Source organism: Malaclemys terrapin, chromosome 7, assembly GCF_027887155.1.
Source record: "Malaclemys terrapin pileata isolate rMalTer1 chromosome 7, rMalTer1.hap1, whole genome shotgun sequence".
Lineage (NCBI taxonomy): Eukaryota > Metazoa > Chordata > Testudines > Emydidae > Malaclemys > Malaclemys terrapin.
This window is the reverse complement of record NC_071511.1, coordinates 82222264-83313218: the sequence shown is the minus strand read 5'-3', so window position 1 is coordinate 83313218 and position 1090955 is coordinate 82222264. Positions and strand designations below refer to the sequence as shown.

Here is a 1090955-nt window from a genome sequence, read left to right as displayed (position 1 = left end):
TTTGGCTTCTGTTAAGATGGACGAGAAGACGCAATAGGCCATTTCATCATATTACTGATGGTATAATTAAATTGATAAAATTATAGGGAATTAATTTAGCATTGGGAATCCAACCTCTACAGCCATAGGTTAAAAACATAAATGAGGAGCAAGACAGTTGCTATCAGGAATTTAAACATTTCATTTTTAAATGTTGAAAGTGTAGTTTTTGCTCCGCTTTTTCCAGCTAAAATGCATTTGAAATACCCTTTTAACCCTTTTTGGAACTTCTTTTGAATTTTAATATAAGTACTCAGAGATGACAGTGCTTAATGGAAAGTATTCAGATTTGACTTTCCTGGTCTGGTTAAGTTCCAACATACTTATGTCTTATTGATACATATGTGACTTTCATCTGTGAAACAAATATTTATTTTTTTTTTTAGATTTTTAAAATGCAGTGAAAACAAAGCTAAAATAAAATAAAATACTTGAATGAAAGTTTGTTGCTTCATGTACATATTCATGTATGGATGCACATATCGTGCATATTTCTTTAATCAGAAGGTAACTTCATTAAGTAAAAGACTAGTTAGAATATTGAGACCATCCTGGCTGTGACTGTTGTATTGAAACAATTCAGCACAACACAGGGAAAATGTAAATAAGGCTATAACCATCTCCTGGTGGTGTATGATTGCAGCCATGACATTATACATGCACATGCCTATAGCTCAGGTGTGACCTCTAACTTTCTTCACATACTACTGTTCGCAGGCATACTCCCACCATATGAGAGTTAAAAAACCAACAGCAATGAAAATGTTTTGGTCATAAGTAGGGCCCTATCAAATTCACAGTCCATTTTTGTAAATTTCACGATCATAGCTTTTTAAAATCTTGAATTGCAAGGTTTCAGATATTTAAAAGTTAATTTTCATGGTGTTGTAACAAGCCACAACTATGTATTTAGAAACAACAAAATATAAACACGTAAAATCCTTAAGACTCAGCATTTCTCAGAGTGGGGGTCCTGACCCAACACGGGGTAACAAGGCTGTGTTGTGTGTGTGTGTGTGTGTGTGGGGGGGGGTATTGCCATCCTTACTTTGCTGCCTTCAGAGCTATGCACTCAGTGGCAGCTGCTGTCTGGGTGCCCACTTTTGAAGGCAGCACCACTGTCACCAGCAGCACAGAAGTAAGGGTGGCAATACTGTGCTATGCCAGATATAGCGTAGGGTAAAAGTACTCTAAAGACCAGATTTCACAAGGGAGACCAGATTTTTCATAGTCCAGGATGTGTTTTTCATGGCTGTGAATCTGGTAGGGCTTTAGTCATAAGACTAAGGAATTTTATTAGAGATGGGAGAAAGAAAACCAACCCACATTTATTAATCAGTACTAGTAGAACACTTCTTCCTAAACTCTCCTCAGTTTTATGAAGGATGATAATCCATGACACACATTTCTGCAGTGTTGTGCATTTAGTTTTAATTAACCTAGGGTAAAACAACAAGATTGGCGTTTTTAATGAAATCCAATAGAAACCAAATATGAAGGTAGTAAATATTTTGCTTGCAGATTTAAGTGCACATCATATTGTGCAGTTTAGACACCGTGAAATCCGCTTTGGTTCAGTTAAATAACATAGATTTTCAATGTGGGACATCGTGATGGACAAGCTTGTAGTGAGCACCACATGATGGGCAACGCTGGCTTTCTCCTGCATGCAACCAGAACCAAATGACAGCAGAGTTGTCCTCCTCACCTGGTGTGAGAAAGGAAAAGCAAAATTAAATGTTCATGCCTCTTTTGATTTGTCATATTCAAGTCTTCTGTCATGTGCATTCTACAGTGTCCTGTGGACAAGAATTCTTAACCTAGTGGGCATCTTAACAGAAAGTTTCAGTGAAGGGTTCAGTAATTGAATCAACATAGAAAATGAGCAACCCTGTCTCATCATTCCTTTCTGATGGCAATTTCTATCACTGTTGGTCTATATTTTAATGTGCAATGTGTTGGATTTTTTGAGGGGTGAAACAAGTGATGAACTTGAAGGCTTACTTGTGGCTGAATAAGTGCATACTGATCATTCTCACGGGGGGGAAAAACTAGCTTTTGGGAAAACTTGCATATACCTTAAAATGCTTAATCTTGCACTGGGCAGGTACCAGCGAACTCAAATAATGCAGGTGTACCCCATTATACTTTTGTTATCTTACTGAAAAATATATGCTTTTAAGGAATCAGTAAAAGTAACATGACCACCATGATTTCTATAATCTTTTGAGATTATAACCCCTATTCAAAGTGGGACCATTTTCATAACTGGAAATACAATAGGGTACTTTGATTTTCATTCAGTCATGCCTCAGACACTAGTTATACTAATTTCCACTTTGTAAGCTGATCATTACAATACACCCTTGCTGATTCGTGTCTGGTACTGGTAGATGTCTTCAGCACCACTGTAGTGATGAAGTTCCAAGCCTAGCAAGCAACTTTCCTTAACTATGGAAATTCCTTTGCTAGCGTCATATTGCAACTGCTGCCCCCACATTATTTGCAGTGAGTGCGACTCTTCACTTACTGGTTTTCCAACCTCAAATCAGTTTAATGCCTGAAATACACTAGTTGTTAATGCCAGTGCTTTGACTCTCCTAATGGATAACTAGCCCCAAATAAGTGCTCTGTTATGACTAAAAATGACATTGCAGGTTGTCATATCTCAAATTGTAAGTTAACATGCTCCAGACTGCTAACTCAACATGATTTCTCCCAGGCAATGATACATAAATTCTACAGTCCAAATTATGCCTTAACTTACACACAACCCCTATTGTTTTTAGATGGTGTGCTCAGTGGTATTTGTACAACCCTCTTTCCTTCAAGGTGGTTGCAAAGGTGTTAACCAATCCTGAAATCAGAACTGCTTTGATACACATGAAGGAATAAGCCAGCTCACTCCCTCTTAGCTATATTCACTCTACCATGTTAGCAAAAGCATTAAAAAATGAAAATGTATTTTTGTCACTAAAATAGGTAGATATGACTGAATACCCATAGAGAAAAGAGGATCAATTTTGAGAGTGAACCTTTTAGAAGTATTAATGTAGATGTATTAAAACAAAAACCTACTATAAAACAGTTCATGTTTTATAACTTTAGATAGTATGTGACCTAAAAGAACATACACAAAGTTTTTTTGATACATACAGATACAGCCTACTAGCCTCTTCTTGTTGATGGACGGAACAATATGAGGATCCTCTCTAGTTCCTGCATATCCCTTGGGTTTGAGTATGCTATATGGATCCTTGAGAAAAGAACAAAACTTGAATCTCAATTACTAGACCAAGAACATTAACCAGTAGTATCAAAGATTGTGTCACATTATTATATACATGCTATATTTTATATATAAGGTAATTAAATTGCTGCTGTTCTATCATCTGAACACAGATTATCTTTAGAATACCAGCATACAGGTACATAAAACTAATAGAAGGGATGATGAGGAATGTCAAACCTTACTGTGTTAGATACTGATTTGTCAAGTGGTAAAGAGTTAATATGTTGAAGTTATTGTACAGGGTGTCAGTTCACATGCAAGAATCAGTTTAGAGTATCAACTATTAGTGGCAGCTTTTGTGCCACTAAAAATACATGCTGAACTCATGACAGCATACTAGCTGCTTAAAGCACTGTGGTGTTAAATGCTATTTATAGTGCCTTTTTATGAAGGCACATTAGTTTCTCCCTAGTCAGGGTTGAACACAGTACTCCAATACATGATTATTTTGATTCCCCCTCCTATCAGCCAATAAAGGCCAAGCTGCCTGAACTTTCATGAGCAATATTATGCTAAAATAGAAATATTCTGAGAAACCTGAGAAATGAAAAAGTATTTGAGAGAGTTTTTCCAAAAGAGATTTTCTCCTTCCTCTTTTTGTAAACAGTTTGGTAACTTTTACTTCTGTGAGGGTGTTTTGGCTCATCACACATTAAAACCAGCTTACTCTAGAAACTCGGTGTGTCTTGTTCTGTTGGTCTGTCTTCAAATAGATCGAGGGGTGGGCTCATTATTTAGGGGCCCAATCCTGCACTGTGCTCTGCACAGGTGCAGTTCTTAAAAGCAGTTTGTGATTCTTTACAAGCCTTAATATGTCCACTAGCCAGATGCCAACTTCCTAAAGCACTCTAAGGATCACTGAAAAATTAAGTCAGTTAGGCCTTGGGGGAGAGAAGGAGATCTCTACAGAAATAGTATGTTTGTGTGGGGAGGGAGTTAGCAGGGAGAAGAAATATACGAAGAGGCAGTGTGGTCTAGGGAATTGCATGGAGGGGTAGGAGCAAGGAACTTCTAAGTTCTATTTGCTGCTCCGCCACACATGGTAGCTTTATAAATTCTTATTTTCTATAAAACAACCTTCATCCTCGGTTCTGTAAGTGCTTTAAAACATTGATGATGCCTCAAACATCCCTGTGAGAGGCAAATATTACTGACCAGAAAACAGGCATAGTGAGAGTTAAGGGAATTGTCCAAGGCCACATAAAGAGTCAGTGCTGAATCTAGGTTTGAAACACAGGTGTAACACCTAGTCTCATACCTAATCCAATGTAGCACATCACAGCCAGATAGTTCACTTAGGTCCCAATCCTGCAACTGGAGCTGCACATGTGGATCATTGACCAACATAAAGCCCTCCATGTGGATGTGTGATGGCCTATGTGGATCCAGCTGCAGAATCAGAGCTTTAGACTCTCCAGATCTGCTTCCTAATTAGAAAATGGTACTTTGCAGTTATATTGAACTTTTCATACAAGAATCGCAAATGTATATTTAATTATGCTTCACAGCCTCCTGTAAGGAGGTAAGAATGCAAAGTTAAGATTTAAGGGACCTTATTTCTGCATTTCCCAAATTTTTTCATACTTACAGGGTGAGTCTTGCCTTATAGACTTTGGTTTGTTTTTAATTAAAATATTCTATTCAGCATTTTCCTCCTTCAAGTTACTGACATATTTACAACCTTAACTCTAATGTAATGCTTTCCATTTTGTCTGAATATGAATTATTCAATATTAAATTTACCTGTCCTTTTTTCATAGCCTCTAGAGTTTTCCGTTCAAGTCCAGTTGCCTGTTCCTCATCACTGGGAACACCTAAATAGGAATAGATTACTTCTGTATTTTATTCCTATTTATTTATCCAAAATTCAGATTCAGCTAATGACTGAAGCAAACCATTAAACCCATGTCCTGGACAGCATCATAAATAAATGTCCATTCAATTTTTATTTGCAAAGCATTTTTGATTGAAATAAGACATTACATAGGAATTACCATAAGGATCAGAGAGAGGTCCATCTAATCCTGTCTCCAATAGTGATCAGTACTAGATGCTTTTGGAGAAAGGTATGAGAACCCTGCCAGAGTTGAATTTGAGATAATCTGGCCCCCACATTAGATGTTAGATTACAGCCACTCCATCTGACTGTACTTTGGACTGTGGTTCTTTTCACATTGCCTGGGGCCTCTTCTGGTATAACAAAGGGATAGTTCAAAGCTATCAAATTAGGGCAGTACAGGCTACAGCCCTTGCCATATAGAATCCCCTCACAATGACTGCTTCCACAGATGAGACCATGCACCAGTTAAGACACTTTCATTTTTTGTCACCTGTTCTAATGAAAAAGTAAGTTTCAGCCTTGGCTAATAGTGTCCAAAAGTTAACATTTAAGGTAGCATCAGTCCCGTCCCTAGTGGACAACTGCACACCTAATAGAAACCACCACCACAGCTGGCACCTTTTGTTAGCAGTCACAGAGGCCAATCATAGAATTACAGAAATGTAGGGCTGCAAGTGACTTCAAGATTCATCTCCCCAGGCAGAGGCAGGATTAAGTATACCTACTGACAGATGCTTGTCTAACGTCTTTCTTAAAAACCTCCCTGTTCTAGTGCTTAACAAGCCTTATAGTTAGAAAGTTTTTCCGAATATCTAACCTAAATCTTGCTTGCTGCAAATTAAGCTGTTGTGGACATGGAGAACAACTGATCATTGTCGTCTTCAAATACATCAAGGGCTGTTATAAAGAGTTATTTCCTTCTTTAGCCTTCTCTTTAGATTAAACATGCACCATTCTTTCAACTATACTTCATAGGTCGTGTTTTGTAAACCTCTAATAATTTTTGTTGCTTTCCTCTGGACACTCCAATTTGTCCACATCTTTTGTAAAGTGTGGCACCCAAAACTGTACAGAGTAATCCAGCTGAGGTCTCTCACCAGTGCTGAGTACAGTAGAACAATTACCAACTGTGTTTTACGTATAACACACCTGTCAATGCAGCCCAGAATGACATTTGCCCTTTTCACAAAAGTATTGTATTGTTAACTCGTGTTCAATTTGTAATCCATTATAACCCCCCAGATCCTTTTCTGCAGTACTGCTGCTGATCCAATTATTCCCCATTTTGTATTTGTGCATTTGATTTTTTTCTTCCTAAGATCAGTATGCTGCACTTGCCTGTATTGAATTTCATCATATTAATTTCAGACCAGTTTTCCAATTTATCAAGATCATTTTGAAATCTAATACTGTTTTCCAAAGTGCTTGCAATCCTTCTCAGCTTGGTGTCATCCACAAATTTATACATATTTGCTCCACACCATCAGCTAATGAACTATCCTCCTACACTGAAGTATTGTTCTTTTACAAAAATTGAAAACAACACAGTTACAAATTAACCACTAAAACACTCACCTTCTCCCTCTGCCATTTGTAAAACTTCAAACCTTTAAATTCCTCCCAATATCCCCCTGTGAAAATCCCATGTGAATAGATTTTTGCCCCAACTACACCAGTGTGAAATCCCAAATGAAGACATGTCCCTAGAGAGCACGTCTGTTGATTTTTGTTTTGATTTGTTTGCTTTATAGTTTTAGCCCATTTTCCAGCTTAAATCATCTGTGTGACAATTTATAAATCAGTAACTGGATTTGAACCCGTATCCTTTCATGGCAGCACAATGAGCTCTCACTCGGCCACTGAGGCACTCCAGACACAAGGAATAGAGCTTAATGCCACTTGTGTGTATGAAGGGCTTTCGGGCCCCCTTGGCTTGGCTGAATGGCAATAAACATAAAGCCACATTCCTAAAGCACTGGATGAAAAGACTTATTTTAGTCCCAACATAGATTCAGCGCCCCAACTAACTGGCTAGAACTGTGGTGGAGGAATTTCTCTCTTTTGCCAGGATTGTTCATCCTCTACACACCCCTAAGGGGCTGGCACCTTATCCCTTGCCCCCAGCTTCTCATCGCTTGATCACCCACACTCACTCCCCATTCCGCCTGGCCCACTACCAGCCCTCACACGCCCCTATATTGCCCACCCTACCAGCCCTTACATGCCCTATGTACTTATTCTGCCTGCCCCTACGCACCCCTACCAGCCCTCACACGCCCCATGCACCTATCCCCCGCCCCCTACACACCCCTACCAGCCCTCACACACCCCATGCACCTATCCCCCGCCCCCTACACACCCCTACCAGCCCTCACACGCCCCATGCACCTACCCTCCGCCCCCTAAACACCCTCTACCAGCCCTCACACACCCCATGCACCTACCCTCCGCCCCCTACACACCCCTACCAGCCCTCACACGCCCCATGCACCTATCCCCCGCCCCCTACACACCCCTACCAGCCCTCACACACCCCATGCACCTATCCCCCGCCCCCTACACACCCCTACCAGCCCTCACACGCCCCATGCACCTATCCCCCGCCCCCTACACACCCCTACCAGCCCTCACACACCCCATGCACCTATCCCCCGCCCCCTACACACCCCTACCAGCCCTCACACGCCCCATGCACCTATCCCCCGCCCCCTACACACCCCTACCAGCCCTCACACACCCCATGCACCTATCCCCCACCCCCTACACACCCCTACCAGCCCTCACACGCCCCCTACACCCCCCCTACCAGCCCTCACACGCCCCATGCACCTAAGCCCCCGCCTCCTCTCAGCCCTATGCACCTGTCCTGCCTGCCCCGTACGCCCCCCGGGCTGTACGCACCCCTGGCGCTCATGGCTCTGGCGGGGGCTGCGGCCCGCCCGCTGCCGGGCAGGGCGCGCTGGAGGACGCGGAGCAGCAGCCTGGAAGCCATGGTGCCTTCCCCGGTGCAAGGTCAGAGTCCGGCGGCGGTCGAGGGGTCACCGCGCTGACATTCCCGGGCAGCCCGCGGGCGGGGCTGGAGGCGCTCAGCCCAGACAGCCAACCCGGGCAGGGCGAGGGAGGGCTTTCCTTGCCCGGCGGCGGGTCTCGGCGTGGGGGCGGTAGGAGGCGCGCGGGGTGTGGAGTTCTGAGGTGTCAGGGAGCCATCGAGAGCTGGCTGCCGTGGAGGGAGGTGAGTAGCACACGGTGCTTTGCTGTTTGTCGGGCGAATGACAACTGGGGAAAGTTACTGCGGTTTAGAACCACGCTGTTTGCTGCAGGAAGAGCAATTTCTATGTGTTTTCCCTCTGGCAAAACTCACCTTTAAATAATAAATTGCTGGCTGGACTCGGCAACTCAGTTTTTGCTTCCCTAAGTAACTACTCCCAACTTTCTCCTAGGGTAGTTTATTCTGAGGGATGGGATATTCCTCCGTTAGAATGAACTGATTTCCCCCCACACACACACACAGGTTAACTTTAGCTACCCCTAAATTCCCCCCCCCCCCCCGAACTTCCATGGAAGCTAGGAGCCTAAAGACCTTTGAAGATCTGGGCCATAGTATCCTAACTGAAATCAATTTCTCCTTCCCAATTCTTCTGTCTCTTTGGACTTATGAAAAAAACAAAACACAATTGCAATATAAGCATATGGGTTACATGTGTGGGGTGTGGGTTAAACATTTTCTGGACAAGGCTCCAGTGATTGATAGTGTTTTGGGTTCGATGTGCGTAGCTAAACTGGGTGGATTAATTGTAGTGCATGATCTTCTCCACCCTGGCTGCAACCTTTCTCTGGTTGCAAAACATGATCTAAACCTGACACTGTTGGGACTTGATTGCTTGAACATGCTCTGTAACAGCAAGATAGGTAATTCTGATGGGTAGCTGATTCTAACACTACAGTGTTGGCATCCAAAACACATGCCCCAGTGCTTCCTTCTGATTCTGGTGGAAATGAGCTGCTGGTTTGTTATTTCTTGGATCTCTTTGTTGGTGATGAAGGTTTTCCAACCAATGCATAGAATCTTTTGTAGGCACTTATTTTTGAAGGTGTCTGGTTTTCTCTCTAAATGTTTTGGTAGATCTCCAGCTCTCATAGTCTCAGTGCTAACATACAGCTATCTCTGAGCTGAAAATCCTCAGTTTTGTTCTGATGCTGGATATCATTGATTTCCATATGTTAAGTTCAGTAAATGTTGTGGATACCTTTCCTGTCCTTGATGTCTCTTCCTTTGTGAGGTCGCCATTGGTTAATATGGTAACTTTGGTAACTTGGGCAAAAAATATTTTATCTTATTTGCTGTAATGTATTTAAGAAGCTCCATTTGACAATGATGTCCTTATGGATTCAGAGCTGAGTTTTTAACAGAACATTACAACTACCAAAATAAAAGCTTTTGGGATTACAGTTAATTTCAAAGAGAAGATGCCAACAGAAGCAGAACTCTCAATAGTGTTTATTACCAATAACATGTATAGCTGTAAAGAAAAAAATTAAAAGACATAGTCATTGAGAATTGTGAAAATTTTTAGCAGTTCTTCAACTTTGGTCTACCATTGATGCAGCTCCTCTACAGGGTAGCAATGGTGGAAGCTGTAGTGGGGGGAGCAGGGGAATGCTGAGTTGTTTTTGCTATGTTTAGTGGGAAAGAAAATGGCACCATATTTATGAGAAGCTATCAGAGAGAGATAAGAAACCGTGAACATGGACTAAGTGGGAGAGGTCAGAGGAGAAAAGTATCAGTATAAAGGTATTGGAAGTTTAGAGGAGCAGATGATGTCATCAGTGGGAAAGTGGACAACAAGGGAAAAGCCCTGGGGAGTACCAAAAGAGGGGAGGAAATAATGAATATAATGCCAAGGGATCAGATAGCAAGGCAGATGATGACTCAGGAAAGGACAGAGACCGAGAAGCCCAAGTGGTGTCAAGGTGAGCTGGCCAAAAAAATGCCAAATTTTGCACAATTTATTCCAGTTTTTCAGTAGAAAATTGAATCCTTCTCCCCCAAAATATCTAGTATTTGAAAAATTTGTAGTAACTCTTTCAGATTTTTTGAAACAGGAAAGCCAACATTTTTCAAGAAAACTTTTTTGATTTTCTGGTATTTCATCCACAAACTTGGAGAATTTTAAAGTTTCAAATTTCCATTTGGATTTTAAAGCCAATTTTTGTAGAAAAAAATGTTTCTAAAAAACATTTTGCCCAGCTCTAGTCTCAAAAAGTATGTAGCTGATATCAACAGTAGATGAAAGATTGAGAATGATGGAAAATATACCCTTACACTTTGAAAGGAAGCGGTCATGGTGACATAGGGCTTGTCTACAAGGTTGGTTTAATTGGAACTTTTCAAATTAATCCACTTTGAAAATGCTTTCATATACACAGCCTAACTCATTGTAGTGTACTAACTGTGCATTTATCATAAACTCTGGAGTCCAGTTTCAAGTGCAAACCTTTGTTTCAAAGCGACTGTTGTTTGTGTGCACACGATGTTGCTGCGAACTACTTTGGCAGTCTTCCACTGGCTATCCTACACTGCTTTGCGGGTAACCGTTACTGACTTCTTCTTCTCTATCCCTCGGATAGAGACAAGCACCTACAAGATCTCTATCAAGCATTCTTAAAACTACAATACCCACCTGCTGAAGTGAAAAAACAGATTGACAGAGCCAGACGAGTACCCAGAAGTCACCTCTTACAAGACAGGCCCAACAAAGAAAATAACAGAACACCACTAGCTGTCACCTTCAGCCCCCAACTAAAACCTCTCCAGCGCATCATCAGAGATCTACAACCTATCCTGAAAGATGATCCTTTACTCTCACAGATCTTGGGAGACAGACCTGTCCTCGCTTACAGACAACCCCCCAACCTAAAGCAAATACTCACCAGCAACCACACATCACTGAACAAAACCACTAACCCAGGAACCTATCCTTGTAACAAACCCCGATGCCAACTCTGTCCACATATCTATTCAAGTGACATCATCATAGGACCTAATCACATCAGCCATACCATCAGGGGCTCGTTCACCTGCACATCTACCAATGTGATCTATGCCATCATGTGCCAGCAATGCCCCTCTGCCATGTACATTGGCCAAACCGGACAGTCTCTACGCAAAAGAATTAATGGACACAAATCTGACATCAGGAATCAAAATACTCAAAAACCAGTGGGAGAACACTTTAACCTGTCTGGTCATTCAGTGACAGACCTGCGGGTGGCTATATTACAACAGAAAAACTTCAAAAACAGACTCCAAAGAGAGACTGCAGAGCTAGAATTGATATGCAAACTAGACACAATTAACTCCGGTTTGAATAAGGACTGGGAATGGCTGAGCCATTACAAACGTTGACTATCTCCCCTTGTAAGTACTCTCACACTTCTTATCACACTGTCTGTACTCGGCTAGCTTGATTATCACTTCAAAAGTTTTTTTTTTTTTTCTCTTAATTAATTGGCCTCTCAGAGTTAGTAAGACAACTCCCACCTGTTTATGCTCTCTGTATGTGTGTATATATATCTCCTCATTATATGTTCCATTCTATATGCATCCGAAGAAGTGGGCTGTAGTCCACGAAAGCTTATGCTCTAATAAATTTGTTAGTCTCTAAGGTGCCACAAGTACTCCTGTTCTTCTTTTTGCGTTACTGACTTGTCAGTTCACCTGTGCCTTCCGCTCCTGCTCTGGAGCCAAATTATCCCCGGTTATCCTCTCCCCCATTTATAAGATGGTGAATAGTCAGATTTTGTCTATTTGCTCCTGGATTCCTGTTTAATCACAATACCTGCAATACTTCAGAAGCCTTATAATGTGCTTTGAGCAGCTGCTTGAAGCCTCACCGAGACTCTGGGTCTCATTGCCTTCTGGGGAGAATTGTTGGGGCAGGAAGCCTTTGTGGCCAGCCACTACAGTAAAGACCTTTTTGTAGTTATTGATAGGCCGATGTCTGCTAGGGGCCATGACTGAGATGCCAAATGGTGCTGGATAAAAAGAAAATTGCTCAGAAGCACCTATATTAAAATGAGGGACAGCAGGAAAACATCTAGCAGGGGACATGTAACCTGTCAATTTTTTGAGGAGCTGGACAGGATTTTATCAAACTACAGGACCACCTACCCCAGGCAGCGTGTGAAAGCTGCTGGCTGCAATCTCACTCCACACACCCCTCCTCCTCAAGGATGACCAGCAAGATTCATGAGCACAAGGAGGCCAGTGAAGAGATCTCCCTGGAAACCCTGATCTGTTGGGACTCAGGACCCTGCTGCTAGCCAGGCTGAAGACTGATTCCTGCCCTGCAACAACCAACTTTGATTCCCAGCAAGCAACCCAAACCAGGACGGAGGAGGCTGATCCTATGGAGGGAACCTTGACATGTACATTTTAATTTTTTTAATGATTTTACTATTTAAGTTTTATTAATTAATTAATATTATTATTATGCTATACTGTCATGCTAGCTTCTGTTCCGGGTGCCCCATGGCTGCAGCCATTGCAGGTGAACGCCAGCTCAAAGCCTTTCTAAGCCCAATGTCCCTCCCTCCCTCCTTCCATTGGCCCATGCTGTCCCTTCTCCCACCTCTCCTCCTCCCCCCACTGGTACCCCTTTCCAAAGTGATGGCTGCTCCAGCTGGACAACTGGTTTCGTCTCATGCTAAAGCCCCAACTACCAACTATTCTCAGACCCATGCTGAGAAAGGCATGTGCACATGTATCTATTTCCTCCCCCCTTTCCTCAGCTGTTGTGCCTGGTGGATGAGTCCCTCTCCCCCAAAACCATACACAACCAAAAATAAAATATGTTCACCACCGCAAGATGGCGGTCAGCAAGATGACACAACTGCAGTCTCTACCCCACCCGCTCCCAGAAGAGTTTCGAATAAGGAAAACATTAGTTTTGTGTGAAATGTAAAGTTTATTCAGAAAGTGGTTACAGGAAAATAAGTTTGGTTGGTGTTCTCATTTTACATGAGTAGACATGGACATTGCATGCCTGCAAAGCCACAAAAAGTACAGCTCTTCTGTAAATGCTCTGTAACATGCGTGCTTACAGACTGGTATCAGTGAACGCTTCAAGTAATCATTGCAGGACCCTATCTATTTTTCTCTGCACTTTCAACATGTCTGTGGGGGAGATAAAGCAAAATTTAAGGCTAAGAAATTGCTTGTTTTTTATTAGGAGATTATGAGGAATAGTCGCACAGCCTTTCTCTCCAGTATAGTTCATGACTCCTTTCCACTTCTGGTGGTGGGGGAGGGCGAGGGGGTTGGGAAGAGGATCAACCATCTTGGTGAATCATTTCACAGTGTATCTTGCTGGTATGCCCTTTTTGAATATGGCCAGTCACAGACAGCTAGTCACACATCTCAATGTATCATCATCCAGAGTCAGGACAGCCTACAGGAGATGTAGAGATTACGATTAAGCTCACCCCCAGATTCACCTGATAACCCCTCCTATACCATATAAGCACCTCCAAGGCAAAGCGAAGCCAGACTGGGAACATAATTCCCAATGCCATCCCCAGATCATGAAGATAATTCCCACCCCAGCTTCCAAGTCGCAATGGCAAACCCCACAGCATGTACAGCACAGACAAAAATCCCAGTGCACACATCACTTACTGTCTCTGAGATTCCCCCAAATCTGGGAGGAATCTCAGAATGGAAAAGCCAGAAAGGCATGAAAAAAGAATGCTTATCACAGCCTTCCTAGAATATAAACAAATAACTGCTTGCCTTTTTTTTTTTTTTTTTTTTTAAATAACCCCATAGCTATGGCACTGCACTGGCCAGATAATGAGGAGTAAGGCTGAGCAGCTGACAAATGTCAGAGGGAGAAAATGGGAAAACTTGTGATTAAATGTTTGCAGACATCGTTAGAGTCAAAAAAAGAAAAAAAAAGTGGAGAGGTGGAAGCAATAACTGAAGACAGGGAGGGAAACTGATCAGGAGCTTTCCAGGCAGATCATTGCAGTGGCAAAGGATAGCATGGCAGGTGCTAGAGAAAACATTGCCATGGCCAAAGACAGTATGGAGAAAGACAAGGAGACGCAGAGGCAATGCAAAGCCAAAAGGCCCTGTTGCAGTGCATGTTACCAGCAATGCAGTACTGGGGAGTCGCATCTTACGTGGGGGTTAGGTTCTGAAGTCAGTGCGTAAAGTGAAAATCACGTATAGTCAAACACTCATTGAGTGGAATGGCGGGCGGAATTGCCCACACTACAGGTACAGTATTTAAATTGTTATTTTTCTCTTTTATTTTGCCTAGTGCGTATAGTTAAAATCACGTAAGTTAAATGCGCCTATGATGCAACTCCACTGTACTGCAGACCAGCATCCAGCCATGTTATGCAGCCCCTGGACAGCACAGACTACTGTAAACAAACATCCCCTTCCGCCCTACTCTTGCACCACTGCTCCCAGAGGATATTCCCCTCCCAGCCCAGGACACCAAGAACTATGGCACCTGGGACCCCAACAGTCTTTTAATCCCTCTATCATTCTAAAATTTAAATTCTGACTTCCATGTCAGAAGTCCCACAAAACAGAAGAGTAAGAGCCAAGATGTATACTTGCCTGTGACTTTAAGCCCAACACCCCACTTGCATTGTGCCCTGCACGTCATTGTTATACTTTACTGTTTTTTTTTCACTGTTGGTTTTATGAAAGTGTTCTTTGTAATTAGACAAGTTTTTTTTTTTTTTTTTTTTTTTTTTTTTTTTTTTTTTTAGTTTATCATTTCAGTGGAAGAACATAAGAACGGCCATACTGGGTCAGACCAAAGGTCCATCTAGCCCAGTATCCTGTCTTCCGACTGTGACCAATGCTAGGTGCTCCAGAGGGAATGAACAGAACAGGGAATCAAGTGATCCATCCCGTCACCCATTCCCAGCTTCTGGGAAACAGAGGCTAGGGACACCATTCCTGCCCATCCTGTCTTGTAGCCATTGATGGACCTATCCTCCATGAACTTATCTAGTTCCTTTTTGAACCCTGTTCTAGTCTTGGCCTTCACAACATCCTCTGGCAAGGCATTCACAGGTTGACTATGCATTGTGTGAAAAAATACATCCTTTTGTTTGTTTTAAACCTGCTGCCTATTAATTTCATTTGGTGACCCCTTAGTTCTTGTGTTATGAGAAGGAGTAAATAACACTTCTTTATTTACTTTCTTTGCAGCAGTCTTGATTTTATAGATCTCTATCATATCCCCCCTTAGTTGTTGTGATTAATCTCTGAGCAAAAGTATTGCCAAGCTTAAAATGAACAAAGGTATTGTCAGTGTTAGGCCTCTAACTTCCACTTTGCAAAGGTAAAAAGGGCATGCTTTGCAGAGGTGAAGAGGGCAAGCTTTGCAGAAGTAAGCTAAGAATTGTGGTCAAAACGCACTGCAACCAGATAACACGTTCTAACTTCTATAAAAGGAGATAAATTGTGCCCCCGGGCACAGCTTGTCTCACAATTAAAATAACTGGCTACAAGAAAATAAGTAAGTATACGGTCAAAGCAACACAAGGAGATAAGTAAGCATAAATTATACAGCCAAGGCAACAACGCTAACCACAATAAAGATTTGGCTGACCCTAATTGGTCGGTCTGTTTTAAGACCTGGTGGACAGATCAGATAAAAAGTACAAAGGCACGGGTGTGTGTGTGTTTTGGTCATAAGGGAAACCTGACCCACACCCCCTGAACCGAAGGGCCGTCCACTTCACGACTGTCTGTACCTGGCCAGTGCGGAAAACAGCCGACTGAAGGGTAACGCATTCTCAGGGGTATGCAGGGTAAGATTATGGTGTAAAGAAGTCTGGTTGCTCGGGCAGAATTGATCTCAAGTTTTATCGATACTATAGTGTTAAGAATAGTAGTAAATAGCTAATGAATAATAACTTTACATGTACTTGTGCTTGTCTTCAGTATAACTTGCCATTTATATTAATCCTTATTCAGTGCTGGTCTTTGTTCTTGCTTTTCTTATTTTGTCTGTCTTGCTTTTATAGTCGAAAGTCATTAAAAACCTTTTTTGAGGAATAATCAATAGTTTTAATTTTTCTTATACGGGCACTACTCAATCTCATTACATCTGTGTTGGGCGGTGGGAAGTAGTGATCACCCAGGGCGCACTTGGGTCCTGACGCTTGCCTCCCTCTTCCTTTATCTCCGCAATTGTCTTTTTTCCAAGCTGAAAAGTCCCAATTTTAATAGCTCCTCATATAGAAGCCATTCCACAACCCCTAATAATTTTTGTTGCCCTTTTCTGAACCTTTTCGAATTCCAATATTTTTTTTGAGATGGGTGACCAGATCTGCATGCAGTATTCAAGATGTGGGCGTACCATGGATTTATATAGAGGCAATATGATATTTTCTGTCTTATTACCTTTCTTAATGATTCCCAACATTCTGTTCGCTTTTTTGACTGCTGCTTCACATTGAGTGGATGTTTTCAGAGAACTATCCATGACTCTAAGATCTCTTTATTGAGTGGTAACAGCTAATTTAGACCCCATCATTTTATATATATAGTTGGGATAAGATTTTCCAATATGCATTACTTTTGTATTTCATTTGTTTGTTACGTAATAGGTTGTTTAATAATAATTTTTAAAAATTCATTTATAAGGAGTCAGTTATTTTTACACCTAAAATAATAATTTGCATTAATTCATAAGGTTTTACAAACGTGTTGGCAAAGACACAAGGTACAATAGGAATTGCCCCAACATTGTACTTCCACCCACCATAAACAACACTGAACTACACAAAATACTTCCACCTTACCCCATACCTATATGGGTTAACAGCTGGATGTCCAACTGCACAATTTCAGGCCTGAAACTCAAAATAAGACTAGGCACCACTGACAGTATTCCCTCAGCTGTTTGCATTTTGTATTGGATGGTGATTGCTCAAACCGCTGAGCAAATTTTTGCACTTCAGCTCACGCCCAAGGCTTTCCTCCTTACTCTTACAAATATTGTGGAAAATACAACATGCTGCTATAATCTTTGGCATTTTTTTTCTGCTGTGTCCATCCTATTCCATAGAGTGCCATCTACCTTTCAAATAGCCAAATGCACTGCCCACTCATCCTGCTAACTAAGGTTGTAGTTAAACTGGTCCTTCCTTCTGTTCAAGAGGCCTGTGAATAGCTTCATTAGTCAGGGAAACGGAGTGGTAAGCTGGGTCCCCCAGGAGTAATGACCACAGTGTTTCCAGGAATAAACAGTCCTTTCTCCATTAATTTAAATAGAGCTGAGTTCTGAAAGATCCTAGCATTGTGGAATCTTCCAGACCATGCAGAATTATGTCCATAAACCTGCCATGGTGGTCAACAAGCCTTTGGAGCACCATGGAGAAATAAGTCTGCTTGTTTATGAATTCTAAGCCCTAATGGTGGGGGGAGGGGAAAATAGTATGCATGGATCCCATCAATTGCTTCAATAAAGTTTGGAAATCCCCTGTGTGCAAAGCCATCAATAACCTCCTGAGCATCACCAAACTTTGTAACTTTAAAATTATGACGGGTGTGGAGAAAGTGAATAAGGAAGTGTTATTTACCCCTTCACATAAGAACCAGAAGTCACCCAGGTTTAAAACAAAAGGAAGTACATCTTCACACAATGCACAGTTAACTTGTGGAACTCATTGCCAGGGTATGTTGTGAAGGCCAAAACTATAACAGGGTTCAAAAATGAACTAGGTAAGTTCATGGAGGATAGGTACATCAATGGCTATACATCAAGATGGTTAGGGTTGTAACCCCATGCGCTGCGTGTCCCTAGCCTGTGGATGATGGGATGGATCACTCGATGATTGCCTCTTCTGTTCATTTCCTCTTAAGCAACTGGCATTTGCCACTCTCAGAAGACAGGATACTTGGCTAGATGAACCATTGGTCTGACCCAGTATGGTCATTCTTATGTTCTAACCCAGTGCAACAGTACCTTTTCTATGGCATCTCACACCTGCATGACAATGGTCCCAAAGCTGATTTCACCACACCAAATTGGTTCACTACAGATCAACTGCATTCAGGAGTGTCCAGCTTCTGGATGGCAGTTGTAATCAGCTTGTTCATGAGTATGGGGCATCGCATGTCAGTATACTGCTTCTACAGCTCCCAGGTTAGTTCAGCACAGATTTCCAAAAGAGTTCCCTTCTCTATCCTGAAATTCTCTCACTGCAGGTAGTCATCCCAGGTCTGCAGAACGATCTTTTCCCACCAATCCACGCTGGTTTTCCAAGCCCAGAAATGGCACTGCATGCTCCGAAGATGCTTCCGGAACTGGTCCTCTACTATCAATTGCTTGCGATCTTCTTCTTCCTCATCCACATCCCAATTCCACTGCCAGAGCTGCTGCCACCATATCATCTGCTCGGTGGTGCAGATGGTGAAGTCCAAAGTCAAACTAATCTGGCTTTACATGCTGAAATACAGGCCAGGCAGCCTCTATATATTTGCAGCTGACAGCACAGTGTCATGGAGCACTTGGCTCCATGCTGGCCAACAGCAATTCAAAAATGGCCCTAGCCCAACCATAAAGGAGGTATAGGATGAAGACAGCTGAATCATGGAATTTAAAAAAGTGATTTTTCAGCCTGGCATCCCATAATGCACACACAACAGCAAAGGCCAATGGGATATCCTCTAAGAATGCTATGCCCTCAGTCTACAGCACACCACTGCTTTGTGTACACGACATGCACTTACAGAGGACACACCAGCCCTTGTGCACACTATTACTGAGGCTTCTGTACGGTGTGTTATCTGATGTACAGCAAAAAGTTGGGCTTTGGGTAGACAAGCACTTAGCGAGGGCTGTTTCAGTGGAATGGAGCAGATCAAGGTAGGGGTTAGAGTAGAGGAAGTCAAGGCATTGTGCAAGAAAAACTGCGAGGATCTTAAAAATAAAAAAAGAAGAGGTTGATAGCGATGTCAGGCTGAGTTAGGTCACATTAACAGCCCAAAGGTTAAAGTAATTGACATGCATTTAGAAGAAGCTGGAGACCAGAAACTCAGTTTTAATTTGCCTGGATATACACATTAAGGACCCAATCCAAATTGTTATAGGGCTCAACTAAATTCCTGAGTTAAATCTAAGAGTTTAAATTGTTGCTAAAAGTTACAGTTCTGGTCCCAAATGTATAGATAAATACTCTGTTTTTCATTTGCATGTTGTGAAAGGATAATGAAGGTCCTTAAAATGGATTTGGAAAATAGTTCTTCAGAGAGTGGGTTTTAAATCTTAAAATGGTAGAGGACAGTAAATGACAATTAGCAATATCTTTTGGATTTCTAGACAGAGTCAGTGTAGAATCCTGATCACTCGGCAAACGAAGAACTGAGGGTCAATATTTTTTTCCTGGAAATTTATCCTGTAACTCTAGCTAAAATATGTGAACTTAATTCCATTGATAAAAATGTTTAATAATGTAGTCACATGCTATAGAAAAATACAGTGTGCAAAATGGAGGGAGAGGGCATGATTTGTTTTGGGACTCTGCTTCTGCCAAAATATTGCTGGAACAGACGGGGCCGGTGCTATCATTTAGGCCAACTAGGCAGTTGCCTAGGGCGCCAAGATTTGGGGGTGCCAAAAAGCAGCACCCCGAATTTTTTTTTAAACAGTGGCCGCTGCGCTGAGAGTCTGAGCTGTCCCCGGCCGCCCAGGGGTTCCCCAGGTCAGCGTGCCGCCAGCAGCCCAGGGGAACCCCTGGGTCAGAGCTGCCACATGGATCCCCGAGCCTGGGTGTGGGGAGCTGCTGCACAGCTCCCTGGGGGGGGGGCGCCTCAGGGCAGGGGAGGAAACTGCTGCTGGGGGGGCTCAGGGTGGAGGGAGGGTGGGGAGCTGCCGCAGGGCTGGGGGGTGCAAGGTGGAAGTTTCGCCTAGGGCACGAAACTTCCTTGCACCGGCCCTGGGAACAGAGCCATTAGGGAGCAGAAGCAGCTCTTGCTACTGAGTCAGAGATAAAAACAGATATGACAGCTCTAACTTAAATCCCCCCCCCCCATTTATAATTAGTTCTCACCCCCACCTGTAAAGCACTTTCATAACTGTATGATTGATGTGTTAAATCTGAGTGCTATCTTATGCTTTTATTGCTACACTTTCAGATTGTTATTTAAGTAATCTAGTTTGCAATAAATGGTGGTTATAGAATTTCAGGATGCCATAATTAAGCTCTGATAGGATAGGATGGTTCAAGGAAGAACATTCCCTCTCCCCCCCCCCCCCCATGTTTATTTACCCATATAATATATACATGCACTTGGCATCAATTTTCAGACTATATTTCATATGATGGATGAATCAAGGTGTTCAAATTCCCCATCTGAGATCACAAGAGCACTTAGCATAAACCAATGACACTTATTCAGCATCCTAATTTTTAAACTGCTGCTTATGCTTTTCCCACCCTCCAGAAAGTGCAAGCCTTAGTTCAAGAATGACACAAAGACTGTTCATTTCAAATAAGAGTACACAAGACTGTTCTAGTAATACACTGTAATTTGCTAGTGTAGATAATCGTTATTAAGGTAGAGTGAAATGCTAATCGTGAAATGAAAGGCTCTGAATTCAGATAGCAATCCTGAGCCAGGCACAGTCAATTCAGGCTTGTCAGTTTAAATGCTCTGACTTTACAGTACTTTTAAGGAACAATGTGCCTCTATATTTGATTTTCTTACCAGGTCTCAGGATAGCAAGTCTCACACAAGCACTTGGACAAAGTACCAAGAGGTTACATGCTTTTAGACATCATCCAATATGTTAACACATGTAGACAGAAGTAAAAAAGACCTTTAAAGGAAGAGTAAAACACTAGATCTTACCATTCTGTAACTTACAAAACAACAACCACCCACCACGATAAATGTGGGGTGAATTATTGCTAACTTCTAATTGGCTAGATTGCAAAGTAACTGCTCTAAAGGTATGTAACTGTGTGTAGACTAGCAAAGAGCTGGTCTTGGGTACTGTGCTGAATGTAGTGACCAAAACAGATGTCTGCTAATGTATGTGTGTTAATTTATTGCTGCCCACCTTCAACTAAAGGTTTTCATAGCTTGCCATATGTGAAATAAGGTACAGGGAGGATGGTTCTTCACTGTTTAAGAGGTTAAAGATTTCATGGAAATTGAACAGCCAACTGGCAATCACCACTCCTGCTTTCTTTTTCAGGGGGCCACTCAATGGGTAAGGGGGGGAAAAACAAAAAAACCTCTTAGGCACTACCGTGCCTGTCCTACACAGAGAAGCTCTAGCACCCGCACGAGGCTATCTTTTCACATTCACTAAAATAAACTGTAAGGGAGAAAAAGAGCCACAATAAATATGTTTCATAGCCTGCACCTGTAAATATTTCATATGACACCTGTTGACAAATTTATAACTTTTATAAGACGCATTAAAGCTTTGTACACAAATTCTTAACAGGAATAAAGTCAAATGACAATTTTAATAGACTTTAGAACAGAGTGTACGAGTATAAAACACTGGTTTGTATTTCAAAAGTTGCAGGAAGAGAGCCAGTCATTTTAAACAGTCTTCTACAAAATGTATGTCAGTAAATTACATAAAAGACGCTATATACAATATAAAAGAGCAGAAAACAATCCTCACTGTAAAAATAATTTAAAATATCTCCCATAGCACAAACTAATACATTGTGACATGCAAGTGAAAACTAAACATACTGCATTCTTTAATGTAGCCAAATTAAATCTGTCTTAAAATTTGGACCATGAGACAACATGTGAACATTTTTTAGATGAACACAGAAGGCCATTCTTAATACATTTGAAAGTCTCTGAATTACTTAACAGATTTTATGTTTAAAGAACAGCTACTATATATATATTCCAAAATGTAATAAATATTCAAGCAAAGTATGAATAATCTATGTCTGTAGAGTTCTTTTGGGTCAGTGTTGCATGGAAGTGGTTTATAGAAAACAAATGCTTCACTTACTACTATACTGTGCAATTTTACAAAACATTTAATTCTAAAAGCATGGAAACAAATCTGTAGTTGAAAAAAAATGGTGACATCCAGTTTTAAGGCAACCTAGCATTTGAAGATACGCTGTAGGAGCCAATTTCAGTAGCTGCTTTGCTTTCTAGTACAAAAACACCGAACTAGTAGGTAATAAGGTATCATTCTCCAAACAAGAGACAGAACCTCAAAGAGGCACACTTTCTGGTTGAGTTATGGTTACACTGCATTTTACCAATTACTTTAGAAGTGTAAGCAGCTAATTGCCAGATTTGTGTGTAATAGAAAGGGGAGAAACTAGTTTAAATGATAAGCACTCAAATATTTGGAAAAGATCTTCCCCTATTTACATTCTCCTGGAAGTAAGATTTACAAATTCATAATAGCTTGCATTTTAACATCTTGGCAGTTTATCAGAAAGGATTTATGCAAGCAGTACTACACGGATAGACCTTTTATACATTAACTTGAAAAACGTCTGTAGTTAGAGGATCCAATTTGTTTCTTTAATAGAAACGAATATTTTCATAACATTTCTTACTGTCTTGTTATAGTTTTGAGCCAATATAGAAAATGCTTCATGTCCACAGGATATATCAGTCATCCTTCAAAAACGCTAATTAAGCATAATCCTCTTTAGAGCACTTTATATAAGTTTCAGAAAGGCAAAAACATTTTCAAGTGCTCTCGGTCTGGTTTTATTTTTATCTACTGGCACTGTCTCAAATATACAAAGTAACAAAGCAAAAAGTAGCTGCCACAGAAAGTCTTGGAAAATGCCAGTGTTTAATGACAGATTGTAAAAGAACGAAAGATTTAGCAGAAGCATAAAGAACCTATAAATAAACCAAACTGTTATAAACCATGAGGTGTAAAAATACCATTCTTTGGTCTAGATTAGCTGTTCCCTTTATATTAGTTTAACATTCCAATGGCTTTTTCAAAACTGTTTAAAAATAATATGTTGAAATTCATTAAGCAAAAATACTGTTTATATCTATATATACACCCATACACACAGATGCCTGATCACACAAATGAACTTAATAAAAGTGAACATAGTGACAATTGCTTAAAGATACTCTTAGTACCTTTTTAAAATAAAAAAAATTAGTGTTGAATGCAGTTACAAAATTTTATTGAAAAAAGTTAAAAAAACTGCATGAAAATCTGTTTGTTGTTTATAAACATTACATCCATATGGTTTCCTTGCTCTAAGTTCAGAAGTAAACATTTATTCCAACATGCCAAAGCTCCTAATGCTGGTGGGAAAGTTCCTGTAACCAGTCAATGATTACTTTACAATTTGTTTGATGGACGATCAATTCCTGCAGCTTCATTTATATAAGCTGGTTCACTAACTGCATCTTGAACAACTCCATCTTCCCCAAATCCAGTCTCCTCTTCTCTCTCTGGAGCATCCTCCTCCTCCATGCCATTATAGAATTCTTCAATCTCACTTTCATCTTCAACATCTAAGCTTGGACTATGACAAGAACCACTATCACTACTACTTCCACAAGAACTAGAAGATAGGACATCGTCTTCAGAGTCTGAGTATACCTCAGCCCCATGGAAAATGTAGCGATTTGGTGGTAAAAATAAGTATTGAGTACCTGGAAATACATTTAATCAATGAAGAGTAATCTGCTTAATTGTTAAGTAAAAATAAACTATGCCGCAGTGCAAGCTTTCTAACCACAAAACCATTTCCAAATGTGCAGTATTATGCAGAAATCTAACAAGAATAAGTTATAAGACCATTATAGTCCAGTATCCTGCATCTAGCAGTGACAAATACCAGATACTTCAGAGGAAAGCAAGGCATTCCTTTCCTCTGTCTTCCCATAACATATACTTGTTAAATACAAATTATGCATTACTGTAGAAGAAAGGGATAACGCTTTCCTAATTCCCACTTGTGATCAATTTCAGCCCTAAAGCACGAGGCTGAGTTACTCAGAACAGTATTAGTTTTCAAGGCTTTCAATATTAATATTCATGATCACCCAGTTTTTTTTAAAAAGAATCTCACACACTTGCAGTAACAAATTCTACAGATAATGAAAAAAACTCTCTCTCTCTCTCTCATGTTGCCTTCTAAACTTACTACCCTTTCATTTCAATGCCTCTGTTCTTGTAGTCTATTCCTTTTAGGGCACCAATGCATTTTATTCACTTTTACTGAAGCAGGACCATATGCATTCTTTACAAATTATTCTTGACTATCCCCTAGATCTCTTCTCTCCATTCAGAGAAGATAGGCATATTTAGGAAATTTCTTAAAATGATGTGTACTTTTTTCTGTTTCAGACATCTTGTTGTTTGCCAGCTTTCTATCTAATCTGTTTTAATCCAACTGAAGTTTCATATTCCTGTAGAGAGTGTTAATCTCATCAGTTCTCTTGTTTTGGTATACTGACCACCCACTTCCATACTGACTCACTGGAGTACCTTTTCTCCATTCTGAGAAGCAAGGATTAGATTCTGAACACTTTAAAATAAGGAGTGTTGGTTTTAATGAGGTAAATCATGTATGCATACTATACTGCATAGTTTAAAAACAAAAGAAAAAAGTTCACTAACACACGAATGGCGGTGTGTTTATAGCCCAGCTTTTTTCATTACTTTTTTACACAAGCAGTTATCTCCCAGATCTATAGATGTTTTCCTAGACTCTTATGCATTATAGTAAATGTTACAATAGCACAAAATCTGGGCTGGGTCCCCATTATACTGGGTGATGTACAAAGAGATAAAGACACAGTCTTTGCTGTGGAGAATTGACAACCTAAAAGCTTGTCAATGCCAATTCATTTTGTGACAGTGAAATGGTAACTTATATATTTCATGTCACCAGAACGTTCAACGGGCTATGCAACAGAATTACCATAGAGGTTTGCAGGAACTCCAAAGTTTCTTCAAACTATTACGACTGAAACTTAGTAGGATGAAGTGCTGGTATTAATATTTCACAGCATCACTATTACTGTGTGTAATTACAGTGACAGTTTGAGAAAATTAAATGTCACTTACAAGATTTGCTTCCCGCTCAATATCATGCTTTTGTCACCCAAAATATTGCAATATAGCCATTATGCTGAAATGTAAATAAAACTTCGAGTGTGAAAGGATTAACAAATTAATGCTTCACCAAAAGTAACTTTGGCAGAGTAATTAAAAAACTTTGGTTTTTGATAATCTCCAACTCCCTGAATCTTACTTTTTCCCCATAACACACTTTAATAACTAGTTTATTTCATGCAGGAAAGAGGAGAAAGGATTCTTCAGTTTTTCTTCAGATTCTTTCCATGTCTCTAGTCAAATTGTGCGTTTTTCATTGTCACTGCACAGACTTATTCCTGCTTGCTTCTCTAAAATAGACTTCACTTTATATATTGCTGAAGTGTCTCCTGAAACAATGTTCTCTACCGCCTCAAACAAATTAACATTTTATTGCTTTAAAATTCAAGATTTCATATCCTACATATGAAAATCAAGATGGTTATAGAATGTGAGTTTACACTTACCATCAAGCCGCTTGCTAATTTGTTCTTTTGCAAATCTGTTTGCCAAACATTTTCTCAATGTTTCAACTGATGAAGTTATTTCATTTTTCTCTTTATTTTCCTCCTTGTTAGATCTATTATCCTTCATATGTTCTGAGTTCATTAGCTGGCCAGTAATACTTTCAGAGTTTTCTGAGCATGCTTGTACTTCTTGCAATTTATCCTCCATGCAATTCCCTTTAGATTCTGAGGAAGGATCAGCATTTTCTGCCTGACCTTCAGTTGGATGCTCTGAAAGTACCACTAAAGGATCTGGTGGTGTCATTCTGTTCGGTGAACTAGAGTCTTCAGAAACTTTTAAAGGGGTAGGTGGTAACTCAGCTGAATGCATTTCAAATTCCTTGTGCATTCGTGAGGGCTTTTCTGTTATTTCTGAAAGTTTTACAGAGTTATAGCAAAGTTTTGTATATTCACCACCTAGCCTTTGACATAATTCATTAATAATGACATCACAGTCTCCAAGAAGCTCCACATCAAAGTGTAGATGAGGCAAAGGTTCCCTATTAATTAAGATCTGAGGCACTTCATGGGGGATGGAACCTACACACAGAAAAGATCAGTCACCACAAAACTTTAAAATACTTATTTTTCTAGTAAAGGTTAAATTATGTAACAGCAGTTAGAATGCACTAACATTACTGATAAAACAAAAGTTTGTTAGTTGGAGTTCTCCAAGTTCTCTACATATACCCACTTATGAGAGTCTAAAACAGAAGTTTGAGAAGTAAACAACTAACGTAAAGTCTAGTTAATTAAAAAAAATAGTAATTTCAGATGCTATACCTGCCATTAGTCTACCAACAATTTTGTGGCTTTATAGTCATTGTGATATTGAACTCTATATGATTTTATGAAAATATGCTAATGAGTGACTATAATGTAAGTGGAATGTGCTTCATGCAAAAGGTCTCTTGTAAGGTATCATTACAAAGCTTATCTCTAAGGTGCCACAAGTACTCCTGTTCTTCATCCTATTTGTATGTATGTATCATTCTTGTATCAATGTTCGAAATATGAAATATAACTCTGAGGTCCTATTGTAATTATGCAAAGTGTGGGCCATTAATGGTGGTTTGGAATTTTGATGGCTCCCATTAATCAGGACAATTGACTGTAGATGGCTGTTTACTTGTAAGTCTTCCTGTATACCTGTGTGTTGGCAAGTGGGTAATGAAGTCTTATAGTGACGTGATCATGTCATCTGAACTGGAATCCATCTTTAACCTGGTGCTTTTCCATTTAGAAGGAGGGGTGGGAACCCAGAGTGGGACAAAGGATTCCCGCCTTGTGCAAAAGATATATAAGGGGGTGGAACAGAACGAAGGGGGCTGCAGTCATGAGAAATCCCCTAGCTACCACCTGAGCTGGAACAAGGACTGTACCGGGGAAAGGATTGTGCCCAGACTAGGAAAGCATCCAGTCTGTGATAGAAGCTTATTGAAACATCTGAGGGTGAGATTTTATCTGTATTCAGTTTTCTTACTGTATTAGGCTTAGACTTGCGTGTTTTGTTTGATTTTGCTTGGCAATTCACTTTGTTCTGTCTGTTATTACTTGGAACCACTTAAATCCTATTTTATAAAATAGTCTTTTACTTATTAATTAACCCGGAGTATGTATGGAGGGTAAGGGGGGGAGGGCGCAAACAGCTGTGAATTTCTCTTTATCAGTGTTATAGAGGGTGAACAATTTAGGAGTTTATCCTGTATAAGCTTTATACAGGGTAAAACGGATTTATTTGGGGTTTGGACCCCATTGGAAGCTGGGTACCTGAGTGTTGGAGACAGGAACACTTCTTAAGCTATTTTCAGTTAAGCCTGCAGCTTTCAGGGGACGTGGTTCAAACCTGGGTCTGTGTTTGTAGCAGGCAAGCAGGTCTGGCTCAAACCAGGCAAGGCACTGAAGTCCCAAGCTGCCAGGGAAAACAGGCTTAGAGGTAGTTTCAGCACATCAGGTGGCAGTTCCCAAGGGGGTTTCTGTGATCCAATCAGTCAGTCATTTCCTTTTATTTTTTTAAACAAGTGATCCTCTACTCTGTTACTATGTAAAAAACCTATGCAAACAGAAGAAACTGATTACAGTGAAGTAAGTTACTATCAAATGATCAAAGTAAACAAATAGAAAAGAGACTTCTCTAATCTCTTGGAAAAGTTACAGTAATTTTATGAATTACTTGAAACAATGCAAAAATGTTCAGATAGTGTGACTTTCAGTTAATGATATCCCTTTAACTACAGCAAAATAAATGTTCTGAGACTGCAAACCACATTGCATGCAAAGGATTGCTTAACCTGCCTGCCTTTTCATATTTGGAACAAAAAACCTGCTGACCCATCTTTGGTTCTTCAGATGGGTGACTAAAGACATCCAACTTTATCCAACGTGGAAGTAAGGAGAGAAAGGATTTGTGAAGCAAAGCTTTTTTCTACAGTCATAATTTCATGCTCCCCATTCAGCCTAAATGACAAACTTACCTTTGGAGGAAAGAAAGCCCACAGATAAAACAAACAGACACTATAATAATGAACAACTGAGCAGCAACTGTTCTGAACTAACATTTTTTAACTTGATAAGGCGTTCGTACAAATTTGTGAAGAGATACTAATGAACAGACGCTATTGGTAAACCTAGTGTATACCAGGCAAATAAACCATTGCTGACAATGATTTTCAGTACTTTCTGAAACAGTGAGGGGCTAGTTTTGTCCAGTCTACACCAGCACATAAAACAGTTTTCCACACCAGTTCTGGGGACTCAAGGCTACTAAAAAACTTCTAAACAACCACCATACACATTACCTAGTTTTGCACAGTGCTTAAAAACAAAGGCTTGAAAATAAAGATTACATTTAAAGAGGACCTTGAAAAATATACTTTGTCTTTTTTTTTCCCAAGCCAGCACTCCCTATTAAACCTTTGAGAGATTAAAATATATGATCCAAGTGCAAGGGAAGAGGAAACATTTGTGAGAAGCAAAGATGGAGAACTAAAACATACAATGAAGTCAGACAAACCAACCATTAAGTATTTTTGTGAAGAAATTTAATATTTTAGATTATTTTTGTTGCTTTGATACATTCCTTGTCACTTGTTTAAAAAAATAAATACATTTAGATTTGTTTTGTCCCTCTTATCAGATTTGTGTAGGCAACTTTCCCTAATTATATGCTTGAATTAGAGAAAAGAAGATAGTCAGCCCAGCTTCAACATTGAACCAAAGCCAAGGAAGATCTCAAACATTTGTTGGGATTGTGTGGAACAGAAGCTAGATGATGTGCATTACCTTACATTTTTAAATTTATCTTCACCAGAAACTTTTGCATCAGAATGCTTCCTCTGTTATTCCCCAAAATTATTAGCAATAGCCACTTACTTGGAATCAATGCTACTGGTCTTACTTTCAGTGAAGACCCAATAACAATAAGGAGATCAACTTCATCTTTGTCATACTTCATGGCCCTATGGAACTGCTCAGGTAAGTTTTCTCCAAAGAACACTATCTCTGGCTTCATGATGGCAAGTGGTTCATCAGGTGGACACCTGGGACATCTTGGAACAACCTGCATTATAAAATATTTGATTAATGATCATGGATCCAACTTTTTAAAGAGAAAATCTCAAGTTTGAACAATTCATCATTTATTGTCAAAATGTATACTGTGAAAGGTATTAAAAGTAGCTTCAGTAATTTATGCAGTCTCCTCAGTCTGTTTTTCTGCTCTATGCAGACCTCTTGTGCATCCCAAACTCTGCTGCTCTGCAGACACAGTAGCGTGTGAGTGACCAGGTATTAGGCTCACTTTGTGCTTTCAGGTAATTTTAAATCAAAGGAAGTACCCAAGAAAATATAACCCACAATCTTTATTTGGCAACTTCTTTACTGAAGTACAGAACTTAATTTCACACTTCTCTAACATGGGTTTAGTCGACTACTACCCAGCACTGGCTAAATATATTACCATCAAGCAGAATTTATACTAATATTGTTCTGACTAAACAAGAGTTATTAACTGCCAATTCCTGGAAGATGTCCCAGTATAAGACAGCCTTCCCAATCAAAGTGTATACTGTAATAGTTTTACATTTATAGAACCTTTCATCCTGAAGATTTCACAAATTACATGCATATAGTACCACTGAACTCTAGCAGATAGCCAATTAGCCACATGCTGCATAATAGGACAGGAAAGATAAATTTTGCATTTTGACACCAGGGTAGACTCCCATCATAAATTTTCCACTCCTGCACAGGACAGAAAAATGCTGTTCACTGGAAACTAATTCTTTGAGAGTGTTGTCTCTATATCTATCTACACTTGTGTAATGCCCACTCCCCTGCAGCCACTGAGCTTTGGGAGCCTTCTGGAAAGCAGTGCCTGTTAAGGATGCACAAGTATCCTCTCTCACAGCTCTGAACGGAGTTTATAGAAGGCTGATGCAGCCCTAACTGCCTCAGTTCTTTCTGCTAAACTACAGAGTGCTAAGACTTGAATTTAGGAAAAGAGCGGAAGGAAGGTCAGGAGTGTGAATATACAGAGGCAACACTCTCAAAAAATTACTTACTGCTGAATAATCTTTCTTTGAGGTGGCTGCTGCAGGTTCCCATTTGTAGTCTTGCACGCAGTACAACTCCTAGGAAGGAGGGCTGAGGTGTTCTCATTAAAACAAAGACTGCAGAACTGCCCTCCCATAGCAAGCATTAGATCTCAATGGATCAAGAGACTAGTGCTGCATAAAGGTGTGAAGAGATCTCCAGGCAGCATCTGCAGACTTTTAAGCCAAAAACTTTCTGAGAGCCAATCTGAAAGCTATATGGAAAAAAGACATCTTTTAAGTAGAGAACCATGAACTAGTACTGTGGGTGAAAGGCAGAAATAATGGAAGCCAGTGTCAGTATGTGGAACTTGAATTTTCTGATTAAGCTGGTTGGTTTCTGGAGGTCCACAATAGGACAAAAGCCATCTCTGAAAAACCAAAAATAAATAGATTTTTTCCCCTTTTGTATTGAGGCACTTTCTCCGCAATTCCAGTCTTTACACAAGGAATCCACTCCTGCTCTGTACAGATTCTCACAAGAGGGATCCCAGAGAAGCGAGATGGCATGAGGGCTGGAAGATGGCATGGAGTGAAGTTGGATCACACATCCAAACTAAGTGATCTCTAGTATCCCAAGACAAAGGGAAATTAACCAAGTGCTCCCCAAAGGGGACAGAGGAGGAGGAGGAAGTTGAAACTTGCTCTGGGCTCTCACAGAAAACTTCAGATCTGATGTACTGCTGACAAAGACGACGACAGAGCATTTAGCTGTTCTCTGCCTCTTCTGTTGATGCCAATAACAACTCTCTGGAACTGCGGTTGGAAACTTAAGGATGTGTAAAGTAAAGTATTCAGTATAAGAAGGAAAATGACATGGAGGCATTCCCTCTTTTGATCTACATTAAGGAGTCCCAGAGACCAAGTAATAGTATCCTTCATTTTCTCGAGATCTCATTTATCTTAAGGCTAAAAAACTCATTCACATGGGCCTGAATCTTAGACAAAAGGCTCAATGACTTGTGACAAAAATATTCTCTCAGTGAAACAGCTGATGCCACTATTCAGTCCAAAGTGTCTGAAGCATTATAAGTAGCCATGCTTCAGTGTTATACATCTTCCAGTTACGAACTTCTCTGCTAATTCTCAGGAAGATGATTATTAAGGGGGAGCATCTGTTTCAAAAGCTGACATTTGATACTGAGAAGTTAAAGCTAGAATAGATAGCTGGTCACTCAAATTCTCAGGGTACCTCAGAGTAACCTTCTCCATACACCCATCCCCCAAAATTATTCCTGCTGGCATCCTTGCTGTTGGGAAGGAAGGTCCAACCTGACTTGGAGCTTTTCACTGGCCCTTGACATTACCAATGAACCAGGGATAAGATGAGTAAAGAAAAATTCCTTTAAGAATGTACAAAAGTTGGTGCATCTTTTTCTGGACTTTTTCTAATTCTAGAACCTCTGCCACATGTCCTAGTAACTCTTGAAACGGCCTGAAGTAATTAGAAGTAAAACAGAAATGATGTCCTCAGGAGAAGTTGAAGAGAAAATGATATCTTCTTGCTCAAGAGTTCATTCCAGGTCTATAGACCCTTCTTCCTCTTATCCAGATAAGGTGGTCATGGATACTGGCCAGCAAAGAACACAATGCCACTGGTGATGTTAAAGGTGGACAACACCACTCTATCTGTTTTAGGAGAGGCAGAGAAGCAGGGGCAGAAGAATGAAGTAAAGCAGCAGAATTAAGAGATCTTTTACAATCCTATCATAGGTTAAAAGGAGGTCTCTGCTGATAAGAAGCTGTCTGGAATTTTCCTTTCCTTTCCAAACATCCCCCTTTGATTTAAAATGAAATCTGGCTGGAGAAGGTACAAGGCTAAAAAAAGGCAAAATTTCTGTGAAGAATTAAAAGACCCAGGAAACTGCAACTTCCAAGTTTGTATCTAGCAGGAAGCTGGAACGAGGGGAAACAGTCTTCTATAAGGACTTAGTACTGAAAGCTATTTATCTGAAGGAATGGGGAGGGAAATCCTTGTTAGAGGCAAAGGGGCTGCTGAAGTAGAGAACCACCTGGGGTTTCTGAGCTAGGTGAGAGCCATTAACTGGCCCCTAAAACAAACACTTTGGGGAGGCAGTGGAGAATTAAGATACAGAAGCAGACAGGATTGGGGACTGAAGATATTGTTCCTCCCTGGGAAGAAGCCTGCTATTGGAGCAGTTTGAAGAATGGGAGGGGGGTAAAACCAAATTTTGAGCATTTTCTTTTCCTCTGATTGACCTATTCCTTGCTCTCGGAAGCCATGTTCAGCAGTAGACACATTAAACTTCAATAGAAAACAACCCCCCCTCCCCCTCCAACTGTCTGGGATTATTTAAAAAGTCAGGTCCTGCCACAGGAAGATAGTCCTAATTGGTTCCAAATAGTCTTATTGCACTGCTGCAACTAGAAGGAACTGCAAGTGCATGGAGGTGAGCCAGAAAGAGAAGCCCTTTTGATCTTACTGCTAGGCACTGCACTTTTAAACATGCGTAAAATTCCCAAGCAAAGAAAATGCCTGTCTTCCCTAAAGTTTTCTACGACACTATCTACCAGAACTACTGCTAGAATACAAGGAGATGTTGCAGGGAGGAGAAGTGGTGGCAATAGCTAAAATAATAATAATAATCCTGACTGGATAGAATAGGGAGAGCCCAAAGAGAAGTCTCTGTTTTTCTGGTACAAAGGCAGAAGACAAGGCTCTGTGTATCAGTGCAGTGATCCAACTGTGTCAGCAGAGGGAGAGCTGGCAACTAACAAACAAACAGCCATGAGAAGCCTCAGTGATGTCAGATTCGAAGCTGAAAACCCAGATTCAGAGCTGAGGGAGCAACAGGTACCCAGGCAGGAGAAATGGTGCTTATATATAACATTCCTAATAGCAATACAAATAAGATTTTATTCATGGGCATTATTGCACACTTCAAATGTTACAAATAACCCTCAGTGCTGCAGTCACCTCAAAAAGGTCTGTCACATCTCAACAATAGTTCTATTTTTCAATTTAAACTTTACAGTAAACCTATTTTTCAAATAACCTTCTTCCTCTTATACCATTATATTTGAGAATGAGTTTGAATGTTTATGGCCCTTTGTCTGAGTTTCTCATTTAAAAGAGCAACTGTGGATATGCGAAGCATTTGTGGCAGAACCATCTGAGAAGTGGCCTTTAATTAGACAGGCAGAGACCCACCTCCTAGACTAGGACTCCACTTGTGTAAACAAGTTCTTTTCCCCTCCCAGATCCTCCTGGCCAGCTAAGCACCTTCTTAGAAACTCCTCTGCTCCTTGAAGGGGAGGGGATAAAGAGTGGGGCTGGTGGTAAGGTCTGTCCAATATAGTATTGCTCTACATTAGGAAGAGTAGTAGGAACTACTTTGCCTAAATCTGGAGCATGTCACACAAAACAGAGGGCTAGAGAGATGACAATAGCTTCAAACAAGCCTTTGAAAATGTGTCAAAGGGCCAATTTGATTCCCCATCTTTTTGATGAAGGACTCAAGAACAGCTTAATAATTTTATCAACTTTCCTTACATATGTCATGTGCTGTTTATCAAATTTTACCCAGACTAAATGTCCCAAGGAAGTTTTGTTCAAAGGAACAGGACACCAGCTCAGCAAGCAGGTGCTTGGAGCAGCCAACGGAGAGGGGTGGTATGCCCGGCTCTTTGGCGGCAATTTGGCAGCGGGTCCCTCTCGGAGGGAAGGACCTGTCGCTGAAGAAGGATGCAGCGGCAGCAGAGCTACTGCCGAAGTGCCGCCAATCGTGGCTTTTTTTTGGGGGGGGGGGGGGCCAGTTGGGGCAGCAAAAACGCTGGAGCCAGCCCTGTAAAGGAACACTAAGGTTAAAAATATTTGAAGAGTTCCTTACCTGAATTACTATAATCTTACATTAATAAAACCAAGACAGTGTTAAATCCACTTTATTTTTTAAAAGTATGTATTACGTTCAACTAATTATGCAGTGAAACTAGATTAGTGAAATTAATTAGAAATTTATCTGGTTCCCATATAATAGTATTTGGATTGCAAGTACGGCAGGAAAATCTTGAAAAATAAATGTAAGCGTTTTGAATTTAATGAAACATTTCAGGTGCACATTTAATACATATATTTAAAAAGCAGAAGCTGACAATTGTCCTTGAAATAATTGGGGATGTTTCTGTAATAACTTCTTGAAAGACTATGACCAGTTAAGTATTTTTTTTTTTTACCTGATTAAAAATGTCTCCTCGAACAGCTTCACAGTCAACTTTGTATTTACAGATGAGGCAGGAAGCTGTTGCAAAGGAACCTGAAAAAAAATATGGGTGAAGGTGGTGTGTGTTAAACTATGCAATAGTGACAATTTGACAAGAATATTATATGGTCTCAAATGACGACTTGCATGTGGAACAATGCTAAAAAGTCCTAACAAAGTTCACTAATGTCACACACACGAAAGTCAGTTAACTGAACTGAAAGACGAAAACACTTATTTGGTAATATACTTTGACACAAACCCCCAATTTGAGGCATTTGGGCTATGCCTCTCTTCCTATAAAGACCAAGAGCATTTCAGGCTTGGTCACGTTATGCTCCTTCCACTCATGTCAGGTGAGTATTTCCAAAGTGTTAGGGGAAAAAAATAATTTTTTTAGTAGATTAGTATATAACTTAATACACCTCTACCCCGATATAACACAAATTCGGATATAACGCGGTAACACAGTGCTCCGGGGGGGCGGGGCTGCACACTCCAGCGGATCAAAGCAAGTTCGATATAACGCGGTAAGATTTTTTGGCTCCCGAGAACAGCGTTATATCGAGGTAGAGGTGTACTACTACTTTAAGCAGAGCTAACTATATACAGGAAACCTGAAGATGCCTTCATATAGATAGCTGGAGAATTTCTTGTAGTTCAGACTAAGGTATGTGCACAAGGATTAGTTACTGAAAAGTAATCGGGAAACTAGTTTTCCATTTTGAATCTCTTTTTTCTAGACTGAAATACTTGGGATGCAGCAAGCAGTCAGTAAGGAGAATAAAGTGTTCATTTTCCCCGCAAAGTAGTAGTTATAAATAGGGCCCTACCAAATTCATGGCCTTGAAAAAACACGTCACGGACCGTGAAATCTGTATAGTATAGAGTAAAAGTATACTTTTCACGGGGGAAAACCAACATTTCTCAAAGTGGGGATCCCAACCCAAAAGGAGGCTGTGGGGGGAGGGGGGTTTGCAAAGTTATTGTAGGAGAGCTGTGGTATTGCCACCCTTACTTGTGGTCCAGATCCTCAGTTGGTGTAAACTGACGTGGTTCCATTGTCTTTGCTGGAGCTACATCAATTTACACCAGTTGAAGATACAAGACAATGTTCAACTTCATTGAAAAATTCTACTAGACTTTATGCATTTAGCACATGCCATGCTTTTTCTTATAGCTGTTGACACTTTGGGAAGAATAACTCTTCCTTTTACAACTCACAAAACAATTTTGATTGAGTCTTACTGCATTCAAAAGATTTGAGACTCTTCTGTCATCCTAATTGTGGCCTAAAAGCTTGTCTTTATGAAGAGAAAATACAGGGGATTGGATTCCATAGGTTCAAAATGTATGGGTTGCGAGAGCTTATAATACAGAAGGGCAGATATACCTAACTGCTGATTTGGGTAGGCCTGGTGGTCTAGGAACCTAGGTAATCTACCAGACTTTTGTGAACCTATGTTTACAACACTGGGTTGCAAGATGTTTTAGGACCAACTCTAGACCTTCTTGTAAGAAGTAAAATGCTTAATTTTGTGATGATGTTTTTACCTTGACACTAGTATGAAACCTTTCTCCAAACTCTTCCATAGGTCAAAGGGGTGGAAAGCTTGAATGAGTGTAGGAGAGCTTATTATTTTGAACAAGTATCCCATCTTGTTTTGAATTTAGCCAGGCTGTCAGGCTCCAGTAGTGGTTTCTGGGACAGAAGATCCTTTTTCTTGGAAGATGAAGTGGCCGTATGCCACCTATATTATGTCCAACTACCACAGTCTTCTTGGCCAGTTGGAGGTGGACAATAATTATGACTGCTGCCTCCATTTTCTGAATCACTCTTCACATAGTGCAAGGAGGATGCAGTGGGAGGGGAAAAGGCATATAGTGATCTTTAGTCTGCTTCCCTGTACTAGTTCCCTTCCCTTTTTGTTGACTGGGTGCAGTAAGATCCACTTCAATGTGACCTAGTTCCCTGGATATCAGCTGAAATATTTCCTTTGAAGGAAAGATGGTCATGTGTTCTCTTTTCTTATATAGAGTTTTGGTCTTAGCCTTCTTGGGAGCAAGAAGGGAGGAAAGCTAAATGTTTAACTCCAGCACTCCTCCTCACATGATAAAAAGCAGGAGTGCAAGTGCAATGTAATATCGCCAGGAGAACCAAAATCTTGCTCTTAGATAGAGTAAGAATAGAAAGGATGCCAGACTCCTTGCCAAGTGACTCAGTTAAGAAGCTGAAACATTTCCCTTTAGAGTTTAGCCTATCGGGGGGGATTTTTGGACATACTCCTGAAGTTTTTTTATTAGCAAGCACGGGTCATTCAGTTTATTGAATCCTGACAGCTAAAGAGCTGCCCTAGTGGAGGTGCTTATAGTAGTACTGGTGCAGGGGAAAAAGCACAGATCCCAAGAAGCCATCCAGATTTTCAACCCCTTCCTCCAGCAGAGTAAGGGTCTGGGAAATGGGAACTACTGTGGCACACCTCATAGTTCTTGAGCATCTTGATGAAGGCAAAGCACCTTTTTGCAACTATTTTCCTTGATCCACCATAAGAAAGGAGGGTGGAACAAGTACAGGCAAAAGTTTGTCAGGGGATCTGAAAGGAACCATGCCCTTGAAATTTCTGCCACTTAGGGAAGAGAAGAGTAGGGGAAGTTCTTGCTACCCACTCCTCCAAACTTTAGCTTTAGAAGTTCAGACTACAATATATAGTACTGAACTGTTATTTTGTTTTCACTAGCAAAGTCTATCTGGCTGGAGGACAGAAGCCTTATGGAGGAGTCTGAACTGCCAATTCTATTAGAAGAGAGGCATAGGCCTACTGTCTCAGACTAGGAGAAAGACCAGGATCTGGAAACTGTTTGTAATTTATGTATGACCTCAAGAAAGAGTAAAGGGGTTCACAGCCTTTATTTAAAAAAAAAAGAAAAAAAACCTGAAAATATACTGAACTAAACAAATGAATCTGGACAGTGTTTAAAAAAAGGTGAGGTTGAAGTTGTCTGACTCTGTGCAAGATTACTGACAGAATAAGAAACAGTACCAGGGAGTACAGAAGATAATTAATACCAGCAGACTGAAAAGCAAATCCAGAGGAACATGATTTTCCCATCTGACATCTAAAGTGGATTCAGATTCTTCCACCAATACCTACACACATCGTGGTAGAAGCCCCTACGAGCAAAAATTCTGCTGAGAAGATAGAGATTAAGGTTATGGTGTCAGAAGACTGCTTTAATTTCTCTTCTGCTGAGGGAAGTGACGAAAGGAATTCAAACATTAACTTAACTTCCATTGGCAGAGATCCTGACAGCAATTTACAGCTGCTCCCTCCTTAGATCAAGCAGAAATCCAAAGGGAAGGCAGGCAGCAGATATAGCAGCTGACCTTCCTAAAAGCGAATCTCCAATGAGAAACCGAGGGTCAGGTTGGTGCAGAGAGATGCAATTTAAACCTCCATGTGGCAGCTTGGGTGAATCTAACCTGTGAAGTTAGAATCCGTACACAGCTTCTCCCCACCTACCCCCCATTTTGGTGGGTGTGAGAGTACAGCGAATAGGTAGAAAAGAAACAAGTTTCCTCTTTACCAAAATCCAAACTGGATTAGTTTATTCACTTCTACAACCTATGGCACATGTATAAATGATAGTTTACCAGTAGGTTTTAGTCAAATATTTAGTGCAAAATATTTTCAAATAGAAAGCAGTAAAAAGAAAAGAGTAGGAGATTAAATAGTAAATAGTAATTTAAAGATTTAATCTGTTTAAACAATGAAAAGTTGCTGTATTTTTTCCTTAATATTGATGTGCACTTTCATCAAAAACAGTTCAGCATCTGAAAGATTCAAATCTGGGTTTAGCTGGTAAGTGAAAGATCCCTACAGTTTCCCTACTATTTTTTGTCCCAAAAAGTTTTCATTCATTTTTTGGGTTTAGCAGGCGAAAGTGGCAGTTAAAATTTACTAACAGATAAAAAAAAAGAAAGCTATATGCATTTTTCTTAGCCAATAGTCCAGGGTTTAATAAAAAAAAAAAAAGGGGGGGGGACGACGGGTTAGATTGTATACATCTTATGAAACAGAATATAAAATGATACTGGCTACAGCTTGAAATCATAGATCTTATGTGTAAGCTTTCATTTTTCTTCCAGACATTTTGCTCTGTTTTTCAGAATTATGCCTTCTAGTAACTATCAATTTTTTTTTATTCAAGATTTTAAGATGCAGAACCATCCAAGCTAGAAAAGACCATATGACACTCTTACCATTTAGGGAAGCCACACAGGACACACTATCAGTTTTATGGTTCACCATTTTGTTGTTGTTGATAATCTCTTATGATGGCCTTGTGTATTTTTATTTTGTATTTTTATACGGATTTAGCCACTATATTGTTCAAGCGAGGCTTGCAATACAACAGACAAGTTAATCATATCATTCAGCTGTTTTCTCACAACTTTAACTTTGCCCTGTAGTGTCACAATGAAGAAAACCCCCACCCCCCAAAAAACTTAGCATCTTTAAAAATCAGTTTAATCTAATATGGGACCACAAACATTAAAATGCCTTTAACATAATCATATGGGCATTACAGCATGGAGTCATTACAGGGCAGTGCTAAGTGTGGGTGCGTCAACTAAGCATTTCAATACTTTAACATAGTTGGATTTCTTTTAAGTTTAACCTTTACGCTGAATTTCGTGAGTTTAAACACATGTGGTTTTGGGATAATTGAAATATCTAATGTATTACTTCAATTAGGAAAGGAAAACATTCTGAGAGATTACTTGTATTATATCTTCTATGAGTATACATTTCTAGAAAAGTTTCACTGACCATGACACTGAATTATCCTTTGGATTCCTGCAACCTGTTCCAGTGTGTCTATGTTCTGAGTATAGTTGCGAAGTAGTTTTCCTTCTTTGTCCATCAAAGCTATGAACTTATGACAGAGAGATGGTTGGAACTGTCCAGGATATATTTCCTGCAGAATTGAGAATTACATTAGGATGAGTAAATAAATGTTAGAGCAACATTTTCAGTTCCTGATCCAGCATCATATAGAAAGATATACAATAAACCATTTCAAGCACAGAGATTCCTCTTATTTGGAGAGCAAAATATCAGGGCCAGTTAGTTGAGCAGTTATTGTAATTATTCCCTTCCCATGATCCCATTTCTTTCAAATCCAACCCTTATTTCAATTGCTGCATTTTGACCATTGTTCACCACTCCAAGGTTTCTGCTAAAAATCTGGAATACTATTTCTGATACAGACCAAAAGGAGATGGGGGTGGATTTTTTTTTTTTTTTTGGAAAAATTATGAACAAGGGAAAACATGGCTTTTGAAATGTAACATAACTTTAACGATAGCATTTGTGGTAGTAAGTGTTATCAGATTGTTTAAGGATCAGAACTCTGACCAAAAGTTTGATAAGGAAACTGGAGTTGAATCTTAGGCTTGGGACAAACAGTAGTTCTGACACATCAGTAATGTGAATGAGAAATCAGTGAAAGCAACAGCTATCTGCTGGATATTGAGTGGGTTTGTGGAGCCTCCTTGTATAAAAATACAGAATATCAGCATCCTGCTCTCAACTTGTATTCATTCTTTAGTTTTGCCATATGCCGCTAAGTCATTGTAACACTGGAAAGCAGGAAGCTGCCTTAGTTGCAACAACTTCTCAAGATCTTTCAAATGCTTAATTTATTTAAGTTACTTCAAATTCTAGTCAACCACTATCACTGCTGAATTGGAATGGAGGCTGTAATCTTGAAATAGTAAATACAGTGTAAAATTCTTCAAGACCAAGCATTTACAGGTGAAGAAACCAAGAAAGCTATTTTCTATTTATATCATTCCTATGAAAATAGCTATTTATAATGCATGTAACTATAAAGTTTGACTCTTAGAATATTGTCAAAGAAAGATGGGTTAAGCTCTGTCTCCTAAAATCTCTTATCTTGAAGGACAGGATAGATCATAGCTCAGTGGTTTGAGCATTGACCTGCTAAACCTAGGGTTGTGAGTTCAATTCTTGAGGGGGCCATTTGGGGCAAAAATGTGTCTGGGGATTGGTCCTGCTTTGAGTAGGGGGTTCGACTAGATGACCTCCTGAGGTCCCTTCCAACCCTGATATTCTAGTCTATATTCTATGAAAGATCTTTGCAAACATCTAGAAAATAATAAGGTAATAAGTAACAGTCAGTGTGGACTTGTCAAGAACAAATCATGGCAAACCAACCTGATAGCTTTCTTTGGCAGTGTAACAAGCCTTGTGGATAGGGAGAAGCGGTAGCTCTTGACTGTAGTAAAGTTTTTGATACTGTCTCGCATGACCTTCTCATAAACTAGGAAAATGCAACCTAGATGGAGCTACTATAAGATGGGTGTGTAACTGGTTGGAAAACCATTCCCAGAGAGTAGTTATCAATGGTTCACACAGTCATGCTGGAAGGGCATAACAAGTGGGGTCCTGCAGGGATCAGTTCTGGGTCCGGTTCTGTTCAATATCTTTACCAACAACTTTGCCATTATCTAAGAGAGTACACTTAAAATTTGAGAATGATACCAAGCTGGGAAGGATTGCAAGTGCCTTGCAGGATAGAATTATAATTCAAAATTACCTGGACAAACTAGATAAATGGTCTGAAGTAAATAGGATGAAATTCAATAAGGACAAATGCAAAGTATTCCACTTAAGAAGGAACAATCAGTTGCACATATATAATAAGGGAAATTACAGCCTAGGAAGAAGTACTGCGGAAAGGGATCTGGGGGTCACAGTGGACCACAAGCTAAATATGAGTCAACAGTGTGACACTGTTGCAAAAACAAAACAAAAAACACACACACACATAATTCTGAGATGGTTACAACACCTCCTGCTAATAAGAGACATGAGAAGTAATTCTGCGCTGATTAGGCCTCAATTGGAGTACTGTGTGCAGTTCTGGGCGCCACATTTCAGAAAGATGTGAACAAATTGGAGAGAGTCCAGAGAAGAGCAACAAAAATGATTCAAGGTCTAGAAAACATGATCTATAAGAGAAGAGTGAAAAAAATTGGGTTTGTTTAGTCTGGGAAAGAGAAGACAGAGGGGACATAACAGTTTAAGTACATAAAAGGTTGTTACAAGGAAGAAGGAGAAGAATTGTTCTTCTTAACCTCTGAGGATAGGACAAGAAGAAATGGGCTTAAATTGCAGCAAGGGAGATTTAGGTTGGACATTAGGAAAAACTTCTCAATTGTCAGGGTGATTAAGCACTGGAATGAATTGCCTAGGTGGGTTGTGGAATCTCCATCACTGGAGATTTTTAAGAGCAGGTTAGACAAACACCTGCCAGGGATGGTCTAGATAATACTTAGTCCTGCCATGAGAGCAGGGGACTGAACTAGACTTCTCAAGGTCCCTTCCAGTCCTATGATTTTATGCTTTTTAGAATTTCTCTTCCATTCCTAGTGTCTAAAGTCTCATTCTATGATTTTGTACTGTAGTACTGAAAACTATACAAGCAATCTACATATAATATGCCCAGTTTTCACTGATAGTTGATTTTGTCACAATAATTGTTTCTTACATAAGTTTTAGAAGACAAAGAAAAATAATTAAACAGACCCTGCCAAGTAGTTTGTATTCTACATTTAAACTTTATTGTCTATTTTCATTCTCCAAGCTGAATGAAATCTGAATAAAAACAGCAGCACCAATTAAATATATTTTTTAAGTGTCCAGTTTTAATAGGCTAACGTGCTATTAGTAATACAGTTATGTAAATGTTTAAAGTTACTTTAATCAAACCATGTCCACTGGAACATCCCCATATACACTTAAGAGAAAAGGTAGTCTTTTCCCTCAAAAAACAGGGAAGATATATTTAATGGTAAACACAGACCATAATTTCAGATTTTTACTAAAAGAAATTAGTTTAAACAGAAAACCTCAAGTTCTGTACATACACATCAGTAAACTGTTCGTTTAACTTCTCCTTGTGCCAGTTCTACTTTTGACTGCTGTATAACCTTCCATACCACCAGAGGCAAATTAGTAAGCAGGGAAAGTGATTCATAAAGTTGATACCATCAGAAAGGACATCCGTATCTAAATTGCAGCAATGGGCACTGATGACCTTAAATTACATCACAGATTACAATCAGGCTATGATAGCTGCTATTAAACATTTATCTAGTGCAGTTAATTTACATTGCTCTTTACAAGCTTAGACGAGATCTATCCCCTGCCCCCAAATATTTATAATCCAAATAAAATAAGATACAGAAACAGTTTAGGGGAAAAGAGCATGTTGAGATTATTAATGAGAAGAAAAAAGAGGAATAAATGTTTGAAATGATTTTAAAGGAGCAGTACAAGAGAAAGAAACAGAAGCAGCATGGTATATAAAGGCACAAAGCCAATAGGCAGAAGGCAGATAAAGTAGAAAAGGAAGAAAACTAGGGGTGATGTATTAGAATGAATATAGGAAAAAGTAGGGTGAGAAGAGCACAGTAAGACCAGAAATGTATGTTGGTGCAAGACTATACAAGGCCCTAATGATAGGAATAAAGAATTTGATACAATATAGAAAGCCCATGGATAGAGGGGGGAGGGTGACACAGGCAACAGTGTGGCAGAAGTAAGGAGTGATTATTTTGGGTAGCAAAGTATGGAGCTGACGAGGTAAAGAGGCAATGAAGAAAAAAGGGAAAAAATTACAATAATTGTTCTGAGAGATGCACAGACAAGGGTTTTAGCAGTGGGGCATGGGTGAGTTTTGTAGATACTGAAGGAATCAGTAAGCTCCTGGGTATCTAAAGGACATGATTGGATTAGTATTTGTATGGGAGACTTCCAGGAAAACCAAGATGCTGCAGGATGTGATGTTTTTTCTCAAACCTCTGAGTTAGTACTAAACAGTGCTTTAATGAGTGGGATGCATCATGTTAATGCTGGTGCTAGGTTTCAAAGGTCCTTACCACTCCCCTAGAGATCCGAGGGTATTTCATTTTGTTTTTGATGGAGTAGTTAACGTTCTGAAGAAATTCCAAACTGGATATAATTGCATTTTGCTTCTGCATCTGACTTTTCATATGATCTCAATTAGATATCCTCCCTTTTCTAAAACCATTTAGCTTCACTGGCATTGTTCTAAAAAGCTACTGCATCCCATCCAATGGGAGACAGAAGTGATCCCTATATACAGTTTGTATTGTTTAATTCTTTAAGACATCTTTATGCTTGCAGAAGTAGTTACATAAACCCAAACTAACAAGTCTGTCAGTATATGAAGACTTCCTCCCCTACTGGATTTTATGTCCCCTGGTTAAGTCTGAATGTATGCTATGAACTTGTTAAGTTGCCAGGTGTAATAAGCATGTCAAATAGGTCTCTGAATACATGTTAATTACACTCATGTGCTGCCAAGAGTCCCTCATGTTCCTCGTTTCTCTTCAGAGGACAACGCCTACTAAGAGTTTTTGTGCCATTACTTGATAATGAAACACCATGCCACCTAGATAAATCACATTCTTGGCAAACATATTTTCCAATACCTTCCCTGAAATAAGAGCCCAAATTAGAAAGGCTGGGCTAGCATCCCTATTACAAAAACAAAGTATTATAAAATTAGCAACATTTTACCTTATTTTTTAAATTATAAATATTCCTATTGAAGCCAAGATATGGCTTTACCTAGGATGAGATACATAATACTGAGAATAGTGAAATTTGTTAACTCTGTAATACTGGCCTCTTACTTTATCTTAATGAGGGATGGCCTTACTCAGTTTCACTTCATTACTGGTGACTAAGGCCATTCCTCATTAAGATAAATTCAGTAGCTTTAGGATTTGTCCTCGTTCATGAAGAAAAAGCAAAGGCAGAATGATCTTGTGTGTCTGATAGAGGCATATCTTTACTGTCCAAAAGAATAAAAGCAGTTGGAACACAGTACCTTTGCAAATTTAAAAAATGGTCTTGGATCCTTTCTGAAGTATTCTATATCAAACATCGCTTGAGGATCTGGAAGGTCTGGAAAATCTACTGCAAGGCGTGCATAGATGCCATCTCTTGATCGAAAGTCAGGTATTCCACAAGAAACAGACACCTGAAATACAGGTTTACAATTTGTAGCCTGAAATCAACTGTATATTTGGATATGATGGCTTGCTAGCATATGCTATATTTGAGAACTAAACTTGTGTGTGCTACCAACTTTTAATATCAAAGAATGAGAACAAAGGCAATTTGAATAACCCACGTCTACTTTATAGACTCCTTTTCGACAGAGCAATGTACACACACACACACACACACACACACACTGCATTAAAACTTTTGTAAATACAGAGTACCCGGAGACCTAAAACAAGAACACTGAATTTGGTTTCCTAAAATGAAATTCATTGATTTCCCATACTAGTTGTAAACAAGAAGATTCATCCTTTTTAAATGTATTACTATAGTAGCAGATCAGCTTATTAACATTACTTTATTTACATTAGGCAAACAAATGTTAGGTTTTTTTTAAAAAAATTGAGCACCAAATTAAGATATTATGTATGCTATTACTTTAATAAGTATAATCATGATTTCTGTAGCCAAAAATTTTCAATTTGAGGGCTTAATAGCAATTACAGTCTGAATGAAACAAGGCAGTACCAGGGCTGCTTCCTTCTCTTATGGGCACACTGGTTTGTCTCAAATTGCTCATCTCTACTTCTTATCGCACTCCATTTTAGGGGTGAAGAGGTAACAATCACATCTGTTCTCTCGAGACAGTCATGTTACAAAACAAAGCAAGCAATATTCCTTGACTTCTGCGCCATGACATGGTTGGTATGCAGAAAGACACAAACGTAAGAACTTTTGACTGTAGCAATATGAACTGTGTTTGATTACTTCTTAAAGTGCAACCAAATGACCAGATACAATGTTCTCTCAAAGAAAACTCAATCCAACTCCCATCTAAGTTAACAGTAGTTTTTCATCCAATGGAAGTTATAGCAGGCCCAAAGTAACGCAACAGAAAAATCTCAGTATCTGTTTCAGCAACACAAAGATGGGGATAGAAAATTAGTACTGTGGAACAGGTAACTAGGGATTAAAAAAAAAAAATTACATCTGTTGCCTTTAGATGCTAGACAAGTTAGAAAAAAAAAAGATATAAAGTTGTCTAAGCTAAGGCATAACAATATCAAGCAAATTTTATTTCTCTAGTATACAAGATCTGTAAAATTAAATTTAGCTGATCAATTCTAAGTTTAGGCCCTGATCCTGTGATTTAGTGTCCAGGTGGACTGCTGCACCCATTCAGAGCACCACTGACTTCAGTGTGGCTCTATATGAATGCAGCCTGCAGTAAATTGTTGGATCGGAACCTAAGTAGTTATCCATTTATTTTCACACTAACGTATTTTAGACATACATACCCCAGCCCCAGTCAAGACAATTATTTTTTTGCACTCTTGTAAAAGTTTCACAGCATCCTCAATAGTATTAATATCTTTTCGTTTTTTCCTTTTTGGTGGTTCTGAAAGAATGTTTATAACAATCTGCCACAGAGTCATATCATCCAGTTCAGGAGGAGGGATTGTTTCTGGTAGCAAATCCTTCAGAATTGTCCGTGGATCTGTGCCTATCATTAGATGTTGTTGAACAAAAGTGTAGGGACCTATTATAGAAAAATAAAGCATATAAAATATGACAACATTCTGAATCAAGGAAATTTCTATAGACATTTTAGCTGACTGTTACTACTTCTCTATCTTACTAACCCAATTAAGAGCCTTTTCATCAACAGTCCTTATCTATATAATACAAACTATTAGACTCAGATGTAGTGGTGCTGTTTGTTCACTAAAGATAGATACATTTTTAGTGAGTTATCTAGAAAATCCTACCAGACAGATTTGCCAGGGCAGGGTTTCTGTTGACATAAGATCCCATCTCTTATTATGCTTGAAGACTGTACAAAAATCACATAGTAGAACCCTAATTCCCAAAGTATTTAAGAACTCTCATTCTGTGTAATGCTGCCAACATTTTTTCAGGAAAGATGTACTAAAATCTTGATTTGGAAGTGCTGGTAGAGAGTATTTGGCAATAAATCTAAATTTGGTGAAGTGCATATTTTTAAATAGTGGTGAGATGTTTGAAAGATGCCATATAATATATTTTAGCTGCTTTATAGTAAGAAGGCTAAGGAATTTCTTCTGTTCACCTTTAACCATCCAGACTTGATACAATATACTGCCCACAACTGCAACCTCCAGAAAAGTACAATACAGTAGTGTCAAAATAGCCTAGTGGACTTTTGCAACAGGAAGAGGATAATCAATATTAAAGGTCAGACATTAAAAAACAGTTAAAAGTAAAGAATCTTGGAAATGATACATTATATAAACTTCTACCTATACGTGGTCTTGGAGTCCAGTCACTAGAGCTTGCACGTGAGGCTCTGTCATCTTCATCACTATCACAGGAATGGAAACCATTGGCTATGATTTCATCACTAAAAAGGATGTCATCTGCAAGATAGTACAACAACAACGTATTATTCTTAAGTCACAAGACTCCATTTTAAGTAGAAACATCATTATAAAAGGTTAAAATGTTACTATAGCTTTAGCAATGACCTGCAAAAGGATTTTTTTTTTTTAATCCAGCCTTTTACAGAGAAGTTGAGAAAGGTTTTGCTAGTTGGGGGGTGGGGGGTGGGGGGGAGAAGGTGGTGCAGGGACTAAGTTCCCACTTGCCTTTTTTTAAAAAGCTTTGAAAGATCGAGTTTGGTCTTCCCTAGTTTTACTGGATATTTCAGAGGATTTATTTTGTTAAATTTCAGCTCTCCATGGGGTGGTGATGGGTGGCAAATCTAATGCAGTTTCCTTTTTATAAAATGTTAATCACTGGTTAATTGGTGTTAATTCTCAACCCTCAAAAACAAAACAACCCACCACACACCAAAAAACAAAGATGTGGAGTTTTAGAACACTCAGACTAAAAATCCCTTCCTCTTTCAACTCCCATTTCAACTGCTCAACTTTTGTTTTCTTGAATCCGAAGAGGTCAACATTGCATTAGCTCACCATTAGTTCCTCATCTTGACTAGGATTTAAAAGTATGTCAGAATGCTTTAGCAACCATGTAAGAACAGTTCAGGGAAGACCAGGCATGCTGACTTTAATAGTGCTAACTGGGTTGAGTTAAAACCTAAGGGGATGACTAGGCTTTCCAAATACGTTAGAACCTCAGATCTCCAACAAAACCAGGGGAGACCACATTTAACATGTCTGATTATTAAGTTGAAGAACAAGGGAAGATAAGTGGAATTCACTCCTCGCTACTCATTCCTTAAAAAAAGGAAAACCCAAAACTTTTCAGTTTCTTTATCCTATTTTGGATAAGGCCATATTCTTCCAAGCTAGGTAAATCCTCATTTTCTTATGTTAAAAAAAAAAAAAAAAAAAAAAATCAAGCAGAAAACACAACAGGTACCCTTTATACAGAAAAAAAGTAGTAAAAACCCTAACCCCGTCCCCCTTTGCAGATATTTAAAGCTCTATTGTGAGCTAAGAACAAGGAGTGGGAGAAGAGACAAAAATTTCAAATTTTAACGTGTTAAAGTTTTAAAAAGTATGAGTGCTATTTTGGTAATCTCTCCACTCACAATGTCTTTTCTTATGTGTTTGGACAGTTTTCACTCTCACCTCAAATCTTTATGCATAAATCAGAGTACAAATCCCATAAAGAAACAGAAGAATTGATAGTTGGTATACATTAGCGTACACAAGATGTAGGATTTGGTACATGCTCCTTAATGTCCACCAAGGGGCTGATTAATTTAAATAAGATGTTTCACATGAATAAAGTTAAGGAAGTGTTTGAAGGATCAGGGTCTACATTGTAGACTGTTTGGACCCTCTGAAGATCCTCAACATACTTCTCCTCATAGGCAGTTTAAACAACTGTTTAACTATGCCACCCCTTGCATAGTCAGGGGATTACTCAAGCAGTGCAGTTTCCAGAAAGGTAAGTATGCCTATTGAATCATGGATTCTCATCCATAGCTCTCAGCACTGGGGCTAATTACAGAAGGAGCTGGCATGACACATGCTTAATGAAAAATATCTCCTATGAAATTTATTTTCAAGAAATAAGAGTTATTGAAAGTAAACCAAATACAAAAAGGAAAGAAAATAAAAAGTGACAAGAAAACTGAATTTTTAAAACTTTCACTTTTAATAACTAAAGATGGTGTTACTAAGAAATTTGTTTACAACAAGACTTGAATCAATCTCCTTTTAGAAGTTCAGGAAATAAAACTGATGAAATTATGATGTGAAATTAAGAGGGTAAACTGAAATTGGTAAATTGGGAATAATGGATGCATACTATACACAATACATGCAAAATTGTCTAGCAATAAGTATCATAGAAATTAATATAGCATTACTGTAGCAATGTAGAGAATTACTAGTAAATTTGATATATATCATTTAACAGGTCCACAAGCAATGTAGTAATTTGTATGTCTATTGAGCTTTGTTTATTGTACAGAACATAAAAATTATAGAAGTTGAAAAAAGATACTTTCACAATCCCCACACATGGTAAGTGTCCCTTTCACACAGGAGTACAAACCAGAGGCCAAATACACCACTTTTCTACACCTGCAAGCCTAAGAGCAAGGATGGAGCAGAAAACGTTTGTGTAATAATACACATGCTCAGCACACACTTAATCATATAAAAAGCATGTGCAAAATGTCCATGCAAGTACAAGAGCAGCAGCATCCGGGGATCAGTGTGTAACAATGAGCACACTCAAAGGACATTTGGCAAGCAGATATGTGCAAAGAGGTGAAACTGGGCAAGAGCCCATTGAGCATGATTGCAAAAAGATGTAGAACGGTTAGTCAACAAGAGCTTAGCACCACCGTCCTTAATAAGGTACCGCTGTTTGGTAGCAATTACACAACTGAATAAGCGATACAAGAGGATAGGATGCTAAGCGCGGCTGGTTCCTCTCTGTACCTCCAAACACGGAGCGAGTGCATGACACTTCAGCTTTCCGCCACCCAACACCTGTGTGTAGCAGGTGATTCAGTGGCTGATTGGGGAATTCATTTGCTTCTCACCAAGCCCAGACTGTGTTACACTTGGAGGCTAGGAGAGGATGGAGATTAATTGCGCCTCTCCAGGCCGGAGAAGAGAGCGAATTGTGCTCCCCAGTCCGGAGTGGGCGTGGCAGGTGGGTCTGGCAGGCTGCTCGTCCCCCCAGGTGTGTGTTCGGGGGGGCGGCTATCGGTGACTAGTGTCACACAAGAGGGAGAGGATCCTAGCATTGCCACCCCCCGAGCTGTCAGTTCTGGGATAGGCCTCCCTGTGCTGCGATCGGCCTCCGGCCGTGCGCAGTGGTTGGGGCCGGGGATATCACTGCCCCAGGCGGCGGAAGGGGGCCAGAAAGGGGCCGATCCTCACCAGGATGCGGGGCAGCCGCCTCGACCGACCCGTGTGAACACTGCGACCGTCTGTAGCCAATGGCCGTCTCCACGGCCGTCTCCACCGCGTCTCCACTGGGCGCCGTCTCCGCCCCCTCCCCCTGTTGCTGCTGCTGCGGAGGCGGCTCCTCGCGGGGCAGGCCCCGCAGCCCGGCCCCGTCCTCCCCGTCGCTCCAGCCCGCCGCTACCTCCCCCTGCAGCCTCACCGCCGCCGCCCTAGTCGCGGAGCCCGTGGTGGGCGCCGTCCCAACCCCTCGTTCTGGGCCTAGGCCCTTCCCCGAGCCCCGCCCGCCGCCGTCTTCCGAGTCCAGGCGCTGGCGCTTAGGAAGGGGCTCGGCACCCTCGGCCGCAGCGCAGCGGCCGCTACGCGGTTGGAGGAGCAGAGTCGCCTCGTCCGCCATCTTGGAGCAGCAACCGCCGCCTCCCCCAGTACGGCGCAACAGCGCCTCGGTTACACAGCCCCTTTTCCTGACCCCCCTCCCTCCAGGGAGAGATTTAAACCCTGCACGTGACCTCGCCACCGCCCACGCGGACACCCTCCCCGCGGAGGCCGCAGCAACAACAAACCGGGTCACGTGAGGGGAAGGGATGCGGGAGGGGGGGGAAATGCCGTCGTCACGTGACCCTGTACTCGGGCCTAGCGCACCTAGTCGCTGTCCTCCCAGGTTCTCCCCTTCACGTGACCTATCTCCCAGCCAGCCACACGCTTCGCCCGTTGCCCGTGCAAGGTGTTATGTAAGGGGAGCGCACGCAGGCGGGGGTGAGGTGGGGTTATTGGAGGGGTGAGCCGCGGAGGCGCTGTGGTTTCGTGAAGGCTGCGGGGCTTGGGGAAGGAGGGAGTGCAGTAAGGGCATGGATGGGGCAATAGCTGGATGTATGGGTAGAAGTTACATGGAAAGAGGAAAGGGTCACACATATGGTAGGTAAGAGGGGCTGGGTTGTGTGACTTGGAAGGACAAGGAGCAATCCAAAGAGCTCAGCTCAGGTGAGGGCTGTACCAGTTTAACTAATGGTGCGTGTTAAAACTAATTTAGTTAAATCAATGGAAGTTTATATTTTAGATGCTTAGTTATAATAATAATAATGGAGATATCCCATCTCCTAGAACTGGAAGGGACCTTGAAAGGTCATCAAGTCCAGCCCCCTGCCTTCACTAGCAGGACCAAGTACTGATTTTGCCCCAGATTCCCAAGTGGCCCCCTCAAGGATTGAACTCACAACCCTGGGTTTAGCAGGCCAATGCTCAAACCACTGAGCTATCCCTCCCCCCCGAGTATTTCTATTTAACAGAGTATTTCTGTTTAACTTATTCTGTGTTTTGGAGGATTTAAACTAAACCCCAAATAAGCTACTATTAAATAGAAAGTAGTATGTATGTATGTGCAAACTTGTACAGGTTTAACTAAATCAGTTTAAAAGCACACCTTTAATTAAACCGGTAGCAGTTTGTGTAGACAAGCCTAAAATCACTGGGTTTCCTGTTTTTTTTAATCTCATCGAAGTAGGAGAAAAAGGAAATCACTCATGTCTGAGCAGCCAGGTTGGAGATGGGAAGAGAGAAGTGGAGATATTAAACGTTATTGCTAACCACAAGTATTCAAAAATCCTTAGTGGCTTAAAAATGAGACTTTAAAAAAGCCCAAATGTATTCATTTTTAATTTGCCTTGTGGCTTTTGAGCCTCATGTTTTCAAGCTTTTTAAAATGATTTTTAAATACATCAGAAGCAGGAAGCCTGCTAAACAACCAGTGGGGCCCCTGGACGATTGAGATACAAAAGGAGCACTTAAAGACAATAAAGTCATTGCAGAGAAACTAAATGAATTCTTTGCTTCAGTCTTCACGGCTTAGGATGTTAGGGAGATTCCCAAACCTGAGCCGGCTTTTGTAGGTGACAAATCTGAGGAATTGTCATAGACTGAAGTGTCACAAGAGGAGGTTTTGGAATTAATTGATAAACTTAACAGTAACAAGTCACCGGGACCAGATGGCATTCACCCAAGAATTCTGAAAGAACTCAAATGTGAAATTGCGGAACTACTAACTATGGTTTGTAACCTGTCCTTTAAATCGTATTTTGTACCCAATGACTGGAAGATAGTTAATGTAACGCCAATATTTAAAAGGGGCTCTAGAGGTGACCCTGGCAATTACAGACCGGTAAGTCTAACGTCAGTACCCAGCAAATTAGTTGAAACAATCGTAAAGAATAAAATTGTCCGACACATAGAAGAACATAAATTGTTGGGCAAAAGTCAACATGGTTTCTGTAAATGGAAATCGTGTCTTATTAATCTATTAGAGTTCTTTGAAGGGGTCAACAAACAGGTGGACAAGGGGGATCCAGTGGACATAGTGTACTTAGATTTCCAGAAAGCCTTTGACAAGGTCCCTCACAAGGCTCTTACATAAATTAAGTTGTCATGGGATAAGAGGGAAGATCCTTTCATGGATTGAGAACTGGTTAAAAGACAGGGAACAAAGGGTAGGAATAAATGGTAAATTATCAGAATGGAGAGGGGTAACAAGTGGTGTCTCCAAAGGGTCAGTCCTAGGACCAATCCTATTCAACTTAATCATAAATGATCTGGAGAAAGGGGCTAAAAGGTGAGGTGGCAAAGTTTGCAGACAATACTGAACTGCTCAAGTTAATTAAGACCAAAGCAGACTGTGAAGAACTTCAAAAAGATCTCTCAAAACTAAGTGATTGGACAACAAAATGGCAAATGAAATTTAATGTGGATAAATGTAAAGTACATACAATATGATGGGGGCTAATTTAGCTACAACTTATCAGGGAAAAAGATCTTGGAGTCATCGTAGATAGTTCTCTGAAGACGTCCACGCAGTGTGTAGCGACAGTCAAAAAAGCAAACAGGATGTTAGGAATCATTAAAAAGGGGATAGAGAATAAGACAGAGAATATCTTATTGCCCTTATATAAAACCATGGTATGCCAACATCTTGAATACTGCGTACAGATGTGGTCTCCTCATCTCAAAAAAGATATACTGGCACTAGAAAAGGTTCAGAGAAGGGCAACTAAAATGATTAGGGGTTTGGAACGGGTCCCGTATGAGGAGAGATTAAAGAGGCTAGGACTTTTCATCTTGGAAAAGAGGAGACTAAGGGGGGATATAATAAATGTATATAAAATCATGAGTTATGTGGAGAAAGTGAATAAGAAAGTTATTTACTTGTTCCCATAATAGAAGAACTAGGGGCCACCAAATGAAATTAATGGGCAGCAGGTTTAAAACAAATAAAAGGAAGTTCTTCTTCACACAGCGCACAGTCAACTTGTGGAACTCTTTGCCTGAGGAGGTTGTGAAGGTTAGGATATAACAGGGTTTAAAAGAGAACGAGATAAATTCATGGAGGTTAAGTCCATTAGTGGCTATTAGCCAGGATGGGTAAGGAATGGTGTCCCCAGACTCTGTTTGTCAGAGGGTGGAGATGGATGGCAGGAGAGAGATCACTTGATCATTACCTGTTAGGTTCATTCCCTCTGGGCCACCTGGCATTGACCACTGTCGGTAGACAGGATACTGGGCTGGATGGACCTTTGGTCTGACCCAGTTCGGCCATTCTTATGTTCTTAAGCTTTTCTCTGCATCTGAAGAAGTGAGGTTTTTTACCCACGAAAGCTTATGCCCAAATAAATCTGTTAGTCTTTAAGGTGCCACTGGACTCCTTGTTCTTTAGGGGTAGAAATTCACTTACATATTTTTTTATATGAAAGCTAAGATTCTCACAATATACCTGCAGGAGATGACCAAGTATTATGAGACTTGTTATCAGATCATGAGCTGGCAACACTATTAAATGTTACACTGCTCATAAGGCATTGGAATGGCCATATCCAAATAGTAACAAACATTGCTATTAGTCTACTTTGGGCATGTCTACATTACGTGACAGAGCTTAGCTGTAATGCCCATAATGTAGACACTTCCTATGTCGATGGAAAGAGGTTTTCCATTGATGTAGGTAATCCACCTTCCCGAGCAGCAATAGCTAGGTTGATAGAATAATTCTTCTGTTGGTCATACCACCACCACGGGGGTTAGGTCAGCTTTACTAATGTGCTATGGGGTGTGAGCACCATACGTAGGTCGATTTAATTTTAAGTGTAGACATGGCTTTAGTCTTCATGCTTTTCCCTTTAACTTTTCTTTTCTGATACTCATTCACAAACATATCTAGTGACCTTATATGATGTTACCAAATGCCTCTTTTCCCTTCACTATATATAATTCTAGATGTAGCCAATAAATGATAACTAGCCTAATCTATTCTATTCCTTGTCTATTTGCTGAAGAGTTTGTTTGTTCACTGATAGGAGGATGTTATTTGAGGTTGAAGAAACAGAGACTGCATTCTTTCTTAGTGTGTCAGCTATTTGCTTTTTCTGGTTTTATACTATCTTAAAGTTTTATGAATTTTTTTATATGCACGTATTGTGTGCTGTGTTTTCATAGTTCATATAAACTAATTTTATTTCGGTTTAGTCAGTTTGTCCAATATATCAGATAATGAGGCCATTTTACTTTAGAAAGGAGTGTGTCTCAATTGGGCCTGCATACTAGATTCTACACTGCAATTGTGTGGATTTAAAAAAAAAACTTTTGTAGAACACCTTGGTTCTTTGTCCTATGTGTAGTGTAGAATCGTCCACTGCAATGGGGAAATATTTCCTGACACTTACCAATGTTTGTGGAGACGTACACTCAATTATTTTAATAAGGGTTCGATAGAGTTTGCTAATGAACATGGACAAATGTTTCCGATTTCTTTCAGTATCTACTTTTAGCATAAGAACCTAAGCTTCGTGTTTAGTGTTTGATATATTTATAACTTCTCCCATAAAATAGGCCAGTTAGTGCCTCATCCAAAGCCCATGAAGTCAATGGGAGTTTTTCCACTAACTCAAGTGTGATTAGGATCAAGCCTAGTGCCTAATATAATCCTTTTAGTAGTTTAGATTTTATGCCCTTCTCTGTATAAAGGGTCCTAAATACACACCTTGAACTGAGTGTGTAGTGTCACATCTGGAGACCACTGCCTGTCATGCTGATTGAAATTTTCTTATGTCCCCCGGTGGTCTTTCTATATCTGTCTCTTGTTCTATACGTAGATTATATGGTCTTTGGGGGAGGAACAGTACTTTTGTTCTGTGTTTGTTACTCCTGGGGGAATTCTGCATGTGACATAATTAATGAGCTGCACATTTTTAATTTTTGTGCAGAAAAAAGCTGCTGCTGAAAAGTTATTCAGTTCCGCCTTTTGCCCACCAGAGGGCACTATGGTGTTAGAACACAGCAGCACCTCCCAGCAGAAAATACCTTCTGCAGTTCCACCTTTTGCCCACCAGAGAGCACTGTGGTGATAGAACACAGCAGCTGCTCCCAGCCAGCTAGGGAAGAGAAAGAGCCTGCCTTCTTCACAGTGCCTGTCGGGCCAGGTCAGGAGACAGGGGTTATGGGGCTGCTGGGGCGGGGGTCAGACAGGGGCTCATAAGGGCTAGTGGGGGAGGACAGACTGGGGCAGGGGCTGAGTGGGACTGGAGGTGCAAGGCCACAGTGGGAAGGGAGGTGCAGGGCCACATAGGGACAGGGGGTGGCTGAGTGGGGGTATAGAGACACATAAGAGGAGGGGCGCAGGGCCACATGAGTATGGCTGGAGTGGGTGTCTGAGTGGAGGTGGAGAGACACATGTGCCTGACTGAATGGGAGAGGCTAGGGATCAGCCAGGGTCTGCCTCGGGGAAGCTCCCTAACAATCCCTCTCCGCCCCCACTCAAAACCTGTTCCACACTTCCCCCCCCCATACCCAACAACCCTCCAAGTTCATACCCAGGCTCCTTCCCAGCAATTATTTCCCTCTCCCTCAGCTGCTCCGTTACTCCTGACCTCCCCCCAGCCTTTGCACTGGTTTTGGAGGGTGCAGGAAATATGGTTCTGTATTGTAGTTTAAATGAATTATTACTCAGAGTTCTGTATTAATATAATTAATGTTTGTCAAAAAACATTTTCTGAATCTTTTTTGTTGTCTGTATTGTTACAGACATACTTGCTAACAGGTATTTTGAAATAAATGATCAAAATAATTTAAACTGGTTGATTATATTGTCTTATGTTGACAAAATATGCAGAATTTTAAAATATTGTATACAGAATTTTAAATATTTTGATGCAGAATTCCCCCAGGGGCAGTTTGTACAATGCCTAACACAGTGGGGACTTGGTCCTTGACTAGGGGTCCTAAACGCTGTGATAATACAAATAATAAATGCTGACAGCAACATAGACAACAGATTTACTTCAATTTTACTCCCATATCACCTAGGGGCATGAATGTTATTAAATAGCTGTACTGTCCTAACTAAACCCACTTCCTTTATCGTACTTATTGGATTCTGTGCAAAATACTGCTATCTGAATTCAAAGCAGTCTATGGGGAACAACAGGAAATGACATTTTTACATCTACTTCTTGTTTGCTTTTTACTAGTTTTACAAGCCCACTTTTTCTAACAAGGGCAAGTTAGCAACCAGAATGTCTATGTTCATGATCCTAAGTTGTTCATACTACATTATCCACCTGTTGGGTCCCATTAAGATTCTGATGCTAATAATTGTAGGCCAGAAACTAAGACACTGGACTGGGGTTCAAGATACCTGGATTCTATTCCCAGCTTTGCCACTAACCTGCTCTGTGACCTTGGGCAAACTATTTCACCTCTCTGTTAGTCTCCCTGGCCACCCTTTGTCTGCCTTGTCTATTTAGATTGAGTTCCTCAGGGCAGGAACTGTTTCTTACTATGTTGGTATGGTGCCTAGCATAATGCAGCCCAATCTTGGAGGTGGTACTACTAATTGACATATTCTGATTGAGAGAGAGGGAAGCTGATATAAGAAGAAAATGAGAGAAAAGTTACTTAGAATATTAGTGGATCTTTGTTTCTGCGTGAGGAGATGCTTAGTGGTCTAAAATATTAGATCTTCAAATATCTGATGTCTCAGACCTGCATCAATAGGATATATAAACTGAGTTCCCTGCAGTTTTCTCTGTGAATTTTTCAGACCAGAACTTAACAATGGAGACGTCGTGCATTGAAGAGCTCATAATTTATTTTGTAAGAGTAGGGATTTGCTCTGATGATATGTGCCACTTTACCCTGGTTCCTGCCATTATGGAAAAATACGTGAACTACTTGGTTGCTACCTTACATTGGTTATAGAAGCTGGTGTTTTGAGTTTTCATGATCTGATGTCTTTTTTCTTTTTTTTCTTTTTTTTTTTGATAGCTGTACATAGGAGGATCACTCCTGGTACTAAGTTGTGAACTACCATTGTATGGTCAGTAGCAAAATAATTTTTCCATCTTGCTTAGCACCAATTCAGGACAGCACTGTAGCATGTGCTTTTGATACAGGAAAGCACTTATGGTTACACTTATGGTTAGCTTCACTACAGTGGGATTTTAAGCATGTGTTTAAGTTAAACCTGTGCTTAAGTGCCCTTCCTGAATAGAAACACTTCTCTGAATCAGAGCCTTAGTTTGAAGGCTTTTTGGACCAGGACCTTTTTTTTTCAAGATGTGCATACAGACCCTAGCATACTCGAGACCCGATCCCTTACTGGAATCTCTATGTTCTTCTGCAATGCAAATATTTATAAATTAAATTATAACATACTTTACACTGTATATTTGTGTGGACATTATGTACACGATATTGTGTCTGTTAACTTCGTTCTTGTCTCTACAGGTGAAAGCCTCTTCAGTTCTTAGACATAAGGGTAAGCATGCATAGATTTAAATTGCATTGTGCATGTGTATTTTTGTTTATATATTTCCATAGACAGGTGCCCTGTGTTCAGAATATCTGAAATTCAGATAATCAGAATTTTGGAAAAACAAAATTTTGAGTTTGGAGCACACTTATAAAATTTGGACAACTGGAGTTTAGATAATCACAGTTGAAATAGAACAGCGGCTGTGAGAATATTGTAATTTAAAACACAATCAGTGCTATCTTTAATTGTTGCACAGTGCTTGGGCACAAGAGAGATACCACTGCGAAGGGCACCTAGAAAAAAATCTCTACTGCTGTTGATTTGTTACTTTAAAATGTTGTATTATATATATTCTGAAATTAAAGTATTTAACATTTTCAAGAGGAAAATACAAATAAGAATCTATGTAAAAACAAAACCTGTACAGAGGAGTCAGCAAATGGTGACCAAATCAATGGCTTGACGTCATCTTCCAGTTTGTTTAGCTGTTTTTGAAATGAGCTGAAGACTGATACGATGCAAATAGTGTTTGCTTTTGAAAAATTAACTCTGAATTCTTAAAAACGCAGCATTGCATTTTTTCAGCAGCCTGGCTCCCTCCATTCTGGTATTGGCCCACAGTAGTCTTCATGTAAACAGCTAAATCTGGGGGGTGAAGGTTGATATAATAATCTTTGTGATTGTAAACAGAAATAGTTTGTTTAAAATATGTACACACGCATGGACATATATTCCTGCCTAATATCATAAGCTATTAACAGAATATCTCTGTCAATTTAAACATTAAATTTTATTAAATAAGACAATTGCAACTCCTGGGTTGGGCACCTAGAATCTGTCCTTTTGTTTTCAGGTGTTGTTAAAGAGCAGTTTAAAAAAAATAAACTTTTAGCCAAAATTTCTCCTGTTCCTTCTTAGTCTGAAAAGTGACCTTTTTGTGTGTAACTTAGGTAAAATTCCAGTGGTTATTTGAGTTGTCTTAGAAAGAAAAAGGGTTTCTCATGCTCTAAAGATTTTTTTTCCCTGTCATTTTTCAGAAAACTGAGAAATGGGTCCTTTCCAAAATTTTACATTCCCTTGACTAAGGACTTGTTACATGTACTGAAATAAATAAATCTATTTTAATTCATACCTTTTTATTTTGCTGCATGCTTGTGTGTGGACACTCTTATTTTGGATTAAGAGAGTACTGTTTTGTTTTAGAGTCATATTTCAATTAAGTTGAAATAATAAGGGGTGAAATAGCTATACAGGGCTTGCCTCGTATATTTAAAAAGAATTAAAATTAGAGCAGTTATTTTGGTGCATATTTGCGTGTAAGACAAGACGTTAGTGTTCAAGTGGAACAAGTGTCTGACATATTCAAGGACACTTAGGTTCTAAGGCTACATTTAAAAAAAATGGGTGCAAAAAATTAGGTTCCTAAATCCAAATTTAGGTCACAGTCCGTATGTGTAAAGTTAAGTATTTGTGTGTGAGTAGTCCTGCAGAAGTCATTGGTTCTGATTCAGGAAAGAATGTACTGAAATCCATCCCTATTCAGTACATCACTAACTTGAAGCATGTGCTTAAATACTATCCTGAATAGATATCCTTTCCTGAATCAGGGCTATATTTTGTAAACACAACACTTCTGTCTGAAATCAATGGAAGTGATCAAACTTCATACAGTTACTGGAAGTTCTCTGCCATAGGAGGACAACCAAAACACAGAGAAAATATGTAAACAAATGCAATACAAAATTAAAACTAGCAAGTACAGTGCATGAAATTAAAAATTCTTTCATATCACACTTCTTGTGCCTTGTTTTGTTTTTGTGTTTTGTTTGTTTGTTTTTTTGGGGGTTATTTTTGTTTTAAATATATCCATAGTTAAGGATTCCAGTCCTCCTCCTCCTCCTCTGATCCTTCTTTAAGAAAAATAGCCACTGAAGTTCAGTATTTCCTGAGCTCAGTGCACCAGTCTTATTTGGTAAATTAATGGAAATAAACTATTTGGAAACTACAAAGTACAGAATTACACATACTAGATTTTCTTGTTTGTGCATGAAGGGCCAAATCATGGCAAAACTTCCATTGCATTCACTGGAACCAGGATTGGACCCTGTTGATTCACATATAAGTAATACTGTGTAAACAGTATTGGAGATAATATTCTGTTTGTAATTGGCTAGTACAGAATTACAAATATGAGACTTCGTCATCTGTGCTAACTATGTACACTTACTTAGAAGTGTAAACAGTGTAAATCATGTAAACAGATTTGTAGGTAACCTTTTGTAACTGATTCATTTAGATCCTGCCATTTCCTGGTCTGTGTTATTTCACTTTCAATACATCTTAACAATATTTTTCTCTTTCATATCCTTTGTATTTATTATCCCTGGGACAGATTCTGCCATCTTTACTTATGTTGAGTAGTACCTTACTCCAGGAATAGACCTACTGAAATCTGGGACTACTTATCTTGAGTAAGAGTGGCAGAATTTTCCACCTATATCAAGGGTGGGCAAACTTTTTCTCCCGAGGGTCACATCGGGAATAGAAATTGTATGGCAGGCCATGAATGCTCACAAAATTGGGATTGGGATGTGGGCTCTGGGGTGGAGCTGGGGATGAGGAGTTTGGGGTGTAGGAGGGTGCTCTGGGCTGGGACTGAGGGGTTCAGAGGGTGGGAGGGGGATCAAGGCTGGGGCAGGAGCATGGGAATCAGTGCAGGTTCCAGCTGGGGGTGCGGGCTCTGGCGTGGGGCTGGAGATGCGAGGTTTGGGGTGTAGGAGGGTTCTCCGGGCTGGGATCGTGGGGTTTGGAGAGTGGGAGGGGGATTAGGGCTGGGGCAGGGGGTTGGGGCATGGGGAAAGGTTCAGGGGGTACAGGCTCCGAGCGGCGCTTACCTCAAGTGGCTCCTGGAAGCGGTGTCATGTCCCCCACTCCGCCTTCTTCGCAGAGGCCAGGCCAGGAAGCTCTGAATGGTGCTCTGTCCGCAGGCACTGCCCCTGCAGCTCCCATTGGAGCATGTAGGAGCTGGAGCAAGGTTATGATGCAGCTTCCGGGAACTGCGTGGTGCAGCCCCCAACCCAGCACTCTGGCTGGAGCATTGGAGTGGGGCCAAGCCATGTGGTCCGGCCCCGACCCAGCGCCCCGGCCAGAGCGCCGGATTGGGGCCAGAGGGCCGGAGCGGGAGCGAGGTGCGGCTTGCGGGCTGGCTTAAAACGGCTCACGGGCTGTAGTTCTCCCCTGGCCTATATGTATGTGTGTTAATATGTTATGCTGAACTATCCTAAAGGGGTAGACTATACCTATCTCTAATGTACCATACAGGGGAGAGGGTGAGGGTAAGGATTCTCCCGCCACCCCCATACACTTCTAAGGTAGAAGTGAGTCAGGCAGGAGTAAGTAGAGCCATAGCTGTCTCCTGACCCCAATATGTTGGGCAGCAGAACTGACTGGTCACGGGATGGCATATTGATCAAGTCTCCCATTATGTCAGGGAGATTGCTGTTTACAACCCAAAACTCCCAACTTCAAAATGTTATCCCCAGCATAAAGCTATTGTGTACTTTTGGCCAAGCCAAACTTGAGTGGCGCTGTGACCTGTGCACCTAGTTGCAACTCACTCAGATTTGAAGGGGATGGGTGTAGGGGCTTATGGGCCAGTGGGATGATCACACGACAAGGGGAGGGAGTGCCTGAGATGGGAGGAGGGTCAGGTGTAGGGGCCAAATCTATAGCCCCCCACCTTACATGGCTCTCTGCAGCCCTTAATCAGCCTCTCTTTAGGCTTTATTATCAAATTGAGTACTACCACAACTCTCCTTTAAATTAATTTGAAAATGTTATTGGTTGGTATGATGATGGGAAGTATGCTACAGGTTAACAAAGAGATGCTGTAAATTACTCTTCACAGTAGAAACTTGAGAGAGAGTGTGAGAGAGGGTGCCTTTTTTGAGGCAAGATTGTTCCCGGGAGCTACTGCACCTATGCATTGCCCCTCACAGATTGCAGTTTAGTCCTAAACAATTACTAATGTGTGCAGTATTCCATATTTAAAAATTTCATAAAGATTTTCACCAAGAGAGCCTTTTCTTTATTATTATTGTTTGGTTCTCTACATCAGCGGTTCTCAACCAGGGGTCTAAGGCCCCTGGTGGGCCGTGAGCAGGTTTCAGGGGGTCCGCCAAGCAGGGCCAGCATTAGACTCACTGGGGTCAGGACAGAAAGCCAAAGCTCCACCTCCCCGAGCCCTGCCACCCAGGCCTGAAGCTGAAGCCTGAGCAGCTTAGCTATGCAGGGCCCACTGTGGCATGGGGCCCTGGGCAATTGCCCTGCTTACTACCCCTTAATGCCGGCCCTGGTTTTTATATTCAGAAAAACAGTTGTTGTGGCCCAGGTGGGGAGTTATAGCATGTTGGGGAGCCTCAGAAATAAAAAGGTTGAGAATCCCTGATCTACATCCTTCAGTTGGGAACTGGAAAGCAATTTTTCAGAACTTTGTTGATTTCTTCCAACTATTTAAAAAAAACAAAAAAACCCAACAGAGCAGATAGAGTTTTCAGACTTCTCCTGAGGAGCTATATTTGTGATTTTAACACACTAAAATGTTTTCAGTACTGATTCATTAAATTAATGTTGTCTTGTAATTGAATTAATATTTCCTTCTCTCTATACTAAATCTACAATTCCCTATCCTAATAAACTTTATGAATATACAATAAAAAACTAAGGAAACTCTAACAATAAAACCACCTTTAGTCAGTTATGGTTGTGGAAGAACATCTGTTAATTTATAGTATGACAGTTTTACTTCTGTAGTTATAAAATACCATTTGCAAGGGTAGAAATCATAGTTAAGGTTTCATAAACAACACTAAATCTGCCTCTGGATCCTTTGCCATCCTCTACCTAAACATTTATATTTACATTTCTAGCATGGGCTGCTAAGCCTACTAAGTAACCATATGCAAAAACAAAGTACATAAAATAGTGACTACATTAATTTATTTCACAGAAATTGTGTGTTTTAAAAGCTATCAGCAATATTTAATGCCATTAAACATCTTGGGCTACAAAAAGGGATAAATGAAACAAAAACAAAAAAAAAAAAAGAAAAATGAGCTGCTTAGTTCATCCAATCCTGCAAAGACTCATGCAAATATAGAGAGTCCAGTGGAGGGCAACGAAAATGATTAGGGGGCTGGAGCACATGATTTATGAGGCGAGGCTGAGGGAACTGGGCTTATTTAGTCTGCAGAAAATAAGACTGAGGGGTGATTTGATAGCAGCCTTCAGCTACCTGAAGGGGGGTTCCAAAGAGAATGGAGCTAGGCTGTTCTCAGTGGTGGCAGATGACAGAACAAGGAGCAATAGTCTCAAGTTGCAGTGGGGGAGGTCTAGGTTGGATATTAGGAAAAACTATTTCACTGGGAGGGTGATGAAGCAGTGGAATAGGTTACCTAGGGAGGTGGTGGAATCTCTGTCTTTAGAGGTTTTTAAGGCCCAGCTTGGATGATTTAGTTGGGGTTGGTCCTGCTTTGAGCAAGGGGTTGGACTAGATGACCTCCTGAGGGCTCTTCCAACCCTAATATTCTATGATTCTATGACATGCTTAATTTTACATATGAAATCAATGGGCCTTATTACATGTATAAAGTTGAGCACACATCTATGATGAGTCTTTGTCAGATGGAGGCCTTAATCATTAAGCATATTTTAAACCTGAATAATTTAATAACACTTGACAGTAAAATGGGTTAAAAGAAAAGTATATGCATGTAATTCCCAAGAAACACAACTTGCAAGGGATTCTCAATTAGAGGTTTAAAGATCTCCACCAAGAATCTCTTTATTACTCTTGAGAAATCTGAAAGTCCCAACAGTCACCATAATCAAAGAGTGAGTACTTTATATTGTCTTCAAATAGTCTTAACATTATGGAATACGGAATTGACACAAAAAAGCCTAAAACAGTAAATGTGATGGTAATTAATTAATTTTCCTAGCCTGGGAGCTCCTAGAAAGATCAAGATGAAATCCTGGCTCTACAGAAGTCAGTGGCAAAACTCTTAATGACTTCAGTGGGTCTCAGATTTCATTCTGAGAAAGTTAGCAATCCTGTGATCGTAATTTAAAGTAATTCCCTTGCTCTTCCATACTTGATGCATGTTTTTCCCTTCCTAAAATTGAGGCAAAAATTACAATTTATAGCAGAAGAAAAATTTGTTTTAGTAGATTTAGGGCCCAGTCCAGCAAGACACTTAAGCATGTACATAGTCTCACTGAAATCAGTAGGACGACTACTGCTTAAAATTAAGCCTATGCATAAGTCATAGCATGATCCAGGCCTAAAATGATAGTGAGATTTTATTTGATATCCTGAATGCTTTTCAGTCTGAAGAGTCTTAAATTACCTTGAAAACTACAAATCCCAGAGAGCATTGCAGACACCAGGCTTGTGCAATGTTACAGTCCTCCTGTAAAGAACCAATGACAAACAGAATTCAGGAATCTCGGATGACATCTCAGTGTATTAAAAAGCGCTGTAGGGAGCCCTAAACCAGACTGCAAAAAGCAGTTTTCCCTGGGCTACATTTAGACAATCCTATAAGCTTTCTATTGACAGTTTATACTTTCCTCTTGGTGCGCATCAGCTGTTGGGGAAAAAAGCTGTTTGGCTAGTCCAAATGGATGCAATTTTGAACTGCAATCTGGATGATATGGAAGATTATTACATCTTGCTAGGATGTGATGAACTATCCACGGTAAAAGAGTAATTCTGTTTTCTTTGCCATGTTAATGTTAGCTTGTTTTGGCTTTGTATGCTTTTAAGGGGAGTTTGAAGTTAATGTTTATCTGTGAATGTATGATTATTTGAAACGCGACATGTAACTGCTCTCTTACCTACATAATATCTTTGAATTTCTCTTCCTCTATTAATCTCAGTAATTGATTTCTTTGACACAATGAAGCTTTTAGAATATAGTTCATAGTAAAGATACTCTGTAATACAAAGCTGTATTGTAACATCTTGAATAGCTTATTTTTAATGTAAATAATTTTGTTTATTAAGTTAGTTCCATGTGTGATGTCAGAATGCACTTTGAAACACTTGTAAAATATTATTTGTAGGCTGTTATACAATATATTGATGTACTTAAAAGGTGGCAGCAGATAAGTATTGTCAGTGCAACTAATATAAGAAATGTAAAAATGTTCTCCACTTTGTCAATAATTAGTAATGATATTCAGTTTCTAAGATAATAATATACACCTCTACCCCAATATAATGCTGTCCTCGGGAGCCAAAAAATCTTACCACGTTATAGGTGAAACTGCGTTATATCAAACTTGCTTTGATCCACCGGAGCGCGTAGCTCCCCTTCCCCCCCGGGAGTGCTGCTTTACCGCGTTATATCCGAATTCATGTTATATCGGGTCGCATTATATCGGGGTAGAGGTGTATCACTTTTGGAAAAATATAGCCATTGCTTGGGAGAAAAAAATGTGTTTCAAACAAACCCCACCCTAGCCCCTCCTTTCCTACCCCAAAATACCGATGTTCAAATGCTAGTTTTCTAGAGTCACTTTGGTAGCCGTTACATGTCATCTCATATCTTCGGATAAAATCTATCTCAAAAGCTGTTGGATGACTGTAACTAAAACAAGAGTTCCTCTACTTACTAAAATTGTCCTAAATTACATTTTCTAATTATGCAAATTCAGGAACATGCTAAAATTTTAAAACTAGCTTCTGTGTCAATTGAAGTAGTACTGGGTGTTAGGCTTTTTGCTTTCTAACATTTCTGCTATAATTGTTAATATTATATATGAGTTAAATGCTTTGTTCTGCAAATGTAATTTAATACTCTACCAATATTTTATCACTAATATAGACAAAAGTCTTTGATGTGCGCCCAAATACATATGTAAATATAGTTAGAAAAATATAGAATTCTTAATCTATTATTGATAACAAGTTTAAGCATTTTCGGAGAGGAGTTTTAAGACATCCCAGCAGGTGGCAGTACTAATTTTTTTATTTTAGCTTTATTTCAGCTTTTATTAACAGATGAAAAAGGTTAATTCAATAATTCTGTTTTATAGTCTTGGGAAGAGATGCATACTTCAAGCACATACTGTAAGCCTTTTTTAAAGTTACTTTGAAGTGAAAAATAATGTGTTGTAATAACTGCTTACTGGTTCTGAAAAGTAATCTGTTACACATTATTTATTCAGAGACGCAACCAATACTCTTTGTTTACTGTTGCCCTGTGAGTAGGAATTGTATATGTGAGATTGTGACTCTTTTAAGTACCACTATTACATGCCTATAGAAAAAACATATTTTGTTGTATTTTTAAAACGGCAATATTTTCAACATTTAAAATATTTGTATAATAAAATGGTCATCTAATGAAAACATATTGAAAATATGGTTTAAATATTTATAGCAACATAGGCTCCCGTGCTTTCTCTTCCATGCATGTTCAGTGGCAAGCCTACTCCTGCAGATCCCAGCTTGGGCCTTGATCCTGAAAGATGCTGAGTCCTCTGATTCCAATTTTGCAAAGCACTTGAGCATGAGTAGTTCCATTCATTTCAGTGGAATTGCTCATGTAGTTAAAGTTGATTATGTACTTTGCTGGATCAGGGCCAGCGTATTCAGCCCCTTGCAGCATCAATCCTCAAGGGAGTGGAGGAACTGAAAGGGGCAGAGGCATGACAGGGCAGTGCAGCAAATGCTTCCATAAAGAAGCCCCTTGCATCTCCTGAATCTGCAGGTTTGAGAGAGAGAGGGATGGTCAAATCTATAGCCTCCTACATCAGGAAGTGTTGTTTCAGTTTAGGGGAGTCCCAGACTCCTTACTTGGTAAAATCTATTACTCTCTCTATATATCTTAATATTTTTCCTTAGCTTATTTTTATTATCTTATTTATATATTAATAATTCATGTTATATTTAGGTCTGAAAAGAAATGAGATTACATTTTCAAAAAGTAATGTTACTGTAAACCTTGTCATTTAAAATCCCTGCATATAAATAGTTTTTAGAGATGTATTGGTAACTAGTCTCTCTGCTGAGTACCTAGTTCCAACAATCTGTATGTAAGTGTGAACCTTTACTTACAGTTTTCTTAAAACCAAAGCGTACATCTATGGAAAAATGCATGTTCATGAAGAAAAGGGTAAAGACGGGAGTACAGAGAACAAAATTAAATTAGTGACACAGCTGTCAGATGGTTCTTGTTATATATTTTGATTATACAGGGTCTTGTAAAATCAAGGGAGCAAAACACCACCCCTCCCCGAGTCTTCCCCCGTCCAAAAGCCCAATCCCAAAAACCTTTGTGTGTGTGTGTATGTATTTATGTATTTTAAATGTTGATATTCTATTTAGGTTGAACAAATTCTTGCAGAGTTTAAGGTTAAAGCCCTTGAGTGTCACCCTGACAAACATCCTGGAAACCCTAAAGCTGGTATGTAGTCTTTCCTATTTAAAAACAATCTATTGCCTTAAATTATAATTAAGGCATTGAATGCAGCCTAAAAGCCATCAGTAAATATTGATTCCCATTTTAATATTCTATAATTTTTACATATATGGAATGTTCTCTCTTAAATATCAAGCCTTAATATTTTGCTGTAACGCTTACACAATCATGGATATTAGAACAGGAAGACACTTGTTTGATTATCTAGTCCAGGAGTTGTCAAAAAAATGTTATAGGATGATGCACATTTAAAACCAGAGATTGTCTTGTGGACCACATACCCTCCCATGCATGATTGCATGGACTATCTCCTCTCCCACTGGGAATCAAATGACATATTTGGGTTAACTACAATAATTGCTCATATGAAAAGTAACATTAGGAAAATATTTAATGTATTTTAGCTTCTTTTAATGTAAGTTAGCAGCTGGAAATAAGGAGGACCCAGCACCATGTGACAGGCCAGCTCTCCACAGACCAACAACAAACATTAGAAATTGTGGAAATGCTGTCAGTCACGCAAATAATCGTAACCTTGCCCCCATAACAGTGCCTTGAGGAAAAACCGGATACTCTGAGACAGGTTTATCTATCCATAACCAACAGGGTCACTGTCATCAATGACCACAAACATTTTGAATGCCTGCTCTGGCCTTCTTTATGTCTATACAAAATGCACAGAAAAAAAATAAGATAAACAGTATATTGAAGGCGATCATTCCCTACTCTTCATTAAGTTTCCACGTATTGCCAAATGTGTTGTTGGACACCAAATTAGTGCATCTATGTATACAAACATCATAGGCCCAGATCATGGAAATTATAGTACATGGAAAACTCCCAAAACAAAGATTAATTTGATGACAGAGTGCAACATTTAATATTGGACATGTTTGTATTAAACCAGTTATAACAAGACAGTGCTCTGAGATGCACATTTCTGATACTCCACCCAAAAACTTTGAAGCTGATTCTGCCTCCTGCTACGCATATTGGGACTATTCTTAGAGTGAGGAACTACATGATGACTGGGATTTTCAAAGTGATTTAAGGAAATTAGACATCCAAATCTTTTTGAAATTCCAACTCCTTTAGGCCCCTTTGAAAATCCCAGCCCATATGACTACAGGGAGCAGAAGCAGGACCTCTTCTCCCAGTTTAAAATATTCTCAGCTATAGATTGCTGAGTTCTTAAAGCCCTTTGAAAGCATTATTGCAGAATAACTAAATAAAATGTTCCATTTTGGTTAATGCACAAAAATGCCTATTCAGATTTTCTCTCAGTTTAATTGGAGGCACACTGACAAACATAGTGGTAGCAACCACACAGTTTGGGATTCTTGCTTGCACCCTTCTCCCAGAATAGTAGAGGCACTACACTCAAGAGGATGAAAGAGTACTCACTGTCTACTGACACCTTCAGATGTCTTGAGAGTGGTATTAAGTTGCACTGAGCTCTTCTTGGCTTTCTGAAATGTGAGTTGAGGCCTAGTAGATTGATGGGAGAATAAAAAATAAAATGGGGTGTGATTCTTCATTCTGAGAGAGCCTGAGAGGGATCCCTCCAAAATTTGTTGAAGAGTCCACCTTTTACAAAATGATCTTAAATCCTACTTTCCAAAATATATTTAAACATACTTGAAAGAGCAACTGGATAAGAGGACCAAATTCTTCCGTAAATAAACGGAGGCTACCCCATTGACTTCAGTGAGGAGGCAGAGGCATAAGTGAGACCCAAATCTGGTCCATTGCTTGGAATTTTTAGTGTTAAATTGAAGTAAAAATAAATCATTTAAAAAAAAAAAGGGGAGCCTAAGACCCAAATAGTGGAGCAGTCTTGTGTATTAAGAGCAAACAGTTTATGCTTCATTTACTTGAACAGTCTACTAAATGTCTTACATTTTCACAGTACAGTAAACATTGACTCATTGATTCATTTCAGTACCAGCATATTAAAAAATAACTATCAAACTAGACTGCTTTTTATACCCCCAAAACTGGTCACACTGGAAAAAAGAAACAGAAATAAGAAAAAAAATCCTGTGTGTTGTTTGATTTATGCTTATCAGCTTTGGTTAGTGCTTGAGTTCAGCATATTTCAAAAGAAGTCTCTACTATAAACCGGAATAAATAAATAATAATAATAAGCCACTCTAATAAGGATGACTCATAGATAAAATGTAAATCTTTGTAACCTTTACACAAATAGTAACACACAGCTGCATCCTTAACAACTATTTTATAAAGAATTTTTGCTCCTTCAAGAGAAATAAGAGATCTTATTCACACAATCTGGAATGTAAGTTAATATCTTATTACATACACAAAAGATGTGAGGTTAAGCAATGCCGTTAGCTAACCTGTACTATGCTATGTTAAGACTTTTCTGCTTGCTGCTCACATAATGTCATTATGCTTCTTTCTTACTGTCCCTTGGTGCTGTGTTCTGCTCTAACTTCCTTGCTGCTTCGGATCATGCTATGTTCCTTGTGAAATGCTGTCATGCTATTGCAATGTTGGTGTTTAAACAGGGCGACATATCATGTGTTTTGCTTTGAATACCACATAATGTTGATAGCCCTCAAGTTTATAAAGCTTCTAAACCAAGAGACAAAAAGGCTCCACATTTGCATTGAATTGTTCATCTGAAAGAGGGCATCAATTGTCCACTAAAGGTGTTAGCTGTTGAGTCAGCTAAGCCTTCCTCAAAGCAGTGAGCAGAACTGCCACAGCTCTTCATCACTCTTTTTTTTTCCTCTTTTTCTGCCCCAGCCTGTGTTGCTGTTATATAGCTATTTATTGGTCATTCCTGTTCCACAAGGAAATTAATTTATTTAAAAATAAGTATTTGATGTAACATCCTTTGGTTTGTGTTTTAGTGGAGAATTTTCAGAAGCTGCAGCAGGCTAAAGAGATTCTTACTAACGAAGAAAGTCGAGCTTGTTATGATTACTGGCGACGAAGCAAAATTACCATTCCATTCCAGCAGTGGGAGGCTCTGAGCAACTCCATAAAAACGGTTGGTTTTTGTTTACCTAAATTTCCTGGGTATACATTAGCATTAGGAGATTAGGTAGGTCTATGGGAAAGGAAATTCTCCCATGGGCAAAACTGGATGGGTCAGAGATTAAGGAATGTTCATTATAACAGCGTTCTATTGTTTTTTAATCAGTTTCCCAGTGTTGATCTGATGGAGGAAAGGACACTAATTAGAAACAGTGCTGCTATGTGACCAAAAGTACTCCCCCAAAATTGCTTCATAGCAATATGTAACAATAGTGTAGAAAAATACCCCAGAATTCATTAAAAAAACAAATGCCACAAAGTGGAAGGCAGTCAGATGATATAGACATTTCTGAACACATATGTGATGAAACTCTCATAGCTGTTTTTTGTTCTCAGGGACAATATACCGGTAGGTTTTATCTTGTATTTCTGTCAGTCCCATAGCAACTTTCTCAACATTTCAAAACACTTCAGTCATTTAAAAATAATGTATTTGGGGTTGGAAGTGGCTATATGATCTTGGTTAACCAAAGAAATGTACTATGATAAAAGACTCGTCGTATATTTTAAGTTAGTTTTCAGAATGATTACTGGGGGTGAAATCCTGGCCTCATTAAAGTCAATGGCATACTGTCATTGACTTCATTGGGGCCAGGATTTCACCCTAGGAAAATAAATCTTCAGTAATTTCTTTAATGAGAATATTGAATAGATTTTTGGAGTAACCAGCATACCAACAAAAAATGTAATACCGTAGTATCTGAAGTTGTTATGGTTTTTTTCCTGTTGGCTGCGAGGATTTAATATGACAAACTGGAAATACCTGACATGCATCCGAAGAAGTGGGCTGTAGTCCACGAAAGCTTATGCTCTAATAAATTTGTTAGTCTCTAAGGTGCCACAAGTACTCCTGTTCTTCTTTTTGCGGATACAGACTAACACGGCTGCTACTCTGAAACCTGGAAATACCTGCATATCTCTAGTATAACCAGTTGTTTTTCCTAACAATTGATAGATTCTAACCTAATAAATAATAATGACAAATGATATTTAAATTAATATCTTTCTAGTTCATAAACAAATGATCCTTTCTGGTCATTTCTTTACTTTTCAGAACAGATTTTTGTTTATTTTCTAGTCTATATCAACTGCTGTTGATTTATATTTTTTATTGATGCTTGTGAAAATGAGTGAGTCATTGCTGTGTATTAATTCTGTTGATGTCACCACTGCCCTGAACACTGAGTACTACAATTCATTTTGAGAAGAAATACTCTATGACGATAAATAATCTGGAAGGTGCTATTATGTCTGAGCAAACCAAACTATTCAGAAGTTTTGATATTTTGTCTTTGATGTGACTGCCAGATATCAGAGGTATTAATTTGTTCTGTTCAGGCACCTTATATGTTTTTTCCACAAACTTTATTTCAGGCTAATGATCTGGACAAATTGGAGAAATGGTCTGAGTTAAACAGGATGAAGTTTAACAAAGACAAATGCAAAGTGCTCCACTTAGGAAGAAAAAATCAGTTTCACACATACAGAATGGGAAGAGACTGTTTAGGAAGGAGTACAGCAGAAAGGGATCTAGGGGTTATAGTGGACCACAAGCTAAATATGAGTCAACAGTGTGATGCTGTTGCAAAAAAAGGAAACATGATTCTGGGATGTATTAACAGGTGTGTTGTGAGCAAGACACGAGAAGTCATTCTTCCGCTCTACTCTGCTCTGGTTAGGCCTCAACTGGAGTATTGTGTCCAGTTCTGGGCACCGCATTTCAAGAAAGATGTGGAGAAATTGGAAAGCGTCCAAAGAAGAGCAACAAGAATAATTAAAGGTCTTGAGAACATGACCTATGAAGGAAGGCTGAAAGAATTGGATTTGTTTAGTTTGGAAAAGAGAAGACTGAGAGGGGACATGATAGCAGTTTTCAGGTATCTAAAAGGGTGTCATAAGGAGGAGGTAGAAAACTTCTTCACCTTAGCCTCTAAGGATAGAACAAGAAGCAATGGGCTTAAACTGCAGCAAGGGAGGTCTAGGTTGGACATTAGGAAAAAGTTCCTAACTGTCAGGGTGGTTAAATTGCCTAGGGAGGTTGTGGAATCTCCATCTGTGGAGATATTTAAGAGTAGGTTAGATAAATGTCTATCAGGGACTGTCTAGACAGTATTTGGTCCTGCCATGTGGGCAGGGGACTGGACTCGATGACCTCTCGAGGTCCCTTCCAGTCCTAGAATCTATGAATCTATGTAGCTATACCTGTCGCTAAACATATAGAATGTATTGTGCGGATATACTTCTTGCAGGATGAAGAACTCACGGTATTAAAAAATAATCTCCCAAACCTGAATGCCAATGAATTTTAAATATAGCTGTGTGTATTTCTAAATTAGATATTTTGGGCCTGATACTCCATTGCCTTGCACATTGTGCAGTCATTCAGACCTATGCACGGTGGATGTAAAACTAGTGTAAATAATTGGAGAGTTCCGACTTGGTAATGTTTTACACTGGTGTTAGTGACTAAATGAGATAATGGAAAATCAGGCCCATTAAGTTTTAACATGAGCAACAATTAACATGAAACACTTTGATTCTTTGGGCAATGTTGCAAATTTTTAAGACTGTATTTATTTATTTTGCATTATTTACTTCCTTGTCATAACTTGACCTATATATAGGATATAATGATAGCACTAAAATGGATGTGTGGATTGAAGGTGTTTTGTCTGTTGGATGACCAGCTAACTTTACAGCAACAAAGTTAAGTTACTGTAGGATATAGACATAAATATTGACTATTCTTTTAATTTCTTGGATCCAGATCATACCCTGGAGTTTTCTGCTACCATCTCTTCAAATGGGAGGAAGTTTGAGGGGGGGCAAATGGAAGAGAAAGTGTGAAGCCTCCCCAAAACTCATGAATCTTTGGGAGCTTCAGGGAAGGGTAACCCCAGATCAACAGAGACAAATATGTCTCCTATATCTGTGTTTGTACAGGGAAACCAGCTAGCTCAGCCACCCTGTGATTAGCAGCTGCCAAGGAAATCTTATTTATGATTATATAAATTATGATTATTGTATCAGATAATTCTTTGGCCAATACTTGCAATACAACTGTGGAGTTATTTTTGTGTTATGCAAAATAAAATACCATTAATGCCATTCACATTGTAGCTCTGTAGTCTTGGCACAAATGAAAAAACTTATATGGAACTGGGAACATGCTGATAGTCCCAAAGCTTGTTAGATATAAATGGCAAGTTAATAGTTAAAAAATGTCATCTGATGAACTGATTAAAGCTGAATGCAAATAATGTCATTAAAAATTCCAGTCTCAGTAAAATTGAAGGGTGAGCACAATTGTTTCCTGTTTGCTCATTTTGTTCTCAGAATATGATGATAGCTACATGTTCAATAATAGTAGAAAGTGGCACTGATGACTAATACGGTTATTGAGAAGCTTTAATTTCCTGAAGGCAAACACTGTTACCTTCCACTTTCATATCCAAAAATGAGGAGAAACCAAGGTTGCTGGGGATGCAGTGAGTGAAGATGTTATAAAGCTAATGCAATGACATAGCAAATGATAAAATGACTCACAATAAAGGCTTCCGTCTTTCAGTTTCAGATGCTGCGATATGCATCAGTTAGTTCTGTGTTGGGTATTATTATTGCTTCTCAGCATCGATACTATCTGTGTCATCAGAGCCACTAAGAGTCTCACCTGCAACAGGAGTGGCATAAATTTGGCCCATTTTCTCTTCTTCCTTGTTTGTTACCACTTCTGTGTTGACATGGACCAGACTAGCTGCTCTGTTTTTCCCCCCTCAGTTCATGGGGGTGTGTCTCTGGGCTACTGCAGTGGTGATGTTGTTAATGACTACAGAAGGAGTAAGTCAACAGAGAATCAGGACTGCAATCTGTAAGACTGATGTAAATGGAGCTATGTTGATTTTCATTCCCGAGGAACTGGCGAGTGATCTGTAGCAGTCCAGGTGGCAGATTTATAGCACTACTGCAATAGGGGTTCAACTGCAAAGTGTTTGAGCAGTGCCAGCCGGAGCAGGAATAGCATTGTTTTTACCAAAAATTACAGTACATAACCAATGGCATTTTATTACCACAAGTAGATGAATAATGGGTAGATTTAGTTGGGCCATAAGCCTCTTTCTGTGTCAGAGTTGTTAAATAATGAATCAGTAGTTGGAGAAGGCCAGTTTCTTACAGTTGGAGCCTAGAGCTCCTTGGATCTAATAATTTCTTCTCTATAGCTTTTTTCTAATAGTATATTTATTTTGGGTAGTACTACCTCTAATTGCTGCCAGGGCTTACCAGACCTCCAGTCCTGCTTGATCCACAATAGGACTATCGGTGCTCTTCAAAGAATGGTTTGCTTACTTATTTGCCAGAACTGCTTCATCAGAGAGTTGCTGTAGAACCCTCAGTCCTAGAGGTAGTTGAAGGAACTTTGTGGAAGGGAATGGGTAGGGTTAGGAAGCTTGGACTCTCTATGCTTTATCTCTTCTATGGACACATTTGGCCAGTTTCTGCACTGTCTTGCACTTTATGTCATTATTTACACCTCTGCAAAACAGATGTAAAGACTACCTAATGAGAATGGTATCATTTTATACTTAACTGCACAAGTGAAAATAATGACAGCAAAAGCAGCAGAGAATCATCCTAGAGAGGTCTTCAGTTTGCTAAATTGACACATTAGCATTATTAAATTCAATTTAGTGGCCCTCTTTAATTTCTTTTTCCATTGTATTTGAATAATCAACGTCATCAAAAGCTTCTGTTTCAACTTTACATGCAGTGCTGATCACAGTGAGCTGAGTTTTGAAGTCAAAACAGGAGTACATGAGGGGTGTGTCATGTCTGCAATCCTTTTCAACATTACCATTGACTGTGGTGTACAGAAGACATGCCAAGAGGCATTAAAGGGACACTCTTCTCATCCCTTGAAGATCTGGACTTCGCAGATGATGTCGTTCTCCTATCACATAACCAACACCATCTACAAGAAAAAACAACTCGACTCAACGCATTCAACCAGCAAATTGGACTGAAAATCAACCGCAATAAAACAGATATCATGACCTTTAGTATTGCCTCACCATCACCAGTATGGATAGAGGATTATGTTCTCAACAATGTAGAAACATTTACATACTGGGCAGCACCATCAGCCAGGATGGTGGAACAAGCCAGGACATCCGGAACAAAATCAATAAAGCCAGGAACACCTTCAGGAGCTTAAATACAATCTGGAAATCCTCAAAATACAGCACCTAAACCAAACTCAAGATTTATCAGAGTTACGTACTTTCAACACTACTTTATAGTGCAGAATGCTTGGGAATGAGAAAGTATGACACGTCCAAACTGTCTTCATTCCATACAACCTGACTCAGAAAAATCCTCCATATCTTTTGACTATCTCAAACCAAGATCTATTGACACAGTGCAGCCAAGAGGATCTGAGCACCATCATTGCCAGGAGGCATTAGAGATGGATGGGTCATGTGCTTCGGATGAAAACTGATTCCATCGCCAGAGTAGCAATAAGATGGACACCTGAAGGCAAGCAAAAACAAGGCCACCCGAAAACAACATGGCAAAGAGCTGTGAAAGCCGAGCTGAAAAACCTGGGGCACAGCTGGGAACCATTGAAAGACTTGCCAGAAACAGACAGGAGTGGAGGAGCTTCGTCACTGCCCTAAACGTAATAGGAACATGATAATGATGAAATGTCAGAAGATGTCTTACAGTTATCAAGTGCAAAGTATTAAAAAATGTGCAACATTCAGGGCGTGATATAGCATCTATCCCTTGAAAGGATTGTAAAGAATACATTATTTGGAAGATACAGATAAGTTGAGATGCAGAAATATTAAAACATTTCAGCAGTAGACTCTCTATTACTGCAAGATCTAAAATAAGCAGTACAAATTATGATAAGGAGGTAAATGTCATGTTTTTAAGGGCACCCATTCTAAGTTATCCTCCAGTCTTGTGCTGCATTTACTTAATGTAACAAATTCATTGGTCCTTGAAAGGTTTCTTTCCACAAATTATATAGTGGTCCTATCAACCTCCTCAACATCTTCTTGGTTTTAAGTGAAAGACATTAAAATAGTTGACATATGCCAACTGTTACCAGCCTTTTTAGGTCAAACAAGGAGAAATATTTAATGGCAACAGAGTAACATGATGAGGTAGAATCAAAAACAAAGTAAGCTAGTAGTGTATTCCCATCTTTACAAATGGACCAAAATTCTAAATCCAGCATATGGAGAGCTTTATTAAATAGACTGTTTGTTTCAACTTGACTCTGATATTGGATCAGTCCAAGTGGGTATCACTCACAGATCAGAAGAAATGTTGTTCTCTTCCTGCCTGTTTACTTGCCTTTCTGCTCCTCTACATACCATAGAATCAGAGATACATTTTAAATCCTTTGGGGCGCCTCTTTGGCCTGAAATCTTATATATTATACAGCTGCCAAGTGACCACTGTTTTCATTTCTGACCCTTATGATACCATCAACAGTCCATAGTTTTAGAAAAGGAGAGAGAATTATTTTCCATTGGTACTTAGATTGGTACTATTTTAACAACAACAACAGTGATATATGAACATAAAAACATTTCAGGTGCATTGCTACCTCAAATTTTATTTATTTGAACATTTAGTTTGGATGTGTGAGATGACACTTAAAAAAATCACTGCAGGCCTCCCTGTGAATCTGTATCCTCTTGTCTGAAAACCACATCAGCAGCATCATCCAGAGGTGATTTCTGACACTTCTTGTGCTTTGTATTTTTGATAGTGATCTAGACATGGCAGTTTTCTAATGAATACTTTTTGGAAATCTTTTTCTCAGAGAAATAAAGGAGAGAGTTCCTCTGAATACACAATGTTAAAATCTCATTATAAAAATAAATTAAACCACCACTCTCCTTCTCTACACGATAATTTCCCTAATAGTTATGTCAAAGCAGGGGAATATTGCTTCAAGTATGGAATAGATAACAGCAATAGATTAACTCTTAAAGAACAAAATTCCTGGTCAGCTAACTACAACTCCTAAGAGCTTTTAAGCTCTCAAAGCTCCATATTGCCACACAGATTGTCAGGAGTTGTAATTCAGCTCCATCCTAGGAAGACCAGTTGGCTCAGGAAACAACACAAGTTACATTATTCATCCATCAGAGATTTGGTGGAGTGTCTGAAAGGGCCAGAAGAAAACCAGGATTTAGATCCACCAAGAGGAGGAAATTTTATCATTGACTTCAGTGGGTCTAGGATTTCATCTGCGTTTTCTCTTTTTTTAACGAAGCAGAAGAGCAAAATATCACCATTTTCCTTGAAAGGTCTTATGTAGACCCCCCGCCTCTGCCCTTACCTCTGGAAAGAAAACTGTATCCATGAAAGACTGTCTTTAAGTTTTCCTTGTAAGTTGAGGAAAACCTACACTTTTTGAAAATTATGTATGTTTGAATGTATATATGTATATAAAGCTATTGATATGCTTGGTGCTTTGCAGACAGACATTCTCAGGATTTTTCCACTAATTTTGCTGGTGGGATATTTTTTTTTTGCATACATCTACTAGGTCCCAGTCGTGCAATATCATGATCACCCTCAATTTAATTAACATGAATGTGAATTGAAAATATATAGTACCATGCACGATTGGGTCCTACTAGAGGTGAGCAAACAAATTGTCCTGCAAACAAATGTTGTGAAAAAATGTCCGAGACCATTTTCCTATAAAGCACCATACATAAGTATATAAGGATTGGAGGATAAGTCCCTCCAAGCTTGATTCAATTCCAGTTAAAGTCAGTAGGAGTATTTCCATTGACTACAGTGGGAGTTAGATGGAAGTAACACTTCCAGAAATGCCTAAGTCCCATTTTCAAAAGTGACTAAGCTCTGAAATGCCTATGTTACTTTTGAAAATGGGACTAAGATTCTAAATCTCATAGGTGCTCTTGAAAATTTTACTGAGCAGATGGTGGCCAAAATATATTAATACCTTAGAATTATTTGCTGCATCTCCACTTGTCCTCCTTTATCCCTATCCAAATTTAACTATAGAATCTAGATGACCATCACTGTAACAATGCTGGTTCTGGCAGGACCCAACTGAGACAATTCAGGACAAATTGCTTAAAGCAGGGCAGTTACAGCCTAAGGCTGGGGTTTTTTAACCTCTAAGGCAACCCCACCACATGAGTCTGAATCCCAGGGCCCTGAGCCCTGCCACCTGGGACTGAAGCTGAAGCCTGAGCAACGTAGCTTCGCGGGGGGCCCTGTGGCATGGGGCCCCAAGCAATTGTCCTGCTTGCTACCCCCTAACACTGGCCCTGGCTTTTATATGCAGAAAACCAGTTATTGTGGCACAGGTGGGCCGTGGAGTTTTTATAGCATGTTGTGGGGGCCTCCGAAAGAAAAAGGTTGAGAATCCGTGTTCTAGAGCATACTTCTGTTAGTTAAAAAGAATAAATCTGTGTAACTGCACACTGAATCCTTTAAAGTAGAAAATTAGCCTATGTTATGTTTAAACTCTAATATACAACTTAGATTTGTCCATTTGTTGTTTTTAATTTTTTTTAGTCAATGCACTGGGCTGTCAGAAGTAAAAAAGAGCCAATGCTGGAAGCACCTGAGCTAAATCATAGCAACGACATAACTAATGACACTTGGGCCCAACAGACTGAAAACAATAAAGAAGGATTGTCTGATAAGAGAAGGGAGCAAGACGCTGCTGAGACTTCTGATGAGAAACCACAATCAGCAAAGAGTCCAGACTCTCCAAGTAAGTGGAACCAGTGATGTGACAGATTTCAGTGTCCAGGCATTTTACCTGATACTGAAGTTTTTACTCATGGGAAAACTCCCATCCAATTAAGTGGGAGTTTTGCTTTAGTATGATGTTCAGGACTGGGCCTTATAGGATAAACTGAATAAGAAATGGGTGACTACATAATTTTTTCAGTAATTCCCATTCCCTTACTTTCCTGTACATTTGCATATGTCTTATTACTTGGTGTGCACCTGTAAGAATATTAGACAGAGAACGTGATTTTCAGAACTGAGAGTACAATTAATGTGATCGCTCATGCAGTTGGCCACTTGTATGCATAGAGCATAACTAAGATGACTTCACATTCAAGTAACTGCATATATACAATTTTGAAAATCAGGGCCTGAGAGGTGCAAATTGTAATACTAAGGATTCCAATTGCTGCAAGCTCTTAATTTAACCAGCTATCTCAGTTAGGGCCCAGTTTTATACCACTTATGTCCTGGATTTTGATGTAATTTATTACAGAACTGTGTAACAACTTTTTCATCCAAAAGAGGCAAATATCGGTATTCTTCTGTCTATAAAATATTACAAATCCCAGACCAAGTTCAAGTTATGTCTCTCTCAAGGTGGCCCATTATTTCAGCCTCCACTGCCCACTTGTTAAATTTTCAAACAAGCACCTTTTGTGCTTTCTCTCATGCTGCCCCTCTGGCTTGGAAGGAGCTTCCGGCAAATATCTGCCAAGCTGCTTCACAGTCCTCCTTCAAAACCCTCCTTTAAACTCTCTTTTTCTGTCATGGCTACAAAAAAAAAAACTTGACCGCAGTTAGACTGCTGGTGTTCTGAGATCACTGCCTATCATGCTGATCAGTATTGTCTTATTGTTTCCTTGTTCTTCCCTGTCTGTATCTATCTGTTGTCTCTCGTCAGATACTTAGATTGTAAACTCTTTGGAGCAAGGACATCTTGTGTGTTTTGTACAGAGCAGTGGGGTCCTGGCCCATGACTAAGGCTCCTCAGTGCTACGTGCAATATAAATTAATAATCTAGTTTTGTGGTATTTTCTGCTCTAAACATTTAGGGGCTAACTATTTCTCATTTACAATAAGGCCCTTTTACACTGCTCTCGCAATGTACATGAGTGTTAAAGTGGGTATAAATGACATTTACACCTAATACAAGGACCTTTTACACTTCTGAAGAAGTATACAGGGGGGTCTTAGTGTAAAGAAAAAACTCAGTCTGTAAACTTTTAAAAAAAACCTAAAGGCATAAATTGGAGCTAGGCAACTCTGAACTTATTCTGAGTCCCATTAATTCCTCCACTGCAAAAATTAATACATCTTTTAGTTATTAAAATACTGACTGTGCTTGGTTCTGTATAAAAACACAGAAGATGACCTATTCCTTGTCTCAAAGAGTTTGTTTATTTTGTTAGAGGGGCTCTTCCATGCTAGATCAATACAGACTCTTCTCTTTTTGTTTGATCTTGCAGTGGTTTCATAATTCTGGGTTTAGGCCATCACAGAACAGCAAGTGATTATAATGTAACGAAGTACTGCCTGATCAAATAGGAAGTGAGTGGAGCTGTGAGGGATTAAACCCTTGTTTAAAACCAGACATCTTTGGAATGTAGCAAATATGATAAGAAAATTTTATACACATGAAGTATAACTGGAGTTACATTTTAACATTAGACAAATAATGCTCTTTAAAAGTTTAGCAGACTATAATATTTGCCATTTTAAGGCATATTAAGACTGCATTGCCATTTTGCTGTTGGACTTTAATAAGCTAATATATTACTGTGCAAAGATGTTTTGATTTCCAAATTTTGTTTTTTTTTTTATTTTTTTGAAATAATTTCAGTTTTGTCTTTTTCTGATGTACTAGGTTAGTGATTCTCAAACTTTTGTACTAGTGACCCCTTTCAAATAGCAAGCCTGTGAGTGCAACCTCCCCCCTTATAAATTAAAAACTTTTTTATATATTTAACACCATTATAAATGCTGGATGCAAAGCGGGGTTGGGGTGGAGGCTGACAACTTGCGACCCCCCCATGTAATAACCTTGCAACCCCCTGAGGGGTCCCAACCCCCCAGTTTGAGAACCCCTGTATTAGGTAGTCTCTGACAAAAGCTCTGATTAGATGGATTTAAATAAGTTGCATGGCTTTCTTTCATCGAGGAGTATTATGCTATAATAAATTTCTATGAGGCTTTCTTTTCACATCAGTTATGTTTTAGAACTTACTTGGATTGTTAAACATATCTGAAAGACTTCCTCTGTAACATGCTTGTGGAGTGTCGAAGGGCTCATGTTTTTTGTTTTCCATATATATTGATACACACAAGTTATTTTCATATAGCTGAGAACATAAGAATGGCTATACTGGCTCAGACCATTGGTCCATCTAGCACAGTATTCTGTCTTCTTACAGTGGCCAGTGCTAGATGCTTCAGAGGGAATGAACAGAACAGACTCATTGCCCATATTTGCTCAGTTTGTTTGTAGTTATTGTTCAGATGACACCTTTGTTCTCTCTCTCTCTCCCCTTCCCCTCCCCCCGATCAAGGACTGAAACTTCATGCTAAACTACATTTGACTTATATTTTAGTCACAGTAATCAAGACATACTTTAGCCTAAGTGGGTGAGGTAATATCTTTTATTGGACCAACTTCTGTTGGTGAGAGAGTCCAATTAAAAGATATTATCTTACCCACATTTTCCCTCTAATATTCTGGGACTGACACGGCTACAACTACACTATAACTACTTTAGCCTCGTCAGTTTTAAATGTTTCTTTTAATAATTAATTTCCTCTCCCCTTTTTTTCTTTTTTCATAGGATTTTTAGATGCAAATTGCTCGCACTTGCGTTTCCGCTGGTCAGGTGATGCCCCTTCAGAGCTTCTGAGGAAGTTCAGAAACTATGAAATATAAAGTATGAACCCAAGATACATAAGAGCATGGAATCATCTGCTCGACAGTGCAGTATTTTTTGTCCATGGTTAAAACTTGTTTGTATCTTGTGCCTGTTCACCATTATTTGAATGTTCAATTATGTGACTTTGTAATACTGATCTGTTATCACACTTTGTATAAGTATTTTAGGTGGAAGAATTTTTGAGCGGGTGAGGCACTATCTTTATTCAGTATTAGCATAAGTAACAATTATGTGCATAAGGTGGTCCAGTGTTTTATATCGGTTTCCTGTGTTCTTCTTTAGTATACAATCAGAAGGCTTTTCTGTCCATATTAAACTGTAGAATGTATTGTGTATATATACTTCTTGCAGGATGAAGAACTCATGGTATTAAAAAATAATCTCCCAAACCTGAATGCCAATGAATTTTAAATATAGCTGTGTGTATTTCTAAATTAGATATTTTGGGCCTGATACTCCATTGCCTTGCACATTGTGCAGTCATTCAGACCTATGCACGGTGGATGTAAAACTAATGTAAATAATTGGAGAGTTCCGACTTGGTAATGTTTTGCACTGGTGTTAGTGACTAAATGAGGTAGTGGAAAATCAGGCCTATTAAGTTTTAACATGAGCAACAATTAACATGAAACACTTTGATTTTTTGGGCAATGTTGCAAATTTTTAGGACTGTATTTATTTATTTTGCATTATTTACTTCCTTGTCATAACCTGACTTATATATAGGATATAATGATAGCACTAAAATGGATGTGTGGATTGAAGGTGTTTTGTCTGTTGGATGACCAGCTAACTTTACAGCAACAAAGTTAAGTTACTGCAGGATATAGACATAAATATTGACTATTCTTTTAATTTCTTGGATCCAGATCATACCCTGGAGTTTTCTGCTACCATCTCTTCAAATGGGGGGAAGTTTGAGGGGGGCCAAATGGAAGAGAAAGTGTGAAGCCTCCCCAAAACTCATGAATCTTTGGGAGCTTCAGGGAAGGGTAACCCCAGATCAGCAGAGACAAAGATGTCTCCTATATCTGTGCTTGTACAGGGAAACCAGCTAGCTCAGCCACCCTGTGCTTAGCAGCTGCCAAGGAAATCTTATCTAAATATTATGATTATTGTATCAGATAATTCTTTGGCCAATACTTGTGTGACGGGTTGGATCACAGAAACCCCCTTGGGAGCTGCCACCCGATGTGCAAAGACTACCCCTGCTTCTGTTTTCCCTGCCAGCTCAGGACTCCAGCACCCTGTCTTGCTGAGCCAGACACTCCCGTCTGGCTCCAGACACAGACCCAGGGTCTGAATCACTTGTCCCAAAGCTGCAAGTTTACCTGAAAACAGCTCGCAGTAGCGTGCTTGTCTTTAGCACTCAGATGCCCAACTCCCAATGGGATCTAAACCCAGATAAATCCGTTTTGCCCTGCATAAAGCTTATGCAGGGCAAATTCATAAATTGTTCGCCCTCTATAACACTGATAGAGAGATATGCACAGTTGTTTGCTCCCCCAGGTATTAATACATACTCTGAGTAAATTACTAAATAAAAAGTGATTTTATTAAATACAGACAGTAGGATTTAAGTGGTTCAAAGTAGTAACAGACAGAACAAAGTAAGTCACCAAGCAAAATAAAATAAAATGCGCAAATCTATGCCTAATCAAACTAAATACAGATAATCTCACCCTCAGAGAGGCTTCAGTAAGTTTTTCTCAGACTGGACATCTTCCAGGCCTGGGCACAATCCTTTCCCCTGGTACAGCTCTTGTTGCAGCTCAGGTGGTAGCTAGGGGATTCTTCATGATGGCTCCTCCCTCTCTGTTCTCTTCCCCCCTTTATATATCTTTTGCATAAGGCGGGAACTCTTTGTCTCTCTGGGTTTCCACCCCCCCTCACTGGAAAAGCACCAGGTTAAAGATGGATTCCAGTTCAGGTGACATGATCACATGTCACTGCAAGACTTCATTACTCACTTGCCAGCACACACATATACAGGAAGACTCACAGGTAAATACAGCCATCTGCAGACAATGGGAGTCATCAAGATTCCAAACCATCATTAATGGTCCACACTTTACACAATTACAATAGGCCCTCAGAGTTACATTTTATGTTTCTAGTTTTAGATACAAGAGTGGTACATTTATACAAATCAGATGATCACACTCAGTAGATTATAAGCTTTGTAATGATACCTTACAAGAGACCTTTTGCATGAGGCATATCCCAGTTACTAACATTCACTTATTACCGTATTTTCTCTAAAACTATCTCAGTTACATTATATTGACTTATTATCGAGTTTTTATAAAACCATATAGACTGCACAACGTCACAACTTGCAATACAACTGTGGAGTTATTTTTGTGTTATGCAAAATAAAATACCATTAATGCCATTCACATTGTAGCTCTGTAGTCTTGGCACAAATGAAAAAACTTATATGGAACTGGGAACATGCTGATAGTCCCAAAGCTTGTTAGATATAAATGGCAAGTTAATAGTTAAAAAATGTCATCTGATGAACTGATTAAAGCTGAATGCAAATAATGTCATTAAAAATTCCAGTCTCAGTAAAATTGAAGGGTGAGCACAATTGTTTCCTGTTTGCTCATTTTGTTCTCAGAATATGATGATAGCTACATGTTCAATAATAGTAGAAAGTGGCACTGATGACTAATACGGTTATTGAGAAGCTTTAATTTCCTGAAGGCAAACACTGTTACCTTCCACTTTCATATCCAAAAATGAGGAGAAACCAAGATTGCTGGGGATGCAGTGAGTGAAGATGTTATAAAGCTGATGCGATGACATAGCAAATGATAAAATGACTCACAATAAAGGCTTCTGTCTTTCAGTTTCAGATGCTGCGATATGCATCAGTTAGTTCTGTGTTGGGTATTATTATTGCTTCTCAGCATCGATACTATCTGTGTCATCAGAGCCACTAAGAGTCTCATCTGCAGCAGGAATGGCATAAATTTGGCCCATTTCCTCTTCTTCCTTGTTTGTTACCTCTTCTGTGTTGACATGGACCAGACTAGCTGCTCTGTTTTTCCCCTCTCAGTTCATGGGGGTGTGTCTCTGGGCTACTGCAGTGGTGACCAACGGGCTGAGTCCTCCTCCCTCCACTGCTTCCAGACATTCCTGGGCCTTATACCCTGTGTAGCCATTTACCACCACATCAACATGTTAATGACTACAGAAGGAGTAAGTCAACAGAGAATCAGGACTGCAGTCTGCAAGACTGATGTACTTTGGCATCACTCCACTGATGTAAATTTAGTTATGTTGATTTTCATTCCCGACGAACTGGCAAGTTGTCTGTAGCAGTCCAGGTGGCAGATTTATAGCACTACTGCAATAGGGGTTCAACTGCAAAGTGAGCAGTGCCAGCCGGAGCAGGAATAGCATTGTTTTCACCAAAAATTACAGTACATAACCAATGGCATTTTATTTCCACAAGTAGATGAATAATGGGTAGATTTAGTTGGGCTATAAGCCTCTTTCTGTGTCAGAATTGTTAAATAATGAATCAGTAGTTGGAGAAGGCCAGTTTCTTACAGTTGGAGCCTAGAGGGGCTACAGCTCCTTGGATCTAATAATTTCTTCTCTATAGCTTTTTTCTAATAGTATATTTATTTTGGGTAGTACTACCTCTAATTGCTGCCAGGGCTTACCAGACCTCCAGTCCTGCTTGATCTACAATAGGACTATCGGTGCTCTTCAAAGAATGGTTTGCTTACTTATTTGCCAAAACTGCTTCATCAGAGAGTTGCTGTAGAACCCTCAGTCCTAGAGCTGGTTGAAGGAACTTTGTGGAGGGGAATGGGTAGGGTGAGGAAGCTTGGACTCTCTATGCTTATATCTCTTCTATGGACACATTTGGCCAGATTCTCCACTGTCTTGCACTTTGTGTCATTATTTACCCCTCTGCAAAACAGATGTAAAGACTACCAAATGAGAATGGTATCATTTTATACTTAAACTGCACAAGTGAAAATAATGACAGCAAAAGCAGCAGAGAATCATCCTAGAGAGGTCTTCAGTTTGCTAAATTGACACATTAGCATTATTAAATTCAATGTAGTGGCCCTCTTTAATTGCTTTTTTCTTTGCATTTGAATAATCAAAAGTAAAATGAGATTCTTCTTATACTATAGACCTGTGGTGGGGAGCATTTAAATTTGGCCACAAAAGTACCTGGGTACTCACTTCTCTTTCACTTGTCTGTTGAAGGCTTGAAAGGAAAAAAAAAATCAGTTACAGGGAGAAAATCTTCACTGAGTACCAATATTTGCTGGAATAAACAGGAGAATGTATTAAGACTTCAGCAGTTTTTGTGATGCACTCTGGCTTTCAACATCATCTTCTGTCCGAGTGAGCTATTTTTCCCCTCACATCCTCCGTAAGCACCACCAGTGGAAGTGACATGTCAGTGATAATATTTATTTTAAAACTCTTATCAACTTGATGCTTTCTTTTCAGGTTTATTAAAGCAATGAAACATACCTTTCTGAAATACAGACTGTAAGGTGGTCAGTAGAAAATTGCTTTATATATATATATATATATATATATATATATATATATATATATATATATATATATATATATATATATATACACACATACACACACACACACACACACATAGTGGAAAATGAGGATTTATAGCACAGTTTGTCCATAATCCAAATTTGTTTTATTAATTTTGTATGATTATAGTACTACACAAATTACAGTTTTCTTATATGTTCCAGCTGAAATTTTGTGGTTACATAACTCAAAATGACTGAAGTTAGAAACTCTAGCCTTGACTTAATTTATAGTTCTGACACAGGAAGCAAAATCAATCCACATATTTGTTTTAAAAATGTTCATTGAAATATTTTCTATTGGGTTTCTTGCAATACTCACTGTGATTTAGATCTCAGTCCTAGAAAGATTTATGTATCTGCTTAAATTCTTGTAGCATCAGGGCCTTATGCCAGGTCTACACCTAAGAATTAGATCTACCTAGCTACATGGCTCAGGGCTATGAAAAATGTTGTGTCCACCATGATGTAATTATGTTGACTTGACCCTCAGTGTAGATGCGGCCAGGTTGATGGAAGAACTCTTCTGTCAACATAGCTACCACCTCTTGGAGAGGTGGGTAACTTACCTCAATGGAAAAACCTCTTCCCTAGGAACTTCTAGGAACTGTCTATGCTATAGTGGCACACTTGCAGCATTGTTGCTGTCTGCTGTAGCCACTGTAGTGTAGATATAGCCTTAGAATGTTAGGTTGACACAAATAGAAATTGCACAAATAACACCTCAGTAAAGGACATCCAGATGAAGGCCTTATTTAAAGGTCCTGAGTTAAAAGAATGTCTTGGCTGAGGTAAATCTTCCAAATTAAGCTTTGCTTGGCTAAGGCCTCCAGATTTAAAAAGGCATTAATTAAGACTTCCTGGTTTAAGTATGTCTTATTTAACAGTTTCTGCCTTACTGCCACTTAAGCAGTTCAGGATCTGTCACTTATGTATATGTTACTAATATAAAGTAATTTAGAAGCATTAAAACAGTCCTAAAGAGATTTAGCAGCCCTGAGATGCTCCTGAAGAGTTTTATCAGCAGTGAGGCACCTTAAAGTGCGTTAGCAGCTAATCGTCTGATTTCTTTCTTTCTCTGTCACGCACACACGTCATTATTTTAAGGGTGAGATAAATGCACACAAAAAAATCAATAAACTGATATGTTAGGATTTCTAAAAGAACAATGAATCATGTTGTTCTTACATTTTATTCTTGTTTTCTTTCTTAATGTACACCTTAATGAATAGTTTGTTAAAATCATTTTGTAAGAGACATAGACTGTGCAATAGAACTGAGATCACATTGCTTTTAAAACTCTAACTTTTCAGTTTGCTAAATTTAGTATGCTTGAGTTCTCAGTGCTGCACTGTTGTTAAAGTATACCATGCATTTAAAAAAAAAATCAAAGCTACTGTTACTTGTACTTCACTCTATAGTGAAAGAGACACTATAGTCAGGACTTGTTTACAGTACAAAATTGGTCAACTTAATTTAGGTTGACCTACATCCACCGCAGTAATTCAATCAGCTGTTGGTGTCCCCACAACCCTGCTGGTGGTGGTGTGTCTTCACCAGGAACACTTGTACCAACTTAAATGGGGCATTGTGGGGAACTGACAGCCACATAGGGCTAACAGCGGGAGCCCCCACCCATCCTGGGTGATAGCCCAAGCTGAGTCCAGGGCAGGCTCAATTTCACAGCATCTAGCCTAGCAGCCATGAAATTGACTTTCTTGTCAGTGTCATGGCTCTAGCTATGAGCCCCCTGCTGCTCTGAGACAGAGGCAGCCCTGAAACTGATAAGAATGACAGCCAACAGCCAATGTAAGTAATGCAGTATCTACATGAACACTGCATCACTTTAATGTAGGGTGACTAGATATCCTGATTTTATAGGGACAGTCTTATTCTTATATAGGCTCCTATTACACCCCACCCTGTGTCCCGATTTTTCACACCTGCATAAGCGCTACACTTCTTGTAGAGGTGGAGTTATGTCGGTGTAGCAGGCCACTTAGGTGGAAGCAGCATTGTAGTGTGGGTACGTCTTCACTACCCGCCGTATCGGTGGGTAGCAATTGATTTATCCGGGATCGAGATATTGCATCTCATTAAGACACGATATATCGATCCCCGAACACACTCACCGTTGATTCCGGAACTCCACCAGAGCGAGTGGCGGTAGCGCAGTCGACATGGGAGCCGTGGCCATCGATCCTGCGCTGTGTGGACCCCAGGTAATTCGATCCAAGATACTTCGACTAAGTTGCATATCTTGGATCGATCCCCCTCTCCCCCCCCAGTGTAGACCAGCCCTGATATAATTAGTATAGACCAAGCCTCTGTTTGGGCTGCAGAATTCAAATAAAGGATGTTTTGAACCATTTGTCTGTCTCGGAATCTCAAATTTATTTCTTCCTTTGATGACTTTAAACAACCTGAAAAATCTCATTGTTTGTTACACAAATATCAACAGGTTAGTAAGCTCATAGCATGATGTGTGCTCCAGAGCATGGAGACACTGGTATTGTTGGAACTCCCCCTGTCATCTTTTGTTCCCTCCAAGATGAAATTTTGGCCAAACTCAAGGGCGTTTGCAAAGCATTTGGATTTCAGCATAACTGCATTTTGAAAAGCTTGGAAAATGCAGTATCCCCACCGGTTTTCTGTCCAGCTCTAGTGCTCTATCACCCCCATCTAACATATCAAAACATAGGTGCAAACTTTCCCCGGCGCCAGTGAGTGCTGGCACCTCCCCGCCCCTGCCCCGACTCCACCCTTTCCCTGCCCCCCCATTTCAACCCTTTCCCCAAAGTCTCCAAACCAACTCCGCCCCCTCCCTGCCCCTATCAGACCCCTTCCCCAAATCCCCGCCCCAGCCCCGCCTCTTCCCTGAGTGCGCTGCTTTCTCTCTCCTCCCCCATCCCTCCCAGCCCGTGCGAAACAGCTGTTTCGCGGCACAAGCACTAGGAGCTGGGGGGGAAAGCAGGTACGTGATGCACTCAAGGAGGAGGCGGAGGTGGAAGGCAGAGGTGGAGTGGAGGTGAGCTGGGCGGGGTCGGGGAGCTGCCGGTGGGTGCTGAGCACCCACCAATTTTTCCCCATGGGTGCTCCAGCCCCAGAGCACCCATGGAGTCGGCACCTATGTATCCAAGCATTTATATCAGGGGAGGGCAAACTACGGCCCACGGGCCGGATTCAACCTGTCAGGGCTTTCAATGCAGCCCGCAGGATTGCCCGCCCCATGGTGCAGCGGGTCTAAGGCAGGCTTCCTGCCTACCCTGGCCCTGCAACGCACCTGGAAGAGGCGAACACCATGTCCCTGCAGTTCCTGGGGCGGGTGGGGGGGGGCAGAGAGCTCTGTGCGCTGCCTCCTCCTTGAGTGCATCACGTACCTGCTTTCCCCCCCAGCTCCTAGTACCACTGCACCCGCAGCTCCCATTGGCTGGGAACAGGAAACAACGGCCAATGAGAGCTTCGGGGGTGGTACCCGCAGGTAAGGGCAGCATGTGGCAGAGCTGCCTGCCCCCCACCCCCAGGAGCCACTGCCGGATGTAGTAGCCTCTTCTGGGAGTGGCGCACAGCACAGCTAGCCCCACTGTGCACCGCTGCCACCCCAGAGCCACTCGAGGTAAGCGGTGCCGTGCCGGAGCTTGCACCCTGAACACCTCCTGCACCTCAACCCCCTGCCCTGAGCCCCCTCCTGCACCCCAACCCTCTACCACACTCCCCAATCCCCTGCCCTGAGCCCCCTGCTGCACCCCAACTCCCTAACACACTCCACACACCCCTCCTGCACCCCAATCCCCTGCCCCGAGCCCCCAACCTCCTGCCTTGAGCCTCCTGCCATACCTTGCACCCTTCCTGCACCCCAACCCCCTGCCCGAGCCCTATATTCATGGCCCTGCATGCAATTTCCCCACCCCAACCCTCGGCCTCGGGCTAAAAAGTTTGCCCACACCTGATTTAGATCCATGGTCATCAAGGTAGCCAAGTGCATCTGGCTTGATGGTACCCTTCCTCTCCAACTGGGACATATTTCAGCTTCCTTCGTCTACTTAATTTTAATATTTGTAAACCCCTTAATTCAGGGCAGGAGGCGGGTGGAGGAGTTGGGGCAGTGCTAACATCTGAGGAACGATCCGCCACTTATCTGTTGATACAAAATCCTATTCAGCTACGGGAAAGGGTTTTAAATGAAAAGAAAATTTTGATCCCTTCAGTTTCGCAGCGAGCAGGGTTCGAACCTGCGCGGGGAGACCCCATTGGATTTCAAGTCCAACGCCTTAACCACTCGGCCATCGCTGCTACTGAAAGCACAATGCGCCGGTACGATACTTTACCAACAACAGCTTTGCCTGCGATTTCCTCCTTCCGTTTGTCGTGTGGGCACAGACGAATGAGAAACGCGCCTCGCCGCCTTCCCATAGCCAAAGAGGAGCGGGCAGGCCCCATAGCCGGTCCCGCCCAGAGTTGGAGACAGAGCGGCCTAGCAGTTTTTCTTCTTCTCGTGCTCTGCTGTTGGCCTGGTCCGAGTAGAGAGCTGGGTGCAGCTGCTCCGCGGCAGGCTGTGGGAGCAGGGGCCATGGCTAAACGGGGGGACGCTGACGAGGAAGAGCCGAGCACAGAAGAACCGCAAAGACGAAAGCCGCCGCGCGCCTCGTGCTGCAGCAGAGGCAGCGGGACAGGTGCGGGGGGGCCCCGGAGCTGTTACCAGAGAGTCTGACACAGACACAAACACCTGCCCGGCTGCCCCCAACAGCCTCCCAACGCACCACTATCCCAGAAGAACCCCCCACCCCCACCCCCACAACAACTACATGCACAGCCACGAGCACTACTACACCGCTCACCGCCCTCAATGCAATTACAGCCCCCACCACAGCCCCTTTCCCCTCAGCACAGCTACACCCCACCACCCTCTCCCCAGCAGTTACAGTACAGCCCCAGCACTACACCTATCACAGCCCCTTTCCCTCAACACTAACCCCACACACTGCTACACCCTTATAGCCCCTTTATCTCAGCACAGCTACACCCCACAGCACTACACCTACCACAGCCTCTGTCCCCCAACATAACTACACCCCCACAGCCTCTCTCCCACAGCATAGCTACACCCCCACAGCTTCTAGCACAGCAACACCCTATCATAGCTCCCTCTCCCACCAACACAACTACACCCATCATAGCCTCCTGTCCCCTAGGAATACTTAACCTTCATACAACTACATCCCCACACAGTCTTGACACCCCCCCCCCCAGTCAGCTCCCTCACACTACTCCTGTCCAACTAAAAAATCGCTGCTCCCCAGAGCCACCATTCCCACAACTCCCCTTCCCCCCTCCATTCAGTCACAACAGCCTCCGCAACTATAGGCCCCCACACAAGACCAGGGCAGCACACCCTCCTCACAGATACATTTGCTCCCTAAACAGAACCACAACAGTTCCCTACCCAGACCTTTGTCCTTCCCTGACACCTTTCTTGCACCACAGCAACATACTGCTGCACTTCTCTACCATACACATCCCCATCTTTACCAGGTACATCCCCTTACTACTACACTTCCCTGGTGTCATGACAACTACAACATTCACAGCATGCCCTACCCTTTCCTCACCACCCCCGCTCCCCAACCTAAAGATACTGACCTTCTTTGGAAATTGCTTTGAGTTGTACAGATGAAAGACCCTATATAAGAAGTAGCTAGGTATTATTATTATTTTATTTTATTTTAATTGCAGCATTCCTATGACTACATCACAGTTACAGAACTGCACTCCTTGCTGCAACTAACATTGTGCGTCACAAAACCCCTGCCATAACTATAGTACAACATCACAAATAACAATTTGCACCCATCCACCACAATTGTTGCTTACCTACCCACGCACAATCACACAATATCTTACATAGGTGACAGCCAAAATGAAGTTTATTTCTCATTTTCTTTTTGACCAAGTAGTAATTGTAAACCAGGATGTGTCTAATGGGTTTTGTGAAGATAATTTTTTTGTTTTGTTTTTATTTTCATTAAAATGTTCAATTGGCACAAGAGTCATTCCCAGTACTGTCTGTCAATAGCCATCCAGGCAACAAAGTAAGGACTCTTGTGATTTAAATACTGTACTTATTTCACTACATGTAAAACAGGATTTGCATTTTATGCTATGGTATTCTGTGTTTATAGGTCTACGTGTTTTAACTGTTGAAAATATAAATGGCACAGATAACTCTGTTTCCTTGCAGAGTAACCCAAGTAAATGGTGTTTGAATATTAGAGTTTTAGCCAATTTAAGACTAATAAGCACTTAGAACTAAGTGTCTAGATTATCGAGGTTAAGACATGGCAAGAAATAGATCCAAATATATAAGCTATATGTCTGTTTGGAGATGTACTCATTTTTTGCAATGGCTCTGCCTTAATTATTTTCTGATTCTTAATTTTTTTTGGCAATAAAATAATCTCAGCTATTACATGACTGCTAAATGTGAATTAACACATTTTTGACATTTTTAGATCCATGTATGTTGATTTAATCCCTTTTATAATACAGTTGATATGATAAATTTACTTGGCCTTGTATACACCTTGCAATGGGTAATACATTCTTTTTTGCTTTCACCTTGTCTGGCATGTTTATATATACTATGAGATATATACTATGAGATGGTGGAATTTAATCTTATCTTCCTTCCCAGTTGTTCCTATATTTTTTCCTGCTTCTTCCACTCCAGCTAAAGTAGTGCTGATTAATTAGTTATCTTTTTTTCCTCATTCCTAAGAACTATCTGTCAAGAAGTCTTTTGAATGATCTCATACTCTCCTGAGCAACAAAAATATTAGTGGATTAATAAAGCTGGTAAAGTAGCCTAATAAACAGTCTTTAAGAAGGTTCTTTGGGAACCTTGAATGGAGGGAAAAATGAACTAAAAAGGAAGAGAGACATTAAAATGCACATATCCTTTTAATATAATTTAAACTATTAAAATTAAAATTCATTTTAGTGTATTTCATTTCTGAAATATTGGAGTTATTATTCTGATGTCCCTCAGTCATTAGTGTGAGTAAGTTGGAGTATGTTTTTGAATCTTTGCTATGCCCTTGGAGTCCAATCCTGCATTATTGAAGTAAATGTGAGTTTTGTCACTGATGTAAGTGGGAGCAGGATTGGGACCTAAATGGGTTACTAAGGGCTTGTCTACACTTACTGCAGGATCAAGGTGCGGCAATTGATACATCGGCAATCGATTTAGTGAGTCTAGTAAAGATCCGCTAAATCGAGCTCAGATCTCTCTCCCATCGACTCCTGTACTCCACTTGAACGAGAAGTGCAAGGGGAGTCGACGGGAGAGCGTCTCCAGTCAACATAGCGTATTGTGGACCCCGTGGTAAGTAGATCTAAGTATGTCGACTTCAGCTACGTTATTCACGTAGCTGAAGTTGCATAACTTAGATCGATCTCCCCCTTAGGGTAGACAAGGCCTTACTATTTGAAAAACAGCTATGGACTCTTAATTGCATGGGGCATCACATGGTAGATAAAACTTCAGTTATCTCCTTAGAGCAGTGGTATGAGGGATTGGGAATTATGTGGAGATTTTGCTGAATATGTTGGGTTATTTCCCCCCAGATGTATTAGCATTTTATGGGGTTGGATCTCATTTTTCCTTCTGCCCATGTTTCTTCTCTCTCTACAGTATGTCCCTTTGACTTATTTTTTTGTCTTCATTGGTATTCACAACTCCTCCCAATTTAGTATTTTTTGAAGACTTCATTACTGTGCTGTTTACTCTCAGTTGTGGATAATTAGTGAAGATATTTCGTGAGAATGGACCTAATAGAGGTCTTTGGCAGTACCCTACTAGGAATTTCACCCAGCTTAATACTTTATCATAGTCTTTGTTTAGTTCTTCAGCCAGTTTTTCCTTCCACATGCACATTCTCATATTCAAGGTGCTTTAGATTACCTTTACTAAAATCCATATATATTATAGTTTCTGCTTTCTGGGTATCTTTGTAAGTCTGTCATAATAATGTGTCTGTCAGGATTCTTTATAAATCCACATTGTTCATTGCTCATTGTTTTACATATATTAGAAAAAGGGAAAAACCTATTATTATATCAAATTCTTACGTGAGGGTTTGTATCTACTACATGCTCAACCTGGCAAAGAAGGAGCAGAAAGCCTGCATGAGGAACAAGTAAGAGAACCAGCCCCATTCTGAAAAAAACTGTCTGGAGTTACCAAGGCCATCCAGATGGAGCTTGTTAAGGAAGAGGGATACACACAGTTAGACCACATCAGCTAATGAGGAAATAAATAACTTCTCAGCTATGAACAGGAAAAGGACTTGGTTTCTACAGCTAGGATCCAAGAAGAACTGTTTACTCTTTGAAGTAAGGAACCAACTTTGTTTAATTTCTCCAAGAACATGGAGCTAAGCTGTTTGTTTCCTCGTGTAAGGGATCTGCTTTTAAGTTTATTTTCTCTGAAGAGAAGAAACTATTGTTTAAAACTCATAGGCATAAAAGACTTTCTATTAGATACTTCAAAACAAAGGGCTGATTTTATTATTCAAAGCTAGAAGAACCTGTGTTGTGTGGCTAGAAATTAAAGCTCTGGCCCATGTAATAATATTCTAAAACCAGAAGGCAGTGGAGGGTCTGCTCATGAAACAAAGTCTCTTGACACTTGAGATTACTTAATGACTTCTAGGTTTGTGCAACAAAGAGTTAGCCAAATTATGTGGGCATCTGATGATCTTGAATGTTATTTGTAAGAATTCATTTCAGCTGAAAAACATAATTAATAAGATTAAAAAAACTTTGTGTTTTGCCAATTATAGAAGATTATGTGTGAAGAAAACTTCTTTCTCATCCACATGAAGTATCTAAAGTTTGCTTTCCCTTTCATCAGTATGGACTATACTGTTCTCTTGATGCCTGCTCTTGTTCCCATTGAACAAAAAGTCAGAACTCCCATTTACTTCACTGGGATTCAGACTGTGTCTTCAGAGTAATTAAATGTTTCATGTATCCATACCTTTTAAAAACCTACTAAATTATTTCATTTAATAGTTTAAATCAAATGGTCCTATTTTTTGGATGTGAAAACAAATATTTTTGTGTATTTTTACTATGATTAAAGAAGCACTCAAATACCACGAAGCTGGACATGGTGGAGAAATCTAGATAGAATTTTCTTACAATATTTTATGACAGGAAAGATCATATTTTAATATAGGTTTGCCTTGGTGTACACAGTGCTTTTTAGAATGCTTGTCTAAGACATGGTCATTTCCCTAGTAATGAGATGTACAGTAGATTACCCCAAGTTTAATATCTAAGTTGTCTAAAGATATTAAAAGTGATTAACCATTCTGTAGATTGCTAAATTTTATTTTTCTAATGCTAGAGCTTTTTTTTAAAAAAAAGCTGTATAAGGTACAAATGCAAGAAATTATCAGAAACCACTACATTTTTTTACTATTTTTACCTGGCTTTCATTACAAGTGAAAATTATTCTGATTGTATAATTCTACAGTAGAACCTCAGAGTTACGAACACCAGCATTATGAACTGACTAGTCAACCACACATCTCATTTGGAACTGGAAGTATGCAATCAGGCAGCAGCAGAGACCAAAAAATAATAATAATAAAAAAAGGCACGTACAGTACTGTGTTAAACGTAAACTACTAAAAAAATAAAGGGAAAGTTTAAAAAACAAGATTTGACAAGGTAAGGAAACTGTTTCTGTGCTTGTTTCATTTAAATTAAGATGGTTAAAAGCAGCATTTTTCTTCTGCATGGTAAAGTTTCAAAGCTGTATTAAGTCAATGTTCAGTTGTCAACTTTTAAAAGAACCACCATAACATCTTGTTCAGAGTTATGAACATTTTAGAGTTATGAACAGCCTCCATTCCCAAGGTGTTCGTAACTCTGAGGTTCTGCTGTAGTTCCTAATAGACAAATACCCAGATCACCAAAGCACTGCACGCTATTTGGTCTCTGCTCTAGGGAGAGCCCACATTAGCACGTACAGTACTGTGTTAAAGTCCACATTAGACTAGCAGGGTTCGTGCAATTCAAGAATGAAGTTAATTGCCATCATTACTACATTATAAAACCATGTTTTGGGTCTTATATTTTATATTTGATTGCTGTGCCAAGACACATGTTTCAAATCTTTTGAAAATTTATATTACAAAAAAGTCACATTCAGGAACCATTGGAAGTATAGACAACCTCAGACAACATCCAGGACAAGATAGTTACAATATGGTCTCAATCAGAAATTATTTTCATTTACGTGGAAGGAAGGGGAGGATTGAGAGGAGATGTCACAGACCTGACTGAGCCCCATGGTGGATAGTCACCAGCTTGTGTTAATCAGGCTCAACTTTTTGATCCCATGTGGTTCGAGCCAGCTGGGTCTGGGCAGAATTCAGACATTGTCTAGCTCTGGGCCCCTAAGGCACATTCCTGTGGTGCAGACTCTCAGTCTGAAACATGTCCTTGGAACATAGGACCCTGCAGTCCAACTTTCCTAGACCCCAAGAAAAGTGCAGAAACTTCCCAATACTCTCCAGTTGTTTTGCACATTTCCTTGCAGTTTAACCCCTCAGGAACCATGTGATAGTTAAAACAAGGAACATAGGCTTTTCAAACAAACTTATTATGCACACACATGTTACAGATCTATGCAAAACAATAAATGCATGAATGATCCCCACCTCAGAATCCTCTCCTCTGCTGGGTTTTGGTCAGTATCCTTGGGGGGAAGACAAAGCCCCATTTGCCCTCACTCCTCCAGCAGTATCTTCTATTTCTGGTGATGGCTGGCACACTTGCTGAGCATATCACTTTTAAAAGCAGGTTCTGACACCTTTTTTGTTTCTCTTCTTCTGGTAGGGATTTTCCATGCTCCAATCTCCCTGCTGGTTGCTGGGCAGAGAGTCATTACAAATCAATGGTTCTTGCAAGAGCAACTCCATTGTCTCACCAGTGTTGATGTCCCCATGATGGCCGTGTTTTAGCTTCCCAGAGATAGGCTGTTTCTGCTACAAAAGGGAAGTTCTAATCTTCATTGAAGGTTACAATCATAAATGCTGGTCATAAAACAAAAAGAAATTCATAGGTTGACACAAACGTTCCCCAAACTGTCACAAAAGCCAACTTGATTGAGGGGAAAAATAAATTAAGCAATGGGGGCTGCCTGTTCCTTCTACCTCTTCTGGCATTAACTGCCTGCAAAAACTCTGCCTGAAGTGGTTACAGCGGCCTACTACTTCTATTTGTATTCAACAAAACTAGTTTATTTTCAACCAGAACAGGGCTGCACATACACACTTATTACCATAAACCTTTGGAACAGGGAGACAAGTAACATGCGGTATTGTGATAGGATGTTTCCAGGTAAATCAATTGACTAGACTACAAAAATGAAGCAAACCCCCAGGAACAACATGTATAATATGCACTAATCATGATTGGTCATTCTTTCCTCTTTTGTGGTAGTACTAAAACCCAAGGAGTGCAAAAGTATTATATTTCATTCTGCATATCAGATAAATTAATATCCAAGAACCTAAACTTGAATCTAGAACTATGAATGGTAATTCAGGACTCAGCAGACATGATAGTAGGGCTGCCCAAGAATATCTAAATTATATGGTTTAAATATTAAATAATATTGAATATATTTTTGAGATTAAATATTTAAGTTGGTGCTGGTCTTGCCCACGAGTAGCTGGAAACTAGAAGAGACTCAGTGTTACATACTTTTGACAATGTATAAAGATTCACCTTTAGATTTGAATCTAGGGAACTTTCATTCTTTAGCAGGATTCCTTACAAACTATAGCAGAGAAAAGTAACATCCAGATTAACATTTTATACTCTGGTATGCTTTTAAATGTGCTGAAACAGATGTTTCAGAAGAAGAAACAAAACTTTATAAAAAAAAAACACCCCTATTTTCCAGTTAACAAATAAGTTGCTTTTATGTCAATAGCATTTTTATACCACATCATGTTACAGTTTGCAGTATTGGATGACGGTAACCCCAATGCATGACATCAAATCCCACATGTAATGAGAAATTGCCATCTGGCCTAAGATATGTGAGAAACTCGGTCAAATTACAAAGGATGAATATAAACAAATAACACAAGTATGTAGGGACAAAATTAGAAAAGCCAAGGCACAAAACAAGATCAAACGAGCTAGGGACATAAAAAGAAATGAGAAAACATTCTACAAATACATTAGAAGCAAGAGGAAGACCAAGGAAGACAAAGTAGGCTTGTTACTCAATGAGTAGGGAAAGACAATAACAGAAAATGTGGAAATAGCGGAGGTACTTAATGATTTCTTTGTTTCGGATTTCACCAAGAGGGTTGTGGTGATTGGACATCTAACAAGTGAATGCCAGGGAAAATGAGCTAGGATCAGAGTTTAAAATAGAGAAAGAACAAGTCAAGAATTACTTAGTCACCAGGGACTGATGAAATGCATCCTACAATACTCAAGGAGCTGACTGAGGAGATATCTGAGCTGTTAGCAATTATTTTTGAAAAATCATGGAAGACGGGAGAAATTCCAGAAGACTGGAAAAGGGCAAATATTGTGCCCATCTATAAAAAGGGAAATAAGGACAACCCGGGGAATTACAGACCAGTCAACTTAACTTCTGTACCCGGAAAGATAATGGAGCAAATAATTAAGCAATCAATTGGCAAACACCTAGAAGATAATAAGGTGATAAATAACAGTCAGCATGGATTTATCAAGAACAAATCATGTCAAACCAACCTGATAGCTTTCTTTGATGGGGTAACAAGCCTTGTGGATGGGGGGAAACGGTAGATGTGGTATATCTTGACTTTAGTAAGGCTTTTGATACTGTTTTGCATGACTTTCTCATAAACAAACTAGGGAAATACAACCTAGATGGAGCTGCTATAAGGTGGGTGCATAACTGGTTGGAAAATCGTTCCCGGAGAGTAGTGGTTCACAGTCATGCTGGAAGGGCATAATGAGTGGGGTCCCGCAGGGACTGGTTCTGAGTCCGGTTCTGTTCAATATCTTCATCAGTGATTTAGATAATGGCATAGAGAGTACAATTATAAAGTTTGCAGACGATAAGAAGTTGGGAGGGGTTGCAAGCGCTTTGGAGGATAGGATTAAAATTCAAAATGATCTGGACAAACTGGAGAAATGGTCTGAAATAAATAGGATGAAATTCAATAAGGATAAATGCAAAGTACTCCACTTAGGAAGGAACAATCAGTTGCACACATACAAAATGGGAAATGACTGCCTAGGAAGGAGTCCTGCGGAAAGGGATCTGAGGGTCATAGTGGATCACAAGCTAAATGAGAGTCAACAGTGTAACACTGTTGCAAAAAAAAAGCAAACGTCATTCTGGGATGTATTAGCAGGAGTATTGTAAGCAAGACATGAGAAGTAATTCTTCCACTCTACTCCGCGCTGATTAGGCCTCAACTGGAGTATTGTGTCCAGTTCTGGGCGCCACATTTTCAGGAAAGATGTGGACAAATTGGAGAACGTCCGGAGAAGAACAACAAAAATGATTAAAGGTCTAGAAAACATGACCTATCAGGGAAGATTGAAAAAATTGGGTTTGTTTCGTCTGGAGAAGAGAAGACTGAGAAGGGACGTGATAACAGTTTTCAAGTACATAAAAGGTTGTTACAAGGAGGAGGGAGAAAAATTGTTCTTCTTAACCTCTGAGGATAGGACAAGAAGCAATGGGTTTAAATTGCAGCGAGGGCGGTTTAGGTTGGACATTAGGAAAAACTTCCTAATTGTCAGAGTGGTTAAGCACTGGAATAAATTGCCTAGGGTGATTATGGAATCTCCATCATCAGGGCTTTTTAAGAGCAGGTTGGACAAACAGCTGTCAGAGATAGTGCTAGATAATACTTAGTCCTGCCTTGAGTGCAGGGGATTTGAGTAGATGACCTCTCGAGGTCCCATCCAGTTCCATGATTCTAAAACAGAATGATGATTCTATGATTCTAACTCAGAAACACCAACCAACCTTTTGAATCTTTTTTGGAAATGGGACCCAGGGAGTTCATAACACAGATTCCAAAGAAGTACATTACTATTTTTTTGTAAAAACAAACATTTACAAAATGTAAAATCAATACAATAGAAAGATTTCTGTAACAGTATTTTTAATTACAATGGAACCAATGCCTTTAAAACAAAACTTTCCATCCAGGTTTGCAGCCCAAATATTGCTACCCAATTATTGTTCCACTGGAAACATGGAAGTGAAATGGATTATAAACAAAGGTGAAACTGATTTAACTGACTGGTCAAGCTGTGAGAAATGCAACAAATAAACATTACATAAGGAAGAGCATATTGGAGTTTTAAAACTTGCTCGGGTTTATTAAGCCAAACTGGCATTATTAGCAAAAGTAATAAAACTTGTTTATAATATGCAGTTCTAATAGGTGACAGTGTCCCTCTATATTTTACCCCCTTGTCTACAAAAGCCATTGTTGGAAAGAGCAAAGAGCAGAGTAAGCAGCATTAACAACCCCAAGCATTCAAAAATCATGAGTCAGACATACACAAATTGTTTTAAAAATGAGATCAAACCCCCAACCCCAACATTTTGGGTTCCTTTTAATTCTATTCTGGTTTTTGAACCTTTATGGAGCACTTGGTTTATGTTTTCAAGATTATTCACACAACACAGAGAGCTAGAAATTTTCTGTTTTTTTTTTTTTTTTAAATGAAAGCTGAGATTATCATGAATTCACATGAATCCAGGAGCTGGGGCTTCAAGACACACACCAAATATTGTTAAGTCTTATGACAAAAATCATGGGAATTGGCGACACTGTCACAAACTGTCTCATTTCACCAGTAATAAACAAGTTGTAGTATGTGTAGTAGGGTTGCCTGCATTGCCAGGGAGCAGAAAGCCCTGGCTTAAAGAGAGGTCAGGCAGGCACATGCTGGGAGCCAGCTGATCTATCTAAGCAGCAGCTAATGATTGGCTCTGATTCCCTGCTGGAAGATGCAAATGAACACCCAGGCATATAAGGGGGAAAGGAGGAACTCACTCACTCACTCATATATATATCAGAGCAGGTAGGTCTTGTGATCCTACTGAGGCAGTGGGAGGGCTGTGACCCTTGAACTTAGCTACTGGGGGATAGAGGACACTATAGTATCAGTCCAATTTAGGACTATAACTTTTTTGATACTTTTCCATCCCCCCCCCCCCCCCCCCCGATTTGTGTGGGACAGCAATAAAAGAACCAGTGTAGAAAGGTAAATCAGAGTTGGGCATGGCTGACTGTTTTTTCCCCAAGCTGGTAAACAGGCCTACCAGACCACATTATGTTTTTAAAATCAGCCTAGGATATGTAGCTCTAACAAATTCAATTATCTGTACAATAATTTGTACAATGCTTGAGTGCCCTCTAGTGTGTCTTCATAAAATTGTAGATAAAACATGGCATGGAAGGAAGTATTACATTGCAAAAAGTACAGTACTAAGCCCTTATTTCATATACTGATCTTTGTAGATATGGAGCCAGCATTCTGGGATAGTAAGAGGAGTAGGACGGAGTAATATTATCTACAGAATACTATTGAATTCTAGTATGTAGCTGTGCTGCTACTACATTGCTAAAAAAAATACCTGCTACCTAACTGTGACATAAAATTCAATTAAAATCTTCTAATAAAAGTCTCAGCTAAAAACTGTGCAGTAATGTCAAATTCTGCAGTTGAGTAGTTGCCTTGCTAGCAGCTAAAGAACTCTTCAGTGACCTCTAAAATCATTTAAAGCCTCTAATACTAGCCTTAATTAAAACTCTGCTGGCGCACACACAGTTTAAAACCTATCCGAGTGTATTTCTGATGACTATCAGAGAGTGAGTTTTACAGATGAGGGCCCTTGAATGAATATATCTTCCATCTGCCCTAGAATTTAACTTTAAGATTTTACAGCACAAGTAATCTATCTGATCTTTGGTGTCGAGATGATGCATGGGGAAGGGAGGTTGCAAAAAAATCTGGTCCAAGGCAGTTTGGGAATTTTAGAGGCTAACTAGCTGTTTGAATTTCACCAGTGTTATATATTCACTTCAGTATGACTACAGTATTTGTTGGTCAGTTTATTAACAGCACTTAATGCATTTAACACAGCACCATGAAAATAATCAGTCTGTAATTTTAACATCCTTTTTCCTGTTTTTACATTACAACGGCTTGGTTTTGGTTGTCTCTTTAACTGGGAATAAAGATGACAGCTGGCAGCCTTCAGGCAGGATCATGAGAAGCTTCAAAAGTTTCAGTAGCTGAAGGCAAGAGCTGCAAATGCTTTTTTAATATACTTGTTTTAGAAATGTAACTAAAACTATCTGCTGCACAGAACTTTTCTTCAGGGTAGTACAAATGAGGAAGAGAAGTTTGGGGTAGTTCAATGGATTATAACTAGAATCAACAGGATGAAAATGAGCAAAGGACAGTTTAGGCTGAATATGGGGAATAATTTTCCAATGGGTAAGTCTACCTGAATTTGGAATAGTCTCCCAAGGAAAATGCTAAAGTTCTATTCCTTGATTTATTTATAACCAGACAGAACTGGGCACTGGAATAAATATTGGAGAGAGAAATCCTGCATTAGCAGGAGAGTTGAATAAAATAATGGCTAGCTAATAGATTTTTTTTCCCCATTTCCATTTATTATTTCATAACTTATGCAAGTAAGGAGAAAATGTAATTTCCCATGTCCTTGCTCTAATGCCTCTGTGAGATGATTAATTATAGCCAACCATTATGAAAGATACACAAACATAATAATTAGAATGAAAATGTATGCTCCAGCACTGATGATACAATTCTCAGGGCCTAAGATTGTGCAGGCAATATTTCCTTAGATTTCAGTAAGAATTTTGCCTGATTGAGAAACACAGAATTGGGCCCTAATGTGATAACACTTTCAATTGTCTTGTATCTCTTCTTTGGATTTGAAGCTAAAGATTAATTTGCTACGCCTATCCCACCCAACTCACAGGTACACACTATGCCCTTTATTGCAGTTCAGAGGTCGCTAACAGTTTTAATAATGAAATAGTTGCAGCCTTATTCCTCCCTGAATGCTTGATTTTAATAAAGACACCATTATTAACAGCAGCTATCAATACATCGAACCTTTATAATATTTGCAATACACAATTTAATTTAGATTTTGTCTGCTAAGTTAACAAGCATTTACAGTGATGCTGGCAGAACAAATAATGCTGCACTGATATGGAACTTAGAGTATTCAGTACTAAATTCCGCATCTCCCTTGAAGAGTGTAAGGGCTGAATGAGGAATTAATGAACCTCACACACATTGCAATGGACTACTCCTGTATCATGCTAGGCCTTGATTTACAGTTTATTGGTGGAAAGATAATGTATAAAATCATTGAATGCTTTAAATGTTTCTGTAAAAACATTCCACCTGCCATTTCTGTGGATCATGTAGTGGTTTGTTTGTTTTTTTGTTTTGCTTTGGCCAACACTTTTAAATGGGAGTGCTTAAAATAGGGCACCTAAATTCAGACTTTAGGGACTGAAATAAAAGTGGCTTGATTTCAGCAGTGCTGTACAATTACTGAGTAACTTGCCCATAGGGGAAGCTTCTTCATAATCTCCATCTGTTAATTCGTGCCTTGCTGAGCAAGCCTGAAAATTAGGCCATGCTTATTGAAGTGTGTAAAAATGGAGTTAGTTGTCAGCAATATGCATCCATATTTGAAAACGTTGGCTTCAATGTATTCTAAGTACAGTATAGGGCGTTACCACACAGAGATATCTGAGATACCACAAATAACTATTGGCAAATGCTGACTTTACCTAACAGACCTTTCATCAATCATGGCACTTGAGATTTGAGGAGGTGTAACTATTCCCTGACCCTTCTAACCTTGATAGGATGGCAGGCAGATCGCTATTGAAGGCCTGAAAATGTGCATCCTTCTCAATAGAAAAGAGTTTTCATCTGTCACATTCTGGGGAAGACTAAAAATATGTTTTATTTTGTCTAGGGGTGATGGGGATTATTTATGGCTAAGGGTGGTGGGTTAGAAGTGCCTTGCTTTGGGGTACAATGTTTTTGTTTGCTACATTGTATACTTTTTTTTCCCTTTCAAGGGTTTATCTTTCAATAATCTTTATTTTTAGGTGTTTTTTTATGAAGGCATTTAGGGGCCACGAGTTATGATTGCCTAATTAAATGAAAGCCTATTATTCTTCCTTTATAATCTTCTTGGCATATGTGTAATGTGCCTCAGGTGGCACATGACTAGGATTCATCACTGAACTTGGTCCGCTGGTTGGATCGTTAGCTTCCCTGGCTTGGGCAAGTACTGAGGGGGAGTGCGATGTGAACGCTTGTCAACTGTGAAAGTTACTAATTTAGCATGAAAAACTCCATGAGAATACTACATGATTAAGTGGTCAACAGAGTGGTTAACACCTAAATATTTTGTATTTCATCATACTGTACTTTGGAATGGTCCAAAATTTCTTTTTTTAAAAAATGCTCTTTTTATTCTTAAAAAAAATCAGATTCATTTCCCCACTCCCCCGCAATGTTTACCAGTAGGCATGTTCACCAGTAGGCATGTTCTGACACTTCCCGTAATTTAACTTTTTGTGTTACTCTCTGTTTTGTGGCTCTTATATAGTCCTTTGCTAAACAGGATACCATGCTGCCCTAATTTCCTTTGCCCTTGCTAAAAAGCACTCATACTAAAATTCCAGATCAAGGGTTTCCAAAGGTGAGGAATGTTTTTATTTGTTCAGCTTTATTTACTGGACTCTGCATTTAGAACACCAAATCCTGTTACTAAAAATGTGCCTGTCATGGTATTTGTACTGGATAAAACCCCAGAGAATGTTTTTGGATCAATTTAATCAACCAAAGCACTTAAAACATGACATGAATTGATCTAATTGTGCAGTGGTACTAGAAATGTTAAAGTGGAATCCCAATATATTAGATCAAAAAGCCATTTAATGGATATTTATAGATGTTTTATAGGGGCAAAGGAAGAGAGATAAAAAGTTCACTTATAGATATTTAGATTGATTTTGGGGAGGGGGTTGGGGGGGATAACACTTCTAAATATTTGAGTGTCTTTATTACTCAGTCTCATGCCTCTGCTCTGGCATCTTCCTCCCTCTGCCTCTCTCCCCAAGCTACATATCTAATTTAAACCTGTTCATCCTTGACATAGTATATCATGGAATGTAAGCTTTTTGTGATGTTCTTTCTTTAAGGTGGATAGCTGCAATTTTTGTGAATATTTTATGTTTATCCTGGGCATCGACCAAAACCATACAGTGCCAAGAAGTGTAGAATAAGGTGACTCAGGGATTTCAGTGACATATGGAGCCTTTCACCAGTTTAAATTATTGCATTCGGAGGGTTGCAGGGCAGCTTCTGTGAAATGAGTTGGTGCCTCAGTTCAGTTTCTAGTAAACAGGGGTTCACCATTTAAAAAGGAAGACCTCTTCATCATGAATGCCAACTGAACTTTTGCAAGAAGTCTCTAGAAAAGACAAAAACTGAAAGAGCATATAGTCTAAACTATTCTTTACCTCGAGAGCTGGTCCCTGGTGTTCAAAGATTTGGTTTCTTGGTAGGGTAGTGTGTATAAAGCTTCTGATGCTTCTGACTGACTGCCATATGTATTCTTCGACTGCACTGGAGGCTGACGCCATCTGTGCATGCAATCTGGCACTGTTCACAAACACTAAATTAACATAGTTAAGTCTTACGGCAAAATTTTAAAACAAGGAGGCCTGATTTCTGTGGACAAAAATGTATGTACCAGTTGTTTGGGCTGCTAAATTACTGTTTAGGTGCTGAAATATCCATTTGTGCATGCAGTCATGGGACCTGCATACACAAACAGAGGGATGCATTGTATATTGTATTATGCTTTGCTATTTGAAAATATGACCCATAAATTAAAAAAAAATTCAGAAACAAGATGTTTCTCCCTGTGTTCCACCACACGTACTTAGTAAAGGGCCTTTCTTTAAAACTCGTATGTATTTCTATTTGGCAAACTTAATTTCAAAGAGCACATTCTTTGAGGGGGAAAAATACAGACTTTAGTTCTTTCAGTTTCTTGGAACCAACGAATTAAAGGGTATCACTGAATTAATATAGGCACCAATCCAGCAAAACACTTAACACATGCTTAATTTTAAGCAAGTGAATAGAACCACTAAATTTTAGTTATGTTTAAGTGCTTTGCTGGATTAAGGCCTTACCTCCTAAATAGTGGTATTTATTCAATTTTACCAGTTTGTTCCAACTTCTCAAAAAGTGGCCTCTAAATTTCCACTTGTAAACACACTTACTGAATTTTTATGTCTACATGGGAATTTAAAAGCACAAACTAGGGAACTGATTATGCAAATACCTGTGGTATATGCTAGTAGATGGCATGCAAAATCTAAAACTTGAGTGTGTGAATTAGAGGCCAAATGAAAATGTATCTGTAAGTGCCAGAGAACTAGCTCATGCTAGGGACATCATTTAGGCCTAGGTTCCACTGTATATCTGTTGCATTGGAAATATAGATTAAGGCATAATACTTATCATATAGAAGAAAATAAAATATATGCCCAAGAGGCATATACCTTGAATTTCTGATTTTGTTATTGTCCCCATCCTGTAAAAGGATCTTTGTGGGCCAACTCTTCTATGTACGTGGAGTCCCTTTGGTTTTCTTTGTTTGGGGTGGGGTGGGGTGTCAGAGCCTTTTGTGTCCTTAAAATTTCATCCATAAAATTGCATTGATCGTGTTCTTTTTTTCTTAGAAAAAGACACAGAAAACCAGAATTTTCAGAAAATCTGGCAGCCACACATAATACAATATTGCAAACATTTGCATTTGAGATTTCTTCAGCATCACACTTCTCCATTCTGATAGACTTTTGCTAGAGTTTGTGGAATAATGCAGAACCTATTAATTACTTAACAGTTTAATAACTTGCATTTAATAAAATGCATGCTTTTATTGGCTATTTTCCCAACTACTATCAATACAGGAACATAGGAATTGTTACACTGGATCAGACCAGTGGTCCATCTAGTCCCATATCCTGTCTCTGCCAGTAGCACCAGGTGCTTCAGAGGAAGGTATAAGAGACCTTGTAATGGACAATCATAGAATAACTTCTCTTAAGTTTTCTTCCTAACCCCTGTAAATTAGTGGTTGGCTTGTACCTGAAACATGAGTCTATATCCCTTTTAAAAAGTCTGACTATTGTAATGGTGTATATTCTAATTGTTCCTGATAAATGTATTACCTTGTTTTGACCCCTGTTAATCCTCAGACAACAGCAGCCATGAGCCAAGCAGCAGGGGACACAATGCAGATGATTGCATGCGGCAGCTGCGGTATGTACATGGTCCTAGCGGCGCTGCTTGAACAGAGGTATGTGTGCATGAAGTGCCGCCTAATAGAGCTGCTGGAAGAAAAGATCCGAGGGTTGGAGATGCAGGTAGATACCCTGGTAGAGTTTAGAAGGGAGTTCGAGCAGCTGATGGAGCAAAGGCAAGGAGTGGCTGAAGGGGAATGCTCAGGGGTACAGGTGGAAGCAGGGGCAAGACCTATGAGAGGGGAATGTCAGGGGGAGAACAAGGGCAGTGGAAGCATGTGACCGTGAGAAGCAGGCCAAGGAAAAGGAGGGCCAGTGAAGGAGAAATAGAGCTCAGGAACAGGTTTGGGTGTTGGATAACGAGGAAGGGGTGCAGCAGGTGGTAAATGAAGGGGGGAGGGGGAGGAAAAAGAGAAGAGCGGCTAGTCCCATAGAAAGAGGGGAGGAGTTGATGGAGCCAGCACCAAATCTGGGCCCCAGGAGGATACGGGATGGCATAAGGGGGATTATAAGGGAAAATAGGAATGGACAGGGGTTGCAACTAGAGGGAACAGGGGATAGATTAGTAGATCGCACTGTCACCAGGCAAAGGCAGGTTTTCGTGATTGGGGACTCCTTACTGAGGAGGTTAGACAGGCCTGTGACCAGGGCGGACCCAGAGAATAGAAGGGTGTGCTATCTACCGGGCACTAAGATACGGGATGTGGACCTGCGGCTGAAAAGGATCCTCAAAGGAGCAGGTAAGAACCCCTTGATCATCCTTCACGTAGGAACGAATGACACAGCTAGGTTCTCGCTGGAGAGAATCAAGTGAGATTATGCCAGGCTGGGGAAGACGCTTAAGGAAATCGAGGAAATCGATCATCTTCATTGGGATTCTGCCTGTTCCTAGAGAAGGGCAGCAAAGGGGTGACAGGATTGTGATGATAAATAGTTGGCTAAGGGAGTGGTGCTATAAAGAGGGCTTTGGGATGTATGGCCACTGGGAGACTTTCGGGGACAGAAAACTGTTCTCACGGGACGGACTTCACCTAAGTAGGGAAGGAAATAGACTTCTGGGAGGGAGGCTGGCTCATCTCATCAAAAGAGCTTTAAACTAGGAATTTGAGGGAGACGGTTGGGCCATGTCCAGTTAATCTCCACACCAGATTATAACATTGAGAGGGAGGACAATGAGATAAGAACGGATATAGCCAGGGGGAAGCGATTGGACATAAGGAGGAGGGGGGGGATGGATACTAGACTAATAGGTCATACCAGCAGTACGGTGTCCATACTAAATGGGATAACGAATGTGAGAGAGGCCAAACAGCATAAATTAAGATGTTTATACACCAATGCAAGAAGCCTAGGTAACAAAATGGAGGAATTGGAGCTCCTGGTCCGAGAAATGAAACCGGATATCGTAGAAATAACTGAAACGTGGTGGAACGGTAGTCATGACTGGAGTACAGGTATGGAAGGGTATGTGCTGTTTAGGAAAGACCGGATCAAAGGTAAAGGTGGGGGAGTAGCATTGTATGTCAATAATGAGGTAAACTGTAAAGAAATAATAAGTGATGGAATGGATAAGACAGAGTCTGTCTGGGCAATACTCACATTGGGTAAAAGAACTACTAGAGCCTCCCCTGGGATAGTGCTTGGGGTGTACTATAGACCGCCGGGATCTAGCCTGGATATGGACAGAGAACTCTTTAATGTTTTTAGGGAAGTAAATACTAATAGGAATTGTGTAATCATGGGAGACTTTAACTTCCCGGATATAGATTGGGGAACAAATGCTAGTAACAATAATAGGGCTTAGATTTTCCTAGACATGATAGCTGATGAATTCCTTCATCAAGTAGTTGCTGAACCGACGAGGGGGGATGCCATTTTAGATTTGGTTTTGGTGAGTAGTGAGGACCTCGTTGAGGAAATGGTTGTAGGGGACAACCTTGGCTCGAGTGATCATGAGCTAATTCGGTTTAAACTAAATGGAAAGATTAACAGAATTAAATCGGAGACTAAGGTTTACGATTTCAAAAGGGCTAACTTTAATAAATTAAGGGGACTAGTTAGGGAAGTGGATTGGACTAACATATTTAGGGATCTAAAGGTGGAAGGCGCCTGGGATTATTTCAAGTTGAAGTTGCGGGAGCTGTCGGAGGCCTGTATCCCGAGAAAGGGAAAACGGTTCGTAGGCAGGAGATTTAGACCGAGCTGGATGAGCAAGCATCTCAGAGGGGTCATTAAGAAAAAACAGAAGGCGTACAAGGAAGTGGAAGGTGGGAGGGATCAGCAAAGAAACCTACCTTATTGAGGTCAGAGCATGTAGAGATGGAGTGAGAAAAGCCAAAAGCTGTGCAGAGTTGGACCTTGCAAGGGGAATTAAAACCAATAGTAAGAGCTTTTATAGCCATATAAATAGGAAGAAAACAAAGAAAGAAGAAGTGGGACCGCTTAAGACTGTAGATGGAGTGGAGATTAAGGATAATCTAGGCATGGCACAATATCTAAATGAATATTTTGCATCGGTATTTAATGAGGCTAATGAAGGGCTGAGGAATAGTGGAAGCGAGACGGATGGGAATAAAGGAGTGGGGGCTGACATTACTGTACCCGAGGTAGAAACCAAACTCGAACAGCTTAACGGGACTAAATCGGGCAGACCGGATGATCTTCATCCAAGAATATTAAAGGAACTGGTGCGAGAAATTGCAAGCCCGTTAGCGATAATTTTTCATGACTCTATAAACTCAGGGGTGGTACCGTTTGACTGGAGAATAGCTAATGTGGTTCCTGTTTTCAAGAAGGGGAAAAAAAGTGACCCGGGTAACTACAGGCCTGTTAGTTTAACATCTGTAATAGGCAAGGTCTTGGAAAAAAATTTGAAGGAGAAAGTAGTTAAGGACCTTGAGATCAATGCCATTTGGGACAAATTACAACACGGTTTTACGAAAGGTAGATCGTGCCAAACCAACCTGATCTCCTTCTTTGAGAAAGTAATAGATTATTTAGATAAAGGAAATGCGGTGGATCTAATATACCTTGATTTCAGTAAAGCGTTTGATACGGTACCACATGAAGAATTATTGGTTAAATTGGAAAAGATGGGGATCGATATGAAAATCCAGAGGTGGATAAACAACTGGTTAAAGGGGAGACTGCAGCGGGTCATACTGAAAGGTGAACTGTCAGGTTGGGGGGAGGTTACCAGTGGAGTTCCTCAATGTTCGGTTTTGGGTCCAATTTTATTTAATCTATTCATTACTGACCTCGGAACCAAATGTGGGAGTGGGCTGATAAAGTTTGTGGATGACAGAAAGTTGGGAGGTATTGCCAATTCGGAGAAGGATTGGGATATCCTGCAGGGAGATTTGGATGACCTTGTAAACTGGAGTAATAGTAATAGGATGAAATTTAATAGTGAGAAGTGTAAGGTTATGCATTTAGAGATGACTAACAAGAATTTTAGTTATAAGCTGGGGACGCATCAGTTGGAAGTAACGGAAGAGGAGAAGGACCTCGGAGTCCTGGTTGATCGCAGGATGACTATGAGTCGGCAATGTGACGTGGCTGTGAAAAAAGCTAATGCGGTCTTGGGATGCATTAGGCGAGGTATTTCTATTAGGGATAAGGAGGTGCTGGTTCGTTATACAAGGCACTGGTGAGATCTCATTTGGAGTACTGTGTGCAGTTCTGGTCTCCAATGTTTAAAAAGGATGAAATCGAACTGGAACGGGTACAAAGAGGGGCCACTAGGATGATCCGAGGAATGGAAAATCTGTTGTATGAAAGGAGACTCGAGCAGCTCGGTTTGTTTACCTTAACCAAAAGAAGGCTGAGGGGGGGATACGATTGCTCTCTTTAAATATATCAGAGGGATAAATACCAGGGAAGGAGAGGAATTATTTCAGCTCAGTACTAATGTGGACATGAGAACAAATGGATATAAACTGGCCGTCGAGAAGTTTAGGCTTGAAATTAGACGAAGGTTTCTAACTATCAGAGGGATGAAGTTTTGGAATAGCCTTCCGAGGGAAACAGTGGGGGCGAAAGACCTCTCTGGCTTTAAGATTAAGCTTGATAGGTTTATGGAGGGGATGGTTTGATGGGATAAAGTGATTTTAGTCAATAGGTCAATAACGTGCCATCACTGGTAATTAGTAACAATGGTCAATGATGGGATATTAAAAGTTACTACAGAGAACTTTTTCCAGAGGATCTGGCTAGAGAATCTTGCCCGCATGCTCGGGGTTCAGCTGATCGCCATATTTGGGGTCGGGAAGGAATTTTCCTCCAGGGTAGATTGGCAGAGGCCCTGGATGTTTTTCACCTTCCTCCGCAGCATGGGGCAGGGGTCGCTTGCTGGAGGATTCTCAGCGATTTGAAGTCCTTAAATCATGATTTGGGGACTTCAACAGCTGAGTCAAGGGAGAGAATTATTCCAGAAGTGGGTGGGTCAGCTTTTGTGGCCCGCATCATGCGGGAAGTCAGACTAGATGATCATAATGGTCCCTTCTGACCTTATAGTTTATGAGTCTATGAGGTCCTGCAAGTAGATTATGCATTGTATAAAATGTTTCATTTGATAAGCTTTAAATTTGTTAACCTTCAGTAAAAATAAAACTCAGTGAATACGGGGAAAGAAAATAAATCAAATAACATAAAATATGCTGTGGCTCAGGCAAAGGTATATAAATTTCCATTCTTATAATTATTCTTTTCCCATCCATTTTCACTGTAAAGTGCATATTTCCCCCAACTTCTTTACTGCAGAAGACCCCAGAAAAGAAGAAAGTCATTTTAAAAAAGTCTCTTTTTAAAAACAAACAAACAACCCCCCCCCAACAACATTCCAGTAGTAACTTGCTCCCATTGGAGTGGATCTTTTTGGGTGGACATACAATTCCCTGGTGTGCAGGATGCGCTGGGAGGTAGAGGGAGGAGTGGGGATGGGGCGCAGTCAGGGGAGGGGGCAGAATCATGTCCAGGACTGCTGACCCCACTGATCAACTCCTCCCCCTTCCTCCCAGTGCCTCCTGCACACCAGGAACAGCTGTTCTGTGGCGTGCAGGAGGTTCTGGAAGGGAGTGGGAGGAGTGGGAATGGGGCGCACTGATGGGAGGGTGTGTAAAGAGGTGGGGAAGAGGAGGGGCAGGGGCAGAGTGGGGGTGGGAAGAGGTGGAGTGGGGTCTTGGGGAAGGTGTGGAGTGGGGGCAGGGCCTAGGGCTGAGCGGGGAGCTTGGGGGCCCATGAAACATTTTAAATAAAAATGGAGATCTTTGGGTTGCTAAAGTTTGAGAACTGCTGCACTAGAGTATGTCAAATAAGATTTGTTAGAATTTTGGGGTCAATACCACATTTCTGAGTAAGGTAAATCTTACCTCATAAAACAGTAGCATGGAAAAATGGAGACAAGTTATTACAATCACAGTAGTTTGGGTTTGTGAGAATAGTTAATACTGGGAGCGGGGAGTTCTTCAAAATGCCTAAAATTGTGTTGCCTGATCAATAGAGCTGGTTGGGAATTCTTGCTAGAAATGATTTTATGGTGAAAAATGCAGTTTCAGCAAAATTGAAATTCCCACTGGGGGAAAATTTCAGTTCTGCTGAGATAATTCAATATTCTGTCAAGAAAATCAAAACAAGATATTGTGTTTGGAGTTGATTCAGCCCAATTAGAAACACTTTTTTTGGTTTGTTGAACTAAGTGAAAATGTTTTTGTTTTGAGTTAGATTAACACTAAACTGTATGCTTTAGTGAACATGGTACTGGATTGGGACTCAGGAGACCTGAATTTTATTTCCAGCTCCACCAGTGGCTCCCTATGTGACATTGAGTAAGTCATTCTCTGTGCCTCCATTTCCCCACCTATAAAATGGGGACAAGGCTACTGGCATCCTTTATAAAGTACTTAGTGCTTTTCATCAGTAGATCTCAATGTAGGAGCTAGGTGGCATTATTTATTTCTTTACTTGCCTATGATGATGTGGTATCTCATAGAAGCTGCAGTTTGGGTGTCTCATGCTCCCATTCTTCCTATGGGCTAGGCTTCTTTGCTGGACCCATCTTCCATGGAGCGCCATGGTTGCCCCTCTGACTTAGCTATGTGGTGCATCGTGAGAGATGTAGTCAAGCTAGAGAGCCTGCCCAGCCCACAGAGATGAATGGGAGCAAGAGGAACCTGACCTACATCTCCTACGAGGTACCATTGGCAGATACAGTTTAATGTTGAATTGATGCAAAATAAAATGTTTTGATTGGGTTCAACAAACTGAAAGGTTTTGATTCAGGAATGTCTACAATTTTTAAACATTTCCAAAATCTTTTATTTTGGAACTTTTTGTTCTCAGATGTTGATATTTCAATGTTCAGTCCTGATTCGGGATGAAAACAAATTCAGAAATATCAGAATTTCCTCAAGGATGGAAATTCTGAATTTTCTCTCAGCTCTGTTGCTCAACACTGAAGATATTGGATTTCATGAATGAACAGCATGAAAAGATTCATTTTAGCAGAATTTTTCTGTTAATGGATGTAATTTTGATTGTCCTTAAACTAAAGCTACAGTAGGTCTCTATGGGCCAAATTTCACTTAGTCTAGAACCAAGCTTTTGCACCTGCAAAACTCGTCTAGACACGAATGCAAAGTTTGTGTGTATGCAAATCAGGCAACTGGGCATTTACTGCTGCCAGTGTGCTGATTTTTATTTCTGCTACTATTAGGGTGACTAGATGTCCCGATTTTTTAGGGACAGTCCTGATTTTTGGGTCTTTTTCTTATATAGGCTCCTATTACCCCCCCCCCCCACCCCGTCCTGTCTGGTTACCCTAGCTATTATATGTAGATTTTGTGTTTGTTAAATCGATGCAGACAATTAGAGGCCATAGCTAATAAAACAGGGTGATCTACCCCTTTAAAGGCCAGAACCCTAAGGCTAGCCAGCCTTGGTCAGTTATCAGACCCAGCTGGGAAGGCAGAAGTAGTTATAAAAGCCAATAAGTGGCATGATTGAGGGCGGGAGGCGGGGAACTGCCCGGAGAAGCTGTAGGAAGGGATAGTTTTCTGGAATAGTCTCTAAGACATCCTCTATCCCTGCATGTAGAAAGACCTGAAAAGTAGTGGCTGGGTAGAAAACCCCCTCTGGAAGTTTTGGTTTGTTTTTGCGAATGTGTGGTCATTTGGACAGTAAATGGAGACCTGAACCAAGGGCTAACAACTAATTTGGTGTGGCTGATAATTCCTCAGGCTGCTGAGGAACCCATCATCCTGTGTATGGAGGAGAGGAGAATGCAGGCTCCAGTATAACGGGAGAGTTTGGTCAGTTTTTGTCTTAAAAGGGGAAATTGAGACATGATGCAGCACCACCTTCCTAGGCCATGAAGGGGCAATGGACAGCTATGCCTGTGCTATGAGCTAGGGGTGTGATTCTTAGTTTGCGTACACATACTTGCACTAGCTCGATGAGTACAAATAGTATAATTGTGATAGTTTGGGCAGCAGCAGCATGGCTTAGCCATTTGAGTACAAACATGCCTGAATCCCATGGATATGCTGCCTGTGTTGTTATGGCTACACTATTATTTATACTTGTGCTAGCTTTCAAAAGATGGCATAAGCATACGTATGTAAGCTGGGAATCGCACCCATAGCTCATAATCTAGGCCTAGCATCAGTTATGCTAAATGTTTGCATTTACAAGGCTACATTGCTGATGTTTGACTTCTCCCTTTGGGTTATATATATCAGATTTGGAGGAATATGGTAGTGCGGGAATGGATCTTTCTTTGAATACTTTGTTCCTCTTGGAGGCAGGGATATCTCCATGAATTTTTACATTTCTGCTCTGACAGATCATGGGTCATTTCCATCTATAGATTCCACTTCCTCTTAAAGGAAAATGTTCTAGATGAAAATTCTAAAGGGTGCAATGTCTTGGACCTGAAGAATCCAGCCTCAATTCCAAAGAGGGAAAGACGTCCACTCTTGAAGTTTGTGTCTTCTCTTTTCTTGGAGCCATGTGTAGTTGACTTTCTATAAGACAAGCTCATTTTTTGGGAAAAAAGCGGCTGAGAAATTGCAACTCTTTCTGTTATGTTTATAAGCGTAACCCTTCTGCCCATCTAAGTTGGCAGCAACAAGGGCCGGGTTCTGTATCTAGGGGTTCCGTTTCAATAACGCAATGCAAAACCGGCTCGAGCCCCCACCCAGTGACCTGGGACAATTACATACCACCCCCCTGGGCACCTCTAAGAGGCAATACTTCCCCTCTCGCAAGCACGGAGTCTGAGTGTCGCAGAAAATGTTTAATAACATGAGGTAAACGACATCAGCATTAAATTGGAAAAACACCACAAACAGGATTCATAACACAAACCATGAGCAAAAGACCCACCCCAGCAAATTGGGCTGTGTCCTTTCCCTTTGGTTCTTGAATCCAGCAACCCCAAAATCACCCAGAGTCCCCAAAGTCCAACACCCCCAAAGTCTCTTGGGTCCAGCAACCACCCAAAGTCCCAAAAGTCCAACAACCCCCAAAGTCTCTGCCCTGGTCAGTGCAGCCCCAGAGTAAAAGGGGGGCACGCAGGATGTTAAGGGGCACCTTACGTGATCTGAGGCCGGCCGGCCGTCTCTCTGGGGTTCCATCGCAGCCTTCACCACGAGCCAGTACACTTCCTGCCGTCCCACGAACTGCTCTGCTCTACGAGCTGCTCCGCTCACCAACCTGTGAGCCGCTCCAGCTGTCTCCGCAAATGACTCCGCTCACCAACCTGTGAGCTGTTCCAGCCGTTCCCGCAAACAGCTCTGCTCACTGTTCCTTGGGCCGCTCCAACCGTCCCCGCAAGGCTCCGCGCTGCTCTCTGCTCCTCCAGCCATCCCTGCAAACTGCTCTGCCAGCCGCTTAGCAATATAGCTTCAGGCTCCCCCACTAGTTAACACAGCACTCAGTGATCACAGCTCTTAATAACTTTAGCTCTTTTGTGATTTCAGCTCATAGTAGGGGAGCCCCAGTGCTGGTGCACCATTGGCCCAAAGTGAATTCAGCTCAGCAGCCTGTAATTAGGCTCCTAATGGCATCAAAGCTAGCTCTGACATTCAACAGTGGAGAAAGGAGGTGGTGCAATTGGTGTTTCAAGCCCTCAAAGAGGGCCCATAGCATCAGGTACAAATACCTATCCCCATCCTCTCTCAATTCACTAGGTTGTGGAACCCATGTCCCTTGTCTAGCGAGTGCTACTTAGGTGATGGTCATAAAACAGTTTCATTGTCCTTGATTCACATAATCAGGGTAACACCACTTTATTCCTCCTGCCCCAATAACAGAGAAACTGGGGATCCCACCCCATCCAAAGTAACCACTATCAGTTGCTGTTGTTTCATGCCAGGCGGGTGAGTGTGCCTATGCAAACAAGATCAGCCCCTGGAGTTGTTTTCCACACTCACCATAATTCAACATCCAGCTTTTCTAAATAGTCCTGAACCACCACTTTTTCCACGGAGGGCTGGTCACTGCCTCCCTATAGTGTGCTGCCCAGTGCAGTAGACTGGGAGCTGACCTTGTTTGTGAAAACAGAGGCAAAAGAAGCATTGGGTACATTAGCTTTTTCCACATCCGCTGTGACTAGTTTGCCTCCCCCATTCAGTAAGAGGCCCACACTTTCCCTGACCACCTTCTTGTTGCTAACATATCTGTAGAAACCTTCTTGTTACTCTTAACATCCCTTGCTAGCTGCAACTCCAAGTGTGATTTGGCCTTCCTGATTTCACTCCTGCATGCCTGAGCAATATTTTTATATTCCTCCCTGGTCATTTGTTCAATCTTCCACTTCTTGTAAGCTTCTTTTTTGTGTTTAAGATCAGCAAGGATTTCACTGTTAAGCCAAGCTGGTCGCCTGCCATATTTACTATTCTTTCTACACATAGGGATGGTTTGTTCCTGCAACCTCAATAAGGATTCTTTAAAATACAGCCAGCTCTCCTGGACTCCTTTCCCCCTCATGTTATTCTTCCAGAGGACCCTGTCCATCAGTTCCCTGAGGGAGTCAATTTGCTTTTCTGAAGTCCAGGGTCTGTATTCTGCTGCTCTCCTTTCTTCCTTGTGTCAGGATCCTGAACTTGACCAGGTCACTGCCTCCCAGGTTCCCATCCACTTTTGCTTCCCCTGCTGCTGCTCACAAACAGGGAAGAATTAGGTCAAGAAGAGCTCTTCCCCTAGTTGGTTCCTCCAGCCAGGGCTGGCTCCAGGCACCAGCTTCTCAAGCAGGTGCTTGGGGCGGCCGGTCGGGAGAGGGGCGGCAGGTCCAGGTATTCGGCGGACGGTCCCTCACTCCAGCTCGGAGTGAAGGACCTCCCGCCGAATTGCCGCCGCAGATTGCGATCGCGGCCGTGGCTTTTTTTTTTTTTTTTTTTTGGTTTTGGCTGCTTGGGGCGGCCAAAACCCTGGAGCCGGCCCTGCCTCCAGCCCTTGCACCAGGAAATTGTCCCCTACACTTTCCGAAAACTTCCTGGATTGTCTGTGCACCGCTGTATTGCTCTCCCAGCAGATATCAGGGTGATTGAAGTCCCCCATGAGAACCAGGGCCTGTGATCTAGTAACTTCTGTTAGTAGCCTGAAGAAAGCCTCGTCCTGGTCTGGTGATCTATAGCAGACTCCCACCACGACATCACCCTTGTTGCTCACACTTCTAAACTTAATCCAGAGACTATCAGTTTTTTCTGCAGTTTCATACCTGAGCTCTGAGCAGTCATACTGCTCTCTTACATACAATACAACTCCCCAACCTTTTCTGCCCTGCCTGTCCTTCCTGAACAGTTTATATCCATCCATGACAGTACTCCAGTCATGTGAGTTATACCACCACGTCTCTATTATTCCAATCACATCATAATTCCTTGACTGTGAAAGGACATCCAGTTCTCCCTGCTTGTTTCCCAGGCTTCTTGCATTTGTGTATAGGCACTTAAGATAACTCGCTGATCGTCCTGCTTTCTCAGTATGAGGCAGGAGTCCTCCCCTGTTGCGCTCTCTTGCTCATGCTTCCTCCTGGTATCCCACTTCCATACTTACTTCAGGGCTTTGGTCTCCTTCTCCCCGTGAACCTAGTTTAAAGCCCTCCTCATTAGGTTAGCCAGCCTCTTTAGGAAGATGCTCTTCCCTCTCTCATTAGGTGGAGCCTGTGTCTGTCTAGCAATCCTTCTTCTTGGAACACCATCCTTGGAACACTTGTAGAGTATACAAGAATCAGTTTTGGAACCAGTATGTGTTACACTGCACATAGAGACTTTAAAAGAGTCTGAAGATAGTGGTACTTCTGCATGCAACTCTTTGGCAGGACAGTATCCATGGTTTCTAAGGGTCCCATCTTGCTAGTAGCTTGTGTGCAGAACTGTCCCTAAAGTCAATGAGAGTTTATCCCAAAAGCTGATGGAAGGAAATGCCAGTATGGCCAGCCCCAAGTTTTCAAAAATTATGAGTTAAGTCCCATCTCCCCATATCATGCTACTGGGTTGAAACTCATGAGATTGAGTGTGTGTGTGTGTGTTTGTACACACACACACACATATGTACACACACACGTACACACACATATTTAGTTCTTTCTGTCTTCTCGTTTGAGTTTTTTGGTCTTATATTTTCAAGCTTTTCTTCACAACTGTGAGCGCTGGAAGAAACTTACAATTTTTAAATTGCAAGTTGAGATTCTCACATAATTCCAGGAGCAAGGGCTATCAGAAAAATACCAACTATTGCAAGTCACAATATATTTGCAAGGATTGGAAATGCTGAAATGGCCTTTCTTTTGGATAGCACCGAATTGGATTGACCAGTAAATAATGTAGCGAAAACACTCAAATCCATCCAGAGATATGTACAAGAGAGGTTTGGAGCATGAGTCATGAGTTTAAATTTAGAGAAGTCTAAAGTCATGAGATAGGGGGTTAAAAATAGTGAAGGATTGGCCCAGGTGACAGGAAGGCTGTCATGAAAATTTGGAAGGTTGTCATGGTGAAAAAGTACAATAGTTCACATTAGTCCATAGAGTTTTTAAAAGGTTTTAGGACGTTGATTGTACAGCATGTTTTAGTGGTAACTTAGCAACACAAAAATCAGAAATTTGTCAGTTCTCTATCTTGTAATTACCTGTGAAACTTTGGATGTTCATATCATCTGTCAACCAGGCACTTTAGGGGAAGATCTTCTTATTAAATACTCCATGGTTTGAATTACTAAGATTTTTTTTTTTCACTCTCTGGATTAGACAATTCAGACAACAGGAAAAAAAAAGCATACAAAAAGGCTGGAGTTCTCCCTCCTGTGGCCTCTTCCCCCCCCCCCCCCAATGCTGTGTACACATTACATTTGCGGGGGGCATCTTGTAAGCTGTAATAATTTTTTCCAAAAATAGCTTTGAAACAACTTTAAAGAGTTGTAGTTTTTATTTCTTTAGTTTTATAGAAAGGAGTACTTAGGCAGGGGCTGCAGAGCAGTATTTCAAGTGTGTGGGGGCATACGTTTGCCATACATCCCTGCCTAACATTCCTCTTCTCCTCTCGGGCACTCTTCCCTTCCTCAGCAGCATGACCACCCCCTCTCCCCGCTTGTAAATTCCTACACCAGCCCACCCCCTCCAATTTTGAATGAGTAATGTTGCAGCTTGGTATGCAGGGTCATAGTGCCACTTAGGTTTGGCCCTGCCATAAAGAAATCAGGCCACGGCTCCCCTGGCTCAGTGGCCTGTCGGTTCGGGGATGTTGCACGTGCCAACCTTTAAGATTTAATGTGCAGTAAAACAGACTGCATTTTCTTTGCTTCTTACTTTATAAACTGTCTTTGGAGACATTAGTAAAACCGAGCATCAAAAGTAAGACACTTAAACAATTAACAAATTAACAGAATCTAGTATGAAATTACAGAGCAAGGAACTAATATAGTACTATGCTAACAAAATGTTTCAAGGCCCAGACATTTTCTGCATGGAGAAGTGTCATTTGTGCCATTTCCTCTAAGTTCAAGAGCTAGAAGAGAGTAAAAAACAAACATTTATCTCTCAGCCCTGAGCCTCACCAATTCTAAGAGGAATGACGTATGAATAAAATCATAATCGAATGAATCATCAGCTTTGCTTTCTCTCAGTAAATTAGTTCATCCACAACAATATGTTTAGTTCCTATAAATACTACTTGAAGTTTTTTTGGGAGAAATTACTGCAGATGTTCCTTCAATATGCAAAGTCATTTTTTGACTGCTCAAATCTTTTCCTCATGAGGTGCATCAAAAAAACTAAGGCCCTGATCCTGCGATGAATTCTGGGAAGATATATCCCTGGTGGTCACATAGGTCCACCCTTGCTGAGTTCATTGCAGAACCAGTACCTAAGATTACATATGTAGATGGTTCAATTTCTGATCACAAAAAGTCCCCAACTCCTTCAAACTCTCCATCATGGAATAAAATTACAAGTGTTATATCATGAGAACAAATTCCCATTGGTTGATTGTCTCCTGAGGGAATGAGGGAATAACTCTAGCCTTATATCACTACGAGTTGATTTGTGTATATAAGACTCATTAAGGGATAAATGTTGAGCATATTAGCAAAATATAAGGCCTGCTCCATTGAAATCGGTGGGAATTTAACTACCGGTAATTAGTATTCTGCTGAATTTCAGATTCTCTTCAGTTAGGCTCGGTGTCCTACAATTACAACTATCATTCAGTGGAGTAAAGGGGAAATGTTTTGGATTGCATTAGAAAGATACCTCTCTCTTGCTGTGTGAGTGCTCATCTGTGACTGGACCAGAACTCAGTAAAAAGGTTTTATCTGTGTGCTTACACTGAACAAACCATTCCTCCATGGCCAGAGTGTCTCCAGGTCTGGCCCAGAACAGGGCCGGTTCCAGGCACCAGCGGAGGAAGCACGTACCTGGGGCGGCACATGCTAAGGGGTGGCATTCCGTCCATTCTTGGGGTGGTTTTTTTTTTTGGCTTTGGCAGTTCAGGTGGCAGTCTGAGCGACCTTTTTTATTTTTTTTCCTCTTTCTTTTTTGCTTTGGGCAGCAAAAATGGTAGAGCCAGCCCTGGCCCAGAATTAAACATTCTTCTTGAACGACAACAGTTCTGATCTAATTTGAAGGTGGAGATTCCCCAAGTCCCAGCTCTAATGTGCCACTAACCCAGGGGGCTGCAGTATGGGCTTAACAAGGCAACTTCAGAGTTGTCTTAATCAGAAGTGCATTTTAAGTGGATCAGACTGTGCCTTACCTATAATAATAGAAAAGCTTTTAAATAATCACACTGCATCCAAATGTACTTACCATTAAAGCACATGAAGTGGGAAGGCTAATATTGAAAAAATAGGATCTTTGACTCCTGGAGTGACTACATGCTGCTGTTTCATATTCTGAAGGGGACAAATAGATAAATGGGAAGGAAAGAAAGAGGAAGGAATCCAGTAAGAAAGAATAGGACCAAGAAGGTGAAGAAGTTGGAGGAGGGAAGAAAAAGGTGGATTACAAGAGAAAGGCACAGAATCAGAGGGGCAAAACAGGGAAAACAGAAATAATTAATAAACTGAAATTTGTTTGCATAAACAAAATTTAAATGATAAAAGTTTAATTTGCTTTATTAATTCTTAACAGCCCTTCTGTGTACATCTCCCACTTTGCAGTTTGTCATCGTATGTAGGTATTATTGGAGTTGTCTGGCATGTGGACAATATATGTTACAGGGCCTGATCTGGATGAAATTTTAGTCTGTACATTGCTGCAATATCTAACATGATTTCAATTACAATATCTGGCATGGGTCACCTATCTATCACTTTTGCTCTTTTTCTTTGATCTCTCGTGCTATGTAGTTCCTGCAGCTATAATTTGTGTATTTATATGCAGATCAGCAGTTTGAAAATAGAAGAGGGAAAACTGATTCTAAGGATCTTCCTTAAAGTCGCAATCCAAAACCCACTAACATCAATGGGAGTCTTTTCATTGACTTCAGTGGGCTTTGAATTAGACTGAAAGCTTAGTGACTGTGTTTTCAGGTCTTACAGGAACTAGTCTGGGCTTTTTCAAAGAGGTATTTTCAGTAACAAGTTGTCAGTGAAGTCAGTAACTCTCAGTTCAGAAGGTGGTACCAGATGGATACCACCCTCCCCTTTCCTATATTTTTCCATTGTTCTCCCCTCCTATTTCCTTTTCTAATCTTTGTGATTGACAGCAACCAAAGAAGCTAGTCCTTGTCAGTGGATCTGGAGTCAGAACTCTGCAAGAAGACTTCTATAGAGAGCAGTTTCTTGGAACCCTTAGTCGTCGTCTTAGAGTTGGCTTCTTGATTTGAAAGGTAAGACTGAAGTAGAGTGAAAGGAATTTTGTTTATATTGAAAGTACATTGAATTGTGAATTGAATTACAGGTACTTAATTGAATAGTCTCCCCTCAAATGTCAGCGGAAAAATAAGGTGCATTTTTTTCAAGCTTCCTAAAAAGTATATTTCTTACCTGTAAACCTGCATTTTCATGCTGGTTCCATAGATATAAGAAATCACATGATCTTGTCACTGGAAGCCACTAGCCAAGGTTGTGCAGTGCAGTCACATATTTTCCAGCTATAAAAAGCATATCACAATATTGTACAAGGAAGATAAGATAGTGCATGAATGCTGTTCCCTTTAGTAAGGCTGCACTTATCTCCTGACACTTCGCTGGAAGTTACTTCCTGTGCAGGGGAGGCTTATGTAAATGTAAATTTGTGAGGTTAGGATTTAAAACATTGAATCATTGCACAAAGTAGCTTTTATAAGATAATTTATACATTAGATATTTAAATATAGAAGGCACTGTTTCCAAAATAGTAATAAGAGCAGACAAGCAGATCTATATACTTCAGAAAACACCCTTATTTGTACACATTAAGAAAGTTCTCCAGAATGGATTCTAGTTCAAGTGTGAGTGTATGCACTGGAATATTCTTATTCTATTTTCGGTACTTTTAAAAAGACGGAGCGCCAAATTCGCCCTTGATGTAAGCCACAAACTCTTACAACAACAAAGAATTGTGCCTGTAGACTCCTATTTAGGGAAGGAAAAATCTCTGAAGGGATTAGATTTGGGCACTTTGGATATTCTTAATTTATTTAGATTTTTAGAGGAAGAAGTGTGAAATAGCAGATTGAATGCTCCTTTTGTCACCCAATTAATTAGTGAGGGCCCAATCCAACTCCTATGGAAAGCAACAATGATCAGCAATCATTTATTTAAATGTGTGTGGCAGGATTTGGAAATAAAGATTTATGTTCACTGCAAACAGGAGCTAGATAAAAACATACAATACTCTTTCTGTAAGGTAATACTCCTTTATTTCTTAGACTCCAGGACACCCCCCCCCCCCCAAAAAAAAAAAAAAAAAAAAAAACCAAAGACACAAAGCAGGGAGTTCCCTAAGGCAGTTAGGCACAACTCAACCCACCCTTGCTTTAGGCTGGGTCTTTGCAGACTGACTGCTGAAGACCCAGATCACATACTTCCCTGCAGAACCCACTAGCCTGCAAGCAGGACCAGAAAACCACTTACAATGTAAAGTGATAGCTTGTTGTTGTGATACCATTTTGAATATATATCAGTGATCATGTTAATTCAAAAAAGAGAAGAAACAAGAAGTGCTACTGTATCTAAAGAAAACACGTGGCTCAAAACAGGGAGGCTTTTTGAAGCCATTGCCTGGGTTTAAAGAGGAGCTGAAGGGCCATGCTGTACTAGGAGCCCCTAGGAAAAATTCTGCCTGACCCAGCCAGAACTTGTCTTGGAGGATCCTGAAATCACATGCTGTACTAAGAGCTATGCCACCCTTTCCAGGGTTGAGCATGCACCCTCCCCACTTCACCCAATTAGTTGTGCTGATTGGTTGTTGTGGATTATGGCTTTGCCTTTACCCTGCCCCTCCCCTTCTCATTTTAGGTAGCTATCACCCCTGGGGGCACTTGCCAGGGGAAGTGCCCGTGTCTTTTGAGAACCGTGCCCAATTTCTGTGAAGGGTGCAAGTGGGTGAGGTGTATTGAAACCACTTTCTCTTCTTCCTTCTGTACAGCTCAGTCAAAAATTTTAAATTAACAAGTGATCACCTAGAACTCTTCTTTGGTTTTGGTTTAGTGTGTGTGCAGTAGGAATGTTGAATAGTTAAATTACTTGGAACTCTGGTAAATATAGTGGTCAGAGTGTAAACCTTTAAAGATTAGATCAGGAGTAGGCAACCTATGGCACACATGCCAAAAGCGGCACGCGAGCTGATTCTCAGTGGCACTCATACTGCCCGGGTCCTGGCCACCGGTCGGGGGCGGGGGGGGGGGGGGGGGCTCTGCATTTTAATTTAATTTTAAATGAAGCTTCTTAAACATTTTAAAAACCTTATTTACTCTACATACAGCAATAGTTTAGTTATATATTATAGACTTAGAGAAAGAGACCTTCTAAAAATGTTAAAATGTATTACTGGCACGCAAAACCTTAAATTAGAGTGAATAAATGAAGACTCGGTACACCATGTCTGAAAGGTTGCCGACCCCTGGATTAGATCAATCTGAAGCTAGATCATCCAAAACTGGTACTTGACAAAGAAGTAGCCTACTGTAGCCCATGAATGTGAAACACAAGGAAATCTATTGTGAAGAGTAGCAGCTGTACAAGGAGAATGAAAAACATGATTTTTAATTCTTTACAATGGACTAAAATGAAGATATGTTTACTAAACTGGGAATAACATCACAGTGTGAAAACTAGCAACCATAATATAAAGATGTATGGTGATAATTTCATAAAAAGAATGTTTAAAGACTCCTTCCTCTGAGTTTCAAGTTAATGTTACATCCTATGTTACTATAGCAAACACATGTGACTTTTGTTGAGGTGAAGAATAAGCTATGTTTAGTATAAGGTCAACTTGAACTTCCTTTAAACATTCTCTCTGGTCCTTGTTAAAGATAGGAACACTTAAAAAAAAAAAAGTGGGGTGGGGGGGCCATGGTGGATGTAAACAGGGCTGGCTCCAGGCACCAGCCCACCAAGCTTGTGCTTGGGGTGGCACCTGGAGGGGGGCGGCGCGGTGCGGTGCTCCGGCTCTGGCCGCCGGGGAGAGCGGAGCCCCGGCTGGGGCTCGCCGCCCTCCCCCCGGCGCTCTGGCCGCCCTCTCCCCCCCCGTGCCCTCCCCTGCTGCGCTGGGGGGGAGAGGAGAGGAGAGACACACGGCCGGAGGCTTTTTTGCCTGGGGCGGCAAAAAAGCCAGAGCCGGCCCTGGATGCAAACATCCTCTGCCTATTGTTATCAGCACAGTACAACCAGCCATCCAAAAACCACCTAGCACCCAAGAAAGTGTGGAGCATTTGATCAGTACCCAAACCTAATACATGTAGTGAAAAATAACAGGCCAGTTCATTTCAGTGGGAGTCTTCGAAAGTGAAAGACTTCATGAGTACAAAAGGGGCCAATGCATACTGCTTCTTGAATGTGTATCATCGCCATGTCACCCCATACTTCTTTCTTCGAGGCAAATCTTACTTACATAGCTCAAATATTGCTACTGAAAAGTAGAGCTGGGTGAACTTTTTTTTAGACAAATAGCTTATTTGCCAAAAAATACAGTTTTGGACTGACAAACAATTTGCAAAAAGTTTTGGCTTAAAAAAAGAAAAAACAATGTTAAAATTGAACCATTTTGTTTTGATGTTTAATTTCAAAATGTTCAAAGTTTAGCTAGACTTATTTAAAAAAAAAAATCAAAGGATTTGAAAAAAATCCAGGAATAAAACCATCAACTTTTTTTGTTTTAGATTAAGCAATTTTTTGTTTGACTCAAAATAATTGTTTTGTTTGAGAGGAAAAACTGAAATTTTGGTTTTGGATTGACACAAAATAAATTTGGGGGGATTTTTTTTTTGGCTTGGTCACTGACTTGAAAAAATAGTTATTTGCTCAGCTCTGGTTAAAAAGTTCCTAACCATAATTTGTGTGCCTGGGGAAAACATTATGAACACAACTATTAAAGCATCTCTTAGATACATGGTTTGATGCTGTTCTCATTTACATTGGTATATATCCAGCATAACTATTGACTTCAATGCAGTTATACTTGTGTAATATTGGTGTAACTGTGGCAGAACCAAGACCATAGATTCTTATGGTTATACTTCAATGGAAGGCTTGCATGACTAAGGATTCCAGCATCAGGATCATGATGTGCTCTTTGGGCTCATTGGGAATGCTCTGGGTTGCTGCTCAGAAACTGATTGACAAGCTCAAAGCCAAAAACTCTGTAACTGGGCAGATTGTAGGATTATCATCATGTAGGAATAAATACAACACAGACTGGATTTCACAACTCACTGTTAACTCCTGTATCTAGACATGCAATGTATTGACACAAAGTGTACTGAGGGAGAAGTGACATTAACTTACTTTATTAGAAATGATGTAATAGAGTAACTTTGAAAAAGGTATAGGAGTATGCGAAAGTTAAACCCGAAGTTGAATATATTACTTGGATGCATGCAGAAGAATGTATATTGAAATGAAAGGTGGGGCTTCATTCTCCTTGAACTGCTTATTACTGTCAGAAGTCAGCAATACTTGGCTAAAGGTCAGAAACGAGAATACATTAATGCCTACAACATGAAAACTTAAAAATAGGTAATATATTTTTGTGGCTTGCAGACTCACCCTTCACCATAATTCCCAACTGAGGGAGCTGCTACTAGGCTACAAGACTGTAACTCAATGACATTTGATAGCTCAATAAACCAAAGAATAGGATGATTTAAAATTGAGTTCTTGTGAACATTTCTCTTTGATCAACTCAATTAAATTTGGGACATTGGAGGCAGAGTAAGGATGGTCCCATAGAAATATATAACAAATAGAAGAAAGGGGAAGCTGATAGTCATTAATATTAAATCAGAAATTAGGAATTATAGAAAATTGATAAGGGAAGCAAATGGACACAAGGAGAAATCTATGGCCAACAGTGGTAAGGACAATAAGGAGTTTTTAAATATATTAGGAACAAGAAGAATCCTGACAATGATATTGATCCACTACTAGATGGAAATGATAGAATTATCAATAATGCAGAAAAGGCAGAAGTGTTCAATAAATATTTGTTTTCTATTTGGGGGAAAAATAATTATATAGTCTCATCACGTGGTGGTAGTAACACTCTTTCCATTCTGTTAGTGTCTCTGAAGGCTGTTAAACATCAGCTACTAAAGTTAGAAATTTTTAAATTAGCAGGTTCAGGCAATTTACATCCAAGAGTTCTAAAAGAGCTGGCCGAGGAACTTGCTGGACTATTAATGTTGTTCCCCCCCAGTAAGTTTTTGGAGTAGTGGGGAAGTTCCAGAAGACTGGAAGAAAACTAATATGCCAATTTTTAAAAATGGTAAACAGGATGACCCAGGTAATTATAGGCTTGGTATCTATCCTGGGCAAGATAATGGAGAGGCTGTTATGGGACTCAATTTAATGAAGAATTAGAAGATAATATAACTAATGCAAATCAATGTGGGCTTATGGAAAACTGATCCTGTCTGACTTATAATTTTTTGAGTTCATAAGTTTGGTTGATGAATGTAATAGTACTGACATAGTAAATTTAGACTCTTTTTTCCTATGGTGTTGGACTTAGTACCATACAACATATTCATTAAATACTAGAATGACATAAAATTAACATGGCACACATTAAATGGATTAAAAATATGCTTACTGATAGGTGTAGAGATGCATAGCTCCCGAATCGCCAGTCCACAGGCGCGGCAAACTGCTCCCATGGCTACGAGGCAGGAGTGACCTTCAATCCAGCGTTTGTGTTTGGGAAACTTATTTGGCTGATTTGATTGTACCCTCGCAGCTGGTGTTCACGCGCTCAAGAGATGGGTTCGTTATCTTATGTGCATGTATACTGCCTGGCTCTTCTATGCGCAAGAATGTAACCACTAAGAAGAGTTGTAAACAAAGTAAGGAGAGAAATAAAAACCCCAGGAAAAGTTTTCCTGGGAGGCTTTTTGCAAGAGGCTTGTAAAGCTCTCTAGTTACCAACAAACCTGGCGTTCTGTTTCCTTTCCTGCGTCGTCACCACAGCTGGTGACCCCGACGTGATACCCCTCTACTCACCGGCTGGATACGCCGAGCGCGCCCGCGGCTGTTTGCCGCCCCTTATTCGTGAGTATGGGGGGGAGACTTTCCAGTGCCCAGAAGGAGCACGCAAGAGAGTTACAAAAGATTATAAGGCAGCGATCATGTGTCGTTGTCTCGGTCGCTCATATTGAGGACCTTCTAAGGGAAATAGATCGCCAGTGCCCCTGGTATCCGGACTGCGGGTCATTACAGCTTTTTGATTGGATACGGATTGGGATCACCTTGTATAGTGAACCCCGTGCCCCAGTTCAGCACCTGCTGCTCTGGCAGCGTTGTAAGGAGGCGCTGGAGGGGTTCGGCCCCGACGGCCTTAAGCCGGTTTCCCCTTTGCCCCCAGGTGATGGGCCACCCCCCTCCTGCCCGCAGCTGACCCCCCCTGCGCCGCCGCCCATGGCGGCGCCCCCATGCCTACCGGTCGGGCGGGGGGGCACTGTCGCCGCGGCGGTGCAGCCAGCGCGTGAGGCCGGTCTCTTGACCGACAAGGAATCCAAGTGTGGGTTCGAGGCGATCCCCGTCTCTAGGCGGGATAATGGAAACGGGGGCCAAGTAGTGGACTGGGAGGCTCTCCCCTACTCGGTTCTGCACGAGCTCCGGGGGATCTTGAAAGGTGTGTCAAACGGTTATCACTTGCTCCCCCAAGATTGGAAAGACATGTGTCGCATGGTGCTGTCTCCCACGCAATATGTTGTGTGGGACAGCGAGTACCAGCGAGAGGCGCTTGCGGCAGCAGCACAAGGTGGGGGGGCTTATCTTGCTGAGCAGTTATATGGCACAGGGCAGTTTTCGGGCATCCCCGAGCAGGCGGTGGGCACGCCCCAGGTAGCTTTTCCCATCATTGGCCAGTGTGTCCGTCGAGCGCTTCACAGGGTCCCTGCTGTGAGCGAGTCCTCTAAGTCCTTCGACCCTGGTGGAGTTGCTGCAGGCGTGTACTGATGTAGGCACTCAAACCCATCAGATGGCCCTGCTGACAGCTGCCCTGCACAAGAGGCAGAAGCCTCAGGGGAACTGCCATGTTCAACTGTGGAGTCATCTCCCGAAACGGCTGTTTCAGGGAGATGCCTGGGCGCAACTCATACTTGTGCCCTACTCCCTTCCGGCAGGGGGAAGAAACGTTCCCCGAACCGGAGGCTTCGGGTCCACCGACCAGCGCACTATTCACCCACAAGTGGCAGCAGTTGTTAAAGACATTGGAGCACCCCAACCCAAACGCATTTACTGCCTCAACGATCAGCCGTTCGAGGGTGTTATCGACTCTGGGGCAGACATTACCGTCATTGCCGCTGCGCAGTGGCCCGCCCATTGGCCCACAGAGCAGGCTCCGGCAGTTTGGGGTGTGGGCGGGGCACAGGACTCACAACGAAGTGCCCGATGGTTGGAGGTTAGGGCGCCCCAAGGCATCCGCCGCGCCCGTATCCGGCCTATCATTCTCCCCGTCCACCTCAACCTGTGGGGCCGTGATTTATTGACACAGTTCACTGCCACCATCCATATCAATGATTAGGCATACGGCCCTCCCCCTCCGTTGGCTCACTGACGAACCCGTATGGGTTGCGCAGTGGCCGCTTCCTTTAGAAAAGCTGGAGGCCCTCCAGCACTTGGTTAATGACCAGCTGAAGGCAGGACGTTTGGAGGAGTCCACTAGCCCCTTTAATACCCCCGTGTTTGTGATTAAAAAGAAATCTGGCAAGTGGCGCCTCCTGCAGGACCTTCGCGCCATTAACAAAATTATACAGCCTATGGGTCCCCTGCAGTGTGGTACCCCTAATCCCAACCTTATTCCCTGTGATTACCGGTTATTTGTAATAGATTTAAAGGATTGTTTTTTTAAGTCTCTTCTAGGTTCCTATGTGTCGCCCTCCTGTGATGACAATTTGTTGGCCCTTTTTCTTACCCTGCAACAGCTCCTTTCCTCCCGCTCTAGACATTGTTAGCTTGCCTTAATGCTAATTCACTCCTTATTTTGTGTGTATTGGGGAGTTTTCTGTTGGCCCCTAGCTGCCAAGGCGAACCCCAGATGGAGCAGCGGCTGCAGTTTAACACCTGGGTCCACCTGGCAGAAGTATTAAATCAATCTGATTTCTGCCTGGCCGTTGCCCCGGAAATGCAAGGTCTGTTAAGTACCTGCCTTGTTCCTGTCTGTAAACCACCCAGCAACATCTGGGGTGTGAGACAGTGAAAGAAATGTGCTGTTTTAAGCTTGCTGATAATAGTTTTGTATGCAATAGCAAATTGATATGCTGAAATGCTATGCTTAAGTCATCCGCCAAGACGTTTTTCTTCCTTGGTAGGATTATATTTAGTTATAGCCACCCTTAGAGTGAATGAAGACCCTTTTATAGTATGGGGTCCTAGTTTTGATGTTTGACGTTTTACTTTGCTGCTTTGTTTAATGTATACCCAATCTAGTGGCATTGTGTATGCTACCCTGCGAGAGTGTTTTGTTTAAACACCGCATTTATAAAATAAAACAGGGGGAGATGTAGAGATGCATAGCTCCCGAATCGCCAGTCCACAGGCGCGGCAAACTGCTCCCATGGCTACGAGGCAGGAGTGACCTTCAATCCAGCGTTTGTGTTTGGGAAACTTATTTGGCTGATTTGATTGTACCCTCGCAGCTGGTGTTCACGCGCTCAAGAGATGGGTTCGTTATCTTATGTGCATGTATACTGCCTGGCTCTTCTATGCGCAAGAATGTAACCACTAAGAAGAGTTGTAAACAAAGTAAGGAGAGAAATAAAAACCCCAGGAAAAGTTTTCCTGGGAGGCTTTTTGCAAGAGGCTTGTAAAGCTCTCTAGTTACCAACAAACCTGGCGTTCTGTTTCCTTTCCTGCGTCGTCACCACAGATAGGTCTAAAATATAATTGTAAACAGGGAATTTTTACTGAGTAGATGTGTTTCCAGTGGAGTCCTTCAGGGATTAGTTTTGTGCCCTAGACTATTTAACATTTTTATCAGTGACTTGGAAGAAAACATAACATCATCACTGATAAAGTTTGTAGATAACCCCAAAATTGAGGGAGTGGTAAATAATGAAGAGGACAGGTCACTGATACAGAGTGAGCTGAATAGCTTGGTAAATTGGGTGCAAGGAATGAATATGACTTCAATATGGGTAAATGTCCACCTCTAGGAACAAAGAATGTAGGCCATATTTGCAGAATGGGGGACCCTATCTTGGGAAGTGGGCAGTCTGAAAAAGATTTGGGGATCGTGGCAAATAATCAGATGAAAATAAGCTCCCAAAAATTTATGCTGTGGCCAAAAGAGCTAATCTGTTCCTGCATACATAAATAGGAAAATTTTGAGTAGGAATAGAGAGGTTATTTTACTTCATAATTTTGCATTGGTGCAACCACTGCCAGAATACTGTCTGGTTCTGGTGCCAATAATTCCAGAAGGATGTTGATAAATTGGAGTTTTCAGAGAAGAGTCACAAGAATGATTAAAGGATTAGAAAACATACTTTAAGTGATTAAGCCAAATAGTCTCAAGGAGCTCAACAAGGAGAAAGCTAAGGGGTGACTTGATTAGTCTAAGTGCGTATATGGGGAACAAATATTTAATAATGGGCTTTTCAGTGTATCAGAGAAAGGTCTAACACCATCCAGTGGCTGGAAGGTGAAGATAGAGAAATGCAGACTGGAAATAAGGCATAATTTTTTGACAGTGAGGGCAATTTACTAAGATGGATTCTTCATCCCTGACCATTTTAAAATCATGATTGGATTTTTTTTCTAAAAGATATGCTTGAAGAATTATTTTGGGGGGGAAGATCTATAGCATGTGTTATACAGGAAGAAAGCCTAGACTATCAAAATTGTCTCTTCAGGACTTGGAATCTACGAATAGTTAAGGCAGTTGAATCCAATTTTCTGGGGCAGCATTCTATTCCTGTCTCTGTCCCAGAGTTCCTGTATGATGCATCTAAACCCCATTTTTCATAGCTGGCCACTAATTATGTAATCCTCATTTTCTGGGTACCCACATAAGACACCTAGGACTACATTTGCTGAGGTGCTCAGTACTCACTACTGCAACTGAAGTCAACTGGAGCTGTTCTTTGAACATGTAAAATGCTAGTAAGCAAAAATTTCATTAACGGACTTCAATGGAGCCAGGATTTCATCCTTTATGTAGATACCTTATTTTCCCTCTAACCCTTAGTTTTGTTAGTTTTTTGGTATTTGATTTGTATCTTGTAATGGTGTAATGTACATTAACTGTGGGTGCATCACTACAAGCTTGTTGTTAGGGTTGGTGGAACCTATAAAATATGATCATTCCATTAACAGTGTGATTATATACTCTTAGATTTTGGCATAAGACAATATTTTTATTGACTGATATCTGCATTGAGACCTTCCTCAAGCCTCTAACATACATTTTGTTGTGCTCTCTTTGAGATAGCCCATCTGACTAGCAAGTGTTACCTTCTAATGACAAGGAGTAACCAAATGTAATGGTTTTAGGATGTAATACTTTTTATGTACCTAACTGAATAATTGGCTAGATGGAATATGGAGTTTTTCACCTTCCCCTGAAATATCTAATATTGGCCATTGGTTTAGGCAAGATAGCAGATTGAACGGACAATGTTAAATGGACCAGATCCTTATGTGGTGTAAACAGGTATAGCTCCACTGAAGTTATTTTTATGGCTTCTCTAAAATATGACTTGTTTGCTGTGCTGATTGTGTAGCAGAAGGACTAACAAATATTGTTCCCAGAGCTGTGCTGACATCAGTTGATGCTATGTATAAAAATCTTAAAATAAATAAGATGTTTTATTTTACTAATTAGCTCTTAAATATGCCTCTGCCAGGCTTCATCTTTTTGAGGGATCAGATGTTTCATGTGCTTTTTCCCAGTCTCTTGTTTCTCTTTCTTTAGAGGAAATCTCCTCTATTTACAGGAATGAAATGTAGCAAGTATAATGCTTTTAGCAAGCAACCTCTGGTGTCTGATTGATGGAACTGTGATGTCTGCTACTAAATCTCATTCATTTTCTGAGCTGAGAATGGCTAGCCAGGTGTTAGAAGATGAACATCAGTTCAGGGTACAAATTCTAGGAAATAAAGATCCTTTCAGGAGAAAAAGCTTCAGGTTTAAAAAGGAAAGCACATGATAGTCATTAAGAATGCATCCCGGCCAGATTACTTTGCTGTTGGTGAAACTGGTATAAGGTTGAAGCTCAGTAGTGTTTCCTTGGAGCATCTTTTCCTTTATAGAAGTAGGCATAAGGCATATATTTTATGAACGAATACATCCCATGCCATATGACTGAGAAAGGGAAAAATAGTTGAGCCTACAAATGTGTTAATATCTTTATGAATTCCTTTGCTGTCCAGTTTGAAAGTCTGAGTCATGGCATTGAGACAGAGGTTGTCATATAACCAGACTGTATAGAAAAAGAAAGAATAGTGATTCAGGAAATTAAGAGACTATACACCAGAAGTCATGGCAAAAATATATTCCATAACTTCTAGTTGTCCAAAATAAATTACAAGGACACTGTTCTGTTTTTAATTATATCTGACATATTTCTACATTAGTATATAGCTTTAAGGATGCCCAACCCCCACCAGCAGCCACTGTGCCCTGTCAGTCATCCTGAAATACACTAGAGCGCTTGTCAGGCCATCAGCTTGCAGATGCACCATGAGCCATAATAGTTGTACTGAAATTCTAAGCAATTTTTCTGGTGTTTAGACAGTTGCTTTAGTGCCTGACTGTGGACTGTTTGTTTTGAGATAGGTGAGTTATGTTGTTATCTTGTAAGTACAATTAGTGATTTTAGCAGTAAACAAAATTCTAATGATTATATATTAGAAAGGTTAGCTGTATTTTTGGAGCCACTTTCTGTCATTACATTATTTTATTTAAATTACAGAGTACCGATTGTACATAGAGCTTGTCTAACAATTATAATTTTTATAGTTGAATTTTACTTCAGGCTGCAGAAAACTCTTGCTTTTCTTTATTTCCAACCCCACGCCCCATTCTTTTATTCACTGAAACGCAGAACGTTGTCAATTTAGACATAGTTCATAATAAGAACACATAACAAAAATTAGCACTTAGCTTAAAGTATACCGTTGTGTATGAGTGCAGGTTATTGGTTTTTGTTTCATTGAGACTGAAATACTCTGTCTCCATGACACCTGAAAGTCATGTCTAACGTTTTAAAATGTTGTAATACACTGGTGAAATTGACTTCTGTATAGATTAATATATCTACGTAGCTTTGCATCAGAGTATCTTATAAACAAGAGCCCTACTGTATCCAAAGGGCATACTATACTAGAATAGATATTTTGTTTTTATTAAACAATGGGCTGTGATCTCAGTGTTCTCAAGAAATGCACACCTGGGAAAGTTGTTTGCTTAGCCAAGAGGCAATATAGTTCCAGTTACAAGCACAGGCGGTTCTCCTGAAATTACAAATATCAGAAGTGCCTTAAGTATTTTCCCTGATTGCCTTGATATGTTTCTAATCCACAAGAATACGAATAATTAACATAAAAATGATAGTGAAAACATAGAATGTTATGAATACTTCTGTGGGACACAGCTGAGGATTCAAAATAGCTTCTAAGCAATACTGTGAAAACTGTACTAACTAGGGTTGCCAACCGTCCAGGATTGCCCTGGATTCTCCAGGAATTAAAAAATAATCTTTTATTAAAGATTATCATGTGATGAAACCTCCAGGAATACGTCTAACCTAAACTGGCAACCCTAGTGCTAACTTGTTAAGATTTTGCAATTATTGAAGCTACTTTTAGAGGAATTCCTTTTTGTAAGAAAGAGGCATGCTACAAAAGACTACTTTCCAGAAACCTCTAAGTGTTCAGTTGTTTTACTGTAGCTTAGAATATATGATTGAGATTTTCAGAGCAGTGCTGGGGATTTTGCCACACATTTTCCACTAATTTTAACAATATAAAGTCCTGACCTAGAGCTTGCTGAAGTCAGTGGGAGGACTACCATTGCCTTAATAGGGATTTGATCTGGCTCTAAACAGTCAGTAAGTATGTCTGTTTATTAGACAAACTGGTAGTAGCAAGGGGTTGCAACAACAAATAGAGATGGTTCTCAGCTTCAAAACTTGAGTCTGGTTTATAACATGCCCTAAGAAGACTGTTCAGAACCAAGGTTTTGGATCAAGCTAATCTTAAAGAAGATGAGAACAAGTGGTGGCATAATAAAATTAAGATGTTTACAACAGTCTCCAACGTGTCAAGGAATATGCAAAATATGAAGACAAGTCATCTTTCACTTTGAGTATTTGTTATAGGAGGGTAAATGCGATGGGGCTACAGCATGCTGTCAAACAGGCAAGGAGTGAATGCTTTTTGTTTCTGTATTTTTAAGTTAAGCAGTGTTGCCACATTTTGACTGAGTTAAGGTGACTCCACTAGGAACAACTTAAATCGTGAGTATGTCTAAAGAGAAAATAAACCAAAAAAATCTTCCAGTGATTTCTTCAAACTGAATGAGGTGCTTCCCCTTGCAACTGATGTGCAGACTTGCCAAGAATGAATTCAGAACAAAATTAACACTGTCCATTTGCAACAGCTCTGGTGGTCTTCAATTTGGACTTGCAATTTTGGGAAACAAACCTTGGAAATAAATTCAAAGCTGCAAAGCAAAAACCAAGAGCATTGTGCATAATAAAAAGGGGACTGGGTCATTAATTTAAAATGAAAATGCAGTTTGAAATTTTGGCTAGACACTTCAGAAAGCCAGGTCACTGATCTTATGCACTTGGATATATATATTTTTTTTAATACATGAAGAGCAAACAGATATTTGCAGTCAGTGGGACCTCTTATTATAGATTTAACAACAGCAGAACAAGAAAGAACAAAAGTGAGGTTGGTGAGAGTGTACATATAGTAGGTGTCTCCTCTGAAAGTCTAAACTGAACTCTGAAAACAAGATGGTTTCTGATGGCTGTACAGAGAGAGTGCTTTGAAATATAAAGGTTCACTACCAAATCAAAAGGCATCTTGATTTCATAGCTACATAACCTCAGGATATCAGTTCCTCCCAGACTATGGAAGTCTATTTGGGGACATGCCACCAGAACAGGAATCATGCTATTTCAAGCATTCATGACTTAAGTTCAGCACCATTGTACTAAACCATCTTGTTCCCTTGCTACCTCCACTGGACAGCAGATGGAGAGAGTCTACTTTGTCACAGTGAAGACTAGAAAATGCCTAGAATATGAGAATAGGGAAAAAGTTTAGAGATAACTTCTCTCCTGCTGAATTGTTCTTGGTTTAAAAGAAGAAAAAAGTTTGTTTTTTAAATATATTCTAAAAGTTAAATTCACTGACAGTAAATAACTATGCAAAAAAAAAAAAAAAAAAAGGATCATCTAAATGACCCTGTTTTTCAGCATATGCAGTATAGCCAATTTCAAGTTTATGGAGATGGAAAAAACAGATGAAAAGGGGATAAGAACTTTACAGAAAGTATGAAGATGGATGAAACAAATTGTTCTTTGTGCAGCTTTTGTAGTCTTTGATAGTTGTCATTCGTTCTCAAATTTTCAAATAGCAGATATGAACTGTAATCAGGTGCAGACTCACCCCTGCGGCGCCTCCTGCTGGTAGTCTTGGGAATTAGCTCATCCAGTGTGCCCTCTGCAGGCCAGGTGTCCCACCTGTCGTTGGCCCCCCGTGTCCCTCCTGGACTCCGGTGCCCTTGGCTTGAGTGCTGCCCCCCTGGCAGTACTCCACTCTCTCTCTGGGTCTCCCACCTAGGGGAACCCCCACTCCCTATCCCAGTGTCACCTCAGTTGTGGCTACTGCCCATCATCATCTAGCCCCTGCAGCCCGGGCATACTGCAATCTATCAGCCAATCATCACCAGCAACAAGGGGTTTGGACTGGCTGCCTTTACCCACCCTCAGGTTGCCCCTCTGCAACCCCAATACCTATATGGGCCTAAGACCAGGCCCTGCAGCCTGGGGAGTTGCTGGCCTAGGGCTTCCCAGCCCCCAAGGCCTTTCCCCAGCCCTGCCTCACTCTAGGTCCCCAAGTGAGGTCCCTGCACCAGGTCAGTCTGTCTGTCTGTCAGAGGGAGACTCCTCAGCTTCTGGCTGCCCTGGCCTTCTTATAAGGCTGAGTTCCTCAGTTTGGGGCGTGGCCCCATCTGCAGCCACTTCCCCAATCAGCCGGGGTTTTGCTCCTTTCAGGGCCGGCTCTGGCTTTTTGGTCGCCCCAAGCAAAAAAACAAACAAACAAAAACATGGGGCGGCAAGAACGGGAAAGCAAAAAACAAACAAACAAAAAAAACAGTGATCTGTGCGCTGGAGTGTGGGTGCAGGGGGACCGGCTAGCAGGGGGGGAGGGAGAGGGAGCGGGCGGGAGAGAGAGAAGGGGGGCGGCCAGGGCTACAGCCGGGCGCTGCCACGTGGTCCCTCCTGCTGCGCCGCCTGTCGGGAGGGCTCCGCTCCGGTCGGCGGGGAGGGAAGGATGAGGACTGCCCTGCCGGGCTTGCTGCAGGGCACTCCCGTCCTTTGCACCGCCGCCCCCTACAGGGCCGCCGGAGCGGAACACACACACAAAAAAAGTGACAACAAAGAGTCTGGTGGCACCTTAAAGACTAACAGATTTATTTGGGCATAAGCTTTCGTGAGTAAAAACCTCACTTCTTCGGATGCATAGAGTGAAAGCCGTATGGAGTGGAAACTTCTTTGTTGTTTCTGTAGATACAGACTAACACGGCTACCCCCTGATACTTGACAAAAAAAGTGGCCGTGCTGCCCTAGGATTGGGCGGAATGCCGCCTCGTTCAATCTGCTGCCCCAAGCACCAGCTTGCTCGGCTGGTGCCTGGAGCTGGCCCTGGCTCCTTTACACAGCCCCAGCCCTCTGCAGGGCTTTTCCAACCCCTTCCGGGCTGGAGCGGGTGTTCACCCCGCTACAGAACCAAAAATGTGGGGCACCAATGTAACTTTAATGGAACAACAAGAGTTCCACTAGAACAGAAGAATTTCCTGATTCTACTACCAATTATTTTAACGAAGGGCCTCCAGCAATGGTTGTTGCCTATTGTTCTGTACTGAACTAATCCATCTTTTCAATGGCGTAAATTTTGACAGTGATAAGGATGCAAATAAAGAAATAGATTTAATAGTTTTTAACACAGCCACTAGCTAAAGTGGTGTCCTCAGGACAATGTTAATGTGAAATCCTGGCTTTTGCCATTCTTATGGCTGTCATGCCAAAGCCAGTTTTGTTTCTAAATTAAAGTCCAGGGCTGAAATCCTGGCCCCATTTGACTCAATGGCAAAACTTTCATTGACATTAAAGTCAATCTAGATATAGATTCACATGAGCGTTTGCTGAATTAATAAAGATTAAAGATGAGTGTTTTATTCTGTCCTACTGGAGAGCAATACCTCTCTCTGCATGTGTCTGGTTTTGATTTTTTTTCCCTATAAGATTGCCAGAAGATTTTAGGTAGCACAATCTTTTATGCTTCGATTGTATGCTGTATGGGGCAGGGACACATTTTTTTGTTCCGTGTTTGTACAGCGCCTAGCACTCTGGGGTCATGGTCCAGGACTAGTAGTCACAATTGCTATGTGAATATAAATAATATGGGAGGGGGGGGAGGGAGACAGCTGATGTTTTGATGCTCATGATCATGTCAACAGATGTCTTGACAGGCATTAACTCCCACAAGAAGTAGCCTTCTCCATTTTATAGTGAGGACTAATGTCCTCCCCAATTTCTCTTCGAGGCAACTTTAACCTATATAACATGGGCTTTGGCACAGTTGTGACCTCCTGTTTTAGGCTACTCAGGGAGGGCACTTAAACATGTATTTGGTTTTAAGCATGTGCCTAAGTCACACTAAAATCAATGGGATTTAAACATGTGCTTAAAATTAAGCATGTGCTCAAATGCTTTCCTGAACTGGGGCCTGACAGCAGACCCTAAGTGTGGTAGTAATCCTATACGTTGCATACTGTGTTGTATCTTTACTTATAATGGTGTTGCAGCATTCAAATCAAATAACCTAATTTTCTTGTTTAAGAGCTTCCTCAGGATTTTTTTGGCAATACCAGAATACTTAAATTTATGTAAAAATCTAAAATTTTTGCTATAAGTGCTAGACAAAAAGGTAGGAAGTTTTCTTTAGTCAGGAATAGTATTGTAAAGACTTCTACTCCTCATGGTTGTCATCTACTCCTATACAATTGAATATACTAGAACCCACGATAAGCTGCAAATGTGATAGACTAGTAATCAAGCAGTAAACTTGCTCCTTATGTAATCTTTACTGAGAATGGTGCAAGCATAAATTGCCTCTAACCTTAACTCTTCAATCATCATCATCATCAACCGGACTTAAGCTAATATTTTCTTCATTACACAGGGCGGGAAATATGAGCAACATGTTATTCAAGTTGCCTATAATAAATTTTTTCACTAGAAACCCTGAGCCTACTGTCTCACATTAAATCAATGCTAGGTTCACCACAAGGAGATGCATTGTCACCCTAGACTGCATAATCACAGTATTTTACTATTGTAATATACAGCAGTTGTAATAAGTCCTGTTTATAAAAGACAGTCATCTGTTATTTCTGTATTAGAAGCCTGTATTGGTTAAATATACTTTGCAGAGGTGTGTTTAATGTGTCTTCTAGGTCAGTGGTTCCCAAACTTTAACAACTCGCGAACCCCTTTCACTAAATTGTGAAATCTCGTGAACCCCCACCTAAAAATGAATATTTCCAGCGATTTGTTTAAATTTCCTCAGTGTAATAGATGTGCTTACTTTGCTCTGCATAGCTCTTGGAAATCCGGAACCACTGGAGAAAGATAAAGTCTCAGGTCTGGTTCGGCATCAAGTCTATTTCTGTATTTAGTTTTCAGATGTGCATACAAGGAAAACGCTTTCTCGCATAATATGTTGTTGAAAATGGTAACAAAACTGTAACTCCTTTTCAGTTTGTAATCACAGGAGATCTCAATCAATTTCCTCTTTTTCAATATCTGTGTTGAGAAAGTGGTATCATCAGAAGGGTTGCGAATCCAGTCGTCATCGCCTGACACAGCTGGAAAGTATTCCCTAAAAGTTGTGCGAAGTCCTTTTAGGTGTGCAATTACAGTATATTAGTTTTAGTGCACTGATCCAACTGAAGCTTATGTTCTTCATGAGTTCCTGGACGATTACTGAAACACTCAGTTTGATTATTTTCCAAACAACTTTCCCAGCACTGCAACTTCTTTATCATGGTTTCAACTCGCTCTTGCACATTGAAAACTGTTATATTGAGACTTTGAAGAGATAAATGTAGGTCATTAATTCTTGAGAAAATATCTGCTAAATAAGCTAGGCTCTGGAGCCAGACATTATTTTCCATACAGCTGACAAGCTGGAAAGGGTGGCTGTTGGAAAATAAAACAAAACTAGGATTTCTGTTCTAAGCTCAAACAAACGCACAAGGATTTTGCCCCATGAGAGCCATCTAACTTTGGTATGGGTCAACAGATAGTTGTGTATACTACCCATTTCTTCACAAAGTACGTGAAATATTCTGGAATTTGGTGGCCCCTGCTCAATCTGCCCTTCATGCCGCCCAACTTCCCTGTCTGCCAAGGACAGGGGTCTGAGCTGCCACCTGCGTGCCTGGGGTCCCAGCTGCAGCCCTGCCAACCATGGGGCTTATGCTGCCGGCTCTGCACTCCACTGAGCTCAGGCTGCTGGTCCCCGCTGACCGCCAGGGCTTGAGCTGCCGGCCCCAACTGCCCAGCCCCGCGCTTCATGGGGCTTGGCGTGCCGACCCTATGCTGACCACTGGGGCTCAGGCTGCCACCCCCGCCCCCACTGATGGGCAGGGCTAGCCCCAACTGCCCGACCCCATTCTCCATGGGGCTTGGGCTACCAGCCCTGTGCTGATGGGGGCAGGGCTTGGGCTGCCGGCCCCAACTGCCCAGCCCCATTCGCCATGGGGCTCAGGCTACCAGCCGCGCGCTGACTACTAGGGCTTGGGCTGCGGGCCCCAACTGGCACGGGCTCTGTCTGCCCTGCAACTGCATCCCACCTGCTGCTTCCCATGTCTGGGGTCCTCTGGACACCATTAGGGAAATTTTGCTGGCAAACCCCCTGTAATGTTGTGCAAACCCCAGTTTGGGAACCACTGTTCTACGTGCTAAATAGTTAACATTCTATCTACAATTTGTTAGGAATATTATGTTGACACAATACCATAGTAGCCTAAGCCCTGATCCTCATTCCACTTATCCAAGTACCTCGGTCCATACCAGTCTGAGTCTTGCTGTCCCAATTATTGTTATTTACTGTTGTATCTTTGTTTTGTTTACAGGTGACATGTCAGCAGCAGTGCCAAATGTTACATTGAAAATTGATCCTCAGGATCTTCAGATCCAGACATTTACAGTGGAGAAGCTGTTGGAACCATTGATAATTCAGGTATTTTTAGCACTGCAAAAATATTATGGACATTCATTAGAGGAGAGAAACCAGGGAAGAATTTACTTTACTCCTACCTAATGATGGGAAAACTGTATCTGAGTCTTCTGTACCTCTGTATACGCAATACTGGCTCAGGAATAGTCCACTTCACTTAGCTTCCTCTATTCTCACAAAATGCAGCACATTTTATTGTACCTAATATAATCTGTTCCACTGAAACCCTTATTCAGTGTTATCCAATGAATATGTAAATATAGAAGGGAGAGAGAGATTACAAGTGGAGCTCCAGTATATAAAATGTCACATGGAAGGAAGGAATTGAGTCTGTTGCAGTTGATGGACAGAGGGGAAAGGAAGATCTTGAGATCTGTAGATAAGTCTAGTTATCTGAACCTAAAAGACTTCACATTCTGTGCCATGTTCTGTTTTAGATGAACCTGTTTGACAGTCCCTAATATCCCTGCCATTTAATTATTGTATATTGTACAATCATTATTTTAAATTGACAGGGATTTTTGTTGACAGAAACCTAGACCCAATGTTTTAACAAAACTCCAGCAACTCTATAAATTGAGCCTGTTAAGTATAAGCAGAGTCACATTATAAAATCTAGGGTTATTCCAAAAGTGTTCACCACTTAAAGAGAAAATCTTGATCACACAGAGCTGAGTTTACACATAAACAAGACATTTTTTTCTATTTTACATCTATGCAATGGAAAATGCCTTGTTGAAAAAAACCTAGATAGAATTGCAATAGAATGATTATGCATGTGACTGTTTTTTTTTAAAAAAGGCACTTGTACTATACCACCCTTTCTTTATTAGGCTAGGAATAGGAAATACGTCCTCTTCTCTGAATCCTAACCTATTCTTGGAATTTTTTTTTTTTTTTGATGCACAGATGTAGCAGCATTTGCTTTTTGTAACAGGGTTGCTTGCCCCTTTGAGGGCTAGGGCCAGCCAACCCTGGTTATTAAGGGGACACACCTGAGCGGGGATCAGCTGATTACCTTATGAAGAGCAGCTGTAAGCTGCAGAGGGGGGTGGGATTCCTAGGGAGACTAGAATGGAGTACAGAGGTTGCTGGGAGTGAGTAGGCTCCGGAAGAGGAAACTTGGGACTTGAGGAATGAGACTACAGACAGGAAAGGTCTCAGAGTGACCTGATAATGAAGTAAATGGATGGATTTGACATTTTAAATGTTTGTTAATTTAATAAACCAGAACCTGAGAAGGGGTGTGAAAGAACAACAGGGTTGAGAGTTATTGAAGAAAGGCCTGGAAGGGGAAAACTGAGGCGGGGTCTGCTTGCAGGGCTGTCCTTAGGCCATGAGGGTGTGTGCGAGAGGCGGCCACCTAATGACACTTCTAGTCAGTTACATGTAGCACAGCCATGTCAGCACATCACTTTCTTTCAAAATTTGTCACCACTGAAGAGCAAACTTCTTGTCACAGTGCTACACTGTTCATTTGTTGTTCTGCTCCTGCTGAACATAATCCTTCCTTAGGGTCTGATCTGTAGCCTGTTGAATTCAATGAAAGACCTTCCCCTTCCCCATTGATTTCAACAGGCAGAGACAACCCATGCCTGCCAATAGTGAGGGCAGCAGCTTAAGATGTTACTGACCATGCTCAGTACAAGCCAAGCAGCGAATCAGGGTGTGTGTGTGTGTGAGAGAGACACGTGACCTGGTGTGCCCCCTCCATGTGTGGCCTCTGTCAACAGGCTTTGGATCAGGCCCTCGTACTCTAGTCAAATAGATTATTTTCAGGGATTGGCACTACCATGTTGCATGACGGACACTTGACAAAGTTACCTTACTTAGTAATGGACATGGGGGGGAGGAGGGGGAAGAGGGTTATGTCATTCAACGTTTCTTGAAAAATTACCACGTACCTCAAAATTTTTACCATGGACACATTGGTGACCCCTGATTATTTTACATTGGTACTTAATGTTTGTATTGCAGCCCTTTGAGGTGTCACTTGTCTTAAAAGGCAGTTGAGGTTGCTCATCCCTTTGGAGGATCCAAATCTTTGTCCCTGGAAGTAAAAATGCCCTAATGTTGATTGAAATAGAAACAACCTGTTGAATTTATTGGTGCAGAGCCTATGTTGTGACTCCAGTTGTGGTGGAAGTGTGTCTGAATAAAGGTAAAGGTTCGGAGGGAGGTAGAAGGTGGATCCAGATTAGAACAGAAACATTTTTTTTTCTAGATGACTCTACAATAGTTTCCTTTGGCAGCTCCCTTAAAAGTAGTAACTCTGGTCAATGCAGAGTATGACCACAAGGTGACAAGGCTAATTCAAAATAAACTAACTTATTCTTGGTCACCAATAATGAATAAATAAAATAAACATTCTAAGGCTTTGATTCTGTCTGAAGTTAGTATCTTCCATTACAGATTCCAGATCTACATTAATCTTAAAAGAAAGTTATGAAAAATCATCATTATTTCGCTATAGCTAATAGTAGTTGTTAATCTCTCTGCATTTATTCCTTAGTATAGCTTCCATTGTTTTGTTATATTCCTTAAAGTGTTGAGTGCAGAATGTTCCAGGTTACTTATTGCCTTTACATCTAATCTGTGCGCTAATTGATAGTGACTTACGTCACTGTCTGACTTCCAGATTCATTTGTTCATAAATCTTTAGCCTGTTCTTTTAATAGTTTCCTTATTCTTCACTTTAAGCTTTGATTTCTCTTTAATCTAAAACTTTTCCCCAGTACATAGGTAAATCAGGAGGTAATTGTGCATGGATGCCAAGCCTGATACATTTTAGTCATCCAATTCCATTTACGCTGTGTGATAACTTTCACAGTTGCATCTATCTGCAATAAATTCCTCCAAAGGATTAGACAATCGTTTCCCCAGCAATTACATTTTTTTTATTGTAACTATATGCATATGCATTTAATCGCTTTAAAAAGTCCTCACTGGGCAAAAGAGGTGATATATGGTGGGAGGGGGGGCATGCAGGGTCATGCTCCCCCCAGATTTGCTGGTTGGCTTGTACTGAGCATGTTCAGTAATATTGATGAAGCTGGCTGTCCTCACTTTGCCCCCCCCCCATCTCTGCTTGGCAATGTAAGGGGGGGAGAAACTTGGTTTTATGCAGAGTTGCATTTTTTTTAACTTCTATTTATTGTATAATCTGTAAAAGGTGGGCCACACTGCTAGATGCAGTCTGTGAAAGTGGTCCAATCTAGATCATATCTGCACCTTTGTGTCTTTATAGGTAAAAGCTCAGTTGATGAGTGTTGCATTTTTTGCCTACTTCACAAGCACTATAAAGTTTGACTGTATTGTCAGATTGAATAGGCTGATAGCCTACAAAAATATTTTGTATAGGCTTTTTAGGTTCTAAAGGTTGCTGAATCATAAAGCTGGGATGCACTCTCAGTGACATGCTATTTGTGAACTCCCCAAGTAGGCTTCATAATAAATAACTTTGTTGAATAATATATGTAGCACAAAGACAACACTGATTTCAGGTAGTTTCTGACCTTATTATTTTGCTTATAGGCATGTGAGTGTACTGTGGGTGTACAATCCACTTAAAAACCCTGAACTCTGGGGTTTGGAGAAGATGTTTGCCAAATTCTTCTATTCCTCCTCCCCCCTTTTTTTTTTCCAGCAGCTTTCCTTTAAAGAGATCCCATCAACATGTAAACTGTCTTCATCTGAAAGTGTTGTACCTATTATTGTTTCAAGATTTGTTGTATTTAAGATTACTGTGACTGCAGGAGTTTAATGGAAAATTCTCCTTTCAGTTTGTTCATTGTGTTCATTTGACAACTGTGACAAAGTTCCTCCTCTATCTTGGTGGGTCCTGCGCTTATTGGCGGATTTTCTTGCCTCAGAGATTCACCATGCAGGTTGGGGAACAGCCCAGAGACCTTCCCCTCTGAGAGAACCCACAATCCAGGTCAATTGGGAGGTTTGGGGGGAACCTGGGCCCACCCTCTACTTCCAGCCCAGGGCCCTGTGGACTGCAGCTGTCTATAGTGCCTCCTGTAACAGCTGCATGACAGCTACAACTCCCTGGGCTACTTCCCCATGGCCTCCTCCAAACACCTTCCTTATTCTCACCACAGGACCTTCCTCCTGGTGTCTGATAATGCTTGTGCTCCTCAGTTCTCCAGCAGCACACCCTCTCACTCAGCTCCTTGCACCTCTTGCTTCCAGCTCCTCACACTCACACCACAAACTGAAGTGAGTTCCTTCTTAAAACCCAGGTGCTCTGATTAGCCTGCCTTGATTCTAGAAGCTTCTTCTTAATTGGCTCCAGTTGTCCTAATTAGCCTGCCTGCCTTAACTGGTTCTAGCAGCTTCCTGATTACTCTAGTACAGCCCCTGCTCTGGTCACTCAGGAAACAGAAAACTACTCATCCAGTGACCAGTATGTTTGCCCTTGTCATAACTATAAAGGGAAGGGTAATAGCTGTCCTGTGTACAGTACTATAAATCCCTCCTGGCCAGAGACTCCAAAATCCTTTTCCCTGTAAAGGGTTAAGAAGCTCAGGTAACCTGGCTGGCATCTGACCTAAAGGACCAATAAGGGGACAAGATACTTTCAAATCTTGGGGGGGGAAGGCTTTTGTTTGTGTTCTTTGTTTGGGAGTGTGTTCGTTCTCCGGGAATGAGAGGGACCAGACATCAATCCAGGTTCTCCACATCTTTCTAAACAAGCCTCTCCTATTTCAAACTTGTAAGTAAATAGCCAGGCAAGGCGTGTTAGTTTTCCTTTGTTTTCTCAACTTGTAAATGTACCTTTTACTAGAGTGTTTCTCTTTGTTTGCTGTACTTTGAACCTGAGACTAGAGGGGAGTCCTCTGAGCTCTTTAAGTTTGATTACCCTGTAAGGTTGATTTTCATACTGATTTTACAGAGATGATTTTTACCTTTTTTTTTAATTAAAAACCTTTTTTTTAAGAACCTGATTGATTTTTTCCTTGTTTTAGATCCAAAGGGGTTTTGGATCTTAATTCACCAGGAGTTGGTGGGAGGAAGGAGGGGAATGGTTAATTTCCCCTTGTTTTAAATCCAAGGGGTTGGATTTGTTTTCACCAGGGATTTGGTGAAGGTTTTTCAAGGTTTCCCAGGGAGGGAATCCATTGAAAATGGTGGCAGCCGAACCAGAGCTAAGCTGGTAATTAAGCTTAGAAGTTTTTATGCAGGCCCCTACATTTGTACCCTAAAGCTAACAACCCCCCTCCAGGTACCACTTCCCATCCCATAAGATTCCCCACCTACAAGGCAGGCGATAATACTGAGGCCTTCTTACAAAATTTTCAAAGGGCCTGCCTTGGATACAGCATCGCTATAGACCAGTACATGGTATAGCTGAGGCCGCAGCTCAGTGGACCCTTAGCAGAGGTGGCGGCTAAAATGCCTAAGAAACACATGAACAGTTATGAACTTTTTAAAAACAAGGCCAGACTCACAATGGGGCTAACACCCGAGCATGCCCGTCGGCGGTTCAGAGCCCTAAAGTGAAAACCGGATGTGTCATTTACCCGTCATGCCTACCACATTGACAAAAATTGTGATGCCTGGGTATCAGGAGCAAATGTTAAATCTCTGGAAGATCTGCTTTCCCTAGTAAAAATGGAGCAGTTTTTAGAGGGTGTTCCTGAGGAAATAGAAAGGTACATCCTACATAGGAAGCCCAAAACTGTAACTGAGGCGGGGGAGATTGGAGCCCAATGGGTGGAGGTGGCAGAAAACAAAAAAACTAGTAGCAGTTGGAGCGAATATCAGAAGGGGCAAGCCGAAACAAAACCTTACCACCGGGGACAACCCAAGGCCCCACCCACATCTCAAGGGAAACCCCAGACGCCTTCTCACCCCACCACACCAGTCTCCACCAACCAACATCGCCCCGGTGATACCTTAGCAGGGCGATGTTTTAAATGTAATGAACTGGGACATATAAAGGCTCACTGCCCCAAGAACCCTAACCGATTACAGTTCATTACACCCCAATCACACCAAACATCCCCAAACCCAGATGCCTCTCTCATACCCTCGGAGCGAAGGGAAACCTTGAGAGTGGGCGGAAACAAGGTTACCGCCTGGAGGGACACTGGGGCTCAAGTGTCAACTATCCACCAATCCCTAGTGGACCCCAAACTCATCAACCCAGAGGCTACAGTGACAATTCAACCCTTCGTGTCACAATCTGTAACCTTGCCTACAGCCACGTTGCATGTCCAGTACAAGGGCTGGTCAGGAATGTGGACTTTTGCAGTCTATGACAATTATCCCATTCCCATGCTGCTGGGGGAAAATTTGGCCAACCATGTAAAGGTAGCCAAGAGGGTGGGAATAGTCACCCGCAGCCAGGCTAAGCAAGCTTTCACCCCCATCCCTGTTCCTGAGCCGTCCACCAGGGCCCCGTCTGTGTTACCGGAGACCCAGACAAAGGTGGTGGAACTGGATCCTCTGCCAACGACTGCAACAGCCGTAGTGGATCCAATCCCAGAGACCCAGCCAAAGCCAGTCCCAAAACCGGAACTGGCAACGCAACCAGCACCAGAACCATTGCCAGCCCTGAGTCCAGCCCTTGCAAACCCGTCTACAACTCCAACGCCAGAGGGCACCAGCGAGCCTGAACTGGCAGAAGCAGCAGATAACCCTACCCAAGAGGCTCAGCCAGAGCCTGAGTTACCACATAGTGCACCAGCGGACAGCGGTTCACAGTCAATGGAAACAGCCCCAGCACCTGCATCGCTTCCAGAGGGACCAAGCCCCAGTCCACAGTCCAAGGAGGAACTGATGTCTCCAGCATCAAGGGAACAGTTCCAGGCCGAGCAGGAAGCAGATGACAGCCTTCAGAAAGCTTGGGCGGCGGCGCGGAGCACCCCACCGCCTCTCAGCTCTTCTAACCGATCCCGGTTTGTTGTAGAACAAGGACTTTTATACAAGGAGACTCTTTCTGGTGGGCACCAGGAAGACTGGCATCCTCAAAAACAGTTGGTAGTTCCCACTAAGTATCGGGTAAAGCTCTTGAGCTTAGCCCATGATCATCCCAGTGGCCATTCTGGGGTGAACAGAACCAAGGACCGGTTGGGGAAGTCCTTCCACTGGGAGGGAATGGGCAAGGACGTTGCTAATTATGTCCGGTCTTGTGAGGTGTGCCAACGAGTGGGAAAGCCCCAAGACCAGGTTAAAGCCCCTCTCCAGCCACTACCCATAATTGAGGTCCCATTTCAGCGCGTAGCTGTGGATATTCTGGGTCCTTTCCCAAAGAAGACACCCAGAGGAAAGCAGTACGTACTGACTTTCATGGATTTTGCTACCCGATGGCCGGAAGCAGTACCCTTAAGCAACACCAGGGCTAAAAGTGTGTGCCAGGCATTAACAGACATTTTTGCCAGGGTAGGTTGGCCCTCCGACATCCTTACAAATTCGGGAACTAACTTCCTGGCAGGAACCATGGAAAACCTGTGGGAAGCTCATGGGGTGAATCACTTGGTTGCCACCCCTTACCACCATGAAACCAATGGCCTGGTGGAGAGGTTTAATGGAACTTTGGGGGCCATAATACGTAAATTTGTAAATGAACACTCCAATGATTGGGACCTCGTGTTGCAGCAGTTGCTTTTTGCCTACAGGGCTGTACCACATCCCAGTTTAGGGTTTTCACCAATTGAGCTTGTGTATGGCCGTGAGGTTAAGGGGCCATTACAGTTGGTGAAGCAGCAATGGGAGGGGTTTACGCCTTCTCCAGAAACAAACATTCTAGACTTTGTAAGCAACCTACAAAACACCCTCCGACATTCTTTGGCCCTTGCTAAAGAAAACCTAAAGGATGCTCAGGAAGAGCAAAAGGCCTGGTATGATAAACATTCCAGAGAACGGTCCTTCAAAGTAGGAGACCAAGTCATGGTCTTAAAGGCAATCCAGGCCCATAAAATGGAAGCGTCGTGGGAAGGACCATTCACGGTCCAGGAGCGCCTAGGAGCTGTTAACTATCTCATAGCCTCCCCCACCTCCAACATAAAGCCTAAGGTATACCATGTTAATTCTCTTAAGCCCTTTTATTCCAGAGAATTAAACGTTTGCCAGTTTACTGCCCAGGAAACAGATGACGCGGAGTGGCCTGAAGGTGTCTACTACGAAGGAAAAAAGGATGGTGGCGTGGAAGAGGTGAACCTCTCCATGACCCTTGGACGTCTGCAGCGACAGCAGATCAAGGAGCTGTGCACAAGCTTTGCACCAATTTTCTCAGCCACTCCAGGATGGACCGAACGGGCATACCACTCCATTGACACAGGTAATGCTCACCCTATTAGAACCCCACCCTACCGGGAGTCACCTCATGCCAAAGCTGCTATACAAAGGAAGATCCAGAACATGCTACAAATGGGTATAATCCGCCCCTCTAAGAGTGCATGGGCATCTCCAGTGGTTCTAGTTCCCAAACCAGATGGGGAAATACGCTTTTGCGTGAACTACCGTAAGCTAAATGCTGTAACTCGTCCTGACAACTATCCAATGCCACGCACAGATGAGCTATTGGAGAAATTGGGACATGCCCAATTCATCTCTACTTTGGACTTAACCAAGGGGTACTGGCAAGTACCACTAAATGAACCCGCTAAGGAAAGGTCAGCCTTCGTCACCCAGGCAGGGATGTATGAATTCAATGTACTCCCTTTCGGGTTGCGAAATGCACCCGCCACCTTCCAAAAACTTGTAGATGGTCTCCTAGCAGGATTGGGAAAATCTGCAGTTGCCTACCTCGACGATGTGGCCATTTTTTCTGATTCATGGGCAGAGCACATGGAGCACCTGGAAAAAGTTTTCGAGCGCATCCAGCAGGCAGGGCTAACTGTTAAGGCTAAAAAGTGTCAAATAGGCCAAAACAGAGTGACTTACCTGGGGCACCAGGTGGGTCAAGGAACTATAAATCCCATACAGGCCAAAGTGGATGCTATCCAAAAGTGGCCGGTTCCAAAGTCTAAGAAACAGGTCCAATCCTTCTTAGGCTTGGCTGGATATTATAGGCAATTTGTACCCCACTACAGCCAAATCGCCGCCCCGCTGACAGACCTAACCAGAAAAAAACAGCCAAATGCAGTTCAGTGGACTGATGAGTGTCAAAAGGCCTTTAACCAGCTTAAGGCAACACTCATGTCTGACCCTGTGCTAAGGGCCCCAAACTTTGACAAACCGTTCCAAGTAACCACAGATGCGTCCGAGCGAGGCGTGGGAGCAGTTTTAATGCAGGAAGGACCGGATCAAGAATTCCATCCTGTCGTATTTCTCAGTAAGAAACTGTCTGAGAGGGAAAGCCATTGGTCAATCAGCGAAAAGAAATGCTATGCCATTGTGTACGCGCTGGAAAAGCTACGCCCATATGTTTGGGGACGGCGTTTCCAACTACAAACAGACCATGCTGCGCTACAGTGGCTTCATACCGCCAAGGGAAATAACAAAAAACTTCTTCGGTGGAGTTTAGCTCTCCAAAATTTTGATTTTGAAATACAACACATTTCGGGAGCTTCTAACAAAGTGGCTGATGCACTCTCCCGGGAAAGTTTCCCAGAGTTAACTGGTTAACAATTGTTTTTGAAATGAAACATATTGTTAGTTTTTATATAATCAGTAGTATGTCTAAAGGTACATGTGTCTTATTAACTCTGTTTTCTCCTAGAACTCCAGGAAGAAATCACAGCCAGTGTGGAACCGAACATCCAACACTATCTGTGATTTGGGGGGCGTGTCATAACTATAAAGGGAAGGGTAATAGCTGTCCTGTGTACAGTACTATAAATCCCTCCTGGCCAGAGACTCCAAAATCCTTTTCCCTGTAAAGGGTTAAGAAGCTCAGGTAACCTGGCTGGCATCTGACCTAAAGGACCAATAAGGGGACAAGATACTTTCAAATCTTGGGGGGGGAAGGCTTTTGTTTGTGTTCTTTGTTTGGGAGTGTGTTCGTTCTCCGGGAATGAGAGGGACCAGACATCAATCCAGGTTCTCCACATCTTTCTAAACAAGCCTCTCCTATTTCAAACTTGTAAGTAAATAGCCAGGCAAGGCGTGTTAGTTTTCCTTTGTTTTCTCAACTTGTAAATGTACCTTTTACTAGAGTGTTTCTCTTTGTTTGCTGTACTTTGAACCTGAGACTAGAGGGGAGTCCTCTGAGCTCTTTAAGTTTGATTACCCTGTAAGGTTGATTTCCATACTGATTTTACAGAGATGATTTTTACCTTTTTCTTTAATTAAAAACCTTCTTTTTAAGAACCTGATTGATTTTTTCCTTGTTTTAGATCCAAAGGGGTTTTGGATCTTAATTCACCAGGAGTTGGTGGGAGGAAGGAGGGGAATGGTTAATTTCCCCTTGTTTTAAATCCAAGGGGTTGGATTTGTTTTCACCAGGGATTTGGTGAAGGTTTTTCAAGGTTTCCCAGGGAGGGAATCCATTGAAAATGGTGGCAGCCGAACCAGAGCTAAGCTGGTAATTAAGCTTAGAAGTTTTTATGCAGGCCCCTACATTTGTACCCTAAAGTTCAAAGTAGGGATCTCAGTCCTGACAGCCCTCTACCAGACTCCTGTACCCCACTGGTCTGGGTCTGTCACACAACATTAGGGGCTTGTCTATACTTACCGCGCTGGTTCGGCGGCAGGCAATCGAACTTCTGGGTTCGATTTATCGCGTCTAGTCTGGACGCGATAAATCGAACTCAGAAGTGCTCCCCGTCGACTCCGGTAATCCTGCTCGCCGCGAGGAGTACGCGGAGTCGACGGGGGAGCCTGCCTGCCGCGTCTGGACGGCGGTAAGTTCGAACTAAGGTATGTCGACTTCAGCTACGTTATTCACGTAGCTGAAGTTGCGTACCTTAGTTCGATTTGGGGGTTTAGTGTAGACCAAGCCTAAGTGTATAGCCAGTTTCATTGTTTTGTTGAAGCTCAGTTGAGTTTTCTGTCTTGTGCATTTATGTGAAGGCATCTCTCCTGCTGGACCTGGGAAAGAGCATGCCCATGGCATCCCCCAGGAGAGTGCTCACCAGACAGAGAACAGCAGTCTCACTATAACTAAGGAGGTAGCAGATTGGGGATATGCATGGAGGGAAAAAGAATAGGTGGGTAGGGGACAGGGAAGGGTCAATTATATTTGGTGTTGTGGTTCTCAGGCCTGCTTATTCTTTTACTGAAAAGACACTTGGACCATTCTCCTCTGGTATATCAACTCTGAAGTGTAGTAGGCTTGGGCCAAGGTTCGGCCCTCAGCGGGGCTGTGGTGTGACCCACCGCCTCGCTCTGGTCTGGCAGTAGTCCGGGGCAACAGGCACACAGTTAGGGGCTCAGGCCCATAAGCAGGGGCTGAGTCCAGCGGTCCGAAACCCAGGCCCTTAAGCAAGGGCTGAGGCAAAGTCTATAGCAGCCCAGGCCCTAAGTCAGGGCGGGTAGCAAGCAAACAGTTAATCAGGTACCCAGGCCTTTAAGCAGGGTCTGGGTCAGTTTGTGGCCACCCAGGCCCTAGGTCAGGACGGGGCAGCAAGCAAACAGTTAATCAGGTACCCAGGCCTTTAAGCAGGGTCTGGGTCAATTTGTGGCAGCCCCCAGCCTCTCTAGGCCAGGGAAAAAGGGGGGAGTCTGCCACCCAAAGAGTGGGTGGCAGGGGGGGGACGCAGGCCCTCCCACTCCACTGCGTCCCAGCCCGGGGCCCTAGCAGCGACGGAAACTCGCTGCTGTCAGTGGGGATCCTGGCCGCAACACACTGACATCGGCTCCAGCAGTGCAGCAGCCAGACTGGGGTCGGCTGCCCCCGGGCTACTTTCACACTCCCCCTTGTATGGTACCTGGGCCGTCTTGCTGTCGTCGGTGCTCTCCACCAGCATTAGCTCCTCTGGGTAGGTGGTGAAGGGCAGGCTAGGCTCGTCCTCAGGGTAACTGGCACGGAGCCGGCTTGGCCAGTCCTCCTCGGGGTAGCTGGCATGGGGCAGGCTTGGCCAGTCCTCCTCGGGGTACCTGGCAAGAGGTAGGCTCGACCGGCCCGGTGATTCAGCATTCCGGTCACGGCCTGCGGCTGTTTCCCAAGCAGGAGTTCAGCCATGGACGTCTGCTCTCTCCCCCGGCCTGGGCTCCACCGAGCTCTGCAGGCGAGCTTTTATACTTCCGGGTCAGGGCCGTGACCTCGGAGGGGCGGGCGCCAGACCTGGTGGCTCCGCCCACTTTGGGATTAGGGGAGGTTTGGCTCTCAGTGGGGCTTTGGGGTGTCCCACGGCCTTGCTACACAAAGACATGAAACCAGCACCACAGTTATCAGCTCCCTTTGGCACACATGCTCCGCGCAGTTTGCACACCAGACACCTGCTTGGGATAAAAATAAAGCATACTTGCTATTTCATCTTTGATATATTATTTTTATTAAAGGGAAACACACGTTACACAGAAAATAAACACAAAGATGCAACATCAGGCTTTACGTTTTCATATTTCTAGTAAGAGTCATTTATTGTCTTTCCCAGCATACCCCCTAGCTATAGGAGGCATTCAGCATTCACAGACAGCCTGCCACTTTGAGACTGTCCTCCAAGTTCTGGATAAAGCCTGCTTTTAAAAGACTTATTTTTTTCTCTTTGTCCATGGTGACTCGTGGTTAGTCAAAGAGGAAAATTTCCCCCAATTTGGAAGCTGGGATCTTCTTTTCAATTTCAAATTATCTCGGTGTCTTTCCATTAATGTCTCTTCCCTGGGTTGGACAATGGGGATAGTTACTTGAAGCCAGTTTGATGTGAACAACTGGCTTGGTAGGTGCCCCTTCCTGCTTGACTGCTCACCACCTTGCTGTGAGGTGTAGCTGAAGTTGCAGCACAGTTTGAGCACAGTTTTCTAAATACACAAATTGTAAAATGACAATCTGTATACATATGTCATAATGGCCAAGTTCAGAGCATTACAAGCTTTCACAAAAGACCTCACTTGATATATTTTATAGTACAATAACATTGTATGCAGTCAGTCAGTTTAACTGCTTTTTTGGGGGGGTTAAACCTTCTTTTATCCCCTTGGGGTGTCTGGCCTCTGATTGTCACAACAAATTTGTAGCTTAGGTTTCCTCCTTTTGGATAGAAGGGCCAATGGAAGTCTATTAGTAATAGGGGAGTTGTCTTTAGTTCTGTGTAGAATAAGTGCACTCTAAGGGCAGGTCTACACTTAAAACACTGCGTTGGCACTGATGCCGCTATAGTGCTTTAATGGAGACACTCTATGCTGACAGGAGAGCTCTCCACAAGAAGCAGTAGATATTTCAGTGAGAGAAGCTCTCCTGCTGACATAATGCTGTCTAGACCAGTGCTTAGGTCAGTATAACTACATCGCTCGGGGTGTGGATTTTTCATACCCCTGAACGACGTGGTTATACTGAAGTAATTCTGTAGTGCAGACCTGTCCTAAGAGTGGCAAAAAACTATTAACCACAATTTATATGGGCAGTACTTCTTTTTCTCCAGACATCTGAATTACAGAAAGGACTGTTAGTGTTTGAAAGTATAGGCAAGCTGTATGGCCCTTGCTGCTAGGCAGCTCAAAACAAATGCTTTCTTCTTTCGAACAGTGAGAGGCTTCCCAGTTCCAACTGGCCCACTCGGCAGGTGCAGTTTGATATGTTGATTTGGCTTCTGAGGCCCATATTAACCTGTTCAGAGCCTGTGTTGGGTACACACAGACCCTTAAATCAAGAAAGCCCAGCCTCTGGCCTAACTCAAAATCTTTTAGATGAAATCTGGAAATGAAAAGCAAAGACAATTTGCTTGACATTTGCAGCTTGGAGGTATCTCAGGAATGAAGCTTGAATCCGTAGTATAATTCTTTTTCTCCCGATATACTAAATACCTTTTGAAAATCAAGGTTTTCACTGAGTGTTGGAAAACATGCTTGGTGTGCATTGCCACTGGGGTGCAGGAGGATGTGACAGTGTTTAATTAACTGGGAGTTGTGATTGAGCATGGACTGGATAAATGGGATCATACTTTATCTGATAGCATGTGCTATTATGCTAGAATTTTGTCTGGGTACTGTACCCTTCCACTGGCAGCTGTATTAATGATGTAGCAAAAGGAACAAACCTAGTATGATGCCACTGCACAGTTCAGTTATCCCTATGCAAATTGCATCCCTCATTCACATCTTTCAAGATTATTTTTATATTTCTTAAGTGAGCCAAGAACTTTTTATCAAATTGTGATGGGTATTTTAAATCAGAGTCTGCCTCAATGAAATAATATTGAGCCCATTTCTATGGAAATGAATGCATTATGTTTTATCTTCTGATGTTCCTGGCAGAGATCCTGAAGATGCAGGGTCCTGCAGGTATAAACTTTCATCTACTGGAATGAGTATCGTATTTTTATTGTTTGTTTTTTATTTCTGTTTGACTTTTTTTTAATTGTACAAAACACATTAAACAACTATCACATGAGTGTAAAGGTACATTACACACATCTGAATGCAGTGAAAATTAAAATAAACAAAATGTACTAGAATGGCAAGTAACCATATTTCTTTAAATCCATCCTGCTTTTCATTTAGGTGAAATGGTATTTTCTCTCAGGACTTAAATCATGCAGGCTTGCATGCTAGTCTTTAACATTAAGTTTGCCGCCTTCCACATTGGAAATATCAGCCTATAAACTGTGAAACTGGCTCTTAACAAAATATGGTCCTTGTGGCTGTATATTGAATCCCCTGAAAATAACATTCTAGGATTTCTAAAGTAAATTATTTAGACTGTTGCTTTCAATGCATATTCCAGCAGCTGGCTGGTTTATGTGAAGTAAATAATTTGATTTCTTTGTATTGAAGTTTGAACTGAGGCTGTGCTCACCAGTCAAAAGAAAACTCTTTTTAATAATCTAGACGTGAGGTATTTGCATGACATGTCTCCACATGACTCTCCAAAACAGTTGAGATCAGGTGGCAGCTTGTCTTTGTTCTCTGTCCCAAAATTCCATATGAATGAGGCAGGGGCCAAGACTTCCTCGTTTCAAGGACTGGTTATGGAAATGCTTTCCTGAGGATCTGTTGAAGTCCCTCTATTAGGCACTGATCCAGCAGGGCACGAAACCATGTGAACTTCTGAATAAAAGCCTGTATACCACCAGATGAGAGTCTTGATCAGGATGTGCAGTTGAAGGGAGACAGACATAGGAATGAATTTATGTGGAAGGCTGGAATTTTGTTAGCTTAACTCTGGGGAGGAGGTGCCTCTGCCCTACCTCCCACAACTCTCTCATGCTAGGCATTTAAGTGGGTCAGTAAAGTGGGTTATAGGACTCCTATCATATAATCCATAACTGTGAGTAGACCCTCCCTGGCCTACCTCTAGGATTCAGTTTGTTCATCTGAATAGTTTCATTCTCCTCCCTGAATGGGGAACAAAGCATACCACGGGTCTGCAAAGATGTCCGGACTCCCTTTCTCCCATAGGCATAAGGGCCACTAGTGAAATACCAGGTGTCTCTTTACCTCTGGGCATGGCCTTTATCCACACTGAACACTGACCTCAAGCTATGACAAGCTAAACAATACCACCGGTTACTAATGGTATTTTAAAGTCTTATTCCTCATAACGGAGCTGTGCCTCATAGATGCTGCCAGGAAGATGACAAAACACAGTAGATCTCTGCTAGTTTGATCCTAATGGGAAAAATTCCTTCCTGACCCCAAATAAGCAATCAGTCAGACACGCAACATCCTGAAAACACAGCTCCTATACTGCAAAGGGAGGGAGAAAGAGGGAGGGGGAGGCATCCACAATGGAAGTTCCATGGGTGCTGGAACAATTTGTATTGTGGAGGTGTGGAGAGCAATTGAACCAAACTGTAAACCCTGTATATGATGGAAACCACTTTAAGTCAGGGGTGCAGCAGCACCTTCAGCACGCGTAGTTCCAGCATTTATGAATGGAACAAGAGGCTCCAAAGACCTGGAAAATTGTTTAAATTACTGAAGTGGGAGGAGCTAAGGGCCAATCAGCTTCCATCTACCCTTGCCTGCCCAATCGGAGGCAGAGAACCTATGGAGAAGGAGAGGCCAGTACCTGCTTCCTGGACATCCCCACCCTGCATCTCCCCACCTTGCACCTGCCTTCCACACAGCTGTCCAATCAAGTTTCTTGTCCAATGAGGTGGATGGGTGGTGTTATCTTTATTACGCACCCTTTGACATCCTGTCTCATATCAAACAACAAGCACTATAGCTGTCTGAATTAGCTGAACTTGAATTTTAAACTATACTAAAGATCTGCTGGCACAGCATAACGAACTAGAAGAATAATAAAAAATTCAAAATATCATTAGTGAAAATATCTTTTGATGTTTGTTAAATCGACAATACTTCCCTTTTAAAAAAAAAAATCTCTTTCGAATGCACTATTAGCGTGACAGCCATTGCAATGCATCAGAAAATACTTTATTAGAAAAATTTATGATGGAGTGTGGAGGTTGTGTTCAATAAATGTGGAATGTAGAGTGGGAAGCTACATAAAAATAGCTTGCTTATGCTCGTTAAAATGCATGATTTAAAAACAGTTTAGCTGATTATGCTCTAACTTAGATTCCAAACAAACATTATGCACATCTTAAATGATTTGCAAAAACATTGAATTCTTTTGGGCTAAATCCTGTCCCCTGTGATACTGCCCTACATTAGGGGAAGAATTTGGAGAGATGGGTCTGCACCCATTGCACACTGTGGATGCTCTTTCTGTCCCTGCTTGAGAGATGGTAGGGGGAGTAGCCAAAAGCGATTGTGGGAGCAATGGAAGTGAAACTGAGAGTTATGCTTCCTGCTGTTACTGAGGATTTTGTAAATACACTTTTAATTTTTATGTCATTATGATATTTTATAGGAAATAACATAATAATTTTAGACCAATGGTAATAAGATGGGTCAGAGGGGCAACAATGATATTCTACCAGCTTTGTTTTGAACCCTATGAAATGAAGGTAATATATGTGGGACAATTTCAAAAGTCAGACACTGAGATTAAAAAAAAATTGTCCAGTCTGACAATATCTTGTTGGGTGTGGCTCTTTGTTTTTGAAGTATCTGCTCACTCCTAGTGGTTTCCATCATATACAAACAAAACATTATTTTGTTGTTAATTTTAAATAACTAAAAGCAATATTAGTCTATTGGCTGCAGAATTTAAGACACTCATTTATTTTTTTTAAATTTTAGGTTACCACATTAGTGAATTGTCCACAAACCCCTTCTAATAAGAAAAAAGGATGTTCCAAAAGAGCCCGTGTCCTCTTAGCTTCTGTGGAAAAAGCCACTTGGAATCTATTGGACAAAGGGGAGAAAATTGCAAAGGAAGCCATTGTATTTAAGGAGGAACTTAATGCAGCACTTAATGATGTTCGTAAAGAAAGTAAGTACAGTACCTACTGTGAATTAACCAGGTGCTTTGAGGAATTCAGTTATACATATAATTTTTGTTAGTGTGTCTATCTCTAAAATGCAAATTGCCTTTCCCATTTACTGAGGTTTGTTCTTTAAAATACAAAGTATATCATTGTGGTGAAATAATGTCCTTGGTTCTTTGGTTTTGTCTCTCTGAGATTAGTTTAGCACTCACCAGGCTGAAGATTATCCAGTAGATGTTATTTGTAGATACTGCACAATTGAAGATGTCAGTTTAAAAAAAAAGGGGGGGGGAAGAGTTTTACAAATTCTGTACTTAAAAACATGTTATACAGTTTAATAGCGATTCTGTAGTCTTAATGTGATGCCATTAGTCTTTAATACACTTAGGCCTGGGCTAACTAGCGGGATGTTGGAGGGGGGTGGGTTTCGAACTAAGATACACAACTTCAGCTATGCTATTCGCGTAGCTGAAGTCGAAGTATTTTAATATGACTTACCTGGCCGTCCTCACGGCGGCGAGTCGACTGCCACGCCTCCCCCGTCGATGCCGCTTACTCCTCCTGCCGAGGTGGAGTACAGGCGTTGATTAGCGGATCGATTTATCTCGGCCAGACAAGATGCGATAAATCGATCCCCGATACATCGAACACTACTGGCGGGTAGTATAGACGTACCCTTAGACGCATAGAATTTAAAGTCAGAAGGGACCATTGTGATCCTCTAGTTTGACCTCCTGCACGTTGCAGGCCTCACCCACTCCTGAAATAGACTTCTAACTTCTGGCTGAGTTACTGAAGTCCTCAAATAATGATTTAAAGTTACAGAGAATTCATCATTTACACTAATTTAAACCTGCAAGTGACCTGTGCCCCATGCTGCAGAGGAAGGCAAAACTACCCCAGGGTCTCTGCCATATTTGGGGTTGGCAGTCAGTTAGACCCTGAGCATGTGGGAAAGACCTACCAGGCAGATACCACAGAAAATTCTTTTCCAGGTAACTTGGAGCCCTCCCCGTCTAGTGTCCCGTCTCTGGCCACTGGGGATTTTTGCTACTGGCAGTCGCCGATGGGCCACATGCCATTGTAGGCAATCTCATCCATAATTTAGCAAGCTGAGTCTTTAAGCCAGTTAAACTCTTTTTTTCCCCCTCCCCCTCCCCCTGCCACTGCTCCGCTTAGAAAGCTGTTCCAGAATTTCACTTCTCTGATGGTTAGAAACCTTCACCTAGTTTCAAGCCTAAATTACATTTTATTTTCTCAAATACAGTAATGTTGTCCTTTTTTTCCCTTTTTCTTTTTGACCTCAGTCAATTTGGGACCCTTGGGGGTATTCCAGATGTGAGCAGAAGTTGGTGATAGCCAGGTATTTCTTTGATGCAGTTTTGTTTATTTACAAAGGATGTACAAAGTCCTGTGTGTCTGAATGAAAAGGAATCAAATAGCAGGAAACAGATTCTTTTGCTTGCAGTATCAAGGGCATATTTTTCAGCCTACACCGCTGACTCAAAAACCTCTCCACAGGTTTCTTCCAGGGTTAACACCACGGTTCAGCTGTCTGTCTGTCTGTTTCTGGCCTATTCTACACCTAGAATATTAGGTCGGTATTCACGCCCCTGAGCAATGTTAAATCAACATAACCTGGATGTAGACAGTGCTAGGTTGATGGGAGAATTCTCTGTTGGTGTAAGTAGTGTCTTCATTGAAGTGCTACAGAGGCACAGTTGCGCTGCGGTAGTGGTTTTATGTGTAGACATACCCTCAGGCCTGGTCTATACTACAGGGTTAGGTCAAATTTAGCCATGTTAGGTCGATTTAAAAATGACTGTGTCCACACAACCAATCCTGTTCCGTCGACCTAATGGACTCTTAAAATCAACTTCTGTACTCCTCCCCGGTGAGGGGAGTAGCGCTAAAATCGACCTTGCTGGGTCGAATTTGGGGTAGTGAGGACGCAAATTGACAGTATTGGCCTCCGGGAGCTATCCCAGAGTGCTCCATTGTGACCGCTCTGGACAGCACTTTGAACTCCGATGCATTAGCCAGGTACATAGGAAAAGCCCTGGGAACTTTTGAATTTCATTTCCTGCTTGGTCAGCATGGCAGCAGCACTGGTGACCATGCAGTCCCCCCAGAATCGCAAACGAACTCCAGCATGGACCAAAAGGGAGACACTGGATCTGATTACTGTATGGGGAGAAGCATATGTGCAGGCCAAACTCTGATCAAAAAGAAGAAATGCAAATATATTTGCCAAAAGCTCACAGGGCATGTTGGACAGAGGCTACACCAGGGACACACAGCAGTGCTGTGTGACAGTTAAGAAGCTCAGGCAAGCCTACCAAAAGACAAAGGAGGCAAAAGGTCACTCCGGTTCAGAGACCTATACATGCCGCTTCTATGACCAGCTGGATGGCATTCTAGGTGGGGACCCTACCACTATCCCACCACTGTCTGTGGACACCTGCAAGGGGGGAGTCTCACACAACAGGGAGGAGGATTTTGCGGATGAGGAAGAGGAGGAGAAGGAGAATGCGCAGCAAGCAAGTGGTGAATCCGTTCTCCCCGGCAGCCAGGAAATTTTCTTCACCGTGGAGCCAATACCCTTCCAAGGCGGGATCCCCAATCCTGAAGCCAGAGAAGGCACCTCTGGTGAGTGCACATTTGTAACTACAGTACAGGGTTTAAAAGCAATAGTGTTTAATATTTGATTTGCCCTGAAGAACTGGGATGCATTCGCAGCCAGTACAGCTACTGGAAAGGTCTGTTCACATGTCTGGGGGATGGAGTGGGAATCCTCCAGGGACATCTCCATGAAGCTCTCCTGGAGGTACTCTGAAAGCCTTTGCAGAAGGTTTCTGGAGAGGGCTGCCTTATTTCATCCTCAACGGTAGGACACTTTATCAAGCAAGCCAAGAAGTAGCAAGTATTCTGGAATCATTGCAGCACAAAGCATGGCAGCAAATGGTCCTGGGTTTTGGTCGCATTCAAGCAACATTCGGTCTATATCTTTCTGTGTTAGTCTCAGTAGAGTGATATCGTTCATGATCACCTGGTTGAAATAAGGGAAGTTTTGTAAGGGAACAGTAAAAGGACCCTGTTCATGCTGGGCTGTTTGTGCTTGGTAAAAGGGATCATCCCAGAGGATAGCCACGTGGCGGGCGGAGGGGTGAAGGGATCATCCCAGAGAATAACCACGGGGTGGGGGTAGGTGTGTGCTGCACATCCACCCGAAAACTGCAGCCCCTCCTTTTAAATGTGAAACCCAACCCATTGTTTGCTCTGGGAAAGGAGGGTGCTCCTCATTCTCACATGTTATGAAGGCGTTGGAAGCCAAACCCTTGTACCCTTTGGCTTACCATGGCTGCCTGGAAACCAAATTCTGTTGCCCAGCCATGTGTCATATATCACCATACCAGCAGGGGCTCAATATAAAAGGCAAAATGCGATCTTCTACCTAAAGCACATGTGCTGTCTGCTGTGAATTGCTTGATTCACTGTGAAAGAGTCTCCCTTTTGTTCTCAGAAATGTATCATCTTAAATTTTACTCTCCCTTTTTATCTCCCCCCAGGTGCAAATGTTTCCCCATACATTCCCCATATCATCTCCATCCCTGAGGTTATCGCAGATTAGAAGGCGAAAAAAATGCACCTGCGATGACATGTTTTCCGAACTCATGCATTCACACCCCCCCCGCACTGATAGGGCACAGCTTAATGCATGGAGGCATTCAGTGGCAGAGGCCAGGAAAGAATTAAGTGAGTGCGAAGAGTGGAGGCAGGACACGATGCTGAGGCTAATCGGGGAGCAAATGGACATTATGAACCATCTGTTGGAGCTGCAGGAAAGCCAACAAGAGCACAGACCCCCGCTGAATCCACTGTATAACTGCATGCCCTCCTCCCCAAGTTCCATATCTGCTTCACCCAGATGCCCAAGAACGCGAGTGGGGAGGCTCTGGGCACCCAGCCACTCCACTCCGAGGATGGCCCACGTAACAGAAGGCTGTCATTCAAACAGTTTGATTTTTAGTGTGGCTACATAAAAAAGGTGGCCTTGTCCTTCCCTTCTCCCCCGCCCCACCCGGGTTACCTTGTCCATTATCTCATTTTTTTAATTAATAAAGAAAGAATGCATGGTTTCAAAACAATAGTTATTTTATTTTGAAGGGGGGAGGGTGGTTGGCTTACAGAGAATTAAAATCAACAAAGGGGGCGGGTTTGCATCAAGGAGAAACACACACAACAGTCGCACCGAAGCCTGGCCAATCATGAAACTAGCTTTCAAAGCCTCTCTGATGCGCAGCCCGCCTTGCTGTGCTCTTCTAATTGCCCTGGTGTCTGGCTGTTCAAAATCGGACGCCAGGCGATTTTCCTCAACCTCCCACCCCGCCATAAACGTCTCCCCCTTACTCTCACAAATATTATGGAGCACACAGCAAGCAGCAATAACAATGGGAATATTGGTTTCGCTAGGTCTAACCGAGTCAGTAAACTGTGCCAGCGAGCATTTAAACATCCAAAGGCTGCTCCTTGTTATGGGTTGAGTTAAAACTTTACTGATAGGTGCGAACTCACTCTTCAGTTATTCAGTACAGATATTCTGAGAATGCTAAGTACATATGCACCTTGTTAGTCCATGCCAAAACCTGGGCAGCTGCATCTACACTGCTATTTGTAGTCATGCTAGCATGGGTGAAGCTAGAGTAGGTATGTCTACTTGTGCTGCAATCACACCTCAAACTGCAGTGTGGACATACCCGGAGTGTGCTAAGCTTCAAGCTTTGGGATACTTTACCCTCTGGAATAACAGACTTCTATCCCCAAAATTGACCTTTTCTGAGGAGCCATTGATAAACTGAATAGCATGCAGTTACAGCAAACTGGGCTCCAATTCAGAGAAGCTCGTAAACACCCTAGTGAAATCCTGACTTGTTGAAATTAAGGTGAGTTTTGCCATTGATTTCAACAAAGCCGGAGTTTCATCCAATGAGTTCAGTGGGACTTAAGCACATGCGTATAGTTCAGCATACACTTAAGTGTTTTGTCTTTGAATAGGGATGCTTTCCTGAATCAGGGCCTAAGTCTTTTAGATGAAAACTTAAAAATCATTCTTATCTGCTCTTTGTGGACATGAAAGATTAGGAATAGGGGTTTTGCCTTGTTATAGTTGGCCAATACTTTCCAAGCCTCCACTGCTATACAGAGTAGGAGTCACTGGTTACTTGCCTCCTTCTACTCAAGGAATGGCTGCATTTCAGAACTTGTGCGGAATGTTTATGGTTTCTGAACTTTTGGCATGAAAAGATGAATGTCAGATTTTATTAACTGTCACACATACTCAGCTGCGGCCTTTTAAAAAAATCACTCATTATGGAGCACTCTTAAAATTTTAGCCCATCAATTCCAGTCATGTAACACAAGATAAGAAAACATAGTTTTATTTTGACTTTTATACATAGATAATATAGAAATAGTCAGACTTTGAAATTATTTATTGACTCTGAGCCAAGACCAGAGATGACTACAAAAATAAATACATAAAGTAGATTACCTACAGCTCATATATTTTAAAAGAAAGTTAATTCAGTGTTATCTCCTATTATTATACAATGATAAATTAAGTGTTCACAGGCAATTTTCCTCCAAGGATTTGTTGAACTGTTCAAGTTAATATTAAGGAGCTGAACTACAGTACAATACATGCTAGTTTGTTAACACTGCAAACATTTTTAGTTCTTTGCGGCTGTATATTGGGTTTAACTTGTGGTATGCCACCTAGATCATAACTTCATTGCCTATTACTCATGTCACATTCTGCTGCTGTTAGAGGTCTTATGTTATTTACTTTAGTGTCTTTGGAAGATGTACATCATAAATCCTGATAAGCTATGTATGTAGGTGGGCACACATCATGTATGTCACAGCATACAGTTTTTAATTTTCTCTGGGCATCATTTTTTATGGTGACAGCCAAGTAATTTATTTATACGCCTTTTCATAAATTATAACGTGTCTGCAGGTAGCTTCAGTTTTTATGTGGTGATCATACTGGAATTTTAAAATTATCTGGATAACTTGGATTTGGACTGAGCTAAGTTATCTGTCCCTTAGTTGCAGACCAACAGCAAGAAGGTACAAATGCAGTCTCTCATCTGCTTGCATTTCAGCTGATGTCACTCAATAAGGTTCTTCAAGTGCTGAGGAATTTGTGAATTGTGACACATGAATCTGATCCTGGTTTCTTTTGACTGGTGAAGACCAGCATAGAGGTGCTGGACTCACTTTTGGAGTTCACTTTTGGAATCCTGTATATTATTATTCAAGAAAAAAACTTGTATACATTGAATTACTCCTCTTTTTTCTTTAACAAACATTTTAGATTGTAAGTATCAAACTACAGTTTGCATTTAAACTTGGTTTGAGCTGATATTTAATTATTTTTAAAATAGAACAACAATGTAGTTTATCACTAGGATAATGACTCTTGTGGATATGTGATAATTTTTTTCCAAACAGAGCTGTTCAGGCTTAGCTAAAATGTTTGGTATTTCTTGCTATTACTTACAGGCTATATATGGTCTCAAAGACAACAGCTGTTGCCTACATTATTTCCATCTATTGCCGTGTTGATAGCGCATGCGTTTAGCTGCTATCATGTCACAAGTGGGTTCTTAGATAAGCTTTGTCATAAATAACATAATCGCTTAGAAATAACTATTGCATAGTTCTGTTACTGTTTGAAAATAAATGAGAAAATCTGGATCTGACATTTTGAATTTTCCTATACAGTGTGTTCTTATCAAAGAAAATACACGAGGAAACAATTTCACTGTACTCAAAAAAGGTATTTCAAAGCAATTACTCATTGCTGTAGGAAAAACTGGAGATGGTATCATAAAGAAATTTGCTCAAAGGAATGGGACAGTGGCTTATGATTTATACTATACTCTTATTCCCCCGTGAATCCCCCAAAATAAGACAGAGCTCAGGCCCCCTGCTCCTGCAATGAGATCTGCACTTGTGGACCCTGAACTCATATGGAGCCCCACTCAGGTCAGAATTCACAGGGCACAATTGTAGCTTGAAGTCACCCCTGTTCTTACCTCCTTTCCTACAGCCAAGGCCTGTTCCAAAGTCAACAGGAGTCAATGGAAAAAAAGATGCCAATGATTCTAGTGGACATTGGATCAGGCACCTCCATGCAGGTAGGTAAGTAATGAAGAACTTGGCCCAGGAAGTGTCAATGGGGTGTAAGTGACAGTTCTGATTACACATTAGGCAACCAGCAGTTTGCAGAATGGAGGTGGAGATTCCTAGTGTGAAGGATTTAAATAATTGCCATGCAACAGAACAAACAGGTGTCTGAACAGGGCTGGAAAGCCTTGAGTGGCAGCAGACATCTGGTGTATACATCCTTTAACCTCTACATGTAGCTGCTGTGGAAAACTCCATGGTATCAAATGCCAGTATTATGCAGAGGAGCCCCATCTTTTTCCCTTTGCACCATTTTCTAACTGGCTGAAACTGAAACGTGGGCAAGTTGAACATATTTGTGGGAAGCAAAAACACTTTGAAGATCTAGTAACTAGTATCTCATCCTCCATTAAAGGCCTCAGATTGTCACACTGCAGTGCAGCATAGGTGTATTGCTAGTCACCTTGCTGCTACTGGACACAAAGAATGAGAAAAGCGAACATGCTTTCCTCCATCCATAATTAGCCAGAAGATTGTATCAGATATGGAACTGCCCACAGTGATATCTTTGTAACTTCCAGGTTGGACTACCACGCTATGCCTATATATGTAAAAATATAAAATAAAATAGCTTCAGTTAGTACAGATTGCACCAATCCACCTACCTGAAAGACCAGCTGTAAAGAGCCCATCAACCTGGTGCTTTGCTCATTACACTGGGAATACCAGGACAAATTCAAGGCCTTGGTGCTAATCTTCAAAGCCTTCCATGTAACTGGTCCCACATACCTCAGCGGGCAACTCTCTCATTGAGACGATGAGGTCCTTTGACAACTATGTTCCTCAGGAACGATAAAGTTGTCAACATCAAGTATGAAATTTATGAGTGGGTGACAAGACTTCCTTGGCAACCGGACCAAATGTTTGGAACTCCTTGTGGGTGGAGAGATGCATAACTACAAATTCACTGCCTTCAACTTCACTTCCCCACAGCTGCAACTAAAAATAGGATGTGACCCAAAACAAAAACAAAAAAAAGAGAGAGAGAAAGCAAAAAGGGTGTGTTATGGGGCGACTGGCCCTTAAGTGAGAGTTTATGCCATTACACCTGAACTTACTTACCTGATTGATTAAAAGGAGGGCACCAGAGCTTCATCAGGGACAGAAGGCCTTCTAGAAAGCTGGGGAGCTCCTAAAAGAAGCAGTCTAGTAAACCTTCAAGGAGCCAGCCTGAAAGTTAGGGAGACTGCAATCCAGGAAAAGGGTCCTGAGTATCCTTATGGCTCTAATGGAAAGATGGATGAGGCTTACATTTTGGTTCTGGTCAATTTAAGATACCAGAGGGAAGAGGGACTGTGTTTGCCTGAAGAGAGACTGTGTCTGTCCCACTGAGAGGATGGGAAAAGACAGTTTTATAATTACAATGTGCTAATAAACTAGTCCTGAGAAGGGGTTTATTATGTGACTCTAGCCCTGCTTGTATGTTAAAATGCCTGGGGAGAAAGGAAACAGAGGACAGGTGCTGCTGAGCTAACAAGGACCAGTAGGGGATGCTGCAGAGCAGACCTATACATCTACAGGAAGAGAGAGGAGAGAAGTAGTAGGAACAGATAGAGGAGATAGAGAAGGAAGTAGGTTAAAACAACTAAGAAAACCCCCTCTAGTCTTGACTGCCTTGTCTGAAGCAGGAAGGAGTATTAGATCACTACCCTAATGTGATTTTTGGTTATCTCTTGGGAAGCACTCAGACATTGTTGTGCACTGTATAGGAACCCAGACAGACAGAGTGCTGCTTGCCATTGGCTAACAGCCAGCAAGCAGATCTGTCAGTTATCTGTGAACTGCAAAATGTGGTAGACTCATGGTTTCTTTGTTTCCTGGGGTCTTTCCATGTTGCTTTTTTGACATCCTTACTCTAGGGTAGGGATTAGTAAGGGTGCTACTACTGCCTGTGGCTGGACTGTATTTTTACTACTAGTTGTTCTGTTACTGACCCACCTACTGTAAGTTCACACATACATTTACACACAGCTTGGTATTGTCATCCTTGTCTCTGTGCTGGCAATCATTCTCATTGTTGGTGACAATTGGAAACAGTGAGAAATAACAGCTGCTCCATCTTTATGGCATATTATAGTGAAGCAGGAGGGAGGTGATATTGTGTGGTGCTGTTGGCTGCTTGTTGCATTTTAGGACAGTTTTTAACACCCTGTATGTGGGATAGCTTGTGTGTGTGTGGTGGTCTTCCTACTACTTGTATTACTTGCTCATATCTCCTTTTCTTGCCTCACATACCTTCTTTTTCTGGTTCCTCTTCCATTCTATACCCATTCCTCTTGGCCCTCTCAATCTAGGTACAGTAACTCTCCCTTTGAACTATTCCTGAAAGCCTCTAGCATGCTGTAAAAAGCAACAGAGGGTCCTGTGGCACCTTTGAGACTAACAGAAGTATTGGGAGCATAAGCTTTCGTGGGTAAGAACCTCACTTCTTCAGATGCAAGAGCATAAGCTTTCGTGGGTAAGAACCTCACTTCTAGCATGCTGGTTACACCACTTAAGCTATTGTAACCTATTTTAGGTGCTTTTGAACCTGCCTGCACTCATGCATTCACTGTCATGTCAGTGGTTTGATTCAATATGAATAAAAGTCCATGTGGCTTGTGATGCTGGCAGACCAGGTGCCAGTTCTTGCCCAGGCTGTAAGCATCAGGTAAACACTGACAAATTCATAGCTGGAAACCAAACCAGCTCACTTGTATGTTAGTATTGTTCATGATAGGTATTAAACTTGCAGGGATGTGTTAAAATGTTTAGTCTCTATAAAATGCTTGTCAGTTGCTACATGCATTAATCTTATTTGTAACATCTGTATCCCATGCTATAAGGTAATATGTAAGGTTTACTTTATAACTGTAAAAATGCCTGTTCTGAACCTGTCAGCCCAGGTCAAAAGAGTGCTTCCCTCATCCATCAAGAAAGGCTATCAAAATTAAGTGGGCCATCATGAAACAATATGATACAAAGATTGGGTTGATTGTCCTCTTACACCCATAAAGGTGCTACATGCGAGACAGCGCATCCCATCAGCTTGAATTCTGGAAGAAGGAAATAAAGATAGCTGACATGAAAATAAATCTCTTTGCAGTTTGGACACTCACAGGGAGGGAGCTAGGAAACAAAAGCTTAGATTACCAGGGTCAACCTGGGTTAGCCCTAAAAGTTCTTCAGTACTGACAGATTACTACAACTCTGTCACCTTTTTGGAATCATACACTGTAACTCATTTGTGTGTATATGTTGCCAGCTTTAACCAGTAAATAACTCTCATTTCTGCCCCCCTCCTCAGTTAGTAAATCCTTAGTTAGTTTTACAATAGGATTGGCTTATAAGTGTTGTCTTTGGTGTGAGATCTAAAGTACAAATTGACCTTGGGTAAATGACTGGTCTCTTGAGACTGGGAGCAATCTGAATATTTTGTTATCTTTGTAAGTGACTGTTTATCGCTTAGTTCAGCTTGCCTGGGTTACTAGGTAGACTGGAGATCCCAAGGCAACTGACTCCATAGTAAGACTGTTGTTGTGATCCAGGAGTTCATATTTGTTACTGGTTTGGTGAAATCTAATTATGGAACATACAGCTGGTTTGGGATGTCAGCCTTGATTTTCTGAGGTTGGCACTGAGTCGTGAACCATTCCAGACATTGTGACATGGTGGTATTGTCAGGGTCACAGTCTAGCTTCACCATCAAGTTGGATTCCTGTTGAGAAAATACTAGCATCATTCACTTTTCCAAGCTTGGCTGGAATCACTGCAATCATATTCTGTGTATTATAAGGGGTTGTCTAGCTCTGACTCACACTTGAGTAGAGATTAAAAAACCAAAACTCCTGGACATGAATAAGGAATGAATTACAAACCTCGTTTTATACCATATTTCATCAAAGCACTGTGGTTGCTAAAATTCTGTGCAGTGATTAACTGTTGTATTTAAATTGGAAGCAGAGGTATTTAACTAAATTCATGTAATTTGGCACATTTTACAAACAGCATTAAGTTAAAAAGACAAAAGGCATTTCAAATCATTGGTCTTCCAGTTTCAATTCTGTTACCCATAGGAAAATCTCTTGAATTTTCCAACAAAATAATGGTTTAGGTTCCTATTCAGCCCACAGAGTACCTGGTCTTATGTGCATAACCTCAAGACTGGACAAGTCGTTTGCATGTCAGGCTGAGCTATTCTGAGTGAGGGGGGAAACAAACCCACCCTTTGTGTGAGAGGGATTTGGGGAGCAGTTTGTGGCTGTCAAGCCTAGGAAATTTTAGCAAAATATTGCAACGATTTCCCTTCTCCCTACGTCAGCTCATTCAAACACTCTGACACCTCCCTAACTCATTCCCTGACCCACTCAACCACCACTTACCCCCACTCAGTCATTAATCCACCGACTCACCATTCATCCTTGACTAATCATACATCCTCTTCCACCAAACACAATTATTTCCCCCTTTCCAACCAATTATTTTTTCTCTCTTTCCCACTTGCCTCCCTACATCAATTTTTCTCTCTCCCCCTTATCTTTTCCCTAAATTCTCTGTTGTGCTCCACTAAACCTATTAGCTCTCAATAACAGCTCTTCAAAGCTGCAGCAGTTGCTTGGTGTGGGAGTGCGAGTCACTGGAAAACCAGACCCAGTGTAGTGACTTGCTTCTCCTTTATATCAGTGTAATATTTAACAGAACATTTATACATTACTTAAATATAATGGGCTAGATTCACAGCTACTCTTTGGCTGCTTTGATAATGTAAAGCAGCTGTAAACCTAGTTTAACCCACCAGTTAAGCTGAGTTTATGGCTGCTTTGCTTTGCTGGAATGGCACAAAGCATGTCGGTGAATCTGTTCCAGTGCCATCCTCACAAGTAAATGCATAACAAGTCATTATATTGCATACTATTCCCCCCCCCGACATAAACACTTAAAACATTTTTTAAAAAAGCCCCTAAATGTATGTTCATTTCTATTAGTAGTTTGCACCGTCACTTGGGGATGAATCCTTGAAGACCCAGGTGGGTAGCTGTTTAAAATTCAAGCCTTATATTTTAATTGGACCATAAATCTATATTGTTAAACTTTACTGTTGTATTAAAATGCTGCATGTGCCAGTTTCCTGTATTTGTGCAAATGTGTAAAACTATGACTGTTGTAATGGCATGAATTAACATAGTGTACACATTGTGAATACATAAAGATGTAATGTTAACTTGTATTTTTACCTCCTGAAAGAGAGAATGTCAAACTTAATATATTCAACATCAGTAATTGGCAAGGTGAATGGGCAGCAGTTAAATAGAATGAAAATAAAATGGAGACAGTGTGTCAGTTTATTCATTTAAACTACTCATTCTCAGAATTTCAAAAGGTTTTTTTTCTATCTGAAGTCACAAGACAAATGAAATGAGAAGGGTTTAGTTTACAGTGCACTGGGATTTTAATGCATAGTATTTCCTTATGAATTCATCTTGAGTTTCTAGAGTTATTGTACTAAAACATCATAAAAAAAACTAATTAGGATTTAACTATCATCCATATTTTTCAGCAATCAATGTATCTATAAATGTGTATGTGAACAGGTTTTCTACCACTTCCTTTTTTCTGATCAGTGGTCTAGATCTGATACTTGGAAACAATTATCAGTCCAGAAAGCATTACTACTGGTCTGGAGAAGTGTTTCTTACAGATTATGAGAAGCACTAATTTTCTGACTTGATCTGAACAGCTGGGATACAGTATTTCACCAACTGGTAGAAGTACAGATTTACAGTAGAACCTCAGTTACGAACACCTTGGGAAAGGAGGTTGTTTGTAACTCTGAACAAAACATGGTTGTTCTTTCAAAAGTTTACACTGAACATGGACTTATTACAGCTTTGAAACTTTACTAATGCAGAAGAAAAATGCTGCTTTCCCTTTATATTTTTTTTAGTAGTTTAGGTTTAACACAGTACTGTACTGTATTTGCTTTTTTTTCCTGCTGCTGCCTGATTGCATACTTCTGGTTCCAAATGAGATGTGTGGTTAACTGGTTAGTTCGTAACTCTGAGGTTCTACTGTAATTCTTTATACCATCTGAAAATACGGTACCCCTGGGTTTTTTGCTCTAGTAGTTCTTGCGGTTGCAGATACCAAAACCACATCAGAAATTAGTGTGATTTTTTTTATTTGAATATGTATGTTAAATATGTAACTGGAGAACAAAGAGAACACGTTTTAAAATGAGACAAATTTTAGTTCAGTACATAGGGCTGAATTTCATGCTGAACTGAACTTCACCCTAGAATTAAAATTTCACTAAACTGAACTAACTATAAGTAGGGCCCTATCAAATTCACAGCCATGAAAAACGCATCACAGACTGTGAAATCGAGTCTCCCCTCATGAAATCTGGTCTTGTGTGCTTTTACCCTACACTATACTGATTTCATAGGGGAGGCCAGTGTTTCTCAAATTGGGGGTCCTGACCCAAAAGGGAATTACAGGGGGTTGCAAGGTTATTTTAGGGGGCTCGTGGTATTGCCACCCTTACTTCTGTGCTGCCTTCAGATCTGGGTGGCTGGAGAGCGGTGGCTGTTGGCGGAGCGCCCAGCTCTGAAGGAAGTGCCCCACCAGCAGCAGTACAGAAATAAGGGTGGCAATGCAATCCTTTCTTCTACACTGCTGCTGGCGGTGGCTCTGCCTTCAGAGCTGGGCTGTAAAGGCAGCCCTAGGGTGACCAGATGTCCTGATTTTATAGAGACAGTCCCGATTTTTGGGTCTTTTTCTTATATAGGCTCCTATTACCCCCAACCCCTGTCCCAATTTTTCACACTTGCTGTCTGGTAACCCTAGGCAGCCCGCCACCTGCAGCAGTGCAGAAGTAAGGGTAGCAGTACTGCTACCCCTCCTACCTTCTGACCCCCTCCAACTCCAGGACCCCTATAATCACAACACCATGAAATTTCAGATTTAAATAGCTGAAATCATGAAATGTATGATTTTTTAAATCGTAAGACTGTGAAATTGATCAAAATGGACCATGAATTTGGTAGGGCCCTAACTATAAGCAAGCTTCACTTTCTGTTTATAATATACAACTTTAATGAACACTTGTTCTCTGCTAGGGTGTCCCAATATTTGCTTGTTTGTCCCGCGTCCCAACCGATGTTAGGTCAGGACACTGGACAAACAAGCAAATGCTCCGGAGCCCAGAAGTGTTTGCGCCCCCCCTGCCTTGACTCCATCTCCTCCTTCCCCCATTGGCTCCCTCCCCGAATCCCCGCCTCTTCCGCAGGCTCACCATTCCTCCTCCCTCCACAAGCGCTGGAGGGAGGCCCCGGAGACGCAGAGGGGGGAGTGCAGGGCCAGGATGAGAGTCCGGCCTGGCCCCAAGCAGGCAGGACTCTGTCGGGCGGTAGGGAGAGTAGGGGGGCGGCCCGTGGGGCCAGGTGGCGGCTGTTCTGCAGCTCCCGCTGCCACGGGGGGAGGAAGCAGCCGATGGCCAAGCTCAGCGGCTGCGGCTCTGGCGCCCGGGCCCGAACCCCCTGAGCCTGGGCCTGTTGCAGGGACCCAGCAGCACGCACGCTGCGCCCAGCCCCTGGCCAGTCGCGTCTGGGCTGCCTAGCTGGTGCAATCCCGCGGCGCCCCAGGGTGGAGGCATCGGCAGCCCAGCCCCATTTGTTCCCCTGCGGGACCCGGGGGCTGGGGCCTGCTGCCCCCACTCCAGGGCTGCCGCGGGATAGCACCAGCTGGGCAGCCAGCCCAGACGCGACTGGCCAGGGGCTGGGCGCAGCGTGCGCGCTGGGTCGCCACAGCAGGCCCAGGCTCAGGGGGTTCGGGCCTGGGCGCCAGAGCCACAGCCGCAGCCGCTGAGTTTGGCCATCGGCTGCTTCCTCCCCCCGCGGCAGTGGGAGCTGCAGCAGCGGCTGCTCCCGAGTCCCGCTGCCCAGGGGGGAGAACAGCCGCCCCCCTACTCTCCCTACCGCCCGACTGAATCCTGCCTGCTCGGGGCCAGGCTGGACTCTCACTCATGGCACCCCGCTCCCCCTGCGTCTCCGGGGCCTCCCTCCAGCGCTTGTGGAGGAGGGTTTTTTTTTTCTCTGCCACCTTTTTTTTTTTTTGCCCTGCATCCCCCCCCCGCGTCCCGATATTTGACCTGGGTGATCTGGTCACCCTATTCTCTACAGAACTGGTCCCTAAGTGAAGAATTTTTTTGCCTATTTTTAAATGATAAAGGGTTTAATTTTAATGATAGTAGCTAAAGAAGAGATGGCAAATTCTGTGTAATGTCAAATGTATTATCTTCAAGGTATTTCTAATTAGAAAAGATATTTTGAAGCTAAGATAAATATTGAATAATATATTGAAATATGAATTATCTTAAAATATCAGCTTATAAAGTACAGAAATAAAGGGAGAGAAATGATTCCTAGTGACTTTTTTCTCTGTACATATACTCCAAGGATTCTTGTATTCTTATGGTTAAATTAATATTATTAGCACTCTTGGCATATTATAGATCAAGATCATAGATATTTAAAGTAACAGCTTGTTTACACTTAAGACTAGCCAGTATTTCTAAAGGCATCTTTAAAATAAACAGTCATTTGACACATCAAGAATTTCCTTCAAGTATTTGTACTCTCTTAATAGGCTACACTTACCTTTAATGGTATCATTTGATTTTTAGCTAGCAAAACTATTAATTTTAGGATTTCAGATCTGGCTTTAGCTTCTGCTGATGCAGAGCATTTTAGTGGGCAGAATGTTATAACCCTTTGACCTTGTACAGCAAAGATTTTCCAGTTCAGCTACAGAGTGTGAGATTAGATGTTTCTATGTTGGCATTTTTCTTAAATTCTCCCAGAGCTGCACCACTACTAAAAACTTGTGATAGCAAAGGTGGACGCACTAGTGTAAACTGATTGCTGGCATTTTTGCCACTATTCCATCAAATCTGCTCAGAATGGGTAAGGATGACAGTGATAAAGCTATAAGGGACTTATTTTTTAGTGCTTTTATTGTTGCTCCCACTCGTGGAGCTACACTAATGCAGTGCAAATTGGGAGAAATTTAAGAAAAATGCCATTGTAGATGAAATCATTGTGTCTGACTGAGTCTGAAAGGCTGGAGAGCACAGGAACTATGCTTTCCTATGTTCTTGCAGTGCTAGCCTTCCTCAAGGGAACAGGGTGTGAGGGCAAGGCCATGGATCCATCCAGTAGATATGGTTAGAAATGGAGGGAGACATATGCTTTACCCTGAAAAAAGGTGGCAAACTCTCTCTGCAATAGGCAATTTCCCTTGAGGAAATTCATGCTGAGACTCCCATAGCAACCTGGCTACTGCCTCATCATCCTATCACAGGATTGTGTATTAAATGCACAAGGTAGCTCATAATGACGTAATACTGAGCAGAGGAAGCACTAAACTTCCATTGATTGATGCAATAACACACACCAGTCCAATATTTTCCTGTATCCTGGGATTTTATTCCTTGCACCTGCACTGCTCAGTTTGTGTGCATAGTAGTTCACAAGTGTGTTGTCTTAGTAGTATAATAAAACCCCAATACTTTTTCTTGAAAGGTTTCAGATACATCCAAAAGCTTCAGCAAAACAAGGTTTTACATGAGCAGGGTGTCCTAGGATCCTGCCCCAGAATAAGCCCCATGTGCACAGAAGCAACTCACAGGACAGTGTTCCCTTGTGACTGGATGTGGACCTGCTGGATCTTTCCCTTGGTCATTTCCTTCTGTTGGTCATCTCCATCTAGGTCTTCGCCAGGCCACATAAAAGTTCAGCCCCCTTCCAGGGTACACAACCTCTCAAAATAAACACCACCTTCAGCAGTAGTTTCAAGTTAGCATAAAAAAAATTCCCTTCCTGGGCTCAACTCACAGTTCTTATAGAATCACCAGAAGGTCCTTGAGAGGTCATTTGGTCCAGCCCCCTGCACTGATGCAGGACTACGTATATCTAGACCATCCCTAAGAGGTGCCTGTCCAACCTATTCTTAAAAAGCTCCAATGAGGGGGATTCCACAACCTTACTTGGAAGAGTATTCCAGAGCCTTATTATCTTTATAGGTAGATATTAGGAAAAACTCTAACCTAAATCTCTCTTGCTATATATTAAGCCCATTACTTCTCATCCTATCTTCAGTGGACATGGAGAACTATTGATCACATCCTCTTTATAACAGTCCTTAACATTTTTGAAGACTGTTATTAGATACTTCCTCAGTCTTCTTTTCTCAATACTAAACATGCCCAGGTTTTTAACCTTTTTTCATAGGTCAGGTTTTCTAAACCTTTTATCACTTTTGTTGCTCTTCTTTGGACACTCTCTCTCCAATTTGTTCATGTCTTTCCTAAATCATGGTGCCAAAAACTGGACTCAAAACCCCAGGTGAGGACTCACTAGTGTTGAGTAGAGTAGAAAAATTACTTCTCGTGTCTTACTTACAACACTCCAGTTAATACATCCCATAATAATGTTTGGGTTTTTTTTTTGGCAACAGTATTATATTGCTGACCCTCATTTAGTTTGGAGCAGTTTTGGGAGCAGGGATTGAGTGGTGTCTGCTGCCAGAAGTAACCACAGCCAGCCTCCTCGCTGCGAAGGAGCCATTTCCTCCTCCCATGGTGGCACTACTGAAGTCCTCTCCAGATGGATTTCTTCCTCAACCTTGGAGAACTCTATATGCATATTTTCAGTTAATTCCTCACGTGCATGGATGCTCCTCACCCTAGCCACCACTTCCTGTAGCGCTCACCTGCTTCCTGAGAGATTCTACCAGAAGGCACCTTTCCCACTGGATGTAACAGGGAAATGAAGGCCACAGTCTCTGCAAATCCACAGCAGGGCCTGGGTAAAGGCATCCATGGTTGGGTTCCCTGTCTGGATGTAGGCCCAGGAGGAGGAGCAAAAAGCAGTGTTGTCGCTGGCTATGTGGGCTTTTCAAACCATGCTGATTTTTATACTTTCTCCCTCCTAAAGCCTCCCTCTCAAACTCTCGTGTTCGCTAGCTCCCCTTGGTTGCTTAGTGCCTGTCTATTAAGCCCTTCTCTCTTGGGTCAGCCCTACCCCCTTGTTAACACACAGGGGAAGGGTGATGAAAAGGGCAGGAGGCTAGAGCCTTGCTAGTGTCCATTCAGCTGCCAGCTAGGAGGCCTCTGGCCCCCATTTCCACACAGTCCCCAAACACACAATCCCCAACAAACCACACTGTAAATTTTAAGTAAGACAAAAGAAAACCCACACAGAAACAAGCTTGCCCGCTCACCCCAGGAATTAATGCTCGCTCCTTCTTCCCTCTGACTTTCCTGTGTACTATCCTCCTGTTCATCCTCCACCTCCTCCTGATTTGGTGGTCTATAACCTACTATATCATCTTTGTGTCCCCCCCACACCTCCTACTTTCACCCAAAGGCTGTCATCTGGTTTGCCTTTTTTTTTTTCTGGACCTCAGAACAAGTGTATATATTCTTGATGTACAATGCAACATCAACTCCCTTTCCCCCCTTCCCATTCTTCCTGAACTAAAATAAGCTATCCCTACTATATCAGTATTCCAGCCAGGAGACTTATCTCACCAAGTCTCAGTGATGCCATTAAGTAATAATTTAGGTTATGTACTAATACTTCCAGTTCCTGCTTTTATACCTCATGCTCCTTGGATTTGGGTATAGACATCTAAAATGTTGAGCAGATTCTCCTCACTCTTAATATGTCATTGATTCTCCTGGCTTTTCCCTCCTGGAAGTCCAGGTTCCACTAAAACACAATAGTTTTCTACCCCTCCTTGGCTTCTCTTCAGTTCCCTGTTCTCTTTGTGGAACACCAGCCCCAGGTCTGCCTCCCTTGACGTTGGCTCCTTGTTCCAGGGACCTGCCATGGGAACTAGCTCTTCTCTTCAGTTTAACTGCTCTTCTCCACCACCAGCCCCAAATTGCTGGGCTTCCTCCCTTTTTAAGCACTGGTGTGGTAGGGCAGGGCTAATTAAACCAGGAGCAGGCTGACCTATTACACCAGGATTGGTATACAGTGGATGCTGATGTTATGGAGGGGGTTATGACTGGCATTAGGTTAGAGATGATAGTTTTGGTTATCTAGATGATGTATGATAGAGTTTGTAGTTTGCACACATTTGATTTGATTGATGCACTTGTCAATTTAAAATAACAGTTGTTTAAGAAGAAAACTAAAAAAACAAAAATTCCATCATTTGCAAACATAAAAGAGATTTCCTACATGTGTTCGATAGTGGGATTTTAAGTCAAGATCTTCAAATTCTCTGCACAGATCTTTCCCACTTAAACTAAAGGTGTCTCATCTTCTGTGGACTAGCTCCTAGAGGAGAATGTGACCCACACTTTACCCATGGATTATGCAATAACTTTGCATAAAGAGCAGAAAATTTTTGGCCTTCCATATTCCTGGGTTCTGTTCCTGCTGTTGGAGGGGCGTGTGGTCTAATGGCAAAAGCAGTGATTACGATACATAGATCTGGCACATTCTGTCTGAGAGGCCGTGTGACCTGAGTGTATGAAAATTCAGCCTGTAATAATTAAAACATGGGTTCTATTTCTAGACCTGTTAGAATCTTTCCATTAATTTATAGGCGATATGATACTTTTCTCCCCCCCATGATCAGGGTATGAGCCATTGATCAGCAGTAAGGATTTCAAAATGCATAAATATGGACAGCAGTGAGTAGAAGAGAGAAACTTAGAACTCATGGCCTTCTGGCTTCCAGTGCTCTTTCCCTTAGATTACAATGGTGTTCTGTGAGGGAGCCCTTTCTCTCATATGTATATAAAATATCTCCATGGAACATCTCTTCCACAGCACTGCAAAGCCAGGTAAGTGTCAATGATCTGGGTTAGCTGAGAAAACTGTTTATGATCCTCTTTGTAAGATATTAATAACATGCCAGTTCAACTGACAACATTTTCAATATGCCAAATAATTGATACAGTTAAATTATGTTGCCTAACATTTGTAGCTTTGGAATGTACCCTAAGAGAATTTGTGGATTTATTTTACAGGTGAAGCTTTAAGTGCATCAGCAAGGGAATTTACCAATGATCCCTGTTATCTGCCTAAAAGGAAAGCTGTTGTTCAAGCAGCACGCTTCCTTCTGGCTGCTGTCACTAGACTTCTGATTCTGGCAGACATGATTGATGTGGTATACCTATTGCAACATTTAACAGTGGTAAGTAGAATCTGCACTAATTCAGTATGACTGGTCAGAGAAGTAACTGCAAATGGCACCTTCTGATGCAACATACTTTTTTCATATGTATGTATCAGGTCACATATGTTTAATTTCTTCACAAAAAAGTTTGTAATCACTTTTTACTCCTCCTACTGTGCAGAGCTAATACAATCACTGGTGTGGGAGAGTGAGCTGCTTCTCCTCTTAATCATACATCACCAACAGAATTTGCAACCCAGTTACAATGGAAAAGTCTCCTATTGGTGAAAGTACATGAGACCAAATGCAATGCAGATACTAGGTGAAGTTGGCAGTTAGAAAAAAAATCCTGTAAACTGAACAAATTTGATATGGAGCCACTGAGAGGAAATAAATATAGGCCCCCTACAGTGACATTTTAAGTTGCATTATTTTATATTCCCTAGTTGATTATGTGAAACGTTATAAGTTACTATAAAACTGCCATTGTTTCCAGTTTATTGGTGACTGCTAAATTTGAGAAAATTCTTCTTCCAGAATATCTTGAGATTATTTCCCTGAATTTATTTGTTGAAATGTATTCAATTAATACATTTCTGATGTTCTTTTTGAACTATAGGTTGGTGGCATACATTTGAAATCAGAGCTGTGTTGATAATTATGATGGTCAGATAAGTTACATATTTTTGTTTCCTATCTGGATGAGTCCAGGTGCAATTTCAACATGCATTTTTCAGGTAGCAAGGAATGAGGTTGGGCAAAGGTGCCCACTTATACACACACATGCCCTATCCTGGGGTTGTTTGGCTGTGTCACAAGTTAGAGATGCCTCAGGGCTGCTCCAATGATCACCCAGCTTCAGCAGCTCCCAAGGGACCATTCCAGCAGCCAGATATTACCAGAGTGCACTTGTGCTCTGGCCATACCTCTTCTACTGCAGCTGTGCACTTTGCCAAGGCCAGAAGGGATTGGTAGTACAGAGCTGGCTTTATAGCATTCATGCTTCCTCTACAGTGGAGAATCCCCAGCTGGCTGGATAAGCCACCTTTTCCCTTTCCTTTAACTGTTGGTACCAGGCCTTGCTCTCAGTTCTTGTGACTAGTCACGCATGTGATTTTGAAATTCCTTGATATTTGTGGCAGTAAAACTGAGCATCTTGTTTGCTGAGTTAGCATGTGCCACTCAAGTTCACTGGCAATCAATTAACTCGGGTTTTTAAAAAAACACTCCAATTTAGACCACCCTTCAAGGCTGAACAGTGGAAAAAGTGCTTAATAACTTTCCTTTTTAAACAAGTGAATAAGGTACTTCATTTATACTCATCATAGCATCAGATGATGAGTTTTGGAGGGGGGCCTCTTGTATCATCATTTTTTGCCCCCTCCATCAAGGACAGAGAGCCTTATTCTATTTTCTTACGTTTAACGTCTGCTTAAAGATGCTTAGTAATGTGCTATTATTGCCTCATTAGGCAAATTGTTCCACACTTTTGTTGATCTTAATGTCAAGATGCTGTGCTATTAGTTAAGCTAGATTCATTCTTTCAATTAATTCCATTACCACCTGTTTTAATACTGGTATCCTGTGTAAAGAGCTTTTCTCTCAGTTTTTGCTTTGTGACTTCCAATACTTAAACAGTTACCAGTATCAAGTTGCTTAAATATATTTTGTAGGCTAATTACATATAGTTCTTTCAGATTCTTTTCCTGGAGCTTCTTCCCCCTCTCCCGCCCCCGGCTCAGTGCGTGTTTTTGGTAGCTCATGTTTAGGGCTCTGTGTCTGTCACAGAGATTGCGGAAGTCATGGATTCAATGACTTTCCATGACCTCTGTGACTTCTGCAGTGGGGTGTGTGACTGACCTCCAGGCTGCCCATACAGCATCACACCTTACTCCACAGGTAGACCCATTGACTTCAGTGGGACTACTTGTGGAGTAAGGTACTACTCAGTGGGAGCAAGAGAATCAGAATCTGGCCTCAAATGAGACCAGGAAGGAATGTCTCCAGGGTATAGTATTTCACTGTGAAAGGCATCATGGAGATTTTAATGTTTCCTTTGAAGCATCCAGCATTGGCAGTTGTTGGAGATATGCTAGCTGGACCATTGGCTTGATCTGGTGTAGAAATGTCTATAGAATATCAGGGTTGGAAGGGAGGTCATCTAGTCCAACCCCCTGCTCAAAGCAGGAGCAATCCCTAGACAGATTTTTGCTCCAGATCCCTAAATGGCTCCCTCAAGGATTGAACTCACAACCCTGGGTTTAGCAAGCCAATGCTCAAACCATTGAGTTATCCCTCCTGCAAAAATTATACAACAAGGCACTGCTGGGAAATGAACTCAAGATCTCCTCAAAAAGAAGAACAGGAGTACTTGTGGCACCTTAGAGTGCATGCTCACACTTCTTATCAAACTGTCTGTACTGGACTATCTTGATTATCACTTCAAAAGTTTTTTTTCTCTTAATTAATTGGCCTCTCAGAGTTGGTAAGACAACTCCCACCTGTTTATGCTCTCTGTATGTGTGTATATATATCTCCTCAATATATGTTCCATTCTATATGCATCCGAAGAAGTGGGCTGTAGTCCACGAAAGCTTATGCTCTAATAAATTTGTTAGTCTCTAAGGTGCCACAAGTACTCCTGTTCTTCTTTTTGCGGATACGGACTAACACGGCTGCTACTCTGAAACCTGTCAAGATCTCCTGTTTACTAGACAGGTGCTTTAGCCAGCTAAGCCATGGTGCCTGCCATGAGCCTACAGCATATACTATATGTGTGTGAATTTTGCCAGTTTAGAGTGTTGAAAGTGGTCTTAATAATACTATTTATTAAATTTTTTCTTGTCTTGACACTTTTCATCAATAGTCTTTGTACCCAGGTGCCATCCCAGGTGCACCCTTGTAGCCTAAGGTGGCACTGTTTCAGTTTCCCTTTGAGGTTCCAAAAATAACTTATACACACCCATTTCCATTACTTGCACCTGAAGAAGTGAGGTTCTTACCCACGAAAGCTTATGCTCCCAATACTTCTGTTAGTCTTAAAGGTGTCACAGGACCCTCTGTTGCTTTATACACACCCTGAGTCTTTACTTGGGGTCTTATGTATTTAATACCATCTGGCTCCCCAAAGATCCCCTTTTGGCCTCCCCCCACAAATATTAGGGTTTCTCAGCACTTCTTCTAGGACCTGTGCTTCAAATCCTTGTCTCCTTGGCCTGTAAAGTCTCCTCTCAGGTTTAAGGGTTTCAAAGCCCTCTTGCTGATTTCTTCCTACTACACAGCTCCTCCTTGACTGGGCTTGGAGTCTCATTTTGAGTCACCTACCCAGTCCCTAATCAGTCTCTTGATCTTCCCCAGGTGGATCTAATAATCCCAAGCACCTGTCTGCACTATCTTGGGGAGAGGGGAGCCTTACCTCACCCACTCAGCAAAGCTCCTGGGGCCTTTAAAGAATTTAGTACGGGATGGCACTGTACATTCCCTCTCCCACACACCGATTGCTCCCCGGGACCATCTTCCTCTCTTCCAATTATTGCCTTTGTCTGCCTCCCTGGACATGTGGAATGGGATAAATGGCCTCTCTCATGAACCCTGAAGGTTTTAAAGGGACAGTACCCTGTTAGTCCCCTACACTTTTATATAAGCACCGTTCCTAAACATTTTTAGTGCTCTTAAGACAAGTAATAACTAAAATATGGTGGTACTCTTGGGTATAGATTTTTTTTAACAACTCTGAGTCACTATATAATTTTCACTGGGGAGAAAGAACTAGCAATTATGAAATTGACATAAAATGACAAAGAATTGTTTGGAAAAACTGAATCTGTACAAAAAAGTAAATTGTCTTCTTTCCCCCTTATTTAAATGTAGTTTTCATATAAGCTGCCAAATTGATAGAGGAATTCAGTTTTCAACATTATTAACACAGAGAACAAATTAAATTGCAGTACAAATTTCCCCACAGTGCCTAACTAATATTCCTTGGCTTTGTCCTGGAGGGAGATAGTATATTCTCTGGCTGCTGAGTCAGCCAACAAGGGTACCAGTTATAATGGCATCTTTTATGTTGACACTTATTCATTAGGAAATGGGCGGAGACTACCAAGTAGTTTTAACACATGCCACTGATTAGCCATCAAGTGACAACAGCTTTTGGTCATCACCAAGTATTTAATTATTATATGTTAGAAAATTCAAATTTTATTCAATGTGGACCTGGTCCGGCAAAACACATTTAGTTTCCACAAGGTTTCTGCAGCATGGAAAGCGAACTTTGTATCATCTTAAATATTCCAAGTGCATATCTCTTAGAAATACAATACTTTTTAAATGTGCCTTGAGAAGTATTTCTTTGAACCTGTTCTAAAACAGATAGCTCTAACACACTGTCCTATTTCTTCATGAGGATCTGAGCTGTATAACTGTCATTAATCATTTGAGAGGAGATGAAAAAGTTCTTTGCCTTTCATTTCCATGGATCTGAGCTTTTTAATTTTTGTAGAATAAAATCAAGGAGTTTGATCGTTGAACCAAAATTGATTTTAAAGGTTCTATCATTCAGTACAGAATGAACAAAATGAAAATGCTGACCAAGGAAAAGATTTGTTGTATGTATAAAAATGAAAGAAAATAGGCCAGCACCATGAAAGGATCAGTTCCCAGTTACATATTTATTGTATTGTCTGAATTATGTTGCATGGAATCCATATATTTTTATGGATTATTTATAAAATGCATACATTGAAGAAATGTTGAAAGTTAATTGTATTGCCTCAGTAGAACTTAGGTTTGTTACCGCACTGTTTGATGGAACATTTCAAAGCCAGTTTCTCTCTGGTAAAATGGGATGCTGCAAGCAGTGTTTCTCCACTCATCGTACTACAGAAAAGGAATATGGATTGTTAAACTTCAATTTTATTAGAAAATTATGGCACACAAAAGAGAAAAGAAACAATAGCAATATGATTAGTTGCCAGAGAAATCCTCTCAGAGTCTCACGTGTCATTCTGAGCTTATCTGGAATAAGCAATACATATGTATTGCATAACAAGTTATTGTGTTTTCAGTATAGTATTATGAGTAAATAGGTGACAGAAGAATAACCGATTTTAGTAAGATCAGCGTAATTGGTACTGCATATGTAACATGAAAAGGAAGAATTTCATTTCTTTTCTCTGGTTACATAGAAACTCCATCCAAGAAAGCTCTAAACACTACAACATCAGCACAAACTCTGTGACTGATTGTACTCTGATGGCATGATACTACTTTCAGCTGATTGTGGAGGCAGCAGCCTTATGACACCATGGAGCAATGTAAACAATATGGATACACATGCAAAAGAAATGGAGCATTCTCTAAGCTGGAGAGACTGTTTATATTAGTTTCACAGAAACTCCATCCATTAAAGTTACTCAGTATGATATTGAATGACTATAAAATTGGATATTGAAACAAAAGAAAGATTACCTCATTGGCTGATCAGTGATGAGGGCAGGACTGTATTATTTACTAACTTTGGAGAACCGCTTTTCTAAAGTAAACCTTTTATGGGTGTCTCACACAGAACAAATGAAGCATGAATAAGCTTTACCGGTGAAGCAATTGGTGATATTTTTTCACTTTGGTTTCTTCATTTATTTCATTGATCAACAATAGTAAGGGAATCCATGTTTACCAAAATGTCTCCTTTCTGACCTACCACCTAAACATTATTTCCCTTATTTCAGCATTCAAAGTCTCCTACCCTTCTATATAACTTCATCATTGTTGTGAATGATATGGTCAGACTAAAGTCTGTCCCATTCATCTAGTCCTTTGACTCAACAGTCCATTTTCAGCCTCATTCACTTTAGAAGTGATGCTCAATATTGTTTAATTAAGTGAATTAATAGACTGGTGGAATTACTTTGAATTTATTGATCAGAGGAGAAAAGCAAGAAGATAAGAAAATGTTTATTCAAAGAGCCCACCAGCATGTCTTTCCTCTAATATATTTCAGATCCTGCTGATCCAGCATACTTTCTTTCTTCTCCTTGTCCTGTTTGTTTGTAGATTTACTGTTTACATTTACATATTTTTCACACACTTCTCAGTAGACTCAGTAATATCTATAAAGCACTGACTTAGATTTATTTAAAACTATCCGGGAAAGAGGAAGAAAAGTGGTAGGAAATGAGAAGCTACATGTGAAGCCAGGCTTCTTTGGGAAGATCGTTATCTGCTCCTCTTCCTCCCTACCTCCTTAAGTGTTAAAAGTGTTCTGAGCAGTGTAAAAATGATTTGAGTAACCTCAGTTGACTTGTGCTTCATTCTTTTTGGTATTATTTTTTTTTATTTGTGCCACTGCTGGTCGGAGTAGAATGTGATAGTATGCTGCAATAGGCACCTCGTCATCCCATTCTATTCTGGTGTATTGGCCGAGTGATGTGTGCTTATAGTTTTGATGCCCTGATATGATGCAATGTAACATCAAAAATTAAATGTGAATGTAGGTAAGCATAATCTTGATCCAAATGACATCACATACTATTGTAGACTTTCCACTGAGTTCCACAAGTTTTGGGTCAAGCCCATAATGAGGGATGGTTCTCAAAAAATTGTGGGTCATTTTAGAGAGATGCACAGGAGTATCTGAGAGAGGCTTTAGTCCCTTGGTTGTCTTACTGTAGTTGATCTGGACTTACAGATCTTTATTTACAGATAAGGCAACAGAAGAAATTCTTCCTACTACTTCTGAAGCTTGTGCATGCCACAGAGGGGACAAATATGGGTTATTTGTATTTCTAGCATCAATATTTATAGGTCTATGTATTTTTCCACTCTACAATTTGTGGCAGAATTATTGCAACATAAATGACACAGGTAATGCACGTCCTAAACAACTACTTAGAAATAGGGCTTTGTGAAATGACCACCTTTTATTCCAGCAGAAGAATGGATACAGTACTACTCCTTCAGTGTCACCTAGAGACTATGAGAGATGCCCCAAGTCCCTAGCAAGGTAACTTTACAAACCATGGGGAGTCCCTAGGAAGTGTGAAATGATTTAATGATTATTTTATTCTAATAAACTGTTGCTAGGGAACAGGTTTCCCTTAGTACCACATTAGGGATTATGAAGTATCTCTGTCCCACCCCATAGGAGTCACTAAAGAAGGAGCATCTCACTACTTCTGTTATGGCACGGGGGTATATAACAATGTGATAGGTCCCTTTTAAGGACTAAGGGGCATGGAGCTAGACAACCCTGTTCAATTATCAGACCCAGCTGGGAAGGGCTCAGTTGGAGGGGGCTGGCCCTGAAGGAGAGAAAGGGCTGCAGAGTGAAAGACCTCTGGGCCCCTGTAGCCTGTGTTGTTCAGAGGAATAGCTTTCTTTTGAGTTACTTTGCTACTTTTCTTGTTTGACTTAATAAATGTGTCCTGAGGGAAGGGACTGAAAGAGACTTGGGTGTGGTGTTAGTCCTTTCTGAACTGCAAGAGATAGACTCATGACCCTGTACATGGTGAAGAATGTGGGTGTAGAACTGAGGGAAAAATGAGGCAGCAGAAGAGAAAACAGAGCTATTCCCCAACAAACATAGGTGCAGGGGTGCAGAGACCTCTCAGTGTGCACCAGCATGAGTCACATCAGCCAGCGTCTCCAACTGAGCTCTGTTGGGTCTTTATAGGGATTATTGACCCCCTTCTAGCTGTATGAGATAACAGAACAGAGCCAGTTGGCCCTATCCCTCTAGTCCTTAAAGGGGCAGTCCACTTTGTTATAGGGTGGACAGGAGAATGGTACCCATTTAGAAGACTGTTTGAGAGCTTTGCCTTCACCTTCTCCCCTGGTTCTTGTCATGCAGACAGAAAGCAGAAGACCAGAAGTCCGAAGTGCAGGCAATTCAATGTTTATTGGGGTTAGTTCCAAGCAAACTTATCCATAGCTCTACATGCTCACACAGTCTATTTCCCAGTGTTCCAGTCCCAGCTCTGACATACAGAGCCTTTACCCTGTGCCCCCTTCCCCATTCCCCCTCCTTAGCAGGCCCAAATATACCTTTAGTACACGCCCCTAGTTGCACTCCTTACAACTTATGGTCATGTTCTGTTTCGGGTCTTTGTCCCACCTTTTTTGTATCACATGGGAGAGGCAAGGAGTGAGGTTGTACTCCAGTCAGGGGCAGGCATTTCTCTGGTCTTTTAGTGTTTTACCTTCTCTCCCCGCCCCAATCCTCTCTTGCCACTCCCAACTGGTTGCTTGACCTTGCCTTGAGATAAGGAGTTGAGGCAGTCTTCAAATCTGTGCTTATATATTACATTCCCACCATGCCCAGTAACACTTTTGCTGTATCCCTTATTTTTTCCCATTGTACTAAAAGCCCCCTCTGGTTGTGGGAAATGCAACACACAGTCTCTTTGTTCATTGTTTTTTACATATATTAGTATAAGGTGTGAGTATTAAAACGTCAAATCCCAAATTCAATCTCAGGCTGGCAAACAAGCCTATATACTAACAAAGACCTTTATGAGAAGTGGAGGAGGCAGCATAATAGGCTGCACTCAAGAAGACCCTGCTCAGAGGGTGCACCCCATTCACTCCTTATGGGGAAGGAGAAGGGGAGGCCTGTGCCAAGGAGCCCAGTGGAAGGGAGGGCACCAGTTTCGTGAGTGTGTGTGTGTATGAGAGAGAGAGAAAATGAACCACATCCATCTCAGGTTCACAAGCATGTGTGAAGTTCTATGCAAGCTGTTTACACAGCCCAGATATGAAAAAGGGGGTGAAGGAACTGGTCTTATTCTAAATAGGAAAGAAGAGATTTTAGAAGTGAATTAACAGAACTTTAAATTAAAGATTTATAAAACTGATGGAAGTATATTTGTCATAATAGTAAAGGATTCAAAAATGAGAATTTCTGAACTAAAAAAGATAATGGGGAGCTTAGGCAGAACTATTTGATGCAAAGGGTAATAGGTATATGGAATAATATCTATTATAATAATTCTAATATATTAGAAGTGAAGAGTATAATTGAGTTGGAGAAACTAGTATTATTTCTAAAGATGGAGGGGATAGACAGGTACTTGAGAAACCTGAAGATGGGATTAAGGTAAATAAAAATGGGCAGGTATTTTCATCAAATTATTATTTATTTTTATTGTTGAAGTGCCTACCAGCCCCAGTCAGGTATTGGGACTCCATTGTGTCAGACTGCACGAACACATCACAAAATCTGTTCCTAAATGCCTTGTTGTGAAATGGTCATTACTGTGTTTCTACAACCTTTTAATTCACCACTACAGCAACACTCAAATTGAAGTAAATCTAAAGCATCATATTCAAGGGGTAAATGACAATAACGTGAAAGTCATTCTCTGTGGAATATCTTCTGAATTCTAATCTTAGGTGGCAAATTTTAGTTTGGTAAAATGGCCTTGGAAATTCATTTTGTTCTAGTAGATTATTAGTTGCTAGTATAACAATAAAGTCAGTATTATTTCATCTGCTCAACAGTTATTTGCAACTCAGGCATGCACAGATCATTCTGATCCAGACAAATTTCATTTAATAACTCACCTTTGCTTTGGGAAGCAGAAATGAATAAATGCTCGCAAAACATATTGCATACACTTTATCATAGAAATGCATGTCTTCAGTCCATTGAGAGCAAGATCATCTGATGTTTCCTGGATTGAGGGTACTGTGTGATCTATTCTCCATAAAATTCTATAGAGGCAGGCCCAAGCCCATTCCATTACAGCAAAATATCATGAGAGCAACAGTTTTTTCATAAGTGTGTATTCAGTAATTGGAATTTGAGAGTGCTTTTTAATGGTTCTCCCAAACCTGTCCCATAGTGATTTAAAATAGTACATTTAGTATAATTTAGTCTTTTAAAGCAGCAGTGCATATTAAAACATTAAGGCACTTTTTAATGAACTGCCTTCTTTTTTCGAAGTCGAGATTAAATTTGCTTCTCATCCTCAATTCAACTCATATTCAGCCATATATTTTAAAAAAGTATTTAACAAGCACATAAAATAGATCAGTGCTGAATTTTCTGCCTTGCACAATGAAGGGTGATAATATTGATATTCGGAACAGCAAAGGCTCTCAGACTTTTTCCTTCCTTAGACAAACTGGGAAAGAACCATTATTCCATATTCTGCAGTGGCAGACTCTTTGTTCTACTTCTGTTGTAGAGTTGGCCCTGAAGCTGAATGAGGAATGTAAAATTACAACAGATTAAGGGCCTCTTATAGCCCAATTGAACGTGTCACTGTTATGACTCAGCTTGATTTTCAGACATATGCCAGAAAAACTCTGTGACTAGTCAAATATCATTCACAAATTGAAATAGAAATGCTTGCTGTCATCTGGGGAAGTCTGCACTTCCACTTCTGCCTGTATGGACATCAGCATACTGTTACCAATTATAAGACATTGCAATACATGTTTAATGATGCCTTCTTCTATCTACGCAGTCCAATTTGTGTTGAAGATGTTGAAACTATGAATTTGACACTGCATTGATATATAGTCCTGGCAAACTTAATGCTGCAGATTACTTTTCCAGGCATCTTCCTTTTAATAGGCAGCAGGTTTAAAACAAACAAAAGGAAGTATTTCTTCACACAACGCACAGTCAGCCTGTGGAACTCTTTGCCAGAGGATGTTGTGAAGACCAAGACTATAACAAGGTTCAAAAAAGAGCTAGATAAATTCATGGATGATAGGTCCATCAATGACTGTTAGTCAGGATGGGCAGGGATGGTGTCCCTAGCCAGGGGTGGCAGATTTGTAGAAATTTTGGTGGTGCCCAGAACTCGCCCCCCCCCAACTCCGGTCCCCACCTGCCTAAGGCTCTGGGAGGGAGTTTGGGTGGGGGGAGGAAGTCTGGGGTGCAGGTATTGGGCTGGGGCAGAGGATTGAGGTGCAAGAGGGGTGCAGGCGCTGGGAAGGGAGTTTGGGTGCAGAAGGGGTGAGAGGTTGGGCTCTGGGAGGGAGTTTGGATGGGGGAGGGGGTCTGGGGTGCAGGCTCTGGGATAGAGTTTGGGTGCTGGGTGCAGGTTCTGGGCTGGGGCAGGGGGTGGGAGTGCAGGAGGGGGTGAGGGGTGCAGGCTCCGGGAGGGAGTTTGGATGCAGGCTCTGGGAGGGAGTGCAGAGGGCTGGGATGCAGGCTCTGGGAGGGAGTTTGTGGGCAGGAGAGGATGTGTGGGAAGGGAGTGGGGGTGCAGGCTCTGGGATGGAGTTTGGGTGCAGGCTCTGGGAGGGAGTTTGGGGGTGACAGGGGTGTGGAGGGAGGGGGTGCAGGGGTGAGGGCTGTGGGGTGGGGCTGGGGATGGGTTTGGGGTGTGGCTGGGGATGAGAGGTTGGGGTGTGTGAGGGGGCTCAGGGCTAGGGCAGAGGGTTGGGCTGTGGGGTGAGGGCTGTGTGGTGGGGCTGGGGATGAGGGGTTCATGATGCAGGAGGGGGCTCAGGGCTAGGACAGAGGGTTAGGGTGTGGGGGGGATGAGGGCTGGGCTGGGGGTGAGGGGTTTGAGGTGTGGGAGAGGCTCAGGGCTAGGGCAGAGGGTTGGGGTGCAGGGGGGTGAGTGATCTGGCTGGGGGTGCGGGCTCTGGGGTGGGGCAGGGCTGGGGATGAGTTTGTGGTGCAGGCAGGCTGCCCCAGGGCTGGGGCCAGAGAGGAGGACTCCCCCCAGCCCTCTCCCCGCTGGTAGCAGTGAGCTCTGGGGGAGGGGTCCCCTTCTCCCTCCCAGCCGTACACTCACCCCGCACCACTGTCACTGCAAGTGCTCCGAGGGCTCCTCTCAGGTCCAGGAAGCCCCCTCGCCTCCCCTGTGGTGGGTGCCAGGGGAGGGAGTTGCCATCAAATGTGCGCCTCCTCCCCTGCTGCTGCCCCTCACTGTAGCCGTACTGGGGGTGAGGGATGGGGCAGGAGCGGTGACTGCAGGCAGCGGAGGCCCCTGTGCTGGTGGAGGGTCCCGCTAGAAAAGGGAAGGGTCCGAGGCGGAAGGGCAGAGTAAGGGCAGCCTGCCCTGCCACTAGTAGTTGGGGGGCACTAGGACCCTGTGGCAACAGTTGATGACCGGAGCCAGCAGAGTGGAGTCAGCATAGAGCTGCAGGGGAGAGGCAGAGACGGTCCGGTGAGGTGCGCGGGAGCAGCAAATGGGGACCGGGGGACTCTTGGGGGAGGTGTGTGGGGGTGGCAGGCAGAGGCGGGGGAGAGACCCAGCCCCAAATATTGGTGGAGCTGGGCCCCCGGGCCCTGAATATTGCTGGAGCCCAGGCACCATGGGCCCATACAACTCACCGCCTCTGTCCCTAGCCTCTGTTTGCCAGAAGCTGGGAATGGGCAACAGGGGAGGGATCACTTGATGATTACCTCTTCTGTTCATTCCCTCTGGAGCCCCTGGCATAAGCCACTGTCGGAAGACATGACACTGGGCTAGATGAACCTTTGGTCTGACCCAATATGGCCGTTCTAATGTTCATACAGTCTGCATGTGCTACCTGTACAACAACTGAAGGTGCTGAAGCAAATGTGCATTTCATTCTCTCCTGGGACACTAGGATTTGTAAAGACAAATCAGCTGCTTCAGTAAAAATTGTGATTCCCAGCCAAAGCTATCATAATAGTCTGGAATACTGCATCAAATCATGTCTGTTCTAGCTGCAGCATTGGAAAACACTGTGCCCCCTTTGTTTAAACTATCTGATCTATCTTTGTTAGCAGTTGTCTTGGATTTTGGTGACTTCCTCTGTGGTTGTCAGCTGGTGATTTGCTGCTGATTATTCTGATTTATCATACTGTGATTGCCATCTTTGCCAAAGGAGTCCTGCTAAATCTGGACAAAGAATTGTGTATGATATTCCTAAAACTCCATTCTTCAAAAATATGGACTGAACCAGAATACCTCAAGTTCACATTAGAGATGGGCATTAACCAAAACCTGAGATTTGAACAACCTTGAACTTCACCAGACTGTTTTATGAGGATTCTGGAAAAGTTGCTATTGATGGTAGCTGGAACACAGCATTACATAAAAGAATTAAACTGTTTCTTAAGAAACTACAGGGAAACTCCCCATTGTATGACTGATATTCTGCTAATGCCAGTATTATGAATTAATTTTCTTGCAACAGCCAAACCAAGCTCCCATGACAATCAACGAAACAAAGACTTTAACAGAAAATGCAGAGGCAAGCTGAAATGTATAGAGACTTTTGACCATCATTATTAAAGGCTGGGGGTAAAGAATTTGAACACAGAATAAACTCTCCATGCCCTAACTTGAAGTCAAGTTTTCAGATAAATGGAACCATAATCACAGTCCAAGGGGTGACCATAAGATCACTGAGAATATCTTCCATTTTCAGTTAATCTCCACACTATGCTAGATCTCCAACATCCTGCATATGAAGAGACAATATGGACAACACTGTCCTAATTAGCTTACCACCTAGACCATCATCTGTTCCAGAATCACATTTGATGTTCCAAGTGCTTAATGTTACCCAAAATGGGATTGTGAAAATTGTTCCATTTATTTTAAGGCCCTTGTTACAAGTTCATCTTGTTTCCTACTTGGGAGATATTCAGTGATCATTTGTCATTATCTTGACAATGGGTGCTTGGTTCCTAGACGATGTGATATCCACTTTTTGTGTGTTATTACCAAAACAGCTGTTTCCTCTTACTCTGGCTCAAGTTTTATGATTGTGGATTTTGTTTTTTATTACCCCAGGAGTGTAGTACTGTTCATGGACCCAATCAAAAGGGAAGCCTGTGTATTTTGAAAAGTGCTATAAAGTTATTTATGGTAACCTGATAGGCAGTAAAACCTGATAGGCAGTAAGGCCCTCATTGTCACGATACCCTCCCAATCCAGCTTGCTTCATAAGAAGTGTCATCAAAACAGACAATGGTTCAGGAGTGTTACAGGTGCCACATGAACCCAGGGAAGTTTCTTCGTCTGCTCAGGGAAAAATAGAGAATGCTCAGCTGGATCCTATCAAACCTAACTCCTTTAAGACAGCTGCACCTTGTATGTAATCAAGAGGCTTAAAAAGAAATAGCAAGTTTCCTTTCAAAGAAAAAAGAGACAGGGAAGTCGTTAGGTAAAGGAAACTATGAAGGTACTTCTCCTGGACTTCTAGGGACTGGGTTGTGTCTATCTTGGTGAAGTAATGAGGAAAATCTAAAAACTGTTTTATTTCTGTTTACCGCTGATGATTTCAATAATTAACAGAAAGTTGGGAGAGAGGGGGCTAAACTCTTCTTCCCCTCCCCCATCTCAGAACAATACATGTGAAAGTTTCTTGGAGGAAGAAAGACTTGAACCGGACTATGATAGCTTGAGAGATGTAGGTAGATTGTATGTGCCGTGTAGATTTAAAAATGGTTATAACCTTTGTCACAGTCACATCACTGAATCCTTCTGAGAACAGGACAAACTTGTATTCATTTGCTTATAGTTTGCTTATTTGTATATTTTTATTTTAAGGGAAAACACTGTTTTTTCTTCCACTCTCTTCTTGAGAAAGATGTCTCTTCCACTTTCGTGGAATATCGCTGCCAACGTTATAGCCTCTTGGGGCTATTTCTTGGATATTTAGCCTCCTGAGGAGAGCTAGCCTTACAGTTTTATACGCATGTTTTTTCCCACTAGAAGTGAGTCACTGATCCCTGCAGTCTCATTACCAGACGCAGGAGGCTCCTAATATTATGATCTGGAGTGAGAGGTTTTTGGCTTGATGCATTATTAATCTGTGGGGCCCCTGCAGGGTGTAAGATATAGTGCATGGGCTTGCAGAGATATTGATATGATAGGAGACCTCCTCAGTTAGGGTGGCTAGATGTCCTGGTTTTATAGGGACAGTCCCAATATTCAGGGCTTTGTATTATATAGGCACCTATTGTCCCACCTTCCCTGTGCAAGAAACAGTTGTTGCATGAAATGATCTGTTGCTTTGCTTGTATTTTTGTGGTCTAGTGCCTTGACACCATTTTAGATAACTGTTTCTTTGCTCCATGCAAAGACTACACTTTATGATCATTTCATTAGTGTATTCTAGACTCTTGAAAGACCCCTTCCCATACTATTCAGCTTTGCGACTGTCAATGGAAGCTTTCAGGTAACATCCACATGTGGACCACTATGTTGTGGTTTGGTGTTCAGGTACCTGTTGAACTGGTGCAGCTGCAATACTCATGGCTTCTTACCTGCACATAGGAAAAGTCATTGTAGATCAGTGATGGGCAAACTATGGCCCGTGGGCCAGATCTGGCCCATCAGGGCTTTGGATCTGGCCCGCGGGATTGCCCCCTGTGGCGCTGCGGGCCCCGCACCGCTCTCAGCAGCGGCCGGCCCAACGTCCCTGTGGCTCCCAGGCCCTTGCCTCCAGGCACCGCACCCCGCAGCTCCCAGTGGCCGGGAACGGGGAACCACGGCCAATGGGAAGTACCTGGAGGCGCAGCAAGGGCAGTGCACGCGGAGCCCTCTGCCCCCCCCACCTCAGCGCTTCCTGGAGCGGTGCGGGGCCGGGGATAGGGCAGGCATGCAAGGAGCCTGCCCTGGCCCCAGTGCGTGCAGCTGCCACCGCGGAGCCCGAACCCCTCCTGCCCCCTGCCCCCCAATTCCCTGCCCTAAGCCCCCTGCCTGCACTACGCACCCCTCCTGCACCCCAACTCCCTGCCCTGAGCCCCCTGCTGCACCCTGCAACCCTGTGCACCCCAACCCCCTGAGCCCCCTCCCGCAGTCTGCACTCCTCCTGCACCCCTGCCCTGATCCCCCTCCTGCACTCCGCACCCCTTCTGCACCTCAGCCCCCTGCCCTCAGCCCCCTCGTACACTCCACACCCTAATCCCTTGCCCTAAGCCCTTTCCTTCACACCACACCCCCTCCCACATCCCACACTCCCTCCTGCACCCCAACCCCCTGCCCCGGCCCTGCATACAATTTCCCCACCCAGATGTGGCCCTCGGCCCAAAAAGTTTACCCACCCTGTTGTAGATGGTCTCGTTTGGTCTGACCTGAACTAAAGTTCTGCTCTAATGCTTATAGTGTAAATTAATGAATGCAAAGTGTTGCAAGTTCGAGGAATTCTAGGCCAGAGGTGAGGCACCAAATTGCAGTTTTTACAATGGATGTGAGATAGAAAAATGTCAAGGGAACAGGGTATGTCTCACTCCCTGTCTTCTCTCAATCATATACAGATACCCTGAGGTACCTGTCATGAGTGTTGCCACAGGGATCATCCAGTAGAGGGAACTTCTTCTTAAACACTATTTAACAAAACAAAACAAAAACAAAAAACAACAACCTGCAGGTGGCAGTTTCTTACTTTGAGCTATTTAAATGCAGTGCTTCATTCTCCAGTGCTGCAGATTGTGTAGATGTTACAAGCACTGTATTCACTTACATACAAGAAATGGAAAAAATAAAACTTGTAGCATGCAATGAATCTGTAAGGCTGGTTGTTGCAGAATACTGAGCCACTTTGGGTTTATTAAAGGGGTGTACATTTGATCACGATACTGCTACTCCTTTGATGCAAACTAGTAACTATTTTAGGCTCTCCTATCGTGTTCATCACCATAATAACAGAATGTTTCAGTATATTTACAGATGGTGAACTGCAGAAGAAAGAGGTGAAGTGACTTGCAGAAGATTACAAGAAGGTTGTGGCAGAGCCAGGAATCTAACACGCATCTTGTGGTCTATAGTCCACTGCCTTAATGGCAAGACTGCCTCAAATCTTGTGTAATCCTAGAGCATATCTCAGCTCCAGGATTGTGAGGGGAATATTTTCCCCTATGTACAACATTAAACAACTGGTGCAGTGGGCTATGAAAGGTTTTCACTTTCCTCTGAGGTATCAGCCATTGTTGGGACAGGATATGGGTCTTGATAGGCCACTTATCTACAATGTATGATCCTAGATGGACCAATGAGCTTCCCTGATCTTGTAGGCTATGTAATCATTTGCTTCTCAGAACCCACTCCTACTGTGATACAAAACATCTAAATACTTCCTGTGTAGGCTTGGTCAAGTCATTTCACCTCTCTGTCCCTCAGTTCTCCCACCTGAAGAAATGGGAATGACACTTTGTGCTTAGCATTTTTCATTTATTGATTTATTTGTGTAATTTCAGAATTTTAAATAATGAATAAAAGAAAATATATACTAGAATGTGTCCCCTCCCTCTTCTACACCCTTAGCCTAATGTTTGTCTAAAACTGTAAGCTGTTCATACACAGACCATGTCTTCCTTTGTTTGTACAGCGGCTAGCACACAGGGTTCTGCTCCTAATTAGGGTCTGTGGCTGCTGCTTTACTATACATATTAATAAATTGTACAGTAAAATTATTTTAAAGTTGGAAGTAATATAGTGTACACCAAATTGAGCAAGGAGACTCATTGTTTGTGTAAAGTCCTATCTCCCCTCCCCCCCATGTTCTTTTCTTAGTCATGCCAGATATGTCTCGCTAGTATTTTGTAAGCTCTGGAGTCACAGTCTGTGTCTTTAGTCTCTATGTGACATGTCATACATGTCTACTGTGATATACAACTGTTAATCATCTGCATAGGAAAGAAGTGGTTAATATACTTACACAGTAAATCAATAACTATGTTCAATCCCGAGCTCCTACAGTTTTCCTATAGTATGACACCCTATGCAAGTTGTTTAGACTTCAGTCCTGCAAACTGCTCCATGTGAGTGGACTCAATCAGCACCATCTTACAAGATAATAAGAGGTGTTTTTTCATCCTTATCACACCGCTACATGTTAGAGATGAGTATTCTCCAAGAGTCTTCTGGGAGAGTGTTGAGGAAGAAACTGCTTATATTTGGTAGGTTGGGGGAATTCATGATCTATGAGGAAACATATATGTGCTCTTTTTATTTAAAAAGGAGAAAAAAATTACAACCCTGGATCTGAACAACATCCAGATTTTGGGGTAGTTTAGGTGAGGATCAGGACTTCAGGGCTAGTGACAATCTCTAATTGTGTCTTCAGAAATTCCAAACTATAAACTTAAAATCCAGGACTCTACATATTTCCCTATATCCAAGTACTCAAATCATAGACTTTTCAAGAGTTGTGGCAATGTATTCTTGCATATCTGAGAATATAACAGAGCCTGTAATGTTAGTATGTTTTTTAAACAAAACACTAACTAATGGAGCTATATAGACAATATTTATGTGAATGATGACATTGTTTCTTGTACCATCACAGTTTCAAAGAACATATGAGTCTCTACGAAACGTGTCTAGTAAATCTGAACTACAGAAAACCTACCAGAAGCTTGGGAAAGATCTGGAAAATCTAGATTATTTGGCCTACAGACGTCAACAGGTAAGAATATGGAAACTTAGTGGTAGGGCACAGAATCTCTGGGTAGAGAAAGATGCTTTTATCTATGGGTAACAGATCATGTGTGCCATCATTCAGGGAGACAAATTGATATGTTCTCTGTTTTATATTAAATATGAGTAACCTTGTATTAGGTGGCTTTGGGTTTCAGCATAAGTCTGTTCCACTTCCAGAATTGACACAGAGAAGGGGGTAGGATTTAGCAGGGACATCAAGCATCCAAAGGGTGTAAGGTGCAACTATAACACAATAAGTAGTGCATATAGATTAATGGGTCATAAGGGTAGTTTGGCAAAGTCACTGTGACTACTCATGAAAATAAGGTTCTGACAGGGAAGCTACAGAAAACTCCAGGCTTCCATGGAACACCTCAGAGCCTTCTGCAGTTATTACAGCACAAAATCTTCTTATATACCACCTGACATGAAAAAGAAACAAACTAGTTTGCTAAGACAGAACAGTAATTTGGTGGAAAACATGAGTGCTGTATACTGGATAATAAAGTTTATGTTTGATAATAAAGTGATTTAAGTTCTGACCTGCACCCCTATAAGTTAATGGTATCAAATCTTCATGTACATGACTGCTCCACATAAACAGTTAATGTATTTTAAATTCAAAATCTCAAATTAATTAAAAAAAATAATTTTCAAGATTAGATCCCATATGACTTAAATTGGACTACTCACATGCTTTATATCAATCATGTGCAAGTGATTGCAGGATCAAGGTCAAAGACAATTGTTAAACTGTATATAGAGCTATTTTCTATAACCTTTCCATGACTGATTTAGAAACTTTAGTTTTCATAATAGCTTCTGTAGTTTTGTTCATATTTTTGCAACCTTTTAAAATCTTTCTGAGCTTTTTATATTTGGTAATATATTGAAGGAGTGGGATAATGGTTTTATTTTAGTTCTGATCTTTTAATGTTACCACTAGGTGTCAGCGTTGTCAAATTTACTTCCTGACTTGTTTCAGGGAAAATCAGTTACAGTATGCGTTTAAATAAGAAAATTGATTAGATTGTTTAAAATTTAGGAAAAGGTTCAGAGGCTGATTGTATCTGAAAACATGAATAACTTGTTCTTGTGTTGGGCAAGGCAAGGAGCAAGTTGCCTGGGTGTGTTTCACTATGATGATAGATGGTGTTTCCTGGTTTGACAAAACAGAAATGTTCACAAAATTGTATTGATTTTGACAATTTTCCATGAAAGAAATTTCAAAACAAACTGTGTGTGTTGGGAAAAATTTGACTTTGGAATTTTGAAATTTTGTTTCAAATTTAAGTTTTTTTCATGTTTATATTTTTGACATTTTATGACATGGTAGTAGTAATACTGTCAAACTGTTCCATTTCAAAACAAACAGAACACACTTGATCTAGAAAAGATGTTCATTCAGTACCTGCCGCCTTTAATGACTTTAAAAATAAAAATAAATAGAAATATTTCAACTACTACTGACATGTCATAATGACATAAAATAGTAGTAGTGCATAAAATGCACAACTGACATGTCATGAAATAATGTAAAAATATAAAAACTGAGAACACACAATCCACAACACATTTTTTCCAAAACAAAATTTTGATATTTTTTCTAATTGAGAATGAAAAACTTTAAAATGTCAGAATCTCACATGAGATGGAAATCCTGAGTTTTGACCAGCTGTAGTGAGATGGTATACAGATTTTGTGCCCTTTTGATATAAGGCCACTCAATAGCTAGAAGGTGCGGTTTTTAGTAATGAATAGCATCTGTTTCCACTTCTAATGGGTTTGCTATCTGATCTCATAATTTATGTTGAGCATAATAAAGGTCTCATCTGTAAGGGCTCAGGGAGCATATCTGAGTGAGATGAGTGTCTATAGAATTGGCACCTTTAGAGTAGAACTGCACTTTAATTGCAATTATCTCTTTACTCTGAATTCTCACTCTTTGCCTTGCAAAGTTCCATTTAATGTCACATAATAAATCCCTCATTCCCTAGCAGACTCTTTAGTTACACACGTCATTTCTCCTTGGGTTGGCATTTGGTTTCTCTGCTTCTCTTCTATTCACAGACCCTGGTTTACTCTTGCATTTCCTGGAATCTCGCCACAATCTCTGGTCTCATTAGTCTGTATTTCCAAAACATTTTGAGACTGTCTTGCCACCCTTGCCCATCAGTCTGGGCCACAAGCATCTCCTCAATATCCTTTCCTGCTATCTTTCATCTCTACATTTAATTTCCTTCTCCAAAACTACGTCTCTTATTAAAGATATTAGTCATAAAATGTGTTCCTCATTTCAATCGGAGAAGACCATTGCATAAAGGGTGAGGGTGTACATTGCACCCCTTTACCGAGCACGTCAAAGATTTTGTCCATATTTGTACATTTGAGTTCTGTTTTTTGCTTATGCTACTGCTGAACCAGTTTCTATCAGCCAATATAACATAATTCTTGGTAGGATTTACAGGAGAACCTGCAGAGTGAAAGCTGTCTAATCTCCTACCCACAGAATACACTTTGATTGCTTTTTGCCTGGAAAATAGAATAGTCTATTTGGGAAGAGGCTGCCATTAGAAATCAGACCAAACCCCACAAGTTCAGACCTGATCAGAATCTGAACTTCTTCACATTTAAGTGATATTTGAATCTAGTTTTCCAGTTCAGGCCCACTTCTAATAGCTAACAGTTTATATAACACTCTTAGTGCTGTAAAACAACACCCAGTCCTGTTGGTAAGATACTGATTCACTGATTCTATTGCGGGAATGAACCAGAAGTTCTCTACAATATGGAAATTAATCTTCATGAGGTACAATAACACAGAAGTACTTTTACAGTGAGAGTGATGAATCTTTCTTTTAAATTTGCTTTTTTTGGTCTGCTTCTGTCCTTATTTCTTAGGAGTGAGAAAACCAGAGAAGACCTGTAATTGCAATATAGAAATGGAAACAATGATTTTGAAGTTTTTAGGACAGATACTAAAAAACAGCTTGTTTTAAGAGGACATTTTAATGTCATTTTTTTTTAAACTGCCATTGACCAAACTACTTATGGTGCGATCACAAGGGTAGATAAAGATCAGGGTGCTAAGGTCTCTTAAGTGACATTTTCTTCAGAATCAATCAGAATGTCTTCCACTTCAGGGTAGCTCTCTCTAAAGAGTTGATTATCTCTGTCAGCAGTGGATCTGGGAATTCCTCTTTGGCTTTCAATAACTCAGACAGACAAAACTTTTGGCATGTGCCAGCTCAGCCTTTCCTCAGTGCTTTCAGAATCTCCAATTTTGCAGACAGGGCTGAGCTTTGTCAAAGGAGCTGGTATGTGTGTCACTTTCTTCTCTGACACAATACTGGCCAGACAATCTAACTTCTTTGATCATTTCAGTGAGGGAGGTTGCTTTCTGCAGCAGGAGGCATTTGGGTTTGAGACTGCGGGAAGGCAGTTCAGGTTCATTAGCTGCCTTCCTACAGTATAGCCTGAAGAGAAGGAAGGGTCTCCCAAATGCTGTGTTAAGTGTGGAATAAGTGTGAATGTCTCAGGAAATTTTGTAAGCATTCACCCTCTCTTTTATCGGACCCTGTTCCTACCAATGGTTCACTGGCCAATAATAGTGCAAGATCATCTTGTCACATGCAAATACAAATGGATATTATGTATTAAATTCAGTGGTACCTAGTATTTGTCAGATTGAAATATTATTGCAGCAGTTGATGTTCTTAATGTTAGTAATGCCTTTAGCATGCCTGTAGCACTGTTGGCTCAAATTTAAAGGAAGTTCTGTTTCTGCTCTTAAGTCTCCGGTAATAGTGTAACATAACAGCTGACAACAGAACTTTAAAACGTAAAAAAAAAAAAAAAAAAAAATCACACCATTCCGATATAGCTGTTAAGTTACTTGTTTGATTTTTCATTGTATGCCCTCAGGCTAATATGCCAGGAAAGAGCTTTTAAGATATATATAGAAAGAGAGTTAATTTATGATGAATTATTTAAATATGCAATTTTTATTCTTCATATCATGTACTGTCCATTCATATATAAAGAAAGGTTTAAAAAAGGTTTCAGATAAAACTTGAAGCATTAATTATTACAGGAGATAATTTATAGCACACAGTAAATTACTTTGTGGGAAATAATACTTCCAGAAGATGGAGCAACACTGTCAATTTGTTCTTCATTTTTGTCTTGGTTCCAGAGAAGTGCATGATGTGCAGCACTATATATGTTTTTATGTGCAAACAGGCCAATTTACTTCTTAAAATGCTTAATTTTAGACTGAAGGTACGCTGTAAAACTCAAACAATAGGAACAGTTTACCTTAGTCTTGAGATCCAGTATTTCTATTTGTTTAAAGAGAATAAACATACATTTTTCACTCTGCTTTTTCAGATGCATTCAGGTGAGGGGCAGACATCAAAGATTCTGCACCTAGAACTGGGGCCAAATTTTCAAAAGAACTCAGCCCCCAACTGCTTTATATATGGCTTTGGTGATAGTATTATTGTGATATGCCCATTTCTGGGGTCAACACTCTAAAGAGGATATTGAAAAATTGGAGTGGATTCAAAGCAGAAGTACAAAAATAATTTGCCACCAGGAAAACAGGCATTACGATAAGACTTAAGGAGCTCAATCTCTTCAGCTTCTTGATAGAAGGTTAAGACTTAAAAATATCTACAAGGGGAAGGGGAACCTGATACTAGGGGACTCTTTAATCTAGCAGACAAAGGCATAACAAGATCAAATGGCTAGGAGTTGGAAGTTAAAAAAGTTCAAACTGGAAATCAAGACCATTTTAACAGTGGGGGTAACTAACCATTGGAACATCTTAGTAAGGGACTTTAAATCAAGACTGGATGTCTTTCTAAAAGTTATGTACTAATACAAACACAAGTTAATTGGCTAGATGCTGGAGTCACTGGGTGAAATTCTGTGGCCTGTGCTATCCAAGAGCCTGAAATGGAGTCCAGCCACTGCATAATTGTGGGGACCCTAAACACACTCTTGGGGAGCAGACCTTTTTGGAATTTGCTGACCAGCTGTCTAGTTCCTGGGGGTGCAATATCAAATCTTCAGACACCCCTGTATTTAAACATACCCTCTCCCTGATCTCTACTGACAGGTGTGAAGCTTCTGGTTTACAGTTCAACTCCCTCCAGGGGCATGCAGTAGTTGTAAAGTATATAACATGCCCTCAGACACTTTGCGCAAATCTAACACACTACTGCTCTTTTACTTAATCATAGAAAATATAAAACAGCAAACCCTATATGTGTTCACCCTCCCTTGTGGGAGTTTAGGCATCTGAGTTTAGGCAGACAGGCAGGGTGTCCCTTATCTCACACAGGCAGTTACATGCAGGATGGCTTCTGTCATTGAGTCTCCCAGCTTCTGTGACCTTTTTCTCTCCAGTCTAACGCTTTGTGTTCCTGTCTGATCCCCCTGTTCCTGTGTGTTTCTTTATTAACCTTCTGATCACCTGGCTGTTTTTGTTCTGTCCCTGGGCAATTTACACTGCTCTTACCTTCTCCCCTCCTTCTAGAAGGCTAAGATGAAACTGTGTTTCCAAAGATGTAGCTGCTTTTTAGCATACTATTGTGATCAAAGGACCATCATTAATCTGAGGTACCTTCTCTTTGTCCTGTTCCAGGACATGACACCAACCTGCTGACCCATGATGGATACACAGACAAGCATTGCTGATACAGTAACTCCATTATATCAACCAATATTCATAAACTGTACAGATAGATTCCCAGATTGTCACACCTAGTACCTGACTCCCTTTTACTCATTTGAAATCCCCAGTCTTTGTTTGTCTAATATTTCTGGCATAAAGAACCTAGCTTATGTAAAGAAAACAGCCTGAGTTGTAAAAAATTTTGTATTTCCATGGATCTGGTTTCTCATGATCCCTTCTTGGCATAGTATCAGCTCTCCACAGTTCATATACAATGTTCCATGTGCAGTAAGTATTTTAAAAAAGTCCAAGTTTGAAAGTCAATGGCAGTCAGGCACTTTACTGCCCTTTATGCCTTTGTAAAATCTCCTCCTCTAAGCAAGTGATCATTTTGTACCTGAGAAATTAGGCAAAATTCTGCCCTCTCTTTGAGCCCCCAGCATGACTAAAAAAGGAGGTATAAGAAATGAAGACCACTTTTGTACCTAAGGAACGAGTGGTTAGTACAAGCTTTCAAGAAAGGATAGGAGTGAGTCATTGTTAGAAGAAATCATGGCAAAAAAATATGATTTTTTGGCCTCAGTTTTTGGGGAAAAAAAAACAACAGAGAAGAAATGTGAAATGGGCTTATTTTCTGGGGTTGGGGGAGAAGCTGTAGTACTGAAATTGGGGTTGAGAGAGGCACACACGGTTACACACACAGCTGCTATTTGATAAAAGGAAAAGGACCTGAGGCGGAGTGGCGGGATACGGCAATGAGCTGAGAGAAAGGATTTTGGTGTAGTTTTGCAAAAACTCAGTTGGGATTTGTTTCTGAACCAGTGACTTACAGGGGTTTTAATAAATGGTTCCAGTTTAGGTCCATTTCTAAACAGCTACGTTTAAAATCTCTGGAAGATAGAGATGGATAATACATTTAAAGAAAGTATCTAGGAAAGCTAAATGAAACTAACCTTGATTAAAACAGTAGAAAGGAAATGAGATCCTCAGTTAAGCATTAAATTACAACAACTGATGAACAAGTAATATTAAAATGGCATGATTTACAAAAGTGGAAAACCTCTTCAAGTATCATAGGACAGACTGATGAATGCTACTTTTTCTGATATTGTACTGTGTATATATCTTATTTCAGTTTTTAAAACATAATGTTTACCTGTATTGCAATAATGCCTAAAAAGGCCAGAAAAAAATTTGTTTTGTGAAATTTTGAGGTTTCAAAATTTGAGATGTTTTGAGATATATTTTTAAAAAAGCCAATAGCTTGGTGTTTAGGCGCTCACCTGCGATGTGAGAGACAAGTTTAATTCCCTACTCTGATTTGAAGTAGACACTTGATGCTGGTTCTCCCAGATTCCAAGTGAGCTACTCTGGGGTGAGGTCTCACCCTCAAAATTCCATGCTGAACCTGAGGAGAAAACTTCCTAACTCAAGTTTGTGAAAACCAATATGTTTCTGTGAAATGTTCCAGTTTTGACAAAACAGCATTTTTTAATAGGAAAAAAGCATAAAGTCATTTTTTTCCAACTAGTGCTACACACTATGCCTGGGACTGTACAAATGTGTAGTAAAACAGTCATCCTTGCACAGAGAATTTATAATCTTGGTTAATGACAAAGCACAGCAAATGGGTGAAACAAACAGGTGAGGAGAAGGGATGAGCATGTTTTTGCATAGACAAGCAGTGTATGCCATATAGTTCATTTTCTGCCTAGATGTTATCAAAAGGCAGCGTTTCTTAAGCAGACGTGATTTTTAAGGAAAGATTTGAAAGAGGATAAATAATATTGATTTATGGATTTTTTTTGGGGTGGGGGGAAGGAAGGAGTTTGTTCCACACACAAGTGGCAGAAAGCACACCAGTGTTTTAATGCTCAGTAAGAGCTGGCATCATAGGAGAACTGAGGTTGATAACAGGATAACATGAAATAGAGATACTAGCTATGTTCTGGTTTTTCCTTCCAATATCTAAAACACAATCGGCAATTACACTGAACTACTAAAATCCAATATGCCACCCACACCATCATAACTAATTCCCATCCCATATCTCCATTATATTGCAGTTAATAAACCCCCCTCATCCTGTTTCCTTTCCCTGTGCTTGCAAATAAAGACTAGTGGGGATGTATTGTGTGTGGACAGAAGTGGGGCTTGGGCTCAAATCTGAGTTGGAACTCAGGCTTAATGTGCAGTGTAGACATGCCATCCTAGACCTCCCTGCCTGGAGAACTTTCTTTGTTCTCTTGTGCATGGAGCTCTCACTACAACTTCTCTGAGCATCCTGCCTAACTCTCCCCTTTACTGTTCTTTCTGAGATGAATCAGGCAATTCACCATATATGTAGCCCATAGGGCTAGCTTGCCTTTATTGTGTTCAGCGGTAATGCAAGGAACCTACAGGTCAGTATCCTGTAAGACATTAGCTTAAGTAAATTAGCATAAGTATAGTTAAGTATCGTAGGCCTGTGACCTTTGGCACATGGAAGTGATAAGCGTAAACTGGCTTAAGCAAGAAGTGATGGGTGTGATAGTGAGTTAAAATAGCACCAATATGTTAGCCTATAGAATAAGTACACCTCAATATTATGTGGGTGAGGAAGTTAGAGTTGGGCATAGAAGGCTGAGCATTAGCATGAATATTCATAATTGTGCTCAGGTCCTATAATAAGGCAAACCACTGTGAAGAGGGAGCGTTTGGCTTTTCTGTTATTAGTTTTCCACCATTTTGATCCTTCAGCTCTATTGTTGGGCAGTGAGAAACCTGGACCATCAGACTCATTTGGCGTGCTAGAGACAGAGCTGGTCCTTTGTCTCTTACCACCAGGTCCTCAGGGAGGCATGTGAGTATGCAAATCTAAGAGATTTTGCAAAGAATACCACAGATATCACCAAGACTGTATTATTCCTATCTCTTTATGTGGCCTGGAGCATTTCTGGCTTTATTCCTTATTTTAATAAAGATCTTTAGGGCTTTATTTTGCCCTCAGTATGAGTGTCCTTGCCATAGGTCCCGAGGGTCCCTGTAAGATATTGACCTTATTGGGTTTAATTCTGTGCAGTTTGATTCTGGGACATGAACCTTCTGATTAATTGGCAATTAATACAAATATTTTTAACCTTGAAAAGGGATCAGGTGAGAGATAGGGCTCATTCTGGAATCGGGCTGGCTTAGCCCCAGGCTCTCCAGCTCCTGGGGCAAACCACCCTGTTATGCCTGGCTTTAGACCGAAGCTCTCTAAAGTAGGAACTGCATCTTTCTAGGACTTCTGTGAAATGCCCAGCCCTTTTCCGGGTTCTATTAATTATATAAAAGTTTAACAAGACACTCTGGAGACAAAACAGTACATTCAAAAATGACATATATGGCTTACTTCTAATAATACAAAAATGTTATAAAAATGAGAGATTTAAATATATTACCCAAATTGAATGAAATTGAAAAATAAACTAGACTGGTTGGTTTCACTTTTGTTAACAGCCACATTTGCTTTTTTTGGTTTGGGCTCACAGCATCGCATATGGCTGTTTAAATTCATCCTATTTCCATTGAATTTATTGTAAAAATTTCCATTTATATTGGCTTTTTAACCCATTGCCACTTTTGTTTTTAAACCTAAATTTTGGTCTTAAATGGAGTTGACAGTAGTTGTTTAAAGAAAGAAGCATTAAAAAGAAAAGAAGTTTCATTCAAGCAGGCAAAATGTCAATTGGAATCTAAAAGATAGCCTTGCAGTTACTTGCTTTCTTCATTAGAAGAGGGAACACTCTGAGCTAAGAAAGAGCCAGGTGCTAAAGGCATTATACTCAGAAAAAGAGTAGCTAATGCAGAGAATATGTTACCAAGGAGAACAGCTGGTATAACTAGCTTAAAAAAAAAAAGAGGAGTTGAATGTTGTACTCTGTATTATTTCTATCTATTGTGTAGGTCTATACAGGAGTGGACTGAGATGCCCTTCTTGGCTTCTTTTCCCATCTCTATCAAACGGGTACACAGGCACTGTTGCAAAATGATGGATGCTCAGCTGTTTGTAGCCAGAGCTAGAAGCTGCTCTTCTGACTTGAAACAACTCCTTTGGCTTCAGCTTCTTATCTCTCTCACTTTGATTGGAAACAATTAAGTGAAGCTGAAAATGTCTGTTTCCAAGCAGAGATTAACACCTGCCCATGGTAGGGAACAAAATTTAAAAACAAATAAGAAACCAACTTTATAGTAAAAGCTGACAGCAATCACTCCATTCATTTCTGCCCCTCACACCCACAAAAGTATAATATCTTTATAGTAAGAGATTCATAGGCAGGGCCGGCGCAACCTATTAGGCGACCTAGGCGGTCGCCTAGGGTGCTAATATTTGGGAGGCAGTGACCGTGGCGGCCGGATCTTTTGCCGCCTCTGTCGGGGGCGGCATTTCGGGGGCGGGATCTTCCGCCGCCTCTGTCGGGAACGGCATTTCGGGGGCGGGACCTTCCGCCGCCTCTGTTGGGAACGGCATTTTGGGGGCGGGACCTTCTGCTGCCTATGTCGGGGGTGGCATTTTGGGGGCGGGATCTTCCGCCGCCTCTGTCGGGAACGGCATTTCGGGGATGGGACTTTCTGCCACCTCTGTCGGGGACGGCATTTCGGGGGCGGGACCTTCTGCCGCCTCTGTCGGGGACGGCATTTCGGGGGCGGGACCTTCTGCCACCTCTGTTGGGGATGGCATTTCGAGGGCGGGACCTTCCGCTGCCTAGGGCGGCAAAAAAGCTGGCGGTGCTCCTGTTCATAGGTCAGTGGCAATTTGTGTGCACTTACCCCACTACTCTTGAAGAAGCAGCTCCTCTATTCCTTCATCTATGGAAGAAGTGTAGTTCAAGGTGATATAACATCTGGCCTGCAATTGCCCTGCTTGATGGCAGTGGAAAGTGGCCACTTGTAGTAAAAGAAACATACAGAGAATGGAGGTTGTTCGTAACTCTGGAATGTTCATCACTGTGAACAAAATGTTATGGTTTTTCTTTAAAAAATTTACAATTTAACCTGGACTTAATACAGTTTTGGAATTTTACTATGCAGAAGAAAAATGCTGCTTTTACCCATCTTAATTTAAATGAAACAAACACATAGATGGTGTCCTTACCTTGTGAAATCTTTTTTTTTAAACTTTCCCTTTATATTTTTAGTAGTTTGTTTAACACAGTACTGTATTTGCACTTTTTTCGTCTCTGCCGCTGCCTGATTGCGTACTTGCAGTTCCAAATGAGATATGTGGTTGACCAGTCAGTTTGTAACTCTGGTGTTTATAACTCAGATTCTACAGTACATATTTTTGTTTGGCAGCCTTTCCACCAAAGAAACCCATGTTCCTGAAGGGAAAAATGTACTATAATAGCTACTTCTCTCAAGGCCATCTAGATGCACTATAATAGCTATAAAAAGCAACAGAGGGTCCTGTGGCACCTTTAAGACTATCAGAAATATTGGAGCATAAGCTTTCGTGGGTGAATGCCCACTTCATCAGACGTCTGAGGAAGTGGGCATTTTCCCACGAAAGCTTATGCTCCAATATTTCTGTTAGTCTTAAAGGTGCCACAGGACCCTCTGTTGCTTTTTATAGATTCAGACTAACACGGCTACCCCTCTGATACTATAATAGCTATTTCTTCCAAGGCCACCTAGACCCTTAACTTTAAGTTCTTTGCCTCTTGCAGTTGAGAAACAAATACTGTACTGAACTATAATGGGAAAAATTGCTGAACAAACAAATTAAAAATGAACAAGAAATTAGTAAGTGTAGTTCAGTTACGAATACGTTTTTCTAGTTACCTTCAGTGCTATCTTCTTGACCCCCTAGTATTTGCTGATATAGAAACTGGACTTTGGCCACCTCATTCTCAAATAACCCATCAGCTCCCCACCTAGGATACCTTGCACTGTTCCATAAATTTTGGTGGGGGCCATGTTGCATAGGACTTATTCCAGTAGGGTGCACAACTTTTCCTCCTGTTAACTGTGCTGCACCATTTGTGATGGGTCTTGTGTCCCTCAGGTCTGATCAATTTCCTGATTAAAGCTGAAGGATGCCTGGAACTATACTATGGGTGCAGTTGTCCAAAGGCATTATCACTACATTTTGATGCCTGACTATTTTTATAGTATTTAGCAAAAATAGTCTTGGGTTTAACACCCCTACCCTTCCCCCCCAACCCTAAACAATAAAAAGATGCAAATAGGCAAAGATTTTTAAGAAAACAAAATGCTTAGACCAGAATTTTCAAACTTGAGTATCTAAAAGCTCCTAAATCCATATGATGATATAACAGGGTACACTCACCTCTCATGAATGCCCCCTTGGCCAAATGTGTGTGCCTGCACACACACACACAAACTCTCTCTCTGATTGTCCTTGCTCTGTAAAAGAGCAGGGCCCCCTCCCCAGAGACAAGGTCTTCGCCCTCTTGGGCTTCTCAGCTACAGCTCTCCATCTGGGCCACTATAGTTCAATTCTCCCTCTGGGGTGCCTCAGTGTCCAGGCCACTTCCCATAATGGTTGATGGGGAGTGAGAGGGACCCGGGCCCACCCTCTACTCCAGGTCCCAGCTCAGTGACCCTGTAGGTAGCAGCCATCTGCTGTGTCCCCTTAACTATGTTTCACAGTTTCTCTAACTCCCTGGGCCCTTTCCCCACAGCCCTGCACCATCTTCACCCTTACCTCAGGGCCTTGTCCTAATGGAGTCCCAGCAACCAGGTCAGGGCTCCTTCTCACTCTCCCCAGCTTCTTGCAGCGCTGCTCTGTCCGGGTTCTGTGGCTCTGTCAGCCAGCCACACACCATCCACGCTCATACAGCTCCAGCACAGAACTGAACTGCAGCTCTTCTTATACTAGGCTGCTGGGCCCTGATTGGCTATATCTCACAGAGCCACTCTAGGTAAATTGGTGGACCCTCTCCACTGCCTTTTTTGGGGTGGGGTGTGGCAAGGCCATGAAGCCTCCAACAGGGGGCCTCAGAGGGTTTGATATACCCCATCACAGATGGATTTAGACAGAGAAATGTCATGATTTTTAAAGGTGCTGAGCATCTGTAGCTCGCAGCCTATAGTTGGAATTCTAAATAGAAATAACCTTGTAGAATAACAGGTGCTCTTGCTCTTACTTCTGCTGACTGGATTAGAGTGAGGTGAAGGAATTTCTGTGGCTGGGAGAAAGGACTATATTTAAGGAGACTTCAAACTCTGACTGCTGTTGTATTTTTATGTGAGGACCTCCATTCCTGTTCATTTTTCTTATGCACATGGCTCCATGCCTCTGCTCCTCAGCTAACCTCTGAATGGAGCTGTCAGGTAGAGAGAATGCAGTAAGACTGTGCCGCAGCTTGGGGACTTTTACTTTGCTTATGAAATCTCATGAATCCTATCTAGTGGGAATTAATACACTTTTTTTTAAAACCACCCTGTACAGAATCGAGATGATCGGTCAGACATGGTATTTTAATCGTTAAACTATGTATTTACTCTACGGATTAGAATTATTTTGAACAGCCTGTAGTTTTCTGAGTAAATACGTATTTATTAGAGAGGGGTCAGTCTGATCTCCAGGGTATGTGATACATTCTTTAAGGGTATTTAAGTATGCTTCAGGAAAAGGTGAAGAATAAGAGGATTGAAAATTGGGAAGTTAAACCTAAAATGTAAGTATCTTTGATCAGATGATCCTTTCAGATTTGAAAAATATCTTCTGTTCTTACAGCCTTCTGTAAAAGATGTTTTTAATTTTGTATTTTTATTGATTTTGCAAAAGCAAAACACATTCTATTAAAAGTAATGATACACAAGGGTACATACAAATAAAATAAGAAACACAAAGGACTAAAATTAGGAATAAAACATAATTATAATAAACAGTCCTAGACAGTATGAAAATAAGTGTCCTGTAAGTTGAGGGTAATGAACCAATGCATGGGTCTAGATCACGAACAATTAAAGTAAGAGTTACCATAGAATTTGGTGTGCTGAATATATTTGAGATTCCTGAGATGTAGAATTGGGTACAAATCCCCTTTTTTCTTCAATATGAATAAATAAGGAGAATAGAAACATTTCCTGATATACCTCTAAGGTAGTAACATAGGCATCAACTTCCTGAGTTCCTCCCTGAGTTGCTTGACCCCCGCTCCACTTCAGGCCCTGCCCCAACTCCACACCTTCCCCCACACCCCCAGCCCTGGAGCACCCATGGAGTCGGCCCCCTCTGGGCAATAACTCTGTTGCTTCCAACTTGATTAAATTATCATCTGCTGACACATGGCACACTCATGAGAACGTTCCCCGAAGAAGAAGTGGGAAGAGGGGATGGGTGGGAAGTTAGGGATTGAAATCGAATGGCATAACTGTCCCTGATGACCTGAGAGACCCATCGTTTTGTATAGATTGCCACCCAAACCTCCTGGAAATAAGGTAAGGATCTATACCTATTTACTGTACCTTGTAGACTAGTCCAAGATCCTCAACTATCACACCAAATCTGATGTCTCTATGTCAGACCCGACTATGTAGTTACAGAAAAGAGCAGGGAACTGACTTGTTTTTCTTATATCTAGATTTCTGAATTGCTCAGAAGGTCTCTGGTGATGAGGATGAAGAAGAGGAGAATTGATTGATCTGTATCTAGAGAATGAAGATTGAGGACAAAATGTGTTGTCTCCCTGATTGTAGGAGTACATAAACCCCCTGATCTGACCATGGATCCCTAACCTTTCGGTGAATGTAGAGACTCATTAGTCTTAGTACTAAAAAGATTTTGATTGTCAAAGAATCATAGAATATCACGGTTGGAAGGGACCTCAGGAGGTCATCTAGTCCAGCCCCTGCTCAAAGCAGGACCAATCCCCAACTAAATCACCCCAGCCAGGGCTTTGTCAAGCCTGACCTTAGAAACCTCTAAGGAAGGAGATTTCACCACCTTCCTAGGTAACCCATTCCAGTTCTTCAGCACCCTCCTAGCGAACAAGTTTTTCCTAATATCCAACCTAAACCTCCCCCACTGCAACTTGAGACTATTACCCCTTGTTCTGTCATCTGGTACCACTGAGAACAGTCTAGATCCATCTTCTTTGGAACCCCCTTTTAGGTAGTTGAAAGCAGCTATCAAATCCCCCTTCATTCTTCTCTTCTGCAGACTAAACAATCCCAGTTCCCTCAGCCTCTCCTCATAAGTCATGTTCTCCAGCCCCCTAATCATTTTTGTTGCCCTCCGCTGGACTCTTTCCAATTTTTCCACATCCTTCTTGTAGTGTGGGGCCCAAAACTGGACACAATACTCCAGATGAGGCCTCACCGATGTCGAACAGAGGGGAATGATCATGTCCCTCGATCTGCTGGCAATGCCCCTACTTATACAGCCTAAAATGCCATTAGCCTTCTTGGCAACAAGGGCACACTGTCAGCTCATATCCAGCTTCTTGTCCTCTGTAACCCCTAGGTCCTTTTCTGCAGAACTGCTGCTTAGCCATTCGGTCCCTAGTCTGTAGCAGTGCTTGGGATTCTTACGTCCTAAGTGCAGGACTCTGCACTTATCCTTGTTGAAGCTCATCAGATTTCTTTTGGCCCAATCCTCTAATTTGTCTAGTCCCTCTGTATCCTATCCCTACCCTCCAGCGTATCCACCACTCCTCCCAGTTTAGTGTCAAATAAGCCTTCAGTGGTTGTCCACTTTTCTCTCTCTAAATCTGATGCTGATAGCAATGATGAGTTCATACCTGTAGCCATTGAATGAAAATCTGAATCAGCAGCATCTATTGCAGTTTGAAGTGAGGTTTTAGCAGTTGGTTGGCCTTGACGCCTTCTTCACAGATTTATTTAGACTTATCTCTAAACTCTGAGGGTAACTTGTTCTTAAAAATTGGATGGTCTAGCCCATTGCCGGTAATTATATGTCGATAGCATGTCCTGATAATTCACTATCCTGACCTGTAAAGGGACTGATGAATAGATGTGCTTCTCAAAAAGATAAAATAATTTGCGTTCTTCCTCTTTGGGAGTTGATTTCCCTGAGTGTTTAGATATATTTTTATATACACCTCTACCTCGATATAACGCGACCCAATATAACATGAATTCGGATATGACGTGGTAAAGCAGCGCTCCCGGGGCCGGCGGGGGAGAGTGGGGCTGCACACTCCGGCGGATCAAAGCAAGTTCGATATAACGCGGTTTCACCCATAACGCAGTAACATTTTTTGGCTCCCGAGGACAGCATTATATCGGGGTAGAGGCGTATTATATTATTAAAGCGCTGCAGCGGCGCAGCTGCACCAATGCAACTTTTTAAGTGTAGATCTGCCTTCTGAGTTAGATTCCCAGACTTGAAGCTTGTCTCTTTCAACAACAGAAGTTGGTCCAATAAAAGATATTACTTCACCCACCTTCTCTCTCTAGATTTCGCACTGGCAGCAGTAAGAACCAACAAAGGTGGAGCTGGATAAATATAAAAATACTCAAAACCTTTGGAGGGTACTTGATATTTATGATCAGCACATTTTGAAGTAGGTAAAATGGAGGCAAGAGTAGTCCTTTTTAGTTGGATTCCATATCCCTTCATTAATAGGAAGTGCAACTCTGCTTTAGGATGTCAAGTATCAGGGGGTAGCCATGTTAGTTTGTATCTACAATAACAACAAGGAGTCTGGTGGCACCTTAAAGACTAACAGATTTATTTGGGCATAAGCTTTCGTGAGTAAAAACCTCACTTCTTCGGATGCATTTTTCACTCTATGCATCCGAAGAAGTGAGGTTTTTACTCACGAAAGCTTATGCCCAAATAAATCTGTTAGTCTTTAAGGTGCCACCAGACTCCTTGTTGTTTCTGCTTTAGGATGTTGGTTGCAGAATATCAAACAGCTTATACGCTTTTTTTCCTGGCCTATCTCCAATTGATTTTTTCAGTGTTTTTTTTTTTTTTTTGCCATGTGCTTCAATAATTCTGAAAGGTTTTTAAATCATAAGCTGATATCACTGTAACATGTGAACTGGTTTTGTCAGGCAAGGAAGAACAAAGTGGAGGATCAGAAGGATTCTCCTGATGAACAGGTTTTACTCGATCACTTGAGATTTATTTTTCCTCTCACTCTTGAACTTGATGAGGAGAGTGATAAGATTGAGAATTTGTAATAGGTGATTTGCAAATAGATGCTCTATGTTGTGGGAGAACTTGTCCTTGATTTCGTGGGTATTGTGACCATGAGGAACAATGTGACCATGGTTGCAGACTATATGGGAAGGGGACATTTGAGGTACTTTCCCATATCCCTCCCTCGTCATGTTTTCTTTCAAATATATGATTTCCTTTCTGGTAAAGGACTTGTCAGATTCTGAAGAAGAATCTGAGTCTTTGGATGAGAAAACCTCCCATACAGGAGCCATAATAGCAGATTGAAGGATTTGAGTGGGACTTGCATCCTTAATTTTCTGACATGCTGATTCAGAGAAATGTTCATCTCAGGAACCCTTCCTTCTTTCTGTGGAGGAGATCTAGATGTCACCAAAATTGGAGAAACTTGCTGAATTGGTCAGTCTGGTTCTGGAGTGACCCTGAGGACTGGTGAGGATGCAAAAAAATCTCTTGGTACTGAAAATTATTATGAAGAGAGATCTGTGCTGAGAATGATGCAGGTGTCTCCTTGTGCATTTGAAGATTCCTCAGAGGCTGAGAATGCCAGGGCAGAGCATGGTTTATTAATGCTGACTGTGCCTACAAAGTGGTGCTGGGGTAGACAATCCTGAGTACTCTGTTGCTGAAGTGAGAGAGATGCCCCTTTGAGCTCTTAGGTCCTTGAGCTCTTCTTGGTGAAGAAAATGATCTCTATACCCTCTTCTTGCTGTGGTGTTGCACTGAGAATTACAGTACCATTTTTTCCTCCATTGGCAGCAGTGGCTCCGTTGAAGCACTCCCCCTCATGCCCAGCACTGGAGACAGGGCTCAGTGCCATGGAACTGCATTGGAGTCAGGGTCTCTGTCCTCAGAGACTATATATATATAGTATATCTTGGCTTAATTGCACTTGATCTTGGTGTCCTGTCTCTGGTGACAGGAGTGCTTGAAGGATGAATCAGGAATGAAGAAGTCTCTGTCCCAGGTCTGTAGTTAAGAGGCCAACATATCCCTCCTGGATTTATTTTTCCCTGAGTAAAAGCTTCAGTCTGGTCTCTCATCTTTTTGTATGTACTTCTTCAAAGACTTGCAAATAGGACTTAGATGATTATGCTCTTCAGTCCAACAGTAAAGGCATCTGTTATGGATGTCAATGAGAGGAATACCTCCCACCCCCAAAAAGGAAGGGCATGACTTGAAACTAGGTAGGAGATCTAGGCAGGTCTACACTTAAAACACTGCATTGGCACAGCTGCACCAGTGCAGCTGCGCCACTGTAGCACTTAAGTGAAGATGCTCCTACACTGACAGGAGAGCTTCTCCTGTCGGCGTAGTTAATCCACCTCCCCAAGAGGCAGTAGCTGTTGTTTGGTGAGAGAAGCTCTCCCATCAACATATCGCTGTCTACACAGGGGGTTAGGTCAGTATAACTACGTCGCTCAGGGATGTGGATTTTTCACACCCCTGAGTGACATAGTCTACACTAAAGACCTATATTGGTTTAACTAAGGCTCTGCCATAAGCCCTGCTCTGTGCATTCACGTGATCTCTCTTAAACCTGTCCTACTGCTAATGGGCTAAATGAAACAGTAACAGCTACACTAATGACTAACTATAAACAAATTGATTGCTATGCTAATTACAAAGTAACAAATTACAGATGGGCACTGCGTTGTTCTGACTTGCTGCTTAAGGCAGCTCTAAGGAACTGAGTGGCGGTTGGGGTCACCAGGCCCTTTATACCTAAGGGGATGGGGATGGGAGTGGAGAAGGGCATGCAAGATGCATGTGCTACTCCCTACTGTACACTACTAGTAATAGTGTTTTGAATTCCTGTGCTGGGGCACATGGATGCCATAAGTGGGATCCACATGTGCAGAAATGCAAAATTAAAATACTGAACATAGTATTGTATCCACCCTTGAGAGGATACATACAACTGCATCCTAGATATACGTCAAGCAATAAGTTCTAAAGTACTCTGTTTCCCTCTAGGACATCATCATCACCCATAATCCCAGCTGAACATATGAAGCTTTTGGTGGTGGGGTTTGGAAATTTATACTAAGCCTGAGTTTGTTGTGCTAAGGCCCTTTCATGCCAATCTGGACTGTTGATACCGCTTTGCACTTCCATAGGGGATACCCCCTGTGTAAAGGGGTTCCACAGTCAGCACAGAATGGCTAGAATGTCTCTGTGCTGGCGTTCTTTATCACTCTCATATAGTGAGTGTGGAGGAGGGAGGAAGAGGGCATGGCTGGATTGTGCTGTGCTGAGTATGTCCATGACCTCTGGGGACCATAGGTAACCTAGGCATAAATCAGAGCAATGATGGGGCTGCTCAAATATGCCAGGGACCAGATAGGCTCCCTAGCTACTCCAAGGTTACAGGGAGAGTGTAGGTGCTTAGTCACCTTTATCCCCTTCTCCCACTCCTGTACCAAGTTTGTCTAGTATTGCTGGTAATACTGCGATTTCTACACCCCCATACCTCTTTGCTTGAGAAACTCAAGAACTAGGATTCTGGCTGCCTTCTCTGCATGTGCAAGAGCAGCCAAAACATGCCCTAAACCTTTAATCCTCGTGGCTGTGAGTATAACTTTCCTAAAGGGACCTGATGTGGTATTGTCTGTCCTTGTGTGTACAAAAGCAGCCTGAAACAATAGCTCTGAAAAGGGAAAACAGCCATATTTGTCTCTATAAAGCGCTTATTTTGAAGCTTAACAGCGATACTATAAATGACAACCTTGTTATTTATTTCACTGCCCATCATTTTGGTAGAAACATTTGATTGTTCTGGGATTGTGGGTGGAGTATGGGGTTGTGAATGGTGCCTGAGTATCACTTATTCTGTGCTCATGCTATTGTATAAGAGAAAAATGAACAAATAAAACTGCCTTTTGTTTCTTCAAGCTTTTAATTGGAATTATTAAAATAGATGCCTCTGTAGTTTTTGGACCATGGAAATGTCATGGATTCTTTAAAATAGGAGGCTAAGAAAGGAGACTCTTCCCCCTCTGTTGGCCATAGAATGAATCGTCTGCTGCCCTCTACTCAAGGGTAAAATCTGACTTCAAATAGTCAGGATCTTGAGAACTGCTTTGCAGAGCTGTACTCACCATCACCAGTACAGATAGAGGATCATGTTCTCACCAATGTAGAAACATTCACATACTTGGGCAGCACCATCAGCCAGGACGGTGGAACAAGCTAGGATATCCGGAACAGAATCAGTAAAGCCAGGAACACCTTCAGGAGCTTAAATATAGTCTGGAAATTGTCAAAATACAGCACCAAAACCAAACTCAAGATTTATCAGAGCTGTGTACTTTCAACACTATTTTATAGTGCAAAATGCTGGGGAATAAGAAAGTATGACATGCCCAAACTATCTTCATTCCATACAACCTGCCTCAGAAAAACCATTGAAAGACTTGCCAGAAACATACAGGAGTGGAGGAGGCATAATGGGAACATGATGATGGTGATGGTGATGACTGACTAGAACAAGTCCCTTGAGATTGTAATGTTGATGAGGGCAGTTATTTCCTAGCTGCTAAATTGGTATTCAGGTAGAAGAGAAATCAAATAAAATGAAAAAAATGGCTGCAGCCCAAATGTAATATTTTTCCTAGCAGTGAGCTCCATTCTGGACGTTGGCCATGGAGAGCAATGGAAGAAGGGATCCAGTACAATATAACCAATTTACTCTATTTCAGTTGCTTTACCACCTGTCTATTGTTCTGTTTGCCATTTTATAATATCATTTGGCCAACAGTTACTTGAAGAAGATAACGTTTCTCCAAGTTTAGAGTTAATGGCTGCAATTTAGCTTTGAATGTTCACTTCATAATGCTAAGTGATTTTAAAAAATAATATACTTTTTAGTTTCTTTAAAAGCATGGTTTTATCTTTTTCTAACTTTAGTTGCCATAGAACATAGTTGCATCTACACTCAGGAAAAAAGCAAACTGTTTTTAAAAGGAAACTAGATACTACTTTCCCCTCTATGGTATAATTGGAAGAAAATGGCACCATGTACATGAGCAGAGTAAATGCATGTTGGCAAAAACAAATGACAGTGTATTTTTTGTATGTTTTTAATTGTGAAGATGAGTGTAATTAAGTCAATTCTCTTTTAAATGCAGTTTTAAAATACTGTACACAAGCCCACAGATTAGGAGGCACAAAGGAACATGATGAGTGGATAACTAGGCTATGAAATTCAAGACAGATCAAGAGTCCAGAAGTGAAACTAACAAATTGGACACAATCTGTTTAGGGGTAGATGGAATGTTGTCCGACAGCTTTTTTTTATGCAATAGAAATAAAATGTAGCTTCACAGATGATTATTTTAGAATTTGAGATGGATTTTTAAAGTAGCAAGAATATCTAGATGAATGCACGGGTGCAGAAATCTGTGGCGGTAAATTCCAATGCAGGATTGGAGATGTAGTTTTATCTTTAAGCAATAGTCCCCATTTTTGGGTACCTACCTGTAAGATACTTCAGATTGCAATTAGGTACATTGCAATGTCATAAACTATAGGCAACATCACATAATGGCTTCAAGACTAATTATTCCATGATCAATTCATGCAGTGAAAGTCATTTGCTCCAGAATATGCTGTTTTCCTTTGGTTTCAGCATTTTAACAATGTGCTATTCAGATATCAGAAGTAGATGACTCCACATCTAGCTTCCTCTCCTGTCTGCTTCTTTCTGAGGAAAGGGCTCTGGAGCATTTGCTCCCATTTGTTTGGGAGGATTTTCTGGGACTGTGTTACTGCATGTTTAAGGCAGTCAGTGTTGCACTGACTCATCCATCATCTAGGCTAAGAAGCAGCAAGATTGTTAAGACCATTTTTTTTGTCAATATGACCCATGTAGAGGGTTTGTAAACAAAAGTAAACTTGGCCAGCTGTAGAGCAAGGGGCTGGTCTATTTCTGATGCCTCCACTGATGGCTGTCTGGAGGGAAGGGTCTTTCCTGTCTCTGTGCTGAGTTGGATTTGCAGTTTGGGTTGGATTTGATGAACTCTAATGTGATTGGGAAAGGTGGATTTGGATTTCTACTTGAACCATTTGTCCAGCCCTATTTAATAGCAATGAATTAATGAGCTGTAATATTGGAAATGAATTTTTTTTAAAAAACAACCCACCCCCACTCTGCTGAATTTGTTGGACGCTCCATCATGCTCCTAACTTTTCTTACAGGGCACTGACTAGTTTAAATTTAAAATGTAAATCTGTCCTCTGCTCTAAATACATAGGATAAGAAGGGTTTGTTTTTTAAAAGTTGTTTTCTTTTTCTGCCACAGAGCCAGATCAATTTTAAAGATGTCTATGCTCAGATTGGTAGCAGCAGATTTACTTGAAGATTTAAATTCAGACGGCAGGATTTCAGGAAACACTGTTTCAAGGGGCTGCGGCAGCAAGAGAAAGTGGGACTGGGTGGGGATGAACACACTCAGACACCATAACGGTGGGGATGGTCTAAGAACCTAAATAGAATAGACAACAGAAATTGTCTGTACTCCTAGCTGAGAGCAGCATCTTAACTTTAGAAGGACCTGGTGAGCCAAATAGCTTTTTGTCATGAAGTAGTAGCCACAGAGTAAACAAATCTGCCAAGAGTAAACAAATCTGCCATCTCAAATTGGTTTTTATATTCAAATAAAAAAAATTAACCTGTTAAAAAAGCTAATAAAATAGGGTAAGTTTCAGGGCTAATGTTTTTATATACTAGCTGAAGGTCCATGAAATACCTTGTTTAGTTAGAGCTAAATCCATCAATGAAATAATATTTTCTGTCATTAAAGGTTAGTCTCCCTCCCCCTCCCCCATCAATAGGGTTTACTGCATTTTTGTGGCTTCTGGCATGCATATCTGTGAAGTGAAAAGTATAGTGCACATTTACTTTTTCACTTGTGTCAGCCTACTCTAGGCTGGGCCTTGTTACCATGGCTGGTTTATAATATGACATGGCCCAGGTGACATATCAAACCTACAAAGCAAGTTTGATGTTCCCTTCACTTCACTGGCATGCAAGCCACAAAACGTTGCAACGTTTTTCAAATTTTGGACAAATCATTCAGATGAATACTGTGAACAAATAATTAAAGGAAAACTGTACCCATTTTTTTCAGCCCCAAAATACAAAACATGACACCAAAGGGATATAAATATTATGTAGAAAAACCATGTTGAGAGCATTAAGACTGATGGTTAAGAACTCAGGAAAAGAAATGCCAGAATTGAGATTATCTATATTGCGGGTATGTCTTCTAATCCATTTGGCTCATCAGAATTTATCTGTGTGTTTTCTGTCTTAAATTGTAAGCTCCTCGGGGCACAAACTGTTTGTACAGAATCTAACGCACTGTACTTCAGTAATTTTTTTATATAATTTACTACAATAAAAGAAAATTACTTAGGCTGCAAGTCAGGCACTCAAATACTGAGGAATCTAGATCTATGGCTGTCAGTGTTCACTTAATTCTGCTCTTTTGTGAATCTAGTGTATTCACTGAATGAGGCAGAGGTTCTGTGTTTTGTGTGTTGGTTTTTTTTCTTGTCTACCTTAGGGTCTGTTCCTACACTACTGAGATTAATGGGAGTTTGTCAATTACTTCAGTGGGGGCAGAATCACGTCCTTAGGTCATAAGCCCTTCAGCACAGGGAACAGGTCTTACACTTTCTTGTAAAGTGCTGTGTGACTTTATTGTACTACATGTGGATGAAACCTCCATTACCTAAATGGCTTAGTGGAAAGTTATAACATTTTGCAAACTGATTGGAATTGTGATTTTAGTGAGACACTTCTTAATTCAAGTAATCTGTATTCTGGATAAGCAAGACTTGCCTGTGTGTGACTCTTAGGCCTGGTCTACACTAGGCGTTTATGTCGAAGTTAGCGCCGTTACATCGAATTAACCCTGCACCCGTCCACACCGCGAAGGTATTTAGTTCGACATAGAGGTCTCTTTAATTCGACTTCTGTACTCCTCCCCGACGAGGGGAGTAGCGCTAAATTCGACATGGCCATGTCGAATTAGGCTAGGTGTGGATGGAAATCGACGCTAATAGCTCCGGGAGCTATCCCACAGTGCACCACTCTGTTGACGCTCTGGACAGCAGTACGAGCTCGGATGCTCTGAACTGCCACACAGGAAAAGCCCCGGGAAAATTTGAATTTGAATTCCTTTTCCTGTCTGGCCAGTTTGAATCTCATTTCCTGTCTGGACATCGTGGCGAGCTCAGCAGCACTGGCAACGATGCAGAGCTCTCCAGCAGTGATGGCCGTGCAATCTCAGAATAGAAAGAGGGCCCCAGCATGGACTGATCGGGAAGTCTTGGATCTCATCGCTGTGTGGGGCGATGAGTCCGTGCTTTCCGAGCTGCGATCCAAAAGACGGAATGCAAAGATCTACGAGAAGATCTCTAAAGACATGGCAGAGAGAGGATACAGCCGGGATGTAACGCAGTGCCGCGTGAAAATCAAGGAGCTGAGACAAGGCTACCAGAAGACCAAAGAGGCAAACGGACGCTCCGGATCCCATCCCCAGACATCCCGTTTCTACGAGGCACTGCATTCCATCCTCGGTGTGGCCGCCACCACTACCCCACCAGTGACCGTGGACTCTGAGGATGGGATAGTGTCCACGGCTGGATCCTCGGACATGTTAGCGGACGGGGAAGATGAGGAAGGAGATGAGGAGGACGAGGCAGTCGACAGCGCTCACAACGCTGATTTCCCCGACAGCCAGGATCTCTTCATCACCCTTACAGAGATCCCCTACCAACCCTCCCCAGCCGTTACCCCGGACACAGAATCTGGGGAAGGATCAGCCAGTAAGTGTTGTAAAAATCTAAACATTTATTTGTAACAGAACAGGAATATTAACAATTTAAAAAATGGGTTTCTCATGATTAGTTTGATTAGCTTAACGGTTCAGTCATGGGCAGTGCAACTATTGAAAAAAAATCTAGCAATGTCCGGTTTTGCATGATTGTCCTGCCCAAGCCGCTCTACTGGTTAGTCACTGCTACAGCAGCTACAGTAAAATGCGGTCTATATGTCCGGGGATGGAGCAGAAATCCTCCTGTGACATCTCGAGGAAGCTCTCCTGGAGGTAATTGGAAATCCGCTGCATTAGGTTCTTGGGGAGAGCGGCCTTATTGGGTCCTCCGTAGTAGGACACGTTGCCACGCCACGAGACTATCAAGTACTCTGGAATCATTGCTCTGCACAGCATGGCGGCATACGGCCCTGGTCTTTGGAGGCTTTCCCGGAGCATTCTCTCTTTCTCGCTGTCAGAGATCCTCATGAGGGTGATGTCGCTCATGATGACCTGCTTTGAATGAGGTAGGGGAATGTTAGTGTTGGGACTGCTTTGCCGTTCCTTTACAGAACTGTAACCGCTGGTTTGCAGCCACGCGGTGGAGGCGGGAGAGGGGCAGCCGAAAGGGATCGTTCCCGGGGACAGCCGCGAGGGTGTGGGACAGGAGCAGACTTCCTGCTTGCCGAATTGCTGGCAGCAGGGACCGACATTGATTTCAATGTGAAATGAGGCCATTGCTAATATTAAAGTTTTAAGCTGCCACAAGTCTACGGCTTACCATGTCTGCCTGCAACAGAAATTCCGTTCTCCTGAGAGGCTTCTCAAATGTGCTGTAGAAGACCCCAGGCACTGAATGCGAAGGCCGAGAATTCGACCTTGTGCTGAGTGCGCATGTGATAGGTGCTGTGCATGGTCTTGTTCACAGAGAAAGACTATGTTCTTTGTTCACAACTACATTTATCTTTCTGAGGAATTCACTCCCTTTTTCCCATTCCCACAGCCCCATCTGCGACTGTCTCACAACCTAGCCTGTCATCACACTCCCAGAGGCTAGCGCGGATTAGGCATAAGAAGAAGAGGACACGGGAGGACATGTTCTCGGAGCTTATAGCCTGCTCCAGAGCCCAGGCAGCACAGCAGACCCAGTGGCGGGAGAACTTGACCCGAATGCACCAAGCCAACATGGATCGGGAGGAGAGGTGGCGTCAGGAAGACCAGCAGGCGACTCAAACCCTGCTTGGACTAATGAGGGAGCAAACGGACACGCTCCGGCGCCTTGTGGATGTTCTGCAGGAACGGAGGCAGGAGGACAGAGCCCCGCTGCAGTCCATCTCTAACCGCCCTCCCCCGCCACCAAGTCCCATACTCCCCTCACCCAAAGTGCACAGAAGGAGAGGCGGCAGAGTCCCTGCTAACTCTCACTCCACCCCTGCAGAGAGCTCGAGCAGCAGAAGGCTCTCATTCCCCAAAATTTGACAAGTTCTTTCCTTCCCGCCTGACACAAGCCCCCGTCCAAGTTTCACTTTCCCAGTTCCATGTTTGGTTGATAATAAAAAATACGTTTCTGTTAACTACTGTTTCCATCATGTTCTTTTGGAGGAGGGGGGGATAGGGGGTTGGTAATTCGACAGGACAGTCACCTTTGGCAGGGTATATAGTCGGGGGCAGGCACAGCAGCAGGGCACATACATAGTGCAGTGATGCAGTGACTAGTTACCTTGGTTAGTCTGGGAGGTTGTTTTCATGTTATGTGGTGGGGGGTGGGTTGCTCTGTGACTTTGTGGCAGGGGAGGGCAGTTACAGATCTTAAGCGGCGGTCCTTAGGCAGGATCACAGAGCCACACAGCAGGGGATCTGTAACCGTCCTCCCCCTGCCACAAAGTCACATAGACCCCCCCATACACACAGTCCCTATCAGGAGGGGTGACAGGCTCCGTTGAAACAACCATCCCACCGCAGCGGAGCCTGTCAATCCTTGAGTTTAGAAGCTGCATTCGCGCCACTACAGTACACCCGCTCCGCACCACAGTCTGCGTCCCAGTTTTAAAAAATTCCCGCGAATACAGTATTAAAGAAAACGGTGTGCTTTAACAAAGTAGAACTATTTTTATTTTGAAACGTGTGTTGGAAGTGGGGTGAAGGGGGTATGTAACTGGATAGGATAGTCAACATTAACTGGGTAAAGAAACGGGGGCAGGTTTAGCTTCTCAATACACAAACTTTAAAGTCACAGGTTACCCTGCTCACTCAGGAACTTTGCTTTCAAAGCCTTCCGGATGCACAGCGCTTCCCGCTGGTCTCTTCTAATCGCCCGGCTGTCTGGCTGTGAGTAATCAGCAACCAGGCTATTTTCCTCAACCTCCCACCCCGCCATAAAGGTCTCCCCCTTGCTCTCACAGAGATTGTGGAGCACACAGCAAGCTGCAATAACAATGGGGATATTGGTTTCGCTGAGATCACAGCGAGTCAGTAAGCTTCTCCATCTCCCCTTGAGACGTCCAAAAGCACACTCCACCACCATTCTGCACTTGCTCAGCCGGTAGTTGAAGAGTTCTTTTTCAGTGTCCAGGGCACCAGTATAGGGCTTCATGAGCCAGGGCATTAGCGGGTAGGCTGGGTCCCCGAGGATGACTATAGGCATCTCCACATCCCCAAGAGTTATTTTGTGGTCCGGGAAGTAAATACCTTGCTGCAGCCGTCTAAACAGACCAGAGTTCCTGAAAACACGAGCGTCATGAACCTTGCCCGGCCATCCCACGTAGATGTTGGTAAAACGTCCCCTGTGGTCCACCAGTGCTTGCAGCACCATGGAAAAGTAGCCCTTTCTGTTAATGTACTGGCTGGCCTGGTGTTCCGGTGCCAGGATAGGGATGTGAGTTCCATCTATGGCCCCACCGCAGTTTGGGAATCCCATCGCTGCGAAGCCATCTATGATCGCCTCCACGTTTCCCAGGGTCACTACCTTTGGCAGCAGTACATCAACGATTGCCTTGGCTACTTGCATCACAACAACCCCCACGGTAGATTTGCCCACCCCAAACTGGTTCGCGACTGACCGGTAGCTGTCTGGCGTTGCAAGCTTCCACAGGGCTATGGCCACTCGCTTCTGGACAGTCAGGGCTGCTCGCATCCGGGTGTCATTGCGCTTCAGGGCAGGGGACAGCAACTCACAAAGTTCCAGGAAAGTTCCCTTCCGCATGCGAAAGTTTCGCAGCCACTGGGATTCATCCCAGACCTGCAGCACTATGCGGTCCCACCACTCAGTGCTTGTTTCCCGTGCCCAGAATCGCCGTTCCACGGCATCAACATGACCCATTGCCACCGTGATGTTCTCGGCGCTGGGTCCCCTGCTTTCTGAGAGGTCTGTGCTACTCTCAGACTTCAGGCCATCACCGCGTTGACGTAGCCTCCTCGCCTGACTTTTCTGCATCTGCCTCAGGGAAAGGTGTATGATAAGTTGCGAGGCGTTGAGAGCGGCCACAACTGCAGTGATGGTTGCAGCAGGCTCCATGCTCGCAGTGCTGTGGCGTCCGCGCTGTCACTGACTAGAAAAGTGCGCGAACTGATTTCCCGCCGGCGCTTTCAGGGAGGGAGGGCGGGAGTGATGGACGGATGACGACAGTTACCCAAAAGCACCCTGGACACATTTTTTTTACCCAGAAGGCATTTGCGGCTCCACCCAGAATTCCAATGGGCAGCGGGGACTCCGGGAACTGTGGGATAGCTGACCACAGTGCACCACTTCCAATGTCGACGCTTTCCCCGTTAGTGTGGACTCACAAAGTCGAATTACTGTCCTTAGTGTGGACACACACGTTCGACTTTGCAATATCGATTCCAAAAATTCGATTTAAGTAAAATCGAACTACTCTCGTAGTGTAGACAAGGCCTTAGTAACAGAGTGCTGCAGGTGGAGAACACAAAATTTTAAGAAAACAATCAAGGATAATAGATGTGACACTGATTCTCCAGCTGTTCACTTTTGGGTCAGTTTGTAAGAGACTGTCTTGTGTACCATTTTCCCTGCACCATTTTCTTTTTCATTGGATGTTCCTGTAAATCCACCTCAAGAGATCTGTAGCCCGCTGGTGGTCCATGGGAATATAGTTATGAGAATTGCTATGATAAGGAGAACTCATTTCACCTTCTTTTTGATTTTGCTGACTGAATAGCTGGATGCTCTGTGCCAGATGCTGATCTTATTTATGCTGGTGTAAATCTGGAATAGTTTCAGTTTCAGTGTTATGATTTTACACCAGTGTAAGTAAAGGGATACCTTCTGGACATCTATTGAATCATAAAGGAGCTGTTTCAGTGAATGAAGTGTTTAAAAACTAAATTGCTTACATCTTACTTTCAGTGCAGGTTTTGTTCACAACCAGCACAGAATTATATGAAGTGTTATTAAGATGGCAGGATTATTACTGTTGAATAATTTACAGTGGGGCTATAGGAAACTTTTGAATTGTCTTCCCTTGGTTGTATTAGTAGACTTCCAACACAGTTATCTTCTGTTGTAAGAACAGTCAGGTTTCCTTTGGTTTGCTTTAATATCTTTAGTTGTAACTGCACTTTACCTCCTGAACAGTATTCTGCTCTGGAGAAATAGAAAACAGTCTATCTTTGAGGAAAGTCTAAAAGAATAACTCAGCCAAGAAGGTTCCAAAACAATTCCTCCTCCCTCAGCATTCCCAGTAACAATAAAAATTCTTTAAAACTCTCAACCACCCTGGAAAGAAAAACAATAAAAATGAAATATCAAGCCATCTTTTTTTATTTATGCTGTTTTCTCTTTGCAGAAATAATCTATATCTCCTGAATCCCTCAGTAGTAATTTTCATTAATTGCAGTTAGTCCTATTGCTGAGGAATAATTTATTAGCTACAGGCTTCTCTTGGTCTATATTTAACCAATAGACTGCTATGGGCACCTGGCAGCTTCTGACTTTGCAGATCAGTGGGAACTTATGGAGCGTGCTCTTGTCTTTTGATGTAAATGACAATGTTTTTGAATCCAGACTAAAATGATTATTCTCTATGTTCAGGAGTGCTTGAGAATGATCTTGGCTCTCACAGATAAATCAGCTGAAGGACATGAGTCTAAGGCATTGTATCTGTGCTGTTTGCCATTTTTTCCCCTGTTGACAAAGGCTCAAAACAAAAGAATATATTGAACTACATATTTATAAATGTCTTTCCATTCTAAATTAGAACAAATTCTTGTAGTGTATGGGGATGGGGAAAAATAAAAGTACATCTGTTGAACTAGCATGGACCGTTGGGGGAAAGCAGGGTATTGAAGAAGAGATTCAGTGAGTGAGGAGAGGGTTGAGAGTCATGAAGAAAATAGTAAACAAAGAGCAAGAAACGCCACAGAGAAGACAGAAGAAGCAGGATTGGATTATCTCCTACAGAGCCTGGATTAGGCATTTCATTCACACTCACTCCTTTCTCATAATACAGGAATGGCTGAGCCATTACAAACATTGAATCTATCTCCCCTTGTAAGTATTCTCACACTTCTTATCAAACTGTCTGTACTGGGCTATCTTGATTATCACTTCAAAAAAATTTTTTTTCTCTTACTTAATTGGCCTCTCAGAGTTGGTAAGACAACTCCCACCTGTTTATGCTCTTTGTATGTGTGTATATATATCTCCTCAATATTTATTCCACTCTATATGCATCCGAAGAAGTGGGCTGTAGTCCACGAAAGCTTATGCTCTAATAAATTTGTTAATCTCTAAGGTGCCACAAGTACTCCTGTTCTTTCTCATAATACTGCTCCTTCTGCCCCTGCCAAAAAGGGATGGTTAGAATGCATCCCATCCACATTATGGTGCTTCAGTCTTATAGGAGTAGGTGGCCCTGATCATTAGGGCTCAGGCTGGAGTCTGGGCTCCGGGACCTTGCAAGGTGGGAGGGTCTCAGGATTTTTCAGTTCTCTGGCAATTCTAAAAACATTGGAAAAAAATCATTTTGGGTTGAACCAAAATCAGAAGTTTTCTGATGAATTGAAAAAAAAATTAAAGTTGGGTTGAAACAAAAAATGCTTTGTTTCAACCTGATCCCAGTTTTTCCATTTTGATTTTGGGCATTTTTGACAAAAGTGAAAGTGGACTAGATTAACAAAATGCTAGGGGTGGAGAGGAAGATAGCAAGGATGATGGCTTCCCTTATAATCTTTAGTCCAATGGTTAAGGTCCTCTCCTGGGATGTGGAAGACCCAGATTAGACTTGAAATTCCTGAAACCCCATAATCGGAGAGAGATGACTGAAGTTGGGAGGGTAGACAATCTCTTTTTTCCTTCCCTTTCTGTTTCTTTTTATAATGACGTACATATTTTGCAAATGCCATTTCCCATTTTTATTACAACAATGAAAGCTTACACTAATGTTCACTGTATCTTTGAGTATTTTCTCTTCCTTGCTAAACTGTAGCATTCCATGATGGCATAATATATTTTCTGAGTTTTCTTTTTAGGGAATATACAGCTTCTAGTTGTGAATTGAGTACTGTCTGACTGTCTTCTGGAACTAGCGGAACAAGGTCAAAACCCTTTGTGTTTTGTAGCCATCAATAAGGTTAATCATAAACAAGAGTTTTTGCAGCTCCAACTAAGTCTTGGGAAGCTGTTGATGTCTCTTACAAGGAAAGGAGAGGTCACTGGGGAGCATTTAAAAGAGTATAGTGTGTGGAGTCGGTTCATCTTTTATGACACTGATTCTACCTGATAAAGAAACAAAGTATTCCAGCAATGGAAATTTTATATGATATATTTAACAACCAAAGGGCATTATGTTTTAAATAGTCAGCATGTGTTGGAGAAAATGTTTATTGACCATGTTAAGATATATCTAATCTATCCCAGGGCAATCTTAAAAATTCAATGAAATTGAAAATAATAGGGTGTACTACTTGATAACGGAAGTCGCTCTGATTGTAGCAATCTATTCTGTGTCCAGAAACAGAATCTGTTCATTCCAGTTCAGATAAGTATTATTTTTGTTAAAGAAGGAAAGGTACATAAATTAAAGCAACAAAGTATGTTGAAGTACTGTGATTTAAATTAACAGAAACACTACTTTGTGTTACAAGTAAGATAAGTTTGTTTTGACAAGTATGAAGTGTTTATCACAACACTGTTTCAATATCTTTCAGATTTCTCTCTTTAGTTTGCTTTGTCTATCATATATGAGATTTCAGCTTTCAGAGACAAACCAGTTGCAATCGTTAATGGGATTCTGCTCTAACTGACTTCCTCTCTGGGCTTTTCTCCCACTCCAGAATAGATATAGTTCAGGATTTGTCAAATTCTGAATGTTGGGAATAGATAATAAATTAATCAGGAGCTATTGCCAACAAATAATAGTGCAAAGCTCATCTCCATAAACTTAGGCCTACTGAATTTGTGCCAGACATCTTTGGATATGTCTACACAGCATTTTGGAGTGACCTTTCCAGGCTGGGGTTGACAGACTTGGTCTAGCAGGACTCAGACTAGTGTTCTCAAATAGACAGTGTTTTGAAGTTGAAGCTCAGGCTGGACCTTGGGCTCTGAAGCCTGCCCTGCTCCATAAACTTCAGATCCCAAGCTCCAGCCCAAGCCACAAATTCGAAGTGCTGTCTATACAGCTATTGGAGAGTGCTAGTGTGAGCCCTGCTATCCTGAGTCTATTGACCCAGGTGGGAAGCTTGCTTCAGAAATCTGTGTAGACATATCATTTGATGCTGGATTCCTGCCAGCCGACAGGGTCCCTGTAGTCAGTGGCTTTCTGTCTTCCTTTTAGAACTAATACATCTCTACCTCAATATAACGCTGTCCTCGGGAGCCAAAAAATCTTACTGCATTATAGGTGAAACCGCGTTATATTGAACTTGGTTTGATCCTCCGGAGTGCGCAGCCCCGCCCCCCGTAACGCTGATTTACCGCATTATATCCGAATTCGTGTTATATCGGGTCACATTATATCGGGGTAGAGGTGTAATTTGTTTAGATAAGATCCTCTGGGCAGGCACCATGACTGATTTTGTGCCTTACACAATGCCAAAAGCACCTAAAATAATCTAATTTTTCTACTTCTGTAACACTTAGCACACTGGTCTGAGTCACCTTCTGCAGGACCTATGAGTTTGAGTGTTACCAGGCTTTTGCCTAGTTTTACAACAGGCTACGTAAAAAGCACTAGCGAAGTCAGTACAAACTAAAATTTCATACGGACAATAACTTGTTTATACTGTTCTATATACTAAACACTGAAATGTAAGTAAGATATTTTTATTCCAATTGATTTATTTTATAACTATATGGTAAAATGGGAAAGTAAGCAATTTTTCAGTAATAGCATGCTGAGACACTTTTGTATTTTTGTGTCTGATTGTGTAAGCAAGTAGTTTTTAAGTGAGGTGAAACTTGGGGTACACAAGACAAATCAGTCTTCTGAAAGGGGTACAGTAGTCCAGAAAGATTGGGAGCCACTGTACTAAGTGATATTCCCTTAAGTTTTCACTTGCAGTCCTGCATATCTTACTATGATTCTCATTTGAGATGGGCCTTTATTTCCTGTAGCTATTCCAAATTTCCACTGGTAGAGGTACATATTTAGGCATACTTGTGGCACCTTAGAGACTAACTAATTTATTAGAGCATAAGCTTTCGTGGACTACAGCCCACTTCTTCGGATGCATATAGAATGGAACATATAATGAGGAGATATATATACACACATACAGAGAGCATAAACAGGTGGGAGTTGTCTTACCAACTCTGAGAGGCCAATTAATTAAGAGAAAAAAAAAAACAAAAAAAACAAAAAAAAAACTTTTGAAGTGATAATCAAGCTAGCCGAGTACAGACAGTGTGATAAGAAGTGTGAGAGTACTTACAAGGGGAGATAGTCAACGTTTGTAATGGCTCAGCCATTCCCAGTCCTTATTCAAACCGGAGTTGATTGTGTCTAGTTTGCATATCAATTCTAGCTCTGCAGTCTCTCTTTGGAGTCTGTTTTTGAAGTTTTTCTGTTGTAATATAGCCACCCGCAGGTCTGTCACTGAATGACCAGACAGGTTAAAGTGTTCTCCCACTGGTTTTTGAGTATTTTGATTCCTGATGTCAGATTTGTGTCCATTAATTCTTTTGCGTAGAGACTGTCCGGTTTGGCCAATGTACATGGCAGAGGGGCATTGCTGGCACATGATGGCATAGATCACATTGGTAGATGTGCAGGTGAACGAGCCCCTGATGGTATGGCTGATGTGATTAGGTCCTATGATGATGTCACTTGAATAGATATGTGGACAGAGTTGGCATCGGGGTTTGTTACAAGGATAGGTTCCTGGGTTAGTGGTTTTGTTCAGTGATGTGTGGTTGCTGGTAAGTATTTGCTTTAGGTTGGGGGGTTGTCTGTAAGCGAGGACAGGTCTGTCTCCCAAGATCTGTGAGAGTAAAGGATCATCTTTCAGGATAGGTTGTAGATCTCTGATGATGCGCTGGAGAGGTTTTAGTTGGGGGCTGAAGGTGACAGCTAGTGGTGTTCTGTTATTTTCTTTGTTGGGCCTGTCTTGTAGGAGGTGACTTCTGGGTACTCGTCTGGCTCTGTCAATCTGTTTTTTCACTTCAGCAGGTGGGTATTGTAGTTTTAAGAATGCTTGATAGAGATCTTAGTCCACGAAAGCTTATGCTCTAATAAATTAGTTAGTCTCTAAGGTGCCACAAGTACTCCTGTTCTTCTTTTTGCGGATACAGACTAACACGGCTGTTACTCTGAAACTTGTCATATTTAGGCATGTTCACTAGATCATTGTTAGGTACTGTTGGCCCAAGTACAGAAATACAATTGACACATAAAAATAACTGTAGCCTCAGGAGTTAATACACAACTATAAATCAGATATTTGGCAATAACTACCCATCACAATAAGAACAGCTGGAGTAGCTGTAGGTGTGTGTTTTTAAGTATTTTTCCATCCTTCTCTGATAAATTCAGGTGGCAGTAGAGGAGCTAAAATACAAAATACTCATGAGTTGTGGTATCTTGGTTGTGAACAGTTAGTTAGGCAGAGGTACTGGTAAACAGATGAGCAAAGTTAATTGAGACCTATAACATTAAACAATGGGCTACAAGGGAAGTTGAGAGGGAGCAGGGTATCAGTACTGAGACAAAGGACTCCATCACTTATAAAAGACAATTTAAAAAAATCCTTTGGTGAGCTTGGCAGGGTTTATAAAGATCAACTCTGGCAGGTCAACTGATAGGTTCAAAATGATTCACTATTACTAGAATGCACGTACTGTCACCATCTGTGATGAAAATGGAAAACGAAAGGTGACGTTACACACAGAACACTGCCTGTTACTTCTGATTTTTATTTTCTATTTTATTATGACTTTTGCCCTTATCACTCACCTTCAAAATATTGCAGCAAAATCAGATCTATTCATGAGCACCGTTTCCCAGCTTTTAGAGACCAAACACAGAAAAACTGTTGCCTGTGACAGAATTTCACTTGTCAGTCTGTAGTTGCTAAAGTTTCAGGGTCACAACAGTAATGTGTCAAAGCAAATATGTCTTTTGTCTTTGAAGTGCGGAGAGTATCCAGGAATTGCATATTATGCAGGAAAATTGCAAAAACAAAAGAAGTCACTAAGCTGCAAGTCTTTCTACCTTTATCCTGGCTCCCAGCTATTACATATTGCTTTTTCATGTCTCCTACCACAATGTGTCCTCCTCCAAAAAATGCTGTAGAATCTAAATTGCATAATTAATAGTTTCAAAGTGTTGTATTCAAATTCGGATTAGAATTTCTCCAAATCTGAGTATTCAGACATTCAAGATAGGAGGAAGCTGAATTATGACAAAGCACTAATGGAGTATTTGGGGATGGGTGGAAGGGTCAGCAACTGTAGTACTCACCACGTGGTAGAGGAAGCCATAGGGCCAAATTCTGTTCCTATCTTTGGCCACTTCATGATGCTCTAGTGGTGTAAAAGGGCCATAAATGGAGTGGAAACAGCCACCAGAAATTATCCCCAGCACAAGAGGCTCTGTGATGCCCCCCTGCACAACCCCTGGTATAGGACTATAAGGGATATGGTGGAGGTATAAAGGGAATGGCCAGAGTGCTCCTGCTATGAGTTGTGGGAGTAGACTATTAGAGGATATGGGTGAGCTGCTGTAACTTTCATTGGAGGACTATGCTGGCTTTTGGAGTGTAAGAGAATCTGGGGTGCACGCGTGCTTTAAAACTACCTTTGCACCCTTCTCTTCTGCACTACCCATTCTGTGCTGTGCTTCCTGTGCACTCAGCAGTGATAATAGCTATCGTTGAAGAGAATGTTTAATGAATTTCCCCCAGTACCATGCACCAATACTAGCTGTTGGGCAACAAAGCATGGTAGGCCCCTGCACATGCCCTTTATTCAACCAGGTGTGCCCTTTGAGGGGTTTGCAGTGTTATTGGGAACCCTAGCAGACCCTGAATGTTTGCCCTATGGAGTGAAAACTGGTGTATTAAGGATGCCTGCTGCATGGATGTGCTTGTGGGGAGAAGGAACTCTCTGTGTGCTCACTTCCTCTTTTGCCTCATGCAAAAAGGTGAGCACCATAGTGGAATGGAGCATACAAGTTGTTCTCCTTTCAAACTAGAAAACTAATACAAACTTTCATGAAGTCAAAACAAACAAATACTTAACAGATTGGAAATCAAGGGATTTAAGTTTTCCCATCAGCAATGTTCTGAGCTACCAGCCTTCCAGTGGGAAAGCTCATCACACTGAGATTAAATTAAAAATATCAATTCATGGAGATTTCATATTTTAGTCTCTTGTTTTCAGCTGAATTTAACAGAGGGATGTAATGTGAAAAAAATTACTGAAGTATTTGCAATGCTGATTTTTCATTCAAAATAAATAAGCTTAAAGGGCAGAATGGGGGAAAACTGAACATTTATTTCAAAATGTAAACTATCTAAATTGAATTACTAATAAACTCATTAGTGTGTGCCTGTTACAAGAGAATTGATAACTTAGTTCTTTAGCCATACCTGTTTGTTTAGTCTCACTGGATCATTTTATAAGAACTTTGCAAAGGAAAACTGTTCCTATTTTCAATAATACTCTTGAAAAGATATTCATGAGATAAAAAGAACAGGAGTACTTGTGGCACCTTAGAGACTACCAAATTTATTAGAGATAGATAATCTATCTCCCCTTGTAAGTATTCTCACACTTCTTATCAAACTGTCTGTACTGGGCTATCTTGATTATCACTTCAAAAGATTATAGATACCACATAATACATATAGCTGAGAGTTCTGCACACTACCGAGCAAGGAGGACCAAAATACATATTACTGGCAGATGGTGGTAAAACAGGGAGTGGAATGCAGTGTGTAGGAATGAGGTTGCAGGAATAGGTTAGTACAGAATGCAGACAGGTTGTTTTTGTTTTTTCCACACTGTTTAGCTTACGAGAGAGACAGTAACAGGGAATAAAGCAGTATTAGCACCTCCTGCAGGACGATTCATTTTGAGAAGGTATTGTGAGATAACACATGGTGGAAAACAGCTGCTATGTTGGAAGCTTAGAGGACTACAGACTAGCCAAAGGTAGTAATAATAAGAATGAATAAAAGAGCAGCGTTGCCAGGTTCTTGAAGAGAGTTACTGTACACACTTGTCCAGTGTATCTTCTCTCTACTGGAGCACTGAACCCTTACCTCCTAAACTATTTATTTCATTTAGATTTATGACACATCTCTGTATGTTCCCATCCTGTGCTCTAGGCTCCCTCCAATAATTACACAAAAGGAAAAGCATGGCACATCCACCATAAAATATCCACCAAACCCCTTTAATCCTCATCCCATTCCCTCCCCGAAAGGCTGGAAAAGAGCATGGGCTTGCAGTATGCTCTCGTTGCTAGCAAATCTGAGCTCTGGCAGAACATCGGGGAGTGAGTCCCAACGTCAAACATCGCTCATGGAAAAAGCCCTGCCTGCAGCACACTCTAATATAAATGAGGGCTCCAGCTTGAACCCCCCTACTGCTCTTGACTGTGTCAGAAGAATATAAGAAGAGGTGACCTGTCAGGTAGTCAGGTCCCAAACCATTTAGCGCTCCTGAATTCTACCTGTAGATGCCCTGGTAGCGGAATCCTTATAGTTCTAATGGGTGATAGCAGAGGAGCCCACTTGTATGTGGAGCTTCTCCCTTAACTTTATTCTCTGCTCTTCATCAGTTGCTGTTGGCTTAGCTTCTCAGGTAGCTCTTCTTTCCCAACACCAGCTCTGCTAATCACAGCAACTGCTTCTCACTCTCCCCTTTGTCTTCTTCCAAGATAGCCATCTTGGCATGACTGTCTTCTCATTTGGCTTCAGCCTTTCTCTGTTGGGCCAGCTCATGTCCACTCCCCTGGACCCCTCCTTCCCAGACTCTTACAGACACACATGGTGCCATTTTGCCCATCATGCCCTGCATATAGCTTCTGTCTGATCACACATGATCCTGGTTCTGACAAGCCTTGTGATTCCCAGTGTTCTCTGGTTGTGTCACTTCCTTCCCATTATCAGTAGAGGTTATCATATTGAGTCCTTCACTGGCTAGGTGCTGCTCTTCATAAGAAGACCCATAGCCCAGTCCTTTCCCTTCAGGTCATGCTGGAGAGGGCAACCCAATAATTGGATAGCGAGTTCACTACAGCATCACTGTCCTGCATATTTAGCAAGCACCAGCAGATTCACTGAGTGATCCAATGAGTGTCCTTGTGCTGACCATCTTTATGGGTTTTGGCTCATGTGTGCATGTGTGTAACCTTTCCCAAGAACTGCTGTTCAAGGTTTTGGTGCGTGGCATATGTAAGGAGAGCAATATCTAAATATGGCCAAGGTAATTTGCCTTCTATACCATTTGTGCTACTGATGAGAGTTTTGGCTGAAGGCTTAAGCAATGAGGTTTAGAATGGTACTGATGCATGGAATCAAAATCATCCCTGATTTACACCATCATTCAGTATGACCCATGATCTACAGCTCACCGCTTGTATGAATAACTGAAACAGCTCCTTGAGGTAAGAACTGTAATGATATAGCAAAACCACATTGCTTCATAACACTTAGCATGCAGCATTTGATATACACCAGTGACATGCCTGGGCATTTGCAAATGCTGGTATTTAACAACATTGCACTTGCTTTTCTCAGCTTCCTTTACACTAAGATGGGTTTCAGAGTGGTAGCCGTGTTAGTCTGTATCAGCAAAAACAACGAGGAGTCCTTGTGGCACCTTAGAGACTAACAAATCTATTTGGACATACCTTTTATGGGCTAGAACCCACTTCATCAGATGCATGGAGTGGAAAATACAGGAGCAGGTATAAATACATGAAAAGATGTGAATTGCCTTACCAACTGTGAGGTCAGTCTAACGAGACAAATCAATTAACAGCCGGATACCAAGGGAGGAAAAATAACTTTTGAAGTGGTAATGAGAATGGCCCACTTCAGACAGTTGACAAGAAGGTGTGAGTAACAGTAGGGGGAAATTAGTATTGGGGAAATTAGGTTTAGGTTTTGTAATGACCCAACCACTCCCAGTCTTTATTCAGGCCTAATCTGATGGTGCAAACTGGACCATTTATTTATGGCCAAATAAATTTGTTAGCCTCTAAGGTGCCACAAGGACTCCTCGTTGTTTTTACACTAAGATGTTGGTTTATAACCAAGTAATTATCTGGGTAAAGCTATGTCTCTGACAGCATAACAATTTCCTGAATTCAGTACTTGACAATCTTTTAAACATCTTTTCACTAACTGGGGCAATTTGTTTCAGCAATTTATAGTTTATTACATTAGCAAATGAACGGATCTTTTTCTTGGAGTTCTGACAACACCTCCAACTCCTCTTGTCCAACAGAAGTGAATACAGAACCTGTGGGATTTGCCTTCTTCAACTCTACCTCAACCAACATCATTTTAATCATAGTCCATCGTATTTCATGTGCACCATTCATTACTTTCTATTTGTTCTTTGTTGGTGTTTGGATTCATTCAGCCACAATTGCAGTAGCAGTGGCAGCATATTCCTTTCATAATGCCTCATTTTCAGGGTCATGGCATTTTTCTTCTGCACTGGGTGGCACAGAACTGTTACTTCTGTTTGGAGCAGAAGTACTGTCTTTTCCAGAATATGAATGCTGCACATCATGATAAAGATTGGAGTATGATACACTTAAAATTATCTTGGTCTTTTCTAAATGGCAGACATGGTGTAGAGAATGTGAGCTTTCCTTGCCCATACATTCTGGCTGACTTCACAACTTATTTCATTCTGTTTTTGTTCATGTGGAATGTGAATGTTTAGTAGCACATGTGTGTTTAAAAAAAACACAAATTGCTCTGTGTACTGTACCAGGGCATGCTGAGTTGGACCTGATATACATACAACCCTGAAATATAGACACCTTCTGTGTTGGAGAAAGGCAGACAACCGGAACATTACACCCTGCCCAAAAGTGTGGGACGGGACATTTGCCTCTGTTGTTGCCAAAGTCAAGCCTTAATTTGAAATATGGTGGGGGATCTCTATTGTCCATGCAGAACAAGACCAGATTTTCAGATCTTAGCTGAAAGATTCCCATGCAATAAACTACATTGAATGATTTCAGATTTGTTGAAAGGATTTCGTGTGAAATTGCAAAAGCCACTAGGGACCACATGAGATCACCTCATGTCTTTGGACCTGGCCAGGAGATGGCAAAGTTTCTGGATCTCCTGCACTGCTCCAAAAAGCACCTTATCACTGACCCAACAAGCTGCCCTCCTGGTTTCGACTTGCCACGCAGACTTTGGACCCGCTGAACCAGGGCCGGCTCCAGGCACCAGGCACCCAAGCACATGCGTTACCTAGGGAGGTGGTGGAGTCTCCTTCCTTGGAGGTTTTTAAGGCCCGGCTTGACAAAGCCCTGGCTGGGATGATTTGGAATTGGTCCTGCTTTGAGCAGGGGGTTGGACTAGATGACCTCTTGAGGTCCCTTCCAACCCTGATATTCTATGATTCTATGATTCTATGCTTGGGGCGGCACCTGGTAAGGGGCGGCGGGGGGAGTGCGGCGCGGCATTCCGCGGAGGGAGCGTTCCGGCGGCGCGGCGTGGTGCTGGGGGGGCGGGCTCCGGTTGCGCGGGGCTCGGCGAGGGGGCGGCGCGGCGCTGGAGGGGGGTTCCGGCGGCGCTCAGCGGAGGGCGGGGGCGGGCTCCGGCGGCGCGGCGCTCGCAGGGGGGGGGCAGCGCGGGGCTCGGGACTTGGGGGCGGGGGGTTCCGGCGCGCGGCGCTCGGTGGGGGTGCGGCACGGGCGCGGCGCTGGAGGGGGGTTCCGGTGGTGCTCGGTGCAGGGGGGTCGGGCTCCGGCGCTCGCGGGGGGGGGCGGCGCGGCGCTCGGCGGGGGGACTTGGGGGCGGCGCTTTTTTTTGCTGCTTGGGGCAGCAAAAAAGCTAGAGCCAGCCCTGCGCTGAACCCCATCTGAAAAAGCCATGGACGATGCGGCTACTTGCTGCACAAGTAGAAAATCAAAGATTTCTTTTTGTGTGACTGTGGTGGGAGCATCTGAACATTATAATACAGTGCCCCACATATGAATTCAAAGGTGAAATGTACGATAGCCACAACATCACAGAGGAGGCCTTGAAATGGCTTATGGACCTACAATTGCATCTAAAGAATATTGCTCTGCAAGAGAAAGGGAGACAGAGGTTGAAAAATTGTCAGCATTGCAGGGATTTACACTTGTGGTTCTAGGAAGGACAGGTATTTCAAAGTTGCTGCTCTAAACCATTCTCTCCATTCAGATTTTATGTAAAACTGACTACTTATAATTATTAAAGAACCCATGGCCCTCTTTGCACTTAATGAGTTGTTAATGAGTTTGATATCCTTGCCAGAATCAAATTTGGGTTCTGCCTTAAACTGTCACATAGAACTGTATCCTGTTGCAAAGTGCTGCATTCCAATGAAATGTTCTTGTGTGCATTGTTATTTATAAAGTACTCTTCAATTCTTCTGAATGAATGTTACTATTTAAATTTGAATCATTTCATGATGACTGAATGGGCATGTGCCTTTTGATCAGTATGGGTGAATTAATTGGTAAGGAAGGACGCTCGTGCTTGTGTGTTTTTAGACTATGCTAACTACCAAAGGAAGAAAGTAGCAAAACAGGATTAATTTTTTTTTCACAAATCCAGTTAAGTATCAAAACATTAACATAAAACTTTTACTGTAGCCGTCCACTTAAAAGATAAGTTCTACAACAAATGTATGTTTTTTCAGTTTTACAAGAATTTGGAGAACTCCACTGATTTTTTTTTTCTTGATGAAACTAACTTTATTAGTATCTTCAGATGTTCATCTACTTGTAACAAATAGCTTAATCTTCATATTTACTTTACCAGCTATTAAAATGGCAATATGCCTTGGCCCTGGGAATAGATGACTGAAAAGTTTGAGAAGTAGTCTGAATGTTCATATATGGAATCCTGAAATCTATTCACTTGATGTTTTGCTTATGTGCATTTTCTGTATTTGTTAATTATGTCATTGTGACAGAACTACTCAGGGGGGAAAACAATAACAGAAAATGTGGAAATGGCAGAGGTGCTTAATGACTTATTTGTTTCGGTTTTCACCAAGAGGTTGGTGGTGATTGGATATCTAACATAGTGAATGCCAGTGAAAATGAGGTAGGATCAGAGGCTAAAATAGGGAAACAACCTGTTAAAATTACTTGGACAAATTAGATGTTTTCAAGTTACCAGGGCCTGATGAAATGCATCCTAGAATACCCAAGGAGCTGATTGATGAGATATCTGAGCCGTTAGCGATTATCTTTGAAAAGCCATGAAAAATGGCACTCTATTTGCCCATCTATAAAAAGGGACATAAGGACAATCTGGGGAATTACAGACCAGTCAGCTTAATTTCTGTACCCAGAAATATAATGAAGCAAATAATTAAGCAGTCAATAATTGATAAGAAGAAGATAATAAGGTGATAAGTAACAGTCAGCATGGATTTGTCAAGAACAAATCATGTCAAATCAACCTGATTGCTTTCCTTGAATGGGCAACAAGCCTTGTGGATAGGGAGGAACTGGTAGACATGGCATATCTTGTCTTTTCTAAAGCTTTTGATACAGTCTCGCATGACCTTCTCATAAACAAACTAGGGAAATGCAACCTAGATGGAGTTACTATAAGGTGGGTACAAAACTGGTTGGAAAACTATTCCCAGAGAGTAGTTATCAGTGGGCCATAGTCATGCTGGAAGGGCATAACAAATGGGGTCCTGCAAAGATTAGGTTTGGTCCAGTTCAGATCAATATCTTCATCGATGATTTAGATAACGGCATAGAGAGTACACTGATAAAGTTTGCGGACAATATGGAGCTGGGAGGGTTGCAACTGCATAGGATAGGATTAAAATTCAAAATGATCTGGACAAACTGGAGAAATGGTCTGAAGTAAACAGGAGGAAATTCAATAAGCATAAATGCAGAATACTCCATTTAGGAAGGAACAATCAGTTGCACAAAAAATGGGAAATGACTGCCTAGGAAAGAATACTGTGGAAAGAGATCTGGGGGTCATAGTGGACCACAAGCTAAATATGAGTCAACAGTATAACAATGTTGCAAAAAAAGTGAACGTCATTCTGGGATGTATTAGAAGGAGTGTTGTAAGCAAGACATGAGAAGTAATTCTTCCGCTCTACTCCGCGCTGATTAGTCCTCAACTGAAGTATTGTGTCCAGTTCTGGGTACCACATTTTCAGGAAAGATGTGGACAAATTTGAGAACATCTAGAGAAGAGCAACTGTCATAACTATAAAGGGAAGGGTAATAGCTGTCCTGTGTACAGTACTATAAATCCCTCCTGGCCAGAGACTCCAAAATCCTTTTCCCTGTAAAGGGTTAAGAAGCTCAGGTAACCTGGCTGGCATCTGACCTAAAGGACCAATAAGGGGACAAGATACTTTCAAATCTTGGGGGGGGAAGGCTTTTGTTTGTGTTCTTTGTTTGGGAGTGTGTTCGTTCTCGGGGACTGAGAGGGACCAGACATCAATCCAGGTTCTCCACATCTTTCTAAACAAGCCTCTCCTATTTCAAACTTGTAAGTAAATAGCCAGGCAAGGCGTGTTAGTTTTCCTTTGTTTTTCTCAACTTGTAAATGTACCTTTTACTAGAGTGTTTATCTTTGTTTGCTGTACTTTGAACCTGAGACTAGAGGGGAGTCCTCTGAGCTCTTTAAGTTTGATTACCCTGTAAGGTTGATTTCCATACTGATTTTACAGAGATGATTTTTACCTTTTTCTTTAATTAAAAACCTTCTTTTTAAGAACCTGATTGATTTTTTCCTTGTTTTAGATCCAAAGGGGTTTTGGATCTTGATTCACCAGGAGTTGGTGGGAGGAAGGAGGGGAATGGTTAATTTCCCCTTGTTTTAAATCCAAGGGGTTGGATTTGTTTTCACCAGGGATTTGGTGAAGGTTTTTCAAGGTTTCCCAGGGAGGGAATCCATTGAAAATGGTGGCAGCCGAACCAGAGCTAAGCTGGTAATTAAGCTTAGAAGTTTTTATGCAGGCCCCTACATTTGTACCCTAAAGTTCAAAGTGGGGATCTCAGTCCTGACATGGTGAATAGCGGTGGGATTATTTTAAACCCAAAAGCCAGTGAGATTTTTTTTTTCTCCTTCTAGCTGCTTGGAAAGCCGAGCTGGAAGTAGATAGATGCATATCTTATCTCTCCTTGCCTGAAGGCAGAGGTGTTAAGTTTTTTTAACAGGTCCTTTGTTAAGAGAAGTGTTCAAATGAGCAAACAAAGCTAAAGGGAATTTACAAGCTGAATTGTTTTTTTTTCTTTTTACATCCTCCGAGTAGCTACTTAGAAAGTTTCTGTTAACTCAGCAGCAGCCAGAGCTGAGAGCTTCCCAGTTTCAGTCAACTGAAAAGGGGGTGACCCAGCACAAGAAAACAGGAAAATGACTATCAAAGAAGTAGCTAAAAAAATAGAACTGGCCAAACTAGAAGCAGAAGAAAATGAAAGAAAACATCAAAGACTGCTTCAATTAACAAAACTCGAGACAGAGCAGAGAGCAAGAGAAGAAAAAGCCAAAAAGGAGGCCCATGAAAGAGAGATGGAGCTGGAAAAAGCCAAAGAGAGGGCCCACAAGAGAGAAATGGAGCTGAAAGAAAAAGAGATGGAGGAGAGAGAAAAAGAAAGGAAACATGAACTGGAACTAGCAAAGGCTAAGCAAGTTTTCACCCCCATCCCTGTTCCTGAGCCGTCCACCAGGGCCCCGTCTGTGTTACCGGAGACCCAGACAAAGGTGGTGGAACTGGATCCTCTGCCAACGACTGCAACAGCCGTAGTGGATCCAATCCCAGAGACCCAGCCAAAGCCAGTCCCAGAACCGGAACTGGCAACGCAACCAGCACCAGAACCATTGCCAGTCCTGAGTCCAGCCCTTGCAAACCCGTCTACAACTCCAACGCCAGAGGGCACCAGCGAGCCTGAACTGGCAGAAGCAGCAGATAACCCTACCCAAGAGGCTCAGCCAGAGCCTGAGATACCACATAGTGCACCAGCGGACAGCGGTTCACAGTCAATGGAAACAGCCCCAGCACCTGCATCGCTTCCAGAGGGACCAAGCCCCAGTCCACAGTCCAAGGAGGAACTGATGTCTCCAGCATCAAGGGAACAGTTCCAGGCCGAGCAGGAAGCAGATGACAGCCTTCAGAAAGCTTGGGCGGCGGCGCGGAGCACCCCACCGCCTCTCAGCTCTTCTAACCGATCCCAGTTTGTTGTAGAACAAGGACTTTTATACAAGGAGACTCTTTCTGGTGGGCACCAGGAAGACTGGCATCCTCAAAGGCAGTTGGTAGTTCCCACTAAGTATCGGGTAAAGCTCTTGAGCTTAGCCCATGATCATCCCAGTGGCCATTCTGGGGTGAACAGAACCAAAGACCGGTTGGGGAAGTCCTTCCACTGGGAGGGAATGGGCAAGGACGTTGCTAATTATGTCCGGTCTTGTGAGGTGTGCCAACGAGTGGGAAAACCCCAAGACCAGGTTAAAGCCCCTCTCCAGCCACTACCCATAATTGAGGTCCCATTTCAGCGCGTAGCTGTGGATATTCTGGGTCCTTTCCCAAAGAAGACACCCAGAGGAAAGCAGTACGTACTGACTTTCATGGATTTTGCTACCCGATGGCCGGAAGCAGTACCCTTAAGCAACACCAGGGCTAAAGGTGTGTGCCAGGCATTAACAGACATTTTTGCCAGGGTAGGTTGGCCCTCCGACATCCTTACAGATTCGGGAACTAACTTCCTGGCAGGAACCATGGAAAACCTGTGGGAAGCTCATGGGGTGAATCACTTGGTTGCCACCCCTTACCACCATGAAACCAATGGCCTGGTGGAGAGGTTTAATGGAACTTTGGGGGCCATGATACGTAAATTTGTAAATGAACACTCCAATGATTGGGACCTAGTGTTGCAGCAGTTGCTTTTTGCCTACAGGGCTGTACCACATCCCAGTTTAGGGTTTTCACCATTTGAACTTGTGTATGGCCGTGAGGTTAAGGGGCCATTACAGTTGGTGAAGCAACAATGGGAGGGGTTTACGCCTTCTCCAGGAACAAACATTCTAGACTTTGTAAGCAACCTACAAAACACCCTCCGACATTCTTTGGCCCTTGCTAAAGAAAACCTAAAGGATGCTCAGGAAGAGCAAAAGGCCTGGTATGATAAACATTCCAGAGAACGGTCCTTCAAAGTAGGAGACCAAGTCATGGTCTTAAAGGCAATCCAGGCCCATAAAATGGAAGCGTCGTGGGAAGGACCATTCACGGTCCAGGAGCGCCTAGGAGCTGTTAACTATCTCATAGCCTCCCCCGCCTCCAACATAAAGCCTAAAGTATACCATGTTAATTCTCTTAAGCCCTTTTATTCCAGAGAATTAAACGTTTGCCAGTTTACAGCCCAGGAAACAGATGACGCGGAGTGGCCTGAAGGTGTCTACTACGAAGGAAAAAAGGATGGTGGCGTGGAAGAGGTGAACCTCTCCATGACCCTTGGACGTCTGCAGCGACAGCAGATCAAGGAGCTGTGCACAAGCTTTGCACCAATTTTCTCAGCCACTCCAGGATGGACCGAACGGGCATACCACTCCATTGACACAGGTAATGCTCACCCTATTAGAACCCCACCCTACCGGGAGTCACCTCATGCCAAAACTGCTATACAAAGGGAGATCCAGGACATGCTACAGATGGGTATAATCCGCCCCTCTAAGAGTGCATGGGCATCTCCAGTGGTTCTAGTTCCCAAACCAGATGGGGAAATACGCTTTTGCGTGGACTACCGTAAGCTAAATGCTGTAACTCGTCCTGACAACTATCCAATGCCACGCACAGATGAGCTATTGGAGAAATTGGGACATGCCCAATTCATCTCTACTTTAGACTTAACCAAGGGGTACTGGCAAGTACCACTAGATGAACCCGCTAAGGAAAGGTCAGCCTTCGTCACCCAGGCAGGGGTGTATGAATTCAATGTACTCCCTTTCGGGTTGCGAAATGCACCCGCCACCTTCCAAAGACTTGTAGATGGTCTCCTAGCGGGATTGGGAGAATCTGCAGTTGCCTACCTCGATGATGTGGCCATTTTTTCTGATTCATGGGCAGAGCACATGGAGCACCTGGAAAAAGTTTTCGAGCGCATCCAGCAGGCAGGACTAACTGTTAAGGCTAAAAAGTGTCAAATAGGCCAAAACAGAGTGACTTACCTGGGGCACCAGGTGGGTCAAGGAACTATAAATCCCATACAGGCCAAAGTGGATGCTATCCAAAAGTGGCCGGTTCCAAAGTCTAAGAAACAGGTCCAATCCTTCTTAGGCTTGGCTGGATATTATAGGCGATTTGTACCCCACTACAGCCAAATCGCCGCCCCGCTGACAGACCTAACCAGAAAGAAACAGCCAAATGCAGTTCAGTGGACTAATGAGTGTCAAAAGGCCTTTAACCAGCTTAAGGCAACACTCATGTCTGACCCTGTGCTAAGGGCCCCAGACTTTGACAAACCGTTCCAAGTAACCACAGATGCGTCCGAGCGAGGCGTGGGAGCAGTTTTAATGCAGGAAGGACCGGATCAAGAATTCCATCCTGTCGTATTTCTCAGTAAGAAACTGTCTGAGAGGGAAAGCCATTGGTCAATCAGCGAAAAGGAATGCTATGCCATTGTGTATGCGCTGGAAAAGCTACGCCCATATGTTTGGGGACGGCGTTTCCAACTACAAACAGACCATGCTGCGCTACAGTGGCTTCATACCGCCAAGGGAAATAACAAAAAACTTCTTCGGTGGAGTTTAGCTCTCCAAGATTTTGATTTTGAAATACAACACATTTCGGGAGCTTCTAACAAAGTGGCTGATGCACTCTCCCGGGAAAGTTTCCCAGAGTTAACTGGTTAACAATTGTTTTTGGAATGAAACATATTGTTAGTTTTTATATAATCAGTAGTATGTCTAAAGGTACATGTGTCTTATTAACTCTGTTTTCTCCTAGAACTCCAGGAAGAAATCACAGCCAGTGTGGAACCGAACATCCAACACTATCTGTGATTTGGGGGGCGTGTCATAACTATAAAGGGAAGGGTAATAGCTGTCCTGTGTACAGTACTATAAATCCCTCCTGGCCAGAGACTCCAAAATCCTTTTCCCTGTAAAGGGTTAAGAAGCTCAGGTAACCTGGCTGGCATCTGACCTAAAGGACCAATAAGGGGACAAGATACTTTCAAATCTTGGGGGGGGGAAGGCTTTTGTTTGTGTTCTTTGTTTGGGAGTGTGTTCGTTCTCGGGGACTGAGAGGGACCAGACATCAATCCAGGTTCTCCACATCTTTCTAAACAAGCCTCTCCTATTTCAAACTTGTAAGTAAATAGCCAGGCAAGGCGTGTTAGTTTTCCTTTGTTTTTCTCAACTTGTAAATGTACCTTTTACTAGAGTGTTTATCTTTGTTTGCTGTACTTTGAACCTGAGACTAGAGGGGAGTCCTCTGAGCTCTTTAAGTTTGATTACCCTGTAAGGTTGATTTCCATACTGATTTTACAGAGATGATTTTTACCTTTTTCTTTAATTAAAAACCTTCTTTTTAAGAACCTGATTGATTTTTTCCTTGTTTTAGATCCAAAGGGGTTTTGGATCTTGATTCACCAGGAGTTGGTGGGAGGAAGGAGGGGAATGGTTAATTTCCCCTTGTTTTAAATCCAAGGGGTTGGATTTGTTTTCACCAGGGATTTGGTGAAGGTTTTTCAAGGTTTCCCAGGGAGGGAATCCATTGAAAATGGTGGCAGCCGAACCAGAGCTAAGCTGGTAATTAAGCTTAGAAGTTTTTATGCAGGCCCCTACATTTGTACCCTAAAGTTCAAAGTGGGGATCTCAGTCCTGACAGCAACAAAAATGATTAAAGGTCTAGAAAACATGACCTAGGAGGGAAGATTGAAAAAAATTGGGTTTGTTTAGTCTGAGAGGGGACATAACAGAAAAGAGAAGACTGAGAGGGGACATAACAGTTTTCAAGTACATAAAAGGTTGATACAAGGAGGAGAGAGAAGAATTGTTCTTAACCTCTGAGGATAGGACAAGAAGCAATGGGCTTAAATTGCAGCAAGGGAGGTTTAGGTTGGACTTTAGGAAAAACTTCCTAACTGTCAGGGTGGTTAAGCACTGGAATAAATTGCCTAGGGAGGTTGAGGAATCTCCATCATTGGAGATTTTTAAGAGCAGTGTAGTTGGGTGATCACCCCGCTCCTGCCCGGAGGGGTTAAAAGCAGTCCTGGGGAGGGCAGTGGCTGGGGAAAGGCTGATTGGGGAAGCAGCCTCAGCTGTGGCCATGCCCTAATCAGGACCCAGCTGGCCCTTATAAAGGCCAGGGAAGCCAGGAGCAAAGTGAGTCTCTCTCTAGCTTGCTGAGGGAGAAGGACCTGGCTGCTGAACAGAGTACCTAAAGTGGAGCAGGGCTGGGGGAAGGCTAGAGGAGCTGGGGCAGCTCCATCCTGGAAACCCCCCAGGCTGCAGGCCTTGTTAAAGGCTGGATAGGGTACTGGGGTTGCAGAGGGGCAGCCCGAGGGTAGGGAGAGGCAGCAGGTTCAAACACCCCTTGCCGGTGATGAGTAGCATTTACACTGCAGTCTGCCCCAGTGAATGGGGGCTAGATTGAGACTGGCAGTGGCCATAGTCTGAGATGAGGTGGCGTTAGAGGGTGGGGGTTCCCTGGGGAGGGGAGACCCAGATCTGTGGGGGTACTGCCAGTGGGCAGCACCTCGGCCTGAAAGGAACACCAGGGTCCAGGAGGGACTCAGGCCCAGCAGGACAGTGGCCTGCAGATGGTGCTCCAGAGGCTGGAAACGCTAATTCCTTAGATGACCAGCAGGAGGCGCCACAGCGGTGAGCCCTGCCCCATGACAAGCAGGTTAGACAAACACCTGTCAGGAATGGTCTAGATAATCTTAGTCCTGCCATGAGCACAGGGGACTGGATTAGATGATCTCTTGAGGTCCCTTCCAGTCCTATGATTCTATGATTTATAGATTCTAAGGCCATAAGGGACCATTGTGATAATCTAGTCTGACCTTCTTTAACACCGGCTATAGGACTTACCTGAACTATTTCCTGTTAGAACTAGAGCATATCTCTTATAAAATATACCATATTGGTTTAAAAATTGCCAGTGGTGGAGAGTCCACCACAACCCTTTGTAAATTGTACCAGTGGTTAATTACCCTCACAGTTAAAATTCTGCACCTTATTTCTAGTCTGAATTTGTCTAGCTTTCAGCTTTCAGCCAGTGGATCTTCTTCACTAGACTGAAGAGCCCTTTATCAAAGTTTTGTTCTTCATGTAGATTGTCTTTTTTTCAAGCTAGATAGATTGAGCTCCTGGCTCCTTTCACTCATGGAGGCATGTTTTCCTATTCTTTATTCATTCTCATGGCTCTTCTCTGAACCCTCTCCAATTTATCAACATCCTTTTTAATTGTGGACACCTACAATGAACACCTTATTCCAGTGTCTGGGAAGGTGGGGGCTTTAGCTCCATTGCTTTGTTGAAAGTGGGGTGAGAAGATGAGATGTTTGAGAATCACTAGCTTATTGAAAAACTCATCAACTTCTGTTCTGTAGCGAAATGACCAAAGCATTGAAATGTCACATATATTTCTTTCTTAATAAACATGTCAGTCTCTCCTGTCATGTGTTATGGATACTCATGAAATAATGCACGGATGAATCTCTCTTGTAACCAATGAAGGAATCATTTAATAAACAATTAAGAAAAATGGTAAACTAAATTTTGCTCATGTCATTTTAATCAGAAAGTCTAGTGGTGTCTTGACAGGACAGTACAGACTAGATGAACTAAGATCATTTAATCTTGCATTTAGAAATATCAGGCATACAAATCAACATATGTTAACTTCCAAAAATAGAAATGCAGGATATATTTTTGGATGTGCATTTGTTGGGGGTGAAAGTTGGGAAACTGAGTCACAAGTCCACCCAATTTAGGCTTAATTGATATTTGCCTGTATAATACGATTTCAGACAGAATTATTGTCACTTACTGTGTCCAGACATATGTTTATAGCAGACGGATAATAACAGACAGGAAATTGGCAAATGGGTCCAAGTTATCAACTTCTATGATAGTTGTGGCCATCTCTGATCCCTTGGTGTGGTCCTGCAGTCCTGTCCTTCAGCTTCTGGTCCAGTGTTTCTCCAGTTCACTTATGTCTTTTATACATTTCTACATTATAGATTACTTAACCTTTATCCACTTGGCTTGTAACACATCAGTTTTTTGGGTTTTAGGTAACCCAAACATTATGCATACACAAGCTTCACTTACCCAATTTATGTATTTTTTCCTGTTGATTTTGCAGTTTCAGTGTCTTGTTTTTGTGTCAGTTTGCCCTAGGCTTTCCCAGTGAAAGGGGGGTTTGTTGTTAGAGGTTTGTGTGTGTTCTACCTCAAACCTTCCAGCATGATGTAACTTTTGTTCGGTCAGTAATAACATAATTTTAAGCAGATCAGCAACTCTGTATAGAAGAAGAATTGGCAAAACCACATTTATTGCAGCAAGGCTTTGGCCTAAGTGTTACCTCTTTTGTACTCATTCATTATACATAATTACAAATTACACATTATTAAAATATAACAAAGCTTTTAATTTTACCATTTCACTGTCCTTCATTTTATATTTCAATGTTATAAGTCATTATATGTGTGTTATCCTATGCCTCATGATGATTCTTTAATGTCAGTATTTCTTTAAACATGGGTTTTTCATTCACAGTCTAGCTTTGTCTGTAAATAATTACAAAGAAATGTCATTAGAAGTTTTCCTGCAAATACATTTTGAAGAAGTGTCTCAATTTTAGGGCCTTCATATTTAGTTGCTTTTGCTGGTATCCCAACACATTAAAGTAGACTTTGGTTTTATTTCTGCAGCAGGAATGTTTGCGTTTCTGAAACAAAATATTCCATATTTCACTTCCACAATTTTTTTGAGATTTTGGCTTTTCGTCCTGATTTGGGATGATTTTTCCCCCTAAACAGCAAAACTTTTGCAGAAGTGAAATTCACTTTTCTGGCCAGCTCCAATCCCATGCCACTTTTTTGGGGGGGGAAAAGAGGGGATAATGCTGGTCTCCCTGGTAATATACAGTCTATTATTATGAGAGAATGAAACATCCAAGGCTATAAGACAGCTGTTGAAAATGCGTGCTACTTAATTTCCTTTTGCAAAGTGCTTTGCTGTCTGTGGATGAAAAACATTATATAAGAGGTAAGCATTTGCCTGCAGATTCACTGCAGTACTAGTAGACAGAAAAGTTCTATGAGAGATACCGTAAGTATGAAAAATACTATATAAAACCAAAATGGATGGTCTTCTTAATAGGTCTAAATAATAAGATGGGTGAACTAGAGTGCCTTGTATTAAATGAGGATATTGATATAATAGGCATCACAGAGACTTGGTGGAATGAGGATAATCAATGGGACACAGTAATATCAGGGTACAAAATATATTGAAAGGCCAGAACAGGTCGTGCTGGTGGGGTTCAAAAAAGCAAACAATGTTGGGAATCATTAAGAAAAGGGTAGATAAGACAGAAAATATCATATTGCCTCTATATAAATCAATGGTACTCCCACATGTTGAATACTGCGTGCAGATGTGGTCACCCTGTCTCAAAAAAGATATATTGGAATTGGAAAAAGTTCAGTAAAAGGCAACAAAAATGAGTAGGGGTATAGAACGGCTGCCATATGAGGAGAGATTAATAAGACTGGGAGTTTTCAGCTTGGATAAGAGACGACTAAGGGGGGATATGATAAAGGTCTATAAAATCATTACTGGTGTGGAGAAAGTAAATAAGGAAGTGTTTCTTCTCATAACGCAAGAACTAGGGGTCACCAAATGCAATTAATAGGCAGTAGGTTTAAAACAAACAAAAGGAAGTGTTTTTTCACACAATGCAGTCAACTTGTGGAACTCCTTGCCAGAGGATGTTGTGAAGGCCAAGGCTATAACAGGGTTCAAAAAAGAACTAGATAAATTCATGGAGGGTAGGTCCATCAATGGCTATTAGCCAGGATGGGCAGGGATGGTGTTCCTAGCCTCTGTTTGCCAGAATCTCGGAAGACAGGATACTGGACTAGATGGACCTTTGGTCTGACCCAGTATGGCTGTTCTTAGGTGTTCCCTAATCATAATGCAATTTGATATAATCACGACAGGATTCCAGTAAATTTATGGAAAATATTACAAACGCCCCAGCCTTGTGGCCTCTGTCATTCCACCTCCTGCTCTTAGATGAGGAGGCAGAGGTTTTATATCTGAGCGGAGTCCATGGGGTAGACCAGGAAGGCTCTACCTCTGTGGTGGAGTCAAGCTAGAATATGCCGGAATGCCGTTCGGGTACTACTGCAGAAGCCATGTTCAGGCCACTGCCTGCCTCACAGTTGTGCCCTCCGCTGCTGCTCCTCTTGCTGTTTCCGCCGCCTGTCAGCAACTGGTGCACATGGGATGTGCTTGTACACTGCAGTTGCTTGGTGCCTGCCCTGGAGTTTGCGCTGCCTGCAGTCTCCTGGCTGCTTCATGCCTATTTTAGTTATAGCAGCAGCGCATGTGGGGCAGCTCACATACTTGCAGTGGGGAGAGGCTGCATCCAGGAGTCCTGAGGAGATTCAGCAACAGAGTCCTAGGTGCTGGTACTTGAAGTCTGTGGCTGGGAAACTTGGGTGTGGACCTGGCTCCAGCCGTGAAGACAGAGATGAAGGAGCGGCATTCTTGCTGGGCTGCTCTGGGCCCTGGAGCCACTGCTGACATGTGGGGATCCTCCCCAGCATCAGCTACAGCTCCCAGCAGGGAGACCAGAGACATCCCCCTAGGCAGGGACCCTAGACATGATATCTGAAGTGTGCATCCAAGTGGCGGCAGGCCATTTCCAGCACAAGCTGTTTGTGTTGGCGACTGAGCCCCCATCTGAAGCCCCTTGAGTCTCCCCAGCCCCCACGCTGAGCCCCCAGCCCTCTCATTCACCAATTGAGTCCCCATCCCCCCCTAGCTCCCATTGCAGGACAGAGAGGTGGCTGGGGCACAAACATGGAGGCATTTTCTATTTACAGCCCTCAAGGGAGGAGGGGTGTCTCTGAGCAGGGGCTGAAATTGAAGGTTTGCTGCCGGGAGCAAACATAAGAACGGCCATACTGGGTCAGACCAAAGGTCCATCCAGCCCAGTATCCTGTCGGCCAACAGTGGCCAATGCCAAGTGCCCCAGAGGGAGTGAACCTAACAGGTAATGATCAAGTGATCTCTCTCCTGCCATCCATCTCCACCCTCTGACAAACAGAGTCTAGGGACACCATTCCTTACCCATCCTGGCTAATAGACACTAATGGACTTAACCTCCATGAATTTATCTAGTTCTCTTTTTAAACCCTGTTATAGTCCTAACCTTCACACCTCCTCAGGCAAGGAGTTTCACAGGTTGACTGTGTGCGGTCTGAAGAAGAACTTCTTTTTATTTGTTTTAAACCTGCTGCCCATTAGTTTCATTTGATGGCTCCTACTTCTTATATTATGGGAAACAAGTAAATAACTTTTCTTTATTCACTTTCTCCACACCACTCATGATTTTATATATCTCTATCATATCCCCCCTTAGTCTCCTCTTTTCCAAGCTGAAAAGTCCTAGCCTCTTTAATCTCTCCTCATATGGGACCCGTTCCAAACCCCTAATCATTTTAGTTGCCCTTCTCTGAACCTTTTCTAATGCCAGTATATCTTTTTTGAGATAAGGAGACCACATCTGTACGCAGTATTCAAGATGTGGGCATATCATGGATTTATATAAGGGCAATAAGATGTGCTCCATCTTATTCTCTATCCCTTTTTGAATGATTCCTAAGATCTCTTTCCTGATTAGTTGTAGCTAAATTAGCCCCCATCATATTGTATGTATAGTTGGGGTTATTTTTTCCAATGTGCATTACTTTACATTTATCCACATTAAATTTCATTTGCTGTTTGGTTGCCCAATCACTTAGTTTTGTGAGATCTTTTTGAAGTTCTTCACAGTCTGCTTTGGTCTTAACTATCTTGAGCAGTTCAGTATCGTCTGCAAATTTTGCCACCTCACTGTTTACCCCTTTCTCCAGATCATTTATGAATAAGTTGAATCAGATTGGTCCTGGGACTGACCCTTGGGGGAACACCACTGGTTACCCCTCTCCATTCTGAAAATTTACCATTTATTCCTACCCTTTGTTCCCTGTCTTTTAACCAGTTCTTAATCCATGAAAGGATCTTCCCTCTTATCCCATGACAACTTAATTAACGTAAGAGCCTTTGGTCAAAGGCTTTCTGGAAATCTAAGTACACTATGTCCACTGGATCCCCCTTGTCCACCTGTTTGTTGACCCCTTCAAAGAACTCTATTAGATTAGTAAGACATGATTTCCATTTACAGAAACGATGTTGACTTTTGCCCAACAATTTATGTTCTTCTATGTGTCTGACTATTTTATTCTTTATTATAAATTTGTTAGTCTCTAAGGTGCCACAAGTACTCCTGTTCTTTTTGCGGATACAGACTAACACGGCTGCTACTCTGAAACCATTCTTTACTATTGTTTCAACTAATTTGCCAGGTACTGATGTTAGACTTACCGGTCTGTAATTGCCGGGATCACATCTAGAGCCCCTTTTAAATATTGGCGTTACGTTAGCTATCTTCCAGTCATTGGGTACAGAAGCTGATTTAAAGGACAGGTTACAAACCATAGTTAATAGTTCCACAATTTCACATTTGAGTTCTTTCAGAACTCTTGGGTGAATGCCTTCTGGTCGCAGTGACTTCTTACTGTTAAGTTTATCAATTAATTCTAAAACCTCCTCTAATGACACTTCAGTGTGTGACAATTCCTCAGATTTGTCACCTACAAAGGATGGCTCAGGTTTGGGAATCTCCCTAACATCCTCAGCCGTGAAGACTGAAGCAAAGAATTCATTTAGTTTCTCTGCAATGACTTTATCATCTTTAAGTGCTCCTTTTTTATCTCAAACATCCTGGGGCCCCACTGGTTGTTTAGCAAGCTTCCTGCTTCTGATGTACTTAAAAAACATTTTGTTATTATCTTTTGAATTTTTGGCTAGCTGTTCTTCACAACAAGAGAAACTTCCCTGGGATTCTGGGTCCCACTGGGTTAACTCCCCAGGGAGATGTGACCTGGACCAGCCTGAGCTAGTTGTTATCTGCCCGCCTGCCAGCGCCCTGGCCCTTAACCCCCATTATCACACCCTATGCTAGACAGTGCTAGCCTGAGCCCTAGGCAGCCCCAATTCATTACTCTCTACTCTCCCCATTTCCTCTCTACCCACCTGGCCTCATCCCTCGCCTTCTGCCCCCTTTAGTCAGTGGCATTCTGGCACCTTCAGATTTAGGATTACATCACTGGTCTACCTCAGTGTTTGGTTTGTGATTAAAGCCCTGTAATCCTGAATAGAACCAATTAATGCCCAGTATGTGAGAGCAGAGGGTATTGCCCCTTCCTGAGGTGTAATTAATAAAGTTGTGGTCTCCTGTTTAAACCCATCCCATTTGTCTGCCATTCACTTGCTTTCCCTGGCCAATAGGACTTACTTAATGCCAATTTAGATCAGTCATTATCAGAGGGGTAGCCGTGTTAGTCTGAATCTGTAAAAAGTAACAGAGGGTCCTGTGGCACCTTTAAAACTAACAGAAGTATTGGGAGCATAAGCTTTCATGGGTAAGAACGAAAGAAGTGAGGTTCTTACCCACGAAAGCTTATGCTCCCAATACTTAAATTGGCATTGTTATCAGAATGATAGGCCATAGGTAGCTGGGAAAGTCTGCAGTCGGTCTCTGGGAGGCGTGCTTGGAGGTGACAGTTACTCTCTGGGAGGGGAGTAGTTAGGAGGGTAGCAAGCCCCAGAGGCGGTCATGCCAGAGGGTAGGAGAAGGCTCAGGAAAAGGCAGTAAGGTCTAAAAGGGGACTGACTTTGACTGCTGGCTAGAAGGTTCCTGAGCCAAAATCCAAAGTAGAAGGTGGGCCTGGGTTTCCCTGCTAGCCACTGAGGGAGAATGGCACTATGAGACAGTGAATGGGAAGACTGCCAGGATTGTTGAAGGAGACTTTGGTATCCTGGAAGGTGAAAACATGTACAGTGAACTGGCTGGAGGGCTGAGTCATGAAGAGGTGGCAGCAGCAGCAGCTTGTGGAGTGAGAGAGGGGCTGCAGAGAGAGAGAGAGCGAGCCAGAGAGAGACAGAGGACAGCATGCAACTGTGGGAAGGGAGGGATGTTGACATTGTGAGTTATTCCCCAGAATGACCAGGAGGAGGTGATATTCTAGCAGTGAGTGGAACACCCTGTAGCATAGGGTTATAATCAGAGAATGCTGGGAATAACTGGGTGTTAGACAGGGACTACCTGTGATTGAATGATTTATCAGAGGGACAGAGATGCTATGAGCTGCTGTGTGCTGAATGAGTATTTTATGCAGTTGTGCTTGGTTTAATTAAAAACCATGAGAGCTCCAAAAAAAAAATGTAAAATTATAAATTGAAATGTTTCTAAGGTTAAAGCATCCACACATAAGAAATTCAGAAAGAGATGGACTTGAGTATAGAAAGTGGAGCCGCAGAACCACAAGATCACAATATATGAGTGGGTAACTGTTAAGGAAAGGAAACCATTCCACTGAAAGCACCTTTAAGTGTAGCCTCCTTGTCATTTTGGAGGCTTGAGATACACAGCTCCCAGTAATTCAGGCCTGCCTACCTACCTTGCACTTGAGATGCAGCCCAGCACTGACAAGTGGGACAGAAAATTGTTATAGGGCCAAAAGGCATGATTGACATGCCAGAGCAACCAACTGCAGGCAAGAGTGCTGAAACAATTTGTATAGTGGGGGTGCTGGGAGCCATTGAATCAAACTGTAAACCCTGTAGATGATGGAAACCACTTCAAGCAGACCAACTGCAGACTTTCCCAGCTACCCCCTTCTGCTTCCAATTTCCTGACAGCATTCCTGTCCTTCCTCCTCAGCTGGGCTTTCTCACTCAGTCAGGGATTACCTGGCTACCTGATTCCCTTCAGCTGTGCCTTGTTGGGTTAATTAGCCCCCCTCAGTCTGCATTAACTCTTTCCAGGCAAGCATGAGGTGAACACCTCATCACACCCTACAGAGTTAAACATGAGTTAAAAAGTCCTAGTTCCAGCACCTGTGACTGCAGGTCCTGATAGCCTGGTTGAGACTACCCAGACATATGCCCTGAACATGGACAGATGGTATCCAGGAGAAGAGAGTTAGCTGCCAGATGTAGGCTTCTAAAAGCAGAAGGAGATGCAGTTTCTACGTTGCTCTCTTCTGAGTAGAAGAGAAGACTCCTGTTTTCCCCTCTTACCCCAAGGAGCCCAGCTGACCAGAAGCACCGAACTCCACAGAGGGTGTTCCCATTAGCCAGCTTTCCCTGAAACAATTTGGCTAGTGAAAGCATCAGCCAAGGCAGTCCCTCCTCTTAAGCAATCTCTTGTCACGGGTTAGATCCAAAGGATGAGGTGGAGCTCCCGGTTTCCATATCCAGAGGGATAAGGCCATGTGCTGCTATGCCTATTGTGTTCTTTGCTCTGGAAGCTAAGGGAAGTCAGGGGTGGATGGGGGTTAACCCATAGAAGAGTGGACTCTCCAATTATGTACCAGCAATGAGTGTTCTGGAAGAAGTAAGCAAAGGAAACCACTTTCTGAGGTTAGCAGTATTGCAGTAAGGAGAACAGATGTTCTGGACTGCTAGTAATCACTGGCCACTTGTAATCTTAGGAGTCCAGTTTGATCAAAGCAGGCAGTGAATAAACCCAGAGTTTCAGAAGCCCAGGTCTTTGCATTTTAAAAATAATCCTGATGGGGATCATTTCAGAAGAATTAGGTTGCTTATTTGGCTGTGAATTACCATGATAGAAAATGGAGGCATTTAAGTGACAGTAAGGATTGCTGCATCTTTAAATATCTCAGTTTTCCCTTGTTTTAGGCATCTCTTTAATCCTGATGTGTATATGTGCCATAAATAATGTCAAGTAGCGGCTCAAAAGCCAGAGGCAGATCATTTTTCTTATGCTGCATGATCCAAATGTTATTGCTGTCTTTCAGGGTCAGATAAATTTTGTACACTGGTATGTTTCAGAGTCATCTACTCCCGAGTGATGGTGATTATGTAGGTTGTGTGGATTTAATGCTTTAGCTGTTTACCTTTGATTTGCTGTAATATTTATTTACGCTGTGGTTAGAAATACGTATGCAGCTGGGAGGGTATACTACTGGTATAAAGGCAAAGGAAGAGAATGCAATAATTACTGTAGTCTCAGATTGTAAGTATACAAATGGGTTCTGTATTTTACATATTGGTGTCACCTGATGTACAATATATGCTTTACTGGCTATCGGGAATTTAGAAACAAAGTACGAATGCTATAAAACATTATTGAACATTATACAATCCACCTTTTATCCCTTTACTTTCAATGTTCTGTGGGTCACATTTTTCTCATTATTGATTGATTTTGTTTCCTCTATGTAAAGAGATGAAGAGGGTGCACAGTTGATGTACAGTAATCATGGTGTTACTGCTTGTATTTCTTGCCTGACACATTACAGGTAAGCACTGTAGTTTGCTATATATCCCTGCTGCAGCTATACTAGCAAAATCTGCAAAATTCCTGTTTCAATATGTAAATAGAACAGTCTACATGTAACATCTCTAACTTTCTAAGTGATCATCTGTTTATAGACAGAAATAACATGTGCCAGCAGTGAACTACTTGCCATCTGTCTCTAGCCAAGGGTACTGGCAAAAAATGTATTTTCCCCAGTTTGATTGACCAGAACATTTTATAGCAGCATTTTTTGCAAGACAAGGGCCTGAACCAAAATTCTTAATTCAAAATCCCTGGAACGTCACAGATATATCTGACTCCAGATCAAAAGTTTGGGGCCGAGACCCATATCACCATTTTAAATTATGTACATGAAGTATATTAGGTGACAGTATTTTCACTTTGCATTCCTCCATCGCTTTTTTGTTTCACTTTTTACAGTAATGAATATTTCATTTAACTATCACTTTACTTATGCTTACAATTTATTCTGAATTCCCTGCTACTTATATTAATAATAGAAAGCTAGGCACAGTCTGAGGGCCTGATGCAACTGCCATTGAAGTCCGTGGAAAGACTGTTTAGAACAGAAGTGGACTACACTTCATCTTATGAGAGACTTGAGAAACTGAACTATCCTGTCGTGGTATTTATAGGATTGAAGTTGAGGAGCTGGCGGTGGGGCAGGGAGGAGAATCATGGAGTTGAGAGGAGAATGGCTAGTGAAGAATACTGGTTTCTCCAGATTCTGGCATGTCTGGTCCCTTTCCTAGACTTTCTATGGAACTGAAATGTGCAGCTTTTGCAAGTTGTCCTGCAAAGAAAATCAGGAATATAAAAAGCTAGTTGAGAAGCAGTTAATGTATTCTTGAAAAGGTTAGAGTGAATAAATATCAATTCCAAGAACTGTCTCCTGTACAGTCACCATTGTTGTCAGCAGCAGATTTCAAAAGTTTTAAAGTAATAATGTCCAGAAAGGTAGTGAACTCCAGTTCCAATCAATTTGAATAATTTAAGAGAGAAATGACAGATGGTATTGACATAGTCACAAAACTTAAACCATAGGAAATGAAAGCATTGAGGGTGGGTTTAGGAAAATAAAATTATTATGAAGAGCACCAACAAAAACAGTCTTCAGTTGTGGTGCATTACTAGAGTGATTGGAAGAAGCTATGTATGAAGAATCTTTAAGAAATTGCAAAATAGAATTTTTTTAACCATTAATTTGACTTCCACATCTCTGTGCGATCACTCACAATTGGTGGTTTGCTCTGCTTTCTTAGAATTGACAGGCCCACAAGGCCAATCAAGACTAGATCATTTGTAGCCTCTCTCTAGCTCTGCCTGTCCTCTGTTATATCGTCATTCTTATTCTTGTCTGACTCTGACAAAACTAGAATGTCAGTGACTTTCTTCTTATCCTAGATTTGCCTCACAAAAAATCTGTGAAAGCATGCTGGATATAAAGGGTAGGAAATGTAAGATCTGCAAAAGCCCTCTATTGCTTGGTCACTAAAGAGGAAGGAGAGAACTTCTAGGTTTAGTGGATCTACCTGGACAAGTGATGAAACTTCCTTTAGAAGGCAAGGGGCTATTGGTTAGAACAAGTGAAAGAACAAGGCTGGGATTGGGATGCTGATAGAGTAAGAGTGAACACCACTAGACAGAAGTGTGTTTGCTGAAAAGCTTAGAGCAGGGGTCGGCAACCTTTCAGAAGTGGTGTGCCGAGTCTTCATTTATTCACTCTAATTTAAGGTTTCGCATGCCAGTAATACATTTTAAAGTTTTTAGAAGGTCTCTTTCTGTAAGTCTATAATATATAACTAAACTATTGTTGTATGTAAAGTAAATAAGGTTTCTAAAATGTTTAAGAAGCTTCATTTAAAATTAACTTAAAATGCAGAGACCGGTGGCCAGGACCCGGGCAGTGTGAGTGCCATTGAAAATCAGCTCACGTGTTGCCTTCGGCACCCATGCCGTAGGTTGCCTACCCCTGGCTTAGAGCATGTGAAACTTACTGTAGCTATACTGACAGCAAGAACCAAATTTCCTTCAGAGCAAGTGCCTTGTTAGTAGTTATAGTTCTCTCACCCACAAAGCTGGAAAATGAGGGATTTGTTTTCTCTGTTTTGCTGCTCCAGTTCCAGTTAACAAAATGCATGTTGGACTAGTTTGGCTGCAAAGAAGAATTCTATGTTTAATTGCAATGGGGACAACACCTGCCAGGCTGCAGAACTGGGCTGACATCAGAATCCAAACATCTTCTGGTCAGTGCAAGTAGAGGCATTCCTCTAATGATTTGAACTTGATGTGATGCAGTATGAATGCCATGGATAATTCAGACCAACGGAGAGAAACAGAATAAAAAACAGTTTAAACACCTTCCGTCCCTTCCACCCCTCACCTCTTGAGGACTCCTGACCAACTTAACAGCACAATACATATGCTAACAAACTTAAACAGAGCCTTTGTTTAAGTTTGTTAGCATATGTATTGTTCTGTTAAAGCCATGTAAAGAATGAATGCCCTCGCTAGGCTGGTTCTGCTCCTTTAAGGAGCAGAGCGCAGCCCCAAGTTTTTCTGGTACCCCATTAGGGTTACCATATCTCATAAATAAAAAAAGAGGACCCTCCACGGGCCCTGGCCCCGCCCATTTCCCCACCCCTAGCCCTGCCCAACTCTGCCCCTTCCCCACCCTAACTCTGCCCCCTCCCACTCCCAGCCCGGGGGAAAGGGCTGCCCCAGTGCTACCGGCTTCAGGGTTTGCCGGGCAGCCCCTGCGCCCCCAGCCGGCGCTTCCCCAGCGCAGCTGGAGCCTGGGAGGGGAAGTGCCCAGCCGGGGGGCGCAGGGTCCGGAGGCATGGGGGCTGCCCGAAGCCGGTAGCGCTCGGGCAGCCCGGCTCTTAAACAGAGCCAAAGAGTCGGGGAGGAGCAGAGCCGCCATTTTCCCGGACATGTTCGGCTTTTTGGCAATTCCCCCCGGATGGGGGTTGGACTGCCGAAAAGCCGGACATGTCCGGGAAAAAGAGGACGTATGGTAACCCTAACCCCATACCCCCATAAAATCTCTTGCTGATACTGTGTACTGGAGGGTACCGCCCTACTTGCACTCCTGCCTTCTTCCCCCAAACAGGAAACAGTAGTTGTGAGGATGGATTTCATATAATGACCAAAGGTCCCTTCATTCCTAAATTAAATGTGAGGGTTGTGGGGTAGGGTTATTTATTTATTTTAACTTCAGGGAATTGGATTTGCCAAGCAGTCCTGATTTCTGGAAAATCCAGCTACCCATTACCGGGGCCGTACTGTTCATGCAACAATTGAAAAGTAAAAAGAAAGCTTGTTTGAGCCCCAGAGACAAATAAAATAAAGGATACTCCAGTAAATAAAAATGGGGTTGAATTGTCTGCACAAATAACAAAACATTTTTTTTAATAAAACACAAAGTCCCTGTTCACACAGCAACTTCTAATCATATTAGGAACCAATTTTTACTGGCATGTTTGGCTCTAAACATAGTTTGTGTCTATAAGGCACATGGCAGCTGGAAATATTTTGCCCCTGCCGGAGGGCCTAGGCTGGCACAGTTATCTTGTAATCAGTGCTCTACAACTTTTGCAGTGTAGACAGGCTCCTCCAGTGAGGGTTGGGTAAGTCGTTCTCTTTTCAAGGTCTCTGTGCAGTTCAGTGTCTCAGTTTGCATTGCTCCATGTGCTGCTGCTGATATAGCTTTGTGTGCATGTCCTCTGGGCACCTTATCTTTTGCTGAGGCACCATGGGAGAAAGGTCCAGTTTTTTCCAAACTGCACTGATAAAAAGAGTGGATTGTACTAGCAGAAAAGCTGCTTTGTGGACATACCTGAACCATCAGTGCTGTCTTTTGCAGTATTGTCTTTTGCAGACAGGCTCCTCCAGTGAGGAGGTACGGTACTTTTAAGGCCCCTTTGGTACTAGAGAATTTTACAAAAATTATCTGCTAGTGCTAACTGCTGATGTTCACCCTAGGGTAGATGAAAGGCTCCAGAAGCTTACATTCCTTTTGCTACACTGTTAGATAAATCTGCTGAAAGGTGTTTAAATGACGTAGTGGGGAAAAATGGACCTGGCCACAGAAATCTTGTATGTGCTAGATGTTGTGTCCTGATTAGGAGCTTCTGGAATGAATCATGTAGATGCTATATAGAGCTTTAAAGTCAGATTCCACAGTCCACTTGTTTAACCCTGCAACTCACAGGACACAGCACCCTGCTTTTCTGTAGCTAAACAGTACTCTCTCTAGTCAAAACCCAAACCTGGAATGGATTAATGTGACCTGGCTGCTGTACTTGTACTCTAAAAGACTAGCATGGATCACAGAATGGATTCCCCCAAACACTACACTAGGGCTTCCACTGTTGCTGCCAATATGGGTTCAGTTGAGCTAGTGGTAGCATTAATGGGAAGGATTTTTTGTAAAGTTTCCTAGTATAGACTAGCTTATATTTTATAGCACTCTAACTTGCTTGTAAGCTTGTCTATGTTAGGAAACGTGTAAAGCTTGTCTACACGTACATTTTATAGCGCTCTAACTTGCTGGCTCAGGGGTGTGAAAAATCACCCCCCGAGCGCAACAAGTCTGAGCGCTTTAAAGCGCTAGTGTAGACAGGCTCTGAGTGATGGGAGCCGCGCTCCCAGAGTTCGGAGCTAATCCCCTCGTGGAGGCGGATAACCAGGAGTGCTGGGGGAGCATTCCCACAGCAGCGCTTTGAAGTTTCCAGTGTAGACATACCCAAGGCAGGCTTACCCTTCAATGTGAGATTGCTTAATTATGATCCCTAGTCCTACCTAAATTCTTTTTTAAAAAAGTAACATATGCCATAAGCTAGGAATAAAATAAACCCAGTTAAAGTTTAAAAAAAACAACAGATGCTCTGAATTATAAACTTTTTACCAAGTTTATAAACTTATAATTTGTATACATTCTAAAGCTATAAAGTCTGAACTATAGTTTTGTGGTGTGAATTTCCAAACCTTAAAACACAACACAACTTTGTTTAACTACATGGCAACTATTTTGCTGGAAAATGCTTTTAAATGTCATAACAAAAATAAAACTTTTTCAGCTTTCAAAATCTCCATTTTCTACAATTGCTCTTAAATTCCTTTTTCAAAAATGACCTTGTCTCTGGTCCTGCAAACATTAACTTCAATGTGACAACTCACATGGGTGAAGTTAAGCATGTATGTTTTTGCAGATTTGGATCTTTTACTTCTTTCACATAAATTGTACAGAGCCTGTCATTTTCCCCCCTCAAAAGATGAAGACATTAAAGGAGAATATAAAACTATTGCATAACTACTTTACTGGCAAAGGGAGCCAAATACTTGGATAGAATATGTATTGTTTCAAGTGAACTGGAGAGGGGAATGAAAAATATAGAAAGATCTTTCTTACATATAGAAAAACTTCCCCTTCAGCCTTGTACATTCATTCTTTTTATACTTTGCAAAACCAGCAGATCTAATGCTTTAAAATTCAATAGCTTGGTAGAATCAGTGATCAGTTAGACATATTGTTATCTCATGTGGAAGCAGCTTTAATCTTATTTAACAGTTGTTTTGCAGTTGTCCAAGAAGATGAATACTTTTCCAATATGTCTAACACACAGTTTTGCTGAGTATGGGAGAGTTGTTTCCATACCAAAGTCTGCAAAAACTTGTTTGATTGGAAAGAAATCTCTTCTCCTGGCCTGAGTTTTGGGCCTTCTGAAAGGAAGGAAAAACTATGAAGCTTACCCTTCATTGGGGAATGCTTTGAGACTGATGCATGAAAACTGTTATATAAGAGCTTATTATATTATATAATAAGCATTTGTTTTCTATTTATTTCTCATAGAATGGCAATCTTATGAAAACTTAGATTTTTGGCTACTACTAAAATTCTGTGTCTGCTCCTCAATCCAGAGGTGAAGAGTTAGTTCTTGCATTTCCATAAGTAAAATTCTTTCTAGTCTTTGTAGTAGGAATTCTGTAATCTCTTTCAATGTAAATCTGATCCTCCTAGTTGTTCAGCTGGAAGAACTTGCGAATCTACACCTGTGCGCTGCAATGGGCTGGGGGGAGGGGAAACCTCCAGAAACCCAGTGAGCCATATAGTAGCAATATGTTGCTAGTTTTCTACCATTGCCAAGCAGAATAGCATTGTTTATTTTTACTACTGGCAGTTTTAAACTTAAAATCTATCTGACACTCTGCATCTGTACCTTACTCTCTATGATGCTCATCATTTTTCTCAATCTGACCTGAGCAGTTAGTATAACCTGGCATTCATTGTTGTCAATGAAATATTTATGCTAATTTTTTCAAAAATTGTTCTGAATGAGTAGGATGGTATCTGGACAGCAAGCCCAATGGCCTGCATTTGGAGACCTAGAAAATATGGTTTTACCTTGAATTTTGCCAGCTGGGATCTAACCATGAATCTAGCTGATTGCTTATTTGTTTGCTGCTGTTGTATCCATCTAAGTGACTAGATACCTACTTAACATCAACTTTACTTTGAAATGTCATATTTACATTGTCTTATTCAAGTCCTGCAACTGATGGAAAACTGACCTGATTTATGCATTCATGACCATGATTATTGCAACTCATCATGGAAAAAGTTCCTACTGGTACAATACAGATTATATCACCCCTGTGGCTGTGTAGTTGCACTGTTTCCTTTGTTCAGTTAGACATATTGTTATCTTGTGTGGAAACAGCTTTAATCTTATTTTAACAGTTGTTTTTGCTGTTGTCCAAGAAGATGAATACTTTTCCAATATGTCTAACCCACAGTTTTGCTGAGTATGGGAGAGTTGTTTCCATACCAAAGTTGGCAAAAGCTTGTCATCTTTGTTGAATTCAGAGTATAATCCAAGATCCCTGTCCTGACAGCAGGGCTGGCTCCAGGCACCAGAGCAGGAAGCAGGTGCTTGGGGCGGCCAATGGAAAAGGGCGGCACGTCCAGGTCTTTGGCGGCGGGTCCCTCAGTCCCTCTCAGAGGGAAGGACCGGCTGCTGAAGAATGGTAGCCGCCGATCGTGGCTCCCTCCCCCCCCTTCACTGCTTGGGGCGGCAAAAAAGCTGGAGCCGGCCCTGCCTGATAGTCAAAGCCGTACATGCGATTGGCCATAACTACCTGGGAGATCACTTTTCCATGTGACCATGAAGTCCACTGACAGCTGTTGCATTTTCCTTGGGATCAGTGAAACTGTTGATCAGTGTAGTAAAGCTTGTGAGTGTAAGAGACTCGGAACATTCACAGGAGTTGGACCTAGACTATGTAACTTCCACAATGGATAAAAATGACCAGAGAACTAGCAACTTTCAGAACTAAATGTAGAACTAATTTCTTTGACTTAACATTTGCCTAATAATTACTACACACATGACAAGCTCATTCACACAAGTCAAGAAATATATACCAATCAAGGTATTTCTCCTATTGGCTAGAAAGGAAAAGAAATAGACTCTTGTATATTTACTTGAAAGCTATTTAGAAAGTTATTAAATTATAGTACATTTAATAGATATTATCTTACAAAAGTCATGGAGTTTTCATGATTCATCAGAGAGACTTTGTATTTACTATTAAATCTTCTCTAAGAGGGGAGAGACTTTGCAATGTTTGTGAATTAACAGGGTTCTATGCTATGGAGGAATTGATTATGACATAGCTGACAGTTTTTCCATGGTGTGGAGAAAAGTTTAATTTTCTAATTTAAAACATAAGATAATATTTTCATAGCATGCTCATTCTGCGTAATCCTGTTATAAGGTGAGGAAATGAGTGCTGCTACTGCATTAGTAACAGAAAAATGAATCATGTAGGCATCCCATCATCTGCTATGGAGAATCATTTACAGTAAGGGTTTTATATAGTTTCCACAAGCAAGGAGATGAAATCAGGAATCTTAGGCTAAACAGGTTTTTCAGCAAAATTTAAATCTAGCAAATTATGGGAATGATGTTACAGATTATTTTAAGGCCTGGCCTATGCTTAAATTTTGGTGGCATAGCTATGTTGGTTATGTCACAGTTACAGGGCGAGCTGCATTTTAGGCCACTTTTAGTCTTCCTTGTGTGCACCCCTAAGATGACAAGCCTGGCTTCCTGCACCTCTCTGTGGGTGGAATCCTGCCGTCCAGCCACTCTAAGATGGGATCTCTAGGTTGCAGCCCCCCCACCCTCTTGCCAACTGTGTTACCCTGACAGGCCCAACTGAGATTGGCATCTGTAAGCTTCTTCTTCCAGTAGCCTGTGACAGCAATGGATTAAAGTGACTCAAAAACAGCTTTTTCAAAACAAAGTGTCACAGTTCTGGGGTTAGCTGCACCTCTGACCTCTTCTTGGCCTCTTTAAAGGCACCCCTTCTTAGGCCTGTACTCATTGTCTCTCCATGGGTGGGAATCTGTAGTCCTTTCCCTCTGGACTGGGGATTTAGACTGCAATTCTTCTTTTAATTCACTGTGCCTATCCCAGCAGGTCTGACATTAGTTCAGCACTTGCAGTTGTGCTATCTCTCAGGGGCTATGACCATTTTTACCAGTGACCAGCCAGCTTTCACAAAGCACAGTACATTTAATTAGAATAAAACATTACAGAGAAAGCATATAGTAAACAATAAATAGGCTACACATATGCTAAGCTTTAGAGGTCTCTTATCTTCCATGTGGCGACCCTGGTAAGTTTCCAAGTCCCTCAGACTCTGCTAGCAGACTTCTGCCCTCTTGATTAAAGTCTTATGTCAGTTCAAGGACTGAGTCAGGGTCCCTCTGAGTCAGTTAAGGCTGATTCTTTATACTATTGTTGCTAAATTGTTTGCTGAGCCTCTTGAACCCAGTCAGAACTAGGATATGTAACTTCCCAGAGGGCGTGCTACTTACCCAGAGCTGTTTAGCTGCCTAGGGATTTGCAGTAATTTCCTCCCCAAGGATTTTAGTTCTGTCGGGAAGCTTTGTAACTCTTTCCCATGGAGCCAGAATACAATCCCTAGCTCACAGATACATTTAACATTTTTACAGTTGATACAATAATCACAAAGATATTGCATGTGTCTGTAATGTGGCACATCTCAATATAGTAGTTTTGTTTGAACTATTCATGGTTCAAAGGTTTCACATCTGTTGCACAAAGCATTATTTATTCCTTCACCTAAAGATATATATAGTGTGTGGAGCAAACAGTAAAGATAATAAAAGCTTATACACATTTCCCCTTACATAAACTTTAATTTTTCCTTGCCAGCTTTAGGATGTTCCATTCAGCCTAATTACCTCCATCTCTGAGTTGAGAGAAGCAGACTGCAATGCTGCAGCATGCAGTGTGTGCACATCTCTGTTAGAGATTCATTTCCAGCCACTTCTGATAGCTGGCCCAACCCCCCACCTCCATTTCCATTCCTGCAGAGGCTAGATTCTTTTGATTCTAGGTTCAGCCTGGGAACAAGAAACTCTGCCAGCCTAATGAGTGCCAGCCAAGCCATGGGTATTTCCCACTTAATACCTCCCCACTTAACTCCCCAAGGACCCTTGGCTTTCTCTGCCATTGTTTTGTTTCTGTTCAATTCCCCTTTACAGCCTCCTTTGATTTAACTCTATATATCAGGCAGGATAATATCACACAGGTAAACTGAGTTGCATGTCATATTTATTGAACTAATATAAATATTTATCTCATTCTCCACAGGATAGGAGTGTGAAGAAAATCACTACCTTAACTGACATAGCTATGCCAGCAAAAGCCATGCTGTAGATGCAGTTATCCTGGCAAAAAAGTCCTTTTGCCAGTATAGCTTATTTTGTTTGGCGAACTAATATAAACTATATTGGCAAAAGAACTCCTTTGCCGATATAAGGCTTGGTCTACAATTAAATGTTTTACCAGCAATAGCTATGTAGCTTAGGTGTGTGATTAAAAACAAAAACAAAAAACCAATATAGTTATGCCCTGTAAAAGCCCTAGTGTAGATATACCATTATAAGTGTGCTTATTCTGGTGTAGATTCTTCCAGTTGGAGGGAACCTTCACAAGCTGTACTGGGACAAGTATGTTTATATTGATGGCCAGGAGCTGAAAGTCCATGCTGTTACACAGGTGCAATTTGTAAACTCACGGAAAAGCCAAAAATGGCCGAGAACTTAAAAATTGGATGGTAACACACTATGATTTAACCTGGTGATATTCTAAACAAAAAATGCTCTCAACCATGCTTGTAGATGTTTCTATTGCTTCACATGGACTTAACAAGACATTTTAGGCTTCAGAGTGATATTTGGGGATATATTATGATCTTTCTGTGTGAGTGGTCATGTTGATTTGTGAATGGGTTGTGTTGTGCTGTGCTGGGAGAGTTGTATGGATTTGTGTGGGTGGCAAATGAGAGGTATGCAGTGAGGAGCTATGTATATTTTGGGTTATTGTGTATGCTGATCGCATTGATTTGTGTCTGGGAGGGGATTGTACTGGGAGATTTGTGTTGATTTGTGCAGGTAGAAGTTGGGTACATGGGTGTGGCAGTTTAGTCCAAGTAATCCACCATCTGAGCAGTCTTCCATGTACAGCCAATGAAATTGCATGCAAACTACCCTGTTTCCCCGAAAATAAGACATCCTCCGAAAATAAGGCCTACTTACAGTTTTGCCTCTCGTTGTAATATAAGGCATCCCCCCGATAATAAGACCTCCCCGATAATAAGGCATCCACCGATAATAAGGCATTTTTCATTTCTGAAAAATAAGACATCCCCTGAAAATAAGACCTAGCGCATCTTTGGGAGCAAAAATTAATATAAGACACTGTCTTATTTTCGGGGAAACAGGGTAGCTGTAGGGAAAGGGCCTGATCCTGTTCTATCTTGACCTTACATTGTCATTTACTCTAGTGTAGAATGAATATAAAACACTACCATGATTTAATGGCATGTTATACCCACTCTACACAGGTATAAACTATGTAAGGTCAAGGTAGTGGAGAATCAAACACTTTCTTAATGACTCGACTTTGAATGTCCAGTTAAGCTAATTTAAGGAATGACTTTTTAGGTGATAAGATCAGCATGAAGATGTAATTCCTTCTTTGCCATTCAGTGTACTGGCATCAAGGAAGAGTCATATTGGAACATGTTTTGATGCTACCATAATATAAACATTTATTATTACTAATTTAATATTCTCCATTATCTGTAGATTTACTTATTTAATTATGGATCAGTTTTACTCTCAGTTATGAAAGTTATTAGTTGTGAATTATGCAATTCATATTGAAATATTTACTAATGCAAGATTACTATAGCTTTTATTATTGCCTCTTTCCCCTATGAAATGCTTTATATACATAATATATGCACTCTTAGTTCTCAGATTTAAACCTTGGGGGAACAAGAAGATGCCTATAAATGTCATCCTCTGTTGCATACCTGATGCTCACTACTTCATGCAATGCCTATTAGATTTGATTCTTGTACAATTCTTTGATTTACTGCATCTAATCAAACTTTCTTGTTTCTTCCCTAATTCTTTTCAGTTTCTCCTTGGTGTAATCTTGAAAGACCTGCTATTTCAAATGATTTACTTTGAAAGACTTTAACTTCATCCTATGAATCATAGGCTGTGATTATAGGCTTAGACCTTTATTCCCCTCCGAAGACCTATTTTCTTATAGTGGATAACCCTTATCTAACGAAACCTGTCTTTCAGGGTTATCTGGCTTTTTCCAAGACTGTCTGTCTTCTCTTCCTGATTAGAGTCCGTACCGTCTTGATTCACAAGAAAAAGCCACCAATTAAAGCATAATTTCCCAAAACTTTAATGCCAATTCACTGCCATGCCTAAAATCCAGTTTATATATTAAAAAGTTGTAGCTTCTCTTTTTCAGAAACAGTGAATAAGGAAGGATGTACATTAAATCATGGAACTTTATATGCTTGGGCATCTAGATCAAAATATTACAGAATGATTTGATTTATATTATGATAGTTTTTCAGTTGATTGGTTCTTTTCTGCCTATTATATTCCTTTTAAAGAATGAAAGAGCCTCCCAGATATGCAATAATAATAAAAGCCACTCACAACAAACTTTTATCAGGTACACTGTCATTCTTTTTGTGGGAATAAAACTCTACTAACAGTACAGCACACACACTTATTTTCTGGCATGAGCTTGTATATGTAGATTTAGTAGTACATTGTAGGATCTTTTAAGAAAAATAATGATCCTGTAAAAATAACAAGATAGTAGAAACAAGTGTTTTCTTAGCACAAAAGTAATATCACTTAAAAAAATAAAAGTACTCTTTTTATAAAAGGAAAATACCTCTCCATTCTTCCTATGCCCACTCAACCTTAATTTCTAAATCAGGACTCAAGCAAGTATGGGTCAGACTGGCAAAAAGTTCTAAGGGTAACAGGCTGACATAGGTTCATTTTTCCTGTGCAACAGGCAAATGCACAGGACACACAGATCAGACAATTGATAGGGGGCCGCCAACTGGCACTATTTTGACATTCCCTATTTTTAAACCACCACCATCATTCTCATATGTGCTTCTTGGGTGTCCAACCCTGCTACAACTATTCATGTTAGTTAGTCCCATTGATTTAATTAGGGCTATCATGTTAGTAAGGATTTTTGGGATGGGGAATGTTGTTTGTGCAATGTCAGCTGCTTCTAATTAAAACAGGGTAAAGTGTACCCAGATACCATGGTGACCAGCACTCAATAATAAACTATAATAATTAAAAGTCAGGCTTGCAAATGCTTACTCAGGTAAGTAGTTTCACTGACTTTAATGGTACTACTTACAAGGGTTTGCAGATCAGGCCCTAAGGCACTGTCTATCAATGGACTGTCTTTTCAGGGTAGCATAGTGGACCTTACAAGTCTAAGCTAATGACACTATTTCCATGTTCTTGTTACATATGTTGCTGTGGGGAACACCCCTTTTTCTTACTTTGCATTCAGCCAGGCCCACCACAGCATCCTCAATGTACTGAGCAAGAATTGCATGCAAGATAGGAATGGTGAAAAGTTTTACATTTTCTGGAGAGCCTAGGCCACATTTGATTTTTCCAGACGTGCTTGAGAGTGGGTAGATATGCTTGCATTTGGCTAATATTTATGTTGGGATCTAAGAATTAGTCCGAGCATCTGACTACATTATGTATTCTTAGGTACGTAGTCCCTTTGTTATTTTGATCTTGCCTACTATAGCTGTGGGACACTTGTGGAAATTACAATGTCTCTGCTGTTGCAGGACAGAGTATCCACTGTGCTGCATTTTCTCTCTTTAAAGATATGACAGCAATAATATTTGTAAAAGTGGTGTATTTAGTTCACTTATTGCCACATACTGTACGTGTTGGCTATTGGATTTAATGTAATGTATATCACTATGCTGCAAAAATGTTTGAAATAAATACATTCGGTTCCTTGAGTTTCTCATACAAACCTTTGATTTGTTAAATTAGATGTTTTAGCTTTTTGGTTCTATTGCTCTTAAGTTCATCTTCTTCTTTTTTTTCCATGATGAATTCTGGAAAAACGTTTTCTCTTAACAGCTACCCACTGAAAAAGACTTCAGCTTTAACCTGTGTTTTAAGGCAGCTTGCAATTACTGAAGCTTTTCCATATGGGGCACTCATGGTTTTTATCTGGAATGGCATGAACAAAGGAGTCTCTGGTCAAGTGGCTTTGTGTCTAGGGTTGCCAACTTTCTAATTTCACAAAACTGAACACCCTTGCTCTGCCCCCTTCCCTGCCCCTTCTCTGAGGCTCCACCACTGCTCACTCCATCCCCACTTCCTCTGTCACTTGCTTTTCCCCACACTCACTCAATTGCTCCTTTTCATGGGGTTAGGGCACGGGGTTGGGGTGCGGGTGTGTGTGAGGGTGTTGGCTGGGGGTGCGGGCTCTGGGGATGGGGCCAGGGATGAGGAGTTTGGGGAGCAGGAGGGGGCTTCAGGCTGGGAGGTGGGGCTGAGGGGTTCAGAGTGTGGGAAGGGGCTCTAGGCTGAGGCAGGGGGCTGGGGTGTGGGAGGAGTTTTGGGTTGCAGGCTCTGGCTGGCGCTCACCTTGGTAAGCTCCCCACAAGTGGTGACATGTCCCTCGGCTCCTAGGTGGAGGCGCGGCCAGGCGGCTCTGCGCGCTGCCTCCACCTGCAGGTGCCGACCAGGAGGGAGTTTGGGTGCAGGAGGGGGCTCAGGGCTGGGGGTTGGAGTGCGGGAGGGGATTTCAGGTGTGGGCTCTGGGAGGGAGTTTGTGTGTGGGAGGGGGCTTGGGGTTGGGATTCAGGAGGGGGTGCAGGCTACAGGAGGGAGTTTGTGTGTGGGAGGGGGCTCAGGGCTGGGGCAGAGGGTTGGGGTGTGGGAGGAATTTTGAGGTGCAGGCTCTGGGTGGCGCTCACCTCGGGTAGCTCCCCACCAGTGGTGACATGTCCCTCGGCTCCTAGGTGGAGGCGTGGCCGGGCGGCTCTGCGCGCTGCCTCCACGTGCAGGTGCCGTGCCTGCAGCTCCCATTGGCTGCGGTTCCCGGCCAATGGGAGCTGCAGAGCCAGCACTTGGGGTGGGGCCAGGACAGTAGACAGAGCTCCCTGCAAGCTGAGGAGCATGTTGCCACTTGCGGGAGCCGCCTGGAGCCAGGTAGGGAGCCTGCCAGCCCCACGCCAACCGGACTTTTAACAGCCCAGTCAGCAGCGCTGATGGGAGCCACCAAGGGTCCCTGTTTGAGTAGGCATTCCGGTCAAAACTGGACACCCGGTAAACCTATCTGCGTCCCATTTTATTTATTATAATTCTGGTAATGTCCAGCAGAGTCTGGTATGAATATTAAGCAGGTAATAAACATCCTATAAGCAAAATTTTTTTAAACTGTGAGGATATTTTTCAAGTTTCAGAGGATATAATACTGTGAATTGGCATCACAATTGTTATTTCAGGAAACCTCCATGGAAGGGGACACAAAACTCCATAGCATGGAAAGCATTAATTCTTTTCACTTGTGCAGTACGTTTTTTTCAATGAAACCCTAATTCCCCAAAGTCCTGTGCTGATCACTGAAAAGAGCAGGTGGTCTTGGGGACAAATTAAGAACACTTTTGAGTCACCATAAACCTTGAAATAAATGGGAAACGTACAATTACTTTTCTAAGCCCACTACTTTTTCATTAGCTGGCATTGTAAAGATTTTTAAAGGAATCATGGGGGAAATCAAAATGTGAAGAAATGTTGCATTTTGAAGGCAAATTATAAGCAGGTGCGCTGGGCAGCAGGAGTTGGGCATAAGGTACTCAGCAGGTGTACAGAGCAGCAGGAAGGTTGTGCAAGTCAATATTTGTCTTCATTCTGCAAAATTCAGTAGTAAAACTGAAGGAAATTTATTATCCTTTTATAATAGGGATCTAGTTAATACTGAATTACAATGCATCAGGGGAGATGTGTATAAGAGTAAATCAGATTTGTCAAGTTGAACGTTTACAGAAATTTAAATGATATACATTCATATATATTAGAAATCACAGAATAATTTAGCAAAATAGGTAGGAATTTTTTTTCTCCTAAATTTGTAGAATTCTACAGGTTGTTACTGGTCTGTTCATGCAGCCATTACTCACATAAATAATCAACTGGGACCGTGTTTTAGCAGCCTTAGTATTACAAAAAGGCCCACTTCATCCTAGTTTTCCTTCAGTTGTAAAGTTACTTTAGCATTCTCTGAAATGCTTCCATGTGCAGGGCCAATTAGGCAGGACTGCAGGGTCTCCATGTGTGGATGAGACAATGGTGCTTGGAGGAGGGATTTAGGTTTATTAGGAACTGAGGAATCTTGAAGAAAGGCAGCACCTATACAGGAAGGGTGGGCTCCACCTAAACCAAAATGAAACCAGATTGCTGGCATGTAAAATTGAAAACATCATAGAGGAGTTTTTTAGATAAGGGCTGGGGGAAAGCCAATAGGTGTGGGGGAGCACAGGGTTCAGACAGAGATGTCCTTTAAGAAAGGATTTATTAAAGGGATACTCCATATCCTAGTAAAGAGGAGAGGATAAGCTGATAAAGTACAGGTGGGAACTGAAGAGCAACAGTCAAACAAAAAAGAGTCCTATACAATTTACATCACTTTATAAGTGTTTGTATACAAATGCTAGAAGTCTAAATATAAATGTTAAGATGAGGAACTTGAGTGAGTGGAATTAAATGAGGAGATTGATATAACAGGAAGATCACAGGAACTTGGTGGAATCATGATAATCCAGTGGACCATTGTCATTCCTATATATTTTGTACTCTGGTATCACTGAGTTGGTTGTGCTGATGGGGGAGTGGCACTATATGTGAAAGAAAGCAAATATAGTAAAAATCTTGAATCAAACTATACCATAGAACCTCTTGAATAACAAAAGTATAGCAGTAGGAATATACTACTGACCAGGATGATGATGGTGATTATGAAATGCTCAAGGAGATAGGAGAGGCTACAAAAACAGAAAACCAAAAAATGGATATTTCAACTCTCCCCATATTGACTGGGTTTGTGTCACCTCAGGATGGGATGCAGAGAAAATATCTAGACACCATTAATGACTGCTTTGTGCAGTAGCTAGTCCTGGAATCCACCAGGGGAGAGGCAATTCTTGGTTTAGTCCTAAGTGGCACACAGGATCTTGTCCAAGAGATAAATATAGCTGAATTGCTCAGTAATAGAAACCATAATGTAATTAAATATAACATCCTTGTAAGGGGCAACATGCCAAAGAAACCCACCACAGTAGCTTTAAACTTCAGAAAGGGGAACTATATAAAAATGCTAGTTAAATGAAGATTAAAAAGAACAGTCTCAAGAGTGAAATGCCTGCAAGCTGCATGGGAACTTTTTTAAAAACACCATAGTAGAGGCTCAAGCTAAATATATACCCCAAATAAATAATAAAAAAATAAAGCAAGAGGACCAAAAAATGCCACCATGACTGAACAACAGAGTAAAAGGGGTGATTAGAGACAAAAAGGCATCCTTCAAAAATAGAAAGAAGTATAACTCTGATAAGTCAAATGTAAAAGTTTAATTAGGCAGGCCAAAAAAGAATTTGAAGAGCAACTAGCAAAAGATACAGAAACTAACATCAGAAAATGTTTTTAAGTACATCAGAAGTAAGACGCCTGCCAACCAATCAGTGGGGACACTGGATGATCCAAATGCTAAAGGAACATTCAAGGAAGAAAAACCATTGGAGAGAAGCAAAGAATTCATTTAGCATTAGTTTTCAATGCAGAGGATATGAGGGAGATTCCCACACCTGAGCCATTCTTTTTAGGTGACAAATCTGAGGAACTGTCCCAGACTGAGAAGTCAATAGAGGAGGTTTTGGAACAAATTGATAAATTAAACAGTAATAAGTGACCAGAACCAGATGATATTCAGCCAAGAGTTCTGAAGGAACTCCAATATCAAATTGGAGAACTGCTACCTGTGGTATGTAATCTATTACTTAAATCGGCTTCTGAATCATACGATTGGAGGATAGCTAATGTAGTGCTGATTTAAAAAAAAAAAAAGCTCTAGAGGTTGGTACGCCTGACTTCAGTACCAGGCAAATTGATAGAAATTATAGTAAAGAACAGAATTATTGGAAACACAGATGAGCACAATATGTTGGGGAAGAGTCAGACAGAGAGACAGCAATCTATTAGATTTCTTTGAGGATGTCAACAAGGACAAGGGTGACAGTGGATATAGTGTCCTTAGACTTTCAGAAAGCCTTTGACAAGGTTCCTTATCAAAAGCTCTTAAGCAAAGTAAGCAGTCATGGGATAAGAGAAGGTTCTCACATGAATCAGTAACTGGTTAAAAGATAGGAAACAGGATAGGAATAAATGGTCAGTTTTCACAATGGAGAGAGGTAAATAGCAGGGTCTCCCAGTGCTTTGTACCAGGACCAGTGCTGTTCAACATATTCATAAATGATCTGGAAAAAAGGGGTAAACAGTGAGATGGCAAAGTTAACATGATACAAAATTACTCACTATAATGAAGTCCAAAGCTGACTGTGAAGATATACAGAGGGATCTCATAAAATTGGGTGACTGGGCAACAAAATCATAGGACTGGAAGGGACCTCAAGAGATCATCTAGTCCAGTCTCCTGCGCTCATGGCAGTCTAAGTATTATCTAGACCATTCCTGACAGGTGTTTGTCTAATCTGCTCTTAAAAATCTCTAATGATGGAGATTCTACCACCTCCCTAGGCAATTTATTCCAGTGCTTAACCACCCTGACAGGAAGTATTTCCTAATGTCCAACCTAAACCTCCCTTGATGAAATTTAAGCCCATTACTTCTTGTCCTATCTTCAGAGGTTAAGAAGAACAATTTTTCTCCCTCCTCCTTGTAACAATCTTTATGTACTTGAAAACTCTATCATGTCTCCTCTCAGTCTTCTCTTTTCCAGACTAAACAAACCCATTTTGTTTTCAATCTTCCCTCCTAGGTCATGTTTTCTATTTTAGTTGCTCTTCTCTGGACTTTCTCCAATTTGTCCACATCTTTCCTGAACTGCGGCAGCCAGAACTGGACACAATACTCCAGTTGAGGCCTAGTCAGAGTGGAGTAGAGTGGAAGAATTACTTCTCATTTTTTGCTTACTACATTCCTGCTAATACATCCCGGAATGATGTTGCTTTTTTTTTTTGCAACAGTGTTATACTGTTGACTCATATCTAGCTTGTGGTCCACTGTCCCCCAGATCTTTCCTAGGCAGTCATTTCCCATTTTGTATGTGTGCAACTGATTGTTCTGTCCTAAATGGAGTATTTTGCATTTGTCCTTATTGAATTTCATCCCATTTACTTCAGACCATTTCTCCAGTTTGTCCAGATCATTTTGAATTTTAATCCTATCCTAGAAAGCACTTGCAAATGGCAGAGGAAATTCAATGTGGAGAAGTGCAAAGCAGCGCATATTAGAAAACATAATCCCAACAATACATACAAAATGATGGAGTCTAAATTAGCTGTTACCACTCAAGAAAGAGTCGTGGATAATTTTCCAAAAATATCTGCTCGATGTTGTACAGCAGGAGTCAAAAGAGCTAACAATGGTAGGAACCATTAGGAAAGGGATAGGTAATATGACAGAATTTCATAATGCAACTACATAAATCCATGGTACACCCACACTTTGCATACTGTGTACGGTTTTGGTCATGCCATCTCAGAAAAGCTGTATTAGAACCGCAAAAAACACAGAAGAGCACCCAAAATGATGGGGGTATGGAACAGCTTCTGTGTGAGGAAAGATTAAAAAGACTGGGACTGCTGAGCTTAGAAAAAAGATGACTGAGTGCGTGAGTGGGGGGGATATGGTAGAGGTTTTTAAAATCATGAATGGTGTGGAGAAAGTGAACAAAGAAGTGCTATTTCTCCTTCACATGACACAAGAACCAGGGGTCACTACATGAAATTAATGGGCAGCAGGTTTAAAACAAGCATAAGGAATTACTACTGCTGTTGTGAAGGTCAAAAGTATAACTAGGTTAAAAAAAGAATTAGATAATATCACGGAGAATAGATCCATCGATGGCTATTAGCCAAGATGGTTAGAGAGACAACCCCGTGTTCTGGGTGTCCCTAAGCCTCTGACTGTCAGAAGCTGAGACTGGACGACAGGAGATGGATCACTCAATAATTCCACCGTTCTTTTAATTTCCTCTGAAGCATCTGGCACCGGCCAATGTCAGAAGACAGGATACTGGGCTAGAAGGACCATTTGTCTGAATCAGTGTGTCCATTCTTATGTTCTTACTTTGGGGTTCTGCAGGTATGTCATCTCAAAGATTTATGTATCAGATGTTCTTTGAGTACAAGTTTTCCCCATCACCACCAACGTGCCTCCAAACTCCTACTGATCTCAGTGAAACTTGGTTCTTTTCTCTTTTACACATTACCAATGATGAAAAGTGATCTGCCACACTGTGGCAGAATTTTTATCTGTGCATGGGATTCATATTTGATACCAAGTAGAACTAATGTAAATGAATGATAAAATCTGTCTTTAAAAACAAACTGGTTTCAATTTGACACCTTCAATTAAAACTATTATCTTGCATAAAATAGTGGAATTTAGAATGGGACAAAGTGCAGAAAACCTTTGGAAGGGGTGCCAACGTGTAAATAAAATTTGGAATTATGCAGGGAGTCAACATTTTGTGCATATGCCTCTCAAGTTGTGCAGGGAAACCATTGTTTATGAAAAGCAGTGAGTACAACCCTGAAGGGATTTTGGGAGACTCATTTGGCATTTCACAAGAAACTGTCATCTCTTCCTCAGAGGGTACATATAGGTCCGGGGGTGGTTGGGTTGTGGATCAAAGTAACTCTGGAAGGTATAAGTGAGGGGCAGTGACTCCAGACACTTGACACTAAAGCCGATCTCTGAGAGGATGGCCTATTAGAAGGATAGAGGAGAGAACAAAGATGTCTTCTAGAAATGTAATTTTTTAAAAATTCGAGCGTATCCTGACTGCTGACTTCCAAAGGAGATCAACAGTGAATAGCTGGGTGCACACCTTCTTTGTTGGTAATTTCAGGTTTGGGCTGAGTATGGAGGTTGTGGTAGACAGGCTGTCTGCATATGATGAATGTTCTACAAACTATCCTAAGCTTTTCCCTTTCATCGCTTTACTCTTTGGAACAGATATGAACCCAGAGCACATCGGAGGCATTACTATTTGTATTGTTCGTGTGCTGACAGTTAAAAGGCAAATAACTTTTTGTTGGCGGTCTTTGTTTTTGGTATCTTCGGGACTAAAGATCAGAAATTCTAGGCAGTGTTAGGGGAATGTGCCAGGGTAGAAACTGCATTTTTTGGTACTCAGATGGTAATGAGAGTATTTGTTTTTATCTTAGTGAAAGTTCAGGAATCTTAAATTTACACCACTAATAGTGAGATTCTGTACAGTTCTGAAGAGAATATTGCTTTTGGTGTATTTGCACTAAACCACATTTTTAAAGCTCAACATTCTGTGAATGTCCCTTATCTACCAGGGCAGTAATATTATCAAAGAACTCTGTCAGATTAACCATGACCTCTCCTGCCTGAATCCATGCTAGCTGTACTTAAACACTTTTCCAGGTGTGGCCTCTAGATATCCTATAATAGATTCTTCCCCACAACTGATGTTAAATCAGTGAGTCTTCAGTATCCTTCTTTGTTTCTTGATAATTTCCTAAACATGGCTGTGCTTGCTGCTTTCCAGTCTTCAGTGCAGTCTCCTTAATCTTACTGGTGACAAAAGGCTAGTAAGTGAATACGGGTAAATAGTGGTATGGGTTAAGAAAAAACCCTATTCTAAACTTGTTGTATACAGAAGGGCATGGGGTTCCTCATGAATAATACCAGAGCTGTTTAGTTCTTTTAGAAACCTGTAGGAGAAAAAGCATAGGTAAGTGCGATAAGTTTATCCAGTAGGAGATATGTGTTATATATTTCCACTAATCTGTTTCTTGCTTTGTTTTAGTTATTTTTTATTGTTGTATCAATGGAGTTTTGTAAATAAACTATCTAGTACATGTGCAGCAATCTCACTGTCAATGGACAGTGCCACAGTGTTCTTGATGCTATTTCATAATTCAAGTTTATGATGCTCCTCTATTACAAATACATTGCCTTTACCTGCCTGAGGCATAGACCCAAATTCTGTGTTTTTGATGGTCTGTCGATTAATATTATGAGGTCTAATAGCAGGAAGAGTTTATCAAGTACAAGTAAGTGAAGCATTAGTGAAGGAACCCCTTTAACACAACAAAAAACACAGACTACAGTATATTTTGATGGAAATAAGGCAACAGAATTAAAGAAAAATTTCCCATATTAGAACTTAATTTGCCTTTTCATTAAAATGTAATTTAATCTAATTCTTGGTTATGTAACATTTTATAAACATCAGATTCTTCATAATAATTTGAAAGATTCCTTTTAACAAGATGGAGCTCCATTAATCTGGTCTCTTTATAACTTTATAGTACCTCTTTGAAAGCTTGTATTGGAATGATGGAGAGCTTGTACTTATTTTTAATGTAATTTTGTATGAGTTTCTTCTGATTCCTGTTAATATGCATGCCACTGCTTGTATTCAATTCCATCTTCCAGATGCAATGCTGTAATGCTTCATAAGCAGCACTTACTTGTTGAATTTTAATTAGATTGTAGAGTAAATCCATGAGATATTGCTATAGAGGTTTTTTCTTCATTCCAAAGCTTGTATATTTGCAGCAAATAAGAGTTCTAGTGTCACTTCTACTTTGGCAAAAATAAATAAGTATGCTCTTGCTACTGGTGTTCCATTTTTTATTAAGTTAATTCAGGTTGCAAAATGCACAGCTCAAAAAACAGGCTGGATATTTGCAAAGATATTGGAGATACAATAATACATAAAAATACAAGACAACTTTGGTTTTACAGTCATGTAGAGAAAATGTACTGAACTTGGGCCAAAAATATCAGCAGCTCCCATTGACTTCCAGTGGAGCTGTGCTTACTAAGCACCTCCAATGATCAGTCCACTTTTATTTAGGTATCTAAATAGGTACCTAACATTAGTCACCTAAATACATATGTTTTGAAGCTTTTGGGCCTTACTGTATATGCATCTGGGAAACCTTCGTGTAGCATAAACCTCTATATAACTCAGAATCAATTCTCTTTATTTAAAAGTCACGATGAACAATTCTATATAGAGCCTGTGTTGAACATTCATAAATTTCTTTATACATTTTTTTTTTGCAAAATACTTCAAATGCCAGGGTTAGAACTATTCAGAGGAGGCAAGAAAAAAAAATCTAGATTAGTCAGTTGTGCTTCTAATAATCATATTTAAGGGTTACTACACAATCAGCTCTGAGTGTTTAATGCTGACTTCAGTGAGATTTATATGCTGGACTTAGAACCAGTTATTAACCCTTGTATCCTATCTGGAGAGCCAGGCGGCAACCTTGCAAAGCCTGGCAGTGCAGCTGCTTCATCACAAACACACTGTATTTCAGAGACGTTAACATTCAGTAACTGGATTTCTTGTTGTGTGTACTGCTGCTGTTAATTATAGCACTTACTGCTCTTGAAGAGCATCTGTTATATAAATCTGTTAAATATCTAGACCTATTAATGTCTTAGGGAACGTCTACACTGCAGCTGGGAGTGAGCCTTCCAGCCCTTGTAGACAGACTAGGGTTACTATATTTCCACAAACAAAAAAGAGGACACTGGGGGGGGGGGAGCCCCACCCTAGCCCCGCCCCACCCCATCCACTCCCTCCCACTTCCCACCCCCTGACTGCTCCCCTCAGAACCCCAACCCCCCCTGCTTCTTGTCCCCTGACTGCCCCCTGCTGAGAACCCCCTACCCTAACTGCCCCCCCCAGGACCCTACCTGTCCCCTGACTGCCCTGACCCTTATCCACTCGCATGGGTGGCAGGGTTGTAGAAATTTTGGTGGTGCCCAGAACCCCCCACCCCACCTGCCTAAGGCTCTGGGAGGGGGGTTGGAGGTCTGGGGTGCAGGTCCTGGGCTGGGGATTAGGGTGCAGGAGGGGTGCAGGTTCTGGGATAGAGTTTGGGTGCTGGGTGCAGGCTCTGGGCTGGGGCAGGGGGTGGGTGTGCAGGAGGGGGTGAGGGGTGCAGGCTCTGGGATGGAGTTTGGGGGTGAGAGGCGGTGCAAAGGGAGGGGGTGCAGGCTTTGGGAGGAAGTTTGAGGGCAGGAGGGGGTGTGTGGGAAGGGGGAGGGGGATTGGGAGGGAGTTTGGGGATAGGAGGGGATGCAGGGGTGAGGGCTGTGGGTCTGGGGATGAGGGGTTCATGATGCAGGAGGAGGCTCAGGGATGGAGCAGAGGATTAGGGTGTGTGGGGATGAGGGCTGGGGGGTTTGGGGTGTTGGAGAGGCTCAGGGCTAGGGTGGAAGGGCAGGGTAAGGGCAGCCTGTCTTCCCATTAGTGGATGGGGGCACTAGGACCCGGGGGCAGCAGACAGCAGTTGCTGCTGGCTCTGGCAGTACACGCAGACAAGGGAGAGGCAGACAGGGAGGGGGGACCCACGGAGGGGGGATGCGCAGAGGGGGGATGGCAGGTGGAGGCTGGGGACCCATCCAACACTCCCCCGCTCCCTGACTGCCCCCCTGACTCCTCTTACCATTCTGGCTCCACGTGGACGTGGGTCGGTTTGTGTGTTACACAGGACTACAGAGAGAGGGAGGGGGGAGCAGGGGAGGGCTCTGGCTGCTGGAGGCCAATGGGAGTGGGTCAGTCGGCCTAGCCGCCCAATCAGCAGCCACACTCTGCATGGAAGGGAGGGAGGGAGAAAACCCCCCCCGACATTTTAACCTTGTTACCAATTCCCCCCGGACGGCTATTTAGAGACGCAAAAGCCGGACATGTCCGGGGAAATACGGACGGATGGTAACCCTAAGACAGACTCAAGCTTGTGTGCTAAAAATAGCAGCGTGGACAGTATGGCTCAAGCTCTTAAGTTCACCCAACCACCTAGGCTTGAGAAAAAGAAACTAAAAAGGAAAAGGAATGCTCTTTATTTCTATAAATTTGAGTTTCAGCTTCTCTGTCCTACCTAGCCATCTGTCCTATTGCTCTGTGTTCAGTCACCTAAGGTAGCTTGGCTCTCTGGCATGCTCCTCTCTGGGAGATGAGGATGAGAGGTCTGTTCTCCACTCCAGGCTGGGGCCTTCTGAACAGTCTCCCCTTTTATTTTATTTTTAGGGCTCCTCCAAGGTTGGCATGCCTTGCAGATGTGGTGGGGCAGGACTTCCAGGGCCCAAAGCTGCTCTTTTTAATCCCTTTTTGGGCTATGGGGTTTGCAGAGTCTGTCATAGAGATCTTGCAGAAAAACCAGGGTGCTGCAAGAGATGATGATGATTCAGTAGGTAGATTTCTTACCTTTATGAGTAGGAATTGTTCCAGGATGGTGTTGAGCAGCTTAGTGGTCAGAACAGTACTCAACTTTATAATTCTGGGTTATCCTGTTAAACATCATCTTTAGTTCTTCTGCTCTCACTCCCCCAGAAAGGTAACTGAGTTCCATCCTCCATGGCCACTATGCACATGACTGAGCTTGGGAGTTCTGGCAGGTTGGACGGAGTCTTATCAGCGCCCCTATATTAAACTGACTAAATTTATATGAAAGGGATGACAATATCTGTGGCAGGCACAATGCCTTCAAGAACACTGGGGACACATGGCTCTGCACTACCTTATAATTGGATGCAGCATGCACTTCCCTTTCCCTCCATAGTATGGGGCCACAGCTGGTATGCTTCCATGCCCCTTCTTGCCAAGTTTGGGGAGTGTAAAGTTGCTAGTGGTACCAGACTTATGCAGTCCTTGTGTCCTATCTCTTCTGAGAAACATAGTTATAAAAATACACATTAGATTTAACTTTGACCTCAGCCATTGAAAACTGTACCCTGTATTTGAGAGAGAGAGAGAGACATACACCCACACCAGAAAGCATATTTTTGTCAACTGATAACCTTCGGGGAGTAGAAACGGCTCCTCATGAAGTACTGAATTTGTTTACTTAGCGGTATTTCCCCTAAGTACAGCACAGATGTCAGAATTTAGAGTACTCATACAATTATTATGGCTGCATTTGTGAAGTAACCTAAAGCAAGCAATCAAGGTGAATTAATAAACACTTTCTTCCTAATATTAAATATATATTTAAGAATAAAAATGACACTGAATTCAACAATGAATACATAAATATACTAAACTTCAGATATACCTTTCCCAAGGTGAACAAAGAAAAATAATTTTTTTTCTCCATGTCCACGCAGGCAGTTATAATCATATTCAGAATGAACTCTTGTTTATTAGAATTCTCCTAAGCAATACAGACCTAAAAGAATGCCCAGTATGTTGTCACAACATGAATCCTGCTCTAGTGAATGCTTGCAAATTGTCATATCTGATGTTCTGTAATGTTTCAGTGATAAATTGTTTTGATTGTTGTTTGAGCTCCTACAAACTGTAGTAACTTCCTCTTCTTAGCTGGAAATCTTTGATAAGTAACTTTAAATTATTGGTAGACAGAGTCTGAGCTCATGGACTAGGAACTCCTGAATTCTAGTCCAGCTCTCATGGCCTTTGGTAAGTCATTTAATATCTCTGTGTCTATTTTTTCCTGTTTGTTAAATGGGAATAAAAATATTACTTGCCTACTTCATGTGGGTATTGTGAAGATGTTGTGAGTTAGTGTAAAGTGCTTTATTGCCTAAAGCAGGCCTGGATTAGGGTATAGGCACTATAGGCCTCTGCCTTGTGCCCCAGCTCTTGGAGTCATGTGATTGTCAGACTAGCTGTTATTTAAAAAAAAAAATCTAGCTCTCATGGATGCAATAGAAAAGCTTGAAAATATAACTCAAGCATTACAGGTGTAATGATGTCTTAAAGAATAACTTTGGAGTTGTGAACTGCCTCATGCATCTCAGTGAGGTGTTGCTGACTCGAAGGGTATATCTACACTGCAGAGTGCACATGCATGTGCACACATGCTTGCCAAACGCACCTTTGAGCATCCATGCTGCAGAGCCGCACACCCCTCAGACCTGTGTACCTATGGGTGCTGTAGTTACATGTGTTTGGCACTAAGATTTCTGGGGACATATCCCAGAGTTCTTAGCATCTTGCTAACTTGAGCCACACTAGGAATTGGTTAATGATATATTGTGGGAGAACTTGTCTGTTGTTCCTGGGCCCTTGTGCAGAAGTGTCTTAGCCAGACAATACATTTAGTTGAAGCGCATCTCACTCTGCAAGCTGCACATTCCTGTCTGATCCAGCTGCTGCCAGTCTGTGAATTCAGTATGGTTGGATGAGCTGTTCTTGCTTGTGACTGAATTGTTTATTGCAGCAGGATACTGAGAGAAGGTCTGTGAGATGGTGGATGACATTTCAGCAGCAGTTTCTGATCGGAAGGTGGCAATGGGGACTTAGATGGAACTTAATTGATGGCAGTCTGGAGACCACTCTTGCATGCTATGTTCCCTGTGGATTTGCCATATGTAGCCTGGTGCTTCTGTTGCAAGACAACTTGGACAGATAGTGGAATCACATTGTCATGCAGACTTAGGGTGACCAGTAGTGGCTCCAGAACTTCCGTGTGAGGAAGCAAACCTTTATGGAACTGTGTCAGGAGCTTGCCCTAACCCTTCAGCTCCAGGACACTCAAATGAGGGAGGCCACGCCAGTACAGAAATGGCGTACTAATGCCGTCTGGAAGTTGTCTATCCCAGGCTGCTATAGGTTGGTGGCTAAATGGTTTATTGTTGGCAAGTCAACTGTCAATGCTGTGGAGGTTGTGAGGCAAATAATACTGTGATTTACTTACAGGGTGGACATAAGAGCTGGCTTTGAGAGAATGGGATTCCCAGAGTGTGCTGGGACCGTTGTACTCATGTGCATTCTTGTAGTTTTCTGTCTGAAGGAGCACACAAATATGCCAACCGGAATGGATGGATATAAACTGGTCAGGAAGGACAGGCAGGGCAGAAAAGGTGGGGGAGTTGCATTGTATGTAAGAGAGCAATATGACTGCTCAGAACTCCAGTATGAAACTGCAGAAAAACCTGAGAGTCTCTGGATTAAGTTTAGAAGTGTGAGCAACAAGGGCGATGTCGTGGTGGGAGTTTGCTATAGACCACCAGACCAGGGGGATGAGGTGGATGAGGCTTTGTTCTAGCAACTAACAGAAGTTACTAGATCACAGGCCCTGGTTCTCATGGGAGATTTCAATCACCCTGATATCTGCTGGGAGAGCAATACAGCGGTGCACAGACAATCCAGGAAGTTTTTGGAAAGTGCAGAGGACAATTCCTGGTGCAAGTGCTGGAGGAACCAACTAGGGGCAGAGCTCTTCTTGACCTGCTGCTCACAAACAGGGAAGAATTAGTAGGGAAGCAAAAGTGGATGGGAACCTGGGAGGCAGTGACCATGAGATTGTAGAGTTCAGGATCCTGACACAAGGAAGAAAGGAGAGCAGCAGAATACGGACCCTGGGCTTCAGAAAAGCAGACTTTGACTCCCTCAGGGAACTGATGGGCAGGATCCCCTGGGAGAATAACATGAGGGGGAAAGGAATCCAGGAGAGCTGGCTGTATTTTAAATAATCCTTATTGAGGTTGCAGGAACAAACCATCCCGATTGTGTAGAAAGAAATATGGCAGGCAACCAGCTTGGCTTAACAGTGAAATCCTTGCTGATCTTAAACACAAAAAAGAAGCTTACAAGAAGTGGAAGACTGGACAAATGACCAGGGAGGAGTATAAAAATATTGCTCAGGCATGCAGGAGTGAAATCAGGAAGGCCAAATCACACTTGGAGTTGCAGCTAGTAAGAGATGTTAAGAGCAACAAGAAAAAGGTCTAAGGAAAGTGTGGGCCCCTTACTGAATGAGGGAGGCAACTATCTGGAAAAAGCTAATGTACTCAATGCTTTTTTGCCTCTGTCTTCACGAACAAGGTCAGCTCCCTGACAACTGCACTGGGCAGCACAGCATGGGGAGGAGGTGACCAGCCCTCTGTGGAGAAAGAAGTGTTTCGGGACTATTTAGAAAAGCTGGAGAAGCACAAGTCCATGGGACCGGATGCGCTGCAACCTAGGGTGCTAAAGGAGTTGGCGGATGTGATTGCAGAACCATTGGCCATTATCTTTGAAAACTCATGGTGATTGGGGGAGGTCCCGGATGACTGGAAAAAGGCTAATGTAGTACCCATCTTTAAAAAAGGGAAGAAGAAGGATCCGGGGAACTACAGACCAGTCAGCCTCACCTCAGTCCCTGGAAAAATCATGGAGGTGGTCCTCAAGGAATCAATTCTGAAGCACTTCGAGGAGAGGAAAGTGATCAGGAACAGTCAGCATGGATTCACCAAGGCAGGGCCAGCTCTACTGTTTTTGCTGCCCCAAGCAGCGCACCGGCGGACGGCGGGGGCAGTCTGTGTGCCGTTAGGGCAGCACGCGTGTTTCCGCGGTGGCAGCAATTTGGCGGCAGCTTCTGTCTTCACCCGGAAGACAGAAGCCACCGAATTCCCGCCATGGGTAGCTGAATATAGAAGCTGCCACCGAATTGCCGTTGTCGTGGAAACGCGCATGCCGCCCTAACAGCACACGGACTGCCCCCGCCGTCTGCGGCGGCAATTCGGTGCTCCGCTTGGAGCGGCAAAAACACACAGACTGCCGCCTCTTGCAGATTGCTGCCCCAAGCACCTGTTGGAATGCTGGTGCCTGGAGCCGGCCCTGCACCAAGGGCAAGTCATGCCTGACTAATCTAATTGCCTTCTATGAGGAGATAACTGGCTCTGTGGATGAGGGGAAAGCAGTGGATGTGTTATTCCTTGACTTTAGCAAAGCTTTTGATACAGTCTCCCACAGTATTCTTGCCAGCAAGTTAAAGAAGTATGGGCTGGATGAATGGACTATAAGTTGGATACAAAGCTGGCTAGATCGTTGGGCTCAACGGGTAGTGATCAATGGCTCCATGTCTAGTTGGCAGCTGGTATCAAGCGGAATGCCCCAAGGGTCGGTCCTGGGGCCAGTTTTGTTCAATATCTTCATTAATGATCTGGAGGATGGCGTGGATTGCACCCTCAGCAAGTTTGCAGATGACACTAAACTGTGAGGAGTGGTAGATCCGCTGGAGGGTAGGGATAGGATACAAAGGGACCTAGACAAATTAGAGGATTGGGCCAAAAAAAACCTGATGAGGTTCAACAAGGACAAGAGCAGAGTCCTGCACTTAGGACGGAAGAATCCCATGCACTGCTACAGACTAGGGACCGAATGGCTATGTGACAGGGTGCTAACCAGGAAACAGCTTAGCCAACCTCTGTCACTCCAGCTCCAATTAAGGGAGGTGAATTGGAGCTGGGTAGATCACTTGGCCCTGATTGGGGAATCTGGAACGGCTGCTGCCTCATCAGGCTGCGGCTGGATAAAAAGCCCCAGGCAAAAGAAGCCAGGGGGAGGAGCTGGGAAGAGGGGAAGCTGCACTAAGGGAAAGCAGAGAGGAGTAGTTTGTCCCCTCTCTCCTGCTGGTAGACAAGCAGAAAGGGATTGTGTGTATTGTGGTGAAAAGGTGGTGGGAACACTACTTGTAAAATAAAGCACCAGGTGAGCACTGTAACAAAGGACTCTGAGTGACTTTCTCAGCCCAGCGGGGGCAGGAGCCAGGTGGGCCCAGCAGGGACACCGCTACAGGCTAGGCAGCAGTTCTGCAGAAAAGGACCTAGGGGTTACAGTGGACAAGAAGCTGGATATGAGTCAACAGTGTGCCCTTGTTGCCAAGAGGGCTAATGGCATTTTGGGCTGTATAAGAAGGGGCATTGCCAGCAGATCGAGGGACATGATCATTCCCCTCTATTCAACATTGGTGAGGCCTCATCTGGAGTACTGTGTCCAGGTTTGGGCCCCGCACTACAAGAAGCATGTGGAAAAATTGAAAAGAGTCCAGCAGAGGGCAACAAAAATGATTAGGGGGCTGGAGAACATGACTTATGAGGAGAGGCTGAGGGAACTGGGATTGTTTAGTCTGCAGAAGAGAAGAATGAAGGGCAATTTGATAGCTGCTTTCAACTACCTAAAAGGGGGTTCCAAAGAGGATGGATCTAGATTGTTCTCAGTGGTACCAGATGACAGAACAAGGGGTAATGGTCTCAAGTTGCAGTGGGGGAGGTTTAGGTTGGATATTAGGAAAAACTTTTTCACTAGGAGGGTGGTGAAGCACTGGAATGGGTTACCTAGGGAGGTGGTGGAATCTCCTTCCTTAGAGGTTTTTAAGGTCAGGCTTGACAAAGCCCTAGCTGGGGTGATTTAGTTGGGGATTGGTCCTGCTTTGAGCAGGAGGTTGGACTAGATGACCTCCTGAGGTCCCTTGTCCTGGAGACTCTGGTTGACCACAAAGGCAGATTCATGAACACCAACATAGGATGTATCAACAAGGTGCATGATGACAGGGTGCTGAGGCGATCTGGCCAGTTTGGATGAGCAGGGAACTTATTCCCTCCAAATAACATGGTTATCAACAGGATATCTCTGCCCACTGTTACTTTAAGGGACCATGATATTCTCTTCTGCAATGGGTCATATTGTACTCTGACCACAGAGCACCTGGCAGAAGGTTTAATTAAACATTTTAGCAGTTGCAGGATGCTGGTGGAGTATGCATTTGACAGGCTGAAGACCTGTAAGGATAAAGTATAGAGTGGGCTGAAGACAGGGCTGCCAAAAAAACCAACAACCCAACCCCCCCCTAGAAAGTGCACCTGTCATCGCTGGGTCTGGGTCTGAAACCAGGAGAGCAAGGAAAATAAAGAATGCCTTGTGTGGTGGACAAGGAAATGTAAAGCTTTGATGGGGGATTGTATTACTCTGTACTGTTGGCTTTTTGTTGACATTTTGTTTATTTGCTGATGGTTTCATCTGAATATAAAAGTTTGATTCTTTACTGAAAACTCTGGATATAACTTCCTGACTCTTTTTTCCCCAAGCATTCACATGCCAAAGTATTGTACAATCAAACCAATTTATTAACAAGTATTAAAATAACAAAGTATTTTCCTAGCTGCCTGTCTACAAATAACTGTTTATAAAGGTGAACAGTGAAATATAGTGCAAACTGATAATCAGGTGCCAAGAGGGGTTTTCCAGTCACTGGGTGTTAGATCCATCAAAAAAATTTAGGCCATTGTGGTGTGCACCTACATTTTATGTATTTAATATCTAAACTCACTGTTATACCTTTCACAACTTATTAATACATTCACAGTTTTTATATTGTGACTGGATATCTGTCTGTCTTGGTCTTTCAGGTTGAATGCCCTCTAGAATACTCACTACAGGTGACCAAATGATTCCAGGGCTAGATGCCTCATTAGAAAGGCAGTGTAATTCATAAGTGTCATCATCTCATAGACTTTAAGGCCAGAAGGGACTATTATGATCATCCAGTCTGACCTCTTGCACAGTGCAGGCCACAGAACCTCTCCTATCCACTCCTGTAATAGACCCATAACTCTGGCTGAGCTACTGAAGTCCTCAAATCATGATTTAAAGACTTCAAGTTACAGAGAATCCACTATTTACTCTAGTTTAAACCTGCATGTGGCCTATGCCCTATGCTGCAAAGGAAGGTGAAAACCCTCAGGGGTCTCTGCCAGTCCTCTGCCAGCAGAAAATTCATTCCTGATCCCAAATATGCAGAGCACAGAATCATCACTCTGAGAGCCAGAACCATGCTGGCTAGGACCCTGCCAGTATGTGGAAAACCTGAAATGGAAGCTGGACCAGGGCAAGGCATTTGAGGTGACGTGCAAATGGGATGCCAGCAATCACTTTCTCCCTGGAGAAGCTTCACCTGATTTGCCGACTGGAGGTTCCTCCACAGGGCCCGGTTCAATTGCGTTCCGCTGAACAGAGCTGTCCACCACGGAAATCGGGACAAGTGATGCAGGAAGTGCGGCTATGCCAATGAGACACTACCCCGTGTCCTGTGTAGCTGCAAGCCCCATTCCAGAGCCTGGCACCTGCGACACAACAGCATCCAAAAGCATTAGCCAGGTCGAGCCATGCTATGGCACATCGCTTCAATGCCCTGAGCATTTGGCAAGACCTAACAGCCAGACACCGGGAAAGAATTCTCTAGTAACTCAGAACCCTCCCCACCTAGTATCCCATCACCAACTCTTGGGGATATTTGCTACTAAGAGTTGCAGATTGGTTACATGCTGTTGTAGCCAGTCTCATCATACCACCCATCCATAAACTTATCAAGCTCAGTCTTGAAGCCAGTTAGGCTTTTTTGCTCCTGCTACACCCCTTGGAAGGCATTTCCAGAACTTCACTCCTCTGATGCTTAGAAACCTTTGTCTAATTCCAAGCCTAAACTTGTTGATGGCCAGTTTGTATCCATTTGTTCTTGTGTCCACATTGGTGCTTAACTTAAATAACTCCTCCCCCTCTGGTGTTTGTCCCTCTGATGTATTTATAGAGAGCAATCATATCTCCCCTTGGCCTTTGTTAGCTTAGGCTAAACAAGCCAAGTTCCTTGAGTCTCCACTTGTAAGGTAGATTTTCCATTTCTTTGATCATTCTGGTAGCCCTTCTCTGCATCTGTTCCAGTTTGAATTAATCTTTCTTTAAACATGAGAGACCAGAATTGCACACAGTATTCCAGATGTGGTCTTACCAGTGCCTTGTATAATGGTACTACCCTATCTCTGCTGGAAATACCTCACCTGATGCATCCTAAGATTGCATTAGCCTTTTTCACAGTCACATCACATTAGTAGCTCATAGTAACTCTGTGACCAATATACCCAGAACTTTCTACTCTGTCACTTTCAACTGATAAGCCCCCAGTTTATAGCAAAAATTCTTGTTGTTTGTCTCTAAGTGCATGACCTTGCAGTTTGCACTATTAAATTTCATTCTATTTTATTACTCCAGTTTTCAAGGTCATCCAGATCTTCTTGTATGATATTCTGGTCTTCCTCCATATTGACAATACCTCCCAACTTTGTGTCATCCACAAATTTTATTAGCGCACACACTCTTTTTGTGGCAAGTTCATTAATAAAAATTTTAAATATGATTGCTCCCAAGACTGATCTCCGCGGAACTCCACTACTAACCTCCATCCAGTGACTGTTCACCTTTCAGTATGACCCTTGTAGTCTCCCCTTTAACCAGTTCCTTATCCGCCTTTTAATTCTCATATTAATCCCCATCTTCTCCAATTTGACTAATAATTTCCCATGTAGAACTGTAGCAAATGCCTTTCTGGAATCCCAGATAGATTAGATCTACTGCATTTCCTTTGTCTAACAAATCCGTTATCTTCTCAAAGAAAAGATCAGGTTGGTCTTCTTTTTGTAAAACAATGTTTTATTTTATCCCAGTTGCTGTTTACCTCTATGTCCTTAACTACTTTCTCTTTCAAAATTTGTTCCAAGACCTTGCATACAATTCAGGACAAACTAACTGTAGTTTCTCAGATCACTTTTTCTCCTTTCTTAAAAATAGATACTATATTAGCAATTCTCCAGTCATAGAGTATGATCATTTAAAATCCTTGTATTGGGCTTGCAATTTTATGTGCCAGTTCCTTTAATATTCTTGGATGGAGATCATCTGGGTACCCTGATTTGATCCCATTAACCCATTTGAGTTTGATTTCCATATTGGATGTGGTAATTTCTGCTTCTGTATCCTCACTTCCACTAGCCACCCTGTCACTACCCCTAAGCTCCTCATTACCCTTATTTAAAAATGAAACAAAGTATTTGTTTGGTCTTGGGCCATGTCTAGATAATTTTTAATCTCCACGCCAGCCTTAGTGCATAGTGGTCCCACTTCTTCTTTCCTTGTTTTCTTTTTATTTATATGGCCAGAGAACCTTTATACCTCAGCTTTTAACTTCCTTTGCAAGGTCCAACTCTGCTTGACTTTTGGCAGTTCTCACTTTTCCCGTACACTGTCTGATCTCCAAGGTTCGCTTTCCTTGCTGATCCATCCCATCTTCCATTCCTTGTAGTCTTTCTGCTTTCTCTTAATCACGTGATTCAGATGCTTATTCATCCTGCTTGGTCCGCAATCCTTCCCTACGAATTTCCTCGCTTGCTTGAGATATTCAGACTGCTTTGACTTAAAGTAATTCCAAGTTTCCTCCGCATTCAGATCCCAGAGTTTTTTAGTCCAGTCCAGTCCACTTCCCTAATTCCCTTAATTTTTTTAAGTTTTGCCCTTTTGAAATCAGGGACCTAGTTGGTGACCTATTTTTGTTTGGTTTCCCTTCTATTTAATTTAAACTGAATTAGCTCATGATGACTCGAATTAAGGTTGTCCTCTATAACCAGTTTTTCTATAAGGGCCTCACTACTCACCAATACCAAATTTAAAATGGCATCTTACCTTGTTGGTTCAGTGACTATTTGGTGAAGAAATCTGTCAGCACATCCAGGAAAATCTGGCATCTACATTATTAGCACTTGTACTCCAATCTATATCTGTAAAGTTAGTATCTCATAATCACGCAATTCCCAGTAGTATTTATTTCATTAAAACATTAGAGGTCTCTATGCATATCCAAAGAGGATCACGGGGGTCTGTAGTATATTACAAACACTAACCCAATGCAGCCTCTGGCAGCTTTCTTCCCCAAAGTGATTTAGATCCAGACAGACTGTTTTATCCACTCCATCACTTCTAATTTCTTTCCTTCTCATTAATGTACAATGCTACTTCATTACCTTTACCTTTATTTCTGTCTTTCCTGAACTGCACATACCCTTCAATTCCTTTTTTTCAGTCATGACTACTAGCCCTTTATGGTAAATCATAATATAAATTTTCAGCACTCCAAGTTCTTAAAGTTCCTGAATATATGTATTGAATATTTTTCCTTTATTCAGTGGAATTTTTATATTATTCTCTTAGCTTATAAAGCTATCTGAATTGATAAATGTGTTTGTTGAATAATTTACTCCATGAACTTCATGATTTTTTCCAAATAAAATATTTGAATATTTTTTCCTATTTACTGACTTCTATTTAATATATATTGGGAAGATAACATTATCAAAAAGGAGAAGATATTTTAAGTACACTGCAATAATTCTGAGGCATAATAAACTTTTTCAGCTTTCTTTAGTGAGTCTCTTGGGAGGCCAGACAGTATGACCAAAGTGAGTGTTTCTCTGAGGACTCTACATTCCCAGCACACATTAGGTCAGATACTTGACTATTTGTCATTATTTGTATGTTTCAATTAAGTTACTGACATGCTGGTCAATATATAGGAACAATCCTCTGTATATATTTTAGGGGTTATGTTTTGACAAGAGCCACACAGATGATCATTGTTTCACTCTTCCTAAAAGCTGCAAGAATTACTACCTTCTTTCCTTTCAAGTGGAAGGATAGCTCATACATGGTAAATTCTTTTTTACAGCCTAAGCAGAATAAAAATACCGTAATCTTTGTCTCTCTTTCAAGTGAGAAATCTTGGAGACCACCAAGCATTTTTTCTTTATAATTCTCTTTTGGCAGTTAAACCAGAGTATGAAATCCCGGCTTCATTGAAGTCAATGGCAAAACTCCCATTGGCTTCAATGGGGCCAGATTTTCACCCAGAGTCTCTTAATGTTGTTTCTGCAACACTTTTTGGTCAAATATTTCGGAATTGCATTAATTACAACGTGCCTGACAGATTCTGCTCAGCAGCAGCTAGTGTTTCGGGGCTGTACGGAGATGCAGTCAGGAGCTTTATTCTTTCTAACTGTGTAAATCATGAAAATAGTGTTTCTGGAGTAATACTATCCACCCTTCAGTTTTGCTTGGCTGGTTGTTTTGGTTTCAAGATTTTTTCACTGGTTTTTGATTAGTAAGGATAGTGAATAGAGCAGAATGCAAATATTGGTGAAAGCGTTAAAACACTGCAACCAAAGCCCTTCTCTTCATTTAAAAAAGCAACTGACCGGCTTTGACTTGAACAGATGACAGTGTGATGTTGATCACCTGGATCTGTCTGAGTCAGCATAGCACAGAGTGACTTGCATCAACAATAAATACTGTATGAAAAGGAGGGCTGAAGTACAAAACGGTTGTTTTCATCAAGGCTAGATTTGTTAGTTTCGGTTGCCTCAGAATGTGCTTTCATATATACAAACTTCTTGTCATGTTTTTGTATGTCCTGAAAGTGGAGCAGATAGAGTTGAAAATTTATGATGAAACATGAGCAGTGACTGTCCATGCCTATTAAAAAAAAAAATTATGTGCTGGCCCTGCCTTTGACAGACTATGAAGGCAGCCTTCAGACTAATGGATATTGGCTGTGATATGAGACCTTGAGGTTGGAAGATTAGTACAAAGCAACTGAAAAGTACCTGAAGGTGGGAGTTTGTTTTAGCTGTACATTTTCCGTTTGGACACAAGACAAGTTTGATATTTAGCACAGTTTTGATTCATAATACATACAAGAAAAATAAATTAAATGAAAAGCATTTAATTCTTAGCTAGGTATTTGTGTAGGTGGGTTTACTTCTTCACTGAGCAGAATTTTGGATAAATCCTCAATCTAAAAATATATCCACAGCTTCCAATAAACAGACACTGTGAAGGATAACACATTAGCTAATAAATATAAAGCTCTGCCCACAAATAAACCAACACAAACACTGTATTACTCCTCTGTACATACCTTCTTTTGGAAAATCAATTACTTTTATATTCTCACTAGTACTTGTTGAAACTTTTAGAAGACAATATATTGTTTGAATGTTTTCACTTCACTACCCTTATTTCTTCCTCATATCACAGCAGTCATGTGAAGTTCTGAGATAGACAGAAGGCTCAAGACAACTCTGTGGTGGATATGAGACTCAGGAAGCATAACATCCTTTCAGGATGATGTACCTTTTAAAGTGTCACATGCTGTGACTGAAGAATACTCACAACTTTCCTATTGGACTTAAGCTAGATACAGTTAAATTGCTTAAAGTAGAGAGCCTAGTGCTAGAGCATCCCCAAGTGTTAGAATGTGAGTGGGAGGAGCTGACCCAGTGGATTTCTCTTGGGCGGGGGAAGGAAAACAAAAGAGAGAGTTGTAGTTCAGCAGAATCTTCCTTCCATTTAGAAAGTTCCATGCTGAAGTTCCCTGGTAATCTTCCTTCCACCTGGTCTGGGCACCAGGAAAGGGAGGATCCTGAGACCAGTCTCTCTTCAAGATATTGTTCCTGGTGGACTCTGCTGATATTCGATGTAGTGTTTGAAGGGTCTGCAGTATCAGCATAGAATTTCCTAGTGCATCAACCCTTTAGCCTATGGATTTTTCTGCAAAGGGGCAATCAAGATTTAGAGTATTTGCACTGACTGACTAAATTTTAAGCCATTTGTCATGAATATGATTTAAATGCCCAGTGCAGAGAGAGATTTCCAAGCAATTATTGGCTTGCCCTATTTAAAAAGAACCAAAGACCTACTAAACCAATAACAGCTGTATGTAAATGGTAATTGTCACATGCTTGCAAGAAGAGAATAACAAGGCTATGAAAACATGGGCCTTAGGAGAAATTGAAGTATTCTTTTAATAATTTGCCTGCCTCCCCCGCAAGGAGAATCAAGCAACCAGATAAAGAATTCTTAAATGAGGAAATTAAAGAGGAGGTAGACAAGATGGAGGGAAAGGCAATGCCTCATTTTAATTAGGGAAAACTATTCTTAGATGGGATTCCTGTTGAGTTCTATAAAACTTTTTTATTAATTAATGTTTATGTTGATGAATAAATTTAAATCCCTGCATATGATTAGTTGTTGCCAGGAAGTGGTTCTCTACCACTTTCACTCAGGGTAGCATTAATTACAGAGTTCTTGCAATTTATAAGGGTCCTATAGATAGTACAGAGTCTGACAGAATATGGATATGAATTGTCTCTCTAAAACTCTAGTTGAAGATACATAACTATAAAACTAATACTCAACGACCTGTCAGGGTTCATGAGTGACTGTACACTAGTCTAATGGACTAATGTGGAATATTATCAATTTAATTTTCTCATTTTATAGTGTATAGTACAAATCCTCACCAACATTTTCCTCTTATATTCAACCAGGCAAAAGGTATAGCACCTTTTGATTACTTCAGCTCTATGAGCTAAGTGAGATCAGGCTAGGTCTGTATGTAGATAGAACTGGAGACCATCAAGAAAGATGTAGCATTTGACATGCTTCTCCCTGGATCTGTATTGAACGGATGTCCCAGCAACATGTTAGGGGGCACTATGCTGCTAAAAATGCATCTTTGGATGAGATGTAGGACTGAGGTCCCAGCTACTTGTGGTTATGAATGACCCTGTAGGACTTTTTCAGGGTGAGTAACTGTGGTGACCCCATACATTTTAAATTGCCATTATATTATGACAAAATATCCCCTGTAGTTTTATTTGCATAAGTCAGTTGCCACTTGCTGGCCTAAACTGCTTTATAGTATTAGTATGCTGTGTTAAACAGAAGCTGCATTGGATACATCTCTGTGATGGTTGGAGGGCTTCTTGTGTATAGTTGGTAAAATACTTGAGGTTCTGTCTGGCTGAAAGATGCTTTGCAAATGTAAGATTTTAATATTTTATTGTTTATTATAACTTGTTTAATACAATTATTAGCTGAGTTGCTTTTAGTACATATCTGCCTTTGAGTTCTTTCTTGTGTATTAGAGTCACCATTCACTATGACAACACTCAGTTCATTCAGTATATCATCATAGTCATCGAGAGGGAACTACTTTCATAGTTCCCTGCCATGTATATATATGAAATTATGCTTTATGTTGGTCTAAGCGGGGTGATAAAACTTAAGATTCGGAGTTTTGTGAGTATAGTGGATGAGCATCTCTCTGAAGTCAGTTTAAAGATTGTTAACAAGTGAGCTGCAGAGGCCAGTACTGCTGAACTCTACTGGGTTACACAGAAGAAATTCTGAGACCAAAAATGGTATTAAAACCTACATTAGACTTTCATAGTACTTTAGAAGCCTGCTTACCCCTTGGCAGTGAGAAGTTGAGAATCTGTGTTATGTTATACTGAACTTTTTTCTTTTTAGAGTCCTACATTCAATATGTAACCCACCATCTAGCTGTTAAACAAATTCTGCATTATTATTTTATTTATTTTCTTTCTAACATTTAATTAGTTACTTATGAAAGGTGCTGGCTGGAAATTCCTAGAGCTTAAATCTGTTTAGCTACAGGATAGGAGCAGCATAAAAAGTGGCAGTGTCATTATACCTGTACTTTTATGTAAATCACCATACTGCCATCAGATGGCAACTTCTTTTTTCAGTACCAAACCAGGCCTGTTACAAATGAACGACACAGATGAAAGATTTTCTACATCATTATTAATCACATTAGCTATCCAGACACTTTGGCCTGGTCCCACTAAGTCCCCACTTCGGACTAAGGTACGCAAATTCAGCTACGTTAATAACGTAGCTGAATTCGAAGTACCTTAGTCCGAACTTACCGTGGGTCCAGACACGGCATGGAGGCTCCCCCGTCAATGCCGCGTACTCCTCTCGCCGAGCTGGAGTACCGGCGTCGACGGTGAGCACTTCCGGGATCGATTTATCGCGTCTTAACCAGACGCGATAAATCGATCCCAGAACATCGATTGCCTGCCGCCGGACCCTCCGGTAAGTGAAGACGTACCCTTTGAGTCTATATTTGATCTGAAATCTTCATTCATTTAGGTTAATGGAGCCAGAGTGTGGTCCATCCTGCATGCTCACTCGGTGGAATAAGGAATCTATGCTACCTCTCCTGTGCTGGTGGGTGAGGAGTTGGTCAGATGGAGTCAGAGGGTAAAATTTACAAATTATCTAACTGAGTTACGTTCAATGGGACTTTGGTACTTCTAAGAATTTCACTTGATGTGTTGGCTATGCCTCTCCCAGAGCAGTGGGGAAACAAGGAGCCAGATTATGACTGAGTCATAATTTGCTTCCCAGCTGCTCCTGGGCCAGCACAACAATGCACTGTCCCATACATAGGCCTTGTGGCAAAGCTATAATTTAGTCCTTTATTAGTATAACTAAAGTGTGGATGTATTCATTTTCAAAGATAACCTATGTTTTGAAAAAAATGTCCCCTGATTCTACTTATGCCTTTAAAATGAGGTGGTCAGGTGAGGGATAATTTATCCCTAGCACCAAAAGTTCAAATTCCACTCCATCCTATAAAGATTCTTTATATTTTAGTCACCAACAATTATTTTTCACGAGGCACCTCATTGGCACCTTATTTTTCACGAGGCACCTCACGAGGCACAGAAACGCTACATAGACGAGGCACTACTCTCCTCAAACATGTCCACCCTGTCTCCATTTCTGTCCGATTAAAGCTCCAGAGAAAGAATTTTAGTAGAAACAATTTGGCAAATGTTGATTATTCGGTCTGAATATTGTGATCTGGTCATACAGCTCATGAATTAAAGAGGCAAAATTTGTTTTTATACATTTTATTCTGAGTTAGTTCTCCAGATCTAGTTTTTAACGTCACCTCCACAGAAGTACCTCTGGATGCTAGATTTCTTTGCTTGAGATTTAAAACTGCTCAGTAGGGCATTATTAATTGATACACTGGAATGACGTGATTTAGTAGCAATAGCATATTTATCTGATCTTTAAAATAATTAGAGCAAATGACGAACAGCAGCAATCTTTAAACCACAGCACAGTATTTAGAGAACTGCAGATGCTGTACACACAAACAAGCTGCTCTTCATAGTAGGTTCACTAATCAATACCCCCAAAACAAATTCCCAATTTCATCCACTAGTGGGTAAGGTGGGGAAAAGTTTTAAGTAGTTTTATTAGCTTGAAATATTAGAGAGTTAGTTGTAGTTACTAGACTGTGTGATATATAGAGCCATGCAAATCTGCAGATATCCACTTTATATCCACGGACTATTTTTGCGGATCAGATGCAGATACAAATGTATCTGCGCAGGGCTCTAGCTATATACTGTGTTGTGAGCCTAGGGCTGTTTCTGACATTCTAGCAACTAGTATCCGGTAAGGTGCCGAGCATTTTCTCTAAGATATTGAATAGAGCTGTGTGAATAATGGGATTTTTGCTTTGCTGTCAATTCTGAAAAATCCAAAAAAAATATTTAGTTTTGGATAGAACAAAACGTCTTGGTTTGATTTTACGTTTTTAAACTATTAAAAATTTTTTAAAATAAGGTTAATTTTGAAATGAAAAGTTGTTTTGAACTTGAAAATTGGAATGTCTGGTTTCCAAAACATTAAAATTAAACATTTTTAATTTTGGAGGGGATTTTTAAGTGTGCCAAAACAATTTGGCAAAACTGACACACATTCCCAAAACATTTTGATATCACCCAATCCGCATTTTTACCAAAAAAGGTTTTCACTAAAAATTTTCACCCAGCTCTATTGCTGAGTGCCCTCCGCTCCCATTGATTTCAGTGAGAATTTAGGATCCTGAGCACCTCGCTAGACTGAGCACTAGAAAGACAAGGCGCACAGGAGATATTGTACTCTGGAGAGTGGTGCTTTGCAGTTTTTGAATCTGAAAGCTCTAGTATCAGATTAAAAGCTAAATTTTAAATAGGTTCTAAAGTAAGTTAAATAAGAATTAACTAGTTTCCCACTAAGTGAAAGATAAAGCTTACTAAAACTGGAAACAAATGGCATTAGAATTGTATTTAAAGAAATGTTCCTGCGTCTCTTGGTTGATATGTAAATTAGTGTTGCAGTGGAATTTTCAAAAGAGAGAAATATGAAAAAAGGTGGGTAGGTGGTGCTGGGGGGAAACCTACAGAATGCTATTGTTGGCATTTTCCTTATTCAGTTACTTTTAATGATAATTTAATTACCAAATGCTGTACATCCTTATAGATGCGTCTGATGAAGTGGGCATTCACCCACGAAAGCTTATGCTCCAATACTTCTGTTAGTTTTAAAGGTGCCACAGGACTGTATCAGAGTTGTACATGAAGTTGTAACTAAATATTTTATGGCTGTATATAATGTAAATAAAGGTTGAACAATGTTGTTATCTTTCAAGATACATGGATCTCAACTTTTTTTTTTTTTTTTTTTTACTAATGCTGACTCTCCAGGATTCTGACTCTCCAGGATATGCACTAAAAATGTCAGGAGATATCTTAAATGAAAACAATTTACCATCCTATAATTTCGCTAAAGTGGCTTTCTTTTGCTGTGATTTGTGAGGCTGTAGTTCAATATTTTTTAATTGTGTTATCAAGCAGCCATGTTTGCTTGGTTGTTTATAGAAGCTGTAAAATTAATAATGAGGAAAATGGATTGGATATCTCAGCGAGGCTTTCTGTACTGAGAGCAGGGGAAGGAGCAAACACTCAGGAAAAATCTTTCATCCTAAGAATTCAATTTCTTTAATCCTTGTTAGCTGGATGATGTAGAAATTAATATTTTTATATTATAATCCATGTATGAGAATTTCTACACATTCATACAGAAGAGTGGGCATATTTTAAGTTATACCAATTGGAAAGATTCCATCAGTTCTTTCCCTCATTTAAAATGTGGAATTCTAAAACAGCTGGTTTTATAGAGGACCCTGTGTAAATGGTGGTTTACATCTATTTGTTCATGCAACAGGATTAACCTATAAATAGATTTTGACACGCAGCTATCTGGATACAGTCTGTCATTAGCAGTACTGATTATTAGGCATTTTTAAGACACACATCACCATAGTCCTGGGTGTATACTGCATATGGCACATGAAATACTTGCTTAAAAATGGAACAAATCCAGGAGGTAGTCATCCGGAATATTGAGAGTCTCTTTGGAGAAGGGCTGCAAAAAAAGAGGATTGTTCAACATGCCCTATAAATGGTAAGATTTGTGTTCAGTTTCTCATATAGATTCCATCTTGCGGACTAAAAGTGGAAGCATCTTCTCCAGTTTCCCCTGGATTGGTTGCCTTTGTGATAGGATCCAACTATCTCGATAAGAACGAATAGTCCAGGACCTTCATTTAGACACTGAATTGAACTGGCCGCATATTTAGAGAGCAGAGCGCTGATGTGGGCTGTTCTTGTCTTTCTTGTATAGAAAACAGAACATTGAATTCTGAACTAGTTGTATTTTGCAGGTCAACTCAAGTTACTGCTTTTTCAATAGTCCTTGTGTTAGTTGGCAATAGTAAGGATCATCACGAATAACTGTGCATCCAGTATGAAAGAAAATAGCCTCCCGCTTAATTGACAATGCAGAATAAAAGCATATCTTGTCACTGTTTTCTGTCTGGGATTTCAGGAGCAGAGAGAGTGTTAAACTCTCTGAGAGTACACCCTCATTATAATCAATGGACAAATGCTTAATTAAGTTTGAGGTTGCAGCTCCTGCTTGTTTCTCAGAATTAGTCCTTCTACCAAACAAAATTACACCTTCATTTTACTCAGAATGAGTATAAGGCCAACAACTTCTATTCAAGTCACTACTTTTCATCAGATACTGGAACATCCGGGGATGTACATTATCTGCAATAGATAAGGAGATCTTGAGCTGTGGTTCATTCACACTTACGGCAATGCTGTGTAAATGGTCTCTCTCTATAGGCCTCGTTTAAATTTTGAACAAGAAAGTTCACAAACCTACTGTAGTAAACGGTCATGATAGGGTTAACTAAATAGCTCAGGGTACTATGGAATGGAGCCAGGCTCCATCCCTCTGTTACTTCCTGTTTAGTAAGTGGAAGTTTCCCCCCTTCCCCACTCTCTTGAGATGCAGTTCAAATAAACAGCAAGTTCCCGGCCTGCAGCCCTGTAGACTTATTTTTGTTGCATGAAAGCTACATGCTGTGAGGTACTCTACTGGTGTGGGCTCTCAAGGAAGAACAACATTGATGGCTTCATTTATTCCTCTCAGAGAGATATCTTGAAGCATCTTTGCCCATTCCACCAGTTTCCACAAGAGGATTTAGCAGTACCTCATGATCCGTGGTATTAAAGGTAACCAATAGTCTAACAGCATTAGTATGACTGATTATTTGTATCACAGTAGTGTCTAGGAGCCCTAGTCATGGAGCAGGACCCAATTGTGCTTGATGTTCTATAGAAACATAAGAAAAAGACGACAGTCCCTGCTGCAAAGAGCTTGCAGTGTAGTCTGACCTCTGTCCATACCAATGAGAAAAACTATCTTTCAATACAACAGACACCATCTCCTTGGTGTATACAAGCCTGAATGTAAGGAATCTTGTGTACTGGAGAAAGTCAGGTTAGTCCATCACTGCTTTCTTGATTCATTCTCTCTCTCTCTCTCTCTCTCTCTCTCTCAGGAAGCGATCGTCTGTTTATCAAGATTGTTATTGAATGGCTTTCCTTCAGTAAGAGTTAGACCAGGGGTTGGCAACTTACAGCATGCATGCCAATTTTTACTGGCACGCCGCTGCCAGCCAGTGTCCTGGCCACCGGCCCCGCTCAGCCCCCTGCCTGCCTGGGTGAACGGAATCCTAGGCCGGCAGCGGGCTGAGCGGGGCCGATGGCCAGGACCCCAGCTGGCAGGAGCCAGTGGCCAGAACTCCAGACCATCAGCTGGCTGAGCCGCTCAGCCCGCTGCCGGTCTGGGGTTCTGTCTGCCGGCCCCGCTCATCCTGCTGTCGGCCTGGATGGACGGAACCCCGGGCCGGCAGCTGGGACCCTGTCTGGCAGGGGCCGGCAGACAGAACCCCAGACTGGCAGCATGGGTGGCAGATGGAACCCCTGACTGGCAGCACAGTGAGCCACTCAGCCCACTGCCGGTCTGGGGTTCCGTCCACTGGCCCCTGCCAGCCCGGGTCCCTGCTGCTGGCCCCGTTCAGCCCGCTGCCAGTCTGGGGTTCTGTTGGGGGCCCCTGTAAATGTAAAATTTATTTTGGCACACGAAACCTTAAATTACTGAAGACTTGGCATGCCACTTCTCAAAGATTGCTGACCCCTGGGTTAGACCACTGTGTCTTTAGAATTTTTGGAAGTTTCTTTTTCTCACTTTTGGCAATAAAAATCTGCAGCAGCAGTGGACTCAGGCACTACTTAATGACTTTCACCACTCAGTCTGAATCTTTTTTGTATGAGTTTAACAAAATTTCAAAACTTTTGCATTTCAGACACTATTCTGTGCTCAGATAATTCATGAGTGACTCTGTTTTAAAACATAGAACTTGGCATCCCATTGATCCTTAGTGAGGACAAATTGCTTTGTCTAGGTCGCACAAAGTTTATAAAGGATAAAGAAGCTGGTGATAGTGATCAACCACAAGATGCCACATGTCTGTCAGGGGTATGAATAATTGCACAGAATGAGGGATATCTGCATGATATTGAAAATCATTAAAATAAATCTTTTGATGTGCATACCGTGGCAAAATGAGGACAGACACCTATATGGAATTAAGCGGCAGGCCCCAACTTTCATTAAACTTTTAACCCAAGTAAGGAGCACTACCTGCCCATCACGCACTCTCCAATACTTGGCATTTAATTGATTCCAGTGTAAGGGTTACAGGGCTCCTTACCATATAACCCATAACTTAGGGTAGGCTCTCCTCAGCCTGCACACCAGAACTCAGTTATCTCGGAGTCCTATCACCCTTCTAACACAAGGGGGACAGAGGCTATAGCAGGATGGGGACCTCAGCCTGCAAGGTCCAGAAGGTCTGACATCGGCCCACAAAGGACACAAGATCTCACCCTATCATATGAGCCCAAGGCCCATCACCAAAATCCCAGGTCTTTTACCTCTGGGAACAGCTCATTTTATTCTCTTAGCCACACTGGAAACCAACTGCAGGTTGCAACAAGTAAACACTACTCCACTATCTCAGTTAGGTACCATGCACATTCCTACTTAACCCACTGTGGCTTGCAGATGCTGCGAGGAAGGCAAAAAACTCCCTCCAGGGCCCATGGGAGAAAAAATTCCTTCCTGACCCCCTAAACAGGCAGTCACCTAGACCTACTGCATCTGTCAGACCAGGAGAAACTGGGGAATGCTGGCCAATTGGTGCCAGAGACTCGGGGAGGAGCTACCTATTGTCCCATGGTGAGTGTCTCCTCCCTTGCCACTGGGACTGTTCCCCTTTCACTGCCAGCCCCATCAGTTTCCCTCACCCACTGAAGGAATGGCTTCACTTCCATTCCATGGCCACCAGTGCAGCAGATGGGCTGAAAAATCCCATGTGACTCCCCACCCCCTTCTTCAAGGGTAATGATTGGTTGGTTGGATCCACTAATGCCCCTGCTGCTCTTCTGGCTTAAACCCCCAAAGACATGTGTGCTGGGGTGTGCCTCTTGGAGCTGTTCTCCCTAGCAAGTAAGTCCAGTCTTCTTCCTCCATCCACTGCCAGTGGCATTACTGCACTTTTTATGAAGGCCTTCTTTTCCTAGGGGAGGAGGAAAAATATAAGGGGACAGGATTTGCTTTTTAGATTATTTGATGCTGAATGTTTCCTTAAATTTACCAGGGGCTAGTATAATTGCCATGTGCTATTCTCCTCACTTACAAATAGCTTTTAAAATGGCTTTTTTATTGTATGACACTAAATTAGTGTCATTAGGTTAATGTCTTACACATCTCAAGATCTCACACAATGTCAAAATTATTTGCTATTTTATCTTGCAGAAATGAATACCTCCTGCTTCCTTCTGCCCTCTTCTTTTCCTTCTTTTTCTAGCTAGTTAATTCCCTCCACGCATGTCCTTAGTGAAAGGATTTTAAATAACAAAATAAAAGCAAAAAGAGGTTGTGGAACTAACATGATATTTAGGGTCATTGCATTGTTCACTTTGCTGTTATATCACTTTCCCCTACTAACTCTCAGCAAGTTTGCAGATGACACTAAACTAGGAGGCGTGATAGATACACTAGAGGGTAGGGATCGGATACAGAGGGACCTAGACAAATTAGAGGATTGGGCCAAAAAAAACCTGATGAGGTTCAACAAGGACAAGTGCAGAGTCCTGCACTTAGGACGGAAGAATCCCATGCACTGCTACAGACTAGGGACCGAATGGCTAGGTAGCAGTTCTGCAGAAAAGGACCTAGGGGTCACAGTGGACGAGAAGCTGGATATGAGTCAACAGTGTGCTCTTGTTGCGAAGAAGGCTAACGGCATTTTGGGCTGTATAAGTAGGGGCATTGCCAGCAGATCGAGGAACGTGATCATTCCCCTTTATTCGACATTGGTGAGGCCTCATCTGGAATACTGTGTCCAGTTTTGGGCCCCACACTACAAGAAGGATGTGGAAAAATTGGAAAGAGTCCAGCGGAGGGCAACAAAAATGATTAGGGATCTGGAGCACATGACTTATGAGGAGAGGCTGAGGGAACTGGGATTGTTTAGTCTCCAGAAGAGAAGAATGAGGGGGGATTTGATAGCAGCCTTCAACTACCTGAAGGGGGGGTTCCAAAGAGGATGGAGCTCGGCTGTTCTCAGTGGTGGCAGATGACAGAACAAGGAGCAATGGTCTCAAGTTGCAGTGGGGGAGGTCCAGGTTGGATATCAGGAAAAACTATTTCACTAGGAGGGTGGTGAAACACTGGAATGCGTTACCTAGGGAGGTGGTGGAGTCTCCTTCCTTGGAGGTTTTTAAGGCCCGGCTTGACAAAGCCCTGGCTGGGATGATTTAGCTGGGAATTGGTCCTGCTTTGAGCAGGGGGTTGGACTAGATGACCTCTTGAGGTCCCTTCCAACTCTGATATTCTATGATTCTACTATTGGTATCCTTATCTAGATTTCAGAGTAGCAGCCGTGTTAGTCTGTATCCGCACAAAGAAGAACAGGAGTACTTGTGGCACCTTAGAGACTAACAAATTTGTTAGTCTCTAAGGTGCCACAAGTACTCCTGTTCTTCTTATCTAGATTGTAAACTCTGTGGAGCAGGGACTCTCTCTCTGATGTTTGTACAGCACCTCTCACAATGCAGATCTGTTCTTAGTTGGCCCTTAGGCACAACAGTAATAAATAATATTTCAGGAAAAGAATGAAGTACTGTTGTTGCTATTCTTAAGACAAAATTAATATTGCATCCGGATAGTTTACACATGACTATTGAAAGAAAATCAAGTTTTGAACAATTTGAATACTATCCCTTGCAAATTGCAGGCATATCCCATGTTTGTTTGACAAGAAATAGATATTTACGTTAGAAATTGCAAGTGTTTTTTTTTCTGATCAGGAACATTTTTTTTCACACTGTTTAAAATTCTGCTGGGTCAACAAAACACAAAAGATTTGTTCCTCTTTCAAAAAACCGTTTATGCCTTTTAGCTTTGAAGATGAGGTCTCTGAAGGATTACAATTTTGAAAAATGTGGTTCATTTTGCTAATGTGATGTTCAAATATTAAACTAAGAAGTAAATTGATTACATAGTCATTCAGTGTGATTTGTCATTTTTAATAGTGAGGTATTATTCCATGACAAAAACTTTTACGTTATATCAGATGTATGACAGGAGCAATCCAGAAGACATGAAAGGTTATTTTCATACCAGATAAATTTTACCAATGCGAAAAATCTTCTCTTCTCCATCTTTGGCAAATGTTATTCAAAAGCCTGCAAATTATAAAGTATGCTGATGGCAGGGCGGCTTAGTCTGAACAAAGAATACAATTTATAGTATTTTTCTGACTTCTACTCTCAGCAAGCAGGCAAACTACATTACTCACTCAGAAGTGTAAATAAAACCCTCATACTTAGATATCTTTGAGTTGGTGAATATGCTTCAGAAGGAAATTGAAGGACTTGCGTAGGTGCTGGAAGTGGTGAAGCTGGGGATGCTGCCGCAACCGCTGTCTTGAAGTGCTTTCCATTATATAGAGGGTTTACAGTTTGATACATTTAAATGACTTAGACAATATATAACCCACCAATGAGAGAAATGCCTAAATAGATATATTTGTTTAAAAACAAGGTTAAATCCTGGAATGTAAAAGAAGGCTGTTTTTAATGTTATGCTGATCAAAATATTTGGCATATAGGGCCTGATCCAGAGACCTGCCTCTATGGAAGTCTTTCCCTTAACTTCAGTGGCCTTTGGATCAAGCCCTTATTTAGTATGTTCGTGATTACTAACTGAAATTATGACCATGTGCTTTCATTGATGTGTTCAAGCCTGCAGGCTTGTGTGGAAAATTGAAGTGAAAAATAAATGGAGAGGAAAGTGGTAATGCTACACTTTACTGAGCACCTGTAAAGAGAAGCTTCTGCATAATAAGAGTAATTGTGGATTTTTATATACACAGCCACATACATGGAGTTGACATTTATTTGATAAATTGCAGGGTCATGTGATAAACACATGTCATGCTCCTTTTGACTGATTCATGTGTCCTCTTTTTACTAATCCCTCTCCCTAGGACTAAATCTAAAATACAGCTTGACTCATGGTTACTAATGCATATGGATTTACAGATGGAAGAATATGAAAAATAGTCTCATGAACATTTTAAACACTCTAAAACATTCCTAAAATACCTGTCTTGTAATCTGATACACAGGACACAATCCCACAATGTATTGAGCCAAGGAGTTTTAAATGACTTGTCCAGCGTCTCTTGGGATCTTTGTGTGAGATGCAGAAATAGAATCTAATTATATGAGATGGCATTCAGCTGCCTTAACCATCAAACCTTCCTTTCTCTTCCTGTGATTGACTGCCTCACTCACTGTACACCTTCCAACTTCTGCAACAAAGTACAGACTCATTCACTACAGAACATTAATTCATTCCCTGAGTGCTGTCTATCCTGTGCAGTGAAAAAGGAAAGAGTCCTGTGGAAAAAGTGGCCTGGTCATGGGAGGGAGAGCATGAAAAACACATGAGAGAGATTCCCTGCTCTCCATTCTGGTGCCTGATGTCATAGTTTTCCCTAATACTAGAAAAAGCAGTTGCAGGAAAAGTCCTATTAAGTTTCTGCAGCCCTAGAATGGTCAACCTATAGGAGCTATGTGGGTGCAGTGCTGATGGAATTTTCAGAGAATACTACTACTACTACTAGCCTCTAACAGGTCTTTACTGGGCATATATAAATTGTAGAGGCTTGATAACTTGGGTAAATTAGGGTGAATTTTCACGAGGATGGCAAAAGGCACATTCCTGACACCCTGGGTCCTCTGCTAAATGTTAAGCCTCTGTCAAAAGTGTGGAAGTGCTAGAACTTCACAAAGAAATAGCTGTAAGAAATATGTAACATATTTCTCCCTTGTCTTGTTCTTGGAAATGGCTGAACTATTTTTGCTGAAATTTTAAAAATAAATAAATTAGCCTGAAGCAGATACTTAGGAGGGCAAAATTTCAGCCTGAACAGTTAGGTTGTCTAAGTTTTATAAAAAGCAACATCAAAGGCTTGCATCTGAAGAAGTGAGGTTCTTACCCACGAAAGCTTATGCTCCCAATACTTCTGTTAGTCTTAAAGGTGCCACAGGACCCTCTGTTGCTTTTTACAGATTCAGACTAACACGGCTACCCCTCTGATACTTAAGTTTTATAAGCAACTGAAAACAATAATAGTAGAAAATGTTAGGCAACCTAACAACCTGTTAGTATACAATATTATGGTCACACAGTGGCAAGGCTATAGTTAAGGTTGTGTCAGAATTTTCTGTTTTACAGAGAAGGCTTGAGCAAAAAAAGCCACTAAAATGGCAAGTAACTAGAACTCCGGTAGCATTCTGGATGTTTCCTGAGGCAGTGAGCAAATTGTAGGTACCAAGAAGATAATCCAGAGGTGTTTGATTCTTGCTAAGACTGTGTCTAGCCCAAAGCTAATAATATCTTAATGGACTGAGACTGGGAGGAGTAAGGGTAAAACCTTCATGGATTCAGTTGTGTCCCGGTGGCTTTACAAACTATTAGACTGGCTTCCATGACTGAGTTAATAAAGAATCACATTTGTGTAATGGATAGCATTTTTACTGAGCACAGCTATCCTTGAGAGGTTGCCTGCAGTATCCCCTGGAGTAAGATTTAGGATTATATTAAATCCAATGAATCATAGCAGCTACTGCAATATGAGGCAGTGATTATGACAGTCTCACTTCTTGGTGTTACAGAATGATATGGACAATTCACATAAATGCCATTTGATAATGGAATAAAGTTAAATTCTAGAGGTGGTTGGGAATTTTCCATTGGAATTATTTTCTGACATAATGTGTGGTTTCTGCAAAAATTACATGTTCTGTGGGAAATCTCAATTTCCCCCCAACATTTTTGATTTTCAATCAGAAAAATTTAAATGAAATATTTTGTTTTAAATTCGTTTGACCTGAAGTGGAATTTTTCATTTAATTGAAATGACCTAAAAAGTTGCGTTTCTAATCCGTTAAACCCAAAAACACTAAACGGCTTTCCCCTAGTGCATTGACCTGTGAGAGTAATAATTTGGGCCCCCATTGTCTCTGATGAGCCAGGTTCCCTGGAGGACTACATCTCCCACAATGCAATGTGGACCCAGCTGCAAATGCAGTTTAATGTTTAACAAAACAAAATGAAACATTCTGGTATGTCAAAATGTTTCATTTTGATCAAAAATGTTGAAACTAAAGGTTCTGATTTTTCTGAATAGAAATGGTTTTAGAATGTCAGTTCTGCAACAAAATTGGAAAATTTCAACTTTTTGTCCAATTTCAGGCCAAAAACAAATATTGAAATGTTAGCATTTCCTATGGGATGGAAATTCCAAATTTTGTTCACCTCTGCTAAGTTCCATTGACTGAGGTTTATACAAGAAAGTCATACAGAACAATTGAATGGACATCTAGCTTTAGAACCCTAGCCTTTATTTATTAGAAGCTATCTCACTCATGTAAAATTAATGAAATTCCTTCACTTCTTTTGTGTATTGGTGCACAGATGTAGCCCATTCTTAATTATTGTGCAATATTATAGATTTTGCAGTCTATTGGCTCAGACTTTTATGCTGCTCATATTACCTATGTATTCTTTAGATCCAGAATCCTGTCAAACTTTAAGCAATATCAGATCTGGGTGTAAAAATGTGTGCCTTTTACCTATCTCTTGTACTAATGGGTGGGGAAGAGTTTTGAGAGAAATCCAAAGTTCCAAACCTCTGCCTTCCTGTTGCCTTAAATAGCTGCTTTCTGTATGCATCTCTGTGTTATGCAAGTCATCTCATCAGAGTGCTTTGTTTTTCAGACGTTATTAGAGCATATCCATGGTAATGCATAATAAATCAGAATTAATTAACTTTAAAAAATTCATTTGTTTATTAAAACAATATTGCTATTTATGCTTTTTGGATTTCACTTAAAATGATAAAAATTAAAGAGGCTGATGCATTTTAAGTGGCAATCTCAATATGAATAAATGTGCTTATCTAATAGGTTATTTGCAAGGATAATTTCTAATTTTTGTAGGAATGTGTAGTCTGAAAACCAAGAAATCAAGTCCTTTATTTGCAGTTTTTCTTGACAAATACTAATGCTGTAAATTATACAGCTGTTCTTCCCCTGTATGGATTTTGTAGTACTCAGAGCGATTTATAGGTCCAGAGTGCAGCTGCTGAAAGTCATTTATTCTCAGTTCTGTATTAAATCTATCATATACAAATGCATTAACATTCAGTACAGAGCTCAAGGGCTTAAGACCTTTTTTTCCTCTGAGTTGCTGTCCTGAAAATGTTTGCAAGGTATGCAGAAAACATTTAAAAAAAGATTAATCTGATATATTAAAAAAGGGAGCCATTCTTAGTGTTTCTCCTTGGTGAATATTTGAAATCAGCTCCTTTTGCAATATGGGCTGAACAGCCAAGACAAAAATCTCCTGTCAACATTAACAAATTGGGAATGCTAGTAAGCTTGTTTTGATGAATTACAATTTCAGTTTAGTTTGCTTGTGTGCCACCTTTAATGTATGTCATCTGTGTACATATGTTCACATTTCATAAATTTAATATCTCTGCAATTTTTTTAGGATCATGTGTCTATCCTTGAAATAGAGTGCAGCTTTGATTCAGTTTATTTAACCATGCTGAAGTTTTTTAATATAAAAACGGGACCAATGCTTATATGAAATATTTGGGAAGTATAAAAAAAGTGTATGTCAAGTTACATACATTGTTGTTATAATAGTAATTATGACTTGACAAGAAAACCAGAGACAAGGGGCACAGCTATTTCTCAAATCAGGGTCGTCCCTCGGGCGGTGCGGGACCTGGGACAAATCAGCCTTCCTGCTAGTCTCCTTGCTGTCTGCCTGGTGCACCTGCCCACCTGGCCATCACTCACCTCCACCTTCTCCCTCCCCTCCCCCCCCGCCCGCCTGCCCGCCACTCTCCTCCTCGCCATCCGCCCACCTGCCTGCCTCCACCCACCTCTCGAATGCCCGCCTGCCCCTCACCTCCCCGTTCGCCTCTTCACCCTGCTCGCCCGCCCACCTCCTCACCTGAATATCGGGACAAATGGCGTCCCGATTGTACATCGGTTGGGACATGGGGCAAAGAGCTAAATATTGGGACAGTCCCGATTTTATCAAAGCCCGGGGCCTTCACAAAGCACGGGGCCCAGGGCGGTCACCCCAATTCGCCCTACCCAAGGGACGTCTCTGTCTCAAATGTGTAATTACTAACAGAATAGCTCTTGAAATAGCTGCCTGATAGATACGTATCTGTTTATCCTTGATGATTTTACATTGTTGAGGCCAACCTATTTAGAAAACTTGAATGGATCTGTGTCCAGGACCAGGAGAAACTGATAGCTGGGTGAGTCTGACCTGATTTATTACAGAAAGAAGGCGCCGAGCTCTTGTGGTAGATGGGTTACAACATGAAGTGTATTCAATGGAAAGAAAGATAAGATGCAATTGTGCTAAAACAAAAGGCCTATCAGCGTGACATCTGACAACTTGGAAATTAATGGAAACCACTGAGGATCTCTCATATCACCGTGTACCAGTATTAATAACTATGTATTTCAGGTGTTTCTAATGGTCTATAACCAGTAGATCTGGGTATGAAACAGTTTTCCCTTTAAGTGGGAATTTTTGAGCTCTCTAAAAATTTTCCTATCTTAGGGTAGGTCTACACTTACCTCCGGGTCCAGCGGTAAGCAATCAATCTTCTGGGATTGATTTATCGTGTCTTGTCTAGACACAATAAATCGATCCCGGATCGATCCCGGAAGTGCTCGCCGTCGACGCCGGTACTCCAGCTCGGCGAGAAGAGTACGCAGCATCGACGGGGGAGCCTGCCTGCCGTGTCTGGACCCGTGGTAAGTTCGAACTAAGGTACTTTGAATTCAGCTACGTTATTAACGTAGCTGAATTTGCGTACCTTAGTTCGAAGTGGGGGGTTAGTGTGGACCAGGGCTTGAACTTGGGTGTGGACCAGGCCTTGGGACAAAAAGGTGAATCTCAAATTTTTGTGAATTGAAAATCTGGGGGGGAAAATATTCAGATGAGGTGAGTTGAAATGTTTTTGTTTTGATGTTGACTTTTTAAAATATTTTGTAGGCTTTTTATTTGTAAATTAATTAAAATTTCTAAACAAGGTCACTTTGACCTGAAAAACGGAATGTTTTTGTTTAGCCAATGTGTAAACTGGACATTTTGACAATTTAAAAACTTTTTTCACTTTTTTCCAAAACAGAAATTTGTCGAAACCAATGCTTTCTCATAAACTATTTTGGTTTTGATGAATCAGCGTTTTCTGATAAGTTTTGTTGAAAAATTCCCAAACAGCTATAATCACTGTTATCTAAGTGCCCACTTATGTCATATTTACTGATAGTATTTTATACTTTCCATACCTATGACATACCTAAAAACGAAAGGCACTGTTTAAAATCAAATTCTTAATATTATAGTTTTGTGTTTTTATAAGACTTTGATATACAGAATTTTCCCAATCCTACATTCCTTTCAGACCTCAAATTCCCATTTGAATCAACAGAAGTTGGTCCTACTTTATCATATCTTCCTGTCTCCTTTCTTGGCCCTGCCACAGAGTTGGAGTATAAACTTAGGTATGCTACTTAAACTATCTGTGCCCCAGTTTCTCCATTTGTATAATCTCAGAAGTTCTATGAAGCTTTGAGATCTTTATCATAGAAATATAGGGCTGGAAGGGACCTCAAAGTCATCAAATCCAGCCCTCTGTGCTGTAGCAGGACCAGGTAAACTTAGAGCAGCCCTGACAAGTGTTTGTCCAACCTGTGTTTAAAAACTTCCAGTGATGGGGATTCCACAACCTCCCTTGGAACCCTATTCCAGATCTTAATTACCCTTATAGTTAGAATGCTTTTCCTAATATCTAACTTTAAAACTCTCCTGCTGCAGATTAAGCCCATTACTACTTGTCTTACCTTCAGTGGACATGAAGAACAATCGATCACAGTCCTGTTTATAATAGCCCTTAATATATGTGAAAGCTATTATCGGGTCCCCCCTCCAGACTAAACATGCCCAGTTTTTGTAACTTTCCTCTTAGGTTGGGTTTTCTAAAGCTTGTATCATTTTTGTTGCTCTCCTCTGGACTCTGTCCAATATGTCCACATCTTTCCTAAAGTGTGGTGCCCAGAAGTGTACACATTACCTCCGATCTCTACATACAACGCTCCTGTTAATACAACCCATAATGATATTGGCCTTTTTTGCAGCTGCATCACTTTGTTGACTCATTCAGTTTGTGATCCGCTATAACCTCAGATCCTTTCCAGCAGTACTACCATCCAGTTATTCCCCATTTTGTAGTTTTGCATTTCATTTGTTTTCCTTCATAAGTGAAGTACTCTTCACTTGCATGCATCCGATGAAGTGGGTATTCACCCACGAAAGCTCATGCTCCAATACGTCTGTTAGTCTATAAGGTGCCACAGGACTCTTTGCAACTTTTACTCTTCACTTGTCTTTATTGAATTTCATCTTGTCGAATTAAGACCAATTCTCTAGTTTGTCAAGGTCATTTGGAATTCTAATGCTGTTATCCAAAGTGCTAGTAATTCCTCCCCTTTTGGTGTCATCTGCAAATTTAGTAAGCATACTCTCCACTCCATTATCCAAGTCATTAATGAAAATATGAATAGTATCAGACCCAGGACTTACCCCAGCAGGACCCCAATAAATATGGCCTCCCTGTTTGACAGCTATCCGTTGAGTATGGTCTTTCAATCAGTTGTGCACCAATCTTATAGTAATTCCATCTGGACCATGTTTCCCTAGTTTGCTCATGAGAATGTCATGTGGGACAGCGTGAAAAGCCTCACTAAACTCAATAGATATCACATCTACTGCTCTCCCCATCCACTAGGCCAGTAACTCTGTCAAGGAAGGAAATTAGGTTGGTTTGCCATGATTTGTTTTTGACAAATCCATGCTGGCTATTCCTTATAACCCTGTTACCCTCCAGGTGCTTATAAATTGTTTAATCATTTGTTTCAGTATCTTTCCAGTTAGGCTGACTGATCTATAATTTCCTGGCTCCTCTTTGTTCCCCTTTTTAAAGATAGGTACTCTGTTTGCCCATCTCCAGTCATGTGGGACTTCACCAATTTAAATACATCTAGTTTATTTAAATATTCCTTTGCCTGTTCTTTCCCTAATTTGGCTTTCATTCCTTCCCCCTTTTTGTTAATATTAATTGAGTTGAGTATCTGTTCTCCATTAACCTTTTTAGTGAAGACTGAAGCAAAATAGATTTTAAACATGACAGCTTTCTATGATGCTAGGCAAGTATAGAGTGCTATTATTGTTAAATTTGTTCTCAGAGATACTTTGTTGTCCTGCATGGCCCTTACCTTTCCCTTTTTCCATCCACTTCCCCCCCCCCCACATTCGTTTGTTTTAATGTTTTGCTCAGTTGGCTGATTCTCTTGCATAGGTACCATACCATGCTATACCAGCTGTGCAAATAACTAATTTTTTTGGTTCATTAGAAATTTTGAAAAATATGAAGTGTTTTGGGTTGATTCAAAGAGGAAATTTTTGAAGACTTTTGGTGAATCAAAAAGTCAGAAAAATTAATTTGGGGATGAACAAAATGAGTAAATATTAAAATATTAAAAATATAGTGGAAGGAAAAATTGAAACAAAGTTGTTTTGAATTAAGAAAAGTCAAAACAAAACATTTCATTTTGGAGGGATTTTTTTTAAACCTTTTTTTTTTTAAACAAAAAAAATTGGTGAAATTGACATAAATTTGCAAAATGTTTTGGTCCATCTGAATGTGCATTTCTTACCAAAATAAGTTTTGGGTCGAAAAATGTCACTTGCTCTAATATACAGTTAATCTCCAGATTTCTTGATATAGAACAGAAAAACTATTTTTTACATGCCTGTATTTGTGTTCTAAACTGTCATTGTTCCTGCTCTAGCTGCATTGTTCTTCTGTTTTATATTTATTTGGAAATAGCAGTAGATTTCAGAAGCCTCAGACTTTGTCTTTGTATTTTTCAAGGTCCAGGGTGTTAGATCACTACTTTGTGAGGCTGCCAGTGGCAACTATTATTTTACCCAATATAGGAAACTCTCCTCACTCATCACTTTCACCAGTTCTAACTGGACTTCGAAAATGCTTTTTAAGAGTTGTGGTAGTGACTCAGTAAAACGTTAGAAAAAATAATATCGGTACAGCTATTTCTACAGGACAGCTCTTGTTGAGGGATATGGGCTATTGCTCTGAGAATATCAAGCACTGAAAATAAGGCCCTGTACAGGCAAAGACTTCTATATTCGGAATATAGGAATAGGCCATTGACTACAATGGTACTACTCATAGGGTAGAATCCTGGCCATATTACAGTCAATAGAAGCTTCACCATTGATTTCAATGGGGCAAGATTTCACCCATATTTTCTATGGTGTAAATTCTATAGGTTTCTATAGGTGTAAGTCTTTATTGGATCCAGGCCCTTATTCATGATAACACTGAATTTGGAAAATCATGATAACTTTAGATATGCAATTTATAGGACATTTGTCATCAAAATGCAACAAAAAGAAACTGACAACAGAAGGCTACCAATAAATCTGATCTTTCTGAAATTGTGCATACACATACATTTTTGTATAAGCTAGCAAACAGGCTGTTTGAATTTTAGAGTTCCAATCACTTTTTAATCATTTTAATTTGTCTTAAATTTATGTTTCTATTATACCGCATTCCTGGAGCAGTATGGGAACTTCACAGGAGCCAAAATAATTGAAAATATTTTGATGATTAAGATAAATCAGTTTTGAAAATGAAGTGATTGCTGGGACTCAGTGAGAAAAGATATGGTGAATCTTTAATAGTAAATTGGAGATAAAATCTTTTGGCTCAGGAGCCTGATTTACAACACTTTAAACTTTGGGATTGTTTAGATCCGTGGTCTGGTTTTGGCTCAATATAATTTTGGAGGTCACTTGCAATGTTTGGATCCAAATATAGGTACACAAGCCCAAAGTTCCGAGGAACCTGCATGTTATTTTTATTTTGGTCCATTTCTATGAAAAATAGAATCACAACAGAAGGTTAATGCAATAATTTAGAAATATAAACAAATCTATCCATGAGGTTAAAGTCCACAGGAAATGTATTGATAGTGTTTGGCCACTGAAGAGACTGGGTCCTTGAAGTTGCTGTAGATGCACCAAAAATAGAGCTTTCCCCCTCTCCTCTGCAAAGTCCACAAGCTCCTGTCCAGTAGAACTGTTGCATGTACTTGACAGTTTGATAAATCCAGCTCAGAAACAAAGGCAGACATTTCTTGTTGTGTTTTTTTTTTTTACTCATTTCATGGATGAAATTAATTGGATTTGAACCAGGTTTCCTGTGTCTGTGGCGCCAGGTCTGTGCCTAGAGGGGACAAATGTAATGGCTACTGTCTCTGGATTTAGATCAATATAATTTACAGAAGTTCTAGAAGTGTCAGGGGAAGCTTGGCTTCTGATCTGTGGAAAAATTCTCTTGATCTCTTTGAGATCCTTCATAGCCAACAAACATCCATTCCTTACAATCTTTCTATATCTTAACCCTTGAGATTTTCCAGTTCCCCCTCCTGTTCTTTCTATTCCCCATCTCCTCACAGAGATTATCCACTTTGTCATCTTTTTTTCCCCCTCCTTTAAAAAATGAATTATGTGATAGAGTTCTTAAACTTTTGTATCTTAAAATGTGCTGTTGAACATCCATTTAAGTGAATCCATCCACACTGGATTAACACATTAGCTGGTTGCTTCTGCTGAAGTGATACCAGTGAAACAGTTAAAAAAGTTAACATTTAAACTGCCATCATTGGAGTTTCTTCCAAATTCTTCCCTCAGGGGTATCGGGGTGAAGTTTTCCCTCCTTCTGCTATGGAGGCCAAACCTCCTACTTCCACCAAAGAGGCTATAAAGTGCTATATTAACAGGCCATCTTCATGAAGTCCTCAGGTCTGATCTGTACTGTCTCATGGTCCCCTGCTATTCTTCTGTGACTGACTCTGCTCTTTAAAGAGGGGCTCTTTTGGCTGAAGTGGGGCTACAGGGAAGTCTCAAGGAGCTAAAAGGAGAAGGAGGGAACAGTGTGCACCAAGACCCTGTACCCGGTAAACCCCTTCTCAGCCAGCCCCTCCCACTCTCAGATCTCCAGTTCAATAGGGAAGAGAAGTATTTACCATTGTTGTTTGGTGTGCCTAGGAATACTGTGGGGAAAAAGAACTAGGTAGCACAGACCCCTACTCTTATTTTCGCATAAATGACGTATTATTTGTACTATGCTTGCAGTTTGACGAAATAAAGGCAGCCTGCGCGCTGCTGCTGGTGGTAGCAGTTTTCGGACTGTTGCCCCAAAACTTATTGCAATAAACTGGCCTCAGGCTTGAGTCTGTGAACTAAAATCAATGCATGGGTGACTTTTTCCACGACAATACCTTCCACAAGATGCTATGTGGGGGGACAGTGCCAAAAAGGCCTGTAAAGGACCTTCTTCATGGATCTCAGAAGGATGATTAGATCATAGAGAAATAATAAATTGTTGTAAAAACATTAAAATAATTCTCGGTGTTAAAAGCTTCCTCTTCTGGCACCTGTACTGCTGGTGTTTCTGTAAGTGTTGCCATTTATCATTCATTTTTTCAAGGACCAATCATATACTTCCAAGTTCTACTGTGATTGATGCAGCTTTGTTTTCCATACCTCTGTGAGGTGTACACACAAGTGTTCCCATTTTTGTCAATCTGTTGCCATGATTGGTTGTTCATATTTAGCCTTGCACTGGATTCTAAACAGTCTTGATCACCACACGATTATGTCAAGTTCAGACCTCTTTACTTTCAAAGGTGGACATTAACGTGACAGTTCTGACATATTAATGATTAATATGCCAGTGATTTCCGACAATGAAGACTGGATTCTCTTTTTTTACTGAAACAAATGCTATATTTGGCTTAAAAGATAACGTGGTGTTTAAATTACACAGGTCAACTTGTATGCAGTGTTGTAGCTGTTGGTCGCAGGATATTAGAGAGACAAGGTGGGTGAGTAACATCTTTTATTGTCCCAACTTCTGTTGGAGAGAGACATGGACCAAATAGAGACACTGGATTTATGGCTTATTACAACAATCTATAACCCACTGTTCCAGCTTTCCCCCCCCTCCTATAAATGGAGAGGCATTCATGGGTCACTTTACCTTGAATGGTCTCTTGAAATATGTGTTAACTACTTTTGCTAAATAATCTGTTCCACCTTGTATTTAGCTGTGAAACTCTGAGTACATTTCCCAGACCTGAAGAAGAATTGTGTGTGACCTTGACAGCTTCTCTCTCTCATCAATGGAATTTGGTGCAATAAAATATATTACCTCCTAGTCTCTCTAGTATGTAAACTTAACACTAAAAGGTCCAAATGCAGAGATGACTACAGATTCTGAGCAACTGGTTACTGCAGCCCGTCAGTGTCCCAGAAATGCAAACCGAGTTAAGAATTAAACACTGAAATGTTGACAAAAGTAGATAGGGTTAACAATATAATGTCATAAAATGCCCTGCCTTTTAGAAAACTTAGAAATGTATTACTGCAACAATGGGGAAATTTGGGCCTTAGGTTCAGCATGGATTGTGCCAAGATGTTAAAAAGGAAGCCCTGGGCAGTGCATTAGTTAGGGAAGGGTATAAAAGGATTGGAGGCTCTAGGACCCTGGATAAGGATGTAGATCATCCTGGTATCAGGAGCTGCATGTGGGTGCACGTTAATAATGAATTATTGATGAGTCTTAAAAGCAGATAGTCAGTTAGTTGCAATCAGACTATAAAAGGAGTTGGAGCCTTGTTTAATCTATCTTTTTAAGGCTCCTAACACTTGTATCCGAGTATCAGTATTTTTATTATTCCTTCCTCTTGTTCTTGCCATTTTTCTCTCACACCATCTTAAAAGAGAAAATTATATTCTTATGAATATCTAGCTTTTATATAGCATGTTTTATCAGTAGATTTGAAAGCACTTTCATCCACATTTTCCAGATGGGAAAATAAGTTACAGAGAGGTGAAGTGACTTGTCCAAGGTCACCAACAAGTAATAGCAGAACTGAGACTAGAGCCCAAGTCTTTTGAGTCCAAATCCAGTCTCCAGGGCTGCCCGGGGGGGGGGGGGGGGGAGGCGGGGCATGTGGGGCAATTTGCCCCGGGCCCCACAGGGGCCCCCATGAGACTATAGTATTGCAACTTTTTTTTATGGAAGGGGCCCCCAAAATTGCTTTGCCCCAGGCCCCCTGAATCCTCTGGGCAGCCCTGCCAGTCTCTCTCTACTAGATCTCACTGCCTCCCCCTTTATTCTGCTTTTCTTCCTTTTGATGAATTCATCTAGTTTTCCTAGTCTCCCTCCCTCCATCCCATGTTGCTTCAGAGCTCTTTCCTTTGCTCCTGATCTTCAACCAGTGACAATTTCTTCTGCAGCTGCTCAAGGTCACAGTGGGTTTTTGAGTTTAAGGACCTTTTTTCTGCTGGGTGAAGCAGGGGATTTATAATTCCCTTGGATACACCTGCTCCTTCTCTAACTGTGTTGGTATATGACACTATGTCTACAGTAGGAAAAAAGATTGTATTTTTAACAGGGCTGGCTCCAGGCACCAGCTTGCCAAGCAGGTGCTTGGGGCGGCCACTCCGGAGAGGGGCGGCACGTCCAGCTATTCGGCGGCAATTCGGCGGACGATCCCTCACTCCCGCTCGGAGCAAAGGACATTCCGCCAAATTGCCGCCGCAGATCACGATCTGGTTTTTAACATATGTTTGGTAACATGTTAACTAGTGTGTGTTCAAATTCTAGTGTACAAAATGCAAGTTGTAGTACTAACATGTATAAGCTGGTTAACATGAACCCTCATTTCACCCTGGCTAATTAGTGTTAAAACCACACTTGCCTTTTAACACATTTTAATTAACATAAATTAGCTGACTAAACACATTTAAAATACTTTCCCCCCTTCCCCTAGTGAAGACAAGCCTTGAAAGGGTGAGAATTTTGCTGCAAGCTGGCTCAGTTTGAGCAGCAGTGATGTTACGCTGCTTTGATGCATTTGCTATGGATAAAAATCCAGATGTGGCATCCTAATTTCCTTTTATATCCCCATCTGATAATTGACTTAATTAAACTTCCAGAATATTTAATATTCTGCATTTTTCTATCTTAGTGGGAGATAAATTAAATGAAAAGAAACACTTGGAGGTTTGCCAAAGTAGTCTCTAAGATGCTTGCTTACTAACTTTCAACTATATTTTTAAACTGCTTTAAAATCTGAAAAGATACAGCAAGACTTCTGTGAGCTAACTATTTCACTCCTACTTAGTTAGATGTGGGGAAAGCAGGAGTGCCCTCCTTGTTGTTTTAAATTTTAAAATTCTAGCTTCCTGCCATATGGCACCATTGGAGAAGACAGCTAGTCTCTATGATAAAAGCGTTGGCTTCACGACACAGGAAATGCCCTTCTACTTTCATACAGTGACAATGAAGTCCAGAAGCTCTCTTCTCCTGTCAAGAGAGGAAAATAATGAAGTGAGAAAATCCTTTTTGGTCGCCTAAATATTTTTGCTCTTCATTTTGTAAAGGCTTCAAACAGTATTTTTTAACTGTTTTTAAACCAAGGAATCTCTCTCACTTCCTCTACCCAACCCCCTGTTGCCCTGTGCACACTAGGAGCAGGAATGGTGTTTTGCCAAGCAGGGCTCACCCAAAAACTACTATGTAAAGTTTCCTAATGCAATTCTGCTTAGCATGAGTTTAACACTGTTTCACTGACCAGTGTGGATAGGAAGGCTTTTAAAAAAACAGCAACATAGAAACAGTATTACAGACAGAAACAGTATTCAGAAAATAGGGATAGGGATGGATTTTTTAAAGATGTTTTAGGTACCTAAAGAGGCAGATAAGTGCTTATTGGGATTATTAAAAGTGTATCAGCAGGTGAAATCAATGGGATTTAGGTGTCTAACCTGTGTCTGAAAGTCCTACTTAAAATCTGCCTCTTTAGGTGCCTTACTACCTTTGAAGATTTGGTCCTACCTGTAGTGTCTGAATATAGTTGGGTTATTGGTCCTGTTATTGCAAACAGATCTGCTACAATTTTGTTTGACTTCATTGGGATTCTTCATAGGAGTAAGGATTTACTTAAGTGGATTTGTTTTCAGTATCGCAGTTAGTGAAAGCAAACAATGTTATAGCCATATCTTTGTTCGAACATTGTTTCTCACACTTTTAAAACTGTTTGTGTGGATGTGGCTTCTATATATTGGATGGGTTTAAATGTGTGGTTGGTACTTGTGTATAATATCTGCACCTTATTCTAGAAGTCAATGAAGAGCTTGGGAGAGAGGAGAGATTCTTCATAGTAGGTAGGTTAAGTCTTAAGTATGCAAAATCATTAGGAAAAACATTGTTTTCCAAAAGTAGAGCAGCAAAAATTCCATGAAACCTGAAAAAGTTTAGGAGTGGGATGCTGACAAGGAACAGGCAGGTTTTGTAATTTTTTTTTATTTTAATTGAGAGGCTCTGTCTTCCAGACCCTATAGGTCATGTTGTAATCTAGTCTTTCCTAGTTCAGAGAGATGTGAGTATTTGGTGATTCTTTAAAGATAGTTGCAGGTGACTTTGGAATAAGCTATTCAAAATGTTGACTTTTAAAACAGTATCCAAATTAATTTGCAAATATTACTACTTTATTTATATGATGATTTTACAAGTTACACATCTCTTTACATGTCACTAAAATCCAACCCATCAGTTTGGTCCAGTTTCCTAACTTGTTGTTCTGTTCATATTAGCGTTCCATGAAGGTACGTCCCTAGGTTGTACTAAGACGTGAAATGAAAGTATCTTGATTTTGACAAGTTTCCTGTCTGCTTATGCCAAATGTTTACTTCCATAAATGTAAGGTGTCATGGGTTACTTAACATAAGTGAACAGGATTATGGTATAGGCCAGTTTAGGCTATATCATTGTTACCATATTTGTGCTTAATATCGTTGGTGCTTAATGAGTGTGTGTGTGTGTGTATGTGTGTGTGTGTGTGTGTGTGTGTGTGTGTGTGTGTGTGTGCACGTGTTAGCCAGCATATATTAGTCAAGAAGAGAAAACTATTAATATAATTTTAATCTGTGGGTTAAAAAAATACCAGTGTAAAGCAAAATTAATTTTTAAATTGCAAATTCTGGATTTATCTCTCCATTCACTTTTTCCCTCTATAATAATCATGTTGAGAGTTCTACATCTGGAGACTCCCCTCACATTTTAGAGGGTGGGGTCAGCTTGATCCAGTGGATAAAATATTTGACTGGGAGAGACAAGACCTGAGTTCTAATCCCAGTTATGCCTCTGATCTGCTTGGACAAGTCGGTTCTGTCTCCATGCCCCTGTTTCCCTTCCCACCTATGTCTGTCTTATCTGCTTACACTGTAAGGGCCAGATTTTTAAAGGTATTTTGGCATCTAAGGATGGAGATAGCCACCTAATGGGACTTTCAGAAGAGCCAATCTCCATCTTTAGATGCCTAAATACCTTTAAAAATCTACCTTGGAGTAAGGACTGTCTCTCATTTTGTTTTTGTATAGTGTACTGGTCTCAGTTGGAATACCTAGGTGCTACTGTAACAAAAATAATAATGAAAGGTAAAATATTTAGGCATTAATACTAAAATCTGAGTCCTGTATAATAAGCTAGATGGAAGCAAGAGTGAAGAGGATTATATCCAGTGTTACCGAGTGACTAGAGGGAGGTTCTGAGTTGTGTCCTCCAAAACTCATTGCAGAGACTAATTTTATTTAATATTACATAAATGGTCTTAAAGATTATTAAAGTTTTAGAGTGATAAAAATTCATTGATAATATTAAGATAGGAAGCAAGTGAATACTTCCTGAGGAAGCAGCATATTATGATAATTAGGGAAGTGGGCAAGTGACAAAGGGTATTCTATGTCTCAAGCATGCATATAGACTTAATGAAAGAGAATATATATTTAATAGAGTACAACTGCAGGAAAAAAATAAGAAAGGGACATAAAGGAAAAAGTCAGTGATGATGGAGTCACAATGAATGCATTATGTAAAAAAGCAAATGATGTTCTAAGATATATAACTAAGGCAACTGCATTTAACTCAGAGACAATGACTGAATTAGAAAATACTTCATTTGAAATGTTATGGAGACTTTGAATTTGCTTCATAAAGGAAATTAAAATCTTAGACTCTAACTTTGTTTTGGGGGTGATATGTGGAAAAGGCTGAAGAAGCTGTATATAGCTAAGTTCAAAAAGAGGAGAACATTCAGAAGTAACATACAAATATATTTATGTGGCAACCACACAGCAATCTGTGAATGAACTTTGTTTACCTTAGTAAAATTTATGGGCAAGGACTAAACATAAGGAGACTTAGGGTATGAATCCACAAAAGTACTTTGGTGTCTCTGTCCCATTTTGGGGGCACCTAAGTCCTGTGTTTAGGTATCACCATGATCCATAAAACTCTCGCTCGTCTGCGTCCTAACCTATAGGTGCCTAAACTTCTGGGCATGTAGGTGCCCAGGGACATATCTCTTTCCTGAGCATGCCTCATGATGGGTGTCTGGATGCCTAAGCCTCAGAGAAATTCACGTTTGGCAGCCTAAGTTGTGTGTGTGTATAGGGTTAATTCCAGTAGGTGCCCCTGAGCATGCCTACTGAATTGAATCACTCAGGCAAGTTCACACAAAATCATCAGAGGGAGGAGGACCTCTCTTATAACCTTTATGCTCAGTCAGGATGTGGGAGACGCCCATTTCAGGTCCCCCTCTCTTCCAGGGGAGAAGGGATTTGAATGGGGATCTGCCACCTCTCAGGTGAGTGCCGTGGCCACTAGGCTATGGAATAGTCTGACATGGGGCTCCCTCAATCTCTTTTATTGAACTTTTTCCACTTTAATTAAACAATGGGATACTTAAAAATTAATTGGACCAGAGAAAGAGTTAGAATGATTCAATAGTCTAGTGTTTAGGGCACTCACCTGAGAGGTAGCAGATCCCTCTTCAGATCCTTCAGGGGGACATGAATTGGGATCTCCCACATTCTGGGTGAGTACCTTATCCAATAGTTTAAGGAAGGTCCCCCAGTTGGTTTGTTTCAGGTCTTGCATGCAACTTAGGCGGCTGCGCACTGATTTCCCCCAGTTTGTGGATCTCTAGCAGAGCAAGGTGCTTTCATGTAGCCCAGACTTAGGTATCTATATCTGAGAGAGGAATAGAGTTTACAACACACCCATTCTGGTCAGCATCTCCTATTGGCTAGCTTAGGCTTCCAGTCCTCGTGTGCTGGCTTTGTGGACTGCATTCTTATGTACCTGTCTCTCCTCTTTCATTGTATTGGGAGCCTATGCACCTAACTCAGGCTTTGTGGATCAGTGTTAGTCCTGAGATGCCACAACACTGAGCATTGCAATGCCCAGGTCCCTGCATGTATCCCAGCTGTGGAGAGTGGATGTTGAGAAGAGATTTTTAATTCAGAGAATAATTGGGATATGGAACGGGTTGATAGAGGCTAGAACTGACGATCAAGGAATTTAATTGTGGAATGGATGAATATCTAGAAACTTGGAGCATTTCTAAATAAACTTGCATATAGGTGGCTGTGATAACACAGCTCACTATAAAAGCATAAAAATATCTGTGCTATTCCTAGAGCTTCATGTTCTTGGATGTTTAGTTCCAGAAGGTGAAGCTTCCTCAGAGAGCTGGTGTACTGCCCCTGAGTCAAATATAAGTTGCCTGCTTACTGGGTTTGACATGAAGAGTAGAGGGGCCATATGTATTTATATAATATGCCAAGTGTAGACAAGTCCTTAGTAACTTTATTGGATACCTACAGAGTCAGAGCCTTTGCTTTCCAATCCTTTTCATAATGCTTGTTTTCTTTATTTATATATATAAAAATAAAATAATATTCTTGGCTGCATAGTCACCAGATACCTTGCTAAGACACAACAAGGTGCAGATGAATGCTAGGGTGGGATTATGTTGTATGAAAGAACCCACCTCTGTAATGTGGGATTTAATTTATACAATGGCTTACTGATGATTAAAAAGACATATTACACAATAGTTCAATTTATCCTAAGCAAATGATCAGTGAGGGAAGCAGTGATCTGCTCTGTTTAAGGCTCCCTCTCTGTTGCTTTGCCCCTGAGTCTTCCAAAATATCCTGAGGAAGCAAGATCTGGTTTGGTGATCCCCCAGGCCTCCACAAAAATATAGGCTGGAACAAGGGCCCTGTTTATTCAATACTGAAAGTGCCATTTTCCAGCCATCATCTGATGAGTAATGAAGTGGCTACTGTATTTTTTTTTTTTTTAAGATAATACATTTAGATGCAATGCCAATGGAAGGGCTCTGTCATGAGGCAGGGCTTCTCCTCAGCTTGCCAAGGACTCTCTGCTGCCCCCACAGTCTTTTTTAGGCAGTTTTATTGTCCAAACTTAAACAGTTCCTCAGCTCTCCTTTTACATCTCAGACTTTTGCTGCCTCCCCTCCCAGGGGAGTCTGAGGGTCCTGCTTTTTTGTGTTCTGTAGCTTTGTCTCTCACTCGGTCACTCTTTGACCCCTTATAGCTCCAGGTGCAGCCCCGTCCCCTAAATTAGCCCAACTGGGAGCACTTGTTCTGGCACAGGGACACTGGACCTCCTTCAGTTTATGGGGCCAGCCACCCTGTGACAGGTCCTTATTGACGTCAATTGAATTTCAGGCTGTCAGCAACTTCCTTCTCATTTTCCCACTCATTCTTGTGTCTTTCAGTTCACTCTTCTGCCCACAGTTTGAAGGAACCGAGGCTGGAAGCAGGGGCTTCAACTATTCTAAAAATCCTGTTTTTTTTTCCTGTTCCTCTTCCTTTCCCTCAGTTTAATTTCTGCTTTCATCTAAATTTCATCTTATTTTAAAAATAAGTAATAAAGTGCTGCAAAAGAAAGTTATAGTAAATCAATCTTTGTTGAAATTTAATTCACTGTTTCCTTTAGCAAATATAGTACAGAATGGACTAATTTGGTTTTACATTACTTGTCAATTTTAGTGTGCTTTAAAAACTCTTCTTTTCCTGGCAGGATTTGAAATCTAGCAATCAACGAGATGAAATTGCAGCAGCACGTGCTTCTCTGAAGGAAAATTCGTCTCTTCTACATTCAATTTGTTCAGCTTGTTTGGAACATTCAGATGTTGCATCTCTCATAGCCAGCAAGGACTCAATTTGCAATGAAATACAGAGCGCTCTCAATGTCATTTCTAATGCTTCTCAAGGAATTAGTAATCAAAGGGTTCATCCTACGTCTCATTCAGCTATGCTAGGAAGTGCACTTGATGAGCTTGAGGTAGGTATATATGTAAACATGTACCAACACACCGTACACTGGAGAATGAATTAATTTATTTTAAATGAAGGTAGTGCTGGCTAAAGTGACATTGAAAGCATTAGAAACTGAAGTTCTGTTTATTCAGTGTGGACAATATTAATGCAAGCTTTCCCATAAGGTGCATCAACCCTGACCTTGGTGGGACCACTTCCTGCAGATGAGGTGGTGGTTAGGTCTCCAAGCCTGTTTAGTTTTTGGATTCTCAGACACTGCCAGAAAGGGTGCTAATTAGTTCTTGTTGAGTTGCTGATGGAAGGGGTGAACACACATAGGACAGAAACTGGAATAAGCCCATTTTATAAATGCCACTAACCAGTTATCAGGTGAATACAATTTTGGTTATCACTGGCCTAAGCTGGATTTTAACCAGTGTATTGGAATAAAAGATTCTGTCCTAATGCCGTCACATATGATTCACATAATTGAAGTTTAGGATTTGAACAGGGCTGGTGCAACTACTAGGTGGCCGCCTAGGGCGCCAAGTGGTTGGGGGCACCAAAAAGAGCTCCTCAGGGGAGGCGGTGGAGTGGAGGTGAGCTGGGGCAGGGGGACATGGGGAAGGCTGCCCGCAGCAAGTAACGGGGGGGGGGGGGGACATGCAGGGGAACCGCTTCCCGGCCCAGCTCACCTCCACTCCGCCTTCTCCCCTGAGCACGGCACCCCCGCTCTAATTCTTCTCCCCTCCCAGGCTTGCCGCGCCAAACAGCTGATTGGCGCGGCAAGCCTGGGAGGCGGGAGAAGTGGTGCGGCGCCGGTGTGCTCAGGGGAGAAGGCAGAGCAGAGGTGAGCTGGGGTGGGGAGCTGCCGCAGGGCGGAGGGGGGCAGGGAGCTGCGGCGGGAGGGTGCCGCAGGGTGGAGGGGGGGAGCTGCCGCAGGGGGGGCACCGCAGAGCTGGGAGCTGCCGCAGTGGGGGTTCCCTGGCTCTTCTCCATGGCCCCCACCTCTGCTCCGCCCCAACCCCGCCTCTTCCCACCCCCACTCCACCCCAGTCCCGCCCACGCTCCCCTGAAGACTGCAGCCAGGCCCGACCCTGTACTCACCACATGATAAGTGGAGCGACCCAGCCCCAGCCTGTTCCACTCCCCTGGCTCCCAGGCTGGGGCCCCAGGCCTCCACGGGGGGGAGGGAGGGGAGGCGGCTGGCTATTTCCTGCAGGAAGTGGAGTTACCCAGCCCCAGCCTGCTCCGCTCCCTTGACTCCCAGGCTTTTGGGGGGGGGGAACTGCCCCCCCCCCGCACTCGCCGGCGGCGCGGCTGGGAGCCAGGGGAGCGGAGCAGGCTGGGTCTGGGTCACTCCACTTCCTGCAGGAAGTGGCCAGCCCCTTCTCCCCCATCCTCCACGGAGACCTGGGGCCAGCCCCCCCCTCCCATAGAGGCCCGCAGGGGGGGGCTGCATAGGGCACCAAAATAGCTAGGGATGGTCCTGGCTCCCCAGACCGGAGGGGGGGCGCAAGGTGGAAGTTTCGCCTAGGGCGCAAAATATCCTTGCACCAGCCCTGGATTTGAATTATGCTCTTTTTCTGTCAACGTCATTTAATGAACAGTGACAAAGTAGTTAAATTAATATCTTTTATTGGACCAACTTCTGTTGGTGAAAGAGACATGCTTTTGAGCCACACAGAGCTCTTCTTCAGATCATCCTGGGACCAACACAGCTACAATGACTCTGCAAACTGTTTAATGAACAGACATAATGTGATTCATATGGTTAGACAAAAATTGTGTTTCTGTTTTCAGCAGTTAAGAATATATTTGAGGAAAGTCCCATCTTTCTCTTCTCCCAAACAAGTCTTAATCATCTGAGTAAGGTTTCCCCTTTGCATGTCTGGCTCTGACCTGATCTGTTTGATGTTAGGAGACCAGAGTTCTAGTTCTGGCTCTGCCATTGGTCTGCTGATTGATGTTGGACAAGTCCCTTCTCCTCTTTGTGCCTCAGTATACCTAAATTGGGCATGATGATACTGACCTCCTTTGTAAAGCACTTTGAGATCTACTGATGAAAATGCTATATAAGAGCAAGGTATAATAGTAATAATGTTGTTAGAATTCCTTCTGGTGCTTGAATTTACCCTCTGCACACACTTTCCCTCTAGTAAAGAGTCACTAGCTCTGCGTTATGAGCCTGATCCTGAAAGGTGCTCTCACTTCCCATAATGTTAACAGGGGTGCTCCAACTTGCACAGTTTGGCTCTAATTCTGCAGCCAGAATGACAATGTTCTGTGTTGTTTTGTTATCAGGAGATAGGGATAACTTCTGAATGGGTGACAGACCCTTCCTGTCTAACACTGAAGTATCCCAGCACCACTGTACGTCTGAATTCAGCTGGTCTGGTGAGCTGCATTTGAGAGATGCTGCATAACATAAGATAATGGCTTTAATTGTAGAGGCAACAGAATGATCTGACTAATAATGTCAGTAGGTGCCATTGAACCATGCAGTATGTCTTGGAAATAATTGCTCCCCCTTTAGCATTTCTGTACTGGGGAAATTTTAAAAAATAGTCCCACCATTATTACTAAATCCTTGTGTATCAAGAATTCCACAATAAACTCCATAGAACTCCAATGACATTCATAATTAAACATAGACTAATAATGTTTAATTCTTAATAATTACTAGGGTTGTCAAGTGATTAAAAAATTGATAAAAGTGATAAAAATTATTAATGAATTAATTGTGCTGTTAAACAACAATAGAATACCATTTATTTTAAATATTTTTGGATATTTACTACATTTTCAAGTATATTAATTTCAGTTACAACACAGAATACATAGTGTACAGTGCTCACTTTATATTTATTTTTTTACAAATTTGCAGTGCAGTGTAAAAAAACAAAAACATGTATTTTTCAATTCACCTCATACAAGTACTGTAGTGCAATCTTTTTATCATGAAAATTGATCTTACAAATGTAGAATTATGTACAAAACCCCCTGCATTTAAAAATAAAACAATATAAAACTTTAGTGCTTACAAGTCCACTCAGTCCTACATCTTGATCAGCCAATCACTCAGATAAACAAGGTTGGTTACAATTTGCAGGAGATAATGCTGCCTGCTTCTTGTTTACAATGTCACCTGAAAATGAGAACAGGCATTTGCATGGCACTGTTGTGGCTGACATTGCAAGATATTTACGTGCCAGATGCGCTAAAGATTCATATGTCCCTTCATGCTTCAACCACCATTCCAGAGGACATGCGTCCATGCTGATGACGGGTTCTGCTCGATAATGATCCAAAGCAGTGTGGACTGACATTTGTTCATTTTCATTATCTGAGTCAGATGCCACCAGCAGATGGTTGATTTTCTTTTTTGATGATTCGGGTTCTGTAGTTTCTGCATCAGAGTGTTGCTCTTTTAAGACTTCTGAAAGCATGCACCACACCTCGTCCCTCTCAGATTTTGGATGGCACTTCAGATTCTTAAACCCTGAGTCGAGTGCTGTAGCTATTTTTAGAAATCTCACATTGGTACCTTCTTTGCGTTTTGTTAAATCTGCTGTGAAAGTGTTCTTAAAACGAACATGTGCTGGGTCATCATCCAAGACTGCTATAACATGAAATATATACAGAATGCAGGTAAAACAGAGTAGGAGACATACAATTATCCTTCCAAGGAATACAGTCACAAATTTAATTGACAAATTATTTTTTTAACGAGGATCAGTATGGAAGCATGTCCTCTGGAATGGTGACCGAAACATGAAGGGGCATACAGATGTTTAGCATATCTGGCATTTAAATACCTTGCAACACCAGCTACAAGAGTGCCATGTAAATGCTTATTCTCACTTTCAGGTGACATTGTAAGTAAGAAGCAGGGAGCAGTATCTCCCATCAATGTAAACAAACTTGTTTGTCTTAGCAATTTGCAGAATAAGAAGTAGGACTGAGTGGACTTGTAGGCTCTAAAGTTTTACATTGATTTGTTTTTGAGTGCAGTTATATAACCAAAAAAAATCTGCATTTGTAAGTTTCACTATAAAGAGATTGCACTTCAGTAATGGTATGAGATGAATTGAAAAATACTTTTTCTTTTGTTTATCATTTTTACATTGCATATATTTGTAATCAAAAATAATATAAAGTGAGCACTGTGAACTTTGTACTCTGTGTTGTAATTGAAATCAATATTGAAAATATAGAAGAACATCCAAAAATATTGAATAAATTTCAATTGGTATTCTATTGTTGTAAATGCGATTAATAGTGATTAATTTTTCTGAGTTAATTGCATGAGATAACTGTGATTAATTGACAGCCCTAATAATTACATGTTGAAAACTGTATTAAAAGAACATGCAGGGCCAGATTCTTCAATGCCTTCTCAGGGCCTTTGCATCACCAGAGTGTAGGGGAGCTCACAGCTGTTGCAGAGCCACTATGTCTGTTTCCTGAGCCAACCTCGTCACCCACCACCTGGTCTCAGCATATAGGGTGTGTCCAGAGTGCAATGCAACTGGGATGGAGTCTCTTAGAAACCACACACAGGTGGCAAAAATTAGAGAAGCCCAAAGGCTGCTTGAATGTACACCAGGGCTCAGGATTGGACAAATTTGCTCAGAACCTCAGGGTGCTGTAGCCAGCTTTCACATTGCTCCAATCTTTCTTTTGCATGGAGCAGAAGCTCAACGAATCAGAGAATTTGGGCCTAACCATCCAATTTAAATACTCATTTTCTTTTTAAACTTGTTTTGCTCACTGCATTAATTCAGTAGCAGAAAAAGACTTTCAGGCAAGACACATTAGCAAATCTGTACTGTAGCTGCTCAATCTGTCTACTTTTGGAGGTTCTGGTTTGTTTATGTTGACTCTTCTACCTGCCACTACCTCTGAATTGATCAAGGTAAAAACAGTCCATTATGTATCCTTTGTCTTACACCTGCCTGGGAAATATTGCCTGTTCTTTTGAGCTTCTCTACACTGTTGAAGAAAGCATACATATCTGATTAAATTATTGGAAGAATTAAAACCACAACCAGAATCCTTTTGCATGAGTCACTTCTTTTGTTTAGTATCAGGGGGTAGATGTGTTAGTCTGTATCCACAAAAACAACAAGGAGTCCGGTGGCACCTTAAAGACTAACCGATTTATTTGGACATAAGCTTTCATGGGTAAAAAACCTCACTTCTTCAGATGCATCCCAATATTTAAATTCTTGATTTATAAGTGAATGTTGTAGCCATTCATTCAAGTATGATACGGATCATCAGATCATTTAGATATCATTACATAACCGGAACTTAAGAGGTCTGCTATGAGAAGGAATCCCTTCTGTTTCCCCCATACTTCGAAGTTGCTTCTCTATGAGCATTTGGCTCTATTGGTTTACTCTGAGTATGTTGTCAGGCCATTCTGCAGCTTAGCCTCTGTCAGTGCACTGGAGAAAGTAGCAATGCCAGCAGTAGCAATGTTTTCTCTGTGTCAAGCCATCCCACGTCTGAAGCCCATTTAGGAGTCAGGATGTTGTAGGAGGAGAGATACACCTCTACCCCGATATAACGCTGTCCTCGGGAGCCAAAAAATCTTACCACGTTTTAGGGGAAACTGCGTTATATCAAACTTGCTTTGATCCACCGGAGTACGCATCCCCATCCCCCTGGAGCACTGCTTTACCGCATTATATCTGAATTCGTATTATATCGGGTCATGTTATATTGGGGTAGAGGTGTATTGCAGTTGGCAGGCAAACACCTGGAACCAGTATCTGCAAACCACTCCATGGGGTGGTACCTCTCTGAAACTGTTTAGTTTCAGTGATTGACTTTAATCACCTCCCAGCGTATTTAATTCCTGTGGGAGCTGTGGTAACCCCTCCTGCATGGAGTAGAACACAATCACACACAGCATAATACAATATGGTCCCCAAATACATTGCGTGCGATTGTATTATCTGTCACTGTGGGCACCCAACATTCCCCTAAAGACAGTAGGAAATGTGGGTGCTTATTACTCCTGAAAATCAGGTCATTTTTATTTAAGTGCCTTGGTTTAGGCACTGAAGTTTGAAAAATATTTACAACATTATTTATTATAATTAAGAAAATGATCAAATAGCATAGAAGCAGTATTGTCAGAAGTGCCATGTCATAAACTCTATGTTGCAAAGAATTAACTAGACCTCCCTTGACTATATCACACTACCTTTTTTCATAAATACAAAAATACTTCTCCAGTTTAAACACCTTTGCCTTCTTGAGGCCTATGTGGAATTATATATTTGCATGCACAAACAATATAAGGAAACTGCAGCACTCAACGAGATTAGTTTCTATTTTTGACTTTTTGTCATCTTTTGGCTATGGTGGTGCTCACTGTTATCCATGCTTAGAAGAGCCATAATGCACTTAGCTGAATAAACGCTTTGAATACTTAGGATACTTGACAACTACTTTGTCTTGACCACATTTCTGGATTCTGTATTTAAAGGTTAATTTTATACAATACCTCCTTACAGCTCTTTTGGTAAGCAGTAGCTTTTATCAAAAGTTAGTTTAGACTTATTAACTTTCAGGGAAATATGTTTTTGTAAATTTAGAGATAGATATATTAAGTAGACCAATATGCCATAGTCTCTCTGAACTGTTATTTCAGTGTTACTGGACCCGGCTGTACTGCTTTAAAATTACTATATCAAGTTATAGTGATAATATAGTATTTACCTCTCAATAGCGCAAAAGAGCAAAAGTACAGAAACAAAAGAAGAGGACACAAAAAAAGATTTAGCAGAAATTCCTCACCAGCAAGTGCTTTCTCCTGCGTCCTCCTCCAAATGTATCATAATCTAGTGAACTGGCATATGCTAGTTTTGCAGATAGATCATCATCATCAATTCATTGTGGCTGTATTTATGAGCGAGCACCTATATGTTGGTGGGGATCACAGCAGTTTCATTTCACAGAGAGAAAGTAACAGACTGAAAACTCAGACCAGAACTAGTAAATTATTACTCATTACTCTTATTGACAAGAATAACTCCATCTGACTGGCAAATTGTTAATAGGATTGTGAAGTTTTCTCATCAAAAATAGTACTAGCTAATGTGGCGAAGTCTCCCATGGCTTCTGAAAAGTAATCATCCCCTGTCCCACGTACCCACATATTATATACACTTCTTTACCCATGTACATTAACATGCAGCTTTTGCTAGTTGTAATATTTACTATTTTCCATTTGACGTGTGGCATAATCAAACCCTCAGGTTTGACACAGCTCAAGATGCTTGGCAAGAAGTAGAAAGGTTTGAGTTTCCACTTGCTTAAAGTTCTTTAGTGTTTTCATGGCAAGTAAGGTAGCTATTTGTTCAGAGGGCTTAATGATTTATTACAAAATTTGGAACAGTTCTACTGTTCAACATTTAGTTGGAGAGTTCTTGATTTAGTTCTGTTGAAAAATTTTCTAGACAATATCGGAGGCCGTGACTGAAGTCTCTGGGTGAAATTCTGGCCCAATGAAGTTAATGGGAGTTTTTCCATTGATTTTAGTGGAGTCACAATTTCAGCGCCATGTGCCCATTCCATTGTAAAGGTGTCGTGGGAAAGAGCAGGTGCAGTATTGAGGAGACTGGGGCATCCACTGAGAATAGTCCAGGAGACTTGACACTATTGTGTAAAAGAAAAATAAAGTGCCAGTGAAATTATTCACATTAGAGAAACTCTAAAATATCAAAATGGCAGATTAAGTTCACCCTCCAAAATACAAAATACAGTACATAATACAAACAGAGCTTCACCCATCAAATAACTAGCTTAATAGTTTGCAGGCCAGACGTCTTCCTATTTGCTTTCTGTATCCACATGGGAAGAGGGGAAAAGCTTTGTTATTTAAAGGCACCCATTGTCCCAGCCATGCAGTAAGAAAGACAATACACCAGGGATATGGTTTAATTAGATTTATTAGCTTTATTAACTCACCTGGATAATATTAGGTAATAAGTTGTACAGTGCAGGTCTAGTCGTTCCTTAATTGTTTCCACCTATTTGGGAAGGCTGCCTTCAGCCCTCCCCTTCCAGTTCCAGCTAGTTGTTGGGTTCCTACTGCCCTCCTCTTGTTTGAGGGATAAGGGGAGATGGGGTGGAGGAACTTATCTCCCTGCAATATCAGACATAGGGAGCCACAATCATGCTTCCTTAGGGGATGCCTTCCCCTAAGTCTACTTGCAATTCTGGTTTATCAGGGAACCAAATCCTCTGTGGTTTGAGTACCTGCCCTGGACACCTGCTAAAAGAAGGTCCCAACAATTAGCTTGGCTGACTTGAAGGAGCCACTAAACCTTTTCTTCCCACTGTCCACACAAAGCCCCCTGCATTCAAGGTTTCTTACTCTCCCCCTTAATGTAGATCACTTCACCAATAGTTTGCAGGCCAGAGGTCTTCCTATTTGCTAGCTATACCTCCATGGGAAGGGAGAAAAGCTTTATTTAAAGGCACCAGACCTTTTTCTCACTCTCACAGTAGATCACTGTGTTCCAGGGCTAGTCAGTCTTATCGACTTCTCTAATACTTAGCTCAATTAGAAAACAAGAGAGGAGTGTTGGATTCCACAAATCTACCAATCCCTAGTAGAGGGGAGGTATGGGCTTCTCCTATTCTCACTTCCTAAGGGGGGCTAAAGCAGTGTTTCCCAACCTGGAAGGAAGGCTCCCAGACTAATGAAGGTAGGGTTCTTTGAATTATTCAAAAGGTAGTGCAAATGTTGCACTAGCAAAATGGCTATTTGTATTTCACAATTGAATGGTTCAGTATATATTAGTTGGAAATCAACAATTTGTTATAAGTGAATTACCTCTATATAATAAATCAGTAAATATTTAAACATTATTTACTAATTGTGTATGCAATTTGCAAAACCCCTATTAGTATGCTAGTTATCAAAGTATAAGCTTTTTCCTTTCTCTCTCATGCTGTGGTGGGCATTGCCTACATAAGCAATCAGAGTAATTATAACCTAGGTAAGGCAGTGATTAAACATCTGTGATGCAGAAAAACATAGATCTCACTTCTGAAAACTGTCTAGGTGCTGCTTTTTAAATTTTTCATTCACACGGTCTGTAGGGGTAACTGCTGAAAGGTTAGTTTTCCCAGCATTTTAGGGTCCCTCATGACACTTCTTACCATATAAATTCAATTAGTTATAGTACATTTCCTCAATTTCCTCAAAAGTAGAATGATACTTAACTGTTGTCACTGCGTTAAATATAGCTGATTTTTGATGAATCATAGAATCGTAGGACTGGAAGGGGCCTTGAGAGGTCTTCTAGTCCATTTCTCTGCACTCAAAGCAGGACTAAGTATTATCTAGACCATCCCTGACAGGTGTATGTCTAACCAGCTCTTAAAAATCTCCAATAATGGAGGTTCCACAACCTCCCTAGACAATTTATTCCATTGCTTAACCACCCTGACAGGAAGTTTTTCCTGATGTCCAACCTTAACTGCCCTTGCTCAGTTTAAGCCCTCAGAGATTAAGGATAACAATTGTTCTCCCTTGTCCTTGTAACAACCTTTTATGTACTTGAAAACTGTTATCATGTCCCCCGTCAGTCTTCTCTTCTCCAGACTCGGTCTTCCCTCATAGGCCATGTTTTCTAGACCTTGAATAATTTTTGTTGTTCTCCTCTGGACTTTCTCCAATTTGTCCACAACTTTCCTGAAATGTGGCATCCAGAACTGGACATAGTACTCCAGTTGAGGCCTAATCAGTGTGGAAGAATTACTTCTCATGTCTTGCATACGACACTCCTACTAATACATCCCAGAATGATGTTTGCTTTTTTTTGCCACAGTGTTGCATTGTTGAGTCATATTTAGCTTGTTTTCATCCACTGTGATCTCCAGATCCCTTTCCACAGTACTCCTTCCTAGGCAGTCATTTTCCATTTTGTATGTGTGCTCTTGTTCATGATATAATTTCTTTCTAAAGCTGCAGGAATTTCCCTTCATAGAATAATGCTGACGACATTAATATTTTATGCATATTCCAAACTGTAAACCCCCACTTCTACATTGGAGTTGGGAGAGCTTGGCACAGGAGCAAACAGCAAATTGTTAAGAGTCGTGGGAGAAAATGCAGAGAGTAGCTCAGAAGTACTGGACATCCCCATGGAGGTCAAGCCCCTACATGTTCCCCAAGATGCATGTTCTTGAGAATTTTTTTTTTCTGTAGGGCTCTGTGCTTTTTCATAGTTGAGATGTTTCTGACAAAAGCTGGGATTTAAAGAGGTTATTTTCAAGATCAGAATCTTCATGGGTTTTAGCATTCCACTTAGCTGTCTTGGTCTACTGCCAATGTGGTGTGCTGTGTTCCCACTTTGGATTGCAGCAAAGATGCTGACTGGCAATTCGGATTGTCTGTTAGAGTGGTCTGGGGCGTTTGTGAGGTTAGGGGAGGTTTTTTCCTCTTTAAGAAGTTTCTGTAGTTTATAAAAGTTATAAAACTCTTGTGTTCATGTGGGTATGACTGAGTGAGTAAATGGATACAAATGTAGTATGATTGATTCTCATCTTTGTTCTCCTCCCCCACCTTTGTCTGGTTATGTTTCAGCATTTTGCTGATCTAGTTCCTTTTCACTTTCATTGGGAATTAAATGAGTTCCAGAAGCGTGGAGTGCTGATACCTGGTAATTAGTTGAGATTGCCATGACAATTAGCCTGGATAAGTAGAAACTAATTGTCTTGATTTGACCCTGAAAAACCAGGTGAGGCTTGGTGAGGAAAGCACTGTCTGGTCCAATCAGGACAGGGGAAAGGACATATAAAAACAGCTTTCCTGAGTTTGTTAAATCAGGTGGTTATGAAAGAGTGGGAGGCTTATGTGCTAGTAAGGCTGAAATCTGTGAATTAGAACTGTTAACTTATCAACTCAAACCAAGATGGTCAGACTGGGAAGCTGAGAACAGTGTACTAGAATTGCTATGCAGTCAATTTAAATGCTGAAAGCTACAGATATACTGGATGTGGATGCTAGATGAATTAAACCTCATGTGCCTAGACTGAACCAGGCAAGATGCTGAAACCCTTCGTGTGAAACCTGATTTTTTTTAAAGGCTTTGGGAATATCCTTTCCTAGATCATGGAAGGATGAATACATTTTTTTTTAAATTTAACCCTCAAGAAATAAAGCACCTGTGACTTTTTGTTTTAGTAAAGCTAGGCTCATAGACTCATAGACTTTAAGGTCAGAAGGGACCATTATGATCATCTGGTCTGACCCCCTGCATGCTGCAGGCCACAAGACCCTTCCCTGGACTCTGCCGTTGAAGTCCCCAATCCTGTGTTTTAGTGACTTCAATCGGCAGAGACCCTCCTGCTAGTGATCCCTGCCGCATGCTGCGGAGGAAGGCGAAAAACCTCCAGAGGCTCAGCCAATCTACCCTGGAGGAAAATTCCTTCCCGACCCCAAATATGGCGATCAATAAGACCCCGAGCATGTAGGCAAGAGTCTCTAGCCTGACCCTTGTTGGCCATTATACTATTTACGTACCATTGCTTGGTTTTCCTTGGCTACTATGTTTTACCATTAAACCATTCCCTCCATAAACTTATCTAACTTAATCTTAAAACCAGACAGGTCCGTCGCCCCCACCGTTTCCCTCGGAAGGCCGTTCCAATATTTCACCCCTCTGACGGTCAGAAACCTTCGTCTAATTTCAAGCCTGAACTTCCCCACGGCCAGTTTATATCCATTCGTTCTCATGTCCACATTAGTACTAAGCTGGAATAATTCCTCTCCCTCCCTTGTATTTATCCCTCTGATATATTTAAAGATAGCAATCATATCCCCCCTCAGCCTTCGCTTTGTCAGACTAAACAACCCAAGCTCTTCTAGTCTCCTTTCATATGACAGGTTTTCCATTCCTCTGATCATCCTAGTCGCCCTTCTCTGCACCTGTTCCAGTTTGAGTTCATCTTTTTTAAACATGGGAGACCAGAACTGCACACAGTACTCCAAATGAGGTCTCACCAGCGCCTTGTACAACGGAAGCAGCACCTCCTTATCCCTACTTAGGCCTACTGCTCAAGAGGTGCCTGTGATAGACTGCTAAGGCAGTAACAACATATGGAAGAGTGTAGGAAGAGAGGTCTAGGAATGAGAGACAAGGGGAAAAATCAAAGATGTATTTTAGTAAGGTATAGTTTTATCAAATTTATCATGACTAATTTTTTCCTAACATTTCATAACATGTTCATTCTTACTATTGCCTTTTTAAACATGCTTAGAATTTTTACTAAAATGAAAAATGAGATTTTTGTTTTTCTTCCTCTTTCTTAAGTCATTAAAATTTCTGGAGGCATTTAACCTATTCTTTCCAAAGGAATTTCCTTCAGTATAGGACAAACATAGAAGTTTGAAGTCCAAATGGTGGATTTTGACATTTCTGAGATTCTGGAAAGAGTATTTTAAGAAGAAGAGTATGCAACCTTATCTATAGGAGGTGATATCATTTGCCCACTGTAACTACAATCAGCAAATGAGACTCTATCATAACTGTTACAATGTATGTTTGTCTCTTGGCTGTTGCTTACTGAGCTCATGATCTCTTTAAAATCCAGTGTTGTGAGGTACTGATTTTTCATCCTTACAGCACTTTGCAAATGATTGAGTATTGCAGACATATGGAATTAGGATAAGTTTAAGCTGTCTGAGATCAGTTAATATTTTGAAGTTTGTGTGAATTTAACATCTGCAGGATCAACATTTTCAATATGTATCTCTTTAGTTTTGTTTTCTCTTTTAATTAGGAAATAATTAAGGGCTGCAGTAAGGATTATAACTTGAGAAGAAAATTAGCTCGTTAGAAATATTTTTGGCCATTGGATACACAACACTGGTCTTCCCTCATCATTAGAATATTGCGTCTTATGCTTTACCACATATTTGTACAGACATTCCTGTCCATATTATTATGTATATTTAAACAGAAGGACATTGGTTTTAAAAATCAACTAAAGTTACATAGTTCGCACTTTCCAAGTTAACTGATGGTTGCCTCTATTGGATGCATATAAAACCTACTGAAATGATCCCATCCATCATTGTATCCTGTCACCTACTGAAACAAATTGTTAAATCTAGCTTCAGATGTTATAACTTTCTAGGCTCTAGTCTCAGAAACTATACAATAGCAGTAACCACTTTTTGACAGTTTTGAATATGTGGTCTTCACTTCAACTGTTGCAAATATTGATAGTCTAATAGTGATAGTCTTTCCAAACATTAAAATCAACGGTCAGAATTTCCGTGTGTGTGTGTGTGTGTGTGTGTGTGTGTGTGTGTGTGTGTGTGTTTGGGGGATAATGGTTCTCTGAAATTTTTTGAAGCTTCTGTGATGATATCATGGGAGGGAGAGGTGAGGAAAAGAGCTCCTCTGTTGCTCAAATATACAAGAGTGCAAGTTAGCTTTGATCTGCCTCTGTATACACACCCTACCTCTGGTTCTGATCTGTGCAACCTAGCACCCTTAAAATGAACAGGACACCAATGAAGATGTGAGGACTTGGGGTGATGTGCTCTCATTTCCAGGTGGAAAGCAGAACATAAACTACATACCAAGGCTCTGAAAAGTGCAGCCCCTAGGACTGTTTTAAACAAGTTATTTTATGTATTGAGGTTATGGAGGGGTCATGCTCAGTAAATTTCATATCTGCTAATGAATAATAAGGGATAAAGCTGAATTGACACAAGTCCATGAGCGTTCTCGAGCAACTTGAGAGTACTAGAGCATGATATTTGAGCTTGAGGTTTATTGCTTAAAGCATATTTGGAATATTACACTATTTCTATGCTGTGGGAAATGTGAGTTGAATGCTCACTTTAGTGCAGTGAGAAGAGGAAGACCTAGACTGGTCAGAATTCCAGTGTAGATCAAAAATACATTTGTTTTTAAGGTGATCTGCAAAACAGTTTTTAAAAATATTATACTGGTAGTCTTTTAAAAGTTGCATAAAGAGGGCCTAGTGGTTTTTTTTCTTGCTCTCCCCATCCCTTATAAATATTTGGAAAATTAAGTCTAGCTTTCCCTGGTTTTGCTAGAGGATCTCCTAGCTTTCTAAAAGTAGCTCAGCATTCCTATGTTTTCAATGAATATGAGAATCGGTAACAGACTTCCTTTCTCTAAATCATTCATTAGTTATTAAAGTTAGGTGTTTTTAATCTTGTGATGCCATCACATCACTATTTCTCCACTCTTAGAATTCTCCAGTCAAGACGACATGAATTTCTAATGTAAAACATAAGCAGAAAAAATGACAATCTTCCATGACTTTGTTAAATATCAAAAAGAAGCCCAATTACACGGCTCTGCAGCCAAAATGACTGGGTTTGGACAGTACTTGCTTTTTAGGCAAAACAATGAATGATGCAATCTGAAGCTGGTATTGTGTCATACATGATATGAATTGCATCATGTTATTCCTAGAAGTCATGGATGATGCAATCATAACGAAGCTTACATCACTCTGCTGAACAAATTGTCCTAGATCATCTCTAGAAATCATACAGTCTTGTGCTCTTATTTGTCAGTGTTTGATTTTGCACAGGGACACATTTCTGTTTAGCCAAAGTGAGCAGAGATGCCTCGTACTTGTGTGAACAGTGCAGATAACTTCTGCTATGTTTGTGGTGAAGTGACTTTTGCATCACAAAAGTGCAGTATAACCACTATGGTTAAGAAAGCCTATCATCTTTATTTTGGCTGCAAAATTGGAGATCAGGACAAGAGGTGGGCCCCACACATATGCTGCAACACTTGTGCAACAAATCTTCGCCAGTGGTTGAACAGGAAAAGGAAATCTATGCCTTTTGCAGTGCCAATGATTTGGAGAGAGCCAACAGATCATACCAGCAATTGTTACTTCTGCAGGGTGCCTCCAGTTGGGAAAGGTGTGTCAAAGAAGAAAAAGTGGACTGTGCATTATCCAAACCTTCCATGAGCTATACGCCCAGTACCCCACGGAGAAGGAGTGCCGGTTCCTGATGCACCAGAATCATTCTCACTTGAGTCAGACGAGGAAGAGGATGAAACTTCTGGTCCTGAATCATCAATGTCACAGGACCCACATTTTCTCCCATCCCCCTCCTCTAAACCACACCTCATAACACAAGGTGAACTGAATGACCTGGTCAGGGATTTGGAACTACCCAAGAGTAAGGCAGAGCTGTTGGGCTCCAGATTACAGCAGTGGAATCTCCTGGCAGGTGATGTTAGGGTTTCCGTGACTGTCAAAAGGATCTTGTCCCATTCTTCTTCATGGAAAGTGATCTTGTAGCCTGCAACAACATCGATGGTGTGATGGCAGCCCTCAACATCGTTCACGATCCAGATGAGTGGAGACTGTTCATTGATTCATCGAAGACGAGTCTTAAAGCTGTTTTACTGCATAATGGCAATGTTTTGCATCAATTCCAGTTGGTCATGCAGTCCATAGGAAGGAAACCTATGACAACATGAAACAACTTTTGAGGTGCATAAACTATGACCAACATCAGTGGCTGCTTTGTGGGGATTTGAAGGTTGTTGCTCTCTTGCTTGGTCTGCAGACTGGATACACAAAGTACTGCTGTTTTCTCTGCGAATGGGATAGTCGTGCAAGAGATTCCCACTACATCAAGAAAGATTGGCCACTCCGACAGTCATTGGAGCCTGGGAGGAAAAGTGTTCAGCATCCACCACTTGTTGAATCAAGGAAGATTTTGTTACCATTCTTACACATCAAGCTGGGTCTGATGAAGAACTTTGTCAAGGCCATTGACAAAACACAAGCAGCTTTCAAGTACCTCCGTGGAAAATTTCCAAGGTTAAGTGAAGCTAAGATAAAGGAAGGTGTCTTTGTTGGTCCTAAGATTCGTGAACTTCTTCGAGATGATGCATTTGACCATGCTCTGCATGGCAACGAAAAGACGGCATGGAAAGCCTTCCGGTTAGTGGCAATAAATTTTCTCAGAAACAACAAGGCAGACAACTACAGGTTGTTGGTGGAAAACCTCCTCAAGGCATACAAAAGCCTTGGTTGCAACATGTCACTAAAGATACACTTTTTGCACACTCATCTAGATTTTTTTTCCACCGAACTGCGGAGCAGTGAGCGACGAGCACGGCGAGCGATTTCACCAGGACATTGCAACAATGGAGAAACGCTATCAGGGCAAATGGAGCCCATCAATGCTTGCAGACTATTGCTGGACAGTGACAAGAGATGCTCCATTTAATGAATACAGGAGACAAGCCAAGAAGCGCCGAGTAGACACTGAATAGGACTAAACTATGTACAGAATAGTTTTTTGCCTTTTGTGTCATAATAAATTTTATTTATATAACCCTTTTGCTGATTTTTAAAGTGTTACATAAACAGGACAGGTGAAATATTATCATGTAAAGCAACCATAAACACATGAAAAGACCTAGGTTTACAATTTATGATTAAAACTCTACTATCTACACAATATACATAGACATAAAATGTAAAAACTTAAATATCTTAGAAACAGTAGCCAATCAGTTGTTTTAATTGTCATATTTGAATTCAGCACATCAAAATACATAATAAATAGCACATTTTATCTCTGAAGCAGACGACTTCTCAAAAATTGTAGACCAGTGTTCTCTTTCCCTTTTTATAGGTCACCTTTAAAAGTCTGTAAAAAGTGGACTGACTCATGTTGGATAAGTACAGGTAATGACTTCCCCTTTCAAACACCAAATTTGATTAAGAAGCTCAAGCTCTTAGTAGGGGTCTGGACTTAATTTCCTTGATTTGGGCTGGAGACCAATTTTACTTACCTTGGCTTCAGCCTCTACTCTTCTCTAGGTTTTTTTTTTATAGTAGTTCTTTTGTTTTAAACATGTACTCAATTTAGCCTTTGCTGGTAAGAGGCTACCAGCATCCCAAAAAGACTAATGTTGAACAAAAATTAGGACTAATAATAGAGGCTAATATTTTGCAGTTTGCCCATTCAGCCTCTTGAAGTGGCAATGCTGCATTTTTGCCCCCACAGAATCACAGAAATGTAGGGCTGGAAATGACCTTAAGAGGTCCTCAAGTTGACCCTTAGCACTGAGACAGAACAAGTGTACTAGACTATCCCTGACAGGTATTTGTCTAACCTGTTTTTAAAAATATCAAATGAAGGGGATTCTGCAATCAACCTTGGAAGCCAGTTCCAGTGCTTAACTATTTTTATAGTTAAAAGTTTTTCCTAATATCAAACCTAAATCTACCTTGCTCGTTACTTCTTGTCTTACCTTCATTGGACATGAAGAACAATTGATCACAGTCCTCTTAATAACAGCCCTTGACGTATTTGAAGATTTATCGGGATTCCCTTCCCAAGTCATCTTTTTTCCTGGCTAAATGTGCATAGGTTTTTTTAACCTTTCCTCATAAACCAGGTTTTTCTAAACCTGATAATTTTTGGTGCTCTCCTCTGGACTCTCTCTCCAATTTGTCCACATCTTTCCTAAAGTGTGGTGTCCAGAATTGGACACAATACTCCAGCTGATGCCTCACCAGTGCTGAGTGGAGCAGGAGGACTACCTCCTGTGTCTTGCATTCAGTGTTCCTATTTATATGCCTCAGAGTGATATTAGCCTTTTTTGCAACTGCATCGTATTTTTTGACTCATTCAATTTCTGATCCACTAAAACCCCAAGATCCTTTTCAGAAATACTACTGCCTAGCTGTTTATTATCCATTTTATAGTTGTCCATTTGATTTTTTTTCCTTCCTAAGCATAGTAGTTTGCACTTGTCTTTATTGAATTTCATCTTGGTGATTTCAGATCAAATATCCAATTTGTCAAGGTCATTTTTAATTCTAATGCTGTCTTCCAAAATGCTAGCAAACCCTCCCTGTTTGTTATTATCTGCACATTTTATAAGCATACTCTCCACTCTATTTTCCAAGTCATTAATGAAAATATTGAATAGTATTGAACCCCAGATTAACCCCTTCACGACCCCCGTAGGCACTCTTCTTCCCTATCCCCCCTTTGATAGCAAACCATTGGTAACTACTCTTTGAATATGGTCTTTCAGCAAGTTGTGCATCCATCTTGTCTAGACCACGTTTTCCTAATTTGCTTATGTCAAAAGCATTACTAAAATCCAGATATATTACATCAGTAGACTAGTAACCTGTGTTCTAAAATCAGCAGAATCCATTCACATAATCCAAGATGGCATCTTTCAACTGTGGGCAAGCACTGCTGGCTTCTTTTTTGTATTCAGAGGAGACCCAGATCTCTGAGAGTGCAGTCGTGGGAGGTTTTGAACATCCCCAGGCTTTAAAATGAAAAACAATCCACTAATATAAAATCTTGTGTCCAGGAAAAAAAATATTGTGGAAGGATACTAAGTATTAAATAATAGTATTAAAATTACTTATAGTGCCATAAACGTACACAAGCAATTTCTAGCTTTTGAGAGTTTACAATCTAAAGTAGACAAGGCAAACACATCATGTGAAGGAACAGTTCAGGAAAAGGGAGGGTAAGGAAATGGAAGACTAATGGCCCTACAAAAAGGAGTTTCAGGGAAGGAATTGAAGGGAAAGAGGAGTTAGGTAGACAAAGGGTGAAATTCTGCTCCATTTAAGTCAATGGCAAAACTTCCAGAGGAAGGATGATCTAGTGGTTAGGGCTTGGCATGAGACTTAGGAGGCTGGATTCAGTACCCTGCCTGGCTACAGACTTCCAATGTGGCCTTGGGCAAGACACTTAGTCTCTCTCTGCCACAGCTTCCCATTTGTAAAATGGGATTTTTAGCACTTCCTTACCTCACAGAGGTTTGTATGAATGCGTTAAGTATTGTGTGTGATGTGCTCAGACATCACAGGGATTGGGGTCATATAAGTACCTAGAATAGGGTGAAATGCTATTTGAGGGGAGGAAACTAGCAGTAACGTAGGAGTGGGAGCGACTTTATGATCCAAAAGGTGAGGATGAAGATCTTGAATTTTGATGTCAGTGAAAATATTGAGGGACAAGGTAGGTATAAAAACAACAAGGAGTCTTGTTTTTGTAGATACAGACTAACACGGCTATCCCCCTGATTCTTGACACCATGCAAAGTAGGTATAGTGGATGTGAATGTGGAAAGGGAAAATGCCTTGAGCATCATTATTTTGGATATATTTGAATGGCAAAGTAGTGGTAAGAGGGAAGATTGGAAAATAGAATGTTACAGTTAGCCAGGCAAGAGATGACCAAATTTCTAATTTTTTTCTAGAGTTTAATCATATTGGATCCACTTACAATGAATGAAGAAAAAATAAGGCCATCACTAGAGAAACGTTTGGAAGGGATTATCAGTGGGGCAGCACTGTTAGCTGACTCTTCCTGCACGCGTGACTTTCATCGAGAACAAATAATCGCAGAGTGCAACGCCATCCGCCAAGCTCTCCAAGATCTTCTGTCTGAATACATGAATAATGTAAGTGACCAGTTCTTTCCTGTTGTTTTTGTGTGTGCTTCAAAGCACATTTTCTACATTGCCATGCATTATGTATAATCAGTCTGGTAATCACCGGTGCCTTTTGACCTTTTACTGTAGTTTTAATAATGCAGGCTACTTATGTATTTATTAGAGTGCCAAAAGTAGTAGTTCTCATGCATGTATGTGGTACACAAGGCTGGGTAAAATTTTGTGGATGAATAGTTTATTCACCAAAAAATGCGGTTTCAGGTAGACTGAAACTACTTGCAAAATTGGGTTAATTCAGTGAATAGTTGGCCTGCACTCCCTCCCCCTTCCCAAATTGACGTTTTCTAAACACAATGTTTGATTTTCCATTTTGAAATGACATTTTGTTTAGAATTTTACCCCCTGTACATTTAAAACAAAGGAGAGAGAGAGAGTAAAAAACACCCGACAATGAAACAAAATGAATAAAACAAAACAAAATCCTGTTTCGTGTTGACCTGAAACAATTTTTCTCCCTTGAGATTTCTTGGTTTAGCCACTGAAACGAAAAATCAGTATTGCTCAGCTCCATTGGTACGCTCAGGGAAAGCCAATTATTCATCTTCAAAATGAGCAAGATTTATCCTGTCCCAGGCAAACTGTGAAATATCTTATATCAGAAACTGAGGGATATGTAGATTACTTTATCTGTGATGTACGTGTCACAGAGATACTATTTTTCTTTGAATGCTGGGGATTTTCTTTATAATTTTACTTCCTGGTGGTCTCTTAGAATTTGAGGACTGGGATTCTAGGATTTTCTACTTATTTCTACAATATGCAGCAAATTTTATGAAGTTTTGCTTTGTGTTAAAATCTGAGTAATCCATTTCCATGTATTCTTAACATAAACATTCAGGCACTCATAACTGATCAGTAGAAGAACAACAAGCTGTACATGTTGAGATCCTCTAAATGCAAAATTTTAGGGCACGGAATGTTGAGTAAATCCAGAAATCTGATTGCCCAGCATGCTTTATAATGTGTCTGTGGCAAATCTTTGAAAAAGTGATAGTTTTTATAACTTTTTTTTAAAAACTGATTTTTAGATCTGAGTAACTAGTTTGATACATAGCTAAGTGCACTACCAGACACAAAAAATAAAGGTGGTAGGACAGATACCATTAATATGGGGACAGTGCACTAACATCATGGGTTTCTTCTGGAAACATCATAATCATTTTCAGTAGACACACTGATATTATCTAAAGCTACTTTGAGATGATGCATCTGACACAGTCCATTGAGGGGATGATTGTTTCTCCTTATGGAGCTGAAATTGTTTTCTTTTTTGTAGGTACTGCTAGTCGACATATCTAAGGCCATTCTGGTGTGTGTGTGTGTGTGTGTGTGTGTGTGTGTGTGTGTGTGTGTGTGTGTGTGTGTGTGTGTGTGTGTGTGTGTGTGTGTGTCTTAACCTCAGGATAATAAAGTAGAGAACTTTAAGAAAATCTTTGTATTCCCAGGTGTGTATTAGTCTCACAGAGATTATACTTGCTGATCTCTTCCTCTAGTCATTTATTATAATTGGAGAAAATCTACAGCAATATTAAATTAATGTCTGTGAATTCAACTTGATATTTCAGGCTTGAAGTCTATAAAGATACTTTTAGTTCTGATTCTTTTCACCGTCAGCATTAATTTGTCTGAATCTACAACGAACTGTTAGCCTCTCTGGCAATACTTTCTGAACGTGAGTAAGAAATACAATATTTCTTACTTCAGCTCAATTTGAACTATAATCATTGTAAAATGCACAAAAGATTTAAAGTAATCTTAAAACATTTGTGACCCCTCTTAAAAATAGCTTAGAGTTAATTTGTGATTTATTGTAGATAATTCTTCAGTGAGTTGTTTAAATATAAAAAGATAAGAAAAATTCTGTCAGTGTTTTATCTTTTCAACGTTATTGCAGAAATTATGTTGAGGCCTGTTGTTGTTACTGGACGTGATGATAGAAGCAGCCTCTTATTCAAATTATTAAGGTCCCTTTTGTCTGTTCTCACATAGTAAACTGCAAGGAAAGGGACCCAGTGTGGCAAGGAGCTCTGGGGGAATAGACTTGTGTGCCTGTGCAGAGCCCCACTGATTTGATACTTTGATTTCAGTAGGGCTTTATGGCAGAAGGATCTGCCATTGCAGATATCATTGCTGGATAGGGGCTTATTTCTGTAAAATTTGCTGCAGAATTGTATTATAAAAATGACATCTTGTTTAGCACTGTAAATCCTACAGAAGTAATGCCTATATTTTTCCACAAGAAGGGAAGAATTTTGTACAGTTTAATCTTTAAAAAAACTTAAAAAAAAAAGAGGCAATTCTGCTGCAGGTGGGCAAATTAATTAACTGATTAGAATGAAAGACACACATCTTTCAATCTATTGTACTTACCTTTATTTCCCAATATTCAAGTTGAAATCCCTTTACTTTCTTGCAAGATGTCTTTTTAGTTTGATTGCAGAATTTGGAAAGCTGCCTTCATTCTTCGTGTTCTGATGCCATTATATTCCATTTCTTAGAACTAATCCATACTCTGCATCTATCTTTGACGCTATTTCACCTTAATGGGTCTATTTCTATAAAATGCCCAATTTTTATATATTGTGTTAAAAGTTTCTATTCTTCTTTGAGTGATGTCCCTGTGGGTGCTCCACTTTAGGTATTGAGTGCACCTGCGCTTATAATTGGAGGTTTGTGGTAGCAGTGCCTGGTTGGGTCACACATGCACAGCCCCCGTCTTGCACTGCCTCAGGCAGCTAACTGGCGCTGTGTGACCAACCCTCCCTCAGTTCCTTCTCTATCTCCTTTGGCTATGAGTCAGAGCATTCAGCAGCACCTCAGAGCTTAGTTAGCATAGTATACCTTTGTTAATTCTAGTTTTGTTATATAGTTAACTCCTTTCATGTACTTGTCCCTGTTTATTAAAAATACCTAAAACAAACAAAAAAACCCCACCTTGTTTCCTGACTAGAAATAGGTTTTCGTTGAACCGTTACTCCTGGTTTTCCTCTTGGGGTAGGATGAAACTCTGCCCTCAGGGGCATGCCTCATTCTCTGGGCTTTAAACATTGCCTCACCTGTAGGTTATCGATCCCAGTATTGGGTAGGCACGCTCAGTGTGTCTGCTGCTTAGGTGAACCACATGTGCCTCAAAAGTGCCCTCATCGTCACAGACTGACAGCCCAGACCAGGAAAGCCAGAGACTTGCAGCTTAAACTGCTGATCATGGAGAAGTCTCTCTGGCCGGTGGTCTGAACCAGAAGCATGGACATCCCCGCGACACAGTTCACTGACTGCAGCGTCTGTCAGGGGCTCTTCTTTGTCTGTGACTCATGCGACAGACCACCAAGCTAAAAAGGTGGCTAAGAAGCATACACTGCCGGTGTTCCCCAAACCAAGAGACCTTATTGGTACCGACAGCACTGACAAGCTTCACAGCCAAGATAGCGGGACCTTCCGGTATCATGGGTAGCGTGAAAGCTAAAGACTCCAAGAGAGCTAGCCCCAATGCACGCACCAAGGGGAAACAGAAACCCCATGCCTTGGCACTGGCGGAGCCATCCCAACACTCTGCACCAGGCACATCAAAACAACTGCAGCCTATGTTGCCACCTCCTGTCAGCATAGCGCAATTGACAGATGCACCCATACAGACAACAGCTCCACAGCAGCTGGTACCCACCATTACCATGTCAACGGCACCAAGGCTGTCGGTACCACAATTCTTCCTTCCCAGAGACCTCATGATGTCCTCGACACCTGACTCTCCCATTCTCAGCACCGAGATCACCACAGCACCATCGGTACCGAGCCGCCCCACCACTCCACCACCATCTGCTCCCCCTTTTTCGAGTGAGGATGAGGGAGAGACATACCCTCGCACCACTCTTCCACCACCCATGAAACGATCAAACTGGCCCTGCCACATAAGGGGTACTATACAGGGGCCAAAGAACAGCAGTGGTATGGGCACCCATGGATGGCACTTATGCCCTTCCCTCCACAGTGGCAAGATTGGGCCCATGGGTGGCATATCCTGCACACCATCTCAAACCTCTTAGCCCACGCAGGGAGGGTACACAGCAGTCACCTGTGCCGTCGGTACCGGGACCATCTGAGCCCCCTGAAGAGATGATGGGAGAACAAAGAAATCTCTGACCAGGATGTTGAACCAACAATTCATTTTTCTTCATCGTCCCTGGACAACACCATCATGCACCCTCCTCACAACATGGGGGTGACTTTAGATATTTCCAGGATTTCTATAGGAGCGTTGCAGATTCCCTTGACATCTCACTGGAGGAAGTGTAGGAGACACAATATAAGCTCGTTGACATCTGGCAAACATCAGCATAATCTAAAATCTCTTTACCCATGAATGATGCAATCATGGAACCTGTGAAACACATCTGGCCAGACCCCTGCAACAATTGTTCCAACCTGCAAGAGGTCTGAAATATTATGTCCTTGCAAAGGTAACAGAGTTTCTTTTTTTACATCCCACACCAAACTCCCTGGTAGCGGATGCTGTCAATGAAAAAGGCAGACAATCATATCTTAAAAATACACTGTATGACAAAGACTGGAAGAGGCTCAACCTCTATAGCCGAAAAGCTTATTCCTCAGTGATGCTTCACCTTAGAATTGCTAATTATGAGGCGTTATTAGCTAAATACAACCACACAAATTATGGCAAATTATCAGATTTTATTGAATTTCTCCCTGAGGAGAAAAAAAGAGTAATTCGGTGCACTCATTTCCGAGGGCCAACTGAGCTCCAGGACGGCACTGCAAGCTGCCTTATATTCTACAGATACAGCAGCACGATCTACAGCCACCGTAATGAGAAGGGCATCCTGGCTGCATCTCTTTGACTTCCCCAAAGAAGTGCAAGCAACAGTGGAGGACCTACCATTTGAAGGGCCCAAACTCTTATCAGCCAAAATGGATGAGTCTCTGCACACCCTCAAAAACTCAAGGGTGACTCTGAAGTCCCTAGGTATCTATACTCCTAGGACAAAGAGAAGACAATGAAGGTATTACAACCCACATAGATTCCGGTCCACACCATATGCACAGAGACACAGACAATACGAGCCACAAATTCGGAAACAACAGCCCACAAGGAGACGACAACCTTCAAACCAATCTACCACATCTCATCAACCATCCACAAAGCAGCAAGTTTGAGATGTTGGTCGAGGGCCTGAGACCTCTACATCTCCCAGCACTGAGAACTCCTACTATCTCCCAGCCATTCGGAGGCTGTTTAACCCTCTACTACTCAGTCTGGCAATCGATCACTACAGAGAAGATGGGTGCTGGAGATAATCAAAGTTGGATACTCCATCCCTTTTACTTCCAACTCCCCTACTCATTCTCCCTTCCCGTCCCTCTTCAGGGACCCCTCCCATGAAGATCTACTGCATCAGGAGGTAACCCATCTTATCCATCTAGGAGCAGTAGAACCGGTACCAACAAAATACAGAGGGACAGGTTTCTACTCAAACTACTTCCTCACAGAGAAAAAAACAGGAGGATGGAGGCCCATTCTCGATCTCCGATGTCTCAACAAATTTGTCAAAACCAACACTTCAAGATGGTGACAATGGCCACCATTATCCCAGCATTAGGAAAGGGGGGACTGGCTCTTGGCTCTTGACTTCCAGGATGCAAACTTCCACATAATGATTCACCCATCACATCAGAGGTTTCTCTGATTCGCTCTCGGACCCGATCACTTCCAATACAAGGTCTGGCCCTTTGGTCTCTCTATTGCTCCGCGAGTCTTCTCAAAGGTACTCACAGTAGTCACTGTGAATCTTCACAAGAGAGGAATCATGATATTTCCATACCTTGGTGACTGCCTACTGAAAGCAGTGAATCGACTAGCGGCACTAGAGGCTACCCAACAAACAACAGATCTCTTTATGCAGTTAGGTCTTCAAATAAACACACAAAAATCGACCCACACAACAGTACAGGAACTGGAATTCATCGGGGCTTATCTCAATACACCCGAGGCAACAGCACCTTTACCAAGGCAACGCTCTCTAACTCTAATACATCTGATTGCCACATCACTGAACAGTCCCCAGGACTTTCCTACAATTACTGGGCCACATGGCAGCATCGACCTTTGTCATCCAACATGCAAGGTTACATATGCAAACCCTACAAGCTTGGCTCCACACAACTTATTCCCCATGAAGGCACAGTATAAACAAATGTCTCACAATGCCAAGCAAAGTAAAAGACTTGTTATCCTGGTGGACGCAACCACACAACGTACGCCTAGGAGTGCCTTTCACCCAAACCCCTCCTATATTGACTATTATAGGTCCCCCATAGGTTGGAGAGCACATCTGAACTCACACTCTGCTCAGGGCCGTTGATCCCCAGCAAAAGACCGTCTTCGCATAAATCTACTAGAACTAAGAGCTGTTCGCAATGTATGCACCAATTTCCTACCCATGATCAGAAACAAGACCATACAAATTCTCATGGACAATTTAGCATGCATGTTCTACATAAGCAGACTAGGGGGTGCACACTCAAACTCCCTGTGTGCAGAGGCTATGAGACTTTGGCACTGGTGCATCAACATCCACATTGTAGCAGCATATCTGCCTGGATGTCAAAACACTACGGCAGATGCACTCAGCAGGAACTTTTTCTCAGGACCACGAGAAGGAACTCAACGTCAGGGTTCTCCACAACATATTCAGATAATGGGGGATTCCCCACAGTAGACCTCTTTGCAACAGAGCATAACACCAAATGCCCACTGTTTTGCTCTAGGGCTCATTTCCTGAATGGCACAAATGCTTCACAAGATCAAAGAGGACAAGGCCACAGTAATAATGATAGCCCCCACATGGCCTTGTCAAACATGGTTCCCCTAGATTCCCAGAATGTCAGCGTGCAGATCTCTCCTACCTCGTCTCCTGTCCCAGGACTCAGGACAAACCCTGCACCTGAACTTGGAGACACTCTGCCTCAAAGCATAGTTGCTCCATGGCTCCAGGGACCTGAAATTACATGCTCCAAAGAAGTCCAGAGCATTTTATTAAATAGTCGCAGACCAACTACCCGCCACACATATTTAGACAAATTGAGACATTTTGATTCCTGGTGTCACAGGAAGCAGACCACATCGGTATTTGCACCCTTACATTTGATTCTGGATTACTTGCTTAAATTTAAGAGATCATACCTCTCTATTAGCTCAGTCAGGGTACATATCTCAGCCATAGCAGCTTTCCACCATAAGATAGATGGTGCATCATTTTTTGCACACCCTACCATCAGATGTTTTCTGAAAGGCCTGAACAACATTTACCTCAAAATCTGCACTCCCACTCCAACTTGGGACCTCAACTTAGTTCTCCAGGGCATCACCAGATATTTGTTCGAACCATTAGCCACTTGCTCATTTCTCCAACTGTCAATGAAGGTGGCCTTTCTAGTCTCCATTACATCCACAAGACGAGTGGGGGAACTAGGGGCTCTCATCGCTGATCCACCCTACACAGTATTTTCAAAAGATAAAATCACTTTCTGATCACATTTCAAGTTTTTACCGAAGGTTGCCTCCTCATTCCACCTCAACCAACCTATCTACATACCAGCATTCTATCCTTAGCCACATAAGGATAGAGATGAATTATTCATTTCAATCACAGAACAATCAAAAGGAGACACTATATTCAAACAGAGGCTCTCCAAATGGAATTCAGAATGCATCAAACTGTGTTACCAGCAACAGAACCTGCAACTCCCTATGGGGATTTGTACACATTCCAGCAGAGCAATGTCGACTTTGATAGCTTTTCTGAACAGTATTCCCATTACGGACATATGTAGAACTATCTCTTCCCATACGTTTATGCAGCACTCTGCATTAGAGCAGCATGCAACATCTGATGCATTATTCGGACTTACCATATTATCCTCTGCCATGACTCCGAAGCCCCTCCCTTCCATTGGAGGGCACTGTTCTGAAGTCACCTAAAGTGGAGCACCCACAGGGAGAAGAAGAAGAGAGGGTTACTCACCTTGTGCAGTAACTGAGGTTCTTCGAGAAGTTTGTCCCTGTGGGTGCTCCATTACCCTCCCTCCTCCCCTCTACTTAGGAGTTTCTCACTATGCTCTGCAGTAGAGAAGGAATGGGGGCAGGGGCAACTGGTCGCACAGCGCCCTGGGACTGCGCATATGTACCCAACCAGGCACTGCTACCATAAATCTCCGATTACAAGGACAGGGGCGCTCTCCACCTAAAGTGGAGAACCCACAGGGGGATACATCTCGAAGAACCTCAGTTACTGCACAAGGTGAGTAGTAACCCTCTCTTCTTGGCTGTGCACATAATTTCTTTTATTTTGATTTGAACATCAATTTCAGTTGATTTGTGTGTGAGCTTAAAGTGTCACCAGTTTCAGAACTGCTAAAATGAAAGCACATTTTGGTTCTTGTTAACCCTATGTCATGTATCATAGTCGTTGCTATTTGAAAGTCAAAATATGCCAACAGGTACCAAAAGTTACCACAATTATTTCTTCTTGTTAAGTACATGGGAAAACTATACTAATCTAAATTGGGGCAATGGCTGGAATAGGCTGCATTTTTCATGGAGACCATGATATATTAGTTTACTGCACTAACTTTTTCAATGTATAGATGAGACATGAGCTGGAGGAGACTACAGTGAAGCAAATATTTGTATATTTACAATGCTCTATAAAGGATAAATCCGGACTAAATCCGGCAACTGGATAATACCTTGTTATGTTTATGTAGCTCATTTCAGCTGCAAATTGAAACGAGACAAATTGAGGCTAGAAATAAGATGCAGGTTGTTGTTGTTGTTGTTGTTTTAATAGAATGAGGGTAACTAATTATTTGAACAGCTTACTTTGGGATGTGGTGGATCCTTCATCACTTGAAATCTTTAAATTAAGGTTATTCGAATGATACTCTTTAGCTCATCCAGACATTACGAGCCTGCTGCAGTAACCACTTGGTGAAAATCTATGGCCTGTGTTATGCAGGAGGTCAGACTAGATGATCATAATGGTCCCTTCTGGTGCATCTATTAACAAAACTGGGATTATTTTTTCTACCACAGAAATGAAGACAATGTTTCTCAGGTGAAACAATGAGGTTTTTTTAAGAGTATATGAGTCTAGGTCAGAAAGTGAAGAGTAATTTATCCAATTAAAAGTGCAAAGGGAATTATAGGGGATCAAGAAGTAACTGCTCACATTTGACTGTTGCTAGGATGGCAAGTAACACTTCTGCTCTTCTGAAAAATGACATGGATTCTTTAATTGCCATAAGTAGCTATTCCTTGGGTTTTACATCTGATCTGAAAAACAGCACCCCCAGAAAGGAGGTGGGAAATAGGTTTGAAAGACTTAGGTGTTAGTTATCTTTTGTTATCTTTTAACATTTTTGGTTAATTGAAAGGAGTGAATTTAAAAGGTGTCTTTTTTTTATAGCCTCTTAAAGTGCACTTGCTGTATGTATGGAATTAATATTGATTATATTGATCTTGCAGGGAGCACTGTGCTCTAACTGAGAACAATTTATGGCCCTTTGTGAGTTTTGGATTAAACAAATTTCTCAGAGATCTGATTATCAGTTATCAAGGAGCTCATTTCACAAATCTACCTCAGCAAAGAGTATAAAATTTAGGAGAGAGTGATAATTTTTCACAAGCTTCTGAGCAGCTGTAGAGGAGACATGACACTGAATTGAACTGTAAAAATTCAGTAGACCTTTGTTAACATAGGATAATTTGAGGACTATATTGTGATTACCCTACTGGATATAGTGGCTGACTGACTTCGTAAGGAGTACCACTGAACAGGTAATGCTTGTTACATATGAAGTCAGTGGAGAAAAATGAATCCCAGTCTAGCCCTAAATATTCTAAGTAACTAAAAGGTGAGAGATGGTGGTTGTGGTGGTGTTCCAATAGCAGTATATTCTTATTTCTTCCTATCTCTAAATTTCTGACTTGAGTCCTAAGCGTGAATTCTTGGGTCCATTGAAGTCAGTTGTAAAAATCCCATTGGCTTCAGTGTGGCTAGGTGTTCACCCCAAGCCAGGAGAGATATCTCCTCAACAGCTGCTGGCTTCTATAGGCATGAATCTCTGATTCATTTGACCTTTGTCCTCTTAAACTGTACATTTTATCACATTTAAAGTTGTAATGATTTAAGAGTTCATATTTCTTTGTGAGATGTGCTCCTTGTAATATTTTACTGTAAACATATAGCAGTGCTACCCTTCTTCTGTGTGCTGCTGGCGGCGATTCTGTCCAGCTCTGAAGGCAGTGCCGCCACTAGCAACAGTGTAGAAGTAAGGGTAGCAATAGTGCAGCGCCCCCAACCCCACAATAACCTTGCAACCCCCCTACAACTCCTTTATGGGTCAGGACCCCTACAATTACAACACCCTGAGATTTCAGATTTAAATAGCTGGAATCGTGAAATTTACGATTTTTAAAAGCCTATGACCGTGAAATTGAACAAAATGGACCATGAATTTGGTAGGGCCTACACATATGTGATCCTGGTTTAAACAAACACAAATTAGAGGGGAATCTTAAAGTGTTGCAGAGTCAGCATTTCTAAAATTGTATAACTAACAGTGAAATAAGTTTTAGTTAGCCTAAGGGACAGAATTCATGTCAAAAAATCTCATGCTTTATCACTTCCAGTAAATATACAAACATGAATATTACAGACAATCAGAAGAGTTTGTAACACTCAAAACTATTGCTAGACTTTTTTTAAAGAAGAGGAATGTTCAATACAGTGTTTCAAACTGATATTCGAGTGCTGAAAAGGGGTTTTACCCTATACAAATAATAAAGACACTGTTTCTGCCCTGAGGAGATTATATTCTGCAACAAACAAAATAGCCAGACATATAATAAATTGCAAAGTAGGGCAAAAGGATAAGCTTCAAGTATAGCAATCTTTCAGTAATTGTAGCTGGATTAGTAATGTACAAACATACTTTCTGAATTTAACACTTATGGATATTGTTAAAGTACATATTTACACTGTACAAACCATTAAATAACAAAAAAGTCAATTTTGTGAGTGTGGGAGGGGTAATTAATGGCAGGCTTGTACAATGTCAGAGGAACTGTACAAACTTAGAAATAATGAGCAATTTGAAGCTACTAATAGAAAACCTTACAGAATTCCACTGGCTCAGTGATTTAGAAATAAAATCTTGATGAACGAGTATGCTGGGAGCAATGTGGAAGTAAGACATTTGATGATGATGAAGTTAAGGCCCTGACCCTGCAAATACTTACATATGTGTTTAACTTAATTTATGGGGGTAGTCCCATTGACCTCAATGGGAGTGCACACCCAAGTAAAACTTAGCATATGTGTAAATATTTTCAAGATCAAGACCCAAGGTTGTACCAGTGTAAAAAGCATAACAGGATAAGGGATGGCAACCCTGGCACTCTTAATGTTCCAATTCCGTAATACACAGCACTACTCTTCCAAATATAAAGCATTAGAGGACTACATAATTAATTAAATGAAAAAAGGCTTCAGTGTGTTAGAAGACAAGCAGAGGAAGTACTTGTATTCTGCTGAAAAAGTTTGCAGAAAGTTCTTCCGGAGATTGCGGAAAGCCTTCAAAAATATTGATAACATAAAGGACAAGTAAAGAGTATTGACAATGGTGAAAATGTCTGGAGATGATTTAGAAATGGATTCCAAATTAGTATCTTTATTTTGTTCTTAGCTCTAGTGCTCAAATGGAAAAGTGAGCAATTAATATATTCATAAAAGGCTTTTCTTGGAGGAAAAGGTTCAGGTCAAGATTTTAAAAAATGGGAGTCTAAAATCTGACTCCTAAATCCACATTTAGGCACCTAAATAATTGCCTAGATTTTCAAAGATGGTCAGTGCCCAACAGCTCCTATTTAAGAGCTTTGGCCCAGATCTGCAAAGGAACTTAGATCCACAAAACCCCTGCTCAACAACTACTGCCTAATTCAATAGGCACCTAAAATCCCTTGGTGCCTAACTTTTTGCTGTAAAATGTTCTTAAGGCATGTCTGTCTCCAGGAATGTGCATTGCTGTTTCAGGCAGGTGTCCAGGCCTCTCAGTGCAGCCACGCCAACTTTCTAATGTGTTGGGGGTGCTTGACCCCTTGGCTCTGCCCCAGGCCTTGCTAGGGTTGCCGGGAGTCCAGTTTTTGACCTGAATCTCCACTTGAAAAGGGACCCTCATGGCTTTGGTCCTGGGCCGCCCCACAACATTTTGGCACCTGAGGCGGGGAGCTCAAATGACGCCCCCATGCCCCCTCACTTGGGCCAAAACTTTGAAAGGCCTCAATTCTGCCTTCTTCCTGTTCTACTCCTCTCATGGTACTGCTCTGCTACCTACCCCAATAAATGAGAACTAGCAACTTAAAATGCCTTGTTCAAAAATTTTAAGTAACACTTAACTTTCAAACGCCTGAACAGCAAATGTAACTTTTCTTGTCTGCATAGTAAACACTGGCATTTTTATCTCTTTGAATAATCAAAGTGGTGCTTTCCATGCCTTCTTGGTTGCAAAGATTTGAACTGCTTCCTGCAAGTCCACAGTCTGGGCCAGCTCCTGCTCTATTGAGGTAGTTGCAAGGCCGACCAGTCGCTCCTGTGTCATTGTGGATCATAGATGTGTTTTTATTAACTTCAGCTTGGAGAAGCTGCATTCTCCACTGGCAACTGTTACAGGAAGTGTTAGAAGTATGCACAGAGCAACAAAAGCATTTGGAAAGAGTGTGGTCATCTTACTCGTGCACATATATTCCAGAACAGCCTTTGGAGTTGATCCTGCTGAAATGTATCTTGAAAGGGCTTTCAGTTCATCACCTAAATCTCTCGCATCAATATCGCGCATGTCATCATGTGTCAACACTGTCTCTAGTGCCCTGCATTGCTGGTGTAGGTCATCTTCAGGTATAGTGAGGAGTTTTGGAATATCATACAACATCCCAAATCTACTGCTGTGTTCCTTGAGCTGCATGAAATGTTCTTCAACTGACTGTATTGCATAATCTAGCACTTTTCAGAATGTTTTGAAATCCCTCATCTGACTGGTAAGACTATAGGTATGACTTTGCTTTGTCCAGTTGTTCCATTGATCCAGCTATATCAAGGTCAACAGCTTGGAGTCTCTTGCTTACAACATTTATTTCAAAGTGTATGTCATGCCACAACACTAAGCCACACAGAAATTTGAAGTTATGTATGTTTCTGGTGATTCCATTTCTCTCTGCCACTGTTCTCCCACGAACAGTTGCTGTCATAGCACTGTCCTCCATAATGGCAACTATGGCATCATCTATCTTCCCAATTTGGTGTTTGATAGGCTTTATCTCTTCCACTCAACTTTCCCATCATGTGGCACTCAGTGGTTTCAGTGTCAGAGAAGATGTTCCCAGATGTTGCTTTAAAATTTGCCATCAATGAGTTGTTGCAGAGAAAAATACATAGATGCTTTGAATTACCTTAAAAAATTCAGCAGCCTCACTAGAAGATGATACTGCATCACTGACCACCAAGTTCAATGAATGAGAACTGCATGGGACAAAAAAAAGCTCGAGGGTTTAACTCTAGGATCCGTGTCTGCACTCCTCTGTTCTTTCCTCTCATGTTAGCACCATTATTGTAGCCCTGACCTCTCATGTCAGTTATTGCAATTCCCATATCTTCCAGCTTTTTAAGAGCACGTTTGTCATACCAGCTCCTGTAGTATCATCAATGTCAATAAATTCTAGAAAATGCTCTCTGACTGTCACCATTGCAGGGACATTTTCACTAGGTTCTGTTGTTGTTACAAAACGCACCTTAAAGTTGTTTGTTCCGTATGGCTGATGTCTGGTGTACAGTCCAGAATAACAGAGTAATATCTTGCTGACTTCAGATCTGCCACAATCTTCTGTTTGACTTTTGTTGCCAGTAAGTGTATGATCTCATTTTGAATTGTTTTTCCAAGGTAGTGGTATATGTACATTTCTTGGGTGGTGACTCTTCTTAGATGCTCCTGGAGTACAGCATCAAACTCAGCCATCAGCTCCACAATTTTAAGGAAGTTTCCATTGTTTGGCACATACAGCTGATCTGAAGTGCCACGCAGTGCTAGGTTTTGGGTAGCAAGTATTCTTACAATGGCAATGAGCCTTTTCAGAACATTTTGCCAGTCAAGAGACTCTGATGCAATCTTCTCTTGATGCTGGTCATCTGTGGTGGCCTTTAACCATCGCCTCATCTCAAGCTCTTTCCACCTATGAATGTTCTCTGGTGATTTGCAGCCTTCTCATGGCATGGCAGATGTCTAGCCAGATTTTTCCAGTCCTTTGTTCCCGTAGAACCCAATGTGGCTGGAACATTAGACTGGAAGAGTTTGCAACAAAAACAGTATGCACCATTCTGGGTTTTGAGTACATAAGCCATGGCCTCTCCACTTTGTCACCATTGGGGATTTCACGCCAGTAATGTGTTGGATAGAAACTTTGGGGAACATGAAGTTTTTCACTTGCTGTGGCCCATGAAGTACAAGGAAGTCCCTCAGGCTACTGCTCAAGTGGGTCCACAGTCCTGGATCATCTAGACTTAAGGAACTAAACTCAGCAGCAGCTGTTTCTTGTGCCTCTACCACACTCTTCTCCGATCTACACTTTTCTTCAGGAAGGTGCCCTGTTACATCCATTTGAGATGGAGATATGGATGCTGCAGTAGCTGCTAGGTCACCTGCACTCCAACTAACTGGAAGATCAGGCACCTCCTCACCACTCACATCCTGAATGGGGCCGGAAGGCTCAGCGTGAACATTTGTGTCTATGTATCTCAGGAGAGCTCCTTCCTGCTTAGATAGAAAAGCTTCCTTTGCTTGCTTGCTTTTTCTGAATGCTGCCCCAGAGGGGCGTATTCTTCTTTCACTCATGACTGCTGTTCTGTGCCAGCTATAGTGGCTCTCAACACTCAGTTGAAGGGGACAAATAAGCAGGCTGGTAGCAGGGCCTGAGTGAGGGAAGATATCAGCATCTTAAGGGCCTAACTGGCTCCTACTGCCTCAGTTGACTGCCTGTTCTCCTCAAGTGGGTTCAGGAAAGCAGTAGGAAACAGGAAGCCCCCTGAGAAGCTGGTGTTAATCAGACCAGGCTCCTGGGGGTGCTAGAGAGGTACATAAGAGGCTCCTACTCTCTCTCTCTCTGCAGCTCCTGCTGCTTTCTGTTATTCCCTCTCACCTTTTCTCCTGCCTGCCTGTTATGTCTCTTGTGCCCTCCTTCCTCCAGTACAGCACTCCACCATCTCTCTGCATCTAGAGCAGAGAGAGTACATATGCACCAGCAGCAGACACAATTTTCTACACTCTGGGTCCTAGTGGCACCCCCCACACACATTCTGGCACCTGAGGCGGCTGCCTCAGTTCACCTCATGGTAAGACCAGCCCTGCTCTGGTCAGCACTGCTGACTGGGCCATTAAAAGTCTGGTCAGTGGCGCAGCAGAGTAAGGCAGGCTCCCTGCAACTCCCGGAAGTGCCATTATGTCCCTGCGGCTCCTAGGTGCAGGGGTGGCCAGGGAGGCTCAGTGCACTACCGCGCCTCGAGCACCAGCTCTGCAGCTCCCATTGGCCAGGAACCATAGCCAATGGGAGCTGCGGGGGCGGCATCTGCGGGCAAGGGCAGTGTGCGAAGTGTCCTGATTGTCCTTGTGCCTAGGGGGCCACAGAGACATGCCGGCCACTTCCAGGAGCTGCCTGAGGTAAGCACCGCCTGCACCCCTGCCCCAGTCCTGAGCCCTCTCCTGCAACCAAATTCCCTCCCAGAGCCCACACCCCCTCCCACACTCTGGATCACCTTGGCCCCAGCCTGGTGAAAATGAGCGAGGGTGGGGGAGAGTGAGTGATGGAGGGAGGGGGGATGGAGTGAGCAAGGGCGGGACTTCAGAGAAGGGGAGTGGCAAGAGTGTTTGATTTTCTGCAATCAGAAAGTTGGCAATCTTACTCCTCGCCCCCACCCCACCCCTTCTCCCAAACCCCTACCTTTCCCCTCCCCCACTACACTCCTTCCCCCAAGTCCCCACCCTTCCCCACCTCTTCCTGCCCCATTCCACCCCTCCCCTGAGCGCGCTCCACCCTTGCTACTCCCTTCCCCCCAGCACCTCCTGCACACCTATGAACAGCTGATCGCAGGTGGGAGGAGCTGGGAGGGAGCGTGGGAGCTGGCTGCCAGTGGGTGCTCAGCACCCACCATATTTTCCCCATGAGTGCTGCAGCCCTACAGTACCCACGGAGTTGGTGCCTATGCCCCAGTCAAGCCAGGTGAAAATAGGTGTTGTCCTGCTTATTTATCTAATCTGTGGGGCCCAGTTGGGTAGGTGTGTTCTGACTATGCCTAACTCCATACAAAATGGCTGGGGATTGGAGCTGGGGACAGAGGAAGACTCCTTTATAACGTATAGCCCAGTGATTAGGGTATTTACCTAGGGTCTGGAGTACTTGTGGCACCTTAGAGACTAACAAATTTATTAGAGCATAAGCTTTCGTGGACTACAGCCCACTTCTTCGGATGCATACCTTTTCACTTCAGCAGGTGGGTATTGTAGTTTTAAGAATGCTTGATCGAGATCTTGTAGGTGCTTGTCTCTATCTGAGGAATTGGAGCAAATGCGGTTATATCTTAGAGCTTGGCTGTAGACAATGGATCGTGTAGTATGTCCTGGATGGAAGCTGGAGGCATGTAGGTAAGTGTAGCGGTCAGTAGGTTTCCGGTATAGGGTGGTATTTATGTGACCATCGCTTATTAGCACAGTAGTGTCCAGGAAATGGACCGCTTGTGTGGATTGATCTAGGCTGAGGTTGATGGTGGGATGGAAATTATTGAAATCATGGTGAAATTCCTCAAGGGCTTCTTTTCCATGAGTCCAGATGATGAAGATGTCATCAGTGTAGCGCAAGTAGAGTAGGGGCGTTAGGGGATGAGAGCTAAGGAAGCGTTGTTCTAAGTCAGCCATAAAAATGTTGGCATATTGTGGGGCCATGCGGGTACCCATAGCAGTGCCGCTGACTTGAAGGTATATATTGTCCCCAAATGTGAAATAGTTGTGGGTGAGGACAAGGGTCTGGGAGCTCCCAGGTCAATTTACCCCCTCTGCCTGATGATAAGGATTTGAATAGGAGTTTTCCACTTCTCAGGTGATTGCCCTAACGATTGGACTAGAAAGTCATTTTCACTCTCTGGTCTAAATAAATATTAATTATTTATAGAAATTGCAACAGCTTCAACATCAGAATGTGCTGTAGTCTCGTGGTTAGGTTACTCACCCTAACCCTGTTCAAATCCCTTCTCCTTATCAGGCAGATTGGGCAATTAAACTGATGTCTCTCATATACCGAGTGAGTTCCCTAGCAGCAGACTACAAGGTATGAGAGGAAGTTTCCTCCTCCTCCTCCTTCATTGCAACACCTAAGTCCCTTTCTGGATCCAGGTGTTTATGCCCTGATTTTCAGAAGTTCTGAGTCCTCAGCAACTTCCCTAGGCATTATTAACAGCTACTTGGTGGTCAGTACTTCTGGAAATTATGCCATAAATCCATTTAAGAGACTAACTTAATGCTCCTGTTTTTGCAAATTGTCGCCTATAGCTTCTGTGCTTAATTACTACCAATTCCTAGTTAGGGAGTTCAGAAAAGACTAATTCTGGTTTGATTGCTTATTAGTTTTTATTGAGAATGTTTTCATTTTATCTAGTTTGCTTTTGAAGGTTGTTTATTTGCCTTGAGGGAATGAAAGAGTTAAAACAGCTTAATTGACTCAGGAATAAAGATGATGCTGTTTAAATTTAGAAATTGAGCCAGCAACTATCATGGAAATATAGTAAAAAGAAATATTAATTTGTGCCTATGTTCTGCTTGGCTGGTGAAGTCCAGAGAGGAAATATTGGCTCCATTTTTGGAGGACTTTTGGGGTAAAGTAAGGGGCAGGCTTCTCTTAAGGAAATGTAAGTCACTCATTGTGGCACTCTGTCCCACTCTTGTCATGGCTAGGCCAGAGATAGAGGTTGATAGGTCTTCTGCAGTGGGGTCTGTTAGCCATAGCTGTAGCAGGCTCACCACGAAATGGGGACTGAGGGTATGTCTACACAGCTGTTAAACACCCACCACTGCCCTGTGTCAGCTGATTTGGACTTCTGGGGCTTGGGCTGTGGGTCTGTTAAAATTATGGTGTAGACATTTTGGGTCAGGCTGGAGCCTGGACTTTGGGACCCTGGACTCTTGGACCCTCCCGGCCCTGCAACCTGACCCGGGTTCCCCTGATCCAGGCCAGCTCTGGGTGTTTAATTACTGTGTAGACATATCCTGAGTGCCATATGGCATGAGTGTGGTTACAATTGTTAAGCCTAGTTTAAGACTCAATCACTTGATTTTTGTTAATGTCAAACTATCAACCTGTCTCTAATCTCTTTTGTAATGGAAAGTTACTGACACCACTGTATCAAGAAGCCTAAGATTTGCTTGATCTCTGTCAGTCTTCTTTTAGCCCCAGTTATGGTACAAAGACAGCACTTGTGCTTTTGGTCAATAGTGATAATCTAGTGGTGAATGACGATCAAGCATTGGTGTTGGTTTTAGTGGAGCATTGTGCGCTAAACTGTCTTCATTATGAAGGTGACATCCAGGTTCAATCTCTCTTCATTAAACTGGGATGGTGCATTTGAGTAATTCTCCCACAGCCTACCTGACACAAGTGTTTTGGCTAAGACTTTATCTAGACATGAAGGAAATAATGTTGTGTACAGTAGATTGGAATAAACCACTAGAGGTATAATATTTGCTGCCTTATTCGGGGAGTACACCTCCCTTTGTAGCACTGCCAAGTTATGGGTCTTGTTAGCTTCTCAACTCCTTATGCCAGTTGGATGATTGGGCATCTGTTCTTGGTCAGAATATTGTGTGGCTGTCCCTTTGTAATTTTTATTGACTTTTGGAGCATCTTGAAAGGCCTCTCTTTCTTCACAGGTTTTTTCTTGATGTTGAATGCCTGGGTAATTTTGATGGGGAGGTGTTGGGTTGCGGGGTAGAATGATGGGGCCACTGAGCTGATGTGAAATATCTATATATTTTAAATGATTTGAATGTACACCTTCTAAATTTGGAAAGGATTTTTTCCAAAAACCTAAATTAATCTGAGGTTTAAGTTGCCAATACCAGGACAACCCTTAGGATCATGGGAACATGCAGCTGACCTAAAGCCACCCCAATGTTGCTAATGCTTGAGGTGGTGATGTATCGCAATGTTGGGGGATGCTGTGAATTTCTCAAACTATAGGCAACACAATAAGTTTTGAGTGAGTTGCCTACAGTTCCCCCTTAGCCATTAGAGGCTGGTGTACTGTTTGTGCCATAGGTCTCAGCAGTAGCAGAGTATTCCTGTGCACTCTGAGCAGGGCCGGCTCCAGCTTTTTTGCTGCCTCAAGCGGCGAAGAAAAAAAAAGATAAAGTGCCACGATCAGTGGCACTTCCGCGGCAGCTCTGCTATGCCACTTCATTCTTTGGCAGCAATTCGGTGGCAGGTCCTTCCCTCCGAGAGAGACCGAGGGACCTGCCGCCGAAGACCCAGAGGTACTGCCCCGAGCACCTGCTTCCTGCGCTGGTGCCTGGAGCCGGCCCTGACTCTGTGCAGGGCAGAGCCCTGGAGCAGGCAAGAATAGCAGGGCCAGCCCGTCCTGAGCTTGCTGGTAGTAGCCTCATCCCTCCACCACCATCCAGCAAGGGGGAGTGTGTTTAACAGCCCACACAAATGATCTCTCCTGCTCTTTAGAAGCTGGACTCCGCTTCAGGATTTTAGAAGAGGAGAGTGTGGCTGTTGGATCTGTCTAAGGGTGGAGTAGGGTGTGGGGAGCAGGGGAAGGGGAGTCAAGGAGCAGGTATGCCGTGGAGGGATCTGCAGTGGTATGGAGGGCCAGGGTATGAGGGAATTAGAGGGCAAGTGTGCAGGGAGTTGGGGCCTGCGTATTTGTGTGCAAATCATGTATGTATGTAGGGTTCTGTTTTCAACTTGGGATTGTTGGATACACACTGGGGCTGGGGAGGTAGAGTTCAAAAACAAAACAGACACCATTTTTTAAAAAAGAAAAGTCATGATTTTTTAGGCTGATCATGCTTTTGTTGTGTTCTGACTCATGAATTGGAACACTCTCTCCTGACCTGTGCAGAACACTCCTCAGCCTTAGCTCAGGAAGTGGCCCTCTATTTCTGCACAGAGGCTACTTTTCAAATTTATACCCATACTTCCAGTGATTGATAAGATTTTGTGAGGTATTTTATTGCCACTGTTCCCATTAGAGCTGAGAAACATATAGACACTTCAGGCTTCATATTATCTGTGCTTTATGAGTTCTTACTGAAGGAAGTTTTACCACTTCCCTGGGTAGAGAGGAGAGACCATTTTGGTTTGTAATCATAGTGGTGTAATGAATCTAATATTTGAGCCTATCTACTATATACATTTGCATCTTTTGGTGGTATTATCCTTTATTAATTCATACATTATACTTGCTATAGGAATGGGTTGGCTTTACCTTTAAGGTAGCTTGAATGTGAAAAAGATTGGAACTCTATAAACTCAAAATAAGGAAAACAAATGAATCTCTTATGACACATGCAGTATTGAATGAATCAAATATTAAGCAAACTTAATTAAGAATTGTACTAGATATGAAAGAGATCTGTTGCTTTTTCATATCTAGTACAATTCTTCACAATAATGTTTACATCCTGCATCTCTCTAAAGAGTCCTTTACTCTTCTTCTGTTTTATGGTTTACAGCCATATTCTAGAGCACTTTTCCTAGGAGAAACAGTAACGTTAAAATGTGATCAGGCAGATTGGTTGGATTCATTAGAATCAAGACTGGCAAGCTCTGGATATTATAGTTTCACTTCACAACTGTCCATATTCTGATGTCAGGGCTTTCCCCCCCTATTAATTAAAATAGGAAGTATCTGTTTATGTTCTCTTTCCCCGCCACCACATTGGGAGGATTTTAAGACTCAGATGTTATGGAGCAATGCGGTCCAGTATATATTGACTTGGACTGACACCTGCTAGAATATATGTTCAGCAATTTTCTGAATCATTTTATTATTCCCCATGTGTACAGCACTAGAAGCAGACAGGTTGCTTTTTCCTGCCGTACTGGCTTAAAAGCACACTGAGCAAACACATCAACCCATTCATAGGCTCACACAGAATTTGGGCTATTCAGGAGACTGAATGTTCACCATTTCTTATGCTGCATTGGTTTTGTGGGGGAGGGAGGGGGATTGGTGGTGGTAGGGGAAACAAATGTTCTTATGTGTAAACACTGGTCTTTAATCTCCTCAAATATATTTGGGATTTATTTTTCCTCAGTGGACAAGATTTCCTAGGTATTTAACAAACACCTTTTTTTTTCCCACTGCCTGCCAGCTAGTGGTAGGCTTTTTTTTTTTCTCCTCTAGGCAAAGCTGCACTGGTGACATGCATAAAATGTTACCCTTGCAGGAGCTCACTGTCACCACCAACTGACATCTGAGATATCGCAGATGCTCCATAGTTCAAGTTTTACTCTTGTCTCAGATACAAGTGTGTTTTATTGCTGGCATCTGTTGGTAAATGCCACCTACCTGCCTCAACAAGTGGGGAGAACTTGATGGGGCCAGTGGCGAACGGTGACAGTCCCAGCAGCAAGGGAGGGAGACACTCACTAGGGCAGTGGTTCTCAACGAGGGGTACACATACCCCTGGGGGTATGCAGAGGTCTTTCAGAAGGTACATCAACTCATCTAGATATTTGACAACAGGCTACATAAAAAGCACTAGCGAAGTCAGTACAAACTAAAATTTCATACGGACAATGACTTGTTTATACTGCTCTATATGCTATACACTGAAATGTAAGTACAATATTTATATTCCAGTCGATTTATTTTATAATTGTATGGTAAAAATGAGAAAGTAAGCAATTTCTCAGTAATGGTGTGCTGTGACACTTGTATTTTTATGTCTGATTTTGTAAGCAAGTCGTTTTTAAGTGAAGTGAAACTTGGGGATACACAAAACAAATCAGACTCCTGGAAGGGGTACAGTAGTTTGGAAGGGTTGAAAGCCACTGCGCTAAGGGAAACCAGAGCTCTTCTTCCTCCCCCCCACCCCCAGAGTCTCTGGCACCCATTGACTGGCTGGAGAAGAGGGGTACGGATTTCCCAACTCCCAGGATTTAACCCAGTGCAGGGGCCATGTGGAGCCTATTTTGGCTCACTTCGAGCAGACCCATGCTAACCCTCCAAACTAGGAATAGGAATCTGGCCTGACAGATGCTGTGGATCTAGCCAGTTGCCTATTTGGGGGTTGGGAAGGAATCTTTTCTCCCATGGGCCAATTGGCAGATGACCAGAGAACTTTTCACCTTCCTTGCAGCACCTTCAAGCCACAGTGGGTTAAGTAGGAATGTGTTTAGCACTTAACTGAGGTACTTGTTTGAGGAGTTTTTGTCTCAACTTGCAGCCAGTTTCCAGTGGGTTAAGAGAATAAAACTAACTGTTCCCAGAAGTAAAAGGTCTGGGATTTTTGTGATGGGTCTTGGGCTCGTGCGATAGGCTGAGACCCTGTGGCTTTCGCGGGCTGAGGTTCAGACCTAGTGGCATCCCCTACCCTTCTACTATCTCTGAGGAGAGCCTACCCTGAGTTACAGGTTATATGGTAAGGAGCCCTGCAACTTCCCCACTGGAACCAAATAAATGTCTGGTGTAGGAGAGTATGGGTGGTGGGCATGTAGCACACCTCCCTTGAGTTAGAGTTTAATAAAAGTTGCAGCCTGCCATTTAATCCCATACATATGTGTGTTCTCATTTCACTGCTGTCTGCATTAACTGCTGTCTGTAATATGCTGCACCCCATGTATCCCTTGCCCATTTTTTCCTCAATCCTGAAACTATCTACTTAGGAGCTCAGACCTGTTGTTTTTTCTCCAAAATTCTGTTTGATTATGACTTCTAGTGAAATTATCTGTGTAACTGCATGACTTCCAGTCTCTGCATAACTGGTAATTCAGCTGATCAATTAGAGAATCTGAGTGCATTGACAGAGATCTGCACTTTTGTGAATGTCTTTGTGTTGCTGTGTTTAGCATGCTATCAGTGTGCGTTTATTCTAGGGTAAAAAGAAACCTGTTTCAGTCACTTACGGTACAATCAAAGATCACTGCAGCTGTATGAAGTTATATATTATGGTGTCCAACTATTTGACTGCTACATTTAGCTATTACATGGTATGTATCTCATTGTCAAGTGCGAATGCCAGTGATTGCTACAGTATGAAATGGCTAAAAGGTCACAACCTTACTAAATTATAACCAAAGAAAGCCAAGATCCAAAAGTCTCATTAGAGGAGACTCTGCAAACAAAGATTGCAGTTGTGGTTTGTATTCCCGTGCTCTAGAAACAGACATGTTATAGTGTAGAAAAGTCAAATTATCTCTTTTGATTTGTGTTCCCTCAACACTCTCTCTCCTCCAAACAGAAGTGGCGTTCCTAAACTCATTCAAGGGTCAGGTAAATGGAGGTGTAAGTTATGACTGTAAGTGTCTGATGGATGGTGAGAATTAGCTCACATTTTTATTTACTTTTTTTGCTTTGTTGGCATGGTATCATGGGTAAGTGTCTCCCAAAAACTAGCATCACTAGATAGCATTTTGTACTGGCATTTCTACAGAAGTTGTTTGGTTTTACAATGGTGTCAGATATTGGTGCAGTGCTGTTTGGTTTGACTTTAAATAATCTTACAATGTCTTAAATAGTCTTACATTTTGTATACAAAATTAGTGAAACTGAGAATTATTATTGCATTGTCATTTTTATCAGACATTTAGCTTTAGTGTGTATTTTTGTTATGAAATGTTCAGGAAAAGAATTTATTTAGTATGTTAAGACAGAAGTTGAACCCTGAAATTCATTAGTAAATTTAGAGTTGAAAAGTAAGCTGCAGCTAAATTTACTTGGTTTATTTAGCTTTATAGACTTGCAATAAACTGGGAGCTATGCACATGAGCTGGAGAAAGATAATTAAAGATTTTCTCTCCTTAAGCCCTGTTCTTCATTTATTAGTTCTGAGCCAATTCACTTCAGCATTAATCGGATGCTTACTTGAGGATCGCATTGAAATAGTGTAGGGTGATGGGTAGCTCATGGATCTAGAGGAGCTGATTCAGTACAATAGTCAATAATTTGTATTTGGTATACATAAGTGCTTGAAATGTATTAGGCAGCTAAAGACTATTTTTTCCAGTAAACTTTCAGTGCTTCAAGGTAGAATAAATTCTTGATTATGGTAATAACCAAGTGTCACAAAGAAATATTAGAAGTGTTCCTTGACTAAACATCTAGCTTGCTTTTTAATCCGCAAGGATTTTTTTCCACTGTTCATACAAAATTACTGTCAATAAGAGAGATTTAAAAAAAAATCAGGAATGTAATGTAAATAGTGCATTCATTTTAATTGAATTTTTCTTGTTTCTTTTTTTAAGGACTTCAAAGATTGTAGCCACTTGTCTAATATTCATTTGCCATTTCTAATAACTGTTTGTAAGCTTAACACTGGAGCTTGTATCCCTTTTGCCTCCCCCTCCTTTGTCTCCATACCATAGTCATACCTTCTACTTGTGGCTGTCCATCTATTGTCTCTCTCTCTCTCTCTCTCTCTCTCTAAATTTCCCCTTCTGTTTCAGGTTAGATAAGGTATTTACAGTTTAATACTTTTTTCACATTTATATATAAACGTAAAAAGAACACTTATCCCAGGCTTCGGGGACTATTGACTGAAAATTACAAATAAAAGCAAACTAAGACCTAAACAACCGTAGAAAATCAACAACTTTTCCCCACACAAAAGAGTGAAATGCACAAAACCAAAATATCCCCACATCTGCTCCTGAAAAACCCTAATCCCCAAATAAATATCCATAGCCTGTCTTCACCCTCCTCTCCCACTGCCACCACCTACTTTCCCCAAATACATGCTCAAATAGGTGAGCATTGTAACATCCCCGAAGGTCAACAAAACTGGATGGTTTTCGATCATGGGTGAGTATGAATTCCACAGCCTAGGGGACCTCATCAAGAATGCCCTACCAGCAGTTGCTCTCTCTTATGTGATGATAAACACATCACTTAGCAAGCTACTAGAATCCACTACTCAAAGCCATTTAGGGCACTATTCAGCGTAGCAGGTCAGAAACAATATTTGAAAACTAACAAGTAGCCAATGTAGATTCTGGAGCACTGGTCTCAGACTCGTACAGAATCACCATTTTACAAGTAGATGCTGCCTTCTGTACCATGTTGAGTGTCTGAATTGTCCTTAAGGTAAAACTGTCAGTTTCAGGGGTAACTGCATCTGTGTTCTCCTTCCAGGGTCCTTTGACACTTAAGATTTCAGACTCCCAGCCAAGTTCCCTGTGTGTCTCTCCCTCCTGACCAGGGTTTTTAATGTTACAGAGTCCCCTGTTATTAGGGTTGCCACCTTTCTAATAGCACAGAACTGAACATTCTAGCCCCTCCCCTTCCTGAGGCCCTGCCCCCGCTCACTACATCCCACCCTCCCTTGGTGGCTCACTCTCCCCTGCTCTCACTCACTTTCACTGGGCTGGGGCAGGAGGTTGGGGTGCGGGAGGGGGTGCGGGCTCTAACTGGGGGTGCGGGCTCTGGGGTAGGGCCAGAAATGAGGGGCTCAGGGTACAGGAGGGGGCTCTTGGCTCAGGCAGGGAGTTGGGGTGTGGGAAGGGGTGAGGGCTCCGGTTGGGGGTTCAGGCTGGGGGGTGGAGGCAGATCCTCTGAGGTCAGTTTACTATGCCAATTTATACCGGAGGATCTACCCCCTCATCTTTATCAATGGGGTGGGTCTGGGAATGAAGGGTTTGGGGTGTAGGAGGGGGATCCAGGCTGGGGGTTGGGGCTGAGGGATTGGGAATGTGGGAAGGGGCTGCGGGTTGAGGCAGGGGGTTGGGTGTGGGAGGAGTACGGGCTCTGGGTTGGGGGTGAGGGCTCTGGGGTGGGGCCAAGGGATTGGCAATGTGGGAAGGGGCTGCGGGTTGAGGCAGGGGGTTGGGGGTGGGAGGAGTACGGGCTCTGGGTTGGGGGTGAGGGCTCTGGGGTGGGGCCGATGATGAAGGGTTTGGGGTGCAGGAGGGGGCTCCAGCTGGGGTGTGTGGCCGAGGGATTTGGAGTGTGGGAGGGGGCTGCGGGTTGAGGCAGGGGGGGTTGGTATGAAGGTGCGGGCTCTGGGCTGGGGCAGGGGATTGAGATGCAGGGGGGTGAGGGCTCCAGCTTTGGGTGCAGACTCTGGGGTGGGGCCGAGGATGAGGGTTTTGAGGTGCGGGGGGGGAGCTCGGGGAAGGGGGTTGGGGCGTGGGCTTACCTTGGGTGGTTCCCAGTCAGCAGCTAGTCCCTACCTGTCCTGACTCTGTACTGCGTCCCGGAAACGGCCAGCAGGTCTGGCTCCTAGGCGGGCTGTGGTTCCTGGCTAATGGGAGTGAGGAGCCAGTGCTTGGGGCGTGGGCAGCGTGCAGAGCCCCATGGCCCCGCCACCTAGGAGCTGGACCTGCTGGCTGCTTCCGGGGCACAGCGCGGTGCCAGGACAGGTAGGGACTAGCCTCCCTTAGCCCTGCAGCACTGCCAACCTGACTTTTAATGGCCAGGTCGGCAGTGCTGACCGGAGCTAGTCTGCCTAGAGGACAGCCTCTGTGCATTGTTTTTTCTCCCAGGACAATAACAGTGTTTTTACAGTGACTACACAGCTCTTCCAAAGCAAAGTATATTATTCTTAGGAAAAAAACCTTACAGAGAAAACATAAAAACGGGTTTAAATTCACACTAAATGTTCCTCAAGGGTTGGGGGTTCCCCTAGGACCCAAGGTCCTGCTCATTTGTTGAACCAAAAGGAAGATCCTGAATCAGTTCAAGTTCTTCTTCTTATACCAAAAGCTTCTTCTGCCCCCCACTCCCGCCCGCCCGGTACTTCACTGGAGCTGTTAGAGTCTCAAGAACTAAATCACCATCCACTGTGTTTAGTTCATAAATGAGCTGAGGTAACCTTTCCACTGGACTGGCATAGATCTTTGGCCTATAATGACACATACGGTATTGTCCCCAGAGATACCGCATGCAGTTGCAATATCTGTCATAATATTCTAATATCTGTCATATTGCAATAGTCTGATCTTGCAGTGATAAAGGTACAGAGAACAGTAGAAAGGTGTGCATCCAAGAAACATGGTTTTAGTCTCCTTACCACACCCAGGTAGAAGAAAACACCGTCGTAGTCCCTTCTGTCTAATAGCAGTTGGGAATTTCTCATGACTGCAGATGGGCAAATAACAGGGTTTTTTTTTGTTTTGCTGACTATTTTGAAAAATGTAAAAAAAAAAAAAATGTTCTTTGGAATGAACCAAAAACAGAATTTTTCAAAATTCTGGTGAATTGTGAAGTGTCTTTTTTAAAACAAAAATTTTGGGTCAAATAAGAGTCTTGTTTTTATTTTGATAATTTTTAAATGTTTTGTTTTCAATACAATTAAAGACAATGTTGAAAGTCATTTTTGAACCAAAAATTGAACTTTTTTCTTTCAAATATATTGAAACAAAGCATTTTGATTTTTTTCAGATTTTTTTTAGGTTTTATTTTTCAACTAAATCAATTTTAAATTCAATACAGCTCAATAAATGTTTTGGTGTGCCAAATCTGCATTTTTCACTGAAAAAAGTTTTGAGTGAAATTTTTTTGCCCTGCTCGAATTATGACAGAAAAATACCTTTTGGGGGGTAGAAATAATCTGTAGCCTCTGGCTATATCTCCCAACTTCCCAACTATTTAGTCTTCTCTGAATTGATCCTCAGGCAGCTCACTTATATCCATTCCCCAATCATTGCCATACACTTAAAAATACGCAGCTGCCTCCTCTGGAGATGAAGAAAACTGAATGCAGTCACTATATTGAAAACTCTTCAATATAGATCTCACCATGCAACCCCTACCCACATTACAACGAAGAGGATGATGGGGTCGAAATATTAAGGAACCCTCATGAATGAGCCATTGAAACAGAAAAGCTGTTGCCCAAAACTGCCCTCTGGATTTCTCTGAGAGAAGTTTGAAACCACTGCAAGGCCATACTATTAATGTTTGTGTTGCAGGTGAGTGAACAGCCCTTTGTGGCAGATGGTATGGGACGCAGCTAATAGGTCTAGTAACATTAGCATGGAAACTTGGAGGCAGATCCTCTGAAGTCAATGTACTATGCCAGTTTACACCATCGGAGGATCTACCCCCTCATCTTTATCAGTGGTCAAGAAGAGATCTACAACCATGCTGCTCTTTGCTACCCTGAAGCTTTTGCATTGCAAGCTGATAGACCAATGGTTGGAAGTGATGTGGTGGAACTCCTACATTTTTCGGTACCATCTTCAAGGAGAAGAACAGTTAGCTTATTTAAAAAGAAAAGCAGATACACGAAAGTTGATCTTTGAGTACTAATTTGATCTCAACAGCTTTACAATAATACTTAACAGCCACCAAAACAGTTTCAGCAACCCATTCAAATACATTGAAGCTGTACTAACTTGTATTTGAAGTCTGTATTAATAGTTATTATAAATGGCCTCTCATAATGTCATTTTCTGACTATACCAGTTAATGCTGTAAGATGATGTCTTATGCTAACAATTATTTGTTCCATTTTACAAATGGTTGGTAAGGTGATCTCTGTGGATTCTGTCAGTCTGTATGTATGTCTAGATTTAACAAACCAGTGTCATGGAGCTAATTCTTTATCTTGCAAGTACTCACGTTTGGTTACCCATCAGGAATCCTTTTTATTTCAAACAGATTTGCTGTCATAAGTTGAGAAGACTGAATATGATTGTTCTTGACATATGCTGTCCAATAATTTTAGCTGATAAAGGCCAGTTGGAAACTCTGCTAATATCTCCCACATTCAACAATAAACAAACATCAGAATTCTATGTGAAATAGATTTTATGGTCATATCTGATGAATTTTCCACTATCAAATAGCTATAAGTCATTGTGTGTGTGTTTATACACACAATAGTTTCAGGCTGGATAGTTTTGATGCTTGCGGAATTTTTTTTTTTTAAATGATGAATTTGCTAGCTACTTGTCTGAGCTGTTTTTTAAGGCTGTGAGGTTGACTCTGAATGCTTTTTATTGGCAGCTTCTCTTTTAAAATGTAACTTCATATGGTTCATTAAAATATTTCTATTAACTTACAGAAATAACTTACAAATGAAACACATGATTAAATTAGTTGTGTATTTTAAATATGTTCTGATTAGTGAAACGTGGATAGTAAATTTTCTATTCATTTAGCTAATGAATAATACACATTCCCAAGAATATGCCCTATGCCAAATTATATTATTACAAATAAATAGGTAAAATCTTCTGTTTTTAGAATCTTTTGTTTGGTATTCATTTTGTGGTTACTTGGGATTTTCTTTGGAAGCTTCCCCTCACTCAAGCATATAACTATATATTTTCTCCAGTCCACAAAATTCTAAAGTTGGGCCTGAACTAAAAACTTGGAGTTCCTATGCCCCAGCTGCTGGGGAAACCGTTCCTGATGTGAATTTCAAAGCTCATGGTCACTTCTAAGAGCCTTGAAGGACGGAGTGTCTGGATCCATTTCTGGATCGTATGCATTGCTGTCATATGTCTCTTTAAAAGAAAACAAACAAAAAATAGCTTAATGAACAAAAACAGAGGAATGTCTCTAGCTGTAAACAACATTTGCTGGTACTTCTCTTTTCTTTCAGCCCTTGCTCCTGTGGTATAATTTCATGTAGTTGTTCTCTGCCTGAAGTGTCAGTCTTCTTCTTTTTAACTGCTGTTGACCATTTAGTTCAATCGTATAAAATATTATTTTAATGATGTAGAATTACCAGAGGCAGAAACTATTTTTATAGCTGATACTGATTTAACAAAACACATATCAAGAAGATGAGGCTATTCATTCTCAACAATTACTTCCTGTGGTTGTTTCTAAGCCTGTGGTGCCAACTGGCACATTTTCTTGCTATGTGTGTGTGAAACAGGGAGTGGGAGAAAACAATGTTTTAACTAAGACAGCTGGAGAGCTTAATGGACTACATTAATTTAAGTAAATCTTTCTAACTATGGATTTCCTGAAACAATCCTTGATATTGTAGATTATTCTAATCCTTTTAGCATTATTGTTTCATTACCAGTAATAAAAAATTAATGCAAATTTATACAAAGATGGAATGAAAGGAGAACCCAACTACCTAACTAGAGGCTGTACCCACTAATACATAATTATCTTTTCTGTTAATTAGCAACTATCTAATTTTTAAAACATGGATATTCTGTAAGAATAATTAGCAATTGAATAATGAGGGATATCTGGAAAGGAACATTTTTTCCATTTTTAGTTCAAAGAAAAGATAAAATTGTGGATTTATAGTACTCAGAGACTTGCATTTTTAACACTGCTGAATAGGAAATCTTCAGGTTAACATCCTATTATAGTAAACAAGAGATATTATATACCTAACAGAACATAGTTAGTTTTCACTGACATACTTTATTTCTATAAATGTAATTGTTAATGTTGACTTACATGTTTTATGTATGATTAATTAATATATTTAATCATAAGTGGAGTGTAGAGTTACATCTAAAGTTAAGGTTGCCTCGCACTTTCCATTATAATTCCGTTTCCAGTTTCTTAGAACTTTGTTAAACTGTAAACATTTGAGATGAAACTTCCCTGACTCAGTCTTTGCTTCAGAAAGAGGTGTGTGTGGGGGGGGGGGGGGGGAAGGGTGTGCATGCATGCATGTGTATACACATGATTGCACCATTTTTGCCCTTTTAAAATATATATAAGCCAACTTTTTTAAAGTGCAAAAATGGTGCAGTCATTTCCAAGAATGAGGTTAATGAAAAAATAGATGTTTTTGCCAGCATTAAAACATTTTGATAACCTTTCATTTTAATAGCTTTATCATAGAATCAATCATAGGAGTTGAAGGGAGCTCAAGAGGTCATCTAGTCCAGTCTCCTGCACTCATGGCAGGACTAAATATTATCTAGACCATTCCTGACAGGTGTTTGTGTAACCTGCTCTTAAAAATCTCCAATGATGGAGATTCCACATCCTCCCTAGGCAATTTATTCCAGTGGTTAACCACCCTGACAGGAAGTTTTTCCTAATGTCCAACCTAAACCTCCCTTCCTGCAATTTCAGCTCATTGTTTCTCGTCCTATCCTCAGAGGCTAAGAAGAACAATTTTTCTCCCTCCTCCTTGTAACAACCTTTTATGTACTTGAAAACTCTTATCATGTCCCCTTTCAGTCTTCTCTTTTCCAGACTCAAACCCATTTTTTTCAATCTTCCCTGATAGGTCATGTTTTCTAGACCTTTAAGCATTTTTGTTGCTCTTCTCTAGACTTTTTCCAGTTTGTCCTCATCTTTCCTGAAATGTGGCACCCAGAACTGGACAGAATACTCCAGTTGAGGCCAGTTGAGGAGCAGAGCGGAAGAATTACTTCTCGTGTGTTGCTTACAACACTCCTTCTAATACATCCCAGAATGACATTCACTTTTTTTGCAACATTGTTATACTGTTGACTCATATTTAGCTTGTGGTCCACTATGACCCCCAGATCTCTTTCCACAGTACTCCTTCCTAGGCTGTCATTTCCCATTTTGTATGTGTGCAACTGATTGTTCTTTCCTAAATGGAGTATTATGCATTTATGCTTATTGAATTTCCTCCTATTTACTTCAGACCATTTCTCCAGTTTGTCCAGATCATTTTGAATTTTAATCCTATCCTATGCAGATGCAATCCTCCCAGCTCGATATTGTCTGCAACCTTTATCAGTGTACTCTCTATGCCGTTATCTAAATCATCGATGAAGATATTGATCTGAACTGGACCAAACCTAATCACTTTAGAAAATTGTCAAGTGCACATGCTTTTGTAGAACTTGCTGTGTGCTTGCTGAGTCTGGACCTGACCCAAAGTCCATTGACATTCTCATTGGCTTCAATGGACTTTGGATCAGGTCCAATTTTTTAAGGATTCCAGCTGCACTGCATGTGCTTCCAGGAGTTGCTGAGCCTCCTGCATTGTATCATATGTCTATGATATGCACAGAGTTACTGAATGGTTTCTTTGATCCTAACTATCGGGATAAATTTAAAGCTTCAAGTGCCAGCCTTTTATACTACTTTATAGTAGTATAAAAGTTTTGTGATTTTCTCTTTTTTTATTCTTGTGCTTTGTACCTGGTACACTTTTAGAGATTTGGGAGCATCACTGGGGTGTATGTATGTTTTTGAGGGGGGAGATTTGGGACCCTCTAAAGGCAGGGATACTCTTAGTACTTGTATAGGTCATTGCAAACGTTTATAAACCAGCCTCACTACCCATTCACTGCACTGAAACATCTCTCATTTCTAGATGTATTATTTTTTGCTAAATGACTTTCAGTTCTAGAAGTGATATTTTAATGTGGTCTTTGTTACCCAGACAATACAGGAGGTACTCTTGGGTATTGCATCACTTGTACATCTCAGCATGAGAACATAAAAAAAAGAAAAGCAGAAGGCCGCTAAAAGGATTCTTGTGTTTAACACAAGAAGTATACTTGACTGAAAGTCCTTATCAAAGAAATATTCTTGCAGGATAAGTCTCATATTTTTGGAAAACCATATTTCCTATCTTTCGGTTGCCCTTCCTTTACTCTTTTGTGTTAAAATGTATGGTGCCTCATACATTAAATCTAGCTAGCACAAATAGGTTTTTATCTTGAAGAATAAAATGTATTGTGCTCTGGTCAACTATTTATTTTCTGGTGGACATTCTGGAATAAACATTACATAGCTAATATTGATTTTCACCTGATTTAATACCACCTCTTTGGCACAGTAATAGTAAAGCCGAAATTGGAACAGTAAACCTTTTATTATATTATTTTTAAAAGTTGTTATGGGGCAAGGTTAGTGTGGAGAAAGGAAAGCATGAGTATTTGCCTGAATGCTTCAGGAAACTCTTGATAAATGTTTGAATTCGCATAAGAACAGTCTGACTCGGAATGGCCAATGGTTCATCTAGCCCAGTATTCTGTCTTCCGACAGTGGCCGGTGCCAGATGCTTCAGAGGGAATAAACAGAATAGAATTATCAAGTGATCCATCCTTTGTTGTCCAGTCCCAGCATCTGGCAGTCAGAGGTGTACGGATGCACAGAGCATGGCATTGTGTCCCTGACCATCTTGGCTAATCGCCAATGATGGACCTATCATCCACGAACTTATCTAATTCTTTTTAAAATTTAGTTATACTTTTTTTCACAAACAGACAAAGAGTGTTGCATATGTTTGACTTTTTTAAATCCTGTGGGGAAATTAGAACCAGGATAGAAACTATGGCCAAAATCCTTGTCTGTGGAGCATACGGTACCTCTCAGGGATGGAGTGGTACCAAAAGTGGCTTATATCCTGTCTTGCACTCTTCTGACTCTGAGTCTCTTGGTCTAAATTAGATTATGCTGAACTTAAACTAACTCCCAATGGCCACAAAAGACTGTTATGGTGGTTATGGATCATCTGGTTTGAGAGAGTCCTCCTGCTGCCGCAGAGAAAGTGGTGGTGTAGGAAAGCAACATAGAAAACAACTTGAATGAAGGAGAGGAACTGGGCCTATATAAATATGTACGTCTTTTTCTTAAAAAAAAAAAAAAAATCCAGCAACTCATTTAATTCTATTTAATATTAATTAACTCAATAGAATAAATCCTCCCAGAAAATGCAAAAAAGTGTGCAGTACATTTCTTAATTTTGCACTGTATGAACTGTGAGGCATAAACTAATAGTGAGAGAATTCAAAGAAACACCACCTTCTAAATAATTTAAGAGTTAAAACCATTACAGTGAAGATGAGTGGAGATGTTGGCAAGTATACCCTTTGCAAAAGGAATCCTGTTATGACATAGTACAGTGCATTGTGTGACACCATCTAAGGGTGGCTGGCTGGTGAGATGAATAGAAGAGATGTACTCCTACAGGTGCCAGAGGGGGATGTAAACTAGTCAAGTACTAAAAGTTAAGAGTATGTGGTGGATTCTAGACCACCCTGTCTCCCTCCTCCAGCACAAGATAATGACAATAAGTAGGGAGATTTCTTTTGGCATCCTCTTGCAATATTGAAAGTGGTATTTTGTCTATTCCTATCTATAATTTTATTTTACTATTGTGTTCTCAGCCTGCTGCTAACATTAGATGTTCACACAATAGATATGAATCAAATTTACCCCCTTCTTGAGTGTTGCCTTTATGGTTATTTTAAATAATCACAGTTCCAAGTGAGTGGGAAAAACTTGGAAAGTGTAAGATACTCTGTACTTCTGGAGGCAATTAATTAAAAAACAAAACCCAGAATAGATTAAGTCTTTGCCTCAAAACATGATTACTAAGATTTTCCCAAACCACTAGCTACATGCCCTATCACAATTCTGTCTGTGTGCTGGAAGCATTTTGAGTTTGGTAATATGTATATTTAAACTTCTTGTATTTCTGTTCTACCTTTGTAATGTAAAAACTATAAATTGGAGTATTGAAGAGAAAAGGAGAATGAAAACCTAGCAAAGTTCCATTACAAAATTTGAAATCTTAACCAGGCAATGACTAGATAACCTAATTAAACTTAAGAAATATGTGGTGAGTAGTTTGCAGCCATTGTTTGTAGAGGTACATTTATATTTTTGATTTAGTTGAATAAATTGTAGTATTCCTGACCTGTGATGTCATGCTCAAATATTGTCATGTCTGTAGGTCAAATAAAATGTAGGATTGTCAAATGCCATGTAATGATTGCTTACTACAGCATTAAATGTATGAATCAGTTCACTGGTTAGTCCAATCTGTTATCTGTAGCCTGCATCAATATTACCTTGGTCTTTGAACTTGTTAGTAGTCAGAAGGGATGATATGTATTTGTCATATGTATATATAAATAAACAGAGGGCCAAATTCTGCACTAATTTACATCCCTTACACTCCCATTGACCAGAATGGAATTTATGTGGTATAGCTCAGCATAGATTTCAACCCTTTGCTAGTAGGTAATGCATCACTTGAAAAGCATGTATAAATGTAAGGTATTTTGCAGCAGTATGCAGATTGTCACTTGGTTCTCTGTTTGTTGAAAATTCTTATGAATTTTTCATTGAACAAAATTATAGTGCAAATTTAGAAAGCCACTTTCCTAAACAACATAGCTTGATGATTTTAAATGTATTTTTCAAAGTATATGGGTAGTTAACATTGTACAGTAATAGCATACAAAACTGCAAAATTACGTTTTATAAGAGCCACCTGTAAGTAACTAAAAAACACCTAGCACCAGAATCTTTTTTTTTTCTCCATCTGAGATCTTGCATGCCATTTTGCAGCCAAAGTGAAGTTTTGTGGCAAAGTCATGAACTATTTCATAGTTTGTTTTTAGTGGAAAAAATGCAAATATCCTAACTACTAACTTTCTTGGGCTGTGCAGTGAGTGGCCCAATTTGTGTATTGGGCGACACTAAGGCAGCTGCCACAGAAAAGTAATAATTTACCAATTTACCATGTAGTGGTATGTGATTCTGGAGGATTTAGACTTTAAGGTCAGAAGGGACCAATATGGTCATCTAGTCTGACCTCCTGCACAACGCAGGCCGCAGAATTTCACCCACCCAATCCCGCAACAAACCCCTAATCTATGTCTGAGCCATTGAAGTCCTCAAATAATAGTTTAAAGATTTCAAGGGGCAGAGAATCCTCCAGCAAGTGACCCGTGCCCCACGCTGCAGAAGAAGGCGAAAAAACCCCAGGGCCTCTGCCAATCTGCCCTGGAGGAAAATTCCTTCCTGACCCCAAATATGGCAATCAGTTAAACCCTGAGCATGTGGCAAGACTCACCAGTCAGACACCCAGGAAAGAATTCTTTGTAGTAACTCAGATCCCACCCCACCTAACATCCCATCACAGGCCATTGGGCATATTTACCACTAATAGTCAAAGATCAATTCATTGACAAAATTAGGCTATCCCATCATACCATCACCTCCATAAACTTATCGAGCTTAGTCTAGAAGCCAGATATGTCTTTTGCCTCCACTGCTCCCCTTGGAAGGCTGCTCCAGAACTTCACTCCTCTGATGGTTAGAAACCTTCATCTAATTTCAAGTCTAAAGTTCCTGATGGCCAGTTTATATCCATTTGTTCTTGTGTCCACATTGGTACCGAGCTTAAATAATTCCTTTCCCTCCCTGGTATTTATCCCTCTGATATATTTATAGAGTGCAGTCATATCTTCCCTCAGCCTTCTTTTGGTTAGGCTAAACAAGCCGAGCTCTTTGAGTCTCCTTTCATAAGACAGGTTTTCCATTCCTCGGATCATCCTAGTATCCCTTCTCTGTACCTGTTCCAGTTTCAATTCATCCTTCTTAAACATGGGATACCAGAACTGCACACAGTATTCCAAATGAGGTCTCACCAGTACCTTGTATAATGGTACTAACACCACCTTATCCCTACTGGAAATACCTCACCTAATGCATCCCAAGATTGCATTAGCTTTTTTCACAGCCATATCACATTGGCAGCTCAGAGTCAACCAATACTCCAAGGTCCTTCTCCTCCTCTGTTACTTCTAACTCATGAGTCCCCAGTTTATAACAAAAAATCTTGTTATTAATCCCTAAATGCATTACCTTGCACTTTTCACTATTAAATTTCATCCTATTACTATTACTCCAATTTACAAGGTCATCCAGATCTTCCTGTATTATATCCCTGTCCTTGTCTGTATTGGCAATACCTCCCAGCTTTGTGTCATCGGCAAACTTTATTAGCACACTCCCACTTTTTGTGCCAAGGTCAGTAATAAAAATATTAAATAAGATTGGTCCCAAAACCGATCCCTGAAGAACTCCACTAGTAACCTCCTTCCAGCCTGACAGTTCACCTTTCAATATGACCCATTGTAGTCTCCCCTTTAATCAGTTCCTTATCCACCTTTCAATTTTTTTATTGATCTCCATGTTTTCCAATTTAATTAATAATTCCCCATGTGGAACTGTATCAAATGCCTTACTGAAATCATGGTAAACTAGATCCACTGCGTTTCCTTTATCTAACAAATCTGTTACCTTCTCAAGGAAGGCGATCTGGTTGGTTTGGCACGATCTACCTTTTGTAGAACCATGTTGCATTTTGTCCCAATTTCCATTGACCTCAATGTCCTTAACTACTTTCTCCTTCATATTTTTTTCCAAGACCTTGCATATTACAGATATCAAACTAACAGGCCTGTAGTTACCTGGATCACATTTTTTTCCTTTCTTAAAAATAGGAACTATGTTAACAATTCTCCAGTCATATGGTACAACCCCTGAGTTTACAGATTCATTAAAAATTCTTGCTATTGGGCTTGCAATTTCATGTGCCAGTTCCTTTAATATTCTTGGATGAAGATTATCTGGGCCCCCTGATTTAGCCCTGTCAAGGCTGTATCCCCACTTTGAACTTTAGGGTACAAATGTAGGGGCCTGCATGAAAACTTCTAAGCTTAACTACCAGCTTAACTCTGGTCCGCTGCCACCATCCCAAGGCTAATTCCCTTCCCTGGGTAGCCTTGAGAGACCTTCACCAATTCCCTGGTGAATACAGATCCAAACCCCTTTGGATCTTAAAACAAGGAGAAATTAACCATTCCCCCTTCTCCCACCAACTCCTGGTGAATACAGATCCAACCCCCTTGGATCTAAAACAAGGAGAAATTAACCATCCCCCCTCCTTCCTTTCACCAACTCCTGGTGAATAAAGATCCAACCCCCTTGGATCTTAAAACAAGGAAAAAATCAATCAGGTTCTTAAAAAGAAGGCTTTTAATTAAAGAAAAAGGTAAAAATCATGTCTGTAAAATCAGAATGGAAAATAACTTTACAGGGTAATCAAACTTAAAGAGCTCAGAGGACTCCCCTCTAGTCTTAGATTCAAAGTACAGCAAACAAAGATAAACACTCTAGTAAAAGGTACATTTACAAGTTGAGAAAACAAAGGCAAACTAACACGCCTTCCCTGGCTATTTACTTACAAGTTTGAAATAGGAGAGACTTGTTTAGAAAGATGTGGAGAACCTGGATTGATGTCTGGTCCCTCTCAGTCCCAAGAGCGAACGAACTCCCAAACAAAGAGCACAAACAAAAGCCTTCCCCCACCCCCAGATTTGAAAGTATCTTGTCCCCTTATTGGTCCTTTAGGTCAGATGCCAGCCAGGTTACCTGAGCTTCTTAACCCTTTACAGGGGAAAAGGATTTTTGGCGTCTCTGGCCAGGAGGGATTTTATAGTACTGTACAAAGGACAGCTGTTACACCCTTCCCTTTATAGTTACGACAAGCCCCATTAAGCTGTTCAAGTTTGGCTTTTACCTCGGATGTGGTAATATCTACCTCCATATTCTCATTCCCATTTGTCATCCTGCCATTATCCCTAAGCTCCTCATTAGCCTCATTAAAGACTGAGGCAAAGTATTTGTTTAGATATTGAACCATGCCTATATTATCCTTAACCTACAATCTATCCTCAGTGTTTAGCGGTCCCACTTCTTCTTTCTTTGTAGCATCTCAGACCCTATTGCACAATAACTGTTAAATGCTGGCTGTCTCACTATAATAACCCATTGTTTACAGTGGAAATAGACGTGACTGGAGGAGAACTAAATTGCTAGAAGAGAACATGATACATGATCTGAATCACTGCTTAAAGCTAATTACACATATATATGTAACCTGTTCCTGGTGCCATCACCCAGAATCTCCAAAAAATAATCTTCTGTGGTCTAGATTCCAAACCTATTTTGTTCCAAATTAGAGCCTGTATTGTGATTCCAGTGGGAATAATTATTTCCAATCCCCCGTCCCATGAAATACAGTATGTAAAAACAAAAACAAAAAACAGAATTGTGACCAAGAATCATCATTATGTTTAAATTTATATATTGTATAGTACACTGTAAACCAAAACATTAAAGATTTATGGAATAAAATAAAATTAGTAGTACTCTGTCATTGCTTAACTCTGTGAAACAAATAGACAAAGAGAGCAATCTATGTCTGGCTCTTTAGCTCATAATTCACTGTTTGTATTTGCCTCCTATAAGGCAGTCTGACTCCCACAGAGCTTCAGTCATTGATCACAAAATCAGCTGGCATAGTGTGATAAATGATTCTTGATAACCCATCTGTCTAAAATCGAGTCATGTTACTTATACAGACTATTACAGATATAATACTCACTGCCCCTTATCGTTAACTGCACATTTTACATCATTTGCAACAGATAATATCTTTTGTCTGTGCATTAGTTAAATTGGAGGAAACATTTGTAGTTCTCCAACAGCATATCATCAGATTATTGGCAAGCTAATCCACTCTGAATAAGTAATCATGTGAGTAAAGCAATATTTAATATTCAAGTTTACCCTTGGTTTTATTCCTTTGGATTAGAAAGGGATAGCTTTGAATTTGTGTGATGGTTTTATAGTTTTCTTATTCATGTATGCAAAAGGAAATAAGTTAGAAAGATCTATAGTTTTTGTTTGTATTACTGTGAAATCTTTAACTTAATAAATTTGCAACATTGTTAGTTCATTGCTGCCTCCTTGTTCCAGGTTCATAGGCATCTGCTGCTGGCCCTTTCGATTAGCAGATTACTTCCCCTCTATGCTGGACTAGTGCATTGTTGGGGTGGAGCCAAGAGCACTATCTTCACAGCCAACTTCCCACCCACACACCACCACTGGGATCTTTCTTCCTTGTATGACCACTGGCCAGAGTACCTAGGCCACAAACTAACCCTATGGCTGAGCACACGTCTACACTAACTGCCTGAATCAGCGGGTAGAAATCGATCTCTCGGGGATCGAATTATCGCGTCTCGTTGGGACGCGACATTCGATCCCCGAATCGACCCTTGTACTCCACCAGGGGAGGTAGGAGTAAGCGCCGTCGACGGGGGAGCCACGGAGGCCGATTTGCCGTCGTCCTCACAGCGGGGTAAGTTGGCTCCGATATGTCGAATTTGTGTATCTTAAATCGACCCCCCCTGTAGTGAGGACGTAGCCTTATTTTCCTACTTTAGAATGTTTAATTTTCAATGTGTATGAACACTTGAAATAGGACACGGACATTCTTTACTTGATGATGGTTTTATAAATGCTTGATTCGGAAAGGAGCGGAGTGCACCTGTGGTATGCTGAATGCCCTCTGTTCCCTTTGAGGTCCATGAAAATTGAAGGTGCTTAGCATCTCACAGAACTGGGTAGAAATTATGCAGTTCTTTAGATAGTATCTAATAGAAATGTAACATCACTTCATCCTGAGTAAAATCTCACACCCTAGGCTGTGTGTGCTTTGTTAGCCATTTGAATTTGGCTTAACATTTGCAACACAAAAGGTCAGTTTTTAAAACTCTCATTATTTAGCTGTTACCAAGCTATGGACTTGGAGATGGGTTTTTAAAATTTTGGAACCATGGATTCCCTCCTATAGCAAAAATGCTGCCATCACGTCAGACTTCTTTATTGTGAGAAATTTTTCACAAAAGATCATGGAGTGTCACTTTAACTTGGTTCATTGGGATGCAGAGTGATCATCCATAGACCTACAAAATTACATCTTCATTAACGATAGTCTGCATTTTGTGACAATCAAACTGTGTCTCTCCAAATTATACATAGTCGTCTGGATTGGGGGCTAGAATACATGTGCTCACGATACTTTGGCTGCCTTTTCTGTCTCTGAAAAAAAAATCTATTGATGTCAAAAGTGTACACTTATATGGCATTAATTTTAAGATCAATACAATTTCAATGCATGAAGTTGGGATATTATACATACAACACATTGCAGATACCTTCATTAGGCCAGTGTTCCAATTATATTGTTCATGTCCTTATCACCACAGTTATTTTTATAACAATGCAGAATTAAAAGATTTCAGGGCTTCATTTGGCAATCACAATGCCATCACTTGGATTATGGTGTTACATAATAGTGTAGACCCATGTATTTTGTTGAAATAAGTTACCTACAGATAACATTCTGCACTTTATAAAATGTTGCATATCTCAATGATTTTGTCAAATATCTGTGGAAGGCCCCATTCAGGAAAAAAGGCAGAGATTCACACAACCTGCTATTTGAATTTAATGCAGCAATGTGAGCAAATATAAAAACATAATCTTCTAGTTTTGTAGCAATCCAGAAGTCTATATTCCTTCTGTGCATACCTGCCCACGTGAAACAGCTATTCTTAACAATGATCCAACTATCATTCAGTAGAACATTTTTGGCCTACAGAATGTATAACTTGGTTAGAAAGGTTTATCTGAATGTGTCATTCTTTTAAAATCTGAGTAGGAATATTACATTTTATAATCTCAGGTTCTTAAATTTGAGAAATATGACAATTTTGCTTGTACAAAGCTATAACTTTACTATAATGGCCAATAATTGAATTTGTATAGTACTATATCTGCTACTATTAGGAGATGCATTTCCCAACCTGCTCTGAAACCAAGTTCACACAATGTGAAGAAACGAACAATATCATAAAGTTCAGTATGACCTGACTGCTACTAGGATTTCTTCATGAGGCAGGCTCACCTCCTCCCCCGCCCCCCCCCCCAGTTCTTTTTTCTCTAGAGAGAATGCAACTTCAACTTACTTTATATTTGATTGGAGTAACTAGGGACCTCACCCTTTTAAAGCAGGACGAAACATCTACTAAACGAGTAGGGTGTTTGAGGCAAACTCTGCCAGCCTGTTCCACCATGCCATTTTAAAAACATGTTATACAAAATAAGCAGATACATATGTATGAATGATCGCTTAAGGCAGTTTGTGTAACTACTTAGAATTATGTCTTCTCCATGCACTAAATAAATATGTCATTCAACAATCTTGTATGTAATCGTTTATGATTACCAAAACAGCACCAAGTAGGCAGTGTATTTTGGCTGTTGGCTGGGATTGCTAGTGATTGGGGATCATACGTTATGGACTTGGGTGCTGCTGCTTTAGGAGTGTCACATCAACAGTGTGGTGTGACTGAGATGCAACCGCTTCACAAGCTACTAGATAAGAAGTCCTGCCCTAGACCACATTTGTAATGTATTAGCACAATGAAACTTCCAGAAGGTTGTATACGATACTGCTCTTTAGATGTCAAAAGGGCAGAATATCAGGCAGATGACACATACTTCAAGCTTTTACAGCACAAGTATGGCCAAGTTAGAGACATGTATAAAGCCAGAAGGTCGAAGTATGTTCCTGCACAGCTTATATCAATAGAAGATGGTCATAGGTGAGTTTTGATGACTTCCCATACCATTGATCGGATCATCCCATATTGTTCTGTTCTCTGGTTTATAAATGCTGTACATAATAGTTCATGTAAGCAGAAAAATCTCTTTATATTGGTTGGTTGACATTTGAGATAATGTTTGTAAGAAAACCCATGATGTGTATATTCATTATGGGACTGATTTCCAGCAAAAAGTAAACCATTACAAATCTGTGGCAGCCCCCTCAAAAATATTTTCTGCATCCTTATTCAAGAATCAGATATTTTTCTCCTGAATCAGGTTGCAGTTTCTTTTCCTCTATTCTGGTTAAGTAAGTTTAGTAAAGTTATAATGTTTATATAATTAGTTACAGTTAAAGAGAAATTGCATTATACATCACTAATATTTTTGATAAACTAGTGAAGCTAAAAAAATACTATTAATCAGAATTTTATTTTTGGAGACTACAATAAAATATTCTATGGAATAAAGATGATGTATTTCACAGCTTTAAACATGATTTTTTTTCAGAGATAAAATTAAAATTGCTTATGCTGCTAAGGAAATAAAAGTGATTGATGGACTGTTTACACTTGACCAGCTGCTAATGGATTCTCATTCAATACATGTTTGCTTTTGCTAAAACGACAGATAAGGCAAGCTAGAAAATAACCTGAAGCTGGTAAAAGTACTGGAAGGAAAAATTTAACTTACTGTGACATGTCTGATTTATCAACCGTTCTGTAAACTGTGAATTTTGTTTTTCTGGGAAAGATTCAAAATAATCTTCTCAGAATGAATCGTCAAAAAACAAGTTCTGAGACCATTATCAGAACATAAAAATGTACCAGTCTGTCTCTTGACATTGGTCAATTGGTTCCTTCTGCATCAGATGAATACTTCATTATTTAATTAGTTCAGGTATTTGGAAGTTAAGGTAGTGGCCATTGTACTGTATCTTTCATATTACTGCATAAAATACAGTCCCCCCGTCCCCTCCAGTGTTGCTGCCTGATCCTGCCATCTTTACTAGGGTCAAATTCCCATTGACTTGAACACTAAAGGTGAAATCCTGGCCCCATTTAAGTCAGTGACAAAACTCCCATTGACTTCAGTGTGGTCAGGTTTTCACTTTAAGTTTATTTAAGAAAATGCAGGCTCTGATCCTTAGATACAGTACAGTACATAGCATCTTGTAAACTTTTGTCATTCTTGTATTATTAATTTCATTGTCATAATGGACAACTATATATTTATTGATTTAGACATTTGTATGGTAAGATCTGTCCTAAGCTATTGTGTTGGGATTATTTTGTCAGCACCCTTGTAATTTACATTGAACAGGATTTTGTTCCCCTCTTGCACACTGATGACACTGAAGAGTAATATATTATTGTAGATGACGGAGTTCCTCATCCAGGGCGAGTCCGTCGTTCCTCTGGCGGAGGGGCAGGCGTACCAACACCTCGGCACGCCGACAGGCTTCCGCGTCCGGCAGACCCCCGAGGACACCATCGGGGGGATCCTGCAGGACGTCGCCAAAATCGACACATCCCTGCTGGCGCCGTGGCAGAAGATCAACGCCCTCAACACCTTCCTGATCCCCCGCATCGCCTTCGTCCTGAGGGGATCCGCCGTGGCAAAGGTGCCACTCAACAAGGCGGACAACGCCATCCGGAAGCTGGTCAAAAACTGGATGTCCCTGCCCCGGAGAGCCAGCAACGAACTCGTATACATCAAGCACAGGCACGGTGGTGCCGGCGTCCCCCGTATGGGAGACCTCTGTGACATTGCGGTCCTCACACACGCCTTCCGCCTCCTGACTTGCCCGGACGCCACGGTGAAGAACATTGCAACGACCGCCCTGCACGCCGCCACCGAGAAACGAATCGGCAGACCTCCCTCCGACCGAGACGTGGCCACCTTCTTGAGCGGCTCCCTGGACGGCGACTTCGCCCGGGACAGGGGAGACTTCGCCTCGCTGTGGACCCGCGCCCGCAATGCCACGCGCCGGCTGGGAAAGCGCCTGGGCTGCCGCTGGGAATGGAACGAGGAACGGCAGGAGCTGAGAGTCCTGATACCGCGGATCGGAACGGAGGACAACATCATCGTCACCCCCGGAGCCAGAGGCGTGCTGGAGAGATCCCTGAAGGCCGCCGTCCACGCGCTCTACGTGGACGCCCTGAAGAAAAAGCCGGACCAGGGTAAAGTCTTCGAAGTAACCAGCAAGTGGGACTCCAGCAACCACTTCCTCCCCACAGGCAGCTTCACCCGGTTCGCCGACTGGCGGTTCATTCACCGCGCCCGGCTGAATTGCGTCCCGCTCAACGGTGCCATCCGCCACGGGAACCGGGACAAACGCTGCAGGAAGTGCGGGTACGTCAACGAAACCCTGCCCCACGTCCTATGCTGCTGCAAGCCCCACGCCAGAGCCTGGCAGCTACGCCACAACGCCGTCCAGGACCGTCTAGTGAAGGCCATCAACCCGCGTCTGGGAGAGATCACCGTCAACCGCGCCGTCCCCGGCACCGACAGCCCACTGCGCCCGGACATCGTCGTCACGGACGAGGTGGGGAAAAAGATCATCCTGGTCGACGTAGCGATTCCGTTCGAGAACAGGACCCTGGCCTTCCGCGAAGCCCGAGCCCGCAAGCTCGAAAAATACGCCCCCCTGGCTGACACCCTGCGGACTAAGGGCTACGAGGTGCACGTCGACGCTCTGCTCGTTGGGGCCCTGGGTGCCTGGGACCCGTGTAACGAACGCGTGCTGAGGACCTGTGGGGTGGGCCGTCATTACGCGCGGCTCATGAGACGCCTAATGGTCTCGGACACTATCCGTTGGTCCCGGGACATTTACATCGAGCACATCACCGGCCACCGCCAATACCGAGAGTGAGCCGGGGAGACCTCGTGCACCCACACCCCCCCCCCGCTGGACCCTATCCCCTGAGCCCTAAACCCACCAAACCTAACTGAATCCCGCCACGTGAGGGTCACCCCATCCCCATTACCCAGCCCGCTTACATATACCCATGACTGTCTCTACCTCCCGTATGGGTGATAGACCCTCACCGTTTATCGACTGTCTCCTGATCCCACCCACCGGTTACCCACCCCTCATTGGGGACATTGCAGTGTGTATATACTATGTGTGCTGCCCAGCCCCAAAACACCAACATACCCCCATACTCTGTATGTTACCCCCAATGACCAATAACTAATGCTTCAAATTTTCTGTATCGTTTATTTCTTTTAAATATTCTCATAAGCTGTTTCTCTGACAGATACACTTCAAGATTTTATAATGTGTAAAATATAATTTTGATTCTTGTTTCACTGCTTCTCCTATATAGAAAGTGTAGCAAAGTTGTATTCTTGATATTACCCATCTTCAAACTAGCTTCATATAGCTCAGCTATTACTTTCACCCTGTATTGGAACTCACCATGCAGGACAGAAAATTCTCCCACAAGACAAAAGCAACTTAAACCCATGTTCCAGCACCATGTAGAAGGAGAAACAGGAATTCTGGTCTGGTCTTTCCTGTTAAAGCCAGTTGGAAAATAAAAAATGATTCACAAAAACTTTCACAAAGCCATCCCAATTCTCTCCCCAATTTTTTCATCAGATGTTTGTTCTAACAAAAATTTTGTGAACAGGTCTATTCTCTGTTTTATCACTATCAAATCTCCTCTTATTCTTCTTACTTCAGACTCTATGTAACTATTAATAGTATATGTAATCTCTCCTTGCATGGAAATCTTACTACCCAGAGGCAACATAATCTATCCTCCTCCTCCTCAACAATTCTCCCTTGACTCCCACCCCAAAAGAAGTGAACAAAGATTTGTAGGATTCTCCAGTCCACAAATCTACTTCATCATCCTTAAATCAGGCATATTATACACCAAAGCTATTGTTTTTATAAGAACTTCGGGAGGAAACTAGTGCATGTTTCTTTTTGGTGCTTTTAGGTGAAGAATGTACCTTTTGGCTCATTCAGGTTTAAGAGTATTGCCATGAAGTAAAAGACTTTTTTGTCACATCAACAGCATTGTGCCAGTTTTGAGATGACCAAAACTCAATGCAAGATGAGGAGGTACCATTAATTCAGATAGCGGCACTATAATATATTTTGTATTATTACACTAGCTATCTGATGTAGTGGAACATCTTATTCACTTCTGTTCAACACTGCAGATGAGCCAGACATCTCATTAAGCTGTCCGCAATGACATCTAGAGCTTTTTCCTGAAGATTACAACTAATTTGGAACCCATCAGCATGTACGAGTAGCTTAAATTGTTCCTTCCAGTTTTCATTACTTTCCACTTGTCTGTGTTCAGTTTAATCTGCCATCATAGTGCCCAATTATCTAGTTGTGTTAGGTACTTTGGAGTTCTTCACAATCCTTCCTCATCTTGGCAAATTTAAATAATTCTGTGATCTGCAAATTTTGCTACCCTCCTATTCATCGCCCTCTGCCCAGTTGTTACTTTGAATAACGCAGGTAGTACTGATCCCTAGGGCATTCCATTATTAACCTGTTTCCACAGCTTCAGAATATTTCTGTTAACTTTATTTTAGTCCTGTTCTTTGTTTCCTAGCTGTTAACAAGTTTTTAATCCATGATAAAATAGAAAATTCTGCCTCTTAGTTAACAAGTTTCCTTAATAGCCTCATGTGAGGTACTTTATCAAAAAAAATTTGAAAGGTTAAATTATGTTAACTGGTTTACCATTATCCACTGTCTTGTCATTAACTTTTCAAAATAACTGGTAGGAGAAATAGGCTAAATTTTATCAGGAGTGTACACACATTCTCTGTTAACAAAAAGAAAATGTCCACAAGAATTCCTGCAACTTAAACTTGAACTTCAATGATTGAAAAAGAGTTGAAAATAAAAATATTAGTTACAGATCAAGTGATTTTATGTTAGAATGTGCCAGGACTTGGGCTGATATCCTTTAGCTGACACACCTACATTGCCAACCCTTCTATTAGCAGTCTCAGAAAAGGAACAACCTTTAATTTGTTCGGACTAAAGAGGGACATAATTCAGCCTATACTGGGCCAATACCTGTCATGTTCTTGTACCAGATATGGATTGGTAGCAGAGCTTGCTTATACACACCACATGTGGTCATTATAAGAGTCTTTAATGCTCTGCCAGGTGTGGCTGAGGTTATATTGAGGCTGTGGCTATTCAAAATGGAAGACAGGTGACTGGGCATTCTGCATCTCCTTCCCACTTTCTCTGTGTCTCCTCCTGACTGCATTAGTTCCTATCCTGCTAGGAGAATTGTAACAGGAGGAAGGGGCTCAGAAAGAGGAGAAAGATAATACTTACAACAGAGAGTTCCAAGAACTGCCCTTAGCAACCAGGATAATTATTGGAGGCTAATAACATCTGAAAACAATTAGGCAAAATTGACTCATAAAAGTATGGATACTTGTATTCTTAGTTAGAACATAGGATTGAGAGAAGGACAATATTGTATCAGAATCAAAACAGCACAGGCAAAAGCCTATGCTGTGCTAACTTGAAGAAGTACCACTGGAATGAATGCTCTCTCCCTGAAGCCTTGCTGATTTTTTTAGTATAGCTGAGTGACACAAGGGAAAATGTATTTTATGCCAAAAGAGTGACACTTGGCAAGAGGTGTGCACACACAAAATATAATGTGGTTTTTCTGACTGGCTGCTGAATAGTCCTTTTACGAGTTCTCTTTCCCAGTTCTTCCAGTGTTTGTCTCCTCCAGATGGCACAGAAATGCTGTTTTATTCAGTAATGTTTCAGTAATTTCAATTAAACTTTTAGACAGAGGGGAAAAAAACTAAACCTCAAGCCAATTTGAAATAGCATAAATCTATAAGGATTCTATTGAAAATATAATCCTCAAATCTAAACCTAGTTAAGAACACTGAGGAACATAACATTTCTCAGCTCTTCCACTCCCTCATGGGCTTCACTCTATAAATCAACATCAGCTTTATAAAGTACTTATTATTAATACTGGACCAGAGAGAGCGAAGCTCCTGTCCAATGATTAGGGTACTCATCTGGGAGGTGTGTGTGTGTGTGGGGGTCCTGGGTTCAAATTCCTGCTCCACATCAGAGTGGGGGTTTAAACCAGGGTCTCCCACATCGTGGGTGAGTGCTCTACCTACTGGCTTATAGGATAGAAGAGACTATCACCACTACCTCTTCCTTGAATCCCTTGTGGATGTAGCCCAAAAATCAGTGTTTTTGATGTTGTTGAAATGGTTCACCTAAACATTTCCAAATCTTATTTTCTTTTTTTTTGTTTTGCTTCAGCTGAAACATTTCACTGAAGTCAACACAAATTAGCAAAATATTTTGATGGAGCTGAATCTGCATTTTTAGTGGAAAAAAGCATCTGAAAATTTTTACCAGCTCTAGTCCTGACCTAGTTGCCCTCTAGGTACTCCCACAATATGCATGTTAAAAACACTGCATTGATTATGCTCGTTTTCTGTTTCCAAGGTTACTTTCACAACCAGGAGATAGAGAAACTTTATTTTTAATGCAAGCTTAGATTCTATAAAATCTGAATGTGCCACATGGGCCACAGAAATGCAGGAGAGCTGGGTATTTGACAGCTCATGGTTAGTGGCATTATGTTCCCTCACTACCTGCAGGGTGCTGGACCAATTTTTATAGTGTGATGCTGAGAGCCATTGAACCAAATTATAGACCCTGTATATAATGAAAACCACTTCATGCCAGGGACTGCGGCTAGTTGCAGCATCTATGACTGCCTGATATATTTACTTTTACAGAAGCCATGCTATATTCTTATTTATATTACAAAAATCTAGATGCTTTATAGTTCTATAGTGAATGACTTTTCACTTGTGTTTGTCCTGGAGTCTTCGCTCATTCACCTATAATTCCCAGAACCACTCTTAGCATCTTGGATAGGTATAATATCAGTCACCTTTCAGTCATCAGTAATAACAGCTATTTTTAATGGTAAGTTACATTATTTGGTTAGTAGCTCAGCTACTTTGGCCTTTCAGAAATCTCTGCAGTCAATTATTAGGACTGTTTAATTCCTGCATGTAGTATCAGTTGTTCTATCACTTTTTAAAAAACCTTTATCTCTGACAGTGTGTCACCTTCATTACTAAAATATGCATAAGACTATCTAGACTAGGCAGTACTAGAGACAATGGAATAAACATGTTTTAAAATCTGAAATAAAATTCAGTTATACTCAAAAGAAATGTATATAAAATTTCTATATTTAAATACCAGGAGAAGCCTTTTCTTATGCTTAGATGTTGTTTGCTATTAAGTCTTTTCCCACCCTAGACTTAAAGATCTTTAATCCTTCCTGTGCCCTATTTCAATTGGTCTCTTTCCTTACAGGTCTTCCTGATATATAACCTTAAATGTCTTCTCTTTTAGCTTCAAACCATGACTTAGAATATAACTTGTCCTTGCAGTTTGAACTGCTTCCATACTGGATGCTAATATGTCCCTCAGGTAGTTGTATACTATGATTAAATTACTTCTGTCATCTTTTCTTATTCATCAGAGCATTTAAGCCCATGAAGCTTTTGCTTGGAAGATGAATACTGTATTCACATAATTATGCTCATTGCACTTCTCTGGACTCTTTCCAATACTTGGATATTATTTAACAGCTAGGCTACCAGTACTAGTAGTATAGTACTGAAATATATATTTATAAATGATATATAATTCTTGGTTATTTTTATATTCAATTAATGCACATTGAAAGCCATTGCATATATTGCACCCTATAATATTCTGCACAGTTTTCTATAATCTTTTAGGCTTTAATGAGCACACATTAATGCAACAAGAATTGGATATTAATTCGGGATGGGTTTACTATGAATTTGGTGTACATAGTTAGACAAATTGTTAACAACATCCTTTCCATTTCTCACTTGTAGTCAGCAAGGAATTGAAAGCTCATTTATTTAATTTCTTCAGGTATGTTTTCCACATCCCTTCCTGTTTCTCCAAGGGGCATTAGGAGTCTTTTACTAAAGTTTGAATTTGCATACTAAGAGAGAATTCCGATTGTAAATCTGTCTGCACTGTAAGGCTCATAAATTTGACTATTGTTTATATTCTAACACAGAGAAACTGTACATGAATATTGACTTTATAGTTTTATGAATAAAACAGATTTGTATTAACATGAGAATGACCATACTGGGTCAGACCAAAGGTCCATCAAGCCCAGTATCCTGTCTTCTGACAGTGGCTAATGCCAGGTGCTCCAAAGGGAATGAACAGGTAATCATCAAGTGATCCATCCCCTGTCACCCATTTTCAGTGTCTGGCAAACAGAGGCTAGGGACACCATCCCTACTCATCCTGGCTAATAGCCATTGATGAACCTATCCTTATCTAGTTCTTATTCTGTTTCAATACAGTTTTTTATGATCCATGGCTAATCTCTCTAAAAGTTACTTATACCTAAATTTGTAAAACTATCTTTGGAAAAATAATCCAGATACTAACGAATATGGAAACCATTTCAGAATTTTTCTATTAACCTTGTATTAAAATAAGTCTTCAATAAGTGCTGAGGAAAATTATGAAGGAGACTGGGAAGAAAAGAGTGAACACTAATACCAGTGGCCAATGTTTGAGGATATTTTTGGGGAATGGATATCACATTTGACAGTCTGTGGGATGTGAAATGTTTTATGTCTAGGTTGCCAGTTTGAATCCAATCCATGGCATGATCCTGGAGTGGGATGCACAGTTAGACCCTTATGCTTGTATAGCAGCCCACTGACTTTAACAGGACTCCACATGAATGTAAGCATTCAGACATAAATATCTCGTTGCACAATTAGTGCCCAAATTGGTAGTGACTTGAAGTCATGACCACTGGTTTGCATTTTAATGACCCAGGTATAATATGCCAATAGATTAAGTTCAGCTTCTAAAAGGAGAACTGTCCACACCACCAAAACACCAGGATATTTGACATTAGTTCAGTTAGTATTTTTACTAGCAGTTTCAGCAGGGCCTCCAAAGAAATAATGTGCTAAGTTGAACTGCTTTCCCTCTTACATGTGACCCTTCAAGGCCGAGGTTAAGGCACATCCTTAGACAAATATGGAGAAACTTGTATCGTCACTGCCCATGTTTTTCCCTGCTCTTTGGATAAACAGAGGAACTCAGTCTCCAGGGCTGTCAATCTGGCACCCTATCACAAATACTAATTCTGGTATTTGCCAAAGTTCAGGTGGGCACAGGGGTCCTATTGCACACCCTAACTGGGCCTCAGCTCAGATTTACAGTTCAGCTTGTTAGTCCTCTGAGTCACTTTGGGGCACAGCTAAAACAGCTGGTGAAGCCACTCAGGCACCATTCACTCATTCTTCTGCCCACTACACGCGCATACGCATGCACATATGTACATGGAGGGACAGAGCAAGTGAAAGCTGTTCTGAGATACAGAGCGATCAAGCAATTGTTTATGGCTAGAGGAGGGGCAGATGACTTGCTGGGAACATGATGGAAGGGAGTGAATCTTGAGTTTTGCATTTCTAAGTATGTGCCCGTGGGGAGAGGCTGCACCAGTCACCGCAGCCCACCATGAAATGTGTTAGGACAGTACATCTCGACTTTGCAGAGTGCAGCAGTCTAGTAATAGAAGCCAACCCCATAAGCCATCATACTTTTCTGTGATGAGCAGAGGGTTGACATAGAGAGAGTGACACACAGGCACTCTCACAGCCTAAGTCAGGGTCACTGCCTAGGCTTACTTCCCACAGGACCCCTCTAGAGGACTATAGAGACCCCCCCGGCATAAGACGGTTTACAGCCTCCAGCTTCTTGGAAGACTTTCTAAATGCCACAGTGAAGAGGGCAACTGATTACATAACCTTCCTCATGGGCAGAAGTACAACTGTGGAGAACTGGGAAATATTTGTATTTTTAGAACTACCCTATGCCCTGAGTGTATCTGATATTATCCTACCTGACTGCATAGTTAGTTCAAAACAAGTTGTTAAAGAAACTAGGTAGTACAGGTAAAACAATTGGGCTATGTAAGGTACGTCCCCTCAAATGTAATAGCAAGGTTTATAGCTGCGAAGAGGCACTCCTCAGCTGTCACCTTGGTGACAGGGCTGTTCTCCAAGGCAGAGAATCTGGAGATCAAAGAGCCCTGGTCTATTAAAGGATCTGCTCTACAGGGAGGATGGGGGAAAGTGGTCAGTGTACTGGGAGGCTGACTGAGAACTGGGGGTCTGCAGCAAGCAAACTGTAACTTGGTGCCAGGGAGAATGGTGAGGCACCAGGGCTATGTCAGGTCTACCATGAGGCTTGAGGTGAATGCTCTGTCTGTGTAAGACAATATGTGTGTAGGTTACTATAAATGTACTTCTCTAAGTACTGTATGTCATTTGGCAAAATAAATCCAACTTTATTTTGGAGAAGCTACTTCTGTGTCACTGCTCATTATTATGGTTCATGCACTTCCAGAGGAAAACTCTTGCAGGTTCCAAGCCTGTTGGGATCCCACCCTAAAGAAAAATGGAGGCACAGGCCTGCCACTTGAAAAAGGGTGCACTAAGGGGACTGGAGAAGGGTTTCAGGAGGGGCAGAGCTGAGATACACACAACTAGAGATAATGCAGGAATTCTGAAATTGCCACTTTCCATCAGTGCTAGGCATACTAGAAGGTGCACACATACTCCTACAAACTTCTAGTGCTGCCTGCAGAAACAGGAAGTGCCCACACTCAGTGAGCATGATGAATATGTGTGACCATCTATTGACATATTTCTGGATTTTTCTACAGCTGCAGTGTGTTGCATCTTTGTTTGTGCTGTCTAAAAGGGGAGTCAAAGTCCAGTTTTAGCTTTGGTGGGGTAAGGAAATCCACTTAATATGCATGCCACACTGAGTCAGCCAGGAATATTCACATTCATTCCTTTCGCTGGGTCTACTCATATCCATCCAAGCAATACTGGCACTTCTGTCTTGTGCATTCTTTAGGTCTGAAAGGATGCTTTCTATTGCCCATTGGTAACCAGATGCACCATGTCTGGCTTCCTGATCAGAGCTTGGGGCCCAGACCAGTTGAGGAACAGTTTGGCGCAAGTGTGCACAGCAGAAGCTGGATAAAATGTCTGACTATAATAGATGCATTTTTGAAACTCCCAGAGATTGAGCACTCAGCTAAAGTTAGTGTGTGAAACCTGGTTGGAGTTTTCAGAACTTCTGCAGAGCCCTCTTCACCTTTGAAAAAATTCTCTGATTTCCAAAGTCAGAACTGAGCAACTGCATTGCCTGCTACATATCCTTATGCTGTCCTTTCTTTGATATTTCCCCAGCACATTCACAAAAAGCAACACCACAAATAAAAACACCTTCCATGATTAGATATATACTAGGGCTGTCAATTAATCGCAGTTAACTCACGCAATAAACTCAAAAAAATTAATCGTGATAAAAAAAATTAATCGCTATTAATCGCAGTTTTAATCACACTATTAAAGAATAGACTACCAATTGAAATGTATTAAATATTTTGGATGTTTTTCTACAATTTCATGTAGAATATTTTCAGTGTATTGTATTTTGTGTTGTAACTCAAATCAAAAAGTGTACAAAAACAAAACAATGTAAAACTTCAGAGCCTACAAGTCCATTTTTCAGCCAATCGCTAAGACAAATAAGTTTGTTTACATTTACAGGAGATAATGCTGCCCTCTTCTTGGAATCATAGAAGATTAGGGAGGTCATCTAGTCCAATGCCCTGCTCAAAGCAGGACCAACCCCAACTAAATCATACCAGCCAGGGCTTTGTCAAGCTGGGCCTTAAAAACCTCTAAGGATGGAGATTCCACTACCTCTCTAGGTAACCTATTCCAGTGCGTCACCACCCTCCTAATGAAATAGTTTTTCCTAATATCCAACCTAGACCTCCCCCTCTGCAACTTGAGACCATTGCTCCTTGTTCTGTCATCTGCCACCACTGAGAACAGCCTAGTTCCATCCTCTTTGGAACCCCCCTTCAGGTAGTTGAAGGCTGCTATCAAATCCCCCCTCACTCTTCTCTTCTGCAGATTAAATAAGCCCAGTTCCCTCAGTCTCTCCTCATAAGTAATGTGCCCAGCCCCCTAATCATTTTCATTGCTCTCCGCTGGACTCTCTCCAATTTGTCCATATCCTTTCTGTAGTGTGGGGCCCAAAACTGGACGCAAATCTCCAGATGTGGCCTCACCAGTGCCGAATAGAGGGGAATAATCACTTCTCTTGATCTGCTGGCAATGCTTCTATTTTTGTAGCTGGCGTTTCAAGGTATTTACATGCCAGATATGCTAAACATTTGTTTGTCCCTTTGTGCTTTGGTCACCATTCCAGAGGACATGCTTCCATGCGGATGACGCGTTAATTAAATTTGTGACTGAACTCCTTGGGGGAGAATTGTATGTCCCCTTCTCTGTTTAACCTACATTCTGCATATATTTCACGTTATAGCAGTCTCAGATGATGACCCAGCACATGTGGTTCATTTTAAGAATACTTTCACAGCAGATTTGACGAAATGCAAAGAAGGTACCAATATGAGATTTCTAGAGATAGCTTCAGCACTCAACCCAAGATTAAATCTCAAGTGCCTTCCAAAATCTGATCAGGATGGGGTGTAGAGCATGCTTTCAGAAGTCGTAAAAGAGCAAAACTGCGATGCAAAACTACAGAACCCGAACCACTAAAAAAAGAAAATCAGCTGCCTGCTGGTGGCATCTGACTCAGATAATGAAAATGAACATGCGTCGGTCCACACTGCTTTGGATTGTTATCGAGTAGAACCCGTCATCAGCATGGACGCATGTGCCTTGGAATGGTGGTTGAAGCAGGAAGGGACATATGAAACTTTAGCGCATCTGTCACGTAAATATCTTGCAACGCCGGCTATGACAGTGGCATGAGAACACCTGTTCTCACTTTCAGGTGACGCTGTAAACAAGAAGCGGGCAGCATTATCTCCTGCAAATGTAAACAAACTTGTTCGTCTGAGTGACTGGCTAAATAAGAAGCAGGACTGAGGGGACTTGCAGGCTCTAAAACTTTACATTGTTTTATTTTTGAATGCAGTTTATTTTGTACATAATTCTACATTTGTGAGATCAACTTTTATGATAAAGAGATTGCACTACAGTACTTGCATTAGGTGAATTGCAAAATACTATTTCTTTTGGTTTTTTACAGTGAAAATACTTGTAATCAAAACTAAATATAAAGTGAGCACTGTACACTTTGTATTCTGTTTTGTAATTGAAATCAATATATTTGAAAATGTAGAAAACACCCCAAATATTTAAATAAATGGTATTCTATTATTGTTTAATCGCACGCTGAATCATGATTCATTTTTTTAATCGCTTGACAGCCCTAATATATACACATAGGGCAGTGTCAGAAAAATTGATGTGCAAGTTGCTCCCATTCCAGTTATTCTTAGCAGACCGAACTTTTAGAAGCTTCTTTTGAATAAAAAGTACTATTAGAACCTGAATTAAACACTGTTAAATCAAAAATGTAAAGCCTCACTGGGTTTCACTCACTATATGCTCCATTACTTTTTAAACATACATGTTTTCAAGGATTTAAAGGACGTGCAAAGTATTGAACTCAACATCTACCCCAACATATGAAGACACCTATCCCACACCTTGCAAAATATCAAACTTTCTTGCGTTCCACTCCAAACATCATAAAAGGTTTCCAGTCAATAATGATCTATAACACCTTTGTTAAACTAGATGTTGCATATTGATAAATGTATTGGGCCAGATCCTCGGCTGATGTAAATTGTCCTAGCACTATTTGCTGCAAAGGGGGCCAAGACAATTAGCACCAGCTGAGAATCACCCCGTAGTATTAAAGGCTTTGTGAATAGAAGGTGTGTGTTGCTGTTCGTAGTAGCAGAAAACCAGAAAACTTTGCTTTTTGGTGGTTTTAAAATAATAGAAATGTAAGGCTGGAAGGGACCTTGACTAGTCATCTAGTCCATTCCCTCATTCTGAGGCAGGATTAAGTATATCTAGACTATCCCTGACAGGTGTTTGTCTCACCTGTTCTTAAAAACCTCCAGTGACAGGGATTCCACAACCTCCCTACGTAGCCTCTTCTAGTGCTTAGCTATCCTTTATAGTTAGAAAGTTTATACTAATCTAAATATCCCTGGCTGCAAACAAACCCAATCACTTCTTGTCCTCTTCTCGGTGGACATGGAGAACAATCAATCACCAATCTCTTTATAACAGTCTTTCACAGATTTGCAGACTTCATCATGTGCCCCTCTCAGCCTTCTCTTCTCTGGACTAAATGAGCACAGTTCTTTCAACCTTTTCTCATACATCATGTTTTCTAAACCTCTTATCATTTGTGGTGCTCTTCTCTGGACTTTCTCCAATTTGTTCACTTCCTGAAAGTGGGGTGCCCCAAAACTGGACCCCTATAAATCAGCTGAGGATGCCCCAGTGCTAAGTAGAGCAGGACAATTATCTCCTTGGTCTTAGGTATTATATGCCCTTTAATACATTCCAGAATTAACTTGCCCTTTTTACAACAGCATCATCTTGTTGACTCACATTCAATTTGTGATCCACTATCACCCCCCACATACTTTTCTGCAGTACTGCCTGCATCCTTGCTTGCAAAAAAAAAAAAAAAAAAGGGCACAAAAATTAATAATTTTACTGTGGTGTTGTGGTTTTCTTTTTTATTTTTTTTTAGATATTTCAAAGAAATTGTCATCTGAGTCAGACAAACTATAGTGTGCTCACTTGGGAACAAAACTTTTCTGCTTTGGAAATGGACAGTTGACAATCAATTTATATATTTTTCTGGCTGTGTTAACCCAGTATGAATGTCTCTTCTCCAGCATTCTTAGTTGACAGTGAGACCTGGGAGAAGGAGGCAAGTTTTGAAAGTAAAACGAGGAGAAATAGAAGCCATCTTGATAAAACTAAAGTAATAGACCAGAAAAAAAATCCCTGCATCTTATTTGCACATTTTAAAATGTTTTTTGTTGTGTCTGAAAATAACAGCTGTATTTTTGCTTTTCCTGGAAAGAGGAACAGTTTTTAGGGACGCTGTGAGTAAGGTTTGTTCTAACTGTGGGAATTTAAAGATGGGGGGCTTAAATATTTAAAGGTATCAATGTGTTGTTGCACTAACTGTTGCAATGCCTAACTCAGGAGCAGAAGTCTCCTTTTCAAAAAAGATTTAGGCACTCAGGGATTTAGGGTCCTAAGTGACTAAATTCCTTTTGAAAATGAGACATCTGTTTCAAAAGGCACTTAAAACGCTGCATTGGTGCAGCTGCACTGTGGTACCGCTTTCATTAAGATGCTTTAAGATGACAGGAGAGAGCTTCTCCTATCGGCTTAGTTAATCCACCTCTGCAAGACCGACATAGCACTGTCTACACCGGCACAACGGACAGTATAACTATGTTGCTCAGGGCAGTGATTATTCACACCCATGAGCGACGTTGTTATACTAAAGTAATTCTGTAGTGTAAATCAGGGATAAGTCAGTTAAGCATTGCAACGGTGAGTGCAGCAATGCATAAATACCTTTAAAAATCTGAGCCTGGTGCTATAAAAATAAAACTATCAATAACAAAATGCAAAAGGGCAAAAAGGGAGTTATATTATCATAATTACTAAGGAAATAACTCAGTTCATTATCTTTATTGAAAGGACAAGATGGCAACAAAATCTATTCATTGTGAAAGATTCAGTTAATAGCTTTTCATGCCTCATTTATGACATACTTTGGTATAAAACTACTGAAATGATTGAAGTATACAGTTCTGGAGTGATACTTAATTTGTTATAAATGAATATTCTTTCTAATTGAAGAGTTTTTCCTTCACAAAGGAGCACAGTATTAGTATATCCAAAGTCTTAAACTATTTGACTTTGAAATATATTTCCTTGGTGCAATCATTTTGTGATTAGACTGTAGATTGAGTAGTTGTTGAATATTATAAACCATAAAGATTTTATTTCTTATGGAATAAAAAGTCTCAAACTGTTTTTAGGTTGATACTGTAGAGCTGAAGCTTGGAAAAATCACTTGCATAGGATAACTAAACATCCTGAATTCCTTTGCTGTTTATTGCTGTAATAAGCAACAGAGGGTCCTGTGGCACCTTTGAGACTAACAGAAGTACTGGGAGCATAAGCTTTCGTGGGTAAGAACCTCACTTCTTCAGATGCAAGAAGTGAGGTTCTTACCCACGAAAGCTTATGCTCCCAGTACTTCTGTTAGTCTCAAAGGTGCCACAGGACCCTCTGTTGCTTTTTACAGATTCAGACTAACACGGCTACCCCTCTGATATATTGCTGTAATGTAAGTCATACTGAGGTTATTTGACATTAATAAGGATGTAATGTGTATTCACCGAAATTCCATGGTAATTTAACATTAATTTTCACTTGTAAATTACCCTTACATATGTAATATCTAAATTGGTGACACTTGAAAGTGTCCATTATTATGAATGTATTAGGTCTTCAATGTAATAGGACTAGTTATAATTAACTAGTTGCAGGCTCATTTACTGGCACACAGCCTGTGCTCCATTGTAGCTAACCATCTAAAGAGACAGATTTTAGAAGTGACTTATTTATCTACAAAATTGATGTTGATAAAGTAGAATATAAGCCCCATTGCATATGGGATCTTAACAGTTGTACTCACTGCATTTCAACTTATATAAAAATTCTCAGTAACATTCTAGTAGCAAAACATTAAAATACAGTAATTCCTTTGGCATTCATTAAAATAACATTAATCATGAACTCTGCTGGTGTTAATGTTGATTTATTCTAAAACTTTAAAATCAATAAGCGTCCATAATTAACCAGAGCAGGAAAAAAGACTTTGACCTAGTTACTTTATATTAACACTGTCAGTTCAGTTTAGTGTTGTTAAAATGTCTCAAAATGTTTCTAAGAATCTTCCTTAAATATGGATCAAACAGTCAAGCCTGGAGAGAGAGAGAGAGAGAGAGAGAGGAGGTTCTTGCACGTACTGGCATTGACTAGTATTAAAAATTCCTTTAAAAATGTATGTTACAAATGTATGGCAGCACTTGATGACAAATGGGATTATTTTCATGTTAATTGGTGCAGTGGGATTGACAAAACTGATAAGTAAGTGCTTTGGTTTTGTGTAGCACTCAAATTTATAAACATCTCAGAAGGGAATTCTAATAGTGAGTGGTAAATCTGTAGCAGTTCAGAGTTTGGATTCAGTTTGGATAAAATCTAAAATTTTGGACTGTAATCCGAACCTTATTCAAATTTTCTGAATTTATCAGTCTACCATCCCCCCAAATGTGGTCGCTAGGTGTCAAATATAACAAGTAAAAGTACCTTAAATATTGTTCTGCTATAAAATCTGTTCATTTATTTTAAATAAAACACTTTTTCTGAACTAGAATTAGGGACGGAGCCAGCACTACTTAACAAACAAATGTATAGTAAGTGCACTTGCTGGAGATGTACTTTGTTCCTGAAAAATACACAGAGTTTATTGAAAATATATTTGAAAGGTTCAGCTTGTGTTGGGATAAGCATGCATGTGTTTCGAAAGAGAGAAGTCCTTGTAGAGAGGTTCAGGAATATCCTGACCTAGGTACACTTAAAAAATACTTTGCACTTGGGCAATTTGCTGTATGCCAAAGAGAGAACATTTACAAGTCTTTTCAAGACTCCAGAGGCCATTCATATCTGACAAAGATGATTTAGCAAGGAAGTGAACTATATCAATGGCAGAGAAATCCTTCATACCAAAATAATAACAAGGAGCTCCAGAGAACCCCTGAGAGCCACTTTATTACATCACTACCTCTAGATCCTTCTGCATATTTATTATCAGTGGCAGAGAAACCTAGAGTCTGGATAGTAGTGTTCTTAGCTGCAAACTCCTTTGGACTGTTTTTTACATTGATAAGATGTGTACAGTTAGTATGCTGGAATAAATCACATATATATTGTTCTGTTTATTTAAATATGGTGTATTAAATTAATTTAATTAATACAAATGAACAGCTGAACGGGTAGTAGTTCTTTTGGGGTCAGCCACAGCAAGTTGTAGGATGACTGCAATTGTAATGAACATTCAACTCACTAAAACTTCAGAAATCCAGGACCCCACTCCAGTATTTAAAGGGGCACTAAATTCTACAGTGCTATGGCTTGAGCTGAAGAGCTGTTAATCTATAAAATCTATTTTCTCTCTTTGGCATTCATTATCAACACAGTCATGAGCCTGTGCAACAAGTGCCAATGCATGAGAGATGCCTCCCTCAAGTTTTTAATTCTTGAGATAACTAAATTTACTTAGGTTACTTTGCCAATGAACTGGCATCCCCTGGGTATTTCTTATGTGCCTTGGAAAAGTTGTAAAAGTGGTTCTGATTATTGACATGTCCAGAGGCAGCATTTCCTGTCTCTGGTGAACAGAAAACCTAGTGGGAATTATTGCAATGAGACCTGGCACAGAACTGCGAAACATGCCAAATAACGCTTTCCTCCCTCCCAACCTACTATACAAGGAAGTATGGGGAGACTGTTGGTAAGTACGTAATAATACATTTAGGCATCTAAGGTGCTGTACAGTCCATTTTATATGAAGTGTTACAGTTGTTGTACACTGCTGAAACGTGTGGTTAAATGTACTGAAATACATATTGTACACATACATAAAGTAGGAAGTTTTAAGAACTGGGAAAGCTGTCCAGTCTCACACTTGTGTCTTCAAAGTGTATCATAATGTGACCATCCTGTTTTTTTATTAGACTTACTAGTCCCCTTCTCAAACAGCCTAGATATTTTTTGGACTCCTTTATACTGAGCCAGTCACTTTCCTTGTTAATGTATTCAATGTATTTATCACCCTTTGAATGCAGTAGTAGTTCCTGAATTCCTACTGCTTCCTGGATTACTATACTGTGGCCCCTAGGCTTTGAATGTCTTACTGGTTTTAGAAAATGTACATTGACTTTTGTAACAAGGTAGCAGGTTTTAGGAATACTGGGGCTGCTCTTCTGAGTTACATAATACCAGATGCTAGAACCCTGCACAGAGGTGCAAAATTATTTTTGTTGATTTACTTTGTCAGATCACCTGAGAGTCCAGTTAGCTTTTGCCCAGGAAGAATAAAGGGTTTCAGCCTCTCTCAGGCAGACAAGACCAGGGGTCAAGACAAGAGAGGTCCTGCAGGAAACGAATGTCAGAACAGTTAAGCTCAACAGAATTCTTACGGCTGGTCCACACTAACCCCCCACTTCGAACTAAGATACGCAAATTCAGCTACGTTATTCACGTAGCTGAAGTTGAACTATCTTAGTTCGAACTTACCGTGGGTCCACACACGGCAGGCAGGCTCCCCCGTCAACTCCGCGTACTCCTCTCGCCTAGCAGGAGTACCGGCGTCGACGGCGAGCACTTCCAGGATTGATCCCAGAAGATTGATTGCTTACCGCCAGACCCGGAGGTAAGTATAGACATACCCTTAGACTGAGGTTTGTTTTGTTGTTGGTGTACCTAACAATTAAAGTAAATACCAAGAAGAGAGTAAGGTTGTATGAGATTGCATGTGTATTAGGAAAAGGGTAGAAATGTCACCATTTTCTAATGTTATAAATCCCTTTCAGTAGGGATTTTTAGGTTCCTTCAGTGTTTTTTTTTTTAAAGTTTAAATCTTTTAGCAGGTTTTTGTGTCTTTTCCCTTCATACGTGGGTTTACTTTAATAATTTTATCTTGTTACTTGCGTTTTTAAGAACTGGCATAATCTTTTTTGCCCTCACGTGACACATATTTCAAATGACCAATATCCTCTTTCACGTATGATGAATACAGTTGTTTCTGCTTCTCTAAAAGGGAACTAAACATGATAACGGTATAATTCCTTTTAATTGGTATGTGGCAGAGTTATATAAATATAAATTATATTCAGCATAATTATTGATGTAATTACACCTATATAAAGGCCTGACACAAAGCATATTGAAGTGAAGGGAAAGACGCCCATTGTCTCCAGTGGGCTTTGGATCAGGTCTAAGTATTTTGGTTTTGTTGAATTTTTACCATCATGTTGTTTTTAGCAGAGCTTCTCAGGCCATTGAAGAGTTGTTGATACCTTCTGGAAGGTTACCAGGAATCTCTTGATCATCTAGCACCAGCATGCTCAGCGAGAAGTTATAGGGCACACTGACCTCGGGATTGCTAGCTGGGTCAACAATGGTAACATCCATTGTTGTCGCTCCTGGTGCTGAAACACCAGCTGTTAGGCTACTAGCTACTAGCCTTGTACTGTTGGAGTGGGTTGCCAAGTGTTGTAGAAATTACTGCTGCTATTGGATCTGGTTTTGCACCAGCCCTTTAAATAATTTATCTACTTATACCCCTGTCCTAACATCACATTAAAATTAGGAGGATTATCTGTAGAACTGCAGAAATAGTGGATCATGATTCCATTCCTGACGGCAGAAGATAAAAGGGCCCAAAATATTTTCTGATCTTAGCTTGTTCCATTCATATGATTTCCCCATTCTTGGCATAAGAAAATCAGCTGTCCCAGTCCTTATCGCTAAGAGATCATCTGGTCTAAAAGCTTATCAAAGTGCATTAACTAACTGTTAATATGCATCAACAAGGTCCACACAGACAATTAGAGTTCAGTAGACTAGTTCTGGGTAGATTCACACCCCAATTTGCTATGAACTAAATTTTCACATATACAGACCCTACGTGTGTGATAGGCTCTTCCATGTTTTCTTTTCCTATTGTCTCGTACTCTGAGAGTCAGAAGCACATCACATCTCTAAACATACAGCAATTTCAAAAGAGTGTCAGCAAGTCTGAGCCCCACATTTGTTCCATAAAAGTTCAAGGGGAAATGGGCCAAGGGTGGTCACAATGGTCATGGAAGGTAGCAGTAAGAGTAAGAGGGATTTAGTAACTGAACATCCATTCCCCCCAAAAGATCAGTTCTTAGTTTACCCCAACCAGTTAAACCATCCATATTCATCAGAACAAAGCTGGATGTGAAACCTAAAGTCACAACGCTGAAGTAATGGGAAGTAATTTGTTCCCACACAAATATAATTTTAATATTTCAGGCCTGCAGCTAAGTGTTTTGTGCCCTTTTATAATTAGTTGAATATATATTTTCAAACTCTGCATAGTAAAATTCCAAAATAGAGACTGATGATCAGAAATCCAGGAACTCACCAGGTCAATGCTGTAAAGAAATTAGAAACTGAAAAAATATGAAGGTTAAGATGAGTCTTAAACATGACAAATAAAATGTTTTGAATACCAAATAATTTATGCAAAATGTTACAAAATCTGAGGTGCTAAATAAATTACTGATACAATGTACTCTATTTTGACATTTTGTTTCCACTTAAAAGATAGTGAATGTATAGTCCGTTGTATACAATATTCTAAAGGTATTTTTCCTATAATAGTTGCTTTATACTTTTGTACAAACAATTGAACTGCATTAAATTTAAATCTTATTTTGTGATGCCACACTAAAATATGTTGGGAGAAACATCCAAAAATAGATTTGTGGTTATATAATTTCTCTTTATTTCTTAAAAAGTTGCTACTACTGTACAAAACTCTTTTTTGTTTTAACCCTTGGAAGGCTCTTGCGTTCCTTTTCTATTTTTCACCAAGTCAGCATGGCATATGATTTTTCTAATCTATGTAATCTTTCATGATTACCACATGAGTGTATTGTAAGAAATGCTGTCTCAGGACAGTGATTATAGAAGCCTTGAAACTTTAAACCAGAAGAATGAGATGTAAGAATTCTTCAATCCATAGATTAAATGGTAGACATATTATGGGCTCATAGAATTATTATAGATTTGATATTTTTTTGTATTTCAAGTTTTTTTTTCTTAACTTGATCTATCAGAACATTGAAGGGCTATTTATCTTTACCTTTTGTTCCAAATTATTTTATCTTTTTAACAAAGTGGATGTTTTCTGCTTTTGAGTTTTTTGTAACCGTAACCATTAGAAAATGCTAAGAGTAGTATAGCTCTGCACAGAAAGGACAAATAATGGAGGGCCTGCTCCCACTGAGGTCAATGGTAATTGACTTCAATGGCAGTAGGTTTTGGCCCTAATAAACTGCTTGTCAACTTCTGACAGTTTTTTCAAAATCTTATGTGGGAGGCAAAAGGAAAAGTTCTGATTTGTGTGTGTGTGTGATCCTCAAGACAGTTTTGAAAATGAATCCTAATATGTAGAATGAAATCTTAAAATAAAAATCAGATGCATCTGAGGTGGTGGATGGTTACTTTCAGTGCAAATCTTGTAAAGAGACAGCTGACTGTTATGTTATGGCTACCCACCCATTTTATCCTGCAGTATAATGAAACTTAACAAAACTGTATCCTTGTCAGTTAACCGCTGCATCTTGTAAGTGTATGAAACCTCATTGCTGTGGTTACTGCCTTTGTCTCCAGTGTTGATTTATCCATGGTTCATTTTTTCTTTAATACAGTACTATACAAAGGAATAAAATAATGAGTCATTCAGAAATGTGTTGTTAAAATATCCCTCTTTATCGTTACATTTCGCTGCTTTAGAATTAACTTTCACAGGCTGTTAATTCAAGGCAACAGTTAAATCTGAGAAGAACTGTTAAAAATTCTGTGATTTTTTTTTCATTTATAAGAAAAACTTGTCTATGTAACTGAAGAACTTCTTACAAGTTTGAACAATTAAACTCTTCTTTTAGTTAATGTATTATTTCTGGTACAAGTAGATAAAATTCTACATGGTAAGCATGGTAAAAATTGTGCATGTTCTGCACAGCACAGAATTTTAGAGTAAAGTTTTCTGGGCACAAAAGCAGTAACAAAACTGTCCTTACAAAACTGAGTAACTGAATAACACAAGAAATAATTTTTGTTAATTTAAAACTTTAGAAACTGAAATTTGTAAAGTGAGATGTAATTCAGTTCTGGTACTGTACATAACAGCTGTTCTCAGTAATTGAAACTTTACAATATGAAAAATACATTAGATCTGTACAGTTTTTACAGGTAGGTAGGATGAGTTTTGAAAAAAGATTTGCTTCAAGGGTCATTCTCTGCTTTATGTCAAAAATACTGCACAACTTAGCTAATTACAAATTGTAGACTTGAAACAATTCATGTCTTCAGTGTAACTCTTAGTTCTCCTTTAATTGAACAGGGGTTTCAGAAACCATTTCAGAATATCTTCCTCTTTTGTCCTTCAAGTTACATAGGTTGGTTGCAGTCCTCTGTTACAAATGAATTCAGTTAAGCTAGCTGCTGACTGTGTTCACTGATTCTTGCGGCTTTTGTTATTGTGCTGAGATCCAGATCAGTCTCTAGGTGTGTTTCCATTGTTTCTTCCTGTGCATTAGATTCATAGGGCTTATGAGCAAGGAGTTCATGATGTACACCACAGTAACTTATTGTGGGTTGGTCATAGGCGAGAAATGTTGACACATTCATAGATAAAGGTATCTGGGGAAAAATGGATATGAAAAATAGTCAGTTAGCAAAAGACATAATTAACTTTTATGATGTGAATTTGATGGTGCTAAAAGTGAATATCTAAAAACATTGGCTAGAGTGAAGAATAGTGCTTCCTGTGAGAACTTCCCCTCACACCTTTGCCAATGTTCTTCAAACTTTGCTGGCATCATCTTTGATGCCTAATGCCTGGCCTCAGGATTTGTTTGTAAAAGTTTGTGTATGGCAGAGGAGCCACAGAAGTGTCTTAAAAATGCAAACCAAAGCAAATAACCTTTCATAATATATTTAGCAAATGCAAAATGTAAACCACAAAAATGTATAGGGGACGGGGAAGATACTTTACTGAATTGGTAAGACATGGAATAGTTTAAGTGGGATTTACCTAGCTGTCCAACTGCAAATAAGTGACGAGTGGACATTTCCAGACTTGTATCAGATTTTGTGTCAACTTTACAATGTGGATAAATATCTATTACAGGTTACCACTTTATTACTATTTGTGACTTAAGGATAGATTTGAATCCAGCAGGTTTCCATAGGTGAAAGGCCTATTTGAAGAAATAGCTATATTTCCTTATTTGGAGCCTCCCCCCCCCATTTCTTTTCATATAAATTAGGATGTCATTTAAATTTTTCTTTTTGATTATTTTCATGAGGATTTCAAAGAATGTCATATATAGTTATCACAAATATATTTCAGAACCAGAGATGAAGAGAATATAAGAATATAGACCTTAATTATAAACATTTCTACTAGCAATTCTCTCTCTCTAATAATATAAATCTGAAGGATGAAAAATACAAAAAATAGTTATAGAAAAATGGTTCATCTGAGTAATGCCTGTATAGTATTTTTTAAAAGATTTAGTCAGCTATCAACTTGCATTTTATGTACGCCACAGAGAACAGCTTGTAGATTTGTCACTTTTATTGTTCTGTTTCTGCTCTAAAATAAACCTGTTTTGAAGCTTGACTGGAACTTTATAGAACTAAGTATAAAGACAATTCCAACACAGAGACTTTTATTTAATGATGGTTGCTATTGACTGAGTGTGATATTTTTAATTTTTTTTAATTCTGAAAGCATTCCAAATATTAAATGGTTGAAATAATAAAAAGCATGAATATTTCCCCCTTGCAGTAGCAACTTGATATACTGGGGATGCTGTATTTTAGCATAATTTCAACAAGAGAACAGGGTTCAGAACACATTAATGTGTCAGAGCAGTAAAATTTACCACTTAAAAATGATTTTTTTACCAAATTCAAAGAATCAAAATAAAAAGTCTCTTTTTCAGCATAGTTTTAAATTGTATGCAACTCATCTATTATGGCCTGTGGTACATGCTTTGTGTCTATCACTCAAAAGTAATCCTGCTGGCATTAAACCTTTTGTAAGTGGGACCAGGAGTAAAAACTTGATGCTGACTGCAGAATGCAAGCCCCAGTTCAGTAAAGTATTTAAGAACATACTTACGTCTCGTTGATTTTAGGGCTTAATTCAGCTCCTAGTCTTTTTATTAAATTCCACTTTGGGAATGGTCCTTAAATGATTCCTCAACATTTATATGACATTAGGAAAACATGTAAAATTAGACTAATTTATCAATTTACAATATTTATTCTCCAGTCAGATGTAATTCTTAATATTGAAGAGAGTGATTTCCCCCCCTTTTTATACTCTGTCACTATCCTGTGCTTGTACTCCTTATGTAGTCAAAACTTAATTCAAGCAATTCTGCATATGCTCTGTTCCCTAAAGGACAGGTAACAAAGTACAAAACATAAATATGGAATTGAATCCTAATAGAAATGTCTTCATGGTCTCTTAGATTTTAATGAAAAACATATCCTTCCTGTGTTACTCTTTTTGGTTTTCATTACTAGTGCATTGCTGTGATGCTAATTATCCTATATACCTGTGGATGCTTTCACTATCATATATATTTCTAATCTTTTTTTTTAACATTATTAAGCTCTTGGCTTAATTGATCCCCTTCCCATGCTTTAAGGAATGATCAGACTTCTCTGGTTCAGTTAGGTGGAACCCAGCTAAGGGAATTACCTCTATTGCATCTTTGCTTCCTCTTATCATAAGACTAGCTACCTTAACTGGAGGTTCAGAACCACCAATTCTGAGGTGGGCCTTCTCTATAGTATCCCTATATCTGCCACACTAAATAATCTTATCTCTCTCTCTGCTACACTATTTCAGCAACTCTGGCTTTAAGCATCTGTGCTTGGACCCTGGGAGCCACAAACTGCTTCTATTACGTGTGTACATGTACCATTTAGCCATAAGGCAAATAGCAGTACTTTTTTGCATTGTGCAGGGGCTAGCCCTCCCTACCTGATTAATTTGCTATTGGTGTTCTAGTCTAGGTCCAAACTTAATGTGGGCTTTGTACTCTGTGGTTATGTGCTAAGTTTTAGCTTTTAGTTCTTTGAACAATGGTCCCTATGTGTATATCACTGTGGGGGTGCACATGCACCTAAGACCAGAAAAATTTTATTTGCAGTTTTTGTGCTGCCTCATGCTCTGAACTGAGGGCATAAGGGAAGGCACAGACCACCTCTCTAAGTTCTTTCTACCACACGCGGTCTGAGACAGAGCCCCTTAGTGTCCACAGCTTCACTAGGATTCCTTAGTGGCCTTCCTGAGTACTATCATCTCTGCTGGAAGAGTGGGTGAGCCAAGTGCCCTTATGGTGGACCCTCCCTTCCCGGCCTTTCATAAGGATAAGGTTTCTTTGATGTTATACCCAAAGTTCATTCAGAAGGTTCCCTCCCAATTCCACATAGCTCATGTCAAGCACCTGCCTGTTTTCTAGCCTAACCTCACACTACCATTCTCTGCGTGTCTGTTGAATCTTAGCTTTCTACCTGCAAAGGACATGACCCTTCAGTCTCCAAGACTTTGTTTCCATCACTGAATGGATGAAGAGGAAGCAATCTCCTCACAAAGACTTTCTAAATGGATTTCAGATTGTGAACTCCTTTGCTATAAACTCATGCAGGCTCTTCACCTCAAAGTGTGAGGGTCCACTCAGCCAGACTTCTCTTCAGGGTGTTCCCCTCCTGGAGATCTATGGAGCAGCACTGTGTGCTCTGTGCATACCTTTACTAGACTTTACACTGGGATACAGGCCTCTTCTGTGGACATGGACTTCTACAGCAGTCCTGCAGTCTGTGGTGTAGCATTGTTCCTCGCACACTCCACCTGGATGAATACTGTTTGGGAGTCACCTGCAGTGGATCATTACTCAAAAAAAAATGAAAGGTTACTTCCCTTCAGTAAATGGAATTCTTTGAGATGTGTGGTTCCATAACCCACCTCCTTTTGCTTTGCTTCAGATCTTTTCTTAAGGTGATTTGTGCAAGAGAAGGAACTAGAGAGGCAGTTGGTCTGTGCCTCTCCTTATGCTCTCAATTTGGTGCCAAGGAGGCACAGGACACCAGCACGGGCCAACAGGTGCTGCTAGTAAAAAAATATCCAGTCTTAAGTGCATGGAGTGCATGTGCACCCCCGCAGTGGAATGCAATTAGGGAATCACACATCTTGAAGAACTCCAGTTACTGTAAGATAAGTAACCTTTCTTCTTTTGTTTATTAAATTTAATCCGATGGACTTTTTCTACTCCACTAACAATTTATTAAGCTGTCTACCTGAACTGCTGAATTGCAACTCAGTCCTAACTCCCCTGTCTTTTTTCTGTGTCTTGCAGTTTCAAGGGTGCCTCAGCTAAAGAATAGGTACTCACTAATTAAATTTATGTCTATGTCTAACCAGTTCAAAGAATGGGGACTTTACACCCACATGAAAAGCAATCTTTAAAAAAAATTGTATGTGTATAAGCTTTACAATGACAACATTCCTTTTAAGGTTCATTTTATTTGTGAAGCTTGGGGCACCCAAAGGACAACCAAGTGAAGTTACCATGTAAGAACTAGAATAAATCTGTAATGAATCCACAATGTCAACTCCCACATATTGTAATCTTGACAGTCAAGTAATCCTTGATGTGAAGAGATCACCCTTTTGGAAAAGTGAGATGTAATTCAATCAAACACTAAATCTGTCAGGAGAGGGTCAACATTTTGTTGAATTATGTTGCATTGTAGGAAATTACATTGTCCTGGACCCATTTAATTAGACTACATTTTAAGTAACTTAATTCATCTGGGAATCATCCAGCAATAACTTGTATAGTGCAAGTCATGATTCCTTCCTCCATCATTTCCACCAAGTAGAGGATTGTTGTTGCTCCACTCCCCCAACAGCTGGTCTCCAGCCCGTTGTTGAGATCCCACTGCCGTCCCTCATATAAGGGCTGGGGAAAGGGAGTTGTATGTTTGTGACTCCTAATGACTGGAACAGTAATCCCATCCCCAGCTTCTCTAGGGGATACGTTCCCTTATACTAAAAGTGGAAATAAACTTATCAGGGAACCGAACGCTCTATGGAATGAATACCTGCATTGGATACCAGTCATAAGGAGGCACCACCAAATACCTTGGCTGCCTCCTCCCAGCCTAGTTCCCAGATAATTAACAATTCCCTCAACATCAGCCAAAAATATATCTGCTTCCTGGTCAAAGAGGTGTACCCCAACATCCCTCAATAACTCAGGTACTAAATATAGTTTTGGTGGGGGTAATTACTGATCCTCCCATTCCCAATGATTTCACTCATCTGGCCTTATCAACCTGTGGTGGCCTGCTGGCTCCCACCATTCCCTTTGAAGCAGCATTTCAGCCTAGTTTACAGCCATATCTGGGAAAAGATCCTGGATCTACCTTAAATCTTTTAGTTCCCTAATGATTAAGTCATCCCCCTTACAGAATTCACCGTGTCATCAAGGCTCAGCTGTGAACATCCAGGGAAACTGACTGCCCGTCTCTAGGCTCAATATTCACAAATCCAAACATCAGCTCTCATTTTCTGTTCCCTGTAGTATTCCCTTCCATTCATGTCAGTACAGAGCTATCTCATCACTGATGCCCAGCAGTGAGTTTCCAAGAGGAATTGACCACCTGCTTGTGGGCCAAATGCACAATATTATGCCTGCACATCCAGTCACCATATCTTTTGTACCTGTTTGCTTGATCCCAAAGAAAGAGATAAACAGGAAGAGTTTAACACATAACCCACTGAATTATCCTCCCCAACAGGGGTCACCATACCCTTCTATTTGGATGCTATCACTGATAGACAAAAATCTGTTGGGCTCCTATTTCAGACAAAGTTGTGGATGTAACCAATCCAGTTCTGAATAAATGGCATTCTATTTCACCAGAGGAATCTCAACAATACATGATCTTTGACAGTGCCATGAACTGAAATATCCTTTTCTGAGGTAAATCCCTTCCCCATGAAGAAAGAGTGGCCTGGCACCAGTAGCCTTGACACTAGCCCAGTCTGTACTGCTTGACTGGGTATCTCAGACTTCCCACATTTGCTTCCCTTCACTTCTTTTTTTTTGACAGTCTGAGAGTCAGGAGGTCAAATCTCTGCCTCACATAGCAAATTTCAACACCCTATCTGAATCCTTCCTTCCTTAAACTCTATATTAGCCCCTCCAATAGCCATGACATCACAGATTATAGTGTCAGATTCTGAAAGGGTTTATCCTCAACTGGAGTTCAGTAAATTCTTCCACACCCCAAATATATACCTGAATGACCAAGGTATCTAGATGCTTTGCACTAAGACAAAATTGGTCAAGAACCAAGGTTCTATAGTTCTAGAGGTACCTGAATGGGCTCCTCTCTGGAGAAATTCATGTTTTATCCACTAGAAGTGGAAAATATCACAGCAGATTTGTTTACTGCTACATGATTTAATACATTTATTTTGCATATTTTAAACAATAGATTGTTGATTTACCTCACAGTTTGTGAAGGTTCATCTAGAATAATCTGGTCAATAAGTACATATTAACTAAAATATTCTCTAAGGCCCTGATCCTGCTCCATGTGGATGGAGCCCCTCTGTATCAGCAGAGATGCACCCCTCCACCCCACAGATCCAGTTGCAGGATTAGGGTCTAGAATTTAGCACAAGGACTTTTATGTTTTGATTTATTTTCTACAGTTCTTTTTATAACTATAAATGTGATTAATATATCCCACTCTGAAGGAAGAAATTTACTGAAATTCAGATTGTCCCAATATCTATCATAATTCTGCAGAATATTTAATTACTGTGTTTGACCTTTTAAATGAATTGCATTTTATCTTAGAAAAATCTTATTTTTTCTCTTGATGACACATTAAGATTAGAAAACATTTTCATTTTATAAATTCTCAAGCACGTGTTTAAACTTAATCAAAAATTTAATTATTTCCATGTGTTATATGACAGCAGTGAGTTATTTCTTCTGTCATGTAAAATATCAGGTAGGCACTACGTGAATGATCTTAGAAGTGGACCATAATTGTTCAACCATTCCTAATAATACTTTTCAGTATTAAGTGGCATAATGATTAGATTTAGAAAAAAAGTTGTAACTATTTAATGGTTAATAGGAAGCTGAACATCCCGCATACTGATTTTTTGGAACAAACATATTGAGATTAGCTAACATATTGGGATTGGGATTAGCAATCAACATTAACAGAAAAACAAGAATGTAAATCATATATGCCTTGTTTGTTTTGTATTTATGAAAGATTAATCAATTAAAAAGATGGTGTTCTTTGATTTATGGTTTAAGATTAGGCATACACACGGGGAAAGTTACAGAAAGCAGTTGATATTGATAGCGATATTGAATGGTAAAGTTGGTTGTATATTATAGTCCATCACCGAAAAATGTTGTATATGCTATCAATGAGGAAGTGTAGGTGAAAGGTGTCTAACACCTTGATCGTCATATATGGTGTTCAAGCAGGTGTTTTAAGGTTTTCCTGCGGTACCACATGACACTTTAGTGCAATGTTCATATATGTTGGAAATACATCCATAAGGCTGTTTGCTTCTTTTCTGCATGTGTATGAAATGTGTATAGCATAAACACACCCAAATATTTAGGATACCGTTCCTTCTAGAAGAGGAATATATTCAGGAGAAAATGTGATCACACTCTACCAGCTTGAAGGCTAACAGTAAAGCCCATTACAAAGTTATATTTTTGTAGGTGTATCTTTTTATTTTCTCAATGATTAATTTGAAATACTTAAGGATGAAGACACCATCGTATATAGTATGTGGTTGGTTATTCATATCCGTTTACTCATAAAAATGCATGAATCACCTCTACTTTCAAACAGCCATCTCCACCTTTTTCTTTTTGATGGCTCATTGTATAAAGCTTTTTGTGTTTTTCTTAACATAATAGAACTGAATTTACCTTGAGAGGCACTGGGAAATTTTGAAGCAAATGCAATGAGCAAAGAAGAGACCCTTGAGTAGCATTTCATAGCCTCTCCATCAAAATTTAGTGTTTGCTCTCAAATTAAAATATTGAGCATTCTCTTTCACAATTCAAAATCGATTTCCTACAATAAATTCATAGCATCTGGTTTGCAATATCTAAAGGCAACTCCCAACTTTTCATGTGCTGTGTATTTATACCTGCCTACTGTATTTTCCACTCCATGCATCTGATGAAGTGGGTTTTAGCCCACGAAAGCTTATGCCCAAATAAATTTGTTAATCTCTAAGGTGCCACAAGGACTCCTCATTGTTTTTGCTGATACAGACTAACACGGCTACCACTCTGAAACCTGAAATTTTCAAGTGTCAGTTTCACTTGAACAGTAAACCACCTATTTCTTCTTTTAATCATAAATACTCTAAGGATGGATTATGCCCCATTTTATGTGCCACTGCAGGGCAAAGGAGGGACAAATGACTCCCCAACACCTCCTTATGTAGCTTGGTTAAGGACAGCTACAATCACATTCCTCAGAGCAATGCAATAGGGAGTAGGCAAAGTAATGGTTCCTGCCACAGTCTGCTGACCAGCTGTGTGTTCATGGGAGAAGTAAGTTACACCTCTTTAATAAGTGTAATTTCTCTCCCATCTCAAACAGGGAGCCTCAGAGGTACTGTGCTTACGTTTAAAATACTGTGACCAAAATGCTAATGCCCATCAACATTCATTGTCTTCCTCACCAAGTGCTTCACTTGGCAAATTGAGCACTTAGGTCAAGATGACTAGAGCTGTTAATGGGTCCTAGAAGTGGTGAAAATAGCATGGAATTATCAGGCCGTTTACAATCCTTACCCAAAGCTCTAAATATCAAATCCTGACCACATCCTCCAGAGGTTGGGGACAGTCCCTCAGCACAGCAGAAGAGCTGTAGTTCTGCTGCAAACAGGTAAGGTGCTAGTGGCCTCTTCAGGTTGTGAGGAATATCCATGTGCCATGGATTATAGCTCCACAGGGGCTTCAGGTGCAGCATTAAGTAGGGTCAGGGCTGGAGGATCTGCTACTTTGTGAAGGGCAGCAGGGGCATAAGGGCTGAGGAAGCCAAATCTCTTTGGTGAAGCTGTGGATTGGCTTACTGACAGTCCATGGTTTAAGGGAGAGGATCCCACCTCACTGTCTGCCCCTACAGAATCTCTGATTGATTTACTCAGGGCTTGTCTACATAAACAAATAGCCACCAAGAATAATTATTCCACACTAGCTCGTGATGTGGACACTCTTATTCTGCACTAAGGATATGTCTACAGCAAAAGCTGTACATGGGCTTGAGCTTGAATCCAGCTAGCACAGGTAATAATAGCAGTGAAAACAACATAGTACAGGCTTCAGAGCGGGCTAGCAAGCTGAGTAGGTACCCAGGGTCCATGCTGGACTTGTACTATCTGCGCTGAAGCCACGGCCGGCTCTGGCTTTTTTGCCAGAAAAAAGCCTCTCTCCGCCCCCTGGCGGGGAGCGCGGCAGGGGAGGGTGGCGAGCCCGGCCGCGGCCCCGCTCTCCCCGACTGACCGGAGCACTGGGAGGAGGGTGGAGAGCCCGGCCGGGGCCCCGCTCTCTCCGACCGGCCGGAGCACCGGGAGGAGGAGACCCAATGGAGCTAATCAATTTATACCATCTGACCCAGAATCTCCCATGGTTTCAGGTAAATGTCAGGGTACTTGAATGGAGAAGACAAGTTGAAAAATAAGCGCTAGGGGACCACCTATCTTAACATTAACAGGGCCTGCAGGAATTTGTTGAAAATCCCTGTAAGGTTAAACAGGGATGATGCAGAAAAAAGCAGACATCTCAGCCCCACAGCCTCCAGCTGCGGCATGTTCCCTCCTAACCTGCACGGCCCACTCAACAAGGAACATTCATGGAAAGGCTTCTTTGGGGCCAGGAGGAGGGAGAACCATGTGGCTGTGCTGACACTCCCTTGTTCTCTGCCCTTTGGGCCTATTTAGTCAGATTTCTGTTGCCTTTTTCTCACAGAAGCAGAAGGCAGCATATGGCCCTCAATCCTTTATGCCTAGCCACACTCCTACCTCCATTTGGAACCCAGACAAAATATTATACAATCTGGCTTCCAATGCAAGATGCACTATTACCCATATTTCAGTTGGAATTGTTAATGCAGAGAAATTTAACACCACATCTGTCAAGACAGATGAGAACTGTGCAGGATAATGCAGTTATGTAATTAAAATCTGTGCCTATATGTTGGAAATAATACTTGAGGCTTGGTGTACATTTTTGAACAGTTTTGTTGCAGTTTGGCAAGTGGTACCCTAAACCTGAATAAAGCTGTCTTTCTCACCCACAGCTGTGAATCTGAATATCTGGCCTGGTACATATTCTGTACTGTTGTTTTATGAATTTGTCTGATGTATTTAATCAGTTTTTATTCAATTTTATTTTATTGGTACTAGCAACATTAGAATGAAAGTGAATATAAAAGGGGGAGAAGAAACATTTTAATTTTCTTTGCCATGTAATAAGAGGGCATGCTGTTTACAATAATGGTCTCACCATCATTTCCTTATTTATGTCTTCTGAGTGGGGCCCTGGTGGCTTTTATCCCCCTCTTGGAGGTCTTTGTGGGTGGATAGCTGGTCTGATAGTACTGCTCCCCCCTTCCCTGTCTAATGAAAATCTCAGGGTAAGGAGATTTCCAGATCTTTCCATCTCACACCACAACTCATTTGTACCAGGTCAGGAAAGAGCTAACTTTGCTTCGTTTGGTAACCTTGGGCTTTTGCAGTTTGCAGTCCTGGCGCACAGATGTCAGCTCACACTGCATGGTAATTAGACACAAGAAATATCTGTCATGCTAGCTTTACATATTTTCTTTCCTATTATTGTTGCTTGTTCTGATTCTGATAGGTCTCTAAATGTTCTGTTCTCTAAACAACCGGTTCCTTCTACATTATTCATTCAGATAATAAGAAATACTGCAGCCTTTGTGATGATATATTTCATCCCTTGACAGCAATTCTGGAGTAAAATCCACTGGATTGTTTCATTATTAGTGAAGTGTGAACTTCAAACTCTTTGGCGTTTAGATTCAGATCAAGTAAGCATCCAAAAGGCAGAGGCTTATCTTAAACTTACAGTTCTGAAGCCTTAACATTGCAATTACAATTCAGGGGAGCTCCTGTCCTGCAGGCTGCATTTCATTGAATAACACTGAGTTCCTGTAAAACAGAACAAAAATACTCTCTTTTCCTGTGAGGAATTTTAAGACTCAGCACTGATTTGAGCTAGAGAATCAGTACGTTTTGTATTTCCGAGATTAAGATGCAAAACAGACATTCTTTTGAAAATTCAAAACTACTTTGTTCAGTCCTGATCAGAAATATTGTCCAAAGAGGTGTCGTTGCAATATTTCTGCACTCAGAGTTTCGATTTCAATAGAGCCTGAAAATACAAAGTTGCCTAAAAATTAAAAACAAAATTACTCATCTGTTCCCTTAATACACCTTAGACCACTCATGAGGAATTATGACCAGAAATCTTTTCTGCTGCTCCTGGCCTAGTCCAGACTATGGGAGCCCATATGCATCTGCAACATGACTAGTTTTCACTGCTATTCACATGGCTTCACAGCTGTTCACCTCACTATATATTTGCTTAGTTAGTGCTAAAACATAAATTACCCTGTTCTTTCAGCCTACCTACAGAGGAGAGGGAAAAGTATGAGTGACTTAAAGGAGGGCAGAAGAGGAACAGAAGTCTCTTCAAAGAAGAGAGGGAAAGAACATACAAGTGACACACACAGGCCCCATAAAGGGCATGGGACAGAACTATGTTGGTGTCTCTCTCTTGTGAGTGAATATATATTGTTGAGCTGGCTGAATACAAAGTGTATGAGAATAGACTAGGGTGAGTGAGTGTGTGTATGCGTGCATATGTGTACATGTATTCGGGGAATGAGTATGTTGAAGAAATTATGGGAGGAGTGGAAAGTAAGAATATGGGCTTTGGGAGAAAATGTAATATGCGGAAACAAAGATGACAGGGAAAAAGGTGGAGAGAAGACATTGGAAGTCATAGAGGAAAAGGTATGTCAAGATATACAATGAAAAAAGAGAGGAAGTGGAGTGAAGGATGGAAAAGGGAAAGAGAAGAGATCAAAAGCAACAGAACCACAACAGTAAAATGATGAAAATGCAACTAAAATGCTAAATGAAGGTTTCAAACCATCAGAAGAGTGATGTTCTGGAACTGCCTTCCAAAGGAGCAGTGGGGGCAAAAAAACCCAAATGGCTTCAAGACTGAGCTTGATAAGTTTATGGAGGGGGTGGTATGATAAGATTGCCTACAATGGCATGTAACTGATCTGTGACTGCTAGTAGCAGCAGATATTGGCAGTAGCAAATATCTCCAATGGCTAGTGATGGGACACTAGATAGGAAGAGCTTTGGATTACTACAGAGAATTTTTTCCATTGTCTGGATGGTGGGTCTTGCCCACGTGCTCAGGGTCTAACTGATAGCCATATTTGTGGTCGGGAAGGAATTTTCCCCTTGGTCACGTTGTCAGTGACCCTGGTTTTTTTTCACTTTCCTATGCAGTGTGGGGCACGGGTCACTTGCAGGTTTAAACTGATTTGAGGACTTCAGTATCTCATCCAGAGGTTATGGCTCTACCTCATGGATGGGTGGGTGGAAGAGGTTCTGTGGCCCGCAATGTGCAGGAGGTCAGACTAGTTTATAATGATGGTCTCTTCTGGCCTTAAAGACTACGAGTCTGTGTGACTATTATATAAACAAAAATGCCCAATCTTCCTTGCATTGAAATCAATAGGAGTTTTGCTATTGACTTCAGTGGGAGAAGGATCAATCCATGAATTGAAATTAGGTACATTTTTCATGACACTTGTGAAGAATGCTGATTGTCCCAAACGAACACCATTGAAATCTTTATGCTATGCCACCAGTTATTTAGTTTATGCCATATATTTAACATATTTTAAAAAGGTGCTAGAGAGGTTTTTTTTTTAAATAATTTTATTTTTTCATCTCCTGTCTGTAAAACCAGTCTGCTTTGGTTATCATGACTAAATTGGAACAGGCTTTGGAGAAATGAATACCTACATACCAAACTGATGGGTGTATTAAACAGGTAAAGATTAGATTAGAAAAGAACTATAATGGATCCATTTCAGAAACCTCTACAAATTACCTACATTAATTTTTTTCCATAACATCCTGATTTCAGTCAGTGACCTACCATGTGAAAGACAAATTTTGACTTCCAATAGGAAACCTCTCAAATCCTATCGTTCATCGCTCATTTTTTATCTCCAAGAAACTTCACTCGCCTTTCTCCCTTTCATCCTTCACCACCAAAAGCCTTGCCCCTCACAGCTAAGCAACGATCTCGCCAACTACAGTCACCCTCATGTGGTTTCTGAATTCTTTGCTTCCTCCCCAATCCCCCTGCTCAATCCCATGTCTCCCACCACCTCTCACATTCCCAGATCTTTAGAGCACTGCAAATCCACAAATATCCATTTTATAGCCACAGATATCTGCATCTGCAGATCGTGGATGGATGCAGATCCAAATTTTATATCTAAAGCCCTGAAAATCCACGAATATCACTAGATAGCCACATCTGCGGATGCGGATATCCGTGGACCATTTGTGTGGATCATGGGTGGATACAGATCCAAATTGTATATCTAAAGCTCTGCATTATATCCACAGATATCTGCATCTGTGGATATAGATATTGGCGAATCATTTCTGCAGGTCTTTTTTATTCTTACCACAGACTGACCACTCTTACCTATTTCTGTCACTTGTTACCTGCTTTCTCAGCCCTCCCATTCCCCACTCACCTCTCTGTCTGACTCACTCATTCACTCAGCACCTCATATGCCCTGGTCTCCACTCACGTGGACTGTGGTTTTACACCTCTATCTATCCACGTCATGATCTTTGTCTCCCCCTCTCACTGTCATCGTCCCCCTCCACACTCTCTCCATCTGCCTCTTAGGGGCCTGCTGGAAACTGTCTGCCTGCTCACATCTTGCCACACATTGACCTCTCTCTCTACTCTTTTCCTCCCCACGATCCACTATCACTGGGTCATAAACTCCTGCCCTGTCCTCTCTATACTGTAGTTACTTCTCACCCCTAACTGTGAACTGTCTTTCCCCAGTCCCTTCTGTGACAGTGTACCCCATAAGGCTTTATGGGGGGGGTGCTTATAAATGTATGTATGACATAACTGGAATATGTTTTGTGCTGCCTGTGCCATGTAATACATCGCTGTAAAGGTTATGGTCTACTATATCTGTTCATCCTATCTGTACATATATATCATTTTCTACTTGAGGTTAAGAATATGGGCTGTATACTTGCTTGGTTTCTAAGTAAGCTTTGTGAGGCATTTGATCAGTTTCTTTAGGAAGGAATTTGCAAGGTTAAGTACCTGATCAGGAAGCACTTGGGGAACAATGAATCTTTGAATGCTCCAATCCACATAAGAAGTCTTCCTGGAGGCATACAAGATACCATGTGGACAATGGCTTCGGCCTGTAAAGACTGAGTCATGCAGGGACATGTGACTTGCCCAGGTGACTCCAGAACTCCATCTTGGAGCTGGACTTTGCATAGGATGGGGGTCTCCACCCACAAGAGAGAGTCTATTTAAACCTGTGGGAGACCCCTCCATTTTGTCTTCAGCTGGCTAAAGAAGGAGCCTCTCCACCCCCCCAGGATACTTGAAGGAAACTGGAACAAAGGACAGTAACTACAGGGGGTGTGATTGATAGCTGGACCCAGGCTAAAAGGAGATTAGCCTGTGAAAGGGAGCATTCTGGAAACGGTGAGGATTTTATCTGTATTTAGTTTGATTAGACATAGATTTGTGCATTTTATTTTATTTTGCTTGGTGACTTACTTTGTTCTTTCTGTTACTACTTGGAACCACTTCAATCCTACTTTCTGTATTTAATAAAATCACTTCTTACTTAGTAACTTACTCAGAGTGTGTATTAATACCTGGGGGAGCAAACAACTGTGCATATCTGTCTATCAGTGTTATAGAGGGCGAACAATTTATGAGTTTGCCCTGCATAAGCTTTATACAGGGTAAAACGGATTTATTTGGGTTTAGACCCCATTAGGAGTTGGGCATCTCAGTGCTAAAGACAAGCACCACTTCTGTGAGCTGTTTTCAGGTAAACTTGCAGCTTTGGGGCAAGTTATTCAGACCCTGGGTCTGTGTTGGAGCAGACGGGAGTGTCTGGCTCAGCAAGACAGGGTGCTGGAGTCCTGAGCTGGCAGGGAAAACAGAAGCCAGGGTAGTCTTGGTGCATCGGGTGGCAGCTCCAAGGGGGTTTCTGTGATCCAACCCGTCACACCTTCCCACTGCACTCTGCCATTCTGGCCAGGCCTTCTTGCTTACAACTGTCCCCCAGACGGCCCTCTGCTCCCCTAAATCCACCTTGCTGTGAAGTACCTCCTCAAACTGCTCCAGTGCTCAGTCCCCCCACTTCACATCTGTAAACAATTGTCCCATCAGCCCCCCCACCCACTTACATCTATCACCCATCATTGCCTCTTGCTGTGAACTGGCCTCTTCAGATGCCCCGCATGCTCTTTCACCCACCCCATTACTGGCATCTGTCACCCCCAGCTTCCACCTTTACTGCCCTCTGTCAAGCTTAGACCCCACCCTACCCTTACTGGGATTTGTGCCACTCTGCTATTCCCTCTTCACTGTCTTCCATAGGTCCATTCTGAGGGGGAATTAGTGTGTGTGTACACACAATGCCGCAGGCGGTAGTTTCAGCAGGAAAGGAAGTAGATGATGTTGGTGAGGTGGTCAGTGTGAGAAGGCTTTGTGAGGGATGGTTTTTAAGGAAGGATTTAGAGGAAGAAAATAGCACATGAGGAGGAGGCTGTTCTAAGTGTCAGAGAAGAGGACACAAAGCCAAATGAGAAGGATATTAATGGATAAGGTAGGAGTGGGAGTAGGCAGGAGTGCAACCAGTATAAGAGCTCATGTGTTTTGAGTGTATGTGATATATACCAGCTTCTTGGCCTTCCTGCTATTGACTGCTGTTCAAGTATTTGCATATACTATGTTAAATTATACACAAAAAAAGTCCTAAGATTCAGCATCTTTCTCTAGTCCAACTACAGTAAAAAGGGCAGTTTTTTTTTTTAAACTACAGACTCTTGGAGCTGTCATAAGGCATACAATATTGGGACTGATTTTCAGTTTTCTAAAGTACTTATCTTAATGAATAAAGCGTGTAATAAAACTTGACTCTAGTTCTGACATTCTACAATACAATATTTTAAATTGAAATGATATATTTCTATAACATGTTTATTAAAATTATCTTCAATGAACATTCTCTCTGCCTTCCACAGTTTTCCTTGCCATACCTCAATGAGCTTGTTTCAAATTCAAACAGTATAATTCTAATGAAAGGGAGAAACTAACCAGCTGATATTTTTTTCATTGCTATAAGATAAAGAGAAAACATGTAATAAGAGTCTAGTCCAGCAGAAAATGAGACTCCCATGCTGCTGGGCTATAAATATTTACTGAATTCCTGGATTCACCAGCTAGTGGCTACTTTTGTATCTTGAGGGAGAGAGTTCCTTTTAACAAATACTCCAGTAAAGATCCAAAAGCATTACCTCTTCTTTTTTTATTGCAGTTAATTTGGCCACTGTAGTATGCTGCTTGGTATGAATATGAAATAACCCTTCTTTTGCAGAACTTTGGATCCAGAATAGATGAACCTATTGGGGGACTTGATCCTGCATCTGTGTGGGTGCTGGACTTTGCACATGTGGAACTCTTTATAGGATTAGGGCCTTAATTACAGTTGTAAAGTTCTGCATACAGGTCTGTCGCATCATACGCGCATTTAACATGCGCGATTTCAGGTTTACGCGGTTGGCAAAAATTGAAAAATAAAATAAGAGAAAAATAACAATTTTAATACTGTATCTGTAGTGCGGGTGATTCCGCCCGCCATTGAACTCAATGTAATTTTGACTATATGCGGTTTTTCGCTTTACGCGCTAACCGCAGAACGGAACCCCCATGTTAGATGAGACTCGCCTGTACGTGTAATATTAAGACCAGCCAGTGACAGAAGTGAAAATAAAACTCAGACCCTCCTAGCTCCTATACCTGTGTTGAACCAAAGTTACTTTTGAACATCTCAATTTGTGGCTGTGCAGTTTTATACACTGTAAAGGGGTCAAACTTTCAGAGGATAGGTGGCTCAGCATAAAATCAGGTCCTTGTAATGTGTTAATAATTGAGGTACCCAAAAATCACTGGTCAACTTTGAAAATCTTGGCCTGCGGCTTTTGGAGATCGACCACTCTCTCCTGTTATTTTTTAACTATATCTCTATATTTCCAACCTTTTAAAGTCAAAATTCCAAAAGGTGGAAAAAGTCAAATTACACTAAATCAATTGGAGAACAATTTTGCGTGAGTGCCAGAAAACATTTTCACAAATTTCACCTAGCTTTAGTTGTACCTTTAAAAAGAAAAGAAAGGCTGTCGTTTATTTTCTGTTTTACAGTGAAATATTTCCAACCGGTTCAAGCAGTAACTAATACCTTTTCAAGAAATGACAAGGTAGGTGTGGTAATATATTTTATTGGGCCAACTTCTTTTGGTGATAGAGACAAGCTTTCGAGCTGTATAGAGATCTTCCTGAGCTGGAAAGCTTGTCTCTCTTGCCAACAGAAGTTGGTCCAATAAAGATATTACTTTGCCCATCTTATCTCTCTCATATCCTGCAGCTGATGTGGCTACAACACTGAATTTTCAAGGATTATACGTAGCTTCTATCCAATAACAAGAATGATCCTTTAATATATTTTAATTATAGTGCTTGCTGTGAAGAAGAATTTGTATTGTTTTCCATGCAGAGGGCAAACTTTTCCAATTTGGTCTATGGGATTTTGTGTGCGTGAACTAAATTTTCACACAGCTTGGCTTGATTACAGGGTAATAAATTCCATAGGAGTAAAGAGTTTTGAACAGTCTTTTGCGAACGTGAGCCTGTATGCTATTTGTTCCCATCATTTTTCTCTTTTATTGGATATACCTATTTATTGCATCCAATACCAAAGTCTCTCTCTCCCACTGCTCCAAAGACTTTAACCTTGCTCTAATTTTTCTCCCATGCAGTAAACCAAGGTTTTAGAATAGTGTCACTGGGTTGCACATCCTCTGCTAGGTTTCAGTAATTTTTCAACTCCATATTAGTCTTTGGTTACTGTGCTCTTCCTTCTTAGAATAGGAACAGCATTTGCAGGTACAGTAGCAGATAAGGAAGTAGAAATCACGCACTTATTCATACTGAGTATATCTGGTCCAACTCTCTACAGTCATGTAAGGCCCACGGGCACTGTAACTGGGGTGGTCCCACTGCACAAGGGAAAGAGAGAGGGCAAATATAGCAGAGGAGAGGTCCTTGTGCTAAAACGTGTTCCAGCAGCCTCCATTTGTGTTCGTGCAAAATGAGATTTTTGGGGATAATGACCAGTGACTTTGCAATCATAGGGCAAATCTTCAGGCTGCAGGAGAATTCTTGTATCCCCACAGAATTCCCCTATGCAGAGCTGGTTTGTTTGGGATATGAGTAGGGACAAGAATTTGTCCCTACGGCAACAAAAATGGCGATATGAGAAGCAGATGAATTTTAAGCTCATACTGAGGGAGCTTAATTTTCTATGTCATGCTTTGCGTGCTCTTTCAGTGCCTGATTCTATCTTCATGCTTATAGTGATTCTGTATAAATTCAGCTTTAGGTCTTGCTTGATTAGTTTATACAGTAGTAACACACAATATTTTCTCTGCCAGGTCACTGCTTAACATAATTTTTTTGTCTCTTTGTTATGCAGAGAATGTAGTCACCACTGTGTAAGCCTGAAATATAGCTTTTGTATCAACACATGTGGCAGTGTACTCTGATTCTGAGCAATGTATGGTGGGAGATGTTGTCTTTAGAAAGAAGTGTTTGCAATTATGTTCAAAATTAAAGGTCAACATTTTTGTAATTCAGTGTCCAAAGTAAGGCATCTAAATCTGTATTCAGCCTCCTACATAAGTGCCCTGAATTTTCATGGGTGCTGGGTACCTGCAACCACCTTTGACTTCAGTGAGACTTGTGGGTGAATACCTAGTACTTTGGAAAATGAGGCCATTTTTCATTGAGGAACCTAAATATAGGTTTATTTCCCTAATTTTAGGACAATAGGAATTGCCATACTGGTTGAAACCAATAGTCTAGTATACTCAGTCTTTGACAGTGGTCAGTACCAAATGAAAGAAACCCTGAAGTGGGCAATTATGAAATATACAGTTCATAGAGGAAGCTTCTTCTGAACCCCCTCAGCTAGAGATTGGCTTATGCTTTTCAAACATTTAGGTTTATTTTTAGGCATCCAAGACTGAAAATATTGGTTAATGACAGTTTATCCCAGTATTCATTAGACAGAATTTTTTAAAAAGATAGCTTATTTCCCACATTGTGAAAACGAAGTGTAAACATTTTAATTACATCATTTTCAGTATAATGGAACCTTAATTTGACAGTCTGTCTATGGTGAATGTGACTTTCCATTTTCTTTTTTTAAAAAGGAAAATTAGTTTTCTTTGTGATTCAGTTCAGTGAGAAGTTTATTTTCATAATCACTAAGAAATAATGTTAGCTCTACATTATAGTTCAGGAAATTAAGAATAGCTGTCTGCACTAAAACACACCCCAAATTTGAGTCCAGTTATGATTTTTTTAGAGTCCATATTCAGTCTTTTTATATCTGAAAAGGTAGCTAATCTGTATGCTGATGACCTTGAATTATGCTTTCAACTATGTAAATTTTTTGCTATCTCAGTGACTCCCTAACGTACCTCAGAGAGTTCTACAGGTGCAGCTGGATGTATTGTGCTAAAGTCTGAGAGGTGCTGAGCACCTGAAATTTGAATTTAAGAGAAGAGGAGTTGCAGATTCTTGTTACTGCTCAGGATTTGGTGCATAGCTGCCAGACTTTCAGTCTTGCATGTTTTCTCCCTTCTCAAAATATGGAGAGAGGTGGGATTTCCCTAAGATCTTCTATTCCTCCCATACAGAATGTGGCATTCTTGGGACAGGAACATATTTTGTCTTTATTTGCCTTGATTGGATGCTTGCCTTTAATTGCTGTCCAGTTTGAAAATGAGTTAATTTTTGTTTTATTTACTATTAATTTCAACGAATGTATAGAATACTAATCAGTTCTAAAAATATGAGTCAGCCCTGGAGAACTGAGTATTTTCTATGCCTTTTTGAGAAGAAGGAGAACCTAAGTTTAAGCTCTTCTATAGATTTTATAAGAATTGTTGTGACCATCCTTCCAAAATTGCAATGTTTCGGAACAATGGAGGAACACATGCAAAATGTCTAAGATATTGTCATGTCAAACACACAGTTATACACTAAATAAAGCAATAGTGCTTGCAGCATGCATGTCTAAACACTGAGCTTCTCTTTATTTTTCACTTTGTCAAAGTTCAACTTTGAATTTTTAAGATACCAGCAGCTTTGCTGCATTTTTAACATTAAAACTGCTAACTAATCACATGAAGTACCAAAACCCCAAAAGAAATAATATCAGTTATATGTCTGCTTATTTACTATATGTACCTAAAAGGAAAAAGCCAGGCACGAATAGAATAAAATCATTTAAAAAGAGTATTCAAGAGCTGACAGCACTTTCTCAAACAGGTTATCAGCTGTGGGGTGGCAATCCAAAGGCAAATCACAGTTGTTTTTAGGAAGTGTGAAACTTTTATTAAAAAAGACCCCAACCCTCTAAGCTCACACTAAAAAAAAAAAGTTCCTAACCCTTCTGGTTGTGAAGATAACCGTCTGAATGAAAATAGCCTCAATCATTAGGTTTACTAAATATATGCTATAGCACTAGGGAATTTATAAGTCATTAAGGGTGAGATTGACTCTTAATGTCACAACTTAAACTCTATTTTGAGGGCTTAATAGGGACTTAAGTGGTGTATAGACCTTGGGCTATCTCTGCATAATCAATCCAAGTGTGTAAATTATACTTTAGTATAGTCTTAAAATGTAAAATTGTCAAATGTATATGCATTGGGCCAAATTCTGATATCATTTACTACTTCTGGGGGAATTCTGCCCCACTGCGCAATGCAGAATTTTGCAGAAATTAACGTTGTGCCTGCAGAATTTCCTTTCCCCCGCCCCATGAAGTGGGCTGCAGTGCTTCTGGCCACCACTAGGGGCTGCTGGACCCAGCAGAAACCAGCTCGCACATAGAAGACACTGATGAGGGAGGGGGAGGGAGCTAGAGCATTCCTGTCAGCTGCCGTTCCCAGCCCACCCTGGGGGAAGGAGAAGGCAGTGTGCAGGAAACTCTGTACAAGCCTGGGACCAAGCATCCAGGGGCGGCTCCAGGCACCAGCGCACCAAGCGCATGCCTGGGGCGGCAAGCTGGGGGGGGTGGTCTGCCGGTCGCTGTGAGGGAGGCAGTCAGGCTGCCTTCAGCGGCATGCCTGCAGGAGGTCCGCCGGTCCTGCGGCTTTAGCGGCAATTCGGCGATGGGTATGCTGAAGGCGTGGGACCAGTGGACCTCCTGCAGGTGTGCCGCTGAATCCGCATTACCAGTGGACTTCCCGCAGGTGTGCCGCCGAAGGCTGCCTGACTGCTGTGCTTGGGGCGGCAAAATACATAGAGCCGCCCATGCAAGCGTCAGGTTGTTTCTCCCTCTGGATCCCAGGATTCTCGGGGTGGGAGGGTGTCTGGGCTGAAGGGGGCCACGGCTGGGCTCTGGGGAGGAGGGGGCATGGATATCTGGGCAAGGGGCCCCCGCAGCTGTGCTTTGGATGGTGGTGGGTGCGGTATCTGGGTGGGGGGGCTGTGGCTGGGCTCTGAGGGGGTGTTGCTGTATTGGCTGGAGGGGGCTTATGGCTGGGCCCTGGGGGAGGGGCTGTTGGTGTCTGGCCCCTGGCTGGGCTGGTGGGGGGGGGGCAGAGAAACAGGAACTGGTTTGTCATAGGAGTTTCTTAAAACTTTACTCCTGGGGGAATTTTTGTGCCTGTATTGTTACAGACATACTTGTTGACAGGTATTTTGAAATAAATTACCACAGTAATTGAAATTGGGTGATTATGTAATTTTATTTTGACAAATACAATTTGCAGAACTTTAAAATACTGTGTGCAGAATTTTTAATTTTTTTGGCGCAGAATGCCCACAGGAGTAATTTACGTTGGAATAACTCAACTGGCTCAATTACATTAGTGCAGGGATCGGCAACCTTTGGCATGCGGCTTGCCATGGTAAGCCCCCTGGTGGGCTGGGCCGGTTTGTTTACCTGCCACGTCTGCAGCCCCTATTGGCCTGCAGTGGTTTGTTTACCTGCTCGCGTCTGCCAGGACATCCCTCGTCCTGCTTCACTTCCTGCAGCTCCCATTGGCCTGGAGCGGCAAACCGCGGCCAGTGTGAGCTGCGATCGGCCGGACCTGCGGACGCGGCAAGTAAACAAACCGGCCCGGCCCGCTATGGGGCTTACTCTGGTGAGCCGCACGCCAAACGTTGCCGATCTCTGCGCTAGTGTAACTGAGTGGAGGCCTCTGCCCTTGAATTTATATATCTTTATTTTGCCACAATAGACTTAGGCTCCACACTTGCACAACTTGCACACATGCAGCTTTACTCATGTAAGAGATTCCTTTGAAGCCAGTGGGTTTAGCCATGCGATAAAGTTATGCACATGTATAAGTATTTGCAGTATTCGAATATTGAGCATTTTACAAATGATTGTTTTACAGATAGTAGAATTTTTGTTCTTTTTTAGCTGAAATGGCAGGATTCTTAGAAACAGGGTGATAAGAGGAAATAGTGAAGGTTTGGAGATCATGGCTGAATAAAGAGGGTGTTTCAGGGCCAAGAGGTGAGAAAAAGTTACAAACCCCTTGTGGCAGAATATTGATTTTAAAATATTTCTGTACAAGGAACTATTCTGGTGAGTGGCTGAATATAGTATATTTTCTCTCCCTATCAACTGTTTTTCTCTGAAAACATTAAATAATGGATTCACATACACAGCTTATTGTATCTGTTGTCATCCTCTTCATAAGTACAGGTTGTGGCTAGACTGGCACAGATGTGCCAAGAAAAGGAGAATGCCTTTCTTCTTGGAGCATAAAGACTGGGAGAGTCTAGTGGTGATCTGATTTTTGTAAGTCATCTTTACTGTGGGGGAGGCATTGTTGCAGGGTGTTTTTGAGTGGTTTGGTGGTGGGAGAAGGCATTCATGTAGCATGGTGATGAGCATAGTGTAAATACCTAGATAGAGAAATGAAGGAAATAAACTGGTATGTTTATTTTTATTAAATGAAGATGGAAGTTGCTGGCTAGAGCAGAGTATCCAGGCCTAATACATATGCTCACATTCATCTTTTGAAGACTGGAATATTTGGTCTCTTTACATCTAGTTAATGTAGACTGAATGGAGGAGAATGCACAGGGCTTCTGAGCAGCGCATACATACAATGGTGTTGTTATGCTATCACATGTCACAAGTCTGCTCAATCTACACCAGAATTTGCACATGTTGTAAAACTGAAGAATGATAAATCTGGTTTGGAAATAAACATTGTGGGTTTTAAGGCGTTTTTCATACCATCACATAAGTAAAGATATTTTTTTAAAAATATGACAGATTTAAATTGTAAGCTGTTTGGGGTCAGGACCATCTTTTTCTTCTGTGTTTGTACAGTGCCTAGCACAATGGGCCCCTGTTCATGATCGGGGCTCCTAAGTGCTGCTGCAATACAAATAATAACGGTGGTAATAGCAATATTTACAGTAGTTTTAGTTTGGCCCAATGAGATCTTTTTTTGGCATAGCTCTTCCTCCACCACTGCAATTTTGGGACTCTTGAAACTAAGGCTCATTTTAAATTAAAAATAAAAGGGCCACCCACCACCTCTAGCATCCTTTGTTCAGTTGTAGATTGTGCTGGGGTCTGAATATAATTACTGTTACTTATCATTTTTGCAAGGGACAATTCTTTAAATGCAAGTCCCTATCCTCTGGGAGGTCTTGTGCACATTCTGATTAATTTCAGGTTATTGTCTATCTTTTTCTTCAATTATTTTAATGTAAAAAACAAAATAGTCAGCAATGTTAATATCAAAAGTGCTATAAAGAGCCATCTCATAGCTTTCCCTTGGACATAGATAGATATGAGATGTCATCTGAGAAATAAAATAGGAGCATAAAAATTCAATAACATTAACTCAACTAAAAGCTTCAGAACTGCCAACCCTAAGCATTCAGAAATCATGAATCAGGCTCTTGAAAATCAGGAGACTGGCTTAAAAATAGGAGACTTTTAAAATATCACAATTGGGTTGTTTTTTTCCCCCTTCACTTTCTGGTTTCTGAGCTTTTAGGTTACACTCATCAGATTTTCAAGCTTTTCTTTGCAACTGTGAGGGCTAGAAACTTACTCTTGTTAAAATGAAAGCTGAGATTCTTATGGTTCCAAGAGCTGGAGTTTTAAGGAAAAACACCAAATATCATGAGACCCGTGATTAAAATCATGAGAGTTGGCAACACAGATATAAGTATCTCCTCTTGCTTCCCCCCCTCTTCAGTTTATCCCTTTTTCTTTCTGTCTCCCAACTATTCTCTTTTTTATTTTGTTTTGTTGTCTTTCCTCTTCCTTTCTTTAAGAAGTCTCTCTCATTCTTATTATTTGTCTTATTTTTCCCTGTTTTCTGGTCAGTCGGACTTTTTCCTCTCCCATAGTTGTCTGTTGCCGTTATTTTAGTCTCTCTGTCCCTTTAGCTCTCCCTTATATTCCATTATCTCTCTTCTGCCCGCTTCTCTGCAAGTGACCGCCTGAGGTGCCCCCATGGGCCTATCACTGAAGTTTAACTCTCCCCTTCTTCTTGGGATGCTTCTTGTTGTTGAGCTGGTGGAGTAAGCTGTGTTTTCCCTTCTTTTATTCCCCATGTTCCCTCCTTTCACCTTTCCTCTGTGTAGTCACTGTTCAATGGTTAGAGGCATCTGGATCCTCCCATTGGTTCATCCCCCAACCCCCTTTCTGTCCATGAACTGTGCTGGTGTTTAGGGTAAGTAAGGTGTGGGTCCCCTCTTCCTTTACCATCTTTGTGCTGGCTGCCTGTAGCTGACTCATCTCCTCCACTGTCTTTTCTCTTTGTGGCTATACTAAATGATTTGCAAAGAAACCATATAAAAATCTAGCTCCCCAGTCCTAAATTGGTCTGTATTCATCTCCCTGTAGATACCAAAACAAAAGGGATTGACCAAAGTTTGTTTTCTAGGTCCCAAAGATTAGCTTCAGGCATCAATATCTGAGACCATGGGAAAGTCCCCTCCCCCTTTTTCTTTCTTTCTTTCTTTCTTTCTTTCTTTCTTTCTTTCTTTCTTTCTTTCTTTCTTTCTTTCTTTCTTTCTTTCTTTCTTGTTTGTGGTGGTGGTGGGGTGGGAATTCCTGAAAACTTCAGCCACAGCAACCTGTTTTATATTTTGAGAATTAACTTTTAGCATTGATATTTTAAAATGCCAACAGTTGGGTAGATTGTGGCTGTTGGCTTCGTATGTCCCAAAGATGGCTCTGTTAACTGTTTGACACAACCTTGATTATATTGATGGAATGGGGGTGGGAGGAGGGGACCATAACATTCATTTAATTAATATAGAGTTTGTATAAATGGAAGTTTTTTGGGAATCTGGGGCCTTCGGATTTTTAGCTCTGGAGGAGAATGGCTGTGGATGTGTGAGAAAATGTATTACACAGTGCTTTCTTAACTCCTGCAAGTTTAAGGATTTCAGTATATAAAGTAGTCAGTATAGCAAACTATGAGATGAAGTCAAGCTTTAAAGATCTTATTTGATCTTCATATAACTAAGAGTTTGAATTAAAATGTGAGCTCAGAGAAATTGAGGCTACACTGTAGTTGTCTCCCTTATTTTTTAACTATGTGCTGCTTCCTAGGTGTCCAATCAAGAACAGGCTTCTCAGCCATATCTTAGCTGACATAACAGAACTGAATGGTGACCGAGTAGTAGTATAACATCAGGAAAAAGTAATATTTGACTGAAATTTCAGATACCAGATGCTTATAATGTGTATAATAAACCAGCCACTAGGGGGAGTGGGCAGACAGTTAAATAAGTAAATGTGTAGCTGTCTTGTTTTGATTGGTTCCTTATTGGCAACTTCAGGAAGTGGGGGGCCTGTAGAACCGTTGCAGACATACATGTATGTTACCTGAATAAAGACTGTTAATACTGAAAGAAGCTGCTGCTTGTGTGGTTTTACGATACAACATAGGGTCATGAGGCAGAGCTTGAACATACAAGAATGAAAATGAGGGGAAAAATAGGTCTGGGAAGTCCTCTGTAAGTAAGACCTAGAAATGCCAGGGAGATGGCTGCAACCTCTGGGACTATTGCACTGTTTAATCTGTAACACCAAACTTGGGAAGAATACTCAAAATATTATCTTATTTTTTCATTGTGAATGATACTACTGATGAATGTAAGAAGAAAGCTATCATAGTCAGCAGAGTGGAGGCCAACACTTAGTTTAATGAGAAACCTGTTAATCCATAAAAAGCTTGAATATAAAACTTTTGATGAGCTAGTAAATCTGTTTAAAATAAACACTTCAGCTCAACACCTGGTGAAATAGTAGAAGTAATTTAAGTTTAACTCTTGGTTGAGGAAAGCAGGGGAGACAGTAGAGGAATTTGTGGCAGAACTGAGGATGCTCTCTCAAGACTGTAATTATGGTGTGTATTTATTAATACAAGCCACAGGAGGCTAGGGAGATGGAAACAGCAAACAGGAAACACAAGGTACAGTGCACAAAATTGCAAGGCGATCTGGGAAACTGATCCAATCAGCTAGCAGAGTGTGTTGTTATTGGGAAGACAAACATCCCCTGGTGGGCTGCAGATTTAAAAATGAGAACTGTCACATTTGCAGCTTGACAAGGCGTATTCAAAGAGTGTGTTGAAACAAAACCAGGAAAGCAGACACACAAAACCATGATGAAAAGTAGCTTCATAGCCATGGTACTTTTCATAAACTGGAAGAGAGAATTAGTGAAAAGGAAAATGAGGAAGTAGCTTATATTATCTATGTATAACTGAAATAAATGTTCTTAAAGTAGATCCCATTCATATTGGGCTGTCTGTAACTGAAAAAAGTATGATTTTAGCTTGACACTGAGTGTAACTATTATGAGCCAAGAAGTGAATGAGAGTTAGTAGAAAGAGAGTGAACCACCTCTATTGCAGAAGTGTAATTATAAACATTATAAATATACTGGAGAAGCAGTAGAGATACTGGGCGCAACCAATATGAAGGTTTGCTCCCATAGACAAGTAAGACATCTAGGATTCCTAGTGGTCTCAGGCACTGACTCTAACTTACTCAGTAGAGGGTGATTGGCTGATCTTTCACTGGACTGGAAAGGAAAGGTGCCTCACTTGAAATCACAAGATCTAGTTCTGGAAACTCTTCTAAATGCACATAAGGAAGAATTTGAAGGTGAACCAGGCACTTTAAAAAGCATTAAAATCTGTGTAAACCCAAATCTCACACCTTGTTATTTCAAACCCAGATCTATACCCTTTGCCCTAAAACAAAAAGTTGAAATTGAGTTAAAAAGACAACAGGTAACTGATATTGTTGAACTTCTAAAGTGTTCTGAATGAACTGCACCAATGTTGAAGCCGGATGGCTCCGTATGCGTATGTGGTGACTATAAGTTGACTGTGAATAAGGTCTCATAATTAAAGCAGTACCCAATTCCAAAAATTGAGATCTGTTTGCAGTTGTATCAGGTGGTCCATTGTTCACAAAGTTAGACATGAGCTATGCCTTCCAATAGATTGTCCGGAAGAAGATTCCAATCAGTAAACACTCGCAAAGGACTGCTTTGATATAATAGGTTACTTTCTGTTATGTCCTCAGCTCCTGCTATTTTCCAAAGAACCATGGAGGGATTGATTCAAGGAATTCCCCATGTGGCAGTTTATCTGGGTGATATACTAATCACAGGTAGCACAGACACAGAACATTTACAGAATTTAGCAGAAGTGTTAAACAGGCTAAGGGAATCAATTCTGTGCCTAAAAAGGGATAAGTGTTCCTTCCTGGCACATGAAGTGATAGACTTGGGATATAAAGTGGATGCCTAGGGACTACAACCAGTGAGAAATAAAGTAAAGCAATTAGGGATGCCCTGGCTGAGTTATTACAGTACGTTTTTGCCAAACTTATCAACACTTCTAATGTCTGTGAGCATGTTATTTAAAAGGGGGTTAAATGGAATTGGAAATCAGCTCAGGAACAAGTGTTCCACACTTCTAAACTATTGCTGCATTCCTCAGAAGGCCTAGTCCATTATCAAGCTCATAAAGAACTGATGTTGACTTATGATGCATCTCCTTATGGAATTGGAGTTGTTTTGGCTCGCCAGATGGAAGATAGTCAGAGGAACCAATTGATTTGAATCCCTGACTCAACTTTGCTGAACATAATTATTCACAGCTAGATCAAGAAAGATTAGCTGTTATGTTTGGGTACAGAAGTTTCACAAATATATAGGTTTATAATTTGCACAAATCAGAAACCTCTGATTGCATTGTTTAAAGAGATGAAAGCTGTGCCACAGATAGCATCACCCAAGATCCAGAAATGGGCAGTGACATTGAATATAGAATTGTATATGAATATACCGTTGTATACAACGCTGGTAAGAAGCTGGGAAATGCAGATGCTTTAAGTTGGTTGCCTTTACCAGAGACACATGAGAGAGTCCATTAATAACCAGGGCCGGCTCTAACTTTTTTGCTGCCCCAAGCAGCAAAAAAAAGCGCCGCCGAGCGCCGCGTCGCACCCCCCCCAGCGCCGCACTGCCGGAGCCCGCCCCCCCCCCCCGCTGAGCGCCGCCGGAACACCCCCCCTCGAGCGCCGCCCCCCGCGCCGCCCCCCCGCCGAGCGCCACTGGAACCCTCCCCCCGAGTGCCAAGCCCCGCGCCGCCCCCCCGCCGAGCACCGCGCCGCCGGAGCGCCCCCCCCCCCCTGCGGAATGCCGCGCCCTGCTCCCCCCCCGTCGCCCCTTACCAGGTGCCGCCCCAAGCATGTGCTTGGTTGCCTGGTGCCTGGAGCCGGCCCTGTTAATAACAATATCTGAATACATTTCCAGTGACAGCGATACAGGTAAAATCATGGACTGGTAACGATCCAATATTCTCAAAAGGTAGAGAACTTGTGCTAAGGATATAGCCCCAGACCAAAGTGCATCAGAAGCTCACACATTATTATAAGTGACACAGTGAAGTTAGTGTGCATGGCGGGGGTGTATCATGGGGAGTATGGGTCATCATTCCAAAGCAGGGATGTGAAGTAATAATGGATGAACTACAATCAGACACACTCAGGTACTACTAAAATGAAAGGGTTAGCCTGGAATTACGTGTAGTGGCCAAAGATGGATACTGATATCAAGAGGAAGGTACAATCCTGTTCTGTTTGTCAAGAGAGTCAACAAGTGCCCTCTGTGGCTCCACTCTATGCTTGGGAGTGGCCAAATAAGCCTCGGAAGACAGTACATCTTGATTATGCTGGAACATTTCTGGAAAATATGTTCTTAATAGTAGTGGATGCACAATCCAAATGGGTAGACATCTAGCCCATGAATACATCCATTAGTGAGGCTAACATTGAAAAACTAAGGACCAGTTTTTGTAGCTGTTGTTTACCTGAAATGCTTGTATCAGATAATGGAAGGTGTTTTGCTAGGGTGTAATTCCAAAGATTTATGAAGCCAAATGGCATTCAACATGTTACATTGGCACCTTGTTATCCACCATCAAATGAGTTACCTGCATGAAAGAGGGTATTAAAGAATACGTGGAGATACTATAGATACAAAAGTGTCTTGGTACCTGTTTAATTGTCAGGTAACACCATAGTCAATCAGAGGCTTGTCCCCAACAGAGATGTTATTGGGAAAGAAGCGAAAGTTATACTTTATGCATCTGTGCTTAAGGGGAAAAATATGGCAAAAACCAATGGAAGCAAAAGCAGCAACATGACAAACATGCTAAGAAACGTAATTTTACTGTTGGAGAGACTGACTATACTAAAAACATTTGTCCTTGTCCCGACTGGATGCCGGTTATCATTCAAGATATTACAGGACCAGTCTTCAGATGGTAATTCTGTAGGGTGGCAGGTTTGTGCGCTGACATGTGGATTAATGATGAAAAAGAACTGTGGTAAACGCTGGAGATGTTAGTACAGCAACAATGGAATTGCTACTGGAGAATACCCAACTAGGTTCAGCACCAGCTTCTGGAAATCTGGAGGGACAGCAGCCTGACACAAGATCAGCTACTACTGATCGAGCTCATGGACAGACTTTAAAGTTACCATATCACAGAATGACAGGTTTGATGGAGGAATTACTATTTTCAGAGGTTGAATTCTGTAAGTGCAAAACATCCACCTTACGTATCTGATAGATTATACAGTGTAATACTGACTAAGTGCCTGTTTATTTTATTATTTACAATTTGAAATGCATTATTGGTTTTGTAAGTTGTGTAATAAATACTTTAAAGAACAGAAATGTTACAATGTATATAATAAACCAGCCACTGAGAGAGTGGGCAGACAGTCAAATAAGGAATTCCCCTTTCACATTTTGTATAATCTATGTCCATTGAATGGTATTCTCTGGTACACAGTGTACTCAAAAAAACATGATCATTTTTTTAAGAGTTACAAGTTTGAAAGTCACTCAGATCAGTTTATAGTATGAGTAATATTAATTTAATAACTAATCCAGGTATATCTGTCAGATGGAAAACCTACACCGAGATCAGTGTAATCCATTTGCTGGTTTATGGTCCCAAAGTCCCTCAAAATGTACGTCTCAAATCCAAATGATGTCCCCAAGTCCTGGGCTTTGCATCTGGATCTTTAAATTAGCTGGAAGATGTGTAAAGTCATACGTAGGCAGACAGGTCCTAGGGGTCTGAATATTTGACAAAGCTCAAGTGGATTGTTTATTCCATCAAGAGCTGTACTTATATATACTGTATACTACATTACACACATGTAATGTTCTCCTGATATGCTAGTATGAGATATTAGTATCTGTTGCATAGGATTCCACACACTCAGCCTTGCTTTTAGTCATATTATCACCCCTTTCCAGGCTCTTAGAACAAAGGGAGGTATACACCTATATGTGTCCTAACATGCCCTTTGGAGGACAACAATATTCTAGTGCAGCTTCAGTTTTAAGCAGAGGCTTCTGCTATCCCCTCAGACAAATATTAATGGTGCTTTGTATGTAGAGTGAGCAAATGATTTTTAATTTTGAGGGCTGAACTATAAAAAAAAAAAATGATGGGTTTGAACCAAAACTGAGTTGTTTTATTTTTTTCTTGCTGAAATGAAAAAGACAAACAAAAAGCATTTCAGGATCAAACAAAATGTTTTATTCAATCTGAAATGAATCACCCCCCTCTGCCTTTTTTGTTTTTTTGTTTCAGGCTGTTTTGGGGTATCTTTTCTTTTTTTTTTTTTTGGTTTTAGAAAACCTAGCTAAATTTTGAAACAAAACAAACATCTGAAATGTTGAAAGGATCATTTCTCCTCTCCCTATGTATGTAAATCCCATTGACTTTAATGGGAATTACATATCTGTAGGGAAAGAAGAATCCTAATTGATGTTTTAATTAAAGATCTTAGCAGGAATTGCTGACAGTTTTATAAGGACTGGAGAATGTAAATAAAATAAAATAGCTGGTAATGGCTGATAATTTAAAAACTGTGAAACTTAAACTTTAAGGAGATTCACATAAAATACTAGATATGACAGACTTAGTTCTTGGAATTTACCACATAACAAGCAACATTTTTTATTCATACCTAATGGTATAATTTCATAAAATTCTCCAGAGTTAAGTAATTGCAATTACATTAGGACTTGCAGTGAATAAGCTCTACATAATTATTTATAGACTTAAAAGGAAAAGATCACTGCAGAAGAATGGAATGGAACCTTAACAGAATACTAATATCCTATGCAGCTTTGAAAGCAAGACACAGGCATCAGAGTTGCGGTATGTAACAGCTTGTAATCATAATAAAATAGTGTTTACACATTTCAAAACAGAAAGTGATATAGTAGTAAGAGGAGGCACTAATTAAATAGCTTGGTAAGCAGTGCTGTGCAAGCATATCAGTTTTGACATGCAGGGGTTCAAGCAAACTTTTCCCTCCCCTGGTTTATGCAGGTTTGCATCATTTTAGTTTTGCTTTGAATTTGTCGCGGATGAGCCAAAAACTTAAAACAAAATGCATATCCAAATCCACCAAAACTTGCTGTCTTCGTCTTGCTTCCAAACCCAAAACTACAAATCAGCCTACTTGGGTTCACTCAGAACTCAGACCACATCTGTCAAAATGCTTATGAAACTCAATCTAGTAGCATTGATTGTTAAAAAAAATCTGCTGACCTTTCCTTTAGAAAGCTCCAGTGTCGCTATGCTTTGGAAGAGAGACTTGAAATTTGGCAGGGTGTGGAATTTGTGTCAGATATTAGCATTTCGCCATCCCTGTGAAAATATGCCCAAATTTGACTACGTTACAACCCATTGAAAATTCACAGTTGGCATGTGCTCACTCAGTAGAGACTTGTTAGTGCTTAACAGCTAAAATCTCCAAAGCGTCCATCCTCACTGAGCATGCTCGAGCCTCTCACGGCTCATAGTGCTGATTAGACTACCCATGAGCCATTCTCTCAGAGCAAGTGAGCATACTCCCTCCAGCCCAGGGCTAAAGCTGAACTTTCCTGGTAATGGCTGTCCTTGGATGCACCAAGCTAAAGTGGGGCTGGGCACTAGAACTGAGAACAGGGAGCCTGTCTCTCCTGTATTGTCAATGACTCGCATTCAAGCCTGCTGGTAACCAGGCAGCCTGGAGGAGGATGCTGTTTGATTCAAATGCAGGAGGGTGAAGAATTGTGGAAGGGGTGGAGGAATAGATTGGGACAAGGAGCTCAGAACAAGAGCTGCTGAAGGAGATGGCTGGGAAGGACGTGGAAGGGTGGGAGACAGGTCTAACAAGGAGCACAAGAGTACAGGGGAAGAACTGGGACTAACTGGACAAAGAAACAGGGACAAAGAGGTAGTGGAATTGAGGCCACAGAGTGCGTCAGGAACCTGTGGTGGGGTAGAGACAGGACTGTGACAGGGACAGGTGGGAGGGGACATGGAAGAAGCTTGGAGGGAAAGCACAAAAGTGTACGTGCTTACTACAAGCACGCTCCCTTCCAAAGCCTGTAATGGAACCCAAGATCCCTGAATCTCCCCATTTCTCTGCTTTCAGCAAATATCTGTGAAACCCACTTGTAAAATGTACCATCCCATTCTTGGTGCTAGTCCACATAGCAGAAGTAGGTTGTTATTCTTGATCCAGTTAGTCAATTAGCTCAAGTGGCAGAGGTCTTTGTGGTAGATTTACGGGTTCCAACCCTGCTGATGAACCATGTGGGAGTCAATATAATGCTACATGATGGAATTTGGTTTTTCAGTTTGCTTTTTTTTTAAATGTAGGAAATTACAAACAAAACTATGTTAAAACAGCATTATCAAAGTTGCAAAGTTAAAGTATACAAAAGTTAGGAAATGCCAGTATGAAGGTTGGCTCTGCCAACTCAATTCACTGCCTTTGTATCTATGCAGTGTAATGCAGTCTTGAATTACATGGTCAGAGACTCACATGCTATTTTTTCTACAGAATGCCTTATTCAGCGCAGAGGGTGAATGGTGCTCACTTATTGAGCAGCTAGTCAGTATTTTTTCCCTTATTGTTCAATTTGTGGCCCATGCCTTATTTACTCTATATTACATTACTCTGAAGACAGAACTATTAATTTCCTCATGGGCTTTTCTCTGATGCTCTTCAGTACAGTTTGACTACGTGTCACAAACTTTAATGAATTTATTTTGATTCTGAGATGAATGGAGTTTTAATATCCCCATTCTACAGATGTCAAACTGAGGCTGCAAGAGATTAATGTAAAAAATATCCACTAATTTTGGGTGCCCAGTTTGGGACACCTAGGATTTTTCAGAGTATGTGACGTTACTCTCCATATTCTTTATGGAAATATGGCTATGATATGGCTATGACATAACTGAGATGTACTTTATACAAGATGGCTCATGTAAGATATCATTGGAAAGGTTATGATTTACTGAATGTGATTATCCAATTTGTATGCATGTATCATTTCTGTATCTAAAGTTAGGAATATGGACTATGTAACAATTACAACTGATGGGTATTAGGAAGACAGTCACCAGACAATAGGCCATTAGATTTGATGGGCCATTAGGAAGGAACAAGAAGACTGTGAAGATACTAATCTCTCTCCCTCCTGCGAGGTGTCCTGGGATGTAAGTGTGACACTACTAAGTCAGGTGGTCTTGTCACCTGATAATAAACATTATCTTGGACTTCTTGTAACTTTCCACTAAAAGGGGAGGGGCGGGGGGCAGTCACGTTTGGAAAACAAAGGATTCCCACCTTATGTAAACCTTATTTAAGTATGAGGAGGAAGGCAAATGGGACTCTACTCCATGGCCTGTCTGCCCAAGAAGAAAGACTGTAAAAGACACCTGAAGGGCAGGAAAGAGGGGAATCTAGGCTGAGACAGGGGTCCAGTCTGAGAAGAAATAACTGGAACTCTAAGCTACAGAAACTTTGCAACCTGCCTAAAATAACATTTAGAATAATAAATTACATTTTGTAACCTGTTTCTTAAGTATATTGAGCTTAGCTTGTGTATTTTGTTTTATTTGCTGAGTAATCTGCTTTGTTCTGTCTGTTATCTCTTATATTCACTTAACATTCGCCTTTCGTAATTAATAAACTTATTTCTTGTTTGTAATATAACCCAGTTTGTGCAATTCATAATCGGGGGGCAGAGGGTTAAGAGGATGCATACCTTCCTCCACATTGAGGGAGGAGGTGGATTTCATAATATACCTTTGGGTCTGCACTCCAAGGGAGGTGGACACCTGAGTGTTGGGTCAAGTCCCTTAAGCTGAGTCTTCCCAGAGCTGATCTCAGTGTCTCTGTCGTTCTGCAGTTGGGTGTGGCCCTGCCTGTGTGTGTGCTGGAGGAGGTTTAATAGCCTGGCTCAGCAAGACAGGTGAAAAGGGTGCCCAGGCTGGCAGAACAGGTGGGCTCAGTGGTATCTCAGCACATCAGGGGGGCAATCTGTCACATATATGGCCTTATATTGCACATTAGATGTTCAAAGCACAGTTTCCATTGACTTCAGTTGCAGTTGTGAGTGCTCAGCACTTCTGAAAATCAGATCCTAGGGTCTCAAGTTGGGCATCCAGAACTAAGGAATGCAAAATTCGTGGCCACCTGTCAAATATTTGGTTTCAGGGACTTGCCTATCATCAGACAATTGCTTCTTTTTCAATTATTTTAAATGAAATTTTGTCAAAATAGACAGATTTCCATGGAAAGTTTTGATGTGTATGAACTGGCATTTTCAGATGGAAGTGTTCTGTTGAAAAGTTGTTGACTAGCTCTAACTGAGTGCCATGAGAACAGTGTTAGTGGGCAGTGTCCAGGTTAGGGACAGAATCCTGTGATGTTGATGAGGGCTCATAAAAAAAATACTGTCCCACCTTTAAGACTAACAGAAGTATTGGGAGCATAAGCTTTCATGGGTAAGAACCTCACTTCTTCAGATACATCTTCAGATACATCTGAAGAAGTGAGGTTCTTACCCACAAAAGCTTATGCTCCCAATACTTCTGTTAGTCTTAAAGTTGCCACAGGACCCACTGTTGCTTTTTACAGATTCAGACTAACACGGCTACCCCTCTGATACTTGTCCCACCTTGTTTGAGCAGACTGAGTTACTAGGAGCAGTAATGCAGTGCTTAGTCACTATGACTAATTAAGGGAATTAAGTAAGTTGTCAGGGAAGAATAAAGATAATCACTTTGTCAGTTCTTCCTTTTTTGTATCTGGCTGCATGACAAACCAGTACTCAATACACATTCCATTCCAGATCATCACACACCTTTTATACCTACAAATTTTGTAGTCATGTCCACTTCCCTTTCTTGGGCAATATGGAATGTAATAATAATGGATTTTGATATTTGCCTTACACAAAGGGTTCAAGTGCCCCTGATTCTTGTGGGAAATTTTTTTTGATGGAGAGTAGGGGTTGACCACCTCACCTTTATTTTATGTTGGTTACTATTATTGCAGAGTTATTTTTCATCTAGTTTGAGTGGTTGTTAATGACAAATTTACATAATTCTGGTAAAGTTCCAGTTATAGTATATACCTACCAATTACCCATAAACATAAAAAGCCAGTTAGTAAATGTCATTTATTTATCTGAAATTTAGCTCTTTTTGCATGTAATAATTGAGAGAAGGGTGCTAATCCATATCTACAAACACACACACGCATTACTTTGGGTACACATTTCTCTTATTTTGCTTCTTGCCACTGGAAGGATAGACTTTTCCTCTACTTGATTAATCACTGTGAATCACTCTTCTGATTACTATAGTACCTACAGTATGATAGACATTGAATGCCCATATTGCTTCTCTTGATACGTGACATCCCCTCTGAAAAGTTGCTTTTGGTTTAAAAAACAGCGTTGTTTGTTCAAACTGTTCCTTGTGAAACTTCCAAATGCTCAAAGTAAGATTGATGGTTGAGGTTTTCAAAGCAGTCTAAAGGATTTAGAGACACTTTTAGTGTTCCTTTGAAAACATCAACCTATATTCCAAACAGGGACATTTTATCCTATACTGACAGAGATATCATTCACTTTTAATATTCATTTTTACAAATAATGCTGCTAAATATTTTTTGAAAAATTTAACAAATGAGCTGAGAACTTGACAAATGCTCACTGGAAATTGTAAGTGTTAATTTTACAAAAGCAAAGTAAATGTGTAGGGTGAACTTAAGAAAATGTTGCTAATTTTATTGAAAACTTGGGATCAAAATTAGATGTTTTATATATTACTTTGCTACATGGTAGACTTGTCCTTCCCCTCTTCTTTGAGAACTGTTTATTTTTTATTCTTCTACTCAGTTCAATAGTGTGTTCCATACATTAAAGATAAATGAAGAGAGAACCATCCAGCTGAGCTAACTAGAAACTCAGCTGGCTAATACTGAAATCAGCCAGGCTCTCAAAGCCATTTGACAGAGTTTCTTTTGAATGACTTTTTGCCATGAAACTAGAGAAATTGATTGGATAATAGGTTTCTACTTGGGAACTATACATTTGCTCAGATGTAATTCCTCTAACCTTGTGAATAGTAACAAGACATTTATAAACCACATAAGGGTTTAGATGTAATGTTGTTGAAACAAGATGGCTACCTCCAAGGAGACTATTGTCAATGGTATTGAGACGGTTCACCAACTTATGTGGTGAAGCTATGGGGCCTATTCCTAAATCGGATGGATTTCCAGATGGCCAAAGACATGTGCCAGAAGGCCTGGGTCCTGCAGATCAATATAATCAGGAATTGGCTGTGTCTGAACTCAGGACCTGTCTAAGAAGATGTGCACCAGTGTGGAATGGGCTCCCCAGAATTGTTAATACAGCTCCAAACAGAATTACCTTTTCCAGGGAATCTCTCTAGACTCAATGAGGAAATGTGAGTCCTCCCTCAATTTGAACTGGGCCACCCTGTATCTGTTTCCCCATAAGCAGATCCTGTCTCTGCAGAAGGTCTTGGGAAATAGGGGTAGTGCCTCAGAGGTGTCTAACCCCTGACATTGAAGCAGGAGAACCATGCAGAGAGGCTTTCTAATGCATGGAAATTCAGTAGGTATGATCCTCCTCCTGTGCTTAACTTCCATTCATAGTAAAACGATAGAACAAATCATCAGAGAAAAGCTCAATAAACTTCCAGAAGATAACAGAACCCTGAACAGTAAGCAGCATGGAATGGTAGGTCCTGGGGGCTTCTTGTAGACTTACAGAATGAGTAGAAGAAGAAAGAGTGGAAAATGCAATATATTTGGATTTTAATAAATCAGTTGCCAAAATTTCCTATGAAATCTTGCTTTCACAATTGCTCTAAATTGGCTTAGATATGAATGGTGCCTCGCGGATTGAAAATGGGCTGATCATAAAAAAGGCTAATGGTAAAGAAAATTGCATTAAGATGTTACCACTATCTTGAAGTCTTGTCACATACTACAAAGAAGAGTAGGCATGTGGCAGTTCTCCAAAAGGAGAAGGCCATATTTTTGGAGTTTAATGTTCCCACTGTACACACCCCCACATCATATGTCTTTTGAAAACTTATTTTATGTATGTTTAGATGAAGTATGATGTGGAACTGTCAAGTAGTGCAGCAGCAAGCCTCTAGGCAAGGTGAAACAATGGTACCCAAAATGAATGTCATTTTTTGCACAGTCCCCAAAATACTGTAACATGGATATTACTACAGTTTTACTTTTAAATTAATTTCAGTACTTTAATGTGGTATTTATTGGTCAGAGATACTAAACTACAATGTCTTAAAAGATTTTTATTGGTTTTGTATGAGCAAGTTTTGTTTTTTCCCCAAATTGAAGAAGCTATTTAGCATGTGGCAAAAATGGCAAATCAACATTTTGCAATATACTAACAAAATGTTTTCGCATCACATATTATTGTCTTAGAATTTCACAAGTGATTATAATGGTTTTCTATGTTTTCATAGAAATTTGCTGACCAGATCAGGGTCTCACGGAAGGTTGTGCACCAGTGGCAGTAAATAGCATGCCCATAGTTTATACTGCATAGTGGGCAGATATAAAAGTATGTGTATTCCTAATGTAATACTTCTCCATTTGTAAGCTTTTGTATATATTGTGTAATATCTAGTCTGCCTGCTAGAACATTTTAATGTGTAATTACCTGTGTATGCAGTACTAGCCTTTGAAATAGTCTAGAAACTAGCTTTTTAAATCAGTGACCCTTATGCATAGGTCAGTGTTAGAGATGACAATACACAGCTTCATATTATGAATATGCAAAAGCTATGAGAAAAGTGGCCTAACAAGAAGTAGTGAAGACAAAGGACACAAACAAGTCCTTACCTCTTTCCCGAAGCGGGATGAAGAGCATGTTACAACTCTTACCAACCATGCCGTCATACAACAAGCCCATTTGATACTGAATCACATCCAGAGGTGCTTATCAGCCTGTCTATTGGACTGCATATCATATGAGATATACAAGAGCCTCTCCTGAAAATAGCAGATGTTGGTGAAGAACAAATGGAGAGATGTATGAGATGTGCACTTGATTCTATTGGCACATGAGGCTTCTTCAGCGCAGTCAAGAAATCTGGTATTGGAATGTTTGCTGACATGGCCAAGAAGACCACATTTAAATCTGGAAAAGGGAGGGACAATCACAATAGCTATCAGTCCAGAAATTTTCTGTGGAGCCCGTCCTTGGCAAGATGCAGTGATGCTGTTTCAATGGCAGCTGTTCTTTATTACCCATTCAAACCTGTGTCTACACCCTCTTCCATGCTGATGGAACAATGAGAGGAACGGACAAAGCAGAATTAGGGCATCAGAAAGAATCCATGAGCTAAGAGCATGCAACAAAGAAACCACAGGGTATTCAGGGATGTCATGGCTGTGATACAAATGAAAGCTGGAGACAAATTCCACACGTTTGATGAATTGGCGGCTGAGTACTTGAGGAAGGTCCTAACAGGATTTTTCAGAGATAATTTTGTAATCAAAGTTTTTGACAAATATGTCAACAGTAACTATGAAAATTACAGAAATGACAGCACTGGATAGGATCTAAAGTTTGGATGTGTGAAATACCAGGTGGGACACTCAGTTTTTCCCATGAAAAAGTTTCTAAATGTAGCATCCAACAAGCAATCACTTGTAAAATTTCTTTGTGAATATGTGTCTCAAAATCCACCTGAGGGTGTCGGAGCACTCCCTACACAAACACTTCTCCTTATGGGAGGCTTTTCCAATTGTGAAATAGCAAAGTCCATCACTAGTCAAGATGTTGAAGAAGCCTAAGACTTATACAGTACTCACGCTGTATGTGCCACTATGGTTTTTGGGTCTCTTGGTGTCAAAGGAATCATAGTAATCAGATCACCTGATACAGATGTTTTGGTCCTTGCAGTTAATTTCTTTCCCAAAACGGAACACAAAGATAACATGTGGATTGAAACTGGCATCATTACTAGCACAACTGACAAGCATTGCTTCATACCTGTGCATGCAATCTGTGATGCACTCCTGATTTCTGCAACATATTTCACATTAACAATATGTGAGTCTGTGTCATCCCTGTTGGTATTGGGGGGGGGGGAATCTGTCTTTAATGTCAAAACAAGGGGACCTTATGACTTCGGAGATCTTGCCAATTTGGGAGAGATCGGTGGACAAGCCGCAATTTCTGCAGCAAGGAAGTTAGTGGCAGGGCTGTATGACCATAACAAACAACAACAACAAAAAAGGAGCCCCACAGAAACCTGAATTATTTGTGTCTCAATCTAGCTATCAAAAGAACAAGTCACTGGCCAAACTCCCACCATGAAAGTACAATTGTTGAAGAGCATATCAAAAGAGCATCTTACCAAACAAAGATTTGGATGTCTCCACATATAGGCAAACCAGGTATTGGATCACTATCTGTCCTCTTTATTCCTCCCTGCCCCTGGAACCATGGAGCAATACATGCCACAGCTTTACATCATCTCTTCATTTCCCAGCAGTGAGTATGTAATCTCTGGACTATAATATTTTTAGTGCACACAGGAAAAGACTCTGGATTGCTATTTCTGCTGCATTTACTGTACTTCCTTCACTGATACCTTTCAGCAGCTCCCAAGGTCTGAATGACATTGATCTGTAGCTCACAGCTTAGAAATAAAGTCAAGTTTGACCATGAAGAAACCTCATGACTGCAAAAAGATCATTAACTCTTGCGGCTTGTTAGGAGAAGTAAATGAAAGTGAGGGAACAGCAGCTTAGCTAAGACAAGTGAAGCGTGCAATGCTGCTAGAAGAGGATCACTACGATCGAAACAACACACAAAAGTGAATCAGACAGACCTAGGGAGAAAAAAGCTAAGTTTGTCCTGCCACTGCTCATCTAGCTGTGAAAAACACAAATTGTTGAGAGAGGAATACAAATTGTGAGCCTTAACTTTGGGTTTTCTGACTTTTACAAGTCTTTATCACTACTATAATATGCTAGATTCTAACCTTTGCCTTTTTTGTTAATTTCTTCATTGGAAAATGTCCCATTTAGAGGGTCATATATATATTATCAATCAACAAAATAGTTTTTGATAAGTGCTATGTTTTTGAAAAGCTTACTGCAGTATATTGATACACCAGTCTTTAGTCAAAATGCCCTTCACTTTCCCGCTCATGGTGTGACCATATTATACTGGGTTCTGTGCAGCATCCTTGTAGATTTTCAAATAGATGGCTTTTAATTTGCTTGGTAAGGGATCTCTCAGCTGGCCCAAATTCCTGTGTATACTTGTGACTCAGCTACAGATGCAGTCAGACAAGTGCATCTCTTGCTTAAAAGATCTCCTTTACTTGGATGAAGTTCCATAGAGACTGCCAGAGCTTTGTCTGTCATTATATTTCCTGGGCAGGATTACACCAATTCTGTGTTGACTACTTACAGCAGTTAAAATACATTTAGTAAAAATTTGTTTCCTCTCCCTTCCCCCAAATGCCACTTCCCCATCACTAGTGTATTTGGGGGAAATAAGGTGGAATATTGTCTCCCATTTTATGCACAATTTTATTCTTGGAACATTACTAATTTTCATTTTCTTAAATGTTTTCCCTCAATCAGGGCCAACTAAACCTGATGGAACAGTTTGTTGCTTAAAGAGCAAATTGTTTAGTATCAAGGCAGCCAGGATATAGCTCCTTATAATTAAAAGGCTTTCTTACTGCTGACAGTCCATCTTTTTCATTGCTCAGCATTGTCCTGCCATTTCAGACAGAATGTGTATTAAGGGAAAAAAACAACAATCTTCCAGTGTTAACCCTCTCTCATCCAAATCACTGAAGGTTCTTTTTAAGTATGGTGCTAATGTTAGGACTACACTGAACTGAGTAATAAACAACTCTATGTGTTTCAGGGGAAAGCTGTTTTTATGCCTACTTTCTACCCATACCCAAAGAGAAGAGAACAGAGCATTTCTATTTGAATCTCAGGGTGGGGTGGGGTGGGGTGGGGAGAAGACACTTAGTGGAGCCTGTTCTCCGTTGCAGTGGTAGTGCAACATACTGCTGTAAAGGGAACCAAATTTAGGCCCAGAGGTGGGCCCCTGAATAGCCGGGTAAAGGTGCACCTAAAAAGTAGCCCCTGAAGGCCTTGGGAGGGGAGGCAGTTCCGGGGGCAGGCAAGCAGGGCTGGCTGTGTCATGTGTGTTTTGTTTTTAGTTGGAGGTGTGGGAGTGAGGGCATCAAAAATGTTTTCCATTTTGGTTGGCAAAATGGCAAAGGCCACTTCTGATGCCATTGCTCTCTAGCGAGTGTCCTGGTGGTCTCAAAGACTTATACTTTGGCCGCTGGCCTCCTTTGTTCTTAGACTGGAGCCTGAGTTGAGAGGAAGAGAAATTAGACTATCAATGGAGCTGAGAGAGAGAGGAAAGCTAATATTACACAATTTCATTACAATTTGCTAATATTACACAATTTCATTACAATTTGCTAATATTACTTTGTCATCTGTTATTTGAAGATATGTTCAAAACAGCTAGCATACTTACCCTTGACAATTAACTGCCAAAGTGAAACAGTAGCTACTTTTTAGAAGACTTAATATAAACCACTGTTAACTTTCTGAATGTAGAAGTCAGTGTTACAGAAACTTCTGAGGCAAGCAAATGGGCTCCTCTCTCATACAAACAACAACAATAATACCATTATCATAATATCATAGCATTTTGATTTCAACTCACATAAACAAGTAAATGCTGATTTAAGGCTCGCACAGGGTTTTTAACTCTGCTCCTTTGTGCTTAGACATTGCCAAATCTATGCTTATAATTAGTAGTTTAAAAATAATGATTATAAATCTAATGTGCAGCCATACTAAGATACATCATGTCCCAAATCAGACAGCAGCCAACTGTGATGCCCAATTTTCAGTATATCACTATCATGTAATATAAGCCTGAGTTTTGACGGTGGTGTGTTCAAGTTAGAAAAGGAGCACTACCACCTCTAACACAGTATCTGTACAGTAATCCCAATATGATGATGGGGGAGAGGGAGGGAGTTTGATGCCTTATCGTAAAACATTAGATCTCCATTTTCTGGGATTGGGTGTTTTTGCGTTCACCCAGTTATTAACACTGTATACAGAGTCTTTTTAGTAGATGCTTGAGAAGGATCCAGTGGTGAGTCTTTGGTAACAACTCTTGTCTTGGTCATCAGCAGGGTTTGAATCAGGGCCCTCCAGAGCTAAAGTTTAAGCCTTCGCAGGTGGAGCTATGGAACTCAGTCTATCTACACACACACACAATTGCACTGAAATAATTAAATCTGTTTTAATTCACACTTTTTGTTCTTTCAGTGCATGTGTGTGTACATTTTAAAATAAATATTCTATTTTGATTTTGTTTGTCAGTGAAGAATGAACAGGGGTTGCAGTTCCTTTCCAGGAAACAGGGAGTTAACACCCTTCTTAGACTTCACTTTGAAAACAAGGATTTAACTATTTTTTTTGTTAAGCGACAAGATGTAATATACACCGTTTAAGCCTAATATTGAATTTGTATTAACAGTGATCTTGTTTGCATTGTGGAATGTAGTTTGTCTGAACTTGATAGTCTTTAGTTAATTTTTACATTTCCTTGTAAATGTCAATGTCTTGTAGTAATTGGAGAAACCTGAGAATACTCTAGCTCAAGGGTCGGCAACCTCTGGCACGCAGCTCGCCAGGGTAAGCACCCTGGCAGGCCGGGACAGTTTGTTTACCTGCCGCGTCAGCAGGTTTGGCCGATCGCGGCTCCCACTGGTCGCAGTTCACTGTCCCAGGCCACTGAGAGCTGTGGGAAGCGGCGCGAGCGAGGGATGTGCTGGCCTCGGCTTCCCACCGCCCCCATTGGCCTGGAATGGCAAACCGCAGCCAGTGGGAGCCACGATCGGCCGAACCTGCTGACGTGGCAGGTAAACAAACTGGACCGGCCCACCAGGGTGCTTACCCTGGCGAGCTGTGTGCCAGAGGTTGACGACACCTGCTCTAGCTGCTAAAGTAGTAGCTCTAAATTCACACAAATGGTTAAGTAGACACTGTAGATCAGTGGTGGGCAACCTGCAGCCCACGGGCCACATGCGGCCCATCACGGTAATCTGCTGGCATGCCGCCAGACAGTTTGTTTACATTTGCACTGCTGTCTGCAGCTCCCAGTGGCTGTGGTTTGCCATTCCTGGCCAATGGGAGCTGCAGGAAGAGGCACGGGCCACAGGGATGTGCTGGCCACCACCGCTTCCTGCAGCTCCCATTGGCCAGGAATGACAAACCACAGCCACAGGGAGCTGCAGGCGGCCATGCAAATGTAAACAAACTGTCTGTCTGGCAGCCCACCAGTGGATTACCCTGATGGGCAGCGTGCAGCTCACAGGCCACAGGTTGCCCACCACTGCTGTAGATTAATACAGTGGTTCTGACATTAGGCATCATATCTCATCCATGACAGGACGGACCTATTAAATACTTGGATTTCTGTAGGTGTAGTGATTTGCGTCAGATAATCTTTTTAAATGATGAGCATTATGAATCAATCTTCAGCACCGGTGTGTAATACGCTAACGCTGAGTAGCGCCTTGCTCCTTGAATAATCCAGATGGATTGGTATCACAATGTGGCTCTATGTAAACACAGGCTAAATAAGTCATTTCTTAGAAATCAAAACTTACTCAAGTGTCACAGCATACTGTACTATATCCAAATTGCACATTTGAAAATTGGAATGGCCTTGTTGAAATCATAGAATCATAGAATTATAGAATATCAGGGTTGGAAGGGACCTCAGGAAGTCATCTAGTCCAACCCCCTGCTCAAAGCAGGACCAATTCCCAACTAAATCACCCCAGCCAGGGCTTTGTCAAGCCTGACCTTAAAAATCTCTAGGGAAGGAGATTCCACCCCCCCCCTAGATAACCCATTCCAGTGCTTCACCACCCTCCTAGTGAAAAAGTTTTTCCTAATATCCAACCTAAACCTCCCCCACTGCAACTTGAGACCATTACTCCTTGTTCTGTCATCTGGTACCACTGAGAACAGTCTAGATCCATCATCTTTGGAAACCCCTTTTAGGTAGTTGAAAGCAGCTATCAAATCCCCCCTCATTCTTCTCTTCTGCAGACTAAACAATCCCAGTTCCCTCAGCCTCTCCTCATAAGTCATGTGCTCCAGCCCCCTAATCATTTTTGTTGCCCTCCACTGGACGGACTCTTTCCAATTTTTCCACATCCTTCTTGTAGTGTGGGGCCCAAAACTGGACACAGTACTCCAGATGAGGCCTCACCAATGTCGAATAGAGGGGAATGATCACGTCCCTCGATCTGCTGGCAATGCCCCTACTTATACAGCCCAAAATGCCGTTAGCTTTCTTGGCAACAAGGGCACACTGTTGATTCATATCCAGCTTCTCGTCCACTGTAACCCCTAGGTCCTTTTCTGCAGAACTGCTGCCTAGTCTGTAACAGTGAATGGGATTCTTCCATCCTATCTTCCATTCTGCACTCGTCCTTGTTGAACCTCATCAGCTTTCTTTTGGCCAAATCCTCTAATTTGTTTAGGTCCCTCTGTATCCCATCCCTACCCTCCAGTGTATCTACCACTCCTCCCAGTTTAGTGTCATCTACAAACTTGCTGAGAATGCAGTCCACGCCATCCTCCAGATCATTAATGAAGATATTGAACAAAACCAGCCCCAGGACCGACCCTTGGGGCACTCCGCCGGATACCGGCTGTCAACTAGACATAGAGCCATTGATCACTACCCATTGAGCCCGACGATCTAGCTAGTTTTCTATTCACCTTACAGTCCATTAATCCAGCCCATCCTTCTTGAACTTGCCGGCAAGAATACTGTTGGAGACGGTATCAAAAGCTTTGCTAAAGTCAAGGAATAACACATCCACTGCTTTCCCACAGACCCAGTTATCTCCTCATAGAAGGCAATTAGGTTAGTCAGGTATGACTTGCCCTTGGTGAATCCATGCTGACTGTTCCTGATCACTTTCCTCTCCTCTAAGTACTTCAGAATTGATTCCTTTAGGACCTGCTCCATGATTTTTCCAGGGACTGAGGTGAGGCTGACTGGCCTGTAGTTCCCCGGATCCTCCTCCTTCTCTTTTTTAAAGATGGGTACTACATTAGCCTTTTTCCAGTCATCCGGGACCTCCCCCGATCGCCATAAGTTTTCAAAAATAATGGCCAATGGCTCTGCAGTCACATCTGCCAACTCCTTTAGCACCCTCAGATCCAGCACATCCGGCCCCATGGACTTGTGCTCATCCATTTTCTAAATAGTCCCGAACCACTTCTTTCTCCACAGAGGGCTGGTCACCTCCTCCCCATACTGTGCTGCCCAGTGCAGCAGTCTGGGAGCTGACCTTTTTTGTGAAGACAGAGGCAATCTGCCACTTCTGTATTGCAGCAGTGCTTAATATACAGAAAAGGGAAATGTTATCATATTAAAACAGTGTATGCATAAGACTGAGCATCTCTTTGCTATAATGGAAAAGTTTTGCATAAGGTACATAATCAGAATTTACACTAACATAATTTCTAACATCTGGTACTCTGCCATACATCTTCTGTCTATGCTTGTAATTTTCAACTGGTTATATTTCACTTGGTTGCAATGCAGATATAATATTAAACCCACTAACCCTACAGTTTAGGGGTTCATAATAATGTGACTATGAAGCATTTGTTAACTAGTTACGGTAATACGTTAGAATTGTAGACACCATTTAAAATAATAAAAAAAACATCTGATGTAATGACCGTTGCTACTTTTCAGGAAGATCACTGGGTAAAGGAGAACAGGGAATTACCTCCCTAGCCAGCTGTTAATAACGGTTCTTTATCATTTAGAAATGCTAGTCCTGGACACTAGGAAAGTCTGGTGATAGGATGGTTTGAGTTGTCAACATTTAGGACTTAAGTATGCTGGAAAAGGTGAGAGGTATCTTCAGAAAAGAGAAACTTTTACAAAGACTTATAGGGTTTTTGTAGCTTGTCAGATGTTCATAATTAACTGTGCATTAAGTGCAAGGAAGTACATTAGTGTAACATTATGGCTGATACTTGATCTTTCACTTCAATGTAAAAGAAAACTGTGATTCTGTGACAGCAGCTTACCTGAGCCACCATCAAGAGCAGTCTCAGACTCAATTTTCCCTCCTTCCTGGTATGTTAATTTGTTTTGGCACTTGGGACACCAAATAGGTCAGCAGATGACCTTTTGTTGATTTGGCCAAATGGAAGCCAAAGGCTTCAAACCACACCTTGTTTCTTTCCTTGGCTTACAGCTCTCCCTGGAAGGCTCTCCAGTCTGCATCCCTCTCCAGCTTAAATGAGAATCCATCTGAACAAAAAGTCCAAAAGCCACTGGGACAGGGCTAATTCCTCCTGGTCCAGGGGTTCCAAGAAATCTCACCAGGTAAAACTTGTCCTTCTCTAGGGACCTTCTGCTCTCTGCCTCCTGGTCTCCTCCCTGGCTTTTCCCAGGCTTCTTTCCACGAAAAAACCTCTGACTCTTTGCCTGGCTAGACCTACAGACTGCTATTTCTCTCATGTCTCTCCCTGTTCTGGGACAAGGCAGCTGCTTATACCATGGCAACTTGTCCGCACATTCCTTGCTGTCCCAGCAGCCAATTCTCAGAGATCCCTCTTCGGCTGCAAAGAGAAAATCTAGCACTTGGAACAGGAATGTGCTGGACCCGGCCCTTAAATAGCAAGTACGGTCTGTTACAGTTTCCCACATAATTGTAATTCTGCCCCTCTGTACATATTCAGCATTTTGTGCTACTGTGTATGGTGTCATCTTTCAGACCATAATATATATGTGCAATATGATAGATAGTTGCTTTGGGAACCATAATTTCCAGTTTTCTGAGCTATGCATTTAAGAATCTCAACCAGAATGTTGTATTAACGTATACATTTTCTTCATTTAATTTTGAAAAGGATGTATTTCAGGCTGTAGCGTACAGCTACAGCTGGGTGAATGTTGCTCTCTCTGGCACTACAGATGTGTACACATTAAATGAATTTTCTTTGACCATACTCACTACCCTTTTTGGTTTGTTTTCCACATACATTTGAATTCTCAAGCTTTACTGGCATGAAAGTTGGTGAAAAGCAATTTCAAAGCTTCATGCACCAATATTCATAGAAACGGAACTTAATATTTGTAGAGATGAGCATTCATGTTTGAAATTTGTTTTATATTCATCCTATCAAGGCTCAGAAACAGCACCACCAATCAAACTAATCAACTTAGCTCAAGTAGAGTGCAATACACATCTCTGGAGGGGGCCTGCACAAGGCATATGCACCACTTAAGTCCTACTTAAGCACTACTTGGAGGGCTAGGAGCTCGGTTTGCATGCCCCCTATGTTCCTCCCTCCCACCGGTCCTTCTCTCTTTCACGCTGTGTGTGTGTGTCTCTCTCTCTCTCTCACACACACACCAAGGCACACCACATACTTATGAACTGTTCTAAAGTAATCTCCCTTTGGATAACAGTAGTACTTAGAATCTTGGTGTCACCTTTGCTGTATTTGGTGGGATGGGTTTTAATTTATTATAAAGAGCATAAAGAACCATAATTTGGGATAATATTGCTTTCTGCTTTAGTTTGTTATGTTTATAACACAGTTTTAGTATGTAATTTTATCTTGTATCAGTAAATATTTAGGAACTGAGATTTAAAATTTTGTTCACTAAAAAACATAAAACTCTGATCCTGAAATTCTTGTTCATTCTGAACTACCATCAATGTGAAATATTTTCTCATGAATATTATACTTTAGTGTGTTTTCAAAGTAAAATTTCATAGAATTAGTTATGTTGCAAAGTTATTTGACATAAAATTGCTGTAAAATAAGTGTGGAAAAAACTGATGAACAAAGGGCGCTCTAAGTAGGTTAAAGAAGCACAAGGAATCAACAGCAGTGGAAATAATTAAAATTCTACAATGTGTAAAAATAAAATAGCAATAGGAAATGTTGTAATCAGCACACAGTGCTTAGTCACTCTGCTACAAGGTTAGAAATCTGAAATGGGTTGCTGAAGGAAAATTTTGTCTGAGTATAGTCTATTAGTATATGTTAACTGGACAAGAAATATATAGGAAAAGATTGAATATGAAATAGAACACGTTAGGAAATATAAAAACAAAGCATTTAACATCTGCTATACTTCAGTTGATGGAATATGATGAAAGTTCAAACGCTAGCTGAACCCATTTTATATATTTTTAGTTAGAAATGGTTTAATATGGTGTGGTGTTTGGTTAGTTCTCACAGAACCTCTTCAAAAATAACCTTTGCCTTTGATGAATCTAAAAAGATCCCGTTTCCACATTTTGAAAATTCTTCCATTGCCACAGTGCTAGGGTATGTATGTATGTATGCGGAGGATGCAGGGGGGAAGACCTGTTTCCCTTACAGAACAATCAGGCTGAAACACAGTGATTAGAAATGTGTACTGTGTTTCGTTTTTGGGAAACTTTTTTTACACCTGAAAAACTCAGTTTTGGGTTGACTGAATTCATCAAATTCATTTCAATTTTAGTGAATTGTTTCAATTGAAATGAGAATTTTTTCCCCAGAAATGTCAAAACAGAACTGCTTTGACATAATGAAAAGGCTTGTTTCAAGTTTTTGGGCTAGATTCATACACCAAAACTGGAGGAATAGGGGGCAGTCCACCCCCAAATTACTTTTAGTCCAGTGGTTAGGGCACTCACCTGAGATATAGGAGACCCATGTTTGAATCTCTGCTCTGGAACAGGGACTTGAATTCAGGTTTCCCCCATTCAAGGTCTTTGTCTCTCCTGTTGAACCTGTTCTGCTTTGTTTACATCCAGGAATAGTAATTTGGCCAGCAACAGAGTGTAGAAGAATGACTCTATAGCTCAGTGGTTAGGGCACTTGAGGGCAGGGGTGGCCAACTTGGGTACCAGTCCCTGTTAAATAGGAGAGACTGATACTCACCCCAGAATACGCACTCACCAGAGAGGTGGGGCACTCACCAGAGAGAGAGAGACAAGTGTTCAAGTCCCTACTCTGAAGCAGGGAATTGCTCTTGAGTCTCCAATGACAATCACACTCCAATCACAAATGAGTGTCCTATCCATTAGGCTATAGGTCATATGGGGGCTATTGCCACCTCAACCGCCTCCTCTTCTATGAATGTAACCCTTCATTTTCTTTGTTTTTATTAATACCTGAAATAACAAAATGTTTCATTTTATCTATGACAAATTTTTCTGACTATTTCAGTTCACCAAACATTCTGAAGAGTTTCGGTTTGCTTCAGGTTGAATTGAATTTTTTTTTTATTTTTATTTTTTGGAACTGCCAATGAACTTAAAAATCAGTTATTGGCCCAGCTTTACCTAATCTTTTGTACTGGTTGATCACAGGATGTCTATGAGCCATCAATGTGATGCAGCTGTGAAAAAGGCTGATGCTGTCCTAGGATGATATAGAGACAGGGAAGTGTTAGCATGATTATGCAAGGCACTGGTGAGACCTCATCTGGAATACTCTGTGCAATTCCGAGGAATGGAAAATCTATTTTATGAGAGGAGAGTCAAAGAGCTTGGCTTGTTTAGCCTAACCAAATGAAAGCTGAGAGGAGATGTGATTGCTCTCTATAAATACATCAGAGGGATGAATATCATGGAGGGAGAGGAGTTATTTAAGTTACGCTCCAATGTGGACACAAGAACAAATGGATATAAACTGACCATCAACAAGTTTAGGCTTGGAAGTAGACAAAGGTTCATAACTATCAGGAGGAGAAAAGTTCTGGAATAGCCTTCCAAAGGGAACAGTAGGGGCAAAAAAACCTAACTAGCTTAAAGACTGAGCTTGATAAACTTATTGAGTTTATATGATGAGACTGCCTATAATGGCATGTAACTGCTCTGTGACTGCTAGCTGCAAATATCTCCAATGGCCAGTGATGGGACACCAGATGGGGAGGGCTCTGTTTTACTACACAGAATTCTTTTCCAGCTGTCTGGCTGCTAGATCTTGCCCCCCTGCTCAGGGTCTAACACCATATTTGGGGTTGGGAAGGAATTTTCCCCTGGGTCACATTGGCAGAGACCCTGGTTTGTTTGTTTTTTTGCCTTCCTCTGCAGCATGGGGCCTTGGTCACTTTCAGGTTTAGTTTAAATGGTGGAATCTCTGTAACTTGAAGTCTTTAAATCATGATTTGAGGACTTTAGTAACTCAGGCAGAGGTTAGGGTTCTATTCCAGGAGTTTGTGGGTGAGGATCTGTGGTCAGCCATGTGCAGAAGGTCAGATTAGATAATAATGGTCCCTTCTGACCTTAAAGTCTGAGTCTGTGATATATCTCATGGTGCTTCACAAATGCACCATATCAGCCAAAATATTAATATAAGTTGTAGAAATATGCATGTAAATACTGTAATACAGAGGGAGTTTTCCAGTACTGGGCCTGATGAAATACATCCTGGAATACTTAAGGAACTGGGTCAAGAAATCTGAGCTATTAGCAGTTATCTTTGAGAACTGAGGAGGATGGGAGAGATCCCAGAGGACTGGAATAGGGCAAATGTAGTACCTACCTATAAAAAGGAATAAAGACAACCCAGGGAATTATAGACAATTATGGAGCAAATAATCAAACAATCAAATTGTAACAATTAGCATGTATTTGTGAAGAATCAAATCATGTCAAACCAACCTAATATCCTTTGTTGACAGGGTAACAAGCCTTGTAGATTGGGGGGAGGGGAGGGAGAGGCAGTAGATGTGATATATCTTAACTTTAGTAAGGCTTTTGATACTGTCTCACATAACCTTCCCTAGTTAGTTTATGAGAAATGTAGCCTAGATGAACCTGCAATAAGAGGGTTGGAAAACCATCGTCAGAGAGAAGTTATCAATGGTGATGGTCCAGCTGGAAGGGCATATTGAGTGGATCCTGCAGAGATCTGTCCTGGGACCAGTTTTATTCAATATCTTCATAAATGATTTGGATAATGGCACAGAGTACACTTATGAAGTTTGTGGATGATACCAAGCTGGGAGGGATTGCAAGCATTTTTTAGGACAGGATTAGAATTTGAAATGATCTGAAATAGATAGGGTGAAATTTGATAAGAACAAATGCAAATACACTTAGGAAGGAATAATCAATGGCCCAAATACAAAAGGTGAAATGACTGCCTGGGAAGGAGTACTGCAGAAAAGGATCTGGGGGTTATAGTGGATTACAAACTAAATATGAGTCAATAATGTAAAAGTGTTGGGGAAAAAGGGAACATTATTCTGGGATATGTTAGCAGAAGTGTTGTAATCAAGCCATAAAGTAATTCTTCCATTCTACTCAGCACTGAAAAGGCCTCAACGTGGAGTATTGTGTCCAGTTCTGGGCACCACACTTCAGGAAAGATCTGGACAACTTGGAGAAAGTCCAGAGGAGAGCATGTTAAATGATTAAAAGTCTAGATAATGTAACTGTTAAAGCAGGATTGAAAAAAAATTGAACTTGTTTAGTCTGGAGAAGTGAACACTGAGGGGTGGACATAAGTACGTAAAAGGTTGTTATAAAGAGGAGGGTGATAAATTGTTCTCCTTATCCACTGAGGACAGGACAACAAATAATGGGCTTAAATTGTAGCAAGGAAGATTAAATTAGACTTTAAAAAGGAAAAACTTCCTAACTGTAAGGGTAGCTAACCCCTGGAACTAATTACCTATGGAGGTTGTGGAATCTCTGTCATTGGCGGTTTTTAAGAACAGGTAGACAAACTCCTGTCAAGAATGGTCTAGATAATACTTAGTCCTGCCTCAGTGATGGGGACTGGATTAGATTTACTTACTGAGGTCTCTTCCAGTCCTACATTTCTGATTCTATGCTTCCAGTACTGGGGCAGAGCTAATATAGGAACATTATAGAACAGATGAGGCAGCTCACATATAGTACAAGATCTGAATGGTTTGAAGTGATTTTACCCATGGATTTTAGAAGTTAAAAGAAGATTGGACCTCTGCTCAAACCAGTGAGTAGCAAATGCTTTGGCTGTTCTCAGACCCCCACCCGCAAGCTACATATGCTGTATGTAAGTGATTTCCTTCCGTCTGATTTTAGTCAAAAGGAGGAATTCCTTTTGTAGCTGTTGGTGGGCAGATTTGTTTTCATTTTTCCAAGTCAGTTTGCCCTGTGTTTTGAAAAAGCAAAGTTTGCTAAATCATAAGTAAGAGGAAAGGCTTTTTTTATTTTGGACAGCTTGTAATTCAAAAACTCTAAATAAAATAGAGTTACAATTTTAGCATCACCATTATGACTACATAACACACGGGTGGGTGCAGTAGCAAGGCACAGGCAAATAGTGGTTCTGAACTGCCTGTGGACACATGGGTGTGTGCAATTTCCACCCTGTGTCTGCAGGCATCTGCACCTAAATAAGAATTGCCCTCATGAGGACAGGTGATAGTGCTACTGTCACCTTCTGCAGGGAAAAGCCAGCTTTAAACTGCTTCAGACGCTGCCTGTGGCGCCTCACCCACAACTCCTCCCCAGTAGGCTATGTCCAATTTGTGGGCATCACCAGCCAATAACCTTTCCTACATCAGAGAGGGTATTTTTTGTTTGGTTGGGCCACTGCTTCCACTCACTAGGCATCTCCATACACTAACTTACTTTTATTTTTGACAGTGGTGTTGGGAATGTATCAAAAAACCATATAGCAAAAAGCATTTTTTGCATCATATCACATTTCAGCAACTATTTTCCTTCCTGCTGCAGTTCTGCATGTAATGTTAACTATGCTGCATCAGGATCAATGTAACCTGTTTTATGATTCTATCCTGAGTTTCTACTAGGATATTCAATACCAGTACTGCATCTGCTTTTAGCTGAAACTGAACTGTTAAAGCCTGTCTCTTGTTTCAAACAGTTTGCTCCAAGGATTGATTGGCTACCCACACATCTCTAGCACGTAACACATTCTAATAGGCCAATTTATAGATAAGTAGTGTGATTTTCTCTAAAATACCTCTATAGGGATTGTGCTGACTATAATAGAAAACTTGTGAGATTCATTTCCAGTTTTTCATATAAAATTATCATTACAGTGATGGATTTTTTTTTAACTTGGAAGCAATCTTCATTGGAGAGCAGGCTACAGAAAACTTTGTGATTGGATACATTGTTAACTCCAAACTACTTTAATAGTCTCACAACTTCCCTAAAATAGTCCCTAAAATAGTTGATCACATTTGACCAGGGGAATAGAAGTTCCATAGGAGGTTATGTAAAGTAATGAAAGGATATTCATATATTAATGGAAATGAATTTTTGGAGGGGTGGGGAGCGGAACTCTACTATTACTGAGTTATAGATAAAATTGGGTTTAAAGAGTCCAATAAGCTAGTTTGAAGTTCAAAGAAACTTGTGCATAAATTTTGCCTTCCTGCAGTCATTGCATGTTAACACCTATAACTGGATCAAAAGAAAAGTAGAAATAGAGTAGTTCCAGAACCCCAGACTAATTAAATCAATCTTTCTTGCTCCATGATGGAATTTTAAAAAAACGTATGGTCTTCTTTTAAATATTATCCTTATGAATCAAAGAATGTATCCTCTAACCATTCCAAAGTAAGTTTTACACACACACAAAACCCTGGAGTGAAAGAAAGATTGTCTTCCCCGTGACCTAGTGGTTCCAAGAGATGCTGTCTGGAGATGTGTTAGAAATGTTTCTGTTCCCCCCTTGATCTATAATTTCCATTTCTTTATAAGAAAAAGCTTTGAAATAGAAATAAGTATATGTACTGTTTTTATATCTGTGTATTGATTTTCTTTAATTTGATTTAACGTTGTAAAATACAAAATCTCTTATTTGATATATTGCTGAATAGGTTCTGTTACATGTTTTTAAAAGCAAGGTGGGCTAAGAGCAGAACGGAACAACCACAAGGTATGGCCATGAATACTCATAGCTGGCTGATCTACATTTGAATTAATAATTGTGTTTTAATGCTTGTCAACTAACATGATTGAAAAATTGGGTATAGAAAAGTGCAGGTCATGGTTATTCCTAAATGCCATTTTCAAAACTTCTAGCTTCTGAAGGTCTGAATTTGAGGAAACATTAAATTGTGGCAGATAATTAAAAGTATAACCCAGTGGTAAAGATGGGTAACGGATATATGAAAAAGGAGAAAAGGAAGGTAATGATAACTGATCTTTTACAATAAAGAGATTATTCACTACAAAAAAAAAATTCTCCAGCAATTTTTAACACTAACAAATACTGTCTGAAAGAAATTATGCAATTCAATGCATGGACGATGTGCAAAACAAAACAAAACAAAAAATCACCGACAACCAGAACCCAGCCTTCTGTATATAGGTCCACATTAAGGCACTGATCATGAAATTAACTTGTCTATGTAGAACCCTGAGCCTGCAAGGAACTCCATTGACTGAAACAGGGCTCTGCACAAGTCTGGAGCTCATTGCACTGTTGTGGGCCTGAAACACTAAATATAGAAATAATTGAAAAAACAATACCTTCTGCTGCAATGATATTCCTTTCAAAACCTCATAAATACTATTTAACAGTAACTAGCAAAATAATAATGATAATACCCCATCGAGTAAACCTATTCCAGGGGTGTAATAAGAATATCCCTTTCCCTCCCATCAAATGTTACTTCAATCCTAGTACTCAATAACAGTTACCAAGGAATTGACTTTTTTATGGATGGAGGGAAAAAAACATTGGAGCTCTTCTTAAGAATACCCCTAATATTCCTATATGTTCAATAAAATACTAAACTTTCTTAAAAGTTGGCATCTATTTGAGGTGGTACAATTCTTTAATTCCCTTAGACTATACAAAATAAGATAATGTTCTGTCCCCACTTTTGACAGCTTTTTAAAATTGTCTGGTGGTTTGGGTTTAAAAGATTTGTGGGGAAAGGTGACTTTGATGCAGTCTTAAATACAGTACTTCTTGACACAGTGGAGTAGAGCAGCAGTATTAGTATTAACATAATTATGTTGTTAAATGCACCAGAGATGAATTACTTAACACAAATTAAACAAGTTACATTCTTATTTCATAAACTGCATTTAATCTCATGCATGACTGTCTCTATGATAGAGTTACAGCAATACAGGAAATTAAATATGAATGGAAGAGTAGCCAAAACCTTCATAAGCAGATGTTTTGTGTTTGAACTAAAATTGAGAAAGCTATACTTTAAAAGTCATTCAGGGCAAACAGGAGAGATCCCATATAATTGCTGAGTAAAGTAAATTTATATTTTAATGGTTATTTATTTTGTGGTAGTGCTTCAAAGCCCCAACTGAGATCTAGCCTTCACAGTGCAAGGCACTGTACAGACTCATAGTAAAAGGCAGTAATTTTCAAAAAGTTCATAGTCTAAGTAGGCAAGGTAGACGAAGGATGAGAGAAACTATTATTATCACTGTTTTACAGATGACCAGTTGTGGCATAGAAAGATCAAGTGTCTTGCTCAAGATCACGCAGGAAGTCTGTGTAGAGTTGGGAACTGAGCACAGAACTCCTGTATCCCAGTCCAGTGCCTTAGATCATTGTTCTATTTTTATGTAAAAATGGTGGCCAAAACATTTCCTAAGTATGAAAACTTATGTAAAGATAAATTTAATGGGTGTGGCCATCCCTCAATGTCTGCCTCTGAAGGAGGCCACACCTCCTCACAGTCTGGTCAGCTAGAGCACACTCAAAACAAAGAAAGGGGGAATTAGCAGTACTCAGTGGGCCCCAGCCTTCAAGCAAGGAGGGGCCACAAACAGTCTGGGCTCTGGCCGGTTGTCAAGACAGGGCGGTACTAAGTTATAAGTTCAGCCCTCAAGCAGGGCAGGGCAGTAAATAGTCAGGGCTTTGGCCTGCAGTCAGGCAGAGCTGTAGCCCCAAACACCATGTATGGGGCTCCGGCAGGGTAAGCACCACACACAGTCTATGGAACTCTGGCAGGGATGACTGAGGAGCACAGAACTCCTGGCCTAAGGAGGGGGAGTTCCGCTACCCCAGGGGTGGAGTGGCAGGGGTAGTGGGATGCAGGCCCACCAACTCCACCACGTGCCAGCCCAGGGCCCTAACAATGGCAGAGTGGTGTGCCACTAGGTCAGCGTGGAATTCACCTGCAACATGTTGAACATGTTTCTGGTGGCACCACACCCAGATGGTAGTTTGGCTCCCCTGTGCTGCTTCCTATTCTCCTCCTCGGGTGTACTTGCATCCAGGGGTTGTCCTCAATCTCCCTGGGATATACCACCAAGGGTAGTGGTAGCAGCTTCTCAGCATCACGAATGGCAGGGCACTCTGGAAACTTGGGTTGGTCCTTCGGGCAGAAGCGGTTCTCCTTGGCATCCTGCTCCAGCAGTGGGGAAGAAGGGTCTGTCTCCCTCAGCAGCTCCCTCCTAACTGAGCTGCTGGGCTGGCCTTTTATACTTCCTTTTCCTGTCTGCCCCCTGCTTCCGGCATGTGGTTCTGCCCCCCAGGCGGCTTGCGGTGTTCCCTCCACGTCCACCTCTGAGGGAAGCCACGCCTCCTCGCTACACAAAGCACTGATTGACTTCAGGGGGCAAAGATATCATCCAAGTTTTCTACAGATCATCCCTTTCAGAGGAGGGGGTAGCCACATTCCTGAGGAGAGCAGGCTCCCTGGGATTTCTCTGAGAGAACGATCTAGCCAAGATTAGCTGATATGAATTGCAGAGAGATTTACTCTGAAACTATTACTAAGATGTCCATGAACATTCAGAAATATTATAAATATATTGATCCTATTTTAAAAATGCTCTTTGCCCTTTTCCATATGTGCTGAAATATGAGGCAACCAGAAACATTCAAAGGAAAGGGTTACCAGTTGTCCGATTACTCCACGTGAAGGAACTTAACAGCAATTCTGTAAATTGTCCAGAGCTGCTGGTAGATAACTCTAACATGTGCCATGTAATAGATAGACAAACATAATTAGCTGAAAATATATTCAGAAGGTGACAGTCTATGCACATATCCTTCCGGGGCTTGCACGCTTTATTTGAAAACTTACCAGAAAAAAACTTTAAAAATGAAAGCAGTAAGTATATGCAGCATTACAGTGCCTTTATAAGATGCTGCCTTTTATAAAACTGAACCAAAAAAGGTAATGACAGGCCCAATCCAGCTAAGGAAAGTTTTTTTTTTATAATGAAAATAAATGATTAAAAATATATAAATTACGCTTTAATTGTTACGACTGGACATGAGATCTGGTTAATTTAATTGTATAACTATAGAGGTTAGAGGTGGAAAAGAGATCTATCATGTTATCCAGTCCATTGCCCTGCCATTGCAGGAGTATTCCCTATACATACAGGATTATTTCCCAAAAATATTACTAGATGTTTTATTGTGTATGCATAAATTGCCCTTTTATTTATTTGCCTCTGAATGTTAATATTTCTAGTGATAATTAATTAGTTATGGAGCGCAGGTGCTTATTGTAGATAGTAGCACAATGTTATTTATGGAGCACTGGCTTCTTATTAAAATAGAAATTTGACAAATACCAAAGCCATCTTCTAGGAGCCAAATATTAGTACGTTCCCCTCACTATCTGCCCACCCCGCTCCACCTGTGTGTGTATGCGCGCATGCTCTTATAGCTTGACTTGGAAAGGCAAAAAAGGGGTTCTGCAGTCATGGAAGGAAAAGAAACCCTTTCCTTTTAATCTCAAGGCTGCAGAGCAGGAGCTTAGTTGCTCTGCAGCCACTGCTATGACCCTACTCATTGTGGGCAATGGTTAATCTAGCCCAGCTTTATCGTACCTTAACTCCCTTGCACAATGGGGCGGAGTAGCTTCTGGGGAATAGATAGCTGTAGCTACACAATCCCCTACAAAGGGTCTCCAAACTCTGCACAGCAAAACCATTGCTGGTTTCATAGCATTTGGGGCCCTCTGATGTCAGGCAGGATTTGGACCTAACATTCTTAAGTAAGTGAATTATATAGTAGAACAAACATTTGATTAAAAATGAAAAAAATAAAACAAATACACTGTCCCTTTTGCTTCTAGCCTAGGTCTCTAACTATCGCCTAGTAAACTTGGCACAGGGCATCTTTTCAGATATAATAGGGAATGGGCCTGATCCCAAGAGGTGCTACATGTGCAATTCTCATCTCAGTGGGGACTGAAGTACTTAGGATTTCCTAGGTTCTCTGTTTTAGGGCTATTCTCTGTGTCTGTTAGGGGTGCAGTTTTTTCCTGGTATAGTTATATCAGCATAAGCCCTAGTATGGATGGACTTATTATTCAGTTTATTCCACTTCCTGAACTGTGCAAGCATTTTTATACTGGTATAACTGCATCAACTTGGGTGGGGGGGATTTGCCCTTTTAACTATTCTGGTATAGTTAAAGTGGCAAAGTTTTCTAGTGTAGACTAGCCCTCCCCCCTTCCAAAATTGTGTTGAAGATTACAATTAATTGTAACTGGATTCCTGAACTTTACAACAGTGCATGTTAAAGTTCAGTCCAGGGTTAGAAGTATCCCAAAAATTCCAAGGGGTGAAATTTTGGTAAAGGAAATGGCCACCAAAAAGGACATATATGAGATGGACATGGCTAAGTAACTAATATGACCTTAATTTCACTCAAGTTCAGTTGTAGACACTTCTGATATGTACAGCACTTAAAGCCATCTTGCTCAAAGAACATTTATATCTTCTGTGCAAAATGACAAAGGAGAAATTACTTTTTAGCCTTTTAGTTTTGAAAAAGTAGATGTCTTAATTTCTGTTGGCCTGGTCTTTCACTCCAATTGTAGCAGTGGAGCAGACCACAAGCAAGTGCACAGGCAACCTTAATTCTGGCATTTCCTAACTTTTGAGAGCTTGACTTTCCAACATTAATAATGTTCTTGTAATGCAGTTCTTTTTGTGAGTAATAATACATAGAAAATACCCTGCTTTTATCCATTAAGACAGATCTAAATCCAACACTAATTTTTCTGCAGCAGATGCAGGGCGTAGGCATGGAGGCAAACAGATTTATGGTGTTTTATATATAATTGATTTTCTTCATCTGCTCTGGTTCAGTGTTGCTTGAATTTACTTAATTTAATATGCAGATAGTGCCACTGAAAAGAAAAAGATGTGAAGTGAAAAACTGCTGGAGGCCATAATAATAAACTCTTAAAAGTTTAACTTTATTGCAAATAACTGAAAATGAAATTTTCTCCTAGTAGAAACTGGGGCATTGGGGCCGGGTGTTAAACAAAAGACACAGGCCTGTGCATGGGAGATTTTAGTGGCTGTGTGAATGTCTGGTTGTACTTAGTGGGAAAAACACGTTCAAGACAACATAGAATACATCTTTTCAAAAAGACCAACTAATTCAAAATTATTTTTTAAAATTACATTGAGGATCCAGATATAGCTGCAGAATATAGAGATACTTGTTTATTATAAACCAAAAAAGTTTCACATTGAGAAAAATTTTGACTCAATCACAAAAATAATTCCGGCATTCTGCACTTCCATTTCAGGTCTTCATTTTGTCAGTAATCACCATAGGCCAGATTGTGCCCCCATTGATCTGTGCTTGGAGGGCTCTTCCACGGACGCATTGCCATTTAGAAAGAGGATTCAGGAACCTCCATGGTACTATCCTGTCCAACCTTCCTGATTGGAATTGGGTTGTGTGTGGAGATGGGGCAGGGCTGGGGTAAAACGTCATTTGGAAAAGTTAACACCACTCTAGTAACTTTTCCACAGATCCCCTGTGCTCTAGGAAAACATGAGGACAGTCGTGGTCAGGGGTGGAATGGTTCTAATGGCTCCATGTGGGATTAGGGCCCAATCAGTGCGTTTTAGTTGATGGTTTAAATCCAGCTAATGGCAGACATATTAGGCAGACTCCACAAATACAAGGAAGCCATGAATGCTGGCTCCTGATAGAATCACAGGACTGGAAGGGACCTGAAGAGGTCATCTACTCCAGTCCTCTGCACTTATGGCAGGACAAGTATTATCTAGACCATCCCTGACAGGTGTTTGTCTAACCTGATCTTAAAAATCTCCAATGATGGTGATTCCACAATCTCCCTAGGCAATTTTTTCCAGTGCTTAGTCACCCTGATAAGTAGGGTATGTTGGGGAGGTTCAGATATGCATTGCCAAATATAAATTTAAGGTTGGGACTTACAAAGTAGCCTAAGGAAATTAGGTTCTTAACTGCCATTTAGGCGCTCAACTTCCTTAATCTCTCTTAAAAATTCCTGTATACATTTTCAGTCTTTGCTTGTACACTTACAAATTGTGGTCTGTCTATATAGCTTTGTGTGTAGAATGGGATGTATTAATTAAAAATCTTGAATAAAACTTAATTAAAAAGTACAGTAAGAGTCTGATTTTATTTTTCAGGCTTCTGCTAGTCCACAGCTGCTAGAATGTGAATTCATTATGACATTAGTAATCCTGTAGTTGAACTGTGCTGGTTTAAATATTGTGAAATCACTGTATGCACATTCACATATGGTATAATTACTAATGCCACAGTACATTGAATGATTGCATTTTATTCAGCAGTGACAGCTCTTGTTAAGGCATTTAAGGCAAAGAAAAGGTATCCTTTTAATATTTAGAAAAACAATAGCCTCAGGTTAGGGGATTAGCCTTTTTTTCATTTTTTAAGCTTATTTTGAAAATGCTGTCATTAAGGAGCAAGAAAACCTTTTTCAGAAAAAATGTCACACACCATTGACACTGGGATTTTGCATATTTTACCTAGAAATTATGCAGAAAATGTTTGATTAAAAGACCCTTTGTCTTTCAGATGGTGAGTTAGGGCAGTGTAATGCAATTTGTTGAAAAGAATGAGGCAAAAAAGTAGGCAATATAAGATTAATTGTCAAAACGTTGAGCAAGGATATAGAATTTCACAAAATTCCTGTGAAAGTTAGTGGGAGTCACATAGCTAAAGCACTGCACAATACATTGACAATTGTACCCTGATGTGTTCAAACAAAGTGTGTAAAATGGAGGCTTAAACTAAGGTGCCCTTCATAGTATTAGCTTATACACACAGTATGGAACACTGTTGTGATCATTAACTTCACTAGTTAGCTTTATTTTTATATAGCACATACGTTTTCAGACTTCCCCCATCAACACAGTGTATACTTAAAAAACACATACTCTTTATACCTATAAATTGTGTAATAGAATTCAATTGGCTAAGAGAACTTCATGTAAATGAAAAGTGGATTAAGTTTGTTGCAATTAGATGAGAGAGATTGCATGATTGCATGAATAAAAACTGAGCGGTCCCAGCAAAGCTTAGCTTGGCTTCTGTTGCAGCAAAATGAAGATAATTAAACATTATTTCATACTTAGGAGACAATTCTGTCTCTGCTTCTGGCTGTAGAGGCTCTTTAAGCAGCAGAATCTGAGTGGGCACACCCTCACTGCATGAAACTAGGCTCTGCAGGGTTCCCTGCACTGTACTGAAACTATGGAGATCACCCTATCTTCCTCTTGAGAGGGAATCCATATACGGTCTCTACAACCTGACGATGGACTGGAGGGATTTCTTCCTCCATCTCCCCTGTGCAGCTGCCCAATGCCCAGATAGAAGTTTTGCTCCATAAGGCATTATTTGCTGTATATTGATTTGTTCTTTTGTTCCATTTAAACTCATCAGACCCATTTAAAAAAAAATCCTGTTTTCCCATTTTAGCTTATATTTTGAGTAAAAAATCAGGGAACTTAAACAAAACTCACAAATGTGAGCTGTGGCAGATATTTGCACCTAGAAAACCACTTCCCTCAAGCCCCACCATGATACAGAGCCATAGATGTATTTTTGAGTGTCTCAGATCTAGGTACAAACATAACTATAGCTATGGTGTATTATGTATATTTAAATAATTGCTTTTGAAGCAAGACAATTTTCTTATTGCAGAGGACTTCCTTTTTCTAACGACAAACATCTGTCCCCTGCCATCTAATAAAGCCTTATTTTTTGTTATATATTCCACATGAGAGCATTCAGAGCTATCTAGTATTTGGTATTCATTCATGTAATTTGCTGTACATACATACATCATCACATAGCATTACAGCAGTTACATTTCTCTGTTTCTGAAACACACAAAATCAAGTATCTAAAGTCCAATCCAAAATAAATAAATAACCAATGCTGAAGTCTAAAAAACACTTAAAAATAGGAATTGTCTACAAGTAACCATCAAAGGAGTTTGGGGCTTGTCTCTTGAGGGGGAGGTGCGTGCCAACAGTGTTGTCTATCACATATTTCTGGGTAATGTATCTCTCTGAACTCCCATTTATGCTGTCCATTGCTGTAGGCTATTAATCTGAAATGATGCTGTTAAACATAATGAAAAAGGTGAAATGGCAAAATAGAAAGTTTGATCATACCCACTACTATGGGATATACACCACAGGCTTGACAGGCTCTGTAGCATCAGCCGAACCTAAGCTATTATCTGTTGTTATGTTGAGTGTAATTGGGGTGCTATTCAACATAACACTTGTGAAAGATCAGTCTGATATCATACTTTTCCAACCTGATTTTCTTATCTTGGCAATGAGCAGAGAGTTTACTTCATTTTTTTACACCACCAAACAGATTTGGCAAATAAGACTTATAACATAAATAAGAATTAAGTAAAACCTGGCTACTGGTGTTTTGTACTAGGCAGTGAGCATTATGGTGGATAACTGTATCAATATCCTGCAGAAATAATCTTCCAGCTGGCTGGAGAAAGGCAGATTGCTAATAGTCCTGCAGAGTAACAGGAGAATAGGACGTCTTCCTCATGTTCAAATTGTGAAGAATGATTACAGAAAGCTCTCTCCAAAAAATGTGGTTTTAGTGTACATGACTGTTGATAGATTAGAGATAGGCTTGAACTACAAAATTTAGATCCATATCAGATTTTCGGACCCCTCAAAGTTTCGGATGAGGGGATAGATTTGTTTCAGAACATTTAAAGTCAGTCCTTAAGCTCTGGATGAATTCAGATGAGTTCAGATTTTGAATACCAGCAATATTGATACGGTTTGGTCCAGGCCCATCTCTAATTTTGATGGGTGCAGAGCTAGGGAACTCTTCCATAGCAATAGCATATCAAATAATGAATTAATTTCTTCTTGCTGCTCTTCTTACCTAGTTAGTATTCTTTGAAAGTTATTTTTTAAATGTTAAGGTAGTAGTGAATGATCAATGTATCTGAGTCTATGCTTTAAACCTTTTTGATGGGGAAAATTGCTTAAATAAAATTAGGATTGTAAAAAGCACTTTCTATCCTGGATATATGGAAAAGTTTTCTGTTACTGCAGTGGCAATGTATTGCACAGAAGATTATGGCAGAAAAGTAACTTCTCTCGTGGCAACATGAAAAATGACCTCTACTGTATTTTCTTTGTACCTATGTTATCTAGCAAGTATATGTTAATTTAATTACAAAAGGTCTAGTGTAATTTAATCTATTAGAAAATAGAACAATGTTCCTTCATTCAAATACACCCCATAAGTGAAGATTTGGGGTGTATTTGATAACCTATGATCAGGTTAGTCTTAAAAATCTTTAATGTGATGTAAAGAACAAATATTTTTAAATGTTACTGATGTGGTGTCAAATTGTAGTGAAGATACTTACGTAGTCCTGTTTCACAATTTCTCTTATTTTTTGCTCTTTATATTTAAAAGATTATAAAAATTACTGAAATGTTTATACTGCTTAAATACCGTTCACCATAGATGAAATTAATGGCAGTTTAAAAAGGTTAGGTTCCTTACATTTTGTGTGTGTTACCCACACAGCAGTATTTATATCTCTGGTAATATGTCATATTACTAATCTGCTACTGCCTATGTACTATGTATATGAGATGGACCATTGTGCCAAAGGTTCAAATTTCTCTCCAGCATATAATGCCAGATTATTTAGTTTCACTTGACACTTATCAGTGTGTGGTTGAACGGAAAGTGTGACTTCCTGACTGTTTTCCTAGTGGCTTTACCCGGTTTTCAGAGATTGTGGAAGAGATGGAAGAAATTCTGCCTTAAGGGACATATTTACATACAACCATGACTTGGTTGCAGAACACTGATCTAACAAATTAGCTATGGAAGACTTTGGGGAGACTATTGAGGGTAGATTTGTGTTCAGATCTCCCCATCTAGTCAAATGTGGGTGTCCTATGTGCTAAAATTATTTGATTCCAATCAGATGTCAGGAATCCACATTTCACAATTAAATATGGACAGTGATGTATGTTCCTCTTGGTAAGAGTAGGACTGATTATAGTTCCAGATCCATAAGCATTAGAAGTGATACAAAATAGAAACATTCCAGGGTAATGGATAAACCTCCATATTCATAGTCCTCCAGTGTTACTGTTCTATTCCAAATTGTAGTATCCTAAACTTTTAAATGTAGTACTCACCTTTCCCCATGGACTGTCTGAAAGACTTAAAAGGGATTAAAAAAAAACAATTGACCTAAGCAAAGCCTGCCTCCTATTCACATACTTTCAAGCTTCTATAAATTTCTAAGATTCCCCTGGAAAGTGTAGTACCACTGGAGAGTCATCGTATTTAGCATCTGCATTGCCTCAAGAGTATTTTTCATTATTAAGAACTGTCATTCTCTCTTAAGATCCCTGGCAATAACAAAGATTTTCTACTTCGTTTCTGAAACAATGCAGTCTGAAGAACTCCTGGTGCTCCATATTTCACCTGCAGTGCATTTCTTAAGGGCTTTGGGGGTTTGGTAAATGTTTACAATGGATTTTTCTATGCTCTGTCAGTTTAGATTGTCTGGAATTCTCTACAGAAACCAAAACTCTTAAGCATTCCTGCTCCAAGAGGGAATCCATAACAAATATGTATCAAGAGGTAATGTCTGTTCAGCCTGTCATTAACGGACTATAGTGAGACTGCTGGGCCTTCTAGGAGCTCTGCTTGTTTTATAAGCAAGATACTTATCACAGGGACTTCTAGTAGATGCAAGAAAATGTGTAACTGAGTAGAAAGCAGGTGTTTATCTAGCAGTGGTTATATGACTAGACTTCATGGTGGTGAAGGAACTCTCCCTAGAAATCCTGGGACAGATGCCTTAAAGACAGTATGGGGAGTCTCTTTTGTCAACAAAACTAAATGGGTTATAGCATCTGTCAAAAGCTGGAGATTTCTGATAACAAGGGCACATACATAGAGGTGCTGCCTCGTAATGATATAGTGCCTTACCCAACCATACTAGGTCAGTATGAATACCCAATTTGACTATGAAATTCTGGAAGCTGTCCCAGGCATGAAATACTGTCAAACACATTCTGGGGAATGAGATGCCTTGTCCGGGGCCAAAGGTCTGTGGAATGAGGTCTTGCTGGACCCAGACATTTCCCTCAATTTGTGTCATATAAACAGGGAACCTTGGATCAAGAACTGCTTGCAGCCACTCAGAATCCCCAAACTCTGATGTTCTTGATGGGAGATTCCCTGAAGACTCCTGGCAGTGGTGTTGTGGCTCCATGCCATACAGCGTGGTCTGTTGGGAATTGTGTGTTTAGGGACTGAGTCGGAGCCAGAGACCTATTAACTGAGTGTGAACGAGCAAAGTTCTAGCCTCCTGTCCTATGATCCTTGATCATTCTTGTGATCACCCTCACCTCTGTGTTAACGAGATGGCAGGACTGACCTAGGAGAGAAGGGATTAATAGCCAGGCACTAAGCAACCAAGGGGAGCTAGTGAACAGGAGTTTGAGAGGGAAAGTGTAGGATGGAGAGAGAACAAAATCAGCATGGTTCGAAAAGGCCACATAGCCAGTGACAACACTGCTTCTGGCTCCTCCACCTGAATCTGTGTCCAGACAGAGATGCCTCTACCCAGGCCCTGGTGTGGATTCACAGAGACTGTGGCCTTCATTTCCCCATTACAGCAAGCCAGGTTGGGGAGACCATCCAGTGACAGAGAGTCTGCCGAGACTCATCAAGTCCTCGGATCGCTACCCCTTCCTGCTTCTCCACATGGGCACCAATGATACTGCCAAGAATGACTTTGAGCAGATCACTGCAGACTATGTGACTCTGGGAAGAAGGATAAAGGAGTTTGAGGCACAAGTGGTGTTCTCGTCCATCCTCCCTGTGGAAGGAAAAGGCCTGGGTAGAGACCTTCGAATTGTGGAAGTCAACGAATGGTTATGCAGGTGGTGTCGGAGAGAAAGCTTTGGATTCTTTAACCATGGAATGGTGTTCCAAGAAGGAGGAGTGCTAGGCAGAGACGGGCTCTACCTAACGAAGAGAGGAAAGAGCATCTTTGAAAGCAGGCTGGCTAACCTAGTGAGGAGAGCTTTAAACTAGGTTCACCGGGAGAAGGTGACCAAAGCCCTGAGGTAAGTGGGGAAGTGGGATTATGGGAGGAAGCATGAGCAGGAGAGCACAAGAAGGGAGGACTCCTGCCTCATACTGAGAAAGCAGGACGATCAGCGAGTTAACTTAAGAGCCTATACACAAATACAAGAAGCCTGGGAAACAAGCAGGGAGAACTAGAAGTCCTGGCACAGTCAAGGAATTATTCATAGATTCATAGATTCTAGGACTGGAAGAGACCTTGAGAGGTCATCGAGTCCAGTCCCCTACCCACATGGCAGGACCAAATACTGTCTAGACCATCCCTGTTAGACATTCATCTAACCTACTCTTAAATATCTCCAGAGATGGAGATTCCACAACCTCCCTAGGCAATTTATTCCAGTGTTTAACCACCCTGACAGTTAGGAACTTTTTCCTAATGTCCAACCTAGACTTCCCTTGCTGCAGTTTAAGCCCATTGCTTCTTGTTCTATCCTTAGAGGCTAAGGTGAACAAGTTTTCTCCTTCCTCCTTATGACACCCTTTTAGATACCTGAAAACTGCTAGCATGTCCCCTCTCAGTCTTCTCTTTTCCAAACTAAACAAACCCAATTCTTTCAGCCTTCCTTCATAGGTCATGTTCTCAAGACCTTTAATCATTCTTGTTGCTCTTCTCTGGACCCTTTCCAATTTCTCCACATCTTTCTTGAAATGCGGTGCCCAGAACTGGACACAATACTCCAGCTGAGGCCTAACCAGAGCAGAGTAGAGCAGAAGGATAACTTCTCGTGTCTTGCTCACAACACACCTGTTAATACATCCCAGAATCATGTTTGCTTTTTTTTGCAACAGCATCACACTGTTGACTCATATTTAGCTTGTGGTCCACTATAACCCCTAGATCCCTTTCTGCCGTACTCCTTCCTAGACAGTCTCTTCCCATTCTGTATGCGTGAAACTGATTTTTTCTTCCTAAGTGGAGCAGTTTGCATTTGTCTTTGTTAAACTTCACCCTGTTTAACTCAGACCATTTCTCCAAATTGTCCAGATCATTTTGAATTATGACCCTGTCCTCCAAAGCAGTTGCAATCCCTCCCAGTTTGGTATCATCCGCAAACTTAATAAGCATACTTTCTATGCCAATATTTAAGTCGTTAATGAAGATATTGAACAGAGCCGGTCCCAAAACAGACCCCTGCGGAACCTCACTCGTTATGCCTTTCCAGCAGGATTGGGAACCATTAATAACAACTCTCTGAGTACGGTTATCCAGCCAGTTATGCACCCACCTTATAGTAGCCCCATCTAAATTGTATTTGCCTAGTTTATCGATAAGAATATCATGCGAGACCGTATCAAATGCCTTACTAAAGTCTAGGTATACCACATCCACAGCTTCTCCCTTATCCACAAGACTCGTTATCCTATCAAAGAAAGCTATCAGATTGGTTTGACACGATTTGTTCTTTACAAATCCATGCTGGCTGTTCCCTATCACCTTACCACCTTCCAAGTGTTTGCAGATGATTTCCTTAATTACTTGCTCCATTATCTTCCCTGGCACAGGAGTTAAACTAACTGGTCTGTAGTTTCCTGGGTTGTTTTTATTTCCCTTTTTATAGATGGGCACTATATTTGCCCTTTTCCAGTCTTCTGGAATCTCTCCCGTCTCCCATGATTTTTCAAAGATAATAGCTAGAGGCTCAGATACCTCCTCTATTAGCTCCTTGAGTATTCTAGGATGCATTTCATTAGGCCCTGGTGACTTACAGGATCTAACTTTTCTAAGTGATTTTTAACTTGTTCTTTTTTTAATTTTATCTGCTAAACCTACCCCCTTCCCATTAGCATTCACTATGTTAGGCATTCCTTCAGACTTCTCGGTGAAGACCGAAACAAAGAAGTCATTAAGCATCTCTGCCATTTCCAAGTTTCCTGTTACTGTTTCTCCCTCTTCACTAAGTAGTGGGCCTACCCTGTCTTTGGTCTTCCTCTTGCTTCTAATGTATTGATAAAAAGTCTTCTTGTTTTCCTTTATTCCTGTAGCTAGTTTGAGCTCATTTTGTGCCTTTGCCTTTCTAATCTTTCCCCTGCATTCCTGTGTTGTTTGCCTATATTCATCCTTTGTAATCTGTCTTAGTTTCCATTTTTTTATATGACTCCTTTTTATTTTTAGATCATGCAAGATCTCGTGGTTAAGGCAAGGTGCTCTTTTGCCACATTTTCTATCTTTCCTAACCAGGGGAATAGCTTGCTTTTGGGCCCTTAATAGTGTCCCTTTGAAAAACTGCCAACTCTCCTGAGTTGTTTTTCCCCTCAGTCTTGATTCCCATGGGACCTTACCTATCAGCTCTCTGAGCTTACCAAAATCTGCCTTCCTGAAATCCATTGTCTCTATTTTGCTGTTCTCCCTTCTACCCTTCCTTAGAATTGCAAACTCTATGATTTCATGATCACTTTCACCCAAGCTGCCTTCTACTTTCAAATTCTCAATGAGTTCCTCCCTATTTGTTAAAATCAAGTCTAGAACAGCTCCCCCCCTAGTAGTTTTTTCAACCTTCTGAAATAAAAGTTGTCTGCAATGCAGTCCAAAAATTTGTTGGATAGTCTGTGCCCTGCTGTGTTATTTTCCCAACATATATCCGGATAGCTGAAGTCCCCCATCACCACCAAATCTTGGGCTTTGGATGATTTTGTTAGTTGTTTAAAAAAAGCCTCATCCACCTCTTCCACCTGGTTAGGTGGCCTGTAGTAGACTCCTAGCATGACATCACCCTTGTTTTTTACCCCTTTTAGCCTAACCCAGAGACTCTCCACACTTCCGTCTCCTATGTCCATCTCTACCTCAGTCCAAGTGTGTACATTTTTAATATATAAGGCAACACCTCCTCCCTTTTTCCCCTGTCTATCCTTCCTGAGCAAGCTGTACCCATCCACACCAACATTCCAATCATGTGTATTATCCCACCAAGTTTCAGTGATGCCAACAATGTCATAGTTGTATTTATTTATTAGCACTTCCAGTTCTTCCTGCTTATTACCCATACTTCTCGCATTTGTATATAGGCATCTAAGATACTGGTTTGATCTTTCCTCCCAGTTTTGCCCTGACCCTCCTTTCTCTCTGCCAATATAGCCCACACTCCCTCTCGTTTCCGACCCATCTCCCAGGTCTCCATGTTCCCCACTTACCTCTGGGCTTTGCTCACCTGTCCCCGTTGAACCTAGTTTAAAGCCCTCCTCACTAGGTTATCCAATCTTGTCCAAATTATGTGATTGGAATAACAGAGACTTGGTGGAATAACTCATATGACTGGAGTACTGTCATGGATGGATATAAACTATTCAGGAAGGAAAGGCAGGGCAGAAAAGGTGGGGGAGGTGCATTGTATGCAAGAGAGCAGTATGACTGCTCAGAGCTCTGGTATGAAACTGCAGAAAAACCTGAGAGACTCTGGATTAAGTTTAGAAGTGTGAGCAACAAGGGTGATGTCATGGTGGGAATCTGCTATAGACCATCAGGGGGATGAGGTGGACGAGGCTTTCTTCCGGCAACTAACAGAAGTTTCTAGATCACAGGCCCTGGTTCTCATGGGAGACTTCAATCACCCTGATATCTGCTGGGAGAGCAATACAGCGGTGCACAGACAATCCAGGAAGTTTTTGGAAAGTGTAGGGGACAGTTTCCTGGTGCAAATGCTGGAGGAACCAACCAAGGCAGAGCTCTTCTTGACTTGTTGCTCACAAACAGGGAAGAATTAGTAGGGGAAGCAAAAGTGGATGGGAACCTGGGAAGCAGTGACCATGAGATGGTCGAGTTCAGGACCCTGACACAAGAAAGAAAGGAGAGCAGCAAAATACAGACCCTGGACTTCAGAAAAGCAGACTTCGACTCCCTCAGGAAACTGATGGGTAGGATCCCCTGGGAGAATAACATGAGGGGAAAAGGAGTCCAGGAGAGCTGGCTGTATTTTAAAGAATCCTTATTGAGGTTGCAGGAACAAACCATCCCGATGTGTAGAAAAAATAGTCAATATGACAAGCGACCAGCTTGGCTTAACAGTTAAATCCTTGATGATCTTAAACACAAAAAAGAAACTTACAAGAAGTGGAAGATTGAACAAATGACCAGGGAGGAGTATAAAAATATTGCTCAGGCATGCAGGAGTGAAATCAGGAAGGCCAAATCACACTTGGAGTTGCAGCTAGCAAGGGATGTTAAGAGTAATGAGAAGGGTTTCTTCAGGCATGTTAGCAACAAGAAGGTCAAGGAAAGTGTGGGCCCTTTACTGAATGAGAGAGGCAACCTAGTGACAGAGGAGGTGGAAAAAGCTAATATACTCAATGCTTTTTTTGTCCCTGTCTTCACGAACAAGGTCAGCTCCCAGACTGCTGCACTGGGCAGCACAGTATGGGGAGGAGGTGACCAGCCCTCTGTGGAGAAAGAAGTGGTTCAGGACTATTTAGAAAAGCTGGACGAGCACAAGTCCCTGGGGTCAGATGCGCTGCATCCGAGGGTGCTAAAGGAGTTGGCAGATGTGATTGCAGAGCCATTAGCAATTATTTTTGAAAACTCATGGTGACCGGGGGTGACATGGGAAAAGGCTAATGTAGTGCCCATCTTTAAAAAACGGAACAAGGAGGCTCTGGGGAACTACAGGCCAGTCAGCCTCACCTCAGTTCCTGGAAAAATCATGGAGCAGGTCCTCAAGGAATCAATTCTGAAGCACTTAGAGGAGAGGAAAGTGATCAGGAACAGTCAGCATGGATTCACCAAGGGCAAGTCATACCTGACTAACCTAATTGCCTTCTATGAAGAGATAACTGGGTCTGTGGATGAGGGGAAAGCAGTGGATGTGTTATTCCTTGACTTTAGCAAAGCTTTTGATACAGTCTCCCATAGTATTCTTGCCGGCAAGTTAAAGAAGTGTGGGCTGGATGAATGGACTATAAGGTGAATAGAAAGCTGGCTAGAGCGTCGGGCTCAACGGGTAGTGATCAATGGCTCCATGTCTAGTTGGCAGCCGGTTTCAAGCAGAGTGCCCCAAGGGTCGGTCCTGGGGCTGGTTTTGTTAAATATCTTCATTAATGATCTGGAGGATGGCGTGGAATGCACCCTCAGCAAGTTTGCAGATGACACTAAACTGGGAGGAGTGGTAGATATCCTGGAGGGTAGGGATAGGATACAGAGGGACCTAGACAAATTAGCAGATTGGGCCAAAAGAAATCTGATGGGGTTCAACAAGGACAAGTGTGCAGTCCTGCACTTAGGACAGAAGAATCCCATGCACCGCTACAGGCTGGGGACCAACTGGCTAAGCAGCAGTTCTGCAGAGAAGGACCTAGGGGTTACAGTGGACGAGAAGCTGGATATGAGTCAACAGTGTGCCCTTGTTGCCAAGAAGGGTAATGGCATTTTGGGCTGTATAAGAAGGGGCATTGCCAGCAGATCGAGGGACGTGATCATTCCCCTCTATTCGACATTGGTGAGGCCTCATCTGGAGTACAGTGTCCAGTTTTGGGTCCCACACTACAAGAAGGATGTGGAAAAATTGGGAAGAGTCCAGTGGAGGGCAACAAAAATGATTAGGGGGCTGGAGCACATGACTTATGAGGTGAGGCTGAGGGAACTGGGATTGTTGAGTATGCAGAAGAGAAGAATGAAGGGAGATTTGATTGCTGCTTTCAACTACCTGAAAGGGGGTCCCAAAGAGGATGGATTTAGACTGTTCTCAGTGGTACCAGATGACAAAACAAGGAGAAATGGTCTCAAGTTGCAGTGGGGGAGGTTTAGGTTGGATATTAGGAAAAACTTTTTCACTAGGGGGGTGGTGAAACACTGGAATGGGTTACCTAGAGAGGTGGTGGAATCTCCTTCCTTAGAGGTTTTTAAGGGAGGGATAGCTCAGTGGTTTGAGCATTGGCCTGCTAAACCCAGGGTTGTGTGTTCAATCCTTGAGGGGGCCACTTGGGAATCTGGGGCAAAATCAGTACTTGGTCCTGCTAGTGAAGGCAGGGGGCTGGACTCGATGACCTTTCAAGGTCCCTTCCAGTTCTAGGAGATGGGATGGGAAGGTCAGGCTTGACAAAGCCCTGGCTGGGATGATTTAGTTGGGGATTGGTCCTGCTTTGAGCAGGAGGTTGGACTAGATGACCTCCTGAGGTCCCTTCCAACCCTGATATTCTATGATTCTATGATAATAGGTGTCTATTGGTAGAATCTCTCAGGAAGCAAGTGGGAGAGCTACAGGAGGAGGTGGCTAGGGTGAGGAGCATCCATGCACATGAGGAATTCATTGAAAATATGTATATGGAGATCTCCAAGTTTGAGGAAGCACTTCAGCAGGAGCACCACCGGGGAGAAGGAAAACGCTCCTTTACAGGGAGGAAGCTGTTGCTGGTTACTTCTGGCAGCAGGCAGAGCTCAATCCCTGCTTCCAATCCACTGTACAAAAAGATGATAAAACCAGTATGCTACCCTGGCATTGAGGGATTTCCCCCTCAAAGATAGTGAAGGAGAAGCCATGTGTCCCCCGATTGGGAGGATCACGGCCACCACTTCCAAGAGGAAATGAAGGGGGATGATAGGTGGTGACTTCCTTCTAAAGGAGATGAAGGTAGCCATCTGCCATCCTGAGTTGGCATCCTGGAAGGTGTGCGGCCTGCCGAGCTGTATCCGAGACATTATGGAAGGATTGCTGAGTATTATCCAGCCCTCTACTACCCTATGTTGCTCATCCATGTAGGCACTAATGATCCTGCAGGGTGTGTCCCTGAGCAGGTCAGAAGTGACTACAGAGCTCTGGGAGTGAAGTAGCTGGGGGTGAAGGTGGTGCTCTCATCAATCCTTCCAGTCAAAGGTAGGGGGCCAGGCAGAGAGACATCCCAGAGATGAATGCACAGTTGTATGGATGAAATCGCCGGGAGGGCCTTGTCTTCCTCAACCATGGGATGCTGTTCCAAGAAGGACTGCTGAGCAGAGATGGGGTTCACCTATGGAAGAAGGGGAAGGAAGTATCTTTGGACACAGACTGGCTAACGTATTGAGGCAGGCTTTAAACTAGGTTTGATAGGGGCAGGAGACAAAAGCCCACAGATAAGTCCAAAACATGGAGACCTGGGTGAAGGGTTGGCATCTGAGAGGCGCTAGTAGCAGTTCTCACCTTACAAAATCCTCTCACTCTAGCAGCACTAAAGCCCCCCACCCAATAAGTGCACACATGTTCACCTTTTCTGATTAACAACCCACAAAATGGATTAAAATAATTCTGTGACTCTCACAGTTCTTTGCTGCTGCGATTTCTTTTGATATTTTGTAGGTTGTGGTCCATAGAAGATTAACACAATTTCTGGCCTATACCTCTCTAATTGATAGTATTCTGGGAAGATCTGTTAGGACTACACCTCTTTCTGCCTGTTCATGGACTCAATATGCCCCTCCCTCCCTTTGTCTTTTTAAGGGAGAGGACAAAAAGCTCACTCCTGATTTTTACTAGCTTGGGGGGCACTTGGTGGGTTTCTTTGTCCTTGAATTCTATATGAGGTTCATGGAAATATTGTAAGAACAGTCATTCTCGTGATGGTTTGTAACATCTGGCTCTGGCCTTGGTCCTGGATGGAAATTAGAAGTGGAAAAAACTTATGAACATTTCAGAATGTCAACAAAGATCCAGCTCTAAAAATGAATGAAAATTTTCTTTGTAGGAGGAGATTCTTATTTTATTCAAACTGATATGCATGTCTCTGTTTAGATTGAAAACTGCAAGACTGGATCCTTGCCTTCTCAGTCATCTGTAAAGCCGTACAGTGGAATACTATGATATGAGGGTATTTTGTTAATTTAATCTTAGATGCATAGATCTGCCCATTTTGCATATTCTCAGTCCATTCCTACATGTGTGTAAATGCAGGAGCAGATCTGTTTTAAGGCATGTGGTCTGGTTGGTGACAAAATGAGCCCTGTAATTAAAATCTAAAATATTTCTAGATATAGTGCTATAAACTTCATTGCTTTTACAGCAGAGAAATAGTACACTTCAGTTGTGACTGGGATAACAGTATTTAAGAATCTGAAAGCAAATTAGAAAAATAACAGCTGCTTTTATTAAGAGCTAATTTAAAATGAGCTTAATGGGAGCTACATGATCAAACTGTGGGAGCTTTTGGCTTATGTAAGAACTCCATATGCCCTGTACTCCTTTAGTAAATTAAAACACTCAACCAATTAAGCACAGGAGAAAAACATTACATTACAAGACCAAACTCTTACTACTTGATCACGTCCTGAGAGTTTGCTTTTATTTAGGAGCTTTGGCGAGGTGATTAAACCTTTCATGGTTGTCTCAATATCCCACATCAGTAAGGGCAACAGAAAGCAAATGGAATATCCTGTGATCTCTGGGGTTTCAGAAAGGAAATGGTGTGGAACAGTTGTTAAGAAAGAGAGCTGGTGCTTATGCTGAGGAACTACAGTAAAGAAAATTAGATCTTAGCAGGAAGGATGTGTTCATGGTGTAATTGTCCCAAAGGTTCTAAACTGAGGGACTAGTGCTGCATAAATAGCTTTGGTCTCTCCTACACCTTCTTCTGCTCCCTCTTCTAGCAAGATATTTCTAACTTCCTACATCAAATCTGGTCTGCAGATGATTACTGGAATATTGGCGTTACCTTAGTTACCTGTTCTGCTTAGTCCATCCTCCCTGCTCAGAAACATTTCCTCCACTGGCATCATGCCATTGTCTCTATGTCTGAGCCCTGCTGCTTTGTGTCTTGGGTGAAATGTGGCAGCAGAGGGAGGATGGAACATGTGGGAGAGCAGGATGGGAAGGAGGGTAGAATTAGCTTGAAATTATTGCAGTCAGGTATCCTGCCAGGAACCACACAAGTTCCCATTATTATCCCAACAAAAACTCTCTGAAATGGGCCAATCTGCAAGGTATTAATCACCTAGGGCCATGTTCTCTGACCGTATAAATGGGGAAACTCTACTGACATGTGGGGAATGGCACTTCTTTAGAAAATCAGCGAATCTGCCCCCTATGGATTCACCAGTGTCCTAAGGGTAAACAATTTATATCTAGAGTAGGTTTATCCAAGAGACAGTGTTGCTCCCAAACTGCAGTGTTTTGATTATGATTTATGATACTATTAAGAGCAAATTCTGTAAAACATAAATTTAAAAAATAATTTTAAAAAATTCTATTGTGAAAAACAATAATTTAATCTGTTAGCATGATAAATGACTATATTGAATTAAAGTAGACAGAGCAGTGATCAGTACATTCCAGTCAGTGATGTAAAGGAGATACTGCTAATCAGGTGACCTTCAATGTCTTTTGATTAACACTGCTATATAGATTTTCATTATCAGGCAGGGAAAGGTGTAGAATAAGCAAGATCAGTGGTAGCATGCAAAGCTGAGGGACTGGTGCTCTGATTAAGGATGCTTATTAGAGATCCCAAAACAGAGCAATGCTAAACATTTAACATTGTAGATAAATTTGGTAAGATTTAAGATGTTGCTAATTTGCACAAAGGCCAGAAAAAGGATGTGCTTTACCCAGTATTTCCTCCAAGGAACCAGTTTGTCTTTTTGAATTTACCATCTCTCTGGGCCACATTATGATCTCTGTTAAATGACGTAAATCTGGAGTATCTCCCTTGACTTTAGTTACTGTGGGTTTATTCTAGTGTAAAAAAGACCAGAATATAGCTAATCTGCAGTATGGGTTGGACAGGCTTTTTAGGAGTTGTATTTTACTGGCATGATCATTAGCTATAGAGTGTCATTCCTTGGTCAAAAATCAAGTCTGTGACTGGGAAGTAAGGTTATTGAATTATCTAGGGGATTTAAGAGACTAAGAAGGTCTTACTGTCAGACTCATCTTTCACTTAGTTAAAATGTTAAAAAGATTTTTAAACTGAAAACCAGATTATCGGCCATGCTGTGGCTGCATTGTGTTGCTCTCCAGTGGTGCAAATTAGCTGTAAAGCCAGAAAATCTTTCCCCCTTAGGTTTCAGCAGCCGTGTTAGTCTGTATCCGCAAAAAGAACAGGAGTACTTGTGGCACTTAGAGACTAACAAATTTATTTGAGCATAAGCTTTCGTGGGCTACATCCCACTTCTTGGGATGCATGGAATGGAACATATATTGAGGAGATATATATACACACACATACAGAGAGCATGAACAGGTGGGAGTTGTCTGTACTGGGCTATCTTGATTATCACTTCAAAAGTTTTTTTCTCTCTTACTTAATTGGCCTCTCAGAGTTGGTAAGACAACTCCCACCTGTTCATGCTCTCTGTATGTGTGTGTATATATATCTCCTCAATATATGTTCCATTCCATGCATCCAAAGAAGTGGGATGTAGCCCACGAAAGCTTATGCTCAAATAAATTTGTTAGTCTCTAAGGTGCCACAAGTACTCCTGTTCTTTTTCCCCCTTAGGACTCTTTCAGCATAGGGGAATCCTCAGCTGATGTAGAGGCATCATGGTGGAAGCTATCCAGTTCAGGGGGTGTTTTCTGGAGAAAAGGGGTGTTGCTAGGATGTCCCTACTCTTCATTGTGGCCAGCCAGATGTAAATCAGAGCAGCATGCTTTAACTTGCACCAGGGACTGGATCATCATCCTGCTAGCCCTAAGAGTGGGTGAGTATCATGATGATTTAAAATGCAGTCTGGCACGACTAGAGGATGTGTCCCAAAATTTCCTTTAATTTCTTTCTACCTTAATATCTTATTACCCTGAAAAATAAACTGCAGTATACAGAAATCTCATCAGTTCTCATAGTTTTTATTCACAAAGAATGAGATAGTTAAGATTCACTAGTCTCAGGAAACCCACAACAGCAATATTAGAAGTCAGGAGTATTTGCAGAGCTCTGTAGGAAGGTTTATAAAGGACCTGCTTGGCCTTACTCAGTAATATCAATATTTTAGTTTCATAAAGATTACATTTTACATTCACATTTCCTATGCAGCATATCTGTGCTTCTTATAGCAAACCATTTTGGTGCTATCTGAAGCTTTCAAATCCGCATTTTAAAGTACAATTACTTTAAATGAGTTTGGTAAATTTTTTGTGTGTTAAATGGTGGACTGTTTGCAATGATGTATTAAGCTAAGCCTATATTATTCTAAAACTTAAGTTATACAATCTTGCTGCAGCTCTTAACAAAACAAAAAATACATTCAGAAGGCCTTTTGCATTCATTTTCCTTAAGTAGGCAACCACCCATTTCTATTGATCAATGTATTACATTTTTGTAACACTTAGGGCCAGATTCACAAAGGTATTTGGGTGTCTAAAGATGCAAATAGATGCCTAGTGCAAGTCAGAAAAGACCCTAAATGAGTTAGGGGAATGGGCAGTTCTGAAAATCCCACTAAAATCCTATCTACATCTTTAGGTGCCTAAATGCCTTTGTAAATCTGGTCCCTATCCCAGTTGAAACTGAAAGTTTTAGGCTGATTTATATTCTTATCCATTGCAGGGGGAAAGAGCACAGTTAATGTCGGGAAATACCTCTCTATAGGTTGTCATGTTATGTGCTTTAGTTACAATCAATTCATGTAGGTCTCTGTCAGAAGAAAAGCCATACAAATCATGAACATGAATATCCAGAGGAACATAGTATATACATGTCAAGATAGCACATGCTGTCAGACAGTATGAAAAAGTTCAGATAGTTCACTGTAGTCCACTCATGATTGGAATCATTGGATTTTAGATGAAAAGGGTCTGTATTGAGACGTTTATGAAAGCAAGGTAGAAATTCTTGTCAAAATACTACTATAAAAATGTGGCACACATACAGTGGCACTTCCCTGCTTCCGCAAAATACAGATGTAGCTGGAAGCAAGACAGCTATGGGTTGTAAAAAAAACAGAATGAGCATGGGACCAGAAATATGTGTAACAGGGTGTCTTGCCCTGTGGGCTAGAGAGCTTGGGGCTAAGCCTGCCCTGATTACAGGATGGGCTCCACCTGAAAGGAATCAGTTGATTCCTGTAGGAAGACTCTGCAGCTGTGTCTTCAGAGTCTGCAAGGAGCAAGAAGGCTTCTGCAGGACTCTAAGTTCGCAAGGGAAAAAAACTCAAAGTAGGCAAGAAAGCTGCAGGCAAGAGAGTGAAGAAGAAAACCCATTCAGGCAGGGAGGCACTATTCAGGCACTACCCAAGGAAATGACTGGGAGACCCAGCCAGGAATTTGAGAAGGTAGGTAGGAAGTGGCCCAAGACAAACTGCAGCACAGTAAAGGAGCATATCTAGCTCTTCTGTACAGGGGGTGGGAATGGGTTCCTCTACTGGCCCCTAGGAAGGGTGAGTACAAGCCCCTTGTAAGGGTTGTTGAGCCTAGCAAGGGAGCAGCAGGCTGAGCTGAAGACTGGCTGAGGAAGTGCCACAGAGTGGGCAAAAGGTTTGGAAGACAATGACCCAGTCAGAGAAACTACCAAAAGATTAAGTAGGGGGTGTGTGCCCTGTAAGAGAGCTGTGAGGCCGGCCATGCCTATCCACCAGGGGTTGCCTAGTCATGAGTGAATTTAGTTACAATCTAGGAAAGAGAGACTATTTCTGCAGTGGATTATTGAGTTCTGCTGCTGGATTTTGTAACACGGAGGAACATACTGGCATTGAAGTTACTCAGAACCATAGTCATCACTACTACATTAGGTCTGTCAGAAAGGAGAAACTGGCTCTGTTTGTATAGCAGAATAAGAATCTTCTGAGTGAGAGAAGGTATCAGATAGTAGTTTTAACACTCTTCTCAAAGTAATCTGAGACTATGCCTAGAACAAAAGAGCGGAGAGAAAGTGTGCCCAGGAATTTAAGAGAGACCTGTGGAGCTCAATAAGGAGTTGTGAAAGATACATTGGTTTCACTTCACAAAAGATTTCCACAAAAGTTTGTCATTACAGTCCAGGCTGAAATGCCTGCATTTTTGTAGCAATAAAATCTGCCCGTCTGATGGTTTGAGAGTTAAGTGAGCCTCCTCTGTTTGGAATCCCTTGATGATGTGTGTGTACCTCAATGGTTAGCTCATAGATTTTTGATCTCTCTTTCCCCCAATAAAAAAACTGGCAAAGGTCAAAGAAAATGCTGATAATTTTAGGTTTGCTCATAATTTTAATGTAGAAGCAAGTAACATTAATAAAGTTTTTCTCAACCACAAAGCCTTTCAGTAGCATTCTCAGTCATCTATAGCCATTGGTTTCGTTTAATTTATTTTTCACTTTCATATATTACTTCTCTGATGTCATCTCTAAAAATACTAAGTTAAAATTAATGTAAACTTGAAGAAGTGTATCAAAGACAGAGCTTCCCACTTTAACTCCTACATCCATGTGCATAACAGAAATGCTTTCAGAAATTATTCTTCCTGATCTTGAGCCTATTGTCATTGTTAGAAATTTGCTTTAGAAGGCTGCTGAAAGAATGAAATCTAAATAAGCCTTTCATCTTTCTTCTGTTTTTATGGTGCATTGTCTCAAGTATGTACCATACTATACAAGGTTAAGAAAATTGAAGTCAAGAATAAAACAGCCTAAAATGTAACAGGATGCTTTTCTCTATGGAAACATGGTACAGTGGTGTCAACGATCAGGCTGTTCGATTCCAACTGTATGATGAGTTATGCACCATAGTTTCTATCACTCTAGAACTGGCACAATACTAGGGTCAAAATCAGTTAAAAGAGGCCAGTTGTAGGCTGGGAAGGCTTCCATTAGCAAGTTGGTCGGCTTGACACAGCCTTTATATCAGAATGTTTGTCACAAACAACTAGACAAATGCTAATGTTCTTACTTGTGAAAAATATTTATTTCAATGAGAGTTTGCATAAGTAAGGACTGAGTAGGTACAGATTTCAAAATTTTGCCCAGCGCCATATTGAATGATCAGCATGATGGCAGTTTGACTTGCTTAGCTTTTGTGCACACACTTGCATTGTACTTTTTTGAAGCAGATTCTCAAGCTCCGATAAAACTATATGCAAAGTTAAACAGAGATCTTGTGGTATCTGCAACTCTTAAGTCATTCTGTAACTTAAAATACTGCAGTCAGAAATTGGTTTGCAATCAGTTTTGTGGTGTTGGGTAATATCCATATTTGGTGGCAGTGGCAATTTTTAGTGTCAACTCCAATCATTCAAAAATTATAATTCAGGCCTCCCAAATCACAAACATATTTTAAAAACATATTTTGGGGGATTTATTTGCCTTTTGGTTTTTGAGCCATTAGTACGCAGCAAGGCCATGTTTTCAAGATATTCTCTGCAACTATGAGGGGTAGGAAATTTTTCTTTTTTAATTCAGAAAAAGCAAAGAGAGGAAAAAAAAGACTGCTGACTGGCCTGTAACTGACATGACTCTAAACACATATTGTGAAACTCATGATAAAGTCATGAGAGCTGACAATAGTGAACTCCAGTTTTAATAAGGTTTCAAGGGACACCTGAAACTTTCATAAAACGGATGTTTTGGATAACTGATATTTGGGTTCTATATGAATTTTGAAAATGTGGGACAGAAATGAATTCCAGATAACTAAGTTCTGGCTAATTAGACTTTGGAACACTAAAGTTTACTGAAATGAACTCTGGTCTTTCTAACCTGACACCTATTTTTCCCACTCTGCTTTACTTGATCATGTTGCAGATTTAAAGTCAATTAATACTTACTGAAGTGAAATGTTGTTAATGTCCTGTATTCAGAAACAGGAACAAGGAGTTCAGAGAGAGATGTATTCTAGTGATGTAGATACAGGCCTAGGCACCAAGAGGTCCAACGTTCTAAACCAACGTATGAATCAATGTGTGATCTTGTGCAATTTTTGGGTACTTAAACCGAGGGACTGATTTTCAGAGGTTCTGAGCACCAGCATCTCCAATCCATGTCTCTGTGATCTAAGGGTGGACAACAATTCTGATATTCAGGACCTACATCTCAAATTGGGTTTCCAAAAATAGTGCCTATTTTTGAAAATGTTGGCCTAACCTCTCTGCTTTAGTTTTTCTATATTATAATATGGGATGTGACATATACTGTCCTTGCTACAGCAGAACCTCAGAGTTACAAACACCCAAGGAATGGAGGTTGTTTGTAATTCTGAACAAAACGTTATGGTGGTTCTTTCAAAAGTTTACAACTGAACATTAACTTAATACAGCTTTGAAACTTTACTATGCAAAAGAAAGATGCTGCTTTCCCTTTCTTTCTTAGTAGTTTGCATTTAACACAGTATTGTACTGTAATTGCTTTTTTTGGTCTTTGCTGCTGCCTAATTGTGTACTTCCCGTTACAAATGAGGTGTGTGGTTAGTTTGTAACTCTGGTGTTCGTAATGCTGAGGTTCTACTGTAGTCCTTGCAAAACAAGACTAGAGAACATTTCATTTTCACAAAAAATCACATATACTCTTACTAGATGCTATAACTGGGATTCTGGACCAGTAAGTTATAGATTAGCCAGTGGAACTCTACATCCCTCAACTAAGGCTTCTGCTGAAAAAATTCTGGTGGATTATACTGCAGAGCTAAAGTTGATTCAAAGCAGACTGCTTTTTGACTAAGTAGACTTTCTAAACCAACAGTTTGGCCACCTGCTTTTTGGCTAAGTAGACTTTCTAAACCAACAGTTTGGCCACCTGACTGCTATTGCTTTATATTGCTTAGGATCCCCTCCAGATTTAGCTCAGAGGGAATTTGGAGCATGTCTGATAACAGTCTCATGCCATTGGATAACAGCATACAACTGTTTCCTGCTGAGATCAAGATTTTAGATCTTTTGCAGGTCAGCCTACAATGAGTTAAATTTCAGTTTGGCTCCCACTTAAAAAACATCCAGCAGTGCTTTAGAATTTCAAAGCCTAATCATCAACCATTGTGAAGCATCTCAACTCAACTGAGGTCCATGGAACTATGTTGGTTTACACCAGCTAAGGATCTGACCATGAATCCTTTAAAAGCACTAGGGATAGTGCCACTCCTTTTGTACCTGCTTCTAGTTTGTGTATGTTTGTTGGTGAAATTCCTTGCCCGATGAGTTGGTGAGCAGCAAACACAGGTTGAATTTCTTGGATCATTTTACCCATAGTGGCAATGGCATGGGACAAAAAGTAACAGACGGATGCATCCAGTTTAGCTGTGTCAAAGACATGGCTGCATCATGTGTCAACTAGAGAAAATTTAATGCTAATGTTCCCATCTCACAAATATTCCTGTAACTCATTCCTGCTAAATATATGCTAGTGTCAATACTAAGCCATTGAGCAAGAACTGTAATATCTTTTAGAGTGTCAGTGACTCATGTACAATAGTTGAGAGAGAATCTATCTGCAATTTCCAGTTACTATCAATCTCCTAACTAAGTTAATTTCTTCTCTCCATATATATGGGAGAGAAGACACCCTGGATTTTCTGATGATGATGATCCTTACCCTTTTATATAGTGCTTTCTGTCTCCAATCCAGTATAAAAATATGAATTAATGTTCATGTTACCCTTCAAAGTTAAGTTTTACTATCCCCAATTTACAAATAGGGAAAATGAAGTAAAGAGATTACGTAACTTGCCCAATGCTATAAAAGGAACCAGCGAGAGCTCCCTGTCCTGTATTCAGACAGCACCTCAATTACCCTTTTGGGTGCATCTGTATTTATAACCATTGTCAATATGGTATTGGGTTCCATGTTGTGTAACTAAAGGTGATATATGGGGGGATTTATGCTCAGGATACAACTCCAACTAACTGTGTTTACCTACTGTCAGGCGCTACTTAGAACTTCACTAGCTAATTCATTTATTTGTGAAAAATGTGCCCAAATGATGGCCCCTCTAAATGTGCTAGATCCAAACCAAACTCTCAAATCAGTCACTTAGTTCATTGGTAATTGTCAAAAAAAAAAAAAGGTCACTCTGCATACACTTATGTTGCTATGCCAAAACTGTGTAACCAATAGTTTGCTTTGTAGGAAGCTGGCCCAAGTCCCACTGAATGTAGTGGGGAGTCTCCATTAACGTTAACGAGCTTTGGTTCATGCCTTAAAAGTGCAACTGCTTTGGGTGCAATTTTATTTTTTGAAGTTTCTCTCTTCCTCTTCCCTTACTTCCACTTTCTTTTGGCATCTCACTAATAAGAAACAAACAAAAAAGGCTTTTGCTATATTGATCTAAATCAAGGCCCAAATAATGCAATTACTTCTAGCCATAACTACAGAGTGACTTTTATAAAAGATAAAAGGCAAAAAATAATGTTTGCTATACAAATTTTCCAGTTTTTGCAGCCAGTATGGGCCATCAGTCTGACACACAAGTTACAATGGCCAACAAACAAGAGATCACTTTATTAACTCCTAACATTTCAACAGGGTTCTGGGGTGCTTAAATAGAAGACCCAAACTGAAGTCAAAGGACATCATTCTAACTAATGCAAGGCACTACAGAGGCCACATTTGGAAAAATATATGTAGTGTTCTTGTTACCATATAATATGATATAAAAATGCAGAAAATATTGAAGTGCATATTCAGGATTATTAGGAATTCAAAGATGATAGACAAATTACAGTAGTTAAATGTTCTTTGGAAAAGTGAAGATTTAGAGCCTTATTTTGCCATTGCAGATGAATCACATATGTAAGACACTTGAAATTAGTCCGTATTCTGCACAAAATAAATGCATATACACTTGAAGGATGTGACTTGCTATGCGTCCCATCAAAGTATTAGAGTGTGAGTAAAGTGGTTAACTAGGGAAATGAGCAGGTTGAATTTATTGTAATTGGATGAATTTCACATTTGTGAAAGTGAGAAGCAGTGCATTATCAGCAGGCAGGCATGATACAGAAACACACAGTATAAGCTTGCTGACAGAGTTCTTAATACATCTCAATCCTGAGCTTGAAAACTCTGCTAGACTTTGTTTTCTTCTAAGAGACTTCTGATCATGCTGAATGAATTAAGTAGTAGTTTGTGATGTGAATAACATTTAAAACAAATCTAAATTCTGCAGACTAACACTTCGGTATAATGCCTTTGTCAGGGCATTAACTCTGCTGTTCCAAGTGTTCTGTAGCTGACTGGTGAGATGGAAGGGGGACTGAGAGATTAAAGTTATCTGGGACATATGAGGATACATGGAAAGGGGACCAAAAAAATCAAATATATTAGCCAGTTATGAAAATGGAGAAAAAGGAAAGTGAGATACAGTATTAGGGGGAAGGGAATGTCAAATAGAATAGACTTTCTGATTTAGAAGAACTAAAAGAAGGGCAAGTTTAAAATTTCCATAATCCTCTTCTTTTAGTGTAACCTTAGGGCATTGAAAGTGAAGTTAGATAATCAGGGTTTGAGTCTCAGCTTTGGTGCAATCTGTGCTCAAGTCATTGAACCCCTCTATGCCTCAGTTTTCCCATTTGCAGACTGGATATGTGTGATGTTGCACTCCATATGATTTTATGAAAATATGCCAATGAGTGTGAATATAATGTAACTGGAATATGCTTCATGCAAAAGGTCTCTTGTAAGGTATCATTACAAAGCTTATAATCCACTGAGTGTGGTCATCCTATTTGTATAAATGTATCATTCTTGTATCTGAAACTAGAAATATGAAATACAACTCTGAGGTCCTATTGTAATTATGTAAAGTGTGGGCCCTTAATAGTGTTTCGAATCTTGATGGCTCCCATTAACCAGGACAATTGACTGTAGATGGATCTGTTTACTTGCAAGCCTTGCTGTGAGTCAGGCCTGGAAGAATGAAGGCTGGGGTCTCACAGGACATGTGACCATGTCATCTGGTACTGGAATCCATCTTAAACTCTGTGCTTTTCCATTTAGAAGGAGGGGTGGGGACCCAGAGAAACAAAAGTTTCCCGTCTTGTGCTAAAGCTATAAAAGGGGGTGGAACAGAACAAAAGGGGCGGCAGTCATGAGTAATCCCCTAGCTACCACCTGAGCTAACAAGAACTGTACCAGGGGAAAGGATTGGGCCCAGACTAGGAAGGTGTCTGGTCTGTGAAAGAAGCTTATTGGAACATCTCTGAGAGTGAGATTTACCTGCATTTAGTTTCCTACTGTATTAGGCTTAGACTTGCGTGTTTTATTTTATTTTGCTTGGTAACTTACTTTGTTCTGTCTGTTATTACTGGGAACCACTTAAATCCTACTTTTTATATTTAATAAAATCGCTTTTGCTTATTAATTGACCCAGAGTAAGTAATTAATTCCTGGGGGAGCAAACAGCTGTGCATATCTCTCTATCAGTGTTATAGAGGGCAGACAACTTATGAGTTTACCCTGTATAAGTTTTATATAGAGTAAAACAGATTTATTTGGGGTTTGGATCCAGTTGGGAACTGGGTATCTGGATGCTAGAGACAGGAGCACTTTTAAAGCCGTTTTCAGTTAAGTCTGCAGTTTTTGGGGGATGGGGATCAGACCCTGGGTCTGTGTTGGAGAAGACTGGCATATCTGGCTCAACAAGGCAGGGTTCTGAAGTTCCAAGCTGGCAGGGAAAATTGGCTCAGAGGGAGTCTCAGCACATCAGGTGGCAGTCCCAAGGGGGGTCTCTGTGAGCAAACCCATCACAATATGATACTTTCATAACTCTCAGGGATGCTGTGAGACTAATACTAATTCATCAATATCTGTAAAGCATTTTATGGAAGACGCTATTGACATGCAAGATATGATTATGTTGGTTCTCAGTTAAGTGCAGTTGAGGGCAACTGTATTAAAATTCTGATTCCTGCATCGCTACCCTAGAGTGCTAATCCTTCACCTAATGCCTCCCTCTACCTTTCCACTATAGAAATGACGTGCAACCTGTCTCCTCTTCCCAATCCCCACTTGCCACTATGACCAGTTTTCTTCTTCTCTCAATTTTGGCACATCACTGATTCTTTCCCACTTTATGGACATGTACTCCCAGATGAGCCATCTTTCCTCTGCCAGTTCCAAGCCAAAACAAACATCAGTGTGAGTTAAACAAACAAGAAAAGCTGGAACAGTTGGTTTGATCTCTAAAGTAAGAAAAGTAACAAAGTACATTTACTTTTCATTTTACAACCACAAAGCTGAATTCAAGGTTTTGCACTTAACTAGATATATTTGTTGATTAAAAACTATGTTACTTCAGCTTCATGAAAATAACTGCCATTTATCATCAACAGCACAGTTCGTAGTCAATGATTTGCAATCCAAATGTATTCATTTTTAGAACCTGTGATTGATAGAGTGCATCAGCTGGTTGCATAGTTTGCAAAGAGGGGAAACAAGTACTTCACCATCTTTATCAGACTTAGTGCTCCTTTTTCATTGCCTGTAAACAACTTTTGTACATTTCTTTGGAGCATTAGGCATATTTCCAAGAGTAAACTTTTTAATGACAATTAACTACTGTTGCTGTTGGAAGAGGTGGCCAGAAAGTTTTCAGTAAATCACAGTAACATCCGTAAGAGCTCCATAACTATTTGGGGGAATTTTTCTGAATTAATAGATGCTCAGCTATAACACCTAGCAACAGAAATCCTTCTAAAAATGAAGCAACTGAAGTAAAGTAACATTCTTAACATGAACTCCATTTTGTTTCTTAAAGAATACATGCAGCCCAAAACAAACCCCATCCCTCAAAATCACAGCATCCCGAGAGTAGAGATTTCACTGTTAAGAGCATCCTGGGAGAAGCAATAAGTAAAGGCAACTTTCACACAGCTATTTACTGGAGCTCTTGGGAAAAGTTAAACAAAATATGCTTTAATAAATAAAACAGAGTTAATTAAAATCCACTTGAAAAGCTAGCATACGGGAAAAGTCAAAGGAAAATTATTACCTATTACCATGTGGTTAGTGGAAACATAAATGTGGTTAGTGGAAACATAATTCTGTTTGGAATGAGACAGATATCTAATTGAGGGATTGATTCTGCCATCCTTTCTCATGTCAAATAGTATCTTTTTTTTAGCAAGTGATCTCATTAAAATTATTGGAACTATCTGACAGCATGAGTAGGGGGAGCAGAGTATTGCCTGCAGTATGCATCTTGAAGCATCAAGCTGGTAAATCCCTTAAAAATTATGGGGGGTGGTATTGTATAATTATAGGTAGAGAACATTTTAATATTTTTGTTCAAGTACCAAGTGTGGTACTATTGAAGAAACATTAATGAAGAGTTGTCTACTATAATTTAAAGTGAAAAATGTATTTTCTAAATCTAGTTTCAACTGGGACAATCATGCAGAGAACCAAAATAAACCTACTACTGGGGGACTGGATGTCTCAGAGGATAAATAATAGGATATAGGAAAGATCACCTCTTCTTGCCAGTAGAAATCTAGCACAGGTCACTAGTGATTGAAAGTAATTACCATTTGATTGCTGTATGGTGGCCTCTGAGAAATAAGTGTGGTCTAAGTCCGTTTTGTAGTAGATAGTTGACAACATCACAAAAATTACCATTGCAACTGACAGTAGTTGGTACTCTTGTGGCCAGTCTGTGGCATATTGGCAAGATGATGTGGGGAAATCACCACCTACCTGATCTCTGGATATATAAAGATCTTTAGATTCCAAGGCTCTGAATCTGGCATCTTTTTCACATCAGAGAAAAAAATCTGACCCCATATTTTGCATTGTAAACAAGTTCTTTCCCATACTGCTTACTACTGTAATGTATATTGCTAAATGGAGAAGAAGGGTTGTAGGTCATGTATCCTCCCCTGCCCTATTGGCTTAATGGTTCTGGTTTTTGAACACTTTGCTCGTGGAAGACATGTGAATAATATTGCCTGAATGCATTTTTTACCAGCACTGAAATTTGCAATTTGACATGTAAAATTTGGACTCAACCACCATTTTAGTTCAGATCTATTCATAACTTGTTCAATATATAATAGAATGTAATATCAAAGTTGTGAAACAGTGTAAAGTTTTAAAATCATACTTGCTGAGCAAGAGAGCAGCATGTTCCAAATGAAGTGTGAAGATGCAAATCTCAAATACTTTATGCATCTTTGCCCTGCAGAAATAACTAGGCTTCTTATAATTGGTAAAAAAACTAATGTATAAGTACTGGGCTTCAATCTTCCCCTTTGGTGCATGGGTGTGTGCTTGTGTTGGTAGGGTCAGCTGTGTTCAGGAATGAATGAACCCTCAAAAGAGGATAGGTTGTATTAGGTCAGCTGCCTTCCCCAGGGGTTTCTAAAAAGAAAGGCCATCTTGAATTTGCAGACAAAGCTCTGCAGAAGCTCTTCAGTGTATGCACATTTCCAAAGTGCAGGGAGCTGGTCAGATCTAGGGTTTTGGTTCAGGCCTCTGCTATTTAGTTAGGGTTTCTGCCATTTGTTTTATCTGAAGTGGTTTGCTCATCCCTAGTACCATAAACTACTGCAGACAGCTCTAGATGATGCTTAATCAACTTTTGTTCCCAGAGTAGGAGCCAGCACAAACTTTGTACTGTTCTGTAGGAGGTATTCCTTTGATTGATGTTGTTTCCACAAGCATTTGGCAGAGTGCCTATAGCAGCTGAAGTGGTAGTAGCCTATGCCCTCTACTTCAGGTTTAGCTGATAACTCTGAAAAAAACTGTCCTGCTTTTGTGGCTGAGAACCGAAGGAATGGTCAAGGCCAATTTTTCATTGTGTTACATTCTTTTCCTTATTGTACGACAGCTGAGTTTGGTTGCAGCACAGGCTATGGCAGTTCAAGATCAGACTTGTAGATAGAGAACAAAAAGGAAGTGTGCAAGGAATTGAAAAGACAATATATTACTGTAACAACTTTAGCTCTGATCTAATGTTTAAGGAGGATACAGGGTAGGAATTTGTGATATAGAAAATTAAATTTTCTATTTAAATTTGTTGTTATACAGCAAAGTATCCGAGATAGAAAATTTAATTTTCTATCTCGGATACTTTGCTGTATCATAACAAACTCCAACCCTGTAGCCTCCATAGACAGTATATCAGCACTAATGCTGTAACAGCAATCTTGTCTTTTCAGTTCCTTGCACACTTCCTCTCTTTGTTCTTTATTGTGAAATTTCATCTCACAGGCCAACTGCCATAGGCTGTGTTGTAACCAGACTCAGCTGTCATAAATGAAATAAATTGTACTTCGCTGTTTAATGGATATGTGTGGCTCATCAAAATTCATATGAAGTAGGGGGTGATCTATATTTATCTCTTTTACATCGCAAAACAATATAAATAGAGTTTTTAAAATGAAGCTATTTACAGAAAAATAGGTGTGTGTGTGTGTGTGTGTGGCGGGGGGGAGGGGGGGGGGCTTGGGAGGGGTGGGTAGCTCAGGGATTTTCTGTGGGAAACCTGTCTTAGTCCTGACCAACCCACCGACTTGCTGTTTGGCCATGAGCCTGCCTGTGCTTTCATTTCTCTATCTGCAAAATTATGCATAATACCCTGTGACGTTGCAGTCTGTATGATTTTATAAAAATATGCTAATGAATGAATATAATGTAACTGGAATATGCTTCATGCAAAAGGTCTCTTGTAAGGTATCATTACAAAGCTTATCATCTACTGAGTGTGATCATCCTATTTGTATAAATGTACCACTCTTGTATCTGAAACTAGAAATATGAAATATAACTCTGAGGGCCTATTGTAATTATGCAAAGTGTGGGCCATTAATAGTGGTTTGGAATCTTGATAACTCCCATTAACCAGGACAATTGACTGCAGATGGCTGTGTTTTAACTGTAAGTCTTCCTGTATACCTGTGTGCTGGCAAGTGGGTAATGAAGTCTTGCGGTGACATGTGATCATGTCACCTGAACTGGAATCCATCTTTAACCTGGTGTCTTTCCATTGAGAGGGAGGGGGTGGGAATCCAGAGAGGGACAAAGGATTCCCACCTTATGCAAAAGATATATAAATGGGTGGAACAGAACAAAGAGGAGGAGCCATCATGAAGAGTCCCCTAGCTACCACCTGAGCCGGAACAAGAGCTGTACCAGAGGAAAGAATTGTGTCCAGGCCTGGAAGGTGTCCAGTCTAAGGAAAAAACTTACTGAAGCATCTCTGAGGGTGAAATTATCTGTATTCAGTTTGATTAGATTTGCGCGTTTTATTTTATTTTGCTTGGTAACTTACTTTGTTCTGTCTGTTACTACTTGGAACCACTTAAATCCTACTTTCTGTATTTAATAAAATCACTTTTTACTTATTAATTAACTTATTAATTAAGAGTATGTATTAATACCTGGGGGAGCAAACAACTGTGCATATCTCTCTATCAGTGTTATAGAGGGCGAACAATTTATGAGTTTACCCTGTATAAGCTTTATACGGGGTAAAACGGATTTATTTGGGTTTAGACACCATTGGGAGTTGGGCATCTGAGTGATAAAGACAGGAACACTTCTGTTAGCTGCTTTCAGGTAAACCTGCAGCTTTGGGGTAAGTAATTCAGACCCTGGGTCTTTGTTGGAGCAGACGGGCATGTCTGGCTCAGCAAGAAAGGGTGCTGGGGTCCCGAGCTGGCAGGGAAAGCAGGAGCAGAGGTAGTCTTGGCACATCGGGTGGCAGCTCCCAAGGGAGGTTCTGTGATCCAACTCGTCACATACCCCCTCCCTCACGTGGGGTTATAAGAATTAATCAGTTAATAGGCCAGATGTGCCCCATGAGTTTGGCAGGTGGAAACTGGCAGAACCCAGTCTGTGGGCCCCCAGTGATAGTGAGTCTGCCTGGAGGCTGAAAGGCTGCGACAGCATCAATTGTCCAACCCCTACTCAGTTTGGGAGCTTGGAACTAGCCAATGCAGTACCAACAGCAGGCAGGGCCAGGCCAGGCATGTGAGATGCGCTGATTCAGTGGATCTCAGGTAGGGCTTGTTTGGTAGGGCTTCTAAGGAGGTCTAAGTGGATTTCCCCTTCCCCTTTATCTGGTCAGTGGAGTCTGTACATGAAAGGGTAGTGGTGTGCCGCCTGCCCCACACAGGAGCAAATATTTTCCTCCAATGCAGCTGCTCCTCAAAGATTGAGGGAGCTATTATTTTCAGCTGCATCTGTGCACAGGAGAGTGAAAATGGTCCATCATTTGGAAAATGTTATAATATATAAGCGCTAAACGTTATTGCCTTGACTTTATTTATTCCTTCACTACTTTTCTTTGCAAACACCCAGTTTTTAGGTTTGGGAGATAAAACTCTTCTTCCCAATCAATCCCCACATCTCCTGATCAGTCCAATAATTCAGTAAAAATCCCACATCAACACTTAGCCAGAATTTCTAAAGCCAAATATGAGATTTTCAGAGCTTTCTATAGGATTTAGACACATCCTCCATTATCATTAATTTTAATGTGTCCAAATCCCCAAGATTATTCTGAAAATTTTTAGAACTATCATATTTTACATCTTGTGTGCTATTTTCCCCCCAGTCCAACACCATGGACTAGATGTCCCAGAGAGAGACTGAAGTGGTTGCATGCATAACTGGTATCCATTAAGAGGTGATGTACAACACAGGGGAGGAGAAGACTTCTGAGACAGATTTCACCGTCTTTGTGTGAGCTGTTTGCAAGGGTATTTTAATTGATTTAAATCACTGTTCAGGTTATACAACCAGCATCAATAAGTAGACATAGAGTTGTACAAAATGTTCATCTTGAGGTGATGTGAAACCCGCTTGGCTTCAGGTTTTGTCCCAAATGCAAAATTCAGTCCACTTTCATAGAATGATTACAAATCATGCATCTGAAGAAGTGGGTTTTTTTTACACATGAAAGCTTATGCCCAAATAAATCTGTTAGTCTTTAAGGTGCCACCGGACTCCTTGTTGTTTTTGTGGATACAGACTAATACGGCTACCCCCGATACAAATCTTTAAAATAACCTTAGCCAATTTCTGTGTTTACATTTGAACCATGCAAAATTCAACAGGAAATCAGGTAACACTCAGCAGTTTTCATTATGTTTTTCCTTGACTTGAGGCTCATTGAAACCCAAAACTCAGAGTGAAATGCAAAGGAGAGAATATCCATGCATTGAAACTGAAGAAAACATATGCATGACTCCCTGTCAGAGGAAACCAGCAAGTTTCTAACAGCTCTAATAGGTTGGTCGCTGCTTTGCAGGTAGTAACATAAATGGCTCATTCACCCGTACCTACAAATTTGGATGCACTCAGTTGGGAAAATACAACATAAAAGCTTTTCATAAACTGTTTCACAAAATGCTCTTCTGAGAATCAATCCCAAGTTACAGAGAGAAGATTACATTGAAATCAAAGAAGTGTCTCACTAGTTTGGGGTAAAATGAGGAGGCTCAATTTCAGGCAGATGACTATAAATATAATATTTGGCTGTCTTAAGTGAATATCTCTCCTATATGGAAAAGATAGCCAAGGAAGACAATGTGGGAACATGTCCTCTGGCCCCAACAGCTTGGCTTATGGTATGGTGAAAGACAGAAGAAATCATATTTCTGTTTTCTTCAATGTCTGAGGTAGACCTTTGTGTCTCCTATCTGAAACTTTTATTTTATGAATTTGTAGAGTACCATTATGTGGAATACCAACTGTTAATCTTTTGTCATGTTGAAAATTGACCATTTTTTCCTATTGTTTTCTACCTCATAGCGACTTCTAATCTGTAACAGTACACTAACCTCTCAACTCATAACTATTTAGTTTCCTTAATAGCCTGTTGTTAGGTACTTTATCAAAGGATGTTTGAAAGTTCAAATGAATGATATCTACCTGTTTTCTTTTCTATTCTGAAGGAGATATTTTTGGCTTGGTCATGTTCTCACCTGACCTCCAGGAACCATGCACAGATCTGAGTGGAAATTGTACTAAGCTACTTTAGCAGTAGGATTCTCCTTCAATGATGTGGTCCAGAGAAGGCTTTCCATCCATCCAAGGATGTATATTTTGTGTGTGTGTGTGTATTATGACTGGAATGTGGGCAGTCTGACTTAGTGGTTGGAGCAGAGTCGGGATTCAGGAGGCAGGCCGGGTCTGATACCAGGAGGTCAGAGTCCGAGACAAGCCAGGTCAGATTATCAGATTGTCAGCAGGCACTAGGAGCAGGTATCTCAGGGGAAGCAGTCCAAAGCAGGGAGAACCCAGTTTTATGAACAAGTTCCTGTTCCTGTGCTGGTTTTATATAGAAGTTGTGAACCAATCAGGATGCCCAGTATTCTGCCAAACAGAGTCCAGGACTGGGGTCCTCTGGTAGAGTTCAGCTCCTATTCTGATGACAGTTAGCAGTCACTGGGTGGCAGGTTGCAGCTTATTAGCTGTGAAGTGCCCTGGAGACCAGGTTTCAAGACCCACAGTCCCCTGACAGTGAGGGAGGAACATTGGGTGACTCCTACCCCCATGAAAGAATAATGTAGAAGAAACTGCAAATGGAACCTCAAGAGTTTCCTGCCCTGTACATGGATCTTATCACCTAGGGACACAAGCTGGTTTTGTTGCCTACGTTGCAAGCTGAGGTTCAAACAGATAATAGCATATATGCAATCTGGTTGGATGCCCAATTCTGTTTTCAGGTAGCTGCAGAATTTTCAAATACTGTTTTTTGTTTACAATACATATACAGTTTACTTGAGCCCTTCATTCAAGATATCAAATTTGTGGCCCTTTTGGCCTCCAGTTTTCAAAGGTAGCCTTGGAATTTGCCACCCACAAATTTGTACAGACAAACGGCAATGAATGTGCAAAATGGATGGTCTCATTTTTGGAGGGGGCCAAAAACCGTAGGTAAACAATATCCTCCCTTCCTTCCTTTCATGCAGCTGTAGTAGTAATCCTTGAATTGACTTTAGGGGGAGTTGGTTCAGACCCTTAGGGTATATGTACACTGCAATAAAACACCCGCACCTGGCCCCTGTCAGCTGACTTGAGCTCATGGGCTGTGGGGCTATAAAATTGCAATGTAGACATTTGGGCTTGGGCTGGAATCTGGATGCTGGGACCCTCCCCCTCCAGCGCAAGCCCAAATATCTACACTGCAATTTTATAGCCATGCAGTCCAAGCCCTGCAAGCCCGAGTCAGCTGATATGGGCCACCTGTGGATGTTTTATTGCAGTGTAGACATACCTTAGAGACCATCCATGTTACTTAGCCTGAGGTCTTTTGGTAGGTCTTCACCTGTACTTGGGGTTATATTTCTTCTCCATCCAAGATTCCTACTGAAGTCAGTGAAATTTAGTGTTCATTTATTGTGCAGTTGTGGGGTTTCTGTGTGTTAACTAATTACAAATGTAATTGATGTATGATAAGAAAGTAATGTCTTATTAGGATGGTATATTTGTACTATATAAAATTAATACTATTTTAAAATTACACAAGAGAACTATTTTTCTTTATACACAAAAGTCTCACTTGCATTATAAATCCAAAACACATTTAAAGGCTGTACCTGAGGTGCATTTTGCTTGCATTTCTCTTATGGAGATCAAAGAGAGCTATGCATGTGGAAACCCTAAGACTCAGACATTTAATAACTAGTGTCCCTGGATTTAGACACAAATGGATATGACTTAGATTTTTCTCTTTTCAAATGAAAAAGTTACATTTTGAACTCATTTACTTAATAATTGTCAAAATATAGTAACATTCAGTTTTACAGCGTAACAAATGAAACTGTCAATGTCTGCTCCTTTGCATATTCAGCCACTTGCAACAGTATAATCAACTATTGCCTCCTATGGGGTGTATTTAGTCAGCAAAGAGCTCAGATACTAAACTGTGGGATATATTGTTCCACATGCAGCATATTGTTTTTCATTCAGTCTTTTTAATACCTGTAGTTTTCTTTGGATATGAAGCATCTTTGTCATAGAAGTTCCTTTTTGATGTGGCTCACCTTTGATTGTGCAGAATCAACTGCTTTGAATTATTTTTGTAAATTATGTCCTGTGCACCTTTTTTACAGTGTTTACTTGCAAAGTGATTTTCATGCAAAGGAATTTCATAGTGGAAGCAGTTGAATATTCACAGCAGGAAAATGTCTATTTCCTTAAGTGGGAGGAAATGAACTTTTCAGTGCACAACTCATTATTATTACCTCTGTTAACTCAATGATATTTAAAAAGTTATATTTTCCATTACTGTGCCAGTAAGATATTCTTAACTACTGTCTGTCACACTTGGGTAACAAAGTGTTGTAGCAGATGTTTAACTGTAGTTGCACTGTACAGTAGGTAAGGAAATGGTCTACTTACACAACTTAGAGTAAACAAGTGAATATATAGCAAATTCAGGTGCATGTTTCAAAAATCCTTCATTTATGAAGTCATACATAATTAAGTAAAGTGAAGAAAATCTAATTATTTAGTAGCACCTTCATTTCTTAAAACAATCTGAGGAACAGAATTTGTTCAATAATTATAATTTATAAGGTACCGACAGCTTAGAAAGTGCCAAGCACTTGAAGATTTCAAGGAGAACCCATGCAGCTTCAGAAAATTCTGCAGTAGCTGGAAAAAAAAACCTCCCACTGACTTCCACCAACTGCACCATGGGAATACAGAGGCATCATCCATCATTTTAGGCCTAGGGAGGTTAACATTTATAGTACTAATCTTCTGAGGCTCTAATTTATACTTTACTGGGAAACTAAAAAGAAAAAAGTGATGGTTAGTAAACCTCCTCTGGGGAAGTTTTGTAATTTTCCCTTTTTAGTTCTTTAAATCCATTAATATATTTCTATCAGCCAAGAGGGGATAAATATAGAGAGAGCTATATTTTTGTCTACTCTCACATGCCATTTTATGGAACAAGCTTCTGCACTCAGCTGGTTTTTCCCCAAGAAAACTGAAGAAGTATGTTTTGGCTGATTGTGAGAGGTGTGATAATTAATTACATTAATCTGTATGCTGCACTGAATTCCACTTGATTTTGCAGATTGGAAAATTATCTCACATGAATGTTTTATTGCCAAACATTATTTAAAACATGAATTTTCATTAGTCTTATGTAACATTAATACTGTCCTGTGTGTTCTGTTGTGCTATGTGCTCTACAAACATACAGGAACTGACAGTCATGAATAATATGAATTTTTCATGCAGCCCTAATCCAAAGCGTGCTGATATAATTTTAAGTGTAGACAGTGTTTTGAAAGGTCCTAGATGGCCAGAAATAGAGTCCAAAGTCCTCCCTTCTTATACAATTGTGGCTTAGGCAGCTAATGTGTCAGCTTCGTCAAATTGCCTGTCACCTAGGAGGAGGTCTTAGAATTCATTCTTGTAAAGAAAGTTTTAAGTGGGAGAAGATGGCTCAGTCTGCATGTCCACTCAAGTTTTGGACCTCGGCTTGGATTGATGATGATGGTGCTGGTTTTCATGATGAGGATCAATCACTGGTAGGTGGACTCCAGAGCTGTGCACAGAGATTGCCAAAAGAGAGTAGTTGAGGACTCTCTGTTTGCAGGTAGTGGGACTTGGTGAGCATTTGGTCGGTCTTTCTGGGTTGTTTGTTTGATTGTTTTGCAACTGGACTGTGGGACCCTGAGTAAGCAGCTGAGACAGGTCTGTTTGTTGGTGCCTTGGTAAGGGCTGTGTGACTCTGACACTTGGAGCTTTGATCAGCTCTGTTGTTTCAAGTGTCTGAGTGGTTAATTGGAGGGAATTTGGAGAAGAAACATGAGAGGCTTTCCTTCTAGGTTCAGCTCTACATGCAATTCCATGATGGCCAGCAATCAAACAGTGGTGGTGACCTGCAACTAATGTGCCAGGTTTTCTTTCCTACCTAAAGCTGGAAGGGGCATCTTGTGCATGGATGCAAATTGGTGGCTGTGCTGGAGGAGTAGATTCTTGCATTGGAGGGGCAAGTAGGGGGGATACTGAGAGTCAGAGAATCTAATTCAATCTGGCCTTGGAATCTACGAAGCTAAGACCATTGTAGCAGGACAGCCTGCCACTTTAAGAGCCAGGAGGCCTGAGGCCAGTCAGCTCTATTCTGTTAGCCTCACCCTGCCCTGGGTATTGGACTGCAGAAGCGAAAAGCCCAGCAGTTAAATCCCGACTGGGGAGGAGAGCAGATGGATGGTTTTTACCTGCAGGCCAAGAAGCCTGGGTAAGGGTCAAGAGTTGTCTGCAGACTATTGTTTGGTCAGATGCTTTTGTAGGAGGGTAGGTCTGGATCAGATTGTAGGTTTGATCAAAGCCCAGGTACCTGTTGGTGTGTGCTGAGACACTGTTGCAGCTGAGGTCAGGCTGTAAGGAAGGAAGTTGGATACTGAGTGAGTCTGGGCTGAAACTTCCTTTGTGTTTTTGCTGTTCTTGGACTTTGTCTAAAGGATTCTGTTACGCCAGAATGGGTTGAACTCCCTAAAGCAGCTTGGCTGGAGGGCCAAACCATATGTATGGCTGGAGGAGGCCAAAGTGCATGATGGGGAAGCTGAGGCAGAGATGCTGCAATGCCACATTGCAGATTGGGGCAGTCCAGGATGGTGAGTTGTGTACAACGCTATAAGTAGCCAATATGATAGAGGCATAAGGTGGGTGAGGTAATATCTTTTATTGGATCAACTTCTGTTGGTGAGAGAGACAAGCTTTCAAGCTTACACAGAACTTGTCTCTCTTGTCTCTCTAACATCCTGGGACCGAAATGGCTACTACAACACTGCATACAGATATACGGTGAAAGGCAGAATAATTTTTAGGGAAATGTCTAGTCCAGATGCTTTCAGCTAGTTTCTGTGAGCACCTTTGGACTTTGCTGTATTGTCTCTTCTAGTATATCTGACCCCTTCTGATGTCATTATTATTGTCTAGGATATTTATTTATTTATTTACTTACTTACTTACTTTACTTTACTGTGACTCCCATCTACTAAGTGGTGCTTTCCACAAGGAGCATTTTGCACTAGGTTACAATTTGTTTCCAGTGCTGTTCAAGATGGTGTATTTGATTTATAAAGCCCTTTGTGGTTTGAGTCCTGGTTATCTCTGAGAAAGCATCTATTCTTTCATTCCATCCCAACAGATGAGATTAACTGAGATACACTTGCTGATAGTCCCCAGATCTGAACCGTGTAGGACTGGAGCCAGGGCTTTCTCACTGGGGATCCTCAGTTCTGGAACTCCCTTCCATATTGACCTTCAGGGCATTTGCAAGGTATCCAGTATATTTCTATGCAGGCCTTTGCCTGAGAGCATATTATGAGATGATTGAATTTTTTGTTGCAGCTGAGGAGCTGTGTTTTCTTTAAATTTTCTTTAGCTTGACCCTTTTTGAGTTAATATCTTGATATTTTTTCCAGAATTGTTGAGCATTAAAACAATGGAACTTGCAGGTGCTCAGAAAGTCTGGAAAATCAGATGTGTTTTAATTTGCATAATTTTTAAATGATGTACATGCACTTGGAGTTTGAAATAGGCACATCTTATAAATTAAAAGGTAAATATTCAGAAAATTTTATAAAGCTGATAAGTGAAAATAAACTGACTTGTTAATGCTATGCTCATGGGATAATTGTGAACAAATACTGAAGTCCCAGGTGGTTAGAAAGTTGTGTGCTATCTGCTCTGTACAGTGTCTGTCTCTGTTATTTGTATGGGCCATTCAGTATGTGGGCCATAATGATTTCTGATAACCACTACTCAGTGGTTTTTTTTACTCTAGTGAGTGTGAGTTGTATGCCCAAAGAAGTAATTTTGGGAAACTGAAATAGTTCCTTGAAGTTTTTTTTTTTTTTTGGGAGGGGGGGGAAGAATTCCCATTGAGTGATGCTTCATGTGAAAATAAAATGCTTAATAAATAATATCTGTTACTGTATAAAAACCATATTCTACCCTCAATCTTTATACAAACCTTCCATTGACATGAGTGGATGTTCTATTATGGATAAAGGAGAGTATGCCATCCTAAATTTATATTGTAGTCTGTCAATAAAGTGGAATTCAACCTTCTCCACCAAATTAGTTTGACAATCCTGTCTTAGATACCAATGACTTCCATTGATTTTAATTACCTTTGATCAGGTCCCAGAAGAGTCTTAGATATATAGCCAGATTTTTCAAAGATCATTTTTAAATGCATATGTTTATTGCTGTGTCAAAGACTCTTGTTGTTTTATGAGTCATCCATAAATCCTGCAAAACTTTGATCTTTTCAAAAAAATTTCACCAGTTTAAAAATAGAAAAAATATACGAAAAGTTAGACGTTGGCCTTGTTAAAAAACAAAACAAAAACACAGGAATACAGCAGGAAAGAGTGACTCATAAATGGCTAAATAAATCCTAGAGATTAGAGAATTTGTAACAAGCTGTTCCTTGATCTATTCACTCTATTCTGTAACCTTGATAAAAGTCAAAGGTGGTCTCCAAACACTAGTTTTCTGTGCAGGTTGTGAAATGAAGTACATCACTACTTATACAAAAGAATACCAGTGACAAATCTGCTTGTAGGGAGAATTTCACTTTATTTTTCTAAGATTACATCTCCGTTTCAGAAACTGGGATTGTTGCCATTTTGATTTCTTTTTAATTCCCCATACAGATTAACTGTAAAGCCTCCCTCATGGGAATTCCATCCATTTGCATCTGGGCAGGGATGTGGTCTTCCAGCCAGGAGTCATCAGACTTTAAGTTGGAGATATTGGTTTACTGGAACCTTGTGAAGATGCTCTGAGGATAAGTCCAGTAACAGAATAAACCATGTGTAAGGCTTTAGTCCCACAAGGAAACTTTATAGGGAAACCTGGAGTAACTAATACCATGGGAGCAGTGTTTACAAAATAAAGAGCCAATAAAACACAAGTAAGTGGATATTAAAACAGGGTTGGAAGTCCACTCTGAATTACTTTATTTAAGCTAATGAAATAAGGAAGGGAAAATAGAAGCATTAAAAAAATCAAAAGCCTTAGTTAAACAACTCTTTTTTTTTGTGGCAAATTGACTAATAAAACCGCACAATCAAATTTTTCTCCCAAATTACCCCACTGAATGGTTCCCCCTTGCACCAAGTCTGACTCTTATCACATACTATGCATTAGGCAGGACTCCTGAGTGCTTGTTTGCAGCCTCTTAACTGTACAAAGTTTGGCTGGCTTGTAGATGGTGGTAGGGCCTATTGCTGTGAATAAGCAACTTCAGTAGTAGGAGAAAGAGTGCGCTTTCAAGGCAGAAATAGGTGGAGACTTCTGAGTCTCAGTGTAAGGCTGAGGTTGTGGAGCCTACTCTAAACCACAGCAGGAGGTTACCCAGATTTGCATGCTTATGGTGCTACCTGGAATGCGAGAGAGTTAGGTTCAAATCTCTGCTCTGTCTGAATGAGTGATTTGGGATAAAAATAAAACAAAACCCCTCCTTCTGCTCCCAACCGGGCAGAGCAAGGACTTTAACTCTGGTCTCCCAACACTTCAGGCCAGTGCACTAAAAATCAGGCTATAGAGCGTGTCCATGGAAAAAATTTGAAAGGTCTCATTTTCATTCCAATGTGGAACAAAAACAAATTTTGAAACATTAAAATGTTTTGCAAAACTGATTTTCTTTTCAGGCCAGCCCTTGTTGCAAGTGGGGATTGTGTTTACATGAACCCAACTAGGTCTGCAGAAAACAATTCTCGATGCTCTGAAACGAATGATAACCCCATGAGGGTTACATAAAGGGATAATGTTTAAGGGTTTGGAGTTTTGTTCTTTTAGTCAGATGTTGTATAGTCATGACCAGGACAGGCCAAAAAAAGCACTGATTAGAGCTGGGTGAATTTTTTTGTTCAAAAATTATTTAAATGAAAATGGCCTTTTTTTCCCTCTAAAACTACATGTTTGAAGAACATTTTGGGGGCTTTTTTGGGGAAATTTTCCTATTTTTGAGAAGGGGGGAACTAAACTCAAAAAACCCTGAAAAATTAATTTTAAAAATCAGCTTTTTCTCCCTTCTCTGCTGTTTGTCTTTCTCTCCTCTTTTTGTCTTTCATCACCTCTTTTTCAGTGCCAAATTAAAAAAGAAAAAGTTTGGGTGGGGAGAGGCGGAAAGAAAAGATAAAAGCAAGAGAGAGGCAAGAAAATGAGACTAAAAACCAAAATATTACTAATTTCAAAACCCTAAATGTTTCCCGAGTTTGGGTTTGTTGGTGAAAGTTTCAAAATGTTTCTCAAAACATTGTTACCATCTTTTAACCAGCTCTAGTACTGACTTCACAAATCTTATATAACAAATTAAGCTTAATGATAACACTTAAATTATTCTCTTTTAACAAAAATGGTGCAATGTATAAATTTATAGTTAATACATTAAAAAACAGGAAGCATTAAAATGTCAGAATATTTTAACAAAAAACAGACTTAATTTACATCTTGTTACTTAGCATGTAGCTGACTTTATGGCCAATACCAGAAATCTCCAGATATCAAAGCGTGAGTCTCTCTATCTCGAGCTAAAGAGCCAGGCCTCTTGATTTGAGTGCAGTAACAAGTCAGAGAAAGGGCTTCATAACATACGCTGACCAGTAGGTTATACTTTTATTTCTCAGGGATAATATACCATAGAGTGAAACAAAGTTACAGTTAGGGCTGGTCAAATATGTTCCATCAAAATTTATTTATTAAACAGAATTTTTCACAGGAAGTGTCTGCTTTCATTGAAAATTTTCTTTTTTCCTGCTTTTCAGTTGGAAAACCAAAAACTCAACATTTTGTGGTTTTGATTTTTTTGATGAAAAGCCAATTTTCTACTGAAAAGTTTGAATAAATGAACATTATTTTGTTTGTCTGTTCCTCTTGGTGAGAGAGACGTTTTGTGACTGGCTCTTGTTACTATTACTGTAATCTCTTTAAGGAATAGTAAATATTAATACCAATAAACTGGAAGAGTTCTATAACTCAGGCCCTCATTGTGCAGTTCTTGGGCAGAAGAAATACCCAGTGAGTTTAATGGGAGTTTGGCTTCCCTAAAAACTGCTGGATTATGCAGTGTATTGGTTAAATGTACGAACCCAGATTGGGATGATATCCCTTACACACGTTGGTGAGCAGTGGCTCAGTGGAACCATTCATATGATTAATGCTTACCAATTTGAGTAAGGAGGTCACAGTCTGACCCTTAAATATTTTCGCTTTTTTATTTTTGTTAATAAACAGCTAAAACCTGTTTAAAGAAGGGATACATCTGCCCTGGCTAATTGCATATCTGAGCAAATAGTTTTCAATAAATCATTTATCCAGTTAATCTAGACTGTTTTTTTCTTATCATAGAATATTTACAGGTAGAGCGTGTTTTTCTCATTTATTGGATAGTTTTTATTTTTATTTTTTTTAAACTTTGCTGATGGATTGGGAGTTGTTCATTCTGACGACTTGATACTTGATATTCAAAATTGGAGCAGTATTTTCATTTGGATTAGTCAGATAAGTCATGTGGAAAAAATTGTTTCCAAACTGGATGAGTGTGCATTATTAGTTATATGTATTATATATACTAAAATTATATATATGATTTTGAAGTGCTAGTAAGACCTAATCACGCAAGTTTGTGGGAAGTGAACACAAAAAGAGGTGTGAAAATGGCTATAGTGAATTTATTTAAAAAATGTTGTTTTTGGAAAATGTTTTGCAGAATTTGTCCAGCCCTAGTTGTTGCTTAAAAATGTGGATGCCAACTGTGTGCAAGCTTGGTATTTGGCTAGTTTCTTGGAGCATTACTATGAGTGGGTTGAGTACCCGGAGTGTCCAAATTCTGCATTTTCCTAGTATTTGACATTACTGGTAACTCAAAAACAATACAACATACACCTCCGCCTAAACTTCTTCACCGAGCTTGATTTTTCCCTAGGCTTTCTCTCCACAATCTTAGCACTCTAGTTTCCTCTCCCAGTTGAGCCACTCCCACCTCGCTTATTGGTGGAGTTAATAAGATAGCCACAGAGTCAGTAGAATTTCAGCAACTTTAGGCAGGATACTTGCTAACATGGTGGATCAAGAGAAGAATGCTGCCACCCATGCAGAGAAAAAGGAAAAGATAGTTTTACTTTTAAAAAAGGGGGAAAAAAAAGTCCTGCAAATAATTTTTCAAAGCATGGAAGATATACGCATTATCAGCATTCAATCCTGTATCTTGGCTGACTTTGTTTTGCGGTATTGAATACTTAATCATCTTGCCTCTGAGTATTAATGATGTATCAACAAATATTGTATGTTAGTTGAAAGACCACATTACTGATTAACATTAACCAACACCTACTAGAGCCTTCTTCAAGGTTGAACCGACTTCTATTTTATTTTAGGATTCCGAATTAAACTGGTTGGAAAACTAGTCAAACTTAGCTTGTATTCTCCACCCAGTAGCTGGTCTGACAGCTGTCTCCATGGTAGAAAGCTTATGAAATGGGAGTAATGCTGGTTTATGGGACGTGCTACTGCAAAAATGTTCAATGCCTTTGGAAGTTATGCTGGCAGATTTTTTGTGTTAATATAACGAAATAAAAAATAGGGTAGAGTTGCTAAACGCTAATATAGTTTCCACATTATGAAGCTTATTCTTTTGTCTCTTTACTGTAGGACAAGCAATATTCACATGGCCTATTATATTAACTTTTTTTTTTTTTTGTGGCTAGATCACAGTGGCAAGGCTTAACTAGAGCTTGTTTTTTTCAAAGTTGGAATAGTTAACAAAGTACTGAAAGGCTGTAAGATATGCAGCTAATATGTAAGCTGCCTTACATGCCTGTGCAAGGGAGAAGGAGGATAAAAGTGCCCATTTATTTTCTTACTTGGGGTACTCACATGAGTAGTAGACCAAGAGTAGTGGGCAGAAGCAGCTTCAGCGCTGCTGAGCATCTCTATAGGGAAAGGGTGGGCATGGTTGAGGAGTGGGCAAAATACTGGCTCCATCCCTCCACCTGTATTTCATTGGCCAGCACTGCTGAGACACCATGCCAGGGAAAATAATCTACACTGGGTATAGGAATGGCACAGACTAGCAGGGGAAACCAAGAACCAGAGGCTATGTGACTATGCATCTCTTCCCTTTCTCTGGGCTGGTGGCAGAGTCCATAGTAGTTGTCATTAAAAAGTCAACATTTAACAACAGATAAACACCAAATTAACCGAGATACATCAGTTATTTTCCATTCTAAATATAGGTGAATAACACTATGCTTTTTGGTAAATGTTTGTAAACATTGACTTTCCAATGGAGACCACCATAGTATCCAAGAGGAATATTACACACAAATTTAGGCCCAAATTCATCTTTAAAATATTGTATACTGAGCAAACCTGTGGTCATGGCCTGCTTGGACTTGGTTGTGGTTTTCTTAGAAGGAGGCCTTGCATGGTACCTGTGGCTTGGTCAAAATCTACTCAAGTGTTAAATACCTTGTTTCACCAAAATGGTTAGTAGTGATCGGATGACTAACATAGTGAACATCATTGTAAATTAAGTAGGATCTGAGACTAAAATAGTGAAAGAAGAAGTTAAAAATTTCTGAGACAAATTAGATGTCTTCAGCTTGATAGGTCCCGGTGAAATGCATGCTAGAATACTTAAGGAACTGGCTGAAGAAACCTCTGAGCCCCTAGCAATTATCTTTGAGAACTAGTGAAGGATAGGAGAAATCCTAGAGGTCTGGAAAAGGGCAAATATATTACCTATAAAAAGGGGAATAAAGATAACCCAGGGAATTATAGACCTGTCATCTTAACTGGAGAGATAATGGAGCCAATAGTCAAACGGTCAAATTGTAAGTGCCTAGAAAATAAGGTGATAAGTAACAGTCAGCATGGATTTGTCAGGAACAAATCATTTTCAAACCAACCTAATATCCTTCTTTGACGGGGTTACAACTTTGTGGATAGGGTAGGAAGCAGTAGATGTGATATATCTCAACTTTAGTAAGGCTTCTGATACTGTCTCGCATGACCCTCTCATAAGGAAACTAGGGAAATATAGTCTAGACAAATCTATTATAAGGTAGGTGCAGGTTGGTAAACCGTACTGAGTAATCATCAATGGTTCACAGTCAAGCTGGAAGGGCATATTGAATGGGGTCCCGCAGGGATCTCTCCTGGGTCCAGTTCTGGGAAGTTCGATACCTTCATAAATGTTTTGGATAAGGGCACAGGGCAATACAAAGTAGGAAGGAGTTACAAGCAGTTTGGAAGACAGGGTTAGAATTCAAAATGATCTTGACAAACTGAAGAAATAGTCTGAAATAAATAGGATGAAATTCAATAAGAACAAATGGAAAGTACTACACTTAGGAAGGAATAATCAATGGCTGAATCACAAAAGGGGAAATACTGCATAGGATCTGGTGGTTATAGTGGATCACAAACTAAATGAGTCAACAACGTAATACTGTTGCAAAAATAAGTAAACATCATTCTGGGATGTATTAGCAGGAGTGTTGTAAGCAAGATACTTTGCACTGAACAGTACTCCACTGGACTATTGTGTCCAGTTCTGGGCACTACACTTTGAGAAAGATGTGGACAACTTGTAAAAAGTCCAGAGGAGAGCAACTAAAATGATTAAAGGTCTAGAAAATATGACCCAGGGGAAAGACTGAAAAAACTGGGTTACTTTAGTCTGGAAAAAAGAAGACGGGATATAACAGTCTTCAAGTACATAAAAGGTTGGTACAAAGAGGAGAGTGATGCACTGTTCTCCTCATACACTGAGGATAGATCAAGAAGCAGTGGGCTTAAATTTCAACAAGGGAGATTTAGATTAGAGACTAGGAAAAACTTCTTAACTGTACTGGTAGTTAAGCACTGAAACAAATTACCTAGGGAGGTTGTGGGATCTCTGTCATTGGAGGTTTTCCAGAACAGGATAGACAAACACCTGTCAGGATGGTCTAGATAATACTTAGTCCTACTCAGTGCAGAGAACAAGATTAGATGACCTGTTGAGGTCCCTTCCAGTCCTACAGCTCTATGATTTTACGTAGAAATCAGAATATGTGCTGTCAGAGCAACAAAAGGGGCTTACTGTTAAAATGGGAGAGGGCGTTTTGCAAATAAGCATAGACATGTTTACCCATTTTGGTGTAGCATATTCAGATGCACTCTACTAACCTTAACTTTGCAGATATTCCTGAGAGGTAGAATATAGGAAGAGCTGTTTACATTGTATTTATACATGTATATTTGCTCTTTATGTTTCACACCCAATTATATAAATCATAGGTAACTTACACTTTTTTTAAATTTTTTTTATAAAGTACATTTAGTTATGGGCAGTGTGCATGTTAGCATAGAGATCTTAGAATAGCTAGCACTATGGATAAATAGAATTTCAGCACATCTCCTGACCAAGTAACAGAATAGTTTCTTGCATATACTTAGCCTGTAATTTTAAAACAGACTTAATAATGACCCAGCTTACTTCATTTTCATTTTATATGGTGTCTGCTGTTTGTAATTCGAAGGAACAGCAGTTAAAGGCTAGACAGTGGATGCATGGAGGGTTAAGTGGGGAGCTGCTGGTTGTATCTTATGCAAGCATGAGGACTTCAGGAGCACTGGAGAGAGCACATGCTGAGACCGTTTCTGCTACGCACTTTTGTGGTCTGTGCAGAAAGTGGTGCTTTGCTGTGTCCCCTCCTTGCCCCTATAGAATTTATTATCACTGCTCCTGGTTTTTGAGTCACCTGCTACTTGCACATTAGGAGAGCAAGGAGTGAGATTATACTTGTCCCCTGCAAGGGGGTAGGGACAGCGTAGAAGGGGAGAAGCTCCTTATGTTCTCTGCATTCCACCCCTGTATGCCCAGGTGTGGCTAGAAAAATCTTGCCCTAAATTGGGAGGGAAAATGCCAAGCGTGGATCAGCATTGAAACGCACTGCTCTGTCATCCTAGAGTCCAGGGGGATCACCCTAGCACCTCAATGTTATGTTCAGACAAAATAAGGGTTAATATGGTGATAGCTGAATAACTTCTCAGTGTATCCCTGAAGAAATAAAGCTGCTGAAATCCCATTGTTCTGGCTACTTCTTAGGTCTGCAATTTTATTTGCAGTTGGTTAACTAAAAAAATATGTTGACCCAATAATAGAAATGAAACCCTCCAAACCTCAAGTTCAACCATTAGGTTTATAATCAGCGTTTAAGTCTGACTAGTAGAGCACAGAGCAAACAAAGGGGAGTGCAGATACCTCTAGGCCACCCATGGCCAGAGCCACTAATGTGGATTTTTTTGTTTTGTTTTGTTTTGTTTTTTAACTGAAAGTAAGCCACATGCTCGGCTTCGTTGCTGGGCATGCACAGGATTTTCAGTAGTAACAAAAAGGTTTCAGAAAATTGATTTGGCCCCTTGTTTGCATATTGTCTGTCTAGCCATTTCCATAGTCCTCATCATTGTAGCATCTAAGCACTCCACAAATATTAAAGAGTGTATCCTCACGACACCATGCTGAGGAAGGGAAATATTATTGTCCCTATTTTACAGATGGGAACCAAGGCGTAGAGAGATTGTGACTTGTCCAAGGTCACAGAGTAAGTCTGTTTCTATGCCAGGAATTCAACCCACGTCTCTTAGGTTCTGGACTACTGCCTCGACTACAAAACCTTATTTCCTTTCTATGGTAGGATGCTTTTTCTCTTTTTTCACTCATGCAGGAAGAAATACAGGAGGCCATGGATGTGATTTAACTAGGCTGCAACTTTATCCACTTAAAATATCAGGGAGTACCTAACAACAAGTTGTACAGGACAGGAAGGAGGGGTTTGGCTTCCTGCTGTTCCAGGTGTAGGAGTCCCCCTTCCTCACTGGTACAGAGGGCCTTCCAGGGCTACATGGAATATAAATCTTTCCCCACACCCAAACACACTTTCTCTCTGTCTCTCTCTTCTGGTCAACAGGCAGGGCAATGTAGTGACCTTCTTATGTCCTGACCAAACTGCTTCCTGTCCATCTCTGTTAACTTCCCTCTTCTCCCTACCTGTTGTAAGGGAGCCCTTACAGGGGGAATGTCCCTTTCCTTCCAGTTAGCTCAATAAGACCATAATTGCATGAAGGTTGCAGTGGGCACATTTTCTTTGAGTTGCTCCTGTTAATTGAAAGCACTAGAATACTGTGTTTGTGAAAAATAAATGGCTTTCAATCTTAGACATTGATAATATAAAAATCACCTTTTGCATTACAGGCTTGCTGTTTTATATAATTAAGCCCTTTAGTTTATAGAGTCTAAATCTGCATTGCTTTAGAAGCTCTCAAAAGCCTTTGAATATGACCCTGAGGAATGCACTGTTTTCCCTAAAAAGGACCAGTTGCAGTATAGTAGCAGCCTCAGCACCAGCATCAACGGCCATCCTTTTGTTTCACTACAACCTTACAGCTCTCAGGTATTGAAGATGCGTATAGGAAGGGGCACCACCTCTTCCCCCCCATTCTGTCCCTGAATGCCCTTCGAGCCTTCTCTCCCCCCCCTGAAATCCACCCCCTTTTCAGGTTCATTATCCTTTCACATCTGCACCAAAAGCTCCTCAATTTGAACCCCTGCCAGTCCCTGCTGCTCATCCTCTTCCCACCACAGTTGCCAACTTTCACATGGTAAATAAGCACCCTGACTTTCACAATAAGCCAAAAATCAAGCGAATCCCATTTCAAAACAAGCCAATCCCTAAGAACCCCAACACTCTATGTGACTAGATCCCCCCGGCATGCAGTCTGTGCCTGTGGTGGGCCTGCTGTGCACCCCGACTCTCTTTGCCCCTGCTTGCCCTTGCTTACCTGAAGCCGATCAAAAAAAAGAAAGCAACAAGCTACAAGCCAAAAACTAGCCAAACAAGCAACTCACAAGCCAATTAAGCCAAAAACAAGCCCAATTTCTGCGGGTTTTTGTGTGTGTGTGTGGGGAGGGGGGGGGGGGGGGGTTGGCATGTCTGCTTCCCACTTGCCATTAGCAATAACCACTGAAGATGTGCACTGAGAGCCAGCCTTCCTTTAAGCCTGAAAAGAATATCCACCTGGAAACTGGTGTCTTTTCTGTATGTTAAATAAACTTCAAACATAGATATGCTTTAAGATATTGTCACCATGTCAGCTAGCAGACATCTATTTGACTATGATTAATAATGGCTGAGATAATTTTGAAGGTAGTTGAACAGCTACTGTGAAGGAAAAACAACATATCTATTTTAAACATAGCTAGGAACCTGGGATTTGCGTCACTATGGCGATCAACCAGCAAAATAACAATACATGAGGGAGTTAATTTTAGCTTGAAATGACAGAAATGAGATCAAGGAAGTTGTTAGTGGTTAGGGCTAGAACAGGGGTTGGCAACTTTTGGCACGCGGCTCACCAGGGTAAGGATCCTGGCGGGCCGGGCCAGTTTTATTTCCCTGCTGACACGGCAGGTTCGGCCAATCGCGGCCCCCACTGGCCGCAGTTTGCCATCCTGGGCCAATGGGGGCGGTGAGACGCCGCGGCCAGCACATCGCTCGCCCGCGCCGCTTCCCGTCGCCCCCATTGGCCCGGGACAGCGAACCGCGGCCTGTGGGGGCCGCGATCGGCCGAACCTGCCACGTCAGCAGGTAAATAAAACTGGCCCGGCCCGCCAGGGGGCTTACCCTGGTGAGCTGCATGCCAAACGTTGCCGACCCCTGGGCTAGAACTTTCATAGGAATCTAAGGGAGTTAGATACCCAAATTTCAACAGGAGTTGGGGACCTAACTCTGTTCAACTTCTTTGAAAACTTTAGATGACAATACTAGATTGGGACACAGGAGAGAGGGATTCTTTTTTCAGCTCTACCACTGACTCTTCATAAACTCTCCTGGTTTACCATTAGTAAAATGGGTGAAATAGTACTTTGCTTATGAGGTTTGTTTAATGAATAGTTGTAAAGCTCTTTGAGAGCTGCTAATTAAAGTTGTTATATAACTGTAAATTACTGTTGTATTCAGTGCATACTTGTTAACAATACCCCCATAATTGGATATATAAGCATTTGTTTTTCTGTTAAGTCTACTGCTACACTTTTTGTCTTTAGGCAGTATGAAAGCTTTGGCATCGTATCTGAAAACTGATACATTACATAATTGAGGCAGCACCTGAAACTCATTTTACCTTGTGTACCAAGTATTTGAGGCAGCACTTGATTATAAGGTATAAATTATAAGTAGTTTGGAAATGGTTAATCATAGAATATCAGGGTTGGAAGGGACCTCAGGGAGGTCATCTAGTCCAGCCCCCTGCTCAGAGCAGGACCAATTCCCAACTAAATTATCCCAGCCAGAGCTTTGTCAAGCCTGACCTTAAAAACCTCTAAGGAAGGAGATTCCACCACCTCCCTAGGTAACCCATTCCAGTGCTTCACCACCCTCTTAGTGAAAATATTTCACTAATTTCCTAATATCCAACCTAAACCTCCTTCACTGTAACTTGAGACCATTACTCCTTGTTCTGTCATCTGGTACCACGGAGAACAGTCTAGATCCATCCTCTTTGGAACATCCTCTCCGGTAGTTGAAAGCAGCTATCAAATCCCCCCTCATTCTTCCCTTCTGCAGACTAAACAATCCCAGTTCCCTCAGCCTCTCCTCATAAGTCATGTGCTCCAGCCCCCTAATCATTTTTGTTACTTAGATGATCCATAGATGTTATAAGCATGTTACCAACATGAATACTATGTTTTATAGATGGTTATAAACATACTATAAAATGTTATAGATGGCTATAAGCAATCAATTGCTTGGACACTAACAATTTATTAAAACATCTATTAATCTTTTACAAACTATTTATAAATGCCTCCTTAATATAAAGTGGGATCAGCTTTGGTGAGTAGAGAGAAGAAAAATTAAGTGTTACCACAAAATAACATGCTTTCACACTGATTCTGCATTTGCTTTAATTAGTGTAGTTCACATTCAGCTTATTGGCAGTCACTTATGGCTTTGTGTTTAATATCAGCTGTTAATGAATAAAGAACAGCAGCTGACTTCCTTTGTGAAAACGACATCTCTTAGAAATCTGACTGCTTATATCTGTTCACTTCTGTTATAAAACAAAAACTAGACTAACACTGTGGTTTAATGGAAACCGGAGTCCTTGCCTTACAATCAGTTTAATTTTTTAAGCCAAGAAAAAATATTGAAAAATGTCATTTTATGTCCTACATTTGTAGTGAAAAATTTGCTGCTTTCTCTTTATCACATTCTCATATTCCTGCTGTTTAAAAATGTCCCATTTAATTGTATTTTTTAAAACTAGATGGAGTATTTAGAGCTGAATTTATTTAAATTTGTTATATGAAGAAGGCTGTTATTTATACTGCAGTTTGAAATGAGTACAGAGCTAGGAGAAGCCTCTAATTTCATCCATTTTCTTGGATCAGGTAGGGTTTATATGAAGTGGATGCCCATCTTTGACTCAAGGTAAGCAATGGAGCTGCAATGACACAATTCTAAGAAAATAGTACAGTAGGAACTTTCAAAACAGAATAATCATTCTCAGCCTTTTGTTTAGAAGTTTATAAGGGAGCACTCTTCATACATTAGCCCTTACCTCTACAGAGCTTTAAGTTTGGAAGGGTTTTGTAAATGATGTGCTGGCAGGTAACAGTGTTACACACAAAGTCCTTATGCGATGGAATCAGCCAGGGCCTGATTCTTATTTACAGCAAGCTCCTCTAGCCTTGTAAGGGAGCCTTAACATGGTTGTAAAGGTGATTTATTCTCACTTTTTGGAGTTTGAGCTTTTGAATCTTACACCATAATGATCTAATCATATTTAATTCTACATCCACTGCTGAATAGCAGTTTTTAACATAATAGGTGTTGATTCTCATACTTATCTAATTGATTTCCAAGGGGAAACTGACAGAGCTATTGAGTGTATTTTCCCTGCAGAATGATAGATTTATAACAAATTTATTCCAGATTTCATTCAGTGCATTTGAGTGAATGTGATGGCTGTATGTTTAATTATGTTATGCCCCAGTGCTTTGTAATATAGTTAGAGTAATACATACTGTTACAAACCAGTAGTAAGCATATCTAAACTAGAAAAAATATAAAGGTAACTTTATGGGTTTGGCTTAAGTTAACAAAGGCAAAGAAATCTGAGCTATTGCTTGAAATACCTCCCCACGTTCTTCCCAGTAGATGCGAAAGATACCTAAAATATACCTTGATGCTTTGTAGCGACCTCCAAAATACCCAAGTCAGTATCTGAGACATATCAGGGACCCATAGCCTCCATACCTTAAAATATTACAAGTAATGCTATCCTGAAAGTCATATTTTTAGAGTGACTTCACCATTCTCCTTAATCAGTATTGTCTGGATTTTCAAAAAGCCTCTAAAAGTCCCTCACAAGAGGTTATTGAGGAAATTAGCCATGTGGTGAAAGGTAAAATACTCTCATGGATTAAAAACTGGCTAGGAAACAGAAAATAAAATGGAATAAATGGTCAACTTTTCACATGGCAGAAGTTAAAAGTGAGGAAGCCTAAGGTTCTGTATTAGGACCAGTGTTGCATAATATATTTTAAATATCTGGAAAAGGGGATTGACAATGAAATGGCAAAATGTGAAGGTGATAAATGTTTGTTAGTCAAGATTTGAGAAGACTGTGTGGAATTTGAGAACCTAATAAAGTTAGGTGAATGACTAATACAATGCCAGGTGAAATTCAGTGTTGAGAAATCTACAATAGCGCACATTGGAAGGAATAATTTGAACTACTCATATGCATTGTTGGCTTGTATGTAAGTGTAATCCCTCAGGAAAAATATTATCACATCCTTCTGGACAGCTCAGTGAAAACACTTGCCTAAAGTACAGTGGCAACAAAACAAAAATAAATGTTAGTATGAATAACCAATAGAATAGAAAATATACTGAAAATATTAAATTCCTACTATATAATAAACGGTATACCCTCACCTGGGATATTATGCTGAGTTCTAGTCTAGCCATCTCAAGAAAGATTAGCAGAAATAGAAAGAATTTAGAGATTGGTGAATAAAGTGATTAAACACATGGAAGAAGTTCCATATGATGAAATTTCAAAGATTAGGACTGCTTAATTTAGGGAGGAGATAACTAAGAGGGGAGATGCTATAGAGTATAAAATATAATGCATGTCATAAACAAGGTAAATTGGTCATTTCTATTTATCTTCTGTCATAATAGAAGGACAAGAGGACATTAAATAACGACAATGAATTTTAAAATGACAAATAAATCCTTTTAGACACAATATGTAATTAACCTGTGGAATTTACTGCCACAAGGTATCATTGAGATTAAAATCTCAATAGAGTCCAAAAAAGATTACACATTTAAATGAGAACTGGATGGGTGGGTGTAGCGGGGTAAGATGTAAGTTAAAGCAGCTCTAGCTGATTTTGAGACAGCAGCTGAGGCAGCTTGATAATCAGGGTCTATAACCAGGTACCTGATGCTCCCCTGTTCCTTAGGCTACCTGTCTATATTTTTACAGGAGAGATTTTGGCCCTATATCCTTAATGTATGTTAGTGTAACATAATTTCTGCCTTTTTATAGTAGTAACCTGTTCATTTCATCAGCCTGTTCACTTGTGTGCCTGATTGGTAGGTTGGACAGGATTAGTCAGTCACAGGCACCACAGTTCAGTTTCAATACCACATTGTTGGTGTAGTCATCTAAGTTGGGATCAAAATGGGCTGGTTGTTTTTTTAATTGCAAACCAAGGCTTTTGGGAACAATATCTCTGAAATCAATAATATCCTAGTCAGATAGGACTAATGCTAGAAACCCAAAAGAGGTATTTTTAATGGAGACCAACTGATTTTTTTTAAGTCTAGCATCATAAACATAAAGCTGACATTTTAACCCAGAGTCAAGATTTCCCAAATCTAAACATTGATGTAAAAGGAGAAATCTGGACTAAAGGTGGGTAAGGTAATATCTTTTATTGGACCAACTTCAGTAGTAAAAATAAAAGATATTACCTCAGCCTTCTTGTCTCTCTAATATCCTGGGACTGACACAGCTACAACAATACTGCATACAAATCTAGACTCAGTCATTTTAATAGGAAACTATTTAGGATATTTTTCTGAATAAATCTCCAAAACAGAATTTGCAGTTGTAAAAATAATCATCCATGCATCCCCTTCAGGTCTGCAGTCTGCTTTGATATAAGCCTTCAGACTAAAGGTTCATCAGTCACAAAGTTGTATAGGGCTTTTAATACTATAATTAGAAACATAGGTTACTGACAAATGCTAGTCATAATTGCTGTATTGGATATTGTGAGAATTTTATTCCAGTACTCTAATGAAAAGAATACAGAACACTCCAAGTCAGCGGTGTTCTGCTGACTTGCAGTCAGAACAATATGTTTACCCTGAAACTCTTCAAACCACCTTAATTTGCATCATATTTGAAAAGCTATCAAAAAAGCTTGCCAAACCTTTTTGGCCTTCAAGATTTCTGTGGTGATTAGGAACATTGCTTAAAAGAAAGTATTTTATTTTATGAACTGGTGGGCCCCAGATCTTGAAGCAACACCTTAAAAATATAATTCCCATCACAACATAAGCCTAATGACTACAAAATACAAATAAATAAGAACACATGGAAGTATTTCAGTATGAATAAAAGGTGGCCAGGCATCCTTATTTCTTCCCCTTCCCACGTCTCCTTGTCTCCACCTTCTTTTCTCAGGTAAAATCAGTTTTGTGTATGTTGAGTGTGTGTGTGTGTGTGTGTGTGTGTATGCACATGTGTTTGTGTATGTATATTCCCCAGCATAGAAGCAAACAAAACAAAAAATGTTAGGGCTTGAAAGTGTTTCTGTAGGGTTGGGGTCAGATAACACCCCAAAATAATTACAAAATTCTACATCTTTTTAAAAATCCAGATGGAAGATGTTTGCAAATTCATAGGAAAATGATCCATCCAGTTCTCTGCAGCTGTATAGTCACTTTTCACTCACTAGCAACCAATCTAATGCATGTTGCCCACCCAACTTGAACTTTGTATGCAAAAGACAAGTGGCATGATTTTTTTTGGTACTTTTCAGTAATGTTCTGAGTTAAGGGTGTGTTAGAGTTTGGGGATGGAGGTTTTAAGGGGGGCAAGTGCTTACTGCGTAAGTGGAGACAATAGCCATCTGATAAGATGGAGAAAAATGTGCTTAAGCAGATCTGATGAGGTGGAGAGCCTGAGGCTAAGGTGCTATCTGTAGTATAGTTGAAGGAGCAGGAGCCAGTTACTATCTGGGCCTCTTAAGTTTTCACCAGACTGGAGCATGGGTTGGGAACTCAGGTTCCCTGACCTCTTGCAAGTTTGAGCCGTTTCAGCACCTTACACAGTCAGCCCCTAACACAGCAGCTACTGTATTGTTGCCACTAGAAAATACTTGTACAGATGAGCAGATATTTCACAATCAATTAAAAAAAAATCATTCATACCCAGTTGGGAGAGCTCATCCTAAAGCTCACTGAAGAATGAAAGTTCTGTTGAAGCTGCTGTTGTAGAAATAGCTTGTGTAGATCACCACTTAATGTGAAAACATTAACCAGGCAGCAGTCATGTGCCCAGGGGAGGCATACTTTGAAATAAAATCATTCTATAACTAGTTTTGAATAAACGAGGCAGCATGTTCTAGTGGTTCGTGTTAGAGACTGGAAGTCAGGAGACTTGGTTTCTGGTCCCCCTTTGCCATTGACTCTCAATGAGCAAGCCAGTTAACCGCATAGTGCCTCTTTTTATTCCTTTATATATAATAATTAATTAATACTTACCCAGCCTTGTGAAGTGCTTTGAAATTCTGTAATGAAAGGTGATACAATGTTTTTGTTGTTGTTAAAATTATTTAGAGGAGTGACATTGATTTCTAATTACAACTAATTTATTTTATTATGTAGCATGATGGGGGAAGGTTAAATTCTTAATTAAAAAAGTCTAAAGGAATTAATAAATAACTGACTTCATGAGCTATTACTTTGAATTAGAATTTGCTGGAAAATCAAGTAGCTTTTTTTCTTTGATATAGAACTAATTGTATAAGAATAATAATTACTCACTGGAGTGACAACTTTTATTTCTTCTTGCACCAAGCAAAGCAACGGAATATGTAGTTCTTTTTTCACAGTACAATGTAAATCAAAGCTGTGACTTTATGCCCTTAGCTACTGCTAACATTTTTTCAAAAGAATATAAGGGAGAGCAGGAAAGAAACAAACCTGGTTTTGACTAAGGGCAGGAGTGACTCAATTTTTTAAAAAATGGCTTTCACGGGGTCTATGAAGAATCCAGTAGCCTAAATTCTCCTTATCTTAGCAGTGGCATGGTCCCGGGTGCCTCTGATGTCATAATGTTGCATGTGTCCTTTCCTGACACATATCTGGACTTGCTATGGTAAGGTCAGCGGTCCAAAGCCTTACAGAAATGGAATTTCATGCTGATAGCCTTGAATAACTTCTGAGAAAAGGTATAAAAACAGTCACCCTCTCCCCTTATGCTGAACAGTGTTCACCACACTTATACTTCTCTGGAGGCTTGGGACGCTATCTCGAGGGCATTATCAGCATTTCTTGACCTATATGTCAACATGTCCTGAGTCCTTAAAGCTGCATCCTGTAAGAGGAAAAATAAAGACTCAATAATCTAGTCATCCTCTTTGCTAAATAGGTTGACCAGCCTTGCATGGTGCAGAAGGCAGTGTATTCTGATCAATTAAGGGATTTTGAGAGTAGAGTATAAAAAGGGCCTCCCTCTGAGAAATCATTTTTTCCCTGGAGTGTTCTCTTCCTTTACACATTCTATTTACAATCATCATGAGTTTTCTAAATGCTGGCTCACAGGTGACCCAATGGAAATTTTAATAGGGACAGTATAGCGAAGTTGCCGGTTCAGTCAGTAGATCTAGTGGTCAGGGCCCGCTGCCCCAGTCTTTCTCGTTGCCCAATGTGTCCAGGACCCCTGGATGGAGGTTAGCTGGGTCAGCTTCCTTATCAGGAAGCCTCTGCCTGCCCATCCCAAGGCTCTGCATATGGGAATCTGGGTTGGGTAGAGAGACCCAGGCCCTTCCACTCCACCAGGTCCCAGTCCAGTGCCTGGAACATGCAACAGCACAGGCTGGCCTATGCTTGGCCCACACCTTGTTCACTTTTCCCTGGGCCACTTCTTACCCCACATGATGTCTCAGTTTGGGCTCTGGCTGCTGTTTGATTATAGTCCTTTGCTCCAAACCCTCAGAGGTTCAGGGATGATGCAGGCAACCCTCTGATGCCCCCACACGTGGTTCTCCCTACCTCTGGAGTGATGTCTCAAAGGTTGGAGGCCATCTCAAAGGTTGGAGGCCAGGGAGGAGAAGACTCGCAGCCATGACCTCCTCAGTTAAGAGTTCCTTCTTTTGTCTCAGAACAGTGCTTCTCCTGGAAATGCCTCCTTTCCTTCTCTCCAACTTGCTTGAGCTGCTGGAGCTTTCTTTTTTTTTTAATACTGCTCCTCTCTTCAGGAGCATGCTCAACAGTGCCTAAGGGTTGGAACTTTCCTGGCCCAGTACTGCTCCAGCCTTTCCCCTACCTTTGCCTTAGTGAGTGGTTTGTAAACCCCATCACTGAGAGAAATTGCCTAGGTTTTATAATATTATACTATATCAAAGACCCGGTACCACTTCTGACAGTTAACATCCTCTTTTGAAAATCGCTATGTCCTATGTTCCACTTTCTGTGTGAAACAAGAGCACAGTTCTGTAAATTTGAGAGTCCTGAGTCTACTGTATTATCTTTGTGGGACTGAAGAAGAGTGTGTGGCCACAGTTTGTCATGTCAATTGGTGATCCAGTGATGCTGCCCGTAAAGGCTGCCCTAAAACTTAAGCCATACACAGAGTCCTCCTCTGATGCTGTGTACTCCCTGGCATATGCTTCTAGAATTGACAGCATTGGCAAAGTTGCCATATTGTCATTTTCTGGCTCCTCCGGCCTCCCAGTCATGCATCCCACCTCCAAAGTGTGTGAAGATCATGGGGGAGAAGGGGGAGTTATTGCTGTTCAGAGCACTCTAACTTATTCTGCAGACTGTACTCAGAGGGGAACATTGTGTACTGAGCATCTGTAGTATGACCTGTACCACATCCCAGTAGCCATGCCCCTCTTGCTGTACAGATAGGCTTGCTCATTGTGGCTGTGTCTGGAGGTGTTTCTTTTTTGAGGAAATGATACTGCTTAGCCACGTTTCCCCACTGCTTGGCTTCTGTGCCCTGAATTTCTGGAAATTCGAACCCCTCAAACTGCATCATAAGTCAGTTTTATGTAAAATTCATAAGATAGAGCTAGGCTTCCTTTTCTGAGAGTGTTAGTGCATGAATGTGATGTAGAAGGCTAAACTTTTAGAAACATATCTTAGACTCTGTGGTAAGCATATCTGCAAAAGCACCCATTGTGTGTACAGCATTTGTAAGCTCGAGTCATGTCCACTTTTGGCTTATATGGAACATTTATCCTCTGAAGAACTGATGATTAATATTTGCTATTTAATCAAATAACCAGATTGAAATGAGTGATAGAGAGTTTCGATTCATGAGTGAGAGATTTTCTAACCTATAACAAGAGTCCCAAAAAATTTCCACAGCATTAATGTAATTGGCGTAAAGGTGAAGAGTTGAATATTGCATTCCAAATTCCCGCCCTAAGCCATCCAGTATACTAACAAGGAGTTGCAAACCTGAGAGTTTATAGATAATTGCCTCCCCATCACTGTTTCTCTGGATCATTTGGAAAATTACTCTAAACTGGGCCATGGGAAAAATGTACAATATTTTCTTAAGAAGCATCTTGTATAGACAGGTGGCAAATAAAATGATAAACTGCTTCAAAGGTATTAGAAAATATGTTGAATGCCTTAGCATATGTTTTGACTTTGTACTGGGGGTGAGAAGTACAGGTTGAGGAAGGGTGCTGTCTCTAGAGGTGTCAATTAGCTGCCTGGGATTCAAGGATTTCCTTTAATTGCCTCACATGTCAGACTCCACCACTACAATCCTGTCTTTGCAATTTGAAAGCATCACATGTTTGTTTGCTCTATGCTATATCTTACTGCAATTCCAACTCCAATTCCACAGCCTGTAGGCTACGATATTGGAATTAAACTCCCAGAAGTTAAAAAGGAAGAAAATAAAGGGAAGGTTCATGGTCACTGACATGGCTATTGGCTCCACTCCCATAGGTTCTGAAAATTTTGATTTCTGGAACATTAATGGAATTAGGAAAGCATAAGGTTGTTTGTTTTTGCCATATTCAATATTACTACTGTCAAGCAAAACAGCACTTTGTAAAGAACAGCCTGTGTCTGTGCTGGTGGTTAACCTGAGAAAGCTAATGATACTATTGAAAAACTCAAAGGGCACCCGGTCTTCTCCATTAAAGAAAATCAAAATTGTGCTAGAGATAGGGGCAAATGATTCTTCACTGTCTGATTTTTCTCTGCTTTCATAAAGGGGACGTAAAGATAATGGATCTACCCCCAACCTCCCACTCCCAGTGGAATACTATTAGTGCATGGGTTTTCCTGCGTAGCACAAAGCCATTTTACAATCCCCATTATAGGATATGAGCCGAGGGAATCCAGGAAGGAAGAGGAGGGTGTGGCTGGAACATTGCTGCATTTTAGCTAATCTTAGCAGGTCTTATTGGGCAGCTGAATATAAATTAGGGTAGTTCTGAGGTTTGTCTAACCTACCTAGGAGGCCAGCAGACTCCTTGACAGCCTAAGAATATTGTTAGGTCTGAAACCACAGAAAAGAAAATGTCTTCATAAAAGGAAAAACTTCAACTTTATGGAAGCAGACATACTTCTGAATCCTCAGGAGAGCTCAGTGCAAAAATTAAATAAATAGCTTGATTCCAGGCTCTGATGTCCTTTCCAAAACTACACGGGGATCTAAATATAATATTTTACATACATAGGACTGATCCAAGCCTATTGAAATCAAGATCAGGTCCATGTAGCATCTTTAAAGCATTTTGCCATCTTGGACTAATGCTTTACAAATATTGAATGAATAAGCTCTACAAGTCTTATAAAGATTTTACAGATGGCTAACTGAGAAACAGGAAAGGAAAAGGCTAGATTTTCAATTGTCCACCATTTTTGGATGTCAAATTTGAGACCATTTTATTCTAGACTGTTTCACATCCTATTTCATCCCCACAGACCTGCAAAGCAAATTCTCCTTTAAAAAGCTCCTCCATACTTCCTCCATCTATGTTGGTACCATACATCACCATGATATATTTGCAAATGCTAAATTAAATGTGAATTTTCACTCCAATTTCAATTCTGCTGCATCTACTGCCTTGAATAGATTTTCTATCAGAATTGCAGCTGTCCCCTTTCTCATCTCTCCCTCCCAGACTTGTTTGAATTCATTCAGCAAAAGTGTACTTAATGATTTATTCTAAAAACAATTTGTCAGTCTCCTAATATGATGGTTTTGTTTTGTTTGGGAGGGAGGGTCTCAAGTCACCATTTCCAGTGCTGATACAAAATGGGGTTCAAATTGTATTGAAAAAGGGGCACAGGTAAGAGCACCGGTTACAAATATTCAAGGGATTCTCTACCAAAATGGTTGTTCTCATTTGGAAAACTTACAGGAAAGGAAGGAATCCCTGTCCCATAATGTAGGTTATAAATCTTTGATTAAACTGTCTTAAAATAGTCCTATTAAATAGACCCAAAGTGCATTATGGCACTGAGGAAAAAGGAGTCACAGATTATTCAGCTGTAACTCTGAGAGAGCCTGTTATAACCATGCATTTTAATTAACCAGATCAGCTGAAGAAATGTTGTCTATACACTGCAGCATAGCTGTCTGCCTTGTAAAGTACCCTGTCGATAAATAGAGGACTTCTTTTTCCGAGGCTGCCATTCCCCCAAGCCTTTTCAAGTACATAGAAAAAATGGAAGATGTTTTTTAATAATTAAACTACTATGAAATTAGCCTTAGGCAAATCTGCTGCCTTTTTCCACTGTAAAGATGTTCTGGCTGTAATATACATGTAGTACCACAATAAATCATTGACATTAACATTACAAATCAATTTGGTTGAAACGTGAGACTGCTACAAAATCCTGACAGTGACAGTACTATCAAAATACAGAGTGGATTTTGGAAATCAAATGCTTCTTCTAAACTAATCAGAATGCTGTTACAGTAAGGCCAGTAACTCAGCAATAACCTAGACATTGATTTCTAGTGCAGAACTCTTCTTTGAACATTATTATGATTTTTCATGTAAAACTTGTGTGGCGTGGTGGTACAGGTTTCATAACGAAGGTGTGGATTTTGGAAATATTGCTTGATTTTAGCTTTAAGGAAATGAATTGTTTCACTGTAGCTCACATGTGTCTTATTACAAAGTCAGCGTAGTTCTACTTGAAAACTATAAACGAAGGTTTCAACCTTACAACATCAATTCTCCATTTAAAGAAATTACTAAAAAACAACATAGGACTAAATGGTTTTAATGGATATCAACAGTATTGGCCTAGAAACAAAAGATACTGCCCAAGATAGAAACCAAAAGGTGCATAACATTGACTATGTTACCAGTATGATAGTTAATATTAGGAAAGGGGTCATGGAGCAGGGCAGAAACCAGTAATGAAGGAAGAGTGTATATAAATTCTGCCATAATGAAGCAACATACTATATAAATCACTTGCGCACAGAGCTGGAAGCAGAAGAACCCTGGATCTTTTACCTTCTAAAGGACAGGCCTCTACCACTTAAGCTAAAGGACAACTCATTTATCTGTGGGAGATGGTTGTAGGTCCCTTTTCGTCTCTGTGGACCAGATGGTCACATTACCCACACAGGCACTCAAAGCCAGGGCTTGTCACTACTAACATATGGCATCTAGAGCCAGTTAGCACTGTGCTTGTGAAGGTACGTATATGTCCTTTTACAGGGAGGATGGATGTAATGATTAGTGATCAATAAATGAAATTAAACATTCTGAGTATATTAACTATGCAAGCCATAGTTAACATAAAACAGTTATGCACTTGGGAGTTTGCTTGCTTCTGTGCTTGAATTTGGTTATAGCCAAAGCACCTTTTTCCAGCTTGCATTTCTCAATGAAACTCTCAGATACAGTTAAGTAAGAGAAAAAAAAACTTTTGAAGTGATAATCAAGATAGCCCAGTACAGACAGGTTGATAAGAAGTGTCTCTTACTTAATTGGCCTCTCAGAATTGGTAAGACAACTCCCACCTGTTCATGCTCTCTGTATGTGTGTGTATATAGATATATCTCCTCAATATATGTTCCATTCTATGCATCCGAAGAAGTGGGCTGTAGCCCACGAAAGCTTATGCTCAAATAAATTTGTTAGTCTCTAAGGTGCTACAAGTACTCCTGATATCTATGTGTAGCCTTTGGAGTCTCCATCTTTTCTGTTTTAATGTTTTATATCTCAGAAATGAAACTTATGAAGAGGCAGAAAAACCCAACAAAGTAACGAATGGTAACATTTTACCGTATTGCAAAATATGCCTGACCTGAACAATCTTTGTAGATCCACCTAACCCGGGACTGTGAATTCATCCACTGTAACACAGCTCTCCCCACAGGCGCGACGGCATTCAAAAATTGTTGGGGATGGGGAACTGGGGTGAAAATAAGTCCTGTTGCTGACACATTGAAAGGAAGAAGATAGTAAACTGTTGGTGGGAATATGACATGTTCCCCTAATGGTTGTAATTGTTACTTTTTTCACATCCTTCCATGGATATTATGAATGAACTAACCCAGAGCAGCCTCAAGCATGTTCCACCACCTATCTCTACTGTTACGATGAAGAAGGAAGAAAAAAAATTTTTTTGACCAGACCTGGTGAGCAGAACTTTTCCCAGTTTCCTTAAGGTAAAATTTTGACAACATCATTTGTTCTATTTAAAACCTCGTCCCCTGTACAAGTTCAAAGAATAAACATACATAAAGAACCTCATGTTCTTCTGTGGCAGAGTTTTGCTACCTGTGGGTATCTGCTAGCATGGCTTCCCACTGAAGCCCTTATGTCTTCTGGCTGCCTGAGGAAGGAGCTGGGTGTTTCACAGATTTAGCAGCTGTGACTGACTTCAGCATCAAACAAATGTTTAAATAATGTTGCTAGATGGCTGGCTGCGGTGAGCTCCATGCAATGGATGTCTGAGTTTTAATCAATGCCACCATTCCAGGCAGCTAGCAGTCAGACAGAATGCCACATTAGATGTTTTGGGAGTCCTGGGGGCTAGAGAAAGGCAGCCTCCCTTGGAAAGTGTTTTGTATACATTTAGGGATGCTTGTCTTTTGGCATCTTCTTCCTTTTTTGATAAACAGGGTATTGCAATGAATATAGGCTAATTTCTTAAGCATATGGACAAAGTGGAAATGATGAATACTTATAATGATTTCTCAGTAGAGTCTGTATCTAGGAGCATTTTCTTTTACCACCTCATTAATGACTTGGCGCCACTAAGCTTATAGTGCTGAAAAAGGATTTAAATTTAATTGAAGTCCTCTGTTCTTTACTGACAAAAATGTATTTTACACACTAGATTGATGTAATTAGTGTGATGAGGCTTTAAAAGAAATTGGCTTTGTTAAATTTAGTATTTGCCATGTCAGTTTATACATGAAACCAAACCATATAAATCACTAGTTCCGTGGGATTGAGGAAAAAAAATTTTATGTAGAGTTTCTGATATGGAGTGGTTTTATTCAAAATACTATTAAAATCCAAATAAAACATAGTCTCAAGTTTGATTATTCAACCTACTATTAAAATTATTTTACACTGCCACAAAAAGATTATTCCTATTGTAAATGGACCATCTGATTTATAGATTGTAGTAGGTGAAGAAAAGACAGCTTCCATTTTACAATAGAGAGATTTCTGTGATTGTGTTCTTATTAAAACATTCATAAACACATCCGCAACAGAATCCTGCTGCTTTATGCTACAGATGATTTAAGGACATGCAGTTCACAGTTACCTTTCTCATTACAAAGTCACCGCCTTCTGGTCAACGAGGCAATAGTTTATTATTTAAAAATAACTTCATGTTCTCCAATAGCATCAGTTATAGAAATTCAGAAGTTGAGAGACTGTATTTGTATTTAGATTTCCTTAAGCTATAAAATAAATGTTTGGAAGTAAATTCAGAACCTTCAATCTGAAAAGAGCTTTACTAGAAAATATCAAATGCATACTACTTCACAGAGCTCACTACTCCCCTATAGCAGCTCTGTTTTTATTTTTGACATTCTGTTGTTGAGAACATTAAACCAATAATGAAGATTTAGAATTTGTAAAGCCTTAATGTGGGACTCTATTTAAAGGAAAACATATGTGCCTTTATCATATGTTCTTATAGCTATGGGCTATTCATGACAAAACATATTTTTATGTGGTCATTTTGATTTAAACACATAGAAACTTACTATCCAAAATCATACATGTGTGAAGGGGAAGTGTTTTTTAAACAAGGGCAAATAAACTATGCGGCAACAGCAATGTACAGTATTATTAATACTACCAGGTAGATTTTGCTGCTTGCCCATGATAATGTTGACATTGTAGCTTAGAAATAACTGTAAAGTGTGATCTTGCACTTAATATTTAATCTGAATTCAAATAGAAAAATAACAAAAAATAAGAAAAACTAGTTAATCACAGCTGTAGAGACAATTAAGGACTGATTCCACAGTTCCTACTCAGTACTGTATACTGTGAATCTCTGGTATTATGAAATTGAAAGACAGTATATTGCAGTGTGAATCACAGCTGCAATATGTGAACCTAACCAGTGAATGGTGAATTGCTAATATATGGTATGTATTTGTATTCAGTAAACAACAGTGTGAATGAGAAGAAGCTGGTTGGTATAAGGCAATGCAGAATAGAATCTGGTGCACTGCTTTGAAGATATGACTCATATATTACTATATTGCTATAATACTGTGACGTGGAAGGATATTATACTGTAAGTAAATTCTGTGATGGCAGTAGAAATCTAATGTGCTGAAATATTAAACTGAACTTGATATGCCTTAGAGAGAGAGAAAAAATCTGTTCTCAAATAATCACTAAATGTTTTGGGTGAATATGATATGATTGCAATTAATAGTGGACTAACTAGCTTGGTTAAAATAAGAACTTCTGAACCTTTGTCCAACACTTAAATCAAGCCCCAATAAATTTTTTTTCTAAGGCTCAAATAAGCTCAGTTACTTTAAATATATATAGAGAATCATCAGTAGCCACTCTTTGTAAGGTGGCAACTATCTTCCCATTGTACATCCTATTTTCAACCACTTTCCTCCCGCACCAAAAAGCAACCAATTTTCCTGAAATGTTGCTGCATCTCATCCCAAACTAGAAGATAGGAACCTGGGATGGATAGCTCATTGGTCTGACCCAGGTTGGCCATTCTTATGTTCTTAGAGTTTCTAGAAAGACTGACAAAAATCAGAAATGCTGGTATAAATAGATGTGAATGGAACTATGACTATTTACCGCAGATGAGGACCTTGCCCATGGTGTCCTGAACATTTACTTGAAATGCATAACTCTTTCTGGCTCAGCCTAGAAATGGTTAGGGGGAAGAATATGGAAGAGTTGGATGCATGGGAAGAGAACGCTGGCAGGGCATGGATGGTGGGATGAAGGAAGTACAGGAGCCAGTGGGACAATAATGGAGTGCAAGGGATTGAGTGAGGTTTGGCGGAGTGGACAAAGAAGTAGGTGCAGGGACAGGGAAAAAGCAGAGGCTCTTATCTATGTTAATTTGTTTAGAAATGTAATGTTAAGCACTTATTGAAGTGAAGACTTTCACTCCACCATCTACTATTCCACTGAGATATAATTGCCGTCCCTCACCTCTGATAGACTTGCCAAAGCCTTCAGCAAGGTAGCCTTGCTTAGATGGGCCTTACATAGACTGTCAGAGAAAAGAATCCCATCTTGTGGAGGAAGCTTAAACACCAACCAAATTCAAACTTTTCTGGTAAGAATTTTAAACACAAAGGGCAGTTAGATGCTCAACTCCAATTGAAAGTCAGTGGGAGATTTACCCAGCATTAATTGGGACATAGGTGGTTAAGGAAGAGACATAGAAGTACTTCAAAAGCTCTTTTCACTGAGTATCCTTGTCATACCCATACGTGGTGGCTGACAGCCTGCCACTTTGACATTAACAGCAGAATTAATACCTCTGAAACTCAGCACAGCGGGGATAATATTATATCCTTATTGATTCATCATAACTAGCAGCATGACATCAATGCTAGAAACACTAAAAAAAGCATTATGCAGGAGGTAACAAAATAGTTCAATGCAAAATGTTTGAATTGTTCACAGATCAGTTCATATCCAGATTTCCATGCACATATCTGTAACATCTCCAGAAAATAACTCTTATCCACACTTAAGGCAGATGTAAGGTAAAAATGGGTATTGGCTATACCACAGTTATAACCTATTACAAATATAGGAAATGCTGCCATATGCCAAGAGGCAATGCACGATAACTGTTAGAAAATGCTGACTTCATGATGGTGACTACTACATGCTCATTGCTTTAACAAGGTTGTGCTAGTTTCTAAGATGTGACGTTTTCTAATTGCACTGTTAGTTAAAATATTGGTCCACAATTGGTCATCTCTCTGTAGAGCTACTGCCATAGTATCCTTAATTCATGTATTTCCTATTTATAAGCCATTCAGAATAGTCATGTGACTAAACTTTTCTGCACCCTATTGCCCTCATGTCATACCATTATGCCACCAGTTATACTGGCTACCGGTCAGCATGAGGATAAAATTTAAATCTTTACCCATATAATCTTGTTCTGTGATAACATCAGATCTTGCAAGGTGAGATGAGATTAAAATCAAGGCATGAAATCACCAATGTAATGGGACACCTTAAGACAAACACCTGAGTATATACTCGGCATCACAGTTTTCTGTGTTGTTCCTGAGTCAGAGTTAAATGAATATTCAAGTAGATTAAGGGACCCTGTACTCTAAAGTTGCCATCTTTCAGATGAGATGGAAAATCAAAGCCATTGACTCCATCTGGCCATTAAAGAGCTTGTAGTATTTTCCAGTATAGGTAGTGAATCTGGTGTCCTGGCTAACTTCAACCTCAGATAATTCTGTTTACTTAAATTCTTCCTGCAGTTTCAATTGGACACACTGGGTGAAAGATTGGGCCACACTGAAGTCCATGTCAAAGCTTATATTGACTTCAGTAGGCCACTTGTTTCACCCACTTGTTAAAAAACTTCTTCTACTTTTTGGGTAGAGTTGCTATGAGTTTTATTAAACAACTGCTGCTCTCTACTCCAGTGATTGCTGCAGTTCTGTGTTGACTAGGGTTAGTAAGTGTTTGGTTAGGCTATATAGTCAATGATTGCAAAGCTACTCGATATCCATTGACTAACAAGCAAAGCATTTATGTAGTGAATAAGTCTTACATCCCTTGGTTAATAGTGTTGTTGTAGACATGTTGGCCCCAGGATTTCAGAGACAAGGTGGGTGAGTTATTATTTTATTAGACCAACTTCTCTTGATAGAAGAAACAAGCTTTCAAGTCTCTCAGAGCTCTAACAAAAAAAGTATTGCTTCACCCACCTTGGCTCTCTCATACCTTTAAGTTAGTTTTTTTGTTAATTCAGTTCAGGTTTATCTTACTGGATGGGCTTTACACTCCTGGTCAGATAATTGGCTTGTTGTGCTTTCTTTAGCATGTGCATTTTCTAAGTACCGTTTTTTTTTTTTCTAATTTGGCATCAAGCTGGTTGAATGACCTTCCATTTGATATCTGATCAAGTGTTTCAATATTTAAAAATTGCATTTAAAATATTTCTCTTCTTTCTTGATGTTGAATGTACTGCTCTGTTTTGAGTTTATTTTATATGATATCTTGATGTTAGTTAATGGTGCTTTATAAATATATAATAATTATTTAATTCTTGCCTGCACCTTGCATTTCTTATATTATATGAACCTTTCATTAGTTGCTAGCAATGCAATAACATGTAATAACAATTACAGCCCCGCACATTTCTTGCCAGCATTTTTATACTGCTGCCACTTTCTTCATTCACTCACTGAATTAATTTAGATTAAGACTCATATGCAGAAATGTGAAATAAATGTGATTACAGTGCAGTTGAATACTTAGCATAATACAGAGTTGGAAGGGAACTATATGCTACTATGATGTATAGCACAAGACAAAGTTAAAGCTAAAACGTGAGTATGAACTGAAATAGACACCTGTCATTAATCTAATCTGCCACTGGATGTCACTATGGTTTCACAGAAATTCAGCTGAAAGAATATTTATCTAGAGTTGCGTGGCTGACTATTATGCAAACCATTAGAATGTAGTAAACTATGTCAAAATATCCAATTGTCTTTTCAGGAAAGTTATACAGTACATTTTTAAAATTACATTTTTATATTGGACTTCACTGTCTCTGCCTCTCCCTTCCTTTATGACCTTTAGCCCAATGTTTAGAGCCCTTGCTTGGGTTGTGGGAGACAAAGGTTTGAATTCTCCTCCCTCCTAGGTAGGTGACCTAACCACCAGATGAAAAGCTGTGCTGGGATGAGTTGCTCTCAGTCTCTATTTTGGAAACTGTCCCACTTCTTAGTATAAATACTTGAATATTCAGTGGAGCTGGGACTTGAACTGAGATCTCCCCTGTGCCAGGTGAGCATCCTAACTACCAGGCTATAATATAGGCTATTCTGGTCAGTCTCTCCTGTTGAAGCTGTTCCACATTGGAAAAAATACTTAAATGTTCACTGTGCCAGAGAGAGAGCGAGAGAGCGAGAGTGAGTATTATCAGGCTGTAGACTCATTCAGTCACTTATCTAGGAGGTAGGAGATGTGGATTCAGATCACTCCTCTGAATCAGGCAAAGAAAAGATTTGAATCTAAATTCAAGTCTTGCTCTGGACTGGGGATTCAAACCTGGGTGTTCTACATCCCTGGCAAGTGTCTAACCACCTGGCTAAAGGTTGTAAAAAGAGGAGATATGTTCCCACTTTCTCTCTGTGACACTTTGCTGGCCTGAAATAGACTTTTCAAATTTGTGAGAAAATTCTAAACATTTTTGGAACTGAACCAAATATTTTCCCCTGATTTTTCAGTTTGCTGGCTGAACTGAAAAATCAGTGATTCACCAGCTCTATTTATGGTTTCTGGGGTGCTGATTTTGTGCTTGCTTCTGTTCATATCACTTTAAAAAAATATAAAATACAAATACATTGCAAAACAAAAGAGAACAAAAAAACAGTAGACAGGGGCCTGGCCTACACTAGGAAATTAGTTCGTATAGCTACGACTCAGGGGTGTGTGAAAAATCCACACTCCTAGAAACATAGTTATACCGACCTAACTCCTCATGTAGACAGTGCTAGCTCAATGGAAGAATTGGGGAGGTGGGCGTTCCTATGCTGACAGGAGAATCCCTCTTGTTGGCATAAGTATTGTCTATATTGAAGTAGTGCAGCTGTGCCCCCGTAGCGTTTTAAGTGAAGACATATCCAGGGATATAGCACATTATATCTGGAATGAAGGGCCTCAGGTTCTGATCTGTGGCCAAGGAGCACTCTTTGGAGGAGGAATGGGAGAAGGCATCACTGGCTTCAAGCCACCTTGGCACTCCCCTGTTTCTGGAGTGTCCTGACACTACTCAAGTCCAAGGTGTAAATTAAGGGTACCTGGAGATCACTGGCGCATAAAGGAATCCTATCCATACCCACTTCCTCCCGCCATGCCCATACACTGGCAATCTGGTGGGGTGGCATAAAAGGGACTATGGTTGCTGTACAACACCTGTTGATTCCTCTATATATAAGAGAAATCCTCCAGTGGTGCAGTTTAAGGTAACTTTATGACAGAGTGGCACAAAGGTGCCCTAAGTAAGGCAAAATCTGGGCCAGGATTAGAGTTATTTGCTCATATTTGAGGAAGAATGAGAGGGTCATATCATTCTGGAATCTTAAAAAACCTTCACCTGTTTTTCAGGAAAGGAGAGTCTTTTTAACCGGAACTTACTGGAGTTCAGTGGAATTTATCCGGTAGGACTGGAAATCAAAACGGTTAGGATTTGCGACACCAGGATTGTGCTGTATAGACAGCTAAAACAAATGGTTTTAACACAGTTGTTAAATTGTTCGGCTAAATGGTAACATGGTTCGGTCAACCTAGGACTCTACGTAGATTCAAACATGGTATTTTTAATCTGTAGATAACATGGTTTGAGGCTACATTAAACCATTTTCTAACCCGTTGTCACCACAACTGGATTTAATAACCATTATTCAACTCAGACCTCTTAGCTGTTCAGTTGGGGATTGTTGGCATAGGCCTTTATGTTCTGCACAGTGAGCCAGCAGTTTTCTTTATCAAATAACTGTAGTGATAATTACCCATCCATCTGTGTTTATCACTGAAAATATGTGAAACTGTAAATATAAACTATTAGGCATCTTTCATATGATAAGTGAATAAATTGCCCTTGTAATCATGTCTATACTTTAATATAAACGTGTTGAATTTTCATTATTATCTTAACCATCTACGCTTAAGAATTTAGTAATAATGGTTTAGTAATAATAGTGGCTGGTATTTGAAGAGACACCATAATTGGTCTCAGTTTTGTGCCTGTATTTCTTTCACACCGACACACACCTAGATTTTAAAAAATGCAGTTTGTTTGTTTCTACGTGTATTTTCCTCTGGAAGGGATTGTAGATTGTGTCCTCAGTGAAATATGATGTTGAATGAGTTAAAAATATTTTTTAAGGTTGACTTTAAAATGTGTCAAGCTTTTTTTTAATGCCTCATTCTGACCATACATGAAGAAAATACTAAATAGAAAACAAAGTTCCTTAGAACATGTACTGAATATTTTTATATAGAAATGATCCTGGATTATTTGTATAAAATAGATTTTTCGAAGCATATGAATCACCCCCAAATAGCTTCCTTTACTCTTTACCATTTTTTGGTACATGTAGTTTTTTCTCTTTGGATGCATATAGTGTTAGTCACCATTTCAGGCACTGATGAAGCCCAAAAGTACAGTAATGCATTTTAATCTTCTGGCAAACCCTAATCCTTCAGTTCAGTCATAGGCAAGGTTTGCTGGTAGAGAATGTAGTTCTTTAATGGACTTAGATATGTTCATTTTACTGACATTTTATATAAATTTCAAAACTACAACTTGGGAAAATTACATTATGTTCAGCAGTACAGTTTAAAGTGCACCAAGCACCTGCATTATTAATCATGTTGGAATGTAAGACTCTTTGCACTCAGTAAATATATGATACCAGAATTACATGGTACATGGTTCAGTATATTATGAATAATCCACTCTCTCTATTATTTTCTGTTTATAGACCTTAAAAAAGAAAATAGTTTTATTACACTAAAATGGGCTTAAGTGCATTAGTGCTGTTTAAATGATGCGTTCTGACCTTGTTTCATGGTATCTAGCATAGTTCAAGGTGATTTGTTTTGATTATTTTTCCCCAGTAAGCAAAGAATCTACAAGAACACCCTGTTAAAAGATTTTGCTTTTTCTAATCTGCTGCAGTGAAACTGCGCTGTAGAAACATTCCCTCCCAAGTGGTCAAAGACGTGCAATTTACTAAGCCAAATCAAGTTACAAAATAGAGATAATGAAATTACTGATTAGCTTCTTTAATGATGCTGTTCTATTTGAAAAATGAGAAAGAAGAGAGTTTAAAAGATCCTTTGTCTAATATGTGAGGGTTATAACTTATTATAATATATGGGTGATGGTATATTTTGCAATCAATAAAATTTTGTCAATGACTTTGAGGGGGAGGGACAGTGATCCAGATTACAAATAGCCGTCTGGGTTTGTCCAGTAACATACTGATGAATGACTTCACATTAAAAATGAATATCTATGAATTCTTGTAATGTCAGCAGGGTTATGATAAAAAATCATTTGTCATTTTTTTAAAGATCATTTGGATGCATTCTTCCTCTAGTTAAAGAATAACCAGTTTTCACTGTAAGCTCTTTCCAGTTGCTGTGATGTTTCTAAAATGTACCCTGATTGGCTTTCTAAATACTTGAAGCTTCATTTAGCTATAACATGGGTGGTGTGCAAAGCACAACCAGATACTCTAACGAGCACAGACCACAAATAAAAAAATGAAGAAAATGACAGATTTAATGGTTTGATTAACCACATTAATGTCTTTGACAGTCTTGAAAAGAGAATTTCTAATGAGCACCCAAACAAATGTGTGCAGGAAGTGGTCTTGCATTTGCTACTGCACATTTGTGTTCCTCTAATTACATCAATAAGGAATTTCTGCGCCTGGTTTAATGAATGCCTTTTGACTACTTTCTGAAAGGCAACTGGATGTAAGAAGGGATAAACACTGGCACCTTTTGTATGAAGCCACATGAACAGGTTTCAATTAGTAGTTATCAGCTCTAGAAACTCTTTGTATTTTCATACAGTATAGTAAACTGCATTCTACATTTTTTTCTGTTTTTTTTATTAAGCCTGTATTTTTCTCTCCCCTTAGCTTTCTGTGACACACACTGATCTCCTGAAACTTTTACTTAGCACTGGCTTATTTGATCATGCCTTACATTGCACAAAAATCAGGCATTCTTTCAGGGCTGTTCCTGCACCATCTCTAAGCTCAAGCAACTCGTAGAATTTATATGAAGCTATAGTACCTGGCTCATTCAATGTGTCTTTGATTCATAAAGTGAACTTCAAAACATTTTTCTTTGCATTGTTGTCATTTTTCTGCCCAAACAGAGGCATACTCACTGCAGATGTTGTGGATTAGTTATGAAAGAAGTTTTCTATTTGAAAACAAGTGAGATTTTAATGAAATCAGTAGATGGTCTGTACAATAGATATTGTATTAAATCAGAGCTGAAGCTTCACATTATTTGTGGTATTTAAATTTCAATGAGTTGATTATGTATGAGAGTAAAATGACCAGTATTATGAATGTACCCAAAAAGTGACATGGAAGTGCTGTGCCAAAAGAGTGAAAAAAACCCATGTTCCCTTTATAGTCACTAGAGTTCAATAAAGCACCACTATTTCCCAGCTTTTAAAAGCTTTTTTATCACAATGGTTCATACCTCACATTCCCTGGAGCCTGATTTGTTATATGTGCAGGGTCCTGTTCCATTCAGCAACATCTCACTGGTTTCAGTGTTGGTAGGTTTATAATCTACATAAAATTCCTGTGTGGTTGGAGTCATTTGCTTCAGTGACTGTCTTTTTTTTTTCCTGTGCCTTCGCATGAGAGAGTGTTGCTGCAGCTGCTTCATACTGGCTGGGTAACGCTTCCATGACACATAGATTACCAGCAGGATCACAAGCACGGACAAAAAAAGGGCCACACTCCCTGCTATGATTTTATGAAAGGAGATGTGTTCTGTGTCGTGCTCGAGTTCTGAGCTGGATTCGGTGGCTCCGATAGTTGGGGGCAGAGGAGGCTTGCTGTCATGTTTAGGCCTGGTGAGTTTTGGTTTAAATGTTGGCTTTGGGGGAGCTCTTGCTAATTCAAACCTCTCTGTAGTACTTTTGCCACAGATGCTGTAGTTTTTCACTGCATCAATAACATTCACCCCTTGCAGCTCTTTGGGGCTGGCACAGATAATTGTATTTTCCCTCAGCCCTTTAAAACTTTTTAGCCAGTTTACCAGAGAGCAAATGTTTCTGCTGCATTCCCATATATTCCCAGCAAGGCTGATATCATTGAGGGATATCCAAGAATCCAAAATTTCTTGACCAATAAATGTGAGCTTGTTTGAATCCAGGTTGAGGCGCTGTAAATTGGGCACACACTGAAAAACACTAGGTCCACTGAAAGCTTCTATTTCATTGCCAGATAAATCAAGCCTTTGTAATGAGCTCCAGGTCCAGGACATAGTTTGTCCTATCACACTGATTTTATTCCACTGTAAATAAAGGTTTTGAAGGCTGACAAGTCTTGGAAAAAGTGCCAGGTTGAGCTTAGAAAACTGATTGTGCTCCAGGTGAAGCTCCTTCAACCTGATCATGCCTGCAAAGACATTCCTTGCTAAACTTCGGATGCGATTGTAACCCAGGTCCAGAAGTTCAAGGTTCCTACAATCTTGGAATATTCGAACAGGGATGGTTCTTAGGGAATTGGATCGCAAATGTAAACTCAGCAGCTTCCTTAAGCCCCTGAACTGTTCAGATCCCAGAGACTGCAGCTGATTGTATGACAGATCCAAGTTACGGAGATTTGTCACAGGTCTGAAGGTATTATTAAGAAAATATGCGATTCTGTTGGAACTCAGGATCAACTCTTTTAGTCTGCGTATTCCATTGAAAGCATTTTCGTCAATATTGCTGATGTGGTTATGGTCTAGATACAGCCAGGTGAGCTGATTTAGACCTTTAAATTGATTATGTTTTAGTTTTTGGAGGCTGTTATAGCGAAGAGACAAACCTAAACAACCAGCAGATATAGTCAAGGGTATCTCTTGTAATTTCTGAGATTCACAATATACCATTTTTCCTTCACACCTACAGTTCTTAGGGCATCCTCGTTCAGCAGAAGAAAGCATTGTCAGTAATACAGTAGGGGCTATTACCAGGGCTACAGCTGATCCGCTCAGTAGCCTAATTACATTGAAACCTGGAAATAAAAACAACTTAGAAAAGTTATCCCCCCAAAAGATCAGTCATTTTTAAAATCATGCCTAGAATCTTTCTTTTAAAAATCATTTAAAAATTTTCTAGCTTGACAGCTACTTTGCACATTATTTTCTTTTACTCAGATTTAAAAAAATGCCTGTATAAATATTGTAAAATAGTTTAAATAAATGTAATCAATAGACATTTTAACTATGATCCTAAATCATATCAAGATAAGTCAATAGAACAATTAAAACAGGGTCTATGCAGAAGCTACAAGCTATATATTTAAAAAAAAAATGAAAAACATACCCATCCTTTGTGTTGTTCAAAGGTCGTCCTTAGGTCTTTTGTTTTTGCTTAGGGTGCCACAAGCATGACAGTCCCTGTCAGCTGCACTGTTGTGAGTCAGGGCTTGCTGACACCCAGGAAGAAAAATTGGACCCCTTGGGAGATGGACTGATTTTGGAACATTATTCTTTGCCAGCCACGCAGAACACTCCAAGAATAAATAAATCCCAACACACCATTCACAGCAAAATGTCAGATTCTTCCTAGGTAATAGGATCTTCATGGATATTACGGTTTTGCATCTTTACAGTTAGAAACCTGGCTTTTAAAATCTCTCTTTATGTGAAAGCATGATAGATTCCTCCAAGCAACAATTAGCTATCTGAATTCACATATCTGTATTCCATAGTACAGCAGTTATTGTAGTTAGCACCCGATCCAGCTATGAAGCTGCTTTGGAGCACAGAATAACACTGTACAATGAACAAGCTCTGTTCACTTCTGCATACTGTCATTCTGAAAGCTCCTCCGACTGTTGCTTTGGTTTCAGTGAATGCAGTCTTATGTATAGCTGCCCCCAGTGGTGAAGAATATTATGGGCATGTGCAGAAATGTCTTTCTTTTATCTTGCAAATGAGTAAACTCTGCTGGGAAATGTGATTGTTCTGGGTAACTAAATGAGAGTGGAGTGGTCAGCTTCAGTGTGAACTAACGCAAATTTCAGACTATTTCAAATCCTCTGTCTCTTTTGATTCTGTCAAAGATTTTTAAAACATACACACACACACACACACACACGGTTTTCACAATAACTCACTACTTTTTAATGCAGCATCAACTACTTAGTGTGCCTGTATTCCAGCATTTTAACAAGGATAGACTATATCATGACAAATATTTTTAGGCTATAATTTTGCCTGTTGTCTTTTTTAAAAAAAATCACAGTGGAAAGGAGGTTGGGGATAAAAGTCTCAGGTTCATTTTATTTCATAACTTGTTATCACAATATTAACTATTTTAAACACAAGCTAGATTTAGTTAAAAACATAGTCCTGTGAGCAAACGAACCAAATAGATTTGACATGGAATCTGGCCCCACTGATTTTGTCATATTAAGTAAAGACACGTTTAGGAAGGTTTTTAATGTGCATTTATTGTAATTAAAGAACTTTTAAAGCATATAACTTAATTTAAAAAACCCAGGAATAGATTTTTACTTCTGTACAATCTAAATAACATAAAAATAAAGCTATAAATACATTTGTGGCCAACTCTTATGTGTGAGACCAAGAATCCGCCATCCCTCCCCTTCCCCGCTGCATGGGATTAAGGAGCCTCCTCCCCCTGTGTGACCTGTTGGAGTGGAGCCTTCCTCTTTCCCGTTGCATGCTCGGTGCCAGGATATGATGGAATTATAGCACAGGGGTTGCTACTGAGATTCTCCCGCTCAAGGAGGAATGTGTCCGAAAGATGGTAGAGAGTAGGTGGAACAATGCTCAGTCCGCTGCAAGAGTTAGCCAGAGCAAAAGAGTATACACATCCTTTAAAGGGGGTGGTGCTGATTGCATTCTCCCAATGGCAACTGGGGAGCTCTGAGCTCTTTGAGGCAGAATACCTTCAGTGATCCATTGGGGTACTGTGGCTCTGCACTTTGTGCCTTACTACAGGCTGTGGCCCCTTGTGATTTACAATCAGATGAAAGCATACAGCTTCATGTAACAAAATTCCTTCTGAAATGTACCACATTTTGAAATGTGATCCAGTGCACTGGGAACTTTCTAACATTTCACACTGTGGTTCTAAAGAGAACATGAAAACCCTGAGGTAGTTTTCTAACATGCCCCCTTATTAGGCATGGCTTTATCAGTAACTAATAACAAAAACCAATCAGACAGCATAAACCCCAACCAGAGCTTTATCCCCTGAGCTCGCTGTCCCAAGCATTTTCCTCCAGCATCTGCTCTGTCCTCCTGCTTAGGGACCACTCCCATCTCTCTGGTTAAGTTCAGGAGTAGACTCAGCCACCAAAAGTAAGCAGAACTTCAGCAGCTTTTTTCATGATTCTAACGATTGCCAATAGGGTGAGCAAACAAAAGGGCCCTGCCACCCTGATATTATAGTCTGTTATTTTCACTTTATAAAGTAGAAAATAGTGATGAGGCATTGCTGAACAGAGCAAGTGTGGAACATGATGTTAATTGCTTGTCAAGTTCAATTTTCTTAACTGAATCTTTTTTGAATTATACAAGCAGAAAAAGTGCCAGTATCTGATAACCACTTTTTCTTCACTTGCATTTCTGTGTCTTCAGACAGCTGAACAGATTTTGTTTAAATTGTGCAACCAAAATCACTTCCAGCATAAGACCTTATATTCCAAGTTTCAGCACAGCATAACATTTTTACAGCCAAATTATAAACTTTGAAAATCAGGAGGCTTTAACTGAATTCCTGAATATATCTTAGCTATGAAAGCACCTGAGAATTTGTACATGATTGGCCTGCTTCACATCTCATTGGCACTTGTTATACAATGGTATATGGTGAAACTGATGTTAATGGAGTTACCTCCCAATTTACAAAACAGTGAGAAAAGAATCGGACGCAAACTTTTTGGTTGACTCTTGTTCTACACCCTGGTTTTCTTCACTTTTATGTAAAATCTCCCTTTTGTAATAACAATGACATATATGTTAGAGCGATTATTGCAATTTTGGGGCAGCTGAAGTACAGCAGTATCTTCATTATAAGTACAATAACTCAAAATTTGATAAATTCAATGTGAATTTAATTTTATATTATTTATGCATTAGTATACCTCAAGGTTGCTCCTGAATGTTGATGTTATTCATATTGGATTGTAAGTTATTCACTGTATTTTGTCAATCAATCTTCCATTCTGGTCCACTGGGAACAACAGTTCCAAGCAAGAGGAAACTGCAAGTAGCAGAAATCTTGAGGGCCACACACCAATTGGGTATTAGTGCTCAGATGGAATGTTTGTCACTTTTCTTTGTCTGGTAGGAAGGTGTCTCCTGAGATGTCCCAAAGTCCTGGAAGTTTGTCAGTTTGTTTTTGTGACTTTCTCAGGGATTTCAGGACTTCTGTTTTTGACATAGATTGTTATTCCACTCAAGCTGTGGAGGACAGTACGTCTCGCTAGTCATGAACTGTGCCTTAACAGCTATGCATCTACTCTTTGAGATTTAACTTTTTCTTCTAGGCTTTGTCTACATTGGGATAATGAAGTGTGACAGCAAATGTGCTAGCACATTGTTATACTTGACTTAGCACCTTGTTAAACCTGACTTAGCACCTAGTGTAGACAAAGATAGTCACATTTTAAAATGTGTTAGGAGTAGAGCTGGGTGAATAACTGTGGGTTTTTTTTTTTTACCAAACTGCCTCTATTGTTTTGATTCTTTCTCTGAACCAAATCCATCACTTCTAACTTGAGAGTGAAAGTGATCAAACTGCCATAGAATATGCTCTTTTGTGCTTTTTTTGTGTGTGTGCTGGATAATGTAAATGCTGCCATAAAAGATAATGGGGTCTAGACACCCTCAGTGACACAAGGGAATGCAAACTGTAGCCCCCACCATGTCCCTGAGCCAACAGGAATAGATACATTCCAGAAAACATTCACCTCTGGGAAAGGACAGATCGAGCAACTCTGCCCTGCCAGATGCTTCATCCAGTGAATTTTCACTTCCTGCCTGGGCCAGCCCACACCACTTTTGGGGCAGTGCTGGTTCACTGCAGGTTCTTAGTGGAGCAAGGTAGGTGGTTACCTTGCATGGCTGCAACACCTCTCAAGGAGGATGTTTCATCACCAGGGGCCCAGCAACCTGGTTTACACTAACGGAAGCTGGCATAGCCAAGGGGTGAATCAAGTACCTTATATTGTTTTGTGAAACCCAGTATGTGTAACCACCATAGAGCTGGTTTGGAACTGGAGCAGTTTAGGAAGTACAATAAGAAAAGAAGTCCTTGCAATTTTTCAGGTTCATTAAAAACAGCTGGGACATGCAGCATCTGGCACCATTTTCTGTGGACATTTGGCAATAGAGGTAGGAAAGCAGCACGTGGAGTAAATGATTTGTGAGGCCCACAAGCGAGGGGAAGAAAGACAAATGAAGACAGTTACAAATATTTCCAGGACTACATCAGCATAGGGAATCAAGCGTTATCGGATTTTCCTCACCAAAATAACAGTAAATATTCCCCTATGCCATCTTGGGCTTCCCATCTTTCACATATAGTGTTCTCTATGTAAGAGGTGGTCTTTTTTTGTTGAAACATTTGATCAGAATGAGTTTTTGGTAAAAATGTTTTTATTTTCTGTAAGGCCGCTAAGAAGTCCACAGGCTACAGGTTGCTTCAACTTCTGAAAAGCCACAATGATCCTTTCCCACTGCACTACTCTCATTTCTTACTGCACAAATCCCATAATGTAGGATTCTGGATTTAGAAGTCTTGTATCCAGAGATACAGTTGCTGTATCTATCAACACTTGCTTGTTTTTTAAACACACATACCTACCTGTTCAGAACTGTGGTTAACAAATATCCTCAAAGAGAGTAATGTGGATTCATGAAGTGGCCAAGTATGCCTTTTATGAGGTGATGTTTGGCAATAAGGAAGGCAGGAATCAAGAGGGTTGGCAATTGTAGTTTGTTCTAAATTGTACTGTAATGTGTGATCACTGTCCAATTAAAGGTAGATAAGTCTAATAAGATGTGCTCATCATTTTTGGAGGCACTGATTAAATGAACCTGATGTTCTTTGAAGATAAGATTAGAACTGGTTAAGTACATCAAACAGGCTATAAATTCCCAACATAAACATCTGAGCATGGGAAAGTGAGACACACAGACAAGATTTGGCAAGAGCTGATAGGAAGAGGAAAAGGAACGTAGAGGAGGGTCAGCGGTTTAGGATAGAGTACAGGTGAGGCAGAGGAAGGAGGTGGGAAGGTTTAGGGTTCATATGCAGGATGCAGGTGTATGGGGGATTCTACAGAGGATGGTAATAGATGGAGGCATCAAAATGAGTGCAGTACCTGAACATGCTGGGTTTTTACATAATGAGGTAACTGAGATAAAGGAGGTGTTAGGCAAGGGAGGCTCAGTCTCCAAAGAAGAGCTTCCCTTGTACGGCTAATATTCCTTGCCCTCACTATACCTCTGGATGATTTAACCCTCAGGCTCTGTGATGAGCTGAAGGGGGACCGGAAGCAGGAGGGGAGACATGATCCTTCACTGTACCAGTCACTCGCCTTATTTGGCCTCCTAGGCTTTGAGTGCTTTCAGAGGACACTGGGATTACCCACATCAGTCAGTCATGGCCTCTGTATACCCCCAGGATTTCCTCAATTCCATGCAGGGCTACAAAAGGCATCATGTTCTCCATGCACGGTTACACACAAGACCAAAATGATGCAAGGATTTATGCAGTTGCAAACTTTCCTTCATTATGTGCACTGTGGATGGAACATAGAGGTCTCTGTGGTGCCCTGCTGCTTACAAGAATGGGAAGCATACCTGTTCAATGAACGTGATGCCAACACTGTGATCATGACATGCAATGACTAGATTTCCAGGATCATACCATGACTCCTACATGCTTGCAGGGGACTGTGATATTCCTCTTGGGTTTCTTATACTATGATACTGACGTTGCCTTGAGAGTTGGCAGCTTCCCTCAATTGTTACATCTGGTGGTATGATCACTTGGAAATACAAAACTCCCAGTTGACTTACTCATAGTGATGACGGGGAACTTTTTTTTCAGTTGTTTAGTAGTGGCACACTCTCACTGGTTATGTGGCATCTCAGTTAAAAGAGGGATATGAGCAGCAGAAGTACAGGGCCTAGGTTCAACAGGTATTATGAAATGTCATCAACATTCCATTGTGGTAGCTTCCCACTTGTACAGTATGAATGGGTGAGGGTTGAAAGCTTTGGGTGCCCTGCAGGTAGCAAGCTGTAAGCTGGCAGGTGGTCTCCACAATGGATGCTTGGGATTGTGTCTGCAGCCTCTGCCTTTGAGTGGGTCCACTCTAGTGTTTGCTGGAAGAGTGCCTGCTGTCTGGTTGCTCATGTAGTGCACATACTTCACATTTGTTCTTCAGAACTTAGTGGTAGCCATCTATGAGATCAGTCTTCCCTCCACTTAGTTCTCTTAGGGGCATTACATCTCTAGGCTGCTGTGAGATTTCTCCAGATGCAGTATGTGTATCAGTAGCAGAGTGTGGTGGGTGGCAAAGGTGATAAACCTAACTCCTGGGGAGCCAGATTGCCATAGGGTGAATGCTGCAGAGGTTTAACTGTGGTAGCAGAAAGGGAGAGTCTGTATGAAGAATCCCCTAGCTACCACCTGAGCTGCAACAAGAGCTGTACCAGGGGAAAGAATTGTGCCCAGGCCTGGAAGGTGTCCAGTCTGAGAAAAAACTTACTGAAGCATCTCTGAGGGTGAGATTATCTGTATTCAGTTTGATTAGGCATAGATTTGCGCATTTTATTTTATTTTGCTTGGTGACTTACTTTGTTCTGTCTGTTACTACTTTGAACCACTTAAATCCTACTGTCTGTATTTAATAAAATCACTTTCTATTTAGTAATTCACTCAGAGTATGTATTAATACCTGGGGGAGCAAACAACTGTGCATATCTCTCTATCAGTGTTATAGAGGGCAAACAATTTATGAGTTTGCCCTGCATAAGTTTTATACAGGGTAAAACGGATTTATCTGGGTTTAGACCCCATTGGGAGTTGGGCATCTGAGTGCTAAAGACAAGCACACTACTGTGAGCTGTTTTCAGGTAAACAGCTGACAGTAGTGTGCTTGTCTTTAGCACTCAGATGCCCAACTCCCAATAGGGTCTAAACCCAGATAAATCCAAGTCTGGATTATGTTCCTCTCCCCTGTTGGCAAAGAGCAGGAATAGATGGCAGAGTTGGCTGAGGACCAGTGGAAGTGATGTGTACAGCACTACTATCATCCTGACAGTGGTTTCTTTCTTGTCAGACACTGAGCTCTTCCAGCCGGGGGGGGGTGGGGGGGGAGACGCTGGTACAAATTACCAGGGCCCGGCGGTCCAGAAGGGGGACCAGGGCCCGGCTTCCCTGCCCCCCCCCCCTCGTTGGCCCTGTTTAGCCGGTCCGCCATTGCTGGGGGGCCCGAAAAATTTTTTTCACCGGGGCCCGAACCCGCTCTCGGTGATCCTGTGTGGGATTCCCTGAGGCTGTTGAAACTTCTACAGTTGCCCCTGTGAAAACATGAAGCATAGACATACATTATGTTTCCACATACTTTCCATTTCATCAGTGTTGTGGCTAAGGGATTGGGCCACAGTGCTTCAGACTGTTACCTATTAGACATTTAATGTGCACTTGCTTCTTGCCTTTCCAGATAACGCTTTCTAGACTCCTTACCATATGATGCAGGCAATGAATCATCAGTGAGGTCAGTTCAGGAACTCCTTTTGGGTGAGGTGAAATCCCCACTATATGGGTGAGACAGGTGGCAAAAAGTGTGGTCTAGTGAATTAGGCATGGGAGTGGGAGCCATAAACACTGCATTAATCTTGCTGCTAGCGCAGACTTGCTTTGTGACCTTGGGCATGTCACTTACCACCTCTGAGTCTCTATTTCTCAATCTGTGAAATGGGGTTAGTGACATTTACCTTTGATATAAGGAAAAAGCAAATAGGAGAACATTTGGCTTTGCCTGTAACATTCATTATTTTCCATACCTCTATCATGTCCCATCTTATTTGTCTTTTCTTTGAATTGAACAGTCACAGTATTTTGAAAATCTCTATACAGAGGTCCCTTGATGTCCCTAGTCATTTGCATCACCCACCTCTCGGGTTCTTTTATTTCTGTTGAATCTTTTCTGAGATAGAGTGACCCCAAATGAATACAATATCCAAGGTGAGGACATAGTAATAAACAAGTTTTGTTATATATCAGCATCACTAGTTTAAATATAAAGATACAGAATTTTTCTTTTTAATTATATACCATTTCCTTGATTCTTAGGTTATCAAAAGTGACATTTCCCATTCATTTCAAGACTTCTTTCTTTCAGAGGACAGTAGGACAAAGAAATCCAGCCCCCGTTTTGAAAATCCCCCAAAATTCCACAGAAAATTATTTGTTTTTTATTTTGTTTAGAAATTTGTGCAGAAAATATATACCATTTTTCCTCCACCTCTAGTGAAAAGATGGCCCATTTCTATCTTCCACCTCAGTTTGCTATGTTTCCCACACTATATGTTCCAGATAGTCCTCCCAATTAGTGGGGGACCATAATGAATTCAGGTTCTATGAACAGAAATAGAATGATGGTGGTGATAGAGTTGGTGGGGTCAGTTTGTGAGTTTCATTGATACTACTTGGATCAAGTGTTCTTTATAGTGCTAATATATTTTGTTTTTCCTGTTTGCTTTATTCTCCTCAATGTCACAAGTCCCTGATGTTGGCTCTGTGTATTTTACTGACCATTAATCCCTATTTGAAATTGTATCCAGTTATGTTTAATGTGGCTGCCCATTTAGAACCTGACTCTGCCACCATAATTCAAGCTGAGAAGAATCTGACTCTGCAAGGGGCTGCTTACAGAGTAAAATACTTCTTAGTGTGAACAGTTGAGGCAGAATTCAACAATTATTGAATAGGAATTAATATATATAGTGAGAGCACGTCACACCATTGCTCTGTAGTCAGTAGGACACTGGCTTCTGTTTTGTATCTGGGTGGGGTTTAAGGTGTTGGTTTTCACATATACAGCCATAAACAATTTGTATGGCATCTCTTGCCTCACTGATGTGATCAGAAGTGGTGCTCTAGCAGCTCTCAGTGTAAAAAGAAGGTGGCTAGTGGAAGGATGTTTCTCATAAGGGGTTCCATGCTCTGGACTGCACTCACCACTGCCTTACTAATTGTGTCCTTGATGCCCTTCAGGCCCTGGTGATGATCTTGTTATAAGGGCTTAGATGGAAATCCAAACTGCAAGTGTCCACTTTTTCCTTGGGCTTTTCCTGATAGATCGTTTGATGGATTTGAAATAATTGATGGGGGAGGCCAGTATTTTATGGTAGGTGGATTCCTGGGGTAGTCTGGGAGATGTTGGGGTGCTTTTGGGGTCATGCTATATGATACAATGATTATATTTTAGTGTTGTATGTTATAGTGTATTGTACCAGTACAGAATTTGAGATAGGTGATTTGAAATAAATATTTATATCTATTACCTCCGTCACATAAGGAAAGCGATATCTAATTGTTTGGAACAGAGTGAAAGGTTTCAGGTAAACCAAGGGCTAAATTCTGTGAGCTTTTCTCATTTCTTGACTTCTATAGGCGTTTTGCCTGAGTAAGGACTGATGGACTGGTCCCTAAGTGTATTCCTGGGAGGTGTTCTATATCTGAAACTCCCATTGACTTCAATGGGAGTTGTAGATGCTCAGCACTAATTTGAATCAGCCTCTAAATTAGTAGGTAGAAACAATTATCTTTTCTAGTTCCAAACCACTTGTTAGTTTGATCTACAAGGTCTTTTAGTCATTTAATTGCTCTTCCACATAAACAGACATACAGGTGCAAGCAATTAGAGCGCAGTATATCTCGATTTCATTTAGCCTATCAAAATATTTTAAAATCAGTTTCAATTTCTCTTTGTATCCATTTATTCCTTAAAAACTGTAAAGAGAAAAAATGCTCCAATCTGGCCATATTAAAACCCTTACTCATCCTCGAGCTTTGGTACTTTTGAACTGCTAGGTTATGTCATTTACAAAGCCCACAGATCGGCAGAATAATCTGTTACCACACAAAGTATTAGTAACATCTTGAGAACTACACATGACAGTTGAGTAGATTTGCAGTTGAAAGAGAAAAACATGAACACAGAAAAGAGGCATATAATTATGTTCATTCACACTGTGACTAACATTAAAATGATCTATTCAGATGGTTATATTTGCCTTGTTAGTCACCTCCTTCCTTGGCTCCAACCTTATTCTATCTTTTTGGCATTTTCCTGCAGAAAATATTTGTTCTGTCTCATCAAAGTGAATTTTATTGACTTTCTGTAGTCTTTAATAATTCAACCAAGCCTTTTCCAATTATCATAGCTACCGTGGTTGCTAGATATTCTAGTTATAGTAGCTGGTGTTTTTGGAATAGGATCTGAGGATCTTAATTATACCAACAGCCATGGTTAGTTAATTAGCTCATCAACTGTTTTAAACATAGCCTTACGTGTCACTGTTTTATTAGATGCTTAGGACATACAAGAGCATTTTGGTTAAAAAATAAAGAAACAAGCTGGTGTAGAGCTTTCTTTAGTAGCTATCCAATATTGCCATTCCTTTCTACCCTTTCTCTGTTAACATACAGTATATGGTAAACAAGCTTTGAAGAAACTATGTGTGGTTTAAATGACTTGTAGCTTGTCATCCTTTGAGGTCGTGTCTGTCCAAGAAAATTATCTAGATTGTTTTTCAACTGTTTAATTCCGTGCAATTAAACTAAAGTACAATATATAGCTAATTGTCTTATAAGAAAACAGACTCCCAGTCTAATTCATTTAAAAATAAAAACTTTAGTCCGTGCAGATTTATTTTGGTTTATTAAAACTGATGTTGTCATTTTATTTATCCAGTATACAGGGAAACAAGTAAAATACAGAACCCAATTAAAGGAAACAAGAAGTAACAAATGATATTGTCTTGCCATATATTACAATCTAAAATAGTCAAATCTCTGATGTACTAGTTTCTAATTGGCCGTTTCTAATAATATCACTTCCATTTATTCCTCTAACACTATTAAGAGGATGGATAGAAATATTTTTTTGCAGTTTTTCATTTTTTCATTTTATTCTCACCTTTAATACTCCCATCTTAATGCCAAGTTTGTCATATCAGTATACAAATTATAACTAGCAACAAAAAACATAGGGAGGCACATTAAACTTTTCAGATAACTGGGCATAATTTAGTTGGCATAATTAGAAAGGATATCAGGGAAGAATGCTGTGTTCATATAAAGATCAATCACATGTTAATACTAGAATTTGTATAACTTTTTTGCTATAGGCACAAAGGGCACGTCTTCACTACCCGCTGGATCTATTGGGGATCGATTTATCGCGTCTAGTGAAGATGTGATAAAATTGATCTCTGATCGCTCTGCTGTCAACTCCGGAAATCCACCACAGCAAGAGGCGGAAGCGGAGTCGATGGTGGAGCGGCAGTGGTCGACTCGCCGCCGTCCTCACAGCCAGGTAAGTCGACCTAAAATACGCAACTTCAGCTACGCTATTCACGTAGCTGAAGTTGCGTATCTTAGGTTGACCCCCCCCCCATAGTGTAGACCTAGCCAAAAACGTAGCTTCCTTTAAATCCTATAAAAATCGAAGGCAGTTCACACACAAGTGTTTGTACACAATGTGTGGAACTCATTGCCACAAAATATCTTTGAAACCAAAAGCCAAGTTTACAAAGGTATTTAGAAGCTTAAAGATGTAGCTAGGTCTCTAGTGGGATTCACAAAATTATCTTTGTGAGTTAGGTGTCTAACTCCCATCAACTTTCATATAACATATTGTAATGTAATATAATGTATTATATAATGTAATATAATGAAGAAAACCCACGAACACTTAAGAAAACGAAGAAAACCACTATACGACTGAGCGTGCTGGACCATAAACAAAAGATGGCGCCCTTCCAGCTATCGCCAGCCAAGGGGGACGCTATACACGACCTCACTGTTAGGCCCCCACCCACTGACCACAGGCAGTGCAGCACAACTGAGCGGCTTCCTGCCTGCTTGCTCCATGTGGCTGCCAGCATCTCCCTATGATAATATAATAATATAATATAATATAATGTCATAGTAATAAATACAGTAGCAATCCTGTGTACTGACAGGAGCACAAAAACTGCTCATTCCTATTCTCTCTGAAGAACAAAGTGCCAAAAAGGGGGTCAAGTTGAGTGGAGAATAAGGCAGGATGACTGTTTCTCCCCCCCACCACCTTTGCATTGACCTGAAGATCAGGGCAGGTATGGGAGAACAATTTGCTCCATCCTAATTGATAGAACAGATTGCTCACTCCTCACCACTGAGAGTGAGTGTTCCCCTTCTGAGGCCTTGTCTACACTACGAGAGTAGTTCGATTTTACTGAAATCGAATTTTTGGAATCGATATTGCAAAGTCGAACGTGTGTGTCCACACTAAGGACAGTAATTCGACTTTGTGAGTCCACACTAACGGGGAAAGCGTCGACATTGGAAGTGGTGCACTGTGGTCAGCTATCCCACAGTTCCCGGAGTCCCCGCTGCCCATTGGAATTCTGGGTGGAGCCGCAAATGCCTTCTGGGTAAAAAAAAGGTGTCCAGGGTGCTTTTGGGTAACTGTCGTCATCCGTCCATCACTCCCGCCCTCCCTCCCTGAAAGCGCCGGCGGGAAATCAGTTCGCGCACTTTTCTAGTCAGTGACAGCGCGGACGCCACAGCACTGCGAGCATGGAGCCTGCTGCAACCATCACTGCAGTTGTGGCCGCTCTCAACGCCTCGCAACTTATCATACACCTTTCCCTGAGGCAGATGCAGAAAAGTCAGGCGAGGAGGCTACATCAACGCGGTGATGGCCTGAAGTCTGAGAGTAGCACAGACCTCTCAGAAAGCAGGGGACCCAGCGCCGAGAACATCACGGTGGCAATGGGTCATGTTGATGCCGTCGAAAGGAGATTCTGGGCACGGGAAACAAGCACTGAGTGGTGGGACCGCATAGTGCTGCAGGTCTGGGATGAATCCCAGTGGCTGCGAAACTTTCGCATGCGGAAGGGAACTTTCCTGGAACTTTGTGAGTTGCTGTCCCCTGCCCTGAAGCGCAATGACACCCGGATGCGAGCAGCCCTGACTGTCCAGAAGCGAGTGGCCATAGCCCTGTGGAAGCTTGCAACGCCAGACAGCTACCGGTCAGTCGCGAACCAGTTTGGGGTGGGCAAATCTACCGTGGGGGTTGTTGTGATGCAAGTAGCCAAGGCAATCGTTGATGTACTGCTGCCAAAGGTAGTGACCCTGGGAAACGTGGAGGCGATCATAGATGGCTTCGCAGCGATGGGATTCCCAAACTGCGGTGGGGCCATAGATGGAACTCACATCCCTATCCTGGCACCGGAACACCAGGCCAGCCAGTACATTAACAGAAAGGGCTACTTTTCCATGGTGCTGCAAGCACTGGTGGACCACAGGGGACGTTTTACCAACATCTACGTGGGATGGCCGGGCAAGGTTCATGACGCTCGTGTTTTCAGGAACTCTGGTCTGTTTAGACGGCTGCAGCAAGGTATTTACTTCCCGGACCACAAAATAACTCTTGGGGATGTGGAGATGCCTATAGTCATCCTCGGGGACCCAGCCTACCCGCTAATGCCCTGGCTCATGAAGCCCTATACTGGCGCCCTGGACACTGAAAAAGAACTCTTCAACTACCGGCTGAGCAAGTGCAGAATGGTGGTGGAGTGTGCTTTTGGCTGTCTCAAGGGGAGATGGAGAAGCTTACTGACTCGCTGTGATCTCAGCGAAACCAATATCCCCATTGTTATTGCAGCTTGCTGTGTGCTCCACAATCTCTGTGAGAGCAAGGGGGAGACCTTTATGGCGGGGTGGGAGGTTGAGGAAAATAGCCTGGCTGCTGATTACTCACAGCCAGACAGCCGGGCGATTAGAAGAGACCAGCGGGAAGCGCTGTGCATCCGGGAGGCTTTGAAAGCAAAGTTCCTGAGTGAGCAGGGTAACCTGTGACTTTAAAGTTTGTGTATTGAGAAGCTAAACCTGCCCCCATTTCTTTGCCCAGTTAATGTTGACTATCCTATCCAGTTACATACCCCCTTCACCCCACTTCCAACACACGTTTCAAAATAAAAATAGTTCTACTTTGTTAAAGCACACCGTTTTCTTTAATACTGTATTCGCGGGAATTTTTTAAAACTGGGACGCAGACTGTGGTGCGGAGCGGGTGTACTGTAGTGGCGCGAATGCAGCTTCTAAACTCAAGGATTGACAGGCTCCGCTGCGGTGGGATGGTTGTTTCAACGGAGCCTGTCACCCCTCCTGATAGGGACTGTGTGTATGGGGGGGTCTATGTGACTTTGTGGCAGGGGGAGGACGGTTACAGATCCCCTGCTGTGTGGCTCTGTGATCCTGCCTAAGGACCGCCGCTTAAGATCTGTAACTGCCCTCCCCTGCCACAAAGTCACAGAGCAACCCACCCCCCACCACATAACATGAAAACAACCTCCCAGACTAACCAGGGTAACTAGTCACTGCATCACTGCACTATGTATGTGCCCTGCTGCTGTGCCTGCCCCCGACTATATACCCTGCCAAAGGTGACTGTCCTGTCGAATTACCAACCCCCTATCCCCCCCTCCTGCAAAAGAACATGATGGAAACAGTAGTTAACAGAAACGTATTTTTTATTATCAACCAAACATGGAACTGGGAAAGTGAAACTTGGACGGGGGCTTGTGTCAGGCGGGAAGGAAAGAACTTGTCAAATTTTGGGGAATGAGAGCCTTCTGCTGCTCGAGCTCTCTGCAGGGGTGGAGTGAGAGTTAGCAGGGACTCTGCCGCCTCTCCTTCTGTGCACTTTGGGTGAGGGGAGTATGGGACTTGGTGGCGGGGGAGGGCGGTTAGAGATGGACTGCAGCGGGGCTCTGTCCTCCTGCCTCCGTTCCTGCAGAACATCCACAAGGCGCCGGAGCGTGTCCGTTTGCTCCCTCATTAGTCCAAGCAGGGTTTGAGTCGCCTGCTGGTCTTCCTGACGCCACCTCTCCTCCCGATCCATGTTGGCTTGGTGCATTCGGGTCAAGTTCTCCCGCCACTGGGTCTGCTGTGCTGCCTGGGCTCTGGAGCAGGCTATAAGCTCCGAGAACATGTCCTCCCGTGTCCTCTTCTTCTTATGCCTAATCCGCGCTAGCCTCTGGGAGTGTGATGACAGGCTAGGTTGTGAGACAGTCGCAGATGGGGCTGTGGGAATGGGAAAAAGGGAGTGAATTCCTCAGAAAGATAAATGTAGTTGTGAACAAAGAACATAGTCTTTCTCTGTTAGACCATGCACAGCACCTATCACATGCGCACTCAGCACAAGGTCGAATTCTCGGCCTTCGCATTCAGTGCCTGGGGTCTTCTACAGCACATTTGAGAAGCCTCTCAGGAGAACGGAATTTCTGTTGCAGGCAGACATGGTAAGCCGTAGACTTGTGGCAGCTTAAAACTTTAATATTAGCAATGGCCTCATTTCACATTGAAATCAATGTCGGTCCCTGCTGCCAGCAATTCGGCAAGCAGGAAGTCTGCTCCTGTCCCACACCCTCGCGGCTGTCCCCGGGAACGATCCCTTTCGGCTGCCCCTCTCCCGCCTCCACCGCGTGGCTGCAAACCAGCGGTTACAGTTCTGTAAAGGAACGGCAAAGCAGTCCCAACACTAACATTCCCCTACCTCATTCAAAGCAGGTCATCATGAGCGACATCACCCTCATGAGGATCTCTGACAGCGAGAAAGAGAGAATGCTCCGGGAAAGCCTGCAAAGACCAGGGCCGTATGCCGCCATGCTGTGCAGAGCAATGATTCCAGAGTACTTGATAGTCTCGTGGCGTGGCAACGTGTCCTACTACGGAGGACCCAATAAGGCCGCTCTCCCCAAGAACCTAATGCAGCGGATTTCCAATTACCTCCAGGAGAGCTTCCTCGAGATGTCACAGGAGGATTTCTGCTCCATCCCCGGACATATAGACCGCATTTTACTGTAGCTGCTGTAGCAGTGACTAACCAGTAGAGCGGCTTGGGCAGGACAATCATGCAAAACCGGACATTGCTAGATTTTTTTTCAATAGTTGCACTGCCCATGACTGAACCGTTAAGCTAATCAAACTAATCATGAGAAACCCATTTTTTAAATTGTTAATATTCCTGTTCTGTTACAAATAAATGTTTAGATTTTTACAACACTTACTGGCTGATCCTTCCCCAGATTCTGTGTCCGGGGTAACGGCTGGGGAGGGTTGGTAGGGGATCTCTGTAAGGGTGATGAAGAGATCCTGGCTGTCGGGGAAATCAGCGTTGTGAGCGCTGTCGACTGCCTCGTCCTCCTCATCTCCTTCCTCATCTTCCCCGTCCGCTAACATGTCCGAGGATCCAGCCGTGGACACTATCCCATCCTCAGAGTCCACGGTCACTGGTGGGGTAGTGGTGGCGGCCGCACCGAGGATGGAATGCAGTGCCTCGTAGAAACGGGATGTCTGGGGATGGGATCCGGAGCGTCCGTTTGCCTCTTTGGTCTTCTGGTAGCCTTGTCTCAGCTCCTTGATTTTCACGCGGCACTGCGTTACATCCCGGCTGTATCCTCTCTCTGCCATGTCTTTAGAGATCTTCTCGTAGATCTTTGCATTCCGTCTTTTGGATCGCAGCTCGGAAAGCACAGACTCATCGCCCCACACAGCGATGAGATCCAAGACTTCCCGATCAGTCCATGCTGGGGCCCTCTTTCTATTCTGAGATTGCACGGCCATCACTGCTGGAGAGCTCTGCATCGTTGCCAGTGCTGCTGAGCTCGCCACGATGTCCAGACAGGAAATGAGATTCAAACTGGCCAGACAGGAAAAGGAATTCAAATTCAAATTTTCCCGGGGCTTTTCCTGTGTGGCAGTTCAGAGCATCCGAGCTCGTACTGCTGTCCAGAGCGTCAACAGAGTGGTGCACTGTGGGATAGCTCCCGGAGCTATTAGCGTCGATTTCCATCCACACCTAGCGTAATTCGACATGGCCATGTCGAATTTAGCGCTACTCCCCTCGTTGGGGAGGAGTACAGAAGTCGAATTAAAGAGACCTCTATGTCGAACTAAATACCTTCGCGGTGTGGACGGGTGCAGGGTTAATTCGATGTAACGGCGCTAACTTCGACATAAACGCCTAGTGTAGACCAGGCCTGAGATGATGTGATTAAAAGCCTCAATCTAGCCCTAGATGTATAAGGAGTTATTTAGATAGGGTAACAATAGTTAAAGTATATAACTTGTGCTTCGGAGAATATCTGTTGGGCATTAGAAAAAAAATCCTATGGGTATGTTAGTGCATCGTTTTCCACTACCAGTTGTTGTTTTTTTTGTTTTTGTTTTGTTTTTGTTTTGTTTTTTTGCGAGGGGGGGAGGTGTTTTGTTTTGTTTTTTGCATTTCCCCCTGAAATATCTGAAACTGGCCCATCTGATAGGTAAATGGAAGAGATGGACTGATCTGATCTGGCAATTTCAATGTACGTCTGTTCCTACATGATTTAAAGTCAAGTGAGCATATGTTAACTCAACAGATACATCCATGCATGAAGGAAGACTCTCGGAAGTTATTTTATAGATCATCCTTAAGGGGAAATTATATGGATGTTCTTGAACAAACTTGGATAGCATAAATATTGTGATCTTTGTCATTCAGTATTGGGTGCTCAAAAGTGTTAGTTTAATTCAATTTATTGTTGAAGTGTTTATTTAAAGACCAGATACTTTACACTCCACCCCACGGTGCAGGCAGTAGCGTGAGAGAGATGTGGCAGAGACTGATTTAATCTACAGCCATTCTTTATAGTAGAAAGCATTAATTTCAAAGGACACCATAACATCTTTTGCATATTTGGGGGAAACAAAATGTATCCAGTTTTGGGAAAAGTCACCAGTAAGAGCTGTTGCTCAGGATATTTACTTTTTGTCACAAAATTTGAGTCTGGTTGTGGCCTTCTCAGTCAAGTGTCAATTCCAGAGCTCTGCAAATAACTGATTTTGTTGGTTCACTGGACATATCAAAAACCCGATGGAGAATATTTTTTCAAGTTGACCTAAAACAAATATTTTTCTAAATTTTTGGTGAGTCAAAAAGTTGAAGAAAAATTTTACCTGTTACAAAACTTTTTATTTCTTTGTTGAGCTTTTAAAGTTCAGTTGAAGTAAGCTTCAAAATGAAAAGTTGTTTTGAATGAAGAATCAAAATGTTAAAAAAAATAAAAATTGTTTTTTTGGCAAAACAATGTGGTGAATTTGACACAAATTTGTAAAATGTTTTTGTTGGACCAAATTTGCATTCTTTGGTGGAAAAAAGTTTCAGCTAAAAAATGTTACCTCACTCTAGTCGATTCACATGTGATTTTATTTGTAGAAAGCATTTTACTGGCCTGCATGCCTGGTCATCAACTACCGACTCAGTAGGAAGATTTTTAGTGTCTCAGGTGATGCAGTGGTTCCTAGTGGTCCAGCTGGACTCTAAACATATATAGCACCATGTGTTTGTGAAAATGAACTTATTGCTGGTAAACTTCAAACACTGATCTTGTAGCAAAAAAAGCTGCTCTGGGGGCAGGGCCGGCTCTAGGTTTTTTGCCGCTCCAAGCAAAAAAATTTTGGCTGCCCTTCCCCTGTCCCAGCCCTGGGCTCCTCGCCGCACCCCCCTGACGCCCAAACCCTGGGCTCTCCCCCACCACCCACACCCCCATGCTGCCCCAGCCCTGGGCTCTCCCCCCACCTGACCCGCACCCCCCTGCCACCTCAGTCCTGGACTCTCACCCCCCCCACCCGCACCCCCCCTGCCGTCCCAGCCCTGGGCTCCCCCTACCCCTGCACCATTGCCCCCCCCCCACACCACCTGCTGCCCCAGCCCTGGGCTCTCCCCCCGCCCACCTGCACCCTCCTTCCGCCGCAGCCCTGGGTCACTGGTAACTCGCTCCCAGGGCAGGTCATTCAGCAGGAATTTTAGATGTGCACAGAACACAGACAGGATTGGTTCCCATATGGTTACAGAACTGCAGTAAAGTGAAACAATTTTCAGCTTGTGTGATTGGAGAATATCTGGATGCATATTATAAGACTGTCCTCCATAAATGAGGAAAAGTTGAGGTGCCTTTATTATTCTTTTGTTCCTCCCTTTCTTTCTATGGGGAATTTGGCAATGCGATATCACTGTCTTCCTTTTAAACAAACAAACAAAAAAAGGCAATGGCTGTTGAAAATAGCAATTCCAGTCCTAATAACCACTGGGAAGCATTTCTTGCTCAATTTTATCCTACTTTTTCTACAGCAAGTTACAGTGGATCAGTATATTTGATCTGGGAGAAATGAAGTAACAGCTGCCCAAACTGAGCTTGAGCACTCCTGAATTTTGAGGTGTTCAAATCTGGAAGGCAGGTGCTGGGAGGGGGGGGGGGGGGAGGGGAGAGGGGGCTGTGGCTCCGCAGGGGACATGGCAGCATGTCTGGCACTGCGCGAAGCCAGACACGCTGGTCTGAGTGGCACGGTAAGGGAGCAGGGCGGTTGGATGGGGTGGAGGTTCGGGGGGGCAGTCAAGGGGACAGGCAGCAGTTGGATAGGCATGGGAGTCCCACAGGTTTGTCAGGGGATAGGTAGGGGGTGGGGTCCTGGGAGGAACTTGGAGGGGGGTCTCTGGAGGGGGCAGTTGGGGACAAGGAGAAGGGAGGCTTAGATAGGGGGTGGGGTCCCGGAAGGGGGCAATCAGGGGACAAGGACCAGTGGGGCTTAGATAGGGGGTGGGATCCTGGGGGGCAGTTGGGGCAGGGGTCCCGGGAGGGGGTGATCAGGAGACAGGGAGCAGGGGGGTTGGATGGGTTGGGGTTTCTATGGGGGGCAGTCGGAGGGAGTGGATGGTGGCAGGGTGGGGCTACCCTCCCTCCCCATGGAGTGTCCTATTTTTTGAATGTTAAAATACGGTATCCCTACCTTCACAGTGCAGCTTTCCATTCAAAGCAGGCTGTAGCATGAGGTCTCAGCTTCCTTACTCTCTCCCCCTCTTTCCTGTTGGTAGTGGCCAAGGGAATGCTGGGAAATGTAGTTCTTTTCCTGCTCCAGGGCTGGCTCTATAGGCAGGGAGCTAACCAAGGAACTACAGCTCCCAGGGCCCCCTGTTGGTTCTCAGATCTCATGCTGGATCCCTGCCGCCCCTGCAAATGGGCTGCCCCAAGCACGTGCTTGCTTTGCTGGTGCCTAGAGCCGCCCCTGTCTGGGGGATGGGGGGCTGGGAGGGAGACAGAGAGGGGAAAATTCATACCAAACTTTTTTCATGTATATATTTAGTACAATGTTTTACATTGTAGTCAAAAGATGACTATTTAAGAAAATGCCCCTGTAAATTCTATATACTCTTATTTTGCTTGGCACATATTTCCATTGATGCTGATTAACCTAGTGGGCTGGCACCAGGCAATTCTAATAGATTGCAAGAATTTAGGCAGATGAGGGATCTTTTTTAAGTATGATTTCTGATTATTGGTTTTTACTGCAAGGACCTTGAATAACAGTCTCTTTATAGTATAGAACACCTGCATTTAAAGCTAAAGAGTTACACTGTATTACTGTAGCTTCAGCTCACATCTTAATTAACTTTGAAATAAAACACAGTTTGACAACATGAGGTGAGCTTTTGTGTCCAATTAATCATGATTAGTGTTCCACAGGGATGGAGAAAGAGATAAAGAAATTTTCACCACTTACTGACTCTCCATGAAAGACCTCTCAGTGGTTAAAAATATATTTTTTGAAAGGATGCATTTCTGCTAAATATTTTGAAGTACGCAAGCCCTCATAATTCACCATCCTCAACTTCTTTTTTAGGCCTACAATTTAAGGGCGCAGTTTTGCCCTCTGATATATCCATGCAAATTGAAGTGAGCAGTGAGAGCAATCCTGTGTATATCAGAGGCAAGAGTAGTCTATAAGTATAGAAGTACAGTATCAACACCCTGATTCATCACAGCTTTGTAACTGTTGTGTCCGTCATTATTGGGGAAAGTTTTCTAGTGTGACGTTGTACTCTATCTAATTTATATATTAGAATCATAGGGTTGGAAGGGACCGCAAGGGTCATCTAGTCTAACCCCCTGCCAAGATGCGGAATTTGTTGTATCTAAAACATCCAAGACAGGTGGCTATCCAGCCTCCTGTTGAAAACCTTCAGCAAAGGAGCTTCCACCACCTCCCTAGGCACTCTGTTCCATTAGTCTACTCTTCTTACAGTTAGGAAAGTTTTCTTGAGACTTAGGGTGTGGCTACACTAGAGAGTGGACAGCGATGCTAATCTCTAATGTATCCGCTCTAAGCTAACAGGAAAGAGATCTCCCATTAGCCTAACTACTCCAACCCCACACAAGTGGCAGTAGCTATGTTGGTGGGAGAAACTCTCCCACCGATATAATGCTTTCCACACAGGCACTTATGCCTGTGTAACTTATGTTGCTCAGGGGTGATTTATTCACACCCCTGAGCAAAATAAATGATGCTGACAAAAGCTGTAGTGTAGATATAACCTTAATCTAAATTTGCTATGCTGTAGTTTGAACCCATTACCTCTTGTCCTGCCCTCTCTGGCAAGAGAGTGCAACTTTTCGTCATCTTTTTTTATGGCAGCCTTTTAAGTATTTTGAAGCTGGCTGTCATGTCTTCCCTCAATCTCCTCTTCGAAATTAAACATACCCAGTTCTTTTAGCCTTTGCTCATACGGCTTGCAGTCCATCCCTTTGATTATCTTTGTCACTCGCCTTTGGATCCTGTCCAGTTTCTCCATATCTTTTCTATACATTGGTGACCAAAATTGGACACAGTGCTCCAGCTGTGTACTTCAGCTAGTCAAATCATTTTAAGGATTTTCTAATGTACCTATGGGTTTAATGTCTGTATCTAGGAGTCTTTGTTGTAGAAAGCAAGAGGTATCTCTTGTGATTTCCTGAATATTATTGTTCAAAAAACAAATGTTGCACTAGAGGATAAGGAGGCACTTACAGAAACCATCGGAAACTAGATAATATTCTAATCTTTTTTTGCAGAATACTTGGTCCCACTTAAGCATAAGTGAAACAATAATAAATGCTGCCAAAGAAACTTAATGCTCAGAGCCTTTCATCAGATAGTTCAACCACAATGTACACATCATTAGCTCTTTGTGACTTTTGTTTTGAATGGATTCAATTCCCATTTTAGGTTAAACACTCTAAAAAAGTGCAAACCTTCTATTCACATAGCTGAAAAGGAGTTCAGTGTGCTATGAAAACATGCATTGTGTTTGGAAAACTAGCACTTAAAATTTTTCAAGGTGCTTTAAAATGTGTGAAAATTGGATGCACTGTTCAACATAATGTATTTTCTGTGACTCAGACCCTTGTTTCAATAGCCGGGAGTTAAGCATGATCCAGGCGAGGAAGTGAAGCTTCGTATTATGCCTACAAATTGAATGGCTTTCTCTCTCATTTTATTAAAATAAATTTTTTAGAAAAGAAATGAGCACATGATATAAAATGTTGCCTGCAAGTTTAGTTAGATACGTAATCAGAAATGTGCTATATGAAGCGAGGGGACTCTTTAGGAAACTTCCTTTTTTAATATTTTGTTTTTAACTTGCTGAACTTCCCAAATCAGAAGCCAAAAAAAAAAAAAAAGTGCCATCATGATTTTAGGGAGGCCTAAAAATAAGCTCCTACCAATCTGTTCAGACTATTTTTCAGTCCCAGAAAACATAAATGTAAGTAAGGAACCACGCAGCATCCGACTCCCACATAAGTAACTCTCTGGCAGGATGAATTTGATTAAAACCATTCTAATCAGTGAGGAGCAGCACCAGTCCTGAAGTCTCCCTGGAAAAGATGACTTGAAAAGTTCTGTGAATCTGTAACTGGGAAACGCCACCTCTGTTCACTCTCTATGTGGGATCCTTAACAGAATAGTTAGGTGAATTTTTAGTTCTCCCACCAAGATGGCAATGTCCAGTTCCACTTCCAGAATATTCACTCATTGCAAGTTAGCTTACCCTACTGCTATCTCCTTTGAAATCTCCTTTGTATCTCAGCTTGTAACATGGCCGGACTCCTCATAATGAGGAGAGCACTGTGATTTTGTGTCTGGATGAAAAGGATGCTTTCCACTAATTAAAGATCCCACCTTTCCTGTATCTTTTAAGTTCTTATAAAATAACAGGCTTTAAAATTCTTGCCATAAATAAGGGTATCATGTCTGCCAGTCAGGAAAATCTCTAAGGCTTCCAACTCCTTTTATCCTTAAATCTGGCCCAGTAAGCATTTTAATTTTTCTCTTCCTACTACAAGCTTGGCAGGGAATTTTATTCCTTTGACACCAGAGAGAGAAACAGAATCATCCAGTCTCATTCTTTCTGAAAGTGGCTCTCTCAGCTTCCTTTGGGAAGTTCAGGAGAAAGGATGAATCATTTTGCCTTTTGAGACTGAGACACATTTCTTCTGTCTGTTGGCCTCCCCTCCCTTGTGTCACAGGATTCTTTCATCGAGTCTCTGGATCTCCCTCCTCTCTCCTGTCTTTGCTGATCTCTCTGGGAGGGGCCAGGCCCTCACTCGCTCTGGGGGACTCTTGCACTAGACTCAGGAAGTGCAAGAATAGCAGTTGTGTCCAGGTCCCTAGATACAAGTACAATGAGTGTGTGTATACAAGGAAGAGTGTGGGGACCAGGCTCCTTGCTGTCTCTCACTTATCTTGGGCACCTGAGTAGGTCTTGGCATCATTGAGCTCTAAATTAACAGTAATTATTTTCAAAAAATAAACCAGCAAAAAACATGTGAAAGTCATCAGCTAAGATCACCAACTGCCAGTGGGAAAATCTGTCCTCCCACAAGAGCAGTGAAAATTGTGATTTTATATATATATAATATATATACCCATTATGTAGCAGGATAAAAAGTGAAAATCTCAAACTTTCATGGACAAATAATAAAAAAAAAATGGTTTGGGTTGGTAAAATGTTTCAGAACATTTCATTTCAAATTTGACAATTTTTTTTTTTTACAATAATTAGCTTAGTTTAAAATGAGAAGTTATTTGTACTGGAAAATTGGAATTTCTCATTTAGAAAATGTCAATGATCATTTTGAATTTTTTTCCAAAAAAAGTCAAGTAAAAAATTGTTGGAAGTGACCTTTTCCCACAAAAGTTTTATTGATAAAAATGGGCATTTTCCAAGGAAAAACTTTAAGTTGAGAATTTCCTAGCCAGCTCTAGTATGACTATATTATCTCACTGAAACTCAGCAAATATATGCCAAGATGGAAGCAATCTTCTAATGATAACCTGTTGTGGTTTGTTGCAATTTTGTAGGGTTGGGCTACTCACCTCAGCAGTTTCAGGAGATTATTGCCGTTGGAGATTGGCTTAGGGAAATTGCTTTGTATATGTACTGTAATTCAATACTGTAATTTATTTTTGTTTATCTTGCACTTGTGGGAAGCTGAATTCTCTATTTTATTAGAGAACTTGTTTCATATTAGTTACCGAATTTATGCATAATACAAACTGACAAGATTTATTATCGAGAGAATAGAGACTCAGAAATAAAGTTAAGGTCTTTTTTCTTCCTAGTAAACTAATATCTAGTGGCTGATTTTTGGGCATGATGGATTCTTACGTTTGTTGTTTACACTTCAGTTTGGGATTGAGTGTGTGAGATGATTTGCTATGTCACATCCTACGGACATTAACATGGGTGCCTTAGCCAGGGCTAATAAGGCAATAATGAGAGAAAAAAATGTGGTATTTAGGTATATATGTGTACTCGTATTTGGGGTTTATCAGAGTTTCATGTATTCTATGTATATACACACAGGTATTTTTAAGGGACGGATGGATGATTTTTGTGGTGAAGGCCCAGAATTAGTCCTCTTTCTCCTCTTCCCTTTCTGCCATTTCAAAACTTTGTCAATTAACTTTCACTGACTTTTCTAGTATTTCAGTCTTGTTATACAATATTTTATTGTTTTCCTGTTGTGATTTGTTGCAATGGAAGAGTTGCTTAACTTTGCCCATGTTATCTTTGTCTTTTGTGCTATGCTGTCCAGCTGGCTAATCCAGTCTGTGAGCTGATCAACTTTTTATTTAGAGTTTTAAGAGAGATTATATTTTGCCTGATTTATAAAGCATACATGATGCAAAATGCTAGCATTCTGGTTGCACAGCAGTTTGTGGCAGGCAGGAGCTTGTATTATCTCTTGCAAATTAGATGCAACATGGGGCATAGGCATACAGTAAAGAAAAAGGCAAAATATATTTAGATTCTTGAGGAGCTCAACTATCATGAACTCAATGGTCTCTGCTGCCAAACTCTGCCTCTCTGTAAGTCTTCTCATAAAGCTTCTGCACAGCTTCACAGCAGGATAAGATTTCACAAAACAGAATATAAAGAATAATACTCTTGTTACTTCGTCCAAGATGTTCATAAAGTAAGGGTATGTCTACACTACGGAATTAGGTCGATTTTATAGAAGTCGACTGCGTATGTCCACACTAAGCACATTAAGTCGGCAGAGTGCGTCCTCACTACCGTGGCTAGCATTGACTTACGGAGTGGTGCACTGTGGGTAGCTATCCCACAGTTCCTGCAGTCTCCGCCACCCATTGGAATTCTGGGTTAAGCTCCCAGCGCCTGATGGGGCAAAAACATTGTCGCGGGTGGTTTTGGGTACATGTCATCAGTCGCCCCTCCCTCCATGAAAGCAACAGCAGACAATCGTTTTGCGCTTTATTTCTGCGCAGACGCCATACCATGGCAAGCATGGAGCCCGTTAAGCTCAGCTCACTGTCACCACTGCTGTTGTGTCCTGGATGCTACAAAGGTACATTCACCAGAGGTGCCTTCTCCAGCTTCATGATCCGTGCGCCCGGGTTGGGAGGGTATTGGCTCCAGGGTGATAAACAGTTCCTGGCTGTCGGGGAGAATGGTTTTTCCGCTTGCGTGCTGTGCGCTATCCTCCTCCTCCATCTCCTCATCTTCCTCATCCCCAAAATCCTCATCCCTGTTGCATGAGACTCCCCCCTTGCAGGTGTCCATGGACAGGGGAGGGGTAGTGGTAGGGGTCCCCCCTAGAATTGCATACAGCTCATTGTAGAAATGGCATGTCTGGGGCTCTGACCCGGAGCGGCCGTTTGCCTCTTTGGCTTTTTGGTAGGCTTGTAGCCTCTGTCCATCATGCCCTTAGATATTTTTTCAAATATTTTGGCATTTAATCTTTTGGAACGGAGTTCTGATAGCACGGATTCGTCTCCCCATACAGTGATCAGATCCAGTACCTCCCATTTTGTCCATTGGGAGCATAAGCTTTCGTGGGTAAGAACCTCACTTCTTCAGATGCAAGTAAGCTTCTTACTTGCATCTGAAGAAGTGAGGTTCTTACCCACGAAAGCTTATGCTCCCAATACTTCTGTTAGTCTCAAAGGTGCCACAGGACCCTCTGTTGCTTTTTACAGATTCAGACTAACATGGCTACCCCTCTGATACCTGAGTCTTTTAATATTTCATGTTCCTTTATCTTTCCTACGCTTGACCTTGAAGACCTCTCCAGCTACTCTCTGGTGTACAACCTTTCCTTCTGGGGTGAAATAGTAGTAACCACCAAGCTTCAACAACATGTGACATCAGACAACATCCTGGATGCTTCACAATCAAAGTTCAGACCAACACAGAGACTGCTCTAGTAGCACTAAAAGATGCCCTCCCCAGGGCCGTAGTAACAGAGAAGATCTCCATGCTCACACTGATAGACCTCTCTTCAGCCTTTCACACATTGGGTCACAAGTTACTGTTAACCCATCTTCATGACATTGCAGGAGTAGATTGCCCAGCACTACATTGGCAGTCATCATTCCTCTACAGCAGAACTCCAAGAGTGTAGGTGGTAACTGTTCCTCCTCTCCAAAGACTTCATGCATGGGGTTTCATATGGATCCATGTTGTCCCCTCTTCTCTTCAACATCTACATCAGACCACTAGGAGAGATAGTGAGATGCCATGGCCTTAGTTGATAAGTGGTGGTGATGCCACTCAGCTATGTCTCATTCTCAAATGATGCAACAATCAGCGGTACTAAAATGCCAGAATGCCTACAGGAAATTAGTTCTTTGATGAAGTGCAGATGGCTTACGCTGAACTCAGGCAAGACAGAAGCAATGCTGGTTGAAAAGGGGAAATGTTTTGAAGAACTGGCCAAGACCTGGTCTCCACTAAGTTATACAGTCCCCATTTGTCAAAGTGGTTGGAAGCCTCAAGGTCCCATTTGACTCCTCACCAAGCTCGATGACCAGATAGCCTTGGTTTCCAAAAATGCATTCTTTCACCTCCAGCTTGCTGGGAAACGTCATCTGTTCCTTCTGGACAAGGACCTGCCTACAGTAATCCATGCATTTCTCATGGATTGATTTCGGTATCTCACTGTGTCTGATACTGAATGTGAAGACAATGCACAGGCTCCAGCTGGCACAAAACACAGCTGCCCACCTTCTGCATAGCTCAGGCTTTCGTGAGCACATCAGACCTATGCTCAAGTCCCTCCACTGGCTTCCAGTGAGCTTCCAATGCCAGTTTAAATCCTTTGACCTTTCAAATAAATATTGTACTAGTGAGAGCTGGTGTTGAGTTCCAGTATATTCCAAATCCTAACTGCTATGAACTCTGCTTTCAGTCTTAATAGGAATCATTTAAACAAGTCACAAATTGCTAAGAGATTATTTTATATTTTATGTACTGGGAGCTCTAATAACCACATCTAATCTGTATTACTAGTAGTTACGAGATGGATCTTTTTGATTGATATTCTCAAATACTTACTGACTGCTGCTTGAGGCTTTTTGCATAACTTGAGGACCTTCCTTCACAGTAAAATAGGTTTTGTTGAACTATTCCTCTTTTGATATCACTTATTCCCTTAGTTAAGTAGAACCCTTGGGGTCAGACTTTACAAAAGAAAAGTCCATTACAGAAGTTTGGGTTGGAACAACATCTAAACCTTCTGGTATCATGCTTGAAGTTGAAGTCTCTGGTTTAATCCTGCAACCAGACAGATATCAAGTGTCAGACCAGTCATCATGATTTAGCATTGTGATGGAAAGTCAAGTGTTCTCATGTCAAATAGCAGCTTGCTCTCTGAGTTGAGGACCATTGATTGGGAAGCATTCAAAGATTAAATGATTCTAGACTGTCAGTCTGCAATGCTTGCTAAGTCTTTTTAAATTAAAATACATATTTTCTGTAACCCATTATTTGATAAGCTATTGGTTAAATTGGCTGCAATATGTGTTATACAATTACATAAGACAATACTATCCCTGCCAGCAAAGAGTGGTTAATCTAGGTTGAGACAAGATGTGGCAAGTGAATGTGACAAACAAAAGGAATAATAGTGATCCACATAGCCGACGATTCTGTGGGTGCTCCGGGGCTGGAGCACTCATGGGGGAAAATGTAGTGGGTGCTCAGCACCCACCAGCAGCCTCGTGGATCAGTTCCTCCCCCTCCCTTCCAGCGCCTCCGACCCACAGTGATCAGCTGTTCAGCAGCGTGCAGGAGGTGCTGGGGGGAAGGGGAATGAGGGAGGTGGGGCGAGCTCAGGGAAGGGGTGGAATGGAGCGGGAAGAAGTGGGGCAGTGGTCGAGTGGGGATGGGAAGAGGCAGGGTGGGGTTGGCGACTTGGGAGAAGGGATTGAGAGGGGGTGTAGTGGGGGCAGGAAGAGGTGGGGTTGGGTGGAGCAGGGGTGAGAAGAGGCAGGGCAGGGGTGGGGCCTTGGGGGATGGGTGGAGTGGGGGTGGGGTCTGAGGCATCGAGCCCCCCGCCCCCCCAGCAAATCACAAACTTGGTGCCTATAGTGATACATTCATGTCCTTACATAGACTATATTTACAACTTGATGGTTTAAAAGTACTGAGTCTGGGGTCTTTTTGTTGCGGATGGTTGTCATCATTGGTTAGATGATGTTCTATCAGTATCACAACAGAAAGATTAATCAAATCACAGCAGTTTCACCAACACTGATAATAATGGCTGCATTGATATTAGAGCTTTTGTTTTCAAAGTGATTAACACACTCAGCTGATGATCCAGTATCATTAACCAGCTTTTACAGATGGGGAAACAGAGGCATGAAGAGGAAAAATGATTTGCCAAAGGTCAAAGAGGAAGATGCTAGTAAAGTTCAGAACAGAACACAAGGTGTCCTGGATTTCAGTCATGTGTTCAGTATTGTAGACCAAGCTGCCTCCTTATGAAAATTAAATCTACAGTTGACATTCTTTGACTAGAAATTATCCAAGATTATTGTTCTTATGATCAGTCAAATATTTAGCAGAATGGCTATTGCTAACTCTCTCTTCACAGATCCAACTATCCAGGGAGCATGGAGTTTCCCCTATTATTTACTACTTCCTTATATATGGTTATTTGATACTGTTGAATAGTTGAGTTAATCTGTTATTGGGATTTGAATATCTAATGTTGCTGGATGCTCGTGATTAAGCTGCATGTTTTTAAGGTATCTAGAGTTTTTGTATAGGTGATTTTATTGTTTAAATCCAAGCAAATGATGAAATATGATAAACTAAATATACTTCATCACCACACTCTTCTCCTCCTGCTCACTCTTCCCCGTGCCTTAGGTTCATACTACCCCTTTTGTCTTAAACTCATATCCCATTCCATCCCCACCATCAGGCTGGTAGACCAGACTCAGCCCTCTTTCTGATTTATTAACTTGAGGATGAAATTGCAATGTTATCTCTGTGTGTGTCATGACAGGAGGAGGAGAGAGAAAATATGGGGGGCACACTGTAGGTACAGGGGATTTTATGTCTGTGTATGGCAGTGTTTAAATGTAAAAGACACATAAGGAAGAGAATAAACACTGAGTTGGGCAGGATATGTTGTAGAGATGAAATTTAACATAATCAAGTAAGAAATAATGGATCTTATGTGGAACAATTTAAACCAGAGTCTTGGAGCTTTAAAATTCTACCTGTCCTGCAGAAAGGAAAGGTGTCTCTCTCTCTCTCTTTAAAGGATTTCAATATTGTTTAATGGAATGTTCCAGGGCAAGGACCCCGGTAGGCCAGACAGAATTTTAAGGCTTCAGCGTTGTACCCAAGAGGTAGGTCACAATGGACACGACACCTTGTAAAATAGCATTGTTTTGAAGTGTGTGTTACAATTATTTCTTTCAACACTTGTAGTGGTGCAAATCTCAGACCTCAAGCAAATTTTCTCTCGCAGTAGACATTTCTTGAAGTGAAAATAATTAGAAAAATTCTTGTAGAAAGCTGCAACTCAGAAACCTAGCAAAAAGATTATTCTTTGCTTGGAGCTACAGGAGGCTCCAGTGTTAAAATCAACATGTGATGCTGGGTTTAACTAAAATGTAATTAAAAATCATAAAATATGTTTGTCATATAGCATAATTTATTTGTTATACTTATGGCATGAAAACTGAAATGCCATTGAATTTTAAAGCTCATAATGTATGAATAAATACATCCCCTGAGATTGTAAGAAACCTAACATTACTACAAAGTATTGTTAACAACCCACAAAAGAAATCAGTCAATAGTTGTCTTGTTTGGATTCTGTAACTCAAAGAGGAGGAATAAGATAGCAATGTTCAGTATCACAATGTATTTTATTAGCAAGTATCCTCATTTTCCTCACATATAACCCCATTTGTGAGAGATCCAAATGGGTTGATGCTGACGCAGGATAAATAAATAAAATAACTAAACTAACTCTTGGACTTCTAGTTAGCCGTAGGTGTTATTGTGCTACTCCATTGTACCAGTTCTGATAAGGGCACATTATTAAAAGGTTTATTTCTTGCTTCAGTAAAAAAGAACAGAAAATGCCACCAGTGCCATGAAACCCAAATAACTACTGGTGGCTAAGTGACCTGAAGTTAACTCTCAGTCATCACCCCTAGCATGCTCATGGCTCTTATTTAAATGCCACATTGCAATCAGTGGAGAATTATAATTTGTACTCTACCAGGTTTCTGTGTGGCCATGGAAATACTCTTTCCTGAAGGTATGCTGCATTTCCAGGGCATTTAAAGGGCTAATTAAGGAGGTTTAAGCTTCACATTTCCACCGTATATTTGGCACAACTTCGTATTAATGTTTCAGGATTTCTGTTCTGAAATGTATCTTTCTACACTATACAGAGATCAGTTTGGAAGGAACAATAGAGCTGATGCTGAGCTGCTTTTCCTATTAAGTTAATGTTTTGTTGTGATTATTGCTGTTAAATATAAATTCAAGTGAAAACCCGAATGTTTATAGCTTTTCTGCTCTTGGTAGAGATTCATGTTGAGTTAATGCTTTGTTACTGTAGATCAAATAACTAAATTATTCAATTTCCATTAACTGTTGGAGATATGTAGGCTTGCGTATTATAGACACTACTTCACATAAAGTCAGATTATTGGAACCCTCCGTGTGTCTTTGATGAGATGCTTTCCTTAAACCTCGTGGGCCACTGGATGTTAATTGTGGTTGTCTGCTTAGTCATCCCACTTTCAGCTCTCCACTTTAGAACCAATTTCATTCTTAACATAAGTGGGCATAGCTCTGTTGCCTTAAGAGGAATTGCAGTCATTTTCAGGGGGCTGAATTTGAATCTCTTCCTTCATCTGTTTATGTAATATTTAATTGTGTCCTTCTCTTCCTAGCCATAGCACTGACTGGAAACATTATTATAAAAGTCTTAGATGTGCTAAAGTGATGATAGGAAATGCAATGTTTGCGTACTGTCTATAGATATGCAGCTGTTTTACAAAAATTAACTTGTAGTCATGTAATTTATGAAAAAAAATGGTCTCATTGTTTAGTAGTATGTTTGAGGGCCAGATTGAGGTCTGCAAAAAGAAGAACAGGAGTACTTGTGGCACCTTAGAGACTAACAAATTTATTAGAGCATAAGCTTTCGTGGACTACAGCCCACTTCTTCGGTGCCTGCATAAGTGTACGCAAACTGGGAAAGTAAAAAATAAAAATAAAAAACCAAACCATTTTCTCCATCAGCATTAGCTACGTCTAATTAGGCATTAGCTACGTCTGCAGTCCATGTTTTCTGAGTAGAAGGACTTCTTCCTGCCAGGGCCGGCTCCAGGCACCAGCCCACCAAGCATGTGCTTGGGGCGGCGCCTGGAGGGGGGTGGCGCGGCGGGGCGCTCCGGCCCGAGAGCGGGGCCGCGACTGGGCTTGCCGCCCTCCCCGCGGCGCTCCTGCCGCCGGGGGCTCTCCGCCCTCCCCTCAGCGCTCTGGCCACCGGAGAGAGCGGAGAGCCCCAGCTGGGCTCTCCACCCTCCTCCGGCGCTCTGGCCGCCGGGGAGAGTGGAGAGCTCCGGCTGGGCTCTCCGCACTCCTCCGGCGCTCTGGCCGCCGGGGAGAGTGGAGAGCCCCGGCTGGGCTCTCCGCCCTCCTCCCGGCGCTCTGGCCACCGGGGAGAGCAGAGAGCCCCAGCCGGGCTCTCCGCCCTCCTCCTGACGTCCTGGCCACCGGGGAGAGCGGAGAGCCCCAGTCGGGCTCTCCTCCCTGCTCCCGGCGCTCTGGCTGCCGGGGAGAGCAGAGCCACGGCGGGCTCGCCGCCAGCGCTCCGGCCAATGGGGGATTGCTCGGCGCCCTCCCCTGCCGCGCTGGCTTTTTTGCCTAGGGCGGCAAAAAAGCCAGAGCCGGCCCTGCTTCCTGCTAGCATGCCTTACAGTGCTAGCCTCCCCAAAAATTGGTGGAGAGGAGGTGAAATCATGGCCTGCCATGCAGGGGAGTGTATGATGTCTTTTTCAAATCATTCCTGCAGCTCTTCATCATCCATTTTAAAGTGTGAACACCAGAGCTGGACATAGAGATAATATCATTTGCTAAATCCTGATTGATACTCCCCTTTTTATAGAGCTAAGGGACCTAACACTTTTCATATCACTGGGAATCTCATATTCAATTGATTCTTTACTATAACATGTACATTTTTTTCAGCTCCAGTAGGTTTCAGCTCCAGTAGGTAGTCTCCATAGCAGCAGAATATTTATCTGGGCCTAAGCTATGTTTGATTTCGTTACATTGTGCTAAATTACAGGTTTTGTGGTGGTAGTGTAATGAGGGTTTTAGTCCAATATGGAGTTAAGTGAGTTTTGCAAACTCAACTGTGTTCTCTGCTTGCCTTATTCTTGTTGCCGGAGATGCATAGCAAGGGTGAAGGCACCACATCCTTCAATATGAAAAAATATACAGGGATTTTACTAGCAATTGATCTGAGATGCAGATATTTAGAAAGTGTCTGCAGCAAATGTGCAATGTATTTTTGTTAAGAATGCTTACATAATTGCATTTCATAAAATAATTATACCTTGCAATTATTTGATTACATGTATTTACCCTAACTACATAATAAGGTATAATTATGAAAGTATTTGTGCATGTGACCACTAAAATTAGTTTTAAAGAAAATTATCACAAAACATTTTTTATTAGGGGAGCATCACAGTTGTGTGGTAGAACAATTAAAGCTATTAAATTCATACCTCTGGATGCCTACAGTAGGCAGAAGACAATTCATCCTTAACTCTGTATTTCTATCCCATTGTCAGTTTGTCTCAATATCCAAGTATTGTTTCATTCTAGTGTTTGGTGGGGCAAATAACATCTTTCTATAAGAACTGTGTTAATACTCTGTGTCTGAAAGAGCCACATTCTTAATATACATTGGTAGCCATGAGGAGTCAACAATTACCAACAGATAACAGTCAGCATACTTATTTCCTTTTCTAAATACAGGAGAAAACTGTGGTAAACGGAGCTACCACTGTGTGATAACTGTTGGTAACTTCTGACTTTTACTGGTTATCTCTCTGACATTATTTTAATGCACCTTTATCTTTATCTTAATCTCTGGACATGAAAGGCATATGAATATTCATGCATCTATGCAAAATTAAGGTCTCTTTCTTTACTAGGCCTCCCAGTAGGCGGGCATGCCAAATTTACATACACATCCATTTACATGTGCAAAAACTGTTTGTGTTTGCAAAATGCATATTTGTATATGTAATTAGGCATTCAGTCAGCCAATTTGCACGTGAAAAATACAGATTTTTGATGCACAAAGGTTGCTCTCACGTTTTGCACTGACACGAATTGGAAACCAAATGCAAATTTCAGCTATAGCATGTATGACATAATGTGATTGTTCTCGTGACAAAATGAATCAGGGCTGTGGTGTTTTTGAAGTCAGGACTTCCTTACAGTGTAAGGGACTGCTGACTTTAGATATTTTAAAGAGGATGTATGTCACTAGGGTTACTAGGCATCAAGTTTTTGAAAGGAACGCCTGGTCGAAAAGGGACCCTGGCAGCTCCAGGGAGCACTGCTGACCAGGCCATTAAAAGTCCGGTTAGTGGGACTAAGGCGGGCTCCCAGCCTGTTCTGTCTCTGTGCGGCTCCTGGAAGTGGCCAGCATGTCCCTCCATCTCCTAGGGGCAGGGGCAGCCACGGGGGTTCTGCATGCTGCCCCTGCCCCGAGCGCTGGCTCTGCAGCTCCCATTGGCCGGGAACCCTGTGGCTAGGCGCCAGAGGGTAATGCCAGCTGCTTCTGGGAGCCACCTGAGGTAAGCGTCGCCCGCACTTCCTCCTGCACCTCAACTCCTTCCCAGAGTCCACACCCCAACCCCCTGCCTCAGCCCAGAGCCCCCTCCCAGAGCCCACACCCCAACACTCTGCGCTAGCCCTGAGCACCCTCCTTCACTCTGAACCCTTCTGCCCCAGCATGGAACCCCCTCCCACACCCAAACTCCTTCCTGGACCCCAACCCTAGCCTGGTGAAAATGAGTGAATGAGTGAGGGTTGGGGAGAGCAAGCAATTGAGGAGGGAATGAGCAGGGGCAGGGCCTCAGAGTAGGGGCAGGGAGGTAGGGCAAGGGTGTTTGGTTTTTTGTAGATTGAAACTTGGCAACTAAGGCTGTCAAACGATTAAAAAAATTAATCACGCGATTAATCACACTGTTAAACAATAATAGAATACCATTTATTTAAATATTTTTAGATGTTCTCTACATTTTCACATATATTGATTTCAATTACAACACAATAGAAAATTACAGTACTCACTTTATTATGTTTTATTCCAAATATTTGCACTAATACAAGTACAGTAGTGCAATCTTTTTATAATGAATGTTGGATTACAAATGTAGAATTATGTAGAAAAAATAACCGCATTCAAAAATAAAACAATGTAAAACTTTAGAGTCTACTATCCACTCAGTTCTACTTCTTATTCAGCTAATTGCTCAGACAAAACAAGTTTGGTTACAATTTGTAGGAGATAATGCTGCCCTCTTCTTGTTTACAGTGTCACCTGAAAGCGATAACAAGCATTCGCATGGCACTTTTGTAGCCAGCGTTGCAATGTATTTATGTGCCAAATATGCTAAACATTCGTATGCCCCATCTGGCATATAAATACCTTGCAATGCTGGCTACAAAAGTGCCATGCGAATGCCTGTTATCACTTTCTGGAGACATTATAAATAAGAAGCAAGCAGCATTATCTCCCGTAAACAACTTGTTTGTCTTAGCGATTGGCTGAACAAGAAGTAGGACCGAGTAGACTTGTAGTCTCAAAGTTTTACATTGTTTTGAGTGCATTTATGTAACAAAAAAATCTACATTTGTAAGTTACACTTTAACGATAGAGATTGCACTACAGTACTTGTATGAAGTGAATTGAAAAATACTATTTTAATCATTTTTTACGGTGCAAATTTTTGTAATAAAAATAATATAAAGTGAGCACTGTACACTTTGTATTCTGTGTTGTAATAGAAATCAATGTATTTGAAAATGAGAAAAACATCCAAAAGTATTTAATAATTTCAATTGGTATTCTATTGTTTAACAGTGCTATTAATTTTTTTGAGTTAGTTCCGTGAGTTAACTGCAATTAATCGGCAGCCCTACTGGCAAACCTATATCTCGCTGCTGTTAGACGGATGCAGTGTTAAGTGTTATCTGGAAATATTCATACTTTCTATGGCCCTACAAATATTTTTTATAATCACAGTTGGACAGGATTGAAAATAGTTGTGGTGACTTTATGTACAATAAATACTATTGCGGCATACGTATTGTATGGGCTGTGAAACAGAGGACAATTTAATAACTACAGATAAAAGAATAAGATTCAGAAAAATGTGAATGTCTATCAATGTATCTGCTATATCTGCAGTAATTGATCTGCTAGAAACATTCTGTTTCCCTGGCTTAATTTACCGGGGAATTTAGCATTTGTTTTCCATATTTTTGCCAATATACAGTGCTGTTACTTAGTCCTTCAGAGTAAAAGATGAGATTTTGCTGGGAACTACAAAATCCAGATCTGTTTTGGATTTTCTACCCTATGAATGAACCTGATAGCTATTTTTAAAGCTAGAAAATCTTTGCTTGAAAAGGAAAATCATATCAAAGTATAAGCACTGATAATGCCTTGCACAGACTTGGCTTTTTGTGACACCAAGAATGTAGGGTCCAAAGGTGTATCTTAACAAGCTATTTACTCTTGCTAGTTGTGGATATAAAAAGCTCTTTGTTAAACCACTTAAGTTCAAGTGTGACTCTTTCAAAGCAGTTTATGGGATTTAGACGGACAACTCCGATTAATTTTAACGGGAATTGTGTGCCTAAATTCCCTAGCCTGCTTTGAAAATTCCAATTTAAAAGTTTGCACTCCAGCTGCCAGAATTACCAAACACATTTGAGCAACTCTACCATAATAATTACTAAATACTAATGGTATCTATCTGAATGTGAGCATTTGACCATGGTAAGCGTGCTCCTGGGGAGAAAAAAAGACAGAATTAATGATGGCAAACTACCATAGTGCAGTTTGCTATATTGACCCTTTCTTGTCAGATAGGTGGAAGTATTATTTGATAATGTTCCAGCAGAAGGCTGGAGGTGGCCCTGGAAGATAACATTTTATACTTAACGATGAGCCATCTGGAAAAATACCAAGGAGAAGCACTGCCACATTAGAACTCTTCTGTAGCCAACAACTGCAAAAAATAAAAAGACATAATATAGTGAAATTGCAGTTAACTTGGGCACAGAATGTAGGAAGGTGTTGAAATAGGTAATAGGGTAGAATATCAATGAGGAATACATGAGCTGTATTAGCCACCCTGCAGTGAAATTAGCATTGATGAAGTTTGGGAATTCTAGAAATGGAGGAGGATTTAAAGTGGGCCCAACATTTAGAAAGGGCATCAAATGCTTGGTGAAATCTCGCTTGAGTTAGAGATGTTTTGACCTGAAGGAAGAGGGGAAAAGAGCTTAAATAAGCTGGAGTTTGCATAGGCATCTTAAAAATATCTAAGGGAGGTAGATAGAAAAACATTAGCTGGAATTTCTCCTAGCTGATAGCAGCTTGCCTACTGGTGCACCTACTGCTGTGTCCAGTTATGGTGCCCACAACTGAAGGAGGTTGTTGATATATTGGAGAAGGTTCAGAGACTAGCCAAGAGAATGATTTAAAGCATTAGAAAACACGCCTTGTAGTGATAAAATCAAGGAGCTCAATCTGTTTAATTTAACAAAGAGAAGGTTAAGGGATAACTTGATTACAGTGTATAAGTATCTAAATGAGAAACAAATATTTCAATAATGTGCTCTTCAACCTAGCAGAGAAAGGTATAACACCATTCAATGGCTGGAAGATGAAACTAGACAAATGCAGACTGCAAATAAGGCATAATTTTTTAACAGTGAGGGTAGTGAACCACTGGAACAATTTGCCAAGGGTCATGGTGGATTTCCATCACTGAGAATTTTTAAATTAAGGTTGGATGTTTTTCTAAAAGATATGCACAAGGGATTATTTTGCGGAAGTTCTATGGTCTGAGTTATACAGGTCAGTTAGATGATTAAAATGGTCCCTTCTGGCCTTGAAATCTATGATTGGTACAGCATCGGAGTCAGGTTAACAGGAAGGAGCTCAGAGACAACTGGATGCTACCATCTCCTCAATTTATGACATCATCATGTTGTTACCTAAAGTAGAGTGTGGTATAGGAGTGGGGAGGGGGAGAAATCTACAGGAACTGGGTAATCTTCCGACTTGTCACCACCAATCTATTTGTTGTATGTTGAATGAATTATCCAGCTCATACAGCTTTTGTTTCTGTTTTTGTATTGTTTATGAACAGGTTTTGATTTTTACATATCTGTGTTGTTCATTATTGTTCAAACATTTTGTGAACAAACCTTTGCCTTTCTACACAAACTTTTTGCTTCAATTATTTGTAATTTGTTATTCCTGGTGCGTGGTTGGTCATGTAATATTGTTTCTGCTTTTTGATTCAGTGACTTAAATGATAATGAATGATGAATAGCAAATACCACACATTCTTGTTCAGTGACAGTGCATTTTTATGAAGCTCCAAACATTTATGCACCCTCTTTTATGAGGTTGGGGTGGTGGGGGAGGGAAGCAGCACTTTATTAATTGGGACTGGTTTAGGGGGGCACTTTTTGTAGAAGTTGTGCGCACAAATATGAACAGAATGCAAAAGGGGGTCTTAACAGGTAATTTTTATATTAGACATACTGGGCCAGCTCTACTGACTATAATGAGGTTGCAAAAATATAGTTGAAGGGAAATTTGGACCACACTCTATACAGTACTGTGATTTAAATGTATTGTGTTAGTTGTACTTGGAGTGAATAAAGACAGAATAATGTATACGGGAACTGCGTGAACACTGGATGAATATGAAAGTCCCAGAGAACTGTGAATAATAGAAGTATTTCTTCTTTTGTATTTTTTTTTTAAATTTGGTACTGGATGACTGGAAGGGGAGGAAGTCAAAACATATGGGCCCTAGCTATAGATTAGCAGCGATCTATTCTTCTAAAACTTTTCTTTTCATATTTTTGTAAAACAGTAACATACAGCATCATCTTCGAGTGCTTGCTCATGTCAATTCCATTTTAAGTGAGCTCCCATATCTGGCTCCTACAGAAAGAAGGACAAGGCCAAAGGGCCTAACAGGTGCTACTTGTCTGCCTCCCACTCATCTGCGCAGCCTGACTCTCCCAAGAGTCAGGGAGGCCAGAAACAATTATTATGAGGGTGCGCTCGAGGATGGCACCTCAGCTAATGCACTGGATCCACCCTTCCTTTTCCTCGACCGCCTCCACCCTTTCCAGTTGGCCTGATCCCGGGTCACCTTGGACTGTTGGGTGCTAGACATGGTCTCTTCAGGCTACACTCTACAGTTTGCAGTCGACCATCCCTCCCACCCCCTTCTCCGTTTCTCAGTCCCTCTTCAAGGACCCCCTCATGAGTAGCTTCTCATCCAGAAGGTCAAAAACCTCTTACACCTGGGGGCAGTGGAAACTGTCCCACGAAACATGGAAGGCAGAGGATTTTACTCTCGCTACACTAATTCCGAAGGCAAAAGGGGGTGTCAAGGCTCCTTCCCCACTCTGAACTTTAGGGTACAGATGTGGGGGCCTGCATGAAAACTTTTAAGCTTAATTACCAGCTTAGATCTGGTCCACTGCCACCACTCCCAATGGGCTAACTTGCTTCCCTGGGTAGCCTTGAGAGACTCTTCCACCAACTCCCTGGTGAACACTGATCCAAAACCCCTTGGATCTTAAAACAAGGAGGAATTAATCATTCCCCACCCCCTTTCCTTTCCCCCCACCAATTCCTGGTGAGTCCAGATCAATCCCCTTGGATTTTAGAACAAGGAAAGATCAATCAAGTTCTTAAAAAGAAGGCCTTTAATTAAAGAAAAAGGTAAAAATCATCTCTGTAAAATCAGGATGGAAAATAACTTTACAGGCTAATCAAACTTAAAGAGCCCAGAGGAACCCCCTCTCGCCTTAGGTTCAAAGTTACAGCAAACAGAGGTAAACACCTTAGCAAAAGGTACATTTACAAGTTGAGAAAACAAAGATAAAACTAACACGCCTTGCTTGGCTGTACTTACAAGTTTGAAATATGAGAGACTTGTTCAGAAAGATTTGGAGAGCATGGATTGATGTCTGGTCCCTCTTAGTCCCAAGAGCGAACAACCCCCAAAACAAAGAGCATAAACAAAAGCCTTCCCTCCCCCCACCAAGCTTTGAAAGTATCTTGTCCCCTTATTGGTCCTTTGGGTCAGGTGTCAGCCAGGTTACCTGAGCTTCTTAACCCTTTACAGGTAAAAGGATTTTGGAGTCTCTGGCCAGGAGGGATTTTATAATATTGTACACAGGAGGGCTGTTACCCTTCCCTTTATAGTTATGACAGGGGGCCTCAGATCTATCCTAGACCTACGTTGCTTCAACAAGTCTCTCAAGAAGTTAAAATTCTGCATGGTCTTCCTAGCCTCCCAGGATCCGGGAGACTGGTACACTGCCCTTGATTTGAAGGACGCATACTTCCAGATGTCCATCTTCCTGGGGCACCAGCGCTTCCTCCATTTTATGTTGGGCGTGTGCGATTTCCAGTTTACAGTTATGCCCTTCAATCTATTGTCAGCCCCAAGGATATTTACAAAATGCATAGTGTCGGTGGCTGCTTACCTGAGACATCTAGAGGTCCAGATATACCCAGACCTCGATGACTGGTTGATAAAGGGACGGTCCCCGGATCAGGTGTGGTGGCATCTCAACCTGGAATGTTCCACTTGTCATGACCTGGGGTTGATTATAAATGAGAAAAAGTCAACCCTAAACATGGTACAATGCATAGAATTCATCAAGGTGGTCGTGGACTCCACTCAGCGCCAGCGCAACCCATTAGGCGACCTAGGTGGTCGCCTAGGGCGCTAACATCTGGGGGACGGGGACTGCGGCGGCTGGATCTTTGGCCGCCTCTATTGGGGGCGGCATTTCGGAGGTGGGACCTTCCGCCGCCTCTGTTGGGGGCAGCATTTTGGGGGTGGGACCTTCCGCCGCCTAAGGCCGCAAAAAAGCTGGCGGCGCTCCTGACTCCACTTAGGCTAGGGCCTTTCTCCCTGAGGCTCTGTTCTGGGCCATGGCTGACCTCATCGCGGGCCTGTGGGCCCACCAGCTCACCACTGCTCACACATGCCTGAGAATGCTGGGCCACATGGCGGTGTGTACTGGCACACACGTGTCTGCCTCAGACCCCTTCAAGCGTGGCTAGCATCAGCCTATGTCCCCAACTGCCACAGCATGGACAAGGTGGTCGGGACCCCGGACGAAGGATCCCTGGTGGCAGGGACCTGGATGGGGAACACAGCTGGGTGCTCTCAGCACTCAAGGGCGCTGGTCCAGTCACGATCACATATCATATCAGTGCTCTACATATCAATGTCAGAGAACTTATGGCAGTTTGAATGGCCTGCCAAACCTTTCTACCTCAGATATAAGACAGGATGGTTCAGGTCCTGACGGACAATATGGGTACGGTCTTCTACATCAACAGGCAGGGCTGAGCCAGGTTGCCTGCCCTCTGCCGGGAAGCCCTCAGGCTTTGGGACTTTTGCCTGCAGCACAATGTCCATCTCATAGCTGCTCACCTTCCAGGGACCAGGAATGCTCTGGCGGATCACTTCAGCAGGATGATCTTGTCTCACCGTGAGTGGTCCCTCCATCCGGAGGTGGTCACCTCTCTCTTCCACAGGTGGGGAACTCCCCAGGTGGACCTGTTTGCATCCTGGCAGAACAGGAAATGCCACGTCTTCTGCTCAGTTGGGGGGTATGGACAGAGAATGCCTGTCGGACGCCCTTATGTTCCCGTGGTCAGGGACCCTGAGGTATGCCTTCCCTCCTCTGCTGTTGAAAGATAAAACAGGACAGGGTGAGGATCAGGACTGGCTTTAGGCCAATTCCCCCGATTCCCCTGAATCGGGCCCCGCGCCTAAGAGGGCTCCGTGCCCAGTGGTGAGCTGGAGCTGGTTCCCAAGCTCTGTCAGTTGTCCGCCCCACCCCTGGCCCCAGCTCCCCTCCTCCCCTGAACACTCCGCCCCCCTTCTCCTCCCCCTCCCCTGCTTCCCATGAATCAGATGTTCACGCGGGAATCCTGGAAACAAGCAGCGGCAGATAAGCTGGGGGGGGGCACGAGGAGGGCTCCACGGAGGCGCAACGCGGCCCAGTCTGGCTCCGGCTGAGCGGCTCCGGCCCCGACTTTGGCTGGGCGGCCTGGCCCTGGCCCTGACTTTGGCTGGGCGGCACGGCCCTGGGTCCAGCTCCGGGTCCAGCCCGGGCCCCAGTCCCAGCCCCGGTGTGGCTTGGGCGGGGGTAAGTGGCATGGTAAGAGACCGGGGCTGTGGGGGGGGAGGAGGGGTTGGATAAGGCAGGGGCAGGGAGTCCCAGGGACAGGGAGCGGGTTGGGGGGTTGGATCGGGCAGAGATTTGGGTGGGGCCGTCAGGGGATGGGGAAGGGTGGGGGTAGGCGTGGGAGTTCCGGGGGCCTGTTGGGGTGGTGGTGAATGTGGTCGGGGCAGTCAGGGGTCAGGGAGCAGGGCGAGTTGGGTAGGGGGTGGGGTCCTGGGGGGCAGTTAGGGTGGGGTGTCTTGGGAAGGAGTGGTCAGGGGACAAGGAGCGGGGGGGTTGATGGGTTGCAGTTTCTGAGGGGGGCAGTCGGGGGCAGGACATGGGTGGAGGTCGGATCGGGGGGGGGATGTACTCACTGGACGGTTCCTTACCGGGTCTTCGGCGGCGGGTCCTTCAGTGCCGTGGAAGACCCGGCCGAAGACCGGAGCGCCGCCGGGTGAGTCATCTCTGCCGGGGCCCCGCCGAATTGGGCCCCACACTTCCTAAAGCTGGTCCTGGATCATCCTCATAGTGCCGGGACGGCCGCAGCAGCACTGGTTCAGCATTTTGCTGGACCTCTCGGTGGTGACACTGTTCTGGCTACCACTCAGATCGGACCTGTTGTCCCAAAACCATGGCAGTCTGCTGCACCCAAACCTAGTGGCACTACATCTGACAGCCTGGCTGCTGCATGGCTGAATGCGCAGGAGCAGCAGTGCTTAGCTGAGGTCCAGCACGTCCTGCTGGGAAGTAGGAAGCCCTCCACCAGGGCGACTTACTTGGCATAGTGGAAGCAGTTCACCTGCTGGATCGCAGACAAGGGTGTACGTCCTGAACGGGCTTCTCTGCAACTTATTCTCAACTACCTCCTGCATCTAAAACTCCAGGACTTGTCCCTTTCATCAATCAAGGTCCATCTAGCAGTCATCTTTGCCTTCCGCCCACCGTTGGAGGGCAGGTAGGTTTTCGCTCAGGATATCATGGCCAGATTCCTCAAGGGACTTGAGAATCTCTACCTACAGGTCAGGGATCCAGTTCCATTGTGGGACTTGAATCTGGTACTGTCGCAGCTCACGGGACCCTCTTTGGCCTATGGCTTTGTGCTCTCTCCTCCTCCTTTCTTGGAAGGTTGGTTCCTGGTTGCAGTGACATCAGCCCGCCGAGTACCCGAGATTCGGGTGCTCACCTTGGAACCGCTGTACATGGTCTTCTACAAGGAGAAGGTCCAACTCAGACCGTACCTGGCGTTTCTTCCCAAGGTTGTGTCTCAGTTTCATTCAAGTCAGGACATTTACCTACTTGTCTTCTTCCCGAAGCCGCATCAATCGGAGGTGGAGCATAGGCTACATGCCTTGGACGTCTGGAGAGCTTTTGCCTTCTATATTGACAGAACTAGGTTGCTCCGTAAGTCAATGCAATTATTCATCACAGTGGCTGACAGGATGAAAAGTTGCCCCATATCCACTCAAAGAATTTTTTCTTGGATCACGACCTCCAGTCACTTCTGCTATGACCAAGTGAAAGTGGCGCCTCCGGCGATCTTCACCGCCCACTCTACCAGAGCGCAGGCCTCCTCCGCAGCTTTTCTGGTCCATGTGCCTATGCAGAGCAGCCACCTAGTCGTCTGTCTGTGCCTGTACATCCCACTATGCACCGAGCCAGCACGCCTGGGACGATGCTGGCTTTGGCAGGGCAGTACTTGAAGCCGCTAAGCTGTGAACTCCAAGCCCACCTCCGTGGATACTGCTTGTGAGTCACCTAAAATGGAATCAACATGAGCAAGCACTTGAAGATGAAAAAACGGTTACCTACCTTTTGGAACTGTTGTTCTTTGAGATGTGTTGCTCATGTCCATTCCATTTCCCGCCCTCCTGCCCCGCTGTCAGAGTTGCCGATAAGAAGGACTGAGAGAGTGTAGGGCCTGCAGCACCTGATATACCGCTGCATGGGCGCGCCACTACAGAGGGCACCACAGCTGGCCCTACGGATACTGCTAAGGCAGAAATCTCTGGCAACTGTGCACATGGGCATGAACACACCTAAAATGGAATGGACATGAACAACACTTCTCAAAGAACAGTAGATATGAAAGGTAAGTAACCATTTTTTCTCATTAAAGACCTCCTTTGACATATTTACTCCTAGTACCCATTAAAAGTGCAATGAATGTATTTAACAGACATGATGAACTTGCAAAGCAGTAGAGACTTTGTTCTTTAGCATTTTCATTAAAGAAGGAAAAAGGGAAAAAAATTAGTAACAGTACAGTATAATTCTGATCTTTTAAAACCATATACATATTTATCTGTATTTTATAATAGTTCTTTATTGCTCATAGTAATTTAAGTATTTCCCTGTACCATGTTTTAGATTTTGAGGTCTATCCTTTTGCATTATATTGTTAACACAAAACATGATACAATTATTGAGCAACGTAAAAACTCATTTTACTTTTCATACAATCAGTAGCAAAACCCTTTAAAGAAATTCCTCTTTCCCAACATTAATGTTTTATTCCCCCTAGAAAATAAAAATGTATACATATACTAGTGTAGATACTAAAACGAATACTGTATGTAGATGATTTTGATGAAAAAGAATTCCTATGTGCAAAATTGATATCCTCTTCAAAACAAGAATTTTGTTTGCATCAATAAAGGAAGAACAGGAACAGACGTAGGCTCCAAAGTAGCAAAATATTTGAATACCTACTTAAATTTAAGTATAGACATTGTCTCATTGACTTCAGTGGAACCCCTCCCAGACTTAAAGTTAAATATGTGCTCAAGTGTTTTTATGGATTGGGGCTTTTGCTAACTTCCCTATTTCCTGGATAATTTTTGCTTTTTAATCAATATGGTTATCTACATTTTTGTTGCTTTATCCTATGCCTTTTTAATAGGGACAAATGATCCATCCTTCAAAACATTACATGTTTTTCCTTCCATCTGGAGTTTTGAACTCCCCACAATGGTTTATGCCATTTCCCTCAAGCTCTTTCATACCAGACTTCGTGTAACGTATTACATATGTGATGCAATAGGTTAAATAACACCAGAAGATAATTCAAATGAATTATATAAGCATCACTGATGTTACATTGTTGTTTGATGTGAGTCTAGGATTAGCGTATAGCATTGATACTTTCCAAGGATATGCAAGAAAAAACAACACTATTTATTGTTCAAGGTCTTAATCATCCCTATTGTTATGATGAATTGGGTTGTCTTTAGTAAGTAATAAATCATTGTACATTAATTTTAACAATGTCATCATGTTCTTTGTATTCTAGTCAACCTAATTATAATCAATGTACAAATTCAGATTTGAGAGCATACTTCAACTGGAAGAATGTTTTTTTTTCTACTGCTAGGTACAAAAAGTATATTGTAATACTTTAAATAAAAGAGGCAATAGTTAGAGGCAATAGAAAAAGGAGAAATAAAGTAAAAAAATTGTCAGACAAAGGAGTCTAAGATACACTAAGACATTTATCTGCAGGTAGTGCTGGAGTGATAAACACTTTGGAAAAGGGTCATCTTTTCTGTGTGTGTGTGTGGGGGGGGGGGTTCCGAGCACAGTAGGGTCCCAATCCCTCATTGGGGTTTCTAGGCAGTAACTGTAATACAAATAAATGATGATAAGAGACAGAGGTCTTCTTGGGATGGGTGCAGAGACCATGCTGCAATAGGAGTATCCAGTTATAAGTTCTGTTGTGGAGCAATAGCTCTTCCTTTTGGGATTTTAGAAGAGAACAAGGGCTTGCTCTTTACAGCACCCATCAAAGGGTGAGAAGGGGTGCAGGGGAATCTACGCAGCCATGCAAGGGTCAATTGGAGGAGCACGAGAGAGGTTGTGCTGGAGGCAATCAGGCACTGATTCTACTTAAAAAGTGCCACAATTGGCAAAATTGTTGGGATTGGGTGCCCAGAACATTTGTAGCCAAAGAAAGAGTACAGCTGTTGTTATGAGAGAGATTTTTCTGGGATGTGCCATTTTGTTTTTACCCGGCAAGTGGTGAAATGATAGGTAGTGTCTTTGAAACCCATCAGTGTAAAATGTATCCAGACTTTCCCCATCTTTACAGCCCTTCTAGATAAATGTGTACCCTCTCCTCTAACATGTTCAAGTGAGGGGTTGTACATGAGTGACTTGTCATACTCCGCTTTTGCTCTGAATTATATTCAAAATTAGCTTAATAGTGCAGAAAAATGTGGTTTTACACTAATTTGGAATGAATTGAGTCAGGTCTTCGGGGAAAATGTACTGAGAGTCTTATTGTTTGATACAAAGAGATGTGCATATCAAGCACTAGATCCTCTCCACTGTTAGGGCAGTTTTCTGCCACTCCACTAGCACAAAGCAACCTAAATCTGCATTAGCCAGCTAGGATAGGCTATTCTCTGAGCAGAAGATTGTCGGGTAACACAGAGCTTCCATAATGGTTCCCCATCCTCCACGCAGCCAATTCAGGGGACATAGTTGGTGGCAAGGGAGTGTGGTGGGATCATCATTGAATGACTTGGGATCAGTGGGAAGGGTGCCATAAAGGTGGCTTAAAGTTACATTTGCAAAAACCACTCCTGAACTGTATCACTCCATGACTGGAACTGATGATTGAGCTCCAACAGCTGAATTTTCAGGGCAGGCAATGAACTAGTCTACACAAAAGGTTTTACCCTTTGAAACTCAGAGCATGTTTATTGCAGTAGGTGAACTCAATTGGCCTAATTTTGAGCCCAGTTGCAAATTATGGGTTAAAAGTGCAATCAAAGTATAAAAGTTTTAGTTTATATTCTGCTCAGGAAAAAATAACAAAGGAGCAGAGAGATGAAACACAGAACTATGTGTGTTTGTGTGTACCCCATATACAATTCATTAAATTAATTTGTGCTGGTCTAGCCTATAAAGCCTAGTTTACACTAGAAAAGGGTTGCCAGTATGATATACTGGCAAACCTTCCTAGCGTAGACATAGCTTATACCATCAAAAAAGTGCTTTTATTGGTAAAGCTTATACCAGTTCTCCAAACAAAATAAGCAATAGCAGCAAAAGATGGGATAAAATGTCATACAAATCACACCCCTAATCAACATTATTATACTGGCAAAAGTTTCTGGTATAGAGCTGGCCTATTGCATTGAACAGGTTCTCTTTAGCTAGAACTCATGCTTGCCTTTTTTAAATTAATCAAAGGATGTAGGAAGAGGGTTAATACCATGGATTTAAAGTGTTGACTAAAAGTTCACAAATTTGGAGCTAGTTTTATGAACCCAAAACACAGTTTTGAGAGGTATAAAAAGCATCAACCTGCATACAGTTTGCTCATCCCTGCTCCATATGTGTACACTTGATCATGTGGTGTTCATTACATTCACTGAGTTAACATTTACCTTTAATTACCAAGCTTCTTCATGGCTGCCACTTTACCATATGTATACACACTACCGACTCTAAGTTGTCTTTGTCTTAGTTTTTTTTCCAGTATGCCATGTCTGGCAAGTAGTGACCGGACACTAAAGTGTATTTAATCAGTAGATCTGGTCAAGACTTTTCATGTAGGAAGTTTTCCTGCACACTCCACGCGCCCCGCCAAAAAAAAAAAAAGAGGGAGAGAGGAAAAAAGTTTTACTGAAACCAAAAATTTTCCTGGGAAAACATCAATTCAAAAAAGTGTGTTATTTATCTCTTGAAAATGCTGAATTGAAAATTTTAGTTTGCAATTGACATTTCTATATGAAATAAGTAGAGCTGAGTGAAATTTGGAATTTACGACATGTGGGAAATTCTGGCATTTCAACATTTGTTTTTGTCCTGAAATGGGGTCAAGGGGTGAAATTTCTAATCTTTTTTCTTTTGTGAAATGGAAATTCTGAAAATTTTTGATTCAGGAATGTTGAAATGTTTAATTTGGGCATTTTTGATTGAAGCAAAACACTTCAACATTCCTGAATTAAAAATGTTTTGTTGAATTGACCTGAAAGGTAGTTTTGTTGGGATACTGGCCCGTGGGAGAGAATTGAGGTATCAGGCTCTCCGCTTTCCTACGTCTTCCATGATGCACTCACTGTTGTTAGACTTCACTGATTCACCATGTAGCTTGGTAAGCATTCCATTTTTGGAGATGTAGTTCTCCAGGGAGCCCAGCCATAAAAGATAACATGGGCCTGAACTATATTTCCAATAAGGTAATGTGCTCATAAAGGAAATGCAGTTTAATATTTTTTTTAACTGATTCGAAACAAAATTTTTCAGATTATTTAAATAAAACAAAATGTTCCAGGTTGGAATGTTTACACTGACCCCGAAAAAAGAATTTTTAAGTCTAAACAAAATAAAAATTGTTTTGTTTGGAAATATCAATTTGAAACAAATGTTTTCATTTTAAATTGGCTCAAAACTTTCTGTGGGAAAACGGAAAAGTTTCATCTGAAAAATTTCTGTCAAAGGTATCTTAAAGTAAGAGTTTCTGATCATCTCTTTTAATCAGTTGGTTCCTATTTCTGCTACCATTTATGTCAATGGTAATATTGACTTCAGTGAATGAAGGGTTGTGCCCTTATATTGTTTTCCACTCAGTGTTTGGACTCACTTTTAGTATATCCTATTCCTTTCTAAAGTCAAGACTTAACCCAGGTCTACTGATGTCCAAAAGACAACAGCCCTACTAGGCTAGAGGCAAGGGAATCTCTCTCTTACTAAACTTGTAGGAGGTGTGCTAAGCTTGTTTCATCTAGAAGACACATTTTCCATGATTTTACAAAGAGCACATAGGGAAAATATTAAAATTATTTTGTCTATAATTCTAAACAAGATTAAACAGGTAAAACAGTTCCATGTGTATTCTCATAAAAATCCTTTTAAAGATGCTATGCAGAACGTGGCCAGTTGATCACAAACCTGTAAGTGTTCTCAGAAGGGAAAGTGTTCTCAGAAGGTAGACTATATGAAGCTGAAAAAAGATTCTTGATACTTAGACAAAAATACAACAGGCTAAATTCTGCTGTCAACTATGCTGGCAAAATCTTGACTAACTCTACTAGAGTGAATGGCAGAACTTGACTCACTAATTTGCAAACAAGGCCAAAGAGACTCTAGGGATTTCTTTCAGTTGTGTTAGGCTATGTGTCTTTCTCAGTCATTAAGTTTACACACCTTCACAGATCCATAGATCAATCTGTTATTAAACAAAAGACTGTCTTTAAAAACAACAAGAAAAGGATAGTCCACAGTTATTGAGATAATTTAACTTAATATTGCTAATTAATATTGTTGGAAAACAATACACTTCATCAAAAGTATAAAAGAAGAGATTGGGGTAGAATTTGGCAAGGATGTGTCTAACCTGTAAGTCAGTAACATTAGAAATAAAAAACCATGAATTTCTGCATAGATACTTCCTTTCTTCCATCAATTCTCTAATTACAAATAAAAACAAAAAATAAATCCTGAAATGTCACCAGCTGGCTGGAAACTTGATACAAGTTGTTTGAAAGTATCCAAAAATAAATGCCCCTGGAGAGATGTTTCAGAAGTTCTGAGTGTAATCAGGGCCGGTGCCTCCCACCCCATCCCTGCGGCAGCCCCCCGCCCTGAGGCGCTCCCCCCTTGGCAGTTTCCCCCCCAGGGAGCCATGCAGCAGCTTCCCATCCCAGCTCACCTCTGCTCCGCCTCCTCCCCGAGCACACTGCCCCCGATCTAATTCTCTTCCCCTCCCAGGCTTGTGGCGCCAAACAGCTGATTGCCTTAATGGTAGTACCGGCCCTGAGTGTAATGTTATATCCCCAGCTAGAGTGCAATGGTTGGATGTAGAAAGTTTATTCATTCCAGCTTTCTTCTCCATTCTAACTATGGGAAATATCTCTCATGCCAGTAGAAATTTTTAGAAGGGAATGAACTTTCTAAGTGCTACCACTGTACCCAGATAACTAGGTCTACAAGCATAAATCCCAGTGCTGTACAAATTATTTAAGAAAGCAAAAGGAAAACAAATGGATCTGACCTTCTCAATTGTCAGATGTGTAATTGTGGGGTAAAAACTGAAAAGGCTCAGCTCCTTCATCCAAACTGGCATAGTTATATGCCCAAGTCAAAATACTCTGTGTATAAAATTAATACCAGAAGCAGAATTGGAACAAATATAAAAAATAAATAAACATACATGGAGCACTGTAAGATCTGTGGCCTAGAAGCTGAGAAAATTAAGGGAAAGTTGGCTATAATAAAGACACTCTATCATAGTGAACTGTAACACATTTGTAATGTTATATCCTTTTTGCTTGAACAATTAAAAAATCTTTAAAAAGGGATTTTAAAAAACCCTTCCAACTGCAAGTAACACACATTAGGCCAAAGTCATTGCTGATATGCCCCCCAGTGCAGTCTCATCAGTTGTAAGTCACTGCTGAATTAGGCCCTGTGCTTTCCAGCAGACACTCTGAACAAGTTGAAGTGCCATATTTATATCTTATCTAGGTATTTCTGGGAATCCATCACCTTTCCCTGGAACCCTGCTCTCTTGCACGCACATGCAAGAGCCAGTCACAATCTGGCCCAAAGACTCTTCTTTGTAATCACCAGATATTTGTGTTAATACTTTAAGCAAAATCTGAATTGCATCATGGGTATGCCTTTCATATGATATGAAATGCTATATTATATAATTGTCCTATTTAGGTATTAACAAAGGCTGGGATAGCCATAAACATTTCAGAACTGCAAAGTTTTGCTGTGCAAACTGGATATTAAATCTTTTAGTACATCATGTTTATCAAGTATAAATACACAAGAGGATGGTCTATTATCTCCATTATTAGTGCACATGGGGGAAAATCTGTACCCCAGAGCTCCATGTGAGTAACTAAATCAGGGAGATTTGCAGGAGAAAATGAATAATTCCTGGTAGGCCACAGAGCAGCGTTGGAGGCTCTCTGTGGCCACCACTGCAGCCCCGATGCAACAGTAGCCTATATAGCATCAACATGAACCCTCTCAGGAGAGAAGGACAGGATGATTTTCTAGCCCCATCCCCACATGCCCTGCCCCCTTTTTCTGGTATGCAGGGAGCCACAATGGACCTGAATTCCAGTCTACATAGGGTATGCATACTCCCTGCTCATCTTCCAACTCCTGTCTTCCCCATACAGTAAAACTGCACCAGCTTTGCTGTCAGACAACCCATAGTGGGAGAATAGACAACACAGTGCTAAAAGAAAGTTGTTATATCTGCTGGGGTACTGGGTGATATTTAGTAATAGGACCGATAGGACTTTTCATCTATGAGTCACTAGTTCAGATCTTGTTTGGATCATCAAGTTGATAGTGATCAAAAGTTACTAGCCTTCGAAGACTTTATGTTGGCCCATGTGAATTGTTGGCTACAGTTAGGACTATGCAAAAAGGTTAGAAGAGAACCCTGAATATACCATAAATCATAGATGAGTTTGGCGTTTTAGAAGCTCAAGGAACTTCAGCCTAGATCTACACGAGTTCAGTGGACCATCTGTTCACGCCCCCCACCCCAGCTGGACGCTTTCTCCCAGGCCCTAGAGATCCCTTCCATTGCACCATTCTCTTTCAGTTTCCCTGTGACCTGACCTTCACTATTTCTTGGCCTGGAAACTCCTCTGTAAGTATCTGAGGTGCCTTTCCATCCCTTGATATTCTCCCCATCTTGTATGTTTGGTGGGGTGTATTTACTCCTACATTTTCCAAGCAGCATGACCCTCAGACTTTGCTAATGATAGTACTATGGAGCAGCAACCCTGAAAAGCTACAAATAAAGACCGATACCTTCGTAAAGACAGTAGGCCAAGCCGGCTCAAAATTAATTATGCCAAAACAAGCACCCTTAAAACCCAGATGCCAAGCAGTAATGTTATATTAGAAGGCAAACACGACAAGAAAGTAGCACAGTTCATTTACCTGGACAGCACCATACTAGCCAAGAAGTGACATTAAGGATAGGAAAGGTATCCACAGCATTCACTAAACTCAGCAGCACATGGAAATCTGTGTTGGTCCCAGGATATTAGAGAGACAAGGTGAGTGAGGTAATATCTTTTATTGGTCCAACTTCTGTTGGTGAGAGAGACAAGCTTTTGAGCTTCCACAGAACTCATCTGAGAGTTTCTAACTGTTCCATGGAATCTTGAAAGCTTGTTTCTCTCAACAACAGAAGTTGGGCCAACAAAATGTATTATCTCACTCACCTTGTCTCTCATATATATCCAATATGGCAGAATCATTCTTCTATCTTTTGGGGGATTCAGGTTGTCTACCTGAGTCTCCATCCTAGATCTTTCAATTTTTCTGTTTTATTAACTGTCCGTGTATAATCTGTAATTGGTATTTTTAGTTGGTTTTAGGTTTTGTTTGCATTTTTTAAAACACCATGAAACAGTTGTGACTGATATAATTGAATATTGACTCATGATGTATGATGAAGTATTATCCTTTTTGAATACCAACTCATATCATCTGACTACAGGCAGAACACAGTAGAGCTATCTGCAGTAACTTCTCATGTTGCTGAGCAGTTACTGTAGCTACATTCAAGATGTGAGTATTTGTTTTACAGTGTGTAGGAGAAAAAGAAGCAGGATAAATAAATTCTTAATTTTTTTTATTTAAATGTGCAGATGGGCTTTGAATGGAAAGGATTTTAACAGGAGAAACAGCACAGTTCTTGTTAGGATCAGCTAAGGTTTACCTCACTATATCCTGTTAGACAATCATGAGTATGTCTCCTTCCAGCATAGCCTGGATGGTTTTCTGTGTACATTAGCTTATTTTCCTGTTTGTAATGTTCAGCTCACAGCTGAAATATTCTGTCTTTAACTTAGAACCAGACCCCTCACATCTGTTTTATTCTTGCCTGTATACTGTGATGTGGTCTGACAGTTATGTAGCGAGAGACTTCCGCCCTTTTTGTGTCCGATTGCTGCACGTCTGAAAAAGAGAGCTCCTACTTAAGCAATTAGAGGCCACTCTCTTGAACCTAATTCCTGTGTTCAATTCCATGTGAGTGTTGATCACCAGCTTCAAAATGAGTGTATTTCAGGTAACCATTTTGGTTGATATCTATTGAATATCAAAATGCTCAGGGTTGTTGGGTTTTTTTTAGTTACTCTCACCAACAAAAGTTGATCCAATAGAAGATATTACCTCACCCACCTTGTCTCTCTAGTATCCTGGGACAAACATGGCTACAAAAACACTTCATACGTTTTTTTTTTTCTTTTTAATATATTGCTCTTTCTTTTATAACAATGACTCAAAATTACAAAAAAATGCTCTTTTGAAAAGTAACACCATTTTCAACATAATGCGGAGGTTGTTTTACAATGTATAGGAATCCATGAGAATGCTAGCTGAGTTTTTTCTGAATGTGGGTTTTGGGGGGGGTTGTTTTTGCTTTGTTTACACTTAAATTCTGAACTATAATATAACTTTGAATATTGACTCTCTCTATATAGTGTTTTACAGTGGGGCTATATATAGCTATATGTGTGAGGGAGATATGTTTACCAAAAGTATAAATCTTCATTTTGATGCTGTTTGTGTAATGGACTCTGATTCAGCAAAGTGCTTACACGTGTGCTTAAATTTAAGCCCATGAATAATCCCATCTCTATTCAACAAAGCACATAATCTAAAACCCATGGAAAGGATCTCACTGACTTCAGTGGGGTTTGGTTCAGGACCTTACGCACATAGTTAGCAGATAGTTAATGATTAGCCAATACACTGGATATAGTTGCTTTGTAATGAACTTAACCATAATTTTCTTAGTTTGCTGTTTATCTTAGAGGATATATAAAACAGACTTACTTTAGGGAGTCACCCAAGTAACCACAATATACAGTCTATATATCTTATATAGTCTAAAGAACATCAATGACAGCTGTTAGCTAGAGCATTTTTGTGACTTAATATTTTAAAATATTCTGTCTATTGGATATGGAGATAATCAAGGACTCAAAAGAATCTTCTGAGTTGCAGTGGGGTAAAATGGTCTATATATAATTTACAAATTATTATTTTATCTATCCACTTCATGTGTCATGGGTATTTCTAAGGAACCTCTCCCCACTAGTCTTTTGGTAGCTAGTATAGTTTATGCCCTAAGGGGTAACTCAAGCCTCCTTGCCTGGTGCTTGCTACTTGTAGAACTTGAGCCTCTCCTTGCATGGGTTGGATGCTAGGCTATTTTTTGTGATGCTTGGAGCCCTCACTCCTGGTGACTTCTCACCAGGACACAAGGGTGCTGTTTTGGGAAAATGAATAATGCTACACTGCTGGCAAGGAATATAAAACCTGGTACACAAGAAACTAACAAACATCTCTACCCTGATATAACATGAATTTGGATATAACACGGTAAAGCAGCGCTCCAGGAGGGCGGGGCTGCACACTGCGGCGATCAAAGCAAGTTCGATATAACGCAGTTTCACCTATAATGCAGTAAGATTTTTTGGCTCCCGAGGACAGCGTTATATCATGGTAGAGATATATAACAAGGGGGACTTCATTGGGAGCTGGAAAGTAGGATCTGGGGAAGGAAAGGGTTAGGCTTAATTAACAACCAATAAACTTCTCAACTTTTCTCACCTTTACAGGCAGATGTTACACTGGGCATGAGACTGAAGATGAGTGTTGCATTTTGAATGTTGGCCAGCTTAAATAAAAAGGGCTCACTTGCTGTATTTTTGCCCATTGGCGGGACAGAGTTCTCTTCTGGGTCCCTGGGCTGGAATCCTGAGGAGGTCTTGGCTGGATCTCAGTAGATGGTGCTGGGTTGGATCTCTGCCACTCTGGACGCTGGTCTTTGCAGGGTGGGAAATGCCAGACCATGCACTAGATCCCTTTGAAAAACTCCCTTTGTGAGGAGTGGGAGTTAATCACAGAGACTGTTCTGTTTCTCTGTCAGCTCCCAAACTCAATGCTCAGAACTGTAACTAAAATTAGTCTTTGTCTCTGAGTCAGGCTGTCTCCTCCCACTGAGAGACTGAGCAGCCCTGGCTTATCATTAGTGCAACAAACTTTTTGTCCATATCAACCCATTCAAAAGCCTCCCCATTGGCCTCAACAGGAGTCTCTAGTCCATTCTGTCCCCGTCCCCGACTCTAAGAATGCTGGGGAATGGTCAGGTATCAGATGGCATTGGTAGCTGCTGTTTTGTAGGCTAGATGGTAGGACCTCCCAAGTTGTGTCTACAGATCATGGGAGCAAGCCTCCCAGCCCCAGTCAACAGACTCAGGGGAGCAGAACTTGTGCTAGCACTCTAAAATAGCTGTATAGACAGTGCTTTTGTCCAGCAAGATAAAAGTAATAGATTAAAAACAAGAGAAACAGAAAAGAGGAATAACAAAAGAAAAAAAAGAGGAACCATATTCCAAACAGCTGCAATGTTGTGAAAGCCACTGTGCTCTGGCTGACAGGCCACATTTGATTTTACCAGATCCAAACTAATCCTGCCTGGGGCTTAAGGTCATAGGACGAGGTTGCCTGTGCACCCCTCAAGGTCCCTGTTTGGGCACAAATTCTGTTTCCTGATCTATTGATTCTGTATTAATTCCCAGTTAGCATTCATGACCAGACCCAGAAATATTAAAGTTATTAGGAGGCTCCTGGTGTGCATGAAAGAGACAATTACATTTAAGAACATCATTTGTCCTTGTAATATTTTTATTAGTACAATTAACAAAATCACAAACACTCCAACCCAGCAAAGTAGATATATGAGATGATCAAAATGTCCGGAGTCCTTGTTCTTCCTTTGTTTTTTTCTGATAGTGTTAGTCATCCTCCTCGTCCTCATCCCCACCACCACCATTGGTCATCATCTTTGCATTGCCTTGGACATGCAAGCCATGATACAGCTTTTATAATGTGTTACACTGATGCCCACTATGCCAAATGTATGTTCAGCAGGGGTTTCATTCCCCTTTCCTTATACGTAATTCCTCACTCTATTAATGTTGGAGTGCCCTTCTCCCATAGATTACTAGGCCTTTTACCTCAAACCCATTAGCATATATGTCAATTAGTTACCATGGCATTCTTGTAGTTGGACACCTGTTGATGTTCCTAACTTAAAATATCTAAAGCTGATATCACAAAATGGAATGCTGTAATAAACAGGTATAACTAGACTTCTGACAGGTAAACACAAGATGCTGGTTGATATCTTATGATCAACAGTTACTCCTGTTTAGCTGCTTATGTTAAGGCCCTATCTACACTAGCACTTTTGTTGGGAAAATGTTTGTCGGTCAGGGGTATGATAGACATAAGTTTCACTGATAAAAGAGCCAGTGTGAACAGCTCTCCCACCAACATAGCTACCACTGCTCGTTGCGGGTGGTTTAATTATGCCAATGGGAAAGCTCTCTCCCACCAGAATAGAGCAGCGGTACAGCTGCATCGCTATAAGCTACCATAGTGTAGACACAGCCTAAGGCTTTTCAGGCCATTATGCTTTGATTAATTTACTAAGCCCTTGTTTTACAGGCCTTGAAGCTTGTAGGTTTGTTTATACCTGTGCCTTACCTATCTATACCTATGGGCTACACTTTTAAGTTGTGGCTTGAGCTGGAGCTCATGCTCTGAAGCCTAGAGAGTGGGGTGGGCTTTAGAGCCTGAGCTCCTGCCTCAGTCACAACTTCAAAGTGCTAGCTGCAAAGCTATTTTTAGAGCACTAGTGTAAACCCTGCTACCCCAAGCCTGTTGCCCTTTGCTGAGAGGCTTGCTTTCATGGTCTGGCTAGACATACCCCTGGAGGCTCAGTCCAGAATTCCAGTAGCTGGCAAACTCCAAAGCGGGGTTACACTAGTAAGAACTATACATAAGAGAGTGCATAAAAAGTTATTCAACTGGGGTGTGGAAGAAATGCATACACATGCCAAGTATGTATGTTCCAGGTCTATTTGCTTTTTTTTTCTGGGGAGTAGGAGAGGGTGGCTATTTCCATTCATTTTTCATCAGAATTATTTCTATTATAAACTCCAGTCTAGAGGTAAGGGTGGGGTGTCAAAATTCTGAGATCAAAATCTGACTTTGTAAAGGAAATTTTTAGAGCATCACTTAACAAATGACAGAGATTAATCTTGCCCTTCTTGTAGTTGTACTATTTGCTATTGACATGAAATGTCTGTCCTGCAAAGAACTAGACAGCTATTGTTTGAGTTAGCTATACATACTTTTCTATGGGACATTTGGACTCTAGTCTAGATGGAAAGTATAGCTGAAAAGTTGTATTCCTTTGAGGTTATTTGAAATTTTTTTGGTTGGATAGTACATTTACTTCCTTATATTTCACTTGTTTATATGGAGGGTGATTTTGTATCGTTCAGTAGTTGTGTGCACTGAGAATTTCAGAGCATTTGTTTTCCGTTCACTTCTGTTCACCTATTCAGCTCCCATTTGTAGGTTTCTTAATTTTTATACCCCTGTTTCTAATGGTGTACTACTAATGTAGCCTCACTGTCAAACATACTCTGGCTACCTTCCCACAATACTGTACAGAGGCCAACAGCTCCTCAATAGATACTAATAATTAAACAGAAAATATCCAATATGATAAAAATGGATTGGTGACACTCATGTTCTGGAGATTCAGCAAGCATATAAGAGTGATTAGTAATTTTAGTTGTTTCAGTTTTGGGTGCGCAATTTGGGACATAAGAATGGCCATATTGGGTCAGACTAATGGTCCATCTAGCCCGGTGCCCTGTCTTCTGACAGTGTCCAATGCAGATGTTTCAGAGGGAATGAACAGAACACGACAATTATTGAGTGATCCATCACCTGTCAAGACCCTAAAGGGTTTTGATTTTTAGAGGGGGTGCTTAGAGCTTTCTGAAAATCATAATGTTGGGCACTCAAAAATTGAGGCACCTAAAATCCGTAGTCACTTTTGAAAATGCTTATTCAACCCTTGAAGGCTTGAAAGTGAAGGCTTCATTGTGGAGAAATTGTACAGTTGAATATCCTCCACATGTATCTATGGCATGAGACCCATGAGTTGTCGTTATTTCTCCAAGCAGTCTCTGTTGAAGTTAAGGAGGAGAGGAGAGAATATATGAGCCTTGTTGAAGACCAGGAATTATGGGATAGGGTGATGAGGAACAACTGTCCACTAGAAGCCTCTGGGCTCTGATAGAAATTATTAGATCCAGTATAGCACTGCCCTATTTATTCCTGCAAGGTCTCCTATCCAGGTCACTGGTGCAATAAGATCAACAGCAACAAAAGTGGCAGAGAGGTCTAGAACACTTAGCAAAAATATCCGCAAGGCTGTTTCTGTGTCCCAGGCTGAATCTTCTTATTATTAGGTGTTGATGTAAAGAGCTGTATAAAGAAAGTCATTAAACTACAAGAAGTTTTATTCAGCCTACAAAACCCAGCAACAATTCTGCACATTCTTGAGCATCACCCACTGCCACCTTATCTATTACCTAACAATTTACATATATACGGACACCGGTATTTTATAGAGCATTCTTTTCACATCTGTCTTCCTATAAGGGAAACTGAATAATTTCGATTAGCTGCATAGTCTTTGAAATGCCTAGGCAACTTTACTGCTCTTCCACTTTGTGTAGTTTTATTTTAAGTCTTTTCCTTTTCTTGCTGTTTGCACTTGGGAGGTTTCTGTGCTGCTAGAGAACTGAGTACAACTGGTAAGAAATTTTTCATCTGAATGGTTTTCCAGTGAGAAATGCCCATATGCAAATTTTGCTGAAAATTTTTGATTTTGAAAATGACAGCTCCCTGACTGCTGACCTAGAAAGCAGAAAGTGAAACTGACAAAACGTTTTTCCAGGAGAGCCGCCAAGGCTGAGCACTCTCTCTCTCTGCTTTCTTGGCTCTCAGCCTTCCAGGATAGAGTCTCCCCACCTTGTCCCCCATAGCTATGGGCCTATCAAGCTTTCTATCACATAATACAAGTTAAATAACAAGGAAATGTTTTCTCTAAGCAATTGCATAAAGATAACAAAAATTATCCTGTGGTATACTTTTTAAAATAGAATTATGGGGAAATATTATTACAATGATGTTGGTATAAAAACATCTCAAAGTAGGGTGACCAGACAGCAAGTGTGAAAAATCAGGATGGGGCTGGGGGAAATGTAATAGGCACCTATATAAGACCAAATATTGAGATTGTCCCTATAAAATCAGGACATCTGGTCACCCTATCTCAAAGTAATCCTAGGATTTATAGTGTGGCTTTTGATAACTGAATTGTGAATGTATTTGGTATTTTATGCAAAAAATGCTTTTCAAAAGGTCTTAAAATAGCAAGCTTGTCTGCCAGGTCCCAAGTATCTAGTCTTCATCCTCTCCTGACCAGATTATTGCTGCTCCCATTTTACCCAGTGCTGAAGGGGAACACCATGGGAAAACTAACAACATGGAACAGCTTAACTAAGGAGCAATAAGGGTGGGTGTGAACAGATTGCTCCACTGCTCCATGACCTCCACTCTTGTTGTTATTAAATATTGTCCTTACTACTATTATTTCCAGAGATGCCCACAAAGTGTTGGGTCCTGTTCAGACATATAAGAAGAACCAGTCCCTACCCTCAAAAGTTTATAATTTAAGATTAGCAAACAAAGCATATAGGAACACCATAGTAAAGTGCCGGGATGATGGATGGTCCTATTTTGATAACAGTGCTGTTTTTAATTAGTTATATAAACTATCCTCATTTACCCTTCAACCCTGATAATATTCACTGGTAATTCATATAGGTGTCATGATAGAATTGGATTTTCAGGAGAGATTTGAATACAGAGAAGATAGTGGCCTTGCAAACCAGATCAATAAGATAATTTAACCAGAAATGGTGATTTTACTTACTCCCCAGTGCAAACTTCCTGCTGCATTCCCTACTTGCCTCAACTTCTATTTGCTGACTTCTTGGCTCTAGTCTCAAGTGGCTGCAGTGGGTTGTATACTTTACAGATCCTTGGTTAGGAGTACTTTTATAGTGTTTATAGTATTGGCTGCTATTTTATCATTTCTACTTATAAATTATTTAACAATTCCCTATCAGGTAGAAATAGAAAGAAGTATATTTGCATATATTAACATACACCTATCATGCTACTCTGAAACCTATCATGTACAGTTGTCAATACAAACACAATACACATCCACATAATACATCTGTATAGTCCAGATAAACAACCTCTGAAGCGCTCAAAAAGCTGCTAGCACCGTCTCTTCTGTAAAGGATGAGAAAGAAGATAAAGTAATTTAAAGTATTATTTGTGCTACTGAATTCATGAGTATGGCTCTCCAAGATGATGTGATACCTTGGTTCTAATTTACAGTTGGGCCTCTACTTCATGAATCGCTCTCACTCCATATATTAGTCAGGAAGAGCCTTCTCTGCAGCTTTACCCACCACAATCTCTTCCTCAAGAGATCGAATTTTGACACCAATCCAGCAAACACTTGTACAACTGAGTTAAATGGGATTACTTAGAATCCAAGTAACTTTACTTACCTATGTGTTTGTAAAATTAAGGGCCCATCAGTATTTAATGAGGTATCTGAAGTTATTCTTATTTATTATGTGTATTGTGATAGCAGCTAGGAGCCCCAGACATGGACCAAACACACAACCTAGCTCTCTTCTTATCCCAGCAGTCCATGTGTCTGTTTGCAGTAGCTCTCAGTCTCTGGCTTTGTGTCTCTGGGATAACGTCTCTTGTCCTTCCTTCTTTATTTTGAAAACAAACATAAATATTTTACATTTCCACCTACTAATATATGAACTGCCATACCTTTCCATGGTTTTAAAATGCTTCAATCTAACAGTAACATAGCAAAATTTAGGAACATTAGCTGTTCTCCCAGTACATATAGCTGAACCATCTATCTTAAGAGGAGAAAGGTATAGTTTAAAAGTAGTCAGTGTATAAAACTAATGGAGTTTCTGAATTTCTCTCAACGATTCAAAACAGGCTACATGCATTTTTGTAATTGGAGCTATAGCAACATTCTTCTGTGTGTGTGTGTGTGTGTGTGTGTGTGTGTGTGTGTGTGTTTAGACTCTTGCAGAAGCTCGTTGTTTAAGGAGTCTCCTCTTGAAGTGCTAGTAACTTCCAGGTAGATCATTTATCAAAACAGGCAGCAGGTTATAATGTCACAGTCTAATTCCCTTCCCTGCTGTAGTAACAAACAGGGTTACTATATGAATGTATCTAGCAACCCAGTGGGAGATTCTACTAATTGTTAATTATGTTTATTACATCAGTGCCTAAGGACCAACCAAAAATATGGCCCCATGGTGCTAGGCACTGCACACAAAAAAGGAAGAGATTGTGGGCAAGTTAGCACATGCATGTCAAGCCCCAGGCAGAGAGGGTTTGGAACATACCCCACACATACCCCAGAAAGATGCCTGCTGAAAACACTGAAGGTTGAAACAGGCATTCTCTCTTTCCCTAAAGACATCTACAGTAGATAGGAAGAACATGCTGAGGGATGGGCATTGTTTGGGGCAGAGGGAAGCAGAGGCTCAAAACTATGGTATGTCTTGAGAATTCTTGATAGTGATCTATTTAGGAATTACAACTAGTATATGAGAAGGACAAAGAAACAGATGAGTGCCACCGTACTGAATAGACATGTTGTGAGATACATGATAGAGATTCTTGGTAACTTTTTGAATGAAGTAGCTTAGCTTTCATAGGCTTTAGACTTTTCATAAATGCACAAAGGAATGAGAGGAATGGACTCCTATAACTTAACTTTTGATCCTGTAGCAGAGTCTAATAAAATTTACAGCATTTTTAATCTGCACGCTGAAAAGTGGCGGATTGGATTTTTGAAAAAGTTTCCAAGTAAGTCTAAATTCTCATGGCATAACATTTTTATAGTCATTAGGCAGAAAGGGAAGTTAACTGCAGGCTGCTGACAGGAAACATATTTTATAAAACTCCCTGATCTTGAATGGCAATTGAATCAACTCATAGTCATTGAGCTTTAGGTGAATGAGTTCTTCTAGTTCGCAAAATTGAATAGGAAATGCTTTAATTTTGTTTTGGCATACATCCAAAAACTAAAGAGAATTTTGGAGGGTGGAATTACAGAGCTAGGCTGAATGACTCAAACTGACTGCTATGTAGGTTAAGGTCTTGACGAGGTCACTGATGATTGCTGGCATCCTTTATATTAATGCCTCTCAAGTTTTTAGAGTTTAAGCCTGAGCATTTTATACTTATATGTGATACTTTGCAACACATGTCCTAACAAGAGAATTTATTTTCAAGGATAAATTGTTTTCAATACAATAATTTAATAGATTTCATTTGTTTTAAAATTCCAAGAACTTGGTACAGCTGTTTGTGTGCTTCAGAATCAATGCTTACATAAGCAGAAATTGAATATTCTAAACAGATGGCATTTTCCGTGCTAAGGTAAGAATGTATCGCATGCTGAAATCCGGCCTTTCCTCCTCCTACGAAAGAATTGGCTCAGTAGACTTCTCTAATTTACAATTTGACCCCCAAACACATTTTCTTTTTTTTTTTACAGTGCAGATCATTGCACATACAAGTGAACAATGAAAAAAGGTCTGATTCAGCACTAGTGAAATCAATGGGAGCAGGGTAAGACCCACAGTCAGTAGAAGATTTGCCCTAGTCTCACAAAGACATAATGGGCTAAATTATTCCATTATGTAACAGCAGAGATAAATCTGGACCAATAGATTTTGTGCCTGTGCTTCAATTTCTCTTCTGATAGTTTGGCAGTATCTGAGCAATAAAGCTCTGCAACATCATCTCCCAGCATGTCAACAGTAAACCTGCTTAAAATTGAAGATTCTCTTTGTTGTTGTTCTGGGCTTCCCAAAACATTTCTCGACCATCTGTCTTGTTCATTCTCACCTCTCAGTCTTCCATTTCTACATTCATTCCTTAAGCAGAAAGGTCTTCATTTTCTGTCCGAGTTGCCGGAGAAGGCTGATACCTTCACTTTTTAGCTATATCTGTTCTTGCCATGTTTTATGTGGATGATGTTACTGGTTCCTAAGTAATGAAGTTCTTTAATTAAATATTTTTTAATTTCTGGGACATTATTGGTATTAAGCCAGCCCATGGAAAAGTCTCAGATAAATTTAAAATATTAGCAAGAACTGATAATTGCTGTAGTTTCTGTACTCTGTGTTGAGCATTCTTTACTAAACCACAGACTCCAGTAGCCTAGTTTTTATTTCTTTCCTTGTTCTCATCATATATCATTTATTGCCTCTGAGTATTTTACTCTTCGATATTTCAATTACATATGAAAATGAAAGCAAAGTGCTTGCTTTGTGCTACTTAGAAACTTATTCTCATTTACCGTTTTAGCTTTATCAACAAAGAGTTTCCTACAATATATTTAACTTTCCTAGCCCATTTTTCAGATGCATTGCAGATGCTGGGAAGTCGTCTTGTTTTTATTTGAACTTGATTTCCAGGTGGAATACACATATATTTATCTTCCAGAGGAGGTATTTGAATGCCTTTATATAGGATTATTCTTCAGAAGGTAGATTCTGTTAAAAGCTTAATACTTATATGTTGCCCATGCTTGAGAACATCTTGGTTTCTAACAAAATATAATGTAAAACCAATATTAAAAGAGCAATGTTTCCCTGTAAATACCGTAAGGGACATCAAGAGTGGTAAGATACTGTTGTGGCTCTGATCCATGAAGAAACGTTTTGGATTTCAAGAGTGCATACTTTCTGTACTGGGGGAGAAATGAGTACACACTGGTCCAATATATTCCTTTCTACCCTGCTTTGATTTACACTTTGCACATAGTTCCTGTTATTGCTTAATGATGGTTATTAACAGCAAAAAGCAACAAATTGAGCACAGCTGTGGCATCACCTTTTGAATTTCAACAAAACAGGTCTGTGCTTGTGTTCCCAGCCAAACTGCAGTCTGCATCTCTTAACTCTTCCACAAACAAAGCCTTTTTAATAACATGAATCTGAGGTATTGATAAACCCCCTGGACAAGACATCTACCCTTTCCAGGAAGTTCCTTGTAAAGATTCAATTCTGTGCTGCCTACAATGAATCTAGTTGCCTCATATTTAAAACAAACAAACAAACCCCCACAGTCTGTTTCCTTTTCTTTAATTTCTGTCTACCTGGGATTGGTTTCACCAGTCCTTGTCCAAGGCCAAATTTGACATCACTGAACTCCGGACCTGTGATATTTAGTCCATGTGACCACTGGATCAAAGGAGTCCACTGGTATCTCAAGCCGTAACTGCAAGTTCATGTCATCAGCTGTCTTAGCATATTATTCAGGAGGCAGCACATGATCTAAATTAGATGTAGTTATATGCAGTCAAGTCAAGTTGTTGGGAAGGCCTATGATGGTGAAAGCGTCACTGTCCTTGCACAATGGGTTCAGGACACTAACAGGGCACGGAAGGAGCAGATGCATCCTAGCAGGGACCAGTATTTCCAATTGTAGTACGATCAGCCAATATCTGTGGGAATAGATTGCCCTTCTGCTACAGTTTTAGCCGAGTAACATGATATACCTTATCAGTATTTCGCTTGACCAGAACACAAATCTTATACACAGAGAAGCTAAGCTTTATTGGTAATACAATAGGGTCATAGCCATCAGCGACACAGAATATGCTCTGGGGCTGCACACAGTAGGAGCATAACCAGATCATCAACTTTCCAATTATTCTCCTCCTGTCTCTGATCAAAGTAGGTTTTTAACTTTCTTCTGGCCTTTCCCAGTTTAACCGCCACATACCAATGTAAATCTTGCAAGTGAGCATGCAGAGATTGCATATAGGTGTCCAATTCAATTCCTTCTAACTGAGAATCACTGGTTTGCCAGTTCACATGTTCAGGCAATCTCATTTCTCATGTGATTGATCAGTCAAGGCTGCAGGAAGAGCTCAGAGGGCCATTATCATCATGGGCATCAGGCCATCCTAGTTTTTGCCTTTAGCATCCACCAGTTTCCTTAGCACTAAGGTAATGGTTCGACTGGTTCTTTCCACTATCTCTGATGATTGTGGACGGTAAAGGATATGCAATTTTTGTTGAATCCTTAACAATTTCAAACATTCTTGGAAAACCCAACTGGTAAAATGGGTGCCTCAATCAGATTCTGTCTTTCCTGAGAGCCCCATTAGCTGTGGCAGAATCAGTATTTACCTTCAAAGGAAACACCTCCACCCACTTGGAAAAGCCGCAACAACAGAAGAGTGTTCCTTTTCCTAGGAAAGTGGTCCAACAACATCTCTTTGGAGAGCGGACAGTGGTTCTGCATACCATTGTGGCCTGAGGGATGCACTAAGTTTCCTGGTGGGTGGATTGTCCTGGGCACAGACCAAGCAATTTCCACAATACTGTTGAACATCCTCCTTCATAGTTGGCCACCAACTAAAATTAGAAACACTTTGGCAGATTTTCTCTGTTCTCTGATGATCCCCCAGAAGGAACATAACGTACTGAGTAAAAGATTTCCCTCTAAATTTGATGTGGTACCACCCATAAGGGTAAGTCCTGCCCAATATACATGAACATACTTTAATTTTTAAACAGTGAATCAATGGATAACCATTTACATATATTTTCTTCTGAGCCTTTTTCTGTTTCTCAGGGAATTTCTGATTGCCCAATTGCTTTGGTATAGGCTAATCTTCTCTTTGCAAGGCCTGAATGTCAAGCGGTGAATTTTCCTGACTTCCTTTAACACAGGACACAGGGGGTGGGGTGATTGGCTGTCCCACAAACATGTGGTGCAGGTCCAAGCCATGCCTCTGTGGGCACCTTTCTTGCTAACAGGTTGGCTGTTTGAGTCTCAGTATGAAAAGCATCTCATTTACAATGAGCTTTCACCTTGCAAATATAGACCTCAGCAAAGTAAGAGGCCAAGATACTGATGTATGACAACAGAGTGGCATGCTTGAGAGGCGACCCTTCCAATTAAGTGAATCCATGCTGCTGCCAAAAGGGCAGAAACTCTAAGGGCATTCCATACCCATGCCAAATCAGAAAAAAAATGATTGGGATTTTAACTACAGATGCACAACAACTCCAATGCACATGCAACTGCTGCCAATTCAGCATATTATGCGGGGGCGGGGGAGGGTCAGGAAAAGGAAATCTTCCTTATTCACTCTAAGGGGTAATCCAGCAACCCTCGTAAAATGACCTGTTTATAATCCTGTTGGCCTTCATGGCCTTTCATAACCAGAGATGAGGCATAAGCTTGAAATATATATTCTGATCCAAGTATTTGGCTTGCCTTACTCATAAAAGCTGGACCCATGAATGAAGATATTGAAAGTCTCTTTCAGATTGAATGTGGATTGCAGGAGCTTGAAAAACGTATTTAGTTCACTTCTTGACTGAGACACTGGATGCTCATGGGGTTCTCCTTCCTATAACAATCCAGGTGGTAATGGAGATTGGACCCTTAAGGGATCTACCTTGATATCTTTCCCCAGTATTGCAGACAAGCATTTGATATCTGTCCATCCTTGACACACTCTGAGAGCAAAAAATTCAGTGGGGGTGTGAGAAGAATGTAATATAATAGGGGATGAACCAATAAACCTTGTCACATTTCAGTAACCCAATCTGTGGCCAGCAGATGTTGCTCACCGGAAGAATACTGAATTTCTACCACCATGTAGCGAGGCGGTGGGCTACCCCACATGCCCTGCTGAGGGCCGAACCTCCCCTAACTCCAACGTGGGCGGAGCCACTGGGTCCGGCACCCGCCCCTCCGAGGTCACGGCCCCGACCCGGAAGTATAAAAGCCCGCCTGCAGAGCTCAGTGGAGCCCAGGCCGGTGGAGAGAGCAGACGTCCATGGCCGAGCTCACGCTTGGGAAACAGCCGCAGGCCACGACCAGCCTGCTGACTCACTGGGCCGGTCGAGCCTACCTCTTGCCAGGTACCCCGAGGAGGACTGGCCAAGCCTGCCCCGTGCCAGCTACCCCGAGGAGGACTGGCCAAGCCTGCCCCGTGCCAGCTACTCCGAGGACTAGCTGAGCCTGCCCCGTGCCAGTTACCCCGAGGACGAGCTGAGCCTGCCCTTCGCCACCTACCCAGAGGAGCCAATGCTGGTGGAGAGCACCGACGACAGGTAGACGGCCCAGGTACCATACAAGGGGGAGTGTGGAAGTAGCCCGGGGGTAGCCGACCCCAGTCTGGCTGCTGCACTGCCAGAGCCGATGTCAGTGTGTTGCGGCCAGGATCCCCACTGATCGCAGCGAGTTTCCGTCGCTGCTAGGGCCCCGGGCTGGGATGCAGTGGAGTGGGAGGGCCTGCGTCCCCCCTGTTACCCACTCCTTGGGTGGCAGACTCCCCACTTTTTCCCTGGCCTAGAGAGGCTGGGGGCTGCCACAAATTGACCCAGACCCTGCTTAAAGGCCTGGGTACCTGATTGACTATTTGTTTGCTGCCCCGCCCTGACCTAGGGTCTGGGCTGCCACAAACTGACCCAGCCCCTGCTTAAGGGCCTGGGTATTTGCTTGACTATTGGTTTGCTGCCCCGCCCTGACCTAGGGCCTGGGTTTCCACAGACTGACCCAGCCCCTGCTTAAGGGCCTGGGTAGTTGCCTGACTGTGTGAGTACTGCCCCACCCTGATTGGGGGCTCGGGGTTCTTTCCTGACTGTAGCAAGGCGGTGGGCTACCCCACAGCTCTGCTGAGGGCTGAACCGCGGCCCAAAGCTACTACACACCAACATTCATCTGCACCCATAGGCAATGGGCCGCAACTTCCTATATCGCTCTTGGGACACCACTTGCTGCTAGGGTAAACTCAGTAACCCCCATCTCTAGACGGTGGTATGTATTAGTGTGGTCTGCGGTAGCTAACACTGGGGCATTATCTGTCGATTACTTAAGGGTTGCTACTGCCTCAGTGTGTTCTGTCCATTCCCATGGGACATCTTGCTTTAACAGCTGATACAGGGGGGCAGCTACTGAAGGCATGTTCAGGAATGTGATCTCTATGGTATCAATGAGCCCTAGGAAAGATCTATGGGTGGCAATTCTTGCTGGCAATAGCAATCTCTGTCAGCTCTATCTTTTGTTGTGCTGGTATCCGGCTTTCACTTGACGTAGTGATTCCAAGGAAGGAAACTTTCTAGGTTAATAGCTGTGCCTTGGTTAGGTTGCACTTGAGTCTTGTCCCTGGAACAGCTGTAGAAATCAGCCAATTTCTCAAGATGTTTCTTGAGTGGCAATAGCAAGACTAATATCATCGACATACTGAAACAAAGCAGACAGGTTAGAAAAGATAGACAACTTCTGTTTCATTTGTTTGTGGAATATAAGGGACTATTGTGGAATCCCGGTGGGAACCTGTTTCACATTAATTATTGCCCCTTGAATGTAAATGCAAACTTATATTGGGGTTTCTCCCTTAAGGGCAGGCTCCAAAATCTGTTTGAAATATCAAGGGTAGAGAACAATTTTCAATCTGGGCTAAGTGATTTAAGGAACTCTGGCATTCTTGCAACTGTGGCTGCACATGGTGGGGCTCCTTGGTGAAGTTATTGATAATTAGTAGATAGATGCCACAAACCATCTGGTTTCCTGACTGGCCAGCTTGGGGAATTGTTCACTGAGGTGCATTTCTGAACTACTACTTGTTCTAAAAGGGAGGTAGTGTTACCTGCAATATAAGGCTTTTCTTCACTGGGGAATGTGTACTGTTTTTGTGTGGGGAGGATCATTGCAGTATCCATTTACTACAGTCACATTTATGTTTGGTACGTGCTGCTACATTTGCTTCCACTAGAGGCCTTAGGTCCTCATTAGAAGGGTGGTTCCTATATAAGACAGACATATCGTAAATAGCTGGTTTCTTCAGCACTGCAGCACCATATGAGTCCAGGATAATCACGGGTCTGGCACCTTAAAATCTTTGTGGGAGTAACACGCAACAAGTGGTAAGTTAAATCAAGTATACAGCCACTAGTACCAAGAAGTCTGAGCCCAGTAAATTTTGTTTTCAGGTAAGTTTACCAATTCAAAGCTATGAAACTTATGGATGTCCCCAATTTGTATTGGCACTAGTTGAGATAGAGTAGATGTCACAGGGTGGTCAAATTTGCAAATGAACTGAAGCTCAGCAATTTCTCTTTGGAACCTTTAAGGTAGCCATCTTACAGCAAAAATACTTCAGGACCAGACTCCAAAGAGAAACTGCTGAGCTTCAGTTCATTTGCAAATTTGACACCATCAGATCAGGATTAAACAAAGACTGTGAATGGCTATCCAACTACAGAAGCAGTTTCTCCTCCCTTGGTGTTCACACCTCAACTGCTAGCAGAGGACCTCACCCTCCCTGATTGAACTAACCTCGTTATCTCCAGACTGATTCTTGCCTGCATATCTATACCTGCCTCTGGAAATTTCCATTACTTGTGTCTGACGAAGTGGGTATTCACCCACGAAAACTTATGCTCCCATACATCTGTTAGTCTTAAAGGTGCCACAGGACTCTGTTGTTTTTTAGCTGTGTTCAGTGAAAACAGTACATGTCATGGGGCTGTAATTGGCATTCCTGATCCTCTCCTTAGTCTTCAGGGTATTCATCCTCCTCTTCAACCTTGAAGGCTGAGGCCATATCTTGGTAGTTTAATGTTGCGATATCTTCCTATGAGTAATCTGTAGGAGCTGCAGCTATTTTGCTGGGAGCATCTAGAATTCACTTCACTGCTTCTGTTTTACTTCTTTTTGAATTCACTTCTTCCGGACGAAGGAGGTTGGAGGTCAAAGCATCTAGCTATTCTCCGATTTGGCACAACTCTTGTTGCAGGGCCAGGAGCTTATTGAAGGAATGACTTTGGTTCTTGAGTTGCTGCTGTTGTCGTTCGCACAGAAGTATGTATTCTCTCCTAGGAGCACCATAGTCTCTGTGAGATGGTTGTTTGGGGTGATTTACTACAACTTCTCCTCTCTAGGCCACGTCCAGAAAACCTCTCCTTAGTTTGGTTTGAATAGATCCTTTCTTGCTGCTATTCCCTCTCTCCTTTTGGGCCTTCTACCGTAATTGTGGTTTATGCTGCAGCTGCACTAGGCCTTCACTTACCTCATTTCTGCTGGTTCAGCCCAGCCCTCGTGGCACTGAGGCTTTGGTTAAGCATTGGCCAAAGCCAGTACTTTGGAGTTTGATTTCACAAACATTTCTACACTGTTCCAGATTGCCGGAACAGGAGAGTTGCTGACAAGCAAGCTAACAAACTGATGAAGCTGGTCAGATGGCATACCACTACTATCCCAAACGAATCCTAGTCTTTCATTAAAGGCATGGGGAGATTCCCCCTCCTGCTGTTTTTGGTTTGCAAACAGAGAAATGCAACCTGTCCAAGGTGCATTATTTGTTACACCTGTTTCACTTTGTGCTTAAAATTGTGTGCTCCTACCTTATAGTCAGGGAGTAGAGCACCCCACAGTCCTTTGTCCACAGTCATATGCAGTGCCCGCACTCAGTCCTGAGGGGGGATACGCACCATTTGGACCATTTGTGCTACCCAGAGAGTATGTAAGGATATCAGCTCTTCTTTCTGATCATTTTGATCTTGGTGGTGGTCATGACCCTTCTGCAAAGGCTGGGTGTAGTTATGGCATGACACGACTACTCTGAATCTGCCCCATACTGTCTGTATTACCTGCTGGTGGAGCCCCATCCTGGCATCCCTCTGTGAAGGGAGTTCCTCTGGTCATTAACAGAGAAGTCCAGACTCGTTGAGTTAACCTTCTTCCTAGATTTTGTCAGTGACTGTAAGAGGATTTGAGCTTGTTGGACATGTCTCATACCTGTCCTATCCTGTAAAAAGATAGCACACTCCACAGAGTTGTCCAACCATTCCCTATCCTGCATGCCCAAAGTATTGGAGGGCATACTTTGATAAAGGCTTGTTCTTATAACACGTCTCTTAAATTTTCCCAACTTGTTTCTGTGCTTAACTATTTGATCTTTACTGAGGTTTAGTGTCCTGAGCTCCACCAGCTCTGCTTCCTTCAATCTCTCAGTCAATGCAGGATCTGAATCTGGGCTGCAACTATTATTATCAGTATCCTCATATTCAGTATCTGTGCTTCCAACTGCTCCCTGGGTCTAGTTGGCTCCTTGTGTTGTTTAACCACCTGCAGCCCTGGGTGGTGTCTGCTCACTCCTGATTACAGGACTCTCTTGAGGTGTGAGGTAAGGTGTAGAGCCACCTGGTTCTTTCTGAACCTGAGGGTTTATCCTTATCTTGGCTTCTAGCCTACACTATGGCTATTGGGATTTTTCCCTCTTCTGAGGGTACATTCACCGCTTTACCTTGCCCTCCCCCACTGTGAAAGAAGTGACTAGCTTCTCCATGGGCTGATTGGTGCTAGGCTGAGACACCAGCTCAGTCAGTGCTCTAGAAGCCAGAGTGGGAACAACTCTTGTCTCTGGTGTGAATACAGGCATTTCCCTAGGAGAATGTGAACTGTGCCAACTTACACAAGCACACAGCCAGTCTGGCAGCATTGAGGAAAAGTTGGAGCACTATCAGAGTACCACTTTGCTTCCCATTCCTCTCTGGTCATGCAATACATTTCCTGTTCCCTTGAGGAATTCCGCTGCACTGATAGCAAGGATCACGTAAAATTAACAATGTTACATTTACAATTAAGGTTTTTTTTGTCTATTTTGTTTCACTATTAAATGATTCAGTTTTAGATTTTGAACTGAGTCCATTTTAGAGCTGAGCAAACAGCAAATTTTTCTCAATGAAATTCTGGTTTGAAACAAATTAAAATTTTTTTTTTCAATGAATCAAGAGAAATTTTGGTTTTAATTGACCAAAACATTTGATTTGACTTGAAACAAATGTGGTTAGTTTTGTTTTGTTTTTGTTTCAACTCAACTGAAACATTTATGGTTGAGTCTAAACTAATTTTTTTTTAGTTTCATTTTGATTCAGCCTTTTGAATGTCTTTCTCACCCTTCCCCTTTTTAAAAAAAATGGCCAAATTTGAAATAAAAATACTGGTTTGAATTGAAAAATCAAAATGAAGTGTTTCAAAATGAAAAAATCTAAACAAAAAGTTTTCACTTTTGAATATTTTTCACCTGAAATCAAATTTGACAAGTAATTCTCCAAAGGAGCATTTTTGGATACAAAAACAATTTCAACCATGTCCATTTTTTTCGTTTGGAATCAGCTAGTATGAAAAATTTCTCAATAAACCTTTTTGATGAAAAATGTGAAAAAGTTGGGAAAGAAAACTTACCTAAAATATTTTTGTTTTATTAACCACTTGTAGTGGTAATTCAGTGGTGGGCATTTTCTTTTGTTTTATATATATCTTTAAACTGCTGCAGAAGTAATATGTGCCCATCTAGTAATCATCACCTTGTCGCATATTTTAAAATCCCATTCTCAGTTTTACACTGTGAATTGTACCAACCACTGGATGCTTAGACACACAGCTTTGGATAAGTATTAGCATCTCTGTTCCAAAATAATGAAATGTTTCATATGCTTTTAATTTGCAAAACTTTGAACATATGGTTCTCAAATATGATATTTTGTCAGAAGGTTAGTCCATCACTTTTATGCGCTTCCTATTTTCAAATTTCCACGTGAAATAGCATTCAGCATTGTTAAAAACAACGAGGAGTCTGGTGGCACCTTAAAGACTAACAGATTTATTTGGGCATAAGCTTTCGTGCATAGAGTGAAAGTTACAGATGCAGGCATTATACCCATGAAAGCTTATGCCCAAATAAATCTGTTAGTCTTTAAGGTGTCACCAGACTCCTTGTTGTTTTTGTAGATACAGACTAACACGGCTACCCCCTGATACTATTCAGCATTGTTGTTTTTTCAGTGTAAGGTATCATATATAGACAGATAATTCAGTATGTGTATTATATAATTTATCTGATGTGTGTTCTAATATATACAAATCCCTACAATAAATTAATGTTAAGGTTGCAAAGTCAAGCGTTCAAAATTTAGGCAACAATTAAGGTTGTTGCTGTGGAGTATTAATCCAGCTCCCTTGTGTGTATGCATTATGAGACAGTCTTTAATTACGTGATTTCAATTTTCTTTTTTCCCCCAGGACCCCTGTTTCAGTCAGTGAATAGGGTGGCTGAAGAAGGGGGCTGAATTAAAGTTGCATGGGCAAATGTGTCATGTGGCATTTCCTAAATTTTGAGTGTTTTTGACTTTGTAACCTGAAAACATTCTTTTAATGTTGTGTGTGTGGATAAAATGTGTGTAGGTAAAATATGTGTGTATATGTATAACTTCTATTCACTTCACTTTTTCCATTAATCTTCTGAAAAAAAGTGTGTTTACATCTTTACATCTTTTAAAAACTTAAAAGAACTATTCAACAATACACATTTACAGAATGAATTGATTTGCAACAGTCTGTGCAAAAATCACTGAATATGAGCAAATGAGTGGCAAACTTCAGAGGGAAACCTTCACCTCCATTGATGTTAATGGCCTTACACCACTGCTGCATATGATGACAAAAAATTTTCTTAGCCATCTGCATTCAGCTGTTTCTTGTCCATCTCACCACTTGAAGCAGTGTACCAACATATATCTGAAAGCATCAAATGGGCCAAGAATGCAAGAAAGGTTGTGATGCCCTAACATGACACTGCCTGAGCTATAGTACAGTCCTCTCTTCAAGCCAGCATCTGTTATTCACTGGTTATCTACATTATTCTCAGTCTAATTTCTGGGATGTTACAAAGAAACTTTTAAAATATATTATCCCCCAATAAAACTTAGTCTGAAATTATTTTTTTTGTCATGGAATTGAAATAATCGAATGTCTATGAAGCTAACAGACACACCATTAGGTTTCCCTTTCTTTGTATAGGGACCAAGTCAAGTAGTATCACTACAAAGTCCTTTCAGAAAATTACCATTCAGTTTAACTTGTGTGTTAGTGAGCATTTATGTTAGCTCTTCTTTTACTGGTCATGTCTACCTGGAGATCTTGCCTCTGTGTTCCTTAAATTTGCTAGGACCAGGACACTTTACAGGCCATCCTCCCCTTTGCTCTCTATAGCCTTCCAGTCAAGCACCTGGTGCAGATCAGACCTGGCCTATATGGCATTGCCTAAATCAACTCCACACTGGAGGTGGCCAGTCTAGAGAAACGATGATCAAGTAGGGCTACATTGCTGGCCCCAATGCAAGCTACTTGAGTGCAAATGCTCTTCCAGTGCCCTGGTAGAGTGCAATGATCATGCAATCACATGCACAGATGTGGCAGGAAGTAGTATGAGGACACAACATGAGGAAGACCTTCTTAAGTCCTCAGAAATCTTACCAGGAGAGTAACCACAATCCTTCTATAGGATGCTTTCCTTCTTTCTATATATTGATAGTCTTTCTTGAGCTTTGTACTAATGCCAGGAACTGTTCCTCTATTTATTATCTCTTTATTTGATCCCTTCTGCTGCTTATCTGTTAAAGACTTACTCTTTGCCTACTAATGATGCATTAACATGAGATTTGTACCATGTACATCTTTTCTTTTATGCCACGTGCTGACTACTTGTTTTGTTCCTAGCTTTCTATAGTGCAACTCTTAACTTGCTTTTGTATTGCTGGACCCATCTTTTTAATTGAACTCCTTCAGTTAGGCTATTCTCTTCTCCTTTTTTACGCCCTCCTCCTAATCACTTGTTATTCGCTGGCTTAGGTTAATTGATAGCAGGTGAGTCTATTGATTAATTAGGAATGTAAACACCTCAGTAGAAAAGAAACACAAAACTTCTAAATCTGACCTGATAAAATAATCTTTTAAAAGCTATAATTTAAAATTCTACAGAAAGGGAGCTTCCATTGAAATTTGGCCCTTCCACACAAGTCCCCAAGAATGTTGTCTGCTGAGTTACTGATCAGTTTGAATTTTTGTCGTTTTTCTCTTGTGAAAACAAATAGATGAAAAATGCAGAGAAATCATGCAAGGCGCTGCAGATCACAGTGCTCTGAAAAGCAGACTTTTTTGATGCTCTGCAGAATTCTGCAAATCCCTGTCCTGTAGGGGACATGGTAATTTTTGTTGTCTTCACTGCAGGCCATCATAGACAACCTCCCTTGCTCTGTAGGTTAGGACAACTTGTTACATGTAGCAGCTATCTTTTCTTTTTCTTTTTTTTTTCTTTTTGCAGCAGAGAAGCTCAGGTTCTTCAGACTCATACTGAGAGTGTAAGCCAACATCCAGACTAATGCTAAGGTTTCACCCTGTCCCAATCAATCTGTACAGCCTGTTAAACAAATGGTTATGCGACAGCCTCTTCTCTGGCAATCACTATGTAAGGATCATTCAAGTCTTCTTTTATCAATCTCCTTCTTTCCCACATAAATGCTACTAACAGAAATGAAACAGATTCCTTCTAGTTAACAATAGTTTTTTAATTACATGTGGCTATTGAAAGCAGTTAGCCACTGGTTTCATTAAATAACGCCTTGGACTCCTTCAACAAACTATAGGTGTGGTGTCCAAGAATATCAATATTTTATTCAGGAATGTCTGGAAATGTTACATTCACATGGTAAAGTGTCTTTATTTACTTTGAGAAATTCTGGGGGAAAAAATAGATTACAGTCCCATGCCTTTTAGCCCTCCATATGGACAGTGCTTATAAAGAGGAAATAAAAGAGAACCTGAATTTGGTATGTATATGAGACTCTGATTGCCCAATTGAAGAGCATGTGGCTTAGACACAGAGGTCTGAATATTTAAAAACCTGTATTTGGATGCCTGAGTGTATTTTAAGTGACTCATGGGCACTTAGATGCACAAATCGTATTCCAATACGGTGTTACTCTGTGTGAACAGCATTTGTGTAATCTTTTCAATACCTTATGCAGATAAATATACAGAACTGTGCAAAGATCTTGGTTCACTTGAGTTTATGGAAAACATTAGCTGGCCTCAACTGCATCCTGACTTTCCTGTCCATTCCTGTATGTTTCCCCCTTTCTCCCCTTTGTTGCAAGGGAGCCCTTAATGGGGTAGTGTCCCTGTTCTTCTAGCTAGATGGACAAAGATCCACTTGCATAAAGGTTTCAGTGGGTACATTGACTGGTTCTTTTTGCTCTGTTGTCTATACAGACCAAGAATTCACTGTAGATAAGACACAAACCAATTTTTTGATTCTTTTTACAGCCTTTGAAATCTGTGTTAACAAGACACATACAGAAAGTAGAAAAGTTCCCTTTTACATTTTCTTATAACAACATATTCTATCTGCTCTCTAACATTATTTAATATATATTTATCTAACAAATTTTGTTATACTTTTCTTTACCCAATCATGTGGGTCTTAGAGGAAAATGTTTCTTGGAATGAAGATTGAATTAGAAATGTTATATTTGCATATGTGAGCAATATTCCTGTAATCGCACAATATAATTTTAAAAAGATTTTATATTAGTTAGGTGATAATGTTGTATGGATACAGTTTATATTCATAGGACTCTAAATTACATGTAAGAATTCATTCATCTGGTGCATATATCCATTATACTACCCATAACTCAGGCTACAATGGGGATTCTTCTGTTTTCTTGAAAAAATACACAAATACGTGCTTGTGTTGCTGCAGAAAATACTTTTGGAAGTTATACCAGGCCATTGTGTCCTTAGCTAGTGGAAGAGTTATGGTAACTTAGCTCTGGACAATCTTGCCTGTTTATAATTCCATTTTGATTTAGCTTATTGATAAAACTTTCAATCAGTCTGTATGGGAAGCAGTTTCTTGCTAAGTCATATTGCAAACTGTAGTTTTTTAATGTTTTGTTTTAATTTTTCCTCACTCTGGTTTACCCTATAAACATATAGTCTTGAAGCAATTTATATGATAGTTCAGGAAAATCTTATGCTGCTGTGTTTTTAGGATGAGCTTTCTTCCAACTAACTGCCTATTTTATTGGTGTGAAAGCGCCAAAACTATTCTGATGAATGGTAGATATTCAATTCAAAACTTTCGTATTAGGAAGTTAGAAATTTGCCTCTAAGTAAAAATCAGGTACTATGCTTGCTTTTGACAATTTAATGTTATGGATATTTTTCTATAATATTTCTCATTATGTTTCCCATCATGTCATCAGTGGATAGGACTGTAGCATCTTTCGGCTGGTCCCTCAGATAATTTTAAAGTTGAATTACAAAGCAAATTGAAAATGTTATTGCCCGTTATGGTTCCTCTGTGAGGCATAAAGGCTGTCTCAACTTTTTTCAAAGTTATTATGGCTTCAGTTTTTACATTAGAAATATTAGGCAATCACTTTTCTCTCTTTGCTATAGAACACCACAACATTTTTGGAGGACTTACTTTGTGTGACATCACTATTTAAGTAACCTCAGCTGCATATTTCCCTCCCGCAAACTGAACATGGAAGAGGATGTTGATTTTTCGACTGCTTCAGAATCTGTCTGAAATATTCCAGACAATATAAAAGTGGGGGACAGAATGGGGGAGAGAGGAAAGCAGAAGAAAACATTTTAATGAAAAATACCCCCCTATAATTTGAAGGCATCTTTATATATAGAAATAAGAAATAAAAATGGCATTCTCAAACTGAAGCAATCAGGGAAAATATATAATGAAAAATGTTCTACATGAAAGAGTCCTTATTTGCTCAATTGGGCATGCATTTCCTCTCCCGGGTCTCTGTGTGTGTGAATACACTCACCTGTTCTTCACAGAAATTGCCTTTCAAAGTCTTTCTTGAATCAGGTCTGTTTTTAGAAAAAATGTGTTTGTTAAGCTTTGCTATAGTCAGGTATGAGTCTGCATTATAATGGATAAAAATGAAGGAGTTTGGTTTACTTATGATTTATTCCCCTTTTGCTGTAGCTATGTCAACAAAAGTAAATAAGAAAATAATTAAAGGATACTTTTAGGTGAATTTAGTTTTGCAGGCTTTTGGTGTACAAAAACCCGACATTTTTGTGAAGGCATCCTAGAGAAAAAAAAGGATGTACATTTGGAGCTTTCTCAGCCCTTACTTAAAAGCGTTAGGTTGCTGAAAGACTCTAATTCTGGAAAAAAATTACACATGTGAGTAACTTTATGCATCTGAGTAGTCCCACTGAGTTCAATGGAATTACTCACTTGTGAAGTTACTCAAGTGCATACATGTTTCTAGGATGGGTGCCAGAGACCGCTTTTTTGTCACATGCTTTAGTTAAAAAGGTAAGAAGCAAACAAAAATTAAACAAATTTAAAACCAGAGAATTGTAAATAGTCTGAATAAAATTTCTCATTCAATTTGGACCTGATCTGAAGCCCATTTAAGTGGTTGGGACCCTGTCCATTTAGTTCAATGGGTTTTGGATCAGGCCCTGTTTCTAATGCCTTATTTTTTCTCATGTCATAAACCTTCTAGTTCTGCAGTTGTCCACAGAGTCTTCCAGAGTAGGCATGACCTGAATTTCTAATGTAAAAAACCAAGAAGATAAAAATGACTTTAAAATAACAATGTTAGGCTTTCATTATAGATCACCAAGAATCAGAAAAGGGGTCAAGTTCAGGTTTACTTGTTTAATTTTGCAGTTCACCTTTAACAAGAGAGACCTGACTTAACTTCATGACTATAGAAGTTATCTATAATGTGAGATATAAAAGTGGCAGTCTGAAAAAGTAAAATGATGTGTTCCTTGTTTCTGCATTCACAGTGAAAAAAATCTCCATCATAGCAGGGAGGGCTTTGCAGCATTACATGGAAGGAAAATGGTGCCTAAAAGGATGTGAATAATGAATGAAAATTACTTCACATTCTTTTACTTTTGCTTGTGCATCAAGGAAGATGGTTTAGAAAAGACTTTATTCTTCCATTGGGACACTGGGATGAAATTGAGGAATTACTCAGCTGAAAAGCAAGACAAAAACGACAACAAGGAGAAATGGCTACTGAAGGAGACTCTTCCTCCTTTGACTAGAATCAGGTGAGGGAGCCACCTGGATTGGGAGGTGAAGAGGTGGATTGTGAACTTTGTAAGTGAAGAGCTGGAGGAGACATGCTTGGGTCTAAAAGTCTCATAAAAATTAAATAAAAACCCTGCAACGGAAATAGGGGTCTCAGAGGGGGAACAGCAGGGGATAATGTAGAAAGTCTCAGCATCTGTGTGCAGTGCCAGTATTGCCACTGGTACTGACATTGCAGAGAACAAGGAGGTGGGAGGATGCTCACATGGAACATGGCAGGCAGTCTGAACAGGGAGCAAGTAACATTAGTTACAGGGATTTTCATTTCCTATATCAAAAAGATATTAACAATGGTTTCAGTTGTTTTTCAAGAAAAGGTATCAGAGGGGAGGAAGGTATCCTCATGGAAAGAGCTGCTCTGAGAACTCATTTGCACAACAACCAGGAAATGGCATGGGAGAAACATTTGCACAGTGGGCAGCAGAACACCATCATTACTAAAGCAGGGAGAAGGGCAGAGATGTTAAAAGTGAAAGCAGCAATATATCATGGATGGTGCACATCAGTAGACATACTGTTGAGTGACATAAACTCTATTATCCTTTGCCAGCTGCACTGGCCAGCCCCTGTTGTGTTGTAAAATTTGTTATAAATGAAGTTACTGTAGCTGATAATGTTATTGACATTTTCATAGAACTCAGCTGTGACGCTGGGAACAACTCTGAGCAAGAGATGGTGTGGGAACTCTACCATTCCAGGAGTAGCCCTGGGAGCAGTGTGACTCACTTCTGAGTCACCATTTTTCCCCTGCTTCCCCCTTGCTGATACAGAGTAGTAATTTGTTCCTGGCTTATTTCAGCAGCCAGCTCTGGGAGACGTGAGGCAGGCATGATAGGAAGTGGCAGTTTAGAAAGGATATTTGATGGTTGGTTTCGGTGGGTGTGTTGATATGGAGGGAAGCAATATCCTGTCCTCCTAATCCACCATTTACCTTTCCTTTTTCCCCAGTGTGGGTTTCCTCAGGAGCATCCCTCCTGTGCTCTTGGTTTGCCTTGACTGGGGATTCTCACAGCACACCTCCTAACCAGATATGAGAAACCCGTGAAAAAAATGCAGAAATTGGGCTTGTTGCTTGTTGTACCTTGTTGCTTCTTTTTTATTATCAGCTCCTGGCAAGCAGGGGCAAGGGGTAAGCAGGGGCAAGGGCGGAGAGAGTCAGGGGTGCACAGTGTGTCCACCACAGTCCCAGACTGCATGCCGGGGGGATCTAGTGTTGGGGTTCTTAGGGATTGGCTTGTTTTGGCCTTGTTTTGAAATGGGAATAGCTTGATTTTTGGCTTAATGTGGAAGTCAGGGTGCTTATTTACCGCGTGAAAGTTGGCAACTGTGCTCCTAGCCCTACTTGCTGCTTCATCCTGCTTCTTCCCTCCCAAATGTTGCTAACCATTACTGGGGCCTCTTCTGGGCCCTGAGCTGCTTCCTTCTAACCTCCCATCCTGTATTATACTCTTCCTATCTGAAGGCTTCCTCTAGGGCCCCCTTACCCTCCTGGCTTCTGCTGCTGCCCCAAACTGGGGGCTTCCTCCAGGTGATTTCCACCCAGCCACTTCATGCTGCCCTTTATGTGAGTTTTCTCTGGGGCTCTTCCCCTTGTCAGTTTATACTTCCTGGACTGTGGCCTTCTCAGGACCTCATTGGCTGCCAGCAGTTCATGCTGCCTACTGCTTCCTTTCCTTGTTCCAGTATCCTCCTCCTCTGCAGGATCCAGACTGACCTGTGTTCAGTATTCCCAAACCCCAGGCAATCCTAATTCATAGAAGCTTTATGTATAGCTATAAAACCACATACATTGTAATTATAAAGATGGGAGGTGCAAAAGTGATTACACAGCAGTGCCCCAGTCAAGTAGGTCTGCAGGGAGCCCTGCCAATGAGCTATGGGGCTATGGATGAGTTTGTCTTCAACAGAGAGAGATGGCTTGCACTATCCCTCTTGCCACTCACATGGAACTAGGTACCGTTTAGCCAAAAATGTGCATCTGCTGTGCACATCTTTTTCTTTGTACAAGTATTTTGAAATTACATTTAGATTTTCAGACTATTACGGAGCTGCTTATTATTGTTCTGAGATCAGAAAGATATCACTATTATAAAACATATCATTGTCATAAAATGTCTGCCAACCCATATTTGTATGCAGTGTTGCAGCCGTGTTGGTCCCATTAGAGAGAGAAGGCAGGTGAGATAATATCTTTTATTGGACCAACTTCTGTTGGTGAGAGAGACAAGCTTTCAAACTACACAACGCTTCTTCAGGTCTGGGAAAGGAGCGTCACAGCTAAATACAAGCTTGATCAGATGGTTTAGCATAAGTAGTTAACACACATTCTAAGGAACCATTCTAAGGTGAAGTGGCCCTTTAACACCCCTGTAGTCATAGGACAAAAAGGGGCATTAGTGGGTTACAGATTGGATGATGGCTTATTACAACAGTGTTTTTATTATGACCATGGTGTTTTATGTCGAGCAAAGTTATGAATTTAAGTCCCTAAGCTCATCTATTGAAAATGTTGTGCAAGTTTTCTTTGAGGATGAGGACTGAGAGGTCAGAATATGGAGTGATTACTTTATGAAAAGTGTTCACCTACAGGTGATACAGTTTTTGTGTCTTTTATCATTTTCATGTGTGAGTTCATTCGAGAGCATAGTGATCATCTGGTTTCACCCACATGGTGGTGGTTGGGGCATTTAGTGCACTGGATGAGGTACACCCCATGTTGTGATTGGCATGTGTAGGACTCATGGATTTTGAAAGGTGTGTTGTGGGGAGTGTTGATCCTTGTAGCAGTAGAGGTAGGCCTGTAGGTTTTGCATCTGTTCTGGCAGAGTCTGGTGCTGCTTTGAGTTGGTGTCTCCTGGTCTATGTGGAGCTTGCTTCTGTTGATGAGGTTGGAGAGGTTGGGGGATTGTTGAAGGCCAGAAGAGGGTGTTCGAAAAGATTTCTTTCAGGATTGGGTCCCATTGAGTATGGGTTGTAGTTGTTTGATGATACCCCCATACGGGTTCCAGTGTGGGGTGGAAGGTGACAACTAGGGGTCTGTGGTTGGAGGGGATTTTATTTCAGTTCTCTTGGAGTATTTGGGTGGCCTGTTCTATGATGCAATCCATTTCTTTGGAGTGTCCTTATTTGGTAAAGGCAGTTTTGAGTGTGTTAAGGTATATATCCTGGACCTTCTCCTCTGAGGTATCTGAATGTCTGGCTGTAGATAACAGATTTCTTGGTGTGTTTGGTGTGGTTACTGGATCTCTGAAGATAGGTGTGCTGATCCATGGCTTTCTTCTATACGGTTGTCTGTGGGGTTCCATTACTGAAGCTGATCATGGTGTCCAGGAAGTTGATGCTAGTGTGGGAGTGTTTCAAACAGAATTTGGTGGAAAGGTGCTGGTTGTTGAAGTTGTGGTGGAAATCTAAGGGAGTTGAATTCATCTGTTCAGAGGATGAAGATATAATTGATGTATCTCAGGTATATCATTAGTTTTGTGTTGCATATGTCCATCAATTCTTCTTTAAGGTGGCCATCAAGCGTTTAACATATTGTGGGCCATTCTAGTACCCAGGGCTGTTCGCATCGTTTAGACAAAGTGTTTGTTGAATTTAAAATTGTTATGGTGAGGATGAAATGGATGTGTTTGGGGTGGATATCTGAGGGTTGTCCATTATCTTGCAAATATTTGAGGCAACCCATAGGACTGCAGTATGGGTGAATATGGACTCTGACCCTGATCCAGCAAAGCATTTCAAGTCCTATCAGATCAGCAGCTTTGACTTGGGCAGACCATAGAATCTGAGTTGATGAATCTGTTGTCCATCCTTATTACACCAAATATTTCATTATAAAGGAAGGTTAAAAATTAAACTGTGTGATAGGCAAGCTCCAGCTGTCTTTGTCGAGGCACTGCAGTTTATCATCATCTTAGCTTTTGTGCATTACTTTCAACCAACAGTGCTCCCATAAACCAAATATGAAAGTAAATCCATCTTTTTCTTTTAGTCTTGTACAACAAATGTATGTATGGAATTTTCCCAATTATCTTCATAATTATCAGAACATGGAAAATCTCTTTACATTTAGTGACCTTGTGTAAAATTTTACACTAGTGGCAGTTGTTTTCACACACTTCTTTTATAATTTGGTATGAAAACTGTAACTTTTTTTTACTAGTTCTGCCTTTGGATAAAGGTTTAGCAAGGAATAAATGATAATAGATCTTTGTTTCAAGCTAAATTGTAAGAAAGGACATGATGTATTTTTTTAGCCATTTTTACAAGGACTGTGATGTCAGTTTTATTGAGTTTCTTGGTTCTTGCTCAGTGAATGAGCTGTATCAGTGGAGGTCCTATGGTTGGTGAAAATAATATTGCCAATTTGATTACTTCCTTGAACTAAGGTCAATCATTTATAGTTTGTACATCTAATAACATATCACAGTTAATATTTTGATTGGTGGTCACATTTTTGCTTGAGATTTTTTAAAGTAGTTTTCTTTCCATAGAGAACTGATCTAATGAAATATAGCTTCTATTTACAGCGGGGTTTGTTTGCTTTAGTTTTGTCTTTTGAAACTATATACAAAGAAAAAGACATTTATCATATAGTCATATTGTAGCTGGGAGGGAGGGAAAATTTTTACTCCAGTCGTTTGCTCATAAAGTCTCTCAAAAGCTCTACAATTAACGATCAGTATCAGTACAGTCCCAGAAAAATCAAACTTATGTGCTCAATACTAGCCTCAACCTTTTAAAAAAATGGAATGTAGGTCTCCATGCAGGGGCGGCTCCAGGCACCAGCGCACCAAGTGTGTGCCTGGAGCGGCAAGCCTCGGGGGGTGGCCTGCCAGTCACCGTGAGGGCGGCAGTCAGGCTTCCTTCAGCGGCATGCCTGCAGGAGGTCCGCCGGTCCCACGGTTTCGGTGGCAATTCGGCGGCGGGTACACCGAAGGCGCGGGACTGGTGGACCTCCCGCAGCCACGCTGCCAAAAGCCGCCTGACTGCCGTGCTTGGGGCGGCAAAATACATAGAGCCGCCCCAGTCTCCATGCCATGTTCAGAGAAACCTTGGACTACAACCTGACCCTGATTTAGCAAGGTGTTTAAGCACATTCCTAAACTTAAGCATGTGAATACTCTCATTAAAATTAGGACTGTTTTTAAGTACGTCACTGAATTAAGGTCTGTATGCATTTTGGACGGGTGGCTTCAGGCACCGGCGCAGCAAGCGCATGCCTGGGGGGCGGCAAGCCGCGGGGGGTGGCCTGCCGGTCACTGTGAGGGTGGTAATCAGACTGCCTTTGGCGGCATGCCTGCAGGAGGTCCGCTGGTGACGTGGTTTTGGCGGCAGTTCGGCAGCGGGGACGCCGAAGGCGCAGCACTGGCGGACTTCCCACAGGTGTGCTGCCGAATCTGCGTGACCAGTGGACCTCCCACAGGCGCGCCGCCGAAAGCTGCCTGACTGCCATGCTTGGGGCGGCTAAAAACATAGAGCTACCCCTGATTTTTGGATGAATTGAAGTCAGGAAAAATAGGGTCTTCTTGCTTTCATGTGGAGTGCCACCTCTTGCTCAGGCCATCTATGGAATCTATTCCTGGTTGCTTGTGCATCTGACATGGTACTGACAGCGAGCAGAAGCACAGGACTTGCCTATCCCCTAATGGAGGGAGTCAGAGGAAATGCTCCAAGAAGTTCCTCTGTTTTCCTTTTTCTAGCCCATTTCAAGATTTTTTTGGGGTAGAGGAAGGGAGGAGGAGAAGAGTATTCTGGGCCTACATTAAACTAAGAGATTTATGGGGGTTGAACATTATAGTGATCTGCCTCTCCCTTAACCAAAGGACATTGCAAGATCAATACACTAAAGCCTTGTCTACTTAGGCAGCAATGCATAGGATATGCATAGCTCCCTACAGTGCAGAAAGGCTCTCTAGTAGCTCCCTGTGGTGTGAAAAGGCTTCAGTAGCGGGGAGCTGCCAGAACCTTTCCCTGCTGCCACCCATCCTCCCAGCAGTGAGGAAAGGTTCTGGCAGCAGAGAGGCAGTGGGACATTGCACTGTTAAAAGTAGCAGTGTAGATGTGGGAAGTATTGCTTGGGTGTGTAGAGAGCCATGCAGGGTATATACCCTAATGTTTTGGCATGTCTTTACTCACCTAAGATGTGCTCACTATCTACACTGCTATTTACACCCGTGCTACAGGGGTGTGCAGTGTGCGTACCCTACATGGTACCCTAAGTGTAGACGAAGCTTAGGTTAACAAATGTTAGGCTAACATGGAAACATTGGACTGGGCAAAGATGACCCTGAACCAAAACCCCATTTCTGAACATCCTCAAACTTCAGGATTGTCCTAATATGAACCCAGACCTGAAGTTTGTAAATGATCATTATATTTACGATGGGTTGAACTAAAATCCAATTCTGAACACCTCTGGTATTTGAAATCTGGATCCTAATTCAAATGTCGTAGCTTGAGGCCATGTCAGATGGAGAGGGTGGAATTTCACAGACAGGTTATTGCTATTCTAATGTATTGGATACATTTGTTGTAGGAATCAATTGGGCAAAATCCAAAATATTTTTGTCTTATATTTAAAGTGCATAGCCTCCAGTTCTACCAATCAGAACATACTGGGTTTCAACTCCCATGTTATGAACGAAATTGAGTTTGCTCCCTTGTCCTCTGCAGGCTATTAACCAAATCATTTCTGATAATGTCTTATCTAACTTGTTCTTCAATATGCGAGGTTAATTGTGAAAAAGAATGGTTGTATATTTGTGAACATATATATTTCTCAGTGAAGATGAACCATTTTCAGTTGTATTTGAAATAGACAATGTATTCTGTATCAGTATGTTGGAAAATTGAACATCACTGCACATCTGATCCCTCTCATTCCATATGATTTGGCCAGTAGAGCTATTTCATTTATTATAGGTCCGTTAGAGAGAGCACTTCTCAACTCTGTGCTGCAACTGAATTCCTGATCATGGCTTAAAGGGGCATTGTTCATTGATTAGCATTGTGAATATTAATTACAGCCATGTGCACTGTTATGATATCTGTGGATAATTGTATCCTTATTATAGAGTTATCAGACTCAACACTTGAAAAGGCTATATCATTGCTTTTCTAAAGCAACTCTAGCTAAATCTTCTTTTTAATCTCCTAAATTGCAAAACACATCGGTGCTCAGAAGAAAGGCAGAAGGCAGAGTAGTGTGACTGTTGTGTAAGCAGTGGTAGAAATATCAGCAAACTAAATTAAAAGCCTCATCTCAATAAATAGTTTGCTTAGTTTAAATTCTCTTTAACTTAATGCAGTATTAATCTCGTAGAATTGCTGCTATCGCTAACACTGTTTATAATACAGTAATATTAATTTAGAAAAACAACATAGAAATACCTTAATAATTACCCTCCACTCATGGTACCTTCTTGGCATTTAGCCACTGAAGAATCCAGGGGAGTTCTGTGCTTTGGTCTTTCCAGATTTTATATCAGATATATATTTTACCACAATTGAGTACAGAAGGAACTTTTATGCTTATTCAAGGCTAAATCCTCAGCAGGTATAAACTGTCATAACTCCACTGAAATCATTGAGGTTATGCCAGTTTACATCAGCTGAGGATCTGGCCTTTATTGTGAATTATAATATTATAGGTGGGGCTGGTAGCATCACCTATTATTAAGGTTGACCTACACTTCCCATTAGAAGCCCCATTTTCAGATGCCACAAATGTTGCCAACCTAACCATTTAGGCAGATGTTTTTTTAATGTTCGGTGTCTGCTTCAACCTGAATTTTTGTGGAAAATTTCAGCCAAAATGTGTCAGCCATTTCTGAGAATGAGGCTAGGGGAAAATATGTTGTTTTGCCCATGTTAAAAAAAATCTGGTGATCTTCTCTTTGATAAGCTCAAATGCTCCATGCCTTGGTGCCAACCTACTATTGCTATCGGTTGCTCCATTAGGAGAGAATATTAATTCTATGCAACCTTAATTCAGCCTCCTTGTTGTTATACATTATGACACAGCCTTTAATTGCATGCTTACATATTATGTTTTCCACAGAAACCCTTTCTCATTCAGTGCACAGGATGAACCTACCCTTGGGATGAATCAGGATTGGGTAGAAAAATTGTTTCTAAGACTGCTGCCTCATTTGTTGCAGAAGTTGGAAGGTGTTCACGGAATGAGCCAGGGGATTGCAGGGAGAGAAAAGATGCTACTTTAAAGAATTGGACCCCATCCCTGCTTCTGCCACATAGTTCATATATGGATATAACTTTTTATGGATGGGGAAAACTGGTAAAACCTATTTTTTGCCATGGAATGTCCATTTTCTGTCCCTGGCTTTTGCATGAGCAGTAACATTGTGATGACAGACATACCCACTCATCACTCCTTCCCCTCCAGTTCCTTTGTATACTTAGGGGGAGTAACTTGTCCTGGTTGTCATGACAACAGCTGCCTTTGATAACTGATTTACCTCAGATGTCCTGGTACATTATTACAAAGAAGGGTCTCTGGGGAGACTGTAGGGAAAGCAGCCTGACTTTGGCTGGGTGCCTGCTGTGCTCCTCTGACTTTGTACTGTGGTAACTTACACCGTTTCTTTTCTAAGGGTAATTGTTACTTTTCTTTTTTTTTTAAAAAGGGTTACATGAAAAGTCCAGCTCATTTTCAATTATATTTGTTTATTTGCTTCTTACAAAGTTGGGGCTGTGGCTTTTGTGAATATTTACCTTTTCAAAAAAGCAAGAAATTATAGCTGAGTTGCTACTCAATTTTCTGTTTCACAGTTTCAAAAAAGTAGTTTCCAGTTTGCAGTAAAACTGAAGTTTCATTAAACATGTTTTGTTCTACTACAGTATAATTTAAATATTTTCAATACGTTGGTCAACATGACATTGAGTGGTGAAATATGGAGCTTCATAAAGATAACAATGGCAATAAAATATACTTTGAAGACAACTTTGGTCCATAAACAACACTATTTCAGGGTCTACGAGGCAATTGCTGCCCCCATCAGAGACCACACTGCCTTGTTGCACCTTCCCTCCAGGAAGGTATCCTGCTAGAAGGAAAGAACAGCAAGTTCAGACTTTAAGTATTGCCTAGTGAGGCCTCCCATGATCAGCTGCAGGCAGAACCAGCAAGAACTGCCCCTCCATCATCTAGAAAGGCCGAAGCAGACAGAGACCAATCCAGACAAAGACCAGCAGGCCAGATAAAAATGGCTAGCTGCTTCTATTGGGGCCAATTTTGAGTGAAGCCAGGATAGGGAATGAAGACTTTCATTGAACTAATCAAGTTATCTGGCCTGGTCAGGGGCCTAACCTTGAAAATATTTGCTTTCAATCTCTGTAAAGAACTATTGCTTATATTAAGGACTTTAATGCCCAGTGGCTACTTTGAGTTCAGTGTTAATTTGTTATTTTGTAAACCTCTGGTGAACCAGCTCCATGTAGCACCAGGCTCTGGTGAGCTCTTGCCAGCACTTAAGGGGAAAACATTCTGCCTATTAAAACAAACAAACAAAAAACAACAAGGAAATTCACCAGCAAAAACTTCATTTAATGTTAGTTAAGGCTGTTTTCATCAATAAACTAAGACATACAAAATTAGGAAATACAAAGTTAAGTATTAAATAGGACTTCAGTAATGGAGTGGAGAGTATGCTTATAAAATTTGTTGCTGACAGCAAGCTGGGAGGGATTGCAAGCACTTTAGAGGAAAGGATTAGAATTCAAAAGGAAGAATTGTTCCGAAATCAATAAAATGAAATCAAGAAAGACATATACTTAGGAATGAAAAATCAAATGCACAAATGCATAATGGGGAATAACTGGCTAGGCAGCAGTACTGCAGAAAAGGACCTGGCAGATATAGTGGGTCACAGATTTAATATAAGTCAATAACATGAGTCAGTTGCAGAAAAGGCTAGTCTTTTGGAGTTTATTAACAGGAGTGTCATAGCTAAGACACGAGATAATTGTCCCATTCTACTTGGCACTGGTGATATCTCAACTAGAGTATTGTCCAGTTTTAGGTAACAAATTTTAAGAAAATATGTTGACAAATGTGGGAAAGTTCAGAGGAGAGCAAAAAAAAAAAAGAGTTAGAAAACATGATTTCTGAAGAAAGGTTAAAAAATTTGGGTATGTTTAGGTTTGAGAAAAGAAGACTGAGGGGGGTACCTGATAAGTGTTCCCTGACTTCTTTATAACAGCTCTTAATATTTTTGATCAGTTGTTCTTCATGTCCACTGAAGGTAGGACAAGAAGTACTCAGGTCAATCTTCAGTAAAAGTCATTTAGGTTCAATATTAGAAAATTTTTCCTAACTGTAAGGATAGTTATGTACTTGAACAAGTTACCAAGGGAGATTGTGGAATTCCTGTCACTGGAGGGTTTTAACAACAGTTTAGACAAACACCTGTCAGGGATGGTCTAGGTATACTTGGTATTGCATAGGTGTGAGGGAATGGACTAGATGATCTCTTGAGGTCTCTTCCTGCACTACATTTTTATGATTCTTTGAAAAGTCTGTGAAGTCAAGTACTTTCAACTAAGAAAATGTCAGAATGAACATTGCCCATACAATGATTGTTTGGAGCTCTTGTACACATGCATTATGATACAGCCTTTAATTACATGAGCTCTTTTTTTTGTTTGTTTGTTTGTTTTACATAAGACCTCTGGTTCATTTAGTGCCTAGGAAGCGCCTACTCTGGGGATGAATTGGGGTTGCTAAAGGGAAGTTATCATTGTACAAGGGCCCTTATGTTTAAGGCTTTTCCTACACTCACCTTTATGTCTTCCACATACTGTAATAGTATTAGCACCCAGTTTTGAAATACGGTGTAACGTGAGAAGTCACACTTTTAAATAAAGGATTTATCCTAGCAGTAATAGAATTTTCTTCTACTGCAGAAAGATGATCTATTAGTCTAAACATATCCATGCATATTACGTAAATAAAGTTAATCAGAAGCTGCATTTTATAATTTGTTTAGCCTTGCAATAAGCAAGGTGAAGAGTAATTTATGTAGAGTTATCTGTGCTTAACAGACATTGACCATTGATAGTAAATTCACAAATAAAGGACTTTCTTTAGATTTAATATTTTGTATGCCATCTCTTCAATGGAGGAGGAGATTTAGCTGTAGCTGCCTCAGAGAACTAAGTGGTTGTAGGGGCCAGTTTACATCATTACCACCTCTGACATTACATCCTACTGGAAAAGTTCAGAAATCCCAATACTTGACATTGATTGTGTCTCCTTAGAAAAATCACCTCTCTATATAAATCTTTAAAGGATCTGTTGAGGTGCTATTTCACCCTTTAGTTGGCAAATGCATAGATATATGCTGAGCTAAATACCATCCAAAATGCTTTTATTGGTTCTTTTAAACTAGAAGTTAGGAAAGGATTAATTTTGCTGCCAGGACAAATTGTGGCGTTGCTAAATGCAGTACAGGAATCATTATTTTCTTTGGTACTTACACAGGTATTGATATTAGCATCTAGTTACATTACTTTTATGGCATTGTAGCTACCTTTGATCATTCACTCTTTATGGAGATTATAGACTCCGATTGTCAGGCTGTCGCAATAGCTGGAAATAATGAAAAATGTCCAAGACAGCCCTAATATAGATTATTTATACTGGAAGAAGAAAAGAATTGTTCCTTTCAATCAGTGGAGAATATGACAGTTATTTCAAGGCATTTGTAACATCCAGTGACAACATTTAAAGTAGTAGGACTTGATCCTAATAGGCTTCCCTAAACTTTCTTCCTCTTGTTTCCGTTCTTTTGTACCAAACTGATTCAGCATTGTGCTTTTTTTCCTATTGGCAGATTTTCTTTTGTAATAGAAAATGTATCTATTTGTATGTATATACACTGTTGGACTATCATATATGTACACAAAGGTATATGTAAAGGTATATGTACATTTATAATCAGGTTATATAAATATAGAGAAACAAATTTATTTTTAAGAAAGTTTAATGAAAATGCTTCATACCATTTTTCAGAGTGAGATAGAGTTTCAACTAGGTCACATAAAATGGAGTTGCTAATGTGTTAACGGTATATTTCAAATACTATGGTTCAGAGTCTCAGCTGGTGTACATTGGTGTAGCTCCACTGACATCAATCAGAGTCTGTCTCTGTATCTTGAAATATTACACAGATTGTAGGAAGTCTGTATTCATGATTTTTTAAGTAATTGAGTAGGGAAAATACATGTGTGTCTTTCTTTTGGACTAGAGCAATACAATTTTGATTGGTAAACTGTCAAATTGCTTTAGAGAAATAAATTTCATAAGACTACTTGCACCCTTACATACTGTATGTGTTGTCTTAAATATATAATATGACATAATTGTTAGACAAAATAAACTAGGAGTAAAATTATATACAGTCAGTGTTGGCCAATAACGTAAAATATCAACTACTAATTTCAAATGTTAATAATAATCCAACCACTTTGCACTAGCAGAAATAGTTTGAAGGGAAAAAAATGAGAATACTGCTATATTAAAAGTGTGAAGCTGACACACACAGTACCCTCTAAAGTATCTCAAGGCTTTTTTCCATGTCTTCTATGCTCCGATGATTTTTTCATTATGTGCTGTCAGATGAAAGGCGTTTCTAATTTTCACAGATTACATGAATTGAATTTGCAGTGCACATCTTTTACATTTAGCAACTCACCAGTGTAGTTCTATAGAATTATTAAAAATACTCTAGATTATAGAAATTTAAAAGCTATCAAACTGTATTGTGTCTGGCCCTTTTAAACCACTTGCAAAGATAGTTCAAAATGTTTACATAGGTGTGGTGATAATGAAGTGGACATTCGTTGTGGTGCTTCTAATATCATGTGGAATGTATCCCAACATTGAAAAAGCAATAGTACAACAATTCAAAGTATATAATATATGATATCTATGTAATCGTTTTTCCACTTAATATAAGCAAAGTGTGTATTCATCATATTGAATGCACTATGACACTTTAGCAGTTGATGCTTGAAAATGTAAGCTGGTGGTTTGCACACATGCAAACCCACCTCTATTCAGCAAAACTGTTAAGCACCTGTTTAAGTCCCATTGACCTTAATTGGACTTAAGCACATATTTAGTTATCCATGTGCGTAAGTGCATTGCTGGATTGGGGACACACAGAGAGAAATTGTTAAAAGATGTTAAATAGTAATTGTATATGTAACAGTTTTGTTTTCTATAATGTTTGTTTCAGGCTGACAAGAAAGAAAAGAGTAATGCCCTGAATATTGCAATAGATAATATGTGCAAGACGACAAGAAACCTTCGCAGACAGGTAAAGAGCTTGGGGACAAAAAGATGGGAAAGCAGATTTATCTAAATATTATTTTTCCTGCTTTTGATATCATTATAATTTTTAAAAAAGAGGAATTCTCATTCAGAGCATTTATAATGTTGTCATAACCCTGCAAAGATCTAAGATTATGAATAAGGCCCCAGAAGTGGATCTGGGTGCATATATACTGTGACAAAGTTCTGTCCTTGACTCCGTGGGTTCTGCATTTCCTGACAGATTTTTGCTAGCCTCAGAGGCTCACTGTGACCCTCCACATAGCCCTTCTGTCTCTAGAGGCAAGGGTCACAGTCTACTGAGCCATTTTCATCATAAGCCAGCAAGGCAGGTGAGGAGAAACAACCCTCCCTCACACAGTCTCTGTTGTCTCCCAGTATCAGTGATTAATCAGGGAGGGGTGGGGGAGCCCGGGCCCGCCCTCTACTCCGGGCTCCAGCCCAGGGACCCTAAACTTAGCAGCTATGAAAGCTGACTTTTTGGAAATAGGGCATGTACAATTCCCTGGGCTATTTCCCCACAGCAGCCCCCACTCAATATCTTCTTCACAATTACCTCAAGGCCTCCTTCCTTGCACCTGATATGGATTCATACTACTTCATTCCTCCAACAGCACAGCTCCCTCCTATAGCTCCTGACACCCACACCGCAATGACTAACTGGGAGGCTTTTAACTAGTTCCAGCCAGTCCTTGATTGGCTTCAGGTGTCCCAATCAATCTAGCTGTCTCTTCTGCCTTCTAGAAGGATCTTAATTGGTCTCAGGTGTCTTGATTAACCTGGAGCAACTGCCATTTGGTTACTATGGTACCAGGGATTTGTTTAGTCTGGGGTTAACATACCTGTTCCTCACTACTTTACTGTAGCCATCTGGCTTGCCCCATTACATATCCCCCCTCTGCTCAACACCATAGAGTTGGGCAACTTGGGACACCAGGCAATGTGCTCGTGACAGACAATCGGCATTGCCATGGTGGCATCCAGCCCTGTGCTGTATGCAGAAGTGGAACGGTTGGAGGGATACGACCCACCTGGTGACCCTTGCGTTCTTTTCCTTATTCCGCTGTATCCACTGGAGGGGTGCATGGTCCATCGCAAGAGTAAATTGCCGGCCTAAGAGGTAATAGCACAGTGTCTCCATGGCCCATTTGATAGCAAGGCATTCTCTCTCAACTACGCGTATTTCTGTTCTCTTGGGAGAAGCTTTCTGCTTAGGTAGAGGATTGGATTCCTCTTCTCCCACCATTTGCGACAGAACTGCCCCCAACCCCACCTCGGAAGCATCTGTTTGTAAGATAAATCCCTTGTTAAAATCCAGGGTCATTACAGAGTGCCGTCCGAAGGTCTATGAATGTCCCCTCTGCTGCATCGGTCCACTTCACCATGTCTGGATCTCGGGCCTTCACCAGGTCTGTTAGGGGACTTGCCCTAGTGGCGAAATGGGGAATAAAACATCGGTAGTAGCCTACCATGCCTAGGAATGCACGTACGTGCTTCTTTCGGGTCAGCTGGGGCCAGTTTTCAATCGCCTCTAGCTTATTCGTTCGGGGCTTCACTATGCCCCTCCCTACAATATATCCCAGGTAACTAGCCTCTGCTACCCTATGGCGCATTTAGCGGGATTAGCAGTGAGGCCAGCCCACCTTATGGTGCGCAGTACTGCCTCAACTTTCTCCAAGTGGGTTCCCCAGTCTGGCATATGGATGATGACATCATCTAAGTATGCGGCTGCATAACTAGTATGGGGGCGCAGCAGCTTATCCATGAGGCACTGGAATGTGGCCCAGGCCCCATGTAGCCCAAAAGGGAGGATGGTGTACTGGAATAGCCCGTCAGGGGGGAGAACGCTGTCTTTTCTTTAGCTTCTTTGGTCAGGGGAATCTGCCAATACCCTTTTGTCATATCCAGTGTAGTCAAAAATCGAGCACCACCCAGTCGGTCAACCAGTTCGTCGATGTGTGGTATGGGATATGCATCGAATTGGGATACTTCATTCAGTCGGCGAAAGTCATTACAGAATCTCATGGTACCGTCAGGTTTAGGCACTAGAACAATTGGACTGCACCACTGACTGTAAGATTCTTCATGTACTCCTGGCCAGAAGAACCTCCGCAGGATCCATGCCTGGGTTTTCTCTACCCCTAGGTGTCCTCCAAACAGGTGACTGTGGGCGAGGCTCAATATGGCTTTTTGATGTTTTCATGGCACCAGAAGTTGATGCATCTCCTGCTCCTGCATTTGCACCATGTGGTACAGGAGATCTTTCTTCACATAAAGTAAGGTCCTGGACCCCGGACCTTCCCCTCCACTGGTATCCCATCTATCTCAGCCACCTCTTTCCTGACGTTATCATATCTAGGGTCCTCTGCTTGGTACCGCCCGAAAGTCTCTCTCCTGGGACTAACCTGTCTGAGCTCCCAGGGACCAACGTCTGCTTCTTCCAACGGCTCACCGCTGTCATGGCTGGGGCCAGCCTCTGGCTCATCTTCCATGGTGGTAGTTTCTCTGATGGCTGCTCGTGTCCCTCTGCCTACTAGGGCGGTCTTCTGGCCCTGGGTCAGGATCCGGGTTCCCAAGGCCTTCACAGCCTTCCTCTCTTTTTTTGTCTTCCGGGCCTTTTGGGGGGCTGGGAATAGATCCTGAGAAATCTCAGCGAACGTTGGGGGTTGACATTCCCCCAATGATGAGTCGCTGCCATCAGGGTCCCCACTTCCCTCCAGTCTCTCCACGGGGAGTAAATTATCAAACCCTGGATAGTCTCTCCCAATGACTACAGGATATGGAAGTTTAGGAACCACGCCCACTGTCATCTCAATAGGGTTCCCCTGAACCTCTGTCTCCACTGGGATGGGGGGTAATGGCTCACAGCTCCATGCACACACGTCACTGCTACATGTTTGGCTTGTAGCAGCTGGCTACTTTTTACCTGCGTACCCAATATAAGGGTGATAGCACTCCCCGAGTCCACAAGCGCTGTAGTCTCTGCTCCATTTATCTTCACCGGCCTGGTGTAGTTATGTGGGGCTAATGCGACGCCTGCAAGGTGGATAAGGGAGCACAGGATCTCCCAATCCCCCAAGTTGCATTGCATAGACTCCTCAGTGCTGGGACACTGTGCTGCTATGTGTCCCCACTCCCCACATGCATAACTTCTATAATTGTTTCTAATCACTCCCCTATCACGGAGGTTAGGGGGTTTAGTCCCAGGGTTCCCCCCACTCAGGCCAATCCCTTCCTTTTGAGGTCCCCGCTGGTTTTCAGCCCCTGCCTTCCTCCACCTAGGATTCCCCAGGGGTTTGGCTGTCCTACCTTCCAGGGTTGGGGTCGGGTGCTTGCTTCGAAAGGGGCCTTCCTTGGGTAGTCTGGTCAGTTCCCTGGCTGTCATGTGTCTTTCTACCAGCATGATCATCTCATCATGGGTGGATGGATCGTTCTGGCCTACCCATTTGCGGAGATCTGGTGGCAGTCCTCGCATGTAATGGTCCATGACCAGGGTTTCCAAAATCTCCTCCAGGCTGTAACCACTTCCACGCGAGGTGTATGAGGTTGAATAGCTGGGACCTCAGGGGTTTGTTCTCCTGGTACTTCCACTCCATGAACCTCTGGGACCGTACTGCTGCTGTCACCCCTGATCGTGCTAGGATCTCTGCCTTCAGTCGGGTGTAGTCAGTGGCATCCGTGGCAGGCAAGTCAAAGTAGGCCTTTTGGGCCTCTCTGCACAAAAAAGGGGCAAGAATGCTGGCCCACTGCTCCTGGGGCCACGTCTCACGCTGAGCAGTCCTTTCGAATGAGAGGAGATATGCTTCTACGTCATCTTCTGACGTCATCTTTGGCAGACAACCAGTGGCCCTCAGGGTTCGCGTCCCATCTGATCCCCGGGCCTGGGTGGTGAGGATCTTTAGCTGGTCCACTACTTCTCGCAAGAGGACACGATCTTGGGTTGCCTGGACCATTAATAATTGATTGGTTTCTTGCTGTAGCTGCATAGACTCCTGTTGCGCCTTTGCCTGAACCCAGGTGGCCTCCTGCTGGGCTGCAGTGGCTTGTACCAGAGCTCTTACCACCTCTTCCATTGTGATACAAAGCAAACCAAAAAACAAACAAACCCAAAAACAAATCCAAAACCCCAGTGCACTTTTTTTTCCTTTTCTTTTCTTTTTTTTAAAACCTCTTTCTTCCGCCATGCTGTGAATGATGATCCCACTTTGACACCAGTTGTGACAAAGTTCTGTCCTTGACTCCGTGGGTCCTGCATTTCCTGACGGATTTTTGCTAGCCTCAGAGGCTCACTGTGACCCTCCACATAGCCCTTCTCTCTCTAGAGGCAAGGGTCACAGTCTACTGAGCCATTTTCATCATAAGCCAGCAAGGGAGGTGAGGAGAAACAACCCTCCCTCACACAGTCTCTGTTATCTCCCAGTATCAGTGATTAATCAGGGAGGGGCGGGGGGGAGCCCGGGCCTGCCCTCTACTCCGGGCTCCAGCCCAGGGACCCTAAACTTAGCAGCTATGAAAGCTGACTTTTTGAAAATAGGGTGTGTACAATTCCCTGGGCTACTTCCCTACAGCAGCCCCCACTCAATATCTTCTTCACAATTACCTCAGGGCCTCCTTCCTTGCACCTGATATGGATTCATACTACTTCATTCCTCCAACAGCACAGCTCCCTCCTATAGCTCCTGACACCCACACCTCACTGACTAATTGGGAGGCTTTTAACTAGTTCCAGCCAGTCCTTAATTGGCTTCAGGTATCCCAATCAATCTAGCTGTCTCTCCTGCCTTCTAGAAGGGACTTAATTGGCCACAGGTGTCTTGATTAACCTGGAGCAACTGCCATTTGGTTACCATGGTTCCAGGGATTTGTTTAGTCTGGGACTAACATACCTGTTCCTCACTACTTTCCTGTAGCCATCTGGCCTTGCCCCATCACAATACATATCAAGTATCATTTTTTTCAGAAATTTGCTTATTATGGCATTTGGAAATTTGCAGTAATTTTATGAAATTTTGTACACGATTGATGAAATTTCACATATATTATTCTTGTCTATCTGAATTTTGCCCAAAAAACAAATTTGAAAAGCCATTTTTGCTTGAAAATTAATACTTATGAGTTGTGTAAGAACTGTTTGACGAGAAGGTTAATGGTGCTGTCTACCTCGTGAACACATTGGGTGGAGGAATAAGGCTTGAGCTGAAAGGCATGAAATCTTGAGTTTTATTCCTACCTGTGCCAATATGTGGCTTTAATAATTCTTTTCAATTATAGCACATGACAAACATAAATTATGCCTCACAATGCTTTTGTGAAGTGGATAAAAATAATTACTCTCTGGTTTGTTTCTGCAGATTTCTTAAGGTGTTTCAGGCTCTACAGGAGCAAATGAAATATGGAATTAGGACTTCTCCAGTAGCTGGTTTTTGGTCCATTTGGCTCAACTGGCAAGATCAGGGCCATAGTGTGCTCTGTCCCACGAGTAATGAAATATTCTAGTGTTCTACAGATTCCATCACTTTGGTGCTTCAACTTCACACAAAATTTAATGGAGGTGACACAGTAAAGTTATGTTTGAAACTAGCTTTAATGAGTGATAGGTGATGTAGAACAGTGGTTCTCAAACTTGGGCCGCCGCTTGTTCAGGAAAAGCCCCTGGTGTGCCGGGCAGATTTGTTTACCTGCCGAGTCCGCAGATTCGGCCTATCGCAGCCCCCATTGGCCACGGTTCACCACTCCAGGCCAATGGGAGCTGCAGGAAGGGTGGCCAGCACGTCCCTCGGCCCGCACCGCTTCCTGCGGCCCCCATTGGCCTGGAGCGGCGAACCGCGGCCACTGGGAGCCGCGATCGGCCGAACCTGAGGAAACAGCAGGTAAACAAACCGGCCTGCCCGCCATGGGCTTTCCCTGAACAAGCAGCGGCCTTAGTTTGAGAACCACTGATGTAGAACACAGCGCATCTGTCCTTCATAGACACATTGGTCCAGTCACCAGCTAGCTGGTAGGACATCATGAGCCATTCCACAAACCCAACTTCAGTGAAAAACAAGATAGGGAAGGCCGGATTCAAAAGTGGGTGTATCTCATTTTGGAATTGTATATTCTAAGAATTTCTAAACATGTCAAAATATTTTAAAATATTTCCTGTGGCTTTTATTTATTATGTGTATATGTGTACAGTGCCATAGATATTCATGGCACTTTTATCATTTAGTTACTTGTGTGCAGTGTACCCTAGATGAATGCTTCCCTCACTAGCAGAGCTGTATAGGCTTTAAGTAAGCGATTGATGGCACACTGATTCCAATGTCCCCTGCTATGTATCTTGAAATATTGTCAGTGTTAATACTCCCATCCCAGCTCTTTCCCATTGTATTTGTGGATGATCTGTTGTGCTTTGCACAGATGTTTTGCCTATGGTTATTTTTTTAGTTATTTTCTGGAAGGGATCTTAGGGCAGATGTTCCCATATGTGTCCCCTTCTCCTATCTACTGCACACACTGCAGATTTCATTGCCAATGTCCTTTTGAAACAGGGAAAAGAGATTCCCTCACTAATAATTACTCTGTTTATTTCAATCTTTTGCCAATGTTGCAAGTGAAAAAGGCAGTTTTCCACACTCATCACAACATTGGTTCTAATAGCATCACACACACATGCTGAGATTCCTTCTTTACCTTCTGAGGACAGTATAAACTATACTTTTCCATATGTTCATTTTTGCTTCCTCTGATGCTTCAGTAACCAAATCCAAATCCTTCATAAGGGGAAAACCTTACACCTTAAACAACAGCAACAAAAAAGTTTGCCAAAATTCACCCTTTCTCTGCCTCCTGCTTATGGTGTCTGCAATATCTTTCCTTTTCATTGTGTAATATGATACGTTTACTGTCCCAGTAACAATCACTACCATGATTGTGCCTGCTCTTCTTTGTCTGCTTGCCTTTCTGCCAATATTATAATGTAGTTCATGGGGTTCTGCCTCATAGACGGTAAGAGTTAGAAACAGATCCCTTAAGTATAGAAAAAATTGCTTGCTATGATCATATTGAAGAGAAATTGATATTGCTTTAGACACCACAAAATAATTTTTCTGGACTTTGCCTTTCAGTCTTTTTCCCTTCCTTTCTCTTCACCTTTTTATCCCTTTCCTTGTTTTTGCATGATTTTGTTTCCTTTCTTTGTGTGGTGCTATAAGAATTATGTTTCTAAAACCCAAGCGCCATATATAACTCAGCAAAAGTAAAACACAGCAACAATATTTCATAGTTTTTATACACCACAACAAAAGGCATGGCTGTGGCTCTGTTCTCTTAAAGTAATTGTTTCATTTTGCTGAATTTCAGGATAGAGAGTTCCTCAGAACCACAGTATAGCAAGAACTAAAAACTCCATATATGAAAGATTAATTAAGCCAATCAATCAATAAACAGCTAAAAAGAAGAGTTATGCAATGAGATAAAATAAAGTATTGATTAGAAAGCTGGCTTTAACTTTCTGGATGGTGTAGATATGTTATGCATCAATGGGATTATTACAGTACCTATTCCTAAAATGGAACTTTGATGAAACTCTGTATGGATGCAGAGGTCTGTGTTATGTGGGACTGGACCTTAGTATGCAATGTGGCATTTGTGGTGTTCTTGTACAGCATCACATGATAGCATGAACTGTGCACGTATTAAAATATTATCTGACAAGCTCTAAAGGGCTTGCTCCTGCAATACTGAAGTCAGTGGGAGATTTGCCTGTGAATTGAATAGGTGCAGAATCAGGCTGTCCTGTGAATGCATTAGTTCAATGCAAGTGAAATGCAGTAAAATGAGGGAAATTTAAGAAATACACACATTTTTAGATGGCATGCTTGATTTGGCTGTTACCTGATCCAAAACAAATCTGTCAGAGAAAATGAAACAGCATCCATGGATACAGAGCTGCCGTGGCTTTTTTATGTTAGTATTGTAATGAAATTTGGCAAGTTCAAGACCTCTCCCTTCATAAAGAAAATAATAAAGTAGATTGGCATGTATTTAATTGGAATAGCAATGTCTTAGACCCTAATCCTACAAAGGCATACAGACATGCTTAATTTTAAAGAGATGAGTAGATCCACTGACTTCAATTGCACTACCCACATGAATGAAGTCAAGCATGTGCTTTTGCAGGATAGGGGTCTACATGTATTTTGCTCTTGTTGTTGAAACTCTTACTCTCCCTTTCTGAGTTGTTGAACTGGAGAATAAACAAATGTAGGTAGGTGTTGGATGTGCAAATGGATACTCTAATACCTCATTGGGATCTGATAAGCTGGGCCCCTATGGGCATGTTGACACTGCACATCAAGGCTACCTTTACACTATGCACTGATTGTGGCGGCGTGTAGTGTATGTGTAGCTACACATTAAAATGAAAAGCAGGCTGCATCCACACTGTGGTATGTAGTTATATGTGTCGGTGAAAGGCTTTGATGGGGGGAAGCAATAGAGAAAGTTTTCAGAAGCTGTCTGCTACCAGATTCTTTCTGGGGAAAGCCACCAGAAGCCTTTCCTGTTTCCAGACTCTTTTTAAGTAGCGGAAGAAGGCTCTGGCAATGGGGAGACAGTGTAGGGTGACCAGATGTCCTGATTTTATAGGGACAGTCCTGATATTCGGGACTTTGTCTTATATAGGGGCTTATTACCTCCCACCCCCACCCCGATTTTTCACACTTGCTATCTGGTCATCCTAAGGCAGTGGGACACTGCATGGCTAAAAAGAGCAGTGGAGATGGGGAGGCACAGCTTAGGCAAGAAGAGAGTCATGTAGGTGAGTACTCAGGTACATACCCACATCCTTCAGGCATGTTTTTACTTGCCTAAGCTGTGTCTTGCCAGCTACACTGCTGTTTATAGGTGTGCTGGGGTCAACCCGAGTATGTACACTACATGCCACCAAAATAAGTATGCAATGTAGACGTATTCTACACCAGGGGACGGTGGAACTTGGGCTTGTAGACTCAGTGTTTCCAAGCACAAGCTTGAGCAGTCCCACTGCATTGTAAACCTGTGTGTACAATTCCTGGACCCATGATTCACAGCCATGATAATGGGTCCATGCTGCACTAGGCAGACCTTCTGACTGGGGTCTGTGGCTTGATCTGCATCCATGCTGCAGAATGACAGGGCTTAGACCCAAATCACAGCAGGGCTTGAGTTCTGATCCTCCCCCCATAGCAGGGTCCTAGGACCTGAGTCATGAGTGCTTCCTGAACCGGATCAGACTGATTTGTGTGTGGAAGGAAGAGGGGCTTGGGCTAAAACCTGAATCAGAGCCAGGGCTTAGTGTGCAGTGTAGACATTATGTCTGTGCAGCATCCCATTGATTTGGGATTGTATAATGTAGATTATGTGATAAGCTAGTTTCAAATAGATTGCAAAAAGTTCTAAAAATGGCTTGAACAACATTTTTCAGGAATGTCACACTGACTCAATGCCTATTGAAGTCAATGGGATGCTTTTCTTTGACTTTAGATATCTGATCAGGACTTTGGAAAATACTTGTCTATCTAAAGTAGTGGAATCTATATCCAAATCTTGCCTTGCAAGCACAAATTTCCTCTGTTACTAGCTCTGTGGGTATGCTACCCCGTATAAAGGGAGATTAACGTCAGAAAGGCTTTGTTTTTTCATATCTGCCTAACCATAGGAGTGCTTACCCACACTGAGCTTTTTCTTAGAGGGACATTGGAACTAAAATGCTATATTAAAATATTTTCCTTTGAGAGCAAACCAATTAGTGCCTTTTCACTTCAATATTAGTTTTAAGATGCTTTTTCTTTTCTTTTGCAATCAATGTCTTCTGTATTACCATCAACATTTTTTATATGTACTGATAAACGGGCTAGAACAAATAAGTACATATTTGCACTGGGGAACTTAATACAATTGATAAGGTTAATTATATTCCATGTAATGCTTTGATTTGTGTACTTCCTAGAGTGTATTATATGATTACAATGAACTCATTTAGATTTAGAACATAGAAAATATCCTCTGAGTAATTTCCCAAACATCAGTTATAAGATTATATGAAATCTAATTTAAGAGAACTAATTTGTACTGGAATGCTACACTTGTTTAATAATTTAAGATGGAAGTTCAAGAACAATTAATGCAAATGGAGAAAATTGGACATCAGACTTGTTTATTATTCTCCTTGCTGTATTAATCTATTATCAGATGTTCTTAACGATGATCTCATTGGTATAATTAACATGCCATATACAATTTAGCTAATCAAAATATATTGTTGGGCTTGCAACAAGGTAGAAAACATTTGGGTAATTTTACAGTTATGACAATACATGATGTAGAAGCTATTGGGTATAAATGAGAATAAACATCATTATACTTGTATGCTCTTCCAGAAATAAAATATCCTCCTTTCATAGAGCTGATCTTTAAGAGAAAATGCAAAGGAGACAAGGATAGATTTATTTTAGTGATAAATTATTTATTTTATTGAACCCAATTTAACAGTCCATCCCTATTCAGCAAAACATTTTAGTACATGTTTAGCTTCCATTGACTTCAATGGGACTCATGCACCTGCGTTAATGCTTGCTGAAGTAGGAGCATAATTGTGTGTGTTAAAATAATATATTTTATAATAAAATTATCCCTAAAAATTAAATACAGATATATTTGAAGTGGATAAATTGTAGCTTCAGTAATTTCCATTTATATATTGCCCTTTTTATAGGATACAAAGAAATTCATAGAAGTACTGTAAAAAGCAACAGAGGGTCCTGTGGCACCTTTAAGACTAACAGAAGTATTGGGAGCATAAGCTTTCGTGGGTAAGAACCTGACTTCTTCAGATGCAAGTAATGGAAATTTCCATCTGAAGAAGTGAGGTTCTTACCCATGAAAGCTTATGCTCCCAATACTTCTGTTAGTCTTAAAGATGCCACAGGACCCTCTGTTGCTTTTTACAGATTCAGACTAACACGGCTATCCCTCTGATAGAAGTACTGATAATTTATAGTTCAGATTGCCATTACCATATATTGATCTTATTCAATTATGATATAGTAGTTTTTATATTTACTGTAGTAGTCAGTAATACAGAATATAATGCAATTTGCTGATAGGAAGATGATGCTTTATTTTTCAGCTTCGGAAAGCTATTATAGATCATGTCTCAGATTCCTTCTTGGATACCACTATTCCACTTCTAGTTCTCATTGAGGCTGCTAAAAATGGAAGAGAAAAGGAAATAAAGGAATATGCTGCTATATTTCGAGAACACACCAGCAGGCTTGTGGAGGTAGGTTTCATGGATTTGCAGCTGGATTGAATATATGTGATAAGTGACTTCGTACTGCACTACATTTTTCTACCTGATTTGATAACATAGTTACGCACAGTAACTCAGCAAAATGCATCGCAGCTAAATTCAGTAACAACATATGCTTTCTTTGTTTACTTCCTGCATAGCTCTAAGATCTGGATTTATGTGATCTTGGTCTCATACGAGATTTCATGACAATGGAAACTAGCGGGTTATTTTCTTCCCTCTTTAAATCAATGGGAGGTTTCCCAAAGAGGAGTTCAGTAGGAGTAGGATCAGATGCTAATAAGATAAGAAACAATAACTTGAAATATTTTGGAACTCTACTACCTGGACTGTTGGAAGCCACAAGTCAGTGTTAATTATTTGTGAACTGTTTCATCCTTAATGTCTCTAACATGCAGCATAATGTGAAATGTATAATCAAGCTTCCTGATCAAGGACTTGTTACTTCACCTGCAGTTTAAAGTCATGTTCCTGGAAAACTGATCCATGGTGGGTAGATGCCTGTGATTGTGCGGACCCTGGAACAAATATAAGAATCTATCTGTTGTACCAGTTTGCAGGATTTGGTCCTAAAAATATACTCAAATATATGCAAAAATAAGTTGAATTTTATTCAGAGTGGACTAATTTCAAATATAAAAGATAAGAACATTATTTTCTATTACTTGGTAAATGTGCTGAATAGAATTGATTGGGACTTTGAGACCCAATCCTGTAAACACTATGAACATGAGTCACTATACTCAAAGGGACTATTTACATAGATAAAATTACTTGTGCTTGTGCAGCACTGGGGCTTTAAACACTAAAACACTGGAAATGCCCAAAATAAGGTTCTCAAAGCAATGTAATCTCAGATACATGCAACAGGTTAGCTGCTGCTTTTTCCTTTTTTATCCAATGTCAATGATGTAAAACTTGGTTAAAAATCAATGATTTTTCTGTGTGGCTAAAAATTATTCAGTAAAACTATTTGTCTCAGAACCAAATCATTAGTCGTGGCTGATCTGCAGATGATTAAAGAGATGGCTAAAGTGGAATTGGGATATTTAATTTGTATCTCTCTTCATGTACTCCTGTAATTAGGAAGTAAAGCTAGATGTGTCATTCTCTAGTTCACTAGAATGTCTTATTTACAGATATTACAAAATAAAATTAGAAGCTAGAGATTGTGCCAAGAGAGGAGCTCTTGATGGGCCCTGAAGTCGTCCAATGGGTCAACGCAAACTTGGGCTGGAAGCTGGAGAGCTGAAGGAGTCTGTGCACAGCCTAATTGACATCCTGGCTGCAGCAGCTCTCTCCAGATTGGCCCTGCCAGTTAATGAGGCAGTATTGGGACCTATCAGGGCACTGGGCAAACCCCTTTGTCTCTGCCACCCACCTCAAAAACGGTGGAGAAGAAGTGGGTTTGAGTACCTGTACTCACATTCCCCCTTCCTCATGCCCCCTCCCCCAGTCCCTGGTGGTGTTGGCGGAAATGTGTGGGACAGATGGGACAGTCAAATGCTACCCACAAAAATAAAGAGACTAAGATACTGGACCCGTTTGGATGAAAGGTTTATTTGATGGGCAGCCTCCAGTTACGTATCTCTTACCAGCAGGCTCTGCTGAGGAGATATGATTTTAACTTGTGGGACTCAATGGCCAAATTTAAGGACTCGCTGCCACAGGAGTCAAGGCAGGAGTTAGGGTGGCCAGAATCTCCCTCCAGGCGGCTCTGGATGTGGCTGGCTCGGCAGCCAGAATGATGGCGTCAGTGGTCACCATGAGGCGCTGTTCATGACTTTAGTCATTGGGCCTCTTTCACAAAGTGAAGCAGTCTGTCCAGGACCTACCCTTTGAGAGTACCTTCCTGTTCACCAAACAAATGGACTCCAAGCTACATGGGCACATGTTGCACCCTGGGCGTTAACATACCCCCAGCCTCCAAGAAGCATTTTAGGCCACAACAGTCTCCCAGATTCCCAGCGCCTCCCAAGCAGGAGCCCTACAAAAGAAAGGGAAAGGGCTATAAACATTGTCAGCCTCTAGTTTCTGCCTCGGCTTCCCGGTTGGGCTCATGTATATACCCTGCTGGGGCCAGGCAGGCCTTTTGAAGGTATGCCCAAAGACAGCATACCAATCTTGACTCTGGATCCATCCCCCTTTGGATTTTGGACTGCCTGTCACCCTTCCACCCAGCGTGATCTTACAAAACATCGGAAGGTTGGGTACTCAGCACTGTAATAGTCAGCCCCACCCTCCAATTTTTGTGAACTCCTCCCTCTGATCCCCCTTTCCCATCCCTCTTCAGGGACCCTTCTCAAGAGCAGCTTCTCATCCAGGAAGTGCAAGCCCTCCTATGTATGGGGACTATAGAGGAGGTTATTCAAGGCTTGAGTGGGAAGAGGTTTTACTCCAAATATTTCCTAATTCTGAAGACCAAGGAGGGGATCTATGGCCTATCATGGACCTGTGTAACCACAACAAATATCTAAAAAAAACTAAGAATCCACATGGTCTCCCTGGCCTCCATCAGGAGACTGGTATGCCACACTCATGCTTATTTCCGCATCTCCATCTCCCATGGACACAGGAGATTCCTCAGGTTTGTGGTGGGCCAGTGCCACTACCATTTCACCGTGCTTACCTTTGGCCTATCAGCAGCCCCATGGGTTTTCATGAAGTATATGGCAGTGGTTGCAGCCTTCCTCAGATGTCGAGGCATACAAGTTTTCCCATACCTTGACAACTGGCTGATGAAAGAACACTCGCAGGCTCAAGTCCAGCACAGCAGTGGTATAGTATGGGCCACCTTATTAACAGGCACTGGGCCTGTTAATAAACAAGAAAATGTCAACTTTTGTCCCAGTTCAGAGAATAGGGTTCATCAGGGAGGTGCTTAACCCCACTCAGGATAAGGCTTATTTACTGGAGACCAGATTCCGAACTATGTTGGACCTGATCTCCCAGGTCACAACCCACCCTCTTACAACCACCCATGGCAGCATGTACCTATGTGATGCAGTATGCATGGCTACAACTCAGACCCCTACAGATGTGACTGGTGTCAGTCTACGCCCTGGGTAGATGCCACTTGGACTCAGGATTCTTCTGCTCATCCTAGTTTTGCTGATTTGGTGGAGAGATCCGGGCTCCGTAATGAAAGGGGTACTCTTTGTTGTCCTGTATCCATCGGTAACCTTGGTTTCAGATGCATGAGACCTGGGGTGGGGAGCCCATCTTGACAGTCTCAGGGCCACTGGTCCCAGGAAGAACTCTCCCTGCATATAAATGTCAGGGAGCTTAGCGCAGTATGCTTGGCTTGCCAGGTGTTCCTTCCCCAAAGTGGTACAAGTGATGGACAATACGACCTCGATGTTTTATATCAACAATGAAGGAGGAGCTCCATCTTCAGCCTTGTGCCAAGAGGCCTCGGCTGTGGGGCTCCTGCATGAAACATTCCATTCAACTTGGGGCAACACATCTCCTGGGAGCCCAGACCGCACTGTCGGGTCACCTCAGCAGGTCCTTATCCTCTCACCACGAGTGGTCTCTTCACCCGGAGGTCACAAATGTCATCTTCCAGAAGCGGGGGGCCTCTCTTCGCCACCAGACAGAACAGGAAATGCCATCAGTTCTGTTCACTGCGCAGGGTCAGCAGAGGCTACATCACTAATGCCTTCCTGCTGTCATGGGCAGACCACCTACTGTACACCTTCCCATCACTCCCTTTGGTTCACAAGGTCCTCCTAAAAATCAAGTGGGACAAGGCAAGGGTTATCCTGATAGCTCTGGTTTGGCCACGGCAGCATTCATTCAACATGTTTCTGGACCTCTCAGTGCATCTCCACTCATACTCCCACATCAAGTTGCTTCACCCAAACCTCACCTCCCTGCACTTGACAGCATGGTTTCTGCATGACTGAACCCTGAAGAGCAGGCCTGCTTGGAACAGGTTTGACAAGTCTTGCTAGGTAGCAGAAAGCCTTCCACTCGGGCCACCTACTTGGCTAAGTGGAAAAATTTCACTTATTGGGCCTCTGAACAGAATATTTCTCCATCCCGGTCTTCTTTGCAGTCTATATTAGACTATCTGCTCCACCTAAAACGTTAAGGTCTGGCTCTCTCATCTACTAAGGTTCACTTGGCAGTCATCTTGGCCTCCCACCCTCCAGTGTAGGGCAGATCATGTTCTCCATCGAGATGACAGTCAGGTTTCTTAAGGGCCTGGAAAGACTCTACCCTCAGGTTTGTGACCCAATTCCCCTGTGGGACTTAAACCTGGGCCCGTTGAAGCCCATGGGGCCCTCCTTTAAGCTGTTAGTATCTTATGCTGTTTCTCTCTTGGAACGTCTCCTTCCTGGTGGCAATCACCTCAGCTAGAAGGGTCTCTGAGATCAAAGCCTTGATGTCAAAACCCCCTTATACAGTGTTCTTCAAGGACAAGGTCCAGTTGTGTCCCCATCCAGCCTTCCTATCAAAGATAGTGTCGCAGTTTCACAACAACCAGGATACAGCAACATCACAAGACCACTGAGGAGCCTCTGCTCCATACAGTAAATGTTAGGTGGGCCCTAGCCTTCTATATTGAGAGGACTAAGCCTTTCCACAAGTCTACACAACTATTTGTAGCAGTAGCAGAAAGGATGAGAGGGCTGCCAGTGTCATCCCAAAGAATCTCATCCTAGATAACCACCTGTATCCAGGCTTGCTACGAGTTCCACTTCCACTTCCAAAGTTCCACCACCAACCATCGTGACCAGGGCTGGCTCCAGGCACCAGCGAAGGAAGCAGGTGCTTGGGGTGGCCAATGGAAAGGGGTGGCACGTCCGGATCTTCGGCAGCAATTCAGTGGTGGGTCCCTCAGTCCCTCTCGGAGGGAAGGACCCGCCGCCGAAGAGTGAAGCAGTGCGATAGAGCTGCCGCCGATTGCAGCTTGACCTTCTTTTTTTTTTTTTTTTTTTTCCCCGCTTCACCGCTTGGGGCGGCAAAAAAGCTGAAGCCGGCCCTGATCGTGACCTCTATTTCCATGAGAGCTCAAGTTTCGTCAGCAGTGTTCCTCGCACAAGTACCAGTCTAGGACATCTGCAGAGCCACAACATGGTCATTGGTCCATACCTTCGCATCCCTCTATGCCATACTCAGCAGGCCCGTGATGATGCCAGTTTTGGAAGAGCAGTGTTGCAGTCACCGTGTCCATAAACTCTAAGCCCGACTCTGAGGGTACTGCTTGTGAGTCACCTAGCATGGCAGCATGAGCAAACACTCAAAGATGAAAAAATGGTTACTAAACTTTCATAACTATTGTTCTTAGAGTAACTATTGTTGCTCATGTCCACATCATGACCCACCTTCCTATTCCACTGTCAGAGTTATTGTCGAGGAGGAACTGAGAGGGTGCAGAGAGCGGTGCCCCTTATATTGGTGAATACACGTACAAATCCAGGAGGTGCTAGAGCTGGTCCTAAAGATATTACTAAGGGAAAAATCTCTGGCAACTGTGCATGTGGTGTGCACGCACCTACCATGGAATGGACATGAGCAACACATATCTCAAAGAACAACAGTTATGGAAGGTTAGTATCCGTTTTGCCCCCACCCTCCCTTTTCCAGGGCATATAGTACTAGTTCTTTATAATGAGCCATTCACAAAGACATCCAGACTTGAAAACAATAGCAGAAAATTTTACAAAGATAACTCATTGCAATGAATGAGGCTAACTTGAAAACCTAGTGTATCCTTTTTAAATTTACCACTTTAAGACTACTAAAGCAAGGCAATATAAGAAATATAATATTCATATTAAATTCATGTACTGTATATGCAGTACAGCTCCATTTATTCAAACTTCAAAGGTATTCAGATAATGAGTGAATTACTTGGTAAATAGCAAATAATTCATGCACAGGAATATCAGATTCTTATTTAAAAGTTTTGGCTTAAAAAGGGTTTCAATATAGGATAAACTTGATTTTACTGTGTGTAGGTGTAAATGAACAGTGTGTATGTGTATATGTGTGTGTGTGTGTGTTTATAATAGATATTGTATACTGTCTCCAAGGGATTAATTTCTAAATTGTTTCAGCTTTTCAGATAATTCTATGTTCAGAGAAATTGTTATGCTTATTTGAACATGCACAAATAGTGCCATTTCCTATTGTAGGAATTAATAGTTCCAAATTAGCACCCTACTGGAGTTTAAATTATTATTTCCTTGTATTGAAAAATAAACATCATAGTAAGTCATCGAATAAAATTGAAATAATCTATTGTAGATCTAATAGAAGTAGACTATTTTATTTAAAAGGTTTTTTTATTGGTTTAAAGTTCTCACGTATCTCTGAACAACACCTTGATTAATGATATACAGAGGAATTTTGATAAACAATACTGTTGGACTCTCCAGGAAATTAATCAGATAGTAGCTGTGTTACATCTGTCAACTAGTAGCATATTAGATGTAAAATACACCTAAGCAAACCACCACAAGGGGACTTTTTTCATACAAATTAACAGATCTGTTTGATTAAAAATGCAGTGATTTTCAGCAGCATTGGCAAAGAACAAAGAAGAAAAATTAAGGCAGTAGTATCATGTAAAGAAGGATAACCTTTCAATCAGCCTAAAATCTCTCTGGAGTAGTTCTGAATACCCAGAGTGATATACACAGACACAGTGTTCTGCTTTTGAGTAGCTTAAGTGCTTTTAATCTAAAAATGCATATATTTTGTTTTGTAATTCAGCTCCTGAATAATAATATAAGATACTATTGCTGGAGTTTGGCAGAAGATACAGCTGATGTGGTAGATTCAGCCCTTGGAATCCCTATCTTCTACCAGTGTAATTCCAGTGGCAGGGACCTGTAGCAGAGTGCTGGTGCAAAAGCATCTAATTACCCCTGCTCAGCCAGCTCCAATCAAGAGAAATAGATTGGGGCTAGTGAAAGAGACCTGATGCCTGGCCTGGGGATTGGCTCTACCTGTGGCTCTACAAGCCAGCAGTTATAAGGGCTGGGAGCCAGAAGAAAAGCCAGCCAGGGAAAGGTCAGTCTCCTAGCTGTGTGCTGACTGCAGGAAAAGAGGGAACTAACCCTGTAAGCCTTGTATATCACTCAACACTGGTGGTGGGAGAACTGTGTGTGTGTGTGTAAATAAAGCCACGGGCGCCGCATAACTGGAAACCTCTCTGCACTTTATTGGGACAGCGAGCAAGCTCTGGAAGAGGGGCATGACAGAGAACCTGTCACAGACCTTATTGGTGAAAAGTCTGTCTGGGGAGGGGGTTGTAGAGGAACAAGGTGCCCACAATCCCTGCTCAGTCATAGGGCCTGCAGACAGCCAACAAGAACCAAAACTGGGCAGCAATGTCCAACTAAGAGGAGATGAGCTGCATGGGTACATTGCTAAAGCAACCTCCACTGGCTGAGATCCTATGTCCCAACCACAGATTGTTTGTTTGTTTGTTTATTTACCTTGAAGTTTAACTTCCCTAATGAAATCCGGGAGGGAAGGTAGCTGTCCAGACATCACTTACACGCTCTTGGGGGTGAATCTCCACTTGGACACAGACACCTATAATTTACACCTTGGTGTAGTAAAGGATTTGGTCAAAGCCAGTACGTTTAAATCTCTGAAGTGGCTAGCTGAGCTGGTACAAGATATTGATGGGCATGCAGTTTATCCAGAGTCCTTTTGAATATAATAACCTGTTTCTAACTGGGTAACTAGCATCATTCTGTTACCAGCAGGAGAACCAGCATTTTCTTCTTTGTCTTTCTTTACTTTGTTCTTCTTCTTTACTGAATTATTGTTTACAAAAGCAAGCAAACAAATACCTCTTAGAGATTAAAAGTCATCTTTGCTGGATCAGTCCCTTACAGTGCCCTCTCACTGGAGAAAATAGTATATCCTGGTTTGTTCTCTTGAATCTGCATATGAAGAAATACAAATAAGATTTGTGGTACTTTACTATGTGATCATATGGAATAGTGCAAAAAAAGGGGAACAGTGAACAATTTATTTTATGACTGGTGGATGATTGGGCTATGAAATCCTAACTAAAGTAATAGTTCCATATAAATAATATATTGTTTAGAAGATGAGCAGTTAAAAGAACATTTTATATTTAAAACAGTAGCCATATTACGGAAAGATTGTATGATACTCTGGACAACATTCCAATAACTGAGTATAGGTTTATTGTCATATTGCTATTACATAATTATCACACAAATATGAATCTAACACTAAAAGAAATATTTTACTGTAGCTTTATATCAGAGGTTCCTTAAACTGACCACTGATTTTTATGGAGAAAATTTTAAGTGATAAACTAAAAATTAGATATGATGGTTACACTTCAAACATCAGATAGGCCAAATACGTGGAACGTACTTAGCATAAAAGTATACCTATGAAGTGTCTAGTGCTTGAAATCTGACTGCATATACCCTATGAAATGGCTGGCAATTTTAAAGCATTCATGGAAGTGAAATTCAGCTGTCAAAACTGCATTGAATCAACCTGGGGATTTGGATATCTTTTTGGAGTAAAAAAAAAATGATTTTTTGTTAAACTTTTGCTGAGTGAAATGTTTTCATTTTAATGTGGTTGCACTCCACCAAACCAAAACCTGTGTTGTGGCGCTAGGCATGGTGCAACACAACCAAAAACCTATTCCACGCTGAAGAATAAACTCCACTTTCCATTTTCTGTGGGACGTTGTTCCACCCTCATTGGTCCCAGCATAGTAGTCTCTGTATCACTGAGGGTAAGTCTATACTGCAATAAAAACCCCACAGCACCAAATCTCTGAGACGAAGTCAATTGACTCAGCCTCACAGGGCTTTGTCTGTGGGGCTAAAAATTGTAATGTAGATGTTTGGGCGTGGGCTGGAGCCCAGGTTCGGAGACCCTCCCCCTTTGTAGGCTCTCATAGCCCAGGCTCCAGTCCAAGCCCGATGGTTTACATTGCAATTTTTAGCCCTGCAGCCCAAGCCCTGCAAGCCAGAGTTAGCTGAACTGGGCCTGCCACACATCTTTTATTGCTGTGTAGATGTGGGACTAAATGATTGTGGTTTGCTTAGGATAGGATTTGCGTATAGACTGTGTGGTGAGGGAATGAGGGAGTTATGTGTATTGTTTGTTATAATTATCAGGTGCACCTCAGTTTACCTGTGTGATCTTATTTTGCCTGACCGCAAGAAGTTAAATCCAGAGACACAGTTACAGATGAAGTAAACTGGAAGTGAAAGAAGGAGTGCACTTGAGAGGGCCAAAAAGAGATGTAAGGGGTGGCTCACTCAATAACTGTGAGAGATGGATCTGAACCAAACTCATGTCTATAATAATGGGCAAAAACAAAACTGCAGATCTGAACTGTTCCTAATTTGAGGTTTGAAATCCAGATACTAATTTAAACTTTGCCCAAACTTGGGGTGTTCAAATCAGCCCATTCTATAAGTAGCTTTTAGCTGCCAACTTGAATCTTGGGTTTGGTTTGTGGCTAGAGCTGGATGGGAAAGAGTTTCCTTATCCTGCAGAAATGCTTGCAATTTAAAAAACTCTTTCCATTGTGTGTAGTGATGAAACCGAGACCTTTTGAAGTTTTTCATTAAAACCAGATGAGGGACCCCATGTATAGCCAATGGCCCGGAGTATAGAGCACTATAGGGGGGACCCAGATTCAAGTCTTTACTCTGAATCAGGCAGAACAGGAACCTGAACATGAGTCTCCCCACTCCCACGAGTCCCCTGACTACCTGGCTATAATGGGACAGGTCTCTCTCACTCTCGTGTTCGAGCTATTCCATTTTATATAAACAATTTAATATCCATACAGAGAGCGAGCAAGAGAGAGACTGACTGACTCTAGCCCAGTGGTTAGGCCAGTCATCTGGGCTGTGAAAGATGAAATTATTTATACAAAGTGGAACAGCTCCAATAGCAGAGATTGGGAGATGCCCTGCCAAAAATAGGTGGATGGTTAGAGCACTCACCTAGGAGTGGGGAGACCATCATTCAAGTCCCTGCTCTGCCTAATTTAGGTTTCCCATGTCTCAGGCAAATGCCCCAACCACCAGGCTATTGACTATTCTGGGATGGGGTTCTCTCTCTTCCTCTGCCCAGAAATTTGCTTATGGACCTGAGATCCCTTCCTGATGAAAGTTTTGTCAAAAATGATAGTGTTTTTTGGAAGTTTGAGGTTGTAGGAGGCACTAGCAGCATCTGGAAGATGTAGTAAATTGGAAAACATTAGGGAACCTAATGTTTTACTGATATTTCAATCAGTGTAGAAAATGTTGAGAGAATTTTCAGCCCAGAGGAAGAGGAACACTATGCTACACCCCTTCCATCCCGGATTTGCTCCCTCCTAGTCTTCTCTTATGTCAGGCTTCTGACAACGGGCAGAGCATGGCTGCTTAGGCATAGGCATTATGCTGTTCCTGTAACAGGGAATTTCCTTTCCTCTGGCTAGATGTGGCACCTGTATGGCCCCTCTATGCAGTCACAGCAGTGCGCAGTATCCAGAACCATGGGGAGTATCTTTCCTGTGGTCTCTGAGGCTCAGATAGCGGAAAACTTAAGCAACAGAAGCCATAATCTTATGTAGTTTTGGGTTAATAAAGGGGAAGAATGCTATTAAAAATTGCAACATATATTCACTAAAGTTTAATGGGGAAAATGTTGAGTAAAAGAAGGTATCGAGATGAGCAGGAGACATAGTCCAAGCTAAGGAAATGAGATGACAGGGAAATAAGATAGAAAGGGAGAAAAGACCCACCGGATTGCATGAATAATAAAATAAAATATATCATGGGGGAGGAAGTACATAGAGGGAAAGAGACTGATCTGCTAAGGATCAGTGAGAGAAATGTAATAACACAAGAAGAGTTTATAGCTGGAAAAAGTAAGTCCTTTCAGTGCTCAGAAAGAGCATGCAAAATGCCAGAAATGGAAATCCAGGGCAAAATTTTAAAAACGTCAGTGGGATGTCCTGTGTGCTCAGCACTTTTGAAAATAGGCCATTTATTTAGATGCATAAATATGAAGTTGGAAGCATGGCATAAGAAGCTTGACTTTAAAGGTTTTGACCACAACTATTAGAATCAGGTCATTATTAATTACATCAAAACAAGTTTGGTTTAAATTGAAATAACTGAAGTTGACAAAACTCCAGAGCTATACTGGCCTTAGAATCCAGTGAAAAGTGGCAGAAAATTTCATTAGTTCAAAAAGGAGGTTTTTTTCCTTATGTCAATCCCCCCACTTTAGCACACGCCTATTTGTATATCTCCAACAAGTTGGTGACTGTGTAATGAAATCCCGAGAGCTACGTGCTTCTCAATCACTCTCCCGCTGCCTCATGGATACATTATTCCTGCCTTTGCCAAATTTCAATTATTTTCTGCCAGAAAGAGTAAGCTAGAGCAATGACTTCCACATTTGGGTACTGATCAAAATTTACCCTTCAAATATGTGTTAGTTGCCAGTGTGTCAATTTGACCCCCCTCTTCCTCCATGTACAGGACTGGGTGTCCTCAGTTGGCTGTCCACATCTGAAACTGGGCTGAAATTCTGAGTAACTGTCATCATTGTAATGCTTATTTCTTCCTTACTCCTTAAAAATACAAGACACAGGAGGTAAAAAGAATCTGTTGTATTGCTTTTTAAAAATAATTTATATGGTCTTTTCACTAACAAAATGGCAAAATTCAAAATATGCTGCTATTTTAACAACACACATTTTGACTGCCAAAGTTCTGGGCTAGATTCTGACTTAGGACACAGCCCTGGTCAATGGGTGGTATGTAAGCAGCATCTCTCCAGGAGTAGCACCAGGAGATATTGTAATTCAGAGACACCCCACTGGGTCATAATTACTCTTGTGCTTCCCGCTTGCTTGGGTTGGGGTGGAATAGCAGTTTGCTGCTAGCCTATACCAATAACAAATTACTAGCCTCGCCTTGTGTTGCTTCAACTACTCTGAACATTGGCTACCTATTCCCCTCCCTACCCATCTGCTGTGGGGAGAGGGTAAGCAGATGAGTAGCCCCACTTACACCTGCATGTCTGGATCCAAGATAGGCAGTAAGGAGGAGAGCTTTTATTTGATCCTACTACTTTGCACATAGTCCAAATACGGTCTAGCCCTTGCTTTGCAACCTCAGAAAAATCATCCTCCAATTGTTTTCATTTAGGGAACCAGGAGAGCCAACTGTGATTGATTTTTGGCAGATTTATCACACCGCCTCATTCTACATGCACAGAGATTGTTTTGGGAATTTCAAAAGTTAGCAATTTTTTTTTAAAAACCTAGAGACATACTGTATAAAGTGAAAGCAACTGAAAAGCGTAGTATTCTCTGCTAGAGCCTAACTAGAGCCCGTGAAACTTTTTGGATAAATAGCTTATCAATGAGCAATGCAATTTCTGTAGACCTGAAATTATTTCTGAATTTAACATGAGTAGTTTTGGCTATTCACAAAATGGCCAGAAGAAGAGGAGATGGTTGTGGAACTGCTGCTGCCCCTCCAACCCCAAGTTCAAATCTCCACTCTGGAACAGATCCAAAATGGACTTTTTCAGTTCACTGAAAACTTTCAGATTTGATTCAGCCCAAACCATTTTTCTGTTTATGGTTTGGAATGGCCCCCAAACTAAAAAATCAGTTATTGGCCCTGTCCTATTCCTAATAGTCTCCAAGTATGGGAAATGATGCATTCTGAGCATGCAGACTCTGCAAATCCCTTCTGCAAGCCACGTGCTGAGGCTGACCGTGTGCCATTTTCCTGTCTGGCTTCAGAATGGTACTGCTGAGCTGGTGTATAATGAGGACTGCATGTCCCTTGTTGAGATATAATAATGATATGTACATTATATGACTATGACATGACTCCATTGTGAGTACAATAGACCACTTATATTTGCAGGGTCTCCAATTTAGAGCTTAGTGATACAAGTTTAAAAAAAAATCCCCCAGCCATGATCCATATGTAGAGCTGCTGTGTTTGTTTGTTTTTTCTGAGCAGGAGAAACTGTGGCCTGTTGGGGATGTTCCTCTAGTCTCCCTCTTGGGGATGTTCAGGCTGTTGCCTAGCTAAGTATTTGATTCAATAAGTAGACTTCCTACTACAGCTATTTGAGGCACTAGCAATTTGACTTGGTCCTTCACTCAGCTGAAATTTGGAGAGTTGGGGCCTCTTTTCCCCCTTGTATGAAACAACAAGACAGAAACATGATACTGGATTCCACTGCTGCTGGTGCTTTAACAATTATACCACTGTGAGGGACAAAGATATTAATGTAGAGACAAGTGGTTCTCAGGTACCTTGCTTAAATTCTTTTGCTCTTGGAGTTATTGGTTCATGTGGCAATGTGAATGAATAAACCAGTTCTGTGGGGTATTTTTTATTAAAAAGAATAAGCAAACAAGTATAAAAATTAAACAAATATATACTGAAGCTAACCTTCCATAATTTTATTAAATTAATTAAGAATGAACAATGCAGTAATGAAATCAAGCTCACAAGTGAGATTGAATCAATAGAGCAATGGGTTAACAATATTGTTGTTTTTGATCATTAAATTAATACAGCGGGTAATCAAATCAAATCTATGAGGTTGAACTGGATTTCTTTTTGTTAATCCTGATTTATGAGATTAGAGGAGGAACTTTTTTCAAAAATCCCAAATAATGTTCCAGCCACAACAGTGGCTTCAACTTAGCTGATGAAAGACATGAATATCCATTCTGGTGTTGGACCCTGGACTAAGGGAGACCACCCAGGATAGGTGGTGAAATCAGCTTGGTTAGTCTTAATGAAATACAGGGACTGGAGTGGTTTCTTTATAGATCCACTTTAATACTTCCTGAAATCTCTCTGCTGTTGCCCTAGCTCAGGGATAGGCAACCTTTCAGAAGTGGTGTGCCGAGTCTTCATTTATTCACTTTAATTTACGGTTTCGCATGCCGGTAATACATTTTAATGTTTTTAGAAGGTCTTTCTCTATACGTCTATATTATATAACTAAACTATTGTATGTAAAGTAAACAGGTTTTCAAAATGTTTAAGAAGCTTCATTTAAAATTACATTAAAATGCTGATCTTACGCCGCCAGCCTGCTCAGCCCGCTTCCAGCCTCGGGTTCTGTTCACCTAGGCTGGCAGCGGGCTGAGCGGGGCCTGTGGCCAGGATGCCGTCTGGCAAGGGGCCAGCAGCCGGGACCCCAGACCTGGGAGGGGGGTTCAGGGCAGAGGGCTGGGGTGTGTGGGGGTGCAGGGCAGAAGGCTGGGTGTGTGAGGGTTCAGGGGTCAGGGCAGAGGGCTGGGGTGTGTGGGGGTGCAGGGCAGAAGGCTGGGAGTGTGGGGGGGTTCAGGGGTCAGGGCAGAGGGCTGGGGTGTGTGGGGGGTGTAGGGCAGAAGGCCAGGAGAGGAGGAGGGGCAGGAAAGCACCATGCTGGGGGAAGAAGTGGGGGAGGGGAGAAGCTTGGCGGCCGCAGGACCAAGCTTCTGCCTCCGCAGGGGAGGGTGGTAGGTGGGGGGGCTGAGTGGGGCTGAGGTCCGGGACCCCCCCCACCGCTTTCTCCTGCGGGGCCAGGAGGCAGAAGTTTGGTCCTGCGGCAAGCACTCCATACCTTGGATATCCAGTTGTTGGGTAATCAGTCTAAGTATGTCACTTCAGGAATTCTCAGTTAAATCTTAAAATTCTTTATTATGATAGTTCAACATTCTTTTCCATTTCAGACGGGCATAGAATTTGTCGGGGTCTATCTAGTCTAATACCTTGTCTCTGAACAACGGAAGATACTTCATAGAAAGTGCAGAGATCTGCCCTGCCCATAAGGAAGGCTTCTTCATGACTCCTATCAGATAGGGTATGTCTACGTTATGCAATTAGGTTGATTTTATAGAAGTCGATTTTTAGGAATCTATTTTATACAGTCGACTGCGTACGTCCCCACTAAGCACATTAAGTTTGCAGACTGCATCTTCGCTACCATGGCTAGCATCAGAGTGGTGCACTGTGGGAAGCTATCCCACAGTTCCCGCAGTCTCTGCTGCCCATTGGAATTATGGATTAAGCTCCCAATGCCTGATGGGGCAAACACATTGTCGTGGGAGGTTTTGGGTACATATCTTCACTCTCCTTCCCTCCAACCCTCCCTCCATGAAAGCAACTGCAGACAATTATTTCACGCCTTTTTGCCTGGGTTACCTGTACAGACACGACAGCATGGCAATCATGGAGGCCACTCAGCTCACCGCTGCTGTTGCGAGCATTGTAAACACTTTGCGCATTATACTGCAGTATGTGCAGAACCTGGCTAAGAAACGGCAGCACGAGGACGATTGTGATGAGGACATGGACAGAGACATTCCTGAAAACACGGGCTGTGGCAATTGGGACATCATGGCAGCAGTGGGGCTGGTTGATACAGTGGAATGCTGATTCTGGGCCCAGCAAACAAGCACAGACTAGTGGGACCGCACAGTGTTGCAGGTATGGGATGATTCCCAGTGGCTGCAAAACTTTCACATGCATAAGGCCACTTTCCTGGAACTCTGTGAGTTGCTTTCCCCCCCCCCTCCCTGAAGCACAGGAATACCAAGATGAGAGCTGCCCTGACTGTTGAGAAGCGAGTGGCGATAGCCCTGTGGACGCTTGCAACACTTGACTGCTACCTGACAGTTGAGAATAAATTTGGAGTGGGAAAATCTACCATGGGGACTGCTGTGATTCAAGTAGCCAATGCAATCACTGAGCTGCTGCTATCATGGGTAGTGACTCTGGGAAATGTGCAGGTCATAGTGGATGGCTTTGCTGCAATGGGGTTCCGTATCTGTGGTGGGGAGATAGGGATATGTGTTCTGTCTATCTTGGCACCAGACCACCTTGCCAACCAGTACATAAACTGGAAGGAGTTCTTCTCAATGGTGCTGCAAGCACTGGTGGATCACAAGGGACGTTTCACCGACATCAATGTGGGATGGCCGGAAAAGGTGCATGACGCTCGCATCTTTAGAAACTCTGGTCTGTGAACAACTGCAAGAAGGGACTTACTTCCCAGACCAGAAAATTACTGTTGGGGATGTTGAAATGCCAATAGTTATTCTTGGAGACCCAGCCTACCCCTTGTTCCCATGGCTCATGAAGTCATACACAGGCAGCCTGGACAGTAGTAAGGAGCAGTTCAACTATAGGCTGAGCAAGTGCAGAATGGTGGTAGAATGTGCCTTTGGACATTTAAAAGCTCACTGGCTCTGTTTGCTGACTAGGTTAGACCTCGCGCAACCAATATTCCCATTGTTATTGTTATTACTGCTTGCTGTGTGCTCCATAATATCTGTGAGAGTAAGGGGGAGACATTTATGGCAGGGTGGGAGGTTGAGGCAAATTGCTTGGCTGCCAATTTTGAACAGACACCAGGGCAATTAGAAGAGCACAGGGTGCTGCACTACGCATCAGAGAGGCTTTGAAAATCAGTTTCATGACTGGCCAGGCTACAGTGTGACAGTTGTGTTTCTCCTTGATGCAAACCCGCCCCCTTTGTTGATTTTAACTCCCTGTAAGCCAACCACCCTCCCCCCTTCAATCACAGCTGGCAAAGGAAATAAAGTCACTATTGTTTTGAAACCATGCATTCTTTCTTTATTAATTTAAAAAAAGAGAGAGAACTGATAAGGTATCCCGGGTGGGGTGGGGGAGGAGGGAAGGACAAGGCCACATTGCTTATTGTAGCCACACTACAAATCAAAACTGTTTGAATGACAGCCCTCTGTTGCTTGGGCCATCCTCTGGTGTGCAGCGGTTGGGTGCCCGGAGCCTCCCCCCCACTCCCTGCCCCGTTCTTGGGCGTTTGGGTGAGGAGGATATGGAACTTGGGGAGGAGGGCAGGCGGTTGTACAATGGATGCAGCGGCGGTCTGTGCTCTTGTTGGCTTTCCTGCAGCTCCACCAGAAGTCTGAGCATGTCCGTTTGCTCCCCCATTAGCCTCAGCATTGCATCCTGCCTCTGCTCATCGTGCTCACTTAATGCTTTCCTGGACTCTGCCACTGAATGCCTCCATGCATTCAGCTGTGCCCAATCAGTGTGGGAGGACTGCATGAGCTCTGAAAACATGTCATCGCAAGTGTGGATTTTTTCACCTTCTTATCTGCGATAAGTTCAGGGACAGAGATGATAGGGGGAGCACAGAAACATTTGCACCTGCAGGGGGATAAAAAGGGAGAGTAAAATTTTAAGGTGATACATTTCTGAGAACAAAAGGGAGACCCTTTCATGGTGAATCATGCAATTCACAGCAGACAGCATGTGCGCCTTAGGTACAAGGTCGCATTTTGCCTTTTATATTGAGTGCCTGCTGGTATGGTGATATATCACATGCGGCTGGGCAACAGAATTCGGTTTCCAGGCAGCCATGGTAAGCCAAAGAGTACGTGGGTTTGGCTTCTAATGCCTTCATAACATGTGGGAATATTTTCAAACTGCAGCACCCTCCTTTCCCATAGCAAGCAATGCTGGTTGGGTTTGCCATTTAAAAGGAGGGGCTGCGGTTTTCGGGTGGATGTGCAGCACACACTTCCCTCCACCCCTTCGTGTGGCTATTTGGGATGATCCCTTCACCTCTCCCCCCGCCGTGTGGCTATTCTCAGGGATGATCCCTTTTAGCCAAGTGCAAACAGCTCAGCATGAACAGGGTCCTTTTACTGTTCCCTTACAAAAATTCCACTATTTTAATCAGGTGACCCTGAATGATATCGCTCTCCTGAGGCTCACAGAGAAAGATATAGACCGAATGTTGCTTGAATGTGACCAAAATCCAGGACCATTCGCTGCCATGCTTTGTGCTGCAATGATTCCAGACTACTTGCGACTGGCTTGGCATGGCAAAGTGTCCTACCATGGAGAACGCAATAAGGCAGCCCTCCCCAGAAACTTTCTGGAAAGACTTTCAGAGTACCTCCAGGAGAGCTTCATGGAGATGTTCCTGGAGGATTCCCGCTCCATCCCCAGACACGTTAACAGACTTTTCCAGTAGCTGTACTGGCCGCGAGTGCATCCCAAGTCTTCAGGGCAAGTCAGACATTAAACACTATTGCTTTTAAACCCTGTACTGTAGTTACAAATGTGCACTCACCGGCGGTGCCTTCTCCGCCTTCAGGGTTGGGGATCCCGCCTTGGGAGAATATTGGCTCCAGGGTGAAGAAAAGGTCCTGGCTGACGGGGAAAATGGATTCACTGCTTGCCTGCTGCTCATTCTCCTCCTCCTCTTCCTCATCCACAAAATCCTCCTCCGTGTTGCATGAGACTCCCCCCTTGCAGGTGTCCACGGACAGTGGTGGGGTAATGGTAGGGTCCCCCCTAGAATCCCATGCAACTGATCATAAAAGCAGCATGTATGGGGCTCTGACCCAGAGCGACTGTTTGCCTCCTTTATCTTTTGGTAGGCTTGCCTGAGCTCCTTGACTTTCATCCAGCACTGCTGTGTGTCCCTGTTGTAGCCTCTGTCCCTCATGGCTTGTGCAATTTTAGCATCTCTATTAGCATTTCTTCTTTTTGATCGGAGTTCTGCCTGCACAGATTCTTCTCCCCATACAGCAATCAGATCCAGTGTCTCCCCTTCGCTCTATGCTGGAGCTCGTTTGCGATTCTGGGGGGACTGCAGGGTCACCTGTGCTGCTGAGCTTCCCATACTCACCAAACAGAAAATGAAATTCAAAAGTTCCTGGGGCTTTTCCTGTGTACCTGGCTAGTGCATCAGAGTTCAAAGTGCTGTCCAGAGCAGTCACCTTGGAGCACTCTGGGATAGCTCCTGGAGACCAATAATGTCGATTTGCATCTGCAGTACCCCAAATTCAATCCAGCAAGGTCGATTTTAGCGCTACTCCCTTTGCTGGGGAGGAGTACAGAAGTCGATTTTAAGAGCCCTTTAGGTCAACGGAACGGGGTTGCTTGTATAGACGCATTCATAATAAAATCGACCTAACGTGGCTAAATTCGACCTAACCTTGTAGTGTAGACCAGGGCTACTTAAACTGTGAAGAATGAGGGCTTAGATCCCTTCTAACAAGTCATTTAAGCTGTAAAAATTGTTTTGTCCTGCCTAATGGAACTGTAGATATTCCCATTATCCCTAAAAATGTGTAATCATATTCTGAGTCCTATTCAGTCATAGTGATCTCAATTATATCTTGTGGCAATGGTTGACTTTTTTCCTCTTTCAATGTCCCTTTGTTCTTATATGATGAGATTGTAAATAGGAGCTCCCACTTTACTTTCTCTGTTCCATTCATTATTTTGTATGTGTCTATCTTTTGTCTCTTATTCTCTAAACTAAACAGTCCAAGTTTTTTTCAGTCTCACCTCAAATGGAAGTTTCTTCATTCCTGTAATTATTTTCATCTCTCATCTTTGAACCTCTTCTTTGTTTGCTATTTCTTTTTCTGGAGAGGCAGAACTTGAATATAGTATCTTTGGTGGGGAGTACCTTCTGTTTAGTACAATTATAATATTTTCAGTAATATTTTCTATCCCATTCTTTATATATAGCCTAACATTTTGTTTCATTATTTGACCACTGCTGCACACTGAGCAGATGTTTTCATTGAGGTTTTCACAAAGATTTCCACTTTGCAAAGGGCGCAAGAACATTTTTATGGGCTCTATGAGTTTTCAGTTACATGGAATGTACTCCATCTGAAGCACACAATGTACAGATTCTCATGTAAATGGACTGGAATGATCTGCATAAATTACTTCTCCTGGTGCAACAGTGAGACACAGCAGCAACTATGTTTATATTCCCTTTAGTTTCAGTGAAACTATATTAGGGGAGGGGGTCTTCTTTTATTATTACTATTAGTGCCAATGCCTAAATTTCACAGAAATCAATTTTCTTTTCCTTTCTCGTTGTTAATTGAAAGAAAATGCACACTTTACCAATCATGTGCCCAGCCCTACAAACCTTTGCTCACATGAATAGTCCTTACTTATGTGAGTACTTCTATTAAAGTCAAGTGAAAGGCTACTTATATGAACAAGGGTGTGCAAGACTGGGCTTATTTGTAAGAAAGTTTCCAAGATAAAGATTATGAAAAACATTTGGCCAGATTCTGCCATATTGGCCATATGCTATGGACCCCTATACCCTCCTCTGGTGGTTTAAAGGAGCCACAGAGGTGATAGAACTGGCTCCTGCAGAACCTGAGGTGCCATTTGCGGTGTGGGTTCCCCATCTGGCTTAGATCAAATGTAATGGCCATACACTCACTCCAGTCACAATAAAGGAGCACAGAAAGATTTGGTCGCAATCTTTAGTCATTTATACAGCTGCTATTATTCAATCACTGAGTGATGAGTGTTTTGTTTTTTGCAGAACATCTGATATCTTATAATTTTTTCTCTTCCATATCTGTAATTTAAATAAAGCATCTCCTACTCTTCACTGCATCTTAGTGCTTCCCTTGTCAAGAGACTGAAGAGTTCTGAATAGTAGATATAATTGCATGTATAAATACAATAGACAGAGATTTGGACTTGTGAAGGTGAAGGTTCCTGCTGTGTACACAGTTACCCAGCAGCAAATCTGAGATGGAAATTAGAAGAGATAATTAAAATATCAATGGATGTTTTCACATGGTTTCCATTTTAGTCTGAGCATGGACGTTCCTCTTAAATATGAACAATAGGATTTTAGAACGAGTGTGTTCAGTTCAGTTTTCTTTGAATATAGAATGTTAATTGAGCTAAGTCAAATTGTCTGCTATATTGACTCGTTATTGATATTGCAAATTAAGGAACGCATTAACTTCTTATAGGCCAATGACCTTTTTAATTCAACTTGGGGATTCAATCTTTGATGAACAAAGGCATACCTAGATTCAGCATTAATAAGCTCTTTCTTTCTTATAAAAATAGATCTAGGAAATGTAAATTGTAATTGAACGGTTTCAGGGAACATATCAGTTTGTGGTGTCATTTTCCTTTTGCAGGAAATTTCAAAAGTCTTTGTTCTGTTTTGGAACAAATAGAAACAAATTTTGAAATAGGGACATATCCCCCCCTAAATGGTACTGGATCCTGCACAACTCCACGCTAAAAACACATGGGGATTAATCCTGCTTCCAGGGAAGTCAATGGCAGAACTTCAATTCACTTCAGTGGAAGCACTTACTCTTTTCTCTCAGTAGACTAAAATATAATGGGCCAGCTCCTCAGCTGGTATTGTAAAATGTCATCGTTCCAGTGACTTCAGCTGAGCTACTCCAATTTACATAATTTGAGTATCTGGTCAATTGTCTGCCTCTTGGATTCCTGCCCTTACTGTTCGAGTCCTGACTGTGTTTCAGGATTTTTATCCCATCAGAAAACCTTGATGATAGGAATTGGGATTTCCTATAGCAAAACCTATCACGGGCAACACACTCAGTTATGTTTGTTGGGGATTTTCCATAGCAGCTGCATATGCTGCATGCATATTTTTATTGAAAATAAGGCTCATCTATTGATTCATTGTTGTCAAAGCCAAGACAGTTCTCAATTCTTTCTTGTGAAGTGAATTTTCCTTCAAAAATTAGTCCTTTTCTTAACCAATTTGGAAGACATAAAGAAAAATATTCTCTAAATTATAAAAATGCACGCAGAAATAGTTATATTTTGTCACTTCCTAGAACAAGAAGAAACAGGATACACAAAAGAAACTCTGACAGAATCTGAAAGTAGGTTTATTTCATGAAAATGTATAAAGATCTTGTGGCTGATCCCTTAGTTTTAAAGTGGGAGTGAATTTCTAGCTATTAGCGAAATAATTCATGCAACAGAATTATGTACTAGAGGTGTTTGAACTTCATACCACAACCTGTGCTTTGGATCCATGGCCAGTGGAGAAGTATTGGATCCCTTACTTGTGGAGATTGCCAGTGCCTCTCCTAGAGAGGGCTGGCTATCTATTGCTTTGAAGGACGCAATCATGTGGCCTTTTTACAAGAAATCATTGCTGGATGCTCACAGTTTTGCTAATTATCCACCAGTATCCCATCTTCCCTTTTTGGGTAAGATTGTAGAGGACATTGTGGTGAGATTATTCTCTCAGTATCTAGATACTTCTGATTCTCCTGACAATTGTCAGTCTGAGTTATAGACCTGGTTATAGCACAGAGTCTGCGTTAGTCAATGATCTCTCTCTGGGAATGGATGAAGATTAGTTGTCCCTGCTGGTTGATTTATCGGCCACCTTTGAGAGATCTATCAGTTGCCTTGAAGACTGATGATCATGAGATGTTGCTGACTCGCCTGCAGACTCTGGCTGGAGTGGATGAGGCTGTTTTTCAGTGGCTTAATTCTTTTCTCTCAGAGATCTCAGTGTGCAATTGCTGTTCTTCCCAAACAGTTCTCAAGTGCGGGGTGCTACAGGATGCCATTCTGTCACATCTCTGGTTCAACGTTTATACAGGGCCCTTAAGAGGCTTAGTAATGAGACAAAGGATTTAGTGTTGTCAATATGTTGATGACACCCAACTGTGTGTGTCTGTCATCTGATTCAGATGATACGGTTGTTTAGCTGGTGTCTGAGATTGGGGCCTGGAAGAAAGCAAGCTGGCTAAGGCTCAATCCAGGTAAGTGTGAGGTGACAGTGGGTTGAGGGAAACAGCTGGAGGACGTAATCCCTTTGAGAGGGTTTGTCTCCATTAACCGCCATTGGTTAATAGTGTTTGTAATTTATTAAGGGGCATTTTTAGAGCCCCAGCTATTGTTGGATAATCATATTGCAGCAATGACCCAGTGAGCTTTTGATCCCCTGTCTGGATAGGACGTTGTGACTTTGTCTTTCAGATCCTTTCAGTACCTTGCCACTGTTATCCATGTTTTTATCACATCAAGATTAGATTATTGAAATGCACTCTATGTGGGGCTACACTTTAAACCATTCAGAGGTTGAATCCGGTGCAGAATGCAACAGCTCACTTACTAAACAGGGCCTCTCTCAGGGCACACATGACACTGATGCCTTGGGATCTACACTGGCTGCCCATTGGTCTCTGGGTGGAGTTTAAACTTGGTTCAGCCCTAGATGACTGGGACCAGGCAGCCTGAGGGATTGCCTCTCTCCTTGTGCCATACTGCCACAGCCCTTGTCAGCAGGGGTGCTCGAGCTGGCCTTCCCTCATTATAAAAGAGATGAAAGTTCTCTGTGAGGACTCTGAGACCCTGGAGCTTGCTCTTTCCCTTTGTCTGAAACAGCCTGACATTGGTGAATTTTCAGGCACTGTGCAAAACACATCTGCTAGGTAGGTTTCTGAAGAGGGCTGAGAGTATGCTTTTTACATGATAAAGGAGGTGGGTGTCTGGCTGGCCAACCAGACAAGTTGAAGCTGCTGAAGTTTAATTTAATTGTATTTTTTGCATGATTAATTCTGTTCGGCCACTTAGAATCTTGCATAGGCATCTTTATTATTTTAAATCTAAGGAAATGAATATACACTATGAAAAACTGCTACCCTGGTATGTTCCTACGCAGTACTAACAGCCACAGCTAGGGATTATGGATAACTAACGTGGGCCAAATGCTAAAGAGTGCTGAGCATTCATGAATCACAATGAATTGAAAGAGAGTTGTTGTCTGTTTGTATTATGGTAGCATTTATAGGCTCCAGCTGAGGGCAGGGCCCCCTTGTGCTATCTAAAGAGGCAAGACAGATAAAAGATGGGAGGTTAAAACAGGCACAGAGAAGTGAAGTGACTTTTCCAAGGTTACATAGCAGATCAAGGGCAGGATTAAAACACAGGTAACTGAATTAAGCCAAATCAAAATTAGCCACTTTTAAACTGATTTAAGTGTGTTCATATAAGGAGTTGCACTGTTTTAACTACACTGATTTAGAAACCAGTTTCATTAAATCACTGCAATTTCTGTAGCTAGACTGGTCCTTACTATAGTGTTGCTTTAAGAGCCATAGGAATATCTGTTATGCTTCAGTGAAGATTAATGCTAATGCAGTTAAAAACTCCATAATACATTTTTGGCAAAGAATACAGAAGCTACAAACAAAAGTTTTTCTAGCTTAATGTATTTATCAAAATGTTTGGAAATCCCAAGGAAGATGAAATAATAATACGAGCAAAGAAATTGAATCTGTGTTCAGTACATTTTAATAAATAATATTGAAAAATGAACAAATACAACAGACACACTAGCTTGTTTTTCAGAACCTTTCTAGGCCTGGCTCTGGTGGAAGGCTGTTCAGCTGGAAGCCAGTTTCAGACCTGAATGTGAGACTTGATGTTAATGGGAGCTACTCATAAGCAATAAAAAGTATATGTACCTGGGTTTATGTATTCACTCAGGTTTGGGTCATGTGTATTGGGGTAGTCAGTAGCACAGGGCCAGGGATGGCATCTCAGTCCTCCAACCAAGTTCCTCTGGAGTTTATCTCTTCCAGCATTCCAGGGAACAAAACAAAACAAAACAAAACAAAAAAGCCCAGAAAAACAAAAATAAACAGAAAAAGGAAATAAATAACCTGTCCCAGATGAGCTACACCCTGCAGAGGGGTGTTGGTTGAGCCACAGTCCGTCCCAGTGTCCACAGGTTAGCCATCAGAAAGTGTATAATCCAGCTGATATTCACTTCGGGGAACATGGATCATCTATAAGGCAAGGGAGCAGGCTGTGCCTTTCAACAGGCCTATCGCTTGGAGCTGAGGAGATTAGCAATCTGTCCTCTCACACTTGCATGCCATTGAAGTGAGCTTTTCCCCTTTTGAAATTTTCCTCCACTCTTTATAGTTATATATATAATTAATTTAAATGGGTGTTGAAGATACTGAATACCTCCCAGTAGACACAGCACTTTGTAAATAGATTGCTTAAAATGCAGTTTCAGACTGAGCTGCTACTGTCAGTAAACTGTAACAGCCTTGCTCTGGATGACCAGCCTGTTTTTTTCAGAATTCAAGATTTTATTTATTTTAAAAAGTATGCTTCATGCCCTCACAGTTGTGAATACAGTGGGGTCGCATCATAGGCGCATTTAACTTACGCGCTTTTAACTATATGCGCTCGGCAAAACAAAACAAAAAGAGAAAAATAACAATTTAAATACTGTACCTGTAGTGCGAGCGATTCCACCCACCATTCCACTCAATGAGCATTTGACCATACGCGATTTTCGCCTTACGCGCTGACTTCAGAACCTAACCCCTGCGTAAGATGCGACTCCCCTGTACATCTTTTTAATGTGAAGCAATGTAGTGCTGTCTTACTGAGTCTACAGACAGGCTGAACCAATAGTAAACCATGGAGTTCGCTAAATTGTGTTTTTGGAACTAGATTGGTGTAGACTCTAAGAGCACAAAGGTGCCTTCAGTTCTTTTTTTGCTTGACCCCTCCTGAGCTACACTTCTCAAGATCTGGCCCAATCTATATAACCTTTTGAAATACAAAGATAATGTTTAAAAAAAGAAAAGAAAAGAAAGAAACGACTATTAGTGTCATTCCACTTAGGGCTAGATGCATATAAAGCAAGCTTTTAAATACAAGAGGTACAAGACAGACTATTTTTTCTCCTGCACTTCATGGGGTACTGTGACAGGGTGTACAAATCCCGCACCAAATCGGAAGGAGTAAAGGGGTTATTTTGGATTCACGTGCTTCCCTCCCCCAGCATGCTGACCCTGCAAGTTATATATATATATATATTATTTAAATTAATAGGATTGAGGATGCTCAGCACCTTGCAGGATTGTGGCTTTGTATGGAATATCAGCCCATACAGGTAAACATTAAATTTAAACTGCTTTGACACAGTAAATTATTCCCAAAAGTTGCATTTGTTGATTTATAAAACAAAACAAACTCACCCGCCCACACGTGTGCGCACATGCACGCTCTCTCTCTCTCTCTCTCACACACATACACACACACACACCGCCACCACCCCTACCTACCTGTGCAGCAAAAAGTCAGATAGATTATTGCAATATCTGAGATACGTTTATGGACCTCAGAAAAGGGGTTTAGTAAAATCTTTTATTGTCCTCCCTGAGGACACGATAAAAAGACAAAAGAATGCTAATCCTGTCAAGCACAAGTTCTTAGTTCCTAACTGCTCAATGGTTGTGAGAAACTTCCTCCTTAGGCATGAGATGTAAGACTGGGCTTTTTGAGTCTTTGTTTGTACTTTCATTGTTGCTATTTTTCTGTTTTAAATGTGATATATTTCCAGTCAGATAGACAAGGTGGGTGAGGTAATATCTTTTATTAGACTAACTTCTGTTGGTGAGAGAGACAAGCTTTTGAGCCACAAAAAATTCTTCAGTTGTCATCCTTACAAAATGACCTCAGTAGGTATGCAGTAAATACTGTTTGTGGTTTCTTGGTTTAATATTACCTGGTTTGTCCTATTTTTGCATCATAGTTTTGCTTTAATTATTGTATTTATTTATTTGTATTACCATAGCTCCTAGGACTTGGAACCCTAGTAATGGAGCAGGACCTCACTGTCCTAGGTGCTATACAAACACAGAACAAAAAGATGGTCCCTGCCCCAGAGACCTTAGAATCCTACATACAAAACAAGAAACAGGTGGATGCAGACTGATGGGGGGCGGTTTACAAAAAACAATGAGACAATATCAGACAGCATGATAAGCAGTGGTCTCAGCCAGTGCTTAATTTGTGCCAGGACTTGCCAGGGCAGAGCCATGGCACCTCTAGGTTTGACAGTTCATAACCCTGGCACCTCTGGGCTTGCTGCATCAGTTATGAATTTAAAAAAAATTGCTTGAGCCCTGCCACTTAATCACTTGAGCCCCAGCGTCTCTTTCATTACAAATTAATCAGTGGTCTCGGCCCACCAGCAGCCTTCCCTTTGTCAAGATTTTCTAGGCATCACAAGAAAGGAGAGTTCTAAGGAAGGTTTTAAAGAGGATAATGAGGTAGCTTTGCAGATGTTTAAAAGCATGAGGAATAGCATGGGAGAAAGCATAAAAGTGCTTGTTTGAAAATTTAATAAGTGGGTGATGAAGGCTGACATCATGGGCTGATCGGCTGTGGGAGTCAAAAACTTGATAATGAATGAGAGATGATAGGTTGTCAAGTGCCATGAAAATGAAGATCAGTATCTTATTTTTGATGTGATAGAGAAGGGGGAGCCAGTACAAGGGTACAAAGAGAAGGGTCACATAATCAAAGCAACAGGCTAGGAAAAATAAATCTTTGCAGCAGCATTCTGAAGGGGCAAGACTGCATTTGTCTAAGAGAAAATTATGTTGCGGTAATCAAGAAATGATGGGTGAAACCATAATTTTCTTGTGTTGCTTCCAAGAAGATTATGCATCTGGATCAGGATTATTAGCAGGAAAATGGTGCTAAAGATTAAAAGGCAAAATAGTTCCTATGAGTTAAAAAAAATGTCCTGATTTTATAGAATATTTATGGACATGAATGACTTTATGCATACTTTCATTGGAAAAAATTTAGATTATTTTTGTAATTGCAGAGTACGAAGATGACAATGCTGTTATGAAACAGTGAGATATTAGTGAACAATAAAAACATTTCTGGGTTCTTCCCTCACACTGAGTCTATTAGTATGTCCATATAAATTTGATATACAGCATATGGATGCTTATTTCTTATATGTGAGCGTTATTTTAAGTATTCTACTTTAGAACTCATGAACAGCCTTGAAAGGTATTTGTCCATCCATATATGTGACTCTGAAACATGCCTGCATGTTTTATATATATCCTGCCAACATGCTACTTAGAAAAGGCTCAATCCTGCAAGGATGCTTATCAGTCTGGTCTCAGGCCATCAAAACACTTAAGCATATGCATAATTTTGAGCACATGAGAAATCCCACTGAACTCAAAGGGACTACAAAAGTGCTTAAAATTAAGTACAGGATTTGCTGCATTAGGACTCAAGTGCAGAGTATTTTGCAGGATTGAGCCCCAAATGCATAAAATGCAAATTTTGGCCCCTTGATGTCATTCATCAAACAAAGTCTAATTCTCCTATTACTGAATTGAACTTTAAGCTACAAATGGTGATATTTTCATTAATCTCCTTAATCACAGTCTTTATTGCATAAGTGCATTGCAAAGGAACAAAAGATAAACAACTAAAAGATTTGCCGACTCAATGTGTCTGAGGGAGATGTTTCAACATCTAGAAATGTCAGTCACCAGATAGGACATATTCTATGTTATGTAAACTCAGAAAGGCAAACTGTCCTGGTTGAATATTGACTCTTCACCTTTATACAATTTGTTAATATTGTCATATGATGATAAGATAAGGGTGTTTTACATATAAATATAAGTGAACATATAGCATGTTTCCTGTGATACTGGAGAAATCAAGTATCAGGACAAGACCAATTGTCACGATGAACAGGCTTTACTGTATTTTAGAGGGTGAGTTTCTTCTTTCTCCTTTTCTGAATTGCCATGCTTTATTAGAGAAGTGTGATGATAAGGGTGACTCTAAAGATCATGGGTCAGATTGTTGGATCCATCCATTTATGCACCTGGCATGGTTCGGAAGTGATTTATGCTGGCACTGACCTCCGGACCAATATATGTCAGAACAACCTTGAAGACGCAAGAAAACCACAACTCATCAGATCATCAAAGCAAATGTATTAAGGCTTCTGCCTCTCAAATATATCTATTTATAAAATATCATATGTATATATAATATAGGTTTGTTTATAAAACAGCGTATTCATTTGCCTGATTTTTTCCCCCTAAAGGATATTTTTAAGAGAGAGTCTTTTTAAAATAATGCAGAATATTGGGCTTTCACAGCTTCACTTAGGAGACTATTCCGCAGTCTAACAGAATTTACAATTAGGATCTTTTTCTGTTATTCAGCCAATGCTTTTGTTTGCATAATGAAATTCTATTATTACTAGTAATCCTCCTTTGAGGATGACAACCTGAGATCTCTTCCAAACCTAATCTTCTATGATTCTATGATTTTCTAATTGCTAAGCAGTTGTTGTTCTAAGGTTTTTCCCATTGTTAAGTTTGGTGCTCTTTTAAAGGCATACATTTAATGGTATGAATTCTCTGAATACATTGAAATTGCTGATACATGTTCATGCTGCTGAAGTTAGTCTATGCACAAATATTCACAGAAGGATATCTCTTACTGTCTGTTTGTACAGAGCTAGCAAAATGGGCCCTCAATAGTGATTTGGGATCTGTGGATATTACTGTAATACAAAGCATAAATAAAATAATAATAAAGTGGAAGGTGAAGTGTCCTGAAAAACACATCATGGGGAATAGTGTCCTAGAATTCCTCATCGTGAGGAAGTACCAAATCATCTGCAAACACTTGGAAGGTGGTAAGGTAATAGGGAATAGCCAGCATGGATTTGTAAAGAACAAATCATGTCAAACCAATCTGATAGCTTTCTTTGATAGGATAACGAGTCCTGTGGATAAGGGAGAAGCGGTGGATGTGATATACCTAGACTTTAGTAAGGCATTTGATACGGTCTCGCGTGATATTCTTATCAATAAACTAGGCAAATACAACTGCTATGGGTACCTGCATGGCCCCACAATATGCCAACATTTTTATGGCTGACTTAGAACACCGCTTCCTCAGTTCTCGTCCCCTAACACCGCTACTCTGCTTGCGCTACATTGATGACATCTTCATCATCTGGACCCATGGAAAAGAAGCCCTTGAGGAATTCCATCATGATTTCAACAATTTCCACTCCACCATCAACCTCAGCCTGGACCAGTCAACACAAGAGATCCACTTCCTGGACACTACAGTACTAATAAACGATGGCCACATAAACACCACCCTATACCGGAAACCTACTGACCGCTATACTTACCTACATGCCTCCAGCTTTCATCCAGACCACACCACTCGATCCACTGTCTACAGCCAAGCTCTACGATAAAATCACATTTGCTCCAACTCCTCAAACAGAGACAAACACCTACAAGATCTCTATCAAGTGTTCTTACAACTACAGTACCCACCTGCTGAAGTGAAAAAAACAGATTGACAGAGCCAGAAGAGTACCCAGAAGTCACCTACTACAGGACAGGCCCAACAAAGAAAGTAACAGTACGCCACTAGCCATCACCTTCAGCCCCCAAATAAAACCTCTCCAGCGCATCATCAAGGATCTACAACCTGTCCTGAAGGATGATCCATCACTCTCACAGATCTTGGGAGACAGGCCAGTTCTTGCTTACAGACAGCCCCCAAACCTGAGCAAATACTCACCAGCAACCTCACAACAAAAACACTAACCCAGGAAACTTATCCTTGCAACAAAGCCCATTGCCAACTCTGTCCACATATCTATTCAGGGGATACCATCATAGGACCTAATCACATCAGCCACACTATCAGAGGCTCATTCACCTGCACATCTACCAATGTGATATATGCCATCATGTGCCAGCAATGCCTCTCTCCCATGTACATTGGCCAAACCAGACAGTCTCTACGTAAAAGAATAAATGGACACAAATCAGACGTCAAGAACTATAACATTCAAAAACCACTTGGAGAAAACTTAATTTCCCTGGCCACTCGATTACAGACCTAAAAGTCGCAATATTATAACAAAAAAAACTTCAAAAACAGACTCCAACGAGAGACTGCTGAATTGGAATTAATTTGTAAATTGGACACCATTAAATTAGGCTTGAATAAAGACTGGGAGTGGATGTGCCATTACACAAAGTAAAACTATTTCTCCATGCTTATTTCCCCCCCCCCCCACACACACAGTTCCTCATATCTCCTTGTAAATTGCATGGGGGACATGATAGCAGTTTTCAGGTATCTAAAAGGGTGTCATAAGGAGGAGGGAGAAAACTTGTTCATCTTAGCCTCTAAGGATAGAACAAGAAGCAATGGGCTTAAACTGCAGCAAGGGAGGTTTAAGTTGGACATTAGGAAAAAGTTCCTAACTGTCAGGGTGGTAAAACATTGGAATAAATTGTCTACGGAGGTTGTGGAATCTCCAACTCTGGAGATATTTAAGAGTAGGTTAGATAAATGTCTATCAGGGATGGTCTAGACAGTATTTGGTCCTGCCCCGAGGGCAGGGGACTGGACTCGATGACCTCTTGAGGTCCCTTCCAGTCCTAGAATCTATGAATTTATGAATAATTACTGAATAATGGGAGATGTCTGAAGTTTTTCTCCTGGAGACCTGTTGGTGGCTGAGAGGGAAGGAATCTACATTTAGGTGTTTCCTTTCTTTTAAAAAGAGATTCTCTCTTTCAAGAGGCTTTATTATAAAATATATATGACAAGAATTTAAACATGAAAACTATTCTCTGGGAAATTAAATTTCAAACTTTGATTTTGAAGATCATCATGCTAGTTTAACAAATGTTATCCCCATATTCAAAATGCCGAACAAACACTACAGTTTCTAAAATTTTCCACTAATGGAAGCCGTAGGCAGGAATTGCTAAACAGTTAGGTGAGATTAATGTTTGCAATGTAACTGCTCTGTTTAACAGAATTCAAAATGAGAAGATTGGGTTGAATTACAATATCTAACCATATAAATGTATATCCAAAAAATGGTTGCTTTTTGTAAGCTAACCTTAGATATGAAAAAATCAACTCTCCTTTACTCACCCAGCTCTGACAACAGTATATTCATTGCAAAGTCTCATTTCCAAAGCAATGGCTGAGGATAGTACACCACCAAGCAAGAGTTTCGATTAATCATTTAGAGCTGCTACTATCCTCACATACAAATCCTCTCATTTTGTTATTAGCAACCATTTATGAACTGTCAATCAACTACTATGAGGCCAGACTTAAATTCCATTTAAAATGAATTAACAATCCATGCAGCTCATAGCCAGTTGTTAATGATTACATACATAGAATGGATTAAACTTCTCTACTCATAGGCTGAAAGCATCCCTTCTGCTATATAAACTGTTCTAGTTTACAAGTAGATACACATATAGTGCTACTTTCCATGCCACTTGATGGACTGCCAACATTTCAGTTTTTAATCTTGCAAGGAGCACTTGGGGCCCGATCCAGCATATCACTTAAACAATTGCCTTAACTTTAAGGATATGAGTAGCCCTACTGAGTCACATCCTTAAAGTTAAGCACATGCTTAAGTGTTTTTCTAGGTTGGGGCCAGGAGTCAATGGATGAAATTCTGGCTCCTCTTATGTCAGTGGGGCTAGAATTTCACCCTTTGGTGATTTACATGCTTAAATTAAGCACCTGCTTAATTGCTTTGCTGGATTAGTGTCAGAGTGCTCAACATCTTGCATGTTGGAGCCCTGAATGAATTTTATATGTCAATTTTGTTTGCAGTGGTTATAAATGGTTTTAGTGTATTCCTTTATGGCCATTTTAACCCTTCCTAGTGCAGTGATTACATTATACATAATGAGTGAGTGGAAGAGCCCTTATCAAAATGTTTTATGAACCTTTAAACTAAATTAAGATTAAATATTGACTTCCTGAGATAGTTACATATTTTATATTTTATTTCACATAATTTATGCTCACTTTGAAAAAATTTTTTGCAACGGCTACTCACTCTCTCTTGGTGTCTTTTCTGCAGTATCTGCAGGAAGTAGATAACCCTTATCTTTCATGTCTTCAACTAAAAAACAGCAGGAAAAATTAATAAAGTTCAAAGAGAAACTGCTAACACTTTGTTAAAGGATGCAGTGCTACATTTTCAAGGGTAGCTTAGAAATAATAATAATAATAATAATAATAATAATACCTAGCTCTTATATAGAGCTCGTCATCAGCAGAGTTCAAGGTGCTTTACAAGTGAGAATCAGTATCATTACAAATGGGGAAACTGAAGCACAGGGAGATGAAGTGATTGTTCAAGGTCACCTACCTGGTTAGTAGCAGAGCTGGGAATAGAACTCAGGTCTCCTGAATCCCAGCCCAATGCTCTATACACTGAGAATATTAATTAGATATTTACAAAATATTCTACAGATAGGATACAGTAAATGTATGAATAAATACTGTAATTTGCAATGTGTCAGCAGAACAGAACAATTAAACATTTTACCATTATGCATTATAAATAGTTTAAATAGTCTTACATTCATATCTGCATATAATTCATTATCATGAATTATGGATCAGTTACAAATGCATTTATTTTAAGAGTTGAACATGTTATAAATGGCTTACTGAACATGTCTACAGCTTTTAAAAAAAGATGCTAGTAAGAAACCACTTATTTAAAAAAACAAATAAATGGACCTTTTGGATCTGCTGATCTCTTAAGCCTTTTCTATGCTAATGCTTTTCACCCGGTGTTTACATTGGTAGCACAGTTTGAAAACAAAGCATAATGCAGAATAATGTTTCAAGTGAAGGAGGGGGAGCACATGTTCAACTAACATGGCATAGCACATCTGATTAATTCATGGAGAAACAGTGTGGATGCTCTAAATCAATCATAAACTTGCTTGATCATTTACAGTACTGCTGTAGTATTTTTTTCCCTAGAGAATAAAGTATTGATTCCTCTTATTACACTAGCTCAAAAGCACCATCTTTCTGAGTTTCTGTTATAAGCTCTTCTCTCCTCTGACCAGCAAGTGCTTTTCTGGGGGTCTAATTGATTTAGAAAGACTATGTCGCAACATGTGGCATGGAGGGCCAAATCCTAGACATAGAAAAAAAGCACTGATTTGTGGTAACTCTTTTTTGTAGTTTTTTTGTAGTTTTCTTTGGTAAGAGATATTGTTTTCCTTTTCCAGGAAGTAGGTTTGGTGTTTCAAGACAGAATTTGTTCAGAGTACCAGCTAGAAAACCAATCTAATAGCAAAGAAACTGTGTGAGATAAGACAATGTAATAAATATTCTCTTGGTTCCTTTTTTCAGAAACTTTTTTTTCAACTCATCTCCCTTGTAACCTTTTGTTCCCTTCATGTTAAAATGTTTCCAATTAATATTAAGTTGCTAAAGATAAGGGTGCAATCAAACACAACTTAGTTTTCAAGTTTGAGCCTCTAGGTTGATTACAAAAAAAATATTTAGCAGAGGACTGCTACATGACACTTTGAATGATAAAACCAAACTTTATTTAAAAGGGAAATGGTTAGTTAAGCAAACAGGCATGCAATTACCATTTACACACAAAGATGAAATAGGGTATCAGTGGGTGACAAATCCACTGACAACTGAATGAAGTACAGTTTTATAGTCCTGGAACCTAACAGTACCTTTTTGATATTATACCTCTACCCCGATATAACCCTGTCCTCGGGAGCCAAAAAAATCTTACCGCGTTATAGGTGAAACCGCATTATATCGAACTTGCTTTGATCCACCGGAGTGCGCAGCCCCGCCCCCCTGGATCACTGCTTTACCGCGTTATATTCAAATTCGTGTTATATCGGGTCACGTTATATCGGGGTAGAGGTGTGATTGGAGCTCTCCCGCTATTTGGCAAGATTACTCATTTTACAATCAGTTACAATACTAATTAACATTAAGCTGCCATTTACCATAATTATATTTCTACCACCTCCGTATTGGCTCTTTACGTTACACGTTATTTAAATTCACATCTGCACCAAAGCCCATGCTATCAATATAGATATCTTTTAAACAAAACATTCACAATACTTAAAAACACTCATTACAAATCTTGTTCAAACCAGTTATAACCAAAACGTAATGGTAACACAACCCTGGGTCATATCCTTGCTAACTCTTACTTTCCCAAAACAGTCAGTCTCCAACTTATCTCTAACTTTCTCACACTAGTAACTTAAATGTCCCTCTACAGTTAATAAACCCAGTTTCTGTTTATTTCTTAACCTAAGCCACCCTATAGCTTATATCCTGCTCCAACTGTTACCATCTTAGATTTATTTTCCTAAGATCAGATTGTGAATCACATTGGTGAATCATTTAGGCGGGGCGAGGTGTGTGTGTGTGGGGGGGGGGGCCTGAGAGCAGCAAGTGGGGGTAGGGCAGGGGGCTAGCCTCCCCAAAGGGGAAGCTTCACCCGCCACCCATGACAAACCAGTTACCAGTCAGAGGATTTCCTCCTGGATTTCCTCTTGCATCTGTTTATGCTACTAGTTAGCTAATGTCACACTGCCCCCAAGAGAATTGGCTCATTTGACTAGAGCACAAGCAGTTTCAGCAGATTTCCTAGCTCAAGTACCTATTTGAGACATTTGCAAAGCAGCAACATGGTCATCAGTGCACTCTTTCACTGCTAATTTTGCTATTTCCCATTAGCCCAGGAATGAAGCCAGTTTCAGAAGGGTTGTTTTACGGTCCCTGTTCAGGTAGGCTCCCTGTCTGCCTCCATGTTAATCTGCTTGTGAGTGGAATGGACATGTGCAATCACTCAAAGAAGAAAAAATGGCTACCTACCTTTCTGTAACTGTTGTCTTACGAACTGTGTCGCATATGTCCATTTCACAGCTTACCTTCCTTCCCCTCTCTGTCAAAGTCTATCTGATAAGAAGGAATTGAGGAGATTCAGAGAGCAGCTCTGTCCTTTTATCCTGGCACTCAGTGGCATATGGCAGTAGAGAGTGCTCGAGCTGCCCCAACAGGTACCACTGACAGAAAAAGTTCTCTGACAACTGTGCGCAAGGCATTTACTCCTCCACAGTGGAATGGACATGTGCAACACATCTCGAAAAACAACAGTTACAGAAAGGTAGATAACTGTTTTGTCTCCCAAAGTCTCTTTCTTCAAGGACCCACAAAAGGAATGGTGTTTCAAATAGCCCACCCCCTCATTATTTTGGCCACCAATTAGACCTAGTTTCTGACACACCAATTTTGGTTCACTGATTTCTGGTTCCACACTTTTCTTGTTTACCAGATGTGATCTTAAGGTAGTCCTTGAGTTATATCAGTAGGCTTTTTGTTTGGACTAATTCAGTTTTTGTTTCCCTTTCATAAATTTCCCCATCAGTGCTTTGTTGCTAATGGTTATTGTGACATCTTATGACTCTTATGTAGTTCTTACAGTGAAGCTCTCTTAGAGTGAAGCTCACCATTAGGTAAATTTGTAGTTTCAATTATCACAACAGAATTTCTCAGAGCAATTTCTGAAAAAAGGTCACACTGTGAGAACCAAGAAAGGTTCAGCAGCTTTGGTGTTGTCTTTTGTCCTCAGAGACATCTCCTTCTGTGTCCAATATCAATGTCCTATCAATTTTTTTAAATTTTCACTTTAACCAGTTAATGCTGATGAACACAGTATAAAGACCTAGAGACACAAATTTCACCGTATAGACATATAGGTAGAACATCTATATTCTCTGCAGGTCTGGAGTTGCTGTTGTAAGTTTTGGTCCTTCCAGTTGCAAAAACCTTCAGATGCCCTGCAGCTAAAATTGCTGGATGTTTGACTTGTCAGAGAACAAAGCAAGAACAGTTTAAAGGTCTTTACAATAGAACTGAAAACTCTAAGACACATTTCACCTGTTGTGAATCTATAATAATGAATGTATGTTCTACTGATTTTTTGCAAAAAAAAAATTGAGTGTAGTCTGAAAAGAGTATGCAGATATGTTGTAATGATCATCTCTCTGTCTATAAAAAGGGCTTAATTTAGCTAAAGACTGTTGGCACTTCCAATAATTGTATATGAAAGGTAATATCAAACCTCATAGTAATGATCAATACACTGTTCCCCATGGAGTTGTTCTGAATAAGTTTCCTTTTTTTTTAATTTCCAGAATAGCACTCATAGATTTTGAGAACTGTTGAAATAGTGAAATAAAGAATTTACTTTTGGCAAATAACCTTGATTGTTATGATTTGCAATTATTTTAAAAAGAAAAATAAATTGCCATGTCGTGATCCTGGCACTGCAAGGAATCCACAAGGTTAGCACTTATATTAGCACAACTATGTGTAAAGAGATGGCTGAAAGTCAGGGTGAGGCCTTAGTGTTGGTGCATCCTGTACTCTACTTAATGGTGCTGTGCAGTTTCTCAGTGGTTGTGCTCTACAAGACCTCTGAGGAGAACAATGCCACCAAGAGCTGCTCCCTCCAGAATGGTACAGCTCCTCACTATTTTTGGTGCAGGGCTGTGGCTAAATGCAGCAATGTAACAGACTGTTCACAATGCTTCATATTAAAGGTGATCTGCTAAGAAGTACCGAATTCCAGAAACTTTACTGAGATGGGCTGAGTGCCCCCCCAAAACAGGTTGAAATGACATAAAATATTGATGACATTTTTAATACAAATGAAGTGTTGGGGGAAAAATTCCAGTGTTAAAAAAGTGACTTAATCCACAATAACTGATGTGCTGCATGCTCCCAGGCCTCGTTATTGAGGGCATTCGGTATACATTATTAAAGCTTTGGGTACTTTGTGTGTCACCTTTAATGGAAATACTAAACTCTTTTTTTCATCCTAAATAGCCTTTAATACATTTAAACGAATTTAAATTTACCTCTTGGAATTTTAACTTTATTAGATGCATACTTCCCCCCCCCCCCCTTTTTTTTTTTTTGGCTTCTCCCTTTGTTTAGAGAGAAATTAAAAGTGCTACTGGAATGCAAGGCACAGCACTTGTTCTCTGGTTTAATCTCATCAAATATTTTTAAATGTTTCTTTTTACCTCCTTCCCTCACGTAACTGTCATCTCCTTTCCCCCCCATTGTCCTGCTTCCTCTCTTTTACCCCCCATTGTCTCTTACTTTTTCCTCCCCAGTTTTCCTCCCTATTTATAGATTTGTCGAGATTAGGGCAGAAGCTGCTAGATATCACCAGTCAGTTGTCATCTCTTTACTGGGCAGATATCAGAGCTGACTCATACAGTTTGTCACATTTATAGAATAATTGACAATCACAGAACAGCTACATCTTATACTGTAGTATCTGAGCAACTCGCGGCAGATTTTTATAAAAATTGAAACCTCCAATTTTATCTGAAGTCACAGCACTAATTAGTGAGTGCAGATGTTGATCGGGATTCCAGTTGCTGTAGCATCCATTCTGGTACACCTCATGATGTTATGGATATTCAGTTTAATACGTAGACTCACATATACCTTGCTCTCATTTCCTGATGATGTGGATGGGTGTATCTAAAATCAAGATTGTATGCTAAGTTTTTTGAAAAGGGAATACAATTTCCTTCCTTCAAATGAAACTTAGATCCAACTCTCTTTGAGCCTCAGTCTTAAACCACCCTGTTTATTACTTGAACAGGATATATGCTGAGTAAAGATATAACAATCTACAGGCTGATTTGGTAATTCAAATGTTTCTCTTAAAATCCAGTTTGGTATGTATTTTCCTTCCCATTTCAACTTCAAACTTGAAAACAGTTGAGAATATTAGAGCAGTTGCCTGTGCCCTAGACCTCTCCCAATTTGTCTTCATTGCTTTATTTGACTTCAGTGACCTTTTATATGTGACATGATTAATTTACACTATCTGTGTGCCAGCTGCTCCCTTCTCCTGCCTAGTGCTGAAGGCAGGAAATAAATGGAAGTTTGGGCACAAAAGGATAGAAACACATGAAGGAGGGGAGCAGGAATTATATACAACATGCTCCTGAGAAGCATCTAGTAAGAATGAATAGTGTGAGAATGAGGATCCATAGGTTTTAGGTTGGAGACATATTGCGGAGGAGAAGCAGAGCACAACCACTCTACAGGTTATGTTCCCCTGGAATTCAGCAGACAGGCAGCAGAAATCAGTGTGGCAGGTTAAAGCTGCTTATTTAGTATTTACTCTCCCTCCAAGACTACTAATCCTAGCACTCCATTCACTATTGTCTGGCAACTTGTCTGGTCATTTACACCAGTGCAAAGTGGGTGTAAAAAAACCCTACCATTCTGATCTGGCAGCATTTAATGCCCGCTTTGCATGATAGGATTGGCCACACAAGTTGCAAGGCAACAGTGAATCAGTCCATCATGTGTAGCTGCAGAAGAAGCAGCAAATTGCAACACAGCTCCTGAGTGAGTCATATGCAGGAGCGGCGCCAGGGTTTTTGCCACCCTAGGTGGCAGTGCTCCTCCTTTGAGCATTCGGTGGCAGGGGTCCTTCCGCTCCGCGTCTTCGGGGCACTTCAGCAGCGGGTCCCGGAGCGAGTGAAGGACCCGCCGCTGAATTTCTGCTGAAGACCCGGAGCGGAAGGACCCCCCGCCATCTAATTGCCGCCGAGGGCGGCAAAATGCCACCCCCCAAATCCTGCCGCCCTAGGTGACCACCTAGGGTCGCCTAGTGGAAGCGCCAGCCCTGGTCATATGTACTTGTAGGAAGAGGTCAGATTTGGATGGCTGTCCTCTTCCTACATATGGTAAAAGTCCCTCTCTCTTGAGGGGCAAAGTGAACCTTGCAAAGGTGGTGGTGCGAGAGTTGAGCACTTTTCTCCTCCCCTGGGTTTTTCTGAGTAAGGGGAACATTTAACTGTGCTGCAGCTATATCTCAGAGAAGTGCCTTCTACTTTCAAGTGTGTCTCTGCTCTATATCTAGAGAACCTTTCTCAGGATCAATAACATTAACAACTACAGACATGTCTAATCCTTCCTGTCTGTTAGAAAAACAAGTAGCTGTTCAACTGCTACACCCACTCACATGTACCCACACTTTTCTCCTGCCCATTCATTTATTTTGTATTTGACTTTAAATTTTCACAATAATACTGATCAGATTGAACCATTTTGAAATATCTGTTAGCAAACATTGCCTTTGTTAGCATTATATTGTCTTTGTATAATTAGACATTAGTTGGAGCCTGGATCCCTACATACAATCTTGAATGCGTTTTCAGTATCTGTTTTACAATATTGATTTGGTTCGATGTGATCTTAGTGGCATTATGATCCATGCACTGACAGTGGACCAGAGTCTGACCTCAGTTATACCTGTAGTCATAAACCCTAATTGACGTCAGTGACATTACTTTGGATTTACATTGGTGCACTTGAAATCAGAATCTGATCCCATAGCCGGACATGTCCAGCCCCTTCCTTATCTCAGTTGTCTGCTTTTATCATTCAGTTTTTGTTAGACAGTACATGTCTCTCATTTTCTTACATTTTGCAGTGAGTTACAGGGTTGCAGTAAGTACGGATAAGATAGTTTTCCATCCTAAGCCTGATTTTAACAGCACCAACCAAACAAATGATTTTGCACATTTTTCCCATTGAGTGTTTGTGTTTAGACACACTCATCAGTTTAGAGTCTATAAGAGGGGAGAATTTCAAACAAGGATAAATAGACATGTGGTGCCCAATTTCCATTCACTTTCAATAGGGTCTGAGTGCTTACCTGCTCTTTGTGCTTTTGTAAAATCTCCCAACAAATGTTTAGGGCCAAACTGTGCCCTTATGGCCCAGGCTTGTTTTGAGGCCAGAGCAGTGCTGCACCAGTTCTCCATGGCGAGGAGGGATTGTGCCCTATGAAAGTTGGGGTTCTGTGACAAGTAAGGGCAGCGCAATTACCATCCCTTAGGAAGGCATGGTATGTTCTTCCCTCCCTGGGATGGGCTACAAATTGTGAATAACTGCTGCATGAGGAAAGCAAGTTTCCTGGTGTCCTCCCTCCATCTGACCCTTAATGATTAGGTTGTTGTGTTATAAGAAATTTTAATAACTCTGCATAGAGTCTGCATAGACCTCAGTGATCTCTGAGGCAGGCATTGTGATCTATAGGAGCTCTGAGGTGAGTGTTGGAGACTTGCAGACAGTATAATCTGTAAGATTCTCTCATATTGGAACTAACCCATGGGAGAGGTATCAGTGAGTTTCAGTGCATTTACCATAGGAGGCCATGCTGCAGACTTTTAAAGTCCTGCATGAGTCAGAGGGCCAGATTAACCTTTTCCCTGCATCAGTGTACATCAGGTGCACCTCTGAACTCAGTGGAGCTGCACTGGTGTAAACCCCATAAAGCCAAATCCTGAGGAGGGTGTAACCACTTTGTGCTGCACCAGAAGCAGATTCCAGCTATCAGTGATTCTAGTGTCGCTGTTCAGGGGAGGATGGCCCCAGTGCAAAGATACTATTTTGGCGGCACAGAGCCAACGTATAAGTTCCTACATATACCTCTACTAGTGGAATTGGAGGAATAGTTAGAGAAAAGGGAGTATGTCTGTGCTGTTTCCTAGCTGCTGTTGTGACAAGAAAATCAGATATTTAAAGATTAAAATCTATCAAATTCCGTACAGTATGTTCTAGGGCATCTTGTCCTGTTGAGTTTTCAGTGTCCCAAACAATGTTACTTCCATCATTTTCCTGATACTGATTCTATAGTACATCAATAGACAACTCTCCTTCAACATGATACATTATCTTTTATTATCCATCTTTCTGTCTCTTTACCTTATAGCTTATCTCATTTTATACTGTCAGCATCACTGCAGAATCAGAGCATCTTCCATGAAAAATGAATAGCAACTTGTACATGATCCATCAGCCCCTTTTCAATACAATGATGCTGTCCCTGTCAAAGCCAAAAATGGGTTTAGGATTGGAATGCAACCTTAACTAAAGAAGGGAGTTATTGGGTGTAGTGCAGAAATTACTATTCAGATACCCAGGTGTTTGAAAAATGTTTAGAGCCGAACACTACAAGCACACATACTAAGAAAAAAATGGTATATAAGACTGACAAAAAATATATATGATTGAGAACAGTTTACTCATATTTTAAAGAGAAAACAACCTTCATTTTCACTGGACTCCTTTATTAAGTGTTAAAAAAGTTCAGTGCAATAGAAACCCTGGGCCAAATTCTGGTCTTACTTTCAGAGATGGTTTTGGCTGAGTTGTGAGAGTGACATCAATTGTAGCAGTTGAATAACTGTGAGCAATAATTAGCTTTATCCATTTATCTTCTCCTCTGCTCTTTTCTCCAGGGCAGGCCAGTTCCGGATGAAAAAGGTCACCTTTAAAACAGTTTTTTACATTCATTTTCCAGAAATCTTTCCAACAATCAAACATTTTAAGATTCCGTTAAATCTGCTGGCTGTGCTGCCTCTCCTTGCTTCCTCTGCTGGGCTGTGTCCCACCTCTCCCTCTCTATGCCCGTTCATGAGCCAAACACCTTCTCTGGTGATTCCCTTTTTTACTAAAAAAATGTGGCTTATGAACAAGTATATATGGTACTTCTCATGTCTTGCTTACAACACTCCTGCTAATACATCCCAGAATAATGTTTTTTTTTGGGGGGGGGACAGTGTTACACTATTGACTCATATTTAGCTTGTGATCCACTATGACCTCCAGATCCCTTTCTTCAGTACTCATTTCTAAGCAGTCATTTCCCATTTTGTATGCATACAACTGATTGTTCCTTCCTAAGTGGAGTACTTTGCATTTGTCTTCGTTGAATTTCATCCTACCTACTTCAGACCATTTCTCCGGTTTATCCAGATCATTTTGCATTTTAATCTTATCTTTCAAAGCACTTGCAACCTCTCCCAGCTTGGTATCATCCACAGACTTTATAAGTGTACTGTCTATGGCATTCTCTAAATCACTGATGAAAATATTAAACAGAACCAGATCCAGGATTGATGCCTGCAGGACCCCACTCGATATGCCCTTCCAGATTGACTGTGAACCACTGATAACTATTCCCTGGGAATGGTTTTCCAAGCAGTTATGCACCCACCCTATAATAACACCATCTAGGCTGTATTTCCCTAATTTGTGTATGAGAAGGTAATTCAAGACCGTATCAAAAGTCTTACTAAAGTCAAGATATACCATATCTACCACTTCCTTCTTATCCACAAGGCTTATTATCCTGTCAAGAAAGCTATTAGTTTGATTTGACATGATTTGTTCTTGACAAATCCATTCTGACTGTTACTTATCTTAGCTTCTAGGTGTTTTCAGATTGAGTGCTTGATTAATTGAAGCTCTTTTTTTTTTTTTTTTCATTTTAAAAATCCTTAGTACACTGGGATCTGCATATCTTAGGAAACAGCTCTTCTTCCAAGGCTGTTCTTGTCAGCTAATCAGAAGGTCATAGAAGATGAGGATAAGCCCAAACCTCATAGACTCATAGACTTTAAGGTCAGAAGGGACCATTATGATCATCTGGTCTGACCCCCTGCATGATGCAGGCCACAAAGCCGTCCCTACCCTTTCCCTTGACTCTGCTGTTGAAGTCCCCAAATCCTATGGCTTAGAGACTTCAATTGGCAGAGAATCCTCCAGCTAGCGATCCCTGCCCCATGCTGCGGAGGAAGGCGAAAAACCTCCAGGGCCTCTGCCAATCTACCCTGGAGGAAAATTCCTTCCCGACCCCAAATATGGCGATCAGTAAAACCCCGAGCATGTAGGCAAGAGTCTCCAGCCTGACCCTTGTTAGCCATTATACTATTTACCTGCCATGGCATGGTATTCCTTTGACTAAAATCATGTTTTTCCATTAAACCATTCCCTCCATAAACTTATCTAGCTTAATCTTAAAACCAGACAGGTCCTTCGCCCCCACCGTTTCCCTCGGAAGGCTGTTCACCCTTCCAATATTTCACCCCTCTGACGGTCAGAAACCTTCGTCTAATTTCCTTATCCACCTCTGGATTTTCATATCGATCCCCATCTTTTCCAGTTTAACCAATAATTCCTCATGTGGTACAGTATCAAACGCTTTACTGAAATCAAGGTATATTAGGTCCACTGCATTTCCCTTATCTAATAAGTCCGTTACTTTCTCGAAGAAGGAGATCAGATTGGTTTGGCATGATCTGCCCTTCGTAAAACCATGTTGTAATTTGTCGCAATTGCCATTGACCTCAAGGTCCTCAACTACTTTCTCTTTCAGAATTTTCTCCAGGACCTTGCACACTACAGATGTTAAACTAACAGGCCTGTAGTTACCCGGGTCACTTTTTTTCCCTTTCTTGAAAATAGGAACCACATTAGCTATTCTCCAGTCTAACGGAACCACCCCCGAGTTCACAGATTCATTAAAAATTATCGCTAAGGGGCCTGCTATTTCCCGTGCCAATTCCTTCAATATTCTCGGATGAAGATCATCCGGTCCGCCCGACTTAGCCCCATTAAGGTGTTCAAGTTTGGTTTCTACCTTGGATATTGTAATCCCCCCTCCTGTATCCCCCTCTGTCACGCTGCTAGTATTCCTAATCCCTTCATTGGCCTCATTAAACACCGATGCAAAATATTCGTTAAGATATTGTGCCATGCCTAGATTATCCTTAATCTCCTCTCCAGCTATAGTCTTCAGCGGTCCCACTTCTTCTTTCTTTGCTTTCTTCCTATTTATATGGCTATAAAACCTCTTACTATTGCTTTTAATTCCCTTCGCAAGGTCCAACTCTACATGGCTCTTTCCCTTTTTTGGGATACAGGCCTCCGACAGCTCATGCAGCTTTAACTTAAAGTAATCCCAGGCATCATCTGCCTTTAGATCCATTAATACGTTTGCCCAATCCACTTCCCTTACCAGTCCTCTTAATTTGTTAAAATTAGCTTTTTTAAAATTATAAACCCTAGTCTTTGATTTAATTCTGTTACTCCTTCCATTTAGTATAAACCGAATTAGCTCATGATCACTGGAGCCCAAGTTGTCCCCTACAACCACTTCCTCAACGAGGTCCTCACTACTCACCAAAACCAAATCCAAAATGGCCTCCCCCCTCGTCGGTTCAGCTACCACTTGATGAAGGAATTGATCAGCAAGTACATCTAGGAACATCTGAGCCCTATTATTGCTACTAGCGTTTGTTCCCCAATCTATATCCGGGAAGTTAAAGTCCCCCATAATTACACAGTTCCTATTAGTATTTACTTCCCTAAACACATTAAATAGTTCTTTATCCATATCCTGGGTTGATCCCGGCGGTCTATAGCACACCCCAAGCACTATCCCTGGAGAGGCTCTAGTAGTTCTTTTACCCAGTGTGAGTATTGCCCAGACGGACTCTGTCTTATCTATTCCATCAACTATTATTTCTTTACAGCTTATCTCATTATTGACATACAATGCCATCCCCCCACCTTTACCTTTGTTCCGGTCTTTCCTAAACAGTGCATACCCTTCCATACCTGTATTCCAGTCGTGACTGCCGTTCCACCACGTTTCAGTTATTCCTACGATATCTGGTTTCAATTCTCGGACCAAGAGCTCCAATTCCTCCATTTTGTTACCTAGGCTTCTCGCATTGGTGTATAAACATCCTAATGTATGTCGTTTAGCCTGTCTCCCCTTAGTAACGCAATATGTTACAGACCTCTTTCTGTTCGTCCCCCCTCTCCTTCTTATGTCCAATCCCATCTCCCTGGCTATATCTCCTCTTATCTCATCATTCACCTTTTCAGTGTTGGAATCTGGCATGGAGATTAACTGTACATCTCCCAACCGTCTCCCCCAACTTCCTAGTTTAAAGCTCTTTTGCTAAGATGAGCCAGCCTCCCTCCCAGAAGTCTATTTCCTTCCCTACTCAGGTGAGTCCATCCCGTGAGAACAGCTGTCTGTCCCCGAAAGCCTCCCAGTGGCCATACATCCCAAAGCCCTCCTTATAGCACCACTCTCTTAGCCAACTATTTATTCTCACAATCCTATCAGCCCTTTGCTGCCCTTCTCTAGGAACAGGCAGAATCCCACTAAAGATAATCTGAGCCTCTATCTCCTTGAGCTTCTTACCCAGCCTGGCATAATCTCCCTTGATTCTCTCTAACGAGAACCTAGCTGTGTCATTCGTTCCTATATGAAGGATTATCAAGGGGTTCTTACCTGCTCCTTTTAGGATCCTTTTCAACCGCAGGTCCACATAGCGTATCTTTGCACCCGGTAGACAGCACACCCTTCTGTTTTCTGGGTCCACCTTGGTCACAGGCCTGTCTAATCTCCTTAGTAAAGAGTCCCCAATCACATACACCTGTCGTCGCCTGGCAACAGTGCGATCTACTAATCTAGTCTCTGATCCCTCTAGTCCTAACCTGTGTCTGTTCCTATCTTCCCTCATACTCCCCCTTGTGCCTTTCTGAATCCTCTGGGGGCCCAGATTTGGTGCTGTCTCCATCAACTCCTCTATTGGACTAGCTGCTCTATTGGACTAGCTGCTCTTTTCTTCTTCCTCACCCTCCCACCTTCAGTCACCACCTGCTGCCCCCCCTCCTCATTATCCAAACACCCAAACCTGTTCCTGAGTTCTATTTCCCCCTCACTAGCCCTCCTTTTCCTTGGCCTGCTTCTCACGGTCAGATGCTTCCACTGCCCTTGTTCTCCCCCTAACATTCCTCCCTCACTGTCCTCTACCTCTGCTTCCACCTGCACCCCTGAGCATTCCCCTTCAGTCCCTCCTTGCCTGTCCTCCATCAGCTGCTCAAACCCCTGTCTAAACTCCACCAGGGTATCTACCTGCATCTGCAACCCCTTAATCTTTTCTTCCAGTAACGCTATAAGGCGGCACTTCATGCAAACATACCTCTGTTCCAGCTCACCTGCTAGGACTATATACATACCACAGCTTCCGCAGGCAGCCATCTGCATTCCGTTTGCTGCTGCCTGGCTCATGGCTGCTGCAGTCTCTGCCCACAGCACCTGGGGACACAGAGCACACAACACACCGCGCCCTCCTGCCTCCCCTTCCAAACTCCCACTCAAACTCCCCTGTTAGCCGCTGCTCGCAGCTGTGCCGCTGCCTGGCTGGGCGGCCGCTTTTATGGGCCCCCTACCTAACCAAGCCCCGCCCCCTACTCAGGGCTCGGCGTCCCTCCCAGCACCCTGCCCCTACAGGCCTCTACAAACACACAAGGACAACAAAGACAGACACAAGTACAGATACCTGACTGCCTCTTGGACATGAGGCAAGAGCTACCTTTGAGTGAAAACCGTCTTTTAGTGATGTAGCAGAGACAGTCCCAGCATATTTCCCACAGACACAATAATCTAAAAAATATTTGCAAAAATAACAACTACTGAACTGTGAAACATGGAGCGGTGTCTCCATTATGGATAATTTTGTCCTTATGTAACTTTGCACCTTGACTAGAATTGGTCAGAAAAATTCTGATGGAAACTTACTTGTTGGAATTTGCTGATTTGTTAAATGGAACTGTTTCACAGAAATGGTTCCATTTCTATGAACTTCTTGTAGAATTTGCCCAACAGGCTGTTAACTTGACAACAAGAGTCTGCTTAGTTTCATGGCTGCTATTCAGTGGTGGGCAGCCATGGAAATGATAAGACTCATGTTATTTTCATTCAGCAGCTATATCAGGTTTTCCAAAGTCATGGGCTCTGCTGGGAAACACCAGATGGGCAGCTGGGGACATCAAAGACCATATTTTATTTTGGAAAAAACACCTTTTGATATTTCCAAAAAAAACTTGAGGGATTTCAGTGCTATGAAACTTTCAATGTTTTTGTCTTTTCAACCTGATTTGGGACATTTCCTCCCTCCCCAAAAAATTTCAGAATTTTCACAAAACTAAAATTGTATCCCCATGAACTCTAAGTTGGAGTCTAGACATCGACAAAATAAATTATTTGCTGAGTAAGTGGGCGAGTAGAACTTTTCAAGGTTGATGTAGGTAGGTAGATAGAAAGATACTATTAAGGCTGTTTGATCCTAATTTTGTCTTTCTCATTCCCAAAGCCATAGATGATTATTCAAAGTTTATTTGTATATTTAAAGAATCAGTGCTAACAATCTAAATTCTTGAGCAATTCTACAAATGAATATATTTGGATGGGTGATGGAGAGAAAAACTGTCAGTATGGAAACAGATACAGTTTCAGTTTTAAGCTTCCGGGAATTTGTTATACCTAGCCAAAAGAAGCGGGGCAGAGAGAACATGGAACTTGTAGTCTGCAGGAGATGGCAGGGGGCCTGGCTTACATTTTACCTTGCTTCTGCTGCCCTCAAAGGTGAAAATAAACTTAAGTGCTAAGGGAGTTCCACCAGTCTCATGCTAGGGAAACCAATTCTGTAAGATGAAAATTATAATACGTTTAGAGAAACAGAATCCCAAGGTAAGTAATTGTTCCTTTATTGTTGCTAGTACTATAAATACATTCCTTTTGGCAGAGTCATACACATATAGTAAATTTAAATCAAAACCTGGCTTAGCATATTTTAAAGAAAAGTGAAAATGCTGCTTAGCTACCCTAGAGAACAAAAAGCATCTTACAATATTTTTTTTCCTTCTCTCTTTCCAATCTCCTCCCGCACCCACAAAACAAAAAACAAAAACCCCAAACCAGGACTCAAGTTTTAGGAAGTCCTTGAGCCTTTCTGGTCTTGTTGGAAAACATTGCATCATATTTAGGATACTGGGTTAACAAACTTAATTAAATGTACTATGCATTTCCCCTGTACTGAATCTTTTAGACGCTAAAGTGTGGTGCTAGTGTAAAAGTAATGGTGACATAAAAACTCTAGATAACTGATATGAATCAAAATGATGAGTTGTTTTATTTGTGCTGGAACTTTAATGATGAATTTAATATGTATCTCTGAATACATTTATGCTTTTATCTCCCCCTTTTTTTTCACCTGTAGAAAACAAAACAAGATTCTTCAAATGAATTTTACTTTTGTTTGATAAATGAGAATTGATTTACACATCTAGATGTGTACATTAACATTCCACATGGCCCTCTGCTCCTTGTACCCTGACTGCCCCGCCCCCTGACAGGCCCCGCGGGACTCCCACTCCCAACTCTCCCTGTTCCCCATCCCCTGACCGCCCCATCCAACCGCCCCCTCCTCCCTGGCTGCCCCCCAGGACCCTCTCTCGCTTACCCAACCTCCCCGCTTACTGCCCCCTTACCAGCAGCAGGAGCAGCAGCTGTGACACCCGGCCAGAGCCAGCTGCGCTCCCCACGCTGCCCAGCAGGAGTGGCGGGCCAGAGCGTGGCAGCAGGGGAGGGGCCGGAGACTAGGCTCCCCGGCCGGGAGCTCAGGGGATGGGCAGGACAGTCCTGCGGGCCAGATGTTGCCTGCGGGCCATAGTTTGCCCATGTCTGACTTAGATTGTAAACTCTTCTAGAGTACCATGCACATCTGTGGTTCTGTATGAGTAATACATAGTAATGATGATTTGTGATGGACTAGATTTCAAATATCTGGTCCCCATCAGACAGCCCATGAATTCGAGCCAGCCAAGTTGTGACATAATTCCTGACAAACCAGAAGCAGTTGGTCAGCATTTTAGGCAGTGTTACAGTGGTAGTTATGAAAAGGTAGACTTTTATGAAGATAACCCAATAGTCATGGCTGAAGATATCATTGTGTCATGAACATGTTGATTTTTTTTCATGGGAACCACTGTACATCATTCATTTAAGTTCTGAATTTGAGAGCAAGACTTCTGGAGGGGTTGAACCTGAGATGCATCCACTTCTAATTACTTTAATGAGAGATGAGGGAATTTGGCACATTGCACTTAAGGCAAGTTTTAACAAGTACCCAAGTAGATAAACTTTATACAGAACAAACATAAGTAACATGTTTTTCACTGATCTGTATGATGACTGCTTTCTAACTCTTTCCTTGTTTTTTCTGTAGGTTTTTTTGTTTTTCTTGGCGTCACAGTCACAATAAATATTTGCAATACAATATGTACTGAAACCCCAAGTATTTATTTTCAATTAATATTCAGATATGGATAGTTTGTGTATGACTCAGTTTTTTATGTATTAGATAAGTTATTTCCTGTTGTTGAGTTTTTGGTTTGAAAATATGTAGTAGTAACCTTTAAATAGATAAAGTTGTTACATCAAAATTGTGTTCTTTGTTAAGATGAATGGATATATTTCCCTAGGTTATATATATATTACTGCTATTTTTAGGCAATATGTGTGGGTTTGGCACTCAAATAGCAGTTTCATTTGATAGATCTACTCTTTTATCTTGTCAGTATTCCATTTAGAACTGGTTGGAAAATAGTCATAGAAATAGTTCATGGAACCAGGTTGACTTCAATGACATTTTTGTGGGAGTGAGTATATGAGCTAGACAGAGACTCTGTGGCTTTGTAATTAGGGCACTGGCTGAGAACATGGGAAATCCAGGTTCAAGTCCCTGATGTGAATTAGGCAGAGCAATGAAAATAACTTTTGAAACCTCAACATTTGTTGTGAAATAGGATTGTCATTTCCTAGCCAGCCCTAGTTCTTTTTAATTTCATATTTGGCTGAAACTAGAAGTTTATTCTTCCCTGGTAAAATTCATCTCTCCCTATAAAAAGCCTGAGTATTTGGATGCAATGCAGGCAATAATGCGGGGATAGGAATGGGAATGAATATCGTCCTCAATATGAAGTGTTTCAGTATCGTCGGGCTCAACGAGTAGTGTCTAGTTGGCAGCCGGTATCAAGTGGAGTGCCCCAAGGGTCGGTCCTGGTGCCAGTTTTGTTCAATATCTTCATTAATGATCTGGAGGATGGCATGGACTGCACCGTCAGCAAGTTTGTAGGTGACACTAAATTGGGAGGAGTGGTAGATACGCTGGAGGGTAGGGTTAGGATACAGAGGGACCTAGACAAATTAGAGGATTGGGCCAAAAGAAATCTGATGAGGTTCAACAAGTACAAGTGCAGAGTCCTGCACTTAGGATGGAAGAATCCCATGCACTGCTATAGACTAAGGACCGAATGGCTAGGCAGCAGTTCTGCAGAAAAGGACCTAGGGGTTACAGTGGACGAGAAGCTGGATATGAGTCGATGGTGTGCCCTTGTTGCCAAGAAGGCTTACAGCATTTTGGGCTGTATAAGTAGGAGCATTGCCAGCAGATCGAGGGACGTGATCATTCCCCCTTATTCGATATTGGTGAGGCCTCATCTGGAGTACTGTGTCCAGTTTTGGGCCCCACACTACAAGAAGGATGTGGAAAAATTGGAAAGAGTCCAGCGGAGGGCAACAAAAATGATTTAGGGGGCTGGAGCACTCGACTTATGAGGAGAGGCTGAGGGAACTGGGATTCTTTAGTCTGCAGAAGAGAAGAGTGAGGGGGGATTTGATAGCTGCTTTCAACTACCTGAAAGGGGATTTCAAAGAGAATGGATCTAGACTGTTCTCAGTGGTAGCAGATGACAGAATAAGGAGTAATAGTCTCAAGTTGCAGTGGGGGAGGTTTAGGTTGGATATTAGGAAACACTATTTCACTAGGAGGGTGGTGAAGCACTGGAATGGGTTACCTAGGGAGGTGGTGGAAGCTCCTTCCTTAGAGATTTTTAAGGTCAGGCTTGACAAAGCCCTGGCTGGGATGATTTAGTTGGGAATTGGTCCTGCTTTGAGCAGGGGGTTGAACGAGATGATCTCCTGAGGTCCCTTCCAACCCTGATATTCTAGGATTCTATGATCTAACCTGCAGCCTGTGTGGCGCTGCAGTATAACTCTTTTATAGCTGCCTTTACAGCCTGTGGTTTGCAACTGTGACTGCCGTTGCTCCACACCATCCATGACAGTAGATGAGGTTTTGGGAGGTCACAGGTTGTAATTTCAGATCCAGTAGTCCCTCTCCATGCTAACCCCAATTGTCCCCTTTGTGCCATCCTATCTAGAGCTGGCACGTTTGCTGGTAGTTAGAGAGAGAGTTAGCATGGGAGGTCTCATGACATGCAGAAGTAGTGCTGTGTCTGCACTGCGGTGTCATTTCCAAACCATCATTAATAAAACACTTACCTCGGTTGTAACCACATAGGCTTCTCTGTGCTTCTTGTCCCTGCTTGCACAACAGTGCAAAGCACTCGCCTGCAGCATGTGGTCTGTGGAAAACTACCTTTGTGAAGATGCCCCATCTCTACAATGGAGTAGAGTGTTGTGTGTTGACCCTCCATGCTTGTGCAAATTTGCTGCTCAAGAGACTCATTCCAACATCTGGCTAATGGGGCATTCTTGCATTTGGGACTGAACCTGCTGAGTGCATTGTGAGGTACTTAGCACTCTCTGCTCCGATTGTCTGTAAAGGCAGTTGAGGGTACTCAACACTTAGCAATACATACTTAATTTTATACTGTAACATCAGGGGTGTCTGAAGGAACAAAGTGAAACCATATTGTTTAAAAATCCAACCAACTTTAATACAGGCAGAACACAGCACTGCTGGAGCTGATGACAGACAGCACCACCCACCACAAGAACACTTGGCTTCAATTCCCATTCCCCCAGTCTCTCTCTCTCAAACTTCACTGACCTGCAAACCCAGCCAGTGTGTGTGTGACTGGGAGAACCATTACAATATGTTTGGACACTACTTAGGACATATAGGGATTAGTGTAATATCAATAACTATTATAGTAACAAATAGGGTCTTAATGAATATGATTTTGGGACTAATCCAACAAGCATTACTGAGAGTAGTGCTTACCACCATGAGTAGCATGTAATCAATGAGTCTGCTCACAGTAGTAAGCTGTACAGTCAGTACCCAGTGCTTGCGGGATCAGTTCCTTGGAATGGTGAATGGAGAGTATTTTTCATATGTTTAAAATGGCATGCATATAATCATTTATAAGTTGCTGGTTGGAAATGTTCTGACAAAAACCAAGTTTCATTGGAAAATGCTGCGTCATTGAACCCCAAATGTTTTGCAAAAACACTTCAGGTTTGATGAAATTTTAACTGAATCACAGGCAGGTTCTGACTGAACCTCGTCTGCCATGCAGGCTTCCACTGGAAACCAGGAGCTTGCCTGGTTCTCTGCCAGCTTGTCTAGCAGGTTGCTGGAGAGCCAGGACTTCTGGAGATCCAACTGCAGAACCAAGTGCCCCACCATTCAGTCTGTCCCAGGGTTCCCAATTCTTCCAGGCCTCTTGCTGCTGGAACCGGAAGCATGGCAGCCCAGGAAGCCTTGGCCTCAACCCATGTATGACGGGTTCAATCATAGAGAGCCCCTTGGGACTGTCACCTGATGTGCTGAAACTATCTCTGAGCCTGTTTTCTCTGATGGCTTTGGACTCCAGACCCCTGTCTTGCCAGATAACGCTAGTCTGCTGCAACACAGACCCAGGGTCTGAACCACTCCCCCAAAACTGCAGACTTAACTGAAAACAGCTCAGCAAGTACTCCTGTCTCCAGCACCCAGACACCCAGCTCCCAATGGGATCCAAACCCCAAATAAATCCGTTTTACTCTGTATAAAGCTTATACAGGGTAAACTCATAAATTTTCTGCCGTCTAAAACACTTATAGAGAGATATGCACAGCTGTTTGCTCCCCCAGGTATTAATCACTTACTCTGGGTTAATTAATAAACAAAAGTGATTTTATTAAGTATAACAAGTAGGATTTAAGCGGTTTCAAGTAATAACAGACAGAACAAAGTAAGTTACCAAGCAAAATAAAACAAAACATGCAAGTCTAAGCCTAATACATTTAAGAAATTGAATACAGGTAATATCTCACCCTTAGAGATGTTCCAATAAACTTCTTTCACAGACTAGACTCCTTATTAGTCTGGGCCCAATGCTTTCCCCTGGTAAAGTCCTTGTCAGTTCCAGCTTAGGTGGTAACTAGGGGATTTCTCATGACTGGCAACCCCCTTTGTTCTGTTCCACCCCCTTTTATAGCTTTGGCACAAGACGGGAATCTTTTGTCTCTCTGGATCCCCCTCCCCCTTAATGGAAAAGCACCAGGTTTAAGATGTATTCCAGTTCAGGTGACATGATCACATGTCATTGTAAGACCTTATTCTTCATTACCTAGTAGCTGGAAGACAAGTACATAGGAAGGCTTGCAGGTAAACAAACCCATTCACAGTTCATTGATTCTGAAGCACTCTTAATGGCTTCCACTTAACATGTTTACATCAGTAACACAAGTTTATATCGTATTCTCCTAACTCCAGACATAGAAATAATACATGCAAACAAATAGGATGAACACACTCGGTAGATCATAAGCTTTGTAATAATACCTTACCTTTTGCATGAAGCATATTCCAGTTACATCTTATTTACACTTATAAACATATTTCCATAAAACATATGGAGTGCAATGTCACACCATGGCTCTCCGATTCTAGGCTTCCAGCACTGCAGCAGGAAGCCTAGAAGCCCTGAGAGCCCCAACATGAGCTGAAGCTCTCAGGGTTTTCAGACTCCTTGCCACTGAGCCAGACATCCTGGCCATCTGGCTCGCTGGGCTGCCTGTTCCCGAGGTAGTTGGTTTCCCAGGCCACAGGAGTGATGCTGATATGAATTATGTCAATTTCACTGAGCAGCTGCCAGGGATCTTGGGATATTTATTCTGGAAATCCTGTGAATTTTTTTAGAATCCCCAGTTTGTGGGAAATTTCAAAATGCTGACATTTCACATGAACCAGAAATTCTAAATTTCATCCAGATCTAGTTTCTAGTAATGCCCACAATGTGCAATATTCAGTACATACATACAGGAAGGCACAGTCCCTCCCTTAGAGAACTTCTGAGATAAGTAAACTCATGTATCTAGTGGTTGTGAATGTTAGTATTTATAGCTGATGTGCTTTGCAAAAGGCTGACAAACCAAATGGGATTTTTGTTTACTTTAACCATAGTGTATTTATCTGATGCTGTTAAGATCTCATTACCGTTCCTTTTCCTGAACAATTCTCATGGGTCAGTTGAAATGAAAAGGTGGTGTCAAGCACTTTATAAATCCATTTGAACTGAAAGGTCTTACACTTTGCAACATTATAAATTTCAGTCTTTGCCTTTTTTAGCACTGCCTATATTAATTACCAGTTTCCCCAATGTCAAAATGATACAACTATACTTTTTCCAATTATATTAAACTTACCAGGAGATTATTGAGAGGGTATTATTTTAGCATAGATACAAACATTAATTTTAAAGTTTCTTACTTTTAAAATGCAAAAACACATTGAAGCAAACTAACAATGTTATTCTTTTTTCCAAATGATAGATTTAGTATTGTGATGTTGTTCATGATAAATGTAAACTTACTAAAATGTTTTGATTATTATTTGTTTGTATGATGATAGCACTTAGAAGTCCTAACTGAGGTCAGGGCCCTACTGTATTTAGGCACTGTATAAACACATAGTAAGAGACAGTCCTTGCCCTAATCAGGTTTCAATATAAATAGACAAGACAGAGAAAGAATGAGAGTAGAGGAGAAAAAGGATTCTAAAAATTAATACTGGCCTCTTCAGGCTTGTATTAAACTCCCAAGGTTACAGCTTTTCTCTGACCTTGGATTGGTAGATGCTGCCACCACCCAAGTGCAAAAAAACCCTCTGTGAACTCAGGAAGGTGCACTTGGGAATTACTTCCTGTGGAGTACCCTCAAGCCCTTTCACCTCCCTCCCCCCCCCGAAGAGCTCAGAAAGAAAAAGGAAATCAGCTGTTGCCACCAACTAATTAAATAATATGTGCACAAACCTCTTAAGACACAAAAATCCAATTCTGTTATTGAAAAAGGTAAATTTTATTTAAAAAAAGAAGAAAATACATCTGAGAACTTAAGCTATTGCTAGATTTTTAAAAAGTGCAACTACAAGGATTAAGCACCAAGAATAACTTTCTTGAGGTCCAGCTTAAAGGTTACCAGCAAAACAAAAGCATCTGGGGTTAGCACAGAGGAATCCACAAGCCATAAAGCAACAAAAGGAGTAAACCTAATCGCGTCTTCCTAAATATTTCCTGACCTACTTACATATCTGGGGTTTTTAAAGGGGAGGGTTTTTTAATTTTAAAACATTCTAGCCTTCCCATTGGCTTTTTTTGGCCAGGTGCCCACTCGCTTCCTTTTACCTATGCATAGCATTGAGACTTTTAGAGATTAGAGAACAGCTACTAAAAGGGATTTTATAGCTACTGGGTGTCCATAAAAGGGAGCTGTCCCCCCCCCCCTTCATTTATCACATTGTGAATAAACAGAATTGACCATAGCTGACAATCTGGCCCCAAATGCTTAAAATGGTCTCTTTCAGAATATTCATACTACTGTCATACTCATTTACATTAAAATTGGCATAATCTGAGGGTAAATATTCGTAATACCCTAATATTTCTTCTGGAAAAATATCAGCAATTATCCTGCCAAGAGTAACAATAAACTATTTGCCTCCATTTTTATAACAAAAAGCAGAGAGCTGCTCTAAAGGAAGCTGTTGTGGTGGTGGTGGTGGTTGCGATGATGATGATTGGTGTTATGAAAATTTTCTGGCAGAACAGTTTCCTATTGGAAAATGTTCATTTGATGAATTTCACAGGAATGTATTGGTGTTGTCAAAATTTCTGTGAATAATTACTGAAATGAGTCATTTCAACTTTATAATTTTGACTTTTTTATATATGATAAGATATAAATGTTGAAATGATAAAGTGGACATGAAAATTTTCAACCTCCTCAATATGAAGTGTTTCAATACAGCCATTTAGCTGTTTCTGAAATAAAATATTCCCAAAATTTCATTTTTTGGTAAATTTTGAAATTTCAACTCTTTGTTCTGATTTGAGTTGAAAGGAAATTTTGAAATGTTGGCATTTCCCACACAATGGAAATTCCATTTCCCAACCTACTCCTACCCAATAATTACTAACTGCTGACCTCGGTGCCTTCCACCTTGCATCTTAGAGGAAATATTCAGTACCTTGCAAGATCAAGCCCTAAATCAAGGAAGCTGGGTTACAGACAAAAGAAATAAGGAAGATTGTCCATGATTCTTAAAACAACTGGTGTCCAATACTTTATGGTTTGGCAAAAAAGCCCACTCCTAATACATATAGTAAATTATGTATTGCAGTCATGCTGTGTTTGCTTTAATAGAAATGCAGAAAAATTTGTAAAACAGAGATCTACGGTGTGTCATAATGTACTGCAAAATATACAAATAATAAATTATAAGTAGATATAAATGAAGATTTATTGATACATGTATAGCGTTTCCTGCCTTTGCTTTTTGTATAGAGGTTAGGCTGTTAAAAAAAGGAAGATTGTCAAAAATAATCAAACTATTGTTAGATTTTTAAACAGGACTTGAATGCTTGATTATTTTAATAGTTATTTGTTATGTGTGTAGGATTTGTTTCTTTATTGTTAGAAGCAAGATGATAAAATAGCAATTAAATAACAGTGAGAAAATGAATTTGCCAACAAGACAAGATAAATATTTACAGAGATGGATATTTGGAGGATTTCTATTGCAAATCTAAGGAGATATTAGAAACACTGTATAGTGAAAAATTTCAAACATATTGATTAATATGAGATGACAATACCTTTTAATTATATCTGGAAGATGCTTGAGCACAAATTTGGTCCTGGAATAAATTAGCATAGTTCTCACCGAAGTGAATAAGAGTTTTGTCTGCTTAACCAGAGCTCAATTTGACCCATTTGTTCCATTTTGAGCACAGAGTGATCTAATCTATTTATTTCCCAATAAATTTCATAAGTGACAAATGTTTATTAAATTGTACTAATGATAGATATATAAAGTGTTTCCTCTGCTCACTGGTTCAGTTGAAACCATGAACTACGTTTCTAATGCGTAGCTTCTTTATTTTGTTGTAAATCCTGGCTATGAGTTTATCACTTTTCTTTCTCTTGCAGGTATTTTAATTAATGATCTTTTCTAAACATAAAATGAAGTCTCTGTTGTGGTCATAGATTATTGCTATCCTATTTATTGTGTTTAAACTTAAACTCTGAGATAAAGAATCAAGCAACCAGTTGTTTATTTTATATTGATGGAATTGGATGTTCCCTCTTTCATTTTGAAAGCCATGTTTCTTCTTTGAGTGCTTGCAAATGTCCATTCCACTGTAGGTGTCTGCTTGCTAGTGCACCAGAGCTGGAGAACTTTTTCCATAGCAGTACTTGTCGGGGCATCAGATGCGCCCTCCACACACTCATGCTGCTTGCAGAGAGTATAAAGGGGTGGAGCCACCTGACCCCTTCCTCAGTGGTCTGTAGTTTGAGCATATGTGAGATTATCACTTTTTCATATTTCTCTTTATAAATCTTCTCTAGAGATCTTTATTGTGAGTAGCTAGTTTAAAATAGTTATAGCTATGGTATCGATAGTGGTATTTGTTTTTAGATTGATTTTCTTTTTGCTTTGCTTTTTTTCAAGATGTTGGCTCAGTAGCGGGCCATGCCTAAGTCCCCAGGATTTAAGCACTGTTCTTGGTGTAACAAATCAATGCAGTCATTGATCCTCACTGTGGTTTAAAGGGTTTGGGAGAAGGACATGTCAAGCATAAGTGCCCCATTTGTAGGGAGGAGGGTTAAAACCAGAAGTAAAAAGCTGAGGGAAGTTCAACTTAGAGACATTGTGGCGGAAGAAGCTTTGTGCCCCCATTTGGTATCCAGCCACCGAGCACAAGGAGATTCAGACTCCATTCCTTCCCTGAGTACACTGCCATACTTGGCAGATTCCGTTTCCTTAAGGAAGCTGTAGAGACGACACCATTCTCCTTTGAGTGTCTTTTGCATTCCTCCTCATGGGACACTCCAGCTGGTGCAGACTGAATGGTAGAATTCTAGCTAGTGGTAGCTGCTGGAGCACTCATGCTCCTTCCCCACTCCTCTCTTGAATAAATGTCAGGCATTGCAAGAATATAGAAGGGATATAGTGCTTCAGCTGCAACCAGTTGAATCATTTAGAAGGTTGCTACAGGTTTCTTTCAGATCCATGTTAAGAAGTTAGTTATAGCATTTGTTAGCAGTGTGTGTCAGTGTTATCCAAGTTAGTTACAGTAGTTACTTAAGATGTTAGAACGAAAAGCTAAAAAGCATGGATTTAAGAGTTGCATCTCATATCACGTGTCAGAGGCATGTGTCAGATGCTTGACGTGTTTAAAACAGGGACAGTCTTCCTCAAAATGCTCTAGTTGCTCAACTTTTACAACATGAGGAAAGAAGAAAAGATAGAACAGACTTCAGGCAATTGTACTGCAGAAAGCGCTGACAATGAAACTACCTGGAAAGGAAAGTCCTGTTTTGGCACCAAACAATTCAGCCAGGAAGAAGGATAAATCCTCCTTGGTGCCCTGTAACACAGGATCTGAAAAAAGTAAGGATTAAAAAAAAAGAACAGGAGTACTTGTGGCACCTTAGAGACTAACAAATTTATTAGAGCATAAGCTTTCGTGGACTACAGCCCACTTCTTAAGATCACAGTGGTGGCGGCCTGTTTCCACAGCCAACTTGATTAAAAGGATTCAGCTATGGTGCTAAGCAGTTCTGGTCTGTGTCATCCTCTTTGAAAAGAGCCAATCTGTAAGATGAAGTCTCATCTAGACAGATGCTCTTTAAGGAACCTAGTTTGGATACAGGTCCTTGAGGTAAGAGCAGGGGACATACCTCTTTGGATCCTGTTGTGTTGGATCCAGATGATTCACTTTCAACCAATCAAGTAAGAGCTAAGGAACTGACGAAGGGAACTGATTAAGATTCAGTAACTGGCACCAGCACAGTAGTGCAACATATAGCAGTTAAGGGACTGGTTCATTGATCGTATTCATCTCTGTTTCCATCAGTAAGTGAGACAGGTATTTCTTCTGAGTGGATACAAGATGTTTTGGTAGGGCTAATCCAGCTAACTGCTTCCCCAAGAGTCAGCGGATGGCTGGAAGAAGTCTGGATTTTTGCTCTATTTCCACCACCCAAGATCCCTTCTGGATCAAAAAGGTGGGCAAATTATACCAATTGCCTCAGGAAGCGCTCGCTATGTTTCATACCCATCCATCTTCTAATTGGCTGGTTGCTGAGGCATCACTTCAAAGACTGAAAAATGCCCAAATCCATTCTATTGCATCTGATAAAGAGAGGAAGAGATTAGATGTATTTGGAAGAAAAATATTTTCTTCAGCTATATTAGTCATGCACATATCTAATTATAAAGTTGTCGTAGTTAGATACCAGTGTCATCTATGGGGAAAAATGTCTTTGTTTCTTAATGACCTACCAGATGAACATAAAAGGCTAGTAAATGCTATTTTGACAGAGGGACAGAATGTTGCTAAGCAGCAGTTGAGAGCGTCATTTGACTCTTCAGATGCTTCATTTAGGACACTAGCTTCAGTTCTCATGCTAATGATATGTGTGGTTCAGTTCAGTAGGACTTCTCACAAGACACAGATGAGGACTGAATATCTTCCTTTTAAAGGAGAGGGTCTGCTTAATGTACAGACTAATGAGGTGTAGAGAAAATGAAAAAAATGTAAGATCTACAGCTAGATCTTTCAGAGTAACAGCCGTGTTAGTCTGTATCCGCAAAAAGAAGAACAGGAGTACTTGTGGCACCTTAGAGACTAACAAATTTATTAGAGCATAAGCTTTCGTGGACTACAGCCCACTTCTTCGGATGCATCCGAAGAAGTGGGCTGTAGTCCACGAAAGCTTATGCTCTAATAAATTTGTTAGTCTCTAAGGTGCCACAAGTACTCCTGTTCTTCTTTTAGCTAGATCTTTAGGTTTCTTTAATATAGCAAAGAGGACATATTCAGCTCTTCTGTTTAGATACCAAAGGCAATACCCACCTTTTTCATTGATTTGTTATAATTATCACAGAAAGACTTATTATTACTATTCTCAACATCATACCCCCCAACTTCAACAACAACAACAGAAGAAGGTCATTTAAACCTCATAATAATAAAGGGAAAGCTTCCACTTCTTTGTCTTCTGTGATTCCTGCAAGATTTGACCTGAGGACATGGAGCTACAAACCAGTCCAGTTGGACATTGTTTAGCCACACGTGGGGATCATTTCTCCTGTGTTTTTTATCAGCAATTGGAGCTCATAACATCAAACAGGTGGATCCTGGAAGTTATGGCATGCATTAAACAATTCAGTTCAGGACCCTTCCTCACTATCAATCTACCTCTTTCAACCCTGGTCACAGGTGGTCAGGGATCCAGTTGACTTTGAATTGTTAAGGAAAGAGGTTCAATTTCTGGTGCAGTCAGGAGCAACAGATAGTACTGAGAAATCAAAGAGGGAGGAGTTTTTACATCATTTTCTAATTTAAAAAAATGATGATAACCTTTGCCATGTTTTGGATTTAAGGAAATTAAATAAGTATCCATTTCTGCATGTTATTTCTAACTTCTATAATCCCTTCAGGATTGGTTTGCAGCTCTTGGTTTAAAATGCACATATTTCAATAAGACCATGTCATCTGAAATATTTAAATTTCATGGTAGGAGAGGACCATTTTTAGTAGCAGGTTGTGAAGGAAAAATAGTCTAAGGCCTAAACTTTGGTCAAGTGAACTGTATGTAGGGTTAGGTGAACTGTATGTGTGGCCTGGAGGAAGGAGAAAAGGCGGGGGGGGGGGGAGTAAAAGGAGAAGGGTAGACAAAAATCATAAAAGCAGAACTAACTGTAGACATTATAAAAAGTCAAATTAACCTTTGTAACAGATTATAATTAATAGATGTCAGGTGACAGAGCAAGAAACCGCAAAGGGGCAGACTGTGAAAAACAGGAAAGTTTGAGAACCGCAAAGGGGCAGACTGTGAAAAACAGAAAAGCTTGTTAAGCTATATTCCCTTTTTTGGGGAATGTATTCCAAATATGGCAATAATGTTAATAAAAAGTATGCATTACTTAATTGTGGTTTTATGCTATATAAGCTATTTGAAAATCTGTAGTCGGGGGGATTGCTAGTTCACTGGTACCCCCCGTGCATGCATAAAAATAAAAAGGCCTCAGGTAATTCTGATCCAAACACAACGCGTGGTCGTTTTTCCACAACAAGGTTCTCCCTTTTGGATTGTCCACAGCACACAGGGTGTTTACAAAATGCCTGCCTGAGTGGCAGTGTACCTAACAAGGCCAGGGATGTATGTGTACCCATACCTAGATGACCGGTTAATAAAAGCACTGTCCAGGGACGGCATCATATTACATGCAAAACAAATATATTCTTTATTTGCTAGTCTGGGATTACAGATAAATTGGAAAAAGTCATTCCTTAACTCATAGGATCCTTTCTATAGGGGCCGAATTCAGTTCAATTGTGGCAAGAGATTTTCTCCCAAAGGACAGATTTAGAAAAATAAAAATGTCTATATATATCTCCTTCTCCAGTCCCCACAACACCAATTCTCTTTTTTTCTCCACCTGCTGGCCTCTTTGCATCAAGCAAGTCCATGACATCACATGCTCGACATCAGTCGAGAGATGTTCAACACTGATTAATGATAAATTACAAACCAGATTTGGTCAGCATGCATTGCAAAACAGTAAACCCACAGCAGGTATTAATATCACTATGGTGATGTACAAATGCTCAAAATGTAACGAGGGTTACACTTTTCAATTTCCATCTGCTGTCAGTAATACTTATCTCCGATGCATCTACATTGGGATGGGGAGCCCATCTGAACAACAATTTGTTACTCAGAGCTCATCGGTTACGAAAATAAAAGAACCTAAATAACAATATAGTAGAGCTGAGAGCAATCAGACTTGGTCTAAAGTAGTTTCTACCTTGGGCAAACATAGGGTAGTTCAGGTGGTAACAGACAATAAGACAGTGCTAAATTATCTGAATAAGCAAGGGGGACTTATTTCCTTCAATTATGTATGGAGGCAAAGAGCCTTTGGAATGGTGCATGGCACATGATGTTCACCCAATAGCAATCCATGTAATTGATGAACAAAACACTTGCAGATCATCTGAGCAGGTCGAAATGTCAGATACATGAGTGGTCTTTGAAGGACCAAGTAGTAATATCTCTTCAGTTTATGGGAGAATCCAATAATACATTTTTTTGCATCCAGCAGCAACAAGAAGTGTCCAGAAATTTTGATTGAGACCAGGCAGAGATGGGCAGGCAGTATTGGATGTCTTTCTAATACAGTGAAGTCATGGCTTAACATATGCATCTCTCTTATTCAGAGAGTGGTAAACAAAGTAAGACAGGACAAGGCCAGGGTAATTTTAATAGTGCCAGCATGGACCTGAAAACAATGGTATCTGGACTTAATTCACCTGTCAAGGACTAATGGAGCTTCTGCCACTTGGACCAGACTTGTTGCAACAACATGGGATGGTTTATCATCCACACCTTTAGCCTCTTCATTTAACAGCAAGGGAATAGGACTCTAGGAAGGTTAGAAAAAAAGTTGTTGGTTAGAGGTACAGAAAGTACTGTTACATTTGAGGAAAGAATCCACATGAAAGTGTTATAGTCATAAATGGAAAATATTTTTAGTATAGATTTCTATGTATGATATAGATCTATATACAGCACCAATTAACTATATATTAGAATATTTGTTGTATCTTAAGAAAGCAGCTCTTTTACTACTTTTTTCACTATATTCGGTGAAGAGTCATCTCCCAACCATATCAGCATACCATGTACCTGTGAAGGGCAAACCTAGTTTTTGCTAATGATATAGTTAAGAGGTTCTTAAAAGGCCTTAATAACATATACCCTCCAATGAGATGCCCTATGCTGTCTTGTGATCAGAATTTAGTGTTATCACAATGATGAAACCGCCTTTTGAACCTTTGGGGAGTTGTTCTTTATTTCATCTGTCTATATAGACAGCATGTTTAATAGCACTCACTTCTGCAAGGCATATAAGTGAATTACATGCATTTATGGCCTGCTCACTAGTCACTGTTTTTCATAAAGTGAAAGGAATTCATCATACACATCTTAGGTTTTTCCAAAATTGATCTCTGATTTTTGTACAAACCAATCTATAATTTTACTGGTATTCTTTCCCAAATATCATCCTCAGGATGACGAAGCTAAATTACATATGTTGGATGTTAGAAGAACGTTAGCTTAATATTTAGACAGGATTAAACAATTTAGACAGTCCCCAAAATTGTTTGTTGCTTATGAAAGCAAGAAGAAGGGAAAAGCTTTTTCTGTGCAAATGCTTTCAAGATGGGTTCTATCATGTATTAATGAAGCTTAATAATTGAAAAGGTTGTCCCTTCCTCGAGGAATTATAACACGTTCTACTAGATTGAAGGCAGCCTCTATGGCTTTTTCTAGACATATTTCTCTAACACAAATATGTAGAGCAGCAACATGAAGTTCTGTTCATACCTTTACTAAACACTGTTCCTTAGATTTAGAATTTAGATCTGTTTTAAGATTTGGCAAAGCAGTCCTGTAAGGGAGTGCAGACTCACCCCTGCGGTGCCTCCTGCTGGTCGTTCATGGGAATTAGCTCTGTCAGCGTTGGAGTGCCCTCTGCAGGCCGGTGATCTGCCTCGCCACTTGGCCCCCGTGTCCCTCCCGGCTCCAGTGCCCCTTTATCTGGGGGATGCCCCCTGGAAGTAACCCCTTTCTCTTTGGGTCTCCCCTTCCCCAGGGAACCCCCACTCAGAAACCCCACCTTGCCTCAGTTTAAGGCTACTGCCGGTCACCATCTAGCCCCACTCCCTGGGACAGACTGCAGTATAAGCCACTCATCATAGGCAAGGTTGGGTCTGGACCTGCTGCCCCTCTCTGGAACACAGTGCCTCTCGGGCCTTGGACAAGGCCCTGCAGCCTGGGGAGTTGCCAGCCTGGAGCTCTCGAGCCCTCTGGCCTTTCCCCAGCCCTGCCTCACGCTAGGCACCCTGAGTTTCCCACCAGCCAGGCCCTTCTCTCTCTGAAGACAGAGAGAGACTGCTTAGGCTTCTGGCTTGCAGCCTCTTATCGGGACCAGCTGGACCTGATTGGGGCTTGGCCCCAGCTGTTACTGCCTTCCCCAATCAGCCCAGGCTTTCCTTCCAGCCTCAGCTCAGGGCTGGCTTTAACCCTTTCTGGGCCGGAGCGGGTGACCACCCCGCTACAAGTCCTTATTTAATTAAGACTCTATGGTTCCATCATCCTGGGTCAGAGTACAGTTTATTAATCTATATCAAGTATGAGAATATGCAGAGGACACTCAGGAAAAATGAAGGTTACTTACCCTGTAACTGAGGTTCTTCAAAATGGACTGTGCATATTCATACTCCCGGCCCGCCTTTTCCTAACTATCTTGGAGTCTTACTTACCAAAGGGCTCACAGTTGCAGGAGGAGAAACTGAGGTGGCTGGAATGCCATGTCCCTTTTATAGTCTCTCCCTGGAATGCTCAACGTTCGCCGAGGGGAGTTGTGGTGAAGGTGTGCGAGCACTCCAAAGGCTGCTACTAGCTAGAATTCTACAATTCAGGCTGCACCAGTCAGAGCATCCCATGAGTGGGAATATAAAGAGTCTACCTTGAAGAAGATCAGGTACAGGTAAGTAACCTTCTCTGTCTCTGGTAGTGTGCAAGCACCAGAAGACCAGCAACTCAACTTTTTCTGGCTAGAAGAAGTCCTCTTCTTCAAGGTCTAGGTGTCCATTAGATTCTCACCAGATGAAGACAGCACTGAGATTAGAGCCACACCTGTGAGGCGCTTCCCGGTACTGCATTCTAGCAATGTAGCATGGTCAAATCTGGTGCCTCATGTGCTACTGTCAAGACTGAACTCCGTTGCCTGGACCTTTAATGACATTAACTTTTTCTGCATCACATGCTACATTATTGGCACCAAGGATGCCTGAGGCGTATGCAGCCATCAGAGATCTTTTGTACCTGTTGGTACTGGACTCATCACTGATGCAAGATGAGGCCCCATCCAGGATTTGTCTTAGGACCTGGGCATGTGGTGACATTGGGGACTGACTGTTTGTACCGTCCAAGTCTGGTACTACTTCCATACAGGCTTATTATCCCTTTAGCAAGAAAGCCTTGGATGCTTCCTCCTGTACCATCTACCTCTTGCCAGTCCAGGTTCTAGTGTGTGACTTCTCCACTCAGTACTGGACCACCTTGACAGTCAAATGTTGAGTCTTCTTCTAAGATGGGATCCTACTGGTAGGAATCCTATTATAGGCAGTCCTGAGCATCTCCTTATTACTTGTCATGCAAATTGAGAAACCGCTTCCACTACTTCTTTAGGAGCAGATCTAGAGAGAGATTGCTGTGGGGCTTGGTTCTGGTACTGCACTAAGTTCAGCAGTGGCCTATTTGGAACCCATGGTGGGTTCCTCTATACCCGGGGCTTCTGTCCCTGGGCACTGCACTATTATATCTCTGCTAATGTGCTATTTTCTGTCTAGTACTGTTCTCAGTACTGACACCAGGACCCAGCAACCAATAGAGGTTGTGCATCCTGGTTCTGGTCCTCCTGCTATGGAGGTTCAACAGGAACTAAAGCAGATAACACTCTACTGCCTCTGCTCAACACTTCCTCATCATCGCTAAATGAAGCTACTGTGTTGGAATTGTCTTTCCCACATTTGGGTGACTACAAAAAGTACCAGGATCCAGTGAAAAGGGTTGCAACCTCCCTGAGTCTCCAAATTGAATTTGTCCAGGATAATTCACACAGATTGGTGAATATTGTTCATTCTACTGGACCTGCTAGAGTGGCTCTGTTCATTAATGAGGCTATCTAAGAGCCCAACATAATTCTTTGGCAGACTTTTTCTCCTATCTATTGTGTAATGTGAAATGGCTGATCATTGTTTCTACGTCTTCCTCTAGAGCAAGCAGCGGGGCAAATTTTCCGCCAATCATTGCTTGGAATGACTCTGCAATGTTTCAGTCTCTGAGTCTTTCTAAGTCAAACTTGGTTCTGGTGAATTTTGGCCTGACAATTTTCCTTAGTCACAGTCAAAAATTTAGCATCACCAGGTTGTGATCACTTCCAATATCAGCACCAGGGAAGTGCCTTGTTTTAGCTCTGTTAATCCCAGAACGAAATCAGTTTTGCACCATTATGTAGTCAATCTGGCTGTGATGTAGACCACATTAGGAGTGTGCCATGTTGATCGTCTGGATGCTTTATGTGCTCCCAGTGTGTTTGCAAGAACCAGATTGTTATAGCTGGCAAACTCCAAAAGTCTCAATCCTCTCTTAATGGTTACCGCATTACAGAAAGGGCCACAATAATCTCGCCAATCTGCCTGTGCATCAGTACCCACTTTAGCATTCCAATCTCCTTGTATAATCAGGATATCTTTCTTGTGTACCTTATCAATGATGTCTTGGAGCTGATTGTAAATATCTTCAATTTCCTCATTTTCATAGTCTGTTGTAGGAGCGTAGACTTGTACCACTGTGATATTAAACGGTACTGCCTTTAGATGGATGGAAATAATCCTGCTGGACATTGGGCAGCATCCTAATACTGAATTATTGATATCTTTATGCTCAAGAAATCCTACGCTGTTGACATTTTTGTCCTCTCCACTGTAATAGAATACATGGTCTTCTTCCGTTAGTCTCCAAAGTTCTTCCATCTGACCTCAGAGATTCCTAGGAGGTGCCAGGTGTATTGTTCGATTTCGTACATGAGTTCTTTCAACCTCCCTGTTTGCCTCAATGTTCTTACATTCCGTGTGACTATGGTGATGTTATCTCTTCCATGGATCCTCTTTGTTGGGGGTGCACCAGTAGTATACTTGTCATGTCTGCCCTGGTTTGAGACGGATGGAGCGGTCATTATTAACCCGGGCTGTATTCAATCTGGTAGGGACATTGTTGACTTGCTCATCATATGGTGTGTCTTGGGCAAATTTCTAACCTGACTGAACCTCTCCAGGCAGCTGTTTTTTAGTCGACTCTTACAACATGCAGGAGGAGCAGTGGACCCAGAGGGGAAGAAACATCAATACAGGCATAAAAAAGATAGATGTGAGAGTAACCATACAAAACTATTATTCCTTCCCTAAATTCCAATGATTGGTTGGATGCCCTCATCTTAAATGATGCCTGTTTCCATGTGGCCATTCACCAGAGTCGTAGGAGGTTCTTAAGGTTTGTCACAGCAGATGTCCATTCTCAGTTTATGGTCCTACCTTTTGGATGATTGGTTGGCTCAACATCAATCCAGACAGCAAGCCATTGAGAAGATGCAGACCCTTTTTTCATTCAATGGGCCTCTTGATCAACAAGGACAAGTCAATTCTTCTCATGTACAGAAGATCGAATTTATAGGAGCAGTTCTTGACTCAACTTTGGTGAGGGCATATTTATCTCAGGTCAGCTTTCAGGTGGTATTTGACCTGTGCAAAGATTTCAAGACGTATCCTCTTTCAACAGTGAGGAATTGACTGAAACTTCTAGGTCACATGGCAGCTTGTACGTATGTGACTCAGTATGCCAGACTTCACCTCAGAGTCATGCAGAGGTGGTTGAACTCTGGCTATCAACCCTGTTGTCATGCTGACTCATCTACTTGCAAGTATTTTGTTTTCCTTGGACTGGCGGAGGGATCCTACCAACTTATGCAATGTAGTTCCATTTCCACCTACTCTTCCCTCTGTGACCCTAGTCAGATATGCTTCATGTCTTAGGTGGAGAGCTCATTTAAGGGATTTTCAGAGTCTCTGGTCAGATCAGGAGCCCTCCCTCCCATCAGTGTCAGAGAGCTCCAAGCTAGCCACATGTGCTGTCATGTGTTTCTTCCCGAGACTCCAGGTTGTTCTGTGCAACTGATGAGAAAACTGCTGCAATGTTCTGTCTAAACAAGCAAGGAAATGCCTGGTTGACCTTTTTTTGCCAAGAAGAAACAAATGTCTGGTCTGTTTGCATGAGGAACATGATTATGCTTATAGGATATCACATTCTGGGGTCTCAGAAATGTGTAGCAGGCCATCTCAGCAGATCATTCAGCAGAGATTGTGATGGTCATTCAAAAGCATAGAAACTTCTATTTTTCAGATCTGGGGAATGCCAGAAGTGAACCTGTTCATCACCTGACAGAACAGAAAGTGTCACCATTTCTGTTCAAGGGGTCCAGGGTCCCTATCAGACACCTTTCTACTATCCTGTAAGGAGAAACTTCTTTATGCTCTTCCCCTCCCCCCACCACCCTGCAATTGCTTTGGTGCCAACAGTGTTGAGCAAGCTTAAACAAGATCAAGCTGTTCTAATTGTGATAGCACCATACTGGTCTCATCAGTATTGGTTCTCAGACATGTTGAATCTTTCCATTCAAGATCCCATAACTCTTCCTCAGGTCTTGTACATAATTTCACAGAACCATGGCCAGACTCTGCATCCCAATACTTTCAGCCCATCCTAACAGCTTGGATTCTCTGTGGTTAATGCCTCAGTAGTCTAGTTGTTCTAGTGGAGTGCAAAATATTCTTTTGAAATAGCAGCAAGCCCTCTGCCAGGTATACTTGCCCAATGAAATGGAAGAAGTTCTCTATGTGGTCACACCAGACAAATACCTCCCCTTCACAGTCTCCCATTCAGTTTATTCTGGAATACCTGCTTCACCTAGAGAAGAAAGGTCTTTCTGGCTTTTCCCTGAGGACTTACCTGGCAATTATCTCTGCATTCTACTATCCTATAGATGGAAGGTCTGTTTTCTCCAACCCTGTGACTATTAGGTTTTTGAAGGTGTCAAAGTTCTTATGGTGTATTTTGCATTCTGATTTTGTTTTTATTCAAGCCCAAGTTTTTGATTGTATCCACCAGGTTTGGTTGCCCAATTTGAGACAACTTTGGTCTCATTTTCGGAGGTGCCGAGCATCCACAGCTCAAAATAAAGTCAAAAGAAGCTGCAGAAGCTGACCTAAGTGGAGTCAGTCTAGATTTACACTGGTGTAGCAAAAATCAGAATTTGGCCACTGGTGTTCAGGTAATCTTTATTAAGTAAGTGCCTGATTCAACTCTTTAGCATCCTTGACAAATAAAATTACAGTTAACATTTCAAAGTTATATAACACCCTCAGGAGTTTACCCATGTTAACAAGATGGATACAGCTGAACAGGGACAAAGGTAAACCTCCATTGGGTAAGGCAGCATTAATCATATCAATAAGGAACATGACGTTAATAGCATACAGAATAACTAATATCATCCTGCAAAAAGAGAGAGAGCTAGATCTTTTCCTTCAGAAAAATATAAAGGGGACCCAAAGGACAGGGTGAGGATCTTGCAAGGGTGGGGAGATATTCAGTACTTCTCAAGACTTACAATAATTTTTCAGGCATAAATACACCCTGGGAGAGTCAACTGCAGAAATGATGGTGTTGGCCTAGGCTGAGCAAGGACTTGAAACAAAGAATGAATTTACAGTAGTCTTGTCACCTTGTAAATATGTAAAAAAATGTAATTAGTAGAAAAGAGCTGGTGGGTTAGTAAGCAATGTGTGATAGTTTTCAGCTGTGGCCTAGCATGTTTTGGAGTCCTTGAACAGCTCATGATCTAGATGGGGATTGGTTACAAAAATCAGTAGACCAGTCATAAAGTGTGTGATACGACATATTAACCAATAATATAAAGTTTAAAAATGTGTGTAAGCTGAATGATTATTATGTAGGTTGGATGTGTGATATGGTCTGTGTCCACGCCCTATGCTTGAGCCTGATCAGCTCACGTGTAGTTTGACTGTATGCCAATAAAGACACCACAGAGTCTGGAGTTGAATTGATTTCTTGGATTCCAGAGAACGGGATAAAGTGTTCCCCCAGAACTGGATGAGGTGCATTCGATAAGCCAACTGGAAAAGGTCTCAGAGGGAATACCAACAGATGGCACAAACCAAAGTTTGAGAGAGAGAGAGAGAGGGTAAATACCATCTGTATTCAATATGTTTTGAAGAAATTTTTTCTAACCTCAGGCCTATGAAAATAACAAATTATAATGCAAATTGCAATGATATAACTTTCAGGCTTACGGATCCTAAAGTATTTTACCAGCTATATACAGAAATAACTACGGGAGCTTTGGCAATGGCTTAAAAATGGCTCAGTACTTCATATATATAAAATCTTGGATGAAGTTGAGTTTTACTGTAGAAAATGAGTTGAAAAACAAGCAACATTGTGATATTACTTTATTGCCCACTGGAGGTCAGTTTTTTCAATCCAAAGGAATATAGTTTTCCACTATAAACCAAATATTCTTGTCTACATATGTTTTATTAAGCCCTGTAAAAATGCACATAGTATTCATAAATACACCTAATGCATTGATGAATAGAAGTTTTGTGTATATCAATGCAGCCTTTTCCTTAAAAAATGGAGAATTATTATTTATTAGTAACTTTCCTGGTTCCCCTGACCTTTTAATATATGAATAAAATGTATCACCACATACTGTCTTAACAAAAATCCATATGTGTATAAAAGTTGTTTAAGAATAGAAGCAAAAAGAACATGATGAACATATTGTAGAAGATATCAAAGGGGTAGCCGTGTTAGTCTGAATCTGTAAAAAACAACAGAGAGTCCTGTGGCACCTTTAAGACTAACAGATGTATTGGAGCATAAGCTTTCATGGGTGAATGCCCACTTCGTCGGATGCAATGTGGAAGACACATGCATCAGCGATAAACTGTAACAAAAAAGCAGAAGCAAAGACTATGCAGGGACGAACTCTGTTGTTTTTCAAATCACTGCATATAGTGTACCAATTTGGAGCCCAGGGAATGCAAACCCACATTTACAATAGACAAAACCATATACTCTACACAGCATGGTTTGTGCATTATGATTTATAGCCAAAGCGGTGGCGATCACTGTAGTTAAGATTGAAAAGCAAATTATAAGCCCCTTTTGTCCCTTTTTCAGCTGTTCATAACTCTTTCGGACAAAATTGCTTTTGGACTACAGCTTCTCATGATTAATCTTTTCCCTCATGATTTGTTTTGACTTGTTTGTGTAGAATATATTCAGACTTTTTTGAGTTCTGTATTTGTTTTTGGGTGTAGAGTATGGCTGAAAATCAGGTCACATATGTTGGTGCCTAACTTTAGACAATCAAGTCTGAAAATCTTGGCCCAAGTTATCTAATAGGCCAATGCCTAATTCACAGTACCCCTCAGTCAGCTTGCTTCACCTCTCTCTGTTTGCCCGTCAATAACACAAGGATAATATTGACTAACCTCATAGGGATACCCAGCACATAGCCCACTGCCTTTACTTATACAGATTTGAAAAATGTGCCTATCTTCAAGGGGTATGCAAAATACAGTAATTGCAAATATTAAAAAAATAAATTAGTCTCTTAATTCTTCCATCAAAACTGTCCAGGCCATTCATGAGAATCTTTCAGTTTATTGTCACTTTAATTTGTTGACTTGGGAAGATGTGTAATACATATAGTTCAATTCACAACCAACAAACATACAAATCAGTTGTCAGACCATTAATTCTACATGAGTGTGAGCATCAGCTGTGTCAGCTTTGTGCAAATAAATTTTGACAGGCAGCAGGAAGAATAGTAAGGCAGATGCATCCATCTGGATGCCACACTGTGTAGGCTCCACAGATTCCATATCGCATGTAATCTGTTGCACAAGCTTTGGGAGGCGATAAGCTTGTTACCTCTTATCTATCACTCACTATTAGGTTTGTGCTGTTTGTAGTCTAGCGTTGTCATGAGAGAACTGAATGCAGAAATCCAGTTACTAGGTTTGGGAGCATTGTCATCTTGATCAGGTGTAGACACAGGAGAAGCTAGATTCAAATCCTGGGTCTAGCACAGATGTGATGTGTGGCCTGTAAATCTACAGTGAAGGCAATGGGAGTTCCTAAACCAACCTTCAGAGGGAATGGCTGAATAGCAGTGAAACTGCAGCAGCACAGGTCGGCAGCATGAGTTAGGTGCTTTGTATTGCCTGAAGGTCCCAGCTGTGCTTGTACTTGAACATGAGTTAGGTGCTTTGTATGTACTCAAGGTCCCAGCTGTGCTTATACTTGAGCAGCTAGCCCAAGCTCGATCAACGCTAGGTAGTGTATGGCTACATGTGCTGCAACCTCACTCCCCAGTTGCAATGTAGACATACTCTTAAAGGCTTTTGTATTACAGAAGCATATGGAGGTCCCAACTGAAATCAGAGCCCTAATATATCAGGTACTGTACATACATGTAATAAGAGATAATCTCTGCTACAAATAATTTATAATCAACATCTAAAAAGCAGACAAACGGTGGGAGAAAGGGTGTATTAATATCTCCATTTTATGATCAGGAACTGATCCACTAGAACTATTAAATGATTTGTCTAAGGTTACATAAAGTCCATGTCAGCACCAGCAATCCAGATCTCCTGAGTCCCAGTCCTGTGCATTAATCACAAGTCATCCATCGTACCTGTGGCATTGCAAGAAACTAAGTAATACTTTGCTGTTGTATTTACCCTCCACTATTTGAGCAGCCCAAGCTGTCCTCATGCACAGCTGATGCAGGAAACTCCCCAGAAAGTCTGCCACTTACTAGCTATCCTGCAGCCATCTGACCCCCGGGAGCCAGAGTCCACAGTTTGAGAACCCCTGGCCTAGATAATTGACTACAGTTCCCTTCCAGCCCAAATGTGGTGCTGCAGTGCCAGTCATATTAAACAAAGGTATTTCACTGTACAGACGTATTTGGGCTTTGAAGTCAGTCTCTGTTGGCCATCAGAGAAAACGGAGCCTGATGAATTGTAAGCTCTTCAAGTCAGGGACCATCTTTTACTATTTGTACAGCACATAGAACAGCAGTGCCCTGACCCTGAGAGGAGCTGTCCTCCTCCCTCCCAAGCCACAGTCATCAAGTTAGTGGGTTGTTAAATTAACAAAATATTATTTTAGTGACAGTATATCCAGCATATTGTGTTTTCAGGATGTGTATACAGGACAAACTTCATGATGTTAGGTTTTTAAAATTTTGGTAGGTTTGTTTATCATACACATTTTAAGAAATGACTGACAGGAAGTCAAAATAATAGAATTTGAGAATATTTCTTGTCAAAACCATGCTTAAATGTCTGTGGTACACACTAGTAAGTAGCTTGTACTGAAGTTATAGTACACTGAGCAACAGTGATAGGTTAAGTGCATTGTAACAAATTGAAAAGAGGGAGGTGTGCCAAATACCAAACATTTTGGCAGGGTTTCAAATACAGCTGCAGATGATGACACAACTGGTTTCTGTCTATCAATGTGCAGTGTAATTTTTTGATTGATTTTCTTGTGAAAAAAATCCAGTGAAGTTTCTGAAAGGTGGGAGCCTAATATCTGTGTGCAGGAAAATGCTACTTTCCTATAGCAATCATACTGGGTTATAGTAGGAGTTTATGCCAACAATATCTAACAAATAGAATGTGAGTTGATGTGAGTGTTGGTCTCAAAGTAAAATTTAAAATACATGTTTTTTTTTAACTTTTATCAGATATGTTTATCTACTTATTACCAAAACGTACATGCTTTGTAAATTCACTTTATAGCCTCAAATGGCTTCTGCCTCTGAGTAGGGAAACATAATCTTACTAATATTAAACTTATTCTTTGAGACCAGCATTGTTGATTTTTGTGGCTCTGGTCAAAATTAATATATCATCTGGTCTGCTGTAGGTATTCTCTGTTTATTGAATAACTGCAAGGAGTGAAAAACTTGCTACTTAGAAGTAATAATATCCCTAGCATATATTTTAAAACATTTTCATCTCTGGAGCAATAATGCAGAATATTGCTGTTTTGCCAGACACCTTTACATCTGGTAGAGCACATCACATTTTCTTACCTCCCTCCTCCCACCTAGAAATATAGTTTCTTGTTTTTGTTTTCATTACAAGGGTAAAAATATTATTGCATCTACTTCAGGCAAATGTTAATAAATTTGATAAGTTGTCTAGAGCTTTTATTATAAAAAAGTTATGATGATCTCTGTTCTAGTTAGTCAGCATAGTTATTCTGACAGGTTTCAGAGTAGCAGCCGTGTTAGTCTGTATCCGCAAAAAGAAGAACAGGAGTACTTGTGGCACCTTAGAGACTAACAAATTTATTAGAGCATAAGCTTTCGTGGACTACAGCCCACTTCTTCGGATGCATATAGAATGGAACATATATTGAGGAGATATATATATACACACATACAGAGAGCATAAACAGGTGGGAGTTGTCTTACCAACTCTGAGAGGCCAATTAATTAAGAGAAAAAAAACTTTTGAAGTGATAATCAAGCTAGCCCAGTACAGACAGTTAAGAAGTGTGAGAATACTTACAAGGGGAGATAGATTCAATGTTTGTAATGGCTCAGCCATTCCCAGTCCTTATTCAAACCGGAGTTGATTGTGTCTAGTTTGCATATCAATTCTAGCTCAGCAGTCTCTCGTTGGAGTCTGTTTTTGAAGTTTTTCTGTTGTAATATAGCCACCCGCAGGTCTGTCACTGAATGACCAGACAGGTTAAAGTGTTCTCCCACTGGTTTTTGAGTATTTTGATTCCTGATGTCAGATTTGTGTCCATTAATTCTTTTGCGTAGAGACTGTCCGGTTTGGCCAATGTACATGGCAGAGGGGCATTGCTGGCACATGATGGCATATATCACATTGGTAGATGTGCAGGTGAACGAGCCCCTGATGGTATGGCTGATGTGATTAGGTCCTATGATGATGTCACTTGAATAGATATATGGACAGAGTTGGCATCGGGGTTTGTTACAAGGATAGGTTCCTGGGTTAGTGGTTTTGTTCAGTGATGTGTGGTTGCTGGTGAGTATTTGCTTTAGGTTGGGGGGTTGTCTGTAAGCGAGGACAGGTCTGTCTCCCAAGATCTGTGAGAGTAAAGGATCATCTTTCAGGATAGGTTGTAGATCTCTGATGATGCGCTGGAGTGGTTTTAGTTGGGGGCTGAAGGTGACAGCTAGTGGTGTTCTGTTATTTTCTTTGTTGGGCCTGTCTTGTAGGAGGTGACTTCTGGGTACTCGTCTGGCTCTGTCAATCTGTTTTTTCACTTCAGCAGGTGGGTATTGTAGTTTTAAGAATGCTTGATAGAGATCTTGTAGGTACTTGTCTCTATCCGAGGGATTGGAGCAAATGCGGCTATATCTTAGAGCTTGGCTGTAGACAATGGATCGTGTGGTGTGTCCTGGATGGAAGCTGGAGGCATGTAGGTAAGTGTAGCGGTCAGTAGGTTTCCGGTATAGGGTGGTATTTATGTGACCATCGCTTATTAGCACAGTAGTGTCCAGGAAATGGACCGCTTGTGTGGATTGATCTAGGCTGAGATTGATGGTGGGATGGAAATTATTGAAAGCTCGTTCACCTGCACATCTACCAATGTGATATATGCCATCATGTGCCAGCAATGCCCCTCTGCCATGTACATTGGCCAAACCGGACAGTCTCTACGCAAAAGAATTAATGGACACAAATCTGACATCAGGAATCAAAATACTCAAAACCAGTGGGAGAACACTTTAACCTGTCTGGTCATTCAGTGACAGACCTGCGGGTGGCTATATTACAACAGAAAAACTTCAAAAACAGACTCCAACGAGAGACTGCTGAGCTAGAATTGATATGCAAACTAGACACAATCAACTCCGGTTTGAATAAGGACTGGGAATGGCTGAGCCATTACAAACATTGAATCTATCTCCCCTTGTAAGTATTCTCACACTTCTTAACTGTCTGTACTGGGCTAGCTTGATTATCACTTCAAAAGTTTTTTTTCTCTTAATTAATTGGCCTCTCAGAGTTGGTAAGACAACTCCCACCTGTTTATGCTCTCTGTATGTGTGTATATATATCTCCTCAATATATGTTCCATTCTATATGCATCCGAAGAAGTGGGCTGTAGTCCACGAAAGCTTATGCTCTAATAAATTTGTTAGTCTCTAAGGTGCCACAAGTACTCCTGTTCTTCATAGTTATTCTGTGTGGTTTTGGCACAGAATAAATAGTTCACCTTAATAATCTTATCTTGGAAATTATGTTATGGCAGTTCAATCTTAAATCATTCTGTTTTTGAAGAAAACAACACAGTAAATAAGTTTGCTGCTGACTGATGTGATCTTTTATTTGAGAGGATATTTAAATTCCAAACTTGACATTCTCTGCAAGCCAGGCACTCCTCTTTTCTGCATAGTTGGACAAAACGTAGCAAAAATGGTATAGAGGGCTCAACATTAGCAGAAAGTGGGAAATGACACCTTTCCATCTCATTGAAGTCACACAAGCCCTTCCATATGAAGGCTGTGCTTTTGGGTTTCCAAGGCTTTAGTGCAAATGTTTGGTGAAATGGGGACAGAAATGGCAAACACATACCAGATGTTGACATGGTTCACTGCAGTTTTAGGCACTTGGTAAATAGGCACACCATAAGAAGATGAATCAAATAGAATATTGTCTCTCTCTCTAGCTTCCCTGCCCTGTGGAGAGAGGTCTTGTATATCCACAATACAGAGAAAATGGCAGCACGAATTTTAAGCAATTATGTGTAGTCAGAGGAGAGGTAGAGGCCAGAACATGTTAACAATATGAGAGCTCACTGCAATTTTCTGAAATTAAGGGCCAGATTACCATCTGGTGTATACACCAATGGTACACACCAGTAGCATAGCGCCATTGGTGTCAATGGAGCTATGCTGATTTACATCAGCTGAAGACCCTGGCCCTTGATCTTTGCTGAGGAGAGATGAACTTCTTTTGTGTATGAAGTATGGGTATGAGGAATAGTGAAATGTGGATTAGCGTTGTTCTACCGTAAAATGGCACAGACCAAAAGCAGATTCATTTCAAACTATAATAATTTTCAAAGTTTTCCGTGAGGTTTCAACTTCTCTTTGATGATAGTGGGCATGTGGAATATTTGGAACATGTGAACACATTCAGATCTGCTTATTTGGATGGCATAAAGCATAGGGCATGAAAAGAATTAATTAGTTATCTGATTTGTGGTACCACTGATAGTTGTATTTGAAAAATCATGGAGAATTGGTAAGTACAGGAATGATAGAAAAAAGCAAGCAGTAGTGCTTTGGGGGTAGGGGGAGAAGGAAATAAAAGTAACTGTGACAATCAGTATCTCTAAACAAATGGAAGAAATATTTACAGAAAAAATAACTAAATATCTAGAGGATAATGGAACCATGAGATATAAACAGAATGGATTTATTAGCAATAAATCTTGCCAGACAAACCTGATTGCTTTTTAGATAGAATTACAAAATTAATGGATGAAGGGAATGCAGTAGATGCATTATATATGGATTTTAGTAAAGCACTTGATGCTATCTCATCAAATCATACTTGGAAACTTAATTAAAATTTCCTTGAATAGGAATAATGTAATGTGGACTGAAAATTGGCCAAAGGACTATAAACAAAGGATTATGATAAGCAACAATGATATCAAGTTGGAAGGTAAGTGTATTTAGGGTTAAAGCTGGTTGAAAATGTTTTAACAACAGTTTTCTGCTGAAAAATACCATTTTGTCAAAATTAAAATGCTTCACAGGAACTTGTCAATTTCAATGAATCAAAGTCAAAAAGTCAAAATGACTTCTTGTTTCATTTCAATTGTTCGGACAACACTTGATCCCTTGAATGTTTGTGGAAAGCAAACACAAAAGTATCAAAGTAATTTCATTAAACATTCAGTTAATTTTTATGGAAAATACTTTGCTTCTTTTGCCTTGTCCTTGATTTTAAAGAAATCAACAAAAATTATCAGAAGCCTGAAAGGATTGTCTTACTGTATGTGAAAAGTTTAAAAGTTGCAAATGTAGTTTGTCTGAGAGACAACTGAGGATTTGAAAAGAGTCTGCAGATAATTGAAGGATGTTAACTTTAAGGAGGGAAAGGAATTATGTGGAGCTAAATCCTGGTCCTATTGCAGTAATTTGCAAAACTCCCTTTTAATATAATAATAGCTCAGATGAGAGCTAGTGTGAGAATGTCTACTTGAGCTAGGAATCACATCCCTAGCTCACAGTGTAGAAGACATACACAAAGAGGGTTACTGAGTCATAAGGATTGTCATAATTCATGCTCCCAGCACAGGTTTTGTGGCAGAGAGCATAAAAACAACCACCAAAAAACTTACTATGAGGGCTCCTGAAGGGACTTGGAGCATATTTACATAAACTGACCATTGTTCCAAGCAGTACTGTTTCCTCCCACTATGCAATGACTAAGTTTGATTTTCCCTACCCTTGAGCATGAGGTGGACTTTCTCATCATATGCTAGGCCAGTGTGAAGCCAATATAAGCAGCCTTCTGGAGCTTCTGTACCTGATAAAGTAAAAGCCTGACTCTCCATTGAAGTCAATGGCAAAACTCTCATTGACTTCACTGGAGCCAGAATTTTATCCAGAGTCTTATATGGGCTGGATGGGGCCAATTTTTTTTTTTTTAAATGGAGATATCCTATCTCCTAGAACTGGAAGGGACCTTGGGTCATCAAGTCTATCCCTCTACCTTCACTAGCAGGACCAAGTAGTGGTTTTTGCCCCAGATCTCTAAGTGGCCCCCTCAAGGATTAAACTCACAACTGTGTTTAGCAGGCCAATGCTCAAACCACTGAGCTATCCTTCCCCCACTCTGTATAGAGAGTCTGAATGACTTTGAGGTGAATAATAAGTATAAAGCATTAAATCAGAAGACAAGGGCAAACACTCTTCCCCCTTTTTTCATGCTATAGTTAATGAATCTGTAGTCACAGATATTAGGATTATGATGTATTTATTATTTTGATTGTGTGATTTTTCCATCTTTCAGTCAGTCATAATATAATATGTAGTGATTTTTGTTCTTAAGCGCAATCTATTTTGTACAAAACAATACAAAAATTGTATTAGTGCCTATTGTTTATTCAGTGCACATTTCATTGTTCTGCTTAAACTATTGATTTCTTTATTACATTTTATATAGCTGATGGCCCATAAAACAGCAAGAACAGCATTATTCTGATTAAAATCATATCCAACATGTCCACTCTGTTTTTGTTTTATTTTGTTTTTTATAGATTAGCTATTGCAAAGAGAACAACTTTAAAATATGTGTTTTACACTTACATATAAGTTAGAGAGCGAGTCAAGAGGGGGTAATGGGATTGCAGCCTCAGAGCTTGGTGCTTAAAAACGCTAAATTGGGAACAGTTCAAGTGCTCTCAAATCAGCAATTTAAGTGAAAGTAAAACTTGAAAACAGCCAGCTACCCACCAAGCCTTGCTGAGCTTGGTGACCACACTGGTGAAGGAAGTAGCATTGCCTTTGAAGGTCAGTCATCTGTAAACTGAATATGGCAGATAAACATCACAGAAGCTCAGTGGTTTGCGTATTGGCCTGCTAAACCCAGGGTTGTGAGTTCAATCGTTGAGGGGGCCATTTAGGGAGCTGGGGCAAAAATCTGTCTGGGGATTTGTCCTGCCCTGAGCAGGGGGTTGGACTAGATAACCTTCTGAGGTCCCTTCCAACCCTGATATTCTATGTTTCTCATCCATTCTAGACATGCATGCTCAGTCACAGGCTCATTTTGTTGTTCCGTGTGTGTGTCACTCTTTCTCACACGCACACTGTAAGATTGCTTCACCTTAACTGGTATATATTTTCAGGGCTGCCCAGAGGGGAGGGCAAGTGGGGCAATTTGCCCCGGGGCCCACAGGGGCCCCCACGAGAGTTTTTCGGGACCCCTGGAGCGGGGTCCTTCACTCACTCCGGGGGCCCCGGAAAACTCTTGCGGGGCCTGGGCCCCCTGGAGCTTCTTCCGCTCCATGTCTTCGGCGGCAGTTCGGCGGCGGGGGCCCCCTGAATCCTCTGGGTGGCTCTGTATATTTTAAACAGATAGTTCTTTCTGCTCCTTTTAGAACCATTTCTAGCATGGAGAAATTGGAGGCTCATTGAATTATAAAGTGATAAAAAATCAGGAAATATAGAAGTCTGGTTTTAAATCAGTGGTGCGTATGAAACAGCAGATTCAAGTGCACATAAGGAGCTTTATTTCAGGTAACAAATATAAAACAAATATGTATTAATGCATCATTTTGCACAGAGACTGAACATTGAAGAATATTATTTATTAGTTCCTTTGTATTCTAAAAAGCAGTCAGATTTAAGCAGCAGGTTATACCTATGGGTAATATTGCACTATTCTATTCTATTCTATTCTATTCTATTCTATTCTATGTGCTTATACTGCCCTCATCACCTTAGTATCTGAATGCCTCCAGCAGAGCATGAAGTGATGTGACTAATATCTGTAACATATGATTAATTCTCTCTCTTCTGCTGCTGAAGAATGTACCGAACTCAGGGAAAGCAGGCATTTATTGGCGAGTATAGTAGGAGTGGATCCATGCTGTCTGAGAAACTTTCATGCATGTGTGTGGGAAGGAAGATGATAGTTCTTCATAATCCTTGGTGCTTAGTTCTTCTATGAGCTATAGGCACTCAGGACAGATGAAGTATTTTACCCCTTGGTTAACTTCTTGGAGCAAAATTTACAGTATCAGCAGAGGCCGATTGGAAGGTTTTCCTGACCTGTATTACAGCCTCACCATAGGCTTGGATAAATTCTTGATACTTCCATCTGCCTGTTTCAACCTTTGTTTTCTACCATTGGCTCACGAGTCTCACTCTTCATGTGGCATGGGGTGTCAAAAAAAACCCAAGGAGATCTCTGTGGGCAAAGGGGAGAGAGGGATGGAGACTCTGGGGGCTAGTGTGTTGATGGTTGAGGCTAGTATCCAATGATAAAGATTCACCAGAGCCTTGACTCCTCATCTTGTAGGGTGGAGTGCTGCTGTTAATCTAGTCACATTCAATAGAAACTGGCAAGCTGCAATTTGATAATTTTACTTGTTTCTTACACACTGACGTTGTGCTACCTGAGTATGAGTCATAGACATTTCTACCCATTTTGCTAAAAAGAAATGTAATAGATTTCCTAGTGTTAGTCAAAATGAATGATGAAGTGCCAAATTCACCTTTGGTATAGCTCCATTGGCAGGAATCACAATTATCTAGCAGGAAAGTTGTAAGGGAATAAAATAGTTGATCTCTGAAGGAATACAACTATTTTTTCTAGTACTTGATTGTTTTTAAATACCTCTTAGACTCTTACAAAATATGTTTTTGTCCTGTGAATTTTATCCTTTTCCACATGCAAAACAGCCATATTTTTCTGTTCCTAGTGGAACACAAGCCTATATAGTTCCTTGCTGTTTATTTCCTTATTCCTTATTTGTGCTTTACCATCATTATGGATGCTGTTATGAATTTGCCCAACTCAAGGGAAATGCTTGTTGTGACTGAAGAGCCAACAGAGGAAGCACATGACCATAAAATATTCTATATCAAATATGATGTTAAAATGTGTTGGTACCTGAATTCCAGATAAAATAGAATCTTTCTGGCTCTAGAGGTCATTCTCATACCAAATTATAAGAATGTTTATCAGCATCCTTGGACCCAGAGGAAGCACAGTGACTTCTACAGGAAGACCAGACATTCCTTTCTGGCCTTTTGCATAGCAAGATGAGTATGGCCATGGTAACATATGCTTGACAAATTCTTAGCTGCTGTTATGGTCTATAGTTATGCTGTTATGGTATAGCTGCTGTTATGGTCTATATATGGTCTATTGGGGGGAGGGATAGCTCAGTGGTTTGAGCATTGGCCTGCTAAACCCAGGGTTGTGAGTTCAATCCTTGAGGGGGCCACTTGGGGATCTGGGGCAAAATCAGTACTTGGTCCTGCTAGTGAAGGCAGGGGGCTGGACTCGATGACCTTTCAAGGTCCCTTCCAGTTCTAGGAGATGGGATATCTCCATTATTTAAATTTTAAATTTAAATAGTGGCTGCTGCCCACTGGCATAGATCGAGTCAGCTTTCAGGCTGATCAAATTTATGCCTGGACAGCACTGACGCCCCCAAAATGGGGAAGGGGGAAAAAACTTACTTGAAGATACTTTTGCACTTCCCATCCAGACTCACATTGTGCAGTCCTTGGCTGTAGCAGGGAATTGGGGTATGGGACTTGAGGCTTGCAGCTTTAAAAGCTGTGAGGATTTCCCCACCATACATGTGTTGAAGATGGATCCTATATTAAACATAGTTTTCTTAACTTTCCTGTAGACTATGAAATGAAACTGGAAACACGTGGGACCATGTAGCAGAAAGGAAATGATGTTAAGAGGATTTATTTTAATTTGAAGGAAAATTTCATTGGTTTTTTATTGTATTTTTGTTTTACTGCTTTAGGAAAAGATCTATAATTTTTGCACTTAACCTTTTGGAATGTTTCTTTATATGCAATGGTATATTAATGCAGTGCAAGTGAATGTAATATACTAGAAAAGTGGTTACATTAGCCCACATAGGCAGTTCAATGTGTGTGGCAAACAAAAAGTCAATTATTTTAAAAAATAGTATATAATTACACTTATTGGTTGTCAAACATGACTGCAAAGGAATCCTGACTTCAAACCAACAAGGGAAAACAACTTTTTAAAGTGAGCCCTTTTTTAGAATTAATAAAGTGTCTATAAATTTTTATGATGCTACCTATAGCTAAGAACATAAGAATGGTGATACTGAGTCAGACCAATGGTTCATCAGGCCCAGTATCCTGTCTTCTGGCAGGGGCTGGTGCCAAATGCTTCAGATGGAATGAACAGAAAGGGCAATCTATCCCCCGCTGTCTAGTCCCAGCATCTGGCAGTCAGAGGTTTAGGGACACCCGGAGTATAATGTCCCTGACAAGCTTGGCTAATAGCCATTGATAGATCTATTCTCCATGAACTTATCTAACTCTTTTTTTAACCCACTTATACTTTTGGCCTTTACAATTTCCACTGGCAACAAGTTCCACAGGTTATGCAATGTGTGAAGAAGTACTTCCTTTTGTTTGTTTTAAATCTGCTGCCTATTAATTTAATTGGGTGACCCCTGGCTCTTGTGTTATGTGAAGGGGTAAATAATACTTCCTTATTCACTGTCTTCAATGATTCATTATTTTGTAGACCGCTATCATATCCCCCATTAGTCATCTCTTTTCTGAGATGAACAGTTCCAGTTTTTTATTCTCTCCTCATATGGAAGCTATTCCATACGCTAAACATTTTTGTTGCCCTTCTCTGTACTTTTTCCAGAAATATAACTTTTTTGAGATGGGACAACCATAACTGCTTGCAGTATTCAAGGTATGGGCATACTGTGGATTTATATAGTGGCATTATGATATTTTCTGTCTTATTATCTATCTCTTTCGTAATGGTTCCTAACATTCTTTTAGCTTTTTTGACTCCAGCTGCAAGTTGAGCAGATGTTTTCAAAAAATTATCCATGAAGTTTTCATAGAACCTTTTTAGCGATTTTCCATTCTGTACAGTATATCTTATCTAAATGGCAGCTCTGTATAGTACACTGAGGATGAGACTGGAATGCAAGAATTACAACTCCAGTTATTACACTAACTCTTAGCATTGTCACCAAGTCTTGTGATTTGCAAGTCTTGTGATTTTGGGTGTTTTTCTTAATGTCTCAGCTTAATTTTTTTTAATATTAAGTTTCTAGATCTCATTGTGGAAGGAAGCTTGAAAATATGGTCCTTAAAAACTCAGAAACCCAAAGGCAAATGAAAAAAACCCAACAATTATTATTTTAAAAAAATCATGATTTTTAAACCAATCTCATTATTTTGGGAGCCTTACTCATGATTTTTGAATGCATAGACTGGCAAGACTGTTTATGTGACCTTGGACAAATTAATTAACTTTTGTTTAATTTTTTTAAACTGTAAAATTAGGATAATAATAGCCACTGGTAATAGAACATGATTAATTTACTCATCTTCTATAGAAATAACATCCCAGGAAGTTGGTAAATTAGGATGAAATTGTTCATATTTTTACATCGTGTGCGATATGTAAAGCACTAAGTAACTGTAAAATATTACTATATATTAAAGGGTTATGTTTATTATGGCTATGTAAAGCGTTGCATAGGCTGCATTTCATAGGCCAGCCCCTGGCCCAAGTAGCCAGGGTGGACGTTGGACAGATGCATATGAAACAAAGCCATTTTGTGGCAGCCTAATGGGTGAAATAGCCGATGTGGGATCTTTTGTGACCTCTAGAGGCTGGGAATGGGAGGATCCATGCGGATGCAGATCCCACAGCTCCATCTGTCCCCATGCCTAGCCTCCATTTATGTGTGCTGCCATGCACAGCAGGGACAGGTGTGCCCCTTGTTCTCTCACATCCAGCCACACCTCTTGGGCAGTGGAACCATCTGGAGAACCACCCATGGAAGAGGGGGCTGCATTTGCCCTATGACAAATAGTAAAATAAATAAACTATACTGGCATAAGGCACCTTTATACTGATATCACCAAGTCTGCACTAGGAGTTACTGGTGTAACTATTCTGGTAAAATCAGCCTTCCCCCACACTGAAGTAGTTATAGTAATACAAAAACTGTGTGTAGACAGAACTTAGTCCACTGTGTCTGTCAAACAGGCCACTTCACCTATTCATACTGTGCCAGATCAAGAGTAATGTTTTTTAATGTTTAGGAATCTGAAAGCAGGGGAAAATGGGACGGCAACATAAACAGAAGCCTCTGAGAAATAATAAAACCAGCCACAAGCTAGCTAACTAAAACCTCATGCAATTTCAAGCTTCCTAATGCCACTGGGGACAAATGTTATCCCCAGGACTAATTCTGGAGAAAAATCTAGTATTCAGTTGCCATTGGGCATTAGACCCTAATCAGGAAAATTTCATAAGATTTCTTATTTCTACCTTTTTTCCCCACCTCCTTTCTCTCATAGTCACAGTGTCCTTGTTCCAACATGTTCTTTGCCAAATTAACTTATCAAAGTAATGCTTCTTGCATAGATTTCTTTCAGTTTAGCAAGGCAATATTTATTTTTATGCAATTTATTTTTATGAAAGTGAATGCATACTTAAAATACTTTTTTTCTTTAAGGTGGCTAATCTTGCTTGTTCACTATCAACTAATGAAGATGGAATTAAAATTGCCCAAATGGCAGCTAATCACATAGAGACTTTGTGCCCACAGGTATGACTTTTTCAATTAATTCCCATCACAAGGCACTGTGTGTAACCTATATAGAGTATAAACCAATGTATATGTTCATTCACTCCTAAATATTCAGGCTAAAACAGTAATTAGAAAGCAAAGGGTAATTCAAATGGAAACTGTTCAATTATTCTCTTTTTACTATTTGTAAAAGATTGAAACAAAAGAGTAGCTAATAATCTGTATAGACTGACAGCAATAAATAATTTGGAAAAGCATACTGTGTTAGAGATATTGCTAGAAATTAACCAGGTTGGATAAACTATGCCAATCCAAGATCCTAATTGGGGATTCTCTTTGCCCACTATATCAAATATATATTTTTATTTTTAACTTTTATATACTTTGATTTTTTTTTATTCTTAATGGGTTTGGGATCTACTGATTGTCTCCACCCAAAAAATTTTGGGCTTTTCTTTTGGGAGGATAAATGACAAGCAGCAGAACAAGAAGTACATTTTCACCAAGAATATTAATGTAAAGGACCAAACATGCATTTAGTATATTTAGTATATTTGAAGGATTCAGGGTAAGTACATTATCCTGTTGAAGTAAACTGAAAGTAAAATTGAGAAATTATATTTCCTCTATTAAAAGAACTATACAGGTTTCTGTGAGTTGGCGTGCATCAGCCTTGAGGCTGTGTTAAGTCAAGAAAATTAGATCTTTAAAGAATAGTGCAGCTGATGCAACACCTTTAAGTATCAGAGGGGTAGCTGTGTTAGTCTGAATCTGTAAAAAGCAACAGAGGGTCCTGTGGCACCTTTAAGACTAACAGAAGTATTGGGAGCATAAGCTTTCGTGGGTAAGAACCTCACTTCTTCAGATGCAACACCTTTAAGGTTCTTCTCTTTTAACAAGTTTGAAAGATTACTGTAGTTGAAATAGGACACTAAAGACCAAAGATTAACGGTATTTCCTGTTACAAGATCAAGAGATCTGTTCTTCTCTCAGTGCACATTTAACATACATTAGAAGCTTGGAATGCACATAAGGCTAGAAAAGAGACACACATGTCAATAATGCCATGCATGCTACAAACACAGCACTTTCAGTTCAATCACAGTAATGGACTGTGAATATTTTTGTAATTATTTACAATTGAGTGTTGTTCAGCCCATTGTTTTTGCTTTCATTGATTATTATCACTAAATTTGTATGTACAATTTGTGACCAAGTAGCTTTTTTCAGGTTGTGTTTGTATTCAGAGTAAAAATGCAGGTTTTTAATGCTTTATTCTGTTTTGAGATTTATGTTCCTTTTCTAAACAGAGGGGCATGGTCTGAGTATAGCATCTGGAGCTAGGAATACCTGAGTTCTAATTCTGTCTCAATACGAGTTGGCAAGCCATTTAACCTGCCTATATTTCAATTTCCTAGCAGTAAAATGGCAATAACATTTACTTCTCAGGGATGTTTTGAGTATGAATTATTAACGATTGTGGAGCACTTTCAATTAAAACAACAACATAAAATAAAACTGATGCACATATGCCAAATATTAATTATTAATAATTTATTAATACTGCAGAATTTATTCTTTTCTTACTAAAGCAACATTCCTAATGAAAGCAATGGATATTTTACCCAAGTAAGGACTAAGAGCAGCACAATTAGGTCCATGGGTTTTAATAACACCCCAGATTGTTTATTATCGGGAAAAAAAACGCTCCAAAGGGGGAAAGAATGCTCTGAGAATCCATGCAGGGGGGCCTCCATGGGACCTGGAAGGAGGAGAGCTGCATGCAGCGTGTCCCCTATATGCTTGAATCTCTGTGGGGGACAAAATTAGCTGTTGGATTGTTTTTACCGTTATGCCGTGTAGGCATTTCTTTGTGTAAGCTACATTGTTTGATGGGAACCATGGTAATTGAATTGAAATCTGAAAAGGTTGAATTAAAAAAATCCTTGGGGCCCCAGAATGCAGCAAGTTTGAACAGTGGCATTTTCTGTATTATACTGTGAAAAAATAGATATAGAATTTACAACCCTCAGAGGAAAAATCTTTATATTATTAGAATTCATAGATATAGACTCATATTACATAGGCTGTTCTGCACTGCAGCTACAATAAGTAGGAGTGATTCTGAACTATGGTGGTAAAGCGGTTACTCAAACGGAGACTAAAAGCATATGTCTTGATATTGCTCAAATATAAAAAATAAATTGTGGATCTACACCAGAACAGATAGATAGCATTGCTGTTTACATAATTACAGTAGTTCCTGAATTATGTGCCTTCCATACACTTTATATGGGGGATCTCTTTGAAGAATGTTTAATGTAGATAAATGTCATCATTAAGATAGCAATTAATGAAATAGTAGCTGCAAATAAAAAGGAGCTACTTTTCTTGTTACTAGTGGTTTTGTTTTTGTACTAAATAATTATTTTACAGACACTTTGCAGGCTCAGTAAAAATCCAATATTGATGAAGTGTCTACATAGCAATCACATGTAACTTTTCTTGTATATAGTGAAAAACATGACATTGCAACATGTGGGAAATATTCCCCTTTTATGTTGCAGAAGGAGAAATTTGGCAGAAAATTTCCTAATGCCTCCATATTTTACACTGTGTGTACAGCGATTCTCACTGCAAAGGTTCTTAGGTTTCTCTACAGGTGTTCCTCTAGGACAGACAGGGACCCTCTTACAGATGGAGACTAAACTATTCAGGAATGGGGGAAATGCAGAAAACTGAAGAAGTTAAAAGATTTGGATTTCCCAGAGAAAACAGTACTATATGCAACAGTACTATAAGCTGTTGGAGTGGGAAAAAGTTGGGTTCCCTTCCTCCTCGATTCTTGAGGTTTCTTATCGCTCTCCCCCTCTCTTCCCCCACTCTGCAGGTAGATGAAAGAAAGGATCTGTCCTGCATAATTGGCCATTAAGAGGAGTAGGACAGGAAAAATCACGAGAATTTAGGAGAATGAAGACCCAGCCTGTCTCCTATGGGAGAGTCAGATCCTCTTCTCTAAGGCCTGTGTAGTTTCTCCACATTTTCTTCTTGTTGCTCTGAGGGTTTGTCTACACTGCAATTAAAAACCCATGGCTGGCCTGTGCCAGCTGACTCAGGCTAAAGGGCTGTTCACTTGTCGTGTAGATGTTCAGGCTTGGACTCTAGGATCCTGCAAGGTGAAAGGGTACAAAACTTGGGCTGCAGCCAGACTCAGAATGTCTACGCCACAATTAAACAGCCCCTTAGCCCAAGCTCTGTGATCCCAAGTCAGCAGGCATGGGTCAGCCATGGGTGTCTAATTGTAGTGTAGACATACCCTCAGAAGCCTGATCTACTGATAGAGCCCAAGAGCTGGCTCAATTAAATCCCCATTCTTTCCCTTCTGTCTTCTGCTTCCTCATTCATATTCTCAGTTTCTGCCCATGTGCAAAAAGTGAAAAACTGGAAGAAAGTTTAAATTCATATTTTTTCCAAACATTTTATGTTTTTCATGGCAATATGGTTAATATAGTTATGACTTTTACCAAGGTTGATGCTCTGTTAAACATCCCCATCAGAGCACAGCTTCTTAATTCCAATGCCCCAAGCTGGAGTAGAGAGAGAGACTTGACATTTTGTTCACATGCTTGTAAATATAGCTTCTGTAAGTCTGTTCTTTTAGTCAGCTTATCCTTTCTCTGGACATGAGGTGATAAATTGAGAAAAGCTGTATGAGGAGGCTATATAAGGAGTTCACCTCTTTTGAGTGTGAAGTTTTCTTTAGCAGTTTAAATAATAATAATAATTAAATAATAATAATGGAACACCTTCCTGGTAAAACAAAAACAAGTTTATATCCCTTGACTGGCCAAAAATGTACATAAGCTATTACTACCAGTCCAGTCTTTCTTTGACTTGAACCTGGTGAAAGGATATTTCTAGAACAGGTTTCTGAACTAATGCAGAAAGTTTGCAGAAAACAGATTTACAGCAAAACAAAATTTCCTTTTCCAGAGATTGGTCTTATCTGTGTAATATAGATAACATGGAAAGAAGAAAGATTATCTTAGAAAAAGTGAAAAACAATATTAAGTAGGGCAGGACACAGAAACTGCTATTTGTATTCATGCCTGATTTTGGGTCAGAGCCAGTGTTCACATTCAAATATGAATATTGGCTCTAAAGGCTGAGCATATTGAGAACAGTTTATCATTCCAAGAGAAATATCTTTTGTTTGTATTGGGCTGCACTGGGCAATTTTGTGCATGCAAAAATTAGAGCCAGGGACAATTATATAAAAGATAAATGGTGAAATCCTAGTTTTCTATGAAGGACCTATGCAAGGGTGAATGTGTGGAGCAGGATTATACAAGAGCCTCCTTGCCCAAAGAGGCCTAAATGGATTGGGGGAAGAGAGACTTGGGGGGCAGGGTATGCTGCAGGAGATACCTTACTGCTCACTTTTGAAAAAGAACAAATACACGCCCGAGTACACACATGCACACACACAACCAGCAAACATGCTACAGATTCCAGTGTACGTGATAGCTGGCTGAGGACCAAGTTGTGTGCCCTAGCTGCCACTGATTCTATGTTATATTGACATGGAAGCTGGCTTCCTGACAGTCCCCTGATCCCTAGCTAGGGATTCTACTGCTTGTGAGGAGTGAGAAGCATTCAGACCTCCAATTTCCTTCCCAACACACAGCCACATATCACAGGCTGGGCTTTGCCTCTAGGTATTTACAAAGCAATGGGTAAACGGGGATTTTCAAATGCACGAATGACGGTTAGGCACTTAGTTCCCATTGACTTTCAATTACTCGTATTACTGTCAATGGTAGTTACACAGGTAACTGACTTTTGTGCCTTTGAAAATCACCCCTGAGGTCTATGGATTTATTAATTTGTTTTGTAGGGTGTAGTTGGAGTGGTCAGCAGGCTTATGATGAGCTAAGGAAAGAGAATGATTTATTCCCTTTGCCTCAGAAGCTGTTGTGGCCAAATGTGATACTGTTCTTGAAAATACAGACGGCGTAGAGCACTTGATACAGATACAGCGGCAAAATGAGGACAGACACATGGATGGATTTAAGCAGCAGACCACAATTTTATTAAACTTTAACACAGGGCGGGGGCTGCTCCCTACCCATTGTTCATACTTTGCTATACCAGGCATTTAATGGGTTCCAGTGTGGGTGTAAGAGGGCTCCTTCCCTATAACCTGTAATTCTGAGTAGACTCTTCTCAGCCTACTCCCCAGAACTGAGCTAACTGTAATTCCTAGCATCCTCCTCCCCACAAGAGGGACAAAGGGTGCAGAAGGGTAGAGACCTTGGCCTGCAAGGGCCACAAAGTCTGACCTCAGGCTACTCAGGGTATGTCTACACTGCAATGCAAACCTGGGCTATGACTCAGGCTCAAGCCTAAATCCACTTCTGTCCACATACAAATCACACTAACCCAGAGTCCCAGGACTATGTGGAGTTGCAGAGTCTGAGTTCAGGTCAAGCATTAACCCGAGGTTCAAGCCCCATTGCTTTGCAATATAGGTGCAACCCACTTGATTCAGGTCCTGCAAATCCTCCAAAAAGTATCCCCCAATAGTCCTCTCTATCCCAAGAATCTTGAACCTACTCTATTGAAAATGAAAGCAACCACCCTTGGTAAGTCAACATTAACTTGTCTGTTGTCTTCTGACCACTGAGCTGCAAACACACTATCAGAGAGCCTGCTGTGTTTGCAATGGAAACCGAACAGAAGAAGACTTTTGAACAATGCGCTGCTTCATGGTCATGGGAGCACAGCCTGATTTTGGAAAAGCTCTAGTGCAAGGCCAGAAAAACCATGGACTTTTGTAAGTGTACCAGGAATGATCATGCATACTAGCAAATAGTGAAGAAACTGGCAGCTTTGCAAATTTACTGAGCCAGTGACCAGTGCAGGCAGCAGATTAAGCGACTCAAGAATGAGTACCGGAGAACCAGGAACTAGAACTGCACCACTGGCAACTTGCAAAAAATCATGCCTGTTTTATAAGGAGTTTGACCAGATGCTGGACACTGCACCCAGCATGGAGCCAACGATGACCTGGTCAGTTGGGATGGTGCCCTGCTGGCCCAAGAATCTAGGATGGGGGCTTATGACAGCCAGCAGCAGGCACTGAGTGGGGACAATGAAGTTATTTTGTTGCTGAAACTGGTTCCAGAGCAGGTTTTGTGGCAGGAGCAGCACATTCTGGGTCCATACTCAGAGGAGCTGATGCACCCTCCAAGGAAGAGCCCACAGTGGAGTCTGCAGGAGACAAACACCAGACTGAAGCTGCCCTTAAGCCTGGTAGGTTTCTGGATCTGTATTAATGTTCATTAATACAGTAACGGGAGGGATTTCAGCAATATGAACCAATGCAGAAGTTATGAGAAGCCCCAGCTAGCAGTGTGTATCTGCTATTGGCAGATTGTATGCCAGTGGCGTGGTTCACCTCCAACTCTTTCCCCCCGTCTCCCGACGTGGAGTTCAAAATGGGGACTGGGACATGCAAACAGTAAATAACACCTTTAATGTGTATTTTTACTGGAAATTCAAAGATTTTTGCTAGGGCCATTCCTGTTTCTTAAAAATAACAACCTTACATTGCCATGCCTCAGATAGATACTAAGCACATTCCGTCTTAAACCACTGTGGCTTGAAGGGACTCCTGGGAAGGCAAAATACTCCCTGGTCCTTGACCTATGGGAGGAAAAAATTCCTTCCTGCCCTCCCATTCCCCAGTGAGCGATTGGTTAGACATGCAGAATCTGTCAGGCCAGATTCCCGTTCCTAGTTCCAATTCAGTAGGGTGGTGCTGTCAGAACAAAGCTGAGAGGCTCCACATGGCCCCCATTCCAGATTAAATCCCAAAATCTGGGGAATAAAACCTAGCACTCCTCTTGGGGAGCCAGTTTTGAATAGAGCTGCGGAAATCTGACAAATCAGCACCCCTCCCTCTGAAGCTGGCCAAGAATCTATTGGGTATCCCTCTCAAGAAATGTCTCCTAATTAGTTCCTCACTGTCTGCTGGGACTATCCCCCTTCACAACCAGTCCCATCGAGTTTCCCCACCTATTGAGGCAGGTGGGTGGCATTTCTATGACTATAAACTTAATGGCTTATTTTAGATGGAACCAACAAAGTGAAGGTCTGAGGTGTGTAGAACAGGTTTAGTAGAAATCATAATGACTCCCAGCTGAAGTATAATGCTACATGAAGCACTGAGATCACATTTTGGCTTCAAGTTTATGGGGGGAAAGTGTGTTGGGGTTGATTGTCTAATGTGCTGTCAGTGTTTGTAATGTCTATTTGTGTCTAGTCTTGCAAGTACTCGATGCTAGAATGTCCATTGAGTTCAATGGGAATTTTGTACCTGGACTACTCACTTTTGATTGCATGTTAGGAGGAATTAAATATTGGCAGTATATTTCTATTTGCACTAAGCTTCAAACTATTTTTATTGATACAGTAAAATTGAACAATGTCTGTAAGTGCACCCTTTTTCTCCACAGTCTTCACACTAACCTGCCCCATCTATTGATTTTATTAATATTCAATATGTGGATAACTCAGTATATTGAATATAAATTGTGTCTTACTTCTCCCTCAGCAGCTCCCTCTACTAGATAGACTTTTATAATACATTTCAAGTATGTCCAAGTGGAATTAGATATGGGCAAAGAGAATCTTATTTAATAAGAGCCATCATAAACCTTCAGTAAGCCCATTTTTTCAGATTCAGAACAACTGGGTTAACTATTTTTTCCCCATTTTTTGTGGGCCTCTGCATTTCTTGATTCCAATTCCAGTCCTGGCCGGAAGCCTTGAAATCCTGTGAGATAAGCTATTCTGTCTTAATTGGAAATGGGAGATACACGAAATCTCTTTGTTAATCCTTTCCTGTGACATTTCCAACCAAGGCTCAGAAAAAGGTTTGGATAAACATCCAAAGTTTTCAAGGATTATCTGAATTGACTCAGAAACCTGCATATCCATCAGGAGACGTAAGAAAGGCAGATGGGAGGTGTTTGGATCATGGCAGCTTGATCAACAGAGGGGAAAGATGGCTCCTGGCTAGAACTGGGCAAATTTTTTTGACAGAGATTTTGTGTGTGTGAAAAATGCAGATTTAACAACATTGAAACATTTCAGAAAGTGTGTGAACAAGTGCAAACAGTGAAACCGTGTACATGACAGAAACCCCCTATTGTGGCACGTCACCTTTCCATCCATTCTCCTTTTTCTTCTCTCCCCATTTACCAGGCTCTTGGCTCTTTGGAAGGAAGGTGGAGGCATCCACAGAGGAGAGGGGTCAATATGGAGGGCTGCAGGGGGTGAGGTTGCCCTGCCCACTCCTGGGACACAATTGTATTTGCCACCCATCCATGGAGTCTTCCAAGCTGCTTCTGGACTGCAGCGCAGGGTAGTGTGCAGAGGAGTCAGGCCATGGTGTGAGTGATGCAGCAGGAGCTGCTATCTTGTGGTCATTAGTGATATGAGACGCTCAAACAGCTGTTTCTGCTGAGCTCAGTCCTCCTCCCTTAGCTGCCATTCCTGTTCCAGGAACTGCAAAGCAAGTGCCTACTCCTGTGCTGAAACCCTGTCCTCAAGCTGTTCAGCCAGCTTGATCCTTTCCTCTTACTTCGGCATACCTTTCCTCTAGCCACAAGTCCTTCTGTCTTGTTACTGGAATCGCCTTGTTGACTCTCTCCAGAAACTGAACTATAAGTTAATCAGAGATATGTTCCTCTTGGAATGGTCCATGGAGGTATTTTGGCCAAAGCTCCTGCAGCAGTGTGAGCAAGCCGAGGAGGACCTGCAGCCAGTAGAGGTTGAGGGGCCTGGAACAGAACAAGACACAGAGGGTTGTTTCAAATAGGCAGAGCACAGAAAAAATCCTTGTGGAATTCTGAGGACATAAAATGACACTTTTACAAACTGGACTTCAATATATGGTAGAGGGTTGCTTCAGACCACAGACAATTCTTGGATACAGCCTCATTAATCACAGCTAAAGAAGTGCGGGCACAATGATAAGTTAAAAATGAAAAGCTGCTTTTTGAATTTAGAAAAATGCAAAACTACTTGGGTTTGGCAGTGGAGTGGGGCCAGGGTGTTAATGTCATCAGTGGCTGTGCTACACAAGCTTTTTCTATGATTTCAGGCCTTCCACTTTTTGGATGACATAACAATTCTTGTGGTGCCTGACTGGGAAAGGAAGATGATATTGAATACTGTCTCTGAATTTAAGGCCATAACTCTTCTAAAACCAGTCTCATTCTATAATAGTTAATATTAAAATGCATTCAGTAGTTAGAGCCTTAGTATTTGGCTCCAGGTTGTGTAAACAATGTTGTTGATAGGCACATTGGCACTGCTGTCTGTGTCTATATTTATATATGCCATTTCTTTTTTCATATTTTGCTATTAATGAAAATAATAGAATAAGTGGCGTATTCCTGCACAATATAATTATCATTCCTTAATGTCATTCTCTTTTCATGTTTGTGAATCTCGTATGTTTTAACTATTGTTGACATTAGTTCCTCACTTTAGATGACTATTAAAACCAAGGCACATACTTTCTATAAGTTGAATCTTCTGAATGTGCAGTTTGTGAATCCTTTTAGTTGCCAGAGTGGCATAAAGGAGGAGCCTTAGGGCATGCCTATACTTGCAAATGTAGAGTGCTTTGAGTTAAACCAGCTTTCATAGAGTACAGTAGGGAAAGCGCTGCAGTCTGTCCACACTGACAGCTGCAAGTGCACTGGCGGGGCCACATTTGTGGCACTTGCAGTGGCCACAGAGAGCAGTGCATTGTGGTAGCTATCCCAGCATGCAAGTTACTGCAATGTGCTTTTCAAATGAGGAGGGTGGGATGGAGTGTGACAGGGAGTGTGTTGTGTGTATGTGGGGGGAGAGAGAGTAGGTTTTTGGGGGGCTGAGAGCATGTCAGCATGCTGTCTTGTAAGTTCAGACAGCAGCAGATTCCCCCCTTACCCCCTCACCTCTCTCTCTCAAACACAGCATTCCACAGTAATGGTTTGCTTTGATATCTGCATTCCTGCAGTGATTCCAAACAATTACGAGAGTGGCCACTTAGCTTAAGGGGATTATGGGACGTTTCCGGAGGCCGATCAGAGTGCAGTAATGCAACACCTCGTTCACACTGATGCCCGGGCGTTTCACCCAAGGCGCACCAAGCATTATGCTTCTCACCAAGGTCAGAGCGCTCTAAGTGCCTTGCCAGTGTTGACGGGTCGTGAGTTAGGACTCCCGGGGCTGCTTTAATGTGCTCTAATTCGCAAGTGTAGCCAAGCCCTCAGTGTAACCAAGAATCAGGACATAGTAGCTAAGGCTTTACAGGCAGCGAAGGTATATATCTATGTATATGTCACATAACCTTTTAAAACAATCTCATTAAACTATTTTTCTGTAATGTATATCATATGGGACTGTATCATGGTGTTGTATGATATAAACATTTTATGGTGATATATCTTGATTTTAACAAGGTTTTGGATGCAATCCCATATGACATTCTCATAAGAAAACTTGGGAAATGTGGCCTAGATTAAATGAATATAAGATGGGTGCACGGCTGGTTGAAAGATGGTATGCAGTATAGTTATCAATGGTTCACTGTCAAACTGGTGGGGCATTTATAGTGGAGTCCTGCAGGGTTCTGTTCTACATCCAGTGCTAGACAAATATTTTCATTAACGACTTGGATAATGGAGAAGAGATTATGCTCATAAAATTTGCAGATGACACCAACCTGGAATGTGGGGGGTGGGCTGCAAGCACTTTGGAGGGCAGAATTAGAATTCAAAATGACCTTGAGAAATTGGAGACTTGGACTGAAATCAGTAAGATGAAATTCAATAAAGACAAGTGCAAAGTACTGCTGTTGAAAGGAAAAATCAAATGCACAAATACAAAATTGGGAATAACTGGCTAGGCAGTATTACTGATGAAAAGGAACTGAGAGTTATAATGGATCACAAATTGAAATGAATCAACAACGTGATACAGTTGTGAAAAAGACAACTATCTCTCTAGGCTATATTAACCGGAGTGTAGTACGTAAGACAGGAGGTAATTGTCCTGTTCTACTCAGCACTGGCAAAGCATCAGCTGGAGCATTGTATTCAGTTTTGGGCCCCTCACTTTAGGAAAGATATAGGTGAATTGGAGAGAGTCGAAAGGAGAACAACTAAAATTATCAAAGGTTTAGAAAACATAACATATGAGAAAAGGTTTAAAAAACTGTGTGTTTAGTCTTGAGAAAATAAGACCAAGGGGGGAAATCTGATAGGTCTTCAAATACTTTAAGGGCTATTATAAAGTGGAAAGTAATCAGTTGTTCTCCTGTCCTTGAAGATAGGACAAGAAGTGATCGGCTTAAGCTTCAGCGAGGGAGATTAAGGTTAGGTACAATTTCTAATTTTAAAAATAGTTAAGCTTTGGAATAGTCTTCCAAGGAAGTTTGTGGAATCCTCGCCATTGGAGGTTTTAAGAACAGGTATGGTCTAGGTATTCTTTGTCTTGCTTCAGTGGAGAATGCTGGACTAGATAACCTTTTGAGGTCCCTCCAGCCCTACATTTCTAAGATTCTGTGATTCTGTTGCACTCATTTGGGATGACCAGCATCTCTCAGTTGTGGCTTTGTCACTAAAATGATCATCCAAAATGCATGCTGATAATATCTTTATACCACAGCACCCCCTTTCTCTATAACATATGTGTGTCTCCACAGTGAGGGAGAATGGCAGGGACAGCCAGTGATTCTGGGGCAGGTTTTATATCATGAGGGTTCTGCCTCCCCTGCAGCCCTCCCTTTCTTTGAACACTAAGACCATGTCTACGCTACCGGTGGCGTGTAGGGTATGTGTAGCTACAAGTGCCAGTGAAAGGCTGTTGTGTGGGGAGGCAGCAGAAAAGGGTCTGGCAGCTCCCTATTGCCTGAGTCTTTCAGAGCAGCAAAGAAAGATTTTGTCAGGGGAGTGCTGCCAGAGTCTTTCCCCTCTGCCTCTCCCCCCTTCCAGAGTCTTTCCTCATTGCTGGAGCCTTTCGTTGCAGCGGGAAAGGCTCTGCCAGCAGGACAGTACAATGCTGCATATAGCAATGTAGACATGGGAGGTACTGCTTGGGTATGTAGAGAGCCTTCTAGGATATATACCCTAGGTTTCAAGTGGGTAGGGCACTCTACTGTAATCTACTTGGCTCACTGTTTACACTGCTATTTATACATGCATTAGTTGGGTGTACAGGTGTAAATCCATGCTAGTAACATGGGCACCATTTCAATTGCTTTTTTGTTATCTTTCTCACATTCATCCCTAAATCTGTGATGTGGGTTTGCCAGGGACAGGTGGAAGGACACAATAGGTAGCCATGGAGTGAGCTGGGAACCTGTGGCAACAAGACAGTTGAGATTTGGTTGGGAAAGGGGGTATTAAAAAAGAATCCAAAACAAACATTCTGAACCTAGTAAGATGGCTGCTGAACTCCATCCCAGGCATTTATTGATGTATTTTATTCCATCCCACATCCTTTGTCTGTTTGGATTGTAAGCTCTGAAGACAGGGATCATGTATTCTCTATAGCAGTGATGGGCAACCTGGCGGGCCACGAGACAGTTTGTTTACATTGACCATCCACAGGCACAGCTGCCCACAGCTCCCAGTGGCCATAGTTCCCTGTTCCTGGCCAATGGGAGCTGCGGGAAGCAGCGGCCAGCACTTCCCTGCGGCCCGCACCTCTTCCTGCAGCTCCCACTGGCCAGGAATGGTGAACCAGGGCTGCTGGGAGCTCTGGGTGGCTGTGACTGCAGACGGTCAATGTAAACAAACTGGCTTGCAGGCCGCCAGCAGATTACCCTGATGGGCCGCAGATTGCCCACCACTGCTCTGTAGTCTTATAAATAGCATAGCCATCCCAAACTAAAATCATTATACTATTTCACTCTAGCAGATGTTCTCTATATACCTCACTCAAGCTTTACAAGTAAATACTGTACAAATATTCCTTTTCAAAGATTGTTGATTTAAAATGTTCTTTTTTTCCCTATTAACTTCCTGTTCTGGATTTTTATCTTTCCTTTATTCCTTGTCCCGATTTTACTTTGAATTGTTTTTCCTTCTTTGGTTTTATATATATTAGTTTCATGTGTATTTTCTTTATAAAAGCATGTTGTATATTTAAAGAAATTGCATAATACTCCTTTCAAAAAAATGAATACTTGAGAGTCAGCTAATAAGTTTATAAAATCATTCCCTTAATATATTTCATTTTTCAGATAACAGAGAATTTAAACATCTTTTATGCTGCTATGGATTTTTGCAGAATCTCAATTTTCTCTGTGTTATATTTACTTCCATATAACAGAAAGTCAATCACCCATTTTGTTCTCTTCCCTGGTACATAAAATGGGTGGGGGATGGAGGGAGTATTTTAGTAGAGAATCATAAAAATTGTTCACCAATGTCATCTTAATAAGCACAATTGTTTCATCCTCTTGGCTGAAGTGTCTGGTATCATGCCTTTTTTTTTGCCTAATACAATTTTCTCCACATAGCACAGTCTTGTACAAGGGCAGAAGTAATAGAGGGGAAAATGGGGAATAAGTGATTTCCCAACCATCTGCTTTAAAAGAGATAAAACAGATGTTAGTATCTCTAACAATATCAACATTCTTATTTAGTATTGTCTCCAGTCTTTCAATAGACAGATTAATTAAAAGTACATACCATGACCTTAATACTACTACTACTTCTATAATGAAAGGATGACATTTTGGTATAACAAAAACAAATATGTTTTTGTACAGTGTTTTAGCATGTTATCAAGACGCGCTCATACTGCTGATGAAGTCAATGAGAATTTTGCCATTAACTTCACTAGGTGCAGTAGCCTGCTGGAATTTTACAGCTCTTGGATACTTCTGTTAGCCTTGGTTTTACAAATGTTAAAATAAATATAGTTGACAGTGCAATGATGGCTGTGCCAATGAGTTGTGTTCTGGGCGGTTACCAGCAGAGTCATTCATGAGGTGATTTCCTGTACTAGCACAGTAGCAATCTGCAGACTGCTAGTTCTCCTATTATATTTCCAGAAGGGCTGCAATGTAAAAACATGCAACTCCAGAGTGATGGTTTGTCTCTGCTTTCCATTTCCTGCCTTTGGAATGGTTTGTCCTGCTTTCCATTTCCTCCCAGACTGATTTTTGTGACTGCTCTCTCCAGGCCTGCTGGGCTATTCAGCCAGTGAGCCAATATAAAGGCACAAGGGGTATTTCCCCAGGTGGTAACTCTTTAATACCAATTTTGACGTTCTACATCTGCCTGAACCTACCCCACTACCTCAGATCTAATCACAACATATAACTATTGAGCTCATGAGAATAACTATTAAGGGATGGTCCACATCCATAATCTTGCTTATAAATGATGGCAAATAACTTAGGTCTAAATTGTGGTTGGTTCCTGTGATGGTGACCCAGGGAATCTTCCTCATCTCTTGTAGCCCATCCTTTATGTGGGAGACAACCACCCTATGTAGTGTCTGTGATCTTGTGAGCTGAGCAGGGAGGATCTGGAGTGAAGCACTGCTATCTCTGTGCACAAACCAGCAGAACTGGCCAGTTGTGTCAGAGGAATGTATGCTGCACACCCTTTCAGAGTCTCCTGATGGACATTCTCTCTGCTCCCTGTGGCACAATGATGCCTGCTGTTCCCACTGGGATGGCGTGGCTCTGAATAGCCCATCCCCACACAGGACTGTAGCAAAAAAGTTACACTAGAACTTAAAACATCTATGCTAAAACATCCTATTGTTATTGGTTTCAAACCCTAACCCTAACCTTAACCCATGAAAGTTTATGCCCAAATAAATTTGTTAGTCTCTAAGGTGCCACAAAGACTCCTCATTGTTTTTTCCTATTGTTACTGTCATTGTTAGCTCTTCTGTCCTCCTCCCTCTGTCCCGAGCAGAACTTGTTTTTTTTTTTAGCTCCCCATTGCATCTTGTCTTTTGCGCAACGGTATGGAGGGCCGGGTAGGGAAGGCTGTGCCCCCCAAACAGCCTGGCCCCTGCCCCCTATCTGCCCCCTCCCACTTTCCGCTCCCTGATTGCCCCCCTCAGAACTCCCAACTCATCCAACTCCCCTGCTCCTCGTCCCCTGACTGCCCCCTCCCAGGACCCCCGTCCCATATCCAACCCCCCTGCTCCCTGTCCCCTAACTGCCCGAACTCCTATCCACACCCCCACCCCCTGACATCCCCCTCGGGACTCCCACCCCTTATCCAACTGCCCTCTGCTCCTCGACCCCTGATCACCATCCCCTCCTGGAACCCCCCGCCCCTAACTGCCCCCCGGTATCCCACCCCCTTATCCAACACCCCCTGCTCCCTGTCCCCTGACTGCCCTCCTGACCCCTATTCACATCCCCGGCCCCTGACAGGGCCCCCGGGACTCCCACCCCCAACCCTCCCTGTTCCCGATCCCCTGACTTCCCCCCTCAGAATCTCTGCCCCATGCATCCGCCCCCTCCTCCCTGATGCCCCCCAGGACTTCCCACTCCCTTACCCAACCCCCCCTGCTCCCCGCCCCCTTACAAGCAGCAGGAGCATGCAGCTGCAACACCCGGCCAGAGCCAGCTGCGCTTCCCATGCTGCCCAGCAGGAGGGGCGGGCCAGAGTGCAGCCCGTGCGGTGGTGTGGCTGCAGGGGTGGGGGGTTGACAGCTGGGGAGGGGCCAGGGACTAGGCTCCCTGGCGGGGAGCTCTGGGGCCAAGCAGGATGGTCCCACGGGACAGATGTGGTCCGCGGGCCGTAGTTTTCCCACGTCTGCACTAATGCAATAAAGATAATTACAAGACTAATTTAATATAATTTTGTGTGATAACTTAAATGTAATTTATAATGAATATAATGAATGTCATATAATTTATCATTTAATATATTATAGGTACATAGTGATGCAAGGAATAGATCCAGGGGTGAAAGGAACTCCGGTCACTTACCAGTATGGGGCTGGGGCCGGCTCCACCCCTGGAAGAGGTGGGGCCTCAGGCAGAAGGGGCGGGGCTGGGGGTCAGCATCCTCCAGCCAGCCCTTCCCTGCTGCCTGGCCTTCGCCAGCCGGGGCTCCAGTGGCGATTTAAAGGGCCCATCAGTGGCCGAGGGGGGGCAAAAGGGGCAGAGACATTAAAGTGCTGCCGGGTCCTTTGCCACAGCAGCGCTTTAACGTTGCTGCGTTTCCCCCCCACCCCTGTTGGAGGCCTGCGGCAGGGTCGCCGATGTGGGGGCGCAGCAACGTTAAAGTGCTGCTGTGGCAAAGGACCCGGCAGCGCTTTAACGTCCCTGCCCCTTTTGCCCCACCTGTCGGCAGCCCTGTTGGTACAGACCCTACCAGCAGGGCTACCGACGGGGGAGGGAAAAGGGGCAGGGATATGTGGGCTGAGTACGGGCAGGTACTGGCTTCTTATCGGTACGCCATACCGGCCCGTACCGGCTCACTTTCACCCCTGAATAGATCCTACACAAGAAGAGAGAACATCAGCAGTAGATGCAACATCCAAATCACATGCTCTTAAGAGAATGATCAGTAGTGCCAGATAGGGAGTTTAAGGTTAGGATAACTCATCCTTTGAATTTGGCACACAACATGACTAAGTATAAAATGGAAACAGGTCTATGTACTTTTGTTTGTTTTATTAGTTTTTATTGTGTTCATTATCCTAGCATTTACCTGGTTTAAATTAAAAAAGATTTATAACTCACAACTGGTCCCATTGTGATAGGCACTGAACAGAGAAGTAGCACAAAAGACTGTCCCTGCCCCAGAGAGTTTACAGTCTAGGCATCTGACAGGACAAGAAAATAAGATGAAATAGACAAATGGTGGTGTTGTGGGATGGGAGGATGAGGAAACAATTAAATGAAAGTTTAGCAGAAAAACAGAAGACACAGCTCGGATCTTTATTCTAAAATCTGGTAGCAAAAATATGCCAGTTAATCCCAGCTGTCGAGAGTTTTACAGGGGGTGAAAAGTGGTCTCTCGGGTAATTGGGTCCTGTGTTATTCACTGTTTGAACTGCACGTGGAAGTAAAAAGGAACCGAATGTTGAGATTGAAGCATTCAGGTTACCGGCTCATAGCAGCCTACCCTATTCAGGAGGCATGCAGCTTCCTTTTTTGCCAGCTGTAATTTCTGAGTGCTCTTCAGGTGTATTCTTAATAAAGACATATTTTAGTACTCTAACCTGGTGATGACAAAAGTGTGGCTGGCATTGTAAGGTCCATATAAGAGTGGAGTGGTTGAGCCCATCTGATCAGTTACAGATAAGAAACTAAATATCCATCACTGCTTCCACATCTAGCATTCCAAGAACAGTAATAAATCCAATGCAATCATCCAATGGGGACACTCTGAGACCATATATAGGATTGCAAGATGCTTCTATTGAATCATCCTTGGCTCAGGTGCTAAAACTAAGATTGATGGGAAATGATTAGGACCCTACCAAATTCATGGCCCATTTTAGTCAAATTCGCAGTCATGAGATTTTCTAAATAGTCAATTTCACTCTTTCAGATGTTTACATCTGAAATTTCACAGTGTTCTAACCAGGAGGGTCCCAACTCAAAAGGGAGTCATGGGGGATCACAAAGCTCTTGTAGATGGGTTGTGAGATTGCCACACTCGCTTCTGCGCTGCTTTCAGGGCTGGGGTGTTTCTGTGGGCTAGAGAGAGCAATGTCAGAGGAGATATTGGAGGTAAACCCTAGAAACAGCCAAGCTTAGAGGAGAAGCTTGGGTTGAGGTTTATGTTGTATTACTCTTTCTGAATTACCAGTAAAGCCAAACCCCAGAAAGAGAATGATATTGAACACTCCAAGGATGTAGTGGGGGCTCAACTCACTCACAGACCCCAAGAGAAGCATTTTGGCACAAGGCAGCACATGTCTCCTAACTGGTGCAGAAATTGCCCTTCTTCTCTAGAATCATTCACTATACCAAAAAGCATCATTCCCATCTTGTCAGGGTTGAGGTGTCAGCTAGCTCACCTTGATCCCTAGCACATCAGTCATTGCTAAAGAAGAGACATTCTTGAATCTGGGTTCAAGAAAAAGGCAACAGAACTGAGCATTTTGTCTGTCTTATCTGCCCTGCACATACATCTGTAGTATCCGAGTTTCAGATCTTCAAAGGCATTTAGGTGCCTAACTTCTGTGGAAATTATTTGGAGTTAGGCACCTAAATATCTTTGAGGATACAGGCTCCTTATAAGTCACATAAAGTCAGCAAAATGTATTTTAAAAAATGTTGGTTTTGTTCTCTCCTTCCCATCCATGAGCATGCACGGAAACAATCTTCTTTAACATCCTTTTCATCGAGCATAATCTGTTGATTTAGTATAGTAGGCTTTTGTCTGGCCCCCTGGAAGAAGAGATGAATTTTACATTTTGTTTTAAAGGTGGTAAGATTGCAGCAATTATGATCTGTTGTGGCAGGGTGTTCTATCCCCCTGGGCCATTGAAACATATCCTGAGGCCTATGACCTTATGAATGTATGGCTCTGATACACTTGATAACTCAAAAGTATTTTCTTATTTATTTGACTGCTTACGTTTGCCTTAGATTTTCAGTAATGGAAAGGTATGAAATAGAATTCTTACCTAAAACTACTTACCCTTGGAATCCCCAAAAAACCTCTTGAGACCTGTTTGGCTGTTTCATGACAGTTTTAGAAGACAGAGAATAATTAACAACAAAAATGTCTTGAGGATTTCTTTCTTAACTTTCATCTTTCAGGGTCTGTCATGTTAGAAAAGAATCCTCAATAAATTTTAAATTTAGAATATTAAGTAAAAAAAAAAACCTGAATAATATATATGCTGGTGCATTTGTTTTCTGCAATACAGCCATGGCTGCTTCACTTTAGGTTCTCTTTTGCTTATCCCACCTGCAATTAGTGCAGGTCTTGACAAGATATACTATAAGAAATGACTGACCACCTTAAAAGAGATAATAGCCACTTAAGTTTTGAGTGCATACACTGCAGTTGTATATTGCACAGAGATGTTACTGTTACATGCCCAGACCAGGGACAGTTTAAAACTTAAATTTTATTAAACTTGATATTAAAAAAAATCCACTGCTTGTACAAGCCCCGTTGCTGCTCAGTACTTTCAAAGCACACACCCCTCTGCTGCTGCAACCAGAATTATCCTTTTTGCGCCCCTCAGCAAACGTTCAATCCTTAAAGGGAGATGGTACAGGTAAAGCTAACCCTGACATTCTCTTGTCAGTGCTACACTTCCAGCTCGTAAAAGTAATGTCATCTCAGCATTTCTATTAACAATATACAGCATACAGTCCATTCATTTTATTTATTAAGAGTAGTCTACAAATTCTGCAAGCTTATAACAGTCCTTCTCAATTGAATCTCCACTTTCACAAGTTCTGGTACTGATGGTGAAAACTGAATCTCTTCCGTTTATTTCACATTAAGCAGAATGTTTCTGCAGCAAGTGTGGTTCTACTATCCAACAGAATAGCCATCTTAAATTCCCAAAGATATTCCTATATTATGAAATTACAGTTACCATATAATAAAGGGTATAACTAGGTAACTCCAAGTCACTGGCATATGTAAGCTATTTAGAAAAGACTCCTCTAAATTAACAGAATAAGAAAGTATCCAGAACTATAAAACACTTTATTTAGAACCATATCCATATCATAAGTCAATATAACATCATTTACAAATATTACATCAGTCTTTGATACAATGCAGGGTAAGGTACAGCAATAGGTACATGGTGTATGACATGTGCAAACATGAGCACAGCCCATGGTGCATTCACCAACCCAACAGTTAGATGTAGACACTGATAAATAAGTGTCCTTAACTGTTCATATGTGAGTATCTGTGGGGATGTTCTCTCTCTAGCAGGATGACCTCTCTTGTCAGTAGATTGTTCTGTCATCTTATACACTACTGATTTTAGGTTCTATATTCCTATTTTGGCATTTGTGTCTTTCAACAGCTGGTGTGAATGTCACATCAGTGTGATGATCAGTTTTGAAGTTTACAGGATTAACAATATCCTCATTTCCCAGATGTGGATAAAATGTTTCTGCCTCTGGATTCAGCTTCTGTGCTACGGACAGTAACTGGTTTCATCACATAATATAGTTCATCTTCGCTCTGACTATGAGAATTACTGGAGTCCAAATTCCTGTTTTCATTGTGAGCTCTCATTGTGCTAGTTTGCCTTGTTTTCTATGTCTTCTGCTGTGATGGTTAAGAGGGTTATATCAAGGATAAGATGTCACAGGGAAGTAAAAGATTGCGGTGAAGAACACATCCTTTTTTATCTTCTGCTTTTACTTCATGGTCTGTATTACCCCCGTTCCTTTGAAGTACTACATGAATTTTATCTTCCCAATAGGATTTGAATGTGCCTGGTCCCCCTCTCTTTAAAAGTGTCTGAAAAAGTAGTCTGCCATCTGGTATGAGGGCAGCACTATCCACTTTCTGATCTTAGTGATTCTTTCCATGAGCAGTATGTGTTTTTAAGAACATTTTGATTCCAGTTCATAAGCTTCTTTCATCTGCTGTTTCTCTTTCTCAACATAATCATTATGGCCCCCACATGCAGGGTAGACCAAATGCAATGCAATGGGAAAATGTTGGGTTTGACCAGTGACCCTGACCTGATCTTTGACCGCCTCAGCAGACCTTCAATCCATAAAGGGAGAGTACACTGGTAAACCTAATGCTGACATTCCCTTATGAGTGCTACAATATTAGTGCCATTTAAGCTTCTTCCTTCTCTTCTTCTTTTGTGACAGAAACTTCAAAACTTTCCTGCTGGAAGGGTAAATCTTTATCTTTTCTTCTCCCTTTTCAAGCTATTAATTATCAGCCCTTTTCTAAATTTACCACTTTCACCTTATATGGAAAAAAAATATTTATTTATTTATTTGTGGATAGTTCTGGAGCAGAATGCTAGAAAGGGAAAATAACATAGCATAACATAATTATTAAGAGACTTGTAATAAGAAAACTGCTGAGTTGACAGTGGAAGATGGCCATACAATAGGAAAGTTTGGAACAGGGCATGACAACAAAATAATACAAATACTCCTGTGAGATTTCTTTTTGTATGGCTTTCAAAAGAGGAAAGAAGGGCAGGAGTAAAAAGCAGAGAATGAGTGTAGCAGGCAATTACACTGAAAGGAATTTAAATAGCATATATTGACGGGGAGAGTGTTCTACTAGATAAAGGAAGAGACTGGAACCCCTGCACTACTAAAATATGATCGCATCTTTGGTGCCTGGTCTTGGGCAGGTCACTCATGCTAATATTTTCGAAAGTGGTCTCTTAATTTGAGATACTCAATTTTGGGGTTCCCTTTGACTTCAGCTGGAGTTGTGGGTGTTCATCACTTCTGAAAATTAGGCATAGTGGGTAAAATTCTGACCCCACTAAAGCTGATGGCAAAACTCCCATTAACTTCAATGGGGTCAGGATTTTACTCTGTATATCTTAATTTTGGACACACAAAGACAGAGGCATCCAAAATCAGAGACTGCTTTTGATAATGTTGACCTTAACTTTTATGATTTAGTTTCCTTATCTGTAACACTAATAATTTACCTACCTCATGTGGATTTGTGAGATTAGTTAGTTGGGGCAAAATGTAGCTGACTCTTGTGCGGATATGCAAAGCAGGAAAGGTGCAAGAAGCCTTTCTCTCCTCCTGCACTCCTCTGGCACAGTGACCAACCACAGTGGGTCTATCTACACTGTGTCTGGAAACGAGCCTCCCAGCACGGTTAGACAGATTTATGTTACTGGGGCTTTTGGCATGCTCAAAGTAGCTGTGTACATGTTGCTTTGATGCTGAGGCTCTCAAGTTCCACCCTACCCCAAGGTTTGAAAGCCCGAGTTCCAGCTTGACCCACAGCATCTACATAGCTACTTTTAGAGCACTAATGCGAGCTCTGGTTACACGAGTTTGACTGCCCAGGCTGAGAGGCTCACTCCCAGATGCAGTGTAGATCTACTGAGTGAGTATGGGGGCATGGAATGTACTGCCTCAAGGTGCATGGGTGAGCTAGCTGATCTGCCCAGGTGCAGAGGAGGGATCTTGCTACACATAGTGTAGTGCAGTGATTCTCAAACTTTTGTACTGGTGACCCCTTTCACATAGCAAGCCTCTGAGTGCGACCCCCCCATTATAAATTAAAAACATTTTTTAATATATTTAATACCATTATAAATGCAGGGGTTTGGGGTGGAGGTTGACAGCTCGCAACCCCCCATGTAATAACCTCGTGACCCCCTGAGGGGTCCAAACCACCAACTTGAGAACCCCTTGTGCAGTGGCTGTGTCAGTGCTTGCTACCCAGGTACCTCTAAGATGAATTCTATCGGATTCACCCAGATTTGTTACTGAGGGCTCGGGTTGCAGTGCAGCCCTTCCCATGCTATCTAGAATAGTAGATAGTAGACACCTTGGGCACTGTCTAAATTTAATACATTGTTTTTAAAATAATAAAGGATAGCTGTAAGCTAAATGTATAACAGTAAACTATATAGCAATGCGTGTTATATTACTAAAAGCAGGAACTGAACCAAAACCCGAGATCTAGGGTAAGACAAGTTTGTTGCTTGGATCTGCCTCTGTATTAGGCTTTATACAAACATTGTATCCATTAAAAACATCCCTCTAAAATTAAAATGTCTATTTACTGTAGTTAACTTGGCATGTGGGTCCTCACCCTATATGTGCAGTTTATATGCTCAGTAGCATGTCTGGAAGTGAAAGAGGTGTGAAATGAAAGAGAAGAATGCCAGAGTTTTCTGCAGCAGATGTGAAATGAAATTTGAAAGTATGCAGGAAATCATCCCTAGTTAAAGCTCATAATTAGAATATTTCAGAGTTTCTGTTGGACTGACTTAATCATTTAGTACCAAATTTGTAAAAAAAAAAAAAAAAGAGTCTGACTTGTGCCCACAAAAAATGAACATACATGGATGAATACACATTTGCATGCGCAATACCCACATTTACACACATACAATTCAGGTGATTAGGCATACAAGTAGCAAAGAGTCCTGTGGCACCTTATAGACTAACAGACGTATTGGAGCATGAGCTTTCATGGGTGAATACCCACTTCGTCGGATGCAAGTGGGTATTCATCCACGAAAGCTCATGCTCCAATACGTCTGTTAGTCTATAAGGTGCCACAGGACTCTTTGCTGCTTTTACAGACCCAGACTAACACGGCTACCCCTCTGATACTAGGCATACAAGTGTATATGATATTTACATATACATATGTGCATACAAAAATATGTGCATGTGTTTTGTTTTGCAGGCATGTCCTCTTCCAGTTTTCAAAACTGGGTCTAAAGATGATTTCCATAAAAACGTATCTCATTCATGGCTGCAAATGATTACCCTTGCTGTGTTTTCATGCTTTCTTATTGGAAATGTTACTCTAAAACTTCATAAGAGACATAGAAGGAATAATGACATCTGAAAGCAGCTTCCATAACATTACATTATAATATTCGTACAGTGATTAAACATATTACATGGCTCACACAGTGCAGTGGGCAATCTTCCAGTCTTGTCCATTCTGCCATACTAAGTTCCAAACCAAATGTTGTCAAGAACAATGTAGCGTTGTGTACAAAAGATCTTGAAAATGACAATGTTGCTATCAAACAGAAGGTGCAATTGCAACACCAGTTTGGAGTGTGCCCTATCCCTGCATCTGTTAGACAACTGGGCATTAATATTGATCAGTAGGATCTTGGAACACTGTACACCTGTATCCCAATATAACACGACCCGATATAACATGAATTCAGAGATAACGCGGTAAAGCAGCACTCCGGGGTGGGTGGGGCTGCACACTCTGGCAGATCAAAGCAAGTTCGATATAACGCGGTTTCACCTATAACGTGGTAAGATTTTTTGACTCCCGTGGACAGCGTTATATCGGGAGAGGTGTACTTATTCTGTACAGACGAAAAAAGCTTGATCCAACTTCTAAACATTATTTAAGCAAAGCATTATTTCAAGCAGACTCTTTCATTTCCTTGGAATTTGATGTGCAATGCTATATTCTTGAGAAGTGTTCTGAATCTGATAAAAATGCCTATTTACAGTATATTGATGCTCAAAAATAATATGGCAGAATGAGTTATCACTTCCAGCCATTACCTTATTGGCAATTTAGCTAGCTAATCTTTTTATTTGCTATGCTCCAGCCATTTATAATTTGAAAATCACTGCTGATAATTCAGGTATATTTCTGATGATGCCGCTTATCTTAGACCTCTTACCACTTTGGCTGGGAAAATGCAAAGTGAATTTTAAACTAAAGTGTGACATTACTCTAGTCACACTAAGTTGGCATTAGCCCTCTGTAACCAGTGAGATGTTTTAAAAAGGAAGAATATATGTACTGCCAGCAAGGCTTGATCCATGTCTCAAGGGCAGAATTATCACCCAGGCAGACACAGATTACTGGGAGGGATGTTCTCATAAAGAATTAGGTTCTCGATAGTGTTATGCATACATCTGACATTCAGATTCATGTTCAGGAGTCTGGTATTCAGATTTATTCCGTATAAATCGTAAGGTATATAAATAATTAGCACCATTTCAAAAATCATTCTCTCTTTCATATTCATAATTTTATGACATTGTTCTGAATATTCCGCTAGTGATACACAACCCTTGTGCTGGAGGCCATGTCATCTTTGTCTCTGTATCCTATATGTAATTCTATATTTATAAATATATAAAACATGGAGCAGAATGCTCTGCTGGGACATCAGTGAGTCCAAAAAATACTAATGAAGTTGAAATAAAAACAATTGTACCAGCAATAACATACTATGCTAATGTGCCTATATCAGTTTGACTGCAGATAAATATAATGTATGGATTGAGTTGGCCTTTACTTTTTAATTCAGAATGTGAATTATGTGTGTACATGATCTATATATGCATCAGTGGACAAGTCTGTACAGTGGGTTTCAGGGAAGATCCTTCAATATATGACTAACAGATTCTTTTTACAAACTCTGGCAAACAATGTATTTTCCCTTATTTTAACACTATCCCAGTGGACTCAATTCATATTTTTAGTGCTATTTATAGAAGGAAGTGCAGTCTCTTCTGTTGAAAGTGTTTGACTTTGTATAAAATACTTGAATAGTCATTGGAACTGGAGGAACAGAACTCAGGCTTATTTTTTTCCCTTTTTCTTGTACGGAATGAGAGCGTAAATAGGAGCGCCCACCTGGACTTCTCTATATCACTCATTATTGTATATAACACATATATTTTCTCCTCCTCTCTAAACTATATAGTCCTACTTTTTATTAATCTCTCTTCAATGGCATTCTTTCCAGGTCCCTGACCATTTTCATTGCTCTTCATCTGACCTTTTTAAATTTCGCCATATCCTTTTATGAGATGTGCTGACCAGAATTAGAACATAGTATTCCAGGTGACGGAATACCAATGGTTTATATAATGGTGGTATAATACTTTGTGTTATTCTTAATCTCGTTCTTAAACCACCTGTGTGCATTCATAGGATGTTTCCATTGAGCTTGTCCAACCTGATGCCTAAATCTTTTTCCAGAGACATGACCATTGATATTGAAAGCAAGAGTAATTCTCCAACCTCTGTCTCACATATTTGTATATATTTCCCCCACCCCTTCATTCTGTGACATTAAAACTGAATCTGGTCCACAGCACATTACTTAGTCCAAACCTCAGCTGCTGTTCTTAAGTTATTTCCTCATATTTTAAACATTCAATCCAGCTTCTTTCTGATACTAAGTAATTGGAGTTGCCTCTCGGTAATGTGTTGGTACAGTCACCAAATATCTGTGCTGATCAGGTGTTTTATCCCTGATTCCCGTGTCTCACCCTAAAAGGATGTGCTATAGAGTCTATTATGCCTACTCGAGTAAATTGTGCATCGGTGTTTTATGAAACCATGTTGTTGCATGAATTTATGAAAACAAATATAATTATAGCATTAGTCATAAAACTGTGTACCAATTATTAAACTATTAGATCTTATAGTTTGCCAATAAGTGTTGTTATTCTTACTTATTAGTTACAAGCAAAACCCTCCCCATCTCCTTTCCTGTTAATAGTTAGAGGCAGATGCTTTACCTGAAGCTATGTTCTGTAGTCAGCCCTGGTAGTCAATCATCATTTATATTATGGTCAAATTATGCCCTTGACATTTGCTTATTCAGGAATAATGCATATAATTAGGGGATTTTACTGTGATTGCATTTTTATTTCATGTGCTTCTATTTGCCTGAAATAAAAACAAACATAACAACAGTTGTTTCCCAGAGATGTGAGAATATTCCAAACAAATGGAAAGAATTACACTATTTATGCCATTTAGAGGAACCACTTTTGCATATACAGTTAAAACAGACACTGGTTCACCTGTGGACATAACTGATGTGTTGTTTTTGAATGGGGTTTGTGTCAAGCAGGCTTTTCGTATTGTATACAAGAAGCAATGAGCCACTCATTCATTTAGTGTCCTCGTACAGAAGTTATATGTTTCTGAGTAGTGGACTTGTGATTATAGTGTATGTACCCTGCCATCATCCAGGAGAGGAAAGAGTTAATAAGATTCCTTGGAAAGGAGGGAAAGTACCTGCCAAACCCAAGTTGTTAGTCCTGTGGAAGGGGCTGACAGATGGCCTTTGTTAAGGAAATAGTCCCTTAAAAGGAAGGGTTTGGGCAATGGGAGAAGTCTTTGCACCCAGGGAGGAACGTACTCTAGCTGGTCTGAGACAATTCTACTTACAAAGCTCAGGAATTTACTTGCATTTTACCATTTGTTAGTGAGTCCAACTCGTCCCCTGCAGAGCCAAAGGGGCGTGTAAATACAATACCTCTTGTGATCATGAATCCAAGTACAAAAATGTCCCCCAAAATGGCAGCACTGTGTTTCACGCTAAACTGCTCTAGTGTAGATTAATGAGAGCTCTTTAGAATATAGCTAATGGAGGTGAGAAAAGGTCACTAAGAGACCTTTTTCAACCAATCCAAAGCCAATGACTTTTTCCAAAGGGGAGGGGGAGAAAAGGGATGTTGAGAGGCAACACTGAAGTTTGGGAAAGAGAGGAGAACAAAGGACACAAACAGAGCTCTTGGCTCATCTTGCAAGCCCCATTACCTGCTGCTGACCCAAGGTACTGAAGGCCCCAAGCACTGCCTTTTAGGACTTCAGGGAAAGTGATAGGCCAAGAAAAGAGACTCATATCAGGGAAGGAGGACTGCTGGTTTCTGCCCACCGCCAAGTACTAGCCCCAGCCAGAAGCATAGAATCTATGAGTGGATTTGGGTACCCACTAGAAACACTTTAGAATAGAATTGACAGCTTCCTTCTTCTGCAGAGAGTCAATAGGTCCTTAGAGACCTCTGCTCCATTGTTGCTTTGTGCATCCTCCTACATTATTTTTTGAAGCCCCTCTTTTGAGGTAATGAGACCCACTGTCTATAAGCCAGCATGTATTTGTGCCCATTAGACTGAGGGTCTTGGTAAATGAGCACTAGATGACACTAATGTCTGATGGAAGTTAGTTCTTGAGTAAGGGAAATTAATTCATTATGATATTGGGGAAGGCAGGATTGTAAGGGCAAGTCTACACTAGAGTGCTACATCAATGTAGCTGCACTGATCCAGTTGTGCCACTGTAGCACATCAGGTTTAGACGTGCTATGCTGATAGGGGAGCGCTCTCCCCTCGGCATAATTACTCCACCTCTGTGAGAGGTAGAAGCTATGTCAGTGGGAGATCATCTCCTGCCGACATAGCGCTGGTGTGGACAGCGCTTAGATCGCTGTAACTTACATTGCTCAGGGAGATGTCTTTTCCACACTCCTGAGTGATGTAAGTTACAGTGACTTAAGCAATAGTGTAGACCAGCCCTAAGAAGCACGGTGCATTTTTTAATCTGTTAAAATATTCTGGTCAGCGTGAAGACTGCTGCCCAGAAATTGATACCGTTGTCTAGAGGCAAATGAGTAGCATCTCTCTGAGAAAGATGTTCCATTGAATTTGGCCCATAATTCCTAGATTCCTATGAATTCCTAGATTCCATCATAACCCTTTATACTTAGAATCACAGCCCTTTAATCCTTAATCACCCTAGACTTTTACTTCTCATTAGGAAAATGAAGTGATCCTGATGTTGACTATCTTCCTAACTGACTATCTTCACCTCCAGGTCAAAGGTTTAGACTGGGCATTGAAATCCTTCATAACTGCCTCAGCACTCATTAATTTAGAACAAATTTGATAGTACCCATCAATCTCATGTGCTCACCAGATTGTTCAGTGAAGTGCAGGCTTTCTTCTTCTAGCGCTTCTTATGCCGCTTTCGAATCCTTAGAAGTCAGAAGGCAGGCAGACGGCGGGAAGAAATAGTGGGAATAAAGCTCCACCCACAATACCATAATACTTGGATGTTTCTAATAAACAACATGAACTATTCCACTGCTGTTCAATCAACAGAGGGTCCTGTAGCACTTTTAAGATTAACAAAAGTATTGGAGCATAAGCTTTCATGGGTGAATGCCCACTTCATCAGACGCAAGTAATGGAAATTTCCAGAGGCAGGTATAAATCAGTATGGAGATAACGAGGTTAGTTCAATCAGGGAGGTGCTCTGCCAGCAGGTGAGGTGTGAACACCAAGGGAGGAGAAACTGTTTCTGTAGTTGGATAGCCATTCACAGTCTTTGTTTAATCCTGATCTGATGGTGTCAAATTTGCAAATGAACTGGAGCTCAGCAGTTTCTCTTTGGAGTCTGGTCCTGAAGTTTTTTTTGCTGTAAGATGGCTACCTGTACATCTGCTATTGTGTGGCCAGGGAGGTTGAAGTGTTCTCCGACAGGTTTTGTATATTGCCATTCCTGATATCTGACTTGTGTCCATTTATCCTCTTACGTAGTGACTGTCCAGTTTGGCCAATGTACATAGCAGAGGGGCATTGTTGGCACATGATGGCATATATAACATTGGTGGACGTGCAGGTGAATTAGCTGACGATGTTGTAGCTGATCTGGGTAGGTCCTGTGATGGTGTTGCTGGTGGAGATATGTGGGCGGAGTTGGCATCGAGGTTTGTTGCATGGGTTGGTTCCTGAGTTAGAGTTGTTATGATGCGGTGCGTGGTTGCTGGTGAGAATATGCTTAAGGTTGGCGGGTTGTCTGTGGGCGAGGACTGGCCTGCCTCCCAAGGTCTGTGAAAATGAGGGATCATTGTCAAGGATGGGTTGTGGATCACTGATGATGCATTGGAGAGGTTTAAGCTGAGGACTGTAGGTGATGGCCAGTGGAGTTCTGTTGGTTTCTTTTTTGGGCCTGTCTTGTAGCAGGAGGCTTCTGGGTACAAGTCTGGCTCTGTTGATTTGTTTCTTTATTTCCTTGTGTGGGTATTGTAGTTTTGAGAATGCTTGGTGAAGATCTTGTAGGTGTTGGTCTCTGTCTGAGGGGTTGGAGCAGATGCGGTTGTACCTCAGCGCTTGGCTGTAGAGGATGGATCGTGTGGTGTGTCCGGGGTGGAAGCTGGAGGCATGAAGGAGGCGTAGCGGTTGGTGGGTTTTCGGTATAGGGTGGTGTTAATGTGGCCATCGCTTATTTGTACTGTGGTGTCTAGGAAGTGTAGATTGGTCCAGGCTGAGGTTGATGGTGGGGTGGAAGCTGTTGAAATCATGGTGGAATTCTTCCAGGGTCTCCTTCCCATGGGTCCAGATGATGAAGATGTCATCAATGTAGCGTAGGTAGGGAAGGGGCGTGAGTGGACGAGAGCTGAGGAAGCGTTGTTCCAGTTCAGCCATAAAAATGTTGGCATATTGTGGGGCCATGCGGGTGCCCATGGTGGTGCCACTGGTCTGGAGGTATATATTGTCACCAAATTTGAAATAATTGTGTGTGAGGATAAAGTCACAGAGCTCAGCAACAAGTTGAGCTGTGTCCTCATCAGGGATACTGTTCCTGACAGCTTGTATTCCATCTGTGTGTGGGATGCCTGTGTAGAGAGCCTCTACATCCATGGTGGCTAAGATGGTGTTTTCTAGGAGATCACCAATGCATCCTAGCCACCATGGATGTAGAATTCCACCATGATTTCAACAGCTTCCACCCCACCATCAACCTCAGCCTGGCCCAATCTACACAGGAGGTCCACAACTCTAACTCAGGAACCAACCGATGCAACAAACCTCGATGCCAACTCTGCCCACATATCTCGACCAGCAACACCATCACAGGACCTAACCAGATCAGCTACAACATCACCAGCTCATTCACCTGCACGTCCACCAATGTTATATATGCCATCATGTGCCAGCAATGCCCCTCTGCTATGTACATTGGCCAAACTGGACAGTCACTACGCAAGAGGATAAATGGACACAAGTCAGATATCAGGAATGGCAATATACAAAAACCTGTAGGAGAACACTTCAACCTCCCTGGCCACACAATAGCAGATGTAAAGGTAGCCATCTTACAGCAAAAAAACTTCAGGACCAGACTCCAAAGAGAAACTGCTGAGTTCCAGTTCATTTGCAAATTTGACACCATCAGATCAGGATTAAACAAAGACTGGGAATGGCTATCTAACTACAGAAGCAGTTTCTCCTCCCTTGGTGTTCACACTTCAACTGCTAACAGAGCACCTCCCTGATTGAACTAACCTCGTTATCTCCATACTGATTTATACCTGCCTCTGGAAATTTCCGTTACTTGCGTCTGATGAAGTGGGCATTCACCCAAAAAAGCTTATGCTCCAATACTTCTGTTAGTTTTAAAGGTGCCACAGGACCCTCTGTTGCTTTTTACAGATTCAGACTAACACGACTACCCCTCTGATACTTGACAATTTAATAATGTACCTCTCATCATTAGGGTTCAGAATCACATTGATAAAAATGGGACTTAGTACATCTTAACACCAAATTTGTGCCTCTTAGTACCAAATTCTGAACTCACTATGCAAAGCTGGGTAAATAGGACTTTGAATGGAATATCTAAGAAGAATGGAGAGAGAAGGGACGCAGGGAATTTTCCTCTCCCCACTGCCAGCCCAGTATCTGGGCATGGAACAGCTATGTAGCCACTCCTGCTAACCCCACCAAATTGTTACATGTGGAAAGCGTGGCTGCTTTGTCTGCTTTGCAGAGTGGGAAATATTGGGGGTGCCAGCACTTGCCTTTAGTGCTGTTGTTTCATTCTCCCTATCTGAGGACTCAGCGCTGCATCAGTTCTCATTTGGAACAGTATGTTTGTCATGTTCTGGGGTGATCCAGACCAGAGTTACTACCTGCCTGTAACCCTGGGTGCTTAAATGCTCTGCTGCTGTGGCTCACAGCCTGGACACTAACAGCCAGCAGACAAACATGCAGTCCTTGAGCGTCTGAATGCTCTATAGCTGTGGTTCAGCACTCAGACAATAGCAGCCTGCCTACAGCACATCATCCCCATTCTAGTCTCTATCACCTAGTTACCTTATGCAGGAGTGATCCCAAGACTGTTCCTAGTCCTGAATTTCCCTAAACCCACCTACCCTGACATGTCTAGCCCTATCCTGGTACACTTGGAAAAGATATTAGATTCACTAGTCCCTTTAAAGCAATAGTACATCAATAGCTTACCACTTTTCTGGAGCTAACAAACCCTATTTTAATCAAGGACTGGATTATAGTAAAAAGTAAAATAATTTTATTAAATAAAAGTAATAGGTTAACTGATACTAAGCAGAAGGAATAAAGGATAGAAACGGTTATGGTTTCTGACCTATAATCAATTTCCAGAGACTTGAGTCCGATTGGCAGAAGGGCCCATCTTTCTGCAATCTCAAGAGCTGTGGCCTCTTTAGTCCTTCAAGTGATGGATGCCAGAAAAAGCTGCTTATCTCTCCTTATATATTCCCCAAAATGCTGTTTTTGTTCTCAGGCTGACCTCATCCTGTTCTTCTCTTCCTGTGGACTTCCCATCCCTTTGCTGATTCATATGTAAATTGGACTTTCATTGTTTTTTGTACAGCTTGCTTAATTTCATTGGAGACAGGTAAATAGATGCCTTCCCTCCTGTCTGGGAGAAATCCTGTTTCTCCCTGTGTTTGGTCACAGCATAATATCATTAAGTAAATATATTTTCTCATATAGTATTAACACATACATTTCACAATTATATTCATCACTTTGTCATTAGCTTTCAGAGAAGACCTTATTTGATACACTTTTATAATACAGTAATATTGTCTACAACCAGTTGATTCAATTAATTAGCCTCTTGTGGAGGTCTGAACCTCAAATGGTATCTCCCTCACTCTCTAGATTGATGGGTTTGTTTACCTTGTATAAATGTACCTTCATTGTCTCTGCCCGATGACAAGCAAACACACATTCCTTTGCAGACTGGGTTTATGCATTGCTTTCCAAACACATTTTAAGAAGATAATTTTAGCACATATTCAGAACTCTCTGTGCACACTCTGTCCATACACTTCCAAGAATATTAATGAGCAATAAGTTATTAGTTTTCCAATTATACCCTATGAGATATATTTTAGGTACGGATTATGACAACAGTGTGTCAGGCATGACAAGAGCTGCTGATGCAGAGTATTGACCCACAAATGGGCCTCTGTGTCACAATCTTCATAACTATAAGGGCTAGCAACATTTAAAAAACTGTTAAATTCTGCTGGAACCAATGGGGGTATCCAGGAAGTACTAATATGGCTGTGACCCAAGGCAAACTCTGTATGCACATGTTACACACTGCTTCAATATTTGTACACAAATGCCTTGTGAGGTATCACATGAAAGCTAATAACTCATGGGTTATTAATATAGTTGTAAAATTCATATGTTAATTTTATAGGTGAAGTTATTAATTCCCTCTGTATGTTGTTGCTAGAATATGTTTAAGACCAGAAAGCCTAGCCTAGGTAAAGGTGATAAACAGGTCTGTCCTAGAAAAAGGAATGTGGATTTACCTCAATGTACATATTAACAGTAAACAAAGCTATCAAGCTAAATGAGTGGAAGTTATCTTGTTCCTGAACTTGAGAGAGAGAAACAATTAAAGGTTCTCATGCACCCCAGAGAAACACTAGAGACTGAATTCCCAGGAGACTTTCCTGACTTGCAAGACAAAGCAATCCCATTGGGGACATATGGAACAGAGAAAGAAACTCCATTTTATCCTTCACCTTAGGAGACAAAGGAACCAAGTGATTTGATCTCTGTGATGGGTCCTGGCCAGGCTGACTAGTAAAAAGCTGGAAAAGGAGATTGTGGGTAAAAGAAATAATCTTGAACAAGACTGTATCTTGCTAGATTTAAGTTTTACAGTTTTAGATGTTTTCACTTTTATTTTCTTGTAACCCTTTCAACCTTTATCTCTTTTTCTTGTTATCACTTAATCCATGGTCTTTCGTTAGTAAACTTGTTTTATTTTTATTATAATCAACTCAATGCTGTATTTGAAGTGAAGGGTGTATTTACCTCTGTTAAATTAACAAACTGTGAGGAGCTGATTATATAAAAGAGCAATAAAGTTAATATTTTCTGTGAATGCACAGTGGTAGAGGCTGTGTATTGTAGAGAAACATCTCTGGGGAACCCAGGGACTGGAGTTCACTGATTGTGACATGCCAGGTGAGGTCTGGCCCAGCAGAGCCTTGAGAAGTTTGCTGGTGAGAAAGAATGACTGGTCTGGCAGTAAGCTGACACACCATCTAATTGCCAGCAACTTTCACTTTTACTGAGGCAGAGAGGTAACATGGTGGTTCACAGCTCTGGGTATCCCCAACAGCATGTTGCAATTACAAGCTTGACAAACTGCCTTGGTTTGAACTCTGGGCACTGTTGTATTAATTTAGATGGACTATAGGGACCCAAAGATATCAACGTAACCCATTTACTTTCCAAGAAGGTTCCGACATACAGAGATCTCAGATTGCTTAGTATTATGGCAAGCATACCATTAAAATCTTTTACATCTTTTTAATAAAGATACAGAAAAACAGTAAACCATTTGAAATGTAAATTATTAAATAAGGTTTTCATTTTAACAACATCCTTTGTTCCCCTTCTCTTTAGCTGGAGAAAGTTTTGAGAAGGAATACCCCCTTGTCTGATGGTTTTGTAGATGTTATAAAAGATGATAACACAGTCTTTGTGTGTGGGGGGGGGGAGGTAAAAGAAGTTAGTTGAAATGGGCTGGAGATATTGTTGCTACTGTTAATGGTTAAGTCCAATCCCATTGCCTACAAAGACTCAACAAGACAGACACACACAAGGGGAGAGAAAAGAACAGAAAGATAGAAAATGCAACTTCTGTCTCTGGCATTGACTCTCACTTGCAACCTCACTGCTAGAAAAACATAGCACTTTGTCATATCAGCCACTCCGAGTCCTGGCAAACTTGTATCAGCACTGGGCTGTTCAGGGCATTGCTTTTAGCTACCTCTTATATTTGGTCCCAGCAGAGAACGAGATGGACACAGAGAGAACTGACTTAAGCACAGCTCTCTGCTGTGGAGACTTTATTGTTCTGGCAGCAAAACTGAAACAAAACCAAAGTGAGGATTTTCACTGGGAGAGGGCAGTACAGAGCAACCAAACATTTAAAGTGACAGGACAACACATTCCTCCATCCTCCTTTTTAAATACTTTCCAAACATATATAGATTATAATTTACATGGCTAACATAAAACACTATATAACCTAACTAAATGTTGTAGGTGGACTACAGCAGACTCATTAATTGCAAGGGACTATGCTGCCCTGGAATAGCAACTCACTAAACAATTTACCAGTTCAGGCAAACCACTGGTTTTTGACCTCTGCTGGAATAATGTGGTGATGATGGTGTGGCAGTGTCCTGAACAACAGGAAAAAACGGAGATAAGGAATCAACAGGATCTGGTACCCAAGTTTCTACCACCAAGTCATAAAAATTAGGAGTTGTAACAGAATGAGGTTCGATTGGAGGAACAGAAAATCCTACTGGAACTTCCCTGGACTCTAGTACTTGTCAAGGCTGCAATCGATACATATGTCATTTTCATAAAGTACCATTGAATAGTTTCACCATGAACGAAACAGCTGCCATGCATTTTACAAGTTCTCCCGGTACCAGTTTTACTCCACAACTGTAGTTACAAGTCCACACGAAGTCTTCTACTTGAAAAGAATAATGACAGGTTTCATGTCAATCAATGTGCATAGTTTGGGATTTGGCTACATCTGACGCAACATCAGAATGTAGTAGGCCCAGCAGGTATGCAAAGATTGCTTCAAGAAAAAAGGTGCAGCTGAAAGTAGCATGTGGTGTATTCCTGTAGACCAAAAAGACATTTTCCAATTTCTACTGATGACTCAAAATAGACTGGTTAGCTCTTAAGGCTGCTTAAGTGTTTGTACTTGTAGCAGGATGATACGGAGTAGAGAATATGAGCTGAATTCCATTTGGAGCTAGGAACATCTGAAATCCTACTGAATAGAACTGAGATCCGTTGACATTCAGCTGTGCTGAGTCCCTTTATGGAATTGAATAGTATAGTCAATGCCTCAATGTTCACCTATGTTTCAGTCCAAAACCTAAAATTAATGGGTGGTGATCCACCAACAAGATAAGATGTCTACCATACATACAGATAGGTTCGGAACTTCCAAATTCTGAATATAATGCTGAGAGCTTCTTGCTCTATTTATATATAGTTCTACTCAGAGGTGATGAGTGTTTTTAAAATGAAGGCAATTGGTATCTCTTTGCCATCAAGAAAAATGTCAGAAAGAACTGCATCCACTTCCTATAGTGAAACATCACAAGTCAAAAAAGTTGCAATTGTAGTGAGGCATCAAATTGTTGGCTGAGGTCAACAGGGTTTTTTTGCTTCCCCAAGTGCACACACACACACACAGTTTAGTCCATTTCCATTTTTACTTTGCTTGTAACAGTTCATGTAAAGGTTCCAATACTTTTGCCATATTAGTTTGAAATTTACCATAGTGATAAAGTAGCGCTAAGAATGAATGTAGCTGTGAAATGTTCTTTGATGGAGATGCTTGATGAACTGCCTTCTGTTTCCCTGGCAATTTTCTTAAGCCTGTGGCATTAATTACTTGTCCAAGGTAGTCAATTGAAGGCATGAAAAACCTATATTTGTTGTAATGTACTCTGTTCAGCGTCTTCCAAACATTGCAAGACAGTGTATAAATTTCAAAGATGATTCTCTTGATCCTTTTTCATGTACACCACGAAGATTTATTGTTTTCATCAAATTCACCAATGTTGCCCACAAAAGTTGCCATTTAACTTTTCTCCTGTTAACTTTTTTGTCCTCCTGAACATTTTCTTTTCCGCAAAGAAACTTTGTTTTTTAACTGTGCAATATCTGTGCTTGATCTCCTTCTGATAGCTCTGTGCTTACACTACAGACTACAGAATCTCCTTGTCTATATGTGGGCTCCCTCTGCTGTTGATAGACACTGAGTGCAGGCTAAAGGCTGTCTGCCTACCTTGCTTGAGAACAAAAATAGCTGCTCTCCCCTCACTGCTCTGTTTGCAGTAGCTCTAGGCAGCAGCCTTTTTCTTCATTACATTTTTAGTTGACTGCTTCCCCTCTTTTGCTGGCTGGCTCTTACTATCCTTTGCAGCAAAAACAGCAATCTGCCATCTTGTGCCGCTAGGTGAACTTTTTTTTTTTTTTTTAAGTAAGCAAATAATATTTCTTCTTTGTTCAAGCAGTGGAAGCACTGGATACATGTGGGATATAAATTCCTCATCACCAATATGTTATGTTTGGACACAGAAGAGAAGGATACAGACACAGCGGGAAGTGATTTAAGCACAACATCTCTGCTGTGGAGACTTTATTGTTCTGGTGGCAAAACTGAAACCAAAACTAAACAGAGTCTTTTCACGGGCGAAGGGGTAGTACAGAATGACCAAACATTTGAAGGGACAGGACATCATACTTCCTCTTCTTAGTCACAGGCTCACAGCAATGTTGCAGAATATGCAGTCTTGCTCAGACTCTTATTAAACAGAAGGAAAAATCATGCAGAGGGAGGATAGAGAAGAAATAAGTTAGGAAAGAAAAAGGGTACATTAGGGTGGGGGAAAGAGACAAAGTTGCACATCCTTGGTAGTATGCAGGATTTAGCTGGAGCTGGTTGAGGTGGCAGTGTCATCAGGTCAGAACATCTCTCAGGATTCAGACAAAGAAAGTCTGGGGTCAAAGGAAATGGTGGGCGTGGCAGCCATGATGGTGAGGCTCATTACAGTCAATATTTCCTCCTTCCCCCCCAAAGTCTCTCTTTCAGGAGGACTGATGGGTGAAATAGACTTTCCCCTCAATATTTGGTCAACAATTAGGCCTAATTTCCAAAATACCAGTTTTGGTTAATTAATTTCCAGTTCTGCACTGGTCTGGTTTACCAGGTATGATCTCAACGTAGTCCTGGAATTATATCAGTAGGCCATTTTGTTTGTACTAATGCAGTTTTTCTGTCTCACTTTTGCGCTGTTTCCCATCAACATTTGTTGCTATAGGCTGTTGTGACATCTCATGAATTTACATTCACTTTTTACAGTTGAACTCACAATTAGGGTAAATTTGTAGGCCTAATTCTCATAACAGTGCCTCTACTGGAAAACACACTGCACAGTCTGGTGCACTGGAACAATTGACTCCTCAGGCATATTTTTTTTAGAAGATCAAAATGCAATGTTGTAATCTGCTGCAAGTGCTGCACAGAATTGGAATAAAGATGAATTTATTTCAGTTGGATTTTATATACTAATTTTTCTGACAAGTGACCTAAATGGCAGATTTACCACTGGCAGCTGGCTCCTTCCTACCCTGTGGGATTATATTCCATAAAATGAGTACTCCTGGCCCCATTCTGTTTTCCAGATGCTTTTTACTAATGATGATCTTGCAGCTCCACTCCCTCACCCCTCCTAAATCTCCTTAATCTTCCTGGGTGTCCATTTAGTGACTAGTCCTTTTGTCAGCAGTCTGACAACTCATTGTTAGCTTCACTTCTTGATATTTTTCTCACAGAATACTCCATAAGTGTGCACATGAAGGACTAGGAACTATGTAATGATGATATTCAAATCAGCAATGAGCACACTCTAAGGCCTTGGCTACACTTGCAGCTGTACAGCGTTGTGAGGTAAACCTGTCTTTGTACAGCTGAGTAGGGAAAAGTGCTGCAGTCTGTCCACACTGCCAGCTGCCAGCACAGTGGTGTGGCCACACTTGCCACATTTGCAGCTGTGTTGGGAGTGGTGCATTATGGGCAGCTATCCCAGCATTCATGTGGCTGCAAAGTGCTTTTCAAAATGGGGGGGTGGGGTGGATTGTGACAGGGAGTGTGGGGGGAGAGAGAGTGCTTTTTGGAGCATGTCAGCTCTCTATTTTGCAAGTTCCGAACTCCCGGCCCCCTGCTCATTCATTTACTCACTCAAAGCAAGCTGCAAACTGTTTGCTTTTCTCTGTGGTACGAGCTTTGAAACCGGCACTTCCGCATTCCTGCAGCCGGTCACAACAATGGAGAGGATTGGCCACTTGACAAGGTGATTAGTACAGCGCAGCAAGTGTTTACACTCAAACCCGTGAGTCGTAGCCACTCCACTGCAGCTGTTATTCCTCTCAGAGATGTGGAGTACCTGCAGCGGTGTACCCAGGGAGATACAGCGCTGTAAGTGCCCTGCCAGTGTGGACGGGGAGCGAGTTACAGTGCTGGGGGAGGCTTTACAGTGCTGTAACTTGCAAGTGTAGCCAAAGCCTTAAGGGATATGGCATCACTAGGGAAGGGTCAAAAGGTGAAGACAGTCTGGAGTGGTGCCAATTTTATAGCTGTAAACCCCACTGACAAACATATGAGGAAACTGCTAGATTGAATATATCTTTACTGGAAAAACTAATCTTGCATAATGGTACTACATTACACGTACAGTATTCTAGCCCCACAAGGTATACTGTATTTGTTTCTAGCACATTTGCCTGAATTTTATTTGAGCATTTTGTTGCTGGTCTAGTTTAAGATCTAAATTAAACTAGATCTCTCTTTGCTTTTAGGTTATACCTTATTCAGGGATTGTAATTGCATTATAATTATACAATTACAACATAGCTATACTGTGGTTTGTTTTTGATATCTGTAATTGTCACTACTTAGGATGGATTAATTTTAATCATGATTTAATCCAGCAAGCAGGAAACCTGGATTTAAATAATACATTTGTGGTTTGAGCATTGGCCTGCTAAACCCAGGGTTGTGAGTTCAATCCTTGAGGGAGCCACTTGGGGATCTGGGGCAAAATCAGTACTTGGTCCTGCTAGTGAAGGCAGGGGCCTGGACTCTATGACCTTTCAAGGTCCCTTCCAGTTCTAGGAGATGGGATATCTCCATTTGAATCTTATTTTGCACTTGTAATTTTTAGTTATTTTCTTAAAGAAAAGTTGATTCTCATTGGTAAGTAACCATTAAAACATATTGATTTGCAGCTATATATAGCTTTTATACTGAATTTGGTACTTACTTTTGCTAACCAGGACGGTACACTATATATGAATCTATTTAAGCAATTATGTAGCTAAATATGCATTTATTCATATTTTAATAGAAAGTGGTGAATGATGTATTATTTACTAAGTGATTAATTTTTTATTTGTGATTTATCTAGCTCTATTGGGATAGAAATTGGAATTCAATTAAAATATGCAAAACCATTTTTATTAGTTAAATGAAACTATCTTAAATGTGAAGAAAGTATAAGGGGGAAAGTATTAAAACACGTTTTGCATTTATTTATTAAACAAAGGAAGTATTATCTGCAGGTAGTAAATTGAACTGATTGTTTTTGGTAACCCTGTTCAAGTTTTTAGAACTAGTAGATCTCATCCTTTCACACTTAGTTTTTATTTATAAATTGGAGGAGTAAAACAAGCATTCCTACTTTTTAAACTCCAAATTCATTTCTTAACTTTGAGTGAACTAATCATTGACTAAAGTATCTGAATAAATGGAAATGAAGAAAATATTTTCTCTGCACCTGCAGAAGAATCTACTTCTGTCGAAAGCTGGTTTAGCACTTAACAAACTGGTTCCAGGTATATAGCCAGTGACTTCCACCAGCTTAGTGGTTTGACACTTTTTAAAACTTCAGCAATAAACATGTACTGCTTAATATTAATATTATTTAATATATGTGAACGATTGTAATAGATTACACTAAGTTTAGGCCTTATATATTGTCAGCATTTTGAATTTAATTTTAAATACCATTTATTTAAAAAAATGGATTTAATTTAGATTTAAAAAAAATAAATTAAAAAAAAACCTGATTTTTTAAAAAAAGTATCCACATTCCTACTATTCATATGACTGGATGGTTAACTGCACGAATGAATGGTTTTAGTATTAGCATCATTAGTACCAGTACCTCAGTTTTATACATTATATACATAATACACTGTAATTAGACTGAGGTTATACTTGGATACAAGTAACTAGAACAAAATCTTGTCCACAGACGGTTAAGTACATGCATTTGATAATCACACTGTAATTTCAGTGTACTAATAATTGACATGAGGAGGGCTCCATGAAAGCAATGGGGAAATCCTATATTGAACTTTCAAAATCAGGACCTGAGATTGTAAATTCCTTCAGACAGGAATTGTCTTTTAGGCTTACTCTAAGCCTAGAAGTTTTGCCAGTATAACAATACTGGCAAAACACACGTAATATTATACACAGTTTATACCAGCAAAAAATGCCTTTGCTGATATAGTTTTTACCAGTTTGACATGCAAAATCAGCTATACTGGCTGAAACATTTTATGCCAGTATAATTTTTTCTATACTAGGGTTTTTGTTGATATAGAAATGTCATAAAAAAACACGTCCCCAACTGACATTGTTATGCTGGAAAAAGTTTCTAGTATACACCTGACCTAATTAATATGTGTTTGTGTATTGCCTGTAACTGTGGGGCCCCAGTTCTGATTGGAGCATTTGGGTGCCTGCAGCACTACAAATAATAAATATCAGTTTAGCTGTATTTTTAGTTTAATCAAAACCAAGTGTTGTTAAAAACAAAAGGTAATTTTTCTCTATTTTGAATCATTTATCGTTTTTGCTTAGTATTTTGTTATTTTTAGCAAGCTGGTTGGACTTCTTTTTTAATAGTTTACATATGTTGAAATTAAAATGTGTTCACAGATGTATTGCTCAAGGCATTATGCTCTTTCATCAAGTGGACTGCTCTTCTTCCTTCACTAGTTTACGAAGTACAGAAACATAGCATTTTGTATAGATGGGTCTATAAAGCATAGCTAAAATTGTTTTTAAAAATGACCGATGCCATGCCCTTTTTCCTTATTTGATTTGAGCAAAAAACATTTGTGTGTGTGTGTGTATAAATATATAAAAGCCAGGACTTCCATTTGATGGAATTTGCAGCCCTTTGTCAAGAATCTGTGGAATTATAGTACTTAATGCTAACAAAAGTTTGGTAGCAATATTAAACCTCAAACTTTGGGGGTTAAGCTGGTCCCTAACTACTATGGAGAAGGAGGCTTCCTGCACATTCATTGTTGGAAACAAGATACTGGGCTAGTTAGATATCATCTGATCCAGAGATGATTTTTACCTTTCTTTCTTTAATTAAAAGCCTTCTTTTTAAGATCCTGATTAATTCCTCTTTGTTTTAAAATCCAAGGGGTTTTAAATCAATGTTCACCTGGAAATTGGTGGAGGAGTCTCTCAAGGCTACCTAGGGAAGGGAGTTAGCACATTGGGAGTAGAAGCAGCAAAAGCAGATCTAAGCTGGTAGAGAAGCTTAGAGGTTTTCATGGAGATCCCTATATCTGTACCCTAAAGTTCAGAGTGGGAAAGGAACCTTGACAGATATATTGTTGGCTTCGTGGTGCATTTTTCCAAAAAATTCTTCCTTGAGGTGGCCCATTAAGAGGCTGGCATGTTGGGGGCTGGGCATTCTAGTATCCATGGCTGTTTCCATGGTTTGGACAAAGTGTTGTTGAAATGGATGAGTTTGTCAGTGTGTTTTAGGTGGATTTCCAAGTGTTGTACATTATCTTTTCGGTATTTGAGGCAAGTAGCAATGCCATCTGGGTGAGAGATATTGGTGTATAAGGAGGTGACATCCTGGTGGCAAGGATGGTTTTATTGGGAAGGCCATTAACATTGTGGAGTTTCTGGAGGATGTTTGTAGTGTCTTGGAGGAAATTTGCCCTTTGTGTGGTGGTTGGGATGAGGATAGTTTCTAAGAGTCCTGATATTCATTTAGTAAGAGTGTCATGGACAGATATTATGGGTCTACCAGGGTTCCTTTGTTTGTGTATCTTGGAGAGCATGTAGACTGTTCTTGTGATGTGTTTATTTGGGAGGGGGTGAGGTTGTAGAGTTTTTCTTGGAGTTACTTGCGGAAGGATTTGATACTATTTTAAAATTCTGTGGGAACTGTGGTGTATGGGGTCTTCTTTTAGTTCTTTATAGTATATGATGTCAGAGTGGTCTGTTGGCTTCGTTAACATAGTCATCGCAGTGAAGAACTATGACAGCACCCCCTTCAGGAGGTCCAAGTTGATTTCCAGAATAGCTCTGCAAGCTGGTTTGGATGCAATAGAATGCAGCTCACTGCATGGTCACCGCCATCACTATTAGATGGTCTTCATGGTTGCAATTCTCAATCTCCCTCTAGACATGCAGCAAACAGTTCAAAGCCTTCCCATCTGAAGGGCCATTGCTCTTTTTTAAGAAAGACTGATGAGACTCTGCATAGTTTGTAGGACTAGACTAGAGTAACCCTAAAGTCCTTGGGCATTTTATACTCTGGAAGTAAAGAGGAAGGCCTCCCATCATCACCAGACCCAGAGATTTTAGGGGTTTGCACCTCAAGCCCAGGATCCATGAGGAGGAAGAACAGATGTTACAAGAAGTGTCCACCACCAGCCTCTTCCCCAGCTGCTGTTGCTTTATCGAGGCAGGCTGCATCCTCCAAAAACTCATTTTGATGGGCTGGTCGAGAGCAGACTACCATTTCCAAGAGTGCCATCTTTCCCTTTCCCAATTTTTGCAAACCACCTACCCAACTTCTGTCATGGTTGGGCCCACATCACAACAGATTGATTGGTTCTAACCATGATGGAAGTGGGATACACATTTCAATCTCTCTCTATCCCCCCTCTTCCCTGTCCCTCATCAGGGAGCTCTTTTTATGAAACCATATTGTTGGAAGAAATACAATCCCTTCTTCTTGTAGGAGCTGTAGTAGAAATCCCTCCTTTGCTCAGGGGAAAGGGGTTTTACTCTCAATACTTCCTGATCTCAAAAGCAAAAGGGGATACCAGGCCTATTTTAGATCTAAGAGGGTTAAACAAGTTCCTAAAGAGATCAAAATTCCAGATGGTCACTCTAGCTTCCATTATTCTTTCCCTGGAGAGAGGGGACTGGTATGCTGCTATCAACTTGACACTTACTTTCATGTGGCAATTAATCAGAGCCACAGAAAATTTCTAAGATACATCATTACCAGTTCCCACTGTCAGTTCACAGTGCTGCCATTTGGTTTGTAGGCTGCCCCTCGTGCATTTACAAAGTATATGGTGGTGGTAGCAATGTTCCTTCAGAGGTCAGGAGTTCATCTTCCCTTACCTGGATGACTGGCTAATAAGAATTTGATCCAGGTCACAGTTTTTTTCCAGCGTAAACATAACCCGGTCCATGTTCGATGCATTCAGCCTGCTGATCAACACAGAGAAGTCAGTCCTGTCTCCAATATAGAAAATAGAATTTATGGGAATGGTTCTGGATTTGACAATGGCCAGAGCGTTACTATCTCAGGTGAGGTTTCAGGCAATGCAAAGCATCATTCTACACTTAAGTTTATCCCCTCATCATGGTAAGAGACTGTTTAAGGCTGCTGGTGCACATGGCAGTGTGCACCTACGTAGTCCAATATGTCAGCCTGCTATGGGCCGACTGGCCGAGGTGTATTCACCAAGGAAGTACTATATACAGATGTTAATTCACATTCCAAATTGAATCATATTCTCCCTAGATTGGTGAATGGATCTGACCAATGTTTGCAAGGGAGTTCCTTTTGCCTCACCTCAATAATCTCTTACCTTACTCATGGATGCCTTAGTCCTGGGTTGGGGGAGAGGGGGCTTATTTGGGCCTCCTCCAGAAGAAAGGTCTCAAGTCTCCCCTAAATCTTTGTCTGCACTTAAATGTCAGGGAGTTACAAGCTAACTGATTAACTTGCATGGTGTCCCTTCCCCACATTAAGGGAAGGAGCTTGTTGGTGCTGACCGACAATACTACGGCTGAGATTTACGTAAACAAACAAGGTGGATCCAATCTTTGCTGCTCTGCCAGGAAGTGATTCTACTTTTGGACTGCTGCATTGCCAACTCTAAACTTTTCAAAATGGCTTACCTTCCAGGGATCCAGTGTACATTGGTAGATCACCTGAGTAGTTGTTAATCCATCACCGTGATTGGTCCCCTTGCCCAGACATAGAAAGGTCCATTTTCCAGCTCTGGGGAACTACCCAAGTGGATCTGTTTGCATCAGAAGACAACAGAAAATGTCATGTGTTTTGCTTCCAAGTAGGCTACAGCCTGGATTCATTGATGGATGCTTTTCTACTACCATCATTAGCATACATCGTCCTGTATGCTTTTCCCCACACCCCTCTTCTACCCAGCCTTCTGTGCAAAGTCAAGCAGGACAAGGCTCATCTTATACTGATCTCCCCAGCTTAGCCCTGTCAACACAAGTTTTCAGAGCTCTTAGACCTATCAATCAGTCTCCCACTGTCACTCTCACTTCACACTGATGCGATTTCACAGAACTGCAGCCTCCTTCTCCATCCCAGTTTTCAGACCCTTTCCCTGATTGCCTGGAGGTTTTGTGGTTAACGTCAGTGGAGGAGTCTTGCTCTAGGGACATTCAGGAGGTGCTGCTAAATAGTAGAATATCATCAACTAAGAGTACTTTCCTGGCTATATGGAAGAGTTTCTCCATCTGGTCGAGACCGAAAGTGATTTCCCTGGGCCTCGCTTCTATTCAGCATGTGCTGGACTATCTTCTGTCCCTAAAAATCAAGGATTGGTAGCTAGCTCAATCAGAGTACACCTAGTGGCTATCTCAGCCTTCCACCCACCTACTAATAACTACTCTCTTTTTTCCAACCCAATCTCAGTAAGATATTTAAAAGGCCTGGGTAGACTATTTTCATAGGTGCAGAACCTATTCCCCGATGGAGCTTGAATCTAGTCCTAGCAAAGCTGATGAGTCCCCCTACCCTTTGATCCTCTAGTGACTTGCTTCCTGTTGCACCTTTCGATGAAAGTAGCATTTTTGGTGGCCATAACATTGGCCAGGAGAATGGGGGAGTTTAGGGCACCACATCCTGAAAGAAATCTTTCCCAACCCCCCTCTTCTGGCCATCAAACAATCCCCCAACCTTGCCAAACTCATCATCAGAAGCAAGCTTCCCACAGACCAGGACACACCAACTCAAAGTGGCACCAAATCCTGCCAGAACATCAGATGCAAAACTTGTATTTAGCTCAGATACTCAGATTTCTTTCCCCAGATCTGAAGAACAATGTAGTTTGAAAGCTTGTACTTTCCACCAACAGAAGTTGGTCCAATAAACTATATTACCTTACCCACTTTGTCGCTCTCATATTTTAGGACCAACATGCCTACAACAACATTGCAAATAAAAATGTTTGGTGTATAGCAATTATAGCTAATTGAATTCCTAGCTTGCTTATATATATCTTTTTCTTGGTTCAGTTACAGGAACTTTGTCAGGTAAATATTTTTCAATTGTCCACAACCTCCTAATTGCCTTGTACCCGTAAGAATTTCCTAGTTCACAGCAGTGAAGCTTTCTCCTTTCTATGTCAACCTCCACATTTATGGCCATGAAAAATGTGTAGGTCAGCAGCAAATTACAATCCCCCAGCAGCGAGGAGGAGGATTCAGAGATGGGTCTGCGATTCATGATTCCTTCTGTTGCTACTCCTAGGAAAGTTCAACTTATGCCATGTATGGCAGTTGGAGTGAGATGGAGGGGACAAAGGCCGGTAGTCTCAGCTCAGCCAGGCCTTAAGATTTGGGCCTGTGGCTCTAAGAGTCTGATATCTGGCCATGTAGTTTTCAGTTTAATGCAAACATGCAAAGTCACTAAGTAATAATTTTTGCACTGATTTTTTTTTTTAGGGGAATTTTTTTTTAAAAGTTACCTCCATTTATTTGCATGATCATATATTTATTTACTTCTCTGGTTGCACATTTAAATATGCCAGTGTTCCATGATGATCAGAATTTTTAAAAAAATACATGCAGGTGTATCTAATTAAATATGTGATTTTTTACATCCTTCAGTATATGTGCTCACTTGTGTATATGTGGATATCCTACCCATTTATGAGTTGTGTTAAAACTTCAGAATATTAATGTACCATGCATGTGTCTCATCATATTTTCAAAATCCTTTAACTGTATTATTTCTTAATCTACAATCTTCAAATTAGTCATAGACAATAGTTCCCCCCAAGGACTCCATGCCAGCCAAGTTTGAAATTTAAACAAACCAACCCATTTTTGAGTTATCTAATACAAAATAAGTGCATGAAAAAAATCTCACTAGAAAATGTACTTTTGTCCTCTCATTTGGAAAAGGAAAAATGGCCATCACCATCTGCCTAATGTTTTCTTGCCTATCAAAAAGAATGATGGGATATCAGTACAGTTCCTGGTGGCCAGATGTGCACAACACAGCAACTGTCATTGTGAATGACACTCCTTTTGTTGACAATCTTACTGGAGATGCCAAGACTTGGATGACCATGGAATTAAAACTACTCACAAATCCATGCACAGGACCTCGCTGGATCTCTGCTGTTAATTTATCTTGGATAGTGAGAAAGTTTGAGGGCTAATGTCTAGTCAACATTTTTAAAAGTGTAAACAGGATGATCTGTGTAATTTATGGGCCTGTTAGCTTGACATAGTTCCCAGGGAAAATAATGTAATAGCTGATACTAGACTCAACCAATCAACAGCTAAAGGGTGGAAATTTCATTAATGGCAATCAACATTATTGTATGGAAAATAGGTCTTGTCAAACAAACTTGTTGAAACTAGACAAATTCAAACTGGAAGTAAGGCTCATATTTTTAATGGCAAGTGTAACTAACCATCTGAACAATTTACCCTGAGGGATGTACTAATTTCTCCATCACTTGAAAACTTTAAATCAAGATTGTATGTCTCTTCGAAAGATGTGATCTAGTGCAACCTCAAGTAATTACGCTTCATAAAAGAATTACTGGATGAAATTCTATGGCTTGTGTTATTCAGGAACTCAGACTATGTGATCATAATGGTCCCATTTGGCCTAAAAATTTAAGTGTCTTTGCATCTATAATAGTGGTCCCTGAAGGGAGTTGAGACAAAAATGTGGGGCAACGATGGGAAAGCCTGTGCTGTACCTTTTCTTCAGTGAAGATTTGAGGACTTCATCCTTTAGGGATGTGAACTTGGGCCTGGTCTACACTATGAGTTTAGTTTGAATTTAGCAGCGTTAAATCGAATTAACCCTGCACCCGTCCACACAACGAAGCCATTTACTTCAACATAAAAGGCTCTTAAAATTGATTTCTGTACTCCTTCCTGACGAGGGGAGTAGCGCCGAAATCGACATTGCCATTTTGAATTAGGGTTAGTATGGCTGCAATTCAACGGTATTGGCCTCCGGGAGCTATCCCACAGTGCACCATTGTGACCGCTCTGGACAGCAATCTGAACTCGGATGCACTAGACAGGAAAAGCCCCACGAACTTTTGAATTTCATTTCCTGTTTGCCCAGCATGGAGCGCTGATCAGCACAGGTGACCATGCAGAGCTCATCAGCACAGCCAGAATAAAAAAGGAGCTCCAGCATGGACCGTACGGGAGATACTGAATCTGATCTCTGTATGGGGAGATGAATCTGTTCTATCAGAACTCTGTTCCAAAAGACGAAATGCCAAAACATTTGAAAAAAATCTCCAAGGGCATGATGGACAGAGGCCACAACAGGGACTCAACACAGTGCTGCGAGAAACTTAAGGAACTGAGACAAGCGTACCAGAAAGCCAAAGAATCAAATGGACTCTCACGGAGGGAGAGGCGACTGACGACTATAGCTATGCCACAGTTCCCGCACTCTACGAAAACCATTTGAATTCTGTGTTGAGCTCCCAATGCCTGTAGGGTCAAAAACATTGTCATGGGTGGTTCAGGGTACATGTCATCAGGCCCTCGCCCTCCCTCCCTCTGTGAAAGCAAAGGGGAAAAAATCGTTTCTTGCCTTTTTTCACTGTCACCGTATGTCTACTGGATGCTGCTGGATCCCCTTGCCTTGCGGATGGCAGACGGTGCAGTATGACTGGTAACCATCATCGTCGTCCTGTGGGTGCTCCTAGCTGGCCTTGGTGAGGTTGGTCGGGGGCGCCTGGACAAAAAAGGGAATGACTCCAGGTCATACTCTTCTTTAAGTTTTGTGTAATGGAGATTCAGTCCTGCCGGGAATATCATGCCAGCTGGAGGCTTCTGCCTCAGGCTGCTCTCCCAGTCGGCAGCACCACGCGGTCGCACCTACCCCAGCCTACCCCTTGCTCCCAGGGCTCACAATCAGATACTTAGACCTCTGCATTTTGCTGCAAATAAAAAAAATTAAGCTGCCGTTTAGAATTGTCCCCCAACATACATATCCTGGGACATTTTGTATTTTACCAGTGTCAACCAAAGGCCCCCACACAAATGGAGATTCAGTCCTGCCTGTGCTTCTATCCTAGTGCTTATCACAGATTCTCATTTTCAGCTATAGGCTGAGCAAGTGCAGAATGGTGGTTCACTCGACTTCACTGTAAGCCAACTGCCCTCCCCTTCCCCTTTGATCTCTGCTTGCAGAGGCAATAAAGTCAGTGTTGTTTCAAATTCATGCATTCTTTATTACTTCATCACACAATTGGGGGGATAGCTGCCAAGGTAGCCCGGGAGGGATGGGGGAGGAGGGAAGCAACGGGTGGGGTTGTTGTAGGAGCACCCCCTAGAATGGCATGCAGCTCATCATTTCTGCGGGATGTCTGGGGCTCTGACCCGGAGCGGCCATTTGCCTCTCTGGTTCTTTAGTAGGCTTGCCTGATATTCTAGGCAGGACTGACTCTCCATTAAACAAAACTTAAAGAAGAGAATGACCTGGTGAGTCATTCCCATTTTTGTCCAGGTGCCCCGACCGACCTCACCGTGGCCGGCCAGGAGCACCCATGACAGCAGCAGACGGTACAGTATGATTGGTAACCATCTTTGCCAACTTGCAAAGCAGCAGATGGTACAGTATGGCTGGTAACCATCTTTGCTAACTTTCAAAGGCAAGGGGATGCTGCTGTGTAGCGCTGCAGTACCGCGTCTGTCAGCAGCATCCAGTAGACATACGGTGACAGTAAAAAAAGGGCTGAAGGGGCTCCATGGTTGCCGAACTATGGCGTCTGCCCGGGCAATCCAGGGAAAAGGGCGCAAAATGATTATCTGCCGTTGTTTTCATGGAGGGAGGATTGATTGACAACATTTACCCATAACCACCCATGACAAATTTTTGGCCCCATCAGGCATTGAGATCTCAACCCAGAATTCCAATGGGTGGGGGAGACTGTGGGAACTATGGGATAGCTATGGGATAGCTACCCACAGAGCAACACTCCGGAATTCAATGCTAGCCTCGGTACATGGACGCACACTGCCAAATTAATGTGCTTAGTGTGGCTGCATGCACTCGACTTTATACAATCAGTTGCCAAAAATTGAATTCTGTAAATTCGGAGTAATCTCGTAGTGTAGACATACCCTGGTGTCTGTCTTGAGTCCTAAATTCACTTGTTAAATAAAATTATAACAACATAGCTTAACAAATTTTGATCAAACTTTCCAAACCAATTCACCTTTTTATTATATTTGATTTGCTAGAAATTTCACTTTATCACTATATATTGAGACATGTTGTGGTAGGTCCAGTCATTATTTCTGACAGAGCCTGTCAGACACTGGTGAAGAAATCTACCAAACAAGGAAGGCACAATGGGGGAAAAAATGACAGTAAAAGGAAAAGGCCCTCCTGGATTCAAATAGAAATAGAATTTGACTCTCAGAATAATAATTTATTGGAGGCTTGGACAGAAGTGTTTGCACTCAAGTGACATTTACAGTGTTTCCCTGACAGACACATTTTATAACTAAAGTGTTTGGTCAGCACGGTGAATGAAAACTGTATCAGTGTAACCTAAGAATTATTGAGATGGAGCACTGAGTTCCTGGCTTGGAAAACTGATCACATGATATTGGCTTAAACTTGACAAACGATGAGTGCTGCTAAATCTTAACTTGTGGAGGCTCAGTGACTTGGAAAAGGGAGTTGGGGGAGAGAAAAGGCTACTGTATAATTAGTATATGAAAGGAAATGGAGCAATAATATTTCCATTCTCCTGAAGATGTTGACATCTTGTGTCCTTGGTATTTATTAACAAAGCAGGGAGTAACTGGAAACTAGTGAGTACCTCTGGTATATACAGTCCAGAATGCCAGCGTGAGATTTGACCATTGTAGACATTATTTGTCTATAGAAATTACAATACACACTGTAAGTAAGAAAATATAAAATTGCTTAGGCCTGGTCTACACTAGTCGGTTATTTCGTAATTAGCCGAGTTAATTTGAAAAAAAAAATTCCGTCCACACGACCAAACCGTTTTTTTCGATTTAAAGGGCTCTTTAATCCGATTTCTGTATTCCACCTCGGCAAGTGGAGTAGCGCTTAAATCAAGATCACAATCCCGGGTTAAAAGTATTGTCAATGCAATTCGACGTTATTGGCCTCCGGGAGCTATCCCAGAATGCTCCCTTGTGACCGTTCTGGACAACACTCTCAACTCTGATGCACTAGCCAGGAGGGCAGGAAAAGCCCCGGGAACTTTTGAATTTCATTTCCTGTTTGGCCACCTTCAGCATAGGTGACCATCAGCACAGTCCACCATCACAGGCGACCATGCAGAGTCCACCATCACAAGAGATCATGCAGTCCTGGATTCGCAGACAAGCTCCAGCGTGGTCCAGATGGAAGGTACTGGATCTCATCGCATGTTGGGGAGACGAATCTGTTACGTTCCAAAAAAAGGAACGCAAATCCATACGCTAAAGTCTCCAGGGCCATGAGGGAAAGAGGCTATTCCAGGGACACAGAGCAACGTTGTACAAAAATCAAGGAGCTCAGGCAAGCATACCAAAAAGCCAGGGAGGTGAACGGGCGCTCTGGGTCACAACCCCATACATTCCGCTTCTACCGTGAGATGCATGCAATTATGGGGGGTGACGCCACCACTACCCCACCACTGTCCATGGACACCTGCAAGGTGGGAGTTGCACGAGCGAGGAGGATGAGTTATTGGAGGATGAAGAGGAGGAGGAGAAGGACAGTGCATGGGCGGCAAGTGGGGAATCCATTTTCCCCCTAGCCAAGAACCATTCTTAACGCTGGAGCCAATAGCCTCCCCCCACTTCCAAGGCAGGCTCCTGGACCACGACCCTGGAGAAGGTACTTCTGGTGAGTGAGAGCCTGACTGGAGCCACATGGAGGGGGAGAAACCCAGCCGCGCTGGGCTGTTCGCGTTTAGTTTGAAGGGCTCATCCCTGCTCAGAGCCTCATCGGAGCCATGCAGAGGGGGTAGGGTGACCAGACAGCAAATGTGAAAAATCGGGATGGGGGTGGAGGGTAATAGGAGCCTATATAAGAAAAAGACCCAAAAATCGGGACTGTCCCTATTAAATCGGGACATCTGGTCACCCTAGGAGGGGGGGGAGGAGTATTGTGTGAAGCGATCATCCCAGAGAGCCCTCATGCCCTCCTTTTATATGGCAAACCCACCAGGCATTGCTTGCTATGGGAAAGGGGGCCTGGCAGTTTGAAAGCATTGAAATGAATGCAGAAGAAGCAGAACCCCACATGGCTGCCTGCAAGCTGAATTCTGTTGCCCAGCCGTGTGTGATGGCTTACTCACACCAAAATGGCAGGCACTTCAGTATAAGGGGCAAAATGCTAACTTGTACAGAAAGAACATGTGCAGTGTACTATGAATTGCCTGTTTCACTGAGAAAGTGTGTCCCCTTTCTTCTCTGAAATGTATCCTTTAAAATACTACCCTCCCTTTTTCTCCTTCCGCAGGTTCAAATGTTTCAATGTGGCCCCTATTTACTCCATCCCAGAGGCTGGTCCAGATTAGAAGGCGGAAAAAATGAACTCGGACAACATGTTCGTCGAGCTCATGCAGTCCTCCCACACTGATAGGACCCAGCTGAATGCGTGGAGGCAAACAATTGCGGATTCCCGTAAAGCATTACAGGAATATGAAGAGAGGAGGGACGCGCACAATGAGATCAGGCAGGATGCTATGGTCAAGCTCATGGGGGAGCAAACTGACATGCTCCGCTGTATGGTGGATCTAATGCGGGAAAGGCAGCAAGACCACAGACTGCCGCTGCAGCCCCTGTATAACCGCCCTCTTTCCTCCCCAAGGTCCATAGCCTCCTCACCCAGACGCCCAAGAACACAAGAGGGGAGGCTATGGGGCCCCACACACTCAACCACAGAGGATCGTCCAAGCAGCAGAAAGCTGGCATATGCAAACTTTTGATTTGGTTTCTGGACTTGTCCTTCCCTCCTCCTCCACCTCCCTAACCCAATACCCCCCCCATCCCCTGGTCTACCTTCTGATTTCTCTCAATGTGTTGTGCAACAAATAATAAAGAACGTTTTTTAAACAACTGTGACTTTATTTCCTTTCATATGTATATGGGGGTGGGTAACTTCAAGAGAAACAAACACAACTGTCACACCGTATCCTGGCCAGTCATGAAACTGGCATTCAAAGCTTCTCTGATGCGCAGCATGCCCTGCTGTGCTTTTCTAATCGCCCTGTTGTCTGGCTGTGCGAAATTGGCCGCCAGACGAGTTGCCTCAACCTCCCACCTCGCCATAAACGTCTTCCCCTTACTTTCACAGATACTGTGGAGCACACAACAAGCAGCAATAACAATGGGAATATTGGTTGTGCTGAGATCTAACAGTGTCAGTAAACTGCGCCAGCATGCTTTCAAACATCCAAAAGCACACTCCACCACCATTCTGCACTTGCTCAGCCTATAGTTGAACTGCTCCTTACTACTATCCAGGGTGCCTGTGTACAGCTTCATGAGCTATGGCATTAAGGGGTAGGCTGGGTCCCCAAGAATAACTATAGGCATTTCAACATCCTCAACAGTAATTTTCTGGTCTGGGAAGTAAGTCCCTTCCTGCAGCTGTTCAAACAGCACCTTTCCCGGCCATCCCATGTTGATGTTGGTGAAACATCCCTTGTGATCCACCAGTGCTTGCAGCACCATGGAAAAGTACCCCTTGTGGTTTACGTACTGGCCGCCCCGGTATGCTGGGGCCAAGATAGGGATATGTGTTCCGTCTATCGCCCCACCACAGTTAGGGAACCCTTGCTCATTAAAGCCATCCACAATGGTCTGCACATTTCCCAAAGTCACTACCCTTGATAGCAGCTGATCAATGATTGCGTTGGCTACTTGCAGCACAGCAGCTCCCACAGTAGATTTGCCCACTGCAAACTGATTCCTGACTGACTGGTCGCTTTCGGGCGTTGCAAGCTTCCACAGTGCTATGGCCACTCGCTTCTCAACTGTGAGGGCTGCTCTCATTTTGGTGTCTTTGCGCTTCAGGGCAGGGGTCAGCAGTCACAAAGTTCCATGAAAGTGGCCCTACACATACGAAAGTTTTGCAGCCACTGGGAATCATCCCAGACCTGCAACACAATGCGGTCCGACCAGTCTGTGCTTGTTTCACGGGGCCAGAATCAGCATTCCATGGCATGAACCTGGCCGAACGCCACCATGATCTCCCAGTCGCCACATGCCATGCTTCTGTGTCCATGTCCTCATCAGTATAGTAATCATGGTGTCATCGCTTCCTCGCCTGGTTTAGCAGGTACTGCACATATGCTGGATAATGTACGAGGTATTTACAATGGTCAAAACAGCAGCAGAGATCTGAGCAGGCTCCATGCTTGCTGCGCTATTGTTCCTGCATGGGTAGTCCTGAAAAAAGGACGTAAAAAGTAGGAAAGCTGTTCGATTCAAGATGGCTGATAAAAGGCGGGAAATGGTTGTCTTCTGTAGCTTTCACGGAGGCGGGAAGCTTGCTAGAGCTGCAAGAGCGGGAGAGCAGAGTTTGCGGTGGAAGCTGTGCGGCTCAGTTCATGGTGGCCGAAAAAAGGCATGAAATGGTTAGATAAAAGAGTAGATAAAAAGACAAGAGGACATGCGAGGTGGATTCATAGTATCAGGAGACAGGCAGTGCACCGTACTGCACCATCTGTCTGCTGGCAGTATGTCATCTGCCGTAGCCTTCACAGAGGGAGGAGCGAGTGACGACGACACACCCAGAAACACCCACGAGAATGTTTTTGCCCCATCATGCACTGGGAGCTTAACCCAGAATTCCAATGGGTGGTGGGAACTGCGGGAACTGTGGGATAGCTACCCACAGTGCACCGCTCTGACATTCGATGCTAGCCTTGGTACTGTGGATGCACTCCGCCGAATTCATGCACTTTAGTGGGGACACACAACACCAAATGTATAAAATCGCTTCTGAAAATTCGAATAGAATAATTTCAGATTAATTTCGTAGACATACCCTTAGTAAACAGACTTGTTTGTCCATATCTGTGTTACTTTCCTAAGCATTCTTTGCTCTTAGGAATACGTCTTGCCCCTCCTGGTCCAAGGTTCACCGATTGTAGGACTAATGCATTACTGCCCTGATGGCGGGGAGCAGGATTTGCAGACCTTGCACAAAAGTGCACTCCGCAGTGCTCAGCCTCATGGGGACTTTCTGTGCACCCTTGCACAGTAGGAATTTGTAGACAGAGCACCCCAATGTCAGGATTTTTGGACATGTTACTATACAGACCAAACATGCTTATCCCCCTTCAGTGCCAGGGAAGCTATTCTAGCCCTGAAGCTAGAGTAGCAACAGCAGAATAGATTTGCTGCATCTGTGTTGCCTGAGGATTATTCCTTCATTTTAACTGCCAAAGATCTCCCAATCACACATTCTGGCAGCAAAATTTGGACTTAATTTCAACAGTGGCAGGAAGTACAAATCTCTCATGGGATGTGTGGGGTTGGGGAGGGAGATCTTCCAGCATGTACAGAGATTGCCTGGGAATTTTCTTCAGTTTCTTGGTTAAGTTTTTAAGACTCAGACTGTAACTTTATATCCATTCATGCTAATTTCTGGGTTCCATCTTCCTAAAAAAACCCTAAATTTTCAGACTTATCTGCTAGTATCACTAATTATTTTTCTTTCAAAACAATTTGACTGATGTGATTTTTGAAATTCATGGGTGCCCATTGCCAGTGATCTGAAATTCAGTTAGAAAATAACCATAAGAGGAAATTCACATGTGATCGATGAGTAAATGCTTAAGATTTTTAGAAAATAACTCTTCCAAATGCACGAAATCAGCACTTAAAAAGCAGAAACTATTGCCCAGAATTTAGTAATTAAATGGAGAAGACACAATAGAATGTTTTCCCTACTTGACACCATAGATTGGCAAATTCTTTTTGTTTAATGACAAGCTAACTTGAAAATTGTGCATTGATTTAAATATTTTAAATACTATTAGGAGAGACTGTGGGGTAGGGGAATGAAGGATAGAGAAAGAAAAACAAGGGAAAATAAATAGAAAAATGGGTTGGAGGCTGGACAGTGTTGGGAAAAGATATAGAGAACCAGTACAAAGAAAGCAGAAAGAGGAGAGAGAAAACTCAAATGAAAAAATAAATGCAATGGGCAAAATTCTATGGTGGAGATATGGAAAAGTAAGAATTGTGCTCAGGCAGAATTCCATCTGGTGCTTCCCGAGGTGTGGAGCATTTCAGCCCTGCTCTCAGTTGAAGGACTGTCCATTAAAAGAAATATTGAGCCCTCTACGTTTGTCAATTTACACTCACTTTGCACCTCACACATTGCCTTTATTGGCACAAATTAGATACTGTATATAATCGTTCATAAGCCGATAAGGGAAGCACCAGAGAAGGGGGTTGGCTTATGAACGGGTATAGAGCGGGAGAGGTGGGACACAGCCCCTCCCCCCAACAGAGGGAGCAAGGAGAGACAGCACAGCCAGCAGAGCCAGAAGGGAAGAGGCGTCTGTCCGCTTCTGGCCACGCTGCTCTCTCCCCATCTCCAGGGCTGGCAGGCTGCAGCTGTGCTGCTCGGCCCCGTCCCCCAGAGCAGGCTGCGGCCGCGCTGCCCAGCCTGTCGGAGCAGCTCCAGCCAGGCCAGAGACATCCTCCCCAGATAAGGTGGGAAGAGATGGGATAGGGAGAGGGTCGGGGTCCCGGGCTAGGGGTGGGGTCATGTGGGGCGTGGTCACAGAGGTTACTCCCCTGACTCCCAGCTTCTCCCCCCAAAACATTTCCCCAACAGTTGCTGTCCCGGCCTGTCAGGGTAAGCAGCTGGTGCCCCGGGACACTTTGTTTACTTAGGTTTACCTCCGTGCCTGTGGATGATCGAGGTAAACAAACCATCTTGGCCCACTAGCGGCTTATCCTGATGGCCTGGGAGCCAAAGTTTTCCGACCCCTGAATTATAGGGTCAGCTTATGAATGGGTTATAAAAATTTTCCATTTTTACTTATCCATCTTGGAGGGGTTCGGCTTATAAATGAACCGGCTTATGATTGAGTATATACGGTAACTTTCATGACTTACAGCTCTTTTCTTATCATGTTGTACTTGACAAGTGACTTTTACAGCCCATGTAAGTCATTGCAGAATTTTGCCAAGTGTGTATAGGGAAGCCATTTGTATCAGTCTTGTTTTATGTGGTGTTTTTTTTCTCGCTAAAACTCTACTTAGAAATTGTTTGTTTGCTTGGTTTTTAAAGGGAATCATCCTTTGGGGGAAAAGATTTACTTAAACTGAAAAGGAAAAAATTTGTTTGAAAACTCCAACTAGTTTGTGAACTTCTCTAAAAAATAGTTTGAAAGCTTTGCACAAGGATCACCCATCTCTACTGGCGTCTAAACCTAGTTTAAGAGCTGTACATCTCTAGACTGTGCAAGGACTTCTGCTGTGACTAAGCCCCCAATGAGCCATAGCAGGTCCTTCTGGAGAACAAGAAGGCAGGGAAGCATTGCTTTTCCCTCTTTTAATCCTATTTTAACTGCAGATCTCAACACGGCTTTAACTATTGTATGGAACTTAGCAATGGCTCCATAATTATTTCAAGAATTCTTTCCAAGTTTCTGAAAGTGGAAGTGGGCAAAACTACAAACCAAAGCACTCTAAAATGGTCTCTCTCTCTTGCTAGTTGTTGTAATATTTAAAACCAATGGAGCCAAAAATTAGCAACTCTTCCTCATTAACTTACACATTTTCCATTTTTTGGACTGATCGTCCCTCTGATCTGCATCCCTCTGCACATAGCTTTGGCATGGCTTCTCCTCTGTCTGGGAGAACCCTATAGTTGCAGGATCCAAATGTGAGGAAGGAGCAGGTCTAGGGCAAGATAGGAATGACTGGGCAGACCTGTATCATTCCCTTCCAAGCCAAGTGTGGATCTGTGTATATAAGGTAATATAGCCCAGTGCTCCCTACATGCTTGCAAATTACAATTTGCTGCAGGTTCTGGTAAATGACACTGGGTCATGAGATCCTGGCAGTTGCCTACAAGCAAGCACGTACCAGAGCTGCTGCCGAGACACAAGGGGTACTGTTGATCTCTAGTATCCATAGGAATTGAAGGTATAACCCCTATGCATTCTGCAGGGGCCAAACCACGCAGAATGATTTTATGGAAACACTACCGGGGGATCATGGAGAAATTTCCTTTCCAAGCTGATTTCTGTGGGAGGCAGAAATCCAGGCCATTGTTTTGGTGAGGCGGAAAAGGGCGAAGTTTGCTCTAACAACTCCATGTCAAGCACAGAGTGGCAATGGTAGTGTGAATTGTATTCATGTAACTGATGGTCGCATTTCATGTGTCCCATATTCTATAACTTGATCATTGTACAAGTCTGTGGATATCCTGGGTAGCAGTGTGTTTGGATGTGCTAAAGTTGTTGTATGTGCACACAATATTAAAGCTATATAAGATGGTCTGTACATCCTGTGCAGACTTGTTTCCGTTATTGCATCACTTTAGATGAGTCATTTAGAAAAACATTCCCTTTTGTTTGTCAAAAGGAGAAACAAAGAATCTACAACTGTAGAATTGAAAAAGACAAAATGAAAGAATGCATTCAAGGTTAGGTATTATATTTAAAATATTTGTGTCATAAAAGTAAGAAGCAGAACTAACTCAGTTTGTAGATTAGATTTGAGCTTCAACTGCTGCCAAAAGCAAAGGAAAGACAGCTACAAATTGGAAGAGTAAAGACAGTATTATTATTATAAAAGCTGAAGATGCATAATTTTGGTCATAGACAAAAATAAAATATACTGACAATGACAGTAGAGGTTGGTCCAGATGCCAAAATGACAGCAGCCATGTCCTCTCCTCACTGTGCATCTAAGGCCAAAATACCCGTTAAGGTACTGGACATGCCTCCAGGGACACAGCAGTGGGATTCCTTTTCCAAGAGCATAATCAGACAACCTTAGAGTCAACTCCTAGGCTAAGCAGTTGTGCCACTGTCCAAATTGCACACGTATTTTCTGAACAGGATTTTCAGTGGAATGAAGCAGGATTGCTCTAGGCAGATTATATGACAGATATTAGGTGAATAATATAGCCTGTTCTTTCACTTTGTTTTCTTATGGGTCACTGAATTGTTTGCTAAAGGAAAATCAAATGTTACAAAAGTCTTATTGTGTGAGCTGCTTCTAGTTCTTGGCAGTCTGGCACTTCAAAAGCTGTTTCATGGCTCAAGAGAGGAAATTGTTTAGAAAGAAACGAAATCTATTAAGGAAAGAGTCCAGTATTTTTGCTCCAGATATTTTGTATACTTTTACTTCTGTGGCAAACTCTCTGGGTCAATGTACAGTATGATTTATTTGTAGGCACAGCACAACTAGAGTCTAGTCACTCATCCAATATACCATACAGGGATTGTGCTTTCCTATACAGCGCCTATCACAATGGAGCCGTAGTCCTGATTGGGGGGTCTTTGAATGCTACCATTTTTAATATAAATATTAAATATATGCAAAACCAAAACAAACATGACCTATGTTAAAAGAACATTATTCATGTTATAAAGTCAAGCACTCAAAAGTTACGAAATGCTAGAATTAAGGTTGACCATATAATCTTTATTGAAACCCTTGTGCGTTTGCAGTATGATGCAATCTTTATTACATGCTCACATACTGTTTTTCCCACAGGATCATTCAGTGTCTAGGATGATGGATGGTTCCCATTTAATGAGAAGCTATTCAATATTTTGTTTTTGCCTCAATTGTTCAATGTGTGGCCCTAGGCCATGCAGGCTACTCAAACCCTGCTCTGAAGGCAGGCATATTAATTTCCTCATGGGCTTTTGAATGATGCTCATCACTGTAGTATCTGAGAGTTCACAAACATTAATGAATTAATCTTCACAACACCCCAGTAAGATGTGGAGTGGTATTATCCTCATTTCACAGATTGGGAACAAAGGCACAAATAGATTAAGATCAACGTTATCCACTAATTTTGGATGCTTAATTTGAAATGCTTAGGAAATGGATTTTCAAAGAACTTGGCAACATATAGCACCCTGGTTGGCGCTTCCACTAGGCGACCCTAAGCGGTCGCCTAGGGCGGCAGGATTTGGGGGGTGGCATTTTGCCGTCCTCGGAGGAAATTCGGGGGTAGGGGTCCTTCCGCTCCGTGTCTTCGGGGCACTTTGGCGGTGGGTCCCGGAGTGAGTGAAGGACCCGCCGCCAAATTTCTGCCGAAGACCCGGAGCGGAAGGACCCCCACCCCCGAATGCTCAGAGGAGGAGTGCTGCCGCCTAGGACAGCAAAAACCCTGGCACCACTCCTGATAGCACCAAAGAACAGCTCCCATTAACTTCATCTGAAGCACTTATTCAAATCAGACCTCAGAGTCTCACAACAAGTACCCAGAACATGAGGAACACACCATTAGTGAGCCCTATGAAATGTTTGGTTTAAGTGACTTGCTCAATATCACATAGGAACTCTGTGGCACAGACAGGGAAAGAATCCAGTTGTGCAGGGCAGCATTCAACTGCTTTAACCAAAAGACCATCCTTTCTCTTTCTGCAATCCCCTGCCCGATTCAATACACAGCTTCCAAATGAGGTAGGGGTCCTACAGACAACAGCCTTTTGAAATCCACCACCCTGATTCATCCCCAGAGTAGGTTCATCCTGTGTTCTAAATGAAAACATAATGGCTTACCTGTGTTTAAAGGGGAAAATAATGATCTGGGCAATTACAGACCTGTTAGTCTGACCTGAGTAGTATGCGAGGCTTTAGAATAAATTGTAAAATAAATAAATAAATTCATAGAGGTAAATGCTAAGGAGAATGTTATACATCATGGGTTTACCAAAGTTAAAATCAACCTGATTTCCTTATCTGAAAAAAATAACTAATTTTTTAGATCAGGGAAATGCAGGAGATATAATAAATTTGGACTTCAGTAAAGCATTTGACACGCTACCACATGGGAAATTAATAGTTAAATTAGGGAAGATGGGATCAGTACAAGAATTGCAAGGTGGATAAGGAACTGGCTAATGGGGGGGAAGGCAATGGGTTGTGCTGAAAGGTGACTGGAGGGAGGTTACCAGTGGAGTTCCTCAAGGATTGGTTTTGGGACTAATCTTATTCAATATTTTTATTAATGATTTTGGCACAAAAAGTAGGAGTAGGCTGATGAAATTTGGCGATGATACAAAGTTGGGAAGTGTCATCAATACAGAGGAGAGTTGGAATATTATAAAAAAAGATCTGGATGACCTTCAAGACTGGAGTGACGAAATGGGATGAAATTCAATTGTACATAGTGCAATGTCTAATAAGAATTTCTGCTGCAAGCTGGGCACTCATCAGTTGGAAGCAGAGGAGAAGAGACTAGGGTGTATGGATTGATTCCAGGATGACTATGAACCATAATGTGATGAAAAAAGCAAATGTTGTCCTAGGATGTGTCAGGCGAGGCATTTCCAGTAGAGATAGAGAAGTATTAATATCTCAGTGTGAGGCACTGGTACATCATCATTTGGAATACTATGTACAATTCTTGTCATCCATGTTCAAGAAAGATTAACTCAAACTGGAACAGGTGCAGAGAACAGCATCTAGGATGATCAGGGGAATGGAGGGCATATGAGTGGAGACTGGAAGAGCTTGGCTTGTTTAGTCTAGCAAAAAGAAGGCTGAGGGTGGGAGGGGTAAACACCAGGAAAGGTGATAGTGGACAATGTTGGTACAAGAACAAATGGATATAAACTGGCCATGAACAAATTCATGCTGGAAATTAGGAGATGATTTCTAACCATCAGAAGAGTGAGGTTCCGGAACAACCTCCGAGTAGAAGTTGTGGGAGCAACAATTTAATTAATTTTAAGAGAGCTGCACAAATTTATTACTGCAATTGTATGATGGGGTTGCTTATGATGGGAATGGATGGGACTCAGCAGCTCTAGAGCTCACTTCTGGTTTATGTCTTATGTTCTTAAAAGCTCATGCTTCAGGATTTCAGGAGCCACCACCAGGAATCAGGAAAGGATCTTCCTCCTTCCAATGAATTCTGGGTTTTTTTTTGTCTCCTTCCCATGAAGCATCAGGAAAGGCCATGTCTGGAGATGGGACTTTAGGTGGGGTTGGGCCAGGGCTCTGATGTGGCACTAAGCATTCTCTCTCTCTCTCTCTCTCTCTCTCTCTCTCTCTCTCTCTCTCTCTCAGGTGCCTGGCTGGCTGGTTCTTGCTCTCATGCTCAGGGTCTTATTGATTACCATTGTGTGGTCGGGAGGGCAGTGACCTTGCAGATTATCTGGATATATTTTATTTAATTATTTTCCTAACATTGTGGGGGGCCGTGGGCATTGGTGTGTGTCAGTCCCTACTATTCTCTCCATGTGGCACATGATAGTCAAGTCTCCTGTGAGGTGTAATACTTCGGTCTAATTTCAGTTGTTGGGTTAGTGTAGAGGTGCTGGGGGCATGTGATGTGCAGGAGGTCAGACTAGCTTATCTGGTAGTCCCTTGCAGCCTTAAACTCTATGACTCTATAGTATGTAATTAAACAACTGTATCATAATACAAAGACACCAGGGGGCTGAATTAAGTTTACACAGGCAACCTTAATTTCGGCACTGCCTGACTTTTGAGCACTTGGCTTTGCAACCTTAATAATAATTTTTATGTCGTTTTATACATGTAATTTCATAGATTATTTAAAAGAATAATCTGAAAAAAACCCCGAGAAATTGCATCTTGTGGCATCATAACACCCACATTGGTTAGCAGCAAGAATGGTGCCTTTTATGCTACTACACTGACCCCTGCCACTTGAGCTAATGGAATAATTGATAGCAATAGCAGTGGTCATCGTCTGTATGGACCAGCACAAGAGGACACTTTGACAGTGGATTTCACAAATATTTGATAACAGCAGAGGGATGGAGAGACTCAGAAATCTTGGGTTCCATCGGAGAGGAGTGTGCATTAGCATAAACAGACTCTGTTGCTCATTCCCCACAAGCATAGCCACTACTGCCCTGTCTGCTCCACCCTGTCCCTGTCCCAGTCCTGTCTGTTCCCCACTCCTGGCTCTGTGTTCCAGTCCCATTCTCTTCACCTAGCTAGTGCCAATCTCCACTCCTCAGGCTATTCATCTCAGCCCCAGTCTCCTATCTCCTCATCCCAGTCTGTCACTCACTGGTGCCACTTTGTCATCTTCCCCAGCCATTTTCAGTTCCCTCCAACTGCCCAGCTCCTTGGCCTGTTGTTCCCAGTTCCCTCCCAGCTTCTCATACAACTATCCATCCCCCACCCTGGCCTCCAATCACCCCCTTGTTCACATTCCTATCCCCACTGGCTCCAGGTCTCCTTCCCTTGGCTCATTGTCTAATTTCAGTATGTCCTCCACAGCTCCTTCTCCCAGTCTATTTTCCCAACTAGTCCCAGTTCTCCTACACCACAGCTACTCACCAGTTCTGCCTCCCCTTCTCTCCACCCTACTCATTCTTCTTCTCACTCCTCTTTCAGTCTCAGGCTTCCCCAACCTACTAGCCCCTTCCTTCCATTTCCCTCCCTGGCTCCCTGTCTGAGTCTCCTAGCTTAATCTCCCCCCCCCCCCAACTATGAGTCTGTCCCCCCCCCCAACTCCTTGTCCTAATTGTCTCCCAGGCTCATCCTAATTGACTTTTCCTGCTTCTCTTAGGTCTGACTCTTGTCCCCTGTGCATTTGAATCATGCAGCTTTCTGCACCGCACTCCCTGAGGCCAGGTCATTGATAGTGCCGGAGAGAAAATTTCCCTGCTCTCAGTTCAGATACTCAGACCTAGACCAGCCCACGGCAGCACAGAAATCCAGTTGCAGGGAAAATAATGCATAGTCCCTAAACATATAGTCTTTAGGGGGAATTTAGCTGCTAAAATCTGAAGTCTCTATGTGCAAGTACAAACTCTGATTTGTCAGAGACTTAGAACTTTTGGGTAGATTTCCACAGGGTGGCAAAAGGCATATCTCTGTCAGAAGGCCCATCCTACTACCAAATTTCAAGTCCCTGCTCAAAAGCATGGAGTACTAAATAAAAGGTCACAATTTTTTAATGTGGCCAAAATGTATTTCCCTTAGCCTTGCTCTCAAAAACAACTGAATGTTTTTTGGTTGAAATTTCCACCCCGCCACCCCAAATCGACCTGAGACAGACCTCTGGCATGGAAAATTGCAGCCCAAAAAATTAAAGTTTGTCAACATTAATAGCAACTGAAAACAGGGTCTTATTATGGAAGTGTTGGGCAACATTAATAATAGCTAAGGCTACATTTTAGTCACAGCTATTATTAGTAAAAGTCATGGACAGGTCATGGGCCGTAAACAAAAATTCACAGGCTTGTGACCTGTCCATGACTTTTACTAAAAATACCCACCCTGACTAAAACTTGGGTGGGGGGCAATCCAGGGGTGCTGTGGGTGCTGGGGGAGGTGGCTCGGGACCCCCGCTGGTACTGGGGGTGAGAGGGTTGGCAGGGCTGGTAGGGGCTTCCTACCTGGCTCCATGTCCCTACACCTCCTAGGCGGTGGAGGCAAAGGCCAGGGAAGGGGCTCCATTGCTCCTGTCACAAACGCCAGCTGCCTCAGAAAATGGGAGCTGTGGGGGTGGGGCCTGCGGGTGCGGGCAGCATGCACTATGGAGACTCCTGCCCCTCCGCTGCCTAGGAGCTGTAGGGGGGCCATGCCAGTGGGAGCTGGGGAGCCCCCCCACCCCAAGTGACCCCAGACTCTCCAACCCCCTCTCCCTAGCCCTGAGCCTCCTCCCACACACCCAAACTGCTGCTGCTGGCCCAGGGGCTTCCTGGCCCGTGACCTCCGTGACAGACTCGCAGCCTTAATAATAGCATGTGCTACTAGCCCTGCCTATAATAAGTGTGACATAAACAAGTGCTAGTAAGGGGCTGATATTTATTTCCAAATGCCAAAGTTAACATTCCCACTGTACACAGGAACATTTATTGGTGTATTATGTTACTTTATTCTCTTGTGGTTTTCTTTAGTACCCGTTATTCTAGTATCACTGTGCTTCCCAAATAAATTAGGTCAGTATGATGAGCTCCCTCACAGACTTTGTCTGTCTTCTGCTCTTCTCCCTTCTCAGGTAGAAGAGGCTCTGCTTGTGATATAATTTGTCTCTGGGGTTGATTGGGCACTTTTTTTCATTTGCTACTCCCCTCCATGCTTTTTCAATTTCTCTTCCAGTCCCCCATTGTTTTGGCTATACTGATATTATCCTTTTGTTGTCCAAATCGTACAGTTTCTTGATATAATCTTGGCAATGTTATAGGGATTTTATATAAAATGGCGCATAATATGTACTATTCCTTGTTTTTATTTTTTTGCTTTGGATTTTTACTGAATGTCTTTGATCCTTATCATAATGCATTATGTACTAATGAAATGTTTGCTTAGGGTTCAGCAGGATGAATCATATAAGCAATGATACCCATCATTATGGACTGCACAAATGAAATAATAGACTGTGACATTAATCTTGTTCCAACCCCATAATGAGGGTACATAACAGAAAACAATGTTCAATTGTTTATAAGATTTTAAAATACATTTTAATATACCAGGTTTTCCCTTGGTACATGCGGGGTTTCATAGAGAGAGAGAGAGATGGGCAAGATCATATGTACAGTCTCTGCAGCCAGATGGGCTAAGTCAGAGGCTGAATAACCTTAGATATACAAGTTTAGTGTGTGGAAATCCTTTCCAATTTCATTGCAGGGAAAGAGGGAGGATGGGGGCAAATTTGGGCATTTCCCTGTCCCTGTTAGGAAATAACCTACCTAAAAGAACTGTCTGCCTCCAAGTCACATGCCATAGTCATAGGCTACGGATTATGAGCCATAACTTTAAAATAAGGTGGTTTTTTTAAATAACTGTGCTTTATTCTGCCTGCTGAAGTAACTCCAAACATATATACTTAGTAAACAAGTCTTTTGACACAGATGCTGAGAGATGTTCTAATAAAATAATTGAAAATGTCATATGGGCCAGAGTACCAATGCTACATCTAAGAGACTTTATTCTCCAAGAGCACTTTTCGTAGGTCTTAAGTCTTAGAAAATACATAACATTAGATATCAAGAGGAATCAGTCTGCTTCTCCTAGGAAGAATAATCTTTTAATCATAATAAAGATTTAAACTAGGAATTTGGGGGAGATGGTTGGGAGATGTCCCGGTAATCTTCACTCCGGATTTTAACATTGAGAGGGAAGAAAATGAAGAAAGGATACAGCCGTTGGTAGGAGAATGGACATAAGGAGGAAAGGTTTTTGATAGTGCTTGGGGTGTGCTATAGACCACCAAGATCTGATTTGGATATAGATAGAGACCTCTTTAATGTTTTTAATGAAGTAAATACTAATGAGAATTGTGTGATCATGGGAGACTTTAACTTCCCAGATATAGAGTGTTCTTTCCCTATTATGTCTTATATTCCTTCCACCTTGTTAATATAAATTGTGTAAGCATCTAATCACAACTGACTTGTTAAATGAAGACTGAGGCAAAGTAAGCATTAAACACTTTAGCCTTGGTGTTGGTCCATAATTAGCTCTCCTTCCCCACTAAGTAGTGAACCTTTCTCTTGTTCTGAATATATGTACAGAACCTCTTCTTTATTGCTTTTTATATCTCTAATTAGATGCAACTCACTTTGTGCCTTAGCCCTTCTGATTTTGTCCCTAACTGCTTGTGCTATTATTTTGTACTTATCCTTAGTAATTTGTCTGTTTCCACTTTTTGTAGGATTCCTTTTGTATTTTTGTCATTATGCGTGGCGATTGGCATTATGTTGGTTTTGAATGTGACTGGTGATTTACTTCTTTTTTAGTGTTTGCAATCACGTGAAAAGGTACATTAAAGCAACCTTTAATCTAAGTTACCAATGTTATTTCTGTAACATTATTATATTCTAAATATTAAATGTGGATAATTTTATAGCTAGCTTACTCACTTTCCCCTCTAGCACTGTCTAGGAGTTAGCTAGTGCTAAAAAAGTGGTACTTCGCATTTTCAATACTGGGAAGCCCTCCCTCCTAAATGTGCTGAGATCTTGCAAGATGCACTCCCTCCCATTTAGGCATATGAGAAGGGCAAGGTGGTCATGAACCCAGATTTTGAGAATGCCTGCTCTGAAGTGACCCACATCTAATATTTAGAACAGGGGTAGGAACCTTATGGCATGTGTGCCAAAGGCGGCACGCGAGCTGATTTTCAGTGGCACTCACACTGCCCGAGACTGGCCACCAGTCCGGGGGGCTCTGCATTTTAATTTAATTTTAAATGAAGCTTCTTAAACATTTTAAAAATCTTATTTACTTTACATACAACAATAGTTTAGTTATATATTATAGACTTGTAGAAAGAGACCTTCTAAAAACATTAAAATGTATTACTGGCACACGAAACCTTAAATTAGAATGAATAAATGAAGACTCGGCACACCACTTCTGAAAGGTTGCTGATCCCTGATTTAGAATATAATAAATATGGCTTGGGCAGTCCTTGTTTGGCATCAGAGAAGGCTGTGACAACAACCTGTAATTTCTAAAGTCAATGTTTTTGTTTAAAGGAAGTTGCATGAAATAAAGAGTTTTCTTTACACGCTGAATGACAAATCTGTACAGCACTACATGCAAGGAAACTACATTTTTTGTAATTATTGAAAGGGCTGCTTAATAATAAAATCACCAGCTTTTGCTTCAGTAAAGTATTTTTTTCTGTGAAGAGTCCATGTCATCTTAATTGTTAATCAAGCAATTAATTATTGGCAGATATTTTTTGTTGAAAACACAGGACATCATGATTTTAAACAAAAACATTCAGATCTGAAGACTTTTGTACTGTAACTTCTCAGGTTTTTGGCATTATTTCCCTTCATGCATAGTTCTTATATTTTATCAGAGTTAAATCAGTTGCTCTTTTAAAAATTGTATAACTATGTTTTTCTAAATTTGAAAAGTTTAATAAACACTTATTTCTTGTTAGCGGTTGATGGTGCTACACTGGTATATAGAAAGGCAAAAATCCCTGTGTCAATGAGCTTGAAATATAATATAAACAGATAATATAATTGTGGAATTAGTAAGCCAAAAATCAAGGGGAGAGAGTGAATTCGCCTTAATAACAGTCCCTTTTTTATATTCAGCAATTTTGGGTAGAATTTGATTTACACTAGTGAAAAGTCAAGGTAGGGAGATTTTTATTGGAAATCTACAGAATGGTTCAGTAGTAATTTGAATAGCGTGGAGACCTCTTGATTGCTTTTCCTTCATGTACAATGAAACAGGTCTTTTAACATATTTATTCATTTATTGGGTATTATTTAAGATTGCCTCCCTAATGTACAATGTAGCACTGCCATACTGTAGGTTAGTACAGTAGGTCATATATATTAGTAATAAACTTGTTCATAGTTCATCTATTATAGTATATTTTGCTATTTTATTCATTAACCAATGTACTCCTTGTCATATGCTGGCTGGCCCGCCAAGGGAAGTCAGGCTCAGCTTTGCCTGTGATGAAGCAGCTATCTTCCAGCTGGTCCTGATTGAGTAGCTTAATTGAAGTTATTGGATACAGCTGTGAATGGATCAGGATACTGTATAAAAGAGAGAAAGCTCATCTGGGAGGGGGAGACCTAGGAATGAAGAGGCTGGGAGTTTGTGATCTCATGGAAGGGCCTGATAGGAGTCAATTGGAAGGAGAACTGAGGAGAGCCATAGAGAAGGGAGACCAGTGGTGAGAATGCTGGTGGGGAGGGGACAGTGGGGAGCCTTGTGGGGGATGTTCGGCTTTAGCCATTTGACATGTTGGGAGGCATGGCTAGCGTGCTAAAAACAGTAGTGCAGCTGTGGTAGCACAGGCAATGGTGAGTGGGGGCACAGGCTAGCTGCCGTGAATACAAACATGCCTGGACCCCATAGGTATGTATTTGGGGAAGCTAGACCCCGCTGCCTGTGCAACCATGGCTACATTACGATTTTTAGATCAGATGAAAGCTAACACAAGTGTTTCTGTACAAGCTAGGAACCACATGCCTAGCTCACAACAGACATAGCCTTTAATTGACATGGTTGGAGGGCTGAGAAACAACAAGAAACAAACCATTGCAGGGCTGCTAGATGAGGAAAGTTTACTATGCCTCACCCAGCCATGTCAGGACATGTTGGCTGGTGGGACACTCTTCTACACTCCTTCATCTGAAATTCATGTACACGTGAAATGAGAAACTTTTTGTCTGCCAGGAACTAAGTTCAGGATTCTGTTTTTTTCCTCCTCCTGCAAAAGTTGATGATATTATACATTTAGTATGTATTTTTTTACTTTAAATTTTATATGCTCTTTGTGTCTAGGGAAGAAATATTTTAAAACACTTAAAACAGGGAAGGAGTCTATCAGCTTTAGTGCAAGTTTTTTTTATTACTCTACTGGGTACACTCCAGCATAAGGTCAAGAGACTTTCTTAAGATCATGCAATGAGAAGGCATTTCAGCTGAATTTAGAACCAGGAACTGCTCGGCTATAACCACTTGATCACAATGGAGCAGAGTTGTGAATTCTTTCCAATTTGTATGTTTTTTTCATAATCTACTTTGCCAGCATATTACACTGAGATGTAGAATATGATCCTTTATTTTGTTTAATTCTTCAAGTGTCTTTTGTTTGGTGCTCTTTTTTTTTTCTTCATTTGATGAATACATAGCAGGGATAATATGATATCTTGTGCTTGTATACTCCTCCCTATACCATGTCTAAGCCTTGAAAACTTCAGTGAAGGTAATTTACAGTGTCGTAGGTGCTACTCTTAAAGGTTTATAAACCCCAAACTGTAGTGATGTTATACATCTTTCTGATTCTGTATTATGTAGTAAAAGCTTATTTGTACCTAATAAAGTGGGATTGTACATCAAAATATTTTGAAACTATCTTATACTGACAAAAATAGATTGCATGTTACTAAACAGAATTGCTTATGTTACGAATTCTCCAATTAAAGAACATTTTGTAGTCCTATTCAATTAAAATTACAACTGAACTCTAATTCAGTTAACAGGAAGGTTAACGTGTACAATATTTGACAAGTATTTCTCCTTTGAATATAAGGAAAGGATGAATATCTTTAATGCTCAGAAATCAGAAATACTGCTTTATTATCTGTTATGCATTTTAGTTATTAGTTCAGATGAAATCAAGAATATAATTTTATTTTCTGCAGGTTATTAATGCAGCTTTAGCTCTTGCTGCCAGACCAAAAAGCCAGGTGGTAAAAAACAGCATGGAAATATATAAGAGCACATGGGAGAATCGCATACATGTTCTTACTGAAGCTGTGGATGACATTACAAGCATTGACGATTTTCTTGCTGTATCAGGTATGTTAATTTTCAGAATCAGATTTTTTTATTTTAACTTCTCTGTTCTTCATTTTTTAAAAAGGGAATTAAGTATATTCTCACTTCCCTAGAATCCAACAGGAAACCAGTGGGTGATTAGTCTGAGTAAGGATTATAATTAATATTCTTAATAGACTTCGTATATTATATCTCAACACAGCACCCTTCTTCTCATTCCATGCTTGGGCAAGGTGCAATATGGCATTTGAAGTGTAATCTTCGAGGTTTTGTGACTATAAAGAAATGTTCTTATTGGGATTCAGAAACATTTTCAGATAGGCTCTGGAGGTCTTACACATTTTTAAAAACAAATTGCTGATTAGTGCACAGTCTATTCTTAAATAAAATTGTTTTTGTGGGTGTTTAAAAAGCCAACTGAAAGTGGATGTCCAAATACTTTACTCAGCTAACAAGCCCAATCCTGCCCCTCACTAAAAAAAAAAAAAAAAAAAAAAAAAAAAAAATGATGTAGTGTACCTCAGAAGGGTCTAAAGTTAGTACTCACACAAAGCCACAGCAAGGTATAAAGAATTTATATCGTAATCCCAGTGTACTCATGACTGCTACTAGAGCCAAATCCTTGTTTTGGCAACCAGTTTCTCGGTGAAGTGGTTTTAAGGAATTTGCCAGTCTCTTGGGGCATGTGCTTAGTTACTTGTAGGATTTTTATATAAAACAAGTAGCCACAGGTTTCCAGCTGGTGATAAATTCTTTTAATTACAGCTGGGTAAACTTGAGAACTACCATCCTGATGTTGGATTTACAAAATACTATTAGTAAGATTTGATATACTGTGTTCATGAAAGTTAACTGGTTGTTCTCATTACTTACTGGTAAATAAAAATTACCAGACCTAAGTGTTACCTTAGTAGAGAACTGTTTATTGGGTTCATGTGATCAATTTGTCCAGTAATTTCAGTATAGATCAATGTTTGGGTTACTTTATCTTTCATGGGCTGCCAAAAGCCCAAATATGTTGTTCTAGCAGCCAGGCACAGGGATTCTAGCACCCAGACAGTTTAGCCTATACTAGGGGAGAAGGAAGTGTAAGAACAGCTATTCCATCTCTGTGTCACTGGAAAATTCCCTTTTGCAAAGAGAATTCTCCCACAGGTGTTTAGCCAGGTTTGATTTTTGCCTTGTGATGCCTGAGCACTGCTGGGTCTGATTCACCATTGCCGTGCACCTTGTGTAATCATGCAGTCCAGAACAAGGTCAGTGCAAAGATGCCTGATCGGAGTGGAATTGTTTTGACTTTATTTGCACTGATGTAAATGACTACACAAGGTGTAGCAAGGTATAACAATGAATTGGGCCAGCAAATTTGAGTTCCCTTATCAAAATGTATAAATTAGGCTGCAGACCTGTTTGGTCAAAGAAACAAATACAAAGAAAACAGTTAATAAAATAATATGCTTCCCCAGAGTTTTTCCTGTTCGTATAGCTTTTTCACTCTTTTAAAGCTTCACGTTCATGCTAAGATACTTTTCAAATGCATCCTAAATGACCAGAGGTACTGTACTAGATCCACATTTCCATTTTGTATCGCCAGGATATATAAATATCTGGTCATGAAAAATGTACTTTAAAATAGTATTCACTAAAGATATATTCAATATTAAACTGGATTTATTGCACTAACAAGAGTATTCAGCATCTAAACAGAGGATACAAACTAGTTAGCTCATTTCTGACATATTATGGGCCATATTCTTCCATCTCTGACACCTATGCAGCTCCATTTAAGTCAACAGAGTTGCTAGGGCATAAAGGCATAATTTGACCCAGTATGTCTGAGTAAAATTTAACTATTTTCTTACTGTTGGTGTACATTGTGCCAAGCCTAAAACTATCTTGGTGAGTACAGCCAGGGTGCCCCATGCCGTTCATTGAGACCGATTTGGATTGTGCAGCAGTGTAAAGCAGGAGGAGTTTCGCTGATGTCATTGGAATTACAATAATTTGAAACCATTGTAAGTGATTATTTATTGAATAGGTCGATCAACTCTGTTATAAAGGGAGTTAGCTCGGATAATCACTGCCTTACAAACATTCCTAATCCCTTTGGGAACAACACATTCACTATGGAAATTGGAACCTGCTGTAAGTAGAACCCTCTTGAGTAAACAGCACTCTTCTTGGGACTAGGACATTAATGGAGCCGACTTAATTTTGTGCCTGGAGGCAGAAAATTCCCCACTTTCCTGGCAAAATAATTTTATTGGGGGATTTTTTTACCTGTGTTGCTTCTCTTCAGGGATAGGGTATTTTTGAAGGACATCACCAGGGGCATTTCCCCACCAAGCAATAGTAAATTTGTACTAGGGAAGTTCAGGAATGGTGCTCTATCTCCAGCTTTTGTAATCTTTACCATGAAACCACCACCAGCAGCAGTATCTGTTCACATTATATTCATATTGTGCCATGGAAGAGAATCATGGATATAGCCCTGTTTCAAACATCATATGACGCGTCTACTTTATAAATACATTATTTTAATTATTAACTAATTTTTTTAATCAACATAGTGCTCTATTGGCACATAGTGGTTCATCAAGTGGCATTACGGAGTTTAATTTAGAAAAGGGATAAAATATGAATTGTCTTAAAGTTGTTGTCTGTAACATGAAGTTTCACATGCCTTGACAGTATTCTGTTTGAATAATGTATTTATTAAAAATTATGTTGTATCTATCCTATCAGAAAAGATATTGAACTAGAGTTCAGAGTTTTTTTTTAAATTTGGGATGCATTAGTTGATCTTGCACAATATATTTCATGCAGTAAAAATAACATTATCTAACATTTCACCTTTTTTAAAACTACATTTGTGTGTATTATTCTATACAAAATGAAAGTTATGGACTGGCCCCAACGTAACAAAAATAACATACTGGTAAATCCACAGCAGCTAGGGGAAAATTGATATATTGGGTTCCTACAACATCTGTACTTGAGACTACCTAGAAGATTAACTCTCACGTATGCCTAGAATCAACAACCCATCACCACTCATGATAGTATTTAAACCATCCCTAAATTTAAGAAGATGTTTAAGTTCCATTGAATGTAATGGAATTTCAGCAGAGGCTTAACTTTAAGCGTGTGCTTAAGTGTTCCCTGGAATAGGGATGGATTTAAGCATATGCTTAAATGCCCTGCTGAATTAGGGCTGTTGAGCTTAATTCCTTCCCTGAGCTCTGATTCTTTCTGCTGTTTTTTTCACTGTTTCCTTAAATGGGATATTTAATCCCAGTGTTGCTTTTCCTGGGTGATGTGATCACTTTCTGCATATATAATGTGTGTACAGTTACTGTATTTTACATAGTATAAAGTCCATTCTGCAGCTGATTATTCCAAGTTGGTTGTTCCACAAAGAAACAGCTAGTTAGTTAACCCTTATTTGTTCATGAAACCATTTTATTAAGTGTGTATGTCTTTATATGTTATATAATCCCTCATCATATAGCACGTATGACATATCTAGCTGATAATGAAAGCTTTCAGATACATCGATCTAAGGGAAACCCAAGCCCAGCACAGCCAGGTGTGACTGTACTGTACAGCATATTCACTTTCAAGCTTCATACATAGCAAATGCATGTACTTCACTGAAAAGGCTGGATCCTTCTGTAGTAGTAATGCCTGTTATCTTGTGTCCTATCTATATGCAATGTGAAATATAAATTCCCCAGGATACAGTATATCAGCATTTATGCAATCTAAGAAAAAAACAGTTTAGGGAAACTGTATTTTCAGAGTTCCCACAAGTTCTTGGAAAATAACTGTGAGAAATGAAAACCCCTGACACTTTAAATATTTCTAAATAATTGAATATGTTCTGCAGCAAAAAATGAAATACATTCTAGACTTTGATATCTGCAAGCAAATCTTCATGCTGATATGTGCATTTTATGTTTCTGTAATAAAGTGCATATAAATTCTGCTCACTGACTTAAATGGAAAATGTAATGGAAGCAAAGCACCTAACCTCCTAAATCTTTCTTTGTGAACTGGGGCCTAAAAATACAGTATCCTAAATTGTGTAAGATGCTTAATGACCATTGCAATTTACTGTCATAATATATTAGAAATGTAAAAAGGTGCTGAGGAATAGCTACAGTTTCCAGCTTTTAGGATCAGATCATTAGTCCAACACAGAGCCCAAATAGCTGGGGACCTGCAAAGACAAGCTCCTTCTCCCCGAACCCTCAACCCTGTGATGCAGCTGCCAAGGTTCTTCATAGAGGTTATTGTAACTCAAAGGCTGAATACCCTGTAACGTGTCCCTGAAAAAGGGTGAGACCAGAGGATCCATTTAGCAGTGGTTTAACTTGCTCTGTTCTCACGTTTCCTTTCCCACCAGTACCCTGCCTTCACCCACCACTTGTGTGCTCCTACACAGGCTCCTGGAGAGCTGAGCTCCATTCTATACTCCTGAACAGCTCACACACACTTATGCAGCAGAACTATAACAGCCCCAGTACTAGGAAGTTGTGCGAGCTGGATTTGCCCCTTACAGAAGAATATTATTTACAGTTAGTTCATTTAAAACCATTTCAGACCACAAAACTACACTATGAACCTCTTCATTCCTGGGGCTACTTGTCCTCCAGTAGAAATGAACAGACACCACAGGAAAAAGAAAATGGGGTCTGCTAGAATTTCCACTGGTGCTGGATCTAAGTAAGTGTGGTTCCTGAGTTAAGGAAGAGTCATTTAAATGGCTCATCACCTGGTGCAGTAGCTAGAGCTAGCCAATGGTAAGCAGTCCCAAGTTTGTGCAGGAGCATGGAGCCAGATACCTGGCCACATTCTGGCTCCATTGTGCCCCTTCATCAACACAAAGGGGTTGGAAAACTAGCATACTTGGTCAGCTGGTGATTCTCTCTGTAGAAAAATCCTTGCATTGTGTAGAACCAGCTACATGGGGGTCCACAACTAGCCTCTTGTTGCCATGGGGATCAGGGAAGTCAGACCTGAGGTTGAAGGCCTGGGATTCCAGTGCATGTATTCTTTCTCTTTCTCTTTTTCTTTTTTCTTTCTTTCAAAATTATGTCTAAATCCTGCCCAAGAATGCATCACCCATTAAAGTAGCTCACTACACTTACCCTGGCCCTCTAGGGCTTTATCTACACAAATTGATATATAGCATTCCAGAATGTGCATGCACCACATTGGTGCATGAAATTAAGTTGAAACCTAAATTGAGATGCAGGTAGTTTATAAATATCTGCAATAGTGTTCCTCAATCTACAGGTATATAAACTACTATGTGGTTTCATCAAAGGTGGAAGGATAGCAGAAATTACTGAGCTTGTTGTTTGTTTCTTTTAAAAAAAACAGCAACTTTGTGTTGGGTGAAGGGATGTCTCCCACTGATCACTATAGCTGTAGGATGGCTGTAAGAGGTGTATGGCATCTCCTGTACAAAACTGCTGAGACTTTCGTGCCCCCACCTCCCTCCTGTTGTTTTGCAGTAAGAGGGGAAATATTTAACCCAATGTTCCTCCCTACTTCTTGGCTTAAATTCACTCAGAATTTAACTAGGGAGATGATGTTTTCAGGGCATGTGATCTTTTAAAATTTGTTACCACTTCCTGTCTGACAGGGGAAGAACTTGTTTCCCCATAGCACCTGTGTCAAGAGGTCATAGCATGTGCTAGCATGCTATGACTTTGCTGCAAGGAAGGAGGACTTTCCTTGTGGAATAGCCTGTATGGCTTTGCATTGCAGCAGGCTTCCTAGGCTAACAGGTGCAGAGGGGATTTAGAGCAGGATAGAGCTTATGAAACAATAATATTGCTTTACTAATGCAAGAAAGCTTATATACCAAAACCCACAATAAATTGACTTAGAAATATATGAGAGGACAATGCAGTTTTAAGCTGTGAGGGTCACATACTCTCCTGTGCACTTGCTGCAGTGTTTATACTCCTTTACAGACATGGAGCAAAAAATTTATAATCTGCATTTGACCACTGAATTATTAATAACCTATTATCATCAAATCAAAACTGGGTAAAATTTGTGGGATTTGTTGATTGAATTTGTGAAATGTTACACATTTTGCAAAATTGTAGTGTGAAATTTTGTTTGACTTTACAAAATCACCATAATTTGCAAAAGTTTCATTAAATTACATTTTGTTCTGACTTTTGTAAAAGCTTCACAAAGGTGTTTCTTATTTTTGTAATTAATAAATCTGGTGAAAAAACAAAAATTATCAGTTTCACTGTATGTGAAAAATGATTTGTACAGCTCTTTTGCAGGGGGTGGGCTTTTCAATGGGAGTCAGGAATCTAACTTAAACACTTTTTAAAATCCCACTAAGCACCTGTCTGTAATTGTTAGGCACCTAAATACCTTTGTAAGTCAGACTCTCAGGCTTTTGGAACATGAGGAAATGTGCTTCAATGTAAATACCTAATTATACTTGGTCAAAGTAGGGTACTGAACAAAGAAGGATAGCCCTGCTTAACAGCATGCCAGCAGTACTCGTCTTGCTCAGACAGGTGGCACAACCCCTGCAATTGTTTTAGGACTGGGTCTAGCATAAATAATTGTAGAATAGAGTGTGTAACTTATTTTATGAACGATTCTCCTCCAAGTAACTTCACATCTCCCTGGCACAGATGTGTACAGCCTGGTATTATTTTGCCCTTCTATAGAATTGCCTGGATTGATCAACCTGTTCTGGAACCAGCATCTGAGCCTTTCCATGGCTTACAGAGCTCAGGAATAAGTAAGGATTTTCTGCTGAAGTGGTCCCAAAAACTTTATATCTAGTACTATACATGTTTCTAATTTGTTAAAGTGTTCAGCTCTTTATCTCCTGGTGTGAAATCTGCTGGGTTTTAAAATTTGCCTTTTGAATTCATTGAACATTTTTTTGGCCTAATTAGATACTTATATCTAATTTAAATTGCATGCTTCAAATAGCTTTCAAAAAAAATTGACAAGAAGAACATAAGTTAAAGATTGCTATATTAATAGGGAAAAAATGTTCATAAATCTTTGGGAAACTAACCTGGAAAGAATAGAAACACTATTCTTTTAATGTGTATTATGCCATCTGGCTGAGCACAGTTGCATTGTTCATAATTCTTCACACTAAGTAAAAGCAGATACTGTAGCTTAACTACCAATGATACGTAGGCATGGGCTCGTAAGTAAACAGTGACTAAGTAATTTCTCCAGTGACTTAGCAAAAATTCATATAGTTATGGTAAACAATGTTTAGAGCAGCTTCTTTAGGTACTATTTTCAGCTAAGCACTTTCAGCAAAGCACTTAAACCCAGATTTGTAAAGGTATTTAGGTACCTAACTCCCAGGGGAGTTTATAATCAGGCCCAGAAGCACATGTTTAGTTTGACTTCAATGGGACTTAAGTGAATGGTTAAAATTAAGCATGTACTTAAGTTCTCTGTCTGACCACATCAGATGTTTATTTGGGAATATTCCTATTGTCTTATATATTATTATAAAACTCCATCTTAAATATGTAGGGCAAAATATTATGTCATGTGTTTTGTTTTTCTGTGCAAACCAGTTCAAGTGTATCCCTTAAGTACGTAAGAGCAGATACCATATTGTTTTCAACAAGGATGAAAAACTGTAGTTCAAATCAGTGTGTAAGAAAATTTTAGAACATAGAGCATGGGTGTAATCTTGAATTCTAATGCTCAAATATCATTAGATCATGCAGAGGGAACTGCGTGGAGTTGCGGTAGTGGGTTGAGGGGACCAGGAAAGCTTGGAACAAAAGTGGCATAGGCGAGCTAAAATAAAGATCACCAGTATCACATTTTAACCTGTATCCCTGCATATCTTCATTAAAATTAGATAATTGACTTTGTGTCTTGTCCTTTAATAAGAATCTTAATAATCCAGACTCCTCATCCAATCTTGCAATGCTATTCTTCAGTTTCATGGCTAACTCGACTTTTGATCCCTCCCCCTACCTGCTTTTCCTCAAGGACACCCTCTTAAGGTTTGCAGCTCCCAGCTGTCACCTCTTGCGGGCAGAAACTCATGTCTCTCCCCCTCCATACTGGCAGTTTATACTTGCAGTCCAACTGCACCTCACTGTGATTTCCTTAGAGGGTCTGACTGGGATCCAGCACCAGTGGTTAACATCTCTCCCAGCGCTATAACCGTGTACAGCAGTTACCAGCCAGCAAAGCAAACTGCATTTATTGTTAAGGTAAAAGAATTACAGGGAAAGCCATATAAAAACAATGAAAGAACCCGCATACATACTAAAAGCTTACCAGAGGTCACCCCACATCCAACCTAGGGCTCTGGTGGGTGTTAGTCTTTCCTAACGCACAACAGGGGTAGTTGAAATAACACATGACACAGAGAACAAAATTAATGACTTGCTCTCATTCTGAATGTAATCCTTTATTTAAAAAAAAATACGTTGGTGTCCGCTGAATAAAGAAGGTATCTGGACCTTGTGACAGAGTGAGAAAGGAAACTAGGAAAAGAGAATCAATGTTTTTTACCTACAGGAAATAAAAAAAGAAATTAATTTGGTACTGATTATTAAAAACAATTATAAATATTAGTAAAAACTAAAGAAGAATAGGATTACTGAATGAGCCATATTTTTCTAAATCCACTAAATATTAGCATTTTTTTCTATGACTTTTTTGGACTTCTTCCATTTCCTGATGTTCAGAAACTTGGAGAATTTTGCTACTTTTGTCTTGTTTTATTTTTATTCCTAAAGGGAATTTACTACTCCCCAGTGTTAATTCATCTCTAACCCCATCCCCCAGCAGAAATAGAAGCTCTTAAAAAAAATTAGGAGTTTAATGAACAAGCCAAGAGGATATCCAAATCCAAGTAAATTCAAACAGATACATGCTATTTGCAAAGTAAAGAATGCAATTCATGAATTATATTTTTAAAAAGTCACTGTGATTATCATATATTATAAATGATGATGACATTGTTCATAGCCCTGGTACAGCTGTAGTTCTCAAATAACAGAGAATCCATTGCAGACTATTGGTTTTAGTTAGCTAATTTACACAAGGAAAAATGTGGGTATTAATCTTTATAACTCAATGACATTAATGTAAAAGAGAGATGCATCTACTTATCATGTGTGACAGACCCAGACCAGTGGGGTACAGGAGTCTGGTAGAGGGCAAATATACTGGTCACTGGATGAGTAGTTTTCTGTTCCCTGAGTGACCAGAGAAGGAGCTGCACTAGAGTAATCAGGAACCTGCTAGAACCAGTTAAGGCAGGCAGGCTAATTAGGACACCTGGAGCCAATTAAGAAGAAGTTGCTAGAATCAGTTAAGGCAGGCTAATCAAGGCACCTGGGTTTTAAAAGGAGCTCACTTCAGTTTGTGGTGTGAGTGTGAGTGTGAGGAGTTGGGAGCAAGAGGTGCAAGGAGCTGAGAGTGAGTGGGTGGGTGTACTGCTGGAGGACTGAAGAGTACAAGTGTTATCAGACACCAGGAGGAAGGTCCTGTGGTGAGAATAAGGAAGGTGTTTGGAGGAGGCCATGGGGAAGTAGCCCAGGGAGGTGTATCTGTCATGCAGCTGTTACAGGAGGCCCTATAGACAGCTGCAGTCCACAGGTCCCTGGGCTGGAACCCGGAGTAGAGGGTGGGCCCGGGTTCCCCCCAAACCTCCCAATTGACCTGGACTGTGAGCTCTTCCAGAGGGGAAGGTCTCTGGGCTGTTCCCCAACCCACATGGTGAATCTCTGCGGCAAGAAAATCCGCCAATAAACGCAGGACCCACCAAGATAGAGGAGGAACTTTGTCACACATGATAATGTGAATTTTTTTAGAATGAAATCAGTAAATTGAATATACTAATGCAACTGAGGCATATATTCCCAGGAAACTCTAGTTTTGATTGTAGTTTGTAATTTTGGGTGTGGGGGGGTAAAGTAAACTGTCTTTTTCCTTCTTATTTTACTATTGCTTTCTCTTTTTATGAACTATATATATTCAAAACTGGGGAAGGTATGGCAGAAACACAGCTGGGGGTATTCATTTTCTATTGTTTTTTTTTTTTTAGTTATTTTACATCCTTTAATTAAAATATTTGGTATTAACATTTGAATGTGAGAGAGGGAAAATAAATGTCAAAACTTTCTTACATTAATAGTTATATATTCACCTCTCCTGACTTTAAACTGTTATAAATATAGAAAATTCAAATTAGAATTCCAGTCATGTAAACAATAGTCTATCCTGGCTGCTATCTTTTAAATACAAGCAGACAAAAACCACATTTTTTTTAATGATCTAGTCTATAGCTTAACATAACTTATACCAGTAGTTTAAGTAACACAAGCATTAGCAATGCTGAATGTGTCTAGGACTGGCAGGACCTGTGATTGTTTTTTTTGTTGTCTCATTCAGATTCAGACTTCTAGAATGCACACTTCTTGCCTGATATATCTAAACTTGCAGAGGAGATAAGCTGCTTTAAACATTTCTCAAAACCTGTTATTGTCTTTTGGCTTCTGTTGCAGGAACAGAAACTAGTGTTTTGTTTTCCGAGAGTACTGTTTTCACTTCTGAGCAGGAGCCTGTCTCTTAACATCTGTCTCCTTGAAAATGAAGTTTCTTTTATAGGTTGTTCTGTGATATGCCATTTGTGTTGAGGGATGCCTCTCCAAAATCTATCCATTATCCATTCCACTGTAAATATCCTTGCCCAAATCTTCATTAATTTAACTATTGCAGCCTTCTCCTCTCTGATCTCCCACACATCATGTCCCTGGGCTTGTCTGTCAAAAATCTACCTTACCCTCCACTCTAGCCCCATCCAGACCCTTTCTAATCCTTTTACTGGCTTCCCCTTGCCATCAGCATCACATTCAATTTCTTTATTCTCCACTTCAGGGTTTTACACACCGTGGCTCCTCTTTATATTTTGGTCCTTGGGGTAGATTGCTACAGGTGGGGATGGAAGGCTAACATCCTAAAGGGGCAGAGTTAACATTGCAGTGAATGGTCTGTAGAGTAGTGGTTCTCAAACGTATTTGATCATGCCCCCCTTCTTTGTGTGCATAGTAGTTTATGTCCCCGCCACACACATACAAATATTGATTAAAAAAATCAACATGCAACTCTCTCTAAATACTAAAAATAATAATTCAAACATTCAGATGGAGCCATTTTTTCTGTTGCATGAATGAGCCAACAATCCATTGTTATAAGAGCGAAACTGCAATTGTGGTCAATGCTTACAATCAAATGTGCACACTGCGTCATAGCAAATGGATTAACGTACACACGGCAATGACTTTGTATAATTCTGCGCAAGCTTAACAGAAATCAGTCAAAATGCACAGTGCCATCAGAGGATCTGATGTGTCTGGAGGAATCAGCTTTGCTAGTTATTCATATGTGGGAGTAAAATGTGCTCAGTATGTTTTTCCGCTCCTAAAGCTTCTCACGTCCCCTGTCCTCAGAATACATTCTGTGCCCCCACCCAGGTTGAAAACCTCTGCTGTAGAGTATGGTAGATTTGGAGAGGGTCAAGTGTGGGCTTTTAGTTGTAGAAGTGGAGGGTGTGTATTGTAAATGACTTAAATTTTCATTTGTGTGCTTTTGGGGATTTGTCAGAAATGTTATGCATAACTCTGCTCCTTTAGGGATGTTAGCCTTCCATCATCACCTGCAGCAAACTACCACCTTGCAAAGAACACATTGCTTTAGCTTCCATCCACAACTATTATTATTATTATTATTAGCTTGGTAGAGGGGTTTGTGGAGAAGGCTGGATTGAGGGGGCAGAGTTAAGGGTGCACTCTGTGATGTATGATAAATGTATGTGTAATATGAATGTCTAACTCTAAAATGTTTAATTTGTTAAAAAGCAATACCTGTTAAATCTACCACAAAATGTGTATGTATCATTATTGCATAGGTAGTCCTTCAGTATATGTAGAAGTTGTCTGAGATCCATTGTTCTGATTATCCTGTTAGCACATGGCTCAGTAATATGTTCCCTGCAACCCTTGCTAGTGGGTGAAATTGTAGATAGTTATTTTTGCACACATCCGCTAAGGTGCAAGTTTATATAAAAGAAGAAAAGGAAAAAAAAATCCCATATGCGTTTCCCTCAGCAAGACACATTTGCTTTTCTCCTGGGAACTTATTATTTATGCTTTATTCCTTTTCTTTTAATTTTTCTTTTCTTTGTTAATTAAAACTCCCACAGCCCAAACCCTCTCCACTGCTAAATATAGAGTAACAAGCCTGAAGATGTGGAAGCTTGTAGACTGATTGACAATATGCTGCTTTCAATATAGTGTGAAAAATAAAGTTTACTTCAACACAATATTTTTAATAGTGCCATTGCAAAAGTCGACTCTTCATAGAAATTAGACTGGGAAACGGTTGAGACTATTCAGAATAGAGAAATGTATTCAGCCTGGACTGTTGAGGAAATTCTGTGGTAGGGCTAATGGACATGCAGACTGTCTCAGGTGTAGGTGGATGGGAATAAATTTTTAGCTGAAGAGTTGCCATGAATCAGATAGCACTGCCAAGGGGGAGAATGGATGACTCAGCATTGACCTTGCTATAACTGCCGAGTGCTGTATGACTGACTGTCTAACAATTGACAAACGAGAATTAGGAAAATGTTGGGTTTCTTTCTCCTTGAATGTAGTTGAGAAGATGCTGAAATGGAAGCAAAGTAAAAGGCTGAAATGCAGACAAAGTGCTAATAGTTTTCTAAAATTCTCCTTTGGAACAGGTTTGAAATTCGTCTCTAGAGCCTACTAATCCTCCATACGGACACTTGGCAATATATCCCTTATAATAAAGGTATATGGTTACAGGGTTTTTTTGAATCATAATGGAAGTCAGTAGACACAGGAACTGAGACACAGCAGTCTTAGATCAGAAATAGTCTTATATTAGAAACTCATACCATAAAAACTACTTTTTAATACATGGAAAGTATCAAGAAAATGGAGAGCGGTGGAAAACAGGATAGCATGAGAGAGCAGCTGGAGGTAACTCAGAAGGCATTTGCTATGTATGCAAAAGGATACAGTGCCCCCCTGGAAAGTAGGGGCTAATGGACCAAATTCTCAGCTGGTGTAAATTTGCAGTGCTCCACTGAACTCAGTGGGATTGCCCCAAATAACACCAGCAATGAGTTTGGCTCTGCATCTTTTCAAAAGTAGTGCCGGAGATGTAATAATAATCGAGGATTACGAGCCTATAGTCAGAGCAAAGAGGGGTTCTTTAGTAGTCCACTGTGGTGTAGGAAGTCTGATAAATATGATTAACATACAAAATACTACATTTAAAACTGCAAATACTTAGAGGATACACCTGATGATCCTAACGAAGAGAGGTTTGCTACAGCAATGTGAACATGTGGCACATAAGTTGCTCTCTTTAGAACTAGCTTCTGTTCTGCCTTTCAATTTGTGTTCCCTTCCTACCACACATCAAAATTGCATCCACTTCCTCTCCCACCTTACAGCAATTGTAGAGCTCACTTGTATCTGTTAGGCACAACCCTTCTTTGCAAGCAGCCCCATTCTGCCTCAGCTTCCTGGCATGGGGCAGGATGGGGATCTAACATGCTTACTGTGTCACCCCTTAGGATGGGTAGTGTGGTCTCCCTTGCACATCCAGAAAGATCTGCTTTGTACCTCCAAAGGGGGTGTTGGGAGGGAGCTATAATTATGGCTGACCCTTGCATGGAGGGTGGGGTAGGTGGGGGTAGGATCAGTTTTCTCTTCATTCCCGGTCAGATTCTGGCCTTTAATAGGAAGGAAGAGAGCAACTGGTGAATTCTGCAGTATGTTCATTAGTTAATTAAATGGGGGACAAATTTTCACAGAATCATAGAAATCGGAGATGAAAACACCTATTAATACGTATAGCTCAACTCCTTGCCAATATGGATTTGTCCTTCCTAATGTATCAATATTAGGGCTCTTCATTAATTCCAGTTAATTCACACAATTAACAAAAAATTAAGCATGATTAATTGCAGTTTTAATCTCACTGTTGAACAATAGAATACCAATTGAAATTTATTAAATATTTTTTGGATATTTTTCTACATTTTAAAATATATTGATAGAATACAACATGTACAGTGCTCATTTTATATTTTATTACAAATATTTACACTGTAAAAATGATAAACAAAAGAAATAGTATTTTTCAATTCACCTCATACAAGTATTGTAGTGCAAACTCTTTATTATGAAAGTGCAACTTACAAATGTAGATATTATTTTTGTTACATAACTGCACTCAAAAACAAAACAATGTAAAACTTTAGAGCCTACAAGTCCACTCAGTTCTTCTTCTTGTTCAGCCAATTGCTAAGACAAACAAGTTTGTTTACAGTTACGGGAGATAATGCTGCCCGCTTCTTATTTACAATGTCACCAGAAAGTGAGAACAGGAGTTTGCATGGCACATTTTTAGATAATGTTGCAAGGTATTTACGTGCCAGATATGCTAAACATTTGTATGCCCCTTCATGCTTCGGCCACCATGCCAGAGGACATGCTTCCATGCTGATGATGGTCATTAAAAATAATACATTAATTAACATTTGTGACTGAACTTCTGGGGAGAAAATTGTATATCTCCTGCTCTATGAATCTTTAGTGCATCTGGCACCTAAATATCTTGTGACGCCAGCTACAACAATACCATGCGAACCCCTGTTCTCACTTTCAGGTGACATTGTAAACAAAAAGTGGGTAGCATTATCTCCTGCAAAGGTAAACAAGATTGGCTGAACAAGAAGTAGGACTGAGTGAACTTGTAGGCGCTAAAGTTTTACATTGTTTTATTTTTCAATGCTTTTTTTGTACATAATTTTGTACAATTTTGCTTGTTGAATTTTGCAAGTTCAACTTTCATATCAAGATTATACTATAGTACTTAGGTGAATTGAAAAGTACTATTTTGTTTTTTACAGTGCAAATATTTGTAATAAAAATAAATATAAAGTGAGCACTATACACTTTGTATTCTGTGTCGTAATTGAAATCAATATATTTGAAAATGTAGAAAACATCTGAAAATATTTAAATAAATTGTACTCTGTAATTGGTTAACAGCATGATTAAGTGGAATTATTTTTTTTAATTGCTTGACAGCCCTAATCAATATATATTTTGCTTTGACTAGGCTAGGTCCAAATGTCCCATGTGACAGGGCCTCCACAACTGCTCCTAGGAGACAATTCCACAGTCTAATAAATCTAAATGTTTGGAAGGCTTGAAGAGATTATTGGTTGAGCAAAATCAGGATTCATGCTCAACTCAATGGCATTTCTCTGTCTGTAATGCAGTAATTTTTGAAGACTGTGTCCAATCAATTCCAAAGGTTCACAGACTAATTAGGACATGAATGGAAAGTATCCCATTGATTTTTGGTGATGATGAGGAAACCACAATGCTGGAAAAGTCACATTTCCACACAGTGCCCATTTCCTGCTGCAGGCAGCAGAGGTAATTCTGCCAGTAATCACTCACTCTCCCCAGTTAATTTGCATACTTCAGCAAATGAAACTGCAGACCAGGACTGCAGTGATTTGACAGAGTTGGTGGATTCAGGGGTGCAGGAATGAAATACCAGGGGCTCCCTCAGATCAGATGCCATATTGGCAGTGTAGGATTTAGGATCCTTAAGGTCCTCTACTATTAGGAGTAAAAAGTCTCAATGTTTCTGTCACTAACATAAGTGGCTATGACTCAGTACACCCAGGGATCCGATCTCTTAAGTGAGAAACTGCCATTTCTTTTCAGATCCTTGTCTCTCCATCACCCTGTTCTTATTTTCAAAAAGGTACTTTGAAACATTTAGTTCTAGGTTACTCCCTGTATCTGAGCTTCTTAAACAATAGCAATAGATAGTGTTACCCTCAAACATGGACTGAGTCCCTAATCCTCCGCCATACATCTCCCTCTATCACTTTACCCTCCTTTATCATCAGTGCATCCATTCCCTTCCTCCAAAGGGAACTGCCTTAGCCTTTCTACTCCTTGGTTCATCCTGCTCTTTTTTTTTTTTATAATGCTATTGCTGTTTTCTCTAGCTCCCTGGTACATGCATTGCTTGCAGCATATATGATTTCTCCTCCTATAGCTCTGATCCATACATGGTAGTAACAGTGGTTTAACCAGTTAACTGATCCCCTATTGTTCAATATATCAATATTCTGATCAAGAGAGGTAGTCAGCTACACACAAAATGAATACTTCATTTCTTGAAACTGTCAACCTGTATCTATGCACTGTCCATCAGACATATTCTACCCTATCACATATTTTAAAATGAGCTTCTTATAATGTATCATCTAGGATATTCACTGTGACATTTAATTTTTCACTTAGCTATGCTATATTGTCCAACTCCAATACACTCAAGGCAATTTCTAAATTTAGCTGAGTTTTTTTTTAGGACACACACTTCAAATGCTGTCCCTTCTCTCTTTATATCCCAGATCCTGGAACTCCACCCTTACAGAATCACAATAACCTTGCTGCTGTGCTGACCCGTAGTATAACAGTCACAGGTAGAAAACCATAAATATCCATACCAGCAGTGCTTCAAATCTCTGCCAACTAGTGGTAGTTTGACATATGGAATGCCAATGCGGGGGTTGGATTGAATGGGAGATTTGGAAGTGCTTTAGATTTGAGAATGATCATTCCCTAAGTTAGAAGGTTTTAGACAGTATTTTCTTCATACAACATGAAGGTAGATGTGGTGATAAAGTATGTTTTTCTTACACATTTTGTTGCATTAAAGTATTTTTAGAAGTTCTACCTGCTCATGATTCTGCTAGAACTAGATTGTGACCCAAAAATGAATCATGACCCACTGGTTGGGAGCCACTGACTAAAAGAATGAAAGTGATCCAGAGCATCATTCACAATTAGACAGCACGCACAGGACATAGATCAGTTCGTTAGATTAGATTGGCTATAAGCCACAAATTTTTCATTTCAGCTCAACACATATTTGAACTTCAAAAGAATTCTATTTAACATTTGAAAAATCACCAAAATCACAGGTATGTTTAAAAGCGACAAAAAAACAAGAAACATCAGGAAAATAAGTACAGAGCAAGAGAGACTTTCCTGAAGAGATTTGTTTTAAATTATTTGGTTTATGCATGATACATAGCCACATACAGTTTTTCTAAATATTTTTCTTCATGTCCTTATTTCTTTAATATAAAATAAGACTTAAATGTTGTTTTGGATTATATCATGAATATTTTTTCTGCTACAATAATTATTTTTAAAAAATATTGGGCCAAATCCTGTTTAATTATAACAGTGAAAGTAACTCCATGGGACTTACTCCGAGATGACACTGGAGCAATTCAGAACCAACTTGGTTATGTGCGTTCATTACCATAGATCAAAAACAGTATAGAAAATGATTGAGTTCAAGATTAGACTAATATGTAGTTTACATTATTTGCAAACAAGGTAATTTTGTTTAGTTTCTAAGCAGTCTGTTAGTATAAATCAATATTATTGCTCATAAGAAATAAGACCAATTATTAAATTATATGTTTAGGTTTGGAATTTTTCATTTCTGCTGTGTCCAGTTTCTTATATACAAACTACAAAGGGGATTTTATGTAACTACTCCCACGTCTAAAACAGCAAATTAATATTATTAAAGTAGCATATTAAAAAAGAGAGAGAGAGAGATTGCTGGGCTCTGAGCCACTGAATGATTTTGCTAAGATGATGTGTGAGCTGGAATCGGGATTTGCTGGATGGATGCCCTTTGGTAATGTAGTAGTTGCTGCATTATACTGAAGGTTATAATTTATGTGAGCCAAAATGTGTAGCCTTTCCTGTAATTGAAAAGGTTTTCCAAAGGCATTGCATTTGTAATCTTTTACTTAACATTATTTATTAAACTAAAGCAACAAGTGAAAAAAAATCATTTTCAATTTGTATTTCATTTGTTAGGCTCTGGTAGCACATAGTGATATGGTATAAAATAGCAATACAATTAATATTCTTTCATAGCCTTTTAAACATTAAAGATTTCAGTTTGCCTCGAGAGGCATGAGTGTGGAAGGCTGAAGATTTCTTGATTACAAGTTGGTATTATGTATATACAACCGCAGGCAGGTTTGCAGAGCTGCAGCCAGGCAAGGCATGTCCGAGCGCTTCCTTTCCTAGTTGCTGCCTTGCAAATCTGCCTTCCATTTATCAGTAACTGCTGGATAACAATAACCTTTTTTCTGGCAACTGAGGGTTGCTAATAAGCATCATCTTCAAAGTACTTCTTTAAAAATACATTGATATATTGTAGTTTTGTACTAGAGCTTGGCAAACTGGTTTTGGGGTGGAAAAGTCCCCTCTAGCCTCGGAAACTACCTTTAATTTTTAGACCAAACTCAAATCAAATGTTTTTTCTAAGGTTCCCGCCCGCCCCCCCCCCCCCCCCCCCGCATCTTTCCAGAAGGGTCTGGAACTGGAAATACCAATGTACAACAAGAAAATCAGTTTCTTGTTATTTCTTGATAGTACCAAAGCAGAAATTCTAGAAACCTCATAAGAAGTTCCAGACTACGCAGTTTTGTGAACTTATATAAGCTTTGGATATTCATGAATTGGATGAACAAGAATTGCAAACCCTGTTTATAAAAAAAAAAAAAAAAAAAAAAAAGTATAAGGTTTGCAAAAAATTGGGAACATTGAAATTTGGATGACTATGGATTGCAAACATTTGAGTTTTACCCTAAATGACACTAACCTACCATTCCCAGCAAAGTTAGATGGACATTACTCCCTCTGGGACCCATCAGGGCCCCTCTGTTGGTTAAAATGGGGTTATGCTGGAGGAAATGGAGGTGAAGTTTTTCTCTCAGGGTCTGTGTGCTGACTCACTTGCATGCCTAAATCTCATCTCAAGAAGCTCAGGAATGATTTCAGGATCAAACTGAGCTCCTAATCATAAATGTATTGTTGCTAGATCTTCAGGCAGGTCTTGTGGATAGATTTTAATAGAAAACATCCAGGCCCCAGAATTACCTCTGTGTCAGGGCCACTTTGTGTCATGCTGATGCTGATTCATTCATTTTCAGTTGTATGGTAAGAGTTTAAAGATTCCATGATATCAAAACGACAGGATTTCAGGAATAAGTTAGTCATGCACCAAGAACACAATACATGGTAAAACAAGTTGATTAACCAAAGCTAAAGCTAATATGACAATTTACAATATTTTTCTGGCACTTAATAAGGAATAAGTTGCTAAATAACCAACTGCCTATTTTTACCCGGTGTGACTTATATGTTTTGATTACTTCTGGGTAATTGTTGCCCCACTAATTAGTTGCCAGAAGCTGTAGGCAGCAGGAAGAATTGTTTGTTACCCTGTTCACTTGAACCGTCTGACAGGTTCTGGATAGCAGTCAAATGGGATGTGAATAAGGACTAGGTAACATGACTTATGCAGCTCTTTCCATGCCACTTGTTCCTGCCAAAAGAAGGATTCTAATTCACTAGGTATCATCTGTCCCTCACCACACTAAATCAGTATCTGGAAACAGACTGTATTGCTCTACTGTGTACCATTAATACTAAGTGCATCACTCATTTTAGACCTAAATTTACCTCTATCCCACGTAAAGCTTCTATTTATTGCTGTAAACTATTGACATCCACAATGTTGAATTGTCAACTGAGGTTATTGAAAACGTTGTATATTTTGAGTAAATGGATCTTCCATCATTTCCAGTTTCATTCTCTGGTGTTTGCTGATTTGACCTTTGTTCTAGGTTTTTGATCATCACATAGTCTAAAGACTGATTATCACATATTTTGTCCAAGGCATAGTAAGAACTGTACCTGGAAGGTACCATTTTTTTTGGGTGAGCTAAAGTTAAGATCACTGGAATTCTGCGGGGGCAGAGGCAAACAGTAAATTTTTCAAAAGTGCTTAAGTTCTACCGAAAGTCAATGAGACTTTGTTTCCCAAGTCATTTAGATGCTTTTGAAAGTTTTAGCACAATTCTTTATAGAATCTGTTTAATCCTCCTTTTCCTTGGATTCTACAGAGTTTTAGGGCTTGTCAACACAGTAGAAGGGTATGATTTCTAAAGTACGCTGACATATTGCTCAGGCAGACCCTGCTGGTGCAAGCTGAAAGTTTCCTTGTCTGTGTGTTAATGTAGTGCTATTTCAAAACAGCAGTTTGAAACAGCACTATATTATTGTGCACTAGGGAACTTCTAGTGCATGCAAGCAGGATCTGCGTGGACAAGTTACTACACAACCTGCTGGTGCACTTTAGAAATCACATTCCTTTACCATACATTGCTGTGGCAGCTAGACAAGCTCTTAGATACTCTGGGAAATGTCTTTAAGACTAATTAAGTGAACACACAAACAAATTCACGAATAGGTTCTATAATAAATTGTTTCTATCTCATGTGTAGTTTAAAATAAAAGTTATATTTGTCATTAGAAAAAAATCTTCCCCCAATTCTCTGAGAACTTGCATTTCCCAATCAAGATTTTTCACGTTCACCTAGATTTTCCCATATCTCTCCTTCAAACATTTCTTTTCTAAAGCCACTAGATCTCCCCTTCCCTTCCATCACTGCTATTCTGTATGTAATGGTATGTAATATGGCTTTCAAAGTTTTATAGCCTTGTCTGATTTCTAGTCACAACATATTAATGAGTGAAACTCGCAACCAAAAACAATAGAGATCGTTTCTTTTTTTCAGTAAGCACTTAGTAGTTCCTGTTTTATTAATTATTATTGTTATTATTAACATAGGACTTAGGAGCTCTGGTTGTAGAACCAGGAACCCACTGTGGTAGGCACTGTACAAAGACAGAACAAAAAAATGGTGTCTACCCCAATGGGCCTTACAAGTCAATTATATGACAAGACACATGTGATGGTTACAGATAGATGGGAAATTACAAGTAAACAATGAGAAAATACTGGTCAGCATGATAGGCATCAGTCTCTGCACACTAGCAGCCTAACCGTTGTCAAGTTTTATGTAGTCATCAAGGCAAAGGTGAGTTTTGCAGAGGGATTTGAAGGTGAATAACAAGGTTGCTTTGTGGATATTTACAGGGAGAACACCCTGAGCATGTGGGGTAGTATAGGAAAAAGCACAAAGGTGGTTTTTTAAAAAAAAATTAACAAGTGCGGAGTAGAGGCTAGCACCATGGGCTTGTCTGAGATGAACATCAATAGCAAATGAGACCCAAGTTGCATGGGGATTGACTGTGAAAGGCAGTATGACAGGACATGAGGGTGGGGGGACTCGTAGCCGATGTTGAAGAGGACACGTGGTGGTCAGAGAGGGGGAACTCAGCAACAGAGATCAGAGAGAGAGAACAAGACTTAGTTCACTGGTGATTTAATCAGTGTTTTAGAAGCATATTCAAGTGAGTGATCATCCTGCTGAACACCAACACCAGCCTATGTGAACTTGCATTTACCACGGTCTTAGGTTCAAAATATTTCAGAACAGGTACTTCTGTGACAGCTTTTTTTAATGCTCAAAACCACTTCTCTTGCCAGTCATCCCAGGTTCGTTCTGCACCATGCTTAAGTAGCATTAACTGTGACAAATTGGAGATGGCTTTGTGTAGATGTCAACATGCCCATGATTCTCTAAGCATTGTTATTTGGGTGTCTTTCCACCTGTATAATGTGTCTAGTGATTACAGCTGTCTAAGGCTTTATGATGGGAATAAGGTAGTCCTTCAGATGTATCTGATCAATTTGCATGAAAGCCCATCCCCTCCTCCTTCAGCTGACTGAATGAATAGTTACTTTATCTACTACCTTAATCTGCTGTCATATAATTAGTACATACTGTAGGTATAATTAGTACTATTAAAATAACAGCTCAATACTCATCACCCTAGGTACCTGCAGTAACTCTAGTTACTTTTCTTTTTAGTTTCCTGTTCTTTGAAAGAGGAGATAGCAGGGTACTGCAATCCCTGAAGAGCAGCACATATTACATTTTAATGGTATCCACTTTAAAACATCTGTCATAATAATATGAACAATCTCATGTTTGTGCTAAGCAGGTCATTGTGGGTAAACCTGTACCATCTTTAATTTCAGTTCGTATTCACTTACAAGAGACTGTGATTCTGTCTCTATTGAATCAAAGCATGAGAGTATTTAGGGGCCCGATGCAAGGCTCAGTGAAGTCAGAGAGTGTCTTTCCATTGACTTCAGTGGGCTTTGTATCAGGCCGTATAGGAGGATAAAAATGGACTCTTTACACTGATCCCAGTAATAAAGAATGAGGCTTTAAAAGTATAAAATAAGCTTGTGATATGAATGTCAAAATTGTGGTATATATTAAATGCAATTTAATTCAATCTTAATTCAGAGTACTATTCTAAATTGCATGATATGGTCAAATCAGTGTGTGGACGGGACCCTCTGTCCATAGATCTCACTAGCCTGTGCAGAACAGTGTAGGAGTGGAGACAATGGTCTCTATGGCACTGTTCTTTCCTTCCCAGGACACTGCAGAGGTGGAGGAGCTGGGAGAAGGTGTGCATATTCCTCCTGACTCACTTCGATCCAACACATAATTTGTGTAAAAACGTCATGCAGTCCCAGGTTTTATTGGTTTCTGCACATAACCCAACTATGCTGGGGAATCTCTCTTTGAAGGTTTCAAGTATCAGGGGGTAGCTGTGTTAGTCTTTATCCACAAAAGCAACAAGGAGTCCGGTGGCACCTTAAACACTACCAGATTTATTTGTGCATAAGCTTTCATTTCATTTTAGTTTCAGCAGAACTAAAATTCATTTGCAAATTTAACACCATTAATTTGGGCTTGAATAGGTCCTGGGAGGTAACTCTCTTCTCTTCATGTGTCATTATATAATGCCTGCAGCTGTAATTTTCACTCCAGGCATCTGAAGAAATGAGGTTTTTTTACCCACGAAAGCTTATGCCCAAATAAATCTGTTAGTCTTTAAGGTGCCACCGGACTCCTTGTTGTCTCTTTGAAGGTGTTTTCGAGAGGAAGCTGCTTATGTAGGAGTCCCAGGCAGTGTGGCGCCCATTAAATATGTTTCCATGAAAAGAGAATCAGTTAGGTGATCCCATGTGGTCTGAGAACCAAAGGATGCAAGAGGCTCTGGAGCCCGTTTAGAGACATAGATGAGCTGGGCGCATCAGCATCTTCACAGATTGGGGGTTGAACCCCCTGGTTCTTGGATGAGCAGCAAACCTTATCAGCATATTCTATTCCTCCAGTGGAAGAAACTCATGGGTTTTCCCTTTCTTTAGAGAGCCTTCTGTGTGTTTTTTCTGCAGAAGTGAATGACCTTCTCTAATTCCCATAGTTTAGGGTGTGTTTTTGTCACTGAACTTCACAAACTTCAACCAGTTGTCATATTTTTTTCTGAAATCAAAGACTCATCTGTTGGGTTTTTTTTGGTGCATGATCTTTGAGTTCAAGACTCTAGGTGGGAAGATGTCCCCTATTAATATTTACAAAACACTATGTATTTTAAATACAATTCATTTATTAATATAATCCATTGTTTATTTTCAGATATAGAAAAATTCACATTCAGTCAGGGGTTTAAAGGGTCTGAGCTGCCTTGTTTGGAAAGCTCAGATCGCCCTTCTTTCTTTAATCTTGTTATGTCATTGTAACTTATACTGTATTAAATAACACTTGATTAATAATGTCCATATGCAATAAATCTTAAGGTCAAGTCTCAGTCTTTAAGTATGTGTTGCATTAAGTTCTAGTGCATGGTTGGGCTCGTGTTTCCAATTAGTTCGGACAGTCACAAGCATTAAGATAGCAATCAGAACATTTCAAGTCACTTAAAACAAATTGCACAACATATTGTAAGTACTCAGATGATGCCTAACAAGATGAATCAGATTTCTGGCTTGCTTATCTATATCTATATAATCAGTTTTCCCTCCATCTTCAAAGGTCTGGTTGAGATTATTACATTTCCCCCCCCAGTCTGTATGACAAGTTTTCAAATGATTACGCCACAAAGAGTGCTGATTATAGGCTCACTCATAGCATAGCTATAGGTGAGGGGGAAATCATGTCACTTCTCAAAAAAAAAATGTTGGGTTGATAACTACATTGGAAATATACCACGACATACTTTCTGACTATATATATAATGATAAATCTAAATAGAATCATATTGAAATAATTGTTGAATTATTTCTGAAGGAACAGTGTTAGCGTGGGATGATAAAAAAAAGGGGGGGGGGGGCTTTACTCTATTTTGCTATGAGGCCATCTTAGGACCGCTGTGGCATTTTAAAGATGCCTTTCCAGAAGTGAGAATCAACCTCACTAGGTTAAATGTACAGAGGGTTTAAATTGTGTGATGCCATTTTGAATTGTAACAGAGTTGGCCCAAAGGGAAAAGTCTGCTGAGGAGCTGGAGGAGTTTTCACTGGCAACTTTCCTTGTGCTGGTGAGCGGTGGAAGGCAAGACAAATCAGAAAGGGGGGACAGTGCTAACTGGGAAAGAGGTTGTAGCTAAAGACAGGCTGAGTTAGCCCATCCCCTCAAAACCCTCTATCTTTTGGACTCTTAAGGAGCCTTGCCCATAAACTAAGTCTACGTCTGTACTTGGAGCTAGCAAAGTTATTCCCAACTCACGTAGACATACTCGCGCTAGCTCTCCTCTGCACAGCTCTCTTATTTGAGGGCCACAGCATTTGGAATTCAGTTCCTCATCAGTCTGACAGAGCCCAGTTTTGGCAGCCTTTGGAGCATGATGCAAGAGATATTTATTTGATTTAGCTTTGTGTTATTTTTTTAATCTCCTAAAAGCTTGGTTGCTGATGTATTTCTAGATGCAGCCATAGCAGTAGTTTTTAATGGTACTGTGTAGCATCATATAATTTGTTTGATTAGCTTTTGTAATAAGGCCTGCTTACATATATAGGTGCTTTAAAAATTGGTATTTGAATAAATACAGTTAATAGTAACAGAAACCTCTTGGTTATTGGTGCAAATAATTTAAAAATAAGGTGGTCTTTTGGTGCAGAGTCCCAGATTTTCAGGCTCCTCTATGCTTTGCCATGGAGCCTGAATTCTAAGTGGCAGCTGCTTTCGGTGTATTTGCTGTAGTTCTCAATTTTCTAGCTTACATTTATATAAATGAAACCTAACCAACAAGGTGCCAGTATTCAGGTATGTTTAACTCTTCCTCCTTCCCAACTTGAGCAGACAGCAGATATACAGTATGTGCTAAAGCACATCACTGAATGTAACACTCTGTATTAAGCTCCCCGCTGGTGAACTTAATAACAAGCCACGGGACATTAATGAGGTTTTTGTAATTATTATTAAACAGTATACTCTTCAGTATCTTCAGCAGCTGAATGGGACATACAATTGTTCTTGACCAAGTTGAGGATCCTTAGTATATTGGAAGAAAACATCCAGGGCAAAATTCATGAACTCAGTGTCCAACCTGAGTTGCAGGCTGTGTGCTGGAAATCTATATGGGAGGTAGAGAAGGTAAAGAATAATTGGAAGGTACTTCAGTCCAACAACTGCAATATACCTCTGTGATCCCAGTGTGCCCCTACTGCAAGAGGAAGTAAGAACTAGAGGAATATCTTGCATAGGTAATCTGTACATAAACTATAATGGGCCAGATCTTCAGCTGCTGTCAATCTGAGGATCTCCATTTATTTCATTGGAGCTACACCAATTTACATCAACTGAGGATCAGGCTCCCTGTCTTGATCTGTTTCAGAAGGCATACAACATGCTCATACATGATAACTTTAAATATCTCAAAGTCTGCCATCTCAGGTAACAAATACCACCTCTTTCCTAAATTGTCACCTCTTTTACAACATTCATACAAGTCATAGGGCTTATTTACATATGCAAATTGCACCAGTGGAAAGTGCTCCCAGGGTACCACTCTGTTTGCTTGGAACACCATTCTGAGCAGGATCCTCCATCATGGGAATTCCTGTGTGCTATTTTGTAGTTCCCATGATACGGGCTGATGCGTGAACTACAAGCCTACCAAACATCTAAGTAGTATTTTGTCAGTATTGGAAACATTTATCTGAACTGCCAGTCTACTCTCTGTGAACTATTGGTGGGGGGAAGAGGGCAGTTCTGATAAATGGGAACCGGATCTGCATCACCCTTGTTGATTTTGCTATATCATCGTTTTCATTTAAAAAAAACAAATAGAAAAGACTGGCTAAGGCTGGCAAACCAAAATCACCTTCTGTTTTGCCATCTGTATAAAAATATGCCGGGACTGTTTGTGAATGTCCCTATTTTATCAATCATATTTTAATAACAGCTGGAGTTTGAAATACTTTGTTTGCAGATTCCTTCAAAATAATGGAAAGCAAATTAACAGTCCCCTTGAAAATTAACATTTACACAGTATTTTGATAGTCGTGAGAGTAGCAGCCTACTTTTGTTTGCCTACCAGCACTTTTGCAGTTAGACTTGTTCGTAGAAAACATCATTATGATCAGCCAGTGTGACTTTGATATACCATACGAAGCTCAGATAATGTTTTATTAGAATCTTAATAGTCAATAATGGCAAGAGAAACAGAGCTTTGTTTGCCTGCAAGCACTTTTTCAGTCTGACTTGTTTGCCCAAATGTTTATTATCAATAAGCTTGGCAAATCTTCTGAATTTAGCTTCATAAGTGTTGTTTTGTAAAGTCAAAAAATGAATTTTGTCCCTGTATGGTGCTCTACTGGGTAAAATAGTGATTGGGTTTGTGGGTCATTTGGAAATTAAAATGCAGCAGAGGAGAAACAAGCACAGAGGTGCCCCCAGCATTGATTCAAAGAAGTTCTAATAGAATCCAAGCACATGTAGGGACAGATGCATTGAATTTACCATACTCTTGATTAGAATATAAAAGTGGGATGGAAGATGCAGACTTAATGAAAACCTTAATTCCAGGTCAACTACATTTTTTGCCCAACAGTAAGTTTAGTTTATTTTTATATAGATATATACATACAGAAGTAATTGCATGCAAGTGAGCCCTAATCTTCAATTTCCTTACCTTTATGCATGTAAAATCACAACAATCACTCTATGATGTTTTCCATATACAGGTACTTACAAGTTATGGTAGTGTACAACCTATCATCTATATAAATATGTAATATATGATTGCACAGGGGAGAATCAGTGTCTCAATGAAATATATACAAAGCAACTAAGAAGGGGGATGACAAAGTCAGGACTAGTAGCATGGGCACTTTTAAAAGTAAACCTTCATTCACTGTCAGACAGTATAAATACTTTGCTGGAGTATGCATTCCTAATATAGGAAGTAATACATTAAAGTCAATTCTGCGGTTCAGGATTTGCTTTCTCCTTTTGTAAATGGAGGCCTAACACAGCAGATACATCAATCAGAGAGGAGCAAGCAGGAAACAAAATGAAAGGGAAAAGAAAGGAAGCAGATAGAATCTTTTCATTATAGATTGAAACTTATGTATGTGATTGGTATAACTTTATACAAGTACCAATTTGTGAACATATACTTCGTTTTGGTTGAATGATAAGCAGTCTGTCCACTCATTCAATCTCTAGGATATGTTGTTAAAATTAAATAAAAGCGAAATATTGACGAGAGAGATAAAAATGTTTCTCTTCAAGTGATTGCCATACACACCACTGATTCATGTGAAGTATCGTGGAACACGTACATAATTTATTGTGTTGACTCTTAATATTAATCAACTAATAGATGCTCTCCATCTACAGTCTGCCTGGTTCTTGTGCTATATTGACTTCTGATCTAAAAAATAGACAGTGAAATAAGGATAATTGAAATTACTATGTTCAGACTAATAAAGATGATTAGAAAAAGCAACAAAACAAAAATTAAAGTAAGACAATATCAGAACAGATGTTGTGAATCTGTTTTTCATGCAGAGATGCTTAAATGCGAGGAATGGCCTTCCAGGCAAGATTGCTGAGATGATAACACTGAATTTGTTCAAGATAGTTTGATTAGATGGCATGACAGGGGAGGTATAGTACTAAAAGGAGAATAAGCTGATGAGCCAGCTGGTCCTTTTCTCATTGCTTCAAGATTTCTCTTGGCTTTCTTTAGGAGCTCAAACCAAGTATTAAACAGCCTCTGCTGTGTATGAACATCTGAACTGTTTCTCTGTCTTAGCAATTGCCAACTCTTTGCAGACACTTAAAGCCTTTTCTGCTTCATTGTCCTAATTTCAAATATTACTCTCTTTTAGCTCATTATCTCTTTTGTTCCACAACAGGTGTTTGTTGTTGCTTTATTTTGTTGCTGAATTTCCTGCTACTTTTGGCATTATGATAACATCTTTCTCGTTTATGTATTCATTGCTTTCTGTACAACATAGCCTTATACTCAGTGAATTTCATATCTATACTATACAGAGGTATTAATTCCTTGCCACCCTATTGTACTTAACCTTCTTATCTTTTATTATCAACCAACCAGTTAGATCCCTGGACAGCTGCTCCTGAGAATGAGCAATGTACAGATTTTCACTTTGAATGAAAATATTCATTTGTGAAACTTTGAATTCATATGTAAATTTTATGCAAGGTGCATGTGTATCAATTCTACCACTAGGAAAAATCATGCGTTCATCACAGGTAAGAGTTTATCATATTTGTGTGGAGGTTCCATGAGGTTTCTATCCCAAACCAGCTTTTGTTGATCAAATGACAGTTTTTTACCTGCTGTTCAACAAAGGCATAGAGGACAAATTTTACTGCATCAGATACTTATCACATTTACGTCAGTTGTTTGGTATAGAAGATATAAAGCTGTTATAGTAGAATGTTACCATGGGATGAGCGTCTTCACCTGAGCAATTATCTAAGAGCGGCAGATGGCCATTATCCTCTGACAATATTTTATTGACATCTCTAAAATAGCTGGCATTTAACATAATAGGGTATGCTCCGTTATTAACGTTGTAAAAGAGATTTTAAAAATTATATAAAAAAGTCTGCAGTCACATACTGCTAATGTAGCAGAAGGAAATAGACTTTCAGTTTACAAAGTGAATTTAGTATCCCTGGAAGTGCTGAACAGACTGAAGGCCTCTATTTACTCACAGAAAAAGTATAGCACAAGCAGAAGTGATGCAAGCTTCCTAAATACTCTTCAGCCCTGACCTGAAGGGCCTAGCAAGGATAGTTTGGTCTTCATTCATTGCCTGGCCTCACCCCTGAGATTATTAACAAGGGTGCCTGCAGTGTATTATTTTTAAAATATGGACTAGGAACTGCAGTTCTACAGACTACAGACTAGTCCACTGTTTCCCATAGACAACTGGAAAGCTTGTCAGATTGTAACAGCTTTTTCCTCACTACAGACTGGGACCAGATTTGAACTGAATAAGAAACTAAAAGTTCTATACCTCATTATATATCCCTTGCTCCATATCTCATTAATATCCATTGTCCCACCGATAACTCAGATAAACTATTTTGTAAGAAAAATGATTATTTTGCATTTTAGACTAAAGAATTAATAAATCCTAAAAATCTCCCAGTTTTTTACAAATATTTTTGTGAACCCAGACAATTTCTTAGCTAGATCTTTTTTTTAGAATAAAAGTACATCAACTACAAGCTTTCATTTCCTAGCTATGGGGGGCAGAAAACAGATGTATTTTGCCCTTAACAAAGCTAAGTCATTTCTCACCAAAAGCAATAAAATTGCAATCTTCAGACCTTCTTTTATTAAGATCAAGTAGAAAGGAAAATGGAATCCTTACTTTTCTGTCAGTGGGAATGTAACTTGTTAGTTTGTAGACCCTACCTACCTAATTTTTTTTATTTACCAGGTCTCTAAGCAACTCTGCTCCTCAAAATGGCAAACATGCTGAAAAAGACCAGGCAATCAACTTGGTTGTTTGATATATTTAATGTGTGGCACAAGCCTCTCTCCATGCACTGAAGGACAGATATTTCTTTTGTACTGTAGAATCCCCCTCCAAACAGCTTTCCAAATAGATTCCTTGTCACAATGCTGGTAAAGTTCACCCACAGGACATTCACCTGGCTGTTGTGTTTGGATTCTACCATGCTGCACCCATGTGCACTTAATCTTCCTTTGGTCTGGGTTGGCTCCAGGACTGTCGCTTTCTTTGGCCTCTCTGGCACACTTCCTGGGCACACACTCTATCTGCTACCCTTTCATGGAAATGGGACCTCAGGCCCAGCTGCCCCAAATTGTCACATAAGCAAATCAAAGAAATAGAAAAAGCAGAATTCTCCTTCTCCATTTATGAGCTAAGGAAGGAAAATGCCCTATATCTTAGCCAGAGGATTGTGGAGCGAAGAATCAAGGAAGTATTTTCCCTCCCAAATTCTGTGAGACCATGATGGATATTCTGGCCCAGGAAAAATGAAGAAAAAGACAAGGTCAAAGCACATAAAAGAGCATTTTATCCAGCTAGCTCCCTATATTTTCCCAGTTATATGCCAGATGAGATGTCAAACCTATATGAATACACCATGGGTTTCAGAAGATCAATAATTCTGCATCATCCAGTAGTCAAAGAAAAGTGTCAAAAACTCATATTACCAGATGACTTATAACATGTATATCAGAGCCAAAGGTTTATGACCTCCAGAGAAAATCGAAGCACAATTTACTAAACTAAGTTTGACATCTTCTGCCAAACAACCCAATGCATTTTATGAGGAAATCTGCAAAGCAATTCCCTGACCAGGGTACAAAGACTTCAGTAGGAACTGGAGATTAGATATACTGACCTCAGCAGATATCTCTTGTAGCGAGGGGGTAAAATGCAGTTTATTCCCCATCCTCTGCCCTTATATTAATACCCTTACTTCTGTTGTATATAGTGCCAGGAGTGTATCTTTTTTTCCTTTTTTTCTAGCTCCCTTGTCAAGATACCTCTTAAGTGCTGGTACACTCCTATTTGTGAGGATTAGCGAACATTAACTATGTTTGAGAATAGGAAACTGGCAATTTCCTTTGTCTGAATGGCCACCTGGCTTTTGCACTAGTCAGTCACTGCCCCCAAAGAAAGTGATATTCCTTTCTCTCATGGTCAGGACTGGTTCCAGGGTTTTTGCCACCCCAAGCAGCAAAATAAAAAAAAAAAAAGCCGCGATCCCGATCTGCGGCGGCAATTCGGCGGAAGGTCCTTCGCTCCAAGCGAGAGTGAGGGACCCTCCACCAAATTGCTGCCGAATAGCTGGACGTGCCACCCCTCTCCAAAGTGGCCGCGCCAAGCACCTGCTTGGCAAGCTGGTGCCTGGAGCCGGCCCTGCTCATGGTGCTGCTCTTTTGTTCCTTCTTTGGGGGGTGGGGAAATTCTTTAGGGTCGAACCCTCATAGGATTATGTTTTAACTAGCCTGTTAAAGAATAGTGAGTTTGCTGTTCAGTGTTACTTTATGCTCAGTATGTTTTTGCAGCTTTGGAAGAGTTCTTGTGGCAAGCCTTTTCCAAGTTTAGTTCTGAGCAGGGGATAAAATTTGGTTTCTACATTCAGTTGGCTAGGAGATGGAACATCTCTTCCAGGGACTGCACTGCGTACAGCCATGAAGAAAGGGGATTATCATGTAGACACCAATTTCCCATTATGGATTAGCGGTGTCTTACTAAACCAAACAAGGAGAATGATCTCATTAGATTTGATCTATGTATGAATGCTTTTTCTTTAGCAGCATTTAAAATTGTGGGTCACCTGTTGAAATTGAAGTAATGTCGGAAAATTTACTCAAAAAAGGCTCAAATAAATGTCCATTTAAAAAAATAAAATAAGAAGCAAAGCAGATCAAATAATGTGATATTAAGGATGGGAGCAAGCTACAGGGCCGTGCTATAGAGCTTGGTTAATAGGAAGAAAAGATAACATGTTGGTGCAATGCAGGCTGCTGAGTTTTAAATAACTCATGAATGGACATGTGATTGTTGTGAGGTACTGTCTGCCTAAATTGGGTAGATGATGAAGTGTGAAGCTGAGATCTGAAGCACCTATCTCCCCTTGTTCCGCAATTGTGACTGTACGGGTCTGATCCAAAGCCCATTGAAATAATTGGGAATCTTCCCAATGACTTCAGTAGACTTTGGCTTAGGTTCTAACACGATGGGCCAGATCTTCAGCAGGTGTATACTGGCATAGCTTCAATGGAGCTAAACCAGTTTATACCTGCTGAAGTTCTGGGCCTGAATGTCTTGGACTGAAGTCAATTATTTTAGCCAGGACACACAAGATCAAATATTGCTCTGTTACATCCATGCAATTACTTTAAATTCATTGGGAATCCACAGGTGTAACTGAGGGCAAAAAGTTGATGTTCAAGCTGCTAACATTCCAGCTCCTCCAACATTTATTTTAAGTGGTTTAAAATAGGGTTGTCAAGCGATTATTTTTTTTTAATCATGATTAATCGTGTGATTAAACAATAATAGAATACCATTTATTTAAATATTTTTGGATGTTTTCTACCTTTTCAAATATATTGATTTCAATTACAGCACAGAATACAAAGTGTATAGTGCTCACTTTATGTTTATTTTTATTTTTTATTACAAATATTTGCAGTGTAAAAAAACAAAAGAAATAGTATTTTTCAATTCACCTAATACAAGTACTGTAGTGCAATCTCTTTATCATGAAAGTTGAACTTACTAATATAGAATTGTAAGTCTTCTGTTAGTCTCAAAGGTGCCACAGGACCCTCTGTTGCTTTTTACAGATTCAGACTAACATGGCTACCCCTCTGATACTTAATATAGAATTATGTACAAAAAAGTTTGTTTACATTTGCAAAAGATAATGCTGCCTGCTTTTGTTTACAGTGTCACCTAAAAGTGAGAACAGGCGTTTGCATGGCACTGTCGTAGCTGGCGTCGGAAGATATTTACATGCCAGATGCGCTAAAGATTCATATGTCCCTTGATGCTTCAACCACCATGCCAGAGGACATGCGTCCATGCTGATGATGGGTTCTGCTCGATAACGATCCAAAGCAGTGTGGACCGACACATGTTCATTTTCATCATCTGTGTCAGATGCCACTAGCAGAAGGCTGATTTTCTTTTTTGGTGGTTTGGGTTCTGTAGTTTCTAGATCAGACTGTTGCTCTTATAAGACTTCTAAAAGCATGTCCATACCTCATCATTTTCAGATTTTGGAAGGCACTTCAGATTCTTAGACCTTGGGTCGAGTTCTGTAGCTATCTTTAGAAATCTCACATTGGTATCTTCTTTGCATTTTGTCAAATTTGTAGTGAAAATATTCTTAAAATGAATAACGTGCTGGGTCATCATCTGAGACAAGTATAACATGAAATATATGGCAGAATGCAGGTAAAACAGAGCAGGAGACATACAATTCTCCCCCAAGGAGTTCAGTCACAAATTTAATTACTCTATTATTTTTTTAACAAGCATCATCAGCATGGAAGCATGTCCGCTGGGAAAGATGGACGAAGCCTGAAGAGGCATATGAATCTTTAGTGCATCTGGCACATAAATATCTTGCGAAGCCAGCTACAACAGTGCCATATAAATGCCTATTCTCACTTTCAGGTGACACTGTAATTAAGAAGTGGGCAGCATTATCTCCCATAAACCCAAATTTGTTTTTCTTAGTGATTGGCCGAACAAGAAGTAGGACTGCGTGGACTTGTAGGCTCTAAAGTTTTACATTGTTTTGTTTTTGAGTGCAGCTATGTAACCAACAAATACATTTGTAAGTTGCATTTTCATGATAAAGAGATTGCACTAGAGTACTTGTATGTGGTGAATTGAAAAATACTATTTCTTTTGTTTATCATTTTTACAGTGCAAATATTTGTAATAAAAATATAAAGTGAGCACTGTACACTTTGTACTCTGTGTTGTAATTGAAATAGATATATTTGAAAATGTAGAAAAACATAAAAATATTTAATAAATTTCTATTTGTATTCTATTTAACAGTGCAATTAATCACAATTAATTTTTAATTGTGATTAATTTTTTGAGTTAATCACCTCAGTTAACTGCGATTAATCGATAGCCCTAGTTTAAAATGAATGGGAGAAAATTCCTTAAATTTTCCTCCAGGGGTTATAAATACCTTAGAAGGCTTAATATTGCTATAAAGCTCTTACCCAGACAGTTGACGATCCATTCTCATGTAAGCTAAAACCTTCATTAGCCAATTATACTGATCCCTTTCATCTGCCAATTTTCTAATTAATAGACATTCACTTTCAGAAACTTTTTTTTTTTTCATTTTTTAGCTTTTGTGTGTGTGTTTTTTAAAATGCTGATCCCTTGAAACCATCTGCGTGAGAGAGAGAAAATTAATCTCAAATAGAATCTGCCAGCCCAATCAATTATTTGTACATCCTAAGGTAAAACCCAAACAAAATATAAACTTAAATTAATGTTTTCTATATGCAATGCTGAAATTAATGTCTCAGGCAACAGAATGAACCTTCTGAAAATGCACATCCAAGAACATGTTTGTCCTGCTTATATCGTTAATGCTTTTTTCTTCAGAAATTATTGTGTTGTAAAATGCAATTGACATTAGTGAACCTGAAGGACAGTTTTTCTAATAGTACTTTTTGTCCTCTATATTTAAATTTGCTTTCTTTTTCTAATTGCCATCCTTTCCCATCCCCTGGTCCTCTTAGTGTTTCTATTCTATATAAGCACTTATACCTCTGTTGTCAACATACTGCACTAAGTGACATGACTGACATCTGTCACGTGTGTGTTCTGTTATCCTTTCCCCAGGAGAAGTGTGTGAAGTGGAGTGTCTTCTTTTGGTAGGATGTTTATTATATAGATGTTGCTCTGTGTTTATATCAGAGAAGGCAAGGTCAAAGAAATGTGGCTTGCACTTGGAGTGGAATGTGGTGAGGTTTGTGATGGTCGTTAATGTTTGAGGAGTTTCTGCTTTGTATTCAATTAAATACTTTGTGATTTATACACTGGTGGATTTTGTCTGGTGTGTTATTTTGGGTTTCTAAATTACTATAAACATGATTCCCTTTTTATAACCATGTAATAGTACAAGGTTTAAGTTAATACTGACATTCTTTATGCAGTGTTCAACAACATACATCCTGTATTAGCATGCGGGGTGTAGGAACTGGATGGCTTTATTGTGTAGTGTAGGAGTCTATCTGTTCTTGATGACACTCTTAATGTTGCTACCAAAATCTGTTTTCTTCACATCCTCTCTTACTGATGTTATTTTACAATACATCTGAGCAGAGAAAAAGGGCTCATTTTAGGTCTGTGTATGAAATGAAGTAATTCAATAACAAGATGTATATGAAAGAAACACCTAGGGTAGAAGGTCAATGAACATTATCTGTGACTTTTAAGAACCATTTATTTTATTTGAAGAAAATAGTAGACATTTTTCCCATCATGAGTAATCACCTATTTCTTTAATGCCCCAATTAATTACATTAGTTAAGCACATACTTAACGTTATGCACATGAGTATTTGAACATGCTTAACGTTAGCCATATGCCTAAGCACCTTGCTGAATCAGTGTCTTATTCGGCAGGTGAGAGCTCTGAGGCCCTTGAATTAAAAAAGAAAAATCTGACTCTGCTGTATGAAGAGCTTTGCAAGTCCCCCTCCTCTCTAATTGAATCATTATTTTTAGATCAGAATCAAAAGTTGTCTATAAAACATACATATACCTTACTGTTGCCAGCAGGAGGAAAATGGTATTAAAAGCCATGGTACAAAAATCATAAACATAATTAATGATATTATAAATTGAAACTGTCAAGGAGGGTAGCTGTTTCCCATACTGCAATCAGGTATTAGATTACACATCTGTATAGATAATAATATAGCCCTCTATATAATATATACATTTCCAAGAAGCTTGGAATCTATGGCACAAAGAATTAAACACGTAGGGACCGGTTTCTAAAGGTAGAGGATACAGTGCAGAAATATACACAGCCCCTTTGAAAGTCAAAAGAATTCCTTTGGCATTAAGATTTGAACCAGAAAATGGCTTGGGGGTGAAGATGACCATCCCAGTAAAAGGATCAAACAAAATAAAAACATACAAAATCCGCATATAACAAAAAGGGTAAGTAGACACAGTAAAATAGGATAATCACTCCATAGCACTACAAAATAAGTATACAGCACAGTAATTGCTACCTTTCACATATAGTTGATATTTAACATTCATGAGGACCCATCAACATTTTGTAAAGTGAGTTAAGGAAACATCTGGTAGTTAAAGAAGCATCTGCTAAGTGTCTAACCAAATAAGCATTTCACAATCTCATCACAGAAGATATGATTATAAGCAAGGTGACTCATTATCTTGCTTGAAGACCAAACATACTTAACCTAGCAGGAAATGGAGATGATCAATTGAGATGAGATCTCAGGGACAAACTCATGGAAATGCAAAAGTGGTTTTGTGGTTTTTTTCTTGATAGATTGGATATTTTGTGGAGAATGAAATAGCAAGATTTGGTAATAGCATGCATGTGCAAGGAGAAGCAGAGGAAGGAATCAAAAATGGATACCTAGGCAATAAGTGGAAGTAGGAAGGGGAAAAGGTTTGGAATGCAAAATAGGAAGCTCCGTTTTATTGCTGATGTATTTCAGCTACCAGCAAGCCATATAGGAAAATATGGAGAAATAGCCAGATATGCTTAGCCTGCAGAAAATTTTGTAAGTCATCAGCATAGATATTGTTTAAACAATGATGGTTCTATTTCCATAAACATGGAAAAGATTAATTCAGTTATGGCAATTCTTAGATACTCAATTCATATCTTTATAAAGCACTTTGCCATAGACATTTACACAGGACACCTTCAGTTATAGTAATAAATCTTCCCCTGGTTCCATCCTTCAACTATCCAGAATGTATGAAAACTTTCCTAGAACTTTAATTTACATATATGTTTTTAGACATTTAGGTCCAGACCCTCAATGGTATTTAGATGCCTAACGTCCATTTATTTTGATGGGAGTTAGGCTCCTAAATACTTTTGAAGATTTGGGCCTTTGTAACCATTCCTGACTCCTTACTACATTACTATCACAGCAAATGGAACAGTATTGCACATACAGCTGAAACGGGGAATACTATTGGAATGTCAATTAACAGTTTTAATCATATCAAATGAAAAGTACCAGGTGTCACAAGAGAAGGCAAAGCTGGAGTCTTATACCCAAATAAGTGTTGTGCACCATATCCAAATTGGCAAGAAAGCATGAACTCATTGTTTGACTTTGTCTGAGCAGAATCACAGCTAAAGGAATCCAATCTAAAAGATAGCTGCTGTTTTGTTCACAGAAGGCCACATTCTGGAGGATGTAAACAAGTGCATCCTTGCACTGAGAGAACAGGATGCTGATGATTTAGATCGTGCAGCCGGTGCCATCCGAGGGCGTGCTGCAAGGGTGGCTCATATTGTCTCTGGTGAAATGGATAGTTATGAGCCTGGGGTTTACACTGGAGGAGTGATGAAAAAAGTTCAGTATTTGACAAATACTGGTAAGTCTGGATTTTAAACCAATTTAATTCCTTTTCTGTTATACGCTGTTTGTGCTACTGATTTAAAATAGAATAACTCCATGATCTAATGAGTTAACACCAACTTTGCCTTGAGTTCTGTTATCTCCTCTCAACAAACACAGTATCTTTTTGTGATTACAGCATACAACTTTAAAAATTGAATCTTTGTAAAAATATTGTTAGGCTACCAGAAATCCTTTTCAGCATTATTTATATAAATTCAAATGACACCATCTAGCCGTCTTGTGACTAGTGAAGCAACAATTTTTAGCAGTATTCTGACAGCCTCATCATATTCCTTAAACATATTCATGGCAGTCATTGATATCCCAGGTTTGCTTTTATAATGTGTGGACAGTATAAATGAAGCCCTTTGTGTTAGCAACAAGTATATTTTTAGCTCTTAGCAATATGAGCTCCAAGTGTAGCAGGAGCACCTTTTAGATATAGGAAAGTTGAAAGTTTTTTAAAAAGAGAAGACCAATCCCTTTTGTGATCACATGTTGTATCTATGGTTATGTGAAATGAAAAGAGACTATTAACTGTGGTTAAATATCCACCCCTCCTTTGCTATGCAAAGTCTGATCCCTGTGCAGCCAGTGGAGAGAATATATTATTAATTCCTTTATAGATGGTCCTCAGCTGGGCCTGTCAAAGAATAGAAGATGAAGTCACCATATTGATAAAAGGATTCAAATTGCTTTGTTGTACAACGCTTTCTACAGTATCTATTTTAAAGGCTGATTTAAGATTCATGAAAAACAAATGTACAAAGTATTTTACTATACATGGTACCTTTTGAGGCTTACAAAATTCCATAATTTGTCCAGCTATGCTGGAAGAAAGGCAGGGGGCAATAGATGTGGTTTAATTAGACTGCAGCTTTATTCACCCACAATATCTGGGTGTACCTGGCAACATAGTGTACAGTGCAGGTCATCGTTATTTCCTTAACCAGTCCCATCTGTTTGGGGAGCTGCTGCCAGCCCTCTCCCTTTCCAACCTGGGTCTATTGCTAGGACTCTGCCGCCCAACACCTCGTATAAAGGGACTGAAAAGGAAGGGGGTGGGGGTTGGCTCCACACTGTCCCAGATATTAGAAACCCTGAACCCCCTTCCCCTGCTTCCTTAATAGATGCTTTCCTCTAAATTCTCTTCTCCTCCATTTTAGCTGATCAGCATATCCCTTCTGTAATGAGTACCTGCATTGAGTCTGCTACGTGTTTTTGTATTACTGGGTCATTACATTTTAACTTAACCTCTCTGCCCACCCAACCAGGTCCCTGACCCACTGTGGGGAAGGTGAAATAACCTACACTGCTTCAGTCAATCTGGTGGCAAGGGAAAAAAATCCTTACCAGTCTTCAGGGAAAAAGGTCAACTAGCTTAATGCCAACAGCAGATCATAAAGAAGCCCAGTTCTACTCTGATTCCATGGATGGGATGAGTAGTATTGGCAGCCTGATCCCAGTGAGATAGGGCTTCTTCGGAACTGCCTAGCTTATAAATACCCTACCAAAGTCACCAGGAAGGGCAGTGCCCCCAACAACCTGGTCCAGCAACTTCCTGTTCCTCCTTGCCCCGCCCAGGTAAATCTTGCCCCTCTGCCATCAATTGCAGAGAGAGCCCTTACAGAGTAACAGCATTTTTTCTCCCAATCAGCCAAGTAAAGGGTCCATCACATGCAGTTGTGGTGAACAAAGTTTCATAAGTCTGGAGAGGAAAGTAAATTGAATGTTCAGCATTTCTTCCTTCCCCTTATTTCTACCATCACTTCATTGGGACACTGTAAGTCTGTTGGATATAAACTGGATCCTTAATATCTAACTTTTAAACTGAAAAGCCTTTGTCTTCTATAAAAGACACCAAATCAAAAGGAATTCCCAAGACTTGTGTGGTGTTTGACTAGTTTTGATTTCAAGAGCTGACCTCTTACCAAATTGCTCTTATCCAGTTTTCTGGTGAGTGCAGACTGCTTTAGAATATAGTCTTTAATTATATAAATGTTGATGTCTAAAGCCTACATCCATCAGCAGAATTTCCTATACAAGTATTCAGTGTGTCAAGCTTGACTGACATTCACTTAGTGTACATTCAAGAAAAGAGGGGCATTTTGTATGAGCTCATTCTTAGTCAATCAGCTCAAATTAGGTACAAGCTGGAGCTGCATACATTGGGAACAAGAGCAGACTGAGGTCCCAAGAAGTTGCAAAAAGTGGGCATGATGATGTATAGAGTTTGAAAGAAATGTAGTCTCTGTTTTCCTTTTGACATTTTGATGAGGAGAGAGCCTGAAAAATTGTAGAACAACATACTTTTCTCATTACCTGTTAAATGAAACAACAAAGACAAATAACCAAAGAAGAGGTATAGAGAAGCACAGCCATCTGTTCTGTGGTACAATCTCAGCCCTTCGTCCTTGCGGATGGGTAGTGTTTAAACACTGTGGGAACTGACACTGATTTCTGTTCTGTTGCACTTCAGTGACAGTGTATATCCCTAAATTGGTGTAGCTACGACAGACAGGAAGAAATACAGCCTTTTTTGTTGGAAAATGTGGTTTGTGTCAAGGCACATTGGTCACAGTGTCATGAGTTTGAATTTCTTTGTAATATATTGAACATCAGAATCCAATATCCTTAAATTATTCAGTAAGAGTGAAAAGAAAGAACATACATTTTTCATTGTTATCATTATTTGTACATTCTTCAGTGAATAAATATGAAATCCTGAGAGGTTATTTTCCCACTTTGACTTCAGTGGAAATTGCAGGTGCTCAAAATCACTCAGAATTTGCCCCAATAAGCACTGTCATTGTGGGGGTCCTTCAAGCAAAAACCAGCCAATAACCAGGTGGGTTTTTACTTAGAGTTATTTGTATGTATGCTGCCATAGGCAACTAATTTAGTTTCTATAAATTACTCAGGGCAATGTAGTGATCTCTCTGCTTCCTCTATATCTAGTGCAAATGAAGCATGTTTCCAATGGCATATCACTGTTAGGCCAATCTTTCCCCTGTTATTAATACTGTCTGAATAACTGTGAATAATCAGACATAAAGGTAAGGTGAACAGAAATATTTATTACTTTATGCTAACATACCAGGTGTACAAAAAATAAGCAGGAACACTATCTACAGTGTTAGCCAAGGAAACACATTTGTATGTAGGACAATATACAAATTATTGTTATGAGAGTAAATATGCTATTTCACAGTAAAATCAATGGGCTCATTTGAATTCACAGAACTCATTTAAAACCTCTTTGAGTAGATCTACAGGAAGCCTTATAAAATACTAGCAATACTCTTTTTCTCTTTCAATTTTGTTCTACGGGCTGGAAATCTAGGAGAACATTTCCCTCTCTGTAGTCCTTGGAAAAATTTAGCAACCAGGGAGTCCAATATCCTTCTGTTAGAGGCTGTCCAGGATTCTATCACCTTTCTGAGTTGGTGGCAGCACATCTTATCAGAGCAATGTTCAAAACTCAACCAATGCCCCCTGTAAGTTGCAAAGAATTCAAAAGATGCTGAGGTGCTCAAATGATGCCCCCATGCCCCGTCGCTTGGGCCAAAACTTTGAAAGGTCTCAATTCTGCCTTCTTCCTATTCTACTCCTCTCATGGTAATGCTCTGCTACTTACCCCAATAAAGGAGAACTAACAACTTAAAATGCCTTGTTCAAAAATTTTAAGTAACACTTAACTTTCAAATGCCTGAACAGCAAATGTAACTTTTCTTGTCTGCGTAGTAAACACTGGCATTTTTATCTGTTTGAATAATCAAAGTGGTGCTTTTCGTGCCTTCTTGGTTGCAAAGATTTGAACTGCTTCCTGAAGGTCCACAGTCTGGGCCAGCTCCTGCTCTATTGAGATGGTTGCAAGGCCAACCAGCCTCTCCTGTGTCATTGTGGATCATAGATGTGTTTTTTATTAACTTCAACTTGGAGAAGCTGGGTTCTTCACTGGCAGCTGTTACAGGAAGTGTTAGAAGTATGCGTAGAGCAACAAAAGCATTTGGAAAGAGGGTGGTCATCTTATTTGTGCACATATATTCCAGAAAAGCCTTTGGAGTTGATCCTGCTGAAATGTATCTTGAAAGGGCTTTCAGTTCATCACCTAAATCTCTCGCATCAATATCGCGAATGTCATCATGTGTCAACACTGTCTCTAGTGCCCTGCATTGCTGGTGTAGGTCGTCTTCAGGTATAGTGAGGAGTTTTGGAATATCATACAACATCCCAAATCTACTGCTGTGTTCCTTGAGCTGCATGAAACATTCTTCAACTGACTATATTGCACAATCTAGCACCTGGTTACAGAATTCAACTTTGAATTGTTGTTTGGGGTTTCTTATGGGATTATCCAGGGCCGGCTCCAGGCCCTCCAGTGCTTGGGGCAGCCACTCCAGAGAGGGGCGGAGAGGGGCAGCACGTCCAGCTATTCGGCAGACAGTCCCTCACTCTCGCTCGGAGCGAAGGACCTCCCGCCGAATTGCCACCGCAGATTGCGGCTCTTTTTTTTTTTTTTTTTTTTGGCTGGTTGGGGCAGCCAAAACCCTGGCGCTGGCCTTGGGATTATCCCATGCCTCATAATCAAAATGTCGTCTTCTTCAGTGACTCTTGTATTCTTGAATGGGTGGGAAAATAGCTTCAGTGTGAAGTTCCTCTGCCAACTTCTATGCACTCTTCAGAATGTTTTGAAATCTCTCATCTGACCGGTAAGACTGTAGGTATGACTTTGCTTTGTTCAGTTGTTCCATTGCTCCAGATATATCAAGATCAACACTTTGGAGTCTCTTGCTTACAACATTTATTTCAAAGTGTATGTCATGCCACAACACTAAGCCACACAGAAATTTGAAGTCATGTATGTTTCTGGTGATTCCATTTCCCTCTGCCACTGTTCTCCCATGAACAGTTCCTGTCATAGCATTATCCTCCATAATGGCAACTGTGGCATCATCTATCTTCCCAATTTGGTGTTTGATAGGCTTTATGGCCTCCACTCGACTTTCCCATCGTGTGGCACTCAGTGGTTTCAGTGTCAGAGAGGATGTTCCCTGACGTTGCTTCAAAATTTGCCATTGATGAGTTGATGCAGAGAAAAATACATAGATGCTTTGAATTACATTAAAAAATTCAGCAGCCTCACTAGAAGCTGATGCTACATCACTGACTACCAAGTTCAATGAATGAGAACTGCACGGGACAAAAGCTTGAGGGTTTAACTCTCAGATCCGTGTCTGCTCTCCTCTGTTCTTTCCTCTCATGTTGGCACCATTATCGTAGCCCTGACCTCTCAGGTCAGCTATTGCAATTCCCGTATCTTCCAGTTTTTTAAGAAGCACATTTGTCATACCAGCTTCTGTAGTATCATCAATGTCAATAAATTCTAGAAAATGCTCTCTGACCGTCAGCATTGCAGGGACATTTTCACTAGGTTCTGTTACAAAATGCATCATTAAAGTCATTTGTTCCCTATGGCTGATGTCAGGTGTGCAGTCCAGAATAACAGTAATATCTTGCTGACTCCAGATCTTCCACAATCTTCTGTTTGACTTTTGTTGCCAGTAACTGTATGATCTCACTTTGAATTGTTTTTCCAAGGTAGTGGTGTGTGTACATTTCTTGGGTGTTGATTCTTAGATGCTCCTGGAGTACAGCATCAAACTCAGCCATCAGCTCCACAATTTTAAGGAAGTTTCCATTGTTTGGCACATATAGCTGATCTGAAGTGCCATGCAGTGCTAGATTTTGGGTAGCAGGCATTCTCACAATGGCAACAAGCCTTTTCAAAACATTTTGCCAGTAAAGAGATTCTGAGGCAATCTTCTCTTGATGCTGATCATAGTCTCATCTCAAGCTCTTTCCACCTATGGAATCTTCTGTGATAATTTGCTGCCTTCTCATGGCATGGCAGATTTCTAGCCAGATTTTTCCAGTCCTTTGTTCCTGTAGAACTCAATGTGGCTGGAACATTAGACTGGAAGAGTTTGCAACAAAAACAGTATGCAGCATTCTGGGTTTTTGAGTACATAAGCCATGGCCTCTCCACTTTGTCACCATTGGATTTCATGCCAGTAATGTGTTGGATGGAAACTTCTATTTTCATTGTCTTTGGGGAACATGAAGTTTTTCACTTGCTGTGGCCCATGCAGTACAAGGAAGTCCCTCAGGCTACTGCTCAAGTGGGTCTACAGTCCTGGATCATCTAGACCAGTGGTTCCCAAACTTGTTCCGCCGCTTGTGCAGGGAAAGCCCCCGGCGGGCCGGACCGGTTTGTGTACCTGCCGCGTCCGCAGGTTCGGTCGATCGCGGCTCCCAGTGGCCGCGGTTCCCTGCCCCAGGCCAATGGGAGCTGCTGGAAGTGGTGGCTCAGCCCGCGCTGCTTCCAGCAGCTCCCATTGGCCTGGGGCATGGAACCGCGGCCACTGGAAGCCGCGATCGACCAAACCTGCAGACGCGGCAGGTACACAAACCGGCCCGGCCCGCCGGGGGCTTTCCCTACACAAGTGACGGAACAAGTTTGGGAACCACTGATCTAGACTCAAGGAACTAAACTCATCAGCAGCTGTTTTTTGTGCCTCCACCACACTCTTCTCTGATCTACTCTTTTTTTGAGGAATGTGCATGGTTACATCCATTTGAGATAGAGATATGGATGCTGCAGTAGCTGCCAGGTCACCTGCACTCTGACTAACTGGAAGATCAGGCATCTCCTCACCACACTCAGGAGAGCTCCTTCCTGCTTAGATAGAAAAGCTTCCTCTGCTTTCTTTCTTTTTCTGAATGCTGCCCCAGAAGGGCGTTTTATTCTTTCACTCATGACTGCTGTTCTGTGCCAGCTATAGTGGCCCTCAACACTCAATTGAAGGGGACAGATAAGCAGGCTGGTAGTAGGGCCTGAGTGAGGGAAGATATCAGTGTCTTAAGGGCCTAACTGGCTCCTACTATTTCAGTTGACTGTCTGATCTCCTCAAGTGGGTTCAGGGAAGCAGCAGGAAACAGGAAGCTCCCTGAGAAGCTGGTGTGAATCAGTCCAGGCTCCTGGGGGTGCTGGAGAGGTACATAAGAGGCTCCTCTCTCTCCAGTTCCTGCTGCTTTCTGTTATTCCCTCTCACCTTTTTCTCCTGCCTGCCTGTTATGTCTCTTGTGCCCTCCTTCCTCCAGCACAGTACTCCACCATCTCTGTGTATCTAGAGCAGGGAGAATACAGATGCACCACCAGCAGACCCAATTTTCTACACTCTGGATCCTAATGGCGCCCTCCTCTCCCCCCCAGTCTGGCCCCTGAGGTGGCCTCATGGTAAGGCTAGCCCTGAATACAGTAAAAGGAAAAAAGCCTACATTTATTATAAACATTACCTATAGTAAACCTATAGGGTGGAATGGCCCTTTAAGGACCAGAGGCCTGGGATCAGCCAGCTCTGTTTATAAAACACTTACAACTGAGAAGGGGGCAGCATTCCTCATAAAGAGCTGCAGGAGGGGAGCTTAAGGAAGGGATAGTCTCCTGCAGTACTCTCTGGGGCAGGGGAAATGCTCCAGGAAGAAAGGCCCCCAGGGGAGCAGTTCTGTGGCCACTGCTCTGTATGAGGGGCAAGGAACTGGGAGAGAACTCAGGTTGAAGAAAGCCAAGAGCCTGCAGTGTGGCAAAGGGAGATGTTTTCTGAGAGTGCTGGGGTAAAGGAAGGCCCTAGGGAGAACCCGGTGGCCAGGGACAGGGAACTGAGAGAACCAAAGAGGCATGCAAGACATTGATTAAGCCCAAGTGGGTAGTTATTCTTATGATGGAGAGTAAGTAATCTCTCTACAGATAGAGTTGCAGCTAGCTTGCTTTGTACATATCTATTTTAACCCTCTCCCCCAAAAACACTTTGGCTTTAAAAATATTTTGGTCTGAAAAGTGGTAACTTTGCCCCAGATGCAAAGAAGAATGTTTCTTCAATGTGTGATTTAAAATTGACTTTTGTCTATTTGTTTAGCTTCCTGTAAACCAACCTATCAAATTCTATACAAGGAATATCATTCTCTTTTAGAATGAGTAGGTTAGCTTTAAAATTATCTCATTAGAATAATTTTATGGAATTACATTTAAATTTTATAGAACTCTACTGGATTAATCCCTATTGATTTATATAGGGCTTTTCCATAAGAGTACACTAATTGTACTAAATAAGATGGCAGACTATTACAAAATGAAATTATGCAGTTCCACACCACTGATGTATTGTAATCCTATTGCACAGAGAGTTATGGCTTCACTGGGTATGTCTATACTGCAGCTGAGAGGTGTGATTCCTAGCACCAGTAGACAGATATGCCTTGGCTCTGCTCAAAACAGCATGCTAAAAATAGCATTGTGGACATTGTAGCAATGGTGGTAGCTCAGGCAAGCCACCTGAGTCCCAGCCCACCCAACCCCCCTGGGTGGCTAAGACCTACCTTTATTCCTACAGTAAACTATTACTTTTAAATGTGACTTGATGTTGAAGATCATTTGCTGATGAAGTGTTTGCTATTGTTAGTGGGGCACTAGCAGTATTTAGACACCATGGTTTTAATTTAAGCAACTCTGGACTGAAGAAAGGTTGCTGGTCATGTAATCCCTCTTTCCCCTGGATGAGGGAGCCAAACAGGATTAGGAATCTCTTCTAGAAGAAGGTCACAAGTGATCCATTATTCATTTGTTTGTGAGGTGTTTTTTTTTTTTTTTAATGTAATGGTCTTTTTGACTTGGTAAGGGACTGTGAAGTAGACATCTCTGGGGAACAACCATGCTAACTCCAAAAGGTCTGGGGCAAGGAGAAGCCCTGCTATTCAAAAAAGGACTTTAGAGCAGACTGCTCTGGGAATGGGCTGTGAAATTACAGAATTTGAGGACTTGAATATAGACTCTCAGGACTGGGCCATGCTGACTTCAGAGAGGATGGGAAGGGGAACCCTGGAAAGTGAAGGTTGTTTTTTATTTTTAAGAACTTCATGGGAGGAGCACTTTGGGACAGAGCCAGGGCAAACCTAACAAAGGGCATATTTAATTGGAAAAAGTGCCCATCTCCTCCACTACAGAAACAAGATATGTTTTTATTAGAGGCTCCATATTTTCATTGGATAATTAAAAACTTCTAAAATTTAGAGTCACACTCCATTTCGTAAGTGACTGTATACAGTTTTACAAAAGTAAAAACACCTATTTTTGTACAATTCTTAAAACAATTCAAAATCCACAGAGCTTCTTGTACCATCTTTAGTGTGCTTGTTTATTTTTTAAACAATATTTAGTGCTAATAGTTTTGGTATTTTTATAAAGAAGTGCAAATATCTCTCTGAGGCTATGCAAGTGTCCAAAGTGCTGGTGGAGACAGCTTATCTGAAATACAAAAGTACAAAAATATAGCACAAAGGAGCTGGAGCACTCCAATACTTCACTCCCTCTTCAATCAATCTGTTTGATTTAATGTGATCCATAAAGGTAGATGCAGGGATAAACACTTTAGGCCTTTGGTACTGTATCCATTTTTCAGCAGAATTGTTTGCTATAAAGTTTGCTCTTAAGGCTATGTTTGTTTTTCCAAGAGCCATTTACAGGATTCACAGCAGTGGTCCAAACGACTTCTAAACAGTAACATACCTGTTCTTGTGTTTACTTGTATTCTGCTTTTGTTGTCCTCTCCTATTAATCTTTGCTGGCAGTTATTTCCATGGACGCATTTGTGCCTAGGAAAGCCTACAGAGATTCGGCTCTTGATAGTTTGCGGAGAGAGGCCATTTTTATTCGATATTACAAATCTTCATCCATTGTATGTGAGTTGTTTTCTTTCCTGGCCACCTTTAGCATTCTTGAGACTTCACTTAGGCCTGGTACATCAAGACCTTTGAGAAACACAGCATTCTGTCTGTGCCAGGGTTAGACACCGCTATTTCTGTGACCAGGCTTTGTAAATTCTGACCCACATTAAAAAGACTGTCCTGGAATTTTTTCCAGCCTTCCATTCTGGCTGCAGAAAAGTGGAAGTGACAGTTGCTTTCATGTCTATTGGCAGTCAGTAACTATTTGAAGTGGGTTGTGCACAGTGTGTACAGCACAATCAGCACCCCTTACTTTTAATTACCCCCACTGTTTCTCCTGCCTCTTGTAGAGATGTTTCCTTCAGTGAAGGAGCTCCTTCCTAGCAGTGCCGGCTCCAGGGTTTTGGCTGCCCCAAGCAGCCAAAAAAAAGCCGCGATCGAGATCTGCGGCGGCAATTCGGCGGAAGGTCCTTCGCCCGGAGCGGGAGTGAGGGACTGTCCCCCATATTGCCGCCGAATAGCAGGACCTGCCGCCCCTCTCCGGAGTGGCCGCCCCAAGCACCTGCTTGCCAAGCTGGTGCCTGGAGCCGGCCCTGCTTCCTAGCAACAGAGCTGGGCTTAGCATGCCACTAATATAATCACTTCATAGGAGGTTGACGTTTTTTGGGGCAGGATTTGAAGGGTATTCTTTGGATTGTTGTTTACTGGTGGGTGGATGTTTGAGGCAGACAATGATTTTATTATACAGTATTTTGACTGTAAAAATATACTTACTGTAAATGCACTGGGGCCAATTGGCCAAGTATTTACTGTAAATTAGAATAAAAAAATGTTCACTACTTTTTACTTGAAAATCTATGGAAAGAGGTGTCTGAGCAGAATAATTACAGGTCTTGGACTATTCACCTACCATTTTGTGGCCCTTCCTGAGAGATGGGGGCCAATAACTGTGTATATGCAAATTACATGTAGACTAAGGGTCCATGGGATTAGCAGGGGCAAATGTCCTCTCTCTCAACCCATGATTTTAAAGGATCCAGAACTGGCCTTTCACTGGCAACTTTTTCAGGGGATAGTGCCAATAGTTTCTTTCCTGTCCAGACACACCCCACTACAAGCACCTGCCAGAATCATGTGCATTAGTCAGGTTCTAATTTTCAGTTAGTTTTGTAAAGAAACTCTGCTAGGATGTTAGCAGTCCTAGAGAAAGTTATAGATAGACTGATTTAGATAAAATAAAAATAAAACCTTTAGTCTTCAGCTGTCATCTGGACACATTTGTTTGAAGGTTTTAGCAAATTGGAGAAACCCCCATCTCTGCCAAGAGATGCTTTCCCCACTCCCCTTTCTTTAACCCTGACTGTACCCTGCCTAGATCTGGGAAGTTCTGCACAGCGCTTGGAAACAGAAACAATGATTTCCCACCACCACCACCTATTTCACAAACCTGGTCAAAAAAATCAATATTCACTTCATGTGTATCAGTGTTCCTTGTGCTGAAGATAACAACTGCAAGTCTGGACATAGCAGCATCCTCTTTGTGGCATCAGTGTTAGTACTGATTTTTGTGCACTTTACACCTGACTCACCTGAATATTTTGAGTGATGACAAAATGTTTTGGTTTTGCAAAACTGGGATGGAGAAGCACTGCAAATAGAAAGTATAATACAGTTGAGAATAACTTGGATAAAGTAGGAATAAGAGAAAATAAATGCCCTACAGTGTGTAACAGAATATAAACACATGTACAGCCACTAGAATAAAAAGTAAATAAAAGTGAGAAAGAGCTGTGGTTCAGAATACTAGCAAGGAACGGATCTGGACATAGTAAAACTCTCAAATCTTTGGCACAGACCTGAATAGCAGTAATAAAATAAAATAAAAAAAAAAAAACACTGATCTATTCAACCTGAGGTATAAAATAGACAGAGGAAATTATTTTTGTTCTGTATATAGGATGAGTGGAAAACACATTTGGAAATCTGTACACTCTCCTGCTCATCTCATTTTGGGAAGGATATTATAGAAATAGTATGTGTCAAAAGGCAGCTGACATCACACATCCACTAAAGGATCTTTAAGCATTCAAAACGCTTAGAGGCACTACTCTTTGGAAGATAGTAGATTAGAAAAGACCTCACCCATGAATATAAAATTCTGAAGGGAGTTAAAAAGATGCAGATGATGGCAAACCTTCTGCAGAAAGGCTATTTAAACTTGTGCCAAACACAAGAACACGGGAGCCCAAGTATGAGCGTAAGAGTTTATTCATTCAAAGTTTTAACAGTTTTCAACACAATAGGTTAGAAAGTGTTAATGTCCTAACCTCTTATATGGCAGAGCTGGAGAAAATGAACAATTGCTTCATTCATTCCTCTCAAACAGGACATAGGGAATGATAATGAGAAACTGATCCTCAATCCTGTCTCCCCTTCTCTTCTGTAATCTATGAGAGTACTTAGTGTGGTTGAGATGCCACAATACACTGATGACATCCAGCTTTATATCTACTTTCAAAGTGATGCAACAAGCACCCTCACAAAGATTTCACAAAAGACAGACCAGAAAGATGCTGGTGAGGAGTGGGAAATGTTTCAAGGTGGTCTGCCCCTCATTTGTCACAGTGGTTTGAAGTTCTAGGGTTCTGCTTCTATCATAAGTAACCCTGGATGACCATGTAGTGACAGTGACAAGAAATGCCTTCCATCTTCAGCTTGCTAGGAGTCGTCCCCCCTCTCAGTTGAGGATAATCTCAGTAATCCATAGTTCTTTCACGTCCCTACAGCATTTTTGCAGCAACAACACAGGGACTCCAGATTGTGCAGGACATGGCAGCCTGGCTCTTCAGCAAGACAATTCACTCAGAATGAAGTTCAGAAAGAAAAGGGTAGAGTGAAGAACTGTCCCTTCCCTTTAGAATTCCAATGCTTTCTGCCTTCTGTTAGCTCCAAATAACATCCAGTGCCAATTCAAGGCTTTGGTCTCAGTCTTAGGGATATCTAAGAGTTTGTTTCTCCATCTATGACCCACGAAGACATTTGTGCTTCTCTGGGGCAATGCAGTTAACAGGATGAAGCCTTTAAAAATTGGCAGTAAGGTTGCTGGGGGAGTTTGACAGTGAAAAATGCTGATAGGTGATTAGAATGAGACAAAGTATGATCTTCATTAAGATCCACCTATCTGCTAAAACTTGCCCACCATAACTTTAGGCAAGATGACAAATAAACTAACCAAATAAAACTGAAGCAGAGCTTCTAAGAATCGTGGAAGAGCATAATCCACTATACAGTCTTCTTTGGACTATCAACTTGCAGATATAATTTTCTTTTTTCTACGCTTGGATACTTCAGCAATGGATGTTACAGAAATTCTGAAGATACGTTGATTATGGCTGAACCCAAAGAGAATAAAAATTTTACTAAAAGTCCTACTGAAATTATAACTCGACAATTGGGGACAACTGATTTTCTGGGTCTCCTCCACTGTAAAATGTCTGATTTACAGAAAGTCCTTGTATCATTGTGATTCTACTTTGTAATATTAATTAACCAAGAGGACAATGGGTAGCTCATTTTATTTTCCTTGATAAGTTGAACTGTGATGGGCACTCTGCTCCCACTGCCAGAATCTCCGAAGTCAACAGGGAGCCACTTCCATCCCTGCCCTACTTTTAAGCAGGGCAGATCAGAGTCAACCCTAAAGGGAAGGGACAGTTCTTCACAAACCTTACAACTCCTTGATTACTGACATCACTCTACCCTTTTCTTTCTGAACTTCATCTGGTAACTTTTCAAAAAGGTCTTTCTCTGCTACTTATGCCTGCTTAGCATTACTTAACTGATCTAATGGGAGCCCTCTCATTGTAAACATTTAGTACTTGCTCACTGACTTTGGTCTCTAAAAGTGGAAAGTATTTGTTTTATCTTGTGAGCTAATGAGTTCTAACAACTATACAGAAATAAAAAACCAAACAAAAACCCATCAACAAATATTGTAAAGCCCATACTCAGTGATAAACTTGACCTACATTCTATAGAAGCATAGTATCATAGACATATAGGTCTGAAAGGGTTGGTCATTTAGTCCAGCCCCTTGCACCAAGGCAGGATCAAGTAAACCTAGACCATCCCTGACTGATGTTTTGTCCAACCTATTCTTAGGGTATGTCTACACTATGATAGTAAGTCAATTTTATAGAAGTCAATTTTTACAAATCAATTTTATACAGTCAATTGCGTATGTCCCCACTAAGCACATTAAGTCGGCGGACTGTGTCCTCACTACCGTGGCTAGCGTCGACTTACGGAGTGGTGCACTGTGGAATTCTGGGTTAAGCTCCCAATGCCTAATGGGGTAAAAACATTGTCGCAGGTGGTTTGGGGTACATGTCGTCAGTCGCGCCTTTTTTCCATGCAGATGCCATACCACGGCAAGCATAGAGCCCACTCAGCTCAGCTCACTGTCACCGCTGCTGTTGTGTCCTGGATGCTGCTGTCAGCAGACAGTGCAGTAGGACTGCTAACCATCGTCATCCACCGCTCTCCTGGTGCCATGAATCCACCTCGCAGGTCCTCTCGTCGTTATGTATAAATATCTATTCTCGTGGCATCCATCGGCATCCACCGCTTCCACTGCAACTCTGCTCTACTGCAGATGCCATACCATGGCAAGCACAGAGTCTGCTCAGCTCACCGCTGCTGCTGTGAGCATTATAAACACCTATGCAGAATCTGCAAAAGCTGGCGAGCAGGCGATGATAGCGTGATCACGATAGTGATGAGGACGTGGACATAGACTTCTCTCAAAGCACGGGCCCTGGCAATTTGGACATCATGGTGGTAATGGGGCAGGTTCCTGCTGTGGAACACCGATTCTGGGCCCAGGAAACAATCACAAACTGGTGGGACTACATAGTGTTGCAGGTCTGGAATGATTCCCAGTGGCTGCGAAACTTTCGCATGTGTAAGGGTACTTTCATGAAACTTTGTGACTTGCTTTCCCCTGCCCTGAAGCTCAAGACTACCAAGATGAGAGCAGCCCTCACAGTTGAGAAGTGAGTGGTGATAGCCTTCTGGAAGCTTGCAACGCCAGACAGCTCCCGGTCAGTCAGGAATCAATTTGGAGTGGGTAAATCTACTGTGGGGGATGCTGTGATCCAGGTAACCAACGCAATCACTGAGCTGCTGCTATCAAGGGTAGTGACTCTGAGAAATGTGCAGGTCATAGTGGATGGCTTTGCTGCAATGGGGTTCCCTAACTGTGGTGGAGCAATAGATGGAACGCATATCCCTCTCTTGGGACCGGACCACCTTGGCAGCCAGTCTGTAAACTGCAAGGGGTACTTTTCAATGGTGCTGCAAGCACTGTTGGATCACAAGGGAAGTTTCACCGACATCAACGTGGGATGGTCGGGAAAGGTGCATGACACTTGGATCTTCAGGAACTCTGATCTGTTTGAACAGCTGCAGGAAGGAACTTACTTCCCAGACCAGAAAATTGCCATTGGGGATGTTGAACTGCCTATAGTTATCCTTGGGGACCCAACCTATCCCTTAATGCCATGGCTCATGAAGCCATACCCAGGCACCCTGGACAGTAAGGAGCAGTTCAACTATAGGCTAGCAAGTGCAGAATGGTGGTAGAATGTGCATTTGGATGTTTAAAAGCTTGCTGGCACAGTTTACTGATTAGGTTAGACCTCAGCGGAACCAGTATTCCCATTGTTATTGCTGCTTGCTGTGTGCTCCACAATATCGGTGAGAGTAAAGGGGAAATGTTTATGGCAGGGTGGGAGGCAAATTGCCTGGCAGCCGATTATGCGCAGCCAGACACCAGGGTGATTAGAAGAGCACAGCTAGGCGCCCTGCGCATCAGAGAAGCTTTAAAAACCAGTTTCATGACTGGCCAGGCTACGGTGTGATAGTTGTTTGTTTCTCCTTGATGAAAACCTGCCCCCTTGGTTGACTCTACTTCCCTGTAAGCCAACCGACCTCCCCCCTTCGATCACCGCTTTCAGAGGCAATAAAGTCATGGTTTCAAAATCATGCATTCTTTATTAATTCAACACACAAATAGGGGGAAAACTCTCAAGGTATCCTGGGAGGGGTGGGTGAGGAAGGAAGTACCGGGTGGGGTGGTGGATGAGAGGAGGAAGGGAGGACAAGGCCACACTACAGTTTAAAACGTATTGAATGCCAGCTTCTGTTGCTTGGGCAATCCTCTGGGGTGGAGTGGCTGGGTGCCCATAGCATCCCCCCTGTAGTGAGGTGGCTGCCCTGAATTTGGGCTGCAGCAGGCCAGTGGACCTGCGCAGACAGGGAGCCAATCAGGGAAGACCTTATAGGGAGCCAATCAGGGCCAGGCTCAGCCCTATAAGAAGGCTGCTCAGGACAGGAACAGGCAGTCTGTCCCATGCCTTCAACAGGGCAAGGTCTGTCTCTAGGCTGGGAGATTAGCACCCGGAACAGCACAGTGCTGGGCAGGCCCGGGGGAGCAGAGGGTAACTCCAGCCCAGAGTCTGTCAGGCTGCAGGCCCTGAAGGAAAGGGCCTAGCCAGTGCGAGGGGCCGAAGGGGAAGCGGCCCAGGGATGTGGACAGACAGAGGGAGAGAAGGAGGGCAGGACGGCTGCCCATAGAGGTTCCCTGGGTTAGGACCCACAGTAGTGGGCAGGTCTGGGTCTCCCCCTTTCCCCCTTGTCTTGCACCCGGCTGATGGAGCGGCCATCTAGAGCTGCACCAACCCCCTGCCAAGAGGGGAGTGACTTTGAGGGTGCAGCTGGCCACATCAGCCAGGACGCAGAGAGGCAGCTGATTGATCCCCCCTGAAGGGGGCGAGCCTGGACTAAGGGGCACTGCCAGAGGACAGTGGCTCGAAGAGGACGCCACGAGCTTGGGAGCAACACGGGTCCGGACATGCCAACTGAGGGCGAGACAACGGACGGGACTCCACCAGGAGGGGGCGCTCCACTGGACAGAGCTAATTCCCGAGACAACCAGTAGGAGGTGCCAGGTGGTGAGTCCCAACCCCGTCACACTCCCGCATTCTTGGGCATCTGGGTGAGGAGGATATGGAACTTGGCGAGGAGGGCAGGCAGTTATACAGGGGCTGCAGTGGCGGTATGTGCTCCTGCTGCCTTTCCTGCAGCTCCACCAGATGCCTGAGCATGTCAGTTTTCTCCCCCATTAGCCTCAGAATTGCATTCTGCATCCTCTCATCGTACTCCTCCCTCCTCTCATCTCATTCATTTAATGCTTTCCTGGACTCTGCCATTGTTTGCCTCCACTCATTCTGCTGAGCTCTTTCAGTGTGCGAGGACTTCATGAGCTCTGAGAACATGTTGTTGTGAGTGTTTTTTGCCTTCTAATCTGCGCTAGCCTCTGGGACGGAGATGATGGGGGAGCGTAGAAACATTTGCAGTTGTGGGAGGAAAAAAGGGAGAGTAGTATTTAAAAAAAAGATACATTTTAGAGAACAAAGGGAAGACTATTTCACACTGAATCAAGAGATTCACATTACATAGGACATGTGCTTTTGGTACAAGGTTGCATTTTGCCTCTTATATTGAATGCCTGCCGGCTTGGTGAGAGAAATCACACACGCTTGGCTGGGCAACAGAATTTGGCTTGCAGGCAGCCATGGTAAGGCAAAGGGTTTCAGCTTCTTCAACCTTCATAACATATGGGAATGGTTTCAAACAGCAGCGCCCTCCTTTCCCATACCAAGCAAAGCCTGTTGAGTTGGCCATTTAAGGTGAATGTGCAGCACAACCCACCCCACCCTGCAATTCTCTGGGATGATCACTACACTCCCCGTCCCCCTGCGTGGCTAGTATCAGGGAAGATCCCTGTCAACCAAATGCGAACAGCTCAGCACGAACAGGTCTCCCCCCACCGTGTGGCTAATAGTGGGGATGATTTATTTTCAGCCAAAGGCAAACAGCCCAGCAGGAATGGGCACCTCTGAATGTCCCCTTAAACAAATTTCCCGTATTTCAACTAGGTAACTGTGGAGGGTTCGTGCTGGGGCTCGACCCTGGGCAGGAGGGGAGCCACACCGACTCACTACCGGTGGGGCAGCGGGATAGTTCGCTGGGTCAGCGCTCCTACCCTTTGGCCCAGGACTGAGTGACACACAGTTTAGGGAGCTCAGGCCCTTTGTTGCAGGGGCTGAGCCACAGTACAACAGTCGGGGAGCTCAGGCCCTTTGGTGCAGGGGCTGAGCATTGGGGAGAGGGGGAAGCCTGCCACCCGTGAGCAGGGGTGGCAGGGGGGGACGCAGGCCCACCCACTCCACTGCGTCCCAGCCCGGGGCCCTAGCAGAGGCCACTGCCGCTGCGGGTCAGTGGGGTGTCCTGACCGAAACACACTGACATTGGCTCATACGTTGCTACAGCCTGACTGGGGTCGGCTACCCCCGGGCTACTTCCGGGTTCCCCCTCAGGGCCTACCTCGTCCATGGCACTGGGCCCAGTCCAGTCCACTAGCATGGGTTCCTCTCAGCCGGGGCTGGGTGGCAAGTCCGGCAGCTCCTCGGGGAAGTCCGGCCAATTGGACTTGGGCGCCTCCACTGGGTAACAACAGGGGCGGAGGGGCGCTGATGGCGTCTCACCTTCGGGGTTGGTGTGGGGGAGTTCCAATGGCTCCTCCCAACAACGGGAGCGGGCAGGCTCCGGTGGCTGCTCCTCGTAGTGGGCTCAGGGCAGCTCCGGCCAGTTAGGGCAACGGCCACAGGCCTTGGAGGTCTCCTGGCCACACGTCTGCTCCCTGCGGCCTCACTGAGCTTTGGCGGCCGGCTTTTGATACTTGCTGTCCCGCCCCTTGACTTCCGGTGGGCGGGAACAGGCGGCGGTGGCTCTGCCCACTTGGGTGTCTGTAAGGGGGCTCCCTCTGCTGGGCAGGAGGGGAGCCACACCGACTCACTACAGTAACCATGAATGGTATCACTCTCCTGAGGCGAACACAGAGAGATAAAGAATGGATGTTGCTTGAATGCCACCAAAGCCTGGGCCCATTCACTGCAATGCTTTGTTCTGCAATGATTCCAGACTACTGGCATGTGTCCTACCATGAAGGATGGAATAAGGCTGTCCTCCCCAGAAACCTTCTGCAAAGGCTTTTAGAGTAACTCCAGGAGAGCTAAACATGTTAACAGACTTTTCCAGTAGCTATACTGGCCGTGAATGCATCCCAAGTCTTCAGGGCAAATTAATCATTAAACACGCTTGCTTTTAAACCCTGTATTATATTTACAAAGATACATGCACCAGAGGTGCTTTCTCTGGCTTCATGTTCCAGGAGCCCGGGTTGGGAGGGTATTGGCTCCAGGGTGATGAACAGTTCCTGGCTGCCGGGGAGAAGGAATTCTCCACTTGCCTGCTGTGCGCTATTCTCAACCTCCTCCTCATCTTCCTCATCTACAAAATCCTCATCCCTGTTGCATGAGATTCCTCCCTTGCAGGTGTCCTTAGACAGTGGTGGAGTAGTGGTAGCCCCCCCCCTAGAATTACATGCAGCTCATCATAGAAGCAGCATGTATGGGGCTCTGACCCGGAGCGACTGTTTGCCTCCTTTGTTTTTTGATAGGCTTGCCTAAGCTCCTTAATTTTCACGCGGCACTGCTGTGTGTCCCTGTTGTAGCCTCTGTCCATCATGCCTTTGGAGATTTTGGCATATATATTGGCATTTCGTCTTTTGGAAGGGAGTTCTGCCTCAATGGATTCTTCTCCCCATACAGTGATCAGATCCAGTACCTCCCGTTCCGTCCATGCTGGAGCTCTTTTGCGATTCTGGGACTGCAGGGTCACCTGTGCTGATGAGCTCTGCATGATCACCTGTGCTGATCAGCTTGCCATGCTGGCCAAACAGGAAATGAAATTCAAAAGTTCCCGGGGCTTTTCCTGTCTACCTGGCCAGTGCATCTGAGTTGAGAGTGCTGTCCAGAGCGGTCACAATGGAGCACTTTGGAATAGCTCCCGGAGGCCAATACTGTCTAATTGCATCCACACTACCCCAAATTCAACCCAGCGAGGTCGATTTTAGCTCTAAACCCCTCGCTGGGGAGGAGTACAGAATTCAATTTTAAGAGCCCTTTAAGTCGACAAAACAGGCTTGAACGCATGCAGGGTTAAATCGACCTAACGCTGCTAAATTCGACCTAAACTCGTAGTGTAGACCAGGGCTTAGAAACCTTCAAGGATGGATATTTCACAACATCCTTTGGAAGCCTATTCCAGAACTAAATTACCTTTCTAGTTAGTACGTTTTCCCTAATATCTCACCTAAATCTCCCCTGCTGCAGAGTAAGCCCATTAGTTCTTGTCCTACCTTCAGCAGACATAGGGAAAAATTGATCACCATTTTCTTTATAACAGGAAGGTCCCCTGGTTTCTATAGCACTCTGCCCCCAGTCCAGCAAAGCAACCAAGTACATGCTTAATTCTGAGCAAATTAATAGCTCTCCACTTACTTCGTTAGCTTCCTTGCTTCATAAACACCATTAATATATAGTACCGCTCATCCACTTCTTCCTTCTGTTCTCCCTCTTTCCTCTGTACTTTGTCCATCTATATTGACATTTCAGTTACAAGAAGTTTCTGTTATGCCCATTAGCTTTCAATCTTCATAATGTAGGACTTGATTCAAAGCCTGTGGAAGTCAATGGAATGACTTCACCGTGCTGTGCATCAGATCCTTAAGGAGACTTCTAGTTCCCTTTGCTTAATAAATATTACAAGGTACAGCAATGAACTTTTGGAGATAATATAAAGCAGGGGTCAGCAACCTTTCAGAAGTGGCATGCCAAGTCTTCATTTATTCACTCTAATTTAAGGTTTCGCGTGCCAGTAATAGATTTTAATGTTGTTAGAAGGTCTCTTTCTATAAATCTATAATATATAACTAAACTATTGTTGTATGTAAAGTAAATAAGGTTTTTAAAATGTTTAAGAAGCTTCATTTAAAATTAAATTAAAATGCAGAGCCCCCCCGGACCAGTGGCCAGGACCTGGGCAGTGAGAGTGCCACTGAAAATCAGCTCACGTGCCGCCTTTGGCACACGTGACATAGGTTGCCTACCCCTGATATAAAGCAACACAGATGGTGTAGAAAATGTACAGAACTGACAAGTAGATCTTATATTTAGTGTTACTTGAATCATCTTAAGTTTATACTCAATATTTTGCTGGTGCCATTCTGGAGAGATCTGTTTTGCAGCTGACAGTGATGTGTTTTCACTGGTATTTAAGTATAATTAAGAACTTCGGTGTTTTATTTTGTGTATCACATTGTATTTTTTCTCCTGCTTACCTTTAAATGTCAACAGTCTACCATGAAACATACCTTTCCTTGATGAAATTGTTATTTCAGTTATTGCAAGTTATTTACTCTAATGGACATGGCACTAAAAAACTAGAATGACCTTTTTTCCTAATTTAGGTTTTACCAGAGACCATTCTATCTCTTTATGTTTTTGCCTTTTGTAACATATCTCATGAAAACAAAGCATCTACTTTTTTCAAAATTAATATTGTTTCTGAAGTTTTCCAACCTTGGCTGGGATCTGTCTTCTGTGGCTAAATGTAAGCTGGGAACACTGGGCAAGAGCATCCCTTCCACTATTTCACTTAGTTTCAGATTTTAATAGAATCCAGCACCTAAAATCAGGACCAGATTTTCAGAATGGCTCAATTTCCATATAGGTACCAAAATAAGTGGACAGATTTTCCAAAAAGCTCAACATATTGGGTGAAAATCTGTCTGTTAGCATCACAATGGGAGCTGCTGGGTACTGAGCACTTTTGAAAATCATGCCCAATTTGTAGGGGGCCAACCATTTGGAAATGTGGCTGTAGTGGGGCAGTAACCCTGCTCCTATGAAAGGGTTAAAAGCCAGCCCTTGGAGGGGGCTGGGGCTGAAAGCTGAGAAGAAAGACTGATTGGGAAGGCAGCCACAGGTTTCCACGTCTGGCCCTGTTATAAGGGCTCAGCCAGGAGCTAAGTCAGTCTCTCTCTATCTCCTGAGAGAGAGAAGGACCTGGTTGCCTGGGAGAGAAGGGTACCTGAGGTAGGGCAGGGCTGGGGAAAGGTAAGAGGGTCTGGGGAGCTCTAGCCTGGCAACTAAAGAAGTTACTAGGGTTGCAGAAGTGCAGCCCAGGGTAGGCAAAGGCAGTAGGTCCAAACCCGCTTTGCCGATGATGAGTGGTTTACAGACTGCAGTCTGCCCCAGGGAGTGGGGGCTAGATGATGACTGGCAGTAGCCACTGAGGCAAGATGGGGCTAGCGGGTTGGGGGTTCCCCTGGGAGGGGAGAGCCAGAGACTGTGGGGGTACTGCAGAAGGCAGAACCCTGAGGTAGAGGGGCACCAGGGTCCGGGAGGGACACATGGGCCAGCAGCAGGTGAGACATCAGCCGGCAGAGGGCACTCCAGAGCTGGAAAAGAGCTAATTCCCTGGACAACCAATAGGAGGTGCCACACCGGTAAGTCTTTGCCTCACTACAGTGGCCCTGAGTTCTTTTGAAAATATGGCCCTGTGATGCTAAGAGAGACAGATGCTATGTAGGCACAACTAGCCCTGCCCATCTAGAACAGAGGAATGCCACATCTATGGCACCATCTGTGTCCCTCTTGCTACCTAATAAATGACTTCCTCTGGGGCTTGACATGGAAGTAGCTTTGCTGGGTTTTGGGGGTGAAGATGAAAGAGTACAGTAGCTGCTAGACGACATTACCATTCCCTGTTCATCCAGTGGATTCTAGCAGGCATAAATGCTGCTTTCGGTATTTACCAGATCTGTTCCTCAGGCTCATGGGGAGCTGGTCCCTGGCATTACAGCTCCTGCAGATTCTAAGGGGGGTCCCTCATAGTTAGATTTCCAGGCTTTGTAAGAGTTGTGAGACCTTGCCTTAGTCAGCTCCAAATGAGCAAAAAACATTTTGGGGGACTATTTTTAGAAGACTGCAAGATGAACTATAGATTCTGCTCTCTCTGCCCATATGAACATTTCTGTGCAAGCACGTGATGTGTCCTTTATGAGAAGAGGCATATTTATGGAACTGAAAGGGTCATTTAATCTTTGTGCTCACTTATAGCCATCTTCTGTGAGTTTTTCCTATTCCCAACATTTCCTCCAAAGTTTCACTCAGCCTTAACTGTCTGTTTTGGGACTGAAGGCGTATGAAACTGCTAAATCTACTATCAACCCTACTTGAAACAATAAATCCCTTCCTGGCCCTGTGAAGAAGTAGAGCATTAGTCTGAAATTCCTAAAAGGATCTAAAACATCTTCACAAACTTGGACATATCCAAGGTTCAGAAGTATGCCTGAGAACAGGTAAATTTCACCTGGGTTCATTGCAACAATGTTCATAGCTATAGCACAAACATATTTGTAACAGGACGTGCAACAAGTATGCATCCTGGAACATCACTGTTTACACAAAACCATGAATATCTCTAATGACAGCTTCTAACTATAAATGAAATAAAATCAAAGAGTATTTTTGGAAAGGATTTGATTAATTATGAATGCAAATTATAGCTGTCAATTTACCATTAAATCTACCAACCTAATTACCCGAGCATTTATTGCAAAGTATTGCCTTACAATGTTCAGTGATTATATGCATTATTCCAAATATTTTTCTCTTCTATGCCTATTGGACCTTAAAACTAGGTTTATAAATCACAAATCTAGCATATCCAGGGATTCTACTCATTATACACTAGAGGTATTCTATGACAGTGTCTTTAAACTGAAATAGTTTGGCCGTGTCAGATACTTGTCTTACTTTGTTTGCAGTGTCTATTTCTTGCCCTCAGTAGCACAATCTCTACTTATTTCTACTGAGTTTTTTTAGGTGACGTTCATTTGTAAGTGGTTGAGGTTTAGTACTTCTAGCAGAACTCTAGTAACGATTTTGCTTCTAATGATTATTCTTTTTAATTAAAGGAGTACTATATATATTACACACCACAGACTAACTTAAAAAACATTATTAGGGTTGCAAAGTCAAACAATTAAGTTAGCAAATGACTGCTTCTTGGAGCAGTTAGTCCTGGAACCGACATAGCAATACTTAATATAGTCCTAAGTGGAGCACAGGATTTGGTCCCAGAGGTGAATATAGCTGAATCACTTGGTTAGAGCAACCATCATATAGTGGCATTTAACATCCTTGTTGGGGGGGAGGGGGAGGAGAGACACCAAAAAAGCCCACCACAGTAGCATTTAACTTCAGAAAGGGGAACTACACAAAAATGAGGAAGCAAGTTAAATGGAAATTCAAAGGAACAGTTACAAGGGTGAAAAGGCTGCAAGCTGCATGGAAACCTTTTAAAAACACCATAATAGAGGCTCAAATTAAATGTATACCCCAAATTAAAAAGAAAAATCACGGACCAAAAATGCCACCAGGGCTAAACAACACAGTAAAGGAGGTGGCTAGAGGCAAAATGGCATTCTTTAAAATTTTGGAAGTCAAATCCTACTGAGGAAAATAGAACAGAGCATAAACTCTGTAATATGAAGTGTAAAAATATAATTAGGCAGGCCAAAAAATAATTTGAAAAGCAATTAACAAAAGACTCAAACCTACCAGCAGAAAATGTTTTAAGTATATCAGAAGCAGGAAGCCTTCCAAACAAATTCAGTGGGGCCACTGAACAAGGAACAAACAAGGTGCTAAAAGGGAAGGGAAGATAAGGCCATTGCAGAGAAGCTACATGAATTCTTTGCATTGGTCTTCCCTGCAGAGGATGGGAGGGAGATACCCACACCTGGGCCATTCTATTTAGGTCAGAGGATCTGTCCCAGATTGAGGTGTCTGTAGAGGTGATTTTGGAACATCTTGATAAATTAAACAATAATAAGTCACCAAGACCCGATGGTATTCACCTCTCCCCAGCTCACTGACCCAGCCTCCCTCCTAACTTGGCCCCTTTTGTCCCAGTCTCTTTGCCCAGCCAATCCCAATTCTCTCCACAACCCAGCTCCTAGCCAAATCTGTTACCTTCTCACTGCTTCCTGTAATGTTGGGTTCCTTGTCCCAGTCTCCTTGTTTAGCCAGTGCTGGTGTCCTCACTCCTGCAATTCCTCAGAAGATTTCACTGTTTCCCTGTCAACCTACTGTTTCTCAGCCCCCACTGACTCCCAGTCCCAGCCTCCATTCCCTCCCAGGTCCCAGTTTCCTTGCCCAACCACTCCCATCTTTCACGACCCCAATTCCCAATCCTAGTCTTCCCTCCCCTTCCCCTCCAACTCCCAGTCCCAGCCTCCTCTCCCTCCACCCCAGCTCCTAGTCCCAGCCTCCTTGCCCAGCAACTCCCAGTTACATGTTTTTTACTCCCCCCAATCCCATTCTCACCAGACTTCTTGTCTCAGTCTATTCCTTTCCCTCCCTCCCTCCCTTCCTCCAGTTCAGCTTTTGTCGTCTCTGCATCTGAATTGGATGGCTTCCTCCTTCATGCTACCTGGATACCAGCAGGTGGTCTCTGAGAGCACAGGAGAGACCGTCCCTCTGCTTTCAGTTCCAGTGCCTGGCCCCCACCACAGCCCAGAGCAGCCATCACTGGGAGAGGCTGGCTTGGAGAAGAGAATGCTATTAAAAAACAACAGAAAATCACAGAAGTGCTAAATGACTTTTTGTTTTAGTTTTCACCAAAAAGTTTAGTAACAATTGGACATCTAACATAGTGAATGCCAGTGAAAATGAGGTAAGATCAGAGGCTAAAATGGGGAAAGAACAAGTTAAAAATTACTTAGATAAGTTAGATGTCTTCAAGTCACTTTTGTATCTTTAGCAAAAAGAGAATGGAGCAAATAATTAAGCAATCAATTTGCAAAAAGCTTGAAGATATAAGGTGACATGTAACAGCATGGATTTGTCAAGAACAAATCATATCAGACCAACCTAATAGCTTTCTTTGACAGGGTAACAAGCCTTGTGGATAGTGGGGAAGCGGGAGATGTGGTTTATCTTGACTTTAGTAAGGCTTTTGATACAGTTTCACATGACCTTCTCATAAACAAATTGGGGAAATTCAACCTAGATAGAGTTACTATAAAGGGGGCGCATAACTGGTTGGAAAACCATTTCCAGAGAGTAGTGGTTCACAGTCAAGCTTGAGGGGGTCTATCAAGTGGGGGCCTGTAGGGATCAGTTCTGGGTCTGGTTCTGTTCAATATCTTCATCAATGATATAGATAGTGGCATAGAGAGTACACTTAAAGTTTGCAGATGATACCAAACTGGGAGGGGTTGCAAGTGCTTTGGAGCATAGGATTAAAATTCAAAAGGATCTGGACAAACTGGAGAAATGGTCTGAAGTAAATAGGATGAAATTCAATAAAGGAAAAATGCAAAATACTTCACTTAGGAATTAACAATCAGTTCCACACATACAAAATGGGAAATGACTGTTTACAAAGGAGTTCTGTGGAAAGGGATCTGGGGGTCAAAGTGGATCTCAAGCTAAACATGAGTCAACAGCGTAACACTTGCAAAAAAAGTGAACATCATTCTGGGATGTATTAGCAGGAGTGTTGAAAGCAAGACACAACTAATCTTCCACTCTGCTCTGCACTGATTAGGTCTCAGCTGGAGTATTGTGGCCAGTTCTAGATGCCACATTTCAGAAAAGATGTGGACAAATTGGAGGAAGTCCAGAAAAGAGCAACAAAAATGATTCACGGTCTAGAAAACATGACTTATGGGGGAAGATTGAAAAAAAAATGGGTTTGTTGAGTCTGGAGAAGAGAAGACTGAGGGGGGACATGGTAACAGTTTTCAAGTACATAAAAGGTTGTTACAAGGAGGAGGGAGAAAAATTGTTCTTCTTAACCTTTGAGGATAGGACAAGAAGCAATGGGCTTAAACTGCAGCAAGGGCAGTTTAGGATGGATATTAGAAAAAACTTCCTGTCAGGGCCATTAAGCACTAGAATACATTGCCTAGGGAGGTTGTGGAATCTCCTTCACTGGAGATTTTTAAGAGCAGGTTACACAAACACCTGTCAGGGATGGTCTAGATAATACTTAGTCCTGACTTGAGTGCAGGGGACTGGACTAGAAGAGCTCTCAAGGTCCCTTCCAGTCCTACGATAATATGAATCTGTGCTTAATTGCTCTGTGGGGGATGATACATTCACAATCTGGGCATATATAGGAGCTTTGAGGGGTTGGAACATGCTCAGTGAGGATGCAATCTTTGAAGAGTTTAGCTGCTAAACTCTAGGAAGTCTCCAATGAGCATGTGCAAACTTCAATTTTTCAAAGGTGTATAACGTGGCCAAATTTGGGCAGACTTTACATGGACAGCAAAAGGAACATTCCTGGCACAAAAAAACACCCCTGTGCCAAATTGCAAGTCCCTGCTCTTGAGTATGGGAACACTAGAGCTGTTCAAAGAAAAGGTCACCAGAAATTTTTGACAGTCAAACTAATGTATTTTCCTAGCCTCATTCTCAGAAATGAATGAGACATTTTTTGGCTGAAAGAGAGAGAGAGTGAGTCTGTGTCAGTGCCAGGTAGACACTTGGCATGAAAAATTTCAGCCCAAACAGTTAAATTTTTGCAGTGTTATAAGCAATTGAAAATAGGGTCTTATAACTGGAAGTGTTGAACAACCTTAATAATAGGCCTGCTTATAATTCACACACCATGCTTTCTACTTTTAGTTTTGGTTTTAATCAGTTGGGCATATAGAGATATATTACACTAGATAAATATTCTTTGTATGTCTTAAAGACATATTTTCCATAATTCTAATCAGGTTACATTTGTATTTTACGTGAATCGTGTCTGCTGACTGTACAATTGTTAAATTCCATAAATTGAAGTCAGTTGAATATCATGAACTATACAAGACACTTTTCTAAATTAAGAGCTGAGTAATTCCTGGATATACCATTGTGTGTCCATGCAATAAGAATTGCCCCTAGAAATTCTGTTTTGAAAGTCGAATGCTTTCTGGTTTCTTTTTAGCTATTGCAGTGATATAGTTAGATATTACAACTAGAACTGATCACAAAATCTTTATTCTTTTCCCACAGAAAGTTTTGACAAATTCATTTTAACCTAAATTTTCCATGGAAAATTTCTATTTTTGGTAGAAAGTCAAATACTAATTATTTTGTCTGAAGATCAAAGTATTTTGATTCAGAAATGCTGCCACAGTGCCTCATGGGAGTTGTATATCAGGCACTTCATGCTTCCATATCCTGGCTGGACTATATTTTCCATGATGCACAGTGTCTCCCCTATTGGAGAGAAGAGGTGGTGCATCCTGGGAATCCCTGGCCATAGTGCCTTACTGGCGATGTAATCTGGCTGGGGAACCTGGCCCATAGAGGAGAATGGGCACATAAGGCAAACTACCAACAATTCCCATGAGACACTGCAGCAACATTTACTAATCCAAATATTCCAGTTTTGGGCTAAAATATTTTGGTTTTGCAACAATCATTTTTTCAACAGAAAAATTGAAATTTTCCACAAACCATAGACGCATGTCATGAAAAATTGGTTTAGTTGAAAACCCAATTCTTTGCAAAACAAAGTTTTGGCAGAAAATTTTCATCCAGCCCTAATTATTACATACCACTGATTATATTATTGTCTCTGTTTGTGTGCACAGTACAGCCACTGTACACATACTGTAAGGAGGTGCCACTGAAAATGTAGCATTTATCACACCAGAAATCTGTGACAACCACAGTAGCTTCCTATACTGAGATCTGATATGTGATTGCACATATACTACATAATGGTAAATACTGAGGATTTTAATGACCACTGTGTAAGAAAATAAGGAAAACCAATATAAATAGGTAAATATTCACACTTCTGCCATTTTGCAAATGGAATTCAACTTTCATACTCATATTCATACTCACACTATACTAAAACTAGGGCTCCATGTCTGTCACGGAGGTTGTGGAAATCATGGATTCCATGACTTTCCGTGACCTCCATTACTTCTCAAGGGGCCAGTGTGGCTGACCCCAGGGCCACCCAAGCATTGCTGGAGCGGCTGGGGGGGACAACTACACCAGCCGCTGCTCCGGTGGCCCCGGGCAGTGGTCCCTGATCAGCTGTCCGGAGCAGCCACGGTCCGCTGGCCTGAGCAACTGGTGCCGCTGCCCCCGGGCGCACCCCCACATCAGCACACTCCCTCTAGAGGCCCCCCGCAGTGGCCCCAGTGCACCCCCCAAGAATTAATCACGGGTGTTTTTAATATAAGTCATGTACAGGTCCTGGGCTGTGAATTTTTGTTGATTGCCCATGACCTGTACATGGGTTTTACTAAAAATACGTGTGACTAAATCGTAGCCTTAGCTAAAATCAAGGAAGTAGCTTTCAGTCTTATGACACTAATTAAAAATTCTTACCAGGCTGAATGATGTTCATTTGGCTAGGGAAGTCCCACCTGCATGTTAAAATACTGGTAACCACCAGCTCAGGGAATTCACCAGTGTCATTTCCAAGATTCCACTTATCATTCAGGTCTATCAAACAGGACAGTAATACATTATGACTTTCAGCTGGAAAAACAAAGGTCTATGTCAAATGAGCTAAAGGTGCATCTTTTGTAGCTCAGCAGCTTGAGGGAGTAAATACATGGCAGACACAAGTACATTTTACATAGTCCATCCAGGAATGTACATCTGACAACTGATCATACAACACTGAAGTTTAGCAAAAGGGAGAGTTTTGTTGATTTGTCTCAACAAAGTTCAAGAAGCTATGGTTTGAAAAGTGTTTCACTAATTCTAGATGATTCTAGTGCATAGCGAGTACAGTGCCAAGAACATATGCTTAGCTCATATAATGTTGTATACTTAATATATGGCTTAAGTATTGTACAGAGACTATGAGCATATTGCAAACATTACATCTTTTATTGCCACATACTGCCTGTTTGAATGGGTGATAAAATACTGTGTTTGTAATTAACCTAAATAGTGATAAACCCATGGTGTATTGCTGGCCTGTGGAGTAACAATAGTATTTTACCATTTAAGGTATTGTATAAAATGCTCAAGGGAAACGTCTTTTACTATGCGAGATGCATATTTTGCATTGCATTAGGTGAACAAAATTCACATGTTTAGTAAGATACAAAATCTTTTAAAATCCATTAGCTCTGCAAAAGTTGATATTTTGTAGTTCTCCGTAGGCAGACATGAGTAATAAATACTTTACTGTTAGCAGATCTACAGGGTGTGCACAAATCCCTTGAGAGATTTGAATAGAACCTTTTCTTAAGATTAATTGAGAATATGTGCCAAATCTGGAAGCTCTAAAGAGACTACTAAAGGATATTACTTTTTTTTTTTTTTTTTTTTTGCATATTGTGCTTCGTTGTAATTTGGTGCTTTTAATGTGGCCGGAGCTCCCTGAATGTACAAACACACACTATATTCTCTGGTTGATGAGAGTATTGCCATTTCTGGGTTGCTACCTTTAGCAACCTTTAATCTTATACTTATAGCAGAAGAAAAAAAATGCAACAAGGATATCTAGTATCTAGGATATATCCTAGATAGGGTGGTTCTTTCACAGTCTTCAAACTGCTGTAGAAATAAAAAAACAAACCAATAAAAAAACCCTCTAAAACAGATTTATATGTTATTTGTATATTTTTAAAGTTGCTGTGGATATAAACCAGAGTTGGGTTATACTGTATGTATGTTTTGATCCTTTGAATATCATCACCAGCCAGGGAATCAGTGTTCACCATAACCTGTATAGGAAGCAGTTTAAGTAATTTTTAATGACGTTAATTCTCATTTTTCATACATCAATCCAGAGAAAACTAATAGCTCTTGCGAATCAACGTAGCAGATGGACGGAGAAGTCTGAAGAAATTTGGAGTTGAGACTCCCCATGTATGCAGGAAGTGATTCAGTCCCAATCCTGTTTTGTTGCCTTTGTTACAGAGAGTTGCAGGCTTTCCTGGCTCTCCCCTGTTGGGAGCCTTTCAGGTATCCCCCTCTCAGCACTAAGTGATTGATTCTTTCTGTGTGGGGTCTCCTCTGTCATGGTTGGTTGGGTTAATGTTAGTTTAAACAGCTATGCCTTGAGGCACACTAACAGTGGTGACATTTGGAGTCATTTTGATTTCCTGTGGGAGTTTGTTCCATGGTGGTGGAGCTATTTTAGCTGCAGAATCATTTGAAAAACATTCATTCACATGTCAAAGATGTAGTTCCTTTCGCAAGATAATCTTGTTGCTGCTTGGGGCAACAACTAAATTCAACACTTTTGCTCCAGTCACTGGAAGAATCAACCCTGGAGAACTGTAATTTTCTCTTATCTTTGGTCAGACACATGTCCACACACCTTTCAAAACTTCCCCATTCTAGCAAGAGAAGGCTTGAAGAACATAGCCATCCTTTACAAGCTATGGCATCCCAGGTTCTTTCAGTTGTTGAGCACATCAGTCTTTAGTCCATGGTGAATCTTTATTTACGAGGATCTCTTGAAGAAAGGACCTGTCCTTCTGGGGGTTCAACTGAATGATCTGGAGCTTAAAAGGCTAAGGATAATCTTCAAAGCTAGTTGACCTACCTCTACAATTGAGGAAATATTTTATTTCAAGAGCTCAGTTCTCTGGTTTTCCATAACTATAGTCAGGCACCTGAAGGTTGGGGTGCAAAAGTAACTTTATGTTGCCTTCCTTTTCCACATCTTCCCTATTTTGGGGACAGCTAGGAGCCAGTTCAGCTCTGAGGCCAATTTAGAGCAGTCTCAGGTCTGCTGTAAATTGCCCCAACTTGTAACAGTCATCTAAGCCAAGAGGGGTTTTGTAGAGTCAATATCTGGCTCTGTACTAGGCAAGGATTTCTCAATGCCATTAGGTTGGTGTGGATAACTCTCCAGAATAAGCTGGCTCTGCTCCATAGGGCCTCCATCTTTTTCCTGAGTCTTTTGGCACCTTGCTCTGCAAAAGGGAGCAGGATCAAGCAATCTCTGTGCTCCCTCCCTAGAGCTCAGGAAGCACAAGGACTGTTATTGTGTGAGTGGCCTTTGTGCCAACACTTCCTCCCCCAATATGAGCATACAATATGGCCCTCCATCTGCAACATGGATAGAGAAGACCTATGGATTGGTAGATGTCCTCATTGTGAGAAATTATAAGTAAGAATGTTCTTTCTCTTTGTTTTCAAAGCATAATAAATACTATGCCACCTATAGCTTATACAAAGGTATGAATTTGGATATATTTTAATAACAACAAAAATCAGTTCAGTTATGAATCAGTCCCAGAAAAGATGAAGCCACCTAAAAAGAATCCAGCCTCTATTTAAGGTATAGTATTGGCTCCAGTGCCCAGTATGTTTGATGCTCAGGAGAGCATATACTCACTGCTTAATGGTGCTGAACAGCAGGCCTCATTTCTTGCCATGTTTTGCAAAGAAGTTCAGCCTCCAATAGGAAACTTTATTTAGGAGAACTTAATGTTTTCCATTTTTGTATTTGCAAAAGATATGCTTCAGGCAGATGTCTCAAAATGAATTCGCTGGGATCCAAATAAAAATGAAAGTCGGGGTTTTTTGTTATTAAATTCTGTTGCCTTTGTCTTTTATGATCATCATAAAGAATGTCCTGGTATGCAAATAGAAATCAAGAACATGTCATTTTCCCCTTTGGAAATAAACAATAGTATTAGAAACGGCAAGTACAACTGGATGAATAATGAAACTTTAAAGTAAGACCATTTACATGGGTCTGATGCGCTATGGTAAAGTAAGGCTCTGCATGTTTAGGACCCATTCATGTGCCTTTTGAAATGAATGGGAGTTTTGCCACTGACTTCACTGGGACTGAGGACTGAGGTCTTACTGTAAAGTAAACTAATTAACATTGTATTGTGGGATTTTCAAAAACATTTAGCATTAGCCTAACTGCTCCGTGACTTCACTGCTTTTGAAAATGTCACTGTAATATTTTGGACTAAGCTGTTTAACTTTCACCTTTCACATTATAACATTTTTGTTCTCGTGAAATTTGAGGCTATCGGAAGTGGAAAATAAAACTAAAAGCAAACCCCACCCCCAACATCTGATCTGTTATCTTGTACTTTCACTACTGTGATTACACAGAAGAGTTATAGTTAATTTTGAGATAATTAACATTTTTTCTGGCGATTTGATAGGTTTCATATAGTGGAATATGTGGACTACTTGTATGAGTGTTTGTGTGTTTGGGGATAGATGAAGGCTGAGGCCCAGCTTGAAGAAAACGTTTAAGCCCATGCCTAAATCCATCCCTATTCAGGAAACCAGTTACATACATGTTTAATCATGTAATTCAAAGTATGTTCTCACAGTTTAGGGATGTTTTCCTGAAATGGGGCCAGTGGGCAGAAAGGTGCAAAGAGTCTTCTCCAACTTTGTAACCCTATGCAGGGTAGCAGCTGCAATTATAATACTTATACTCCCTGGATGCAACACTCCTTGTCAGTGTGTGTTGGGGTATATAGGCTTCACACTGTGACAGGCATGAAAGAGTTAACAGACCAATTACTCATCCTGCTGCCACAAAGGGTATGTCTACACTGCAATTAGACAACCTGCTTTGGTCTGTGCCAGCTGATTTGGGATCCTGGGGATCATGCTAAGGGGCTGTTTAGTTGCAGTGTAGACATTTGGAATCAAGTTGCAGCCAGAACTCTGGGACCCTCCCACCTTGCAGGATCCTAGAACCTGAGCTCCAGCCCAAACCCAAATGTCTACACTGCAATTAAACTTCCCCTTAGCCCTAGCCCCACAAGGCTGTTAGCTGACACGGGCCAACTGCGGTTTCTAATTACAGGGGAGACCTACCTTAAGGCAGGGCCAGTGCAAGGATATTTTGCACCCTCGGCGAAACTTCCACCTTGTGCCCCCCTTCCTCCTCCCCTCCCCCCGGAGCATCGCTTATTATAAACTTTCAAAAATGAATACTGCATAATGTGGCATTGTTCATTAGAATTAATACAAGGGGGTCAGAGGAGATGATCACAACGGTCCCTTCTGGCCCGGGGGAACCTATGAGCAAGGAGGAGGCTGATGCCCCCAGCTTGCTGGGTCTCTAAACGTTCCCAGGCTCTGAGTACTTCACCCTCCGGGGGGGCCCAAGGGCAAGGAGGACAGAGCCGGGCTCTCCCAGGGAGCAGGTGAGGATCTCCCTGGGGATCAGGGCCAGCTCCCCGCATTGGCACAGTTCCACAGGAAGGGGTCGGTGTTTGGAAGCGGCACCTGCGCCAGCCCTTTCCCCTCCGTTGCGCTGCGGGGTTTAGTTTCACTTCCCCTTGCCCCAGGAGGTGGCTGTGCCCAGCCCCAGGCATGGCGCATTGGAGGGCGAAGCTCACCTGAGCTCAGGACTGCATCCTGCCTCCCCCAACGGCTCCGTCCCTTGGTTGCATTGATCGCTGCACCTGGCCGGCTTGCTCTGCCAGAGGCTCCCATTGACTGTCCTGTGCGGCGTCCCTCGCTGTGGGGGCGGGTTTGTTATGGAGGCCTTGCTCCCTGCCCTGTCAGCTGATTCCTGTGACTCTGGACACCGCTTTTTGGTGCCCCCAAATCTTGGTGCCCTAGGCGGCCGCCTAGTTCACCTAATGGTTACACCAGCCCTGCCCTAAGGGTCCAGTTAGCAACAGCTGGCGTAAAAGACTGCAGCTCAGGCAGAGAAGGGCTGCTGGCATGGAGACTGGGAGTGGCCCTGAAGAAGGTCCTCAATAATGGGCTAGGAAAAAGTCACACAAGGAGACAGTGTGACAGTGTACCCCATAAGGCTTTATGGGGAGGGGGTGCTTATAAATGTATGTATGACATAACTGGAATATGTTTTGTGCTGTCTGTGCCATGTAACATATCTCCGTAAAGGTTATGGTCTACTATATCTATTCATCCTATTTGTACATATATATCATTTTCTACTCGAGGTTAAGAATATGGGCTGTATGCTTGCCTGATTTCTAATTAAGCTTTGTGAGACATTTGGTCAGCTTCTTTAGGAAGGAATTCACCAGGTTAAGTACCTGATCAGGAGACACTTAGGGAACAATGCATCTTGGAATGCTCCAATCCACATGAGAAGTCTTCCTGGAGACATGCAAGATGCCATGTGGACAATGGCGTCAGCCTGCAAAGACTGAGTCATGCAGGGGCATGTGACTTGCCCAGGTGTCTCCAAAACTCCATCTTAGAGATGGACTTTGCAGAGGAGGGAGGAGGGGGGTCTCCACCCACAAGAGAGAGTCTATTTAAACCCAGGGGAGACCCCTCCATTTTGTCTTCAGCTGGCTAAAGAAGGAGCCTCTCCACCCCCCCCAGGATACTTGAAGGAGACTGAAACAAAGGACAGTAACTACAGGGGGTGTGAGTGATTGCTGGACCCAGGCTAAAAGGAGCTTAGCCTGTAAAAGGGAGCACTCTGGAACTGGTGAGGAAATTATCTGTATTCAGTTTGATTAGGCATAGATCTGCGCATTTTATTTTATTTTGCTTGGTGACTTACTTTGTTCTGTCTGTTACTACTTTGAACCACTTAAATCCTACTGTCTGTATTTAATAAAATCACTTTCTATTTAGTAATTCACTCAGAGTATGTATTAATACCTGGGGGAGCAAACAACTGTGCATATCTCTCTATCAGTGTTATAGAGGGCGAACAATTTATGAGTTTGCCCTGCATAAGCTTTATGCAGGGTAAAACGGATTTATCTGGGTTTAGACCCCATTGGGAGTTGGGCATCTGAGTGCTAAAGACAAGCACACTACTGTGAGCTGTTTACAGGTAACTTGCAGCTTTGGGACAGGCGATTCAGACCCTGGATCTGTGTCTGGCTCAGCAAGACAGGGTGCTGGAGTCCTGAGCTGGCAGGGAAAACAGAAGCAGGGGTAGTCTTTGCACATCGGGTGGCAGCTCCCAAGGGGGTTTCTGTGATCCAACCCGTTACAGACAGATCTCCAGCTCTGTGGGAGATGCTGACAAACTGGGAAATAGTCAGAGAAGCTCAGGGAACCAGTTTGGGAGTATGGGATTGTAAACAGCCCCCCTTAGCTGCCAAACACATGGTCCGAGGGCTGAAAGCCAGATGAAAGAGTGGGCCTGTGTCCCCTCCCCTTCCCTAGCAAGAGGGGACAGTACAAGCTTTGGGACCAAAAGAGGGAAACCCTGAATAGGCGGGGGAGGGGAGGGTGTGGAAGCAAAGGCCTGGCATAAAGGCCATTAGGATTTTCTTTTTAGACTTTTCTGATATCCTCGGAAGGAGACTGAACTTGAAAGCTGACCTGGCTGGAGGACCGGGCCATGGAAGCTGCAGGCAAGAGGTCTGCTCAGGCCTATTTTTAAAGCCTGACCCTGACCTGAACAAGGCACAGCCAACTCAAACCTGACCTGAGACTGTTGAGTCCTTTTCAGACCCGCTACTTCCCCCGCACTGTTGTGCCACTGCTTGGAGTCTCTTCAAATTTAGGGACAGCCCTTTGAACTTCATGGTGCCACTGCAACCTTTCAGTGCCTAATAGACAATGTCTTGTGACCCCATGCAGAATACATGGCTCCTTAGCTTGACAGTTTTATAATGTTCAGGACTCAATGGTGGAGGTCTGTGATGGGACCCCACAGACCACTAAGACCCTACAGTGTGACAGCCAGGCAAGAGTTAAAAGATCGAGCAATTACTCTTGGAGCTGTGACTAAGCAGTCAATTAGCAACAGCTAGCATAAAAGGCTGCAGCTCAGGCAGAGGAGGTCTGCTGCTAGAGGCTGAGTGTGGCCCGGAGGAAGCACCTCAGTAGCTGGCTAGAAAGAAGCTGTACAAAGAAACAGAACCCCAGCGTGGGAGTAATGAAGTCCACAGCCCTGTAAGAGATGCTGATGAACAAGGAGAAGGTAGGAGGAACTCAGGGAAACAGCATGGGATTGTTAGAAGCTGCCCTTAGCTGGCTAACAGAGGTCCCTGGGCTGGAAGCCAGAGGAGAGGGTGGGCCTGGGTCCCTTCACCAACAAGAGTGGACAGTACAAGCCTCAGCACTGAAAGCGGGAAAGATTGAATAGTCCCAGAGGGGGCCAGAGGCCTGGCATAAAGGCCATTAGACTTTTTTCTGTTTTCCTTTTCTGTTACCCTAGAAGGGGAATGAACTTGAAAGGTGATCTGTCTGAAGGACTGGGCCATGGAAGGTGCAGATTGCAACAGAACCAGTACAAGCAGTAGGGGTGGTAGAGTAAAAGAACCCATGCAATGCGGTGTCCTGGCATGAGGGGTGCTCTGGTGGTGAGTGCCCCTTGTTAAACAGTCCCAACCCAAGTGCTAGCCATCTTGGGTGGATTGGGATGAGTACAGATCAGACCACAATGCTCAGTTCATCAGGAATAGCTATATAAATAAATTGGTTTGTGTAGCTCTGTAAGCACAGGGTCAGGTGAGTGCACAATGCAGTCTTTAAAGAACGTCAGAACTACTTGCTCATGTTGTGTAAATATCCCCAGAGTCCCAGAAGGAATATCTGGCTGAGTGAGTTTCCAGAAGGTGGGCTGTGGATAAACGCCAGAAGTCTTCACACTACATGTTATACGTAAAACATAACAGGGACTTTAACTCTGCAGAATGAATATTTGCTTTTCAACTAACTATTTTCTTTTAATTTACTTATACTAATATAAAACTACTATGGGTTGGTGTGGACAACTTCAATGGAATCTTATTTGATGATTGAGCAAAGAAAGAGAGATTACAAATACCTTCAGAGTGCTGCAGTTTAGCTTATATTCAAGTTTGTGTTCAGAATGAACAAGAGATAGAGTTCTTGCATAACTGATAATGACACAGATTTTTTTTTCTGCTAACAAGAGCTGCCCTCTTTTAAAGCTAAATACTACTATTTTTCAAGCTGCCATCCTGTTCAAGTACGACCATACCTTTAATCTTCATATCCTTTTTCTGGGCCATTTCAATCTGCCCTACTACATATTTCTTTACATGGCATGACTAAAACTAAATATGAAAGTAGAAAGTACCAGTGATCATTATATCTATGTAACATGCTCCAGTAACATGTGGTATCTGCTCTGTCATGTATGTGCAGCTTTGGCAACATAGTGCTGAGAGCTCTGTGGAGTTTCTGGTCTATTACACAGCCATTTTTAGTTTGTTGTAAGTAGCGGCTCTGATTTGTGCCAGAGTCCAAAAGTGAGAGGACACAAAGGTGACTTAAAGTCACCTAAGGGCCTTCCTCCCCTCCTCCCCCCATCTCCTTTCCACCTGGCATGCTGCTTCTGTGTTACATGTTTCAGGAGACACGGTGGCAAAGAATCTGCCCATATATATTTTGTTTTTATGCTGTTTTCAAATGTGCTCCATCATTCTATTTGCTTTTCATATTGCTACTATATGCTGGCGTCACATTACGCTTGAACTATCTATGAAAACTCCTACATCTTTTCCCTCTACATACGGGACTATATTTGTCAGTATACATTACCTTAAACACAGACAAGTTAAATCTTATTTACCTTTGTGCTGCCCAGTTCCCCAAAGTGTCTAAATCTATCTGATGTTTATTACAATCTTACATAGATAGCAATACCGTCACCACCACCTCTGTATCTTATTTACCTTTTCTAAAAGGTTCTTATGTTAACTACAATATTAATTTAAATCTCCAGGAATTTTGGTGCTTCTCTGAGTAGAAGGATATTTGCACTTAAGGCGCTAGGCTGAGTGGAACAGCTGGGAAGTGGGCTTCTTTTCATGCTGAGGTGATTCTCAAATATAAAAGTACCTTTAAATAATACTTTTCACCCTGCCTGATCTCTGGAACTGCACTCCTTTCTGCTCTGTGGAAATGCTTTTCTCTACAAATCTCTTTCCTATCGCATTCTTTTAATCAATGACAAACCTTGGCCCCTAACCCCATGGCAACTTATTTTTCTTAATAATCTGTTTTGTTTCCCATTCATCTTCTATTAATATTTTCAGAGAACTGTAAGCAAGTTACAGAGGCAAACTTTTCCTTTCACAAACTTAGATCGTTGACCCTGCAAGGGCATATTTATCCAAACATCGCAGTATTGTCTGTTTAATTAGACACTCTCATTTTCATCTGAACAATGGTGAGTCATGCTGGGTGTAATTCCTTAGATGGCCCATGGCTTATTTTTTAAAGAAAGGCAACATGTTAGCAATGTTAACAGTAGCTGTTTTTAGAGATCTGTTGCACTGAGTCTCGTGAAAAAGGCATAGACTTATCACAGTGTGACAAATATTACCATAACATGATCCTGTGCAAACATTAAAAATAAAAGGAGAAAAAAAGTATCCATATCTAAAACAACCATTTACTTACATGCTATAAAATTCAGCATGAAAGAGTATGATCCTTGGCCCCAAATAGCTGCCATTTACTACACTGGCAAAAACTAATCTCTCTCCCCCCCTCCAATCAAATATAATGCAAAATGTTTTCCAATTACCCCCATTGTTGAAAGTGTATTTTGTCAAGGCAATTTAATTTAGATCCCCAACTAGCATAAATTGGCATAGATCCATTCATTTCAGTAAAGTGAGGCTGATTTACACCATGTGAGGATCTAGCCCCAAGAATTTTTCTTAAGTACTATGTATTTTTCAAAATTGTCTTTGTAAAATAAACATTATGATTTAGTATAAATCTGATTAAATGTATCAACACTGTTTGACTTATGGGTCCACTCGCAGTGGAAGGTGCTACTTATTCTGAATAAGAGTATGAGAATCTGGCCTTAAAATTTAAAAAAAAAAAAAAATTGGAGTGACTTTTCATGAAACAAAATCCAGAGTTTTTGTGTTTGTCCACTGATGGTTTTGTTTCTTTTAGGTGTAGATTTTTGCTATTAGTTTCACATTTACATTTGTAACTAACCAGCTCTGTCATCCTCTTGTTTTAAAACTAAGCAGAAGCTTGCCATATGTTGCCTACTACAAAATTTCTAAAAATCCGAAGAAATTGAAATATCGGGCTTTCATGAGGGGCCAGATGCTGCTCTAACCTACCCTGACAGAAAGCTGGAAAAAGTCAATAGAGCGACTCTGGAGTGCAACTGATGTAGTCTGAGAGCAGAGTCAGGCCCTAAACAGAAGTTAGTTAGATAGGATAATCTGCAAGGATTTTAGGAAGATCCTTTCTTAGATTATTACAACCCAGTAATCCTCTTTCCTGTTATTCAGAAGAGTTTTCATCATTTGAATCCTTATAAATGCAAATAAAGAGCTTGCAGTTTTCAAAAACCATCATATATTATGTGCTGCTTTGAAGGTTAAAAGTGATAGATGGGCTTGATTCAAAGCCTTTCCCTAAGACTCTAAAAACAATCTTTCAAACATAAACTAAAGGAGATAATTGTGCAGGATTATTTGCTTTTGTTTACAAATGTTATTACTTCCACATTTTATACCACTGGTTCAGAGAATCCCCAAAAATATGTTAATGATAGTGTCTGAGTGTGGGTTCAATCATGGGATGATCTGGCATAACTAAACTAACACCATTTATTATGTTACAGTATTCATAATTTTAAAAAATCAATTTTCCCCATAATTACCCAGCCTTTATTTGCTGTGGGATAAACTATTCATGCATTTGGAATAGTCTAGGGTTGAAGGGGTTGGCATTGATCCACTTTAGAGTCTTATTTTTTTAGCTTTTGACCTTTTCTACTTTGATTAAATTGGAAATAGGTGAGGCTAAAACTTCCTGCCACTATTTTCCTGTTACAGGTTGGAAGGGGAAATAAACAGTTATGTGAAATGGCACTATGACTGCACGGATGCACATAATGAAATATATTAGAATTTCAACATCCAATGGTTACAGATTTTATTCAAACCATTTTTCCATTCACAAATGAACCTCCTCCAAACTTCTAGAACTGAGACTATGAGGTCATACTTAATTTGTACACTCCCTAGGACAAGAACTGTATTTTAGTTGCATTTTCCTATAGTGCCTAGCACAATGAGACCCTCATCCCTGACTGCATGCTATAGCCATTGAACCCATTACATAGAATCATAGAACCGGAAGGGACCTCGAGAGGTCATCTAGTCCAGTCCCCTGCTGGACTATATATGATTATATGTATAATCATATAAACGTATGTAATGGGTTCAATCTATTTGGAGCAAAAAGATCAAGTCTCTGGGTCCCAAAAGTCCTATCTCAAAAGGTCAGGGTTGGGGCAGTGTAATATCTGACAAATGTCTCTATGGTAGATCAGCCAATCTTCCTGGAGTTACTAAATTGCCGATCTCCACATAGTCCCAGTTCAAATGGACATAAGTGATACGAGATCCATGCTTTGGTGATGGCAATGTTCTGTTCTTCCTGTTCTGGTACAAAACCCCTAAACACCAAACAAACCCAGTCTGTACAGTACAGCACAGGGTGGCAGTAAGTATTCAGGATTCCAGTAAATCTATAACAATCTTGTATTTATAGCATTATTATATTCCAGTGAAACTCTTTCCTTTATTATTGGCCTCCAAATCAACTTTCACAGCTAGAATAATGCGTGGCACATAAGTCCTTAACATATTTGTTCAGCTCGATTTCCCTGAATATGACTTCAATTTTGTTGTTGTTGAAAATGGTCAATTCCCATTATATCTGTTTTTAAATAACAAAATGATTCAGCTCTGATCAAATCATCCCTTTATATACTGGCCCTTAAGTCTTCATAGGAATTACCACATTAAACATAAAATTAACAATAAACAACATGTGATAATGTGTATAGGAGTTTGGCTGTTTTAGGGTTTTTTCCCCCCACTAGTTAATGCTTAACTTCCTAGCTTAAGCAAGACATAACACAATATTCATTAGAAATAATCCAGTTTCATAGAGTTTCTTTGGCTTCCAAGCTTGTGACTTCCCTTTTCTTTTCTCTCTCTACCCCCCACTCAACATAATGAGAAGCTATTTTCTTTTCTGTTCACAGATCCTTTCTGTGGAAGTGAATCAAATAAAATGGCTGCTACATAGGCTATTCTTGCAGCTCCACAATTTTATAGTTCAGGGACTGTCCATAAAGTTCAAAGATCCCACTAACAATCATCAGAAGAGTGAAGCCCTTTCCTGGGTTACATAACAATGCACAATCAGTTTAAAGTTACAAAAGAAAGGTAATCGATTTTAGTTATAATGATTCATGGTACTTACCTGAACTACATATCACTCATGACAGAATTCTAGGTGTGAGCGTTAAAATACTATGTGCATAGGGTTGTGTATTAGAGATCTGATTCAGCTCCCATTGATGTCAATGGAAAGGCTCCTATTCACTGCAGTGGCGATTAGATCAGTCTTTTGGTGATATAGGTCTGTGCAAATGGCTGTATAATTCTTTCTTTTGTTATCCTCCTGCATAAATCGCTTTTACTCCTTGTAAGTGGCCAGTTATTTGGCTTGCTTCATAGGAGGCTAGAGTAGTCTAAAGAAAATGCTGGCAGCTAGAAGAATAGAATGAAACCTAGAACTCAGGTTTAATCTTAAGAGTTCCCAGTTGCAGCCATCCCTTCTGTGGAGCCTACAGACTCAACTCTCAGGAAAGAGATATTCTCATTTACCCCAACTGGAAAAGATTTCTTTATTTCTGGGGGGCTGGGAGGAGATTAAAAAGGGAAAAATAAAAAGAAATGTCAGGAGGGTTTTATGAACTGAAATGCAAAATGCATACTATGTGATTCACGTCTCAAAATGTGTATGTCACAATCCTAATAAGGCAGTCATTGTTTAAAATAGAATGCACACAAATCTAAGTAAAACACAAGAATACAATAATCAAATCTTCAGTGCGCTAACTAGTGTGGCCTACCACTGTTTTGCATCAGTCCTTGTATATCAAAACACGGTCACCAATTTACGTGCTTTTTTGGAACATTGCCAATTACAACATTTTGACCAAACTGATTTGAATGATGTGGAGAAGCTGGGCAGAAGTGTAAATCTTCTAAAATTTTACATTTTGAATTCATTGTCCTGTCTTCTGTGAATTTGCTTCCAAAACTATGCACGACTTTGATATAACAAATTTGAAAATATAGGTTTGGGATAGAAATCAGTTTTAAATTCCCACTTGGCAGAAGATTCTAGGTTCTAACAAACCAAGTCCTCCTAACAACGCTCAACTTCGTCTACTTCCATCTCTCCAAAAGCCAATGACAGCTGATTCCACCCATCAGCTGTCGCTCTCACCAATCATCATTTCTTCTCATGCCCATCTTCTTTAGGCTTACTCGTAGTTCTGTAGTTTGCTAATTGCTCCCTAATAGGCATAGCAAGAACCTTGATATTCTCATCACGTCTCGACTTTTTAGAATAAATTATAATTTAAAGTGAAACTAGAGCATAATGTTTTTAGTATGAAGAAAAACTCTCAGAGAGAGGTTATGTTCAGAGTGGGAAAAGTTAAGAATGGGGAAGAGAGGGAAGGTAAACATTAATAAAACCTGGTGGGAGGAACACTGAGTTGTTTTCCCCTAGGGGTGGTGGACCCAAATCAGCCCTTTCACAGCCCTGCTGTCAAGAGACCTACAACTACCACCATCCACCTCCACAAACAATTTCTGCTGCCACAGATACAGTAGGGAATTATGGAATCTTACATCTCATCCAAGCTATAGCAGTCTGGGGAGCAGATGTCTTATAATCTGTGTTGGGCTAGTGTATGTCTGAAAAGGAGAGAGGAGACATTTTTTGGTAGCAAACAATAGGAAGAGGTGGTAAGAAGTGATCTTTTTTCTCTGCTGTGTCTTACTGCATAACTATGGGGAACTTGTTGCATAATTTGTCTGCCATGCCAGAAAGTACAAGTGACCTTGATTGTTTGTACACAGTTTAATTGTTTCTGTTAGGTTAAGCTTTCCATACACCGAAACTTTAGCATAAGATGCTAAATTAATCCTACAAAAATCATTTATAGTTCTTGTTCTTCTAAATAATCAAGAATGGGAAAAAAAACAATAGGATGTTTTGTGATCTTTCATGTCACACTCTGCGCCTTGTTTAAGAATGCAGATGAAGATGAAGCAAGTATTTTATGCCTTCACAGCTTTTATTAAAAAACAAACAAACATAGTAATCAGCCTTCCTGATGGTAACCGTTCCATTGTTATTACAGAATCTGTAATTAAATATGAACAATAATATTTTAAGATGTAGAAGAGATATCAAAGGCACACAATGACAAAACTTCTAGTTCTTACTTATGTAAGTCCTCACAAGCCGTTTGATATAAGGTGATAAAATGTTAAGTGACATTTAATTACATAAATATTAGCAAGCTTGAAATGAAGTGTCTATACCACAGTGTAAGAAAATTTAGGAACTATTTAATCCTTTTTTATTTATTGTATTGCATGGGTTAGTTACCAAAAAAAAAAAGAAAGATGATTAGGGTTTGAAAGGACTGCTTGCACAGGGTTGAACTGAATGGTATAAGATGCCATGATTGTGTTCCTCTGCACTAGTTTTATTTTGGTCTATTTTTTAACACATCTAATGAAGGTGTATGAACTGTTTGTTGATTCCATTATAAATAGCCTGCCGCTCAAGTCTGTGCCAGAATACCCCCATTGTATTTCAAATCCAATGAGTTGGCCAATGCAGATGTCTTAGTTTGGAAGGCTATTCTTTTAACATACCATAAAATGACATACAGAATACATTCATAAAATTCATTCCCCAAATCATACTGGTAGTGCACATTTACCAGACTTATTTTCTGCCCTGACAAAAGGGAAAACTGTAGCATCTCAGTTATCATTCCATATGTAATGACTAACAAATGCTGGTCTTTCTTTTTTTAAATCACAGCTAGTGTAATTCTCCATGGAAAACTAAAATCAAGATTATAAACCAAGAGTAACTAATATTTTTTGTAATAAAAACGAACATTTTAATATTTTGGTGGAACTGGAAAGCTGCAACAGTTCAGCTAACTTGAAAGGGGGTAATGTAATGGAAAGTGTTATCCAGAATGGAACTACCACATGAATGTAGTGCTAGTGAATCTTACTCATGTGCAGAGTGGAGAAAGAATTTTAATTAGTATTTTTAATGTCTATCTTAATACATACCAAACAAACCCCAAGTGCTGATATGAACAGAGAAAAGTAAAAGCACAAAGACAAGAATAATAAAAGTTGAGATTCAATGAAGAGTAGATTCCAAGGCCAGAAGAAACCATTGTGATTGTCTAGTCAGACCTCCTGTATAACACAGGCTGTAGAACTGTTCCAAAATAATTCCTAGAGCATCTTTTTGAAAATCTAGTTTTGATTTTAAAAATGTCAGTGATGGAGAATCCACCAGGACCTTTGGTAAAATGTTCCAGTGGTTAATTAGTTGGCATTAAACATTTACACCTTATTTCCAGTCTGAGTTTGTCTAACTCCAACTTACTTTCAGTCATTGGATCGTGTTATACCTTTCTCTGCTACACTGAAGAGTCCATTATTAAATATTTATTCCTCATGTAGATACTTATAGGCTGTAGTCAAGTCACCCCTTAACCTTTGCGTAGCTAAATAGATTGAACTATTTGAAGACTGAGCTCTTTGAGATACCACAAATTATAACAATTAGTCTGGAAGAACAATGTAGTAAAATCTCATTCTGCAGGCAAGTGAGTGATATAAAACTAAGGGCCATGTCATTTGATTTGTAAAATCTACAAAATCATAATTTCAGTGGTGTCACCCTCTGCAGTGTGGTGGGCGGATTTGATTCCCTCCCCAACTCCCAGGTCCAGGACCACCAGCTGGTGGAATGTTTAATAATACAATGTCACCACAAATTAACCAAGTTGGGTATCATTCAAAAGCCCTTTCTCCCCAAGCACAATGGTATTAAACACGACAAACCTGGAACAATTATGCAGAAATATTCAAGAAAATGTTTAAAAATAAATATATATATATATACTTTAACACACAACTGCATTGTTTATATTAAAAAAAAATGACCTTGGTTAATCCCAGAGAAGTTAGCCTTGATGTGTAAGACTGAAAACATTTATTCATCAAAGCCATCTTCAGTGCCATCTCTGTATAGAACTCCACCACTTGACACTTTGTCATGCTGATCCTGTCCACGCCACACTCCTATCTCCATACAATGTAGGTATTTCAGACATAACTGGTGTGAACAGTCCATCCTCCACGACCTACCCTGAAGTTGCTCAGAATGGCTGAAACAAGCAGTTATGAGGTCAGAAATTATTCTCTAGATATTTACCTTGTTGATGATAAATTACAAAGACCTAAGAACCTGGCTTTGTCATTTCCACTCTCTCTTTGGTCATCTAGGGCTTAAACTGGTGAGATTGGTGCTGGGCATCCTCACCTTGCACTGAAGTAAGTCCATATATCTGACCAAAATGGTGCTATTTCCTCAACTGTTATATATTTTGTGGATGCTCCCATCACATTATTAGTTAAGGATCTCACAAGGCTCAGATTTATCTGTTATGCTCTAGCGCATAAAGGAATTATTTTGGGGAAGTTTGGTGGCTTGTGTTATAAACAGGAGGTCAGACTAAGTGGTCACAATTTCCCTTTCTGTCCTTGGAAGCTGTAAAACATATGCTTATAAGATTTATTTTGACAGAAACGGGGTTATAACACTGCATTAGGAGCTGCTGGGTGTTCAATATTTTTGTAAATCAGCCCGCTTGGGGGTGGGTCTAGCTTTTCTCTCTTATTTTTTTAAAACTTTGGCTGGATCATAGCTCAATTCCATCGGTTTTCATCCTAGGTGACTTAAGGGAAACCAATATCAATGTTTGTCTAGAGGTTTCAGTCCTCTGGCCCTGTGCTTTCAGTTTGGAATTTTGCAGCTGGCAATTTTTCAGCCTGAAAACTGTTTAAAATGTGGTTTAACTAAAGGTGCATTTTGCTACTATTTCTGGGACATTAGTTGTGTCTGATTGGGTTTCAGGTGCCCTAGGTCTAAGGAAGTCAAGTGTGAAATACCCATTGACCCCTTTTTGTTTACTACTGTATTGGCTAAATGAACTTGGCGAATTTTGTCATACACTTCGTTCATATCTTACAATCATAGAATATTAGGGTTGGAAGAGACCTCAGGAGGTCATCTAGTCCAATCCCCTGTTCAAATATAGTATATTTAAAAACTGGAATAGAAAAATCCATCCCAACATTGGATTTTTAGATTTTAACATTATTGCACGTGTAGACGTGCCCTTCGTTGCTCACGGCACAAATTCGCGGGAGACCACTCTTTCAAACACCAGTGCCCTTTTATTTCCTTGTATTTTCCCACCACCACTTATATACAGCTTTATACAGTTCGCTATCAGGCAGGTAGCCCTTTAGGGAACAGCTTACTCTTACAGCTAGCTGGGAGCAACAGACCCTCACTCCTCACTTTCCTGTTCCTCTCCTCCTGCTTCCTTCCTGCTAGCTTTATAGGCCTTTCCCCATCAAGGTGTTTCTCTTTTAAGGCTTTAATCAGCCTCAGCCTGTCAGCTCCAATCACTTCCCCTTACTGGGAGCTGAGCTAGCAGGCTCTGAGCTAACAGGGGCTGAGTCAGTGCCTTTTGGCCAGCACCCTGTTACAGCATGATAAAACTTAGCACTTGTTGTTCTTTGTTAGTTTCAGCCTTACTGAAAATGCAGAATATTGGGGATTCTGTTATTTAACTGTCACTATAGGAACTTCAGCAATTTGGCTTGTTTAGACAGGGAAATCTTTTGCATAATCAGTGAATAGCAGCTAAATGACTGACTAATTGGTTTATGAATGGATGTGTTTTGAGACTGCTAAATAAAAAAGGAATGGAGCAGACATTACTTCATGGTCCTCGCTCAAATGTATCTGAGATATAGAAAAACAATGAGGAGGAGTTGTAGAAGACTAATAGATTTATTTGGGCATAAGCTTTCATGGGTAAAAAACACCACTTCTTCAGATGCATGGAGTGAAAATTATAGATACAGGCATAAATATATTGGCACATGAAGAGAAGGGAGTTACCTTACAAGTGCAGAACCAGTTATCATAGGTTTCACCCCCACTCTGAACTTTAGAGTACAGATGTGGGGACCTGCATGAGAACCCCTAAGCTTAATTACCAGTGTAGATTTGTATGCTGCCATCACCAAATCGTTTCAGTCATTTGGAAACTCTGTCTTCTCCCCAAAATATCTCCCTCCCAAGTACTATAACCCTTTCCTGGGTAGCCTTGAGAGACTTCTCCACCAATTTTCTGGTGAACACCAATCCAAACCCTTGGATTTTAAAACAAGGAGAAATTAATCATCCCCCTCTTTCCTGGCAGGATTTGAGTTTAAATTCCCTTTCCCCCACCAGTTCCTGGTGAATCCAGATCCAACCCCCTTGGATCTTAAAACAAGGAAAAATCAATCAGATTCTTAAAAGAAGACTTTTAATTAAAGAAAGGTGAAAAGAAAACTTCTGGGAGATTAGCATGCAAGCTATTCTCACAGACAACAGATTCAAAACACAGAGAAGTCCCCCCTGGGCAAAACCTTAAAGTTACACAAAAGAAAAACCCAATTGAAATCTCCCTCTTATGCAAAAAGACAAGTCACAAAAGAAAATAAACACAAGCTAATTTATTCCTTCTCTAATACTCACTACCCTGATAGAAGGCTGATTCCTGGATCTTTTCTCTTAACTTAATAAACTGACTGAACAAAGGACTCTTCCCTCCTTCCTGGTTGAAACATTTGGTCCCCCCATTGGTTCCGGGGGGAGGGATAGCTCAGTGGTTTGAGCATTGGCCTGCTAAACCCAGGGTTGTGAGTTCAATCCTTGAGAGGGCCACTTGGGAATCTGGGGCAAAATCAGTACTTGGTCCTGCTAGTGAAGGCAGGGGGCTGGACTCAATGACCTTTCAAGGTCCCTTCCAGTTCTAGGAGATGGGATATCTCCATTATTTTTTTTTCCCTCTGGTCAGGTGTCAGCTAGGCTATGTGAACTTCTTAACCCTTTACAGGTAAAAGAGGCATTAACCCTTAACTGTCTGTTTATGACACCAGTGTTGACAAGGCCAATTCAGTCAGAGTGGATGTGGTCCACTCCTAATAACTGATGTAATCATCATGAACAGGTTGGATTATGAACAGGACGCTGCCAGGCAACTCCCCAACACCACATTCTACAGGCCACTATCCTCCAGTCCCACCGAGGAGTACCAAAAAAAACTACACCATCTACTCAACAAACTCCCTGCTGCAACATGGGAACAAATCTACATAGGCTGAGCTTTGTGACTTTGTCCTCATCCACAACCATTTCAGATTTGCGGACAACGTATACTTTCAAGTCAGCAGCACTGCTATGGGTACCTGCATGGCTCCACAGTATGGCAACATTTTTATGGCTGACTTAGAACAACTCTTCCTCAGCTCTTGTCCCCTAGTGCCCCTCCTCTACTTGTGTTACATTGATGACATCTTCATCATATGGACCCACAGGAAGGAGGCCCTTGAAGAATTCTACCTGGATTTCAACAATTTCCACCCACCATCAACCTCAGCCTGGACCAGTCCACACAAGAGATCCACTTCTACAGTGCAAATAAGTGACTGTCACAAACACCACCCTATACCGGAAACCTACTGACCGCTATACTTACCTACATGCCTACAGCTTCCATCCGGGATACATCACTCAATCCATTGTCTACAGCAGGGATCAGCAACGTTTGGCACACGGCCCATCAGGGAAATCCACTGGCGGGCCGGGACGGTTTGTTTACCTGCAGTGTCCGCAGGTTCGGACGATTGCATCTCCCACTGGCCACGGTTCACCATCCCAGGCGAATGGGGGCTGCGGGAAGTGGCAGCCAGCACATCCCTCGGCCGAACCTGCAGACGCTGCAGGTAAACAAACTGTCTCAGCCCATCAGCGGATTTCCCTGATGGGCCGCGTGCCAAAAGGTGCTGATCTCTGGTCTACAGCCAAGCCCTAAGATACAACTGTATTTGCTCCAATCCCTCAGACAGACAAACACCTACAAGATCTTTATCAAGCATTCTTAAATCTACGGTACATACCTGGGGAAGTGAGGAAACAGATTGACAAAGCAAGATGGGTCCCCAGAAGTCACCTACTGTAGGACAGGCCCAACAAGGAAAATAACAGAACACCGCTGGCCATCACGTACAGCCCCCTGCTAAAACCTCTCCAGCACATCATCAACGATCTACAACCTATCCTGGAAAACGATCCCTCACTCTCACAGACCTTAGGAGGCAGGCCAGTCCTCACTTACAAACAGCCCCCCCAACCTGAAGCAAATACTCACCAGCAACTACACACCACACCACAGAAACACTAACCCAGCAACCAATCGCTGTAAAAAATTGATTTGATTTAGTTGGGGATTGGGCCTGCTTTGAGCAGGGGGTTGGATTAGATGATCTCCTGAGATCCCTTCCAACCCTGGTATTCTATGATTCTATGAAACCCCATTGCCTACTCTGTCCCCATATCTACTCTAGCGACACCGTCAGAGGACCCAACAACATTAGCCACACCATCAGGGGCTCATTCACCTGCACATCTACTAATATGATATATGCCATCATGTGGCAGCAATGTCCCTCTGCCATGTACGTTGGCCAAACTGGACAGTATTGATACCTCCTCATCAATTATTGGGAGTTTACCACATCCACCTTGACTGAATTGGCCTTGTCAGCACTGGTTCTCCAATTGTAAGGTAACTCCCTTCTCTTCATGTGCCAATATATTTATGCCTATATCTGTAATTTTCACTCCATGCAGAAGTGGGTTTTTTTACCCATGAAAGCTTATGCCCAAATAAATCTGTCTTTAAGGTGCCACTGAACTCCTCGTTTTTGTGGATACAGATTAACACAGCTACCTCTCTGATACTTGAGGTATAGAATAATTTTAGATTATAAAACTTGCTGGAGTGGTTTATATAAAGTGTTTTATTCATCTATTCACGACTGTAAATCTACAGAACATGCTAGCTTTTTTTAAAGACATTTAAGTTGGTCAACAGTTGCGGGACCATATCTTCCCCACCCCTTATGTAGATAGAAAAGATTCTGAGCTAATCTTTGTGTCCTCTGAGTGTGGTGTGGTGAGTTCCAGGTATGCAGTGTCATCCCTTCTCTTCTGTGGGTATGACTTCACTACAAAAAAGTGTGTTTTTAACTGTGGTTAGCTACACCACGTTCACTAACTCTGGTAAAAATAGCAGCAGAGACGAGGTAACTCATCTTTTAACTTGGGTTAGCAGTCAGTTTCAACCCCAGGCTCCCCTACGGGCTTTCGATATGCTAACCTGAGTTAAAAGACAAGTTGCCACATCTTCACTGCTATTTTAACCTGAGTAAGCTTACCCAAGTTAAGAAAACACTTTTTTTTCCCAGTGAGGACTCACCCTATATGTGGGAAATTCTGGGATCCAAACTGTCTGCCTTGGGCACAATGAAGGTGGGGTTAGTGCTGGAAGTTGTCCTCCTTGCCAGAGCTTTTCAAAGTTATGGTTCTGAGGCAAACCCCTTTCTGCAGTTGAATAACCCAACTGGTATGTCAGAGGAAAACAGAAGATGAGGCTATATGAAGCAACATTAGCTCCCATTGGGTTCCCTCTCTGGCTACTACTGTGCAGACACAAGGGGACTCAGCCATTGGCAGCAGTGGGTGAATGAGCAGCATAGAGGACTCACTTGACTTCATTGCAGGACAATGTTTTTTCTTTTCCCTGATGTGGATACTTAAGATCCACCAAGTTAAGAAGTCTCAACCCCTTACTTGTGGGGTTAGTTATTTGGAAACTCATAGGATCAGGCCAAAGTATTCTAATTATTCATCTGAGGGAATGATGCAGTCAGAAGCAGGGCCGGCTCTTGGGTTTTTGCCGCCCCAAGCGACGCAAAAAAAAAAAAAAAAAGCCGTGATCGTGATCAATCTGTGGCGGCAATTCGGCGGGAGGTCCTTCGCTCTGAGCGGGAGTGAGGGACCGTCTGCTGAATTGCCGCTGAATTGCTGGACGTGCCGCCCCTCTCCGGAGTGGCTGCCCCAAGCACCTGCTTGGCAAGCTGGTGCCTGGAGCCGGCCCTGGTCAGAAGACAGATCTAGATACCGGCACAATATAGTATTATTTGACAGCTTTATGATAACCCACATCAAATACCAGAATACCTTGGTCCCAGTTATTACTGCAGAGATTTACAATTGACTGATCTCACAATAAATGTGTTCCTCTCAGATTTGCCTTTATTATTGTAAGTTTTTGTTTTTCCTTTCTTTCTTTCTTTCTTTTTTTTTTTTTTGCACAGGAAATCTTACAAGCCTCAAATGACTTAAGTCAGATATAACTAGATTTGAGACTCGTTCATATTATCATTCCATTAGATAACAGTGTTATTAATGTGTGTCACCCCCTGGAGAGCCTAGAAGGAGATGAATGAGTTACTTTTGTAGCTGGCCTTCAGTGATGTTGGAGGGACAGTCAAATCAGGCAAGTTATTACTAAACTGTCTGGGGTACTGGCATGTCCAGTTAAAGCACAACATTCCCTTGTACTCTTGTGAGATAAGGAAGGAAGTGGATAATTCAGTGAAAGGATGGAAGAGGGTTTTTCTGTATTGGTTCCGAGTACAATTTGAGGGAATAGAATGTTAGTCAATTTTTGTCCACTCCACTGTTTATGAGGGAACACAAGCCCTTCTTACGTGAGAAAGGATATGTACAAAGTTAAACATTGGTTTAAAATCCCCTTCCTGGCTAAGTGATCTCTTTGCTGACAGGAGTGAATCTATCACTATATTGAGCATCATTTACCTTCACCTTCCATGGTTGTGATGAATGCCCTATTCCGGAAGATCAATGTGGCAGTCAGTCAGTCAGGATCATATTCCTTTTCTACTCCCAACAAGTTGGAAAACCGACCAGGGGATGTTGAGGGAACACAGAGTGTTTAAAAGCTGGACAGAGCAAACAAGCGGGGAGAACAGGAATGGGGACAGTCTGTGAAGGTGGGAGGCAGCATGTAAGCAAGATTGGATAGCCTGTTTCTGAAACTGGGCTGTGGGCAGTAGACCGGTATCAGTCATTGAAAATGCACCAGACAGAGTTAAGGGGAGTTAAATGACTCCATAGTGCTGCAGTAAAGGAGATACACATATAGTAACTAAGGGGAATGCTGCCACAGGCAAGCCCCTGAAAACATCCTAGAAATTCCTACTGTACCAGTAGACGCCTGGAGCTCCCTGAAACCTTTTACATTACCTTTGTATTGCTCTGTTCTGAGTGGTGGAGCTGAGTATTGAACTTCACATAATTAATGTATCAGATGACTATTTAGTTCAAAATAACCCTACTTCCCATTATTTTATTTACCAACCCATAAGCAGCTTTCTATAACTTTGGCTAACTGAAACTATCAATTTCTGTTCTTAAATTATGACAAGCCATTTCGATTCCTTTTTTAAAAATACAAGTTTGAGGTTGTGTTAAATTAAAGCTGAGCACTCTATTAGCTATTAAATCTGATCACTGGTGAAAACCACCTTCATATCTTGCTGTCAGTTTCAGGGAAAGGTGAGGAGTGGGAAAGGAAAGTTTTTATTTATTTGGAGTGACACTCCTCTGTATAGAAGTTTGGTGAAAAGTCAGTTTGATGGGTTTTTTCATGTGTTTGATTAATATTAAGACTGCCTTTTCTATGAATGGCCTAGTTACCACTGTTATCAAGTGGGTTGAACATAATCTTTTCTTACTGTCTTTGACTCTACGCCAAGTACAGCATGAAATAATGTTTTAAAAGCATTCACACAGACTATGTGAACCTTGAAAAATTGCATAGAATGCTACACTGATTGACTCATCATTACTATAGTTTATACAGATTAGAGTTTCTTTAAAAGTTGTATGAGTAACTAACCTGTCTGATCTTTTACTTAAAATGCATTTGAAGAAACTTGTGCTTTACACAAAGTCTTCTGGTAGGTTTAATTCAGGAAGGATCAGATGGGAATAAAAAGTTCTGAACATCCTTGTTTTTGGAAGTCAATGGTATTCCCTTATAAAATGCAGACAAAGGACCTGATTTTAAGGTATGGCTACGCCCTGCAACTCCCATTGACTTTATGTGGAGCTATAGGTGTTCACTACTTCTGAAAATCAGGCCATAAAGAAATAGTTATCATCTTCACTGGGAGCATGAGTGATCTCTGAAGCAGTAAGGCTGCTATAATTAAAGTGCAGATTTGAAGATCTATTTTCTAGCTATTAACATGTTTTGAAAGCCCCATGAAAAATGAGGGGTTGGGGATTGGATCATGAAGTTGTTACTGAAGCAGAGTAATATACAGTACCAATCAACATGGTATGTAATGACTGATCATATACTTCAGGACTTATATACCTCAGATTATTTAGCAGTTAAAACCCAGGTAATGTTGCTCTCAAGTGGTTCTTTATACACGCTCATTAAACACAGGTGGACTTTGGCTTTCCATTGATTTTTTTTTTTTCTCAGAAAAAGAATAAGCAAATCAACCAACACGTGTTTTGCTCACATGCCAGAATGAAGAAGTATCAAAGTTGGAAGGTCTCCCATTCCTTAGGTTATATCTAGAGTTGCTCAGGAATTGTCTATCAAAAAATGTGTTTTTGATGGAAAATTGCAGTTTTTGCTAAATTTAAATTTTCTGTAGAGAAAATTCAATTTTGCCAAAATGTTTTGAGTTTTTCACTGGAAAAATTTAAATCTCCTTTCTCCTCTCTGTCCCCATCCAAACACCAAAGCCACAAATGACAAAAATCATTTCCATTGATAGTCATTTTATTGTTTTTACATTGTAACTATATTTTAAAAGTCTTCATTCCACAAACTGATTCCCTCTTTGTTTTTTTCATTTAATATAACTTTTTAAATTTTACAGTGATTCCAGAGTTTGTTACTCAAGTCAATATTGCACTGGAGAGCTTAAGCAGGAACACAATGCATCAGTTTGATGACAATCAGTTTGTGGACATCTCAAAGAAGGTCTATGATACAATTCATGACATCAGATGTTCAGTCATGGTGATTCGGGTAAGTCTCTTCATTCATACCTTGACTATTCATTAATAACATTATTGAGCAATTGGGACACCGTGGAACATTCACAAGAATTTACAGCTAAACAAGGTACTATTGCCACAAAGTTCAGATCCAGATTTGCACAGTTCCAGTCTATGCTGGTGCTTTGATTCTGGGTTATTTGAATAGACACGAGTATAATTCGAAAAGGTCGGAACCATCCATTGTACACAGAACAAGTATGAAATCTCTCAAAAAATTAAACATTTTTAAAAAGAAAATCAGCATAGAAAAAATAGTGTTTCTTCTGGGTCAGCCCAAAGTTAAACAAGTTGGGACCCTACACTCAGCAATGTCTGAATGAGTGGATTCCAGATAGGAGTTCAGTTGTGCAAACTCCTTAGCCTTGTTCACTAATCTGCTGAAGGGGGGACTGTCGCATCATCCTGGTAACCCCTTTTGAAACTTTGTCACCAACAAATTGAAAGGAATTTTAGATTAACTTCTTTCCATCTGATAGCTTCAGCCCATTTAAGTATAGTGACAAAAGATATACTTACCAAAATAACTTATCGGAGAAGCTCTTAAAAATACTCTAGAAAAGAAAACTTTTGCCTTTGGAATGAACAGGATATGAACCCAAATGAATGAACTCAAATAGCAGGTTTTCCCCAGAATAGGGTTACCAGATAGCAACTGTGAAAAAATGGGAAAGGGGGTGGGGAGTAATAGGCACCTATATAAGAAAATGTCCCCAAAAATGAGACTGTCCCTTTAAAAATGGGACATCTGGTCACCCTACCCCAGAACTACTTCGCTGCACAAATCTCATTGTAAATGGCTCTAGATGTACACTGAGCTGTACTATCAATATGCTCAGTCTGTGTTTCAGAAACAAAATATAAACATTCCAAATAAAATCCACTTAATAAGTTTGTTTGCCAAGGAATGATGTCTTTTTTTCCTCCTCTATCAGTTAAGGAGAAACTGGGAAACAAATTCTGAGCCCTCATATAGGGTTTATTAAAGTTTAAAGTAGAAAGTTTTTGTGAGCCCCTTTAAAAATATTGGTAGCATATCACTTACTTGGCATCAGTGGGTGTTGAGGTACTCGGGATCTTGTAGGGTTGTGTCCGTGCTGCTGTAGCTTCAGATATGAAACTGATTATAAACGTAATGAAAGTCCTATCTTACTGTGTGTGGTTCACTGTGCTTTCACTCCACCTATAATGGATTTTGTTGTCAAGTGCAAGCAAATTTCACTGTCCTTAGCAGTACTCAGCACTTACCTGGTCAGTATTAAATTTCACTGTCCTTAGCAGTACTCAGCACTTACCTGGTCAGTATTAAATGCTGCTGTGCTTTGCCAATGCCATTGGACAATGGGAGTGTAGCGGGGCAGTTACCCCCATCCTGAGAGAAAAGGCTAGGCTGATTGGGGAAGCAACCACAGCTGGGGCCACACCCCAATCAGGCCACAGCTGGCCCTATAAAAGGGCTTTGAGCCAGGGGCTGTCAGTCTCTCTCTAGGTGTGGAGAAAGAAGGAACTGGCTGCCTGGGAAAAAAGGTACCTGAACTGGAGTAGTACTAGGGAATAGGGCAAGGGATCTTGGGAGCTCCAGCCTGGTAAACCCCCAGGCTGCAGGCTTTATGCAAGGCCTAAAGAAAGGTACTGGGGTTAGGTAGAGGCAGCTGGTCCAACCCGCCTTGCCAGTGATGAGTGGTTTATAGACTGAAGTCTGCCCCAGTGAGTGGGGGCTAGAGGATGACTGGACAGAGCCACTGGGGCAAGATGGGGATAGAGAGTTGGGGGTTTCCTGGGGAAGGGAGACCCAGAGTGTGGGGTGCTGCTGGGGCAGAACCCCGAGGTAAAGGGCACTGGGGTCCAGGCAGGACACGAGGCCTGAGATAGGTGAGTCACTGGCCTGCAGAGGGCGCTCCAGGCTGAAGTCGAGCTAATTCCTAGGAGCACCAGCAGGAGGTGCTGTGTGGCGAGTCATCGCTTTGCTACAGGGAGGAAAAGAGACATTGCTGTGGAAGTGAAGAGATGGTTGTATTAACGCCACTTGTGGTGATGGGGCCAGAGCAGACATTTTTTACCTCTGCTGAACTAGTGAAGATGATGTCTGTTGGAATGTAGCTGTTGCATTAACTTAGATGGAATATATGGGCCAAAAGAGCCAAAGGGGTTACCATTACCCTGTAATTGTCCAGCATTAAAGCATTTTAAACGAGGTTTGGGGCTTGGCATACAGAGTCCTCAGTCTGCTTAGTATGATGGCAAACACCATTAAAAATCCTTTTCAACCTTTTTTAGAGAGACAAAAAAAGGAAAAACAGTTAAGTTTGCCAAGTATTAAGTAAAGCTTTCATTTTAACAGCCTTGTTCCCTTTCCCTTTAGTTGGAAAAAGTTTTTAGAAGGAACGTCTCTTAAATGATAATAACTGTCCTTTTTTTGGAGGTGGGGAGAAGATACAATTGAGATGGGCTGGAGCTGTTGCAGTTGCTCTTAAGTCTGATCTTGTTTCCTAAAAGAGAAAACAAGACAAACACACACAAAAGGGGGAGAAAAGAATAAGGATAGATAAAGCAGTTTTTGTCTCTGACGTTGACTCTCATTGGCAACCTCCCATGCTGGGCCTGTGTTTTTCAGCTGCTCCAAATCCTGGCAAACTTTATTGTTGTTGGGCTCGTTAGGGCATTGCTTGTAGTTGCCTCTCCAGTCAGGGCTGCTGGAACGGTTTTTACAATGAAGGTGCTGAGAGCCATTGAACCAAACTGTAAAAACCTGTTATGATGGGAACCACTTGAAGCCAGGGGCTGTGGCAGCACCCCTAGTTCCAGCACCTATGTCTCCAGTCACAGGCTCACAGCAGTGTGGCAAAATATGCAGTCTGGGCTGACTAACCTGACTCTTATGAAACAGAAGGCAAAAGGAGAGAGCTAGGAAAGAAAATACATGAGGTGGGGGAAGGAAGAAGAGACACCAGGGGTGGGAGGGAGATGAAATCTCTCATCTCATGTAGTATTTGGGATTTAGCTGGAGCTGCGGGAGGTGGCAGTGGTAGTGTCATTTGTGTTCAGGCCCAGACTGGGTAGGACTACTGTCAAGAGGAGGATGAAGACGATCTGGAGTCCCAAGTGACCAAGGCGGTAGCAGCCCGGATGGTAAAGCTCACTGCAGGCATTGTTAGCAGACAGCTGCTGCTTCTGCTAATTTGTCCCCAAAGTCTTTTCCTATTAAGAACACCCGAAGGGAGTGTTGGACAGAATAGTCCATCCTCTCATTATTTTTGTCTCCTAATCGGCCTAATTTCAAGCACATGAATTCTGATTTCTGGTTCCACACTTTTATTGTTTACCAAGCGTGATCTTAAAACAGTCCCTGAATTTATATTAGTGGGCCTTTTTGTTTGGGCTAATTCGACCTGTCTGTGTCTCTCTCGCATCTTTTCGTTTTGATATTTTTTGTTATTCTGACATCTTATGGATTTACTCCCTTTTTAGAGTTGAGCTCACAATTAGGGTAAATTTGTAGGCCCTTTATTACACCATCTGTCACTTATAATGAAATTCCTTTTATAACAAAGAGCATGTGTGTGTGCACGCTTATGAAAAATAGACATCACTAGCAGTGGACTCAACTGCATTTGAATGGTCACCAGTAAGCAGCAACAACAAAGTCCTGACAAAAGCTCAGGCGATCAAGAAAAGATTGTCATGAAATAGGACATCTGGACTTCATGAGCTCCACCATGCAAAGAGTGATGTGAGAAGCTTTTTAAAGGTTCACTGGAATGTCAGCCGACACTTCCCCCTCCCCAAGAGACATTTATTGGTGTATGCTGCCAAACCAAGAGTAAAGCATGACATTTATTTTGAGTAAGGATGCATTTGCATTCCTAACGAGAGAGAGTCCATTCAATGCCAGGCTTATTTCAGTCTACCTATAAGGAGCTTTAGTAAATTTGACTTATTCAAGCATATGCAGTAACCATAGCAGCCAACATGAGGAAATATAGAGTGTTCTTTAGCAAACTCTAGGAGCTCGTTGATATTATGCCAAAGAACGTGCTTCTGATTACATGGGATTTCAGTACTAAAATGAGAGAAGGAATCGTTGATCAAAATATAATTGGAAGATGTAAATGAACAAGGACACTAATTCAGAGTTCTTTTCAACATCAAAGCAGAAGCTCTGCAGATCAGCTCCACAGGAACCATTTCAAGCATGTAATTAGAGAGAGAATATTTTAAAAGGTAGTTCTTCTTATCTGCAAAACCCTGCCAGATCCCATTATTAACTCAGTCTTTCAAAGTTAAATCTTCACTTCAGATGTGTAAAAACACTCACTCCAGCCATGCAGGTATAGCCTCAAAAACACTGGAAAGAAGCTTATTGTCAAATAGCTGTTCAGCAATGCACTATACTATGGGGGGGGGGGGGGGCAGAGTTTGAATCTAGGTCTCCTATGTCTGAGCTGAGTGCTCTAATCACTGGGCTGTTAAGTACTGGGGGATAGGGCATGTGCCAGTAGCTCCTCCTCATTTTTATTAATGGGAGCTAAGTCCCCCTGTACATCTAGCCCAAACATTTGAAATGTTTTATTTGGAAAATATCAAAATGAACTATTTTAACACTTTTTTCCACATGCTTTTTCCGACCAAAGCAATTACCCAGAAGTGACACAGATTAATGAAATGTTTCAGCCAACCTGAATCTCTGTTTTTTCAGTCAAAAAAAAAAGTTCACTTGACACTCGTGCTATACTTGATCACTCTAGAAAGGGATCCAGTCTAACAGTCAAAACAGATTTTAGTTTGGTGGAGTATGGAATCAGACTTCTAATCAGTTCAGTGCTTTCAGGACACAATGCAAAGCCAGAAAAGTGGCCCCTTTATGGCACTATACAGACATGCTGAAAGTTCTGGCAGTTGATAATAGGTGGCTAGCTATTATTTATCATATTTCTGAAATGTCTATAAACTATAATAACTAATAATGAGTAGTAGTAATTCCAAAAAACAAAATTATGTTAAAATGGAGTTAAGGTTGAGGGCATCAATAATGTAAGGATAAAAACCAAGTACGTTGTAATTACCTCAAAATCCAGGAAATCCAGAGATGAGGTTCTGGTTAAAAGAAATCCAAACATGTTAAGGTAAAAAAATGCAATTTGATATATTTTAGTGGTGTAGCTTCAGATTAGAATACATGGATGTTTAAAGGTTTAGGGGTCGACATTAAGATTTAGGGTTATTGGTGGGGTTTTTTTTTGTTTGTTTGTTTGTTTTTTCCTTTCATGGTGTCACAAGAGGACAGAATGAAGATTGAGTAGGTAGGCAGCTGGAATATAACCCTACTCTATATTTCCCGCTGGCCAACAGAGGCAACTGTAGGCAATTAGGAGCGCATGTTGCACCAGTTTTAGGAGTGGGTCACTGGGTAGTGTCCTGTTTCATGCTTGGGAACTCCAGGAACTCCTCTGGGACACTGCAGCTCCACAACATGTCTAATATGGGCCAGTGACTAGAGGCTAAACTCGGAGGAGGAGGAGATGATAATATCTGGAGATAATTGGTCCAAAGGTGCTCAGATGACCCACAAATGGTGGTTGGTGTCTATAAATGAGGCATAGGTGAGAAAGTGGGGTCCATACTAGTCTAGAATGAGCCCTAAGGTGTTATGGTGTCAGGACAAGGTAGCTCATTGTTACATATTCCTTTCATGTGTCATGTGGCCTTTACCACAATTTTTTTGACCTCTTAGTCCCTTCAGTGCCACATGGAATGAAACTAAAAGAATACAATCAGTCAACTGTAAATGCATTTTGCTTTTATTTACTACTCACCAACTTTGGCTCTATTATATAGGTCTGACCATTTAGCTAGTGCATTTGATCAACACTCTCTTAAATCAAAGTATTGACAAGAAAGGAATTCTGAGTAGCAAAATATCTCTTAGGCTGATCTGGCATCATTAAAGGAGTTTGGTAGGGTTACACAGTTCTTCTGCATCTGTTCAGTTGCTGGAAATAAATACTTGTCCTTTCTGGGTATAAGAATATTGGTTTTGCTGGTGCAAATGCAGAAATAAATTATTCTAAGGCTATTGGATCGGCGGGTAGCGATCGATCTATCGGGGATTGATATATCGCATCTAGACGAGACGCGATATATCGATCCCCGAACACGCTCCCGTCAACACCAGAACTCCACCAGGGTGAGTGGCGGTAGCGGAGTCAGCGGGGGAGCCGCGGCCATCGATCCTGCGCTGTGAGGATGGGAGGTAAGTCGAAATAAGATACGTCGACTTCAGCTATGCTATTCCTGTAGCTGAAGTTGCGTATCTTACATTGACACCCCTGCAATATAGACCAGCCCCAAGTGTGCCTAAAGCTATTGATTAGACATAATATGGAAGTAAGATTTCACTTGAATGTGAAGTGGGACATTGGCTCTTCAAAAACAGCATATGGTTTCAAAGTGAAAATGGAGAGTGGAATTTTGGTTCATGGAACTGTTTGTGAATAAGGTGAGCAGGTTCTGGCCTGTTATCTGTGCTCCATTTTGTTTGATGTGAAACTCAAAAGCTGTAATATTTTGAACATCTACAAAAGGGACATAGGCACCATCTGGATGAGAGAATGCTGCCAGGGACTGTAATTGAGAATGGAGAGAGGTGATATGAAATACAAAGTCAAAAGTGTGTGGAAAGCACAGAGGAGTTGGTGAACAACATAAATAGCAAGTATTCACCAGTACTTTTAAACCAGGGTGCATGTGGCTCACTAGCCTTAAGTTACTCTTGTCATTAGTTTATAACTCAGTTGACTTAGTGGAGTGACACCCAGGATGCATTTGGCCTGATGCCCATGAATGTTTACCATGTGAAAAAGTAATTCTGTGTCCTGAGATTTTGCAAGGGTATGTGGAAAAAATGACATACATGTTTCAAATGTCAGTATCCACCAAATGTTGTTGCTATCAGAAGTGTTCTCTGTTGCTATAACAGAGTTTGAGATACAGCCGTTGCATCTTGTTTTTTGTCCTTTCTATTAGCTAAGATCATGGAAGGACTGGGGAAGGGACCAGAAAGTACTACCCCTTTCCTCACTGCAGATCCAAGAGGTTCTAATTATTTGAAGGTCACCTGCAGTTAGTTGAGCACCTGACACACCAATTTAAGTCAGAGGGGATTGTCTGGCTATGCTGAAAGAATGACAGGAGACATTCAATATGGGTTTAATCAGGCCGCAACTTTATTGTTAGACAGATGTTTGGGACTAACCCGGTGGATAAAATGTGTGCAGTGCAGGTGCAAAATTTATGTCCCTCTAGCAGATTCCCTGCCAGGACCTTACCAATTCCAGCCATTTTTTTGGGTGGGGGAAGGGGGCAGAAGGGCTTCTACAGCTCCTCCCTATTTATCCAGGTCCCTTCAGCAATTTTCTTGCAGGGATTTTACCGACCACACCCCCTCATAGGAGGGGTTAAAGTGGACTATAATGATGGGGGTTCAGCAGTTTCTCATTGGAGTCTGTTTTTGAAGCTTTTCTGTTGCAAAATTGCCACCTTTAAATCTGTTACTGAGTGGCCAGAGAGATTGAAGTGTTCTCCTACTGGTTTTTGAATGTTATGATTCCTGATGTCAGATTTGTGTCCATTTATTCTTTTGTGTAGAGACTGTCCGGTTTGGCCAATGTACATGGCAGAGGGGCATTGCTGGCACATGATGGCATATATCACATTGGTAGATGTGCAGGTGAATGAGCCCCTGATGGCGTGGCTGATATGATTAGGTCCTATGATGGTCCATCATCCAAGGTGCCACAAGTACTCCTGTTCTTTTTGCGGATACAGACTAACACAGCTGCTACTCTGAAACCTGTCATTAATTTATGTAGTACCTGTGCTGAACATCCGCTATACACTTAAATAAAGAGTTGTGACATATGGCCTACTTTGCATGAGCAGAGCCTACCTGAACCTGCTGTGAGAAAGGCGAAACACCCCCCCACACACACACACACACATACACACACTGCACCTGGCCAATATGGTGGTAAGGGAAAAATTCCTTCCCAGCCCCCCTTTCTGGGGCGGCTAGTGTAATACCCACAGCAGATATAGCAAAACACCCGGCATATTTGTGACCGAATTAGGGAGGGAGGGTGGGTGGGTGCTGCCCAGCCTGTTCTGAGTGGAAAGGGGAGGGGCCAGGTTCTGCTGACCTTTTTAAACCCTTCATTCCTAGGTGGTGAGTCATCCACCGCGCTGACTGTTCTTTTATCAGCTTTACGTTTCCCCTCCTCCCCCAAGCCAGAAAGCATTGCCGCCTTCTCCTGGCAGCCAGCCAAACTCCTCCCTGCTTAAGTGCAGGGTGGCAAGTAGCCGGAGCTCACAACTTTGGAATTGGAACCATGATTTAAGGTGTGGATTTTAGTAAGATTCCTATAACAAAATAACTTGACTTTTAGTATGTTTCCCAAATGAAGTGTGCATGTGTGCGTGCAGTTGTGTTGATGGGATATTTTATTACTTGTGTTTAAAAGGGTAGTGTTTACCTGCAATTTTCAGTTTTCTCACAAAATGCAGGAGTTTTATAAAATTCAGACACAGAGGAACTGAATAGTTGTGACCAGCCCAAATCCTTCTTTCATTTGCAGGAGTGCAAACATGATAGAAAATTATATTTGCACTAACACAAGTTTTTTCTTCAATCATAATTTACTGTATGGCTACTAGAGCTGAAAAACAGAATTTCTGTCCTGTGGAAAATTCCAAGATTTCAACATTTTTGTCATCCTCAAATGGGATGAAAAATTTCAATTTCAGACTTTTTTTGCTAAACAAAATATATTGAAATATGTTGTTTCTACTTATATTATAAAAATCAAAATAATAAGTATAGTAGCAGAAAGTCCATTCTGTCACAGTTGGGCCAAGCAATCCACCATCTGTGCAGTCTCCCTCAGACAACCAATGAAACGGTCTAGCTGTACAGTAAGGGTGCTAGTTGGTTGGTTGGTATCTCTGATATCATACTTGTCTAGGACTTTTGGCAGGGTATAGATACATGCTTTACTGTAGCTGTACACCACATGGGTGTAATTCACAAAGTCAAAATGGCTAACAACTTAAAAACTGGAAGGTTAACAGACCACAGAACGCATTGATGATTCAACCACGTGATATTCTGAATAAAAAGAGCTCTAAATCCATGTTTCTGGCTGCTTCCATCACTTTGCACTGACTCAACAGTCGGTTTAGGTAAATATATTATATTAAAAGTCAAAATAATACAGTTGCAACAAAACATTCCAATTTCCTGTCAAAAATTGTGATGAGATCAGTACATTCCTGTGAAATGTTTCAGTTTTGTTCATCTAAGCAAGCTCTTTAGAATTGCCCTTAAACTCCTAATTTTTCCATATTGTGAAACTGCCAAGCACCTGTAAGGCACACATTACAAATTAAAGAATACTAGTGTGATATATACCAAGGCTGACAATTAATTATTATAACAACATTTTGTTTCACATATGTGCTTCATATAATTGGTTTCTACGCTTTTGTAATGCGCATAAATGGTCGCATAAAGGAGCTTGTGATACTCTTTGATATGTATGGTTTGCACCTACGCAATGGGAGAAATGGGTGTGTCTGTCATCTAATTTATCTCTACATCTGTCTTTTGGATGCTAGTCTCAGGCAAATTATTTAACTGTTTTTACATTTGTAAAATGAGAATAACCCTTATTTAGTTCATAGGTGTGAGGATTAATTAAATAATGAACATAATGTAACTTGAGAGTCAAGATATGAGGCTGTGTAAATGTAAAGCATTTGATTGTTAATATTGTGATGGGATGCCAGGGTGCAGCCTGGGACCGTGGGACCACTGTGCCCCCTTAACTCTCCAGGCTGGGTGTCTCTCACAATGCTTTGCTAGTGACAAGCAGCAAACCCCTCCAGGTGTTATCACTCAGCACAACAGCATGTGGAGCCCCACACCCAGCTAAATTGCATGGCCTTATACATGGTGACTGCCCAGCATTCCACCATCAGAGGAGCGCTGTGGTCTTTCTCCCCCCCTGTCGCTCCCCCCACACACAGCCAGCCCAAGCCCCCTTTAATCCTTGAGCGCTGAACCCAGAGCCAGGGAGGGGCAGCATTCGGGGCAAGGGCACCAAAACCTTTGTAGAAGGGCGGGGCATTAGTGCCAGAACTGGGTGGGATGGGGGCATGCCTCCCCTTTTTAACATGGGTGTAGTTTGGGTGTTGCCCACCCCCTTGCATTCACAAGTCTTAAAAGAGCAACACTCAGATGTGGAAACTATAGAACCTGGACCACCAAAAAAGAAAATCAACTTTCTGCTGGTGGCATCTGACTCAGATGATGAAAATGAACATGCGTCAGTCCGCACCGCTTTGGATCATTATTGAGCAGAACCCGTCATCAGCATGGAACCATGTCCTCTGGAATGGTGGCCGAAGCATGAAGGGGCATACAAATGTTTAGCATATCTGGCATGTAAATATCTTGCAATGCCAGCTGCAAAAGTGCCATGTGGCACCTGTTCTCACTTTCAGGTGATGTAAATAAGAAGCAGGCAGCAGCATCTCCTGTAAATGTAAACAAACTTATTTGTCATAGTGATTGGCTGAACAAGAAGTAGGACTGAGTGGACTTGTAGGCGCTAAGTTTTACATTGTTTTAGTTTTTTGAGAGCAGTTATGTAACAAAAATCTGCATTTGTAAGTTACACTTTCAGGATAAAAAGATTGCACTACAGTACTTTTAAGAGGTTAATTGAAAAATACTATTTCTTTTGTTGTTTTTACAGTGCAAATATTTGTAATCAAAAGCACTGTACACTTTGTATTCTGTGTTGTAATAGAAATCAATATATTTGAAAATGTAGAAAAAATCCAAAAATATTTAATAAATTTCAATTGGTATTCTATTGCTTAACAGTGCGATTAATTGTGATTAATTTTTTTGAGTTAATCGTGTGAGTTAACTGCGATTAATTGATAGCCCTAGTAAGAATATTGAAGATGTTTACTTCTCTTGTAAAGCTAAGGATTGCTTGTCAGTTTGTCTTCCTGTTATTTACTTCACTTTGGTCCGATCTAGTACATTGCTGTGTGGTGGATTGCTCACTTAAAACTGTTGATGTTTTTGTATGATGGATTGTTCCCAACAAAAAAGCCCAATGCTTTCATCTCTAGCTGCTACATTTATTCTAGAAACTTCTTCCTCCTACTGAGCTGAACGGTCCCTTTCCACTTTTCCATTATTTTGAGCCCTTTAAATTTACAGCCAAAGCCTAGAAATAACCTCTTGGAAACTTTTATACTCTGAAAGCTATTAAAGAGAACTTCCATTCTGTAATTATTATTATAGTACTGGGTTAGCAAGGCAGAGAGCTAAGGGTCATTTTTCTGGCCCCCGTGTAATACTTCCATTTATATGTTTTCCAGCTAGTGATTAGTGTAAGCTTTTGCATTGCTGGTCTCTCTTTTTCTGTTCCCTTGGCTGTTGCTTGGCTTGACTTTCTCTCTAAGCCTGAATTCTGTCCTCTATGAAAAAACTCCTATAGGATTTATTTGAAAATAAACTGTTCATAGATTTATTTTTGATAATCTTATAGAATGCTACATCAGAAATATAATTATTACATTTTATGGGATGTGTAATGTTCTATTTTTCAGTTTTCAATGTGCTATATTAAATTATATGGTGTGTGTATATACTCAGCTGGTGTAAATTGTCATATCTCTATTGACTTCAATGGAGCTATGACAATTTACGCCAGCTGACAATCTACCCCATATGTGTTTGAATTATTTGTTTAATCACTGTTTAAATTCTTAGAATGTTCTAAATTGTAGTAGTATTAAGACACAGTGCCTACTAGGAGAGGTGCAGAGTTTCCTTGCCTGAGCATGAGCTTCTGAAGGTATTGTGCCTTCAGTATGCACAACAGTCTAGATTTTGTGTTGCTCTCTTCTCATTTGGTGAGGGAATGAAACAGTCAGAACCAGGGCCGGTGCTTCCACTAGGCAACCCTAGGCGGTCGCCTAGGGTGGCAGGATATAGGGGGGCGGCATTTCGGCAGCGATTCCTCTGGGCGGGAAGAAAAGCGGCTGCGGAAATGCTGCCGAGAACCAGGACCACCCAGAGGGGCTTCTTCTACTCCGGGACTTCGGCAGAAATTGAGCAACCGGTCCTTCACTCGCTCCAAGACCCACTGCCGAAGTGCCCCGAAGACCCGTAGCGGAAGGATCCCCGCCGCCGAGAAAGCCGCTTCAGAGAAGATGCTGCCGCCGATTACTGAGGAGAAGCGCTGCCGCCTAGAGCGGCAAAAACCCTAGCGCTGCTCCTGGTCAGAACACTATCACCGCCTCATGACAGACATATTCTGTCAGGGCCATTTAAGCCCTCTTTGTTGTACTGGAGAAGCGTCAAGGGGCCTCATTGTGAGAGGGAATTTAGGTAACTGCCTCCAGGGGTCCTGGGGAAGTCCCACCCTTTTGGGAGAGTAACAGCACTGCCAAACATATGCTCCTTGTGCACTCTCATCCCTTGTGAACCCATGCAGGGACCAGTCACAGCCCGAGTGACTTTGTTTACTTCTGTCTTCAATACCTTCTCCCCTACACATCTCAATGAATTCATTTATAGGTTAATGGCTTCTCCTCTTACTGGTCTTCCTTTATGTCTCATGGCTAGTTGTCTGTGTATGTTCTATTATGATGGTAAGGATGAAGAGAGATTTCATATTCTACTACCTCTTATGCACTGGACTAAGATAGTGAGTACCACTTTTGCAACAAATGGTTAGTGTGATGGATTGGTATGTGTATATACAAACCTTTATTAAATTGTGTCCTCCACTGGACACTAACTGCCATAGAATCAGAAAAATGTAGAGTTGGAATAGACTTCAAGAAGTAATCCAGTCTATTCCTCTATGTCAAGGTAGGATTTACTATGCATAGACCAACCCTGACAGGTGTTTGTCTAACCTGTTCTTAAAACTTCTAAGGATGAGAATCCTTAACCTTATCCTCCAGATTTCAAATAATTGATTGTTTAATATTTTTTTCCAGCATCTTTCTGGGTATCAACTTAAATTTACTGCCCTGTAATTCCCTGGGTCCTCCTTTCTCCTTTTTAAAAGATAGGTAGTATGTTTTCCCTTCTCTAGTGCTCTGGGAGCTCACCCATCCTCCATGCTGTCTCCTTCATCCTCCTGTGAATTAGCTATTTTTGTTGGTTTGATTACCTTGTTTACCTTAATATGTGAATGTACCTCCATTGTCTCTGGTTTACAAAGCTTGACCCTAGCAGACTGGTGAATCCACATTCCTTTGTCTAGGACAAACCTGTTTATCTGCTCTACTCAGATTACTTGGTCTGACCATATTTTAGGAACATATTTCCAGCGCACATATGTAACTCTTTTTACTACCTACTTTAAAGAAATGAAACAAAACCAAAACAAAACCCCACAGTTTTTGATATTTGCAAAATACTAAAAGTGAAAAAAATATTTTGTAGTGAGGCATTTTCTCCAATTTTATATCCAATATTGTATTTATTCTTAAAACACACAATAAAATAGCCCTAAAACCTCTATAAGGAGAATTTCACATGGGGGGGGGGGGGGAATGGGAGAGGAACCCCTGTTAAGATGAATGAGAACTGTGTAGGTTGCAGAACAGTGATAGGCCATGATGAAAATGTATATCTGTGGTATTTGACATTTTAAATCCCAGTTGAAACAGGAACAGAGCAAATATTGTACAATTGAGAAGAAGAAAAAAATCTAATTCTTTCCTGTGAAAGGACAGTGGGGAGATGGAACGCTTTTAAAGAACAGTTTCTAGCCTGCTTGTTAAAAACCAGTAGCACAATTACAGAAAGCCAGAAATATAAATTATTGTTGCTATATATCCTTACCAGCAAGATGTAGGCACCCTTTACTAGAGGGTCCCCTGAACTTTATTGGGAGTGTTCCAGGGGAAAAGCCTTGTGTGCTGCAATTTAGCCTTAGAGACTACAACTCCCATGATGCCTTGGGGAAAGAGGGAGAGACTTCCTCATGCAGGGAGAGCAGGAAGTGGACTGCATTTTGGGAAAAGGAGTGTGATTGCTGCTGTGGAGCTCTGCCCATGCTAGGAGCTGCTGCTAGGAAGCCAGAAGCTGCTGCTGAGAGCCTGCAGGGGCTTTGATCGAACAGGGAGCCTCAGAGGCTGTTGATGGCTTCACTGGAGTCAGAGCATAGACTATTTCTGTGTCTAGAACTAGACTGAGGTAGGCCTGCAGTGAAGGAACTATGAGTAATCCCCACCATTGTTTGGGAAAGTATCCGCAAGGGAAGCGGCACAGCAGAGAGACTGAGTCTGAGGAGAGTTTGTGATCTTCCCATCGAACCAGGACCCAGAGTTGCTGGCATTTGCTGGAGCCAACTCCAGTTTTAGAGGGGTTGTGCAGCTTGTTGCCTTTGCTGGACTGGTGCACAGAGCTAACAGAGTGCTGTCTCCAGCTTCAGATCTTCAAGCGTGCCCATGCAAGTGTCTAGAACTCTGAAATCCAGAGGAGTGTGGTGAATGGTGGCAGTGTAAATGCCAGTCGCATAAGTTTAATTTATTACTGTATATTATATTTAATTGATTTTATTCAGCTGCCCCTGTGGATTTAAATTAGTAGTGACATTTAATCTTAGTCTGTTATACCCTGTTTCTTAAATTGTTAAGTAATGAGTGTTAGCTCTAATTTAAGTATATTGGATGTATATTATTTATACACCTCTACCCTGATATAATGCAACCCGATATAATACGAATTTGGATATAACGCGGTAAAGCAGTGCTCCGGGGGCGGGGCCGGACTATGCACTCCGGCGGATCAAAGCAAGTTCGATATAACACGGTAAAATTGTTTTTGGCTCCCGAGGACAGCGTTATATCGGGGTAGAGGTATAATTGCTATTTGAGTTAGACCCATGCCACAGGTTCTTATTAGTATTATTACTATTTGAAGGGGTTTATTCCTGGAGGTTCCAAGTCACGCCATTGAGTGTGTACAGGGGTCAGCCAGGTAGAGGCACCACCAATTTTAACTTCATTTAGGAGTAAAGGGACTGCAGCAGAGGGGTGGATAGAGGATTCCCACCTATCCAACATCACCACTGGATACTCAGGATCTCCTTTAATGTCCACAACATCTGGCGCCCAGGCACACAGGCGAGTGTTGCCTGTTCCTGAGTAACCCAGGGAAGAAAGGGGGGTTACACAGATATATCACAAACATCGACTGAGTCAGATACTGTATGGCCTGGTCTACACTAGGCGTTTATGTCGAAGTTAGCGCCGTTACATCGAATTAACCCTGCACCCGTCCACACCGCGAAGGTATTTAGTTCGACATAGAGGTCTCTTTAATTCGACTTCTGTACTCCTCCCCGACGAGGGGAGTAGCGCTAAATTCGACATGGCCATGTCGAATTAGGCTAGGTGTGGATGGAAATCGACGCTAATAGCTCCGGGAGCTATCCCACAGTGCACCACTCTGTTGACGCTCTGGACAGCAGTACGAGCTCGGATGCTCTGAACTGCCACACAGGAAAAGCCCCGGGAAAATTTGAATTTGAATTCCTTTTCCTGTCTGGCCAGTTTGAATCTCATTTCCTGTCTGGACATCGTGGCGAGCTCAGCAGCACTGGCAACGATGCAGAGCTCTCCAGCAGTGATGGCCGTGCAATCTCAGAATAGAAAGAGGGCCCCAGCATGGACTGATCGGGAAGTCTTGGATCTCATCGCTGTGTGGGGCGATGAGTCCGTGCTTTCCGAGCTGCGATCCAAAAGACGGAATGCAAAGATCTACGAGAAGATCTCTAAAGACATGGCAGAGAGAGGATACAGCCGGGATGTAACGCAGTGCCGTGTGGAAAATCAAGGAGCTGAGACAAGGCTACCAGAAGACCAAAGAGGCAAACGGACGCTCCGGATCCCATCCCCAGACATCCCGTTTCTACGAGGCACTGCATTCCATCCTCGGTGTGGCCGCCACCACTACCCCACCAGTGACCGTGGACTCTGAGGATGGGATAGTGTCCACGGCTGGATCCTCGGACATGTTAGCGGACGGGGAAGATGAGGAAGGAGATGAGGAGGACGAGGCAGTCGACAGCGCTCACAACGCTGATTTCCCCGACAGCCAGGATCTCTTCATCACCCTTACAGAGATCCCCTACCAACCCTCCCCAGCCGTTACCCCGGACACAGAATCTGGGGAAGGATCAGCCAGTAAGTGTTGTAAAAATCTAAACATTTATTTGTAACAGAACAGGAATATTAACAATTTAAAAAATGGGTTTCTCATGATTAGTTTGATTAGCTTAACGGTTCAGTCATGGGCAGTGCAACTATTGAAAAAAAATCTAGCAATGTCCGGTTTTGCATGATTGTCCTGCCCAAGCCGCTCTACTGGTTAGTCACTGCTACAGCAGCTACAGTAAAATGCGGTCTATATGTCCGGGGATGGAGCAGAAATCCTCCTGTGACATCTCGAGGAAGCTCTCCTGGAGGTAATTGGAAATCCGCTGCATTAGGTTCTTGGGGAGAGCGGCCTTATTGGGTCCTCCGTAGTAGGACACGTTGCCACGCCACGAGACAAGCAAGTACTCTGGAATCATTGCTCTGCACAGCATGGCGGCATACGGCCCTGGTCTTTGGAGGCTTTCCCGGAGCATTCGCTCTTTCTCGCTGTCAGAGATCCTCATGAGGGTGATGTCGCTCATGATGACCTGCTTTGAATGAGGTAGGGGAATGTTAGTGTTGGGACTGCTTTGCCGTTCCTTTACAGAACTGTAACCGCTGGTTTGCAGCCACGCGGTGGAGGCGGGAGAGGGGCAGCCGAAAGGGATCGTTCCCGGGGACAGCCGCGAGGGTGTGGGACAGGAGCAGACTTCCTGCTTGCCGAATTGCTGGCAGCAGGGACCGACATTGATTTCAATGTGAAATGAGGCCATTGCTAATATTAAAGTTTTAAGCTGCCACAAGTCTACGGCTTACCATGTCTGCCTGCAACAGAAATTCCGTTCTCCTGAGAGGCTTCTCAAATGTGCTGTAGAAGACCCCAGGCACTGAATGCGAAGGCCGAGAATTCGACCTTGTGCTGAGTGCGCATGTGATAGGTGCTGTGCATGGTCTTGTTCACAGAGAAAGACTATGTTCTTTGTTCACAACTACATTTATCTTTCTGAGGAATTCACTCCCTTTTTCCCATTCCCACAGCCCCATCTGCGACTGTCTCACAACCTAGCCTGTCATCACACTCCCAGAGGCTAGCGCGGATTAGGCATAAGAAGAAGAGGACACGGGAGGACATGTTCTCGGAGCTTATAGCCTGCTCCAGAGCCCAGGCAGCACAGCAGACCCAGTGGCGGGAGAACTTGACCCGAATGCACCAAGCCAACATGGATCGGGAGGAGAGGTGGCGTCAGGAAGACCAGCAGGCGACTCAAACCCTGCTTGGACTAATGAGGGAGCAAACGGACACGCTCCGGCGCCTTGTGGATGTTCTGCAGGAACGGAGGCAGGAGGACAGAGCCCCGCTGCAGTCCATCTCTAACCGCCCTCCCCCGCCACCAAGTCCCATACTCCCCTCACCCAAAGTGCACAGAAGGAGAGGCGGCAGAGTCCCTGCTAACTCTCACTCCACCCCTGCAGAGAGCTCGAGCAGCAGAAGGCTCTCATTCCCCAAAATTTGACAAGTTCTTTCCTTCCCGCCTGACACAAGCCCCCGTCCAAGTTTCACTTTCCCAGTTCCATGTTTGGTTGATAATAAAAAATACGTTTCTGTTAACTACTGTTTCCATCATGTTCTTTTGGAGGAGGGGGGGATAGGGGGTTGGTAATTCGACAGGACAGTCACCTTTGGCAGGGTATATAGTCGGGGGCAGGCACAGCAGCAGGGCACATACATAGTGCAGTGATGCAGTGACTAGTTACCTTGGTTAGTCTGGGAGGTTGTTTTCATGTTATGTGGTGGGGGGTGGGTTGCTCTGTGACTTTGTGGCAGGGGAGGGCAGTTACAGATCTTAAGCGGCGGTCCTTAGGCAGGATCACAGAGCCACACAGCAGGGGATCTGTAACCGTCCTCCCCCTGCCACAAAGTCACATAGACCCCCCCATACACACAGTCCCTATCAGGAGGGGTGACAGGCTCCGTTGAAACAACCATCCCACCGCAGCGGAGCCTGTCAATCCTTGAGTTTAGAAGCTGCATTCGCGCCACTACAGTACACCCGCTCCGCACCACAGTCTGCGTCCCAGTTTTAAAAAATTCCCGCGAATACAGTATTAAAGAAAACGGTGTGCTTTAACAAAGTAGAACTATTTTTATTTTGAAACGTGTGTTGGAAGTGGGGTGAAGGGGGTATGTAACTGGATAGGATAGTCAACATTAACTGGGTAAAGAAACGGGGGCAGGTTTAGCTTCTCAATACACAAACTTTAAAGTCACAGGTTACCCTGCTCACTCAGGAACTTTGCTTTCAAAGCCTTCCGGATGCACAGCGCTTCCCGCTGGTCTCTTCTAATCGCCCGGCTGTCTGGCTGTGAGTAATCAGCAGCCAGGCTATTTTCCTCAACCTCCCACCCCGCCATAAAGGTCTCCCCCTTGCTCTCACAGAGATTGTGGAGCACACAGCAAGCTGCAATAACAATGGGGATATTGGTTTCGCTGAGATCACAGCGAGTCAGTAAGCTTCTCCATCTCCCCTTGAGACGTCCAAAAGCACACTCCACCACCATTCTGCACTTGCTCAGCCGGTAGTTGAAGAGTTCTTTTTCAGTGTCCAGGGCGCCAGTATAGGGCTTCATGAGCCAGGGCATTAGCGGGTAGGCTGGGTCCCCGAGGATGACTATAGGCATCTCCACATCCCCAAGAGTTATTTTGTGGTCCGGGAAGTAAATACCTTGCTGCAGCCGTCTAAACAGACCAGAGTTCCTGAAAACACGAGCGTCATGAACCTTGCCCGGCCATCCCACGTAGATGTTGGTAAAACGTCCCCTGTGGTCCACCAGTGCTTGCAGCACCATGGAAAAGTATCCCTTTCTGTTAATGTACTGGCTGGCCTGGTGTTCCGGTGCCAGGATAGGGATGTGAGTTCCATCTATGGCCCCACCGCAGTTTGGGAATCCCATCGCTGCGAAGCCATCTATGATGGCCTCCACGTTTCCCAGGGTCACTACCTTTGGCAGCAGTACATCAACGATTGCCTTGGCTACTTGCATCACAACAACCCCCACGGTAGATTTGCCCACCCCAAACTGGTTCGCGACTGACCGGTAGCTGTCTGGCGTTGCAAGCTTCCACAGGGCTATGGCCACTCGCTTCTGGACAGTCAGGGCTGCTCGCATCCGGGTGTCATTGCGCTTCAGGGCAGGGGACAGCAACTCACAAAGTTCCAGGAAAGTTCCCTTCCGCATGCGAAAGTTTCGCAGCCACTGGGATTCATCCCAGACCTGCAGCACTATGCGGTCCCACCACTCAGTGCTTGTTTCCCGTGCCCAGAATCTCCTTTCCACGGCATCAACATGACCCATTGCCACCGTGATGTTCTCGGTGCTGGGTCCCCTGCTTTCTGAGAGGTCTGTGCTACTCTCAGACTTCAGGCCATCACCGCGTTGACGTAGCCTCCTCGCCTGACTTTTCTGCATCTGCCTCAGGGAAAGGTGTATGATAAGTTGCGAGGCGTTGAGAGCGGCCACAACTGCAGTGATGGTTGCAGCAGGCTCCATGCTCGCAGTGCTGTGGCGTCTGCGCTGTCACTGACTAGAAAAGTGCGCGAACTGATTTCCCGCCGGCGCTTTCAGGGAGGGAGGGCGGGAGTGATGGACGGATGACGACAGTTACCCAAAAGCACCCTGGACACATTTTTTTTACCCAGAAGGCATTTGCGGCTCCACCCAGAATTCCAATGGGCAGCGGGGACTCCGGGAACTGTGGGATAGCTGACCACAGTGCACCACTTCCAATGTCGACGCTTTCCCCGTTAGTGTGGACTCACAAAGTCGAATTACTGTCCTTAGTGTGGACACACACGTTCGACTTTGCAATATCGATTCCAAAAATTCGATTTAAGTAAAATCGAACTACTCTCGTAGTGTAGACAAGGCCTATGTCTCAAAAGAGAACTTGATCATGAAAGACGATTTGGTCTAGAAGTTTGAACAAATTGTCAAGTGGCACCCAAAGCTGATTTCCAGAAGAAAATACAGTTCTGTTTTAGTAATTCACAGGTGGTATGAACAGCAGATGAGAATTAAGGAGTGCTATAGGAAATTTCCCTCAGAGCAGCCAATGTTGTTAAGCTTCCTGAAGCATAAAGCATATCCTGATCACTGAGCTGTTTTAGCCATACATCTCCTATTAAAGTCAATGAGAGATGTACAGCTAACATCCCTTGTGCTGCTGCACTCTGCCCTACCTAAGAGTCAGTGTGTAACAGTGCCAACAGAGAAGCAGGGAAGGAATCATGCTTTAGCAAGGCACCTTTCCCTGCTCCCCCATTTGCTTTAGGGGGTAGTAATCTATAGATTATTATCACTTATATCTTGCAATGTGACAGTATGCTCCCAGGCCTCAACCTCCTCAGTGGCAGCTTAGCCATGTGCACCTGGACCCAGTCCTACTCCCCTCTAAGTCTCTGCATGGGTGTGTGTATCTTAAACCATGATATGTCCCATTATTAATGTCAATATGTTCTCCTCCCCCATGCTGTAAACTAGATGTCAGAATTTATTTATTTTTAATGAGTACAATAATTTTTCCATGTGAATGTGAACCATTTTTACTTTTAATCTTGGGTATTTTGAAGTATTATCAGTTGTAGGTAACAGCACATGTGAAACTAACCTTTGAGATTAAAAGCTGGGGAAAATAAAACAAAATGTGAGGAAAAAGTTTGGATAAAGAAAACTTAAAAAAATATTCTAGTAAGCCATTGTAGTTTCAGTGATCTGAGGTCTGGCATCCAACAGAAAAGATGAAGAATCCACATATGGATGTGGAGGGACATATTTTCAAAAGCAGCCTTTCTGTTTGCCTGGTTAAAATGTAATAAGGGTGCTAGCTCACCACAAAGAGGTCTCATTTATTTTGTTTAACTTCTACTTTAATTTAAAAATCAATACATTGTACAAGTCAAAATAATTCAGCAGTTTTCTATTTCTGACTCGCAGCAAAGTACTAGTCATCGATCATAAGACTATAATGTGAGAAGTTGGTTGTTAAAAGGACAAAAAATGGATTATATACAAAAGTTCTTTGTCCTGTAGTATTTTGTTGGGAATAGTTGCAATTAGTCCATTAATGTTATTACTATCAGAATGTATTTTAGTAGTCTAGAAATTATGAATAGAAAAGATTACTTAAATCTAGTGTCACATTTGAAGTGCGGAATTGTTCCCCACAGTACTTTTTCTAATGTTCTGCTTAGTCTAGCTTTAAAGGTGACCTGTAAAGGAGGAATAAAAAATTGTTTGTGACCTTTTTTGCTTTTTTATGATGTACGAAAAGTTTTTTTCCTTCTGCTTCTCTTGTGCATTTGGAATTCCACATTCCTTTTAGACACTACAGATAGATAACTAGTGGATTAGGACATCGCATGTACCTGGCTAATTAAATCGGATTGAGAGGGGAAGTGATTTTTATTCAGCTGTTTAAAATGGTTTTTGTGGGGGATTTTTGTTTGTATGCTTTTGGTAATGCAGAACAGAAAACCTCTCTTTATTAAACAACTATGATCCTTTAAAGGTTGGGAGATCCCATTTCACATTTCTGAAACTCCCAGCTGGTTCTCCAACAAAAGCAGGTGAGACCAGACTTCACATTTCTCGTATTTTTAAAGTTAAAAAAACAAAACAAAACAAAGTTGCCTTTTTAAAATCTGAATCCTCCAGACCTTTATAAGGAAACAAAAAGGTACTAATCTATTTTTCCCCTTTTCCAAGTAACTTTTAAATTAACTAAATTATGGAATTTCCATCAGTCAATATTTTTATCCTGCTTTAATACCGTTAATACATTTATCTCATAATAATGTAGTGATAAAATACCTCATCCAATGATTATTGTCTCTCCAGAGTTTCACAAAAAAATAATACTTATTTTCACATTTTCCTTGTATGGTAGGAAAGGGCCTAACAAGCTAAACATACATTTGGGTCAATAAGTAGTGCTATCCCTATTTTTATTGCTGCATGAAAACAGCAGAAAGCTGTTGAAATATTTCTGTAAATAAACCTTGCTCTTGCTGATATTCACAACCTGTCATCCTGAACATTTGGATGAGTTGTGCTTTCTTGAGATTAACAATATGTGTTTCAAATACCTTGATGAATAAATATTATTATAGTAGCACATAGGAGCCCCAATCATGGGTCAGGACTGTATTGTGCTAAGTGTATACAACCACAGAACAAAAAGACAGTCCTGGCCCCAAAGAGCTTACAATGTAAGTAGAAGACAAGAAAAAACACATGGGGAAGTACAAGGAAGGAAGTACAGACAGAGGGGGAAGTACAAGGAAATAATGAAACAATATTTGTTATCATGACAGCCAGTGATCTCAGCACATCAGCAGCCTGACCATTGTCAAGTTATTTTGTAGATTTCAAAGGAAATGACAGTTTCAAGTCATGTTCCATTCAGCACAGGCCATTATTTTTATGGAGGCTACATTTTGAGAAACATTTTTCCTTTGCTTTTTTTTTTTTTTTTTTTTTAAGAATAATTTCAGTCCCCATTAAGAGTTCACAAGAGAAGATCCTTTTATGAAGTCCTAGTTTTGTAGGTTTTTCCCCCTGAAGTTTTAGGCCCTGATCCTGGAAAAACACATATGCTGAGTTTATATACTTTGAGTAGTCTTACTGAAGAGGATTGTGTACAGAGCATAACATTGAGCACATGGCTAAATCTTTACAGAATCAGTACATAACTGAATTAAAATATATGCAGATGTCAAATAAAATCTTTACACATGCATTTGCAAGTACTAAATTTTACTGCATTATTCACAGTATGCACAATCCTACAATGTGCTGAGTATTCAGGCCCCCCTGAACTCAATGGGAATATACTTGCACTTAAGTGCTTTGCTGGATTGGGGCCAGACTACTCAGCATCTTGCAGGATCAATTCACCATGTCCCTCGGTAAATTGGTCTAATGGTTAATTACCCTCATTGTTAAAAATTTATAACTTATTTCCCATCTGAATTTGTCTAGCTCCAATTTCCAGCCATTGGATTGTTATACTTTTTTCTGCTGGATTTGAAAAGCCCACTTCCAAATATTTGTTCCTCATGTAGATATTTACAAACTGTGATCGTAACCCCTTAACCTTCTCTTTGATAGATTGAGTTCCTTGAGTCTGTCACTATAAAGCATGCTTTCTAATAATTTAATCATGGCTCTTCTCTGAACCCTGTGCAATTTATCAACATCCTTTTTAAACTGTGAACACCAGAACTGGACACAGTATTCCAGCAGTGGTCATAGCGGGGCCAAATAGAGGAGAAAATAACCTCTCCACTTCTGCATTAGGCCTTTTGACCATATCATCGCACTGGGAGCTCATGTTCAGCAGATTATCCACCACAGCACCCAAATCTTTTTCCGAGTCCCTGTTTCCCAAAATAGAGTTCCCCATGCTGTAAATATGCTCTTAGCGAGTGAGTCACACTCTGGTTTTTGCCCCTTTCCTGGGGTAGTGCAGCTACATGCTACCTCTTATTCGGTCTGGATTGTAATCATACACTCTAGCCAACTTGAGCCTGAGAAGGAACCAGAATTTACCAAGGTACATTGTCAAAGAGCCACAGTAATATGTCAGCAGCCCCCCATCAGTTCCGCCATCCCTGCTCGCAGCACCTCCCCTTCCCTCCCTGATCAACTGTTTTGTGGCATGCAGGAGGCTGGTGGGGGGAAGGGGAGGAACATGGGCACAGCAGGCTCAGGGGAGGGGGTGGGAAAGGGTGGAGTGGGAGAAGGGCCTGTAGCAGAGCTGGGGGTTGAGCAGTGAGCACCCCCAGGTACACTGGAAAGTTGGCACCTGTAGCTCCGGCCCCGAAGTCTGTGCCTATACAAGGAGCCACATATTAACTTCTGAAGAGCCGCACGTGGCTCCGGAGCCACAGGTTGGCCACCCCTGCTCTAGCCTATAGTTGTTTATCAATTCTGTATTCAGTTTACCAATAAAGGAAGAGTAAAAACATTTTCCCCTACTTCCAGCCACACTATCAGTCAGCTCACCTGCTGCTTTTACCAGCCTTTGGAGGTTCTCAACTCCATGGCCCTACCTTGGTTGTCTGATGGTCTACCATGATTTAGTAATGTCCTCTGGTTGAAATAGCTGTGCAAGAGCATGGAAGGAAGAGGGCTATGGAGCCACCTGGATTGCAGACTTATTTATGTGGCTGTACAGATAAATTATACTTGTGGTCAAAATTTGTTACCTGTCTTCATCCATGGACACTGCATGGAACAAGCTATCTTGAAATCTCTTTAGTAAAATGAAGTCTAATTGCTTCTTACTGTCTCAGCTCATTAGCAGTTTATATTCCTTCAATTAATTACTCTATTCAATCAATTAATTCACTGCATTTCACTTTTGCCCTTCTCCACCTACATGATGATAGCTACTATCCTCCAACTCCTCCCCATCAAGCTTCCTTTCTGATTTTGATTCCTGGCTCTATCATCCTCCCCTTTATAATCTCACTCACCCCTTAGCTTCACATTTTCTTGCATTTGTGTTTTCATTTGACATGCAACCCTAGTTCAACTCTCACACTGACCAAAAGGGCTGTTCACATGACTTGGTCTGCGATCATTGCTTTCTGTTGTTAAGTTCTCTCTCTCTCCAACCATCAACTGGTCTCTTTCACCATCTCTCATCCATCCCCTTCCTCATGCTCTGTCTCTCAACCTTTCTCACTCTAGTCCATCAGCACTGAAGATATCTCATCTGCTCTCAGCTCTCTCCTCCCTGTCTTTCTTCCATTATTGAATCTCTCCTCCAGCCTCTACTGTTTCCTCCCTCTCCCGCATCACAAGGACAGACTGCAAGCCCCCAGCCATGGCTCACCATCATCCTTTTTTTCCACTCTGATCCCATGCTGCATAGCAAAAATCCTGTGATCAAACTGACTTCATCTGCTACAAATTCATTCTCTTCTCCTTCACTTCTGCAGTCTTCCCAGATAAAACAACTCTTATTCTCCAATTTAACTGAATCCCATGTCCTCAGTCCAGGCCATCTTTTCACACCTTTGACTCACTCTTCAAACCTTCCTCTCCAATAGCCTCCACTTCTCTTTCTTCACAATAACTCATCTTTTTCTTCAAAAGAAAAATTGGACAAAATACAACATGACCTTCCTCCTCCCCTAGGCTCACGTTCTCTTTCCCATCTACAATTCTAACCTTTTTCCTAGTGATAGAAGAAGTTTATTTTCTTCTCTCTTCCTCTACCCCTTCCACTTGCTTCAGTGACCCTATTCCCATCTCCAGATCTCTTTTTCCTTTTTTCATTGCCTATCTTTCTCCTCTTCTCAATCTTACTCTCCTGTAGGTCCTTCTCACAATACAAACATGCTTTAGTGTCTCCAGTCTTAAAACCCACTCTCGCCCCCAGTTGCTTCTCCAACCACTGCCCCGTCTTCCTTCTTACTTTCATCTTTAAACTAATGAATATGCTGTCTACACTTTCTATCTGGAGTTCCTCTCCTACAATTCCATCCTAAACTCTCTCCAATCCAGCTTCTGCTCCTAACACTCCACTGAAATGGCTCTCACCGAAGTCTCTAATGATTTCTTCCTAGCCAAAGCTCAAAATCAGTACTATTTTCTAATCCTCTTTGACTTGTCAGATTCTTCTTCGAGTGCTTGCTCATATCCATTCCATTAGGTGTGTGCGCGCCGCGTGCACGATCGTCGGAAGATTTTCTACCCTAGCAACACCGGCGGGTCGGCTGTGGAGCCCCCTAGAGTGGCGCCTTCATGGCGCTGAATATATACCCCAGCCGACCCGGCGCCCCCTCAGTTCCTTCTTACCGCCCCTGACGGTCGTTGGAACTGTGGAGCGCTGCTTAGCTGTTCTCCACTCTCCTTAGCTTAGTTTGTTGTATCACAGTTTTCGTTATAGTTATAGTTCTAGTGTTTATAGTTAAATAGTTAAATAGTTTAAAAGTTGTTCTAGTTGTTCTAAGTAGTTCAGGGGATTAAGGGGGTCGTCTCCCCCTTTCTCCCCCGGCCGCGGGGCCGGGCTCATGCCCAACGCTCCCGGCTTCAAGCAGTGCGCCTCCTGCGCTAAGCCTATGCCCACGAGCGACCCGCACGACTCCTGTCTGAAGTGCCTGGGAGAGTCCCATCAAACAGACAAGTGCAAGATCTGTAAGGCCTTCAGACCAAGGACCAAGAAGGAGCGGGACTTTCGGCTCCGGCAACTCCTGATGGAGGCGGCACTTAGTCCGGACGCTCCATCTACAAGTCAGGCCCCGGCACTTAGCACCTCGGTGCGCAGTGCCCCGGCGGCACCGGCTATGACGACCACGCGAGTGGCGTCAGACAAGCCTCCCCGGCACCGGACCTCGTCGGCACCGCAAGCAGTTCCTCGGCGCCGGTCATTATCCCCGGGGCATAAAAATGCCCATACGACGGGGACATCCGTGCCGAAGACGCCGGCTCCCCCAGTGCCGGGGGTAGAGCCGCGTCCGCCGGTGGAGCACCGGAAACAGGTGCCTCCAGCACCGTCGACTCCGGCGCCGAGGCCGTTGAGTCCGGTGCAGCTAGCGTCTCCACCGAGACCGGCGGTGATACAGTGCCTCCCGTCGACTCCAGAGACCTTCGCGGCGGCGAGAGACTTAATAGCTCTCACGGAGCCGGCACCGCCTCAACCACCGGCACCGACTGCACCGTTGACTCGCCCGGTCCAGTCGAGGGGGAAACCTGCCTTGATGCGCCCTCCATCGCAAGGGCTGGAACCTCGGCACCGATCCAGGTCCCGAAGCAGGTCCCCACGCCGCTCGCAGTCCCGGCACCGAATATCGCCTCGGCACCGGTCGTACTCACGGCCAAGATCTTCTTCGCGGCACCGCTCTACGTCTCGGCACCGCTATGATCGTAGGCACCGATCAACGTCGAGACGTAGTTCTCGGCACCGCTACGGTCGACGCTCGACGTCGAGAGGCCGCTCCCGGCACCGGGCATACTCCAGGTCCTCGTCGAGGTCCAGATCCGACTCCCGGCACCGACGAGGTCATCGGCACCGGTCGCGGTCCCGGCACCGATCGCCGGCACCGCGTAGAGATAGATCATCTCCGGACCGGCACCGTGCGGCACCGCAGCCAATGGGAATCGTCTCGACGCTCTCGGCACCGCCGTGGCCATCGAGATCGGGGTCCCACTCCTCGGAGGACCTCTCGAGATCGGCATACCCCCCTCAGGGGCAAGCCGAGGAACAGGACTTGGGCCATTGGCAGGAGATGGCAGAGGACCATTCTCATGGCCCATCTCACTGGTCGTTTTGGACCCCGTGGGCGTACCATCAGGCGCAAGGGGCTCCAATTGCTTCGACCTCTCGCTCCGGTCACTCCATCAGAGGGGCCCCGGAGTCCACCATTTCTCGGCCTCCGCCAGGGGGCATGGAGGCTTCTGGGTCCGGACCACCTGACGCCCTGGACCCAGGCACAGGTGATGCTCCAGCCCAGGAACAGGGAGACCAGGACCAGCCCTTGGATCCTGTTCCACCGGAGGCATCTTCCTCTTCTTCTCCGGATGAGGCAGTGGCGGGCACATCGTGCACAGGCCCGCCTCCAATAGATCTTCGGGCTCACCAGGATCTTCTGCGCAGGATGGCCCGTAACATGGACCTGCAGGCGGAGGAGATAGTGGAGGTGCACGACCCGATCGTGAATATCCTTGGAGCGGATGCCCCATCGAGGGTGGCGTTACCCCTGATCCGCACGATTCAAACGAATGCGGATACGATATGGCAAACTCCTGCCTCTATCCCACCCACAGCGAGAGGGGTGGAAAGGAAATACTTTGTCCCGTCTAAGGACTACGGGTACTTGTATACCCACCCCCAACCGTGTTCACTGGTGGTGGAATCAGTGAACGCACGAGAGCGCCACGGCCAGCAGGCTGCAGCGCCTAAATCAAAAGAGGCTAAGCGGCTCGATTTGTTTGGCCGTAAGGTTTACTCAGCCGGAGGGCTGCAACTTAGAGCGGCGAACCAACAGGCGCTACTGAGCCGCTACAATTTTAACTCCTGGAACTCTATGGGGAAGTTTAAGGAGTTGATTCCCCAGGAGTCCAGGGAAGAGTTTGAAGCCATGGTAGAGGAGGGCAAGAAGGTGGCTTGGACCTCCTTGCAGGCCTCCTTGGACATAGCAGACTCAGCTGCGAGGACCCTGGCTTCGGGTATCGCTATGCGCAGGATCTCCTGGCTTCAGGTTTCGGGTTTGCCTCCGGAGCTGCAGCAAACCCTACAGGATCTGCCCTTTGAGGGACATGGATTGTTCTCAGACAAGACGGACTCTCGCCTGCAGAGCCTCAAGGACTCGAGAACAATCATGCGCTCCCTGGGGATGCATGTTGTGGGCCCTCAGCGCAGACCATTTAGGCCGCAGCCTCAGCGCTTCTACCCCCCCCCGCCTCGTCAGAGACAAGACTCGGCCCGGAGGCGAGGGCGAGGTGGTAGGAGAAGATGGGCTGGCCCTCAACCCGGTCAGAACCAGGGGCCACCAAGACCACCTTCAGGTCCTAGACAGAACTTTTGAAGGTGCGGTCGAGGACGGCGCCCCAGTCATCCCCCAGGATCCAGCCCCCTCCTTTCAGGATCGTCTCTCCCACTTCCACCGCGCTTGGTCCCTTATAACTTCGGACTGTTGGGTCCTCCGCACGGTGGAGAGGGGATACGCTATCCAGTTTTCTTCTATCCCCCCCTCCCACCCCTCTTCCCCGTCCCTCTTCAGGGACCCTTCTCACGAGCAACTTCTTATACAGGAGGTTTCTACGCTCCTGGCCATGGGGGCCATAGAGGAGGTTCCGATAGAGTTAAGGGGCAGGGGATTTTATTCCCGTTACTTCCTGATCCCCAAGTCCAAAGGAGGTCTGCGGCCCATCTTGGACTTGCGCGGACTCAACAAATTCGTAGTAAAGTTGAAGTTCCGCATGGTCTCTTTGGGGGCCATTATCCCTTCCCTCGATCCTGGAGACTGGTTTGCCGCCCTCGACATGAAAGACGCATACTTTCACATCTCAATTTACCCACCTCACAGACACTTCCTGCGATTCGTGGTAAACGCGGTGCACTACCAATTTGCAGTCCTTCCCTTCGGCCTATCCTCGGCCCCAAGAGTGTTCACGAAATGTATGGCTGTCGTGGCAGCGTACCTTCGTCGGCAAGGGATACAGGTGTTCCCGTACCTAGACGACTGGCTGGTACGCGGTCGCACCAAGGAGCAAGTTCAAGCTCACGTCTACATAATAGTGCACACATTCAACGAGTTGGGCATCCTACTCAACAAGGACAAATCCACTCTAGAACCTACCCAGAGAATAGAATTCATAGGCGCAGTTCTAGACTCCAGACGTGCACAAGCCATCCTGCCAGACAACCGATTTGGCACCATCACGAGCCTCATTCAAGGGCTCCAGGCGTTCCCAACTACCACGGTGAGGTCGTGCCTTACCCTGCTGGGTCACATGGCTTCCTGCACGTACGTAACCAGGCATGCCAGACTTCGGCTTCGCCCACTCCAGACCTGGGTGTCGTCAATATATCGACCACATCGGGACAGCCTGAACATGGTGGTCACGGTCCCGATCTCGGTCCTGACCTCCCTCACCTGGTGGCTAGATCACAATGTGGTCTGCGAGGGGATGCCATTTCATGCCCCACAACCCTCTCTGCACCTGGTCACAGACGCTTCATCTCTGGGTTGGGGCGCCCATCTCAACGAACACCATACCCAGGGCCTGTGGACTGCACCCCAGCTAGCCCTGCACATCAATGTTCGGGAACTGATGGCGGTGCGCCTGGCGTGCCAGGCATTTCTCAACCTCCTACGTGGCCGATGTGTGTTAGTTCTCATCGACAACACCACGGCCATGTTTTACATCAACAAGCAAGGAGGAGCACGTTCGTCAATTCTATGCCAAGAGGCCATTCGCCTGTGGGACTTCTGCATCGCCCACTCAATCCATCTCACGGCATCGTTCCTCCCTGGAGTCCAGAACACTCTAGCGGACCGACTCAGCAGGTCCTTCCAGACGCACGAGTGGTCTATCCGTCCGGACATCATACATTCCATCTTCCAAAAGTGGGGGTTTCCCCAGATAGACCTGTTTGCATCTCGAGACAACAGGAAGTGCCACGTGTTCTGCTCCCTACAAGGTCGAGCTCCGGGCTCCCTCTCGGATGCGTTTCTCCTTCCCTGGAAAGACCACCTGTTTTATGCCTTCCCTCCGTTTCCTCTGGTCCACAAGGTACTGCTCAAATTGCGCAGAGACCAGGCACAGGTAATTCTGGTCGCTCCAGCATGGCCGAGACAACATTGGTACACCACACTGTTGGAACTCTCGGTTCAGACACCGATCCCGCTTCCGTTGTGTCCGGATCTCATCTCTCAGGACCACGGCCGGCTGCGTCACCCCGACCTGCAATCACTCCACCTCACGGCGTGGCTGCTCCATGGTTCACCCAGGCAGAGCAGCAATGCTCGCACTCTGTCTAACAGATTCTGCTGAGCAGTAGGAAGCCCTCAACACGCACCACGTACCTGGCCAAGTGGAAGCGGTTCTCCTGTTGGTGCGAACAACGAGCCATGTCCCCGTTGCAGGCACCCATTCCTCTCATTTTGGAATATCTCCTCTCCCTAAAACAGCAGGGGTTGGCGATATCTTCAATTAGAGTTCACCTGGCCGCTATATCGGCCTTTCACCCAGGGGAACTCGCATCCTCGGTATTCTCTAACCCGATGGTCGTTAGATTCCTCAAGGGCTTAGACCGGATGTACCCACAACAACGTCAGCCCGTTCAGACGTGGGACCTCAACCTGGTTCTCTCCAAGCTCACAGGTCCTCCATTCGAGCCACTGGCCACCTGTTCACTTTTGTACCTATCCTGGAAGACAGCCTTCCTTGTAGCCATCACCTCAGCAAGGCGCGTTTCTGAACTCAGGGCGCTTACATCCGAGCCCCCTTATACAGTTTTCCATAAGGATAAAGTGCAGCTTCGTCCACATCCTGCCTTTCTCCCTAAGGTGGTTTCTCCTTTTCATATCAACCAGGACATCTTTCTCCCGGTCTTTCATCCCAAACCACATGCCACTCGCCAGGATCAACGTTTGCATTCCCTGGACGTACGAAGGGCCCTGGCCTTCTATATTGACCGCACAAAGCACTTTAGAAAGACGACGCAACTCTTCGTTGCAGTGGCCGACCGAATGAAAGGCTCACCGGTCTCCTCACAACGCCTGTCCTCCTGGATTACGTCTTGCATCCGGACTTGCTATGACCTGGCAGGTGTCTCAGCACCGCACCTCACCGCTCACTCCACGAGGGCACAGGCTTCCTCGACGGCTTTCCTGGCACAAGTTCCGATCCAGGACATTTGTAGAGCAGCGGTTTGGTCATCAGTCCACACATTTACAGCTCACTATGCACTAGTGCAGCAGTCCAGAGACGATGCTGCTTTCGGATCAGCGGTTTTGCACACAGCAATGTCTCACTCCGACCCCACCACCTAAGTTGGGCTTGGGAGTCACCTAATGGAATGGATATGAGCAAGCACTCGAAGAAGAAAAGACGGTTACTCACCGTTGTAACTGTTGTTCTTCGAGATGTGTTGCTCATATCCATTCCAAACCCGCCCCCCGTCCCCACTGTCGGAGTAGCCGGCAAGAAGGAACTGAGGGGGCGCCGGGTCGGCTGGGGTATATATTCAGCGCCATGAAGGCGCCACTCTAGGGGGCTCCACAGCCGACCCGCCGGTGTTGCTAGGGTAGAAAATCTTCCGACGATCGTGCACGCGGCGCGCACACACCTAATGGAATGGATATGAGCAACACATCTCGAAGAACAACAGTTACAACGGTGAGTAACCGTCTTTTCCTTTCTTACCATCAGTCATGCTCTTCTGGAAATCTTGTCCTCCCTTGGCTTCCATAACTGTCCTCTTCTGGTTTTCTTCCTACCTCTGATTGCTCCTTCAGCATATCCTTGTAAAGATCCTCCTCATCTTCCCTCCAACTTTTGGGGATTGGGGAGAGGGCATCTGCAGGCCGCTGTCTTTCATCCCCTTGTCTTCTCCCTGTACGTCTTATCTCTGGGATAGTCTCATCCACAGACACAAATTTAACTACCATCTCTATGCTGATAATTCATAGATCTGCGTCTCTGCTCCAGACCTGTCTCCTTCTGTCCAAACTAAAAACTCAGCTTGTGTTTCTCAATCACCTCATGGATGTTTAACCTAGGGTTACCATACATCCGGTTTTTTCCGGACATGTCCTGCTTTTCGGCAATCAAACCCCCATCCGGGGGGAATTGCCGAAAAGCCAAACATGTCTGGGAAAATGCCGGCCGGGCACTTCCCCTCCCGCGGCTGCTCTGCTCCGCTCCTCCCCTCTCAGACTTTAAGAGCCGAGCTGCCCGAGCCAGCGCTACCGGCTTCGGGCAGCCCCCCTGCCTCCGGACCCCGAGCCGCGGGCCAGGCACTTCTCCTCCCCGGCTCCAGCTGCTCTGCTCCGGCGGCTCGGGGTCCGGAGGCAGGGGGGGCTGCCCGAAGCCAGTAGGACTGGCTCGGGCAGCTTGGCTCTGTTTAAGAGCCGGGCTGCCCGAGTGCTACCGGCTTCGGGCAGCCCCCGTGCCTCCGGACCCTGCGCTGCCGGAGCCCGGGAGGGGAAGTGCCCGGCTGGGGGCGCAGGGTCTGGAGGCATAGGGGCTGCCCAAAGCCCGAGCGCTACTGGCTTCACGGTTTGCCGGGCAGCCTCCAGACCCTGCGCCCCTGGCTGGGCGCTTCCCCTCCCGGGCTCCAGCTGCGCTGGGGAAGTGCCGGCCAAGGGCGCAGGGGCTGGGGGCTGCCCAGCAAACTGTGAAGCCGGTAGCACTGGGTCAGCTCTTTCCCCGTGGCTGGGAGTGGGAGGGAGGAGGGGGTGGGGTTAGGGCGGGGAAGGGGCGGAGTTGGGGCGGGGCTAGGGTGGGGAAATGGGTGGGGACAGGGCCCGTGGAGGGTCCTCTGTTTTTATTTATTAGATATGGTAACCCTATCTAACCATCAGACTTAAGAGCTCTGTTTCAGCCATGTTGAGCTTGATTCTCCCTCCCGCTCCCCTCACACACCCCCAACACTGCCCTGCTTCCTCTTTTCTCAATCACCGTAGACAATACCACCATCCTGCCTGTCACTTGAGTCTGTAACCTGGGCATCAGCTTAAACTCAGATATCTCTCTAGATCCTCACATCCAGGCTGTATCTCAGTCTTGCTGATCTTTTTTACATAATCTCTCTAAAGATCTGATTTTTCCTATCCATCCACGCAGTTAAAACTCTTGTGCAGTCTGTCGTCATTTCCCACCTTGATTTCTGCAACAAATGCAGTCTTGCCCCGCTCATATCCATGCTAAATAGTGCTGCAACAGTTATTCTCCTAGCCTGTCACTTTGATCATATCATCCCTCTCTTTGCATCCCTCTACTGGCTCCCCATTGTTCATCGCAACAAACAAGCTACATGTCTTCACTTTCAAGGCCCTTCACCCTACCAATCATCTCTGATTCATTATTGAGATCTCATCTCCCACCTCCAATCAGTCCATGATGCCAGCCTCTAATACCCACTTTTTACATTTTCACACAAGCACCTTCATGCTTTCTCTCCTGCTGTCCCTCATGTTTTAGAGGAGCTCCTTGTATACATACACAAAGTTACCTCATTATCCTCCTTCAGATCCCTTCATAAAACTCTCCTTTGCCATGATGCCTACAACAACCTTCATCACAATTAGACAGCTGATGCACTGACATTGCTGTCTATATCATGCTGACCAATATTGTCTCATTGTTTCCTAATACTCCCCCCATCTGTTTATATCTATCCATTGTCTCTTGTTTTATGCTTGGAATGTAAGCTCTTTGGAGCAGGGACCATCTGTATGTTCTGTGTTTGCACAGTGCCTAGTACAGTGGGATCCTGGTCCATGACTAGAGTTCCTACATACTACAGTAATGCAAGTAATATGTGCTCTAAACTGGTCTATCCATCCCATATGACTATGGCAGCTGCATGCTCCCACACACTCATGTCTCTGTGTTGGTTTGTGGGGAGATCATTTTACTCTTTATTGGACTCACAAGGAAGACTATATTTATACTGTGCAATGAACAATAATTTAATGTGTCAAGCTGCTTACCAAAAATAATCCCAAAGAATAACACAATCAGATTTAGTTAAAAAAATCAGTGTGCAGATTTATTTTTTATTCAAATTAATAAATATTTATGATTTACATTTGCTGCTTCTGCGTGGTAGGATTGACTACTGCTGAAACCTTCAGAAAAGGTGTCCTCTCATATGAGTAAATTAAACATGGATTAACTAGTTGTCACTACATACACTAGATTTCATGAAGAAAAGGGAAAATATTCTAAGTGTTTTGTATTATTAAGACAGTGAAAATAGAATTGTAAGAAGCAATTTGGGAGAATGTCAAGGATAGAACTATAAAATCTGCTGATTTCTTTATCACATTTATGTAAGAAGACTGTTTCATACAATGCATACAAATAAAAAGAGACAATACAATAATACACCCACCTTTGTTTGCTGTTTACTCACAGCTGGTTACAACCAGCACAAACTCTGAAATCCATTTTCATTTTTTTCCTCTGTTCAAAAATGTTATCTTAACTCAGCCTTAGGTTACTAGTTTGGAGAGTCTGTTAATGGGAAACTATTTCTAAATATAGCTATTTGGATTTGTATAGACAAAAACGGGGAATGACCTCAAATGCTGATACATTGACCAATGCTGAAATAGTCAACTACGTACTGTATCCATTACAGTATAAAAGGGCAATTATCCATTCTGGCAACTCTGCATTGTCCCCTGCTCAAGCTATACAGCCTTAGGCATCAGGCACGGCTGTGAATTAAAGGCTTTGCAACAGCAAATTACTATATGGCTTGCCACCAAGTCTCTTAGCTCTGGATACTAGATCAGACAGTGGAACCAACAGAATGTATACAGAAAAAGCTGCTCATCCACTTTACCCTTGTGCACTACTTAAACTTGTACAACTTACTTGGAAACTGGATAATAGTGCAAAGATGTTGAATATATTTGTGTGTATTTTAAACAAAGAATCATCCTTCTCTTTAAAGAAAACAGAACTTTCCAGAATATTTAAGTAGTTAATTCGAAACTTAAGTACAAAACAATATATTTTCTGCAACAATAACATCTTAGCTGGAAATAATTCAGGTGACAAGTGAAAAAGTGACGCACTATTCCAGTCCCTTCTATTCCCCACTTCTTGTCTAATATAATTTACATCCTCAGAAGAAAAGGAATGAATACTATTATAGTGAGAGCGAGTCACTGTGTGCCTGAGAATAATACTGAAATACATAGCATAGCTGTCACAGGTCAGTATAGATGTGCTTGTGAAAAGATTCATAGATTCATAGATTATAGGACTGGAAGGGACCTCAAGAGGTCATCGAGTCCAGTCCCCTGCCCGCATGGCAGGACCAAATACTGTCTAGACCATCCCTGATAGACATTTATCTAACCTACTCTTAAATATCTCCAGAGACGGAGATTCCACAACCTCCCTAGGCAATTTGTTCCAGTGTTTAACCACCCTGACCGTTAGGAACTTTTTCCTAATGTCCAACCTAGACCTCCCTTGCTGCAGTTTAAACCCATTGTTTCTGGTTCTATCCTTAGAGGCTAAGGTGAACAAGTTCTCTCCCTCCTCCTTATGACACCCTTTTAGATACCTGAAAACTGCTATCATGTCCCCTCTCAGTCTTCTCTTTTCCAAACTAAACAAACCCAATTCTTTCAGCCTTCCTTCATAGGTCATGTTCTCAAGACCTTTAATCATTCTTGTTGCTCTTCTTTGGACCCTTTCCAATTTTTCCACATCTTTTTTAAAATGCGGCGCCCAGAACTGGACACAATACTCCAGCTGAGGCCTAACCAGAGCAGAGTAGAGCGGAAGAATGACTTCTCGTGTCTTGCTCACCACACACCTGTTAATGCATCCCAGAATCATGTTTGCTTTTTTTGCAACAGCATCACACTGTTGACTCATATTTAGCTTGTGGTCCACTATAACCCCTAGATCCCTTTCTGCCATACTCCTTCCTAGACAGTCTTTTCCCATTCTGTATGTGTGAAATTGATTTTTCCTTCCTAAGTGGAGCACTTTGCATTTGTCTTTGTTAAACTTCATCCTGTTTAACTCAGACCATTTCTCCAATTTGTCCAGATCATTTTGAATTATGACCCTGTCCTCCAAAATGATGTACCCTAGCCATGAGTCAATGGAGTACAAGTGCAGGTTCCGCTGGCAGGTTAAAAGTCACATATTCATCTTGCCCTTTCATTTCCCCCCCTCAACCCTCCCAGTCTCATTTTCTTGTCTTCTGGCTAATGTGAGGCCTGGCTGGCTGTAAAGTGGCCTATTCCCTGAGGTTTTATATTTGGAAAATATGTGCCTAGAGGGGTTACTAATTAGGTTACTATTTTGGACTTCAACTGCTGTTAAGAAGCTCAGGTCTTCTGTCACTGCACTTTAGGAAACGGGTCTGTTCATGTTTGTGTCTTGTGATGTAGCAATTAAAAAAAAAAAAGAAAAAGAAAACTCCCTCTTTGTTTTCCTTTACCTCACCACTTTTGTGGTAGATGGGGTATCCTGACACCAGGGCCGGCTTCAGGCACCAGCCGAGCAAGCTGGTGCTTGGGGCGGCAGATTGAACGAGGTGGCATTCTGCCCAATCCTTTTTTTGTTGTTGTTCCGCTCTGGCCGCCCTGTAGGGGGCGGTGGCACGGAGGATGGGAACGTCCTGCAGTAAGCCTGGCAGGACAGTTCTCATCCTTCCCTCCCCGCCGACCGGAGCAGAGCCCTCCCAGCAGGCGGCGCAGTGGGAAGGACCGAGTGGCAGCGCCACGCTGTAGCCCTGGCCGCCCCCCTTCTCTCTCTCTCTTCCACCCGCTCCCTCCCCTTCCCCCTCCCGCTAGCCGTCCCCCTGCACCCGCGCTCCGGCTGCGCCGCAGGTTTTTTTTTTTTTTTTGCTTGGGGCGGCCAAAAAGCCAGAACCGGCCTTGCCTGACACCCCTGTGTGGACTGCCCCACTCAGCCTCTGCCTGTTACAACCCTTTCTCTAGCTTTGGTGGATTCTGAACCTACTGACTGTTCCGGGGTTTAAAAAGATCCGTAACACCCTCTGAATTCTAAACTCTGACACTCTCAATACACAGTTCAGATCCTGATGGTTCAGCTAAGATCCCTAGGACTCAAATGAATTTAAGTCCTTATTATGCAGGCCTTCTTCTCTGTGGGGCTTGGGGCACCTGAACCTAACTAAGTTGGATGACTTTGGCAAACTGACAGTTAAAAGCTGAGTCACCTTTCCTCTTCATCAAGCTGTTTTGGACATGGTTGATAAGAAATAGGCTCAGGTGGATAACAGGTTCAATATTGACAGGGCCATAGCTGGTAACTATATTTATTCGGATGACGCTGATCAAATATTTTCTGTTCCTAAGTGGACTCTTAGGTTATCACTAGAGTTGCCAACTAGGGTTGGAACACTCTAGTCACTCCCCTTCCCCGAGGCCCTGCCCCCTACTTACTACATTACCCTTCCTCAGTGGCTCGCTCTCCCCCACCCTCACTCACTTTTACTGGGCTGGGGCAGGGGGTTGGGATGTGGGGGGGGGGGTGGGATCCGGCTGGGGGTGTGGTCTCTGGGGTGGGGCTGGGGATGAGGGATTTGGGATACAGGAAGGGGCTCCAGGGTGGAGGGTGAGGCTGCGGGATTTGGAGTGCAGGAGGGGGCTGCGGGTTGAGGCAGTGTATTGGGGTGTGGGAGGGGGTGAGGGCTCTGGGCTGGGGCTGGGGATGAGGGGTTCAGGGTTTGGGAGGGGACTCTGGGCTGGGACAGGGGGTTGGGATGCAGGGGGGTGAGGGCTCTGGGCTGGGGGGGGTGAGCTCTGGGGTGGGGCCGGGGATGAGGGGTTGGGGTGTAGGAGGCTTCTCTGGGTTTGAAGGGGCTCAGGGTTGGGGTTTGGGGAGTGGGCTTGCCTCGGGTGGCTCCTGGTCAGCGGCACAGCGGGGAGGCTAAGGCAGACTGCCTGCCTGTCCTGGCACTGTGTTGTGCGTGCCACGGAAGCGGCCAGCAGCTCCGGGTCCTAGGTGGGAAGGCCAGGAGGCTCCAGGCACCACTCTCGCCCACAGGCACTGCCCCCCAGCTCCCATTGGCTAGTCCTGGCCAATGGGAGTGTGAAGCTGGTGTTTGGGGCGGGGGCAGCGCGTGGAGCCCTGTGGCGCCCCTGCATAGGAGCCGGACCTGCTGGCTGCTTCCAGGGCAAAGCACGGTGCCAGCCAGGACTGGTAGGGACTAGCCTGCCTTAGACCCGCAGCACTGCCGACCAGACTTTCAACTCCCAGTCAGTAGTGCTGACTGGAGCCACCAGGGTCCCTTTTCGACTGGATGTTCTAGTTATCACCCTGACACAAAATTTCACTCTTCTCAAATACAGGATCATCTTCCCTATTGCCCGTGGTAGCTAAAATTAGCTACCAATTCAGTTATCCCTTGATATCTGTCCAAAAGGACCTAGTGAGGATTTTCACTGAAGTGCCATCTGAGCTCCACACTGACCATAACGTGGAGGGCATGTTCTCTGACACAGACACCATCTGTTTCCTTTTAAAAAATGTGACTTTTGACAACACTCATTTAGCTGTATATACTACGGGGCTATCAGAGCTAACACTCTGGTATGGATACAGGTCAGTTGTTACTCTTTCTTTAATGTTGATAAATGCAAAGTAATGCACACTGGAAAACATAATCCTAACTATACATATACAGTGATCGGGTCTAAATTAGCTGTTATCACTCAAGAAAGAGATCTTGGAGTCGTGGATAGTTCTCTGAAATTATCCACTCAATGTGCAGCGGCAGTCAAAAAAGTGAACAGAATGTTGGGAATCATCAAGAAAGGGATAGATACTAAGACAGGAAATATCATCTTACCTCTATATAAATCCATGGTACACCCACACCTTGAATACTGCATGCAGATGTGGTCGCCCCGTCTCAAAAAAGATATATTGAAATTGGAAAAGGTTCAGAAAAGGGCAACAAAAATGATTAGGGGTATAGAACGGCTTCTCTATGAGGAGAGATTAACAAGACTGGGACTTTTCAGCTTGGAAAGAAGCAACAAAGGGGGGATATGGTAAAGGTCTATAAAATCATGAGTGGTATACAGAAAGTAAATAAGGAAGTGTTATTTACTCCTCATAATACAAGAATAAGGGGCCACCAAATGAAATGAATAGGTAGCAGGTTTAAAACAAACACAAGGAAGTATTTTTTTCACGCAATGCACTGTCAACCTGTGGAACTCCTTGCCAGAGGGTGTTGTGAAGGCCAGTACTATAACAGGGTTCAAAAGGGAGCTAGATAGATTCATGGAAGATAGGTGCTAACAGTGGCTGTTAGCCAGGATGGGCAGGAATGGTGTCCTTAGCCTCTGTTTGCCAGAAGCTGGGATTGGGTGTCAGGGCATGGATCAATTGATGATGATAATCTGTCTGTTCATTCCTTTTGGGGCACCTGCCATTGGCCACTGTCAGAGGACAGGATACTGGGCTTGATGGACCTTTGGTCTGATCCAGTATGGCTGTTCTTACGTTCTTATGTTTAAAAAGGTCCACACTTTTCAAGAAGAGATCCTTACAAATTTACTAAGTAGTGAAACGAGTTTTAGAAAAATCCATCTCCCCCCATTCTCTACACACCTGCATCAACATTAGTTTATTTATTTTTTATTATTTTAAAATACATCTATAGGTGCCCATCCAGAGCTCTGGGCACCTATCCCATAAATTAAAAAATACAATATAAGCATAGGCTGCCTCTCCATATATTTGTTGGGGGATAATTACATGGGTTAGAGGCCTCTTTATATTGCTTTTAGCATAACTACATTGTAAGATCACATAACATTAATGACGCCGTGGTTACACAGTATACTACCAAGCTATAACGATATTAAAAAAATAAATTAACTATGTGCTATAACTCTGTGTAGACCTGGAACAACAACATGGTAGTGAGGGGCATTATTTTGATTATACACTGGCATACCTGAGAGCAGAATCTGATCCCAATATTTAAGGGTCTTCTCTGATCCACCAGCAAAACCAGGAGAAAACAAGAAGGTTTACATGGATAATTTTTCTAAGTGGTAGTAGTAGTTTGGATTTCTTTTTATGGAGAGATACCTTTTAAAAAGTTGTAATGCACCGTGTAAGAGTATTTAATTGTTATTTAGCAATTATTGCCACCTATATACTTTTTTCGTGCTCTTTATTGATTTGGAAGCTGTATATTTCTTTTGTAAAGGGATCAGCATGGCTCCATCCCTTAATACCTGGATAACCTTGTTAACCCTAGGATGACCACTTTTTACTACAGTTTCCTTTGAAGCATACTTTTAAGCCACAGAGCAGATGGCAATATAGAGCTATCAAAGTCAGATCTGAGTATCAAGTAAGAAGGTTAGATAATAGCAAGGAAAATGGTTCAAAAGAACAAGAAACCATGGAAACAAGCCCTTTGGACAATACAAATATCATCCACAGGATATGATGAAAGGAAGACTGTAATTTTAAGTGCTGGCTACTTGAAATGATTTCCTCAGTGGTTGACAAACCAGTTGCTACCCTTCTAATTAGTTGAATGCCCCATACCCGAGAACTGTGTTCTTTAAAAGAGATCCATCATTATTCTGTGTTCATGAAGGCACCATATACCAGCAGTAAAATAAGGTGTGTGTATAGCAAGGGAGTACTATACAACATCTAATGGACTGATTACATTGAAAGTACATCTTTAGAGCAACATTGCTTTGATGTAACTAAGCTGTTTGTTTTTTGAGGCCCTCTTGTTGCTCAGCATAGCAAATACTGTAATTGTTAGGAAATTACAGCAGTAATATTAACATGATATTGTATATCAGATCTGTCAAGTCCATCCAGTCTGTTATCCTGACTCCAGAAACTAGCCTGTACTTTATGACGTTATAATGTACCCAACCAATTGCACAATACTCTGAATAAAGGGGGAAAGAATCCATCCTTATGCCTGCTGGTGATTACTAAAGCTCTGTAATACTGTGTATTAAATTGAATAACTACAAAGAACATGCATAGTATTATAGGACAAGGTTTACCCACATAGAGAAAAATATGAAATCTACTTTCATGTTACCACCCAGCAAAGCATATCTCTGTGGCAAACTGTAGTTGAGAAACAACAGCCAGCCTTTGTGCTCCAGAATGGGGCTGCAAGCATTAGGATTTTCTGTTAAACCACCTCCACAGTCTTAGCCAGTTGTTGTCCACTGTGATCATGTCACTATGCACAGAACCAGCAGTAAGGTTCTTTGAGGGGCCCCCAATTTTTACTGATTGATTTTATACAAAAGTGGGGAGAGAGGAACCTTTGGCTGCCAGCCTTTTCCTCTGCTGCAGAAGTGGAGCCTGGTTGCTTCTCCCGGTGAACACACAGTGTTTTCAACATTTTAAAATGTTTCAAAAGACAATCTCTGTCCCTAAGGATAACACTAATACATGTATAGCACATTACAAACATCAACTCATTAGTTACTTCCACAACATGTTTATGAGGTAGATGAGTAACTGTCAACCCATTGACAAAGACAAGGAAACTAAAGCATAAAGTTTACTGAACAGGGTCACAATAATCAGTGTCAGATACAGAGCTTGAGTTCTTTGCTCTCACACTCATGTTTATTCCACTAGGCAGACTGCCTCTCTCGCTACTGAGCTGTGCTCATGTTCTTTGGGGCAGGGAAAGTCTTTCTGTTTGTGATGGGGTGGGGAGATCCCGTCCAGTGCAGGTTGAGTTCACCCTGACCTTCGAGCTGCCCTCTGTCTCTAGACAGTAAGACCTAGGGGCTAAAGTCAATAGAGTTGCCCTGATCCGCAGGGTGGTAGGATCTCATGACCCGTGTCCGTGTGGTAACCCTTCTCTGCAGGGCAGTGCAGCCTAGCAGCCAATGTCCATAGTTACCCTGTTACAGGGCAGTGTAGCCTAGCGGTCAGATTCAATAGAAATACCCCAAGTTTGTAGGGTAGGGAGGTCTAGCGGCCCAAGTCAATAGGGTTGACCTCTAGGGCAGGGCTATATGGCCTAGCGACCAGTTGGGGTGTGTGGGCTGCCACCGGGGGGGGGAGGAGGGGCTGGCAGCCAGGGTAGGGGGACCTGGGCCCTCCATGCTCCACCGGGTCCCAGCCCAGGGCCCTGTCAGTGGCAAGGGGCCTGCCACTGAGTCAGCGTGGATCCATCCACAACACACTGACTATCATCAGGTCAATGGCTAATCCCACCCCCCCGGTCTACTCCGTACCATGATACTCGTGGTGGTGGTCTGTGCATCTTTGGGATCTCTGGGTTCCTCAGCCAGTGCAACTCCCTGTAGCTCAGACCTCACTGCGGCATCCACAGGTGGCTAGACATCTGCTTGGGTTTCAGCATCTCTGGCTTCTGCGGTCTGGGGCTCCAACTGCTCCCAGGTCAGAGCCGGCAAGGAGTGTCTTTCCTCTCCAGCAGCCAGCCCAGACTGAGCTGAACTGCTCCCTCTTATGCTGGTGCTACAGCTGGAATATGCCTGGTAGGAACGTGGCTTCCGCCAACAGTGAGGAGTTAACCCTTCCACATCCAGAGCGGCATGAGTTCACCCCGTCACACTGTTCTTTTTGTAAAGTGCCCAGCACAATGTGGTCCTGGTCCATGAAGACGGCTCCTAAGTATTAAGGTAATACAAATAATTATAATATAGTCAGGGTGTAAGTTGTTTAACAAGAGACAGAAAAACTGAAGACAGATAACCCTGTCCTGGTTGCACATATGGCAGCCTTATCACCAGGTGTGGGTCTGTCCCCTCTGGCAGAGCCTCAAAACCGTCTGAGGGTACCACCAAAAATCTACAACCCTTTGGCCATAGGCTTCACTGGCACCAACAACTTGCTTTGCCAGGTATGAATTAACATCTCTTTATACTAGATTTATGAAAGGAAAGCTGTCAGGTTTAATTAATATTTAGTAAACAAAGAGCAACAATGAAGTCCTGTATGTAATTTAAATCAGGAACAAAACAATGGGATTCTTTTTTCTGGGAGTACAGTAGTTTGTTGTTTAAAACGGTGTCAACTTTTCCCTAAAGCCTTGTCTATACTGGGAATAGGCCCCTATCGCCTCAATCACTGGCCATTAAATGCTATAGCTGTGCCAGTGCAAACATCTGTTGTAAACAAGGGAAGCCATCATTTCCATGGGTGGAGCAACACTTTTTCCTTTGCCCACTCCACTCCTTTAATAAGGCCATGCTGCACATCTTGTATCCTCCCCATCCACAGGCTTGCCTTGTTGTGGTGTTCTTGTTATTTATAGAAAGCCCCATTGAGTAGAATCAAGGTGACTCACCCTTTGGCTTTCTAATTGCTAACAGAAAACAGCTGAATCAAAGAGCTGGTTTCCCCTAATAAAAATATCCTCCAATCAGATGCTGTTGCATTTCTTCATTATGTGTGGAGTTGTTCTGGTTCCTCTCTAAAACAAAATATTTCCAATTTGTTATCCTGTTGTCCAAGTAGAAAAACTCACACATGTATCTGCAGTGACGTAATTAAAGCTATGTTACATTTTATACTGTGGTTTGTTTATCAACAACAACAACAAAACTTCTGATATTTTACATTCTAGAAAACAACCAATGAATTGGAAAAATGGGGGAATAGAAAGGTTCACTCAGACAGAGCTGTAGGCTTGCCAGTTAGTTCAGAATTTCTGGCAAGTAGTTATTACCTGACTTAATTGGATTTTAGGCTGTGATATTCCTCATGCTCCTTTTCTGTTTATTCTGGGATATGATGATGAACTACGAGATTTATCTACTGTCCAGAAAAAAAAAAATCTTCAGAGCATTAATTGTCAAAAATATCATCCTGCCGAAATGGAAAGGAAAGAGCAAATTGAAGTTGCTATCTAGGACACTGCAACCTGTGTAAATCAAAGTTTAGCTTTCAGTGAATAAATATGGGTAGTGTCCTCAAAAGGATGATTAAAATACTGCATAGGAGCTATAATTGTATTGTCAAAGGTCACACGAGGACTGTACATTTGTATCCTCTTTTCCTTTCCCGCTCTCCTTTTCCCCCATTTTCTTCTCCCCTCTTTATTTCACTTACCTTCTCTTTTAGATTCACTTTCATATATCTGATGCTTATGTAGCACGAGAATTATTTTCTGTAAAACATAAGGGCTGGGGTTTTCCAAGGAGTTTAAGGTAATGCTCCTTTGAAGATCCTAGCTGATTTTTGTAATACATATGTCTGATTATTATATCCATTTAAATGGATATTTTTTTTAAAAAAGTATATAAAACTATGTAATTAAAGGAAAGAAGGGGAAATTAATTATATAAGGTAGTGACCCTAGCCTTAATTAGTTTTATTTAGGAATTGGGGTTCAATCATGTAAAACAGACATGAGGCCTTTGGTAATAACAATGGCACAACAGAATCCAGAGTCTCTCGAAGCTTTAGTTACCCCTAGGACACAATAATGCAGAACAGTATAATGTGATGAAAAATATAAAAATGTCACATAGAAGAAAATGCAGCAATTCCCTGGTTATATGGAATTAAACCAGGCAAAATAGCTGTGAGGGGACCAGGTGTCTCTGATCTTTTTCTGAGCCTGGGCTGTCTATGCTACTCCTATAAAACTATAAATAATCTAAATCAAGAGGATTCTTATGGAGTCTCAAACTTAAATTACAAATCAGTTCCTGTTTATACAATATATTCATATATGTATTGGAGTGAAGAGATTGTGGTTTGAATTTTTACAACAGAGCAATGGAGGGTAACTATAATCCTAATTTAAGACAATTTAAAACATCATACAAAGTTCCAAAAATCTATTTGAGAAGAAAATAATTTTTTCCCCTTGAAAACGCTTTACATACCTTGTTTTTATACAGGAAAATAGAACAAATACTTTGCAATTGGGGGAGAAAAATATATCTTCAAGGAAATGCAGGAAAAACATTAAGATTCACAGGGAATTCTATTAAATGAAATCTTTCTAGCCACAGTTTTGGGCAGTAGATCACTGTTAACTGATAAATATAAAAACTATTGGCCACGTCCTCGGCTGCTGCAAATTGGCACTGCTCCATAGAGACAAGCCTGTATACACCAATTGAGGATCTGGCTCTTAAACTTCATATGACATAAGAGGGTCTAAGTTCTGCCAATAATTTATATTTCATAGCAAGGAAAAATTGATAAATTCATGCTACCTCCATGACCACTAGTATAAAAACTGGATAAATCCAGCATAATCTGACTCCTATGGCCTGGAACAATGAACATGGAAATCGAAAAGTCAGTCACAGAACTGGTGAGGAGTGGTCTGGGGATGGGAAATCAAAATGGCCTTTGAAATGCAGGACAGGGAGACAGAAAGATGGGGGAATCTTCCAGAGGGAATGAGAGGATAATAGTCTTTGTGTGTGTGTGGGGAGGGGGAGAGGGGGGATGTGACATTTATTTCAGATGGTATTCCTAATCAAGACACCTTTGGAGAATTGTTGATGTAATCTGTAATTTTTGTTATACTTATTGCCACCTGGTGGCCAATATGAGGATAGTTATTTTATTTTAGAAGCTCTAAGGCTATACTGAGCATGCTTCAGCGGGTTGTCAGGTTAGAGTGAGGAAGTTTTTCCAGTGGAAGCTGAATAGCTGTCTAGGTGAACCTGTACCAGAATAAAAGATCTCCTTTTTCAGTTCAGATGTATTTTGGATTTCCATATATAACATTGGTGATGAGGATAAACTGAAAACAACAACCAACAAGTTGCATACACTGTGAGTAAGTGAAAGCCTTTTATTTAATTGTAACTACATATGGGAAAATAAGAGTATGATGCAGAAGAGGAGGACTAGATTCAGTACTCATGGAGACTCAGTATTTCATTGCAAGCGATGTAGAGAATGACAACAAGAAATGTGCCATTTTATTGACCGCTTGTGCAGCAAAAACATATCCTTTATTAGAAGTTTGGTGGCACTGGAAAAACTCAGTGCCAAATCCTTTGATCTGGTTAAAGTTGTCACGCACCCTCATAACATCATGCCATCAGAGATTGCGCTGCCTTTTACATTTAACAATTTCTCTCACCAATGTGGAATGTCCATGGCAGTTTTTGTAGCAGAAATGTGTCTTTTTGGAGTTACATTAAATGCCATGCTGTGTGATAGACTTGTCTGTGGTATCAATGATGAAAGAATTTAAACACAACTGTTGGTGAGCCCACTTTAGTTTAAAAAAAAAAAAACTCTGGAAATTGTACAAGACATGGAAATACCGTAGCTGCACAGGATGCTCTGTATTTACAGGGTAGCACTAAGCAGCATGGTGATAGCCAAAGAGTACGAGGCACCTTACAAAAACTGTCCAGCATCCCACCCCAAGCAAATGAATTAAGTAAACAGAGGCACCTCCTTAAGAACACACACAATTGGTTTAAATTGGGGGAGAAACATGTCCGTCTCTCCTGCCCATACAAGGATATGGAGTGCTGGGTTTGCTGGAAGTGAGATCATCTTTTAAATGTGTGCTGTAAAAAACAGACACATGGAAAGGAAAATGTGAGTCACAAGAAAGAGGCTCACCAGACTTCAGAAGAAGAAAAGGAGCCAGAAGTTGAGGACTCATATACTACATTTAATATTACTAGCAGAAGCCAAAAGGAGAAGTGCCTGTGAGGGAATGTGACAATGGACAAAGAATAATAATGGAGAACCATTCAGGGGCTTCTCTGTCTATAATCAGTGAGGCTACTTATCACCAGTTGTGGCCACAGTTGGCACTGGCAAAGATGGTGTTACACAGAGATGCAGGAGAACAAGTTCCAGTGAGAGAGACAGTCAACATGGAGGTGGGATACCAGTACCATAAGCTTCAGTAGTAGTGAAGGGGAATGGCCCCAGTCTCATGGGGTGAGACTGGTTAAAGCTATTAAAACTTGAGTGGGCAGACATGAACCATGTCTATACACTAAACGTAGAAGCAATTCTTGAAAAACAGCAGTTCAGGGAAGGTCTTGGTACTCTGAAAGGGGTCACTGGCAGAATTTACATGGATCCAGATTCTAACCCACGTTTCTTTAAACCAAGGCCATTGCCCTATGCCATGCATCATAAGGAAGACCAAGAACTGGACCAATTACAGGCAGCTGGTATTACTGAATTTGCCAATTCTCAGATGAGGCTATTCTATTGTCTATTGTCTTCTTTGTCTTCTTTTGTCCCAGTGTTGAAATCAGATGGTGGAATGAGAATATTCATCGACTACAAGGTTATGGTCAAGCCTGTGGCCAAGTTAGATATGTATCTTCTGCCCAGGACTGAAACTTTCACAAAAATTGATTTAAGTGATGTGCACTTCCAAATCCTTATGGATAATAGATCTAAACCCTATGTACTGATCAAGACTCCCAATGTGGTGGTGGTGTTTTTTTGTTTTTTGTTCAGACACCTCCAATTGGAGTGTCAGCTGTTCCCTATATTTTTTAGAGGGTGATGGACAATTTATTCCAAGGCATCACACTTGTCTGTATATATCTTGATGATATCCTGATTACAGGAGACTCTGAGTCAAAACACTTTCAAAACTTGGACTGGGTACTGCAAAAATTGGCTGATGCAGATATGTGTCATAAAAGGGAGAAGTGTATTTTTCAGGCAGCTGAAGTCATTTACCTTGGACACAAAATTGATCTGACTGTTTTACATCCAGTAGAGAAGGTACGGACCATTACTGAGACACCACCACCAAAGTCAGTGTCCAAAGTCAGCTTTTGCCGAAGCTGGGTATGGGCGACAGGGAATGGATCACTTGATGATTACCTGTTCTATTCATTCCCTCTGGGGCACCTGGCACTGGCTGCTGTTGGAAGACAGGATACTGGGCTAGATGTAGCTTTGGTCTGACCCAGTATGGCCGTTCTTATGTTCAAATTGAAATCCTTTTTAGGCCTGGTAAATTATTATGGTAAATTTTTATCCAACTTGATATCTGTTTCAGCCCCATTACACAAACTGTTACAAAAAGAGATAGCATTCCAGTGAGATCAAAAACAAAAAATAGCATTTCCAGAAGCAAAGAAAGTCATCAAACCTTTTAGTTTATTATGCTGCCAGAAGGAACTAGTACTGACTTGTATCAGAGGGGTAGCCGTGTTAGTCTGGATCTATAAAAAGCGACAAAGAGTTCTGTGGCACCTTATAGACTAACAGAAGTATTGGAGCATAAGCTTTTGTGGGTGAATACACACTGCGTCTGACGAAGTGGGTATTCACCCACAAAAGCATATGCTCCATTACTTCTGTTAGTCTATAAGGTGCCACAGGACTCTTTTTGGCTTAGTACTGACTTGTGATGCCTCACCATATAGGCTGGGAGTGGTAAAAATCCTCCGAATGTCCGATGGTTATGACTTACGCATCAAGGTCCCCAGTTCTACTCTTACTTATGTGGCAGGTATTTGGTTATACATTCAGTCCATAAACCTCCGAAAGGTCTGTTTGTAGAGCCCTGCGCAGATACACAAATGTGTATCCACATCTGATCTGCAATCCGCAAAAATTATCTGTGGATATCCATGGATTTGCAGGGCTCTACACCGGGGGCAGACTGAGGCTCCGAGGCACCCCCCCACCCCCTGGATCTCAGTGAGGAGAGACGCACTGGCAGCCATGGGGAGATGCGGTGGACCCTCCACCTCCCCGCCCAGTGTCCCTGACCCCCACAGTACTCCGCCCAGTGTCTCTGCCCTCCTCCAAACCCCCCACGCCCAGTGTATGTGGAGGGACCCAGGCTCCCCACAGCTGCCAGCGTGAGTCTCCCCAGTCCAGCTCCAGCCAGGGAGTGGCTTGGAGCCGCAGCCTGGCCACGGTAAGAGCCGGGGGGGCAGCTGTGGGGAGCCGCAGCGGACCCTCCACCTGCCCTGGGCATGGGACCCAAGCAGCCCCCGGCCTCTGTCCCTGCCCACCAGGTCTCCTAACCAGGACAGGTGGCGGATCCACACCGCGGTTCCTCACAGCTGCCCACTCTTACTGTCAGAGCCCTGCGCCGATCCAAAATTTGTACCCACATCCGACCTGGTATCCGCAGAAATGGCCCATGGATATCCGCACGATAAGTGGTGCTAAAGCTGTTACACGAAGCACATCCTGGCATTGTATATGTGAAGGGGCTCTCACAGTAATGTGTGGTATCTGGGAATGGATTGGGAGAACAAGACTGTTGTGCAAGAGTGTGTTGTTTGCCAATCCAGCCACTGTGCTCCAATTAAAGTTATTTTGCATTTATGAGAGTGGCCTCAGCGACTGTGGTAAGGCTTCATGTAGACTATGCTGGTCCATTTATGGGGGAAATATTTTTAATAATAATTGATGCTCCTTCAAAATGGATTGAGGCACATATGATAATGCTTTCCTCTGCAGCCAAGACTACAATTGATAAACTTCAACTTATATTTTCTATGTATGGATTGCCTGAGACAGTGGGGAGTGACAGGAGTACCCAGTTCACTGGTACTGTGTTTAAGGAAAAAACAGCCTCAAACTCATGAGAACTGTAACATACCACTTTTACCCTTCTTCAAATGGCCTCGCAGAGTGGGCTGTTCAAACCATAAAAGAGGGAATGAAGAAGGTGGCATATAGTAACATAGAAGCCAAGCTGGCCAGGCTTCTTTTCCAGTATCGCATAACACCACAAGCCACAACAGGAAAGTCAACTGCAGAACTCTAATGGGAAAGAAACTAAGAACTCATGTGGACTCTTTACACTCTGATGAAGCTGATAAAGGGAGGGAAAATCAGGCAGCACCAAAGTTATATTATGACATACAGGCATGACTACGAACTTTAGAAGTAGGTAATGCAGTATATGATCTTAATTTCCTCCATGGCCCTCACTGGTGATCAAATTGCAATGTAACACTGATGTGACCACTTTCTCGCATTATTGAGTTACCAGATGAGAGGCACATTGATAGACATCACAATCAGGTTCACCAATAGTACCATGAGGAGTTATCTGTAGAGAATTCTCAGTTGGATGTTGATGTAGCAGGTATTGCAGAATCATTAGTTTACCCAAGTGCTATATCCAGAAATAGTGGAGTTGCTGAGGACCCTGTACCAACTGTATAGCAGACTTGGAAGTTAAGCCTACAGAGATGTTTATCAGAAAAGCTCTTCTGCATCTGCTACTGATCAAGGAACACAGGTGTTTCCACTGAGCTGTTCTAGAAGATTTCCCAAATTAATGAGAGAGGACAGAATAACTTTCTGTGATGGCCTGAGGATTAGGATAATCTAACCCAACTTCTTAGTTAGGATGTTTTGTTTTGTTGTTATAATCATGTTTTTAAGTTTATTGTTACCAATAATTGAAAGGTGGAGGAGTGTAATGTTGTAGATGCTTTTGTTATATTTATTGCCTCTTGGTGGCCAATGTGAGAATAGCTATATACTGTTAGGTTTCAGAGTAGCAGCCGTGTTAGTCTGTATCTGCAAAAAGAACAGGAGTACTTGTGGCACCTTGGATGATGGACCATCATAGGACCTAATCACATCAGCCACGCCATCAGGGGCTCGTTCACCTGCACATCTACCAATGATTTAGTTGGGGATTGGGCCTGCTTTGAGCAGGGGGTTGGACTAGATGATCTCCTGAGGTCCCTTCCAACCCTGGTATTCAATGATTCTATGAAACCCTATTGCCTACTCTGTCCCCATATCTACTCTAGCAACACCGTCAGAGGACCCAACAACATCAGCCACACCATCAGGGGCTCATTCACCTGCACATCTACTAATGTGATATATGCCATCATTTGCCAGCAATGCCCCTCTGCCATGTACATTGGCCAAACCGGACAGTCTCTACGCAAAAGAATAAATGGATACAAATCTGACATCAGGAATCATAACATTCAAAAACCAGTAGGAGAACACTTCAACCTGTCTGGCCACTCAGTAACAGATTTAAAGGTGGCAATTTTGCAACAGAAAAGCTTCAAAAACAGACTTCAGTGAGAAACTGCTGAACTTGAATTAATATGCAAACTAGATACTATCAGCTTAGGCTTAAATAAAGACTGGGAATGGCTGAGCCATTACACACATTGAATCTATTTCCCCACATTAAGTATCCTTACACCTTCTTGTCAAACTGTCTTAAATGAGCTATCTTGATTATCACTACAAAAGTTTTTTTCTCCTGCTGACAACAGCTCATCTTAATTAATTAGCCTCTTAGAGTTGGTAGGGGAACTCCCAGCTTTTCATGTTCTCTGTATGTTCCATTCTATGCATCCGATGAAGTGGGCTGTAGCCCACGAAAGCTTATGCTCAAATAAATGTGTTAGTCTCTAAGGTGCCACAACTACTCCTGTTCTATTTACTGTTAGAAGCCCTAAGACTGTCTTGAGCATGCTCCACTGGGTTGCGGGGGTGAGAGTGAGGAAGTTCATAGACTCATAGACTTTAAGGTCAGAAGGGGCCACCATGATCTTCTAGTCTGACCTCCTTCATATTGCAGGCCACAGAACTTCACTCACCCACTCCTGTATTAGACCCCTAACCTCTGGCTGTGTTACTGAAGTCACTAGTTTAAACCTCAAGTGACCCAGGCCGCATGCTACAGAGGAAGGCGAAACCCCCCAGGGTCTCTGCCAATCTGCCCCGTGGGGAAATTCCATCCCGACCCCAATATGGTGATCAGTTAGACTGTGAGCACGCAGGCAAGATACCTGGGAAAGAATTCTCTAGTAACTCAGTTTTTACAGATGGATGCAGATTATTTGTCTAGCTCAGGGGTAGGCAACCTCATACTGCCCGGGTCCTGGCCACCGGTCCGGGAGGCTCTGCATTTTAATTTAATTTTAAATGAAGCTTCTTAAACATTTTAAAAACCTTATTTACTTTACATACAAAATAGTTTAGTTATATATTATAGACTTATAGAAAGAGACCTTCTAAAGATGTTAAAATGTATTACTGGCATGCGAAACCTTAAATTAGAGTGAATAAATGTAGATTCGGCACACCACTTCTGAAAGGTTGCCCACCCCTGATCTAGCTGAACAGGTACCAGAATAAAATACCTTCTCTTTTAGTTCAAATCTGTTTTGGGTCTTTATATACTACTTATCGTCACACTGATACACTAATGACCTCTAACACCTGGGACTTGATAAGTAGATAGGGTGAGGGCTAGGGAAGATATAGCAGGGAAAGACTGTAAGGTTTGATTATGAAATGAAAATGATCAGATCATTGAGATGATTTTTAGAGGTGTAGAGATTTTCTTTTCTTCTTGGTAACTGAGGCATACCTATCTTACTGGGCTTTGCAGAGCATTCAGAAGAAATATCTTATACAAACTTGTTTCTTTTGTTTCACTATCATTTTCTGATTTTTGTTTTTAAAAAGACTACTGTTGTATTGAGTTATTTCACACACATTGCCTCAAAAGAGGGAGAGAATCCTTCAGCCCCTAGAGAGGTGCTGAAAGGGTAAGGATTTTGGGGGCCCGACCTCTATGCATGATCTGTCCAATGGGGCATGGACAGAACTGTCCTCTCCCATTAAGGTGTCTTGCAAGTGGCTGCAGGACAGGGGAGAAGCCCAAATACCAAGGAGGAGACATGAGTTGGTGGGAGTGTGGGTGACACTTCATGTAGTCAGAAAACATCTTAGTCATCAAAATACAGTATAAATTCTTGGGAAGAAACATACTTTCTTAGTGAAATGGAGTCTGATGGGTAGAATCTCAACACTTGCTCCTTCCGTGCCCTTCTGCTTAGGTTCACATCTTTTCTTCCCTTTAATGTTTGCTCATGGAGGTCTCACTGCTTCCCTAGACTCAGCTTTCCTCCTAACTCCCCTTAACTCTCTCCTTTCTCCATCATCGAGAATTCATTATAAAAGCTTCCAACCTGGGGATGTCTTTGACTCCTCCCTTTCCTTCACTCCTTACATCCAGACATGAAGTAGACCTTCTTACTCTGTAATATTTCTAAACTAGTCTCTATCCTCACTGCCAAAATTCTGGTTCATGCCCTCTATTTCTCCCTTGAAATACTGTTAACTCCTCCTGCCTCCTCTTCATTGATTTTCCCTTTCTTCTATCTATTCATGTTTGGCCATTAAGATAATCATCCACCCCTTCCACTCTGGTTATGCCCCCTGCCCCTCCACATACTCTACCCCTTTCATTTCCCTGGAGACTTCTGCATAAAGTTCAAATTTCTCATTATTGTAAAGTTCAGCACACCTACCATCTTGACCGTATCCCATCTCCATTTGTTCCTCATATTGTGCTTTGCCCACTCTTCACACACTATTTCTTTTTTCTTCTCCTACCATTTTGACTTTCTTGCATTTTTTCTTGCTTTTCCCTGCATTTGGAACCAGATCCCATTTCTAATGCAGCAGGTATCTTCACTCATCTCCCTTAAATTGTTCCCCAGAACCACCTTACTTTTCACATTTGACTTCACTTCTGTAGGTGTTCATCTTGTCTCAGTCTATAGTTAAATTACATTTAAAAAATCCTATATGAAAAGAACATTAAGGTTGCAAAAGTCAAGCCCTCAAAAGTTAGGAAATGCCAAAATTAAGGTTCCTGTGCAGTCTTTATTTAGCCCTTTTGTGCATATGCATTATTAGAAAGTCTTTAATTAAATGGACATACACTGTTTTTTCCACAGTACCCCTGCCTCATTCAGTGCAGCTTGACCAAGATACCTAGGTTATCCAGGTATCTGTTGTATGTAATTTGCTGTAATATATGTTTATGTATGACATTAAATAAATACAGAATAAGCTATTAATAATGATGCTGAATGAATATGTATTTTGCATACAGGTAATTCTGTAAAAGTAAGAAAAGATGATTTTCAATCAAATCTATGATTACACCTATGTTTTTCTTAATGTGGTTCATGACTGAATTATTTCATACTTTACTGGGTTTCTGATCTGCATTCAAATCTGACAAAAACATTGCACACTCTTTTGCATGAATGCAAATGCTATTTGCACAATCACTTTTCAAGTTGTCACCAGTGAGTTTACTATATGGATCAGTGATTTATTACCAGTTATTTTTCTATTCTGTTCCCAGCTATAAGAGAGTGTATTTTTAGTTTACCCAAAGCATGGTAAATTCCATTCTGTAATTTCAAGCAATAATATTTCCTAGAGGAAATTAACAATATGCTACAATAATGAAAAACAAGCATAATGATTATTGTCTGGTTTTGCATCTATTTGACAGGACTTGCATTATCTAATTAGAATTACAGTGTAATTCCTATATAGCTCTAATTTGTATTTAAATTGATGGTCTTTGTAGAAAAAGAACACATGCATACCTCAGAAGGAAAATGCCATTGAAATAGTACTCTCAGGCTAATGGCATGTGTTCTCTAGCAATGTACTATTTGATTTTGTGTAACAATTTATTTTTACTTTTACAAAGTAATGATAGAAAACAATGCTTACAAAGTCGCGTAATGTATATTTGCTTCTATTCCATTTATGTGTAATTGTATTTAAACAACTCAAACAAAATGGTCCATATCAAGTTTTCAGATGTTTTATGTTATATTCTTCCTTTATCTTGCTATTTCATTGGCTTGAATTATCTCATTCTTTCTGATAAATGCCATTGCATTGACCTATGTCATGTATTAAGCTACAAAAATACAGGAGATACAATTTTCTATGGATTCAGTACTAGCACTGACCATTTGATTGACTGAATTACAGATGAGGCTCTCCAGTGTGTCCTTCACAATTCCACATAAATAAAAGCATTGCACGATGTCTCTCAGACTCTACATAGTTTGATTTAAAATGCAGGTTCACCCACTTTGTAGCACAAATCCCTGATGGTGTCCTGCTGAGTGATATTTTCTTAGTTTCAGATTTTTAAAAAAATCAGTGTTCATGACAGAATTAAAGACTGTGAAGTTCTCTGTTTACACACAGAATAACAATGGCAGTAGGCACAAGCTTCACTCACATTGCCCTATCAATGTTACTTATGGGAATCAGAGGGTAGATCGGGTTTCATGTCTGTTTTACCAGAGAAGCATAAGCTATTCTGCACTCCCACAGGCCCTATTGTAAAGCTGCCTTTGGCAAAAGACTACAGAGGATGTGAGGTCTCAGGGAGGTCCGTGGGACTACTCACCTGCTTAAAATTAGATACATCCTTAAGTACCTTGCTGAATGAGGATTTCAGTTGGGTTCAGTAGTATGCTACTGGCTTTCATTAGCTCCCCTACTGAGATATCTTGCCATCATGCTAGAAATTGCATTAGTCAATCTATGAAGCTTGTGTCCAACTTCTGGTGTTATATCAGTCAGAAAATTTCCAACCAGCTCTAATGTTGTGGGCACTCTGGTTTACCACTTCAGGGACACATGATAGTTAAGGCAAATAGATATAGATTTTGCAGAAAGATTTCTAAAATAATCACTGTCTACTTTAGATAGTACAAGAGTTATTATACAGATTCAGGAAAAACAATAAACACCTGTACACCATTCCCTGCCTCAGTTTCCTTACCACTCTTGAGCATTCTTTGGGATTTAGATCAGTGTCCTTTCAGGGTTCCAATCCAGCTCCCGACTCTACCCTGGCTGAATTTTAAAGAATCCTTATTGAAGTTGCAGGAACAAAACATCCCGAGGTGTAGAAAGAATAGTAAATATGGCAGGCGACCAGCTGGGCTTAACAGTGAAATCCTTTCTGACCTTAAACACAAAAAAGAAGCTTACAAGAAGTGGAAGATTGGACAAATGACCAGGGAGGAGTATAAAAATATTGCTCAGGTATGCAGGAGTGAACTCAGGAAGGCAAAGCACAACTGGAGTTGCAGCTAGCAAGGGATGTTAGGAGTAACAAGAAGGGTTTCTACAGGTATGTTAGCAACAAGAAGAAGGTCAGGGAAAGTGTGGGCCCTTTACTGAATGGGAGGCAACATAGTGACAGAGGATGTGGAAAAACCTAATGTACTTAATGCTTTTTTTGCCTCTGTCTTCATGCACAAGGTCAGCTCCCAGACTACTGCACTGGGCAGCACATTATGGGGAGGAGGTGACCAGCCCTCTGTGGAGAAAGAAGTGGTTCAGGACTATTTAGAAAAGCTGGACAAGCACAAGTCCATGGGTCTGGATGCACTACATCGAGAGTGCTAAAGGAGTTGGCGGATGTGATTGCAGAGCCATTGGCCATTATCTTTGAAAACTCATGGCGAGGGGGGGAGGTCCTGGATGACTGGAAAAAGGCTAATGTAGTGTCCATCTTTAAAAAAGGGAAGGAGGAGGATCTGGGGAACTACAGGCCAATCAGCCTCACCTCAGCCCTGGAAAAATCATGGAGCAGGTCCTCAAGGAATCAATTCTGAAGCACTTAGAGGAGAGGAAAGTGATCAGGAACAGTCAGCATGGTTTCACGAAGAGCAAGTCATGCCTGACTAACCTAACTGCCTTCTGTGATGAGATAACTCGCTCTGTGGGTGAGGGGAAAGCAGTGGATATATTATTCCTGGACTTTAGCAAAGCTTTTGATATGGTCTTCCACAGTATTCTTGCCAGCAAGTTAAAGAAGTATGGGCTGGATGAATGGACTACAAGGTGGCTAGAAAGCTGGCTAGATCATTGGGCTCAATGGGTAGTGATCAATGGCTCCGTGTCTAGTTGGCAGCCGGTATCAAGCGGAGTGCCCCAAGGGTCGGTCCTGGGGCCAGTTTTGTTCAATATCTTCATTAATGATCTGGAGGATGGCGTGGATTGCACCCTCAGCAAGTTTGCAGATGACACTAAACTGGGAGGAGTGGAAGATATGCTGGAGGGTATGGATAGGATATAGAGGGACCTAGACAAATTAGAGGATTGGGCCAAAAGAAATCTGATGAGGCTCAACAAGGACAAGTGCAGAATCCTGCACTTAGGACGGCAGAATCCCAAGCACTGCTACAGACTAGGGACCGAGTGGCTAGGCAGCAGTTCTGCAGAAAAGGACCTAGGGGGTTACAGTGGATGAGAAGCTGGATATGAGTCAACAGTGTGCCCTTTTTGCCAAGAAGGCTAACAGCATTTTGGGCTGTATAAGTAGGACCATTGCCAGCAGATCGAGGGACGTGATCATTCCCCTCTATTCGGCGTTGGTGAGGCCTCATCTGGAGTACTGTGTCCAGATTTCGGCCCCACACTACAAGAAGGATGTGGAAAAATTGGAAAGAGTCCAGCAGAGGGCAACAAAAATGATTAGGGGGCTGAATCACATGATTTACGAGGAGAGGCTGAGGGAACTGGGATTGGCTAGTTGCTTTCAACTACTTGAAAGAGGGTTCCAAAGAGGATGGATCTAGACCAGGGGTCGGAAACCTTTCAGAAGTGACGTGCCAAGTCTTCATTTATTCACTCTAATTTAAGGTTTTGCATGCCAGTAATTTTAACACTTTTAGAAGGTCTCTTTCTATAAGTCTATAATATATAACTAAACTATTGTTGTATGTAAAGTAAATAAGATTTTTAAAATGTTTAAGAAGCTTCATTTAAAATTAAATTAAAATGCAGAGCCCCCCGGACTGGTGGCCAGGACCCGGGCAGTGTGAGTGCTGCTGTAGGTTGCCTACCCCTGATCTAGACTGTTCTCAGTGGTACCAGAAGACCGAACAAGGAGTAATGGACTCAAGTTGCAGTGTGGGAGGTTTAGGGTGGATATTAGGAAAAACTTTTTCACTAGGAGGGTGGTGAAGCACTGGAATGGGTTACCTAGGGAGGTGGTGGAATCTCCTTCCTTAGAGGTTTTTAAGGTCAGGCTTGACAAAGCCCTGGCTGGGATGATTTAGTCTCCCATACCAGACCCTTAATTGGAGAGGGGCTAACAGGGGACTGGTCCTGCTTTGAGCAGGGGTTGGACTAGATGAACTCCTGAGGTCCCTTCCAACCCTGATATTCTATGATTCTCCAGCACAGGGCCTCTCTTTGACCCCTGCAGTCAGTGTTTGTCATCTCCAATTGGTCCACCAATCAAAAATGTTCCATCTTGCTCAAAAAACCTACCCCCTTTTTTGTCCATTTCTGAGTCCCTCCTCAACTTCTCACTGTGTGTTTTTATTAAACCCATGCTCTTGCATCTCTGTATCTTTGTCCCCTTCTGAGAATTTTCTACTCCTTAAAACCCTATCTCTCTGCAGACTAGCTGAAGAAAACTGGTTTATTTTAGGATGCATCCATCCCATTATTCTGTTCAGGCAAGATCTATTCAATTGATGATGGTCTTTAATGACAGTCCTACTCAGAGACAGACTCAGGCACCTCTCCTTATCTCCCTACCACAATGAGTATGAGGGAAGAATACAGCTAAGGATTTAGACAGAGAATTCATAATTTCCAACAGGATTCATAAATTATATATAGATATATATAGATTCCCCAAATTGTCACAATATCCTAGGGATCATGCTTGTCTGCTTACCACACTGCTATTCATTCTCCTGTCTTTTTGTCTATTTCTGTCTGCGTGCACTCTCTCTCTCTCTCCATATAACACTTTTGTGTTCGGTCTCTCGCTGTAGTCCACGGAAGCTTATGCTCTAATAAATTTGTTAGTCTCTAAGGTGCCACAAGTACTCCTGTTCTTTCTACTCCTCCTCTCACTCACCATCTCAAACTTCCAAGGATGTCTGGCATGGCACTTAGTGAACAATTTTGCAAAGGAGAAAGTGCACCCCAGAAGTGAATTACCCAAGATGATATGTCAGGGAGATGGAAGAGGAAGGGAAGAAACTTTGACATTTCATGTTTCCTGAAATTTCAGGATTTGAAACCATCCAAAATGAGCTAGTGAAATAATTCACAAATAAAATTGAATCAATTTTGCGAATTACAGTAATTATAGTAACTTTGGTACATTCTTTTAAGTATAACTGAATTAATATAATTGTAGTACATTATTCTTTCATTATGAAAAAATGGGAGCTTTATGTGTGCTGGTAAGGCTGAAGTTTATGAACTAGAATTGCTAATTTATGAACTAAAATCAGAATAGTCTGACCAGGAAGTTGAGAACAGTATACAGTCCTGGAGCTGTAATCAGTTAAACCTCATGTGCTGTGATTAAACCAGGGAAAAGATGGCATATTGAAACCCCTGCCTGTGCGAGCTGCTTGGGTGTTTTTAAGGCTTTGGTTATATGCTTTCCAGTTTGGGGATGGATGAATAAAACTTTTAATTAACCATCAAGCCTTTGTTTGGTTGACTTTGTTTTATTAAAGCTAGATTCACCACTCAAGAGGTCCCTGTGACATACAGAAATAGCAAAGACTGTAATGGGAAAATTTAAGATTTCATCTGTTTGAAATATTATTTTATGTGGAAAATCTATTCTGATAATAAAAGCTTATCAGCCTCTTGTGTCAGAGCCAAGTTACGGATTTGTGACATGAATGTTGGTTTGCCCAGTGATGTGCTTAATAGAGTGTTTAGTTCCACCTGAACTGGCAGTTGACATGGAGTACTCAGTTAAATAATTATTGGTTACAGAATGACAAAGTGGGAGTGGATTCATGTTGAATGACTTGGACCCTCCTGATCATTAAAAATTAGGAGTGAAATATTTCTATCTATAATTATAAAGTTATAATAAAAGGCTAAATAATACAGGATTAGCAAATGTTTCTTCAGTTAGTTTGCGTGAAGAACATGTGCTAAAACGGAGAGGGCTGTACCTCAATAATAATTAGAAAATGTTGAGGGTAGGATTATGAGGCAAGGATAGCAGTGGGTGTTACCCATGCATGGAAACCTCGCCTTGTTGAGAATTTAACTAGATAGTACATAGATATAACAAAATGTTATAGTTGTGGGGGAGTTTGTGACTGCCAGGCTAATTTTGACCGAAAGTTTGTATATTTCTCAAGGAGATTTTTTTCCCCATGAATTCACATTTTAATGCACAACTGGGGACCTAATCGGTTAGTGCTTGCCTGGTTTCATTTTTTCAGCAATGATTTGGGAGGAGCAATAGTTAATTATGTTTTTAATGTTTTTTTCACTAACTGCAACAAAGACAGGTTTTTTTTTAGCACAGCAGCATTTCTTCAGGGTACCATTGCTGGGTGTGAAGTATCTTTGCTCTATTTAAGGGAAATGTGACTGACCTAGAGCATACCTTAGAAGGGAAAATAGTTTGGTTTTAGCCTGCTATGTTGCTCTCTCTAATAATTATTAACATATATGTGGCACAGAGGCCCTTTGTCAAAGGGTCCCCTGTTTTTTGCAAATAGAAGCAGATAAGGAGGTCCAATGAAGAAATGATCAGAGGAGCCACTACAAACATAGACCCTGAACCTATAATTGGATTCAGCCAGGCAGATCCTGGGAACCCTGTGGAACCCGATTGACTTCCACGGGGCTGCTCATGGATGTAAGGGTCCATTTGCACTGATCTTATTGCAGAATTGGGGCCATATTTTCAGTCCTAATGTTGTTTAAGTCTAGAGTTCCGAGGTTTTTATTGTTTACGATTGTGTTTATCTTACTGAAGCAGCAGTGCCTATAAAATGTTGATTATACAAAAGTAATTTGAAAATTCAATAAGAGGAACATAAGGGGAAGTGGGGAGAGGCCTTGTAGAGAACTTGTAGAGTTTGCGCTGAAATGGTTTACCTGGAGAATTTTAAATGATGCTCTTTAATTCTTTTTAAAGTCATAAATGACTTTCAACACAATTTCTTTGTGTATAGAAATCTCTAAAAATAGAGGCTGCTGTCATTGCACATTTTGATAATTTATTTTGAATAAAAGTGTGATTATTCACAAACCTTTCACTTGTAGATTCATGCAGAAGGCGGTTTATTTTCAGCATAGTGCTGAGCATAAAAAGACAAAATCAGCAACATATACCTTTCTGCTGCATTAAACAATAAGGATAGTTTGGATTAAGTTAGTATAGGATTTTTTTAAATGTATGTCATTTACTTTTATGAAGGAGTATTTTGTATATATGACCAGATAAGGAAATTAGCCTAGCCCCAATGGAAAATTCTATACACAATTTAAAAATATAGGCTTATTTAGGTTGTTCCAAAAGGGGAAAGCAATTATGAGCTTTTGAAAATTCAAAATGGAAATGAGATTTTGTGTTGCTCTGGAGGTAACAACCACCATGACTGTGAAGATGCTATTTTTAATATACATGAGCCTAATGGAGAAAACAAGCTCTTGGTAATTTAATGAGACTGCTGTTTTCAAAATTCTGAATCATATTTAAGAATTTAAATTTGTATTCTAAATAGTTCGAGCGAGTATAAAAAAGAAAATATACTGTAATTTCTGTAGTATTCTCCATTAATGTAATTGCTGATAAAAATTTAAAAGAAGTCAACTGATTTAGTTTGTCACTGTAAGTGTTAAACTTCTAAACAGTATTTTCATTATGAATCATATATCTAGATTAGCTTCCCACTAGATGGAGCAAATGTATGTCAACCCAGCAATGAAGACATGCAATATAGTGTAGATGACGGAGGTGAGACACTGCAGATCTACATTTACAGAATGACACACTGCCTATTTTTTTTCCATTTAATATAAAAATTGCAGATTAATGCTGTAAAGTTTTTTATCTAATCTGCACCAGATTAGGAGAGATTTTCTACCTGTACCAGAATTAGATTAGGAGAGGGTTCAAGACTTGAACATAAGGCCGTTCTGTGCTCCAACCTGGCTGTTACCCTCCCTCTTGGCCTGTTAACTTTTTCCAGGGAAAAGTGGTTCGCAAAGGCGAATTATTTTGAAAAATGAAAGTGAAAAACATGTAATTATTTAATAATGCAAAGTAAATTGGGATGGGGGAGAAAATACACTTTTCCTGTTTTTTATATACATATACACCTCTACCTCGATATAATGCGACCCGATATAACATGAATTTGGATATAACGCGGTAAAGCAGTGCTCCCGGGGGGGCAGGGCTGCACACTCCGGTGGATCAAAGCGTTATATCGAGGTAGAGGTGTATAATATAGTTGGCCTGTTCAAAAGAAGGCCATTGCTGAAGAACTGGGGTTTAAAGGTCAAATTTGTGATGGAAATAGTTGTAAATCAGAAGAAGTGCTATTGCTTGCCCTGGAGGAAACTCCTTGGTGACAGTTCTAAAACTCATGTGCTGATCATGTATAGTAGAATTTTTTTTCCTCCCAGTAAATTGTGTGTCTAAATTATACACAGTGAATTAGGTATTAGGTCGACCAAACAGCTAATCGGGATGGGGTGGGGGGGTAATAGGAGCCCATATAAGAAAAAGCCCCCAAAATCGGGATTGTCCCTATAAAATAGAGACATCTGGTTACCCTAAGTGGTATTGCTGAAAACCAGTAAAAATAGCTGGTGTAAGAAGGAGGATTCCTACATCCTTTGTAGCCAGGGGCAGCTCTATGTATTTTGCCGCCCCAAGCACAGCAGTGAGGCAGCCTTCGGTGGCACGCCTGCGGGAGGTCCGCCGGTCCCGCCCCTTCGGCGTACCTGCCGCCGAATTGCCGCCGAAGCCGCGGGACCTGCGGACCTCACGCAGGCATGCCGCCGAAGGCAGCCTTGGGGCCGCCTTCACAGTGACCGGCAGGTCGCCCCCCGCGGCTTGCCGCCCCCAGGCACTCGCTTGGTGCGTGCGTGCCTGGAGCCGCCCCTGTTTGTAGCACAGGAGGGGGTTCTGGAAGAGTTGCTGGGCACTTCGAATGATGTGTAGGAGAGAGCCACTTCTGATCCAGTTTAGTAGCTCCATAGGAGAATCCTAAGGCTTAGAGATGTGGATAGCAAAGCTCTAGGCAGCTAGATGTAGTCCCATATTTGCCAGGTGTCACTGATACTGACTGACATTCATACATTTGTCCTAATGTCGCTGTTATTCAGGTCAGGAAAGAGGCAGAGTTTCTCCCTCAATTCCTTCTCCTGGGTATTAGAGCTTCTCTGAAGGATAGCTCCAGCTGTCTGCTCAGGGCTCTATCTCTTCTTCTTTCCCTCTCACTTTCTTCTTATAAATTCCCTGGTCCCTGCTGTACCCCTCAGTGCAATATAGCTGGAGAAGAAACAGAGACAGCAGGGAGGAAAAGGAGGCACGCACTGAGGGCCAGAACTTTAAAGATATTGAGGAGCTCTAATTCCCATTGGAATCAATCGGAGTCAGGCTCCTTTGAGGAGCTGAGCATGTTTGTCTCTCAGCTGTAATGGTGTGTTGCTGGTAGAAGCAAAGAGAGGCACAACGGAGGTACATTATTGATCAGCAATAACGAGGGGTACTCAAAAATGTTCTGTCAACATTTGTTTCAATGAAAAATGGGGTTTCAACTAAATAAAAGTTTTCAGAATGTCTGTTTCCTTGAAGATTTTTATTTTTTTTCCGTCAGAAAAACCAGTAACTTGAAATTTGTTTGTTTTTTAGCAATTTTTGGACAAAAAAAATGGGGTTGCAGATTTTTGGTTTTCAGCAAAAGTCAAAATTTTCAGCAGAAAAAAAATTCTACTCCACTCTTGCAATAACTGGAAAGTGACATGTAGAATTAGCACTACCTCTGTGTGCAATGGAGGCCCCAGCAAGTCCCATGGACAGGAGAAAAATGGAGCAGGGAGAAGGCCTCCAACAAAATCCACATAGGTTAGAAGAGAGTGGGTGATAGATTGCCTCCAGGCCTTTCTCTCCAGCTGTCACCTCTTGCTTCATTTTGTCAGATTTGGGGATGTCACTGCTTGGAGGTATCATGAAGGGGTTTTGCTCAACCTCCCTTCTTTATGGCTAGGAAAATTAACCTTTCCTGTTTATGACTGACTTAAACTTTTAATATTTTGCCACTGTATATCTGACATTACTTTTATCACAGCCACTTTTAATAAATTACAAGTAGGTCGCCAACATTTTATCAGTATGTTTTAAAGTAGTTTTAGACAAATATGGTCTGCATGTTTCCTCCTTCCCCCACATCTATATATATATATAAACACAGTGCGTGGCAGTAAGTATTTGTATAATTCAAGTTTAAAATATGGTGCTGCAAGTCAAGAATGGCTGGTAAGTAATACGTCAAATATGTGTACCCTACATGATTCTCTAGGGCAGGGATCGGCAACCTTTGGCACCTGGCCAATCAGGGTTCTATATTCTTGGATTAAAAACCAAATAAACAAAGTAGCACATTTTGGCAACCTTTGGCACGTGGCCAATCAGGGAAATCCGCTGGCGGGCTGGGATGGTTTGTTTACCTGCAGCGTCCGCAGGTTCGGCAGATCGCAGCTCTGACTGCCAAAGGTTGGCGATCCCTGGTCTAGGGCCAGATTCTGACACCATTAACTCACATTGAACAGTAACTTACTCCATGAGTAGTTCCACTGAGGTTAATGGGATCACTTGTGGAGCAAGATGCTGCATAACATGACTAAATATGTCAAACTTGGTCACTTAACCAAATATCCAGAATAGAACAAATAAATTAGAGTGGTCTCTTTGCATTGGTGTTTTCAAAGTAGAATGTAGTAGACCAGATTCTAATCACACCAGAGTAACTATGGAGTAACCCTATTCATTGCAGTGCAGTTACTCCACACTTGCACTGGTACAATTGGGATCAGAATCTTGCTCAATGATGCCTAATGAGCTGTTACTCCACCATATTTTAACATTTATTTTGAAAAAGAATTACGTGATACAGGAGCATTTGATTAGCAAAGAGAGGCTGAGCAGAGGTTAAGTTGAACAAGTGAACTTCATTAAACCTTCTGGACTGTTGTGTCCATGTGACTGTGTTGTTTCCAGCCTAACTCCCTGCATTCCCTGTTTTCCTGGTGTCCCCTCAATAATAGTCCTTCCGGGAAACAGGCATCCTCTGATTCCAGTTGCAGTGATCAATATACAGGCAGCACAGAAACCAAGAAAACATAAAACCACACATACAAAGAAAAAAAAAAGCCTTAAAATTGAGAGTCATAGCTAAATTCAAAGCTAGATATTAGGCTGATATATCCTCCTTCAGTCACACCATTGTGCCTATTTGTTTATACACTATGGCAAATTTAAGACAATGCCTACCTTGACATTTAGCCTTTGCTCTAAATTTTCTTGGGGGGGTTGGTCTTTTATTTTTTTTAAATTTTGGTGGTATTTTTTGGCTGTGGCCCCTTATTACAGTTCTGATGGCTTAATAGATGTGTTTGGAAAAAGCTGAATGGACAATTGTTTGGAAATTTTTTTGTATTAAAATGAATTCCTGGATAACATTGTTAAAAAGCAACCAAACTCTTTGTTCTATATTCTTGGATTAAAAACCAAATAAACAAAGTAGCACATTTATCAGTTTTTGAAAAGATAATCTGGAAATACTAAAGGTATGCGAATATCTGAATATTAAAGTCGAGCATATTTTTATTCATTATTATACCTAAGATGCTACTAGTAAATCAAATATAGGGGATATGTCATCAGAAGGGGCCTTTTATTTAATAAAATCAAATCCAAAGCTTAGCTCAGGGTTGCAATTCATCTGGATGAGGTATGATTGACTTACTGTTGCACCTTAGAGCGAGCATAATGTCAGCAAGGTGTAAAATGCATCAATACTGGACTTGGCTATGAATATAATCATAATTTATAGCCTTCAGCATGGGTGAAATGTCTCAAGAGGAAAAACAGTGAGAATGCAATGGTAATCTCATTCTACTCAAGTCCAGAAGGGAAAATGCATTTTTATTACTTGTGCAGCACTTCAGCAGTAATACTGTCATAATACTCCTAAATAGACAGGGATGTATTTTGGATGCATCTTTGATGGAATAGATGGGAAATTTTAACAGATAAACTGTCAAAATTTAGCGGTTTCTCAATTTGATTGCTGAGGGTAAAATATTATAGGAGAGCTGTACAAATATAAATGTTTTTTTTTATAACTTACCTAAACCTTCAATTTCTAAACTCCCAAAAGTTAAAGATGGTATTACAATTGGTTGAAAAATGTATTATTTTCTGAAAAACTGTTTGACTAGGTCAACATAATAGCAATTTATTATTTCTATATTGAAAAATATTGACGTAAACTAAGAAAATACATATCCTATAAACTGTTCCAAGCATTTTGTTCACAGAAAAAAGAAGGAATTCTTAAATTGGAAATAGTCATGTTTATGAATTTCCTTACTCAACAATATCTCATGGGGCACAGGTGACTCGGAGTGCATGTTAATTAAAGCTGCTCTTAAACCCATTACTAAAAATATTTGGGCAGAATAATCTTTAAGTGGCACAGAGCTATTATAGTGTGTCCTTTGGCTATGAAAAAGGGAACTTGGACCAGTGAATCTTTACGTCCAGCTGATCCCAGCTGTTGGAATGGTTGCTGAGATCTGTTGACAGAATAAATTAGATCAGCCTGAAGGCTGATATTTGTCAGGACAAATATGGGGTGCCTGGACAAAATCCAGTGCTAGTGGGGTCATCCAGTGGGGTCATCAGACATACAAGAGAACTTGAGGCTGGATCCAGTTACAAAGCTTCTATCATTCTACCGGTGACCATTAGAAAGCTAGGAATCTTCCCTTCCTCTTCCAGTGATTACAGTCTTTTAGTCCTCATGTGTCATCCAGTGTGCTGAATGGATCTGACATTATAATGTATAGAAAACCTTTTTCAGAGTATATTTTATTTAGTGATTTCTTAAATAAATGTCATTTCCCTCTCCCCTTCACCCTCCAAGGCCTCTACACTTAGGCTTATGAAACTAAGTTAGTTTGCCTTTAGAGAAATAATGAAAATAGCATCAATAACATTTTGAAAAACTCTCTCAAATATTTCTGAAATAGTCTTTCTGTAAAATATGTGGCATGTAGAGAATATATAATGGTTTGGTGTGGTTAAAGGCTTTACTGAATGTCACTTGGGATGACGTAAATAGCTCACTTGTGAGTAATGAGACCATTCCAAGTTCATGCCAGTAAAACCTTTATACCACACCACTAAGTAGTCTGTATATTTCATATATTTTACAGCAAAACTATTTGGGAAATGTTTGATTTTCAAACATTTTTATAGGTACATTTTTATTTCTTTCACTTATTAAGTCATGCTGCCTTTCTACCATGAGTCCAATTGTACAGTCCTCAGAGGTGGAGAAAAACAATTAACTAATGTTTAGAAAAATCTAAAAATTATTTACAATAGTTTTCTATACTTAATGTAGTAAATTTAAGGTCCAATATCTTGTGTTTTACTATGAGAAGAAACAAAGGTGTCATAACTTTAGAATTGGAGAATTATTTCTAGCCCTGTTTGGTTGTTATGCACCTTAAAACTAGATCAGGACTGACTTGATCTGGGTAAAATTTTTTGGCCAAATTTTTTTTGGCAGAAAATGCAGATTTGGATTCACAATAACATTTTCTGATTCATGTCAACTTTTTGTCATTGTTATGGTTGAAAAAAAACATTACAATAAAAAAAACATTGTTTCTACATTTTTCCATTTGAAACTTGTCATTTTGAAATTTCCTTCAGTTTTATTTAAAAAGTTTGTAAAAGCTTGAAATGAAAATGAAACATTTCATTCATCTCAAAACATTATTTTTCTACATTTTGACTCACCAAAGACAAATTAAAAATATTGTTTCAAATCAACCAAAAATGAACTCTATTTTCAATTTTTCAGAACTTCCAAAAAACAAAAAACAAAAAATCAGTTATTGGCATAGCTCTAGGACTGCCTATCTTTGCAATCCAGCCAATGTAATTTTGGGGAGCTAAATGGTAGTTCGTTTTTTATGCCCTTCAATTCTTGGCCTCCCTACCAAGATTTCCTGCAAGGGTCTCGATTAGTTCTGATTCTGGTGGTGGTGGTTTTTCTTGAACGGAGATATGTCCACTAAGAATCTGACTTAGTTCACATTGTGGGCTTTCAAAAAGCATTTAGATGGTAACAACTTTTAGTTATTATTGACTTACACAGAATTCTAACTAGTGACCTAAAGCTAAAAGACTTCACAACACATTACTAATCCTCTGAGCCTTCAGGCTCACTGTAGCCACTCATATTTTATTTATTTATTTTACAAATGAAAAGAGTCTTAAATGCTGTAGGCTTTACAATCATATTTGCCTGAACAGTTGATCATATATAGTAGAGGATTTGAATATTGTTTTCTTGTTAAATCTGGACACATTTTCCAGAGCTTGCAATTTACTGGTGTCAAACTATATACACTGGATTCAGGTAACTTATCTCCTAGAAACATTATTTTGCATAGTGGGTGAAATTTATTCCCCTGGGTAGTTCATTTTGAGCATCCGACAAAGATTAAGATTTAGGGCAGTGCTCAGATCTTGGGAGCTATACATACATATTTCTTTCTGACCGAAACTATAGAGTTAGTTCAGGCAAGTACTCCTACAGTAGGATTAATCTCTTCATAATGGATCTGTCAGTAACTGTACATTGTCCCAGAATCTCTTGGTTTTTTTTTCTTTATGTAAATTGGAGTGCACCAATAGAAATCTCTTTTCTATAATTACAGAGCTCTCCAGCTCATTTTAACTGCCAATGTCTAATCTTGTACACTTCACGATCACAAGAATTTCATGTTTTTATTTGCTTACACGGTTTCTTTGGACTGGTACTGTAAAACAGCAAAATTTGTGGTTTGTTTGTTTTTTTTTACAACTTTTCTGCAGCCACATTCATATTGTCTTATTTGCTGGATTATTTGGGGTATAATTCAGGTTTTCTGCACATGGCCTGAGTTACCTGAGACATTCAATAAAACTGAAAGACAGCAAATTCAAAATTGATAACAAGAAATGCTCTTTCTCACAGTGCATAATTAACCCATGGCACTTGGTATCTCTGAGGCTAAAAGTTCAATAGGATTCAAAAAGAGGTTGGACATTTAGTTAGATAATGAGAACATCCAGAGTTACATTAGATAGGCTAGGATAGGTAATAACTTTTTTTTAAAGAAAAGTAAATTATACAAACCCTGATGTTTCTGGGCATAAGCCAACCACTAATTGATGGGGGGTTAGGAAGAAATTTCCTCTTTGGGCAAATTATTTCACAATAGTCTACCTTCCTCTTAAATACCTCATCTGGACACTGTTACTGACAGGATACTGGGCTAGATGGCCACTGGTCTGATCCGGTATGGCAAGTCTTCTCTTCCTTATGTAGCAATGGGTGGATGACATAGATAGATATTTCTTTGAAGTGAAGAGAAATTGAATTTTTTTCTTTTTATTAATGAAAACGCTGGCTAAATCTCATCCATCTCTGATCACATAGGGGTTCCCTGTAATATAAGCTCTAGTAGCAATAATGCCAGACTAGAATACATGTAAACACAGACAATTTACTAAATGGCTTCTCCAAAATAGAACCTACTACCATAAAATGTCTATTATGATATAATCCAAATTTTTTCAGACTTTTTTTTTAACATTTACTAATAGCACAACTCTGCAAATTGATTTTTGTTGGTCTTTTAAGTGTACATAGGACAGGTTTAATATATTTTTGATGTTATCTAATATTACAGTTGCTAACTATAAAACAGAATAACATCATTTTTGTCATGCTCTTCTCTTAGACGCCAGAGGAATTGGAAGATATATCGGACCTTGAAGAAGATTATGATGCACACAGTCGTACCAGTGTTCAAACTGAAGGGAAAACTGACAGGGTATGTATTAGACAAGTTTAATTAAAAAGCAGTTTGAAGAAGGTAAAACCCCCCCCAAACCCTAACCTGTTCCTATTGCTGTTCCTCTGAAGCAATTTTAAGTCAGACAGTGAATCATCAAAATGTTGTTGCCCTCTTAATACATTTCTGAATATATGCATGGGACGTAGAACTGAAATATATATATATATGTATTGAAGTGACAAAGACAGACTTGATTACGTTGTAAATATCCTGTGAAGATTTAAACCAGCCAGGCAACTTCTTACACATAAACACATACCTATGTAGACTTCAACTTGCTAAACGTTAATAATTGTTAAGTTTGCCTAACCAAGGTTAGGTTAACCGTGTATCTTGGCATTCAGGTTTTATTTGTGGTTGAAGTTTGTGATGCACTATATCCAAAAAACGACTTCTGTATAGAACGAAAACAGCCCGGCAGCACAAAAAGGCCTTGGTTAGAAGCTTTGCTGCAGCAATGTGGGTGTAATGGGATTACTTCCCGAGGAAGGAGTAAGTTATTTGACAACTAATATAATACTGTTATAACAGAAATAATAAATAGATCTAGTAAAAATAGTTGTGAAACTTTTCCTTAATTTAAAAATGGATTTTCACAAGAAAATTTAGATTTTACTGCAATGTTTTTATTTTTTGTTTAGATAATCAAAAATATTTAGCTTTTTTATAAACATAACAAATCAGTGAAAATTTTGAATGAAAACAAAAAATATTGTATTTTATTTTCCACAACATTTTAAATACATTGTTTTTGACCAGCTTTAATTATAAATGAATAATTTATAAAATAAATAAAAAAAAAAACTTTTGGGGCAGCATGCGGTCAAGTCAAGCTCTTTAACATGATAATTAAGGATTAGATTTACTCTCATATCCACGAGTAGTCCAACTGTAAGTGTATCACAATATAGTCATAAAGAGTTAATCATAGTTGTCAGACAAATTTACTAGGAGTTGTTTGAATTAATCCAAGTATAGTGGATGACTGATTGCAAATCTAACTTTAAAAATTAGAAAATTGTTGTTAATCTGGGAAAGTTTTTACTAGGCCTGTGGTGAAGAAAGTTAAACTGACAATTTTAAAAAAATAATTGCAGTGTTATTGGATGCATTTTCTCTGTCTAAGTAGAATACCAGTGCTTAATAAGTGGTACCATTTTGCCTAGGTCTCATTGAGAGAACTGGGTAAAGTTAGAGAAAAAGCTTTTCAGGAAAATACACGTGAAATTTTTGGCCAGTTTGTTCAATGTGATTTCACTCCCCTTGAAATATTGATTTTCCTTTTAGTAAAATTTTAGGATATTGAACTTTTCTTTTCTTTTCTTTTCTTTTCTTTTCATTTCTTTTCTTTTCTTGAGTGAAGCAAGAGAAAACTCATCACATGTGCATAGCACTTGAGTTAGAGTTCCATACAGGCAAACCCCCAAGCCATACTTTCTGTCTGGATCTAAAAGCCTCTTCAGTTTCTGTTTGGTGCCAAGGTGCTAGGGAGTGACTTCAGCCTCAACAATCTCTGCTTTTTAACTGACCAAGGCTAATATCAGTTTGACCAAATCCTTTATCAGGACAGCAGCATGCAATATTATGTAGCCCTTGGCAAATCATTACATGGTGCCCTCCATCTAAATAGTATGGTTTTGCTTGTTTTTTTGAAAGCAACATTGCAGGACCAAAATGACTTACTTTCCCCAGGTTCAGTTATCTGATAATTAATTATCAATTGATTCGTAAAACAATGTGAGAAATGTAACTACTGTGTGAAAGATTTTCTCCTACAAAGTTATTACTCAGTAAATATGGTTGACAAGTAAGATATAACAGCTGCCCTTTTCAATCTAAATTATGCCTAGAAATTGTTACCACATTTCCTCCCTATTACAAGCTAAAAAAATCCTTTTGGCCCAACTGTATTAATAGGAAGATTTTGGTATCTTCATAAGTAAAAAGTCATTTAAAAAAAAAAACAACCTGTCATAAGTTTAATTTTTCCAGAAGCAACACAGAGTCTTGAAAGCCTAATGACAAGAATTCAGGGCATATTGCCAATAACTTTCTTCTGTAATTTTAAGTGCTTCTGCTAATAGTGGCTTTAATGTTTAATACAGAGCACAATAATCCCGGTCAAGAACAATGATTCATCAACAGAATCACATTTTCCTGCATAATTCATATGTTCTCATAATTTCAGTAAAGGAAGGGACTGGCGTTATTAGATGGCTCAGGGCATTAGCAATGTGATATGTAGCCTTTCGTCTTCAGGATTAAAATCTAGCCCAGGCTTGGTGTTTTTAAGGGGTGCTATTATGTGGCAGCTGTTCAGTCTCCTGTGCAAAATGAGTTTGGTGACCTCAATCCGATTCTTTGCGGCTGGATACCTGCCTACATCGTAAACAGTACAAAAGTTGTCACTTACTGGAATCCATCTTGGTGAGCTCAGCTGTTGAAAGAATGGGCAATGGTGGCATGGAAGCTGAACTAACATCTCACCCCTGAAGTAAGTCCCCTCCAGGATAGGTTTGAATCACATTGGCAGGGCAGTATAAGGGAGACGTCTAAAATTGGATAAATAGAGTGTGCTTAATTAAAAAGTAATGTGTAAGGTGGTGCAAGAATGGAATCAGTAATTGGGTCTATGTTGGTGTAATGAACACACAGGGACATGAAGGAGGTTCAAGTTAAAATACTGTGATGGTTACTTATTTTAAATTTTCTGCTAATCTCCTCTGAGTTGCTTTTCTTTCCCCTCCCCTCATCATTTAAACCAAATTTCAATGGAATATACTCATTAGGGCTGGTCAATTTTTTTTTTCAATTTAAGTTATTTTATTGAGAAACAGTATTTTGTCAATGATGACATTTTTGGCTTTTTCATTTTCTATTAAATTTCAAATGAAAAAATTTAAATTGTTTTTAAAAAGTGGGGAAATTCCTACTTTCTCTCCATTTGTATTCACTCTATCCCCACAATGGGAAAAGTGGGGAAAGCTAAAAAAGAGAGAGGGAAAAATACTTTCCCTCCTTTATTTACTTTGTCCAACTGGAAATGGGTGTGTGTGTGTGTGTGTGTGTGTGTGTATGTGTGTGTAGTTAGAGAAACGGGAAAGAAACCCCAAAATTACTAAACAATTTTATTCAGAGCAAACATGTTTGTCAAAAAAAAGGAAAAAATAACAATTCTCAGACTCAGTGAAAGCTGTTCAATTCCACTATTGTTTATTATGTAATTATTATTTTTATTATTATTATTTGGTGTGGAATCCTTCCCCCACCAATTTTTTTAATACTGTAATATTCAGATACTTTTTTATGCTCCAGTAATTACCAGCAAAATGAATTCAGAATGTACCAATCTCTGGAGTATCTTCACTCCCATCTTCTGGGATTGTCAAAATATTCAGTTTTGTTCCAACATGCAAAGCACTTTTGACACAGAGTTTTAAAGGAAATTAAATTATTACATGTTGAGAGAGATTCCGTCAATGTAAAAAGACCCCCAAAAGAGATATTTAAAATAATATTGCAAGAAGCAAAAAAACTCAATATACTTACAAAGTATCCTTTATTATGATGTGACTAAAAATATACAAGAAATGAATACATCACAGCATAAGTCAGACTGAATCTTTCTGGTAACTTCCTCTACTCTTGTACACCCTGCTAAAATGGTTCAACTTGCCACGTTCCTTGTAATGCTGTCCTAGTGTGAGGCACTTCTTCTTTCCCTGCTCTTGCTGGCTCCCACATTAAATGCATCTCACTATGGATATGGAAGCCTGACCACCTGTCTCCTTTGCTGTAGTCTCACTGTATGTAATTCTGGGGGTGTTATGCCTCCTGTGACTTTTATGCTTTCTCTTGAGGCTTCTGCTACATGCCACATGTCTAAGCATCTCTCTAATGCAAGATCACCTTCCTGGAACAAGTTTCAGAGTAACAGCCGTGTTAGTCTGTATCCTGGAACAGCTGCTTCTGTTGGTGGTGATCCTAACTGCTGCAGACTGTTCTGTCCCAAATTAAGGAGTCTGTCAAGTCCCCAAAATTACATGTAGCAGTCAGTATGCCTCAGGGGTCTGCCCCCTCCCCTTTGGATTGGTCTGTATTGAAAAATCTGTTTCGTTCCATAGTTTCATTCCACTTTGGGAGGCAATAAGTCCCCAGGTCTCCTAGGACTGCTATGAGGCTTGAGGCAGTGGTGAGCTACATAGTGGTGCCTTGTTTCGAGTAAAGTAAACTAACAGTTTTACTTTCCAGCTGCTGTTGTTCTCCTGTATGGCCAAGCTGTGTACAGCTCAAACCTCCTTCCACCAGGTCCATTGCTGGGTTAGGATTGTGCCTGCAAAGTCCCCTGGGGAGGCTACAGAACAAGTAGCATTGCTCATGCTGTCAGCTCCTGCACTTAAAAGAACTCAAAGCTCAGATTCTGCCACCATGTTTCATTAGCAAAGAGTGAAGCTAACTGCATGTTACGTTGCACAAGGGGAACTTTATTAAAAGCTGTGTGCTGCTCTGTCCATGTTTCTTCCAGCGTGTGTTCTTCTAGTGCCTAATCAATAACCGTCCCTCCACTCTGAGTCTAGTTACACTGATGGAAATACACTCTGTGCATTTTTATCTATGAATACATGAATCTTCAGATTTCTATGTAGTACCTCTTTGTCAAAAAACCTTATGGCTGTACACATACTAGAAAAAATAAGACTTTTAATTAAGAGATAGTGGACAGAACTTTTGTTATCTGTTATAATAGAGTCCCTTGCCACACTGTGTACTATGCTCGAAAAAATGTTCACTAGAGTCTTGCATACAAAACACGTCTGTGTTAGTAACCTTTACCAAACACATACCTGCGTACTTGTTAAACTGTGCACATCTGAAAAATATACATTTGAATGCAGCCAAATTTATGGTCATACATTCAGGAAAAAAAGAATGTAACTTATAGTTAGAGCTGGTTAGAACTTTTTTGCCTAAATATTTGGTTTTACTGAAGTGTTTTGCAGAGATGACTCAGTTTCCACTGAATTTTCATCAGAGAGAGAAAGACTGACTCTACTGATGAGAGACTAGGGTACTGGGCTGGGATGTGGAAGATCCTGCGATGCATGATTTAGAATGACCTGGGATGAAAAACTCTGCTCTGAGTCAGGCAGACCAGGGACTTGAATCTGAGTCTCCCACATCCCAGGGCAGCACCCTAACCATTAGGCTATGGACACACATGTTTTTGAGAAAACATTTGAAAGGTTTGGGTTTTGTCCCACTGAGGAGTGAAAACAAACTTTGAAACTTCAAAAGTTGCCACAAAATGTAATTGCTGTCCTCTGATCTGCTTGAATTAAATTACAGATTACACACTGTATCCTGAAAAGCAGTGGCTTTGGAAAGTAGTCTTACAAAGTGTGAATCTGTGACACCAAACTGATCTGAAACTTAAAGATGGTTAGGGTTCAATGAAAGTCTAGTTTTATTTGGCATAAGCCAGTTTGCCCATTCTTAGTATTATGACTAACAAGGTGGATAACAATGGGGCTAAACCTGTCAGAAGTCAGCAGATAATACCCTCTTTGAAGTTACCCAAATATCACAGATATACAGGGCTAAACAATATATTTGACTGAATTCAATTTAAAAAAAATATTTTCTTTTGTAAAAGAACCAAAATGTGAACAAGATGGTTCCCCATCACCACCCTCAACTTTCTAACACCATTGTCTTTCTACTGTAGTGAAGAAGTTTGCAACTATTTGTGCTTGTTATGGAAGTAATAAAAACTTGTTTTCACTTGTTGGACAAAATAAACCTACACTTACATCACAGCAGACTTTCAATTTAAATCTTTATTTCACATTTACCTTTACATTGTCTATCTCGATGCAAAATCATACCACACTTAAAAAGCTGTGGATGTAATTTTGTGTTTTGTTGCTACATATGTTTTCAGTGCAGTATTAGAGAACTTAAAGAAAAATCAAGGTCAGCAGGTCAGCATTTTATGATTTTCCTTGGCCACTTTGTTCCAGTGGATAACTTGTCATATTCCACCTGGAAAATGTTACTATGAATGCACAAGCAAAACATCATACATCACGGTTCTCCTATTAAAATCTCCTCTTTTTTATGGTTGCCAAACATGGCTCTCTGTTTCTAGACTCAAACATTATTAAAACTATGGCTGGGAATGTTAGTTAGACCTCTCCATCAGCTGATAGAAGATAAGAGATATGACAGTTACATATTTGCTATGTCAAATGGACAGTACTCTCCTGCTTTTGAGCCCTTTTCCCTCTTTACCCTTGTTCTCCTTTCTTTCCATTTAATTTCTGGCATTATTTTCAGCTAGAAGAGCTCCCCAGTCACAAGCAAACAGCAAGTTCCTCAGCTAAAAAGAGCCTATCACAAATTGATCTGCTTGTATATTTGGTCAGTTTCATGCTTTTTTACATTTTAAAACAAACCTGGAAAATAATACACAAAATTGTCAGTTACACTTTCTAATTTGGTGCCTTTAATTACGCCATGGTTATGCTTTGTGAAACCTATAATTGCTAGTAATTCATATAACTAGGAAAATTAACTGTGTGACAGCGTAATTGCAGTGTAAATAAAATCTACTTAATGTATGTGGATTCCAAAAATACATGAATTACTTATAAAACCAAAAGGATAATATAAGTAATTCAGTCACCTTCTTAACCTTCCAGTTATATGAATTAGTGGAAATTTGTTATAAACAAGAATAACCACAGTGTAATATATTGTAATTGCAGTGTAACCACAGTTTTGTAATAACTGTCACTATATTAGAAGATAGATCCATTACTTTAATGTGAGTGACTATGCAATAGCTAAGCCACATCATTCACTTTGAGAGAAGAGAAGGTTAGCAGTGGGATGAAAGGGATCCATGAGCTCAGAGCCTTGGAGGCCAAAGTTCTGCAAGGATTCTTGGACCTCAGGGTATCTGTGTAGAGTGCCTGTCCTGCTGCTTGCTTTCCAGTACCACCTCCAGGACAATATTCTTTTCTTTTAATTATTTTTTATAATATCAGTCTAAGAACCACTTGTTTTTTCAACCGATAATGATATTGAGCTAGATCCTGGGCTGCAGCTGAAGGAGTGCTCGGTACAGCTTAGGAAGGTGATGCAAAATTGGCTCTAAGCCTGCTTTTTGTATCCATAAGCCTTGGGTCATCCTGGCATTAGTCCAGTCACCTAAAGGCTGCTCCAGTTATGCTGACTTCCAGTGGTTCTGAGAAACCTTTATGGCAGCCAGGGATCAGAACAGGACCAAGCTGGACATGCCCCTCTGCACTAGTCACAGGCACCGGAGGAAACACTGGAGCATCAATGGTGTGTCTCGTCTACCCTTTTAATAGCTAAATTCATGCTTAGAAGTGCTTTGTTCCAGTGGAGCAATGCAAAATGGCCTGCATGCGCCAGAGTATCCAGCTCATTGATTTGAGTTTTTGACTGGCTGTGATAAGAGAATTTCAGGGTAATTTTTTTCAAGAATTCTGTGTCTCTGAGTCCTATGCAAACACCTTACCCAGAAATAATGTAAAAGAAATTATTTTGTAATGGGGTTGGCATGCAGGACTCCAACACACCACATCAAGGCCAGCCAGTCTGCAGAAGTCATATTGTTTTCTTTAAAATTAGTGTCTGAGTTACTTTAATCCTGAAGGGAAGGATAACTCATACAACTGTCTTTCCCTTATCTTGGAATGGTTTTTATACCTGAAAAACATGCATACTGTATCCCATGACTGGAGTATTTTCCTATTGTGGCTGTGATAATGTAGACCTGGCTTATTGGCCTGAGTTCATAAACTTATAAACAAATTTAAGAAACCAAAGTGTCATAAGTGAGAGCATGGTGAGAGTACCACTTCCCCATCTTTTGGAGATAATCTAATTTCTGATCTGAATATGGTATTTTAAAAATGATTTCCATGACACTTTGAGTCAATTTATCATTTAAAATACTGACTTAACTGACAGTACAGAAATTTTTCTTTTGACTTGTAGTTAAGGAGTTTCCAATTCTATGGAATAGACATCAGGGAGAATCCTGAGAGATGAAGAGCTCCAATGCCTGGCTACCATATATGATTTATGAGCACTGTGCTAGTGAGAACGACCGATAGTAACTGCCTTCCATATCTATTGCCACTTAGGGATGTAAGCATCTGAGTTATTGGCTTTAGAACCAAGGAATTCTCTAAATGTCACGATCCATGGAAACTATTTTGTACTGAATTCAATTTATTTGGCTGAAGTTGGATAGAATAACCAGAATTCCAGATTGGAGAAAGCCTGCTTTCTGTTCCAGCTAAACTAAGCTGCACAATTTTAAATAATTTACTCAGCATAGCTGTAGATTTCTTTTCAGCTTACTGGTAACTGAACCATGTCTGCATTTGTGTTTCCTTCAATCTGACAGCAGTAGTTAAAATTATTTAGTTGATGTGAGCTGTCCTAAATTTTCTGATGGAAATGAAATGCAGTATTTTCAGATAAGGAAAAAAAATCACTTGGTGATGCAATCCATAGCAGTTTATAGATTTTTCTGGTACTACAGACTTCAAATCTTGCAGCAAATATTCATCATTTGTCAGATTAATGACTTTTTAATTAAAATGTATTTTGAATAATGTGAGTGGGGAGCACATTTTAAGTATTTTTGTGAGTCCCCCATAAGTAAGGTAACTTTTCACCTTACATATTTTTTAACAGATTCCATAGATGTTAATTTTCAGGTGACACTGGACACATTTGGAATGTTTCCACTAGCTTGAAACCCAGGGGAAGAGTGGGGGGAATAGCACAGTGCCACTATTTCCCCTCCTTCTGGAGATGGGAAGTGGGTGGATCCTTGGCTTTACCTCTTCCTAATGCTCCAAGGAGCATAGCTGAGTCAGCAGGGCAGGGGAGGTAATCTACTTCTGATACAGACTCATGGTAGGTTACTTTCCCTGTGAAGCAAGGTGGAACCAGGGGTCACATCTGAGTTACAGTCAGTTCCCTGCTGTGCCCCTGGGCCATTCAATTACATGCTGCATGTTACTTGGGGCAGATTGCTAACTGACAATCATGCTCATAAAGGGGAGTAGCCCTTAAAAGCTTCTAACTGTCAGCACTCTACGTTACCAGGAGATGTTAAAAATACATTCATGCAATCAAATGAAGTTTTATTTTAATGAAACAATTATAGGAGTGGCAGTCTCTCTCACAGGATGTGTCAATAGCAGTTATGTTGGGCAATTCAAGCAATCTAAAAATACATTTTCCAGAGGATTCTCTAAAAGGAGTTTGATATATTTCTGGGTGTGGTGATGGCAGCAGGACATACATTAATATCCCTTTAGGAACGAAGGAAACCTTTAAAGATTTAAGTCACCATTTAAATATATAAAATGCTCAGAATTTTCCATACTGTAAAAGTTAAATACAGGAACATGTGGAATCAACATAGATCCCTTGTGTTCAGACTCAATGGCCCAGATATAAAAACATACCCCAACACCTTCCCCATCCTACAAGAAAAACCCTACTGGACTAAAACTGCTACCTGGGTTCCCTCACAACATTTAGCCCCCTTTTCTGTTTGCAAATTGTCAGCACACGGTGATTTATTCTCAATTTGTACCTGGTTAAATGCTTTGTGTGGAACACTTCTAGCCAATGGATTTAGGGTTGCCAGCACTCCAGATTTGTCCAGGAGTCTCCAGGAATTAAAGATTAATCTTTAATTAAAGATTATGTCATGTGATGAAACCTCCAGGAATATGTCCAACAAAAATTGGCAATCCTAAATGGATTGTTTGTGAACTGTTCACTCTGGCCCCTATCCTGCAATCAAGTATATGATGGTTATTCCTGTGCCCAGCCAGAGCCCCAAGATTGTTCATTTGAGTATGCAATATTTGTGATTTGCTGCTCAAGGCATTTGTTTGGTCACCTACGTCACATGCTAGTGTCTGTTTTTTTTTAAATCCTGATTGGATGACTTAATGTTTCTAAATAGGATAAGGGCCTAAACAAATTATTGGATCTCAGTTCTTAAGATGAAGGTGGGAGAACATTTTAGGGAGAGGGAGAAATGGCAGGTGGCAAGCTAGTGTGGAGAATTTTAGAACATTTAAACCTTTTCTTTTACTCTTTTCAACAACAAAGAGCATTATGTTTTGCAGTGTATATGTATCCCTTATTTAAAAAGGCTGGACTGAGGGCCAAACCTCCCCTACTACCAACGTGGGCGGAGCCACCGGGTCCAGCGCCCGCCCCTCCGAGGTCACAGCCCCGACCTGGAAGTATAAAAGCCCGCCTGCAGAGCTCAGTGGAGGCCAGGCCACTGGAGAGAGCAGACATCCGTGGCCGAGCTCCCGCTTGGGAAACAGCCGCAGGCCGCGACCGGCCTGCTGACTCACCAGGCTGGTTGAGCCTACCTCTCTCCCAGTACCCTGAGGAGGACTGGCCAAGCCTGCCCCATGCCAGGTACCCCGAGGAGGACTGGCCAAGCCTGCCCCGGGCCCGCTACCCCGAGGAGGACTGGCCAAGCCTGCCCCGTGCCAGCTACTCCGAGGAGGAGCCGAGCCTGCCCCGTGCCAGCTACCCCGAGGAGGAGCTGAGCCTGCCCTTCGCTACCTACCCAGAGGAGCCAATGCTGGTGGAGAGCACTGACGACACTAAGACCCCCCAGGTACCATACGAGGGGGAGTGTGGAAGTAGCCCGGGGGCAGTCGACCCCAGTCTGGCTGCTGCACTGCCGGAGCTGATGTCAGTGTGTTGCGGCCAGGATCCCCACTGACAGCAGCGGGTGGCAGACTCCCCCTTTTTCCCCTGGCCTAGAGAGGCTGGGTATTTGCCTGACTATTTGATTATTGCCCCGCCCTGACCTAGGGCCTGGGCTGCTACAAACTCTGACCCAGCCCCTGCTTAAGGGCCTGGGTATTTGCCTGACTGTGTGATTACTGCCCCACCCTGATTGAGGGCTCGGGGCTCTTTTCTGACTGTTGCGAGGTGGTGGGCTACCCCATAGCCCCACTGAGGGCCGAACCGTGGCCCAAAACTACTACAGGTAGTCTTTTGAAGAATTTATTTAAAAAAACATATGTCTGAAGATCCAAGTATTTAAGGCTTAAAGATGATTGTTCATCTAAAAATCTATGCAAGGATTTTTTTAGAGATGGGATTTTCACCAACTCACTAATGAAATATTTTTAAAGCAGATTTTAAATTAAGGTCCTGTAGATTGACGTGTTCTGAGTAAATATTACAGTCATGCACAACTGTTTTTCTCAGTACATTCAGAAACTGACAGTAGATACCTGGGGGTTGGCAAATGCCTGTTAAATGTCTTCATTACCCCTTGAATGGCTCTTTAACAGTTTCAGTGTTGTGCTAATCGGCCTGGCAGGCTGGAGACTGTTTCTCTTTTAAAAAGAACAGGAGTACTTGTGGCACCTTAGAGACTAACGAATTTATTAGAGCATAAGCTTTCGTGGACTACAGCCCACTTCTTCGGATGAATACAGAGTGGAACATATATTGAGGAGATATATATACACATATACAGAGAGCATAAACAGGTGGGAGGTTGTCTTACCAACTCTGAGAGGCCAATTAAGTAAGAGGAAAAAAAAAAAACTTTTGAAGTGATAATCAAGCTAGCCCAGTACAGACAGTTTGATAAGAAGTGTGAGAATACTTACAAGGGGAGATAGATTCAATGTTTGTAATGGCTCAGCCATTCCCAGTCCTTATTCAATCCTGAGTTGATTGTGTCTAGTTTGCATATCAATTCCAGCTCAGCAGTCTCTCGTTGGAGTCTGTTTTTGAAGTTTTTCTGTTGTAATATAGCCACCCGCAGGTCTGTCACTGAATGACCAGACAGGTTAAAGTGTTCTCCCACTGGTTTTTGAGTATTTTTATTCCTGATGTCAGATTTGTGTCCATTAATTCTTTTGCGTAGAGACTGTCCGATTTGGCCAATATACATGGCAGAGGGGCATTACTACTAGATCCCCTTCCCAGGAAGACTCAGAGCCTGCAGGAAGGTTCAGAACAGGGATAGGAAAACCAGTAGGGTGCCTCAAATTTTCAGGTGCTCTCCCCAGCTGCCTATGCCTGAGGACGGCCCGGGCACCCCCAACTACTTGCCACCCTAGACCACAGCCTAGTTCACCTAGTGGTAGCACCGGCCCTGTATATTTCCCCATCTCTCATACAACATTATTATGTATCAGAATTTTGAGACATTCTGAGGGCCTTTGACAGTTGCCCTGAGGTTCATCAGCAGAGATTACTCTAATATTAGCCAGTTCATTCCACTGATCTTTCTATTGGAGAAAAATGTGAACTCTCTGCATGGTATGATCAGGAAAATAACAGAGGTCTAGAACTGCCCTCAAAAGAGCTGTGTGTTGCCTCAGATGAATACATACTCAAGGACATTATACTTTTGGCTTTCTCTGGTTTATGGACCCAGGATTTCAAGATGTCGTTGCCTCTTACCTCCTGAGGCAGATAAAGACATTAACAAATGGGAGCACAAGCTTATTGGCTTGGTGGCTGTGTGCATTTGGCAGGGGCCTGATCCAAACCTGCTTCTATACTTCTCTTGGAAAAGGATGTGGCAGATCAGATTGTGAAGAGTGTTCCTTTTGGGACAGTCGGGAGGACTTTGGGCTTGTCCTCATTGTCTCTAAGCTCCAAGTGGATTAATCCAGTGTTAGGACCACAAAGAGAATGGATGAGAGAGAGTATGAATATTGGTATCAATAGTCGGCAAATGGGCCAGGCCAGGCAGCATGTCATAATTATTTCTCTTTACCCAATGTTTTTTGTTGTTGTTGTTGTTGGGCTTGATAATGTTACAATTGTTTTCATCTGCATCTTTGTATGCATGTATAATCGACAAAGGGGTGGGTGGGAGAATCTCCATTTTCAGATTCATGTCTTCATCCTTCATTTCTTTTGCTGCATGTGGAAAATTGCTTTGTATTCCCTTGAGCCTCTGTACTTTGCTGTGGAGAAGATCAACATACTTGCCTAAGTTACTAGACCACACTGGGACTGAAGCTAAGCAGAAAAGGGCTCCTGGAGCAACTGGCAACTATGACTTCCACTCTCTGTAATGATGATACTTTTCTGCCGCTGCTCTAAGTTTATGAGGGAATCCTGTAATGTGGCTTCTGATTAGTTTATGTAGCAATGTATGATGAGGATGAATGCTGCGGTTTCTGCTTTTCTTGCTATTTTCAAGGCTCTAGATTTGAGTTGCTGGGCTTTGCTTTGTATAAAAGGATGTCCCCACATCTTTCAAAAACTAATCACTGAAACAAAACCTACAAGATCAAAGATAGTTAATTTGGTCAGATGAGGATTCCTGACCTGTTTTATCATTGCGTGAATTCAGGGCACAGTGCGTACATACAGTAGCATGTGCACACATTCTCTCTCAGGGAAGAGAAATTCTGGTGGCAGAACCAGTTAAACAGGAAGAAAAGAAAAAAAGAAAATTTTGAATAGTAGAGCTTCCTCCTACTCAGTTGGATCATCTGTTTTACAGGGCCCTGTCCGCCTTGAACCACAAATAGCTTTCAAAATAGCTGCAAGTGCATTTCTGGTGTGAATACAATCATAGATATATATTAGTAGGGCCCTACCAAATTCAGGGTCCATTTTGGTCAATGTCATGGTCATAGGATTTTAAAAATAGTAAATTTCATGATTTCAGCTATTTAAACCTCAAATTTCAAGGCATTGTAATTGTAGGGCTCCTGACCCAAAAAGAAGTTGGGGAGGGGAGATCACAAGGTTATTGTAGAGGGCGTTGTGGTACTGCTACCCTTACTTCTGCATTTCTGCTGGTGCAGTGCTGCCTTCAGAGCTGGGCAGGTGGAGAGCATTGGCTCCTGGCTGGGAGCCCAGTTCTGAAGGCAGAGCCACTGCCAGCAGCAGCGCAGAAGTAGGATGGCATGACATGGTATTGCCACCTTTACTTCTACGTTGCTTCCTGCTGAGCTGGGCTCTCAGTCAGCAGTCACCACTCTCTGGCTGTCCAGCTCTGAAGGCACTACAGAAGTAAGGGCGGCAATACTGTGACCTCCCCTAAAATAACCTTGTGACCCCCCCATCAACTCCTTTTTGGATCAGGACCCCCAATATGAGAAATGCTGGTGTCCCCCTCTTTCCCCACCATGAAATCTGTATAGTATAGGGTAAAAGCACAGAAAAGACCAGATTTCACAGCCCGTGTCGCGTTTTTCATGGCTGTGAATTTGGTAGGGACCTATATATTAGTGTTCAGGATGCTTTTGTGTTTGAACATTCTGGTGAAGAAAAATAATCTGCGTAAAAGTTCGCAGAAAAATGAGTAAAAAGGGTCACAAATTATGGCAAAGCAGAATAGTGGGCTTTATTGACAAGAATGATTAGCAATTTGTTTCTGCATTCACCCAGATCACCTTCATAGTCAAGAAGATATCAGCATCTTCAGAGTTCTGCATATGTGGGTTTGATGGTTTTTTTACTATTAGTCTCATAGGGTACAATAATTAATATTTTAATCCTTTTAGATGTAGCTTGCCCACGGAGTCTTATTGTTTGAGCTGATCAAAGATTCTGATATGCCTCTCATCATGACTTTCTTAAGGGAGGTGAGAACTGACCGTAGAATGAAGGTTTACTTTTCCCATTGTTAGAATCCCTGCAGAAAAGTTCCAAAGACCATTGATGAATACCATTAAAAAATAAGAGGGGTCGTTTTTGGTTAGAAGGTGAGTATTAGGAGATGGACTTGAACTTCAAAGCATGAATTTGATCTGGGTCTACTCAAAATTCAAGAGTATTACATTTCAGAATTTCATTTCATATTGTTCTAGAGATAAGGCCCCGTTATGAAATTGAAAGGTGCTCCGATTGGAGGTGTTGGTTCAGGCCCATGTATATTTAAAACATATATTTAATGTCCAGTGATTTTGCCAAAAAGAAATTACTCTTAGACACAGACAGATGTTTTGCAAATCAAATTATCTTATGTTTCAGGCTAAAATGACTCAACTGCCAGAGGCTGAAAAAGAAAAGATAGCTGAGCAAGTGGCTGACTTCAAGAAAGTCAAAAGTAAGCTTGATGCAGAGATTGAAATATGGGATGATACCAGCAATGACATCATTGTTTTGGCTAAGAGGATGTGTGTGATTATGATGGAGATGACAGACTTCACAAGGTAATTATGCAGAAAATGATCTTCAATATTTATAAGTGTTAGAGGCAGTTGTCACATTGGTAAAATGAGAAATACTAAGAGTTTACAATGGCAGGGGACAAAATCTTTGTAAAACTGATTGGCAAAGCTAATATAATTGAGGTTTAAAGAATTAGATGTGAAAAGCTGAAACACCAGAAGGGATGTTCAAAGTTTTGCACTCTGATTATCCCTGAAAGAAAAAACATGATGCTTATCTCTGTCCTCATTTTGATTTATTTTTTTCCACATTTTGCTCAGGGATGTTGATCCAGTTGATCCTCTTAGCATTTTAACTTCTTTTCTGTCTTGCTTTCTTTTAGTGAAAGGAATAAATTGACCTAAACTAATTTAAGTTCTCTAGTTAGGAAATATCTCACTTTAAACTGTGAAAATGAGATTTACACATCTATTACTTTTGCAACATGTACCATAGCATGCTGTCAAACATGCAGTACACAGCAGACATGCATACAACATGTACTGTACATTGCAAATGACAAGCAAGTAGAAACTTGGACTGATGCATATCTAACTTCACATTTCTTTTGATTGCTTATATTGAGTTATCTTACCTCTTTGCAGTATATGTTATGCTGTATTATACAGTATAAAAACATTCTGATATATTGCAGACAGTTTTAAAGGTAGGCATTTATCTCTGGTGGTGTTAGTAACTGGTCACACTACTACATGCAACAATCTCAGGTTTAGGAATCTATTCTGTGTTGCATTGAATATATGTATATTAACACTCATTAGGCACAATGATATCAAGGGGAAGTGTTGTTCATTATGTGTGTTTATTGATAAAATACTTGTGGATATGTCAAATGTTCCACATTCCTCCTGGGAACTTCATGCCCTATATGGGTGAATACCATCAGATACCACTGGGTTCCTTTAAAAAAAGACAATCCTTTCCTGTAAGGCAAGGGGAAAATTAAAGGCACCAGGGGCTAGATCCTTACCTGATGTAACTTGATTTAGTTCCATTGGGGTCAACAAAGCTGAACCAATTTACATCAGCTGAGGATCTGGCCCCAAGCTTGTTCCTGTGGAAAGATGGTTTCTATATTTCCTCATGCCGGCACGTCTCAGATTATTCATAATTTGAAATTCCTGACACCCAATGCTTTTAAACTTTATTTTATGAGCATATCTTGCATAATGATATATTACACCTCTATAAAATAAAAAGATGTACTGTAAAGATGGAGATATGTCATACACTTTCACAATTAAAACCTGTCATTCTGCATCTCTCTCACCAAAATACCTGAATTAATGGATTTAGAAATAGGCTCCATTAATCTTGATTAATCTATTCCCGATTTCTCTATGTAGCTCTCATTGATTTCAATGTGAGCCACACTTGCGTGTTCAACATCAGATTTTGCTCTGTTGATGCTTATTCCCATAAAAACCACTGCCACTGAAAATGGGTTGGAGCATAAAACGCAGAAAGATAACGTTACAATCTGAAAGGATGGCAGTTCAATAACTGGAAACAAATTTTTTAGTGGAAAAAATAATGTTCTTTACTCACAGGCCCTGCAACTACAGCACTGGATCAGAAATCACTTGTATTCCAGAGACTCTGAGAAATACTAACATGCTACACCATATAATGCACCTCATATAGCCAAAAAGATCTGAGCAAAAGCAAACACGTTAACAGCAATTTAGGTATTTGCAGTTACTAAGCCAATCCACTACCATCTGGCTCATTTGCCCCGCTCTGTCAGTGCAAAGCAACTGGAAATCAAGCTTATACAGCTACTTGATTCCCCTTGCATAAGAGGTGCCGTCAGTTAGTTTGTGTGTGTGTTCTTTCAGTGTTCTGTTCAGCACTGCACAGATAGCTGGCTTAGCAGACCTTGATAGTACCACCCAGTGTGGTTAAGTGCTGGAGGCTGGAAGGCTGTTGCCTCGGTAATGCTGTTTAGGCTGCTCAGTGCTTCTGCTCTTGGAGCGCCAATGGTATTAGTAGATAGTGCAGCATGGTAATTCAGCAGGCCTGGATGCTACTCATAAAGAAAGACCACTGGCATGGTTTGGTGACAAAGGCACTTGGCCAGCGTTATTGCCCTCGAGGCACAGTCCTAGCACCCTGGCTCCATGGTTACAGGCACACTAACACATGAGTGCCCTGTTCAAGGAGTGGCTGTGTCAGCACTGGTAGTTTTTGCTGTCCCCTAGGCCACACAAAGGGTTCAGGCGGGGTATGCTGACCTCTATAGGCTGAGGCAAACAACTGGAATACACAACTTATACACTACCTTACGTATTTCATGACATCTGTTTGTTACTTCCCTTTGCGCCTGATATCTTGGGGGAAAACATTCCTATTCATTATTTTGTCAAATCATCTTATCTTGTACTAGATTGGGATGTATATCTACTTGCTGGAATATATTTACGTAAATATTTAGTGCCTACTACACTAGCAACAACTTTGCCAAGTTCATATACTAGACTGTGAACTTGTAAGCATTTGCTTTAATACATGGCCTGACTTTGGTTTACAACCTTTGGTTCAGGCTTCAAATTTGGCACCAGGCCCAGTGCTCTGGGCGTTCTCTCTCCATCTCACCTTCTGTCTCCTACAATAGGCATCTTGGGTAACTCAGAGCTGACATACACCTGGCACCCAGTGTGGGACATAGCCAGAGGGAAGGAGCTGTGGCCTTAACACTGCTACACTGCATCTGTCCTTTGCTCTCAGAACAGTGCCTTGAGACCATAAATAGTTGGGCACAACTTAGAACAAGAGCTCCAGCATAGCTGAAGATCTGGCCATAGTGTGTAGACTGTGCAGATGTTACTAAACTAAAAACTGCAGTAGATATATGTTTTTCTTTAATCTTTTACTCTTAGATTATGGTTGAAGAGATGCATGTGGTTATTCAGTTTGATTCCCAGTCTTGTGCAGAATGTTTTCCAGTATTATTTCATTTTTTCTTATTAACCTGCACTTGAACACTTCCCGTGATTGTGCCCACCTTTTGTAGTCAATACCTTTTGATTTGTTCTTGAAAGTTGCCAGATTTACAGTCCCAGAAAGTGAAATCCTGTAGGTATGCAAAGAATAAGTGGACTCATTGTTGAAGGAAGTGTGGATCTATCCCTTCATGCTACGACTTGTGATTTCAGAGATGGCAAAGAGCAAATATATAGTGCTGAGGGACACAAGTGGCTTTTCCTCCTACCCGCCACATGAAAATCTGATGGTAGAAACTATGATAGTCAAGTCATGCACTGGCTGGACTCATGGTTTAGTACCCCCATCCTGTGATTTAAAAGTTGGACGTGGAAGGAATAAAAGATTCAGATGTCCTCTTTGTTTAATCAAAAATTACCCAGATAAATCGTGAATTTGCTTGTCTGTCCAGTTGGTGTCTAAGCTGGTTTCTCGTTTCGTCCAAATTTGTTACTTGCAGTATCAGTCTGTCCTAGTGTGTATGTTATCCTTCACATTTTTGTAACAATAATACATTTAACTAAAACTAAGTTATTGTTGGCCTCAAAAAAATTATAACTCAGGGAGGACTCTCATTTAAATCAATGGGAATTATGTCTGCATAAATAGTTGGTATTTATGTCTCAAGGTTTTAATGAAAAGTTTTAGTCCTGATTCTTGTTTCTGCCGAACATCATTTTAAATAATTCCCTACCTAGTGGTAATTTAATTAATGATCATTTCCTGCTCATGGTCTGTAGCTAGGTGTTGGTCCATACTACTGTAATTTTATGTAAGAGATATTTTTCCAATTTTGTTGAAAACTTTTTATATGAAACACCATCTATTGACTTATTGAAACCCAATATAACTAATATAAGTGCTACCTATGCTCAGACATCAACTGGGCAATTCTGTCATAAAAAAACTACTATATATGATTGACATAACAGTAGCTGATCAAGGGTGGGAAGACAGAGCTGGACATTTGAAGCAGCTCGTATTGGTGCTAACAGGTGATTTCTGTACTACATACATGGATATTAAACCCACAGTATTTATTATTTTGATTGTGCATGTTTAAATATGTTTTAAAATACATATTATTTGGGGCCCAACATCAGCCACAGGTGCCCTGAGCTATGAATGTGGATAGTTTGGAAGCGAGGCATATGTTGTTCTGAATCACTGAGCCTCTAGCGGCCTAATTTCAGCAGAGTTGATGCTACTGTACAGATAACATCTGAAGTTAGTCAATGCCGTTTTTTTTTTTTTCTCTCTCTTGTGTTTGCTGAAGGTTACGGCTGCTGGAAAAAATTGTGGTAGAGATTTTTCCGGATTTTCTTTAACAGCATCTCAGGGGTCAATCTCAGTTTCTCTGAGAAGGTTGGAGTAAACAAAGTACAAAGAAGAGAAAAATTGTCACTGTACTTCTCAGGCTTCAAAAACACCAGGTAGAAGTAGAAAAATAAATGAAAATTGCTTTTGGACCTGATGGAGCTTTCCAGCCATGTCAACCTATAACCATAACCTTGCTCCCTCACGTCTCTCTTTTGGGTGAAACATTTTTAAATTACATATTTTCCACCACTAATACTCTTTCAACAGATTCCTCTTCCATACTACATCATACATCAAGTTGCACTAAGTTACTGCTTAATGTGTGTTTTGAGACAGAAATGAGAAATCAATCCTTTGTGAATGTTGCATTAGAAAATCACCCTTCATGTCCCCTTCCTTCTCTACAGCCACTGATAGACTGGTTACAACAGTTTACATGCAAAGATATTACCTCTCAGGCAATGCTTCCTAAACTAATGAGTACTAATGTTAATGTTAATCTAGTATTATTTTGGGCAAGTCAGTTCACCTTTCTGCATAGGTGCTGGAACTGAGTGTGCTGGAGGTGCTTCTGAATCCCCTGGCTTGAAGTGGTTTCCATTATATATGGGGTTTACAATTTGGTTTAATGGCTTTCAGCACCCCTGGCCCCACTATAAAAATTGTTCCAGCACCCCTTCCTTTCTGGGTCTCGGATTCCCCATCTGTAAAATGGGGATAATGATACTTTCTTTGTAAAGCACTTTGATATTTACTGATGAAAAGTCCTATATCAGTGCTAGTTATTATTGAATTCATTTATTACATATTTTCTGTATCATTGATATAATTTTAAAAATAGTTTCCCATGTTATAACACCAGTTCAAGTTGTTGTTGTTTATTATTCTCTGAATGGCCCAAAGTATGCTAAGTGCCATACAAAAAGATTATAAAATGATGTTCCCTACCCCCTGTTCCTCACAAAAGAGGTTGGCAAACCAGATCTCAGAATCCATCATTGTGTGCGGAATGTGGTGAATTAATATTATAGACACACACAGAACTCAGCTATATCTGAGATGGAGATGAATTTCCCGAAGTCTGTACTTCAGAAAGCTACCATGTCGTGGGACCCAGCTACAAAAGTTAGCAGCCAATAAAGTTAAAACATTGTTTAGACCTGAATTGTGGACATAATCATGTTTTACTATGTTAATAGGCTCAGTATAAGAATCTGAATAGAATGGAAGAGACTAGAGCAGAACTCTGTGTTGTTCACAAGACTCGGCATTTTTAGGGGGAATTGGCATTGTTGGGTGAAGCTGGACACATTTGTTGGGACAAGATCTGTTCTGGAGAGAAAGCATTTCTGCTATGGATTGTTCTTTCAGCACAGAATCTTGGCCTCTGAACTAACCAGCTCACCCCTGAACAAACGAGAGATTGTAATGGTTTGGCAGTGGAGTAAATACATTTTTATGGAACATGGGATTCTGAAGCAGTTGTAATCAAGTAGACGAGGCTATAGCTGGCTGATATGACAGAGTTGTCCTAAGAAAGAATTGCAACAGCTTTTAAAGTAAATGATTCACAGATGTGCTCTGCTTTTTCAAGTAATATTTTTTCTCAAAGCCATATTCTGAGGGATCTGCATATGTTGCAAATAAATAGGCTTGGATACGTTATTGATTCTCTGTCCTGTGTCCATTCATTTTTCTTCCAATAAGGAAATAACTCACTTCTTGCGTCCAGACAATTCTGACCATTCCAAAGTTATGACAATTGGTAAGGAACTTTTCAATGCCTTTTTATAATTGTTTTCTTTCACTCACTTGTCCCCAGATGTAGGGCTGAATTGTACTTTTAAAGCACTTACCTGCATTAGGAGAAGTGTGGAGATGTACTCCAGAAGAAACATTTTGTCTACTGGCAGATCCTGACAATCAGGGGGGATGAGCCTGCTGCTATGCCCCTTTACAAGATGCAGCATATTACTCACTGGATGGCAGTCCCATCGGTGTGATTGATACACATACACACACACACACACACACACACACACACACACACACACACACACACACACACACACACACACACACACAACCAGACACATCTGGCTTGGGGAGGACTGGTATAAACATGAGGAATGAAGAAGTGTAGCAGTGTGTACATGTGATGGCTGGCCTCCACAGAACAGGGATTGAATCAGGGTCCTCTTTAACAACTCACATCCTCTGTGGATCGGCATAGAGGGAGACGTGTAACACATTCTCACCAGTGGATTATACATGCTTCTCCTACGGCAGGCAAAATCTTCCCCCTGGGGAGAGAGTGAGTGTACACAAAGGTGTGGTGTGTGGGTATACACACAGACACGCTTCCAGAAGATTTTTTGTTAGTTTCTTTTTTGTACTCTCTCATTTTACATGTGTATTAGAACCACTGTAGAGAACCTAGGAATAATATCGCTTTCATTTTTGAGAGGAACATTATTTCATCATTTGGTCAATCATTATTGTGCTCTCCTCCTACTATTTGTTGTCTTGCCATACATAGTAAGAAATTGGCCTATCTACTGCAATAGTTTAAATAACATTCTGGAAAAAAAATATTCAAATTTCTCTTCTGGTTGGCTAAAAAGGCCACATGAAAAATTACTCTTTTTTGTATTGATCTTTTCAAAGCTTTAGAGTAAATGAGGTCCCTTTTTTTCCCCCAGCATACTTTCAATCAGGAAGATATTTATCAATGTGTGAAGAGAAGTTTCTTTTTGATGAAATAAAAGGGTATATGTCTGACTGAGGTATTGCTAATAGGGAACACTACACTGTGACTTTTAATGAATTCAGCTTGGGATAATAGTAAAACTGGGCTCACTTTTTAGGTGGAGGGAAGCCCTGCAGGATCAAGGTTAAGATTAGTATTGCTAGGGGGACCCCATCCCTTACTGTTTAAATCCAGTTCGCCCCGGGGAAAGATCACCCATGAATGAAGGCAACAAAGGAGGTCTAAATGCAAGGATTCCACTGCATTAAGGGAGGCCAGCATCTGATTGAGTGCTCTGATGGAATGTTATAAAGTATGCATCAAACATAGCCAAAACACTTTCATAGTCATCTTTGTGACTGTATTCATTAAAGATAAAAGGTTTGCTCTGCCTGCTTCCCTATAGCATAAATTAAAGAGGATACCAGTATATCTTCAGTTACCTTATAAAGTTTTGCAGCAATTTGAAACCTTGCAAAATACTGCTTCTGGTCTGTCCGTTCTGTAGGTCTATCAAAACTGAAGTTCTCTGGGGGCATTGAAGAGTGGCATGTTGATGAGATCGATTCTGCAACCTTTGTTGCTTTGTTCAATCTGTTTGCAACCTTTGTTACTTCTTTCCTTCTGTTTCTGTTCTTCTCTGGCACTAGTTTACTTCTGACTCAGGAGCAGATGTCACAGTCATCTCCAAAGGGACTTACAATCACCTTCTAACCCTCCCACAACTGAAATAATGTGACACAGCCTGGAGAGATTGTGGAATCTCCATAATTGGAAATTTTTAAGAGCAGGTTAGACAAACACCTCTCAGGGATGGGCTAGATAATACTTAGTCCTGTCATGAATGCAGAGGAATGGACTAGATGACCTCTTGAGGTCCCTTCCAGTCCTATGATTCTATGCTTACCCCTAGAGGTATTCTGAACTGTATGGGCCAGTTCAATGCAGACACAATTACGAAGACAAAAGCTATGCATACAAAGTGTATGTGATCAAAGACCAACACTCTTCTCAGCCTCAGTGTTGCAGTTATGATGAGCCTACTGAGAAAAGTGGAAGAACGCAATGGAATATTTGGTGATATTTAACTTTTGAAAGTAGATCCAGTATAAATAACCTTAAGAGAGACCAGGTTGAACTACATGGTATACATACACCTTGCAGGATTCCTATCCCGTTACTTCATGAAGAGGTACAGAATTAAAGAGAATAGAGAGCATTGGCATAATTAATAAAATATCTGATCTAATAGCCTGGTATGCCCCAGTGGGAACAGTTACTAAGAAATATAGAAAAAATACTTATCTGTATGGATCGAAAAGACTTAATGAAGCAGTTGTGAGAGAAAAATGTATCCTCCCAACATTGGTTGACTTCATCCTCAAAGTGAAAGGACTTACAGTATTCTCCAAGCTGGATACCTTGAGTGCATTTGGAAAATTCCTTTAGCCAAATATTTATTGCACTATTTGGGAAATTTTGCTTTTGAAGATTACCTTTTGGGACTACCAGTGTGCTTGAAATTTTTCAAAGAAAGATGGCAAAGTTGTTAACAAATACAAATGGAGTTGTAGTTTTCATGGACAATATTTTAATATATGGGTCTTCAATGGAAGAACACGACATCTCCCAGTTGTATTAGGGCCAGCTGGCCTATGTATGTAAAGAACATTAAGGTAGTGACAAGAGACTACTGTCTGGTAGATGGACAACCAAGCGAACCGTGATTAAAGGTGACTTTAAAATTCCGAACAAAATGAGAGGAGAAATCCTAAATCGTATCCATGAAGGTCATCAAGGTATAATTAAATGCCCTGAAGAGACCAACCAGTCAGTATGGTGCTAGGATGAGCAAAGACATAAACAATAAAGTATCTGCATGTGAATACTGCAGAGCTAACAGACCAACACAAAGAACCTTAATAACAACACCTCTACCAGACAGACCTCGGAGAAGACCAGCTGCAGAATTATGCCAATTCAGACTTCATTACCTGGTCGTAATGAACTATTTTTTGAGGGTATGTAGAAACAATGTACTTGAAAGACATAACATGTCGCAATTTTAACAAGAAACTAAAGTGCGCTTTTGCTTATTTTGGTATTCCAGAACAACTGGTGGTGGAAAATGGACCACAATTCACTGCAGTAGAATTTGAGTCACTCAGAATGAAATATGATTTTGATCATATTACTAGCAGAACCACATTACCTGCAAGCGAACGGAGAGGCTGAGAAAGCTGTACAGACAGCCAAGAAAATCCTACCAGAGGAAGATCCATTCCGTGCTCTTCTGAGCTACAGATCAACACCGAATGCAGCTATTGGATATAATCCAGTACAACTACTGGTGAGAAGACTATTCAGAGCAACTATTCTAATTATGGAAAAGAACCTATCTCCAAAGTAGCCATACATGAAGAAAAAGTAACCAAATTGGACAAAAAGATAAAAAAAGCTTATGAACACCTTGCAACAGACATCACTCAGTTAGAGAGCTGCTGGGTCTAGAAACTGATGATTGTGTTTGAGCCAACAAGGATGGAGAAAAAGGATGGACAGCTTCAGCTGTTGTACATAACAAGTATTTATTGTCCAGATCACATATGATCGAGACCAACAGTGGAGAGTTCGGCAGAAACCATCGACATCTACAGTTTGTTCCTCAGAAAGAACAATAAACAGAGCAAACTTCACAGGTGGCAGATGCAGAAGAAGGAGAAAAGTCAAAGGTTTCAAACTGATCACAGTCAGTCATTGTAACTAATGGACAGCCAGATGACAAGTTATGATACTTTCGGATCATGTAATTAAAAAAACAGTATGATTCAGAGACTGTTAACAGGCTGATCTGTTCTTAACTTCAAAGACAGTGTGATAGTGTACATCTTGTAAATGACAGGTTTCAGAGTAGCAGCCGTGTTAGTCTGTATCCGCAAAAAGAAGAACAGGAGTACTTGTGGCACCTTAGAGACTAACAAATTTATTAGAGCATAAGCTTTCATGGAAGTGGGCTGTAGTCCACGAAAGCTTATGCTCTAATAAATTTGTTAGTCTCTAAGGTGCCACAAGTACTCCTGTTTATCTTGTAAATGGTCGGAATGTAGAATGTAAAGGGGGAGATGCAATGGAATGCTAAACTGTATTATAGTATTCAGCCACTAAGTGGCGATGTGTAACATACCTTATTTAAACTAACCTCAGCCTTATCTGGCAATACATTAAAGGATCTTGTAGACGACATTTCTGGAGTATCTCTCTGAGAAAGAAGCTCTGTACTCAGTCCATATCTGATACAGAAGCCTGACCTGATAGTAGCAGACCTGCAGCCCACCATGTGCAAGGTGTATGTGACACTCCCTATGCAGAGCATGTACCCCTAAGAAAGAGGGGTTTGTGGATGTGCCTGAGAAGACCCGATTCAATAACTGTGAACCCCTGTATATGGCCTGCATAGGTGCCATGGCCGTTATTCCATGCCAGAGTCTGCAATAGTGTCTGTAGATGGGCTGCAGACCTGCCCACTGCCCTGCCCTGCCTGTGGGTCAGGAGTGGATTCCGTCTTCCACATCGTTCACTGTATGAATCCCATTTATTTTGTATGATGAGTATGGCAGATGAATTTTACCGCATCACAATTTGAAGAGGTAAAAACTGCTTGTATAGGTTTGCTTAAGATATATGTAGGGATTCCTAGTTGAAATAATGTAACAGTTTAAAAGGATATATAAATATCTGCAACCTATCCAAATGACCCATTTCACATTTACTCTTGACAATTGAAATTTGTTAATAAAAAGCTGTTAATACTGAGGTTGACCCAGTATAAAAGACTGGAACAAGAGGCAAGGCCTGTTGTTTGTTCAAAAGTAAACCTAGGGAGATTGTCTCTTGAAGAATCCTAGTCTTAGACATTACTGCAACTGTAGTCCTTAGGGTAACCCTAAATCTAATTCTTACCATGACCACAAACTCTAACTCTAGCCCAAACATTGGCTCATATGTAACCTTAATTTTATTCTTAGTCTAATCCAAACCCAAATTCCTAATCCTAGCTCATCTTTATGCCCAATCCTAACCACAGCCCTAACCTTAACCCAGCTGTAACCCCCTATCTCTAGTCTCATTTCTGTTAAAACCCATCTTATTTGGCAAAAATCTGTAAACAGCTAATGGATAAAAGGACTACTTAATTAAATTAATGGATAAAGGAAAGTGTGTGTGTATGTGTGTGTGTAATGTGCTCTGGAAGAGCATTCGATCCACAATTACAAATTCAAAATATCGTACTTGAAAAATAAATTATAATTTGCTTGGGATGAGAGCTGTGTCATGTGGACTGTTGGACCATTTAAAAATAGAAAAGCAAATAAAAACAAATGTATACAGTTAGGTCAAAGTTATTTGACACATTCATTAATTATCTGGAAAACAGGGCAAACAGCACATTAATTAAATGTGCAGACAATACTAAACTGGGAAGGATTGTTAACACTAATGAGAACAGATAAAGAATAGAAAAGGACTTAACATAATTATAAATATTTGAATAAAATAGCAAATTGTGTTACAGCCTGGAAAATGCAAAGTAACACAGGGGACAATAATCCAAAACACTGACAGTTGGGGTGCTGAGATACTCAGAAATCTGTAAGGCTGTATGGTTATAGCAATGTAGGTGAGTTTGACATGCACAGAGATAACAAAAAAGCTAGAATGATAGGTTTTATGATAGATCTGCATAGACACCATGTTATGGAGCACAAGTAGCATTCTCTCTCTATAAAGCACTGGCCAGTACCTATCATGAATGCTGTATTATGTTCTGAATGCTTCAGTAATGAAACCCTCATGAGCCAGCACATATTAATAACCAAAGTGACTGCATACTCTTATTGTTGTAACCAGAGTTACATTTTTGTTTCCTTAGCAACATTACTAGAGATAAATATAACTAATCTATGTATAACTACAATCAGCATACGGATTTTAGCCATCAGTTGCAAATCGAGCACATGTATCAAATTATATATGTTTGTGTAATGACCATAATAAAATTAAGCTGGGAAGAGAGAGAATTATATATGTATGCTTAGAGCATAGAAGAAGTCATAAGAGGACGAGTTTACTATTCAAGGATATAATCTCAGTGGCTGTATTAGCTTGCATAGGTTACCTGTTGGGGCTTATTATCAGTAAATTCATTTCTAAAGCTGGCTTTGCTTTTTTTTGAATCTGCATTTTACACTCCTCAATCTTTCAATCCCTCACGCTCTTTTGTGTACCTTTCCTATCATCAGTACTGTTTGCTTTAACCAAATTCCATTCATAAACCTTTTTTCTGAAATCCGATAAGTAACCTCTATATTCTGCACATACCATTTTCTCCATTTTTCCCAGCTACCCAGTCCCAATTTGTGTTTCCTTGTAAAATTGGGGGAGGGGAGAGGGAGGGAATGCATCATATGAAACAAAACACTTTTATGGCTGTGGCAATCTCCTCAGTTTTGCCAATGAATATCAATTAATATTTTCATAATTCAGAATACAACAAGAACTCGCTGATGTTGGACAAATTCCTCTTCTCTCCCTTCCCTCACTCCTGATGCTGTCTCTGGACTGTTCACATCTTTTAGGAAGGAAGATCAAAAATAAATATCTATGGGCTATGTTATGGCATCTTAGCCACATCCCACAGAGGATGCAGCACTGGGTATCCTTAAATGTATTCTGGCTAACTTAGAGTGAGGAGCTCTGGAAGCCCTGGGAAGCTCATGCTAAAGCAGAGCTATACCACCACTGAATTGCACCCTCTCTGCCTTTTTCTCTAGTGTAGAACGAGGGGGCAGCCATGAGCCCAGTCCTTTTGAAGAGTGTAATGCTTCTGTTCTGACAGGTCCCAACACTTCTTGCATTCAGGGAGAACAAGCGTTGGGATTGTGGCTAGCCCCTTTGCCAGGAATCAAGTTGGAGAAGGTTAAATTTCCCTCCTTCAACTTTCCCACTGGCCAGCCATAATTTGGATGTGTGTATGTTTGTGTGTGTGTGTACATTTATATAAATAATATGTATTTGTCTGTAAATTTAATATATATGTAATATGCATTCTATTCTTTCTTCTTCCTCTTTGCTCTTGGAAGTGTGGAGAATTCACAGCTAGATTCAGGGCCGGCTCTGGCTTTTTGGTCTCCCCAAGCAAAAAAAAAACGGGGCGGCCAGTAAGGCAAAGTGGGGAAAAAAAAAAAAAAAACCTGCGGCGCGGCCAGAGTGCGGCTGGGGGGCGCAGGAGAGGGGGAGGGAGCGGGCAGGAGAGAGAGAGAAGGGGACGGCCAGGGCTACAGAAGGGGTGCTGCAACGCGGCCCCTCCCGCTGCACCGCCTCCTGCTGCCTGCTGCGAGGGCTCCGCTCCGGTCAGCGGGGATGGAAGGAAGAGGACTGCCCTGCAGGGCGCTCTGGTTCTCCGCACCGTCGCCCCCTACAAGGCGGCCGGAGCGGAACAAGAAGAAGAAAAAAAAAAAAAAAGCAGCGGCGTGCCACCCTAGGATTGGGCAGAATGCCGCCTCGAACAATCTGCCGCCCCAAGCACCAGCTTACTCAACTGGTGCCTGGAGCCGGCCCTGGCTAGATTATTTATTTCAAAATTGTAAAACTCTTTCTGTGTATTTGTGCACCTTCTATTTCTTTCCAGGTACATAACTGCAAATAAAAATACTACATTTTTAGTTTAGTTTAATGGATCAGCTTTAGTCCCTTGATAAAATAAAACATAATAATCTATGCTTCTGCCAGGTCTTTTCATCCTTCCCATTTAATATTTCTACTTCAGCCTTTCTTTAAAAAAATCTTGTTCAAACTCTAGTAAACTGTTATACAATATCATTTTATAAAAAAACCCTTAATATTATTCAGCTTTTCCTTAGTATACTAATAATGATGTTGTTGGGTACCTAGCTTTGTTTTTTACATCCCGCCAGCTTCTTCCCCCTACATGCTTTTCATTTTGCGACCACAAAATATGTAAAAGTGATATAAAAGGTCACTACCCTGGGAAACACTGTGATGTCTCTAAATATTCTAATGTGACTAAAGCTAGGTGACATTTTTCAGATGAATAGTTTACTTACCAAAACATACAGTTTTGGTCAACCTGAAACTATTCATGAATTTGACTCCCCTGTATTTTTTAGGGTCAGGTTCAGAAAACCATATGTGCCTCTTTCCCCCTTTATAACCTTTATCTCAGTGGTTCAGGAACTTGCCTGGGACACCGGAGACCCAGGTTTGTGTCTCTATTCTGGATAGGGTATCCAGACAGCAAGTATGAAAAATCAGGGTGGGGTAATAGGCGCCTGTATAAGAAAAATTGTCAAATATCAGGACTGTCCCCATAAAATAGGGACATCCAGTCACCCTAATTCTGGAGCAGGGACTTAAACTCAAATCTCCTTTACCCAGGTGAGCATCATAACCACCAGGCTATAGGTTATTTTGGGGTGGGTTGCTCTCAATCTCTCCTGTTGAAGCTGTTTCATGTTGTATAAATACATAAATATTCATTGGCCAAAAGAGAGAGAACAAAAATGACTCTGTAGCCTGGTGATTAAGGCATTCATCTGGGAGATAGAGGAGATGTGGATTCAAATCCCTCTGCTGAATCCGACAGAGAGAACATAGAAATCCACATCTTCTACCACCTAGGTGAGTGCCTTAATCACCAGGCTATAAAGTCTTTTTCTCTCCCTCTCAGAAAGAGTAAACTGTAATAAAGAGACATATGCAAGCTTCACAGGTGGTGCATTCTGGCAGAGATGTTAGCAAACAATGTCTTAAAAGGCGAGTACTTCAGATAGGTATGTTCAGGAGGAGTCATTGGGAGATGGAGTGACAAAGAAAAGGGGCCAAAAAAAAATTAAATCTTAAATTTTAGACATGAGACCAGAATTTCAGCGTAGCCTCCTTGAGTAGTTATATTGGCATTGATTTCATTGCCAGGGCAAAAATATGGATGTAATAGTGCTCCCGTGAAAAGAAGGCCATTGCTAAAAAATTGGTCCAGAATGTTTTTTTTTTTTTTTTTTTTACTTTTAAAATTGTGATGCTTAATTATCCTTTGCACAATGTTGTTGTTGCAAATATACTGCTGTACTGTGCAAAGCCACTTGTGAATCATATTTCTTTATGAAACAGAATGCCTCTTAGTTGTATAACTTGTGAAACAAAATGCCTCTCATTATTAGTACAGCTGCATACTCCATTTCTGAAAATGGGTTTATAAATTTAAGGCCAGGAAAATGTATTCCATTTTATGTAATTACCCCCTTGGAGTTTGCTATTCCTATACAGGTGAACAAATAGAATACATAAAAATAAGAGCAATATATTATGTATGGAAGCACTTTAAAAAGAATTTTTTAAAAGCCCTCCATCTCAGTAAAAGAGTAACCAGTACCTCCTTCAGAATATTTCCTATAGTAAATAACAAACATTTCCTATTTCCACCTCTTTCCTTTTCCTACTCACTTATTTGTTGAATGTCTGTGACTAAGGGCTTGTTTATGAGGCAGCAGAGTGCACCAGAGACTGTAATTTGTAAGACTCCCTGACGTGGGGTGCTTTACCTGTCCCATACAGCCCTGTTGGCGTGCTCTATAAACTGCGTGGTAGCCGTGTTAGTTTATATCAGCAAAAGCAACGAGGAGTCCTTGTGGCACCTTAGATAAATAACAAATTTATTTGGGTATAAGCTTTCGTGGGCTAGAATCCACTTCATCAGATGCATGGAGTGGAAAATATAGGAGCAGATATAAATACATGAAAAGATGGGAGTTGCCTTACCAAGTGTGAGGTCAGTCAATTGATAGCAGGATACCAAGGGAGGAAAAATAAGTTTTGAAGTGGTAATGAGAGTGGCCCATTTCAGACAGTTGACAAGAAGTTGTGAGTAATAGTAGGGGGCAATTAGTACAGGGAGTGGTTGGGTCATTACAAAACCTAAACCTAATTTCCCCAATTGCCTCGTTTTTTCAATAAACTGTGTCTACACTACATACCACCGGTGTACCTGTATGTGTACCTACAAAGCAAGTTGAATCCACACTGAGGTATGTAGCTATATGTGTCAATGAAAGGCTCTGGCAGATGGGAGACAGCAGGGAAAGGCTCCAGCAGCCCCTCCCTGCCAGAGTCTTTCCCTGCTGTGGGGAAAGGCTCCAGCAATGAGGAGCTGGCAGAGCCTTTCCCGACTGTTGGAGTCTCTCTCTGTGGTGGAGGAAGAGCTCCAACCCTGGGGATGCTAAAAATAGCAGTGTGTAGACAGAGAGCCATGTCTTGGGCGAGAAGAGAAGAGAGCACCTTTTAGGTGGGTCTTCAGTTGCCTAAGCCAGGCCTTATCAGCTACAGTGCTATTTATACCCAAGTCAGGGGAGCTATACTCAACCCACTGCTGAAAGAAGCATGCAGTGTAGCGGGATCCTATGAAGTATCTAGTTTGCAAGGCAGAACTAAGTTTATGCAAACTAAGTAGTTTTTAGAGCATGCCAGCAGATTGTATATGGGGAAGTTAGAGCACAGCATGTTAGTGTACTCTAGAAATCACACTAGGGTTGCCAGGCGTCCAGTTTTCTTTAAATATGAATATAACTTTAATATTAAAGTAGGCTTGCTCTGTAAATCATAGTGGATTATTTTCATTCCCGATGTTGATGATTTATGTTATTAACCAACAATAGAGCCAATTGCATATTCATATGTAAAATTCACAGTTTACCATGTGAAATTCACTCGCCTGTTATGGAGCTAAACAATTTAGAATTTATTTATATGACCATTTGATCACTGGCATTAAAACTTACCTTTTTAAAGTATTCATTCTAGTAAAACTTGAATATTTATGATAAACACAAATCTTTGGAGATCCCAAGATCAGATCTTGGGAGGCAGGCCAGTCCTCGCTTACAGACAGCCCCCCAACCTGAAGCAAATACTCACCAGCAACCGCACACTATACAACATAAACACTAACCTAGGAACCTATCCTTGCAACAAAGCCCATTGCCAACTCTGTCCACATATCTATTCAAGGGACACCATCATAGGACCTAATCACATCAGCCACACTATCAGAGGCTCAAGTATCAGAGGGGTAGCTGTGTTACTCTGGATCTGTAAAAAGCAACAGAGGGTCCTGTGGCACCTTTAAGACTAACAGATGTATTGGAGCATAAGCTTTCGTGAGTGAATACATGCGTCTGACGAAGTGGGTATTCACCCACGAAAGCTTATGCTCCAATACATCTGTTAGTCTTAAAGATGCCACAGGACCCTCTGTTGCTTTTATCAGAGGCTCGTTCACCTGCACATCTACTAATGCGATATATGCCATCATGTGCCAGCAATGCCCCTCTGCCATGTACATTGGCCAAACCGGACAGTCTCTACGCAAAAGAATAAATGGACACAAATCAGATGTCAAGAATTATAACATTCAAAAAACAGTCGGAGAACACTTCAACCTCGCTGGTCACTCAATTACAGATCTCAAAGTCTCAATACTCCAACAAAAAAACTTCAAAAACAGACTCCAACTAGAAACTGCAGAATTGGAATTAATTTGCAAACTAGACATCATTAAATCAGGCTTGAATAAAGACTGGGAGTGGATGAGTCATTACACAAAGTAAAACTGTTTTTATGCCAATTTTTCCCCTACTGTTACTCACACCTTCTTGTCAATGATTGGAAATGGGCCATCCTGATTATCACCACAAAAGTTTTTTTTTCTTCTGCCGATAATAGCTCACTAATAGCTCACCTTCATTAATTACCCTCATTACATTTGGAATGGCAACACCTATTTTTTCATGTTCGCTGCGTATATATATTTTCCTACTGTATCTTCCACTGCATGCATCCGATGAAGTGGGATTTAGCCCACGAAAGCTTATGCTCAAATAAATTTGTTAGTCTCTAAGATGCCACAAGTACTTCTTGTTTTTTTTTGCTGATACAGACTAACATGGCTAGCACTCTGAACAGGGCCAGGTCCAGGCACCAGCTTGTCAAGCAGGTGCTTGGGGCGGCCGCTCTGGAGAGAGACGGCACGTCCAGGTATTCGGCGGCAATTCGGCAGATGGTCCCTCACTCCGCCTGGGAGCAAAGTACCTTCCGCCGAATTGCCACTGCAGATCGCAATCGTGATCGCGGCTTTTTGTTTTGTTTTGTTTTGTTTTGGCTGCTTGGGGCGGCTAAAACCCTGGAGCCGGCCCTGACTCTGAAACAAAAAAGTTTGCAAATATGGTCAAGTAGAAATTGGATTTCCAATGTAATGGCTTTACAATAATTTTGTGCATAGATTGCTCAGCCTTGTGTAGGCACATCAGATTAAAATGGTAGTTTCTTGTGAGAATAATGGCAAAACTATCAAAGTGTTTGTCTCTAGTAACATTCCTTAGTTGTTCTAAATGACCTAATCATATACTCTACAGATTTAAACTTAGTTTCAATTTTCCTGTCATCTTGAATTTCAAAAATCATGTAAGACTCTGGGATGCATGTTCTAAAAAAAAATGCCATTTTGATCTGAAAACACTGAGGAAGAAACAATCATTCTGAGTTAGCAGAAAAGAACAGTCTTATGATCTTTATAACTACACATTTTCAAAGAACAAATATACAGCTGCGATTCTAGAAAATTTAATTATTGTACATTTGTAACTTGTACATTGATAGCTAGGCATGTGTAACTTATGATATCCTCTTTTATGAACTATTCTAGAAGATTTTTCAGATACAGAGAGGATGATGCCATGTTCTAACAAAATTAATGTTACGGTTTAGCTTTTTATCTGACAGTTTCCCAAGTTTTAGTACTACAATGAGAGACCATTAATTGTAATAAAATTGCCACGATTAGCCCCCCAAAACATCAGGAAGTTCACAGATGGAGTTATCATTTTTTGCTTGTAAGGCCTATTTGCCACTTGAGTTATAAAAGTCTTACTCTTTATTGTCAAATACACACACACACACAGAGAGAGAGAGAGAGATGTGTTTATTAATGCTTAGATTGTTATTGGTCTTTGCAACTGTCTAGTTTGTGGATATAGTCCCTTGCTTTTTCTAACTACTGTAGATTCGTTCACCAATGAAAAATGGAATCTACAGTTTGACAACTTTATTTTTAATTCATTACACAGGGTTCTGAGTAATTTACATTTGTAACATTCCCAGTGGTCAAAATGTTTAAAACAAAGAAAAATAAACCCTGTGTCATAACTGATTCTCATTTGCCTTACCCACAATCTAAAATTCCCCGTTTGCCACATTCGCCTAAGCAGTCCCTTGTATATTCTTAAGTAGGGTGGTTTATCAAATTTAAGTACATTTCGGCATCATTGAAAACATTAATAAATATGGCAGAAGATATCAGTTTGTAGTAGTCTGCATAGAGAGGCAGTGCTGTTTTGCTGACACATCCTAGTGAGTCAGGTGCAGCAATCTATTACTTATCAGCCTGCGTGTTATGTAAGATAGAATGTGAAGAATATTTTGCACCAGTGCTAGACCATGGATCCATTTCAAGTCCTGAACGTAATCTTCAAAGGCCTCAATAAGCCGTGACCTCACTGTATTAGAGACTGCCTCTCTCTGAACTCCTCCATGACATCTCTGATCAGAGAGGCATCATCATTAATGGGTCCAAGGGTAAAATAGTCAGGGACAGGGCATTCTTTGTGGAATGCCCTTAACTCTGGAATTCCCTGTCTAAGGAAATCCGAATTGGCCTGAACATTGCCACTTTTAGGGCACAGTGCCAGGCCTAATTTTCATTTTGCTCCAGCCATGATTCATAGGAATGGCCAATCCATACCTCCCACAGAAACAAACAAAAGAAGAAGTAAAATGCTTTCTCTCGTAATTCTTCCCTCCGAAGTGGTTAGCAAAGTCCTTGGCCATAGACTTAAGACCATGCCTATTCAGCAAAGCACTTAAGCATACGCTTAGGTTACATTGTCCAGGACATCTCAGGAAGAAAAACAAGACACCAGGAATATGACTTAGCTAACATTACTAAGTAACACATTTGGGTACTATCCAGCAATAACTCTTGCAATGCAGTCATCTTTCCTTTGTAATCTGTATCATCTGTTTGAAGCCTGCCATCAGCCTCTGCCCCCTTGCCCTCTTAACCTGGTCCTAGCACTGTTGGTGGGATCCCTTCACCCTTCCCTCACAAGAGGGTTAAAAGGGTGGGGCAGAGGGGTTATTTCCCCACTGTTCCCGACCTTAAGAGCCCCATCCCCATGAGATCCTCTCTCCTCATCTGCTTCCAGTTTATCAGGGAACTAGACTGCCCACCTCGCCCCCCACCGGGCACCTGAAAGTAGCAACAAAATGAATTTTACAGCCTAACTTATCCATTGAGTCCCTGCACTGCTGAGAGAGAGGCAAAAAAAATGCAGTGCCTGGGCCCAGTGCCTGGCAGCTATGGAAAAACCTCTTCCTAACACCAAGAATTCTGTCCTAGCACCTGACTAGCATGATGCCCACAACAAGGACGCAATATCCAATGCAACTCTAATCTCAAGGGGAAGGGGGACTTTTCTTCACAACACAGAATGGCACCCAGGCAGGGACTTATAACCCTCTTGGGTGCACAGGGGCCAGTAGGCTTATGTTGCACCATTCTCTCCAACTAATCAGAGGAACCCCCCCCCCCGACCCCACCCCCCACACAGCTGATGAGGAGGGAAGGAAGTGCAATCATTAAAGGGGCCAAGGATTTTCTTTACCCTGCTGGGCCAGACAAAGCTTCTCCACCTCTGAGGAGGGAGCATTGAAGTTAATGAGAGTTAAGCATGTGCTTAACTTTAGGTACATGTTTAAATGCTTTCCTATATAAGGATGGACTGGTGTATTGGGGCTAACATAAAGGATGGTCCCAGAATAATTATAAAGAACTTTTCTTTTAATCTCTAATAAAAACATTTTAGGATTATAAATGAAAATGCACTTTTATCCTATTTCATGTTATATTTTGCGCAGGATGGATATTATTTTGCTATAATACTGTAGAGTCAGATTGATTCTGAAGTAATCAGAACAAATTAGAAACTTAAGACCTTGGAACATGTCCAGGAAATAGAGAAGAAACTTTTTACGTTCTGTCATCCCTTCTGTGGAAGCATAGGCATGCTATGAATTCATTAAGACCAGACACTTGACATAAAATATTATCATTAATTTTTTCTGTGAATTTAATGAAGGTGAAATTGAAAGTAATGGCTACTTCTAAAGGCCGATTCAGTTACCTCCAGAGCTTATATAAGGTACACAGTAATTCTCTTTCCTACTTCCATTATTGCTGATGGGGAAAAAAGCTGATTAATTGTAATTACTGGACTGTTGATTTGGCACATGCTTGCAGAATACAGGCAGAGTTTGTGTCAGTGCAGGGTTTATGTGCACCTTTAGTGATTGTTAGAGCAGGTGCATGAAAATCCATATTGACTATTCAAACAACATAGACGCAGAATAGTGGAGTAGTCAAATGGAGAGAACCAGACCAGCAAGGTATTTTGGGGAAGTAATGAAGAGCATTCCTGACAGTCTAATTGGAGCTTGTTATCCAGTATCCCCACACAGGATAGTTTAAGGTCTTAGTCTAGACTTTGCAGTCACTGGAATGTCATACCTGCCAAATTTGCAGGTAGACTTCTGAGTTTTGGTGCCTCGTGGAAATCTACAGCAAAACCCAACACAAAGATGGCTTTTTCCAGGCTGGGGCTCTGTGCTCATTAGTAAAGAAGTGAGGACATGGAAAGAGAACCAGGGCGAACTTAGACTTGTGCCTTTCTCACTTTGTAGTGCCCAACTGGGCAGCTTGGTGGAAAGGGAGTGATGGAGGTTCTTGACACAAATTTCTCTTTTCCCTGTGTCAGTGTTACCAGTTTTGAGTTGTCCATGCATCCAATGACAGAATAAAGCCCCATAGTCGTTTTCAAACTGAATTCCATACACATGATGAAAATTGAAGAGTCACTTTATCATCATTAGCAAATGATTCATCTTCAGTCATCATCACTTTGATGTTAGTTTTTCTTGACAGAGCTTCAGATCAATATTTTCAAAAGCAGATAGTGATTTTAGGTTCCCCCAATTTTTGTGTGTCCACCCTGAAACACCTAAAAGGGCCCTGATTTTCAGAGGGCAGGTGTTCAGCACACTCTTAAAAATAAGACCTTTTTAAGGTATGTCTGGTTGGGCACCCAAAATTGGGGGAACCAAAATTCCCAGTTGCGTTTGAAAATCCCCCCGTGGTCAGAGAAGGCCCCGAATGCAGCAACATAGTACAGTTCCACTCCATGGTTGGGAGAGAGAGGACATGGGGAGCCCGTGTGCAGACAGCTTCAGGGAGGTTCCATGTGCCCTAATGCACCTGAATGGGAAGGGTTCAGGCAAAGGAAGAGATTGTAGTTAGTGGGGTCGAGGTTATGCAGATTCACTGACAGAAAGAGTGCAGTATCTGCAGACATGATCAGATCCTTGAGTTTGACTAGAATAGTCCCACACTATCTCCCCTTCCTAATGTAACCAGCTTTCTCTGTGTTTTAGTGCAGGCCCAAGTTCATGGGGAAATATATTTAAAACCTTTCCCCTTTCCCTGGTAGTCAAAAAATTCCTTATCCTTACAATCAGCTCTACCTAAAAGGCGGTATGCTCTATCCAAAAACTTGGACAACCCAGAGAGATCACCTCAAACCAAACTAATTTGCTCTGTTGTTTATGGGACCACTTAAGTCAAGCAACATATAACTTTTGAATACACTTTTCTAGCCTCTCCCTTGTTTCTCTAATATAAATGCTTTCCCCCAGCAACTCCCTGTGATTTCCTGGTGACTCTCACACACTTTCCAGTTTCTGTTTCCCCTGAAACTCCTTGACCAGTCCTGGGGATCTTCCCACTACTGCTGCAGCTTCCATCCTTTTTCCAGTGACTCCCAATGTTCTTTCTCTTCATTCCCCGAGCGACTCTCTTCACTATATCTGAGGTCTAACCTAAGAAAATCATTGTCCAGTCACTCTGAATTATGTTTCATCTTCCAAATAGTTTCCCTAACTGAAGTCTCAGTCTGGACTTTTCCTGAGTGAATTGTTATTCTGCATATTGGATGAGTTGTTTCTCTGATGCAGCATGTGGTTCACCATGAAAGAAGCCTTCTTAAGTCAGTGGTTGAGAAGTATTTTATATTTGGAGTGTTGTGCAATAGGTGGTCCTGTGATATCTGTTAAGTATAACATTGCTGCTGTAAAATAAAATCTCTTACCTAACCAGAAAATAGATGACATTTTCATGAGTCATTTTAGTAGTTTGCTTTTTACTCAAACATAAACTGTTTGTTTTCTTGTTTATGCATTTATTAATGCCATATGGACCATCATCAGTATTACTGCTTCGTTAAGCTGGTCATAGATAACTGATTATAAAAACACTAATACAGTAAACATTTTCCACGTGTACCTACAAATAGGAGTGAACAGGAGTCAGTAATTTTTTTCTTCAGTGTTTCCCTGATGCCAAAGATGTATAGTCTCTCACATTCTCGGGATAGTTACAAATACTTAGTGTACATCAGAGCTTAATGATTGCAGTTCTTGTCTTTATCAGTGCACTCTGTTTACAGGAGATCCTCATTAAATTTTTTGTTTTGAAGGTTAGTGAAGTTCTAAAGACAGCATTAGTCTTCTTGTCAGTCTGTCTGGAGTGGCTCATGGCTGAGAGTGCCTACCTCAGAACAGACTGTCAAACAGAGCAGAGACCCTAAACTAGTGCTTTGTTCTATAATTAGATTTGACCAAGCCAGAAACAAATGTGAATTCCTGGATCACTATCCCAGCCTTAACACTGAGTCACAGACCAGCCCCTTAGACTCTCCAGTTTATCTTGCCACCCAGGCTAGCTTGACTAAGGGTATGTCTATACTTACTTCCTGGTCCGGATGTAAGCGATCGATCTTCTGGGATCGATTTATCGCGTCTTGTCTAGACGCGATAAATCGATCCCGGATTGATCCCGGAAGTGCTTGCCGTCGACGCCGGTACTCCAGCTCAGCGAGAGGAGTACGCAGCATCGACGGGGGAGCCTGCCTGCTGCATCTGGATCTGCGGTAAGTTCAGACTAAGGTACTTCGAATTCAGCTACGTTATTAACGTAGCTGAATTTGCATACCTTAGTCCGAAGTGGGGGGTTAGTGTGGACCAGGCCTTAGTGATAAATGGTCACTTGCTCCAAAAGATATCAAAATATTCAGGTTGCTTCCAGTCCCAAGAGACCAGTCACTTCCCCCAGATCAGTTGGTACCCTAGGTCTTACACCAAAGACAATGCCTGTAGCCAATCCTGAAATAAACTATCTAAAGATTTATTGATTAGGAAAAAGGAATGGGAGCTATTTACAGGTTAAAGCAAGCAAACATATACACACAAATGATTTACCATCTATGGTTCCTAAAGATGACAGAGATGTGGTAATCTGTCAATTCAAAATGTCTTTCAGGCAGATTCCAAGGTAACCCCTAGAGCTCTCTGCCTTATTTTAATTTCTCTGACCCTGTGAGATTTCAAACAGTAAAGAGATGAAACATTTTATTTTCAATTTTTTTCTCCTTTTTCCAGCATTCAAACAGATGGGAGGAGGCCTTTTGCGTGCTGAATGGCGCAATTCACAAAGCCTTTCTCTTATGATGGCCCACTTCATTTTTGAGAGTCCTCCTGGATGGGCTGTGATACGGGACAATTCCTGTGCCTGGGTTCACAAGTTCAGAAGAACCATTTTCGAAGTTATAAAGCAAAATTTATGTATTTCCTTATAACATGGAAAACAAACATTAGAAGTGAGATTAATGCATGCAGCAATTTACAAGAATTTCATAGAGTCTAGATACTAAATACATTCTTATAAGACTAATACCTATTTTGAACAAAAATAACATACAGGTGAGCTAGTTGGGTTTCTAGCTATGAGTTTGTCAGTTCCTAGCTAACACCTACAGCCTTGGCCAGAGCTGGCACTTGGTTTACCAGCATTACATCTCTGATTATAGTTAAACCTGGGTGAATAATACAGAAGAAATAATTTTTTTTATGAATTTCACTACTTCTGTTCTCATGTGTTCTTCAGATAGATTGTGATTTTTTTTCAAAACACTTGTTCAGAACAATTCATCAAATTATTTCTGAGAGTAATTCTTGGCTGGAAACTGGTTGCTCTATTGCCCACAGTTCTAAAGGGCCAGTGTAGACCTCTAGGGGGGATCGATGAACAAAAGTGGCACCCTTGCCCTTCCACACTCTCAGATGAGATCCATCCAAATAAGGTCTCCCCACTGGTTATGGTAGGCGGAGGGTCTCATTGGTTCCATATACATACATTATCCTAGAAATCTTTAACCACTAATATTCTGTTAGTCAGCATTATTTGAACTAGAGGTCATTAACTTTGTTACACATGACATTTGAGATCACACCTAGCATTTATAGGAATAATCATTGGTCAATGTTTTTTTCCCCTTGGAAACTGGTGAGTTAGGCAACATAAAATAATAGATGACGAGGTGTCAATTCCAGGAGAGGCAAAGTTGTTTTTGTAATGAGCCAGCCACTCCCAGTCCCTATTCAAGCCCAAATTAATGGTGTTAAATTTTGCAAATTAATTTTCTACTTTTAAATCTGTTATAGAATGTCCAGGGAGATTGAAGTGTTCACCTTTTGTATGTTACCATTCCTGATGTCTGATTTGTGTCCATTTATTCTTTTACGTAGGGACTGTCCTGTTTGGCCAATGTACATGGCAGAGGGGCATTGCTGGCACATGATGGCATGTATAACATTAGTAGACATGCAGGTGAATGAGCCCTTGATGGTGTGGCTGATATGGTTGGGTCCCTGATGGTTTTGCTAGAGTAGATATGGGGACAACAAGGTTTGCTACAGGGATTGGTTCCTGGGTTGGTGTTTCTGTGGTGTGGTGTGTAGCTGCTGGTGAGTATTTGCTTCAGGTTGGGGGGTTGTCTGTAAGCGAGGACTGACCTGCCTCCCAAAGTCTGTGAGAATGAGGGATCGTTTTCCAGGATAGGTTGTAGATTGTTGATAATGCACCGGAGATATTTTAGCTGGGGGGCTGTACGTGATGACCAGTGGTTTTCTGTTATTTTCCTTGTTGGGCCTGTCCTGTAGTAGGTGATTTCTGGGTACCTATCTCGCTCTGTCAATCTGTTTCCTCACTTCCCCAGGTGGGTATTGTAGTTTTAAGAATGCTTGATAAAGATCTTGTAGGTGTTTGTCTCTGTCTGAGGGATTGGAGCAAATTCGGTTGTATCTTAGGGCGTGGCTGTAGACAATGGATCGTGTGATGTGTCCTGGATGGAAGCTGGAGGCATGTAGGTAAGTATAGTGGTCAGTAGGTTTCTGATATAGGGTGGTGTTTATGTGACCATCACTTATTTGCACTGTAATGTCCAGGAAGTGGATCTCTTGTGTGGACTGGTTCAGGCTGAGGTTGATGTTGGGTCCATATGATGAAGATGTCATCAATGTAGCACAAGTAGAGGAGGGGCACTAAGGGACGAGAGCTGAGGAAGTGTTGTTCTAAGTCAGCCATAAAAATGTTGGCACACTGTGGGGCCATGCGGGTACCCATAGCAGTGCCACTGACTTGAAGGTATAAGTTGTCCCCAAATCTGAAATGGTTCTGGGTGAGGACAATTCTAGGCACTGTACAAGCACATAGTAAGAGACAGTTCTTGCCCAAAAGAATTTACAATTAAATTAGATAAGACAGAAAAAATGTGGGAAAAAAGGAAGTACTATTATGCAAATATTATATATGGGAAGTGGACAAGTCATTTTGGCCTGGTCCCCACTAACCCCCCATTTCGGACTAAGGTACGCAAATTCAGCTACGTTAATAACGTAGCTGAATTCGAAGTACCTTAGTCCGCACTTACCGTGGGTCCAGACGCAGCAGGGAGGCTCCCCCGTCGATGCCGCGTACTCCTCTCGCCGAGCTGGAGTACCGGCGTCGACGGCGAGCACTTCTGGGATCGATCCCAGAACATGGATTGCCTGCCGCCGGACCCTCCGGTAAGTGTAGACGTACCCTTTGTTGTTGCTGTTTTTTGTTTTGTTTTTTTTTTTTTTTTGTGCCTGCAAGGTCACATAAGAAATTTGTAGCAGAGACAGGAATTGAACTAGATGACTTGAGTCCCAGGGCAGTGCTTTTACCACAAGGCCAGCCTTCCCCCTTATATGTTTGTTCTAACAGAGTCCATTTCCACTGTTTTCATTTCAGAGTCAGATTGCGCAGTGTTCAGTTGACTAAATCCTTCTGGTGCATTGACACTCCCAGATGCAGAAGAGTTGCCTTTCAAACCAAGCCTACTCCAAAGCAGGGTAAAGGAATGCACAGCCCGTACAAATGCTCAGGCAGTGAAGGCTTCATTATAAAAATATATTTAACCTTCAGGTATTGCTTAACTGGCATAAAAACTGTTTTTTTTCCTCCTCAATAAAGCAGGGTTATAAATTTGGAAAGAGGGAAATTCTCAAGACCTGGAATAGAACATTGGCCTTAGATCTAGAAGCCCTAAGGATTTTATACAACTTAAATGAACAGCAGGTTATCTGTACTGGATGGCCTGACAAAGCAGTAACTTATTTCTGAAAGTTCCCTTCAATTGTAAGTCCAGCCTGCGGGCCAAAGAAACAGACTGCAGCTGTAATTCTAGTGCTGGGAATAATGTGTAGTTTAGTGCTGGTGAAAAATATATAGAAAAATAGCATATTGTAAGCCCAGCAACTTGCATTTTTTGACATCTTGTATTTAACAGGAATATTCCCCAAGGATTGCTCTCTAATTCTCAACTCCTAAAGGATAATTTCAAAGTATCTTCTACACCAGAGAGTCAGTGTCAAGCTTCTTTTCTAATTCTCTCATCTCAATATAGCAAAGAGAAACAAATCCATGTGCCAATGGCAAGTAAGTAACTTTCCCTGTGAAGGAGGGCCTTACATACCAGTTTCTGTGGAACCTATCTTTCTGTGGAACCAGCACTTATGGTTGTGAAGAAAACCTTTCAAACATGAAATGAATGTAACTGATTCAGTATTGTCATCCTGAGGCAGCAGGCAGGCAGCCTAAAACAATAGATTGTCCTATAAAAGGCCCACATACTGTATACAATCTCTGCAGCCAAGCAGTGAGTGGGTGAGCTCCTGCAGAGATGTAGGGGAAGAAATTCTTCCATCTGCTGGGCATTCTGCAGCAGAAGCGCCTTTCTCTGGATCGAGCTCCTGTTTGGAGAAATCTGTTTCTTGACAGTAGTGAATTCAACAGTGTGAAGACTATAAGATGAGCTAACCAGCTTCATATAAAACTACAGTATGTTGTTAGATGTACATCTCTTCCAGAAGTTTGTAGATTCTACAAACAAACCACAAAGCCTTATACAGTTCCACTCAATACCTTCTTTTCAGCATCCAAAGGCAGTTGATTTCTACTCAGTAACCATACTCCTCTCAACAAATAACTAATGATGCCACTCAATTCACCTTCTCCACTGGGTTTCAAGATAATTCTATAACTTCATTATCGTTGCCTAATAAGCATAATAAAAACCTTGATGTTTTCATTACTTCCCTTTTAGCTTTTTAGAATATTTAAAGTTTTCATTGCTGCCAGCTCTTGCAATTTTACTCTGAGTCTTAAAATGTTTGTGCTTTACTTAAAGCCTTAGTTCCTGAAATCACATTACTGTGGGAGAATCTTACCTTTGTTTTTAAAAATAAATAAGTTGTTAGTTTTCATGGCTGTGGAGAAAAGCTTGAAAATGTGAACCCTACAGGCTCAAAAACTAGAAGATGAACGCATTTTAAAAAAATCTAATGAATTTAAGGAAATTTCATGATATTTTGGGGCCCAACTCATGCTAGTTGAATGCTTGCAGTCAGCAATACTGAGTTTTCATTCACAGACTGAAATTGGAGCCTAATGTTTTTAGTGTTTTAAATTCCCTTCTCAAATAGATGTTATGTTCATATCAATATTTTATAATTCAGAGTGACATTGAAGTTCACAAAATGAAAAACCTGGGAGGGGGGGAATGCGGGTGGAGGGATGTTTGCTATCCGGTGGGACTTAGACATTGCAAATGACAATATATTTGACTAGATTATTTTTCAAAGCACTGAAAAGTCAGATGCACGTATACAAAATGAGGCAGAAACATTGAGATAGATACAATTCAGACCTTGTCTAAAACAGTTTTTTAGATGCAGGTATGCTGTATTCTTTTTCCAGTGGTCTGAAGTTAGTTTTCTTCTGTTTCTCTAGCATTTTAAAATATTAAACTGTGTAATTTTAAAAGACAGCCATTTAAGTAATGCTACCACTGAGACTTCCTATGGTTAAAATTACTTGTCCTTGACATGTTCATAAGTAAATTTCAGCATATATATATGCAAACAACTTCTCACTGATATTACTCAAAAGATTTGCTGAAGGTCACTGAATATGGCAACACCAGTCTCTTGGCTCTGCAATGTTCTTAATTCAAACTAAAGCAGCTGGATGATTTAGATTGTATTTGGTTTTCAAGGCAACACTTTCAGAGAGCCTCAGGTACCTTTAAACTGAGACGCTGGTGATGCCACATGAGATTCTGCAAATTCCATGCTGTCAGTGAACTAGTTCATGTCCCTCAGGCTCAGCCACCGAGTTCAAAAATGGTATAAAGCAGGGGTTCTCAAACTTCATTGCACCGGGACCCCTTTCTGACAATAAAAATTACTACACAACTCCAGGAGAGGGGACTGAAGCCTGAGCATGCACAAGCCCTTCTGTCCCAGGTGGGGGAGCCAAAGCCAAAGCCCGAGCCTCACCGCCTCAGGAGGGGGGATCAAAGCCAAAGCCCAACCTGAGCCTCGCTGCCCAGGGCTGAAATCCTTGGGTTTTGGTTTCGGTCTGGGGCCCCAGCAAGTCTAAGCCAGCCCTGGCAACCACATTAAAACAGGGTCCCGACCCACGTTGGGGTCCTGACCCACAGTTTGAGAACCGCTGGATAAAGCATCACTATCCAGTGGGCAATGCCAGGAGGTATTCTGGCCCCCTGAACTACTAGGTGAACTGAGGGAGCACACCTACTATTATGCCTCTTTATGGGATACAGCAAAATCTCCCTGCTCACCACTCCCACTATGTGGAACAGTGCAGGAGCATGGTTCTGCTTCCTCCTTACCTCTTTAAAGCACCAGGTACCCAGGGAATAGGGAATGAGCAGTCCCTGCACTCAAAATCTTTCTGGTTCTTATGTGAGCCAGGACAGGACAGATAAATTCAGAATTTTATTATATGTATATTTTCCAGATTAGTCAGCTCAGCATCTCAGGAGCATGTTTTTAGTAAATCCAGTTTGGTCAATACTTCTTAATAGATGTATTAACAGCTTAGATGCTGAATACGCAAATGAGTTGGTAAAAATTTATCAGTATCTAAGGCCAACAGAAGAGTGGTCAACATCATTAGTTAGTACACTGGAGACTTGATTATTGTGTTCTTGTGTTTACTTAGAGAACTGCAAGATTTTCATTCTGGATAACGAGTGTCTTTGTGTTTTTGAATAATAAACGTGCTTATAACGTGAATCACGTAGTCATTGACCCTGCAATTGACTCCATGCAGGCACAGAGGTCCACCCGCTAAGAATCAATTGCAAGAGCTGAGTGATGCTGTGCATATTTTATATTTCACTTCATAAAATATTCATGAGTTTTGGGGAGTTATTTACTGGATTTTTTTCAGTGGTTTTTTTTCAGAAAAATGATTCCCTCCCCCACTGCCCACCCAGTATGGGAAAATTGTAACATTGAGGTCCATCTGCTAACAAATCTGCCAGTAATTATATTTATCCTACTGGCTGTACATTAACAAAATGAGTGGATGAGTAGGCTTACCCAGGAGAAGGATGGTGGGCATGTAGTAGAATTTCTAGATGCAAGGGGCTTGATTCACAAAAGGACTTAAGTGCCTACTGCCACTTTAGGTGCCTAAATCCCAGAATCAGGCCTGACTGGAATTCACAAAACCCAAGTTCAGCTGCCCCAGTACTCTGTAGGACAGATACCTAAACTTGCTCTGTGCCTAAATTTTTGCAATAAATATTCCCTAGCTGTCTATGTTTCTGCCTGTGCACATGTGCACTCCAGCCCCACGCCCGGCATCTGGACACCTAAGCCCCAGAGCAATGCATAAACTGGGAGAATTAGGTGTTCCTTCACCTAACTCGCCTGTGGGCCCATTTGGTAAGCGTGCTCAGATTTTGCCTATCAGATTGGGCCCCATAGACAAGTTTACACTAAACGTCCGGAGGGAGGAGGAGCACAAGGAGAAACCTCCTTCATAATTTTTAGTCCATTGGTTAGAGTATTCGTTTGAGGTGAGGCAGACCCCTGTTTCTTCAAGTGCTGGTCCCTCTGTATATTCCATTGTGTTTACACATGCACCCCATGTGCCTGCGATGGAGGATTCCTGCAAGCAGTGTCCATGGGTCAGGTCTGCATCTGAACCCCTGCCCTCCTTGTGCTCCATACCAAGGGAATAAGGAGCGGGGCAGACCAACCACCTCTCCAGTTCCTTCTTACTGTGGATGGCCTGAGTCAGAACCTCCAGTGGCCGGAGCTTCTCCATTCTTTTCAGCCTTGTCTTCAACCTGTAAATCTTTCAAAGTTTTATCTATGTAGTATACCTAGCATGAATAGTTTTTAACAATGTATGGTGTCTTTGTCACTTTTAACAGTGTAGTTAGTGTTCTACACCCCAGGGGACCCTCCCCTGTATACCGATATGGGAATCAAACTATGGCCAGAACACTGAGCTTTAAAAATGGTGGCTCCTGTCCCTGCTCCTTCTCAGTCAGTAACAACCACCTGCCTTTACTACCTCAGGGAAGTGTATATCTCCACCAGGTGAAAAAGGGACTCGGTGCAGGCAACGGGGTTCCAGATCCAGGGTGAGCCCGTCATCCCCCTGGCAGAGGGGCAGGCATACCAGCACCTGGGTACGCCAACAGGTTTCCGTGTCCGGCAGACACAAAAGGACACCATCCGAGATCTTGCAGGATGCCGCCAAGATCTTGCAGGACACCTGCTGGCACTGTGCAGAAGATAAACGCCCTGAACGCCTTTCTGATCCCACGCATCTCGTTCACCCTAAGGGGATCTGCTGTGGCGAAGGTGCCCCTCAACAAGGCAGACAAGATCATCCGGAAGCTGGTGAAGAAGTGGCTGTTCCTTCCCCAGAGAGCCAGCAACGAGCTGGTCTACATCGCCCACAGGCACGGCGGCGCCAACGTCCCCCGCATGGGTGACCTGTGCAACGTCGTGGTGATCACCCACGCCTTCCGCCTGCTGACATGTCCCGACGCCACGGTAAGGAACATCGCGGCGAATGCCCTGCGTGACGCGACAGAGAAGTGGATCAGCAGAGCCCCCTCCAATCAAGACATCGCCACCTTCCTGAGGGGCTCCCTGGATGTGGAATTCGGACGGGACGGGGTGCGACATCGCTTCACTGTGGTCCCACACTCGTAATGCCACGCATCGCCTAGGGAAATGCATCAGCTGCCGCTGGGAATGGTGCAAGGAGCACCAGGGGCTGGGAGTCCAGGTGCCGCAGATCAGAACCGATGACAACACCATCGTCACCCCGAGTGCCAGGGGCTTGCTGGAGAGGACTCTGAAGGCCGCCATCCACTCGCTGTACGTGGAAACCCTGAAGCGTAAACTGGACCAGGGTAAAGCCTTTGAGTTGACCAGCAAGTGGGACGCCAGCAATCACTTCCTCGCCGGGGGCGGCTTCACCTGTTTCGCCGACTGGTGGTTCATCCACCGTGCCCAGCTCAACTGTGTCCCGCTCAACAGAGCCGTCCACCACGGGAACCAAGACAAGCATTGCAGGAAGTGCGGCTACTCCAACGAGACCCTGCCCCGCATCCTGTGCAGCTGCAAACCCCACTCCAGAGCCTGGCAGCTGCGCCACAACACCATCCAGAACCACCTGGTGAAAGCCATCGCGCCACACCTGGGGGAGATCTCCGTGAACTGCACCATCCCTGGTACCGACAGCCAGTACGACCTGATGTGGTTGTCACCAACAAGGCCCAGAAAAAGATCATCCTCGTCAACGTCACGGTCTCCTTTGAGAACAGGACCCCAGCATTTCGCGAAGCCCAAGCTCGTAAGCTGGAAAAGTACGCCCCCCTGGCTGACACCCTGAGAGCGAAGGGCTACGAGGTGCAGATGGACATCCTGATTGTCAGAGCCCTGGGCGCCTGGGACCCCTGCAACGAGTGTGTGATGTGGACCTGCGGGATTGCAGCTCATGCGGCGCCTCATGGTCTCAGACACCATCTGATGGTCCAGGGACATCTACCTCAAGCACATCACCGGCCACCAACAGTACCAGGAGGCGTGAGCCAGAGTGACATCATTCTCCCACTACAAGAAAGGGACCAAGTGACCTTCTCCGTTGGATCATATGAACTGGAACCATAAACTCCCTGAACATTAAATCTCACCAAATGAGGGTCAGTCCATCCTCATCATCATATCCACTCATTATACTCCACACTCGAACATAGCCACTCTGTGAACTTCATACCCTCCTATCTCAATGCCTGTACTTTGACCCATCAACCTTTTACCCCCAATCGGGGATATTGCAGATTATGTATTCCTTCTGCCACCTGATCTTAAACCAAACTTTGCACCCTCAATAATCTGTACATTATTCCCTGATAACCAGAAACTTCTATGCTCAAACTCTGTTCACTTTTTTTTTAACATCATCTTAATAAAATTTTTAAACTTGACATTTATACGGACCACATCACAGGACACTGTCAATACCACATTGAGTACTTGAGACCGTTGAGGAGGGAAACAGCCCGCTTCCTTCCCTGACGAGCCAAGCGACGCACCCCAGCGTCTTGGTGTACCTGAGCCCACTTATCCACTGACACTTTAAAAACTCTTGCACCCCCATCTGGGTCTATGCTGGTTATGTGATATGTATGTATCTCTTCACCCTTGCAACCGATACCTGTAATCCCTCATAAATCAAGCCTGACCCCAGATGCACAGTACCTTCCCTCTTAACTTGTGTATATTTAATTTTAAACATTAACTTTAATAAAATGTCTTGCACCTTCTATAGCTCGATGTGACAGGTGTGGGAATTGCAACTTAAAAAGCCCCTCTAATCTAACAGTTTAGTATTTGGATGGACATCAAGCCTAGAACCTTCCTGCTCTCAAGTCATGCAAACCATTCTTAATAGCAGAAAGGACTCAACCAGAAAATGTTACCTAGCCAAGTGGAAACATCTCTGTGTCTGGGCCAAACAAAATCATATATCTCCTGAAACAGTGGATATTCCCACTATTTTAGACTACTGTATCTTCTTACTCTCAAGATGACAGGTCTTTCTCTTAGTTCAGTCGGGGTTCACCTGGCTGCAGTTAGCCCGTGTCACCTACCATCGGATGGTTACTCATGGAGGATAGGTCCCTCAATGGCTGTTAGCTAAAATGGCCAGTGATGCAACCCCATGGTTTGGGTGTCAATAGTCTTTGACTGTCAGAAGTTGGGAATGGACTACAGGGGAATGATAACTTGACGATTGCCTCTTCTGTTCATTCTGTCTGAAGCAACTGATATTGGGCACTGTTGGAAGACAGGGTACTGGATTAGATGGACCATTGGTGTGTCCAGAATGGCCATTCTCATGTTCTTTTGTACTCTATCTTTAATTACCCATTAACACCAGGTTTTTTAAAGGTTGGATCAGAAACTGTCCAACAGTAAAGAATCCAACCCTTCCCGGGACCTTAATTCAACACTTTCAGCACTCACTAAGTCATCATTTGAACTGTTAGCTACATGTTCCATGTCTCACCTTTTGATTGTTTGCCTTCCTCATTGCCATCACCTTGGCCAGAAGGATAGGTAAACTTGGGGCCCTAACGACTGATCCACCATACACAATATTCCATAAGGACAATGTCTTGCAACAACTACATCTAAAATTCACTCCTAAAATAGTTTCAGAATTCCACATAATCCAGTCAATGAATTCATTTATCTGTGTTTTTTGCAAAGCCTCACACCTCTGGTGAGGAGAAGAGACTCCATTCCCTCAAAGTGCGATAAGCATTGGAATTTTACCTGCAGAGAATGAAACTGATCAGACAGTTTCCTAGACAGTTTGTTGCCATAGCAGAACAAGTCTGAGGTCAAGCTGTATCCTCTCAGAGAATCTCTAGGTGGATCTCTGGCAGTATCCTTTTCTGTTATCAGTTGGCACAACTCCCTCCCCTACATGGGCTAAGGCTCACTCTACAACAACACATGGGGTCTAAGTGGCATCACTTCAATAGGTACCCCTACTTGACATTTGCAGGCCAGCTACGTGTAGTTCTAGCCACACTTTCACGAGACATTATGCATTGGTCCAAGACTCTTCCGCTGACAGATCCTTTGGGGCTGCAATTCTACAAACATCTGTACCATCTGAATCCTTTCACCCTCCTCCTCTCTGAATACTGCTTATCAGTCACCTACAGTGGAATACACATAGGGACTAGCACTGTAAGAATACAGGAAATTTACTTACCTTTTTGGAACTGGAGTTCTTTGAGATGTGCAATCCGTATGTGTGTTCCATGACCCATTCTCCTTCCCATCTGCTTTGAATCATGACTGGATTCATGGTAGAGAAGGAACTGGAGAGGCAGTCAGTCTACCCCTCCCATTATAATCTTAGTACAGAGCACAAAGAGGGCAGGGGCGCAGACATAGACCCAACGGGCACTGCTTAAAAGAATCCTCCAGTCTCAGGTGCCTGGAGCACATGCATACTCCTAGTGGAATACAGATATAGACTGCACATCTCAAAGAACTCCTGTTACAAAGTCAATCTCCCCTGATGAAGTTGTTCGACTGTGGATACAGAGTTTTTTTAAAAAGCCACTGGTATTGGATCCTAGGTCCCCACCTCATAGGTGTGTGTTTTAACAACCACACTGGAGAATGCTTGCATTCTCTCTGTGGCCAAATAATTTTATGATACACGTTATATATTAAACCAAGCTTGCTACATTGCAAACATTGAAATGATACATTTCTATATTGGTCTCTGAAACCTAAAATAGTGCAGAGCCAGGGCATTTCCCCATGGGCAATACATCCGCAAATGAATAATGCTTTTGAAATATTTTGATAATTGTTTTAATCAGACTCATACAGTATTTGGAAGATAAATTACTGAGCCATTTGCAACTTAGCAATATGACTAGATATCCATATTAATAAACACCTGTCACAATGGGATAACAGATGTTCTAGGTACATATCTAACACAAAATGTAAATTTTTGTAAGTTCCTATTTTTCTGCTACAAAATGTGTTAATTACATTACATATCCTGCAATTTGTTTGTTTGATTTTGCTACATTACCATTGCTAAATTCATTTTTATCTAGGAGGAAAGTACACTGATAAATTCCCGTAGTGACTCCAATGACTGAAATTTAAACTCTTTCTGAAAGGTTAATTTTGTTTACTTCCATTTTCCATCTACAGCCTATCACTTGGTTTTTTGTACAGCAGTGGTTCTCAACATTTTCATAATGTGGGCTGCTTCTTAAGGTGGACAGCCCCTTATGGACCACATACTTTGCAAACCTCCCAATCCCACTATTGCACTCCCTCCCTGAGGCAAACATAGTGCTTCATTACATGGAAAAGTTATATTAGAAGAATAGAGAATGCACAGTGAAAATATAGTAACTTTGATGTAGTAGTTGTAGCTGTTAGGTTACAACCTCCTTCATTTTGTAACTCTGCTGTTTATTTCTTCTTCCCAGATGTTGGATTTTACATTTATTAATAATACATTTTCTTTCCTTGTCTCTTTGGATTTTGATGCTGTCTCTGTGCTGCTTTTCTTACTTCACCGGTTTGGTGTCCCTTTGAATTGATGGCAAAGAAACATCCAAGAAATGCACAACATTTTTCTTGTGTGTGTGTGTATGTGTGTGTGTGTGTGTGTGTGTGTGTTCTGTTGTTTATTTTTGTTTTTGTTGTTTTGCTATCAATTAAACTGGTCAGGAAAATAAAGCATTGGAAAACAGTTCTGGAATAATCTACAAGTAGTACCAGTGAATCCTTCAGTGATGAGGCAGACTCAAATTTAATGTCAAAACGCTCTGAGAACTAATGGTTATTGTTGCTGAATTATTTGCAGAGCACTATAAGGATGCTCTGAGCTGTCATATTTTTGTATTATTTCTATATCCCATCAGCCTACATACATCCTTTCCAGTGCCTAGTTACATAACTATTTTTCAGTAAAATCATTTTTATTTCATAGCATTTTTATTTACAAACATGTTTACATGAATTACTAGAACTGAGCGGGATGGTTTTGACAGAGTGAAATTACCTTCAAACAAAGAGGTATTTATTTAGAGTTAAAAGTACCTATCTAGGGTTCCCAGCATTCACATAAATTATTTTCAATATAAAATTCTGTTATAAAAAGGCTGATGTCCATAGTTGAGGTTCCTTCACAGAAGATACTCTGTGACTGATTTTTTTCCTTTGAATCAAAGGGCTTTTAATTCTAGGACACCTCCTCCTTATCTCTCCCCCCACTGGTCACAATTACAGAAATAACATGTGAGGTGAGAGGCAATTTCTCATGTAACCAAGTACTAAACTACGTTTGACTTCATGTGTCAGCTCCTTAGCCTATGATGAGTAAAAACTTGTGTGCTATGACTCATTCTGGAGTGTATGCTTTGGCTGAGGTATAAACACATAAATAAGGAGTATTATAATGGAGGTGGGTGAAATATTTATATTATAACTGTAGTTACAGTATTTGAAAAAAGAGGCGAGAGAAGCAAGAAATTCATAGGCCTATAAGATCCCCCGTGGTGTAAAAACACAATAGGAAAAAAATAACAGAAAAGCTCCAAGCTCTGTTTCTGGCACAGTCATTACCCTGGCCCATGAGATCAATACATTGCTTTGTCAATTCTCATTATTTTATCATGTGTCTCACTATCTCTTTTTTTACTTCAAGTCCCAGCTTGCGAAGATATGTGATTAGGTAAGTATCTCAGATTTCATTAAAATAAATGAAGAAGTTGTAACCCTTATGGTTGCAGAGAAAAACATAAAAATATGACCCTTAGCGACTCTGAGTCTATTCCCAGGGGAATCACAGTTTATGCCTCTTATATCTGCACTGAGAGCATTAACTAAATCTCTTATTCTATGTGGATTTCAACCTATTGTGCATACAGAACATTCTGCATAGTGCAGCTCCACCCCTTATGAATTAGCCTCACCACTTTTTCTATATCAGATTTTGAATCCAGAAGTGACCATTATGATCTTAGAAATGTGGGGCTGGAAGCGACCTCAAGATGTCATCTAGTTCATCCCCGTGTGCTGAGGCAGGACCACATTTAGCTGGACTCTTCCTGACAGGTTTTTGTCTAACCTGGTCTTACAACCTTCAATAACAGGGATTCCACAACAAACCTTAGAAGTCTATTTCAGAGCTTAACAATCCTTATAGTTAGAAAAATTTTCCTTAATATCTAACCTTAAATCTCTCTTGCTGCAGATTAAGCCAGTTACTTCTTGTCCAACTTTTGGTGCAAATGGAGAACAATTGATCACCATCCTCTGTGCAACAGCCTTTAGCATATTTGAAGACTATCAGGTCTTCCCGCCCTTTCCCCCACCCCAGCTGTTTCCTACATTTTCCTCATAGGTCATATTTTCTAACCTTTTTGTTGCTCTCCTGTCAAGGCTGCTTCCCCACTTTGAACTTTAGGGTACAAATGTGGGGGCCTGCATGAAAACTTCTAAGCTTAACTACCAGCTTAGATCTGGTCCGCTGCCACTACTCCCAAAGCTAATTCCCTTCCCTGGGTAGCCTTGAGAGACCTTCACCAATTCCCTGGTGAATACAGATCCAAACCCCTTGGATCTTAAAACAAGGAGAAATTAACCATCCCCCCTCCTTCCTCCCACCAACTCCTGGTGGATCAAGATCCAACCCCCTTGGATCTAAAAACAAGGAAAAATCAATCAGGTTCTTAAAAAGAAGGCTTTTAATTAAAGAAAAAGGTAAAAATCATCTCTGTAAAATCAGGATGGAAAATAACTTTACAGGGTAATCAAACTTAAAGAGCTCAGAGGACCTCCCTCTAGCCTTAGGTTCAAAGTACAGCAAACAGAGATAAACACTCTAGCAAAAGGTACATTTACAAGTTGAGAAAACAAAGATAAACTAACACGCCTTGCCTGGCTGTTTACTTACAAGTTTGAAATATGAGAGACTTGTTCAGAAAGATTTGGAGAGCCTGGATTGATGTCTGGTCCCTCTTAGTCCCAAGAGCGAACAACTTCCCAAAACAAAGAGCACAAACAAAAGCCTTCCCCCCACCAAGATTTGAAAGTATCTTGCCCCCTTATTGGTCCTTTGGGTCAGATGTCAGCCAGGTTACCTGAGCTTCTTAACCCTTTACAGGTAAAAGGATTTTGGTGTCTCTGGCCAGGAGGGATTTTATAGTACTGTACACAGGAGAGCTGTTACCCTTCCCTTTATAGTTATGACATCTCCTCTGGATTCACTCCAATTTGTCCATGTTTTTCTTAAAGTGTGGCTCCCAAAACTGGATACAATACTCTAGATGAGGCAGGGCAGAGTAAAGTGGGACAGTTACCTCCCGTGTCTTTCATATTGCACTTCTGTTAATACACTCAAGAATGATGTTAACCTTTTTCACAACTGCATCTCATTGTTGGCTCATATTCAATTTTTGATCCACTATAACCCCAAATCCTTTTCAGAAGTACTACTGCCTAGCCAGATATCCTCTGTTTTAAATTTGTGCATTTGATTTTTTTCCTGCCTAAGTGCAGTACTTTTCACTTATCTATACTGAATAACATCTTGTTTATTTCAGACAAGTTCTCCAATTTATCAAGGTCCTTTTGAATTCTAATCTTGGCCTACAAAGTGCTTGAAATTCCTCCCAGCTCAGCATCATACACAAATTTTATAAGCGTTCTCTCTACCCCATTATCCAAGTCACTCATGAAAATATTAAATAGTACCAGACCCAAGTCAGACCCCCATGGGACACCATTACATCCTCCTAGTTTGATGGCAAACCTTTGATAACACTCTTAGTTGTGAACCGATCTATAGTAACTTAATCTAGAACACATTTTCCTAGTTTTCTTATGAGACTGTCATATGAGACTGTGTCAGAAGCTTTACTAAAATCAAGATATACCATATCTACAGCTTTCCCCCATCCAGTAGCCAGTAACCCTGCCAAAGGAGGAAGTCAAGTAGTTTGGCATGATTTGTTCTTGATGAATCTATATTGACAGTTGCCTTATTATCCTCTAGGTGCTGACAAATTGATTGTTTAATAATTTGTTCCAGTATCTTTCCAGGTATTGAAGTTGGACTTCCTGGTCTATAACTTCCTGGGTCCTCTTCATTTCCTCTTTTAAAGATGGGTGGTCTAGTGTGATGATGGTCTAGTCTGATTTCGTGAATAATAAAAACCATGGAATATGACCCCTTGGCCTATGGATATTTGCAAAGGTGACAGTGGAGTGGGAAAATTCCACATTGTCACATTTCATATCCATATGGGTTCCCCCATCACACTTTTTCATCAGATTTCACTTCCCTCCACACTGCACAGTCTAAGTTCCCTCTAAGCTGTGCAGCCACACAGCAGGCTATCAAGGGCCGCGCAGGCGCGCAGCGGGGAGAGACACCTCTCCCCTGGTCTTGGAGTTGCTGTGGGGAGAGAGGACTAGGGGGAGTCCTCTCTCCCTTCTGCAGCCCTGGCACAGCCTCAACTGTAAACCCCTCATCCCCGACCCCACCCCAGAGCCTCACCCCCAGCCAGAGCCCTCACTCCCTCTGCCCCGAATCACAACCCTCTGTCTTAACCCTGAGCCCCAACCCACACACCAAACCCCTCATCTCCGGCCCCACCCCAGAGCCCTCACCCCCCCCTGCATCCCAACCTTCTGCCCCAGCCCTGAACACCACCCACCCCCATACACTCTGACCCCCTCGGCCCCACCCCCACCACACATCACCTCCATATTGGTGCACGTAACAAAATTCATTCCGCACATGGATGTAAAAAAATAGAGAGAACATTGTGCACAGTGGTCAGGGCCGGCTCCAGGCACCAGCCCACCAAGCTTGTGCTTGGGGCGGCACCTGGAGGGGGGCGGCGTGATGCGGTGCTCCGGCCACCGGGGAGAGCGGGGCTACGGCCGGGCTTGCCGCCGGGGAGAGCAGAGCCCCGGCCGGGCACTCCGCCCTCCTCCCAGGGCTCTGGCCACCCTCCCCTGCCGTGCTGGGGGACGGAGGGGGGGCGGCCGGAGGCTTTTTTGCCTGGGGCGGCAAAAAAGCCAGAGCCGGCCCTGTTTCCTCTTACTTATCTCTTAGCCCAGCTATACATATTTAACTCTCAGGCCCTGTTCCCCAAAACACTAATGTATGTGCATAACTTTACACAAATGAGACATCCCATTAAAGCCAATGGGACTACTTGTGTGTGTAAATGTAAACCCATGCATAATCTTTGCATGATGGGTCCCTACATCTTTTCTCAAGTGAAGAATGTAACCATTTTAGTTGTTTTGCTCGTAACTCCCTCCAGTTTGATAGCAACTTTCTAGTAATGAGCAGCCCAGAAATGAAGACAATGTTCCAGATGCAATAGCACCAGAAAGATAGACTGTAATCTTCCTGTGGGGTAACAATGTGAGGCCACTGTACAGTGCAAACAGCCCCAAATGCCACTTCCTTTTTTGTTACTATATCAGATAGACATATATGACCTCAGGCATCCCTGTATTCTCACCTTTCATATTACTGCCATGATATTTGTCCAAAATATGCTTTGTGAAGTACCATTTGAATGCTAATACCATGCTAGTTATTAATACTGTAGAATCAAGGAGTTAATGTTATATATGAAGTTATGAATTCCCTCTATATGACATTACTGGAACATGTTTAAGACAAGACAGCCTAGGAAAGGTGATAAACAGGTCTGTCCTACAGAAAATAATATGAATTTACCTCAATATATATATTAGCAGTAAACAAAGCTATGGAGCTGAGCCAGCAGGGGTTATCCTGCACCTGAACTCCAGAGACAGAGAATTAACGGCTCCTGCACCACACAAAAGACTGAGTCCTCAGCAGGCCTTCCTGATTTCTAAGATGGGAATATAAGGAACATAGAGAGAGTTCATCTTTATCCTTCACCTTGGGAGATGGGGGGTGGGGGGGGACATGCAAACTGAGCTCTGTAATAGGTCCTGGCCAAGCTGGTCAGGAGATTGTGGGTGAGAGAAACCATCTCAAATAAAAGCTGTATCTTGCTATATTAAGTTTTAAACTAAGCTTGTAATCATCTCTATTGTTATCTGTTTTCACTTGCTAACACGTAACCCATGCTGTTTTGTTGATAAATTTGTTTCCTTTTGATTATAAATCACCAGCACTGTGCAAATTCAGTGAAGTGTGTGCTTCTAGGGTTGGAGTGTTTCACTGTCTCTGTAAAGGCAGAGAACCTAATACTTTCTCTGGGAGGGACTGGTCCCTGCAGTAGGAGGATTTTTGCAGTGAATTCGGGAGTGGAAGGGCCCTAAAGTCAGCCTGTAAGGGGTAACCAGGTTGGGCAAAGCCCTGCTTGTGGGCTGCTGGAAGGCTGTTCAGGTCAAAGCTCTGGACCACAGCTACACAGCCACAAAACACCCAGGGTTACAAGGCAGATGGTGACCAAACCCCTTAGTGGCCTGGGTGAATCCCAAAATGTCACAGTATCTTGTTCACTTTGCTGGCTTCTATCACCTCTAAGTCTCTTCTCACATTAGTGTTTTCCAGGTTTCTCCCTGGGCTTTGGATTAGACTTTTCCCCCCAGGTGTTTTCCACATGAAATCTCATTTTTCTATTTTCTGCCCCTGTTTTTAATCTCTCTAGGTCCCTTTGCATTATTTCTCTATCCTCAATTATCTGCAAAATAAGGCCAAAAATTTCCCCTTACCAACTTTATTATGGCATTAACTGCAATTCGCTCCTAGTGATTTCTGTGTTCACAGCCTTCCAGTTCCACTACACCACTGGGCCACCATGCCCCACAGTGTGGGGGCAGGATTAGAGGGCCAGGATGGTGGGGAGCTGCAGCTTAGGACTAAACCACAACTTCACAGCCAACAATGCACAGTGAATGTCTTATTCTTACTCCTGGCATGGAAGGGCTACCATTTCCTTTTCATTTTAAAAATATATATAATACTTGTTCACTGTTTGTTGAAAGGAGAACTTACCCTCCTAGGCCTTAATTCTGCAGAGATTTACACATTGATTTCAGTGGGACTACTCAAAGTATGTCCAGTATATGTGGGAAAATATGGGTGTAGACAAGAATAGAAATGGGTCCCCACCAACATTTCCATGGGAGCTGTAGATTTGGTGAGTCACTGTTGACACAAATACAAGTTTCAAAACTAATATGAAGTTTTCTTTTAAGTAGCATAATTCATTCTGAACACCTTTCTGGGTATAGGATAGATATGGATTTGAGTTTCCTTTGTTGTTTCTTCTTTTGGAATGTCATCTAAAAGTTGGCATATTTGTATCTGCAAATCCAAAACTCAATGAAAATATTATGCATGAAAAGGAGCCATACAAAGTGGCATATAGAAGATCTCTGATCATATTTTTGCTTCTTAAAAAATAAAGTGAATTTCTTTTTTATGGCTATGACTGATATTGACCTAAAACGAACGACAAAACAGATAAAATTAACCCTATAAAATTTACTCAGAGAGGAGCCATGAAAATGTGTTTTGGACAGTTCTGAACAGAAAGCATCCAATGACTTAACACTGCTCTCAATTTTTTTCTTCTCCATTTTCCTGAGGAAAATAAGAAGTTTTGTTGATAGACAAATGAAATACCATTACTGTCTTCATTACCACCATCCTTATGATAAGAGTGGGTGAATAGATTTTAATGCCTGAGCTGGTACATTTTCATGACAATTATTCAAGGCTTAGCAACAGAGCTGACCAGAAGATGACAATTCCATTTTGGAGCTTCTTTTGAGGTTGCAAAATTTGTTTTCAATCACCCGGAGGAGGTGGCGAAGCGAACCTAATACTCCATAACCCGGTGGTGAGGGCACTGGTCTGGGATGTAGGAGATCCAGTTTTAAGTCTGGTGTCTGCTTGATTCAGAGTCATCTGGGATGAAAAAAACTTGGTTCAAAATCAGACAGAGGAGACCTGAATCTGGTTCACTTACATTGCAGGCCAGCATGCTACTGTTTCAACCAGCTGTAGTTAGCAATTCATTGTCCAGCTATTTTATCTATACCAATTAATATAGCAGCTCATATATGCAGAGTCTTTACCCTGACTCACACGCTTTGGCTTCTTGACCAGGATTGGCTCCATGGTTTTAGCTGCCCCAAGCGGCAGAAAAAAACCCCCAAAAGCCGCGATCGCAATTGTGATCAGCGGCACTCCGGCGGCAGCTCCACCGCGCCACTTTCTTCTTCGGCGGGAATTCGGCGGCAGGTGCTTCCCTCCGAGACGGACCCGCCACTGAATTGCCACCAAACAGCCCGACGTGCTGCCCCTTCCCATTGGCTACCCCAAGCACCTGCTTGCTGGGCTGGTGCCTGGAGCCGGCCCTGTTCTTGATGCTTTCTTGAAAAAGGCAAAACAAATTACATTTTGTTATAACAGTAAAGCCATCAGGGGATGGGGGTGTTTTTAATCAGGCTCAGTCTCCAATAGGCATTTAGGAGACCTCAACAGAGCTATCTTATAAGATTTGTGGGATTCGTACAGGTAAGAGAGATGTTTTTTGAGGGAAAAAACAACCAAAAACCCCAAGAAGTATGTTTAGCTTAAGGCAAGAAAATGCTAAAAGACAAAAACATTCTGTCACCAGTGGGTAAACACTTTTCACAAAGTGATCACTCTGTATCTGACCTTTCAGTCCTTATCCTCAAAGGAAGCCTGCACAACATTTTCAAAAGACAAGCCTGGGGGCTTATATTCATTACTCTGGTAGACACTAAAATCATGGACTGAACAGAGATACTGGATTTATGCCTTATTACAACAATCTGTAACCCACTAACCTCCTCTTTTTTGTCCTATCAATGGACCACTGTACCTTGGATGGTCCCTTTCAATATATGCATACTACTTTTATGCTAAACAATCTGTTCCACCTTGCATTTAGCTGTTCAGACCTGAAGAAGAGCTCTGTGTGGCTTGAAAGCTCATCTCTCCCACCAACAGAAGGTGGTCCAATAAAAGATATTATTGCACCCACCTAGTCTCTGTAATATCCTGGGAGCAACACAGCTACAACTACACAGCATATAAAAACAGCCTAGCAAGAGTCTTGATTTTTCCTTTTAAACTGAATAGGCAAAAAAACAACAAACAAACAAAAAATTGGCCTCTTTATCTCTGTGTGGAGAATTCTTCACACAGCTGTAATGTGACTGTGGGCAAAACAATATTAAAATAAAATCCAATTTAAAATAATCAATAATGATAATTAAATCCTTTAATACAATACTATTTAGTTGATTGTGTATTGCCAAGTACTCTTAGTTAAAGCAATTTACCTATCAGTGCTATTCTCTATCAATCAGTATTATCTACCTCTTAATTTTTTTTGTCTAGGGAAGATTCTACCATCCAGATATTACGTTGTTGATTTCATATTCAGATTCTCTTATCTGGGTCAAACCTCTCTGAGTCCGTTGTGCTTTTATCATAGGTACAAAATAAATAAAGATATTCTTTAGTTAAACTTGCTCTATGAGGAACTCTGTCATTTAGCTCTTTTCCTTCTCTCCTTCCTCCCTCCCCCCACCCCCCAATCTGAGACCAATAGACACCTGTGGAGAACTTGGACACTTCTGGCTAATTTTTATGACAAAAAAGTGTGACACTGTTTCCTCTCTAACCTTGTATGGTTACCTGCTGGGTGTGAAGGGGTTAATTTCTTTCTTGAAAAGAGGGCAAGCAGTGGAAGGAAAGTACATGGCTATGAACTTTCAGGAACTGTCTATCTGTGACCTGAGCTATAGAATCATGGGATATTCAAAAATCATTGTATCAACCTTGTATGTTTTAAATGAATTGTTTGGGCTAGGGAGAAGTTACTGGACTTTCCGGGAGGAATTGAAGTCACTGAGGCGTAATTAATGCAAATCAGTAGATCAGTAAAGAAGTCTGGAGACTTCTCACCTCCGCCCTTGGGAAAACTGCATAAACTTATTTCAGCTGGTTGGAGAAGACTGGCAAAAAAGGACTGAAAAACTTTACAGTAGGAGAAAACCTTCTGTAGTCAGGCATGTGAGGAGGGTGGAGTAACTGAAGCCAGAGCTACACATTCTTAAATCAGTAGTTGGACAAAGCAAATCATAATCACAAAAAAAGAAAGACAGCACAAGAGGGATATGTTTGCAAATGGAAAGCCCCAGTGTGTGTGAATACATGGAATGTTTTGAATGTGTAACTCAGCCCTACACGTAAGCATGTACACATATTTATATGCACCCATTTATGAATTTAAGCCTATGGTTTGTCTACACTGCAAGTGAAGCCATACCCATGCTACCTTTAATTTAGCTAACAGTGAGAACAATAGTAGTATAGGCATGGCAATATGTGCTTCATCATGGATTAACGACTGGAGTTATACTTGTGTTTCCCAGCAGATGGTTGCTAGCCCATGCTGCCACATTGTTACCTGGGTTAGCTATTTTGAAACTAGCATGGGTATTATTATTGTTATTTATTATTGCACTACTGTTGTACCTAGGATGCTTACCTGTGCTACACTCATACCTTCACTTGCAATGTGTACCTACCCTTAATGCTGAGAGCTCCACCAGTTTCTCTCACACACATACACACACCCACGTACATCACCCATAAACATGGAAACTCACATGTCCTCCTTGGTATTTTGACTTCTTCCATATCCATCTCCTAAGCCCCTTACAAGACACCTTAATGACAGGACAGCTCTGTCCATATCCCATTTGACTCAGACCATGGGTAGTTAGACTTCCGAGTTCCTTACCTCTTCAGCACCTTTCTCTAAAGGCTCAGGGATTCTCATCTCTTGTGAGGAGGTCTGTGTGAAATTTCCTAATTACAATAGTAGTCTTGGCACAAAGCAAAATTAAACTTGTTAGGGTCATAACATTTTACAAATACATTAGAAGGAAGAGGAAGACCAAGGACAGAATAGGCCCATTACTCAATAAGGAGGGGAAGACAATAACAGAAAATGCAACAATGGCCAAAGTATTAAATGGCTTTTTTATTTCAGTTTTCACCAAAAAGGTTAGCAGTGATCAGATGACTAACATAGTGAACATCAGTGTAAATGGGGTAGGATCTGAGTCTAAAATAGGGAAAGAACAAGTTAAGAATTACTTAGATAAGTTAGATACTTTCAGGTTGCCAGGGTGTAACAAAGTGCATCCTAGAATACTTAAGGAACTGGCTGAAGAGATTTTTGAGCCATTAGCAATTATCTTTGAGAACTTGTGGAAGACAGGAGAGATCCTAGAGGACTGGAAAAGGGCAAATATAGTACCTGTCCATAAAAAAAGTGACTAAGGAAAACTGAGGGAATTATAGACCAGTCAGTTTAACTTCAGTACCCAGAAAGATAACGGAGCAAATTATCAATTTGTAAGCTCCTAGAAGGTAATAAGGTGATGAGTAACCATTAACATGTATTTGTCATGAGCAAATCATTTCAAAGCAACCTAATATCCTTCTTTGACAGAGTAACACACCTTGTGAATGGGCGGAAGCAGTAACTGTGATATATCTCAACTTTAGTAAGGCTTTTGATACTGTCTCGCATGATCTTCTCATAAACAAACTAGGGAAATATAGCCTAGAGTCTAGACAAACCTACTATAAGGTGGGTGCACAACTGGTTAGAAAACTGTACTCAGAGAGTAGTTATCAATGGTTCAGTCAGGCTGGAGGGGCTTATTGAGTGAGGTCTCGCAACTAGGGTGACCAGATGTCCCGATTTTATAGGGACAGTCCCGATATTTGGGGCTTTTTCTTACATGGGCTCCTATTACCCCCCATCCCCATCCCGATTTTTCACACTTGCTATCTGGTCACTCTACCCGCAAGGGTCTGTCCAGGGTCCAGTTCTATTCAGTATCTTCATAAATGACTTGGATAATGACATAGAGAGAACACTTATTAAGTTTGTGATGATACCAAGCTGGACAGGATTGCAAGTGCTTTGGAGGATAGGATTAGAATTCAAAATTATACTAACAAACTGGAGAAATGGTCTGAAATAGGATGAAATTAAATAAGAACTAGAGTTGTCAATTAATCACAGTTAACACCTATAGTTAACTGAAAAGAAAATGATCACGTTAATTGCATACCTCTGGGCAGAGAGGGAGGCATCGGCTGCAGAGGGACCTGATAGTCAGGCACATTAACCCAATCTGTCTCCCCCAGAGCAGGGAGAGGAGAGGAGAGAAGAGGAAGTGACTCTCATTCCAGCTCTGGTGGAAAAGTAGGGATTCTCACTCTGCCATGCCCATTGGCCACCCCGGCTCCTCACTCTACTGACTGATCCCCCTGCCGCACCATGCCCCAGTGCCACTGGCCAGCCCCTGGCTCCGGGGACTGACTCCCCTGCTGTACCCCATTGCCCCCAGCCAGCCGCTTGCTCCAGAGACTGACACTCCTTCTGTGCTGTGCTCCATTACCCCCGGCCGGCTCCTCGCTCCAGGAGGGAACCACATAGAGAACAGGGGCCTGGTAAGCTCAGATTTTTGTTCTAACTTTCACTGGTACATAGGAACCTCCTAGGAGCTATTACACTGGTGAGGATAACCAGTGTGCACTGGCCATGATCATTCTCACCTCTAGACTTCTCCTTCTGCCAGGAAGGGCAAGAGCCAGATGGTATTCCCTTACGCAAGGAAATACATTTTAAAACAGATTTGTGCCCCTTTTGTGCCACAAAGAGAAATTAGCCTGGGGTATGGCCTGGCTCCAAATGTTACAAGATTAAGTAAAGTGAACAACAAACTTTATATACCTAGACTTGTGGTATCAGTCAGGGATGTTTATGTTTCAGTGGTATCTACCCAAATAGTTCTAGAACAGGTAAATAGAACCTGTATTTACAACCGGTCCCGGTCCACAGAACTGAATGTCTGAAGGCTGGAGCTCCTCCTTTCTGTTTTTGTTCCCCTCTTTTTCTGATTTTTAAAAAAATATTCTAGGAAGTTAATTGCAGAAACCTACATTAAGAGAGCCTTACAATTGTACAGGTTAGCACACAAAATTAGGAAATGCCAAAGCGAAGATTGAATGTGCCACTTTACCATAGGCCCTTGTGTTATGAAATAGTCTTTCATCACATTAGTACATACCAGTTTTCATGAAATGCAATAGGTTATATAGTTTTTTTCTACCTAAGATACAAGTGACAATAAAGGCTGTTAACTATAGGGGTTGTAGACCTAAAGCATATTTAGACAACACACTATGGCTGAAGTGAAAATGTGTTGACTTAAATAGGGATTTAGAATTAAATTACAACACTGCCGCTTTCAGTGGCTACTGCACTAGCAGTTGTGTCTCATTAATGAATTTTAATGTAAATACACTTGCTATTTAATACTCCAGTTAGAAATACATAAGTAAAATTCAAATCAATGTCATACGTATAAAATCTGTACACAAGTTCTTATTAACTATTGGAAGTTTAACAAGAGTATTTGGAAATGGGGCATTGGGTGGGGATAGCTGGGGTTCTCAGGTGGCACCGAGCATTCTCTCTGATGCTTGCATGGCTGGTTCTTGCTCACATGCTGATTGCGATATGTGGGGTTTAGAAAGAATTCCTCCCCCCACCTCCCCAGGTCAGGTTGGCAGTGACCTTGGGAGGTTTTCACCTTCCTGCTCAGTGTGCGGGTATGAGTCACTTGCCAGGATTATCTGGGTTTTTCTCACTTAATCATTTCCCTGTTGCTGTGGGAGCCTTAGGCACTAGTGCACCTTCGTACCTCCTATTCTCTGCCTGTGCAGATAGTAGTCTAGTCTCCTGTGGGCTATAATACTTTTGTCTAATTTTGATTGTTGGGCTTATTGTGCAGGTGCTCGGAGGAGGTGGTGGCCTGTGATATACAGGAGGTCAGAATAGATGATCGGGTGGTCCCTTCCAGCCTTAAACTCTGTAACAATATTTTAAATAACAAATATGCTGTACTTGGAGAAAGTAGTGTTCAGCCTTGATTAAGACAGTTTGAAGACAAGGCACTAGAAATAAAAAAATTCAACCCAAAAGAACCACAGCCAAACAAGAAATCAAATTATATTAACTAGATTTACTAATGTGACAAATCCACTTCAAAAGGTGATGGGAACAAGAAAAAGATGTAAATGATTAAGAGGATATCAGACAAAGAAATAGCCTCTAATGGATTTCATATCCTCTCATTCTCAGGCATAAGGGAAACAAAAGAGGTGGCAATTTCATAATCCAAAAGGAAACACGCACAAATCTGAGTCTGAGATCAGGGGTCTCTATGGATTAATTCTTTTTAGAGAGGAAAATGGCAATCATGAACTAGAGACGTGGCATGAGGCATTTGATTCACTAAGTGGATGAAAATAGTACAGATAAAGTTATATGCCCAAATAACTGTAATTGTACATTTATAAGCCAGACAGCTGACCTAGCATTTCTGAGATAATAACTTTGATTTATTTTTTATCAGACTGACCACAATCTTGCTAATCAGATGATTATAACAATTGCAAGAAGAGTCAGACTAATGATTTCAGTTTGCTTTTAAATGTGGCATAGTTCATATAATAAAATCACAGGTACATTTCAGACAGAGACAATTAGATCCTGTTGCCAGTGATTGATTGTACATAAAGACTGTCATGAAATAATTGGTTGTCTAGCTAGAGCAGGGTTAAAATTCAGTAGCAGAAAAAAGGGGGAAAGACTGAATCACCCCTGCTAAAATTCACCTGGGCATAGATGAAGACTTTGATTTCGTACTTCAACAAGTAACTACTTTTCATTGGAAAAATAGTCAACTCCTAAATTAAAACAACACAACTGATCTCATTATGTATCTGATCTGTTAATTAGGTGGTCAATCAGTCTTGACCTTTATGCTTCCCTTACCACTGTCAGGGCCGGCTCTAACTTTTTTGCTGCCCCAAGCAGCAAAAAAAAGCGCCGCCCCGCCGAGCCCCCTCAGCTGAGCGCCGCGCCGCCGGAACCCCCCCCCCCCGAGCGCCACCCCCCTGCCGAGTGCCGCGCCACCGGATCCCTCCCCCCGAGCACCGCGCCGCCGGAACCCTCCCCCCGAGCGCCGCGCCCCGCGCCGCCCCCCCTGCTGAGCGCCATGCCGCCGGAGCCCGCCATCAAGCGCCACGCCGCCGGAACCCCCACCCCCCGAGCGCCGCGCCGCACCGCCAGAGCGCCCCCCCCCCGCGGAATGCCACGCCGTGCCGCCCCCCGTTGTCCCAAGATTGGCCGCCCCTTACCAGGTGCCGCCCCAAGCATGTGCTTGGTTGCCTGGTGCCTGGAGCCGGCCCTGGTCAGCGCCTAGGAGAGAACAGATGAGAGAGAAGGAAATTTCTAGTTCATACATCTATGGCTGCACCTCTCCACACAATCTCCTTTAGGATCAGAGGGGCAGTGGATTTACATCCTCAGCAGTTACCAAAGAAAACTGAAGCTATGTCTACACTAGAAAGCTTACAGCGGCACAGCTCTACCAATGCAGATGCGCCACTGTAAGATCCCTCGTGTAGCCTCTCCATGCTGACGGGAAAGAGCTCTCCTATTGACAAAATTAAACCACCTCCAATGAACAGCAGTAGCTATGTCAGCGGGAGAGGCAGGAGAAGCTCTCCCATTGACATAGCGCTGAGCACACTACCACTTATGCCGGCATAACTTGTGTCACTCGGAGCTGGGGGAGGGGTGTTGTTTTTTCACACACCCCTGAGTGACATAAGTTTTGCTGACATAAAGTGGTAGCATAGACATGGCCTACCGAACAGTCATGACTACTGTTACCCTCGCTCTCCCTTCTCGCCCACTGTTAGTTACATTCAGTTTTTCTCTTTCACCTTATATTGGACATGTAAGCTCTTCAGGAGAGACACCATGTTTTCCTGTGTTTGTACAGACCCCACTACCTGGCCTTGATTATGGCCTCTGCATGTTTCCCTACTATAACTAAAAATAAAGAGCCAATTAAACCTTGAGGTGGAAATAGCCTTTAATGACCACTTGTGCAAACATGAAACAAAGGGAAAATTCAGGAAAGGCAAATAAAGGTTAAGATGAAGGTAAAGTGTAAATTATTGGGACTTTTACATGAGGGATCATATTTGCTTGTTTTCTGTTTTTTCTTTGAATTACAGCATTTTTTCATTTATAACTTAAATCAGTTCACTAAATAGTTTTTCCATAATAATAAAATTGCTTTCTGTACAGCAGTACAAATGGAAATAATTCAAAATCTATGTAATTGTAGCTTTCTTCAGATATTGTCTTGATAGTTTGGAATAATAAGGAACTGTAAAATATGATTTCTGTTCAAGGATCAATAAGTAGTTCTTTGCCAAACAATACATTTAATTAAAAACACAAGTAAGAGATTAATCATGATATGTCATAGTGTATTATTATCACTATTTAGGTATTTTTACTGCATATGATTTTTGCATGAATATGTTGGAGGCTAAATGAAAAAAAATACTGCAATGGTTTGGCTCATTTGTACACTAAAAACTGTAAGCCTCTAAGCAAAATGGCATATTATTCCCTTTATCTATACTTTGAAGTACAATTATTAAGGTAACCTTTGTCCAGTGTTGCAAACCTTAAAATTTAATGCATTGCCTTTAAAAAGCCTAGTTAGTTTACGTACATGTTTAAGTTTAGTTAAGTACACGTTTAAGTTCTCTATAGATGCTTGATAACAGTGAAACTAAATGTCTTTCTATGAAACCGGTAGAAAAGCAAAGTCTGTTTCAATAGGGTGCATTTAACTTAGGCGCTCTGTATTTTGTGTTTTGATATATTTGTGAAGAATAATGAAATAGTAGATAAGGTTTATTTTAAATTAAAGAAACATCCATATTTCAATATTAAATATGCTGAGGTATAACATAAAGATCAGATATCCTGGTGATGGATGCCAAATAACTGCTTTAAGTACTACTGCTATTACTAATTTGTCTTTTTTGGACAATCTACAATAGGTCACCCAGTTTAAAAAAGCAACTCACACAACCTTTATAATTACACTTCTCTTCACAGAAAAGTAACCCTCAAAATGTTCTGACCAAATGATTTGTAAGAATTAATTTTGGGGCAGGGGCTATATTTTGTTCTGTGTTTTTTCAGCACATTATATAATGGGGTCCTGGTGCTCGTAGGCACTATAATAATAATAACAAAATGCCGTCTCCTTGCAAACTCTTTGCATCTTAGGGGTCTCAAATTTGAAATTGTTCTTCAAATCATCTGTGAGTTTGTCAGTCTAGACTATTTTTGAAATACCAAAAGTATTTGATATCTGAAACTTGAGCTGTATTGGTGAGTTTTGGCTGGAGCATATTTCATATGATATTGGTTCTGTTCCCTTATTGGATAAACAATTCTTAGAATTAAGTTTCCAGAGCAAATATCAAAATTTTAAAAATTTACCTAACATTCAGTGTTTCTGCAACCATTCCACTGAACTCACTCACTAGAATACTCATGGAAAGTGAATGCAAAAGTGATTTGAACACAGGAAAAGCAAATTCAATTTTTTACTTGAGAAAATTACCACCACATTTTTTCATGTACTTGCTCATCTCTAATTCTGAGGTTTGGATAAATGTACACACCCTTTGTATGCTTATCTGAAAGTAATCCAACCTCTTTGGGTTGGAAATCTCATATACTCGAGGTTTTTTGTTTGGGTGATTTTGTTTGTGAAATTTTCTAATACTTTGTGTTTTGACTGGGCCAAAAGTAATAATATTGTGTGACACTATGGTAATGCTCCCACTTCCAGCTGAAGCCACGAAGTACAGGATTGTGGGGCATAAATGAAATCATGTTGATCTAACCTATAATAAGGTTTGATTTTAATTCTGAATTAGTTGTTTTATTAAAAAAATTTTCTATCCCTATTTTTCATGGGTACTCTGTTCCTATATGCTATATGATGTAATTAACTTTGTTTCATTTTAAGGGGTAGAGGCCCACTGAAGAATACATCTGATGTGATTAACGCAGCAAAGATGATTTCAGAGTCTGGATCCAGGATGGATGTGCTGGCACGACAGATTGCCAACCAGGTATGCCATTTAAGGTTTGGTACAGAGGTGTATTGAGATTAAATCGTCCCCAGATTCAATTCAGCCAACTAAAAGGTCGCTTTGCAAAAATACTGATGGCATGTCTAGATCTGCCTTTTCTATTCTTTCTCCCATGGATCTTTGGGTCCCAGATTTTCTAGATCCTGCCTTAATCCACCCTTGAATATGTGTATTGGTTCTCTAAAAGTAAGTGCAACCCCTGTTGCTAAACTAAACAGAATGCAAAGCTTTAGCTGCATGGTAAAGCATATTTATTAAGGCCTCCCCCCCCATTGTCTTCAACAACAATTGAAGTCATACAGGCTTTTATACAAATATTCTACAGTATAGTCAAAGCTTTGCCCTCTGCTTGTCTAAACAGTAGCGCTGAGGGGTTTGGGTACTCACAGGGAATAGATATCATTCTAATTCCAACGAGATAGGGTTCACATCACACTAGGTGAATGTAATTTGACTGTTCAGACCAGGGGTTTCTAAGAAATGGAATGTGACTGATGCTCCTCTGTGCTGTCTTCAAGCATTGCTTCCCCTTCTTTTAGCAATCACCACCATGTGCTGTTGGCTGCCCAGGACAGGTGTCTATTATGACACCCTCTGCAGGGCATAGTGCTGAAAAAGGGTAATTCATGCAGTTTGGACTGGAGTCAAACCATGTGGTGGTCCGGGTGGAAAGTTTTAGGGCCAGATCCTAAAACTCAGTTACACAGAGCAAATGTGTGTAAAAGTGACAGAGAGCTTGCTGTTACATTCCCCTGATCCTGGTACTGCTCTGTGCAAGACAGTCCCAAAGTGATGTGTTAGAACAACACAAGGGTTGCTCTAATTTATGATGGATTAAAACAGACCCAGATAGCTTAAAAAGGCAGCCCAGCATCAGCATAGCTCACAGGTGTCCAGGCCATGTGACCTTTTCCTTGCTGAGCTGGCAGAATGGAAGGTGAGTAAGCAGAGACCTTGCATTACCTGTACGCCACCTCTTCACTGAGGTGATCTTCCCCAATGAAACAGGCTTTAGGACTACATTGTGCCAGTAAGCAATGCAGTGTAATGCAACTGTACCACACAGGAGGAGCCAGTCCTTAGTCCTTATCTAGCTGAAGCATTCGATTCCCAGTACTGCCCTGTCCTGATCATCAAGCAGCAACTCTGTGGCTGTTTTACATGTCCAGGCAAACGTGCTCCGGAGTCTCTGCTCTTCTACTCTCTAACCGACCACCCATCTTTTATGGTGTAGCACGTGTCTCTTATTTATTTATACAACATATGTAACAACAGCAGATTATTCATCTTTCTTGTCCTCTGCCACATTATTCTCAAGACTCCAGTTAAGTAAACACTTCAAGAGGTATATATTATTGGGGCTTGTCTATACTTACGCGCTGGTTCGGCGGCAGGCAATCGAACTTCTAGGTTCGATTTATCGCGTCTAATCTGGACGCGATAAATCGAACTCAGAAGTGCTCCCCGTCGACTCCGGTAATCCTGCTCGCCGCGAGGAGTACGTGGAGTCGACGGGGGAGCCTGCCTGCTGGGTGTGGACCGCGGTAAGTTCGAACTAAGGTACGTCGACTTCAGCTACGTTATTCACGTAGCTGAAGTTGCGTACCTTAGTTCGATTTGGGGGTTTAGTGTAGACCAAGCCTTAGTTTGTGCACTTGTGTTCAGAGGAACAATTAAGCAGAAAGGTAGAGGAGTTATCCCTCTTTCCGGCCTTGACAGAAATTCTTTCAGCATATACATTCTTTCACCATCTGCACTACACTAGAGCATGGTTCCTTTTTTTGTCAAGATTCTCTTTAGCAACAGTAGATTGAGGTTTAGGAATGACAGTCACAAATCTGAATGGGACATCAAATCCAAAGATAAGGCTGTTAACTGTTTTTCAGTCAAGATGTTTAATAACAGAAAACTAAGCTTTAGTTAAATATCCTTCTTTTCCACCAGTTTTGTTATAATTTCACTGACAACATTATCGTTTTATATGTAGCTTAAAACTGGGTATTAAATTAGGATGAAATTATGTACAGCAAAAGATGTGTATGGAAGGGATTTTTCCTCTATTGAACCAAAAATAAGCTTTAAATAACATTAATTTGTTTTCCCTATTTTCTTTACAACAAAACTCTAAATGCTGTATATTCCTCTGGAACACAATTTTTCAAATAATTGTTCAAAAATATTATTATTAGCATGAATTTATGAACACGTACTTCTCCCAGCTATGCTTCTATTCACCACATCCTATCCAGTTGAGAAAGCTGCAGCCTGAACTGAGAATAACTAAATCATTTTTATTTGTTGTCACATCTAATGTTGTCATTTAGTTGGACCACATCAGTTTGCTATTCACTATCTTCCCGTAGCCCAAATCTATTAGTCTGACTGCCTTTGCAGTTAAGAGAACAACAGTAGCGTAGGATAGAGTTTTCCGTATACAAACCTCTACTTTATTTCCTTCATCTAGCTTCAAAAGTGAGAGAGAAGCTGAAATAAGCTATTGCTGTGTAATGAGGAATCATTGCTTTGCTCTTTGACCTTTTGCAGTTAATAAAGAACAGTAGTTTCAAATGAATGATTTTGGTTCAGGCTGCACACAGTTTCAGAGAATCAAAATTGAGAATTGTGAAACTGTTTTAGTTCATGTAGTTTTTCAGCTGGAAAAATTTCCCATGAATTACATTAAGTGAATCTTACAGGTTCTCCATTTGACAATACCTTTGGTTCCTCACTTTAAAAAACTACACTTTTTGTTCTTATTCTTTTTAAATAAATGTGACAGTACTGCACAATTAGCATAATTCAGTCACATTGCAACCCATTTTTATTATTAAGATGACTCAGATTTAACTACTCTGAACATATTCAACAGAGCAACAATGTAAACACACATTAGTCACAAAGAAATAATTAGCAAACTTAATTAACATAAGATTGTTCTGAACCACTTGTCTAAAATCACTTGTCTAATTTGTGACCTGAAAGTCATATGGCAACATAGTCAGTACATCTCCTTTTTATTGAATGTGCTAGAGATTAAAGTTGTCATTGAAGATGCCCACAATATTGTATAAAATTCAAATTTAAATAATTGTTATGCTCTAGAATTCAAAGAATTAAGGCCAAACATTATATTAATAGTTAGGAAATCTCCTCATCAAGATACAAATGCCACGCATATAAAAAAACCAGTCCTAAAAGTAAGGTTAACAATAAATTCTTTAAAATGATTATCTGATAAGAGACAATCAGAAATGTTAAATGTTACGTTAAACAACTATTTAAAATTTATGTACATCTACTGAGAACACACTGCAAACTACTATTGTGATACAAGGCATTTATCATCACTAAGCTCAGCTCAAGTGCAAAGGAAGTGACATTTATTTCTTTGGTAAAGTAGTAAAATCAAAACCCAATAAATGTATGGTCAAAGTTTCCTGCAGAATAACTTGTATTGATCTTTTGTGCTACTGTTCTGCCAGCGGCTAATGGAAATACTTTTTCACCTTGATTTTCATTATAGGTTTCACTGTATTCACAACTATTGCATCACTTATCAAACCATTTTGAGGATCTTACACAGATATTATTTCTGTAAAGCTCCTCCACTCCCTGCCAACCTTCTAGTTGAATTTATGATCCCATTGGCTTCAATAGGTACAGAATCAAACCCTTCTGTTTGCAGTGTTGTTGTAGCCATGTTGGTCCCAGGATATTAGAGAGACAAGCGGGGTGAGGTAATATATTTTACTGGACCAACTTCTGTTGGTGAAAGCGACAAGCTTTCAAGCTACACAGAGCTCTTATTCTTGTCTCTCTAATCAAATGGTTTGTAATTTGCCACTGTATCTAACTGAAACTTATTTCTCAGTGTGAGAAATTAAACTGGTAACTATCAGTTGTTTTCTGGGATGATAAATGCTAGAAATATTGTAATTACCATACTAGAACAGACCATTGGTCCATCTGGTCTCGTATTTAATAGTGGCCAGTACTATATGCTTCAGAGGGATGTGTAGGAAACCCCTAATGGAATAACCTGCCCAGAAAGGAATTTTCTTTCTAAAGTGTTAATAATCAGCTACTTAATCCCCGAGCATGAGGGTTTATATCCCTTGTATTATTTTATCATGTTTAATGTAATTCAGATTACCTATATAAATGTCTCTTCATTTTTTGAATGCCATTAAGCTCTTGGCTCAGTCATATCATTTAGTAATGAGTTCCACAGGTTTGAGCTGTGGAAAATATTTGTCACTTTTGGATATATTGCCTTAGTTTCATTGGCTACTCCCTTTTTAATTCTATTATGAGAAAAGGTTAATGGCCTTCTCCATGACATTCATTATTGTATAGATCTCTATCATACCCCATACCTATTCATCTTCTCACTGAACAGACCTAATGTTTCCAATCTCTCCTTATATGGAAGTTTTCCATGCTTCTCATCATATATGTTGCTTATCTCTGGAATCTTTCTATTTGATATATTGTTTTCAGATGGGATGAGCAAAGCAGAACACTCAAGGTGAAATCTTAACAACAAATAATATAATGGCATTATAATATTCTCAGTAGTATTTTCTAACCTGTTATACATCATAACATTTTTTTATTTGACCTCCATGGCACACTTAGCAGAGCTTTCCACTGAGTTGTCCACAGTGAAACCCTGGCCTTTTTTCAGAGTGGTTACAGTTACTTTAGAACCCAGTAATATGTATCAGTAATTAAAATTATTCCTTCAAATGTGTATTGGTCAACACTGACATCATTCTATCCATTTTCCTAGCTTCGTTATGTCTCTGGAGTTTATAATACTCTTCTCTAATCTTATCTATTCTAATAATATTGTGCCATCTGCAAATTTTGCCACCTCACTGTTCATCCTATCTAAACATACATTGAATTTTAAATACCATTGCCTCTGCGCTGGAGACTTATATGATCAATTTTACAGCTATTTGAAGTCAATGAGAAATTACACAAAGTCCTATCTGCCCATTTCTGGGATCTGCCCAAGTGGAAATAAATATCACAGGTCATTTTACAAAAAACTGTAGAGGACTGAATAGATGATTCCAGTCAACATATTTCATCTCCATACAGTTAGTCCTGATGCTTACAGCTGTTTATGACTGGAAGGACAGATTTTATGGAACTGCAATTACAGAAATAAACAATGTTTACACAAGCCGCCTACACTGTACTGTGATAATGGTGTTAAACTCATTAATTACAAAGTGCATTGAGGCCAAAAAGCAGTACCAAATTTGCTTTTTTTTTTCAGACCTAGGAGGAAGTACGGAATCTCTCAGGTTTACAAGCCAGTGATTCACCTTTTTAACCTGTGATTGTTCCTGGCTTTCTTTTTCTAAATCTCAAACATGCAGTTTTTTAGTTCATAAATAGAATTTTAAATTATACTTTATAATAATGTGGAGTGAATCCTGGCCTCACTAGGAAAAGTACCAGTGACTTTAAAAGGACCAGGGTTTTCCCCAAGGTATCTCATAAATTAAGCAGTCTGATGCTCCTTCATAGTGTTACCTATTGTGGATTTTATATCAAAGGATCTTTGTGTATAACATGCATCACTGTGCAAGACAACACTGGAGTCATTTCTCTTCAACAGCAGAAACCTGGATGGGCCTTATGCTCTATTGACACTGACACTATCAACAAGGAGTCTGGTGGCACCTTAAAGACTAACAGATTTATTTGGGCACAAGCTTTCGTGGGTAAAAACCTCACTTCTTCAGATGCAACTGAAGAAGTGAGGTTTTTACCCACGAAAGCTTATGCCCAAATAAATCTGTTAGTCTTTAAGGTGCCACCAGACTCCTTGTTGTTTTTGTAGATACAGACTAACACGGCTAACCCCTGATACTTGACACTATCAGTATTTTCTAACAGTAAGCATAAAGGTATGATGCACTAGCCATGAACAGTAAAAGATCAGGCCTGCCACAATTGGTTGAAGTATATCTTTTTTTTTAAAAAATATACTAGTATTGACACAGTGTTCCATCAAAAGAAACTGACTACATTTTCATGGTATCTACAGTAAAAAAAAACCTATAAACAAATCTCTCAAAGACTGTATTGGCCTTTAGAGTACCGCTCTGGCAATGTATAGGGATTCAATACCCCTTTAAGACCCCTTTAGACTGCCACAGCAGTGAATAGTAGCCTTCATGTAAATGAGAATCCGGTACTATGTGAATAGTCTGTTGATCGGAGAGAGATTTTCCTCAAAGCTTTCTTCATCACTCCTCTGATGTCCTGAGAGAGTAAAGAGAAGATTTCATAGAAAGTATGAGCATCACCATAAAAAACAGAGACTTTACCATGAGATATTGTTCACAACTATGACCTACTCCTTCTCCAACCAATGTCAATGGGAATTTTGTCGTTGCCTTGAGTGGCATCAGGATAGAGGCCATAACCTAGAGTCACTTATAGTATAACCATCTATTAATGTGGGTTTCCATTGTTATTAGTCCATGTAGCTTGCAAAGTAAATGGTAAGTAATACTGCAAAAATGAATGCAGAGCCTCTTAGGTGCTGAAGGAAAGTAGTAATTTCATGCACTAGTGAAAGCTACTCAGCTAGAACTATGGCTAAGGCAATTCCAGTAGTCTTGAATTAAGGATGGGTGAATGCAATGAAGTCTGGGATTACTGCGCACATCTTTGTTTGTAGAGTTTAAAAGGTTCACAAAATTAGCAAATAACCAAACTTTAGAGCAGTGGAGAGCAAGACTACATTAGAGAGCAATTACAATGAACATTCCTAAAGGGAACATGAATCTGATAAAAGTCTGGGTCTAAATTTTGAATGCATGTTTGAAATACGTTCACTCATTTGGACATTAACACACTATGTTGGAGAGCTGAGAGTTTAGAAAAGATTAAATCTTAAACTTAATAATTGAAAATTGAAGTGATTAAGAATTTGTAGAAAGTGTTTTATTCATTATTCTTTTTAATATGTAGTGTCCTGACCAATCATGTAAACAGGATGTATATGCTTACCTGGAACAGATCAAGCTCTATTGTCACCAGCTCAAAATCTGCAGTCAAGTTAAAGCAGAAATCCAGAATCTCAGTGGAGAGCTCATCGTGTCTGCTGTAAGTAAAAAGAGTCCAGAAGCTACTTTCTGTGCTAGGTACAACTATAGATTTCAAATTTTTGAGCGAATTTGTAGCATTTGTGAAATGTACTCGTATAGTCCTCTGGTCCTTATTTTATTCCCCACTGGTTTATATCTTGTGTTGTCATTTATACCCGAGCAAAGTGAGTATAAGTCACTATCAAATCAGAAAGAAAACATTTTACACCTCACAGATGATGCAAGGCAGTGGAGAATCAGGCCCGGTATCTTTAAAGCTATCAAGTGGTCTGATTCTTCATTCTGTTACACTGAAGTAACTAAGTTAACTCCAACAGAGAGACACTGATCTAAAATTGGTTTAGAAAATCAGACCCATTTTGAGGTAATGTGTGTTTACCCAATGCTGCATCTTTCTCATCCCATGGATTTCTTTCTATATATTTTCACTTTTTGATTTGAGAACTGTTGTTCCCAGCTCATAAGGAATTGACTGAGGAGGTTCTAGTCAGGCTGTTGCAATCTGAGCGTCAGAGAGCCAAACAAAACAAAACAAAACCCTGAGAACAAGGGAAGTTGGTGCTTAATTAGATTTATGGACCTGCATTAGCCTGGGGACATCAGGTTAGGGTTGATAACTACAATTTAGCCATTGCTATGATTTTGAGCATCAATTAGTAGAATTTCTGTCTTCCTGCAAGAGAGTAACTCACCTAGCAGAATAGTTTGGCCCTGAGTATTCAGATTATTCCATCAGTGAAGAAACAACCTTTTTCATTGTGCTATTATTATTTGTGCTGAGGTAGTGCCTAGGAGCAAGGATCTGTCATGGACCTGTGCACAGTGCTGTACAAACACATAACAAAAATGGTCCCTGCCCCAAAGAACTTACAATCTGAGTAATACTTATTCCTATCTGATATCTCCATGTTCGCAAATGCTTGAAGTTATATGAACAAATACATATTAGAATGTAATCACAAAGGTATACAAACAATAATTACTAGAATGCAACAACGATTTTCTCTATGGTCTCCATGCACGCACTGGTTACATTTTCAGGGACTGAAGTATTTTGTTTTTTTAAACCTGGACCTGTTTTTTTTTTTGGTTTTATAATCTAACTAGATGTTACATGAATCTTCTTCTGCTTAGACAAGACTTAAATTGGATCATTTTTGTAGTTTATCCTGAAGGTCATATTGGATGAGAATTTGATGACCATATTTAAATCTTTGGAGACTGCAGAAATGTAATCCTGCATGCTGTGGTAGTTTTTTCTTTGAAAAAAAATGTTGGATTTTAATTAGGTTGTAAATTAATGAAATTGTGTTTTATTTTTCATTTTCTTCTTTCTTTTTAAAAATGGTGCCTTATATCACATCACATTTACTACATAATTTGCATTTCTGAATGCTGTGGCCAGTGATGGATTTGTGACAATTTTCAAAGCAATACTGTCTTTGAAAGGTAGAATTCTGCATTTTGGATTAAAATTTCTCGTCTTGTCTCCTCTACCCATCATTTCATTGGGTGCTCTCATCAGGAAAGTCCACCCCCCCCCCCCGCATCCTCCCAGTTGTAATATAAATATCAAGTGATATTAAATAATACTATATTTATTGGGTTTCCTTCTATTGACACTTGCTGTTTTTCGTCAACGTTCTAAAATGCAAAATAAACAACAAAAATTATATTAAAAACAAACCCAACTTAACTCAAGAATCCCAGAGAAAAAACAGGTTCAATCCTTTTCCTATTAATTTGAGTGCAGCTGTATTACATCCCAGAAGCCCTGGTTCAGCAAAGCACTTAATTACATGCATTAATCTAGCCCTAGCCAGTAAGGGCATGCGCCTACCTGCTTTGCTGCATCAGGGCCAGGGGCTGTGAAATCCTAGCTGCTATTCTACTAAAGGATTAAATCCCTGCAAAATGCTCATGAAGTATTTTGTTAAATGCAGATGTGTTTGACTCTGTCCAAAAACAAAGAAAGGCAGCCCCTGCCCTTAGAAATTGACAATATAAAGTTCTGATCCAAAACCCACTGAAGTCAATGGAAAGACTTCCATTCTCTTCATGGGGCTTATGATCTGATCCTAAGGGACTATATACCTATCAGTACTTAATAATGGTTATAGCTAGTCCTTACTGTTGTGAGAGTATAAAAGTACAAAATGCCCTGGCACAGCACAGGTGGTGTGTAAGCTTAAAACTTAATAATTTTCCCCATTGTCATTTCCTCCCCAATTATTATTGTTGGGGTAGAGAGAGCATTTGAAACAGGCTGTGCTCAACTATCGTTTTCAAGTAAAAATGGAGCACCAAATCCAATTTGCTGTCTTATATTAGTAGTTCCAATGTATGTGTAACTGAAGACTCTTTGGATCCAGTGTTTAAAAGTGACTGCAGGGACTCATTTCATCTTGAGGGGAATATGAGAACTTGAAATACGTCAGATGGGGAAGGCTCTAAAGCAAGCAGGGCTGTTAATAAATTGAGAGGGAGACAAAATCAATGACTGTTCAAAAATGGCTGAGCTACTGCGCTGGGGTTTTTTTAAACAGTGGTTAAAAAAATTTGAACCAAATCCTGCCTTTTCAAGCGGGCCTCCTGGTATTAGAATTGCTGGGGTTTTACTGTACAAGGTGGAGGCCAAAGATCTGGATGTGGAAACATGCAAGGTGGAGCAGCCCCTCTGCAAAGTTCTGCTCCCTTCTGGCTTCCAAGTTGGAATGCCCAAGTTGCATTTGGGAGTATCATAGAGACAAACTTGGGGGGGCGGCAGTAGGTCCACTACTATATGACTCCTCTGCCTCTAGGCCCTGCAGTGAAAGCTATAAAGGGTGTTAAGGGCTACCTCAGCCTGTTGGTTGATTACTCTCTGCAGCCATCTTCTAGCCCAACCACTCAGGCTAGTGGATTTGGCCCTTTTATCTAAAGGTTTTAGAGTGCCACCCATCACTATAGTATCTGTGCACCTTCCACATAAAATCATTAAATGTCCAAATTCATAGCAGACTTGATAGAAATTCTGGCTGTTCTCCCTTTTTGGGGTCAGAACTCTATTTGGAATGGGGTATTTATTTTGACTTTTTTTCCACCTGAGTACTATCTAATCTGTTTAAGAATGAGAAGTGGAAAAGGAGACATGGTCAGCAACACTCCATATTTTATCTAAGGACACCTCAGTTTACCTACCAGACTAACATAAGGATTATCTTAGTTTATGGCAATACTGTGTCTGAGAAGGTGCTAGTGAGTGTGGTGGAGTTCTGGCATCATTCCCTTCATATGTTAGAGTATCATCAATACTTGATTACTTACTGAGGCATCTGAGAACACAGACAGATATACATTACTCTCACTAGCACATCTTACAGCAAAAGAAAAAAAAAAGGCAAGTAAGTATTTTGAGGCGATCTCTCCTATGCCGCTGGCTTCCCCTCTGTATGCAACTTTCCTGTGGCCATGTCTGCACCATAAACTTTGGTTGATGCACATTATGTCAGCATAAAGCCACCACCAAATAGTGTATCATTTGTGCATGTGTATACTTGGCTCTTTGCATTGGTGCTGTATATGCTCACCAGAAGTGCTTGTGTTGATGCACAGTGTTGTGCACCATGGGTAGGTATCTCAGGGTGCAACCCACCACCGTCCAGTGCACTGATTTTTGGGAAGTTTTTGGCAATGAATAGTGGGGCAGAAATGAGTCACTCATGGGTGACTGGGAGCAAAGGGCTCAACTTTCCAGCATGTAACTGTCTCCATCCCATAATGTCATCTATATCCCATAATGTTTGTGCCTTTTTTAGAAATCCCACGAACCCATGTGGCCCTCCTCACTGTTCATCCAGAAGCATGGAGCCTGCACAGCTCTACACTATTGTCACATGCATTGCAATTAGAGGACGGGCAATCCTCTGGTATTTGGAGAGCTGTAAGGAAAACCAAATCAATGTCAACCATGCTGATTTCTTGCAGGACAGATTGCTATGGGACATAGTGAGAACCAATTCAAGGTTGTTGGTGGCATTTACTGAGCAGCTTCAGATGGTGGAGCACCACTTCTGGGCCTGAGAAATGAGCACTGAGTGGTGGGATTGCATCATAATGCTGGTTTGGGATGATGAGCAGTGTCTGCAGAATTTTTGGATGCACAAGGTCACATTTCCAGATCTGTGGGTCAACCTCATCCCAGCCCTCCAGTGTAAATGTAACACCAACAGACCCAGGTCGTCAGTGGGCAGGATTGAACCTGGGATCTCTGGAGCTTAGTGCATGAGCCTCTATTGCATGAGCTAAAAGCCAACTGGCTGTTAGCTAAGGTTGTAGAGCAGACTCATTTTAGCTCTCTAAGTGGTCTCAGTTCCACTAGATGGGACAGAAACCACACCCAGAAGGTGTGTGTGTTACACAAGGACATCAAAAAGAGAGCAGCACTTGTGACGCCAGATAGCTACCAGTCAGTGGGAAATCATTTTGGCATTGGAAAATCTGTTCTGGGGGCTGTTGTCATGCACGTGTGAAGGGCCGTTAATCATCTCATGCTATGCAGGGCTCTGACTCTCAGCAATATGAAGGATATAGTGGATGGATTTGCAGCAGTGGGGTTCCTGAACTGCAGTGGAGCGATAGCTGGCACATACATCCCTCTTTTGGCACCAGATCACCTTGCCACAGAGTACAGCAACAGAAAGGGCTATTTTCTATGGTTATGCAAGCATTCGTGGATCACTGGGGATGCCTCACCAACATCAGTGTTGGCTGTTCAGGGAAGGTGCACGATGCTCGCATCTCTAAGAACACAGGACTGTCCAGAAAGCTACAAGCAGGCACTTTCTTTCCTGTACCATAGTTTGTCGTTGGTGATGTTAAAATGCCAACAGTGGCCCTGGGGGACCCAGCCTGCCCCTGGCTCATGAAGTCATACACTGGCCACCTCGACAGCACCAAGGAAAGATTAGCTACCAGATCAGCAGGTGCAGAATGACAGTTGAATGTGCGTTTGGCAGATTGAAGGAATGCTGGCATTGTTTACTCACAGGATTCGATCTCTGTGAAAAAATATCCCAATGGTTATGGCTGTCTGCTGTGTCCTGCATAATATCTGAGAACAAAAGGGGAAAAGTTGCTGCTGGGGTGAAGTGGCTGTCTGCTGTATCTGAACAGCCAAACACAAAGGCTATAAGAAGAGCTCCCCTAAAGTTTTAAACAATACATGCTCATTGGCATCTCTGCTTGGGATTGCTCATACACGGTGCCACAGCAGCCATGGTGAATACAGCCCACCAGGGTGAGGGAAATTGCTTGGTTGCATGCAACTATGAATATAGAGCAATGGTACTGAATACTGGCACCATTTTCCACAGGCGGCGGTGATTTTCTGTAATCTCTCACTCCAGAGGGTAACAAACGCAGAGAGAGCAAAGCTGCTTCCAGCTTCCCAAAGGCACTCTGGCCTGTATGCTGTTAGTCTGTGTAGCGGGATGGTCACCTGCTCCTGCCCTGAGGGGCTTAGAACATCCCAGCAGAGGGCTGTGGCTGGCACAAGCAGCTCCCAGGCTGATTGGGGAAGTAGGCACAGCTGGGAGCCACGCCCCAAACAGACCACAGCCGGCCCCTATAAAAAGGCTTTGAGCCAGGAGCACAGACAGACTCCCTCTATCTTCTGAGAGGGAGGGGCCTGGCATCAGGGACTTGAGCAGAGTATCTGAGTAGAGAAGGGCTGGGGAAAGGCTGGGGAGCTCCAGCCTGGAAAGCTCCAGGCTGCAGCCTAGCAGAAGGCCAACGGGTACTGGGGGCTGCAGAGGGCAGCCTAGGGGTAGGCAAAGGCAGCAGGTCTGAACCCAACCTTGCCTGGGTTAAGTGGCTTATACTGCAGTCTGCCCCAGGGAGCAGGGGCTAGTTGGTGACTGGCAGTAGCCTACGACTGAGGCAAGGTGGGGATAGTGGGTGGGGGTTCCTTGTGGAGGGGAGACCCTGAGAGAACAGGGTTACTGTCAGGAGGAAGCACCCCAGATAAGGGGGCACTGGGTCCGGGAGGGACACGGGGGCCAAGTGGCAGCAGGACACCAGCCTGCAGAGGGCGCTCCAGAGGCTGGATGAGCTAATTCCCAGAGAAAACCAGCAGGAGGCGCCGCAGGGGTGAGTCCCACATTGCTACAGTCTGCCATGGTGCCTGCCGAAGTTATCGCTGACTGGCATGGGAAAGTGTCTGATGGAAGGCTGCCATCCACAGAAACCCTTGGGAGTGGACCACAGAGCACCTCCTTGAAAGTTTCATTGAGATCTCTCAGAAGGCTTCAAGGGACAGTCCTGCGTACATAAACAAACTGCTCTGCATTCCCCCACCCCACTTAGTCTAACTCTACAGAGGAATGAAAAGCAGATAAAAATGCTCTTTTAGTTGTATCACTACCTCTTCTAGCAAGGTAATGAGAAATAAATTTACATGCTTACCTGAGCGTCTCCTGCATTGGGTTCACCCGTGCTCAACTGCTGGGACTGACTGGACAGCGATGAACTCTCAAACAGGTCCTGGCATAGCTGATCCCTGGTTGCATGTCCCTCACGTCATCCTGGTTCTCATTGTTCAGGCCAAGGGCCTGTGGCTTGGGCTTCTCTGAAGTATCTGTTCTGGGGGGGGGGGTCTTTTAGTAAAAGCAGCAGGTCTGTGGCTCAGCATCAGGTTAACTGTTGGCCTCCCTGGCCTTCTGAGAAGCCTAACACAGTTCCTTCGCTTTCACATGGCCCTGCTGCTGGTCCCTGTTATGCTCCTGCATCTCCCCTGCAATCTGTTCATAGCTGTCAATGTTTCTATGGCTGGTCCATAGCTGTGCTTGCACAGCCGCTTCTCCCCACAGGCCCAGGAGATCCAATATTTCTGGCCAATCCAGGCTGGAATGCATCTAGTGTGTGTAGCCTGATTGGTCATCTGGGCAGTTGTGCACAACAATGGAGACCTGCTAGATGTGCTCACCAAGCTGGACGATCAGGAAAAGGCATTTCAAAAATTTGCTGGGCTTTAAGAGGCAGGAACTTCCAGAGCAATCAGTGTTGGGCTAGAGGACTGTTAGGGTTGACATAAGTAACATGTCTACATGCATGTTGTGTTGACCTCAGTACATCAACCATGGCTCAACACTGCTTTGGGGAGGTGGTGTTATTGTGCCTCTGTAACAGGGCACTTACATTGGCAGGAGGAAATTTTGAGTGTAGACAGATGCACAACTAGATCAATTCCAGGTGGCTTATGTTGACCTAATTTTGTGTCAGCCTACCTTTAGAGAGACACAGTGGGGCCAACTTCTGTTATCTCTCTAATGTCCTGGGACCAGCACAGCTACAACAACACTGTGTTCAGCATACCTTTGCAAGATTCGTATGTAAAATAAAATGAAAAACCGTGCCATAGTGCCAATGTAGGTTTAATTGATAGGCTTGGCTGAGGGCACTTCTGGAGACTCCAGGTGTCATTCCTTTTTACTGCTGTTCTTGATTTACAGAGTCTTGACGTTAGGCCAGTTTTAAACATGTACAGCTTCTCAGCGGTTTCACTTAGGTGGACAGCTTCTGCTTATTTCTCACTGCCTTTCTCTGCGCTGCAGCACTTTTCATTCTACTGTGCAGCCCGCCATAGATGCTTCAGATACCACAGTAATGGCTTTGATAGAAAAACAGATTTTAATGTTCTCTTGTACACTTCGATTCTGATTTCATTTATTTAAAAAAAACACTGAGTCAATATTTAGTCCTTCATTTACATCCCTGGGAAACAGTAAAACATTTTAAACAAAAGGACTAAAATATTGTCAACATTTTGGCCATCTACAAGTAACGTTTGCAAGGATTTACCAAGCCTTTAGTTGGTATGATGAAAAGTAGGACGGGGGAAATTCTTTGTATTCCCTGCTTCTGGTTTTATTGCTGCTTTTCAAATTTTGGCATTTTCCAACAGCTGTATGCTAAGCCCTCGTCCCCACCTGGGAATGTCTACAAGATGCACTGACACCGACTGAACAATACCACTTCAGCTGCAACACAATCTTCATACCACACTGGAAATAACAAAGAGATGTCTGTAGTCCCCAGTAATCAGTAGTTACATTTATTTTAGCATATTATCCATAATACTATTTGTAGGTACTCTACAGGTATTGGATTTCCAGAAATATTGACTGGCTTGCACTACTCGAGATGTCATTTTGCAGTACCGGCTTCAGGAAGAGAGAGTTCTTGGAATTATATCATAATGCAGGAAATTAACATGTGGGTGTTCTAATCTATTTGTGGTACTAAGAAGTAGTAAGGGTTTTTTTGTTCCATCTATATCTACTATCACCACATAATGTAGTAAGGGAGTCCAAACATAGCTCTGTAGCTGGCTTCTTTTTTAACTATTGGAAGTACAGGAAGAGAGGAATAATTGCAGGAGTACTGATTCCTTCTAATATGTTTTTTTTTTTTAAATGTGTCCCAGTAGTTGCAGTATCACAGCATCAGATAATTGGGGTGGAAAATATTTCTCAGGTCACCTAATCTGATCCCCTGCATCATGCAGGCTATTTCACCGCATTTTTTTCCATGAATGTCTGGTCTAATTTATTTTTGAATATCCCTGATTGTGCCTCAACTCCTAGACTAACTTAATATTGAAATAAGGGACTCTAGTTTGAACAAAGATCGGCACTTAAATAAGCCATCCGACTTTGCATTTGGACACATATGTCAGCATTTGAGTATTTCAATACCCATTTTATATGCTTAATTAGCACTTTGTCTCAAGTGAAAAGTTCCTTCAGAGAGTAATCCTACAGATTCACTGCTAGCTTTGTGGGCTTTTTAAAAGAGCTAGAAATGTCCTCAGTTTAATGGCAATAAAATAAAAAGCAGAAAGTCTATGGCTGGCACAGTTCCAGGCTCGAGTCTAGCCCATGTCCCAGAACTGTGGCAGCAGGCAGGGTGCTCTGCCCCCTCTCCCCCCCCCCAGAGGCAATCCTAATGCATCACTCACTGCTGAGGAGAAGCCTTGAATCAGAAGCTGGCTTTTCCCCTACCCCTCAACCATTGTTCCTTTGACTGGAGGAGAGGGAAGAGACAGGGAGCAGAATAGTCCAGGTGCCATTAATGTTTTTTCAGACGAGAAAAGGTAGTGGGGAGGGGAAGAGAAGGGGGCAGAGTGGTTTCTGAGTTGCTGCTCCTTTAAAAATATAGAGTAAGAACCAAAGAGCAGGGGGCCAGATGAAGACAGAGAAATTGGGAGACTCAGCTGAGCTTCCTGTGTAACCTGGAGACTAGTAGGGAACACAAAGTCTGAGGAGACCTGCTCAATTACTGATTTCTGGGGAGGCAGAATTGATTGACTTGGGGAAATTATTAGGGGGGGGAAAGCAATCAGTTATTTGGATCTAAAAATTAACTTAAAATGCCTAGACACCCTAGGACAAATAAGTTCCAATCCCCATAATCATACTTTTGTCCTTCCAAGGATCATAACTTGCATAATATGCAGTGTTGAATAAGATCTTTAAAATCTAAGTTCTCTTTGCACTGCATAGAAACTATGGCCCAGCCTTTTAGAGATACCTATTTATATGTGCAATTATGCACCTATATTTGCAAGTATTTTAAGCATACTGCTTTCACAGCTCCCTGTTCTGTGGCTCATTTGGAAAATTGCCCCTGCCAAAATGTGATATGTTGGTTACTATGAGAGTCTTTTTTTTTTTTTTTTGCAGAAAGGGTTATTATAGCTGAGGTCAGCTGGCATTCTTTTGACTGGCTGCCCATAATGTGCCTTTAAGAAGAAACTATTGAGTTGTGAAATAGTTAACAATACAAGCCCCAGCTACAGTGAAGACTAATATGTAGTTGTAGCTGTGTCGGTCCTAAGCTATTAAAGTGGGTGAGCTAATAGCTTTTGTCCAATAGAAGATATCACCTCACCCACCTTGTCTCTCATCCTGATAGGAACATGTGCTCAGACATCACCTGCAGTTTAGGAATCTCTCTTAAATTAAATCCACTAGTGCTCATATCTTTTTCTGTGGTGGAACCTAAGGTGTGTATCTTGCTCTTCCCTTGACTCTAGTCTCAGTCCATCTTTCCCCAACTGGTTAAAAAAAAAAAGTTTGTTTCCCAAAGGTGTTCAGTAGTATACTGATTGTTGGCTCCATATTTATTGCCTTTCCCTTCAACATATTCCCCAGTCATTGGAGCCCCTCAGCTGAGTTTGTTCAAACAAGTAGGGGATTTCTTTTTTGTCATGCTTTTAAAATGGCTTTATCATGTTTCACACAACCCTGGATATCATTAATAATTATGAAAAACTGAGATTGTCTATTGTTATATATAGGTATTTATACCACAACTCACCATCGTAGTATCTGAGTGCCTTCTAGTAGTGCATTATGGGACATGACCACACATCTGTCACATGGTTTTTCCGCCCGAGAGGGAAATTTATGATGGTGTTTAGTTCTTGGGGGTGTTCATTTCACAGTTTCAGAATGCCCCCAGAGAAAGTTCTGTCTCTCACACAGATCAGATTTACTCTTATTATCGAGAGTTCAGAGGAGCATATTTGTTACTCCCACAGTCTGCATCCTGGAGCTTTAGATATCCTGGGCCTGGCACATGCAGCACTTTGACTGTGAACTCAATTCAAAATTCTATGGGAAACCAATGTACAGAGTGGTGGATGGGTTTTATGTGTAAGCCTGTGTTGCTAAGGAGATGTGCTCCAGCATTCTGTACTAGTTGGAGTTTCCTAAGTGCTGAAGGTTGCATGGCCAGGTATACATTGCTGTAGTCCAGCCAAGAGGCAATGAATAACTGAGGTCCTGGTCTTCAGCTTCTAGAATGAGATGGAGTCTCCTAACCAGCTAGGTATGGTAGAAAGTATTATCATGAATCTTGCTATGTAAGACCCCCCGACTTCAGTGAGGAATCCAAGAATACGCCTAAACTATGACTGAAGTGACCATTTGTGGATGTTCACCTTCAATCAAAGGAGACCGCACTGTGGTTGCAAATTCTTCCAAATACTTTCCTCTGCCTATCGGAATCTCTTCTGTCTTGCTCAGATTCAGTTTCAGCCCACTGTTTGTCATTCATGAGCTGATCTCCTCCAAGTTCTGGGCCATTGTGGTTGTATGTGGAGAAGGACAGATAGAGCTGCGTACCATTTTCATACTGCAGGCATTTGAGTCCAAGTCATCTGACTGGTTCACCTAGTGGTTGCATATAGATGTTGAACAGAACCAGAGAGAATTGATCCTTGTGGAACTCTAGAGGTAGAGTTTCCATCACTATGCTCTGGGTGAGTCCCTCCTAGGATCTCTGCCACCTCTTTCAGGCAATGCAGTAATATCCTATGATCAACAGCCCACTCCAAGCCTTATCATCTAAGCTGGGTTTTTGTTTATATTTTTATATTTTCCTTTTGCATGTTTTGGTTCAGGACTGGATAAAAGGGCAGTTTTTGCACAGCTTTCCTCTTCCACAGTCCTGCAGGAAAAAATGAGGAAATTATTTTCCATAAAGGAACAGCACCTGATAGGAGGCAAAAAGGGCAAATGTTGCGGATACTTTATCTACTGCTGCAGTTATCAATGATTTCCAATTTGCACGTGCTAAACTTTGCATAAGCAAACTGTAATTTAACGGGGAAAAGCAGGGCAGTTTAATTATCGGAGGCTTTGCTGTTAGTGCACGCTGGAAGGCATTAGTACTTAGTCAATGATACTATTGTGCCAATAGCAAAGATCCGGTTGTGAAACTGTAGGATGCTACTTACTTATTTATCCTCCACATACATGAGGCATATGTTTATGTCTTGCTGTTACCCAGAAGATTTGACACTCTCTCTCTCTCTCCCAAGCTAACATTTTCTGGCAGAAGCAGCAAGGAAGGGGTTTACATCAAATAATGCATTCTGTTGTGCTGTTTTAGTTCTCAAGGGCCTGTTTTTCCAAAAGTGGTTTCCTTTGTTACAATCTACCACCTGCAGATGCAGGTGATAGTTCTTGAGAAGTACACCAACAGGTGTTTGTGAAAGCAAATATATATGTATTTTCAAATAATGGGGCTGTTTGTGCCCCATTGAAAAAACAGGCATCAAGTTTCTGTATAGGACAAGGAGCTCATCTACTACTAATGATAATTTTTTGCTTAATCATTGGACATGGTAACTCTCGAAGTCCCAGAGGAATTTTGCCTCCACGGGACTTCAGGATTTGGCCCATTAATCAACTGCATCAACTCACCGTTTCTTTATAATTATTTTACAAGACACAATCATGTATGAGTCTAATCAAAACTAAAGCTTAGGGAAAGAGGCAATCAGACCTTGTAATGAAAGTGACCCTCAGTAGTGAGCAGAATTATGCCTGGTCAAGCTGGTATAGCTGCTTTTTCTATTGACAGAAAAGATAATGATCCTGATTCTAATTCACACTAAAGTCATTTTATACTGCTCTGTATTTGTGTACTTAGCGTAAATGAGAGTCAGCCTCTCCACCCGCCTCCCAAAGGATCTTATTTGAATGAAAAATACCTTGCCTGTAAGCCTGAAGGAATGACAGTCCCCCTTAACAAAATTATTCTCAAATCCCTAAAGATCATTTTAGACAAGGTGGCCAATTTTATTCTGACAAACTAAGGTATCACTAAAACCTCCAATAATATAAGCTATGTTGACTCCCGCTTTGAATTATCATTTTTCTACAAATATTTACAGTATTTGTATATGAGTTATTACCTAAATAAGAGATGGGAGCAATTCTGAGTGCTGAAGTTGGAGTCAATATCTCCTGAATTCTAAGCCATAGACTGAAACTGACTGCCTCTATCAGAAGTCACTTAATTTATTATGTTGCTGTAGTCGTGTCAGCCTCCGGATATTAGTGAGACAAGGTGGGCTGAAGTGGTAATCTCTTTTTGTTGGACCAACTTCTGGCCAAAAAAAGATATTACCTCACCTACCTTGTCTATTTAATTTATCACACTCAGTTTCCCTAGTTCTAAAATGGGAAAATAATACTTAGCTTGGAGGGATGCAATGTTGAGATATGTGGTGTTTTTTCTTCAAGCCCTATTTTCCAGTGTCAACTTTCACAAAAAAAGTTTATCCACACCCATGAGGGCTAAAAAAGCAGATCCTAAAGGCTCAAAAACCAGAATTCAAATAATCCCATTTTTTAAATCTCATGATTTTTTAATCCTTAAGGCTGGCAAAATGGTGTTTGTAAAGCCCTTTGCTGACATAAAATACTATGAGCCTGAATTTGTGGGGTATTGAGTACTTTCTGGAAGGCTTCATCTCCTATTGAAGTCTCCCATATATGAGTTGAAGGTACTTTGCAGCTGAAGAACCTATCCAAGTATTATGGGTGAAATTGTGGCAAAACTTTCCTTGACTTCAGTAGGGTGAGGATTTCACCCAAAGTATTTATTTGATGATGATAGTTGTATTTAGAGCTGTTTTACTACTGCCTTTAAACGTCAGTATGAAGTGGTGTTGTATCCATGTTGTTCCCAGGATATTAGAGAGACAAGGTGGGTGAGGTAGTATTTTTTATTGGACCAGCTTCTGTTGGTGAGAGAAAGACAAGCTTTTAAGCTACACAGAGCTCTTCTTCAGGTCTTGGAAACATACTGAGAATGTCTTAGCTAAATACATGATTGAACAGATAGTTTAGCATAAGTAGTACTCTAAGGGACAGTTCCGGGTGAAGTGGCCCGTTAACATCCCTGTAGTCATAGGACAAAAAAGGGTGGTTAGTGGGTTACATATTGTGGTAAATATTACCTCACCCACCTTCTCTCTTTAAACATAATCAATCAAGGACAATTCACAACAGCAAACATACATACACTATTTTTTTTTCAAAAAAGCAAAGCCTAAAGTGAAAGCACAACTTAAATAAATACTTCTTTAGCCTAAATTTAAAAATAGCCTGGTGCTCAGTGCTATATATAACAACATAGAATTCATATTACTTCCAAAGTTAGTTATCAAAAAATAATCTCATTAGGATAGTGTGTCATAGCGAAATAGCCTCTGTCAGTGTATTCACTATAACTGAACCAGTGGTTGTATTTTTATACGATATTAATAGCAATTGACCTTTATTCTGAAAGGTTTTAAATAGTAAGTAAAGAGTGTATTTTTTGATTCACTATTCTTAGTTTCTACCTCTATGAACAAATAGGTTCTAGTCAAACCACAAACAGGAATTCAGAAATCTTATACACTTAAGCTTTGCAGAAAAACTGAGACTTTAGCTCTCTGCAAAATTAGAAGCATATTCCCATTCACAAGGCAAATGAAACCCCAAAATGTATGTTATTAAAGTTTAAAATAAATATAGGTTTCCAATTTGAAGAAGAGGAACATAATCTAGCACAGGGGTGGCCAACCTCTGGCTCCAGAGCTACATGCAGCTCTTCAGAAGTTAATATGCAGCTCCTTGTATAGGCACCGACTCTGGCAGGGCCGGCTCCAGTGTTTTTGCCACCCCAAGCGGCGGAAAAAACCCCAAAACAAAACAAACAAAAAGACCGTGATCACGATCGGCAGCACTTCAGCGGCAGCTCCACCACGCCGCTTTCTTTTTCAGCGGCAGTTCGGCGGCAGGTCAATCCCTCCGAGAGGGACCGAGGGACCCGACGCCAAAGAGCCGGACGGGCTGCCCCCTCCCCTTGGCCTCCCCAAGCCCCTGCTTGCTGAGCTGGTGCCTGGAGCCAGCCCTGGACTCAGGGGCAGGATCTACAGGTGCCAACTTTCCAGTGTGCTGAGGGGTGCTCACTGCTCAACCCCTGGCTCTGCCCCAGGCCCTGCCCCCACTCCACCCCTTCCCGCCCCCTCCCATGAGCCTGCCGTGCCCTCAATCCTTCCCCCCAGAGCCTCCTGCATGCCACAAAACAGCTGATCGGGAGGTGTGGGGAGAGAGGGGGTGGTGCTGATCCGTGGGGTTGCTGGTGGGTGGGAGAACCTGGGAGTGGGTGTGGGGGGCTGCTGACATATTACTGCAGCTCTTTGACAATGTACATTGGTAAATTCTGGCTCCTCCTCAGGCTCAGGTTGGCCACCCCTGATCTAGTAATATGTGCACATAGATTTTGAATGTTCTCTATAGGTAGTTCTCTATAGAGAACTATATACAGTATTTCTTAGGGCATGGCTAAAGAGCACGTTACAACATAGCAAGCCAGAGTGTGAATCTACAGCGTACTCAGAATCCTCATGAGGAACTTGGGTATGTCTGTGTTTGGAGAATGAAATTATAGCATGGTGGATAGTTATCAGAACTCCTCAAAATCTTTCCTTACCAAATAAAAATAAATCCCACATGTGTACAAAATAGCACAAACTTGCAAAGGTTTTTGATGTTTATAGTAGATGGCATGTGCTTTTTAGACAAAAGTCCCTGAATTCTTTCCTTGTTGTTAACATAATGTCCATATGGTCATAGATTTAATACAGGTTGCTACCTGATTGTTGGATTTGAAGTCTGTGCATGAGGGCGGAGTAGTTTCACTTCACTGAGCTTGAAGTATACTGGTCAGTGTATGCATGTGTCTCTCACCTCTACTGGGTGAATGTTGAACAAATTCAGGGGGTATATATGTGTGTCTGTGTGTTTGAGCTTTTAAAACCTTTTACAAAAATAAAATATAATTGAAGTAAATTTCAAAACAAAGTAATTTCAAATTGAAAAATCAAAACATTTAATTTCAAAATTGTTGAAATGAAACACTGATTTTTTTGTGGGGCGGTGGATGGCTTTGACTGAAAGAATTTGGTAAAATTCATTATATGCATAATGGTTTGGTCAATCTGAATCTGCATTTTTGGGGGTGAACAAAGGTTTCAGCCAAAAATATTTCCCTAGCTCTAATCCTCAATCCTGGCCCTACTTCACCTAAGTGTCGAGTCCATGCAATCAATTAATCATTATCCTATCACTATTCCCAATGTAACCAAAACAAACTACTGATAATTGCTTACCAGCAAAGTAAAGGTTTACATTTTTGAAGTTACTATAAACAATGCTGTTCCTAAATCCCTCCATGATTTTTTGTGTATTCTGATTTATACTTAGAGATGTGAAATGCTGAAACTGGAATATAAAAATGATACGTGGGGTGTGTGTAGTACAGGAATAACAAAAGCAGTATTCAGGTGAAGACTAATTTCAACCTTTATATATATATATATGTTAGAATCCACTTGCAAAAGACTGAAGAGGGTACAACTGTGTCTCTAAATAAAAAGAACTTGAATGCACTATGAATAAATATTTTATCAATCTTCCATTTATGCCAAGTCTCGTTTCATCAGTTTTCTGTGATATGTAATGAGACCTTGAAGAGTCTGTTGAATATTTGAGAGAGACAAAAGCATCAAAGTGAAAATGGGTCTTGAGTACATTATAGTACATTCATAGTAGAACAATACATTGACACCAAATTGTATCATGTTATGGGCACTAAACAATATTTAAAAAAAACCCAGCTACTGTGTCTATAGACAAACTGCATAAAGTTAAATGTGTGGCCTGACTTTTATTAGATAAAGCCTCCCCTAAAAAAATCTCTCCATGACATTGAAGTTCAATTGATAGAAATGATTAATTTTGTTTTCAGACTCCGTATTTTCCAGATTGGTGTGAGGTGCCTCAGGGAAACTGAGTGAAAGTATTGACTCTAGGATGCTGCAAATAACGGTGATATCCTAAAGGGACATATTAGTAAACCTGCTAAAATTAAGTTGCCTGTGCTGAGGTGCCAATGGCACAGTAAATGCAATGGAGATTTCTATCTCCCTAAGCTGTGACAAATACACCAAAGCAACTAATTTAAACAGGCTTAATGGTAGTTTAATATTTAGCTTCTTCACCAGGGAGGTGCACAGGTTCTGGTATTTGTATTTGTGTACAACAGCCTTGAAGCAATGATGCTGTGACAATGTACTCCAGGTGAGGAGCTGGCCCTTAACCTGTAATCTTTGAATCTCACAGTTTACAATGCATTGGGATGCATGTCTCTGAGCTGCTGATACAATCTGTCTGCAGGCTCAGGAAGACACTACTGTATTTTATACTCAGTTTACACTTAAAAGGTTAGCAGGGCTAGAAATCTGTTTTGTTATTTTAAATATGAAAGTTTAGTTTCTTGAACACAATTCTCTAGTGAGGGGAATCAGGGAATACCAAGGTCTCTGTCCATTTTGAGAAGTGATCCATGGAAACAAGAATTAAAATTGTTGCTTTTGGAGTTCGACAGGAATGAATCTAGCACATTATTCTCAACCAACTCCTAATAGGATGGCACTTCATGAAAGCTATGACAGAAGTTAAGAAACCTTTCTTTGCCTCTCACACAGCAACATAAAAACTCTTGGGTTAAATTTTCTAAAAGTGTCTTAGGAGCCAAAAGGTAGGCCTACGCTGCCCTCAGAGGTATGACCACAGCATGTGTAGACATACAGACCTAGCTTTCATTTAGCTAACTCAAATAATAGCCGTGAAGCTGCAGCAGCATGAGCTAGTTGCTCCAGTACATACCCAGGGTCCCGGACAGGATTGTTCAGCCCTTTGACTGCAGTGTTGACATAACCAATGACTTTCAGCTAAACTTGGGCTCCTAAAGCCCAGATCCTCAAATGTATTTATGTGCCTGGGAGTTAGGCCACTTTTGAAAATGGGACTTAGGTTTTCAAGTCACTTAGTTGCTTTTGAGAATTTTACTTCTTAGGCCAGTGTCTCTGATTATGACTGAGAATTCTGTCACAAGCCCTGTAGCTGTCCTTACTTTTATTTAATTGGTCGCAGCCCCTCTATTTACTGGTGGTACCTGTGTGAGGACAAAGCCAGAGAAGTGAGTTTTTGGGATTCATGATATCAACTGTTGAAGACTAGATTGTAAAGTCCTAGCAGGCCATTAATAGCATGGATGGTCAGTGTTGTCCCTCAGAGCTGTTTGGAAATGTAATAGAGGGCAGATCATTAAAACAGGTTCTTTCATTAATTAATTCATTCTGTGGCTATCATGAGAGAGGAGAGAGATGTTCAGGTGAAACGGTGAGTAAGGTTCCCTCAGACACTAGTATAGACAGTATGGTATCTGTGAATATTTAACAGTTTGGAAGCTGGAAAGGAAATAAATTAGTGTACTGACAGGATTAGGGCTGTGGCACAAGCAATAGGCTGCAGGCTTCAGATATTCCAGCAGCGTAATGACAAGAAATCTAAGTGTAACCAGTTATTAACTCAAGACTAGAGATGTGTGAAATATATAGCTTAAAATGAGCTTTTGGTTTTGAGTGCAACCTGTGCTCTGGACTCAGTCAGTTTCATGAATTGTGTAAATAATAATAGTCTGGAGAGAAGTATACTGTGCTTAGAAGCCTAGGATAGAGGGCCAAGATAAATGATTCCTTAGAAACAGATTTGATACGTTAAATAATAAGCCTAAAATACTCCAATTTGTCATGCAAAAAGTCCTTGGGTTTATTATAATCATAACAAGAAATCCTAGGCAACCATCCTTTGTTGAACATTTCATGTGCTGCAGAAAAGAATGATTTTATACATACTATGTTGAGTTATTACACATTTTCTGGAGCATAGATGTGATAAACTGAATTTGCTAATCAATATATTTATACTGAAGCCCATTAATTAGAAAAACAATTTAGTATCATATACTGTGGGGAAAAAACAGTTACTCACCTTCTCATAACTATTGTTCTTCAAGATGTGTTGTTCATGTCCATTCCAATCAGGTGTGTGCGCACACACGTGCACAGTAGCTGGAAGATTTTTCCTTAGCAGCAACCGTAGGGTTGGCCTGGGCGCCCCCTGGAGTCACAACTTCATGGCACCCAATATAGAGCCCTGCTGACCCACCATCCCCTCGGTTCCTTCTTGCCAGCTACTCTGACAGAGGGTTAGGAGGGTGGGTATTGGAATGGCCATGAACAACACATCTTGAAGAACAACAGTTACAAGAAGGTGAGTAACCATTTTTCTTCTTCGAGTGCTTGTTCATGTTGATTCCAATCAGGTGACTCACAAGCCCAAGTTCAGGATGTAGGTTTGGAGTTTGTCCACTGATTGGAGCACTGCTCATCGAAAGGCCTCATCATCTCTGGCCTGCTGAATAATCGCATAGTGCGTGGTGAAAGTGTGGATAAAGGACCATGTTTCTGCTCTGCAGATTTCCTGAGTGGGGACCTGCGCCAGGATCACTGTTGATGAAGCCTGCACCCTGGTGGAGTGCGCAGTGATCGGGAATTCCCTCCAGCTTGTAGCATTCCCAGATGCAGGATGTAATCCATGATGAAATGCATATTCACGACACAGGCAGACCTTTAATTCTGTCTGCCACTGCCACAAATAACTGGAACGATTTTCTGGATGGCTTCATTCTCTCGATGTAAAAGGCTAGTGCCCTGTGGACATCCAGAGAGTGTAGTCTCTGCTCCCTGCAACTGGAATGCGGCTTACGGTAGAATACCGGGAGAAAGATGTCCTGGTTGATGTGAAACTGCGACACAACCTTCAGGAGGAAAGCAGAATGAGTCTGAGCTGCACCTTGTCTTATAGAATAATGGGGCTCTGAGATTAGGGCCCTAGTTCAGACACCCTCCTGGCTGAGATTATCGCCACCAGGAACACCACCTTGTAAGAGAAATAGAGGAGGGAGCACGTTGCCAAGGGCTCAATGGGTGGTCCCATTAGTCTAGAAAGGACCAGGCTGCAGTCCCAGGCTGGGAGAGGCTGTCAGACACGAGGATATAGCCTATCGAGCCCTTTTAAAAACCGGCTGACCATAGGGCTAGCAAACACAGAGCAGCCCTCTTGGCCTGGGTGAAAGGCTGAGATGGCAGCTAAGTGAACTCTTATAGATGATAACGAAAGCCCCTGCTGCTTCAGATGGAGGTGGTAGTCCAGAATAAGTGGCACTGGGGCCAGCGTCAGGGCCGAATGGTGTCGCACAGACCAGATTGAAAATTTCTTCCACTTGGCAAGGTAGGTGGCTTTCGTAGAGGGTTTTCTACTGCCAAGGAGGACTTGTCTAACCTGGTCTGAACAGGAAAGCTCCATCGGGTTCAACCATGGAGCTTCCATGCTGTGAGGTGAAGCGAGTCGAGGCTTGGATGTTGAAGACGACCATGATCTTGCGTCAAAAGGTCCAGGAAGAGCAGCAGGGTGACTGGGTCTTCCATGGACATGTCTAGGAGAGATGTATACCAGTGCTGTCGGGGCCATGCTGGAACTATCAATATAACCTGAGCTCATTCCCTCCAGATCTTGAGGAGCACCTTGTGAACAAGTGGTATGGGTGGAAAGCCATATAGGAGACAACCTCCCCAGTGGAGGAGGAATGCGTCCACTCTGGAGCCCGGGCTGTGATTCTGGAAGGAGCAGAACTGCTGGCAATTTCTGTTGTGTTGCATGGCAAATAGATCTATCTGGGGAAAGCCCCACCTCTGGAAGGTTGAAATTGCGACATTCGGGCGAAGGGACCACTCGTGGCCGTGAAAGGACCTGTTGAGGTGGTCCGCAAGCTCATTCTGTACCCCAGGGAGATACGACACTTGCAGATATATTGAACGTTCTACACAGAAGTCCTACAGCATGAAGGCTTCCTGGCACAGGGGAGAGGAGCGTGCACCCCCATTTGTTGATACAGAACATTGCAGTGGTGTTGTCCATCATGACTGATACACATTGCCCCATTGAATATGCCTGGAAGGCCTAGCACACCAGGTGCACCGCTCTCAGTTCTCAGATGTTGATGTGGAGAACCAGATCTGCGTGAGACCAAAGACCTTGAGTCCTGTGGTCTCCTAGATGTGTTCCCCAGCCCACACTGGAGACAGGGATGGCTGCGGACTGGCAAATGGGTCCCCTGAGCATACCTCCTGAGGGTTGAGCCACCACAGGAGGGAGTTGAGGACCAGGCGAGGTAGGGTCACTATCCTGTCCAGGCTGTCTCTGGCCGGGCGGTACACTGATGCCAGCCACAACTGAAGAGATCGAAGCCTGAGTCTGGCATGCTGCACCACATAGGTACAAGCCGCCATGTGACCCAGAAGCTTCAGGCAGTTTCTTGTTGTGGTAGTGAGAAACTGTCTGATGCCTCGAATGATATCGATGAGGGCTTGAAACCTTGCTTGCGGTGGGTATGGGTTGAGTCCAATACTGCCCATATAAACTCTATCCTCTGGATGGGGGACAGAATGGACTTCACATCATTTAAAAGGAGATCCAGGTTGACGAAGGTGGCTCTGATAAACTTGACCTGAGCCTCCACTTGGTCTTGGAGTGGCCCTTGATCAGCCAGTCACTGAGGTAAGGAAACACCTGAACCTGGTGCCTGCACAGAAACGCAGCGACGACTGCCATGCACTTGGTGAAAACCCAAGGTGCTGCTGACACACCGAATGGGAGAACTATGAATTGGTAATGGGCGTTGTTCACCACAAACCTGAGGTACTTTCTATGGGGCTGAGTGATTATAATATGAAAATAGGCATCCTTCAAGTCAAGGGCATCATACCAGTCTTCTGGATCCAATGAGGAAATGACGGAGGCCAGAGAGACCATGTAGAGCTTGAGTTTCTTTATGAACTTGTTGAGTTCCCACAAGTCCAGGATGGGCCTGAGGCTGCCTTTGGCTTTCAGTATTAGGAAATACTGGGAATAAAAGCCCTCGGCCCTATGCTCCTGAGGAACCTCCTCCACTGTCCCTAAAGATAGGAGTGACTGCACCTCCTGGATAAGGAGTTGCTTGTGAGAAGGGTCCCTGAAGAGGGATGGGGAAGGGGGGTGGAAGGGTGAGAGGTCACAGAATTGGATGAGGTATCCCCTCTCTACTGAGCAGAGCACCTATCAGTCCGAGGTAATAAGGGACCAGGCACGATAGAAAGGGGATAGTCGGGACAAGAAGGTAAAGAGGGGTGGATCCATTTCCAGGTGTGGTGCACCGTCCTCGATTGTGCCTTCAAAAGGCAGGTTTAGGTCCCAAAGACGGCTTTGGTTGTCCAGAGCTTTGTCCAGAAGGTTTTCACAGCCTTCTCCTGCCATTTCTGTTCCACCTTCTGGAGCCATCTTGGTGGTTCTGCTGACCGAACCTCTGAGTGGGCTGCAGCCAGAAGTGTCTCCGCTGAGTGGAAGGCATGTAGAGGCCCAGGGACCTTGAGGGTGGCTCTAGAGTCCTTCAGGCTGTTTAGCCTTTTGTCTGTCTTTTCTGAAAACAGTCTCACCCTCAAAAGGCAGGTCCTGTATGGTCTCTTGGACCTCAAAGGGGAGACCTGAGACCTGGAGCCATGAGCCCCTTCTCATGGCTACACCTGTAGCCATGACTCTAATGGCAGCATCTGCCCCATCAAGTGCTGCTTGCAGAGATGCCCTGGAGATCACTCTCCCCTCCTTGACCAAAGCCGAGAGTTCAGCCCGGGAGTCCAAGGGAAGTAACTCCATAAACTTAGCCATCGCTGAGCAGGTATTGTAGGCATACCTGCTGATGATGGCCTGTTGGTTGGAAATGCGGAGTGCCGTCCTCCCATGGTGTATACCTTCTGCCCAAATAGGTCCCTTTCCTTTGCGTCCCTATTCTTGTGGGAAGGGCCCTGGAAACCCTGCCTCTCTCACTGGTTAGCAGCATCCAACACTAGAGAGTCAGGTTGTGGGTGTGTGTATAGATGTTCGTAGCCCTTGGAGGGCACCGAGTACCACCGAGTACCACCGGGGTCTGCCACAGGGTCTTGGTCATGTCAGTGATACTTTTGATTAGCGGTAAGGCGATACTGGAAGGGCCCAAAGGGCCAGGATGTCCACCATAGGATCTGCATCATCTACAACTTCCTCCGCCTTAATGCACCAGACCCTGTGCAACCCGACGCAGCAACTGCTGCCATACGCTGTAGTCTTCCAGAGCTGGGGCAATGGCAGTGCCTGCAAGCACCTCGTCTGGGGAAGATGAGGAGGCCACCTAGGGAGGTGGTTGCTCCCTTCCATCCCCACCAGAGGGATCTCTTAAGCTGGTGGGGACAGTGGTGGCATGGTCCGGTCTCGGCACCGTGAAAGACGCAGGTACAGACGTCGGCCCCCACACTGGTGCTGGCAGCGCTGTGTGATGGTGTGTCTGCGCCATGGTGGTAATCGACGTCGGCGCAGATGGTGTCGGGCATCAGTGCCAGAGCTGTAGTCAGTGCTGAGGGCACGGTTGGTGCCATAACCTGAGCCTCTGACACCTCCGGTGCTGAGGACGTTCTCGAAGGTGGTGCCACAGTTGGTGACAATGTCAATAATGGTGCCGTGGTGCCGGCATCGATGTCAGAGGTAACTGCTCAGTCGCTGGACTGGGTGGGACAAAGGTTGCAGACGCGACTGAAGCAGCATCCGAGCGAGATCCATGGTTCCAACCCTGAGCTTGGTGAAAAGCCCATGGAGTCCAGAAGGGCCACTGAGCTGGGTTCTGCCATTGAGGGGCCCACTGCATCAGCTGGGACCTCTTGTGGTGCCTTGAGTTTGATCTTCTGCTCCTGCTATAGTTGAAGTGGTACGAGTCCAACTCAGAGGTCTCGGAATACGAGGACCAGGGCAGCACTGCACCTCTCAACGTGGAGAGGTGGAGACACTGGTGTCTGTGATTACCAAGGCAATGGGGAGAGGTGCGACATCATAGCCGGCTTTCCCTTCGACTGCACAGTACGGGATAGAGTCTGCGGTGCCAACGCCTTCTCCTGTCTCGGGGGCGAGAATGGCGCCATGAGTCTGAGCAGGTCCTGTGCTGCCTCAAACGCTTCAGGAGTGGAAGGAAGCGGCAGGCTATCCGAGTGGACTGTGGTGCCACTGATGGCTGGTCTCTTGATCTAGGCAAAGGGGATCAGCCCCTTTTGATCCTCTTCTTCTTCTGCACTGGCAATTGGGGACACTCCAGCCTTCGGCACCGGTCCCAAGGTGCTCCATGATGGTGCCTAGAGTTCTTGGCCCTGTCTTTCTTTGGCACCTGGTCTCTTGAAGAGGGTGCCGGTGCGCTCCGCGGTGAAGAAGACATGTGGTGGTGGGATCCCCGGCACCAGGGTGTAACTGCGGTCAAAGAGCTACCTCCACGAAGAGGATTTTAAGCCACTGTTCTCTCTCTTTCAGGGTTCTTGGTGGAAATTCCTGACAGATTTTACAGCGGTCTTTGTTGTGACCCTCACCCAGACAGTGTAAACAGGAGGTGTGTGTGTGGGGGTCACTTTTTGGCATGCACTTCACATTGTCCTTGCAGGTCTTGAAGCCCGGGTATTGCAGCATACCCCGAAAGCAACAAATAAGGGGGAGAAACGGGGGGGCAAACCCCCATAAATGAAACTTATAACTGACTAACTATACTAAACTACAGTATTGGAATAAACAAGGTGAGTACAACAGGAATTGAACTGCTAGATCACTTGACGGAGCAAGAGCAAAGGAATTTCCAGCTACCATCACTGGAGGTAAGAAGGAACTGAGGGGTTGGCGGGTAGCAGGGCTCTATATTAGGCGCTATGAAGGCACGACTCCAGGGGGTGCCCAGGTCGACCCTACAGTTGCTGCTGGGGAAAAATCTTCCGGTTACTGTGCACATGCACACACCTGATTGGAATCGACATGAACAAGCACACGAAGAAGAACTTTTTTTTTTTTTTTAAACAGAGAAACCATGAACTAGTGATTATCTATAGGGCTTGCTCAACTGATTCAGGTCTTCATTCATTTCCCAAATGAACCCAGCCATTATTCGGGTTTGGTTACGAACTCTATACACACACTCTCCTCACACCAAACTATTCTATAAACGTGGGAGAGTGGGATTAAAGGCTCCTGTTTGCTAAAATCCATTTTGTCAAATCTCCAAATTTCAAAAGTACCAAGGAAAGCCTGGCTGCTGAAGGAATTTTAATAGAGCATCCTGATAGAACTTCAGACCAGAGACCACACTAAAATTGAATGTCCTCTATGGGTGAGATTTTGTTCGGAGTTTGAGAAGGGAGAAAAATTTCTCTGATCAGGAAGAAAGAATGGGCTTCCAAAGTGTGTCTTCCAAAATTGTAATTTTTTAAAATTCTTATATAGACCTTGTTAGGTTTTCTCATCACTAATATACCCACAAGAAAAATCTGAAACAAACCATCCTATCAACCTATATCACAATATGTCATAAGGAAAATTTTCCCTTTGCAGCATGCTATGCATTACCTTAAAACTCAAGCTATTCGCATTTTGGCAATCTGAATAGGACATTGTTAATTCTATTCCTTAAATGTTTCTGCAATAAAGAGTCTGTCATAAAATGCCATGCTGCCTCACTAGCAACCAAACTTCAAAAATAATAAGTACTCAGGTAAATTGGAGGGTAAAAAATGAAAGCAAGGTTTACGTTGGGTTATTCAAAATGGAGATGCAGTTCCAAATTGAAACTGTCAGACTTACAATTAAATATGAACATGGTGGCTCCTTCCTTGAAGATAAAAGTTACTCATTCAGGTCACTGATCTGATTTATACAGTATATGTATCCCTTGCCAACGCGCTGTTGCAATATGACAAAGACAGCTTAAGTTGAAGGCAGAAAGAATCTTTAATTCATGGAAATAAATACTAAAGAATTTTAACACCAGCAAGGGGACCACACTCAAAATGAAATATGGTATTGTCCAGCTGTTATCTGGCTCTGTTATAAACTATTTCCCATAGAAAAAGAAATTAAATTGTAAACATATCACCTAACCAGGCGACACTTCTCCTGGTCCAGTATTTTACTCCTCAAGTGCCCTGATTTGCTATGGAAGGCTCAACCATGGTCAATAGAAGAACAGGAGTACTTGTGGCACCTTAGAGACTAACAAATTTATTAGAGCATAAGCTTTCGTGGACTACAGCCCACTTCTTCGGATGCTTTGCGGATACAGACTAACACGGCTGCTACTCTGAAACATGGTCAATAGGGAATTCTGCACACCCTGTTTTTCACAGACGTCGGGCCTGTGTTGGCTCTGCCGGGGAAAAGGTAGAGAGCAAGAAGCGTGTGTGTCCCCCAGTTTGGCCTGTAACAACTTTCCTGACTTGCAATTGCAATGCAACACAACTGAACCTAGGACTTCTCAGCCACCTACATGTGCTAGTTAGCGCTGACATGGCTTGTCCTAATTAGCAGATTTTTAATTATTATAGTGCCCACAAGTATTCATGAAAGATTCCTTTACTTTAAAATTTGCATGGGGATGGCAAAAGTTCTTTAAATACAGACAGCTGACAACATATGCCAACAAAATAAGGGTTATACTGTACATTCTGCCTATTTACGCTGGGATTTTCAGAAAGTAATACAGAAGAAGGGACCAGTCTGCTCATCTAGTCTGACCTCCTGTAGAACAAGGCCATAGAACTTCCCCCAAATAATTCCTGTTTCAACTAGAGCATATCTTTTAGAAAAACATCCAATCTGGCGCAGAGTTAGAAGAGTGAAATGACTTCCCTAAGGACACATTTCATAGCTGGAAATAGAACTTAGGTCTCCTTAGTCCTTTTCTATTTCCTATCCAGACCATGCTGCCTCTCTCTCTTAACTAAACCTAATGGAATTAGGCATGCATTTCAATGGGAGTTGTGCACCTAACTCCTAGTCTCCTTTGAAAATCCTAAAGAAAATTAAAAAAAATACCATACTCCTGCTGAATACATTTACTTGTCACAATAGTCCTACATTTCTCCGGAGCATGCAAGGGAGACATTGAAATACCATAGGAACAACTGGAGAATTTTGTCTAGTGCTGGATTGTAAGGAATCAACACGTAGCACTTCCATTGGACTTCTGTAAGGTAGTCTCTTTACCATCAATATGAAGTGCACTGATACCCTGCAGACAGCCATCATGAATTCACGTTAAAAAAGAAAAATTTTCACAGACATTTCTATTCCAGCATACCAAATTACTTTATATCTGTTAAATCTGAGCAGTGGAACAACATGAATATAATGATTAAACATTCCTGGCAGAAACAAAGAAATCAGGTTGTACTATGTTAGTCTTATTTTTAGAATGTTGTTTATTCCTGTGTATATTGTGATTAAAGCCATACTGATTTCCTAGGCTAACAGCCATGTTTCTCATTACAGTTGGATAGTGTCACTTCACTAATTCAGGCTGCCAAAAACTTAATGAATGCTGTGGTGCAGACAGTGAAGATGTCCTATATTGCCTCCACTAAGATCATCAGAATTCAAAGTCCTACTGGCCCACGACATGCTGTTGTGATGTGGAGGATGAAAGCTCCAGAAAAGAAGCCCCTGATTAAAAGAGAGAAGCCAGAGGAAATCTATGCAGCTGTCAGAAAAGGTTCTGCTAAGAAAAGGATCCATCCTGTTCAAGTTATGAGTGAATTTAGAGGAAGAGAAATAATCTAAAATTACTATCCTGCCACTGTGCACATTTCATACCTTGTAACTGCTCACATGGCATCTTTATTTTTCCACCTGTTTAAGTCTATAAGTATGCTAATGTTTGGAAATTCTCTTCTTTTGTATGTTTAACATTAACTGTAGGGTATTTCATCTTTTAAAAAAGATATTTAAAATGCATATTTGATTAGTTAATGGTACACAATTTAAAATAATGTTTTAAAAAATCATCTTATTTTATTGCTCACTCTCTTTACAATGCCTTTTTTTTTTTTGCAGCTGAGCATTTTGAATGATAGGTTAGGATGCTGTGTTATAATAAGAGTTAGCTTTCATATAATTGAAAGGCAAAGAACAAGGAGTCAAATTCATCCCTGGTGTAACTCTCTTGACTTCAGTGGGGTTACACCAGAGATGAATGTGGCCTGACAGTTTTATATTCAGAGCACTTTATGACATACAGGCTTCTATGGGTAGTATATATTGTGCCACCTCCTTAGCTGGCATAAATCAAAAGAAATGTACTAAGTTACACCACATAGGGATCTAGCCCATTCACTTATCTAAATTGAAAGACATTTTAAAAGATTTTTTCATAAACGTTAGATATAAGCAAAAATGGAATAAAAGTTTTAAAATATTTGGCAGAACAAAAGATGGATTGTAACAATGTGGGTTGTAATAATAAAATAGAGCTGGTTGTAATGAAACTATAGCAATAGTAATAACTCAAAATTTCAAAGATCTCTTTAAATTTTAAATATTAATCCACATTCTGCTTCCTGGCTTGCTCTATGATTGTCACTCATCTTCATAAGTCCTAATAAATCAGGTAATAACTAAATTATTTTAGATTATTTTGCTAAAAGAAAGAAAGAAAAAAAAGAAATCATGTTAAAATGATACGAAGAAACATATGACTAGTCCTGACATCAAAGATTGGTGCAAATGTTCAGGAAGTACCCTATAAATATCAGTCTTTGCAAGATAACTGCAGTGGATTAAACTACTTGACCATGGCACCGCAGTCCCAAGCAGCACAGCTGTTCCAGGTGGTAGCCAGCTTGCTAAATTACTATTACAGTATATTTCAAAGTATGTCATGAAGCTAAAAGTGGTGTTAATTGTTAACATTACCACTTTAGTCCTATAAAATATTCAGTGAAAAACTTTTCAAGTAAATGCAAATCTTAGCCTATGTTCACAATGAATTTGTAAGCATGGGCGTAAGCGATTCATACAGTTACATAGCCAGGCGCTTCCCTTCCTGCCCAGTCATCCACACTCCGCACCCTATGTCCTAGGCATCAGTACTTAGCTAAAACACCTTTGGCTGAAAGGATTGGTGGTTCACCTCCTCCCTTCACTGCATGTTAGTGTCTGTCTAGGAACCCCCTCTCATTCCACACCTTCATGTTGAATAAGATGGCTGCTTCTTCCGCAAGCAGATTTTTCAGGAAGTCAAACACTATGGCTGCTGCCTAGCCACACTTTGTTAAAATGTTACAGAGAACAGAATGAGCCAGTTCCTTTCCCCCATAGGGGAGGATGGTCAGGGAAAATATTTCCCCCACCTTCTGAAACCATCTTGTAACTAAGCTCAGGGTAGTGACACACCATAACCGCAAGGGTGTTTGCTAAGAACCCCCATTAGTACTCTAGCAAACATTTACTAGGGATATTGAGGTTTGTTGTCTCTCAGATTACTTACTTAGGCCCAGATTTTCAAAGGTATTTAGGCGCCTAACTCATATGGATCTAGGGAGGTGGCTAAATATCTTTGAGAATCTGGGGCCGTGTGGCTACAGAGAAGAGATGAAAGAGGTAAGGGGCAGCTGGAACAAGAGCAGCCCATAGAGCTTAGCAGGGTGAATGGGCACCTGCCACTCCTTGTAGTTCTAGTGAGAAGGGGGTCAGCTGTATTGGACATTCTTGGAGTTTAGCATTTTGGAACTTAAATCTTCAAATCTTCAACTGGTATTTCAGGTTCTCTTCCAGCCAGGGTGACCAGATCACCCAAGTCAAATATCGGGACGCGGGGGGAGGGGAGGGTGATGCGGGGTGGGGGGCATGGCGGGGGGGGCGGGGCAAAAAACAAAAACAAAAAAAACCCACCCTTCCTCCACAAGCGCTGGAGGGAGGCCCGGGAGACGCAGGGGAAGCGCGGGGCCAGGGTAAGTGAGAGTCCAGCCTGGCCCCGAGCAGGCAGGACCCAGTTGGCTGGTAGAGAGAGGAGGGGGGCGGCCCGCGGTGCCAGGCGGCAGCTGTTCTCCCCCCCCCCCCCCGGGCAGCGGGACTCGTGAGCAGCCGCTGCTGCAGCTCCCACTGCCGCGGGGGAGGAAGCGACCATAGCGCTTGGCGGCTGCGGCTCTGGCGCCCGCGAACCCCCTGAGCCTGGGCCTGCTGCGGGGCCCCAGCAGCGCGCACGCTGCGCCCAGTCCCTGGCCAGTCGCATCTGGGCTGCTGCTAGAGGTGGTGCTATCCTGCGGCGGCCCCGGGGTGGGGGCAGCAGGCCCCAGCCCCCCCGTCCTGCTCGGGTCCCGCAGGGGAACGAACGGGGCTGGGCTGCTGATGCCTCCGCCCCGGGGCCGCCGCGGGATAGCACCACCTCTAGCAGCAGCCCAGACGCGACTGGCCAGGGGCTGGGCCCAGCGTGCGCGCTGCTGGGGCCCCGCAGCAGGCCCAGGCTCGGGGGATTCGCGGGCGCCAGAGCCGCAGCCGCCAAGCGCCATGGCCGCTTCCTCCCCCCGCGGCAGTGGGAGCTGCAGCAGCGGCTGCTCCTGAGTCCCGCTACCCGGGGGGAGAACAGCCGCCGCCTGGCCCCGCGGGCTGCCCCCTCCTCTCCCTACCACCCAACTGAGTCCTGCCTGCTCGGGGCCAGGCAGGACTCTTACTCACCCTGGCCCCGCGCTTCCTCTGAGTCTCCTGGGCCTCCCTCCAGCACTTGCGGAGGGAGGAGGAATGGTGAACCCGGGGAAGAGGCGGGGATTCGGAGAGGGAGCCAATGGGGGGAGGAGGGGGTGGAGTCGGGGCGGGGGGGGGTGCGAGCACTTCCGGGCTCCAGGCTCCGGCGCATTTCCTTGTTTGTCCAGTGTCCCGACCGCACGTCGGTCGGGACGCGGGACAAACAAGGAAATATCGGGACAGTCCTGATAAAATCGGGACGTCTGGTCACCCTACTTCCAGCCCGAGAGCAGAACTTACAAGGTTAAGTTTTTGCATCTACCACCACGGGGTCACACAGTCATATGCATGGTCTTTTCAATAAAGTCATGCATTTGTTATGGGTCACTTTGGTATCAGATGTTTGTGATTAATGCATTAATCATGACTTCAGGGATCACATTAATAATAAAAAGCATGTGGCACACCCCTAAGAGGATTACTCAGATTTTGTTTGTCCTGATTAAAGTCTCCAGTACTAGTCACATGTGGAATAGGTGTTGAGTCACTTTATACACATCATACTCACAACTACACACCACACTGAAATTAAAAACATGGCCTGAGACAGTTGCATGAAAGCGAGTTTACAAAAAAAGTTCTAATGGGAAACCTGGCAACTATTGCTTCTCCTCCCTTCACCCATTTGCGGTAACTAGAACCTGCAGAAACACTAGCAGGGATCAGCCCTTGTACTTGAAATGATGGATGATACCTCTAGGGCAGTGGTCCCCAACCTTTTTGTGGCCAGGAGCACATTCATGTTTTCAGAAGAGTGTGGCGGGCACCAACAATTTTTCAAGGCTTCTTTTGTATTTGTACATTAAATAATATGAAAAACATCATATTTAATATTACATAATATGTGAACATAGAGAAGAGAGAAGCCGGAGAGAAGGTGCGAGGACAGAGAACACCGGCGCCCATAGCCCCGGAGTTTTCTGTCCCCGACAGGTGCGGGGTCCTGGCTTCTCTCCCCTGCTGGGCACTAGGCGGGCCCCGCACCTGCCGGGGACAGAGAACACCGGCGCCCGCAGCCTGCAGCCCCGGAGTTCTCTGTCCTCAGCATACATGGGGGCTGCAGCTTCTCTCCGGCTTAAGCCGCGGCCCCGCATCTGCCAGAGACCGAGAACACCAGCGCCCGCAGCCCCGGAGTTCTCTGTCCCCGGCAGGTGTGGGGCCCCGGCTTCTCTCCCCTGTTGGGCACTAGGCGGGCCCCGCGCCTGTCAGGAACAGAGAACACCGCGCCCGCAGCCTGAGTTCTCTGTCCTTGTCAGGTGCGGGGCTGCGGCTTCTCTCCCCTGCTGGGCACTAGGCAGGTGCACATAAACGTCCCGGCAGGCGCCAGGGTGCCCGCGGGCACCGCGTTGGGGACCACTGCTCTAGGGTGTGGGAAGGGAGACAAAAAACTCCTCATGGCCTCCCAATTTGCATACCTGCATTGTAGCCATTCACCATCTGGCCCTTTCTATGCTCTTGCAACCCTACCAATCCTAGAATATTTAAAGAAAAGGAGTTTTAAGAAAAGAGTTTGTTTTCACTGCTTATTTTCCTCCACCATAGTGTAAGTCCATGTTTGCTGGTATGCTTTACTTTTAAAATAGGCAGTGTGCCCACACATGCTTAATAAGAAGAGCATCATGGATCAGATTGGCAGATGTATTTATAAACTGCAAGTACCAAAAAGAGGTTTTTATCAATGTGATTTATATGATGTAAGTTATAGTTCCACAGAGTGACTATTATTAAACCACCATCTCATTGCTTAACAACTCTGCCTGCATTTGTATTCTCCATTCTTTTATAACCTCAGCAAGTGATATTCAGTTATCTGCGTCTGACACCATTATTATAAAATAACACTTATGGCCTCTGAGAGGAGACATACAATGATAAAAGGGACGTTGCTTTAATTACAACTGGATGAACATTTCTGTAAATCATTTGGCACAAGTTCAAACCTGGGTGAAAATATAGCAAATTACAGTTTATCTGGAACTGAACTGCAGCCAAGGGTATTTTGATTCAAATCTTTTGAATCCAAATATCAAAGCTTACTTTTGGGGCACCCTTGCAGAAATTCCCAATGCAAGCTCTGACGCATTTAGCTTGCAGTAAATGTATTATATTTATATTACAGGTGGTACCCAGAAGGCCCAAACAGGACTTGAGGCCCATTGTGCTAAGCACTGTACACAAACACATAGCAAGACTGACACAGCAAGGAACTGAAACTCGGCCTCTCAAATCTCAGGCTACTACTGCATCTTCTTTTCTGTCTCCCCAGTGTCAGCAAGGTGCAATGGAAATCCTTCAATGAAATAACATATAATACTGACAAGAAGCAACATTAACATATCCCAGCTGTAGTTTACATATTTAAAGATGTACAAATCATCAAAAATTAAATTTATGCTCAGTGAATCCGCCGAGATCAGGGGCATGTCCTTCCTCTGCTTAAAGAATATTAAACAGCCAAAGAAAAGTTTTAAGTAAGACCTAGCCCAATAGATATCAGTTTCTTCCTGTCTGGAAAATGAGAAGTCAGTCGCAACGTTTTTTTAAAAAAGGTGCGAGATGGGGGGAACATGGGCAAAGGTTTATCACCTCCAATCACTCTGAAGGACCGTTCCAGTAAGATGCCCTTTTTTTTTAATGTGACAGAAGCCCCCACTCTTAACCAACCAGCAATCAGAAGAGGTGTTGTTTCTCCACACATACATTTGTAACTAGTATTTGTAAGCTCAGCCAATTGGTTTTGTCACCACTCAGAACACCCAGGCATTGTGTTTGGATGGCTTTGGTTTTTTTGGTGCCACTAAATAGCAGGTCATCATTTCCTTTGAAAGCTGAACTGTCATAGAGCCAACATCTGCAGCTTTCCAGGGCTTGCACAGCTCAGGGTCTCTGATGCTTTCCATCTGACCTGTGCCTGTTGGTGAGTAAGTGAAGCAGTTAACAAACCAGTTCTAGCATTATACAAACAGCTTTGTTTTAAAATTCAATGAAATAATAGACCCTATACCACATAGATGGACTTTTTCATTTTTTTAAGCACATGGTACAAAAGGAAGAGAGTGCTTAATCCAGTTCTGTGAATCCAGTGATTATTTTTCTTTAACAAATAATTTGCCTGTTTCAGTCTGCACCAGTTGTTGTCATGGTTTCCTTCAGTGTTTAATATTTCTAATTAGAAAAAGCCACAGTCTGCCTGCTTACGCCGCATAATACTTTACTCTGCAAATTTTCCCAATGATTTCATTCTTCCCTGAACACAGTGAGCCATTTCTAATAAACACAATTCCTCTGTAAAAAGCAACAAAGAGTCCTGTGCCACCTTATAGACTAACAGACGTATTGGGTATTGCGTCTGACGAAGTGGGTATTCACCCACGAAAGCTTATGCTCCAATATGTCTGTTAGTCTATAAAGTACCACAGGACTCTTTGTTGCTTTTTACAGATCCAGACTAACACGGCTATCCATCTGATACAATTCCTCTGGGTTCTTTGTCTCTGAAATCAGTTTTACTTCAACCTCTTTTGCTCTTATTAGGACCTGGTCTACCCTACAAACATACGTTGGTGCAACTACGTTGCTCAGTGGTGTGGAAAAGTCAGCCCCAGAGCGATGTAGTTATACTGCTCTAACTGCCAGTGTAGGCAGGCGGGCTTCTCCTATCAACATAGCTACCGCCTCTCAGGGAGGCCTACATTGCTGGGAGAAGCTCTTCCAACGTAGTGCTGTCCACACCAGGGATTAGCTTGTTATAACTAAGTCGCTCAGGGATGCGCAAAATCTAGACCCCTGAGTGACACAGTTACACTGCCATACGTTTGTAGTATAGTTCAGGGCATAGGAAGAGTGAAAGAGGTAGAAGTGAAACAGTGATTTCAGAGACAAAACAATGTAGTTATACTGACATAAGTTTGTAATATATGCCTCAAGGTATAACTCGGGTGTGCCACTAATCAGACTCCTGTGCACAAACAAAAAATTCAAACTGGAGGAAAGTGGTACTTTAAACCTGAACTAGATAGGTGGGTGAGCTGGAATGTTTCTGAACCACCAGCTACAAATGCAATGGGGATGGGCAGGTGAGTTTCACTACATATCGCTCACGTGTTGGTTCACAGTGGGAGTCACTCTCATTCAAGCCAGGCTAGCTTGAGTGCAGTAACTTGCGCTAACTCTTGCAGTGAAGACTAGCCTGAGTTGGAAAAGGTGCCAATTATCTATCTGTCCCTGTGCTGATATCCTATGTCAGTTTAAAATTTCTGTAGCTCTTTTAAATGTCTTCTTGGTCTAGCTACTTTGTCTGGGCCCACTCTATTGTAGCATTTAAGAAAGATGTGTTTATCCAACAATTTTTTTAATGAGCTTTTAGCTTTATATAAGCTTTAGAAACTATTTGAAGTCTTTATCAGCTGTGAACAGTAAAATTCCATGCTGTCACACCTCCTTTTATTGCTGGTGGCTTGTACTTAACCTTGGTGCACTGCCTTATAGTTTAAACTTTCGTCTTGGCTGTACATATGGTTGAGGTGGCCAGTAGCTAGATAAATTAAAGTCTAACAGGTTTGTTATCATTTGTTTTGTTTTCTTCATATCCAAAAATCCCCACTACTGCAAAAGGTGAACATTAGTATGACATTAGCGATTCCATTCTAAGACACTGTCTATTGATCAGCCCCTCTCTGCCCCATGAGAATGTGTTCTGGTAGCATAGACTTTATATTTGACTAAGATACCTCATCAAAACTAGTTTCCTTAAAGAAAGAGCAACACAAGTACATAATGTTTAATATAACAAAATCCTAATGTCTAATTTTTAAAAAAGTGCCTCAGTTCAGGAGCCTTACATTACTCAGTGGAGACCCTGAAATGTAATATGACTACCATACCATGGTTGGTTAGTTTCCCAGACCTGAAGAAGAGCTCTGTGTAAGCGAGACACTTGTCTCTCTCACCAACAGAAACTGATCCACTAAACAATATTTCCTCTCCCACCTTGTCTCTAAAATCGTAGGACCCAACATGGCTACAACAACACTGCATACCACACACCATGGTGTCAGGAGTCTCTTCACATCCAGTTTATAGAAAAGAAAGAAAGAATAGATGGTTCACCAGAGAATCATGGAAGGATACTGTATCATTCATATTCCCTGTCACTTGAGGTAAATGGTTTGGCACTCCTATTAATTATGCAAAGTTACCGACAGCAAACAAACTACCCTCATAATAGTATGATCATTCCTGTCCCCTTTGCAACAGTGACCCCCCAGGTTACAGTGTGAAAGAGAAGAGGGAGCTCCCCTTTACCCTGATCCAACAGCTCTAGTAGTTTTGAACCCGAATAAATATTATGCCTGCCATAGCTGTACATATACTTTAATAAGTTAATACCTAACTGTTTCTGTGAGCTACATGTTCGCCTGGTCCTCTACCAGACTGGAAATAAGGCATACATTTTTGACAGTGAGGGTAATTAACCATTGCAACAATTTACTAAGGGTTGTGGTGGAATCTTCATCATGGACAATTTTTTTACCAAGATTAAATGTTTTTTCTAAAAGATCTGCTCTAGGAATTATTTTGGGGCAGTTCTATGGCCTGCGTTACACAGGAGGTCAGATTAGATGTCTTAATGGTCCATGCTTGCCTTGGAATCTATGTATAATTTTGCTAAGTATAATCTTCCTGGGTAAGCAGTATCTATTAATAGCACCAAATCCAGACACGGGGCTGCCAATAAAAAGTTTGCATTTGCCAATAGTGTCCTCACAGTAATATTTGAGATATGGCAATTTCACCTTATATTAAGAAAAGCACATAACTGCTTCAATTATTAGCAAATGTTGATTTTATTTAAAGGTATTCTTGTAAGGTATGAGTAAAACCTTATCTGGGCCCAGATTTTAAAGGTGCTTAGGCGGTGCTGCGTTCACTATTGCAACTCCTGATTTCAGAGCCTAAATCCCATACCTCTTAGCATTCTTCACACATTAACATGGGAAAGTCACTGTGAATAGAACCAAGTATATATTATACCCAAATTATAACAACAACATTAGTTTTATTTATATATCGTCCTTTAGCTCTATAATAGCTATTACCCACTAAAGCAGTCATGGTCCTGCTGCACAATAGAATAAAGCAACTATAATAAAATGCAATATTCTTCTGAAATTGTCTAATAAAGTGTGATTCAAGAGGAGACTGATAAAGTAATTACATATAAATTAAAAAAAATCAAATAGAAACTGTCCAGATGTCCTACTTCTTTGTTGCTCCCTTATAGGACATAAAATGGTTCATACTTTGTTTTCATGTCTTAAAGCAACATTTTATTTGTGAAAGTAACAAAATTTCACTGACTTCTTTGGTGATGAAGAGTGTGGGGATTTTGGGAGGGAGGCTGGAAGAACTGAAGTGAACAGATTTTTGAATACATAAACTTTCGCGATGAGTACAATGCTAATCTTAACCCCGAAGAAGTGTTCTCGTCAAAGTGTTAAAAAAAACATAAACTGCCCAAAAATGTATGTTTACCTTTGCTGTTTAAAAAGTCTCTGAATTTCTACAGCAGAGAAATTAACAGAGGAAAGATGGCCTTGAGGATTGGGCCTCTAAAGATCTGAGTTCTAGTCCAGACTCCAGCTTGCTAGAAAACGTTCTTTTAAAAGGCCCTCCCACATTTGCAGGAGACGAATTACATGACTTGTGCATTTTTTAATAATCTCTAATTTATAGCCTTAGAAATGTCTATTTTCTATTCTCCACTAGCAAAAATGATTGACTTTAAATAGGTAGGAGATTTCAGAGGTGCCCTGCCATACATAGACCACACCTTTTATGGAGTCGCACATACCTCTGTCAATTTGGCCTTCATTGTGAGAGGGCATTTGCCTTTTTGGTATCAGTTATGTAACAGAAGGTGAGACATGATTTTACACAGCTGAAAATACCCCTGTGACTCAAGCGTCTGTGGGGGTAGACTGTGCCTCTCCAGCACAGCCCTGCACTGGGGTAGGGTGGGATTGGAAGTGGGTGTGGCACTGCACCACTCTAGTGGCCACACTGAAGGCAGTTTGTCTCAGAGAGGCAAACTGTCACCTGGAAAATCCCTGCTGGGGGTAAAATAAACTGCCTCCCCCCTTTCTGAGGTGCAGCGTTCTCCCCTTTACATAGCTGGCCTGCTCTGCTTGTTGGTGCACAGATTGGGGGGGACAGAGAAATAGCCATGACTTAGCCTATTCTCTATCCCTCCCCAGCCAATTTGTGGCACCACATGTCTTCGAGGAAGAATTTCACTCTCAGGTTGACACTCCCTGAGGACTGTGGATGGAGTTCTGGGTAGCCCTCACACAACTCAGGGAAGCAATGGAAAGAGGGGATTTTTACTCCCTTTCTTCCCTCCCCTGGGAACCCACATAAGAGTTAGCCGCGGTGTAGCTCTATATTGTCTCTGTCATGAGTTCCTGATTCCAGACGATTCCTCCGAGTGTATAACTTGTCCCTGGAATTTTTACGGCAAGGGTTGAGCCGCACATACTGGAGATTTCCATAGCACCTTGTAGCCATCTCAAATTAATTAATATACAGTAAAAAGAACAGGAGTACTTGTGGCACCTTAGAGACTAACAAATTATGGATCTTGGGTAGCAAATAGAATACCCCTGGTCGGGGTTCTAGGCATGTGTCTGTACAGATTTGTTCCTGTGCTTTGTCAGGGAGTTTTTTTAGCAGATGGTGTAGTTTCTTTAGGTAATCCTCAGTGGGATCAGAGGATAATGGCCTGTACAATGTGGTGTTAGAGAGCTGTCTAGCAGCCTCTTGGTCATATTCCAATTTATTCATGATGACGACAGCACCTCCTTTGTCAGCCTTTTTGATTATGATGTCAGGGTTGTTTCTGAGGCTGTACAGACACATGCCTAGAACCCCGACCAGGGGTATTCTATTTGCTACCCAAGATCCATAAACCTGGAAATCCTGGACACCCCATCATCTCAGGCATTGGCACCCTAACATCAGGCTTGTCTGGTTATGTGGACTATCTCCTCAGACCCTACGCTACCAGCACTCCCAGCTATCTTCGAGACACCACTGACTTCCTGAGGAAACTACAATCCATCGGTGATCTTCCAGAAAACACCATCCTGGCCACTATGGACGTAGAAGCCCTCTACACCAATATTCCACACAAAGATGGACTACAAGCTATCAGGAACAGTATCCCCGATAATGTCACAGCTAACCTGGTGGCTGAACTTTGTGACTTTGTCCTCACCCACAACTATTTCACATTTGGGGACAATATATACCTTCAAGTCAGCAGCACTGCTATGGGTACCCGCATGGCCCCACAGTATGCCAAGATTTTTATGGCTGACTTAGAACAACGCTTCCTTAGCTCTCGTCCCCTAACGCCCCTACTCTACTTGCGCTACATTGATGACATCTTCATCATCTGGACCCATGGAAAAGAAGCCCTTGAGGAATTCCACCATGATTTCAATAATTTCCATCCCACCATCAACCTCAGCCTAGATCAATCCACACAAGCGGTCCATTTCCTGGACACTACTGTGCTAATAAGCGATGTTCACATAAATACCACCCTATACCGGAAACCTACTGACCGCTACACTTACCTACATGCCTCCAGCTTCCATCCAGGACACACCACACAATCCATTGTCTACAGCCAAGCTCTAAGATATAACCGCATTTGCTCCAATCCCTCAGATAGAGACAAGCACCTACAAGATCTCTATCAAGCATTCTTAAAACTACAATACCCACCTGCTGAAGTGAAAAAACAGATTGACAGAGCCAGATGAGTACCCAGAAGTCACCTCCTACAAGACAGGCCCAACAAAGAAAATAACAGAACACCACAAGCTGTCACCTTCAGCCCCCAACTAAAACCTCTCCAGCGCATCATCAGAGATCTACAACCTATCCTGAAAGATGATCCTTTACTCTCACAGATCTTGGAAGACAGACCTGTCCTCGCTTACAGACAACCCCCCAACCTAAAGCAAATACTCACCAGCAACCACACATCACTGAACAAAACCACTGACCCAGGAACCTATCCTTGTAACAAAGCCCGATGCCAACTCTGTCCACATAGCTATTCAAGTGACATCATCATAGGACCTAATCACATCAGCCATACCATCAGGTGCTCGTTCACCTGCACATCTACCAATGTGATATATGCCATCATGTGCCAGCAATGCCCCTCTGCCATGTACATTGGCCAAACCGGACAGTCTCTACGCAAAAGAATTAATGGACACAAATCTGACATCAGGAATCATAATACTCAAAAACCAGTGGGAGAACACTTTAACCTGTCTGGCCATTCAATGTCAGACCTGCAGGTGGCTATCTTACAACAGAAAAACTTCAAAAACAGACTCCAACGAGAGACTGCTGAGCTGGAATTGATATGCAAACTAGACACAATCAGCTCAGGATTGAATAAGGACTGGGAATGGCTGAGCCATTACAAACATTGAATCTATCTCCCCTTGTAAGTATTCTCACACTTCTTATCAAACTGTCTGTACTGGGCTATCTCGATTATCACTTCAAAAGTTTTTTTTCTCTTACTTAATTGGCCTCTGAGAGTTGGTAAGACAACTCCCACCTGTTTATGCTCTCTGTATGTGTGTATATATATCTCCTCAATATTTATTCCACTCTATATGCATCCGAAGAAGTGGGCTGTAGTCCACGAAAGCTTATGCTCTAATAAATTTGTTAGTCTCTAAGGTGCCACAAGTACTCCTGTTCTTTTTGCGGATACAGACTAACACGGCTGCTACTCTGAAACCTGTTAATATACAGTGTTTCCCATTACCTCTGTTCATTTCTATTTGAAGCCATAATGACTTGATCCTGCATTCTTTGCAGAACTCTCATGGCCATTATCCAGAATTGCCCAAGCAATGCAGGATCAGGCCCCACCTCTGCTGCTGCTAGCCTAATTTTTTGTGCTTTTTATACGCTTTCATATTCAATAACAACCTTCACACAATACAATTACATATTTAAGAGCACTTTAAATTAATGGCATGCTTCTGGGTATAGAGGGGAGAGAATGACCGGGAGTGCAGCAGGGCTTGAATATATGATCCAGGCAGTAAATATTCAAATGTTAAGATTCTAGCTGCCACAGCAGGCTGCCTATTTACACAACAGCCGCTGAGGTCCCATACATTTGGAACTTATTCGCTTTCACAACCTCCTACATTTTTAAATATAACTGAATCCCATCAGTCAGTTTGTCCTTTACTGTCAAGCGAGAGACTGGGATTCTAGCTCCAACACTGCAGGCAAAAAATAGTACAAAGTGTGCTTCCTGGCAATCCTGAAAGGAGTTTACAGACTAGCAAAGTGAAGATAATACTTAGTCCTGCCTCAGGGCAGGAGACTGGACTAGATGACCTATTGAGGTCCCTTCCATCCTACATTTCTATGAGTATAGGGAGTGATTCGAGGATTGAAAATTTGGTTTGACAAGCAATACTAGGCTATTCCTATAGGGCTTGTTTAGTCCATTCTTCTCACATAATTGAAACACAGCAACAACATTTGATTTGGGCCCCAGTAAGACCTCCTCTGCTCTTCCCTAATGGGCCCTGAACACTTCCAGGGTGGCCCCCCTATGAGCCTGTGATCCCCTCGCCACACTACTTTCCAGCCTCGTTTGCATGTATTGATCATG

The 1090955-nt window shown here is 41.4% G+C and overlaps 6 protein-coding genes and 1 non-coding gene across 19 annotated transcripts; 3 read left to right on the top strand and 4 right to left on the bottom strand.

The window, feature by feature from the left end:
• Positions 1–1453: 1453 nt before the first annotated feature.
• Positions 1454–8238, bottom strand: LOC128840796 (cytochrome c oxidase subunit 5B, mitochondrial-like). The gene is made up of 4 exons (XM_054035224.1): positions 8073–8238; positions 5075–5145; positions 3196–3295; positions 1454–1747 (listed from the first exon to the last, which is right to left on the bottom strand). Exons 1-4 carry the CDS (start codon positions 8161–8163, stop codon positions 1635–1637), a joined length of 375 nt encoding a protein of 124 aa, XP_053891199.1. The 5' UTR covers positions 8164–8238; the 3' UTR covers positions 1454–1634.
• Positions 8239–21667: 13429 nt separating this feature from the next.
• SIRT1 (sirtuin 1) lies at positions 21668–50525 on the bottom strand. The gene is made up of 9 exons (XM_054035212.1): positions 50079–50525; positions 47010–47126; positions 46029–46270; positions 44552–44704; positions 39436–39583; positions 34578–34657; positions 29164–29350; positions 25753–26331; positions 21668–23838 (listed from the first exon to the last, which is right to left on the bottom strand). The coding sequence occupies exons 1-9, from the start codon at positions 50497–50499 to the stop codon at positions 23522–23524; spliced, it is 2244 nt and encodes a 747-aa protein (XP_053891187.1). The 5' UTR covers positions 50500–50525; the 3' UTR covers positions 21668–23521.
• Positions 50526–64331: 13806 nt separating this feature from the next.
• Positions 64332–82560, top strand: DNAJC12 (DnaJ heat shock protein family (Hsp40) member C12). 3 transcript variants are annotated; one of them, XM_054035221.1, is made up of 7 exons: positions 64332–64652; positions 65995–66028; positions 67289–67367; positions 70262–70401; positions 73216–73338; positions 79023–79224; positions 82067–82560. In XM_054035221.1, the coding sequence occupies exons 1-7, from the start codon at positions 64639–64641 to the stop codon at positions 82159–82161; spliced, it is 687 nt and encodes a 228-aa protein (XP_053891196.1). In that variant the 5' UTR covers positions 64332–64638; the 3' UTR covers positions 82162–82560. The 3 variants fall into 3 exon arrangements, with proteins under 3 accessions (XP_053891196.1, XP_053891195.1, XP_053891197.1); XM_054035220.1 differs by lacking the exon at positions 65995–66028 and having other exon boundaries at positions 64335–64652; XM_054035222.1 differs by lacking the exons at positions 65995–66028; positions 73216–73338 and having other exon boundaries at positions 64359–64652.
• An 8411-nt stretch (positions 82561–90971) lies between these two features.
• Positions 90972–91053, bottom strand: TRNAS-UGA (transfer RNA serine (anticodon UGA)). Its single transcript has one exon. It is a non-coding gene; the product is annotated as a tRNA-Ser (tRNA).
• Positions 91054–123424: 32371 nt separating this feature from the next.
• Positions 123425–1077978, top strand: CTNNA3 (catenin alpha 3). Of its 10 annotated transcripts, none has more exons than XM_054035487.1 (18): positions 123425–123529; positions 142726–142832; positions 160035–160227; positions 180501–180667; positions 198884–199003; positions 328083–328346; positions 347617–347820; positions 642521–642601; positions 653768–653920; positions 739541–739633; positions 809878–810034; positions 847405–847605; positions 902356–902507; positions 972647–972739; positions 987815–987996; positions 1042572–1042677; positions 1049698–1049832; positions 1076984–1077978. In XM_054035487.1, exons 2-18 carry the CDS (start codon positions 142731–142733, stop codon positions 1077269–1077271), a joined length of 2691 nt encoding a protein of 896 aa, XP_053891462.1. In that variant the 5' UTR covers positions 123425–123529; positions 142726–142730; the 3' UTR covers positions 1077272–1077978. The 10 variants fall into 10 exon arrangements, with proteins under 10 accessions (XP_053891462.1, XP_053891461.1, XP_053891463.1 ...); XM_054035486.1 differs by lacking the exon at positions 123425–123529 and adding an exon at positions 135041–135123; XM_054035488.1 differs by lacking the exons at positions 123425–123529; positions 739541–739633 and adding an exon at positions 135041–135123.
• Positions 162727–164301, top strand: LOC128840921 (uncharacterized). The gene is made up of 2 exons (XM_054035498.1): positions 162727–162871; positions 163792–164301. The coding sequence occupies exons 1-2, from the start codon at positions 162728–162730 to the stop codon at positions 164263–164265; spliced, it is 618 nt and encodes a 205-aa protein (XP_053891473.1). The 5' UTR covers position 162727; the 3' UTR covers positions 164266–164301.
• LRRTM3 (leucine rich repeat transmembrane neuronal 3) lies at positions 412983–550592 on the bottom strand. 2 transcript variants are annotated; one of them, XR_008445731.1, is made up of 4 exons: positions 550105–550592; positions 548262–549793; positions 424472–424554; positions 413855–413933 (listed from the first exon to the last, which is right to left on the bottom strand). XR_008445731.1 is itself a non-coding variant. In XM_054035496.1 (3 exons), the coding sequence occupies exons 1-3, from the start codon at positions 550106–550108 to the stop codon at positions 413724–413726; spliced, it is 1746 nt and encodes a 581-aa protein (XP_053891471.1). In that variant the 5' UTR covers positions 550109–550592; the 3' UTR covers positions 412983–413723. The 2 variants fall into 2 exon arrangements, 1 of the variants encoding a protein (XP_053891471.1); XM_054035496.1 differs by lacking the exon at positions 424472–424554 and having other exon boundaries at positions 412983–413933.
• Positions 1077979–1090955: the final 12977 nt, after the last annotated feature.

Bases quoted from the DNA above. Each gene is read 5' to 3' on its own strand.
- LOC128840796 (XM_054035224.1), bottom strand. From the start codon at position 8,163: ATGGCTTCCAGGCTGCTGCTCCGCGTCCTCCAGCGCGCCCTGCCCGGC. The intron at 5,146-8,072 runs GTGCGTACAGCC...ATTCCTATTTAG, and splicing joins CAGAGCCATGAGCGCCAGGG to GTGTTCCCAGTGATGAGGAA. The intron at 3,296-5,074 runs GTAAATTTAATA...TCTTTTCTCAAG, and splicing joins AGGCTATGAAAAAAGGACAG to GATCCATATAGCATACTCAA.
- SIRT1 (XM_054035212.1), bottom strand. From the start codon at position 50,499: ATGGCGGACGAGGCGACTCTGCTCCTCCAACCGCGTAGCGGCCGCTGC. The intron at 47,127-50,078 runs GTGAGGATCGGC...ACTATCTTGCAG, and splicing joins GGCGGCTGCCCCGCATCCTG to ATGACATCCTTTTTAGTGAT. The intron at 44,705-46,028 runs GTATGTATGTCT...CCTGTATTTCAG, and splicing joins TTGTCTTGACTGGGGCTGGG to GTGTCTGTTTCTTGTGGAAT.
- DNAJC12 (XM_054035220.1), top strand. From the start codon at position 64,575: ATGGATGCAATTTTGAACTGCAATCTGGATGATATGGAAGATTATTAC. The intron at 67,368-70,261 runs GTATGTAGTCTT...TTTGTGTTTTAG, and splicing joins TCCTGGAAACCCTAAAGCTG to TGGAGAATTTTCAGAAGCTG. The intron at 79,225-82,066 runs GTAAGTGGAACC...CTTTTTTCATAG, and splicing joins AAAGAGTCCAGACTCTCCAA to GATTTTTAGATGCAAATTGC.
- CTNNA3 (XM_054035487.1), top strand. From the start codon at position 142,731: ATGTCAGCAGCAGTGCCAAATGTTACATTGAAAATTGATCCTCAGGAT. The intron at 642,602-653,767 runs GTAAAGAGCTTG...TTTATTTTTCAG, and splicing joins CAAGAAACCTTCGCAGACAG to CTTCGGAAAGCTATTATAGA. The intron at 653,921-739,540 runs GTAGGTTTCATG...TTTTTCTTTAAG, and splicing joins ACACCAGCAGGCTTGTGGAG to GTGGCTAATCTTGCTTGTTC.
- LOC128840921 (XM_054035498.1), top strand. From the start codon at position 162,728: ATGAGGAAGAGGAGGAGAAGGAGAATGCGCAGCAAGCAAGTGGTGAAT. The intron at 162,872-163,791 runs GTGAGTGCACAT...ATCTCCCCCCAG, and splicing joins AGCCAGAGAAGGCACCTCTG to GTGCAAATGTTTCCCCATAC.
- LRRTM3 (XM_054035496.1), bottom strand. The intron at 413,934-548,261 runs GTATGAACCATT...ATTTTTCCCCAG, and splicing joins CAGGCTCCAGGGAATGTGAG to ATACCTTTATCTATGAATGT.